Genomic DNA, 1,153,433 nt, shown 5'->3' with positions numbered 1-1,153,433 from the left:
GTTGCAGGAAGATTCCTGCAATAGGGCTTCTTGTGGCGGTCTGCTTCCCTCCCTTCACTGCCGGCCCCGCCCCGCCTGCTTCCCTCCCTTCTCCCCCGCCCCGCCTGCTTCCCTCCCTTCTCCGCAGCCCCACTTGCTTGCTTCTCCACAGCTTCGCTTCCTTCTGCAACGCTTGGCTTCCTTCTACGCTGTCTTCAGTCTTCCCTCTACTCCTGGATATGCAAATGAACCACCATCTTGGTTGGGTTAATTTGCATACTTTCTCCGGATTGGCTGGTGGGCGTGGCTTGCGTGTGTAGCAGAGGTACGGTCAATTTGCATATTACTCTTTTATTAGATAGGCTATTTGTAGGATACCTACTGTGTGCCAGATATTGAGTTAGGCACAAGGTATAGACCTCTTCTTTGCCTCAGGAAAATAGTCTAGAAAAACTATAATCTACAGATAAATAAACAGGATTTACAGTACAATGTGTTAAGTGCAATAAAAGAACAAATAGAAGGTACTACAGAAGATCCAGAAAAATCATTCTGATTTACATGGCAGAGATGGAAAAAAACCTTTTCATTAGGAGTGATGGTTAAGCTTTGACCTATGCAACAACTTCAATAATCTTTATAACAGTGAGTTTGGTTGTAGCTGCGAGAAATTTGGTCATGAAGTATAAGAGTAAGGGGCTTACATTTGTAGAGCCATAGTTGTTTAGAAATAGAGATTAATGTATGAAGAAAAAAATGAAAGCAAATTTAGAACCCATTCTCTTCCTGATTAAATACTTGAGCCTCCTCTAATCCAGGTATGGGAAAAGGTAAGGAAAGAAGAAGAGAGAAACAAGTTGGCAGAAAGGACATTAGAAAGTTTTAAATTTACTTCAGTAAAGATAACAGCACTAAAGGGCTTCAGAGAGTGAATTGCATTTGAAATTCTAGGTATACTGTAGGGAATTTGTATGAAAACAGTTCTCATACTTTATTTTAATAAGAGAATTTGTTTCAAGAACTCAAAATTTCAGGAAATTTTTGCTCCATTGTGGAGGGGGGGGGGAAATAGTTGTGAAAAAGGTGACCATTTATATTGGAAGCTAGGAAAAAAGAAAACATTTTGAGAGTCAGAATTAGTTACAAGTTCCAGATATTGTTTTAGAAAAACACTTATTTTAGAAAATTATATTTCATATTTTAATGACAATTGAGAATTTGTTTTCTTAGACATTGACAACTGCAGATTTTAAAAGTTATACAAATGCTACACTTGTAACTAAAAGAGCCTTCTGCATATAATCAATTGCAATTGCTTTTTGGCTTCTGCCCTTGTAGTCATTAAGAATAAATGCCATTATTTGTAATAGCACAAAAATTAGTCTTACTGCAATGGTAATGATTTTCAATAGGCCAAGAGCAGGGAAGAAAACTGAAAATGCATTTGGAGAGTGAATATAATGTAAAAAATGTATTACTGCTTATGCAAGTCTCTGAGTCTTTAGACTAAGAAGATTGTGATTATCTCAGAACTCACAATTGAGTCTGAAATATGATGGCTTCATTTTCCTTAAAATCAATTGTTTTAAGAGTATTACTTATAGTTTAAAATGTTTTGATAACACTATATACAATACATATTTCAGCTCAAACAAACTTATGGTAGATATTTATTTCATGGAGGATTAATCCTTTCTTGAAGTGTGAGGCATAATGGAGTATGTAAATAATGCTGTATATTGGACTCTTCAATTATTTGTTTGCTTGAAAATGGCCTGGATTCTCCTTTGAGTGGGGTTCCTCACTCCTCACCCAGTTCCTTCATTCTCTATTCTTCCAGTATCTAGTTATTTTTCACTTGTCTTAAAATTTCAAATAATCCTGAATTGCTTACCTTGGTCCCCGTTATTTGGGGGACAACTCAGCCTATTTTCCTCTGACATTTAACCCAGCTGAATGATGATGCTTCTACTTAGGTAACTCTAGTCTTCCTCTTGTATAGAGAAGTAACTAGACCATAATAAATAGATCCCTGACTCCAGAAAGATTTATAATATCTTTTATTTTCAATTTAAAACATCCCTAATTATGCAGGTTTGAAATAATAATTGTAATTCAGAGAATTCTTAAAGGGGAAATAAATTCATTAATATCAACATGTGCCTAGGCCCATGTGACTCAGCGGTTGAGCAACAACCCAAGAACCAAGAGGTCACCGGTTTGATTCTGGCCATGGCACCTGCCCTGGTTTCAGGCTTGATCTCCATAGTGGGTATGCAGGAGGCATCTGATCGATAATGTTTCTCTTTCATTGATGTTTCTATCTCTGTATCCCTCTCCCTTCTTCTCTCTCTAATATATATAATTTTTTATTTTTTTAAATATATATTTTATTGATTTTTTACAGAGAGGAAGGGAGAGGGATAGAGAGTTAGAAACATCGATGAGAGAGAAACATCGATCAGCTGCCTCCTGCACGCCCCCCACTGGGGATGTGCCCGCAACCAAGGTACATGCCCTTGACCGGAATCGAACCTGGGACCCTTCAGTCCGCAGGCCGACGCTCAATCCACTGAGCCAAACCGGTTAGGGCTATATATAATTTTTTAAAGCAACATGCAAGGAGCAAAGGCATTGAAAATATGGATCTTTCCCTTTGCAATTATAATTTTAACCACCATTCATTGAGCACATATTATGTGCCTAACTAAAGGCTCATAAAGGAAGTAAAATCATCATCCCAACATAAATAGTGAGTGCAGGTAGACTTATTTCAAGGTCCATATTCTTAACACCTAGTGGATAACTTTTAACCTTAGAGTCTACCAGCCGTGGGCAAACTACGGCCCGCAGGCCGGATCCGTCCCGTTCGGCTGTTCTATCCGGCCCGCGGAGCCGAAAGAGCGGAGGGTTCTCTTGCTCTCCCCTCCGCTCCTTTACTTTGAATTTATATTAGTTCACACAAACACTCCATCCATGCTTTTGTTCCAGCCCTCCGGTCCAGTTTAAGAACCCATTGTGGCCCTCGAGTCAAAAAATTTGCCCACCCCTGGCTAAGCCAACTCTTAGTTCCCAGCCTTCAGTATGCATACAAATAGCTTGAAGAACCTTTTGTAAATCTAGTAGATATGGAGTGGGGTCCAGAGAACTATATTTTAACTGCAGTTCCTATCACACATTTAGACACAATAAAGTACTGTGCTATACTGGTTTGGCAATGATCATGAATATAATAATAGAATCATTTTGCACATGTGGGCGTTAGGTATCTTTTTTCTACCAGTGGGAGGAACCAGCTTCTTCATTTAGGACCATCCCTCTGTGCATCACTGCCTACCCAGCACCAGCCAAACTCCCTCCTAGTTCTGCTCTGTTTACTTAGGAAGAACAGTACTGGCTTCTTCCAGATATTCCCTTTTCCTAATATAAATGCTTTGGCTAAGCATTGGCATCTTAGAACATAATGCCAAGAGTTGGAAGAACATAATACTCCTCTCAGGCCCATTGGGACTGTCAAGTGGAAAGTTTTGAAAGCAACTCTTTCCAAGCTTTACTAACAGCCATAAATGACAGGTTAAATTTAAATCCATTTCCTAAACTCAGTAAATGGAGATGCTAAAAGGAATGGAAGGATGGAAGAAACCATCTCTTATGGTAGTAACATAATTTTCAGTTTTATTGTAACTTAGATATAAAAGAGAAGTGTTAACTTGTAAAACCCATTGGCATATTGGCCATTTTTTTAAAGGTTTTGAATAATTTTTTTAAATTTAATATATTTTATTGATTTTTTACAGAGAGGAAGGGAGAGGGATAGAGAGTTAGAAACATCGATGAAAGAGAAACATCGATCAGCTGCCTCCTGCACACTCCCTACTGGGTATGTGCCCGCAACCAAGGTACATGCCCTTGACTGGAATCGAACCTGGGACCCTTCAGTCCGCAGGTTGACGCCCTATCCACTGAGCCAAAACAGTTAGGGCCATATTGGCCATTTTTATTCCTTACTTCTAACCACCCAGTTCACTGTTTGCTAAATGTGTTTTTAAATTTACTATGAATATTGCTTATAACTGTCTAAAAGGGATCCTGTTTTTGTCATCACACTGTTTTATAATGTCTGAGAACTACATTATGCACTCAAGAAATGTTAAACAATCACTGAGTGTATGCTAAGAAGTCTTATAAAATAAGAAACAGGAGAAACCAAGATGGCGGCATAGGTAAACACCTAAACTGCTGCCTCGCACAACAATTTTAAAACTACAATTAAAAGACAGAACGGACACCATCCAGAACCACAGGAAAGCTGGCTGAGTGAAAATTCTACAACTAGAAGGAAAGAGAAAAGCTCACAGAGAATTGGAGGTACGGCAAAGGGTTTTTTTGGGCGCAGAGAGGAAGGGCGGCTAAGAGCCTGGCTGACTTTCTCTGGCTGAAGGGGGAAGGAAGCCCCCGACCGCACTGAACCCCAGTTCTGACTGCACTGAACCCCAGTTCCAGGCGAGCCCCTGGGGACCCACGCTCTTACGGGAGGAGTCTGGACTCTTGGGTGGAGACTCGGGAGCTGGGAAAGGCGGAGGACTGAAAAAGCGCGCGTGCCAGTGCGCACAACGGCTGCAGAGGTTGCCACAGGCTTTCCCTAGTGGAAGGGAGTCGGAGGCTCCTGACTGCACTGGGCCCCAGTTCTGACTGCACTGAACCCCGGTTCCAGGCAAGCCCCTGGGGACCCACACTCTTGTGGGGGGAGTCTGGACTCTCGGGCGGAGATTCAGGAGCCAGGGAAGGCGGAGGTCTGAAGGCGCGCGTGTGACAGTGCGCACAAAGGCTGCGGAGGTTGCCACAGGCTTTCCCTAGTGGAAGGGAGTCAGAGGCTCCTGACTGCACTGAGACCCAGTTCTGACTGCAGTGAACCCCAGTTCCAGGCGAGCCCCTGGGGACACACGCTCTTGTGGGGGGAGTCTGGACTCTCGGGCAGAGACTCGGGAGCCGGGAAGGCAGAGGTCTGAAGGCGCGCACCTGCACGCAAGGGCAAGGCTGACGGGAAGCCAAGACTGAGGCTCCACCCCATCCAAGCTGAGCACAGAGGCTATTGCAATTTGGCAAGTCTAATCCTATAAGGCTGTCTCCAGCACCGAACTTCTCCCAGCATAGACACAGCTGATCCTTACAGCCAACTGGCCTGGAGGTCAATTCTTCCCAGTGATACCAACAACAATAGACTTAATTACAACAAGGCTGTACACACAGTCCACAAAGGGGTGCACCAAGAGTATCCACCTCAGGTTAACTGGGGAGGCAGACCCACTGGGCCATATTGGAAACCTAGCACACAAATCTACCCTACCAACTCAGGGAAGCAGTGAAAATGCGGCGTCAAAGAAACAGATCACAAACAAAAGAAATGGAGGAAAACAAACGACTGGATATAGAATTAAAAAACACGGTTATAAGGCTTTTTAAGAATATCCTAGAAAAGGCCAATAAATATAAAGAGACCCTCGAAGATATGAAAAAGGACCAACTAGAAATTAAACATACACTGACTGAAATAAAAAATATTATACAGAGACCCAGAAACAGACAAGAGGATCACAAAAATCAAGTCAAAGAATTGAAATACAAAGAAGCAAAAAACACTCAACCGAAAAAGCAAAAAGCAAAAAAAAAAAAAGTCCAAAAAGTTGAAGATAGTGTAAGAAGACTCTGGGACAACTTCAAGCATACCAACATCAGAATTATGGGGGTGCCAGAAGAAGAGAGAGAGCAAGATACTGAAAACCTATTTGAAGAAATAATGACCAAAAACTTCCCCCACCTGGTGAAAGAAATAGACTTACAAGTCCAGGAAGCGCACAGAACCCCATACAAAAGGAATCCAAAGAGGACCACACCAAGACACATCATAATTAAAATGCCAAGAGCAAAAGACAAAGAGAGAATATTAAAAGCAGCAAGAGAAAAAACAGTTAATTACCTACAAGGGAGCACCCATACGACTGTCAGCTGACTTCTCAACAGAAACTATGCAGGCCAGACGGGAGTGGCAAGAAATTTTCAATGTGATGAATAGCAAGAACCTACAACCAAGATTACTCTACCCAGCAAAGCTATCATTCAGAATTGAAGGGCAGATAAAGAGCTTCACAGATAAGAAAAAGCTGAAGGAGTTCATCACCACCAAACCAGTATTATATGAAATGCTGAAAGGTATTCTTAAAGAAGAGGAAGAAGAAAAAAGTAAAGAGAAAAATTATGAACAACAAATACATATCTATCAACAAGCGAACCTAAAAATCAAGTGAATTAAAAACCTGAGGAACAGAATAATCTGGTGAATATAATAGAATCAGGGGCATAGAAAGGGAGTGGACTGATAATTCTCAGGGGGAAAGGGGTATGGGGGGGTTCATGAAGAGACAAAAATCATACACCTATGGATGAGGACAGTGGGGGGTTAGATATGGGCAGAAGGTGGGGTGGGAACTGGGTGGAGGGGAGCTATGGGGGGGAAAAGGAGAAATAATTGTAATAATCTGAATAAAGATTTATTTAAAAAAAATAAAAAATCAATAAAATATAAAATAAGAAACAAAAATGTATTTTGGTAAAATTATTGATTTTGATAAAACTTGCTATTAGCACAGGTCTTTTTTATTAATATATTTTATTGATTTTTTGCAGAGCGGAAGGGAGAGGGATAGAAAGTTAGAAATATCGATGAGAGAGAAACATCAATCAGCAATCAGCTGCCTCCTGCACGCCACCTACTGGGGATGTGCCCGCAACCAAGGTACATGCCCTTGACCGGAATCGAACCTGGGACCCTTGAGTCCGCTGGCCGACGCTCTATCCACTGAGCCAAAGCGGTCAGGGCAGCACAGGTCTTTTTAATATATTCTGAATGTCAATGAATGACTTATATTTTTTGAATGATAAATTACTTTAGTATATTAGCCTGGTATATTCTGCTAGGATATGTGATGTTTGTCCCAGACCTTAAAAATGTGGTAATACTGATTTTGCAAACAGTTTGGGAGACAGTCTAACAGTGTTCTTGAGTATGATGTTGAACACCAGCAAATAATTTCATTCATTGAAAAGGCAACACTAGCCCTGACTGGTTTGGCTCAGTGGATAGAACGTCGGCCTGCAGACTGAAGGGTCCCAGGTTTGATTCCAGTCAAGGGCATGTACCTTGGTTACAGGCACATCCCCAGTGGGAGGTGTGCAGGAGGCAGCTGATTGATGTTTCTCTCCCATCAATGTTTCTAACTCTCTATCCCTCTCCCTTTCTCTCTGTAAAAAAGCAATAAAATATATATATATTTTTAAAAAGGCAACACTAGGCCAGCTGGCATGGCTCAGTGGTTGAGTGTTGATCTATGGACTGGGAGGTTACAGTTCAATTCCCAGTCCGGCCACATACCTGGGTTGTTGGCTCGGTCCCCATTGTGGGGGGTGCAGGAGGCAGTTGATCAATGACTCTCTCTCATCATTGATGTTTCTATCTCTCTCTCCCTCTCCCTTCCACTCTGAAATCAATCTTATATAATAAAAAGGTAATATGCAAATAGACGGAACAGCAGAACATCCGAACAACCGATCTAAGCATAATATGCTAATGATATGCTAAGACTGCTCAACTGCTCATTATGATGTGCACTGACCACCAGGGGGCAGATTCTCTGACTGGTAGGTTAGCTTGCTGCTGGGGTCCAGCCAATTGGGACTGAGCAAGATGGGCTAGAGCCCTCCCATGGTCCCTCCCCAGCTCAATGGTGCACCAGTGAGGTCCCTCAGCCTGGCCTGCACCCTCTCGCAATCTGGGACCCCTCGGGGAATGTTGGAGAGCCAGTTTTAGCCCGATCCCGGAGGCCACTCCCCTTGGGAGAGTGCCAGATGCAGGGCTCATGGCTGGTGAGTACTGCTGCGGCAGCTTAAGCCTCTCCCTATTGGGACTGATTGGGTGCAAGCCCATGGCAGGCACAGTGGGGCTGGGATGAGTGGGAGCGACAGCTAGGAGCTGCAGGCAGTGTTGGACTGCAGGTTTTGGCCTGATCCCTGTAGGCCATCCAGAGGGACCCCACGCATGCACAAATTCGTGCACCAAGCCTCTAGTAAAAATATATTTAAATTTAAAAAATAAAAAGAAAGAAAAGAATACTAGAAGTATGGACTATATTTCCAGAGTTTAACAGAAAGACTCAGGTTATAGGAGTACACCTGGCATCACTTATTGCCACTACAAATCTTCTTGAATTCATCTTGTTTCCTAAACCAATTCTTTGGTCCCAGTTGTTTTTGATCTACCACCTTAATGTGAACCCTGTCCCAGCTCTGCAGTATGATATCATGCAAAATTTTGTGATTGCTTATTCCTCCCACCCCTTCTAACTCAAAGGAAGTTCCACACAGCAGGCAAAGGAATTGGGTTTCCTGACAGTAGCTGACACAATCAGGTGAGGAACCTGGAAATGAAGGCAAATTAATCTTTTATTGGGGGAAAACTTTGACCCATGAGGAATAGGAGTCTAGAGTGAAGCAGAAGACATCACCTGTCAACATCCTTCTGGTTTGGATTATTTGAGACGCAGTAGTTCCCTACTTCTATGACTGTATCCAGCAAGACAAAGGAAAAACTCATTCTGTTTCAAAGCAGTGTTTCTACTTAATCTGTTCTCTCATCCCTTATGGACATCAGAACCTGAAGCAAAAGCTATCTGCTTATGCTTTACTAGAGGCCCGGTGCACAAAATTCATGCATGGGTAGGGTCCCTAGGCCTGGCCAGTGATGAGGACCTATTGGGGCCTTCCTTCATTCCATGCTGCCCCCTGGTGGTCAGCGCACGTCATAGTGAGCGATCAAACTCCCGAGTGGACAGCTTCCATATTAGGCTTATATAGCTATACTAATAAAAGCCTAGGTGGCCCTCCTGCCCTTGCACAACGCCCTCACGTGATGCCCTCACATCATCACAAGATGGCTGCCCCCACATCATCACAAGATGACCACCACAAAATGGCCACCACAAGATGGCTGCCATAAGATGGCCATCACAAGATGGCTGCCACAAGATGGTCGACAGGGGAGGACAGTTGGGGCCAAACAGGCCAGCAGGGGAGGGCAGTTGGGGGTGATTAGGCTAGCAGGGGAGGGAAGTTGGGGACGATCGGGCTGGCAGGGGAGCAGTTAGGCATCAATCAGGCTGGCAGGGGAGAGGTTAGGGGGCAATTAGGCTGGCAGGCAGAAGCAGTTAAGGGCAATCAGACAGGCAGGCAGGTGAGTGGTTAGGAGCAATAGTCCTGGATTATGAGAGGGAAGTCAGACATCCCCCAAGGGGTCCCAGATTGAAGAGGGTGCAGGCTGGGCTGAGGGACACACCCCTCAGTGCACGAATTTCATTCACGAGGCCTCTAGTATATGTATATTTAGATAGATTGGTGATCCCTCAGACCTTGCCACTAATAAGGTGGTGATCACCAATAAAAATCAGGCACCTAAGCTTTTACTTCAGATTCTATTTTACATGTAGTCCTATCTAAGACAATATGGCAGGGTAGTATACACTAATAAAAGAGAAACATGCAAATTGACTGTACCTCTGCTATATTCACAAGCCACGCCCACCAGCCAATCAGGAGTGAGTATACAAATTAACCCAATCAAGATGGTGGTGGCCATGGAGCTGGAGCAAGCAGGAGGCTTGGGTTGCCTCGGCGATGGAGGAAGCCAAGCTTCCCGCCCACCCTGGCCTGCCTTGGCCTCTGCTCAAGGCTACAAAGTTTCAATTATAGAAGGTAAATAAATCCCAGATACTTCCAGCTGGCCCTGGCCTCCACTTGGGTTGCTGGGGGGTGTGTCTTGCCTGCAAACCACCACAGGCCCCTCACCCAGGCTGCCCCATGCCCCAAGGGAACCCCCACCCTGATCCAGGACACCCTTCAGGGCAAACCACCTGGCCCCCACCTGTGCACCAGGCCTCTATCCTATCTAATAAGAGAGTAATATGCAAATTGACTGTCACTCCAACACACAAGGTGACTGCCCCCATGTGATCATAGCTGCCCCCATTTGGATGCAATATGGCCCCCACAAGATGGTCAGCAGGGGAGGGCAGTTGGGAGGGACCAGGCCTGCAAGGGAGGGCAGTTGGGGCCGATCAAACCTGCAGGAGAGGGCAGTTAGGGGTGACCAGGCGGGCAGAGGAGGGAAGTTGGGGGCGACCGTGCCTGCAGGAAAAGGCAGCTGGGGGGGACCCAGGCCTGCAGGGGAGAGCAGTTGAGGGGGACCAGGCCTGCAGGGGAGGGCAGTTGGGGGGTACCAGGCCTGCAGGAGAGGGCAGTTAGGAGTGACCAGGCTTGCAGGGGAGGGCAGTTTGGGGGGACCCAGGCCTGCATGGGAGGGAAATTGGGGGGGACCAGACCAGCAGGGGAGAGCAGTTAGGGGTGATGAGGCTGGCAGTGGAGGGCAGTTAGGGGTGACCAGGTTGGCAGGGGAGGGCAGTTAGGGGCAATCGGGCTGGCAGGGCAGCAGTTAGGCATCAATCAGGCTAGCAGGGGAGTGGTTAGGGGGTGATCAGGCTGGCAGGCAGAAGCGGTTAGGGGCAATCAGGAAGGCAGGCAGGTGAGCAGTTGGGAGCCAGCAGTCCTAGATTGTGAGGGGTTCCAGATTGAAGAGGGTGCAGGCTGGGCTGAGGGACACCCCCACCCCCCGTGCACGAATTTCATGCACCAGGTCTCTAGTCTATATAAATAAAATGCTATGTGACCGTCTGACCCATGACGCACACTGACCACCTGGAGGCAGACACTCAACACAGGAGCTGCCGAGCTGTGGTAACTTGGCAGCGGTTGTTCTTGGGTGACACACCCCTGAACCAGAGAGGAGGGAGCCTGGTTACTTGCGGGGCCGCAATTCCACCTTCACCATGAATTATGTTGTTGCTGGGGCACTGTCAGCCCCAAATCTGGTTTACTGCTGAGCTGCAGTTCTTCTAACTAATTTCCTTTCAATGTGCACGAATCCATGCACCGGGCCACTAGTATTTAATAACATAATTTCAGTCCTAATGCAAGTTTCAGTGGGTGTAAGAGTTTTTTCAGCTCCCACTAGAGAAGGATGCAAAGGCATACAGACATATACTTGACCAGGGAAGCCTGAGTTAGGGAGTTCAGAAATTAATCCAGTAACACTCTTTATTCAAGGCTGCTTCAGTATTGCAGAAAGGAGATTTGGGATTGGGATTGATAGGCACCTCAATTTAATACTAGGCATACCTCTGAAAAGCAAAGGAAAGAAAAACATGATAATATAAAAAAAATGAAGTTGGGAAAATCAAGAAACTAAAGAGGCAAAGGGTTCAGAATTCAGCTGACAGAAGTAACCCTGGCTTGGAAAAGGAATCCTATCTAATAAAAGAGTAATATGCAAATTGACCATCACTGCAACACACAAGATGGCCACCCCATGTGGACACAGATGGCCATCACAAGATGGCCTGCAGGGGAGGGCAGTTGTGGGCAATCAGGTCATCAGGGGAGGGCAGTTTGGAGGGACCAGGCCTGCAAGGGAGGGCAGTTGGGGGAAACCAGGCTGGCAAGGGAGGGTAGTTTGGGGTTACCAGGCCAGCAGAGGAGGGCAGGTATAGGCAATCAGGCCAGCAGGGGAGCAGTTAGGCATCAATCAGGCTGGCAGGGGAGTGGTTAGGGGGTGATCAGGCTGGCAGGCAGGCGAGCAGTTGGGAGCCAGCAGTTCTGGATTGTGAGAGGGATATCTGACTGCCCTTGAGGGGTCCCAGATTGGAGAGGGTGCAGGCTGGGCTGAGGGACACACCCCCCATGCACGAATTTCATGCACCCGGCCTCTAGTCTAGAATAAACTGCTTTATAATGTCACACCAATTTTACCTTATTGAAAAAATTTGGTTTGATTTATTTTTATATATTATTGGGTTTAATTTAATAATATTTTGCTTAGTGTTTTGCAGCTATGATCATGAGAGACATTGCATGTAATTTGTCCTTCTTATAATAGCCTTAATCACATAGTAGATGCATAGCTTTGTTGACCTCATAAAAGAATTTGAGTCACTTTTCTATTTTTAGAAAGTTTATGCATACTAGTATGTTTAGAAAAGTTAACATGCAAAACTATCTGGTTTTGGCATTTTGTTTGGGATAATGATTTTAATATCTTATTCAATGTCTTAAAATCTACAGAACTATTCATGTTTTTCATTTCTTCCAATGGCAAGTATGGAAAATTACATTTTTTAAGAAATTTGTCCATTTTTCTAAATGTTTAACCTATTGAAATAAAGTTGTTCATTATGCTCTCTCCTTATCTTCGTATACCTAGAGAATATGTAGTGATGTGCATTCTAAATTCTTGATTTGGTAATTTTTTTTTCTTAATCAGTTTTTACATTTTTTGGTCTTTTAAAAGAACTAATTTGTTTTTATGGAGTCATCTATTGTTCATTTGTTTTATATTTCATTGCTTGTGTATCTAATCTTTATTTTCTTCTGTTTCATTTTGGCTTAATTTGCTAATATTTCTCCAGCTTCTTTAGATGGATTTTTAAAAATTTTTTTTTGTTAATCCTCACCCTAGAATATATTTTTAAAAATTTTCCCGACCGGAATTGAACCTGTGACCCTTCAGTCCATGGGCTGGTGTGCTAACCACTAAGCAAACTGGCTAAGGCAGATTCTTTAATTATTACTGTTTAGGCTTTGTTCCTTTTCCACAATATGTATTTAAGGCTATACGTTTCACTTAGCACTGTTTTAGTGACATTCCACAAGTTTCTGTTTCTTTTATTTTATTTAAGTGAAATATTATCTTATTTTCTGTACAGTTTGTCCAATGGGCTATTTAGAAATGTACTATTTAATTACTAAGTAGATATTTCCTTTTTGTTGTTGTTATTTACTACTAGTTTAATTCCATGGTGGCCAGATAAATATTCTGTATGATTTTGAAACCCTGGGCTTTATTCTCAAAGATATGGTCCATGTGCCCTTGGGTAGAATGTCAGTCAATCATTTTTGTTCATGGTGGTGTTCAAGTATTTTATATGCTTCCCGGTTTTTTGTTACCTACTTTTACGAGTAGGTAACGAGATATGGCAAAATACCCTAATATTATTGTGGATTTATGTGTTATTTCATACAATTTTGTCATTATTTCCTTTCTATATTTTAAAACTGTATTTTGGATATACAAAGATTTTGTGGTATTTCTAGTATATTCAATCTTTTGTCATTGTGAAACATCATCTTTATTTCTAGTGATGCTTCTTGCTTTAAAGTATTTTATGTAATTTTAGTAAAGCTGCACACTCTTTTAGTTAACATTGCATGGCATATCCTTTTACCTTCAATATTTCTTAAATTTAAGGTGTATTTATTGTAATCAGAAAATAGGTCTACTTTCATTCAGACTGAAAATCTTCATGTTATCACTGGTATGTTTTGATTTTGATTTATCAGCTTACCCTTTTTTCCATTTTCCCCTTTTGTTCTTGCTTCCCTTTCTTTCTACTAAACTTATTATGAATTAATCAAATGCATTTTTAAATATTTCTATTTTCCCTTATGTAATCTCAACTATAGATTTTATTATTGTTTTGGGAGAAGCAGGAAAAAATTTCCTAGAGATTACACAATTGGTCCTTAATTTATTGAGTCTACCTTATATTAATACTTTACTTTTTTAGTCAGTACAAATAGACACATAAATGATGGTATAGTCCAATTACTGCTACATACAACAATTTGTATGAATCTCTTAATCATAATATTTAGCTAAAGAAGATATATGTATTAAAAAAATCACATGCTTTAGGATTCTTTTTCTATAAAGTACTGCAACCAATAAATCTAATTCATGGTGATGAAAGTCAGAATAATAGTTTCTTTTGGGGAAGGTGGTAAAGAGGAAGCACAAATGGGATTTCTTGGGTGCTGACTATTTTGTACATTTGATCTGTATAGTGGTTGTTTGATTGACTGTATCCAATGTAAATTCATTGAGGTGTGCACTTACATATGTACTTTCTTTAAGTATATCATATTCTATCTAATAAGGAGGGAATATGCTAATTGACCCTCATATCGTCACAAAGATGGCGTTGCCCAGAGTCAATAAGGAGGGAATATGCGAATTGACTGTCACGACCTCAAAGATGGCGGCACCCACAGCCACAAGATGGCAGTGCCCAATCCCCTCAGCCCTGCTTGGGCGCCTGCCTCTGGAGTCCCCCATTCCCCTAGCCCCCAGCTGCCCAGGGCTGGCCTGAGGCACAGGCAAGCCTCAGATGGTGGCTGCCCAGTCGCCCAGGGCCACCTGAGGCTCAGGTAACCAGGGCTGGATGAGGCTTGAGCTGCTGGCAGTGGCAGCAGCAGAGGTGTAATGGGGTGTCGCCTTCCCCTGATCACCAGGTCGCCACCCGCCCCTGAGGGCTCCCAGAATGTGAGAGGGGGCAGGCCGGGCTGAGGGACGCCCCCTCCAGTGCATGAATTTTCATGCACTGGGCCTCTAGTAAATATACACTGAGTGGCCAGATTATTATGATCTCTGAACACATAATAATCTGGCCACTCAGTGTATATCCTATATAATAAAAGGCTAATATGCAAATTGTCCCCTCGACCAGGAGTTTGACCAGCAGGCAGGCTGGCCAACTGCTCATGTCCCCTTCCCCTGGCCAGGCTGGCTGGACCCTACCCATGCACGAATTCATGCACCAGGCCTCTAATACACACACACACACACACACACACACACACACACACACACACGCATACTGAGTGGCCAGATTATTATGCATTCAGAGATCATAAATATCTGGCAACTCAGTGTATATTAATCTTTCATAGATATAAAATAAAAATATAGTTTATTAACATCTCCTCTGGGCTAACTTCTGTCAGTTGTCCAGAGAGGGTAAATCACTCCATTTTGTTCATGACACACTGTTTGTGTGCCTTTTTAAAATGCATATATATTTATACCTTTTTTATTGATTTCAGAGAGCAAGGGAGAGGGAGAGAGAGATAGAAATATCAATAATGAGAGAGAATCATTGATTGGCTGACTCCTTGACCAGGATCAAACCCTGGGCCCTATAGTCCACAGGCCAACGCTCTATCCACTGAGCAAAACTGGCTAGGGTGGTTGTGTGCCTTTTTTGAGCACTCATATAGGTGTATTGAAATGTGCCAGTTTACTCAACAGATTCACAATTAAATTATTTATTTTTCAAGGAAGGTTCTGTGAAAAATCAAGGGCATGGGTTCCTAAAAATCATAGTAATCTATCTTGTAATAAACCTTTATTTCAGGGGGAAAAATATAAGTATTGTTTTTTCAGCTATGCCATAGGCTTGCTGTGGTGATCCTAGGGCAGCCGTGGGCAAACTACGACCCGCGGGCCGGATCCGGCCAGTTCGGCTGTTCTATCTGGCCCGCGGAGCCCAAAGAGCGGAGGGTTCTCTTGCTCTCCCCACCGCTCCTTCACCAGCAGCAGTGTTAACATGGCAACGTCGGGAAACATGGCCGCAGCTCCTTCTTCTGAGTGGGCGGATTTATATCCGCCCATTCAGTAGAAGGAACAACCTCTCAATCTTCAGAGGCTCCTTGTAATGCGCGCGGACGTGTCTCCCGACATCACCCTGGGAATGCGTAGACACGTTATCGTGGTGATGTAGGGAGACAGGCCCCTGGAGAGCACAGTATCAGAGCCTTTCTGAGGTAAGATTAAGAGCTCTATTCAAACACAATTTTTTCCTGTTTCCACATTCTGTACATCACAATGACTTGTTAATAAAACAACAAAGACTTTCAGCTTTTAGGGCTTGTATCCACTGCAGTTTTTTTTCCCCACTGCGGACGCGCGCAGCAGGGAAAAAGACACACAGAGGACATGTCACACTAGCCATGCTGCGGCTGCATTTTTTTTGCTGATACGGATGCGGTATCAGTAACCCTACCGTGGCCACTAACCGCATGTGTTAGCGGCAAAACAAATGCATTTTGCGCTGCGTTTGCTTCTCCCCCTTGCGCCTGTAAAAATGCGTGCTACAGGGCATTTGTGTTAACATGCACCACTGCACATTAGCATCAACGCTGGTGTTAAAATGTTTGAAATGAATAAAACTATTGAAATAAATAAAAAAAGATCATACCCTTTTATGTAATGATGTTTACTTTGAATTTATATTAGTTCACACAAACACTCCATCCATGCTTTTGTTCCGATCCTCCGGTCCAGTTTAAGAACCCATTGTGGCCCTCGAGTCAAAAAGTTTGCCCACCCCTGTCCTAGGGACATGGAATGGCAAAACAGCTCACTAGGAACTTGTATTCTTTCTACAAAAAACTGACACTTACCTGCATGGCATTTAGTTCTTCAAATCTGTCTGCTTTTTTCTTAGTTCTAGACTCTGCCTCAATTCTCCTCTTCTTTCATTCTTCACTATTTTACCAAGTAATCAAGATGTGTGCTAGGTATATGATTAAGACAGATTTCTTCCTGAGAAAGATTCCTCCATCTCTTGGTTCAACTAGTATTGATCTTCCAAAATATTGATTGGCTTCTTGACTTGCAACTCAGAGTAGAAGTATTTTCTCTTTAAACTCAGAGGCAGATTATTTCTACCTTTCCTATTGAAAGAGTTATAAATTCTGAACATGAATCCAAGTTACTGTACTATCTGTAGAATAAAGAGGGCATCCTCTGATAAAATATTGTCTACTAATGTCTGACTCTGTAGCCCTTCATACAATTAGCATTTTTGTTTATCTTACATGGTTTTCATCTTTCTTCTATAAGAAAAGTTTATTGTTCTTTTAACTCAAATTCCTTTTCTCCTCTTCTTAGCACAGAATTACCTACAAATTTCTTAAATTTCTTGTAGAAAACAGCCCTTACTACCTTCAAATTCTATGGCGGCAGTCAATTCTCCAGCCTTAGCTAGCAGGGCAGCATAATGGCTTTAAATTCATCCAGTCATGTCTAATATCATCTCTTTTCAGCCAAGAAAAGCTTACACTCATTTAGAATTTGGGTTTCCTTTCAGGTTGCGTTGAAAATAGTGTTTAGTTGGCAATTTGGCTTTGTCTGTGCAATGCAAACAAACAAAAAAAATATTGCACAGAGTATTTTTTGTCTTCTACCTTGTTAAACAACCTTTTCCCCCAAATCACAACTTCAGTCTCATCAATGTACATGCCTTTCAATAGTAAAATTTAATATCCTATGTTCATAGTTAATCAGAATTCCCAGCTCATTGCTAAGGTGATGATTTGAATCCTAGATAATTTGTGCTTTCATGTTGAGGAAAAATTTGCCAAAGAGTCAACAAATAACTTCAATACCAATTTCTAGTCTTCTCTAGTATTCCCACAGATATAGCTGCTACCTATTCAACTCAAACCAGAAAGTTCTGAGTCATCCATGATACTCACATTTATTCCATCACTAGAGGCCTGGTGCACAAAATTCAGCATGGGTAGGGTCCTTAGGCCTGGCCGGCGATCAGGGCTGACCGGGGCCTTCCTTCCTCTGGCTGCAGGCTGCCAGCCAGGGCCTTCCTTCATTCCACGTCACCCCCTGGTGGTTACCACATGTCATAGCGAGTGGTTGAACTCCCAGTTGGTCAAACTTCTGAGGGGACAATTTGCATATTAGCCTTTTATTATATAGGATTATTAATGAAACCTGTTGATTCACTCTTAAACAGTTTTCAAATCCACACACTCACCTTCATTTACAATATCAGTACTTTATTCCTAGCTACTATCAGCTCTCACCCATACTAATGTAATACTTTCACCCATACTACTGGTCTATCAAGATATTCTTTTCTATTCCAAGGTATCTTGGAATAAACATTTTTCACAATATAAAATAGATTATATCAACCCATTTCTTCTAAAGCCAAAAATCAAAATCACTAATAAGACTCCCATGGCCCTATATGGTCTGACCTCTCTCTACCCCTAATGCCACTTTAATTCCTAGTATGAACTCACTAAATTCACCCCAGCCACACTCCCTTCATTTCCTAGAATGGGTTGTGCCAACTCCCTTAATCATCCTTTCGAACCCAGGGAAAGCTTTGCTGATCATTCTGAGCAGATAAAACTACTCTGCATTTACAATAATAGCAATTGTAACATTAATAATTTAACATATGCATAGCTGAGTATTCAATCAATGTTTGTTCATCTCCCTGAACAAAACTAAATTCAGACAGAAACCTGAGCCTAGAAGGTCTGAATCCACTGTCTATGATCTTCATCACTAAGCAGTACCCCAGTGTCTTCCTACAGCAGCAAAACCATTCTCGGTGGTGGTGAGCCTGGAAAGGATGTGAAAACTCATGCATTTATGTATTCGTTGTGCTTGTCATTTCCCGCCCCACCCAGCACAAACTATAGAAAATGACCAATAAAATATCAATAGAGTGAGCAAATTAATGAAATAATTGATTAAACAATGAATCAGTCTGTCAAGAGGTATATAATTTAAGGGGTTGAAGCAACAAAGTGATTGGTAAATAGCATGTGTTAAGAATAATCTGTAGGATAGGTTGTAGGTGATAGCTTTGAAAAAACACTAGTAACTAGACACAGTCATTTACAGAAAAGTGGTGGGGCTTGGACTAGAATATAATTATGAAGCTGGTCAGATAAATACCTTTTTAGAAAATTTCTTAAATGTGAAGTTCTTTTTTATCTTTTTCCTGTAGCTTCTATTTACATATCTGTAGGACAGATCAGGCAAATAATAGGAAGGCAATTTATATAGTTTAAATATCTCATGGCCCAGATTAAAAAATCTCCCAAGAAGGCTGACTTCTGCCTTAACAGAACGTATTTCCTACTTCATATCTAACAGGGATTATGTTAACCTCTTTCACTGTAGCTTTAGCAATAAGGAATAAACTTAAACTGTTCCAAATGGGTCTTTCTCTTTTATTCATCTCTATTGCTTTCTTTCTCATTAAATTTAACCTCAAATTTCTAAATGCTGGTAGTAGACAGAATAATGTCCTCCCTCACCTCCCACCAAAGAGGTCCAGGTCCCTATCTGCAGAAACTGTCAATATGTTACCTTACCTGGCAAAAGTGACTTTGTATATGTGATTAAGCTAAGGATCTCATGATGGGGAGACTATCCTGGATTATCTGAGTGGGTTCAATGTAATCATAAGAGTCCTTTGCCGAAACCGGTTTGGCTCAGTGGATAGAGCGTCGGCCTGCGGACTGAAAGGTCCCGGGTTCGATTCCGGTCAAGGGCACGCACCTTGGTTGCGGGCACATCCCCAGTAGGAGGTGTGCAGGAGGCAGCTGATCGATGTTTCTCTCTCATTGATGTTTCTAGCTCTCTATCCCTCTCCTCTCTCTTCCTCTCTGTAAAAAATTAATAAAATATATTTAAAAAAAAAAGAGTCCTTAGAAGAGGGAGGCAGGTCCTGGCCAGTGTTGCTCAGTGGTTAAACTTCAACCAGGCTGTCACAGTTCTGTTTCTGGTTAGGGCACGTGCCCAGGTTTTAGGCTCGATCCCCAGTGGGGGGTGCACAGGAGGCAGCCAATCAAGGATTCTCTCTCATCATTGATGTTTCTATTTCTCTCTCCCTCTCCCTTCCTCTCTGAAATCAATAAAAATATATTGAAAAAAAAATACAAATACAAATAAAAAAGCAATGGAAAAATATCCTTGGGTGAGGATTAACAATAAGTAAATAAGAGGGAGACAGGTTCTAATTTCAACTCACATCTCTGATAACTCACATAGCCACCAGGAAGAGTTTTGCCACCTGAATAGATATTTCAGGTTACAGCATGCATACTTTTCTTGGCATAAAATGGACCGATGTAGCCCATCAATTTATGTAGAATATTTTCTTTAGGATCAGGTCAACTAGACAATATCAAATATTCATTTCATCTGGATTGGATCTCCTGTCTTCTGGAAGTAAATTACTGTGTGGTGATATTTCACTATTATTTTTCCCTGCTTTTTAACTTAAGTTCAGTAGGTTTTGATAACTTTAATGAGACTTTCCTATACTCATATGCCTGAATTTGTGTTTCCAGATTTAGAAACTGGAAAGTGGTCAGAACTTTATTTTACTTGAAAACTGCATTTTTAATATCACCAGGTGGAGACAAATATATAAAACACGTTCTGTAAGTTTTTTGGGAGCATTGGGATTTCTGCACAACTTTTTTCTTGTTCAATAACAGCCTAAGTGCCCATCAGCAGATGAGTGGATTAGAAAACTATGGTACACCTACACAATGGAATACTATGCTGCTTTAAAAAGGAATGAATTCTTACCATTTGCAGCAGCATGGATGGAACTGGAGAGCATTATGCTAAGTGAAATCAGCCAGTCAGTGAAAGAAAAATTCCACATGAGCTCACACATTTATGGATAATAAAGAACATTATAACCTGATGAACAAAAAGATAGATACAGAGGCAGAGAAGCATCGAACAGACTGTCAAATTACAGCAGAAAGGCTGGGGAGCCGGGGGGAGGTTAGAGATCAACCGAAGGACTTGTATGCATTCATGTAAGCATAACTAATGGACGCAAGACACTGGGGGGTGAGGGCATGTATGGGAGTGGGTTGGGGGTGCAATGGGGAGATATGGACACATGTAATACCTTAATCAATAAAAATATTGAAAAAAACAATAATAAATAAATTTTTCATAAATTATTAAAAAATAATAATAATTTTAACTTTATTTATTTGCTCCTAATTGGTGAATGAAGTTAAAATATTGTGGACTTTTTTGGGTCACTTTCAGATTATTAATTTCAAAGCAACTTGGCTTTTTGTTATATATTTTGATGACAAAGTCTCGTTGTAACTATTTTTAAAAGTATTTAATATACTCATGATCAAAAATTAAACTTGAAAAAAAAAGAGGGAGGCAGGGATGTCAGAAACAGAGATAGTTTGAAGGTGCTATGCTGTTGTTTTTGAAGATGGAGAAGGGGCCAGGACCCAAGGAATGGAGGAGGCCTCAGGAAGCTGGAAAAGGCAAGGAAACATCCTGCTCTGGAGCCTCCAAAAGCCTGTATCCCCTCTGACACATGCCCTTAGGATTTGCTAGAAAAATTTTAGGATTTCTAACCTCCACATTGTTAGATAATGAATTTGTGTTGCTTAAAGCCACTACATTTGTGGTACTATAGCAACAGGAATCTAATATCCTTATGGTATGCCTTAACTTTATTTTTTTTAAGATGGGCAAAGGAGCAAAGAACTAGTATTGGCTGACCTCAAAGTCAATTGTTTTGCTGTTGCTGAGGACAGAAACAATTAAAGCAATTACTGGAACATTCTGAAGTTAAAGATATCCCAGTGTATTTTTTCAGAGTTGCTTTAAATGGCTTCGATAATCGTAGTTTTTCAAAATTGGATTACCTCTGGAGAAGTAAGTAATTGATAATGGAGGAAGACGTGATGTCAGTGTAAACACATGTAGATTACTGATTTAGATATGTGCTTAATTTACAAAGTACCAATTTTTTATTCTAATGTTTAAGATGATCAGAGGAGAAAAATAATACATCCTGAGAGATAATGATATATTCATACATATTTCAGTTTGATATACAAACTTTACTTCATATAAAACATTCTGAAATTATAGTGTTCAAACCAAATTTTTCTAGCAAATTAGAAGCAATGTTTACTTTCCTTTGTGTTAATTACTCCCTTTATCCATAGCCTAAGCTAAAATATACATTTCAAATTGTATATTTTTCACTCTATAGTCTTTTATTGATTTACTCAGAATCTAAATACTTAATTTTTCCTTTGTATCTAATTAGTAGATGTTTATCTTTCCCATCTGTTGTACAGCTAATCTATCTTACTGGTCAACCAAGACTGATTGAATACATTCTTAAATAATAGTGGAAAGGATTCATGCCTTAGTATAATCTTATATTCAAATCCTCCTGATGTGGGGAAAAATTAATATATAAATGCTTTATCTTTTATTACTGATGCTATGTAGATAAACTGGAAATAATTCCAAAGCACCTTCTGACTGTGTTTGTTAAATGATGTGTGATTAGTAAGTTTTTGTTCTCAAAGTAATTTAAGAAAAAAACTCTTACCTGCAAGACATCCCTCTCATGTCTCTTGCACTTACTTAGGGGAGAATTTTCACAACCCAAACCAAGTTTTGCTTTCCTAGTAGCTGCAGAGTGCAAACTAACAGGCTGTCATCTCACTAGATGATACCAAGAGAATATGTTATCTCTGCCTGATTGCATGAAAACCTTATTCTGATGACTGTCCTGAGTCATAGGCTTAGGCAAGACCTTTAGAATCTATAATCTAAAAGAAGGAGCCAGTTTAAACATTGATTTAAAATATAGACAAATGAGTTTTTTCCTCACCTCAGTAACGTGTTAGTCAGCCACCATTTCTTTCAGTTAAAGAATGTATCTTTGTGCCTGAATTAAATTCTTCTTACACAAACATTTTAAATCAATGAAAACAGAATTGATAACTATCCTTCCTTTTTTTAGAAATAAAAAATAACTTTCATTTGAAAATACAATTTTCTTTTCCAACTTTTACAATTAAAGGTTTTTAATGGAAACTTTAGAATATGTAATACCCTTTAAAAAATACAATATTTGCTTAAAAGCTGGGACCAACATAAATTGTTATAAACAGTTGCCTACAATGTGCATGGGACATTTGTTTTATTTTATTTTTTTACTAGAGGCTCGTTCATGTAAGAATAGGCCTTCCTTCCCCTGGCTTTGCTCCTGTCTGCCCGGGAGCCTTTGCAAGTCTTCACTCCTGGCCAGAGCACCGCTCCTGTACCTCCCTCCACCCTCCACCCTCCCCCTCATAGCAGGTGTCCTGACTCGCCCGGCCGCTCCACGCCTGCATATGCAAATTAACCCGCCATCTTTGTTGGGTTAATTTGCATACTCACTCCTGATTGGCTGATGGGCGTCACAGAGGTATGGTCAATTTGCATATTTCTCTTTTATTAATGTAGATCCTTCCTTTTATGTGCATATTCTTGCATCAATCCTCACTTTGTAGTTGAACTTCATCATGTCAAACAGTTCATTTAAGCGGTGACTACCATTGACCCTTGTGATACTGATTTTTGGACTGGAACCTGGATTCTTTGTCCACCAGAATCGAAGAATGAATCCATGGACAGAAAGTGGTATAGCAAAGGTGGATATTTATTGAAGAACAAGTACAAACTCCCACATGGGGAGAGGGAAGAGTCCCACAGAATGGACTCCCATGTAAGGAGGGGGAAAAGGGTCCCACTGGGTTCCCTTTCCCTATGGCTTATATAGGCTGCAGTTCCTGGTGCCTTGATAATCCCTCTAATTGGTCACTATTCCCTTAGATTGGTTATGATAGCAATTCCTGGGCTCAAAGGTAGAACCTCACATGTCCCAGGTGAGGTTCTCCCCCCTCCTTCTTTATTGTTTTCCTATTCCCTTTGGGCTTTCTTCTTCTGAATGAATGAAGGGCTTCTTTCTCTTTATTTTGTAAATATAGACCTTTCTTGGCTACTTCCAGTTCCCTTGTCTTATGGAGATACAACTGTTGCTGCTCCCTTGTCTTATGGAGATGTAACTGCACCTGGCTTCCTTGTGTTATGGAAATGTACCTTCTCCCAGTTTGCAACCATGCACTTTTCCATGGACCTCAATTCTAAAAACTCCCTAAGCCTGCCTATGTTCCCCCCAAATTCCTGCTTCACTTGCAATTCATTCTACATTCCTTTGCAATTTCACATTGTCTCATTAGGTTCAGTTCCAGCCCATATCAAGATCAGACTGTTAATTTGTAAATCTTTCATTAACTTCATTATCAGCAATCATTTAAGAAGTTCTCTTAAAGATGAGGGAATTTCCACAGGTTTTAGAGTTACTCTGCCTCTGGGTATACTTTAGGCAGATGATAAAGTCCCAGAAACAATCTGGACTTGCTCAAGTAGCCTCAGGCATGCATTGTAATTCTTATGGTTCCAATAGTCAAACAGGTTTGAGTAAGTCTAATTAATCACTCTTCTCATCTTTGGGAATTTAACCAATTGAAGTCAGACCAGGAGCCAGTAAGTATTAAAGTAGGCTCATATTTTTTTACTGGTAAAGGGTTTATCAGGAGCCTAGAAATGGAGACCCTAAGTCTCTGATCTGCCCATCACATTGCAGGTGGACAAGCTCTTCCTAAAAGGAGAATGATTCTTCAGCTTGCTCCATGCAATTTATAAGAGCAAACTCTGCTGTGCCTGGTCACAGTTCTCTCCAAAAAGACTAAAGAGAGCGGGGTCCACGCTACCTAAATTATGCTTGGGTTTGAACTTTTTGACTATGTAATTCAGGGAACAGTGCACTCTTAATTGGAATGTTCACTTCTCTGGTGGGGAAGACCCAATACTGGAGCATGGTAGGAAGGAGAATGGGATGAAGTGTTCCTGAGAAGTAGAGTGGAAGTAACTTCATAGAAAAATGGACTTGGAGAAATAGCTCCTGGTACCAGGAAAAATACCCTGGTGTCAGGTTTATGACACTCTGACTTCCAAGAACTTGGACTCAGTGGCCATGACCTTAAATCCCAAATTGCCACCTTTCAAATAAATTATTGGACAAATATCTTAAGTGCCTAATCCTCAGTTTCTGCATCTGGAAAAAGGCAATTATACTAGTACTGAAACAGAAATTTTTAGGGGTGAAAAAGACAGGTTTAGGAAGTTTTAGAAATCAAGGGGACTATGGAAGAAGCACAGGGCTGCAGAGCAGCAGAAGGTGTATTTCCATAGAATAGGAAAGCCGAAAAGCTGCAACAGGTACATTTCCATAGAATGAGGAAGCCAGAAACAGCAAAAGGTCTATATTTACAAAATAAAGAGAAGGAAGCCCTTCATCAAGAAGGAGAAGAAACCCCAAAGGGAATAGGAAAACAATAAGGAAAGAGGTGAGAAGGAGAACCTCACATGTCCCTTTGAGCTAAGAAGTTACTATAGTAACCAGTCCAAGGAAATAGTGACCAATCAGAGGGGATATCAAGGCACCAAAACAGGGGTGGGCAAACTTTTTGACTCGAGGGCCACAATGGGTTCTTAAACTGGACCGGAGGGCCGGAACAAAAGCATGGATGGAGTGTTTGTGTGAACTAATATAAATTCAAAGTAAACATCATTACATAAAAGGGTACGGTCTTTTTTTTTATTTCAATAGTTTTATTCATTTCAAACATTTTAACAAGAAGAATGTAAACACTAATTATTATAATTTGAAACTTCAAAAAATGGAGGAATCATAGCACAATAACATACTTTATATTGAAGATGGCAAAGGCAAAATAAAATTGCCTAACAAAGGAAAGGTACAAAAGCCTTTCAAATTAAACTTAAATATAATAAAATAATTTAAAACTAAAACAAATAGAAAAGAACAAAATGTGTAAACAGTAAATTAAACATTTTCGAGTCAGCCCCCAAACGCGCTGATTTATAGGGGGCCTGGGAGAGGTAGGAGGGGTGAGGTAGTGTGGTCTCTGCTGATTGGTCGGGATCAGGTTGCACATGGGGCAGGGTGCGGCTTACCTTCCCCTTGCATTTCTATTGGCTAATCCAAAAGTGTGGGTTGGGCTCTTGAAGAGGTTCTAGGGCAGGAACCTGACTCCACGAGGTGGAGGACATAGAACAAAAGGAACATGGAGTCTCCCCGCCCTTTCATTCCCCCCTTGTCTTGAAACTTACAGGCCCAATCATGGGTCGGTTTGTATTTCTACTGGACAACATTCCTGGGTCACGAGGGTACACCACCCCAAATTCCCTGTACTGATAAAATCGGAGTCCCCAAGTCTTCCTTCCCCCTCCAGCATCAGGCAGGTCGAGCACGCTGTAGCTTGAGCTTGAGCGGGTTGCATTGATCTCGATCGATGCTCCATTTGGTGACGAAGTCTTCCTGGATCACAGATGGGTCCGCTGACCGGACGTGAGTGTGATGGACCCAGGTTGCGACGCCGTCTACCTTGAGAGCGGTGGGGGTCGTCAGCACCACGACATAGGGACCCTTCCATCATGGCTCAAGGGTCTCCCGGCGGTGTCTCTTGACATAGACCCAGTCCCCGGGCTTATGCTGATGAGGAGTCGGGGCTGGGCCGGTCTCGTAGATAGCGTGGAGGCGTGGCCAAATGTCTTCGTGCGCCCTCTGGAGCCCTCTCAAGGAAAGAAACAGTTCTTGACTTTCAAATTCTGTAAGAAATTCGGCTTTAAGGTTAGGGATAATAGGGGGTGGCCGACCAAACATGATCTCATAAGGAGTAAAACCCAGGGTGTAGGGAGAGTTCCTAACCCGGTAAAGGGCATATGGAAGGAGAGCCACCCAGTCCCCGCCAGTCTCCATGGTCAATTTGGTAAGGGTCTCTTTTAGAGTTCTATTCATCCTTTCTACTTGCCCTGAGCTTTGGGGCCTATAAGCACAATGCAATTTCCAATTTGCCCCAATGGCCTTGGCCACTGCCTGCGTTACCTGCGAGACAAAAGCTGGTCCATTGTCTGACCCTATCTCAGCGGGAAAACCATACCTGGGCAAGATGTCTTTTAGCAGCTTCTTAGCTACCGTCTGAGCTGTTTCATGCTTAGTTGGATATGCTTCTACCCATCCGGAGAAGGTATCTACAAATACTAAAAGATATTTATAGCCATACTTTCCTGGTTTAACCTCAGTGAAGTCGACCTCCCATTGTGCCCCAGGCTTGGTTCCTCGAACCCTGGTTCCTTTTTCACTCGGCCGGATTCTCGCATTTGTGAGTTGACAGGTCTTGCAAGCAGATACAACCTGCTCTATTTTAACGTCCTGCTGGTGGATCTTAATTCTGGCGTGTCGGATTAAGTCCTTTAATTTACGTGCCCCCAGGTGAGTGGACCGGTGCATGTGTTTTATCATGGAGACTCCAAGCTGGTCTGGCAGTATGAGCTCCCCTTGTGGTGTATACCACCACCCCTTCTCCTCCTTTGCTTGGGGAAGCTTCCTAATACGCTGTAACTCCTCCAGGGAATATCCTGGATGAACTGGCAGAACTGGGTCTCCTGGGTCTGGGAGCTGTAAGGCCATGGTGGGGATCGGAGAAATGGCTACTGCCTTGGCCTCCTGGTCAGCCCTGCGGTTTCCTCTTGCCACTGGGTTGTCAGCCTTCTGGTGTCCTTGGCAGTGTATGATGGCCAGTTTGGCAGGGAGCCATAAGGCTGAGAGTAAGTCGAGTATCTCCTGTTTATTCTTTATAGTCTGCCCCTCTGCTGTTAGTAGCCCTCTCTCTTGGTAGATTGCCCCATGAACATGAGCAGTGGCGAATGCATACCGGCTGTCTGTGTAGATGTTGAGCCGCTTTCCAGCTCCCAGTGTCAGGGCCTTGGTGAGGGCCACAAGCTCTGCTCTCTGGGCTGACGTCCCGGGGGGTAGAGCCTCTGCCCATACAGTGTCCGTTTCAGTGACTACAGCCGCACCCGCATACCTGCTCCCGTCCCGTACGAAGCTGCTTCCATCGGTGAACCAGGTGACGTCTGCATCTGGAAGGGGCTGGTCAGTCAGGTCCTTCCGGAGCCCATGCACTTGCTCTAGGATTCCTGCACAATCATGTAGGGGAGCATCTAGGTCTGGGTCGGGCAGCAAGGTGGCAGGGTTGAGGGCCGCACTGGGATGAAACCGTACTCTGGGAGGGTTGAGAAGGAGACTCTGATAGTGGGTTATACGTGCATTGCTCATCCATCTATCAGGAGGCTGCTTCAGGACTCCCTCAATGGCATGTGGGGTGGTGATCCAGACTTCCTGCCCCAGGGTCAGTTTGTCAGCGTCTTTGACTAAAAGCTCCGTTGCCGCAATAATCCTTAGGCACGGTGGCCAGCCGGCAGCTACAGGGTCTAACTTCTTGGACAAATAAGCCACCGGGCGGCTCCAGGGGCCTAGGGTCTGAGTTAGGACCCCTTTCGCTATTCCTTTGTGTTCATCTACAAAGAGATGGAAGGGCTTCGTGATGTCTGGCAGGCCCAGGGCCGGAGCACTTAGGAGGGCTTTCTTTAACTGCTTAAAGGCTGCCTTCTCTCTTTCAGTCCATTCAAAGGCCTTTCCCTCCTTGGTTGCCTCGTATAGGGGCCTGGCAATCTCTGCGAAACCCGGTATCCAGAGGCGGCAGTAGCCAGCCGATCCTAGGAATTCCCTTACTTCCCTTCGGGAGGTGGGGGATGGGATTTTCAAAACAGTCTCTTTTCTGGCATCCGACAGCCGCCGCTGTCCACCCTCCAGGATGTATCCCAGGTAACTCACCCTTTCTTTGCATATCTGAGCCTTCTTTGCAGAAGCCCGGTATCCAAGGGCCCCCAAGGAGGCCAGCAGGTCTCTTGTCCCCTCCTTGCAGTCCTCAGCTGTGTCTGCTGCAATCAGGATATCGTCCACATACTGAAGGAGAGTGAGGTTGGGGTGTGCTCTCCGGTACTCACCCAGGTCCTCATGCAGGGCCTCATCGAAGATGGTGGGCGAGTTCTTGAACCCCTGAGGCAACCGAGTCCACATCAGTTGTCCACTGTAACCCTCTTCCGGGTCATGCCATTCGAAAGCAAACAGTAATTGACTACGGGGAGCGAGCGGCAAACTGAAAAAGGCATCCTTCAAATCTAACACAGTATACCAGACACGGGAGGGTGCCAGAGAGCTTAAGAGAGTGTATGGGTTGGGGACCGTTGGATGTATGTCCATAACTCTTTTATTTACTTCTCGGAGGTCCTGTACCGGCCGGTAGTCATTCGTGTGGGGCTTCTTGACTGGCAGGAGGGGGGTGTTCCAGGCAGACTGGCAGGGGACCAGCACCCCTAGGCCCCTCAGTCTCCGAATGTGTGGCTGAATTCCCTTCCGGGCTTCCTGAGGCATGGGGTACTGTTTGATTCTCACAGGGCCTTCCCCTGGTTTTAACTCTACCAGGACTGGGGCCCTGTGGGTGGCGAGCCCCACTCCCCCTGTCTCCACCCAAGCCGTGGGGAACTCCTGCAGCCATTCGTCTGTGCTGCCCTCTATTGGAGAGGCTTTTTGGTGAAGCCGGTACTCATCCTCCAGCCTTATGGTCAGGACCTGAATGGGGTGGCCCTTGCCATCAGTAACCTGAGGCCCCCCTTGTCTGAAAGTTATCTGAGCTCCAATCTTAGTGAGCAAGTCTCGTCCTAACAGTGGGTAGGGGCATTCTGGAATTACCATAAAAGAGTGGGATACCCAGCCCGTCCCTAAATCCACCGTTCTTCGGGTAGTCCATGAATACTGGCTCATACCAGTTGCCCCTTGTACCCAAGACTTCTTATTTGTTAATTTTCCTTGAGGCGTACAGAGGACCGAGTGTTGCGCTCCGGTGTCAACAAGGAAGTCAATGGGGGTCCCCTCCACTTTAAGAGTTACCCTGGGCTCGGGGAGGGGATCCGAACCCCGACTCCCCTAGTCACTCAGTTCATCTAGCTCCAGGACCTTCACTCGATCTGCTTCGCCTCCCTTTTGCTGGCCCTTTTCAGACACTCTTGTTTCCAGTGCCCTATCTCCCTTCAGTAAGCACACTGATCTTTCTGCAGCTTCCGCCTCCCGCCCCGGGTGGTCCCCTTACCGTCCTCCTGGTTGCTGGCGAGTCGGCGGAGACGGCGGTTCCGTTCCTCTGAAGAGTCCGCGGTGGTGGCGAGCAGGATCTTAGCTAGGTCTCGGGTTTGTTTGCTGCTCGCAGCCGCCGCAGCGTGAGCCTGCCTTTCTTCCGGGGGCTCCCTGTTATTATACACCTTCTCGGCTACCTCCAGTAGGTCCTTTAAACTCTTCTCCCCCAGCCTATCTACTTTTTGCAGTTTCTTTTTAATATCCGCAGCCGATTGGTTTACAAAGCTTATGATCACAGCTGCCTTGTTTTCAGGAGCTTCTGGATTCATGGGGGTGTAGGTGCGGTATGCCTCCATGATCCGTTCTAAAAAGACAGCTGGAGACTCATCCCTTTCCTGCTGAACACTCCCTACCTTGGCCAAATTAGTTGGCTTTCTAGCAGCCATTCGGAGACCCCCCATTAGAGTCTGGCGGTAGACCCGGAGCCTCTCCTTACCTTCTGCCGTGTTGAAATCCCATTCAGGCCTAGTTAAGGGAAAAGAGACATCTATCTGGACCGGGTTGGTTGTTGGGTTCCCGTCCATGCCTGGAACCACTTTCCGGGCCTCATTGAGGATTCTTTCCCTCTCCTCAGTTGTGAACAGGACCTGTAAAAGCTGTTGGCAGTCATCCCACGTGGGCTGGTGGGTGAAAAGGACAGAATCTAACAGATCAATAAGCCCTGCTGGCTTCTCAGAGAACTTAGGATTCTGAGCCTTCCAGTTGTAAAGGTCACTAGTGGCAAAAGGCCAATAGTGATGGAGTTGATTGCCATCTGCATCTGGGAGCCCACTGGAACCGTAGCCGCTCCCGGAACTCTGCTCCCCATGGCATCTGCTTCCCTTTGCGTGGGAGGATCGCCCCCCTGTGGACTCCTAGGGGGCTGATATGAGGGAGGAAAGATTAGTTCCTCTTCAGTTCCCCCCTGAAAGACAGGGTAGAGGGGAGCTGAAGGCGGGATGAGGTCCTTCTTCTTCACCTTCTCCGTTTCCTGCAAAGCAAGTATGGGTTTCAGCTCCAGGGAGCGCGGGGACAGAAAGGGCTTAAGCCAGGAGGGTGGATCTTCCACGAGGTCCTGCCAAGTAATAATGTAAGGGAGTTGATCAGGATGTCCCTTCTTGGGCTGAGAGATGATGTCCCTCACCCGGTGGATGGTGGGGAGGTCGAAGGTCCCCTCCGGCGGCCACCCAACACTAAAAGTCGGCCATTCCCTAGAACAAAAAGTTTGCCACCGGCCCTTCCGGACCTCTACACTGAGGTTGCTAGCTCTTCCCTTAACCTCTTTGAAATGATCAACCATAATGCTTAAAGGAGTGGTTTGAGTCTGTCCCATGATGTCCGTCAACAGAGTCCACAAAACAAAACAGAAAAACACAGACACAGACAAACAAAGGGCCCTTTAGACAAGCTTTCCAATGCGAATCGTTGGAACAAAAACTGACAAAACCGAAAGTGCGGACGACGGCCTCACGCCGATCGGTGGGAGCGACCCACCTCGTCCCAGAGGTTTGAGGGGAATACTCGTCCCTCCTGAAGGAGGATCAGGACGTCTCCCGATTCCTCCCGCCCGTGGTCCTCCGGTGCGTCCACCTAGACCGCTTCGGGCACTACCAGAGATTCAGAAATGAGCTCACACAAAAAAGAGACAAGGAACAGACAGACACCTACCGTGGCCAGTCAGACTCTCCGGATCGGGGGTCCCTTGAGGTTCTTGGGGATCCCGGACGAGCCCCCAAATGTTATGCCCAGATTTCGTGATTCCCAAAGACCACGAGGGAGCCGAGTCCGATGCAAAAGCAAAGAGCCTTTTAATCGAGCTAGCTCGAGCTCAGTCCCACACACACACACACCGGCGCAGCGGCGAGGTGGAGAGAGAGAGAGAGTCAGCCCCCAAACGCGCTGATTTATAGGGGGCCTGGGAGAGGTAGGAGGGGTGAGGTAGTGTGGTCTCTGCTGATTGGTCGGGATCAGGTTGCACATGGGGCAGGGTGCGGCTTACCTTCCCCTTGCATTTCTATTGGCTAATCCAAAAGTGTGGGTTGGGCTCTTGAAGAGGTTCTAGGGCAGGAACCTGACTCCACGAGGTGGAGGACATAGAACAAAAGGAACATGGAGTCTCCCCGCCCTTTCAGGTTGAAAGGTTTTTGGTCTTTAAAACATCAACTTCAGTGGGAACAGTGTTGTTGGTCTCCTTTTTAGCTAATGCTCTGATACTGTGCTCTCCAGGGGCGTGTCTCCCTACATCACCACGATAACGTGTCTACGCATTCCCAGGGTGATGTCGGGGGACGCGTCCGCGGGCATTACAAGGAGCCTCTGGAAGACTGAGAGGTTGTTCCTTCTACTGAATGGGCGGATATAAATCCTCCCACTCAGAAGAAGGAGCTGCGGCCATGTTTCCCGATGTTGCCATGTTAACACTGCTGCTGGTGAAGGAGCGGAAGGGAGAGCAAGAGAACCCTCTGCTCTTTGGGCTCCATGGGCCGGATAGAACAGCCGAACGGGCCGGATCCAGCCCGCGGGCCGTAGTTTGCCCACGGCTGCACCAAAATCTACAGCCTTTATAAACCATGGAAACAGGGACTCAGTGGGACTCTTTCCCCCTCCCACATGGGAGTCTGTACTTGTTCTTTAATAAATTTCCACCTTTGCTATACCACCTTCTGTCCATGGATTCATTCTTCGACTCTGGTGGACAAAGAATCCAGGACATCCTGCCCAGTCCAACAATTCTGCTTTAGTCCCTACTTCACAGAGTGTTGATATTAAATGAGAAATTACATGTAAAGCACTATATAAAGTGTCTGACCTGTAGAAAAGTCCTGCCAAAATGATAGCTATAATTGTAATTGTTATTACTTTATTATGATCATTATTATTATGCTCAAATGAATTATCTTTGTTTTGGACTGAACTTGCTTGTATATTCACATATAGATGAATGGTGCCTATTCACTCGTTGAAATTTAAATGCAGAGTTGGGGGTGCAGATTCATTCTCATGGGCCCTTGACCAACAAAGTTGAAGAATAAATTCATGGACTAACAGATTTCTTTGATACAAATGTAGATGTTTATTGGAAGCATGCACAAACTCCATCTGAGCAGTGGTGTCCCCAAAAGGGACCCCCTGGAGAGGGGTCCCCAAATGGGAAAGGCCTGCTCTCTCTCTCTCTCTCTCTCTCTCTCTCTCTCTCTCTCTCTCTCGTGGGAAAAAAAATCTAAATAATCTGAATATACTGAATCTCTTTGTCTTCGGTTTATAAAGGCTATAGCTCTTGTCTGAACAAGACCTTTTCTAATTGGTCCCTTTTCTTAATTTGGGACCCTGTGCTTTCCTCATTGGGCATTCTGCTATATAGTATTAGTTTCAAAGCTATATAGTATTAGTTTCACAGTTTCATGTGGTACCCCCTTTTCTCTCCCATTATCTTGCAACATTCCTCCATCCTCTGGGAAAACATGTTTCCTTCTTCCCGATATCCTGTGACTTTCCTTTATCCTCTGTGAATGTATATCTTCCTCTCCCCTTAATCTGTGGCATTTCTCTAACCTCTGTACAAGTAAGATAAGCATTTTGGCATCTCTAAGCCCCCATCTATGCATTCCTCTCCCCTGGGCCCTCTCTCAGTTGTCCTGGCCAGAGATGTTTTATTACCCCTTATGGCTCTCCTAGCTGTTCAGGTCAGGGCTGCTTTTAATTGCTCAAGCCAGAGATACCTCTGTCCATGGTTTATGGCTATTTTAATTTCTCAGGCCAGAAATGCCTCCATCCTTCCTGGATGCCCCCACCTTTCCTGTCTGCCTAATTAAGCTAGCTAGCTAACCCTTATCAAAGTCAGTATTTAACTCTAACCCAGAATCAGCAAACATAGCCCACAAGCCAAATTTATCCCCAAATTATTCTTTTTTCTTTCTTAGAAATAAATTTGTATTGGGTCACAGCCACACTTGTTCATTTGCATGGCTACTTTTGAGCAACATGGCAGGGTAGAGTAATTGGAAGAGACACCAGACGCCATCTAGCTCACACAGCATAAGACATTTACTTTTGGTCCTTATACAGAAAAAGTTTGGTAATCATTCCTAACATCTGTGCAGGGATATAAGAAATACTTATGGAAATTCAAAATTTGATTGATTATCGATACACTGAAAAAAGGTAATGAGTAAAAATGTTTGGGTTAATGAAGCAGTCAGACTTTGAAAACTTGGCTGGGATAACTTTTAAATAATACTAGAGGCCCAGTGCACAAAATTCGTGCAGGGGTGGGGATCCCTCAGCCCAGCCTGCACTGTCTCCAATCTGGGAACCCTCAAGGGATGCCTGACTGCCCTCTCACAATCCAGGACTGCTGGCTCCCAACTGCTCACCTGCCTGCCTGCCTGCCTGCCTGATTGCCCCTAACTGCTTCTGCCTGCCAGCCTGATCACCCTTTAACCACTCCCCCACCAGCGTGATTAATGCCTAACTGCTCCCCTGCCAACCTGGTCCCCCCCCCAACTGTCCTCCCCTGCAGGCCTTGTCCCTCCCACTGCCCTCCCCTGTAGGCCTGGTTCCCCCCAACTGCCTTCCCCTGCATGCCTGATCCCCCCCAACTGCCCTCCCCTGCTAACCTGGTTTCTCCCAACTACCTTCCCCTGCAGGCCTGGTCCCCTCCAACTGCCCTCCCCTGCTAACCTGGTCACCCCCAACTGCCCTCCGCTGCAGGCCTGATTGCCCCCAACTGCTATCCCCTGCAGGCCTGGTCCCCCCTAACTGCCCTCCCCTGCAGGCCTGATTGCCCCAAACTTCCCTCCCTTGTAGGCCTGGTCCCTCCCAACTGCCCTCCCCTGCTGGCCTGATTGCCCACAGCTGCACTCCCATTTTGTGGTGGCCATTTTGTGTCCTCAAGGGGGAAGCCATCTTGTGTGTTGGAGTGATGGTAAATTTGCATATTATCCTTTTATTAGATAGGATTGTGTTTGGCCCTTCCAAAATGCCACAAATAAGCATGCTTTTGTTTTATACAATTATTTCTTTAGAAAACCCACAAATTTATTGGGGATGACATCCTATCCAATAAAAGAGTAATATGCAAATTGACCGCACCTCCGCTACATCCACAAGCCACGCCCCACCAGCCAATCAGGAGCGAGTATGCAAATTAACCCAATCAAGATGACTGCAGCCACGGAGCGAGCAGGAGGCTTGGGTTTCCCCAGCAACGGAGGAAGTCAAGCTTTCCACCTGCCCTGGCCTGCCTTGGCCTCTGTTTAAGGCTACAAAGTTTAAATTATAGAAGATAAATAAATCCCAGATACCAGGGCCTCTGCTTAGGTCGCTGGGGGGTGTGGCCAGCCTGCAAACCACCACAGGCCCCTCGCCCAGGCCGCCCCACACCCCAAGGAAACCCTCACCCTGATCCAGGACACCCTTCAGGGCAAACCAGCCGGCCCCCACCCCTACACCAGGCCTCTATCCTACTGAATCCTATCTAATAAAAGAATAATGTGAAAATTGACCGTCACTCCAACACACAAGATGGCTTCCCCCATGTGGACACAAGATGGCTGCCACAAGATGGCCAGCAGGGGAGGGCAGTTGGGAGGGACCAGGTCTGCAAGGGAGGGCAGTTGTGGGCAATCAGGCCAGCAGGGGAGGGCAGTTGGGAGGGACCAGGCCTGCAAGGGAGGGCAGCTGGGGGCGATCAAGCCTGCAGGGGAGGGCAGTTAGGGGTGACCAGGCGGGCAGAGGAAGGAGGGTGGGGGTGACCGGGCCTGCAGGGAAGGGCAGTTGGGGGGGACCCAGGCCTTCAGGGGAGAGCATTTGGGGGGGGACCAGGCCTACAGGGGCGGGCAGTTAGGGGCAAACAGGCTGGCAGAGGAGCAATTTGGCATCCATCAGGCTGGCAGGGGAGTGGTTAGGGGGTGATCAGGCTGGCAGGCAGAAGCAGTTAGGGGCAATCAGGAAGGCAGGCAGGCGAGCAGTTGGGAGCCAGCAGTCCTGGATTGTGAGAGGGATGTCCGACTGCCCGTTTAGGCCCGATCCTACTATCGGGCCTAAACGGGCAGTCGGACATCCCTCAAAGGGTCCCAGATTGGGGAGGGTGCAGGCTGGGCTGATGGACACACATCCCCGTCCACAAATTTCGTGCCCTGGGCCTCTGTTTGATTAATAAAGTTATATGTTTCAAGTATAAAATTCTAGAATAAATCATATGTATATTGCATTGTGTGCCCATCCCCCAAAGTCAAATCTTCTTTCATTGCCATATATTTGATCCTGTTTACCCTTTACTACCTCCTTCCCCCTCTTTCCTCTTTAACCACCGTACTGTTCTCTGTGTCTATGAGTTTTTGTTTGTTTTTCAAGTTTGTTCATTTGTTGCTCTCAGTTTCATATGCCACATATGAGTGAAATCATAGGGTTCTTGACTTTTCCTGTCTGATTTATTTCACTTAGCATGCTAGTCTCAAGGTCCATCCAGGTTGTGCAAATAATTTTTTATCAGGAGCCAAAAACATACAATGGAGCAAAGAAAGACTTTTCAATAAATGGTGCTGTGAAAATTGGAAAGCCACATGTGAAAGAATGAAACTAGACTACTGTTTGTCCCCATATACAAAATTTAACTCAGAATGGATCAAAGACCTAAATATAAGACCTGAACAATATATTACATAGAAAGTACTATTGCTTTTTAATAAAATGCTCCTAAGCATATTAGTCCTTTTCATTTTTACTAATTCTCTTTCCTCATTTCTTTGGGATTGTTAATCTCTTCTAATAGCTTAAGGCAAGCATGTCAAACTCATGGCTCGCAGGCCGCAGGCCTTGTTTTAAATGAGGCCTGGGGCCCATGAGCTGTGAGTCGTGAGTTTGACATGCTTGGCTTAAGGTATATACCAACTGTTTTATTTTTAATCTTCATTAATAATGGAGTATTATAAGGGCACATTTTTTTCTTAATCCTGCTTTTTCTGTATCCCCTTAGGTTCTGTAATAAAGTATTCTCCTTTTCATTGTTTTTTTTTAGTTTATAATTTTATTTCTTTGTTTCCTTTGATTAAAAGTTAAGAGTGTGCTTCTTAATTCCAAAATAATTATGATACATTTTAAAATTTTTTGAGTCTTGTTATATTATGAGTATGTGATATATAAACACTATGCTTTTGGATTTATGGCATTCATTTTATCAAAGTGCAGGATTCGTTTTTGTAAATGTTTTGTAGATATAGCATTCGTCTCTATTTGGTGAAGTTAAGCCCCCCAGACGTAGACATAGTTATGTAATAAAATATATTGATACATTCTTGATGGCCTGTATGTCTTTACCACTTTTTTGTCTACTATTTCAATCCAATTCCAAATGAATGTATTGAAATCTTCCACTTGCCAAAACAAAACAAAACCAAAAACACACATGATGAATCTCGTTCATGCATGTGTAAAATTGTCCTTAGATGTGTGTGAACTTTCTTATTCCAAGGTATTACTGCCATACTGACTTCCATTCTTGTTTTGACCAAATCAGGGTTTCTATCATCTCATACCTTCCTAATTTTAAAGCTGGTATATGAATGCTTACTTCTATCGTTTGGCCCTGTAAATGTTTGGAAAATTCCTTCTACCTAAGAATGGCTACTCTCATATGGCCATTATTCGTGACAGTAACTAAGAAACATAGTAACCTCCCTTGACTGCACCTGCTTGAGTTACGGCCTGGCTTTATTCTCGATGCCTGATCTGTCTTTTCCATGACAAGTTTTCATTTCCAACATGTGATTCCATTATTGGACACTAGGTGGGGTTAAAATCTCACTTAATGTTTCTAATAGGGCCAGGGATCTGGATTTTCTCCCCAACCAGCTCTGACTTAGGTTGTTTTTTACTGAGCATACTCTTGATTCTCATATACAGACCACAATCCAGAGTGATTTCTTTTTCATAATAGACTTCAACAATTCTTTAAAATTTAGAAAAGATAAATAAATGCCAGGCATTTTAATGTGTTCAAGACATTATAGTCTGTTTTATATAAACCAAAAGAAAAAAAAAACACAACTATGTGGTTATAGAGAAAACAATGTTAAAATAATATCTATTTATGTATATAAATATGAGGTAAAAAGTATATGTAAATGTATCCTGTACTTAATATATATTTAAATCCATCAGTATTATCTAAATTAACAAAAAAAATCAACAAATGCTATAAAACAAATTAACTTAGCAAGAGTTCACAATCTTTATTTTTAAAAGTTGTATGAAGTTTATTAAGCAAATTTAAATAAATAAAAGGTTATATTACACTCATGGTGGAATTATATAACATAGTAAATGTGCCCAATATTATCAATTTTATTTCAATTAGCTTATAAATACAATGCATTTTCAAAAAAAAATTCTGCTATCTATTATATAGAAATAACTTAATCAAGGAAAATACTAAATCTCCAATGGGGGAAAAATGGGTGAGTGAATGAGACAAGCTACCATAGATCAGACTTCTTCACAGCTAATTAGTACACAAGGAAACTCTCAGACTCTTTATCATTCAAATGCAAATTAAAACAGTGTGAGATCACTTTACTTTTACCAGAAAGATATAATTAAGAAGGAGATGTCCAGTGGTCGGCAAACTCATTAGTCAACAGAGCCAAATATCAAGAGTACAATGATTGAAATTTCTTTTGAGAGCCAAATTTTTTAAACTTAAACTTCTTGTAACACCACTTCTTCAAAATAGACTCGCCCAGGCTGTGGTATTTTGTGGAAGAGCCACACTCAAGGGGCCAAAGAGCTGCATGTGGCTCACGAGCCGGAGTTTGCTGACCACTGCCTTAACCGGTTTGGCTCAGTGGATAGAGCTTCAGCCTGTGGACTGAAAGGTCCCAGGTTCAATTCCAGTCAAGGGCATGTACCTTGGTTGCGGGCACATCCCCAGTAGGGGGTGTGTAGGAGGCAGGTGATGATGAGAAACATCATCGATGTTTCTAACTCTCTATCCCTCTCCCTTCCTCTCTGTAAAAAATCAATAAAATATAATTTTAAAAAAAGAGAAAAATTTCAAGTGTTAGTGAATGTGTAGAGAGTGCTAATGAGGACAAGGATAATGACAGTGGTATTTGTTGTGACAGAGTTGGTGGCAACCTCAGTGTCCATCACGAATAGATGGATGATTAAATGTGGTGGATGTTTACTAAGGTTCATTATGAAATGTTAAGAATAAAAGAACAAGTTCCAGCAACATTGAAAAACCTATAGTTATAGTTTTGGATTAGAAAAGTAGAAAACAGAAAGAAGTTTACACCATATAGGTCCATTGGAAACATACACAAAAAATATTACACATTTTATGAAGTTACTAGAGGCCCAGTGCATGAAATTTGTGCACGGGGGGGGGGGGGGGTGTCCCCTCAGCCCAACTTGCACCCTCTCCAATCCAGTACCCCTCGGGGGATGTCAGACTGCTGGTTTAGGACCGATCCTGGGGACATCCCTCTCACAATCTGGGGCCGCTGGCTCCTAACTGCTAACCTGCCTGCCTGCCTATCATCCCTAACTGCCCTCCCCACCAGCCTGGTTGCCCCTTACTGCCCTTCCCACCAGCCTGTCGCCCCTAAATGCCCCCCCCCCCCACTGGCCTGGTTGCCCCTTACTGCCCCTCCTGCCAGTCTGGTAACCCCCAACTGTCCCTCCCTACTGGCCTGGTCACCTATAACTGCCCCCCACCAGCTGGGTCACCCTTTACTGCCCCCCCCCCTGCTGGCCTGTCACCCCTAAATGCCCCCCCACCAGCCTGGTTGCCCCAACTTCCCCCCCCCACCCACTGGCCTGGTCACCCATAACTGACCCCCGCCAGCCGGGTTGCCCCCTACTGACCCCCATGCCAGCCTGGTCACCCCTCACTGCCCTCCTTTGCTGGCCTGGTTGACCCTCACTGCCCCCTTCCCAGCCAGGTCACCCCCAATTGCTCCCCGCTGCGGGCCTGGTTGCCCCACGCAGCCTGGTGTTCAGTCGTTTGGTTGCCCGTCACTAAGCCCCCTGCTGGCCTGGTTGCCCCATGCAGCCTGCTGCTAAGTCATTTGGTTGCCCCTCACTGACCCCCCTGCCGGCCTTGTCGCCCCACGCAGCCTGTTTGGTCGTCTGTTCGCTTGTGATGGTCGCTTAGGTTTTTATATATATAGATTTTTAAGGGCATAGATCATGCACTTTAGCTATGGGATAAGGGGAATAGGAATAGTGATCATGAAAGAAAGGTAAAAATAAAATAGGACAGATGACTGGCAGAGATAGATGATGGCAATGTGCTTTTTAATTTAGAAGTGTGATTAACTCAGTTCTTTTAAACTGAGCTCCAATAAGGAAAAAAGGGGAGGGGGGAAGAGAAAGGAATGAAAAACACCCTTAACATTGGATGTTTGCTACTTGGAGTTTGGAATGTTTTATTTAATTCTTTATTTTAAAGGAACATATTGATCATTTTAGTTTATTGGGCCTTGTAGGGAGAAAGGAGCACCCCCTAATATATTTTTAAATGCAAAATTCTTTTTTATTACTTATTTTTGTACTAATTATTTATTGTCACTGATGTTTATTACTGCACTATCATTATATCATCACAATGCATTGATATCGTGATTAATCCTTGTTTATACTGTTTGTTATTCTGTGTGTACTTTCCATCAAAAGATTCATGTCTTCCAATTGTACTTTAATATTCTCAGCCTTACCTCTTCAAATGTTGTTTCTCCAATACTTCTTCAGTTGTCTTTCTTCTGAATTCTTATTAGAGATAAATCAGAACATCTTACTAAATGTGTCCCTTTACATCTATCTCTGAACAACTTTTTTGTTGGGTGATTTTACTATTTTACTAGCTCTTCTAAGTTTGGTGTGCATGTTTACAATAATAAGCAAATAACTGTACTCCTTTCTTTGACTTTGCCCCTTTTCAACCTAAACAATCTCTTAATTTTTAAATTTTAATGTCTACATTTTAATCCTTGGTATTTGCAACTATTTATTTTTTATATTGTCCTGCTTTGTGTTTCATGGTTTCCTTTCACCTATGTCTTTGAGAATCTGCAACACACTTATTTTAATATTATCTTAGATTTATTATTTTGTACTATATCTGTAGTGATAATTGCTTGAATTTTGATTTTGTTAGTTGTTATTCTCAGCATTTTTTTTCTCCTTTGCTATGGAATTTTGGGTTGCCTTTTACTCTCCTGGAAATGTTGGGAAAACCTAAGGTGGAGTCATGGCCCAGCAAACAGCTTGGTACTTATCCTAAGTGGGAGTATTTTTCTATTTTTATTTATGTCCTTAGGTATGCCTCTTTATATAAATAATTTTTGGGGGAAAGTTAAAGCTTTTCTTTGCCCCACTTCATAGGCCTGGGTACAAATAGCCTGAGTTCAGTGTCCACCTTTATGAGGCATTTTTAATCTCTGCTGTTCCCTATCTGTTCTGCTTGCTGCCCAATAGAACTAAGTTTCAACCCTGCTTTCTGTTTTTCACATCCGATTCCATTTCTGGTGCCATAGGTGTTTATGTTATTTTTGAGGATTGGTATACTTTACATTTTTTTCTTTCCAGATTTCCTCTATAATTGATATTTTTTTTAATGTGCATACGGAGGCTTTTTCAAAGAATGAACTGGTCTTTTGGTCTTTTTCATTAAAAACTAAACAAAAAAATAATAAGTAACTGTAAGATTTAAGAGATTCTCTTAAAGTCATTTAAAAGAAATCACTTTCTCAAAGTTTTTAAATGTATAACTATAGTCTAGTTTTCATCTAATATCTTTCATCAGAGTGATGTTTCAAAAATTATTTTTCTAAATTTATGTAAATTACTGTTAATCTGCTAGTTCCTAGTCAAGATTTTTAAAGTTTAAAATGACATAATTATAGCTTTTAGGACTTGTTACCTTTTTTTCTGAAATACTAGCAAAACATAATTGCAAATAATATTGCTTGATAGATATTTTAGTAGTTCAGTCAAACTTATTTTTATCGGTTTATTTTGTAAAAATATAACTTGAGATTTAATGTACTTTATCTATATTATTAAGTTGGGTCTATCTCTTCATTGGAAAGTAAAATTTTACACCACTTCTTGGCAAAAACTAAAATTCTTAAACTACATTAAAATAATGTAATACTTCTAATTTTGCATGAATATTTAGATTACAGACATGAATCAATAATAAGAAGAAAGATCTACTCAAATGTGTAGTAGCTATTTGTAGTATGTGTTTTTACAACAATGCTGTAGAAATACTCATTTCTATGAATTATCTTTTCCAGATAATTGACATAGAGATATTTATTCATTTACTGTGTCTGACAGGTTTGGGACTACTAAGTAAGTACATATTCATTTTTTGACAAAGAAGTTGGCAACTTTAACTTCATAAAAGATAATAATGTTGGAATTAAAGACATTAAAATATATCATTTTACTCATTTTAAGGCACAATCAAAATTAATTCCTATAATAAATAGCATTTGAACTATTTTTGTCCTCTTTTAGTCTTTAGCAATTAGCTATTTATGACTTCATAGGTTCTTCAATTCCATATCCATTCATTATATTAACTGAACAAGTTTGTAATTACAAATATTCTAAGCTATCCTCAGTAGTCTTTATCTTAGTATTTTAGTCTCCCATTATACTAGAAAAGCAGCTTAGTCATTAATTCAGTACAGAAACAAACCTGACCAACTTTACATGAATTAAATATGAAAAGAACATGGGGTCTGGAGTTGGACAGACCTGAATTTGTATTCCAGCTTCACCACTTAATGCCTCTATGACTTTAAGAAAGTTATTTAAGTCTCAGTTTTATCATCTGTGAAGTTCTGGAAATAGCACATAACTCCCAGGTTTGTTGGAGGATAAAATGAGATAATGTAAAACCATTGGCCCAACACCTATCCCATACTAGGGACTCTCTCTGTGATGATTCTGTCAGATACGACAGTGCTAAATTTGATTTATCTGATTCCTTGGAACCAAAGTATCTAAAGCAAGCTATTATCTTTAAAATGTATACATTTTAATCAATAACTATTTTTTGAGTACTCACTCTGAGGCCTATATAGTCCTCGTTATTGGCTGTACAAACATGAATTTAAATTCTACTCTGGGGAGGAAGAACATTTATAACTAGAACATTTACAGAATTTCCAGTAAAAGGGCAGATAGAATTTAGTCATGAAAATATGAACAAAGAACTATAAAATATTAGGTACTGTTATCCCTGCTTCTTGTTCTCTGTCTTTCTTCTGGGAGTTCATATTTTCACTCATCCCTGCTTCTTTTGTGGATCAGCTTCTTTCATCCTTTTTTGTGTGTACATCAGATTTCCTTGGTTAAGTTGCTCATGGCAGCCCAGTGACAGCCCTATAAAACTCTTTTGGTGCAGAGACTGTCTTCTAAACTCTCTGGATAATGACTCCATGTTCCTTGGAGACAAATTACAATGGACCCAGTTTTGGTTAACTGTCCACCTAATGCAATTGGCTGTGGCAGGTTGCAAGGTCATGGAGTTGGCTGCTTACTCAGAAGAAGCTGAGAGGGTGTAAGGATCTAAAGATGTGGTCTGTGCAGGTTGGAATGGGTTAGTGTCTAGCTAGCCACTAATAAAAATTCTTTTTAAAAAAATATATTTTATTGATTTTTTTACAGAGAGGAAGGAAGAGGGATAGAGAGTTAGAAACATCGATGAGAGAGAAACATCTATCAGCTGCCTCCTGCACACCTCCTACTGGGGATGTGCCCGCAACCAAGTTACGTGCCCTTGACCGGAATCGAACCTGGGACCTTTCAGTCCGCAGGCCGACACTCTATCCACTGAGCCAAACCGGTTTTGGCAAATATTCTTAAAAAGGGAAAATATACTATTCAGAAAAAGGGACTTGAAAAAAAGCTAGCATAGGCTGATTGAAATAAGATCAACCATGTCATATCTGGCTTCATCTAAATTTTTCTACCTCAAAGTATCTTAATAAAATGTAGTGACAAAAAGGGAAAAGTATTTATGGGAGTTGATGAAATTGTTTCATAAAGCTAAGAATTTCCTGGCAAAGATTTTTTGGTGTCTTGATAAAATTTTATAATTGTACAAAACCTTTTTTAGACACCTTTATAAACCACATTTATTTGTGAACTAATTTGTTTCAAACACCTTGCTGATGTGAACAAGACATAAACCATTTAGCTTTACTCTTTTCCAGTTGTACAAATTATTCCCCAAACTGCAGCTAAATAGAATCTATTGGCCTGAAAGATGAACAGGTAAGACTCTATATGTATCTATTTTACAACATATGTTTACTCCATAATATATGAGAAAGGATTTATGGTAGCTTGTTCAATACTGCATCAAAAATATTACTTCACTAGAAAAATATTTCAAACAGCATGCCCTACTAAAAGTGGATAAAGGGCATCACTCTACATTACACACACACAAAAAAATCAATATTATTATCTGGAATTTAGATCTAGGAAAAAATAAGTGTCATCCAAGGACAATGAGTAAGTCAAACAGAAGTAGAAACATAATTTAGGTTCTTAACACCAACTAATTCTGTAAGGAGGACAGTGAAATTTAAAACAACTTAGAGAAAAGAGGTTATTTAAATTTAAAAATAAAGCATTTCTCAGACTGTATGCCCATAAGGGGAATTAATAACATATGGTTTACATGGCTGAAAATTACTCCTTTTTCTTGAACAAAATTACCTTTAGTAAAGTTTAAATCAACCAATACTGAATGCCCAGCATAAACTGAATGGCCAGATTATTATGATCTCTGAATGCATAATAATCTGGCCACTCAGTGTATATCCTATATAATAAAAGGCTAATATGCAAATAGGCAGGCCGGCCAACCTCCCATATCCTCTCCCCCTGGCCAGGCTGGCCAGACCCCACCCATACATGAATTCATGCATTGGGCCTCTAATAAATAAATAAATATATATATATATATACATACACACACACACACACACACACACACACACACTGAGTGGCCAGATTATTATGCGTTCAGAGATCATAATAATCTGGCCACTGAGTGTATATACGATTCCATACTAGGTTTTGAGGATAAAAATTAACAAAAGTTAATGATGTCTTCCTTTAGAGATTTTAAATGAGGATATTAGATGAGGAAGATAATTATTAACTCACTGTTGCTTTCAGAAATATAGAAACATGCATACAGTATAAAATATTATGAAGAAAGGTTGAAACTACCCGTATGTAAAGCACGGTATGGTTCACCTATAGATTCCAGATTTATGAAGACTGGAGATTCACCATAAATCTTAATGTCACCTTAATGAGGTGAAAAGAATTGACAACAGATTTCTTTTCTATGGAGTCAAAACTTTAAACAAAATACTTGAGGTATTAAATATTAACTCAACTATCAGTTAAAGGATAAAGGAGTGTGTTTGTTTTTTTTTTAATATAGTAAGACTTTCCCATGCATCTGAAATCAAACTTAGTAGACAATTACCTACTTCATGCCTTGTATTTGGAACGGGTTCCCTTTCCTCAAAGCTCCACTTGGGACTCCTATTTGCGACAGTTTTCAGTTTTCCTAGCTCTCTTGTCTTTATTTTTCATTATATAGCCCTAGTTTATTCATGCCTATGACTTTGTGTGGTCTTCTCATGATTTCCTGCTCTAGATATATTTGAAGGCTATCTCTCATTTGCCTACTCAAACTTGGCATCCATGATTTTTCCTTTGTTTTGTTCTGATGACCTAAAGTCTGCCTAAACTTTTTCCAGGAGATTAATATCTGTCCACATTATTATGTATCGATTGCAACATATAATTTTTCATGCTTTGATTACCTGTCCCAGATTCTGTCCTGTTCTTGCAGCTTGCTCTAAAACTTTGGAATTATATTAGGGATATATGATAGTTCTCCTGTATTGCTCAAAATCTGATTTCTATTTGGTTACTATATCAAGGTTTTGCAAATTATTTATTTTTAGTGTCATTGTATCTGCAGATTCCATCAAGCCTACTGCCTTCTTTCTCCCAGTGCCACTGAAGCATCTTGGCTAAGTCCACTCCAAAAATACTCCCAACAGTCGTGCAAGTGAATGGTTTAGTCATAGGGTGGGTTTCTTAATACCAGGTTCATCCCATTGCAATGTTATTTTCTATGCTTAGATATTTGACTTTAGTGAGCTCCATTAAGAATACTGGTATTATTTAGGAGAAAAATTCCGTAAGAATTATTTGACACAACCTCAACTATGATACATAATAGTAATATTTTATTGGCATTTCCATTGAGGGAAGATGTGGAATACAAGACAAAGACATGGAGAGGTGGGAGGCAGTGTTAGAGAAGTTAACAGAGGACTTTAATTATACCATATATACTAATTACTGAAACTGGCAATTAGGAAATCTCCATCCTAAATTTAAATATGCCTCTCACTATAATTGGAAAACAAATGAACAAAATAGGTCCAGAGACATTGAATTACTATATTTTCAAAAATTTCTTCTGAAAATAAGTGAAATTAAGTTTAATACTTGAAAATGCGAAGTTTTGCATGGGTGTTAGAGCTTCATTCCATGCTTTAGATAAATTTTAATTGAAAATATAAATATTATGTTTTAAATTTATCTTTATTACAAAGGTTGTCTTTCTTCCCCATTGACACTTTCTAGCCTTCACCCTCACCCTCCACCCCAGGGCTTCACCACACTATTGTCTGTATCCATGAGTTATGCTTATATGTATATAAGTTATTTGGTTAATCTCTTCTCACCCACCCACTCCTGCCTTCCCTCTGAGGTTTGACAGTCTGTTCCATGCTTCTATGTCTCTGGACCTATTTTGTTCATCAGTTTATTTTGTACACTAGATTCCACACATATGAGTGAGATCATGTGATACTTGCCTTTCTCTGACTGGCTTATTTCCCTTAGCATCATACTCTCCAGATCCCTCCATGCTGTCTCAAAGAGTAAGAGATCCTTCTTTTTTACTGCTGCATAGTATTCCATAGTATAAATGTGCCACAGCTGTTTTATCCACTCATTTACTGAAGGGCACTTGGGTTGTTTCCAGATTTTAGTTATTATAAATTGTTCTGCTATGAACATAGGGGTGCATATATTCTTTTTGATTAGTGTTTCAGTTTCTTAGGCTATCTTCCTAGAAGTGGAACCACTGGGTCAAATGGCAGTTCCATTTTTAATTTTTTGAGGAAACTTCATACTGTTTTCCATAGTGGCTGCACCAGCAGTGTATTAAGGTTCCCTTTTCTCCACATCCACACTAGCACTTGTCATTTGTTGATTTGTTGATGGTAGCTATTCTGACAGGTGATACCTCATTATCATTTTAATTTGCATCTCTCAGATTATTAGTGACTTTGAGTATTTTTTTCATATATTTCTTGGCCATCTCTATGTCCACTTTGGAGAAGTGTCTATTTAGGTCCTTTGCCCATTTGTTAATTGGATTGTTTGTCTTCCTTTGGTTAAATTATATGAGTTCTTTATATATTTTGGAAATTAAACCATTATCCTATGTATCATTGGCAAATATGTTCTCCCATTAAATGGGCTCCATTTCCATTTTGTTGATGATTTCTCTTGCTGTGCAGAAGCTTTTTGTTTTGATGTGGTCCCATTTGTTTGTTTTCTTCTTAGTTTCCTGTGAACTAGAAGATGTATCAGCAAACAGATTGCTCTGAGAGATGTCTGAGATTTTGCTTCCTATGGTTTCTTTTCATATTTGTTTGGTTTCATAACTTGCATTTAATCTTTTATCTATTTTAAATTTATTCTTGTGTATGGTGTAAGTTGGTGGTCTAGTTTCATTTTTTTTTGCATGTACCTGTCTAATTTTACCAACACCATTTATTGAAGAGACTGTCTTTATTCCATTGCAGGCCCATTTTGTTTGTGCTATTCGAAAGTGGTATGAAAATCTGGGCCTGAGGAAATGGCCTTGCTGAAATGGTGTAAACACCAACCAGAAAGGCAGAAAGTGATGGAGTTTAACAGAGCAAAGGTTGCTGACCATTTTTAGTATCTTCATTGTAGATTTATTGGTCTTAGTTTCTATGTTTTGGGAGAATTAATTTTATTGGTGTTTTTCTTTCTATTTCTAGTCTACTATTTATAAACAAGACCACAAGATAACAGTTTACAAATAGGGTATTAAAAAGCATAGGTAACTTAATCTGATTTGCCTTTGAGGTTTATTACCTTGAAAAAAAGAGGCATAGGAAAGAAATTCAAGAACTTCATTCAGCAAATTGAATAAGACTGAGAGTTGAGCTGTTCAAATATAAATTAATTGATTAATATGTAATCTTATAAACAAACTTTATGATCCTAACCAAGTTCATCTTCCTTAAAATAGATATATACTTGAGAAATATGCTTATAAATTAAAAATATAGTAAAAGCATTATTCTATGTTTTTATAACACAAATACATTTTGTTCCTAATATTTAAAGGAATACTTCACTTATAAGGACTGGTCTATGGGCCTGACAGACAGTTGAATTAAATGATCACTGAGACAGAATTATTTTCCCATCCATTCCCAATATAATTACTCACTCTATATAAAGTATGGACTTCAAATTCAGCTTTCTAGAAGAAAGATTTATGTTGGTTTATATATAACCTTGTATATTTCATTAAAAAATATATAAAAATATATAAATTTGACATTATCCAGTACTCAAAACCTTAGGCATAATTTGTAAGAATTACAACTTAAAATGATGCATGCAAAGAGCAATGCAAGTGAGTTTTAAATTACTTTTTAATTAGGCTAAAACTAAAGCTCTCTGACAACACTTTAACTGGTGCTATATTATTATCCTATATAATAAAGAGGTAATATTCAAGTTGACCATCACTTGAACACACAAGATGGCTTCCCCCATGTGGTCAAAGATGGCCACCCCCATGTGGACACAAGATGGTTGCCACAAGATGGCCAGCAGGGGAGGGCAGTTGTGGGAGACCAGACCAGCAGGGGAGAGCAGTTGGGAGGGGACCAGGCCTGCAGGGGAGGACAGTTGGGAGCGACCAGGCCTGCAGAAGAGTAGTTAGGCGTCAATCAGGCTGGCAGGGGAGTGGTTAGGGGGTGATCAGGCTGGCAGGCAGAAGCAGTTATGGGCAATCAGGCAGGCAGGTGAGCAGTTGGGAGCCAGCAGTCCTGGATTGTGAGAGGGATGTCGACTGCCCTCGAGGGGTCCCAGATTGGAGAGGGTGCAGGCTGGGCTGAGGGACACACACACCCTCCACCTCCCCGTGCACGAATTTTGGGCACTGGGCCTCTAGTTTTTAAATAACCACTAGAATTTATTCTGTTTGAAAATATGAAGATTCTCTGCTAAAATTTGGAACCATTGAAAGTAGCAAAGGCCACTCAGAAAAAAAAAATTACTGCTGGATTGCTTCACTACTTTGGGACTATTAATTTAAAATGGTTATGATACAGTATGAAAACTATTATATTTGAAAAATATCAAGCCTAATTTCTTTTTAAAAGGTCTCGTAAGTTGCCTGTTTTTGAGATATAAATATAAATGATTCAACAGCTATTTTTGTATTTTTAAAGTGATTATTTACTGTAAATATGAGATGGTTTCAAAATAAAATATGAAATCACAGGAGACTATGGCTTCCAGCCCAGAAGAAATGGAATAGCAGGATTTACACTTTCATATGAAAACTGTGTGTGTGTGTGTGTGTGTGTGTGTGTGTGTGTGTGTGTGTGTGTGAGAGAGAGATTTTTTTTCCAATTATGGACTATCAAGCAACACAGAACAGTGATCCCTAAGCTCCAAAAGGGGAAGGAAAATGAGGTGAATCCTGTAATTGCCTTAACTTACTGCCTATGACTTTCCAAGATGCAGCACAGGGAGGTGGAACCCAGGGAAGGTCCTAGTGACCGTCCTGAGTTGAGGAGATGGAGCTGAGAGCCAAGGGAGCCCAAGGTCACAACAGAGAGTTCTGGAGAGGCAGGAGGTACTCCAGAGAGATTACTCTGCAGATTTTGAGAGGGGCTTATTTACTAGTAAGTGTTCAGCTTAGTAAAAAATAGCTGACATCAGGAAAATCACCTTCTTAAATAAACAAAAGAACAGTCCAGAGAACTTGCACATGATCTGGAAAAGTTGGTCTTCTCACAACCCCAAAACCTTATATTTTGTTGACCATTGTGTATTGCCTCAGTAGTGGGGTATTGCTTCAATAGTAAGGAAAATTAGCCCTAGATTAGTTTGGTTCCAGATAATAAAATTTAAAAATATGCTTTGAAAAGTTCAAAGAGTTTTTAAGAGTTTCCCAGAAAAAAAACCCCTCAAAAATACATACGGGGTAAGAATATATAGAGCACCCCAAGGGTAAAAGTCACAATATCTGACTTGTAGTAAAATATTACCAGGCACACCTAAGATCAGAAAAATATGATTCATAATGAAGACCCCCAAAAAAGAGAGAGAGAGAGAAACATCCAGAACTGACCCCTGATATAATTTGTAACAAGCATATTAAAAAGGTTATTATAACTATATTCCATATGGCCGAGAAGTTGAAAAATATAAAACTTGAGCAAATTTAGAAGTGATATTGAATCTATAAAAAACGTTCCTATAAAAACTTCTAGAAATGAAAACTAAAAAAAAATTCTTAGATAAAAAGTACAGTAGAAACTATCCAAAATGAAAATCAGAAAAAAAAAGACTTAAGAAATATGAACAAAGGAGCTAAGAACTAAGTGGTCTAATATATGTAACTGAATCTCAAAAGAGAATAGAAAAAATATTTGAAGAAATAATAGTCAAAATTTTTTCCAAATTTGATGACAATTTTAAACCAACAAATCCCAAAGCTTAATAAAATCCAAGAATAAGAATCTTAAGAAAACTACAGAAAGGCATATTATAATCTGTGTCCAATATTGATGAGATAGTTTAATGCCAAATAGGTCAAGAAAAAAGATAAACAGTTTAAAAGTAATTCCTGCATTAGTCCCTAATTTCAGGTCAGAAAGTTTTTTGTTTTTTTAAAAAAAGACTGTTGGATAGTGGCTAGTGCAAGAAAAAGGGACAATGGTGATACCACATTTTGGGACTTAATGGGTGTTGAATCTTTTCCAAAGAACACTGTAGCCCTCTTAATAAAAATGACTCATTAATTTCCTTTTTCAAGAACTCTTATCTACAAATTACTTTCCATCCTAATCTCTTCTACCTTCCTCCAGCTCTGGACTTATTCTAAAATTTAAAATGGAAAAACTAATTCTGCAACATGTACTTCATCTGTCAGTCTTCCAGAGCTGACAAGGTATAAGAATATGTAAAGAGCACAAGGGTAAGGAATTAATGGAGAAAAACAATAGACATTGAAGGTAGGAATGTAACACCACTGTTGGTAACCTTTTAGATATAATACACATTGGGCAATATACTGGAAGAATGAATACTGGTGAACGTTAACACTGTTTTAAATAAAAAGAAAAAGTAGACTGAATTTAGGAGTTTAATCCTTGTAAATGTTATTAAGATGAATTACTTTAAGTTATTTAGAAAAAATTAACCTCTGGCTTTATTAAGAACATTTCTCTGAAAGATATTTTTCTTTAAAAAAATTTTTAGTTGGTTATGATCACTGTAATAGTCAGTCAAAACATAATTTCTTGGTCTCTGTTGCAGTAGACTAACCTTATCTAAATAATGCTGATTAAATAAAAATTTACTACGAGCCAAGAATTTATGATTCAAAAGTAACAAAAAATTTCCAGCAATTTGAATAGAGAAGAAAACAAGACTCATATACACTGCCTATAAGAGACTCACTTCAGATCAAAAGACATGCACAGACTGAAGGTAGAGGGATGGAAAAATGTATTTCATGCAGATACCTCTGATGAACATAGATGCAAAAATCCTCAACAAAATATGAGCAAATTGAATTCAACAATACTTAAAAAAAATCACACATCGTGATCAAGTGGAATTTTATCCCTATGTTCATTGCAGCATTATTTTCAATAACCAAGATATGGAAGCAACCTAGTGGCTAGTTATCCACCAATAGACAAATGGATAAAGAAAATACAGTACAGCCATGGCCAGTACTTCAGTTGGTTTAGAGCATCATCCCAATATGCCAAGGTTGCAGGTTCAAACGTTGGTCAGGGCACATACAAGGATCAACCAATGAATGCATAAATCAATGGAACAACAAATCAGTGTTTCCCTCTTTCTCTCCTTCCTCCTCTTTTCACTCCTCTTTCTCTAAAAATATCAATAAAAAAAAAAAGAGATGCAGTGTACAATGGAATATTACAATATTACTGGGCCACCAAAAAAGGATGAAATCTTATCATTTGCAGCAACATGCATGTACCTAGTGTGTATTATGCTAAGTGAAATAAGTCAAATAGAGAAAGACAAATATTAAATGATTTCACTTATATATGGAATCTAAAAAAAACCCACACAAAATAAATAAACAAAACAGAAACAAGCTCATAGATACAGAAAACAAACTGATGAGTGCTATGTTGGAGGAAGGTTTGGGGGCTGGATGAAAAGGGTGAAGAGCTTAAGAAGTACAAATTGGGCCCTAGCAGGTTTGGCTCAGGAGAAAGCATCGGCCTGTGGACTGAAGGGTCCCAGGTTCAATTCCAGTCGAGGGCACGTATCTTGGTTGCAGGCTCGATTGCTGTTATAAATTCTAAAAGCATCCAGAGAAAAAAGCCATATTATATATAGGAAAACAAAGATTAATGTGGTGGCTGACTTCTCATTATAAACAAAGCATGCCTGATATTATGGAATGATATCTTTAAAGTGGTTAAAAAATGGAAACAGTAAAAAAAAAAAAAAAAAAAAAAAAAAGATTCCCAACAAACAAAAGCAAGAAGGCATCTATTTAAACCTAGATTTATATATCCAGCATAAATATTCTTTCAAAGTAAATGTTAAATAAAGACATATTCAGATAAACAAAAGTTATAGGACTTGAGGTTAACAGTTCTATGCTATAAGAAATGCTAAGGGCAGACTTTTAGTCTGAAAACGTTAGAAATGTATAACAATAGGAATAGTTGAAGAACACTATAAATGGTAAATGAGTGTATCTATATATAAAAGCCCAGCAACCGGAATGATGGAAGGACCAGAATGACTGGTGGCTATGACGTGCACTGTGGCAGCCAACCAGCCTGATCCAGGCCCCAATAGGCCCCAACACACCTATCAGGGGCGTAGCCAGCTTCCAACCACCCGCAGCCCACCCCCCCCACCAAGCTGCCCCTGCCCAATGGGCCCCCATTGGGGCGGTATAGCTGGACCCCACCCATGCATGAATTCGTGCACCAGGCCTCTAGTATAAAATAATTTTTCTAATTTCTTCAAAATACAATTGTCTGTTTGAAGCACAAACAATAACATTTTGTTAGGAGGTTTTCAACATGCATACTAATAAATTGCACATAACTAGCAAAAGGATAGCAAGAGAATAACAGGGAAGATTACTTTTCTAAGCATCTTATATTATACCTAAATTGGTTTAATATTAATTCAAGAAATGAAAAAAAATTAATATACTCAAAACAAACAGGTAGAAAAAAAGGATCAATAGAACAAAGAACAGAGGAGAAAATAGAAAACATATCAATAAAGACAACAAAATCAATCATATAATTGCATTAAATTCAAGTAGATTAAACATGCCAATTTAAAAGTACAATTGACAGAACAGATTAAAACAAAATAAAAACAATTCTGATGTTCAGAGGAGCTGCATATTATTTTTATTATGTTTTCTTTGTGTTTTTTTATTTTGAAATATTCTCTAATATTCAGAATGTATGAGCATGGCAAAGACAATTCCCAAATATCCCTTATCCAGATTCATTAATAGTTCACACTTTGCCACACAGCAATTCCATGAAGACATTTAAATCCTCTTGAGTGATCTAGTCTCTGAGAGGTTTAAATTACTTTCCTAAGGCATTACAGCTAGTAATATAAACAATACAGCTTTAACATGAATTTAAGAGTCTTCAGTCTAGGAGACGGTTTTTAAGTACTATGCTTTATTACTAGTTATGTGTATAAATACAATTGGTAACTGTGGTGTCAATATTCATATGAAAGTCAGGCTGGCTTGATAATAGCATTTCGTATCTTAATGTAAAATAATTAGTTGTCCATAAATGGTTGGTCAAAAGTTCATTGCGATACATACTTTCTAGAGTACAGTAGTAAGCTTATCATAGGGGTTGTTCAAGGTTATAGCTAAATGACAGTATTTCATAGATACTACATAGAGAGATTCTGCCTTGGGTAAATGATCAAATAAAATGGAAGAAAAGACCCCTTAGAATTCTAAGACTATTATATTATCTGCTGTTTTATTGGAATACTCACAATTTCAGTTCCCTGATTTACCCTTTTCCTCTAGTCTAAAAAGTATATCTTTTAGAAGTCATCTTGATTTATCAATAGATTTTCATAATATTCATAATCACCTTAGGAATTAAGTTACTTTACAGATATTAAGAAAAATCTTCATAATCTTAAATACAAAGGGGATTTTATTAAAACTCAAACTTCATTAAAATTTTCAAGGTCCATTAAACTTAGTTAAGCCTCATTAAATGAGGCTTAGGGTCTTTAGCCTTCTTAAACCAAGCTGAGAATATCTAAACTTTTAAAAATTCTTATGCTTTTAAGCTCAAAAGACTAGATAAGACTGGTTAAGCATCTAATGTTAATTAACCTGGGATCATTTTACATCTTTTCTTCATGGTTGACAGAACACTTAGGTTATTAAATCTATTTGTATTCCATTAAATAATTTTAAGTTTTATTAAAATTTATTAAGCATCTCTAATTCAATTCATCATCATAAAGATAGTAAACACTTAAGCTTTTGTTTAATTTTTAAGAAAAATTCTTGGACAAAAGTCATTAAATTCATGAGGAACACTAATAGTTCCTTTAAAATTATTAACTTAAACTACCTCTATTTAGAGATGAAGAGACTGAATCAGTGAAATTTTAAGCATTTCCTTTATCAACCTATACATCCAATGTCATAGAAACATTTAAAATCCACTATTTATAATACAGGCTTTCTATCTATTTATCTATCTATCTATATCTGAATAATGAATGAATGGAAAAATATGCCAGATATAGTAATTCTACATGCAATTATTTATTGCTGAAAGAAAGAGAATATATAGCAAAGGGTCCATGAAGGAAGCCACAGTTAATTTTTTTGGATCACCATCTGCTATTTGATGGATCCTTAAACTATTTCTTTCCTTTAGTACTATATGAATTAATACACTTTTCCTAAAATTAAATATTCTTAATGATTTCTAAATGGTTTCAAAAATGACAGAAAGTAACATTTATTCATTCTTTCAACAGATATTTTCATTTAAGCATGGGATGCTACTGCTCATATCAACTTTATCATTCAGTGATCAGATAATACCCAGGCCATGAAAAACAGTTAATATGAATCCATCAGTCGTGCCCAGATCAGTCTCTACCAGGTAGCAGCAGCAATCTGAGAGCTGTGCAGAAGAGGGCCTGTCCTTAATCCAAAATCCTACCCTTTATTTCCCTATAGTTTGCCAGATGCTTTATATACCACTTTTTCTACTGATATTTCCATTTCTATACTTGTATTGTAGTCTGGGCTTTCTATGGAGTCCTTTATTCAACAAACCCCATGCTAAACGGACTGGTAAATGGGTCAGAAGAGTAGTTAGTCCACAATGGTATGTGTTTTCTTCAGTTATCCTAAGAATCCAATGAAACATGTGCTTCTTTCTTCATAGGATATGGTATAAATTGCCTCTCACTTTAGAGGGAATATTCCAACATATCCCATTTTATTAGAAGCTGCACAGATGTATCAGACTCCTTAACTTTTACAAGGTTCAACTCATATCCTCTTGCATTATGTGTCTTACTAAGTAAGGCAACTAGTGAGTTTGTCATATCCTGCTATCAGGCCAATCAGCATAATGTCATCATTATAAAGAACCAGCTTGGTATTCTGGGGAATAACAAGAGAGTTAAATTCCCTCTAGATTATAGTGTGACCAGAAGAAGAGTTGACATATCCTGATGTAAGAGTCGAGGTGTTCAGCTGTTTCTGAGCATGATTATCTTTGTTGATAGGAAGTCTAAAGAAAGCAACATATGTGTCAAAATATGTTGGTTATATCCATAAATAATCCTATTTTTTTTTCACCACAGCTGTGATTGGTAAATCTATCTGATTAAGTTTGCAATAATATCAAATCATTTTGAAAGGCCTGTCTGGCATTTGTATTAGCCAAGAAGGAAAATTAATGGGCCTGCAATGGTAATCATCAGCACTAAATTTTCCAGGTACCATTAGATAATAGCATTGATTTCTGCCAGTCTCTTGGGATAAAATATTGCTTTTAATTTACTACCTTGGTGTAGGTGTGACTTAATGGCTTCCTCCTGACACACTTACCATAATGACCCTCACTGCACAGGAGCAAATGTAGGCATTCTTCTAGTTACTCCGTATGTATTGTAGGACCAAGGAGAGAAGCACATGTGGCATGATTGCACTGGATGTCCTGTCAGATGGCTCAGACTACATCTTCATTTTTAAACTAACTTCCAATGCCACTTATTCTGACCAGTGAATCATAGTGGAGTTTGCATCTCCAGGAATTAGATTTAGTTCAGAGACAACCTCCAATAATTCCTGTAAGGTTTGGGTATTTCCCTTTCCCCAGGCATGTTCACCTTGCTAATATTTACATTAGCAAGTTTCTGCGGTTCTTTTGGGTGAAGGCTATCTTTTCACAGAGTAGGTCTTTTACCTCTCAATCTGGGCTATGATGTGATAAAAATCCCTTGTTATGGGCCTCTTGGCAATGAGAGGTGGTAAGGTTGGGTCTCTATGAGAATCAGGCATCCTTGAGGCAAGTGCCTGAGGTGAACAATTTTATGGACAGTAATGCTGTTTCTCTCAGATATGGAGTGGCTGTTACTATGAGGAAGGAAGGTTTAGGCTGATTTAGGGATTCAGATTTCTTGGTCTTACCTACTTTTACCAAAATCACCCTGTACCTTAGGTTCTAATGTCTTCCATGCCATATCTTAATGTCAGTGAAGAGACCTGTGGAAGTTCCACATTTAAATGACACTGTGACTTTGTAACCCTTACATCAGACTCAGTGTTATCTATGTTGTGGCTGTAGAAAACAAGGAACCTTTTAAAGATTTTATAGAGATTTCAAATTTCTCTCCCCGCCCCACCCCCCATGTTCTGACCCAGACACTCAAAAACTTGTAATTCTCATTTTCCCTGAGCCCCTTCTAGGGTTTTCAGAAGCAGCCATCCCATGCCACAATCTTTGTAATATCTATATGACACAACCACTAAAGGAACAGCCACTTGATATTAAAATATCAATATAAACACACCAAATAACATTTCCCCCCAACTTCTATAATAGTTGAATCTTTCAGGAGAACTGCTTTTATAAGTTAAAAGGATCATTTGGGGTCACAAAAATCTGTTAAATCAAGTGTGGTCAAATAGCAATTATCTTTCTCTTTCTATGAGAGCTAACCCAAAGGTAAAACTCTCTTCAGTAATTTTAAGCCTAAGTTTAAATGACAGCCTCATTCAATCAGAAGAGCTAAGTTTAAAGTACAGGCAACATACATCAATCAACTTCCTGTTGTACAAATCTGAGGAATTGGTGACATCATAACCATATGAAATGGATCTGACATAATGAAGAGCATTATGCTAAGTGAAATAAGCCAGTCAGAGAAAGAGAAAGATCACATGATCTCACTCATTTGTGGAATATAATGAACAACATAAATTGGTGAACAAAAATAGATTCAGGGACAGAGAAGCATCGAATAGGGAAGGCATGGGTGGGTGGGGGTAGGGAGTAGAGATCAACCAAAGGACTTGTATGCATGCCTATAAGCATAACCAATGGACACAGACACAAGGGGGCGGGGTTGAGGGCATGAGCTGGGGGAGGGGCAATAGGGGCAAAAAGAGACATATGTAATACCTTAATCAATAAAGAATAAGAAAAAAGAAAAAAATGGATCTGACATAATCAGGCGAGGTGGACATTAAGATGATGTGCTATCCGTGATCGATCTAGTATGCTGATGGTTGTCAGTATTCCAATTTCTTTGAAGTCTTTTAAGTCCTATAAGGATCTTCAGGCTTGAAGCAGCTCATGCACAGGTAAGGGAGTAAGCAAGGGTTGGGTAAAATGGCAATCATGTGTTCAGTGGAATTTGTCTAAGCCTCAGGTCTGTGATCTGCTCTGCTTCTCTGTGAAATGCCTGAACCACAAACTCAGTTTTCCTCCCAGCATTTTGGGGCATGAATTCTCTCCATTATTCTCAATAACCATCACTAGCTGTTTGACTCCTTGAGGACTCATGTCACAAAATTAGACTGTGTTAAAATTTCTGCTCTATAAATTTCTGTAATAGATTCAACCACATTTCCCTCATCTCTTAAATCCTGCTGAGCAATGTTAGACATGAACATCTTCAGTATCCTATTTGTGCTAACAGAACCCAATCTGGTACAATTACCTGATTATTTTCACATTAACAAATGAAGCTGTATTTTGTTCTACACTGTACAAGATAAATTCCTTGGTGTTCAGGTGTCATTTTCTACTCATTTATAGAAACCATCAACTTTAATATCAACTTATTCAAATTTTGCTTGCTTTCTCAGAATGTGAAAAAATTATCAATCAGGAATAACATCTAATAAAGGAAGCATTGTGTTCTAAGTTGTTTCATCTAAAATAGGAATAGGTTTATTTGAATAAATAAAACTATTAAAAAGCTTTTCTTATATAGAAATGCCATTTTATGATATCATCTACTATACTATACTCATCCTTGAACTAGACAGTTTCCTGTAGAAGTGGAACTAGGAAACTTAATTTAACTAACAGCTAAGAATGATTTATAATTAGCATATCAATTATTCATATGTAAATGTTTCCAGGCTACAAGGAATATGTATACAATTTGTCACATAAGCAGAGCAATTTCTTCAGAAGATAAATATTCTTAGCAAATTATTTTCTCATAAAGCAAAGGTGAAATTAAGCTGAACTCTTACTGAAATATCAAAAATATGAATTAGTCAGGCAAAAATTAGTTTTTCCTGTAGCCTTAAAAACAGTATCTAATAGCTTTACAATCATGTGATATTTAATATCCATATATTTGCATATAAATTACTCTTTAAGTATCTTTAATGTTTATATGGAAAGACTGCTGAAAATGTAGTGAATGCTAAAAGCAGCAATAAAAGGCACCTATTGTTTGAAAAACTGTTCCTTCCGAGCCTGCATCAATGATTTCCATATTAAATCTTCTTAGTTTATGTTTCTCAATAATATTTTTCAAATGCTTTAACGTCATAAGCATAGCAAGCCACCTACAAATCAAACTGTTTATTCTGCTTCTAGTCACTAACACTGAAACAAAAATTTTGGAATTAGAATTTACCTGACAGATTTGCATATGATGACTGAGGCAGATTATTGCTATTCTTTCATTTCAATATCAATCTAACACACCTCCCTTAATTTTCCTTCAATATGGTTCTAATATTGACAGCAATAGCCATGCATGTCTACATTCAAACAAAAAGGATGTGAAGGAATAATCATTTTATAATATGAAAAGTACAGTTGATGGGCAACTTAAACTGTATGCTTTCCAATGTTTGGGGCTAGAGCCTCTCTAACTATCTGGGAAGAACTGGAAGATTGTGGTACAGCACCTGGTACTGTGGGTTGAATTGGGTGCTCCCAAAAGATATGTTGAAATCCTAACCCCTGGTATCTCTGAATGTGATCTTATTTGGGAATAGGATCATTGCAGATGTAATCAAGTTAAGAGAAGGTCACACAGTGTTAGGGTGGACCTTCATCCTATGTGACTAGTGATCTTCTAAGAAGAGGAGAAAAGACACAGACAGAAAACAATCAGGGAGAATGCTTTGTGATTATGAAAGCAGAGCTTGGAACGATGGTGAATTCAATAAGCCAAGGGGTACAACGAATTGCTGGCAACACCAGGAGCTAAAGAAAGGCCCTCAGAGAGAGAGAGCATGGTTCTCCTGGCATTGTCTAGCCTCCAGAACTGAGAGAAAATACATGTGTTGTTCTAAGCCACCCAGTCAGTGGTCATTTGTTTCAGCAGCCCTAGGAAACTAATAAACCTGAATTTTTATGAGAAGCACTGCTTTTCATTAGACAAAGGAAGCCTTTTATTAAAATGTGTTTTTTTTTTGAAAGGACAATGAATTAATATATTAGCAAATTATTTACTCAGTAATATATTTTCTAAAATCAGTATCTGAAGAAATGAGACAAAGTCAGGGACATTTTTAAATGAAGATTAGGAAAATTACTAGTACAAAATATGGAATTTTTCCAAAATGGAGTGATGCAGCTGGGGCCTGAAAATTATATTCTCTCCTTACTTGCCAGGCACAGCCAGAGCCTATTAAATGGGGGGGAAAAATGTGGATTGGGTGGTAGTTAGAGTATTAGAAACCCACATAATTCTACACTGTATTGAGGCCCCAGGGCAAAAACATAAAATATGTCCCATGATGTTCACATTAAGACAAAGGATAAGAGGAAATTGAATGAAGATAAAGAAATTCATTGCACGGGGTAGAAAGAGAGGTCTTTAAGCATTATAACGTTCAATATTTGCTGATGTTAGAATAAAATGTAGGCTACAGAACATTAATGGAAGTAATTAGTGTCCAATAAATTGAACTAAATTATTATTTAAATGTAATATAATGATAATATCAATATAAATGATATGGTGATAAAGAAAGAATATTCATATGCTAAGAATGCACCATTTGAAAACTGTAATCATCTGCAATAATTTCTTTTATTTTATCTAATTCTCACATAAAGCTTCATTGAGATTGTATGGCAGGTTTAGTCATTTAAGTAAAAGTCTTGAAGTCTTACTATAGGAAAAAGCTACTCTAGAAAAAATATTTTATAATTTCAATTGCACATAACTCATAACTATCATTTCAACCTATCTTGTGAATCAATCTTTTTAGCACATTTATTTGTTTTGTTACTCAAATGATGAAAGAGACCATGTGGGTAATCCAGACTAACTATTATGGCTTTCCAAAATACAAGCTTAACTGGCTTTAGAACCAATTTTTTGATGGTTTAACAAACTAAGCATATTATTTTTTGAAAAAATTGGTCTATTTCACTACTGTAGAGTTTTAATTATACTTTACCTCTTGGGGACTTTTTTCATCTATCAGACCTTGGAATACACAGTGCTAAGTAGGAGTTAAAGCTTTGTGAATGACAAGCCAGAAGCAAATCTAAATAGTTGGGGCTAATTAACTAAATGGAGGCTTGATAACATACATAAATGTATTATATATAGCTGTCAGGAAAATTACTTCAAATTGGAATAGCCAAGAAAAACTATTGGTCTTTTTTCAGTTCAGTGCTGGTCTTGACTATTGACTAGGCAATTTTCAACTCTGAAGGGTTAAGAGGTTAGCTTGTGGATTTTTGTCTGGATGAGAAGCAAATCATGTCTGTTCAGAAGAATAAATAACACTAAAGATGATCATCTGTAAACCTGTTAGATATAAGTAGTTTTACATGTAATACAGAAATCTTATCCTAGCATTTTATTCCTTATATACTCTTAGCTGTTTAAAGTATCTATAACTCATAATTCCTTATTAGTTAATGATTGAAATGAAATTTTGACATGTATCCATTTTATATTGTATGAGAATCATGTCATTTTTAAAAAATAAATATTGTTCATATTATTACAATTGTTCCTCTTTTTTCCCCCCATAGCTCCCCTCCACCCAGTTCCCACCCCACCCTCTGCCCTTACCCTCCCCTCACTGTCCTCATCCATAAGTGTACAATTTTTGTCCAGTCTCTTCCCACACCCCCACACCCCTTTCACCCTGAAAATTGTCAGTCCACTCCCTTTCTATGCCCCTGATTCTATTATATTCACCAGTTTATTCTGTTCATCAGATTTTTTATTCACTTGATTTTTAGATTCACTTGTTGATAGATATGTATTTGTTGTTCATAATTTTTATCTTTATCTTTTTCTTCTTCTTCCTCTTCTTAAAGAATACCTTTCAGCATTTCATAAAATACTGGTTTGGCGGTGATGAACTCCTTTAGCTTTTCCTTATCTGTGAAGCTCTTTATCTGACCTTCAATTCTGAATGACAGCTTTGCTGGGTAGAGTAATCTTGGTTGTAGGTTCTTGCTATTCATCACTTTGAATATTTCTTGCCACTCCCATCTGGCCTGCATAGTTTCTGTTGAGAAATCAGCTGAGAGTCATATGGGTGTTCCCTTGTAGGTAACTAAATGTTTTTCTCTTGCTGCTTTTAATATTCTCTCTTTGTCTTTTGCTCTTGGCATTTTAATTATGATGTGTCTTGGTGTGGTCCTCTTTGGATTCCTTTTGTTTGGGGTTCTCTGTACTTCCTGAACTTGTAAGTCCATTTCTTTCCCCAGGTGGGGGAAGTTTTCTGTCATTATTTCTTCAAATAGGTTTTCAGTATCTTGCTCTCTCTCTTCTTCTGGCACCCCCATAACTTGGATGTTGGTATGCTTGAAGTTGTCCCAGAGGCTCCTTATACTACCCTGTTTCCCCGAAAATAAGACAGTGTCCTATATTAATTTTTGCCCCCAAAGACATGCTAGGTCTTATTTTCAGGGGATGTCTTATTTTTCCATGAAGAAGAATACGGTACACATTTATTGTTAAATGAAAATAAAGGAAATTTATTACCTGTATACGGTACGGTAGTACAGTAGTTGTCAACACAAACCAGACAAACTGTGAATCCCACAGTATCAAGAATTTACTCATTTATTCAATGACAATCATGTCATCATCTTCTGGAACATCATCATAACAATCCAATTCCTGAATTTCCTGGTGAATTTCTTGTGACTCCATTTCTTTCAGAATCAGTGGACCAAATCTCTCATGTTTAGCAATAGCATTGTCTTTAAATGAGTACTTCTTGTCAAAGTAGCCTGCTCGCAGTGCATTTGCAATGCAACTGTCAGTCATTTTCTCCCATGAATTCTTCACCCAAGTCACAACTTCTTGCAGTTTAGGTTTCACAAAGTTTCCACGCTGATTTCTCTCCATTCTATTTTCAATGTAGTCATTAATTTCCATGTGCAAATTGTCTTTGAATGGCTTGTTTATTGCAATATCAAGAGTCTGGAGATAGGCCATCATTCCTGCGGGAATCATTATCTGATCTATTTTTCTTTCGTGAAGAAATGTCTTCACGTCTTTAGCGCGGTGAGTGCTGGCTGCATCCCAGACTAGCAGACCTCTTTGGCTCCCTCGCATAACAAGTGGCAGCATTAAATCGACCCACTTCCTTATAACTGCTTGTGTGGCCCAGGCTTTTTCAGTTTCAAGAATAAAAACGCCCAAAACACGTTCAATATTTTCCTTCTTGCCCTTAGAAATGATTAAAGGTGGGATTTTAGTGCCATCCAGACGAATTGCCAAAATACAGGAAACACGTGCACTTTCGTAAGCAGTGGAGGGAATGTACGCTAAGGAGGTACCCCGCTGTTCAATTGTTGTTTGAGATGATTGGCCCATAAACACTGGCAGTTTCATCCATAGCAATCATGTTGGAAAGATTGTATTTAGAGAAGTCAGCATCATCAATAAAGGACTTGAATGCAAGTGCTCGCTTAATAACTTGAGTATCTTCCAACCTAAACAATGTTGGTAGATCTTCTTAAAGACAGTTCACTTCGCTAAAGGAAATTATCCAGCCAGTGTTGTGATGCTTTGAAGTCTTCGGGGGCTATGTCAAACTGTGGTGCCATTGTAAGGGCAAATTCTTGAATCTGAGCCCTATTCACAACCAAAGCCTTTGCTCTCATGTCAACAACCCATTCACAGATCAGGTCTTCCAGCTCGGAAAATAATGGTTGCCAACCTGATCCACACTTGCGCTTTTTAGCATTTCCCTTGTCCACTTGTTCAATGAGGTTACCATACTCTGCTCGCCATTTTCAGACCAATCGGATACTCAACATCTTCTCTTTGCAGAAAGCAGTAAGATTTTGGCCCCAAGAGTCTTCCACGATTCCTTTCTTGTACTCCACGGAGTAGCCTTTTCTTTTTGCGCTCATTTCTAGGGGTAAAAAAAAGGAATAGGGGTATCAAGGTGGGGGGAGGGGGATCACTCAAAATGACACAGGGGGGATCAGAGGGGGGAATCAAAATGGCACAGGAGAATCAGAGGGGGAACTACCATTTTAGTAACCCCTTTTGATCCTCCTGTGTCATTTTGATTGCCCCCTCTGATCCTCCTGTGTCCTTTTAAGTGATCCCCCTCCCCCCACCCCTGTGCCACTGAACACCTTCACCAGACATCCCCCCTACCCCTTTATCAGACATTTACCCCCTGGGGCCTGCCTGGGGACTGTCACTGGGCTTGCTGGGGCCTGGATCTGGGCTGGAGCAGGGTCTGCCACTGACTGAGAACCTTCAGTCATCATGAAGGCGGCCGCGAGCATCAGGTAGTGTCACCAGAGACAGACCAGCACTCACCACCTTCGCTGCGTCCCGTCCGCTCTAATCCTCCTGTTCTTCTACACGCATCTGCGAAAGTCTCCTCCTCTCTCCCACCCCGCGCTCACCACCACTCCGACCTCCGCTCTGCCTCCACACAGCAGTGACGTCAGGACTCCGCATAACGTCACTGGTTGCTAGATGCCAGTCGGGGAGGCCCTAGCGACCAGTTTACGGTAAATTAATTTTCATTCCGAGACAGAGCCTGGGGGGCTTATTTTCGGGGGGATGCCTTATATTTCACTCAGAAGGAAACCTGTAAGTAGGTCTTATTTTCGGAGGATGTTTTATTTTCGGGGAAACATGGTATCTTCATATTTTTGGATTCTTTTTTCTTTTTGCTTTTCCAGTTGGATGTTTTTTGCTTCTTCGTATTTCAAATCTTTGACTTGATTCTTATGATCCTCTAGTCTGCTGTTGAATCTCTGTATATTATTTTTTATTTCAGTCAGCGTATGCTTAATTTCTAGTTGGTCCTTTTTCATATCCTCGAGGGTCTAACTAAATTTATTGGCCTTCTCTAGAAAATTTTTGAAAAACCTTAAACCGTGGTTTTGAACTCTATATCCAGTCTTTTGTTTTCCTCCATTTCTTTCATTTGTGACCTGTTTCTTTGTCTCCGCATTTTGGTTGCTTCCATGTGTTGATAGAGTGGCTTTGTGTGCTAGGTGTCCTATAGAGCCCAGTGGCTCAGCCTCCTCAGTTACCTGAGGTGGACACTCTTGGTGCACCCCTTTGTGGGCTGAGTGCACAGTCTTGTTGTAGTTAAGCCTTGATTGTTGTTGATATCACTGGGAGGAATTGATCTCCAGGCCAATGGCTGTGAGGAAAGCTGTGTCTATGATGGGAAAACTTCTGTGTTGGAGACACCCTTATGAGACAAGACTTGCTTCAGTGGGGCTTTGGTGCTCAGTGTGTCTGCCCCCTGAGTGTGTCTCTTATGGATCTGAGGAGTTGTAATCTGGATGATCCCACTCTGACCCCTGGGTACACTGGCTCTTGGATCTCCAAGAAGGTGCTAATTTCACCTCTGCCTGAGGCCACCCAGCAGGAGCTACGGAGAGATCTGCAGATTCCTCTTCTTTGTTTGGGTTTTGGAGGTGCCCAGATGAGGCCCAGCTGTGAAGCAGTGCAAGCTGCTGCGGGGCCTTGGGCCTTCTTTTGGATGTTCTGGGTCTCACTGACTCAGCTGCAGTTTGTTAGGTAAGTTTAGAATTCAAAGGACCAGGCCAATCATATGCAAAAGCCTCTGTGCTCAGCTTGGATGGGGTGGAGTCTCAGGGTGGAGCAAAAAGCAATGGCTTCCTGTCAGCCGTGCCCTAAGAGGCTCCTGGGTCTCAGTGTCTCGCGGTAATCACTGCAAGCACCTCTGAGAGAAAGCCGCCCTCGAGTTTCGCCCGCTGCCAGACAGTTCAGTTTCTCCCCGTATGAGTCTGGGTCCCCAGAGTCTTGCCTGGAACTGGAGTTCAGAGCTGTCAGGTGCTTTTGTCTCCCTCCTGATTGAGAAAGCCGTGTACTCAGTTGCCAGCCCTCTCTGCGTGCGCTCCTCCGTACCTCTGTCTTCCACAGCTCCTGTGAGTATCAGTGTGCTTTTCTCTTTCCTTCTAGTTGTAGAATTTCCACTCAGCCAGCCTTCCTGTGGTTCTGGATGATGTCCATTTTATCTTTTGGTTGTAGTTATGAAATTGTTATGCGAGGCAGCAGTTTAGGTGTTTACCTATGCTGCCATCTTGGTTTCTCTGAATCATGCCTTTTTAAATTTTGAAAATTATATCTCATTTGTTTTGGAGATCATCCACTGAGATGCCCAAGTGAACTCATGGGAGAGCCAAATAAATGGTCTTATAGGAGATGTATATGACTTGGGCTGGCATATTCTTTCTTGGTTCCTCAAGTGATTCTCAAGTGGCAATCAATTTAACTATTCTGACCCTAGTTTTATTTCCTCCTTTGGTATTTGTTTTTGTTTCTGATTAATGCTTATTAATGTATTCCCCATTGGTGACAGCAATGGAGATAAATTTGGTTTTGTGGTTTGACCATTTGCTAAGATCTCTGTTCTATTGATTATTATCTGGTTATCACAGAAAACTTGGCTTGTTGGTCCTTTTTTGTTTGTTTTGCTGTCTATTTGTAAGTTCATAACAATTAAAATTTCATTGCCCAGAAAGAAGGAGACCAACTCTTTGATTTTTTTACCAATGAGTTTGTGCTTTTCTTTTTACTTTTTAAAAAATATATATTTTTATTTATATCACCGAGGAAAGGGGATGGAGAGAAAGAGATAGAAACATCAATGATGAGAGAGAATCATTGATCGGCTGCTTCCTGCACCCCCCCTCCCCCCAGTGGGGATACAGGAGACCTGCTGGGGCCTCTGCTGCCTAACTTGTCCCCAAGGCTGGTTGCCACCAGACCAGAAGCCTGCCAGTCTGATGGTGACAATGCTGTCTCCCAGTGTTTACAGTGCATGGGCCCCCGTCGGGGAGGTTGGGCTTCTCTGACATGCATTGCTGAGAGTTTTCTGCACCACAGGGATGTGAAAACTTTCTCTGGTCTTGGGTTCAGAGGAGTGCTTTCCAGCTTGTAGTTTGTCTTTTCATATTTCTGCATTTTTCTCATTTTTGTTTTGGGCACAGGAAGAGCCAGCTGTTGCCTGATTGGCTTCTGGCCATGGGATCACACTTAGTATAGCAGTCTCTACCCTGAGATAATGCACACACTTATGAAAAGGGCTTTTTTTTCTTTATATCTCATCTCTAAAGGGATTTCCCTTTCAAATAACAAAAATGCTATTTCAGATACAAACAAAAACATGTGAGCACATGCAAAAAGGCACTAATTGACACATTATGTTTATAGGAAACGTCCAGGACAGGTCAAGGAAACAAGACAGCAGATCAGGGGTTGCCAGGGGCAGGCAGATGGGGGGAGTGAGTAATTTTGGTGCAGGGTTTCCTTTTGGGGTGATGGAACGTTCTGCAATTAGATAGTGGTGATGCTTGCACAACATCGTGGATGTACTTCATTCTTAGGAATGGTATAATTTAAAATACAAATAATAATTTTTATTTACTACTTAAAATGAATCACACAGTGGAAAAATGAAGGCTAAAAAAAAAAAAGCACCCCTCCCCCAACAAACCCAAATAATAAAAATAAAAAACTGAATTATGCCAGGGAGAAAAGAAAAACATAACAAAAACAATAAAAGAAAAGGGTCAAAGAGGGAGTGTTAAACAAATTCTTCTGATGGGAGAGGGTGAGCAGTCTCTGCCCGCCAGCAGCTCTAGAGCTGGCCTTGATGCATTTTTCAGAGGCAGCTCCTGTTCTGTGGCTGGAACCAGGGCAGGTTTGAGGGAAGGTTCTTCAGGTAGGGGTGGTGGGCCTCAGTTATAGGAGATGCTGTGCAGGCCAGTCCCAGCTCCCGAGCTGCAGCTGGAGCAGCTGCTGGAGGTGGCATGACCACTGGAGATGGACACCCCTCCGGCTGTGCATCTGGCTCCTCAGGATGGACAACAGGTGTTGGAGCAGAAGCTTCCCCTGCCTTCTGGACTGGTGCTGGAGTTGCAAAAGGAGTAAGATCACCCACGTGCCTGCATTTCCATGTGTCCTCCAAAGACATAACACTAGCCGGAGCCTTCCAGAGAAGCTGCAGCCCAGGACCCAGCACAGGACGTCCTCCCTGCCAATAGTCCAGCAGGTGGGTGGTCTGAGGCCAGTCTTTGTTCCTGGACAGTCTCTAGGGTGCTCTCTGCGTGTGTGCACCAACCCCTCCAGATAAGCTTGCATGCACCTCCACTCCCCATCCCATCCCCGTTTGGGCACAGTGCTTCCAGGTCAGAGTCAGAAACTGTGAGCTGTCTGTGGAGTCTGGGTGGCTTGGGGGGAATAGTCCTTCTCCAGCTCTACGGGCCCTGGTTGCCCAGACCCCCCAGGGGACACATTCACTTCAGCCTTGCTCTGGCCCTCTGTAGTATGACCCACCTGCCCCTCACTGGTGGAGATGGGCAGGGGTCTTCTCCACCAGCTGCTGCTCCTCCATGTCCTGGTTTGAGCTCTGCAGTGTTGTCTGGCCAGGAGGCCTCACGCCCTTCCAGGTCCTAGCTGCTGCTGCTTCTGCCCACTGGACATTCTGCTCCTGGACCAGGCCCAGCCCTGCGTCTGCACAGACCTCCATCCAGGGGAAATGAGATTCACCTCCGGGCTCAGGATAGACCTTGGGGAGAGGGCTCCTCCCACACTCCACATCCACCAGCCAGCCTCCACCTGGGGTGTGAACATGGCAGGCCCACCAGGCTTCTGCCCCTCCGCTGCCTGGTTCTGCTCAGGGCAGGTCCTCTCTATGTGCATGCCCTTGCACACACACACACACACACACACACACACACACACACACACACACACGGAGGGGACAAAGGGCTGCTCAGGAGGGATCAGAGTGGTGGCCTGGCCCAGAGAAAACCACCCTGGGTCTCCCTCTGTTAACTCTGGGTCCTGCCATGAGAAGGGCCACAGGTGTCTGGGCTGCGTCCTGAACCGGTGGTGGCTGAAGCAGAACATACTCTCACTGCTGCCCTTTTGAGGCCTTGGCAACAATCAAACATTCCATCCTTGTCAATGTCTCTAGCCAAGTAAGCTGGGTAGGGGCTGTTTTAGCATGTGGCTGCCTGGTTACCAGGGTTCCACGTTCTGCTGGGCTCTGTTGTCAGGAAGTGAGGTTACTGCTTGGCCCTGTACCCTTAGTATCTCCTCAGACAAAAGAAATGACTTCACTTCCTGACAAAAGCAGTGAACTCACTTCTTGACTATGGGCAAAATTTAATGAAGCCCTTTTCTGTAATTATAAGGCGAAAATTATGCCAACTAAAAATAGTTTCAACATTTTCTATGTCTTTCTTCACTTTTTCTGTACCTTAGAAGTATTTGTATGTCAAAACCAGGACACTCCACTATTAAACATTCCGATGTGATATTAATTAAAATGAATATAATATATGGAAACATTTTTCTATTCAAAACTTAGAATCTAGCTGCTTCTGTACTGTTATCCAAAAAAAAAAAAACACAAATGAAAACTAAACACACACACACAAAAAAAACCAAAACAAAACAAAACAAAAACAAAGCCAGTTTTGTTTCTTATTTTGTATTATCTGTTGTCCAAATTTTCTCCCCATCTTCACTAATTTATTGTCTCTTTTGTTGACAAGGTCTTTGTCGTATTCTCATCTCTTCATATGTGTCCCTTTGTATCAGCTTTATTATTCCCCAGTACATAGAAGAATATTTTACGTTTAAATACTTCAATAAACATATTTTATTTTAAAATCCACACATAGATTTCTGTGGTGCATAGATTTGATATATGATGAAACCAATAAAGGACTGTCTCAGCAGGAACAATATATCAATAGCCTCATGACAGCAAGATAGATTAATTCAAATTAATACCAAAATAGACCATGATATATTGGTTTTCCAATAGTACTTCATCTTCTCTCAAATAGGAATTGCATTATGCAGTGTAGATAATATTTAGGACGCTTTGAGTTCTCAAATTCCAGTGATTTGTACACATAAACTGTATGACAACACCTGGAAGAAAAAACAGAATATTACCATTTTTGTGACAAAAGGACCTGTTTAGGAGACATCACTATAAGTGATAAAAAGCTATTAGAAATTTTCTTAAGCTGAAGTGATAAAATTTCTACTTTCAAATTTTGAGATATGAAAGTCCAAAGTTCAGTTTTCAGCAGAAATTATTTTTTCACATTCTGGCATCAAGAATACACATAGTCTTGATATCTAGCTGTGATAAGAGGAAAAGCTACAAGACAAAGGCAAGCTCTAGAATAATTTAAAAGACCCATTCTCTGATCTCTCAAATAGTGGAGAGGAAAAAAAAAAAGGAAAGAAATGCCATTTGGAAAACTCTGTTATTTTTAGAAAAATCACTTTCACTCTATCTTCTAGATGCCTTCAGGAACAATTAATATAAAACTGTTTTTGCGTTATAAACTTGATATTAATTGTTGGCTAAAACAATTTCACTCTTTTCCTTAGTAACTCTTTGCCTCTGTCTCTTTCCATTGTGTTGGTTTCATCATGAGATTGTTACTAAGACCATGGAATTAGTTCCAGACTTTAGATCAATTCATGGCAAGAAAAGAGAATGGGCAATTATTTAAAGAATTATTTCCAGAAGATAAAGGAATTATTATGCCAGTTTCCCAGAAAATATTTTCTCACATCCCATTGGTCTAAGCTGTGTCACATGTCCATTCTTAAACCAATCGTTGATGAGGGAGGGTGGGCTGGGAGGGTAGGCCCAATTGAGCAGCTGGTGGTGAGGGCAGCCTCTCCCTTCACACTAGGAATATATGAGAATATATGAGGGGAAAACTGTTAACCTATACAAAAAAAGGAACTTTGTTAGAGATGAGATGAAATAGATACTAAACGAATGATAATGTACACTATAACCATGTATATATATATTCTTAACAATGTATACAGAAAACATATCTTCACATTCTTGATGCAAATAAACCATGAAAACTAAGCTTTACTGATAAAGTATCAATTTATATCCAATACTGGATTGCTGTTATCAATACTTTTATTCCCATTACAGAATCAGATTGCTTTATAGGTCACAAAATTTCTTATTATTCCAAACAAAAAGAAAAAAAAATGGCTAAAAACACAATTAAGTTAGCCTATAAAATAATTAATTGAAATCCTATTCTTTACTTATGTGTTCTTCATATATAATGAAGTTCAACCCAGCCACCCAACCCAATGATTAAATTTATGTCCATCCAGTTCTATTCCTAACTTAGTTCTATTTTGCAATAAACATTAAAGTTCTTTATCTGCAAATTACACTTTTTTTTTCCTGTTCCAAGTCCATTAATAAATCAAAAGCCCATATCTTATAGTAAGTAAGGTTTGGAATATTAAGTGAATGTTTCATGTACAGTGTATGCTGTATTTGGACTCACATGTGGTAGTGGTTGGAGACATATTTGGGCCCATAAATTCCAATTGCCCCCAAGTCCATCTCAGCACAGGATACACTTTGTCTTTTGTTCTGAAGAGAACATGGAACTCCTGGCTGTGTGTTTCCAGTTAAGGTAAAAGATGGTGCTTTGTAATAAATACATGATATGATCTTGTCCTCATGTGCCTTCTTTGCCCAGCTGACAATTAAGAACATCAGTCAAACTGCAGACTATTAGTTAAAATGGAAAGATTTTAGAATAAGCCATCTGAGAGGGGGTGGAGGTTAAGTGCATATTTTTCCTCTTTTTTAAAAAATTTATGCTTTATGGAAATATCTAAAATCAGGCTTTATGGAAATATCTAAAACTTTGTAGTTCAATTTCTTGAGAAATTACTTGGAAGAAATGGTGTATTCTGTGCTTTAGCTAATAAGGTAATGATGATAATTGATTGTTGTTCAATCTGATTAGACTTAACTGCCTTTAGTAAAATCCATTAAGAAGTGCTCCCCTGATCTCAGCAAATACAGCAGTGTCCTTGGAGAACAGCTAGCGTTGGGGTAGATGTGGAAGTGGGAGTAGGGTGCAATCAGGTATTCTTATACCCATTAATAGGTGAGGCTCCCATTTATTCTGCAGCATTTGAGTCTCCAGATACCCTGAGGAAATTTTGCCCATGCAGCCAAGAAACTAAGGGGAAGAAACCTGATTGTCCATTCTTATGACTACGTGTTTTGGGAGTATTTTCAGGAAGTGGAGTAAAATCTATTATATCTGGTTTTACCCAAATGTGCCTCTCTTCTTTTTATTTTCTCCTATTCAGATAGGGGTTGGCCAGTCTGAATGGAAGTTGTCTTTTATTCCATATAGCTATGAAAGTCACCTGATAAAACACTACACTTAAAAAATAACAGACAGTTTTAGGGTAAAACTATAACTAAATTTTCCTTTAACTTTAAACTTCTAATTCTTTCATTAATTTAGCCAGTATTTTGCACCTTTCTAAAATATTGTTAGATGTTAAGAGGCTTTGTAATATTAAGTAAGGTAAGTTCTATTTCAGAATAAAAAGAATATGTACACTGGGATTGAACAAATAAGTAAATGTAAGGTGGATGGTAATAGCCAATTTTCTCACTCTTGGAAAGGAAAAGCCATAGGCTAGAAGGAACAAATCTGTCCTACTAAAGATATTCCATGTTTTCCAAAATCCAAACCTAACCAATGCATTTTCAGCCCAATAACTTAGGCATTCATCCAGCAAATCTTTATTAAATGCTGGCTTTGAGATGAACAGTGGGAGTGACTAGGGATACTAAGATATGAGGAAGATGTGTATCAACTTTTATGATACCTACTTGGTTGGAAAAGGTAGATCCTATCTAATAAAGAGGGAATATGCTAATTGACCCTCATGCCGTCACAAAGATGGCAGCGCCCACAGCCAATAATAAGGGAATATGCTAATTGATTGCCATGCCCTCAAAGATGGCATCTCTCAGTCCCCTCAGCTCCCCAGCCGCCCAGGGCCAGCCCAAGGTGGAGCCAAGCCTCGGATGGCAGCTGCCCAGCTGCCCAGGGCTGCCTGAGGCTCAGGTAACCAGGGGCAGTCAAGCCTTGTGCTGCTGGCAGTGGCAGCAGCAGAGGTGTGATGGGGCATTGCCTTCCCCTGATCACCGGATCACATCCCGCCGCTGAGGTATCCCAGACTGTGAGAGGCGGGCAGGCCGGGCTGAGGGACCCCTCCTCCAGTGCATGAATTTTCATGCACCAGACCTCTAGTATTAAATAAATGAGGATACATTTATGTCAGTATAGTTGATAAGTAGTGTAAAGATAAAGTATGGCCATAAATGATGATAATAAATAAAATAGTATTAACAAATACATTTATACATAAAATTATAGATGGATTAAATAGCTCAAGGATATAAATATATTGTTTTGAGAACAGTTTTCTAATATTTTGAAAAACAGACTATTTTTGAAACATAATGCAAACCAAGAAGCCATAAATGATCATTGTAAATTTGACTACAAATTTTTTTTTAACTGAATGGCAAAACACCCTGAATGCAAAAGAAAAGTATATATGACAGAGAAGACCCATTTGAGTAGAATTTGCAGGTCTGCTGACTGACCTTCTCCTCAGCACAGTCAGCAGATATTTTGAACATCATTCTAGTTGGTATGATGAATGAGAGTTGAGACAAGTCCTATACACATGGTTGGTTTTACCCACAAAGTGTGGTGTGGGAGATTTTAAAGCTTCATGTTACAAGAACCTAATGAGGTATGCTCAAAAACACTGACATGCAGAACTGAACATTCTGCTGTCTTTTAGGAATGAGGCAACAGAGACTTGCTAGGCTCTAAAATAAAAGATTGTGTTGGGGCATATCAAAGGAATAAGGAAGAATTGGAAGTAGAATAAATCTAAAAATGCACCCTAGCTCCCCACCTAATTTACTCCCTAAATGAATGGATGGAATCAGCACTTCATCCTATTTGCCTGGCAAAGCCAAAAGGAGACCCTCCTGGGAGAAAAATAACATCATCTAAACCTCTATAGCTTTTAAATGCACAATATTTAATATAAAATGTAAACTACAAGTATGCAAATTGGTAGAAAATATATGTTTAAAAATCTTGAGAAGAAATAGGCAGTAGAATCAGACCCACAGATGGCATATATACATTGGACTTAGCAGGACAAAGATATTAAAACAACTGTAATAAATATGCTAATGAAACATTAAAATATGAAAAGTGGATTAAAAGATGTTTAAGTTAAGCAGAAAATTCAAATCTATACAAAAAATAACATGGGCTTCCTGGACTTAAAAATATAATATTTGAATTGAATGATTCAACAAAGCAGAAGTCAGGGTTAATGATCTGAAGACAAGTCAATAGAAAATATGCCAGTTAAATCTCAGAGAGGAAATTAAAGAATGGAAATAAGACCAGTATAGAAATTGAAAGGTTCAGAGTGGGCCGGGGTCATGCACCTAGGACAGTGGTCGGCAAACTCATTAGTCAACAGAGCCAAAAAATATCAACAGTACAACGATTGAAATTTCTTTTGAGAGCCAAATTTTTTAAACTTAAACTTCTTCTAACACCACTTCTCTAAATTGACTCGCCCAGGCCGTGGTATTTTGTGGAAGAGCCACACTCAAGGGGCCAAAGAGCCACAGTTTGCTGACCACTGACCTAGCACATGAGGCCATAATGTATCACAAGAGATTTTTATTTCAGGCACCTGGGTGCAGGTGAGCTGAGTCTGACAAAATGGAGTCAGTGAAGACAGGAGGAGAAACAGGTTTTTATTAACTTCTGCTGGCTGCAAGCTGTTCTGCTGACAGAGGGGTCCTTCAGTCCTTGGTTCCTCCCAGCGTCAGGTGGCTAGTGGTTATCTGGGCTAGGCGGTGCCAAGGTTGCAAGCTTTCTGCAAGATATCTGCTGAACACAATAAGTTTTTCTCTGCCCCGTTTTATTCTCTTTACATCTTTCAGAAATGTGGGACATACTCAAATGGGAATGGAAAGCATTCTATAATCTAATGATTAAATATCAGTTAGGTTTTCCATTTTGTTTTGTTTTGTTTTGTTTTGTGGTACTGAGTCCCTGGATTGTTATCTTCAAAAGCCTTTCTAAGGCCATTTTCCTCTCCTGTTAAGCAAATTAGGAAGGCTTAGAGGGGTATGAAGTTGTCTAATTATATTGCCTTTCTCCCAGAACAGATAAATCTCTGGTAGTTTTCCTTGATGAGTTTCTTGAAGGCAAAACCTATGAAAGTGTGTGTGTGTTGTGGGGAGAGGGGGCTCCCTTAAGACCAGGCCCCCAGGCCTTTTTAAAATTCTCCAGTGAGTCCACACCGCCTCCAGGAATTAGTAAATTACCACTTAAATGTTCCTGTGAATTAAGGCCTGCTGCAGTTGGTTAACTGATCTCAGCTGTGATTCTTTATATTTACCTTGTTCTCCAGTTTTCAAGGCAGCAGTTTGCTCTGTGACCTCAGTTCTCAGAGGGATCTAGGAAGAGTTGGTGATGTTATAATGTTCAGCGATGACTTCCAAGCTCTTTACATGTCAGAACTGAAACCGTAAGTCCTGAGCCCTTTTCATTAGATGTTTTGCTCTGCAGTTTTCCTGACATTGTATATTCAAAATATAAATGCATATGAATGAAGCCTATTCTCAGAAATTCTTGAGATTGTTTTTTCACACTAAGTCCCAGATGAGAAACACAAACTTTTTTTTGGGGGGATGGGAAGGGGTGGGGGGTGAGTAGGGGGGGAGGGGGGATTGGGCGGTGGTGGTATCTCTCTTTTTTGGCTGTAACATATTTTCCAGTCTTTTGTTTCTCTTAGTGTGTTGCCTTTTACAATCCTGTTTTATTCAGACTTCCCAATTCCAGTGTCTTATGTGTTCTGTGGCAAGGCCTTGCACTTTATACTTATACTGTAAAAATGACTGATTTCTGCAAAACCCTCCATTAGCAGCAGCTCTGAACCAATTTACCACTCTGGTCTCCTAACCAGTGCTTTACTCTTGGCCCTTTACATTGTTGCAAGTTGATATAACTTCAGCATTGTTTGTTCCATTATTTTGAGTTTGAAACATCATGTATATTTCTGCAAGCATGTTCCCACTTTCTTTTTATTTGTTGACTTGTTTTCCATATCTAAGTCTAAAAACTCTTTCCTCTTTCCTTTATGGCTCACAACTGTATTGTGGAAAGTTCAGATCATACAATAGGTGATCCTTGGAAGCAGTTATTCACCCTACAGGTACAGGCACACATAATGCAAGAATGAATGAGACATCATTTGATAAATTCCATTTCCTCTAAGAAGTTTCTATCTAAAAAAAAAGCGTTGGAGAGAAAAATTTTTTCTTCTTTTCTAGTTTTTTTTTTTTTTCTGGTTTAATAATTAAATTGACATACGGGGGATTAACAGGAAAAAAACAAAATTAATTTTATATGTATGGGAGCCTCCATAAAAATATGAGACATAAAAACATGACTAAAGCAGGGAACTCTTTTTTAGAGTCTCTACGCTAGCAGCGTCGCCTAAGACCATCGGAAAACACAGATATTTACATTATGATTCATAACAGTAGCAAAATTACAGTTATGAAGTAGCAACAAAAATAATTTTATGGTTGGGGTCACCACAACATGAAGAACTGTATTAAAGGGTCGCAGCATTAGAAAGGTTGAGAACCACTGTTTTAGACGAAGTCAGAATAAAATTGTGAAGAGTTGACAAAACAGAGAGGTTGGGCTTGGGGTTGTAAATTAGTGAGGAAGTAACAAAGTTTATTTATACAGCCTTCTTGGCCCTAAGGTCCCTATTTCTGTTGATAAGAATACCTTCTACTCTCTGGGTACAGGGGTATACTTTTCACGTGGAAGATTCATTTTCTGCTTCCAGGGGGGACACAAGAGAGTCAGAATGTCCTTCTTGCACTGGCTGTTTCTCAAGTGATTTTAATACAAAAGAATCAATATACAAAAATGGCATATCTTGCAATGGCATATTCTTCTCCCCATCAAAAAAATGTATGGGGAAGGCAGTAACTGCGGGAAACTTGAAGAGGAACTAGAAATTTTCTGGATCTAAAAGAATATGTAAGGTTTTCCAATAGTCAGATATAACATATGCATAGGTAACAAGGGGAAATAAATGAGTTTCAGTGTGGCTAGCGTGCTGTGTTTGGTGGAAGATTAGAGTATAGGAGCAACATATGAATCAGACCACATGACGGTTTTTATGTTAAAATAAAAGTCTGGATTGTATTTTGAAGATGAAATAGAAAAAGTTGAAGGAAGCACTTTAAGCAGAGGAACAAGAACGTGGTGAGAAAAGTGCTTTAGAAAACCATGCTAATTGATGTGCAAAGCGGTGGTGCTTAATACTCAGCATGGGTCAGAATCTGCTAGAGAGCTTGTTGAAACAAAACCACTGGGTACAAAACCCTAAGATTGTCTATTGCTGAGTCTGGGGTGGGGCCTGGGCTTTGCATTTCTAATGTGTTCCATGTTCCTGGGTAATAGTGCTACTGATGGCCTGAAGATCACACTTTGAAAATCCCTGATGTGGAGGACAGGTAGACTGACCAAAGGGCAGATACTATAACAAGGCCAATTGGCTAACGTGAAAGCAATAAAGCCATCAATGAGGCTTAAACAAAGTGAAACAAAAGCAGCAACAACAAGATTGATTCAATTTAGTTATATCTTAGTAAAGAGACAACTTTAAAATATCTTGCTATCACATATATTCCTAATTGATCACTGTGACCCCCTTTTCCTCTCTCCTTCCTCTCCTTTTCCTTAATCCATTCTCTTCCTCATTCCCTATCTAGTTTATCCAGGTATTTAATTTCAGATCATGATAGAGGTCCAGGAAGAAGTAAAGTTAAAACATACAAAAGAAATGGAAGGAACAAGAGCAATGGGATTACTAAATAATTATTAGGCTTCAGCTTTAATTATTTTGTGTTTTATGGTACAATTGTTTTTACATTCTTGTGAGCCAGCATCATTTTAGGCTAAGGCCTTTCAACGTCTTCATCTGGCTTTGAGTAAATGGTCTGAGAAAAGACAAAGAAAAGAAATTATCCAAGAACTTGGGAGGAGACAAAACATACCAGGTCATGGAACATGGAAATGAAAAGGGCAAAAAAAATGAAAGCTGAAACAAAAAAAAATTAGATACAATAATTTATCATTAAGGTTAGAAAGTATGAATGACATGGAGGTTAAGGCATTTGTTCTGAATAGGTTCCCTCCCAGTGCGTGGGGGTAGCTCTGCACCTGTAGTTAGGTTTTGATCTGTTTATAGGCCTTTGGAAAGGCAAATGTACAAACTGAAAACTCCTTCGGGTATATAAAATCACTTGTTTTAGTTCAAGCAGAAGGCAAAACTAAAGGGGCGTGGGGGTGGGGGTGGGGGAACAAACTGGTATTCCAGAGTCTGACTCCCAGGTCAGCAGGGTATACAGGTTTCTGTTAATAGGATTTTTTAAAATATTGCTCTTAAAAGGTGGTTGGGCCCTAAATCCTAGTAAGTCTTTTGGATACAAATGTTATCCACTCTATTTTTTTCTGAGGGTGAGACTAGAAAGTGTCCATTCTTTTCCATTAATGGGTTCACTTGATTGTCATTTAGTGGTCCGCTTTTACACTGGTGGGTGTGGGTGCGTTTCCTTGGGGGTTGCCGCCCTGCATTACCAGGGCACAGTGTTATGAAATGTGGCATCCAGCAGAGTAGCCCAACTTTTATGATTGTATGCATGGCTCGCTGCACTTTCTTGGATGAGGAAATAAGGTACTACCTCTCTGTGAAACTAACAACACAGAACTTTTCCTTGGTTACTCAGAGCTCCTATTAAACTACCAGTTTGATTGCCTTTCACTTTGAAAATCTTGTCACTTTATCCTCTTTAACCTATCTCCAGCCTTAAACTCTGTCTTCAACATTCTTAACTCCCCAATTTTCCACAAAGATTTTCTTTCCTCACTCCACTCTATATAAATTGCTGTAGTCGCTTTCCCACATAGTTACACAGTGGTGCTTTTTCCTTCCTGTTCCCACAGCATCCTGACTACCTTATTGGTGAAGGGATTGTAAATTATTCCAAGGTTAAGAAATATTATTGCATACGTATCTCTGTATCACTATTAATCTAAATGTATTTATTTATGCAAAGTTTACTCCTCATCTCTTCTTTGACAAGGCTTTGTTTCTTCTCCTAGTATGTCCTCCTTTTACCAACCCACTGAAAAATACGTGCTGCATATTCTAACACTGTCTTGGTATTGGTTTATAGAACTCTTGTCTGATGTGTAAATAATGTATCCAAAATAAAATGGGCATCAAGAGAAGGTGATAGGAATTAAAGTAACTGCAAAAAATGCAGTTGGGTAAGATAGAAATCACAATTTATCACTATTAATACTAAAAAATGTAGAAATTTGTTTTTTCCTCTTAAAAAGCAGTTATATATAAAACTGCACAATGAATGAAAAAGTTCAATGTTCCATAATATTTGGCTAAGCAAAAAATATTTCAGGAGGCATTTCTTAAAAACCATAGCTATATTACAATGTGAAATACAAATGTATTTTATACCACTTATTCTATTTCCAAAATTCTCATTAAAATAAATAGATATCAGCTTCCCCCTCCACACACACACACCCTTCTGTCTACATTCTAAGTATAAGAAATGATTAAAATTATTTTGTACACAATATAATTTGCTGTGCCTAACCTTTTCAAAACTTCACAGCTTGAGTGAGTGGCACGTTCTCTTATACTCATCATTGGCTTGTTAGTATAATAAAAATAAGAATTGAACATGAAGTGTCTCAAATATCTTTGTATCTACATCAAGGGTCTTAGCTTCTGGCTTGCACAGCTTGTCTTCTAGATTTATAATTCAATCTCCTATTTTTAGTTCTTGAATAATGTAAAAAGCAGGCAAGTTACTTTACAGAGTTTTGCCTTTTTCCAGCAGCAGCTGCTGCTGCTACTGCTGGCATCATTGTTATTCATGTAGAAGGATATAGCTGAAAAGACCAATTCAGAATCAAGCAAGAATAACTGTGAATCTCAAAGGTGTTATGAGGAAATTTAATCAGAAAATGTAAAAATAATTCTGTGTGAAAATCAGTGAAATCTTTCTTTTCAACATTTGTTCTAAAATGTGCATAACTGTACTGCATATTAAAAATATTGATTTTTTACCTTGACATTTTCTCTTTCCTTGGCCATTACTTGCGATTTTGTTAAAATTAAATATGAGAACAAGGAAAATAGTATAGCTGATGAGGTGAAAATTCTGAGGCACTGAGAACACTATAACCACATTTCTCCTTGAAGCAGATAGCATAGCAGTGAGCAAACATTCCCCCATTAGCTGGATTCTCGATAATAGTACACCACAGACCTACTGCTAGATGCTGGCAGATGTTTAACCTTTTGTGAAATGAAGCAGGTTCGACAAATGTTATGTGGCTGAATTAAAATTCTGGGGTTACGTGGCCCATTTCCCAGGGTTTCTCCATGCTCTTACTGAACAGATTCGTTTCAGTTAACTGGACTCGTCACAGAAGAAAGTAGCAAAACATTATGTGTGGTTCCCAAGCACAGGATCATGTCTACATAGAGGGGGATATCTCTCTTGTGTTAAGCTTTTTATTTGTATCCCAAATTTAGGGGAGCATCATCAATATATGGCTCAGAATCTGTCTCATTTTTAGTCACCTGATGGTTTTACCTGGTGCTAGGTCATTCCCAGTAACATTCACTTTCCACAGTGATTCACTGCTGAAGTGGTCAATTACAGCTAATAAAAACAAATCATGAGAAAATTAAGATATACTTTGTGAATAAATAATTTCAGTGTGTTTCAGAATAGAATGTTCTTGGATTTTTTAAAAAAATAAGTTTTGTAAGAAATATATGTGGCCCTAGCAGTAAAAATAAAGGAAAAAAAAACTGCAGCATTTTAGTAGGTAAATTTGACACATTGTGTGGTACACAATTTATATTTACTCTAGTCAAATTATCTGCAATTAAAAAATAAAAGAGCTAAAACTTTGAATGATATTTTCTGTAGTTATATTCACATGTTTTTACATGAAAGAAGTCATTTTAGATCTCATCTCATAAAATTCTATGTAGATTTTCAGATATATTTAAGGGCATTTAAGGAGATACTTTCTTTTATTTCTTAAGAAGCATGGGAGAATGAGGCAATTAATAAACATAGTGTCTGTTTAAGGTCTTTTAATCACTTAATTTTTAAAAAGAATATCACATATCATAAAAGTCTCCATTTATTTTACTTACATTCCTGAATATATAGCTATATTCATATCTATAACTACTGACAATGTAAGATAGTGTATATTCACTCTTACAGTATATGCATTCTTATAAGAATGATGTTCAGAGTCCCAGAATTTGAGCATTGTTTATATCCTTAGAGTTCATGTTGGCCATCTTTCTCATTTTTTTTTTGTTTTTAATAAATCTTTATTGTTCAGATTATTACAATTGTTCCTCTTTTTTCCCCCCATAGCTCCCCTCCACCCAGTTCCCGCCCCACCCTCTGCCCTTACCCCTCGCCCCTCGTCCTCATCCATAGGTGTACGATTTTTGTTCAGTCTCTTCCCGCACCCCCGACACCCCTTTCACCCTGAGAATTGTCAGTCCACTCCCTTTCTATGCCCCTGATTCTGTTATATTTACCAGTTTATTCTGTTCGTCAGATTTTTTATTCACTTGATTTTTAGATTCATTTGTTGATAGATATGTATTTGTTGTTCATAATGTTTATCTTTACCTTTTTCTTCTTCTTCCTTTACTTAAAGAATACCTATCAGCATTTCATATAATACTGGTTTGGCAGTGATGAATTCCTTGAGCTTTTTCTTATCTGTGAAGCTCTTTATTTGCCCTTCAATTCTGAATGATAGCTTTGCTGGGTAGAGTAATCTTGGTTGTAGGTTCTTGCTATTCATCACTTTGAATATTTTTTGCCACTTCCATCTGGCCTGCATAGTTTCTGTTGAGAAATCAGCTGATAGTCATATGGGTGTCCCCTTGTAGGTAACTAACTGTTTTTCTCTTGCTGATTTTAATATTCTCTCTTTGTCTTTTTTCTTGGCATTTTAATTATGATGTGTCTTGGTGTGGTCCTCTTTGGATTCCTTTTGTTTGGGGTTCTGTGCACTTCCTGGACTTGTAAGTCCATTTCTTTCACCAGGTGGGGGAAGTTTTCTGTCATTATTCCTTCAAATAGGTTTTCAGTATCTTGCTCTCTCTCTTCTTCTTGCACCCCCATAATTCAGATGTTGGTATGCTTGAAGTTGTCCCAGAGGCTCCTTACACTATCTTCATATTTTTGGATTCTTTTTTCTTTTTGCTTTTCCGGTTGGGTGTTTTTTACTTCTTTGTATTTCAAATCTTTGACTTGATTTTTGTGATCCTCTAGTCTGCTGTTGAATCTCTGTATATTATTCTTTTTTTTAAATATATTTTATTGATATTCTACAGAGAGGAAGGAAGAGGGATAGAGAGCTAGAAACATCGATGAGAGAGAAACATCGATCAGCTGCCTCCTGCACACCTCCCACTGGGGATGTGCCCGCAACCAAGGTACATGCCCTTGACCGGAATCGAACCTGGGACCCTCCAGTCCGCAGGCCGACGCTCTATCCACTGAGCCAAACCGGTTTTGGCTCTGTATATTATTCTTTATTTCAGTCAGTGTATGCTTAATTTCTAGTTGGTCCTTTTTCATATCTTCGAGGGTCTCGCTAAATTTATCAGCCTTTTCTAGAAAATTCTTGAAAAACCTTATAACCGTGGTTTTGAACTCTATATCCAGTCGTTTGCTTTCCTCCATTTCTTTCATTTGTGATCTGTTTCTTTGTCTCTGCATTTTGGCTGCTTCCCTGAGTTGATAGAGTGGCTTTGTGTGCTAGGTGTCCTATAGGGCCCAGTGGCTCAGCCTCCCCAGTTACCTGAGGTGGACACTCTTGGTGCACCCCTTTGTGGGCTGTGTGCACAGTCTTGTTGTAGTTAAGCCTTGATTGTTGTTGATATCACTGGGAGGAATTGACCTCCAGGCAAATGGCTATGAGGATCAGCTGTGTCTAAGCTGGGAGAACTTCTGTGCTGGAGACACCCTTATGACCTTATGAGACAAGACTTGCAAAAGCCTCTGTGCTCAGCTTGGATGGGGCGGAGTCTCAGGGCGGAGTAGACAGCAATGGCTTCCTGTCAGCCCTGCCCTAAGAGGCCCCTGGGTCTCAGTGTCCCGTGGTAATCACGGCAGGCACTTCAGAGAAAGCCACCCTCGAGTTTCGTCCGCTGCCACACAGTCCAGTTTCTCCCCGAATGAATCTGGGTCCTCAGAGTCTTGCCTGGAATTGGAGTTCAGAGCTGTCAGGAGTTTTTGTCTCGCTCCTGATTGAGAAAGCCAGCCGTGTACTCAGTTGCCAGCCCTCTCCGAGCGCGCATGTCTCAGTACTTCTGCTCCTGCAGCTCCTGTGAGTATCAGTGTGCTTTTCTCTTTCCTTCTAGTTGTAGAATTTCCACTCTGCCAGCTTTCCTGTGGTTCTGGATGATGTCTGTTTTGTCTTTTAGTTGTAGTTTTGAAATTGTTGTGCGAGGCAGCAGTTTCGGTGTTTACCTATGCTGCCATCTTGATTTCTCCCCATCTTTCTCATTTTTCATATAAGATGGCAAAGCTGTATTTTAATCCAGAGTACATACCTTGCTGTTGATAATAACAATTACAACAAGGCACCTTTTATTGGGCATGAATTATGTTTTGGTTACTTTACATTTAACTTTTTGATTTTATAGATGACAAACTGAAAAAAAAAAAAAGAAAGAAAAGAAAAAAGTTTAGTAACTTCCCAAGGTCACATAGCCATTTCATATCTGAGCTGGTATAGTTGAACTTGGAGCCAGGTGACTCAAATCAGCTCATTCAGCCACACCGCAGTGACTTCTCATATGGATGTCTTTACAGTGAAAACAAAAGAATGGTCAGCCAACTTGCACACTAGGTTTTTTCTATTTTCCCACTTAGATAGCAGTATTATCTCTCCTCCTCTATTCATCCTGGGCCTGCCAGGGGCACTGGGGATGCAGGCTCCTTGACTTCAGGGTACCATTATTGTGTCCTCTCTCAGCAATAATGTTGAGTGCCTTTATCTCTTTTAAAGCCTGTTCCTCTTCTATGACAGAAGACAGGATTGCACTCCATTTTCAAAGGTGACAGTTGACAAATTGATCCTCATACCAGGGCTAATAAATGTTACAGATTAAGGACTGTGTCCTTTCTACACGCATATGGATTTTAATAGTAGTTATTTTAAAAAAGATGTAACCCTTTAATGATGGGATATGTGAGAATAGCAAGGATTTAAGGGAGAGATTTTGGGTGAGAGGACACATTTGTCAGACACCTTAAATCTCACTGCACTTGCAAGTGAAGTTAACTCTATTTTTTTGTGTCTTTTTAATGTTGTTAAAAAAGCTGATGACAAATAAATCTAACATACAATATTTTTTTCCAAAGCAAATGATGAGAAAAATCATTAAAATCACAATACCTTAAAGAAAATAATAAACATAAGGTTAAACTTGCTGTTTCAATTTGTATTTGGAGTGGGAGTATGTTGAAAGATATAATCAATAAGAACATTAACCTGCAGGTGTACCTGACACAAAAGCCAAAAGTTGCACATCAAAATAACACCATTTTCATTAGCATCAGTGAAGGAAGATAAGAAGTGATTGGATGGAAATAAGACTGTAGTTTAATTTTCAGAAAGTGGCTTTGTGGAATGATAAGAGTGAAATTTTTTTTCTTATAATTGATGTTTTTTTAATTGCATGAAGCAGTTTCATTATTGCTTTGTTTAACAACCTGTGGTTAGTGGCTCATACATAATTAATAAAACAGAGATAAAAACAATGTCATTATAAACCAATTGACTGGCATTATGCTGTAAATGTTAATATCCATCTAGAAGAAAAAATTCAGGAGTATTCTCCAAGAAAGTGATTATCAGTCACAGGTGATGTAGTCAAGAAAAATTATACCAAACTGCCCTGGCCGAGTGGCTCCGTTGGTTGGAGCATCATCCTGTACACCAAAAGGTTGTGGGTTGGATTCCCACATACCTAGGTTGTGGGTTTGATCCCTGGTCATGGGGCATACAGGAGACAACTGATAGATGTATCTCTCTCTCACATCGATGTTTCTCTCTCCCCTCCCCTCTCTCCCTCCTTCCTCTCTAAAAAAAATCAGTAAAAACCTATCTACGGGTGAGGATTAAAAAAATTTATAACAAACTCCCTGGGCCTCCCAATTTGATTTTAATATGATGTTAGAATTGACAAACTCCAGCCTAGGATATATAGACAGTAGGGGAAGTAGAACTTATTAATTGTTTGGTAAATATTACTGGTGCTTGCCAGTATTTTTAGATCTCTTCATGTTTCAAAACATATAGTGCCTCAGCTTTCTTCTTTAATCAGGCTATTCACTCTACAGTCTATTTGCCTAGAGGCAATTATTCCAAAATTCATTTTTCCAGCCCATATCTCTCCATAGAACTTAATGCTTATTGAACTTTGACTGTGTGACTGGCACTATTATAAGCAGTGGGCACATGGAATTATGACGAGCCATGACACCTGATAGTTAGAGTATAGTGGAATAAACTCATTTTGGCTGTGACTGTTACATTTATGATGTAATTACTTGTGATATCCCTCCTCCTTCACTTGAGTGTTAGTGCCTCAAAAGCAGAGATAATATCTGATTTTTTTCATCATATTTTTACTGCCAACATGGTGCCTAGTAGAAACTGAATAACTATTTGCTGAGTGAATGAATGAATGAGTGAGTGCACACATAGTTCATATCCACATTTTATGTGAGAGACTACTTTAGCTTCATTGTGTGTGTGTGTGTGTGTGTGTGTGTGTAGTGTGTGTGAGAGAGAGACAGACAGACAGACAGACATACACTCATTAGACAAGGGACTCTTAAAACTAAATCTATTCACAACCTAACTGATAAAATACTTATTTTAAATGAAATTTTCACTATGTTTGGTACTATTGGTTGACAAGTGAATTTAGAAATGATTTATAAAAAGACAAAATGGCCCTAGCCAGTTTGGCTCAGTAGATAGAACGTCAGACTGCCTGGGTTGCAGGTTTGATCCCCAGTGGGGGGCATGAAGGAGGCAGTCGATCAATGATTCTCTCTCATCATTGATGTTTCTCTCTCTCTCTCCCTCTCCCTTCCTCTCTGAAATCAATAAAAATATACTTAAAAAAAAGACAAACTGTTAAATGTATAGCTTTGTTTGCTTTGATTAAAATGTATTCTGAATATATTCCAACAATTGTGATGTCATCCAGGTTAATTTGCACTGAGGTAATAAATATAGTCTTTAGAAGGGCAATAAGAAAATGGGTGTCTCTAGAGAATTCTGAGAAAAGAGGTGAAATTGCAAGACTCTGAGTATGTTGTAGGCACTGATTTTGTCATGTCCACAAACTCTAATATGTAATGTTTATTGAATAGTTGTGAGCATTTTTGTGATACATTAGATGTATAGGCACCTTTAGAAATGTTCACACTATTTTCTTTTGTAATTCATTTATAAAATGTTGAACAGTTTAATTATAAAAATTGGAATTTTGCCTGACATATTAAATAGCAGGTTGGATTGCCTAGATAAGCATTAAGAGCTCTATATTCTTAATGTGTCAATTTTGTGAAAATTAACTCTTAAATAGTTTTCGTTCAGTCCTGAATGAAAGAGGACTTTTCAAGTACTGCACCAGTTATCACAGACAAACTTCACAGCAACTGAATGAGCTCTTAAATTATAAAAACAACACGTGTATAGTTCTAGCAGTGTATAAAAACAGCATACAGTGAATAAATCAGGACTATCAATAGCAAGATCTGATATATGAAGTGAAAGAAATAAAATAAGAGATATTACCAGAGAAGGATAAATCTATTTAGAGATAGAATTGTAAATGAGATGGAGAAGTTTAAAGGAAATGTGAAAAAATCAAATTATGTTAGATGTCAGAGGCTACAGAGAATACCAACAGTCACATGAATTTATGAGAGGGCAGAGAAAAGACTGGTGTTACATAAACACTAGTGGCCCGGTGCACGAAATTCATGCATGGGAGGGGGTGTTCCTCAGCCCAGCCTGCACCCTCTCCAATCTGGCACCCTTTGAAGGATGTCCTACTGCCAGTTTACACAATTGGGCCTAAACTGGCAGTCAGAATTCCCTCTCGCAATCCGGGACTGCTGGTTCCAGCTGCTCACCTGCCTGCCTGCCTGATTGCCCCTAACCACTCTGCCTGCTGGCCTGCTCGCCCCTAACTGCCCCCCGCTGCTGTCCTGCTCGCTCCCAAATCCCCCCCCCTGCCAGCCTGATCACCCCCAACTGCCCCCTGTGCCAGCCTGCTCACTCCAAACTGCGCCCCCCCATCCTGATCACCTCCAACAGACCCCAACTGACAGCCTGCTCGCCCCCAACTGGCCCCCCTGCTGGTCTGCTTACCCCCAAAGGCCCTGCCCCCCACTAGCCTGATCACCCACAACTGCCATCCCATCCTGGCCTGATCACCCCCTGACGACCTAAGCTCCCAGACCCTCCTTTTTTTCCAGCACCTTCTTGAGCGGAGGCCAGGGCCAGCTGGAAGCAAGTATTTGGGATTTATTTATCTTCTATAAATGAAACTTTGTAGCCTTGAGCAGAGTCCAGGACCAGTCAGGGAGGGCGGGAAGTTTGGCTTCCTCCATTGCCGGGGGCAACCCAAGCCTCCTCTCGCTCCAGCTCCATGGCCACAGCCATCTTAGTTGGGTTAATTTGCATACTCGCTCTGATTGGCTGGTGGGCGTAGTGGAGGTACGGTCAATTTGGATATTTCTCTTTTATTAGATAGGATTGTCTTAATTATAAACTCTTTAATGTATTAACCATACAGGCTGTTTATTAGCAATATTACTGCCTAGTTCTTAAAGGTGATATTATCATTACTGAAAGAGCTATTAATATAGAAGAGGCTCACCATTGTTTTGCTTTTTATTGAAAGGGTCAAGCCTTTTCAAGGGGAACTTGAAGATATACTGAAATTCTAATGGTTTTGCCATGTGTCTGAAACTTATATAAGCTAATATGTACACTTATCTACAGGTTTGCTGCCCTGTGACTAGAAAATAATATCTGTCCATCAATATAGTGAATGGTTACTATGAAGGATACTGAGGGAAAAGACAGAATGTGCTTAATCATTACAACAAGAAAGCAAGGAAGCCTGCTTTTGTCTGGGGGCCTTGAGTATAATAAAACAAAGAATATATATTTACTATGTTTGGTTATGAATGATTGTGAAAAAAAGATTATAAATATCTCTTACCTTATGCATGATCCCATGCATACAAACTCATTCATAGTTAGGACAATGGTAAACACTGCTGTCCAACATACAGGCAAAAGGAAATAAAGTATTGCTTTGGTTTCTGCCAGGGGAACCTTGTTCCTCAATGGCTTTTCCTTGCAGGAACTCACAGAAGGTCTTCACTTTATTTGATGCTAGAGGCCCGGTGCACGAAATTCGTGCAAAGGGGGGGGCGTGTCCCTCAGTCCAGCCTGCACCCTTTCCAATCTGGGACCTCTTGAGGGATGTCCAACCAGTGGGATCGGGCCAAAATGGGCGGTCGGACATCCCTCTCACAATCCAGGACTGCTGGCTCCCAACTGCTCGCCTGCCTTTGCCTGATTGCCCCTAACTGCTTCTGCCTGCCAGCCTGATCACCCCTACCACTCCCCTGCCAGCCTGATCAATGCCTAACTGCTCCCTGGCTGGCCTGATTGCCCCTAACTGCCCTCCCCTGCTGCCTGGTCACCCCTAACTGCCCTCCCCTGGAGGCCTGGTCACCCCTAACTGCCCTCCCCTGCAGGCCTGGTCCCCCCCCAACTGCCCTCCCCTGCAGGCCTGGTCCCCTCCCCAACTGCCCTTCCCTGCAGGCCTGGCACCCCCAGCTGTCCTCTCCTACAGGCCTGGTCACCCCTAACTGCCCTCCCTGCTTGCCTGATCTCCCACAACTGCCCTCTCCTGCAGGCCTGGGTCCCCCCCCACAACTGCCCTCCTCTGCTGGCCTGGTCACCTCTAACTGCCCACAACTGCCCTCCCCTGCAGGCCATTTTGTGGTGGCCATCTTGTGTCCACATGGGGGCAGCCATCTTGTGTCTTGGAGTGATGGTCAATTTGCATATTACTCTTTTATTAGGTAGATGTTTGTTTGAATTTGCATTATGCTGCAGACCTCTCAAAGTTGAACAGGCTTTTTCTTTTCTTTAATCAACCAAGTGATCCACAGAATGTAAGATCATTTGTGCGGGAGCTGAGTAAATGAGGATGCTGACTGGGACAGCACCACTCACTTTTCATGGACTGTTTAAACTAATTATGGTAATTAGGGCAACTGGTTTAACAGTTTATGCCTAAGCAATCTTCAGAGAATATCTACTATGTTTCATCTTTTGGCTAAGACCGATGTGTTTTTATAGACTCTTTAGTATTAGAGGTAGAAGAGACCTTAGAGATCATCTAGACAAATTGATGTACAATTGTAATAGGTAATACTTTTTAATAATTAATCAGGTATCTGAATATGCAATAAATTAGTTTTGTTAAATTTAATTATAGCTAATTCAAGGTTAATCTGGTGATAATGTAATTCTCACTCATTTGCATATATTTGTTTGAATTATAGAGAACAGGGAGCAATTTATGGTTAACATTGGAGAGGTGAGTGGATATTATTCGTAAGAAAGTAAATAACACCTGTTGTGAGGGGGAGAATATTTGAGACCTGTAGATTTAGAACAACCTGTCCAGGGAAGTTGCTCAATAAGAACGTAACAGCAGAACTTCAAAATTCTGTCCATTTTTCTCCTACATCAATCTCTTTATATCATATCATTGGGATTCAGAAAATAAATGGGAGGGGACAGGAAGCATTTTAATAATCTTTCATTGTTGATCCCTCTGTTGGACATCTCAAGAAATGTATGGCAGCATCAAACCAAGATGTGGCAGAAGAGTGAGCTGTTTCAAAGCTATTGCAAGCCTGGTGAGCAGATGAACTAGCCTGTGATTTTGCCATAAACAATAGTGAGGAATAAAATAGTCCAACATGGTGTGCTATGCAAAGCTCAGAAATCTGGATATAAACAGAAATCTTGTTTTGGTTTGCTGAAAATCAGAGAGTCACATCCAGAAAAAGAACCACAATTCAAAAACAACAGGATTGACAGAGTCTATCCATCTGGAATGTTGTAAATTTATATCCCTGCCTCACACTATATACCCCTACCAAATCAGGGAAAGAAAAAATGGATTATAGATATAAATGTAAAAAATAGAACTACAAAAGAATTACAAGATGTAGCTAATACTTTTTTATTTTGCCTAGACTCCTGTATGACTGGATTACTTTCTAATAATAACTACCAGAAATAATTAAAAACTCAATTTGAAAATAAAATAATGTGAATATAACAGCTAGTACTACATAAAAAATAGCATCTTACTTTCCAAGTGGGACACTGTTCTATCTGTGGCAAGTATATAGTATTTGCTTTATGCATTTTAAAATCTTATTTATAAACATAGACTTTAAACCTTACCAAGAATCATAATTTCAAATAATATACCTTTAATTTAAATCACCATTTTATGAAGCTACTTTAAACAAGATTAATCTATAATAATGTCAAGGATATAACCATTCAGAACAGAACAGCCCCAAGATAACACTTAGAAGCATTTTCAAACAATGCAAAAGCAAAAGCTCTTATTAACAGGGTACTGTAATTATAGGATGACTTACAATGTAAATGAACAGTAAACTAATTCTTTTAGAAGAGTAAGACTTAGCATATGAATGACACCTCCATTCCCCTTAAGTAACAATCTTATAAAAATCAAGAAGTATTGTTAATATCAATGCTGCTGTTAAATGCCATCTTTTTTTAAATCTTTTTTTGTAGTTATAAAATTGTAATATGGAGGTGTACATAAGATTAAATTTTGTAACATCGAGCATATCACAAAAAGAATTTAATAATTATATAAATTTAACCATTCCTAACTTAGAATAAAAGTAAATGCATTATCTCCAGTTCTGTGGAAAAGATCTGTCAAGAGAAGAGGTGGGAAGAAATTAAGAATTCTGTTTAAGTCATATTAAGATTGAGATATTTATTAGATATCCATGTGGTGATGTCTATTGGAAGTTATATACAAATGTGAAGCTCAGGGAAGTGTTCAGCACTGAAAAAAAAAATACTGGGACTCATATAGGAATTAGGACACAGGGAGAAGATACTATATAAATGTTTCTTGACTATAAGTAGCCATTGTTTCTGAAGGAAAGTAGATACATACCATATTCTATTGGGAAGTTGCTACTGTACATGTTTAAAAAGCTAATATTTTAAGTGCTTACTATGTGCCAGGCACGTTTTCATATATCTTACATTTTTAAAATGATATTTAATTATATGAGTTTGATAACACTTGTCAACATAGAGCACAGCATGGCTAAAGCTGGGTCACCCAAAGAGCCTAAGAAATTAAATTTGCCGGCAGCCTGAGAACAGTAAATGCTTCTGTCAAACTGCCGGGGAGTGCTCTGGCTCTGTCTTAAAGAGGGATGAGATCCTGAGGTCAGTGACCCCTTTTATTCACAGGGGGAGGGTCTGAGTTCATCTTTCCCAATTGGAGACTGGTCTCCCTCACAAAGGCACCCGCAGGGCCGGGTAACACATGCATCTGGACTCATGATGACTTTGCCTTATTTCCTTAGGGCACTGTTACATCACAGAGCTTTCCTGTTCATTCCCTTCTGTGTCTGAGAAGGATTTAAAAAAGCCCATTTTTTAAAGGACACTGAACATTCAGACTGAGTGGGTGTTTATCTTTTTATGATACCATTTGAGAAGACAACTCTTATCCTGCTTTGGATTGTCCTGGTCATCAAAGAGAACATGCTGGCCTTCATTGATCCCAGTTGTGAACCAGCTTGACCATTTTTAAGAAACCATGCTAATGCAAAGCCGATGAAACACGTTTGCCTTGTTTCAAAATGACCTACATATAAATTAACCTAAGAGGTATTGGTTAGAGATTACCTTGGTTAAAAAATTTCTGCAGAAATTAAATTGACATATTAATACATTATATTTTGTTGGGAAAATATAAACAGCAATTTACTGTCAGACACACACACACACACACACACACACCCACCAAGGTTTGCATTTGATACTACACATACACACACAGAATAAAAATTATGTAGATATCTGGCTGATATTCTTTTTGTTGACAGTGTTGGCAATTTCCAAGCACAAATAACCCATAGAATATGAGATTTCTGAACTACACTGACAGAAGTGAATAATGATTGTGTAAAGTTTAAAGCTGACTTTGTGAAAGCCAGACCTGCTAGAAGGATGGGTAATTTTTAAAACCCATACTTTATGGGACATATTTATTAGAGATCATTATATTTGTAAAAAGAAAAAAAGCCAGTTTTACAGAATGAGAAAAGATAGTGTTTCAGTTTATTTCTACTCATAAATGTTTCTCCAAACTGATTTCTATTGCAGGCACCTAGGGAATCACCTTGAACTCTGAAGTTTTGCATGTTGTGTGTTGCATGAATGGAGTTACTGATATTTTCTTTTACACTGTGTGAAATACAGAGCAAATGAGCATTTTGTAAGGAATTGCTTTAAAATGCTGTAAGGGGTAAGGCTATTTCCTCTGAGCCTGATTAGCTAAAAATGGGTTCTCTAATGAGGATGTGATTACTAGCTTCAAGCTTTATGATTCTTTGCTGGAAATGTCACTGATTGTCTAGGAGCATTTTAAGAAATGGATTTGGAATGAAAGAACAAACACTGTCTAGAAGTCATGTACTGCCAGGATTCTTGTCCCAGCATTAAGAAGGGGTTCTCAGCAATCTGGAGAAAGGCTATGCGTAGATGATTAAGAAGGAGTCCGAGGACGAAAGATCATTTTGAAAGGCATTGAGGGTCAGAGGTGCTTCAGCCAAAGGAGCTGAATGACTACCCCTTGTCTAAGGCCCCCATGCTATTTATTAACACAATTTGTCCTAAGGCAGTGGTCGGCAAACCACAGCTCGGGAGCCCTGGTTTGCAGCTCTGTTGACTAATGAGTTTGCCGACCACTGTCCTAAGGCAAGGTGGAGACATACACTTCAAAGGGTAAGTTTACAGAAGCATTGTCAGTTTGGGGAATAGCCTACAGTTGTTCAGGTATTTGGCCAACAGAAGACAATAAAATGCCCTGAGCTGTCTGGCAGCAGAAAATCCTATTCAGGTTTGGGGGAAGCACCATTTAGCCGTTCCAACAGGTAAACTACATATGTGGCTCAACCCTTGTTGAGCCCCCCAAGCTTCACCAACCTTTTGATGAAACTCTTGTAATTATTACATGCTGGAATTGGTTTCCGACAATGTACTAGTATATATAAAACTTCTATTCCTGGCTCATTCTCTTATTTACTAAACTGCACAATCTCTCTAGCTTCAGTTTCCCTAGGTGTAGACTAGGGATATGGTAGGTGTCCTTCCTGATGCAGTGTGATTGTGAAGATCAAGTGGCAAAATACATGGATAACATAGGAACATGAATATAGTATAGTTATACAATTTTTTCTATAAATCACCTGGGTTCACACAATCCAAATGAAATATTTTAATATTTAATGAAAAGCTAAGTGAATATTTTAAAAAGTGATAGACTTACAAGAAACACCTTTAAAATTATTTTTTTTAAATTGTTCTATTTACAAAATATAGATGAGTACTGGTTTCCCAGTAAGTTACGTGTGCAAAGTCTTAATGCAGCAAAGCAATTCTCAGTAGAGAATATTTTGAAAACCAGATAATCTTCATAAGAATATAGAAAATATTTGTGAATTATTTCTGAGATTGTACATTTTAAAGCTCCTGGATTACTTATTCAAATTTGCTCATATCTTCCCAGCTATTCTCAAGCACCATTATTCAACATAGTATGGGCAGTGTGGTTATCTTCAAGCAAAACAAAACCCAAACAAAGACATATAATTCATTCATTCATTTGGTCAACAACATGAAATTTTGGTTGAGCATTTACTATGTGCCAGGGCAGTGGGTATAGAGCTATGATAAAAGCAGGCAAAGTTTTTGTCTTAAGGGAGCTCACATTTTATTGTTGAAGATAACCAGTGAAGTAAAGGACGAGCCATGTCAACATGTGGAGTAAAGAGCTTTGTCAGCAGAGATAACAGCCATTACAAAAACCTTAACAGCATATTTGACATATTGGAAGAACAAAAGGAGGTCAGGATGGCTGGAGGAGAATGAATGAGTTAGAGGAAGAGTGATACAAATAAAGATGGAGCAGTCAGAAGGGCCAGATAATATGTAGGAGTTGAGATCAAGAACATTGAATTTTATGGACTCGGTGCACATAAAACGGTTGGATTAACGACTTTTTGCCACTCATTTAACATATCAACTTTTTCTCAAAGCACTCTATTTAATAGATGTGGCATGGAATGTGATATTTTTATATCACAGTTTCGGGCAGACACACTCACCAATGTATTTGGCATAAGGGTTTTATTCGGAGAATAACATAAAGGACAAATGTCAATTGTGCATCATTTTGGGATGGACCCACCCTGTGTGGATTTGTGTAACTGCATGGAGCAAGAGGGGTAGAAGTGTAGCATCTTCTACAATCGTCTGTTGAAGGCACATGCTCTATCCATGTGTTTGAAAGCACCTCCTTTGTTTAGCCTTAATTTGGCCCAAAAGTTGTTCTCTGTGCTATACCTTAATTTTTAAGTAAAGCTTGAGTATAAAGTAACCATGAGCTCTAAAAGGTAAAAAAAAAAAAAAAAAAAATGAACAACATGGCACAAAAAGCATAATTCATCTACAAAAGATGGTTCCCTTTCAACCTCCTTTATCATCCACTATTAAGACTCTCTTCCTCCTTTGATAAGCACCTCATAAAAATATATAGGACTTGTATGCATGCATATAAGCCTAACCAATGGACACAGACAACAGGGGGGTGAGGGCATGAGTGGGGGGCTTTGGGGGCTTATGGGGGGATAAGGACACACATGTCATATCTTAATCAATAAAGAAATAAAAAAATATATGTATGGTATCACCTGACCTATGGGGCTCAGTTGGTTGAGCATTATTACACGCACTGAGAGGCTGCTGGCTCAAAACCCAGTCAGAGGCATATAGGAGACAGCCAATCAATGGTTCTCTTTTCCCTCCACACCCTTCCTCTCTTCCACTCTCTCTAAAAAACCAATGGAAAAAATATCCTTGGGTGAGGACTAACAACAACAACAAAAATAAATAAATAAATAAATAAATAAATAAATAAATAAATAAATAAACAAACTAACAAAATAAAAACATTAAAATATATATATTGTATCAAATTGTGCATATTGTGTTTATTCACTTTTAGTTATTGTTTGTATTAATTTTTCTCATTAAATATGTTTTTTCCTAACTGTGAATCTTATTTGGGTATCTTGGGTTGAGATAGAATGCATCATAATAATTTCCGTTAAAATTACTGAATTTTAAAAATGATGTAAATACTTTTCACTTATAGCAGAGTATTAAGGGATAAATGAAACTCATTAGATGAGAGAGAACTATGTTCTGAGATAGGAGGCTCTTGAAGAGCCCAAATAATTAAACATAGTTTGTCTATTTCAAGTTGATTTGCTCTCTGGAACTCTAGATAGAATGGCAACATTTAAATGGCTTTATTTATTTATTTATTTTTTTGCTGACAATAACCAATGACAACAGCAAAAATAATAACAAAATCTTGCCTTTAAGGACACAGCCTAATTTTCACTTAGCTAGACGCAATTGCAAAAAACCCCACTTAATTTTATATTTATCACATCCCAGAATAGAGATTGAATACCAAACATTTGAGAATTTGTTTTTGGTAAAAAATATATATATAATTTTTAGAAATGGATTTTTCTTGTGAATCTTCATATAAATGCTCCTTTTCCTTTATATTGCAATATACATTTGTAGATTCTTTGTTTTCTACTTTTTGTTTCCTCATCTTTGAATGGTGCCTTGTGCATGGAATGTTCATATTCTTTCTCACTGTTTTCCTTTCATATCTAAATTTGGAAAGCCATAATGTGGTTCCTAGCAGATATTTATGTAGAGCATATTTACTGGATGGAGCCAGGATTTTGTTGGCTTTCATTGTTCTGTCAGTGGAGGCCTGCATTTTTTCTTTAGAGAATGCAGCTCAGCCAGATACATGTTCCTCATGGAGTGTAAAAATGGCTTTGAAGATACAAGCAACTCTAATGATGCAGTGGTCTTATTGACCCTTTAACGTTAGGGATCTTTTTCTTTCTGGCTAGCACACTCCACACTATACCACTAAAATTCTCCCTATCACTCATTTACCTTTTCCTGCCACAACCAAATAACACCCTTTCTCTCTTTTCCTCTCTGTTTCCCCCCCCCATCTCTTAGCTCTATCTTTATCTCTTTATTTCAGTCTCTTTCTTATCTATACGTTATCCCTTGCACTCCAAATCCCTAAGAGACTATCTTTCTGAGTTAGCCATAGACAGAGCTTTCCTACTGGTGACCCTGTGGATAATTTAGTTTATGTACCTTGTCCTTATCTAATTCGTTGTACCAAGGGAACAGGCTAAAAGCATTGCAACCTATATGTACAAAAATCAGACTCTTGTTCAAAAGAAGACCGTTGCCATAGCAAGAACTTAAGGATTTTCTATCCAGAATAATTATACATACATACACATACACACACATGCACACACACACACTCTACCAGGATTGCACTGCTCATAGATAATTTATTTGTGCCACTTCTCAAAAAATAACGAAATTGCTGAGGAAATCATATAGCACTGTTCATCCCTATTTACTTCCTACATTATTGTATGTTGGAGGCATATTCTCTGACGGAAAGTAGAAATCATTACACTGTTAGGATTGGGCATGACTCAGAAGATGATTCCCACGTAGTTGGGTTGTGGACATGTGATTTTAGATTTAAGTTGCTGTTGAATACCAAAGAAGGTTAAGATATTAAGATGATTCAAATATTTTTTTTATTCATTGAGAAAAACAATGTTATTCTGGCTGCAAGGTAGATTATGTACAATAATTAGTCAATTCCCAATAATGATGAAGGTAAATCCCCAGATGTTATGTGAAATTTCTTCATTATTATTGTACATTGTAATTTTTAGCTAATTCTTTTTAATTTTGGAAATTTGTATAAGTGTGTAATTAATATACTAGTCATTTTCCACAAGTCCCTCAGTCTGTTTAGGCACCAAACAGGTATCATAAATGGACGGGAAAGGTAGAGCATAATATGATAGGGAATAGGGAGGATCATGGTCAAATTGAAATATGTGTCAGGTCTGAAATTGTCCACGCACATTTTTCAAAACACGATTGTGGCAAAATGAATACATCTGTGAGGCACGTTGATACTGTGGACTGCCAGATTGTAAAATCTGCCATTTGTTTGCTTGTTTGTTTTGTTTTGTTTTTCCCAATAACTCACCTGGTAAGAGAAGAAGAAATAACTAGATATAGTCCAGGGTAAGAGAAAATTTCTTAATCTGTATTTAATGTAGAAAGGTCAGACCATGTTTATGGGGAGAAAACATTGTAAATTACGGGAGAGAAGAAGAAGGATGCATTGAACAGGTGCCAAACCTGGAGAATACCTGTAGCGATGGAGAATTCAACTTTCTGTAAGGTAAGTGAGTTCTCTTCTTTTGAGGCTGATGCCTCATTCTGAGATTCAGTGAACTGATCATCTCTCAAGCTTTTGCTCAAAGTTAATCTTAATGAGGCCTCCTGTGACCAGTGCATTTAATATTGCAAGCACCCTGGCACTTCTAATCCCCTTAACCTTGCTCTACTTTTGCTTTTACTTGTAACACTGACCCATAACACAAATATTATTAGTGTTATTCCAATTTTTCTTACTAGGATGGAAGCTAGATGAGGGAAGACAGCATTGCCATATTTATCCTCTGATGTATCCCAAGGTCCTAGAATAGAACTTGACATGTGGTAGCTTTCAATAAATACTTGTTGAGTGAATGAAAAACTGAGAGAACACATGTATGGATAATTACAGGTAGCAAAAAATTTACGGTTGAGTGACTTTATGTTCTTGAAAAATAGGAAGAAGGGTCATCTGCTTATAGATAAGGATTTGAAGGAGTAGCAGAGTCTTTGAGTAGAATGATAAAGTTAATAACTTAAGAACCTAAAGCCATGAACAAAAAATCATCTGGCCTACTCAATTGAAACCCTATCTGAAGCTGGACACTTTTATGTCACAATGGTAAGCTTGGTTCTGTGATTTTATCTACCATGACTCTGAAGCTTATAGCAAAGGAATTGTGTGCTTAATAAAGCAGTGGATTGGAAGTGGACCAAAGACAGGGAACACTGGTAAAAACAAGATAATGATTAAAACATTGATACAATATGGATTTTGTAGAAAGAAGTAAAGCCATGATCAGGCTTTACCCTGCAGGAAAGTTAAGGGTTATTAAGTATGCAGAGATATCAGAGAGGACAGTAAGAAGTATACTTGAAATAGGGTGTAAGAACATTGTGGTTAAAGTAGCCCTTCATTAAAGCAAGTCCCATTGCAGCATGGATTTTGTCTGTCTGGATCAGTGCTGTATATTCAGAAGTGCTTGGCATATAGTATCATTAACACATGTTTGGAGAGGTCCAAAGTGTGACTATGAGAGGAGGTTCCTATGGAGTGAGAGGTAAAGACTTTTGAAATGGGAGGGAGAAGAGTCCCTATGATTAAACTGCTGAATGACTTATACCTCACCTTAGAAGCTTCTGTGAAGACAGATCAAACAGTTGAAGGCCTGTTGTTAAAGACCTTGAATAACAAGGCCATATGGCTAGGAGGTCTGCACATGGCAGGTTGGATAGAGGGTAGAATACCTGTCATGAACTTTGAAAAAAGAGGGGTTTTCTGTATCAGAGGAAGAAAAAATGGCTAATTGATCCGTGCTAATTTTGCCTCCAATGCCTGAAATACAGAACAATGGCTGATAGAACAAAAGAAAGTTACAGCAGGAAAAAGCAAAATTTCATTTTAGGCAAAGGGATATCAGTAGCATTCTGTGAACTCTTGGATGTATAGGAAGATTTATTTACATTGGAAGGGATTTACTAGAGGGGGCATGGGAAAGATCTAGAAAGAAGATTGGAGAGGGAACCAGGGGTAATTAAATGGGCAATGTCAACTAATCAGTATTCCTGGAGAAGGATTGATAAACTGTATCCTAGGGTAATTAATACCTAGTGTTTTCAGAGATTTCAAAATATATTTTACTGCATTTATTATTTATAAGTAAAACAAGAGTATTGTTATGCTCTGAGAGTGTCACTGTGTTTATTTATTGAGCATTATGATAAGCATGCCATTGCATTCTCTCATTTAATTCTTATCCTATGAGGTAACTACTATCATTATCCGTAACTGGGGCTCAGTGAGGAAGAGTAGTTTGCCAAAAGCTACACATAACAAGTGGAAGAGTTGCGAGCCCTTATTCTTAACCACAAATAAATCTGCCATACATTAAATCCCAAACTCTTCTTATTTTAATATAAAATAGGTATCCCTTCTTAATTTACATTCCAGGTTTACAGTGCACTAGCATGTACATTCCAAATGTACCTGACTCTACCAGCCTCACTCAGACACAACTCCCCTCTACATAAACATGAACTGTAAGGTAACACTCAATTTTGAAGACATGTGATGAGAGTACAAAATAAAGTGCTGTTTGTAAATACAAACTCTAAATCATCTGAAGTTCTGGTGCCAATACATATGAAAAAAATTCACTGAAACAGTAAAGAAAATCTAATTTACTGGTTTACATTGGAAATTCGAAAAGGGAGCAAAAGTAAGAATTGACCTTTCTTTATCTGTACACCAAATATTTCAGATACATGATTTATATGCATAATGTGGTTAAATTCACCAACTGTGTGAGATATGTATATAAACGAGGAAACTGAGTTTCAAAAAGGTTAAGGTCATACAGCTGTCAAGTTGCAGATCTGAGATTTTAAAAATCAAATACAACATATTTCAAAACTTTTCATTTTCTTCTACTAGCCTATGCTTTCTGATGGAAATATCAAATTAGTATAATTTAGCTCTGTGTACATATTTTATGAAAAATTATATGTAAATGAAAAGGCATTTGATTAAATATTGGGGAGCCAGATTGTTTCAATACACATTGCAGGCCAAAATTATTGAAATTGGTCTGCCTCCCCCCAAAATGAAAAAAATGCACTATATGAAAAATTTATTGATACAGTTCAACATATTCAGTTTTACTTTATGTCATAGAGATTTAATGAAAATATAAATCTTGATCTTAAAGCAACAATAGTGAACATTGAGTATTGAGTGTGTAGCCAGGTACTGTGATAAGTACTTTACATATACATTAAATTAATCATCACAAGTCTCCTGGGCCCTTCATATCCTGGGTTCTGCTGTCTTCAGCCTTGATAGCACTATATCAGTGGCTTCCCCATCCATAGGTTGGTGATAGTCTGGCATCAAAGGATACACCTTAAATCTAAGAAAGTAAACATGCCAAGAGAAGAACCTAAAATATTCATATTAAATACGTGTTTATATTAAGTAAAAGCCTTCCATAACATGACAAAGTACATATTATTTTGATTTAATATTCAGTTCACTTCATTGGTCGATAGATTACTCATGGCTCTAACAATTAATCCCATACTAGTATATAACTCATGAGTTGAATCAAAACATTAAACATGTTTAATAAATCTGCTGTAGTAGATTTTACTTCTCCAAAATACTGATCTCATCATAGAAATGAAGTCTATGTCCAGGGCATCCAGCTTTCATAGAGTATGGACAGCTCTTTTTTCCTATAGGTGACAATATTCAAATCTGATTTATTTAATCAACTGATGAGTTATCTTACTTAGTGAAATATAAGACACTCAGATCATTATATAGTGAATTATAGAAGAATCCCACTTCTCCAACAGAAGGATCCCATTCTAGTATACACATTAGTGCTACAGTATTATGCAGGGTAGGTAGGCCACAGTAGGTTTATAGTTGTGAATACACAAAAAGTTTATTATGGTAGTATTTATTAATATTTTCAATGCAAACAACTGTATGGAAAATAATACAATAATGAATAAATATTAATATGTGTATTTATTTACTTATTCTCCTAAATATGCTTTATTTTCCAAAAAATATCTTTAAATAATTGCTTCATTTTCTCCTTCTATATTACTTTGGATTCACTAAACTGTTTTACAGAGTACAATAATGAAGCGACTAGTATTTGGATGAAATGCATTGAAGTGGTTATTAGTTTTCCTCCTAAAGAAATGGTTTGTTTGTGTTCTTCATGGTGGGCAAAGCTACTGAAGAGGCCATACCTGGTGAAGGCTCATAGTGAATGCCTGATTTGAACATTTTCATGTTCTATTATAGAATACTGTTATGCAGGATTAAAGAAAGAGTTGACTATAATCCTCTTACTATTTTCTGCATAGACTTTCCAAATGGCAGTTCAGTATTTTTTCTTTTTTAATAATATTTGGTGTTCTCTATAGATAAATGTTTCATGCATTGTTGAATGAGACCTACTATTCAGTAAACAAAGCATAGTTAATGTTTATATGTGGTTCCATATGAAGGGGAAGAGTTTATTGTACTATACTGTTGCAAGGAATATTTTATAAAGAAGAAAGAGAAATACAATAATTACATATTATGTGTCAGACAAGGCAATGTTTAATTTTATATTCCTTTTGGTATTTATAAATAGTAATATATACAATGATCATAAACTCTTGATCTAGTATCAGAATTGTTCATAGGTATTTGTATTAAGGGAGGCACCATCTTAGAAAGGGATAAGTTAAGATTTTAATATAATCTTCCTTTGCATTTAGTTACTAATCTCATTTAAATGCTTCCTTTCTCCTTTTAAGAATTCTTTCATAAACTTTCATTGACCAAATGAGTTTTGTTCCTAGGCTGAGTAGAAAAATAAAGAAAATGCTTCATGCATCTATTCACTCTTTTATCTAGATTGTATTCATTGACTATCTGCTTTGTGCCAGATACAGAGAACACCACAATTAACAAGGCATGTGTTTGCACTCAGAAGATCTCAATCTGGTGCAGAGAGGCCAACAAGAGAACCAAAAAATGACAATACAGAGTGATAACCATAATAGAGACATGCACAATCTTGGCCTTCCTAATTGCCTTAAGAGATGGGATGGTAGATTTGGGACTGTGGTAAATATATTTCCAGAAAAGCTTTCAAGAGTTGGGTATTGGAAAGATTATTCTAGCATAAGAGAGGAGAGTGAAAAGGAGGACAGATTGGAGACAAAATTATTAGAAAGTTTTAAGAAATAGTGAGATTCTATTCTAGGGAAGGACAGTGGGCATGCTGAAAAGGAGACAAAGTAGCTGAGATACTTAGGAGTTAAAATAAACAGGACCTTGCATTATAGTCCTGAAATATAAGTACAAGATGATCAGCAAGGTAGAAGAAAGAGGTTCTAAATATGGGGGATTAGTAAATTAAAACAAATGGTGCCACACACAAAAAAGTATAGTATATTCAGGGAACTGAAGTATTTGAGGATGGTTGAATTGAAGTGGTTAGGGGAACATGGATAGATTATGATGACTTTAAATGTATAAAAGGCTACGAGGATCCACTGAAGAATCTTGAGCAGAAAGGGTAGGAGTTGGGTATTGGAAAGCTTATTCTAGCATAAGAGAGGAGAGTGGAAAGGAGAACAGATTGGAGACAAAATTATTAGAAAGTTTTAAGAAATAGTGAGATTCTATTCTAGGGAAGGACAGTGGGCATGCTGAAAAGGAGACAAAGTAGCTGAGATACTTAGGAGTTAAAATAAACAGGACCTTGCTACTAACTGATGTGGAGGCAAGCAGGGTGAGAATGTTTTCTAAGATCTGACCCTTTTTACTTTGGATTTTTTATTGGTAAGATAAAAATTATAGCAAGAAAAACTGGCTTATTGGAGACTAAAGAGGATAGAACTCATGTTGTACATATAGACTCTGAGCTATCCTCAGGACATTCTGGCCAATGGTTACAACTAGAGGAAGAGAAAAGCCTAGTGGGTATGAACATAAACTGTGGAACTTATTTTTCTGGATCTGAACCCTAGATCTACTGGTATTTACTAGGGAGGGGATATTTGAGATATATTTCACCCTATATAGGCCTCAGTTTGCCTGTATATAAACAATTGTTACAAACATCATAGGAAATATTTAATAGAAAATGCATACCAGTGCATGGCAAAACAGGTGCTCAACAAAGTTTGCTGCTGTTGTCGTTATCAATATAAAAATAGGGAGTATTACTTATGAGTCTTATGTTCAAGAGAAAAGTAGCCTAGAGAGATGGATTCAGAGCTGTGGATTTGAGTCATCAGCATATGAATGGTTCTTTACTCTTTCACCCAGTTATCTACTGTCCCAGTTTTCTCTTGCTACAATAATCACTGCATAACAAACAAACCCTAAATTCTTGAGTGTTCAGATCAGCTGTGTACCTCTTCTGGTTTTAGCTGGGCTCATTTATATTTTTGTAGTTGCTGTGAAGAGCTGATTTGGTACGGGGTCTCTCATATGGTGGAAGGTTGGCTTGCTATTGACTGATATATAAGGGCCTCAGTTATTTTTTATGTGTCTGAAATTCCACTAGGGTTTAGTATGTGTTCAGGGAGAGGCAACTATACAAAGCAGTCAAATACAACTGTGTATGAAAGTACATACATGTTCTTATCAAGCCTTTGGTTGAATGATGATTGATAACATCTCTTTGGCTATAAGAAGTCACATGGTTGATCTCAGAGTTAGACTGTGTGGAGACTGCAATATTAGAGGACAAAAGGGGGTAGATACAGGGCAGAGGCATTAATTGAGACTATTAATACAGTCAATCAATCAATCTATCTTTTGACCTAGAGCTATAAAATCATACTCTGATCATAAGATAAAATTAGATTTCTTCTTTCATAAACTTGATTCTTTCTATTGCATAATTTCTCCTCCCCTGATCTCTGTGTGTGTCTTATCTCTGGGTTATTGCCCCTTTGTGTGTTAGTATGGAAGGTTTCCTTATCAGATTTCTAAATTAGAACCACTTTAAGACTGTTTTTGTTAAAGGCAATATTCAAAATATCATTTTGATAAATATTATTACAAGCCTTGAGTCACTCATTCCATGAATATTTATTGAACATTTTCAATCTTCCAGATCCTATTTTAGATGCTAGGAATAGTGGTGAACACAATAGGCATGTTGTTTTATCTCACAAATTTACATTCTATTAGGGGAGACAATAAACACGTAACCAAAATATACATAAGATATTTTTCTGAGCCTGATAGAGTATATGAGAAAAAATAGGTTAGGATGAGTTCATCAAGAATGATAGGGTAGTTAGGAAAGGCTTACTTACTTACTCAAATGGGTGTGTTTTGAGCTGAGACATCCAGGATGAGGTCTCAGTCATGCAGAGATCTGGAGAATGGATTCTTAGTGGAGGGAAAAAGTGCTGAAGGCCTGAGGTGGATAAAAGCTTAGTTCATTGGAATATCAGGAAGCAGATTAGATTGCTGAATGAGTATAAGATGAGAAGAGGTCAGACTTTTGGAGCCTTGTATGTCATGGTAGCTTTTGGAGTTTGTTGCAAAAAAAATCTAATGCTCCAAAGTCTCTTTTCCCCTATAAAAATCCTCCTATGTCCAAAATATTTTTACTCATCTCCTCCTGCAGGTAGAAGACAAAACGTTTATTATTTTTTTCCTGGTTTCATCATCTGCCCTTGTCTTACTCCAGGGAATACCTAAATCCAGTTCAACCATTTACATATATATAAATATAAATATAAATATAAATATAAATATAAATATAAATATAAATATAAATATATATATTTACTGAAATCTGCACTAGGAATTATAACAAGAAAGGAATGTAGTTATCAACTTTTTGCCACAGGCAAATACTTCATATGCTATACTACTGCATATGACTTTTAAATGATAAATTTTCATGCTGTGTAAATAGCAGCTTATGGGGTGGTGACATGGGGTAGTGTGGAGGATAAGGCACATGTAGAAGCAAAGAAAGGGATTAAGAAGCCATTATGGAAAATTAGGTAAGAGAATGAATTAGACTAATCTAAATTATCTGATACTTTCTTCCATATGGCATCTAATAGAGAAATAAGTTCATTATAGGCACAAAACATTTCTTCTTTGTTCACTTATCACTTTTGAGGGAACATCTGACTCTTATCTAAGCTTTAGTAAAACCTTAAGAGTAAGGGACCTTGCACTGGAAAAAATTGCAGCATTTTAGAGGTATCTGGAGAATTAACTTTATTGCAGAGTTATACGATCTAGTAAAAATATTAACAGGAAATGGTTTTAAGCAAATTGTTTCTCCACAGGTCTTTGAAACTTCTGACTAGGCATTTAATGGTTTTATTATATTATTTGTTTAAATAGGTTATAAAGTCTAAGAGAAAAGTGAATCAATCTAAATTCTAAGATATAAATGTGTAAACAATCACTAGTTGGCAACTCTAAATGGAAGGACATCACAAACTTGAACACTCTGAAGAGTCTTCAAATTTTGATTATATGTTCTTCAGAACAAACTATAGGGATATTTTCATTTAGGAATCTGAGTTGATTTTTCATTTTAAAAGAAAATATATGAGTACAAATGGATGGTCATAGTATCTCTATTTTAATAACCCAAAAAGATAGGTCATTTGATTCTAGGAGGCAGAGCCAGAGAATAATAAAATAGAAATGCTTTACCTTTATAAAATGGGTAGAAAATGTAATTACTATTTTTACTTGAACTGATGCATTATGTCAGTGCCCTAATACTTTTGGCATCAAATTCACTTAATAGTATTTGGTATCAAATTCATTTTGTTGTTGTTACATGAGTAATGAATTTAAGGTCGAACCTCACTGCAATGAATATTGGTGTTCGTGCAATTACATACACATATACCCCTAACAGCCTAGGAAGGGCCTCTTAGGAACAGAGATTTATTGAACTTTTATGTGTATTTTCATACTATATATAATTCAGTTTGACAAATTCTCTTCATTCTCCAATGTCACTTTCTCTCTGATTCTTAGTATTTCCATATAATGTAAAAATACATAATAGTTTAGAATGGCACGGTTGCAGAGTAGAGCTGAATAGTATGATGAATCATAGCTAGCTGAATTAAGAAGCTAGTATTCCAGAAATCTGCTTTGGTTAAAGTGGGGATGTGGATTTTAGTGCTTGATCCTTTTGCTCAGACTCTGTTGGGAGGCTGCCTGTCAAAGACTATACATTCCCTGAAGGGCTCAAGTGGTGAAGGGGGTATGGGGTAGCAATTGGAAATAACATAGACTTGATGGATGAACATGTCTACATGCTTGCTGTACCTTAACCATGGTTAAAGTACTACTATACCCTCCCTCACATCAGCCTGCAATAAATACAGTCAAGAATTTTATATAGCAAGCTTAAAAAGATAATAAACCTGGTTGTTGTTCATATCAGTTGGCAGAAATAATACCTCTAGAACCTTTCAATTTAAAGTGTCACCCATGGAAGGGCAGTATCAGTATTACCTGAGGGTTTTTTACAAATTCAAAATCTCAGAAACTGCCTCGAACCCATAATCCAGCTTAAAAATGGGCAGAGGACCCAAATAGACACTTCTCCAAAGAGGACATACAGATGGCAAATGGACATATGCTCAACATCACTAACCATCATGAAAAATGCAAATTAAAACAACAATGAGATACCACCTCACATCTGTCAGAATGGCTATCATCAATAAACAACAAGTTTTGGCAAGGATGTAGAAAAAGGGAACCCTTGTACACTATTGATGGGATTGTACAGCCACTATGGAAAGCATTATGGAGGTTCCTAAAAAATAAATAGAACTACCATATAACCCAAATATTATACATTGTGGGTATATTCCCCAAAGAATTGAAAGCAAGGTCTCAAAGAGATATTAGTTAACTCATGTTCATTGCAGCATTATTCATGATAGCTAAAATGTGGAAGAAACCAAGTGCCCATCAATGAATAAGTAAGCAAACTGTGGTATTTATATATATAAAAGGCTAATATGCTAAGTGTCCCTCCTACTGTCCTACCAGTAGCTATGATGTACACTGACCACCAGGGGGCAGACGCTCATCGCAGGTGCTGCTGTGATGCGCACTGGCCATTTACAAAGAAATGGCACTGTGGACCTGGTGCTGACAAAGTAACACTTGGCTTCCCCCAGATGAGACACAGGTCCCGTCCCCACCCCAGAGCGACAGTCCACCAAATCGCAGCCAACACTGCCAAGACCCTCTGGTGCAAAATGCAGCCCACAGCCCAGCCCAGCCCAGAAACAGTGGCTGTGGGCACCGGCTAATTATGTCACATAGCAACTCCTGGCTTCCTCTTTCTAGCGACTACCCTCCTTGCAGTTTCTTCAGTCCAGGAACACGACTTGCTTTATAGCCAGGAGCAAACATTTTACACTTTAACCAAATATCTGTGAAGCATTTTCCACATGCCTCATCTCATTTGATCCTCACAGAAGCCCTGGAGTAGGTAGATAGGAGACTCGGTGGAATCCTATTTTCTTTTCATTAGCCAGAAAACAGTTTAGAAAGTTGACCTGACTGAAAAGAAGTAAGAAATGGTGGACCTTGAAAATGACTTCAAGTTTTCTCACTGCACAGAATATAGTCAAACACTGCTACAGTTAAATATTTCACCCTTTGTTCTCCCTGCGTGGTCTACAATAATAATCTGCTTCGTGTTGATATTTACTGCTGTGTTGCTGACAATTACCTGAAAGAGAAGTTGGGGTGCTTCACTGGGCTGGAAAAACTTTAGCTAAATCAGAAAGCAGGTCTAATTAAGCAAGTTTATTTACATATACAAAGCTCTCGCTGGCGCCAATCACACGTGTGTGTTTCCATCTGTCATTGTCGACTGTGAATTTGGTTGACACTTCTATTATAGAGAAAGGGCGAATAATGATATTAAAATATTTCTTCTAATTAATTTCCTTTCAATGTCCATGAATTCATGCACCAGGCCTCTAGTATACATACATTAGTGTATTATTCAGTCTTATAAAGGAAGGCAATTCTAACAGATGTTATAGCATGGACATAATGCTAAACAAAATAATACAGTCACAAAAAGACAAATAATATATGATTCCTCATATATGAGGTATTTAGGGTAGTCAACAATCATAGAGACAGAAAGTAGAAGGATGATTTCCAAGGGCTGGGAGTGGACAATGGGCAGTGATTATCTAATGTGTATTTGCAAGATGATGAGTTATGGACTCGGATGGTGGTGATGGTGGCACAATCTAATGAATGTATTTAATACCCCTAAAGTGTAAAAGTAGTTAAGGTGGTAAATTTTATCTTATAGTATTTTACAATTAAAAAATTAGAACAAAATTTTAAAATTATATTAGTCTCTGAATTAGTGATTAGCAACTGGCTTTATTTCCCACTTAAACCCAATAAATGCTTTATTACATCATAATTTTTAGGTATGCAGTGCTTTTCCTTCTCTTCACAAACAGAATGCCTAAGATGGTTAAAAGAATTCCTAAAATGATTAAGATGTTGCCTGGATGGTGTGGCTTAGTGGTTGAGCATCAACATAGGAACCAGGAGATCAGGGTTTGATTATCAGTCAGGGCAAATGCCCGGGTTGCAGGCTTGATCCCCAATGTAGGAGGCAGCCAATCAATGATTCTCTCTCATCATTGATGTTTCTATCTCTCTCCCCCTCTGTGGTCCTGCCTCTCTAAAATCAATAAAAATCTATTTAAAAAATTCAGATGTTAAAGAATAAATGAAAAAAACAACAAGTTGAAAGTTGTATAAGGATATATAAAAGTTGCAAAAGAGATATTTGGAAATACTGAATCAAAATTACTTGTTACTGAAAACCCATTTGACTAGAAATCTTTTATTTCTGGAGGAAAATTGTTCAGTTTGATTTTGAATAAGCTTTTATACTTTATCCCTCACCAAGGAAGTAATTCTAAAAGGTATACTTTGGAACAAGGTAAAAATCACTAATTTCAGCTTCTAGATTTTGCTTAAATCAAGCTTATCTGCTTAAAAGAAAACTCATTGGAAACCACTTTAAATAAAAATGTTATTTTGATCCAAATCATCCTACTTCTCCCATGCCATTTAGAATGTGTAAAAAGAAGGTTAAAGGCTTGCAAAGTTTCTCATTGCTGGTACTTGCCATTACTTTCCATGATTCACAAATTGATTTTCTGGCTTTATAGATATGAGAGACAGTGGGCCTTTTTAATACTCTAATTTTTCATAAGCTGATGAGTACAGGGATGATGAATGAGTATTCATCCCAGAGTCACCTCCAAGTGGGTTCTTTAAAAGAATGTTGTTATTTTGAAGTTCTTTTATTTCATTTTGCTATCCATTGCTTTGCAGAGCCTCTGGAAATTACATTCCTTTTCTTATCAGTTAGTATTAAGACCTACAGATTTATTTTGTGCCTTTCAGGTATGGAGGTTATTTTTATCACATAGAGCTGGAGAATGAGACAGATGGGTAACTTGTGCTAGCCCACATTCAAAGATAAGTCAGGCAGGTGGTATTAATATCAGGTTGTGGTTATAAATTATTGATTAGGAAGGTGGTTCTAAAAATATGGATGAATAGAAGCAGAAATGATATCCTCAGAAATAAAAGGCAGTAATACCTCAGCTTCCTTCTCTCTATCCCCAGGATGCAGCTTCACGTAGGCACTTATGTTCATTACAAAAAGCAAGTTTTCAGTGGGTTACAGTACAACCATGTGTGTCTTTTGTGTTTCTCCTCTCTATAGCTTCCTCCCTTTTTTGATAGGAGAAAATGGAGACTGAGAATTTACATTAATTTCCAAAATTAAACCAGTAAGTATTGGACCTAGATTTAAATCTGAATCTCATACTCTGTCCTCCAAGTGACCTTGCCTGCCCTCAGGGAATGGAGTAAATATGCAAACAGGAAACTATTCTTACTACAGAGACTTAAAGTTTAAGTCTGAAGAACAACAACAGCATTTCTTTGCTGTCTATGTTATTTTGGGTTAAACAAGAGAGTTGAGTAGTTCAGAAAAAAGGGCAGTTAAGTCAAAGCTAGGAAATAAGAAATAGGTAGGTCTCAGGACATGAGAAGTAATGAAAATCTAGTCAAAGGGACTAATCTATTCTAAGGAAAATCTGGGTTAGGCTTGCATTGGGTGGGTTTGGGTTTATCTGGGATATAGACAAACTCCACTTCTAAATGATAAGGCTGAAATGTGGGGTTCAGGGTGCAGATTCTTCTGTGGGTCCTTGTCCTATGAAGTTGAAGAATAAATTTGCAGGCTTTTAAAAAAAGATTTCTTTAATAAAAATGTGAGAATTTGTTGTAGGTGTATGCAAACTCTCCCTGAGGAGGGGGTCCCCTACTGGGAAAAACCTGTTCTCTCTCTCTTTTATGGGGGAAAAAAAAATCGGTCTTGTGTCCATTTTCTCTGGTTTATATATGCTGCAGTTCTTTGTCTGAACATGACCCTTTCTAATTGGACCCTTCCTTAACTTAGGACCCCCATGCTTTCCTCATTGGTCACTCCTTTGCAGTATATTAGTTTCAAAGTCCAGAACCCACGTGATAACCCCCTATTTCTCTCTGCCTTATCTTGCAACATTCCTCTAGCCTCTGTGAAAATAAGTTTCTCTCTTCCCAGTATTTTGTGGCTTTTCTCTGACCTCTGTGAAAGCATTCTGGCATTTTGGAGTTATTTCTGTCCTTCCCATATGCATTCCTCTCCCAAAGACCCTCTTTATTCCCTGTTACTACCTGTCCTGTCTTTAAAATTCCCCTCAAAGCTACTCTTCAATCTCTTTTCCTTTTTTTCCTGCTCTCTTTGGTAAGATAATATTCAGATGAAAAGCAAACAACAAAAACAAAAAAAAAACTATACATTTTGCTTTTTGCCTTTCAGTCCTAAGCAAGAGACAGAATTAAAGGATTTAATTGAAAGCAAAATATTCCCTGAAACTTGGATTCTTTAATATGGTTAAAATACCATTAGAATTCAAAATTAAATTTAAAAATTATGTTTCTCATTTATTTTTGAGAATCTTAGAACTTTTTTTTTTTTCTGAATTACACCAGCCCTTATTTATAGTCATTAAGAAACAATATTTTTTTTATTGCTATGTGCTGGATCTATGCTATTATGTGAGTTGCTAGCCTCCTTCATGGAGTGATATTATGTATTTTCCTTTCAAGTTCTAAAAATATATTCTTAATTAAAATGTTGTATTGTTAGAGTGAGTTACATATAATTTCGGCATCTTTCTTATAGCTGTAGGGACATATTTGGAGAACATTTTCTGAACAAGTTCTCTAAATCTCCTTAGAGAACAATATTATAATTTATAAAATATATTAGAGAAATTGTCACTATTCAAATTTTTTTGCATGATAACTATTTTTTTTTCTATTTTGATGTTACCTTTTTTTTCCTGTGCTTCCTTACATACAAGGGCATAGCAGATTCAGTGAATTGTGTTATTACAATGTCTTCAATGAAAATTTAAGTACATAAAAGATAAAATACTCCTAGTTATTTTTTCTTTTATATATATCTATTTATAGTCCAAAGAAAATTGCAAGATAATATGGAAGAAAAGAGGATGGTTCTGGTCTTAGACAATATGCTATTGTCTCCTTTTTACAGATTAGGATTAGCAATTTTTACTGCCAAGAGAGAAAATATAGATTTTCCAGTTACTGCTTGCTTGTCCTTCATCCTACCTCTCTAGAAAATATTTAAAAAAATTTTTTTACTTACTTTCAAAACATGAACTATTATAAATAACATTATTTGTGAAAATTACTGCCATTCCCAGTTTTTTTTGTTTTGTTTTGTTTTTTAGTTCTTTACACAGTAACCCCTCAGCCTCTTTGTCAGAATGTCTTCTTCCTTTGACATCTCTGAGCGGAATGATGGGTATCAGATTATCTAATAATACCATATTACATCAACATAAAAATCCTTTGTGTCTTGAAGAACTAAGAAAGTATTTTTCCTTAACTGTTTTCTATGCAAATTTGAATTCGTAATCATACAAATAAACAGAAATTATCTCTGATAGGCAAAGCATTGAGAGTTCTGAAATTATCTTTCCTTAAGGGCTTTGTCAATAGGAGTTGAGTAATAAAAGAATTTAACCTTACCCCAAAAAGAATTCTGGTTTTTGCCTTGGGCTTCTGGAAGGTAATCTCTAACTAAGCCCTTAGAATGTTATGCCTGATGAGTATCTGTTTGCCTTGGGTCACTGATGGGCACATCAGAAAGACCAACAAGACAAGTGCTTAATTTCTCTAAAAATTGAGTGCCTTGATGGTATCATTTTATTTATATAAACATTTGTGTGTGTGCATGTATGCACATAATAAGAAAAACTTACGTTTTAAATGAGTGTTTGATATCTATCTGCTGATAGATGGAAATAGCTATTTAAAATGAAAACATGAAAAGTCAGATTACAGATAAAGTTACATAGTATATGGTGTGAGTCAATTCTGAAAACAGACAACTATATGGGAGTGCATATTTGGGTATGTGTTTGGATGAGCAAGGAAAACTTGTGAAAGTGCATATACCCAGATGCTAATATGAGTTACCCAGGCAAGTAGGATTTTGTGGGTGGGTTGGGATGAGATAAGAATCTCTTACACTACCTAATGCTGAGTTTTTTCATTTAAATTAATGTACACATTTCTTTCATAATTTGAAAAACATCAAATTAGCTGTAGAGATATACATTGGTAACATTTGTTAATTTTCTATGTATGAGAGACTGTATGTTGATGAATCTGTGCTACTACATAATTTGTATTTAGCTTAATACTTAGTGTATCTTTATTTCATAAAACTTTGACAATAATTTTCTTAAGCATTCAAGCCTAGGTAGAATCTAATACATTAAGTATATTGAACTACTAAAGTTATAAATCCCACTGAGTATCGAAAACCTTTTAAACAGCAGGCATAACATACACAAATACAATTACCAAATACCAATGCATGTTAATCCCCCCTTATCCACAGTGGATGCCTGAAACCAAAAATAGTACCGAATCCTATATAGTCTGTTTTTTCCTATATATACATACACACATACATACATACATACATACATATATATATATAGCTTTTCACTTAAAGAAAGCACTTCATGGCTTCTCTTTGGCATATTCAAATTGCCAGTATCTGCATGTCTTTTTAACGAGGTGTCTTCATTCTAGAATGTACATTCTATATGATTGTCCAGCATTCTATATCACATGGAATTATTGTATAATATTTGTCCACTCTCTTAACATTATTTTAAAATATTAGGATGTATTATTAGTGTCATTATAATTTGATAGTGCTCTACATAATTAATGTCTTAGAAAATGAGGGAATAATTCTGAGAAATTAACCTATCTCTTTAAAATATTTATCTAGTTCATCATTTTAGAATCCAATACTGAGTGCTCTTTCCACCTAGTTACAATGAGAATCCACTGGTGATAACCAGTTCCTGTTTTTTTGCAGAATACTTTGCCTTACGTGTAGTTTATTGTGTTAACTCTTATCTACTTATATACAGAGAAAACAGTATACAACTTATACATTATAAAAAAACATACAGTTAGTAGAAGGAAAATGCCTTTGTATTAATATTGATTAATGTTATCAATTAACATTATTAACTAAATCATGTTAACTATTATTGACTAAAGTGTAGTAGCATTGAAGTGATTAAAATCTAAAACATATCCTTTAATATACACCCATGTTTTGCATTGTGAAAACCTCTTGTATGATTTATATTAGTTACTAGAGGCCCGTTGCATGATATTCGTGCAAGAATAGGCCTTCCTTCCCCTGGCTTCACTCCCAGCCGCCCGGGAGCCTGCAAGTCCTCACTCCCGGCCAGAGCACCACTCCTGTAGCTCCCTCCGCCCCCCTCATAGCAGGCATCCCGGCCGCTCTGCGCCTGCATATGCAAATTAACCCACCATCTTTGTTGGGTTAATTTGCATACTCACTCCTGATTGGCTGTGGGTGTAGCAGAGGTGTGGTCATTTTACATGTTTGTCTATTATTAGGTAAGATTGCCTTTCAATATAATAATTAATAAATAGCATTTCACAAGCTCAACTTATCTCCATTATTTATAACTAGAAGCCTAGTGCATGACATTTGTGCCCTGGGGAGTGAGGGGGGGTCCCTCAGCCCAGCCTGTACCCTCTCGCAGTCCGGGACCCCAGAGGAGTCCTTACCACTACCGCAGAGGCAGGAGAGGCTCCCGCCACCACTGCTGCGCTTGCCAGCTGTGAGCCCAGCTTCTGGCTGAGCGGCGCTCCCCCTGTGGGAGTGTACTGACCACCAGGGGGCAGCTCCTGCATTGAGTATCTGCCCCCTGGTGGTCAATGCGCATCATAGCGACCATTCCACCATTCGGTCGAATTGCATATTAGCCTTTTATTATATAGGATATTAATAAAGATTATTACTGTAGTGGCTCAAATGATCACAGGCCAGAACAAAGGTAGGCCCATCAATTTCTCCTTTGTGTTTTGTGTTTACTACCACTGCATCATTTCTGCAAGCATCCTGACACTAATATGATATTCTAGGACCATTCAGAGTTCTCCCAACTCCAAAGCATGGCATCAGCTAGACTCTGAGGATCCCAATCAATTTCAGTAGAAAGGGGACAAAATTTGGAAACTTGGGCTTCACCAGAGTGATGGTCAAGTCCTGCTGCTGCTGTTAGCCAGGTTGAAAGATAACCCGTACTTGTTCACAATGAATCCTGGAAAAGGCCCATGATGTGATAGCTTAGTCAATGGTAGAAGTGGTAATATATATTGGAGAAAGGATAGGTTATTCAGTATATGTTGCTTGACAATTGGCTATCCACAAAAGAACTAAAATCAGATCTCAGCCTCAAACCCTGCACAAAATAAACACTAAAGACCTACATATAAAAAGTGCAACTAAAACACTTAAAAGAATATAGAGGTTGTTTAGTTATCGATTTTAATACCCAGTTTGAGAGTGACACAACTTGAGCAAATGTAAAAAATGAATACTACATTAATAAGACCTCAATGACAAAAGCCACAATAAACAAAGTGAAAAGGCTTTGAAAAGACCAGATTGAGGAATGAAGTATTTCCAACACATATAACTAATATGTGATTAGTATCAAGGGTATATACTTTAAAAACTCCCACATATCATTAAGAAAAAAAAGTGATGTAAAAATGGGCAAAGAATGTAAGCAAGCAATTCACAAAGAAAATTATATGTTGTCCATGTTGACATGGGAAATACTCAACCTTTCAGAAATCACTCAAACACAAATTAAACAACTAATACCATTCAGATTGGCAAATTAAAAGAAGTCTGATAATTCAAGCAGGAAAATGGGGAAATCAAATCTCTTGTGCAGTGCAGATGGGGAAGGGAGCTATAAGCTGATGTAATAAGTTTGAAGAACATATCTGGTTACCTCGTAGGGCTGAGTATACAAATACTCCGTACGACCCAGCAATTCCTCTTCTCAGTATATAAAGCAGAAGAGCATTGTGCATACTTTTTCATTATCTATGCATAGACATATGCAAGCTCACACGGAAGTTCCAAGAAATAATTCTTATGCTTTCACTTGAAATGTACTATCATTTTCTTTTTATTCTATTTTTAGTCACAGCATGACATCGCATATCCCATCCAGGATTACATCCCCCCTCCCGCATTGTCCTGCGGGGCAGGATGATCTGACATCCTCAGTGTTAAAGGTGACGAGGCCTGCACCAAGTCTCACGCCCCAAATGGTAGAGCACAGTGTCCGTTACCATATCAAACCTGAGGACCAAGCCTGATGAGACACAGGACTATTCGGGAATAGGCCATTTCACACACCCAGAATCTTCGTCCTCCTCCTACGATCTATAGGTCTTGGACAACTGTTTCTGAGGAGATGATTATATTTGCCCGACACCTACCCTTTGGGGAAGCTGGTGTGACTGTAAAGGATTGGTCCTTCTGAGTTATTTCAAGGGGTCCTCACAAACGCTTTCAGAGAGATATTTTCAGGGATGTTTTCTGTTTCCTTCTCACTATAAAAAAGAAAAAAAAACTGTGTGTAGATAAAAAATTAAAAAATGTATATTTATATACACACACACGAAGATGAAAAGTAAAAAATACCACCAAAGAATCCCCAACTCTCCTCTGTGTCTATAACCCCTTGATGATCCTCACTCAGCTGCCTCGGTCTCTGCTGAGGTTTTGTTTCCTGAATCATTTGTACTCAGGCTTGCTGCTCTTCCTAGATCACTTGCTGTGTGTCTTCCACTGCTGTTTGGACAGTAGTATGCAACCATCCTCTCCAATGTACCATTCCACCTGCAGGGGTTTCCTGCCATTATTCTGTATTTGCCCACTTCCTGCAGAACAGCATCTAAGGCAGTGATGAAGAGTTAGTTGCCTGTAGAGTTCAACATTTTATTATTCAGGTGAGACTTTGTCTTGATAAAGTGGTTTCATTTTCAAAATTTAAAGGAAGTTAAAGAAGATATTTGGCACAAATGTGTCCATTAAATAATTAATGATACAAAATGTCCCCATTAATGTTTAAAGTTATTCTTGATCCCAGAATTCAAATAGCATCTTCTGTGTTTTAAAAGTAGTTGATGTGCCTCCTACATAGCAGTATCTAAGAAACAGTTCTTATAAGACTAAATGTTTCCTTTCAGAAATACTAGTTTAAATAGATTTTGCAAAATAATGGATAATTATCTTTAGGAACTTTAAGTCACTAGGGATTCTACTTCCTTTTGTGTGTTCTCTTTAGTATTCTGATTCCAATAATACCAATACATATTTATAGTATATTTTTAATTGTCCATCATTACTGAAATGACTCCTTGGTTTAAAATTCTCTTTTCTCTGCATATCAATAAAGCAAGTGGAGAGGCAGCCCCTGACAACATTCTGTGGAAAATAATCTACAAAAAATCAAATAAAAACAAAACAAAACAAAACCCCACAATGGTGAAGAATAAAATGAATGACTAAAAGCCTGGCTCGGAGAAACACGTTTTCATTTTATGTTTTATTTTCTTTTAGGTTGTAAGCACAATGACTAGGTCTGTCAAGCAGGTTGCAATGTTAATTACATTTATCCGTGGGTGATTGGCAGCCAGCGCCTGATTAGGGTTGGCTTCATCTAAAACTGAACCCTTTGCAGAGGGCTTATTAATATCTGCTGTTTGCTGCTTGGAATGCATTCCGTTTGTCACCACCTGACGCCTCAGAGGGCCGGGGGAGAACATTCTAATTAACCCTGGGTGAGTTGCAGTGGGGTAGGATGGTTTTGTGTTGTTCTGTTTTGTCTTTTTTTCTCTCTCCTTTTAGTAAATGTAATAAAGCATATAACATGAGTTTAAAAACCAAAGGCAGGGTTCCTCTGTATGAAAGCTCTGACAACTTTCATGCCACAAAAGACTATTACTCTGAGTAACTCACTGGCTTCAGACAATACAAATGCTGTAATTTGTAACACAACTATCAGGACAGTTTGGGGGCTGGGCTGTCCCATTTAAAGAAACATGTATGGCTTTATGTCTCTGATGTGATGTTAGAAAAATATAGATATGTATTTCACTAATTACTGATTTAAGTGCAGTAAGCAACTTTTGAAAATATATATAGGGTGTCCCCCCAAAATGTATCCATTTTATAGCTCAATTAATTGATGTTTCTTTCTTTTCAGATTTAACCCATTGGAATTAACAATTATTCAAAGTGTGTATACATTTTTTGGGGACACCTGCATTTTAGGAAGATGGCATTCTCTTCTTCAACTAGAAAAAATGAAATATTCTTAAACTACTGTAGAAGGAATTTAAAGGTTAGAAATGAATAACTTCTCTAAATGAGATTTGTTTCTGAGGGGTTTTTTTTTGTGTGTGTGAGAAGTAGATAAAAGGCATTTAAGTGAGTTAATGAAGTAAAGGGTTGAATGTGGCATCTGACACTTTAGCTCCCTTCTACACAGGACTTCATGTAGTTTGATGCAATGCAGAGTCTGGATATCTGTCGGAAAGAAAGAAATGGTATTCCATCCCAACGGTGGCTGCCATCCAATTTGGGCATATCAGATTCACTTAGAGAGCATTTTCAAAGCAGACTAGCTAGCCCTTATTTATAATCCCCTCTGAGGATTCTGACAGGCTCTCCCCTCAGTGAATCTGATGGGAAAAAAATACATCATGCTTCTTCTCCAGAAAGCTAGCTTGAATCTTTTGATGACTTCTCTATTGTAAGTACCCTTTCTTTCTATGTCCCCCACAATTCTTAGAACTCAGTTTGGACTATGAGTGTGCCCGATTATTTTATGCCATAGTTAATTTGCTGTAAAGTGAGTGAATGTTCCTCTCACACAAATATTTTATAATGACAACTATTTAAATTTATCTTTTCTTGTTGGAGGAGAGAGTACAGGAAACCATACTTAAAGCTACTTTGCATAGCTACTTCACTTTGGTTTGTTTCATTTCCATTTTTTTCTGGAATATTTGAACAATTCACATTCTGACTTGGTCATCTTAATGAATATGTTACGAGGGAACGTTCTAGGACAGGTGGGAAGGATGGTCTGGTTATTTGCATATTATAAATACGGAGGGTTTGGTGGTTATGATGTTCAGTTTTATGTGTCAGCTTGACTGGGCTGAGGGATGCCCAGATAGAAACATTATTTCTGGATGTGTTTGGGAGGATGTCTCAGGAAGAGATTGGCATTTGAATCGATGGACTGAGTAAAGAAGATTGCTTTCACCAACGTGGGTGGCACCATTCCTTCTGCTGAGGGCTTGAGTAGAACAGAAAGGTAGAGGAAGAACACATTTGCTCTCTGCTTGAGCTGAGACATTTCATCTCCTTTTGCCTTAGGTGTGAGCATTCCGGCTTCTCTGGCCTTCTGACTGTGAACAATATTAGTGCAATCCATATGTATATTTTTCTAACATCACATCAGAGACATGGGCCCTCGATTTTCAGGCTTTTGGACTTGAACGTACACTGTTCGTGCCCCAAGTTCTCAGGTCCTCAGTCTCAGACTGAATTATACGACTGGCTTCCAGCTTGCAGATGGCAGTGTGGGACTTCCCCAACTCTATAATCATGTGAGCCAGTTCCTTATATAAAGCTGCTCTTATCTACACCTATGTATCTGTATTTTATCTCTATTTACCGTTGGTTATGTTTCTCTGACGAATCCTTACTAATACAGTGGTAAATCAAAGGTTGACTTAAACATATTACTACAAGACTAGTAGTTAAAAACTGCAATTACTGCTTGTTTTTCTCTATAAAATGATTTTATCAACATGAGCTATTCATGTCAAGCCTCAGCCTAATCTATAAATGACAGAGTGGAAGAAAATGAACCTCTGTCTTTTTCAACGCTAAAAATCTGGGTTTTATTACAAGTTTTGATTGTTAGGAATAAATACTAAATACTTTCTGACCTCCTGCATTACTTCCAGTTGCCGTGTGTGTGTGTGTGTGTGTGTGTGTGTGTTTCATTCTCATCAAGTCTAACAATTGATTCTATTTTCTAAAATTCCTGTTAAGAAGGTAAGAAAGTGAGTAGTGGTTACACAGATGAACTTCAAGTTTTCTGTTACTCATTTTCCCAAACATCAGGTATGGAGTGTTTCTTCTCAAACTCTTGACTAAACTGCCTCAACATCTCTTATGATTGTAAAAAAGATGGTCATGAGTTTTAACCTTTTCAGACTGCAGCAATTTCCATATATTTATGAAAATTATTTAGGAACACTTAAAACAGTTTTCAAATTTACTTATCTATTTGTTTGCCAGTATTTACTGAAAGTCTACTTGTGTCAGGTTTGCGAAATGGTGGAAATGTCAACTTTGTCTTACCTATTAATATTATATGGTAAGGGCTGATTTTGAATATATTTTTACCCACTATAATTTTAAAGTCTTGTGTCAACATTGAATTGTGTTTTTAACGATACATAAAGAATACTCAGTATTTAGAAATGGTTTCTTAGGAAATAAAAAAAAAATATCCTGTCATTAAAAAAGTACTGAGTTATCAATGTTCTGTGTAGTTTGAAAAATCAACATTAAGTAGCCCTGTGGGAGGGATCTATTGACATTCTAAAAACTGGACTGCCTTTGGTTATGCTTTCTGATTGCTTCTCATTGATTACGGCATACCTGCCATGGTTGAAATTGTTAGATAAACACTTTTCGATCTATACAACAGAGTATAGGGAATTTATTCTTTCGATTTAATGAATAAACAATATGTATTTATGGCACACAGACATAAAAAGATCTATATGCATTTGACCATCTGTTATATGATGTAGACAATTTATACTATTGGATTATGACATGAAGAGGGAAGGATAATATAATTTACCAATGTGGTCAGAGTCTGAAAAACCCAAATTCCTGTCAGCTAATGCCTGTCTTTCCAGGATCAAATTGCCCTGGCTAAATCTTTACTCCACTTCTTACTAACAATGTGATAATGGTCAGCTTACTTAAGTGGTTGAAATTGTTATATGACATGAATAACATTTCACTTAGATCTTAAACTGTTAGATTAGTCACATATATGTATATTCTGGTTTACGGATCCAGCAACCGGAGAGGAGTGTGCCAGGAGCTAGAACCACATACAGTCTAAGCAGGGGGACTTGGTTTTCATGTCTTTTTCTCTGTACTTGATACATACACTGTGAAGAAGGCCTGCATCCTATGTGGGTTGATTTATGTAATAGTAATGTACCTATTCTCTCTCAGCTCCAATTCCACTCACCTATATCTGTTCTGTGACGCTGGGGCTGAGATTCTGCAAAATACATTTTTCACACTCCCTTGTTGACTGCTTTTCTGTTGGGTTAGGACACAGGAGAATTGGAGGGATATTGGAAGGAGAGAGGGTGGGGAAACATAACTTCTTTTCTGTTGTACTGTCATTGCCCACCTAGTTCCTGCCACCAAGGTTGTCCTAGCCTCCAACTTCCTTCAGTCAGACATGCAGGGCCCCACCAGAGGTACCAATCACAGCTCAAAGGCTCTGGCTCCTTAGAGCTCTTGGTATCAGCTCTGTGGGACCTTCTTTTGATATCCTGTAACTTCACCTTTCTCATTTGTTCCTCCTGGTTGTGATTGCTGCCTGCTGCTATTTTATCTGTGTTAACTCAGTTTAAACTTAGGAATAAAATCTTCTATAGGAAGAAGCTTTAACAATGAAAAGGTCAACAATTAAAAAGCTTTCTTTTTATGGTGATGGAAGGAGATTTGACTTGGGGTGGTGAACACATACTACAATATACAGATGATGTATTATAGAATTGTACACCTGAAACCTATCTAATTTTATTAACCAACTAGTGGCCCGGTGCATGAAATTTGTGCACATTAAAAGGGGATTAATTAGAGGAAATAATTTAATATTGCTATTTGCCCTTTCTCTATAATAGAAGTGTCAGGGATTAAAGAAAATTAGTAAAATGTATATGAAAATCTTCCTCCTGTCAGAGTCTGGGGTGCACCACGGGACCCAGAGTCAAGTCCCCACCCACCCACATGTGCCTCAAAATCGCATGAGACCCAGACCCAGCCGTGCGCCCCCCTCCCCCCTCCTCATTGGGCTAGATCCAGACCTGGCCAGTCCCACCCTTGTCAAGCCCCGCCAGGCAGGGGGCATAGCCTCAGGTCCCCTGGCCTAGTGCCAGGATGGGGGTGTGGCCTGAGGTCCCCCAGCCCAGAGTGGAGCAGGGGGCGTGCCTTGAGGTCCCTTGTAAAGCCATGCTGGGTGGGGGGCATGGCCTGAGGTCCTCCATCAAGCCCTGCCAGGCAGGGGGGCACAGCCTCAGGTCCCCCAGGCCAGCACCGGGAGCAGGGTGCAGCCTCAGGTCCCCCATCAAGCCCCACTGGCAAGGGGGCCCAGCCTCAGGTCCCCTGTCAATCCCTGCTGGGTGGGGGGGCGTGGCCTGAGTTCCCCCAACCCAGCACTGGGGGTGCACCTTGAGGTCTCCTGTCAAGCCCTGCTTGGTGGGGGGCATGGCCTGAGGTTCCCTGTCAAGCCCCACTGGGTGGGGGGCATGGCCTGAGGTCCCCTGTCAAGCCCCCTGGATGGGGGGCATGGTCTGAGGTCCTCTGTCAAGCCCAGCCAGGCAGGAGGGGCACAGCCTCAGGTCCTCTGGCCCAGTGCTGGGTGGGGGGCACAGCCTGAGGTCCTGCGTCAAGCCCCGCTGGGCGGGGGATGCGGTCTGAGGTCCCCTGGCCTGGTGCTGGGGTGGGTCACGGCCTGAAGTCCCCTGTCAAGCCCCACCTAGTGGGGGATTTGGCCTGAGTTCCCCCAACCCAGCACTGGGGGTGCACCTTGAGGTCCCCCGTCAAGCCCCACCTGGTGGGGGGCACGGCCTGAGGTCCCCCGGCCTGGCTCTGGGGTGTGGGGAGCAGCCTGAGGTCCCCTAGCCCAGCACCAGGATGGGAAGGGCACCTTGAGGTCCCCCGTCAAGCCGCGCCGGGTCGGGGGCATGGCCTCAGGTCCCCTTGCCTGGCGCTGGGGCGGGGGGTGCGGCCGGAGGTCCCCCAGCCTGACGCCAGGGTGGGGGGCACGGCCTGAGGTCCCCTGTCAAGCCCCACGGGGGGGGGGGGGGGGCAGGGGAGGGCGTAGCCTCAGGTCCCTGCTGATTGCTCGTTAAGGCTCTTTATGGGAACTTGGCTTCAGCTGTGGGTGCAGCCATCTTTGTGACAGAGTGGTGGTCAATTAGCATATTCCCTCTTTATTAGATAGGATATCACTCCAATAAATTCAATAAAAATAATTTTAAAAAGCTTTATTTTTGGAATGGCTGTATGTTCTTTGTGACTCTTTATGTAGCTGATTATGAAAGCTATGATGGTAAAAATGCCTCGAAATGGAAAAGTGGGTGTCCCTATGTTTCTCATGGCCTTTTCTTAACACTAAAATCTTACCTGTCCAAATACAATTAACTTGATTCTTTTGTACTGGAAGAACTACCTGTATTTATTTGCTCCTTCTTTCCATAGTACCACGTGAATAGCTCAATTGTAATATGACTGCTGATGTAATGATATCTATTAACTTACATAATTATAGTGCAATGTTGTTGTCTTTATTCATTTACTGTGCAGTAAATCTCTATGGCTTATTTACTAGTCATTACAAGTTTGTACTCTTAAATTTCATTACTTTTATCATACACACACCCTATCCTCTGGTAACATTTTACAGATCTCTGTTTTTATAGCTTTAACTTGTTTAGATTCCACATATAAGTGTTATCATACAATACTTGTCTTTCTCTGTCTTATTTATCTCACATAGTATAATGTGTTCAAGGTTCATCCATGTTGTGGCAAATGGGAGGATATTTTCCTTTGTCATGGCTAAATACTATTTCATTCTGTTTATGTACCATATCTTCTTTAGTCATTCCTCCATTGATAGGCATTTGGGTGATTTTCATATTTTGGCTATTGTAAATAATGCTGTGATAAACATGAGAGTTCATATATCTGGTTGAAATCCTGTTTTCATTTTTTTGGGGGTGTATACCCAGAAATGGAATTGCTGGATGGTATGATAAATCTTTTTAATATTTTGAGGAAGTTCCATTTTGTTTTCCATAGTGGTTGGACCAGTTTACATTTCCATTAACAATGCATGAGAGTTTTCAGCACATGCTCTCCATTATCTGTTTGTCTCTAGTCTTCCTGATGATAGTCATTTTAACAAGTGTGAGGTGTATCTCACTGTGGTCTTGATTAGAATTTCCCTGATGATTCATGATGTTGAGCATCTTTTCATATGTCTGTTGGCCATTTTGATGTTCTCTTTGGAGAAATGTTGTATATGGCCTAAGAATAATAAAAAAAAATCTTTGCAAACCATATATTGGATCAGGGGTTAATATTAAAAATGTATGAAGAACTCTGTCAACTCAATAATAACAACAACAGCAATAAAAATGTAGTTAAAATTGATAGAAAAGCTAAATAGAATTGAAACAGAGACAATGTTTGGGTGTGGGGCTGATTTATCATCTTAGAATTAAAAGATTAGATTCCCCGGAAAAGGATTTATGATGTGCCTTGTTTAAAATAATATTTATGTGAGCTTCTGCAAGTCCCTGCAGCTGGCTGCCCTGGGCCAGTCAGGGCAGGCACTGGAGCCCACAGCTGACCCCCATCTCTGCTGCTGCACCCCTGCTACTATGAAGGGCCACCTCCCCTTACAGCTCGCTGCCAGGGAGGCCTAGTTGAGGCCTGGGAGAGTGCCTTTCTCTGCAGCCTCCATATGCAGCTACCTGGACTTGCCTTCAGACATCTCCACGGGTTCAGGCCACAGGGTTCCCTCTTCACCTCCAGGCTGGGGAAGTGCCAGCAGCCGCCACTCTGCAGGGCTCCAGCAGCACAACCCAGGTCTCCTCACAGCGCATCTCACAACCAGATAGATGGTCAGACAGGGTGTGGACCGAAGGCCCACACCCTCCTGGCTGTGGCTACGCACTGAGAGCAGTGCCTGTCTGGTGACTCTCCTAGCCAGGTTGATTGTGCAGAATCTTCACTGCGTTTCAAAAAGCACGTGTCCAGGTCCCTGGTGCCCTGGCTTCCTGAGCAGGGGTTTGCCGGCAAGCAGAGCAAGGGTGGCCCTGCGTATTTACGAAACCCTCCTCCCACCCAGGAGCTGGAGGGGAGGCGGGGAGCCCTCAGCGCTCCACGTGGTACCAGCCTCTGGGGTCAGATGAGTCAGTCACTGCATCAAGCATCACACTTCAAGAGCAGGGTCAGGCCACAATGAAAAAGTAACCCATGCTCTTCAGATTTAAAGACAGCCTCCCCGGTCTCCGCCCTGAAAGATGTGGGTTCGACACAGGGGTCACTATTAAAATGTGGTTGGGAGAATAGGGAGCCTTATCTAGAGGAGGGAATATATTCAACAGGACCCAGCCATGGTTTCAAATGGTTATAAATTATTTTATCAGTGCATTTGCATTTGCAAAGGTTCATAAAAACATCCATAATGTATTTTTTCCTTAGCTTCTAGTGTGACAGCTAATGCAATAATGATTTCAAATGCCAGTGTTCAAATGCTGCTTTTATACATTTTTTTCTTGTCAGCTGCATTGTAGTTAATGAAATTAAACGCACCCATCACATTTGTCTTCAGGGGACAAGGAACTGAAACACCACTGGTTTATTTTTCTATTAAAATGAATTGAAGACAGTCACATTTGAATGATCCTGAGTGGGGTTCACCCAGGAGCCAAGGGACTCCCTGGGCACCAGGGTTGGGCTGAGGTGCTGGTATTCAAGAGATTATGACATCTGACACCTACCTACAATGGAACTTTTGTAATAATATTGAGGTTCATTCCATTGATCTTCCTAGAAAAAAAGATCTTTAATTTCACTAATAAGAACATGAAAGAGGTTAAGAAATCTACAGAACAGTTGACTTTTACATAAATAGAACAGTTGGACAAGCTGTGAAGAGCCCCAATAAACTATGCAAGATGATCTACCACAGGAAGAGTTCATCATCCTTTTTCCAAATCCTTGTTATAAAAAGAAATAGCCCCCCCAGGAAGTTGGGCCTGTGACATAGCAAGTAAATAAACTGGCTTGTGCAGGCCACCTGCTGAGAAATTACACCATGATAGTCACACATATTTGTTTAATTTCGATGATTCCTGCTCTTCACAGACAGAAAGCCCATCTTCAAAATACAGTGGTGTTTTTTGTTTTGTTTTGTTGTTTTGCTTTCCTGAGGTTTCTTTGGTAATATAGCTAAGGATGTGGATGCTTATTTATTACAGTTGCATTGAAAGACTGCATCTACTAAAGAACATTTGGTTATTCAAAACATTCCAGAACTATTTGATTTCCAAAAACAATCTCACCAAACAACTGTGAACTGTGGAAGAAAAAAAAACACCTGTTTTTTTAAAGCCCCGTAATGAAAACACTGACAAAACCATAACAATCTGCTTTATACTGAAGTGGAAAAATACTCAAAAGGAGCAGCTCAACTTCAATGAGGTGAAAGTGCACTGTGAAGATTGCTCGTCTTCGCTGCATTTGGTAATATTGTTTATAAACTACTGGATCTTAATGCAATCCTGCATAAGAATATACTTTACGCTATGTGAAAAAATAAGGAAACTTATTACTAGAAACCACAAAGACCAATCATAATTGCTTTTTTTAAGATCGTATTTTATGAGAAAGCACTCAAAATGTTGCAGCTATTTTCTTATATTGAAAAGACTTTGAAAGTTTAAAACGTCATAGCAAGCAATCAATACTAAAAGTTTTTGTCCACACTGTGATACTGTGTATACAAATAACTTAATTATTAAAAAGCCAATGTGGCCCTAACCGGTTTGGCTCAGTGGATAGAGTGTCCGCCTGCGGACTGAAGGGTCCCAGGTTCGATTCCCGTCAAGGGCATGTACCTTGGTTGCAAGCACATCCCCAGTAGGGGGCCTGCAGGAGGCAGCTGATCGATGTTTCTCTCTCATTGATGTTTCTATCCCTCTCCCTTCCTCTCTGTAAAAAATCAACAAAATATATTTTTTAAAAAATGCCGATGTGAATGATACCAATATCAATTTAAAAAAAATTAAAACCGACCATGCTTCTGGCATGATAAATTATATAATTAAATCAGATTTCCATTCATGTGGAATGTTTTTGTTAACACTTATTCCACACCATCTTTAAAATTTGAGATAATTTTTAGTATATCTGGCTTTATTTTGCCAGAATCATCATGTCAGGTATGTATAAAAGAAAAAGGTGAATATGTATTTATATCCTTAGCTGGAAATGTTCATATGTGGTTGGATAATTTATATTTACTTTCTATTGCATGTAGATTTCTAATATTTTCAGTTCTGCATCATTTGACCTTCCTTCATTTGAATAAATTCACTAAATATTCCTAAAGAAAATAAATAAAATTGTATTTATGTGACAGTGGCATGTTCTGGGCCCCTTCAAGTGTTATGGATTGAATTGTGTCCCCTACAGAAGATATGCTGAAATGCTAACTCTACTGCTGGTGAATGTGACCTTATTGAGGAATAGGGACTTTTTTTTTCTTTTTCTTTTTCTTTCAGCAACCAGCACGTTTTAATGTTAGCCATTAACTTCACACACAGCAACACAGAGCCGGGGGCCTGCCCCCGACTCCCTCCCCACTGAAGAGACAGCAGAGCCCTGGGCCCCGAGCCCCAGCAGGGTGAGCGCCACCCACGTGACAGAAGCTGTAATTCAGAGAAAGGGATCCCAGAATAGGAAGGACTCGCAGCCCAGAGAGAAGCAAGAAGGCACACGCCCGGCTGTCCTCAGTCCCCGGCTGAGGGATGGCTGCCTTCGTGTGCAGGAGACTTGGTGCTGGGCCGGAGCTGCTGCTCCCGGACTTGCCGGAGAGAACATAACTCAACAGTGATAGCCACAGAGAGGGAAGGAGCCAGAGTCGCTGATGTCACCACAGCACGTGGCCTGCTCCTCACCCCAAAGGAGAAGGAGCCGCGGCTGCCAAGACCAGAACCGGAGCCGCAGCGCAGGGCCGGCTGCAGCCCGGGGTGCCACGAGGGGCCCAGCAGCTGGGAAGGGAGCTGAGAAAGGCGGGTGGGCAGGCAAAGAGGGAATGGACTGCGGCCACCCGCAGGGCAAGGGCCTCAGACAGCATGCCACAGCCAGTGAAGGCTCCCCCGGCCCGCTTCCTCCTCTGAGGCGGCTCAGCGCGCCAGGCAGGTGTCCGCTAGGGGGCGCCAGCACCCCCCAGGCTCAGTTGGCGGGACTGCCCTGCAGGGTCTGATGAGGGAACAGGGGCTTCCTGGCGCCCACAGCCTCCCCAGGCTTGGCCTCCCCCGGCTTCCCCGGCGCCGGGCCGTTCTCCTTGTCCTCCCATCCAGCACGGCGGGCTGACCCGACGCCTTCCGGAAGTAGCAGAGGCGGCACACGGCGTGGTATTTGTCAGCTCCTCCAATCACCTCGACCTCCTCCCAGGCCCAGCCTCTTGGTGTGGGCGGCCTCCCGGAAGCACTCCATGCACACCGCGTTCAGCTTCACCGCGCTCTCGGCCAGCGGCCCCAGGTGCAGGGTGGTCCCGAAGGCCTTCCTCTGGAAGGTCCCGTCCAGCGCAGCCACGATGACCGTCTTCCCGGCGTTGGCCAGGGTCTCGCTGAACTCCACGATGTCCGAGAAAAACTGCCCCTCGTCGATGCTGACGACAGCCATGCCCATGGCCTCCTGGGCCGCGTCCAGCAGCAGGCAGGCTGGCAGGCCTCCATGGTGTTCCGGTCGTGCGTGGACAACTTGCTGCTGAACCGCATGTCCTTGGCGTATTTGATCACCAGGCACTTGTACTGGGCAATCTGGAAGCGCTGGACCCGCCTCATCAGCTCAGTGCTTTTTCCTGAGAACATGGGTCCGAGAATCACCGGGATCTGCCCCCGGGCCTTGCTGGGGGAGCCGGGAGCACGGTGGGCGGGTTGACGCAGCTCATGGCGCCGCGGGGAGCTCGCGGGACAGGAAGCCATGGCCGCCGCTGCAGAAACTCCGGAATAGGGACTTTTCAATTGTGATGAAGTTAAGATCAGGTGGGTCCTAATATTATTGATGTTCTTTTAAGAGGAGCAAAATGAAGTTCAGGTCAAGATGGTAGTGTAGGTAAATGCAGTATTCGAATCCTTCCACAACCACATCAAAATTACAATTAAACCACAGAACAACCGTCATTCAGAACTGCCTGAAATCTATCTGAACAGAAATCCTACAACTAAGGACATAAAGAAGAAGTTACATAGAGACTGGTAGAAAGGACACAGTAGGGGAACTGGCTGGTCCTACACCCCAATGTGGTTGTTAAAAATCAGGAGGATATTTCAGCAGCAGAGGTCCCCCCTGAGAAGTGAGGGGTCCTAGCACCACACCAGGCCCCCAGCCCAGGGTTTAAGTGCTGGGGCGGGGGGGGGGGGGGGGGGGGCGAGGGGAGAAGTCTCCATAGCTTCTGGCTGTAAAAAACAGTGGGGATTGTGGCTGAGTGAGATGGAGGGCAGCTGGAATCCCAGGCAGTTTCTCTGGCCAATGCATGGACTTACTCAGATTTTTTGAAACAATTACATAAAAATATAACTTGGAAACAAATGAAAGAAAAGAAACATGCACATACACAAAAACAATCTAAACCAAACCCAGACCACTTCTATTGCTTGTAAAATGATTTACTCATCTTGAAAAGCAGGTTTGGTGAGTCCCATAAACCAAAAAAAAAAAAAAAAAAAAATTGAAATTTCTATAAGAAAAACTCAAAAAAGAAAAGTTTATACAAAAGCCCAATCTGAAGCTGTTTTGTGAGTAGTAAATTATTTTACCTGATTCATGAAAAAAATGCTATTATTTATTCTTAAATGACAAATACATTCTTCAAAATAGGGCAAGTGATAGATTATATGTTTATCTCTGCATCCGATTATTACCACATACAAATCAATTCAAGATTCAATTGTTTAGAAGCACCATAAACTAACAGAGTGGCACACTAAAATACTCGAGTGATATATTTTCCTACAAATACTTATTAAATTTTTCCTATGTGGAAGGCACTTTAGATATACAAATATGGGAAAGGTGTGTTTTTTGGGGAACTTTCATCTAGAAGGGATAGGACCAAAGACAGCCTAAGTGAAGAGCTTGAACACACCAGTAGAAAAGCACAGTAGGGTATGTACAGGAAATAAATATTGGCTCTGATGGGATGAAACAGAGAGTTTATAAACAGGAAGAGTGAGAGACAAGGTTTGATGGGTACGTTGGAGAAGGATCATGGGAGACTGTGAATAGCTATTAATAATACTAACATTAATTCAATATTTAACATTTGTCCTATACTTGCTTTGTATGCAGCAATTATTGAATCATTACAATAACATTCTGAAGTAGATACTAATATTATCATCACAATTATGTAGATCCAGGATATGGAAGCACAAAGAGGTTAGGCAATTTACCCAAGGATAACATTGGAATTCATAGGATTTGAATCTAGACAGTCTAGCTGCAAAGCTCTTAATTATTGTGCAACAAAGGCATTAAAAAAGAACAGCTAAGTGGAGAGCAGAATAATTTGACACAGTTTTTGCAAGCAATGACATATAGAAATAGTTAATTATAATGGAATTCTTACTATGTGGTAGGCATTCCACTAAGCACTTTGTATTCATTATCTAATTTTAGTCACCAAATATTCCTGTAAGCTATGGGACTGAAGATTTTAGAGACAAAGTAATGAAATTTACCCAAAGATTAAAGTAATATTCTGGGGAAAGTTTCTGGAAAGTTGTATACTGGATCAATATGGACATCTAAGAGGTGAGAAAGTCAGTTTTGAAGGTGTTCAAATAACCCAGACAAGAGATATAAAGGTTTAGATTTAGAGTTTGAGAAGTGGGGGAAGAAAAACTAATATGAAATATTGTAGGAATAGAATAGATGCAGTGTGGGCAACTAGTCATTATATTAGGAAAGAGTGAAAAATCACTTAAGAATTGCCGGAAGCCAATTCCAGCATGCCAGCAGGGCTGAATCATCTGGAAATGACTGAGGGCATTTCCCCAAACCTGAAAAGGATGCATAAGTGATTGCTTGCTGCCAGACAGCTGACCGCATTTCAGTCTACATGTTATTGCCTCCTACTGGCCAAACACCTGAACAGCCAGAGGCAGTTCCCCCAATTTGACAATGGATTCTGTATACTAAACCTTGCCCTTTGATATGTATATCTACCTTGCTTTAGGACAATTTGTGTTAATAAAAAGCAAGGGGTCCAGAGAGACCAGAGAACTTGGTTCCTTTAGCCAAGCTCCTCTGGCCCCCCAAAATACTTTCCAAAATTATGTTTCGTCTCTGGACTCTTTATTTATTTACACACAGCACCTTCTTCAGATTCCTGAACCCCTTCAAGATGCTGGATTAAAACTTCCAGCAAAGAATCTCAGATTTGGAACCTGGGTAACAGAGAATTGTGGTGCCAGTGAGAGCAGAGGGTCATAGTGAGAAAGGAAAGAAAGATGATGATGCCCTAGCATGGGCAACTTTAAAAAGTTGATGGGCCATTCAGTGGGAGTGGTTTAGGTCTTGAGAAATGCTGACAAGGAGATAATCTTAGGAATGATCTGAATAGAAAGCAAAGGTGTAAGATTAGAGAAAGCTAACCTAGGACAGAGAGAGGCAGGGAGAGAGGGTCACTAAAGGATTGCTACAAGCTTTAGGAGGATGAGGGAGTCTGGTCATTCCACTTTCTCCTCTTTTTCCTCTACCTCTTTGTTCCCCATCCCCTCCTACTCCTTCATATCTCAGTGTCTTGCTATGTAATAGAAGTTCAGTATTGAATGAATAAATGATGGAATAAAGGAATGAAGAAATAAATGAATGAATGAGGGCAACTTAAGACTACCTATATTTGTCAAACCTAAGAGATAAAGTCAGAGAAGAAATTAAAAATTGGGAAAGAATATAAAATATGATTATCTGGTCCATAAATTACTATGCTTTATAGACCATAAATATAGATGTAAGTTTTCTTCTGAAAACCGTGAGTAAGTACATTTCTTATGAACATAATCTTATAAATAAAATGCATTAGAATACTTTTTAAACAGCAGGAATATTGTTATTATTCCTAGGGTAAATGGAAAAGTCATCTCATATTAATATTTTGAAGAAATTTTGGTCCATCATATAATAGTATTTACAGCGCAGTTTTACTTGTTTAGAAATTAGCTTTCTTGCCCAGCTGGCGTGGCTCAGTGGTTGAGCATAGACCTATGAACCAGGAGGTCAGGGTTTGATTCCCTGTCAGGGCACATGCTGGGTTATGGGCTCCATCCTCAGTGTGGGACGTGCAGGAGGCAGCCGATCAACGATTATCTCTCATCATTGATGTTTCTCTTTCTCCCTTTCCCTTCCTCTCTGAAATCAATAAAAATATATTTTAAAAAAATTAGCTTTCTTTCTAGGAGAAAGTTTCTTTTCTCTTATAGCATATTTAGCAGTCCTCAATATAAATACAAGGATAAAGAATTCATTCTGTGAATTTATGTCTCTATTTTGGGGTTTTCTTTTCTGATACATAGGAGAAAAGTTTACTTTTCAGAATAAATTGAAGAACTAAAACATTTATGTTACATATAGAGTTATATATTATATACAATTTATACTCATAGTCACACAAGCGTAAATATATGTTTAATTATATTTTAACACTATAAATTCTGATATATAATTTTCATCTCATATATATTATATCAATGCACATGACTATAAAATCCTATGAGCTATATATTATAGCTCATATATAAATAACTTAATATATATCATATTATACATAATATACACATCTTTTCTGACATACATATTTTACTTCTTTAATATGATTTGCCCTATCATGTACCCATTTTGATATTACTTCCTATATGTTTATTCCTCCAAACTAAAATCTCACACATATGCATCTCTTAAAATCGAGTATTCTGAATACTGACTTCTGATTCTATTGTGCATTTCAGCATAATCATATTGTTGCCATCGTCTTTTTCTATACTCAACGTGTGAACCAGCATCGGTGGTCATCACATGCCATGTGCAGTATTTTCTTTTTCTCAGTCTGCACGTGTGATCCCATGGGATGCAGGTGCACTATCTATACAAGGCGCTTGTCAGGGCTGCTTTTATGATGGGGAGACAGACTCTGCCAAGAGAGGTACTGTTCTGCCCTCTTTTCTACTCTTGGAAATAAAATAATGATTGATTTTGCTTTAAATACGCATTGCCTTAAGTGGATTTTTTGAGAGCATCATAGGATTTATTAGGGTTATAAAATTCTTAGGATTACTTCATGACGGGGAAAGTAAGTCTCAGAAAAGGCAAGTGACATATTTTTTCCCCAAACTGGCATAGCTTTTGGATGGCTAAAGTTGGAACTAGAATTGCGTTTTCTTACTTTGTTTTTGCTTTGTCACCTCAGCGGTATACATGTTGAATCGTATTTTCCAATGACACCCAATCACATGAGTTTCAGTCTAATGAGAAGCTTTTCTTTTTAACTTTGTATAGGAACAATTCCTTACCTACCCATGGTTCCAGGTGACTCAGGCACATATAGCAGACATCGGAGATTTTCTCTGCATCACTTTCCTTTCATCCGGTGTGCTCCATCTATTCGTAGCTAAGCCCTGAGGTTTCCATCATTCTTCTCACTCACAAGAGACTTAAAATTACTATGAACATTATATAAATGCCTATATTCTGTGAAAACAGTTCTGCAAATTAACTCATATTTTACCCCTATTTCTCTGGAATTCATACTCTTCTGTCCCATCATTTTGGCTGAATCTCCTTTTCCTGTTGGTGGTACCAGGTTCTCTGTGATAGACCATGTTTGTGCAAGCAAGCAGTCAAAACTTACAAATATGGAGTGAGCATCCTTATTCTGTCACTTTCTTTTTCTAAAACACGAGTTGGAGAAATTCAAAGTGAATATCATTTTCTTAGCCAACTTTGATGGCTTCTTTGCTAGAGATTGAAGAATTATGAAGCAGGGGAGATAAAAAGTTAGCTCAGTTTAATGTAAACAACACAAAAAGCTCTGGGAGACAGAGGAGAGACAGACAATGATACCAAGAAATAAGATTGTTCAAACAATCTTAGCCAAGAGAGAAGTCAGCCTGCTGCCCATCACAGGGCAGAGGTGTGTATTTTTCAATTTGGGCTTCTCGTGCTAACCACAGAATACAGAAAATGCTTGAGTGACTTTTTCGCAGTTCTTCCAGAGTTTGTACATGGTGAGCACTGTTTTGGATTCAGGGGAGAGATGGTAATTTATTACATATCATGGATGCCTTAGGACACTGGGGCTTAATTCTTTCACGGAATCCTGGAGAGACGACTCAGATACCTCCCTAGAAAGGCCAGAGTCCCTGGGCATGCTTGGCTTGGTCTTTAGAAGGAGATGGGTGGTGCAACTGTCCTAATTTTCTGTATGAAGAGAGACTCAAAGACAGCCATGTGGATCAAAACGAGAGATTTGTGGATGTGAGAGTTCAAAATTTCTTACATTTCACTAATAATTTTGTCTGATAAAGAAACAAAATTATTAAAGTGGAATCCTGCATACTAGTAACCTGGAGTGTGAACCTGCGGAGTCTATGCATCAATTACAAAATTACAACCATCAGATTCTGTCACGTTCTCTCCAGAAATTTGACTCTTAAGTTAAAATAAGTTCCCTGAACACAAATTAGAATTTGCACCACACATTCTAGTTTCTACAACAGCAAGAATTTAGCAATTCTTTACAATCTTTAGCAATTCTTTACAATTCTGCAATTCACTTCCCGACCAACCAAGTTGCCCAGTACCTGTGTTTAGGTGAATTGAAAATAACCGCTGGATGACTGCTGACCTTTACAACACATGTGTCTGCTCAAGAGGTTTTGGCTTCCTATGCCTGGCAGAAGGTTGGAGTCTTTCTTGTAGGTCACCTGTGCTCTCCTCACAGATCCCTTGCTGGGCTTCCCTATACACAGATTGAGTGTGGACAGTCGTCAGGTGGCCACAACCCCTCAGTCTCCAGCTCCCTGGCTGCCCACTCTCAATAAACTCTCATTTTGCTGGAATCGCCTCCCTGCCTTCTTGAGCCAGGAGTAAGCTCACTTCTGCGTGTTGTCCACATCTCCTCCATGGTGCATTCGTGCACCATTGATTCTGACAAATGCCTAGAGTTCACACTGAGCCCAGTGCAATGGCTTTTCTTTACATCGCAACCTTCTTTGTCTGGAAATACAGAGGCTCTCTGTATAATCTCACTTAAGGCCCAGCCAACGAAGCTTATGGCTATCCACCAGCTTTCTCTGCTCCTCATCTGAGGGTGAACCTTGAGGGACTCCCATCACTGCCTTCTACAAAGAGATACTCCTCAGAAATGTTCTCTTTCTAGTCTTCTCTCTACTCGCAACTGCGACCTCTTCTGATAGCCCCCATCTCTGCAGAGTTCAAGAGTACACATTTTCTATAATTTTCCATTTGAGATATAAACAAAAAAGTCTCCACTGTGCAGCCACTACAAATTACCCTATTGTGAATGTGTATCATTGTTTGACAAAGAGAATTCATCCAGATTCAATTATGCCATGATCACAGAGTAAGCACTCTTTTTTATGCCAGCCATCAGGGTAGATTAAACCAATTGTAATTGTTAGTTGTACTTATGGTCAACTTAATATCAAAATGAGTACGTTGAAAACATTGAAAAAATAATGTTAGTGACTAATGAAATAAAATAGTCTTAATCACACTAAGTAATTGGTATTCATTTATTTGCCCTTCTTCCTGAAAACCCCGTATACAGTACATTGTTATGTAGAATTATTGAACCAATAGTCCATATCTTCCACTATGAAATCCTTAGTGGGAGATCCTCCATCTCCCTCTTTTCTTTAAAACCAACATGTATATGATCTGTTTCAGTCAATCAGATGCTTCAATAAAAGACTTTGACACTTCAGGAAGTAATATGCAAGAGATGCAAGGATAGTTAGAAACCATTTAAGTCTAAGTACAAATAATAGGCTGATTGAGGTCATAGCAAATGATTTATGCCATTTTTTTTTAGTTAAAAGCTAATTAAGCAAATATGTTATTTTAAATCCAAAGTCAATAAATTCAACATGCCTCCTTTATGACAGCAGTGAGCAGCTACTCAAACCTTCCTGATCATATCACTCTGTCCCTTTGGCGGGCATGGGGCCCACATTGAACCAATGAGGGGTGGGTCTTTCATGGGATTTTTAAACTTAGATCTAAGGATGAAGAGTTTATCTCTGGTTACAAAGATGTAAGCTTTGGGGCCCAGAAGTTCTGAGGACCAACCCTACCTCATTAAAAAAATAGCCTCAGCAAGAGAAATAAGATGACAGATGTTTAGAGGAAACTGGTTCTAGAGTTTATATTCTGGTTGTCTTCTATGTCATCTCTGTCATTCCCATGGTTTAGTTATACTTACCAGTATATTTTCCTTAAGCCAGTTTGAAGTGGATTTCTATTGTTTGCTAACTAAATGACCTGAATAGATTATGGTCCTTTTCAGGTAAATTTACATCTATCACACTGTTGCTGTAGTTAGCTTTTAAAGTCAGATCAACAAATTAGAAAATTTGAAATTTAAAAATTTGAAAGTTAAAACAATTATAGAAAATGTCGGATTTTATATTGAATGAAAATGAACTATAGAAGTCCTTCATTAAACACACACACACACACACACACACACACACACACACACACCACCTAAATAGTGTCTAAGTAAGACACTATTCCATCCCCTAAGAAAGCACAGCTACAAGGGACAATTTATGATAATTGCAGAGGAATAGAGTGATTAAACTTCAGAGTTACCCAAATCAAACTCAAGACCTGGCATTGTCTGTTATTAGCCAGATGATTTAAAACACCTTACATAACTTTGTTCTTCTTGTACAATCTTGTGAGGAATGTATCTGTGAATCTGTAGTGCTTAGCAAAGAACCTGTCTGAAAATATAGTAGTCACTAAATAAAAGTTAGGATTCATAAGGCTAGAGGTTATTTCTATTCAAGTCTTGTATTTTCTGAAACAACACTTCCATATTGTAGGTAAGAGTTACTGTCATCACTCTGTATCTTCCAAAAAGATACATTTCAGCCATCACTTTCTCCCTCAACTTGATTCATGACTTCGAAATGACATTTTAAAAGTGATTAATAAGCAGAGGATAACCTTGATTAGCTGAAGTTAATGGTGACATAGAAAAACTTTGCTTAATTACAGGCCATGGGAAACTGGTAATAAGTAGGTTAAACAGTGATGGAACAGATAGTAAAACACAATTTGTATGATGGATTGCTTTAATCATAGTTGTTTTGTTATTAAAAATAAATTACAGTAAAACAGGATGGGGAAATGTTGCAGGTGAGGATGTGGCAGTGCTAAAAACAGTGACTTTAAATTGTCTAATGAAGCATTTATTCATGATGTGCTCTTCCTGACCCATTTTTCTCTTAGGATTGATTATCTCGGAAAGCTTTCCTGACATAAACTTTTGTACTCTGACAAAACAGAGGTAAAGCAAATTATGTTGATTAGTTATATTGTAGATCAATTTTTCTTAGAGCAGTGATTTTCACAAGGTGCGTGCCATACCTGACTGTTTATTCAGTAGCACTGCCCCCTATTCCCTTAGATTGTCAAATAAAAAAATGACAACAGCCAACACAACAATAGCTGTCCAGTCTGAATGAATCAAAATGATACCTATTTTTTGTTAGATCGGCAAAAAACATATTTTTTGGTGTGCCGCAGAATTTTAGTAATTAATTTTTTAGTGTGCTCTGATGAGAAAAAGGTTGAAAATTGCTGACTTAGAGGATGCCTTCCAAGACAAGCTGAATGGAAAGCCCACTTTACTTTGCTTTTAATCATATTTTTAGATTTTATTTCTCACCAGAAGTTTCGGTGCCATCAAGTAAATTCTTTATAAATTGATTTTTTCCCCTTGACAGTTCACAAGGAACAGTGTTACCTTTTTTTTTTTCTCCCCAAGAAATATCAGAGAACATGAACTTTTACATATTTGGGCTCCAGCTGATGCTTCTAATTATACTTTATGTGCTTGCTTATCATAAGAAAAACGCAAGAACTTAATTTGAACTTATGTATATGATGTGGTAAAGTTTGTTTTGAATCTTACTTTGTGAATAGATTTTAAAAGAGATCCTCAATAGTGTCCTTTTTATCAAGAGAATCCATATTTCAGGTTCCTGAAGTCTCTGCAAGATTGAGTTCTGTTTACATAGAAGAAATAACACCCAAAATGTGACCTTTAAGAATCAAAGATACTTGGAACTGAGTGGCTCAATTGGACAGAAGGATGGCTCTGGGTGTTCCAAAAGCAGCAAAAAGCTTCTCATAATTATTAGAGCTACTTGGTGAAGTGCCCAAGAATAATATAATTAAATTTAGTTATCAACATGACCTTGTATATGTTCACTCTCTAAGTTTTATATGCACACATACACATACAAAGAAAAAATGAGTATTTTTAAAAGTGTTAATAATTCAACTTTTGAAATATATTTGATATTTTGTATTGGTAAAATAAAACATTTTAAATATATAGAACTAATCATTAATAAGAAAATCATGAACCTGGAGACAGCTTTGGGTTGGAAACACTGTAGCCTATGGTATAACCTACATTTTCTTTCTTTTATTTTTTAAAATATTTATTGTTGTATTACATACTAGTACGTTTACTTTTTTCTCCCAATTGAACCCTTATAGCCCACCCCAACTCCTACCTCAGGTCTCCACCCCGCTATTGTCTGTGTTAATGGGTTATGCTTGTATGCATACAACTTCATTGGTTGATCTCATCCCACCAACCCACCTACCCCAGCCATCCCTCTGAGATTTCACAGTCTGCTCCATACTTCTATGTCTCTGGATCTATTTTGTTCAACAGTTTATTTTATTCATTAGAGTCCACATATGAGTGAAATCATGTGATAATTGTCTTTCTCTGACTGGCTTATTTCACTTAGCATAATATTCTCCAGGTCCCTCCATGCTGTCTCAAAGAATAAGAGATCCTTCCTTTTTATTGCTGCATAGTACATTTTCTGAGCCATACATTTCTCATCTGTAAGGTAAAGATGATAATAACTACTTAATAGTGTTGGGAGAATTAAATGAAATTATAAAAGTATAGCATTGAGTTCTCTATTTGATAATGTAGAATATGCTCAATATATTGTGATTATATTGATAGTGGTGATAATAATAATGATGTTCTCTTTCTATATTAGCCTCTTTAGCCTCTCTTAGTGAAAGTGATCATGAACCTCATTCCTGCGTAGAATCATACTTCTGAGCTCATATACATGGCATCCTGAGCCAAGGAATGAGGTAAGATCCCTTGAGGCTTCAGAGGGGAGGAGAGAATATCACAGGACAACAGGAAGGCAGATGTTCAGTAATTGGCCCTACCATTATAGGTGGCTATTTCTGGCCATAACTCTGATTATGGGCAAAGCCCCCAATTTAGATTCTTTTAGGCAGTTAAGGGAGGGCGGGCGTTTCTCCCGAGCCTGAAGGCAAGGTCTCCATTGCCTTCCAATCAAAATAATTCACATGCCAAAGTGGCACATCTTGGGGAGGCCTGTTCTGAACCCCTTCAAAGGTGACTTAAAAATCAACCTTTAAGAGACTTTCTATCATTTTGTATTCTTCATGTGAAGATGAATAATTGTGATTTATGTTCTAACTTAATCACTTACGTAGCATGGAGTTTATGTAAATTCATCTAATGATATTTTATAATTGTGATCCTTAAACTTTAAGAAGAATGTTCTGGACAATAACAAAAGTATAGAATGAAAAATATTTTACCTTGTATATGTGAAAACGTGACATAAGTGGAGACATTTTAAAATAGAGTTAGGACACCAGAGGATTTGCCTTGCATCTCTTACTTCAAAAAACATTTGGCATGTTTGAACTGGGTAAAACAACCTTTGGACTGGGCCAAACCAAGATTGTATTTCAAACAACTATTTACAAATCTAACAGGAAATCAGATATCCTGACTACCAGGCTGAATAAAGATATTCTTTAGAATTAGCACCATCATCATGTACAGCTAAAGAATAACTTAGCTTGTTTGCACTTATAGAAATTCTTTCATTGACTTACTAACACTAACATAAATTTATTTCTTCTTTTCATGTAATTATTTCCCTTCTCTTTTTAATAAAATCCCAGTGACTTCCATGTCCTAATCAGAACCCTATTTGGGTTTGTGCCTGAATCAGTATTTTCCCAATAGCTATTCTTTTTACTTAAATAAAGGCTTGATGCTGCTCACTTTTGCCTTTATGTTTTGGTTACCACATATATGTGGAATATCAAATAAAACAGTTTTGGTTGCATGCCTAAATCCTATAGGGTTCTATAAGGATTCTAAACAACTTAATTGTAACTATTTTATTGCAGTGTTATGCTTAGAAATAAATGTACCATGTTCATTCATTTTGGAGATGTTAGAATGATAAAATATCTGCCCTGTCTTATGTTTCCAGAATTTAATAGTGTGAGGAGAGAAGGGGTAAAAGTTTTGCATAAGTGAGAACAGGAAGGAATTTTTATATTTGCTCTAATGTTTTAGAAACATGTTCATTGCCAACTGAATGTTCATCGGTTAAAAAGGCAGCAGGCTGTCCCCTCTCTATTGCTATTGCAAACTACTGCAGTATTTCAGGGAAATAAATTTAGTTATTAAATGCAGATTACAGAATTCCACTTACGCTTACTGAAGAGTAAATTTTGTTTGTTTTGATTTATCCTTGTTTTAATAATTTGGGTTTTAATGTTTATTTTCAATATAGACTATGTGTAAACATTTTTCTTCCTTTGAACTGGAATACAAGACCCAACAAGGGAATAACCATTTCATTTTTGTTTATCGAGTAGCTAGTTCCCAAGAGGCCAGCAGAGGGCAGCAAAGCATAGACATTAACACTGATGCATGAAGAACAAGGATGGGAAATGGCAGGGAATCTGATTTGGCTTGAGTGAGGTGTACTACGATGCAGCAGATGACAGTTCTTTTTGCATTGGATGTTTAAGACTAAGTGGAGAGGGTCTTAGAACTTCAAGACACTTTATAACTCCATTTACTCCACACAAATTGAAAGCTCCTGAGTTTATAAAGAATAAGACCACTCAGGCTGTTCATCCAGTGAACACCTACCCTATTCAGTAAATGATCTAAGATATACATTGAGTAAATAGGTTAAGAAAGATCAGAAAGATAGAAATCCTGAGCGCAGTGAATGAGGCAATATGACCAGTGAATAGTCTTGACTTTTCCCTCTTTGCAAGGTGTCTCTCCTCTTAATTGATATCCTTTGCTGTCTGTCATCTGTCTCCCACTCACAGCAATATAATCTATTGCTTTTCATGTTGCCTCTTTTTTGTTGTTAATTCTCACCTGAGGATATTTTTCTATTGATTTTTAGAGAGAGTGGAAAGGAGGGGGAGAGACACACAGAGAGAAATATTGATATGAGAGAGACACATTGATTGGTTGCCTTCTGCAGTGTTCTGACCAGGGCCGGGGATCTCACCTGCAACTGAGTTACCTGCCCTTGATCAAGATTGAACCCAGGACCCTTTAGTCAGAGGGCCTACACTCTATCTACTGAGCCACACCGGCCAGGCTCATGTTGCCTCTTTAGCAAAGCTAAATTGGGAGAATCTAAAAACACTAGAGTTTTTTAGGTGAAAGTATATAAGTTTGCACCATGTGAATGGGAGAATTGATAGGTAAACTATATTTGGCCAAGTTGGTATTGTTTTAATAGAAAAAAAAAATCCATTTCCACATTGAATGTTCTATACACTAAGTAACGCACTAGCTATTTCTATACCCCTAACCAGAAAAATGTCCATTATCTCAAGGAGGTTTATTTAACAGTTGAAATAAGAGCTGAAAATCTAATGGCCACACGAGATGGAACTATTTTTTTCTGTCATTGTTACCTACAGGGGCATTGTGTTTTTAGAGCCTCCATGGGTGGGCAAACTTTTTGACTCGAGGGCCACAATGGGTTCTTAAACTGGACCGGAGGGCCGGAACAAAAGCATGGATGGAGTGTTTGTTTGAACTAATATAAATTCAAAGTAAAGGAGCGGAGGGGAGAGCAAGAGAACCCTCCGCTCTTTCGGCTCCGCGGGCTGGATAGAACAGCCGAACAGGCCGGATCCGGCCTGCGGGCTGTAGTTTGCCCACGGCTGGCTAGAAGCAAATGAAAACTTATGCTGGGAGTGTTCTATCTGTCCATTCATCCAACCACTGGGGGTAACAAAAAGTATGGTTATGTGATAATTGTCTTGACCATGGAGGCCTTCTTTTAAAATCCTCATCTAGTAGGAGGTCCTTATGCCTGCTGGGACATTTTGGAGATAAAGCACAACAGGATGTTTTTTCTCTCCAAAAACAGTTTCTATTAGCCTCCTGGTGTTTGGCTCAGAGGGTTGTGATTATGATCCTGCTGCATCAACCACCCATCTCAACTAAAGGAGCAATGATTTGGCGGCTCAAACCCTGAGAGGATGAGTACTTGGAGTTTTGCTACCTGATCATGTAACTGTGAGAATTAAGTGTGAGGAAACATGTTGTGCTGTCCTCCTAGCTGTCTAGTAGTGATATTACTCTATTACTCAACGAATACCTAAGGAGTTTCTACCAGGATCTTAGTAATGCCTTGGGTACTAGAGGGATACAGAGAAGTATTAGGCATGTCAGTTGCCCTTCGGGAGCTTACAGCCTTATTGTGGAAATGAGGATTATATAAACACAAAAATGCCACATGACTTAAAATGCTGGGTAGAAGGGATTTCTGTCAGAAAGAAAGAGTGATTTAGACATTAAATGAATCTGCTTGGTGTTTAGGGGAGGAAACAAAATTCCTCAGGCAAAGTTACATATTGGAAAACAATATGTAACTTGCTGTCTGTTGTAATTTACATATTTCAAGTTGGTTAATAAAAATATCACTCCATAAACATGCTGGCATTCTGATGAGTAAGCGCTTCTACTTTTCTCATTTTGTAAATAAGGCAATCAGGATGTTGGGAGATGAAGTGATTAGTCTAGGGCAGTGGTCGGTAAACTGCGGCTCGCGAGCTGCAGTTTGTTGCTCTGTTGACTGAGTTTGCCGACCACTGGTCTAGGGCCAAAGTATTAGGAGTTAGGGATAGTATTTGAATATACTTTCCTTAAAGTTTTTGTCTCTTTCCCAACCTAGAGTTGCCTTTGAGCAAACCTTTGATAGTATCTATAATAATGGATTCATTAAATATCAACTAAAATATATTGGGGTTACTTAGGATAACTTAAAAAGTCTTTCCTATTAAGGATGAATTGTCAAAGAAAATCCAGAGAATAACAAAAGTAGACTGGGTTCTTCAGGCATTGTGATCATGCTAAACTGGAATGAAGTAACTATTACATTTGAAACTGAGTGATTCCAAGCAGTGCCTCTCTGCAGTGAATATCCTTCACTGATGCTAAAACTATCTCAGTGCTGCCAGGTGTCACCCTGTGGATCTGCAAACTTTTCTAGGACAGGGATAATGTCTTATAAAACCTTGAAGACCCTACATACTTTTATTGCCTGCCAAGAGGAAAGGATTGACTTGTGCAACACTGATTATCTGCAGGTTGGCTTCCCTGGAATGCCCCATGAAACTGACAATGGCTGTGCTTAAGGCATTTAAGGTCAAGGACAAGACTTAACTTTACAACAGTTTCTAAAGGATGCCAAGAGGGAGTTGTTTCTTCACCGTTTATGACTGGTGATGTGGCTAATTCTACTTCTACCTGCAACATCATTAAACTGCAACCACATAGCTTGGTCCCCAACCCCTGCTTGCCCCAGAGCTGAGCTGGTAGGACTGAAGCCAAAGTTCTGTCGCATCATCGTGCTGTTTTATCAAAGTCCTTAAGCACAGCAGGAGAGAGGCCATTACTTTTCCATACATCCTGAGGTAATTGGCAAATCTGAACAGCATCTCTTACAAGTCCAAAGTCCATGTGCTCCACATTTCAAAGGGCCAGTATTTAAAATGTCAGAGTTTAGAGTAAGGAAAGGTTTATTAATCAAGAAGGTGCCACCTTCCAAGTTTATTAATCAAGGATGGTGTTGCTCAGTGGTTGAGTGTCGACCCATGAACCAGGAGGTCACAGTCCGATCCTTCTGGAGGCATGCAGGAGGCAGCCGATTATGATTCTCTCTCATCATTTATGTTTCTATCTTTCTCTTCCTTTCCCTTCCTCTTCTTTGAAAATCAATAAAAACATTCAAAAAGAAAAAAGGTACCAGCTTGGGAAAACGGGGACCTTGGAGGTTCCTCAAGTCCATCTTGAGAGAGTCCAGAATGTGCAGGGCAAGAGGTGATTAATGATTGCAGACACCTGGGCACCAACAGGAATCCAAGGAAGATTGGGAAATCTCTAAATCTCTTGGTCCCCAGTGGTTGACCCTTGCTGATATCAGTCTGGTCTTAAGACTCCTATAACTCTTTAATAAGCTATCATTATTTTTGTACATATTTTCCCCACTTTCTCAGGAGAGACATCCTCTGGCAAGGGGACTCTTCTTAAAGAAAAAACAAACTCAAGCTGAAAGCAGAATTTTTCTAATGATTATCAGGTCTGTATTCAAGAACAAAGCAGGCTTGACCAAGATAGGGTCAGAGAGGCCAAGTATTTCACTCTGTTAACACACTCTCTGCCAAGGAATGAGTGAAGACCAACCTGGAAAGCATTGCTATTGATTAGATGGCTGTTTTGACCCACTCACCGAAGGTTGCACCCATTGTCTTGTATCCCGCTCATGATATAGCAGTTCCAAATCTAAACATTTCATGTTGAACATTTTGTACTGGCCATCTGCTGTGCACTCAATTGCCACAGGGTCATGGGCAAGCAATGTGTGGCAGTGATGGGTACAGATTAAAACCAGCAAAGGTAACGGGTACATGAGGGGAAGTCCAAAAGAAATGAGGTGCAAGCTTCCAGATATCTTCTTCCAGTTAAGTCATACAGGGACACGTTTAATTCTCTCAGCAGCAATATGGTATGTGACAACACATTCAAAATCTTGCCATCAGGGAAGCTAAAGCCTTGGTGTTTAAAGTTTGTATTGGGAGTTAGTCATATAGGCTTGCCCCCAGGAAAGGAGTCTGTCCCCTACTCAGACTCCAGCAGACAATACACAACAGCCCAGAGCAAAAACAGGCATTTGCCAAAAAACATATTGTTAGGATAAACTTATCTGGTCACTGGTGCAGCATGGCCTCAAGGCCTCAGGCACAAATACAAAACCACTTTTGTCATGTAGAATATTCCCAGGAGCTGGCCTAGGGCCAGGACTGAAGACAAGCTTTTACTTTTTTCCTTTTTTTTTTTAAATTTAAATTTGTAGTATTTGAGAAACCAAAGCCTGTGTTTCTGCCCAGAAAACAAACAACACCTGAGTTTATGGGAGGTAAGAAGGGAATGCATACTATATTTTCTTGCACTAGAATTCTTCCAAAATAACTGTCACCTGGATTGCACTGAATTCAATATATACATCTCTGACAATTGGTGGCCTTCTCAGCTACTGTCTCATGATGTTGAGCTTGCTGTCCAGTACTGATGTGTCAAGTAGAAAGCTAGAGGTCATTCCAACACTATAATGCTCCTGGGATCTCCCACACTCCTGGTAAACACCATTGAATTATAGCCCAGATAAACTATTAACAATGAATCTAAGGCCAGAAGCTGAGCAGGGCTTATGGATCTTCTTTCTCTAGTCTTTGGGGAGATTTGGGAGTGTGCCATTCCCAGCCTCCCAGCTGCTGCCGTGGATGGCAGCTTTGTTGCACATTCTGGACTGGACATCATACATCTCTTGGGCTGTGCTTATTAAAGGGCCTCCTATTTGGCTTTGGAAGAACATGACTTGCTTCCTGGGGTTGGTCTCCTGGCTCTTCCTAATTCTGTCTTTTTGTTTGTTTGTTTTTGTTTTTGGCATCAGTTTCAGTGATTGTATCACAGCTCTTAGGGGTTTAGAGGATACAGATTTCTGGTAGAATGAGGTGTGATATTTGTCATTCATTACTTGGCATCAGGTAGGTGAATTTAGAGTCATCTATAGGTTGGACTCGTGCACGCACACATACACACCCACAGACCAAAATGGTCCCCTTTGAGTTTTAATTTTAGCTATGGTCCAGTTTAAAGAAATCCAACCTGGTTAACTGTAACAACCATGGCAGAATGAGGTTACTGCTTTGCCAGTCATGAGTGCTCATTTTGTAAATCCTGCTGCTAGCTTGCTATGTCACACAAATGACCCCTTCCCCAAGAGATGGGTGTTGAGCTGGCAACAATAGGTTGAAGCCATATTATCAACGCGTGATACTGCTATTGAATTCTGGTTTCTAATCCCAACAGGGAAGGATCATTGCTTTTCTAATCATGCACCTTAGAAATTCTCACAACCCAAGGGGACCTTGTCCTAGAGTCTGCTGTCCAGCCCTGTCCGATTTTTTGTGTGCTATGCCAGAATCTACTGGAGTTAGGAAGGTCTCACACTCCTATTGTTGATCTTGCCTGCATAATTTTCTCCCCATGAATTCTGCTATAGAGCAACTGAGCAGATTTGACATGCTCAAGGTCAATGACCAAATGGCCTAGTATCTTGGCCATTTTTTTGGTTTATATTTTTTTATCTGCATGACCTAATTCTCAGCTCAAGTTTTGGACCATATTTGGAAAAGTATTTTTTGAATATATAACTCACTATGTGTTTAAGTCTGGGCTATAGGTTGGGGCAGTAGTTCATTATTTTTTTTAATTGAATATGTTTTTATTGATTTCAGAGAGAGAAAGGGAGAGGGAGAGATAGAAACATCAATGATGAGAATCATCAGTTGGCTGCCTCCTGCATGCTGCCTACTGGGGATGGAGCCAGAAACCTGGGCATGTGCCCTGATTGGGAATCAAACCATGACCTTCTGGTTCATGGGTTGATGCTCAATCACTGAGCAATAACTGGGTAGTAATTCATTATTCTTAAAGTGGATTTACTATTTTCTTCCTTGTCTATGATGGAAGCAAGTTTTAACCTCTTTAAATAATTTTGAATGTTTGAAAAAGTGGTTAAGAATACTTGGTTACTGGAGTCTTGGGACTATTAATTGGTTTTACATATTAGCAAAGCACTTAACAGTGAATAGGATAGTGAAAAGTATTTAACACGTTGCTCATAAAAATAAATGTTAGGAATCTATATTTCTTGCATTATCCTTTCAAGCATTGTGCAAGCACACTAACTTGCCAGTGTGTGTGTGTGTGTGTGTGTGTGTGTGTGTGTGCGCGCGTGCGCGCGCGTGCGGGCATGTTTGGGTTCTTCAAAATCAGAGAGCAGAGTATAAAAACTCATGTGTTATCATCAGTTTTCTAGGTAGTTAAAAAGTCTGAGAACTCACCTATGGCGTAAAGGACTTTGCTATATGATTTATGTGCTGGGTTACTTTATTATGCACTGTTATGGAAAGACTATGAAATATTATAGATCAGCAGCCATTTGCATTTGGGAGCCAAATAATTTGCATACTGCTAGTGTGCTACTTTCTAAGAAGGCGGGGGTGGGGGGTGGGGGAAGAGAGCTTCAGGACTCACTTGAGACAAAGGAGCAGGTTTGATATTCTGCGGTTTGGGGGATAGACTTCAGGAACAGTTTTTATACAGTGCCATTTTTTGAGTCATATATCTGTTACAAGAACTCACTCTATAAAACCTTATAAGCAATGAACTGTTTATTTCAAAATGAGGCTCTGGGGAATAATCCTATAAGAAACACATCTTGCATTTGTAGAGAAACCCAAGGGGATAGTATTCATGAAGCATTATCCCAGTGCAGACAAAAAATGAAGACCATTGCAAACTCATCAAACATTTGAAAAGGAAATGCTTGATTACTGAATAATTTCTTGCTCCCCTGCCTTCTCTCCCAAATGCACAAATCCATCATTCTGTGTTATAGGCAGACTGATGGTTCTTTCTCTCTCATCCATTTCTTTCTCTGTTTCTATAAAATTGTTCTCTAGTTCCCACCTACTACCCAACCAAGCAAAGCAAAAGCAAAATTTACTACAGACCTTGAAGGTTTTTTAAGTTATAAGTCAGGCCTTTTATGTCATGCAATCTCTATCTCATGCTTTGTGAATAATAATTCCTGTTACAGGTTTAACTCATAAGGTTTTACTATGGTATAGAAGCACGTGGAAATTAGTTGTAAGGTGTCAGGTGTTCAAGTGTTTGAAAGATTAGCTGTCTTATAAATTATAGTGGAATCAATGTTATCCCTATAATAGTGTCATGTTCACTGTCTTGCTTGGTTTTTCAGAGTGAGAAAGTGCTGGAATTACAAGTAGGTAAGAGCATTGAGCTTATCTCCAAGCTTATGCATGGCCTGGAGAGGATCTTATATATTACCTTTACCCATGAGATTGGTTAAAATAGGGGAACCATTGTCCTAGGTAGCCTCGTCTCTTGTTTTGATGGCATAGAGGCTTATTTTCCTTAATCTAAGTCCTATGGGTTTCCTCCCTGCCTTCTCTAGATATGTCTTTAAATATATATATTTCAGATCCCGCTCTAAATGGGTAGCATAAAGATAGTAGAAGCATGGCGTTCTTTTTCTTTCTTGTTATTATACTAACCAACCCAAGAGGCAGCTCAAGAAAGGCTTGACAGTAACTATAGAAGCCAGTGCAGGGTTAAGATTTCAAGCAACTTTATGAAGAAGATAGTGAGGTTTGCAAAATAGTTTTGGCACAATTCAAATTGCAAGAGGTGCTTCTTACACACAATGGTGTGTAAAGTAATGAAAACAATAATGAAAATGGTGAGCAGTAGCTCTCAGAAAATAAACACATATTTCCTTTCACTGAAGAATGTAAACCTTATTCAGTTTCGGAATAATGATAGAAAAGGTTAGAGGGACTATGGAGACACTGAAATAAAGCTATTGAATACCCAATATGATGTCGTTGTATTGGTAGCTCAGAAAGTTGGTCAGGTTGAGAAATGGTGATAGCCATATTATATCATTGTATTATATTATAGGCATTGTATTGCATCACAGAAGTATATTTTTGATGGTATTTTTACTATTAATAGTGGAGAGGTGAGATCATTTTTCTAGGCAATTGGAGAACTCAATTTTTTTAAGTAAATACACAGCAGGGCTTTGAGATTTCCATTCCTCTGGCATCTTGTAAGTATTGAACCACTGCAGAAGTAGACAGTGGTAATCAAAAGAGTCATAAGAATTACAAATGAAAAGAGAATTCAAACAAGTTATCAAGATGATTTACTGTGTTCAGAGGCCCTCGGAAAAATCCTCTTATTGAATTCTATGATTGGGGGATTTCCTGTAGTGTGTGAGATCTCCTATACACATTCAATTTTTCCATGAAAAGGGGAAGAAAGAAAGAGCAATACTATATCTATTGCTTCTCAAATTTCCCCTATTGAATTGCCCTTCTTAATCTAGAAGTTGACCATGAAGCTGACCAAGGTCAAAGAAATTTGAATCTTTCATGTCCCTGAATGTGTAACACTACAGTAGAAAGACTGAGAGCCAATTAGGAGTTTGTTATCATGAGCTAGAAATTGTGGTGTGTGTTCTGTTGATCTGTGCTACAGAAAATTGCATCCCCAAATCTGACGGCTTCCATGATTAGAACTTTCCATTGCTCTCCTCTTTGTCTCCTCTTTCCCTCGCTCCTCTTTTCTGCTGAGTTTCCATATCAATGTAAAGATCTTTTTCTGACTCAGCATGCTCATCATGTCCCACCTTTTTGAAGTGCTTTGTTTCAGAAGATGAGGGTTCTAGGCTTTCCCAAAGAATTTAAAGGGAATGAAAGAGAATTGTCCTCTAAGAGTTTAACTTTAAAATCAGCATTGAAAAGCAAAGTAGTATTGTCACAGTATAGAGACCACAGGTATCCTAAGATAACCTGACTTCAACAACATAGTACTTCCAGTAACCTCACGTGACCTTGTCTACTGCTACTTTACCAAGCAATATGCTCTCCCTGGGATTACTTATACGCTGTTACTACTGTTACTCAGAAATACTGCTCAGAATGATGTAAAGTGAATCAATTTATTTCAATCATTCTAATTTTGCATTATTAAATTTTTCTATCACACCATATTCAATGATGCTATGAATAATGTTAATACTCAAGTTTTTGCTTTCCAGTGAATCCATAAAAGGATTTTAAATTCCCAAAGCTCAATGAAAGGTGCAGAGAAGTATTCTGTAATTCTAACATACTTGTTATCAGCAAGCTGCAAAGCAGCTCTGTGAAAATATATAGATGATATTCTCAGGTAACTTTCAGAAACCTGAGGCTTACCCAAGTTAGATGATGCATCTACGTATTGGAGCTATGCCTTCTAATTTCAAAACTTATGTTTATTTGTCTTTTGTTTGTTTTATTTTAGATCTAGATGGATTGATTCAGGTGTGTGTGTGTGTGTGTGTGTGTGTGTGTGTGTGTGTTTGATGGAGGTAGGTAAATTTAGGAGCAGAATAAAGCTAAAGTTAACTAAACAAAACTTTTGATAGGACAGTATCTATTGAGTGAATGGCTCAAGCATATGATCTTAGTTAAGCACCCCTTCATTTTCTTCACTTTGTGGTAATGCTTATCTCAGAACAACATAGTAAACATGCAACATACATGTTAGTGCTTAGTCAATATAAAGTTCTATAGGAAAATGGGGGTGCACATTTAAACTTCAGATTTAATAGGTAATGTTTTTATTTAGCACAATGTTAGTAGTTGCCATATTTCAAAAGCTACATATATTAACATTATAGACATCATCCTAAGGGCTCATATACATAGCATTTAGAGGACTCTATCTTCATCATTATAAAATATTTGGATTGAAAATCAGATTGAATTGCAGAGATCAGAGAAGTGGTTATTTCTACATTACTGCATTAGTTGAGTCTTAAATTATCTTAAGGCTGGTAGTTTGGGTGTCTCACTGAAAGGAAAAAAGAGTTAGCTTTGATAGCATCTCTAAGAAAAGGGAGGTGAAGTTAAGTGCTACCTGGAGAGGTAGGTATTCACAAAACTAAAGCATAGGATTTGAAATAAATGTCTTCAAAGGTCAGTGAGCAACAATGAGGTGGAAAAGGGTAACTGATAAAGCTAGGTAGGAGTGCTGATTATGGAATTCTTAAAAGCAAAATTCATATTCATAAATGTTAACCTTATGGTATTAATTTGTTTATTATATGTCTTTCCTTGGATTCAATTTATCAGAAGAGATCTGCTTGACACTTAGCCAACCATCACCATTAATAAACCCACAGACATGACTTCAACATTGTCATCTTTTTCTATTTGCCTCTGTCATCTGAGGTAATTGATTTATCTGTATCTTGTCCTCCTTTAAAGGCAGAAATCTATTCCTATTTCCATCATTAGAGTTGTGGGACCAATACACCAGCCTTTAGTTTAGGGGTCATCCCACCACACCATGAAGTCCTCATTCATCCACAAGAAATATACTTTGCTTTTTTATAAATTTAAATACAGTGCAATCATCTTTACTAAGACATTTTGCATTAAATCATTTTGTGCATTAAAATATACTTTAGGAATTGATGATGGTAATAGATGAACTTTTTTTTAATGCTTTTACTTGGAAAAAGTAAAAGTACCATTCTATCTGGTACCTTTTTATCACAATTTAAAAAAATACTGGTTTGTAAATTCTAGGAATCTAGGGTTTTTATTTTATTTGATTTTGTTTTGTTTTGGCCTTGAAACCTGAAAGTAAAGGAACCTTTTGAGAGAATATTTAGAATGTGGAGAGACAAGGAAGGAATGCACAACCAGCCCAGCCCTTCCTCATCCACATGCAGATCATCTGCAATAATTTGACCAGGAATTGTGTTAAGGGGGTCCCCGTTATTTTTGGGTCTTTTCTAATGTTTTCATTGCCTCTCTTTCCTGACATGGAGCCTGATCTAGCTTCCAGACACCGACTGCCTTCTGTGTGGTCCCTCTCTGATCAAGTATGCCTCTGCAGCCTTCCATCCTTAATTAGAAGTTAGAAAGCTCTCATTTCCCCAATAAAGATACGAGTTTTTACTAGAAAAGGATGTGTAGGTTGACAAGATTAAGTAGATTTATGAGCTGAGATTATATTTATTCACAAAATTAAAAGGATGCATTTTTATTCGAGAAGTGCTTTTTAAATAACAAAGCATTATCTTGCCTTTAGTGAAGTTTATGGTCTAAAAGTGAAATTAAACAGACATGAAAGTAGACTAAGCATTTTGATGCTGTGTGTGGAGATTTATTTAGTATTTATTCAGTTAATAGTTATTTAATTATTGTTTAATAATTCTATGCTAACAGAATTGTAAGTAAGTAATACTTCATGTGTTACATTATATTCTGTTATTTTTCAAAAATCCTGTTAATCAGAATATTTAACCAATAAGTATTTCATATTACATAGCCAGGTAAAACTCATCCATCCATTCATTCACTCATTTATCTATTCATCAAACATTAATTACATACCAATTATGTGCTGCAGATGCAAAGATAAATAGAACAAAGCAGGAGACAGACATGAGAACATCTAATTACCACAATGTAGGATGTGATGAAGCGGAGGGAGGGACATTTCATCAAGGGAGCACAGAAGGGGTCTCTTGGGGTTACCATGGAATGCTTTTGCAATAGGAACCATTTGAATTCTGTATTGAACAAAGAGTAAAGGTCCTTCATGATACGTATGTGTGTGTCTGTGGGGATGCATTTACTGGCGAAGTGGGAAATGAGAGATAAGATAATCAAGGCCACAGAGAAGGGATAGCTAAAGATGAGAGGGAAGAAAAAGAAGTGAAATATAAAAAAATGCCGAAAGGCAATTGTGCCTGGCATTCTTGGTGCATGTGGAGAAGTGGTGGCAGGAGAGGGAAGCTGGAAAGAAAAGTCCTTGAACTTGACTGTCTAAGTCAGTGGATGGCAAACTCATTAGTCAACAGAGTGGCAAACCGTGGCTCGCGAGCCACATGTGGCTCATGAGCCGCAGTTTGCCGACCACTGGTCTAGGTAATGGCATACCATTGGAGGATTTTAAGCTGAGAAGTTAAATAATAGTTCCTTCTTTTAGAAATTTTGCTCTGGTTATATTGTGGATGGGTTGAATGTAGGGAGCTAGAGAAAGTGGGAAGATATTGAAACACTCCAGGAGAGAAATAAGGGCACAGGCTCTGGCAATGCGGTGGAAGTTGAAACAAGATTGGTTGAAAAGATTTCTAGGCATAATGCTCTCCAGGTCCATCCATGCTGCAGTAGAATCAAGAGCATATAGTTAATAATTGAAGATAAAAGATGAGAGAGAAGAAAGTAGAGAATTATTCTGAGTTTTTTAGCATGGTGGTACAGTGGGAAAATGTGCTAATAACTAGAGTAGGAGAAAATATGCAAAGTTTTGGAAAAGTCTGTGAATGATACAAATGTATGTTCTTAAGACTTATTTTGAAATGGTAACTGACACACACATGATGTGTTCTGTTAACTAGTAATTCATTGACATGCACCATTTCTGCCGTTTATGCTAGCCAGCTCTTGAAGGTAGAAACTGTGCAACTGGCTTTCTTTGTACAATACCCACTCAAGTACAGACAGTTTTGATGATGAGAAAGCTATAGCCAGGAAAATTGGATACACCTTTAGAACAGAAAACACCCCCCATTAAGTTTTGAATCTTAACTTTAAAAGCTTTCAGTTTCTAAGTATAGTTAGTTTTGAAGATGAATGACTGTATTTCAGCATTAACCAATTTCAAGCATTAGAGGGAAATAGATGTGTACATTCCTTGAAGATAACATTGGGAAAGCAGTTTCACCTAAACAGTTTCCACTTAGATAGCACAGTGTGTTTAAGGCCCAGTTTGGTGTTTCATGTGGCTTTTTGTTCAGTTTATTTGGTGGTGCCAAGATGAGGCCATGAGCTACTGGCCAGAGTGGTGGACACTACTGCAATTACAATCTCATTTTTTACCTTTCTAAAATGCAAAGAGACTAGGAAATGCTTTGTTAAGTGAATAATCACCAGGGATTATTGCTCACCTTCACCATTTATGTAGGGTGGGATTTCTTTCAGACAAAGGAAGGAATGTCTGCGGGCTGATTGAGGCTGATGAGACACGCCTTTGATGGTTGTCTGTTAACACGCCTCTCTAGTCAGTGGAACACATGTTGCCTTTTTATTTTTCCACTCTTCCATTAAGTTTGATTAGATCAGCTAGACAAGCATGGAACACTTTTTGCCAAATTGCCTATATGGTATTTTTGTACTAAAGCCCATTTCCCCAACTTCTCCTTAATCCCTCTTCCCTTCCATCCCCTTCCCCCCTTCACCCCCCCCCCCCATGCCCAACCCCACTACAATCAAGTATAGACATGTCAACAAGGGCATGGGATTTAAATTGAAGTGACAAGTGACTACAGCCATAGTAATTTTTGAAAGGATTGGCATTTTGTCCTCATCCCCTCATTCTTTTGTATCTTCCTTCTCTCTTCTAAAGAGACACAGTCCTCTATCTTTAAATTGTGAAGTGATTAATTGTATGGAAGTTCCCTTGTCTCACTCAATTGCACATGGATGGGTCATTTTGTGTGTGTGTGTGTGTGTGTGTGTGTTTTTAATGTATGAAATCTTGTCAGTATTCCTGACATTGAAATCTATATGATGCCCATAAAGATGCGAAGACAGTCTTAAAGCTAATTAATATGCTTACAGAAATACAACAACAAAAAATCCCCACCATAACTTAAAAACATGATTGGGAGGAACAAGGCAGAAGGGAACTTAAAGGTTAAACCTAAATCACAAGTTTAAAATTGTCATTTGGTTGAGTAATGATTTTTGTGACTGTTGAATAAATAGGAATAAAATTTTCATTTTGTGTAATTCTGTGGAAAAATGCCCAAAGCATAACTAGGATGAGAGCCTAAAACATTATGCATTTGTCATCAAGAGTAATGCATTTCATGTTTCACCTGGTTAATAAGGACCTTAAAATCAATTTGAGTCTCTTGGGATTAATGCATAACATTAACTCTTACTGAAGGTCTTGAGGTTGAGAAGTGGAGTTTTCCTTTGCTGTTGAGTGAATATGAATACTTCATAGGAGAAAGAGAAGCGAACATTCACTGCAACAACTAAGTTTAAAGAACATACGCAAATGAAATTTATGTTATCCTATCTAATAAAAGAGAAACATGCAAATTGACTGTACCTCTGCTACACCCACAAGCCACGCCCACCAGCCAATCAGGAGAGAGTATGCAAATTAACCCAACCAAGATGGCAGTTAATTTACATATCTAGGCACAGAGCGAAGACTGAAGACAGTGTAGAAGGAAGCCAAGCACTGCAGAAGGGAACGAAGCTGCGGAGAAGCAAGCAAGCAGGGCGGGGGAGAAGGGAGGGAAGCAGGCGGGGTGGGGGAGAAGGGAAAGGGAGGGAAGCAGGTGGGGCGGCAGAGACTGCCACAGGAAGCCCTATTGCAGGAATATTCCTGCAAGGGGCCTCTAGTTACAAAATAAAAATGCAGCGCAAAAGCTAATGTACCTGACAAAGCAGCTGGACCTGACTTGAAGCAAAGGGCTGAGTGTAATAATAATTATTATACTGAATTTGCTTCTCTCCAGGCAGATACCTTGCAACTATTAGATTTTCTCACTTTGTGGAGTGAGAAACCCTTTTAGGCTGTTAGCCACCATTTAATTCAATTCCTAGTTCTTTTGAACTAAAAGACAATTGAAAACATTCACAAACATCACCAAAGTACTTTGTGAGTTATTTTCTCCTACCTTACTAATTGGACTAATTCTCATGGTGGATGAAAAAACATTGCCTTATTGTAGTGCTCAAATTATTTTATGTAATAAAAGTATTTTTTAAATCCACATTTATTATGCTTAAGAATTATGGGTTTTAAATTGGAGCTGTTTTCTAATCTCAGCTATACTGAGTCTTTTCTAGTTAGAATCTGGTTCTGAAACATAGCTCCTGGTCTGTAAATGAGGGGCTTGCATTGCACAATTCATGCTTTGTTTTCCACTACAAATTACTTGAAACAGTTTTTCATTTAAAAATGTAGGTATTAAAGAACAAAAAGCTTTGCCCTATTTGCTTCTACAAAAGATATTGACCTATGTAAATATGCATGTTGGAAACTGTTGGATATCCTTTGTCTTATGTGTGTAGCCCTTGATGTTGAGATAATGTCAGATGACATTTTGGATAGGACACTGAGCATAATCAATTCTCCAAAGAATGTGGAGGTTGGAATAGATAAGAAGGGTAAAACAGTCTGTTTTAGCAAAGGTTTGTGGAAAGATGGAGCACTCAACAGTGGGCATTAGGGTGCAGACCAGATTATTACTGGAAGCTGATGGATGAGTAAATGTTGACATTTTTCATAGAGAAATTGACCTGAAAATACAATATTTTTGAAGTATTTTGACATGTAAGGTCTTCTGTCCTTCTATAAAAATGCTTAAAGGCCATAGTTGGTATATGTATGAATGTTTAAGAACTGTGATGATGATCTTAATGTCCTGTCTCCTCCTCCTCCTCCTCCTTCTCTTCCTCCTTTTCCTTCTCCTCCTCCTCTTCTTCTTTCTCCACTTCCTTTTCCTTCTCCTCCCCCTCCTCCTCCTTCTCCTCTTCCTTCTTCTTTTTGATTTTTCTACTATGAGCTAATATTACAAAACCCTGGAATCCAGTTTCCAATTTGTTTTGTACCTATTAAGAATTTCAAAGAAAAGGAGATGCACATTTTCTAAGGTCTTTTCATTCCTCAAAGGAAAAGTTGTCTGAAAATGTCCCTCTCTCTCTTCTCCCTTTGCCAGTTAGCATTTTGTTTCATGAAAACCAGGACTCTAAGTAAACGTGGGAAAAGAGATAAATCTTCTTACAGAACAATTCTGAAAATGTATTTAAATAATGTTCCTGCCCCTATTTAGATGTAAGCCACACCCTGCTGCCTTCAGTGTGGGCTGAAGTTGGTAGCTCACTTCTAAGAAACAAAGTATGGAAAGGAGGAGGAACATTACAGTGGAGAAACTGGCAAACGCAATATTAACAAAGTGGTAGGAGTTAACATGACCACTGATAACTCATGTTGATACCACGCACCACTGATGCGATGGATTAAGAAGGGCATTTTATCTCTATTATATTCTTGCTCAACATCCATAATGCCAATCTAATCATGAGGAAACAACCCCAGATTGAGGGGCATTGTACAAAGTAATTAACTAGTATTCCTTAAAACTGTCAGTGTCATAAAAAAATAGAGACCAAGAAACTGTCTCAAATGAAATGAGAGGTGACATAATGACTAAATAGAATGTAGTATTCCTGTCTCAAATGAAATTAAGGTGACATAATGACTAAATAGAATGTAGTATTCCTGATGGGATCTTTGATATTAAATAGAATGTTAGAAAGTAAAAAGGTACATTAGTGGAAAAATGAGTGAAATCCAAATTATATTTGGAGTTTAGTTTAAAGTAATTTGCCTAGAGAGAAAAATGGCGGCGGAATAGACAGACGTGTTCCGAGCCTTGTCCCGGAGCAGAAAGAAAGAACAGCTGAGGGTCGCACTAGGAGTGTTTGTTGGCAAGTTGGGGGACAGCTGAACTCCATAAGAAGGTGGGAGACTGCTAGACGGGGTTCCCCTGACCTGGCAGCTCCCACTGCGCTGGGTCCCCTCCCAGAGCTGCGGGCTTGGACGTGGAGTCTCCACCATCTGGAACCAGAAAGTGGAGCTTATCGGAAGCCTGAGAATCCACAACTGCGGCACCCACGGAACAGCTGCGAGCCCCAGAACAACACTCCCCAATTGGCGCAAACACACGGGTTCAGAGGAGCTCTACACTCCACCACGGAAAGGTCAGATTTCGCCTGGGATAAGGTGAGGTCTCTGGTCCCAGCGCGAGAGAGGAACTCGCGTTTCGCGGGAGCTGGAGGACCAGGGAAGTCTGTGCCTAGAAAAATCTGTGGCTGTTGGGGCTGGCGTGATCTGTGAATGTGGAAGGGGGTCCTCAGAGCTGCTAACAGAAGGGCTCTCTAAAAAGCAACCCATTTTGATCTGACGTGCAGGGACACCCTAAGAATTTCAGGGGTGTGCTAGACTTACGCGCAGCCACGGAGTGCGCACACTTGGGCTTTTTCCTCTTGAAATTCTTGCTTCTGATTACTAAGCCCAATACATAGGATCACCCAGTTGAGGACACCCTGGGAGACTGCAGGGGAAAGTTGTTTTTCTGGAACCTGGGGATTGGAGCGGGGAGTGACCAACGGAGAGCCAGCTCTGAGGCAGCCCACTCCCACAAACCGGTAGTGAGTGCCACAGGGAAAGAAGGCTCTAACACTGCCTAGAGAGGCCATAGATAGACCCGGAAGTCAATCCAGAAACACTGCCACCCAGGGGCTGAATCACAAATTGACTCTTGTGTAATCAAAAATAAAGGAATACGAGAAATTAAGACACACCGCCTGCTTAAAATCAGGACTGGCTTACATCACTGAAGAGCAGTGGAACGCAGGGAACTGCAATACTGTCGGGACTGAGAAACAGGCGCGCCAAACAGAACAACAGAGGAAGTGAATGACCTTAACTACTCCACATTTTACTTTTATTTTTTATATTTTATTTTCATTTTTTGCATCTTTTACTCAAGAAACTAATTTTTTTCTTTTTTCCTCACTTGATATTACCTTTTCAATTATTACATTTTTATTTTCAATCCGTATTATTACTACTGCTATTTTATCTTTTTTTTGGGGTGTCATTTTATTTTCTCTTCATTTTGTTTTGGGATTAATGTTCTACATTCTATTTTTATCTTTCCTTTACCATCATTTTACTCTATCTCAACTCTACCTTTATGCCATCACTCTCTTCCTCACTTTTCCCTTTTCGGTGTCCTGTTTAACTTACCCCTTTCCTGCTTTAGATTTTCCCTATTCTTTCTCTTATCCCCCGTTAAAATTTCACCCTACTTATATATCTAAACTCCAATCCCCTGCTCCAAGTCCATACACACCTCTCTCTTCACTGTCTTAACTATCCAAAAAATTGTTTTTCTCTCTGTCCTTTTGTTGTTGTTCGCTTGAATGTAGATTATATCGAATTTTTATGCTTTTTTGGTTGATTGTTTTGCTTATTCTTCTTTTGTTTATTTTTTTGTTTGTTTAGTGCTTCTGTCTTCCCTTGCCTCACTCAATATTAGTTGGTGTTGTAGTTTGTATTAATCCCCAGGTACTTGTTGCTGGCATTTGCTGGGATAAGTGATTGCTCTATTGGAGTTTTATCCCCAATATATATAGTCTGTTTTCCTTTCTCTCTTAGTCTCTTTCTTGTCTCTCTTATTTTTTTTTCTTCTTTTTTTCCCTTTTCCCAATTTCATTTTGACACTCCTTTTTTTTTCTTCTTCTTTCTTTCTTTTTCCTCTTCTTCTTTCTCTCCTATCTTCTAATTTGCCTTTCTCTGGTGGTCACCTTTATTGGAGGTTATTAATATAGTGAATACATTTCTGTTCAGTGCCTTGTGTGTTGTACCTGGTAGTGCTGTATTTTGTGCCTTTAAATCAACGCAGGAGAGAGAGAGCTACATAACCAGACACCCAGAGAAGAGAGACCATGGGGAGACAAAGACACAGCCCCCATATGAAAGAAAAGCAGGCATCACCAGAAAAGGAAGTAAACGAAATGGAGGCAAGCAACCTTCCAGAAAAAGAATTCAGAGAAATGGTCATAAGGTGGCTGAAAAGAATGGAAGACAAATTCGACAATATGAGCAAGAACCAAGAGGAAATGAAGAAGAACCAAGAAGAAATGAAAAATGACATCGCTGCTGTAAAGAACTCAATAGAAAGCATCAAGAGTAGACAACAAGAAGGAGAGGACCACATCAGTGAGCTAGAAGACAAGGTAGGAAAAAATACCCAAGTAGAGCAGCTTCTAGAAAAAAAAAAATTATAAAGCAGGAGGAGAGCCTAAGGGAACTTTGGGACAACACGAAACAAAACAACATCCGCATAATAGGGATTCCAGAAGGAAAGGAAGCTGAGCAAGGAATAGAAAACCTCTTTGAAGAAATAATGACAGAAAATTTCCCTGATATAGAGAAGAAAAAACCCACACAAATCCAAGAAGCTCACAGAGTCCCAAGCAAAATGAACCCCAAAAGACCGACGCCAAAGCACATTATAATTAAATTGGCAAACACCAACGACAAAGTAAGAATCTTAAAAGTGGCAAGAGACAGACAGAAAGTTACATACAAAGGAACCCCCATCAGACTAGCAACTGATTTCTCAATAGAAACTCATCAGGCCAGAAGGGAATGGAATGAAATATACAAAGTCATGCAAAGGAAGGGTCTGAATTCAAGAATACTGTACCCAGCAAGGCTATCAATCAAAAGTGAAGATGAAATCAGGAGCTTCACAGACAAAAAAGGACTAAGGGAATTTATTACCACCAAACCAGCGATGCAAGAAATGCTAAAGGGTCTACTGTAAAAAAAAAGAAATAGGAAGCGAAGAAGGAACACAGGTGTAAAGAATAGGAATGGCGACAAATAAGTACCTATCAATAATAACTTTAAATGTAAACGGATTAAATGCCCCAATCAAAAGACATAGGGTAATGGATTGGATAAGAAAACATGACCCATATATCTGCTGTCTACAAGAAACCCACCTCAGAAAAAAAGACGCACACAGACTGAGGGTGAAGGGATGGAAAATGGTTTTCCAGGCAAATGGAACTGAAAAAAAAGCTGGGTTAGCAATACTTATATCTGACAAATTAGATCTCAAACTGAAGGACATAACAAGAGATAAGGAAGACCACTTCATAATACTAAAGGGAGCAATCCAACAAGAAGAAATAACTCTGGTAAACATATATGCACCCAATACAGGAGCACCCAAATACATAAAAAAACTCCTGGAGGATATCAAGGGAGAGATTGACAGCAATACAATCATAGTAGGAGACTTTAATACCCCACTATCACCATTGGACAAATCCTCTAAACAAAAAATCAGCAAAGAAACATCAATCCTAAATGACTCACTAGACCAGATAGAATTAATTGACATCTTCAGAACATTTCACCCCAAAGCCACAGAATATACATTCTTCTCAAGTGCACATGGGTCATTTTCAAAGATAGACCATATGTTGGGACATAGGCAAAGTCTCTTCAAATTCAAGAACATAGAAATCATATCAAGCATCTTCTCAGACCACAGTGGCATAAAACTGGAAATCAACTACAATAAAAACAACCCAAAGAAATCAAACACATGGAGGCTAAACAACATGCTATTAAACCATGACTGGGTTACCAGAGAGATCAAAGAAGAAATAAAAAACATCATGGCAACAAATGACAATGAAAACACTACAATCCAAAATCTATGGGACACAGCGAAAGCAGTCTTGAGAGGGAAGTTCATAGCTCTACAAGCCTACTGCAAAAAAAACAAGAAACAATGGTAATAAATTACCTAACCCTACAACTCAAAGAGTTAGAAAAAGAGCAACAAGAAAAGCCCAGTGTAAGCAGAAGGAAGGAAATAATAAAGATCAGAGCAGAGATAAACGACATAGAGACCAAAGAAACAATACAAAAGATCAACAAAACCAAGAGCTGGTTCTTTGAAAGGATAAACAAGACTGACGAACCTGTAGCCAGGCTCACCAAGAAGCAAAGAGAGAGGACCCAAATAAACAAAATCAGAAATGAAAGAGGTGAAATAACAACAGATCCCGCCGAAATACAAAGGATTTTTAAAAAATACTACGAACAACTCTATTCCAACAAACTGGACAACCAGGAGGAAATGGACATATTCCTAGAAAAATATAACCTTCCAAAACTCAATCAAGAAGAATCTAAACAGCTCAATATGCCAGTAACTATGGAAGAAATTGAAGTAGTCATCAAAGAGCTTCTGGTAAACAAAAGCCCGGGGCCAGACGGCTTCACAGGAGAGTTTTACCAAACATTCAAGGAAGAACTGAAACCTATCCTCCTCAGACTATTCCAAAACATTCAAGAGGAAGGAACACTTCCAAGCTCCTTCTATGAAGCCAGCATCACCCTGATACCAAAACCAAATAAAGACAACACAGTGAAGGAGAATTACAGGCCAATATCCCTCATGAATGTAGATGCCAAAATCCTCAACAAAATTCTAGCAAATCGGATCCAGCAGTACATCAGAAAGATCATACACCATGACCAAGTAGGGTTTATCCCAGGAATGCAAGGATGGTACAATATCCGAAAATCAATAAATGTGATACATCACATAAACAAATTGAAAGATAAAAATCACATAGTCATATCAATTGATGCAGAAAAAGCATTTGACAAAATCCAACACCCTTTCTTTTTTTTTTTTTTTAAATATATTTTATTGATATTTCACAGAGAGGAAGGGAGAGGGTAGAGAGCTAGAAACATCGATGAGAGAGAAACATCGATCAGCTGCCTCCTGCACACCTCCCACTGGAGATGTGCCCGCAACCAAGGTACATGCCCTTGACCGGAATCGAACCCGGGACCCTTCAGTCCGCAGGCCGACACTCTATCCACTGAGCCAAACCGGTTTCGGCCCAACACCCTTTCTTGATAAAAACTCTCAACAAGGTAGGAATATAAGGATCATACCTCAACATAATAAAAGCTATATATGATAAACCCACAGCTAACATCATACTCAATGGGCAAAAACTAAAACCATTTCCCCTAAGAACAGGAACAAGACAAGGATGCCCACTCTCACCACTCCTGTTTGACATAGTACTGGAAGTATTAGCCATTGCAATTAGACAAGAAGAAGAAATAAAAGGCATCCAAATTGGAAAAGAAGAAGTAAAGCTGTCCTTATTTGCAGATGACATGATATTGTACATAAAAAACCCGAAAGACTCCATCAAAAAACTAACAGACTTAATAAATGAATTCTGCAATGTAGCAGGATACAAAATTAATGCCAAGAAATCTATGGCATTTCTATACACCAACAGTGAACTTACAGAAAGAGAGACTACAAAAGCAATCCTATTTTCCATTGCACCAAAAAAAATAAGATACCTAGGAATAAGCTTAACTAAGGAGGTGAAAGACCTATACGCGGAAAACTACATGATACTGAAAAAAGAGATAGAGGAAGATGTAAACAGATGGAAGAACATACCATGTTCATGGATTGGTAGAATCAACATCATCAAAATGTCCATACTACCCAAAGCAATCTATAGATTCAATGCACTCCCCATTAAAATACCAACTGCATATTTCACAGACCTAGAAAGAACTCTCCAAAAATTCATCTGGAATAAAAAAAGACCCCGAATAGCCACAGCAATCCTGAGAAAGAAGAATAAAGTAGGAGGGATCTCAATACCAGATTTCAAGCTGTATTACAAAGCCACTGTCCTCAAAACAGCCTGGTACTGACACAAGAACAGACATATAGATCAATGGAATAGAATAGAGAATCCAGATATCGACTCAAACCAATATGCGCAATTAATATTTGACAAAGGAGTCATGAGCATACAATGGAGTCAAGACAGTCTCTTCAATAAATGGTGTTGGGAAAATTGGACAGATACATGCAAAAAAATGAAACTAGACCACCAACTTACACCATACACAAAAATAAACTCAAAATGGATACAGGACTTAAATATAAGACGGGAAACCATAAAAATACTAGAGGAATCCACAGGCAGCAAAATCTCAGACATATGCCAAAAGAACTTTTTCACTGATACTGCCCCTAGGGCAATGGAAGCCAAAGAGAAAATAAACAAATGGGACTACATCAAAATAAAAAGCTTTTGCACAGCAAAAGAAACCATCAACAAAACAACAAGAAACCCCACTGTATGGGAGAACATATTTGCAAATGGTATCACTGATAAAGGTTTAATTTCCAACATCTATAGGCAGCTTATACAACTTAATAAAAGGAAGATAAATGATCCAATAAAAAAATGGGCAACAGACCTAAATAGAATCTTTTCAAAAGAAGACAGAAGGAAGGCCAAGAGACACATGAAAACATGCTCAAAGTCACTAATTATCCAAGAGATGCAAATCAAAAGGACAATGTGATACCATCTCACACCTATCAGAATGGCTATCATCAACAAATCAACAAACGACAAGTGTTGGTGAGGATGCGGAGAAAAAGGAACCCTCGTGCACTGCTGGTGGGAATGCAGACTGGTGCAGCCACTGTGGAGAACAGTATGGAGTTTCCTCAAAAAACTGAAAATGGAACTCCCATTTGACCCAGTAATCCCACTCCTAGGAATATATCCTAAGAAACCAGAAACACCAATCAGAAAGGATATATGCACCCCTATGTTCATAGCAGCACAATTTGCAATAGCCAAGATTTGGAAACAGCCTAGGTGCCCGTCAGCAGATGACTGGATCAGAAAACTATGGTACATCTATACGATGGAATACTATGCTGCCATAAAAAGAAGGAATTACTACCATTTGTAGGCACCTGGATTGAATTAGAGAACATTATGCTAAGTGAAATAAGCCAGTCAATGAAAGAAAAATACCACATGATCTCACTCATTTAGGGATAATGAAAAACATTATAAACTGATGAACCAAAAGATAGTTACAGAGGCAGTAAAGCATCAAACAGAGTGTCTAATTACAGCGGTAAGGTTAGGGAGAGGTGGGGGAAATAAGAGATCAACTGAAGGACTTGTATGCATGCATATAAGAGTAACCAACGGATGCAAAACATTGGGGTGTGAGGGCAGGTATGGGAGTGGGGTGGGGGGGGCAATGGTAAGATATGTACACATATAATACCTTAATAAAATTTGGAAAAAAAAAATAACTTTTACCCACAGAAAAAAAAAATAAAAAAATAAATAAAAATAAAAAAATAAACATTGAAAAAAAAAAGTAATTTGCCTATACTGGTTTCTTGGTTATGGCAAATACACTATGGTAATGTAAGATATTAACAATATTGAAAGTGGGTGAGGGGTATTTGGGAACTCTGGACTATTTTTGCATTTTCATATAAATATAAAACAATTATAAAATTAAATATTTATTTTAAAAATGGTAGCCCAATTTCTTAATTAATTTGATCAGTGTTACAAGTTTATACCTTATTTTATAATCACATATGTTAAATAGCTTTCAGTTTTTGCCATTAAAGAATCAATGGTTTGAAAGTTAGGAGGAACTATATAAAAAGATACTGGAGGAACTATAGAAAAAGAGATACTGGAATTAGAAATGATAAATTGTTATTTTTTTATCCACAAAGAATAAGGAGGACAGGTTTTAAAAAAATGTATTTATAGGAATAACCATTTCACAATAAGGAAAAATGTTTGAGAAGTAAAGTTTTGTTGTTTTTTTTTAATATGTTTTTATGGATTTTTTTTTTTTTTTGATAGGAAGAGAGATGGAGAAAGAAACATCTATCAGCTGCCTCCTGCAGGCCTCCTATTAGAGATGAAGCCCACAACCTGGGGATGTGCCCTGACCGGGAAGCAAACCAGCAACCTCTTGGTGCATGGGACGTCCCTCAACCAACTAAACCACACAGGTCAGGGCAAGAAATAAAGTTTTGAGGGGAAAGTACAATATCCTATTTGCATGACTTAAAAAAATCAATTGATTCAACTCTTTCCAAAATGGACTTTAATAATATTTGAAATATGAAAGAGAATACTTTGTAGAAAGTCATTCTCTGACATCATGAAGCCATGGATTGAGGTCACTGAGCATTGACTATGGTGCAGTTTAATAGTATCAGCAGATTAGAGTTAAGAATTGAATACTCAGAAATTATAAGAAAAACTTTTAATGCAGAGCTTCTTTAAAAGTGGAGTTAGAGAACTACTTCCAAGCAAATTTTTTTTAACTATTGCAAAATCCACTCAATAAATATATTTACTATTCCCTAGGTACTAGTATAAGGCATTGTGCTAATCTATATTTAAGAGATGTCATAACAAGCAGATCAGTTTTTAATTGAGTATCAGATTATTTAGCTCAGCTTAAATGATATTGGAATTCTTCATCTGTAGCATATTTTATGTAAAACTTATTATCCCCACATCTTTTTTTTCTTATTGATTTACTTGCTACTTAAGATATCACATTGAATCTCACTAGAGAACAGAGTATCTTTTTTTAATGTATACATTTTTTATTATTTTTTTATTATTTTTAAAATATATTTTATTAATTTTTCACAGAGAGGAAAGGAGAGGGATAGAGAGTTAGAAACATCGATTCAGCTGCCTCTCGTACACTCCCTACTGGGGATGTGCCCGCAACCAAGGTACATGCCCTTGACCGGAATCGAACCTGGGACCCTTCAGTCCACAGGCCGACGCTCTATCCACTGAGCCAAAACGGTTAGGGTGAGAACAGAGTATCTTTTATGTCTTCTCAAATTCCAGGAATGTCTCCTATTGTGTTGTTGCTATACACTAATTAACAAGGAGGTAATATTTATAGTTTCTATCATAGTCCAATACATTTATCTTTTTGAAACACCATTGTAAAATAATACTACCAAGAAATCAGATTATAAGATAAATTAACTTCCAAAAAAGCAAAATAATGTAATTGCTGTAATATACACATAAAATCAACTCTGAAACTTATTATTTCCTACCCCAAAATTAAGACTTAGTATCTATATTATTTTCTAAGTCATAATAGGATGTAATGAAGAATTGAACAAATGTTAAAATTTCCTATGGAAGCTCAGGCTTATATAAACATTTGAAAATAAGCCTGAAATAGGGCAAAGTTGTGAAGTTTGGATTATGAAAGGTATGACACAAAATTTATTTTGCATACTGATAAATTATACTAAACACGACAGAGATAAAACAGGAAGCCTTAGAAAAAATGATTAAAAATAGACACAATGTCTAAAGCAAAGCAACATGTTTAGATTTAATTTTTCATGAGACAGTTACATTTTGTTGGGCTTAGAGGAAGAACTGAAATTCAAGAAAAATAGTCCCAGAAAAATAATATCATTCTAAAAGTATCTTATTGCAGTAAACTCTAATAGATGCTATAGAAAGAGTACATGAGTTATTAGATGGCATTTGTTCATTATTGGAGTTAAAATCGAACCCACTAGTCTTTGATTTTGGCCAGTTGTAGTAAAGCTCTAGGAATGAGAAGCAGTAAATCATTCACAGTGCTTTGTTCGGGGTTTTCAAGGTGGCACGTTGTTCAATTTGTAAAAATATTATGTAGAGAGGCAAGATGAGACATATGATTCAGAGACCATTCCTAAAATGTACTGAGGATTTATGGAAAGCAAATCAAGGTCATCTTTGTGTCTATGCAAAGGGGGAGGGGGATTTCTGGAAAGAGAAACAAAAAGAGTGCAAGTTTTAAATTATTCATAAAATTGAATCACATTTCAAAATCTATTCCCAGAGAACAGTGCATGTACATCTATTTTATAACTAGAAATTGTTGATCATGGCTCTCCAGAAAACATTTTCAAGCCATACCCCTCAATTCCAAAGCAACATTGAAGAGAATTGTGTAAAGATGAATGTAAAAGCATAATTATTTAAGAACTTAATGAATAATATATTGGCCTGCCACCTGCCGATCCTATATCACTGCAGCACATTCTGAAGATAACTTTATTTTGTCTAATGCTTTCAATCTCTGACGGGGGAGGGAATAAAGGAAATGGTGTGGTAACGGACAGGAACTGAATCCTAACTATCTTACTTTAAATATTAATTACAGTTAAATGAAGCAAGGTTCTGGTAATATATAATCTGCACAACTAAAATGGAATAATACTATATGGATTGCTTGTTCCTTACATTTTCTGTGTTTTGGATATTAGCATTTTATAATTCATATAAAAATGAGACAAACAATGTTAATATCACTTATTTCAATATTTCAGTGGTTTTCTCTTGTTCTAAAGGCTAGGCCATGTATATTATGATTTTTTTTTTTTGCTAAAATGGAAGCATTCTGAATTTAGTAATATTGGCACTGGTTTATCAGGGTTCTGTTACTTTCCTTTAATATATATTTATGTTTGTAGCTACTTTTACATTTTCCCTAGTTTGCCAGAAAGAAAGTGGGAGACTTTGATATATTTAAAAGCAGAATAGATTAAAGCTGCTGGAGAATTGAAGAGGGGGAGGATTCATTGTGTAGTGGTTAAAAGGAGGGACTTTGGAGCTGAATTTCAAATCTGGCTTTTATGAGCTTTGTAAGCTGGCTTAAGGTAATAAACATCACTAAGCTTCCTTTTCTCTTTAAGATGAGACTTCTGACTATTATTTTTCCCCCCAAATTATTTAAAGATAGAATTTATAACCACAAATGATGAACATTAAATATATTACTATAGTATTGTCTAATATATGAAATAGATATAATATATGTAACCTAAGATTTACCACTGATTTATTTTTCTCCTTTCTTAAATGAAATTGGATTAGAACTTTTCTATGATTTCTTCCTGTGCTGATACTAGTCCTATGCTATATGTCCTTCAGAGCAGCCAGCACAATCATCACTTCGATGTTTACAACACTTGGCATTTTATCAAATCTCATTAGATTCTCACAACAACCTAATCAGGAAGCATCTGAATCCTGTTCTTCAAATTATAATGGAATAAAACACAAGAGCATTGAGGATCATAGCGAAAGACACGGGACTCATAACAAGCAGAGCAGGAATAGAAACTGGCCTCCTACCCATGGCTTTTCCTTGAAGTTGTCACTGCTTGTGAATCTGTGTATTTCTCTCAGTCCTATCTTTGAGGATCTAGAATAGGATCTTGAACAAAGTGGCTATTTAATCAATACTTGATCAATTGCTTAACCATAAAAAAAAAAAACAAGCCAAAAAATAAGTAATTTCATTTTTCTAATGCAGTTTAATCTTAATTTCCTTTATGAGCTCTTCGTATTCATCAAAGCAGAAGAACACTTAAAATGTACTTTCATGTAGTTTCTTTTGGGTAAATATTCAATCAAGTTCAAGTACTTTTGTTTAATCACCAATCACAATTCCTTTCTTGATTATATTTCTCTTTTTACCCATTATTTCTTCCCCATGTCCTGGTCTCACTTCTATTTTAACAGGGTTCTCTTGCACTATTACTCAGAAATGACAAGGAGGAAGGAATCATTAAGAAGGTTAAATGGAAATTCAATTTATCTTTAGCTTATAGATACATTTATCCACTGTTCACAACATTAATCAGTTGGGCATGCTATATCTATTTTATTTCATTGGATTTTTAGATACATAAATAACCAAGCTATAAGCAATAATAGAGACAAAAAATAAATGTATAGAAATTCAGACCCCATTTCTCTATGAGCTATGCTATATTCTCCATGTCCCCTTCTTTTTTTTTTTTTTTTAAATATATTTTATTGATTTTTTACAGAGAGGAAGGGAGAGGGATAGAGAGTTAGAAACATCGATGAGAGAGAAACATCGATCAGCTGCCTCCTGCACACCCCCTACGGGGGATGTGCCCGCAGCCAAGGTACATGCCCTTGACCGGAATCGAACCCGGGACCTTTCAGTCCGCAGGCCGACGCTCTATCCACTGAGCCAAACCGGTTAGGGCTCCATGTCCCCTTCTTTTCTTTCATTTAATTTACCTTTCTATGGAGAAAAAGTAGACTATGGGAAAAAACTTGAGAGAGCTTTAGCTTGCTTGCTCCTAGGTATTTGACACTACCTAGAAAGTGGAGGTAAATTGGTAAGCTAATATAATGCATTTCACTGATAGAGGTTTGGATTGTGCTAGCCATTCTAAATTGTGTGTGAGTGCCTATAAACATAGTAATTTATCCTGTATAGAATATATCTCATTGTATGCTCTAAAGGAGGTAGCTAGCATACAGATAAATATAAGGAAAATGCTTTAAATTATCAAGTTATACTTGGGAGGAAAAAGCTAGAACTACCCCTTCATCTTGCTGATATGGCAGAGAAATAAACCATATCCAATATCATCTTAAATAGGAAGTCAATATTTCCAGCCAATGATCCTTTGCAAAAATGCTGATTAAGAAATAAAGATAGCCTGGCTGGTGTGGCCCAGTGGTTGAGTGTCAACCTATGAACCCGGAGTTCAGGGTTCGATTCCTGGTCAGGACACAGGCCAGGTTTCAGGCTCCATCCCCAGTGGGGGGTGTGCAGGAGGCAGCTGATCAATTATTCTCTTTTATCATTGATGTTTCTCTCTCCTTTCTTCTCCCTTCTTCTCTGAAATCAATAAAAATATTTTTAGAAGAGAAACCAAGCTGGCGGCATAGGTAAACACCTAAACTGCTGCCTCGCACAACACAACGATTTCAAAACTACAACTAAAAGACTAAACATCTATCACCCAGAACCACAGGAAAGCTGGCTGAGTGGAAGTTCTACAACTAGAAGGAAAGAGAAAAGAGCATTGAGACATGCACAAGTACTGAAAAGCTGAGGTACGGAGGCGTGTGAATTGGGCTGGCGGCGGGTGTCTGGGTGCGCTGCTTCTTTCAACCCAAAGGGAGACAAGCTCCAGATTACTCTGAACTCCAGTTTCTGGAGAGACGCGGGGGAACCAAACTCCTACGGGAAGAAGCTGGACTGTCTGCCATCTGGTCGGAAAGTGAGGGTGACTTTCTTGCAGAGATGCTCCCAGGAATCATTGTTTACTGCGCTGGGGTGCGAGACGCAGGGACTTGGAAACGCGGAAACACAGAGACGGCTGACTGGCAGCCATAGCTGTTTGCCACGCCCTAGCCTACTGAATCCCTGAGACCCTGCCCTGCACAATCTACAAACCCACCCAAGCTCCGCAGTGGCTTTTGCATATAAATGGCCTGCCCTATCGCAGCTTAACCTAACAAACTGCAGCTCTGGTCAGACAGCTCCAAAACCTCCAAACCCCAAGCAAAGAGGAGAAAACTATAGTTCTTGCTATACCTCCTGCTGGGTGGCCTCAGACAGTAGCTGACCAGCACCCCATTGGAGATCCAGAAGCTAGCGTATCTAGTGGTCAGTGTGAGATGACACCAGATTTCAACTCCTCACATCCATAAGTGACACATTCAAGAGGAAGACTCAGTGAGCACCAAAGCCCCACTGAAGCAAGTCCTGCCCCCTAAGCGTGTCTCCAGCGCAGCAGTTCTTCCATTATAGACACAGCGGGTCCTCACAGCCAATTGGCCTGGAGGTCAATTCCTCCCAGTGACACCAGCAACAATCAGGACTTAACTACAACAAGGCTGTACACACAGTCCACAAAGGGGTGCACCAAGAGTGTCCACCTCAGGTAACGGGGAGGCCGACCCACTGGCCCATATAGGACACCTAGCACACAAAGCCACCCTACTAACTCAGGGAAGCAGCAAAAATGCGGAGACAAAGAAACATCACAAACGAAAGAAATGGAGGAAAACAGACTGGATATAGAGTTCAAAACCACCGTTATAAGGTTTTTCAAGAATATCCTAGAAAAGGCCGATAAATTCAATGATACCCTCGAGGATATGAAAAAGGACCAACTAGAAATAAAACATACACTGACTGAAATAAAAAATATTATACATAGACCCAACAGAAAACTAGAGGAACGTAAGAATCAAGTCAAAGATTTGAAATACAAAGAAGCAAAAAACACTCAACTGGGAAAGCAAAAAGCAAAAAGAATCCAAAAATTTGAAGATAGTGTAAGAAGCCTCTGGGACAACTTCAAGCGTACCAACATCAGAATTATGGGGGTGCCAGAAGAAGAGAGAGAGCAAGATACTGAAAACCTATTTGAAGAAATAATGACTGAAAACTTTCCCCACCTGTTGAAAGAAATAGACTTACAAGTCCAGGAAGCACACAGAACCCCAAACAAAAGGAATCCAAAGAGGACCACACCAATACACATCATGATTAAAATGCCAAGGGCAAAAGACAGAGAATATTAAAAGCAGCAAGAGAAAAACAGTTAATTACCTACAAGGGAGCACCCATATGATTGTCAGCTGATTTCTCAACAGAAGCTATGCAGGCCAGACGGGAGTGGCAAGAAATATTCAAAGTGATGAATAGCAAGAACCTACAACCAAGATTACTCTACCTAGCAAAGTTATCATTCAGAATTGAAGGGCAGATAAAGAGCTTCACAGATAAGAAAAAGCTAAAGGAGTTAATCACCACCAAACCTGTATTATATGAAATGCTGAAAGTTATTCTTTAAGAAGAGGAAGAAGAAGAAAAAGGTAAAGGTAAAAATTATGAACAACAAATACATATCTATCAACAAGTGAATCTAAAAATCAAGTGAATTAAAAATCCGAGGAACAGAATAAACTGGTGAATATAATAGAATCAGGGGCATAGAATGGGAGTGGGTTGATAATTCTCAGGGGGAAAGGGTTGTGGGGGGTACGGGAAGAGACTGGACAAAAATCGTACACCTATTGATGAGGACAGTGGGAGGGAGGTAAGGGCACAGGGTGGGGTGGGAACCGGGTAGAGGGGAGCTATGGGGGGGGGGAGGGGAAGGAGAAACAATTGTAATAATCTGAACAATAAAGATTAAAAAAAAAAAGAAAAAAATATTTTTAAAAAATTATAAAAAAGAAATATAGTCTGTAGCCATATAATAACACTATCATGTAAACTATGAAAACTATATTTTTATTTAATTATTGAGTTGATAGGTATAACTATTTCTTTTAATGACAACAAACAGGGTACAATACAATTAAGTTCCTTCCAGTATTATAAGCAATATGGCTGACATATCTCCTAAAATGTTTGGTTATGGAGATTTAAATAACTAAATGGAACAAATGATTATTAGTCATATTCTAGACCTGCTTGGAGAGGTAATTTTCAATAAAAAGAAATATTATAGTGCTAGGGTGGTGCCCTCTATTTCTCTGTGTTCTTCAGAATGTCTAATACAGTGCAGGCTGTTAGGAGATGTTCACATCTGTTTCTTGACTTGTCAAAGCACTGGCTTGTGGAGTCTGCATAAAGTTATTCTGATTACATCCGAAAACGATTTTTCAGAATAGTCCTTTAGGAGAAACTATAGGAGGCTGAATCATGAATAGAGATAAATTCAAAATGCTGCATTTTCTTTTTGAACTTTATTTTTCTTTGGAAAAAGAGAAAACAGCAACCTTAAACACATTTCACTGAATTCCTATACATCTGCTGTTTTCATTAAAAGGTACCTGATACTGTGCTTTTAAAAATACACTTTGTTATATTTTGTAAGAGAATATTTTAGCTCAATGAAAACAGTTCCAACTGAGGAAAGGTTAGAAGAGACTATGAAAAATGTTTGGGGATGTACTGTACTCAGATGTAATTTATTATGCATGGTTCGAGGATGCCAAATCATCAGGTTTAGCACCAGGCCTCCTGGTTTCAGAGAACTTGGAAAGGACATGGTATCCTTCACATTTGTTTCTCCTGCTATTAAAATGAATCTAGTTTAGCTTCTCAAATTTCTTGCCAGAATGTGTTATGGATGAGAGTGAAACACAGAATGGCAAACAAGTTAGATAAATGGGTTAATATCCATAATCACCTAAGCATTTTATCATTTGTCAAAGAATTTGAATTAACATTTTGTATTTGAAGTATGCTATTTTGTCTAAATGCAGGGGAAAAAAAACACCCACAGGCTTTATTTGCACCAGGTGACTTCCACCTCCCCATGGGAGTAATCAAAATCCTAGTGAATACGTTTTTTTCTGAATAGCTATTTTATTGAAGATGCCAATTAATTTCAAGTACAAATATTATGTGTATAAACTAAATTGTTAAAATCTATTTCAAAACTCATCCACACAACTATCTGTAATACAAAGTCTGAGCTACTAAAAGGAAACATTTTTCCTACAGCTGCCAATAACACAATTTGCATTTATATAAGACCGGCATTGAACTTATACTGTAAAACGTTAACAGTCTATTTTTGTTTGATGAAGAGACCTAGTTAAGTGTTAGCCTATTGTCAGAAATTGGTCAATAATTCCACTTTTTTTTGAACTAGTTAATGTTAAAAGAAAATAGTGAATGTTTTAATGAAAGAAAGTCTTAGCATTCTACATTTGTCTTTTAATTTCAGGGCAATCACTTATGGAATTAGATTGGTTATTGATTTTGAAAATTAGAAAGGAATCATAAAACAATTCATTAAATTTGGGATGCATATATATTTTTGAAATATAAATGAGATAATTGGTTATACTATTGCATAATTGCTTATTTATCTAATTGGAGAAACACTGTGGAAGTATTTTTAAGTTGATTTCATATGAAAAATGAACCTTACCCTATATTGGGGAAATGCATTATAATTTTAAATCATAACACCAAAATCTAGAAAAAACTATGCAATATGTCATAAACATAAGAAAGCACTCATGTTTGGAAAACATGTCAAGCTTATAATTTGATTTGTCTGTCTTTGAGTATATTTTGACGTATTTTGAAAGCTAAATAATTGCAAACAATAAAGAAGTATAGCTGAGTTTTTACTGTTTACAAACTTCATTCCCTGGACTTCAAAGTAAGAAACTGACGTATTGTAAATGATAATTCAGCACAGATTTATTTTCTGTAAATTAACATTTTAAAGGTAACTTTGAAGAACATCAGCATTTTAGACATTGCTGAGTATTTAAAGTCACGTGGCCACAATTTCTAAGATAGAGAGGGTTTATTAAGGTGAATGGGACATGGAAGAGGATTTACAGTCCCAGGCTCCATTGGCCACCCTGGTCTCTAAACAAGCCTCACTGTGCCTTATTTACTGAAGAAGTGAATAAACTGAAGCTTATCAGCAGGTACAAAATACTGAGACCTATGAACAGAAGTCAAATAGAAGGTTCCACAGGACAGAAAAGAATTATTATTTAGAGAAAATCTTATCTTTTTCACAGTGCCATTTATCTTTCCCTGCCTATCAATTGATAAGTAATAGAAAGAAGGGGAAATGTTGTTTTCAGCATACTGATGATTTAATTTTGTTGGTGTTAAATTTCTCCTGGCTGTTGGTCCTCTTAATCTTTTTTTATTATTTCCATTTATTATCTTTCCCACCAAACAACCACAATGTAGGAAGCCACAAGAGGACTACACTTATTATTTTAAAACTTTAAAATATTGGTTATAGTAATAAATGTGTATGGTTGGGAAGAAAAAGCCAGATCTATCTAGGAATTCCTCATAACACTGAATCTGTAAAGACTATCAAGATTGTTCTTGCTCTATAAATATGGTATTAACTATCTTTCTTTAAGAGACCACCTAACACATTTATGGGCCTTGAAAATGTGCAATTCCTATGAGCTCAACTACAACTCCTAGGAATCTGTTCTAGCATATATTTACCCATATGCTGACACAGACAAATTCAAAGATATTCATTTCAGACAGGTAAACACCAGTGGAATGTTAGAAACAAACAATACATATGCCCATAAATAGAAAAATAAATCAATAAAAATTATATACACACAAATATTTTTAAGATTTACATATTCACAAAAAATATTTTAGAGCTATACAGATCACTGTGAAAACATTTGAAACATTGTAGAGTGAAAAAAGTGAAATTGCAGTAAAAGAATGTTATTCTTTATGTAAAATAAAAATACACAAAACTATAGATTTATTCTGGATATATATGTAAAGTTTTAAAAGAAATAGAAGAATAAATTATAAACACATTACAATTGAAAGTTTTGAACAGGAGTCTAGTAGATGGGAGTTGAAGTAACATTCTGTTGTCTGATCATTTCTGTGTGCAATGTATTCATATAGTTCTTGCATAATTTTAATAGATATCCTGTAGAGTTATATTCAACTGTGTGTGACATTAAAAAAACACACAACAGAAATGATTGTGCTTTGTAGAAGGTAGAAGTTAATTTCTCTATCACATGAAAGAGGTAGGTTACCAGGGCTGGCATGGTGACATCATGGTGTCATGAGGCCTTGAAAATGTGCACCCAGCCACCTAAATTCTTCTCTGCCATTCTCAGAATTGTGCCAAATTATGATCTAAAGTGGTTGTTGGAGCTTTAGTTATAGTTTTTGCATTATAAACTAGTACCAAGAGGTGGAATTTATGAAGGCATATCCTCATCTATTTAGGGACACAGGCTTACCTTATTTCTATCTCATTAGCCAGATTTACTTACGCAATACCCCTTGCATGCCAGGGATCACTGGGGCTTAGAGCAAGAAGCTGTCAGGGTGAATGCTGGCTGCCAAGCAGTTATCGATGGCCACCAGCAATGTATGCCACCGATGTCTTGGATTCCAAAAGATACATCCAGATAAGTGTGTCCCTGTGGGTGTTTATTTGGTTTATACTTCCTTTGAAGACAAGGAGGTTGAGAAAGGTTATTGTTATTGGTGAGTAGATACTGGAAATTTAAGTTGTAATTAGAGTAGGTATGATTTTACTCCAAATTAATTAACTCAAACTGGCCGTACAGCATGCGGTAAAGGGAAAAACAAAAATTCCTAAATCTGTTATTTAAGTGTTTTTACAGTGGAGCATTACCAAGGATATTCTTTTGAGTTTAGTGCTGGGGCACTGAGGTGGCAGTTAGAGCATCACTGTAGATCTCAAAAGACATATGAAAAATATACTCTGTAATTATGGATTTTTTTAATTGTGATTATTAAATGTTATCTATTTGTTTGCTTTTATGTTGTCTCTCTCTCTTTCTCTTCCACCTATAGCTCTTTCAAATACAGTAGACATTTCCCATTATATATTTCCCCCCTCTCTTTTCTGGTTTATCACCAGAGAAAGATAGATGGTATTTTTTTGTACTTACATAATAATAAACCTATCCTTATTCAAAAAGCCTATCCTTGCTTTTTCCCCACTTATTATGCTTTGGAAATGCTTCTATGTTGATACATGTTGATCTAGGTAAATTATTAGATCTAATACCTACTCTTTTAAAAACGATGTGTTTTATTATCCATGTCTTTACTAAAGCTTGTATGTATAAAACATAGATAGTTGTTATAAATGTTTCTGTATCTACTAGAGGCCCGGTGCACAGATTCGTGCACTGGTGGTGTCCCTTGGCTTGGCCCGCAGGGATCGGGCTGAAACCGGCTCTCCGACATCCCCTGAGTGATACCAGATTGCGAGAGGGTACAGGCCAGGCTAAGGGACCCCACCGGTGCACGATCGGGGCCAAGGAGGGACTGTGGGAGGGCTCCAGGGCATGTTCGGCCCATCTCGCCTAGTCCTGATTGCCGGACCCCAGCAGCAAGCTAACCTACCAGTTGGAGCATTTGCCTCCTGGTGGTCAGTGTGCATCATAGCGACTGGTGGAATGGTCGAATGGTCGAACGGTCAGACACTTAGTATATTAGGCTTCTATTATATAGGATTCTATAGCCTTTAGTTAGTCAGTGTCCTGTTTAGCATAAGTTAGATTATATCATTTAAATTTAGCACTCTTGCATTAATAGATTTTGACAGCTTTTTAAAGAAAATATTTTGGGATATTAGGATCCATATAAGTCCATAAATTGTTCAGGAACCTCACCACATTTTTGTATAATATTTCAGATTTTGATCAATGATATTTTTATACTTTAAAAAAATATGAATATTCCATTATTTCATGAATGTTGTCCATTTTTATAGTTATAGCCTACTTTATTGATCTAATATTGTGTTTTCATTCTAAGTTATTTACTTCAATCACTTGAGTGAGAATATTTAAATGGATTTGAAATGTGAAGGTTATGATATACTATTTTAAATGTTGGACTGTAGAGCATGTCCTTCTAGCTAAGATTGCAATCCATTTTGTTAAAAAGTAGTTAATTCAATACATTTATCTGAATAAAGACATCTTGTTGGTACACATAAACAGATAATACACTGAAAATGTAAAGTTTAATATAATCAAATGAACCAATCAGGATAATTGTTAAGTAGCAATATGACATCTAACAATATCAGCAATTGGCTAAGAATAGTCTAAAAAACTTACACTTAGATTTAAATATATGTATATTTTTAACTAAATATATTAATGCAGTTTAATCTTAATTTCCTTTATGAGCTCTTCGTATTCATCAAAGCAGCAGAACACTTCTTCTTTTCCAATTTGGATGCCTTTTATTTCTTCTTCTTGTCTAATTGCAATGGTTAATACTTCCAGTACTATGTCGAACAGGAGTGGTGAGAGTGGGCATCCCTGTCTTGTTCCTGTTCTTAGGGGAAATGGTTTTAGTTTTTGCCCATTAAGTATGATGTTAGCTGTGGGTTTATCATATATAGCTTTTATTATGTTGAGGTATGATCCTTATATTCCTACCTTGTTGAGAGTTTTTATCAAGAAAGGGTATTGGATTTTGTCAAATGCTTTTTCTGCATCAATTGATATGACTATGTGATTTTTATCTCTCAATTTGTTTATGTGATGTATCACGTTTATTGATTCACATTGTACCATCCTTGCATTCCTGGGATAAATCCTACTTGGTCATGGTGTATGATCTTTCTGATGTAGTGCTGGATCTGATTTGCTAGAATTTTGTTGAGGATTTTGGCATCTATGTTCATGAGGGATATTGGCCTGTAATTCTCTTTCATTGTGTTGTCTTTATCTGGTTTTGGTATTAGGGTGATGCTGGCTTCATAGAAGGAGCTTGGAAGTGTTCCTTCCTCTTGAATTTTTTGGAATAGTCTGAGGAGGATAGGTTTTAGTTCTTCCTTGAATGTTTGGTAAAACTCCCCTGTGAAGCCATCTGGCCCTGGGCTTTTGTTTGCTGGAAGCTTTTTGATGACTGCTTCAATTTCTTCCATAGTTATTGGCCTATTGAGATGTTTCAATTCTTCCTGATTGAGTTTTGGAAGGTTATATTTTTCTAGGAATATGTCCATTTCCTCCTGGTTGTCCAGTTTGTTGGAATAGAGTTGTTCATAGTATTTTTTAACAATCCTTTGTATTTCGGTGGAGTGTGTTGTTATTTCACCTCTTTCATTTCTGATTTTGTTTATTTGGGTCCTCTCTCTTTGCTTCTTGGTGAGCCTGGCTACAGGTTCGTCAATCTCGTTTATCCTTTCAAAGAACCAGCTCTTGGTTTTGTTGATCTTTTGTATTGTTTTTTTGGTTTCAATGTCGTTTATCTCTGCTCTGATCTTTATTATTTCCTTCCTTCTGCTTACACTGGGCTTTTCTTGTTGCTCTCTAACTCTTTGAGTTGTAGGGTTAGGTAATTTATTTCCATTGTTTCTTGTTTTTTGCAGTAGGCTTATAGAGCTATGAACTTCCCTCTCAAGACTGCTTTCGCTGTGTCCCTTAGATTTTGGAATGTTGTGTTTTCATTGTCATTTGTTGCCATGATATTTTTTATTTCTTCCTTGATCTCTCTGGTAATCCAGTCCTTGTTTAATAGCTTGCTGTTTAGTCTCCATGTGTTTGATTTTTTTGGATTGTTTTTATTGTAGTTGATTTTCAGTTTTATGCCACTGTGATCTGAGAAGATGCTTGATATGATTTCTATCTTCTTAAATTTGAAGAGACTTTGCCTATGACCCAACATATGGTCTGTCTTTGAAAATGACCCATGTGCATGTGCACTTTATGTTCTGTGGCTTTGGGGTGAAATGTTCTGAAGATGTCAATTAATTCCATCTGGTCTAGTTAGTCATTTAGGATTGATGTTTCTTTGCTGATTTTTTGTTTAGAGGATTTGTCCAATGGTGATAGTGGGGTATTAAAGTCTCCTACTATGATTTTATTGCTGTCAATTTCTTCTTTGATATCCTCTAGGAGTTTTTTTATGTATTTGGGTGCTCCTGTATTGGGTGCATATATGTTTACCAGAGTTATTTCTTCTTGTTGGATTGCTCCTTTTAGTATTATGAAGTGGCCTTTCTTATCTCTTGTTATGTCCTTCACTTTGAGATCTAATTTGTCTGAAATAAGTATTGCTACCCAAGCTTTTTTTTTTTTCATTTCCATTCGCCTGGAAAACCTTTTTCCATTCCTTCACCCTCATTCTGTGTGTGTCTTTTTTTCTGAGGTGGGTTTCTTGTAGACAGCAGATATGTGGGTCATGTTTTCTAATCCAGTCTGTTACCCTATGTCTTTTGATTGGGGCATTTAATCCATTTACATTTAAAGTTATTATTGATAGGTACTTACTTGTCGCCATTCCTATTCTTTACCCCTGTGTTCCTTCTTCGCTTTCTATTTCTTTTTTTTACAGCAGACCCTTTAGCATTTCTTGCATCGCTGGTTTGGTGGTAATAAATTACCTTAGTCCTTTTTTGTCTGTGAAGCTCCTGATTTCATCTTCACTTTTGATTGATAGCCTTGCTGGGTACAGTATTCTTGGATTCAGACCCTTCCTTTGCATGACTTTGTATATTTCATTCCATTCCCTTCTGGCCTGATGAGTTTCTATTGAGAAATCAGTTGCTAGTCTGATGGGGGTTCCTTTGTATGTAACTTTCTGTCTCTCTCTTGCAGCTTTTAAGATTCTTACTTTGTTGTTGGTGTTTGCCAATTTAATTATAATGTGCCTTGGCATCGGTCTTTTGGGGTTCACTTTGCTTGGGACTCTGTGAGCTTCTTGGATTTGTGTGGGTTTTTTCTTCCCTATATCAGGGAAGTTTTCTGTCATTATTTCTTGAAACAAATTTTCTATTCCTTGCTCCTTTTCCTCTCCTTCTGGAACCTCTAAAATGTGGGTGTTGTTTTGTTTCGTGTTGTCCCAAAGTTCCCTTAGGCTCTTCTCCTGCTTTATAATTTTTTTTTTTCTAGAAGCTGCTCTACTTGGGTATTTTTTCCTACCTTGTCTTCTAGCTCACTGATGTGGTCCTCTCCTTCTTGTTGTCTACTCTTGATGCTTTCTATTGAGTTCTTTACAGCAGCGATGTCATTTTTCATATCTTCTTGGTTCTTCTTCATTTCCTCTTGGTTGTTACTCATATTGTCAAATTTGTCTTCCATTCTTTTCAGCCACCTTATGGCCATTTCTCTGAATTCTTTTTCGGCAGGTTGCTTGCCTCCATTTCGTTTACTTCCTTTCCTGGTGATGCCTGCTTTTCTTTCATATGCAGGCTGTTTCTTTGTCTCCCCATGGTCTCTGCTTCTCTGGGTCTCTGGTTATGTAGTTCTTTCTCTCCTGTGTTGATTTAAAGGCACAAAATATAACACAACCATGTACCACACACAAGGCACTGAACAGAAATGTATCCACAATATTAATAACCCCAAATAAAGGTGACCACCAGAGAAAGGCAAATTAGGGGATAGGAGAAAAAGAAGAAGAGAGGGGAAAAAAAAGAAAGAAAGGAGTGCCAAAATGAAATTGGGGAAAGGAAAAAAAAAGTAAGAGAGAAAAGAAAGAGAATAAGAAGAAAAGGGGAACAAACTGTATATATGGGGGAAAACTCCAATAGAACAGCCACTAATCCCAGCAAATGCCAGCAACAAATACCTGGAGATGAATACAAACTACAAACAACAATTAATATCAAGCGAGGTGAGGAGAAACAGATGCAAAAAACAAAGAAAAACAAAGCAAACAAGAAAACAATACAAAAAAGAATAAGCAAAAGAATCCCACAAACAAGCATAAAAAAAGATATAATCAACATTTGAGCAAACAACAACAAAAGGACAGAGAGAAAAACAATTTTTTGGATAGTGAAGACAGAGAACAGAGAGGTATGTATGAACTCGGAGCAGGGGATTGGAAATTAGATATATAAGTAGTGTGAGATTTTATCGAGGGTAAAAAGAAAGAATAGGGAAAATCTAAGGCAGGAAAAGGGTAAGAGAAACAGGAAAACAAAAGGGCAAAAGTTAGGAAGAGAGTGATGGCATAAAGGTAGAGTTGAGATAGAGTAGAATGATACTAAAGGAAAGATGAAAATAGAATGTAGAACACTAATCTCAAAGTCAAATAAAGAGAAAATAAAATGACACTTTTTTTAAAAAAAAAAGGTAAAATAGTAGTAGCAATAATACTAATTGAAAATAAAAATAATAATTAAAAAGGTAAAATCAAGTGAGGAAAAAAGAAAAAAATTAGTTTCTTAAGTAAAAGATGAAAAAAAAAAATGTGCAGTAGTGAATGTCATTCACTTCCTCTATTGTTCTGTTTGGCACACCTGTTTCCCAGTCAGGACAGTATTGCAGTTCCCTGTGTTCCACTGCTCCTCAGTGTTGTAAGCCAGTCCTGATTTTTAAGCAGGCGGTGTGTCTTAATTTCTTGTATTCCTTAATCTGTGATTACACAGGAGTCAATTTGTGATTCAGCCCCTGGGTGGCAGTGTTTCTGGGTTGACTTCCAGTTCTATGGGTCCTTTCTAGCCTCTGCTTTAGATCCTGCTTTCCCTATGGCACTCAATACCTGTTTGTGGGAGTGGGCTGCCCCAGAGCTGGTTCTCTGATGGTCACTCCCCGCTCTGATGCCCAGGTTCCAGAAACACAACTTTCCCCTGCAGTTTCCTGGGGTGTATCTAACTGGGTGGTCCTATGTATTGGGCTCAGTAATCAGAAACAAGGATTCAAAGAGGAGAAAGCGCAAGTGTTTGAACTCCGGGTTGCTCCTAAGCCTGCGCAATCCCCTTCCCCCCCTTGTGTCCCAACAGCTGGCACAGTCCCAGAATTTTTAGGCTGTCCTTCTGCGTCAGATCAAAATTGGTTGCTTTTTAGAGATCCCCTCTATTAGCAGCTCTGAGGACCCCCTTCCACATTCACGGATCACGCCAGCCCCAACAGCCACGGATTTTTCTAGGCTCAGACTTCCCCGGTCCTCCAGCTCCCCCAGTGTGTGCATTTCTCTGTCCTGCCGGGACCAGAGACCTCACCTTATCCCAGGCGAAATCTGACCTTTCCGTGGTGGAGTGTAGAGCTCCTCTGAATCTGCATGTTTGTGCCATTTGGGGACCGGTGTTCTGGGGTTCACAGCTGTTCGGTGCATGCCACAGTTGTAGATTTTCAGGTTTCCAATAACATCCACTTTCCCCTTCAAGATGGCGCGGTCTCCGCATCCGAGCCAGTGGCTCCGGGAGGGAACCCAGCAGCAGTGGGGGCTGCCTGGTCAGGGGAACCCCGTCCAGCAGTCCCCCACCTTCTCCTGGAGTGTAGCTGTCCCTTAACTCTCCAACAGACACTCCTGGTGCGACCCTCAGCTGTTCTTTCTATCTGCTCCAGGACAAGGCTCGGGACACGTCTTTCTATTCCGCCGTCATTTTGGTTCTGATCCATGAAATATTGATTAAAAACATTTATTGAATTTCCAGTGAATACATATGCAGCACTTTTACATTTCGTGAGAAAATACAAAAGAAATAGGAGACATATTCTGGGCGCATAAGGAATCTATGATTAAATATGACCATAAAATTAACACAAAGGACAAACTTATCAATACACATTGATATTGCAGAAACTCTGTGAATTATCTGTGTTATTCTGAATTTTTGGTATAACCTCATTCACCTAAAATAATTTCTAGCTAACTGTAGTAGTGAAATGGCAACTATGTTTAATGTAATTATGTAGATGAAAAACATATAAAATAGGACATACTTTCTAAACAGAATATTCTGGGCTTATTTGCTGTGATGAAATAATTTCCTGTCTCCTTTTGTGATATCAATGCATCTACTTTTATTCCTCTATTTCAGAGGGTGCTCAGGATAAAATGCTCATGTGTGTTCCCCATATAGTGCCACATAAAGGGAAAGATATTTAATTGAAGGGTAGGGATTTTTAGAGAGAAAAATAGTTCAAAAAGTATGGGAGACAATATATTAAGTAAAACTAAATAGCTATACTTGTTTTAGAATCACTCACAGCCTATAAAATTTCAAGATGAACATTTTACTTGCAATATTTTACAAGTTTTATTATGTCACAGAACTCATATTGGCATTTTCAAGGCATGGTGTTCCACAAAAACAATATTGGAAAGACCTGCTCTATATATTGTTCCCCATTTATACACAGGTGACTTCACCAATATGACACCTATGTCTGTAAACATCTTGAAATTTAGAAGTTAAATTAAAAAATAATTTAAAAATACAACTTGTTTAAGCTATTCTAGGTTCTTTGGATTTTCATGTGCACTTTCAAATCAGCTTGGCAATTTGTACAAAAATGCCCAGTGGAATTTTGATTGGTATTTCAATGCGTCTAAAGTTCAATTTGGAGAGAGCTAATTTCTTAATAATATTGAATCTTCCCATCTATGAATGTGGTATAGTTATATGTTTATTTAAATTGTCCTTAATTTCTCTCAGTAATATTTCATGGTTTTTAGACTCAAGATCTTGAATGTCTCTTATTAAATTTAATCCTAGAAATGTCATATTTTATGATGTTGTAAAAGAGTATTATTTTAACATTTCAGTTTTCTAATATAAAGAAATGCAATTAATTATTGTCTATTGACTTTATGTCATGTGTTTATGCTAAATTTACTTATTAATTCTAGGATTGTGTTTTTTTGTAGAATCTTTAAGACTTTCTATGTGAGCAAGCATGTTCTCTGTGAAGAAGACAGATTTATTCTTTCTCTCCCAGTAGTATTGCTGTATTTTACTGCCTAAAACCCTTAGTACAGTATCTATAAGAATTGGAGTGGACAGCTTTGCATAGCTCCTGATTTTAGAGAATAATCAATGTTTTTCCACCAAGAATAGTATCAGCTGTAGGTTTTGTGTGGATGCCCTCTATCAAATTAAGGAAATTATCTTCTTGGTGTGCTGAGAACTTTTTTTAATGCCGGTTGTTGTATTTTGTCCAAGTCTCTCTGTATCTATTGAGCTGATCATGCGTTTTACCCTTTATTCTGTTAATGTGTTGAATTTACATTATTGATTTTCACTTATTGAACTAAGTTTGCATTTCTGAACTAATTCCTGGTTGATCACAGTGCATTTCCCTTTTATACAACTCTGTATTTGATGTTCTAATATTTTGCTAAGGATTTTTGTGTCTGTGTTTATGAGGACCATTGGTCTGTCATTTTCTTGTAATGCCTTGATCGGATTTTGGAGTCAGGACTGTGCTGGCATCCTATAGTAAGCTGGGAAATACCCCTCTTGTCTGTTTTCTAAAAGGGATTTTATAAGATTGGAATATTTTCTTCCTTAAATGTCTGGCAAATTAACCAATGCAAATCTCTGCTTCTAGAGCTATTATTGAAGTTGGATTTTTAATTATGAATTTGATGACTTTTATAGATAGAATGCTATTTTGACTTATTCTGAGTAGTTTTGATAACTTTTTTCAGGAATTGTCCTTTTCAAGTGTTTTAGCATAATGCTATTAATAATATTCCCTTTTAATGATTGCAGGTTCTGTAGTGACATCACATTCTTCATTCTTGTTATTGGTATTTTGTGTTATTTTTCTTATTTATTAACATGCTTTGCTAGATGCTTATCAATTTTATTAATTTTCCTAGATATTGACTTTGTTAATTCTACTATTTGCTTTGCACTTCACTGATTTCTCCTACTTACTAGGTTTGTTTTTCTTTATCTAGCTTCTTAGTTGTAAATTTTGATCATTTATTGTAAATATTTCTTTCCACTTAATATAGACATTGAAAGTTATAAAATTTTCTGTTTTAACTGCATCCCACACATTTTTCTATTTGTGTTTTCATTATTTTCTACAGAATATTGCCTGATTTCTGATGATTTTTTCTTTGGCCAGTAGATTATTTTTCCTACTCCTTTAAAATCAATAATTTAGGTCAAAGTATCAGCATGTCACTGGCAGAAATTACTATTCTTGCTACAGGAGTAAACATTTGTTTGTTTGTATACAGGGTGTCTCCCAAAAATGTATACATACTTTAACATATGATAGCTAAATTTTGAAAATGAAATGTATTTTAAGAAACATCACCTTTATAATTATTCAAAGTTTGTATATATATATTTTTTGAGATACCCTATACTATATTTTACCAAAATAACTGAAAGAACTGATTAATAGGTATCAACAGGAATTGGGAAGTGCTAGCCTAGTGTGTGATATTAAGAGTTGCAGAATAGAGGCTGTATAAAAGAAACTTTGTTGATACATGGAGTTCTACCATGGCTCATGATTTAATAACATGACAAAGATTCCTGTATCAAGTCCCAGTGAGTTGCAGTTGAGAAGAAGCCCAGGTTTGGGGACCATGCAGTGTGTCCATTCCTCCCCTTGATACTGCTCCGCTCATAGACCACTCACAGGCCTATCACCAACCTCAGGGATGGAGGGCTGAGGGAGAGACTGGTTGCTCTCCAAGGGCCCTCTTTCTGATTGCCGTGCATTTCCTTCCTCTGTGTTGGAAGGAGATGTCTCAGGTGGGCACTAAGGAGCAATAAGATTTGCACACTTTGTGCCCACTCTCATAAATCCACCCATATGCTTAGTTCCAAAAACATTTTCTCTGGCTTTCCAATCTTACACTTCCCAGACCCCTGACCAACTAACCAAGTCATTTAATATTGCTCATAATTTCAAGGCCATCCATATTTCCATCCTATCCTCCCACTATACTGAGTCAACAGGTGTAAAGCTCACATATCTGACTAATGGGAATACTGGTCTTAATTGTTTTATTTCAGAACTATTCCTGAATATAGCTGGAGTTCAACAGTATTTTTTATTCTCTCCAACGTCAGAAGGCAACCCATCCTGAATAAGACCTGGGTAACTTTATTCTTTGGTCAGCTGGGCGTAAGGAATTCTCCAACAGGCCTTAGGTCTGACCTAAAGGAGCTCTGTGGATACATGGTGCAACAGACGTTTGTCACTTGGATTTCGTTTGCCACTCCATTGTTGAAACTTACTTGTGCACTTTGTACCTGCTTGAGCCCAGTCCCAGATAATTGCCATTATGTAATTTGAGTTTAAACCCACTGAGGAAATTCTGTGAGCCAGTATAGGACACATGTCTCAGAGATATTCCATCCAGGGGGTAGTCAAACGTATTAACAAATCAACCCGTCAGTCACTGTTTAGGGCAGTTGCTACTGGGCACTAATTTGCAGGTGCATCTGGGTTACACAGGCAGACAAAGCAGGCTGCAATATTCAGAGAAATTCTCAGGTAGTTCGAAGCTGGCATTTGGTCTGATGTGAATGAGAAACAGAGATGTTAAGTGGTAGTTTTTGTAATTGTATGATAGTGATAGACTTTCAATTAGATTGCAATTGGTTACAGAGTTTTAGAGTACTCTTTAATTTTAAAGTACTCTATTTTTTAAAGAGGAACAGATTATCACAGTTCAAATGACAACACAAAAGGATATGGAACTAAATATTTCCCAATAGTCATTCTACTCTCCTCTCTAGATATAATCATTATCAGTTTCTTAAGTGTTTTTTGAGAGTTATTAATGATATATAGCCATAAATGCATCTGTGTGCATTTTATATTCAATTATTTTTTATTTGCTAATTTGAAAGGAAAATATATTCTAATTTTTTATTATTTTTTTGGATATTTGCAAGCTACTTGATTTTATTTTTCTTTGGGTTAGTCTCATGTCCTCTGTATTTTTCTTGGTCTGTTTTTTTTATTGTTAGGAATATTTTCTATACTAAATAAATTAGTATGTGGTTATATAATTACCAATACTTTCCTTTGTGTGTGTGTATGTGTGTTTGCAATGAGGAAGGCTTGATTTATATTTTTTTTGGATTTACTGATTTTTCATTTCTAGTCTTAGAAAAGTTTTTTCATTTCATGGTTTAAAGAAGTACTCCCATTTTTATTTTATTTATATATTTTTATTGATTTCAGAGGGGAATGGAGAAGGAGAGAGAGACAAAAACATCAATGATGAGAGAGAATCACACCTCTTACTGGGGACCCTGTCAGAAATCCGGGCAGATGCCTTGACCAGGAGTCGAACGTGACCTCCTGCTTCATAGATCAACCTCACCCACTGAGCCATGTCAGCCAGACTCCCATGTTTTCTTATGTTGTTTTTATTTCTCCATATTTCTTATGTAATTTTTTTTTGTGTGTAAAATATGATGACTATTAAATTATCTAATACCATTTATTAAAATTCATATTTGAGCCATGAGTTTAAAATATAATCTTTATTATATTATCAGTTTCTGAATATAGTTTTTGTTATTTTTGAATTTAAGAGTCTATTTCAATAGTCTGTCTATAAAATGCTAGTTTTAACTTTAAAAAGGCTTAAATTTCCATTCATTATAGATCAAGTAACCTTAAGCAGCAAAGCACAAGTTTAAAGCCCATATTAAAACAATAGCAACAACAACTTTATATTTGTCTCATCATCTATAATTAAATTAAACTTTAAAATATGGGTGCAGACTTTTTAATAAAAGAAAAGAACTGGAGCAATAGGCCAGATAACAGGCTTTCTAGGAAGTAAAGATTTTTATTTTCTAAAAAGAAATTTGGTTATTACCATCTCATGTTTGTAGTTTCATTCATATAATTTATTTTGTGTTTTAATATATTTTATCTAAAAATAAGTCAAATTAACTCAGAAATTAAAGATAAAATGTATTGCCTAAGGCCCCGATTGATCTAATGTCATCTGGATTCATTTATTTTTTGCAGTTACTAATTTAATATGATAAAATAGAAGATCATAATAAATTAGAATACTAACGGTTTCTTTGAAATTAAAATATGGAAGGTGGGGGAGACTTTCTATCATTGAGAACTTTGGTTGTAAGTGTTGTGGATTGTTCATTATATATCCAAAAACCTTTCCATTTATCTGCTAAGACCTGCTTTTTTCTAAAGTTGGAGATGCACTCCTATTTCTTTGAGTCAAATCATGATCAGTCTAAACCTGTCAATGTCACCTCAATGGTTTTCTTGGGCCTGGGAAGGACCATCTTATATAATAAAAGGCCCGGGAAGGCATCTTATATAATAATATGCAAATCAACCAATTGGGGGAATGACCAGTCGCTATGATGTGCACTGACCAACAGGGGGCAGACATTCAATGCAGGAGCTGCCACCTGGCAGTCAGTGTGCTCACACAGGGGGTGCACCACTCAGCCAGAAGCCCTGAGCCGAGCTCAAGGCTGGCGAGTGCAGTGGCAGTGGCGGGAGCCTCTCCCACCTCCGAAGCAGTGCTAAGGATGTCCGACTGACGGCTTAGGCCCTCTCCTGGGGGGAGAGGGCCTAAGCCGTCAGTCGGACATCCCCTGAGGGCTCCTGGACTACAAGAGGGCGCAGACCAGGCTGAGCCCCCCCCCCACCAGCCCACCCACCGAGTGTACCAATGTCATGCACTGGGCCTCTAGTTGTAATATAAATGGTTTCAGCTAGAGAACTTTTGAGATTTCCTGCTCTCAAGAAAGAAGGTGCTTGCTAGTGCAATCTCTTCTTTCTTCCCACCTTGAACCAAGGCATGATGCCTGGCAGTCAAATTGCACTCTAAATAAGAAGTCCTAAAGATCGCAAAATGGTCATTATTATCACAGAGATAACATTACTGATTTACTGATTCAATCACTATATGTCCAGGAAACTATAGCTTTGGGGGGAAAATCATTATGGAACAGAAAATGACTTCTTCCTGATTTGATACATTACCTTATTTAAGCATGTAATAATGGCAGGCCTATTACAGAAATATTTCAAATAGTGAATTCCATGATCTTCAAAAATGTGATGCCATACCTTTTTGTGTGATTCTATCAGAGCACAGATCACAGACCACCTTGTTGTTTTCATTATTAAAGCATCTATGGCAGCCCTCTATCATGGTCCCCGGTGATCCCTGCCTTCTGATGTTTATGTCCATGTATAATTCCTTCCCTTTGAGTGTGGACTGGATTTAGTGACTTGCTTCTAAATGATGGAATGCGGTAGAGGTGATGGGCTATCATTTCTGAAATCAGGTGACAAAGACTGTCATGGCATGGGTCTTGGATTATCTCTCTGACTCTTTTGCCCACTCCCTGTGCTATACTGTGAGCTGCTATATAGGAGAAGCACTCCCTGTGTGTTTCTTCTCAACTCTCACTCTACTACCTTATTTACACCATTTCTTTTTTTTTAGTATATTTTATTGATTTTTTACAGAGAGGAAGGGAGAGTGATAGAGAGTTAGAAACATCGATGAGAGAGAAACATCGATCAGCTGCCTCCTGCACACCTCCCGCTGGGGATGTGCCTGCAACCAAGGTACATGCCCTTGACCGGAATCGAACCTGGGGCCCTTCAGTCCGCAGGCCGATGCTCTATCCACTGAGCCAAACCAGCTAGGGCTATTTACACCATTTCTGACACCAGATGTGTTGGGGGAGAGGGGTGTTTTTTGACACCAACAAGTCTCTGTGACACCAGTTGGGTGTAAACAATTCAATTCAATTCTGACACTAACTGAAGTTAATGCAGACCCTAAGGTTAAGGACTCAGTTCCACAAGACTTCCCTCCTTACCCCCAACCCTTTGCCAACTTCAGATACCAATCAAAATAGGCCCCAGGTTACCCACAACTTCTGTCTGACTTGGCTACAAATCAGAGGTTCCCATGACCCCCTATTTGGATTTGATCATTTGCTAGAACAGTTCACATAACTCAGGGAAACATTTACATTTAACAGTTTATTATATAACTAGTGACCCAGTGCACAAAACGTGGGAGACCTGGGACCCCGCCCACGCTATGGGGCAGCTCCAAGTCCCGGAGTCCCGGTGTCCCGGTGTACTGTGGGACGGCCCAGAATCCCAGAGTGCCGCCCCTATGCACCACCTCCCGGCTGCACAGAGCCACCAGAACCTCTGCTCTTGTGGAGCTGGGGTACATAAACTCCTGGTACCTGGATGGGTTCGCCAACTTGGAAGCTCCCTGAACCCCATACCATTGGGGTTATTATGAGGCGTTATCATGTAGGCATGACTAATCATTAACTCAGGTTTCTTATTATTTTACTGCTGTCCTAAATAATGCCCAAGTAACCTGGAACTTGGGTTTCTGGCCAATGGCCTCCAAGGATCTGAGCCCTCCCTAACACACAGCTAGGCTTGAAAACAGATCCTTCCAGCAGTCTTAGGATGACCACACTGCAGACAACACCTTGACTGTCGTCAGGGATTTTCTGCTTTGTGTACAAAACTACTAGGAAAATCATGAAAAATGTTACACAGCTGCCGCTCATTAGTGTCATCATTCACCACTTAGTCTTCCCTACTTTTTCTCATTTGGTATGTAGTGGTTATTCATTAGCACACATAGTCTCTAATTCCTTCTCATCTACATTATCTATCTGTTAAAATTTTGCTTGCACTAGACACAATTATAACGAAAGTAAAATATTTTATTTCAGTGATAGACTTTAAATAGTGGTGATTATTATATTACATTCACTTAACTTTCAATATTTTTTCTTTTTTTTCCTGCTGAGGGATGCACATTTAGCAATAACAAAAGCTAAATGCAGTACAATAAAATTATGTGGGGAGGATTTCAATTTCATAATAAAATGGTAAATTTATTATGAAATGTTTACATATTTGTCTTCATTTTAAAACATAACTGTGTTGGTTATTAAGCTATTTTTTTCTCAGCTACAAATTCACTATCCATATTAAAATTTTTAAAAATATATTTTTATTGATTTTTAGAGGGAGAGGTAGGGAGAAGCACAGAGAGATAGAAACATCAATGAGAGAGAAACATAGTCAATTGGCTGCTCCTGCATGCCCCTGACTGGGGGTCAGGCCCACAACTGGGCATGTGCTCTGACCTGGAATTGAAGCTATGACCTCTTGGTTCATGTGTCCACGCTCAACCACTGAGCCACACTGAGTGGGCCATACTCAGTTATTTTTTATGCCAGGGATGGTAGTCTGACAACTACATCTTTTCTTTGCCAACTGGTTCCTCATCAGGTTCCGCCAGTAGAGACATTAGAACAAGTGCCTTAGAAGGAGGGAGAGAAAGGGATCTCCCTTACTGTTGTTTGCTGTTCTTGTTGGCATTGCTCCCTTCACCTTGGGCAGCAGCCATTGCATCTAGTTTCTAGCTTCGTCGCCACTCTCAGAAGCAGCCCTGGCAGCAATGCCAGCACCAACCAGCTAGCATGCCTCCCTCAGTGTCTAGGCCTAGCTACCCAGGGATCCTCTTTCAGATTCCAAGATATTAACATTAGCCCTACAATGTCTACTCAGAGTCCTTGGTTCTAGATCTGTAGGGATCTTCCTCCAAACTGTGAGCTCTGATAACCTCAAGTCTTGGTCCCTGAGTCTTAGGGGTATTAGTTCTAATAATTATCTCTTTGCATCTCAGTATTGCTGTCTTTTTTTCCCTTGATTTTATAATCAGCTTAACAAATTCCCTGTACATAATACTCTTTTTTAAAATAACTACTTTGGTTTCTATTTTCCTACCTTGACTGTGACTAGTACACAGTGCAATAAAGGAGAATTTACATAGAGGGGTTTACAATTCCATAATAAAATATTACATCAGGCCAAAATATAGGTTTGATTAACTTTTATTATAGGTTGATTGTTTTGAAATGTGTTTTGATATTGACTGCTGCTCTTAGAACACAAATTTCCTTAATGGAAACCTCTTTTAAAGGAGACAAATAAATAAGATGGCAATGATTCATTCTCTACAGTCCCCCCAATTCATAGAAGACTTCCAACCTTCACTAATCAGCCCTTTCTCTGAATTTATATTTGCTTTACATATTCTGCTCCCCAATTTGACAGCTCTTATATACCATATTATTTCTTATTTTTTATTTTTTTCCTCCCAAATAAGATTGGAGGCTTCTAGTGGATAATTAATCCTTTCATTCTCTTTTCTCTTACACTGTTCCTAACACCACTGTTTAAAAATATATACCATCCTATATAATAATCCTATATAATAAAACCCTAATATACAAATCGACTGAATTGCAGAATGACCAGTAACTGTGACATGCACTGGCCACCAGGGGGCAGATGCTCAGTGCAGGAGCTGCTCCATGGTGGTGAGTGTGCTCCCACAGGGGGAGCACCACTCAGCCAGAAGCCGGGCTCACAGCTGGCGAGTGCAGCGGCGGTGGTGGGAGCCTCTCCCACCTCCATGGCGGGCAGACATCGCCTGAGGGGACCCGGACTGCAAGAGGGTGCAGGCCGGGCTGAGGGATCCCCCCGCCCAGTGCACAAATGTCATACACTGGGCCTCTGGTTTATAAATAATTGTTGAACAAATTTTCCACAATGATCTACTTTTATGTCAATAAAATATATTTATTTTAAAGAGGTCAGGGGAAAGAAATGTGGTAATATCAAAGAAAAAAAAAGGAGAGAAAGGGGTAATAAAGATTGATAGATTATAATTTGTTGCCCTATTTAATAAAACTGCTGATTTTTATTAAAATATATACTGCTAAATGTTTGAAAGTGACCACGTTTTATGTAAATATACTAAAATTGAATAGTTTTAATTTACATATAATAAAGTATGCTACTAGTCAACAGCAGAGCTGGAAAGTCAACTCATGCATTTTAAAGTGTTCATGAATGGATATCTACACCCCAATACTGGAAAAATAAAAAGCTTATGTCATAAGTTTTACACTAAAAAAAAGTTTGAGGATTTAAAAATATATTTCTTATCTTCAGAAGTTACCTAATTTCTTGGGCATCATCCTATGCACTGAAAGGTTGCCAGTTCAAATCCTAGTCAGGTTACATGCCCAGCATTGTGGGCTCCATCTCCTCTAGGGGGCATGCAGGAGGCAGCTGATTGATGTTTAGTTCTCACATTGATATTTCTCACTCTCTCCCCCACTCCTTTCCTCTCTCTAAAAATCAATGAAAAAAATCTTTTAAAAAAAAGGTAAAATGAAATACTACAAAGTCAACTCAACAAACACATGGAGATTATTGAATATATGCAGGCACACTGATGCAAAGCACACTGCCAAGCACATAGTTGCCACTCAGAACTCTACACATTTTTATTGAAGTGTATGTTTACTTTTTTTAAATTGAGTTATAATTGACATATAACATTATATTAGTTTCAGGAGTACAACATAATGATTCAATATATATATATATATATATATATATATATATATATATATATACACACACACACACACACACACACACACACACGCGCACACACATACACACACATACTAGAGGCCTGGTGCATGAAATCCATGCACAGGTGGGGTCCCTAGGCCTGGCCAGTGATCAGGGCCTATCAGGGCTGTCTCGTCCAGTCCTGATTGGGGCTGGGCTTGCTGGGGCCACCAGCCTGGGCCTGGGGGCCTACTGACTGCTGGCTGGGGCCTGCCAGCTGCTGGACGGGAGGAGGGACCGTGGGAGATTTGCCAGCCAGCAGGAGGGACTGGGGGATGTTGGCTGGCCATGGGAGGTTGGCTATGGAAGTTCACTGACCACCAGAGGGCAGCTCCTGTGTTGAGTACCTGCCCCCTGGTGGTCAGTGCACGTCATAGCGACTGGTTGACCTGTCATTCCGGTCATTCAGTCATAATGTTCACTTAGGCTTTTATATATATATATATATATATATATATATATATATATATATATATATATATATATATATAGATTGTGAAATCACCACAGTAAATCTAGTTAATATCTGTCACCATATATAGTCACAAACACTTTTTTCTTGTGATAAGGATATCTAAGATCAATCTTAGTAACTTTCAAATATGCAATACAGTGTCATTAACTATAGTTGTCATGCTGTACATTACATCCCCATGACTTTAGCAAATACTTTTTATAAGCCTAAGTTGCAGTCCATTATCTCTCTATTTAGAAGAAAACTTTTAAATCAGTTTAAGGTGGAAATACATAAAAATTCTCTACTAATCTTAATGCTTTGTAGAATCTTTTATCCTTTTGGCAGTTTTATTGCATACACACATAATTTTTATGATATGCAAAATGGTAGCCTTTGTTTGAAACAGCAGTTTTCCCATTAAACATTTGAGTGCAATTTTGAATCAAGGAAGAACTGAAAGTAGAGAATAATGTAGTGTAGATAAAAGGATTTAGATAGTCCTGACATGCTGGCAATAGAGTGTTTGTGTGAGTGAGAGAGCGTGGGATGTTTTATAGCACCAAAGTGATTGAAATCCTCTATAGACATCTCTGCATTAACTAGAGAAAGACCTATATCTTCACAGAGGTTTTAAATCCTTGAAAAATATTTTATACGTCAATTGATGTAACAAAAAGTGGTGTAGATAGAAAAACGGTGTATTTCTCTCTCATATAATGGTGTTCCTGGTCATGGCCAATGGGGCAGCTCTGCTCCACAAGGTTGTTCAGGTAACCAGGCTCCTTCCATCTTAGTTGTTCTGATCTCTTCTAGGTGCTTTCCTTGTCTGCAGCATGAAAGCTAGTTGATGACTATCTGAAGTCTAGCTTACAGAACAAAAGAAAGCAAGCAAATTTAAGGCATAATTCAGACTTAAAACAAATAATACAGAATTTTCACTCATCACTTACACTATTTTATTGGCAAGAAGTAAGTCACATAAATCAACAATAGCTTCAAGAAAATTACATTTCAGTTGGGTCACAGAACCTTTAAAAATTTTCTTTTGAGAACTATTACCTTATAAAATTTTGTAAATGTTTCATGCTATACTCCACATGTTCTAAAATATGTATATTATACTTTTTAGGGCATAGGAATCTATCCTATATAATAAAAGGCTAATATGCAAATAGACCGAATGGCAGAACAACCAAACAACCAGTCGCTATGATGTGTGCTGACCACCAGGGGTGTCAGCAGGTGTGAGTGGGGCCTGGTGCCATTAGCATGTGGGAGCGGCAGCGGCAGGAGCGGGGCTGCTGGCAGACAGGGAAGGGGAGGTGCGGCAGGAGGGGCTGGGCGGGGATGTGGAGGATGGGCCAAGACCTGCCCCTGTGCCCATTGCAGCCTCGTGGCCCACAGTTCCTTTCAAGGTGCACAAACTCGTGCACTGGACCCCTAGTAAATATATATAAGGGTATATATCACATACAGTCAATTCATGGTTGTTTGCATTTCTATTCATATTACTTATGACAGTTTCTCAGTTCCCAATAAAAGTGTGTTACATTTGTCCACTATGAGAATAGTTTTGTTTTTTCTTTATTACTCCATCAGTATAGGGCAGTGGTCGGCAAACTCATTAGTCAACAGAGCCAAATATCAACAGTACAACGATTGAAATTATTTTTGAGAGCCAAATTTTTTAAACTTCTTCTAATGTCACTTCTTCAAAATAGACTCGCCCAGGCTGTGGTATTTTGTGGAAGAACCACTCTCAAGGGGCCAAAGAGCCGCATGTGGCTCGCGAGCCACAGTTTGCTGACCACTGGTATTGGGTATATCTCTTTCTAGGAAATTTAGTGCACATAAGTTCATAAATATTTTATCTTCTTTGTAGCATGGTTTGGTTCTCTCTTTAGCTCTCCTAATATTTTGGCCAAAATAATACTGTTCTTTTATTAATTTTACCCCAAACACTTTCTTTTAGTTGATGTTTACTTTAAGTATCTCTCTTTTAAACTGTAAATGTAGTCACCATATAAAGAGAGCAGAAATAGGAATCTCTTGCCTAAAAAAATGTGACTGCTTTTTCCTAGTTTTCATGGGAGATTTTGTTGGTATGGTTGTAGCTCCTAATTTGTATCTCCATTGGCCTTTTCCAGTTAATATTAAGATCAAAGCTAGTTTCAAGAATGTTTTAGTGATTAGTAATAACATTTTATCTTTAAAGTTTGCTATAACGATGAGAATTTAATGAAAATATAAGGATAGCTATAATGATATCTGGAATGGCAAATTCTACAGATTAAATGAATGTGTGCAAATATTAAAGATAAGACTTTTTATATGCTGAGAATATTTTGAAAGTTATTCACAAAGATAATGCCATCATCGATAAACAATTGCCCTCTATAGGATCTCCTATTCACCCTCATGATTTTAGCTATTATTCTCATCAGTTATTTTACAAATTTAATCTCTAGCTATAGCTTCTCTCCAAATTATGTATTCTTGAATTCCAACCAAAGGCCCAACATTCCCACTGGCACTTGACACTCAACATCTGTTTCTTTCTTCCCTTTATTTTATTACTCATTAAGGTTAATTCTTTCCTAGAAATGTAAACTTTTAAAAGGCATGTGTACTCCAAATAAATATACTCTTTTTATTATTAAAGACTAAATATTAATTGCAATTAAGTGTTTCTGAAAGGAAGATACTGTGACTATTTTATTAAATAAAATACTGGCTTTGATCACGGTTTAATATTCATTTGACTCTTTGGCTTATAACACATAGACTAAAGTCATTGAGAATAGTACTCAAATTATCCACTTCCTTTTGTTAATTTTCCTCTATTAAGTTGCAGCTGTTCCCAATGTGATCATTTATGATGTAACTATTAGAAGAGCAGAAGGTGACTGTGTCCTTAATGAGCTGGCTATTAGTTTCTTGAGAACATATTTTAATCTATCTTTACAGCATCTGGTTGTAAATTTATAATTTATTTTGGACCATGGATATGTGTGTTGTGTCCCCTATTTAAAGGTGAGAACATATGCTTATGAGTTTCACCCATTTGTTATTGGTAGCTCACATATAAAAGCATCGTGCAATATTTGAGCAGTATTGCCAGGATGTCAACTTTTAAAGTTGTTTAATATTTTTTGAGGCAGCTCTCCTCACCTACTACATTTTCCCATCCTGCCTATTAGATATACCAGCCATCTGGAATTCTATTGCTGTTGAAGGATTCATTTAAATAAAATCCCACAGCTTAGTTGGTTAATAATGCATTAAGTATCATGATACTGAAAAAATAATTTCACTGACTAACTTTTTAGAGAAGTAGGCTGTATATAAAACTTATCTGTTGGCTACCTAGGCCCTAGATATATCAGAAAACAATTTAAGTGTCTGCACAAGTATGTAGATATATGCTTCTTATTAAAAGGGAGTATACTCATAGACATAAAATGTGGCATGTCAGCACAGTTGGGAAAATCAGGAAAATAAAATATTGTAAAAATTAGTGGTGTAAATCAAGTATTCAAAGAACTTTCGAATGTTCGGTAATTATTCTGCCAAGATATTTAAATGAATTAAAGTCATAAATTGTATACTTTAAAATAAAATGTATAAATCTTCTGTCTTGCAAATTGGGGTTTAGGAAATTTGTAAGTTATTTTAGGAGTGCTAAAATATCCTTAGCTTTGAATATAAATCAAACGAAGATTGAATACGTTAATAGAATTGGGTTGTAAGCTTAGCCAGGCGACTAAGAAGCTGCGTGATTTTTATGGGTCTTCGTTTCTTTCCTCATTCAGAAATAAGAGGATTGGGTGAAGAAGAAGAGTTCACATAGTGGTCTCTGTCTTTCCACTATATAAATTCAAATGCCTCTCCATGCAGACACCGCCACTCACTACTTACCTTAACTGATTACCCTGAAGATATTTGAGCTTGTCTCTTATAAATAGCTCATTTCAATGGTCTCTATCTAAGCTAGAATTTTATCATTTTAAATGTCACACATATGTCAATGGGATTAAATTGAACACATCAAGAAACATACAGGAAAGAAACAAGATTCTGGTTGCCTGAAACTTGACACTTGCCCTATCTGTATTACTAAAGATATACATCAGCCCCCTTCTTCCCCACCCAATTGTGGTCATGTAGTTTTTCCTGTAAATTTCTACATTGATTATTCTTACATAGGCTTTAGGCATTGCACAAGAAAAGCTCTAGCTAATATAAATGTCCCTTTATCCTTGAATAAAGTAACTAATGGCAAGAAAATGTTAGTAGAACAGTGGAGGACTTTTGGCAGATAACATACCACTTCCAAACATATGCTATCTAGAATTTGGCAACCTGCAGATGTTTCAAGGGGAACCCATCAGCAGAGTTGTCTTTTTGATACACAGTAGTACTAGGACATCCTGCATGTATTATCATATGACTTTAATCAAAGTCTGCAAATATCAGTAGGTGAAGAATAAATATATTATGACTTTGGCGTCACTTTGATAAATATTGCTGGCTATGACAATCATTCTACCTTGCGGGACTAAATATAGGTGCTACAATTTAAGAATATATTATTAATATCCATATTTTCAATCATTACAAGTCACTCATAACTTATTATGACTCACTAAATTTATTTAAGATACGCATCAGAGTGTAAGCTTTGGAACAATTTTGATGTATTTACATTTTCTGACTCCTGAGTCACCTTTCTCATGCCTCCTGGTTTTATTCTATAATTATAATTTTCTAAAATATTCTTTTAATTTTTATATCAATAAAGTTGGAAAATATCTTAGTTATTGTAAAGAGAGAATAAAACCTTTAGATCAGGTTTCCTGTTTGCAAGGGGTGGTGTCTTATTTTGCAAAGTGGTTTTTCTGAATTATCTATCTCCTTTGATATTCACGTCAGACCTAAGAAGTGAACTGAAATATTACTTCCATTTTATAAATGAAGATACCAGTGTTCAGGACGAACAACAGCTCAGCCATCATCAGGTCCTGACTGGCAACTGGCAGAGCAGCCTCTTCCTGATGTCCCGCCCAGCATTCTGTCACACAGCATTAACTCCTCCCGCAGAGTGTGCCAATAGACCCTCACACAAAGCCAAGTACAGAGTGACTGGCTCTCAAACATTAGAGTTCATTGAAATCACCTGGAGGGCTTATTAAAAATGCATCATATGTTCTCAGTCCCTATAGATAATGACTTGACTAGGAATGAGAATTGGCATTTTAAATCAACACTTCTGGGTATTCTGTTTCAAGTAGACAGAAAATCTCACTATGTGAAATTCTGATTTTAAAAAGTGTACCCCAAATTTTTAGTGGCTTATAAAATATTAGACCTGAATCTATGGTTTTTGAGTATAACAGAGACACATATTAGGAAAATATATGCTTATTCATCTAGTTTCTATGTAAAACACAAACTGATTTTGATAACAAAGAGTTCATGCTGATTGTATTACTTTATGCTCTAGGGTAGTGGAAGCAATATTCTTGTATGTAGCATATTCTTGAATGCGTAAGAGTACAAATAATTTATTTAAGCTGTAATTTCTGTTCTCTCCCCTCTCCCTCCCCATTCTACTATGAATAAACAAGTGGTATAAAGGAGGTTATGGTGGGATTAAAACGAAAAGCAATTAGAAGAGTAATTAAAAATGGGAACTGACAACATGTCTTGATATGGCTAATGTGAAAAAATACAAATATTTCAGGGAAATGTTATTTTGTTACTTAAAAAATTATGAAGCAAGGGGAAGTATAGTGTTGGTTCTCACTGGTTCCCTAATCACCATTGCCTTATCAGCTGCGTCCCCCACTAGAGCCAAGAAGGGAAATGCAAAATGTATTTAGTTAAAGAACTGCTGCTACCAGAAAATAACAGCAAAAAATCCCCATTATGTTGAAAATATTGAATCTTTAACTCCTTTGCTTGTGGTAAGTGAAGAAATGACATCCATAATGTACTTTTTATTTTATTTTTTTGGCCTGAGTTAAACAGAGTTCATTGTTAAATGGTAAAAAATAAAGGGTATACAGAGTTTCACTACCAGCCTGACACTGAGGTGCTCCAAGGACCTGCTTCCCAGTGAGACTGATCTAAAAAAAGAAGAAAAAGCCAAACTATTAAAAATCTCTGGAGGGGAGAAACCAAGATGGCGGCATAGGTAAGCACCTAAACTGCTGCCTCGCACAACAATTTCAAAACTACAACTAAAAGACAGAACGGACACCATCCAGAACCACAGGAAAGCTGGCTGAGTGAAAATTCTACAACTAGAAGGAAAGAGAAAAGCTCACAGAGAATTGGAGGTACGGCAAAGGGTCTTTGTGCGCGCAGAGAGGAAGGGCGGCTGAGAGCCTGGCTGACTTTCTCTGGCGGAAGGGGGAAGGAAGCCCCCGACCGCACTGAACCCCAGTTCTGACTGCACTGAACCCCAGTTCCGGGCGAGCCCCTGGGGACCCACGCTCTTACGGGGGGAGTCTGGACTCTCAGGGGGAGACTCTGGAGCCGGGGAAGGGGGGACTGAAAGCGCGCGCGTGCCAGTGCGCACAAAGGCTGCGGAGGTTGCCACAGGCTTTCCCTAGTGTAAGGGAGTTAGAGGCTCCTGACTGCACTGAGCCCCAGTTCTGACTGCAGTGAACCCCAGTTCCAGGTGAGCCCCTGGGGACCCACGCTCTTGTGGGGGGAGTCTGGACTCTCAGGCGGAGACTCAGGAGCCGGGAAGGCAGAGGTCTGAAGGCACACACGTGCGCGCAAGGGCAAGGCTGACAGGAAGCCAAGACTGAGGCTCCACCCCATCCAAGCTGAGCACAGAGGCTATTGCAATTTGGCAAGTCTAATCCTATAAGGCTGTCTCCAGCACCGAACTTCTCCCAACATAGACACAGCTGATCCTGATAGCCAACTGACCTGGAGGTCAATTCTTCCCAGTGATACCAACAACAATAAAGACTTAATTACAACAAGGCTGTACACACAGTCCACAAAGGGGTGCACCAAGAATGTCCACCTCAGGTTAACTGGGGAGGCAGACCCACTGGGCCATATTGGAAACCTAGCACACAAATCTACCTTACCAACTCAAGGAAGCAGTGAAAATGCGGCGTCAAAGAATCAGATCACAAACAAAAGAAATGGAGGAAAACAAACGACTGGATATAGAATTCAAAACCACGGTTATAAGGCTTTTTAAGAATATCCTAGAAAAGGCCGATAAATATAATGAGACCCTCGAAGATATGAAAAAGGACCAACTAGAAATTAAACATACACTGACTGAAATAAAAAATATTATACAGAGACCCAGAAACAGAATAGAGGAACACAAGAATCAAGTCAAAGAATTGAAATACAAAGAAGCAAAAAACACTCAACCGAAAAAGCAAAAAGCAAAAAAAAAAAATCCAAAAAGTTGAAGATAATGTAAGAAGACTCTGGGACAACTTTAAGCGTACCAACATCAGAATTATGGGGGTGCCAGAAGAAGAGAGAGAGCAAGATACTGAAAACCTATTTGAAGAAATAATGACCGAAAACTTCCCCCACCTGGTGAAAGAAATAGACTTACAAGTCCAGGAAGCCCACAGAACCCCAAACAAAAGGAATCCAAAGAGGACCACACCAAGACACATCATAATTAAAATGCCAAGAGCAAAAGACAAAGAGAGTATATTAAAAGCAGCAAGAGAAAAACAGTTAGTTACCTACAAGGGAGCACCCATACGACTGTCAGCTGACTTCTCAACAGAAACTATGCAGGCCAGACGGGAGTGGCAAGAAATTTTCAATGTGATGAATAGCAAGAACCTACAACCAAGATTACTCTACCCAGCAAAGCTATCATTCAGAATTGAAGGGCAGATAAAGAGTTTCACAGACAAGAAAAAGCTAAAGGAGTTCATCACCACCAAACCAGTATTATATGAAATGCTGAAAGGTATTCTTAAAGAAGAGGAAGAAGAAAAAATTAAAGATAAAAATTATGAACAACAAATACATATCTATCAACAAGTGAACCTAAAAATCAAGTAAATTAAAAACTTGAGGAACAGAATAATCTGGTGAATATAATAGAATCAGGGGCATAGAAAGGGAGTGGACTGATAATTCTCAGGGGGAAAGGGGTATGGGGGGTTCATGAAGAGACTGGACAAAAATCATACACCTATGGATGAGGACAGTGGGGGGGAGGTAAGGGCAGAAGGTGGGGTGGGAAATGAGTGGAGGGGAGCTATGGGGGGAAAAAGGAGAAATAATTGTAATAATCTGAATAAAGATTTATTTAAAAAAAAAAAAAAAACTCTGGAAATGACCTTAAGAGCACAAACCAACTGAGGATCTGCTACAACACAGTAAGAATTGGGCGAGTCCATGGTATTTGAACCAAGCCTTCTCTCTCCCAGCATAGCTATCACTCCAGACTGGTACAGTAAAAACATAGGGCTCACTCTCCCACCAGCTTTTATTCAGAGGGCAATGTTCCCAGGAGGTGCAGAACATCAGTAGTTATCTTCCCAAGCTACCTGTTGCTGAGGCTAAGTTCCAGGTGAGTGCAGCTGAGAGATGGGGCTTCTTTCTTCTACACTAAAAAGACAGAGCCTGTACCTCAGACATGGCACCACTGAGAATACTGGTTGCCAATCACTGTGGCTCCAACTCATGGGGAGAATGTTCAATGCTGAGAGAAGCAAGCTGAGGAAGCCGGGGGGGGGGGGGGGGTTTCCCCATCCACCAAACATTCATTTTCTAAAGGAGGGGTGCACTCAGAGAGAAGTATACCATTATCTCTTCCCCCCAGCACAAAAGCCTTGACTCAGAGATTCTGCTTGGGAAGAAAAGCACACCACTGAATTGAGAGCTCCAAATTCCTTCCCAAAGAAAGGAACTGACTTCCTTTGCAACCTAGTGGGGACAAGTTCAAGCTCAAAGACAGTCTCAAAAACATTGGAAACTGTGGTGAAAGGCCATTGGAAGGACATTGATGTTGGAGCTATCAAATACTATAGGACAGGTAGTTTCCCAGAAAGAGAAAGAGGAACAGTTGGGAAGAACCCTTCAGGGGTCAGAACAAATCTCAGTCACTGATTTGGGGAACTATCTCATCAAAGGAGTATGAATTTGGTTGGATAAATCTGTAAAGCAATTTATGCCCTAAGGCATTTTTGAAAACAATAGAATAATCAACAATTAGTGGAAATTAACAGTTGGGTGTGGTCAGGGACCTGAGACAGAGAGAGCCCTGCCATAGCTATTTTAATCCCAGGGTGACTGAGTATACCGAAGGCTGCATTACCTGAGAAGTAACATTAGGGGCTTCACACTAGCGCCCACATCATGGGGGAAATAAACTATACTAAGGTAATCCAACTAGTCATTAAATAAATATATAAGTAAATAACAATAAATAATAAGTTTCAGAGTGGGGGCAACCAGGACTCAGACTTGCAAAAATATGTGATTTAACATTCCAGTTTTAAACAAAAAATTTAGAAAACATACAAATAAATAGGAGAGTATGACCCATACACTGAGGAAAAAGCAAGCAACAAAAACTTCCTGTGAGAACAAACAGATGTTAAATTACCCAAAAAAGACTCAAATACTTTAAAGAACTAAAGGAAACCATAATTAAGAAGTAAAGCATGATGACAATGCCATGTAAAGTAGAAAATATCAATAAGAATATAGAAACTATAAAAAAGAACAAGAAATAAATGAAAATACTGAAGTTAAAAAGTACAATAAGTTAAATGAAAAATTCACTAGAGAACCCCAATCATGGATTTGAATCAACAGAAGAAAGATTTAGCAAACTTTGAAAACTTGAGAGCCAGTTTGGTGTGGCTTACTCAATTGGTTGAGTGTCATCCCATGCTTGAAGAGGTCACTGTTTCGAGTCCTGATCAGGGCACATGCCAGGGGTTGCTTGCTTGTTTCCCAGTAGGGGGCCTGCAGGAGGCAGTTAATTCATGATTCTCTCTTATCAATGCTTCTCTCTTTTTCTCTAAAAAATCAATAAAAACATATTTACAAAAAAGATAAAGAAAACTGAAAGAATGACAGAGCTGATGTATGGTGAAGAAAAGAAGAAAAAGAATGAAAATAGCTAGAGAGAAAGGTGAAACACTATTAAATGTATGATGACATTTGTATATATAAATGCAAGTGTCAGGAAGAGAGAATGAAAGAACAGAAAAATATATTTGAAAAAATAAGGGCTGAAACCTTACCAAATATACTGAAAAACAATGATTTACATATTCAGGAAACTCAGTGACTTAAAGCACAATAAATTCAAAGGGATAAAAAAATACACATATCATAGTCAAACTGCTGAAAGTGAAAGTTAGGAAGAACTTGAAAGCAGCAGGAGAAAAACAACTCATCACTTAAAAGGTAGCTCTATACACTAGCAGCTGATGTCTACACAGACACAATGGAAGCGAGAATGTAGTGGGCTAACACATTCAAAGATCTCAAAGGAAAAAACTAACAACAAATTACCTTAGTCCATCAAAGATATCCTTCAAATTGAAGGTGAACTAAAGATATTCTTAGATAAACAAAAACTGAAATAATTGATTGGTTGGAGACTCACCATATAAAAAAGGAAGTTCTTCAGGCTAAAAGCAAGTGACCTCGGAGAGTAATTGGCATGGAGATGAAAAAAAAAAAAAAAAGAATACCAGTAATAGGCAGTATAAATACATATATCTTCTCCTTTTCCTTCCTCTCCTGTTTTAAAAAGCAATATAAAACTATATATAGTTGGGCCTATAACATAAAAAATAATATATTTGCCTATAAATAGCACAAAGGAGGTGGCTGGGAGCAGTGCTGTCTTCACTGAGGAAATGACTCTAAACTCCACAGCAACAAATGAAGAGCAATAGAATAATGCATAACAAAGTTAGTATAATAGTCATCTTCTTTTAGCTTTTTAAAAGACATAAAACTTTAATGATCACACTGGATTGTTAGTTTTATAGCAGTTATAGATTTATATGTAATAATAATTCCAAAAATGGGGATGGGGGAGAGAATAACATATATATCACTGAAATTAAATTAGTATATATGAAGCTGTTCCTAATAAGTTAAGGTGTATATGGTAAGTCTTAGACTATCAATTAAGGAAATAACTGAAAAAGACATAGTATAAAATCATTAAAGAAATTAAAATGCTACAATAGAAAATACTGCAAAAGAAAAAATGGTGAAAGAGGAATAGAGGAAAAAAAAGACATGAGAAATATAGAAAAGAGAAAACAAAATGGCACACAAATCCATCTACTAGTATATCAATAATAACATTAAATATGAATGGATTTAATAAAGCTATCCCAAAGTAGAGATTGTCAAAATGGAGAAAATCAAGGTCTAACTGTATGCTATCTACAGGAAACACACTTTAGATTCAAAGACACAGATTGAAAGCAAAATTATGGAAAAGATATGCAAACATCATTTTGTTCAACATCGTACTAGAGGTTTTAGGCAATTAGGCAAGAAAAAGAAATAATCATTCAGATTGGAAAGGAAGAAGTAAAGCTATTTCTATTCAGAATTGACATGATTTTGTAAATTAAAAATTCTATAGAATACACTAAAAGACTATTTGAATGAATACATTTATTCATCAAGGCTTCAGGGCACATGATCAAGATACAAAAATTACTTGTATTTCAATACACAGGCAACAAATAATTTGAAAATGAAATTGTAAAACAATTTTTTTATGATAGCATAATAAAGAATATTTAGGAATAAGTTAACAAAATAAGTGTAAATCTTGTACTTAGAAAACTAAAAAATTGCTGAAACTAGAGAAGATCCACATAAAAAAGATTTTATGTTCATGGGCCAGAAAATTTACTATTGGTAAGATGGCAGTCCTCCCCAAAGTGATCTACAGATTCAACATAATCTCTGTCAGGTTTCTATGTAAAAATTGACAAGCTGAGCCTAAAAATCTTATGAAATTGTAGGGGACCCAGAATAGTCAAAACAATCTGGAAAAAGGACCAACTTCACCTTTGTCCACCTAAAAACATCCTATATAATAAAAGGCTAATATGCAAATCGACCAAACAGCAGAATGACCAGTCGCTATGACATGAACTGATCACAGGGGTCTGAGGGGACAGGGCGCTGCCATCTTGTGGCTGTGGGTGCCACCATCTTTGAGGGCGTGGCAGTCAATTAGCATATTCCCTCCTTATTGGCTGTGGGCGCCGCCATCTTTGCGATGGCCTGAGGGTCTATTAGCATATTCCCTTTTTATTAGATAGGATACCCTTTGAAATGTCTGGGTAACTTGTAACTTCCCTTTTTATGGACCCTTTGGGGCACAACCTAATGTGCTGGGCACCAGGAAGATACCACAAATTCCTTCATTATCATGTTAAAGTATTCCTGTACCCACTTAAGTATGTCTATCATTTTACTTTTCATCCAATCCCAAGGGTTTCTCTGCTTTGCTTTCTCCTGCCTCTCTAGTCTATCACCAATGGATTTCACATAACCCACCTACGTCCCTTTCCTTTGATTGCAATGTATAAATACAGATGTAACCCGCCATTCTCGAGCATTATCTCAGTTCATTGAGGTTCTGCTTCCCAGCATATGTCGACAGTTTGGCTCAAATAAACTCACAAAAATTCTTTACAGGTCTCAATGTGTTTTTTTTATGTTAACATTGGTTAAAATTCCAAACTGAACTGCCTGGGATGCAAGTGTACTCATTTGAACTGGCTCCTTCTAAACAACTGATATCTATATCTATAAAGTTTCTCTCAAATCAATAGGGAAGATATATTTATCCAAAAGATAGATATAAAGATAGATATAAGCATATAGATATATTTATTTCTTCCCTAAAAAATATAGATATATTTATCCAAAAGATAGCATCAGGAAGTTATTACTACTTAAAACTACTGATTCTACCCTGCACTGTTAAAGAAAAATATTTTTTTGAGCAAAATCTTTCTATGCTGGGCATCTATGAAAAGGGTATTTTATTGCTTTTATAAGTTTAAGTAAAATTGACCACTTTTGAGTTATTTGAAGGTCCCCCAAATAAATTTTTTATCTAAGGGAGAAAAGAAATTTGTTCAAATATATTTTAGCTTATGTCACAAGTAACACCAGAAAGACTTATGTTACTCTTTAGTGTGAGTTATTTGCATGTATTGTAAGGAACAGCAATGCAGGCAAAAATAAATGTATATCTAACAGAGCTGAATTGGCTCAACTTTAGGCTCATTTCTTTTCTTTGAGAGGATATTCAAAACAGTTTATGTTATTTTTGACACTCATGAACTTGACACAGTTTCATATATTGTAATCCCCTCTACTTGGCTGATGGATAATTTTAAATGGTCAGCATTATCTAGAACACATTAATTATTTTTAAATGTTTATTTATGTTCTTAAAAATAGTCCTTGATATAAGAAGAAAAAGCTGACTCATATAGGTTTTATAAATTATGATGTCTTTGATTTAAAAACAACAACTACAAGTCATAGAAGAACAGATTATTGAACGTACACATAGTTGATTGTTCAATGAGGTATCATTGCTGGTAAAGGAACTTTACTGATTACATTTGTCATTACTTTCCTTTCTCAGAATTAGTTCATTTTTCTCTTCAAGTGCAACTTTGGGCATCTCAGTAATGACAACTGCCCATTTTTTATGTAGACACCATTCAATCTTGTGGCATTTCAAAATGCTTTTAATCCTCTTCCTCTATCCCATCGATGACAAATATAAAGCCTGCCAAACAAGTGACATCTGAAGACAAGAGTGATGCTGAATGTATGTAATAGAATAACTTACCCTGGTCCTCTATATAGTGTCCATTATTCCAACCAATAAGTAGAGGCAGGAAAATCACTTCCTTATATTTGTTCAACTCAGAATGACAGGATATGTATATAGCATTTTTAAAATTCCAATCCCTTCTAATTGAGACAAGGAATTTAAATGTCTACAGGTCTGTCTTTATTTTGTAATGAAAACTGGGGAAAAAATAATTCATACTTCCGAATAGTTTTTGCTGTTCTTGTATGTAAGTCCAACTGAAACTTATTATAAATAATTTGCATCATTCATTTCAAATTTTACATTTTTAACTCTTCTTCTTGAGTTTGACTTTAATGAAATATGTCCCAATTTCTGGCTACTAATCAGTCCCATAAATGTATCACTTGCTCTGACCTCAAATATTCCCATTGCCCAATATGGCAGAGGAAGAAGATGAAAGGGATACTTGAAAGCTCAGTAATAGTTATACACTGAATATGCACCCAAATGCCTTTGCACATTGTGTGGTCTACAGATGACATACAGTATATAAATAGAATAGTCAGGGAGTAGAAGCCTTTTGTAGACTAGAATAGAAGAAATCAATGGACAATTTCTTGAATTCTCTGGCCAGTGGGGAAGACCTATCTTTAACTATCAGACCTTTTGTTACCAGTTGAAAGGTAGCAGTAAATTGCAGCATCATGTCGCTGTCTACTACTATGCAAGTTATTAGAAAAGCTGCTTTAAAGAAATATAGACTGGATTTCTTTTAAAGGATGACAGCTTATTACTACTAATTCCTGTCAAACAGAGTATTTCCCCTTCCTTCTCACTTTGAAACTCTCCACGAACTTCATAAACATTAAGAGAGAGAAAATGAGAATCATTCCTTCCTGCTGAAGTCTAAAAGTCACATTTTTGTCAGTCTCAGACATGTGGCAAATGTTCCCAGAAATGGAGGAATTAAACAAGATGAGAAATACTCTCAACTAGAGCATTTCAGAACTCTCACAACTAAGATCATTTTCAAATTGTACTGGAAATTAACTTAAAATGATTTCCACCAACGCTTTAAATGTGCAACATCTGACCTTTAAAATCTTCATATTTTTGTTGTGTAAATGTTAGTATCTAACTTTACATGAAAATTTTAGTTATAAAAGCAATATATGAATATCCCAACAAAATAAAATAGTGCAGAAGAGTATAAAATTGAAAATCTCTCTTTCTATCACTGTGATTACTAGTTTCTCCAAAGATAATGGCTCTTTCAGAGTTTGGAATTTTAATTTTTTTGTATCTTTACTGAAATATGTTTATGTATATACAACATGTGTTTGTATAAAAATTTTAGATTAATACAGCCATGCTATATGGACTCTACATGGCTTTTGTTAGTCATGCTCTGAGAACAAGTTGTGTCTGTGGGTATGCTCAAATGAATTTCTCTCTTCTCTTTCTCATAGTCTGAAATGGATATCATGCTATATCCAGACTTTTGTTAACCCCGTGTGTCATATTTTTCAATTAGAGGGATAATAACTTCAGAAAACATATTCATAACAATGGTTTGTTAAATATTTCTAAGCATACCTGAAAGTTATAGTGAGACGTTCACAGCATGCAGCTTAATATTTTTCCTTAGAAAGCCTATGATTGTATGTGCAGGACTTAAACAAAATTTTTCATACATTACCGTCTGGCCGGTGTTGAAGCTCAAAGCAAATGCCATCAGTACAGTACATCTTACACTACAGCATGAGCTTAAAAGATAGTCCTCTTTCTCTTAAGTTCCCTCAGTATAAGGCATTTCTTGTTTTAATGCTGAATAATGTAATTGTCTAAGTAGTTTTTTTGTTTTTGTTTTTCCTCTCTCCTAGCATCTGGTGGTTTTCTGGTTCTCTTTGAAGTTTCTTTTTCTTCTTTTTAAAATTTATCTTTATTGTTGGAAGTATTGCAGATGTCCCCTTCTTTATTCCCCATTGACACCTTCCACCCCTTGCCCCCACCCAGGCCTTCACTACACTATTGTCTGTGTCCATGGGTTATGCATATATACATATAAGTTAATTGGTTAATCTCTCCCCACCCACCCACAATGAGAAATCAATACAGTCCTCAGCAATAGTCATTCTTTTTAATATGATATATGTGTGTGATTATAATATATGTGATAATTGTGCCTATACCTACCCATATTATAGGTTTATTAGGAAGATAAGAGTTAAATTTAAAATACTTTGAACAATAATTGATAAAAGCTTATTATGCAATGACCTAGGGTGATTATGACGACAATGATGATGATGCTTTGAGATATAATTTTTAGTTGGTTTGTAACATAGTTTGCTTTTTTTCAAGATCAAATTCTATTCTATTAAAATGTGTAAGAAGCCAAATTAATGGTCATTAGTTCATGATGTAAGAATATATTTAATCACTTTACATATATAGTATAGCCCTACTGCTACTCTTCCCCAGTTTAGGGAATCTCTACTTGGTGTAGGGTTGTCATGTTGTTATTTTCCACCAGAAGCTGTTCCGCACGTTCTGGAGGAGAACTATGACATGGTGGGAATTTCTAGGAATCTTGTTTCCTAATCCAGAAGGCTTGATGTTTCCAAGGTCAGTTAGTTATCGCAGAGGCTCTGTTTTGGTGTTGTGAAGATCAGGGTTCAAAGCAGATGTGTCATTGTGTTTTCTTTGTGTTTGTGGATCGGAGACAAAGGAAGAACATCTATAAAAGACATGTTATATTTAGAAAGTAATGGCAAAAGTAAAAATGGCACCACTTATAGGGAGTTCTGCCAGCGATTGACAGCTGCTTCCCTGAAAGTAAGAGCAATACTGCCCCTCCACTCAAGTCCAAGTGCTTCTGGTGTTCAGTAGCAGTTCTGGTATTCAGACCAGCAGGAACTGCACTACACATATAAGTCTAGCTTTTTTCCCCACATTTTTTTTAAAACTTGTAGCAGCTTAAACTTTAGAATGACACTATCTTTTTGAAACTTGTAGCAGCTTAAACTTTAGAATGACACTATGTGACAGGAGGCTGACTCAAATTCAGTAAGCGTAGGCTTTGAAAACATATCTTTTCTGATGATATTTGATTCAGAAACAGCACAGTGTAGGTCTGAAAATGTTCCATAAGTGTGAAAAGGGATATGAAGTTTAAAAAGCAGCTAAATGACTATTACCTGCATGGAAAAGGGGTATTGATTGACAAATGTCCTTTCCTGATAGAGATTGGTGTTATAATAACCTAGAAAATGCTTAGATGTAGAACAGGAAAACTTCAATTCACTTGAGCCTTAAAACTGAGGTTAAAATAAAACACGAGAAAATTTCTATGTAGCTATTTTCCTAAGCAGAGCAATAATTGATGGTATTGTTGCTGCAATTTTGATTGTTTTTGTTGTAACTGTTCATTAGTTTAATTTTTAATTTCTTTAAAGACAGGAACCAAGTGATCACTAGAAACAGGGTTTCACAACCACCATGTACATCTGAATAGCAGATAAAATTGGTGCCCCTCAGTGGACTGTTATTGTCCTACATATAGAGATTGAGAGTAAGCTTTTACAAATGTTTACTGGTATAGTAATTGGACATTGCCACAACATTTAAGTTTGTAAATAGTGGACGTATCATATTCTATTGCTAAATAACAAAATTACCACAAACTTGACTGCTTTAAATGCCACATACTTATATCCTGTGGTTTTTATGGGTCAGGAGTCCTAGCATGGCTTAGTGGGATCCTCTGCAAGGCTGAAATTCAGGTACTGGCCAGGGCTGGGTTCTCATCTGGAGACACAAATGGGGTCAGATCTGCTCCCAAGCTCTCTCAAGTTGTTGACAGATTTCATTTCCTTGCAGCCGTATGATTGTTCCTTCCAAGCTAGTAATGAAGAGAAAAACACTGATGAGACATATACAACACTGTTGTGTTATCACATACACTTAATCATGTATACCCTTTACCTTTCTGGGTCCATTTGATTAGAAGCAAGTCACAGGTATTGCTCAAACACACAGGGAGGGAATTACAACAAGTGTGGTCACAAGGAGTTGGGGACCCTTTAAAGTCTGTGTGTCACAAAAGGTATTGTTAAAAAAGGTTTGTTTGTTTTTGTTTAATTTATTTTAAAATTAAACTTTTTTATTATGAGATTTAAATTGGTGTCTTGTAAAAACAATCGTAGGGAAGTTTTCTCAATTCTATTTCCTGCTCTTTAGGTCTCTGCAGTTGGATTATGTACCTCTAAATAAACCCAATTTTCTCTTTAGAGATGGCTCCCTTGTTCCATAAGAAAATACTGCTTGTGTGCCCTATGGGTATGACATATATTTCTTCCTGACTTAAGTCTTCAAAAATGTTTTTAAATTTCTGCTAAACTTAGTCAATAATCAAGTTGTTTGCTAAGCTGAACATTTAAAGCTGGATGGCAGCTCCATGTGATTCTCATACATTTTCTTTTCACCTCAGTAGTTTTATTTTTCTCACATTTTTTTTCATTGTTTCTAAAGACCTGGTAATAAGCTATCAGGCTCCTGTGTCTATCAAAAGGGAAGAATTTCAATTCTGCTTTTGCCAGAGGTATACATTTTGTACAACTAAACGTCTTCCATATCTGTAGAAATAGTGTAAGTCCTCTTAAAACCTACTTTACTATTCCTTCAAAAATTAATTAGAATCATACCTTCTCATTTCTTTAGTAGAATGATAGATATTAGGATAAAGGAAGGTAGAATGGATAATAGTTTTGGTTATTATATTTAGGAAACAAATTCTTATTTCACTTTCTAGTAATATGCGGGATTTTTATTCAAACTGCTTGCATCTTTCCAATGGACTTACTTTTTAATATTTATAATATACTTATGTGTATGTGTATATGCTTTAAATTTTTCCTCCTTCCCTAACTTATACTGGTTTCTCAAGTAATGGTTTGGTAGGATTTGTGGTTGTTATTATCAAGGTCATCATCAACACTCTAACCATAATTTTTAAAAACAACAAGAAATTATTGCCAGTCCCACCCAAATTTCTAAAGTAAGCAAAATTTAAACATAAGACAATATAATATAGAAAGTAGAAAAATGATCAAACTTAAATGATTAAGTATGTTAATGTTCTTTAATCATATAAAAAGGAGGGAGAGATATTAACTTTAGATTGCATTAAGATAAGTGTGCATGGTAAAAATTTGATGGTAATCAGTAATAATTTCAAATATAGTTTAGTTTCCAAACAAGGAATGGGGAAAAGGAAATAGAGACAATTCTTTTAAATCAATAAAAGGCATGAATAGAAGAAAATAAGAATTAAAAAGCAAATTGCCCTGGCAGGTGTGGCTCAGTTGGTTGGAGCATCCTTCTGTGCACCAAAGGATCACAGGTTTGATTCCCAGTCAGGGCACATACCCAGGTATCCCATTCCATCCCTTGTCAGAGCACATACAGGAGGCAACCGATTTATGTTTCTCTCTTTCACATTGGTGTGTCTCCCTCTTTCTCTAAAATCAATAAAAACACATGCTTGAGTGAGAATGAAAAATAAATAAATTAATTAATTAAATTATAGAAATGCAGGCATATAACTAAAATGAATATAATGTAAGTTGATTATTTTCACCTAGTAAACTGGAGGCATTCTACAATTATCTATAATAATAAAAGCGTAATACACTAATTAGACCGGAGTCCTTCTGGACTAAGCCGGGGCTGCAGCTGTGGGATTGAGACAGCTGCCGAGGCTGCCAGAAAGGGATCGAGACAGCCACAGTGGCTGCCAGAAAGGGATTGAGGCAGCCGCCGTGGCTGCCAAGGCCTACTCTTGCACGAATTTCATGCATCGGGCCTCTAGTATAAAATAAATTTACGTAAGTGTTGTTTTTACTAGATACACATAAAAGGTAAAACTTAAAAAAATAATGTTACCAATAAAATCCCATGCCTCTGTACCCTATCCACAGAAAACTCAACTGGAATGAACAATTTTAAGATTAAAATATTAATAAAATAGTATTTAAAGCCTCCTTGGTGATGGGGCAGGAAATATACAAGATGAACCTGGAGCATCGTATAGTACTAGAAATTAAGGGAATGCTATAAACAAGGAAACAAAACAAAAACTTCCCCAAATAGCAAAATATGTAAGGCAGTATTGGATTATTATCCAAAGTATAAAATAAATATCCATGATCACACACTAATGTAAATAAATAACTGACTAATAACTAAATGGGGGAGAAGAGACAAATATTCCATTCAGAAAATTCCAAAAATGTATGTAGATACTCTACCTTGAAGGAGTGGGAGCATAAATCCCACTCCTTACATGTGGACTACACATTGTGACTTCTTTCCTAAGAGCACAGTGTGCAAAAGGTGGTAAAGAGTAACTTTACAGTGGAAAAATTGTGACAAACACTACCGCAGCCAAATGATCAAGGTCAATATCAACAGTCCAATTTTATTGACAGTATGTACCCTTGATATAATGTCATGAGAATGGTACTTTGCTTCTGTGATTTTCATCTCTCAAACCCATACCCCATCTTATGAAAAGAAATATATCTGACAAATTTCAGTATGGAAGCATTCTGTTACATACCCGACCAGAACTTCTCAAAACTGTCAAGGTCATCAAAATTATGAAAAAATCTGAGAAATGTCACAACCAAAGGAGCCACTGTATTTCCAAGAATTGCTTATAACTTTTATCTTTCCTTAAAATTAGCACACCAGTAGCATGGCCATCTATTTTGGTTAAATCAGTACCCTGTGTATTGGTCAGGGTTCTCCAGAGAAACTGAATCAGTAGAATTAGATATAAAGAGAAAGAGATTTATATATAAAGAGAAAGAGGACAACAAGTCCCAAGATCTGCAGTTGGCTCGCTGGAGATTCAGGAGTACAGATGGTGTGGTTCTAACCCAAAGGCCAGTAGGCTTGATACCCAGAAAGAGCCAACATTTTGCTTTGAGTGTGAAGGCAGAAAGGAACCATGTCCTAGCTTGAAGGCAGTCAGGCATGAGGAATTCTCTCTCACATGAGGGAAAGTCAGCCTTTTTGATCTATTCAGGCTTTTAACTGATTGGATGGGGCCCACCCACATTAGGGAAAGCAATCTTCCTTTATTCAATCTATCAATTTAAATGTTAAACTAATAAAAAATACTCTCACAGAAACACCCAGAATAATGCTTAACCAAATATCTGGGAACCCCGTGACCCAGTCAAATGGACACATAAAATTAACCATCACACTGTGATTTCTACAAAGCCTTTGTATATGCCACTAAGAGGGTACTGATTTTCAAGAAATTTAGTACACACCACTCTACTATTGGCACATTATAGGATAATTCACAATCATTGAGTTCTGTGACATTGTACTCTAAATATCCAGAAGTTCTACCTAAAGGAAATTCTCTGTAAGTTTAGAACCCTGTAATAAATATAGACTGTCTTTCATTATGACCTACTAGTATCTGGCTTACTCACGACATGTTAACCTATGTTCTATGGACATCCACCTCCATCTAGACTAGCCATGATCTGGGACTAGCTTGATCCAAGAGAAGTGTAAATATGAGGATCCTGAAAATGACCACTTGTCAGTGTGTGCTAGTGGTTGCTATTCTGTAACAGGTGCACTCCCTTGCAATTACTGTGCTTTAATTAATCTTAACCTCTTTCTTGGGTATATACACCACTCTCACCACTTGCCTCTGTCAGTGTTCTCCTAGTTTACATCTATTATTCTATCTCCTCTCTTTTCTTTCTAACTTATCTCAGTTAATTTTTATTTACTCTTAAGTTTCTAAAACCTAATGATGAGAATAATTAGGAAATTAACTATAAAAGGAAAGCTAATAGGCAAGGAAAAACTAGATCTTAATATATAATTGCCACTAGAAGACATTTTACACGTCAGCCAAAAAATTTGAGTTTTTTGTTTCTTGTCCTTCCTCCCCACCCCCAATAAAACAGAAACTTCCTTTGGAAGGCAATGCACTCTATATGGTCTTGGATTATTACTTCTTTCTTATCAGTAAACTTCAAGTACACACAGAAGTTCATGAAACAATCATTTACAGTGCTTGGTATCTCAAAGGCAACATTCAAGATATGCAAATAGCAGAAGACACAGAAACATGGTTGAGTTTCACATGGCTAGAATCATACCAACAACTGGCAGGATGAAGAAGATTGAAATTATATATCTGCCAGTTCTAATCGAACCCCCACACAATTATAGAAAGGAGAGACCCAATTCATTCACTTTGTTGAGACATTATCTAGTCTGTTCCACTAGTTTCTGGAGAGGCTGTGTCTAAGACATTCTAGATTGATAATTTTCTATTTTTCAGCTGTGTCTTCTGATACTACTAGAAACTCATAGCTTCCAAATTGCTGACTCAATAAAAGGGCTCCTTAGCTTCTACTGATAAAATGAATCATGTTGCCTATATGTATGGCCTTGAATTCAGTGCACTTTTCTTCATAAGAGACCTATATATGTCTTCCTGGAAAATGGGCATATTTGTTCTCTGTCAACTGTAGATATAGAGAAAAGTTGTCTGCATTGCATTATGTGATACTAGTGGCCCAGTGTAAGAAATTTGTGCATGGGGGGAAGGGGGATCCTTCAGCCCAGCCTGCACCCTCTCCAATCAGGGATATCCCTCTTGCAATCTGGGACCACTGGCTCCTAACTGCTCACCTGCCTGCCTGCCTGCCTGATCACCCCTAACTGCCTCTGCCTGCCTGGCTGATTGCCCCTAACCCCTCTGCTGGCCTGCCTGATTGCCCCTAACCTCTCTGCCTGCCTACCTGATCTCCCCTAACTGCCTCTGCCTGTCTGCCTGATCACCCCTAACTGCCCTCCCCTGCTGGCCTGATCTCTCCCCTAACTGCTCTCCCCTGCCAGCCTTATCTCGCCCCACCTGCCCTCCTCTGCTGGCCTGATCTCGCCCCCACCTCCCCTCCCCTGCTGGCCTGATCTCACCCCCAACTGCTCTCCCCTGCTGGCCTGATCTCTCCCCTAACTGCCCTCCCCTGATGGCCTGATTGCTACTAACTACGTCTGCCTTGGCCCCCACCACCATGGCTTTGTCTGGAAGAAAGTCGGTCATCGGAAGATGGCTGGTTAACCCGGTCTAATTAGCATATTACCCTTTTAGTAGCATAGATAGATTATATAGGATAGGATTGCTTAAATGGGGGTGGGGGGGAAGCCTTTTTCAGCAGGAGGAGATGCTCTTGGCAGACAAAAATACATAATCCCTATATCTAGACTGATAGCCAGCCATATGCACTATACTGCCAAAACGGTCATTAAAAAATTAAACCACTTTCTTACACCTTACACCAAATAGCTGTTGCCCTTAAAACTCCTCCTCAGCCCCCACCTTAGGTTCTGCCTTCGCAGTTCACCCAGATTAGGTTCTGATTGGTCGGTTTCTATGTCAGCGTCAGAAGCTCCACCTCCTAGGCAGCCATTGGCTCCTCACAGTTCACCCATATTTGGTTCTGATTGGTCAGTTTCTATGCCAGTCAGCATCTCCAGGCCTATCTCCAGCCCTGATAAGAGAGGCGGAGCTGATCAGCAGCCCCTGCGGAGGCCCAGAGAGAAAGAGAGAGGCAAGGGCTGATCAACAGCTGCCACGGAGGCTATGGATCAGACCCTGCCTCTCTCTTCAGGCCTCTTTCCGGGCCTGATCCGCAGCCCCCTGGGCAGTCAGTGCTGGGTTGCTACACCCACAGTGATGGCAACCCAGCACTGACTGCAGGACTGACTTCCAGTGTTCAGTCGAGCCTTCGGTCATTATGGACCCTGGGTTTTTATATATATTAGGATGCCCTTATGAATTTGGGTGAATTCTAATATTTTCCCTGTCATTTGTTTATGCTGATTTAATCACGTGTGTGTGTGTGTGTGTGTGTGTGTGGTGTGTCTGATTTAATACCACAAAGATGTTGCTATAATATTTGCTATAAATTCTAAACTAGAAGGGACATGATATGTAAAAATAATCACCAAATGTAGAATGAGTAATATAGGCCTATGAAATGTTAGAAGTGATGCTAGACATTTTCTAACTGTCCTTTGTCCATCATATCATAAATGAATAAAGGGTGAAGTGGCTTGCCCAAGGTCAAGCACTAATTAGGAAGGAGTAGAATCCTGGCCTCTTGGCTCCTATCACATACACTTTCTAGGGCACTGTACTGCCTCAAGCATTTATTCTTTGGAAAAAAAAAAAAAGGTGTTAGAAAAAGAAGCTTCTTTTTTTTTTTTTTTTTTTTTAATTTAATTTTATTATTTTTTTTTCAAATTTTTATTAAGGTATTATATGTGTACATATCTTATCATTGCCCCCGACCCCCACCCCACTCCCATATATGCCCTCACCCCCCAATGTTTTGCATCCGTTGGTTACTCTTATATACATGCATATAAGTCCTTCAGTTGATCTCTTATTTCCCCCACCTCTCCCTAACCTTACCACTGTAATTTGACAGTCTGTTTGATGCTTTACTGCCTCTGTAACTATCTTTTTGTTCATCAGTTTATAATGTTTTTCATTATCCCCAAATGAGTGGGGTCATGTGGTATTTTTCTTTCATTGACTGGCTTATTTCACTTAGCATAATGTTCTCTAATTCCATCCAAGTGCCTACAAATGGTAGTAATTCCTTCTTTTTTACGGCAGCATAGTATTCCATTGTGTAGATGTACCATAGTTTTCTGATCCAGTCATCTGCTGATGGGCATTTAGGCTGTTTCCAAATCTTAGCTATTGTAAATTGTGCTGCTATGAACATAGGGATGCATATATCCTTTCTGATTGGTGTTTCTGGTTTCTTAGGATATATTCCTAGGAGTGGGATTACTGGGTCAAATGGGAGTTCCATTTTCAGTTTTTTGAGGAAATTCCATACTGTTCTCCACAGTGGCTGCACCAGTCTGCATTCCCACCAGCAGTGCACGAGGGTTCCTTTTTCTCCGCATCCTCGCCAACACTTGTCGTTTGTTGATTTGTTGATGATAGCCATTCTGACAGGTGTGAGATGGTATCGCATTGTTGTTTTGATTTGCATCTCTCGGATAATTAGTGACTTTGAGCATGTTTTCATGTGTCTCTTGGCCTTCCTTCTGTCTTCTTTCGAAAAGCTTCTATTTAGGTCCGTTGCCCATTTTTTTATTGGATCATTTATCTTCCTTTTATTAAGTTGTATAAGCTGCCTGTAGATGTTGGAAATTAAACCTTTATCAGTGATACCATTTGCAAATATGTTCTCCCATACAGTGGGGTTTCTTGTTGTTTTGTTGATGGTTTCTTTTGCTGTGCAAAAGCTTTTTATTTTGATGTAGTCCCATTTGTTTATTTTCTGTTTGGCTTCCATTACCCTAGGGGCAGTATCAGTGAAAAAGTTCTTTTGGCATATGTCTGAGATTTTGCTGCCTGTGGATTCCTCTAGTATTTTTATGGTTTCCCGTCTTATATTTAAGTCCTGTACCCATTTTGAGTTTATTTTTGTGTATGGTGTAAGTTGGTGATCTAGTTTCATTTTTTTGCATGTATCTGTCCAATTTTCCCAACACCATTTATTAAAGAGACTGTCTTGACTCCATTGTATGCTCATGCCTCCTTTGTCAAATATTAAATGCGCATATTGGTTTGGGTCGATATCTGGATTCTCTATTCTGTTCCATTGATCTATATGTCTGTTCTTGTGCCAGTACCAGGCTGTTTTGAGGACAGTGGCTTTGTAATACAGCTTGAAATCTGGTATTGAGATCCCTCCTACTTTATTCTTCTTTCTCAGGATTGCTGTGGCTATTCGGGGTCTTTTTTTATTCCAGATGAATTTTTGGAGAGTTCTTTCTAGGTCTGTGAAATACGCCGTTGGTATTTTAATGGGGAGTGCATTGAATCTATAGATTGCTTTGGGTAGTATGGACATTTTAATGATGTTGATTCTACCAATCCATGAACATGGTATGTTCTTCCATCTGTTTACATCTTCCTCTATCTCTTTTTTCAGTGTCCTGTAGTTTTCCGCATATAGGTCTTTTACCTCCTTGGTTAGGTTTATTCCTAAGTATCTTAATTTTTTTGGTGCGATGGAAAATGGGATTGCTTTTTTAGTCTCTCTTTCTGTAAGTTCATTGTTGGTGTATAGAAATGCCATAGATTTCTTGGTGTTAATTTTGTATCCTGCTACATTGCCGAATTCATTTATTAAGTCTGTTAGTTTTTTGATGGAGTCTTTCGGGTTTTTTATGTACAATATCATGTCATCTGCAAATAAGGACAGCTTTACTTCTTCTTTTCCAATTTGGATGCCTTTTATTTCTTCTTCTTGTCTAATTGCAGTGGCTAATACTTCCAGTACTATGTCAAACAGGAGTGGTGAGAGTGGGCATCCCTGTCTTGTTCCTGTTCTTAGGGGAAATGGTTTTAGTTTTTGCCCATTGAGTATGATGTTAGCTGTGGGTTTATCATATATAGCTTTTATGATGTTGAGGTATGATCCTTCTATTCCCACCTTGTTGAGAGTTTTTATCAAGAAAGGGTGTTGGATTTTGTCAAATGCTTTTTCTGCATCAATTGATATGACTATGTGATTTTTATCTCTCAATTTGTTTATGTGATGTATCACATTTATTGATTTGCGGATATTGAACCATCCTTGCATTCCTGGGATAAATCCTACTTGGTCATGGTGTATGATCTTTCTGATGTACTGCTGGATCCTATTTGCTAGAATTTTATTGAGGATTTTGGCATCTACATTCATGAGGGATATTGGCCTGTAATTCTCCTTCATTGTGTTGTCTTTATCTGGTTTTTGTATTAGGGTGATGCTGGCTTCATAGAAGGAGCTGGGAAGTGTTCCTTCCTCTTGAATTTTTTGGAATAGCCTGAGGAGGATAGGTTTTAGTTCTTCCTTGAATGTTTGGTAGAACTCTCCTGTGAAGCCGTCTGGCCCCGGGCTTTTGTTTGCCGGAAGCTCTTTGATGACTGCTTCAATTTCTTCCATAGTTACTGGCATGTTGAGCTGTTTAGATTCTTCCTGATTGAGTTTTGGAAGGTTATATTTTTCTAGGAATATGTCCATTTCCTCCAGGTTGTCCAGTTTGTTGGAATAGAGTTGTTCGTAGTATTTTTTAACAATCCTTTGTATTTCGGCGGGATCTGTTGTTATTTCACCTCTTTCATTTCTGATCTTGTTTATTTGGGTCCTCTCCCTTTGCTTCTTGGTGAGCCTGGCTAGAGGTTCATCAATCTTGTTTATCCTTTCAAAGAACCAGCTCTTGGTTTTGTTGATCTTTTGTATTGTTTCTTTGGTCTCTATGTCGTTTATCTGTGCTCTGATCTTTATTATTTCCTTCCTTCTGCTTACACTGGGCTTTGAAAAAGAAGCTTCTTAATAGATTAAGTATGAAGCAAATTTATTGAATGAGTTAGTGCTTTTTGTCAAAGTCTTATTCCATTTCTTCAAATGAACTAATTAGTCTGATCATGGGATTACATTTTAATTAATACCTAATAACAGAATTATCTAGATTGTCTATCTATATAATGGTCACATTGTTTGAGCTAAATAGACAAAACAATGTTGTTTGGTCTCCCTGACCCACTACAAAAACCCTTCCTTTACATCTTGCCACCTGAGCCCAAATTTGGCATAAGTTTTTTTTTTCTTCCCCCTGGGGCCTGCTATATTTAAAGTGTTATATTAGAAGTAACCCATTATCCAAAAATACTAAAAAAGAGTGTCTGAGGGGTAATGTATTAACAGTGGTCTGTGGGGCTATATTCAACTAAGTAGACATAACATCATTCCCTTTTCTGTAAATAGAATTAATTCATTTTGCCCTTTAAAATAAGTAGAATAGACACTTATTCTCTGACCTCCATTTGTCACCATAACTAATAGGAGCTATAAATATATTTATTTTTCTTTCTCTGTAAGAGAACATTGATATCAGGTATCATATATTGCTTTAGGAGAAGTTGATCAGTCATCACTGGGAAAAAAAAAACATATGAATGATGATAAGAGATGACATTTAAATGTACATTATTTAAATTATTTGTGATAATTTAATTTAATTTTAAAAATATATACATTTTGTGCAATGGTAACTGAAGAATATTTTTCACTTATATTTTAATTTTATTTTTTACTGTTCTCTTCCTGTGCATTTCCCCTATATATCCAAAATGGTTTTATACTTCAGTTTCTAAATGGTTCACCAGAGAATTTCAGAGCCTGGAAATCTTCCATTTTCCATCTTAAATCAAATCAGACTGTATTCATTGACAATTACATATTCATAATTTCTTAACATAGACAATATTCATGTTTTAGATATAAATTAATGTTTTAGTCATCGAACTGTTCAGGACATAAATCCTCTTTTCATGAGGTTGTCAATAAATCAGGGCAATTTTTTGAAACTCCTAAGGGAGATAAGTTTTTCATTATTATACATCTAATATAGTGTAGGGATCAAATTTATAATCACATGGGACTCATAACTATGGGAATACAGTACTGTTAAATAATGTTATCCTCCTCATAAACTGCATATTTCCTAGCTGAATGCAACTCAGGAGAATTTTGTATTTATGATCTTCTAGGTTTGAAGTGTAGATGGGCATTTAAGTTGTAAGAGAGCAAAACAAAGTAAGGTCTCCAAGTAGTGTAGTTTCATGTTAACAATAACACATGAAACATAAATGGGTTCTAATTCAGTGTCAACAAAACAATAAGAAGCTGCACATAAGGAAATAATTTAGTCACTTCAATAGATATTCAAGAATAAAGGCCAACCCCCAACCCTCACATTCAATAAAGAAATGTACAGATCACTGGGAGAATTTAAACTTTTAATTCTGACATCCAGCAGAGAAAACTTTCTCCTTGCAACAAACAGCCAGCAGACTACACAACCCATTAGGTGACTTGGAAAAACAGAGTTCTAATTATAACTTCCTCTGGCATACATTATTTATATAACCTTGTTTATAGAATATAGACAGAAAATTCTAGAGGGAGTTTTATAGAGAAGTTTTCAGAGAAATTTTAATAAAATTCATAATAGTCTATTTTGCTAAAATGATGGCTTCCTTGCGGAAGTTCAAAGCATTTTGCCAATGTAATTAAGAACATGACTACTACCAAATAAAATAGTAATAACATTAATGAAGCTTTGGATATCATATAGATATTAATATGTCTTTTTTAATCTATCAAGAGCAGTAACATTGCAAAGCAATTTCTAACCAAGGAGGGAAAATAAGAGTTATTTAATCATTTATTTATTTTGTGTGCATTCATTTACTCAACAAAAATGTATTGAGTGTTTACTCTGCTCCAAGCATCATGGTAGATTTTCATGATTACAATAAAAACATGTTCAATGGTCTGTTATACTCTGATCAGACACAAATTACTTCTTGGATTGTAGAAATGTCCACAGCCACAGAGGCTGGTATAGTCACATTCTGTCTCTTAGGTTCAAACATCTGCTTAGAAGTTTTATTCCAGAAAAAGCACTTGGTTCTTATTTGCTGCTCAGTGGTACTTCAAAGTAAATGCAGGCCTATGTGCGAAGTAACATGAATAATAATTTAGAATTAATTTATTTTACATAGCCTTCATTTTCAAAACATGGCTTCCCCTGTATCCCAAATGGTACATAATAAATAATTTACAGTTAAATAGAACATTGACTCTGCATAAAATGAAGATAAAGTTGGCTCTCTTGAGTAAATAGCTGAGAGATATCATCTGCTATTGATTGCTTCTAAAATATTAAAATATTAAGGAACTCTATTCCCAGAATAAATAAATGGAACAAAGTGAGACAAAGGATACAATCTTTTCTTTTTTTCTGGCAAAGATGATAACTGTCTCCTAAACACTTGCATGCACTGAGGGAAAGACCTAAACCTTTCATGTGAATGGCATGATTTTTCAGTTGGTTCTTATACTTGGGCATATCTGCCCATCTGTGAAGAAAACTGCAATTGAAACAATGCATGAATGAGGAATGACATGGAAGAATTATTACTAAGGGGTCATTTTTTTCTGTTCATTGATTATGTTGTCAGAATGAATAAAATAAAAAAATCAAACCTGATCATAGAATGCTCGTGCTGTAAGGAACATAAAATCACCTAGACCAATTCTCTGATAACAGGATCGAGTACACCAGAACTGAGGCTATTAAGATAAAATTACACTTAATTACTTACTAAGGACAACCAAGTAAATAATAACAAGGTCAGAACTGGGCCACATTATATTTCAAAATTCAATCAGAATTAGTAAAACATAATGTAATCTAGTCAATTGTATTTGGGGGCATGGTTTAAAAAATAATTCAATTTGAAATGCATGTTCATCTATATTTTTTCAATAAAAATGTAGTAGTTAATTGATAGATGGTAAACGGATAGATATATAGACAGACATATACATACATATATACTTATCCACATACATATATAAACAGAATTAAGTTAACACTAATACCATGGATTTTATTTCTATTTAGAAATGAAATTCCTTGAAAATGAAATCAGTCTTCTGCTAGAATTAAGTAACTTACAACATTTAAAGTGGCATTTGGAAAATACCTGAAAATAAAATATTAATTATAAATTACTTAAATTAAAAATAAAACTTTATTTTAGTGTCCTTCTTGTAAGTTTTTAGCTCAAAAGAAGAAAATTGATACATCTCTGTTGAAACTTTTTTGTAGCTCATCCTTCTCATTTGATTTAAGTTTTAATGAATAGATTTAGCATGTAAAAGGGGCATAAAAGGCCAGATTCATATACTGAATTTATTATAAACATGAATAATTTTTTAAAAATATATTTTATTGATTTTTCACAGAGAGGAAGGGAGAGGGATAGAGTTAGAAACATCGATGAGAGAGAGACATCGATCAGCTGCCTCCTGCACACCCCCCACTGGGGATGTGCCCGCAACCCAGGTACATGCCCTTGACCGGAATCGAACCTGGGACCCTTCAGTCCGCAGGCCGATGCTCTATCCACTGAGCCAAACCGGCTAGGGCAACATGAATAATTTTATATAAATATGAAGAAAGAATAACATTGAATACTATTCACCTTTTTTATAGTAAAGTTGAAAATATTTGTTGCTCCAGTGTTGTTAAAGTCAGTGGTAAGTCCTCTTTAGAAATTGTTTTCATTATTTCTGTTCTCCAAGTAGGAAATCTCTTTGGAGAAAATCTATAATCTGTCACTACAGAGGAAATTTCTGTAGCTCACGTCTGAGAAAAGAAAGTTCTACGTCTGAGAACAGAAAGTTCTACTGTTCTAATTTTGGCAGTTAAATAGAACACTGACTCTGCATAAAATGAAGATAAAGTGGCTCCCCCCCCCCATACACACACATACACACACTTAGATTTGGCTTAGTGAGATATTTTTCCAGCTTCTCTCTCTTCTCCTAGAAAACTATTTCTCTTTCTTAAAATCTTTCTGAGGAGGGACAACTTTACAAAATACAAAAATTCATTTTTCAGATATTCTGTAATATCTAGAAGAAGAAATAAGATTTAAAAATTGGTGATTTGCTTCAATTGAATAAAATGCCCAAGGGCCTGAGCTCAGGTAAGAGGCTCTTTGACATTTCCACACATTCTATTTATGAACTCTCTGGGGCCTAGTAGTGAAGGGAGAGTTTGAGTGACTCAAGTTAACAAAGGTTTATTATCAAGACAAAGCAAATAGAGTAAGTCACTGATCACTGGGGAATCACTATTTATTTATTTATTTATTTATTTTATTATTATTATTATTTTTTTTTTTTTAGAGAGAGAGGTAGGGGGGAGGGAGAGAGAGAGATAGAACATAAATGTGAGAGAGAAACATCTATTAGTTGCCTCCTGAACACACCTGGTCTGGGGTCAAACACGAAACCTTTTAGTGTATTAGACAGCTCTCTAACCAACCCAGTCACCAGGCCAGGGCACAACATTACTTTGATACATGTAAGACCCAGCTTCCATACAAAACATGGTCGCAGGTATCATCTCTCAACTCAGAAAATACAAGAGAAATTATTCCATTGGGATAAAATCACTAATGATTGTTATTGATAATACACTTGTGCTGTTTTACAAATATCTTTGTGGCAGAACAAAATACACTAAACGCCTAATTTCAAGTAGGCCTCTGGGATCAACTGGCCCCCAGATCTTGGTTTCTAATACCATTCTCCCAGAAAAGGGACCAGAGCTTCTTGGAGAACAGGCTGACTCCAGGAATGGGAAAGGAAAATTATACAATGAACTTGTAGCATCTTACAAATCAACAAAGAAGTGAGGATGTGCCAAAGCAAAAACAAAAACAAAACTCAATTCTGGGAGTACGTCAGAGAGGCACAAGAGCCAAATGAAAATGTTTTCAATGGCCAGATCTGAATCAGTGTGAGCAACAAAATAATGTTGAATTATAGTTCAAGGTGTAGAATGAATGTCCATGAGTCCATACTTAATAAATTATTGAATAAATTAACAAATGGAAAAGAAGAGACAAGTTATTCGTGAAGAAGAATTTCAACAAATTTATGTAGAATTTGCCCTAAAAAGAAGGGGAGCAAAACTCTACTTCGTAAGTATGGACTGGGCATGTGACTTCCTTCCAAAAAGGATAGTAATAGAAAGGGGGAAGGTAATTAATAACTTTACAAGTGGGGAATAAGGAGAAGCACTACCTTAGCCAAGTAAGGGTCAACACAAATAATTATAAATCGTACTGATAGCAGGTACTCTTGATAAAATGTGATGAAAATGTCATTTTACCTTTCTGATCTCTCACCTCCAAACCCATAACTCCAGTATAATATTGGGAAAATCATTAGATGAATCCCAATTGAGGGACACTCTAAAATACCTGACCAGTATGCCTAAAAAATGTCAAGGTCATAAAAAACAATATAGTGTGAGAAACTGTCACAGCCAATAAGAACCCAAGGGACATGGATTTAATGTGGTGTCCTGGATGGAACCCTGGACTAGAAAAAGGAGATTGGTAAAAAACTAAGAAAATCTGAATAAACTATGGACTTTTGTTAAAAATGTATCAATATTGGTTCATTAATTATAAGAAATGTAGCATACTAATGTAACATATCTATAATAGGAAAACTAGGCGCCAGGGATCTTCTCAATTTTTTTTTTTTTTTTTTGCAAATGTAAAACTGATCTTAAAAAAAGTCTTATTTAAAAAAAGGTTTCTTAGAGTAGTCTACAATAAAAAGAGATAAATGTGAGGCTAAGGATAAGTAAAAGGAAAAAAAGAAAAAAATCACTTAGGCATTGCAGAAGATGCATGGAAGAAAAACGTTTATATTCAGAATAATATGTGTTGGGAAGATTTTATGTATTTATTTTATATTTACTCACTTCTAATATACTTAAATGTAAATTGTGAGGGAAAAATTGGCATTGGATTAATTCAAGTTTTCAGTCCTGGTCTAGAACAAACTTTTATAGATTATTTAATTCATCTGGTCCTCTATTTTATGAGAGAATAGAATAGTTCACTTATGAAATAATCCAAAACTCTAATATTTTATATTCTAAACTAGAGGCCTGGTGCACAAATTTGTGCACAGGTAGGTTCCCTCTGGGTGGCCTGTGGGGATCCAGACAAAACCTGCAGTCCAACGCTGCCTGCAGCTTCTACCCGCCGCTCCCGCACATCCTGGCCTCACTGCGCCTGCCACAGGCTCGCACCCAATCAGTCCAGATCAGGAGAGGTTCATGCCGCCCCAGCAGTGCTCATCAGCCGTGAGCCCTGCATCTGGCGCCCTCCCAAGGGGAATGGCCTGCGGGATGGGGCCGAAACTGGCTCTCGGACATCCCCCGAGGTGTCCCGGATTGCAAGAGGGCACAGGCCAGGCCAGGGCACCCCATCGTGCATGATCGGGGCCGGGGAGGGACCGTGGGAGGGCATGTCCAGCCCTGTCTTGCCCAGTCTTGATCGGGGGCCAATTTGGGCTGGCTGGTTGGGGAGGGATGTGGGAGGTTGGCTAGTCCTGATCGGCCAGACCCCAGCAACAAGCTAACCTACTGGTCGGAGCATCTGTTCCCTGGTGGTCAGTGCACATCATAGAGATTGGTCTACCGGTTGACTGTCTGCCCCCTTGTGGTCAGTGCACATCATAGAGAGCAGTTGAGCAGCATTAACATATCATTAGCATATTACGCTTTGATTGGTTGAACAGTTGACCAGTCACCGGACGACCAGACACTTAGTATATTTGGCTTTTATTATGTAGGATTGCTTGATAGATATTATTAATAGTCTGAGGAAAATTACCTTCTGATCTGAATCTGCTAATGTAATTTGGGCACATCATATATAAGCATGCCTTTTAATTCCTTTTGACGCTCTCTTGTTATTATAATTTTATAGGATACAATATTCCAACATAAAAATAAACAGTGTAAAATATGATTCACAAAGTAGTAAAACTTCATGTGATGCTTTAGAAGAAAGTAACTTTGTATAATGAAGAAATGAAGAAAACAATATATAGTTTACAGGTATGTCAGTGAGAATTAAAAGGGACTGAATACAGAATCCATTTACATGTATTCAACCTCAAGTTATGGGAGCAAAAAGCAATGTTTCACTAAATTTTTTCACTGCAATAAGACTCAACGCCAAAGTATAACAGATCACCCATTATATTCAAAACATGCTGTGGTCTTCATGAATTCCCAAATCATTGAAATTTTAACATATTTTTTCCATAACATTCAGTAAAATATGCTTGACAATTTTAAGTGACTTTTTCTGTCTTCTATTTTTATGCATAGTAATAAATGCATTTATGAAGCTATTAAAATAATTTTTACTAAAGTTTCACACTATGTGACAATCATTTTTTTCTTTATTAACATTAACTCTGAGCTTAACTGAATCTGTCAAATTAAAGTGGTGATGATAACAAATGAAGCTACACTCTTTGGGCAGTAAGATATACTCAATGTATGACAATGAGTGGTGGATGTATGAATACAGAACAGTGAGGACATGTTCTTTTCAGTAGGATGAAATCAGTTTACAACAACTGATAAAATTCCTGCTATGATTTTTATGGACCTCAGTGAAAACCTTACCAAATTCAGATGTTTAACAAGGGTACATTTGTCAATGACAGGCTCGCTCTTAAGCAACAGAATGAATTCAGTTCTTACAGGTCATGTGTATTTCTGAATCTTTCTACTTACCCTTCTTTCCCCAATCTACTAGATGCTTGTTCTGGATATAGATTTGCTTCTTATTCCCGTAATGCTCCTACTAGCACCATGTTTATGGACTTCCTGAATGCCTGTCCATCATCATGTTGAATCACACCAGCTCCAATATTGCTTGTGGTCAAGATCCACTTTTTAAAAATTAACTATATTGAGTTTCACTTTGTATACAATAAAATATACATTTAAGTGCACAATTTAATGAGTTTAGATAAATGCATATGACTTTGTAATCATAGTCAAAATTAACATGTGCACCACTCCATCACCCCCAAAATGCCCCTTCTCCATCCCCACCCTCTGCTTTGGCCTTAGGCAAACACAGCTCTGCTTTCTGTGACTATATATTAGTTTTGCCTTTCCTAGAGTTTGATATAAATAGAATTACACACTAGTCTTTTGCGTCATGCTTTTTATATTTAGCATAATGGGTTTTTGGAGATTTATCCATATTGTAAAATGTCAGTAGTTCACTATTATTTATTTATTTATTTATTTATTTATTTATTTATTTATTTATTTATTTTTGCTGAGTAGATATTCCTCCATTTGTTTAATTATTCTCCAACTGGTGAATATTTTGGTTGTTTTCAGTGTTTGTTCTTCTGAGTAAAACTGCAGAGAACATTTTTGTGCATTTTGTAGACATATGTTTTGATTTCTCTTGTGTTATAAATAGGCTTGGTATTGCTGGGTCAAAGATAAGAATACATTTTTTAAAAAATTGGTTTCAGTGAGGAAGGAAGAGAGAGAGCGAGAGAGAGAGATAAAAACATCAGTGATGAGAGAGAATAATTGATTGGCTGCCTCCTGCACGCCCCCTCATGGGGATTGAGCCTGCCGACCAGGCACATACCCTGACAGGAATCAAAACTTGACCTCCTGGTTCATAGGTCCATGATCAACCACTGAACCACACCCACTTGGGTTGATAACCTTCTATTTTTAAATCTGGGTCCTGGGACATGGTTGTGCTTACACTAAGAAAATTCATTGAGCTGTACAATTATATGTGTATTTTATAGATGCATGTTATACTTCAATTAAAATTTTTAGTAACATTTTCTTCTGAAAAGATGTTGAATAGCTTCTGTTATTCTGGCTGATCCTGTCAGAGAGACAAATATAAATCAATAATTAAGAGTTCTGTTATTTTTGCAAATCTCTTCAATCAACCTTTCCATATCAATTTAGCTGTGTTTGCCACCTGTTGTCTATGAAACATGATAAGCTTCACTTTGTTTGCTGTGGAAATAAGTCAGTTGAAGAAGATATGTACTTTCTCTTTCTTTAGTGCTCTTATGGAAGTATTTTCCACTTCTGACTCCCCCCCGCTTTTTTATCCTCATATTTGTGCTCATACAGTCATCAAGGTTTTATGCTCTTCAGCATGAGCTGAAATCAGTGTTGAAGTCTATATCCTGATTTTTCTGGTGGTGGTAAACATACAATAAATCTCATATACTATGAAGTAGTTTATAACACCATTACTGAAAAGATGAGGACTACAACAATATTTGAGGAAGGTATCCTATCTAATAAAGAGGGAATATGCTAATTGACTATCACACCTTCACAAAGATGGTGGCACCCACAGCCAATAAGGAGAGAATATGCTAATTGACTGCCATGCCATCAAGATGGCGGCGCCCTAGCCACAAGATGGCGGCGCCCAGTCCCCTCAGCCCCACTGGGGCCAGCAGGTGCACAGCATGGCCGGGCCCGCCCCCAGGCTGGTCTAGCTGCTCCGTGTGCCTGCCTCTGGAGTTCCCCAGTCCCTTCAGCCACCCAGCTGCCCAGGGCGGGCCCGAGGCACAGGCAAGCCTCAGATGGCAGCTGCCCAGCCACCCAGGGCCACCCAAGGCTCAGCTAACCAGGGCCATCTGAGGCTTGCACTGCCGGCAGTGGCAGCAGCAGAGGTGTGATGGCAGCAGCACCTTCCCCTAATCGCCGGGTCGCCTCCTGCCCCTGAGGGCTCCCAGACTGTGAGAGGGGTCAGGCTGGGCTGAAGGACCCCCTCTCCAGTGCATGAATTTTCATGCACCAGGCCTCTACTATAAAATAAATATTCAGATACATAAAAAGCAGACTTTATGCAAGGTCTATGATGTTACTCATGATGATTCAAGTTTTTGGAAAAGAAGATATTTCTTCTTTCAAAGAAGTTCTTCAACTCCATAAAGCAGGGGTGGGGAACATCTGGCCAGCGGGCTATATAAAACCCGCAAAATCATTTGATCTGGCACTGTGAAGGCATTAGGGGTGAGTTAATTAAATGTTTGATCAAATATGGCAGGCTATTTTTTAAGTGGATAATTTTGTATGGCCCTCGAATAATGTTATAGATATCCAAATGGCCCGTAGCAGAAAAAAGGTTCCTCACCTCGGCGAGCCTGAGGGAGGGCCGGCGAGGTATGAAGAAAAGACAGACAAAGAGAATAAGCTGGGTCTAGTCAGGGGTGGGCAAACTTTTTGACTCGAGGGCCACAATGGGTTCTTAAACTGGACCGGAGGGCCGGAACAAAAGCATGGATGGAGTGTTTGTGTGAACTAATATAAATTCAAAGTAAAGGAGCGGAGGGAAGAGCAAGAGAACCCTCCGCTCTTTCGGCTCCACGGGCTGGATAGAACAGCCGAACGGGCCGGATCCAGCCCATGGGTCGTAGTTTGCCCACGGCTGGTCTAGGTGGATCTTCTGTGCCTGGCTGAGGCCACAGAACAGATCCAGACTGCAAGCTGATGCTTTATTTTATAGTCAGGGGTAAACAAGGTAATTTACAATGTTCTTGTAAGTTTCACTTGTTTTGGCAGCACTTGCTGCACCTCCCACAGCCCATTAGCTACCCAGGAAAGATCTAGGGAGCAGTCACAAGATCAAGCTTAATTATGCTTAGAGGGCTGTGCCCTCCAAGCTGGGACTTGTTTGCGACTTTGCCAGCAGGTCAGTCCGAGGCTTACCCCTATAACCGCTCCCTAGAAACCATGACTCACACTTTGTACTGAATGCTAACATATACGCCAGACACTCAGATTCTTCCTTCTTCCTGCTCTAGGGTTTATAAAATAGAGCCAGCCTGGCTTACTTATTGACTGTAGAACAGTCTTATCAGCTCCTGCTCACTAATCTTTCATGTTGACTCCTCCTTGGGAAGTTATATTTATGAAGGCATTTTCTTCCATTATAAGCCTGTTTTATCTGCCATTAAGAATCATCACATGCTCTCCTCCATATTCTTGTTTACTTTGAGAGGAAAAGTTTCTACAATAACATGGTCAGCAAAAGTGATCCAGTCTGAAACTTCATCTTATGAAAGAAAACTTGTTCTTAACATTTTCAGAGGAAACTTTACTTACCATAAAGGTAATCAGTTTTAAAACAACCACCTTTTCTTGTATTTCTTAGTGGAAAAATAATTGTGTGAAGCAATATTGAATTGAATCACCTTTTCGTTTTATAGTTCTTCATGAAAAAAAGTTAATTATCTTTCCCAATTTGACTAAACCTTTTGCTCTCCCTATCTGGAGCCATTGCTGAAATAGTTCACTCTCTTCTCCCATTTTTTCTTAGAGAAAAGATTTAATGGTTAAAGCCAGGCTATTGAAGTTCATAGCCCAGCTCTGCCCCGTATTAGTTGCGTGATCTTGAGAAATTTGCTCAACACACTGATCACTGTCCTCATCTGTAAAATGAATATGATGAAACACCTTACCTTAGGAGGTTGAAGAATGGTTAAATGAGTTAAGATTTTCAAGTTTTAGAAAATGTATGCCATGTAGTAAAAATTATATAGATGTTAGGTTGATAGAAGTAAGGAAATGCCCATACACATACAAACACACACACACACACACACACACACACACATACACATACATACAAAAATACAGAACAGATTAATCAAACAATTCATTGCTACTGGTAGACTCGCTGCTTCCTGTGGTTGGCCTACACATCCATTCTGGTCAGCATTCAATCTTTTATTTTAACAGTACCTGGCATGGAGTTAATGTGCAAGAAAAATTAAATGGATTGAATACATTTAAAACCACAACTTTAATATTATAATCATAACTTCCTTCTAATTTTTATTTTCTGATTCAGAGCAAATACTACTTTAGGGCTCCTTGCTTTTTCTTTATTTCCACAGTAGCCCTCCTAGCCAATTTATCATAGGGACTATCTCATGGGGAGACACAGACCTAATACTTCAAAAGGGTTCACTGGGTATGCAACATCCAATATAAAGCAACAAAGTCCTGTTGAAATGGATATGCTATGAGGCTGCTAGTGTCAGTTACCAGCTGAGACCTTTTGCTCCCTGGCCTCAGTATATCCAATTCAAATGCATGCTTCAAGCAATTGACCTGTTCATGTATATCATCTTCAGATTCAGGAGTTAGTTGTTATAAACATAGTTAAAGTCACTTATTTTAAGTGTCTACTGTAATTCTAGATTTTAAAGCTAGTTCTGATTTTTAAACTTTATGAAAGGAATATATGTGCATGAAGATATTAACGTAGTTTTTAAAACAAAATAGAAAGCAACAGAAGGAAGAGTAAAAGATGGAAATTATTCCAAAAAAAATTTTTGGTAAATTATATTTTAATGTTATGTGTATATGTTATATATCTTATGTATAATAAGCAATATAAGGAATAAGCAATATAAGGAAATAGGAAGAATGAACTTTTCATGAGATAATAGCTTCTTGAGAAAATACACAGACACCAAAGAAAGCTATAAAAGGTTATCTGGGTAAGCATCTAAAGAAAGAAATAATTTAATGAAAGAGATGTAGAATACAATATAATATACAATTAAGAAAATATTTAACACAGGTGGGATTATTGTCAATGAATCTATATTTCCAAACTGTATTTCTCTCTTGATGTATCAGGTATCTGGACAAGTGAGTCACCTTGATCCTCTATAACAGATGGTTCTCAGTATTCATTTAAATTAAAATATAACATTTCCTGCCTTGAAGTCAATTCAAAATAAAGGACTCGGTGATTTTTAAGCAAGATGGATGCTTTTTCTGGTTTTGTGGCTAACTCAAATCTGGATTATATGGCCTATTCATGGTATTATGTATGTCATTGAATTTAAAAATAAAATCTCTCTTCAGGGGGGAGGGGTAATCAATTTGCATTATGTTAAGATTGCATAGCCTATCTTATTTGCTAGATTTAATCATTGCTAATTTTTGTCATGAAGACTGGGTAAATTGTAGTTTTTCACATTTTGTTCTTCTTCTTAATGTTAGTGTTCTGTGTAGAAGTTCCAGTAGGCTATTTGGATATTCTAATTGAATCACTGAAGGAAACTGTTTTAAATATGATGGAGTAATCATCGCTTCAGAAGGGCATAGCTGCCATACTTTTTAGAGGTGGAAAGCCTGAGTAGGATGCTTATTTATCTTTAAAAACATCATGACATTACACACACAAAATGTTCAAAAATTTTTTAAAATATATTTTCATTAATTTCAGAGAGAAAGGGAGAGGGAGAGAGAGATAGAAAGATCAATGATGAGAGAGAATCATTGATCGGCTGCCTCCTCCAGGCCCCACACAGGGGATCAAGCCAGCATCCTGGGCATGTGCCCAGATGGGGAATTGAAACGTAACTTTCTGGTTCATAGGTCCACACTCAACCACTAAGCCATGCCAGCTGGGCTAAAATGTTTTTTATTGTTGTTGTTATTGTTTTACTGCTACATTATTAAGGCATACATAAAAGGATTGAAAGATATAAGGAATAGTTGAGGGGGAGGGGAAGACCTTGGTCATTAGTATGATACCATATACTCAAAATATAGCCTGGTAACAAAAGTTGGTATTGAGTAGGAATGTCTGGCTCTGGATATTGGTTAGACAAAGGTAAAGGCCATTGTGAAAAAATTCAATAGGCCATGAACTTAAAAGCGTGGTTAATGTGACAGCTTTGACTCAAATAGGTTTGAAAGTCCGAAGTATTAAGCTAAGAAGGGATGTCCTTTGGAACTGGGTTCAAGACACAAACCAAGGTGAGAAATAGGAAGTGAATAGGTACATGTTATTTAAAGATGAAAGTCACTCTTTTGGATGAGGACCAGACAGAATTGCCAAACACAGAGCGTGATAAATAGCACCAAAATAAACACTCTCTTTAAGGGCTAGTGAAGCATAGCTATTTCATCTATCTATTAATTTGATCATCATTTACTAATTTTGATAATATATATCATACCTTTCTGTGCACAGATGCCTAAAATACAGAGAGGAATAAAAACACATATGAGTTTACAGAAATAAACTACTAGAATTATGTAAATAATGATCAATTATTGTATGTAATTGGAAAGAAAATAACTGTGTGATCTGAGTTACTATAATAGGGGGAGGGAATTTCGATTAAGGTATCAGGGAGAATTTCTTTGAGGAATTGTTGTGGAGATGGAATTATCCAGGCAATGAGTGGGGAGAAGCGCCTCCCAGGTAAAGAGAATAACAGGTTCAAAAGCCCCTGATTCAAGAAAAGGCTTGCAAGGTTGTCAGAAAGAAGGGAAATGAAGCAAGGCTTCAGTTCTGGGAAGAAGAGAGAGTAATACAAGGTGAGGATGGTGAGGCAGGTCGGTTCTGAAGGGCTTTATAGATCACAGTTAAATGATGTTACATGTTGTCCTCACCGAAAGTAAAAACTATTTGATGTTTTGAGAGAGAAGGAATGTATGTTTCATTGATATCCTTCTGGTTGCTGTAAGGAAATGGATGGAAAAAGTATTAAAAGGTGGAGAGTAGAAATTCAATAGCATCTGTCTAAACCAGTGGTAAGGATGAAGATAATGTCAATGAAAAATGTTGGCAAGTAGACAGATCCTGTGATTTATCAGTATGCTAAAAGCATGAGGGAAGCCCTCGGACCTATGTGGCCAGGAGTGACATAGGCCTGGTTGGAAGGCTGGACAGCTATAGCTTTTGTGACTATAAGAAGATATGTATAATTAATTTTAAATCCTGCTAAGATCTGAGAAATAATGGAAATTATTGCTAAATCTACATGTGCCAAAAGAACAGCTGGGATCTGTCTAGGCCTTCAATTTATGAGTTCTAACCACAGTAAAGAGTTGAAATACAATTAGTAATCCTGTTAAGTCATCGAATCACTGGTAAATTTAGCATTCTCGAAGCCAATCTAGGAACCTATCCACATTTATGAAGTTGTTTGTTAGGGGGGAAAATCATTATACGTTGGAAGAAATAGGGAGCATATAAAGTAGAAAGGTGTCAAGGAGAATCCATTCTATAGTTCCATAAATAGAAGGTCCAAATAGATCTATTCTATCAAAGATAAGAAAGAATGACTTAGAGTTCTACAAAAACAATTCTGTTAAAAAAATTTTTTTTAAGATGATACATAAGATGTACTTTTGATTTTCCAACAAAGAAACAAGAAATATTCTTGCAAAAACTAACTAGATAGAAAACTCTGGTATTTTTCTATTTTCTTTTTATCTCTCATGTCTAACCTTACATATTTTGAAGCTGAAATATTATGATCGAACTTGATATTCTTAGAGACTTTTTAAATGGAAAGATCAACAGATTAAAATTTAAAACTACAGTTTGGGATGGTCAACACTGCAGTGAAAATTTTATACATCATTCCTCACAGATGGTAGAGCATGTATGTAGTTAGTAACTCATGAAAAGCACATCTCTCTTGAAAAGCAGTGGGGGAGAGGAGGTGAAAGATAACCTAATGTTGATGTCAAAAAGGAGTGAGAAAAGAGGCTTGGAGAAGGGGCAATTAGGAACAGTAAAACAAGAAAGGAACCCAGGAAAACAAAGGTCTGTCTGACTTGGTCAGTGCACCTGAGCGGAGTAGAGGGAGGGGTAAGGTCAGGGGGGAGGAGAAGGCATAGAGAGAGCATCAGGTAACTCTTAGAATTACCCTGGCTTCAGGGAAACCTGAACTCCAGTGGGAGAGCAGGTATATTTAAAGTAGTCCGGGGACCGTTTAAAAAAAAAAAAAAAGAGGAATTGGATATCAGAAAACATTTTGTGATGTTGTAATGAGATCTCTGTGTTGGTGGAATCATGTCCTAGGAATACAATGCAAGCCCTGTCATTTGAAACCTGTTGAATTAGAGAGGGAAATTTACTCGAATGCTCTGTGAGGAATCATTCTGTTAACATCGCATCATTTATATTAGGGATAAAAATTGCAAATTCTGTTTTGTTTTGTAACTCAGTAGCCCACTAAGTAGAGATATCAGAAGTTAATTAGTTAGAGGCATTATAATGCTTCTGTAAGGAACTGTCATTTGTTTGTTTTAAGATCTGATGACTTCACATTTCCTTTCTTTATCTAATCCTAGCCAACTGTGAACTCAGAATCCCTCAGATAACTGAACCATCCAATTTGGGCAGCTATGTAGCCCACACAAAGCACTTGAGTAATTGGCCCTTTACATTGGACCATGTAAGGGAATGGAGTAGAAATAGGAAATAGACACCCTTGGTTGCTTCTTATAGTCAACTTGTCATTTTCGCAGTTCTTCGTGGGGCCGGCTGTTACTTTGTGTTAGCTGTCATACTAACTCAGGGAATGTTTGTCACTCACCATACTGAAATATTTCCTCTTCCTAGGGATGCATATTTGTGCAGTTTTATATCAACAAAAAGAAATGGTATTTGCAAATAGCTTAATATTTTTGAACCGGGGGACAGAAATAGAATAAAGTACCTAGGCTGCACTCAGTTTTTCTTAGAGAACTGAAGCTGCCTGTTTCATTTTGATAAATGATGCTAACGAAGCTTGGGGACTTGTGCAGGTGTGTAAGTCTTCTTTTCACTACACTTTTGTTTTCCATTATTTTCTGTTAAGGTACCTACATGCTTTTAAACACAGTCTGTTAGCAGCCAACTTTCCCAAAGCATTGTTTGGGGCACAAAGTATTTAGAAAATGAATAAACCAAGATGAATCTACTCCAAATTTTCTTTCATCCCATAGTGCCTTTCACCCTCAATTTTTCTGTTGCAGATAGGTCACTGAAGCAGGAGCATTGTCCTTCCCCCATATTGCCCAAAGGACAATTGTGGACTCATTCCTTTTAGTATTAGAATCCACATTTATGGGGTCAGATCAGGTTTACTGACTTATTCTAAAAAAAGGAAGGTTTGAAAAAATATATGTCATAGGTAGGCATAGCCTACCAGTGCATTGTGGTTATGGAGAATGCTACTTCTTGAAACTGTGGGGTTTACTAGTTTGTAAAAGAAACATTTCATGAGGTCCTACAATAAATCAATCTGTGGAGGTGGGATACACAGCATCTGAGAGTATTGTCAACATGGTCTTGACCTTGAAAGTTAGTTGCTTTATGGACTCACAGTTTCCCTAAAATATTTTCCTCTTAATGTTAAAGGGATGGGAACTTATATCAGAAAAGGCCAGCTTAAACAAGCACTCTATACTTAGCAATTGTTCTAAAAAGTAACCAAGAATATGAGGTGCGAGTAAAATAGAGGCCCCATCTTTTTTATTGTTTGCATCTCATAGACCCCAAGAATGAGTGTGCCTGGTAAGGACTCCTCCTGGCTAACAGGGATCAAATCTATAAACAAAGTATAGTTGTCATTTCTCAACCGGGGCCTCTTATACTCTGTATTTCAGGGAAGTGGTGCACTGAGCTGCAAACCTCCTGCCTTGTGCTCCTGCTTTCTGAGCTGATCCTTATAAAAGAGTTCCTGGGATCGTATTTGAACCAATAGGGCTGAGACCTTCCCTGTTTAATTAGTGCAGCACAGCTATATGCTCATTTGCATATTCACTGAGCAATCAGAGGTGATTGGTCAGGACAGTGCTTTTTGGACCAATCAAACTATGAGGATTTGGAGTCCTTGTTTGCATGAATTTGACCAATGAAGGACCAGGAGTGGAAACTCCTCTCTATATAAGCTAGTTTTCTGTCTAAGTGGAGCACACTTTCTCTTTCTACCGATAACTGTGTTTCCCTGACAGGAGCTGAAACACCAAAGATGTCCTGGTGCAAAGAAGGGCCATTGAGGCAGAGGAGACTAGAGCAGAGCTACAACATCAGGCCAAGTTACTTTGCCCAATAGCCACCTCACAGCCATGCTGTTTTAGTTTCATAATTGAGCTATAACACTATTTAGCTGTTCCACAGGTGTGCTGTTCCACAGGTGTGCTGTAGCACAGGTGTGCTGTTCCACAGCTGTGCTGTTCCACAGGTGTGCTGTAGCACGGGTGTGCTGTTCCACAGCTGTGCTGTTCCACAGGTGTGCTGTTCCACAGGTGTGCTGTAGCACAGGTGTGCTGTTCCACAGCTGTGCTGTTCCACAGGTGTGCTGTAGCACGGGTGTGCTGTTCCACAGCTGTGCTGTTCCACAGGTGTGCTGTTCCACAGCTGTGCTGTTCCACAGGTGTGCTGTTCCACAGGTGTGCTGTAGCACAGGTGTGCTGTACTGGATCACAGTTGAGCTTTTTGCACTGAACAGTGTCTCCCCGTTTACTGTGCCCCAAATTGGGGATTCCTGTTGGCATTGAATTGATGCCAACAAACATCAGTTGATAATCTCTTGGTCAGATCAAGCATATTCATTAAAAATACTGATAAGTTATGGCTACATATAAGGGCCACAACTCACTTCTTAAATATGTATCTTTATGCTATTTATGTGGAACTCTAGAAATATTACCTACTAATTTTTAAAATTCAAATAGTTAAAATATGTGAAAATCACCCATATTCTCTGTTCCCAAAGGAAATTGTTTGGAATAGATCTTTTCAGAAATGTTTTAGGGTATACATTAACATTATATTAGAAATAGCATCATTGTGGCCATAGTTTAAGCCATATTTAGAGTGATAATGTACTCAGCCTTTCCTTGACCTTCTAATAGATTTGTGATTCTGTCAAATTTTCTCATTCAAAATGGAAATAAGATGACCTTGTCAACCAATATGCAGCCCATGTTGGCAGCTGAACACTGAGTATCAACTCTGTTATTTTTTAATTACATTCTAGTTTAGATTATATGCAATCTCAGGGGTGAGACTGAAAAAGTATGGTGATAGAATATTGTCTCTATTATATTATCTCAACCATGGCTTATCTGGTTTATATATACAAAGTTAGAGGCAGTTTGAAATACTGAAGTTTCTTATTGGATCCTTTAGCATTCCACTAAATCAGAGAACAAGAAAGAAGTGCAGCAATATGATTATTGCTTTATATGTAAAGCACCCGCCTACAAATGCAGGGACAGAACAGTCAGTAGACTTTTCTGCAGTTATACAGCTTATTAGTGGTGGGTGTAGATCTAAACAGTTCCGTTTTATGTCCAATTAAACATTATTTTCTAAATTAATTGAAACTTTCAACTCTAAGATTCCAAGCTATAGTTTGCCTGTATTACTTTTTAAAATCTGCATTTTATATTTTTTCCATCCTAAAGGAAAACTCCATAAATTTACTCTGCTTCCACAGCAGCTCTCACAATTATATGAAATACCAAGTTCCTCCCACAGTAGATGTTTGATTGCTGATGGTAAAGGTTTTCTACAAGTCCTAGGAAATTGCATTTCTTCTGAGCTAATTCCCTGTTGGCAAACTGGTATTGGCTCATTCTAATCCTACACTTGTCTCCTAGTGCTATTATTCCAAGAACTCCCCTTTGTTTCATTGCCAACATGGTTTATAAATTTAGCCCACAGATTAGATAAAATTAATTTATTCACAACTTAAAAGGATTTAACTTGCTTCAAAAGCTTTATTATCTAATATTTACCAAGCCCCCAAACTGTTTTTATAGGAAATGTAACCCTACTTGAGGTCAGTTTACTTAAGGTCTTCATGTATTTCTGGCTCCAGACACTGGACAGAGTGGTTTTCTTTATATAAACAGTCATCAGTGCTTACATGGCAATTGTAAGGCTTGGTGTCTTTCTATGCAGGGGTCACAAGAAGGAAAACTTTCTAAGACCTCCTAAAAAGCTCCATAATACTTTTAGAGGATTTAAAAATTATTAAAGGTCTCCTCTCCAACAGTGGGACCTGGATCACATTATTGGGTAGAGGTCATTTTGAATAGTAACTATAAGAATGAACTCGGTGGGCATTGTCGGGGTAATGGTGAGCATGTGGGGTGGATGAAGATGAGGAAACCAAGGCACAGAGAGATTAAGTAACCTTTGCCCACAGTCCCAAGACTAGGAAGTAGTGATTTTTTTTTAAAAATATATTTTATTGATATTTTTTACAGAGAGGAAGGGAGAGGGATAGAGAGTTAGAAACATCGATGAGAGAGAAACATCGATCAGCTGCCTCCTGCACACCCCCCACTGGGGATGTGCCCACAACCAAGGTACATGCCCTTGACCGGAATCGAACCCGGGACCCTTCAGTCCACAGGCCGACGCTCTATCCACTGAGCCAAACCGGTTTTGGCGGAAGTAGTGATGTTGATTCCATTCCTGGCACTCTGGCTTTACAATTCCTAACCTTAGCCAAATGGAGGTACATAATGGACCCTTAATTGGGAATTGCTGCTGTCATTTTTATTATCAATTTACCTTAAAAATTGGGAAATGATTGCTCAGCTGGTGTGGCTCAGTGATTGAACATCAACCTATGAACCAGGTCATGGTTTGATTCCAGTTACACTTGAAAAATGGCGGAAGCCTTTTTCCATGCCCCAAAGAGGAAAAGAAGAATGTACGAGCATTATGAGTCTCCATTTCCGATCCCTTTTGGTCATAAAGACTTCAGAATATTCTGTGCTGAAATGATAAACAACAATGTAATTGTGAGGAATGCAGAAGATATTGAGCAGCTGTATGGGAAAGGTTATTTTGGAAAAGGAATCCTGTCTAGAAGCTGTCCAAACTTCACCATTTCAGGTCCCAAGCTGGTTGCTAAATGGAAAGATATGAAGACAAATATGCCTATAATCACATCATCGTAGTGTAGAATGGGCCACAAAGCTCATGCGAAGACAGGGGAAGGATGAGAGTACACAGAATCCTTGAAGATTACACAAAACCACTTGAGCATCCTTGCATAGAACAGAATGAAGATGTTCCATTGCATGATGAGCTGAACTCTGAAATGGTTTCCAAAATAGAAGCCACAGCAGATAGAAACTTTCTGTGATGAACGAGGACTTGGGAAAGTCAGATGATACGGAGGATCCCAGCAAGTCATCAGACTGCCTGCAGGACGGCTCTGGGCATGACCCACTCACTGCAAACAGATTGGATAAACACTTATTAGAGGTCACTGTACCTCTGTCCCAAGTCCATTGTAGCCAAAACGATGTTCTCTCCTAGTGTGGTACTCAAGACAGCAGCCAACGAGTGGGTCTCCTCTGTGCCAGAGAGAGAGAACCTGATGATGAGTACCTGCTGGTGTTGGAAGTCGTGTGTGATGTGAGTAAGAAGGAAGATGCCCCACGTGAGAAAGCCTTCTTCCTGGTCTATGCTCTGGGATGTCTAAGTATTTACTATGAAAAAGAGCCTTTAACGATTGTGAAACTCTGGAAAGTTTTCACGGTAGTTCAGCCCACATTCAGGACTACCGATATGGCATACCATGACTTCAAAAGCAAGGGCTGGATGCCCAAAGTGGGACTTCCGTACAGAACAGATTTACTGCTGTATGAAAAGGACCTCTATGTTATCATGCAAGTTTACTCTGTCATTATTGAGTTAGTCGATGACCATTTTGAGGGCTCTCTTTGAAAATCTTTCAGTTGGAAGTCACTGGCTACCTTGAGCAGAGTTTCAGTGAATGTCTGCAAGGAACTCATACTGTGCTATCTGACTAAACCCTCTACCATGACTGACAAAGAAATGGAATCACCAGAATGCATGAAGAGAATTAAAGCTCAGGAAGTGATTCTGTTACAGAGAACCGGAATAAATCAAGCAATGCTCAGAGAGTTTGGAGTCACACTTTATTCACTGGTGGGCTTAGAGAAAATGAATTCAAATTCTAAGCAAGGCTACAAGCAGAACTTCCCTTTTTATTAAAGAGCCAGCCCTCTGTGTGCTTAGTGGTTATCTTGCTGCTGGCCTTGAAAACAACACAGTTCTATCCAATTAAAAAATGCACCTGGCATGGCATTGAGAGTATGGGCATATCTAGTCTCTGGCCTACAAGGTCAGACAGCTAAGTTTATCTTCCTCATTATTCAAGCAGGCTAAAGCAGGCTAGAAAGCAAAGTCATTTTTTAGAATAAAAGGCCGTCTAAAAAAACAGCAGACAATTCCAAACAGTAGTTTTACAAAATCGGGGTTAGCCTTCTCAATTCTGAGCCTCTGGAATTCTTCACGAGAGAGGAGTGACCAGGATGAACTTTAACAATTTGACCTCAGATTTCTAATTTTGCTAAAAAATATTTATTGAGTATCCCACAATAAGTTAAGCTCAGGGTGAGGTGAAGAGTCCTTTTATTGTAATTGGCCATTAATCGGAAAGTTTTAAAGGGCATGGTGCTCCCCAAACCAGAAAACTATTAGTGTTTTATTTATTTATTTATTTATTTATTTATTTATTTATTTTTGCAGGTGTGAAATATTTAATAGCAGACAAAATAGAATTCAATATGAAAAGCATCGAGACAAAGGCAAATTTTAGAAAATGGATAAAAGAACATTCCACTACAAATCATGAATCTATGCATCTACAATAACTTCAAAATATATAAAACAAGTAAGTACTGTGAGAAATGCAGAGAAACTGACAAATCTACAATTACAGAGAGACACTTCAACATACTTCTAGTAAGTGGTAAATCAAGGAGACAAAAATAATAGTTAACACTTATCGGGTACTTCTTATGTGAGTGGCACTGAACTATGCTTTTTCATGCAATATCTAAGGCTATAGAAAATGTTAATAGTAATCTGACAGGTCATATACATATAGCATATACATGTACCATAAATACTATTGTACCTGGTAAACAGAATAAATGTATTTTAAACATCCATTAGATATTCATTAAAGACTACACATTAGGCACCTGCCCAAACAACAATCACCAAAACCACCAGTCAACATGGCTGGCAGGGGTATAATGAAATGAACATTATCACTGATTTGGCAACAGCTCTGATAAAGAAAGATTTGACATTATGTATCAAGTGTCCATACTCTTTGACATAGTAATTGTCTTTTTAAAAAAAATATTTTATTGATTTTTTACACAGAGGAAGGGAGAGGGATAGAGTTAGAAACATTGTTTTAAAAAAGAAATTACACAGGGGAGAAGAAGAGAGCCCTGTGCCCAGATGTCAGCTTCTATCCTCAGTTAGCACTGACCGTGACTGGCCCCAACTCCTTGCCTCCAGGCCCCACTCTGCATCTTCATCTGTTCAGTGAGGAGCTTGGATAGATGAGTCCAGCAACAGGGAACCTCTGTTTTACTCTAATCTAACCTCTACATGGTAACAGTTACATGATGTGGCACTCGACAGTTTCCAAAGCAGCTCTTTATGCACAGGCATCTCATTACCCACATCCAATCTGTTCCTGAAAGAGTGCTGGAAAGCAGATCTGGGGGTTGCAGGATACCATGTTCCATTACTTTAAATGGAAAAAATTACATGTCTCTGCTTGTCCAAGAACTTCAACTAATTACTGAAGCACATAATAGTCCATTTAATATTTAACAAGGATTTTTGTGTCATAGAAAGCATTTAAAACAGTGGTTCTCAACCTTTCTAATGCCGCAACCCTTTAATACAGTTCCTCATGTTGTGGTGACCCCCAACCATAAAATTATTTTTGTTGCTACTTCATAACTGTAATTTTTCTACTGTTATGAATCATAATGTAAATATCTGATATGCAGGATATATTTTCATTATTACAAGTTGAACATAATTAAAGCATAGTGATTAATCACAAAAACAATATGTAATTATATATTGTGAAATATTCATTTCTAATTACAAATAAATGAAATTTTGTCTTGAAGCATGGTATAGCATGGGTAACAGTCTTAATATAACAACAGTAAACTATATTGCTACATTTTGCAACAGTATGCGTAAAAAGCCAACGTCAGTGCAAAGGTTGAGATTGCTTCTTTCTCACCAGATCAGAAATTCTTGGGGCAGTCTTTGCAAGAGCACAACGAAGATCATCTTCCACAACAAGTCTACTTCTGTATTTAGACTTGATAACCAACAAGCTGGAAAACCCTGTTTCACAAAGATATGTTGTTGGAAATGGAAGAAGAAGGCGCAACACAGTCTCAGACAGAACAGGATACGACTGCAAACACTTGATCCAGAATTTTGTAACTGGCATTGTAGAGAAATCAGTTGTCACTGCATCGCAGTTAATAAGTTCAATGAACTCCTCTTGTGCTGTCTCAGGAACATCTTCAACTTTGACTATGAATGGGCTTCTGGCAAGTGCAAATGGGGTGTCAGGTAGATTTGGAAAGTACGGTGAAATTTCCTCTGCAAGCATGTGCAAGTGTTCTTTCACAGAAATTATCATTGTAATCCTTTTGTCTGGTTCAATGTCATGTTCCTCAAAGAAAGCAGATAAGGTAGGCAACATGTAAATTTTATTTTCATCCAATTTTTTTGCCAAAGCTGAAGTTTCATTTGCAATGATCGGATCTTTTCAGACAAATTGAGGCATGTTGCATTTGGTCCTTGCAGTGATAAATTTAACTCATTCAAGATGGCAAAGATGGCAACCAAGTAAGCTATTTGCTGCAGTTCACTTTTATGGCTGAAAAGTGCTTTGAACTGCGGTCTTGCTTTCTGATTAAAAAACGTTTTGAGTTCATCACGAAGCTCAAAAACACATCTTAAAACTTTTCCTCTCGACAACCATCTCACTTCAGTGTGAAATAGCAGAGCATTGTTCGGCGCATCCAACTCGTTGCACAGTTGCGAAAACAGTCGACTGTTTAAAGTGCTCGCCTTTACAAAATTGACAGAACTTATGACGCTTTTCATTACTCTTGTAACTCTTGTGGCAGTGTCTTCGTTGCTAATATTTGCCAATGAATCATACAGTGAGTTCCGATGACTTTTGGTGACTCATTCAGTACCAAATGTTGAAATCCAGATCGACATCCTAGCATAGCTGGAGCACCATCTGTGCAAACACCACAAACCTTTTCCCAAGAGATCTTATGTTCTTTCAGAAATGAACCAACTGTGCCAAATACATCACGTGCAGTTGTCGTTTCAAGAGGTTTGCAAAAAAGAAACTCATTTTTAAAGTCGCCATCATTAATATACCTCACGTAAACCAATAACTGTGAACAGTTTGCAATGTCTGTAGATTCATCAAGCTGGATACTAAATATTGGAAGTGGAGCAGATTTGATTTCCTGGATTACCTGATCAAGAATATCAGCAGACATGGCATCTATTCTTCTGTGGACAGTGTCGTTAGATAAGGAAATTGCGCTCAATTTCGTAACAAATTCGTCTCCGATCATAACTCGAACAATGTCTTTGGCCGCTGGCAACAGTAAATCCTCAGCAATGGTGTGAGGTTTCATAGCTCTGGCGATTCTAAGTGCCACAAATATGAAGCATCAACGGCTGCTACGTTTTATTTGTGGTACTTGCCACCAGTGTCAAGTCTGGCTTTCTTGAGTCTATCAGCTTTGCTTCTAAAATAGTTGGTATCCTTGCTGGCAAAGCTCAGATGCTTGCTATCAAAATGGTGTTTTAGTTTGTTCGGCTTTATAGATTCGGCTGATAGAACTTCACAACAAATAACACATTGCAGTTTCTCAATTCCTGCTGTAATTATTGAGGTAAAACCATACTGTAAAAAATCCTCACTGTATTTTCTTTTCTTAACGATCTTCTATACACGATCTATTGTCATGGGATGGTTTGCTAATGAAAATAATATATAACAATAGCTTTAATAATACAAAAGATGATACATGGCATAGTTTAATCAATACAGTTCATTAAAGTTTCCTATGATTTACCATTCTGTGTTGTTTTTTTTACATACCTGTTACTATCACAGGGGGCAGTATTCACATCAACCACAGCTGAATATAAAAAGACTGATCAGCATCCAGATTAAGTTCCCATGGTACAGATTTTTTTTTTTGCAGTAGTTGATGATTTTACAGTACATGATTTTACATTTACCCAGTAATTATAATTCATGAAGTGTCATTTTTCCCTCCAATACTGCTTCTTTCAACACAGCATCTACTTTCTACACAGTAGCTGCTCTCTACACAGTAGCTGTTCTCTACACATGTGTGACTGGTCTGCATAAGTACATTATGGCGCCAACCCTGTCACATACACCTATATTTGTACGGGGTGTATGTGATGGGGTTGGTGTGATGATGTCATCAACTCGCATGTGGACGTATCTGCATGTGGGCGGACCCGCCTGGAGATGGATAGAGAAGTGGTGTCTCAGTTCCTAAGACCATCAGGAATATGTGTTTTCCTATGGTCTTAGGTGACCCCTGTGAAAGGGTTGTTTGACCCCCAAAGGGGTTGCGACCCACAGGTTGAGAACTGCTGATTTAAAACATCAATTACCTAATTATTTGTCAGTGAACTAATTGGTAGGCATACTTGTGTAGAATACACAATATTATGCGGTATTAGATAAAAATTGCACCTTGCTTCAGTTAACTTCTTTGAAATAAAAATAGGTGGTGAAACAATGTGTGAAGATACATAATGAGTGCAAGTGACATTTAGTAAACACAGTAAACAAAGCCTTTTTTTAATTGGTTAGATACCAGTGAAGAGTTGCCTGAGGAGAGGCATTTGGAGGCAAGAGAAGGGAAGTGGACAGAGGGAATAGGGGTGGGGAGACTGAGCAAGAGGGAGCCAGTGTAGGAGTGAGGGAACAATGGTCTGAGACTCATCCACTGTCCAAATTTGAGACACTGACAGACTGTCCTTTCCTTGGCATTAAATGCTCCAGAAGTAGATCGTTAAGAACCATTTTTGGAAGCTGAGACAAAAAACACAAACAAAAAACACAAAATGGCCGAAACCAGTTTGGCTCAGTGGATAGAGCATCAGCCTGCGGACTGAAAGGACCGAGGTTCGATTCCAGTCAAGGGCACGTACCTTGGTTGCAGGCACATCCCCTGTGGGAGGTGTGTAGGAGGCAGCTGATTGATGTTTCTCTCTCATCGATGTTTCTAACTCTCTATCACTCTCCCTTCCTCTCTGTAAAAAATCAATAAAATATATTTAAAAACAAAACAAAACAAAACACCACAAAATGAACACTTGTTTGCATCCCCTCGATGCATGATCTTAAAGACCCCGACAGCCTAAGATTCTGTCTATAGTTGTGTTTTAAAGGTTTGGCATTCAAATAATGGAGCTCCCCTGCCTCAGACCAATAACAACCATCAGTTTGAACGAGCTTCTTAGTAAGTTCTTTGCTCTTCATTAGTGATGCTAGTAGTTCTGCCACATTTTTACTGTTCACTTTGCTTACTCCAGGCTCCTTAGCAAAATGAAAGACTTTGCTTTGAATCATCACTTTCTCAAAACCTTTAATGCTGGCAAAAAATTTCAGGAAGCAGTTCTTCCCTATTTTATTTATCATTTGTGGTGACACTTCTTTCCAAGTCTTATCAGTGCACCAGATGCCTTTATGGTAAAAATTCTTCCGTGAATCCTTCATTCAAGTACAGTCCTCCTGTCAACACTCCACCTCAGATGCTTTGTCATCAGCTGATGTGCATTGAAGGTTGTGGCGACTCCTTGGTGTAATGGCTCCAATAAGGATGTAGAGAAGCCAAAGGACCACACAGATATTTGTAACTGAATGCTCCAGAAGAGTGTCCAAAGCGTCATCTTTAGTCAAAGAGGCCTGTATGGAGGATTTTCCTTCTTTACATATAGATTTGAACACGATGTTGCACTCCTCAGCATTACCTGAGGGCCCTGGGCGTTCTGGAATGGTACACCAGCAAAAGTTTTAGTTTAAATCACCCTCACAGTTTCCAGGTAAAAGTATTAGCTACCCCTGACCAGTTTAGCAAAGTGGTTAGAGCATCAGTCCACAGACTGATGGGTCTCAGGTTTGATTCCTGGTCAAGAGCTTGGTTGCAGGCTCGATCCCTGCCCTCACCCCCAGGTCAGGGTGCTTGTGGGAGGCAACCTATCAATGTGTCTCTCTCACATCAATGTTTCTCTCCTCCTCCTCTCTCCCTTCCACTCTATCTAAAAATCAATTTAAAAAATATCCTCAGGTGAGGATTAACAACGACAAATAAATAAATAAAAATAAAAGCAGTTAAAAAAAAAAAAAAAGAATGAACTTGGTAAACTATTGCTCTGTCAGGTACTATTCTGGCATTTTGTTTCTCAGAACTACCCTAAAGAGCCTGGGTAGGAAGGCATCGGTATTTTATTATGACCAAACAGAGACTTATCCTTCCAGGCCTGGCTGTATTTTTGCACTATGTGCTAACAAATGACCCAGGCCTAAAGAGAAATGATGAATGAGATATTGCAAATCCCTGTTTATCTTATCTCTGGCTTTTAAGTGTGAATGTTTTATTCTCATATAATATCACAACTGACATGCTCTTGGCAACTGTAGACACAAACTATTTACAGGCAATTATCCTAAATTAAGATTAACTTGACCCCAGTTGTTCTTGATCTTGTCCCTCCTGATTTTAATATTTCTGCTTTGTATCCTGGTTCTCTGTAACTGTTTGTGAGGCCTTCCATTTTGGCAGTTAGTTTGAATTCACCTTTTTATTAATAAAAAGTATTACCATTCAGCTCTCCTTTTTCATATACTTCTGATTTTGAACCTTAAAAACTTATGAGAGAAATTTCCTTTTTAAGTAGCAAAACTGCTTGGTTTAGTGGCTCCTTGAGAAGCGGTTTGGTGATTTCCTCAGAAACTACTCCATCTCTGTCATCTCGGCTTCACCAGCACCAGTCATCCCCAACACATTCAAGATGCTCATAATCAGGCCTAGAATGATCTGGATGGAGGTTCACAAACCTCAACAACTTACTAAATATCCTCCAAGTTACATATTTTCTAGTTTGTTGTACATTCAAGTAGTACATGCATTACAGGGACATAACATGTTTACGGGTGTGATTAACACAAAGATTATAATCATTTTGGAATCAAGTTTATGAACCCAAATTTACAACTTCCATTTCCTGGAAAGTTATCTATTTTAGCATAAAGCAATATCAGTAAACACAGCAGAAAAAGACCTGTAGGGATTCATAAACATATAGAAGAGTTTATAGTCAGTGGTGAAGTGCTCAGAAAAGTGAGGTCAGGTGAAAGGAGACTCTCAAGAGACCACGTGCACATGAAATGAATATGGCTCCAGAAGGAGGGACACAAAGCAGGATAACGAACCTGAGGGAGAAAATACCCACACTGTCACTGTTCTTCCCATGGGCTTAATTTCTTCATAAGAATGGAAAGAACATGATATGAGAGGGCCAAGAAAGTTCCTGTCCATTCACATTATCCTTTTGTCTTTTCTTTCTGTTCATCTTGTTTGTTTTGAAGGTAATTTTCCCCAAAATCTGTTTGGAATAAGCATGAAAATTGAAGCATATAAAACTGGGAGGGGTAGAAACTTATACTTAATGATTGGGAACAAAACCAGGAAACAAAAGGTAGGTGGGGGAAAAAAACAAAACTCTCACTTATTCATCCATTCAACAATTTTATTGAGATCCCACTTGTGCTAGACTTTGCCTAGAGCCCTGAGCATCCCTAGGTAAATAATACATTGTGCCTTGTTCCAGGGAATAGGTAGACTAAAAGGAAAGAAGACTCATATAAGCAAGGTCTGTAATAGAGAGATGCACTGATTACAGTGATGGGAATGAGAAGAGATGAAATTTTCTTAAGTGGATCCGGGAAAGACAGTCTTATTAGAGGTCTCATGGTAGACATTAGAGGGGAATGTGAAGGTAGAGAAAAAGGAAAAAGAAATTACAGAGTGTCTTATTGCCGAAACACCTGCAAAAGGAGCTAAGTCATGGATAGCTCATAACATCTTGAGTATTTTGGATTTCTGGGGAATCAGAGTAAGGTGTGAAGTGAGAAAAGAGTAAAGTATTGTCAGGGGCCAAGTAATAAAGGACCACATTAGTATACCAAAAAATGAGTAATGAGATGAATTGATAATTTTAAACAAGCTGGACATCATTTTCTTAGAATACTCTCTGATTGTATTATGGAACATAGGTTGGCAGATATGCAATTAGATCTTATTGGTAGATAAAATATTACTCTAAGATGATACAACAATTTCAAAGTGAAGGGACATAGGACTTTTAACTAGAGTAAAACTTTGAAGGTAGGTATATGGAAACAACACATAATTAGGAGTTAATATTGATAGGATTACTATTGATTGTCCAAAAGTAGGAGGTTAAGGAGAGGCAATCAAATATAATTGATAAGATTCTTGACTTGAAAAATTGGGTGGTTTGTGGTTTAATGACCTAAAATAGAAATAACAATAGTAGGAGTAAGTTTGGTAGAGAAGAAGATGTGTTCAATTTTGGATGTGTGTTAAGGTCACAATAGGATAAGTAAAGATGCCATAGATGCAGTTAATACTCAAAAGAGACATCTAAGCTAGAGATAAAAATTTGGTAGTTATCAGCATATAGATAGCTCTGATGGCGTGGAGCAAAAGTGATTGTCAAGGAAGACAATGTGGAATAAGAAAAGAATTGTGTACTCTAGATCAACTACTGGGAAACAAAAGATGGGCCATTGGAAAATATTTCTAGAGCTAATAATCATGTCAATCTGGAAGATGCAATTACACTTTATTTTATAGAGTTTTAATCTCCTTGCAGATAATTTTAAAAAGGCCATGCACTTTTCATTTTTATCTATTCAATTGTAATGAATCTAGGACAGAAATAAATACAAATTATAAGAAGACCTTGCACTTGAATATGATATTGGTACAGGATAAGTTATGCCTCTCTGAGCTTAAAGGCTGAATTTGCTTACTTGTGAAACTTAGCCTGTAAATTGTTTTTGTCTTATTTTTTTCTACCTTTCACTTAGAAAAAATCAATGTGGATTTTAGGAAAAATGAAAGGCAATTGATGCAAGGAAAGCAGAGACTAAAAGTTTTACTCCTTTCAGCTTGCTCTTCAAAACTCTGATAAGAAATAGTTATGAGTAGATTCAAAATCTTGAAAGAAAAAAGAAAAACTCATAAGAGGAACAGTAGAATTTAAGTGTGTGTTTGTATATGAGGGTCTCATAAGGAGTGCAAGTTGTACTCACAGTAGGCGTCAAATGTTTCTGTGTGGATTATGAGGCCATCAAGGGCCAGTTTCACAGAGGGTTGGAGAGGCTTGTGAGAAAAAAATCCCAAGTATAGGAGTCAGACATACAGGCTTGGTGCAGTAATGGTGTCTCCATTTTTATATCAAAGAGGATCATAGCACAAAGCTTATCATTCTTGATCCTTCAATTCATCACCATGGAATTCTCTTTGTTTAATAAGGGAAGAAGACTGTGAATAATAGAAGCCCCCCCCCCAAAAAAAAAAAAACAAAAACTTTAGACTGCACAGATTTAGAATGCATAAAAAGAGCAACCCAAACATAAATGGCATATGCTACGTGATACCACTAATATTAGGAACCTAAAATAGTAAAACTCATAGAAGCAGAGAGAATGGTAGTTGCCAGGGGCTGGGGAAGAGTGATATGGGAGGTATTAGTCAAAGGATACAAAGTTTTAGTTATGCAAGTCCTAGAGCAGTGGTTTTCAACCTTTCTAATGCCGTGACCCTTTAATACAGTTCCTCATGTTGTGGTGACCCCCCAAACATAAAATTATTTTCGTTGCTACTTCATAACTGTAATTTTGATGTAAATATCTGTGTTGGGGGTCACCACAACATGAGGAACTGTATTGAAGGGTCGCGGTATTAGAAAGGTTGAGAACCACTGTCCTAGAGAGCTACTGTACAGCATAGGGCCTATACTGACAATTAATACTTACAAATTTGTATTTTATACTTTAAAATATGCTACATGTTCTTATTACAATATAATAATAATAATAATAATAATAATAATAATAATAGGAGGAAACTTTTGGAGGTAGGTAATGGATATGTTTATGGTACAGAGTGTTGATGGTTTCGTATTGGTATACTTATCTCCAAGTTCATCAAATTGTATACGTTACATATGTACAGCATTTTGTATGTCAATCAGACCTCAATAAAGTGTTTTTTAAAAAAGTGAAGAAAGACGAATTGTCCTTAACCAAGATAACAGTGCAGGGTTTCTGCAGAGAAGCACTTTGGTGGGTAGTGACAGGCACTGAAGGATGGCAGGCACCATTCATTACATCTACAGCCACCACCCCTCCCTGTACTTGTCAGCAGCACCCCTGTGTATTTTTTATTGGAACTATGCCCAAGCTTGGATTGGCCCAAATCAGTATTGTCCTCAATCGATCATATTCTTTGTTAGCAAGTAGTCTAATAATGTGGCTATGTGATCCAGTTCTAGTCCATGTGATGTAAAGAGAACTGTGCTTGGATTTATGCAAAAAAAAAAATTCTCCTTAATAATATAAGAAGTGCCTTTTTGTTTGAGTGCCTCCTGCCTTTCCTTACCACTTAGAATGTGGTACTATGAGGTGTTCTGGCAGCCATTCTGTAACCATGAGAAGTAATATTTTCAACACACTGAGTTGGGTAGAGCAGAAAAAAATAAATAAAATGGAAGAGAGCATTGAGCTAGTGCACCAATTCTGCAATAACTGACTTTCAAATTTCTTGTTATATCAGATATAACAATGCCTTTATTGTTACAGCCATTATGAGCCAAGTATTCTATTACTTTCAGTCAAAGTATTGCTAACTGATACATGGTAGCAGAAATAAGCACCTTGAAGTGGCTTCATAGCCAGTCAGTAACCTAGACAACAGATGTTTCAAGTAGGTGTTTCAGGAAGCAAAGCTAGGGTACAGGGGGATATAAAATGACGATGCTACATGGTAAAGTAGAGGACTCTATTTATAAAACCAATGAAGACACCCTCTCTCCTGATACTTTTGCTTTGGTGTAGGGATTTTCAAAATAGAGATTTGGAAGTCTACCCAATAATCTGGGCATAACAACAACAAAAGTCTATTGGCTGCTGTGATGTGATTTCTCTTATGACTGTTGAAACCTAGAGAAACAAAGATTATAAATTGAATGAATAAAAATCATAGTTAGATGTTAATGAAATTCAACTATAAGAAGAAAGTAACATGCTGATAGATCTAGTAAAATATCTGCCATATAGTAACAACCACTCCTTAAATGTCTGTTGAATTTAATTAAAGTTTAGGTTCTGTGTTTCTTGAAGAAATTTCCCCTAATAAATGGATCTTATCAAGAAAAATAAAGGTAACTTATAATTATCTCCACATATTAGCAATATAATGATTTCTTCCTTGTTCACTATCTGACTTCTGTCCTAGGAAGAGAATTGAAGACATGTATTTGAGTGAATAATAAACTAATTAGGAGGGCGGTATGGAAGTGGTCCTGAGAAGGGAAGGCAGTCCATAAAGTTACTCTATTGGGCCACCTGAGCCTATAGTGGGCTACCTGAGCTTAAGTCCATGAGAAAATCCTGGGAAATATGCCAAACACTTTCATCAAAATTGTCCCATCCAAGGAGCCAGGAAGCCATTGGTTGCTAAGTGTTAGGGAGTAGAGAGAGGACTATTAATTCCTTGCTATTTGCAGTTTCAGGACGAAAAAACAACACTCTGGCACAAATTAAGATCCTTACAGTTGTCAATCAATTTGAAAGATCTGAGGGTTATGGGCAAGGCATGGTCAATCTTTGCTATCAATACCTTTTAATTATATCCTGCTCTATCAGCTCTTCATACTTTTCTTATTTTTCTGGAAATATGTAATACATTTGGAAAGAGAAATTGTTGGGTGGAAAAGAGATGAGTAATAATGATCACATGCATTGGAAGATTGTTGACAAATGTTCCCATCTTACCTTCTTTTGTCTTCCTTCTTGGCAGATTAAAACTGCACCTAGTATGAGTCATACACCTGGGACAGAATCTCTGCAGTCCCCTGACAGATGCAGGGTGTGGTTTACTGCTTTGTCATCTCCCTTTAGGCTTTCTTCTTCTGCTGGAGACCCTATTTACCTTATTTCTGCATACCTAACATCTTTACACTGTTCTTTGGTTCCCAGAAAGTCATTTCTACCAATCTGAGCATCTTAAACATCCCCAGTGTTCTAAAAGTATGTTGTTTCATGCTTTCTTCCCTCTTCTCCTTTCTCCTCTTCTATCGGTGTCCTCAGCTAAGAAACAATGGAACTAACAGTGGTACTGAAGTGCACATAAAGAAGCAGCTTACTCTAAACATCTGCAAGTTAACTCCAAGCAATTCCCCTCTCAGATTGTATGAGAACAGTGTGACGAGCCAAGGGAGGAAATAATTAGAGGAACAGACGTTGTTCCAGCATCTCTCACAACATCCTATGAAGCCATAACTCACACACTCAAATCTGATTCTATTTGGTCCCATATCCTACTCTTTGAAAATTACCTAGGCTAGCATTTTAGAGAGTAAATAGCAGGCAGTGGAATAAATAAAGATCATTTTAGCTAATTTATGTTTTTGTAAAATATTAGTATATTTCAGTAATACACTCTGATGAAAACAGGCTTTTAAAATGTTGATTGTTCATTTAAAAATCTTTTCTGTGTCTCAGTTTGCCTGATAGTATAGCACTTAGAAGGAGTAACAAATTGTTTGCTTGAGTCTGACCTACTCAGTATAGTGTGCATGATGTTCAGTAATTTGACCCTTACTTTTCCATTCTCTTATGTAAAGGGAAAAAGAGATGTTACTAGTTTGTTTGTTCGTTTTTTCAATTTGCATTTCTCTCAGTGAGGAAGGGCAACTGGAAATACTTTGATTCGGTTTCTCTGACCTCTGCCATCTTCCTGTTCACCTCTTATTTCTCCTCCAGAGAGAGGATATCATATCTTTTTATCTGGAATATTCCTCTATCAATTTTTCTTTAAAGAATGCATTAAAAAGAGATGAAAAGGTAGAGAACAGGGGATTTTTTTAGGGCAGTGAAAATATTATTGTAATGGTGGATGTGTATTTTTATACATTTGTCAAAACCTATAGAATGTACAATGCAATGAGTGACCAATAATGTAAACCATGGACATTAATTAACAATAGTCCATTAATATTGACTCATCAATTACAATACATGTACTACACTAACACCAGATGCTAAAAACGGGGAAATTGGAGAAGCTAAATAATTATTCCATCACATTGTCGCTACATTTAGAGTTCTGTGGAGAAAAGGAATCGACCACTCAAGGGGAAGTTCAAAAGGAAGCTACATTTTAAAAATAAGGAGCTTTTCTTGTAGCACTACTTCTCAGTGTAATTCCTTATTGTATATCACTAAGATACCAGCAATACTGTCTGATCCTTTAGAGGTCAAACAACATAAAATGTGTAAGTTATTCATTGCAATAATTCACATTACCTAGTAGAGAAAGACAGCATAAGCCCAGTCTCTTTCTGTACGCTAAGGGGAAATTTTTACTCTTCTTACTTTATTTTATTACTATTATTTTTCTCTTTGAAGCAACCCATTTCTTTCAACATTACCCTTGAGAAATAATTTGCAGAATCGAACGCACTATGGAATTTTATGCTAGTTGATAATGGTACAGTGTTAGCTAGGAGCCTTCCCTAGAGGCAGGCTGCCTGCATTTAAAGAACAGCCTGCCAGTCACCATCACTTTCATGTCCTCTGAAAGCTTATTGTCTTTATCTGAAAAATGGAGGAAATAATAGAACAAATCATAAAAGTCTGGCATTTGCTGGATTAAGTGAGATATGTTGAGCAAAATTTCAGACACACCGGAGGCATAACATATATTTAGGTAATGTAATTATTACATTATCATAATGGCACATAATATTTGGCTACTCATGCTTGAATTATATAACAGAACTATTTCCTGTGATAATGTGCCGATTAAAGGCATTCATTTCAGTTCTACAAATAATAAGCAGTAAATAACAACTGTCATCATTTCCTAAGAAGTTCAGATGAAATGTTAGTGACAACGAAACAGTGCAATCATAAACTGAGGGTTTATTGTGATCACACACATGCTTCTTTGCAAGGTCCAGTTTGTAAAATTGTAACCTAGCATTATTTGAACTGTGAAAAGTGTGATACATCATAAGATACCTGCCCACTTACTAGAGACTTGCTGCATAATTATTTAATTTTTTTATGTAACAAATATTTTGAGGACTTACAGTATGCCAAGCACTTTTCTACAAGCTGAAATATAGCAGCAGCAAGATGTACACAGTTCTGCTCTCATGAAATGTATAGTACAGCAAGAAAGGGAGACAATGACAAGCAATATATTACTACTGTGATGAGGCATTGAAGAAGTACAGAGTCATAAGAGGATACATAATAAGGGCTTGCAACCTGGTCTGTGAGGGTGATGTGGTTAGGAAAAATGTGCCCCACAAAATGTGCCTCAGAAATCTCATTAAATCACGTGTAAGATAACACTTCTTGAATTTGGCACTTATTAGCATTGTGATTTTCACTAAGTTACTTAAGTACTCTAGACATTAATTTCTTTTTTATAAGACAGAGATAATACTTATCTTAAAGGGATAATTTGATGATTCTGAAAAAAAGTAAAGTATTGGCCAATATTAATTATTCAGTGTCTTGTTATGTGTCAAAAGGGTAACTGTTGCCTACTCTTGGAATCAGAGTAATATTTAAATTTTAAACTATTGTAGGTTATGATAACTTATCTAAATTTTATATAAATAAATATTTATTAGATGGTTGTAATTTATACTTTTCAGAAAGACGAGAGTAAGGTGCACCATTTGTGTGTATGTGTGTGTGTGTGTGTGTGCATTCACATGGCTTCTGCTTCACTTAGTGTAGAAAAAAATTCTAAATGGGCTCTGGCCAGTGTGGCTCAGTGATTAGAGCACTGGCCCAAGGACTGAAGGGTTGTGGTTTTGATTCCTGGTCAAAGGCATGTACCTGGGTTGCAGGTTCGATCCCAGTCCCGGTCAGGGGATGTGTGGGAGGCAACCAATTGATTTGTTTCTCTCACATCCATGTTTCTCTCTGTGTCTCTCCTCCTCTCCCCTGACTCCATCTTTCTCTTCTATTCTCTCTAGAAATCAATGGAAAAATATCCTCTGATGAGGATTAACAAAAACAAAACAAACCAAAGAATTCTAAATGGAATCTTACACAAGATACAAATTATATTTTAACTAAAAACATGATGTTGTTAGGGATTTTCTAGGAGAGCTGAATGATTAACATCATTTTACATTGTTGACATGTTATTTATAAATCTTTTTAAAAAGCTTACCGTAAAATTATATACAGAAAAGACTGATCACAATATTGTCAAACTTCAATTTGTTTAAATAGTGTACTTGAGGACCATTAGCCATTTCTTTAGAAGCTAGACACAATGAAATCACTAGATGAGCTTTAATAGTCTCATCACCAGCCTGTCTAGACAGCTTATCTTGTAGTTATTTGAATCTACCACAATAACTTTATTTACTGCTTTATGTAATTAATTAGGACATTTGAGCACATATGAATGAGTCCAATTAAGATGGAATAAATTGCCATTTAAACATTTGCTAAATCTTAATTTAATTTCTAGCAGAAATTATTAGTATCAATATCTATCATAGCAACCATTTATAAATTACTTCACACTTGTTATTTTATGTAGTGATCTTAACAACTTGATGGGGTAATTCCTTTTATTTCCATTGACCTGATGTGAAAATGGGCAATCATTCAGATTAAAGGACTTTTCTAAGACAATGGGATGTTATCAAGTATCAGAGTCAAGATTCAAAATCAGGTCCAGCTGGCATGGCTCAGTGGTTGAGCATAGACCTATGAACCAGAAGATCATGGTTTGATTCCTGGTCAGGGCACATGCCTGAGTTGCAGGCTTGACCCTCAGTGGGGGGCATGCAGGAGGCAGCCAGTCAATGTTTCTCTTTCATCATTGATGCTTCTATCTCTCTCTCTCCCTTCCTCTCTCTGAAATCAATATATATATATATATATATATATATATATATATATATATATATATTCAAAATCAAATCTTCTGTTTTCATGGTTAGTGCTCCATCCAATACAACAGATCTGATTGGTGGATGAAAACAAGGTGATTTCTTGACAAATTTATAAAAGAAGAGAAATGAGAAAATCTTGGCTGCTATGGGGTTGAGATAGTTTCTTTGTCTTACATTTTAACAAAATATTTTTTAAAAATTTAGGATGGTTTTAACAAAAAGTCTATACAAAATACAAGTGTTGGAACATCTGCTGTAGAGAATGGTTGTATTAGACAGGGAATAATTATGCCGAAGGATGTGTGAAGTGTACTACAATTATCACCTGCAGAGCTACGAGCTGCCTTCACTTTGCTCCATTTGCAACCTCTACATCATAACCTTCCTTTCACCGGTGTACATCTTTAAGATAGATTTTAAGATAGTGAAAGTAGCAGGTACTTTGCTGTGTCCCAGGATTTATGATTCACAGAAGTCAGCACATGTGCCAAAGTGATGGTAGAGTAGAATATATCAAACAATGATTAAAGTGGTTGTAAAAAATGATCATGGAAACTGTTGAGAGGAAAGGTCTGGTTAAGAACCTCACCAAAATTTAGATGCAGCTTCTTTGGTGGGGATAGGGGAATGTGTGTGAAAGCTGGAAATTATTTGATCAATGGACAATAACAAAAAAAATCTAGCATCTTTTTATTTCAGTTTAAAACCTTGAATACTTCATTGACATGGATCCTTCTTAGCTTCCTGCAGGGTTAGAGTATTTACACCCTTCTGCTCAGTATCGTTTGCCAACTAACCATTTCAAAATTACAGCTAAATTAGAGACACTGCCTGTTATTTGCTATATACTGGAACTCAGATCTCCCCTTGGAGAGCTCTGAACTCATTCAATGAGGCATAGCACTTAATTTCATTTGCAGAGTTTCTGCTATCTAACTTTCCACAAATTAAATGAGAGCATTCATTGCTTCTCCTGTAGGCTAATGGAACTTATAATGTTTGTCCACATTTAATGTCCTAATATCTCAGTTTCATGGTTTAATGTTTAATAACAAATCAGTAATAGAATTGAATGTACTGTAAAAAAAAATCCTTCAGCTTATTACTTTCCTATAGCTCTAAGGAACTTTAGACTTTAGACTCCTTCTAGGTCAGAATTGCAAACATTTACAGTGCCAGGAAGACTGTAAACGTGTGAACTAAACTTGAGGTAAGAGAACAGAATATGTTGGGTCCTATGATAACCTAAAGAAAAGTATTTCCCTTTTTAAGCAGTGAATTCACATTGAGAACAAATATACAAGGAACACAAACTTATCAAATGTCTGTGGATAGAATTTGCCCTAAACCTTCACCAGTTTTTCAACCCGAGATTGCCTATCTCTTCCCTTTTAAAAGTTAGAAAATATCCAATGGGCAAAACAACTTAAATAAATAATTACCAAATTTACCATGATTCCTAGTACAGTGCCTGAAAAACTATACCAACAATCTCTGTACTTGAGAGGAATTGCTATATTCATAATTTTGACCTGAAAGAGGAAGAGAACATACATGTTACAGGAAGAGAAAAACGCATTGGATTAAGATAAAGAAACAAATAGCAGGAATCAGAATGTGTAGTATATTAACAAACAAACTAAACAGAAAGCAAATACATTTATAAGGTTGAGAAGGATAGCAGTTGTGGTTTAGATGATTCAACTAATTAAAGTAGAAGCATCAACCATAGAAAAAGACCATACAAGCTAGTAGGAACATTAGATGGACTGACAATTATGGTCCTTGTTTTTCTCTCTGTTGGTTTTAAGCCTAGTCTAAGGTTTAATAGCAGCATTTTCAAGCCACCAAACTACAAATGAAACTGGCAAACAGTATATATCTATGTTCTGCATGTGGGTTCAGTAATTAATAGCAGTATATTTCTTTATGAATTTAGGATTTGGAAAAGAATCACAGGAAGCTCATATCAATTATTATAAACAGTGAAGATTACTTGGGGATACATTGGCAATCACATAATTTATATCAATTTTCTACTTCCTAGGAAGAAAGAGAGGTTGAAAACCCAAGCATGCTAGCTCATGCAAGCAAGATTTGAAAAAAAGGAACAGTGATCTTTGGAATCAATATATATTTATAGTCACACAGTTTTATACATGTTAGCTCTTCTGTTGTGAAGTTATACCAATTTCTGTTATTTTCTTTGCTGCTCTAGAAATAATTCATTCTTTTGGCCAGTGTAGTGCTTCAGCAACTAAAAATGTGTCAAACATTTTGGACAGGTGACATTTGGCTGGAGTTTTCAAATTTGTGATTTTTAACTCTAGGAGATGTCCTGAATAATGTGTTTTTAGTTGTCCTATAAAAATAATTTTATTCACTAAAAAAGGAAGTAAAAACGCTTCAAATATGATGTTGTAAAAAGGAGACTTCTGGGGGAAGTTTCATTATGCTCGAGTTTTCAACTTTGTGATTTTTAAATCTAGAAGATATTCTGAACAAATGTGTTTCTAGTTGTCCTGTAAAAATAATTTCATTGACTGAAAAAAGTAGGCAGGAAAAAGTCTTCAGTTCTGACATTATAAAAAAGAATCTTTCTGAAGGCAGACTAATTATGTATGAATGGAGAGATGTATTTAAAATTGGGGAACTCTTGTTTTTTCAGTGTAAAATTGAAAAATATGAATGAAGGTGGTTTCTTTTGAAGCTGGATGAAGGGGATCAGAAGATCAGGTGTAGTTTAATGATTCAGCTAATTGAAAAATGTTTCAGATAAAGAAAACAGTTCAGATTGAAGGAATTAGATGGAGCTGAAATTGTAAATTATATTGTCAGCATCTCCTTTAGAAGTTGTTCATAAGTGGGAAAGAGGCAAATAGATCTGACTCAGAAGTAAACGGCCAGGGAGCTGACCTAAAGTGCAAAGATTTCAAGAGCATCCCAAGGCACTTGAAACTATGAATAATGGGGGGGGGGGGGGGGGGGGGAGGGAGGGAAAGGGGGGGAGGGAAGCAACTTTAATGTATTTGTTATCGATCTTTTAATATTTAAATATAATCAGAAAACAAACTTTTTTAAAAGTGTTGAAAGTGACATCAAGCATGCAAAATTGGGAGAAAATTATGACTATAGAGAAATTTTGATATGAGTTATGTCATTTGAAATCAGGCTTACGAGCGGTTTTGATTTCTGGTAAACTTGCACGCCCAAGCTGATTTTCAAGGGCAACTTTTTTCTGTTAATATGATGAATCAATTCCTTAATCTGACAATCCAAGTTCTCTCTCTTGCTCTTTAGTTGAACAAAATTACCTGATGAGGTAGCACACTGAAAAATGTCTTATCCAGTCTCACACACTCCCAAAGCACTTTTCCACACATCTCTTTGCACATTTTCCTTAGTGAAAGCATTATTTTCACTTTTGAGAAATAATCACATTCTTAATTATGAAATTAGTTATCAATGAATTTCAACTTTTTATAACATATACTTTTAAATGTTATATTTAAGTCAATTGTCTTCTTAGTTATTAACATACATGCAAAAAAAAAAAAAAAGCCCCAAGAAAATGCATTTGTAGGGGAGGGTGGGCATATTTGTTTGTTCTGACACACCGTAGTCCATCATAAAAATGCCAGACGAAATAGGGTCAGTGACTTGACCCAAGTAAGTAAAATACTCACCAATAGATTGTTTTATATTTGTATTTTAAAATTATTATAGATGTCTGTATAAATTTACAGTAAATCTTAAGCTCCTTGAAATCAGATTTTGTGCCTTGTCTTTCATAGTAAACCTGTTTCTACACAGCGCCTAGTAACTTCCTAAATGAAATAATAATTGTATTTTATAGGAAAAAATTAATTTTGGATCAGTACATGTATGACTTTATAAATGACCAATTTCCAGATTCTATTATCTTAATTAGACATGAAAATGTATAGACACAGTACATAAAGTAATTGACTGGCTTTTCTAGGGCATTTCCTAAAATTTCATTATAGTTCAAGTGACAGATACATCAGACTTGGTAGAGAAAATCGCCTTAATTTTGTATAACCCCTGAGGAAATGGTAAGATAAAAAATGAATATTCTTGGCCTCTTCAGTGCCCCTCATAATAATTTGAAATACCATATTCATAATTCAAGCACATACTTCCTTGAGTGATAACTGCTTATAATGATGGTGCTTACTTTGTGTTCTGAGAGACTTGGTTTCTTCCACATTTAATGGGACACTTTTTTTCTTTATGAAAGTAATCAAAATAATTAAAACGTCAACAGGTATTAATTGAGGCCCTATTCTAGGTGATCTGGGGCTACAGAGGAACTCTTTAGGATTCTGCAATATGACATACAAATATACAACTAAAACATACCGATTTACATAGTTAATGGGAATACTTGGATATACATGAATAAATAAAAGACTCATAAAAGAAGAAATCAGGTATAGCAAATATGGCTCCTTATTCTAGGTAGCTTTTCTATTTTAAAATCCAGGTAGAAACAACAACTCCCATAATATTGGAATAGAATCTAAGATGCGTTCCTTGGTTTTCAATAGACATCAATAGTCTTCAAAATATTTGAAGCAGGAAATATCATTAGGAGGTAATAAAAACCTACTTAACTCAGCTCAAGATGAAGAGAGTTATTGTAAAAATGCATATTTTAAAAATTAGAAGGAAAACAGAAGAACTAAATTTCAGTAAAGCTGGAAAACATGAAGCCCCAGGGAACTCAGCTGTAGGAGTTCATAGACCTTTACACTAATGATCTGCCATTACTTCAGCTAGCAACTTATTAGATTTCCACATATCTTAGTTCAGATTCTCAAAAGGGAATCTGATTAATTCAGATTAGTTTATGGACTTGTTCCTCTGGAATTGCTACTCTTGGCTCAATCAGCCATGTCAGGGGAATGACATTACTAATTAAGGATAAGCAAGAAGAAACAAGATCTTTCTGTAATAGAGATATTTGCAATGCCTATAAAATGTATTTATATGCAAATGCATAATAGAAAACAGACTATATGAATATTAATAAAATGCGAGTATCTTATTTTAGAAAAGTATATTTATGGACAAATTATTGACAGTTCTTGTGCCTGTGTATTCAACATCAATGCATGGCACACAAGCTGCACAATTGCTTAAGTCAAAACCCAGGTGTCCCTCCTCACTGGCCCCCTTAATTTGCACCATACAGTCAATGACCAGATAGATCCTAGCTCTTCTATATCCTGAATAACATAATGGAATAATTAATCCATGAATGAACTTTCCCATTATATTTTATATTATATAATAAATTTTTATATTTCTATCTCCAGTAACTAGCAAAAGACTTGGTACCAGCAGCCCTTACTAATACATTTATTACCACCTTGTGGTACCCAAGAGCAGTGGACTCAGCTAACCTACACCCACAGAAACTGGGAGATCATAAATGTGTGTTGTTTAAAATTGCTAAGTTTGTAGTTACATTGTTATGCAGCAATAGATAATATATTCAGCTTTTTTTCTGCATTAAATTTAAAAAAGTATGTAATGACAGACTCGCATGTTAAATTCTGAATCTGTGGTTTTATTTTCTACAACAATAACAATTCAGTATTAACTTGTCATGTAACTCAAAAAACGGTGGGATGAATCAGCAAGATGAAGACCAGATGTGAGTAAATTATTGATATTTAACTTTAGGTTCCTCCTTTTTGCCTCTCCTCCACTGTCTGAGACTGACATTTATAGGCCATGGCCCCAAAAGAGTTAAGTTCAAAAGTAGTTGTTTTAGTTAGGAATGATCACTGAATCTTTGTTTAGCTTCTCTGCCATTCCTCTTCCCTATAAGATGTCCTGCAAATAGAAGGTGCCTTGTTTTTGTCTCAAGTTTAGATCAATCCAACATAAGTATTTCTCTGTTCCAAAAGCAAAAGGAACATTCTGTTCCTATTCAGAAAATAGTAGATAGTTTTGGTTCTCAGTCTGTAAAAGTTTTTAACCAAGATGATTCCAAATTATCATTTCCTCTTGCTGGTTCCAAGGAACATGATATGCTGAGACATTTAAGAAATCCTGAGGCCTGAGAGAAACCTATTCTAACCAATTGGCTTAATGGCATATGTAGGAAAATAATTACCACTCAAAGACATTACAAACTATATAAAAGATGTTGAAATAAAATTAGAGGACTGACACTTTATATTTGTGTAAGAAGCCCTCCTGATCATTCATTACTGCTATATCTGAGTATGAGTTTCTAAAGTGATGTGTTGGCCTCTCCTCCTATCAGGAGACAATAATCTTCTAAATGGATGAGTTCCTCCTCTTTCTCTGCTCCTGGACTTAACTAATTCCATATTTGTATCAGGTTTCTGCATGCTTCTAGAATTCCTGCTTCTAGAAGTTTCAGGAACCCCTTAGATTGCCCTAGAATAAGATAACCATTGTGATATCATCGCCAAAGGCCTTGAGCTTTATGACAGACTGTCTCTAAAAATAAAGGACATAGAACACCAGGAGAATATTTAGCTGTTAATAACATATTTGAGAAATGGAAAATTGATAAAAATGAAATAATTATATATTCAGAGTAAACCTAGACTGTACAAGACAAGAAGGCAGAGACGTACTTTAAATTAGGAACCCTAGTCTAGCAAGAGATATTGAGTAGACACTAAAATTTCTATATGTGTACCTATAAACAATTCTGTTTTTACATGTTAGAGAATTACTATTTTGGAGATAAAAAAATATGTTCCCTTGAAAAGAGCTCTTGGTACTATGATGAATAAAACCACACTATACATAATCTTATTGAATCTTGAAATATATTCAGATGTCTTAGCATCTCAAAAAATGATTATTTAGGATGGGACTTGCAAACAAATAAAGCATAAAGTACTTGATTGCAAGCACTGATTTTATTGCAAAAAGGCAAGAAAAAAACTTTTCCTGAATAATTTACTGCAGTGTATATTCCCAGCTACAACAACAGAACAATGCTGAAAATATTTATATGTAACTAATAATACTGAGAATTACATACTTGTAAACCAATAATTATTTCTTTTTAGATAATGTCAAGTTCATAAAGGAAATAACCTTTGTATTTATGATAGAACATAGATAAGAAACAAGAGTCTTAGTACCTAAGGCTAGATGTTGGAAAAAATATTTAGTAATTTTAATGTTTGTCAATTATTTTTTCTAAAAGTGTGGAGTTGGTTTTTTAAAAAAAAGATTTAAAGAGGAAAATTTAGAATTTTGAGATGTGAGAAAATCTTAGATAATTTTTTTCACAACATTTTTGTATGTGTACTAACTTAGCAATAATATAGCATTCCAGAATACCAGATATCTTCCTTAAAATGACCTTGGGACAAGATAAAGAATCATATGTTTCCAAGTGATAATACTAACTGGGAATGGAATGTATGCAAGCCTTGTCATGATAGTGCATAGCAAATATATTAAAGTTGAGAGGGAACACTATTTTTATAAAAAGAAAGTGACTCTAAGCTTATTCAAATGAGGAAGATAAATAATACATAAGAACAGGATTTTGTAAAGTTAAAATTTAATTGAATATGAAACCATGTCGATTTTAATATTTTTTGAAACTGAACATTGAAAAGACAGAATTGCTTTGCCCAGCCTGTAGCCATGCATATGAATTTACACATATAACCATGCATTTAACCATGGAAGATAACCAGATGGTGGAAAATGAAAAAGTATACAGGGATTTGGAAATTAAATTGCTGAACATTTCCCCCATATCTCATAAAGTAGACTGATAGTGCTGATTTCCACTGCTCTCTACCACTATCTAAATATCAACACCTACAAAAGACACTGTTGAAGAATATAGAACTGTCATCTGGTGGAATGATAGCATCTTGAATATGAAATAAACTGTAGCAAATCATATATCAAGTAGGTACTTCTGTAGCCATGCAGGGTGAGTTATGAATGGCTCTAAAACCAAGTAAATTGTATACATATGCCTACTAGAATTTATAGTGGAAGTAGAAAGATCTATATAGGAAACCTTGAACTTAAATCAGTAGTTTCATTTTTAATATTAACCTTTACTTTATTGTTATTTTTAATTTATATACAAAGAATACTTAAGTATATTTATTTGCTCAGAAATATATTCACTATAATTAAAAATAACCAGTATAATTATTGGATCACATAAAGAAAATTAAATAGAAGCACCATAATATTAGAACTAAATGGAAATATCAATATAAAGCACATATTTAAAGAAAAACAAGTGTTCATTTTGTACCTCTGTACATTGGAATGCTCTAGAAGTACTGTTACCCCAGTAGCATAAACCTAATATGCAACCAAAGCTCATGGATTATTATTTCCAACTAGAGGCCCGATGCACAAAATTCATGCAAGAGTAGGCCTTCCTTCCCCTGGCTGCCGGCACCGGCTTCCCTCTGGCACCTGGGACCTGAGCTTCCCTTGCAGCCCCAGCTTTGTCGGGAACGTTGTCTGGTCTAATTAGCATATTACGCTTTTATTATTATAGATTACAGGCCCGGTGCACGAAATTTGTGCATGGGGGTGTGTGTCCCTCAGCCCAGCCTGCACCCTCTCCAATCTGGGACCCCTTGAGGGATGTCCGACTGTCCGTTTAGGCCCCATCCTAGTGGGATCAGGCCTAAACGGGCAGTCGGACATCCCTCTCACAATCCAGGACTGCTAGCACCCAACTGCTCGCCTGCCTGCCTTCCTGATTGCCCCTAACCGCTTCTGCCTGCCAGCCTGATCACCCCCTAACCACTCCCCTGCCAGGCTGATTGATGCCTAACTGCTCCCCTGCCAGCCTGTTTGCCCCTAACTGCCCTCCCCTGCAGGCCTGGTCCCCCCAACTGCTCTCCCCTGCAGGCCTGGGTCCCCCACAACTACCCTTCCTTGCAGGCCCAGTTGCCCCCAACTTCCCTTCTCTGCTGGCCTGGTCACCCCTAACTGCCCTCCCCTGCAGGCTTGATCACCCCCAACTGCCTTCTCTTGCATGCCTGGTCCCTCCCAACTGCCCTCCCCTGCTGGCCATCTTGTGGTAGCCATCTTGTGTCCACATGGGGGCAGCCATCTTTGACCACATGGGGGCAGCCATCTTGTGTGTTGGAGTGATGGTCAATTTGCATATTACTCTTTTATTAGATAGGATAGAGGCCTGGTGCATGGGTGGGGGCCAGCTGGTTTGCCCTGAAGGGTGTCCTGGATCAGGGTGGGGGTTCCTTTGGGGTGTGGGGCAGCCTGGGCGAGGGTCCTGTGGTGGTTTGCAGGCCGGCCACGCCCCTCCGCGACCCAAGTGGAGGCCCTGGTATCTGGGATTTATTTATCTTCTACAATTGAAACTTTGTAGCCTGGAGTGGAGCCAAGCCTCCTGCTTGCTCTGTGGCTGCAGCCATTTTTGTTGGGATTTATTTATCTTCTATAATTGAAAATTTGTAGCCTTGAGCAGAGGTCAAGGCAGGCCAGGGCTGCGGTAGCTTGGCTTCCTCCATCGCTGGGGGCAACCCAAGCCTCCTGCTCTCTCCAGCTCTGTGGCTGCCGCCATTTTTGTTGGGATTTATTTATCTTCTATAATTGAAACTTTGTAGCTTTGAGTGGAGGCCTGGGCCCTCCAGGGTGTGCAGAAAGCTTGGCTTCCTCCATTGCCTGGGAAACCCAAGCCTCCTGCTCACTCTGTGGCCACAGCCATCTTGGTTGGGTTAATTTGCATACTTGCTCCTAATTGGGTGGTGGGTGTGGCTTTGGGTGTAGCGGAGTGATGGTTAATTTGCATATTACTCTTTTATTAGATAGGATACAGTCCTCAAATAAAAGGACACAGATGCTTTTGAGCAATGGGAACTTCATGGCTGGGTCAAGGAAAATACAAGATAGGTCTGGGATATCTCAGTGTGCCCAAAAGAAAGTAAGCTTTCATTGATTAGTAGAATGATTTCAAGAGGACACAGGAGTCTTATAAAGAGGTTCCTACTGGCCAATGTTTTAAAAATATGAACATCCAAAAGACAAAAACTGTGGCTGGTTGGAACATATTAAAGAGATCAAAATTAATGAATCTATAAAGAAAGGATAAATATAATGAAATAAAATAACATGTATTTCTGTTTTCTTAAACAAATAAACAAAAATCCTGTGGGGAGCCTTAAGAAGTAGGTTAAATCTGTATATTTTCTCTTTATGAATCTTTCCATTTAGGTTACAAATAGATTTGACTTTTTAATTTTAGGAACGCCACACCTGATGGTTTGGCATTTCCTTCTCTAAGCAAGGGTCTCTGGTGAGTTAGTCATTACTTTTGTTGCTAATAAACTTCAGGGAATGACTCACTCAAAAATGTTGTGATTTCATGGTCCAAGTCTTATGTGTCTTGGGATTCAAAGGGCTTATGAATTTTGCCTGAAAAGCTTTAGATAGAGCCTACTATTAAGGTTAACTGTGTTGCTTCTCTCAATATCTTTGTGTTTTATTTTGGGCAAGACTTAATTTTGGAATTCAGGCATTCCTATACAGGCTGTGATGAAAGATTCAGTTTCCTTCATTTCCTCTTTCCATTGTCTTCTTTTATTTGTTTTCTGTCCTTTCTACTTAATGGAAGAAAAAAGTGCCAGACTCAACTTCGTCAGACACTCCAAGGTTGGTCAAATCAGACAGCTCCTAGTAAGGTTAATTTTTCATCTAAAACCAACAGAAGATGGAGTGATGCTCTAGTGACCATCATTCCATCTACTGAAATAACAGTTTCATCTTAATTGTGAAACTGCCAGTCTTGAGTAAGGTGTAAAATGAATCACCGTGTAGTTTAATGCATTTTTGCATTCTTTTGCCCAAGCAAAACCAGAACAACAGATGGTCATAAATTTAGGGAAGCTTAATGAATTGGCAAGTTATGACATACAGTCACTGGGAAGGGAGTAACTTAAATGAGTATAAGCAAAGAAGGAAATATCTTTATATTATTTTGGAAAATAGAACACGTAACTTATGATTTCTATTTTCTTTTAATTATTTCCTTGACATGATTAACTTAAGAATATCATATTCAGATGAGCATAACTCCTTTTATTAAAAAAAATTAAATGTTGTGACTTTTGGCAAAAATTGTTAGTGTTCAGTTGTACCTGACCTAAAGATTACCCTTCAACTCTCCTGTTTCACCTTCAGAAGGAACAATGCCATGTGCTTTGGGCCAGACACCCTGAAAAGTTCAAAATTCTGTAATAAATTTAACACTGATGGGGAGAGCCTCTGAGGCACAAAATTAATTCCCTAGGATAAGACTGAGTCATATATATTTCATATTGAAATTTGCTCTATATCCTAGACAGATTACAAAGCATGATAATTTTATATGCAAATGCCAGAAACATAGGAAAGAAGATGAGTGAGCATTATTGAAAGACTGGGTTGGGTGATTTGTGGGTAGTGGGTATTAATCTCTTTTATCACATATTTTATTAAAATTACATTTTCTCACATTCAGCATGTATTTATTGACAGACCATGTCCAATACATAGAGACACTGGGAAAATATCTGATTGAAAAATGAAAAATAGTTCTGTAAAATATTTTAAGCAAAGCCTGTACCCTCCTCCACAGCCAATCAAAAGTAGATTTTTCACCACACTAAGATACCACCTCTCAGAAGTCAGAATGGCTATCATAAAAAAATAAACAAACAACAAGTGTTAGTGAGGACATGGAGAAAAGGGAAACCTTCTGACTGTTGGTGGGAATGCAGATTGGGGCAGCCTCTGGGGAAAGCAGTATGGAGTTACCTCAAAAAATTAAAAATGAGTCTGCCTTATGATTCATTGATCCCACTTCTGGGTATATACCCAAAGAAAGCCAAGACAGTAATTCAAAAGAATATATGCACCCATGTTCAGTGTAGCATTATTTGCAATAGCCAAGATATGGAAGCAACCCAATCGTACATCAATAGACAAGTAGATAAAAAAGCTGTGGTACATATATACAATAGATTACTCCTCTGCCATAGAAACTGAAATGTTACCTTTTTTTGACTGCATAAATAGACCTAGAGGGTATTATGCTAAATGAAATGAGTTAGAGAAAGACAAATATCATGTTATTCACTTATGTGTGGAATCTAAAGAACAGAATAAACAAACAAAATAGAAACAGACTCAGAGATATAAAGAAAAAACTGATGTTTGCTAGAGGGAAAAGTTTGGGGGACTATGTGAAAAATTGAAGGGATTAAGAAGCACAAATTGGTAGTTACAGAATAGTCCCAGAGATATAAATTACAGTACAGGGAATATAGTCAGCAATATTATAATAACTATGTATGGTATGAAGCCAGGTGGGTACTTGAAATATTTGGTGAGACCACTGTGTAAGGTATATGATTGTCTAACCACGATGCTGTACACCTAAAACTAATAAAATTTCATGTAAGCTGTAATTGGAAAAATTTAAAATAAAACGTTTTTCAGAGTGAGGATGTACTGTATGAGTATAATAAAGAAGTAAATTTGAGCAAATTGCCAAAAATTTTCTGAAATGCTGATCTGTCACAAAACTATGCCAATTAGATGCTAATCCTTCCAATGCAAAGAATTCACAAGGAAATCACTAATTACTATTCTGTTCTTTACATAAGCACTGTATGTTATTGCTTCTATTTTAAGCATGAATACTTTGATTGCTTAGTAATTTATGTAAATAATTCAAATGCTTAGCAATATATGGATCAGTCTTCAAAATGATTTTCAAAATAAAAATAATTAGGTAGTTTTTCCTTTTTAAAATTAAATTTATTGGAGTGACATTGGTTATAACATTATATGAGTTTTAAGAGTAAATGCTGTAATACATCATCTGTATATTGCATTGTGTACTCACTACTCAAAGTTTAGTCTCCCTCCATCACTATATATTTGACCCCCTTTACCCTGTTTATCCTCCCCCTTAATTGCTTTTAGAAGACCTTAACTGGTAACCACCATACTGTTATCTCTGTCTGAATCTGATTCTTTGTTTTATTTGTTCTTTTGTTGCTTTCTGTTTTATATCTTATATTTGAGTGAAATCATGTGGTTCTTGTTTTACTTATTTTGCTTAGCATGATACTCTCAAGACCCATCTATGTTGTCACAAGCTGCAGTATTTTCTTACGACTAAGCAGTGTTTCTCTGTATATATGTATTACATTTTCTTTATCCAATCCTCTATCCAAGGACACTTAGGTTGTTTCCATATCTTGGCTACTGTGAATTCTGCTGCCATGAACATAGGGGTGGATAGATTTATTATTTTTTGGGATACATTTTTATGACTAAACTAGAGTCCAACGCACAAAATTCGTGCAAGAGTAGGCCTTCCTTCCCCCGTCTGCTGGCACCAGCTTCCCTCTGACACCCGGACCCTGGCTTCCCTCACAGCCCCGACTTAGTCCAGAAGGTCATCTGGAAGGATGTTCAGTCTAATTAGCATATTATGCTTTTATTATTATAGATTCTTTCAAAATTTTCAGGTAGATACCCAGAACCCAGAACAGGGGTTGTTGGGTCATATGGTAACTCTATTCTTAATTTTTTGAGGAACCTCCATGCTGTTTCCATAGTGGCTATACCTGTTTTCATTCTCACCAGCAGTGTTTGAGGGTTTCTTTTTCTTCACATCCTTGCACTTATTTCTTGTCTTATTAAGAAAAGCCATTCTAACAAGTGTAAGGTGGTATCTCATTGTAATTTTGATTTGCATTTTCCCTATAGCTAATGAAGTTGAGCATCTTCTCATATATCTGTTGTCCATTTGTATGTCTTCTTGGAAAAAGTATTTGTTAAGGTCCTCTAAAAGCAATTATGTCTTAAAAAAAAGTTTTCATAGTTGTAAGAGAAGCAAATAAATAGAAAAAAAGACAAGGACTGTAAGCTTCAATATAGACACTGCAAAGCATCTATAGAATACTATAACATAAAGATTAGTTTGAATTTGTGAGTTAATTCAGCAATATGGCAGGGCTGGAATCCAAATTATGGAGTGCTAATGAGAAAATGGCAATAAGTAATTGTAATCGGTGAACCACACTGCTTTTTCAATGAGCTTAACTAGAAATGGAAAGAGAAGGAAGATATGAAAATATATTTTTGGAATCAGACTTTAGCATATTTTTTGGCAGAATGAACATAAAAAGGAGGCAGACTATTAGCAAAGTAAGATCATATTCTATATTATATATGACTAAGATGCTGAGAAGACCATATTTGGCTATAATTTGGGAGAAATTTACCCCCTTCATACACAGATGTTGGCAAAAGTAGTTTTATTGTTGTAATACAATAATTACAACATAAATAATAGAAGAATAAGCTGTTTTGCATACTCACACTGTAAACCTACTTTTGCCCACTCCTATATAACTTCCATGTTTTCCTTGAGGCCTATGTTTACACACATTTCAACAATGTTAGGTGTAATATCCTTGATAATTATACAGAAATGTTTTATAAATAATGTAGCTACATTCAGAAGTGGAGAGGAACGATATCCAAGCCTTCCACAAAATGTTCATGTTGGAATCTCAAAAATATATTTGTTCTCTCAAATAAGAGTTAACCATCAAAGTGTCCTATAAACTCCCAATATGCTTTCCCCCACTAAAATATGGAACTACTTTATGGATCAAATTTAAGTGTCCAAACTTAAATTTTGTCAACACAATGAGATAGTTATTAGAAAATGGCATTGTTAAGTATATTCATAGAGGGAAAAATCTCTAGTGGGCCTACAAAAACCAAAGGGAGTAATAAAGTGGAACTTGAGAGTTTCCAAAAATATTTTAGCATCTTAATTAGAAAGTAGGTTCCTTAACTTTACTCAACCTGCAGCATCAGGTGGATTTAACAATGTGTTGGGTTTTGTTGTTGTTGTTAAGCCTTATAACTTTTTCACAGTGCACAGGACAATGGAAAGTAATTTTTGTCTATTTTTCTCTTTGGTGTTTGATTTAAAAAATAAGGAGATACCGATAAAATTTAAGAAGGTGGGAGTCGCTCAAACCTCTAAGAGTATTGGAAAACTTAGAAAAACACACTAAGTAAATTTATTTTTTCAAAAGCATTTTAAATTTATAACATTCATTTAAAGATTAAGCTTACTATCCACTATAAAATATTTGGGTTCTTAAAGCTCTGAGTTCCTCTGTAATGCAACTCACTGTGTGCAGGTGTCCATCTAGGCTGATCCACATTGTTCTTATGGGCAAGCAGAACGGATGTGGATGTGCTAATGCTCATGCTGTGCCATGGTTAGTAAAGTTCTTTGTGTCTGACCCAGGAGTCTTGTGTCTTCTGATGGCATCCATGAAATTGTGACAGACTCATTTACTAGCTCAAAAGGAAAATAAAATATCAGGCCCTTTGCAGACAAAAAAATAAAATAAAATAAAAAGATGCAAAAATTTTCCTATTAATAAACCTACTGGAATATATTTTTAAAATATTCATAGATTATTTAAAGTAACATAATGCATAATATAAAAATAGTTATTTGCCAAACTTTCTTTGTGACTTCATGCCAAAAGAAATGTGTTCTATTTTTCTCTGTCATTTGTTATTTGTATTATAATTCAAAATATCTAATTCTCTCTGAAACTCAATGTTCTCATCTGCAAAATGGGAGGATCATGTTTCCTTTAAAGGATTACTGTGAGGATCCAATAAAAAAAGTGAGAGAAACTCATTTGTAAATTGTAATTGAAACATATGATACTTATATTATGAGGGCACTTATTATTTTCCCCCCAAATAAAAACTAATTTCTTGAAGCATTTACAAATTTGTGAAGCAGATTATATATAAAATGCTGATCCTAAGCACCAGATTTCCATGAAAGAAAATCATATTTATTGGAAGATGTTAAAGCGAAAACATCATCCTTTCAACAAGTGTTTATGAGATGCTAGCTCATGCTGAGGATAGAATGGTGAACACGATAAAAATAACCCTTTCCTTTATCAAGCTTACAAGCTAAGCAGAATCTGTGAGACAAAGGGTCATTTTATGCATATTAAAATACATATATTAATTGCCCTACCTCAATATTATTCAATCATAATCTCTATTAATAGAACTTGGAAATCTTCATTAAAAAACATTCTGAGAAATTCCTAGGTACACTAAAGTTTTACATCAATTCTCTGCAATTTAAAAAGGAGTTTCCATGGAGTATGATTTGTATTATTAATGGGCCACGACAATGGTGGCTTTCTTTCTTTCACCTTCTGTTTATGATGTAACTCCAGTTACCAACTGGAAAGAGTATGGCATCATAGAAACTGGCCAAAATTATGAAGATATGGGTTCTGTTACAGAAATATTGAATTGGTCAATAATCAGGAAAAATTTGATTCAAGACTATTGCAGTAGTGGGAGGAGATTTGTCCAAACTCTACTGAAACAAAGGTGGAAGAGTTTTAGTCGATGGCATGAGCTAGTTGAAAACTCTTGGAAGACATTAATGGGGAGGAACGGCATGTGATTAGGCTATCTGTGTTTACTAACTGGTGATTATTGAATTTCCCTCCTATCCTCTATCTTTCTTAATGGTTACATTTCAAAGGCATAGCTCCTGGTTCCTTGAGAAACTACATTCCTGTATTGTAATCTTGGAAAGAAGCTCAGAGAAGATTTACTTGTCAAAAGGTCAGAGGAAGAATTTACAATTTCAAGTTTTCCTAAGTAAATGCTCTGAAAAGGGAGCTCAGGGTCCTAGAGTCAGTAAGAAGTCTGTCTGAAGTTTAGTCAAGCTGAGGCAAGCGCTAAGGCTGTCCTTGGTCAGTGTCACAACTGTCTCTGTGACTGATTTTGTGAACTTGAACAGGGCATCTTCTCTCTATGGCCAGGACAATAAAAGTGTTTGATTACAGGGCTTCTAGTAAATGTATAATTTGAAAAGTCTGTGCTTCAAAGGCTGTTATTTAGCCACTATGTACTGTTATTGCCTGTTATTACTGAATTTTAAAAATATTGTAATAATATTGTAAAAAATTTTAAAAATTATTTGTAAATAGCCTCTGTGCCCTCAGGAACATGTCCAGGTCTTCCCAATATATAGTCCATGCTTCCAGGACCCTGCTTCAGTACTATGGATGATTATGTCCATTTGATGTTAATTGTTAAATCCTTTGAATATTACTCGTCTACATTACAATCTACAGTTAGTCAGAAAATAACTCTAGTAAAAACCTGGCATTAGCAAAAAAAGAAACCCTAAGATTTCAATATGTTATATTTCTCCAATAACCTGTACTAGTCACTTTAATTGCAATATACTCTCAAAAAGTCTCTGATACTTGATAAATTTGTATGCCAGACATTAAAAGAGTTTTCCCCTGTATGTTTCATTAAAATCTATTGATTTTCATCCTTTGCAAAATGTGCAGGAGACCACAAATAAATTAAAATATTAACTTTATTATTCTACTAAAGGGAGGATAAGTGACTTATCTATATAGTGCTATGAGGATGCCTGATTAATTCATATTGTAGGTGATGGATAGATTAGAGCTGAGATTTTGGGAGAAGTAGGACCATTTTTAGTAAGGTACATTAGAGGATGGTTTGCTTGCATTAGAAGGAGATGATTTAGGGGACCCATTAGAATTTTCTTCAAATATTTAAATGTTTTTCATGTGGGAGAAGAATTAGACTTGTTATGTATGGCCACAAGGCTTACAACAGGCTCAGTGGGGAAAAGCTATAGGGATAGTTGAGGTTAATGCAAGAAATAATTCTTAAAATCAGAGCTAATGAAATGCCCTGCTCTGAATGTCTCTAGCTCTGCTGCCAGAGCACTTACTTTCAACAGTGAATTAAGTTAGAGATTAATTCATTGGAAACTCGCACCAAACTGTAAGATCCTGGACAAAGACAGTATGTTGACTTTTTTCAACATGTATTTGATCTCAGTCAGTGTGTGTCAAGTGAATGAATTAATAAATAAAAATGAGTATTTTAAAAAAAAAGTTCCAGCCTGGTCTGGAGGGCCCATTCATGGATGTATTGTAGAAGTCCAGGCATCAAATGATCCTTTAAATTAGAGGAATTAGCACAACCCAAAAGAAATAAATCTCCTTATAACACAATTCCCTGAAGGGTTTTGGATGCTCATTCTACACCCGGACATCAGCAACCAGGTAGATTTACATAGCTCAGATATATGTAAGGACACCTAGAAAAAGTCTTTAATTAAAGTCCTAATGAAGACACCAGTGCCTAGTTGAGAATGAATAAATGGATTTTTAAGAATGAATATATCCTCTGATTTACTGTACACTGTATATAAACATGCTGTCTTTTACTTTATGGAAAGAGGGGAAAGTCTTCCATTCCCACAGCTGAATAGTCAGTGCACTTTTGGTTTACTTACTGAATATATCACTCTTAAGAGTAAGCCTGGCTACTACAAACTAGTCAGAGTAAAAATATAAGATGAAAAGTATTCAAGTCCTGGTCTAAGGAACATCTTTATTACACCAGTCTAGTGTGCGTTATTTCAAGTTTTGCTGTGTTTATCTGTCTCCCACTCTTACAAACTTAAATTCTCTAGGTTGGGGTGATAATGTACTGAAATACAGTCTTCAACACCATTTCCAAATATCTGCTAATATGGCTCCTCAAAATTCACTTTAGAATGGATACTTATCAAAATTCATTCTAAAACTAATAATTTTCTTTTGCCTAGTAGTGTAATATTTTAAAACATACTCAGATTTCTGACTTTCTGCTTAGGAACTATTAATGTTTCACAAACATAGGACTCTTTCTCTGGTTTGAGCATACTGTTTTCATTGTGTAATATGTCCCGAGTCATTGGAAATGACAGGAACACATCAAACTCTTCTATGGATAGAAGGTATAAATGAAGGCAGGAGGGAGGGGCATGGTCATTGCAATAGGTATTATGATATCTATCTATCTATCATCTATCTACAGGTATGATTACAATTTAGAAAAAAGCGGAAAAATGATGGTGATTCCTACTTGGTTTTAATTCTACCAATACTTTCTTTAAAAAAAAAAAAAACAAACACAAAACAGAATGTTATTTAAATCGGTCCTGCCACAATTTGGTCTTGAACTTTATCACTTTAGATCTATCCAGTCTCCATACTTTTCCAGTATTCCAGTTGCCTGTCATTTTCAGATATATTAAGCACAGTCATTAATAAGAGCTCTTAATAAAGATAAATGACAACCAAACTGTATTTTTTTCCTCTGTATTTGAGGAACTGCCACTGTATCCTGAGAAAAGTCAGGATATACTATATTTTGTCTATCAAGTTTTCTGTTTCTATTGTTCTTGTCACAATGTCCTAGAAGGAAATTAAGTTGATTTGACAGGATTTGTTTTTCACAAGCAGATTTTACCCAGTACCCCATGATTTTCTAGTGCTTGAAAATTGATTTTTTTGAGAATATGTTTCAGTAAGTTTCCAACTAAGTAGTGATGATGACAGATCTATAATTTTTACAGTTATCTTTTTATTTTTTGTTACATCTTCCCAGGGTGGGAATAAGAAACACACAAAGATGTGCATTGCATGTAGCCTTTCTATATAGCTGAATCACCAAGTCCCTGTTAAATCAAAAGATGTGTGTTAATTGTTATTTATTGACTTTGGCAAACTCCTGTAAAAATGTTATAAGTCACTAGAACTTAAAGATTAGAATGTAATTAGTTTATAAAATTAGTTTTACTATAGAATCTTTGTATCACACCTGTGTTTTTTTCAACTGTCATATTATAACTGTCCTACATTTTAAGCTTTCAAATAAGACGTATGGAACTTATAATTTGAAGACTGGTTAAACTCTGCAGCTATTTGTATGATTTATAATCCTTTTATGCAAGAAAATTCATTGGTTAAACATGTAAGTTTAAGATAAAACACTAAAATGTATTTCTACCATTGGACTCATTTATCCAAAAAAAAAAAAAAAAAAAAAGGCAACATTGTCCTGAATAATATACCACTGTAACAATTACATATGAAAACCTCCAGCCTGGAATACTATCTATTAGAAAGACCAGATAAAATCAGATGGTTAATTAGAACTTGTGATTATAGTCTCTGAAACGTTTAATAAACTCTATTGAAATAGTATATAGTTTAAAATACATAAAATAATCTCAAAAACTGGGTCTTCTATAGTTTGTAGAAGATAACTGATATTTTAAAGAACTCTTTGGGTACCAATCACTTCCCTTAAATACTGCTAACAATTTTAGCCCTGGCTGGGTGGCTCAGTTTTTTGTTGTTGTTGTTGTTGTTGTTTGTTTGTTTGTTTTGGAGTGTTGTCCCACAAACCAAAAGGTTTTGGGTTTGATTCCTGGTCAGGGCACATACCTAGGTTTTGGGTGGATCCCAAGTTGTGGGTGCTTATAAGAGGCAACCAAATGATATTTCTCTTTCACCTCTCTCTGTCTCTCTGTCTCTCTCTCTCTCTCTCTCAAAATCAATAAAAACTTATCCTCAGATGAGGATTTAAAAAAATACTGCTAACAATTTTAATAATACTTGATCTCACAGACTCCATTGTAGATAACATTGGCTACTTGTTGTAATTTTGGCTACTGAGAGGCAGTCAGGAGTTTCTGGGGGCAGAAATGAACAGAAAATAGTCTCACCAAGAGAAAGCATTGGCACCTCTTCTTTTTTCTTAGAACATAAATGCATTTTTAGGGGTGTGGCAACTTTCTTATAACTTTGAGGATGAAAGCCACATGCTCAGACTGATAAAGAAAGACTGATGGCATCACCTATCCTGAATACTTCTGAATTCATGAATGCATGAAATTGTCACGGTATGGTTTTCTGTTTAAGCACTGGCAGGAATTTCTGTGACTTGTAGTCACATAAAATATTAATGGATTCCTAAATGTTAAGAAGTACATTGATTTCCAAACATTATTTAATCATAATATGACTTCTTTAAATTACCTCATGTATATATACCTTAAGCATAAAATGGTTAAAAACATTGCTTCTAAGCTGAGGGTGGGGTATTAAATGTGGGCTTTGGAAAAACATATATACACAAGAGATTCTTTTTTGTTTTGCCTCTGAATGCAGAGGTACACTGTATTGTTGGAACCTGTCCAAACAGCAATGCCAAGGGATGGAGAAGGCAGTGCAACATGAATCTAGTTACAGTAACTTACTTATTTGTCATAAATGCCAAGGGTGATATTGGGACTAATTGTAGCCTATGTAAGTCCCCAAAGAAGTTTCTCAAGCAAGCGTGGTTGGATCTTCTTATTTAGTAAAATAGGATTTAGTTGTTTGCCAAGGTTTGGATTGCAGGCCAGAAAGAGTGGCTGAAGACCACCACACTGTAAACATATCAAACTGTCTGCTTTTCTCTTATAAATAAAGATAACCCAAGAAGCACCTCCCCTAACCCCCGAAAATTGCCAGTGTTCCTCTTAAAACAATAAATCTGGTAAAACCCGCGTAGAAAGATGACAGCTCAGGATACTTAGTACAAAGGGGGACTATCTACCTTACAGTTCTAAGTTAGCAAACCTCAAAAGGGCTGAAAGAGTTTCTAATAAAATAGGTTTGAAAAAGGTCTTTCTGTTTGTCCAGCCAAACATTAAGGGCTTATTTGCTAAAATGCCTTTCTTCTGTAACTCCTGACAAGCAGTGGTATATTATTCAAGACAATGTTGCTAAGGAGAGGCGAATATCTTCACCATTCTCCTCTTAAAGAGATATCACACACCTCCGCAAGACACCCGGGTCCCCACAGAACACACTTCATACATTACTAATAGTGCCTCTGTTTTACTGAGTACGTAGTAGCAAATCTCACCAGCAGGGTGTCCTGCCACAGATTAAATCCGTGTTCTCCATAGCTAGAGAAATGGCCAGGTTCATCACAGGATAGATGAAGAGCCATTAAAAGCTATCTCCCTCAGCAAGTAAGAATCTTGGGGCTGTCTAAGAGCTCTGTCTATAGAGAATTCAAGGTGAATTGTCCCATTTATATTTCTTAAAGAAAAACTGATACATTTCTAGATAGAGGGAGTCATTTCGGGGGAGAAAAATCAGTGTTTCTAAATCTCTGGGATAATTTTGCTGAAACCAGTCCTAACCCAACACCAAAGGCTGGGTTTTGCCATAGGAAGTGGGTTTGCATGGAAATAAAGGTGTTCTGAGGACTCTGATCTAATCAGAATAATTCTGGGGAATGACTTTCCTCCAAACATTGCCGTGAATGGACAAGAGCCTGGAGCTCTTGGGCAGAGCAGAGGACTCTCTACTTGTCATTGAATTCTGGACAAAACCACGGTGGGCAGCCTTGCCCACAGGAGCAGGAGACACGCACTTTCCCGACAGGTGCATCTTTTCTGGGAGGACTCACCCGCCTCATCCCGAGCAGCGTCAGGACTTCCACCAGGCATGCTGCCTGTGGACCCTCGTCACCCGAGTCAGTTCCCCAACGTGGGACCTAGAGTGTTTGGCCTCACCTCTCAGGCTGAGGGTTTCCTAAAAATGTGAAAGTGAAGCGTTTAGAAATGTCTGCTATCACCATGGCATCCGGGGAATGTGAATCCAACACTATGAAGGACCGCCCAACTTACATCAGTGTAAAGAAAGAAAGGCCCTGAGCGACCAAGTGACCTGCCTGAATATCTTTAGGGGCACACTTGCCACTCTGCACAGATGGCCCACATCTCAGCGTTTCTGGAAATCGTCTAAGAGCTAACGTCTCTGTTGAATGTTATTTCTGGGACCAAATGAGCAGACTGTTCTGATATTGTGAAACCCTTTCAAAGTTTCACATATTCCCTCTAGCAACTGTGTTAGGTCAGGGAATTACAAATCCCATTTTATCCCTGAGGGAACTGAAGTTCAAGGCCATGTGGTGAAATATCCGGGGCAACAATCTCCGTGAGCGGAGTCCCGGTTCTGTCTTCTTTGCTGCACTATAGGCAGCATGTCCTTGTTCTTATCATCACATCCATCCTTACTGTGCTGCTCTCAGTCTTCACTGCGTTCACCTACTGAATATGAAGGCGAATTTGATGTTTTTGTTGCTCATTTGTCTCCTTACTTTCAGAATCTTAGCAATAACTGAATCTATCTTCAGGTTTAGGTGAGCTAATATCCATATTACATAATGAATTACTGAGTTCCAATCTCCTCTTGATTTTGATGTGCTTGAGGGTGGGGCATGGAGGGTGGAAGCACTGGGGATTGGGTCTCGTTGCCTTCAGTCCCAGTATAAAAATTCTCCTCACTCAACAATAATCCTATTTTAATTAATTTTATCACAATAATCATGTACCAGAGTACTTTCTACACTTCCTGATACCTGTTTGCAAGATTTTCAGTGACATGTTTTTCTGAATTTTTTTCATTAGGGTGAAATATGCATGTAACATAAAACTATTTTAACCGTTTTCAAGTGTATGGTTCAGTGGCATTAAGTACATTCACATTGGCGCGCAATCGTCACCACCATCTATCACCAGAATGTTTCATCATCCCAAGCTTCCAAACTGAAACTCTGTACCCATTAAACTATAACTCTCCCTTTAGCTCCCGCTAGCCACTATTCAATATTCTGTCTCTATACTTTTTACTGTTATAGATACCTTGTTTAAGTGGAATAGTACAATATTTGTCATTTTGTGACTGACTTCTTTAGTTTATCCCTGTAATAGCATGAGCCTGAGTTGCCTTCATTTTTAAGACTAAATAATCTTTCATTGTGTGTGTATATATATATATATATATATATATATATATATACTACATTTTGTTTATCTATTTACTCATTGATGAACATCTGGTTTATGTCCACCTTTTGACTATTGTGAATATGCTGCTCTGAACAAAGGTGGACACATATCTGTTTGAGTTCCTGCTTTCACTGCTTTCAGGTGTATGCCCTGAGGTGGGGTTGCTGGGATCACATGGTCATTGTACATTTAATTTTTTGAGGAGACACCATACTGTCTTCCAAAGCAACTGCACCATTTTGCATAACCTTGAGCAATGTACAAGGGTTTTGGTTGTTCTATACCCTCACTAACACTTGCTATTTTCTGTTTTTATATGTTGTTTTATAAATGCTTTGTAAGTACTTAGTATAGTACCTTTCCCATAGTAAGTTATCACCCACATTTTTTGAATTAATGAATGCTATTGTATCTTCTTCAGTTCACTGATATTTCTGTTGATGTAGAAAAGTCTTTTTTAAATTTTGGGTCCATGGGATTAAAGCATCAGGATGACTTGTGGTAGGTGCCTTGTAAGAAAGCAGATTCCCAGCCCTGGCCGGGTAGCTCAGTTGATTACAGCACCCCCAGGTTGCAGGTTCAATCTCTCATCAGGGTACAAACAAGAATCAACCAATGAATACATAAATAAGTGGAACAAATTGATGTTTCTCTCTTTCCCCCATCCCCTTCCTCTCTCTAAAATCAATTATTTTTAAAAGGCCACATTCCAAACATATTGAATTTGGAACTCCCTAATTGGGGTTTTAATATCTGCAGTGTTAACATCTCAGGTGATGTTGTTGCCTAAAGGTAAGCGGTGCCTTTGACTAGACTGCAAACTCATGAAGGCAGGACTTACCATTTCTCATCCATTGGCAGCTTCTCACAGTAATTCTAAAACTTTGTGGGGTGTTTTTTTTTTTTCAGTAACATTGATATTCATATTTTAAACCTTACAAGAGCACATTTTGGATAGTTGCTTTTCTACAGATATATTGTATGGGACAGAACATCAGCTTTGGGCTAAATAACAGGTATTGTCTGGGACCTGTGTGAAATAATCCATAAAATAGTCAATGAATATCTTCTTTTATTAAATACTAATTATCTGTGTGAAATAATCCATAAAATAGTCAATGAATATCTTCTTTTATTAAATACTAATTATCCACATCCTGCAGCCAGTTTCCTAGGATGCTTTGAGAATGAGTTTTTGTTCTATAGAATTTGGAAACAAAAGCTGCTTCAATCAGCCTTTACCTGGTAAACCTTGTAAGCTGAGTACCCAGCACAAGCAGGGGTTATGGTCCAGAGTGCACCTCTCTCTTCCATGACTTACTAAATAATGTAGCTCCCAGAGCTATGAGAGATTTGGTGTCTTGTGACCGCTATCTAGCGACGTGTGTCCATCATGCTTGATGTTCATTAGTTAGATGAGATCAGTGAGATAAAGAACTGTTAAATGTGTGTTTTCTTTTAATGGCGATGTAACTGTGGTAGCCGAGTCACGAGTCACAGAACAGAAACTTGACAGAAAAGGACATGGCGGTAAGATAAGCTTATTCCAAATATACAACTTCATAAAATTCTTTTAATATCTTGTCTTAGCAAAGTGCTTTGCCAGTTCACTTAATAAATGTAGATGAGGAGATGTGAGAAAGAACAATAAACAAATGCATTATTCTTCTATTTTTCTTCATGTATATGAATTATGCATGCATCTTATTAGTGGCAAACAAGTAATATAATAATTTCAGGTAAATTTTCAGAAGGAAAACTAATTGAAAATCTGTTTTAATGAAGTTAGAATGGCAAGAAAAATTAATTGAATTGATGACATCTAATATTAAAAAGTGTTAGTTAGATTTTTTTTTTTTAATATGGAAAATGCCATTTCTTTGAAACTCTTAACTCATTTCTTTCACGTTCTTCTCAGGTAGATGTTCAGTAACTGTCAGCCAAAGCTAATTAAAATTTACCTCCCCAAGAAGATCAATTAACTTTTTTGGACAAACATTTCTACTTATTGCCTTTAGGATTTTTTCCTCTGGCGGGGGGGGGGGGTAAGGAGTGGGGAGGAGGGGACTGTTGAATGAGAATATTTTGGAATCACAACAAAAATACTGATATTTAGTTTATAACCAAAATAGAAAAATAAAGTAAGTTGCACTAACTGTAGTGTTATGAACCTAATACTTTGGATTCTTACCTTTTTTGGAAGGTGCTAGTTGAACGTAGTTTCCTAACCTTAACTCGCTTTCAACAGTTGCAAGCCTGAGGATTTCCTAGGCAGAGAACTTGGACCCGTGACAACAGTAATTTGGCAGGTTCTTGGAAACCCTTTTGTTTTGTAGTTTGAAACTGCAGCTTGCTGATTCTGATATGCCTCACAATCTTCTTATGTTCTGTCATTTTGTTGGGATCATTAGCTACTGTTTTAAGGAGGCTAGCATTATACTGCAAACTTTTTCCCTTCCAGGCATATAGTTATTGTTACCGATGATGAGACACCAATACTAAAAAAAAAAAATCTATTCCACAATACATTTTTATTCCATGCTGATGTCTTTTTTTATTCTTTAATTGGTAGAGTCTTCATTTGGATTAACAACCAAGTTTTCTAACATTAGTTGGTATGAAAATTGCTAAATTATATCTGAAAAAAAGAGTATATTATAGTCCTGTTGAAAGGGCTTCAGGAAATGTTCTGATCTCTGAAATGCAATGATTAAGAGGAAAAGAGACATGTGGTAATCAGTAGACATAATGAAAATAGAAGCAGGCATGTGGTGCTTTTCCCCCCAAAAAGTAAATGGACTTATTACTGAAATGATTGCACAAAGCAGCTTTGTCATGGAATCCAGGCCCGATGCTGCATGCTGTGTTTTCTGAACTTCCAAATAAATGATTGAATAGAGGGAACCAGGATTAAACAGCCCCCTGAAGAACTCCACCTGCCTGCATCTGGCAAAAGGCTCTCCAGGCAGGCCCCCGTAGGAAATATTTTGTGGAGGCTTTTCAAGTTTCTGGAGCTGAGTTTGTATTCTTTTCTGAAATAACCTTTTGCTGGTTACTTGACAAAGAGTGCCAGGACTTTAGAGCACTGGGAATGACATCATTTGCAGTCAGGCCCAGGTGTCATTTCATAGAAGCAATGCAAATAGACAGTATATTTATATGAAACCACCAGAGGGAAAAAGGAGGGATCGCATGCTGATTCTGGGGAGGGTTTGGTAGTGCTGTAATTTAAAACAGAGATGACTGCAGTAAACTGACTCTTGGGTTTAAGTTACTCTCAGTGATAGTTCTCTGCTTAGTGAAAACTGAGAATATTGGAATTTGATGCTATAAATATTAGAGTAAAGGGAGGGTGGGAAATTTAAAATATTCCAGAAAAATTCATAATTGGTTTTAAAAGGCTTTTTTTTCTTCCATGTTAGGAGATAGACAGTTTAAGCTAATGCTATTAAAGACTAATGCTAAAAACTAATGCCGTTTAAGGGGAAAAGCCAATTGCATCAACTCCCAATACATAGTTATTTTCATCTTTTAAAATGCTTTCAGTTTTTGAGCATATACATGTCTTTTAAAATAATGAAATACATTCACTTCTGTGTATTTCTTTGCTTAATGTTATACTGTAAAGTTATTTCAATATTCCTGTGGTTTTTTTATATTTGCCAGTTTAGATGACTACCTAATTTTATTTATGGCTAGCCTATAATTTATTAAAATATTCCTCTTGCTTTGAACTTTAGGATTTTTTTTAGATAACTCTAAAAATGCTGTTAAGGACATTTGCATATAAAGAATGATCTTCAATTAAATGTTTCTTTAGGATAAATTTTCCTCTGTGCAAATATAGGTTAAAAGCATCATCACTTTTGTCACTCTTGCCATGTATCAGGCTGTTTAAAACTTTTTGCTTACGATCATCCTGTAATAATCACGTATTTCTTAGATTTGGAAATGTGTTTCAAGTTGATAAATAGCTTTGCTTTAAACTTGAAAGACTTTTCCTAGAAAAGTATGCCAAATTCAAAGCATGTCTTCAAATACAACAAGCATGAGTTATGATTTACAAGAAGTCTTAGTAAATCAGCCATATGAAACTATTTACAAAGCTTGTTTAAAATTTGACTTCAGGGAATTTCAGTTGAACGGGAAAGCATTTGGTAATTTTTCTTCTCACCAAGAGTCACTCAGACTTAATTTTTCTTTTAGCAGATTGGTGTGTTTGACAGGCAAAATCAGCGTTCTTGTTGTTGAATGAAATGAGTCACAAACCTTATATTATTATTCTTGTTAGAAATAATTTTAATGTTACAATAATAGAGGCAGGAAACAATTCTTACAGTCATAGAGGCCACAAGGTATAAGGACAGTTTTGTAAGAGTCCAGTTTTTAATACATTGACAACTTAGTTTTAGATAAGACTTTCCTTGCTTCAAAGTCCTCCCTCCACACACCTGATACTGCTTCACATGAGATAGCAGATCATCTGGCAGCAGCATGAGCTACAAGTCTTCAGAGTCCTCGTGTGAATGTCAGCTTTTATGTGTATATTAGATCTTGGCAGATTAGTGTTTCATAAGGTGTGGACTTGAGATCACGTTCCTTAAAATCACCATGGAGGCTTATTAAATAATGATCTATAATTTCTTTGATAAATCCGGAATGATTCTCTGAGTAAGTCATGCCTTGGTTTGAGACTGGAAACACAATTAGGAGATGCCAGGGGAGGAGGAGAGGGAAGGATACTGAAGCAGAAGGAACAGCATTTGCAAAGGGCCTGTCGGAGTAGAGAAAACAGGAATACATGCGACAGTAAAGATAGAGATTAAATCCTAGAAAGTGAGGAGGATGGAGAGAAATCATGGTTGAAAATCTCTTAAATTACCAAAACCATCCCCTAAACAAGGAAAAATGCAGAGTTCATTTGCTTAGGTCAGACCAAATGTCATATATGACAGTGCAAAATAGCATGCATTTCTATGGAAATGCGATGATGGGTTGTGTTATACCCTGATATTTTTTCTTTAGGTCATCTGTTAATCCCGTAGCTTGTATGGACATTTTTCTCAATGACTCAACGTAGTGATAGCTAACTTAGTGAAGGCACTCACTTGATAAAGAAACCAAAGTCCGAAATTCCTGAACTCAAGTTATTCTTGGGCATTGGTCACCTGGGTGGCACATGAGCTGGCAGGCAGGTCCCACCACACCCAGCAACAGGCTTCTGGATATGAAAACAGAAGTAAAACCTACTGGAATCTGTTTGTTTTGCTGAATATGAAAAGGGGGGTGCTCTACCCAATTGTTAACCTTGCAGCATGGTCACAGGGAGAGCACCTTGGATCTTCATTTCAGCTCAGATGGTTTTCAATTAAATGACATTTGTCATTATAAAACACTAGAGGCCCAGTGCATGAAATTTGTGCCCAGCCTGCACCTTCTTCAATCTGGGACCCCTCAGAGGATGTCCAACTGCCGGTTTAGGCCCGATCCCTGGACATCCCTCTCACAATCTGGGACTGCTGACTCCCAACCGCTTGCCTGCCTGCCAGCCTGGTCACCCCCTAACCACTCCCCTGCCAGCCTGATCGATGCCTAACTGTCCTCCCCTGCTGGCCCGATTGCCCCCAACTGCCCTCCCCTGCAGGCCTGGTCCCCTGCTGGCCTGGTCCCCCCCAACTGCCCTCCCCTGCTGGCCTGATCTCCCACAACTACCCTCCCCTGCTGGCCATCTTGTGGCAGCCATCTTTGACCACATGGGGGTGGCCATCTTGTGTGAGGGCGTGAGGGTCAATTTGCATGTTACCTCTTCATTATATAGGATACAGTTACCTTCCCTTCATGCATATCCAGATTCTTACATTATGCAATTCCCTCAGTGCTGGGAAAGTCTTCTCATTTTATACATAAATGTTTCTGTTTCTCATGTGGTATTTAACAGATGCCAGCTATTTTTTAACAAAATAAAAATACAAAAAGTTATTTAAGCATAATAGTTATTAACATAAATATTTTAAAAACACTGTCCAATGCCATGACTAAGTGAGATGCATAATTAATTTATATTGCTATATATTGACTAAGATGGAATCTGAGGCTTGCATTTTATAATTAGTGATTTTTGCTTTATGTCAATATTTACCAAAATGACTTTGATGGAAGACAACACCTGAGGATGTTACGGGAACTGTCTGATAAAAGAGTCTTCTCATTAAATAAGTCTTAGAGCAACACTGAATTGGGCTTTTTTATTGTCTGAAAGATTTTCCAAAGCCTTTGAAATGGAAGTTCACATTGTAGTTCTCTCAGAATGGGTTGCATCTTACCTTTCTTAAACTTGCTCAGATAATTCTTGCTAGAGTGTTTACTGAATAACACCTAACAGACTAGAGTTTAGTAGGGCTGTGACTGAAGTCAGGGGTTCGCCGCTTACAGTGCTCTATTCAAAAACCAGATATGGCTGTCCCAGGTAGTTTTATTTACCTGCAGCAAGTAAAGGAGACAGGGGCTTCATATCCAAAGCTCTGTCTGGGGGAGGGAGCCTTAACGGTTGATTATATGCACTATTGGGTCAATTACATGTTCGTTTTTTGGCCACATTTATCTGGCTGAATTCCTGTCAGTTTATCCTATTTAAGGCTGCATCTGCAAAACACTGGGCAACATTTTAACATTAGGGAGAAGTAACATTTAGAACTGCCCCGACCATGTCCTAGCTAACAGGACATGCAGGGAAATGCTGTTCTCTGCCATGTGGGCTGTCATTCCTTGACGGGGGAGCATAGGAAGAAGACATGTTCCCAAGCACATGCCACATCCAGGACAGTTGATAAGGGGAGCAATGGCATACATCATCATGACTCTACTGAAAATATGTGACTTACTGTTGGAATTAGAGAGTAAATATTTAAAAGTATTACCACAGTCTGGGTCCAATCAGGAAATAGGAACCACACAGTAAGTTTAACAGGAGAAGTTTAATATAAAGAATTAGCAACAACAATAAAAGCATAATCATAGTATGTAAGGAAACACTGCCTGGTCTCCCAGGGCCGAGGGAGGGTTGCCAAGGAAGGACAAACCTACAAAGAGTACAGGCCCCCTTGGAGGAGGTGTGGTTCAGCCCCCAGAGAGCAGAGAAGCGTGCTGATTTGGCCAGGCTGGAGCCAGTCTGGAGTTTCCAGGCAAGCAATAGGCCATCCTCTGCGGTACAGAGTTTGAGGGGATTAGCAGCTGGTGACAAAGCCATGCAGTGAGACTCAGAGCACCTGTCCGGGCAAGGCCCTTAGAGCACATGGCAGGGGCTAGAAGGGGAACAGCAGATCAGTGTTTGTCTCCTGGGCCACAGGCAGGTTGCATGCAGGCTGCTCAGAGGCCTGCAGAATTAATAACTGCTCACTGCATGACCCTCCAGGCCATAGGCAGCTATTGGATTTGTTTCCGTGTTGAAAGGTCTGTGGAAAGATTATCCCCAGGCAAAGCTATGAGGTCATAGAGAGGTGGCATTCAGTGACTGTGGCTGGGCAGGCTCCACTGTGTGTTCTCACATCCATAACCCAGGGACGCCCTGCCCACACAGGTCATTTCAGGAAGCCTCTCCCTCCTGCAGTGTTCCTCCAGTGCCCCCTACTGAGAAAGCTAAACATTGTGCTCACTTTAAAGGAGATGTCTTAAAGGGATTCAGTTGTTTATCATGGACCATCTTTGAAGGATGCACTTGGAGTTGAGAGGCAATAAACTGACAACTGACCATGTATGTCTCATATCATTTCTAATGTGGCCTATGTGGCAGCGTGCCTTATACCTTATGTCACTACACAGTGTGAATGCTGGTCCTACTCTCTCTGTTTCTCACCCTCCCCTCCCTGTGAAATACCCGGAAGAGTGACTACCAAATCACTTATTTGTTTGGTTTTTAACGTTTTATTTTGAAAGAATTATAGATTTGGAGGAGGTTGCTAACATAGTGCAGAGATATCTTGTGTACCCTTTATCTAGTTTCTTTCAATAGTTATATATACACTAGAGGCCCAGTGCACGAATTCATGCATGGGTGGGGTCCAGCCAGCCCACCCTGATTGGGCTGATTAGGGGCAGGGCTGGCCAGGGGGAGGGGCTGCAGGAGGTTGGCTGGCCAGCCCCGCCCCCTGGGCAAACTCCCGGTCGAACTCACGGTCATGGGGACAATGTGCATATTAGCCTTTTATTATATAGGATAATACATTTCATTATTAAAACCAGGAAATTGACATTGATATATAAATATGTATGTAGTTGTGTGCCATTTTATCACATGTGCATTTTTACAGTTTTATGGTAGTGATTTCTCCATAACAATAGAAATTGTGATACAGAACTTTTCCATTGTTCACAGATCTCCCTGTTCTATCCCTTTTTGGTCTTTTTTCACTCAGTATTATACCATTTTGTATATATGTTCGGTAATGATTTTTATCTACTCTGAAATCTGTCTTGTCATTGTTTTTAGATCATTTACATTTCATGTAATAATTGATATTACAGGCATGCACTGCTTACTGACAGGATACATTCTGAGAAATATGTATTAGGCAATTTTGTAGTTATGTGAATATCATAGAGTGTACTCACACAAACCTAGATGGTTTGGCCTGGTATATATATAACCTAGGCTACATAGGTAGTACATTACTCACAGGCTACATGCCTATTCAGCATGTTACCTCACAAAACAACACAAGATGAAATCAAGCACAAGAGAAAATGATGCAATCAAGAGATGTATGAGGCTGCTGCTGGCGAAACAAAGCATACATTTTTATGGAAAACTTTTTCTATATATAGAAAGAATACCCTTTAAAATAATGAAAAATATAGTACATAGTAAATACATAAACCAGTGACATAGTTGTAATTATTACATACTGTATGTACATAATTGTACGTGCTATACTTTTATGTGATTGGCAGCACAGTAGGTTTGTTTACATCAACGTGTGAATAATGTGTTGCACTATGACATTGCTATCATTAGGCAATAGGAATTTTTCAGCTCTGTTATGATCTACAGGACCACCATCAATGTGGTATCTGTCCTTGACCAAACTGTCATTATGCAGTACATGACTGTATAGGGCATAGGCCTGTTATTTTAGTTTTATTTTTTCCCTCTATTTTTAATTTCTCTTTTCTTTCCCATGCCTTCTGTGAGTTACTTGAATATTTATTAGAATCCATTTTGGTTTATCTGTAGTGTTTTTAAACATATCTCATATTTGATTTTATTTTTTAGTGGTTTCTCTAGGTATCACGTACATAATTTATCAGGGTTTATTGGTGCCAGCACATTTGAGTGAAGTGTATAAACTACCTCCTTTATCCTTCTACCCTCCTTAGATTATAACATAACCATCTTAAGTAACTCTTCTATGTATATTGAGAACCATATCAGACAATGTTACACTTTTTGCTTCAAATATCAACCAAAAATTCAGCAGGAGAAAGTCTAGTTTATTTATACATGATTTTGCTCTGTCTGTTGCTCTTTCTTCATTCCTGATGTTCTAAGATTCCTTCTTTGTAATTTCCTTTTTTAAAATATATTTTATTGATTTTTTACAGAGAGGAAGGGAGAGGGATAGAGAATTAGAAACATCGATCAGCTGCCTCCTGCACATCTACTGGGAATGTGCCCACAACCAAGGTACATGCCCTTGACCGGAATCGAACCTGGGACCCTTCAGTCCGCAGGCCAATACTCTATTCATGAGCCAAACCAGTTAGGGCTGTAATTTCCTTTGTATTTCAAGAACTACCTCGTTCTTTTAGGGTAATTTTGATAGCCATGAGTTTTCTTAGTTTTTCTTTGAGAATGTCATTATTTTTACTTCATTTTTGAAAGATAATTTTGGTAGAAATGACATTGGGGGTTTGGCTGGGATTTTCTTTTAGCAACTGAAAAATATTGCGTCACTTCCTCCTGGCCTCCAGGGTTTCTGATGAGATATCTACTGTCATTCAAATTGTTTTTCCTCTACAGATAGGTTTCATTTCTTTCTAACTGCCTTCAAGAGTTTTTTAAAATTTTGTTTTCTGAAATTCTATTTTGATGTATCTTGAGAGTTATTTCAGCTTTTTTTATTTTTTATTTTATCAGATAGGTTTATGACTTTTGCCAAATTTATGAAATTTTCAGCCACAATTTCTTTGAATGCTTTTTTTTGTCTGGGAGTCCAATGGCATTAATGTTAGATCTTTTGTTATCATTTCACTGGTCCCTGAGGTTCTATTCCTTTATTTTTTCCTCTACATATCCTCTATTGTTCATATTGGGCAATTTCTATCATTTTATCTTCAAATTTATTTGTCAATTTCTTTTGTTCTTTTCATTCTGCTGATGCCATCCAGTGAGGTTTTTTGTTGCTGTTGATATCTAAATTCTAAAAATTTCCTTTGGTTCTTCTTTATGTCTTTTATTTGCTAAGTGTTTTCCATTTAAAAAAATTAAGCATGTCTGTAATTGCTCATTGAAGCAATTTTATGATGACTCCTTTAAAATTCTTGTCAGATAATCCCAAATGTCTGAGTCATCTCAGGTTGGTTTCTGTTGAGTGCTTTTCTCCTTCAAGTTAGGTTTTCCTGACTCTTGGTGTGACTGATTTTCAATTGTATTTGTGCAATTATGTTATGAACTTTGGATCTTAAATCTGTTTCTGAAGGTAGAGTGAGTTGTCTTACTATTGTCCAATGGGGGTGCAAGTCTCCTTTCCCCAAATAGCCTTCTTTCACTCCCTGGAGAAGTGCTTTTATTACTGTTTGGTGGAGATGGGATTCAATGACACCACCCTGGCTGCCTGTGAAGGGAAGAAGCCCTCCCATCCCTCTGCTTTGTTCACCATGTGGCCTCCAGTGATACCACTGAATCAAAGAGATGCCTCACCAACAATGGATGACGGTAAAAGTTCTCGCTGCCAACTAGGTATCCTGAGTGCAAGCAAGGAAGGGGAGAAATGTCTCATTTCTTAAAATTCTTGAGATCTCTGGAGCGATAAGAGAATCTTTTGTTTGCTAATGGTATGATTTGTGTCTGGGGGTCCTAGATAGCTTCATCATGGGGGTTGATCACCAGAAAGACCAAAACACGATTAGAGGGTTTGGACTTTTAATCTACTCTCTGATCTCCCAGGAAGGGAGAGGGGCTGTAGATTTAGTTAATCACCCATTGTCAGTGATTTGATCAATAAAATCCATGTAATGGACCTTCTGTAAAACTCCCTAAAAGATGGAGTTTGGAGAGCTTCTGGTTTGGTGACTCCATCAAGGAGCTGAGGGGGTGGCACACCTGACGAGGGCATGGGAGCTCTGCTACCTCCCCTCCCCACACTTTGCCCTCTGCATCTCTTCCATTTGGCTGTCCTTAATTGCATCCTTTACAATAAACAGGTAAATGTAAGTAACATGCCTTCCTCAGTACTGTGAGTCATTCCAGAAAATGATCAAACCTGAGTAGGGGAATTATGGGAACCCTAATTTATAGCCATTTGGTTAGAAGTACACCTGGCAATTTAGGATTTGTGGCTGTTTTTTGAAGGGGTGGGGGACGATCTTGTGGAACTGAGACCTTAATCTGTGGAATCTATGCTAATGCCAGGTTGTTAGTGGCAGAATTAAATTGAATTATGGGACAACTAGTTGGTCCAGAGAGTTGGAGAACTGGTTAATGTGGGGAAAAACCCACACATATTGTGGGTATATTTTAATATTTGCCTGGGGAATGGCATTTATGGTCTAAGAATTTCTGTCTTGCAAAGTTGCCCCTTTCCCACTTCTTAGATTAAAGAAAGCAGGCTTTTCTTTGGGAATTTTCTTTGTTCCCATTGAAATCTGTGAGTTACTGGCTTTTCTAACAAGTTCTGAATTTACTGCCATATTGTTACTCAAGTCCAAAGCCCATAAGCAGTCTGCTTTACCTTTTGAACTCTCTCTCTCTCTCTCTCTCTCTCTCTCTCTCTCTCTATATATATATATATATATATATATATATATATATACGCACACACACACACACACACACACACTGAGTGGCCAGATTATTATGATCTCTGAACGCATAATAATCTGGCCACTCAGTATAAATATATATATTTATATTTATATAAATATGGGCGGTTGGCCGGCCTGCCTGCTGGTCGAACTCCTGGTTGAGGGGACAATTTGCATATTAGCCTTTTATTATATAGGATATACACTGAGTGGCCAGATTATTATGCGTTCAGAGATGATAATAATCTGGCCATTCAGTGTATATGGCTAAGCGACTGGCTGACCGGCTGGTAGCTATGACGTGCACTGACCACCAAGGGGCAGACGCTCAATGCAGGAGCTGCCAAGCAAAGCAACTTTGCAGAGTGCCCTCCCGCACTCCAGGACCCCTTGGGGGATGTTGGACTGCCGGTTTCAGTCCGATCCCCGCAGGCCAGGCTGAGGGATCCCACCTGCTGAAGGGACCCCACTCACTCTGCAGACACCCTTTGAGCCCTGGTGCTGCCCCAGGTGCGGCCAGCCAGAGAGGGACCGTGTGAGGTTGGCTCCAGGGTGTGTCCAGCCCATCTCGCCCAGTCCTGCCCTGCCAGCCACCATCTAATTAATTTCCTTTCAATGTGCATGAATCCATGCACTGGGCCTCTAACATATATATAAGTAGGAGAAATAAAGAAAGTTAGGTTTATTCCACCATTATCTAGAACCAGAAGTTCCAAATAAGTTTTAAATATTAGGATCTCCTTCTCTATAGTAGAAAAATGATCTTCCTCTTCCACTTGCCAATTTTTCTTCCTCTTAGCTTTTCATTCCTAGCTATGCAAAGTTGACTCAGAAAAAATTTTTTCATTAAATAACCTTATGAGGTCATTATTACCAGCTGTGAAAATGTCTCATTCATTCCCTTGTTAATAAGATCTTTTCCAAAGTCCATTTACTCATGAGACACAGACATTTCCAGCATATGTTGGTTTAATTCTCAACATATGCTGATCAGTTTCCCAAACAGATATTTAGGTCTTGTTTGGTTCTACTGTATTCTTGAGACACTCTATAATAAGTGACTAATTCAAACTTATTAATTAGCAACATTATTAAAGCCAAATATTTCAGTCTGTTTAGCCTGAATTTGTGGCTTAAAACAACCTCTTTCTTCTCCTAAGCACTCCTATATGAGACTCATGTGTAGCATAAATATTTGAGTGATGAAAATGATGTTGCTTTAGCCAGCAATGGGGCTGGCAGTGCAATTAACAGCTCTTAGGGGAAGTGAGCTGTAATACATATGAAGTTTTATATGCATTATCTAATGTGTTTCTCAAAATAAAGCCATATATATATATATATATATATATATATATATATATATATATATATATATGGCTTTTACCAATGAAGCTTTTATAAGGTCACACAGTTAGTAAAATCCAACCTGTGATTGAACTCCTGCTGTAAGTATAGAGCTAGCCAGCAGTTCATGAACCATTAGTAGACCATTAAATCAACTTAGTGAATAGCAAACACTTTTTTTAAAAAACTAAAGCATAGCATAGTAGAAAATATCACCAGACATTTCACATAGTAAGGGAAAGTATTTTTTAATAAAAACAACAGTTTGCTTTTTTTATATATGTTAATGTTGGATGTGCACTGACTCTCATGCAGAAATTGTTTGTCATAGCACATTATGTGGTTTGCACAGAAGTCTAGAGACATTGTGTTAGGTGACCTTTGAGATACTTCCAGGTCTTAATCTAAGTGGCATTGTTTACTGTACTCACTGGGTGAATACTTTTCCAGGAAAATGCGTCATCTCTCAAGAACAAAATTTATTTTTAAATCCCCAAATTTACTGTGTAGAATTTCTGGGTTTGAACAGAAAGTAGCCCTTTCTGTAGCAAAATTTCATGCTAATGTATGATTTGCTGTCTATGATTTGTGTGTGTTTATGTGTGTGTTTCTGTTAATAGTACATTTTGCCATTTGATTTTTTTCTACTAACCTCAGAACCACAAAAGGTAAAATTCTAATCAATTTTCACAATGAGATGTGAATTGGACACTTAAAGTGCAAAAGGGACATTACTCTCCAGTGGTTAAGTGAGCAGATTGTAGAGATACACAGAGGTTTTTAAAATCCAGGCTCTGTCATTCAGAACCCTGGGCAAATGACTTCTCAGTTCCCTTACCTGCAAAATAGTAATAATCATAGCAACTAACTCATTGTGATACTGTTGGGATTAAAATGAGAGGTATACAGAAAGAGGCAGACCACTCCAGATTGGTAGATGGTGGTTTTAGTAAGCAAGAGAACCTACACACAAGACTTGTCTTGGGTGGCCACAAAACAAATACGCCGCTGCACCAGCTTGCCAGATAGATGTTTATGCAGAGCTCTTAATGGGATTCAGTCATTTATACAGTCCGAAAGGTCTCAACAACATATTACTCTCTTAAGGTCACTGCTTTGAATGGCTCCTAGTGCAAATGGTGAGCATAACATACATTCCAAGTGCAGGGGAGGGAGGGAGTAGCCTCTGATGGCTCAGGTCCAGCTTGAAGGTCAACCAGTGGTCACAGTCTCTCACTGACCTCCTCCAACACTATGGGTGTACAAACCAGTCCTCTCAGTCATCTCATTCTGGACTGACATAACCTTGTAGGGTCAAGTCAAGAGCCAGACATTACATAGCAAAGCTGCATTTCTACACTGAAGCACAAATTCCAAGAGTTGGCATTCCTACACAATGTTTTGAAAATGGCTCATACACCTGAGCATATTACTGATGAAGGGACTTTTGATGTTTTAGGACAACCTGGAGCCACCCATGTTCCCGATGCAGAAGGGCTCCCTGAACCTCCTGAGGCAGAAATGGGAATCCAGCGATTACCAGAGAAGTGAGTGTTGTCCTGGGGGCAGTCGTTGCAAGCTCTTCCAGCCTCGAGAAAGCAAATTGATTGAACCTGAGAGAGAGGTCGTGTCAGCACCTGGGCCTGCAGATGCCCCCAGTCTGCCCGGCAGTGCTGAAGAGCTATTGAGCTCAGAGCCGGAAGAGAAGGGCCCTGAGGATGACAATGACAATGTCAAGGAATGCAGCCAGCCCCAAGTGCTGAAGGAGGATTCGGTGAGTGGTCGGCGCAGGATAGAGCGCTTCTCCATCGCCCTTGAGGAGCTGAGGAGTGTGTTTGAGGCTCCTAGGAATGGAAACAGACCAGCCGGACCCGCTGAGCATGGCAGAAAGGTAAGGAGCCACGGATTAAGAGTCAAAGTTCACAGTTGACAAGCTAGTCAGCTTGTCTAGCCTGCCATTTATCTCTAAGTGTAATTTTTTCCCCTCACCTGTACTCTAGACAGATGTCCTGAAGCAACCGTATAATACGGTGTGAAATGTGGCATCCTCTATATTAACTTCCTCTGTGGTCTTTTCCAATGGGGACTCGACCTCCTTCACCCCCACAAAACAGCTCTGATAGGTCCTCATATGCTGATGTTTCTTTGTGTATGTGCCTTGTTTTCACAACTAGGTTGTAAGTTCCTTAGTGGCAAGGACAATTTCTTACCACTCTTTGTACTGCAAATAGCTAACAAATGGTGCTGCACTTAGCCAGAGCTCAGTGAGCATTTATCAGTAATGATGGTGAAATGGAACAAGTGAAGGCTTCAGAACCACAGTGACCTAGTTTTTAATCCTAAAACCTGCCATTTATTTTTCTAGCTGCATGACACTTAACCTTGTGAATACAAATGTCTTAATCTGCTACTTTACAGGGATCCTGTGAGGATTATTGATCATATGTTTAAACCACTACACAGAGAGTCTGGAATCTTTTGCAGTACATGATGATCACGCCTCAGTGATTATGGTGGACTTTAATGTCTCCTATAAAATATGTCTATTAGCTAAAGGGGTGATTTAATGAAATGCAGAAAGCAGGATTAGCAGCATCGTTAATGGAGGCCACATTTATACTTCTGTTGTCAATTAAAAGCAACCACTGTTTAAACTGGAACTGCTTGAATATATCACATTCATTAGGCTCCCTACATAAGAGATTATATTTGAATTTCATAAATAATTAATAAATGATCTCAGGTTTTCCACTGGGAAGCAAACTCCATGTTCTGTTAATGTTTTACCTAGCGACAGTTATTAGAAAGGTACAGTCCTACTCATACTAATGAATAATTAGCCTTCATAGAAGGCTTCACAGAAATAGAAAATTGTTCCAAATAAATTATTTTGCTAATACTTGCTCTCAGTTCTCTCAATTTTCCTATTGGGACATATATTATAGTTACAATTTTTATATATCAAATAACTTGACTTGGTTTAATGAGAAAATAGGATATGAAGTTATATTTATAGTTCTTACTGAAACTAAAGGATTTCTCAAAAATGCAATCCTTAATTTGAGAATTGCCAATCCTTAATTTGAGAATTTCCCCCCTCCTTTTCATGCCATAGGTTCAGTCCTTTTTGTGTATAACTTTATAATATCTTTTAGTTGGATGTCTAGGGGTTGGGGTACACTTAACATAGATATTTATAGTTTTACTTCTTTTTATCTGAACAAATTAAGTCAAGTCACAGAACAGTTTCCTTTCAATCTCTGTTGATTTAGTGTAACAACTTTGGATATTTACCAGAGATAATTGACAAAAGCAATAGTCAAAAGTAGAAAAATTCATCCTTATAAATTGTGAAACATAACCTGTTCTCATCTGGAGCATGTGTAGCTGCTTAAATGTAATGGTAAGAAAATGAGGCATTAATAAGGGTTTCCAGTTGAAAGGAGAAATTACTACTATTGGTATTACATGTGATCTTGGATCTAGTGCCCATTAAAGTAATTATGGAAAGAAGCAGATATATGAAAATCACCATTTGGTTTACAAAAATGGAACTTACTATACTTTGTTCTAAGGTACTCTGTCATAATATGGCATTTCCCTACATATATGAAACATGGATTGTGAATTTAGAAATTTCTCTTGCACAACAGGGACCCTTGATTTTTAGAGCCATTTTACATAAATAGGTATAAGGAAAGTTTGCACAACTCTCTTTATAAATCCCTTATGGCTTCTAGAACAAGCAGAAAAAAAAGGGAAAGAAAAAAATAAGAAGCCAATGAAGACTTAAATTGCTTTCTTCCAATTAATCATTTTGTTGTATTATTAGGCAAGTGAAAAGAATTCTAGCTCAACTTAACTCAAAATTATATATTTCACCAAAGCATAATAATTATAAATAACACCAAAGCATAATAATTATAAATAACATGACCCTGTTTTTATAGCTACTTTTCTTCTTTGTTATCAAAACATCATTATTATAGAGCAATGTGATAATATTTATTTGCAAAAATCATACAAAAATATTCAAACAGAATAAGACAGTGTGAATTTCTTCTTCTTTCAAGCTCCCAGTTGCTACCTGTAGAGCTTGAACAGTGAGGCCACTGCGAAGTGCCCCCAAAGTATCCCTTCAGCCTTTCCTATTATCCCAGTGTAAATGATGGGTTTCTTGGTTCAATTAATTAATTTTGCCTTTATTCCAGTCATGTCTCCAAATGGTAAGTTATCTGATTTTCACAGTAGAATACTTAATGACTTCCAGTTATAATCTTTCCCCCACGCTCTCACCACTTGTGCAATCAGGTTGAATTTACCTAATGCCCCAACAGAGACTGTTTCTATCATTACTCAGGCCCTAGGTTGACAAAGACCATTCAAACATGAGCTGAACTTGATCAAATAAAGGCAGCTCTATATCACAACCTAATTGTGCTGCCTCAGAATGCATTGATTCCATCACTTGTGTGATTGTAGACTTGAAGAATATGCCTCTACAAGGCTGGGGACTGTGGAAATGTATGTGCATCAATGATTAAACAGCATATACGTACTTAAATATGGTATAGTTTCCAGAATATGTTATTTTCATTTCCTCCAATGATCAAAGCCTCTGGTTTTTTATTTAATGACCAAATTGTCATCTCCTACTTTTTAGTTCTGCATAAAATCAGGCCTTTAAAAGCACAGGTGAATCCTGGCTTGCAGTTTGGCTTCCTCGAAATAAAAATCACTTCATTAGATGCTTGACATTATGTTTGCTCCTTAAAACCCAGGCATGTGGGGACTTGGGGATTAATTTATTTCTCATCTCAGAGCAGGAAGCACTACTTCTTTGTCACAGCATTCAGACTCCCCCATCTCCCATCCTCCTCTCAACAATGTTTCTGAGATAATTTGTCCAGCATGATTTATGTTGTAAAACCATTTAACAGGACAGAGGCTATTATAATCACTAAACTCTCAAAAATATAAATATTTTTTCCTATGTGTAGACTTTAAAAGATTTTTGAAGAAATAAAGTATTTTTTCTTTGCTTAAAAATAGGCAAGTAGTGATTTGTAGATTTGAAGTTTACTGAGAAAGATCACCATATTTTTGTGTGATAGGACATATTATATAGAATCATAATTTTCATTTTATAATAGCATAATATTTGATGACAAAGGGTCAATTGGGATCCTTGGGTCAGCTACTTTCTCATTTCATAAATTTGAATGAGTTATTTCACCTCATTAATCCTTAATTTTTACATATATAAAATGAGGAAATTAATACAGCACAGGATTTTTTGTGCACATAAAATTATATAACCGCTGAAGGAGAAGTGGTATTTAAGTGGTAGCACTAAGTGAAATTTAAGAAATAGTACCAACATAGCACCAAATGAATATTTCTTCTATTTTGTCTTCTCTGATATCATTTCTGTAACTTATTACATATCCTTGGGGAAATATTTAATCTCAATGGCCTTCTGTTTTCTTACCTATAAAGGTAGAGGCTTACCGTATGGTTTCTAAAAATGGAAAGGCACTTTCAGCAAATAAATTTTTATTTCACGTCTAACAACACCGTAGTCTTTTGCAAAGGCCCCACTTACAGGGGCTCTCATTAACTATTCCGTGGAGCAAATGCTAATGAAACTTTCCAACAGAAGTTACAACCCTATTTTGAGATGATGAGACAAAGAACCATAATTTGTTAAATTACAGTTTTCAAAGCTTTATTAAAACCCAGAGAGAGATATACTTGCCACCTTCATTGTCCTTTCCAAATAATATAAAAAGTCACTGGCATTTAGGGACTTAAAATCTAAATTCAAAAGAGGTGTAAACAGGGTATAAAAGTATTTATCATATTTATACACACACACACATAAACACACTGACCGAACAATTAAACTTAGACTCAAACACACCGTAAGGATGGGCCATAATGTTTTGTTTCATTTTATGCAACTTTTTCTCAGTGGAGTAATTTGTTGTTGTTTTTCCACTGTTAGTGTTCTTGGTTGTTCATTTCATTCATTTGTATGTTTGTTATTTTACTGTCTCCTGTGCAGTGTTTTATGTTATTTCGGGGTGGAAGGTGTGGGGGTGGGGAAATAGCTCTGTGATCTGATGGTAAAATTCCCAACTGCACACATTTGCATGGCTTTTGAGACTTTAAGAGGAAACTGCCATCTCATCTCATTAGTGTCTCAGAGTGATATATGCAGTCCCAATATGACATTGTTAAAAATGTAGTGCTTAGCATCTCTCAATAGCCACAGAGAGATGCTAAGCAATACTGACTCAACTGGGAGAAGTGCTGTCAATTCATGTATTGGCATTCTTTAACAGTTTACTTGGAAGACTAGTGAGCGTTTCCATCATTGTGTTACAAGAATATTGACCAGCTCTGCTGCCTCTGTTGTGAACCCACTTTCCTTTAATCATTCCATAGATGTTTATCCAACATTTCTTCTTACTGACCAAATTCATCCAATGAGTTTCATACACCATTCTTTTTCCCCTTCTCTGCCCTCTCATTGCTGATTTTCATACTCTACTAGGTTCTCTAGGAGAACCCTCTCACCACCCAGATCAGCTAAAGGGGGTAATTTTTAAAAATTGGTAAATTACATTGAAAAGGATGATTTTGAAGAACTTTGGTCTCTATTCAGGGCTTTTGACTAATCAAGGGCCATGGAGAGGATGTTTCAATCACCAGAAGTTCCCCAGCAAACCAAAGGCCGTCTTGAGAGAAGTCAACATAGGAATTCCTTCAATAACTCCCAAACAGATAAAATTCCATTTACTGTGGAGAAACCTAGAAGAAACCAACTTAGCTAAGTGATCAAAGTTAGTATCACTAGCAATGAGACAGACTGATATCATGAACCTCCTGATATGAGGTACTGATTTGACAGCAGCCTCAGTCTCTATAATACATTGGCAGCCCTCCAAAATGCTCACCCTCTTTTGGATGGGATACGATATATTCTTTTGATGGATTTCCCAATTGCTCCTACAGTTTCTCCTTCTGTTTTGAGGTAGATCCTCTGCTCCTTGTCTGGTCTTTCTCACTGCAGACTGAGCCCCAGGGTTGATACAGTAAAACCTTCTCTAATGTAGTTGCTTTTTAAAAAACTCAAACAGTCCTTTATCTTAACTTAAAAGTCTAGCATTTTTTGTCAGTGTTGAAAATTTTATAATATTTAGTATGGAGTGCAGTGCAGGCCCTGACAATTCAGAGTGGGTGTGGCTAGAACAGTAGGTGCAGCCATCTTGGTACCCTCTTTCTGGACATGAACCAATATTTTCGACACCAAACTGTATTCTTATTTTAGCATTTGTTTAGCACTCACTATATTATAAATGGAAAACAAATGGTTAATACATTTTCTTACTTGGAAATATATTTCTCTGTCTGTTTAATGTGTAGTGCGGAGTGAATGCAATGAGTTCCAAACACCTGAAACAAATTCAAGCTCCATTAATGTTTCACATCTATACCAACTACCAAATACGATGATTTATGATACTTAATAGTATACTAACCTGCTTTATGTCAGTGTAAGTCGTTTACTGGATGCCACGAGACAAATTGCTCTTAAGCATAGTAATGTATCATAATACACACAGTTCTCTTTCCCACCCCCACCCCCACGCATGGAAGCATGTCAGGAGTATACATTAAATTAATCAAAATGTTCTGATTTCAACCTTAAGATCATAATTTTATTAATAAAGATGATATAAAATATTTGTATTTCTGACTATAATGATTTAATATTTTAAAATCTAATCTCTTTCCCTTTTACCTTTCTTTTTATTTCTTAGGGGCAATTTTTTGTTTGAAATATGTTTGAAATTCTCATAGGACAGGAAATTCAAGCTGTGAAACAACAAAAACGAGGAGTTCCACAAACAAATTTCTCTCTCTCTCTCTCTCTCTCTCTCACACACACACACAAACACACACACACGCACACACGCACACACACACACTAATACATAGGCTTTTAAAAATATTTCACATGTGAAATCTAATGAAAAAAAAAACACAAAACCACTGATAAACAAAATAGATCCAGATACATAGAAGCATGGAACAGACTGAGGAATCTCAGAGAGAAGGCAGGGGTCAGGGGGTGGATATAGGGAGAGATTAACCAAAGAATTTATAAGCATACTAGAGGCCTGGTGCACAAAAATTCATGCACTCGGGCTGGGGTGGGGGGGTCCCCTCAGCCCGGCCTGCACCTTCTCATAGTCCAGGACCCCTCGGGGGATGTCCACCTGCCGGCTTAGGCCTGCTCCCTGGGGGATCGGGCCTAAGCTGGCAGTCAGACATCCCTCTGGCAACCTGGGAGCCCACGGGGAGCAGGCCTAAGCTGTCAGTCGGACATCCTTAGCACTGTGGAGGAGGCAGGAGAGGCTCCCACCACCGCCACTGCACTCACAGCCTTCAGCCCAACTTGTGGCTGAGCAGAGCTCCCCCTGTAGGAGCACACTGACCACCAGGGGGCAGCTCCTGCATTGAGCATCTGCCTCCTGTTGGTCAATGCACGTCATAGCGACTGGTTGTTCCAGGTTGTTCCACTGTTAGGGTCAATTTACATATTACCCTTTTATTATATAGGACTAGAGGCCCGATGCACAAAATTTGTGCAAGGGCCTTGGCCCCTGCCACCACAGCAGCCACCTCTGCCTTGGCCCCCGCCCGCCACAGCTTTGTCCGGAAGGACATCTGGTCTAATTAGCATATTACGCTTTTATTATTATAGATATGCATAACCCATGGACATAGACAATAGTGTGGTGAAGGCCTGGAGGTGGGCAGGTGTGGTGTGGAGAGGGTCAATGGGAAAAAAAAGGGGACATACAGTATATCATACTTTTAACAATAAAGACAAATTTGAATATCTAAGAGTAAAATTCATATCTAAAAGTAAAATTGAGAAGTTGAGGCACATGTGTCAGTATCTCTAAGAATTACTCATCCAGGACCAGCAATTGTGTTTTCCCTGAGATCTGGGGTTCAGGGGTGCTGTGTAGTTTACAGCTATAGTACTGTGCTGCTGCAAAGGGCCTGCAAGTAATAATTGTTGAGCACTGATATTTGCCAGGCACTCTACTGAGGGCTTCATGGACATTGCTGCCACTGAATACAGCCTCTTAAGAGTAAGAATTATCACGATTCCCATGTTACAGCTACAGGGTGCAGAAGCTAAACTTGCCCAAGTGTACACCATTGGTAAGTGATAGAGCAGGGATTTATTCAGAGCCCACAGTATTAAAAGTATTACTCTCTGAGTGCTCTCTGAACCCATGCTGTCCACTTTCATACAGGATCTCACAGCTGTGTTTCTGGTATGAATGAATGCCAGTCAGTCATGGAAATCATCGTAACTTTTACACGTTCAGTGCCACAAATGCTGCCATATATCCTCAATTCTGAGATACATGTCTTTTAACATGTGAACATCTTTGAAATTGGCATACTTCTTATAGTCAGTGGTATTTCATCATTTGTCAGGATTTCCCCCCTTTCTTAGAGGTACATAAAATAATGATGCCATTTTACTTTTAATAAAACAATGTAAATAAAATATATATTCTAAATACATATAATAAAAAAGTTATTGAACATACTAGTGGCTCAGTGCATGGATTTGTGCACATTGAAAGGAAATTAATTAGAAATATTTTAGTATCTCTACTCACCCTTTCTCTATAATGGAAGTGTCAACCAAATTCACAATTGACAATGACAGATAGAAACACACGTGTGCGATTGGTGTCAGTGAGAGCTTTATATGTATCGCACATGTGCAAGTCAACTTAGCCTTTTATAGATATAGAATAAACTTGCTTAATTAGACCTGCTTTCTGATTTAGCTAAACTTTTTCCAGCCCAGTGAAGCACCCCACCTTCTCTTTCATGTAATTGTCAGCAACACAGCAGTAAATATCAACATGAAGCCGATTATTATTGTAGATCACGCAGAAAGAACAAAGGGTAAAATATTTAACTGCAGCAGTGTTTGACTATATTCTGTGCAGTGAGAAAACTTGAAGTCATTTTCAAGGTCCACCATTTCTTACATCTTTTCAGTCAGGCCAAGTTTCTAAGCTTCCTAAATCTCCATTTTCCAGTGAATGAAAAGAAAATAGGATTCCACCAAGTCTCCTATTTACCTACTCCAGGACTTCTGTGAGGATCAAATGAGATGAGGCACTGGAAAACGCTTCATAGACATTTTGTTAAAGTGTAAAATGTTAGCACCTGGCAAGTCTTGTTTCTGGGCTGAAGAAACTGCATGGAGGCTAGTCACTAGGGAGAGGAAGCCGGGCATTGCTGTGTTACGTCATTACCTGGTACCCATAGTGACCGTTTCTGGGATGGGCTGTGCTATGGGCCACATTTTGTGCCATGGGGTCTTGGCAGCACTGGCTGCGATTTGGTGGACTGTTGCTCCGGGGTGGTGGTGGGGCCTGTGTCCCACTTGGGGGAAGCTAAGTGTTGCTTTGTCGGCACCAGGTTCACAGTGCTGAATGGCCAGTGCGTATCATATCAGCTCATGCATTGAGCGTCTGCCCCCTGATGGTGAGTGCGCATCATAGTGACTGGTCGGATGGACACTTAGCATATTAGCCTTTATATAGATAGATATTGTGTGCCAAGATATACTAAGCACTTTACATATATTTTCTCTCTGTGAAAGCATAGCTACCCTCTGAGTTATATCCTACCTCTGTGAAGAAGTGGTTGAAGAGAAATCTAATCCATACAGCCTGAGTCCAGTGGCCTTATTCTTAAATGCTGAGGAAGCTAGTTTTTGTATTTACCTATCTGGCTAATGGAGTCTAAAGTAAGCTGAAATTTCCTAGTCTAATGCACAAGTAACTTCGTACAAAATAACTTTCATGCACACAAGATGAAAGCAATCAACAATGGCTTTTTGGTAGGAAGAATAAACATTATATATATTTCTATCTTCTTTCAGGGACTGGGAGTGGAAGCAGAAACGAATTTAGTATAACCTCACCTGAAGAAAGATATTTAGAGATATTTGAAAGAAAAGAGAAAAAAAAAAAAGATTTGGGTGGAATAAGGAAGAAAATTGAAGTTTAATACTTATTAGAAGGCAGGGTAAATTCTCTAATTGATAAAACCAGAACCTAGAGAAAACGTCTGATTATAGGAAACCTAAGAGCTGCTGAAAAGGGCAACCAGAGAGGAAGGAGAGAAATAGAAGTTTAAGACCACAAATAATATGTTAAAATTTAATAGGGAAGTAGTCTGCTTTTTCTGGTCTGGGTGCTTCTTTTTAATTCTCTGACTTTCTTACTGTGGACAGTCAGTCATTCAAATTCAGTCTTTTTTTTTTTTTAATTTCAATTTTGACTCTATGTAGACCATTCTAACCTATTTATCTCAAATCTTACCCCTTTACCTAAGTTCTGCCCCCAAATTTTCAACTAAAAACTTTTACCTAGGTTTTTTGTTTGTTTGTTTGTTTTTTAAACTTCCACCTGGGTTTTTGTCAAGTACCTCAAAATGCCCAGGTCTGAGCTCACCCCCCCAAGTAAATCAACTTCTTGCACAAAGCCCATACATTTTCAATAACAATACCTTGTGTGTCATGATCGAGTCCTCTCTGTAGAAGTACAGCCACAGCTCCTCTAGTTCCCACAGCTGTGGACTTTGTGTACCATCCTATCTAATAAAAGAGTAATATGCAAATTGACCGTCACTCTAACACACAAGATGGCTGCCCCCATGTGGACACAAGATGGCCACCACAAAATGGCCTGCAGGGGAGGGCAGTTGGGAGGAACCAGGCTTGCAGGGGAGGGCAGTTGGGGGGGACCTAGGCCTGCAGGGGAGGGCAGTTGGGGAGACCAGGCCTGCAGGGGAGGGCAGTTGGGGGGACCAGGTCTGCAGGGGAGGACAGTTGGGGGGGACAGGCCTGCAGAGGAGAGCTGTTGGGGGGGGCCAGGCCTGCAGGGGAGGACAGTCAGGGGGGGACAGGCCTGCAGGGGAGGACAGTTGGGGGGACAGGCCTGCAGGGGAGGGCAGTTAGGGGTGACCAGGCCTGCAAGGGAGGGCAGTTGGGAGCAACCAGGTCTGCAGGGGAGGACAGTTAGGGGCAATCGGGCCAGCTAGGGAGCAGTTAAGTGTCTATCAGGCTGGCAGGGGAGCAGTTAGGCATCAATCAGGCTGTCAGGGGAGTGGTTAGGGGGTTATCAGGCTGGCCCGCAGAAGCGGTTAGGGACAATCAGGCAGAGGCAGGCAAGCGGTTGGGAGCCAGCAGTCCTGGATTGTGAGAGAGATGTCCGACTGCCTGTTAAACAGGGTCCCAGATTGGATAGGGTGCAGGCTGGGCTGAGGGACAACCCCCTCCGTGCATGACTTTTGTGCACCGGGCCTCTAGCCCTATCTAATAAAAGGGTAATATGCAAATTAACCATCACTCTGTCACAAAGATGGCAGTGCCCATAGCCACAAGATGGCAGCGCCCAGTCCCCTTAGCATAACCGGAGTCCCCCAGTCCTGGGAGGGCTGCCGCTGAGAGAAGGCAGCGTGAGTGGCCTGGCGGAATGCTTGCTTCATCGCCGCAGTGATGGAGGGCCTCAGGGAAGCGAGTGCGGAGCAGCCGGGGCAGGACGCTTGCTTTGTAGCCGCGGCAACACCCCGGCCTCAGAGGGCCTTTGGGGGATGGTGGCTGGCCCACAGCCTCCGTGGCCGAGCGCAGGCCCAGAGAGGAGACTGCAGGCCCACCTCCTATGAAAGCAGCGCAGCTCCCGGCAGCGTGCTGCAGTTCCCACCGGCTCCCGCAGAAGTGGCGGGCAGCCTACTGTGTGTGATATCACGCGATGGGCTACTAGTATCAGATACTTGCATATTCTAGTATCAGGTGCATGCATTCTATTTTATAGTGCTGCATTGTCAATTATGGAGTAAGTAGCCACATAGAGCTTAATTAAAATTAAATTAAAAATCTGTTTCCTTAGTCACACTAGCCATTTTTCAAGCTCCCTGTGGTTAGTGGGCACTATATTTGACAGCGTGGATATAATACATTTCCATCATTGCAGAAAGTTTTATGGGGTATTGTGGTCTATTGGGTTCTAGGTGTTCCACAGTTCTTCTGATTTATTCCAGTCTAAATCTCTGCCTTTTCACTTAATAATAATTCTTCAGGTGAATTTTCTATAACTTCCTCTTTTTTATTTTGCCTCTGAATGCAGAGATACACTGTATAGTTGGAACCTGTCCAAACAGCAATGACAACGGATGGAGAAGGCACTGCAACATGAATCTAGTTACAGTAACTTACTTACTTGTCATAAATGCCGAGCATGTTATTGGGACTAATTGTAGCCTATATAAGTCCCCAAAGAAGTTTCTCAAGCAAGCATGGTTGGATCTTCTTATTTAGTAAAACTTTTTAAAAAATCTACTTTATCTTGGCCAGCATGGTTTAGTGGTTAAAGTGTAGGCCAGCACACCAGAGAGTTGCAGGGTTCAATTCCCGGTCAAGGGCACCTACCATTCCCCAACCCAAGAGGCAACCAATCGATGTGTCTCCCTCACATAGATGTTTCTCTCTCTCTCCCCCGCTCCACCCTCTCTTCCTCTCTCTAAAAATCAATGGGGAAAAAATCTACTTCCTTCCTTCCAGCTCTTTATTCCATTAATACACCTGTCCAATGGTGCTGCCTTGGGACCCTTGAGGCCTGTAGGCAGGTTCTTTGGTTTCCTCCTACTATCATGCATGATAATATTTCAAAACCTGATACGCCCTTTCTAAAATTAATAGATTTCTTTATAGAGCAGTTTTAAACTTAGAAAAAAATTCATTGGAAAATACATAATTCTCATATGCCCTCTCCCTCTAACCCTCAGTGTCTCCTATTATTAACATCTTGCATAGTGTTGTACATCTGTTAAAGCTGATGAGCCATTATTGACACATTATTTTTCATTATGGTTCATAGTCTACATTAGGGTTCACTCTTTGTGTTGCATATTCTATGGGTTTTAATAAATGTAAAATGACACGTATCCATCATTATAGTATCATACAGAATTGCTTCATTGCCCTAAAAATCCTCTATGGTCTGCCTATTCATCCCTCCTTCCCTCTTCCTTGGGCCCCTGGCAACCACTGATATTTTTGTGTTTTGCCTTTTCCAGAATGTCATATAGTTGGAATCATACAGCATGTAGCCTTCTCAGACTGGCTTTTTTTCACTTAGTAATAAACATGTCTTTTTGTTGCTTGCTAGCTCATTTCTTTTTATTGCTGAATAATATCCCATAGTATGAATGCACCACAGTTTGCTTACCCATTTATCTACTGAAGGACATCTTGATTGTTTGCTTGTCTGTTTTTTTCAATTATGAATAAAGATGCGGTAAACATTTGTGCATAGGATTTCATGTGGACATAAGTTTTCAATCCATTTGGGCATATACTAAGAAGCATAATTGCTGGATTATATAGTAAAAAAATATGTTTAGTTTTTTAAGACACTAGCAAACTGTCTTCCAAAGTATTTGTTCCATTTTGCATTCCCACAAGCCATGAATGAGAGTTCTGTGCCTCCACATACTCTTCAGCATTTGGAGTCCCCAGTGTTTTGAATTTTGGCCATTCTTATAAAGGTGTACAGTGGTTTAATGTTTCTTTTCTATGTATTATGTCTAGCTGTGCCAGTTGGTACTAAAGTGACTTGTTTAATTTTTCATTACTCTTGAGTTTTTCTAATTTACGGGCATAAGCTTGTTTGGACAATATGCTCTTTTAGTCCTGTTTTATTTTTTTTTTTCACTCTATTATTTCAGATATAATTCCCCAGATGTTTTATTATTTAAGCACAGATTATGCATATCCGATTTATATGTCAACCATATGGCAATCACCCTGTTTTGTAGATATAGTCCTGCTTTACAAATGTTGCCCCAGAATAATTACTTTAATCCTTACTTGAGGGTAGGTTTATTGATTTTTAAAGGGAGAGAGGAAGGGAGAGAGAAACATCAATGTGGAGCGAAACATCAAACTGTTGCCTCCCATATGCTCCATGACCAGAGATTGAACCCACAACCTAGGTATGTGCCCTGGAATCAAACCTGTCCTTTTTTTGGAGTATGGGATATCGCTTCAACCAATTGAACCACCCAGCCAGGGCAAACCCAGAATAATTCTTAATGGTATCCTTTCCACTCACAAAAGTGTCCCAGTTTGAGTTAAAATTATTTCATTATTCTGCTTGAATATCACCTGAATTATAGGGCAGAAACACATCTTCTCTTTCTCTTTCCCTCCATTGTCTTTAACAGGGTGCTAAGATGTAGTAAATGTGCTTTAAGTACCTTGGAAATGGGTGAATGGAAGACCCTTGTTAAAATGAGCTGGATCTTCTGTGTCTACTTTCCAGGTCATGTGTTTTAGCATTCAGTCCTTAGGACTCAGCTTCAAGGTAACTTTGTAGCAATTCTTCAGGCTGCATTGCCTATAGTTGCACTACTTCTGCTCATTTGACAGCAGGTGTTTGATAACCTGATATAATTTGTCTCTTGCATATGGTGAAGCCAGTATAAGCAATCTTTTTGGTGGCTGTGTGCCAGCCTCTCTGGGTTATACACCCTATCTTTCCATTCTGTATGCTTTATAGAAAACCTTGGTGAAATTGTGCACAATAGACCTGAAGGAATTATTGCTCCTTTTCTTGCCTTTTTAATGTCTGAAGTCTAATGTTACTTTGACATCAAGCTCTGTCTACCAGCCTCCCAAAGGATAGACTGCCTTCATGATTCATGAATTTTCCCCAGTGCCTTATTAAACTATGGTCTGATTATGCAGCCAATTTCAGAAAGAGCTACAATCTCTGTGTTGCACAGACTCTCTTGGTAGAGTCTACCTTGTGAGTTGCCGTCCTACAACTGACCCACCGCCACTGCCCTCAAGTTCCTTAATAATGTACTGAGATATTGTTTGGTCTGCTTTTCCTACTCTAGAAATTAAGTAATGATTATTACCTACTCTTTTAAAATTATGAAACATGGAAGTCATCGAGAACTATATGAAAATATATTCTATATCTCCTTAAAGCTCTGTATCAAAGATGCAGGGATGAGCATACAGAGGCTCTCAGGTAGTGAGGTTTTGTTTTCTTTGATGTATATACTACCATAGCTTGAAAGATAAAGCTTTATCTTATGCAAATTTACAGATTTCCTTTTTCCATAATATTTGAAGATTTCCACATAAAAGAAGAGAAGGTGAACTGAGCCAGATATGCAGAACTCAGAGTAAATAATAAACATATACTATCCCCATATATATATATATATATATATATATATATATATATATATATATAGAACATTAAAAATAAGCCAAGTAGAAAACCATTTTTTTTCTTTTTTTTTGAATACAGTTAACCAAGGGTCTATAGCATATATAGGGTGGAGCAAAAGTAGTGAGTCTGAGAAACACAGAGACTGTTCTTTTTTTTTTAATTGGATTTATCGGGGTGACATTGGTTAATAAAATTATATAGGTTTCAAGTGTACAGTTCTATAATACATGTTTACACTGTTTTATTCTATATTACTATTTATTAATTATTATTTTATTTTCCATACAAACAACTGTAAACGTATTTTGCCCCACCCTGTATACCTAAGTGAAATGATTTCTAATACTCGGTGAAATGTTCATAAACATAGTGGTAATGAATCATCATATTTTCTTTCTTATTCTTCATCAGTGAATAAAAACGAGTTTTTTTTCCCTAAGGGTGTTCAGCATCTGAGTTTCTTTGCTGTTAAAAGAAAAAACAATGTGCGTGACATTTCTATAATTTCAAAGGGAATGAGGGAGTGGAAATGAAGGGAGGATTCATTGCTAAGAAGCACAGATCCTATTTTCTTGTAATGTCACTAATAATAACTTAGAAGTGGTAGCTAGAGTATAGATGCTGTATAAACAAAAATAAATCTATACTAAATGGTTTTTAATGTTTGAAAGGTAAAAGTAACTGCGAAGTAAAAATCAGTTTACGATAAACACCTTCTCCATAGCAATGTATTTTGCCAGAGTCCTCCCTGGAGATTTTGGCATATTGCTCAGAGATGCCGCAATAGAATATATTTAATGAGATATTTTCCATTCATTATTTTCTACTGAGAGATGCTTTTCCAAGTGTAGAAATTAAAAACTATAAATTCTTCCAAAGAAATGATTTCAATTTCAGTATGAACATTCCAAATAAGTCTTCTCCCAGCATGCGGTTATACTGCTTTTTACTAGCAGTTTCAGAATAGATAATCATAAAACCGAAACGCAATCCAGTTTCCATAAATATATGACAATTAAAGTGACTGCAGTAGAATGATAAGAATCTTAAAGGAGAGAACTGCCCTTAGATGACATTGAGGCAAACTCCCTGCCAAGGTTGAAATCCATATGATATTCCAGACAGATGGCAGCCCAGCTTCCCTGTCAATACTTCCAGTTTCAAGGAGTTCATGCTTTCCCAAAGCAGTTGTATTGTCAGATGGCTCTCTTTCTTAGAAGGTTAATCCTCACAATGAGTAAAATGCGTTTCCTGGGAATATGCACATTTTGATTAAACTCCCCCCTCCCCCGCTCCTCCCAGTCACTACCCTATTGCCCGTGTCCATGGGCTATGTATATACGTATATAAGTTCTTTTGTTTATCTCTTCTCATCCCCCCAACCCCATATCGAGGTATGTCAGTCTGTCCCATGCCTCCATGCTTCAGGTCTTATTTTGTTGGTCAGTTCATTTTGTTCATTAGATTCCACAAATAAGTGAGATCATGTGATATCGGTCTTTCTCAGTTTGGCTTATTTCACTTAGCATAATATTTTCCAGGTCCATCCATGCTGTCCCAAAGGGTAAGCAACACAAAATATTCTCCCTTTGTCACTGTAGGAATGACAGGCTGTGTCTAACCTTAAGGGCTCAGGACACAGCCCAGCAGTAGGAGGTGCGGTTGAGATGTTCCTGACTGACTTCAGAAGAGTCAGGGCCAAACCTATACGTGACAAGGGTAAGATATGACTCAGCAGGCTCAGACTAAGGAAAGACAGATGCCCTGAAAACAACACAAACCAAAACAGAAGGTAGGACATTAACTAAGGAATCTAACCTGCATAGGTCAGCCCGTATATGAGAATATCTTCTCTTGCACATGTTTAAAAAATCTTTGTTTTTGGGCTTTATGCTTTATTTGGGAGAGGGGGGTATAGGTGTATCAGGAATACATTAGTAGACCCACTTCAGAGTGCCAGCAACTATGACAGAGACAGATGTCATTGACTGTTCTTTTCCAAGTGTTACAATAAGCACTTGGGTTAGGACGATAGATTATTTGACAACTGTGGGTTGCATCCAGAATTTTTATTATCTTTCTGCGTGCAGTTCCAACTCTTCAGAACTGTTAGCACCCTGCGATGCTGACATAATATGTCCCTTTTGAGGCTTTGCTTTTTCTGGCTAGGCTTCAAACTAAGGGCTTATAACAGCTTTATTTGCATAAATAGATACCAAATGTGTCATTTTCCTGCTTTTTTTTTAAAGTCTTCAATTATAACTCTAGTCAGAGACACATGTATACTAATGTTTTCACTGATTATGCTTGCACACAGCCTCTTCCTCCCATGAATATGATACCCTCTGTCATTACACGCAGGTTAAGGACCAGAGTTGAAAGAGAAGAGACTTTCTAAATGCTTCCACTGCTAGTACTCTCTTTTGTTGTTAATTCTCACTGGAGGATATTTTTCCCATTGATTTTAGAGAGAGTGGGAGGAAGAGGGTAGGAGGAGAAAGGTGAAAGAGAGAAACATCGCTGAGAGAGAGCCACATCAATTGGTTGCCTCCTGAATGGGCCCAAATCGGAGGGGGGAACCTGCAACCCAGGTATGTGCCCTTCACCGGAATCAAACCTGAGACCCTTATTTGTGGTCAGATGCTCCAACTACTGAGCAATGCTGACCAGGGCTGGAACCCTCTTTTGTAGAATGCCAAATAATGGAACATAATCTTTCCTCCAACCCACCCACACTTATCCAACTCTGTCTCTCAGCATGCAGTTCTGACACTTTTTTCCCCAGTTTTATTGAGGCACACTTGAAAAATAAAATTGTAAGCTATTTAAAGTATAAAATGTGATGGTTTGTTATATTTACATTGTGAAAGGATTACCCTCATCCAGTTAATTAACACAATCATCTCTCTCTCACACACACACACAAACACACACACACACACTATTTATAATACTTAAGTTCTACTCTGGTAGTAAGTTTCGAGTTTATAACTGAAAGTTTGTTCCCCTTTACCGGTCTCTTTCTACTTTCTATATCCCTCAGCCCCTGGCAACTACTTTTCTACTGATTGTTTCTGAGTTTGACTTTTTTTAGATTATACATATAAGTTATACCATGCAGCATTTGTCTTTGTCTGGCTTATTTCACTTAGCATAATGCCCTCCAGATTCATCTATGTTGTGACAAATGACAGGATTTCCTTCTTTTTTACAGCTGAATAATTTTCCATCATATATATCACATTTTTCATATATATATGAAATAATATATATATATATATATCATTATATTATATTATAAAATTACTAGAGGCCCAATGCATGAAAATTCATGCACTGGAGTGGGGGTGCCTCAGCCTGGCCCGTCCCCTCTCACAGTCCAGGAGCCTTCAGGGGCGGGAGGTGACCCGTCGATCAGGGGAAGGCAACAACCCATCACACCTCTGCTGCTGCCACTACAGGCAGTGCAAGCCTAGGCTGGCCCTGGTTATCTGAGCCTCAGGCAACCCTGGGTGGCTGGGGGGCTGAGGGGACTGGGGGACTCAGGAGGCAGACATGCAGAGCAGTCGGGCCCGCCCCTTGCCGTGCACCTGCCACCCTGACAGGGCTGAGGGCACTGGGCGCCACTACCTTGGGACTGTGGGCACCGCCATCTTTGAGAGCGGGGCAGTCAATTAGCATATTCCCTCCTTATTGGCTGTGTGTGGCCATCTTTGCGATGGCGTGAGGGTCAATTAGCATATTCCCTCTTTATTAGATAGATAAGATATTATATTATAAAATATATATATATATATTTCATATATATATGAAATAATTTTCCATCACATACATCACATTTTTCATATATACATACATACATATATATATATATATATGATGCATGAAATTTGTGCAAGGGGCTTGGCCTCACAGCCCAGGCTGTCGTTCCAGAAGATCATTCTAGGAGGTCGTTCCAGAAGGTCATTCTGCTGTCTGGTCTAATTAGCATATTAGCTCTTTAGTATATAGGACTAGCGGCCCGGTGCATGAAATTTGTGCGCATTAAAAGGGGATTAATTAGAGGAAATATTTTAATATTGCTATTTGTCCTTTCTCTATAATTGAAATGAAAGAGAAACCATTATCTTGAAACCATTATAATAGAGATGAAAGAAAATTAGTAAAATCTATATGAAAATCTTCCTCCTGTCATAGTCTGGGGCACACCACAGGACCTAGAGTCAAGTGCCCGCCCATCCACGTGTGCCTCAAAATCACGCAAGACCCAGACCTGGCTGACCCCGCATTGGGCTAGATCCACACCAGGCCGGGCCCGCCCTTGTCAAGCCCCGCCAGGCAGGAGGTACAGCCTCAGGTCCCCTGGCTCGGCGCTGGGGAGGGGGGTGCAGCCTGAGGTCCCCTTCAAGCCCCACCAGGAGAGGGACACAGCCTCAGGTCCCCGATCAAGCCCTGCTGGGAGGGGGGTGCAGCCTGAGGTCCCCTGACCCAGCACTGGGGCGGGGGGGGGTGCATTTTGAGGTCCCCCGTCAAGTCCTGCCAGGTGGGGGTTGCGGCCTGAGGTCCCCTGTCAAGCCCCACCAGGCAAGGGGGCAGGGCCTCAGGTCCTCCAGCCTGGCGCTGGAGCAGGGGGTGCGGCCTAAGGTCCCCTGTCAAGCCCCATGGGGGTGGGGGGGCGCAGCCTCAGGTCCCTGCTGATTGCTCATTAAGGCTCATTATGGGAACTTAGCCTCTGCTGTGGGTGCAGCCATCTTGTTATGGAAACCCCACCTCTGCTGTGGGCGCAGCCATCTTGTTATGGAAACCCCACCTCTGCTGTGGGCGCAGCCATCTTGTTATGGAAACCCCACCTCTGCTGTGGGCGCAGCCATCTTGTGTTACAGAAACCCCCCCCCTCCACTGTGGGTGCTGTCATCTTTGTGGCTGAGTGGTGGTCAATTTGCATATTCCCTCTTTATTATATAGGATAATCTCACATGTATATTTCACATTTGCTTGATTCATTTACCCTTGATGGATAGATTGTTTCCATACCTTGGCTATTGTGATATTGCTGAAATAGACATGGGAGTATAGATATCTCTTCAAGATAATGGCTTCATTTCCTATGGTATATACATAGAAGTTGGATTACTGGATCATATGGTAGTTCCATTTTTAATTTCTTGAGGAACTTCCATAATGTTTTCCATAGTAGCTGTACTAATTTACATTCACACCAACAGTGTACAGGGGTTCTCTTTTCTCCAAATTCTCTCCAACATTTGTTTTCTCTTTTTTATAATAGTCATTCTAATATGTGTGAATGATATCTCGTAAATTTGATTTGCATTTCTTTGATGATTAGTGATATTCAACAACTTTTTATGTACCTGTTGTCCATATTGAAAAAATGTTTATTTAGGTCCTTTGCCCATTTTTATTTTGGTTATTTGCTTTTTGCTATTGAGTTGTATGAGTTTCTTGTATATTTACTTTTTATCGGATATTTCCTCTCATTCCATAGGTTGACATTTCATTTTGTTGGAAGAAGCTTCTTTTTTTATGTAGTTCCACTGTTTATTTTTGCTTTTGTTGCATTTACTTATGATGTCAAATTCAAAAAATTATTGCCAAGACCAATCTCAAGGTGTTTATTCCCTAGGTTTTCTTCAAGGATTTTTATGGTTTCAGGTTTTACATTCTTTAATCCATTAATTTTTTTGTATGGTGTGAGAGAGGGGTCTAGTTTCATTGTTTTGCATGTAGCAATCTTATTTTCCTAACACCATTTATTGAAGAAACTGTTCTTTCCCCATTGTATATTCTAGGTTCATATGACAAAAATCAATTGACTGTATATAACTTAGATAATATCTGGGCTCTCTAGTCTGTACCATTGATCTATATGTCTTCTTTTATGCCAGTGTCATGCTAATTTGATTACTGTAACATTGTAATATAGTTAAAATCAAGAAGTGTCATGTCTCCAGTTTCATTCTTCCTCGAGATTACTTTAGCTATTTGGGATATTTTGTGTTTTACAAATTTTGGAATTGTTTGTTCTATTTCTTTGGAAAATGCCATTGGAATTTTGATAGGCGTTGCATTGAAGCTGTGGATCACTTTTTCTCTTAATTGTGGTTTATGATGCCAAGTTTAGGAATGATGGGAGAATTGCCCTGGCCGGTGTGGCTCAGTTGGTTGAGTGTCATCGGTTGAGCACGCAAAGGTTGCTGGTTCAATTCCCAGTCAGGGCACATGACCAAGTGTCCATTTCAGTCCCCAGTTTGGTGCATACAGGAAGCAGCCAACCAATGTTTCTCTCTCACATTTATGATTCTCTCTGTGTCGTTCCCTCTCCCTTCCTCTCTCTCTAAAAAATCAATAAAAACATATTTTTAAAAAGAATGATGGGGCAATAATATTGCTGCAAGATTTAAATGAACCATTTAAATTAGAAAAAATTATTGAGGGTTCCATAGAGCTAATATTTAAATGTTGATTTTTTTTTATCTGAATGCAAAGACAAGAGAGTTTATAGTTTGTTTCTTGATCAGAAAATGAATCTTTTGTCTTCGGTTTAATATTAAAGATTGTTACAACTTGAATAGCATATAAGCTTTTCTCTCCTCTTTCCCATTCCCAATACTTTGTGCCAAGCCCGCCCTATTACAGGTGTTTTTCTCTGTATTAAAAGGATTACAAGCTATACTTTTAATATAATAGTAGCTATATTTATCAAAAATCTTGTCAACTCTGTGAAGTTAGACATCTGTCAGCCTACAATTCGGCATTGTTCTCTGAAACATCTGAGGAAGAGCTCAACATTAGGCATTAGATACTTAGTATAAAAGATTTGTACGTTTTTATTGAGCCATATAATTCAATCTCTGATTTAGAATTTCAAGTATTTTAGATCACAAATTCTTCAAGCTCCTATAATTACTGAATGAATGGACAAGCATTCAGGTATATTATCTTGATCATTGCAAGGCATGATTTGGGATCTGCGATCCAAAAGGACACTAAATTTATATTGCTTTTTAGTTTATAGTATAATTTAAATTTCTTATCTATTTACTCTAATAGTTTCTCCAAACGCCATAATCAACTCAACTCATTTGCTGCAACTGACTATCTTTAAATAATTTCATATTTGAATATTCACACTAAAAATATTTATGTATATGTCTGATTCCTTCCCACTGTTCTCATGGGGAAAGACTATGTCAGAATTCATCTTGGTGTCCCCATTGCCTCAAAGGATGATAAGCACAGGGCAACATGCAATCTCTGTTCACTGAATAACTAAATCAATTTTAAAGCAATCCTATGCCTTTGGTAATTACATATATAATATTCAAAGTACCTGAACTTACTTGATTTTTCAAAGCACTCTTCTATGATACCAAATATTTGGGGGGGGGGGGGGAGGGCAGGTTATATATTTGCTCATTGTATGTTGAAACACAATTCTCAAATTTCTTTGTAAAATGTTTTCCTGTCTACCCATATTACATCAGTATTACAACTTTATGTAATCTACGATTTTTGAAATCTGGCCAGAACAATAATCTATACATCCATTCCCACCTAAAATGTAGAAAGCCATCTGTCTGGATTTAAAATAGCTATCATTCCAATCTGTTGTCACTTATCATTTCATCGTTGCTATTTAAGAGAATCTTTGAGCACTAGTGTCTATTTTATTGGGGCATTCAAAAGGACAAGAGGCCAACTGTAATAATCTCTTGCTCTGATAACAAATAGCCAGATTGGTCTGTTTTGAGTAACAAAATCCTCTTCCTCAGTGGCCACTGTTTGTCTTCAGATCCACATTAACACTAGTGTTATGTTTAACAGGACAGAGTCGCATTTTCAGTTGGCATCATTTTATTGTTCAAGCTTTGTGCAGAATTTTTTTCCTGACATGAACTATCTTGAATGTTTACTTCCTGCCAAAGAAATATAATCTCATTGTCTAAGAATTTACTCTGTGGGCAGACTATAGAACAAAGGAAACATCAGCCCTGTATAATATTTTTCAGGCATAAAATGTAGTCCAGGAGCCTACAAATAAATAAAGCAACAGCTGTCTACTGACCCAGCAGGCACAGTGCACCAGTCATAACAGAGTCAGTGGTAGCTCAAACCCTGAGAACATGTTTATTTTAAAGAGTCAAGTCTCAGTTGTTCCTGGAAAGGGGAAGCAAAGATGAACATGGCTCATTGAGTTGAGAATACAGTTTTAAAAGACTCATGTTTCCATTAGTTTGAAATATTTTTCTATTCAATACTGTTTTTCTGGAGTTATTTTCAAATAGGAAAACTAATATTTTAGTCATTGTGTTCCTTTTTACTGGTGTAGATTTTAAATCTAGGGCTTACAATTACGAATTAAAGAAATGATCAGAGTAGAAACAACATGGGCAAAAAAAGTAGAGGGGTAGATGAGCATTACCTTAGGTTTATCAAGCCACTTTCCAATTTAAGTCATGGTATTAGTTTCCTATTGGTGCTATAATAAATTACCTCAAACTCAGTTGCTTAAACAACATGAATTTATTAGCCTATGGTTCTAGAGGTCAGAAGTCTTATGTGAGTCTCATTCAGATAAATACAGAATGTCGGGAGTTCCACATTTCATAATGAGGCTCTAGGGGAGAGTCTGTTTCTTTTTCTTTTCCAGCCTCAAGAGGTAGCCCAGACACCTTTGCTCATGGCCCCTTTCTCCATCTTTAAAGCTAGCAATAGTGGGTTGAGTTCTTCTCACATAGCACCACTGTGACCTCTTTTTCTACTCCCCTTTCCCAATTTTAAGACCTATTGGAAAGAGTGCCCAGGGCACACTGTGCCTAGGAATTCTGTTTTTTAAAGTATATTTTTATTGATTTCAGAGAAGAAGGAAGAGGGAGAGGGAGATAGAAACATCAATGATGAGAGAGAATCATTGCACAGCTGCCTCCTGCATGCCCCCCACTGGGGATCAAATCCACAACCTGGGCATATGCCCTTGACCAGAATCAAACTCGGAACCCTTCAGTCTGCAGGCCAATGCTCCATCCACTGAGCCAAAGTGGCTAGGGCCCTAAGAATTCTATTCTGATTGGAAACTTTGTAAGACATATCCTTCCCTGTAGTTTTATTACCATCAAAGTGGAAGAGACTAAGGGAAGAAGAGGCCAAAAGAGACTAAACATTTTCTCCAAAAGAAACGAAGCATTACACAAAAGGGTTCATTGGATTGTCATAATAGACTATGTTTTAAATTAAACACCGCTAAAGAGCATGAGAGGCTTGTCACAAAACATGAAATTAGTTAGGGACAAAACAAGAGGATTTCTGGTCCCACTACATTCAGATATACATAGAAAAATATATATCCTTTAATTGTCTATAACTGATGTAATCTTCATAGCATGTTCTTATCTACCGGTCATTAGGAAAAGAAGTAGAGAAAGGAGGGGAAAAGTTAATTTTAGACCTATTTGTTAAAACCTACACTGCTCTAATAATGTAAGCAATAGCTCTCCCTTGAGAATAAAATTCAGCCTCTCTGGGTTCTTATTTTATAATCTTCCAGTTTCCTTCTTGACTTATTTTTTAAGATTATGTCTATATTAGGGGCAGAGGAACAACTTATCATGCTGGCTCCTCTGTTTTCCAGAAAAACAGCCCATATGCCCTGATTGCAGGGTTCCCTGCTGGATTCTGATACCATACTATGCTCGGTTACTTCACGGTCCATCCTTTGGCTAAAATAATGCTTAAGGGAAGCAATGGACATATCTCTCTTTTTGAGTCCTTATTCCCCTAAGATTCTACTGAGCCTATTCCTATCTACCATTACAGGCTCTGTGGCCAGAACCCCAGTTTCTATGACAGGGTTATGTTTTTCTCATTACAGTAGGTCCATGGCCAGTTCATTGCCTTTCAACTAAATAATGGCAATGATCTTGGGTTCACATCTCTCATAGTTATTTACCCTTCTCTGGAAATGGCTGGACCTAAGGGCATTTTAAGAATGCCAGCTAAAGCCTTTCTGTCTCTGGTCACACTGTTCTACTTCCTAACTAATTTGATATGTACCAAGTTGGTGCTCAATGCACTACACAGAAGTCTTCTCCAAATGCTTAAATATGGAGCAGAAAAGGGCCCTCTTCTCTTGAGTTTTTCCCTCACTCACCCATAGGCTTTATCCTAGATGGAGGAAATAGGAACATAAATCTCCATTTCATCTTTCTGTCACCTTTCTTCTTTCCCCGCTGTCTCACAGAGCTTTAACTTAAATGGCTTTCTTTTTTCAAGAAGCATCCTCTTGACTTACATTTAATAACAAGAAGATGCTCTTGAATTAAGTTGCAGGTAATAGCAACCAATTCAAAAACCTAAACAAATTGGGTGTTCAGAGAAGGGTTAAAACATTAGCTAATAGGTTGGGAAAGTATGCAACGGAACATCATGAACTATTCTAAATAGATCATTGAACTCTGTGGGGTCTTCTTTTCTCTCATTTCTTCTCCCTCCCTACTCATATATTTTCCCTTCCCAATAATTCAATTCAGTTCTTTATCAGTGTGAACCATCTCCTACCACATGCTGGGGGATATGACATCTATTCTGTTCATCATGATCACCATGCTAGAGCAATACAACCTCCTTCACTTAACACCCGAGTTCTACATTTCACCACACCTTTCACCAGGAAATACTGACTCACAGTTCCATTTTAAAATTTAGGAAATATTTACTGGTCTGACTTTGATTTAATATCCATGACAGGACTTAATCAAATGTGGCTAGGGGAAGGGTCACATAAGAGCATGGCTACCAGGGAGCCAATCTTCTTTAATGTGAAGCCACTACCAGAGATGGGGATATCACCATGAGAGAAGTTAGCCCAAGATCATTGCCATTTTTCAGAACATAGTTTTAGAGCTATTGTATCAGATCCTATTTTTGTGTGTATTGCTAATGGAAATTTTCCAGTGCTGGTGGGACATTAGCAATATGGGTAATATCTAGATTATGTGTAACATAAGGTGCCTTCATTATTTTAAATTTTATGCCTAATGGCACTTGTCAATTTCTCATAAGGGATATTTCAAAAGTCGGGCAATCTGACTGCAGTATCAAACACCATATACCACCAGTCTTGAATCTGCTGATTAGCTGGCCAGATTCCCTTCCTCCCTCACTGTTCTGATCACAGAATATTTTTTTTATGTTTTGGTCATAATTGCTAATGTTGTATTATATCTACTACTGAGAATGGAAGGCAATTGCACACATTTTGGATTTTTATTTATAGCATATATTTCAATAAGTTCATGGAAGACATAGTCAGTGAACGATAAATTGTTGAATGAATAGTTTAATAATTTACATATGTCAATATTGAAATTATTTTGAGATAAAGAAATTTAATTGTATGAAAGTAATTTTGTGTATATTGTGTTGTTGTTTGGATTGGTCTATTTGAATTAGGAACATGAAATACACTTTTTGACTGACATTAACATAATTTACTGATGATGTTAGTAATCTATTTTAACTTCTAAATGTCAGCTTTCATATCTCTAAAATAATGATTCCCCAAAATTGCACTAGAAGCTGTTCTGCTTTTCTTGTACTATTGCTGCTCTCTTTTCTTCTGCTACAGATTTTATAAACAGTTGTATTATCTCAGAACTTTCCTGTTGGAAAGAGATGTGAGGAGTTGTGCATATTAGTATATACATTTTGAGGGTAGTTAGCTATATTACTTTATACTGGTTTCCTAAGCTCTCAGACTTCAATTTCCTTAGTTGTTAAGTGGAAATACTGAATAAGATATTGCTAATTCTAGAAGCCAGAATAGATTTGGGTAGAAGGGGCAGCCAGGATCAAAATACAATTCGGTGTTTCTTTGCAAGGGAGGGAAAGGTAATCACAGTACCTTGTCTTAAAGCCAATGAGAACTAAAAATTCAGAAACTGTCAGAATATTAAAAGAAGATTTTGAACAAGAAATAGAACTAGTATAGATCAAATAAAATTAAATACTAATATTTAGATTAAGCAGAGGCCCTGGTACTTGTGAGTGTAATGCAGTGCAATCTGGGGGCAGACGCGAATGGATAAGCTTTTGCCCTAGATGTGCCTCATATTTTGATGTGGTTAATTTGCATGCAGTAAAGTGTAAAATTTCAGGTACAGCTTGGTTTACTTTTAAAAGTATATGTTTCCATTCACCCATTTACTAGTAAACATCACTTAGCCCATGATTTCACCTCAGGAGCTTTTCTCATTCTCTTTAGCAGTCAGTATTACACCCTCCCCAGAGTCAGGGGCTATTCTGACTTCCACCATATATTAGTTAACTTTACGTAAATGCAATCATATGGTATGCATTCTTTTGCATCTGGCTTTTTCCCACCCATATAGTTTTTCTGTGCTGTGTTCATGTCGCTGTGTATAATGGTAGTTTGTATGTTTTTATTGCTGAGTTGTATTTGTTGTATAAGTATTCTGCAGTTTGGTTATCTATTCTCCTATTGGTGTAGATTTACGTTGTTTTCATTTTTTGACTAAGTTTTGAATAAAAGTGCTATGAATATTTTAATGGTTTTTGGTAGACATATGCATTATTTCTCTTGGATAGGAATGGAAATATTGGCACAAGTGCTGGCTTATGTTTAGCTTTAGTAGATTCAGCCAAATTATTTTTTGAAGTGATTGAACTAATTTACATTTCCACTATCAATGTAGGAGAGTTCTAGTTATTCAGTATCCTTGCCATTATTTATGTTTTTCATATTTTTAATAATAGCAATTCTAGTGGATGTGTAGTGCTTTAATTATGATTTTTATTTGCATTTCCCTGGTGACTAATGATGTTGACCACCTTGTCAAAGTTTACAGGCCATAGGAATTTCTTATTTTTGTGTATTTTCAGTCCAAGTCTTCTTCCCATCATTTTAAATTGTTTTTGTGTTTTTCTTGATTTGTAGGTTTTTTTTCATATAGATAGAAATCTTTTGTCAGATTACCACCTCCCTGTTAGCCTCTTGCATATTTTCATTCTTAATGATATTTTTTGCTCATCAGATGTGCTTTATTTTAATGAAATCTAATCTATGAATTCTTCCCCTAATGTTTTGTTTCAGAAATATTTGTCTGTCTCAATATTCTGATATTCCTATGTTTTACTCTATAAGCTTTATTATTTTCATTTTTATTTATTTATTTTTTTAAATATATATTTATTGATTTCAGAGAGGAAGGAAGAGGGAGAGAGAGATGGAAACATCCATGATGAGAGAGAATCATGGATCGGCTGCCTCCTGCAAGTCCCCCACTGGGGATCGAGCCCACAACCCGGGCATGTGCTCTTGACCAGAATTGAACCTGGGACCTTTCAGTTTGCAGGCCGGCGCTCTATCCACTGAGCCAAACCAGTTAGGGCTATTTTCACTTTTAGATCCATGGTTCAATTTGACTTAATTTTTGTGTGTGGTATGCGGTAGAAGTCAAGACATTTATTTTCCAATATGGATATCCATTTGCTCCAGCGCTATTGCTTGAAAAGACTATTCCTGCCCCTGACCCACACTGAAGTGTTGTGGTACATTGGTAAGAAAACAAGTTATCTTCTACATAAAAATACATTTATTCTCTCAATTGTCAGGAGGCACTACCACCCTCAGCTTGCTGTAACTATGTCAGCAAATGAGGGCACCAACATTGCTACAAACTTCAAAACTTCACAAGCACCCATGCTCTAGCCGAGACTCCAAAACCTGCCAGAAGGCCCTCTTCGTATTCTGTTCTACAAAAACCTGCCCTGAGTCCAGGCTTTAAAAACCCATAGACCCTGGGGGCATTTTGGAATTCAAGAACAAGGATAACATTAGGGGTCATGCAAAGACTACTGCTACAAAATTGTCTTAAATTTGTATAGCCTTTTAAAAAATACAGGCTACATTCACAGATATTAACAGGCTTTATTTTTATGAATAACTTTAAAAGACACACAAAATAATTGCCCAATATTATTCTTTTCATCTTAGTTGTAAGCAAAATGAAGTCCTTTAGAATTGTGGTCAATCCAAGGACACATACCCTAGTAAGTAGTAGAACCAAAACTCAAATAAACTGTCAAGTTCAATAGTGTTCATTATGCTCTTTCCATAAAAATATTGTACAGTCTAGCCACAAGCATCAAATTCTATGTATTATTTAAAGATCATTTTGTTATACATATTTCATAAACTGGTACTAATAAACAAATCCTAAGAGGAAAGAGGACATTATTAAATCATTACTTTCAAAATATAAAGGGGCAATAAATGGTGTTGGAAGGAGACAACTTTGGGTGGTGAACACACAATACAATATACAGATGATGTATTATAGAATTATGCACCTGGTACCTATATCATTTTATTATCAATGTCACCCCAATAAAGTCAATAAGAATTTAAAAAGTAAGTAAATGCATTTAAAATCTAAAAGAAAAATATTATATTTTCATTGAAAAGTTCAGTTTTTTACTTGTATTAGAAAAGCTATATCAGTGTCAGGTATTTTTTAAATGCAAAGTAAATTCCTTTAAGAGGGACTATTTTGAATGTTAGGCTATACCAAATTGCATAAGTGTTAAAAATAATTAACAACATCAAAATAGTACCAATTAAATTGAAATTCTCAAATGACATCTCTTATGTTAGTAATGAAAAGAGCAAAACATAGATGACTCATTAGGAATGATACCTAAGGAAAAAATAACGAAATTAATTCATGCTTTCATTAAATTTGAATTCAATACCATTAAATACAAAGAAATAGCTATTCTAATTGAAATATTCTATAAGAAACTTTGTTTCTTTTGTTATTCAAACTAAAAATACGTTTTCTTCCAGGATTCACCTGAGAAAAGTAACAAAAACTTACCAACTACAGATCTTTCCCTTAAGACTAATAATATAATTTAGATTCATTTGTATCATTTTTTCTTAATTTATTTTAAAAACTAAAGATATGTAATTCAGAAGATATATAATTCATAAATATAACTCAATACATGAAAATTTAAAAGATAGCCAAAGCATTCAATGTGAGACACTTTTTAAAGACTGTCATAAAATGGCTCTGCTTTCTCTTCACTCTGTCCTTGCTCTGGTCAGATTTTTTTTTTGGGTCTCTGTTATAGAGCCTATTTGGCAATATCACTGCTTTCCTAGGATCAGGCAATATATTGATTCTTTTTTGTTGTTGTTATTAGATACAGTTATTTTTTAAAATTTATCTTTATTGTTGAAAGTATTACAGATGTCCCCTTTTTTTTGTGTGTGTTCCCCCCCATTTACCCCCTTCTCCCCATACCCACCCCTCCCAAGCCTTCACCACACTATTGTCTGTGTTCATGGGCTATGCATATATGCATATAAATTCCCCAGTTAATCTCTCTCCCTGAAATTCATCACTCTGTCCATGGTTCTATGTCCCTGGATCTATTTTATTTATCAGTTTATTTTGTTCATTAGATTCCATGTATCAGTGAGATCATGTGATACTTATCTTTCTCTGACTGGCTTATTTCAGTCAGCATAATACTCTTCAGATCCATCCATGCCATTGCAAATGGTAAGAGTTTCTTCTTTTTTTATCGCAGTGTAGTATTCCGTTGTGTAAACTGAACTTTTGGAGGTTTGGCTAATCATGTAACTACTTGCCCTTATATACACTTGATTTCTTATGGCAAACAATACCCTTTTACTTCAGTTCATGTTACGTAGAACAGGTAGATGGCTCAGGCTGGTCAAAAAGAGCATGTTTGTCCTATGTCATAGTGACTGGCTAGTGGTAGGCATATGACTGGCCCTCATCAGGCCAATCAGAACTATATAAATCCTGTATGGAAGCAAAAATTAGAATTTTTGAAAGTCTTTCATTTGAGTCTTTTCCTTCTTTTGTCTTTTATCCAGCTGCTACTCTAAGAGACTTGCTGGGTCATTGACGAGATCTTTAGCAGGGACTTTTCTATCAAGATGGTTTTCCTCTGGAGTAAAGACTCCTGCTCCATAGTGGCTTTGATTTCATGCCCAGTTCAATTATTTCCACTTTAGAAATAACCCCCAGCAGGAATTCTCACACACTAAATTTCCTGATGCCTAAAATTGAGTAAAATGGCAAATAATGAGAAGTGAAATATAGATGGTGGCAGCCTTTTCATTTTGACTCTGATTTTTTTCCAACCGAAAAACGAATAATTGGTACATTTAAGGTTGCCATGAAACTTACTGATTTTTAAACCACATTTTACTGTAATCTTTCTTTATGGGGCTCTTTCAGTTACTGATTTTAATGTATTTTTATTTTCTCTTTTAGTTTAAATTAATGTGTACTATTAATGACTATTTTTTCAAAGTATATGTAATTTTAAAAACTGTCATTTGTCAATATTTTCTTTAAAAAAGAAGGAACAATTATGGTTTGTTATGCATTCAGTCAGCTCTCAAAGCAAACAATTGTACTTCCTGTCCAGAAAGTTACCTGGGAGAAATCCATGTGAGGTGGCCATCTGGGAATCTAAAAAAAAACAATACTTCCTGTCTGGGCCAATGATAATTGCACAGCAGCAATTAGGAAATCTGGGGTGGTTACTAGGTTGCATTCCTTCTCAGAAACAGATGTGTTTCAGGAGAGGTAGTGGGAGTTAATATTGATGTCATAGAAGAGGTGGGAGCAAGAGGTCATGTCAATTGCAAGTTACAGAAGCCTAACCAAACTAGCTTAAGAAAAACAGAGTGTATTTGTTCATGTTACTGGGATAAAATAAATATATTAACACATATCATACAATATATGTTAGGCACGGTTCTAAGTGTTTTAACTCCTTTTATCTTCACAAAATTTCCTATGATCTAGGTTTTAGTACTATTATCTTCATCTTCCTGCTTTTTGTTTTCAAGAAATCAAGCCATAGAGACATTAAGTCATGTGAATGGGGCATAACCGGCTCACAAGCGGCAGAGCTGGGATTTCTATGCAGGCAGCGTGGCTGCAGAGACCATGTACTGAATTATCAGGCTAAAGTGCCTCAAGTGCTGCTGGTACTGGAGGTAGCTCCACAGGGAGCTATGGGAGCTGCAACCCAAGGCTTGACCCCACGACTCTCTTGGTTCATCTCAACAACTGTGCCTGTCTCTGCTTCTCTCCCTGTGGACTATGTTCTCTTAAAATTAGACTGGCTTTTCATCTAGCAAAGACCCTGTCTCCTAGCGGACTTGGGTTACTGACCCCAAGCAGTAAGAGACTGGATCTTGGTCACCTGCCCACTTCCGTAGCTTGGAGTAAAGTACCTGAGGAAGGAGTATTGGGAAGCCTGCTGGACAGACAAAAACCAACAGCTCCACGTTTCCCTGTCGCTCCCACTGGCAAAAGTGAAGAGGTTTTGCTCTGTTTTTCCTCAGTGAATGTTGTCATTCCTAAGAAAGCATAGAAATAGGACTGTCTCACATGGATTTTAAAGTCTATAATAGGACATTTAAAGAATTACTAGTTATTCTAAGCTTTTCAAGACCCATGGAGAAAGTTCTGAGAGCTTAGGGGGGGGGGGAAAGTGGTTCAAAAAAAAAAACCTTAAAAAACAAAATACATAAATATCTAATTAAATGTTTATAAAATTAGCATATTGGAAATATAACTATAATCTAACTCAACTCATATACAGATGGATTTTAATAGATTTGCTATGAAGAGGACTCAGTTCTCCAGAAGTATGTGGAGCTAGATCCCTGGAGGACTTAAGATGGCGCTGCTCCAGTGTAACTCTTGGAGGACCAGAGGATCCAAAGAGATCTGAACGAAGAGAATGCTGTGACCATCATTTGCCACCTTGGTCCATGTCACCTCAAAACAAATGGAGCTATTTAAACTTTGATGATCCTTTCTACGTTTTCTGCCAAAGTTCTCACAAATGAGAAAGTCTTCATCCTGTCTTTACTCACAGAGTATACAAATGATTATTATAGTTCCTAGAGCTATTAAATATATTTATGTATTTTAAATGAAAGGTCTAGAACTAAAAATAGTGTATCCTGACTATTGTGGTTAAACTCAGACTTATAAATGATCTGCACTGCTGAATTAAAGCCTAATATTGAAAATGATTAATTGTTCTTTAGTTGTTGGATATGTTATTTGATAAGGACATATTGTCCTTAGGCCAATAACCATCCATTTGCTTGTCCTTTGCCAAGGACAAGGACAAGGAAAATCTCCTTTTCCTTTTATTGTGATGCTTTATTTTAATACTCCGTTGCAGAGTGTTTTTTTGTTGTTGTTTTTTCTCTCTCTGTGTGTGTGTGGCCTGGATAGCTCCTATTCTGACTTAGGCATCTACTTCTGAATGCAGTTATGAATATAGCCAGATATGCAGCATGGTCCATTTTCCAACATGTTACCCAAAGATTTGGGGAGATCTTATAAATATACAAACTCATAAATATTTATGGAGATAGATTGATAGATAATGGATACTTTACTTTAAATGGTAAAATCATGATAGTCATACAAATAAAAAAAGGAAAATGTGCCAGAGATTTTATTTCAGTCATTAATTAGTGAGGTAATCACTAAGATATTATAACCAGTTCAAATAAGAATTCAAAGTATCACATGTTGATAGATAAAAAGTGCTTAAATTAATTTATGAGTAGATAGAAATTGGTCAATAACCAGATTCCATTGAATACAATCCCATTGAATAAAATGAGAAAATATTTCAGTGCTATCATCTAAAATGTATAGTTGTGAAGTAGCTCAAAAACAATGACAGACACAGCACCCCCATGGAATCTGCTAACATTGAAAGGTTTGCTGGATACTTGTTTTCATGGGTCCATTTCAAATCTTTTATAATTTTCATTGAAAATTTTTACAAATAAATAGACAGATATAGACAATGGAATCTATATATTTTAAAGTCAAATGTCAAATGCCAATATCACATTAATGTTAATTATAAAGTAGGTGACATCTAAAGCATTTCTGCTTTTTGGCCTTGATTATGACCTCTTATTTTATAATTCCTTTAAAACAGGGGCTTCTTAATCTGATAGAGATTAATTTTCCATAGGAAGAAATGATTTGCTTTCATCAAAGTTAAAAAGTGTTTGACACACAATGGTTAAAAAGCAATCCTTTAAGGAGCACTTTGGAAGAAAATTCTGAGATACAAAGTCATTTATCCAAGTATTTTCTCAAATACAGAGTGCACAGCAGTTCTACTCCCTTGGTCTAAAATTTCTTCATAACACTTGAAAACAATCTTATTTTCAAAAAGAAAGAAAACGGAGAATTTCTTTTCATATTCTCCCATACTATTCAGTTTTGATATTTGTGTTGTTCATTTGGTTACCTTTCTGTTATTTTTAGTTTCTTCAAATCTGCCTCCACCTCAACACTGACCTAAGTGTGGTATTCAAAAGTCCATTGAATGTTGGCAGAACATTAACTATCTCAGCTTTTAAAGGATGAGAGGAAAGGAGATAAGGATTTTAGAGGGGATGTGTCAAGCCCAGTTCAGTTATCTCAGGAATGTTAGCTTTTATAATCCCTTTACCAGGCCTTATGTGCTAAGAATTGTTATCCTTGTTTTATAGAGAATAATATTGCTGCTCACAGGGGTTACAGATATGCTTGTATGCATGCTTGTTCCCAGGTTTCTCTAACTCCGGGATCTGTACACTATTAGTACTGTACCTCTTTCTTTCAGCCTTCCCATACTAATCAGCCAAGAGAAAGCTATAAAAAAATTTAAAAAAACATAAAAATGGATAGTGGCCACATGTCAAAGATTCAGTTAATTAATTAGGAAACCAACAAAAAGGCAAGATAGATGGTTCCAAGAGTACTTTATAATCACAGTTTTGTGTATTCAGTAAGGAGAGAAATGCCAAAGTAAAATTGTTAAATTAAATACAAAACTGGTTTTGTTCTACTAGAGAATAAAATTATAAATTTTGGGGTTATGTCTTTTTTTTTTACCTCAAAAGTCATGTGTAATCAGTTTTGTTTTGTTTTAACTGCAGATTAACCTGGAACTGTACGTGCATGTGGAACAGCTGGGCCCTTGTTGGCAAAATAGAATTATATTCTACAGGAGAGTTAAATGGGTTTATTAGCAAGTGCTCTAGCATGATATTAAAAAAAATAAAGATTTATCATTTGCTTCATTTCCAATTTTGAACTAAATGAGTATTTTACAGAATAATATAGTGATTTGGGAGTGTGGGCTCTAGAGCAAACTGATTTGGTTCATATGCTATCTCCTGCTAGCTTTGTGTCCTCAGTTAAATTCTCTGGGCCTTCATTTGTTAACTTTTAAAATGAGGACAATGATAATGGAATTTACCTTATAAGGTATTATAGGCATTAAAAGAGCCTTGCATTTTGCAAATAACCCCACAAGGTTGATAATTCATGGCTGACTTCACTTTGTTCTTTTTCGTTGCTGCCACAAGGTGGGGCTTCAGCAATTACAACTTTGGGGATTTTGTTTTGTTTTGTTTCTCACTTGTTTCCAGACAATCTTTCATAACCTTGTTTTTATTTCTCTGTGGCAATACCACATTGCGCTAATGTTACTGAATTTTATAAACCATGCTTCCAGTTGGTTAAATCTGTAAATAATGGTGTTCATGTAAAGTTGTCTATCAGAAGTGTGATTGCTTTAATATCACTACAATTAGGATAAGCATATTTATGCCTCCAGTACTAGTTCATCAATCAAAGATTATATAAGATTGGTTCCAGAAAAAATACTCTAACATAATATAGAATTTGTGTGAATTTCGTATAAAAACATGCCATGCATTGTGTTAATAACTATAGTATTTCTATAGTTTCTTTATTGATCTTAAGAATAGAAAATTACTTCATCTGAAGTGTGTACTTTAAAAATCTAAATAACTCAGTCTCAAATGCATGCTTTTTTTCTTTTTAATTTTACTCACCTTTCCCATCTTGCTGTCTTTTAAGGAGTAGAAACTGAACAGCAGACTTCACATTTGGACATAAAATGATATGTCATCTGTACAAATTATCATTAATTATATACAAATAGTTTTACAAATGTGATAGATAGCAGTCCCTTAAAATTCCAAGATATTACTCCATGCTGAATAATTTAAATTGGAAATGCAAACCAAATGCTAGCATTTGGGAATGTTCTTGATTAGAATATCTGCGTGTAGTATTTGTTTATGCAGCGACTGAAGTGCCCTCCCTGGTTGTTTTGCTATTTGAAGATTCTTCATAGAATCTCAAGTACTTGTTGTCACTGAGGCAAAAAGTAATTTGCTTCTCATTATAATATCTGCCTCTCCATTTGTGTATTTAATTGTGGTGAGGTCTTGGAAGTGGTTTCTGACTTTTATACAAGGGAAAGTGAGAGTAGAGGTGTTACTTTTGACAGTTCACAGATTATAAAACAAACAGAAAATAGGTTGAAGGCTGAATTAAACCCTAACTATTAAAAGCATTAATTAGTGAAAGCATAGTTACAGGAAGCTATGGTAAAATAAAATCTAAGTTGTACTAAAATATTTTTCAACTGATTTGAAGATGAAAAAAGCATGTTTTATACTACAAGCAATTTCTGTAAATTACTACCCATCATCGAATTTCATAAATTAAAACTGAGTGCTAAAATGAAAGCTTGTTGCTTCCATTATCTTTGTTTAGTTCAGTTTGGAATAATATCCTAAGGTATTTTTAGAACAGTAATATCACTTCTTCCTATTTTATATTGTGAAAGCTATTCAATGATTTTCAAGATCAGGATATCAGTGATTATTAAAAATGCATAGATAATACAAAACTCCCTTTTTAAGAGGTCATTCAATCATTTGATCAATGAATGAGTAACTATTTTATACATTCACAGCACAACATAGGATCTCAGCATCACTCTTGGTACAACCAGGGATGCTAGGAAGAGCTAAAAATCATGCTTAGGTTTTGTTTATGTCTCTTCTTTCTTTGGTCCCAAACACTCTCTAAGGAGGCAAGAATAAACAGGGATATGACAATAAAGGAAAGAGTAGCGGTTCAAAGACAACTAAAAATAGTTATTAATACAACTATTACTACTACACAAACTATTTTAAACACAAATACCCATTTATTTGAGAATTTATGTCATGATTAAGCTTAATTCTTTTGAAAAAAAATTTTATATTAGTTTTCAGAAGTCCTAGTCTGTAGTTGCGACTCCTAGATATATATATAAATATACTAGAGGCCCGGGGCAGGGTCCCTTGGCCTGGCCTGTGGGGATTGGCCCAAAACCGGCTCTCCAGCATCCCCCAGGGGTCCCGGATTGTGAGAGGGCACTTCTCGGGATGCACCTTGGAATCGGGTTCCCTCCTCTCTGGTTCTGGGTGTGTCACCCAAGAACCGCAGCTGCCAAGTCACCACATTTTGGAAGGTGCTGCATTGAGTGTCTGCCCCCTGGTGGTCAGTGGGTGTCATAGCTACCAGTCGGTCGGTCACTTAGCCTTTATATATATAGATATAGCAAGTCCTCCAATAACTTCATTTTGTTCAAAGTCATTTTGTTATAACATTTATGAGAAAAAAAATGATTCTGTTGGGGCCACACACAGCGTGGGGTTATGCACTTCTCCCCATGTCTGTGTGAGATTTCTCCAGGAACTCCAGTTTCCTCCCACATTCAAATGCTGTGCAGGATATATATGACCTAGCAGGTCTAAATCATCCATCCCAGTCTGAGGGAGTGTGAGTGTGTAAGTGTGTGTGTGTGTGTATGTGTGTGTGCCGGGGTTCTTGTCCCAGCATTAAGAAGGGTTCAGCAATCTGGAGAAAGGCTCTGTGTAGATTAAGTAGGAGTCCAAAGATGAAAGATAATTTTGAATGACATTGGGGGTCAGAGGAGCTTCAGCTAAAGGAGCTAAAGGATCTCTTTGTCTCAGAACCCCTGATTTTTATTAACACAATTTGTCCTAAGGTAAGGTGGAGATAATACACTTCAAAGGGTAGGGTTTACAGGAGCATTGTCAGATTGGGGAAATAGCCTATAGCTGTTCAGGTGTTTGGCCAATAGGAGGCAATAATATGTAGATTAAGAAGCCCTGAGCTGTCTGGCAGCAAACAGTAATCCTATTCAGGTTTGGGGGAAGTGCCTTTTAGCCACTTCAACAGGTAATTACATATGTGACTCAACCCTTGTTGAGCCCCCAAGTTTCATCAACCTTTTGATAAAACTCTTGTAATTATGACATGCTGGAATTGGCTCTGAGCGTGTGTGTGTGTGTGTGCGTGCGTGTGTGTGTGTGTGTGTGTGTGTGTGTGTATTTGTGCCTGCAATGGAAGGGCATCCTGCCTTGCACCCTGAGCTGCTGAGAGAGGCTCTGCCACCTGAGACACCAAAAAGAAATAAGTGGGTTGGAAAAAATTATCTTATGTGTCTTTATTAATCTTACTTAAATGTATAGCTCACATGTACTTTGATGTTTAATATTATAAGTGTTTTGTGTCTTTATTTAGAAGTTTGGTGATGTTTTTGTGACAAGAAATAGGCCATAGGAACTTAACTCTTGTTTATATCAATTAACCTAGTATCTATATTATTTTACCAAATAGTAACATTAAGAAAACAATTATAACTCTGTTTTCTCCATTATTTTGTGAAATAAAGTGTATTTTTTAAGTTTAGGAAGGATATTATTGCAAGTGAAAGAAGAGTCTTTCCAAGAGGAAAATCGAATTGGCAATCTGAACATGTCATGTACTGATATATTATACTTTTTTTTATTTTGTTTGTCATTTGTCATGGATTGATCCAAATTCCATTACTGACTAAGGTATCAGAATCACTGGACCAGAGGTTAAAAGGTATGATGTATGGGCCTTTCACAATGTAGCTCTAACCTACCTTCCTACTCTCATCTTCTATGAAGTTTACCCATGAATTCTAAGCTTCAGCTGAACTGAATGAATCTAGTCACAGCACAAAAAAGCAAAGGCTTTGGAATGCACAGACTTGCAATCTGATCTTACTCTAAGCCACTTCACTTTCCCTGAGCCTCAGTGTTCCAATCTGAGAGGCAAATGTGATCATGAGGTCATGCTTAGTACCCATGCTCCACCACTTACTAGTGTGACTTTAAGAACTTCACTTAACCTCTGTGTACTTCAGTTTCCTCATTGATAACATGAGGAAAATAACATGACCTGGCCCGTTGAGTTGTGTGGATTAAATATGTCAATACAAGAAACTTAATCAGTTTTCTGTTGCTGTGTAACAAACTAAACCCAAAATTTAATGGTTTAAAACAATGATTTAGCATTTTTCATTATCTTTAGGTTCTTCTCCACATGAATCACCTGGTGTCTCAGATGCAGCTTAATTCAGCTAGTGCATGGGCTGGGCTGGAAGGTTCCAGATGCCCTCCTTTATAGTCTGGAGTGTTGTTACTGACAATCAAATGGCTTGCCAGACATTTCTCCATATTGCCTCTCCTTCATGAGATATCTAATCCTGCATTACTTTTCCACATGACCCCTCTCTCTCTCGCAAAATACCCTGGATTTCCAAACACATGATGGCTGAGTTTCAAGAGAGTAAAAGCAGAAACATCCAGACATTGTAAGGACTAAACCTGAAATGGCACAGCTTCATTTATTTCTGCTGCATTCATTCGATCAATGCAAGTCACATGAGGGAAAGGGAAATAGACTTGGCCTCTTGCTAAGGGGAATGTCATGCTCCTTCAAGAATGGCAGCTATATATACAGACAAAATAGCACAGAACATAATAAAGTTTAGTGATTATTATTTATAAAATGGAGTTAAAGCTTTCTACCCACTCAGATAACTGTGAGGGTTAAATAAATAAATAAATAAATAAATAAATAAATAAGTTGTAAGCCTGGTGGGTTTGGTTCAGTGGTCAGAGTGTCAGCCCAGGGAAAGAAGGGTTGTGGGTTCGATTTGCTCAGTTGCTCAGCCCTGGGGAGGCCAGTGGGAGGCAACCAATAGCTATCTCTCTCTCTCTCTCTCTCTCTCTCTCTCTCTCTCTCTCTCTCTCTCTCTTCTCTTACCCCCTATTCTCTCCCACTCCCTCTAAAAATAATGGGAAAAATATTCTCCTGGGAGGATTAACAAAAAGAAAATATGTAAAGCAGTGCCATTGCTATTGACATCATTAATAATGATTTTCACTTGTGAAAGAGTCTCACTTTAGCTGTATATTTGGAAGCTGTAATAGCTGGGATTCTGCTGCAGCTGAATCATCCCAGCCAATGATTCTCAGGCCTTGGGCACTGCAGCAACAAGAGACCACGTCTCTACTACTTTCATACCATTTCCTCGGAATGTTCCAAGCCACAGGGGTCCTGAATCTTCCTGCCAGTTTGAAGAGAGAGGGATGTGGGAGGGGACTTCTATCTAGAAAAGCAGTTTTTATGAAACTATGTCTGCCATAGAAACAAAAATGGTGATGATGTTCTCTAGAACATAACATTTAGACATGGTTTTGGTATTTTGGGGCTGATTTGATAGATTAAATTTTCCAGTTTTCTTTTCTTTTTTTTTTCTGACTTGTGTAAATGAAATTTTGAACCAAGGCTATTTCTGAACTGGGACCTACAAAGTCAAGAAGGTAGAATTCAGACCTAATTTTTATAAAGACCTAATTTTAAGAAATAGTGAAGTATCATTTGCAGTTTATAATTCACTGTTTTTAACAAAGACTAAACTATTTACAAAATCTTCATTCTCTGCCAATCCCTTATCTTTTTACCCTCATATCTTCTGTACCAAACCTTTTTTACACTGTTAATGTTCACCTAGTTTAAAATGAACAACATTCAAATTATAACACATTTTAATTTAGGTGATATCTGAACTTCTGAGGTTTTCATATGCCAGTATTTGATTTCCTAAAGTAATAGATTTAAGAAACACCCTGCGGAGACATGAGAAAAGCCATTCTTCTGAAATTTTTGCAATTAGGACAAGCATGTCTAGAATTATACATATTTCACACCTCTCCACATTCAGAGAATATGTTTTTATCACCATGAATACCAATTATCTTTGGTGATTAATATTAATATTCCCACATGAATCCTGAAATAATGAATTGGTATTAGTCTTCCAAAGGTTTAGTGTCTGCATATAGCAATTTTGATCAGTTAATCATATTTTAAAATGTATAAGAATAATTTATATGTTCAACTTTACTCTGTGTATTTCTTATTCAGACTATCCATGACTTTGGCTCTAGGAGGCTCATTTCAAATAAAACTGGAATTTTAGACAATAGTAGTGTTCCAACCAATGTTATTAAGGACTATAATTTTATACTGTCAACTATTTTCATGGACAATATAGATTATAGTAAAACAAATTATTTAGAAAGTACCCAATTTCATTATGGGTACTTCAAGTATATGATAATGTATAATTCAATTTTAAAATTAAGTATTTTTATAAATACTGTTATTATTGCAGATTTTGATAGAGATATGTCAAGCAACACCAGTTGATTTTAAAGGAACTAACTTTTTTGTTCCTTGAAATATCCTACTGCTTCTGGAACCAGCTATGGAGCCTCTATCCCATACTGTTAAATTCCTGTCTTGTCTTGCAAAAGTAACATGCATTACATGCTCTTAATGGTAAATGCACAGTGTACATCAGCTTTCCATTTGAAGAACCAAGGCTAACACTATTGCCTCTTCAGAGAAAAATTCAATACCATATCAGCAGGAATCTAGACGTTCTCTTGAGATATAGGATTCCTACAATGTTATCAGCTATATAAACATGTCTAAATTTGGGATTTGATCAAATTAAAGCTCTGAAACCAATATAGGCTCTGAGAGTGAGGACTCAGGATCACTGCTTCCAGTGTATCACCTCCTCAAAAGACCCTTATTTCACACACAGCTTGAATCTACTACAGGACGTTCTTATGGCATTCTTATAATCTCCTTAACATCCATTCACTTTCTTCCTCTGTTCTAATTCTTACAAAGTGGTTATTAAATCAGTCTGTCCTCTCTTAGCTTACCTTCATTTTATCAAAGACAAAACATTAGGGTGATGGGTTTATAAAGCATTTGTGTGAGTGTGTGTGTGTGTGTGTGTTTACAGGCAGACCTCACTTTGCACCATAGTATCCTATATAATAAAAGAGTAAAATGCAAATTAACCACCACTCCGCTATACCCACAAGCCACGCCCACCAGCCACGCCCACCAGCCAATCAGGAGCGAATATGCAAATAAACCCAACCAAGATGGCTACAGCCACAGAGAGCAGGAGGGAGGCTTGGGTTTCCCTGGCAATGGAGGAAGCCAAGCTTTCCGCCTGCCCTTGCTGGCCTAGGCCTCCACTCAAGGCTACAAAGTTTCAATGATAGAAGATACATAAACCCAAACAGAAATGGCGGCAGCCACGGAGCTGGAAAGAGCAGGAGGCTAGGGTTGCCCCTGGTAATGGAGGAAGCCAAGCTTTCTGCACACCCTGGCCGGCCCAGGCCTCCGCTTAAGGCTACAAAGTTTCAATTATAGACGATACATAAATCCCCCCCAAAATGGCTGCTGCCACAGAGCAAGCAGAAGGCTTGGCTCTGCTCCAGGCTACAAAGTTTCAATTGTAGAAGATAAATAAACCCCAGATACCAGGGCCTCCGCTTGGGTCACCAGGGGGCGTGGCCGGCCTGCAAACCACCACAGGACCCTCGCCCAGGCCGCCCCATGCTCCAAGGGAACCCCCACCCTGATCCGGGACACCCATGCACCAGGCCTCTATCCTATCTAATAAAAGAGTAATATGCAGATTGACCATCACTCCAACACACAAGATGGCTGCCCCCATGTGGTCAAAGATCCTGCCTCCAGGTGGACACAAGATGGCCACCACAAGATGGCCAGCAGGGGAGGGCAGTTGAGAGGGACCAGGCCTGCAAGGGAGGGCAGTTGTGGGATATCAGGCCAACAAGGGAGGGCAGTTGGGAGGGACAAGGCTTGCAAGGGAAGGCACTTGGGGGCGATTAAGCCTGAAGGGGAGGGCAATTAGGGGTGACCAGGCCTGTAAGAGAGCAGTTAGGCATCTATCAGGCTGGCAGGGGAGTGGTTAGAGGGTGATCAGGCTGGCAGGCAGAAGCGGTTAGGGGCAATCAGGAAGGCAGGCAGGTGAGCAGTTGGGAGCCATCAGTCCTGGATTATGAGAGGGATGTCCGACTGCCCATTTAGGCCCAATCCTACTGGGCAGTTGGACATCACTTGAGGGGTCCCAGATTGGAGAGGGTGCCGGCTGGGCTGAGGGACACCCCCCCCCCATGCATGAATTTCGTGCACCGGGCCTCTAGTAAGACTATAAATCATGACCATGCAAGCTAAACCATACAAAGTGATCTTAATGGTCAATGGGCAAAATTACAAACGTTCCACAATATATAAAATTTTTTGTCAAAATATTAAAAACTCTCCTACTATTACAAATATATATGGAAATTAAAAATTAATAAAATATATGTTTAGTAAACTGTAATTTCAAACATTAAAATATTGAGAATTAAAGTGTTTATTTCTTTATAAACACAAATATGTTTTTCAAATATTTTTATCAAAACACACAAATGTTCTTTTTTTTGTTATTATTAATCCTCACCCAAGGATATTTTTTCTATCAATTTTTAATGAGAGTGGAAGGGAAGGGGAGAGAAACAAAGAGAAAAACAAAAATGTGAGAGAGAGACAACAATTGGTACATGCTTTTGACCGGAATGGAATCCGTGACCCTTCAGTCTGTGGGTCGATGCTCTAACCACTTGAGCAAATTGGCTAAGACCACAAATGTTCTTAATGGTATTATTCATAAGAGCCAAAAATTGGAAACAAGCTAATGTTCATCAACTAGTCAATGGATCGACAAATGTGTGTGATACATTCACACAATCAGATATTATTCAGGAGTAAAACAGAATGATACATGCTACAATGTGGATAAACCTTATCACCATTATGCCAAGTGAAAGAAGGCAAACAAAAGAGAGGACATATTATATGATTACATTTACATAAAATGTCCAGAAAAAGAAACTCTATTGAGATAGAGTAGATTATTGGTTGCCTAGAGTGGAAGCTGAGGGGATTAGGATTAAGAGTAAAGCAACATAAAAGATTTTATTGGGATGAGGGAAATATTCTTGAAATTCTGAATGGTTATGGTTGCACAGCTTGGTAAATTTACCAAAAAAAGAAAAAAGAAAAGAAAAAAAAATCAACGAATTATACCCTTAAAATGAGAGTACAAATTGATTGTAAAATATGCCTTCATAAAGCTACATATTTTTAGCCCTAGCTTGTTTGGCTCAATTGGTAGACTGTGGACTGAAGTGTCCAAGTTCGATTCTAGCCAAGGGCACATACCCAGGTTTCAGGCTCGATCACCAGTAGGGGGCATGCAGGAGGCAGCCAATCAATGATTCTCTTATCATTGATGTTTCTATCTCTCTCTCCCTCTCCCATCCTCTCTGAAATCAATAAAAAAATAATAAAAAAATAAAGCTACATATTTTTACAAATCCTTATCAAGAGTGATTTGAACAGTGATTGCCTTCTCTCATCCATGTAACTTGTGATATGAAATAATTATCTTTTCTATGCCATGGTAAAATATTATTTTCCTTTACATGTCTGAATCAATTTCCAGGATTTTATACTTTACATTATCATTATTGTGAAATATTTCTGAGCATTTATTTAATATGAAGGTTTTTTTTTTTTTTAATTTTGGTTTTGGGGTGTGTTTTTTTTTTTGCTAGCATCACTTCCTCTGAGACATCTTTATCCTTTTCATCATGACCACTTTCCTTGTTGATGTCAATAAATTTCTCTTCACTAAGTTCCTCTGGCACATCTAGAGTCTCTCAAATGACTGTGATGTCAACATTCCCATGCTGAGCTATTTTTTTCTATAACTTCATTACATTTGACTAGAAATTTACTTCCAGCATTATCTCTTCCCATATCTGTGCTGCATTTCCATCTTTGTTGCCCAAGTCCCTCTTTTCAGTGTCTATTTTTAAAAAATGTCCAGTGGATTTATCATTGGAAGACAACAGTCATACAACTTGTTGTCAGTATGTAAAATGGGCAACAGATGTGTCCTGACCAATCACCAACAGACGTTTGAAGAAGTGATCTGATTGATTGTTGATCAAAATGAGCATCTGTTTTTTTTTGTGTGTAGTAATTTGTAAACTGAACAGCTAGAAATGGAGTTTTTACTTAATGTCATAACTCACTGCTAGTATTCTGTAGTAACTGAAATTAGATCTGTGGTTTTGGAGAACTGTTGTGATTTAACTAAATTACAGTGACTGAAATATATTCATAGTGAGGCTGTGCAAAGCTAGGACTTCCTGCATCATGTATGTATGGACTATTTGCAATCATTGTTTCACATAATTTGTTATATTCGTTGTAGGTTGCATTCAGACCTAAGTAACAAATCCTGAGAAAGAGTGGTTTAAACATATTAGCTGTACAGTTTTCTTCACATAAAGAATTACAGGGTAGATAGTTGTCAGGTAACCTGGCTCCTTGTCTTTACAGTCATATGTCCTTACTAGGTAGCTTTTATTCTCATATATTATCTCATGGCTTCAAGATGGCTGTTCTATGTGTACCATAACAGTGTAGTATTAGGCAGGAAGAAGGGAAAAGACCAATGGTATCTATACTAATAAAAGGGTAATACGCTAATTAGACCAGATAGACTGGACGTCCTTCCAGACAAAGCCACGGTGGTGGGGGCCAAGCCAGAGGTGGTTAGGGGTGATCAGGCAGGAAGGCAGAACAGTTAGGGGCAATCAGGTTGGCAGGGGAGAGCAGTTAGGGGCAATCAGGCAGGCAGGCAGAGGGATTAGGGACAATCAGGCAGGTAGGTGAGTAGTTAGGAGTGATCAGACAGGCAGGCAGAGTGGTTAGGGGCAATCAGGCAGGCAGGCAGGTGAGCTGTTAGGAGCTGGCGGTCCCAGATTGCAGGAGGGATGTCCAACTGCCGCTTTAGGCCCAATCCCACATCGTAAACCAGCAGTCAGACATCCCTCTAGGGGTCCTGGATTGGAGAGGGTGCAGGCCAGGCTGATGGACCCCCACCTGCACGAATTTATTGCACTGGGCCTCTAGTCTATATATATATAAAAGCCAAGCGACTAGAACGACAGAATGACCAGTCGCTATGATGCACACTAAAGTGCCCAACTGATCAACAACCCCCAACCTCCCACAGCCCCTCCCCCTGACTGGCCCTGCCCCCGATCACCCCCCATCCCGATTGGCCCCCTCCATCAGGTGCAGGGCCAGCTGACCTCTTGCAGCCCCTCCCCTGGCTGGCCCAGCCCCAATTGGGCCCGATCAGGGGCAGGGCCAGCAGCCAACCTTCTGTGGCCCCTCCCCCCACCCAGCCTGGCCTTGATTGGTGCCCCCAACTCCAATCAGGAGCTGGACTGGCTGGCTAACCTCCCGCATCCCCTGTCCCCCACCAGCCTGGCCCCCATCAGCCTCCATCAGCCTCCATCAGCCCCCATGGGCCCCCATTGGAGCAGAGTGGCCAGACTTCACCAGTGCACAAATTCATGCACTGGGCCACTAATCTATATATATAAAAGCCTAAGTGGCCAAACTACCGAACTACTGGTCGACTGATCGCTATGATGCACACTGACCACTAGGGGGCAGATGCTTAATGCAGGAGCTGCCCACTGGTGGTCAGTGCACTCCCACAGAGGGAGCGCTGCTCAGCTGACCTGCAGATGCCAGACGCCGGGCTCATGGCTGGCAAGTGCAGCTGCAGAGGCACAAGCCTCTCTTGCCTCCATGGCAGTGCTACCTAGCAGCGGCAGGCACAGCAGGGCTGGGATGAGCAGGAGCAACGCGGTGCCTGGCCCGGGCTCAGGCTCCTTCCAGGCCGCCTGCCACTTTGCATACTACTACACCCATTGGGGGATGATGGACTGCCAGTTTCATCCTGATCCCCACATCCCCCGAGGAGTCTCAGATTGCAAGAGGGCGCAGGCCAGGCTGAGGGACCATACCAGTGCACGAATCCATGCACTGGGCCTCTGGTAATATATAAAAACAAATAATGTCCTTATGTAAAAGAGCTACCCTAGAAGATCCTCCCATTGACTTCCACTTACATCTCAATGGCCAGGAATGTGTCACATGACCAGCTCTGGCTGTAAGGCAGTCTAGCAAATGTTATTTATTTTGAATCTAGTTATATTGTTACTCTTTAGAAATTAGAGTTCCATTAATTAAGAAAAGAAGATTAGAATAGATATTGAATAGATAACTAACAATATATTACACATTAAGTATTTTTAAATTTCACTTTATTATATCACTAGAGGCCTGGCGCACAAAATTCATACACTGGTACTGTCCCTAGGCCTGGCCTGCAATCAGGGCCACCTTCCCCAGCAGCTGGCCCCAGCTCCCGCTGCCACCCACCTCTGTTTCCCTGTTTGCCAGCTCGGGGGAAGGCACTGCTTGCGTCCGCCACCACCCACCCCAGATTCCTCATTTGCCATCGGGCCATCAGAGCTTGTCAGCTGGGGGGAGGGACCAAGAGGTTGGCCATTCCTGCCTGCTTGTCGGCCCCGCCCCACACCGCTGGTCACCCTCTGTGTGTGGGTTGACCAGCAGGGAGGGGCCTTGGCCTGGCGCTGTCCACGTCCGCCACCACCCACCCGCTGTCCCCCGTTCCCCATCAGATGATCAGAGCCTGCCGCAGGAAGGGGCCTAGAGGTTGGCCGGCAAGGTGATCAGGGCCTGCGGGCTGGGGCAGCTCCTGCCTTGAGCGTCTGCCCCCTGGTGGTCAGTGCACATCATAGCAACCAGTCATTCCATTGTTCGGTCAATTTGCATATTACCCTTTTATTATATAGGATAAGCATTTTACACAATGTTACCCATTGTTAAGAGTATCTTTCATGCTGGAATATTGTATATATTCCATCACAGGTAGGTATCACTAATAGTAGCTATTTTTATTTGTTGCATGCCCCTTATTTATTCTTGAGTTTCCACATATTTGGATATTTTCCTTAATTATTGGTCAAAGAATATTAAAATTTTTGTTATTTTTAAAATTGTTAATTTAGGAGAGTCATTCTTTATTAAAATTAAATTCTACTAGGGAAAAAAGATGAAGGAAAATGCCCCTCTCAAAATTCATACCTACCTTTTCTTACACCTTTCATTAAAACAATTTTCTTCCAACATTAATATTCAAAATAAAAATATTATTTTATTTCATTTTTGGTTGTTTTTATTTGCTAGAATTTGGAAAATATCATTTTATACTATTTTTCTAGGCAAATATACATTAATTTACATTTATGATTCAGTACATAGATTAACTTAGGGCTTAAAAGTAATAATTATCTTTGTTTCTTTGAATTTAATGGATGCTGTGTAAAATGCACATTTTGTGTATACGCATTTAACTATACACAGTTTCCAAGGGTGGGGTGGGGATTTTTTACACAATATGGCCCCTAAATATAAGCCATGTGTTATATCTTATGCTCAGCAGAAGAAACTGTGGTCTATTCCTGCATGGAGGGAACACTAAGCATGTAGAGACCCTATTAAGAGTCAGTTCAGTTTAAAACAAAACCATATACCACGCCCACATGTTTGATTTAGGGTCTCTTCTGGGATAGGTTCTTTGACTAGCTGATATTCACATTAATAATTGACTTTATAACCTAACCCCATCTAAGATGTGATTCCACAGATAAATATTCTGCATTATATAGAGCTGATGTCCTTTTTAAAATGTGTCAGGAATGTCTTGTGTTATCTTAGATCCTTCTCTTGATGTTATTTCTGGCTGCTTGCTGTGTGTTGATAATAGTTGAATATAATTGCAAACTAATGAAGAGAGAAAATCTTGAAAATCCAATGTAATAAGTGATCTTGTGTCTAAGAGTTGATTATATTTGCCCTTGAAATATGAGAAACTTTGCTAGTTGTGTTTGTCTTAGATTTAAAGAATGATGAATTTCAGTGTGCTGCCTGGGCATTCCCCAGAAATGTACCAACAGACAAGACCAGATGACAGTGGGTATGGTGACTAGATGCATGCCATACAGTGGTGGCAGGTGGACATTAAAAATGCTTGAGAAGTTGTATAAAATATATAGAGAGAGCAATAACTGAGCTGACTCAACTGCACAGGGAAAGCAGTTGGATTTAATAGAGAAATTGAGGGCAGGCTTTATTTTTCTTTGTGAATAGATTTTGAGATATTTACTGAAGGGCATTTAAGAGTTTTCCCCATGTGAACACAAGCAGACTGGTGATTTTCAAGAAAATATTTTCATTTACACACAGTAGACAACAGCTGGAGTTTGGAGCCATATTGCCTACATTCTAGTCTTGGCCTCAGCACGTGTGACCTTGGGGAATTACTAAACCACCTTATGCCTTAGTTTCTCTGTGGAAAAAAAAAGATTAATAATAGGAGCTGCCTCAGAGGGTTGTGAGAGTAAATGAAAATACAATACATAGAAAATACTTATAACAATGCCATAGAATTGGAAGTGCTCAATAAGCATCAGAATTATATCATTATTATTATTGAGTTTTATTTTATTAGCCAAAAGAGCATCAAGAATATGCCATTCATCTTTCTATGGTGGAATTGCTTCTTTCCTTTCTCTTTCAATGTACAATGTGTATCTTCTTTATCCTGGTATCTTAAAAATTAAATTATCTGTACCATAACTGTACCAGCCTGTCATTCACATCACATGCTCATGGAATTTCAATGGCAAAGGGGATTTTCGTGGATATCTATTCCAATCCCTCTTTGTCACAGAGGGTCAGGTGGACTCTAGGACAGCCTTCTCATTCTTATACAGTGATGGCCCCAATTCCCATAATGCTTTGGCAGGATCATCTCTGTATCTTCCAGTTTCTTAAGATAGAAACATTCCTGAAAGAAAGTGAGGAGTCTCTGTGGTGATTGCCATCCCTCTCGATTCAGAAGAATCTATTTTTAATAGATTCCTGTTTCTTTTCTTGCTGTCATCTTTAACATATATCAAAAACAATTTAAAAGCAAGAAAGTGCAAATGTCCCTGTTGTAATAAATAAATCTGAGCCATTTCTCTGATCAAACCATGCAAAGTTTCCCATAGAGAGAGCCAGATAAAACAAGGGCTATGGAGACCTTCCATGGACTAGTGTAATAACTCATTTTTGTGCATTTGCAATGCTGAGCTTTACCAGCCAAGAGCAGTAGTGTGATTAGATTTTTAATCCCATTAACTCTAATTGCTTCTCAGAAGCTGTGTACTTACAGTATGTGTCTGGTTTTGGAAATGCAGGGGAAAGGGAAGGTGATGAAATGTTTCCTTCATTCTGGATGGAAAATGGAAAAGTGAGGAAAACAGTGCATAGGCAACCAGTTGTGGAGAAATGCTGGCAGAGTTTTTTAAGACTCTATTACAGTGATTAGATTTGCTTTCGGATATAGAAATCCTCCTGGCTGCTCTGAAATGTCAGTGTAGGAGGGCTCATTTCCCTGCTGTTCATTCCTTGGGGTTGAACTTTGACACCCTTATTGTTCTTTTGATAGTTTGCCCACAAATTATTGCACTGAAGAAAATGGGGCTCCAAGGTTAAACATCTTCTATTTCAGAGGATATAATCCCAGCAATATCCTTGTGATTCCAAACAAGCTCTATTAAGCACAAAGCTGACCTAGTGGAACTGATCAACACCATTGCTTTAAGGAAATGGAGATGAATTGTAGCTGAGGTTTAGGAAAATAGGAAAGCATAATTGAGTAAATTAAAAATAATTAAAATCACAGTTATAGTAGTGCTTCATTTATTTTCGCCCTGCCAGTTTCCTGTCGCATGGTCTGTAATTTGAGATGTTTCAGTGTAGCTAAACTTACTGTTTAAAAAATGAGGTTATTAACAAGAAAATCCATTTTGTTTTGCAGAATATCTATTTATTGGAGAATGCTGGGCTAAAAGTGGGTGGGTTTTTTGTTGTTGTTTTTACTAAGAAAATAAAAACTTTGGAGTGTTCAGCAGTTGGTGGAAAGGGGATATGTTCATTGAATGATGAGAGAAAAGAAATGAAAAATGAGTGGAAAAGAAAATGCCAACAACAAAATCCATCCTATGTAGGGCCTAGAGGGTGAGAAAAAGAGGGGAGGGAAGGAAGACAAGATCAAATATATGAATGTGTCCATTTACTTAGAACAGTTATACTTATGAAAAGGACACGTGAATGTTTCAAAAATAAGGAACCTAGGTCTTCCCCCAAGATTAGGTTGGACCATTTCTGCACCCCCTGCTTTGATGATCATAACACCCATTCTCACAAATGAAAGGAATTCTGGGAAGGAATGTCTGAATCTGTACCACTCTTGAGAGGCCAAATGTACAAGGATTCACTTCCAACATCCTTATGAATGTCAGATGAAATACAGCATGTGTTACTGGGGGTAAGATATTTGGAACGAAGGTAGTTTGTGCACACATATGAATCAGAGAATTGGGATTAATATATTTTATCTCAATGCAAGCAGACATGAGCATAATTAATATTTACAAAGTACTTGGTAGTGAAAGTCAAGTCAGGAGCTTTTTTAAAAGACTTTATTAGAGAGACTAGAATAGGGTTGTGTTTCCTCCTCCCCCCGCCCAAATCTCCTACTTTGAACCTCTTACTGGCATATCGCAACCATTCCTGACTTTTCTCTTCTCCAGGCATGGACTAAGCTCGTTGGGAGGACACTGACTTGTGCTGTTTCAAACACAAGATTGTCATTAGATAGATAGTTCAGTTTAAGTACCATCCTTGCATCAGGTTGCTATATTTGATTAATTAGCATAACATGAATATGAAGAGTGCTGTTAATGTAAAGTGCCACTGCACCCTCCCCACTCGGGGACTCTGTGTGGTATTCCATGGATTTACTTGTAGCTAAGAAGAGAATATTTTGCAGAGAGCAGAGTTAACCCTCCCTTCTGGGTTACAGGATCAGAGCCATTATCAGCAATGATTGAGTCATTTTCTATTAATTACCATTTAGAGCTTGTTTCTCCCCTTGGACAGAAAGTGACCTGCCCAGCATCTAAAGGAGCTTTGTCAGAGAGCATTGAAACATGCCTCATCTAAATTCATCAGAGCAGCATCAAACTAAAGCCTCAGAATATTTATTTGAGACTTCAGAATTGACGTCCAATACATTTCAGGGTCATGGGGTTGCTTTAAATTGCCTTAATCACTCTGAGTTTGCAATATGAGTTACTTAAAAAAAAATGGAAAAAAAAACACAAATAAGAATAATTTCAAGTCTGACAGCTGAATTAACCTTCAAACAGCTAATATAGTTCATTGTTTATTTTGTATTCTATTTAGAAAACAAATAAATGAAGTGGGTTATATGCAGAAAGAGAATGCAGCAATAATCTTAATCAAATATGCTTCCCTTTTTCCTATTTTGTAAGGAATAGGTATGAAAAGTTTACTGTCCAAGTTTAAAAAGAAAGGGCCTGGGTAAAGGACACTACAACTACCTAGAGAGGTCTTTATTTATAGATGCACCAGAGGGTCATATTTACTCCCCATTTCCCTTATATCTTCTCTACTTTTCTCCTATGGAGCAGAACTCTAATTCAGCATACCTGAAATTTCTACCATTAGTGCCACTATTTTCTGGGTTAGCTAATTTAAATGTGCTATGGCTAATGGAACACATTAAAATATCCTAGTAAATAAAGAGGGAATATGCTAATTGACCATCATGCCTTCACAAAGATGGTGGCGCCCACATCCAATAAGGAGGGAATATGTTAATTGACTGCTATGCCCTCAAAGATGGTGGAGCCCATAGCCACAAGATGGTGGCGCCCAATCCCCTCAGCCTTGCCAGGGCAGCCGGCACGTGGCACGACTGGGCCCGCCCCCAGGCGGGTCCAGCTGCACCACGTGCCTGCCTCTGGAGTCCCCCAGTTCCCTCAGCCCCCTAGCCACCCAGGGCTGGCCCGAGGTGCAGGCAAGCCTTAGATGGTGGTTTCCCAGCCACCCACGGTTGGCCGGAGGCACAGGCAAGCCTTAGATGGTGGCTGCTCAGCCACCCAGGGCCCGCCCGAGACACAGGCAAGCCTCAGATGGCGGCTGCCCAGCCGCCCAGGGCCAGCCAAGGCTCAGGTAACCAGGGCTGGCCAAGGCTTGTGCTGTCAGCAGTGACAGCAGCAGAGGTGTGATGGGGGCGTCACCTTCCCCTGATCGCCAGTCACCTCCCACCCCTGAGGGCTCTCAGACTGTGAGAGGGGGCAGGCCGGGCTGAGGGACCCCCCCCCCCCACCTCCAGTGCATGAATTTTTATGCACCCGGCCTCTAGTATATAATAACCTACTTAAAAAAACAAAAACAAAACACAACTCCATACATTGAACACTTGCTTGGTAGAGAAGATAAGGATGACTCAAGCATAAAGCCAAGCATCAGTCAAGGAATCTATAGTGGAAGGATTGTAATATGCACCTGAAGGGTGACTGGACCTTCAAAAGGGGGCAATGGAGGGCAATAGGAATTTAAAAGAAAATGAGATCAGTTTTTAGTTGTCTCAAAGGCGATGCTATCAGTATCTTGGGCAGAATCCCTTGCTCTTGTCACCCACCAGTCTGACTTAAAAAAGTAAATATACCCACATATTTCCAAAAGCCATCTAACCAGCCTGATTTTCCATTGTTGAAAGTCAAATATTTCTAGAGAAATCAAAGGAGATTTGGGGGAAGAGATAATCTTGGGCTGTGCTTGTGACACTAAAGATGTTCTAAGCATGCAGAAAATGGGATGAAAAATTTATCTAGGGAATAAATCTAAGGAACAGCATAAGCAAAACCACAAAAGCTGTATGTATGGTTCACACAAAAGTTTGTAGAAAGTTCACAATGTATCACTATAGGATACATTGAAGGCAAATTCACTTTATTATTTGGAAAGGTAGAAATAAATGCCTCATAACATCTATAACAGGAAATTTTGCATGCAATTGATTATAATCATATGTTCAAAATTTATTTCAAACTTGCTTCTAAAGCTAAAAATAATCTAGGAAAAAGCAATCCAAAGATTTTTCTCGGACAAGATGACAAAGGTGATACAATAAAGAATGCCTTGTTTAAATTTATTAAATTGTCACAGGGATGATCTAAGATCAGTAATTTATGGGAGGGGGTGTTACTCTAATTCCCCAAATGGAATTCTTAAGCTCATTAAATTCTACTAAATGTTGCTGGAAAATTTATCTGGAATATTTGTTACTTTCTAGAAGGTGTTATAAATTAGAAGAACACCCAAATTTCTGTCTCACAACCAGTTTAGGCCAATTTTCTTTCTCACATCTTAATATCCTAATACAATGCTAACCATTCAGAAATAAAAATGTATAAGGAATAAATAAAATATGTTGAGTAACTTATAAGCAACAAAGATCCAAACTAGCATTAAATAACTATTCAGTTATTTATATTTCATTTTGACAATTTTTTGATTCATCCTCTCATTCATTCATTTATTCATTTAAGCTACTAGAGATTCATAGAGGATGAGTTTATCACTCCTACAGAGTTATATGTTCAGGGAAAGGTAGACTAAAACAAGTAAATAACTAAGATAATTTTAAATAGGTAGTCATGAGTGTTAATGAAGGCAATAAAAAAGTGGCAATGAAAAATAAAGACATAGGGTGGAGATAAAGTTTTACAAGGGATGGTCAGACATTATAAATCAGTTGAAAATAAGTTTGGTGATGATCTCCTTTTACCATTTGTCCATCTAAGTGGCTGCATACCTGTGGGTCTAGAACTATCAGCCTTCTGCTCTCATGTCCACCTTCATTAGCTAATTGTACAGAGTGAATCTTTTGGTCACCTCTGACTTAGCTGTGCTTATATACTATACTAGAGGCCTGGTGCACAGATTCATGCACATTGAAACTAAATTCATTAGAAGAAATATTTTAGAGATCGGGGAGGTACCACGGGAGGTTGGCTCCAGGGCATGTCCGGCCCATCTCGCCCAGTCCCAATCGGCTGGACCCCAGCAGTAAGCTAACTTACCTACTGGTCAGAGCATCTGCCCCCTGGTGGTCAGTGCACATCATAGCAACTGGTCGAATGCTCAGACACTTGGCATATTAGGCTTTTATTATATAGGATAGTTAAGTTAGGATTTCTAGAAAATATCAACATCATATACATTTCAGAACGTTGGACAATATTTTGAAGTAAGACGTTTGTGAGGCAGCCATCATGACCTCACTCTGCTCTATATCTTGCCCACTTAAATCACTCAACTTAGATTTAATTATGCCACAAAAACAAACAAATGTATAAATACCTAGGGATATTCTGTTCATTGCAGTCATTGAGATACATGGTCTGTCAGAGGAATAATAACCCTGGTCATTGCCAATTGACCACCTGAGGGAAAGAACAAGAACAATCCTATACAAGGCATCAGTAATTGCAACCCAAAGGTGATGCTTGTCACTTACACTTACAACTCAGTAAACAGAACAAGCCATGTGGCCCAATCCAATCATAACGGGCAATTCTAACATGTGCTTAGAAGGCAGCATCAGTAATATTTGGTGGACAACTAACACACCTCCTGACTAGCATCACCAATATCACTAACATCACTTATCTTCCTCTCCCCTCTCTCTTTCTCCACACATATATGTAATGTTGGTATGTATGTCATATCACTTTCTCTAGCACGTTGGGCTAGAGAAAGTGATATGATCAGGAGACTGATGTGAAGGAATACATGGTAAAGGGACCCCTTTATCCTCTGCAAGGAGAACAAATGCCTTACGCTCATGCATAACCATGTATAAACATGCCACTTTCCACTATATTACATACTGTTATCAGGATGGTAACTGTAATTAGTAGAACACTTCATTTCCAATAAGAATAGTTTTACCATTTCAATCATGCCCACATAACTATATAATAGTAAATTTAAAATAATTTTATTTATGTGACCCTAAAAGATAACAGTGGCATTTTTGAAGTCATTTGAATACTGATGAAATACTTATTTTGTCATAAGCCATTATATAGCATGTCTATATAAATGAGTATGTGTTTTAAGAAAATCTGACAGAAATAAGCACAATCTGATTATTAAGTATAGCAGAGTTCTCCAAAAGAATATATTTAGCTGCAGATGATTTTCTAGAACTTCAAGGAATATCTGAAGACCAAGTTTATAGCTGGAGGTACTAACCATTAGAACTGTATGAAAGTAGAATGAGCTTCTTAGGCTCTGAGTTCTTCACCAACAACAGAATTCTGAAAGAGCCTCAGTAATGACTGTGCAGACAAGCTTTAAGATTTTCCCAACAAGAGGAAAACTTTCTAGTTCTGAAACTTCAGATTTCAAGTTTTTAAATCTTTATCATCAAATTGATATTGTTTTATGTGTATAATTGGGTATGCAGGAAAACTTAATGAAGAATATCTGATCATGAAAAATTTAAATATTATCAAAGTATCTTGACAAAAACCATGCACAGAACAGACAGAAAAGATGTCCTTTAAGAACTTAAAGAAACAAAAATCAATAAGCTTATTTATAAGGGACAAGGATTCCAACTTTCCCAGTGATCTCCATGTGTGCATGCCCTAGCCGATTTCCCTTGCAACCTCTAACGTTTCATTTGTTATAGAATCATAGGATATTAAACCTGGATGGAAACATATAAATCATTTGTTGCAAAGATTTTTTACATATGAGATAATATCCCAAAGCTAGTCTATTGCCACAGTGTTCCTTTATATTGCACTAAAGGCCTGGTGCATGGATTCATGCACCTGTGGGGTCCCTCAGCCTGGCCTATGCCCTACATCCCCTGAGGGATGTAGTAGTATGCAAAGTGGCAGGCGGCAGGGAAGGAGCCCAAACCCGGGTCAGATGCTGCGCTGGTCCACTCATTCAGTCCCCGCTGTGCCTGCTCTGTAGTGCTGCTGTGGAGGCAGGAGAGGCTTGCGCTGCCGTGAGCCCGGCGTCTGGCACCCATCTGTCAGCTGAGTGGCACTCCCACTGTGGGAGCACACTGACCACCAGGAGGCAGCTCCTGCGTTGAGCATCTGCCCCCTGGTGGTCAGTGCATGTCATATCAACCTGTCAAATGGTTGACTGGTCAAGTGGTCAACTAGCTGAGTGGTCGACCAGTCTCTTAGGGTTTTATATATACAGATGTTCTCCGTTTTTAAAAATATGTGTAACATCATGCTAAACAGTTAACTCTTAAAATTACAAAATTTGATTAATATTTTCTATTTTTTTCTACAACAGCTGTACAATATAGCATGTATGAATATATTTGACTGACAGAAACAAAGTACACAAGGTGTTGTAACAATACTATTTACAAGACTGATCAACATCCAACTAAGTTGTTAACAAGGTGGCTTAATGTTTAAAATGTCAGCTTTAAGGGTCTGAGCTATATGAATAGTTCATTTGAATCTAACAAAGGCAGTGAAACAATTTATGCTTTCAAAAGGCTAAATGGTTTCAAAATTAGGGCAATGATATTTGCCAGAGAAGGTTCATGTCAGTCTTTGATTCCATATTCTTGGTTCCAAAGGAGCTTAAACAATAAAGAGAATTTATTTCCTCGAGTAACAGAAAAGCCCAAGGCCAAGGCAAATGTCAAGAAGAGTTTTGTCAAGTTTTGGTTCTTCTTCTCTGCAGTTCTCACAGCTACACCCTGCTCCATGTGTCCACTTTATCCTTAGGCCTATGGTGACATAATGGTTTCAAGAAGTTCCTGGGCCTACACTTTTCCAAAGTCCCACCCAGGAAATGAATAAAATCATAGAACAGAAGTCTTGAACATCATTTTGATGAGAACAAATTAATATATATCAACTTCTGAAAATTTGCAGTAGCAAGAAGATGGGATCAATTCAACCCAACTTCAAGCCTATGGCACCTGGAGTGGGAATTCATAGGGGCTGGGGGGACAGCACAATGTTTCCTATATAGTGTAAATTTATTTCTGTGTAGTCAGTATTCACCAGTTACAGAGGATACCTTTCCATGGGTGCGGATCATGTATAATAGCTGCAGCTTTCAAATGTGGTAAATAACTTCTTATTAATATGAAATGTGAGAAGCCATTAAAATAATTCAACAATCCTGCTGGGATTTGTAACATCTTTTGCAATGTGTGTGAAAATAAATCACATTGCAATAAAAAAAACTTCTTTTCAAACATTATTCCTTTAAAAATGGTTAGAATGTTAAAAGCTTTATATATGAATTTTCTAAAAATATTTTAAAGCATCCCAACTGGGAAAGCAATTTCATGCTTGCTTTTTAAAGAAGCTGTTCAAAGAACTCATTAAAACTATTCATTTAAATACTCTTGTGTGTGTTCATTACGCTATGTCATTTGGAGAGAGAAAAAAAGTATGAACTGCTGCAGAAAACAAATGAAGGGAACAAATGTTAAATGTAAAAGGTTAGCCCCTCATTAAAATTGTTTAAATAAGCAGCAACTCCCCTTGTCCCCTTAAAAACCTTTCCAAGAAACATTTGTATGTATTTAAGACAGCAAATTAAAAGCAGAGACAATGGAAAAAATCTATAGGTCAGTTTCATGAACTGTTAGCATTTGGATCTTTTTTGCTTTTCACTTTGGTTCTAGGTGACTGAAAGGCACACTGCCTGCTTACATAATGTGTAATGTTCATGAGCAACATGAACCTGAATATTATGAGGTCCCTGTAAATGGCAGATTTTAGAAACTTCAATTGTGAAAAGCATCTGTATTTTACTTAAAATCATTTGCTTCTGTATGTACTTCAGGCTTAACATTTTCACCCTTACTCTTTGATAACAGTCTTTAGGATCTGAAATGGTCTTGATGAGGGAGACATGAATAAAACAATTGGACTTGCCTTTTAGGGTTATAACATGACATTTATAAAACCTTTACTTCTTGCCTAAGTATGGAAATCACTATAATTTTACCTGATTGCTACATATGTCTTAAATGATGTGAGTTCTTGGCAAGGAAATTTCTTGTTACATTTTGGGTTTTATAGTTGTTGTTCTTACATTTTTTGTCTCAGTTCAATTCCCTTGAATGTTGATAATCAATAGAGTAATAACATAACAGGCTAGACTTAGTATCTGATTCTCTTGTCAGTTTCCCAGTTCATGTGGTGAACTATTCTCACTTCTAGATTTTTTTTTAAATCCTCATCTGAGGATATTTTTCCATTGATTTTTAGAGAGCGTGGAAGATAGAGGGAAAGGCAGAGAGAAATATCGATGTGAAAAAAACACATCGATTGGTTGCTTCCTGCATGAGCCCCGACCAGGGCCCAGGCCTGCAACCAAGGTACATGCCCTTGACCAGAATCAAACCCAGGACGCTTTGGTCCACAGGCCAAAGCTCTATCCACTGAACCAAACCAGTTAGGGCTATTTTTTTTAACTTAAAGGAGAACACAATGGTTACATTCTGAATGAATGGATATATACTTGAGAAATTCATAGAAGACAGGAATAAATGAAAAGACATGTGATCATAGGAATATTTAACCTTAGAAGATGTCAGTTCTTCCAATGGGCAAATAAATCTAAAGTGATCCCACTGAAAATATCAACAATATTGTTCTTTGATAGCATATAAAACTAATTCAAATGTTCATAATTTAAAATAAATATGTAATTATACATACTATTACATTATTGTAAGACTATAATGAAAATAGTTTATAAATAGAGAAATGAAACCAAATACAAAGTCTAGAAACAGAACCAAATACATATACCAAGTATATGGTAAGGTATCATTCATATTTTTAAGGGAAGATAGATCATTTAATACAAATGTTGAGACTATGCAATGGCTACTGAAAAAACTCAATAGCCTGTATGAGCAATGAACTAAAAGGAACATTAAGGGTAGTATGTCTATTATTTTCCTACATTACATACTCTCTTAATAGCAAATCTCTCCCTCTTAGCATTTAATGCAATTATAATTTTAATTTAAATTTTTTACAGTTCACTCGTTCTCTCTCTTTTCCTGGAATATATGCTACATCAGGGCAGGAACAGTGTCTGATTTGGCTCCTTGTGTTAGAACCTAATACACTGCCTGATTCATTGCACGAGCTCACTAAATGTTGGTTGAGTAAATAAAAACCAATATAAAAAACTCAATTGCTTCTAGGAGATAGCTGAAGAGAGGAAAAATAAAGTGTGCAAATTTAAGTAATTTATTCGGCTCTGATGATATTAATTTGGGAAGATTTTTAAAACTCAAATATTTTGGTTCATTAGAGCAAAACATGGATTAATTACTTCTGATATTTTGAACTCCCTACTCAGCCACTCTCTTCCATAAGTTTGTGATTTCTGAGGTAATAAAAAATGTTTTACTTACTAGACATAATTGGATCTCTTTAAAGGTACAACATTATATTGATATCATGACTTTTTACCAAAGTGGCCATTTTGCAGTGGCTTCTCTAGGTCCTTCTATAAAATCAGACATGGACCTACAAGATTGAATATAGAACTATGTCAGAAAATCTAATGAAAAATATGTTGTCAGTATCTTATAATTATCCTTAGAAAATTATTTTAATGATCAAACTCTGAGGGAGGATATTTGAACAACGTGGCATACATACATAGTATTGGAAAAGGAGTTAACATATTGGTGAAGGGCATTGCTTTTGTACAAAGTAGTGCCCACAATTAGTGTAACACTTGCATGCTGCTTTCAAATACAAGTAACAGAAAAATACATAATGTAAATGGAACATAAAGAACACTTGTTATGAACTGAATGTGTTTTCCCAAAATTCATATGTCAAAATTCTAATTCCCAATTTAATGTTATTTAGAAGTGGGGCCTTAAAGAGGGAATTAGGTTTCCATGAGCTCATGCGAATGGAGCCCTGTGATGAGATTAATGTCCTTTTGCAAGAGGAAGAATCAGAGCCCTCTGTATCTCTGCCACATGAGGACACAGCAAGAAACCAGGAAGAAGGCTCTCAACAGACACTAAATTTGCCAGCATCTTGCTCTTGTACTTTTCAGCCTACAGACTATGAGAAATACATGTTTGCTGTTTAAGCCAACAAGTCTATGGTATTTTGTTACAGCTTCTCAAAATGACTCATACAACTATTTTCTTATGTACTACATGTCAGGTAGAATGACCTTCATATGCATACAAATAATCAGCAGTTCAATGATATCAACAGAAAAACAGCTACCAGCTACTAACTGGCTTAAACTAATCAGGATCTATACCTGTTATTGGATCACCTTCCCAGCTCTCCTGAGGGAAAATAATCTATTAGGAAAGAAGAGGGACAAAGTAGATTATGGACACTGGATAGTGTGTATTAAACCTGCTTCATATTCCACAACCCCCACCCATAAAATATTTCTTTGAATAAAAAATATACTTATAGATTGTAATAAAATGAAGGCGTTTCAAAACATTATTCAACTATTAGAAAAACAGTCATTCCCTGACAGAGAACATAAGTTATACAGTAAGAAGAGGTTTACCCATATACAATTCTGGCACCTCATTGGGAATGGGAAGCATAGGAGCAACTGTCTCCAGGGGACTGTTTTAATCTTTATTCCACTATATTGTCATTCAGACTTCAGGTGTAGCTGAATAAAGGGGAGGGATAAATTCCAGGTTAAAAGGGGACTTGTCAAAAGAAGACTGGCAATTTTTATAAGCAAATATTTCATATTCCAGATATCTTAATAATGCTTTCTAAATTTACCATCACTTATATGATTTGAATTTTGTAAGTACATTTCATGTTTCCAAAAGGTTTTGCACAATTTTGTTTTAGCCTAGCATTTTCTAGCAAATTCTTTAATCCACTGTACGCCATAAGCATCTGTAGATGCAAGCAGCAGACCTTCCCTACACTCCATGCACATCTATAAAAAAAATATGTTTCCCCTAAGTGGCAGCTCTGACCAACTTTAAAATCATTTTTCATGAGAATTTTCAGCTAAAAATATTCAAGAACACCCAAATTGTGAGTAATATATTTATTTTTATAATATTCATTGCACATTGATTTTTTAAATTAAATTCAAAATATCATGGCTTGTAGGGATGGTTTCCATTTTGGACACGTGGCAGTTAACTGGTTAAAGGGATGAGTCCGTCTGGCTTGAATTATTGCTTCATACCACACCATTTACATTTCATTGGCTATTTTCCTTTTGTACAAGTTTACCATATTTTAGCAAATAAAAATTTTTTAAAGGGAGAAGTTGTTATAAATGTGTCAGGGAATATAGCATTTTAAGAAAGAAGAATTAAGTCAGAAGTAACTGCTTATGTGGAAACTTGATGTTCCTTTATTAGAAAATTTCAGAAAATGTATTTTTTTCTAAGCATAACAAGATTTTCTGTTCAAGTAATTAGAACTTCTATTATTCTCTTCTAACTGTAGGCTTTGTTCCAAGTGCCTTAAAATCATTAAAGATATGTGTGGCAACAGTTTTGTCAAGTGGTATAACTAATCATTCCCACTTCCCATATATTTGGCTAAGATAGTAAATTTATTTACCAAAAATCACACAGCTACAAAGTCACAGATCAGGGTGCCAAACCCAGGCCTGTCTGGCTACAAGATTCAAAATCAATGGGAGAGGAGAAATTCCCCCCTTTCCCTCTTGATTCTTCTGGCTAGTCAAAGAATTAAAATGACATAAGGCAGGGGCAAAAAAAATCAAGCTTTAAAAGGTACACATGGGGAATTCACATAAGCATGAAAATTCCAAAGAAAATAAGGCAAAATTCCGTATATAACTCATCCTGGACTAAGGAGAAGGAGGTAGGGGGTCTGAGACGTCAAAGAGACATAGCAACTCATAGATGGGTGAAAAGGATTAATGTTTAGTAAACAAATGTTTGCTGGGGCATCTAGAGACAGTGGGACAATGGGGAAGACATTGATCAAAAGAGTCTTGCTAGATTCCTCTCTGTCTATTCCTCCTAATTGAGGTTAAACTATATTTATCTACAGTGATAGCTCCTTCCTGGAAAAACTTTCTATCTTAAGTTCTTTTAGCTTTCTGGATTTGAAAACTAACCAGGTGAACAAATTAATTTTCCAAAGAGGCATATTTGAGGGTAGCAAACTCCGCTACTGTAGGTTTTCACCAAGTTTGTTCCATATCCCAGTAGTTTCAGTATCACAGGGCACTTCAGAGCACTGTAGCATCTCAATCCCCACCGGAGAAAACTAAACAGAACCTGGATTCTAGAATTTTCCATTATAGTGCTTTAGGTTCTTTGTGTCATTGAAGACAAATCTCAGCCCAATAATGCAGTGTCTCATTTATTTTCCATATGGATTAGGAAATAAATGTGAAAGTCCCACTAGTGTATTTGCCTAACTCAGGGGTGGGCAAACTTTTTGACTCGAGGGCCACAATGGGTTCTTAAACTGGACCGGAGGGCCGGAACAAAAGCATGGATGGAGTGTTTGTGTGAACTAATATAAATTCAAAGTAAAGGAGTGGAGGGGAGACCAAGAGAACCAGATAGAACAGCCGGATCCGGCCCGCGGGCCGTAGTTTGCCTACGGCTGGTGATATTCAGATGGTTAGACATGAAGTCATTTGGTAAATTCCTTATTTTACAGAGAAGAAACAAAACCTAAGAGAAATAAAATTATTTGTCCTATAATCCACGGACATTTAATCAAAAATGAATCACATAGCTACATGTTGTCTCAACAAATACTCTTGAAAATGTATTTCTATATACAGATGGATGATTCCATTAATTTTCCATTAAGTTGTGGATATATTTATTACTAATGGTGATTTATAATAGAGAAGCCTATAATATTATAAAACTGAAATTTAAAATTGAGCAAATAAAGGGATCTAGTGTCAGTAATGGCAGAGTGCCTCAAAACAGAGAAACTCATCAGAGATAAAACTATGAACTTAAAATAAATTACAAGACAACTATGTAAAGGACCATCAGAGCAAGCAAATGTAGGCAAAAACTGGAAGGTATTTTTCCACTGGAAAAAGGACTATGTGCTGAGTGCAATATGCCTTGATATGGCTTTTCCCCTGAGTTCACTCAGTCTGCTCAATGCAAGTTGGCTAGATGCAAGCAAAAACTCTGCAACCTTATTGGCTTGAGGTTTCAGAGATCAGAGTTCATACTACAAGAAATAATAAAGGCAAACCTTCAGGATACTCTGCTCTAGAGTAAGGAAAAAAGACAACCAGAAATGATAATGTGTGGATGAAATATAGGCCACCATCATTTCTTATTTTTATTTTATTTTATTTAAAAGATAATAAACTAAGCAAAAATAAAAACTCATATTGTAGGGTTTAAAATATATATATACACACACACATATCTATACTACTGAAAGGGTAACATACTAATTAGACCGGGTCAACCAGCCATCTTCTGGATGTCCAACTTCCTTCCGGACAAGTCATGGTGGTGGGGGCCGAGGCAGAGGCCGTTAGGGGTGATTAGGCTGGCAGGGGAAGGCAGTTGGGGGCGAGATCAGGCCGGCAGGGGAGGACAGTTGGGGGCGAGATCAGGCAGGCAGGCAGAGAGGGGGGCAATCAGGCTGGCAGGGGAGGGAAGTTGGGGGTGATCAGGCAGGCAGGCAGAGAGGTTATGGGCAATCAGGCAGGCAGGCAGAGGCAATTAGGGGCAATCATGCAGGCAGGCAGGTGAATGGTTAGGAGCCAGCAGTCCCAGATTGTAAGAAGGATGTCTGACCGCCAGTTTAGGCCCGATCCCACAGGCGGTCAGACATCTCCCAATGGGTCCCTGATTGGAGAGGGTGCAGACTGGGCTAAGGGAACCTCCCCCCCCCCCCCCCCCCGGTGCACAAATTTTGTGCACCAGGCCACTAGTCTTACCTAATAAAAGAGAAACATGCAAATTAACCATCACTCTGCTACACCCACAGCCAATCAGAGTGAGTATGCAAATTAACCCAACAAAGATAGATGTTAATTTGCATATGCAGGTGCAGAGCGGTGTGAAGCCTGCTATGAGGGGAAGGGGGGCGGCTGGAGGGAGCTACTGGAGTGGTGCTCCGGACAGAAGCGAGGACGTGCGGGCTCCGGGCGGCCGGGGAGTGGGGATGTGCCGGCTGCAAGGCCCCAGGAGGCTGGGCAGTGGGGACATACTGGCTCCCCAGCGGCCAGGTAGCAGGGACTTGCCGGCTCTGAGCGCGAGTGGGGACTTGCTGGCTCCGGGCAGCCAGGGAGTGGGGACTTGACGGCTCCCGGCAGGAGCGGGGGACATGCCTGCTCCCGGGCGGCTGGGAGTGAAGCCAGGGGACTATTCTTGCATGAATATCGTGCAATGGGCCTCTAGTATATATATAATTAAATACATATAGATGTAGTTATGCTGTTCAAGCTTCCTGCATTTTGCATGAAGTGGTATAATATTAACTCTAAATAGACTGTGATAAGGGTAAATATCATAAACAGTAGCAATCCTATTAAGTAGAAAGTAATAATTCAAGAGGAAAAGCTAAAATGAATTAAAACATACTACCTTTAATTGATTATATCAAGAGAAAGCAGGATAGGAAGAACAGAGGACCAGTTCAGACAAATATAAAAACATTGCAAATATGATACACCTAAATCCAAGCATCAATAATAACATCAAATGTAAATGGAATAAATATTCCAAAGCCAGGGAATCAAAATAGATAAAGAAAAAATAAATTCCAACATATACTGTCCAATTGACTTTACATTAAAAAATAGATTGGTAAAGTGCAAAAAATATTTACCATACAAACATTAGATACAAGAAAGTTGGTATAATTATATTAATATCAGACAAGACTTCAAGGCAAGAAGTGCTTCTGTTATAGGCACCTCTCACCAACACCAGAGAGGTGTTACCAGAGAGGATGGCCCCCTGAGCCAGTGGGAGAGGGCTGTCCCCAATCTCGATCCTTGTCTTCTCATATAAATGAATTTATATAAGAGACCTTAACTGCACTGTGAAAAGCCAATTTATTGAAGCATGCTCTTTATTGCGGGGGGGGGGGGGGGGCGGGGGGGAGGGAAGCAAGCCAAGCAAACCTATACCTTTGGCTTATGAAGCACAGATGGGCTCTCAGCTAATCTGAAGAGCAAGTTGGGTGGGGGTCCCAGGTGTTCTATGTCTATAGGCTTCAAAATTCCTCTGCTGACTATTTTGGTACAGATTAATTCTCAAAGTCCCTTTTTTTTACTTTGTTGTGGCTTTCCCAGAATTCATGAAAAGCACCTGCTAACTTTATTTTGCCAAGCATGGAGATTGCTGGCTTCTCTGCTTAGGGAGTAAAACTGCCCTTTTTTTCTTTCCCCATCCCCCTTCCTTTCTGCATTCTCTCATTAGGGAGGTTTTTTAACCATTTGCTCTGTGTCCTTGGCTGGGGAAGATAATGGTTCATTAGTTACAAGCTAGCTGCTAGTTGCCCACACTGTTGGATCTCAGTTTCCCTATTTCTCCTGCCTCAGTTTCCCTATTTCTCCTGCCCCGGAATCCTGTAACAGTTTTAGCTGGCTCCAGTGGTCACATCCATATTTCCTCCTTCCTTTCACCCCTTGCCCTGTCTGCCTAATCCTGTTGCTAACTCCTCTCACTCTCAGAGATCAAGAGTATAATTTCATAATGATAAAAGGTCAATACATAAGTGAGACATAAATCATTATGAATAGGTATGTATTTAACAAAAGAGCTTCAAACTACATGAAGCAAAGACCAACAGGATTAAAGGAAAAAATAGATCCACATGACAGATTTTAACAGATTTTTTCTCAGAAATTGATTTTAAAATAATAGAAAAATATTAGAAGATTAAACAATACTGCTGAACAACTTAACTTAATTGACATTTGTGGAACAATACATAAAACAAGTACGGAATAAGCACTCCTATGGAGTGCATGTGGTATGTTATCCAAGGCATTCCATATAGTGAGGCAAAATGTAAATCTAAATAAATTTCAAACTTGAAATCTACTAGAATATAGTCTGTGACCCCAGCTGATTTGAGTTGGAAAACAATGCAAAAGTAGAATTCCAACATAATGCCAAGCATTTTGAAATTAAACCACATACCTCTGAATAACAGATGTATGAAAAGAAGAAATCACAAGAGAAAATAGAAATTATTTCAAACAGAATGAAAATGGAAACATATATTATGAGAAATTGTGAGATATAGATAATATAGTTTTTAGAGGAAATTTTATAGCTTTAAATTTATATATTAGAAACATTTAAAATTAATTATGAAATATTCCATCCCAAAAAGTTAGAAAAGGGTTAACAAAATAAAACAAAAGTAGGAAATTCTAAAGCTAGAATTGATGTCAATGAAAGAGAAATCACACAAAGAAAACAAAAAGCAAAAGTATTATTTTGAAAATATTAATAAAGTTGCTGGCACTTTAAGGGGACTGATCAAGGAAAGAGGGGAGAATTCACAATACCAAGAATGACAGAATAGATATTATCACAGATCCTACAATATTGAAAATATAATAACAGTATATCACGGGAAATCTTTTACCAATAAATTTGATAATTTTGATAAGATGACAAATTTCTTAATGAAACTCATTCAAAAGAATAATAAAATATGAATCACCCTATGTCTATTATACACGTAGACTTTTGTTTATATTAAAAACCCTTTCCATAAATTAAACTTTAAACTAAGATATTTTCATTTCTGTGCTTTTGACTTTGTGACTTGTCTGTGGAAATCCTAAAGTGTGTACCAATCTCCATGAACTTGATTTCATTTACTCCAAATTCTGACTTCTCTGGAGAACCTTGTGAATTTTTTTTCCAAGACAAAAAGCCAGGTCAAACATGGGACTCTTTTCATGAACTTCCTTCTCACAAATAGTGGAGAGTTTTGCCATATGTTGTAGAATGCCTATCATTGATTGTCTCATATATTTGGTACATATTTCTAATTGTATATGTAATTCCCTATTCTCTATTTATACCAATTCCTTTTGTCAACATTTCAATTATGTCAACATTTCATATCTTCCAAAAAGAAAATAACAAACACAATCCTTAAAATCCCATGTTTCTTTCCATCTATTGCTTTATTTCTTCACTTTCCTGCATGGCCAATCTTATTCAAGTATTATCCAATATGTTCATCTAAACTCAACACCCATTCATTTATTATCATACTGTAATCTACCTTCCATCTTCATCAGAAGGCTGCAAGGGGATATTTTATGGTTATCAATTATTTCCTTGTTAGAGGAAAATAAATAAGAAATATTATATTAGAGAGAAATTATTCCCCCAAATCTTAAGAAAGAGAGATTTCACTTATATGTGAATCTTTACAAAGACTCTCATATTGGGGAAGTCTCTGATTTATTTATTTATTTTATTATTTATTTTTTCATTCTGGAAGTATATTATTTATTTAAAATTCTTTATTGTTTAAAGTATTACATATAATTCCTTTCTCCTCCATTGACCTCTCCCTGCTCATTCCCACCCCCACAACCCCAGCACATGCCCTCACCCCCCTACTGATTGTGTCCATGGGTTATGCTTATATGCATGCATACAAGTCCTTTGGTTGATCTCTCCCCCTCTATACTCTCCCCACTTACTCGCCTTCACCCCCACTACCCCCCTTCTCCCTGAGGTTGGATGGTCTGTTCAATGCTTCTGTGTTCGATGTTTTTAGTTCATCAGTTTATGTTGTTCATTATATTTCACATATAAGTGAGATCATGTGATATTTATCTTTCTCTGACTGGCTTATTTTGCTTAGCATAATGCTGTCCAGTTCCATCCATGCTGTTGCAGATGGTAAGAGTTCCTTCTTTTTTACAGCCGTGTAGTATTCCATTGTGTAGATGTACCACAGTTTTCTAATCCACTTATCTGCTGACGGGCACTTAGGCTGTTTCCAAATCTTAGTTATGGTAAATTGTGCTTCTATGAACATAGGGGTCCATATTTCCTTTCTGAATGGTATTTCTGGTTTCTTGGGATATATTCCTATAAGTGGGATCACTGGGTCAATTGGGAGTTCCATTTTCAGTTTTTTGAGGAAACTCCATACTGTTCTCCACAGTGGTTGCACCAGTCTGCATTCCCACCAGCAGTGCATGAGGGTTCCTTTTTCTCCTCATCCTCTCCAGCACTTGTAGTTTGTTGGTTTGTTGATGATAGCCATTCTGACAGGTGTGAGATGGTACCTCATTGTTGTTTTGATTTGCATCTCTCCGATGATTAGTGACTTTGAACATGTTTTCATTTGTCTCTTGGCCTTCTGTATGCCCGCTTTTGTAAGAGGTCTATTTTGGTCCTTTGCCAATTTTTTGATTGGATTGTTTATCTTCCTTTTGTTAAGTTGTATGAGTTCCCTATAAATTTTTGAGATTAAACGCTTATTGAATATAACATTGGCAAATATGTTCTCCCATGCAATGGGCTTTCTTGTTGTTTTATTGATGGTTTCTTTTGCTGTGCACAAGTTTTTTTATTGTGATATAGTCCCATTTGTTTATTTTCTCCATAGTTTCCATTGACCTAGGAAATGTATCTGATTTATTTCAACAAAAATGTTCCCTTTGAATAAGACACAAAAGTGTGAAATAATTATAATCAATGCTAGTTTTGGAGGCTTTTAGTGGTTACATGAAATAATTGGTTAAAAAATAAACTAATTATATGAGTATAGAAATAATTTCTGGAAATATTGCCTCATATTATTATTTTTAAATATTTGGAAATAAACCTTTTAAAGATTACTGTAAAATAATAGTACAAGGTAGAATATAGGTATTCCAATTATATGTCTACAGGGTAGGCATCACAAATACAGATAAAATACATTCATTTAAGAAGATATTATCCTAAAGTTTTTTATGAGTACTTGAACATCAGAAACATATTTTTTAAATGTGCTATATGTAAACTAATTCAGAGTGTACTGAGGATGATGTATAGGGAATTGTTTTTACTGAAGCAAAACCTGGTTCTGTGATTATGAAAACACTCGTGTCAAAGATGCATGTACAGTGTTTGAATAAAACTCTTTCATGAAATATCAGGGTTGGGTTTCTGTCACTCAAACAAGAGTCCTGACATTGAGGTTAGAGAATTGGCTGAGGCCAAGTCAATCTTTTGTTCATAGGCTGGTGAGCTTTTTACACTGTAACACTCAACCCAATCTTCACTTTCTCTTTGAAATCAGTTTCAACTGCTGTGCCCAGGTCTCTACCCACAAACCAAGTGTTCTCATTTAACCTTATTCTGATTTACTGCTTACTTCATTGTGTTGTAATTATTTGCCATGTAACCATCAGAACTATTGCTGAATGTATTATATAGTTCTTCATTTTCACATCTTGCACAAAATTAGGTTCTTGAACTCTTGGATTAATACTAAATACATGCTACAACTCCTTTCCCTCTGTGTCTTCATTAAAAATGAAATCAATTAGAATAGCAATAAAAGCAATTATGAGTACAGCTAAGTGACCCCAGCTAACAGGCAGGTCAGAAGCGGGGGTCTGACCTGCCTGTTAGCTGGGGGAGAGAGAGAGAGAGAGAGAGAAAGAGAGAGAGAGAGAGAGAGAGAGAGGCAATGGGAGGAGGGGAGGGGAGGGATGGAGAGGGGAATAGAAATCTATACAGTTACAAGAGCTTGTGACCATACATATCTACTCAAACATGTAGATGTTTTTCACTACCTAGCTAACATTGCCAAAATGTTTTAGCTGTAAATACCATTTTTAATTAGTCCAGTTTCTTTACCTAAATATCTTTTGTAGCAGCTAGTCTTAGGGTTGGTCTGGGTGTGAAGAGATGTTGGGAGTTTCTGATCATTCAGCTCTGAAAACTATAGTAATAATATTCTCAGGGTCCATTTCCCACCAGGAGGAAGCACACTTCCAAGGTTAAGTGATCTCAGCATCTGAGAGGAGAAACAACACGGCAGAGAAGGGCTCTTAATTGAGAGAACTGATGTAGCTAGGAAGCCAGACCCATCTTTCCCATAAGGGCAGGAGAAAGGGGGAAAGCACCAGAACGCACAGGGAAAGAATACATGTCCTGCAAGGCCACCCAGATCTAGCAGTAATGTCTGTATCTGATAAAGAGGTTTTGAGAAAAAGACACAAGATCACATATTTGAATTAACGAGGTTATTTATGATACTTTGGAATGGCCATAGGAATGCTTTGAGATCCCTTCCATAGTGGGACATTGTAACTGACCCTGTGGGGTTTTTAATATATTTTTCTTGGTGTACTCAGACCTCTATCAACATAGGGCAGGGATGCACATTGCCAGTATCTCAAAATCCCTGTATAACTGAATATATTATTGCCACTGGGTAGAGGATTCTTATAAAATGTCTTCAGTTCCTTCAAGGAATAAAATAGCAATCTTTCTAAAGTCTTATTTCAACTGATGCCTTCAATGTGGGATGTTTACACATTGTAAGGTTCATTTCTTTGATAGTGATAGGTAGGTACATCTCAAAAGTGGGGAAAGCATTACAGCATAAACAACAGCAAACAGGTCACATTTGCCTTAAGAGTCTGCTCTCTCTAGATCAGTGGTCCTCAACCTTTCTAATGCTGCGACCCTTCAATACCGTTCCTCATGTTGTGGTGACCCCCAACCATAACATTATTTTTGTTGCTACTTCATAACTGTAATTTTGCTACTGTTAATGAATCGTAATGTAAATATCTGTGTTTTCCAATTGTCTTAGGCTCTACAGCAGCGGTTCTTAGGCTGTGGGTTGCGACCCACAGGTTGAGAACCGCTAGCAGGGTCACCTAAGACCATTGTCTTAGGCTCTACAGCAGCGGTTCTTAGGCTGTGGGTTGCGACCCACAGGTTGAGAACCGCTAGCAGGGTCACCTAAGACCATTGGAAAACACAGATATTTACATTACGATTCATTAACAGTAGCAAAATTACAGTTATGAAGTAGCAACGAAAATAATGTTATGGTTGGGGGTCACCACAACATGAGGAACAGTATTGAAGGGTCGCGGCATTAGAAAGGTTGAGAACTACTGCTCTAGATGCTCATGTCACCAAATAAGTCCTAGAGAGCAGGAACTGCTGGTTTTGCAATCAATTTTAAAAGGTATTTTATGATATTCTGAATGTAAATTTGTGAGACTGGTTATGAGAAATTGTCCTGTTAAATGTTTATCTGAGATCTTCGGACTGAATTATTTTAACTTTTTTGCACTGTAGAATGAATGGTGTTATAAAGCATATGTTGAGATAAATGAGGCTTTATACCAGAGGCTGCAGAGCATAACTATATTATATTCAGATTCTAACCTTCTTTTTGTCTTACTTATTGAGAAAGAAGTAGGATTGTCTAGAGTTAGTATTAAGCATCCAATTGCTATCAAGAACCTAACTTTTTGCAAGATGTGGAAATGAAGAATTATATAACTCATTCTTCCATTATATAAACTGTCTTCCTCTTCCAGTTTAAACTATCTTTCTGTTATTGTCATTCACCTTTCCCTGTTGTTTTTTTTTTGTTTGTTTTGTTTTGTTTTTGGTTATTTTTATCAAGATAGATCTATCTTTGGGCCTTAATGCTTAACTTACTCCATAATGAGTTCTACTGCCTAGGCAGACACTGTCCTCATGCTGCATCCTGACTACATAGAAGTAACACAGAGGCGACTCAGATTAGCTTACCTTGTTTTGCAGGGACTCATATTATACTACTATTTTTCCTGAATCCTCACAATTGCTAACATGGGCTAGATATTGAGAGGAAAGCAGTAGATTTAAGCATGGTTGTATTATCAAGATGACAATTAAAAGCAACCTGGGAACCACCAATATTCACACAAAGGACATCTCTTCATGGAAGTCTTGGATTGCCAACATCTATATAGTGAGATATGTGGGGTAAATATTAACAAAATAGCATTATGTTTTGATGTGTTCATTAAGGTCAGACCATTCATGGCATCAGTGAATAATGACAACCTCTCCAGTGAGTAATATAAAGAACTTTAAAAATTACAAATCTGCCTGGCCAGTGTGGCTCCATGGCTGTGCATCAACCTATGAACCTGGAGGTCATGGTTTGATTCTCAGTCAAGGCACATGCCCAGGTTGTGGTCTCAATCCCCAGTAGGGGGAGTACAAGAGGAAGCCAAGTAATGATTCTTTCTCATAATTGATGTTTCACTCTCTCTCTCCCTCTCCCCTCCTCTCTGAAATAAATAAAAATATATTTAAAAGAAACAAATATTTAATCTATAAAATATTTTTAAAGTATGCATTTAACTAACATCTAGGTCTTGATTTCTAAAATTCATTTTCCAGTTAGAGGAACCAGGGCTTCTTATAGGAATGTGTGGTTCCAGGGATTGGGAGAGGATAATGCAAGATGTACCTGGAACATTCTGATCTGCTAGAAAGTAAGGAAGTGTTCAAAAAGTGATTAGGATATTTGGTCCTATTTGAAGGAGTTTCTAATGTCCAATATAAGATAACGTGAACAACAAAATAAGTAGCAATAGTAACAGATTATAGCCAATAGAATAAAATGAATATCCATGCATGAGTCTATATTAATATAAATGAAGAATCCTATATAATAATAGAGGAATATGCAAATTGTTTGGGACACCATAATGTCACGACTGCTCAGCAAGCGGCATGCACTGCAAGCACAGTGGGTGGGGCCTTGCAGCGTCAGGGACGGTGGTGGGGCCGTGGCAGGGGTTTGGCAGGCACGTGCAGAAGGAGGCCTCCACCGCGGACCTGCCCCCAGGGGTCCACAGGCCTCTGCTGCAGCCTGGCCCAGGGTCCGCAGGTCTCTCCCGGCTCCAGCCTACCTCTTTGGGGCAATCCATCGAGGAGCCCTGGATGAGTGGGCAGGGTCTACCTCTTTGGGGTGATGATTGCAGGGCTCCTGCACTGTGACAGGGAACAGACCAGGCTTGGGGATCTCCCCCGCCCCTGAGTGCATGAATTTCATGCACCGGGCCACTAGTTGAATATATAAAAATGGGTAGGACTATATTCTTCCATACAATAGATTCCAATTAATATAGACTATATGGAAGAAGAAGAAAGCAACCCTTAGGCAAATTCCATTGCAATTGTGGCATGGAAACATTGATAAATTCTAACGTTAGTGAGCAAAAGTGTGATGAGAAATACTAGGTTTACTTAGTCTCAAAACATTTTCCCACAAGCTACTCTTTAATTACAAAGGGAAAAAAGAATAACTTTGCATCAGCAGTAAGAAGACACAACATGAACATCATGTGCTTCCTGCTATGACTCACTGAAAGGGGCATGACATCACCTCTGTCGTATTCTTGCCAAATATATATAAATCCAATCTAATAACAGAAAACATCAGACAAACCAGTTTGGGGTACATTTTACAAAATAACTGCCAGTGTTCTTCAAAAGTGTCAAGGCCCTAAAGACAAGGAAAGACGGGAACTGTCGCAGGTTGGAAGAGACAACGGAGATGTGACAATGAAGTACAATGTGGAATCCTAGGTTGGATCCTGGACCAGAAACAGATCATTACTGGAAAACTGTTAAATTTTGAGTAAGAGCTGTAGATTTTTTTTATTTTAATCTTTATACCATGGTTATGTAAATGATGCTGTCATTAGGGGACACTGATTGAAGAGTTTATAGAAAATTTGTACTAGATTTGCAACTTTTCTCTAAGTCTGTAAATATTAAAAAGTGTAAGTTAAGGATGAGAAAAATGTGCGCTTTGATTTTTTAAATTAACTTTTAATATTTAACTTTAACTTTAGTACTTTTAACTTTTAAACATTTTTTTAGTTTCCTAGAACTTCTTATTGGTTCTAGAAAATAGCTAGTGTATTACAATGGTAGAAATGACCATCTGCTATTTGGGTATATTGCTTGTTGTGTGGTTAAATTTTGTTTAATATTTATGGAAAAAACATTAGTGACCGCCTCTCGCTAAGTGATGCCTTACCACAAGTGCTGCCTCTCTGAATGCTGGCTTTACTCTCAGGAACTCTTGGGCAGATCAATTAAGGTTGATAGTTGTGATGTAACTATAAAGATGCATGATCAATAAGAACCTTTTACTGTAAAATTTGTCACAACATCTATCAGATTTCTGATAATATTTGTCCTCTATTGCTATAAATCTTAAAGAGATTGACAAAAGGTCTCTTTTGAATCAACTATAAAATTAAAGAGACACTTCAGTTTCCCCATTTCTTAAAATGGGGTGATAGAAGAAGAAATAAAAACAATTCCATAGGACAGTTTTATTGTGAAAGGGATTTTCAAATATAAATTTCTTAGCTTGGTATAGCATATTACTACCAATCTTTTAGTCTGATGTGAAATTTGTAGCAGATTGAAAATTTAGGAAAATCCCTTCTCTTGTCTGTTTCCTTGAAGATAGTCGACATTAGTCATCATGCCAACCAATCAAATGCCTCTATCTCAGAACCTATGCTTTAGTGTCCTGATGTTTGCTTTCCTATGTTTTCACCAGAAGACTTAAGTTGTATCGTCCTTTACTTTTCAATTCATCACCTTCATTAATTCTCATTGATATCTTTTCTCTTTGATATCGCCCCTCCTCTTCTCTGTATTCCCTTTGAATAATATGATCAAGCGACCTATAATTACTTCATGTTTCAAACTCCTCACTAAATTGTAAGATCCTTGAGTCTTATTCAAGGGCTGAGTCCTAATATTTTGATATTCCTAGTCCTTAGAAGAGTGCCTGGTACATAGTAGATTTGCAGGAATTATGAATGAATGAGTGAATGTCCTGGGAGAAAAGAGGACAACTGGTTACTGTAAGATGATAGCTGCGTTAATTAGCTTGATGGTGCTAATCATTTCACAGTGTATACATATATCAAAGTTTTCATATTACACACCTTAAATGTATGCAAATTTTGTCAATTGTACCTCAATAAAGCTGGAAAAAATAAAATCTATTCTGCTCCATAAGAACAACTCAAAATAAAAAAAAAGAAAATGATTCAATTCAGAAGAGAGTAAAACAAGCCTGAGTTTCAAGCTCATGAAATTTGTCAACCTAAGTAAAATTCTAAAGTTTCTCCTTAGACTATTTTTTAGTGTATTTAAGAATTCCAGTTATCTAGTGTAATAAGGTAAGATTATAGTTGGCCAAACCAAAATGATGCATTGTTCTCAGTTTGGCACTCCTTTTCACCACCACCCCAATTCACAGGAAGATTATACATACAGATACATACCAGTTTACAAGATTATACATACAGATACATACCAGTATACATACCAGTACATGCACACACACACACACACACACACACACACACACACACGCACGCACAAACTCAGCTCTCAAATTTAGGAACTTATCAAATCTGACTACATCCCATCTCCATTTCTAAATTAACCTTACCTGTTCCCATTCCAAAAATACTAAATTACTTCAATATGGAGTAGTATTTGTCCTTTCTAGGTGACATTTACATCTAAATAGAGAAGCCTTAAATAATAATATATAAAAATGAAATACCTAGATATGACAGAAAAATTAATGAAGGTAAGTTTGTTTGCTTTCCTTTGCTTATGCTAGGAAGGAGGATGTTCACTTAACTTAAATATAGAGTCATCTCTACATCTTTGAGGATAACCAGAACACATTTAATCCTGATATATTTCAAGAACATGAAAAGTTATTTTTACATAACTTTTGATAAATTTTTGGTTTTCCCAAATGCCTTTTATTCTTTACCACATTCTTAACCTTATGCTATCATAATTCTTTGAACTGACCCTTGCATCTTATAGCATTTTTTGTTTGTTTGTTTTACTTAAAGATCCTCAGCTTATTATTATGTGAAATTTTTCAGGTCCCAACTTGTTTCTTGAGAGCAAATTAATAACTCATGCAGCTTTAAAAAGCTACACACACGCAAAGAAGTTTAAATCAGGAAGCAGGTTAGTTGCTAAGAAAATCTGGTTCAATGTGTCATTTACATAGGGAATGGGTTCCATTTAACTACTTATTTCTTTCCCAGTATTTGTCGCTCCATAAATATAAATTACTCAAAAATGACATTTTGAGGTCACTTTTGCAGAAAATGTATCATCTGACTTTGCATAAAATGAATTTCTGTATGTAGTTCAGTTGACTGAAGATTATTGGGAGACACTTTGGTTTAGATGTTGATTTCTGTAGGTCACATAAAAGTTACAACTTGAGAAATAGGAAGAGATAAAATGTATTTCATTATGAAGTTCATAAATGGCTTCATACTTTCCTTAAAATTTCTTTGTCAAATACATCAAATGCATGTGACTCTGAACTCTATCCTCTAGAATTAACTCAAATTCAAGATATCTTCATAGCTAATTTCAAAAAACAAACTTAAAAATCTATAAATTTTTTATTTAAATTTGATGATTTTTAAATTGTTTTTTTGTTTTTACCTTTCAGTAAATTTTTGAGAAAATGAGCATCTGTTGTAGATGTCAAGTGAAATATTAATTTTAACTGATGTCATGGTATAATTAAATGTATACATACACACCAAAAATATTAAAGCATGGTTATTTTTTATTATAAACTCAAAGTATATACCTATGGATTATTTTACTCAACTCTGGACTTAGCAGGTTTATAATACCTACTCTAAATATATTTGAATCCACCTCAAATGTAATGTTTGCTTGCTCAGGCAAAGTTATATGCTCTTTAGAATTGGAAGGAGACACAGAAAAGTGTTTAAAATATTTGTTTATTAATTTTAAAAAATTAAAATACCTTAAAGTTAATGTGATATAGAAACACATTGCTTCAAAACACAAGTGTCTCCTATCTTCCCCAGCTCCACAATTACTATAGAACTAATCCAGAATAGCTATAAATAGAGGGAAATTTCAATCTTCTCCTTAAATTAGAGAAGATGGCCATAAAATTATCCACAAGTTTCTGGGATTTCTTTTTGTCGCACTGTAAATTACGCTAGATTATAGAAGGTCATGGTCAATTTATAAATCACCCATTAGAACACTGTTATATCAGAAAAAAATCAGTAAAATCATGTTCTCCTTGAACAACACTGAACTTGAAGTATCAATAGCTAGAGTTGGGGTGGGAGGTGGTTGATAAGGTCAGCTGGGAAAAGAATCTCCATTTAAATCGTTTTCCTAACAGTAAATCTTTTGAGTCACAGGACAACAGCAGAGTCAGGAACCAGAAAACCCCAATGAGCAAAAATCCTAGAGGCCATTATAGTGATTTTTGATGGATTTTGTCCCTGAAAGGTGATTATTTTTGAAAATTCAATGTGATGAATTAAAAAGTTCCAGTTGTTCAGGAAGTAACACCGATTGCAGAACTGCAAACTGAGTACAGTATCTGTGGCAATGGGAGGTTTTGCTGGCTGCAATGATGGCAGAAGCTCCAGAGCAGGGGTCCTCAAACTTTTTAAACAGGGGGCCAGTTCACTGTCCCTCAGACCGTTGGAGGGCTGGACTATAGTTTAAAAAAAAAAAAACTATGAACAAATTCCTATGCGCACTGCGGGCCCAGGATGAGTCGGCTGCTAAGCAGGACAGGCAGCGGCACCCGGCGGGCCGGATAAATGTCCTCGGTGGGCCGCATGTGGCCCGTGGGCCATAGTTTGAGGACCCCTACTCCAGAGGAACGCTGCTTCAATGAATCGCTCACTCTTGGCAACACTGTTAATGACTGTCTTCTGGAACTGGACTTGGACACTGTGCATGCAGGCCCTGTACCTATTGTATCGTCTAAAGCTGGGAACGGTTGAGAGTAAAAGTGGGTGCTGTTAACATCGACAAGGATAGCAGGCATAATCAGGACTCCTGGGCAGCCCAGATTTTACCATATTGTCCCCCTATCATATCTGCCAGTGGGCCCGGACTTTGTGTAGGTCAAGACAGAGCAGCTGCTCTCTCAGTGAGCATTCCTGAAGCACTGAAGTTATTTGTTGCTTTGACTCTGGCTATATTGCACAAAATATGGAAAACTTACTTTTCAAACATGAAAAATGTGGCACTTTGGAGATGGCTTCACCTAAAGAAGAAACTGCAGAGATAAATTTATTCCTAAGGATTACTCATGACCTGCCTAATACATACTACGTTTTGAAAACCTGATCTCAGAATTATCAAGTCCACGAGTCTTAAATACTAAAAGAACCAGTTTATACAAAAAAGGAGTAAGGATGGCCCAATTTTGGTATTATAGCTATACATTTACAAATCTCCTCATTTTAAGATAAGTTATCAAAAAACAAAAATAAATAGATGGTAGATAGATAATCTAACACAGAAATATATATGAAAAGGAAATTTATATATACATATATATTCAACACAAAAATATACAGGGTAAAGCAAAAGTAGATTTACAGTTGTGAGTACACAAAACAGTTTATTCTTGTATTTTTATTGATTATTGTATTCTTTTCCATACATACAACTGTAACACTACTTTTGCCCACCCCATATATAAAGAGGAAAAGGGCCCTCGCTGGTTTGGCTCAGTGGATAGAGTGTCAGCCTGCAGACCAAGGGTCTTGGGTTCGATTCCCATCAAGGGCACTTACCTTGGTTCCAGGCCCCTCCCCAGCCCAGGCGCATGCAGGAGGCAACCAACTGATGTGTAACTTAAGTATGCCTAAATTTATTATGATAGGTTTTTAAGATCTTTTCACTTTTCTTCTCCAAGAATAAAAAAAAAAGAACAAATATTGAAATGTTAAAAGGTTTGTAATTTTTTATTATCACATATCAAGAGATTATTAATGTTTTAAGGCAGTGATTTTCAACCTTTTTTATCTTATGGCACACATAAACTAATTACTAAAATCCTATAGCACACCAAAAATATATTATGTTTTTGTTTGTTTGTTTTTGCTAATCTGACCAAAAAAAAATATTGGAATGATTTTGATTCATTCACACCAGATGGCTATTGTTGTTGTACTGGCTGTTGTCATTTCTTTTTTTCTTTCTCTATTTTTTACGATCTAAGGAAAAAGAGGTCATTGCTCCTGATGAAATAGTCAGGTATTGCATGTTTTAAAAATTCTTACTGCACAACGGTTGAATATCACTGTCTTAAGGTATAATTAGAAAGTTTCTCCTCTATTTCTAAAAGGGAATTATCTTTCCTTACTTTGAACTCTGATTGTATTTCAATATTACCTCAGGTCATTTATCAATATTTGGCTTATTCATGTTCATGCTTTATCTCACCTCCTAGAATTTAAATTCTTTGAGAGTAAGAAATATTTCTCAGAACATCAGGTCTAGTTTCTTGCACATAAATTTTCACTAAATATTTGTTGAATGAATGAAAAATTAATTAATGGAATTTTATCAGTAAAACAAAACATGATGTTATCTTTGTCTGGTAAACAGCTCTTTAGTCAAATGCAGTCAGTGTGGCATTAACGTATTTCAATACATATGGTGCCCATTTGATGCTTGCATTGTCAGATGCTCATGGCTTGTAAAACTTGAAAAGGAAAAGTCACTAGTCTATTGGCATATTTTCCAAAACCATTATTTCTTATTGGTTTCTCCTATTGAATAATTCATAAAATAAACAAATAGTTTTAAGTACAGATACCAAGAGAAAATAAAATATGTCTATATTAGAAAGAAAAGAAAAGAAAGATATAATTTGACAATTAAAAAACATGTAATATTCATTAGTTTCAGGTGAATATTGCATACAAAAGAGTCTCATTTATTCTAAGTCAATAAACACTTGTGTAGGACTGGCATAGATAGAAAGAAATGAGGGGGGGGGAAAGAGAACACCTTTTTTCTTTTATATATTTTTAACTTTTATTGATTTAATTTAATTTTTCATCACCATTTATCCCCTTTATGCCCTCTTCTACCTTCTTCCAGCCTCCTCCTCCCCGCAATCACCATACTATTGTCCATGTCCATGAGTTCTTTTTTTTTTTCCTTTTTTGCTCAATTCCCCCACCACCCAACCCATTGCCACCACCAGAGCTGTCAGCCTGCTCTCTATCTGTGAGTCTGTCTCTATTTTGCTTGGCAGTTCAGTTTGCTCATTAAATTCCACACATGAGTGAAATCATATGGTACTTGTCTTCCTCTGACTGGCTTATTTCACTCAGCATAAGGAAGAGAATATACTTCTTTTAAAGAATTCTCAGCATTAAGCTAGAAGATACAAATTAAAAACCCTACATACAATATTATGAATTAAATAAATTATGTAAAAAGATGACTAAAATGTGCAAAGGGAATAGTTAGGACAGAGGCTACTGAAATCATTTGAGGGTGGTCATGAAACTTCAAAGTAGGGGTGGCATTTGAGCTATTAAAGTACACAATACATTTTATCCATTGAGTATTTTGTGGAGAGAGGGAGTGAGAAGTATTCCACATACAAATAGCAGAAGTGCAAATTAATGTAAAGATGAAGAAATATGAAATATTAAGGGAATAGGACATACTAAATGGTGGTGGGCTCTGCCTTATGTTGCTGACTATGCTCATATATAAGAATTTTTGTTTTCCTTATAATGCTGTACAAACTTTTAACTGTAGCATCAACTGGTATTATTAGTTTAAGTGCAAATTTAATTATGTTATTTACCACCTTAAAACCTCCAAAGCTTTCCATTGCCTCGAGAATAAAGACTTACATTTAGAAACTCTTTTAAAGTCTTGTTTTCCTATGCCATTCTAAGTTACTTTCTCTAGGAGTGAATCCCCCAACTACTCCAAAATATTCATTTGTAATAGATACCCCAACCATCCTGAATTATGTCCTATTCCCTAAATCTTTCATACTTTTTCATCCTTCCTGCAAATAATAAAACTCTAAGAGGAAAACTCTTAGCTCCATATGGCTTCTCTGAGTGAACTCACTTTTATTTTCAGTAATCTTTTTTCAAGTGCTTCCAAAATATATTTTAATAATACAATATGTAACTCTATCTAGGAATGGCATTGTTCATGAATTTTTGGACATTTAGTAGAATTTTCTTCCTCCATATGTTGAATATCAAAATGACATTTTGGGGATACACTTCTTGGATCTTTCCTGCTCCTACACATCTTGCTGAAGGTGGATATATAAGAATGTAAGGTCCTAACTTCTCCTTACTCAAGTTATTTCATAGGATTGTATTTACAGCAAGCAACTTTTAAGGATAAAGTACATAATTATCAGACAGAGAGCTGGCTTGCTTGCTGATGCTATAAATTGGTGCGTTCCTTAGACTCAGTGTTCTCATGTAACATGACATGCTGAGTGCATTGGTGTTCATCTGGGCCCATCAGCATCACCCCTGTTGGAAATGCAGTTTGGGAAACTGACACAAACACACATCTGGATATACCTTCCACTGTGAGTAATAAAGTCTTTTGTCTCTGACTTAGGAAACTCTTGTGTGCTGGAACCATGCATGACACTATGACAGGTTAAGTTAACAGTTTCTAAATAGGCCGAATCGCAGGCTCTTTTGAGTTTGTGACAGACATCCATGGGTTGGCAAAAATAGGTTTACAGTTGTGAGTATGCAAAACACAAAGTTTATTCTTGTATTATTTATTTATTTATTATTGTATTATATATTTTAATTATTTGTCTTCTTATATCATTGTTATTATTTTGTATCCTTACTTACGATTTAGATAATGATGGTTAGTAATTTAACCTACTTTTGCCCACCCCTGTACTTCTTTATGTTCTTTTTCTCTTTATCCTCATTTCTCAATTTCTCAAAGAGGTTAATAATGGCAATTGATAGGCTTCTGGTATAAAATGTCTATTAGCCAATACTTTCCGTTTTCTTGGAAATCATCCAAATGCAACATGAAAAAAAATAAATCTTTTAATTTTCACTTTAGATTAAAGTGGAAGAAATGCATAATTGCAGCTTCTAAAGTACATGTAAAACTGCCCAGTTCAGCCAGGACTGAGCAGAAGTCCTGTGGGAAGAAATGAAGTCATGGAGAGTGGGGAGGGAGCCCAGCAGCGGCGCATCTGAAACACCCCTCCTGAAAGGGAACTGTGGGGCACAGTTAGTATAAGTTGTACATTTTACTTATTTTATTTTATTGGAAACTAGTGCAGGAGTGTGGGGATGAGCTGGTATGGTGACAGAAGCCTCTGTGAACCAAGTTTGGTTTTGAGAAGGTAGAGATACCTCCCCAAAGGTAGTATATTCAGGAAGCTTTCTGTCTATATCTAGGTCAGAAGTAACCTAGATGCCCATCAGTACAGGACTACTTAAATAAATTACGGTGCATCCATACAATAGAACGATATGCATCTGTTTGTGTGTGTGTGTGTTTTTTTTTTAAGGCAATGTAGTTGAATGATGACATACAGGGCAATTAAAACTTTGATTCAGATATTATTACAACAAATATAAATATATAAAAATTCATGAATTCAAAATGACAAAAATATCCCATCTTGCAGGATGCTGGAAAACCAATTCATTATTTTTAAAAAATGATAAATATCCTGTGTTTTCTGCATGTATTTCACAGTGCCCAAAAAGTTGGGGAGGAAAAGCTCTTTATCAAAGAATTATAGCAAATTAAAGCAAGAGGGATTATAGAATTATGAAAATCATCACTTTGCAACTCCTTATGAAATAATGGATCTAGGCAATAATTATCTATGGCTTCCTAAAGCATCAGGGGAGTGTTGAAGGGGAATTTACTGAATGAACCAGGCTGCTGCCACCTAAATCCACTGATTAATCACTCCAAGTGTAACTACTTCATGATGTGTGCATCCTGCTGAGATGCATCAGGAAGAAGATGAAATCACTTATGAAGGAAGCTTATAAATAATTATACCTGAATCTAATAAAGCACCTAACTCTAATGAAGCCTCTAATTCTAACTATCCCTTTATAGGAAGTAGAGTGGGAAGAGGACCATGTTAAATACCAGCAGGACACATTCAACCAAATCTTAATTTGGAAACAGCTAAATGTGAATGTGGGAAATTCTATAAGACAAATGATTCTTAGATTTAAAAAAGGGGGGAGGGGCTAGGGAAAAAGAGAGAAATGTTATAGATTAAAGGAGACTTAAAAGACATATTAACTAAATACAATGTGTAGGCTTGTCTAAAAAGGAATTCAAATAAACCAATTATAAAAATCAATTTTGAGCAAAGATGGGATAACTTGAACATGATCTGAATTTTAGATTATATAAGTGAGTTATTAATTTGGCTGGGTGTGTTGGTGGCATTGTGCTTATGCAAATAAACACTCTTATCTATTAGAGGTACATACCAAAGTACTCACTGATAAAATGAAATATGAGTTTTAAAAAAACTCCAAGAAAAAATAGAAATGGGGAATAGATGAAACAGGAGTGGCAGAATATTAATAATTATTTCTGAATTTAATTATACTATTCTTTCTACTTTTATATGTTTTGAAAGTTTCCATAATAAAAATGAAAACAGAAAAGAACAAGAAGTCTGTTTATATATGTATGTCTGCATGTGAACAGATTTCCAAAACACAGTGAGGTTGGGTGATACCAAGTTGGAAAAGACTGTGTATACTATGCTTACATTTGTATAAAAAAAAAGGGAGGGGAAGGAGAAGAGGAATAAAATGGTAGATTTGTATTTGTGTAGAAAAAGAGAAGTGATAGAAGGTTACATAAGGAACAAATAGAAATAGTCAGCTATGGAAGGGAGTAGGGTAGGAATTTTATTTGCATCACACAAATAAGCAAAAGTAAACAATATATTGTTAAAATATACAATTGTGCAAACTTAACACTAATTAAACATAATCTTTAACATGGAATTTCATAAGAACAGATTTAGTTATGTACCTTTGTAAATTCAAATATTTTAACTGTGTTTAAGTAATATTTATTCAAATGTATAGAAAAATGGAAAAATGGAGGTTTATTCATGTTTTTCAATAACTTTGTATCCATTTAATCAAAACCAGGGTTCTGTATTTACTGTCTCTCTTCTCTGAGCTCAGTAGATGTCCTTTTCACCTAATTTTGAATGTTATAAAATTGTAAAAATATTATTTAGTCATTATAATAATACTTTTAAATATATATTATAGTTTTAAGAGATAATTATCCTTTTATAATAGCAGTTGCTGCAATTCTCTATTGCCAATATTGATTCTTCTCTTTAATCATTCAACAGTTGAATGATTTTCTACTTTAATTTCAAAAATTTATACTTTAATTTAGAGTTTACACTATACTCTGGTAATATCAAAGTGAATCAAACTAAACTTCTCTCCTGGAGTTAGTAAGGAAGACAAACTAACATGTGCCAAATAATTATCTATAATAATAAAAGGGTGATATGCTAATTAGACCAGACATCCTTCCTGAGGAAGCCAGAGGGAAGCCAGCCTGGGTCCCGGGTGCCTGCTGGCGGACAGAGGAGGGAAGCCTGGGTCCCACGTGCCAGAGGGAAGCCGGTGCTGGCAGCCAGGGGAAGGAAAGCCTACTCTTGCACGAATTTTTGTGCATCAGGCCCCTAGTAACACAAATAAAAAGAAAGAAGCAAAGTAAGAGCTGAATAATTCAGCTTTTTTTTTCCTCATGCCTATTAAGATTATACCACAATCTCCACATAATAATCTATATGTGTGGTCTATCTTTATTTGAACTTTGTTGTTATTATTTTGATATAATTAAGCCATATGTTTATTCTTTATGTCTCCTCATCTCTGTCTTTTTACATCCAGTGGTTCCAATGGCTACTACAGCGCTCTTCTTTCTTCATTGTAATTATAAGTGACACATTTTTTGAATGCCTCTTCTTTGACCACTGTTCTTTTAGCGTCTCAGGCTAAGTAGTCATATCCCACATTATTTCATTTTTTTTGAAATTTACTTCCCATAATCTAGCCTGTCAGTCTAACTATGCCTATATTTCCCTCATTACCACAGACACTAAAACAACTAATCACAATTCTCCAATGTCCTATTATTTCCAATTCATCAACTGGGTTTTCCACAATGGTAGAATAGGACAATAGTAGTAAAACTTCTTGTCAGTTATTCTTCCTTCTCAGTGGTAAAATCAACATTAAGTCATCAATTAAAGTAAAAGATGTATTAGCCATCTTGCTTTTGCACTGAATCATCCAGATACTGTCTACCAAGTTCAAATGTCCACCATTACTAAGTCTTACCTCGGATTCAGTTTTGATATTTCTAAAATGATCATGCCAGTTATTTTCTGTTTGCCTTTGTTTTCACCAGAATTTTTCAGTACATTTCTGTTCCCAAGTACATTGAGTTTTATGCATATATGTGACATGAAACGCTAATAATTGTTCTTCTCTAAACTTTTGTTTTTCTTCTGAATATATTATACCAAAGCCTCTAGGATTTTGAAGTATTATTTTCAACATAAAACATATCATAAGGAAAAACCAGTTCTAGAATAAAGAATAATGACTCTCAATTTGTTCTTTGCTAAACTTTAATAAGCATAAGAATCAGCTGGAAGCCTTGTTAAAATGCAGATTCTGATTCAAAAGCTCTGGGAGGAACTGAGATTCCAAATATCTAACAAGCTCCCAGATGATAACGATTAATTCTGTTTAGTTTTGTATAGCAAAGCTCTTCCTTATATAAAAAAGTGTATATGAAATACACTGATTATACAAGGAGTGATAAATTAATATAAAGACTACACATGTGAAAATATGGATATACTAACTATAACATTATTGTTTTTTTATACATGGTAAAGACAAATTTGTCTGCCAAGTACAAGTTGTCTTGGGCATGAAATGCATAGAGGCCTCTGATTTAATTCATGAGTCACATCCCAAATCATCATTTAAAGATAGCATCCCATTTTTTCAGAGTAATATCTCTAAGCTGTTGCTTCACCTGTCCATTTAAAAGGCCATTATGTGGTTGATAAGTCCCATTGATTCTCAAACTGAGCAAGCAAGGTATTGTGTTATTTTCTTGGGAATGTCCACTCTTAACCTTGTGTTGCCTTTTTTCTTACTGTATGTGTTCAGCATCCCTTTTACCTGCCCCTTTAGTTGCCCCAAAGACCTCTTGCTCTATTTAACACCTCCATGACTGCCTCCCTGATTAGCTGTTTCACTTTTTTGGTTATTACATTAATTGCAGTCTCTTGCATTCTGGCAGCTAAGCATTGCCACCTTGCCACTAATACTGGGAGAGAAGATTTATCCCCATGGATATTAATGAACCCAGCTCTGACTGCCTCTGCTAGCACTGTCCCCAATGTGCAGAAGACAGTTACCACTAACCTACTTGGTCATGCTGGTGTCTCTCTCCCCAGTAAATTCACAATGGTCTTGATGAACACTGTGTCCTATGGAACATAATTCCCTGTTGGGTCTTCTGGCATCACATAATGTATCTATTCCTTCAGCTCTTTATTTACTTCTCTCCCATCTGCCAATAAAACTTCAGTATTTCCACTTTGCTCAGCACAGAGCATAGGATCTTTAGGTTTATAAGAACCACTCTAGCAGTAAATTTGCCTCATACCTAGGGTAAGACCAGGGTGTTAAATCCTGTGCCCCCCCCCCAAAAAAAGTGCCCCAAGTGATTGAATTCATGATCACCTATTTTACATTTCAATCCATTGAACACACGTCCAAAATCCAATCCCAGATTTACTCCTTCTGCTTCTTTTACTAACTAATGCTCACATCTCCTTCGGTGTGTTCTATCTTTCCTCCCTTAAGCATGTCCTCACCTGGAGAATGTTGGAATTTGATGCTAGTTACCAGCCTGGCAGCCAGGGGAGGATATTGGCACAATTTCTGAAGGATGAACTTGTTGTCTTGAAGGGAAGAAACTTCTACAGCATCTCCTAGCACAGCAGCTATCTTACCTCTTACTAGGAAGAGCAGAGCCTCCTCTGCAAGCTCTGATGGTTCAGGTGATTCTTCAGTACCAGCATCCTCAGAGGCATTTATCCAGATGTCTCCACCCCATACTTCAGAGTCCTGAGGTTTCCCAACCAGAGCCTTGAACTCAGCTTAAAGGACCTGCCTTGACTAAAATTTGGACATCTCTGGAGGTCTATGAATATGAATATCGAGTCCTGAGTTTTTTGCCTCAGCTGGGTTCACAGTTTCACTGTTGGAGACAAAACATTCTGTAAACTACCAAGGAGAATCTCTGGCTCTCACACTTAGCCCTTCGCTGTTTGCTAACATCCCTTAGTTTCTATCAGCCCTTACAAAAAGTTGTTTCAATATAGCAATAATAAGCCATTTCTGACATCTTTGTAGGAATTGTTGCCTCCATATTTTTAAAATGCCTGAATCTTTGCACCTGCATGGGCTTCCCCTATACCAGGACATTCTCCCAGGTTACCTCCAGTGACTTCTTCAGCAATTTGACCACCACCTTGGCCAGACACTAGCCATACCCACAAACCCTTCAGGATGGTGTCCTTTCTACTTACTGGGAATAAGTGAACCTGTCCCTAAACCCCATTTTCCTTGGACCACTCATGGTACCACCTGAATTAATTCAGGTTTTTCAAGAAGCAACCTCCACAACAGAATTAGTCATGAAAGAGATGTTTTGTTGAGCCAAATACGAATGATAAAGGAGAGGGAAAAAAAATAGTGAGTCGGCCCTGCATTACCACCATTTGTCCACCATCCAGAACTGAAATATCATTGCTGACATGTACACATAAGGAACTGTTTGACATTGAAATTGGGACTCAAAGAACTTTTGGCCCAGAAAGAAACTCACTACAGACTGACTCATTTGCCTCTCAGCATAACCATTATTGCTTGTCTCATTTTTGGTTCTTATAAGTGTATTTCTAGTATCACATGATCTCGCTCATCTAGGGGAAATGATGAGCAACATAAACTGATGAACAAAAACAGACCCGGAGACAGGGAAGCATCGATCAGACTGTCAAACCTCAGAGGGAAGGCAGGGGAGGGTGGGGGTAAGGGGGAGAGATCAACCAAAGGACTTGTGTGCATGCATATAAGCTAACCAGTGGTCACGGACAACAGGGGGGTGGGGGCATGCGTGGGGAGGGGTTTGGGATGGAAATGGGGGGATGAGGACAAATATGTGATACCTTAATCAATAAAGAAATTTTAAAAAAAGAAAAAAAGAGAAATAGTGAGAAATTATTTAGCCCATGATAAGAGGTCTGAAACCTAATGAAAAGAGAGGAAAGGAAGGAAGACTTGGAAGATTCTCAGACTGAAGGACAATCCTAAGAAAGCTTTAAGTCAAGAGTAGCGGAGCCCAAGTCATCCATTAGAAGCAACCACATCCCACAGGAAGGGGCCCGAACATGTACCCCACAGCTCTCAGATTCTGGCTCGGAGCAGGCCAAGAGAAGCATGGCTTCCACAGGAATAGAGTGATGAGTCTAGCGAGGCTGTCAGTGCGCTATGATCCCTGAGGCAGGAGATCTGACGGTCTTGTCTGGCAGAAAGCTGAAACATCTTCCTCACACTTGCTGACAGTTACCCATAACTCAAAATTTAGCTTAGTGTTTATTTTCGCTACAAAAACGTCCCTTCCCTCTTCCCTTTACTTTCTCTGTGTCCTTATAACATGCAAAACTGTAATCCATCCCCCAGGTTCCCAGTGTACACCAAATGTCTGCCGGCTTTGGTCTTTGATGTTGAGCGCCTGAAAGGCAGGGATTTTTTTTTTTTCTTTTTTTTCTTTTTTAGTTTTTGAGTTCTTACTGCCTAGCACAGTTCCTAGGATGTGGTAAATGCTGAGCAGGAGTTTGCTGAACGAATAGATGCATGCACAAGGGACCAAAGAATGCCTGCTTAGGTTAGACATTAAAAAGCCTGTGTATCACAGCAGTGAAAACAAGTGCCAAGAGAACTCAATCTCTCTGTAAAGAGTGAAGTACCTTCAACTTCCTGGATGGTTTGGAGAATTAAAACTTTGAAGTGATTTAAGAAGTAAATTACTCAGGGTGGCATTCAGTCCATGCTCCCATCAAAATCTGAGAATCAAGTTATTTTAAAAAACAGTTGTATTTTAATCTAGTAACAAAATGTATACTCTGACTACAAAAAAATGGTGACCCCCTCATAATAACACCATGAATAAGAAAGGTTAGCAGATGAAATATGTTACCACAGAGAGGGTAAGGAATGGATAATGTTATTTAAAAGGATGGGAATTTAGGAGAAATATAAATATAAAGGGACTTGACCTCTTTGCTACAAATCAGATCTCTGGGGCAGCATGTTTGTCAGGAACTTTAGTATTCATTAAAGAAAAAATTCAAAGTGAAAAAGAACAAGGCAATAAAGCAAATGTCAACTTTCAGTCTTGAATTTAAACTCATATTTGCAGGGTTTGTCTTAATTTTTTACTCAGAGTGGCAATGTGGTCAGAAGATTTTCCCATTCATTAAAGCAAATTTAATTTTCAATATATTTTTATAACCTTGAATTTTTATTAAGACATTTAACAGAAATATCAGGAAATGAGTTATATATTCCAGGGATTGTGAATTTTTAAAGTTATTACACTTCTCCATTTGAGAAAAATATCACATTTTTATTAATACATTAAAACTTGGATACATTTTATAGCAGTCATTTGTCTAAGTGCTTCTATTTGTACCAAGATGACTTTTTAAAAGCTTGTATTTTTATTTTGTAGTTTGCAATAAACTTAGCTTTTAGGGGATGGATGTTAATATAACTCATTCTTTCAGACATAATCAAAACCATAATAAAAATGTGCACTGGTCAACTTGTTTCCATCTATGTCAGAGCATTTGTTTCAATTTTCATGTAGACTGTATACAGCCAAAATTGACATAGAAAAGAGAAACCCAGTGTGAAGAAATGTGCAGGTGATCCTAACAATTAATACTAAAACCTTCCTTTTTATCTCATATCTCTGGGTCTTTCAGGGAAAAGTTTGTTAATGGTTTTTTTAGTTACTTAAATATTAGCTAAAATATGTTTATATAATATTTAAACATGATATTCAAATATGAGGAAACATAAATAATAACCAAACAATAGATTTTAAAAGTTCTAAATCTACATTCTTCTCTACCATCATCAAAGACCACAGATCATTAGTTAAGCTTTTTAAAAATATATGTATTTATTAATCTCATAGAGGAAGGGAGAGAGAGAAAAAGTGAAACATCGTGATGAAAGAGAATCATTGATGGGCTGCCTCCTGCATGCCCCACACTGGGGATCAAGCCTGTATCTCGGCATATGCCCTGACCAGGCATCTAACTGTGACCTCCTGGTTCGTAGGTCAGTGCTCAATCACTGAGCCATGTGGGCCAGGTTCAATAGTTAATCTTTTAATAATGAACTTATGTGTATGTATATGTATGAGTGTTGAGTGTATTATAAATGCTACTATATGCACAATACATTATACATAATATATAACACAATGTATTACATAAATTGTGTATGTGTATTCTAACTGGAAAGTTCTTTTTAATTGTGATTTCTTGAGAGTAGGAATCAAGTCTATTTGGAAATGTATAGCTCCCAATGTCTCATACTGGACAATACATATTGTTAATTCGTTGGCTGATGCTTTATTTTTATCCCTTTCTAAAGGACTCAAATGAGGGAATTTTTTCTCAATATCAGGTGGCTTTCTTTTCTATTTCATAATTATTTTTTTTTTATCCCTGTTTGTTCTCTTTAATGCCATCACACCCTCCTCTGCTCCAAGGACTAAGTAGCATTTATTATTTTTATTCTTGAACTTACTGTTATAAAAATCTCATTTTAAAATATAATTTATTAATTAATTGTCAATTAGAGACAGCCTTTCCAGTGGCCTTCAAAATCTATTTCTTAAATTCTTACATTGCCAGGAGTAATCCGAGTGAATGGGTCCTCAGGTCACTCTCTAATCTTCGAGAGGCCCTGGTCCTCACCACTGCCTGCCTGTTAGAATTACCTGGGAGGATTATTATTTTCAACTAGAGACCCAGTGCATGGGATTTGTGCACTGGTGGGGGGGGCGTGGCCTGCGGGGATCGGCCTGCCGTGGTCGCAGCTGCTCATCCTGTTCAGCTGAGTGGGGCTCCCCCTGTGGGAGCACACTGACTACCAGGGGGCAGCTCCTGCGTTGAACGTCTGCCCCTGGTGGTCAGTGTGCATCATAGTGACTGGTTAACCAATCATTCTGGTCGTTCTGCCATTCCATTGCTGGGCTTTTATTATATAAGATTGTATGTGAGGCAGTTTAATTTTCATGCTTTTAAAAATTTCTAAATGAGATCATAAAAAAATCATTTGGTCCCCTATTATTCTAGAGAAGCTATGCTTTCAGATGTGTCTCATAGTGTGATTGCTTGTACGATTTTGTTTGAATATATTGAAGATTCTCCTTTATTGCTCTATTTGCAATGTAGTCATTTTGTCAATAACTTCAATAATCTTTAAGGGAAAGTTTTATGGTGATGTAACAATTATATTCTGATATCTCTGGCCCTACAGTATACTATTTTAATTATATTGCTGTACTGAAAAAAATGTATTAGTAGTAATATTGAACTTTCTTAAACCTCTTACTTTTGGAATACTACTTCCAAGCTCTATTTTCCTTTTGTTAAATGGGTAGTTTCTAAAGTTTGTTAGAAATTTTTCTTTTAAAAATTTGTGAAGATGATATTTTATTGAATTGTGTACACTTGAAAACTGTATGGTTTTGTGAACCAATGCCACCCCAATCCTATCTAATAAAAGGGTAATATGCAAATTGACTGTCACTTCAAGACACAAGATGGCTGCCCCCATGTGGTCAAAGATGGCTGCCCCCATGTGGACACAAGATGGCCGCCACAAGATGGCCTGCAGGGGAGGGCAGTTGTGGGCAGTTAGGGGTGACCAGGCCAGCAGAGAAGGGCAGTTGGGGGTGACCAGGTCAGCAAGGGAGGGCAGTTGGGGGGGGGGACCAGGCCTGCAGGGGAGGGCAGTTGGGGGGACCAGGCCAGCAGGGGACGGCAATTGAGGGGGACCAGGCCTGCAGGGGAGGGCAGTTGTGGGCGATCAGGCAAGCAGGGAGGGCAGTTAGGGGTGACTGGGCCAGAAGAGGAGGGCAGTTGGGGGAGACCAGGTCAGCAGGGGAGGGCAGTTAGGGATAACCGGGCCAGCAGAGGAGGGCTATTGGGGGAGACCAGGTCTGCAGGGGACGGAAGTTGTGGGTGATCAGGCCAGCAGGGAGGGCAGTTAGGGATGACTGGGCCAACAGAGGAGGGCAGTTGGGGGAGACCAGGCCAGCAGGGGAGGGCAGTTGCAGGGGACCAGGCCTGCTGGGGAGGACAGTTGGGGGGACCCAGGCCTGCAGGTGAGGGCAATTGGGGGGGACCAGGCTGCCAGGGGAGGGCTGTTGGGGGGGCCAGTACTGCAGGGGAGGGAAGTTAAGGGTGACCAGGCCAGCAGGGGAGGGCAGTTAAGGGTGACCAACCCAGCAGGGGAGAGCAGTTGGGGGCAATCGGGCCAGCTGGGGAGCGGTTAGGCGTCGATCAGGCTGGCAGGGGAGTGGTTAGGGAATGATCAGGCTGGCAGGCAGAAGCACTTAGGGGCAATCAGGTAGAGGCAGGCGAGCAGTTGGGAGGCAGCAGTCCTAGATTATGAGAGGGATGTCCAACTGCCTGTTTAGGCCCGATCGTGGTGGGATCGAGCCTAAACGATGGTCAGACATCTCTCAAGGGGTCCCAGATTGGAGAGGGTGCAGGCTGGGCTGAGGGACACCACCCCCGTGCACAAATTTCTAGTAAATTAAATAAAAAATAATGATTAGTTAATCGTATGAATATATCTGTAAAATTATTGTCAACTTCCTTAATTAGTTTTTAGATTTAGTTTCTATATTTACTCATATTAATGCTTTTAATTTTGAAAGCCGTATCCCTACAGAAGTAAAGATCCAAAATATAGGATTAAAATGAAATGTTAATAACTTTTTCACATCTAATATATTAATGACCACTGTAGTAGTTTTCAATACTTGAAGAACTTTTCAAAGCAGCTTTAAAATTCTATAGCCAATATTTTAATATAACCCTTAAAATTTTTCTTCTTGAGAACACATGCACACATATAAATATTAAGATAAAATATTCTTATACATAATAGAATAGTAATATATGAAACTGTAAGGATAGCAGTATTTTGGATTCCTAAGACATCAAAACTTGTCAATTAAAATGATTAATCAACACCAAAAAAATTTACAGGCAAATAAAATAACCTGATAACAATTTTATAATATATATAAATTATTTAACCATGTATTTATTATAAATACCATGTAGTTATTGATTGCATGTTGCTGGGTGCTTTCCTGATTAGTAATTCATTTAATTTCCCTACAACATCTTTATTACATAATATTATGTATCAATTCTTACAGGTAAGAAAACTGAGTTCTGAAAATGTTAAAAAAATAATAATAAATGAAAAAACAGAATCATGCAGCTAATAAGTGATGGAGCTGGAGGTTGAACCAACATGTATTGATTTCAGTCTACAGGTTCTTAATCACACCACAAACCCACCACTTAGATATCACAGATAATCTTCCAAATATAAGCATAAGCCATAAACAGATATTTATTATGATCAATATGTCTCATGACTTTTTCTATACTTTTGTTATTTTAATTTATGTATTCCATTCATATTATATTCTACTAGAGGCCCGGTGCATGCATTCGTACACAGGTGGGGTCCAGCTGGCCTGCCTGATCAGGCGGGCTGGCCTGGTGGAGCGGATGCGGGAGGTTAGCTGGCCGGCCCCATCCCCTGGTCGAACTCCCGGTGGAACTCCTGGTTGAAGAGACAATTTGCATATTAGCCTTTTATTGTATAGGATTTCTCTATATTGATGCACAAACTAGAAAAGAGTCTTATTTCTGTGTGCCTCTCTTTTTCCCCCAGGATTTTGTCATGAAATTCTGGCTGCTTTCATATCCCTGAATTCCTTTTTTTAAAAAATTTTTTGATCCCTGCTAGAATTGTGAGATTGCTAAAGGGCCTATTGGTCTCTCAGCCTCTTAGCTGTTTCCATCTGTCCAGCTTCTTGGCTTCCTGTCCTGAACTAAGAGTAGGCCAATGCCTACAAGGAAAAGTAGTATGCAAAGTTTTGAGCTTACCTCAGAGAGTTATTTTTTTTTTCTCTCTCTCTGTCTTTGAGGTTTTTCTTTTCTATTTCTGGCTCTTTAGAATCTCTAAGATGTTTTCAAACCAACACTTGTTTAAAAAAATCTGACTTTGTTAGTTGCTTTTAGTGTCATTGGTCTGGTACAAACTTTGCCAACTTGGCCAGAAATTGAAGGGTTTTCCAATTTATTAACTTGTTTTTATATTAAAATTTTGTCTGTATTTAGTTTACTAGAAAGTGAAAATCAACATTATATTAGCTGAATAAAAATAGCAGATATCCTTTGTTTATATGTTATAAAAAATAAAGTGTTAGCAGGATGGAATGCCATAGTTTATATTTCTTAACTACATTTTGTTGTTTGTTTCATAGATGTATTTTACAAATAATAGAGACTCTACCCAGAAAATGCACATAATTTTTAATTAAACTTCAATTATAGTTGACATACAATGATATTAGTTTCAGGAGTACAACTTATGATTAGACATTTATACTACTTACGTGGTTATAACCCCAGGAAATCTAGTACCCATCTGACATCATACGTATTTATTATGGTATTATTAATTATATTCCCTATGTTGTAATTATATCCTGTGACTATTTTTATAACTGGCAATTTGTACATCTTAATCCTTTCCCTTTTTTCACCTGTCCCCCTGACCCTTGTTCCATGTGGCAACCATCGAACTGTTTTCTATATTGATGAGTTGGTTTCTGTTTTGTTTGTTCATTTATTTTGTTTTTAGATTCCACATGTAAGTGAAATAATCAGGTATTTGTCTTTGTCTGTCTGACTTATTTCCCTTAGTATAGTCCACCTGTTTTGTCCCAAATGGTAAGATTTCATTGTTATTGTTTTATTTTACATAAAACATGTTTTTCTTTATTGATTAAGGCATTACATATGTGTCCTTATCTCCCCATTACCCCCCGTCAGCCCCCCTACTCATGCCCTCACCATCCTGATGTCTGTGTCCGTTGGTTAGGCTTATATGCATGCATACAAGTCCTTTGGCTGATCTCTCCCCCTTACCCCCACCCTCCCCTACCTTCCCTCTAAGATATGATGGTCTGATCGATGCTTCTCTGTCTCTGGATCTGTTTTTGTTCATCACTTTATGTTGTTCATTATATTCCACAAATGAGTGAGATCATGTGATATTTATCTTTCTCCAACTGGCTTATTTTGCTTACCATAATGCTCGCCAGTTCCATCCATGCTGTTGCAAATGGTAAGAATTCCTTCTTTTTTACTGCAGCGTAGTATTCCATTGTGTAGATGTATCACAGTTTTTTAATCCACTCATCTGCTGGTGGGCACTTAGGCTGTTTCCAAATCTTACCTATGGTAAATTGTGCTGCTGGCTATATCATATTCCATTGTATATATGTACCACATCTTCTTTATCTGTTTGTATATTTATGGATATTTATTTATTTATTTATTTTTATCTTTTAAATTTTATTTTATTTTAATTTTTTTATTGTTTAAAGTATTACAAATAGTAGTACATAAGTCTCCTTTCTTTTTTCCCCATTGACCTCCCCCTGGCCTTCTCTACCCCCCAGTACATGCCTTTACCTGCCCCCCTCCCCAGTGTCTTGTATCCATTGGTTATGCTTATATGCATGCGTACAAGTCCTTCAGTTGATCTCTTACACACACCCCCCGCCCTCCGCCACAACCTCTCCTGTCTTCCCGCTGTAGTTTGACAGTCTGTTCAATGCTTCTTTGCCTCTGTATCTATTTTTCCCCATTTCTTTCCTTTAAAAAATCTTACCTCTGCAGACTAGAAATAAACATATAATAACAAAAAATGTTTGAGTCCCAATTTCAATGTCCACCAGTTCTGAGTCCCTGTTTCAATGTCAAGCAGTTCTTATGTGTACATGTCAGCAATGATATCTGGATGGTGGGCACATGGTGGCAATGCAGGTCCGACCCTCTCTGTTTTGATCCTAGGCAACCTGCTGCGACGCACAGCTGCTGACTGCTAGCATGGCAAGGCGTTGTCAGCGTCTTCCATCTCTGGACTGTTTCTCTCTTGTCTTCGTGGTTGGAACAGACCTGTCAATTCTTCTCTGTTGCAGGAATCCACATGGTCTTGGAGTGGTTTTCTGAAAATATACAAACATATTCTCGACCAAAAGTTAATAAAGGAATCTTTTCTATATAATTGATTTGGGATCCTTTTTATTTTTGCCCAAACGATTTTCCTTTGTCTTATTTAGACACCATGTGTGTTTTTCATGGGTGTCTTGCTGTTAGCATTACAAATGAAAATTAATTTTGTAAAGTAAAAATTTTCTAGATGTAATTTACTTATAGGATATTTTTCCTTACATGATATTACCCTACTATCTCCCCCCTTTTTTTGATTAATGGAGGCTTTTGTAAATTTTATAATGCAGTCTTGATAACTTTAAATTTTAATTTTTTGCACAAAAATATTTAGATTGTTACTAAATCTTAGTTATTGTAAATAATGCTGCAATGAACATAGGGGTACATGTGTCTTTTCAAATTAGTGTTTTGGATATCTTCAGATAGATACCCAAAAGTGGGATTGTTGTGTCATATGGAGATCCTTTTTTAATGTTTTGAGGAACTTTCATACTGTATTCCATAGTGGTTGCACCAATTTATAATCCTTTTTGACATATTCTCACCAACACTAATTTGTTGATTTATTGTTGCCAGTTATTCTGGCATGTTTGAGGTGATATCTCATTTTGGTTTTAATTTGCATTTCCCTGATGATTAGTGATGTTGATCATCTTTTCATATGTCTGTTCACCATTTATACGTCGTCTTTGGAGAAATGTCTGTTCAGGTCTTCTGCCCATTTTAAAAAATATTTATTATTGAAAGGATTACATATATCCCCTTTTTCTCCCATTGACCCCTTCTAGCCCACTCGCACATCCCAGGCTTTCACCACCCTATTGTCTGTGCCCAGGGGTTATACACATATGGATACAAGTTCTTTGGTTGATATCTTTCCATCCACCCATCCTGCCTTCCCTCTGAGATTCGATAGTCTGTCCTATGCTTCTCTGTCTCTGGATCTATTTTGTTCATCAGTTTATTTTGTTCATTAGATTCTACATATGAGAGAGATGATGTGATACTTTGCCCATTTTTTAATTGGATTGTTTTTTGGTGTTAAGATCTATGACTTCTTTATATATTTTATATATTAAACCCTTATCAGATGTATCATTAGTGACTATCATTTCCCATTTAGTAGATTGTCTTTTCATTATATTTATAGTTTTCTTCACCGTGCAAAAACTCTAGTTTGATGTAGTCCCATTTGTTTATTTTTTTCTCTTGTTTCCCCCAAATGCACATAATGTAATTTTACTCTTTCCTTAGTTCACAATCTGTTAAAATGCTTTCATGAAACCTAAATGAATTACCTCTGTGTTCATCTATTGAAAATACTTAGCACAGGAATTATCTTTTCACATCCATAGTAAAGAAAAGTAGGATGTTTAAATTGGTTTTTCCTTTTTTATCTGGCATTTCTGCTGGACATTTTCTTACTTCTTTTTATTTTTTATTTTTGAAACACTCATTCTTTTTAATGTGCCAATTCATTTTTAAAGAAGAGAGAATGAAAATTAAAAAGACAAATGAAAAGGGATAGTGTGATAAAAAGTAAAAGTAGCAATGGAAATTTTATGCTAGAAAGTTCCCTGCTGGGATCTCCTAATGAACATAGTGGTCTTCGTTTTGCTTCAGCTACAGCTGCTATTGACAAGATGAAGGATTTAAGACTTCACATTCCCTCAGGCTTTGATTTGGAAGAAACTAACTCAGAAGTGAAGTTTGGATGCTGGCTGAGTTGCCACACAAATCATGGATATATGTAACATTTCTTCAACTTCAACACTTGAAATTTTAACAGCATCTGTCTTCTCTAGTACTATTCACTTTGAAAGCCAGTTGCCTATTTACTTGATTTTTTTTTGCTTTCATTTACTTCCTAATGTGACTAGTGATGGAGTAATAGCCACAAATCTAGCCTGTTGTTTTGAGGTAGAAGCTACGTTTTAGCTTTTACATATGGCAAAGCATACACCAATGACATAAATAGGATTTCAGCTGTGATTTGATCTAAAACTGCAAGTGTCTCCAGACTATGTGGTTATCACAGATTTACATGTGCTCATATGAAATCTGTGAACACAGGGGCTCTGATCAATACACAGTTGAAAAATTTAAGCAATATCAACACAGTTAGCTCCATTGCTTATCTATTTTGTTATCCAAGAGAAACCAAAGTGATAAATTTAGAGTATACAACATGGATTGTATATCTGAGAAGCCACCATAAGATAAAATGATGTAAATCAAATGATATTTTGGTGTAGAATTGCTGAAATGAGGCTACACACAGGACCTGATGGAACCAAGTAGGGAGTGCTAGAGAGAGCAGTCTAAAGGAAGAGGAGTCATAGGATTGCCTTTTACAGATCGATCATATTAACAAAGAGAAAATATTGGGAAACTGAGAGAATTGAACCAAAAATAAGAATCTGGTAAAAGCAAGCTATTAGTAGAACCAGAGGATTATACGAAGAATGAAATAGAAAAAGAAGGAAATAGCAACTAACAGATGTAAGTGGAAAAGTAGAATGGGCCAACTGATACTTTGAATAGAGAACATCTTCCTGAACATTTCTTATATAATTGCGAGGCTTATTGCTGAACAGAGGGGAAGAGGCTTGAAGGAGATGCACAGGGCCATTGAAATGACACTCTGTTGTCTACCATATGAGTTCAAACATTCTATCCTGGAATTCAAACAACCCCCGTGTATACATGTGGGAACCACGCCAGAGGCGCCTGATAGTCCGGGCCAATTCAAGCACAGATACCTTGTTGTCAATATGCCAGACTGTCCAAGGCCACTCTGCACCTAGGCTAAGATACCATACACAGCTGCAAGGCCTCAGCGATCTCATGGTACACTGTGCCTTGCTGTAGCCAATGTGATTGATGTCACTGTTGGCAACTAGCCTTCCTTATCTCCGGAGTAATATACAGGTTACTGACCCGCTAGTGTGAAGAGGAGAGGTGGTAAGGCACAGAGAATGTAGCTCCTATGTGTGTAGGAAGGAGAAGAGCTCAGAAAGAGCTGAGAGCTGATACCACTATGTTGTAAGGCTAAGAGCTCATAGAGAGCTCAGATATAGCTACCAGGTTCACCAGCCAGGGTGCTGAGAGAGAATTTAGGAGGTAGTTACTATGTGAGGCTACAACGATCAGCCAGTGTGCTGGGCAGGGGAGACAGGAGAAGCTGCTGAGCCAGAGAGGCTAGAGAAGCTGCTGAAGCAGAGAGCTTAGGTTCTGCTACGATGTGAGGTGGTAACTCTAGGAGACAGTGTGCGGCTGCTCAGATAATAGCTGTGGGTACAGAGACTGCTACTACTGTGTAGGAAAGATATGTATTTACCAGCCAGTGTACGGCTGCCTGCCTGTATGAACTTTGCTTTAAAGAACTGTTTTGTCTGACAGCAATAAGGCCATTGGCTTCTGTAATAAAGACTCATTCTTATACTAGTATACCCTCTCATGGCTTCTCTGTCTAAGACACGGCATCCAAGGAGAACCAGCCCTAGGCAGAGGGGCTAGGATCCAGCACCTGTAACTAATGAGCAGAGGATAAAGGAAGAACTTGAACTAAGTTCCCAACAGTTAGTTCAGATGGGCCAGACATGCCCTGGAGCCTTCCCGCAGTCCCTCCCCAGCTAACCAAGCTCCCATGCATAGCTCCCCGGCCCCGATCCTGCACCGGTGAGGTCCCTCGACCTGACCTGCACCCTCTCACAATCCAGGCTGAGGGACCGCCCCCACCCCGCCACAAGTGCATGAATTTTATACACCAGTCCTATAGTACAAAATAATATTGAATGTAAGCTATAATTAAAAATTAAATTTAATTTTAAAAAGAAAGAAAGAAAACAGACCTAATTGGTTTGGCTCAGTAGATAGAGCGTCGGCCTGGGGACTGAAGGGTCCCAGGTTCGATTCTGGTCAAGGGCACGTGCCCGAGTTGCGGGCTCGAACCCCAATGAGGGGCATGCAGGAGGCAGCTGATCAATGATTCTCTCTCATCATTGATGTTTCTATCTCTCTCTCCCTCTCCCTTCCTCTCTGAAATCAATAAAAATATATTTTAAAAAAGAAAAAAAGTCAATATAGCAAAATGTTAATACAAATAAATCATAGTAGTATTTAGTATGTTATATTATGATTTATATTTACCTGTTTGGTCAAAATACTTTATGATGAAATACTTTAAATACACATAAAGTTGGTCTACTTAAGAAACTTTGGCAAACACATTTGAAGAAATTTTTATTGATGGCCATCTGAATCATTGAGTAAATTATATAGTCTTTATCTAACTATAAACTTGCCGTTAGTAAGCAAATGGTGACATTAAATATGAAACTGAACTATCCAGTTATAATTTATTTCTTGAAAAGTTGCCATTGTAACATTACTATGAAGAGACTTTATCAATTTGTTTTCTTTTTGAGATAAAAACTTTAGGGTTGTTATTTTACTACTCAGAAATGAAAACTAGAATGACTACTATAAGCTAAGATGATAAAAGCACTTCAAATAAAAAGGTAACCAAGACATACACACTCCACCATCAAGGACATTACTTTCTAGTAGGGGAAAAAAATAAATTGCAGCACATTGTGATAAAGTTCATCTCAAAATAGACTTGGAGAGTAAATGCTCTAGTTCTTCTTTCATATAAATGAGAACATTAAAGCCTAAGGGACTGCTATTTATACTCTAAAACAAAATTACTAATGTTTAGAGTTTGTTTTATATTAAATTATACTTACTATATAGAAATTTGTATGGGCAATTTTTAAACACTGCAGGGTTAGTAACTATAAAATCTGTCTAATCCAATTAAAATCTACTAGTTTCTGATGTTTCATTTTATTTAATGTATTGCCCTTGCCTTGAAAGCATGGTACACATGATGGGGTAGAAATAAGTATAGCTTTTGTAGCATTGATTTACTGTGTTATATAGTGGTGTACTCTACATCTGATCCTATCCAAAAAGAAAAGAAAAGATCACATTTGGTATAAAATATCTATGATTTTCTTCCATGAAGCTACATAATAATACTTTTTTAATTCATAGAAAGATGATTCATTTATTTATGTCTTGTAGGACTAGACAGGAAATTATATTATTTTGAAACAGATGCAGAGGAGTTACATATACCATTACAGAATAAAATAAGCATTCTGATCAAAAAGCCATTCTTAAATAATTGATAGTGAAACACTAAGCATTGTTTTGTGAGGTCTGAATGTCAAAATCATTATTTCTACTCTGATACCCAAATAACCTGACTACCAGAGATAAAATATTATGTGAAGATAGTCTTCTTAAAAGACCTGATCTAATTTTTTATTTTAATCCCAGATTATTAAATTACATCTAAGTGTTCCAAAATAAGACCAAGCTTTCTTTTGATACTTCATTGGTCCTTATATTTAAACATTGAGATCCTGTGTAGAACTTCCAGACCAAGCAGCGAAGTTAATGATTGGTTCAGAAAGATGCTACTCATGATGTTTCTACTCTAGTGGCATTCTCCCTCACCTGTTCCTCTATCTCCTCTGTCTTCATCAATCATTATTGCCTTTATATTATCAGAATTTTTTCATGCAAATGCTTCAATTCTCTCTTTCATTTTCTAATTTTTTTCTAAATCTTGCCCATACTTTGTAGATATAGCTGAGAGAATCTATGTCTACAATGTCATACGGGGCACATGGAAAGATGAAAAACCCTGGTGGTTATTTACTTTTATGATTATGTTTACATGTATATTCATGTATATGTGTACAATGTTGTATATTTAATATAACGCATTTTTCATCATTTGACACACTATGATGTTCAATTGTGTTTTAATATCATTTAACATTTGAGTCTTATTGGTATGATTTAGAACAGTCAGTCCAGAAAAAGATGGAGGCTGGCAGGACAGAGGTGAGGGAGAGGAAGTGAGTGAGTGTCGGTATGAAAGGAGAGTGTGTGGATGTGTATGGTGTGTGTGTGAGTGAGTAAGGGACAGTTAAATCTCACAGGAACAGCAGGGGCTGGCAGACCAGACTCTCTTGGACAAGGAGAGACTACTACCGCTGTGGGCACTCCCTGGACTGCAGGACCATCTTGAAGGGGAGAACAGCCTTTTCTAGGAACTCATCAGCACCACCACCCAGACAGGACTTTGACACTGTCCGCGACCCAGCAGCCACTCCAGCCAAAATCCTGCTACCCCAGCTGCAGACCCACGGACTCTGGGACCTCCACCTCCAAAGGTGCACCGTTCCCGCAGCAGTAAGTGCATCTTCCCACTCCCCAGCAGCAGAACTCCGGACACCACTTTCTTTCGCGCATTTCCAGCCACGTAGGCATCCAGGGCACACCACTCCATAGGCAGCGCCTGGGAGCCACTGGGAGCCCCCGCTGGTGTGATTCTGTACAGACAAGGGCGCGCTGCCCTGCAGTAGAAATTTTGTATTTCCTCTGCCTGAATAACTGCCCATAGACACCCCAGCTGTGTAACTTCAGCACCAGGGCCCCTCAAAGTGCATCAGAGCTCTGCACCAGCAAACTCACTGCCACAGATGTGCACATGTCCAAAGGGCAGGAACCCTGAGCCCACATATCCACAGGGTTCTCTGGGGAGCTGCTTTGATCCCCTGCTGGGTGTGATTCTGTACAGACAAGGACGCGCTGCTCCGCAGTAGAAACTCTGAACTCCTTCCTCCTTAATAACTGCTCACATACACCCCTTAACTTCAGTACCAGGGCCCCTCAAAGTGCATCAGAGCTCTGCGCAGGCAAATGCACCACCAGTCCGCATGTGCACTTCCTACGCGCAGGCTATCCTCAGGGTGCTTGTGGGAGCTGCTGTGAGTCCTTGCTGGGTGTGATCTTGGACAAACAGGGACACACTCCCCTGGCAGTAGAAATTCTGAATTCACTCATCCTGGATACCTGCACACAGATGCCTCAATTACAAGGTTTCAATGCCAGGGCCCGTCAGAGTACTTCAGCACCCCTCACTGTCAAATGCACCATGGGTGCTCCTGTGATCCTCCACTGGGAGTGTGCGCATATCCACCACAGGTGCAGCAGCAAAAGCTGAGTCAGCCCACCCCCCAACTACAGAACTCTGGACACCACAGTCACGCCTTTCCAGAACACAGGCTTCCTGAGATCCATCACCCCAACAGACGGTTCCTGGGTGCCACTGTGAGTTCCCACTGGACACATGCAATTTCAATCAAGGGCGCAAGACAGCAAAATTTGGGACACCCCCCTCCATGGCTGCTGACTTCTACACACTGCAGTTGTACCTTTCCAGCTCACAGGCCTACATCAAGAAAACCCAAATAGCTCAAGTAAGGAACTATACTAGATTACCAAGCCCAGGAGACCTGAGAGATCACACGAGTAGCACCATCCCCAAAAGAACCTGAGTATCAAACCAATCGGACCTACAATTAAAATGTTACAGCAAAACATGGGAAGACAAAAAAGCAATCCCCAAAGGAAAGAAAAAGAGGATTCACCAGAAAGGGAGTTAAATGAAATTGAGGCTAGCAGCATATCAGAGAAAGAATTCGGAGTAATGGTTATAAGGATGTTTAAATGGCTGGATGACAAATACACACAACTCAATGACAAATACCCACAACTCAATGAGAACTATAAGGAGCTGAATGAGAATGTCAACAACATGAAAAGAAACCAAGAGGATATGAAGAATGACATAGCTGTAATAAAGAACACAATGGAAGGCTTAAACAGTAGACTAGAAGAGGCTGAGGACTGCATCAGTGAATTAGAAGACAAGGTAGGAAAAAACACACAAACACAGCAGCAACTGGAAAGACTTAAAAAGCAAGAGGAGAGCCTAAGGGAGCTTTGGGACAACACAAAACAAAACAACATTCGCATAATAGCGGTACCAGAAGGAGAGGAAGAGAAGCAAGGAATAGAAAACCTGTTTGAAGAAATAATGACAGAAAACTTCCCCGATATTGGCAAGAAAAAAACTATGCAAGTCCAAGAAGTACATAGAGTCCCGAACAAGTTGAACCCCAAAGACCGACACCAAGACACATCATAATTAAATTGGTGAACACCACTGACAAAGTAAGAATCTTAAAGGCTGCCAGAGAGAGACAGAAAGTTACCTACAAGGGATCTCCTATTAGAATATTAACTGATATCTCAACATAAACGCACCAGGCCAGGAGGGAATGAAATTAAATATACAAAGTGATGCAAAGCAAGGGACTGAATCCAAGAATAGTATACCCAGCAAGGCTATCATTCAAAATTAAAGGTGGAATCAGGAGCTTCACAGACAAAAAAGGACTAAGGGAGTTTATTACCACCAAACCAGCAATGCAAGAAATGCTGAAGGGTCTGCTGTAAAAAGAAGAAATAGGAAGTGAAGAAGGAACACAGGGGTAAAGAATAAAAATGGTGACAAACAAGTACCTATCAATAATAACTTTAAATGTAAATGGAGATCTCGAAGGGGAAAGTGGATCTTATTGGGAGCCTGAAAAGCCTGGGGAATCTACAACTACGGCACCCACCGAACAGCTGTGAACCCGAGAACACCGGTTCCCAAGTGGCACATGCATGTGGATTCAGAGGAGCTCTACACTCCCTCACAAAAAGGAGAGAGAGAACTACATAACCAGACACCCGGAGAAGAGAGGTCATGGGGAGACAAAGAAACAGCCCGCATATGAAAGAAAAGCAGGCATCACCAGAAAAGGAAGTAAACGAAATGGAGGCAAGCAACCTTACAGAGAAAGAATTCAGAGAAATGGTCATAAGGTGGATGAAAAGAATGGAGGACAAATTCGACAATATGTGTAAGAACCAAGAGGAAAAGAAGAAGAACCAAGAAGAAATGAAAAATGACATCATGGCTGTAAAGAACTCAATAGAAAGCATCAAGAGTAGACTAGAAGAAGCAGAGGCCCGCATCAGTGAGCGAGAAGACAAGGTAGGAAAAAATACCTAAGGAAAGCAGCTTCTAGGAAAAAAGAAATTAAAAAGCAGGAGGAGAGCCTAAGGGAACTTTGGGACAACGCGAAACATCCGCATAATAGGAGTTCCAGAAGGAGAGGAAACTGAGCAAGGAATAGAAAACCTGTTTGAAGAAATAATGACAGAAAACTTCCCTGATATAGGGAAGAAAAAACCCACACAAATCCAAGAAGCTCACAGAGTCCCAAACAAAATGAACCCCAAAAGACCGACAAAAGGCACATTATAATTAAATTGGCAAACACCAACAACAAAGTAAGAATCTTAAAAGCAGCCATAGAGAGACAGAGAGTTACCTACAAAGGAACTCCCATCAGACTAGCAACTGATTTCTCAAAAGAAACACATCAGGCCAGAAGGGAATGGAATGAAATATATAAAGTCATGCAAAGGAAGGGTCTGAATCCAAGAATACTGTACCCAGCAAGGCTATCAATCAAAATTGAAAGTGAAATCAGGATCTTCACAGACAAAAGGACTAGGGGGGTTTATTACCACCATACCAGCAATGCAAGAAATGCTAAAGGGTCTGCTATAAAAAAAAAAGAAATAAGAAGCGAAGAAGAAACACAGGGGTAAAGAATAAAAATGGCAACAAACAAGTACCTATCAATAATAACTTTAAATGTAAATGGAGTAAATGCCCCAATCAAAAGACATAGGGTAACGGATTGGATAAGAAAACATGACCCATATATCTGCTGTCTACAAGAAACCCACCTCAGAAAAAAAAGATGCACATAGACTGAGGGTGAAGGGATGGAAAAAGGTTTTTTAGGCAAATGGAACTGAAAAAAAAGCTGGGGTATCAATACTTATATCTGACAAATTAGGTCTCAAAGTGAAAGACATATAAAGAGATAAGGAAGACCACTTCATAATGCTAAAGGGAGCAATCCAAAAAGAAGAAATAACTCTGGTAAACATATATGCACCCAATACAGGAACATCCAAATACATAAAAAAAAACTCCTGGAGGATATCAAGGGAGAGATTGAAAGCAATACAATCATAGTAGGATTTCAATACCCCACTATCACCATTGGACAATTCCTCTAACCAAAAAATCAGCAAAGAAACATCAATCCTAAATGACTCACTAGACCAGATGGAATTCATTGACATCTTCAGAACATTTCACCCCAAAGCCACAGAATATACATTCTTCTCAAGTGCACATGGGTCATTTTCAAAGACAGACCATATATTGGGTCACAGGCAAAGTCTCTTCAAATTCAAGAAGATAGAAATCATATCAAGCATCTTCTTAGATCACAGTGGCATAAAACTGGAAATCAACTACAATAAAACAATCCAAAAAAAATCAAACACATGGAGATTAAATAGCATGCTATGAAACAATGACTGGGTTACCAGAGAGATCAAAGAAGAAATAAAAAACATCATGGCAACAAACGACAATGAAAACACAACAATCCAAAATCCATGGGACACAGCAAAAGCGTCTTGAGAGGGAAATTCATAGCTCTACCAGCATACTGCAAAAAACAAGAAACAATGGAAATAAATGACCTAACCCTACAACTCAAAGAGTTAGAAAGAGAGCAACAAGAGAAGCCCAGTGTAAGTAGAAGGAAGGAAATAATAAAGATCAGAGCAGAGATAAATGACATAGAGACCAAAAAGGAAAACAAAATATCAACAAAACCAAGAGCTGGTTCTTTGAAAGGATAAACAAGATTGATGAAGCTCTAGCCAGGCTCACCAAGAAGCAAAGAGAGAGGACACAAATAAACAAAATCAGAAATGAAAGAGGTGAAATAACAACAGACCCCACCGAAATACAAAGGATTGTTAAAAAATACTATGAACAACTCTATCCCAACAAACTGGACAACCTGGAGGAAATGGACATATTCCTAGAAAAATACAACCTTCCAAAACTCAATCAGGAAGAATCTAAACATCTCAATAGCCAATAACTATGGAAGAAATTGAAGCAGTCATCAAAAAGCTTCCAGCAAACAAAAGCCTGGGGGCCAGATGGCTTCACAGGGGAGTTTTACCAAACATTCAAGGAAGAACTAAAACCTATCCTCCTCAGACTATTCCAAAAAATTTAAGAGGAAGGAACACTTCCAAGCTCCTTCTATGAAGCCAGCATCACCCTAATACCAAAACCAGATAAAGACCACACAAGAATTACAGGCCAATATCCCTCAAGAATTACAGGCCAATATCCCACAAGAATTACAGGCCAATATCCCTCATGAACGTAGATGCCAAAATCCTCAACAAAATTCAGCAAATCAGATCCAGCAGTACATCAGAAAGATCATACACCATGACCAAGTAAGATTTATCCCAGGGATGCAAAGATGGTACAATATCTGCAAATCTATAAACGTGATACATCACATAAACAAATTGAGAGATAAAAAATCACATAGTCATATCAATTGATGCAGAAAAAGTATTTGACAAAATCCAACACCCTTTCTTGATAAAAACTCTCCGCAAGGTGGGAATAAAAGGATCATACCTCAACATAATAAAAGCTATATATGACAAACCCACAGCCAACATCATACTCAATGGGCAAAAGCTAAAACCATTTCCCCTAAGAACAGGAACAAGACAGGGATGCCCACTCTCACCACTCATGTTTGACATAGTACTGGAAGTATTAGCCATTGCAATCAGACAAGAAGAAGAAATAAAAGGCATCCAAATTGGAAAAGAAGTAGTAAAGCTGTCCTTATTTGCAGATGACATGATAATGTTCATAAAAAACCAGAAAGACTCCATCATTTATTATGTCATTTATTTTAGACATAATAAATGAATTTGGCAAGGTAGCAGGATACAAAATTAACGCCAAGAAATCTGTGGCATTTCTATACACCAATAGTGAACTTACAGAAAGAGAGACTAAAAAAGCAATCCCATTTACCATTGCAACAGAAAAAAAAATTAAGATACCTAGGAATAAACTTAACTAAGGAGGCAAAAGACCTATACATGGAAAACTACAAGACACTGAAAAAAAGAGATAGAGGAAGACGTAAACAGATGGAAGGACATACCATGTTCATGGATTGGGAGAATAACATCATTAAAATGTCCATACTACCCAAAGCAATCTATAGATTCAATGCACGCCCCGTTAAAATACCAACGGTATATTTCACAGACCTAGAAAGAACTCTCCAAAAATTCATCTGGAATAAAAAAAGACCCCAAATAGTCACACCAATCCTGAGAAAGAAGAACAAAGTAGGTGGGATCTCAATACCAGATTTCAAGCTGTATTAAAAGGCCACTATTCTCAAAACAGCCTGGTACTGGCACAAAAACAGACATATAGACCAATGGAATAGAATAGAGAACCCAGAAATCGACCCAAATCACTATGCTCAATTAATATTTGACAAAGGAGGCATGAACATACAATGGAGTCAAGACAGTCTCTTCAATAAATGGTGTTGGGAAAATTGGACAGATACATGCAAAAAATAAAACTAGATCACCAACGTACACATACACAAAAATAAACTCAAAATGGATAAAGAACTTAAACATAAGACAAGAAACCATAAAAATACTAGAGGAATCCACAGGCAGCAAAATCTCAGACATGTGCTGAAGCAATTTCTTCACCGATACCACTCCTATGGAAATGGAAGCTAAAGGGAAAATAAACAAATGGGACTACATCAAAATAAAACGCTTTTGCACAGCAAAAGAAACCATCAACAAAACAACAAGAAACCCCACTGCATGGGAGAACATATTTGCAAATGTTATCATTGATAAAGGTTTAATCTCCAAAATCTACAGGGAACTTATACTACTTAATAAAAGGAAGATAAATGATCCAATAAAAAAATGGGCAATGGACCTAAATAGAATCTTTTCGAAAGAAGACAGAAGGAAGGCCAAGAGACATATGAAAACATGCTCAAAGTCACTAATTATCTGAGAGATGCAAATCAAAACGACAATGGGGTACCATCTCACACCTGTCAGAATGGCTATTATCAACAAATCAACAAATGACAAGTGCTAGCGAGGATGCGGAGAAAAAGGAACCCTTGTGCACTGCTGGTGGAAATGCAGACTGGTGCATTCTATGGAGAACATTATGGAGTTTCCTCAAAAAACTAAAAATGGAACTCCCTTTTGACCCAGTGATCCCACCTCTAGGAATATATCCCAAGAAACTAGAAACACCAATCAGAAAGGATATATGCACCCCTATATTCATAGCAGCACAATTCACCATAGCTAAGATTTGGAAACAGCCTAAATGCCCATCCGCAGATGAGTGGATTAGAAAACTATGGTACATCTACACAATGGAATAATATGCTACTATAAAAAAAGAAGGAATTCTTACTATTTGCAGCAGCATGGATGGATCTGGAGAGCATTATGTTAAGTGAAATAAGCCAGGCAATGAAAGAAAAATACCACATGATCTCACTCATTTATGGAAAATAAAGAACATTACAACCTGATGAACAAAAAGGTAGATACAGAGGCAGTAAACCACCGAACAGACTGTCAAATTACAGCGGGAAGGCTGGGGAGTGTTGGGGCGGGGGGGAAAGAGATCAACCAAAGGACTTGTATGCATGCATATAAGCACAACCAATGGACACAAGACACTGGGGAGGTGGGATGAAGGCATGTGACAGGAGGTAGGGGAGGCTGGGGGAAGGTCTATAGGGGAAAAAAGGAGATATATGTATTACTATATGTAATACTTTAAACAATAAAATTAAAAAATAAAATAGTCCATAGGTGGACAGGACCAAATAGACTGTTTTATTAATCTCTCTATATAAGCATCTTACACAGAGATAATTATAAAATTAGTAGTTAATAAAAAGTAGCATGACGCCCTGGCTGGGTGACTCAGTTGGTTGGAGCATTGTCCCCTACACAAAAAAGACTGCAGGTTAAATCCCAGGTCAGGGTACATATGGGAAGCATAAGTTTGATGTTTCTTTCTCACATCAATGTTTCTCACCTTTCCTCTCTCTCTAAAATCAATAAACTTATCCTCTGGTGAGGATAAAATAAAGTGAGATGATGTGTCAGAAATCCAAGTCCTACATTCTGTTCTTAGATATAAACCTGACTATTGTTATATGCAATGGGAAGAAAATAAACACATTCTGTGCCCAAACACTTTCTTCCTTCATTATGTAGTAGTAGTTCATACCAGTTTTGATAATTTATCATGTTTAATTCTAAGTAATTCTGTATGGTACTGGGATCAATAAACATTCAATTAGAAACTTCCAATTACTGACCTTTGACATTTTACATTCCTCTTCGTTCTCAAAATATCAAACAAAAAAAGTACATTGCTTGACATGTTCATTATAATAACAATTTGAGAAAGTCAAATGTTCTTGGTAAGGAGTGGGCTGTGCAAAGAGATGCTTAAAGTTATTACGTTTTTAATAGTTTACTGAAATCATATTTTAGGGAAATGATCTATATTATGGCTTAAGAGTTGCCTTGTTTTTGCCCTTGAGATTTTCCTGCACATATTGAGAATATAATTGCAGTTTTCATAATTGAAGTTGACAAACTAAAATTTATTAATCGTATAACCTCTTAATATTTGATCTGATGGCTAGCACAATATGTTGCATTGACTGCCTTAAAAACTTTACTAATATATTTTTATCAATTTTAACTAAAAAAATGTAAAATATTCAGAGAACTATTCCTACTGCACCTTTATTTTCAACAGAGTTGCTTTTTTTACATCAACTACAATACATGCTTTGCAGTTTTTTCATTGTTAATAATCATTTCTTTGATAGCAGACACTTAACATTTTGGCTCAATGCTTCAGGAAAAGCAGTTACTAGATAACAAAACTGACGCACTAGTGATCAACATGTGTTCTGAGGTCAAAGGGATCAAGATCAGGTTTTAACCTAATGTTGATAGTGTATGTAATTTTTTAGAGTTAACTGAAAATCTGTATTTCTCTCTGTCTCTGTCTCTGTGTCTCTGTCTCTGTCTCTGTCTCTGTCTGCCTCCCTCTTTCCTTCCCTCCCTCCCAATCTATGTACTCATGGAACCTCAAAGATGTTACTGGTATTTGGACTTATCTTTCCCAATTAAAATAGATTATTTTCTACCTTGATACATTAGTTAGTTTTTAATTACATGAAAAGTCACTTCAAAACTTATTATTTAGCTCACAATTCATGGGCCAAAATTGTTATCTGACCCAGCTGTGGAGTTTTTCTCATGTCTGAACTCAGCTAGACTCACTAACGCATCTGCAGTCATTAAAATAAACTAGTTAGGGTAAAATCAGAAACTCATTCAAACTTCATATACTTTTATTTTCATGGCTTTTTTATTGTACCTTAGTATTCTGTAAAAACTTTGAAACTGCCTCTGAATAAAAAGTGAAAAATAAAGAAGATAGTGAGGATAAAGAAAATACAATTCAAGAACAACAGATGTGGAGTAACTCAGTCCAACTACTTCTCTCTGCCTAGTGCTCATTCTTCTAGTGTTAAAACATTGACGCTTTGTGTGTTTATTTCAATAAAAGAGGCAATTCCTTACAATAAGAAATTTTTCATCTAGGATATTGTATGGATCACTTCATATTATAAATTTATAATCTATAAATTCTATACTATAGGTATAAATATGGGAAAATGTATGTTTCATTTGCTGGAGATCATCAGAAATATGTTTTTCTCACCAATGACTATAAATATATGCCTTATCTTAATCAGTCAGGGCTGCTTTAACAATGTACCACAGACCAGGTGTCTTACAAGCAACTGAAATTGATTTCATATAGTTCTGGAGGCTGGAAGTCCCAGATCAGGGTGTCAGCACAGTCAAGTTCTGATTAGATCCCCTTCAGGTTTCAAATTGCCAACATTTCTTGTATCCTCACACGGCAGAAATAAGGCAAGAGAGCTCTTTGGGGTCCCTTTTAAACAAGCACTAATCCCAATCAATAAGGCTCAGCATTCCTGAGCAAACCACCTCCCAACCACCACCTAACACCATCACATTGGAGGATAGGATTTCTATAAATTAATTCAGTCCATTGCACCCCTTCTAACTGAAAATAAGAAATGACAATATAGCATAATCTCTAAATATGCTTATTTTTTTATTGGTTAAAGTATTATATATGTTTCCTTTTTCCCCAATTGACCCCACACCCACCACTCCCTCCCCCCAGGACAAGCCCCCACCACTCCAGTGTCTGTGTCCATTGGTTATGCTAATATGCATGCATACAAGTCCTCTGATTGATCTCTTACCCACCGACCTCCCCTGCCTGCCTTCTCTCTAAGGTTGGACTGTCTGTTCAGTGTTTCTTAGTCTCTAGATCTATTTTTGTTCATCAGTTTATGTTCATTATATCACACATATGAGTGAGATCATGTTATATTTGTCTTTTTCTGACTGGCTTATTTCGCTTAACATAATAGGGTACTCACCTGGTCCATCCATGATGTTGCAATATGCTATTTTACCTAATATCCAAAAATCAAGGTTAAAGAATAGATGTATAATATTAGCCTAATATAGTAAAGAAAATATATTGGGAGAAGAAAGAATTTTTTTTTTAAAATAAACAGCCCCAGAGAAACCAAGATGGCAGCATAGGTAAAAACCTAAACTGCTGCCTCACACAACAACTTCAAAACTACAACTAAAAGACAAAATGGACATCATCCAGAACCACAGGAAAGCTGGCTGAGTGGAAATTCTACAACTAGAAGGAAAGAGAAAAGCACACGGAGACTCAGAGGAGCTGTAAAAGGCTGAGGTACGGAGATGTGCGTGCGGAGAGCACTGGCGGCTGAGTGCGTGATGGCTGGCTTTCTCAAGCAGGAGGGAGATGGAAGTTCCCGACTGCGCTGAACTCCAGTTCCGGGTGAGACCCTGGGGACCCAGACTCATACGGGTGAATCTGGACTGTCAAGAAAAGAGAAAAGCACTGAAACTCAGGGGAGCTGCAAAAAACAGAGGTCCGGAGGCACGTGTGCACAAAGAGGACTGACTGCTGAGTGCATGGCTGGCTTTCACAAGCGGGAGGGAGATGGAAGCTCCCGCCTGTGTTGAACTCCAGTTCCGGGCGAGACTCTGAGAACCCAGACTCATTCGGGGGAAACTGGACTGTCTGGCAGCAGGTGAAACTCGAAGGCGGCTTTCTATCAGAGGTGCTTGCAGCGATTACTGAGGGACACTGAGACCCAGAGGCCTAGGGCAGGGCTGATGGGAAGCCAAGGCTGTCTGCTCTGCCCTGAGACTCCTCCCCATCCAAGCTGAGCTCAGAGGCTTTTGTAATTTTGCAAGTCTTGTCTCATAAGGGTGTCTCCAGCACAGAAGTTCTCCCAGCACCGACACAGCTGATCCTCACAGCCAACTGGCCTGGAGGTCAATTCCTCCCAGTGATACCAATAACAATCAAGACTTAACTACAACAAGGCTGTGCACACAGTCCACAAAGGGGTGCACCAAGAGTGTCCACCTCAGGTAACTGGGGAGGCTGAGCCATTGGGCCCTATAGGATACCTAGCACACAAAGCTACTCTACCAACTCAGGGAAGCAGCAAAAATGCAGAGACAAAGAAACAGATCACAAATGAAAGAAATGGAGGAAAGCAAACGACTGGATATAGAGTTCAAAACCACGGTTATAAGGTTTTTCAAGAATTTCCTAGAAAAGGCCGATAACTTTAATAAGACCCTCAAGGATATGAAAAAAGACTAACTAGAAATTAAACATACACTGACTGAAATAAAAATATTATACAGAGACCTAACAGCAGACTAGAGGACCACAAGAATCAAGTCAAAGAGTTGAAATACAAAGAAGCAAAAAACACCCAACCGGAAAAGCAAAAAGAAAAAGAATCCCAAAATTTGAAGATAGTGTAAGGAGCCTCTGGGACAACCTCAAGCGTACCAACATCGGAATTATGGGGGTGCCAGAAGAAGAGAGAGAGCAAGATACTGAAAACCTATTTGAAGAAATAATGACCGAAAATGTCCCCCACTTGGTGAAAGAAATAAACTTACAAGTTTAGGAGGCGTACAGAACCCCAAACAAAAGGAATCCAAAGAGGACCACACCAAGACACATCATAATTAAAATGCCAAGAGCAAAAGACAAAGAGAGAATCTTAAAAGCAGCAAGAGAAAAACAGTTAGTTACGTACAAGGGAGTATCCCTACAATTGCCAGCTGATTTCTCAACAGAAACTATGCAGGCCAGACAGGAGTGGCAAGAAATATTCAAAGTGATGAATAGCAAGAACCTACAACCAAGATTACTCTACCCAGCAAAGCTATCATTCAGAATAGAAGGTCAGATAAAGAGCTTCACAGATAAGAAAAAGCTAAAGGAGGTCACCAACACCAAGCCAGTATTATATGAAATGCTGAAAGGTATTCTTTAAGAAGAGGAAGAAGAAGAAAAAGGTAAAGATAAAAAATTATGAACAACAAATACATATCTATCAACAAGTGAATCTAAAAATCAAGTGAATAAAAAAATCTGATGAATAGAATATACTGGTGAATATAATAGAATCAGGCTCATAGAAAGGGAGTAGAATGACAATTCTCAGGGGGAAAAGGGTGTGCGGGGGTGCGGGAAGAGACTGGACAGAAATCGTACACCTAAGGATGAGGACAGTGCGAGGGAGGTAAGGGCAGATGGTGGGGAGGGAACCGGGTGGAGAGGAGCTATGGGGGGAAGAAAGAGCAATTGTAATAATCTGAACAATAAAAAATTATTAAATTAAATAAAAATAAACAGCCCAGCCAGTTTTGCTCAGTGGCTAGAGCATCATCTTACAGACTGGAGGGTCTCTGGTTCAATTCCGGTCAAGGGCACATGCCTGGGTTGCTGGCTCAATCCCCATTAAGGGGCATGCAGGAGGCTGCCAATCAGTGATTCTCTCTCATCAATGATTCTCTCTCATCATTGATGTTTCTATCTCTCTCTTCCTCTCCCTTCCTCTCTGAAATCAATAAAAATACATTAAAAATAAATAAACAGAAGTGATTAATTGATATAATATAAAATTTACAACCTGGCCTCAGAGTAGATTGTTTTTTTCTTCATGTATCTATTTTTAGGGTGATAAAATAAAGTTTTATCTGGTATCTTAGACTTTAAGCTCTAGCACTCAATTTTATATGAAGTTCATTAATATATTAAACATTTGCAAAGTTAAATATGTACCAATTTCATAAGTATGTGGTGTACCACAAGCCTTTCTTCATAATTACACCACATTCATTGAATACCTTCTATTTCATCTTCATTTATTTCCTTCCTTACTAATTTTGAAAAGTTAATATGTTCTTTGATAAGTATATAATGATAATTAAGCCAGTTCTCCTTAGAGAGAGCACAAACTTTATCTGGATTAGAGCATTTTAATATGAAAAGTAAACAACAGCTAAGGTGGCATTTACTGAGGAAATTGAGTACATTCAGAGGTGTTTGCTAGGCATGAACTTCTAAGTCTTTAGGGGAAAATAAAGTTGGGTATTCCTCTCCTCTCCTACCAGAACTCTGAAGTTGTAAAATCAATTTCAGCACATAAATGTGAAATCATATTTTTATGGATACATTTCTGCTGATTGATTTAACTGGTTATTTGTTTATTTCTGCATTCTTTCTCTTTATGTATTGAAAGTCTCAACACATTCCTCTAGTTATTGAAAGTCCCTCGGTTCACATGGATAGCAAGAAATGTGAAGGTTCCTTCTAAATAAATACTAGAAATTTCCAGTTTATGTAAACTCTGTTTTCTTTATATTTTCATATCCTTTAGGCCTTCACCAGGAGGTATGATGGACTGATTTATTAACGTAGTCTCCAGTCCTAATCACTCTGCTCATAATCACATGATACCTTTGTGAGCTTGGGAAAATTGTTTAACTTTGCTGAATGTTTGTTTCCTCAGCTATAAAATAGGAACAAGGCTAACCTTCATATATATTTTATTTCTTTAGTACAGCAAAATAATGTAGGTGTAAAGGGCCCTTTTGGCTAATTGAACTAGATACACTGGTTAATGTAGACAGCTCCTTCATATCCTCCTTTCCTCCAGGTCTGTTTTCATTCTCTTACTAGGGAAAAACTTTGGTTACAAAATTGAGGAAGTGGGATTGGGGATGGGTTGAAAGTACTTAGTGGAAATTATACCTGAGTGAACAAATGAAGCTCCTTGAAGTGGATTTTTCCTCCTATAATTAGAGGAATGAAAGGCAAAAATTGATGTAATTTCTTGGAAACTTGCTTAACCTTGTGTAGTTTAACCTCTCTGTTGGCATTCCTATTTGTGAAATGGTGATGATAATAGTACTTCTTCATCCAGGTGCTGGTGTATCAAATAAAATTGTGGACAAAAAATAAAGTGCTTGATCAATGACTTTATTATTATTATTATTATTATTATCTTTCAGACTCTATACAAGCTGACCTGTTTCAGGAGCCAAATAACAAACTTGGAAAATAATTGGGCAGGAGGCCATTTTTCCAAGCCATGCTCTTACATCCCAGGTAGTCCCAACTTTTGGAAACAGGGAGATTATATTCTTAGTGTGGATTGACAATTTCATGATGGGAAATCACAACTATGAAATTTTTGCCAGTGAATTTTTGAGCAGAGACATAAGTGGAGCCAGACCAGGAGAAGGATAGCATGGTAGCTTCTAGATGATAACCTTCTTTGGTAAGCACAGAATACTGAGGTCTGGCACCCCTGGATGGCATATGCAAAGGCCTTAACACAGTGCAGCAAGCATTCAAACACAACTGCTGTAATTATTATCATTTGGGTCCATTTTCCACTTATTGCAAGAGCCAGAGAGCTGAGGAAGAAAATGAACTCCTGAAACAGCTTAAATCATCTACAGTAGCATTTTTCTTGTCATGTTGACAGTCTATGATCACTTGGGTTTAAAATAATGTTACAGTATTATAGTTCCAGCTGGTTAATGAAAATAAAGACAACCATAAATCCTGGGGGTTTTATGCTTGCTGAGAAGTAAAGAAATATAAGCCAAAACATGTTAAATGTACAGGATACCTTTATCACTTTGCTTAATACTTAATATCTCAACATCTTGAAGGATGTGTAGGATTACAATAGGCAGCGAGTCATACATATTTTAGAAGGAAGTGAAACATTAGAAAACCACAGGGAAAGCAAAATGAGAATTATTTGAAAATGGCTAGTAGTCCAATTTATCTGGGAACAGGGCTGCACTTTTTGCATAGTTCAGGTATTTATTGCTGTAAAATAAAACACCCCAAAACTTAGTGACTTAAAACAGTTATTTGTTATTTTTTGTGATTCTGAGGTTAACTGGTTAGATCTTCTGATCCATGGTCTTGGCTGGGGTCACTCACATGGCTGTATTCACAGGATAGTCCGGCTGGAGTCCCTCAGTTCCCCTCGACATGTCCTTTCTCTCAGTACGTGAAGTCTCATCCACCAGGGCTTCTCCATGTAGCCTCTCTCCAGTAGAATTGCTTGGATTACTTAATAGGATGCTGGCTTCCATGAAGGAGTATTTCAATAGGATAATTCCCAATGTGAAAAAACTTACATGACTCTGTTTGAATCCTGGTTGCTAATACCCAGTGGAGTCAATGTGAGTACTGGGAGGTATGACTTGTAGGTATATTGTGAATGTGGGATGATGGCAGTTCTAATAGGAAGGATTTAAGGGTAGAACCAACTGGAGTCATTTATCTCATCACCACTGAACCTTATGATAGACAGAGTCTTCGTGTCAACTTGACTTTCAACCATAAATCCCAGAGAAAGAGTGGAAAAGACATTTGAAATGAAGTAACAATAGCCCTGGCCTTGTCTGTGTGACTTTCTTTTGTCAATGAGACATCGGCAAGCATGATATTACCAGAAGCTTTACAACAGCTTCCCTAATGAAGTGTATCCACTTTGGAAGCTTTTATTAGCACCCTGCTGCCTTATAAAAACTGGGACTATCAGTAGCAAATGATAAGAGAAGACATGTAGCAAAGCCTTGAAGAAATAGTGGACATCTTGAACATTTCCAGCCCAGCTCAGCTGCCAGCAGAATATACACATAGGAGTGGTCTCATCTGATGTCACAAGAAGTTAAGACAATCAGTTCCCACCAAATTATACCCAAATTGCTGATTTTTGAGTAAATAGATACTTGTTTTATTAGCCACTAAATTTTTAAAAAATATATTTTTATTGATTTCAGAGATGAAGGGATAGGAAGAGAGATAGAAATATCATGATGGGAGAGAGTCATTGATAGGCTGCCTCCGGCATGCCCCACATTGGGGATGGAGCCCGCAACCTGGGCATGTGCCCTGCCCGGGAATCTAGCCGTGACCTCCTGGTACGTAGATTGACACTCAACCACTGAGCCATGCTGGCCGGGCTCTTTTTCTTTTTGGTAACAACCCTTTATAGTGAAAAACATTTTAGCTTGTAAGCTATAAAAAAAACCAACTCTACAGCAAATTTGTCTCAGTGTCCATAGTTTGCCGAGCCCATGGTGATTGGTACTACATCAGTTATTACTTCAGTGCTGTGAAATATTGAAAGGCTGGACTTAGGAGATGGAAACTAACTGTGAACTGAGGAAATAGGATGTCAATGGTACAGATGTAGATATCTTTCTGAGAACAGAGTTAAACTGGAGGCAGGAAATGAGGTGGCAATTAAGTAATCAACTGTTGTCAAATATAGAGTTTTTTTCAAGAAGGTAGTCTAGGGCCGTGGTCGGCAAACTGCGGCTCGCGAGCCACATGCGGTTCTTTGGCCCCTTGAGTGTGGCTCTTCCACAAAATACCACAGCCTGGGCAAGTCTATTTTGAAGAAGTGGCGTTAGAAGAAGTTTAAGTTTAAAAAATTTGGCTCTCAAAAGAAATTTCAATCGTTGTACTGTTGATATTTGGCTCTGTTGACTAATGAGTTTGCCGACCACTGGTCTAGGGCAAGGTCAAAGGTAGGGTTGACCAAATTAAGAATTAGAGTTTATTTTATTACCTAAATAAATATATCTGAAAAGCTTTTATGGAGTTTATACTGGGGCAGCAAATCATATTTTGTAAACACATTTTTTACATCTCATACTAATAACTAATATGTTTGAGACTCACTTGTGAATGCGCAGAATGGCTCCAGAATAGTACTGAAAAGCAACACCTCTTTTGTCATGTGTTGATACAAAGTCAACTACAGGACAATATGCATTTTTTGAAATGACTAAATGCATACTTACATATCTGACTATTCAAAGTCATTATATAACAGTAAGCAAGTAATAAAATTTTTAAAGTCCATAACTACACATTCATGTAGTACACAGCTGACACTTCAATAGAGCACATAATCTACTTATCAACCATGGTTCTTGAACCACCATCTGTGACAGCTTAAATAGATATTTTTAAACTTAATCTTGAATATATTTATAGAAAAAAAACATTTACCTTTCTCTTGTAGAAGTTGTTATGATTACTATTTAGCTATTGTTGGTAAAACATTTTAGTGTTGAATACTCTTGTAAATATTCTTTTATTATTGCCTTGCTCTAGACTAGAGTCTTATCTTCTATTACAGAGGATTTACCCCTCCTTCTGGTTGGCAGATAGAGGATGGTTGATCTCCTTAATAAAAGCAGGGACTGTGCAGAGTTGAAGCTGGGTGGAAGTGTGATAATGTTATATCTATATCTGCTATAACCATGGCCCTCCAGCATTTTAAATTAAGAACATGGTGTAATCTGCAGATCCCTCCCTCTTATGTGTCCTACATTTTAATCACTGTCTTGTCAGAATTCCAACATTTCCACTCTACTTTCCAGAGGCTTTCTGAAATCACCCATATTCTAATATGTCAGCTACAGTCCTGAGTGTGCATTAATGATTCAGTCCTAACTTGCTAAATGCTCCAAATATTCTATAACCTCCTTGAACCGAGTATTGCTTATTTTGGGATTCCCTGATGTCTCATAGCAGAACCCAATAAATATTTGATGATCTTATTTAACTAGCTTTTATTTAGTGCTATGACACCTTTGCCCTTTCTTTCTATGACTCCTAATCTATTAAAGTTCAGTTCCAGAAAAGACTTTCAAATATTTTTAATATGTTTTTATTGATTTTAGAGAGAAAGGAAGGGAGAGGGAGAGAAAGATAGAAACATCGATCAGTTGCCTCCTGCAAGCCCCCTATTGGAACCCGGGCATATGCCCTGACTGGAAATCAAATCAATGACCTCTTGGTGCATGGACCAATGCTCAATCTACTGAGCCACTCTGGCCAGGCCAGAACAGACTTTTATTAGTTAGGGTTTTGGTATTTTTTCCTGGTGAGAACATCAAATTTTGACCTCACTGACCTTTAGGTTGGCCACTAAAGAAACAGAAACGCAATGTCTAAATGAATTTAAGTTGCTAAACAAGCTAGTCAAATCAAAATCTGTATCTTTGACATATTTCAAATTTAATGGCTAAATGAATATACTTTGGGATTTAAATTTAAATACATCATTCTTTAAAATGTTCATAGGACCCCTAAATGGCTATATATTACCAGTCAATAAAAATAGCCTTTCTTATCATCATTTTTAACTATTTAATTCCTGTTATGAATTTTTATTATAGGGACAAGCAATGTATTTCCTGGTGGAAACTCTGACATTAAGGCTTTTAAAAATGTAACGGCCCTGGCCAATGTGGTTCAGTTGGTTAAAGTGTTGTCCCATACACCAAAAGGGTAGCAGGTTCAATTCTGGTCAGGGAATATACCCACATTTCCTGTTCAATCCCCTGGGGGAATGTATGGGAGGCAACCCATCAATGTATCAATGTTTCTCTCTCTCTCTCTCTCTCTCTCTCTCTTTCTCTCCCTCTCTCTCTCTCTCTCTCTCTTCCTTCCTCTCCCTAAGATCAATTAAAAAAAAAAAGGATTTTAGTTGGAACAAACTGGGTTCATGAAAAAGTTTTTTTGTTTGTTTGTTTGTTTGGTTGGTTGGTTTGGTTTTATCCATACCATGATTTTGACATTTTCCTTTAAAGAACAAGTTTTGTTAAATTAAATTAGAAAGGAAAAAAATCTTAAATAGATGGCAATGTACAATAACAACAACTATTGCTTCTTTTAAGTTTCTTATGTTGGCATCACTGTATTAAGTATTTGTCCAGATAATATCTCATTTAAAATTCACAGCGACATTATGAGTTGGATACCTTTATCACCCTCATTTTGTAAATGAGGTTTGGAAAACTTAAGTAGAGTGCCTAAAATCAAACATGTAGCTAGTGCCAGGAAGAGGGTTTTACCCAATTTTGTCTGAATTCCAAAGCCTGTGCACTGAACATTATGAGTAATTAACTCTCTACCAAGGTATGGAAAGTCACCAACAATGATTTTTTAAGAGAAGAAGTCATATTAAATGAACATGTGAGTTGACCTGGATTGGGCTAACAAAATATACATTAACTAGAGGCCCGGTGCACAAAATTCGTGCATGGGGGGAGGGGGGTGGGAGGGTGTCCCTCAGCCCAGCCTGCACCCTCTCCAATCTGGGACCGTCGAGGGATGTCCAACCACCCGTTTAGGCCCAATCTCGGTAGGATCGGGCCTAAATGGGCGGTCGGACATCTCTCTTACAATCCAGGACTGCTGGCTCCCAACTGCCTGCCTTCCTGATTGCCCCTAACTGCTTCTGCCTGCCAGCCTGATCACCCTCTAACCACTCCCCTGCCAACCTGATTGATGCCTAACTGCTCCCCTGCCAGCCTGTTTGCCCCTAACTGCCCTCCTCTGCCGGCCTGGTCACCCCTAACTGCCCTCCCCTACAGGCCTGGTCTCCCCCAACTGCCCTCCCCTGCTGGCCTGATCGCCCACAACTGCCCTCCCCTGCTGGCCATCTTGTGGTGGCCATCTTGTGTCCACATGGGGGCAGCCATCTTTGACCACATGGGGGCAGCCATCTTGTGTGTTGGAGTGATGGTCAATTTGCATATTACTCTTTCATTAGATAGGAGGATAGAGGCCTGGTGTACAGGTGGGAGCCAGCTGGTTTGCCCTGAAGGGAGTCCCGGATCAGGGTGGGGGATCCCATGGGGTATGGGGTGGCCTGGGAAAGGGGCCTGTGGTGGTTTGCAGGCTGGCCACGCTCCCCGGCGACCCAAGTGGAGGCCCTGGTATCTGGGATTTATTTATCTTCTAAAATTGAAACTTTATAGCCTGGAGCGGAGCCAAGCCTGGAGGCCTGGCCCGGCTAGGGTGTGCGGAAAGGTTGGCTTCCTCCATTGCCAGGGAAACCCAAGCCTTCTGCTCGTTCTGTGGCTGTAGCCATCTTGGTTGGGTTAATTTGCATACTCGCTCCTGATTGGCTAGTGGGCGTGGCTTGTGGGTGTTGCAGAGTGGTGGTTAATTTGCATATTACTCTTTTATTAGATAGGAATTTATAAATTGGTGCGAATGGCAACATTTTTACCTAGAAGAGTTTATGAATTAATAAAATTGAAACATTTTCCTGATACTATGTCCACCAAAAAATGTCCATTATTAGGGAGTAACATGTCACAAATTTAAGAATTCCAAGAGCAGCCTCAGGTATACCTACTGTTGTTCCAACATTTCTGAGTAAATGTGACTCACAAATTGGAGAGGATGGTCTTCAGAATCTATTTTACTTAGGAGGTAATATATTTCTGGGAGCAAACTTATAAGAAAGCTTGGTCTCATGTTAAAGACATTCTTTGAAGAGAAAGTGGGATTCTGAATATAGAGTAGGGGCTTGTCACCCAGATTCAGCTCCTGGCCCATTTCTGAAACTATTCTTACTGTAAGAAAAAATTTAAATAGCTATTACATTGTGTAAGGCAGAGCAACAAAAATCTGAGATATAGCCAAAACCGGTTTGGCTCAGTGGATAGAGCGTCGGCCTGTGGACTGAAAGGTCCCGGGTTCGATTCTGGTCAAGGGCATGTACCTTGGTTGCGGGCACATCCTCAGTGGGAGGTGTGCAGGAGGCAGCTGATCAATGTTTCTCTCTCATCGATGTTTCTAGCTCTCTATCCCTCTCCCTTCCTCTCTGTGAAATACCAATAAAATATATTTTAAAAAAAATCTGAGATATAAAAACAGGGGAGAGTGTTCTTAACCACATTCCTGCTGGAAGCCAGTAAGCCTTTTTGTAGGGGCAGCTCCTGAGAATGAGGCTTGCTGGTGATAGTGTCTGATAGGTGGAGCATCTCCTGTGAAAGAATGAAGCACCAGCCATTCTCAGTGGGCAAGGCACATGGGTAGAGAATCAAGAGCCTCGATGGGGAACACACCCAGTCACTATCAACACCACATTTTTTGAGAGACTTTGCTTATAAATATATGTGAGGCATGATACTCAGAAATAATGAACAGGAACTTAGCAGTGAATGACTGTATGCCATGCATAGAATACAGAGTTTAAAATAATGGTCATATAATATAGCAGCACAATGAAGCAAATATTTTTACATATATAATATGTATATATGTGAATGTATACCTATATAGGGACCCACATATAAGCATATCTATATAGGTATGTGTGAGTATATGTGTAATATGAGTGTCTGTGTGAATACATGCATATATACATACATACAAGCATACAAACATACATGCATATTATCCTGTTTATAGAAACTAACATTTTACCTCTCAGACGACTATTTTATGTATGGGTTATTCTGTGGGACAATATATAGAAAAAGCAGTGATTTATATATCATATGGTTGCATACCATCAGGTAAAAAATGACAGTAATTAGTAAATATGTATTCCTGGACTAGACTGCTCCTTCCCCAACTTTCTGCCGAGGGAACTATACTATTTCTTCAGATAATAAGGTGGCCTTCACTCCTCAGACTAGGTCAGATCCCTCTGCTGTGAGATCCTCTGAAACTCTGAATTCCTTTGTCATACTCCTTTTTAATATGATAATACTGTGTCATATATTCAGCATATATAGCCTAATTATATATACTCTATACCCTCAACCCACATAGAGTGTTAGGTACCTGATAAATATTTCTTTTGAACTGTATGCTCTTTCAACTAGAAAGCTTTCCTCAATGGTTATTTAGCAATGACTTATGCATTAGTCTGGTTTATTATTGGGTCACTATTGAATCATAATTACATTGCAAATTTCACTGTTTATATAAAAACACTCTGCCAACAGAGCCCTCCCTAATCTCCTAAATAAAATAATGTAGAAAACCATATACTCTGCATAAATTTTATACAGCACATTTTATAGCATAATTTTACGTATGAATTCCTTGAAACATTATGCATTTTCCAGTTTAGTCTTATTCTAGTGGTTAACAACAAAAAAACCCCAACAACCAAAAACCATGATTCATTCAATAGCCAAAATAATTATTTTGAAGATAAATTGAAGATAATTACAATTCATTTTAAACACATTTCAAATGATTAATTGACCCTCCAAGATTTGAATTATTATTTCAAAAATGGTTTACTTTGTTTCTGAATCATCTTTAATTAGATTAAAGAAGATACCCATTAAAAAATATGAACAAGTTTTCTTATAATGTAAATAACATTTATCCTTTATTAAATAGTGAAGACACTATTAAATAAAAAAAAATTATCCATGAAGAATCCATGTTTCTGAATTGTAAGATCATCATCTACAGTCAGTTCTTGGTAAGTCTAATAACCTACTGTATTCTTTCAACCTACTTTACTAGCTCTGTCACTAACTTTATTTCAGTCTTTGTATTAAGTTTTCAAGTCCTGGCAACTACATATCATATTTTTCATTTAGTGCCTCATTTAGATTCACTTTCTTTTGTAGCAAATGTCTACCTATCTAAACCTATTGGTGAAATTACAGGATTGAGTAAAGAACAAATAGGTAAATTAAATTTAGAAAATAGTTTCCTTGAATGTATCAGTCCAAAGCTCTCTACTTTCATGAATATGGAATACTTTGATGTTTATGTGGCCCTAATTAGAGGGGCCAGTTTTCCATATACCATTTCTGAAACTAAATAACGGCCATTATGTTAAACAGGGAAAGCCTACATGTTTAAATAGTAAACATTCTAGATTTGAACTTCACCTTTGAATGTCAGAACAACTTTAATATTTTAATCGTATAGTTCAGCTTAGAATTTTTAAGATTTTTCCTTCACTTTACACTTTCATTTGGCTATGTAGTTAAAAGCTTAGTTCTCACTGAACGACAATATGCTTTAGGGAAAAAATAATGTTTGTAGTACTACATTTTTATCATTTAATTAAAGGAGTGGTCTCAGATATCTAATTGTAGGAGGTTCAAAATCATCAACTGTAAAATGAGGATTGGATGAATTATCTTCATGTTTGCTTCCAGGTTTAACATCTACAATTTGTTTGTTTGTGTGTGTATATGTTTATTCAACCTAAATCTTTTAGTCATTTTTATATCCTTAGCACCTAGAACACTGGTCCCCAGTGGTACTGTAACTTTGTTTGTTTGCTTTTTCCTAAAAGAAGGAAGGAGGAAAAGGCAGAGAAAATGTGGGAAACAAGGGAGGGGAGGAAGGAGGGAGAAAGAGACATAGAGAGGGAGGGAGGGAAGAAGAAGTGTTTAGAAGTAATGGTATAAAAAAACTATTGCCTATTTAGAAGACCTTTCAACCTAGATACACAAGGTCAAAGAAAGGTTGGGGACCTACTTACTATTTACAATCTAGCCCTTTCCCCCCATACCTAGAACAACAATTCACTCACATTGAGGCTCATTGTTTTTAAAAGTTTCACAGCTGCTGCTCTATCTAAATATTGTCATCATTTCTTAGGAATAGCCAGTTTTATTAGATTGCTAAAGGTTTTGCTTCTTTTTGTCTCTGGGTTTTATTTTCTCTGTTCATTTTTTAAACATTATCATTTACATCCAGGGCTAGTGTTTTAAAAGAGATTTATGTATGCTCTCGTTTCTTTTAGTAAGACTTGTCTTTCAACAAGGTCTAATGATTGTTCACTTTGCCAATCCAGCAGAACAGGCGGTTCTTCCGTGGAGTTCTCCTTGAAAGAGTGCAACCTCTATAATATGCAGAGGGTACCCTGAGAGTGGGAGGCAGGTGTTTACTTAGTATGATTTTTAGAAGGTGGCACTTCTCCAGCTCTAATTTTTCTGAAAAGTAAATGATCTAAAATTATTAAGTTTTCAAAAGATAGGTGAAAGTTACGGTGACACTTCTAAGAAACTCAGAAGCGATTTACATGGCATCCAGGCAATTCTGCCTTACAGTATGCTCAATCTTTTATTTTAACGTTGACATCTCAAACTGAAAGTCTTTCCGTTACTATTGAAGTTAAAACTACACAACAGAGGGAAGTGAATGAGCTATTATAAAATACATGATGAATGTTCAGAAAACATTGTTTGTTATATGCAACAGAAAACCCACAGTAGAGAAAAAAATGAACTTGCAAAGTGAATCAAGAAATGAAAGACAGCTAATATACAGGAAAATTAATGCAGACTGGAGAGGGAAGAGATTTTACTAAAGAAAAACAAGACCAGTATCTCCTTCTTTAAGTATAGTTTATAAGCTTTAGAATTATTTCTTTGTAGCTTTTTAGCTTTGTTAGACTTCAGATTGACTAGTCTAGGTGCATTGATTACATGTTCAAGTTGTGAAAATTACTTTTTAAATGAAAGATTCTCTGTGCTCATAATCATTGAAGATACATTCATTTTGCAAGGAAGTGGATTGATAAGAAAATATTTCTCTATTTTAAGTTAACAGATGCTATGATTGTTTATTTGTTTTTCTAAATTATTTTGAGGGAAATAAAAACAATTATTCAATGAAAGAAAACCTTTGTGAGAGTGAATGGAGTAGGTGAATTTGTCTGTATTTAAAAGCTGGTAATAGTCACTTTAATGGACTCCTCTGCTATTGCACTAATTGTCACTCTTCCTTGGTGTCTATATTGAATCATTTATTCAGCAAATAATTATTGCATATGGAAGGTGCTAATCAAGACACTGAAAATGAAGCAGTTTTAAAAAAAAGACAAAATTATCTCCATTTACCAGTTGATTTTCAGGTGAGGAGACATTAAATAAATACATACACACCATGCTCTAATGTATAAAGGAAAAAATAACAAATGTTAATGCCATGGGGCTACAGAGATGGGGAAAAGGTTGTGATTTTACATAGTGTGACCCAGGAAAGTCACTGAAATACCGCTGCGTAAATATCTGAAAGCCATAAAGAAGTAGGCCATCAGGATACCTGGAGAGAGAGTGGTACAGCCACGCAGAACATCCAGTGCTAAGGCCCGGCGGCCAGAGCATGTCTGGAATGTCAGAGGAAAGACCTATAGACTGCTTTTAAGGGTCTGGCTGCTACCCAGAGTGAAATGGGAACGGTGGAAGGTTTTGAGCAGAGAAACAGCACAATCTGTTTTAAGATTCTGCAGGATTATTTTGGTTATCCTCTTGGAAATAGACTGTTGGTGTCCAAGGACAATAAAAGCAGTGACCAGTTAGGAGGTAGTGCAATAATCCAACAAAGATATAATGGCTTAAACCAAAGTGGTAGTGTGTGGGGCGGGGGGGGAACGGCAAAAAGTGATTCGATGTTGGCAATGGTGGCATTGTTGTAATGATGACCTTGGTTACTTAAACCAACTCTGAAATAAAGATGCGGGAGACAAAAGTAAAAATAGTTTTGTGAAAGATTCAAGGAACTGACCAGATAGCAATGAATTTCAGAATAAAACCTCTGAGAATTCTAAATCCCAGGGAGATAAAACAGGACACATAAATTTCATTGGCCCAGAATGCACTTGCTGATACTGCTCTCACAGCTGATACTGTGATGGATCTCAAAGAAAGGGAGCAGAAATTTATGCCAAAGGTACCAACGGGCAGAATCCAATGGGATAGCACAGTAAGGTAGAACCTGAAGGGAAGAGCCTTATTATGTCAGGGAGGGACCAGAAGTTGTCCATCCCCTTCACTCCCTGGGGAGGTTAAGCACAGTAAAAAGATGGAATGAAGGAATCCCAGTCTCATTTGAGGGGTTGAAAAACAAACATATATTTTTTACTAAATGGGTTAACTCATGAATTTGTTTACTATATTAATATTAGTTTATGCTTTGGAGTCTTAGAATAAAAAAGTTTTCTAAGTTATGATTTCAATGGTATCACATTTTCCTGTGAAATTGAGATTTCAATTTCCCTGCATGAAAGAACAATTTTTGGAGAGAAATGTAGCAATTTCAATGATCACAGTTTTTTATTTTACCTCAATTTATATAAAAGTTTAATAAATATGACATTTAAAATTGCATTAAGTAAATATTTTATGATTTCCAAAATGTTAGAGGTGAAAGTCTTGAAACAACAAAATGTAATAACTTTTTGACCTGAGTAAATAATACTCAATTAATTACTATTTTTTTCAAATAAAGTGAAGTGATTTGACCAAGAAATAATGTAGGATTTCTTTGTGTATCTACTTTTTAAATCTACACAAATATTTAAATCTGAAAATGAAATAGCACATATGTTAGTACTTTAGATCATTTAATACTGTTATAGCTTCAGAGAGGACCCAAAGAAGCTATATTTCTTTCATTTAAAATATAATTGAAATATATATTACATGGTTCCTTTCAGTAAAAATTATCTTCTACTAGTAAAATAATTTGATGAAGTGAAGACTGTTCTTACATAAAGTGCTCTTAGTTTCTGAGAATGTATTATATTTTGTTATTTATCTAAGATGAATAAAATGAGCAATGTCTAAGTACTGGATCAGAGATTATTTAAATATAGATCCTTTAACTTATTGGAATAAAGCTACTCAAGAACCAACAAAAACCAATACACAAAAATATATAGTTGGTTTTGATGTATGATTTGCTTTGAATTTCTTAAAAATATTTAAGGGTTATTGTTTAGTACCTTATGGTGAGAAAGCATGCAAATCTAGGAGTAGTAGATCATACAATTATACCAATTAGCCATGTATTTTAACCAATTGAATATAATCACATAAAATATTATAAGTTAGTAAGTCACGTGTCCTATGAAAATATTTCATTGAGTACTATTATGTTTCTGGCAACATAAATATTAAAACTTTTCCTTTGGAAATAATAGAAATTATACATGAGCAAAATCTAGGATGTATAAAAATATCAAACATGTAATAAAATTAGATAAAAAATACAGAAATTTTTATCTGGAACTTGTTCAACATTTTACATGTCCTCACTCCCTGCCCCAACCCCCCAAAAGCAAGTTTGTCAAAAATTCCCTGTCCTTTCTCCTAAGCAACTCTTAGGCACCCTTCAGGTACCTGTTCAAACTTCTCCTTCATTGCACCTCTTACTAGGTTACATTTCCATGTTTCAATATCACTGTCACCTCCCCACTGAAAGCCAGCCACTTCATCTCTCTCTTACACTGCTGTGTGCCTCTTTACTGAGGTCTTGGCCTCCAGGTTAGTCTCAATCTAATCCATTTCCACATTATAACCAGAATAATCCTTTTAAAATGTTGATCTGAATATGTCAAGGACCAGTTCTAAAATCTCAATAAGATTGTGTATCTTTTAGGATAAAGTTTAAAATCTCTAACTAAGCCCATAACATTCTAAAATTGCAGGGCAGCCGATTACTTCTCCAGCCTCTATGACTGCTACCCCTTGTTCTTTGTGCTCCAAGCACACTGGCCTCCTTAACTTCCTAGCGTGTATTTCCTACTCTCTGATACACTAAGTGCACTGATTTCCTTTCTGGAAACTCTTTCCTATCCTTTATTATAGCCAACTCTTTCTCATCCTTCAGGTTTAGTTTATACTTTTCATTCTTTCAGAAAAGCATTCATTGCACCCAAAATTAGGTCACATTTCCATTACACTCTGAATCCTCCTCATGCACCTAATTACAAGTTTATTCTCTCTCTTCTCTGTTAGAATACTGTTGCTAGGAGGTGATGAATTCTGCCATTTCCCCTTGTACCTGGCATATAATTAACATTCAGCAAATGCTTGGTAGGAAAATAGATAAACTAATGACCTGGTAAAAGTGGAGTAGTAATCCTTGTATCACAGTACTATCAACTCAATATAAAGTGAGTCACTTGTTGGCTATGTCCTTAAGTGAGCCACTTTCTACCTTAGGAGATGGATGTCATAGTTCTGAGTATCACATACACAGAGGATAATGTCCAGGGAGGAAAAGCCCCTATTAAGGTGCTTTGGTTTTCTAAATCCTCACCCCAGGTGTGAGGATTTTTCCTCCCATTGATTTTAGAGAGAGTGGAAGGGAAGGGGGAGAGGGAGGAAGAGAGTGAGAGACAGAGAGAGAGAGAGAGAGAGAGAGAGAGAGAGAGAGAGAGAGAGAGAGAGAGAGAAACATCTATGCGAGAGAGACACCTCAGCTGGTTGCCTCCCACATGCACCCTGAATGGGGGCAGGGATTGAACCGCAAGCCATGTACCTACCTTTGACCAGGAATGGAACCCGTGACCCTCCAGTGCTCAGGCCTATGCTCTAACCAGTGAGCCATGCAGGCCAGGACTAAGGTGTCTTTTCTAATCTCTAAAACAAAGTTTCCCAAAACCCCTTATAAGAGATCTCTTCACATTTCATCAACTAGTCCACCAAATTTCACAATCTAAATAACTGTAGTCATCTGTTAATTGTTCTTTCAAGTAGCAATAGTATTCCATTAAGAAACAATTAGTTCAGCTCACAAATGATACAATCACATAACTGCATTTCCTCAAGACAAACATCATATTTTAGCATGCAGACAAACTGCTTTATGTTTACTTCCCATTATGACACAAAGATTACTGAAAAGATGTGTATGCAAGAGTGAATCTTAAATAAAAATAATAATTTCTACTGCTTCAGCAAAGGCATTCTTAAGTAAACGTGTGTGTGTGTGTGTGTGTGTTACTTGTTTTTATTGCAAATGTATTTCATAGGACAGAGGTCAGCAAACTGTGGCCCACAGGTCAAACCTAACCCATAGCTACTTTTAAAACAATAACATTTTATTGACATTCAGCCATACCCATTTATTAGCATGCTGTCTACAGATGTTTTTGCATTATAACTGCAGAGTTCAGTAATTGAAACATCTCCTATCTAGATCTTTACAAAAAAGCAATGCTGACCCTTAGCATAGAAAAGTACAATGAAAACTGGTAAAGATTGGGGTCACTGCTTTGATTTTGGGCTAAGAATCCATCAGTTTTCATACCATGCTTTCTGTACAATCAGATCAAATGCCAACTTGTTGAAAAGGATAAATAATATATTATTATGAAAATAATGTCTTTGTGGGCTCACTAAAATGGTTTGGGGGATTCCTGAGACTTGTGGACCATTCTTTGAAAAATAGATCTCCAGATTACAACATCAAAATCTAATATAAATTAGTAGTTTTGCCTCTTCTCAGACAATGCAAACATATTAGAGTACTTTAACTTCATTTGTCCTATTCATAATTGATATGCTATTGTTTGATATTAACTCTATATATTTTTCATTAATGCTTTTATTTTAGTCACTTAAAATCACTCAGATATATTTTCAAATATTATTTCCTGAATCTCCAAACTTCTGTCAGGAAACACTTGACATCCGTGTTAAAAAAACTTAAGATAGTTTGATCTGCAGCTGGTGGTGATATATGTTCTCTATTTTTATTTATTTTAAAATATCTCTATTTCACTTTCCTGTTGGAAAGATATTTTGCTGGAAAAGGCATATTTTCAGTATGATGAAATGAGATAACTGTTAACTCTACATGTCATTCCATTATTAATTGGTTGACATGGTTTCTGATGAAGTGACTGATCATCTTGCTATTGCTTCTTTGTGATCCATACTGCTTTTTCTTTGTCTTTCATCTTTCTTTTCCTTCCTTCCTTCCTTCCTTCCTTCCTTCCTTCCTTCCTTCCTTCCTTCCTTCCTTCCTTCCTTCTTTCCTTCCTTCCTTCCTTCTTTCCTTCTTTCCTTCCTTCCTTCCTTTCTAAATCCTCAACCATTTTTCCATTGATTTTTTAGAGAGAGTGGAAGAGAGAAGGAAAGACAAAGAGAATTATTGATGTGAGAGAAACACAACAATTGGTTGCCTCCTGCATAATCCCTGACCAGGCACAGGCCGGGAAGGAGCCAGCAACCAAGGTATATGCCCTTGACTGGAATCAAACCCTGGACCCTTCTGTCCTCAGGCCAACACTCTATCCACTGAGCCAAACCCCGCTAGAGCCTTTATTTTTCTATGATGTTTCTTTAGTGTCATTCTTCTTATACTGTATCTGTAAATCTTGGCTTCATGGAAATTTTTGTACCTGTCTTTATCAGTTTGGTGACATTTTCAGTCAATTATTTCTTTAAACAGTCACATTACCTCTCGAAGCCCCTTCTGAGACTCCGATTATATGGGTAGTAGACCTTTTCACAGTATCCCCTATTTCTCTTATGTTCTTATCTGTACTTTACATTCTTATTTAAATTTCAGTTTGTATATTTTTCTGACTTATTGAAATTTGTCTAATATTATTTAAATCATTATATTAAATTCTTAGTGTTAGATACTGTATTTTCTATCTTCTATAATTTCCATTAAGCTCTTTATATACATATATATTTCTCTTTTGAAATTCTTAAACTTGTCTCTTTATTTTCTTGACCATATTAAGTCATAATCATATTTTAAATTCTGTATCTGATAATCTAAGTTTTCTATTGTTTCTATTGTCTGTTGCTCTTTTGGTCTTGTGGCTTTGTATTCTCGTGTTCCTAGTTATTTCTGAATTAGTCTAGACTCTAGACATTACAAATGAAATCTTGTAAACTATAATTATTGAGGTTTGTCTTCTTCTAGAAAAAATTAATAATTACATCTGGAAGACTACTGTGGATACTAGACATCCCAGATCATAACAACTACATCAGGGACTGAGATAATTTGAAACTAATTCTCACTTTTTAGTGCTAGTCAATTGTCACTGCATCTTTTCTTTTACTAGTAGTTTGTAGTCCTCAGGATTTAATCTAAAAGCCTGGAATTTTTACTACATCATTCCTCCTTGCGGGGACTCTGAATTCTAATTATTTATCATACTAGCCTCCATATTTGTCAACAGCCCTATTAACTTCTTAACTTCTCTGCCGCCTTCTATGATATCAGTAGCCAACTTTAGGATCACATTAGTGAGTATCCTTCTTCTCCTGAATCCTTACTCTATAAATCTCTATTACATTTCACATGACTTCAAACAACTCTTCAATATTGTGTTTATCTTTTTGGCTAATTGCTATTGTTTGAAACATTGAACCAAATTACCTAGTCGACTATTATTGGTAGTAAATTCTGGATTGGTACATCTCGGTCCTAGCCCATTCTGCAAAACACAATTCATTAGCTCACTTTGTGCATTCTTTGCCTTTGAGAACTACATAGTTCATATCCCATAATATTTTAATGTTTACTTTTTAATATCATGGATATCAATAACATTATCAAAGTTTCTCAACCTCTCCATTTGCAAGAGGTATTTTTTGTGTTTGAATTAGAAAGACCTTATCAACTACACCTTTATGTCTCAAACATATTCTGATTTTACTTGCACAGAACTGCACAATATGAATACTGAAAACAATATACTTAAAGCGAAGAGATATTTTTCCCTATGTGGCATTGCAGTTGTCTGTCCCTGGTTTGCATTCTGAATTTAGTTTCCATGTTGAATCTAAAAACCACTTCCAAATGCAGCATTTCTTGAACACTGCAATAATTCTTGCCAATTATCTTTAATGACTTTCTTGATTTCTTGACTACATTATGTACAGATTACACAATTAAACATGCCAATGCCATGGCTCCCCTGTGGTTTATCCAGGGATTGGCTTTAAGAAAGACATAGTGGTAAAAACTGATTATGAAATGTGATGGTATAGAGACAATTAAGCAAATTATAAACCAGATACCAATCAGATCTAGAAAGAGAAGACTGACTGAAGAATGGTAAACTTTAAGTGGGATATAAATAGCAGCAAATTTTTTAAAAGCTATTTATATATATATAGTGCTGGGAAAGTAATCAGAATTGAATGCCTTTTTAATCTTTTATAATAACATGACTGTACAATGTCATTAAATATATTGTGTGAATAGTTGTAAAAATGAAAATATATTGTGTGAATAGTTGTAAAAGTGAAAATTATTTTCTTATTCTATCTACAACTTGTACCAGATTTTTCATCTTAAACTTTTGGAAGTAATAATGAATATATAATTACATATATTAATTAATATAATAATGTTATAATGTAAATTAATATATTAAATAATATTCAAAATATTAAATAGTCCGCCAGTTTGGCTCAGTAGATAGAGTGTTTGCCCACAGACTAAAGGATCCTAGATTTGATTCTGGTCAAGGTTATATACCTCAGTTGCAGGCTCGATCCCCAGACCTGGTCAGGATGTGTGCAGAAGGCAATTTATGTCTCTCTCTGACATTGATGTTTCTCTCTGTGTGTCTCTCCCCCTTCCTTCCACTCTCTCTAAAAATCAATAGAAAAATACCCTCGGGTGGCTATTAACTATATATATATGTAATAATTGATATAATTATCAAATATACATTTGATAAGTTTTGATATACAAAACATAAGTTTTCCTTTTTACTTTTTTAACTCAACAAAACTCTTGTACATATGACCTCATTTACTTATCAAAACATACTGAGAATAGAGACCAGAAGAAACTTTGCAGAAATGACTATACCAGTGAGTTTAATTGATATATGAACACAAACCATGCTCTTTCTACTATACTATATTGTATAAGAGGAGAAAAAAATGCATACTAGAGTTTATAAACACATATAATTCCCTATATAATTTATGAAATATTGTGTAAATGCTTCTGGTTATGGCTAGGATGGTTAATTAGTGGAAAGTTCTTTGAGAAATGTTTATTACTTTGAAATTTCTTCAGATTTCTTATTTTATTAAGTTGTGTAAAATCTCTAAATAATAGGATTTATATGAATAATAAATAGTGTAACAGTTGCATGGAAATTATTGAACAATATGTGACATATTAGCCTGTCTTTATTATTATCGTGAGGAGGTACTCCAATTTAGTAGCACCAAATTCTCCCCCAATGAGGCAAACCACTAAGAAATACAGTGCTTCTCTTTGGCCTGAGAAGGAAGCTACGTGTAGTATCATTATTTTCAACAGACTCCTTTAGCAATTGCAGTCTATTACCACTCACCTGGGAGTGAACATATGTTGTGCTGAATTGTCATTTGTCTTTCTAGATTAAAAGCAAATAAGTATCTTGCCTACAGTAATCACTCAGGAAATACGAGGTGACATAAAATCAAAAAGCTCCCTCTTGTCAGATCTGTGGATGCTACATTGATTTTTAGATTTCTACCTCCCCTCTTGCTCCTTCCATCATTAGTAATTACCTGCTCCCAAGTCCTGGAGAGATACAGCCATGTTTTAACAAGTTTTTCTCATTTCTTGCCAGAAAAATAAGTTATAGAGAAGATAAAGCAGAAGTTTATTTCATAGAGATTCAAATAGAAAAGATTTTTTCTACTTTCTTTTTGTTTTTATTGCTGTTCTTTATTCTATTTTTCTAATATCTTTATTCAGATGTCCAAGGTCACTTGAAAATTAAGGAAAAAAAACTATTGAACACTTTGACTTGGTAATTTTACAAAATTGACATTTACCTTACTCATTTCTTCCCATATTCTAATTTTAAAAGTACAATTCAAAGAACTATTATATATCTTATACACTGGGAATCTAGTTTTGAAACAGAATGATGAAGGTCTATATGTGATGATGTAAATAATTTACAAGATTTATTGTTAAATAAAAATTATGGCATAGGACTGTGGATAGGGTATAATCTCATTTGTAAAATATGGTGAAGTTATTTGATTATGAGTAGAAAGATATGTAAGAGAATAGTTTCTGAGTTCTGTGGTAGGAAAGAGTCACTCTTTTTACTTATACATTCTGTACCATTCAAATTTTTAATGAAATACTTAAGGTAGGTTCAACCAAAAAAAGTAAAGTGATACAATTCAAGATTTCTCAAAATGTGATTACTTAGGATATAGTGCTTTCATTCATTCATTCATTCATTCATTCATCCATTCATCCAAAAACCATTTATTAAAACTCCATGGTGTGCTACCTATTGAACTTGAGTTATTGTCAGAGAAGAGGAGTCAGTGTGCTCTCACGGCACAACAAATAGAGGGGGTACCATCAACATTTCTGAAAGTTAAAAATGAATGCTTCTCTGGCCCAGATGAATTGCACATTTGTTCCAGGTTGCCCTAGTGTACATTAGTGGTCTCAAATGAAGAGTTTAGTTGCCCATGTAGGGAAATAAGTAGTTGCCCCTGGAGAGCTTGTTGAACCCCAGTAATAACTGCTTAATTTGTTTTTTGGTGTTTTTTTGTTTTGTTTTTAAATATTTTTATTTATTTCAGAGAGGAAGTAAGATAGAGATAGAAACAGCAATGATGAGAGAGAATCATTGATCAGCTGCCTCCTGCATGCCCCACAACTGGGGATTGAGCCCGCAACCCAGGCATGTGCCCTGACCGGGAATTGAACCACTGGTTTCTTGGTTCCTGGTTTGATGCTCAATCGCTGAGCTACCCCAGCTGGGAAATAACTGATAATTTGGATTAGCTGGGAAACCAATACATAGGGAGCAAATTGGAGACTGGAGATTGTCAGAATCGGAGACATGGAGGGGCACTGCAAAGTAGATGCTAGAAAGAAATAACCAGAATCCTAAAGCAAAGGAATTGTCTGGAATTGTGGCTTGTAAAGCTCATCCTTTCTCACTGGTCATCTTCATATACCTTAACGTGGTCATGTGTGGATCACTTTCTGTCAAAAATAACTGCAGAAGTATGCATATTGGTTTTCATATAAACAAGTCAACATTGTAGAGAAGCAATTAGCTTTAAGACATCTAAGGATTATAGTTACAGTTTGAAAACATGCTGTGTGTTAAAACTACATCTACTTATTAATGTAGATATATTGCTATGAGAGTTTCATTGTAAATCTGTCATTTAAGATGGTGATGATGCCATTGTTTTTAGATGGAATAAAAATTACAATAAATGCTCTCCTTTAATCTCCATAAAAGAACCATCATCAGAAAGATAAAAAAGCTGAAGAGACCATCAAGTCAGTTTTTATTACATGCCTCCTCTGCATCTGAACATAGTTTGATCAGTCCACAGTGTCACATTTATTCCCCCAACTTTCTATTTCTCGACAGGATATAGCACACTTTGTTGATAGCACATTTTTGGCTCTAACACTGTTTGGTTTTCAAATGAATTATATTTTCCCTTTTAGATTAGGATCTTTTTCTTTATCTCTTGGGCCTTTTTATTAAAATATAATTTTTCTACAACTGGCCTGTCAGACAAAAGATTAATTTCTGAAGATAAAATAATGAAACCCTTGGGAATTTGTCTGCTGAAATCTACCAGATTAACTGTTTTTTTATTATTACTTTCACCAGAAGAATTTTATCCTATTTTGGCACAGTTTTTGAAGAAATGGCTTTTTTCTTTTCCAAATTAAAAATCATTAGCAATGATATTTGAAGAGCATGATGGTCTATCACAGACAAAACTTGCTTTAGTTTCATTTTTCCTTGTTGCTCTTGGGGATTGGCCTCTTCTGGCTTTGCACGGTAAAATCTTTATCTATTTCTTACCCAACCAGGCATTTCCAACAAATCTCAAGATTTAAGGGGGTTACCATTGCTTCCAGGACTTTATTGTGTCCAGAGTCAGCAAACAGACTTAACCAATATTACAGCAATGCTCTAGGCTACAGGAAAAGTGTTACTTGACCAGATGTTATTACAGAAAAGAAAAATAGATTACTCTTTATATTTTGGTTCTAAAGAAATCTTTCATAAAGTAGTTATATCTAAGGAAATACAGAAATTTACTTGTCAGAAAACACTTTAGCTAAATAGAGTAAAAAACTAGTTATGTTCTTGCCCAGCTTTGTAAAAACTCATGTTTATGACCTCACTTTATGGGGGAGGTGGGGGAGATAGTAAAATGTCAAGGCAAAACTGCAGCTAATTTTAAATGTAGGTACTGTTATCATTAGACTATTAAGTTACTGTGTTATTACCAGTACCGGTGATTGTTTTTCTGCCCTATCCTGTATATCCCCTGTTGGAAAAAGGAGTCAGCTGACACTCCTAGTGAAGCCTTGCACACCATAGTTAGAATTTCTCCTACAAAGTGTTCAATTGGGTTTTGTATTAAAACAAAAAATTAAGCTACCAGTACACCGGTTGACATGAGCTGATGCTCTATGATGATTAAGTCTCCTTAATAAGAAATTGTCTTTTATTCTATTGGGTTTTTAGTATTATTACTTGGTTGAAATAATCTTACTTTTTGCAATAGAATTTTTCTGAGTATTTTTCAAGTTTCATTTTTATTTTTCAATTTATTCTTCTTAAATTTAGTAATAAAAATGGATACTGGTTAAAATTTCAAAATTACCACCTCATATAGAATAAAAATTATATTTTCCTTTACATTTTTACTAGCCCTACATAGCAATTTCATTCCTTATCCCAAAATAACCACTATCCTCGTAGAATATTCTCAATTTGCATTTATATATACTCACAGATTCTAATTTTCTACTTCCAGCACATCAAATGACCAAGCTATTTAAATTTTTTTTCTGAAGCAAAGTTAAGTGAATAAAGTAATCACCTAAACCAATGTTTGTGCTTTTTTATTATTATTAATTTCTTTATTGATTAAGGTATCACATATTTGTCCTCATCCCCCCATTCCCATCCCAAACCCCTCCCCAGGCATGCCCCCACCCCCCTATTGTCCGTGACCACTGGTTAGGCTTATATGCATGCACACAAGTCTTTTGGTTGATCTCTCCCCCTTACCCCCACCCTCTCCTACCTTCCCTCTGAGGTTTGACAGTCTGATCGATGCTTCCCTGTCTCCGGGTCTGTTTTTGTTCATCAGTTTATGTTGTTCACTATTTCCCCTAAATGAGTGAGATCATGTGATACTAGAAATACACTTATAAGAACCGAAAATGAGACAAGTAATAATGGTTATGCTGAGAGGCAAATAAATCAGTCTGTAGTGAGTTTCTTTCTGGGCCAACAGTTCTTTTGAGTCCCAATTTCAATGTCAAACAGTTCCTTATGTGTACATGTCAGCAATGATATTTCAGTTCTGGATGGTGGACAAATGGTGGTAATGCAGGTCCAACCCTCTCTGGTTTGGTCCTGGGGAACCTGCAGCGACGCACAGCTGCTGACTGCTAGTATGGCAAGGCGTCGTCAGCATCTTCCATCTCTGGACTGCTTCTCTTCTGTCTTCATGGCTGGAGTAGTCCTGTCAATTCCTCTCTGTTGCAGGAATCCACATGGTCTTGGAGTTGTTTTCTAAAAATACACCAACATATTCTCGACCAAAAGTTAATAAAGGAATTTTTTCTATAAATTTGACTTGGGATCCTTTTTCATTTTTTGCCCAAACGATTTTCCTTTGGCTTGTTTTGACACCATATGTGTTTTTCATGGGTGTCTTGCTTGTTAGCATTACAAATGGAAGTTAATTTTCTAAATTAAAAATTTTCTAGATGTAATTTACTTACAGGATATTTTTCCTTACATGATATTCTTCTACCATCCCTCCTTTTTCGATTTAAATATTAGGAGGCTTTTGGAAATTTTTTGTGCTTTATTGCATGAACTTACTGACATTTATTGGCTTCTTAGAAATATTTACTTGTTTTTATGTGCCTTTCTGAATTCTTAATAGTTGAATCTGTCAAATAAGTAACCTCTGGAAAAATATTGTGTTTTAGTAACTTTAATTTTTCTTATTTTATTTCTTCCCACATGAAATTGAGTTTTTGCCTTTATTAATGTTAGATGCATGGATGAATCAAATCGGTTGACTCCCATCAATAGTCATGATGGATTTATATAATCAAAACTACTTTTAATTTGCTTTTTGATCACTCATATTACCCATTTATAGTAATACTTACTTATCCTTATTTGCACATAACTTTTAGCTCATTTGAGCCACTAGTCCAGGAGATGAAATCAACCAGTATAAATGTTTAATAAAAATAAACCAAGGTCCTCAAGAAATTTTTTTCTACTAAATAGATCTAGAAATTAAGTGTTAATATGTTGAATAGCAAAATCTACTTGTGATTAATAACTAACTACCAAATGAGTTAGTTTTTTTAATCAAGCTTTATTTTGAGATAATTATAGATTCACATAGTTGTAAGAAATGCCAGAGATCCTGTGCGCCCTTAACCCAATTTCTCACATGGTAACATCTTACAAAATTCTAGTACAATATCACAAATAGGATATCCACATTGATATAAGGTATGAATATTTTCATCAGCATATGGAGCCTTCCTGATTCTTTTTATAGTTATTTCCACTTCAATCCCAGGCCTTTAACCCTTGGTTATCACTGATCTGTCTTCCATTTCTACAATTTTGTCATTTCAAGAATATTCTATAAATGGAATCAGAAAGTTTGTGATCTTTTAGAATTTTTTTTTTTCATTCAGCTAAATTCTCTGGTGATCCATTCAAGTTGTTGATTTGTTTTTCTTCATGCTGAAAACAATTTCATTATAGTTTTTTAACCATTCACTCATTAAAGAACGTGTGTTTTGATTGCAGTTTGGGGCTATTCCAAATACAGCTGCTATGAACATTCATCTATAGGTTTTGTAAAAACATATTTTCATTTTTCTATGATAAATTATAAAGTGCAATTGCTGAGTTGTATAATAGTTTCTTGTATAGCTTTTTTAAAAACTCCCAAACTGTTTTCAGGAGTGGCGATGTCATTGCACATTCCCACCAACAATGTATAAATGATCCAGTTTCTCCACATCTCTATTGTCACTTATTATTTTAGCCTGTCTGATAGGTGTGTTGTGATATCTTACTGGTTTTAGTTTGCATTTCCTTGATGGCTAATGATGTTGAACATCTTTTCATGTGCTTATCACCATCTGTATATCTTCTTATGTGAAATGTCTCTTCTTGACTTCTTCCCATCTTCTTATTGATTTTTTTTATTTGTGTTTTGCTGAAAGTTCTCTATATATTCTAGACACCAGTCACTTGACCCATAGTGATTTACAAATACTTCAGATTGTTGCTCATCTTTTCATCCTCTTAACAAGATCTTTGCTGAGGAAAAGTTTCTTAAATTGATATAATCTAATTTAGAGATATTCCTTTATGCATCTTTATTTTGATGTGATGTCTAAGAACTCTTCACCTAGATACTGAAGAATTTCCCCCTATGTTTATTTTTAAAAGCTTTATAGTTTTACATTGAATTCCATAATCCATTTTCCTTTAAATTTTAGGTAAGTTCTGAAGCTTACCTTAAGTTTTATATAGATTGATTACTTATTTTTGCCTATAGATATCCAGCAAATTATTGAAAAGGCTAAATGGCTGTATTTCCATCCTTGAATTGCCTTTGTACCTTTGTCAAAATCAGTTGGACATATTTGTGTGAGTATTTTTCTAGGTTTTATGTTCTGTTCCATAAATCTGCTAATATAGCACAGTTTTGATTACTGTACCTATGCAGTAATTCTTAAAATCAGGTTGATTACTTGCTCCCATTGTGTTTATTTTTTTACAAAGTTGTTTTACTTATTCCTAGTTCCTTTGATTTCCACATAAATTTAGAATAATCTTGTTTATGTCTATAAAAAGTTGCTGTTGTTTTAAAGGAATTTGTTAAACCTGTATATTATTTTGAATAAAATTAGCATCTTTGCTGTCTTCTAATCTCTAACCACAATATGTGTCTCCACTTCTTTAGATCTTCTTTTATTTCTTTCATGAGTGTCTTGTAGTTTTTAACATCTAAGTTCTGTTCATGTTTTATTATACAGGTTGTCCAAAAATATATATACAGACTTTAACAGCTGATTCCATTACATTGTGAAAATGAAATGTATTTTTAATAAACACCGCTATTATAATTATTCAAAGTGTGTATACATTTTGGGGACACCTTGTATTTATACCTAAATATTTCATTTTTGAGCAATTATAAGTATTATTGTATATTTAATTTTAGAGTCCAAGTGTTTATTGCTAGTATAAAGAAATACAATATTTTTGTTTGTATATCTTGTATCATGTGATTGTACAGAACACACGTGTTAATTCTAGGAAATTTTTTGTATAGTACTTGGAAATTTCTTTGCAGATAATTATGAAATCTGCAAATAGGAACAGTTTTAATTTGTCTTATTCAATCTGTAGGTTCTTATTTTATTTATTTGCCTTATTGCGCTGGTTTTAATTTCCAGTACTATATTGAATCAGGCTAGTGAGGTAAATATCCTTGTTTTGATCCCAACCTCAGGGGAAAGACATTCAGTCTTTACTATCTACAATAATAAAAGCATAATTTGCTAATTAGACCAGATGTCCTTCTGGATGAAGTGCGACTGTGAGGGAAGCCCGGGTCCTGGATCCCTGCCCACTACCAAGGGAAGCCTGGGTCCCAGGTGCCAGAGGGAAGCTGGTGCCGGCAGCCGGGGAATGGAAGGCCTACTCTTGCACAAATTTCATGCATCGGGCCTCTAGTTCAGTGGTTGGCAAACTCATTAGTCAACAGAGCGGCAAATCGTGGTTCTAGTTAATTACAATGTTAGTTCTAGATTTTAAGTATATGATTTTATCAAGTTGAGGAAATTCCTCTATCCTTACTTTTTAGAGATTTTTATGAATCATGAATTAGTACTTAATTATGTCAAAGTCTTTTCTGCATTAAATCATAGAATCTGAGATTTTTCTTATTTCACCTATTAATATAATGGATTTGATGGATTATTTTTAGAATATTGAACCAGCCTTTCATCCCTGTAATAAATCCCACTTGTTCATTGTCTAAAATTCTTTTATATATGATAAATTCTAGTAGTTAATATTTTGTTAAAATTTTTGTACCTATATTTATGAAAGATATTGATATGTAATTGTTTTTTGTTATTGTTTAAATATATTTTTATAGATTTCAGAGAAGAATGAAGAGGGAGAGAGAGATAGAAACATCAATGATGAGAGAGAATCACTGATCAGCTTACTTTTGCAAGCCCCCTACTAGGAATTGAGCTTACAACTCAGGCATGTGCCCTTGACTGGAATTGAACCTGGAACCCTTAATTCCATAGGTTGAAGCCCTATCCACTGAGCCAAAGCAGCTAGGGCTGTAATTGTTTTATTGTTTTGTTTTGGTGCTATATTTATCTAGTTTTGGTATCAGTCTAATGTCAATTTCATAAAGTAACTTAGGAGTTGTTCTCCCATCTTCTATTTTTCTGGAAGAGATTCTGTACAATTAGTGCTAATTCTTCTTGAAAGATTTGGCATATTTCTCCAATATGTGTTTGTGTTGGTTATTGGGAGGGGTAAAGTAAAAATTTAATTTCATTAATTGTTATGAAGTTGTACAAATTATTTACTTCATATTAAGTAAGTTTTGGTATTTTAGTTCATTTCAAGAATTATCATTTTCATCTACAAGGTCTGTAGGGACCTATAAGCATATAGAGATCACAAAGATGAGATTACTGAAAATAAATTACCTAGAATGAATATATATATATATATATATATATATATATATATATATATACACACACACACACACACACACACACACACACATATATATATATATATATATATATATATATATATATATATATATATATAGAGAGAGAGAGAGAGAGAGAGAGAGAGAGAGAAGATGGCTATGAGAGAACAAGAAAGAAATCAAAGAAATCAAGGAAAGGAGATAATTTCAAGGGGAGGAAGGAACTTAGCTTGTTAAGTGAATTAAAGACTGAGACATGTTTATTGATTTAAACAGCAAAGAGGATAATGATGAGATTGACACCCTGGCAAGATCAATGCAGTGAATCAGTGGAAACAGAAGGTGGATTGGGATAAGTTGAGGAGCAAGTGAGAAGTAATGAAGTGGAGGTAGTGGCAGTAGACAATTGTTTGTGAAGAGGAGGGGAAAATAGGGGGCTCCTAAAAGGTAACCAACCAGGAGAGGATTTTTTTTAACATTAGATAAGCATGGGCATCTTCAAATGTTCTTTAGGCAGAACCTAAAAACTGAGGAGAAATTAAGTGTATTTAAAATATAATTTTCAAAAGGTAAAAACCATGATATAAAAATATAAAGTCAAACATTTTATATAATTCATTAATTGATGTAGAAAACTGTGATATTATAAACTGTTTCTGGAGCTAAGATATTTATAGGCAATTTAACAAATATGTGTTAGGATAAGCTTACTTAGTTAGATATAAAACTTGTTCATGTTCAGAAGGGTACAAATCACTATAGTTATCAAGTTCCTCCAGTCTGAAATTATTTGCATCTCTACTGAATAAAAATATGCACATTAAGATATGTCTTCTCTAAATCTTATACTTTGGACTTTTGATCAATAGTGAACATATGAGGTGAATTAAGTACATTCTCCAAGACAATCATTACATGGCCTTAGCTCCAATATGATGTTAAAATGTGGTACTAATACTTACTACAGATGACATTAGAAGAAAGGTGGCAACACCAATCAAAAAGAATATATGTGCCCCCATGTTTATAGCAGTGTTATTTATAATAGCTAAAATTTGGAAACAGCCCAAGTGGCCATCAGTAAATGAATGGATAAAAAAGCTGTGGGAAATTTACACTATGAAATACTATGTAGCTTTGGGACAGAATGGGTGGACCTGGAAAATATTATGCTCAGTGAAATAAGCCAAACTGAGAAAGACAAATATCACATGATCTCACTTATTTGTGGAATCTAATGAAAAAAATGAATTGACCAACATCATACATAAATAATTAGCCTAAAATTAAATGGACTGAATTCACCAATAAAGAGGCAGAGAGTAGCAGATTGGATAAAAAAACAAACCAACCAACCAACAAACAAAAAAACAATCCTATGCTGCCTTCAGAATACACAACTAACATAACTAAGCTGAAAAGACAAAGCTATACTCCACATGAAAGGGGGGGGGGAATGATTCTCCAAAGGGGGGACGGGGAAAGCAACCACCAAAACAATAGGTGAAGACATACTTATAACTGACAAAGTAGATTTCAAGAAAAGTAAGGTAACAAGAGACAAAAATGGACATTTTATAATAATAAAGGGGACACTATATCAAGAAGACATAACACTTCTTAACCCAATCAGGGAGCACAAAAATATGTAAAGAAACTACTAACAGAGCTAAAGGGAGAAACAGACAAAAGCACATCGTAGCTGGATACATTAATACTCCATTGAAAGCTCTAGATAAATGATCCAAACATAAAATTAATAAAGAAATATTGGCCTTAAATAACACATTAGACCAAATGGACATAATTAACATTTATAGAGGCTTTCATCTCAGTACATCAGATTATACATTCTTCTCCAGTGCACATGGAACATTCACAAGGATAAACCATATGTTGGGTCACAAAACTAGTCTCAAAAAATTCAAGAAGATTGAAATCATATCATGCATATTCTCTGACCATGATGCCTTGAAATTATAAATCAACTGCAAAAAGGAAGTAAAGAAACCCACAAATATGTGGAGATTAAACAACACAGTACTAAAAAATGACTGGGGCAAAGAAGATATAAAATATGAAATCAAGGGATATGCAGAGACAAATGAGAATGACAATATGACATATCAAAATTTCTGGGATTCAGCAAAAGCAGTAATAAGAGGGATTTTTATATCATTACAGGCCTATCTCAAGAAATAAGAGAAATGCCAAGAAAAGAACCTAATATTACATCTTAGAGAACTATAATAAAAGAACAAAAGCAACCCAAAGTGAGCAGAAGAAAAAAAAATAGAGTAGAAGTGAATGAAATAGAGAACAAAAAGGCTATGTAAAACTTACTACAACAAAGAGCTGGTTCCTTGAAACGATTAATAACATTGACAAACGCCTGGCTAGACTCACTAAGGAAAAGAAAAGACTCATGTAAACAAAATACCGTAGTCATCACAGATATACAAAGGGTCATATTAGAATACTATGAAAGATCATATGCCACCAAATTCAATAACCTAGAAGAAATGGAAAAGTTCCTAGAAACATATAACCTTCCTAGACTGAATCATGAAGAACTGGAAAATTTAAGTAAGCTGATCAACACTGAGGACATTAAAAAAGCATTAAAAACCTCCCCCAAAATAAAAGCCCAGGATGAGATTGCTTCACTAGTGAATTATACCAAAGGTTCAAAGAAGATTTGATACCTATCCCTCTCAAATTCTTCCAAAAGATTGAAGAAGTGGCAATACTTTCTAATATATTTTATGAGGCCAACATACCAAATGCTGGCAAGGATAACACACGAAAAAAAAACACTACAGACCAATATCTCTGATGAATACAAATGCAAAAATCCTAAACAAAATGCTAGCAAATTGAATACAGCAATACATTGAAACAATAGTACATCACAATCAAGTGGGATTCATTCCAGGGGCACAAGAATGGTTCAATCTATACAAATTGATCAGGGTACTATACCACATTGACAAAACAAAAGATAAAAATTATATGATCTTATCAATAAATGCTTAAAGAGCATTTGATAAGATATAACACCCATTTATGAGCAAAACACTCAATAAAATGGGTATAGAAGGAAAGCATCTCAACATAATAATGACCATATATGACAAACCTTCAACCAATATCATACTCAATGGTGAAAAACTCAAAGCTTTCTCACTAAAATCAGGAACAAGACAAGGATGCCCACTCTCACCACTCTTATTCAGCATAGTTCTGGAAGTTCTTTTTTTTTTTTCAAAGTACTCAAAGCTTGGCCCCCACACTGAGATATTCCTACTTAACTAGTGAGGAGTGGGGCCCCAGCAATAGTCAGAGGTGAAAATCCTGGCAGAAGCTGGGGTAATAGGGACACAGTGAGATCATTAGCTTTAGAAAGAAATGAGGATACATGTTGGCCTATAGGAAAGGAGCAAGAGTGGACTGTAAATGCAAGCTAATCGATTTAGAAACAAATGTCTTCCTGTTTTATTTGATCTTATTAAGAAAACAAGTGAGAAAGCAGATACAATTTCTTTGAAATGGAATAATATTTTAATTTGTTTGAACATATTCACTTCTCTTTCTTGTAGTTTCCCTATGTGTGGACAAAAACAATATTTTAAAGTGAATTTAATGTTCTTCATAATATTTTAGTTGTTAAATTCACCCTCTTTAAGTTAGCTTCTTAGCTGTTTTCCATTTACAAATGTGATTTTCTGAAACAACAGCCAGTTGTTGTTTTTTTGGATATTTTTTTAATTGATTTCAGAGAGGAAGGGAGAGAGAGAGAGAGAGATAGAAACATCAATGATGAGAGGTAATCATTGATTGGCTGCCTCCTGAACATCCCCTACTGGGGATCAAGCCCACAACCTGGGCATGTGTCCCTGACTGGAATTGAACCCGGGACCCTTCAGTCCATAGGCTGATGCTCTATCCACTGAGCCAAACTGGCTAGGGCAACAGCCAGTTTTGAGAGCCAAATGTCTACTGACAAATGACAGTTTCCACTCTGATATGAGACTGATATGAATAATCTCTGTGGCCTACTTTCTGAATGCACATGACAGATGATAATCAGAGGAATGACACATTCTCCTAAGTAAACTCGTGGTTTTCTGCTGCAGTGGTTGGATTAGCACCCCTTTCTCAATTAAGGTAATGGTTTGAATTGCAGAGAAACAAAAATAAAATACTATGGATATCACCATGAAACAGAGTGAAGAGAGAGTTTTTGTGACTCATTTGCAAAGTTCAGTACTTTAGCACAGTCATATGACTCACCACCTCTCAGAATCATTGCACCAGCCTTTAGGTGCTTCAACCAGACTGAGAGCTCTTGAAGGACAAGTTCTTGACTGTTCATCTTTTTAACATGTTAGTGCTGCTATTTGACAAAGTTTTTGGCATTCTTTAGGTGCTCAGTAATGTTTGCTGAATGAATGAATGGATTATGCTTATGATACCCACAATTATTCCAAAAGCCACAGAAATAATAACAATTCAAAACACACAAATTCAGAGTTAAGAAGATTGAATATTATGGCACATGCTAAATTTCAGCAGTTTATTTATAAGACAATTTTGTTTCTGCTTCTCTCCCTCATTGCTGCAAATTTTAAACATCAGTCTGTCGCATGCTAAGTGCTGATCTAATTGGTCTATAAGAGCCCTCTTTTCCCTTTCAGCATCATAAAGATGTCATATGGATAATCCACTTAGAGCCTCCCTTCTGTGCTACTATATTTAAAATAGCTGGTTGTGTTGTTCATGTGGGTTTATAAAATGAGTTTCTGAGATATGAGAAATTACAGAGTGCTAGTATGCTTTCCACTTTTCACTGAGCCTTTGAAAGGATTTATATCAGTCACAAAGGGGCTAATTTCCCTTGACATTTCTGGACCATCTGTATACCAGTAATACAGAAATGGGAACTCTCTCAGGAAAAGCTTTAGAAAAGATGAGGTCCCTCCTGTACTCCTTCAGTGCTACACCATGGACTCCGTATCTATCTTCCTAGAGCCACATTGTTGTTTCTCGCAGAGAGCACAGTTCCCAAGGGGGGAAGGCTTGAGCAAGTTTTCTTTGCCATCTGTTCCTCCATGGCACTGTTATAGTCCTTAGGAAGAGCAAATAGCTGTGGTAGAGTGTGCAATACCTTTACAAGTCTCAATATCTCTACTTCTGGATTCAGAACAAGTCTAACTTGGAATGAGAACACACTGCCTCTGAGACATTTAAGGCATTTCTATAAGGCAATGTTTTAAATAATTATTCTCATTATCACTAGAGGAGGTCTGCATTATCATTGACCTCAATTATGGTAAAGAAAAAGATATATCATGATATACCAAAATCCCCAAAGCTCATAAGAGATCAAAGAAGATAAAAGCCCTTTTTGGGGTGAGGGGAATAATTAGAAGACCATCTTCATAATGGCATGTATCTCAGGATCTTTTGTTAACAAAATCTCAACATGTTGTAATCATCCCATGAATATAAATATTTATACCTTACGAAGATTACATTTTGCTGAATATTCAATTTAGTGTCTATAAGGGAGTTCACAACAAGAAATCAAATATACTCATCTGGAAATCTTAAGTATCTCTTTGCATTTGGAAATCTCAGTTTCCTTCTTAGCATTTCATGGATGATTGTTAGAATTGTGTATTGAAATATCTATGGAGTAGCTACCACCATTAAATGGCTGTTCTTCCTATCCAATGCCATATTTCATATTCACCTCAAAGTGAGTAATATCATCATTTTATAGATAAAGAAATAAAAGCTTATAAAGATGCAATCATTTTCTCAAGTTCACTAAGCTGGAAAGTAGTGAAGTTGGGTTTTAAACTCAGGTCGACTAGCTTCCAGCCATTTTCCACCAGGTCACCCCAAATCAACACAATTACGTGACTGTTCTATCTGTCAAGAACCTTGTGCTCCTTAAGTAAGCATAATTGATTCATTCTGAGCATTGTTAGCTCACTCACACAAATATAATTTTTTTCACTATATACTTTTACATATTTTTAGTAAATACAGAATATAGTTCGAATACAGAAATTTGGTTTTAATTTACTCATGAAACTCTAGGGAACATCATTGGGTTATCTCATTTTCAAAAAGTTAAGGAGAAATGAAATAACAAGCGCATATAAGAATAGGAAGAGAAAACACTTTGCATGCTAACACCGAAATCTCAAATGGCACATCAGTTTTAAAATGTGTTAAAGCAGATTAGCTTTAAAAGGTTTAGCCATTAGGGATTTTTCCATTGCCAGTAATACAGTCAATTGAAACTAGTTAGAATATTTTAATAGAAGTTTTCTTTTCGTTAGAATTATTTCAAGCCTGGATATAGTTTCAAACTAATAAAGATAATCACGAAATACTTTAGAACCCTATTTAAGAATATGATAGTGACTGGGGCAAAATGCAGAATTTTATTCTTGATTGAGAAGGGAAATAAGGCAGTGCTTCTACTTTTTATGGAAAATTAACTGCCTAAGTGTGATGCCAGTATGAAAATAAGGGTACACAGCACCAAAAAAAAAAAAAAAAAAAAAAAAATCTGCATCTCATGGGGAACTTTATTCAGTTCTGCCTGAGCATAAAATGCCACAGGCTTTCTTAGGCACACAGCAAGTCAAATGAACAAGGTCTCTAAAGGAGTGAAAAACAAAGGAATATAATTAAATGCACTGCCACTCAAAGCTCAAATAGGGATATGTTTTGTTTTTTTAGTGGAGTTTTTGTTTGTTTGTTTATTGTATTTGTTCTTTTTTTTGCACACGGGGAACTATGGTGAACAAAACATAACAAGTTCAATTTTGCAGCATGCTTTCTGTTATGTCAGTAGCAAATAGCATAATAATCATGTACATGCTCAGCTTCTAATTGTGATGTTAATCTAAAGAAATTAGGAAACATGCACACAAGACCTGAATCAACATTTCCCCTCCATAAAGAGTCTATCTTCCAAGAATATTATATAACAGTGCATACATACATAGAATACTTTCTTTAAAAAGTTGGGACATATGAGTTTAATTTTAGACCCAACCAAAATTGGGTATGAACCAGACCTATAATTGTAATGACTTTATGCTTAATTTCCTACCCCTTGAAATGGGGATAATAACATCTAACCATGCAGGGCACGGTACAAGGTCTTGCACCCACAAGGTACGGTATATGCTTAATTGTTTTATATCCATTTCCACAATCAAGGAGAAACAAGGAGGGACAATTTCACTCTTCAGAGAAATAACATATTAGGCATTGGAAGTGTTGAAAGCCTTAGTTAATAGCAACATTGCTTGTGGCCCCAGAAGTGAAGTATTTGAGGCAATGTTGACTTGATTGAATAGGCTCACCAGCCTCCAACAGAGCACAGGCGCAAAAGAGGGCCTGATTCTGTTGTCTTCTGGAGACCTGAGGGTCCTGTGGTTGAGCTCTTCTGAGTCTCAGCCATGTGACTGCCACTAGTTGCATTTGTAAGTAAAAGTCCCATTTTGAATGAATCAAATTATTTGACAATAGAGTAAGGATTGATAGGTAAATGAAGTTAGACAATATATCTACAGAAATTCAAGAGATTGTCTTTTATATTGAGAGCATTTCTTAAGGCATGCCTTCTCCATTCCCAGCCCTATATGGGGCGCTAAGAGGGAAAGATGAAAGGCAGGGGAGACATGTTCCCAAGGGTTGGAGCATCCATTTCTGGAATCCCAAAGAAGAAATGTTGGGGATATTTTAGTGTGCATCTTAGGTTTAGGGATAATAGGCCAGAGTGGTAAAATGCAAGATGTTTTTAAATCATTCCAGAACTAAAGCCAAGGTGAAGAATGTCCTTAAGTAGTAAGTCAAGAATTTAAGAAAAAAATTTAAATGTGACATAAAATAAACATAGTGAGAATAACCTTGAGGGTCAATGCTATTTATGTATTCATAGTTTTTTGCTTTAGGTCTTCACTCCAGAGAATTCTATGGGATTTTGTGCCTTAATTTGTGCTGGCTTATCAAGGGCCAGATAGGACTTGCATTCATTTTATCTGAGGTCCTAAAAATCTGTCTGAATTTAATTAAATTTACTGGAATACAGGCTGCATCTCAGTATATTGGAAAAATTCAACATTTCAAGAATGTTGATCTCACTTTGATCAGGAGGTAATAAAATAGCTAGGAAATCTTTTGCCTGTGGTTTGTCTCAGATTCTAGGGCCTGCGTACTTTGTATCACACATGAGAATTACACCCAATGCAGAGTAAATGTGATGAGATAAATGTGCATTCAAAAATTGTGAGTGCACAACTACTTTGATAGTTGTTAAATTCATCCAGTAAGGGTGGCTCAGAATCAGTAGGAGTTAGTAAGGAGTTTTTTGTCTAGTTGTAGACAGTCAGTTAAATAAATCTATTGTTTTTAAAGCTACTGAGGAGCTTACTCACTTTAATAGGTATGTTCAATGTCCAGTTATATCCTTATTCCCCTAGGTCTAAGTAGAGTACATTAGTTTTCTAAGGCTGCCATAAAAATACACAGCCTGAGTGGCTTAATCCATAGAAATTTATTTTCTCACAGTCTTGGAGAAAAAAATGCATACCCCTGGTATCTCTTTGTGTGTTCAAATTTCCTCTTATTATAAGGATACCAGTCAGATTGGATTAAAGCCCACCCTAATGAGCTCATTTTAATGTAATCACTCCTTCAAAGGCCCTATCTCCAAATATAGTCACCTTCTGATTACTGGGCATTAGAGCTCTAACATACAAATTGAGGGCAGGGGGGGCAGGGATGGGCACAAATTCAGCCCATGACAGTAGGTAACTGAAATGAACTAATTAACATTGATAGATGTGCTGTCTGAGGGCATGGGAGTAGAACAGGAGACTGTAGTACTCAGGAAAAGAGTGCCTATAGAAATGGCATAGAAGGCATTGATTTTATGGCTGTACAGTCAATAAAGATTGATCCGAGTAATTTGAAAATCATAAAAATTATTGATTCATTTCCTTTCCTGGAAAATTGTAGCTTCTATTTTATTATTTAATACATAAACCCATTCTGGAAGGAGTAATAGAAATACCACAAGAACTGATGACCCATTTTTAGAAAGAGAAATTGTTTTGTGTTTTTTTTAAATAAATCTTTATTCAGATTATTACAATTGTTTCTCCTTTTTCCCCCCATAGCTCCCCTCCACCCGGTTCCCACCCCACCTTCTGCCCTTACCTCCCCCCCACTGTCCTCATCCATGGGTGTATGATTTTTGTCCAGTATCTTCCTGAACCCCCCATACCCCATTCCCCCTGAGAATTATCAGTCCACTCCCTTTCTATACCCCTGATTCTATTATATTCACCAGATTATTCTGTTCCTCAGGTTTTTAATTCACTTGATTTTTAGGTTCACTTGTTGATAGATATGTATTTGTTGTTCATAATTTTTATCTTTACTTTTTTCTTCTTCCTCTTCTTTAAGAATAACTTTCAGCATTTCATATAATACTGGTTTGGTGGTGATGAACTCCTTTAGCTTTTTCTTATCTGTGAAGCTCTTTATCTGATCTTCAATTCTGAATGATAGCTTTGCTGGGTAGAGTAATCTTGGTTGTAGGTTCTTGCTATTCATCACTTTGAAAATTTCTTGCCACTCCCGTCTGGCCTGCATAGTTTCTGTTGAGAAATCAGCTGACAATCATATGGGTGCTCCCTTGTAGGTAATTAACTGTTTTTCTCTTGCTGCTTTTAATATTCTCTCTTTGTCTTTTGCTCTTGGCATTTTAATTATGATGTGTCTTGGTATGGTCCTCTCTGGATTCCTTTTGTTTGGGGTTCTGTGGGCTTCCTGGACTTGTAAGTCTATTTCTTTCACCAGGTGGGTGAAGTTTTCGGTCATTATTTCTTCAAATAGGTTTTCATTATCTTGCTCTCTCTCTTCTTCTGGCACCCCCATAATTCTGATGTTGGTACCCTTGAAGTTGTCCCAGAGTCTTCTTACACTATCTTCAACTTTTTGGATTTTTTTTTTGCTTTTTGCTTTTTCGGTTGAGTGTTTTTTGCTTCTTTGTATTTCAATTCTTTGACTTGATTCTTGTGTTCCTTTAGTCTGTTGTTGGGTCTCTGTATAATATTTTTTATTTCAGTCAGTGTATGTTTAATTTCTAGTTGGTCCTTTTTCATATCTTCGAGGGTCTCGTTATATTTATCGGCCTTTTCTAGGATATTCTTGAAAAGCCTTATAACCGTGGTTTTGAATTCTATATCCAGTCATTTGTTTTCCTCCATTTCTTTCGTTTGTGATCTGATTCTTTGACGCCGCAATTTCACTGCTTCCCTGAGTTGGTAGGGTATATTTGTGTGCTAGGTTTCCTATATGGCCCAGTGGGTCGGCCTCCCCAGTTAACCTGAGGTGGACACTCTTGGTGCACCCCTTTGTGGACTGTGTGTACAGCCTTGTTGTAGTTAAGTCTTGATTGTTGTTGGTATCACTGGGAGGAATTGACCTCCAGGCCAGTTGGCTGTAAGGATCAGCTGTGTCTATGCTGGGAGAAGTTTGGTGTTGGAGACAGCCTTATAGAATTAGACTTGCCAAATTGCAATAGCCTCTGTGCTCAGCTTGGATGGGGTGGAGTCTCAGGGCGGAGCAGACAGTCTTGGCTTCCCGTCAGCCTTGCCCTTGCGCGCGTGCGCGCCTGCAGACCACTGCCTTCCCCAGCTCCAGAGTCTCCGCCCGAGAGTCCAGATTCCCCCCCGTAAGAACGTGGGTCCCCAGGGGCTCGCCTGGAACTGGGGTTCAGTGCAGTCAGAATTGGGGTTCAGTGCAGTCAGGAGCTTCAGACTCCCTTCTGCTAGGGAAAGCCTGTGGTAACCTCCGCAGCCTTTGTGCACACTGGCGCATGTGCCTCCAGAACCCTGCCTGCCAGGGCTCCCTCGGGTCTCCCCTGGGTCTCCAAGTCTCCGGTTGCCTTTCTCTCTACCTGACAGTCCAGTCTCCCCCTGTGTGAGCCTGGGTCCACGGGGTTTCGCCCGGGACTGGGGTTCAGTGCAGTCAGAACTGGGGTTCAGTGCGGTCGGGGGCTTCCTTCCCCCTTCTGCCAGAGAAAGTCAGCCAGGCTCTCAGCAGCCCTTCCTCTCTGTGCGCACAAAGACCTTTGCCGTACCTCCAATTCTCTGTGAGCTTTTCTCTTTCCTTCTAGTTGTAGAATTTTCACTCAGCCAGCTTTCCTGTGGTTCTGGATGGTGTCTGTTCTGTCTTTTAGTTGTAGTTTTGAAATTGTTGTGTGAGGCAGCAGTTTAGGTACTTACCTATGCCACCATCTTGGTTTCTTCCAGAAAGGGAAATTGTTTTGACGTAGTTTTAAAAAATGCCCATTTTCTTGCTTATAGACAATAATTTTATCACTTTAATTTTTCTCTAATGTATCATGGATTTTTAAAGCTTAAAGTTACTAAAATTATGATAAAATAACTTTGCTTTAGACTGCTAGGAAAATTTAGGTGTTGAGTTCTATCCAAAGGAACATTTAAAAAATATTGTAGGGAGTTAGCCTGTTTTCTTTATGTCCTCTCCTTTCACTCTATGTGACACATTTTTGCCATCTTTGTCCATTTCTGGCATTGCATTTTCTTCTGAATGCTTTATGTGAATATAAAATTTAAAAATTATTAGTCTATTCAACAAATGTTTAGTAAGTATCTGCAATGTTCAAGGAAAGCTATGTTAGACTCTATGTGAGCTATAACGATGAATAAAGCATGTCCTTAATGAGCTGACAGTGCAACAGGGGAAACATGATGTGTCGAAAATGACTAGAGTACAAAACAGAATGAAAATGCATTAAGGAGAAGTTCTGATATGGGGAGGATTGCTTCATGCTGTGGTTTTAGGGGGAAACTTCCTAAAGCAAGTGCCACTTAAACTCCCTGTGAAAAGACAATTGGAGTTTCTATAGAAAACTATGAAAGTGTATGAATACAGGTTTAGAGACAGAAAGTCCAGAGATGATTCCGGATACACCACGTCCTGTCCCTTAGAGAACAACCAGAAAGATAGTCTAGCATAGGCTGGTGGGACCCAGTGGGACCATGTTAAAAAGTTCTAAATGCCAAGTTACTGAGAAGTTATTGGAAATACATGCAGTCCAGTTTACCCAACTGATAAACCCAACATCAAAATTCTTTATCAAGTATGCTTAAATGGGAGAGCTAGCCATGTGGTTTCTTTTGACCCTCTTAAGTGATGCATGCAATAGAGTGACAATCTTTAAGTTTTCCCCAACTAATTATTGTATTTGCCTAATTTTTTTTGCTTCTGTTCCTCGATGCTAAGTTAATATAAAATGTCATGAATTTTCAAAATTCAGCTCAACATTTATTAAATGACTGCAATGTATAATGCAATGAGAGGTATGAGGAGGAATAAGACATGATTATAGCTGTTAAGGACTTGACATTTTACCTGCCATCCCATTCTAATCCATATTATTCCAGTTTCTGAGATTGATAAACAAATTATACAAGGAAGACAGGCTCATGTATCAATTAAAAAATATCAACTTAGAATCAGATAGATCAGCATTTGAGGCTAGGTCTAGCACTTTCTACTATATGGCCTTGGGTACATTACATAGTCTCTCTAATCTTAGTTTCTTCCTTGTAAAACAAGTTGACCACCTTATAGTACTGTTAAAAGTATTAAATAAAAAAAAATGCACATCGAGCAGAACACTTGACAAAGTAATATTAATACATGCTGGTCTTTATGATGTTTTAAAAGACTACTTCTTTTCTCCAGTTTTCTTATTACTTAGTAGAAAAAATGAGGTGTGCAGAAGCTGAACCACAGGATACTTAGTATGTGAAGATAACGTTTTATTTATTACTGCATAGCAAACCACTCCCGAAATGTGGTGACTTAGTCGATTGACTTGTCTCTCTCGTGGTTCTATGGGTTGCCTTGACTCAACTGGGCAGTTCTTACTTAGAATCTTTCATGAAGTTTTTATCAAAGGACTACAGATTTCTGAAGACTCTTTAAGACTGGCCATCCCAGATGGTTCACACACACTGCAGGCAGCTGATGCTCCTGTCACCTAGGAAATCAGTTGGGGCTGTAGAATGGAGCACCTACAAATGATTTATCCAAGGGGATTGAGCTTCTCAAAGTAGAGTGTTGGCTTCTGAAAGGGAGCATCCAAAAGTGAGCTGCAAGGCTTCTTCAGTTGAATATCTGATCACCTTGTGCTGCAAGTTCTCTCTCTCCTCTCGCCTCCCCTTTCCTCCCCTCTCCTCTCCTCTCGACTCCTCTCCTCTCCTCCCCTCCTCTTCCCTCCCCTCCTTTTCCCTCCCCTTCCCTTCTTCTTCTTCATCATCTTCTTCTTCTTCTTCTTCTTCTTCTTCTTCTTCTTCTTCTTCTTCTTCTTCTTCTCCTTCTCCTTCTCCTTCTCCTTCTCCTTCTCCTTCTCCTTCTCCTTCTCCTTCTCCTTCTCCTTCTCCTTCTTCTTCTTCTTCTTCTTCTCCTCTCTCTCTCTCTCTCTCTCTCTCTCTCTCTCTCTCTCTCTCTCTCTCCCTCTCTCTCTCTCTCTCTCTCCAGGGTCTTTTATCCAATGGTAGTCTCATTAGTAGGCACACTTGCCATATTCACTGGGAAAAGCTGCCACAATGCCTACCCAGACTCAGAGAGGTGGAGAAATAGACATTACTTCTTGACAAAGCAGTGGAAGTGACATTGCACATGAGCATGTGGATGAGAGATACTGTTGGCACTTTGTGGCAGTCATTTTTAAAGTGCTGTAAAAATAATTATGGTAGACAGTAGTTGTCTTCATTTTTCTGATGAGAAAACTATGGGTCAGGGATGTGAAGAATTATCCAAGGTAACTTCATTGTTAAGTGGGAGAGCTTGACATTGAACTCTGGCCTTTTGAATCCAAATTGGGTCTTCTGGGAGAGTTACCCTCAGCCTGTTCTCACATAACTCATCATGAGCTCCCTTCAGAAATGGGAAAGACCATAAATGTTAAAAGCAGTGATCTTCTTCTAGCTCCCTACTCATCCAGGTGTCACCCTCACTTGCTTTATCTGTGCCTTTGCCCATCTCCTATGAGCCCTCAGTTTCATCATCTCTAAAATGGAGATAATAGCACCTTCTTATAGAGTTGAAATCGTAATTACTTTAGTGTAATACATGTAAAGTGCTTAAAAAGTGCCTAATACATAATGTGTATTCAGTATTTTCTAGTTGTTGTTGCTATTACTGTTATTATTACAATTCAAATTCTTCAGAATTAGGATAGGTATGTATATCATTGTCTCTTTCTTCTCATGATTAGTCCTTCCTAAGTCAATTCTCTTCTTCAGGGACAATTTTTACCAAGGTTACCTCATAATTGCCCAAACCAGGGGATTTTATCATTGCTATTTTTCTGTAAACTCCCTGCTGCATTTAAAATGTTCTACATCTTTAGTGTTCTCAGATTTCACTCTTCCTTGGCTGATTCAGGCAGCCACATATAGTTGTGAGGGTTGTAAGCTGGTCAAGGTCACACATCTAAGGGAAAGCAGTGCACGTAAAAATTAAGTTGGGTGTTATATTTATTAAAACAATTTTCCAGCAGGTGGCAGTAACATTTTCTGGTCTAACAAAATCAGTATATTGTGACAACTTTTTGATAGATGGAGTACAGTGTTATGAAGGGGAAGCCCTTTTTTCTAATTCACAGGAAGACACCAGATGGACTGGGAGTAACCCGACTTCTGACTATTCCTCAATTCTACTGCCTTCAGCAGATAATCTTCCTTTGCCTGTCTCATAAATGCCACTGAGGTTCTTTTCTCCCAATCTGACTTATTCTACATACTCTAATTGGGTAAATTAATAGACTCTCACTGTTGTAACTATTACCTTCTTGATAATGAGTCCTAAATCTTTCACTCAAGCATAGACTTCTCCTTTGAGTCTAGAAATCTAGCTACCTCCTGAATATCTTCATATATCCACATGGAAAATTACTATTCAACATGTCAAAAACTTAATTCATTACCAGCCCCTCAAAAATGAAACCTAAGCATCATTTTTAAAGCAAGACAACCATGTTGTTCTTTATAAATATTTCCATGGAAAAGTTCAGATTCACTTTCATGCATGAAACATAAGATTCCATAAAAAGGAATATTGCCTCAAAACTGAGGGTGTGGCATATGCTTGAGCCCCGGAATCTCTTCTAGGTTACCTTGCTTTCTGTGATGGATCCAGAAGAGAGCACAAAATTGGTCTTCACCTCTTTGAGGCACTGATTGGTTTGGTGAAGAACTCATCCTGTTTTGCTAATTCCATAGATCCATCCAAATTAGAATATCCATGAGTTATGCTAGACTTTGTTTGCTCCTCCAGTACCTTTATCCTTCAAATTACTAAATTAATGCTTAATTATTTTTATATTTGCTCTCCTCTCTCTACTCCCCTTCCAATTATCTATGGTAGGCTTGTTCGGTCCCTCAGTTGGAAATTTACATTAAGTTCTTAATATGCTTACTATATAAGATGTTGCCATTTTATCTCATTATTATATATTTTCATATAGCTAATGGATGTATTCTATCTAAAGTACAAATCCAATATTATCATTCCCATTTAATTCATGTTTAAGGATTCCTGTTATCTACAGGATGAGTTCAACTCCAGCCTCCTCTGACCACACCTTACAGGAATCCTCCTTCTCTATGTCTAGGATGCCTACATTTCTTTATTACTACACACATACTTTGTGTTATAAAGCTCAATTCATGTCTCTTTATCTGCTGCTAGACTATGAGCTTTTTGAGGACCCAGTCTTCCTTCTTTATATTCATGGTGACTAGAACAGTGCTTGAGACATATTAAGTGTTCAAAAAATGTTTTGAATGAATGAAAGATGAGTGTCAATCAGAATTATTAAACAAGTTTTATAAGGGAGTTTTCACTGAAGTCAGTTATGAGGGAAGAGATACTTTAATACACAGAGGGAGGAGGTAAAGCCTTTTAGGAAGGGGATTTAGACAAATCCTATATAATGGAAGAGTAATATGCAAATTGACCCTAAAGGTGGAACAACCAGAACGACCGCTGGACCAGTCACTATGTGGCACACTGACCACCTCTCAGTCCCTTTCCCCAGTTGGCAGGCTCCAATCGCCTGATGATGAACGGGGAACTGGGGGTGGGTGACAGCAGTGGGGAGAGGGAGGGCTGGCTGTGGGCAGCCAGGGAAGATGGCCCTGATCGCAAGCCAGGCCTAGAGACTGTACCCGTGCATGAATTTCATGTGCCAGGCCTCTAGTGGATTATAAAACTTTAAAGAATGAACAATTCTCAAGAACTCACTGAGTCTGGGAATATACATGAACTAGTTCAGCATTTTAAATATAGACAAGTCCTAACATTTTTGTTTTATTATTTTGTGCTCATTTTCTACACCCTCCCCCTCATGACTTCTTCACTCATGGATCCATACTGAGAAGAAAATATATGAAGTAATTAGGCAAACCACTTTATTTTTAAATGCCTGGTAAGAGATTTCTGACCATTTTAGGTGGTCCTAAATTCCATGAAGTAGATGCTAGAACATGATTAAAGGTTGACATTTTTCATTCTTATATTTTTAAATATATATATAGTGTATCTTCTAAGTTTATAATTATAAATTGTTAAATAAAAATGTACATAAATAACAAGGAAAATTATATCTTTTAATCTTAAACCACTGCCCCTTTCCTTTGCTTTCATGGTTTTAAGGTGACAAGATTGTAGATATTGTTGAAAGATTTTATTTATTTAGATATTATTTAAGTCAGAGATTTCACCAGTGCTTCTGGAACTACCTCTCCATTACCAGCAGCCTTCTCTGTACCATTAATCTCTTCTCCAAGTGCTTCCCATGCCTTTTTGTCTTAATAGAGCATGATTCTTCCCTGAAAACCATCATCCCTGAATTCTGCTCTTGTACTATGAGGCCACCGTTCTTTCTGACCACTTCTCTCCCACTCTCTGGTTATAACTCTGCTCATTGGAGGCTTATTGCAATCAGGTATATCCACCTTGTCCCCCTTTGTCACTGTTATTTATTAAATTTAATTGTTTCTTTTGTTTACCTGAGATGTTGACAATTATTTTACAATTTGAATCAGTCTTCCAAGCCCTCCATTGTGCTGAGACATCATGATAGCCTCTGAGCGCTTAGCTTTCCTCCTATTTAACACTTTCTCCTCTACTTCACTTAGTTTCCATTTTCATGGTCACATCTGGATTTTAGCAACTGTATCTGTTGTATTTCCCAAATCACTCAAGCAAACATCTTCGTCTGCTTTCTTTCCAATTTTCTTTGCCAAGTATTCAGTTACAGGATTCTTTAACTCATCAGGATTCCCATCTGTTGATTCTTTTTCTATCTTTTAATTCACCCTTCCTTTACTTTATTCCCTTTTAATCTATTTTGGATTATTAGTTATCTTTATGGCAACCTTAATTTCCTTATGCCTGTCCCCTCCCATACCTTAGTCTGCAACTCACATTTTATCTTATTTTTGTCCTCAGAAAGGCTTTTTCCTGGCTAAATCAGCTATCTGCTTCCTCACTGCCTGGAGTAGAATTGTGGAGAATTTTCAGTCATAGTCACTCGACAGGGCCTATCAATAGCCCTGTAAATGGGATCCCAATGCAGCATTCACCATGGTCATCTCTGTCTGCTCATCTCACTTCCCCACAGCAATGAGATTAAACTTTCTTCTAAGTCTTCGAATGTTCCTCCCACTTTCATCACACTTCACAACCTAACAGAAAAAAAAAGAAAAAAACACAACTGATCAGACTGGAATGTTCTTATCTTCAAGCTACCAAGCACATAAATCATATATATCTACATTAATTTTACTTCCCTTCCCCTCTGTGACAACAGGAATGCTTTGTGTTTACCAATCTTCGGGTTATATTTCCTTCTGTGCTTTTGACCCTATCTTCTTGCCCCTCTCATGGATTTCACATCATTGATATTTCCTTCTCTCTTCTGTATAGCCAACTAAATCCTTCCAAATGGCTTTTCAACATATGCAAGTCCCGCCCTTTAAAACAAGACATGTCTCTCAAGTTACTGCCCTATTTCTCCCTCTACTTTAATGCTACACTTTCAAGAAGTTATCTGTACTTACCAACTCCCAATAAATCCTTTACCCACTTTAATCTGCCTTTCCACCTTTTTACTTCCACCAAAACAGTTTTACTCAACAGTTTATATTTATGTTGCTAACCTCAAAAGATATATTTAAGTCCTTACCTAATTTATGCTTTTAATAAGAGTCCAATATCATTACAGATATTATTTTCTTCTGATTTTCTTCCTTTTTCTTGTCTGCTGTTACTCCTCTGCCATAATATTAAATGTCAACATTTTTTAAGGCTTAGTTTTCTTCTTATCCCTCCTCATACTTGAAGCAAGTTCATCGACATTTATTTTTTCAATTACCACTAAAAGGCAGGTGAGTCACAAATTGTTTATATTTAGAACCTCTCCTTAAGCTATAGGGCAACATATCCCACCACCTTTGGGCATGTTGGTACCCAGCTGATAATCTATCTTCTCCCCCAACTAGATTTCCTTGGGTGCTTTGACATTATTTAATGGTACCATAATCCATTTAGTTGTATACACCAGAAAGAAAATGAAATTCTCTTTCTCACACACATGAACCTCAGATTCAATCAATTACCTAGTCTTGTCAGTTTTACATCCTAAATCGCTTTCAACTTAGTTCACTTCTATTTTCATCACCATCCTTTGTCCAAGATGGCTATCACTTGCCTGGAGTACTACCACAGGCTCCTAACTGATGTTCCCACATATATTTTTACTTTCCTTCAGTCTAACCTACTCTTGAGCAGTAGCTCTCAACCAGGGGTGACTTTGTTCCCCACATGAAATTTGGCAATGTCTGAACACACTTTTGATTTTCATAACTGGGGAGCAGTGCTACTGGCATCTACTGGGGAGAAACAGGGAATACTGCTAAACATACTATTGTGCACCCACCCCACCCCCCAACAAAGAATTATCTGGTTCAAAATGTCAACGGGTGCTAAGGTTGAGAAAACCTACTGTGTAGGTAGGCTGAGCTTGTCACACTGCAGAATGATTCTGTCCTGTGTGCACATGCACACACACACACACACACACACATGCATACACACAGTTAAAAGTCTTTAGTAACTCCCGTACAGCTAAGACCAGAGTAGTAAATATGGCCCTTAAGGCCCTTTGTGACCCAGCCTGGGTATTTACCATGGCCAGTCGTCAGCACCATGCTCTGTCTCAGGTGCCCTGTTCCAATAGCATTTCTATCCACTGTGCTTCCTATCAGCCCTGGACATTTGCACATGTTCTCTCCACTCAAAGTTCTTCACTTAGCTAAGCCCCATTTTCACCTTCAAATATCAGCTGAAGTTCCTTTCCGCCAGGGAGCTTTGTGTGACCTTCCTCACTAGATTAATTTCCCCGTTTCAAACTCTCAGAGATTATGTATCTCTTCTTGTGATCTGTACATAGTTGCATATATACATTGATTTATGTGCTTTATTACATTTTGTTTCCCTTACTAGATTGGAAGGTACAAAAGATGAATAATATTTCCTTATTTCAATTAAAATTTCACTACAAATGCTTGGTTATTGAATGTTAGATGTCTGGTGACTAAATCTCTTCACATAACAAATGAGAAAACGTGGTCCCAGACAGGTCAAGTAACCTGAACTAATAAGTAGCAAAGGGGGGGTGGGGGGGAAGAAGGGAGCTTCAGTTCAAGTTTTTGATCATTAAGTGCTGTACTTTTTCCCTCTAAACTGGTGTTTTGTGCATTTATTTAAGCCAACAGATTTTTTTACTCCAAGTAAATCTCTTGTAGAAGCACAGTGCGTAAAACAGATTAAGAGCTTAAAGCAGTCCTCTGGTTTGATTAGAGGCAACTCAGTTCAAACTCATCTGAGAAGTTCTTTTAGGTCTCTACATGAGCGCCTCCTTACACCTTGCCAGGGCGCTAAGGAACTTGCCTCACAATGACTTGGACCTGATGATTGAGACTTGGAAACAGGTCTGCCAACTACATTCATATGTGGACTGTCTGTGGGTCTCTGATGGCCTCAGTATATGATGCACTCTTTTTTTTTTTCTTTATTGATTAAGTTAGTACATATGTGTCCTTATCCGCCCATTGCCCCCCCACCCCCCAGCTCGTACCCTCACCACCCTAGTGTCTATGTCCATTGGTTATGCTTATATGCATGTATACAAGTCCTTTGGTTTGATATTTATGAATTCAAAATTGAGAATACCAATATAATGTAAGTTAATGTCATCACTGCCTGGAATATTTGCTTAAACAATTTCACCAAATCACATTTCTGTGTTTCTATATGAAACAGACAGAGAGTCCTTTCACATCATCAATCGATTCCATGGATCATGTTCAGCATTCCAACTGTTGTCAAAACAAAAATTTTCTGAAGGGAATCACTACTGTTTAAGCATCTTTATTTTCTCTTTATCTTATTTTATTTTTGCCAGTGCTACAAGTTGGATTAAATTGCTGAGCCCAAAGCTTGGGATACAGTGTTGGCCTGCGGACCAAAGGGTACCGTGTTCAATTCCGGTCAAAGGCATGTACCCTGGTTGCAGGCTCCTCCCTGGCCTGGGCCCTGGTCGGAGCACATGCAGGAGGCAACCGATGTTTCTATCACATCAATGTTTCTCTCTGTCTTTCCTTCTCTCTTCCACTCTCTCTCTAAAAAAAAAAAAAATTGCTAAAACAAAACAAATATACTGCATTCGTTTCATAGCAGTCACTTTACATGACAGCGGAAGAGGACACCAGAATGCACTGAGGTGAGGATGCCACACTCATTCACCAGCTGGGAAGCTCACACCCACATGCCATGGCACGTCTGACACTGTCTCACCAGCAAAATACATCGCTACTGCTATGAACCTCTGGGTATTTGATAATAGCTGGAAACACAAATGTTAAAGGCAATGTACTGAAAAAAGTACAAACATTTCCCTGTGTTTTTCTCCTATAAATGTTTTCAGTTCCAGTTAAAAGTCACAGTAAGGAATATAGTATACATTATATATTTGGGGAATATTTTAAGACCAGGTTATTAAACACATACCAATATTTTAAAATTAATCTATATAATTACATATAATTATAAATGAACATGAACATTAAAAAAAAATATGCCAAGAGATTATTTTCCCAAGAGCCTTGCTTTTTGCAACCATATTATAGATATAGAAAATGTACCTACTCTAAGAAATGTTTTAGAATTTTTAGCTATCTCTCAATGTTGACTCACTCATGTCAGTGTATTTAAAATGTAAGAAAAGTGAAGAGTAATTCACCACGTCATTGTTTGAATGGCTGCTGTTTAGAAAACACAACCTCATGTATAAAACTCCAAAACTTATGAGTAGCTATTGAAAATATTTCAACATATTACTTTAACTTTTAAATTAAATTGCTTCTCAACCTGTCAGCTTATTTACTTAATTTTTATAATTTTTCATTCAACATAGTCTGATTGACTTCGTTTGTAGTATTAGAATATATTATTCATTCTGTGAAATAAGGAACACTAGACTCCCTGTATTTGGAATATCCTTTATACTTTTTTTTCCCTTTGGGGAACTTTATCTCTCCAATTTTGAATTAGGTTCTCAAAGAAGTAATTTCACAATCTTTATGATTTGCCAAAATGTACTTACTATTTGGTGGCTGAATGCTTTGTAATTTGGGAGCTCTATAATTATTAGGATTATCATTATAAGGTGAACATGACATTAAAAAAAAAACTCATTTTCTCTCTCTTAAGCATATAATGTTGATATATTGCTAATTTTTGGAATCCCTGATTCTCAGGCCTCAGGAAGTTGCATGTATTAACATATTAGATCGTATTGTGACCTTATTTCCACTTTCTCCCTTTTGCAAGAGAAAAAGTAGCCACATGAAAGAAAAACTAATTTAGAAGTGGAACTAGTGGCAGAAAATAAACTAATCGTCAAACGTGTGTTTGCAGTTCTTGGCTAAGTTATCAGAATTTCCCCCAAAGCATATTGGAAAGCATCACTCCTAGAAACCCCTTCCCTCACTCACTGCTGCCTTCTAAGCCTCCTGACAATCACATCTGTTTCTCACTGATAGCTTTTAACATGCAACCCTTTCATGTCTTCTAACAGGAAGTGGAAATAGAGAGAAGTTTGTATTCACCAACATTTAAGAGTCACCCTGGGAGCCAGCCCGATGATTCTGTGAAAGATTCCGACAAGAAAAGTGAGGAAACATCTTTTGACAAGATGTCATCTGAAAGTGGTCACAGCCACACCTATGAAGGTTAGCATAATATTTTGATTTGATTTCTTGGGATCATACATTGTATAACATGAATGGTTAACAAATAAAATATGAGGGTTTTATTTAAAAATTAGTAAGAAGAAAGATGACAAGATGGCTCAATGAACACAATTCAAGAAAAATCGAGGTATATTTAAATACTTTTATCTCTATTATATTTGACTTAAACTTTTAAAACTTAATAAAATATATTTTAATTGATTATAAACCAGAAAAACAAGCATTTTCAATATTAGACTTTTGGAACAATGCATTTGACCATCATCTGTAAGCAGAAAGGAAACATGTCTGTCTTCCTTTCTATGAGGTAAAAAGGGTAAAATATAAGTAACTGTCAGGCAAAATATAAAAAAATTAAAAATACCTTCCACATCTCTTTTCAGACAATTAAACTAAATGTGCTTAATGAATTTGGAATAAAAAATAACGATAGTGTCATAATTGAAGGTAAAAACCTCATAAACTTGATTAATGTTTTACAATGTCATTAAAAAGTTAGTACCTCATAGTTAGAAATTACACTATTAATATAATTGTCAACTATGACAAAAGTGCAAAATATAAATAATTTATTGGAAAACACAGATATCATTTATCACTTCTGATTAGTCACATTCTGGATTTTTCCATTTTAGACAAGTAATGCATATTTTAGTGTTTGTGATGTCTGTTAACTATCATAATTAGTACAACTTTTTGAACATCATTTTCTGTATATATATATATAAATCTAACTGTCAAGTTGCCAGTCAGCATGAGCAATGTGACATAGTCTATGGAAAATGACAGACAGTTCACAATTTGGGAAAGCAAATGGTACTCTGCTTTAAAACTTTGCTATTTCAAGTTTCATCTGCATCTGTAAGTCAGAGCATGAGCATCACCTGGAGGCGCATTAGAAATGCAGCACCTTGGGCCCCACACTCTTCCTAATGAATTGAGATCTGCATTTTAACAAGATCCTCAGCTGACTCGGGTGCACATTAAAGTGTGAGAAACTATAGTGTTCAGACTGAACCTCAGCGTCATTTACATATGCTTCCAGTTGGTTTCTGAATGTAATTTGGAGTGGGCGGTGGGTGTGGGAAGAATAAAGGAGAGTTTGCTAATGATGAACTGGGCATGGATTTCTAACTACATGTAAACTGCCACCTCAATCTCTATCTTTCATTTTTAATTCATTTTTGTATGCCCAGTTGATATCCTAATATGATTAGTATTAGTCTTGAGGAATTTACTCCACATATTTCTGGCCTGTGATTAAACTTTATGTGCACTTGGCTAAATGCAAAAGAATTAGATTAGCAGAGGTCTAAAAAGGGAAGTTGCAGGGAATGATTTATGTTCTGATGACACTGGCCCAAGGAGATCTTAGCATAGGAAAGCAAATATGAGGTTGGCAAACTGATCAAAATTACATGAAATGAACTCCACTCATGTCACCTTACTTCTCTCCTGTGTTTTCTTTGGTTTCCATGCAAAGGCTTTCAAAAGCCCTTTGTGTTACAAGCTTAGAAAAGGTATTCTGGAAGGTACCCATTGTTTAGTATCAAGATCTGACTTAAATGTAAGAATGACCTCAGAGTTAAATTTCCAGGTATTTTGAAAATTTCCAGGTATTTTAAAAACACAGGACGGGAATATTGAATTAAGGGTGAACATAGCACTGTGATAAATGACATAAGTGGAACCATTTTAAAATGGGGCGGAGCTGATATTCCAGAAGAACTGCAATGCTTGTCTTGTCCCCTGGACCTTTGGGCTGGACCAAAGCACAATTGTTCGTAAAGACAGCAGGAAAGCAGACATCCTGGTCCCAAGGACTGATGATTATGAAGCTCCTGTCTGAAGCTAGTATCAGTAACGGATCACATATAGCCAAGAGTCAGCTTGTCAGCACCAACAGGGTGTTTTTTCTCTTATTTTCATGTAATTATTCCTATGCTCTTTCTTATTAAAACCTTTTGCTTTCACTCTGCAATCAGGACACTATGGATTTTCTGCCTGAATCTAGGCTTCCAGAATTGATAGCTTCACTTACTAGTTAAACATTTTAACTACCCTCAACAGTTTCATACTTGAAGGTACTATGTATGCTCTCATAAACAGTAGAATTTTTTAAAAAAATAAACTTACAATAGATCATTAAAATATAGCTACCTAATTTTCTGCACTTTTAGAATTTAGTCAAATCAATGTAAATTGATGATTCCATCTCAAAACTCAGGAACAGAGGTGGTTGTGGGATTAGTTCCACCCCTTTATCCTCAACTACACGTTCAGGGTAGCAGCACAGAAAGGCCTAGCATTCCCCCACTCTCCTTCCTATGCTCGCTGACCCACTCCTAGGTTGTGTTTAATTGCTCTCACCACCCACCCTGATTAGATCTGTTCAATTTTCCTCATCGTATTGGTGTCAAGTAAATCATGGTGCTTCCTGTACATGCTGGTGTATTCTATCCACGTTTTCTTTGGGATATACTGTAACAGCTCTTTCAGTGATTCCAGGAAGACTTGGCTCACTGGAAATTAAATGCCAAGCATGACAAATCCACAATTAGATGAATTTGGGTGACGTGATAGTTTTGAAAGAAAAATAAATAAATTCATATAAATGTTTTTGACTAACTGTATTGTAGTTATATAAAAATCTGATCTATGGAATTTCCTTCAGATATTTTAAGACCAGTAAATTGTAAAGGGAATATTCAGAGTCTTAGATACTGATTTGCATAGTTTGCTTCACCTGTATGTAAAGTAAAATTCTATTATTTTCTGCTGAAAAATTCTGGATCAAACGATGCTTCAAATAGCACAGGTGATTTGGGTAATGTTCTTCAAGTTTAAACTACTTGGGATTTTTAAAATATGACAATTACCTGCTTTTCACTTTTATTCTCCAAACCATAATATTAATATTCTAAATTATCAAAGTGTAAAACACTAACAAGTAAAATATGCATTCAAAGTTGCACTTTTAAGACTTTTGTAATAAACCTTAGGAATTACCTGCTGTATTTCTCTTTTTACTCTGCTCCATTAAAGCTAAATTTATTTTTTATTCTTATAATGGCTATTCATCTTCTCTGGCAGGTTTTACAAAACAACCTGAGGGTTCTTTTCTTTTTCATTTTCCACTTCTGTTTAAGTGGTGAGATCAATTCAATTATTAATGTTGCTAAAGTAATTGATGTATGTGCAGTATATGTATTTGTGTGTGAGTGGTTGCTATTTACATACCTGATTTTTCCCTTAAAATCAGACATTTTAGAGCAATGCTTTCTGTGATATAGAAGTGTCCCATATGTGTGCTACTCAAGGTGGTAACCACTAGTGGCTATTAAGCCCTCAAAAAGTTGCTAGTGTAACACAGCAACTTAATTGATACTTCTATTGAATTTTAATTAATTTAACTTTAAATAGCCACTGTTTTGGACAACACAATTTTAGCAAATGTCATTTCTCCGAGGGGATCCTTGTTCACCCTTCTCATAGGAAGGGATCTAGAAGCTACTTATTCATTTTATGTTATCTTTTCTCTGAACATTTGCCTTTATTAAAATGTATGTGAATAAGTGTACAGAGAATTCATTTCAGCAAAATAATTAAACAACTATGTAGCAATAATCCACACATTGAAAAAAAAAAAAAGATTGCCTTCAAGAGTTAGTGATGGTCTCTTCTCTAGTATTTCCTAGTGATAAAATTAAGAAAAAGTAGTTTTATTCATGTCCCTGTTCAACGTGCTGAAAAACAATGATTTTATCACAGGCTTACAAATATCTACTGGGAAGCTCTGTGTTTTCCATATCATCTTTTCTAGAGCTTCATTGTCTTAGGAATATGAATCCTCTCAGGTCAGGAGCACACCATTCTCTAAATACTTAAGGTCAACAAAGTTCGGTGAAATGCAGTAAAAGGATATTTTAAAATTAATAGAACCATTCATTTAATTTTTTTTAAAAAGGCTTCATTTGGAAACATAAATAAATCAGGCATTCAGTCACAGCAGCTCTAGCCACCGGCCCGATTGTTTCTGCTCTGACTGATTTGTTCTCTCTAATGAGACTCAGAGGACGGGCTTTCAGACCTAATCTCTGGACCTGACACACCACGATGGACCTAAGACTCCCAACACGGGCTTCTGCTTCCAGACTTGTTTTCTTACCCACTGTACCTTCTCTCGTGCCTGGAACAATCTCCTGTGAAACTGCATGTTATTTTAATTTCCATGGGAGACATTTCATTAGTAAATATATTTTAAATAATTTTATATATTTTTAAAGTATTTTAAATGTTTCTGAGGTGACAATCTACAAAGTGAAGAACCCTTTTGTTATATCAAAATTGTCTGATCAGTTTGATCTGTTTCTTAAAGTGGGTTTTACCTGCACTATTGCAATGACTCCCGCATGTTCCTTCAGTCACTTTTATAGTCAGTGACTCAAACCGAATTCCAGAGTTAAATCATGGGCTCTAGTGGAAGGGGCAGCTGGGAGTTTGCTATTCTGAGGAAATTGTAATAAAAGGTCTATTCAGGAGATCTTTCACATGGTCGCTAAAAATCAGCCCCTTGGAATCCTAGAAAAATGTCCACTGATTAATATTCAAAATCCCGGGAACTCATTTTGATCTTGTTCATGGTCATACTTAATTTTAAAACATGATGCCATCAAAGAAAGAGAAAAACAAATGTAAATATTTCTCTTGAAAATAATTCATTCATTTTACCTCCTCTCAATTGGAAAGAACTAAATATTGTTTATAAACATTCTGACTATAGAGTCAGAAATGTCTATTTATTCCTAGAGAATATTTTTTGACATGCTGTTTTCATTAGTCCATTCATTCATTCAGCAAGTATTTATTTATTTTTAGTTTTTTAATATATTTTTATTAATTTCAGAGAGGACTGGAGAGGGAGATAGAGACAGAAACATCAACAGTGAGAGAGAATCATTTGATCAGCTGCCTCCTGCAGGCCCCACACTAGGGATTGAGCCCTCAACGCAGGTATGTGCCCTGACTGGGAATTGAACTGTGACCTCCTCGTTCATAGGTCGATGCTCAACCACTGAGTCACATGGGCTGAGCAGCAACTATTTATTGAGTGCCTATATGTGCCAGGTACAATTCTCCATGCTTGGGGACATCAATAAATAAAAGATGAAAAGAGAAAAAAGAAAACCCCTGTCCTCATGCAGCTTGAATTCTAAAAGGGAGAAACACACCATGAACAATAAAAATAGTGAAGAAGTAAATTACATCTCAGAAGGTAATCCTATCTAATAAAGACAGAATATGCAAATTGACCATCACTTTGCGAAAGATGGTGACGCCCACAGCCAATAAGGAGGAAATATGCAAATTGACACGACAAAGATGGTGGTGGCCTGGCTGGGATGCTTGCATCATCACCAGGGTGACGACGCAGGCAGGCGTTCTGCCCTGCCCCAGCCACATCAGGCCTTTGGGCAGCGCGTGAAGGTGGAAGGTGGCTCTGGGCCAGAGCAAAGGTGGAAGGCAGCGGCCAGAGTGAAGGCCCGGGTCCCAGGTGCCGGCAGCCAGGAGAAGGAAGGCCTATTCTTGCACAAATCTTTGTGCATCAGGCCTCTAGTAGGTGATATAAAAACTATAGACTAGGATAGAGGGGATGGGGCCTGGTGGAGGTTTGAAATTTTAATTAGGATGGTCATGATCAGCCACAACAGAAAGATGACATTTAAGCAAAGACTTGAATAAAATATTTTCTCTTTATCTTTATTCTTAAAAGCATACAAAGTCATATCTTTAATGTGTTCAATACAAATATATCCAGGAAGATTTAAGGCAGAATCCTTCCTGGGTGATTCCAGGCCGCATAGTTGAAGCAATTATATTGCTAGTTTCTCTGCAATTACTAGCAGCAGAGGAAAGACATTTGTCATCAAAACCCTTATATCTTACCACTGTCACCAATGCCAAGTGTGTAGAACTCCATCTCCCTTTTTTTCTCAATATGTGTCCTATACATTTGGGTTATTTATCACTCTATTCTGGTCTTCATAGGAGAGGCCCAGATAGGAGGAAAGGTGTGTAGGCAGAATCACAGGGCTGGCTGAAGACTTGGAGCCCATACATGGGAACCAAATCAGGATTTGGTTATTCCAGGAAAAGGGACATGAGAATTGTTACCTAATAGGTTTGAAATTAGAATGTCAGTACAAAGATGAAACACAAGAACCCCACATCTTAAATTAAGTTCATGATTCCATGTGTTTATCCAGGTTGGCACAGTTCACATGACCGTCAGTGTTCCAAAATAAAGGCAGCGTTAGAGGTTCACAAATGTGGTAGGTCCCCACTGGGCAAGTTTGTTAACAGGTGTTGTGTGAAGTAATCCTAGCTGGGTTTAAGGATTAAAAATGCAGTCACTACGGATTAGTACATGACTAAGAAAACTTCTTTCTTTGAAGCAGTGATTTTGAATGAAAGGGGAGATGAAAAGAAGAAGAGAGAGGCAGAGAGGAAAAGAGAGGGAGGAAGGAAGAGAAAAGAAGGGAGAGAAACAAAAGCAGGAATAGAGGAAGAAAAATGAAAAAATAATAAAGCAGTTCTATGGAGCTTTTGAGAAGCAGCTAGAATCCAATTATTAAAGAACTTTTTTGGTGTCAAAAACTAACACAATGGGGAAGCAGTAACAACACCTGTGAACTCAGTAAATGAACACGTACTATGCACCTGCCTCTGTGCTTGTTATTGGGGAGCTGGATATGTAAAGATACAGACCCTGCTCCTGAGTAGCTCATAGTGTAAGAAAGGAGGCAGAGTCATAAACACATCAGTATTAGAAGATTATTAGAAGATGACAGTGCTACAGTAGAAAGACACATAGGAAGCAACTGGGCCCAGAGATGCTTCATAGAAGTGCTGAGTTTCTTTTTATTTTAATTCTGCCCCCCCCACCCCACCCCCCCGCAAGCTCCCCAGTGATTTGAAGCATGATCTGAAGTTCAGCTAGAACAGAAGGAAGAGATGTGTGAGAAAGGGAATAGGAGAAATGGTGACCACTCCAGGTAGATTCTGCAAAATCATAAAGGGGCATTAAAAGTAAGGAATTTGAGGGGAATAGGGATACTTCCATATGTTTGATGCTTAGTGGTTCATTTCAATAAATGTCCTTGTATCCCCATAAGCTGGAGCCAGAGTGGGTGCTAGATTCTGAGTTGGGGTAGGTGGGAGGTGGTGAAAATTTCAGGTTAATTAGACTTAGCTACCAGGTTATAAAAGATGGTTTGAATAAAAAAGGAAGACTTGATTTTTGTGCTTTCAGCATTGATGAAAATGTTCATTGGCATATTTGAACAATGTTTACAAAATTGAGAGAGTGGATTTGGGCTATTTTTCACCATGCTAAAAGCTAACATTCTAGGGACAATACTAAGCTCTAGATAGTCCCAGATATGGGAAGAGAAATAAAAGACATGGTGTGTATTAGTTAATTATCAATTTTAAAAATCCAGTTTTCAAGGTTTATGAAGTTTTAAATTGTATATTCAGATTTTGAGCCAAATAATCTTATTTAAAATGTGTATTTTATCCATAACAATTTTTATGGACATTTAATATTAGAAATATCTTACATAAATATTTAACTTTTAAACATAATTTCTTATTTTTGGTTAATATAGCTTTGCATGCCCTTTAAAATATATAGTGTCCATGGTGAATTATACAAATAATAACTTATTAATAATAAATGTGAAAACCCAAGTAGTAATAGCACATGGACTTTTTCTTTGTAGCGTTACATTTACAAAGAGCTACATGTTTCTATATTTGACTTTTTTTCCACATCTATAAATACGGGCACGGGGCTAAAATAATGTTCTATGAATAAATTCTGCATGTCCCAGTTAGGATTCTTTATTTGCAACTTCCAAACTGATGAAATAGTATATGAGACCTCAGTTAGAAGGTACACAAAGTTCTAGCCAAAGGGTCTCAGGAATTCTTGAAGAATACCACATAACTTTGTATTGCCTAACACAAAAGGCCAGTTGTTCCATTTTTTAAAGATCATGTATTTACAAAAAAACAAAAACATATCAGTTCTTGCCAAACACAATAGGAAACTTATTCTGTTTAACAGTCTATTTGCTCTAATATTTCAGCACTTAACATTCTAGTTCCAGATTTATTATGGGAGAGGTAATCATTCTCTAGTGACTTGATGAGACCATTGCTTTTCATAAACATCAGGGAAGGATTTAATACACCACCTCCAAACCTATTTTACATCATCCTGTCACAATACTTTGACTCATTGCTTAAATTTCTTCACTCTCTATCCCTAACAATGGCATATTGCCTTATGGGAAGATGGCGTCAGAGTACTTGGCCCATTACTTTTCGTTATATTATAAACCAAAAACTATTAAGAAATTTTAATATTAATTTATAATGGATTTAGGTTGATAAATAGCTAGTAAAAGCAAAATATAAATCCTCTGTAGAGGGATGCACTTTTTTAAACATGTTAGAAGTTATTTAATCATAGTCAGCAGGGAAATAAAATTTAAAATCATGAGATACCAGTACACAAACAGAATGTCTAAAATGAATAAAATGGATCATACCAGGTGCTGAGGAGGATATGGAGCAACTAAAACTCTCATGCATTGATGGTGAGAGTGCAAATCAGTATAACTACTCTTGAAAGATGATTGTCAATATCTGTTAATGCTGAACATACATATATCCTATTACCCAATAATTCCATCCTAGATATGTACTCAACACAAATGTGTATATGTGTGAGCCAAAGACCTATAGAAAAATCTTCATAGCAGCATTTATTTATAATAGCTAAACACAGGAAACAGTACAAATATTCATCAACAATAGTTAACATGTAGAGGAATGCACTTTCAACCAGGGCCTCAAAAATGTCCCAAAGATAAATTTCCAGTAAACATGAACTCACCATCAAAAAATCACAATGTAGACGAGAAACAAAGCTATATATAAGTCAACAAATATAACAATGCAGAACTACATTTACATAGGCATCAGGTATAAATTAGAGATTCTGGAAAGATAAATCTGTATGTTATAGAATTTAGTTTATAAAACATCTAATATTCCAGTCAGTTGGAAATAGATATACTAGAACTTGAATAATTGCCTGCCATTAACAAAAAGTTCCCGTCTTTCATTATACACAAAATTTCTTCTGGTTGGTATAAAGAGCTAAACAGAAGACTCAAAACCTATCAAATATTAGAAAAATTCTAGAGATTTATTTATTACTTTAAAGCAAAAAGGAATTAACAAGAAACATTAAAAACAGAAAGAGAAAATATGAGATCAATTATTATAACAATAAAATATAAACTATTCTATGAACAATATATTAACTAATTAAAAGGCTAGAAAAATAGAAAGAAAATATTACAGCATAAGTAACCAACAAAACATTAAACATTCATATTCAGGATACATGGAAAATATCTACCAAAGAAGAGACAATAAAATTTAAAATTGAACAAAGTAAATGAAAGAAAAACTATAATTAGATAATAATAATAATAGGAAAATGTGAAGACCACTACTATGAATTAGGAGAATAAAAATTAATGTGATTAAGCATTTTTTAAATATATTTTATTGATTTTTTACAGAGAGGAAGGAAGAGGGATAGTTAGAAACATCGATGAGAGAGAAACATTGATCAGCTGCCTCTTGCACGCCCCCTACTGGGGATGTGCCCGCAACCAAACTACGTGCCCTTGACCGGAATCGAACCTGGGACCTTGAGTCCGCAGGCTGACGCTCTATCCACTGAGCCAAACCGGTTTTGGCGTGATTCAGCATTTTATAAGAATAAAAAGAGTTGTATGACAGTTTACATTTTTAGGATATATACAGAAATAGACTCTTTTATACACTGTTGATGGTAGTAATGAAATGGTATGGTCTTCAAGAGAGACAATTTAACAGTGTTAATTAAAATTCAAAATGACATACCAAATATTCTACATCAAGATTTATCTACTTATGTAAATGTGATACTGCAAGTGAGTACAGTCTTTAATGATGAAGGATATTTATTGCAGTATTGATTTTATGAAAGAAAAATTAAATACTATTTATATGTCTATCAATTGAGGAATGGTTAAATAAATTATGGTTCAACTATACCACGAAATATTACATAGAATAATATAGTTCAAATAGTACTGACATAGAAAGGTTTCTAAGATGTATTGTTAGGTTGTTGTACTACTTTAATGTTTTACAGCAAGAAAGCATGTGTGTATTACTAATTTAAAATAGAACATTTTAAATTTAACTTTAAAAAGAAAGTAATTTAAAAATAGAATAATTTAAAAAATTAGATAGAATAACTTAAAAAATAGAAAAATTCCTAAGCATGTGCCAACTTTTTTATTAAAGATACTAAAATTTTCATTGTACTATAAGTGGCATACCTGTGCTTAAAAATTATAAAAAGCTGTAAAAAGTTAAGTTTAAATTTTATAATAGCAGTACAAAGAAAAAATAATATTAAAATGTGGTCATTTGGGCAGTGAAACTGACTTTTTTATTGATTTGATTCCACATTGTTTAGACACCATTGTTGTTTCAATTTCTTTTCAATTTGATGGTAGATTTTTAAACATTTTTAAGTTTAAAAATGATAATAAAGAAAGTATTTTAGGAGAGGTTAATATAAAATCATGTAACTTGAAATAAAATCTGTTTTCAGGCATAGTTCATTTTATGAAAGTTCATTGTCTGACGAACAAAGTCTAGATTCTTTTATAGGTTTGCAAAGGAGTTAATTCAATTTTTATTCACTTATTAAGCAATCTGGCCTGGGTTTCAGTGGCTCTAGGGCTGTGCCAAAATTGTTTGCATTTCAACTGGCTCTTAATAAACAATTTAGATATCTTAAGTGATACTGGACGTTGTTAATGGCATAAAAAAAGGCTGTTATTAAATATAAGTCAAAATGCTGAATTCCTATTGAGGCTAGTACATAGCACCAGATAAGAAATAATAGGAAATGAATTTGGGGGCAGAAGAAGGTTAAAAAAGAAGACAGTTCATGAGAAAACAGTTTTCAAGGAAGCATAGACATCTATATTTTAAGGGAAGATGTGAACACCAGTTAGGTGTTAGGTGTAGGCACTGACAATGCAAGGATGCATGAAACACCCTCTCTGAACTCTCAGGTTTTACCATCTGGCCCTGCATGTCTGAAAACATTTCCCTGCATGGTTGTTAAAATGCAGATTTCTCAGTGCAGGCTACAGTTGAAAGCAAAATGTAGCCTAATCTCATGTGTTTAGAATCTCTGCCTATCGGTGCATTTTTATAAACTCCCCACGTGATTGTTTTTATGTGTGTGCACTCTTGTCTAGTCTGGTAAACTATGTTTTCTTGGACTTTTGTTTACTAAGGGAAATTCCACTATATCTCAGCAGCTCACCTGTACCAAGATCTATCCTGTGTTCAGAGAGAGGTTGGAATTGGGCTGGAATGGGATCAAAATTTTGAGTTTTGAGTATGGGCCAGTAAATATGGAAGTAGCTAACAATATAAGCACAAGGACACAAACAAAAGGTACAGTAAAAGTTCAGATTAGCCAAAAATCTCTTTAGACATAGAGAAATAAAACTATTCTCAGGTAGATCCTGGGATCCTCCCTCTCTCTCCACATAGTCATTCAAGGAAATGATGTATTGGAGTTTTTTGTGTGAATGAAGCAATGTTGTAACATCTGGGTTAAATTAATTCATTTAACAAGCAATGATTGATCATCTCTTATACACTAGACTCAGAAGACACAAATATGAGTTAAGACTAATCTTGCTTTCAGGGAGCTCAGTTTAGTGTAGAAGACTGATAGACATATAAAAATACTAAGGTAAGTGCTAATAGAATTATAGAAATCACTATATTCATTTATTCAAGCAACAAATTAATTAAACAGCTATGGGTACCAGGCACCAGATATACCATGGTTAATAAAAATGTGGCTCCTACTCAAATGAGGCTTTTGTTCTGGTGGGGAAAGCAGACATTAAGTACGTAAACCCATAACAAAATAGGTCATTACAAATTGTGAGAGAAATAGAAGAAAACTGGGTGCAAGAGGTTGCTATGGCATTATTCGGGACGAAGGAACCATTTAAACAAAATTTTAAAAATTCAATTTCTAACTAGATTTCAAAATAATTAGCTCTTAAGTCTGACAAGATATTTTTTGAACTGTTCATGTGTTAGTAGGCTGGCAAATGATTGTAGAGTGAATCAACTCTGTTTGCCTGTTGTCATATTTGTAAATTAATTTTTAGCAATGCCTGCAGTAAACTCCTTGTGGCTGGCTGTTCTTTCTATGAGAGGAATGTTCCAGATATTCAGCTCCAGCTTACTTTTGAGACCAGCTGGATATTGTCACATCTTTTTTAAGGTTTCAATTTTACATATACAATCTTTTACTTCCTCACAGCATTAGGTTTGATATGTGTTCTAGGCCCAACGTAAACTGTAATTGAAGAGCAAAGACAAGTTGAATCATGGTTAATCAGGACTAGAATAACAGTATAATGGACACCTCAGCCCTAGAGGTGTGAATAGCTATTTCAGTAAGAGAAAATGGGTCGTAGAGAATTACTCATCACTTTGATACCCTCCCTGCCTCCGCATGTAATCACTTTGAGAAGTACAAGATTCTACACAATGGAAAATGCTTAGATGGCTTACAGGGAAGTTGATATTCTGAGCCACTGGCATTAGAATAACAGATAAAGTGATTCCAGGTTGTCTTCTACAGATGCTCCCTCAAATGAAACCCCTCCTCCAACTGCAAGGCAACTTCTGCAGATATCTGTATGATGATTCTGGCATGTTCTACACTGTTATGATTTATCTCTTATTCATAATTGCATACCAATATGTGCCCCGTGTGGAGCATATGTTCAAAATGCTTATTGAATAAATAAATGAATTGCCCAGCTGGCATGGCTCAGTGGTTGAGCGTCGACCTATGAACCAGGAGGTTGTGGTTCCATTCCAGGTCATGGCACACACCAGGATTGTGGGCCGATCCCCAGTGTGGGACGTGCAGGAGGCAGCTGATCAATGATTCTTGCTCATCATTGATGTTTCCATCTCCCTCTTCCTCCCTCTTCCTTTCTGAAATCAATAAAAAATATATGTAAAATTAATTAACTAGTTAATTAATTTTGAAGTACTAGAATCATTGAACATGGTTGTCATTTGTGAGCATATCAGAATATGCTCTTTCATATAAAGACTCATGTGATAAAATAGTTAAACATGAACTTTAGTGGTAGGAAAGCCCAGGTTAAATCCAGAATTTGGCATGTACAAATTGTGTGACCTTGAGCAAGTTACTTAACCACTCTAAGCTTTAGATTCCTACCCTTTAAAATAGTAAAGCTAATAATAACATTCTCTAAGGCAGAGATTGCCTGAAATGTTATGTGAAAATAACTTAGTACACCTCATAGCACTCTAACTGGCACTATGTGTAACAGAAATGTAAAACACAGATTTAGTTTGCCAGCTAAGGGTAGTGCATGCTATAAAACTTCTTTATCTATGTTAATAAAAGGGTAATATACTTATGAGACCTTCCAGACGTCCTTCCGGACAAAGCCATGGTGCGGGGCCGAGGCAGAGGCAGTTAGGGTTTGATCAGGCCAGGAGGGGAGGGCAGTTGGGGGTGATCAGGCTGGCGGGGGGGGGGGCAGTTGGGGGCGAGCAGGCTGGCAGAGGGGACCAGTTGGGGGAGAGCAGGCCGGCAGGGGTTGCATTTGGGGGCAAGCAGGCCAGCATGCAGAGTGGTTAGGGGCAATCAAGCAGGCAGGCAGGTGAGCGGTTAGAAGCCAGCAGTCCCCGATTGTGAGGGGGTTGTCCGACTGCCGGTTTAGGCCTGATCCCACAGAGGTCCCAGATTGGAGAGGATGCTGGCTGAACTGAGGGACACCCCCACCCCTGTGCACAAATTTCGTGTACCGGGCCACTAGTAAGATGTAATTAGAGTGAATTAATTTTAAAGCATCTTTCTAAGATGTTTCCAAGTTCTTTGAATTGATAAATAATTGTAAGTTCATTAAGTGCAAGGCAGGTGGCACTTGCATTCTCAGTGCCTGGTAGACATTCAATGAATATTATTTGGGTGAATACATGACTTACTAGTTTTTGATAAGGTGATCAGTTATGGGTTATGCTTTTGAGGCATAAACTTAAATGGGAAATGCTGCAAAAACATTGTATCAAATAGAGTCTGCCATTTCCACATTTTATGTGAACAGAATTTCTTTTAAATGACTGAGGCTTGAAGAGTAAGAGAAACTTACCTGTCAACCTACAATAACAATTAAAGTAAAATATGAATAGCTTTTTGGTCAATCGATAAAAATGGATGAGAAACAGGCACTTCTCAGCTAACACTTTAAAGATAGTGAAAGTGACATCTCTTAGTCTCCCTCTTCCAAGCACCATTGCATTTATTAGAACTTTTTAATTTTTTTTTTCAATTCACAGTCTAAATATGTACAAATCTTTCTTGCACATACCCCAATTCCCAATATAAATAAATCAAGTGTTGCTTTAAAATTTTACTATGCTTTTTTACTTACAACAAAATTCATCAAGTGCAATAAAGGCATGAAAACAAGCATTCTCGATAGCGACAGACACAAAGCAGTTTGAGACATTCAAATGACATTTTTGAAAAAAGCGGTGGACTCATGAGAGAGCCCAGTGTCTCTAGTCATGTACTGCTGACCTGTTTCTCATATCCTCTGAACTTTCACTCACTCATTCACGTATTTATTTATATATCTTTTTATGTTGTTGTTTTGTATTTCATAAAACAAATATATGTTTTGGGTGTCTAGCTTGGTATAGCATTTGATCCTAGCATGTTCACTGGGATGTCCCTATATCTCAAAGTCTGTATCCATTTTTTTTAGAGATGTCATTCTTCATTTATATGAAGTAAAGGGAAGAAGCCCACACTGTGTAAACATACATGAATAATAGCTGGAGGCTACCCTTTGTCTTCATTTTTTTTAGAAGCACGAGGAGGGGAGGGACAGAGAGAGAGGCAGGGAGAGAGGGAGGGAGGGTGGAGGGAGGGAGGGAATTAAAATTAAGTGATATTTCACTACTTTTAAAAAAGCAAAAGTATTGGGAATTCAGAATCCTTGCCTTTCTTTCCCCCTACAATCAACATAACTTGTGTAGTGCTATTAATTCCATGCTCTTAGGAAGAAAACTATGAAATTCCTTGACAAGGCTGCTGGGAAAATCATGAAAAATGTTGTACTAGGCAGAACAAGCAGTATATGAGTATACAAGCCCACACTCGATGTAAGAAAAAAGATTTGTACTGCTTCGTCTGGCCATGGTAACATATTTTGATATCTTTCAAGGACTTTTGATAAAAATACTGTAGAAGAGGCGATTCAGAGTGAAAAAAAATATGAAAACTCCTTCTCTTCTCCCTGAAAATAAAGGGCATCAAATGTGAAGTTATTTCTCCACTTACCAGTAATAAATGACTTAAAACAGTGTTGTAGTTATGCTATAAGAAACAACCTGCCATCAGAACCTACAATGCACATAAAGATAACAATGGGAAAATTGTAGTCAATTCTGTGTCTTAATTAGGTTACAAGGTAAACATTCTTACAAATGATCCTGGAAATAGCTAATTTACAGAGTGCCAAAGTTTTCTTTCTGAGATTACATATTTGTCTCCATATTTCTGTCCTTGTTTATAAAACTCTAGTGTGCTTGCAGCAAGATTCTAGAATATTTTGGGATGCAGTTGAAGGATATTAAGTATATTTTTATCATGTGATATTTACCCTTTGCAAAATTGAAAGCACTGGTTTTACTTACATGACATTTTGAAATTTAATTCAAATGGACATGACAAGCATGAAGTGGAGCAATATCAATGTGTTCATGAATCTGTTCAACCAACATTTAATGAGCACCCACTGTGTACCAGGTCCTGTGAGAGGCCCTGGGTATCCAACAATGGCAGGACAGAAATGGGTCCACACTCCCAGTGTGCCATCTAGTAATAATAACTTAATTTCTATTGTGCATTCACAATATGCAAAGCTTTTTCACAAACATTGCATTATCTACTCCTTAGTTTTTGAGGTAGGTGTTATTATTTCCAGCATATGAATGAGATTATTGAAACTTGGAAATTTTAAGACTGAGGTGTTGTGAGATAACTATAAATACATGTATAGGCTATTCAGCCACAAAATAGCCATTTATATATCATTGCACTTAATAGTTTTGTCAGTAATATTCCAATCAGGAGACAAGAACTATACAGTAATTTGAACAGGGAAAGTTTAAAATAAAGAAATATTAACTATTGCAGGAGATAGGAGTAATAGGATTGGGTACCAAGGAGTAAAGAAAACTCTAACAAATACAGATATAGGAAACAGTCTTTACCTCTGGAATTACATAGAGTATGCAAGAAGAAAACAAGTCGGTCACTCCTATTAGAATGGCTATCATCAAGAAAAGAAGAAATAACTGTGGTGGTGCGGATGCGGAGAAAAGGCAACTCTTGCACACTGTTGGTGGGGATGTAAATTGGTAAAACCACTATGGAAAGCAATATAGAGGTTCTGCAACAAATTTACTATAGGACTACCATATGACCCAGCAATTCCACTTCTGGGAATGAAAACAGGATATTGAAGAGACATATGCCCTCCCATGTATATTGCAGCTTAAGTCACAAAAGCCAAGATAATAAGGAAACAACCTAAGTGTCTGTCAATGGATGAATGGATAAAGAAGCTGTCGTGTATAGATACAATGGAATATTATTCAGGCATGAGAAAGATGGAAATCCTGTCATTTGCGGCAATATGGATGGGCCTTGGGGACATATGTAAGTGAGATGTCAGACAGAGAAAGACAAATACTGTATAATAGCACTCATATGTGGAATCTAAAAATAAAAAAGGACTTGTAAAAACAAGATTAAAATGGTGGTTACCAGGGGCTGGGATGGGGTAGTAGGAGAGGCGTTTAAGGGTACAAACTTGCAACTGGAACATAAATAAGTCCTGGAGATCTAATGCATTGTATAGTGACTATAGACAACAATATTGTATATAAACATCAGGTTTGCTAAGAGACCCGATCTTAATTATTGCCACCACAAAAATAAATGATAATTATTACAGTACTTGATAGAGGTGCTAGCAATGGTGCTAGCCATGATTACAATGGCAATCATATTGCATACATATGCATCAAATCAGCATGTTATACAAATTTCCACAATGTTATGTGTCAAATATGTTTCCATTTTTAAATGATCTGGAAATGGTCCCCTGCCCTGAAAGACTGAGATCTAGACCTATCGGGAGAGGGCATTGCTGGTGCCCAGTGGTTGGCAGAGCAGTTCACTGGGGATGCACTGGGAAACTCACGGGGTGCTGGGGGAGGTACCACAGAAAGGTGCCATATGTTGCTGGCCACAAAGCACTAAGGAGCCAGGAGACAGGATGCAAGAAACCAAGGACTGTTTCTCTTCAGGATCCCTCCAGGGCCCTCTACTGAGGAAGCTTACTATTTTGCCAGCTGGCAGGGGAGAAGCATTCCAGCATTGCTAGTGGGGCCACAGAGAGCAAATTTGGAACTTGGAGGAATAGAATCATCCATAGCACATTGTGTTATCAAGAACATTTAGATAAATTATATCATATCATTTACTTGTCACAACCACACAGTTGGGGGGGGTATACATTTTATTTTTACATCATTAAGTCATTTAAAAAATATATTATGTAATTACTTCTAAAAGATAAAGAATTTTGAGATTAAGTGTTTTGTTCAGGGGTCCTCAAACTACGGCCCATGGGCCACGTGCGGCCCGCCGAGGACGTTTATCCAGCCCGCCAGGTGCCGCTGCCTGTCCTGCTTAGCAGCCGACTCATCCCGGGCCCGCAGTGCGCATAGGAATTTGTTCATAGTTTGTTTTTTTTTAAACTATAGTCCGGCCCTCCAACGGTCTGAGGGACAGTGAACTAACTGGCCCCCTGTTTAAAAAGTTTGAGGACCCCTGGACTTTTGTTCATGATTATAAAAAGTAAAATTTACAACCTGGCAATCGAAAGCAGTGAATTTTGGACCAGACTGTTTGGATCCATTTCCTGACTGTTAGACTTTGAGTAAAATATGTTGGGGGGAAATATTTAACCTCCCTATTTCTCTGTTTCTTCATTAAAAACAAACAAAAAAACAGGACTTACCTTATATTTCATATAAAGATCATATTGGATGATGTTTGCAATGTGCTTGGAATGTAACTGGCACATACATAATGCTCCTTTTTAGACTACACTGCTGTTATTATCATATTTTACTAAGTTACTTCTCTCATTAAAAATCTTAAATACCTAGCATAAAGAATAAAAATCTACAGCATCCTGGGAAGAAAATCAGTCACATACAAAACAACAAATGTCAGGTTACATGGAGTATTTAATGTATGCAATCCTAGAAAACAGGAGAATGACATGCAGGTTTGGGGGGAAGGAGATTATTAATAAACTAGAACCCCGGTGCATGGATTCGTGCACCAGTGGGGGTCCCTTGGCCTGGCCAGCACCCTCTCACAATCTAGGACACCTGAGGAGATGTCAGAGAGCTGGTTTTGGCCCGATTCCTGCAGGCCAGGCCAACGAACCCCACTGGTGCACAGGCCTCTAGTATGCATATAAGATCTTTGGTTAATCTCTTTCCACCCTCCCCACTTCCCTCTGAGATTCATCAGTCTGTTCCATGTTTCCATGCCTGTGTGTTGAGCGTCTGCCCCTTGGTGGTCAGTGCACGTCATAGCTGTCGGTCAAATGGTCAAATGGTCGCTTAGGCTTTTATATATATAGATATAGATAATCCTATAAGCAATATAATGGTTTCTTATTTATGTATATAGGCATTAAAAAAATAAGACATAAAATATAGCTGGCCCTCAAAAGTTTATCTATTTGTAAATGCATATAGTTCAATGGCAAATGACAGCATGGTTCTTATTTGAAAAAAAATTTAAGGGTGGTTTATTGTTTTGTTCTTGTTATAAATCTGATATGTGATTTTTTTATTAGGAAATAGGGAAGTTTAAATAACATAAAAATCACTGATATTCCTACTCAGAGAGAAACAGGTGTATTTCCTTTTAGATTTTTTATCTATGCATATACATGCACATAAACATATGGAAATATATACATTTTAAAAAATTGATGTTCTACTAGATGTGCAGTGGTATTCTACATTCTACTAGATGTGGGTTGGTATTTGATTATAGTTTTATTAGTTATAGTAATATTGGAGGTTTTCAAATATGTAGTCATGCTATCTGTGAATACTGTTAGTTGTACTTTTTCCTTTCTAATCATTTGCCTCATATTTCTTTTCCTTGCCCTATTACATTGGCAAGGCACTCTAGTATCAGAAAAGTAGACATCTTTGTCTCATTCTTGAAAAATACAAAATATTTATTATTGTTAATTGAGGTGTTAGCTTTAAGATTTTCTGTACATATAGCATATGAAGTTTAAAAAGTTAAATTTTATTCTTAGTCTGTTGAAAATTTTTAATCATGACTGGGTATTTTATGTTGTCAAGTATGTTCTTTCAGTTAATTAAGTTATGATAAATGACTATATCTTTTGGAGATGCAAATAGATTTGTAACATTGTTCAGTCTTTAAAAAAAAAAAAACAAATATGTAGGACCACTGGGTATATAAGTCTTCCATTCGTATAAAAATGAAAAGTATAATTTCATATATACATATATGTATACACGAGTTTTATGAATATACAAACTCATATATGTGCTTTTAGATAGAACATTTTAGGGTATGTGAAAAACTTAACAGCAGTCTGTTGCCTGTATGAAAAAGGACTGGCTGGCTGGGCTGGCAGAAAGCTTTTATTTATACATATTCTTGTGCTGTGTGAAATATTGGCTATATAAAACTTTGAAAAATACATATCTCTATTTTCATAGTTATTGCATTTGTATTTTACTAGTTGGGGATATACTTTCAAGTGAAGTATAAATTGAGCCTTTGAAATAAATTTTCCCAGTTATTTACTTGAGTTTCTAAATTTTGGGAAATTTCTTCTACTTTGTTACATTTTCTAACCACTGTTGTTTGAGTTAAAATGATTATTTTAATTGCACTTAAAGAAATGTTTATTTTAATACCAGATTCATAGCCTTTGAGTTTATGTAGCTTTTTCAATTATAACTTTTTGTTGTAGCTAGTGTACCATATTGGTTTTTCAAGTTTTCCACCTCCCTTTTTTCTTATTTTTGTATTTCATTTTTGTATTCTTCTGATGAAGTTTAAATTTGGTCACAACATTAGATTGCTTACCTTTACCACTCAAATTATGCTGTTTACTTTTCTTCTTCACAATATTAATTCCTACTCCTTCATAAACTTATCCAACTTTATATATATATCAGTGTTTTGTTTATCCTAAAACATTATGTCTAGCACAGCACTTGACATACAGGTGTCCCATAAATATTTGATGACTTGCTCACTTGATGACGAATACATGAATGTGTGATTAAGTAAATTCTTCAAACTCCAAAAATATCCCAACTTCAAAAAAATCTCCATTCTTTTTTTTAAATTCTTATTGTTGAAAGTATTACATATGTCCTCTTTTCCCCCCATTGTTCTCTCCCAGCCTGCCCCAGCCCTAGCCTTCACCACCCCCCCCCCCAAAAAAAAATTGTCAGTGTCCATTGGTTATGCTTATATGCATACAACTTCTTTGATTGATCTCTAAACCCACCCCACCCCGCCCACCCTCCCTTGCCTTCCCTCTGAGGGTTGACAGTCTGTTCAATGATTCTGTGTCTCTGGATCTATTTTTGTTCATCAATTTATGTTGTTTATTCTACTCCACAAATGAGTGAGATCATGTGATATTTATCTTTCTCTGACTGGCTTATTTCGATTAATATAGTACTCTCCAGATCCATACATGCTGTTTCAAATAGTAAGAGTTCTTTCTTTTTTTTACAGCAGTATAGCATTCCATTGTATAGATGTACCACAGATCTTTAATCCACTCATCTGCTTGTGGGCACTTAGACTGTTTCCCAATCTTAGCAATTGTAAATTGTGCTGCTATTAACATAGGGATGCATATATTCTTTCTGATTGGTGTTTCTGACTTTTTGGGATATATTCCTAGAAGTGGTATTATTGGATCAAATGGGAGCTCCATTTCTAATTTTTTGAGGAAACTCCATACTGTTTTCCTCAGAGGCTGCACCAGTCTGCATTTCCACCAGCAGTGCACGAGGGTTCCCTTTTCTCCACATCCTCGTCAGCACATGTCATTTGTTGACTTGTTGACAGCCAAAAAAATCTCATTTCGTTGACATTTAATGCCAGAGAGTTTATTTTAATTTGTGACTAGAGCTCTGAACCATCCTATATAATAAAAGACTAATATGCAAATTAACCATAACTCCGCTACACCTACCAGCCATGCCCGCCCACCAGCCAATCAGGAGCAAATATGCAAATAAACCCAACCAAGATGGCTATGGCCACAGAGAGCAGGAGGGAGGCTTGGGTATCCCCAGCGATGGAGGAAGCCAAGCTTTCCACCTGCCCTTGCCGGCCTAGGCCTCCACTCAAGGCTACAAAGTTTCAATGATAGAAGATACATAAAACCAAACAGAAATGGCGGCAGCCACGGAGCTGGAAAAAGCAGGAGGCTAGGGTTGCCCCCGGTTATGGAGGAAGCCAAGCTTTCCGCACACCCTGGCCAGCCCAGGCCTCCGCTTAAGGCTACAAAGTTTCAATATAGAAGATACATAAATCCCCCCAAAATGGCTGCCACCATGGAGCAAGCAGAAGACTTGGCTCCACTCCAGGCTACAAAGTTTCAATTGTAGAAGATAAATAAATCCCAGATACAAGGGCCTCTGCTTGGGTCGCCAGGGGGGGTGGCCGGCCTGCAAACCACCACAGGCCCCTCGCCCAGGCCACCCCATACCCCAAGGGAACCCCCACCCTGATCCGGGATACCCTTCAGGGTAAACCAGCTGGCCCTCACCCATGCACCAGGCCTCTATCCTATCTAATAAAAGAGTAATATGCAGATTGACCATCACTCCAACACACAAGATGGCTGCCCCCATGTGGTCAAAGATCCTGCCCCCATGTGGGCATAAGATGGCCACCACAAGATAGCCAGCAAAGGAGGGCAGTTGGGAGGGACCAGGCCTGCAGGGAAGGGCAGTTAGGGGTGACCAGGCCTGCAGGGGAGGGCAGTTAGGGGTGACCAGGCCTGCAGGGGAGGGCAGTTAGGGGCAAACAGGCTGGCAGGGGAGCAGTTAGGCATCAATCAGGCTGGCAGGGGAGTGGTTAGGGCGTGATCAGGCTGGCAGGCAGAGGTGGTTAGGGGCAATCAGGAAGGCAGGCAGGCGAGCAGTTGGGAGCCAGCAGTCCTGGATTGTGAGAGGGATGTCCTGCTGCCCGTTTAGGCCCGATCTCACCGGGATTGGGCTTAAACGGCAGTCGGACATCCCTCAAGGGGTCCCAGATTGGAGAGGGTGCAGGCTGGGCTGAGGGACAACCCCCTCCCCTGTGCACGAATTTCTAGTTACATTTTTAAAATGAGGTAAGATAAGATGGGTGCTAAAGTGTATTACTTTCTATATACATTTTTTCAAAGATTTTTTTGCATTTACATTAAATTTTGTAAATACAATTACATTTGTTTAGTTTTAATTAAAATAATGAATATTTTTATACAATACATTTCCGATCCTTTTATTATGAATATTGAACCATCTTATGAAGCAAATATATTTCAGTTGCTTTCTCAGTGAGTATATATTGATCATTTTCTTTATCTGAGAAAATGTTTGCATATTGAAAATATGTCTCTATATCCTGCATATATAAATAACAGAAACTTGTCTATAAAGAGAATTCTTCATTCAAAGTTATGTCCATCAAAAAAACAAACAAAAGCAAAACACCTTATATACAATATTCCGCTCAGAGTGCATGATGTCTTAGTGAAGAACTTCAAGGCCAGCTTGTCTTTTTCTTCATTCGTTTTCTTTTATCTTTAAAGTTCAAAAATTTATAAGGGCCTATCCAGGTGTCTTGATGAGCTTTAGGTTTCCTAGGCTCAGATCTTTCTTTACCTCAAAAACATTTTCTTTTCTTTCAAATTTAATTATGTATGTCCTTGATAATTTTCTTTCTCCTTCTGAAACAGTATATTTCTTTGATCATATCTCTGTCCTTCATATTTATTATTATCTAGGTCATCATTTTCACATCTTTGATTTTGCTCAGGAACTACAGGAAAATTTGCTCAAAATTTTTCCCACTTCATTGACAAATTTTATCTAATTTTTTCCTATGTGCTCTTTACTATCTCAAATGCTATTTTAATTTTTTATTGGTTTTTTCATTTTCTTCAAACTTGGTTTAGCTTTCACTTTTTCCATTCTTTCATTTTATCCTATTCTCACCTTAATAACACCTATTACAGTTCTGTATAAGTTTCTCCTTCTGAATCTTTTTGGATATATCAGGAATATAACTTGTAACTTTTTCAACTATTTCAGAAGTAAACTAATTTTAAAAGCTGTATTATCAATTTGCCCCATCAAGTCAGTGCTCCTTACCATCTTCCGGCAGTGCCTCTTTATGACATGTTGACTTACTTATTTTATTAGAATGGTGTTGAGGTTGATTCAGGGTTGGCATTTCCATTAGGTAGGTGGGTCAATTTTTCTTATTCTGCCATCACTGAATACTTGGCTCTTATAATTTCTCCCATAATTTTTTTTCTCTTTGAAATCTTTATTTTTTTTGGTCCTATCCGAATTTGCTGAATAGAGATTGGAACTTCTACCCAATTCCTATAATATTAACTTAGGTTGTCAGACATAATATATAAGCATTCCTTTGTATGATGCAAGACATGGAAAATTATACAAAGTTCTACCCTTCATCCTCTAAAGTGTTTCCTTATGAATCTAACAACCCATCACATCTCCTTCCTTCTGTTCTGAGAGATGTGGTGCATGGATAGATATGTACTGAGATGGGTAGGGATGAACATGAGCCAGGACTGTTGCTTGGGTTGGTCCAAAAGGTTTTCACATGATATTGGGGGAACACCTCTGGGGTTTTGGTCATAGCAAGCTGAGAATGTGGAATGAATCAAAGTATTTCCCTTGTTATTTGAGGAAATGATGTGTTTCTGTCTGATTCAGAGGATGCTCAATACAATGTCATCCAAAACTATTACTCATGTTTGTTGTTCTCAATGATAACTACTATTGGAAATTCTGTACAAACCTCAGCATATTTTCTCCTCTCCCTCCTTCTTTTCTCTTCCTCACTTTTGTCTATGTGTTCTTCATCTTTTTCTCTCTCACACAAACACACACACACACACACATGCTCTCAATATTACCAATGTTTGCTATTTTGTGTTGCTTTTCTTTTTTTTTACTATTTTAATTAAAAGTTAATAAGAAACCAATCAGGAGCACCAAGTCCTCTGTCATTTTTTTAACCAGGTAGCTCTCTAATTTTAACTTACCTCTTTTCTTCTAGATCTAATATCATAGCTTCCCTAGAGTTATTTATTCCAGGTCATTTTTATAAGGAACATGAAAGTATCAGGATGATTCACACACTGAAGTACCTAGTAAAGAACTTTTTTCTCTTTATTCTTTATACTAGCAGCCCAGTGCATTAAAATCATGCACCCTCTCCCAGTCTGGGAGCCCTCAGGGGATGTCCGACTAAGCCGGCAGACTAAGCTGGCAGTCGGACATCCTTAGCACTGCTGCGGAGGCGGGAGAGGCTCCTGCCACTGCCACTGCACTTGCCAGCTGTGAGCCCAGTTTCTGGCTGAGTGATGCTCCCCCTGTGGGAGTGCACTGACCACCAGGGGGCAGCTCCTGCATTGAGCGTCTGCCCCCTGGTGGTCAGTGTGCATCATAGTGAACAGTCATTCTGCCATTTGATCAATTTGCATATTAGCCTTTTATTATATAGAATTGGGAGCCAGGTCACTAGAACTCCCTGAGTGTGGACTCCAATGGAAAGTCAGGAGGGTTTTCATTTGGCTTATTATCAGGTGATTACACATCCCTCTCTGCTTTGGACTATCCCAGATTGCTCTATTGTGTTGGCATAGTTATAAATAGTGTTCCTTTCACTCTCAAAGCACCCTGGTTAACATGATAAATTACATGATCAGTCTACATAAGACTGTGAGAGATGATTTAAATGTGAGTCATATATGCCTAAATAACTTATTCATAGCTTCCTAACATCATGATGTAATTTTAATGGAATTAAACTTGAATAGGTGAAAATTATAGTTAAGTTCAGCTGCAATTCAGTTATTAATACCCTAATCCTGCTCACATGACAGCTAAATAGTTCATGCCACCAACATTGTTCTCAGCAGATTACTAAACCCTAGTTGTTGGGTTGGTATTTTATGTCTGCTGGGTAATAATTTAGAATTTGAATATGCATATATTCAAGTTCTTTTAAATCTAAAAATCCTAGAATTTTTGTTTCTCCTTTCTAAAAATTTTAAATAAGCCCCATTTGTCTAGGAATTATACATCAGATAACTAAAATATAGTTTTTCCAGCTTCAAAGTCCTCATTCATCCATTCTTGTCTTTGAGGTGTTCACTGATAGTTCAGTTTTGCTACCATGAACGAGGAGGGCCTTATCAGAACCTACCTATTGCAGGCCTACACTATGCCTTATCCACAGCATTCATTATTAGGGGAAAGAGGTGATCTTTCTGAAGGCATTTCATCTTGTAAACTAAATAGTGATTGAATGGAAACTTTAGAATGAAGACAGGATAAATAACAAATCCAGTTAGAAAATAAGTAAGAAAATAATTTAGTCAACACAATTGACTGAACAAAATTCAATCCAATTCCCACTTTTCTGATTATTAATTTTTGCCTTTGGAGCAGTCACTTAACTTCACTCATCTTCAGTTCCCTTCTCTGAAATAGTGATAACAATACAATCTTTGGGTTACCGTGAGAATAAGAAAAAATAAATGTAAATCACATAGGTAAATCCCTGGAACACTTCCTTTATAAATTATAGATATTATTAAGGAAAAAGTGAAGAAAGAAGAAAGATTTACTGCTCTTCTTGGAAACTTTTAATATTGCCAAACAAGAAAAAAAAAGTGAACCAAATAAATTCCCAGATATGTCTTTTATTGTTGTTGTTGTTGTTGTTACTCCTCACCTAAGTGATTTTTCCATTGATCTTTAGAAAGAGTGGAAGGGAGAGAGGGAGGGGAGAATAGAGAGAAAGAAAAATCAATCTGAGACACATCGATTGGTTGCCTCCCGCACATACCCCAACCGGAGCCACGGATGGAACCTGCAATCTAGGTATGTGCCCTTGATCAGGAATCAAACTTGCAACCCTTTGGTGCATGGGCTGACAATGTAACCACCGAGCTACATTGGTCAGGGCCTAGCTATGTCTATCTTTTATGTCAAGAGTAGACTTCAGCCAGCAAATGGCAGCACCAGCAAATGCAGAAAAGGGAATAAACTCAAGATAACTGATGATCTGGAATGGAAATATAGAATTTTGAAAGCCCCTCTATATTTTATTTCAGGTTATCAAGAACACTTAGAAATGTTGACACATAAGTGGATCTAAATTCAAATATTAGTTTCACCTAAGAGAGAGGTCTTTATCTAGAGTATGACTGAATATGTTAACGGCTTTTCTTTGTTCAATGTTCTTTATTATTATAGACCTAGATAAGTCATGGGTTTCAGTATGTGAAGAAAACAACTCTACTAGATAGCAGAAGCAAGCTGGGGTAATAGGGTGGTACCATGCCATCCACTTAGGCATAAACTGAACAAATGTAGGAGAATGTAGTCATGGCTTGTCAGTTGCATTTGCAAAAAACACAAGTTTTAATTATCTATACTAGTAGCTATAAGATTTAAGAGTGTCATATTGCTGCAGAAAATCCAGTGAGTACCTTTCGATATTTAATTTAAAATATCTAAACCAAAGCTTTCTACTTCTTATCCACCTATCTTTTGCTGTCTCCAAGCTATTGTTACACCCTCCATTGAGTTCTTAATTTCTAATATTGTATTTTTCAATTTTGGAATGCCCATATAGTTCTTATTTTGCAATTTTAATTTCCTTGTCAACATGTCCATATTTTATATACTTAGTTACTTCCTATAATCGCATAAATATATCAGTTTTAGTTATTTTAAATTCATTGATTGTATTTAAAATATCTACAATATCTGTTCTTTTCTGTTTTTTCCTCCTGGTTGTCAGTGAAAATGTTCTGTCTCTTAGCATGCTTAGTATTTTTTCATTGAAAGTCAAACATTGTGTTTTTTAAAACAAAGGTGGAAAAGCTCCATATTATATTACTTTCATCAGAGAGGTTCAGGCTTTTCTCTGCGAGGCAGACAGTGGAGGAAGCAAAGTGGCTGACCACCTTTATTTAGGTTTTTATTCAGAATCTCTTAAACCTTTTCTCCTCAGCACTAAGACTACAAGAATTTCTGCTCTACTTTTCAGAGGTCTTCAGATTGGATCTTGAGCCTTATACCCTGTGAAGCTTCAGAATTTAGCAACTAGCTTGAGGGGGAGACAGGCTGTGTTTGAGTACCCTTAAAGTCACAATGTTACCACCCTGAGCTGGATCAAGTGCCAGAATCTCTGCTGGTTCGTCTGTCTCCCATCTTCCAGAGGCCACTGCAGGAGCCTTATTCAGCCTCCAGCTAACTCTCTACTCTCAAGCCCTTCCAGCACAAGGAAGTTGTTGCAAATTATGTTCGAGTCAATTCTCCTTTTCTTTGAGGACTACTGTTTCCTGTCTTCCGCGTGGATCCTTGACTTCTATGTATCATGAAAAACTGGGGGCTGTTTCACTGTACTTTTCCCTGTTTGGGCTCATAATTGTCACCTGCTATCCTGTGAAATTCTGGAACTTAGCAAATATCAAGGGGAGGAAATTTGAGGTCCTGTCACTCTCCAGCTTTGTCACTCCTGTCCCATGCCTCTGTCTTTCTGTCCTCCAGCAGCATATTCTCAGCCCTGCTGCATCTGGGATTGACAGGAAACCTCCAGGGACAGCCTCAAGGCCTCAGCTCACATTTGAAAGCGTCATGCCTTTCTTAAATTATACTCCCTTCGGTCCTTATTATTTGGCTGATCTCTGATGCCTTACATGTATTATTTCTGTAATCAATCCAACTTTTCTAAATGTTCTTAGTGGGAGCTTTGGTCTGATGCTGATTACCCCATCTCACTAGAAGCAACAATCTTACATAACTTTAATTTAGTACAGCATAGGTATGAACATGTAGAGGTATCTTGGTGCTGTGAAAATAATTTAAAGTATGTTTATGGATTGGATAGGGAGCAAAATTTTCCATTTAAACTTTCTAAGATTTTTTTAATCTTGTGAATCTATCTATCTATCATCTATCTATGTATCTAATATCTATCTACCTGTTCATTGATCCACCCATCCATCCATTGCTTTCATAGTAATTTCATAGTAATGTATTAAACTGCTATTAAATGAAGAATGAAAATCAGTGTCTGAAACAACTGAAATAATGAATGGTAAAAATCTAGGTGTCAATGTTTTCATTGTCTTCATGATTTAGATAAATTACTTTGTATAATGACTAATTATTCTACAACTAAAATATTTTATTTGATCTTATATTAGTCAATTTAGCATGTCACAATAGATCTAGCACTTGTTGCTCTTATCAATTATTTTATAATGTTCTACCAAGTTTTCTCTTTCTTTCAATTATTTTTCCTTTTAACAATGTACAATCATTGAATCTTGAGACTATTATAAACATGAGAAAATTGATGTGAAAAATATAAAAAAACATTTTATGTATACTTATTTAAATCAAATCTATTTTTTTCCTGAAATCACAAAAATGAAAAATTTGGAATAAGGTTCTCCTGAGTAAACTTAAAAAGAAAAAAAGCATGTGAGCCCAGCCAGTGTGGCTCAATGGTTGAACATTGACCTTTGACCTAGAAGGTCACGGTTCGATTCCTAGTCAGGGCACATGCCTGGGTTGTGGGCTTGATCCCCAGTGTGGGACTTGAAGGAGGCAGCCAATCAATGATTCTCCCATCATTGATGTTTCTCTCTCTCTCTCCCTCTCCCTTCCTCTCTGAAATTAATAAAACTATATTAAAAAAAAACAAAACATGTGAAGAAATCTATCACTACAACGAAATGAGAATCAAGTAGTTTTGAATAAGGAGAGAAAAATGAAGAAGCTAGAAGTCAGATCTTTGAGTAATTAACAATATTTAATCACCATAAACATCATTAACATCTATATGCAAATACAAGAGTAAAATGACTGCATTTACATTGTTGGATCAATCTCCTCATAATTTAAATTGAACTATTACTATTTTAGATTGAGTGCCATTTTCTTAAGTATATCCTGAGGTAAAGTAATAATGTTTAAACGAGTATTTTTTTACATTTAGGTTGTAATTAGTATTTTATATATATATTATGTAAATCTTCACAACAATCACTTAAAATAGATAAACTTAGTCCTGTTTAGTCACAGAAGAGTAAAGTGATAGACAACCTGTGAAATTTTCCAGGTCACAGAGTTTACTTAGTGTTAAAGCTGTGCTGAAATCCTGTGCTATAAACCATCATTTTCTTGTAGAATTTTCTGCAACAATGGAAGTGTTCTATGTCTGCACTAATACATAGCTGTGAGCCACAAATGGAGACTGAGTACTTGAAATGTGACTAGTGCAATTGATTAACTGAATTTTTAATTTTATTTAATTTTAACCAATTAAAATTTAAATAGTCACATGTGTCCAGTAGCTGTCACTGGATGGCACAACTCTAAAATAATTAGACTCTACTATCTTCTGGTCCTAAAAATCTTGTGTAGTGAGTATAAGGAACACCATTTGAGAAACTTTTTCTTAATCAACTGGAATATACTCCTAGATAGAAATCAATATCATACATGAAAAAGAATGCAATGTATTACTACTGGTCTTTATTGATAGATAAACTAGAGGCCCAGTCCATGAATTCACGCATGGGTGGGGTCCCTCTGGGTGGGCTGCAGGGATTGGGCTGAAACCCACAGTCCAACGCTGCCTGCAGCTCCTACCTGCCACTCCCGCTCATCCCGGCCCCACTGTGCCTGAGTAGGCTCACACCCGATCAGTCCCAATCCGGAGAGGCTCGCACTGCCGCAGCAGCACTCACCAGCCATGAGCCTTTCATCTGGCGCCCTCCCAAGATGAGTGGCCTGTGGGATCGAGCTGAAACTGGCTCTCTGACATCCCCCGAGGGGTCCCAGATTGCAAGAGGGTGTAGGCCAGGGTGAGGGACCCCCTCCCTGCCCCTCGCCAGTACACAATGGGGCCGGGGAGAGACCATGGAAGGGTTCCAGGGCATGTCCAGCCCATCTCATTCAGTCCTGATCGGCCGGACCCAGCAGCAAGCTAACCTACCAGTTGGAGCATCTGCCCCCTGGTGGTCAGTGCATGTCATAGCGACTGGTCGAGCGGTTGACTGTCTGCCCCCTGGTGGTCAGTGCTTGTCGTAGCAAGCGGTTGAGTAGCCTTAGCATATCTTTAGCATATTAGCTTTGATTGGTTGGTTGTTCTGCTGTTCAATCTATTTGCACCCTTTTATTATATAGGATAATATGGTGAATAGCTCATTTGTAAGCATTTTCTATGAAATAAATAGTATATAAGCCAGTGCTTTCCTTAAATCAGAGGGCAATTTCCTCTTTATTTGGATTTGTTGTGAGACCATTTGGATGCACACTTAACACCAAACTAGGAAAATAATAGAAAAAAAGGAAAGATGGGGAAGCTGCCTGCTTTTTTTTTTTTTTTTTTTTTTTATGAATTAGCTGTCAGTATGATGGAGCTAAATGGCAATTCCAGGTGAATCCCCTTTTTTCCTTCCAAGTCAGGTGGGCAGGGTGTGCTGAGTAAGTAGAGTGGCAGCAAAGGACATTTAATATGACTCTCTCAGGAGCATGTGAGGTGACTCCTTCCCCTGCCCGCTCTTCCTCATGCCACCTGCTTTAAACAATGTTAATTAAATCACAGGCTCAGTGTGCCCTCTTTTCTCACTAGAGTGCCTTCTTACCCTTTCTTCCCTCACTTTTTAAACTAAAGAGCAATTCTTTGACTCAATAAACACTACAATAGTAGTTTTGCTTTATATGTGAAGCCTCAAAAAGCAAACTGATGTTTTCCATACCTAACAAAGTGTTGTAAATGAAAACTATGTTTCGGAGAACCCAAATTCTACCAATTTCAATTGGAACTTTTTCTACATATTTTATTTTCATATTTTGACTCTTCGAAGATTGGAATTCTTAAAACAAATGCAAGAAATTCAAGTGCTTTAATCCTTCCCTTTCCTCATCAGTGCTAGTTATTTTGGGGGCTTTGTTCGGAAGTTGAGAGTTGGCTTGATGGCCAAGGATGTGAAGAGAGTTTGATTGACGGCACACGTGTTAGAGCCATGCTTACATACACACCGAGGACACTATGAGGCAGAGTTCCCTCAGAGACTCACTTCTGAAAAGAGTGGTTGACTCAGGCCCCACCTATACTCAGCTCAGTTCCTAAAAATAGGTGCCAACTTGCATCCTTTAGACACAGGGCTAAAATAAATTCAGCGTCCCATCTACTTCCCATCTACTTGCTTGTCAGACCCTTCAGTGGAGCAGGCCTCCACTCCACCGATTGCTTTCAGGGGACTGGGAAATTTGCTGTACAGAAAACAAGGGAGGAAACTAGTCTGTGAAGAACTGTAAAGATATATATTTTTTTCCACGAACTTGGTGAAGTCTAAATAATACAAAAGGTATGTGTAATATAGTCATTGATATGTGTCTCCTCCAGGGTTGTAAAATGTTCTTGCTGATTGCTTAAGATCAATGAAAATCATGGGTCCAGTTGTACTTGTTATAAAAGAAAATATTCAGTTTGGGTTTTGTTTCTATGACAATATTTAGCATTACTTTGTATTATTGAATTTAGGTCTTCATATGTTCATCTCTTTGCAAAATTAGCATTTTTCATATTTAGTATGGAAGAATAATAAGCCAAACTTGATAAATAGTCATGAGTGAAATTTGTACTTCAACTTGCGGCTAAAGGGGAAAACTGAAAAGAAGAGTTTATCTTTTCTGAGCATAAATTGATAATATATGCAATGAATATATTTAAAAATATATGCAATGAATATATTTAAAAATATAAACTGTATTTCTTAGAATTTGGTGAGGGAATGGAAGAGTTTTAAATATTTTCAACTGTTGCATCTGGCTCAGAGCAATGTATGAAAATTATGCCTTCACCAACCGTGGTTCAGTTTTGTACTTATTGCTCTAGCCACAGTCTCATCTCCTCTGGGAGTCTTACTGGAGTAAGGATTAAAGAATCAGGTTCTTACATGTTTTGCAGAATTAAGAAAAGCACTGCCAGTTGGATCTGCCAGCCCTAATTATAGTAACTACAAACTTAAAGAGAGGAGACTGAGATTTTACTTTAAAGGTATCATGACCTACATACTATTTCAAATGGATTTTTTCTGTCTTCAATTGCCTGTGAACACCTTAATTTGGTCTTGTGCTGTAAGTGTTTAGATGTTAGAAACTGAAGTGATTTGGGAGAGACACTATAACAGAATCTCTTAACACACCAACTAAAAGCAAGGACACTTTAAGATTACATAATCCAGGGTTTAAATTTAGCCAGCTGGTGCTGAACAAAAAGATATTTTATTTTTACCAGAGCTCTTTTTGGTCACTGATGAGCTGTAGGCTGTTTGAATTATTTTAAAATTTTATGTGCAGGGTGCCAAAGGACGAGTAAAATATTTACCTCTGCTACATTGAGAGCCATGAATTTTCACATGAAAGAGCACCTGTTTTGAGTTTTAAAAATATGACCATTGACTGGCAAAAATATTGGATGAGAAATGAGAAAGCCTTGCATCCTATCCTTAAATATTTCTCTACATGTCTGCTAATATATAGATATTTTACCTTCTTACTGTTAACATGTAAATGAACAACTAAAGGCGTTTTTTAAAGTCAGTCAGCACTTCACATGTCTGCAATAAGGCAAAGTGCCAGCTGCTTGGGGAAAGTGGAGTTTAGAGTTTTGAGTAAATGTTTCTGCTTTCATCCAGTGTTGGGCATCTTTAAGTTACAGCTTCCCTCAACCACCTGGAAAATAAAAATAGACATTTCTTAATGATCATGGAGAGTTTTACTTTAGAAAGTGGTCATGTGAACATATCAACATGGGCCTCAAGTCTCCTGTGATTACAGAGGAAGAGAGGGTGGGTGGCCTTTCCTCGGATTTACTTTTGGGTAAAAGGCCCAGAGAGTTCATGGATCATTTACTGATGTTGACCATTGAGAGCTGTCTGCTGTTCAATAGTCCCAGCATTCTTCCTCTCACTTATATTTACCACAATGGAAAAACTTCAGCACATTAAAATTCCTTTTACTTGTTTGGTAAAATATTACTTATGATAAGGCAATTTGGGGTTGGACTCCCTTGGTAACCTTGGTACTGGAAACTGATATTTCCTCTCTTCTCTCTTTGTCTGTCTGTCCTTTGTCTCTGTGTGTGTGTCTCTCTCTCTGTCACACACACACACACACACACACACACACACACACACACACACACACACATACATCTGAGCCTTAAGAGACCATTTTGTAAGACCTGTTTGATAGCTGGGGGTCATGTCTAAATTCAGTGATTTATAGAGCAGGGCAGACAATTAATAAGTGTCTGGCAGTGTAATTCCAAAATTTTTGATTGGACAGAATTTAATTGACATTACATTGTCCTTTTTATTTGCTTCCCACCTTCTTTTTTGAAAACATTCAAATTACACTTTGAAATTTAATTAAATTGCAATTTGTTTTTCCTGCCTCTGAAACAAACACTCGCTCATTCAAATGACAGGTTCATCCCTTGCAGAATGTTGGGTAACTTAAGACTTTTCTGATTCAGAAATGACTCTTTTAGAACTCTGACTTATTCCATATAGGTTCTTGGTCTTTATACAACTATGTGATATATCTGTTCTTTTTCCTGACATCACTTCTAGTTCTCCAATTCTCTGACACCAACTGGGTGTACAACAATTCAATTCTGAGACTAGCTCCCATGGTTAAAGCGGACCCCACAGACTCCCTCACTTCAGCCTCCAATTTAGAGTATAACTCAGGAGCAGCCAAATTTGAGGTGAGAGGGAGGAAGCCCAGATCTTCCATACCCTCTCTGAGCTTGTCACCCATCAATACATTCACCAACCTGGAAGTTCACCCATTTTGATTTTTAATCAAGTTTTCATTACCTAGGATGATTGACTAAATCATTGGTCTTTGGTGATTGGATTCAATTGCTAGCCCTGTCCTCTTCTCAGAGGTAGGAAATGGGGTTGAATGTTTTTACCCTCTAATCATTTGATTGGTTTTTCTGGCCACCAGGGGCTCATCCTGGAGCCATCTCTGTTCCTCAACCTGCTCCCACAAGAGACCAGGAGTCATTCATTAGCATCTCAGGACACTAGCACTTAGGAGATTCCAGGGGTTTTAGGAGCTCTGTGCCAGGAACCGGGGTAAATACCAAATATTTATTCTTATACCACCTGTGTCCATAATGTATCTTTTCCTTCTTTTAAATGCTACCTATGTGCTCTATAGTAAAAATTGCATATTCATCTTCCTAATCATTGGAATCCATCTCTTACAAATTTAACTTACCTCAGTGTTTTTTTCATTGATACAATATGTTCAGTAAAAGCACAAAGAACAATGACAATAGGCAATGGAAAGAGCAAAGTTTTTGTTTTCTTAAAAAAGTTGAAAATCAGCAAATTTAATGCATGATTTGTATCAGTTTTGACACAAGTGACAATGAGGCTATATTTGATGACATCTTAGGACTTTCTGGGCCTAAATAATGTCTGTCAGTGAGCGGCACAATAGGAAATCCAAATTCCTGGCTTCTCAAACTGTCACCAAGGCTGAAAGGAATTTATTGCATAGATAACCCAAAGAAACTCAGTGATGATTTGGTTCAACAATTTAATTCCTAGATGAGAAAACTGCATCATGGAAACGTTAAATAATAGCTCATAAGATTTAAGCAAAAAGAACTAGAAACCAACTCTGCTGACTTATATTTGAGTGTTATATGTTATTCTGCAAATCTTTGTACCATAACATCAACTCAACCTCACTTTACACCCATGACGGAATACATTTCGAAGTACGCCTTGATAAAACCTGTTTGTTTTTCATTTGTAGCTTTTTATTTTGCATTTCATGTTTTTCTTAAAATCAGGGTAAATTGTGGAAAAGGAGACCTGATCCACATATTCAGTTAAGACTTTTTTAAAATGTTGGTTGGTTTATATTTTAATTTTACTAAGTATTTAAGTTGCTCATCTTCTCTGTTAGATGAGCTCTTCTCCCAACCCCCACTATCTAGTCATTGGACACATCATTTTTCACTTTTCTTTTGTGCAAACTTTCAAGTAGGTTTTTGTCTTTCACATTTTTTTCTAATTGTATGCAGGATATACCTTGTTGCCTGGTGAACTGAATGCTTTAGATATGTCTGACTGTTCAAAAGTAAATAATTGCCAAATTGCTCCAGGCATACACGAGTTCAAATAAATACAATACTAAAAGAATTTATTTGGGGAAGTTACTCTGTTAGTCAAAGATTTAATAGCAAAAATATGAATATATCAGCATGTGTATTTTTAAATATGTTAACTCGGTAGTTACTAAGACAAGAAAACTGAGGGGGGGGGGTGCACATCACCATTAATTTTAAAAGCAAAACCCAGAATTTTAAATGGCTATAGAACATGTTCTCAATGTTGTTGATTTAAAGTTTAATAAACGCAGACTGAAGAAAAACAATGTTCAAATAACAATTATCCTTTTGTTTTGTAATTCATGGGAACTTAATATCATTGAAATAAAAGATAGATAGACCTCATATTAGAAAATAGCTGTCTTTTTTTTAAAAAAAAATCATACATTAAATATTTATAAATAAAGTCACATTTCCCCATTGAAATGCATTATAACTTGGGAGATACTTTATCAATATCTCTGTTGTTGATTATTTTGTTTTTGTTTTTTTTTAATGACCACTGTCCTTATAAGAACTCAGCTTTATTTTATCTAACCAGTAATCATTTTTGTCAAATAATTAAAAGGTATCTTTTTGTAACTATTGTAAGTAAGTGTTTCAGGGAAACAGTGAAACATCTTTTTGTAAAGGTATGGATTACCTATTTAACTGGTCTGTTTTCTAAGTTAGAATTTTTGACTGTGGACACAAGGTTCATATTGTCAAGTTAGAATATTCTGGGGAAGGGACAAGAATAAAGTGTGTTTATTTGATGTTATTAAAGGCTTATCAGTCCAGCTAGGAGCATTAGTTAAAATTCACCATCTCTGCATCTGTGGAGCCTGAGCCATCCTCTGAGTACTGGGTAAGGTAGAAAGCGGGTGTTGGCGATGTAGGAGGGTGAAGCCCTGTGGCAGTTTGCAGTTGGAACACAGGCTAGAGCTGGGGTGCCAAAGGCAGAGCAGCTGATGCAATCAGTGGCTCACTTTTCTGTCTGCAGTACCATCCCAGGTAATCAGAGTGGGAACAGAAACTCATTACAGTCTAACTTCTTCAGTAGAAAGTATGCTTGCCCCTTGAATCCCCAAAGACTCAAAAGCATTTATTTTTAGGAATATAACTATTAGTGCATGTCTGCTTCGGTTACTGACTCATTCTGGAATGGGAATAATTTCAGGATTCGTCATCCATCCGTCATCTGGAGCTGGACAACAGCCCCAACTTTTACACTGTCAAATATCAGAGAAATGAAAGTTGAAAAGAAGGCATGTGTTTGTGTTTAAGTTACAATCTTTTTTTTTCCTGAAAAAATCTAGTCCAGCTACTGTAATTGTCAACTCAAAACTATATTTATAGTTTTTAATACCTCACCCTTTAAACAGAAGCAATAAATTATCTCAGACTTCAATTTTCACCTCTTTTCATTTACTTCATTCAAACCAACTGGCCTCAGCTGCTTGACTATGTCATGATGTTATAGAACTATTTCTTTCAATTATGCTCCATTCTGCTTATGTATATACATATATATGCATTGTGTCTGTATATATGTATATGTACACACACTTTTCTGTAAATTGTGGTTTACCTGTGTCTCCATATCATTCTCTAGTTCATATTTTCAGTCACTTGGATATTCAAAGAAAGGTTAGTAGTCCTCAAACAACAACCAATAACCACAATATTATCTATAAATACAGCTCCTTTTACCCGTTGTGTAACATTGTATAGAGAGCCTAACACAGAATTTTGTGAACATTTGTATTGATAAAATGTCAACTACATCTACATACACTATTACTACTAATAACAATAATGATCAACATTTTCTACAGAATTATTCTCCTATGTATAGATATATAAAAGGAGTTCCAGGAGTTGATATATACAATTTCATTATTGATGCCATCTTTATATTTCTTTATATTTTGATTAATCTGAAATTCTTGAAATTAGAAAGATTTCACAAATGATTTCTCTCTTTCTCCCCCACCTCCCCCCCGACCCCCTGCCGCCTTTTTTTTAAGTCTCATTTCCATTAAAGACCTCTGGAATATATTTCTTAACCCCAGAACTATAAATATCCTTAAGCTGTATGAAGTGGTCTCAGTTGACCAGAACCACAAAAACATCACCTCCTCGGGCCAGAATCAGTTCCAAATGAACCCCATGTAACACTTGGTGCTGTTAGGTAAACCTAATTAGTTGAACACACACTTTGGAACCAGACTGGGTTTGAATTCTGTCTACAACATTCACATACTATTTTACCTTGGGAAAATTACTTGACATCACTGTGCTTATTTTCTCATCTGAAAATGAAGATATTTATAGTATCCATTCTATAGGGTTGTTTTGAATTTAAATAAATTCATATCTGTAAAATGATTAAAACAATGGTGCCTGGTACATAGTAAGTGCTTTATAAGCATTTGCTGTTATTGTCATCATTATTATTATTTAACATTTGAGGATAGTATAATATAATAACCATGATCTCTTTTCCAGAGAGCAAGAAAATAATATAAAGAACAAAGCTATCCCAGATAATATAAAGCTCCAAATTACTCTAGATATTGAACATTCAAAATAACAGCACTAAAAAAAATTGTTTAAGAGAGAAAATTGTCTGTCTCATTTAATAGGTTGTTCTGTGTTGTTAAAGGATACCTCAAGTTCAAATTAAATTTCTGTCCTCTCTAGAGTTAGAAACCTATTAAGTACCCTCTTTCTATTATAATCATTTCAACACTTGAAACTAATAACCTTCCTGTTACCCTGGTGATATCAACATCATATTACTTGAAGAAACTGAATTCTTCAACCATCTCAACCCTAATGACTGTCTTCTTACTGATAGAGCTGCATATAGCCACATACTGGACCTTGTAATTACTTAGTTCTTGGACTCAAAATGTTCTCTCAGAGTATAGTTTTCTTTCTTTTCAACTAAAACTGATCTTGACCTTCAGCATAATCTCCCCATTCTCAATGCATCCTGCACATCAGCCCCTTTGCTTTATCTGCCTCCTCTCTCTGTATCTTGGATCCATCCACAATGTCTGAGCAAAGATGGAAGGAGAGCTCTCACTCAGAAGTGAGGCACTGAAAGATGGGGCTTTGGGTCCCAGACTGTTTATCAAGGGAATCTACATCAGCAAAGGTAAAGAAGAATCCAATAATTGAAGAGAAAGCAAAAGATCATGAGCCCATGAAATGGTGCAGTGCATCAAGTTTGAGCTATGAAGCTCAGCTATGAACAGGAAAATAAAACAAAGATCAGCAGTAAGGAGGACTTGGGACAAGACAGGATGAAGCCTGTGATGGACTAGGACATGTATTTCAAAACTAAGGCCAAGAACAATTTAGGAGTGTTGGAGACCGGGTATTAAAGGCTCCTGACTCCAGAATTCAGGGATAGGTCTCAGAGCTAAAGGAACCAGGCTACACCTAATGCCACGCAGTCTGAGTTCCATTGTCAGCTGCAACAGCTGCAATAGAACTTCCATTGACCCCCTGTTTCATTTGTTCCCACATGCCTGAGCTAAATCCACCTCACCAAAAGCCAATTTAGGCCCTGGCCAGCTAGCTCAGCTGGTTGGGGCATCATCCCAATATGCCAAGGTTGTGGGTTTGATCCCTAGTCAAGGCACATACAAGAAGCAACCAATGGATGCATAAGTAAGTGGAACAACAAATTCGAGGCTCTTTCTCTCTCCTTCTCTTCCTCTCCCTCTCTCTCTCTCTGTCTCTCCATTTATATAGAGATAGATAGATAGATAGATAGATAGATAGATAGATAGATGATAGATAGATAATGCTAATATTCAACAATCATTTTATTCACTTTTAATTGACTCCTTATCGAATTTACCATTATTCCTGACAAGCTCAGATGTTTTTTATTCTAATATATGACTTAAAATTTTGAGAGTGGAAACAAGTTTGTGGATAATGTTAAAGAATTAAAAGCCATGTTAAATTGTAAAAGGTTTGACAATATAAGACTAGGGATTAAATAGTTACTTGATATATATTTTGGGTGTAATATGGATGAAGCTAAGAGCTGATGGATTGTGTGTGGTAAGACAAAAACAGAAGACTAGGGATGGAGCCCTTGAGACTTTACATGGTTGGGTGTTAGAAATTGCAGGTGTGTGCGCACGCGCGCACGTGTGTGTGTATGTGTGTGTGTGTGTGTGTGCATGTGCATGTGTGTTTCAAGAGACTGGTCGTGACAGATGAGTGGTGTTTGTGTCTGTTCTAAGCCACATAGCAACTCCACACTCAAATTTGAGATTTTATAAAGAACAATGTAGAAAGTGCTTTAAAGCATCAGCACTTTCAATTTCTCCTTTTAAGATATTTCTGTAATAGCAAGTGTCAGGTTTGGTGAAGTTTATGACATTTTCCTCAGGCCCTGTACTGCTGGAGAATAGGACCTAGGGCTTTTTGCCACATCTGTTTTTTTGTGGTAGGATTCCAACACAAGAGTTCACTGGGACACCCTGAAAACCTACTGAGGTCTTCCTCCTAGATCTTGCAAATCAAGTAGGTTACTACTTATAATTAAATGGCCCTCCATGGAAGAGTGCGTGTGCCTGTGAGTGTATGTGTGTGTGTGTTGGTGTTTAGATGTTATGCCTAGACTTGGCCCACTAAGCTAAAGAGGCTAGTTCTTTTCTTTTGGGCTGAACTGTGTTGGAGACATGAATGTAATTGGAATTTTTATTTTTTAGCTACACTTTTCTAATTGCTTATAGCAGATATGTAGAAACAGGAGAATTTCTGGCAGAAGTTAAGTCTGGTGGAAAGCCCAAAGTTGACTGGTTTCACTTTCCAAGCAAACATTTTTGTGCAGTTCTCATTTTCACCTGCTCATGTGGTGTCCTGCTGAGCATTTTTGGTGATGAGCTGGATTTCGTTGTGGGAGACTCACAGGTTCACAGGCAAGAAATTTATTTTCTGCTCCCTCCTGGAAGATCTAGTCCCAAATCCCACCTAACTTCTCTGTACTGTTTAAATAACTTCTGTTGCAGAATTTGGAACTTATTTTCTACTCTTTAAAAAGAAGTAGGAGAGAGAAGGTAACAAATCTGTCAGCAGGAACCATAAAAAGATGGGCATTGGGGTTTGCAATTTTATTTCAAGACAAATTCATTCAATAAATGCTTAATGGGCATGTACTGTGTATAAGTCGTGATGTTAAATCTTAAATTCTTATGAAGTTGGCCATTTTAATCTCAACTGTCAGTGTGCTTCTTGGCAGGCAATCTAGGAATTTCAGTTCCAGGTAATAATGAAAATTTAATAGCCAGTTCTGCAAAAATGTTAGGAAAGGCTCTGCCTCTCGTTGTTAGAGAAAGTGCATGCATATCATTCTTAGAAATGCTTTACTTAAATGTATTTTTCCTACTCCCCACGTAGGGGCCTGTACACAGCATTTCTGAACACTGTGTGGTGGCTATCCTCCCATATTCACAATCTATGTGTTGCCATTTTGCAAACTGATGAAGCTAAGAGATTACTTGACTGAAATCATGGTAGAGTATGATTATGCAGGAAGACTTAAGAAATGAAAACTGCTGTTGAGTCCTTGCTAGTGGTGGATAACTTCTAGTTGTAGTTAAGTGTCTAAAATTTTAATGATAATCTTTAAAGACAAACGAGGAGATGCTTCACCTTGGAGTCCAAGTTCTCTTCCGGGTGAGTTGTCCTAATGCAGTGGGAGGTCACACTTAGTTGAAGTGACTTCTCCATCTATCCAAGGTTTTTGGTACCTACAAGGAATAGTCTAAGGAAGTGATTCTATTTTTTTAACTGTATATTTCTATTGATTTCAGAGAGGAAGGGAGAGTGAGAGAAACATCAGTGATAAGAGAGAATCATCAATTGGCTGCCTCCTGCATGCTCCCTACCAGGGAACGAGCCCACAACCAGGGCATGTACCCTGACCAGGATCAAACCATGACCTCCTGGTTCATAGGTTGATGCTCAACCACTGAGCAACACCAGCCCAACAAAGTGATTCTGTTTTAAAGCCGTGAAAGCATAGCTTCAAATGAAATTTTACAAAGAAGCCCAATACATATACAGGGTAGGGTAAAAGTAGGTTTACAGTTGTTTGTATGGAAAATAATAAAATGATTCATAAATAATAATACAAGAATGAACTCTGTTTTGTGTACTCACAACTATAAACCTACTTTGGCCTCATCCTGTGTGTGTGTGTGTGTGTGTGTGTGTGTGTGTGTGTGTGTATATATATATATATATATATATATATATATATATATATATATATATATTGCTTTTTACATTTCACCATCCCACTTCCCTCTTCTCACCTTCTACTATACTTGTGTTTAAATAAAATTGGTCTAGGACAACTGTAGTTTGCAAGTTTTCATTAAATTCTTTGTTGTTCACAGATTTACTATCTTAATGTGCTGGGAAAGGAGCAAAATTCCATCTGAATAACATTTCAAGGATGATTTTTCCACTTCGCCCTTTAAACACAGGAGCGAGATAAGCAGCGTGAACTGAATGTCTCCACTTAGGTTGCACTTACAGGATTAGGTTTTGAGTCTGAAGTAAAAGAAACAAGTGCCAATGCCAAATTTTTAAAAGATAAATAACTATAAATAAAGGGATGATGAAACTGACTAACTATGTAATCCACGTGTTTCTTAAGCAGAGGGGACGATTAAATTACTTCCACTCTTTGGACTGTTCCTGGTATCATTAGGAATCTGACATCATCTCTTTCTTTTGAAATTACAGGCTGCTTTTGGATGCAAAGGGTATTTAGGGCATGTTAATGGTGATAGGGAGAATAAACCAGGACCTGACCTGATTCGGAATTTTGATCCTTTAAAATTATGATAGCTTTAATTTATAAACATTCTGTTCTAAATTTAAAAGACTCCAAAATGTATGCAGCATTACCACGTCCTCTACAATTATAGGGACAGAAATCAGAACGCAGTTGTGAGAGTACAAACATTTTAGTAAGATGCCAATTACCTTTCATTTTAGAGCACTTTAGATGAACCTATAGCTTTGGTAAAAAAACAAAACAAACAAACAAACAAACAAACAAACAAAAAAACAACAGTATATCCTAAGTGGATTCTTAACATTTTTGCTTAACTTAGCAGTTTTATATTTCTACCCAAGATTAAATGATTAAAGACCACAAAGTTTTGAAAGCATTCCGTTCTTTAGGTAGAATGTTTCTAAGTGCATCATGTTCTGAAAATGACTTGACTCCCAGAGGAGTCAGTATTCACCGAGCAACATGTTGCATTATTTAAGCATTTTCACTTTACTCCTTGATTGCTCAGCTTTTCCAAATAATGTTCAGTAAAGAAAATATGTAGGAGTAATGTGGTTTCCCTTCTTTGATCAAGTTTATCAACCACTAAGTTCAAAAGAAAAACATATCTCAACATGCCGCCGCTTAGGGACTTAGGCAGAAAAGCATTTTAAACAAAGACTTACTTAAGGTCACTGAAAACTGTATGTACATTTTAGTATTCAAAGGAAAAGAACGATTAGTAGGAGAAAAGCTGGCACAGTAACAATTGTCTAAGTCAGAGTCAGAATTTGATGACTTGGCTTTTCCTTTAATATCTGTCAGAATACATTTCAAATGCTAACCTCGGTAGAGAGGAGAAAGCCGGAAAGACGGTGAAGAATTGAAGAATTCCCCAAAACAGACTTGAAAACCAGAATGCAACTAGTATACCCTTATTTAAAATAATAGTCAGTAATTAACTTCCTTACCCCTGCCGACGTAAAGGTGGGCATGCCAGGGAGGTGTTTTACAAAGCTGCACATTATTAAAGCAAATTATTACATTACTGTTGTTTATTTTTGATCTGTTAATTGCCAAAAGCATACTTGGAACCAAACAAAACAGTTCAGTAACCCTGAACCAGCTTCTTACGGAGTTTCACAAAGCCGGTGAGAGGCAGAAATGCATCATTTTAGGGAAAGACAGATTCTGAGCTAGTTTGCATGAGTCATCTCCATCTATCAACAAATTGCTCTGACCCCAGAATGAAATCCCTTTCTGTGTTTCCGAGGCCCTGATGGTTTTAGCGGTGCTCGTGGATGTTTTAACCCGTCTGTTCCTGCCAGGCCTTTCAGAGAGGCATGACCATTTGCTGCCAATCACAGACTGCGTTTAAGGACTTTCTCTGGCTGAAGGAATGAGCACATTTGCTTGCCATTTCTCAAGTTCCAGCCTAGAAAAAACAGAAAGAGGATAATATTATCCTCACAAATGCACTTCCCACAAATCACTGAGCCACATGCGAAGGACGATTTGGAGAGGTGGGAATAACGGGGAAGGTTGGAAAAAAGGACACATAGAAATGAAGCAGTAGGAGTAAAAAAGGAATATGGTAGGAAATAATAGGTGAGAAAAAGAAGTTATATCAAAGAGGTAGCAACTCAGGGAGAGGTGGAATAATGTACAATGATATGAAATTTGGGGGTTTTCTAGAACAGAGACTTTAGGAAGAAAGGAATGACAATTTAAACAGAATATTCAAATTAAATTGAAAGAATATTCAATTCAAAGTATATTCAAACTAATCAAATATAAAAACACCTCTTAATTTCAGGGTGTTCTCATAATGTACTTTTTTAATGTTTTATTATATTTATTGAAGTGACATTGGTTAATGAGATTATGTAAGATTCACGTGTACAGTATTATAATACATCATCTGTATATTGCATTGTGTGCTCATCACCCAAAGTTTACTTTCCTTCCATCATCATATATTTGACTCCCTTTACCTTCTTCTACCTCCCCCACCTTATTCCCCGTTGTCTGTATCAATGAGTTTTTTTGTTTGTTTATTCTTTTGATAATTTGTGGCTCTCAGTTTTATAGACCATATATGAGTGCAATCATATAAATTTTGTCCTTTTCAGTCTGTCTTATTTTACTCAGCATGGTACTCTCAAGATCCACCCATGTTGTTGCAAATGGCAGTATTTCATCTTTTCTTATGGCTGAGTAGTATTCCATTGTGTGTATGTGCCACCTCCTCACAGTGTGGTTTGGTACAGCAGCAGTGGAATGGATCAAAAGTTTTGAGTCCAAGACCCTTCTCTTTGCCTCCCGAAGGCAGCAACAAGGCCAGCAGACCTGGGGAGTGGCCTAGTCATCACCACCTGGCTGGTCCAGGCCGGGATTCACTGTGCCAAACCCACTGCTCAGAGGCCCCATAGGGAAATGAAAAACGTGAATAACTTTGAGTGATGGTTTCATGATTTAACCTAAAATATATAGTGTAGGAGAAAATGTCAGGAACTGCTTGGGGGACAGAAGAGCAGATCTGTCCCTAATGCATGATACATTAGGGTGATTAATGGATTTTATATTTTAAAGCATTTCCATGTTGCTACAGTGTCCAAAACACAGAACACCAACTCTTTGAATGTCGTATACATTGAGTTAGTAGTTTCTTCTCTTTTATATACTTTCTCCATCCGGTGGCCGTATGAGTAGGACTATGCCATTTTCTTTGCCCCATTCCCAATGTGTAATTATCTATTCTTTTATGACTTATTGTGTTCTCCTTGTTTCAGGGAACATGGTATATAGTTGGCTTATAAAGAGGGATGGAACATTCTTACAAAAGGCTTTAGATCCAGACGGACCTGAGTCACGCCCTATCCATGCTACTTAGTAACTTTGAATTTTGAATTTTGGAAAATTTTCGTAACTTTTCCACTTCTCAGACTTTTATCATCTCAGATTACCTGGATGATAATTCCTACAGTATATAATAACCTAAGTGAGCATTTATTATTTCCTATGTGCAATGTACTATGTAAAACTATTTTTGTGAGATCTCCTTCAGCCCTCACAGGCAATCATAGGTTCTTATCCTTCTCATTATATAGGATAAGAAGGAGGCTTAGAGAGGTTAAGCAATTTGCTTAAAGCCAAAAGTGTCAGAGATAGAAGCTTCTGTGTTCAGATGTGATGGTTAATCTCCCTGTGGGTCTGCCTCCTCCAATATAAAGTGCCCAAGACAGAACCTGTGTAAAACAGGTTTACAAAATTAGTTTCTTTCTGGCCAGTGTTGGAGGAGCTTGCATGTTGGTGGAAGGTGAGAGAATTGGGGAAGACAGAGGGACTCAGAGATATACTAATTAGACCAGACAGTGGAACGACGTTCCGAAACGACCTTCCGGAATGACCAGTAGGCAGGGCCTTGGGGCCACAGGGCCATGAGGCAGCAGAGGCCATGAGGCAGCCAGGGCTGTGAGGGCCAAGCCCCTTGCACGAATTTCGTGCGTCGGGCCTCTGGTTAAGTAATACAAATGGAAGTATGATTTTTAAATATTGGAAGAGCATAGCCGAGGGAATTACTCACTGCCTGGATTAAGTGGGAACAATCTGAAAAGAAATTGACTCACTATGAAGCTACATGTAAGTGACTTTTCAACCCATTGAATCTGATTGGGCTTTATCTATTTTAATCTGACTTCACCTCTATATAAATAAATGTGGTTTGTGGGGCAGGGAGTGGAAGTATAAGCCACCAAGTCCCTCAAGATTCCCCTCTTGATGAGAGCTCCATTTTGGTGTTTCTTCAGACAAGCCAACTTCCTTAGCAGGACCAGCCACTGGGAAGCTTGTTCTATTCAGAAGTCAGCTTGGTGAAATGATGCAACATGTGTATTTTTGTTTTTAGAGATAAGGCCAGATCAATGCTCCTTAACATACTATATTTATTGAAGTTCTCTCTGGTGTTTTTCTTTTCTTCTCTTTTCAAGTAGAGCAGAATGGAATATAATGGTGATTAATTAATACTCACTCCTGAGCATTCTGCTTGGCCAATAGTAGATGGACAGTAGATGTTTATTGAATGTATGACTAAAGCCTTTGGAAGAAAGATTATCAAATACCCTCATTGTAGACCTGGAATGCAAATTTAAACAATAGAACACTTTGATGGAAGCATGACGCCACCTCCCATGCCCTAGGGCAGAGCAGATCAATAGAAAATGAGAGCAGTCGTCCCAGTTTTGCATTTTCTGTCCTTTACAGTGAAGTTCATCCCTATGCCTGTCATTTGTATTAAGGCCTAACTCTGTTTCAAGTTTGATCGCCACAGTGACCAAAAAAATATAACGACAAATTTTGCTTTGATTTCTAATTCAAAACATAAGTTTCTAAGGACAAAAAAGGAGCCACTTAGAGCCATAAAAATTCAGCTTATTAGTTTCCCTTTGATTTGTCCCTAGATATTTGAAATAAATAATATCTAGAAAGGATTTGTGTATAGGTATTCATGAAGCAGAAAAGATGGTTCATACCTTTAAAAATTTACTTTGTGATAAAATGTTATATTTTAATGAAAATATACTTACGTAAAGTGACTATAAAGAGTTGAATAGTCTTGTATTCAGAAATTCCTGAACTCAATTCCAGGCTTAGCCACTTACTGTATGATTTTTTCCTTTGGAATGTTACTTTCCTCTTCAGTAAAATGGAAATACCATTGCCTATCAGTGGGTTGTTATAAGAATTAGTGGGATAATACATGTAAGATGATTAACACATAATTAACATTCATTAACAGACATCATTATTATAACACACTCTAATTCTGATTGTATTAAGGAAATGTCCACCAAGAGACTTATGCTGTAAAAATATGCATCATCTACAGGCATTTAATGGTTCTAATTTATTTGACCATTTCAAAGAAATTGAAGTCATTTTTTTTTCAATTATTGATTTCTTTAACTGGCCAGTATTTTAAACTGAACAATTAATTTAAAAAATATTTAATAGAAATATATTAAATTTTCAAATGCCCAAGCTAGCAATGTTAACGTACTAATGATTACATAATTTCTGACTACATAATGTTCATTTATATAACAAGAGTTATTACAATTAGAAATGGCATTTCTATTACTCAGAGATATTAGAACCATAAACATTTAAACTGAATCTTATTTATAAGTAGGTGGACATTTCTTCTTTGGAATATAAAAAATAACTTCAAAGATGTTTCCATCACTGAGTAGTTTGAATATATAAATCTGTGAGATTGGAGGGAGCTGGAACTAAAATATGCCTTAAAAAGAATTTACCTTATAGTGATTTCTGACTTGGACAGTTGTAGGTATGTGTACAGTGAATGCCTGTGTTAGTTTCCTATTGCGGCTGTAATAAATTACCACAAACAGTAGTAGCTACAACAGCACAAATCTATTATATTATAGTTCTGGAGGTCCAAAGTCCAAAATTAGTTTCATTGGGCCAAAATCAAGGTGTTGGCTGGGCTAAGGTCCTTCCAGGAGTTGGGGGGTTGGGAGTCTGAGGTCTGTTGTCTTGTCTTTTTCAGCTTCTAGCTAGAAGGACTTTTCCTTTAAAGCCAGCAGGGTAGAACCTGCACAGCCCTCTCTCTCCCGCCGTCCCCGCCTCTCATCCTTTCTGACTCTGTCTCCCCTGCCTCTCTCATTCACACATGAGGACCCTTGGGATTACACTGAACCCACCTGGATAACCCAAGACACCTCCACATCTCAATATCCTTAACTTAATCACATCTGCAAAGTCCCATTTGCCGCGTACACTGACATGTTTACAGATTCTGGGGATAAAAATGTAAACATTGGAAAACCAATATTTTGTCTACCACATGCCGACTTCTTCCTCTTAAAGATAACCAGATGTGCAGGATCACCTCTAGTATCCAGTTAACTGGGAGAATACTGGTTAAGGAAGGGTCACTAAGGAAGCAAGACTAATCTTTTTTATTATCCTCAGAGGTCTGTTTTGGTTAATGTATAAAGTATGGTGATCAGATGAAGAGATGGATTTTTGGGAAGGTGACAGGTATACACTCAATAACACAATGCATACGGGGACAATAGGACCATAGGGAAGCTAGTTTAATAAGTGGAATATGATTCGCTGTGTTCATATGCTGGATGGATGCCACAATATAGTTTTTATGCTGTCATGGCATACATACTTCCATTAATTTTACTCTTTGCCCTTCCTCTCCATGTTTTTTTAAAAGTACTGTAAATCAATGCACAAGATTACACTATACAACTTGCTCTTTCATTTTATTCTCCATCCATTTCTTGGTTTTATAGTATTCAAATGAGGGTAAAATATATAAAACTCAAATTGATTACAAATTTGAATTGGCAGCAGCATTTTTAATGTTTAAAAGGGATGAATTTTATTATTAGCTAAGGGATATGCAAATATTAAAGAATTATAGAATATGTATTCATGCTATGGCTCTGAGCCTAAGATATGTCCTTTAGAATGATATCCTGTGCACAAATCAGAGCTGGGCTATAGCTCATAGATTTAGATCTAATGGAATTTAGTTCATCACTCTTCCATGTTAGTTCTAAATCAATTTCCCGAGTACGAAGCAGTTGACTTCTTCATAATGCATCCAGAATACCATAGTGAGGCTATCGATGTGTCACGGAAAGTGTGCTTATGTTTTTGAAGCCTGTGTCTACATTTACCTCAGCTTTGTGAGTGCATTTGACACACCGGCTCACTCTGTTTTGCTCTTAGTTCTGATTAAATAAAGGCTTCTTGAATTAATTTTAGAAATTTTCAAAATGAAAACAATCATAAAATTCTTGTTTTTCTGCTCAAGAGTTTAAATTACTATTAAAACTTAGAATTTCTTGAGACATAATCACACTAGAGAGCTATCTGGGACTATTTTATGTTTTATTGTATATACAATATAAATCAATTCACAACAGAAAAGGGCATTTCTTTGTTGTTTGAATTTTCCTTCATTTGTTTAAGGGGAAAGGTGATTGAGTTTGTTGACTTTTTGGACACTTGAGAAGTAGCATAAAGTCCCAGAACTTGAAGCAAACAGCCTGGATTCCCTATCCAGCTCTGAAGCTCACCAGCCACCTGACCTTGAGTAAATTGTATAACCTTGCTGTGTCTCTGTTTCCTTATCTGTAAAATGGAGATAAAAAATAAAAACTGTCTCCACCTTATAGGATGGTTGAGAGCATTCAATGGTTGATCTCTGACCAATAGAAAGCACTTGATACATAGTTGCTGTCTTTTTTATGTGAATCCTTCTTTTGAGTCATTTATCCATTTTCAATAATGTTAGCAGTTCCTTTCTGACCCGTCTTCAATTCTTTACTGAAAATTAACACTTTAGCCTATTTATCATAATTGTCCCTCCTCAGTTTTCCTTTTGTCTTATAAATATAAAAATATTTTTTACTTTAAATTTTTTGTGTTTAGAAAGTTCAACTGAAATCATTTGATGAATTACTTACATTTCTCTAAAGATTTTTTATCATTTAAAAAATACATTGAGTCCCTCCAATACTCCACTGTAATATACAGTGCGGTGAGAGTTCAGTGTTTTCCTCAAAAACATTACCCCATTTTCCCAAAATGATTTGTTGGTAATGCTGCTGCCTCATCTCCTTTCTGCATCTCTGTCTTTCGCATATACACACGTCCAACTCCTTCACGTTTCAGTGCAGATGTTCCCCTTCTCAGGGAGGCTTCCCTTCCACCTGCTCATCCACACACCCAGGTGGTTATGTCCTCTCTGTAGGCTCCCAATTCACGTGGTGTAAACCCATTAATTCTTGGGGGATAACTGCCTATCTGTCTTTCCAACTAGACCAAAAGCTCTGGAGCATAGTGGCCAGGCTTTATGCTTATTCTAGATAATCAATATTTATTTAATGACAAAAAATAAATTAAACCTATTGATTACATAATTCAAATCATTTACTTTTGAAATTTTCTAGGACAAAGATGGAGGTAGATATGTTAATGTCACCCACAACAACTATATTCCTATTAAAGTTCTCTTTTTTCTTTTGGTTACTAATGGTCTTTATGTGTTTCTGTACTGAACTAAAATTCCAGTAACCAATTTTCTAATAAATTTTAGTTTTCAGTGTTATAAAGAAGATACATGGCCCTGGCCAGTGTGGCTCAGTTGGTTGAGTATCATCCCGTGCACCCGAAGGTCACCAGTTCGATTCAGGGTACATACCCAGGTTGTGAGTTACATTCCTGGTAGGGGTGTGATAGGGGTGCAGGAAGCAGCCAATCAATGTTTCTCTCTCAAATCAATGTTTCCCTCTCCCTTTCTCTCTCTCTAAAAATTCAATAAAAACATATTTTAAAAAGAAGATATATGGATGTCTGACTTTTATAACAGAAGTTCTTCATGTGTCAGCATAATTTAGAATTTTTCTTTTTCCTTAAACATGAAAGTTTTACCATAACCTTCCCAGATAAGAATCCATAATCTGTTCACCCTATTGAGGTTACTTACTGTAGAACCCTCTTTTTGATGTCCACAATAGGATTTATTCCATTATACAAAGAATTAATAGTTTCTATGGATTAGGAATTTTCTTATTATCAAATAAAAGAAAACATTTACTATTTAGGGTGCAATGGATTCTAGGCCCAGCTTTGCCATTAGCTCTGGAGACTTGGGGGAATTCACCAAACTTCTTTGGATTTTCATTTATTCATCTGCAAAATAAATTACCTCTAAATTTCAGAGACGAGTAATTTATAGTACAATCATTTTGTAATACTACTATTTATAATGCTTTCTAACAGAAACGTTTATTTTTCCCTTCTCCCTTTTCACTTTAGCCTTATAGCATGTTCCTCCACTGTCTGATTTGAATAATTACAGGTTCATTGCTCCCTATTTTTCCAGGCATTTTATCACAGTAGCATCTTTATTTGTTCTTCTACATCTCCTTTCTCTGAAGATAGCCTGAACTCATTTCACACTGTTCTCCGATCTCAGTTGCCTTCAAGCCTTCTGAAATAGTGCATTATGAGGTTGGGTAACAATGTTCCTATCTCTTCCCCACACATCCTTCAGAATGGGGCTGTCTTAACAATCTTAAGAATGACATTAGGTGTCATCAGCATCAAGTAGGAGCAGATAGGTGCACTGCATTACAGTACAGGAAGCATCACCCTGGTTTTCAGATGAAGAAATCAATAAGATATCTACTTCAGAGGTTAGGGGACAATATGGACACAGATTGTTAGCTCAAGAAAAGTTTTCTACTCTGAATAGGCAAAGTTACTAATGGGGAAAAAGAAAGTCAGAGATAGAAAAAAGAGAGGGAGGGAGGGAAGGAGAGAGAGAGAGAGAGAGAGAGAGAGAGAGAGAGAGAGAGATGAAAATGGGTGTCTTTACTGTGATCAGAATAAAAGTCCACAAGGCCATGGAATCCAAATCTCTTAATACTTAGGCTACTGAATTTCTGACAATTAACCTTGGACATTTTTCAGTAAAATAAAAAAAGGTAAGAATTGGATATTTTAAAAGTAAATACTAACTGTACATGTTAGCAATTACAAACTTCTGAGTTTCTGTTAAGGTTGATAAAACAATGCCATCTTTTTATGAATAATATACAAAATAAAATTTCTTTATATTTTAACATGGAAAACTTTAGGGAGTCCTGTTGTGAGTGATTACTCACAACAAAGTAAAACGAGTACAGTTGAATACAAACTAAACTCATATTTGCAGACAGATAATATGCAGGGGACAATGAAGATATATTTCTTCAGCATGTGAAAGACTTTCAGTGGTTTGTATGAATCTCTTTGATAAGAATCAATTCAAAGAGTGTATTTTTATATGGAAATGAGGTTTTGGATGATAGGTGAACTTCAAAAATGACTGACACTTGTGAACATCTGAGTTTGTACAATCACAAGGTTCAAATAACACAACTCCTTATTCCTTTATATTTTTTGTTTCTTTTAGAAAGCATGGCAAATAAAATATATTTATAATTTTAATTAAAATACAGAAAAATATGTATTTTAATAAGAAGTCCCTATGGAAAACCAAATAATCAAGGAGTCAAAACAGAAGTGATTTTTAATTTTTCTGCGTCACATTTATTCTCAACTGCTAAAGAAACTAATAGAAAATGCAAACAACTGAATAAGATGGTTTAATGTGGAAAGTGGAGGAGGAGGTAGAGAAAACAGCTTGGCTATCTGTTACCTTGGGTTCTTTAATCACAAAGATTAAATAAAACCAATCCAAATAACCAAGGACACCAAAGAGCTCTGCTCCACGAGGCCCAGAAACTGTCCTTCCGAAGGTGACAGGCAGGGCGTGAAGGAGTGATGGATAGACATAAACATACATCTACATTTCATACACTCATTGGTCCCCACAAAGATCTGATTGAAATGATTTTGGAATTACAATATTCTTTCGGCGTAAATAGTAAACTGTCACGCAGAGTGATAACAAAAAACACCAGATTAAATATGAAAAACTAGTTTTGAGACCAGGTCTGGCACACACAACTAACCATGGAGAATCATATGCAGGGTCCTGTGTTCTTTAAGACACTGAGACATATTTCCTTATGCGTAAAAGGAGCTGGTTAGACCAGGTGAGGCTATGTGACCTCTAAGACCTTACTGTTTCCAATAACTATGAGTCTTCTGCTCTTTTTCCAAGTATGGAATTTCTACTACCCTCTATTTCTGTCAGGCAGATGGCTTCAATGGGCAAATCATCTCTCTAAAATGGGTGGCTAGTAAGTTTTTTCCAATAGTACTATTTCTTTGTTATATGCCATCTCTATGAATAAAAGAAAAAACAGTCCATAATTCTCAAAGCATTCACATATTTTAGCTAAATCTATCTTCCTGAGGGTTGAGGGGTGGGGATAGAGGGAAAGAACAATTTTTAGACTTGCTAAAGAATAAGGTCAACTATCAAATCTGCCACTTGTTGATTGTGTGATCATAGCCAAGTGTTTTTTTTTATTTGAGTCTCTGTTTTCTTACCTATGCATTTTAGAAAATAATAGCACCCACTTTATGAGGTTGTTAGAGACGTAAATGACATAATGCTCTTAAAACATTTAGCCTAAATCCAACACATAGTACTTCAGTAATGTTTATAATTAACATTATGTATGTCTTAATAAATAACTATTTATCATTAGAATAGTTGCAGGAGGAGGAGCAGGGACAGCATTTTCTTTTCATGTTTGTATAAGCATATGCTTCTATACAGGCATCTTGTAGCTTTGCTTGACACGTGAAGAAAAGAGGTGACAGTGAAACATCGAAAATACTGTGAACTGTCACAGTCTGTTTTATGACCAGATATTTTAAATGTCGTCGCTGTTCAGAAGGTGTTGCTATTTTCTTTGCAAACCCTGACACATATCTGAACATACTGCACTTCCTTTCAGTGACTATTGGCCCTGATAAGCCTGCACGTGAATTTGCAGAAGACAGTGCTGCCTGGACTGAAGGTGTGTCAGACCTCCAGGAGGTGGTGCCTTTGAAGGAGCGGATGGCGAGGTACCAAGCAGCTGTTTCCAAGGGTGACCGCCACAGCTTCTCCGCCAATGTAAGCTGCTCCTGCTGGTTTTGTATTAGGCAATGTGATTGTTGTCTGCTCTTCACACGCCCTCCTTCTATTGCAATGTAAGAATACTATTGGACAAAGGGATAAAGTAGAAAAAGCACAGAAATCGTGTGAATCAAATTCAGAGGATCCGAATTTAAGCATCAGCTCTGCTACTTGTTAACTGTGTGATTTGGGCTACTATCTTAACTCCTCTCAGAGCTTCAGTTTCTGTAACTGGGAAATGGGAATAACCATCTACCACAGAGGGCCCTAGGGAGTAGTCAAAGAGATAATTTATGTATAAGCCATAAGGCACTGTATAAATGTGTTTTTATTGCCATCATTATCATTTAACCTATAGCTATTCTCCTCAGGAAAGTTGGGAATTAATTTCAAATTTTAATAATGTAGCCTGAATGCCTCCCTCCTTGGTCTCATGTATAGTTCATTTAAAATCACTGGCAGTATAATTTCTTTTGCATTTCTCATTTCTCTGTATGTACTAAATCCATTAGATATAGGTTAATCAACATAGAAATGAGGGAATTAGCAATGTAGGCACTCTGCTAAACCAATTATGATTATAGGAAACAGCAGGATTCAGTAAGACCACCAATTTTTAGAAGCAAATATACTTTGAATATAAAATTACATTCAAAAGAATTTGTGTTCCATATTCTGTGGCCTTCGATCCACAGGATTTGATGAGTCATTTTATGAGTAGCAGCTTTACAACTTAATGGAGTATAAAAATATTATTTTATAATTATAATCACCAAATTAGTAAAATTATTCATTTAACCAAAAGAGAAAGAGAGCAAGAATAGCCCAAAAGGGTTGTATTCTAAAATAGCTACTCTTAACATTCCTTTTTGCAAATTATTTAGAGACAAGGCTGACTGTCAAACTCATTAACAATGTTGCAATTCTAGATGACATTTAAGTTTTTACATAGTCATTAAAAATCCATTTTAGATGCAGAATAGATTTTGAATGAATGTAAAGAAATGACATAAGTCCCTAGATCACTTCCAAAACAAATAGTATCACTCTAGCACTTCCCAAAAGTCTTCTTAGATAGCACCCCCTGCTGGATCATTAAGGAACTTTACTACAAATTAGCATTCTAAATTGGAGAAATGATTATTGGGGAAACAAGCTGATTTTGAAAATACCTAATTAAAGACTGGCTATTTAGTAAACCATCTTTTATCATATACCATAAAACCATAAAAACTTCTGTAGGGCATAATATGTATTTATAATGTGCAAAAAAAGAGAATATTTAAATTGGGCACATAAGGAAATTAAATTATCACAAGTTAATACAAAGATTTTAATGTAATTCTATTCTGGATATAATTTACATATAAGAAATTAAATAATCCTTCTTTTTCCTTCCAATTTACAAAAAAAGAAAACAAAACTGAGGGAAAGTGATTTATGGAGATCATGAATTTGTGGCAAAGGCACACTAAATCTCTAGTCTCTTGACTTCAGTACTCTTTCAACTACATTCAACTGCCTCCTCTCATACATGAAAGCAGTTTTGGCCCAACAACTGTCCTATTATTTGGTTTTGTCATAAGTAAATATTTTGAGAGAAAATAAAGAGCGCATTATCTCAGAGAAATCCTAGTAAATATCTAAAGAAACGACAAAAAGCATACAACAACAACAAAAATCTGCCTTTTTGGTCAGCTGCATCAAATGTGTGTTCATTTTTTTTTAAGTCATGGAAACTGCTTGTGACTAAATTTCTGTCTACACAAATAATCCAAATATTATATGTGCAAAATCTAGAAGTCACCGATTCAGTCCCAAACTGTACCCATTATATTTCAATCACGTTGTGATAGCTGACAGTGATCAGTTGCTCACTGTCCTAGCCTCAGCCAGATGGCATTTGGTTGAACCTAAATGAAAGTGATGCTCTTGAAAAGGCAGCAGACTGCAGCAGCCTCCAGAAGAGAAGGGGGGAGTAACATTTGTCAAGAAACAAATTAAAGTGCCAGATTTTGTGCTCTGCAATTTTATTTCCTTTATCCTTTTTAACACAAGAAATCTTTGAGAAACATATTGTTATTCCCAGTTTATGAGAAATAAAACTGAGGTTCAGGAACTCTGGTCCAAGGTTTTAAGTGTCAGAACTGGGATTAGAATCACTGTCTGTTCAGCTCTGCAAATTATGTTATTTCTAATTTGCTCTAGAACCAAGGACAGTTCTGGTAAAGGAAACTGGTGATTATCCTATATAATAAAAGGCTAATATGCAAATCAACCGAAAGGCAGAACAACTGGTCACTATAACATGCATTGACCACCAGGGGGCAGACGCTGAATGCAGGAGCTTCCCCCTGATGGTCAGTGCACTCCCACAGGGGAAGCACCGCTTAGCCAGAAGCCGGGCTCATACTTAGCAGTGCTAAGGATGTCCGACTGATGTTTTTAGTATCTGTTTGAGAGAGAGAGAATATGTATTGGGGTAACAATCCCAGGTCCACAGGAGTCCACAGTCAGTCGGACATCTCCTGAGGGCTCCCGGACTGCGAGAAGGCACAGGCTGGGCTGAGGGACCCGCCGCCCCCTACTGAGTGCACAAATTTCGTGCACTGGGCCTCTAGTGTAATATATTTACCTAGATTTAGGTGTAGGTTATTAAAGTTATTATTAAACTAACAGTTTTAAGTAGGTTCCGTGTTAGGTATTTAAATTAACTTATTAAGATAACTTTACTATTGGCATATCCATTAGATTCTAAGTCTTATTTCTGACTCTAAGAATAAGAAACCTAGAATAAGGATAAACATGAAAAGGTTCAAAACAAAACAATCTAAGTTTCGTGGTCATTTACAAGAACATGGATTAGTTGGGATGTTTAGTACATGGTGCTAAACAAGGCAAAATCATGGGAGGGGATCTCAGTCTGAGCCAGCTTAGGCTACTGACTGCCCCTTGAGTAAGTCTTGCCATCTACATATGTAAACCTTCACTTACAATCTGAGCTGAACAAGGAAACCTTATCACCACCACTAAACTACAGCTTAAAGGACTTGCCCCACTTGGGTGGGTAACAGCAGCTGTAGTTCAGCAGTACCAGGGATGGTAGGGATCACGTTGGTATTAGTAAAAATAATCAACTGTCTGCATTTTGCATGTACAATTAGCTCTATTCCAAAGCACAATGCTAGAGGAAAGGAATGGGTATATCTGTTTTTTAATCTATTTGGTAGATGACAGGCAACTTGTTCAGTATAGGAACTGATATTTTTGAGAAAATGCACGTACTAGGAAAGTATCCATTTATTAGCATAATTGCTGGGGTTTACCAGATTAACTTACATATGATTTAGACATTGTTTATACTTGTTGGCAAGAGTAAGTTTTTTCTTAACAATATTTACCTGAATTTCTATAATTTAATATTTATATACAGGGTATGGCAAAAGTATGTTTACAGTTATAATACAAATAAATAATACAATAATTAATACATAACAATATAAGCATAAACTCTGTGTTTCCTTTACTCACAACTGTAAACCTACTTTTGCCCCACCCTGTATCTTCTATAGATGCTCAATTGAGAAAGGCTATTTATGTAAATTAAACGTTAGGGGTTAAAAAAAAAAAAAAAAAGACAGTAGCCTTAATTCACCCTTCCCCTTCATTATCTCAAATTTCAAAAGGGACGCCATACTTTCTTAGACTTTACCATGTATCAAATGGCAGTAACTGACTAGGGCTTACATTTGACGTTTGTTGCAAAATCTGATAGAATATCTGTCTAGTACATATAAGTGTACAAGCGTCCCTTTTTTCTAGAGTGCATATTCTTAACTATTTAACAGTCCATGTACCTGGGGAAAGGTTGTGAACTTCATAAAGCAACCACTTGAATATTTGCTAGAATTCAGATAATTTTGAGTATCAATTTAGTCTCCAATATTTTGGAATATGGGAAACCTCAAGACAGTAGTTGTGTTTTTAGTATCTGTTTGAGAGAGAGAGAATATGTATTGGGGTAACGATCCCAGGTCCACAGGAGTCCACAGTCCATGGCATGCAGGGCATCCATGCAGCTCACTGGCATCCAGGGCCTCCAGTTACTTCCATGTCTCAAGGCTTCCAAGGTTATGTCAGGGCTGAGCCAGACCTCAGGAGACCTGCTGTGGTTTGAAGTGTTGCTGAGTCTGCTCCCAGTTTTAAGGAGACCTGGAGGAGGGGGGGTGGCAGGAGGCCTGTTTGCTTGAGAGTTGTCTTTCCCATCTGGGCTTGAGTGCCTGCTGGGCTGGGGTGTGTACTAAGTTATCAAAAGCAAAGCCCTTGAGTTACAGCACTTCCCACTGGGGCATAGAATCTGACAAGACTCCTCAATGTTTTTCAAGTTGTTCCAAATATTGTCTGTTGAAATATATCCTCTCATCTGTAAAATGCCAGTGACAAGCTAGAATCCTTATAATCTTAGCCCCCAAACCCACCCCACCCCACCCCACCCCACCCCACCCCCACCTGTCCTCACACACCAACACTAGAAGCTGAGTCCTGGGGTGGTATAGCTGCTGTTTTTCTGCCTGTCCTTTAAGGCTAACAAGGATTAAGACAGACCCAGGTGAGTTCCAACTCCAGCTCCAACACTCACACCCAAGCTGTGGCAATTTACAAGCTGCCTTACTTTTCCAAACCTCAATTTCCTGACTTAAAAATCAAGGTAATAAGTATCCATATTTCAAAGAAAATCGAGAAGCATCAAATGACAAGATATTTGTAAGTACATAGCAACTCACAGTGTACTATGTAATCAGTAGTTGTTATTATTGCTGACATTAATATTGTTGCCTCAGAGATACTCCGAGGTTATTTTATTTATCCTTGATGATTTAAATACATTTTGGAGTGAGTCAAATGTTTTTAATATTCTTAATGTGTTGCCTATAACATGTCGGGTTTTAATGACAATATTATTGGGTTAAAATCGATTCTAGGATTTTAATTTCTACTTTCTATGTATTATTAGAGAAATACATTCTAATAGTTCTAATTTCCAGACATCAAGATCTGAAAGGAGAATTAACTTAATATTTTTAATATTCTTGTAAGCTATATCAAAAAGAAGATAAATGAGAAAATAACATGGAGAGATTACTTTTACTAAGGGCTTCTGTAAGGGTATACTGAAATAATTACATATATCAATGTCTTTTTAAATATATCACCCATTAATAATTGTCAACTATTTTTTTAAAAAAAAATAGCTTGAGAATCCTATCCTGAGAAAAATATAAAGCTGAATTTTTCTTTTTTTAAATGGTCCTAGATGATGGAGGAAGTAGACATGTGCACAGTGCCTGGTGGTTTGGCCAGAGTGAAGAAACAATTTGAGAAGGACAAAATTGCTTCTTCCTATAATACCTTTTCTCAGCACCAGTACCAGCATCAGAACAGATCTGAGCAGGTAATACTACTGTAGTTCATGGATAAATCAAGTAAGGTTGAAATGCTCTCATTTCAGTGCCACTGTAGGCACTGCCCCTACTAACCCCATCCCTTTAGTGGTACATTTATTTTCATTCCTCAGTAACGAAAATGGTAAAATGTACACGTTTTAGAAAACCATTTTAAAGCATATCAACATACCAGTCTACTTTCTTGGAGAATTTTGCCACGTTTCTTGGGACCATGCTGGAATATTTTTCCTCTCAGCATATAATTTTTCAAACATAAATGAGAATTAAACAGCTTAGGTTAGTCAGCAGGTAAATAGAAATGTTGAGTACAATTTTTATATTGAGCCTCTTCTCTAGGTTATAATTCCTAGTAAACTATCTGCTTGTTGTTGGCACAAATTAAATCTGAAGCATTATTCAGCTGTTTTATTGCAGTGAGTTTTCTGTTTTCTTTAAAAAATCATCAAAAATTGGCTAGTGAAACCCAGATGTTATGTAAAACTGTATAATGATACCTTATATAAAAGATTTTCCCCATTTCATTCTTCCATTGTCATATATCTCTAAATATTATCCTGGGATATAATAATATTTGAATGTAAGAATCTAAGTAATAAAACTCATTAGACTGAGCTTGGTACTTTGAAAATAAGGAATCCCATTATAAACGGCTGCACTTAGGCCCATGTTTTCCATGAGGAAGAAAGTCACTGGGGTATTTCTGAAATTTTGTAGTAGGAGATAAAAGGGGTTTTGGGGTTTGTTTTTTAATCTCTTCAATATTTAGAGTTGCCTGAGTTTTAAAAAATAAGGCAATTGGTATGTTTGGTGGGGGAGAGTATATAAGATAGAATAATTAAAAATCTGATATGTGAAGGAGTATTTGTTTTCTTTTTCTGGCATTGTCTGAAAACTAAAAAACATGCAGTATAGATAGCTTAATACATTTATGTAAGATTTCTTTTAATTTTACCAAAAGGAAACATAATGTAAATAAGAAATTAAGAAAGGATATAGTTGTAATCTAATATATAGCTGTTGCAACATATAAGTGAGTCAATTGTGTGTGTTTACTTGAAATTGGTCAACAAGACAAAATACAGTTATTATTAATAATTTAAGTAACAAATTCTACATAGAAATGTAGGTAATGCATTTGCAGAGCCTCTGTTTTGCAGGAAGCACTACAGTAGAGTGTAAGGGCTATGGGACTTGTGGATCCGAGTTCACAGGCCACCTCTGTCAGCAGCTGAGTGGCAGGCACAGGGTACCTTCATGGGTGTATGGCTGGGCATTTGCACAGAGTCCCATTCTTAGAAGAGCCCTGCACTTAGCTTAATGCTCTACCGCCATCTTCTTTAAGTTCTGAATAGTTCCTTAACAAGGGACCCTACACTTTCATTTTGCACTGGGTCTGGCAATTCTATGGCCGATACTACATAAATCAAATTCATAACCCACTTAAGCTTCTGTTTCTGATAAGTTCGATGAGAAACCTGTTGAGTGATTTGTTTATTCAAGAGGTTATTATAGAGTTCTAATATAATAACAAAGGACTATTTCTGTGAAAGTATTTCATTATCCATGAAACTTGGACTCAGTGAGGACTCTTTAATATTACAAGACAGAAAACCCAACCCAGAGTGGCTGAAACCCAAAGCAACCTGATAGATTCACCAAAAGGCAGTCTTATGGAAGGGAGGTTTGTTTTAAGCTCCAGTGGTATACCAGAGCAGCTGGCTTATGCCAACTCTTCGATTATTTAATTTTTAGCTATCTTGTTAGCCAGATGGTGTCATGTTAATAGCTTGAAATTAGCCATAGTGAAAATATTTATATCAGGAAAAATTGCCAAATGCAACAAATCAAGGATTTATTTCTTTCCTTCCTTTTTTTCAGAACCCATTTTTAAGTATGTAAGAATCTTCATTGACATAAGGGCTCAAAATATGTGCCTCGCATGGTGGCTAAGCACAGAAACTGAAGTCAGATCACTTGGGTCCAAATTCCTGCTCCATCACTATTAGCTGTGTGACAATTGAGTTTCCTCAATTATAATTAAAGTCAAATCAAGGTTATAATAGTAGTCCCTCAATAGGTTTGTTAAGAGGAGGTTAGTTATATTTGAAAAGTGTTTAAAATTGTGCCTGGCCCATTTTAATCACCGCACAAGTGTTTGTTTAAAAAGGTTAAGTATCATCTTTACGGTATTTCTTCTTTTCTATCTCTCACCCTTGCTTCCTTTGAACTGCCCCCATTCTCACCCGGTTGTCCCCAGATAGTTGTAAAAAAATTTTTTTGCAGAGAAGGGGTAAGAATCCTTTTTCAGAAGTCCCAGGAAAAGGCCTTACCACATTTAATTGGCTCTTAATGAGACGCACAAGCCCTATTAGCACTAATTGCTATAGTTAGAGATGCTGGTTGGCTTAGGCCTCTGTACCTGTTTCCCTAAATTTTCAGCATATACAGTTATCAATAAGGAATAAGTGAATACTAGGTAAATACAAAGGCAACCAACAAACTGTATATACTTTCACAATAATCTCCTTGCAAATGTAGTTTATTATTAAAAGATGTAGATGCTGTTCTATGAATATGAAATACTGTGTGTGGGAGTAGGAAAAAAACAACCATGCACTAGAAGTCAAATCTGCATGACTCTGGGCCTGTAGTGACCTCTCAGTTTCATTATCTGCATTTAGACATGCTAATAATACCCAATAATTCCATGAGGAATGACTAAACCTAATTCATAATGCAATGCAATATAAATAAAATATAAAGAGGACATATGTAAAAACAAACTATTAAAGACAATTTATTGAACTGTATGCTAAAGTCTGTAGGAAAAGAAAGAAAAAATTTACCTGCATTTTAGAAAATTAATAACTTTATAATGCTTATTGGAAATTTGAAATACATATTCAATTTAGTAATAGAGTGGAAAATGTAGAAAAATTCTGTCTTAGATATTAACTTAAACTTATAAAGCTATCAGATGCATTCTAAAAATCACTTTCTTTATCAGCAGAGATTGAGGACAAGATGCTTGCTGGTCAGGACATATAGTTATTTCTGTCTTACCCAAGCTATTGTTGGTTCTAAGAGTATTCCCAGACTTTTTTTTTGTTAAAAGTCCTTGAGATTTATCTGTCTACTAATTCTGCCTCTGGCCAAAAATTTATATATTTTTATTTTGTCAACATAAAATTAATATTAATTTGGAAATCAAGTTTCATTAGAGTTAAGAGAAAGAACATTTCTTTTGGGGTTTCTAACAATATTTAATGTCACCATTAGTAATAATTTCATAAAGTATAATAATTAAGTCCCATCTGCTTATTTTTTTCCTAATGTATTTAAGTCAGATGTTTCAGTATAATTAGCTGATGATTTGGTAACAGTTTGTGTGGGAAATTAGCAATGGGGCTAAACAAGTTTATATATATATTTTGTTTTTCATTGATTTCAGAGAGGAAGGGAGAGGGAGAGAGAGATAGAAACATCAGTGATGAGAAAGAATCATTGGTTGCCTGCCTCCTGCACACCCCCCACTGGGGATCAAGTCTGCAACCTGGACATGTGCCCTGACCAGGAATGGAACCATGACCTCTTGGTTCCATAGGTCTATGCTCAACCACTAAGTCACGCCCTCCAGGCACTAAACTAGTTTTGAAAATTAAACTATCGTTGAAGTTAAAGATCCCTTCTGTTTTCTGATTGATCAGACTCTTTTATAACTATTGAAAAGGGATTCTGAAATAGAATAAAAAATATGGTACAAGATAGAGAAACACTCATTTATGCGGACATTTCAAACTTTGGATAATAGCCACCATTTTTAACATCACCCATTTAGATTCTGCTTTTCAAAACAGTCATTCCTGATTCCAATGTCTATGAATGAAACCCAACCCTGCTAAGGGATTATAATCACTCATTTTATCTCCTGTTGAAATTTAGGCTAGAAATATCTCATCAGCATTGTTTCTCGCCTTGCCTTAAGGTGGAGTTCTTAGCATTCCATGCCAGTGAAAATATTTGTTATCCTTAATGCTAGAATGGAAAGGACCACTTAAGAGGGATGTTTTTGATCCATGTATTAAAAACAGGCTCAATTTGGAAGAGTATTCTGAATAATTCATCCCCTCATTCTTAAAAGGGTATCTTAAAATATGCTGGAGCAGATTAGAATAGATGTTTTATTGGCATGAAAAGCCATTGTCTTTTTTTTTTAGTTCATTTTCACTTGTCCATTCTAGGGTTTCTTTTTTTAAAAGACATTCTTCCTCTTTTTCTTTTTTTTTTCAACAGCTTTATTGCGATATGATTTACATACCATAAATGTCACCCTACAATTCAATGACTAGAATATTTACAGAGTTGCAGTGTCCCCACAATCTAATTTTCTAACATTCCCATTCCCCCCAGACCCATGAGCAGACTGAGATGTCCATTCCTTGTGCCACAATCTCACACATAGGGTTTGATTCTCATCTTTTCCTGTGAATTTCATCTTCGTTTTCTTTCCCCATATTTATGCAGTACTGAGTAGCTCTTTTCTTGTGAATTGTGAAGTCCTAGAAGGCTCTTCTTTTCTGGAGTTGCTTTTTTATTATTTTTAAGTATCTTAAGTAGAGAACAGACGGAGCCCCCAAATCTTTGGAAGTAATCAGTGCAATGCAGAGCTCAGGTAATTGCTTCAGGTGAAAATGGTTGCACCAAATCCATGTCAAGAGTCTGAAGTATTCCTGACCTTCACTCCCTGTTGCCAAGTCTGATGTCAACAAGGGGAAGCTGCAAGACAGTGTTTTCTTTCCACATACATCTGTGTCGCAAAAATCCTAATGTCAACATTAGCACTCTGTAAGATTATCTGTATTTGGCACAATCCCTAGAGAATTCTAGGTTGATAGAAATCATTTTTGACAGCTTGTGACAGATATAATCTGACATCTATGTGTTTTAGACTCTTAAAAGGTGACCCGTAATTATTTTCTAGCAAACATATTTTTATCAGCTAAATGTCCACATTGCAAATCATTTCTCATAAAAGTGCTTTAAACCAACCTTGAACTTTCTGCCAAATGCATAATTTTTCAAGGTCATAGATTGCTATGAACAGCCCCAACCTGAACCTAGATCTCTGTCAACACGTAAGGTTGTGACCACAAGCATGCTTTGTGTTGTCCTTTAATTGTGTGCACCAATTTTAAATAACTATTACCATTTAAAGTAATCTAACTCAAAATGAGGCAGTTTGGAGTAATGGTCAGGCCTGTTGGTTCCAGAGTCAGACATCTCAAGTTAAAATCCTTGAGTTAGCCACCTAGTCTCTTCTGTAAAACGATGTTGAAATAACAGACGTATTTTAAGAATAAAACGAGATGGCCCCTGTAAAACTCTTACTGTAATGCCTGGCATATATGAATTGATCAATAAACACCAGCTACTAGTATGTCATCGGTAGTATTGCACGATGGTCAAGAGAGCATTATCAAGTGGTAATTATTCTCAAAGTAGAATATGACTCATAAACATTTTATGTATATGTAAAAAGGCAAAGAAGGATAACATCGTTCTGTGCCTCACACCTTAGCTTTCTTTTCAGTTCTTTGGCCTTGGAAAACAATCATTTCCCAAGAGCTCATTGGGTAATTAAAGATTAGTTTAAAATTAACATGCCTGTGTATGCTTTGGGCATGTGTTGCTCTGGAGTAATCAGTAACTTTAGTGCATATTTTAAAGGTTGTCATAACAGGTCTTCTTTTGAGGAAAAAATGCTTAACCTCAGCTCTAGGAAATGACCAGATGAGGGGGACCTCTCCAAAGAGAGGAATAGCCCTAAAATGTGCACAGGTTTGCTGCAGCCCTGGGATGCCATTATGAATCGAAGTTTGTTTTTTAAGTGGGAGCAAATGAATAACATAGTGTTTGCCTTTGAAGACTGCTTTAGTCACAGTATTGTGACAAGATGTACCGAGAAAAAAATAATATAATTAATACATGGATTGAATCAGGCAGGAGAGAAAAAGGCTACTACACTGCTTGAATAAATGAGGAAAAGAGGAAGAGTTGAGGGAGTATTGATTTTTTCCCATTTCTACAAGGGTTGTGGTTTCTCAGCCTGTTTCAGCTGATGAATGGAAGGGAAGGAAAAGTAATTGTGAGGGATAAAATTTACCTCATGGCATTTTCTGGTTTGTGCAGTTGAAACCATGAAGATAAATATATTCCTACAACTGTCTTAATAAAATATAGCAAGCATATTTCAACATGCAATGTTAATGTGTACATATACCAAGAAATAAGGCCCCTGTTTGCTGGGGACCTGTTCTTTCCCTTGGGCACATCCTGAGCTTTCTCCAGACAGAGCTGGCAGACACATGAACCTTACGCAGGCTGAGTGAGCAGAGCAGGATCCCTGTGCATGTTTCCTTGGTCTCAGGGGAAAACAAAACCCAAAGGACACAAGCCTTGTCCTCAAGAGGCTCAAAGTAAGGCTAATAGATAGATTAGACATAATAGTTTTACTCTGTTAAAAATTACAACTCTGCCTGACCAGTGTGGCTCAGTGGTTGAGAGTCAACCTATGCACTAGGAGGTTGTGGTTTGATTCCTGGTCAGGGCACATGCCTGGGTTGCGGGTTCAATCCCCAATGTGGAGCATCCAGGAACCAGCTGATCATTGATTCTCTCTCATTGTTGATGTTTCTCTCTCTCTCTCCCTCTCCCTTCCTCTATGAAATTAATCTATTCTATCTAATAAAAGAGCAATATGCAAATTGACCGTACCTTGCTACACCCACAAGCCACGCCCAATAGCCAATCAGGAGCAAGCATGCAAATTAACCCAACCAAGATGGCTGCGGCCACAGAGAGGGCAGGAGGCTTGGGTTTCCCTGGCAATGGAGGAAGCCAAGCTTTCCGCCTGCCCTGGCCTGCCTTGGCCTCCGCTCCAGGCTACAAAGTTTCAATTGTAGAAGATACATAAATCCCAGATACCAGGGCCTCTGCTTGGGTCGCCAGGGGGCGTGGCCAGCCTGAAAACCACCACAGGCCCCTTGCACAGGCTGCTCCATGCCCCAAGGGAACCCCACCCTGATCCGGGACACCCTTCAGGGCAAACCAGCGGGCCCCCTCCCGTGCACCAGGCCTCTATCCTATATAATCCTATGTGATAAAAGAATAATATGCAAATTGACCATCACTCCAACACACAAGATGGCTGCCCCCATGTGGTCAAAGATCCTGCCCCCATGTGGACCCAAGATGGCCGCCACAAGATGGCCAGCAGGGGAGGGCACTTGGGATGCACCAGGTCTGCAAGGGAGGGCAGTTGTAGGCAATCAGGCCAGCAGGGGAGGGCAGTTGGGAGGGATCAGGCCTGCAGAGGAGGGAAGTTGGGGGCAACCGGGCCTGCAGGGAAGGGCATTTGGGGAGGACCAGACCTGCAGGGGAGGGCAGTTAGGGGTGACCAGGCCTGCAGGGGAGGGCAGATAGGGGCAAACAGGCTGGCAGGGGAGCAGGTGGCATCAATCAGGCTGGCAGGGAAGTGGTTAGGGGGTGATCAGGCTGGCAGACAGAAGCAGTTAGGGGCAATCAGGAAGGCGGGCAGGCGAGCAGTTGGGAGCCAGCAGTCCTGGATTGTGAGAGGGATGTCCGACTGCCCGTTTAGGCCCGATCCCACAGCCAACCTCCCGCTGCTGGCCAACCTCCCACAGTCCCTCCCCCAGCCTGGGCGAGATGGCCCCGAACAGCCCCGATTGCTGGCCAGGCTGAGAGACCCCACCTGTGCACAAATTCGTGCACTGGGCCTCTAGTAAAAATATATTCTTAAAAAATAAAAACTCTAACATCAAATCTTTTACCTCTTTTCCCTTCCAAGTCCAGACCCGTTAAGCAATTTACCTTCTACAACTCTTTCTCAGTGCCTGTTTCTGAGTGGTCTTTGGTGATGAAAAAAACATAAAATTAACATTTGCATGCTGGCTCAGAATCAGAAGACCAACTCTTTTCTAAATAAATCAAACAATAAAACAATGGCCTCTACCAATTAAAGTCTATGATTCAGTTGAGGCCAGAGCTGCACAAGCTGGTTTATGCAGAATTCAGTTGATTGGTAATATCTATTAACCAAAACATCCCAGTTCCTAACTGTGCCATACAGCAGACCAGCTATGCTTTACACTAGAATCTCAGGTGTTGTTTGTTTGTTTTTTTCAATTCAGCAAGAATTGGAAATACAAACTCTAATCCAACTGTGGGTTTCTAGATGCCTGTTTAACAAATTGACTCATTTTGCCTCGGCTCTTGCACTCAAGCCTATTTCTGTTATGCTCACCATTGCCCATTCTATTACTGCTTTTCAAACCTGTGTCTTGGCCATTGCTGCCTGGCCACTTTGCAGCTGGTGACCTCCTACAGCTGTTTCTATCTGTGTCTCTGCTCTTCCTACCCATGTCCACCTTCCTGTGGTTCTGTAGGTCAGGGTAGAATCCTGTACCTTCTTTATACAGAAATCAAACAGTAAAGAATTATATTTTGGGAACAATTTGTTGCTCAAATTGTCAAATAAATTAATTGCATGTAGTACTGCTTGTACCAATATGAGAAAAACAAAGGCAAAACACAAACTAAACTCCATGACAACTTGTATTTCTCAGGATGAAAGGAAGAGAGGTTTCTCTACAAGCCCCAAAGAACCACTAATTGTTCCCCTGTGTCCATTAAGGCTTGCATGACTCTGTTCTGTCTAGAAAGGCATCCACAATCCTTAAAAAGCCCCTACCACGTGCTACTACCTAAGGGTCCCCTGGGTTGCAGTACAGGAGTGTAGTAGTAGTGGGTTTCAATGAGGCCTCTGTCTGCTGGTTTCTATATCACTCTGGACCTGAATCAAGACATCTTTCAGAGTCTCTGACACACCACCTCCTACCTCTCCCCTGACTGGATAAGGAATCAGAATCAAAGCACTCTCCTTGGTAGGCTGGGACATGGAATCAGTGGGAGCTCTGGTCACCTAAGTCATCTACGCCCTCATGGAGGTGGTCCTCAACTCTGGTGATACACAGAACTCCCCCAGGAAGCCCAGGTAACTCTGATTCACTAGTTCTGGCATGTAATCAGAGACCAGGGGATTTTATAGCTCTCCAGGTGATTCTAATGTGCAGTAATGAACATGGCAATTCCAACCTGAGCCAGGATTTGTTATCCCAGAGATGACCACGCCCCTCAGGCGACTCTCCTCATCCTTGGGCAAATACCAGAGCCTTCTAAAGACATCATCCTACTGTGGCATTTTAAATTCATTTCTTTTGTACAGAGGACAAATTATAATAATTTTAATACTATAATTCATCATTTACACAGTGTTCAGAAATATTTGGGGGAGCTTTTTGAGACTCCGATGAAGTCCACTTTAGGCTGGGGTTCAGTTTGTGAGCCTAACATAAACATTTGTACCCCTATTCCAAAAATATCAGCAAAGTTTCCCCAAATCACATTTTTGTTGTTGGTGTTATTGGTTGTTTTTTTCTCTTGGAGGATCAAAAAAGTTTTCCTTTTGTCCTCAACTCCTTTCCTTTCTGTCTTTATTTTTTCTAGGCCTTTCATAACAACATAAGATATCATGATAATGGAAAGTATAACATCAAGTCTGGGTACAGAAAATAGAGAAAAAAAATCAATTTGTGGGAAGTAGGGAGTGTGAAAATGTATGGATGAGAGAATTATATAAAACTAATTTTTCTGTATCAGAATCAAACTCAAATATGTTGATTTCTTCCTATAAAAACAGTGGTGAGACAGACAATAGCATTTTGCACAAAATGCAAGTTAAATTACTTAAATAAAATGATCATGAGTGCTGTATTTGGCACCTATGCTCATTATAATATCTATTTTTGTAATTTTGAGATATGTGATCAAATTTATCTTTTAGTACTTCATAGACCACACTGCTTGAAATAAGTGTTAAAGACCTATCATTCCTTCAAAGCCTTTTTGAATCTCATCTGCTCTGACCCATCCTTGTAGAACAAACTGGGGCTCTAGTCATGAGTTCCCAGCAAGTGTGTAGGAGTTCTGTCCTTTACAATGCACTGGTATTGGTAAGCTTAGGTGGGACAAAATCCAGTACAGGTCAAAGAGTATGTGATTAAATTTCATTTCATCTGATTTATATCTATAAATCTATAGGAGTTAAATGACTCAATTTTTATTACTTGCTGATGTATATTTTTATGTAAAATATTTAAGCAACTACTTAAAGCAAATAATTATTCATCCTTTTTTGTAAGAACCTTTTTGCAATTTTGAGACCACTTTAAATTCTGAGATTGATTTTTCTATTTGTTGAATCTTTGCACTTGATGACCAATATTATATTGCTAGAAAAGATGTGTCTCTGAACCACCAACTCTTAAAAAAGAAAGAAAAATGTGTAGTTACCTGATATAACAGTGAAAATGATATTATGATGAAAGATCCAGTGATATTTTAAGAATGAATATATAGTAAAAATTTCTGCACGTGTATTAATTTTTGGATTCTTTAAAGACATTTTGTAACTGTGCAGTCCTTTGCGTATTTAGTTACTTAAGGATAATGACTCTCCTTCTTTCTTGTCCCTACTCTATTTTATTTTTAATTAAATTTATTGGAAACATTGGTTATATAAGTTTCAGGTGTACAATCTTATAATACATCATCTGTATATTTCATCATGTGCTCAACACCCAAAGTCTAGTCTCTTTCCATCACCATATATTTGACTCCTGTGTCCCTCTTCATCCTCCCTACACCTCACTTCCCCCCTGGTAACCATCATACTGTTGTCTGTGTCCATGATTTATACTCCCCACCCAAGCAAACCAATATATTTTTAGAAAATTATCTTTCCCCTTTAAATCAGTCAGACCCTGATGCTTTGAACCAGAGGTTTAGGAAGAGTTACGAAATGCACAGGCACCTCTTTGCTTATTTCTCTCTGAATAACCCCTACACACACACACACACACACACACACACACACACACACACACACACACACCCCAAATCCATTAATTCCCTAGTTGGGGGAAATTTTTATATATTAGAACTTGCTTCTTTTTTAGTTTCTGGGTTTATTTCTAGAATGAAGATTTAATGGTTAAATTCATTGACATAGCCACAGACAATGTACTTCCGTTCACTTTTTTTTTTTGGGGGGGGGGGACTTTTTTAGTATGTATATTGAGTTACTGGGAAAATAGCTCACACAAAGTAGGTGTGCAATGAATATTTGTTACATAAAGAAAGCAAACACTAAAATAGCACTTATGAAACTAATAACCTTCTGAACTAGGTACTATTATTATTACTTTTTTTTTTTTGGTACAAGAAATGGGCTCAGGGGAGGTCTAAGCAACATCAAAGAAAATGAGCAAATGTGATCCTAAACGGGAAGACTGACTCCAGAGTGTGTGTCTTCGTTTTTTTTATTCAACTGATAATCATTAAGCATCCACCATATGTCAAGTACAAAATGTGTAATGATGAGTATGATATTAATTTGCCCTCAAGGTGCTCACTCTATCAGAGAGACAGCCATACAACAAATAATCACAATATAGTAGATTCGATGAGAAAAATATAAATGAAGTTGTTGGAACACAAGAGCTTGTCATAAACTTAATTTAGATAAAGGATTGTCAAAAAGGACACATGAGGGCAGAGAATGCCTCCGCTTAGAATGAAAATAATTGTCATGAATATGGAATTGCATTATAGGCTAAAGGAACCACATATGTTCCTTTATATTTGTGAATAATATATTTGTGAATATGGCAAGGCGTAACTGAGGCATGAAGCTTTGAGATGTAGGCAAAGGCCATTTAATAGAGAATATTATATGCTTTGTTAAAGAACTGTTACTTTTTTCTATCGCAATCAAGAACCATTGAAGAAAATTACACAGGGGAATAATATGAATAGATATGTATTTAAGAAAGACTTTTATGGCTGTATAGGATTGATATTAAGGGGGTCAAGGTTGGACAAAAGAATAAATGTTAGGAGACTACTGAAATAGTATATTAAATCTATGAGGACTTAAATGGGTCAGAAGGTCTAGAGTAAAGAGGTCATAGACTCAAGAGATAATTAAAGATAGAAATTTGCAAGGCTTGAAAATCAATTGAATATTGGTGAGGGGGAGTTAATAGTGAAGGGTATAATAATTATGTTTCTCTATTAAGATACATGTTACCTCTGTTTTATTTTTCTTTAGAGTATTTTCAGTCATTTTGCAAGCTTTTTCTATGCAGTTTCACTGCTACTTGAGACTCTTAAGTTTTATCCTCTTTCATTGTACTTTTATGTTTATTTATATCCTACTGCTTCTTTGGTTTTAAGATGCTTTATGTCTCTATTGGATTGAAATATTGTGTAACATACATCAACATAAAACTTCCAGAAGGCATCCTTTACTGCAAATTGAATGTTTTTATACATCCTGTTTTTTAGTTTGTAAAATAAATATTACTTATATAACTAATATGTTTGATGGCCCTTTGAGAGTGCATCTTCTATATATTCTTGTTATGAATCTTTAGCATTTTTGACAGTAGAATATGACTCTATAAATAACACTTTTTGAAAAGAAGAGGACATTCAGAATTCTAGGGTTTAAAGCTGGCACTGCTTATTCAGAAATCTCTTTTCAAAGTCAAATATTTCTACTTTTAAATTAAGTATTTTTCAAATGATAGGTTTTGCTCCTTATGGCTAAATATAACCAAAGAATAATTGTTTTGAGTCAATAAAAAGTTGAAATTAATTAAATAATGATACTTCTCTCATAGATTTATATAATAACCTACATAATTCATGCATCTATAGATATAATAAATATTGTCTCAAGAAAATTTCCAGCTAACTGAGCCTTTTTATTCTCTTAAATATATGTGTATATATTTTTCTATTTTGTGCAGATATAGAGATAGATAAATAAATGACTGATAAATAATAGATAGATATATAACTTTGCAGGCCAGAAGGGATTGGCATGAAATATTCAAAGTAATGAAAAGCAAAAACCTACAACCAAGATTACTTTACCCAGCAAAGCTATCGAGAATTGGACAGATTAAGAACTTCCCAGACAAGATAAAACTTAAGGAGTTCATTATCACCAAATCACTATTACCAGAAATATTAAAGGGTTTTCTTCTTCAAGAAGAAGAAGAATGAGGAGGAGGAGAGATAAAAAATATGAATAATGAAGTGGCAATTAATACATATCTATCATCCATCCACATGTTCATTGCAACATTATTTACAATTGCCAAGATATGGAAACAATCTAAGTGTCCCTATTTGTGTACATTGAAAATAAGGATGAAGTATTGTTTTTCGTTGTCACCGTATTTCAATTTAATTTTTTTATGTAATAGTAATTCTGCCCAATTCACTCGAATACTGTTTTGAAAATGTATTGTTCTATTTTGAAAGGTTCTTTACCTTTGTGTATTTGATTGTTGCCTTCGTGTATATTTTGGATTCTTGGTACAGGCTTCTCCTCCCTCTGGTTATGCCAGCTACTCTATGCAGCATCACAGCACTCCCCATATTTTTCCATAGATGCTCTGATTACTTGCAATTTTATCAAGAGGCCTTTTTCTAACTACACTTTGTAAAGTGATTGTCATGTTATTGTTATACACATTAGTTTCAGTAACTCCACCTACCAATTATGTAATATTCAAAGATTGTCACTTGAAATACCAAAAAAATAAAATGCTAGGATTATGTGGAAACATTTTAGAATCTCAATTTTTAAACTAGATTTTGAGAAAATCATAAAATTGTCCTACTCCGAGGAAAATAATGAGACTATTTGTCCATGCATTCAATCCTACTATCTACCAGGAAGCTAAACATTGGGATTTGAGGATCCATGAGTTCAGTTAAAGGAGATTTTCATATTAAAAAATAATGACTGTGCAATGTGATACAGATGTGTACTGAAAGTACAGAAATACAAAAAGAAAAGAAGGCCCAGCTGGTGTGGCTCAGTGGCTGAGCATCGACCTGTGATCCAGGAGGTCACAGTTCAATTCCTGGTCACAGCACAAGTTCAGGTTGGAGGCTTGATCCCCTGGAGGGGGTGTGCAGAGGGCAGCCAATCAATGATTCTCTGTCATCATTGATGTTTCTATCACTCCCTCTCACTTCATCTCTAAAATTAATTTTTTTAAAAGAAGCTGAAATAGGTAACTCTGTCTAGAAAAGTCAAGAAAGGTTTCAAGGCAAAAATAATATTTGAGCCAAGACTTTAAAAGTGTATAAGTGATTGTGGAAAAGCCTTAACTTAAGCTCAAACCCTAGGAATGTCCAATTTTATGCTGTAAATTTTTAAAAAATTAAGAGAGAAAAGTCAGGGGGAAAAAAAAGTGGAATTTGAATATACCAAAATCTAGACAAACACAATATATCAATCACAAATTTTTATGCTCATCACTTAAAAAAAGAACTGATTATTCCTTCAAACCTTGAATCCATTGACATTTCTGCTAACTAAATAGCACATTTTGGTATTGTTTCTGTCTGTTTGACAAAGAGAGAATAACATTAATAAATCGTAACTCTCTAGTTTTATTAAAAATGAGATTAGTGATGGGTAAAATTGCTTAATTACTGGCATTGAATATAAAATGTTTTTTCCACTCTAGTGAGACAGTTATCATTAACTATTCTGCCAGTCTTTCATTACATATTTTTTTCTATTGGCTATACTTTTAGGAGTCAAAATAATAGTGAGTAACCATAAAAAAAAAAGTCTGTCCTTTCCTTGCTCATTATACTAGAATGAGTTTGCAATTTGGGGGGGGGGGGGTAGAAATGTACAAAGTCGTTTTCTACAATGATAATAACAATGAGAAGTTGGGTAGACAGAATGTGAATTCTTTCCTGTGTGTCAAAATCTCCTTAGAAGAAGTACATAGATTTTTGTAATGTACTTGGCTAATACATGAGCTGATATCAGATGGGTATGAGCCATGCAAACATCATGCTATTGTTTTGCAATTGTGCCATATTTTCTCCTTTAGGTTCCAAAATTAGAGTACATATATCATCTGTTTTTCTTTATTTTAATGGATGAATGGGAAATAAACCAAGTTTAACTGTTATTTTGTGACTTACCCAGGAGTAGGCCCTACATAGTGGAGGAGGGAGTTAGTACTAACCCCCCATTTCTGACTCCTGGTTAGTTTACCTGTGACAAAAATGGCATTTTGTCTCTTGCAGCCTTATCTACATTTGAGCTTAATTTAAGGGAGCAATTTCATGAATTATTTTGTGTGAATTTATATGGTGTTCTGGCCAGAATTTTTTATTATATTTTATTTGATTAATTTTATTTCTTCCTGAGCATTAGATGTTTCATCCTTTTACCTAACCCTATGCTCTATAGATACCTGCAATTGGGAAGAATGAAAGTCGGATTTAAAATCCAAACAAAATAGTTGCAAAATGATGGAAACAAAATCTTGCAGTATTTTAAGAGAGACTTTATTTAAGTTACATTAACCAGGGGGCAGTAAAATTGATGCATTGAAACAAATATATCAAATTTATGTAGCAATTGCAGTTCTATTTAGCAATAGCACATAAGTGCTAAAGTAGAAACTTATAACTCTAAACTTGTACTGTATATGTGTCATCTCTTACAAGAAAATATATTTAAAGATGATAGGATGGAGTGTTTTTACTCAAGTAAATATATCTATACTAATAATAGAGGAATATGCAAATTGTCTGGGACACGTCATGCAATGACTGAAGAGCATGCTGCGTGGGGTGACCAGGCCAGCAAGGGGGGCTGTTGGAGGCGATCAAGTAGGTGGGGGGGGGGGAGTTGGGGGCAACCAGGTTAGCGGGGGGGGGGGGGTGTGCAGTTAGGGGTGACCAGGCCGGCGGAGGGGGTAGTTGGGGGCAACCAGGCCAGCAGGGGGGGCAGTGAGGGGCAACCAAATGATTGAACAGCAGGCTGCGTAGGGCAACCAGGCCGGCAAGGGGTGAGCAGTTGGGGGCGACTAGGCTGGCGGGGGTGGCAGTGAGGGGCGACCAGGTCAGCAGGCAGAGGCAGTTAGGGGTGATCAGGCTGGCAGGGGGGGCAGTTAGGGGTGATCAGGCAGGCAGAGGCCGTTAGGGGCCATTAGGCAGGCAGGCAGGTGAGCGGTTAGGAGCCAGTGGTCCCGAATTGTGAGAGGGATGTCCGACTGGCAATTTAGGCCCGATCCCTGCAGTTGGACATCCCCTGAGGGGTCCTGGATTGGAGAGGGTGCAGGCTGGGCTGAGGGGACCCCCCACATGCACCAATTTCGTGCACTGGGCCTCTAGTCTATATATAAAAGCCTAAGCAATCGAACGACGGGTCAACCAGCTGCTATGACACGCACTGACCACCAGGGGCAGATGCTCAATGGAGAAGTTGCCCCCTGGTGGTCAGTGTGCTCTCACTGCAAGAGCACTGCTCAGCTGACTGATGGGTGCTAGACACAGGGCTCATGGCTGGCAAGTGCCGCTTCGGCAGCCGTGAGCCCGCGGCAGGCACAGTGGGGCTGGGATGAGCAGGAGAGGCAGGCAGGAGTGGCAGGTGGCATTGAACTGCCAGTTTCGACCCAATCCCCATAGGCCACGCCAAGGGACCCCACCGGTGCACGAATCTGTAGAGTTATAAGTATTAAGTATAAAATGTTTGCCATGGAAAATGATAATTTTTAAAATGTATAAAAGATACATTTATTTCTCCTAACATTTTGCATTTATCTTTCTAAACACTCAGATCACAATACTGACTTTATTCTTTCAGCCTGATTATTAGCAATAAGTATCAGAATCTAAAATTTCTGTGGGTTTCAGGCAAGTTTTTTAAAAATGTCAACTTGGTGCTAAATATGAGTGAGTGATGGAATGCTGACTGAGAAGTACATGCCCCAACTAAAAAGACTGGCTGCCAGTTTGTAATGTGAACCCAGTGTTGCCAGATCTTTAACATTTTCAAAAACAGGCAGAAATCTTCATTTTTGTCAGTGTTAACTAATTCAAAACTTTTTGAAAACTTGGAGTGGGCCAATAAACATGCCTCTGGGCCAGAGCTTGTCCCCTAGGCAGGATTCTATAGCAGTGGTCATGGTGCCCTTCAAGAAGAATCTTGATATTGGTCAGATTCCCACTGTCCTTGGCTCTTTCATTTACTGTAAATGTCTGACTGCTGCCTGGTTAATCATAACTTTAACCCTTATACCAAATACTCTGGGGAGGGAGGGAGAGCCATCCACTACAAGTCCACTAGCAAAAACAAACAAACAAAAAACAACCCATAAGTCAAGATCTCATGAACTGATTTTAAACTTATTCTTGGTTTAAAGGATTCTAATCTGATAGCTTAAAACTATTCAACTCCATGTAAAACATAAACAAAACTTTAGTGTTCCTATTTGAGTAGTAGTAATGCACCTTTGCTCACTTGATTATTCCCTATTGAGTCAAATTTTTCAAAGTCAGTATTTGTTAGTCATGTAGATGTCAAGATAAAAGTGAACTCCCAACTTCAAATGACTTAATATACATGTGTTCCTGGAGAGTCTTCTATCCTAAGATTTTTAGCAGTATGTCAGCTGCTTCATCATATATCAATCAATCAACAGTTGTATACTTGTATCAGACCACATTCTGTAGTAACAGCAGAATGTAGTAATTTCGTTGGATCAACAAAATTAACAGGACCTTTAAGCTTCCAATTCCGCCAGGGTCATCTGTGCTAACCAAAATCAAAATTATGCCTATGTGTAAAGAGAAATACACACTAGCACAAGGTGTTCTGTTTATACTGCTTATATTTAATGGTTACATTCTTCAATTGAACTCTGGATGTGTCATCTAACTAGATGGTCTACTTGAAGCCCATATGTTTTTCTGTAACATGAAAATTTGGCTTATAAATAACAAAATATATTTATTTTTCATCAATAATTTGCATTTTCTTTTTGAGGTTTATATTTCTCATATTGCGTACAAGTTGCTTCATTAGTATTTATTTTTCTTACTATGGGTGGCTCTCAAAGATATTTATGTCCTAATCTCCGGAATTTGTGGAAATGTTAAATTACATGACAAAGAATAATTAAGATTTCAGGTGAAATTAGGGCTGCTAATCAGTTGACTTTTTGACAGGGAGATAATCCTGGATTATTCAAATTATTACAAGGTCCTTAAAGTGGAAAGGGTGGGGGGAGGGGGCAGGGAGTTCAGGGGAGAGATTCAGATAGATGGCAGTGTAAGACACTCTCAGCCTGATAGAGAAGGGGGCCAAAAACCAAGGAAAATGGGTACCTTCTTGAATTGCAAAAGGATTCTCACCTAGAGCTACAGAAAGGAATGCATACCTTCTGACATCTGCCAATACCCAGTGAGATCCATTCTGACTTACAGAACAGTAAGATATTAAGTTTGTGTAATTTTAAGCCACTAAATTTGTGATAATTTGTTACAGCAGCCAAGCAAACTAATTTTTTTCCAAAGGTCTCTATCACTGAAATTGCATTAATAAAAAAAGTTAAAATTTTCAGACTTTTCTTAAGGTATGTTTATTCATGCATCCATTCACCCGTTCATTCATTCATTCATTTATTTTCAGGAGGTAATCCGCAGCAGTCAGCTTGACACTTCAACAAACAGCCAGGAAATGGAAAGAAATGAAGAGGAAACTTCCAAAGCACACAAAATAGATGTTCTTGGAACAGAAATGGTAACTACTTAGAAAGACATCACTTTCCAAACAGTTTTCAGAACTGTGTGGAAATTTTCACCTTGCTGCAAGCAATTGCTTTACTTGTACTTTATGTCTTTAATATCAATTCATATCAGTGTTTCCTTTCCCATTTTGGAGTTGACAATCTTTGAAAAAATGAAACAAGCACCCTAAATATATGAGTGCACTTTATGTGTCAGTCCATACATGTTCTGTTATAGCATGAGCCCGTGCATTAAAATATGAGGTAAAAGCATTTAACATCTCTCAATGTGCACTGAAGTCTTGGATGAAAATCACTGTGAAATAATAAATACATGTGCAATACTAAAATCACTGACTTCTTTAAAATAATTATTTATTTAAAATTATCTTTAAACACAGGTCTCTCATCTTGAAAAGCACACTGAGGAAATAAACCAAGCTTCCCAGTTACATCAATATGTTCAAGAAACAGGTCAGAGACTGGTATTATTTGACCCAAATATTCCTTTCTTCTTATTCATATGTCTGTGTTTGAATGGAGGACTTCCAAAGCATAATCCTCTCACTATGCAAAGTTGATAACCGTGACTCATCATACCAAAGGGAACAGGGTAGTATTTCTGTGTATAATTACGTTCTACCTGTGGTGATAGATGCAATAAGCTTCTAAAATAGTTCATTGCTCATCAACCTATGATGTTTTCCTCCTAAAAGCTAGGTGATAAGCTAACCACCTCTGAATTGCTTTTTGCCTCAGGGAACTATAATAAAACTTGATGTTCATCAAGCTCCTTGAGAACAGATATGTTATCTAGATTGTATTACTTTTAATAACAGATTTAAGCATGTTTAAGGCCACTTCTCCAACCTACAGATATGAGATTAAACTAAAGGCAAATCTGTGCAAGTTTGCATAAAATGTGTACTGTTTGTCTTGCCTATACAAGGGGAATGAGAAGTTTTGTTGTCCTGAAGAGCTAAAAGGGAAGATTTAAGCCACCTGTTACTGAAATGTTACTTGACTATTTTGGTTTTTCTTAAGGAAGTCGGTCTTCCTTTTGTCTTCTTCTCCTGCTCTTTTCTTGTTTTATAACATTTACAATTTTTTCTTGAACATAAAAGCAAAACATGCTTGCAGAAAATTTAGAAAATATATATAATTAAAATAAATAACAGTCTCATCACTTATGACTTCCCATTCAGAGATAACCACCACCATTTTATTTTGTATATGTCTTGACCTATGTACCTTGAATCTTTTTACTGAACTTATATTGTGAGAAGTTTCCCATGGAACCATAATTTCTTCTCAAACATCATGTTTGTTAGTTACATAATGTGTTTGGTGCTCTTTTCTACTTGTAGTCATAGATACACCTGAGGATGAAGAAATTCCAAAGGTTTCAACTAAGTTTTTAAAAGAGCAATTTGAAAAGTCTGCCCAGGAAAAGGTCCTTTGTTCTGATAAAGAAGCAACCCCAGCCAAGCAAATTAAGGTAAGACAATTTTTCTACATATTAAGTATGAAACTAGATGGAAATGCATAGCATTTTCAAATTATTGAATGTTTCAGATGGTTTTTCAACAACAACAAAAAATATTCTGAACATTGCTTATTCTGTCCATAGAAGAATATTATTCTACTACTTGAGGAAAGCAGTAGAATTAGAACTTTTCTTGCTAGAGAAAATAGGGGAAGAAAAAATTGTGTATGCTCTAAACTTTAATAACTAATATTAGATAAAATAATAAAGTCAAGTTTAAATGCCAGATACCTAAACAAAGCAAAACAACCATCAAAAAAAGTACTTTAAGACTTTTATGGTTTCCTTCTAGCTTACTCTGCATAGCACATTAAGTAAAAGAGCAAAAATAACCAAGTTTATATGTATATGTTACAATACTGAGTCATTGATGTAGCAAATGGGAAATATAATTCAAATGTGCAAATAGATTATAGGAAAGGTAGTAATGAATACTGAATATTGTTCCTAAGTAGGTTTCTAAATGGAGTATGTCACCTGTTGTTCCCAATGGAGGTTTCAGCAGATGGACAGGTGAAGAGCAGTGCCTAGGCAGTCTCCCCCACTCTACCCATCTTTATAAGATTTGATTTTCTCTCCCTTAAAGATTGAAAGTGAATATGAAGAGATTTTAAAGCCATCATCAATTGTGGGTACCTCTTCCACTTTTTGCACTTCAACCAGCCAGAGGAAGGAAACATTAACCACAAGATATAGTGACCATAGTGCCACTTCCTCAACTCTGGCACAAGCTCATGCCAGTCCTTCGGGAAAGACAGAAGAATTTCCTCCTCCCCCACCTGATATACTTCAAACACCATTAGAGGTGACAGCATTTTCCCAGTCCCCTGAATTGCCCAGTCCTCCTAAAATACCACCAGTCCCCAAAGAATTATATTCCAAGCAAAGAAATTTGTATGAATTAAACCGTTTATATAAACACATCCATCCTGAGTTAAGAAAAAACTTGGAAAAAGATTATATCAGTGAGGTTTCTGAAATTGTTTCTAGTCAAGTGAACACAGGGAGCTCAGTTTCTGCAGATGTACAACAAGCCCGGTATGTTTTTGAAAATACGAATGACAGTTCTCAAAACACTCTTAACTCAGAAAGAGAACACTTGGAGTGGGATGAAATCCTGAAAGGAGAGGTGCAGTCCATAAGATGGATCTTTGAGAATCAGCCATTAGACTCTATCAACAATGGCTCTCCAGAGGAAGATAACGTCTCCAAGGGCATTGCTGATCAAGAAATTATTGCTGGTGGTGATGTGAAATATACCACATGGATGTTTGAAACCCAACCCATAGATACACTGGGGGATCATTCTTCTAGCATTGAAGAAAATGCTGAAAAAATTCCTGAGCTAGCCAGAGGAGACGTCCGCACAGCCCGGTGGATGTTTGAAACAAAGCCATTAGACTCAATGAATAAAATGCATCAAAGTCCAGAGGAATCAGTGATGACTGCCGTAACAGACATAACCGGGGGAGATGTCAAGACTGTGAGATACATGTTTGAAACTCAACATCTGGATCAACTTGGGCAGCTTCATTCAATGGATGAGGTTCAACTCCTGCAACTCAGGTCTGAGCTCAAAGAAATTAAGGGAAATGTTAAGAGAAGTATAAAATGTTTTGAAACTCAACCATTATATGTTATTAGAGATGGTTTAGGTCAAATGCTAGAAATTAAAACTGTTCACAGAGAAGATGTTGAAAAGGGTGATGTGAGAACAGCACGTTGGATGTTTGAAACACAGCCCTTGGACACAATTAACAAGGATATCACTGAAATTAAAGTCGTCAGAGGAATATCCATGGAGGAAAATGTCAAAGGTGGGGTGAGTAGGGCAAAGTGGTTATTTGAGACTCAACCTTTGGAGAAAATCAAAGAAGATTCAGAAGAGGTCATCACTGAAAAGGAAACAATAATAGGTTCAGATGTCTCCAGAAAGTGTTGGATGTTTGAAACACAGCCATTAGACATTTTAAATGAAGTTCCTGATGCAGGTCCTCTAAGATCTGAAGAGAAAATAGGGGGTGATGTACAAACTACTAAGCATCTATTTGAAACACTTCCAATAGAGGCTTTAAAAGATAGCCCAGATGTAGGAAAACTTCAAAAAATCACTGCCTCTGAAGAAGAAAAGGGGGATGTTAGGCACCAAAAATGGATTTTTGAAACCCAACCTCTGGAAGAAATTAGAGAAGATAAAAAAGAATACATACAAACAGTGAAACTTGAAGAAGTTGAAAGAGGAGATGTAAGAAATTACACACATACCTTTGAATCAAACAATTTAATTAAATTTGATGCATCACATAAGATAGAGGTGGAGGGAGTCACAAGAGGTGCTGTAGAGTTAAATAAGTCACTCTTTGAAACAACACCACTTTATGCTATTCAAGATCACCTTGGCAAATATCATCAGGTAAAGACAGTCCAGCAAGAAGAAATCCTAAGAGGTGATGTAAGAAGCTGCAGGTGGCTTTTTGAAACACGGCCCATTGACCAGTTTGATGAAAGCATTCACAAATTTCAGATAATTAGAGGAATATCTGCTCAAGAAATACAAAATGGAAATGTGAAATCTGCTAAATGGCTGTTTGAAACCCAACCTCTTGATTCAATTAAATATTTTAGTAATATGGAAGAATTAGAAAGTAAAACTGATCAAGCTACAGATATTGTTAAAGGGGATGTCAAAACATGTAAATGGCTTTTTGAAACCCAGCCAATGGAGTCTCTTTATGAAAAAGTTCCATTAATGACTGGCAGTGAAGAAATTCTTAAGGGAGATGTCAAAGCCTGTACTTGGCTCTTTGAAACCCAGCCACTTGATACCATAAAAGATGACTCTGAAGCAACAGTCAAATTGCAAACTATAAAACAGGAGGAGATCCAAGGTGGGGATGTTCATACAGCACGTTTTCTTTTTGAGACAGAAAATTTAGACAGCATACAAGGAGAAGAAGGAAAGGAAATCAAGGCTGTGCAAGTGGATATCCAAGCTGGGGATGTCTCCAGCATGCGGCATAAATTTGAAAATCAGTCCTTAGATTCTATAAGTTCCAGTTCAGAGGAAGTTTTGAAAAAGATCAAAATGCTAAAGACTGAAGATATTCAGAAAGGCAATGTTTTAAATTGTAGGTGGCTTTTTGAAAACCAACCCATTGATAGGATCAAAGAAGGCCAAGAAGGTGATGAATTAGTTAAGACAGTGATAGACATACAAGGTGGGGATGTAAGAAAGGGGTGCTTTATATTTGAGACTTTTTCTTTAGATGAGATTAAAGAAGAATCTGACTATATCAGCACCAAAGAATCAATTACTGAAGAAGTAATAAAAGGTGATGTAAAAAGCTACAGAATGCTCTTTGAAACCCAGCCACTCTATGCAATTCAAGACCGGGAAGGGCATTATCATGAAGTGACAACAGTTAAAAAGGAAGAAGTAATCCATGGAGATGTACGAGGGACAAGGTGGCTCTTTGAAACAAAACCATTAGACTCAATTAATGAATCAGATACTGTGTATCTTATTAAATCTGTCACACAAGAAGATATTCAGAAAGGAGAGGTTAGTTCTGTCAGATATAGATTTGAAACGCAGCCACTAGATCAGATTTCAGAAGAACCACGTGATATTGTGCCCACTGTAGACCATATTCAAGGTGGGGATGTAAAGACAAGTAAACAATTTTTTGAATCTGAAAATTTTAATAAGAATGCTTACATCAGAACAGTAAGTGTCAATGAAATACAAAAGGGCAATGTTAAAACATCTACTTGGCTATTTGAAACCCACACTATAGATGAGCTGAGAGGAGAAGGGTCAGAATACGAAAATATCAAAAGAGTCACTCAGCAAGACGTGCAGAGAGGTGATGTTAAGCAGGCAGTGTGGCTTTTTGAAAATCAGACTTTGGATTCTATTAAGGAAACAGATGAAAGTGTCACAAAACTCACCAAGGAAGAAATCCCTCCTTCTGATGTCAAGACAACTACATGGCTGTTTGAAACTACACCCCTTCATGAATTTAATGAAAATGGGGTAGAAAAGGTGGAAATTATTGGCAAAAGCATTAAAGAAACCCTAGAAGAACTCTACTCTCAAAAAGTTATAGAGGCTCCTGGAATCATCATTGAAGCTGATGAAGTTGGGGATGTTCGAATGGCAAAATATAAGCTGATGAATCAAACATCTCCTGAGATACAGAAAGAAGAAGTTATCAGGGTTGATCTTAGAAAAATAATGCTGGGCCTACTTTCCAAAAGAGACTATATGCAAAGAGAGATTGTGGTTAGTGAAGAAGAGAAGGGAAACGTTAATTTGACCAAAACTCAGTTATTAAACAGGTCAACAGAATGTCATGCTGAAAAAGAAGAGATAGTGAGTGGTGATGTGCAACAAGCAATAAAAAACCTGTTCTCCGAAGAAAGATCTGTAAAGAAAGGCATTTTAATTCAGGAGGATGAAAGAGGAGATATTAATATGACCATCTATTGTCTTCTTCATGAAAATGCTGGTGATACAACTGAGCGTGAAGAAGTAATAGGGGGTGATGTAAAACGTGCCATCCATAATTTGCTATCTTCCATATCAAACCATGAAACATCGGAAAGGGTGAAAATCGACGCCTCTGAGAGGGGAAATGTTCAGTTTTTCACAACCTGCATAGAAAGTGGTGCTTTGGATTATCTCAAACAACTCCAACTAGGGTCAGATGAAACATCAACAGCTGGGACACAAGAGACAGAGGAAGAAATAATTGGTGGTGATGTAGAGGGCACAAAACTCTTACTAAGTAAAAGGCAGTCTCAGGTTGAACGTACTGTTAATGAAACTGATATCATTCCAGGAGATGTGCATAATACAGTGAAAGTTTTCATGACAGAGCCTCAGAGTACACCTTGTAAGGCACCCAAAGAAGAAATTGTAAAAGGTGATTTGAAATCCACCCTAAATTCCCTCAGCCAGGCCATAAATCAGAAAACTGTGGCTAAAGCGGAAGAAATTATAAAAGGGGACATGCGGGCCACACTCAAATCCCTTAAGGAATTAAGCCAACCATATAAGGAATCTAAACAGGCCAATGCCATCCCTGATGATTTTGAGAAAGCTATTGAATGCCTTGAAAAGACTGCAAACACAAGGACAGAAATCCTGAAAAAGGAGCTTATCCGAGATGACCTTGAAAGCTCATTAAGAAATCTGAAAGAAGCACAAAAAGCTTTCAAAGAGGTAAATAAAAAAGGTGCAATCAAACAAGGTGTGCAAGCTGCGATGGTAGAATCCTCCCAAGAGCGGAACACAGAGATTCATCAGATGGCCGTCCAGACAGACAGAAAACGTGTTCTTCAGCCGAGACCAGGACCACTGGAGCCAGTGGCCAGGTGGCAAGGGGGTACAGACTCTGTCTACCAAACTACAGGTAAATCTTGCCATGGGAATTTAATAGAAGAAATAACTGAGATTAATCTTCCAAAAGCCCCTAAAGGCACTGTAAAGATTGTCATAGATCGTGAACAAAACAATGACGCTCTTGAGAAAAGCCTCAGAAAACTATCTAGTTCACACCACAAAGCTATTAAAAATGTGTTGGAATCAGGCGACAAAATGGGTGTATGGACTGATACTACAACAGAGCAGCATCTTAGAGATGAACATATAAGCAGACAATTGACTTCAACTGTGTCAATTAAGGAAAATGTAAAAACGAAGGAAGCGGAGACAGTGAACGAACAGAAGAAGGATGCTGTCTTTAACTCTACCCAATCTATTGATAAAGCAGTTGGAAAGCAACAAACTCAAACTTGCAAACTGATGAATGAGCACCAGAAGACTGAGTCTTTCCCTGTAAAGAGCTCTAAAAATACAGAAAAGAGTAAAATATCTATAAATACACAAAGCTCTAACCGTAGTCCATCCCAGGGTCCAGTCAGCAAGATGGTTGGAGAAACTGGTGAAGTTTCAGGGGACTTTCAGAAGCAAACCTTGTTAAGGCAAGAGAAGAAATATTGTAATAAAGATATAAAGAAAAAGAATGTGAACCCTCAGCCTATGTGGCAGACTTTGCCTGTAGATCAAGACATATCAAATGTAACCGAAGTAAAAGTCTTCCATAAAAACCACAATAAATTTAAGGCAACTGACAAAAAGCAGAAGACTGATGTTTATCTGAACAGCCAGGACTTTCTAATGAAGACAAATACTTCCACAGACTTAAAAAAGGCAATGGAAATGTCCTTTAATCAAATCAATTTGAACCCTGAAAATAATGTAAAAGAAAGTGAGTGCCCTCTTCCACCTCCATCTCCACCTCCTCCTCCACCTTCCAATGCATCATCTGAAATAGAATTTCCTCTTCCTCCTCCACCTCCTTTAATGATGTTGCCTGAAAAAAACGGGTTTCCTCCCTCACTGTCCACAGAGAAGTTAAAGGCTGAATTTGAAAATTTCCCAGGCCTCCCTCTTCCTCCACCACCAGAAGATGAGAAAGCTGAAAGAGAATATCAATCAATGTTTCTACCACCTCCCCCTCCTCCAACTCCATCTCTAAACCCAGCACATCTCCTTTCCTCCTCTGTTCAAGAAGAGCACAGTGGCACATTCGTACAATATTCCCAAGAAGAAGCCTCAAGCTCTCAGCAAACTCATTCTCAAGCTAAAATCACAACAGGAAAATCAGGAAGACGTCTGCCACCTCCCACATTACCAAAACCCAAACTTCCCAAGCACTTAGAAGACAAAATGTTTCATGGTTCCCCAAGAACTGAACTGAAAAATTCCCTGACAGATATGGAATGTAAAATCACTCCCTCAAAGGATCAGAAAAGAGTAATAACAGTGACTAGTGATGAACAAACAGAGACGAAGCAGAACATATCCAGAAAAAGTCTTTCTGAAATAAAACAATTATCTATAGACTCTACAAGGTCACTCTCACAGACAATTCCAGAAACTTTACCACCCAAGGAAAAACAAGGAAAAACACCTCTCATCAAATCTCATTCATTTCCTGCAGGTTCAGGACAACAAAGTCCAAAACCTTATATGAGAAAATTTAAGACACCTTTAATGGTTGCTGAAGAAAAATATAGACGACAAAGAGAAGAGCTTGAAAAACAGAAACAGGAGAGTTTTTGCTACAACATAGTCAAAACAGAATGCCCAAGCCAAGACATATCAGAGTTGGAAAAGCAAGTACTGTTACAAAAAACAAATGAGGCGGTTCCCCTCCCTGGAATGGATTCAGGGGTCACTGTGGCCCAACCCAACCCTGACTCTCAAGTACGAGGAGTGTGTACTGATAACAAGCTTTCCACCCCAGCAGTAACAGTTGCCGCTGAGAGGCTCCAACGTGTCCTAGCAGCCTCAGAAGACAAAGATGCCATGAAAAAGGAGGTTTTACAGAGCTCCAGGGACATGAGACTATCTAAGTCAGCTTGTGACATTCAACAGAGTCGCCAAGAACATAGTACACAGCAAACACAACAGAAGAAGTATCTGGGGCAGTTGCACTTGCCCCAAAGCAAACCAGCTTCCCCAAGTTTCAAAGTTAGAACCATCAAGCTTCCAACTCTAGATCACAAATTAAATGAGACAGACCACAGCTACGAAAGCCATAAAAAGCATTCTGAAGTTGATGTTCAAACCATTACCAAACAACAGCATCAGGAATCCGAGGAAACGGAAGCAAGCACTGAATATAGTAATAAGCAATCGGTGGCTGAAAAATATCATCAATTGCCTAAGAAGGAAAAAAGAGTAACAATACAATTGCCTGCAGAACTCTCAGGGAAAAGCCACAAAAGTAAGCGCAACATAGTTCATGAGAAGCAAAGAGAATTTGGAAGATCTGAGAGGGGAACACTTCTAGAAAGTGAAGGAACAATTCAGGGCCCACCAGCCATTAGTCCAAAAGAAGAGAGACTAATAGTTGAAAGCAAACAAGAACATTTAAATAAATCAGCAGGGAAGGTAGTCAAGCAAAAGGTTACAGAGGCACATATTGATTCACAGACTGAGGAATTTCAGCAAACACACATACAGAGTTCTGAAAGTCAAGCTGAACATAAAAAATTGCCCCAGCCATACAGTAATCTTCAGGAAGAAAAATGGCTTGGAGTCAAAGGCATAGAACAGAAACAAGTCTTTTCTAATACTAACGATTCAAAGGGAGAGATTATACAGAACAAATCTTTATTTTCCTCTGTGAAAGGATCCCAGAAGGATAATGGAAAATGTGCTATAAATATATTGGAATTTTTGAGAAAACGTGAAGAACTTCAACAGATTTTGTCCAGGATAAAACAGTTTGAAGCAGAACCAGACACCAATGGCCTTAGAACATTTCAGACACTGTTAAATATTATTCCAGTATGGCTATTAAGTGAAGAAAAAAGAGAGTACGGAGCTCGCATTACTGTGGAGAATAACACAGAAAAAATAAAAGAAGAAATAACGCATATTAAAACTCAAGCAGAGGACATGCTTGTATCTTGTGAAAATATAATTCAAACAGCCATGACCTCCTCTAACGCAGGAAAGCAGAGAAAGAAACCTACTGGGCTTAATGACACATCATCCACAGTGTCTAATGTTAATGTCAGCTCTAATAAAAACCCTGAACAGGAAGAAAACGCCACTGTAGAAAAAACACAGCACCACCAAATAGAACCCCATTCTGCAGCAACTGCTCATGATCCTGTGAAGACCCACCAGAAGATTAAACTGGAGGAGAGCAGGATTCCTCCTCCCTCCTTGAAAACACGCTCACCATCACCAACATTTATAACAATCGAGTCCACCGCCCGGCGAACAGAAACCTCTACTAAGGATGAGCTTTCTCAGTCCCCTAAAAAGGATAGTTCTGCCGAACCATCACCAAGAACGCCTGTGTCACAAACATCTAGAATTCACCGTGCAAATACCTCCCCTTCTCCACCCAGGAGTCGCTCTGAACAACTTGTCAAACTCAAAGACACCACTGCAAAGTTAGCCAGGGGGCCCCTCGCGAGCTCCGCAGGGACCCCGGTTCCGATTGTAGAGAAGAGGTCTGAGGTCATCCCGTCGCCTGCAACCCTTCGCCGGCAGATTAAGATAGAAACTCGAGGCAGGGATTCTCCTACGATAACAATACCCATCAGTGTGACTCCTGTTGAGAGGGGTTCCTTCAGAGAAGCCGTGGACGCTCAAGAGGAAGTTAGGCAGGTAGAGAAAAGGGCAGCTTACCTTCGCAAAGATGGAGTGCATGCCCCACCAGGCGTGGTGCCGGACACGGAGAGTTTTGACTCCGTGGAAATCATCCGCAGAGTGGAAGGGCCTCGCCGGTCGGAGCACACGCAGCGATATGAGGCAGCCAACCGAACGGTGCAAATGGCTGGACATTTTGTGAATGGCCATGACGATGAAGTCAGCAGATGGTTCAGGGGATTTGAGGATGGCCCAGTTTTTGAAGCAAAGTCAAATACCAGAGTTTATGCAAATGGAGAAGCAAATGAAAAACAAGAAAGTCGTAGGTTTCGTAAGGAGGAATTTGGATTAACATCTTCAGAAAACTCTAGTTTCACAGGCTTTTCTGGCAGTCGTCCTAGCGAGCGGCAGGAAAGCGTCCCCGGGAGGCAGCCCAGTGTTCACTCGGAAGCGAGGTCTCCAGCGGAGTTTTTCTCCGGTGTGGAAGCCTTTGAGAGTCGAGTTGTTGGGGCGAACAGGACCGTGTCTCCATCTCTTACCTCCAAAGCTGGCAAGTCCGGCTTTGACTTCAAGCATGCCCCGCCCACCTATGAAGATGTCATCGCTGGCCATATTTTGGATATTTCTGATTCGCCTAAAGATTTAAGGCAGAATTTCCAAAGGACGTGGCAGGAGAGTGAAAGAGTTTTTAAAAGCGTGGGATATGCGACCTCAGATGCTGAGATGAGAACCGCCTTCCAAGAGGAATCTGCCTTCCTAAGTGGTAAATGAGCTTGCAAAACGTGAAGTAAGGTTAACCCATTTAACGGCACGTGTCCCATAGCTAAAATGATGTGCAGTTAAACGAGTGCATGGAAATAACCAAACAATATAACCTAAGACTAACAGCTCTCCGTTGTTGCCAATGTCCTTCTCTTTACAGTGCTTGCTGTACTACTTTCTCTTTACAAAAGCATCTGCTATGATTTGTCTGCACTGTGTGAAAATAACAAATACTATTACCTATATAGATTATTGAGACTTATATTTGTTAAGGTAAATAAGGGTTTGGATAAAGCAGCAGATATAATAATTGTAATTGTGATAGTATTAATGATTATATATAACTATATACTTATGAATAATTATACACCCATATGACATTGTTCATATTCCTTATAAAAGTTATTATTTCATCTACTTACTTAAGACAATAGTAGATAATATCCCTTGACCTACTATTGATGTATTTTTAACTTCCAGACTTTAAATGGTGTTTGCGTTTGAATTCAATACAGCCTGGTAATAATCCAAGAAACACTTTACACTCATCATATGCGCTTTAAGGATTTTATTGATTGGTATTTTGAAAAAAGTGTAGGTATGGAATTAGAACTTTTATATATTTAATCATTGTTATTGAGTTGAAAGGAGTTAACTTTCTCTAATACCACTGGGTATGTGTTTTTTAACCTATAACATATTTTTCCACCTTTCGTAAACCCCAAACGATAGCTCAATTGGCCTCATTCGCAAATGTGCCTGGACACTACATTTTTAAAATTTAATTATATTTGGAAGGAAGAAGATTTAAAACATAAGAACTTAGTACATTTTTTTAAAATTTATTTTATAAAAAAAGGAAGAGAGAGAGAAATCAATGTGAGAGAGAAATATCAATCGGTTGCCTCCGCACACATCCTGACTGGTGATCAGAACCCGCAACCTAGGTACATGCCCTGATGGGATCGAACTACAACCTTTTGGTGTACATGATGATGCTTCAATCAAGTGAGCCACCTGGACAGGGCAGAACTTAGTACATTTTTTAACATCAGAGAACAGCTCATTTATTCATATTTCCCTATATTTTACAATTAATGAGGCTTCACGAGAAAAGGATTTGACATAATTAATGTGCATCATTATTATAGCCCATTCTTTTAGACAGATTGAAAGAAATAGCAAGCTTAAAAATAAAAATTGCTGAAACTAATAATTATGCCTCTATCTTATTTGCAACATATGTGTCTAGTGTATCAGGTTAATATGATTTTGTAATGTGCTTGCTTCTGGCATAATTAAGCAATTAATTTCAAATTCTCAGTTTATTAGGAAGGTAAAAACATAGAAAATGCACACACACAAAGAAAACTGATATTAAATATAGAATTGTGTCCCCTACTACAACTGAATAAACAAATGAGAACTTTCAGTAGCCCAAATTGAGCCTCAAAGCCTCAAAGTATATAGGGTGTCCCCCAAAAATGTACACACAGTTAACAGCTGATAGCTATTAAATGAAAATGAAATGTATATTAATAAGCACTGCCTTTATAATTATCCAAAGGGTGTGCATACATTTTTTGGGACACTCTGTATCTTTATTTGTATTTTGAAAAACTTGAGCATATGTGCTTTTACATATAACTAATATGAAAGCTTAGTTATTCTCACTGGATCATTGTGAGGAGCAAAGCAATGCCAAGGTGAAAGTTCTGTGTCAGTTTTGAACCACTAGGCAAACACTGGTTAGTAATATAGCTACTATTATTCATCGGAGCTAGCATTCCTATGAGAGCAGCAGCATGTGACTATAGATACTTCCAAGCAAGGGAAGAGGTAGGGAGATTATAAAAGGCAGCCATGCAAATCCAAAAAGCCCTAAAATATAAAGCTATTTAGCTTGAGTGCAAATGGCCTTGAACATTTCAATGTAATCAGGAATCTCATTGGATTAAAGTTAAGCATTGCTGTGATAGAGTCAACACTAAGCCATCAAGAAAATATTTAAATAGCCCTCACCAGTTTGGCACAGTGGATAGAGCGTTGACCTTCGAACTGAAAGATCCCAGGTTCAATTCTGGTCAGGGGCACATGCCCGGGTTGCGAGCTCCATCCCCAGGAGGGGGCGTGCAGGGGGCAGCCAATCAGTGATTCTCTCTCATCATTGATGTGTGTGTTGTTTTTTTTTTTTTTTCTCTCTCTCCCTACTTCTCTGAAATCAATAAAATTATATTAAAAAAAGAAAAGAAAATATTTAAATAAATACAATGCCCTCAGCTAAAAAAAAAAAAAACAAAAAAACAAAAAAAAAACAATATGTACATATTTTTGAAAAATATCTGCAGAATGCTTTAAAAAATAAAAGCTTTGAACCAAGTGAAAGGTAAACCTTTATATATGTGGAAAGTTTAGTTATCTAGAATGATAAGTGCTCTTGGGACTTCCCATGGCTGAGTTGACTATATATTCTTTTTTAATGTATTACAGTTAGTGAACTTGTTTTGCTCCTGTATGCATCCTTAAATAATAAAAGTCAACTTGTATAATGTATAAAATAGTAGAGACGACGCTAGAGTAAGGTTGATTGTAACAGAGCCTCAGACCCAATGTTAGATTGGCTATGTCCAAGAGGCAATATCAGGACAATCGTCTTAGAGCTTTCTGCTTTAACTGCATGGCCAGTTAGTATGCTGCTGCAGTTTGTTTTGTTTTTACAATGTGATTGACAATAACACTAAATAAGTTTTTGTAAATTTTTATTTTTAGAAACTGCTACTCCAAGACAAGGAAACATGTATACTTTGTCAAAAGACAGTTTATCCAATGGAGTGCCTCACAGCAGACAAGCAGAGTTTTCATAAATCCTGCTTCCGATGCCACCACTGCAACAGTAAACTGAGGTAAAGGTTGTGTGGTCTGTGGTACAAATCTCCAGCAGCCTGCGGTGTACTTATAGCATCACATCCCTGAAAATGTAGATTTTTCCAGATCTTGCTGCCATTAATCATCACACAACCACAAAAGGGATGTGTCATGTTCCTTTATGCTTTGCTCAGGTTGGCTGTGACCATCTTCCTTTTGAAATGTTGCTTTCCCAGTCAAACAAAGAAGGGTTCCTTTTGTGTGGATGTGGAGATCATACAGATAAGGAAAATTAAGAGTTACTGTGCAAATCGGGACTTTTAAGTTACTACTTTAGTCTGAAGTCTAGACGCTAGATTAGGAATCAGCAAACTTTTCCTGTAAAGGGCCAGATAGCAGATATTTTCAACCCTGCAGGTCATGCTATTTATGTTGTCACTCAGCTTCCAATGGAGTGGGAGAGCAGCCATAGATAACTAACCAAGCAGGTGTGTCTATGATCTAGTGGGCCTACCTGAATTCCAATAGAACTTCATATACAGAAACAGATGCGGGGAGCTGGAGTTTACCTATGCCTAGGCTATTCCATGTAAGGGGAAAGAAAATAATTTAGAATAATATCAATGTAAAGTCAGATAAATGCTCTGTATATTCTCTGGTGAAACAGAAGACTTACCAACACAGTTATAAATGCACTCGTTTTCCCAAACTCTTGAAATAAGTGCATTGAAATAAATGTGGCATTTGGTGTGGCTTTAGTCTGAAATACTGAAATGTAATTATTTGCTCAATACAATGTGCATCTTTCAGATTATATCTTTGCTGACTTTAATCAACAATGTCAAACCCTCCTCTTTGCAACATTTTCCCCCTTTGTTTCCATGACACCAGAGTATAATGGTTTTCCTCTTACTTTTGAGTGTTCCTTCTCAGAATCCTATGTGGGTGATTCTTTCTCTGTCTATTCTCCAGATGTTAGAGTTTCTTAGAATTCTGTTATAGGCATTTATTCTTTCTCACTATTTATATTCTTTCTTGTTTATCACATCCACATTTATAATTTAAATCATCATCCATGTGTCAACAACTCTGAAATCTGTGCCACTAGCCCAGCACTTTCTTCTGTGTATCAGACATTTATATCTAAACTAGAGGCCCAGTGCACGAAATTTGTGCAAAGGGATGTGTGTACCTCAGCCCAGCCTGCACCCTCTCCAATCTGGGCCCCCTCGAGGGATGTCCCACTGGGTGTTTAGGCCCGATCTCAACAATCCAGGACTGCTGGCTCCCAACTGCTCACCTGCCTGCCTTCCTGATGCCCCTAACTGCTTCTGCCTGCCAGCCTGATCACCCCCTAACCACTCCCCTGCCAGCCTGATTGATGCCTAACTGCTCCCCTGCCAGCCTGATTGCCCCTAACTGCCCTCCCCTGCAGGCCTGATCATCCCTAACTGCCCTCCCCTGCAGGCCTGGGTCCCCCCTAACTGCTCTCCCCTGCAGGCCTGATTACCCTCAACTTCCCTCCTCTGCCAGCCTGGTTAACCCTAACTGCCCTCCCCTGCAGGCTTGATTGCCCCCAACTGCCCTCCCTTGCAGGCCTGGTCCCTCCCAACTGCCCTTCCCTGCTGGCCATCTTGTGGTGGCCATCTTTTGTCCACATGGGTGCAGCCATCTTTTACCACATCGGGGCAGCCATCTTGTGTGTTGGAGTGATGGTCAATTTGCACATTACTCTTTTATTAGATAGGACTAGAGGCCCGGTGCACAAAATTCATGCACGGGGGGGGTGGGGGGAGAGAGGTGTGTGTGTGTCCCTCAGCCCAGCCTGCACCCTCTCCAATCTGGGACCCCTTGAGGGATGTCTGACTGCCCATTTTGGCCCGATCCTGGTGAGATCAGGCCTAAACGAGCAGTTAGACATCCCTCTCACAATCCAGGACTGCTGGCTCCCAACTGCTCGCCTCCTAGCCTACCTGATTGCCCCTAACCGCTTCTTCCTGCCAGCCTGATCACCCCCTAATCACTCCCCTGCCAGCCTAATCGACGCCTAACTGCTCCCCTGCCGGCCCAATTGCCCCTAACTGCCCTCCCCTGCAGGTCTGATTGCTCCCAACTGCCCTCCCCTGCCAGCCTGGTTGCCCCCAACTCTCCTCCCCTGCTGGCCCGGTCCCCCCTAACTGCCCTCCCATGCAGGCCTTGTCCCTCCCAACTGCCCTCCCCTGCAGGCCTGTTCCCCCCCAAATGCCCTCCCCTGCAGGCCTGGGTCCCCCCAACTGTCCTCCCATGCAGGCCTGGTCCCTCCCAAATGCCCTCCCCTGCTGGCCATCTTGTGGCAGCCATCTTTTGTCCACATGGGGGCAGCCATCTTTGACCACATGAGGGCGGCCATCTTGTGTGTTGGAGTGATGGTCAATTTGCATATTACCTCTTTATTATATAGGATAACTAGTGTATCTCTTCAATTAGATTTCTCATGAGAATAGCAAATTTAATATGCCCCATTATCTTCTCTCTGCCAAAATTGCTTCCTTGACTTCATGGTCTGTATGCTACTCTCTCAATAAATAGCATTAATATTAACTCAGTGGCTGAAAAATTAAGTTACATTTGACTCCTTTCTCTCCTTCATTCCCTACACCCAAGCAATGACCAAGTCCTATAATTTCTGTCCCTCTTGAGCTATATACACTTTGCTCCATCTCCACGGACCAGGCATCTTTCAAGCAAGTATCATCTCTCACCTGTACTAATGTAGCAGTAAGTTTGTCACCCTGCCTTCAGAATATCTCACTACCATCACAACCAACAACAACCTACACAATGGCATACTCCATGGCATAATGCAAATGATCGTTCTAAAATGTATATCTGAGGTCATTTTTATGAAGTTCCCTATTTAAAACATATAATGGCTTCCTCTATCAAAAAATTAACATCTTAATGTGAATTAAAAGGCACTTAAGGATCACGCCCTTGCTGATCTCTCAGCACCCCTTCCTACCATTAAATGTTACTTTTCATGAAACTGAATTTCTTTCAGTTCCACAAAATCATTACTTTTATCTCTCATATCTATCTGGTTCCAAGTATTATTTCCACTCCTTGTAGTGGTTTTCAAATGCCTCCCCTCCAACTTTCCACCAGGCTAATACCCAGTCATTCTTTATATTTCAACTGAGACTGCATATCTTTGAAAAAGCCTGCTTTGACCCCCATATATGAAGCAGGTGTCCTTCCTCTGTGCTCCCAAAATATCCCCTGTGCTTGCTCCATCCTTAACACAATCTAATATAATTCCCCAATGTAGGAAATGTGTTAATGTTTGTCTTTCCAACATCTAGTAAAGGCTGACATATAATAAGAGTTTAAAAATTTATTCAGTAACTGATATTTATAAAAATCATTGTACAAAGAACCACAGATAAAGAAAACCAATCAAAGCAAGTATATGGCTCAATAATTATTATAAAGTGGCCCTGGCCAGGTGCTCAGTCAGTTAGAGTGTTGTCCTAATATGCCAAGGTTGTGGGTTTGATCCCCAATCGGGGCACATACAAAAATCAACCAATGAATGTATAAATAAGTGGAACACAATGTCTCTACCTCTCCCTTTCTCCCCCTCCCTAAAAAATAAAGATAAAATATTTAAAAAATTACTCTAAAGTGAACATTTTGTAGCCACTACTAAGGTCAAGAAATACAACATTACCAGACATTGCAAAAGGTCCTTCCATGTTCCCTACCCAAACATAATCCACTCTTCTCTCCTGTGAGTAAATGTGTCCTTTTCAATAATTACTTCCTTGCATTTTTATAGTTTTTTACCCAGATGTGCTTTCCTAGATACTGTACTATAGTTTATTCCATGTTTAAAAACTTTGATTATATGGCTTTTAACTTTTTTTTTAAGATATAGGTTTCCATCCATTCCCTTCATGCCTTACAATTAATCTGTGAAGAATCCAGGACATTTGACCTATAGTTTTCCACATGCTCCTTTCTCTTCTTTATTTCTGATAAATTGTCACCTGAATCTAGATTTTGGTTTTTGTAAAGGAATGTTTGATGCCTTTCACAAGAATATAGGGAGTGTTGGCAAGAATACAGTAATCACATATGTCTGTTTGTCTCTTGTTTTGTGATCATAGCAGATAATGAAACTGAATACTTATATTCATTAATTGATGTTTGCAAAATGTTGATATTCTATTTTTGTCCCTTCTTTTTCATTGCTAATTAGAATATTTGTATAGGAGATTCTTCCCGTCGTCTATTATTTGGTTACATGGTGGTAGAGTTGGTGGAGCAAAGGCAGAAAACATGTATAATTTTTTCTTTTACTTACTAGTTTTGCCAATGTATCAATAATCTAGTCAACAATATCATGAAATGGTCCCTTATCTTCCTCTAGAAATTACCAATTTTAAAATGTTTTTAGTATCTTTATAAACTCACATTTACATATATTTGATCAGGTTCAATCCAATGCAATTATTATTATTACGATGCTAAAATTATTCTATCCCCCCAAAAAAAAATTATTCTATCCCTGGAGAGTGGATGTGCCTTCAAGTTCTATTCTCAGTCTTTTTGACAAAGCCTTAGTAGTCTTTGCTAGTTTCTCTGTTATCTGATAGGACTAGTTCCATGCTCATCTACTGCCCCAGGCCTGGAATCAGTCATTTCTCCAAGCCCTGGTTTCTTTTAGTGAGAAATGCCATATCAAGACAATAATTTCAATGCTCTTTCTACTGGGTTGGTCACTATTTCTAAACTTTTTTAGTGTTTAGAGCTGATACAATGATTTTCAACTGGTGTGCTGCAAAAAATTTTAAGACATATAATACCTGACTAGTCAGGGACCCTGATCTCTTTTTCCTTCAATTGTCAAATGAAAAATGACAATAGCCAACACAACAATAACTGTCTGGTGTGAATGCCCTGTGTTAAACCATTAATATATAGGTCATATAATAGAGTTTCATCTTTTTGGTCACATCACATAATAAGGTTGCATTTGACAGAAATCCTTATATACAAATACTAGAGGCCCGATGCACGAAATTTGTGAAAGAGTAAGCCTTTGCAGCCATGGGAGGCTGCCTGGATCCCTCTCTCACAGCCATGGCAGCTGCAACCCCTGCTTAGTCTGGTCTAATTAGTATATCACACTTTTATTTTATAGACTAGAGGCCCAGTGCACTGTTTCATGCACTGGCGGGGATCGGCTTGCTGTGGGAGTGCTATTCATCCTGTGGTACTCCCATTGTGGGAGCACACTGACCACCAGGGGGCAGATCCTGCATGGAGCATCTGCCCCCTGATGGTCAGTGCGTGTCATAGCAACTGGCCGACCAGTTGTTCTGGTCGTTCCGCCATTCAGCCACTGGGCTTTTATTATATAGGACTAGAGGCCTGGTGCACGAAATTGGTGCACGGGAGGGAGGGGGGTCCCCTCAGCCCAGCCTGGACCCTCTCCAGTCCAGGACTCTTCAGGGGATGTCCGACTGCTGGTTTTGTCCCGATCCCAGGCTGCTGTTCGGTTGTTACTGTGAGTGCTTCGTGACCAGTTTGCATATTATCCTTTTATTAGTATAGATAACAACTTTCTGAAATATTTTGCTTTGATGCTTTTCTGATGCTCATTTTTATGTGGAATTCGTTTTCCTAAATCTTATAAGGAGGCAAATCCTGGATGGTTTTTCCAACTTCACAAAGCTGACTCTTCTGGTATTCATATTCTGTGATGACTTAACTTCTGGGATTTCCTGCCTTGGTTCCTCTCCTCCATGTTAGTCAGGAACTTGTTTTTAAATTCTGTCATCATTATCCAACTCAGTTTTGATTCTATATCTTTTTTTTTTTCATTGTGGAGTCTTGTTTTAAAAGGATAATCAATGTGTTATTTCTTAGTGTTTGATTTCTGCCGCCTCTTCAGTCTTTTCTAGCATAGACCCTGTACTCACTGACTTTTGGAGAGGGCAAAACCCCTCCTAGTTTCAGCTGCTGTGCTCTGATTGGCATGTGATACTTTCCAGGAAATACTGCCTGGCTATTTAGTGGTCTCATATTTTCAGGTCCATCCAATACCTTCCTTGTTCCCTCTGCTATTACCCATACAGATGCAATTATCATGCTAGTCTCATAGTTGCTGTTGGTTCGTCCTTGATTTCTTGCATTTGGGGGCTGGTGAGGATATCTTGTCACTTAGTTTTGTTACAAATTTTATCCAGGGGTTTTGAGTTTTACTATCTAGTTGACTTATCTGTTTTTATATGGAGATTCAGAAATATTAAAAAATTATGCTGCTGCTTTGGATTAAATTTGATTTTAATTTTAACAGGTACTCTGTTGATCTCCCCCAAAAGGCCAGATAAATGAGTGCCTAGGCAAGTTTTCCAATTCATTCAAAATCCAATTACCAAGGAAATTCAAATAGTTGAAGTTTGTGTGTGCTATTTAGGATTTATTGAAAATTGCAACTCCTCACATAAATCAGCGAGTTAGCAAAGATTAGTCCTATCGTTTTATACCAGCTATAACTACATATGCATTGCACTATAATACCTATTACGCCAATACCTAACATACAGTATGACATTCTAAATACTACCAGACATGCATCATGTAGAATATTAGTGGTAACTATTATCTAACAGGAATGCTCAGTTAATAAGCACATTTATATTGCCAGTAAGGTAATTGGGCTGAATATCTGACTCATTCTTGAAATAAATAATTTCCAAATTCCCTATGAATTTGCCGGGTATATATGGAATACTAAATTTTTTCTTTTGTTCTTTTTGGCAGTTTGGGAAATTATGCATCACTTCATGGACAAATATATTGTAAACCTCACTTTAAACAACTTTTCAAAGCTAAGGGAAATTATGATGAAGGTTTTGGACACAAACAGCATAAAGATCGATGGAATTGCAAAAATCAAAGCAGCTCAATGGACTTTATTCCTAACGAAGAATCAAATATTTGTAAAAATAGTGGAGAACACACCCCCATACTTGGAGAGCTTAATAAACATTTAGATGCGGATGACAATGAAAGGCAAAGGGATGATTTGAGAAAATTCAGGGAAAGGGGAAAATTAAAAATCATTTGGCCCCCTTCTAGGGAGATGCCTAAGAAAACCTTCCCTCTTGAGGAGGAACTCAAAATGAGTAAAGCTAAATGGCCTCCTGAAATGACAACCCCTACACCCACTGAATGGAAAAGTGAATCCCTGGTGGAGCACATTAAAACTCTGGGAAATAAAGGACAAGAGCAAGATAACATTTCTTTCCTGCAGTCCTATCTGCAGTCCATCCATATGTGTCAGAAAGAGGCTGTTATAGGAATCAAAGAAAAGGAAATGTACGAAGCAAGAAAAGATGAGAAGGAAGGAAATAAGAATGTGCCAGATAAGCTGAATGAGGCTGAAGAGACAAAGAACCAGAGGAAAAGTGAAATGGATCTGAATGCCAACTGTAATGTGGTTGTGCAGAGTGCTGAGAGGGAGAAAAGTGAAAAAACTAATGAACCTGATGGTGCAGAATTTTTCCAGGTTACTAACACTGATGATGAGGTGGTGCCACAAAATCACAAAGAGAATTTGAATAAGAATAATAATAACAATTATGTAGCAGCCTCGTCTCTGAATAATTGCAGGCAGAAGACAGCTACTTTAGAATTTCCTAACCTAATACCACGGTCAGGTGAAGCAAACTACACTGCAAGTAAAGATCAAATTGAAAATTTAGAAAATGCATCTAGAATCTCAGAGTTACTTGGTATATTTGAATCCGAAAAGACTTACTCGAGGAATGTACTAGCTCTGGCTCTCAATAAACAGGCAGCCAAAGCCACTGTGCAGTCTGGCCCCAAATCAGGCCTCACTGGTGGGTTAATAGTAGAGGCAGAAAGTTCAATAGCCTCTTCTGACACAAACATTTTAAACATCAAAGGAAACCGTTCAAATAACAAAAGCCTACACTTCTTCTTTTCTAACACTGTGAAAATTGCTGCTTTTTCCAAGAAGAATGAGAACATTTTTGAGCCTGATTTAATAGATTCTGTAGATCAAATAAAAAATATGCCATGTTTGTACCTAAGAGAATTTGAGAAGGACATCAAACATTGGCAGCATGACGAAACAATAGGTGCAAGACACGTCAGTGGAAACACAAGTTTCCATACTCTGAGAAGTGGATGTGCAGCTCAGCCTACGTTTCCCAAAGCGGAGGTCCAGTCTGAACAGCTCACCGTGGAAGAGCAAATTAAAAGGAATAGGTGCTACAGTGACCCTGAGTAGAACAACTTTGGCCACTTTCGGTCCACACTCAGGCACTGAGACATAGCCTTGTCCTGAAATAAGACTTTTGGGATTTTGATAACCTTTTGTTGAACTTGTAAATGTAATGTTCAGAAATCTCATTATCTACCACAATGGGATATTCATTATATAGCATTATATACTGTTTTCCAGAATCAGTTTGAATCTACTTTTATTCTGAATAGAATGAAGAGGTGAAACACTATGGCTATGTTTTCCTGTCATATGGCACTTAAGTATATCGCTCTGTTTTTGAACATACCAGGTAACATCATTGGTGTGATTCCATACTGCTGATATTTATTACAATACTTATACTGTCTCTATACTTTCTGCTGAAATAAAATTTAATTACCTGAGCTGCAAACAAAACCTCTTCTGTTACTTTTTTCCACATATGTTGTCATTCTAAGTATATACATGTTCCATGATTTAGGAAGTATTTGTCTTGTGGCATGTATTTAATACACACATGCACATGCAAACACACACACACACACACACACACATAATCCTGGAAAAAAATAAAATACTGAACCAAAGCCACAGTATCATTAGAAAACATAAAATTTTCTTTCTCATTTAAAAAACAAAAGGATTATCATATTTCTTTAAATAATTGCCTATGTTAAATAATCATGGAACATGTCTATAAGCATTTAATGAAAAATATCAATTTTCCTCTAGAATAATGTGGAGCTGGTACTCAGAAATTAACTGAACTGAAAAGATTTTAGACTTTGTTCAAATAAATTATGCACATTGCACATTTTATTACTTACTATTTGCAATTGACAAATATACAAACCATACAATATACTTTGTCAGGCTGGATGCATCACTTTCCTTGAATGACATATAGGAGTTTAAGAAAACTAATATATACTTAAGAAATCCAATACTATTTTATATAGTAATGGGTATTGCTTCACCCTAATTATGACAAATTTTCCAGCAAAATAAATCGCATTTTTTAGGAACTAAAGTATAGCTAAATGCACAAATCAAAAACTAAGTAAATTTTCTTATTGTTGCAGACAGTTTGCTAGGTCTGCCATAACAAAGTACCACAGACTGAGCGGCTTAAAAAAACATCAATTTATTTTTTCACAATTCTGGAGCCTAGAACTCTGTGATCAAGTTGACAAGTTAGTTTCTTCTTCTGAGGCATTTCTACTTGGCAGGTAGATGGCCGTCTTCTCTCTGTACATGGTCTTCCTTTCACATGGCCTGTGTCTAGGTTTCTTCCTCTTATAATGACACCAGTCAGATTAGATTAGGGTCCACTATAATGACCTCATTTTACTTTAATTAAGTCTTTATTAACTATCTCCAAATATAGTCATGTTCTGAGATACTAAAGGGTTAGGACTTGAATATGTCAATTTTAGGCGGACACAATTCAGCCCCTTAACAGTAGTAATCACATTTCACCTTTAGGTGTGGTTTAAAATACATGTTTATGAATATTATAAAACAACTTTCCAATAATTTCTCACTTTGGATTTATATCCTAGAACTATGTCATATATAGAATTCTGCTATAAACACTAACATTTCCAGGAACAAAATTCTGTTTCAAAAGAATCAAGATAAGCCTACGGTAGATCATACGCTTTACCAGAGGAGGCTGTGTAATGGCAGAGCTTGGCACATAAGGAGTTTTGCATTATTTATTCATGACTAGGCCTTCCAATGAATCTTACAAAAATGTTCTATTCCCCAGAAAATAGTGCTGAATTGTCTTTTACAGCTTTCCCACAGTCAATCCCTGTTGCAGATTTGGGGCTTTGGGCAGTACCTTCTTTGGATGGAGACAATGGTTTTCCCATAGTGCAATGAAGCTGCAGAATGCAAACCTGCCACCAGTTTACTAGTGGTAATGTGCACCTGGCATGTTTCCACCCAAACTAACAATTTTCTATCGACATCTCTAGGGTAATTTCCAAAGGCACATTAATTTTTTAAAGAACTGGAAGATAGAAAAAGAATACTTTTTCTGCTGTGTTTCGATAATTCCTAAACTACTGGCCACTATCCAACTGAGTAGAAAAGTTTTCCCATTGCTAAGAAAATGAGCTTATAGAGAGACAATCACAGATGTTGAAATGAAAGAGAAGTATAATACATTTTTTCTCTCTCTCTCTTTGGGCAATTTCCAAATCTAATGTAAAAGTTTTGAAATATACAGGTATTAAGGGTAATGTGAAATCTTATTTTAGAAAAATTGAATTGACGTGGAGATCACAAATGGGCCGGGAACGTGATACTCAGATTCTAAGTAAGAACCACGAGAGCCTATGAGAGGTGCTGAAGAGTGCAGAGTCTCAATCACCCGGAAACTAACTCAAATAGAACACAAAAAATAGTTTTGGATAAGCATCATCTAAAAGTAATTTAATCTCACCTTTGGTGGAGTCCTTCAGAAAGGCTAGTTTAAGCTACCTAAAAAGGTCCATTTACTGTGGAGTTTTCCCCCTGAATTGTTACGATGAATTTTAAAATTTTAGGTATTTGTATGCAAATGAAGTGATAGAGAGAAAATAATAATGTTAGGATATCTACAATGTTGTCTTTATCATTTAATATAATTCATTTTTGTAGGAAGTAAACTGATCTATAGCAAGCCTGACAAATAAACATTATGGTGTCACCCAGACAACAGCCATTTCATAAACATTAGGGAGCCCTTGGTATGAGTTGGCAGAATGATTGTTTTTAAAAAGGATAAATCATGCTTTCATATAACTTCTTATACTGGAAAGAGAGCCATTCCAAAAAAATTACAGTTGATGCTTATGGATATGAAAGAAACCAACCCAGGAAAATTTATAACCACAAAGAGTTTTCTTAAATTGGAAGACGTCAGAATAACAGTATATAAGATGGAAAATGTTCAGGTTTGAAAGCTGTCTTCATTTTGCCACAGTTATAATTTACAGATGTAATTATGTGGTTGTGGACTCTATTGCACAGCCAAGATCCCCCTTCAGGAATGAAGGCTTTACTTTCCCAGGTGCTAGAAGTGCTGCCCATAGAAAGCGCTGAACTTCCAGTCTGAAGAGAGCCACCTCTCCCAACTTGGACTGTATTCAATGAGCGATCAATGAGAGGACAACTTGGCACAACTCGGAAAAGTCACTATAGTGTCAATCTCCCTGTTGGGTTGGCTTAGGCCTCCACTGGATAACAACTCATCTTCTCCTTCTATCCAGTCCTGCTTCTTCCCTACCCCTTCACTTCCCTTGATACCAAGAGCACATTCTGATAAATCTCCTACATTTTAATCTCTGTCTCAGAATCTACTTCTTTGAGAACCCAACCTGGACCAGCTGGTGCTAGGAGGGGCCCAAGAAAGCAGACACTGGAATGATGTTTTGGAGCTGAATTATTTGCAGTCTGCTGACAGTAGCCACAAGATGGCAAAGCAATTGTTAAAATTCTCGGCAGTAGTGAACTAGGACGGCTGTACTGGTTGAAGCAAATGCGTAACTGGTACCAAGTACCAAATATCTGAAACATGTAGGAGAAATAGCAATTACAATGAAAATGGAATTGAAGGACCATTGCTAAACACTATCACTCTGGGGGAAAAATTAACAAAAATCTGAAAGTATTAACAATCAAAGATTAAATTAATTTATTTGTAAGAATATCTGAGGCCCATGAAAGGTTAAAGTTTTTGCCAAGGTTGGGGACTTGTTTGGAAAAGAATGGGATCCAGAACATGAATGGAGATAAATTGGCTGATACAATAAAAAATGTTGAAACTCCAGATTTCTCTGAACCCACTGAGCCTATAGCAGTGGCCCATTCCTTCCTATTAAAGCTTAGGGTTAGGGTTAGATAACCTGTGGAGTCCATTGGTCTGGGACAGTTTTTAACAAGAATTAAATATAAAAATAAGCTCTGGATTAACAATTATTTAACTAGAAATTATATATAAAAAGGGAACCAATTGCTGTTTAGAAAATGGCTATGCATACCCATACAAAATCATATCAACCACTAGAAGATAGCATTTATCTTTCTCTGTATTCCAAGCTCACAGCAAGGTAAGCACTGTGGTCTTGATCTCATTTAATTTTCACAAATATTCCATGGGAATTATATAAAATAAGGTTTTATTATTGCTAAAGAGTCTGAAGATTAGGGAAGTAACGTTACTTGGCCAAGTTACCCAGGTTTTAAGTGCTGAGACATGGACTAAAATTAGTCCTGATTTAAAAAAAAATCCATCAAATATGGCTTTTGTGTAAAAACATATACATAAAACATTCACATATGTACATGTAAAGTTTAGTATGCATCAGCAATGTGCCTATGACTACATATATATGTGTATATATATGTATGTAATACTGAAGACATATGTATAATGTATATGCACATTTAATTTTGTGTGTGTATCTATATGCATATATGTGTTTTATACACACAGGTATATTATACCATGAGTACAGCCAGATACCTATGCCTGTACATTCAAACACATTTATAATGCAAAATAGAGGATCAAAAAATAAGATTACTTATTGAAAATGTCATCAACTTCAGGGAACGGAAGGAAACACATAAATCTTTGTGCCTACCTTAAAGGCAAGCAGAAAGCAGAACTGCTCTTTTTAAATCGATGAAATTAACAAGAGCAATTGAATGTGGCAAAGAGTTGTCAGATAGGAATGAGCACATGTGGGCCTGAAGGTTGTGAATAACTTAGAGAAAGACGTCAATGCTTCTATTGCTAGTGATGACCTCACTCCCGTGTGGCTGTAAAACATGGCACCTGTCCCTGTGCCAGGAAATGTCAGGATGGTAAAGGTTCAGCCCTGGTTATGTGAAACAGGACAGGAACTGTTTGCCCTAAACACTAAACCTTTTAATTTTCAAAGTTCTGAGATATTTAAGCTAGAAATACTTCCAACACTGGAAGATGTTTAAATGGCTACTTTATAAAGAAGAAAAGAAAGGCATGTGCCAATTTTTAATTCATAAGAAAATTATTAGCTCACTAGCATTTCAAAGAGCCCCATTTCCATTACAGTTGAAGAGACAGCCTACAGAAAATGTTAAATTCCAGGCGGGCGTCTCCAACCTACCCAGACCACTGCCTCCCTTCCACCTTCACCTGTTTCCTCAGGGAATAAGAAGGAACTTCAATATCAGCAGAAGTAAAACATAATGATCACATTTGCAGAATAATTTCCTATGATATTTTTATTCCAAGGCAGAAGGAAAGGAGTTATGAACATAAATGGCATACCTTGGATTTCTGCTGCTTCTGCTTTCAATGGCAACATTCTAAATGACCCAGCTAAAGACCTTCCCTGTGGTCCTCTTTTTCATCTTTCTCCTAGCCTCAGGATATGCAGCCACTTACTCCCAAACCAACTTTTTCAGCTTTTTTTCGTTAGTTATGGCATCTGTCTCTATCCCTCTTTACACTAGCTATGATGAGCACCCAATGACTATTTGATAAATGAATGAATGAATAAATGAATGAATGTTATAGGATCCTATGCATAGCAAACAGCAGCACTTTGCAGAAGCATATTCAGTCCTTTGTCCCCCAAATATAGCTAAGAATAGAGGGTACACGGATAAGGAAGAAAGGGAAGGAGCGTCTATGGAATGCGTACATTTTGCCAAAGTTCACGTTTTACAAAATAAAGATCTATTAATATCCAGTTGATATTTACATTAAAGTACATGGCATACACTTTATAATCATGCTTTTCAAAATATACATATATTTTTTATTGATTTCAGAAAGAAAGGGAGAGGGAGATAGAAAAATCGATGATAAGAGAGAATCATTGATTGGCTGCCTCTTGCACGCCCCACACTGGGGATCAAGCGGGCAACCCAGGCATGTGTCCTGACCAGAAATGGAACCATGACCTCCTGCCTGGTTCATAGGTCGACACTCAACCACTGAGCCATGCTGGCTGGGCTATAATCATGCTTTTTTAATTGAAGTAACTAATGTTCATTTAATTGTGACAACATACTTCTGAGATAAGATATTATCTTTGTAGAGAACTTAAGTCATGAAAAGATTAAACTACTTGCCCAAGGTCACCCATCTAGAAAGTGGCAGATCATAGTAAATTGTAAGAGACCAAGGAAAAACTAGCCAAGAATTAGTATACCTAAATTACTCTGGGAGGCAGAGATAGGTGGGACGTACCGTAGTAAGAGAAAATTATACAGGGAAACAGCTTTAAAGGATGTTTTTTATGTTTGCTTTTGTTTTTCATTTAAATGAAGTTGGTACTGAACAGATGAAGAAAAGTGAAGGGTGTAGCAGCGTAACTGGAGCTCCATCAGTGAGGACAGGTAAAAACAGGTGGGTTCAAATCCTGTGATTGAAACCCCAGAAACCAAGAAGGCAGTTAGATGTAATGGATAGGTTATGGTCAGCAACTCCAGGTGTAACAGATAAACCCTGAAAACTCAGTGGCTTAAGACAAGAAAATTTTCATTCTTGCTCATATCACCATGCACTGTGGTGAGGCAGTGACTCTGCCTCATAAAGTCCTTCAGGAGCTCAGTCTTCCAGGCATGGCTCTGCCCTCCTCTGAGACCTGGAGTCCCCTCAATTGCAAGCAGAAGAAAATGCGGCTCACCAGTGGGCGGTTTCTGTGGGCCAGGCCTGGAAGTGAGGAACATCACTTTTGCCTATATTTTAATTGTCCAGAACTCAGTGACACAGCCACACCTACCTGTACGGGAGCCTGGGGAATGTAGTTAATGTCATGCCCAGGAATAAAATGAAAACACACACGTAACTGAACCTCCACCAGGTAAAATAAAAGGACGTCTAGACTTTCAGATGCCCAATCACCTCTATTTTTTTATACCTTTTTACTTGCATATTTTTCTTTAAAATTTGTACTTGTGTGATACATAGTTTTTCATTTAAAAGCTTCCATAGATATTTTTTATATATGTGAATGAGTCTAAGTCCAAAGCAGATAGTAGACAACATCTGGGAGGTTGAGCACTAGACAGAGAGATATCCCAAATGGCCAGGAGCACCCAGATTTAAAAGTTAGCAACAGGCAAGGAAGGGACTAGGCAGGCAGGTACTTCACACCACAGAACTAAAGGTAGGAACACAGGCTGGGGGATTTCAATCAAACTTCAGTATCTAGAAAACCTGAGTTCAAAGCAGCCCCCAATTACAGACATGTGTCAGGAGAGAGGCTACAATAATGACTCAGCTATGGCAGCTAAGATGCAAAGCAAACTCTTGCTCACTTAGAACAAGGTGGAAACCCAGGTGTGAACCTGGGGATATAACTGCCATGCTTACTGTTACCAGCTTCACTTGCATAAGTTTTTCAAGACACTCTGACAGAGACAGAATTGCTGGGAAATCCACACGAATGTGGAAAGTCGAAAGATGATGAGCACAGAGATTATGAATGGGTTGGCAAAGATAAGGCTCCAGCTTCAACTTCTGAGGGAAAAGGGGACAAGTTCCAAGTTGATCACTAGCCGTTTTCAAATAAATGTGCTGAGGGAAAGGCCCTCTAAATCCAAATGCGAATCTGTTTGGCATTGGCATGATCCCCTGCTTTGCATGATCTCTGACCTCTGCTTTTGCTGGAGTGGGTTATGAAAAATTCCTCAGTTTGGGAGGCAGGCACTGGCATATGACAGACCCATGGAGCACATGGCATGTTATTGTCGTTGCCACCAACTGCTGCAGCTCTGCCCTGTCCTTTTACAGGGATACTTCTTGGAAAATGGCCCTCACAGACAATTTAATTCAGGCCTGTGGTTTCTCTCTGTGTGTTTTGTGTGTTCCCTCATGTTTTCTCCCCCTGCAACTATTCAAGTTGGGTGCCTATTTAAGCTCTGGATGCAAAATTCTGGGACGACTTTGGCAGGTATGATGTTTATTTTCAATCTAGGTCTTCATATATGTCAAAAAAAGATTCATATCCTGTTCTTGTTAAAAGAATAAGAAAGTGGTCTTTCAGAGCCTGGTTGTATGGAGCAGACTGTAGATATTTAATATATAAGTGGGTAAATAATTGTTCCTTTCAAGTATTAAAAGGCAATTATATTTATAGAAATGCCTGGCTTAGATGTCTAATCAGATACAGGTGTTTTCTAAAACCTAGTTGAATTCTAATTGTTGAAATACATTTCAAACATATTAGCAAACAAGTTAATTCAATTATATTGGATACAAAATGACTAGCACTTACTATGAGTAACAGGTTGAAAGAATTTAGTGAAAACAAAGGAATAAATTCTGCCCGTGAAAGAGGAATTATTGTCGCCCATCAGATAAATGAGTGAATTATGATGCACTAAATAGGATATAATTAATAGATTCAGGTGTCACCTTATTATTCAGTTGATTTTTCAATGCTGTTTTTAAAAATACACCATTGAACACTCATATAAATGCGCTCAGATTTTTTGGGAAAATGTGTTGCACTGTATCCACAGTTATAAATGTGTTGTGCTTAAACTTCTCTAAATGGCGCAACCAGGCTCAGATACTGGGCTTTTAAATTTTACTTAATTTCAACATTATTATGGACAAAATTGGAGAAATTAAAGTTTCCCCTTTTCTTTTTTCCCTCGTATAAAAAGTCTCAGAAGCCAAATATGGCTAAACTTCCCTCCCTCTTCTGGCTTTCCTCCTCCTGCCTGTCCAGAACTCTTGTTCCATCCGTTACACTTCCTGTCTCCCAGAACCGTCACCTGTCCTTCTTCCATGTTCTGATCACTTCTGGCTTAAAGAAAAGCAGCACTTTCTAGATTATGCATCCCCGTCTAGCTACACGGTGTCTCCTTCACAGTGATGCTACCTGAAAATATATTGTTTTTAGTTGCAGTTGATTTTTCCTCATTTTTCTTATACAGCTCAACCAACCATTACTGGAATCGCCCAGCTCTTACTAGTGGCATCCTGATTAGGGAACCTAATGACCACTGTTCAAACTGTATGACTCTGGCCCTTCAACACCACTCTGTTTCAGGGTCCTGTTAGTGCTTTCTTCCTTACTCAATAACTGTATTTTCATACACGCTAACTTCCCTGGACCTGGTAATATTTTTCTTCTTGTCTTGACATTTAGAAACATTGCGTTGTACGTGGTCTATGGCTTTACCTCTTTTTCTGTCTTGGAGATACTTTCTTCATGCAGGGATCACTGACCTGATTCCTCAAACTGCAGAATCTCTTCCCAAAGCTGGTCCTTGGAAGTAGCCCCTGAAAAGGAAGGACTGGTTCAATTCAATTCAGTTTTCTGCAGTTTCTGACCCTGTTGACTACTCCCTCAGGAAAACCATCTTCTACCTTTGCTCCTCCTATGCACGTCCCTGTTGTTCTTTGCAAACTCTCTAGTTGTTCATTCTCTGCCTTTTCCGTGTATAGTTTCTTCTCTGCCTCTCCCTGGAATGTGTATTCTCGGACTTTTCAGCTCTTTCCCCTTCTGTAGTTATACACTGGGCCTAGGCAATCTAACCCACAGTCACCTTGTATGGATAAATGTCACTGCTGAGTCTCTAGCTCTCGAGACCGGACCCTCCTCCTGAGCTCTGGCTCCTGGTTACTAACGGTTTGCTCCTCCACATAGACTTTAAGCACAGCAGGTTTCAGTGTTCTCCACAAGCATTGCCCTTTTGCGTGTGTGTTTCTGTGTTGGGGTGCGATGATTGAGTGGGATAGCCATAGACAGCACTCCGTTCAGCAAGCTGGAGACCATCCTCCATTTCCTTTTCTATCTCTTTGTCTTTCTGTCTTTTCTAACTCTCTCCTCTCTCTCTCTCTTCCTCAGGATGTTCTTTCTTCCTGGAGGTCCTTCCTCTTGCTTTGACTGGGTTAACTCATATCTCACATGTGTCTTTAAAGATCAATTCAAGCATCACTTCATTTTGAAAATATTCTTACCACCCTAGACTGACTTCGTGGCCTATCCTCTACACTTTCTATTGTCTTAGTGCATGGAATTAGAACACATTGTCAAACATCTTGAGGGTGAAAATGTATATGTTCATCATGTCTGTATTCTCAATTACAGGAGACAAGTAAATCAAGGCTAGAAAACTAGAGGCTTCAACTTGGAATTCATCCATGCAATATGGATATGGGTATGGATGAAATTGCCTAGGCAAAACGTATAAGGACTGAGGAACTGAACATATCAGAATTGTGCATGAGCATTACAATATGTTAAGTTTGCAAAATAAATTATTGAACTTTGTATGTAATACCTATGAGCTCAGGATTTAGGACAAATAACATTTGATACTGTAATAAATAAACAACCATAATCAAGTAAAAACAGAAGCATGAAAATACATGCTCAAGGAGTAACATGAGGCAAAAAGAATAAGAAAAACCTGAAGGCTTTTGGAGGTAACCACTCTGATTTCACTCTAACAAAACAAGAAGCAAGATTTGAGGCAGTATTTGGTAAAAACCAAAAAGAGGAGAGTTGCATAAGATACTGAGGAGAAATAATACCAGGAACAGAATATTGATTATGAATATTGAAGTAGAACAATCAGATAAGGAATAAATATACTGAAGTAAATGCACCTGAGGCATGTGGGACTAGGATTAAGAGAACAGTAATCAAATTTCCAAGTAATACAGGATATATTTTGCTTTTGACGTGATCCCTTTCATTTTTAATGTTTAGATTCTGAATGCTATAAAGATGTATTAGTTTCCTATTGCTGCTATAACAAATAACCACAAATTTAGTGGCTTCACACTCTTATAATCTTATACTTATGGAGGGCAGAAGTTCCACAATCTAGCTATCCGCAGGATTGTTCCTTCCAGTGGCTCTGAGTGAGGATCAGTTTCTTTGCTTTTTCTAACTACTTAGAGGCCTCTTGCAATCCTTGGCTCATGTGTGCCAGGATAGTAGCAATCCAGGAAAATCACATCAGCTCAATATCTTTAAGTTAATCACATCTCCTAAGTCCCTTTAGTTATGTAAGTAACATATGCCCAGGGTCTTAAGCAGGTATGTATCTCCAGGAGTTGGGGGGAGGGTGTACATTATTCTGCCTAACACAAGTAGTGAAAAGAATATGAAATTAGACAAATATTAGAATTTCAGTTTTTAAAATTTTTATTGAATTTATTGGGGTGACATTGGTTAATTAAATTATATATGTTTCAAGAATACAATTCTATAGTACATCATCTGTATATTGTATTGTGTGTTCACCACCCAAAGTCAAGTCTCCTTCCATCATAACCTAACTCTCCTTTACCCTCTTCTACCTTGCCCCAGCCCCCTTTCCATCTGTTAATCACCATACCGTTGTCTGTGTCTATGAGGTTGTTGTTTTTTTTTGGGGGGGGGTTTTTTTGCTTAAGCCCTTCACCTTTTTCACCCAGCTCCCACCCCAACACCCCTCCCTTCCAGCAACCATCAGTCTATTTTCTGTATCTATGAGTCTGTTCCTGTTTTGTTTGTTTGTCTATTTCATTAATTAGATTTTATGTATAAATGAAATCATGTGGTACTTGTCTTTCTCTGACTGGCTTATTTCATTTACCATGATACTCTCCAGGTCCATCCATGCTGTCACAAAAGGTAAGATTTTCTTCTTTTTTATAGCCAACTGGTATTCCATTATATATATATACCACAGCTTCTTTATTATTTCATCTAATAATGGGCACTTGGGTTGCTTCCAAATTGTGGCTGTTATAAATAATGTTACAATGAACATAGGGTTTGATATATTCTTTTGAATCAGTGTTTCATATTTCTTTGGATATATTTCCAAAATTAGAATCGCTGGGTCATAAGGCAGTTCCATTTTTAATTTTTTGCAGAAACTCTATAGGGTTTTCTACAGTGACTGCACCAATCGGCCTTCCTACCAAGAGTGCATAAGGGTTACCTTTTCTCCACATCCTTGCCAACACTTGTTTTTTGACTTACTGATGATAGCTATTCTGAAAGGTGTGAGGTGATATGTCATTGTGGTTTTTGAATTTCATTTCTTCATTAACATCTGAGAGGCAATTTTCTATTTAAAAACAACCCTTACATTAAGAGCTTTATGCTTTTTAAGGCATTTTCTCCTTTGTAATCATACTTGAGCCTTAAGAAAATCCTGTAAAAGAAAAAAGGGTAGGTTCGTGGTTTGATCTCTGGTTGGTGTGCGTACTGGGGGCAACCAATTGATGTTTCTCTTTCACATTGCTGTCTCTCTCTCCCCTTTCCTCTCTAAAAAACATATCCTCACCCTAGCTGGTTTGGCTCAGTGGATAGAGCATCGGCCTGTGGACTGAAGGGTTCCAGGTTCAATTGCGGTCAAGGGCATGTACTTCAGGCTCGATCCCTGGCCCTGAGTGGGATGCTGCTGGGAGGCAATAAGTCACATCAATGTTTCTCTCTCTCTCTGTCTTGCCTCCTTCCTTCCACTCTCTCTAAAAATCAATGGACAAAAAAATGTCCTCTGGTGAGGATGAACAGAAAAATAAAAACAAAACAACAAAAAACATATCCTTGGGTAAGGATTTAAAAAATAAGGAATAAGCCAGAAATTTGAATTTTTATATTAAGTCTCCCAAATTTTAACAGTTAGCATTTTAAATTGTATAAAGACACTGAATTGCTGGAGAAAACATGTATAAAGACTAGAAAGAGTCTACAGTGGATTTCCAGTTTATAATTTCTCACCTAAGGCTATCCATAGTACTAGACTTATCTGTCCAAAAAAATCTTTGGAAACAAAGGGATGAGAAGTTGTTGAGAGGTAGCCAAAAAGAGATAGAATATGAAATTCTGTCTACTGTCCTTTTCACATTTCAAAAAAGGAATGACATTTACTCCTTCATGTCTCCTTTTTTAAAATGTATTGATGGAAACCCTGATGGTAGTATTAATAATTATTTCATAACAAAACAAACAAATAAAAGAAAGAGGATGAGGGTGCGCAATAAGACTTTTCTTTCTACACACACACACACACACACACACACACACACACACAAAAAAGACTGAATCATGTTTAAGAGGTAAGAGTAAAATAGAAAAAAAAAAAAATCAAGTGAATAGTATACATTGTAAGTTAAGAGAATATTCAGGATCAAGACAGGATTCTCTTTGCCAAAAGCTGCTGGGCAGTCAGGACAGATCAGAGCAGGGAGACATCTGTCAGCTCAGGTGCCGGGTCGCGTGGGTGACCTTGGCAACAGCTGCTTGCTGTTGCGCAGCAGATGCAGGCTGGGAGGAAAGTAAGAATTGACTTGGTAGGTAAGGGACAACCTCCTGGTTTGTGATTTTTGAAGATGTGGACAGAATTGAATGGAGTGTACAATGGCTCTGATTGTGGAAACTCAGTTTGAGTCCCTCGGTCTTCTCACTGAGGAAGTTGTTAAAGGTATTATTCTTGAATGTTCATGGGGTTGAGTGGTGGAAGTTGTGGAAGCCAAGAAATGCCTCAAGCAAGATATGAAATTTTTATTATTCCTCCCCATTTTGATGTAAATTAAAATAACTTTTTTTAAAAAAGTCTATGTAATTTCATAACTAAGAGAAAATCATTGCTATTTCCAGGTATATATTTATTTATAGACCTTTCTTTGTGGGATTCACTCACCCCTTACAGGATTTCTTTTTAGTTTGTTTTATATATCATGGTGCATTCTATCTGCTGTAAGTTCTATGACTTTTAAAGATTGCATCATGTATGCACCTACCCTAACCCTAACCCTAACCCTAACCCTGTTTGTACGCACCATTGTAGTGTCGCACAGAATAGTTTTACCACTTTAAAAAATCTTGTGCTCCATCTATTCAGCATCTCCAACTTAAATCCCTGGCAACAACTGATCTATCTGTTTAATATCGCTGTAGTTTTGCCTTTTCTAGAATGTCACACAAATGGAATGGCAGAGTAGGTAACCTTTGCAGACTGGCTTCTTTCACTTAACACTATGCATTGAAGATTCATCCATGTCTTTATGTATCTTGATAGCTCATTATTTTTACTTTTCCTCTCTGAATAACAACCTATACAATGGGTTACTACTATTGAAGGCCATCTTGGTTACTTTAGTATTTGTAATTATGAATAAAGTTACTTTCAACATTTGTGTGTGGGCATAAACATTTTGTGTGGGTGTAACTTTTCAAAGTGGCTGTACCATTTCGCATTCACAGCGGTAATGAATGAGAGTTCCTGTTGCATCACATCTTCAAAAGCGGTCTTTTGTAAAAGCCATTTTAATATGTGTGTAGTGGTATCTCATTATTTTAATTTATAATTCCCTAATTTCATATGATTCGAGCATATTTTCATATGCTTGCTTGCCATCTGAATATCTTCATAGATGCATAGATGAGATGTCCACATTTTTTGTCCACTTTTATTTAAATCTTTATTGTTGAAAGTATTATATAGGTCCCCTTCTTTCCTCCATTGACCCCTTCTAGCCCGCCACCACCCCTGGCCCCAGGCCTTCACCACCCTATTGTTTGTGTCTATGGGTTATGCATATATGCATACAAGGTTTTTGGTTAATTTCTTCCCCCTTTCTCCCCCCTCCCCCCCCCCCCCCACCTTTCCTTCCCTATGAGATTCAACAGTCTGTTCCATGCTTCTATGTCTCTGGATCTATTTTGTTCATCAGTTTATTTACAGGAAGTTGTTTATTTACTGTTGAATTTTGAGAGTTCTTTGCATATTTTGTATACAAAAGCACTGTGATACTACCATAGTGGATCTGATAACCAGGATGGCTACTAAATGACTAACATTTGGGAAGTGTAGATAGCATGGATATGTTGGATGCTGGACAAAGCAATGATTCATGTTCCAGGCAGAAAGGAGAAGAATGACGCAGTATTTCATCACACTACTCAGAACTGCACACAGTTTAAAATAAGGATTGTTTATTTCTAGAAATTTTCATTTAATATTTTCAGACTGCAGTTGACTGTAGGTAACTTGAAACCATGAAAAGCAAAATCACAGATACATGGGGATTATTATAGGTCTTGAACACATTCCTTGCTAATAAATATGCATTTATAGTTTCAAAAACCAGGAAAAATGTTTTCAGACAGAGAAAAGAAACAAGTAGAAAGGAATGTTTTCTAAGTTCATTAAGCATAAAATGAGTGCAAAAATACTGTTTTTGGTGTTATGAATAAATGAAACACGACTTCCATTATAGTCTCTGTATTTTTCTGATTATCTCTTCTTAATTTAATTTCTGTTCTGCTGCTATCATTGTTGCACGGTCAAGGTGGATGCCTTCAGATAATCAAACTGTCAACATCTTCGGTTATGCTACTTAAGATATAAGCTAGTTCTTTTTGATGTAAAATAAAAAGCTTTAAATTCTAAGAATGGAGTTTCAGAGAGGAAAGACTTAATTGGAAGTGAATTTGAATTATAGAATCACTAACTGTAAAGATGAAATTTATAAGATTATGAGTCCTTTGATTGATAGTAATCAGGACAAGGAGACATTATGAATTAAAGGCTTGCATTTAAGATTTCATTCTAGAATGTGTACACAAATTGTTTTTCACTTCCGATAATGTTAATCAAGTAAATTAGTATGGAATATGTATCTGGGAAAACAGATACCTTACCTTATGCCATGATATCATTTAATCAACACAATTTCTCTGCAAAGGAGCTATTATTATTCCCATTTTATAATAAATGAAATTTATTTGTTGAACTAGTGTGGACTAGTAAGCTATTCAGCAAACCCATTTCCCTTTTCTTCTGGACAATAGACTATATTTCTCAACCTCTCTTACAGTTCATCTGGCCATAACTGTATATCACTTCTAGGCCTGGCCCATAAAAATCACCTATATAATCTTCCTCTCTTTCTTTCCTTGGGCTTCTATCAGCCTGAATGGCTGAGTGTAGTCAGTATTGACTACCCCTGATAGGACTTTATGAGAGTAAGGAATAAACTTCCACTAATTTAAACCAGTGATATTTCTAGATTTATTAGTCATAGCATCTAGTGTTACCTTGGCTAGTACATACGTTGGTACCAGAACTGGGATGCAACAAAACAAAACTAGAGGAAGAAATTGGAAAATGCATTTGTAACATTTGTGAATAGCTAAATTTAGCAAGGTATTTTTTTAAAGATGAAGATAGTCAAGAGTTGACCAGTTTGTAAGCAGAAAGAAAAGGGAATAGTGGGGGAAAAATGGGAACTTAAAGTGTTGGCAAATTTGGCTGATGCTGGCCCTCACATACTGGGGAATATAATTTTAAAAAATACATTGAGCTACTTGATCCATTAAGTTCATGTAAAATGCACTCAACCCACCTGTTTCTGTTAATTTAAAAGAAGTTTCCATTGGGTTGAAGGATAAAGGATGGAAGAGCAAGAATAAAAACAAATAAATTAAGCTTACGAATTATGCTAAGAAAGATCAAGTGAGAACAGTAACATACAGGACTGTATGGAAACAATAGGACATGAAGCCCAGTTAAAAATAAATAATTTTTTTTTTTTTGAGAGAGAGAGAGGCGGGGGGGGGGGGGGGGGGGGAGCATTGATCATTGATCGGCTGGCCCTGACCAGGAATTGAGCCTGTACCTTTCATTGTGTGGAATGATACTCCAACCAACTGAGCCACACTGGCCAGGGCCCATTAACTTTTGATTAATTGTATTGTCAAAGAAATCAGAAGTTCAGACTTTAAAAACAACAGCAACAACAACAATGACAGCAACAATAAATCTTGGCTTCTTTAGGATTTGAAACAACCATCAGGTTTCTAAACTTGCACCAGCAAGAGGTAGGCTGCAAAAGGAGGGTATATTCCCCATCACCAGCTTCACATAGGATCATGAAGAATAACTTAAATGGGAAAATTCTTCCTATAGGTGGAAGCATGGAGAAATGTGCACAAACAGTTCCTCCCAGAAATTAGAATAGAGGCCTCATTAAGTAACTTCTGCTCGTCCAGACGGTGTTTTCATAAGGCACACAATAAGGTTTTCTTGATTGCTATAGACCAATGTCTTCTTGGTGTCTCCTATTATTCTCATTTCTGAAAAGACTAGAGGCCCAGTGCACAAAATTCGTGCACGGATAGGGTCCCTAGGCCTGGCCAGCGATCAGGGCTGGCCAGGGCCTTCCTTCCCCCGGCTGCCAGCTGCCAGCTGCTGGCGGGGCCTTCCTTCATTCCACGCTGGGCCCTCGTGGTCAGCGCACATCATAGCAAGCGGTCGAACTCTCAGGTAGTCGAACAACCGAGGGGACAATTTGCATGTTAGCATCTTATTATATAGGACTAGAGGCCCGGTGCACGAAATTCGTGCACAGGGGGCAAGGGTGTCCCTCAGCCCAGCCTGCACCCTCTCCAATCTGGGACCCCCCAAGGGATGTCCGGCTGCCTGTTTAGGGGGATCGGGCCTAAACGGGCAGCCGGACATCCCTCTCACAATCCAAGACTGCTGGCTCCCAACTGCTCACCTGCTTGCCTTCCTGATTGCCCCTAACCGCTTCAGCCTGCCAGCCTGGTCACCTCCTAATCACTCCCCTGACAGCCTGATTGCCCCTAACTGCCTTCCCCTGCAGGCCTGGTACCCCCAACTGCTCTCCCCTGCAGGCCTGGGTCCCCCCCAACTGCCCTTCCCTGCAGACCCAGTCACCTCCAACTTCCCTCCTCTGCTGGCCAGGTCACCCCTAATTGCCCTCCCCAGCAGGCTTGATTGCTCCCAACTGCCCTCCCTTGCAGGCCTGGTCCCTCTCAACTGCCCTCCCCTGCTGGCCTGATTGCCCACAACTGCCCTCCCTTGCAGGCCTGGTTCCTCCCAACTGCCCTCCCCTGCTGGCCATCTTGTGGTGGCCATCTTGTGTCTACATGGAGGCAGGATCTTTGACCACATGGGGGCAGCCATCTTGTGTGTTGGAGTGATGGTCAATCTGCATATTACTCTTTTATTAGATAGGATAGAGGCCTGGTGCATGGGTGGGGGCCGGCTGGTTTGCCCTGAAGGGTGTCCCAGATCAGGGTGGGGGTTCCCTTGGGGTGTGGGGCAGCCTGGGCGAGGGGCCTGTGGTGGTTTGCAGGGCCTCGACCCAAGCAGAGACCCTGGTATCTGGGATTTATTTATCTTCTACAATTGAAACTTTGTAGCCTTAAGCGGAGGCCAAAGCAGGCCAGGGTTGCAGAAGCTTGGCTTCCTCCATCGCCACAGGCAACCCTAGCCTCTTGCTCTCTCCAGCTCCGTGGCTGCCGCCATTTTTGTTGGAATTTATTTATCTTCTATAATTGAAACTTTGTAGCATTGAGTGGAGGCCTGGGCCGGCAAGGGCAGGCGGAAAGCTTGGCTTCCTCCATTGCCAGGGAAACTCAAGCCTCCCTCCTGCTCTCTGTGGCTGCAGTCATCTTGGTTGGGTTTATTTGCATATTTCCTCCTGATTGGCTGGTGGGCGTGGCTTGTCAGTATAGCAGAGGTACAGTCAATTTGCATATTACTCTTTTATTAGATAGGATAGTTTAATTGTACAATCATTCATTGGGAATGGGGGGGTATAGATAACTAATCTTTTAGTTTAGAGTTTATAAGGAAGCATGTCAAATTCTGATGGAGAAGAATACTAATATCTTGATTTTGAGCCGGATCCAGTATTAGGTTGGGAATTGGTTTATCTTTCTGACTAGTGTGTGTGTCAGGGTGGGGGTGGTGGTTAGGGGGTAGAAATGAGTGAAATTAAAAAAGGAAAGCCTGTGACAGAAATGGACAAGCTGTTCATTAAAAGCATTTTTGAGAACACTATTAGTTAAACTGCCATTCCCAGACTTCCTTGCAGTTGATGTGACCATGTCATTGAGTTTGGACCAATAAAATGTCAGTGGAAATGATGCATGTCACTCCTGAATAGCCCTTCTTGCTTCTATATTCCATCTTTCATCTAGATGTTGATTCCCAGAATTATTCTGAAAGCATGTGTTGAAGATAAAAGAGCCTGAATGACTGTGTGGAGTAAATCCCTATTTCTCCTCTCACAACACCAATAGAACAAGAATGAGTGTGAAATAACTTTCTATTTTGTTAAGCTATTGATATATTGGGGTTTATCTGTTGCAGGGTAACTATCCTAACAAATAATTAAGGAAAAACTTTTCAGAAAAAAAGAGACAGCAAAATGGCCCCTGAAATTCACTTGCAATGAGAAAACAAGCAAACAAAACATATCTGCTTTAGTGGGAAAAGCATGAGCAAAAAGTTAAGACTGGATTGAGTTTGAAAAGAATGAACGGAGCCCTGCCCGGTTTGGCTCAGTGGATAGAGCATTGGCCTGCAACTGAAAGGTCCCAGGTTCGATTCTGATCAAGGGCACATGCCCAGGTTATGGGCTCCATCCCCAGTGGAGGGGCATGCAGGAGGCAGCTGATCACAATGATTCTCTCTCATCATTGATGTTTCTATCTCTCTCTCCTTCTTCCTTCCTCTCTGAAATCAATAAAAATATATTAGAAAAAAAAAAGAATGAATGAGGCAAGGCAACTATTTCACTTTGTGATTATTTCTGCTCTAATATTCCTGATTAATAATAATCCTATAGCCCTAACTGGGTTGGCTCAGTGGATAGAGCATTGGCCTGTGGACTCAAGGGTCCCAGGTTCGATTTCAGTCAAGGGCATGTACCTTGGTTGCGGGCACACCCCCAGTAGGGGTTATGGAGGAGGAAGCTGATTGATGTTTCTCTCGCATCGATGTTTCTAACTCTCTCTCCCTGTCCCTTCCTCTCTGTAAAAAATCAATAAAATATAAAAAAATAATAATCCTATATAATAAAAGGCTAATATGCAAATAGACTGAACGTCAGAACAACCAAACAACCTAACAACCGGTCGCTATGACATGCGCAGACCACCAGTGGACGGGCACGGCACATGGCGGGCTTTGACCACAGTGGGATGGTGGAGCAGGTGAGTAGGGGCGCCAGACCAAGATGGGGGGCCAGTCGCTGTTTTCAGGGCAAGCCTCTGGTGGTTACTGAAAATTCTTTGCTCCCATGCGCCATGGTCCTGCCCGGCGCTTGCACCTACTTCCAGCGCCAGTCCCAATAGCACCCGCTACTGGTGCTGGAGCTGCTGCTTGCTCCTGCTGCTGGCGCCTGGCGCCAGCCCCGATCACTCTGTGCCATCAGTGTGTGCGAGCAGCGGCTGCCAGCCCCAATCGCCCCTCAGGGCTTTTCCACCTCTCACCTGCTGCCCGTGATGATGGCCCCACTTGCACACGCTGCTGGCACCGGCCCTGCTCACACCCGCAGCTGGTGCTGGCCCCAATCGCTCTGCGCCGTCAGTGGGTGAGAGCAGGGCCAGTGCTGTCAGCCTATGGGAGCAGCGGGGGCAGGAGCGGGGCTGCTGGCAGACAGCGGACAGGGGGCCGTGGTGGGAGGGGCTGGGCGGGAGCGCGGAGGATGGGCTGAGACCCACCCCTGTGCCCACCGCAGCCTCGCAGCCCACAGTTCCTTTCAAGGTGCATGAATTTGTGCACTGGGCCCTAGTAATTATTATAATTATCTACATAGCTAATATATATTGAGCTATTATATTCCAGATACTAAACACGTTGAATATATTATCTCATTTAAATTTCAAGGTCCCTCTAAAAACTAAATATTTTTATTATCATTTTACACAAGTGAAGATACTGAGGCACAGAGATATAAGTAACTTGACTAGGTCACATATCACATAAGAGGTAGACCTAGAATTTTAACTGAGGTTATTCTGTCTCCAGATTCCCATTCTTAATTATTTCTTTCTATTGCTTAGAAAGCAAAAGACTTTTAAAAAAAATTCCTGCCATTAACCACTCGATAGAAATGAAAATGTGCATAGGATGGTTGAGATTTCATTGTGGAGTTTTCCGAAATGACCCAAAAGATGCTTCTGTTAAAACATTTTTAGTTAATCACTAGAACCAGCACTTATCTTATTGTACCACTATCACTCAGTAAATGTCCAGAAAACCCATAGGATGTATATTTTGCTTGTGTTTATGTCATTGTATATTAGCCATTCCATTCCAGTGAATACAGACATGATACATTAATGACTTAGTGGTTAATTTTCATTAGTTTCTCATTAAAAATCAAGCAAAAAAGGATACTTGCATAATTTTTGGTCTTTCTTTTATTTTCTTCCTTTCGGCTGATCTGAAATTGTGTGCTTCATGCCATTATCCTATTACTCTTCAGAAATTGTGATGTTCCTGCCCCAAGAGTCTAAAGCAGCCTTGGGCAAACTACGGCCCGCGGGCCGGATCCGGCTGTTCTATCCGGTTCTCTTGCTCTCTCCTCCGCTCCTTTACTTTGAATTTATATTAGTTCACACAAACACTCCATCCATGCTTTTGTTCCAGCCCTCCGGTCCAGTTTAAGAACCCATTGTGGCCCTCGAGTCAAAAAGTTTGCCCACCCCTGGAAAGCCTAAGAAACCCTAGTACCAATACCAGCTGTTGGAAATTATCTTTCAGTTCAAATTCAATCTGTTGCTTTTAGATTCCAGGGTCTCCTGCTCAATTCTCAGAAACAACAACTTTTTCAAAGATAAAAGGGCACTTATTTTTACATTAAAGTACCTGATTTAAATGTTCTGTTAAGAAATTTCCAAGTTGCTAATGTGTTGTCCTGTTACAGATTTGGCAACTTGAGTAGGGGGTGATGTAACCGCAGGGCTCTGTTAGAGGGACTGAGAGGATCTTTGGCTTAGCACTGGATTTATTCAGGGAGATTTTCACTAAAGACTTAAAACAAACTATGGCTTTATGAGACATGACCACCCAGGAAGCACTTAAAATACTTTGTCACCTATCTTTCTTATACATATTAACATTAATTTTAATATAATATATTTCTAGAACACAAGCCTAATAGAGATATTATAAATGTATCATGTTGAGAACCTGACTCATCTTACCCTATGAAGCCACATTTTGCAATGTCCTTGTTATAAATATTTATAATTAGCATCTCAATTGAAAAGTGCTTGATAATCAGAATTGCTTTTTAAAAATGAAGTACTCAAGTCAAGTACTATATAGGTCAAACTTGTTCGTATAATTAAGGAAAAAAACCTGAATGCAGTGTATACACATAAAATCTCAATCAAAACATTGAAGGATACAAAATAGAAGCCATATATATATATAAAAGCCTAAATGACTGGTGGTTCTGGTCTGACATGCTATGAAATAACAACTTTTTCAAAGATAAAATGCACTGACCACCAGGGGGCAGATGCTCAATGCAGGGACTGCCCCCTGGTGGTCAGTGTGTTCCCACAGCCAACCTCCCCCAGCCAGCCAACCTCCTGTGGTCCCTCCCCTGGCCCCTGGGCTTGGACAGGGAACCGGGGGTGGGTGGCAGCAGACGCGGCTCCTTTCCTGGGGGGGCCAAGGGCCGGCTCCCTCCTCAGGGCCAGTGGCCAACCTCCCGTACCCTGACCCTCCCTCCGGCTGGCAGGCCCCAATTGGCCTACCGCCCATCCGCCAAGGTGTTGGCGTGGCAGCGAGGTGGCGAGGGAAGGAGGAGGGGGGAAAGTGGGGAACCGTGCAGTGGTGGCGCACCAACAATGGTGAAGTCAGTGTTGGGCATCCGTTCTTTCTGTGCCCGGCCCGGTGACGGTCGCATCCTCTCTGGCCCGGCCCTGAATGGCCTGGTCCCAATCAGCCCTGATCGTCAGCCAGGCCTAGGGACCCCACCCATGCATGAATTTTGTGCACCGGGCCTCTAGTTGTTATTATAAGTTCTTAAGATGAAATGAAATAATGAGTTCATATTTTTATTTTTTTGTTAATCCTCACCCAAGGATTTTATTTCCATTGATTTTTAGAGAGAATAGAAAGGAGGGGGAGAGACACAGAGAAAGAAACATAGATGTGAGAGAGACACATTGATCAATTTGTTGCCTCCTGTACACACTCTGACCAGGATGAGGGATGGAGCCTGAAACCGAGGTATGTGCCTCTGACCTGAACCAAACCTGTGACCCTTCAGTCCTCAGGCTCTAACTGTTGAGCAAAACTGGGTAGGAAGAAATAATGAGTTTTTAATTTGCAGACATTCACATAAACTTTAAGAATTCACATCTTTGGGGAGAGAAAAATAATCTATAGAAGAATAGAATTGTAAGTATTTTGTAAGCCTGGAACCTAGAGATTAAATATTCTACTTTACATAAGCTAGATTTTAAGAAAATTCTGAAAATGTGAAGTCAGATTTTAATTTTATTATTATATGAATGCTAATAAGAAAATTAGGTTTTTCTACCGCTGTTTAAGAATTGAATTCCACTTTCTCTTTCTAATTACATCCAAAAACCCTTTCTGCTAGCAGTTATAGGCTAATGGGTATGACTGACTCTATGTGCAAATAACTTACATTCTATGGTATTAAGTTCATAAACAAATGCTCTTGGCTCCCTGGTTTATTTTAAAGCCTCAAAAATTGGTGACATAGTGAGGGTATAAAATATTTCATTGGGTACTTTTATTTAAGGTTTTTCGCATGGAGATGTGCAAGTCTATTATATTTTCTCCCATGAATGTAATGTTCCATGGTGCTCACTGAGTCTCTGTGGAGTCGACATGCAATAAAACAGAAACAGCAATGGCTTGCATGCTTCATTTACCAACTAAACAACATAGCCCAATTCCTCCTGGCATGGCCAGGTCAACAGCCAGGATCCTATCAGATTGCAAGCAAAGTACTGCACTACGCTTGTGACTTCGGGTTATAGACATTCAGAGAAGTGGATTTAAAATATCAATCCTATTTTGAAATACCAGGCCATTGTTAAATAGAAACCAAATGTATCTATATAAACTATGTAGGTGGCCAACCTCCACAGTAACATAACAACAACAACAAAAACATTGCTAAAGGAAAACACTGTAGGTACAAAGACTAAGGCAGGCTCTCAGAACAGAGACTATTTTTAAGGAACTAAAAGGCTCTACAAACTTAATTTTTAGAAAGTAATTATCAAGCTCCATGGTAGCATAAAATCCTATTGATCCAAATTTCTCTTTCTGTATGAACTTCACAGACTTGCATGACTTGGCATCAGTAAAAGTTAATGATGATTCATGCTATTAGCTTCAGTGGTCTCAGTCCCTAGGAACTCGGCTGTGACCTTTCATTAGCACTTTTCTCCCAAGCAGGTAGTATCATTCTCCAGGCACACTTCCTAATCTCCTTAAATCACCTGGAGAATTAGTTAAAAGCCTGACCCAGTGAGGGGCTGGGATGCTAAGAGCAAATTATGATTCAGTTTAAGGAGAGAATGCATCTGCTGGTGCAATCTGACCAGCAATCCTGGGAAAGACTAGAACATAAAATTACATGTTAAGATTTCATTTATGTAAACTTCAAATAGTCATAATTACAAGAAGCATGGTAATTGTTATCAGTTGACTTCAACTTTCACCGTAGCCCCCTTTCCTCTCCCCAACCCCCCATGCAACATTTATACATTTATTTTTTTCTTGACCAAACATTTATTGAGCTCCTAGCACTATGCTAGGCACATAAATAGCATTCTGTTGTGGTAATATAGAAGTCATTTTTTAAAAATTAATTTTTAGTGCCTCTGCTTTAAGTGGCTTCTGAAATAAGCATTGATTAATGAAGCCATGGAGACCTGCTACACAAATACCTTGAAAATGCTGCTCCTTCTCTCCTTCTTACTCTTCCCACCTCCCACTGCTCCTCCTTCACCCGCCTACCCCCCCCCTCCAAAGTACACACACACATATGCCCATGTCTCCTTTCCACTTTTCTACTTAATGTTGGACCAGTGTAATATACAGCTTCTCTTTAGTGTTTAGGCTAAAGGAAAAAGAACTTCATTATTAAAAGAGGTTGGATTCTCTTATTGAAGCAAATAACCTAATTCTAAGCTATAAAAATTGCAGATGGAATCTATAAGGTAGATTAAGAAATACCATTTCGCCTGACCAGCATGGCTAAGTGGTTGAGCATCGACCTATAAACCAGAAGGTCATGGTTAGATTCCCGGTCAGGGTATATACCTGGGTTGTGGGCTCAGTCCCCATTGGGGTGGGAGGGGTGGGGAAGTGCAGGAAGTAGCCAATCAATGACTCTCTCTCATCATTGATATTTCTATCTCTCTTCCTCTCTGACATCAATAAAAAATATATTTTTTAAAAAGAAATACATTTTCTTCAATTTTGGCAGTGGTTTGATTTCTATAGCATACACATCGATTGAAGGATTGCATATCTTTGCAAATAATTTTGTTTTAATAATAGCAATGATGCTGTCAATAATTTAAGACTATGAGATTTTATGTTGATTGAAGTTCTTTATACAGCCTTCTGCATAAATCATGACTCCACCTCCATCTCAAAATATTTAACTTAGATTAACATAACTCCTTTCTATTATAATAGAAACATACCCACTTGTACTATCTTTTCCCCATTCTGTGTGGATCAAATTATTTTCACATCTATCACCCAACCATAACTGTTCTTTCAAAAGAAACCAGAGATCCACTCAATCCATGATCTCTTGTCTATACTTATAGTCAAGAGCTTATATAGTTCATTTTCCAGTCCTTTACAAACCACATTACTTTTTATTGTCTTTCTAGATTTCAGATTAAATTTTGCCCCTTCCCACAAAAAACATCTCCTATCTTTACTTTCTCTTAATTATAAGTGGTCTCCTAGGTGTGTTGCTCTGTCTATATTTTGTCCCGGGATATCTTTTACATTTTCTTGGTTTCGGAGATTCCCATATGTTGTTAATTTCCAAATCTCAGGAGAAAATTATTTGTGGTGGGAAAACTATAGTGCTAAGTGACTGAACATTTGCTTGGTCTGGAGCCCTGTTTCCTATAAAATGTTGATGTGTGACTTTATTGCATTTACTCCTGAGTGTGTGGGGGAGAACACTGGTCCTGGTTATCATTATCCTATCTAATAAAAGAGTAATATGCAAATTAACCATTACTTCACTACACCACAAGCCACGCCCACCAGCCACGCCCACCAGCCAATCAGGAGAGAATATGCAAATAAACCCAACCAAGATGGCTACAGCCACAGAGAGCAGGAGGGAGGCTTGGGTTTCCCTGGCAATGGAGGAAGCCAAGCTTTCCCCCTGCCCTTGCCAGCCTAGGCCTCCACTCAAGACTACAAAGTTTCAATGATAGAAGATACATAAACCCAAACAGAAATGGCGGCAGCCACGGAGCTGGAAAGAGCTGGAGGCTAGGGTTGCCCCCGGTGATGGAGGAAGCCAAGCTTTCCGCACACCCTGGCCTGCCCAGGCCTCTGCTTAAGGCTACAAAGTTTCAATTATAGAAGATACATAAATCCCAATAGAAATGGCTGCCGCCACGGAGCAAGCAGAAGGCTTGGCTCCGCTCCAGGCTACAAAGTTTCAATTGTAGAAGATAAATAAACCCCAGATACCAGGGCCCCCGCTTGGGTCGCCAGGGGGGTATGGCCGGCCTGCAAACCACCACAGGCTCCTCGCCCAGGCCACCCCACACCCCAAGGGAACCCCCACCCTGATCCGGGACACCCTTCAGGGCAAACCAGCCAGCCCCCACCCGTGTACCAGGTCTCTATCCTATCTAATAAAAGAGTAATATGCAGATTGACCATCACTCCAACACACAAGATGGCTGCCCCCATGTGGTCAAAGATCCTGCCCCCACGTGGACACAAGATGGCCACCACAAGATGGCCAGCAGGGGAGGGCAGTTGGGAGGGACCAGGCCTGCAAGGGAGGGCAGTTGGGGGTGATCAAGCCTGCAAGGGAGGGCAGTTAGGGGTGACCAAGCCGGCAGAGGAGGGAAGTTGGGGGCGACCAGGCCTGCAGGGAAAGGCAGTTGGGGGGGACCAGGCCTGCAGGGGAGAGCAGTTGGGGGGGACCAGGCCTGCAGGGGAGGGCAGTTGGGAGGAACCCGGGCCTGCAGGGGAGAGCAGTTGGGGGGGACCAGGCCTGCAGGGGAGGGCAGTTAGGGGCAAACAGGCTGGCAGGGGAGCAGTTAGGCATCAATCAGGCTGGCTGGGGAGTGATTAGGGGGTGATCAGGCTGGCAGGCAGAAGCGGTTAGGGGCAATCAGGAAGGCAGGCAGGTGAGCAGTTGGGAGCCAGCAGTCCTGGATTGCGAGAGGGATGTCCGACTGCCCATTTAGGCCCGATCCCAGTGGTGGGATCGGGCCTAAATTGGCAGTCGGACATCCCTTGAGGGGTCCCAGATTGGAGAGGGTGCAGGCTGGGCTGAGAGACATCTCCCGCCCCCCCCCCCCCCCAGTGCACGAATTTCGTGCACCGGGCCTCTAGTATAAAATAAAAGCCTAGGTGGCATCATGCCCTCGTGAGACGCCTCGTGCAATGGCCGCCACAAGATGGTCCCACGCACAGTGGAGGTGGGGCCCGGTGGCCGCTCTGCAGAGTGAGGCCTGGGGTTCCTGCGGCTCTGCATGGCGCAGAAGAGGCGGGTCGCAGCAGGGGAGGGCAGTTGTGGGCGATCAGGCCGGCAGGGGAGGGAAGTTGTGGGTCATCAGGCCAGCAGGGGAGGGCAGTTGGGGGCCATCAGGCCAGCAGGGGAGGGCAGTTGGGGGCGATCAGGCTGGCAGGGGAGCAGTTAGGGGTCAATCAGGTCGGCAGGGGAGCGGTTAGGGGAAATCAGGCTGGCAGGCAGAAGCGGTTAGAGGAAATCAGGCAGGCAGGCAGGCAAGCATTTAGGAGCCAGTGGTCCTGGGATTGTGAGAGGGATGATCCCTGTGTGATCGGGCCTAAATCAGCAGTTGGAAATCCCCTGTGGGGTCCCAGATTAGAGAGGGTGAAGGCTGGGTTGAGGGACACCCCCCCCCCACCACCGTGCACGAATTTTGTGCACTGGGCCTCTAGTATAGTATAAGAAAATCCTAGTTGTGATGAACTGAATAGAATCCAATTACACTCTGGTGGTTTTCATTGTTTTCTTTTCTAGATTTGTTTCAATCTTTTAGTATAAAAGGCTTATTAATAATCTTTTAATATGAGCATGAGTAATATTCATTAACGTAGATGTTTTAGAGTTTTAAATATGAGAACAAAGGGGTTTTTTAAGTTATCTAATTAATCGTATTATTTGGGGAAATACTTGTAATAAAGGTGCAATTGACATCCAATATGAAACAAAATGGATTACCCTTCATTTAAATTATGGTGCTTTAAACTTGCATAATTCAATCATGTTGGAAGTGACATAATAAATAAATGATGGGAAAAACATTCTTGCTGAACAACATCAACAAATAGTGTATCTGATGGTCAATTTATTATAAAATTAGTAAAACAAACAAACAAACAAAAAAAACAAACCTTCTTTGGAATTGAATAGGTTCATCTATAGAAATAGGTGTTATGTACAGACCTATTGTGAGAATTAAAGTGAGTCACATTCAAGAGAGGGTAATATTATCATTAAATTTCAGTGCTCTACCTTTTGGGAAGGGCTTTTCTGCAAACAGCCCACGGTGGCATGCAGTGCCAATTATTAGTTAATCCTCACATCTTAGAAAGGCAGCTAGAGGTGTGATTTTGTTTTTATTCTCTATTTTACAGATAAGAAATGCTGAGAAAGATGAACTGACCTCCGATTACTCACCTATTCATAAGCAGCGCTAGAACTTGATTGATTTCTTTCCATTGAATTCAGTTTTTTTGTCTGCTACATATAGCTTTTGTCAGAACTAACTTCAGTGAAATATTCAGTTTCTGTTATGGATAAATATAGGTTTTTTGCATCAATTAACATTATATTATTTTATGAATTTTCCAGATTACGCTAGTGGTTATTGATTTAAGTAATGCCTAAGAAAATTTCTTCCTCCACTGACAAGTTCTCTCATGGCATGGGGAGAAAAATGGACATATCTAAGTAGGTTTAAAAAGCACACCACATCACTCAGCCAGTGGGGCTCAGTGGTTGAGTGTTGACCCATGAACCAGGATGTCAAGGTTCGATTCCCTGTCAGGCACTTGGTTGCGGCTTGACCCCAATAGGGGGCGTGCAGGAGGCAGCCAATCCATAATTCTCTCACACCACACCACACCACACCACACCACACCACACCACACCACACCACACCACACCACACCACAAGCAAAAATCTATTGTGTCATTCAGAAGTGATTCTCCAAAGAAAAAGAAAAAAAAAAGCAAACCAACTAGGTTGCCTGCTTAAGCCTCCATTGCTTCTTGAGGTGTTTTGTTTTGTTGGGTGTGTGTGTGTGTGTGTGTGTGTGTGTGTGTGTGAAGATGGGGGAGTTTATTTGGAAGGAAAGTCCACTCCACCTACAACTTTGAGAACATTTCCCCATTTGCCCCTTTCATAGCTCTGGCACACTTCTGGGTTGATTGCCATAAGGAGTCGTTCTGAGGCTCAGAAGTGCCACTCGTCTCCGCTGCCAAAGCTGCCGAAAGGAGAGGACGGGGGCGCTGTCTGGTGACTGTTCGCAAGATTCCTTCAAGGCGGCGACCCCCTCCAGGGACTCATTCTCCAGCAACGCCTTTGGCCTCGGGTCCCAGGACCGCTGTGAAGGGATGTCACGACCCTGAACCGCCGGACCCAGGTTCTGGGGACAGAGTCACCCCTGTGCGCCCTCTTTGGCCAAGCCCTGGACAGTTTGAAAGCGCCCCAGGCCCACCTTGGCGGGCCGGGCTGTCTCGCTCCGCCTAAGGCTTGGGAACCAGGAGTCCCCACCTCAGGCCCCTCCCGCGCCTCCCCCATCCCAAACCCAACCGCATCCCCGCCTCTCCCGGAAACAAGCCTGCTGAGCAAAGGCGGAGGAAAACCTTGGGCCTTACGCTCTGATTGGCCTCCCCTCGCCGCGCGGAGCAAGGCAGCGATTGGCTGTCCGGCATTGTCAGTCGCGGAGGCCCGGAGCCTTCGCCCGGGAAGCGCTGCCCGCGGGGCTCGGTGCTCGGGCTGCCGCCGCTGCTCCTGCTGGTGCAGCTGGGCGAGCTTGCGCCGCCGCTGCCCACCCCGCCGCGCCGCCCGCGCTGCCGGTTGTGCAGGCGGCTGCCGGGGAGGGGCGGCCGAGAGAACAGAGCACGAGGAGGCGGAGGCGGCGGCGAAGTGATGCTGGCGCCGGGCATCCGGGCAGCGGCAGCGGAGCAGCAGCATCCCTGGGACCCTAGCTGCAGCCTCCCTGTGGCCCGCGGGCCAGCCGAGCGGCGGGAGACCACGCGCCCCACGGGTAAGGTTCAGCCCGGCTGCGCCCGTGCGGCCCCCGGTGTTATCTTTGGGGGTGAGGAGGCTCGTTGTGCCCGGGGCATCCTGACAAGGGTGTTTGGGACTCGGACTGCGAGTCCGGGCGCAAGGCTGATGTCCGCGCCGGTGCCACTCCTGGTCCAGCGTTCTCCCCTCCTCGCTGACACTTTGGTCGCGTGGGGTTGGCATTGTGTGTGTGTAGATGCATGTGTGGGCGCGCGGTTTGGGGCACTTTGCAGGGAGCGCGGTGGGTTCCCTCTCGCGTGAGCCGACGTCCTTCAGGGATCCAGGCTGGGATGGAGTGAATAGCGTGCTCCTGGTTCAGCGGGAGGGAGAGCGCACGCGGCGCTCGGGAAAGTCCACCGCGGCTCCTAACGAGCTGGGCAAATTGAACTTTATTGCCTTCTTAATGAAAACAGGGATCCAGAGCGTCAGGGACGGGCGCATTCACCGCGGCTCCCCAAAGTCCCACTTTGCGCGGGGGACTTGGGGAGGGATGACCAGGGAGGGGAAAGTAACAGCCTTGCCGAAGAAAAGGAGGACAGAGTAGGGGAGTGGAACTAGGCTTGGGGAGTGGCGACTTATTGTGTCCGAGGTCCCTACTAGGAAGCTCACTGCACTTTTCGGGAGCGCGGTTTTGGGGATGGAGAGAGTCCCGCTTTGAGGGGCGAGCTGAGCTGCTGGTGGCTCGCACCGGAGTGGGGCGCGGGTGTCAGGGACCAACTGCGCCACCGAAGCGGGGCGGGCCTCGTGTGCGCGTCCAGGTGCAGCCACTTCTCCTGGGTCGGATCCCGCTGGGCATGCCCGGGGCAGTTGCGAACTGCCCCCGGGCTCCGCCCAGCGAGAAAGTTCCGGCCCAAGCGAGTCTGGACCACCGGACCTAGAGCAGGTTACCCCCAAATGTAACCAGGTTTTCGTGCCCACCTTCCTCCGGTGCCTGCACTGTTTTTATTTTATATGAAATTATTTTGTAAACCCATTGGGAGTTCCACGGTGCTGCAAGCCTTTCCGCAGAAGGTGGATTTTATGCGTTGCTACAAATGATGGTGCGGCCAGGCTATGCCCGAACATCCTTAGCTCAGTGCGGTGGTTTCTGGGTCCCTCTTCAAGACACACAGACTTACTCTTGGTGACTGTTTTGTTTGTGGCCATTGTCTCCTTGGGAGTCTGCGCTTGGGAGTCTCTACTTGGGAAAGTTCTTGAAATCCTAGGCATTAAGGAACTGCCCCTACTCCCACCTGGCTGAAAGGGGAGAGGCCGAGGTCCTTGACGGAGGCGATGGGATTGCAGTGGGCCATGGACGTGGAGAGGGCCGCTCCCTGCTTGCCAGCTAGAATCTTTGGAAAAATAAAAATGGGCTCAGTATAGGGAGCACTTTACCTGTTATGTAGCTCCTGAATCTCTTTCACTGAAGGAATATTTTGGCCCAAAACACAACACAAGGAAAATCAAACCCAAACCAAACTGCTTTGGTTAAGCTCATTTCTGATTTGGTAAAGCAGAAAAAAAAAAAAAAAAACCCGAAAGTAAGACACCTAATAGAAATACTGTAGAAAAATCAGAAGGGAGCTGTCCAAAACGTCAGCACTTTCAGCCAGTTTAAACAATATTTTTATTGTAAAGTGTCCATTTTCTCCCAATTTAGTAATGTACATTATTCTGAAGCAGATGAATGACTTACTGGTAAACTAGCAGTGATGTTAGTTTTGTGTCCGAATATAGTTCAACATTTTTTCATCACTTAATTCATGAACTGTAAATGGAATTTTTAGCACTATTTTAGTTGAACACTTGTACATTGTGTTTGGGTAAGTAGAAAATTGGTTGTAAATATATTCTTCTTAGCAGTTATCACATCTGGTTTAAAAGTCTAGTTTTCTGAAATGCATTCACATTCTGTCTCCTCTCTCTCTCTCTCTCTCTCTCTCTCTCTCTCTCTCTCTCTCACACACACACACACACACACACACACACACCACGTTGGTTGTTAACATTCCCATACAAAGTCTACCTGCTGCCAGGTGGTTATTTTAATGTTGCAATAATGTAGTTGTGACTTTCAGGACTTTATTAACATTGTTAAACACATCAAGCAGTTTTTAGTTTTGTGTTTCACTTACGCAATGCTATGAGCCAGTAAAAAACTGTTTTCCTCAATGGATTAATATGGGGAATATAAGATTAAAATGTGTTATGCATTATTAACCAGTAATTTTAAAATACGTTTAAGTTAACACCAAGTTGCCATAACAGCCATTAATAAAAGTGGAACTTTTAAGGAGAAATTTTTAACTACTCTGCTAAAAGTGTGGTTTTTCACATTGCTATTAAAGTAACCATCTTGTAAATCCACTGCATTATGTATTGAGGTAAGCCACAAGTCTTTAAACAGAAACAGAGTCTTTTTACTCATTTATAGATTTTTTTTTTTTTTTTGGTGGGGCTACTTTTAGGTTGGGATTTTTTTTCCAGATAATTAAATATATGTTCAAAACCACTGGGACAAAATGGAATCAAGTGCAGAGAAATGTGTTGATGGTCATCAGTATTATAGAGCAGCGGGGTCTCCGTTTGACTAAAAGGGGAAGATGAAGAGTGGATGTGCATGTGGGGGGTTGGTGGGCACAGTCTTAGGTGAGTAATAGAAGTGCTAGCCACTTAGTTTATGAAAGCAGTTCAAGTTCTGCCAGTTCTGCAAATTCACTTCAGTTTTGACTTGTATTGCTGCAGGGCAGCCCATGAGCTCGGACTGCCATATTTTCTAGATGGATTTTAGTAACTCGAGTAAATGTCAACTTGTCAAGACTCCAGGCCACTGAATTCATTTTTGGACCTATACCAGATTTTAATTTCAATACAGCATAACTTTTAAAAAAATCACATTTACTACAAATAGCAATATAATATATACCAGGATTTTATTAAATAAAATATTTATTTTGTCAAGTAGTCATGATCCGGGTTTTTACATTGTTAAGTAAGATAGTGAGTTTTATTTTATTTTACTTAATAGTAATTTATTTTCATTTAATTAATGATGAATTCATTTTGTGTGTGTGTGTATCAATATGGCTCAGAAATTCATTCCCATTCTCTCTCTCTGTCTGCCCTCCTTTTCCCTTCCCTCCTCCCCACCTTTCTCTGGCATCCGTACACTCATGCATGCATGAAATGCTATCAGAAAGTAATGTAACCACCTTGCATTTGAAACAAATTCACCAACCCACCCTGAATGATGAATGTACTTTTATAAGGCACAATTCTCATCTTCTTAATCAATCTACTACTAAATAATAATGGCTTATTCAAGAAAAATTTAACGAATTGTACTTTGTTCCTATTATGTGCAAGAGGCTGTTCTAGTTGCTTTGACTATATCAGAGAGTAAACCAGACAAAGACCCCACCCTCATGAAGTTTATATTTTATGGGGGTGGAACATATCATAAACAAAAAGCATAATAAGTAAAGAAATTATCTAGAATATTTATCTCCTACTAACCTGTTTTTTTTTTTTTGTTTTTTTTTTTGTGTGTGTGTGTGTTTAAATCACCACCACCCCATTCCATGGTCTGTTTCCATCTCATTTTCTCTCCAATTAATATACACCATCCCACACCCACACAAATATACTCAAATTAAGAATGGAAGGTAATCATGGTAATCAATCTAATATATGTTAGTCCTGAAACTATAGATCCAAACTATAACACTGCATATGATGAGAGCTAAAGGCAGGGGAGGGATTCAAAGATGATTAAGCAATGAAGTGACAGTATATCGCCCTTTAAAAAAAATCTTTAAAATTAAATCGTATTTTTCAGAGGAACCAAAATGGAAAACATTTATACTTCAATGCATTTGTTTCAAATTAACAGCAGTTTAAAAGGCATTTATGACTATCCAAGGTTAAATCTGCATAACCTCATTTAAATGGGGTGAGTGAATTAGGAGTAATAAGGAAGGGAAAGCATAATTTAAAATGAGAAATATTCTGCTTGTTTCACATCTAGAGAGACATGTTCAGAAAGCTGATCAGAAACTCTAGAGTCCGAAGTATAATTTCCCTAAAGTTTTCAGATATGATCTTCTAATAAGAAGATGCCAAAACAGTTCCAACATTTCAAAATGTATGTATTTATTTAAAAATCTACTTGGCTAACCAATCAGTCCAATGGTGGAGGAAACCTTGCGATATTTTCCAGATTCTATTCTCTTATGCATAAAACAGAGTGCAATTATGATTCCAGTTTCATTTTCTGTGCTTCCCATTTCATTATTTTCTTCAGGGTCTTTAGCTTACATCTCAAAAGAATTGCTATTTTCTTTATCCTCATGTGAGGAATGGAACCTAGCTTGACTTTCAGAAATCGGTTTGTGAAATATATTTTCATATTTGAGGAAAGCTGAAATTGTACTCCCAAAAAAATCATACCACATAATGAACTAATGCCAACTTAGTCACAAATTCTCTTATGACAAGAGTTAGTGCAGGCATACAATGTTAATAGTCATTTCTCAATGGATTTCCATTATTCAAGAAAAATCTTCAAGATTGCTGTTATACATTAATTACAGTTTTAGGAGATGGGAAAGTCTTCTAGTAATGCCATCTCAATATTTTATTTATCCAGATTCAAGAATGCATATTCTACACACTTAAGCCTTGACCTTTTTCTGCCTGGTTTTTCTCCTTTCTACTCCAAATATAAAACTTTAGGATAACAGAGTTTTTCCAAAGCAAGTAAATCACGGTTACCATATCCAGCACACAAAATCAACTCTTAACTGGTTATGAAACTCTTTTTTTAAAAAAATATTTTTTTATTGATTTCAGAGAATAAGGAAGAGGGAGAGAGAGATCGAAACATCAATGATGAGAATCATTGATTGGCTGCCTCCTGTACGCCCCCTACTGGGCACTGAGCCTGCCTAAACCAGGCATGTGCCCTTGACTGGAATTGAACCTGGGACCCTTCAGTCCCCAGGCCGACATTCTATCTACTGAGCCAAACCAGCCAGGGCTGGTTTTGAAACTCTCATGAGAGCTAAGCAGGAATCAGATATTTGGAGCTGGGAAGAACCTAGGTCATTTGTCCAATCTCTTTGTATAAGGAAGAATTTCATTCCAGGAAGTTGATATTAATTATGCAAATCAGTTGAAAGGAGAGCCAGGTCTACAAACATTGTTATCTACTACTCTAGTATATAAGTTAGCCCCATGAAACAGCTATGCATTTTATAAAATACTAATGTAAGAAGAAATGACTGTATTTACTCATTGAACATGTACCTATTTTAATATCTATTACAGTATTTCATTGTATTAATATTATGGTCAGATCAAGAAAATGATAAATTGAGGTGCATTTAGAGATGTCATCTAAGATTTATAGGGCTAGAGATAAGTTTGCATATAATATATTTGTACTAAGTCACGAGGTCCATAGAATTTCTTTTAAATATTTACTAGTGTCTCTAAAACGGGATTTCTTATTTCCAGGGGTCTTTGAGGTTTAGAGGAAAAACTGTATAAAAAGCTGAAGAGCTACAACTCTAAGTTAGCGTAAAACAAAAACAAAACCAAAATGAAACAAAAAAAATGGGCAGAGAGAGGGAAACTGCATTGATAGGGAAAGGAATTTAAAGAACTAGTACCTCTCTCATTGCTCAAGGAAACAAAACAAAACAAAAATACTTTTGTTGGATTCCCTGTGAAACAACACCACAGTCGTTTGAAGAGTCACTTTATTATCCTATAATGTAAATTTGCAACTGAAGAAACGGTTTATAACTGACAAACAGCACTTGGTTATGATTTACTACAATTAGCACAGTTTTGGTCTTTGCCTACGAAATGTTTTCATGACGTATACAGATGACATCAGGGCTGAGTCAGTTCCACACTTTGCGGGCGACTGCCCCATGTCCCTTGTACTCAGTCTAAGAATTGCCAGAGGTAGAGGTTGGTTGGTTGTATACAATTAGTAGCAAATTCAAATGCTGCTATACAAGAAGAATTGCCATAAGTGTACACAGGTGCACTACGGCTTCGTGAATAGAGCATATGAACTGATGGATTTCTCATTGTGCATCTGTCTGTGTCAGTCAGAGTGCTGGTGAGTTTCCACCATAGCCCACACTGCCTTAGCTCCTATGACTGTAAAATTATGATAGAATCTCTGATTTCTTAAATTCTAATTTTTGAAGAGTTAGATGATTTGAATATAAGTAATACATGTTGATTTCTTGGAATGAAAACAGCTATCTAATTTCAGACATGAGAGGTGCTATATTTTATAATAAGCAACAACTAACAAGTAATGGATTGCAATGATATTTTAGTGATAATTTTGTCCTAATTCCATTTATTCAAAGTGATAAAGATAATCTTCAGTTTCTAATCTTGCTGTCTAAAGTACCAAATAGGTTGATCCTGAAATTTCTTCAAGGCAGCCAAAAATAGTCATTTTCTCCCCTCTTTGTTGGTCCCTTCTTCATCTGTGTATAATCCTCTCTCTCTCTTCATCTGTCTATCTATCTATCTATCTATCTATCTATCTATCTATCTACCAACCTCTATATGTCTATATGTATATAGGTATATACATATAGAAATACATATGTATATTTATTCCAACTTTATATTTTAAATGTTATAAGGAGTTATTTCAATGCTGACTGAAATTTTCTTCTGACCTGTTGTTAGTATAAGCCAATTACTCAAGCCTTTACTAACAGATATTTGCAATAAATGTAAAAAAGTAGAGAAATTTCTACAATAGAAACACTGAATGCGTATGTATATGTGTATACACACATACAATATATAAAGATACATATGTATAGATATCCAAATTAAATTTCAAAGATGTAAAATTTAGAGATTCTAAAGTTCAGATGAAATAGCAAAAAGGTAATAAGAGCTAAATTTTTTAAATAAAAAAAAGCATTGAGAGGAAGTTGCACTGTCAATTGTTAAAAATATTACAAGTTGCTGTAATTAATACAGTATATTAACATGCAGATAAACATGCATATGAAAGTAAAAGAACCTCACATCCAAAATTGAAAGTATATGAAAATAAAGCATAATATACAATGATCACAAATATGTGGGAAATCTTTAAATTTTGATATATATTTCTGGGAAAGTTAAGTAATTACTTGTGAAAAATATGCACTCCCTAGCTCACATTGCATTCCAAAATAAATGTCAGATGAAGCAAAGAATTGATATAAAGAAACTCTAAATCAAGTTAGAAGAAAATAGAGACTTTCTAAACACAAACATAATGGGAAAAATATAAAAATTTTACATAAAAATTAATTTTAAGTAAAAAATGTCATAAGTAGATTATGGAAATAATTTCAACACAAATTACTAATAAGTTTATTACTCACTCTTACAAAAGTCTTTCATTGTTTTCTACTGTTATAGGACTTACCTAAACATATTTTGATTTCCAGCATATATTTATCCCCTTCACTAGACTGGAAACTTCTTGATGAGAGAAACTCATATTCATTATCTTGTCCCTTGTTTCTTGAATTTAATTGGGATGCCATAGGCTTTATTTAGCTACTAGAAAATTGTAAGTATACCAACAGAAAAATAGACGAAGAAATAAATGGAAAATCTACCAAAATGAAAAAATATATAAGGCCAATAAGCATCTACAATTTTAAATTAATGATAAAGAGTAAAGGAAAAAATGTTTAAGTAAGCATTTTTGAGCTTATCAAAATAACAAAGATTATAAATGAAGGTTGATTCATTTACAAAATTGATGGAGCTGATGATGTGAACTATATAGATTCTTCTAAACTTCTGAAAAGGCTATTCATTGCTGTTTACAGAATTCTTCTGTTAATTAATTATGACTAACTTAAAGAGTAAGATCCACAACAAAAGGGAGGTATTTGCAGCTTATAGAATCAAAAGAAAAGGAGAGGAAACAGAATAGCTACAGAGATCATGGGAGAAATTGATTAATTTTTTGCCAGGTACCATCACTGGGATGAATAAGCATTGGTCCCGTTCTGTCCATGTGCCGATTTGTTCCAGACCCAAATTTCTAGAATGGGAACTATGACTGAGCTGGACAGGTTTCATGCATGTGCTTTTACTCAGTGGGTAATTTATCAGAAATGTACACAGTTTTATTAAAATGTCATTTGTAGTAGCTTGATAGTAAAAATAATCTATTTGGCCAATAATAGGGAAATAATTACATTATGATATACACTATAGAATCATGATTTTGAAAGGTTGGTAATAACCTTATAAAATGCTGATGAAATAATAGTGAATAAAGCAGAACACAAGATTTAATATGATGGAGGAACTTACATTCACATGTAGAAAGGCTTTGATAAAATATTAACATTTAGGGGAAGTTAGTAAGATTATGGAGATTTTATTTTTTAAGTATACAAAATAGTTTCTGCTAAGAACCAGTACTACTACAATCATATAAAATTCTACACTAAAACAAACAAAATAATCTTCTATATATATAAAAGGCTGACTGACGTCCGTCCGACCATCTGACCGGCCAGGCCAGTACATATGAAGCGCACTGGCAGTTTAGAAACAAACGTTGACTCATGCGTGCATGATACATACGAAGTTCTCGCTGGCGCCAATCGCACGTGTATGTTTCGATCTGCCATTGTCGATCGTGAATTTGGTTGACATTTCTATTATAGAGAAAGGGTGAATAGTGATATTAAAATATCCCTTCTAATTAATTTCCTTTCAATGTGCACGAATCCGTGCACCAGGCCACTAGTAATTGTTTAAATGATAGTGCCTTTGGTATGCAGAAAACTATATTGAAAGCAAAACATTGGACTGATATACTTAATTTTGGAAGAAAAGAAGCTAACTACAATATTTCTTTTTCCACATTAAGTTACTACATATCAAGCAAAATTTGGCCAGTTTCCTACTTGGAATACTTTTCAGGAGTCATTTTGGACTTTGTTTTTAAAAATCTTTATCTCAATGTAACAATTTAAAATGTATTTGAATTTCATGGTTCAAATAAAGGATTATTGTAGGCATAGCAGCTTAAAAAAGAATAAAAATAATTACATGTATTGATATATATGTGTATCTCATCAGTTACCCTGCTAATTCTCATTAGCTCAAGATGAAATTGAGACAACATGAGTTATTATATCTTAAGAAGATAAACTATAGTCTGGCCCAGTTATTTATTAAACCAAATGAAAGATTCTCTAAATGTGATTGTAATAAAGCAGAAAATCATGCTTCCTTATGTAAATCAAAAAGCAAATATAGCTGAATGTTTTGATTATTTTTCCTCTTGGTTCATACTTACAGCTCAGAAATAACTTCCAAAGAACAAAGTGATCTGGATATAGGAATGGGTGGAATTTTCCTGAAAGCATAAATGCATTGTTATTGTAACACATTTTTGAGAGCAGTTTACTCTGGCATATTGACTGACCTCTGTACAGGATGATTTTGATGATCTCATCAATTATATTTGAATAAATAATGCAATTATTAGAAAAGAACAGAAGAGGAGAAAGAAAATTGGTTGATCATTGGTTCCCTCTAATAACCATTGCTTTCTTGTAAGCTCCTGGGGATGTGCCATCTGACAGACAATCAAAGCACTAAACTTTTAAACTTCTATTTCTCTTTGTCTCAAATTTTTGTACAAATGATAATATTTAAATGTTATTTTTAAAAAATTTATCTTTATTGTTGAAAGTATTACAGATGTCCCCTTTGTTATTGTTTTTTTCCCCATTGTCCCCCTCCACCCTGCACCTGCCCCTCCCAGGCCTTCACCACACTATTGTCTGTGTCCATAGGCTATGCACTTATGCATACAAGTTCCCTGCTTAATCACTCTCCTCCCAAACCCCCCTGCCTTTCCTCTGAGTATTATGCTAATCGAAATAAGCCAGTCAGAGAAAGGTAAGTATCACATGATCTCATTCATATGTGGACTCTAATGAACAAAATAAACTGATGAACAAAATAGATTCAGGAGACATAGAAGCATGGAATTACAAAATGGTAATGTTTTATATACATGTTTGTCTTACTCCTTTTAAAACCCAGCAGTCTTGGAGGACTGTCAAAGTTGATACATAAAGGTTGCCTTCATTCATTTTTACAATTCCATGGTATTACATTTGTTGAAAGTACCATAACTTCTTTCTTGACAGCCCCTTTACATGGACAGGTATATACTAGAGGCCCAATGCACGAAATTCTTGCAAGAGTAGACCTTTCTTCCCGGGCTGCCAGCATCGGCTTCCCTCTGGCACCTGGGACCTGGGCTTCCCTCGCAGCCCTGGCTTCGTCCAGAAGGTCTTCCGGAAGGACGTCTGGTCTAATTAGCATATTAAACTTTTATTATTATAGATTTTTCAATTATTTTGGCTATCACAGCCAATGTTGTCATGACTGTTTTGTTACACATTATTTTATTTGTGCAAGAATCTGTAGGACCTAGAAGTAGAGTTGCTGATTACACTGAAAGTGTTATGTGTATTTGTTTATTTTCGCATTTGAGTATCTTGCTTTCCTTGTCTGCAGTTGCATGATTAGTAGTGCTGAGTTGCACTGGATTAGGCTTGGATTTGTGACTTTTCCCTGAAGACCCCTGCCCAGGTTCACACTTATTTATCAGCATACTTTGCGTGTATAATTTATTGCGAACTCAACTTGGGTTTGGTCATCTTCCATCATCTACTTAACCTTTTGACCACAAAGATAGCCACTAGAATAGGAACTTTTGTCAAATTGTTCCTTACTTTCAGATATTCTCCTTTTCTATTCTCTGGTCTACTAGACTAAAAAGTATATGAACATTATGAGGACTTGTTATCCACCTACTAAATGACAATATTAAAAATAATCATGTCCCATGTTGGCAAGGATGCAGTGAATCTGGAACTTTCAGAAACTGTTTGTCGCAATTAAAATTGGCACAGCCCTTTCGAAAAGCAATTTGGCAGTATATAGGGAGAAACTATAAAAATATTCACACTGTCTGATCCATTAATATTCCTTCTGGGAATGTAGCCTAAGGAAATAGTACAAAATAAGGGAAAGGTCATATGTTTAAAGATATTGACCTTTTTTTGTAATGTGCAATAAAAAATCAGAAGCAACTCTAATGGTCAGTAATACTCTCAGACACATACATTTGAGGATAATATACAACCACTAAAAGTAAATATGAGGGCCTGGTTGGTGTGGCTCAGTGGTTGAATGTTGACCCATGAACCAGAAGGTCACCAATTGGATTCCAGGTCAGGGCACATGCATGAGTTACAGGCTCGAACCCTAGTAAGGGGTATGCGGGAGGCAGCTGATCGATGTTTCTCTCTCATTTATGTTTCTATCTCTATCCCTTTCTCTCTCTAAAATAAATAAAAACATCTTTAAAAAGTAAATATGAGGATTATAATAAAATAAAAATATTTAAGCTATAATGTCTCTTGGGGAGACATGGTACAAAATTATATGTAAGCCCTACTATAACTAGGCAAAACCTATACATATGAACACTGAAGTTAAAAGTGTGTTATAAAATGGTGGGAAAATAGGTGATTCCTTCCTATCTTTTTATCTCTAGGTTTTTTTTTAAATGATATTTAAAAATTTTTAAATGAAAAAACACACACAACTATATTTTCCTTTTTTGTATTTAATATTTTGGACTGAATATAAGTAATAGATTTTGGTGGTTCTAACTTCTTTGCTACTCTTCAGTGATGTGAGATTTTTTTCATCTCTTTGTATAGGTGAGTTCATCCTAGAGTTTGCAGTGCAAATGCACAATGGCTTCAAAAGTGTTCTCTCACTCCTCTATATAGCACTTAATCACTGAACTTTCTTTTAATCTCATTCCTCTTGATAGATATTCTTTCTCTTTTTGAAGAACAAATTCTAATGTTTTGAACCATCATAAACTTACCTGTTGCCTACTTCTTTGACTTAATCTCTTACCACTGTCCCCTTTGCTCACTAAGCTCCTATCATACTGATCTTTCTGTATCTCAAAAACACTAAGCTCAGTCAGACTGCCTCCCATTTCTTTATTCAGTTCCACATATTTTATAAAAATATACTCCGGGAAAGTGAGTACCAATGACAAAAATTGAAAGGTTCGGGGTTGGGCAGATAACTATACTAACCCTATGGAGTAGACACTAGATAAGATTGCCTGTAAGAGTTGTTAACCTTTAAGAAGCAGCAAATAACAAAATATAATGAGAAAAAAGGCCTTTTAAAAAAAAAACACAAACAAACATGTGAGTTAATTTGCTAACGTGAAGTAAAAAAGGAAGGAACAATGTGAAGTATGTATTTTCCCCACTAATTCTTTGGAAAATGAATGCAGTGCCATTATCTCTTTTTATTGAAATACATTTAGTATCAAAGGCTATCTTGTTATCTTTGCCCGGTTGGTTTTCACTTTATCTTCAAAGTATTAAGTTCAGGTTAATTTCAAAGAGACTGAAGCCAGAAAAGTGTCATCTCATGTTTGAAGCATTGTTTTACAGGTTCTGTCTGCTTATCTTTCTAGTCAAGCGAACTGATTGTGAATTTCTCTGCAATAAAGGTGTTATTTTCTGAGACAGTACATCAATGATTAGACAGGATCATTCTGAAGTCACCCTGGAGACAATGGTGTAGCTGTGTAAGAACTTGTTTTGGACAATGCCCTGTCCATGGTCTGCCAGGACTATCCTCTGAGACCATAGTTTAAAGAATCTGTCCATTTTGCTTATGTAGTGCTAAAATGCCTCTTCCTCTCTCCACTGTATGCTTTAGGGATGTCACTGCGAGAATCATGCCTTTCCTTATCTTCTCCTAGTCAAACTCAAATATTTCACTCAGCTATTCCAAAGTTCCCATGAACACCAGTTGGTAGTTGAAAATCTGTATTTTCATTAAAAAGACCATCAGCAGCCTCTCACACTCTAAAAATATATTCATTTAAAATTGCATTTAAAGCTCAGCTAGCGTGGCTCAGTAGATGAGCATCGACCTATGAACCAGGAGGACACGGTTTGATTCCCCATTAGGACACATTCCCTGGCTGCTGGTTCAATCCCCAGGGTAGGGAGTGCAGAAGGCAGCCAATCAATGATTCTCTCTCATCATTGATGTTTCTATCTTTCTCTCCCTTTCCATTCCTCTCTGAAATCAATAAAAATATATTTTTAAAAATTGCATTTATAGTTAAATTTTTAGCTCATGATTAGGAGTAAATTTTGACATAACAAAATTTGAATGAAGTTAAAATATCATTTTAGTAAATGGGATAATAGTTTCTATCACATTAAACTTTTCACTGATAATAACAGTAAATAATTTTTGGAGTGTTAGATATAAAATTGCTAATAATTTTATGGGAATTATATGATGTAATACTTAGCAAAACCTTATTGAGGAATGTATTATTAATATCTTCATTTTATAGACATTTGAAACTGAGAACAAGACATATGTTAAGTAACATTTCCAAGGTTCAAAAATGAGTTTTTGATGTAGCCAAGACTTTAGCACCAGAGCCTCAAACAAAAAGTGAACTATTTTTGTTTATTGGCTTTTGGTGTAAAGTGATTGAATTTTCAACTTTTTCCCATCTGCTGAATTAACTCAATAAAGCAGGTAAAATTTCAAATACACACATTTGAATATATATATATATATATATATATATATATATATATATATATACACACACACACACACACACACACACACACAAATGTAATCTATATCACTGGAAAGGAGATTTCAAGTGAACAGGCCCAGGATAATTTAATAACTGGAAAATAGTCTCATCTTCCTCAGTCATTGGCTATAACTTCTGTTTATATTATTCATATAGTTTACTATGCTGTTTCATTATTTCACATTTCAACTTAAAATTGGGAAGTGAAGTAAGCGGTGTTTTAAAGTCAAATTTGAAAACACTTATTTAGATTCCCTCCATGTAGTCTATTTAAAATGAAATAAGGAGATTTGGCTGGTAACCAAAGCTTTTTTGGGGGGTGGGGGGATGGGACTGAGGAGTTAAATACATTTCTATTATTAAATTTATTTCTTTAAGGCTCACTTTAAAGTGATAGTTTATTTACCTTTTTTAGTTGTTGATGGGAAATTGACATCCTGTACTTAATTTCCCCCAATAACTCAGATAGGATGTAAGAACTATATTATGACATCAGTGGCATCACAAAGATTTATAATGGCTGATCGTTATCATCTATATAAAATTTTGAAAAATAACAAAATGTATCTAAAGCAATGATTTCAGTATTGAGAAACTCAGTGAGTGACTCCTGTTTGAACTGGGGACATAAACCTGAAGCCTTGTTTCCTAGGTATTTTAAAGTCATATCATTTTCATACTTGTATCTACAACTTTAACAGTTGCAAAAGTGATTTATCCAGCACCATTTGGCTTACCATCCAAGGGACCATGAATTACAAGCATTCAATTATTTTTTACTAAATATATTAATGTAATTTTAAGAAACTGACTTCGTATAGCTTCAGATTGAAGAAGACTATTAAATGTAACATGGCTTATATTTGGTGCTAGATGCTCCAGAGAAGAAAGGAGAGATCTGACATTAATTATTATTATTCAATTTTTCTTTCCTCACATTTGCTTTGCTTTCTTTTCTGTTACTTTTTATATATCCAGTGTTAGTTCAAAACTAAATTAATATAATGTAAAATCCCAAATAAATAGCAAGATTTCAGAATATCTGAGAATGAAGGCATAGATCACACATGAACACATGAAAGATGAAAACTTACCGTTGGTGTACTTTACAATTGTATACCCCTTCTTTGGTATTATTTTATATTTATGAACAATCTTTTGTGTGTGGCAGGATTGCACATGATTATATGATCTAGTAGAACTCCATAGCTATGTTGATATACGTCTTAAAAATTATTGAGGCTGTTTCTTAATCTCAATCATCTAATGATTTAGAAAATATTAAGTATCTATATCCTTTTATGTCTGTCAAAGACATTATAATTCCAGGAACCCAATTCATTAACAATGAAAGATGAAATGATAATAATTTATAACATATTTAAGTAGGTAATTTTGAAAAATTTAATTAGAAAATACATGTTTAAAAATAGGTTTTTAGAATTTAGAGATAGAGGAAGGGGGAGAGAGAAACAGCAATGAGAGAGCAATATTGATCAGCTGGGGATCACAACCCAGGCATGTACCCTGACTGGGAATTGAACCTGCAACCTCCTGGTGCAAGGGATGATGCTCAACCAACTGAGCCACACTGGCTGGGCAGAATACATATTTTGCAGAGTAATATTATATTTTTATTTTTCAAAAGATATTCCACAATTAGAAGAAGTATGTAGAAAGTTCTTACTTACATGTTTTATTCAAATTTTATTTTATAGCAAATGATGTCCAAAACAGGCAAAAAATGCAACTCAACTAAACTAGTAACTAACAGGATAAATGGATATTTGGATATTATACACATGCAATACATACTACTTTTAGCAGAAATATTATGTACATACCACAAAAACAGCAAAGAATATATAAAAGTTTTTCTGGGTAGACATTAAAAGCAAACTGTTTTAGCAATGTACAGTATTGTTTATGATTTAACCTTTTTCAGTGGAATGCATTATTTTCACTAAGCAACTTATATTTGCACTTGTGGGCCAGTATATTTAGCCTCAATTACAATTATCTACTCAACTATTGTTTAGTGCCTTTGATACTGTCCTAGGGAATGGAAATACAGCAATGAATAAAATAAAGCCCCTTTTCTCATGGAACTTACATTTTAGTAGGGCTGGTGGCGGGGAAGAGGGAGAGAGGAGAATGGGTAATAGGAAAGGAGGAGGGGGTTGAGGTAGTGGGGAAGAATCCTCCAGTCAGAGGTGCTGCAAAAAGGAATGAACCCGGTGTGTCGGACAGCTCAGTGCTACTGGAAGGAATGAGTGAGGAAGAGGAGATGCAGTTGGAGAGGTAGCCAGGGCCCACCAAGGATCCCCTTTTAGGCTGCAGAACGCATTATGGAGTTTGTTTGAAGTCAGGGTTGAATGGTTTTGATTGGCAAGGTGGTGATGTGTTTTCTGGTTGCCATGTGTATAATAGACAGCAGGAAATAAAGAGGAAATGCATTAGAGGTTATTTCAGAGAACCAGCTGAGAGAATGGTGGCCTTGGAGGCATGGAACAGAACTCCTCAGCTGTGTTTGAGCACTTCTGAAAATGATTTATCATGCTTGCAGATCTCTCACATATGATTCCATATGTTATATAAGGACAATGGAAGAAACCAAGGTTCTGTGAACTCATTTGGAGTTAAGTAGGTAATTTTGAAAAATTTAATTAGAAAATACATTTTTAAAAATATGTTTTTATTGAATTTAGAGATTCAATACACTAATCATGTATGTACATTTTACGTTTCCCAAGGCATCTTATCAATAATAAACACACTAAAAGATTTGACTACATGAAAATTAAGTGTTCAGTAGCATTTCCATCTTCTCTCCTCTTTAAATTTAATTCCTATTACAGTATTCTAGTTTTATATGCTTTCTTCTTCTCATTTGGTTATTGCTCACTGACCTGCAAGTCTTGAGAGGAGAGTTACTCTAGAGTTACACACATAATTTTATTGTATACATAAAGTTTAAAACTTTTTAATCAGTCCAGACTCTGAGTTACAAGAGATAGAAATCCAATTCAAAATAGCTTAGGAGAACTGAATGATCCAGGGGATAAATTCAAGTATCTCAGGATCAAAGATTGCAACCAGTGATATGAGGATATTCTCTAACCCTGCATCCTTATATTCTGGCTAGCTTCTTTGTGGCTTCATCCTCAGGCAGTTTTTCTCTCTCTCTTTCTCCCATTTCACCCTCCCTCCCACCCTACCTGCCTACCAGGCAATCTCCAAATTAAAGATGTCAGAAAGTGAGTGAAGTTCTTTACGGATAACTCTGGGAAAGGTCACAATTTGAGTCATGTAACCTAATCAATGTGACCAGGAGAATGAGAGTGCTGACTCTACGTCTATACATTTCTGGAGCTCCATGTAAGGGCTGATCATGACCTTGAGGAAAGTTAATGGGGAGTGAAAAAGAAATTATGTCCACTTGAATTGATTTACTTGAAATAAATTTCAGGCTTTTTGGATTTCTTGGAAGCTGCCACTCTACATCTGTGGGTTAACTTATGTAAGAAAAGGTTTTTAGAGTCTGAGGTATGACTCTAAAAAGGTTTTTAGAGTCATTTAGATGAAAACAGAAATTGCTCAGTGGCCATTGCCTAACAATAGATACTTCTCTTCTGTTCAGCGTTGCTTCCAATAAAGATACACACATTAGTTTGAGTCATGCTTTCCACCAAGAGCAACAAGAAAAGTTGGATGCAATTTAAAGAAAAATAAAACTTTCTAAAAGCAACAAAGGTCATGAAAACCACAGTGCTGAAATATGGGAGAAGACAAAACCCAGAGGTTAGACCAGCATTTAAGGATATTTTTAAAAAAACATATTTTTATTGATGTCAGAGAGGATAGGAGAGAGAGAGATGGAAACATCAATGATGAGAGAGAATCATCGATTGGCTGCCCCCTGCATCTCCACACTGGGGATCCAGCCCACAGCCCAGGCATGTGCCCTCACTGGGAATCAAACCGTGACCTCCTGGTTCATAGGTCGACATTCAGCCACTGAGCCATGCCAGCCAGGCTTAAGGACATTTTTATTGTCACGAAGAAATAACTGCACTTTTGTGCAGTGAGAAGCTGCACTTTTTTGGTGGTCTTGTGTGTCTGGGTGGAATCCAAGATCATCATAGGGCATTTGCTTGCTAACCATCCTCCATATAGGACTGGACTTCTAAAGACCTGCACCTTGGGATTAAGTGTATTAGAAGCAAACTAGTCTTTGCATGGACTTGCAACCCTGCTCCATGTCAGATGGGCAGCCTGGAAACCACAAGCTTAGAAATCAAATTAAGGTGGTTCAAGCCAGCTAGTACCTTGAGTGTCTGAAAGAAGAAAATGAAAAGTCCTTAGGAGGGGAAATGCATCATCCTAGGTTTGAAAGGCTTTCACAAATAGTTTTTTATATATGATATCCAATATACATTCAAACCAGGCATACATTGACCAAGTCAGTGGTCAGCAAACTGCGGCTCACGAGCCACATTTGGCTCGTGAGCTGCGGTTTGCCGCACTGTTGACTAATGAGTTTGCAAGGCATTACCCTTACCCAGAAGTTTTGACTTCAGGTTAAAGACATTAGTACATTATTAAAGTGTTTTTTAAGTGTTTTTCCCTAAGGCAGTGGTCGGCAAACTCATTAGTCAACAGAACAGCAAACCGCGGCTCAAGAGCCGCATGTGGCTCGCGAGCCACAGTTTGCCGACCACTGGACCAAATGATCAAAATTAACATTGTCAGGGAAGGGCAGAGAGTAATTATATGCCTTCAGGAATAATGCCCTGAGAGGAAGACAATATCATTTATGTAGCATTATGGTTGAAAGTATATAATTTAAAGCTAATCATTGGGAAACTAGAAATAAACCTTAATGAGGTTATTTTCTTTAAAAGAGGGAGAGCAAGACTATGTTCAAATATGTCAATGTCATAAAATACAAAGAAAGCATATAGAAATGTTCCAAATTAAAGCGGACAGAAGACTCATGACAACTAAATGCCATACAGGGTCCTAAACTGGATTCTGTACTGGAGTGAAAAAATATACTAAAAAAATGACATTATTGGTTCAATTCACAAAAGAGAATACAAAAAATGGATGGGAGGACTACATTATTTTTCTTAGTGTGGGATGCTGCAATAAAGTACCATAGACTGGGTGACGTTAGACAACAGACATTCACTTCTCACAGTTCTGGAGGCTGGAAGTCTGAGATCAGAGTGGTGCCGGCAGGGTCAGGTTCTGGTTGAGAGACCTACTCTCAGTTGCAGACTATGGAGTTCACATTCTATCATCACATGATGGAAGGGCTGGCTGGTTCTCTGGGCTCTTCTTTTAAGGGCACTAATCTCATTCATGAGGGCTCTACCCTCATGACCTAGTTATCTCACAAAGGCCTCACCTCCAAATGCCATCACATTGGGATTTGGTTTTCAACATATGAATTCTGGGGGGACACACATACTCAATCCTTTACAGTATTATAGCAGAGTTAAATTAACTGAAGTTACTAGCTATCTTCTGGTCATATAAGGTAATACCTTTATCTTAGAAACTAAACACTAAAGATTTTGTGGGTAAAGAATCATCTCTACAACTTATTCTAAAAGTATTCATAGAATAATTATATATAATATTTCTATAGAGGTAATTATGTATTCTATATATTTATAGATAGAATGATAAAGCAAAGGGGCAAAGTGTTAACAATGTTTGAATAGGGAAAGGTTATAGGAGTGTTTTGTTTACTCCTTTTAATCCTACAAATTACCTTTAATTTTGAAATTTCCAAATGAAAAGTTATAAAGAAAAATTAGGCCAAATGCAACTCATAGTACCTCTAAATTAATATATATATTTTTTTCATTGAGATAAAAAGGCTAAATTTGAAATTTTATATAAAGGTGGCATCAGATTTGAAAAAGTCATATTGTAATTATGAATTGAATTACAATAATTGTAACTAAGAATTCATTGAGCCCTAGCTGGTTTGGCTCAGGGGATAGAGCATCTGCCTGCGGAATGAAGGGTCCCAGGTTCGATTCCGGCCAAGGGCACATGCCTAGGTTGAGGGCTCGATCCCCAGTAGGGGGCGTGCAGGAGGCAGCCGATCAGTGATTCTCTCTCATCATTGATGTTTCTGTCTCTCCCTCTCCCTTCCTCTCTGAAATCAATAAAAATATATTTTTTAAAAGAGAATTAATTGAGTAAATTTAGACACAAAACAAGAGAGATTAACAAGCCGCAAGATGGGGCAGAAGAAACAATCATGATAGTAAGATGAAGATATAAAAGGAAGGTAAGAGAAAAAACAGTGGGAGATCTTACCTGCATCTAATTGGAGTTCCAGAAGGAAAGGAAAGATATAGGCAGAAGCTATATTAATGATATAGCCCAGTGCATGAAATTCTTTCATGGGTAGGGTCCCTAGGCCTGGCCAGTGATCAGGGCCGATCGGGGCCTTCTGGCTGTTGGTCAGGCCTTCCTTCCCTGGCTGCCAGCTGCCAGCCAGGGCCTTCCTTTCCTGGCTGCCAGCTGCTGACCAGGGCCTTTCTTCATTCTGCGCTGGCCCCTTTTGGTCGGCACATGTCATAGCGAGTGATCGAACTCCCGGTCGAACTCCTGTGGGGACAATTCCTGAAAAATTTTCAGAACTGCTTAAAACTTTATTCCAAATATTTAAGGAGTCTTAAGTAAGTAAGTAAATAAATAAACCATACTTGTGCACATCACAGTGAAATTGCAAAAACAGAAATACGGATTTCCATTGTTAGATTAAAGTAGGCGTCCTCAAACTACGGCCCGCGGGCCACATGCGGCCCGCCGGGTGCCGCTGCCTGTCCTGCTTAGCAGCCGACTCGTCCCGGGCCCGCAGTGCGCATAGGAATTTGTTCATAGTTTTTTTTTTAAACTATAGTCCGGCCCTCCAACGGTCTGAGAGACAGTGCACTGGCCCCCTGTTTAAAAAGTTTGAAGACCCCTGGATTAAAGCATCATCCAGAAAGCCAGTGGAAGTCAGAAGACAGTGAAGTGTTATATAGAGTGTATTGAGTGAAAATAACTGCTTATCTATAAATTTATATTCAGTAGAGTTACTTTACAACAAGCATAAAGGCATAAAACTAGTGTTTTGTTTTATTTTGTCTTCAAAGACAAATAGAAACAGAATTTATCACCAGCAAACCTGCATTAAAAGAGTTACTTTGTATAAGAGGAACAAGTGCAGGAACCAATAAAGAGTAAAGAAGATGATAAATATGTAGATAAATCTAAATGAAATTCTCTTTATAAAATATTAATGAGATTGGATACATTGAGTTGAATTAAAATACACAACCAAAAAAATCATGAGTCAAGGGGAGGTTAAATGAAGTTAAATTGGGTGTTCATTCCTTGAATTATCTGAGACATAAGACTTTGATAAGTTGGAGGATCTAACTAAAAAAAGCTAAACTCACAAAAAGGGAGTGTAGAATAATGGTTGCCCGGGGAAGTGGGATGAGGGAAACAGGGAGATGTTGGTCAAAGAGTATAAACTTAAAAAATAATGGGTATAAACTTCCAGTTATAACATGGATAAGTTCTGGGGATGTAAAGTATAGCATAGTTAACAATACTGTACTTTAAAAATGTATGTTTTATTGATTTTAGATAGGTAGGGAGAGAGAGACAGAAACATCCATAGGCTGCCTCCATGCATGCCACCTACTGGGATCCAGTAACCAGGGCATGTGCCTTGACCAGGAATTGAATTGGGGACCTCTCAGTGCAGTGCATGGGAAGATGTTCAGCCAACTGAGCCACACTGGCCAGAGCAACAATAGAATGTATTTTTAAATTTTACTATATATTAACTCAACTTACTTAAATGAAAAATAAATAACCAGTTCACCCATTCACCCTTTCCCCCTCTGGCAACCATCAATCTCTTTTGTATCTATGAGCTTGACTTTTTTGTTTTTGCTTTTTATTTTTTAGATTCTACATGTAAGAATGATCATAGGTTATTTTTCGTCCTGTATCTGACTTATTTAACTTAGCATAATGCCCTCCCACTTCATCCAAATTATATCAAATGGCAAGTTTTCAATCATTTTATGGTCGAATCATATGAATAATATTCTAGTGTGTGTGTGTGTGTATAATATATATTTCACAACTTCTTTGTCCATTCATCCACTGATGGACACTTAGGTGGTTTCCATATCTTAGTTATTGTAAATAATACTTCAATGAACATGAACATAGGAGGGCATATCTTTTTCGTTGTTGTTCTTTAATGCTCAGTTTATTTTTAGGGTGAGAGGAAGGGAGAGAGAAAGAGACAGAGAGAAACACACACAGAGAGATAGAGACAGAAACTTCAATGTGAGAGAGAAACATCAATGGGTTGCCTATTGTACATGCCCCAACCAGATTTCGAACGCACTGCATAAATATATGCACTGACCAGGAATCAAACCCACAGCCTTTTGGTGTACAGGATGATGCTCCTGTACACTAACCGAGCCACCAGGCCAGAGTGGGGTGCATATCTTTTTGAGTTCGAATTTTTATTTTCTTCGGATAAATAGCTAGAAGTGGAATTTCTGGGTCATATGAGAGTTGTATTTTAAAATTTTTGAGAAACCTCTATTATGTTTTTCAATGTGTCTGCACCAATTTACCTTCCCACCAAGGAAGGGTTTCCTTTTCTCCATATCCTCACCAACACTTGTTATTATTGTTATTTTTAGTATTAGCCATTCTGACAAGTGTGAGGTGATATCTCATTGTAGTTTTGATTTGCAATTCCTTGATGATTAATGATGTTGAGCATTTTTTCATTATCCTGTTGGCCATCTGCATGTATTCTTTGGGAAAATGTCTATTCAGATCTCCTGCCCATTTTTAATCTGGTTGTTTATGTTTCATTGTTGCATTTTATGAGTTATTTTTGTATTTTGGATATTAGCCTCTTACCAGACATTTGAAGTGCAAATATTTTCTCCCATTCAGTAGGTTACCTTTTCATTTTGTTGATTGTTTCCTTTGTGTGCAAAATATTTTTAATCTTTTAAAATTAAAATGTAGTAGACATATAATATATATTACTAGAGGCCCGATGCACAAAGATTCGTGCAAGAACGGGCCTTCCTTCCCCGGGCTGCCGGCACTGCCTTCACTCTGGCCGGAGCCTCCTTTCCGCCTTCCCATGCTGCCCAGAGGCCTGGAGCTGCTGGGGTGGTGCCTGGCCGCTCAGCGCCTGTGTATGCAAATTAACCCTCCATCCTTTTTGGGTTAATTTGCATACTCACTCCTGATTGGCTGGTGGGCATCATGAAGGTACAGTCAATTTGCATCTTTCTCTTTTATTAGTGTAGATGTTCAGGTGAACAACATAGTGATTTAACATTCTAAACCTTACAATGAGATCCCCAAGATATCTAGTAACCAACCATCTGTCACAGTACAAAATTATTATGATGTTATTGACTATATTCCCTGTGCTGTATATTACACCTCCATGACTTACTAATTTTATAACTGGAAATTTATACCACTTATTTTTCTTTCACTTTTTTCACCCCCTCCCCTTACCTCTCTGGGAAATCATAACATATTTGTCTTTCTCTGACATTTCACTTAGTATAATACCCTCTACTTCCATCCATGTTGTTGTAGATGGCAAGAATTCATGTTTTTATTTCTGTGTAATATTCCATTGTGTATATATAGCATGTCTTCATTATCCATTTATTTACCCATGAACAAGTGATGCTTCCATATCTTGCCTATTGTAAATAATGCTGCATTGAACCCAGGGGTGCAAATATCTTTTTGAATTAGCATGGTGTTTTTGTCCTTTGGCTAAACACACAGAAGTGGAATTGCTGGGTTGTATGGTAGTTCTATCTTTAATTTTTTTGTTTGATGTAGTCCCACTTGTTTATTTTTTGCTTTTGTTGCTTTTGCTTTTGTTGTCAGGTTTAAAAAGTTCATTGCCATGGCCTATATCAAGAAGCTTACTGCCTATGTTTTATTGCTGGAGTTTCATGTCTTATGTTGAAATGCCTAATCCATTTTGAATTAATTTTTGGGTATTGTGTAAAATAATGGTCCATTGTCTTTTTTGTTTGTTTGTTTATGTGGCTAATTTTCCAGACATCATGATTGAAAAGACTGCCCCCTCTCCATTGAATATTCTTGATTCTTTTATTGTTGTAAATTAATTGACCATATATTCATGGGCTTATTTCTGGGTTCCTTATCCTGTCCATTGATCTATGTATTTGTTTTTATGGCAATACCACACTGTTTTAATTACTATAAATTTGTAATATAGTTGGAAATCATGGAACACGATGCCTCCAGCTTTGTTCGTCTTTTCTAAGATTGCTTTGGATATTTGGGGTCTTTTGTGGTTCCATACAAATTTTAGGATTATTTGTTCTATTTCTGTGAAAAATGGCCTTGAATTTTTTTTTCTTTTGCTGTTGGAATTTTGATAAGAATTGCATGGAATCTACTTATTGCTTTGGGTAAAATGGACATTTTAACAATATTAATTCTTCTAATCCATGAGTATGGAATATCTTTCCATTTATTTGTGTCTTCAATTCATTTCATTAATGTCATGTAGTTTTCAATATACAGGTGTTTCATCTCCTTGGTTAAATTTTTTACAGAGAGGAAGGGAGAGGGATAGAGAGTTAGAAACATCGATGAGAGAGAAACATCGATCAGCTGCCTCTTGCACACCCCCTACTGGGGATGTGCCCATAACCAAGGTACATGCCCTTGACTGGAATCGAACCTGGGACCCTTCAGTCCCCAGGCTGATGCTCTATCCACTGAGCCAAACCGTTCAGGGCTTGGTTAAATTTATTTGTAGGTATTTTATTCTTACTGATGCAATTAAAATAGGATTCTTTTCTTAATTTCTCTTTTTTTATAGTTTATTATTAGTATATAGAAATGCAGTGGATTTTTATGTGTTGGTATTACACTCTGCAACTTTACTGAAATTATGATGAATGAGTTCTGGGAATGTAACACACACACACATACACACACACACACACACGGAATTATGTGAAATGATGGAGGTGCTAACTGTTATTACACTACTGTGGTAATCATTTTACAAAACGTACATGTATAAAATCAGCACGTTGTATACCTTAAGTTTACACAATGGCATATGTCAGTTATACCTAATAAAGCTAGAAAAAAGGTGATAAAACATTAGACTTCATTCACATAATATACATAAATAGATTAGTTTAAAAATACTATAAAGGAGAGAATAAAAATGTACCATTAAACTATAACTACAGTTCTACTGTAGTTTTATTCTATTTGGCAATTTTATTGTCTTTCTCCCTCACTTCCTCAAAGTATACACAATTACTTTAAGCAATGTCTCAATATAATAATCTGGTAAAGTAATTATCTTGCAAGATTCTGCAGTATCTTGTCTTTATCATGTCTTAATTTTCTTCCTCATTCATGGAAATGCCAGTGGACCCTCACTTTTGCCCTTTTCTATGGAGATGTTACTACACCACCTCTCCCCTCAGGATAATTTACTATTTTCACCTGTCCTCTACTTTTTGTGGAAAATGGCATAGGATATATGTTGAAGTCCATATCCAGATCCCTAAACTATCTTTAAGTAAATGACTCTGTAATTTAAATAACCTTACCTAAAAAATTGACTCTTCTTGACTATGATCAATGTTAAGTGGCTTAATGTAACCATTTTAATTTAAACATAAGTAGATGCTTGCATTTAGAAAGATTAAAGGCATTTTTAAGATCTGAATTTAGACTGGATCTCTCAATCCAATGGGACTTGAGGGACTCTGGTTCTTTGATGATTTTAGTGTAAGAGCCAGTCCAGTTAACATTCCCTCCAATGAGAAGCATTCAATTTGTTTGTGTGTGTTTTTTTAACCTGGTTAAGGCAGAAAGAGAAAACAGTTTTCTTTTCAGCTCATTTGGACACTGTCATTTGGAATTTCCTGATTTGGGTCTGTGACTTAGTGGAAAGTAATCTCTAGTGCTCTTTCTGTCAATCAGTTGAGAAGCTATTTGGTTTACTGATAATTTTCAGGTGACAGTTGAAATACTTGTGCATCTGATGAAGGCACAGCAAGTTAGTCTACCTAACAGAAAGTATCCTTTCATTGTAGACTTGTCAAAGCCTCCGTTACATGTAGTCATTTAGGTTTTCTTTATCATTGTTTCTCTGTGGCCAAAGAAAAGTGAGTGCCCTATGTCTTTTGATTGCATTTCTTAAGTCTTGAAGTATGTTAACACATTGCAGACCCGTAGTTTTATTGCTAGCTTTACCCAGTGGCCAGATAAGTTTCTATTGAACGAGTACAAAAAACGTTTTACATAAATGCTAAAGGAATGCTTTAACATTAAATACCCATTGCACTTTGAAGTTATTTATTACATGTTCTTACAAGCTAATATCTTTTTAAAGTATGATACTTTGGCCGCAAGCCTTAGAACAGGAAACTCAAGAATTCTCGTGATCCGTCTGCGATATGTTAAGAGTATCTCTTCTCATGCTGCACCCACTAAGAGAAGCATGGCTTTGTCATAATGCTCAGTAAGATCATATCCTATTATCAGCCTTAGTGATTGGGAGATTGGAGGGACTTAATACTTCACAAAAATTATGTTGTCAACAATATTAGTCAGATGTTCTCTGGACTGAACTTAATAGTGCACATTTAAAAATACTCCCTCCTCACATATGTATAAATGCTGTTTGCCATTGGTTTTCATATTTAAAATGTGGAAGAATAAACTTTAAAAAAAAGTTTGGGGAAAATTAGCCTAGATGCTGAGGAATCTAAGAGTCTCTTGAGAGGAGAGAGAAAATTGGTGAAATTATGCCTTTGCCCTATGATAATATTACCTGGCTTCCTACCAGCGCCAGACTCAGTCTGTCACCATGAGTCGCAAGACAATTTTACTTTCAATTGTGTGAACATTATAAGCTAATTGGTATGTTGCCAATGTGTTCTTTGACAAGTGTTCTGGGTGTTCACAAGCTCCTCCAGTAAAGACACAAATTGTGCCAGGAGTTGATGTGATGTGTCATTTGTGGTTTTACCAAATTCATTGCTTGTGTGGAATCAAACTGTAGATTTATTTTGCTGTTCTTATATGCCCAAATATTTAAACTACTAAGAGTGATTTGTTTACCTTTTAAGGTGCCATTTTTTATTAAGAATCCATATTTTGTCTTGACTCGAATGCAAATATATGATACATTTTTATATGGACACTATTTTTTAAGTATGATTATGCTGTTAATTTGGGTTGCTGAAATGTTTTGGTACATTTATAATGTCTAAATTAATGCTTCTATTTTGTATTCTAAAGCCCTTTAAGATTCTGGACCTCACTTTTCTCACAAATGAAAGTCATGGGATATTTTACATAAATTACATGGATGTGTAATCTCATATCTTAATAAAACTCTTAAATTTACATAAATGGGTTGCTATATATTGATTATCCATATCTAATTAGAAAGCTATTTCATAGCTCAATTGATATTACAAAATATCTCCAGAACAGGAATACTTCATAAATTATCTCTTAAATATTATTAAAATAAATCATACATATTTAGTAAGAACTCTGTTATAGTGGTCATAGTGATATACCTTCATTGATGCTTGAAACTTAATTGAAATAGTAGTTAAACCTTTAAAAAATGAAAAACTTGTTGTATATAATAAAAATCGGAAAATAATAAACTGCTTTTTGTTCCATATCAACCCATATTTAAAAAGCCCTCTTTAATATTGTAGTATAAATCTACCTACACTGAAGAGGCTCCTAGAATCATAGCTAATCTAGATACAAAATGAAGGGAGAATTTCCTTCACATAGGCTTGTTATATTTATACTAGTGCCCCAGTGCACAAATTCGTGCACATTGATAGGAAATTAATTAGAAGCGGGGCGGGACTGGGTGAGACGGGCCAGACATGCCCTGGAGCCAACCTCCCTTGGTCCCTCCCCAGCTGGCCACACCTGGGGTGGCCCCGTGGCTCGAAGAGCATCTGCAGAGTGAGCAGGGTCCCTCCAGCAGGTGGGGTCCCTCAGCCTGGCCTGTGGGGATTGGGCCGAAACCTGCTCTCTGACATCCCCTGAGGGGTCCCAGATTGCCAGAGGGTGGTTCTTGAGTGATGCACCCCGGAATCGGGCTCCCTCCTCTCTGGTTCGGGGTGTGTCATCCGAGAACCACTGCTGCCAAGTTACTGCAGCTTGGTAGCTCCTGCATTGAGAGTCTGCCCCTGGTGGTCAGTGCATGTCATACCTACCGGATGGTCGGACAGTTGGATGGTCGCTTAGCCTTTTATATATATAGATATCAGCAGGAATCTTTGAGCTTTTCCAGTTGTGGTAGGATTCTTTCGAAGTGTATCACCCAGTGGCCAATGGCATGATGTTTCTGTGGCAAAGGCAGGATGAGTGATAGCAGCTACTACCAACTTTATCATCCCCCACCTTCTGGTTCTTTTTTTTTTCAGGGCTTCCAGGGACATTTTCACTGTCCCTCATATCTTCCATCTGGAAAACGGAGGGGAAGTAGCATCTTACCTGTTTCCTAACAGTATCTTGAAAGCTTAGACGGACATAATACTTTATAATTACTATGAAATTAAAAATGTCTTTCCTCCCCTCTCTTATCCATCCATTGGCCAACATAATCCTATTGTAGCTCTGTAGGTTGAGCAGAATTAACTCCTCCCTGCAGACCCGACTTCCCTGTCTTCCTGTTTACTTCTAAGATAACAGGTGTATGCTGAGAGTTCTTTGGAAAATGTAATGGTACTTTGGTTTTGCACAGGTAGAGAAAATGTTCCATTGGCTTGGCATGATGGGCTATATTTTGAAGCATTTCTAGCTATCATATCATATTTTTTAAAAAATATATTTTATTGATTTTTTACAGAGAGGAAGGGAGAGGGATAGAGAGTTAGAAACATCAATGAGAGAGAAACATCGATCAGCTGCCTCCTGCACGCCTCCTATTGGGGATGTGCCCGCAACCAAGGTACATGCCCTTGAGTGGAATCGAACCTGGGACCTTTCAGTCCGCAGGCCGATGCTCTATCCACTGAGCCAAACCGGTTAGGGCTATCATATCATATTTAAAAGTCCTCTTACATATTTTGTCTATTATATAAAATGCAAATGTTTTTCAACACCTAGTCCTTTACATCCTACCTAATAAAGAGGGAATATGCTAATTAACCATCACTCCGTCACAAAGATGGCTGCACCCACAGCTGAGACCAAGTTTTCATAAGGAGCCTTAACAAGCAATTAGCAGGGACCTGAGGCTATGCCCTCCCCCGCCCCTGTGGGGCTTGACAGGGGACCTCAAGGTGCGCTTCCCATCCTGATGCTGGGCTGGGGGACCTCAGGCTGCTCCCCCCGCCCCAGTGCCAAGCCGGGGGACCTCAGGCCATGCCCCCCACCTGGCAGAGCTTGACAGGGGACCTCAGGCCACGCCCCCCACCCAGCAGGGCTTGACGGGGGACCTCAAGGTGCACTTTCCGTCCTGCTGCTGGGTTAGGGGACCTCAGGTCATGCCCCCCACCAGGTGGGGCTTGACAGGGGACCTCAGGCTGCACCCCCCACCCCAGCACCAAGCCAGGGGACCTGAGGCTGCGCCCCCCTGCCTGGTGGGGCTTGACAGTGGACGTCAAGGTGCACCGCCAGTGCTGGGTTGGGGGAACTCAGGCTGTGCCCCCCACCCAGGGGGAACCTTAGGCTGCACCCCCCTGCCGATGGGGCTTGACAGGGGACCTGAGGCTGTTCCCCCCTCCTGGTGCTAGGCCGGGGGACCTGAGGCTGCGCAGGCCATGTCCCCCACCTGGTGGGGCTTGACGGAGGACCTCAAGGCACGCCCCCCCACCTCAGTCTGGGCTGGGGGACCTCAGGCCACGCCCCCCATCCTGGCGCCAGGCCAGGGGACCTGAGGCTACATTTCCTGCCCGGCGGGGCTTGACAAGGGTGGGACTAGCCAGGTCTGGATCTATCCCAATGAAGGGGGGGGGGGGCGCACAGCCGGGTCTGGGTCTCACGCGATTTTGAGGCACATGTGGGTGGGCGGGGACTTGATTCTGGGTCCCGTGGTGTGCCCCAGACTCTGATAGGAGGAAGGTTTTCATATACATTTTACTAATTTTCTTTCATCTCTGACACTTCTATTATAGAGAAAGGGCAAATAGCAATATTAAATTATTTCCTCTAATTAATCCCCTTTTAATGTGCACGAATTTCGTGCACCGGGCCACTAGTATATACATAATTCCTTATAGTACGAGGAGAATTATAAGACAGTTGACCAGAATTTATTTTCACATTTAACCAGGCCCTGGAAATAAAAATTTTAAAACTTCTGCTGAATTTCTAGCAAGGCTGTGTTTTACCAAAATTATGAGAACTGATAATCTCTGGGAAGGTGGGAAAGCAAGAGTATTTGTTCCAAAAGATGTCATACCAATTGTTTTAGAACTCTTTTATTTCTTGGGAGGAAATGGTAAGAAATGCTTTATATACACCTAAAATATCAAAATGCATGTATAACAAAAACAACAAAAACTAACTGGGGATGGGCATTTAATTTACAAAAACTTTTACCATAAGTTTCTAGTACAGTGCTGAACTTACTGGCCCTTCGTAGGCAATTGAAAAGTAATTACTGCGTAAGTAGCAGTCTTGCTATTATCACTTGAAGTGTGACTTAAAATATTTTGGCATCACATTTGCTATGTAAAGAAAAGTAGTCGCCACCTTTTATTTTATTTCTGCCCATACCCTCTCAGCCATACTGGCACAAGGCATTGCTGCAAGTCTTGTCACTCTCCAGCTGAGGGCTTTCAGGCCCCGTGCAGGGCAGGTTGGACATGCCCAGAGGTTGCTGCCCCCAGAAACATCCTTCGCTAATAACATATTCAAGTTGGAGGTAAATACCCACCTTCTTTGCTCCCCAGGTGGGATAAATCCGAGCTATATTCTATGTTATCTCCCAGCATTCCCTAGTAAGATAGTCCCCTAAAGGAGTACACACCCTTTATCTGCTTCCACCCTTTATCTCCTTTCTGAATCCCCTTATCTGTGCTTCCTGAGATCAGCTCCCAAGTAAACTACTTGCTCTCAAATCCCGCTTATTGGGTCTGATTCTAGGGGAATCCAAACTAACATAAGCACCTTCCACAGAATTCCGAGGACACTCACAAGGGAAAAGTCATAGCACAGTTACTGAAGGGGTCTGCTAGTCAAGATTTATGTTTATTTGTTTTGCCAATTTTCAGTTTGTGTCAATCTTCCCAGACTCCGTAATGTAACCAATCCATTTTCCCAGACCAAGAGGATTGAGTGGAGTGGATATCTTAGGATGAGAGGAATAAACAAATAAAGAGAACAGCTTCAATTATTTCACTGTGAAGCACTATAGGCATTTAGAGGGCTACATAAATAATGTGTGTTTGTGTCAAAAAATAGATGGAAACATGTGGGTTGTTCCAACATTGATCAAAACATAAATGAACATTGCAGGCAGTGTCAGAGAGTCTGGATAATCAGCTGAGCTACCTGGTTTGGCACACAGACAAATAAGTGGATAAATCAAGCCTTAAAGGGAAGTGTGTGCTAATGGGAACCAGCCTGCTTCCAGTGCCCTGCAAGTGTGAAGGAAAAAGCCCCAGTGATTAACTCTTCCAACACATTCCAGTCACATTGTTCCCGGGGTGATTTGAGAAAGACTTTCAAAGCATGTGAACCTCCTGAGCATCAGACCAAGATGGTCTTGTTACCAGGGAGGGACTCGTCTAGAAATAGGTTCTTGTGGTGTCGCAGGGAAGCAAGCATTTCCGGGACACTGGTGAAGGAGGATTTGAGCGATAGTGGTAAGATTTATTAGAGGGCAAAAGTACGCCCAGAGGAGAAAGGGCACGTAGGGCACAGGCGCCCTTCAACAGGCTGCCGCACTCTATGAGGCCCTTCCAGTGGGTCCAGCAGAAAGAAGCTGGTTGATGGTGGTGGTCTGCCCCCAGGTACAGCACGCCAGCATCCATGATCAGGTGGCTCAGCTCCGTCTCACTGGGGAAGAAGTCAAGCTTCCAGGGGCAGCAGACCTGGACCTGCGCCCACCAGGCCCAGGAGGGCCAAGGCCCAGAGCTGCAGCGCCATCACCCCAGCACCCAGGCTCCAGTAGCCCAGCTCAGTCTCTGCTCCCTTCCGGCCCCACGTGGCTGCCCCCAGAGAAGGCCCTTTGTTTGTGTCTCACTACATTTCTTTGGGCTTGGGAAAAAAGGGCAGGTTTTTTTTTTCCAAACTACCCAGTCTCTTTCCTGACTTCTGTGCCCGCCCCCAATCTAGTCTATTCCCTGGATTTGCCAGGCTAGTGCCCTCCCCCTTTATGGTCACCTTCTTGGCTCTTGCTGCGCGTGGCTCTTTGTTCTGCTTCTCATTTGGCTTCAGCTGCCCATGCACCCAGTGAAAGGTCTTCCCCCTGGGTGGTCTTCTCCCTCCTCACTAACTGAAAAGCTAAATCAGGCATAAGCAGATATCTGGTTCTGCTTGCTCCCGCCCCTGTTTGGTTAGTAGCTAACTAACTGCCTACTGTAATAGTCTGATGCACTTCTTACAACTGTAGTAAAAAAGTCTACCCTCTTACCGGAGTTTCCAAAAGAAACTTGTATGTTATCCTTCAGAAACATCATCACAACGTTGGTGGATATATATTTCATATTTCCAAACCAGCATACATAAATTCCTTTAAAAAAATCGGAAGTCACATATTCAAAGATAACTTTGGTCATAGCAATTATAGTAAAATATATCAATGCACCATCTGATTTTTACGCAAAATGTTGCTGCCTCTTGTGCATAAAGAAAATAACTGGGTGTGTTTTTTTGTGTTTTTTTTTTTAAGGTACAGAATTTAAATCCTGAGATTATTTCATTTAAAAGTGGGAAAACTTATTTTCAGAATTCCTGGAAGGTGAATTTTCACATTGCAAAGAGATTCAATTCCAACATAATGACTTAAAATTCATGATTAGATACTGAATAAACTTGATAGAAGTTTTGTGAATAAACTCAAAATCAGTTGATTAGTTATACTCATTGCCAAAATTATTATGAGATGTGTTTGATATTTTTGCAGCTTTAATATTCTGATGTTTCCAATTAAGGAAAAGATATGGCTGAAACTCACAACAGTAGCAGACATTCACCAAAGCTTCATTGTCTAAATATAAAATAGGCTTTTCTTCTTACCGTTTTTTAAAAATATATTTTTATTGATTTCAGAGGGGAAGGGAGTGAGAGAGAGAAACATCAATGATGAGAGAGAATCATTGATTGGCTGCCTCCTGCATGTCCCCTACTGGGGATCGAGCCCACAGCCTGGACAGATTCCCTTGACCAGAATCAAACCTGGGACCGTACAGTCCACAGGCTGATGCTCTATCCACTGAGCAAAACCAGCTAGGGCTCTTCTTATCATTTTTATGAGGCCACTGAGGCAGGTTTCTATCATTAGTTCTGCTCTCCAATTGGGCTTTCATCCTGTTAGGAATTTTGATGTTTAGGAGGGGTAAAAGAAATCTCAACTTACGTTTCTTCAGTTATTTTCTACAAAAGATCTTTTTAAAGTTCATTCAGATTTCATAATTATTTAAGTTTAATATTTGTTGATTTTAATTATCCAATTTAGGTTCAGATATGCAAGGCAGCAGCAGTCCTTGGCTGAGAACTATTTAGCCAAGGAAACATTTCTTTCTCCAGCCTCCTGGATTCCCTGAGGTGCCCGGGCTTGCTGCCAGCCTCCCTGGGAGACGCGCTCAGCTGGATAGACGCCTGTCCGCACACAGGCTGAGAAAAGCCTGACAAGCTGAAAATCAGCCCAGAAAGCCAGTTCTTGGGGATCTGGGGGGGTCTAGCCTGTTGGAGCCTGCAGGGTGCCATTTCCTGTCAAGAATACCTTTTTGGTCACCTTTGCCCTCAAAGGAGCTTCAGCCCTTTCTTCTTAAGGCTGTGAAGAAGGATGGCTTCCGGAGGTGCCACAGATAGGTCACACAGGCCTGAGAGAGCTCAGCATCAGACCCCATTGCCTTGCTTTGTGATGGGTTTTAGGCACCTTTGTGAGGAATAATAATGGTCGGAGCAAACTAAAAGGTTGACCTTCTTTTGCTTATGTTGTCTGTTTGGAGCACATTGGGGGTGAAGCTGCCATTAATCTCCATGCCCTTGATCCCATTTCTGCAATAGGCAGGGCTGCATGAAAACATTTCTAAAGAAGTCTTTTGACCTAATAATGGTCTGGACATGGTACTCGTGCACAAATGCAGCAAAAGCTTGCAGTGGCTTTCAGTTATCAAATACCTCTGTCACACATTGGACTTTCTAAGAATTCTCTTATAAGGATAGCACCACCAGCTTAATTACTTTTTGACATGAAGGACCAAAAAAACAAACAAAACCCCACATTCTCCTTATTTAGAACTCAACTTAAGAAACTTATCTACCTATCATTTAAAAGAGGAGCATAAAAAGACATAATGTATATGATTATTGTAATTCCTCAGATATAGGTACTTAATCACACACAAAGAAAAATCTACTAATGATTAATAATGTTAGCTTATGCCACCAAGGGTTTACTGCGGGCCAAGGCCCCATGGTCAGCCCTTTGAATGGTTATCTGTTTGATCGCAACAGGCTACAATATAGATGCTTAGCTCCATTTTCAGATGAAAACACTGCGGCTCAATAGTAAGTGACTTGGTTACCTGCATGCCTTAGATTCCATACCTTAGAAATGATCAAATTATGATTTGAACCCAGATCTATTAGAATCCTATGTTGTCATGATTAATCACTATCTTATATTGCTATCTTCACCTTATTTTTAAAGGTGTACAACATGATTTAATATGTGTACACTGTGTGAAATGATTACCACAATCAAATTAACACACTAACCACATCACATTGAAACCATGTTTTTTTTGTATGTGTTTGCTGAGAACACTTAAGATCTATAAAATTTCCAGTATACAATATAGTATTATTAACTATAGTCACCAGGCTGTATATTACATCCCAATAACTTATTCATCTTATAACTGAACTAGAGGCCTGGCGGTGCACGAATTTGTGCATGGGTGGGGTCCTTCAGCCTGGCCAGCGATCAGGGCAGGCATGGCCGATGGGGTCCAGCTGGCTGGGGAGGGGCTCCAGGGCGTGTCCAGCCTCTTGCCCAGTCCCGATTGGCCGGACCCCAGCAGCAAGCTAACCTACCGTTCAAAGCGTCTGCCCCCTGGTGGTCAGTGCGTGTCATAGCGATTGGTTGATCAGTTGATGCTTAGCATATTATGCTTTTATTATATAGGACTAGAGGCCTGGTGCACGAATTTGTGCATGTGTGGGGCCCACTGGCCTGCCCAGGTGAGAGCCATCGGGCCGAGCCAGCATGGGGGAGGAGATGCAGGAGGTTGGCAGACCCTTCCCCTGATCAGGAGGGAGGGTGATCAGGGGCAGGGCCGGCCAGAGGGAGGGGCCATAAGCAGTTGGTGTGTGTCCCACCTGGCTGCGCAGTGGGAGGAGGGAATGCGCTTGCATGCTGGGCCAACCTGTCCTGTTCATCCCAATCATTGTAAGCAGGTGGAGCCAGGGCGGGGTGAGAAGGGGCGCCCAAGGCCAGCCAGGGGTGCAGCGCAGGAGGAGGCTTCAGTGGCTGTGACAACAGCGTGAGTGCAAGGAGGCAGTGGCTGTGGCGCAGGTTAGTGAGGGGCAGCAGTGGCGTGCAGGGGTCGCAGTGCGCCCCCCCCCCCTCACATGCCCAGGGAGCCCTCTCCACACCCGCCTCGCAGTAATGTCTGTCAGGCAGTCTGCAGGGCTGGGCTGGAGTTGGGGGTGGGGGCGTGGCTGCCCCTAGTGCGGGTTCTTCCAGGCAGACTTTTTCTCAGTTTTCACCCTCTTTGTTGTGCATTCTTCCCACTTCCCAGACGCATTTGTAATTTGGTGCTTTCGAGGTCTGGAGGAGCTCCAGGCCTCAGGGCAGCTCTTGGGCACCTCAGAATGGGAGAGAGAGGTGGGGGGGGGGCAATCGAGGGCAGGGCTGGCTGGGGGTAGGGGCCACAGGAGTTTGGGGGGCTGATTAGGCCTTGATAGGGCCGGTTGTCCACCGCAGGGCACATCATAGCGACCGGTCACTCCGGTCCTTCTGGTTGTTCTGCCGTTTGGTCATTGGGCTTTTATATATATAGACTAGAGGCCCAGTGCATGAAATTTGTGAACGGGGGTGTGTGTGTCCCTCAGCCCAGCCTGCACCCTCTCCAATCTGGGACCCCTCGAGGGATGTCCGACTGCCCGTTTAAGCCCGATCCCAGTGGGATCGGGCTTATTAAACGGGCAGTTGGACATCCCTCTCACAATCTGGGACTGCTGGCTGCCAGCTGCTCACCTGCCTGCCTTCCTGATTGCCCCTAACCGCTTCTGCCTCCAGCCTGATCACCGCCTAACCACTCCCCTGCCAGCCTGATTGATGCTTAACTGCTCCCCTGCCAGCCTGTTTTCCCCTAACTGCCCTCCCCTGCAGGCCTTGTCCCCCCCAACTGCTCTCCCCTGCAGGCCTGGGTCCCCCCCAACTGCCCTCCCCTGCAGGCCTGGTCACCCCTAACTGCCCTCCCCTGCAGGCCTGGTCCCCCCCAACAGGTGGGTGTGGCTTGTGGGCATGGCTTGTGGGTGTAGCGGAGTGATGGTTAATTTGCATATTACTCTTTTATTAGATAGGATATTTATAGCCTTTGGATTGTCTTCTTTTTGAAATACAATAATACCTGCCTTTCCCAGTTTGGGTGAGTGTTCTGACATTATGAATTTTTTAAGTGTTTCTTAATTTATGCAATTCAACTACCTGAGCTACTTTCTAAGACAGCCTTGGTGCTCTAGATCTAGGCTCCACACTTTCCACTGTCATCTCTGCTCTTCCTCTCTTCAATATGTCCTCACCCCGGTACACGTGAACATAAAGACATTTTCATAGCACTTTAAGTATGTTTCCTGTATAGATTATAAACTGATGTTATTTGGCTGTACTTTTAGAAAACACCATATTTTTTAAAAATCAGTTAAAAACATTTAAATGAGAATCAAGCAATTCAGGAGCGGGCATGTGTCTGTATAATGGCTCTGGAAGAAAAATGTTTACCTAAGATTTGCTTTTCATATTAAAAGAGACAGATTTCTAAATCTATATGCATCAATCACCATAAAATGTAATCCTTACTTTAAAATATCTTAAACAATGAAAAATATGAAGTTACATCTTTTTAAGAAATGTTGGCAATTGGGATAGAAAGGAAATCATTACAAAGATCTAAAAGAAAAATGAATCCAGCTCAAAAAGCTAATGTGCATTAAAAATATAAAAAGAAGCTAAAATGTAAGAGTAAGATTAAGCCAAAGCCTTTGTGTTACTTTTTTTTAAAAAAAAAAAAAGACGTTATTTTTTTAGAGCAGTTTGACGTTTACAACAAAGTTGAGAGGATGGTAAAGAGATTTCTCATATACGTTCTGTCTCATCAATCCACAGCCTTCCCCATTAGCAATATCACTCACTCAGATGGCATATATACTTCCTAGGATGAACCTATATTGAGACATCATAATCATCTGTAGTCCATAGTTTAGGTTACAATTCACTCTTGGTATTGTACAATCTATGGATTTGGACAAATGTATGACATATATCTATGATTGTAATCTCATACGGAATACTGTGATCTGCCCATTCATCTCTTATCACCTCGTTCGTCCCCAACCACTGATCTTGTTAGAGTCTCCATAGATTTACCTTTTCCAGAATGGCATACAGTTGAAATCATATACTATGCAGCCCTTTTTAGATTGTTTCTTTTAATTAGTGATATGCATTTAAGGTTCCTTCATGTCTTTTCATGATTTCATACTCATTTCTTTTTAAAGCTGAATAATACTCCATTTTAGGGATGTACCACAATTTATCCATTTATCTGCTGAAGGACATCTTGGTTTGCTTCCAAGTTTTGGCATTTATGATTAAGTTGCTATAAACATGCATGTTCAGGTTTTTGTGTGGACATACGTTTTCAGTGCCTTTGGGTAACTACCAAGGAGCATGATTATTGGGTGATATGGCAAGAGAATGTTTAGTTTGGTACAAAAGTGCCAACTGTTTTCCAAAGTGGCTGTACTATTTTGATTTCCCACCAGCAATGAATAAGAGCTCCTGTTGCTCCACATCCTTGCCAGCATTTGGTGGTGTCAGTGTTCTGGAGTTCGGCCATTCTGATACGGGCGTAATGATATCTCCTTGTTTCAGTTTGCATTTCCCTGATGACATATGATGCAAAGCATCTTTTCGTATGCTTACTTGCCATCTGTAGATCTTCTCTGGTGAAGTGTCTTTCAGGGTCTTTGGCCTATTTTTAAATCGGGATGTTTGTTTTCTTATTGTTAAGTTAGAAGAGATTTTTGTATATTTTGGATGACCATGCTTTATCCTATGTGTCTTTTGCAAATATTTTCTCCAAGCCTATGGCTTGTCTTCTAATTCACTTGATTTTTCTTCCTTTTTTCATTCCAACTTTGAGATATAATTGACATGTGATACTGTGTAACTTTCAGATATTCACCCTATTGATGTGACACAGTAACCTATGGCAATGTGATTACCACCAGAATGTTAGCCAACACCTGCATCATATACATAATTCCCACTTCCCTTTTGTAGTGAGGCCATTTAAGATCTACTCGCTTAGCAATTCTCAAGTATATAGCACAATGTTTTTATCTATAATCACAATGCTGTGCATCAAAAGTTAACTCATCTTCTAACTGGATGTGTGTACTCTTGACCAACATCACCCCAGTCCCCCCAAGCCCCAGCCCTGGTAACTACCATTCTACTTTTTGTTTCTGTGAATTCAGCTTTTTTAGATTGCACATGTAAGTAAGGTCATGCAGTATTTGTCTTTCTCTGTCTCACTCATTTCACTTAGTATAATGTTATCATGAACCATTCATATTGTCAAAAATGGCAGTATTTCATTCTTTCTCATAACTGAGCCTGTCTATTGTCTTTGCATCTAGGACAACACACCTTTGGAATGTCAGGGTAATCTCCTTTTTCCAGGTCCCTCAGGGCACAACCTCCCACCAGAGTAGAGAGTGACCACAGATCCCCTCATTGTTATTGTTATTATATTAATTAACTGTTAACTATCCTATACCCACCAATGTAAAAGAAGTATGTGTCTACCCCTTTTACTTTTTATCCAATCTCAGAGATTTCCCCTCTTTGCTTTCTCCTGCCTCCCTAATCCATCACTAATGGGTTTTATGTAGCCCTTTATACCTTCCCCTTTGATTCTGATGTGTAAAATAAACAGTAAAACTGCCATTTTCCTGAGCATTTTCTCATTCCATTGAGATGTTTGCTTCCCAGCAATTGTCATTCGGTTTGGCTTAAATAAACTCATATGAATTCTCTACCCTTTGGACATTTCTTACATTGACATTTATTAATATTAAAGTATCTACCTCATAACCAGGCACTTTTTCATGGCTATTTGGTCTGTACATTCCTTGAAGTGTCAGGACAATATCCTTTTTTTTTTTTTTTTTTTTTTTTTTGGCAATGTCTTACCTAGAGCATCTGCCTCAAAATCTGACATTCAATATTCTTTTTCTGGTTAATCCTCACCCAAGGGTATTTTTTCCATTGATTTTTAGAGAGTAGAATGGTGCGGGGAGGTGGTCGGAGAGAGGGACACATCGAACACATGCCCCAACCACTGACCCCGGTATGTGTTCTTGACCGAGAATCGAACCTGCAACCACTGAGAAACACCGGCCAGGGCTCAAAATTATTTAAAGGCATCAATGTGCTATATTTTCCCGCAACATGATAGATAAATTTACAGCTATTATATACACATTAACATTGACGAGGTGGCAAAAGGTTAAAGAAATAGACCAAAAGTAGAAAAACTAAAGTTGTGTCCTTATGCTTCTAAGGACATGGTGATTTTTTTCTCCTTTCATATTTTTATGGCAAGCATCTACATCGTTAAAGGTTGATAAAGTGCCATTTTATAGGATTGCATTCTCTGCAAGAGGACTGGCACACAATGCTATTCAGCTATTTTATTGTAATAGACTTGAAAACAATAAAAGAAACACACAAAATAAATTATCAAGGAACGGTTCTATCTTATTTTTAAAAACTTAAATTGTTTCAGACTTATTTTTGTATGTACTAAAAGTGCTCTAAGTCTAATTATTAACTATCCTTTTACCCCATCCATGAATAGAAGTACCCTGTATCCAGAGATGTTTGTTCTTAAAGAGAAATGGTAACATAAAATAATCCATAAGGAATTGGGCATCTCTTCAAAGATTCCAATGTAACAAACCCATATAGTAAATTCCATTTGATTGAGTTATCTCAGGATAACTAAACGTTTTTATAAGTTCAAAAATATGTGCTATTTATTATTTACAAGCTTTTTAATAAAACACTAATATTCAGTGACAAATTATAGGGATAGTTCGAGAAATGTAGTATTTCTAAGGCAGTAAAACCCAATTTTTTAAATATTAAAAATTTGAATAGCTCCAAGAATCCAGCCAGTGACCCAGTTGATCCTGGTGAGGTAGTAAAAGGTGAGACTTTCTCCTCTTGAGTATAACTTATCTGAAATAAAGATGCATATTATCAGAAAAGTAGAATCTGGTTATTTTTACATCTAAACAAATTAATTTAATGATTACATTCATTGCCTAATTTCTATGAATATAAACACTTCTTATAATTAAATTATTACCTAATTCCTTTGGCCCTCTCCCAGTTCAAGGGCTCTAATCAGGGCAATTAGTACAGACTTTTGGGCGGAAGTTCCCGGAGGCAGAGGTTGGGTTTCTAACAATAGCATGTTCAGCCTTCCAAGTTCCCATTACTATGAAGTTACTCCCATCTGTGAACTGTATTTTATCAGGATTTTCTAAAGGAGTATCATGGAGGTCAGGTCTTGAGGAATAGATTTCATTGATTATTTCTAAAAAGTGATGTTCTAATACAGGGTTGAGGGTCAAGGAAGTAGGGATTAAGGTAGCTGGATTGAGGGTTTGCTAAATCTTTATGGTTATTTCAGGGGTGTCCAACAGTAGGGCCTGGTATTGTAATATTCTTCCTGCAGTTAACCATTTATCTTCTAATACAGACTGTACTTGGTGAGGGGTATGGACTTCCATACGCCATGGTTAATTTAGAGGCTTCCTTGACAAGTAGGGCAGTAACGGCTACTGCTCGTAGACATGCAGGCCATTCTTTAGCTATGGAGTCAAGTTGTTATGGAAAAGTAGGTGACTGGTTGTAATACTGATCCTGATTTCTGTCCTAGAACTCTCAGAGTATTCCTCATTTTCTGTTAGGTATAGGAGGAACAATTATCTAGGTTTGGCAATTTAGGAGCAGGAATGGCGGCAGTAGCCATTTTTAGTTGTTTAAATCCTGGAACTGAGTCTTGGGTCCACTGTACAGAATTAGGACTGCTCATTTTAAGATCCTCATTTAGGGTTTAGCAAAAACTCCATAATTAGGAATCAAAATGGGGAAAAAATCCAGCTAGTCCAGGAATTCTCTGAATTGCTTTTTTGCTTATACTACACCAAATTTAGTATAGTTTATTTACTTTTTGGATCTAATCTTTTCCCCTCAGATCTCAGAAACCATAAATTATTTAACAGTGGTTTGCGGGATCTGAGCCTTTTTAGATGAGACTTGGTATCTCGTCTTGCCAAGAAACTGTAAGACCTTGAGAGTGTCAGTCTGTGAAGCTTTCATTGTAGGTCTGGCTATGAGTAAGTTATCTGCATATTGAAGAAAGGTGCTTTGTGTAAGTTGTATTTCCCTTAGTTCTGTTTCTGATGCCCTTCCAAACATATGGGGATTATTGATAAACCCTCAAGGCAATCTAATCCAACTTGATTGGGTGGTTTTTGTTTTGTGTGTGTGTGTGTGTGTGTGTGTGTGTGGTTTTTTTGTTTTTTGTTTGTTTTTTTTGTGTGTTTTTTTTTGTTTTTTGTTTTTGTTTTTTTTTTTGTATCAGGACCTTTCCATTCAAAGGCAAAAAGAAACTGAGAAGAGGGTTGTAATGGGATGCAGAAGAATTCATCTTTTAAATCTAGTGCTGAAAAGATCGCGGCATCCCTGGGTACATGGGTAAGGAGGGTATAAGGTTTGGGCACAATGGGATGAATGGAGACTACAAAATTATTTGCAGTCCTGAGATCTTGGACAAATTGATAAGTTCCACCAGGCATTTTGATAATAAGCAAAATACTGTTACAAGGGGACTGGCAGGGAACAAGGATTTTTGCTGTTATGAGCTTTTGTAATATGGACCGGAGCCCTTCGAAAGCCTCTCCCTCTATAGGGTATTGTTTCTGGTAAGGATACTTTTTATCTGGCTTTAAGTCAATTTTTATGGGCTCAATATATATAGTTACTCCAGGTTGTTCAGTGTCCCAAACAATGGAGTCTAAATCTGAGCCGAAGAGGAGGGACTCAGTGTTAATTTTTACAATTAGCTGATCTTTAATTATTGCCAGAAAAGGGAGCTGGGAGTCTAATTGTGTTTCTTTAGAATCTATAAGAACTTGAGTTCTAGCTGGTGGAGGATTTCTCTCCCCGGTAAGGGAGCAGGGTAATTTTTAACAAATAAAAAGGAATGGAGTCCTTGCCAATTGCCTATTTGACAAATTAAATGATTGGTAAAGTATTCTAATTTAGTTACTTATTCACACTGACAATAGAGTGGCAATTAGGAGAGAGCTTCCCTATTTGGAATGGGAGGACAGAGAAAGCAGCTCCTGAATCTAAAAGAACACGAAGACAAGAGGAGAAACAGTCCAGAGATGGAAGATGCTGACGACGCCTTGCCACGCTAGCAGTCAGCAGCTGTGCAATGCAGCAGGTTGCCCAGGACCAAACCAGAGAGGGTTGGACCTGCATTGCCACCATGTGCCCACCATCCAGATATCATTGCTGACATGTACACTTAAGGAACTGTTTGCCATTGAAACGGGGACTCAGAACTGTTGGACATTGAAATTGGGACTCAAACACTTTTTGTTATTATATGTTTATTTCTAGTCTGCAGAGGCAAGATTTTTTCAAGGAAAGAAATGGGGGGAAAAATAGATACAGAGGCAAAGAAGCATTGAACAGACTGTCAAACTACAGCAGGAAGGCAGGGGAGGTTGGGGGGGGGGGGGCTGTAAGAGATCAACCGAAGGACTTGTACGCATGCATATAAGCATAACCAATGGATACAAGACACTGGGGGGCAGGGGGACAGGTAAAGGCATGTACTGGGGGGTAGGGGAGGCCGGGGGGAGGTCAATGGGGAAAAAAAAAGGAGACATATGTACTACTATTTGTAATACTTCAAACAATTAAAAAAATAATAAAAATAAAATAAAATAAAATAAATGAAATATTCTTACCATCCACCTCCATTAGTACCCATGGATCAAGATGACTAATAGTCATTCCAGTCTTGGCTCCTGGGTCCATTGAGCACCGTCATTCTGAAGGGCTCACAAAGTGGTCTCACTGGTGTGGGGTTTCCTGTTTCTCTTTTTGTTCAAGAAGCTGGGACAATAACCTTTCCAGTTTGCAGTAAGCACCTTCTTTGCAGTAAGCATCTTGATTAACCCCAGGCTTCAGGTGGGCCCCACCAGAAGCCTTGTGAGTGGTGGGTACAGTGATGCTCCAACAAGATGAGCTTGTTGGATGAGGGGGAGGTAATGGTCTTAATCAGCTCGGATTTGCTGAGCAAGTAAATGGGTCTTTTTCTCAATTTTCTTGTCCTTTCAGGCCTCCCTTTCCTCTCTTTTAGCCTCTTCTTCTAGTTCTCAATTATGAAAAACCCTATGAGGCTCCTTTATCCACTTAGGAACAGGAGGTTCAGCTCCAGCTTCCAGTGTTTGTATTTTTCTCGTAATGTCCAAAGCAGCTTGTGTGGTGAAAGCATGAGCTATATATGACCCTCCAGGGAGTCAATATCTGTATTGGAATATTTTCTTATGGCCTCAGTTAATCTTTCTAAAAATGCAGCTCGTTCTCCTCTGGACTCTATATTATTTCTCAAATGTTATGATAGTTAACTGGCTTTAAAAAAATTTAGCCATGCCTCTAGACATACAGAAAATCATATGGGCAATTGCTTCTTTTCCTGCTTGCCTATTAGGGTCCAAGTCACGATCTATCTGAGGGACTGCTGCTTCCCCTCAAGGTTTGTTTGTATTAGCAACATTTTCCTAATCAGCTATTTCTCGTGCTGTTTTCAAAATTCTGCTATTTTCATCATAATTACAACATCTAGTAAGAATAACCATTATTGCTCTCCAAATTAATGAGAAATTGACAGTTAACCTAAGACATTCATCTTCAAATTTTGGGGATCTTTTAAATAAGACCCTAAGTAAGCTTTGCATTGTACTAAGTGTTGGAGTGAGACTGGAACATAGACCCTCATAGTTATCTCCCTCCCCCATCAGGTGCCTCTCGAAAAGGTGAGATGAATGAAGTTCCTTATACCTATTGGTGAAGGCAATACCAGGCAAGGGCACAGCAGGCATATGTGAGGGAGCATAAGGATTTGGGGCTGAGGCTCCAGAAGATACAGATCCCTCTTTCACTAGGGAGAAGCAGCTAGCCTCAGATTGCTCCCTTGCCTCTGCTGGCTCCTTTGAGGAGGCTGAGAGGTGGGTATTAAGGGTACATCAAGTAGATCACCTAAATGTTCTGCAGCCCTAGTGACTGTAACCTTAACATGGCATGTAGTAGGGAGATGGCATTCCTCCATAAGCTTCTTGATATAGGGACGTAAGTGCCTGAACATAGGGGACCTCACCATATTTCTCTGCCCTTCAGCAGAACAGACTGAGCCATAAGGTGGTGTTATAAGAAAGGGAGCCATCGGGTGGCCATTTTTTTTTTTTTTTCGGTCTCCAACAGGATAAGTAGGCCAATCTTGAGTGCAGTATTTTTGTGAGTCTTTTCTATTTAAGACCGTCTAATTGGAGGGAGCCTAATTTTTTTAAAGGCATCCCAGAGGGGTGGTTCTAGGGATACTAGTTCCTGACCCCATGGCTTCCTATTCAGAGTAGAGGTAATTCTCTAGGGCCAGGCAAAATATTGTTCAGAATAGTAAAAGAGGCCAACTCTTGTAGGGGACAGGCCTTAGTTTCCCCTTATAGTGCAAATTCCCAGCCAAGTTTTACGTCTGTATAATCAATCCTCTTCTAAGAATTGGGTAGAAATCTGTGCCCTCTAGATTATATTGAGGGTGGTATCAATGTCTGCTAACACAACAAAGATTTAAAAAGAAAGAACCCCGATTTTCATTCGGGTCCAACTAATATACATTGTTGCAGAAACAACAGTTGGGACACCAAGTGGAACTAAGTCTAAAGAGTTCTTGTGTTCTCATAAGATCGGGGTGGCGAAGAAGGATGGGGAAGAAAGGAGAAGAAAGTGATGGAAGCAGGGAAGAAGTAGACCAGGTGTTGCCTGCCCGGGCAGACCAATTCCTAAATGTGACTGCAGTGGCCACCAAAAACCAAGAAACAAAAAACCATACTGCCAAAAAAAGATAAAAGTCAGAGAAAATTCCAAAACCATGTTAAGAAAATTTAATAGATCTTGCCTAGGACTCTCCAATCCCAAGGCACAAATGTCTGTTCATTCCAAGAGGGTGGTAGAAACTTCCCTCTGCGGCTGCCCAGCCGAATCCTGAGGAGAAAGATCAACTCTTGCCTTTGGTTCCTCAAGTCCCATCTTACCAGCAACAAAACTGCTGTCCTTTCTGGGTCTCCAAATGCCACTGACAAATATTGGGTTCTTGTCACCTGATATAACAGAATTTAGACCAGGGACACTGAGAAAAGCAAAAGCAGATTTTTTCAGGCTTTGCAGAAGGCAAAAACGTTGAGATAGGGTCCCAGATTTTGTGCACCAGATGTGAGGCTTAGGGTTTTTTGTTTGTTTGTTTGTTTGTTTGTTAGTTTGGGAACACGGAAGTTGCTGGGGTTAACCAGTCAGGACATAGGATAGGAAGCTTTTTATTTTCTGGAGCACTGATGTCTATGTTTACATCAGAGAAATGAGGTGTCTGAGTTGTGCAGCACTTACGGGATGCAGGAAGGGAATTTCCCAATCAAGTATTGAATTTGTCTCTGTGGTTTGTGGCTTGGCTTTTATTCTGGGGAAAAAAAAAAACTTAAAAGAAGTCAGGTTAGTTCTGAACCTTTTTTTTTATAAGTACCTATTGATAATTGCCATAGTTCTGGCAGGGACTAACTCAGTGGAGCAATTTTGTTCTGGTAGGGCTTGACTTGATGGAGCAGTTTTTGGGAACTTTTATTCTACCTGTTTCGCTCTCTAAATTCAAAACACTGGTAAGCTCTTGAACCTTGATTTTTAAACTTATAATTTTAGATGGTTATTTATCTATTACTAGATAGAGGCTTTCATACAAAAGCTCTGGTGATAAAAATCTGGTGGTTCTTTTTTGTGATTTTGAATTGTGTATTTTTTCTTGCAATTGAAGACAGAGCTAATCAGTTTAGGACTAATTACTTTTGGCATGGCTAATGATTTCCATGTACTCAACTGTATTATTTTCAAAACAATGGCTTCATTTTTTATTTTCTGGACTTTTTTATGAAAGAAAAACAAAGCGCTATAAACCATTATTATAATTGCTCATACAATCACTGCTGCATAGACAAAAGTATTTCTTACGAGAGCATCGCCATGCAAACAGGCAGGCAGGTAGTTCAATAGCTTGAAATATTTGTTTACCAGGTGATATTTACAAAGGTCATAATTTAACAAAGGAAAGAAAATGTAAGAGTGTGAGTATATAAGTTATAAAACTGTATGTTGCATGCATGTTGGATGTGTAAAAGATTCATTTTAGATGATAGAATAATACATCCTAAATGCAAATTGACTTGTATTCCAGAAAGTCCTTGGTTAAAGCCTCTGTATTCTCATTTGTCTATACGACTGCATTTTTTTCTATCACTTTGAATTAGTTGGTCCTCTGAAAGGGTTCATTTAATGTATGTGTGATTGAATTAATAGATGAATGAATGAATGAATGGCTACTTTGTTGAAATGCCAGGTATTAGGAAACTCAATAATTGAGCAAGATAGGCAACAACATTAGACTTAGAAAACGCAGAAGGGATGTTAATAGTGAGCCTGTGCTTACATAGTGTGAAAGAGTAATAGATTTCTTTTATGAGGAGAAAATGTGATGCAGGAGAAAGAGCACATTGCAGTGATGCACACATCTTCATATTCTGCTCATGGCATTTCAAGCAGTGAGCATTTCAAGCATTACAATTTGTTTTCTCATTCATAAAACTGAACCTCAGTTTTCTCATTCATAAAATGGGAGCAATTACATTTTTCTCATCAGGTTTTGTGTATAAAACACTTAGCTCAGTGCTTCACATTTTGTAGACCTTCAAAAACTCTTAAACTTTTCTTTTCTTTATTTGAGAGGTTGTACATGTCCTTTGCCTGTGGCATCTGGAACCTAGTGCTCCCTACTTACACTTTGAGTCCAAAATTGAACACTGACTCAGTTGCCTGTTTCCTTTTTGATATATGGCCAGTGATACTGTCTTGCTAGTTGGAGCTTGATAGAAGTCATCCATGCCACCAACATTCTCCAGAGTGGCTTATTTCTTCATGGCTCACATGTAATTGCGATTGATGAGTGGCGTTCCAGCAGATGCAAGATTTGGCTATACCAGTGGTCGGCAAACTCATTAGTCAACAGAGCCAAATATCAACAGTACAACGATTGAAATTTCTTTTGAGAGCTGAAAACCGACTTCTGCGCATGGGCCACGAAGTTTCAATTGCACTGTACATGTGTGCCCGCACGTGGTATTTTGTGGAAGAGCCACATTCAAGGGGCCAAAGAGCCACATGTGGCTCACGAGCCGCAGTTTGCCGACTACTGGACTATACTATTCTGTCTGGAAACGCACTAGTACTCTGCTTCAGGGTAACCCTAATGGAGATTAAAAATTAACTTCAAATTATCACTATAGGTTTTCAAATTCCTATGGATATGGGAGAATTACCACAACTGTGATTCTTTTTCCTGTATATTAGCCAACAGCTAAAATTAACAATAGTAGTTTGGTGAAACTTCCAGGAATATAGATGGAAAATCTCTGTCTATGAAAATCTCTGTTCTTACTGCTTTAGTTCATGGCATTAAGTTCACAGTACAAGGCACATTACTTTACGATAGATGATGTAATGCCAAGAGAATTATTACAAGAAATAATTATTTATAGCTTGTTCACATGGCACCAAAATATGTGCTAAACTTTGCTTCCCTGTGCTGGCTTGTATTTGTTATTGTTTCTAAGTTTCTTGGTGGTCGTGTTTTTTTGTTGTTGTTGTTGTTTGCTTTTTTAGATTAACAGATGACATATTTTTATTTAATGATACCTGAAGTTTTATTTTATTAGGACCTGAAACCAATAAGAATGATTTTACTTAGTAAACATGACACTGATTTGTTGTGCAGAAATTCCTGAAGCAACATTAAGAAAATGTAAATTTATATGGTTACTGATTGCACTAACAGGGCAGTTAAATAGTGTTAGATTGCTAGAAAAGAATCCAAAATGATACAAATCTACATGAAAAAATGATGAAATGCAGTAACAGCATTGAATTAAATATATGCATCACATCCAAAGGCTGTTTCACAGCAAGGGCTCAGCAAAGGGCAAATGCTACCTCCCATTGCTCTCCTTAATAAAGACTATACATACTACCATGTTTCCCCGAAAATAAGACAGTGTCTTATATTAATTTTTGCCCCCAAAGACACGCTAGGTCTTATTTTCAGGGGATGTCTTATTTTTCCATGAAGAAGAATACGGTACACATTTATTGTTAAATGAAAATAAAGGAAATTTATTACCTGTATACGGTACGGTAGTACAGTAGTTGTCAACACAAACCAGACAAACTGTGAATCTTACAGTATCAAGAATTTACTCATTTATTCAATGACAATCATGTCATCATCTTCTGGAACATCATCATAACAATCCAATTCCTGAATTTCCTGGTGAATTTCTTGTGACTCCATTTCTTTCAGAATCAGTGGACCAAATCTCTCATGTTTAGCAATAGCACTGTCTTTAAATGAATACTTCTTGTCAAGGTAGCCTGCTCGCAGTGCATTTGCAATGCAACTGTCAGTGATTTTCTCCCATGAATTCTTCACCCAAGTCACAACTTCTTGCAGTTTAGGTTTCACAAAGTTTCCACGCTGATTTATCTCCATTCTATTTTCAATGTAGTCATTAATTTCCATGCGCAAATTGTCTTTGAATGGCTTGTTTATTGCAATATCAAGAGTCTGGAGATAGGCCGTCATTCCTGCGGGAATCATTATCTGATCTATTTTTCTTTCGTGAAGAAATGTCTTCATGTCTTTATCGCGGAGAGTGCTGGCTGCATCCCAGACTAGCAGACCTCTTTGGCTCCCTCGCATAACAAGCGGCAGCATTAAATTGACCCACTTCCTTATAACTGCTTGTGTGGCCCAGGCTTTTTCAGTTTCAAGAATAAAAACGCCCAAAACACGTTCAATCTTTTCCTTCTTGCCCTTAGAAATGACTAAAGGTGGGATTTTAGTGCCATCCAGACGAATTGCCAAAATACAGGAAACACGTGCACTTTCGTAAGCAGTGGAGGGGATGTATGCTAAGGAGGCACCCCGCTGTTCAATTGTTGTTTGAGATGATTGGCCCATAAACACTGGCAGTTTCATCCATAGCAATCATGTTGGAAAGATTGTATTTAGAGAAGTCAGCATCATCAATAAAGGACTTGAATGCAAGTGCTCGCTTAATAACTTGAGTATCTTCCAACCTAAACAATGTTGTAGATCTTCTTAAAGACAGTTCACTTCGCTGAAGGAAATTATCCAGCCAGTGTTGTGATGCTTTGAAGTCTTCGGGGGCTATGTCAAACTGTGGTGCCATTGCAAGGGCAAATTCTTGAATCTGAGCCCTATTCACAACCAAAGCCTTTGCTCTCCTGTCAACAACCCATTCACAGATCAGGTCTTCCAGCTCGGAAAATAATGGTTGCCGACCTGATCCACACTTGCGCTTTTTAGCATTTCCCTTGTCCACTTGTTCAATGAGGTTACCATACTCTGCTCACCATTTTCGGACCAATCGGATACTCAACATCTTCTCTTTGCAGAAAGCAGTAAGATTTTGGCCCCAAGAGTCTTCCACGATTCCTTTCTTGTACTCCACGGAGTAGCTTTATCTTTTTGCACTCATTTCTAGGGGTAAAAAAAAAGGAATTGGGGTATCAAGGTGGGGGGAGGGGGATCACTCAAAATGACACAGCGGGGAGCAGAGGGGGGAATCAAAATGGCACAGGAGAATCAGAGGGGGGATTACCATTTTAGTAACTCCTTTTGATCCTCCTGTGTCATTTTGATTGTCCCCTCTGATCCTCCTGTGTCATTTTAAGTGATCCCCCTCCCCCCACCCCTGTGCCACTGAACACCTTCACCAGACATCCCCCCTATCCCTTTATCAGACATTTACCCCCTGGGGTCTGCCTGGGGACTGTCACTGGGCTTGCTGGGGCCTGGATCTGGGCTGGAGCAGGGTCTGCCACTGACTGAGAACCTTCAGTCATCATGAAGGCGGCCGCGAGCATCAGGTAGTGTCACCAGGGACAGACCAGCACTCACCACCTTCGCCACATCCCATCTGCTCTAATCCTCCTGTTCTTCTACACGCATCTGCAAAAGTCTCCTCCTCTCTCCCGCCCCGCGCTCACCGCTCACTCCGACCTCTGCTCCACCTCCACACAGCAGTGATGTCAGGACTCCGTGTAACGTCACTGGTTGCTAGACGCCAGTAGGGGCGGCCCTAGCGACCAGTTTACGGTAAATTAATTTTCATTCTGAGACAGAGCCTGGGGGCCTTATTTTTGGGGGATGCCTTATATTTCACTCAGAAGGAAACCTGTAAGTAGGTCTTATTTTTGGAGGATGTTTTATTTTTGGGGAAACACGGTAGATACACTGTCTCTCTTGTTGGTTCCCAATCCTAGGAGCTCCCTGGGTGAAATCTGAACTGCCCTCTCTCACCCCATACACAGAGGGCACAGCGCGACCGAAGGAAAATACAGACCACTCTAGATTAATAGGTGACAGTTTTAATAAGGCTTGTCTTGGGTGCTGCAAGACAGTAGATCTCCTCACTCATTCTCCAGAATCTTAAAGTTTTCACAGAGAGCTTAACTGAGTTCAGTCACATACACCATCAGATGGTGTCAACAACACATTACTCTCTCAAGGTTGGGTCCTGGAAACTGGCTCCTAATGCTGAATGGTGGCCCAAACGTTCATTCCAAGGACAGGGGAGAGGGGGAGGAGACTCTGATTGCCCTAATCCAGCTCACAGGTCAGCAGGCAGTCTCATCCATGACCTCCTCCCACATCTCTCAGATCAAAATACCTTAAAACCTTAGAGCCCAAAATTGAGTCTCAGTCCAGATACTCTCTACTGGTCATGTAGGTAGATTTTTGCCACATAACCAGCCCCAACTGCAGGCCCTCTAAAGACCTCTTGGGGACCAAATGAAAATCATTAATCTTACTGTTACTAACAAGCAATTCTGACGAGCTGGTGCAAACCTCCCTCAAACTCTTTGGATTTATTGTTTTAAAATAACACTACCCAGTATATTTCATGCCTCATACAGGTGTCAGTCCTATGCAAATACATTTCTTATTTTAGTAATATAATGAAGGCCAGTTTCAGGTCTGCAGGAATTAGCACTCACAGCATACCTTTTCTGAAACAATTTTAAGAGAATTTAATTTGAGGTAATAATGGCAGGTTGGACACGAGCATTTACTTTCACTCTTTTCTGAAATCCTGTTAAAATAATTAGTAAGGTTAACTTTTAAAAAGACATGAACCCACAAGGACAAAAACCAGAAGTGGAGACAACACTAACACAATTTTGGAAACCAAAAAGTAGATAGACAAGTGGTAGCTAACCTAGCAGTCCTAAGTAAATTAACTCCTAAGGCAGTGGTCGGCAAACTCATTAGTCAACAGAGCCAAATATCAACAGTACAACTATTGAAATTTCTTTTGAGACCCAAACTTTTTAAACTTAAACTATATAGGTAGGTACATTGTTATTAACTTAATTAGGGTACTCCTTCAATCGCACTGTATGTGCGCGCCCACACGTGGTATTTTGTGGAAGAGCCACACTCAAGGGGCCAAAGAGCCGCGTGTGGCTCGCGAGCCACAGTTTGCCGACCACTGCCCTAAGGTAATTGCATGGAAAGCCAAAAAGTTACGTAGTTCACTTCATAGCTTTCTGAAAGGCTTCAGTTGGTGGAAGTGTAAGATGGCTAAAACCAGTAGAATTGGTCAAAATTCTGATTAAAAGTAAGTTGAATCATCAGAGCTTCTGTTTTCTGCCTGCCAAGGTGCAATACAGATGTAGAATTTATCGTCTGTAAGTCAGTGTCAGATTGATACTTGAGTCATGAGCCTAAGGTGCTTTCCTCAAGCTCAGTTAGCTCATTAGTTAGAGGCTTCATTAGAACTGGCGTCTGAATTTCTTTCTATGCACATGGAAACCGCTTGATAACCCATGATGATTCTGGAAGGGAATGCTTTGGACCTAGAAGCCTATCCTATCCATAATGGGACATGCGACTCCAGATTTGGAGCAGGACAATGCCATGAGAAAGGATTGGTTAGTGTTTTATAGGATGGAATTTAGGTTGGAAGAAGAGAAATTATTTAAGTTATTGCAATATTTCAGGGAGGAAGTAAACTAGGTTAGCAACCAAACGCTGGTGAAGTTACCAGAAATGGAAGGATAGGGATATATTTAAGACTTAAAAACAGCCTCTTTTCTCAGAGTTGTGTTTGGTAACACAGAAACCTTTCAATTTGGGTTTAAAGAGCTTTTTAAAATAAAAATCTTTGTACGGTTGAGAGCATTGCATATTTGTCTCATTATTTTCTTACTTTGCAGATAATAGCTTACTAAAACTTTTATTTGGGTGTTTATTTTTATTTTATTACTTATGTCAATTATCATCATTATTATAATTAAACTAGAGGTCCGGTGCACGAAATTCATGCACCGGGGGCGGGGGGTGTCCCTCAGCCCAGCCTGCAACCTCTCCAATCTGGGACCCCTCGACGGATGTCCGACTGCCCTGGTGGGATCTGGCCTAAACGGGCAGTTGGACATCCCTCTCACAATCCAGGACTGCTGACTCCCAACCGCTCACCTGCCTGCCTGATTGCCCCCAACTGCCCTCCCCTGCAGGCCTGGATCCCCCCCAACTGCCCTCCCCTGCAGGCCTGGATCCCCCCCAACTGCCCTCCCCTGCAGGCCTGGATCACCCCCCACTGCCCTCCCCTGCTGGCCATCTTGTGGTGGCCATCTTGTGTCCACATGGGAGTGGCCATCTTTGACCACATGGGGGCGGCCATCTTGTGGTGGCCATCTTGTGTCCACATGGGAGTGACCATCTTTGACCACTTGGGGGCAGCCATCTTGTGTGTTGGAGTGACAGTCAATTTGCATATTACTCTTTTATTAGGATACAGTTTAGCACATGACTGTATTTATTTTAGATAATAAATATAAAACAATAGAAAACAAGGGTTTAACTACTTGCCAACTAATGACCCTCAAAATGCCTTATACACTGTGCACAAGAGAATTTAATGATAGTATGGATCATTTGATATTTGACTACCTTTAAGTTTAGTATGGATGGATGCTAACCATCTGGTATCTCCTCTTAATCTTCCTCATAGAGGAATAATAAGTTGGAAAGTAAAGAGACTTTATTCACTTTTAAATAGTCCCTGCAAGGTGATTTAACCATGCTTTTTAACTCATGATGTTAAAAACAGCTGATGAAGCATGAAGCAGTCATTTCTGAAGTTAGTTTTAAAGGAGGTCATGAGCTGATTCATTCAGGTATATAATTCTCTTTGAAACTAGCTTTGAACCAAAAATGTTTGGGGAGTAAAACACACTCTATACTGTTACTTGGACACTTATTGAAGGAAGAGGAACGTGAAATAGGCAATAAAAGGAAGTTTGCAATCCTTACATGAAAGATGATAGTATAGGACAGTGTTTTAGGATGCCATTCTTTATGATGAATTTAAAATTGTATTTATAAAACAGATACAATATGATGATTAAGGTGAATGCATATTTATTTTGGAATTGAGAATATTTTAACACAATTAAAAGTTTATTTGTACTAACTGATTCTGGAATCATCTCTTAAGAACTGTATGTTATAAACATGGGCGTGCTTTACTTTGACTGTGGGAAAGTAATTTTCTAAGGTCTATTTCTCTTTGTCCAAGTAATTTATTTTTAATTCTTTAGTATTTGTTCTTAGTTCATATTCTTGCTTAATTTCTCAGATGTTCTGTGAATCTCTACTGCTGTTGCTCTCTTGTTAGTATATGCAAGCTTTTCGTTTCCTCCTTTATATTTTAACTTTAGGTGTTATTTGTAGCTTTGCTTATGTGGCTGGTTCTCTAGATTAAGCTCCATTCTTTTTATAAGCTGAAATGTTTCTCTTTACCTTTAGTTCTTGGTCTGTTTTCTCCAAAACCTTCTCAAAAGGAAAATAAAACAAAATGCAACACAACAAAATAGCAGCACAGCTTATTTCAGTCCAAAAAGTGAACTGGCTTATCTTTCTTATGACCACAGGTACATTTTTGGCCTTTTATTAATTTAATGTATAAGTCTTATCTGTAATAATAAAAGTGTAATATGCAAATCAACTGAATGACCAAACAGCAGAACGACTGTCCGGATGTTGTTCCGGATGACCACACTAAGACACGCACTGGTGCCAGGCAGCCAAGGCGGGTGCGATGCGATTGGTCAGGGGGCCCCGTCATCACCCCACGATCTCCCTGCAGAGGGAGGCCCAGACCACCGGCTGGCAGGGCGATCGATTCAGGGGAGGAGGGGGCGCCGTGATCACCCCACAGAGGGAGGCCCAGGCCACCGGCTGGCAGGGCGATCGATTGAGGGGAGGAGGGGGCTCCGTGATCACCCCACAGAGGGAGGCCCAGGCTACCCAGCCAGTGGTGCTGCGGCAGGTGGGCGGGGCCTCCCTTTGCAGGACAGTCAATCTGGGTACCCCCTGTGATCGATTGCCCACAGAAGAAGGCCCAGGCCACTGGCCAGCAATGCTGTGGCAGGTGTGCAGGGCCGGCCAGTGATCGTCTTGCAGAGGGAGGCCCAGGCCAGCCAAGTGATCGCACCCCACACCTGTCACCCGCAGAGGGAGGAGACCGGTGGCAGGGGTGGGGGTGACAGTGCCACACAGATAGCAAGCAGTGGGGGTGGGGCCAGCTGCCGGCAGCCAGGGGAAGGAAAGGCCCAATAGGCCCTGATCACCGACCAGGCCTAGGGACCCTATCTTAGGGGTCCCAGATTGCGAGAGGGTGCAGGCCAGGCTGAGGGGGATACCCCCCCTATGCACGAATTTTGTGCACCGGGCCTCTAGTTATACTACTAACGACTTCTTAGTATACTAGCCACCTTTCCCAACTTGACAACTTATTAATAACTATTGATAAACATTCTCAACTTAGCTTACAATTAGTTACATTTTTAATAGATAAGCATAATAGGAAGCATATATTTCCAGCTTATCTTTAAGAACCATAGGGTCTTAGTGCTGTATTGATTTTTATAAAATAATAACTTATTACCTTCATTTCAGTAATGAGAAAATGAGGACCTACTGAAGTTTGGAATTTTGCCAGAGTTCTCCAGCTAAACGGCAGCAAATTCTAATTTATTTGTTAGTTTATTGGTGACTATAGTGTTAGAAGAGAATAAGAAGTTTTGAATTAAAAAAACCCTAGATATTTTGCATGCATTATTGCTGGGTTTTGCCTTATCTAAATTATATTTCCTAGGCAATGGACCGTTTGCTAATATATTGGTGGGAACCCCATTGGAAAACCTAATAGAGTTCACTCTACTTCCACAAATTTATGGCTACACTGATTCATAGATTGAAGTAGTTTTCTATGTGTCAACCTGAATCCTGCTGTTTTAGGCCATCTAAAATCACTATTAAAGTAAGCATCATGGAGTCCTTAAAAATTACATCCATTTAGGCACTGGGATTCATGCTTGGCGATTCATTATTTTATGGTTTACAAAGACAAGTTTACCATCCAGAAGGTACTTGCTTTAATGGGATCAGCAAAAATGCTGATCAGACTAAACAATTAGTTGGCATTCAAATTAATCTCTGAAAGATATTGCTGCCACCCTGCTGGAGCACAGGGTCTGGTCAACTAGGGCGTTCTTACAGAAAAGCAGATTAGGTTAGTCTTGCAAGGCAGGCTGGTTATTGTTCTCAGTTTTCTTGTTTTCTTGGTGCTTGACAATTGATTGCTGGTTATTTTTTGTAGTCCTTTTTATAGGTGTAGAAGTTAAGTTAGGGCCATTCTTTTTTGCTTTAATATATTCTTATTGATTTTTTTCAAAGAGAGAGAAAGGGAGAGGGATATAAAGAAATGTTGATGAGAGAAAGGCTGCCTCCTGCACGCCCTCGATTGGGGATCAAGCCTGCAACCAAGGCATGTGCCCTGACTGGAATGACACCAGTGACCTCTTGGTTCATGGATAGATGCTCAACCACTGAGCCACATCAGCTAGGCAAGGGCATTCTTTATATTCTTAAGCTATAGATACTTATTAGTAATCATTTCTTCTTTTTCTTTAGCTCTTTACCAGTATGTCATAAAAGCTCTAAACTGTTAGATGCAAGCTATGCAGTAATTTTACTTTTTCAAAATCAATAAATGACCTACAATAATTTTGAAAATTTTAAACCTTTCCCACAAGTGCCCATGTCCTGAAATTTGTCCTGAATTTGACCCAGGAGGCCAAGCCAATGGTAGCTTCAGCGTGTAATTCCAATGGAGCATTAGTTATACTTGAAATCCCTTCCTTTTCCAGCAGGGCTCAACGGAAACAACAGAACAAGTTGAACTTTCATGTTCCCTTCCAGCTTTCCAAGGTTTACCCTCCTTCCTTACCTCCCTGTGCCTTGTCCATGGATAGATTTAGGATATAGACATGTTAGAGCAGGATCAGAGTGTTGAACAATACCAGTATTTAAAAATATATTTTATTATTGATTTTGGAGAGAGAGGAAGGGAGGGGGAGAGAGAGATAGAAACATTGATAAGAAACATCAATAGGCTGCCTCCTGCATGCCCCGTACTGGGGATAGAGCCCATGACCTGGGCATGTGCCCTGACCAGGAATTGAACTGGCTACCTCTTGGTGCTTGGGATAATACTCAACCAATTGGGCCACAAAGGCTGGGGAAACAAGACCAGTGTTACATGAGGACTGGTACAGAACTATATTTGGAGGTAAAGTCATCCTTTAATTTTAACTGAAAAATACACACCTCTACAGGAGAGTCAAAGTATATAATTATTGTGGCTTCCTATAATGCATGTGCTTACCATGAGATGTAGGTAACATGCTGTCAGGATTATAGTATGTAAAATTATTTCTGGAAGAGAGTATTCATTTATCATCCATGCCTTTGCTACACACCTCAAACACACATATATACATACACACTACAATAAGACTTTTCCCAAAATACATTTGTTTTGTGAAGAAATATATGACCAGCTGGGTTTCCTGTATAATTTATTTTCTCGCAATAACTGTAGCATTTGGAGTGTATAATTAATTTTTTTCAGACTACTGAAATAGATTTGAGTTTTCATTTGCTAACTGTCATTCTCAGAATTTGAAGAATGTACCTTCTTTCTTTGTTAAAAGTCCTTTCTTTGAGCAATTTAGTCTTACAATGTTATTAGTTAATAGATTCTGCCTGGGATATCTGCATTTAAATTATGAAACTTAGTTAACATGAATATTCCTTTGTAGTCAGAGGCTTTTTTAGTACTTATTAAGTAAAAAGCATGAAAATCAGTCATTTAAAGAAGAGGTCATTTATATGGATTTGATTTCTCAAGTTACCGCCAATAAAGAATAATCAATGTTATTATTCTGTTTGAACCAATTCTCTGGACTCCCAGAAACCAACTAGGGGAGCCTTCTCAAGTATATAGTATTGCCCTGCTATCACTGCCACCTGGGAAGAACTCTGAAACCCAAGCAGACAATTGGTCTAGCAACTCTGTTGCATTTTTTGTATAAATAAGGGAAATACTGAATATTATAAACGGAAAAGGTGATAAACCTTTCCCACAACTGTCCATATCCTGAAATTTGTCCTGAATTTGACCCAGGAGGCCCAGCCAATTGTAGCTTCAGCGTGCAATCCCAATGGAGCATTGAGTTATACTTGGAAATCCCTTCCTTTTCCAGCAGGGATCAATGGAAACAACAGAATCAGTTGAACTCGAAGGCATTTGTGTAATTCTTTTTTTTAAGCATGTTTTTATATTTTAGAGAGAGAGAAAGGGAGAGGAATAGAGAGATAGAAACATTGATGAGAAACATCATCCACCAGCTGTCTCCTGCACTTCCCCTCCTGGGAATCAAGCCTGCAACCTGGGCATGTGCCCCCCTACCTGGAATGGAACCTGTGGCCTTTTGGTTCATGGGTTGATGCTCAACCACTGAGCCACACCAGCCGGCCCTAATTTTTTATTATAAGAAAATTGAAAAAAGATAAAATGGTAATGCACAGAAAATAGAATCTATCATTTCTTAGATCATATGTGAAAGTATATAGGAGTCATCAAAAGTGTTAAGCTAGAGTAAATAGACCTTTAGTCATCTTAGTGTTTGGTCTTGGCACACATAGCTTGGCAGATACCGATAGACCATCAAAGTTTGTGGAGGGAATAAATCAATGTGCAAAATTAAATCATCCCACTTACCCCAGCTCTATAGCTCTGTAGCCAATTATATTTCTCCATAAGGTGATAGTTTTAAGTATTCAATATTAAGAAGCTATCTTGCATGTCCTCTTTCTTTTTTTTTTTCCAATTTATTGAATTTGTTGGGGTGACACTGGTTAACAAAATTACACAGGTTTTTGGTACACAGTTCTACAACACATCATCTGTGCACTGTATTGTATGTTCGCCACACCAAGTCAAGTCTTCTTCCATCACCATGTATCCCCCTTATACCCGCCTTCCCTTCTCCCCAGCATCACCACACTGTTGTCTGTGTCCATGTGTTTTTCTCTTTTATTTTTTATTTTTTGCCCAATCCCTTCACCTCCCCTCCAGCACCCTCACTCCACTCTTGACAGCCTGCTCTCTATGAGTCTCTCTCTATTTTGCGTGTTAGTTCATTTTGTTCATTAGATTTCACATAGGAGTGAAATCATATGGTACTTGTCTTTCTCTGACTGGCTTATTTCACTTAGCATAATGCTCCAGGTCCAACCATGCTGTCTCAAAGGGTAAGATTTCTTTATTTTTTCTATGACTGAGCAGTTTTCCATTGTGTAAATGTACCACAGGTTTTTCATTCACTCATCTATTGATGGACACTTGGGCTGCTTCCAAATCTTGGCTATTGTAAATAACACTGCAATGAACATAGCAGTGTATATATTCTTTCTGATTGGTGTTTTGGGATTCTTAGGATATATTGCTAGAATTGGGATCACCAGGTCAAAAGGCAGTTCCATTTTTAATTTTTTGAGGAAACTCCATACTGTTCTCCACAGTGGCTGCACCAGTCTGCATTCCCACCAGCAATGTAGGATTCTCTTTTCTCCACATCCTCACCAGCACTTGTTTGTTGATTTATTGATAGTAGCTATTCTGGCAGGAGTGAAGTGATACCTCATTGTACTTTTAATTTGCATCTCTCTTATTAGAGATACAGAACATCTTTTCATATGTCAATAGGTCATCACTATGGCCTCTTTGGAAAAGTGTGTATTCAGGTCCTTTGTCCATTTTTTAGTTGGATTATTTTTTATTTTGGTGTTGAGTTTTGTAAGTTCTTTATAAATTTTGGATATTAACCTCTTATCATATATATTGGTGAATATGTTCTCCCATTCAGTGGGTTGTCTTTTTATTTAGTGGATGGTTTCCTTTGCTGTGCAAAAACTTTTTAGTTTGATGTAATCCCAATTGTTTGTTTGTTTATTTATTTATTTATTTATTTATTTATTTTTGCCTAAAGAAATATATCAGAAAATATATTACTACGAGATATGTCAGAGATTTTACTGCCTATGTTTTCTTCTGGGATTCTTATGGTTTTGAGTCTAACATTTCAGTCTTTAATCCATTGAGTTTATTCGTGTGTATGGTGCTATATTCAGTAAGTGAATGGATAAATAAACTGGTACATCTAGACAATGGAATATTATTCAGTACTAAAAAAAGAAATGAACTATCAAGCTGCTAACAGACATGGAGGAATCTTACATGCACATTACTAAGTGCAAGAAGTCTATCTGATAAATCTATATATTATGTGACATTCTGGAAAAGACAAAACTATGGAGACAGTAAAATGATCATGGTTTCCAGTGGTTAGGCGGACAGGGTTGACTAGGCAGAATATAGGGGATTTTTAGAGAAGTAAAAATATCCTGTATGACAGCCATTTTCAACCTTTTCCATCTCATGGCACACATAAATTAATTACTAAAATTCTGTGGCTCACCAAAAAATATGTTATACCTTTTGCCTGACAAAAACTAGGTATACTTTTAATTGATTTAATAATAATGATAGTAATGACCTATCCTTTTTGCTCCATAGTGACTTTTTAAAAAAGCAGGTGCCTATACTTGTATACTACAATAAGGATTTCTGGTACCAAGAATTAACCAATCAGATATAACCTTATTATGCGATATGAACAATAAGATGCAACTCTATTATATGACCTATATATATTTATAGTTCAAGACAGAGCATTCACACCAGACGGCTCTTGTTGTGTTGGCTGTTGTCATTTTTATATTTGAAAATCTAATGGAAAAGAGGTCAGTGCCCTTGACTAAACAGTCAGGTATTGCATGTTTTAAAAATTCTTATGGCACAGCAGTTGAAAATCACTGTTTAATGCTATCGTAATGATTGATATGTCATTATAATTTTTTAAGCCACTAAAATTTTGTGAGGATTTTTTTGCTCCTAGAATATAGCTTCACCTATGTAGATTAACAAAAACTAATTACAAAACTTTATACAAAGCAGCTAAATGCCAAGAATAGGTTGCTAATTTTAAACACAAATAAATAGAAGGTGAGAGAATAGATGAATGGAATTAAATAGATATTAAAAATAACACATGTGCCGAAACCGGTTTGGCTCAGTGGATAGAGCGTCGGCCTGCGGACTGAAGGGTCCCGGGTTCGATTCCGGTCAGGGGCATGTGCCTCGGTTGCGGGCACATCCCCAGTGGGGGCTGTGCAGGAGGCAGCTGATCGATGTTTCTCTCTCATCGATGTTTCTGGCTCTCTGTCCCTCTCCCTTCCTCTCTGTGAAATATCAATAAAATATCAATAAAATATATTTAAAAAAAATAACACATGTATACTTGAAAACTTAGTAGATTATATAGGTAGCACTGTAAATCAGTGAAGGAATGCTGAGTCTATTGGTTATACATATGGGAAAATAAAATTGGATACTTACCCCATACCTTATTCATATATTACTTATAGGTGAATTAAACACCTAATTGTGTAAAACAAGCATTTGTTACATTTAGAAGAAAATTTATAGAATACATTTCTTTCTTAGAAAACACATTTATGTTTTTAAACATATATAAGCCATAAAAACAGAAGTGATACAAATGAATACATTGAAGTTTTAAATGTCTGTGCATTAAAAGACCCCCCCACCAAAAAAAAGGAAAAATATTACAGCCTGAGAAAAAGTTTTGCAAAACATATAATAAAAAAACATTAATATTTGGTTTATATTAAATATTCCTTCAATAAATAATATAAAATAAAAATATTGAAATGAGATACCGATTTATACCATCAGGTTGGCAAAATTGCAAAGGCTAAATAATCTAAGTATTAGTATTTCTGTAAAGAAACAAATTTTCATAAAATGTGGATAGCATGTAAATTAATATCACCTTGGAGACCAATTTTATCAGTTGAAGATGTGCATAACCTTTGACCCAGCAGTTCTCCTTCTAGGTACATACTCCAGAGAAATTCTATGCATGCGAAAGGAGAAATTGCAGAAGGATATTCACAGCAGCATTAACATAAGAAAATGTCCAAACTGAATAGCAGATAAAATAACATGGGTAAACAAGAGATAATTCTGGAATATGGAGACAAATAAAAGACCCCCACATTACCAAGGTGATTCAACTAGGGCAGTGGTCAGCAAACTCATTAGTCAACAGAGCAGCAAACCGCGGCTCACGAGCCGCATGTGGCTCACAAGCCGCATGTGGCTCACAAGCCGCAGTTTGCCGACCACTGAACTAGGACAAAGCAATAGTGGTTTGTTGTTGGGGTTTTGTTTGGGGTTTTGTTGGTTGACTGGTTGACTTCAGACTTCACTGAGCTATGAGGATGCTCTGATCAGACTAATGATTTAAAATCTGATGCACTTCAAATATTTGTTCATCATTTATTTAGAAGAGAGGCTGATATCAGAAAAAGACAAAAAAAAAAAAAAAAAGGATCACTGCTCAGCCTTTTTTCTCTTATAGTGAGTGAACAATTGAGCTGTGGTTCCAAATATCCATTCTTTCTTTAACTCTGGAGATGTCCTTCATCAGATCAACTTTCCTCAGAAGGATATTCAGCAGAATTTGTTGTTCCTTGAGCTTGACTTTTATGATCTCACTGTTTATTCAAGGAGCTTATAAAAATATTCACTCTAATCCCATGTTCTTTTAGAGAGGATTCTGAAAAAATAGAATTTTCTTCACCTTATTGAAATTCTAGTAAATTTGGGTGATTAAATAAATGGATGAATGTTGCCTGCCTGGATCATCAGGACTTAGTCCAGTTTTTCTTGAGCTGAGTGATATATAGTGAAGCCACATAAAAAGTATAGTAAGCCTTAGCAGACAGAATTAAAGAGATCAAAGTCAGAAGGTCTTTGAAAGCATCCAAAAGATATTGCTTCATGCAATAGAGAATTGTAAGGTTTTTAAAATCTAATTTCCAAGGAGAATTAAAGTGAATAACATGAAATAAATATTAACAACAAAAAAAGACATCTTGAAAATGTCTAAGAAAAGACAAAAGGTCTTGGAATCAATATTTTCTGATATGAGATGGAGTTTATCAACAGGAAAAAAAAAAACTTGTAAAATACTGCTGGAAATGAGTCTATGTCATATTCTCTGGCTACTTCTCTTTTCATTTCCCTCCCCTTGTAATCTCTTTTTGTTTCCTATCCCTTGAATTCCAATTCCAGTTCTGGGGTACATAGCCTGGTGTGTACACTGAACATAAAGGGTTGGCTGGTCATGGGACACCCGTTTCTGTGGCTATTGTCAACTGCTTTTACGGCTTTCTTTTTCATTATCTTGAAAATTATACTGCTGGGCTCCTAGAATATTCTTTATGGAGAAAAAAACAACAAAAGCCAATGAGCTTTTATGCTAGTCCAAACACATGTCACCCCAAGGGGACATTCAGAATTTATTCATTTTTCTTTCTTGAAAGAAGATCCTTGTTCTTCCCACTATATTGAGTGCCTGAGAATATTATAAATGGGGAAATCTTGGAATGATAAGAAGTAGCTTTATTTTCATAATAAGTGGTTAAGCAGGTTGAGTGAAAAAAGAAGTCAGTATCTAGGGAAGAAGCAAAAGAGCAAAGTTGCTTTACAGCACTAGATAAGTTTTGGTTTAATATATCCACATTTATGCAAATATGCTGAGTGATTTCCTCTGTTGAAACTAAAAATTTAGGAGGATTTTTATTCTAAAGCAGTAGAGAGATAAAATCGATGTTAAGTAAAAATAATTTATCAGTTTGAATGACTTTTTTTCTAAACTTGTGAATCTGAAGCACTTAGGGAATGACTACAGCTACACACTTCAAAAAAACAGTCAACAGTGGTCTAACAAACATTAACTCATAGTAGCTCAAGAGCATTATATGAAACCAGGCTCCTTCTATCTTCTGATCAGCCATTTATATAACTATAAGCAAATAAAACATTTTTTCCCCGTCTAGTACTTCGCATGGTTCTCTGCTTTTCTCCCCCATTTCATAGTTAATTTACCCTAAGAAAGTTTGTCAGTTGTCATCACATTCACCTCCCGGAACCTCAATATTAATTTAATTTCAGTGTGTCTTATTAGGAGGGAGAGAAAGATGTGAAAGTGGCCATCATTATGACTGCAAGATGACTTCTGTGTCTTCAGGTTTCAGTTCTCCTCTTCAGGCTGAGTGAGCAGGGGAAAGATGGAAGAAGCGAGAAGGCCAAGGATAAAAGAGGATATGCTTTAAAAAATGCTTACCCAAGTCCTCCCCTCATACATACCCCATGATTTCTACTCATATACCATTGGCCAAAGCTGGGTCACATTTCTAAAGCTTGCCTGTATCGTAGAGGAAGATAAGGGATAAGTATCGGATGGCTTTTGGGTGGTCAGTTTAAAATGCTCATCATCATTATTTTCATCTCTTTCTTGATTTTAAACAATCTTTACAAAAATAATACATAAAAATTATAATTGAAGAGTACCATGAATAAATAAACAATATAAAAGGTAGAGAATGTGATTCATTAATATAACTGAAATTAAACAAATAAGGATTTAACCTCTAAATATAAGATGAGCTATTGAGCCATGTTTGCGCCTATATCATCAGAAAAGAATCTTGTCTGGTATTCATTTTGCCATTTATAGATGCATAAAATCAACATGCTGTACACCTTAAACTTACACAGTGTTACACGTCAAATGCATTTCAATAAAACTGGGGTTGGGGGGAGGGGTAGAAAAGAGCCTTGTCCACTCATTGCCAAACAAACTCACATTCACTTCCAAAAGTGAAGAAAAGAGAAAGAACAAGAAAAGCAGCATAATTGAGAGACCATTTTGTTTCATTTAAATTCATCTAACATTCTATTATGCTGATATTGTATTTTGATCATGTGCTTATAATCAACATTTTTCCTCCCTCCTCATACTAATCAAACACTCTGAAATTAAATTAAACTTGAGGCCTTAGTTAGATGAATGCAGTAGCAATTTACAAACACTCCTTGGGGATGTAAATCTATCTAGAGCAGAGCAACATACTAAGTACAAATATATATATTTGTACTCCTGGATATTATGACAAATCTAAAAAGTGAGCCCTGGTATTGAGTGAAAGGAGACTTCTAGATCAAGGCAAGTGCTTCTCACTCTGTCTGTGATGGAATTAGTTTTCCCTTTAAGTGGAATCCAATCTAACTATAAGCTTTTAGTGGAACCTCAATAGGGGTCATAGAAATATCACATCAAAATTGATTAAGCCCTGGCCAATGTGGCTCAGTTTGTTGGGCATTATCCGGTGTACAGAAAGGTTGCGGTTTGATTCCTAGTCAGGGCACATGCCCGGGTTGTGGGGTCAATTCCAGGTAGGGAGCATGCAGGAGGCAGCCAATCCATGTCTCACACTCACATTGATGTTTCTCTCCCTCCCTCCCTCCCTCCCTCCCTCCCTCCCTCCCTCCCTCCCTCTTCCTTCCTTTCTCTCTAAAAATCACTAAAAAATATTTTTGAAAAAATTGATTAAAAAGAACATTTGACTACTTCTGAAACTAATATAATAGTGTATGTCAAATGCAATTGAAAAAAGTTTTAAATATTTTTTAAGTGCATGGTAAGTTGAAGATTTATTAATACTTTAGAGATTTACCTCAAAAATTATATTTGAATGATAAATATGGGTGGAAAAGGAATAAAAACATCAATATTTTACTTGGAAGAACCTGAAAAGATAAAGCTATAAATTGAAGTTTAACTTCACTGAAATATTTACATCAACTTCAAAAATAAGATAATTATCAATTTGAATAAGAAAGTATCAATTTTAACATAGTTAAAAAATACAAAATTCCCATCATGCCTGAGGATTTAATCAAAAGACCTTTTCTGGAACATTGTTATCTAAAATAGAGTTCTAAATCACTCACCTCTGTTGTAAGAAAATATAGAAAAAGTATTGTAATTTTTACCGCAAAAATGCTGGTTGGGGATAGCCTCAATATTTATTTATTTATTTATTTATTTATTTATTTTTAATATATTTTATTGATTTTTTACAGAGAGGAAGGGAGAGGGATAGATAGTTAGAAACATCAATGAGAGAGAAACATTGATCAGCTGCCTCCTGCATACCCCGCACTGGGGATGTGCCCGCAACCAAGGTACATGCCCTTGACTGGAACCGAACCCGGGACCCTCCAGTCCGCAGGCCGACGCTCTATCCACTGAGCCAAACCGGTCAGGGCGATAGCCTCAATATTTAAATCCTAGCCAGGAGTAGGACCTTAAGTCAAAGTCCTTTGGGATTCTTCATTGTAATTTAAATAATATAGCCATTCTGATTGTAGTTTGTCCTCTGTTTTAGTCTATTCAGGCTTCTATAAACAAGAATACCATGTACTGTGTGGCTTATAAACAACAGAATTTTATTTCTTATAGTTCTGGAGACTAGGAAGTCCAAGATCAAGGTGCTGGCAGAGTCACTATCTGGTGGGAGACTGCTTCCTCGTTCATAGACAGCTGTCCTGCTGTGTCCTCACAGGGTGGAAGGGGCATGAGGAAGCTCTCTGGGGTCTCCTAAGGGATTCATTCATCTTATTCGGGAGTCATTCTCATTCATGAGGGATCCACCCTCATAATCCACTCTCTAAGGCAGTGACTTTTAACCTTTTCCATCTCACGGCACACATAAGCTATACATTACTAAAATTCTGCAATACACTAAAAATATATTTTTTGCTGATCTGACAAACAAACAAACAAAAAAAGGGTATAATTTTGATTCATTCACACAGATGACTATTTTGTGTTGGCTGTTGTCATTTTTTATTTTGATAATCTGAAGGAAAAGAGGTTAGTGCCCCCAACTAAATAGGTATTGCATGTCTTAAAAATTCTTGCCGAACACCAGTGTGCTTCTTGATTGAAATTTGCTACTCTAAGGCCTCACCACCAACCTCCATTGCTAACATACTTAGCCTAGAGATGAAGGTGGTGGGCCTGAGTGAGTGAAACTGTATGAAGCTTCTTTTACCTTAATGTCCATTAGCAAATTCAGTGTTGTTAAGAAATGTCCTTTGCTGAGGGAGATTTTGACCAGTGTTGTGTCTCTGGTTATCAGATCATCTTCCCAACTGGTTTCTAGGAACTGTATTTGAGGTTCTGCATCAGCAGGTGTTTTGTTTTTTTAGCACAGGAAAATTAAATTTTATGCATACTGTATCACTCTTCAAACTCTGTGACTTGGGATTCACAAGAACTGATTATACTTGAAATTGGCTTGACATTTTTGAACATCAGTATCAGTGCCATTTGGGTTTATATAAAAGTGTGGATAGAATTGACTTCTACAGAATCTGTAATTCTATCTTGTCTGCTTTAGTATTTATAGGCTTGCTGCTTTTGCTTAAAAATATTTTTTTCTGTGACCGAGTAAAAGAAGAAAATAGAAAATTACCTTATTTATTTATTTTTATCCTGGAAGAGTTGAATTAGTATCTGACAAACCCTAATATCTTTAGAAATCAGGGTTATCTTTAAGAGACACTATTTTGGCGTGTAGGGGGTAAAAGAGTGACCCCAGCTTTGTAGCGTGCTGACCTGGGTAATCACCTCAAGCCTAACACTTACTTCACTGTGTGATGATCATGGGCATTTCCGAATCTTAATTTTTTGTGTGCTATAAAATAGTATTAGTCATTATGAATTACAGGGCTGTTGGGATGATCAAAGATAGTATAGATAAACCCAAATTTTGCATTCCACCTGGCATGTAATATATGTTCAGAAGAGGTGAACTCTTATAATATTGTAATTAGAAACAGTAATAGATTTTAAAGACAGAAATTTCAGTAAATTTAATGCAAATTTTAAGTCACATTGGGATACATACATACATTTAGCCAAATCCAATGCCTTTTCAATAATCTCATACAGGGTTTGCAGTTGTAAGTATGCAAAACACAGAGTTTATTCTTTCTTTTTCTTTTTCCTTTTTAAAAAATGTATATTTTTATTGATTTCAGAGAGAGGAAAGGAAAGAGAGAGAGATAGAAACATCAATGATGAGAAAGAATCATTGATTGGGTGCCTTCTGTACACAGGATTGAGCCCACAACCCAGGCATGTGCCCTGACCAGGAATCGTACTGTAACTTCCTGGTTCATAGGTCAATGCTCAACAACTGAGCCACACTGGCTGGGCTGTATTATTATTTATTAAGTATTGTGTTATTTTCCATACAAACAACTGTAAACCTGCTTTTGTCCCACCCTGTATTGTTTCTTCTGTATCTTATGATACACAAGATTGCATTGAGGCAATGTTTGGCAATAAATTAATTTCTTAATATTCTGAAGAGACACTACTATCTTTAGTTGCCTAGAATATCTTCATGCATAGATAGAACTTGACAAGACAATTTTTTTTAAATATATTTTATTGATTTTTTACAGAGAGGAAGGAAGAGGGATAGATAGTCAGAAACATCGATGAGAGAGAAACATCGATCAGTTGCCTCTTGCACACCTCCTACTAGGGATGTGCCCGCAACCAAGTTACATGCCCTTGACCGGAATCGAACCTGGGACCTTTCAGTCCGCAGGCTGACGCTCTATCCACTGAGCCAAACCGGTTTTGGCTTGACAAGACAAATTTTATTGATGAAAATCTTGAGGATTAGTTTTTGCCAGAAAATTGAAGCAGTTAATAAAACCCGGCATGCTTAACTACATTAATTGGCCTAAACCCAGACTTCTGAGTCTGTTGGTCAAAGCCATCTATGAACCCTTTCCTTTTTCTCCAAACTTATTTTCTAATTCACTTCTTATGGAGGGTGAACTTCAGTTTCTGGCATTATAAATTATTTTTGATTCACTAAATATAGAGCATTTTCACCCCACTCAATATTCATTTCATTCATTCTAAAAGACATGGCTCAAGGTTACCTATTCCAGGAAACCTTTCCAGATTTCCATACTAAAATAACTTGCTCTTCCTCTAAACCCCATTGTGATTTTTCTATAGAGTTTTCATAGTATCTATCTTTCTGCATTGCAATATGATCATATTCTCCATGTCTCATCTTTCCTATTGTATTAAAAACTCCTTGAAAGTGGGATCTGTGCTTGATTAATTTTTGTGTCCCTACAGTAGTGAGCGAAGGGCCTTATACCAAGTAGGCATACTGTACACATTTGTTGAACTGGTCATAATTTAAAATTTTCAGTTCAGGATATAGGTGTTAAATATATACTAAATGAGAAGTGATGAGATGAATAACTCAGTATTCTATGAAAACACAGCCTGCTTCTTTTCTTTCTTTTCTAATCCTTACCTGAAAGGTGCTTAGAGAAAGAAGAGAGAGATAGAGAAAGAGAAACATCAGTGTGAGAAAGAAACATTGATTCATTGTCTTCTGTATGTGCCCCAACCAGGGATTGAACCCACAACCCAGGTATGTGCCCTGACTGGGAATCCAACCACAACCTTTCAGTGTACGGGACAATGGTGCTTAGCCAACTGAGCCACTCCAGCTGGGATGTAACTACTTGTTATATGAAGTTTCAGTGGAGCATACCATACCCATATGTATAACAGTGTATCTTTAAAACTAACTATTTTCATTTTCCTTTATAAATAATACTAGAGGCTTGTGCATGAAATTCATGCTGGGGGTAGGGATTCCCCTCAGCCCAGCCTGTACCCTCTCCAATCCAGGACCCCTCGGGGGATGTCTAGACCGGCAGTCGGACATCCCTCTCATAATCCTGGACCTCTGGCTCCTAACCGCTCACCTGCCTGCCTGCCTAGTCGCCCCAACTGCCCCCCCTCTGCCAGCCTGATCGTTTCTCACTGCCTCTGTGTGCCGGCCAGATCACCCCTAACTGCCCCCACCCTGCCAGCCTGGTCATCCCAACTGCCCCCCGCTGCCAGCCAGGTCGCCCCCAACTGCCCCCTCCCTGCCAGCCTAGTCACCCCTCACTACTCCCCCTGTCAGCCTAATCAACCCCAACTGGTCTCCCCCGCTGGCCTTATCACCCCCAACTGCCCCCCCCCGCTAGCCTGGTCGCCCCCAATTGCCCCCCCTGCTGGCCTGGTCGCCCCCAACTGCCCCCCCCTGCTGGCCTTGTCACCCCCAACTGCCCCCCCGCTAGCCTGGTCACCCCCAACTGCCCCCCCCTGCTGGCCTGGTCGCCCCCAACTGCCCCCCCCTCCACTGGCCTTGTCACTCCCAACTGCCCCCCTGCTAGCCTGGTTGCCCCCAACTGCCCTCCTGCCAGCCTGGTCGTCCCTCATGGGCCCCCCACTGGCCTGGTCACCCCACACAGCCTGCTCTTTAGTCGTTTGGTCATCCCTCACTAACCCCTCTGCCGGCTTGGTCGCCCCACACTGCCTGCTTGTTCAGTCATTTGGTTGTCCCTCACTAACCCCCCTGCCGGCCTGGTCGTAGGCAGCCATCTTGTGAGGGCATGAGGGTTAATTTGCATATTATCTCTTTATTATATAAGATTAAGAGATGTGAGTCATTTGTTTCTCTGGTGTAGACATATCTATAAAGTTTGTTCATCTAAGTAGATAAGGAGTATGTGAGATAGTTCAGGAAATGTAGTAGAAGTACCAAGTAGATGAAGGGCTAATCTATAATAATAAAAGCGTAATATGCTAATCAGACTGGATGTCCTTCCAGACATCTTCTGGACGACCTTCTGGACGAAGCTGGGGCTGTGAGGAAAGCCCGGGTCCCGGGTGCCAGAGGGAAGCCAGTGCCAGCAGCTGGGGAAAGGAAGGCCTACTCTTGCCTGAATTTTGTGCATCGGGCCTCTAGTGGAATAATAAATACCAATGGTCACACTCAATAACCTTGTATAGAGAGTCTAAAAGAATGTTTGAAAGTCTTGGATTACCCAACAGTCTCAAAAGGAGAACTGACTATTGAGTGGACATCTCCCATCTTCTGGGAGAGTGACACTTTATGACAGTAATTATAATACATATTATAGTAATGAGACATAATAATGTGCATAGTAAAACCAGTGGGATTTTGGTAACTAAGAGATTATTGGTAAAGGGGACTAAAAAAAGAAGCCCTCTAGAGAAAGGCTAAGGGTAAGGAAGCAGAAATGAGAGATTATATTTCTGTATTGTTAAGTATATAAAATTTTCACTGGTTTATCATTCTTGATCAAACCATTATAATAAATGAGTTTTATTCAGAGGCTAGGGTTTCACTCAAATGGTAAAAAGGTAAAAGTAGTTTCCTGTCTCAGTTGGAGAGAAAACCGCTTTTATATGAGATGAGTGGGGAACAGTGATTTTCTAGGATTCTTGGGGGGTTGGAGGGGGGAATGATTGGAGGTCTTGAGGTCATGTATTTTCAGTGCAAGATTATTGGCCGGGGTTCCAAGTGTAGAGTCAACAATTTGTTCAGTAGAGTCGACTAAAACTCAAGGCATTCTGCAAGTTAGGTGTCCTGTGACTTAGTTTCACAGCTGTCTAAATAGTGTTTGAAGTTGAACATTATTGGTATTTTTTCCAGTAATCACTTCATTTCAGGTGGACAAATAAGCTGTTTTGTGGTGTTCAGCTATTTTTAAATAAACATTACTCAAATGTTTACATAGGATATTTCCTAAGATCTTAGTGTATTTTATCCATTCAACATACATAACAACTCAGCTAACAGGGCAAATATGAGTATGAGGAGAGGTAATATATTTTCTTACTTTAGCTTGTGTCAGTGCAAAATCCGAGTACATCAGGTAAAGAATTAACAGTATAAAATCTATATGAAATTCTGAAATCATATTGAAATATATCAGTTTTGGAGATTGCATGATTTTTCAGTTCTCTGTGTTTTCACAGTATTGCATCTAGCTGAATCAGTTGGAATAGTCAATACCTGCCTAATAGGTACTGTGTTGGTTTTTATCTGATACCTCCTAGAGGTTTGGGGGAAGAAATTAATGTTTCAGTTTTGAATGACAGAATGCCGAGCATCCTTTTATTTCTTGTGATAATACAGAATGATATAGTCATAAATATGGTTCATCAATAATAGCAGTGAAATCTTACAGAGCTAGTTGAATTCATAAAAGCATGAAATGTGGATACCGATATAGTTCTGTAATATTTTTCCTGTTCCGGAGAGATGCTGCAGTTTTAGTGCACAGTCTCAGGATGTGTCATGAGGAAGCTTCCACCCGCTTGGGTGTCAGCTTCTTTGTCTGATAGGCACATTCCAGAATGATGCCCTGTCCAGGTTGCCAAGTTGTATAATAGCTCTTAATTTTGTATACACGTTTTTCTGACCTATCATTGAACCATGCCATCTTTTCTTTAAAATAGGTAAAGCTTCTTCAAGTTACTGTCAACTTTTCATATTATTTCCCTCTCATAGTGATACATTCACAAGTATAGTTGTATCTTTCTTTGTTAAATATTTTTGTCTGTATTTTTTCTTTTTCCTTCCTTTGGCGAAGGCTAAGACCCTTGTAACATAGTACTCAGTTTATCAGGAGCCCATTAACAGGACTATGCAGTATACTGCAGTCTATCACAATATTCCATGTCAGTCATTCCCTCCTTCCCAATCCTCCAATTGTCTCCCATTGCCTGTGCCATATTTACTGTCTGCCTGTGCAGTCTGATTCTAACTTATGTTGCCATCTGCACCTTTCATAGTATCATTACACCAACCATTGATTCCCAGCAAATTGGTTCACTAGAACATGCCATGCAGAGTCGAGCCTCTCATCATGCTTTTGCTCATTCAATACTTCTTTCTCTTCCTCTTCCTAAAAATCTTAATTGTTTCCTCTCCTTCTTGGCCAACCTCGATTTTTATCTCCCTTAGAAAGTCTTGCTAAATTTATCAATGCTGGCCCAACAATAGCTGCAGTCATAAAAGGCTTTAAATAAATAATATAGGAGACTAGCTGAATTTGTTATGTAGAAAGTGCTCAATAAGTATTTTTTTTATCTCCCCTCTTTTTAACATACATCTCGGGATGATAATGCATTTCCAGTTTAACCTTGTAGTGACTATCTCAAGGACTTTTGAAGGCTCTCAGAGTCCTAGAAGTAATTTGCAAATCATAGTCTAAAAGTAGAAACTGGATTGATTAAAATTATATTACATGGGTGAGGAAGTGAAGGGTGAATGGACTCAGTGCTCTCATGAGGTTGAATTTGATAAGTAACTGTCACACATATTCCTATGTATTATATTTAACAACTTTACAGGATCAAGAAATACAGAATATTGTCTGGAAATATCAATATTTTGCTTTGAAGTATTCTGAGCTATGTATATTTAAACATAATGCCTTTATATATTCTTCTAGGTTTACTGTTCAACATTAGCCTTCTACCATTTACCTTTCATGAAAAATATTTATTAAACTATTTATTAGTTATTAAATTATTTATTAAAACTAGTCCTTGTTCTTGTTTTTGTATTTCTTAAATAGAGAATACCTTTCTTTATAAAGATTTTTAAAAAAAATGTATTCTATTTTTTGGTCCAAATGATTTTTCCCTACCACTAAGTTTAATATGAGTGCAATTAGTTGGGACATTTGTACTGAATCCAAGATATAAATGATGGACATTGTTAATGTTATAAAAAGTAGACAGTGAGCATTCACAGCTTCCCTTTACTTAAAAAGGATAACTCATGGTAAATATACTGAGAGGTGCATTTGGGGTGGTAAGAGTGGGAGGGTGTTTTTGTTTTCAATGTGGAAGAAAAGATCAAACCCTTGTACTAAGGGTGATTCATACAATACAGTGTTTCCAAGTGCACCACAGTGGTGTTTATAGCAACCGAGTATATCAAGTTTTCCAGGGAAAAGGAGAAACGAAGCACAGCTAGTGAAGTGTGAAGCCCAAGGTTAGTTAAGTCTCCTCCCACAGCTGAGTTACTACCCTAATCCCGCTCCTCTGCTCACCGAAGGAATCACTCTCGATGGTGGTAAGGTCGATAGTTCATTTATAATACACTAGAGGTCCAGTGCACGGGTGGGATCCCTAGAGCCTGGCCTGCAATCTGGCTGATTCGGGCCGCGGGAAGTTGGCTGGCTGGCCGGAGGAAGGGACCATGGGAGATGGGAGTTTGGCCGGCCGGGGGGAGGGGCCGCAGGAGGTTGGCTGCGTTGAGCATCTGCCCCTCTGGTGGTCAGTGCATGTCATAGTGACCAGTCGTTTGGTCATTCTGTAGTTTAGGCGTTTATATATATAGATGATGAACAGTAGTGTCTGAAATGGACATATTGTGCATATATCTCAGTACCTGTTGGTAGATTGCTTTTAAACTGACTACATCAATTAATGAAAATGAAATAGGCCCTCCAATAACACTGATGTCCTTGGCCAAAATTTGGGGAATGAAGGAATGTTGAGAATGTAGACTAGAGTGATGTATTTGATTTTTTAAAAGTTCTTTATTGATTAAGGTATTACATATGTCGCCTTTTCCCCCATTGCCCCCCCTCTCTGCAGCACATGCCCTCCCCCTCCCGCCTAGTGTCTGTGTCCATTGGTTGGGCTTATATGCATGCATACAGCCCTTAGGTTGATCTCTACCCCTCTCCCCCACCCTCCCCTGCCTTCCCTCTGAGGTTTGATGGTCTGTTCGATGCTTTTCTGTCTCTGCATCTATTTTTGTTCATCAGTTTATGCTGTTCGTTATATTCCACAAATGAGTGGGATCATGTGATATTTATCTTTCTCTGACTGGCTTATTTCTTAGCATAATGCTCTCCAGGTCCATCCATGCTGTTGTGCATGGTAGGAGTTCCTTCCTTTTTATAGCAGCATAGTATTCCATTGTGTAGATGTACCACAGTTTTCTAATCCACTCATCTGCTGATGGGCACTTAGGCTGTTTCCAAATCTTAGCTATGGTGAATTGTGCTGCTATGAACATAGGGGTGCATATATCCTTTCTGATTGGTATTTCTAGTTTCTTGGGATATATTCCTAGAAGTGGGAACATTGGGTCAAATGGGAGTTCCATTTTTAGTTTTTTGAGGAAACTCCATACTGTTCTCCACAGTGGCTGCACCAGTCTGCATTCCCACCAGCAGTGCACGAGGGTTCCTTTTTCTCTGCATCCTTGCCAGCAGTTGTTGTTTGTTAATTTGTTGATGATAACCATTCTGACAGGTGTGAGATGGTACCGCATTGTCGTTTTGATTTGTATCATTCAGATGATTAGTGACTTTGAGCATCCTATATAATAAAAGGCGAATATGCAAATTGACCGAATGGTGGAACGACTGGTCACTATGACGTGCACTGACCACCAGGGGACAGGCGCTCAATGCAGGAGCTGCCCATTGGTGGTCAGTGCGCTCCCATAGGGGGAGTGCTGCTCAGCCAGAAGTCGGGGTCACAGTTGGCAGACTTCCCCCTGGGGGACCCAGACTGTGAGAGGGCACAGGGAAGGCTGAGGAACGCCCCCCTCCCGCCCCGCCCAGTGCATGAATGTCATGCACCGGGCCTCCAGTGTTTTCATATATCTCTTGGCCTTCTGCATGTCCTCTTTCGTAAAATATCTATTTAGGTCCGTTGCCCATTTTTTTATTGGATTGTTCATCTTCCTTTTGTTAAGTTGCATGAGTTCACTGTAATGTTATCAGAGATAACATTGGCAAATATGTTCTCCCATGCAGTGGGCTTTTTTGTTGTTTTGTTGATGGTTTCTTTTGCTGTGCAGAAACTTTTTATTTTGATGTAGCCCCATTTGTTTATTTTCTCCTTAGTTTCCATTGCCCTAGGAGCTGTATTGATCAACATATTGCTACGACACACTAGTATGTCTGTTTTGCTGCCTGTTTGTATATAATTTTTTTAAAGTATCATTGTCTTAAAATTGTAGCATAAGGGGTAGAATTTTTCATAGAAGACATAAATGTATTAATACAATTATGCTATAATACATCTCTTGCTTTTATCATTCTAATTTTAAATTTCTGTGTTTGTAACACTGCAAATAGATAGTGATGGATACATAAATACACATACTATTGGGAGTAATTTAAAGAAAGCTAGTTTTGAATCCTGTTGTAAAGTGAAATTTTTGGTAATCTAAAATATAATTTTATTTAATATGTTCTAAGTACTAGAATTAGAACTTAGTGGTTTTAATTTTATTTATGTTCTGGAATTTTAGAATTACTAATAGATTTGTGTAAACCCTGGCTCTAAGGTAATTTCTGAAGTTTGGTTTTAATAAAATGCGTATAGTCATATATTCATTATATATATATATGTATATATATATGTGTGTGTGTGTGTGTGTATGTATATATATACATATATATACACACACACACATTATATCAGTATAATTATAGTTTCCAAAAAATAACTCTCATATGGATTTATAACTTGAATGTAAGAAAACCATAAAAATACTAAACAAAAAATAGATACACCATTAACCTTTTGCTTAACGTGACTGTTGCAAATAATTTGCCCAGTTTAAGTTATGTGTATATATACATATATATAACCATGAACATGTACCTGTGTACAGAATTACTTTTCTAGTGCTTCTAGAATGTTGCTTTGCATACAAGTTGTATAAAATGTATACAATAAATATACAGCCATTTATATATTTTAGTACTATTTAAAATATGTATTTTAATATTGATCTCTGTACTTTCCAAGTGCTTTTTTTTTTGTTTTGTTTTGTTTTTTTTGTTAATCCTCACCTGAGGATGTTTTTCCCATTGATTTTTAGAGAAAGTGGAAGGGAGGGGGAGAGACAGAGAGAGAGAGAAACATGATGAGAGAGAGACACATCGATTTGTTGCTTCCCACACACCTCCCCCTACCCAGGGCCAGGGTTTGAGCCTGCAACCAAGGTACATACCCTTGATCGGAATTGAACCCATGAACCTTCAGTCTACAGGCTGATGCTCAGTGGTCGGCAAACTGCGGCTCGCGAGCCATGTTTTGCCGCTCTGTTGACTAATGAGTTTGCAGACCACTGCTCTAACCACTGAACAAAATCAGGTAGGGCAACTTGGTTTTTTTTTGTAATAAAATTATTTTTAAGTAGTATAGGTGCAGAATGTTTAATTGATTTAGGTGCAGGTATAGGAGAAAATTTTGTGCTTAAAAAAGAAAGCCAAATATTTAATTAACCAAACATTTTTTTTCCCTTTGGAAAATTCACATCATGTTGTTGTCATTATTATTTTAAATGCCAAGATATAATAGTGCTGCTATTGATCTTTGCTTCACTCAAATAGAACACTTGGTGTATTGAGTTATGGTAGTTAGTTAAAGAGGAATTTTCTTCTCCTTTTTAAAATCTCTGCCACTACAACTTTGTGTCAAAAGGCCAATCAATTCTGTCAGAGACCAGGATGGTGCTTAAGAAATAGAAAACATTTCTGCTGGCAGGTTCACTCTTCATTCCAGACACCCAACTGGAACAATATTGAGCCCTTTAATTTATTGAAGTTGCTATTCAGAAAATAAAAGCCATGCATTTTCCTCATGGAACCTATTCAACATTTCTTTATATCTGTTTGTATACAGTTCATAGTCTTTCAGTAAAACACTGAGCATTCATCTTAAAAAAGCTGCAATATAAATGATAGAGGTAAGACTATTAACAAATTTGAATCCAAGATTCATTCTTAACATTTGTAGAAATCCTGAGATATCAAACTAAGAGCATTTTGAATCAAGTGAATTTGGATTGGTTTAGTTTGGTTATATCTCCAAATGTGGGTATTTTGAACAGTATTTAAAATATAGATACATTTTAAAAAGCCTACTTATTTGATATAAAAATTACTATCATAAGAGTAACCAACGGATGCAAAACATTGGGGGGTGAGGGCATGTATGGGAGTGGGGTGGGGGGGGCAATGGTAAGATATGTACACATATAATACCTTAATAAAATTTTGAAAAAAAAATTACTATCACTTCTTTTTTGCAAGGAATGGTGCAAAAACCTTTAGATATGCTGATCACTTGGATAAATGCAGTGAACCTGAGTTAAGATGATCAGAAATGGAGTCTGAGCCAATTTCCTTAGAAAGAGCCAAGATCAAGGGAGGGGAACCAAGGTAAGTCCATAAACCAGAGTCCTAGAAATAGAAGCTTACGTGAGGCGCAAATACAATTAAAAAAAAACGAGTGAGGGGGGAAAAGAATTCTGGGTGATTTTAATGAACAGCCCTGAAGTTTAGGATTTACCTTTATGGTCTCTTCCTTAAAGGTACATGGGCAGATTAAGCTGGCATAATAGCAAAACTTCAGGCATATTCTACTTGAGGGATTTTGTTAGGTTTTGTTAGAGACAGTGTATATAAAGGTGTGGGTTTTTAAAATCACAGTTTTTAAATTATGAATACAGCTAATAAAATCTATCCATTTTGTAGAACATGTTGTTATTTAACTTGAGCCTTAATTTGAAATTGCCAAACCTTATACTCATTAAATCATACATTAACAATCCTTCATTTTGATATGATGTCTGAATCACATACACTGTTACGTGACACCGTACACTATTTGACAGGATTTCAATAAACTTTATCTGTATGGTTGCTTATTTCCAATAAACTAGACACTGCAATTCTTATTAACTATGCAAGGTATCGAAGAATTTTTTTATCAACAGTCAAATAATTGTAATTCATACTTTACATGTAAAGATCTATTAAAAACATCATTTTCTTATAAATTAAGTAGCTCAAAAAGTTCTGTTGTTATTGCCATTAGGTGTCATCTTGAATTGCACACTGTGTCTACATAATAGATTTTAGAATATATGAAGGCAGTCTATTGAATTTGCAGTTAACACCCTCCCCAAAATACAAAATACTAGCTTCAGGCTGTTTTCTTTTATGGTACCCACATAAGTGTCCTCTGCCATTACCCACAGCTGAGGTAATTCTGAAAATGAGGGTGTAAACTTCCAGATACAGCTTAAAAAATGTTAATTCCTGACATAGCAGTACACCTGACTGGCTAGAGAGGGCAGCTAAGCTGTTAGTGCCAACAGTGTCTCCTGGTGGCTAACAACAGGAAAGGTTTAACTTTGAACACAGCACTTTTCTGTTCACCCAGTCAGGAATACCATTCACACACACTCTCAAAAGGGTTTGGTTAAATCCTAAAAAATACGTTTATTGGGTTATACATTTTTGTCCATCTTTTTCTACGGCAACTTTTGCCTTGTTAAACCACAACAACAACAAAACATTACCTTCTCCTAATTTACGTGGTAAAAACATAAACACACACACACATACACACACACACACAAACACACAAAAGCAAGCTTTACCACAACTGGAAAACATAGTGTTAGTGTTAAATTTTTATTAGGAAAAAATAGAGCCTTGCATTTTAAAGTGAATCTATAATAATAAAGGTATAATATGCTAATTAGACCAGACAGCCGAACAACCTTCCGGACGTCATTCTGGACGTCCTTCCATATAAAGCTGCAGTGGCCAGGACCAAGGCAGAGGTGGTTAGGGGCGATCAGGCAGGCAGGCAGAGTGGTTAGGGGTGATCAGGCAGGCAGGCGAGTGGTTAGGGGTGATGAGTCAGGCAGGCAGAATGGTTAGGGGCAATCAGGCAGGCAGGCAGGCAGGCGAGCGGTTAGTAGCCAGCGGTCCTGGATTGCAAGCGGTATGTCTGACTGCCAGTTTAGGCCTGATCCCACAGGGATCCCTGCGGGATTAGGCCTAACCCGGCAGTCAGACATCCCCAAGGGGTTCCAGATTGCAAGAGGGTGTGGACTGTGCTGAGCCTCCCCCCCCCCCCCCGCCCCTCCTCCTGTGTAAGAATTTTGTGCACGGGGCCTCTAGTTAAGATATAATAATCAAGAGCTACCATAAAGAAGCACTCAAAATTTTCTATCTACCTTCTCCTTATAATTACAGATAATAGAAAATAAGAGTTAAAACATCCAATTAGTCATATTTAATTTACAAAATTTTTCTTTTATTTAAGTCAAAATCAACTAGAATATTAGAGGATTGTATATGACGAAATGTATTGTGAAGTGTAAAACGTTAATTTTTTTACGTATTCTGACATATAGAATTTGTTGATTAGCAACTATTATATTCTCTCAAATAGGTATATGTAGTAAGCAACAATTTTACTATTAGTAGTAGTGAGGAGTATTTTAAGCATTCTCGATGATTTCAGCAGAGAGCATTGCTAATCAAGGGATCTTAAGTTCATTTGCTATTAATGTAGATACAGGACTAAATCTTTTGAGAAGATCTATTTAGTAGGAATTATCTACATCCGTGGTTCCCAGAGTGTCGCCAACAAACATCTTCATCACCATGGAACTTCTTAGAACCTTACATTCCAGGGCCTTGCTTCAGACCTACTGAATCCTAAGCTGGGGCCTCGTGTTCCTGAAGCATATTTGTTTGGGAATCACTTATCTGCATAAATAGATATGTCAGTTATGGTGAGGAGTGTATTATCAGTTGTACCATAAGAAAGTAAGAAAGTTCTCGATGAATCATCTTTCTTAAATGGTATAAGAACCTTTTTTTTTATTAAGGAGAAGAATCAAGTGATTCAGCAAAATCTGACAGTGTCAGTGGTGTGGACACCAAAGAGGCAGACAGAACAGAGATTGAAGTCAGGTATTAGTCAGGGTGCTGGTAGTTGCTGTGCTTCCGTACACACAGCAAATTGTGATCCATGAACAAAAATCCAAAAGGAAAAATCAAAAGAAAAAAAATCTCTGCTTAGCCTGTGTCAGAGAGTCTTGCCGCTTAGCATTCTTGGTGACTATTCATCTGTTTTCCACTTGTCAACATGCTGACAGCCAGCACCAATCAACACATATTCCTGTTTTCCTTGTTTTTCTCCCTCCTTTGCTTTTTATTCTAAAGCCTTCTTTGTCCCAAATCCGTTTCAGTTTCTAAGAAAATTACCTGTTACTGTAGCAGAGCTGTTTAAAAAAAATAAAAGTACGTATTCCACAATTTAAGCCAAATGACTCATGGTAAACCCTCCTTTTGCATATAAATATGTAAACTTATAAGTAAATCCTCCTTTATTGACAGTAAATAAACTGTTCCACTTTGTCTTTAAAACATTTGTAGGCATTGCATGACTGACAAAGATATAGTGATGTATAAGAATTTAAAGAAAACGTAGTTGGTACCATGACATTTCTCTATATTTCCTCCTCTTTTTCTTTTTGCCTTTTTTCTCTTTTCTCTCCTGTTTCTGCCTACTGTGCACATTTACTTCTTGTAAGTCTAGGTCTAGGATGTTATCTTTCATTTTGCACTTCATTTCCCATGTTCTTTATTTCCCCCTTTCCAACTTTTCTGTTTCAAAATAAGCATTTCTCCCCCAAATGTTGACTATAAGATCCTTTTTTGATTCATTGTCTCATTCACTCATTCACATATTCATTTTTATTTTTTCAGGTTTATTTATTCACTTCCCTGTTCTTTCATCCACATCCCTTTTTCTCTCCCTATTGTGGTCTCTCCTCTTTTTGTTGGGAATTACTTAACTGTCTTGATCTCACCCTTGTCAGCCTTTTAATTATAATTTTTCTTTTCCATTTTCTTCTCCCTTTCACTCTTTTTCAGTAAAATATCTAATGCTCTGAGAAAAATGCACACTGTATACAAAGTTCTAAATCTACACTCACCAAAGCAAGATGATTAAGGCATGGCTCTGGCCCACAGAAAAAGGCAGCATTCACAATGACTTTTGACTCATATCCCTAAAATGTATCCTTGTCTCTTGTCAGCTGAGCCTTCAGTACCCTCAGTACTGGGTGATAATGATGATACTCATTCTTACTCATAACACTTTCACACTTGCCTCATTTTCTTTTTTTTCCCCTTAAGCCCTGCCTTAGTGTTCTCTACTGTTAGAAGAGTCACACAAAAATAGACACCATTGTTTATATAATTTCTCAATTTTTTGTCTCTGTCTCTTCTCTCTCTTCAAGCCCCATTTCCCTTTTGTTAAAATTTCAACTCCATATAAAATTGGATGCATTTCTACTCCCTTTTCCATTGTTTTTTAAGGAGTGGCCTACCTTCTTTGTAGGTCATTCTTTTTTTATATGCCCAGTGTCTGGCTCACAAAAGGAACTTAATAAATGTTTGTGGAACCAAATTGAAGTATAGTTTCCTCACCCACACTCAGCATACCATTTCCTCCCATCCTCTGTGGCCCATGCACTTATTTTTCAGGTTGTTTATTACTTGACTCTTATTTTTCTTAATTTTTAATGGCAAGATTACTATCTCTAACACCCAATATCCTAGTACATACAGGGTGGGGCAACAGTAGGTTTACAGTTGTGGGTAAGCAAAACAGAGAGTTTATTCTTGTATTATTTATTACTATGTTATTTTCCATACAAACAACTGTGAACCTACTGTTGCCCCACCCTGTATTAGAAATTCTTAAAAGAATTTTGGTAAATGAAAGAATAAACATTGGGTGAATTCTTCATTTTGCCTGCTATGAAAACTGAAAGAATATCTACCCAACTCTACTTCTGGTACTTCTGCCATTCCTCACACTTTCCCCAAGGTGATTTGGAGTGATACTGAGGCAAATTTGCATAGGACTAAAGACTGGAATCCATTTATAGCTAGGTGTTCTCTTTTTCACACACTAGTACTCTTGCACAGCTGTTGTTCTTTGTTTTTATCATAAGTGGTGATACTAGCTCATCTCTTTATTTTATTTACTTTGTCCTTTCCTGGTTGCAATCCATGTATGTTACTAGACTAGGTAGAATCAAAATATGCATGGTATTCTCTCAAAACCCATTGTTATTTCTGGAGGCATTGGGTATTATTTTGATAAACAATCTAGATGGCTTTAAATGACTTCTTATGAATGCCTCATTAGTAGTCGGATATTTTTCTTTGGACTTTAAATGTCTGAAATGTACCAACAACAACAAAAAAATAATGTGAGCTATAGGGATTTGCTTTTCTGATGGGTATTATTACACTATGTCTGGTTTTTTATTTTAGCTCAATACAGACTCCAAAACAGTTTTGGAATTTCTTGATAAAGATAGTTTCTGGGATTTCAGATAATGAATTGGCATTCAGGAGTTAGAACTATAGACTTGCATTTAGCTTCTTCACCCACCTCCCTTCGCGGATCAGAAACTGAAGTCTAACAACAGTCAGAATGGGAAGAGATCAGAAAGAGCTGTGTTCTCCCTGCCCTTTCAATTTGGAGCATTTGCTAAAGCTGCCTGGAAATCTGGCTTCAAAAACTAGGCATGACACTTGAGGTTATGTGTCATTTATTCTCACTAAAATTTTGGTTTATTCCACTATAAAGGGATCAGAGGTACAGGCTCTTGCATATCTGTTCTTGTTGTTGTTTTTGCTGTTGGCTGCTGTCATAATGATATTTTCTTTAATCACCCCTAGTTTTTAAGATGCTGAATAGAAGATATAAGATCAACTCTCTGCTTTGGGAGCTCATATTCAGAATATGATATAAACACATACACACACATATAAAATGCCTTTTGCCAAATTCTCAGGGAGAAAAAAAAATCTGCCTTGTTTTTGCTATTTTTGAATCTCTTGGGTCTGTTTTTTCATATTATTTCTTCTGAGTGGGAATATAAAAAAGCAGATTGCCTTAAGATCTCTAAACCATAAAATTGAAGGCATACAGATTGCTATGGCACACAAAAGAAATCAGGGTGATAATAGTGACAGTGACTATCGACTGCCATGTGTTGAATGCCTTTGTAGAGCCTCTAACAATGAGTACTTACACACAACTGCAAGGCAGAAGTAGTTATCCCTAATTTATGCGAATGAAACTGAATCTCAGGATTATTAGGTGACTGGCCAAAGGCTACACGTATCAAGGATTTTTGTGTTCCTTTTGTCTAGCAGTTTGGAAAACATGAGAAGAAAGAGTAAAATTGCTTGCAGAGAACATTATTGGGAAATGCATTATCACAGAACCATTGTAATGTTTGGGGAAATTTTTAAAAGACTAATAATTTTGAAATAGTTTGTAATTGCTTCTTTAAAATGAAAATTGGCCCACTATGTATACAAGTATACCAACATCTTGTTTATGAAGTGTTTAAACTGCTGGCAACTGTGGCTTACCAACTCTAAAACATGTACAAAATCAAGTATATGGATGCAAAAAAAAATTAAGTTACCTCTTTGGTTCCAAAACTTTACTTTTATATAGGTAGTAATAGAAAAACAATTAAAATTGAGAGTTAAATGTATTGTGCTAACAGTGAATAGATTCAGATGTAGAATTTTGAAAGCACTGTGTTTTAAGTCACTCAATTTATTCAGCACTCCTGTGGGATAGGCAGTGTTGAGGCTGTGAATAGCCAAGGAACCATCCTATAAATGGTGAACCTGAAACAATAATCTAGACTTGTTGATGCCTTTTGTGTTCTTCATAGAATATCATGACCATGATCCATTCAGAAAAGACCAAGAACAGTGTTTCAGTTGACTGTTATCGTAAAGCACAGTGGCTTAGAGCAATAGCAATCATTTATTTGTTCATGTGTCTACAATTTGGGCATGATTCTAGGAGACAGCTCATCTCTGCTCCATGGGATGTCAGCTGGCTTGATTCAAATGGGGCTGGAGGATCCACTCAGAAGGTGGTTCACTCATATGACTGCAGGTCACTTTTGGTTGCTGGCTGGAAGGTCAGCTGGGGATGATGGCTGAAGATACCACACTGCACTGTGGGCTCTCCAGGAGGCTCAGGGAATTGAATTTCTTATTGAGTACAAAAGCAAGAGCTACGAGGCTTAGTAAGTCCTTGGGCGAGAACTGGTATAGTATCACATTTGCCTCATTCTATTGTTGAAAACTAGTCACAGGGCTAGTCCAGACTCCAGGGGAAGAGACTACACATTGCATAACTAATGGGAGTTTTGGTCCACTGGGGGCCACTGATGTAACTGAGTATGGCATCACATAGAGTTTTCAATATTCTGCTTAAAAAGGACAGAGATATTGTATACATTTTCAAAAGATTTCCAACAAGTCTGGTATTTACAAAAATAAATGTTAGTTAATGGGACATATGCTTTACTTCCTCCAAGAAGCCAGGTAAAAGGATTCTAAAATATCTTAACTAATTTTCTTTCCCTTTTAGCAGTATGGTAATCTGACTTCAATTAAATATTTCAGTTAAGATTGGTTAGTTTTTGTATCTTCTTTGATAAAGTGTCCCAACATTTTCCAGAATTCTCTGCTGGATATAGAGCAAGAGAATAATGTCTCATTTCTATTACTGTGCTACCTTGGAGAAATCACTTATATTTCATAGAGGACACATAGTTCGAAGAATAAGCTAAGAAATTATCTTAGAGATGTGATGTACATTTGAGTGTTGTGTTCAGTTTTCTTCAGAAGGGGAACCTGCAATTCTATTGAGAATTGAAAAATCAACCATTGTCACCAACTTTACACTTGGGAAAGGCAATAAAGTAATTTCCAGTTAAACATATAGACTGGCCCTGAACGATTTTGATCAAGAATGTGCACACTTATTTGCCAGCTAAATAAAATACCACCCAACTCTCCCCTGAGTAAGACTAGCCTCCTTCATAAGATGTTTATCAAATACTATGTCTTCCTTGCTAACATCCCCTTACACTGGTCTAGTCATTCTTTATATCATAAATAAGAATCTCTGGGGTGTTTCAAGGAATAGTAAATCAAATATATCAGGACTTCAAAAGCAAGAATTTTCCCACTTATTTTTCTGCCAATCTCATGGGCACGAAAAGGAACTTTCTGTCGGGGAATCTAAACTGTGGCACTCTGCTAGGAACGCCCCTTCACTTAGCAGCCAGGCCAAAAAGCAACAGGACCAAATTGCTATCACAAACACTTTTTTGTAAGAATGAGGAAAAGTATGGCATCTTTATTTCAAGTAATCTATAGACCAGAAAATGTTAAGATTCTGGAAGCAGTTAAATGGAATCAAGAAAAAGTTATTTTGAGGGGAAAATTGTCTTCTGGAGTGTGACCACAGTGCTTGAGTTCACACAAAATTCATTGATAGGTGCCTTGAAGTTTTGTCCCATTTGTTTTCTTTATTACTTTACTTAAGAATAAAGAGATGTGGCCCTAGCCTGTGCATCTCAGTTGGTAGACCTTCATTCCATGCACTGAGAGGTCTCCAGTTTGATTCCAGGTCAGGGTATATGCCAGGGTTGCACATTTGGTCCCCAGTAGGGGGCGTGGAGGAGGCTACCAATTGATGTTTCTCTCTCTCTTCCTCTCCCTCTCTCTAAAGTCAAAAACATATATTTTAAAAAAATCAAACTGGAGACCTCTCAGTGCATGGAATGAAGGTCTACCAACTGAGATGCACAGGTCAGGGCCACATCTCTTTATTCTTAAGTAAAGTAATAAAGAAAACAAATGGGACAAAACTTCAAGGCACCTATCAATGAATTTTGTAGTTTTTTAAGTTCAGAAACTATTAAGAAAAATGAAATTCTGTCAAGTTATTTACACTGAAACATAGATTCTTAGAGCCGTAAATTGTCACCACCTCGTGATTTCCATGTGCCTTATCGATGTGGCTTTTACCTGGTTCCCTAGATGGCAGGAGTAGCTCAGACTGCTGTGGTAACTTCATGGCTATACAGAAATTATCTACACTAATAACAGAGAAACATGCAAATTAACCATCACTCTGCTACACCCCACAAGCCATGCACACCAGCCAATCAGGAGAGAGTATGCAAATTAACCCAACCAAGATGGTGGCCGGCCACAGAGCTGGAGCAAGCAGGAGGCTAGGATTGCCCCGGCAATGGAGGAAGCCAAGCTTCCTGCCCGCCTGGCCGGCCCTGGCCTCTGCTCAAGGCTACAAAGTTTCAATTATAGAAGATAAATAAATCCTAGATACTTGCTTCCAGCCGGCCCTGGCCTCCACTCAAGGAGGCGCTGAAAAAAAAAAAAAAGAAAATAAAAGAAAAATAAAAAAAGGAGGGGCTGGGACCTTGGTTCGCTGGGGGGTGATCAGGCCAGGATGGGATGGCAGGGGCCGTTGGGGGTAAGCAGACCAGCAAAGGGGACAGTTGGGGGTGAGCAGGCCGTCAGTGGGGGTCAGTTGGAGGTGATCAGGACAGCAGGGGGGGGAGTTTGGAGTGAGAAGGCCAGCAGGGGGGCATTTGGGGGTGAGAAAGCTAGTGGGGAGGGGATGTTGGGACAAGCAGGCCAGTAGGGAGGGCAGTTGGGGGTGAGCAGGCTGGCACGGGGGGCAGTTGGGGGTGATCAGGCTGGCAGGGGAGCATTTGGGGGTGAGCAGGCCAGTGACAGGGGGCAGTTGGGGGTGAGCAGGCCGGCAGGCAGAGTGGTTAGGGCCAATCAGGCAGGCAGTCAGGCAGGTGAGCAGCTGGAGCCAGCAGTCCCGGATTGTGAGAGGGATGTCCGACTGCCGGTTTAGGCCCGATCCCTGTAAACCGGCAGTAGGACATCCTTCGAGGGGTCCCAGATTGGAGAGGGTGCAGGCTGGGCTGAGGAACACCCCCCACCCCGTGCATGAATTTCGTGCACTGGGCCACTAGTAAATAAAATTCTCAGCCAGTATTTGTTGCACATAATTCAGACAACCCTCGTTTTCTAGTTCTGTACAAGTCTGACACTTCTGTTGCTCTTGGTTAAGCAGTTTGCAGAGAGGAAGGAATCACGATCACTTAAAACATCTGATTAGGAAATGTTAATTAAGACTTTATATGATCCACAATTAAGTCTCTAAATTTAAACTTGTGTCTGTACAAATAAGTGTTATTACCTTCTCTGTCTTCCTTCCTATTGATACGGCTCCTGTGAGTCCATGCTCTTGAATCTTAGGATGCCTGCTTCTTTTCAGCCTCAATGCAAGCTGCAGCAGTGTTGTAGCTATAGCCATTGGTTATTGCTTCTCTACCCTACCCCACCCCATCAGTCGGAAGATAATAGATGGGATGCAAGCAACAGTTTAAAATGAGAAATTTAATCAGTAAATCATTTATTTAGAAGGAATTAGCTTGACTGATTATCACAAAATTTACTTCTTCAACTCGAAGTAATATGACTTTTGTATTGGATAGGTATAACCCAATGTGTGTGTGTGTGTGTGTGTGTGTGTGTGTGTGTGTGTGTGTGTGTAACTGTGTATCGTTGAACAGGACAAAGATTACTGTTTCTGCACAGGCCTAACCCTGCACAGTGCAGCCTGTGTGCTGCCATGTTCCTGACCGAATATGGTGAGGTGGTTTGGAGGCCTTGCCTTTTCACTGTCTCTGTATTCAGAAGAGTGGGAAAGCGTGAGGGCACAGTATTCTGTGCCTTTGGTCCACGGCATGGGGAATTCAACTCAGAAGTTGCTAAGAATGAGAATGGTTGCAATATTTTGTATTTACTAGTTGTGTGAAAGATGGGAGAGGTTTTCAGGGAATGGTTTTAGCATGGAGGTTTTATTTTGAATGATAACAGACACGATTAAAGTTTGAAGTATTTCATTGAGTAAACTAGGGATTGCAAAATATTTGACATCAACTCACTACCACATCAACTGGGCTATGAAAGAGTTGAGTGAAAATGTTTACCTTATAAAGGTAGTGGTAGTAATACTCAACTTTGTTTAAACCATCCAAGCATAGATTGGAGTGCATTAAATGGAGGAAATGAGGCTAGTGTGATTTTATAGGTCTGGAATAGGATTGCTTTTAGCTCCAATACAGCATGTGTAGCAGCTAACAAGGAAAGGAATATGTGATTCTAAGTGTGATAGTGGTTATGATTAAATAAGAACCAAGTTTTAGAGGGTGTCTTAGCAGGTTCACATTGGACCAATGAGCAAAGTGAAATTCTTTCATTATTCCAGTTCAATTAACAAAATAAAGCAGAAGACTTCACATCATTACTAGACTTTGTAATCCTCTATGTTTTTATTTTTTTCTTATTTTTTTTAATAATGGAATCAGTGATGGTTGAAATTAACTGTAATTAAATGCAAAGCAAGTTAGTGTCAGTTTTTTCAAACCAAAGTTTCTATTGCTATACAAATGTTGGTGCATTTCCATTGCTTGTATTATGATATTTTAATATACTTTACAATGATTACGCAAATACCTCATTACCATATATACAAAGGAGTTTAGTTTAGATTCCTGTCTCTTAAAAGGCAAAAGTAGTATCCATTTAACTGCACATGGTGGTTCATTTTGTTCAGCATACTTCTTACAGAGGCATGTATTATATTGAATGGCAATGCCTGCAGGGACTGTATGACAGAACCAAGAGTTTCTATAACACTTCCATACACCAAAGAGTAACTAAACCCATACTCTGTCCTAGTGCTCTGTTAGACCTGTGGGAAGAAAATGAAGAAGATACAACATAACTTCCTTTAGAGCATACTACACTCACACTCCTTTTTCTCATTCTAAGATGGGAACATTTGTCTCCTGGAGCAATTGGAGAATTAAAAGATGACTACTTATGAGGGAGGGGCATTGAGGTGTGAGGAAAGGGAATAGAAAAGAGGTATATATAATTAATTGGTAATATTATAATTATTTGGTTGTGTTCTATCTCCATGGTGTTGTTTTTAAAGTAAAAGAAAATACCTTACTCATCGATTTCATGAAAAAATAATGAATTTTTATAATAAACCATGAATTATAAAAATTCAGCTTTGTGCATTTAATATCCTGATCAGGGAGTGGGGCAGCAGTAATGTAGTAGAGATAGAAGAAGTAGGAAGGCATAATAATCAATGGAAACAAGTATTGCAACATTTCTACTATGAGTCAAGAATGTCCGAGCTAATTCACTGGTCTTATTCTTCTCATCTGCATTCACAAGAGTATTTGCTCTATGAGGGCAGGTGTGTGTGTGTGTATGTGTGTGTGTGTGTGTATTTTTGTTCACTACTATATTTTTGGTTTCTTGTGCATAGCATGTGCTCAAAAACATTTCTTAAGGTTGACACAGTATGTCATAAAATTGTATAGTCTCTATAAGTCAGACATCTTTAATTTCTTTAAAAATTTAATAACTGTGTTTCTGTACTAAAGAGTGTATATTACTAAAAGGGCAACATTTAGTTCTAAAATATCTTGCTTTAAGATCTGGCTACTACTTGCCCTAACCGGTTTGGCTCAGTGGATAGAGCGTCGGCCTGCGGACTGAAAGGTCCCAGGTTCGATTCCAGTCAAGGGCATGTACCTTGGTTGCGGGCACATCCCCAGTGGGGGGTGTGCAGGAGGCAGCTGATCGATGTTTCTCTCTCGTCGATGTTTCTAACTCTCTATCCCCCTCCCTTCCTCTCTGTAAAAAAAATCAATAAAATTAAAAAAGATCTGGCTACTAATAGCAATTTGGTTAAGTAGATTATACTGGTCCTCCACCTATAATAAGAAAGTCCAAATTTGCTTAAAATGCATTTGTGAAGTTCTTTAGAAACTCCCAAAAATAGATTTAATGAATGTCAAGCTAACCATATTCAAACTGTAGGTAAAACATTTAATGCCTTATCTGAAGAAGGATGCAGTATAACTGTGTGTGTGTGTGTGTGTGTTTTAAATTTTATGGTTGAAAGTATTACATATGTCCCCTTTTTTTAATTAATAGGCTATTGTAGCTGGGTGAATTCTTAGAGATTATCTAATCCAATCTCTTTATTTCACAAATTAGAAAACTGAAAAGGAGGATAGAAATGATGAATTGCCAAAATACTTAGGTTTCTTACCAAACAAAATAGAGACAGGTGCATAGATAGAGAGCAGGCAGACAACTCTAGTGGTAGGGAGGGGGTGGAGGGATTGAGCAAAAAAGAGAACTCATGGACATTGACAGCAACAGTATGGTGACTGCAGGTTGGGGGAGGGGGAGGTCAGGGAGGTGGGAGGTCAGGGAGATGGGAGAGTGCATAGAGGGGGATAAATGGTGATACAAAAATAAAATAAAGATGGGGAACAGAAAAAAATTATGTATGTTCTTACGAGGGGAAATGAAATAATTGTGTTTGATAAGTTATTGGGGCTTAATTCTGAATCTAATAAAAGAACAAATGTTTAGACCAGGGTGGGCAAACTTTTTGACTCAAGGTCCACAATGGGTTCTTAAACTGGACCGGAGGGCCGGAACAAAAGCATGGATGGAGTGTTGGTGTGAACTAATATAAATTCAAAGTAAACATCATTACATAAAAGGGTACGGTCTTTTTTTTTATTTCAATAGTTTTATTCATTTCAAACATTTTAACAAGAAGAATGTAAACACTAATTATTATAATTTGAAACTTCAAAAAATGGAGGAATCATAGCACAATAATATACCTTATATTGAAGATGGCAAAGGCAAAATAAAATTGCCTAACAAAGGAAAGGTACAAAAGCCTTTCAAATTAAACTTAAATATAATAAAATAATTTAAAACTAAAACAAATAGAAAAGAACAAAATGTGTAAACAGTAAGTTAAACATTTTCTTTAGTGCAACTTCCAAATTATGCCCAGGACGTAGATGTAGATGGCAATGTAGACTGGGTTGAAAGGTTTTTGGTCTTTAAAACATCAACTTCAGTGGGAACAGTGTTGTTGGTCTCCTTTTTAGCTAATGCTCTGATACTGTGCTCTCCAGGGGCGTGTCTCCCTACATCACCATGATAACGTGTCTACGCATTCCCAGGGTGATGTCCGGAGACAGGTCCGCGGGCATTACAAGGAGCCTCTGGAAGATTGAGAGGTTGTTCCTTCTACTGAATGGGCGGATATAAATCCGCCCACTCAGAAGAAGGAGCTGCGGCCGTGTTTCCCGACGTTGCCATGTTAACACTGCTGCTGGTGAAGGAGCGGAGGGGAGAGCAAGAGAACCCTCTGCTCTTTTGGCTCCGCGGGTCGGACAGAACAGCCGAATGGGCTGGATCCGGCCCGCGGGCCATAGTTTGCCCACGGCTGGTTTAGACAGTATTTTTGATTCATTCTAAAATTTCTAATGAGGTGACATTTTTGGAAATTAGAGATTTTTAAACATTTGCTAACATAAAGAGGATTTGATCTTCTAACTTTAAGATACAAATATACTTGCAATATTTTTTCAAAATGTGTAATCTAAAAAGGTGGTTAAAGCATAATTGAGCCCTGGCCAGTGTGGCTCCCCTGGTTGGAGTGTCATCCCATATACCGAAAGGTCGTGGGTTCAATTTCCAGTCAGGGCACATACCCCGGTTGCAGATTTCAATTCCTGGTGGGGGTGCATACAAGAGGCAGCTGATAGATGTTTCTCTCACATTGATGTTTCTTTCTCTCTCTCCCCCTCTCCCTTTCTCTTTCTCTCAAATCAATAAAAAGGTAATCCTCGGGTGAGGATTTAAAAAGAAACATAATTGAAATGATAAGTTAAATTTTTAAAAAAATTTTAATAGAATGATATCTATTAAAGAAATTAATTTGGTAATAAATATATTTCCATAAAGTCTGGATAGTTTTATTGGTTAATGATCTTTGTGGGTTTTTTTTTTTAAACTGTCAGAAAACTGAAACAAGATGGAAGTACCCTGAGTCTTATAAAGGGAATCTATGAAAAACCTGTAACTAACATCATACAGTGGTGAAATATTAAATGATTTTCATAGGATTGGGGACAAACAAAGGAGCTATTCTATCTTTTGTGGTGGCTCAAGTCAGTAAGAGAAGAAGGAAAATAATAATAAAACTCTTACAAGTTGGAAATGCCAATCATAATCTCACAGCAGGCATGTTTATAGAAATTTGAGTCTAAAATTTATATGGAAATACAAATGATCTGACCTAGAATAGTAAAAACAATTTTACAAAAGAAGAAAGTTATAGGACTCATACTACTTGATTTCAAGATGTACTGTATAGGCACAATAATAAAGACAGAGTGGTATTAGCATAAACATAGACAAATACACCAATGGGATATAATATAGATCCCAGAAATATACCTACACATTATGGTCAATTGATATTTGAAATAATTTCGAGAAATAATTTTGAAACAATTGGATATGTTTATGGGGGGAGGGGGAATGAGCCCCAACTTTTCTATACATCATAATGGAAAAATAATTTGAAGCTTCTAGAATAAAATCCTATATAATAAAAGGCTAATATGCAAATTGTCTCCACCCAGAGTTTGACAAGGGGGTGGGGCCAGCAGGCCAACTGCCCAAGGCCCCTCCCCTAGCCGACACAGCCCAGCCAGACCCTACCCATGCATGAATTTGTGCACTGGGCCTCTAGTATAGAATACTATATTTAAAACATTGGGGTACAGAGGACACCAAGCACAAACTATACAAGAACATAATTAATAAATTAGACTTCATCTAAATTTAAAACATCTACTCTTTGAAACAAAAACATTGGAAAAGTAAGGGATAGGCTGTGAGAAAATATTCTCAATACATTTATCAAAGAAAATATATACATCAAAGAAAGGACTGATATCCAGACTATATAAATAATTTCTATAAATCCCTGAGAAAAACAGTGACAAATAAAAATGGAGCAAAAGACTTGAATAGAAGGAGCTTAATATCATCATGGTTAGAGGAAGCAAAATGATGATAAAATTAGCATTCAAGTGTTAACTTGTAAATGCTTTTGTTTTAATGTAATTTTTTTTCCAAATTATACTCTGATTTATCAAAAACACTCAAACCAATGATTTTCAATTCTGGCTGCATATTGAAATCACTTTAAAAACCTCAGTGCTCAGCCTCTAATCCTGGCCACAATAATTGGGGTGAGGGTTCTGGGACAGCAGTATTATTTTGAAAGCTTTTTGGGGGTTTAATGTCCTGTCAGAGTTGAGAACCAAATGATGATGTGTTATACTTCTGACTCTAGGTTTGAAGGGAGCTTTCATGAACTATGCTGAATTTTTACCAGGAAAACCTGATTTACCATTGCCAGCTTTATGAAGATGTATTAGGCATCATTACACAACAGGATCCTATGGGGAAGAAGTAATACCAACTGTTAACCAGAGAGGGACATTATTTTAAGGATCACATAAAAGGCCTATGTGGTATTGAGGCTGCAGAATTGGCCAGCAACATCTGATTTAATGGTTTATTTATCTACAGTTTTGATTAATTTATCTTTTTTACTCCAATGATATAGACAGCAGGATCCTTTTAAATTTGGATCAAGTATGTTGGGCATACCTCAGAAACCAGTGCTGCCAACTGTGTTTTATTGGAGGTTGATGGTGTGAACCAAAGGTGGCTGGTTGTAACAACAGCAACAAGAGTGTGCTATTGGGCTTAAATCGAGGCCATTCATCTTACAGTTACAGAATGTCATTTTCCCATATCCCCATTTACAGACTCATCAAGTTACCTTTAAGTGCCATTTACATAATGTCAGGGATTCCACATTAAATAATTTTCTCTCAAATGGCAAAACTGTATTGCTGTTAACTGAGAATTGGTGTCCCAATCATAGTTTTGGCATTAAAGGTCATCTCATTTCCATTCTACCCTACTACATAAATACTTTTCTCCCTTCATTTTATCTTCCTCAAAAATTTTTAATGAACCCTCTTAAATATCTTTCTATTACAGACAGTCCTCGGGTCACGTCGGATTCGATGTATGTTGTTTCGTGGTTACGTCGCCATCTCCCATTTATTCATTAAAAAAAAAGTTCCGTCTTTTCAACATATGTACATATGTGCTTTATGTTTTTTATTATTTCTTTACCACAAGTGAAGGTCGGGAATTGTTACCTTTTAAATTTTTTTTACTGTTTCACTTCATTACTGCTGTGTATGTGCTCCATGTGAGTGACGCGGGTGCTTACGTAGGTGGGTTCCGACTTACGGCGAAATCGCGTTGCATTGCGCTGTAGGAACAGATCTCTGACATCACCGAGGACCTACTGTACTTTTTCCTTTAGTTACGGCGATCACTTATGGTTAAAAATTGTGTTTGAGCTGGGTTCCTGCCTCTCCTTCTCTCCCTTCACCTCCCTCCTTTCTTTCCTGCCTGTCTTTTTCTATACTTCAATATATTTATGCATAATTCCTCCATGAGGATCATCTAAGTTCTAATTGGGCCTTTACGTTAGAATGGAAATCAGTTGTTTTAAAAAATAGCCACTGTTAGAAATACGATAGGCAGATGAAACTACAAACTACATACCTAGAAATTAAACTTGATGAATATGAAATATGAAAAGCTATCCAACCTTCTTTGCAAGTGAAGTAAAGGAAGAGTGGGGGTGTTAGGTGGTGGGGGGGGGAAAAAGTCATGTCTAAATTTGCATGTGTGACAAATATTACTTTGACCAAATCATCAGGGAGGGTTGCATTTACTTTAATCTTAGATACTGTGCTCTTATTTATAAATACTTTTTACATCACCAGGTTTTTTACATATACATTAAAGGGCTGGATTTAATTCCCTTCCAGCTGTAGCATTTATAATTCTATGTGCAGTGACTTAGAGTGGAATCCATTTGGACACCCCTTTACCAGTTTGCCACCAGAGGACAGGGGCAACTCTGGTTCAAGTCTGAGTACTTTCTAATCACAAGAGAAACATCAGTTTAGGAATAGAGCTGCAAAGTAAGTCAATCTGAAGGGTCCTAATCTGAGATCTGCCCAGGAAGCAGAAGTTTTCAAAAAATGGGAGGCAGAGCCTGAGTGTTGCCCCACTGTTCAATCATACGCTTGCCAGCTGTTATCCTGGTTAACCACTACACACACTCCACACTCAGGTCACTTCCTCTGCGTCCTGCCTTAGCTCCAGAGCCTAGGTTAGGACCCACTCCTCTGAATTTCCTCCTTCACAAGAAGCACATGGCATTCCAATAGTAACTTCTATGTACCCTTTCGGCTCCTCCACTGGAGGATCAGGGATTGTATTTTTCAGGTTTGAAACACCAGCACATAATATACTATAAAACACATTTTCAATGCACAGTAATTTTTTTTAAGCAAATGCATGAGTATCCAGGTATTCCATCTGGGTGGTAAAGCTGCCCACAGTACCTTTTAGCTGGTGGCCACTTCAGTACTGGTGACCCATGTGCCTCGTGGTCATTTGCTGTACAAACCTTCAGTCATTGGTGTCGGCAAAGTATGTCTCAACATTTTTGTAATGGAACTTCTCTCAGATTTCAAGTTCTATGATTAAAGGTTTACATTTAATGGCTAAAGTTTTTACTCTGCATTTTGGAAGGTAATGTAACATTACTATAACACTTTTTAAAATAGATGTCATACTTTAAAAATGCAAATATTTATAAACACATACTTGCACTTATGTTAAATATATAACTACTAGAGGCCCCGTGCACGAATTTGTGCTCCAGTGGGATTCCTCGGCCTGGCCTGCAGGATCTGGCCAAAACCAGTTCTCTGACATCCCCCAAGGGGTCCCAGATTGTGAGAGGGTGCAGGCCAGGCAGAGGGGCCCCACAGTGCACATTCAGGGCTGGGGAGGGATGTGGGTGGTTGGCCATCTGGAGAGGGATCATGGGAGGGCTCCAGGGCATGTCCGGCCCATCTCGCTCAGTCCCAATCGGCCGGACCCCAGCAGCAAGCTAACCTACCGGTCAGAGCGTCTACCCCCTGGTGGTCAGTGCATGTCATAGCAACTAGTCAACCAGTCGACTATCTGGCCCCTGGTGGTCAGTGCATGTCATAGCAAGTAGTTGAGCGGCCTTAGCATATCATTAGCATATTATGCTTTGATTGGTTGAATGGACACCTGGACTACCAGGCACTTAGCATATTAGGCTTTTATTATATAGGATGGTTAAAAACAGAATGAATTAGTGTAAAGAGCACCAGCTCCTCCAGCAACCAGCTATTTGGACTTGAGCAAACCTTTCCATTTTAGTAGTGAAATAGTGGCGACAAAATCTGGTCCCTTTCACGAATGAGATGTGGGGCAGCTTGCATGAGCTAATACATTTGGTAAAGTTTGAAAACCATAAAGACCACACACCATGATAGTAAAGTAATGCTGTCTGATTAGCTTTCCTGGGTCCTTAAAGATTCAGACCGTGCTGGAAAGCAGCTCCCTCCCTGGGGCGTACAGGTAAGTGCTGGCTAAACCTTGTTGACTGACACACTGCAATTTTCCTTGAAGATACTGACATAGTATGTGGTGAACATGTGTGCTCTCTCAGGGGATGTTCAAGAATCCTATAGGAGGTTTGCTTAGTTTACATTCTAAACTTTTATTTTTAAAACTCTCTTGACCCCTACCCACTCATTCCCTCACTCACACTCTTATATTCCCTGATTTACTTCTCAGAAATCATCATCCACTCAGCTGCCCAACCTAGAAACTCTGATTTACTGCCCCTTCCTCCCCACATGCTGCCACTCACCCAAGTCTTCCCAAATGTGTCACCTTATCTCACCCTCTCCCTGTGCACTGCTCTAGGGTCTGCCCTTTGCATCTCCTTCCTGTACTCTATTGCCACGGCCCCTGCTCATTCCTTTGAGCAGCTGGCCTTGCTTTCTTTCATTCAAACCCTCATCCATGCTTCTTCACACCTCTCGCCCATGTATAAAACGTCCATCTTTCCCATGTCTCTGAACCAAAGACTGTGTCAAGACCATCTTCACTAACTGAACCAAAAATTCCCAAAGGACCATTGATCACATTTATACTTTTTTAGCCATCTTCCTTTAAGTTACCTTCAAAATCATCATCTCTCCTCCACCACAGTGGCAACTTACCATATGCCAAGTACTGTGCTGAGAACCAGAGTGTCTCAGTTAGCCTTTACCACAGTCGAGCACAGTGGTGATGAGGATGAGGAAATTGAGGTTTGGAGGAGCTCAGTGAAAGCTAGGAAGCAGAACCCCAACTCAGAGCCACTGAGACCCCAGATCAGGGCTTTTAAGCACTGCCTCTTTGCCATTCTCCCCTAAGAGCAGGCAGTCTTACCCCCACTGTGTTCATCCATGCTGTGCATTCTACCCCCAATACTCCTTTATCTCCTCTACCTGCCAATTTCCAACTCACCCTCCAAGATACTTACCAAATTTTTCATGTCAAAGAGGTTGTGAAAGATTCTAAAGGCCACTCTGCTAGGAAAGAACTTAATTGGGATTATAAATGAGATAGCATAACTACTGCTTTCGTTTCATCACAGTTGTTGCTTTGATGGACATCACCAGCACAGATTTGGAAATCTATCCAAGACAATTCGTTGACTACCATAGAATTCCACTTTGCAGTCTAGTCTTAAGTTTCTTGACGGATGACTGTTAAAAGAGTTCTATTGACCCATCTTCCAAATTTTCCATCCTGCAAACATAGTAATCAGTGGAAAGAGGACCGTTCGCACACTTTCATTTATATTCTTGGGGAACATATGTCACGTAAAGCAACTAATACCCAGTTTCCTAGGCCTCTTCTTTCCTGTCATTTGTCTCAAAGGCTGCAGCTGTTACATCAGAGCAGGTTGTTTCCTACAAGCAGACTCTAAGCCTTTTGTAGCTCTTGCTAATTGACATAGACTAGAATGGAAATAGATGCACAGTTTGTAAGTACAGTTATCTTTGCTTCAGCAGAAACCTAGCACTGTTAGTCCTCAAAGGATCCTAATAAAGTTCAGATAGGTTTTGAGATCTCTGGCTTCCTGCGCAGGCCATTTTGTGTAAGATTGCACTGCTCACTCTTTGTGAAGAAAGTGAAAGTTCTTTGTTACAAAATGAAAATTCTACTTCCCAAACCTAGTTGATTTGATTACTGCAAATGGTGGTATTAATTGTGTGGTGGGAAATCAAATAGAAAACTAAGGAGTGAAAACACAAAAAACAATAGTTAAAATAATGGTTCTTAATTGAAGGTGAGCAGCAGAATAACTTGGGAATGTGATTTTAAATACACGTTCCATTTCCAATACAGCCATCTCCCATTCCCTCCAGATTCTGACTTATACACCTGGGATGTTGTCAGGTATTGAAAATTTTTTCCTAAAAGCTTTTAAGTAATTCGGTTGTCCTACACTGGATTATAAATAGTCTCAAACCATGTTAATAGATTTACACAGCCATCAGAAGCTTAGGACACATGCCCTAGGACCTTAGCTCATATTGTAAAGTGTTCTTCCACTTCAGGAATTGGACAAGATCTTGATTAATCTTTCTAAATGGTGTCTCAAACTGGTTTTAGAAACAGAAACTTATTTTTTCTAATAAAAGCAGTCATGACTATAAAATAGATGAAAAATGAGACCAATTAGATGAAGTGGGTGCTTCTTAATTGCTTCCCACTTCCTCTGATCTTGAGTGACCTCCTTGATTTCTTTATGGCTGCACAGTTTTAACCAATGGTTGTCTAACCATTCCATTTCACAGGTGAAGAAACTGAAGCTCATTTAAGTGAGGGGCTTGCCTTAGAAACCAGTGTTCAAACAGGAGAGTCCTTACTGCCCATCTAATGCACTTGCCATTACTGGATATATTTACTTCTGCCAAGAGAGGATATTAAAGGATATAATGGGTTGCCATGGTCTCATTAACATTTTGATCAACAACACACCACTCCTAAACTTGGATTTATGATTGTTAAAATAAATGGAAAAATACATGTAGAATGAAATTAGTTTTATTATCCCATTAAAGGAACCATTTGATTTTGTCAGTTGGGAAAATCTAATAAAATCAGATGTATTAATTAAGTAGAGTAATATAATAAAGCTTCACAATTGTAAAACTGGATCTGGATAAGGCCCTGCAGAAGACATGATATATTATCTCATCATCTGAAATATCATGGTGTTTCTTTTGAATTTATTCAACTGCAAAATGTAGGAATTAGATGAGTCCCCTTTTCTTCAGTCAGAAAAAGACTAAGAGGCATTACAGAAGGAAATTATGATGGTAAGAAAACCAAACCATTTAATTCAATGTTATCTTTTTACTTTAACAAGTATTAGGCTTACCTTAAAACTTCCAAAGAGAAACTGATGCGATTTAAGTGGTTATTAAACTTGTACATTTTATTTTCACATACACCTACTTACTAGTTAAATCATAGAATCTGTTGATTTACATGCATTTAATTTAGGTTGAGTAACTCTAAACCCTATAGTAATCTAAAAGGATAAGGTAAATCTTGACTGCCAACCTTTTCACAAAAGGCTAATAATGCCTTATTCTCTACAGCTGGCAGAATATAGAATATTGCAGTTCAAAATTTAATTTTCTTTATTTCATAATATCATTGAAGCACATTTGGAAAGAACATATGCAACTTAATGGGATACCACCTATTACATCACTAGTGGCATTTACTAAAGAGCAAAACTTGAATAAAAATTAAAAACAAATATTGAATTTTTGAATAGCAGGTGACATTGAACAGAAGATAGTTTTCCTGTCAGCAGCATTAGATATACTTTTTTAAAGCAGCATTTTAGATGGAGGAGACCTTTTGAGGCATTACAGTACTAAATCCTGCATTTATTGGGAGTTGCAATATAATGAGATAAATAGATATCACAGAGTAAAGGAAGAATGTATTTGGGGCTGTGTAATTCATGGGGGAGGGTAGAATAAGCTTTACCTGGTAGGATTTAAAATTGCCTTGAAACCCACTGAAGTATACTGTGAAATCTGAGGGGAGAATCTGGCCTTAAATCATCAAACAAATTAAAAATAGCAAAAAGTTTTGTGAAGACAAGCCATCTGTTCCAATGCATCAGGAGAGAGACTGAGGAATTCTCCAGGAACTCTGCTGGGGTTTAGGAGGGGAGGATAGTCACCTACAACTGATGATTCTCTGTGTCTTCACTCAAGTTCATTATTGATCTCAACCTAGCCAGACTTGAAGGTCATACCTGGGAATTAGAAAGTGAAAACACATAAGGTCAATATTCTCTCTGGGTCCCAATGCTCAGTAACAAGAAAAAAAAAAAAAAAAAACAGACAGACTGATGTAGCCATGGGGCTGCACAGTAGGATTGCCCAAGGAGTTTTGAAAAAAAAAAAAAATCCCAGTGCCTGGGCCCTACCTGGTCAGTTTCAATCACAGTGTCCTGGGGGGATGCTGCAAAGCATTGGAATTGTTAAAACACTGCAGGTGATTTAATGTGCAGCTAGCCTTGATAACTTCTGTTCTATAATAAGAATACAAGAGCAGTACTTCCTGTAGAAACAAAGAGAGCCTGATATTTGGCAAATTTAACTCTTGTAAATAGAAGGACAGTGAGGTCTTATCCCTTATGGTCGAGTGCTTCTGTTTCTTTTGTGGACAAAATAATTTCCTAGCATGTAAATTATCTTTTAAAAAAAAATTCTGGAATAGACATTTCCAAGATTATATCAGCATTTTGGCTGGCAGGAGGAAGTCACAATCTGGTTGCAGAGAGAACCAGTGTGCTATATAAGAATATCTTGTTACAGACTAAATTCCGTGATTCCCATGTGCCTGAGAATATTTTTGATGGTTAAGGCAAGCTTTAGGTTATTTTTTCCCCATAGCCAAAAGCATTGGATACGAGGAATTTGAGATTTTGACAATGTTCAGCATTCTAGTTCTTTTATTTGCAAGTCAGAGAACAAATTCAGATGTATAGAATTTAGCAGCTTCATTCAGCAGAAAGCTGAGGGAAAAAATGTCAATGAAGCAAGCACTGATGAGACCCAGGTGATTTTTAGTGACCTGGTATCATTTTATTATGTCAGTTTGAGTAACTAGCATGTCTGTAGGAAACAACTAACCTAAGAATAAGAAGAGCCACCATCAGGAGTGTGTCTGCTGCAGCTTCCTGATGCTACTTTGATTGAGGTCAACCAAATAATTCAAGCATAAAGAGGGCAGCATAAATATCTCATGTACCCACAGGACCCCAAAATGGGAAAATCTAGGTGATTATACAGTGAACTAGAGTTGCATAGCTGTGTAGGAAATTTGCTTTTTATTAGCAGAGACCAGTGATATGAGAAACAAAGTCCAGCCACCTACAGGAAAAGTTGATGACCAGGGGAGTTGCTATGAGGTAAATTCCCTGAGAAGAGGTTCTGGAAATGGCCTCATTCTTAGAAGGATACTTACCACATTAAGGAGGGATCAAGGCAGAAGCCCAGACATATACACTGGGCCACTGTGGATGAAAGAGGGTAAAATATCAGCCAAGTAGGGCCACAGTATTTAGCCATGGTGCACTCCATCGATAGCCTCCAAGCCCCAATAGAAGGTAAGACTTAAGCTGGTCAAAAGCTGGCTGCTCCGGCTAGCATTGATACTGAGTCTCGAGCTAGGCTGGTGTGCAGGTGGGCCTCAATAGTGTATTCAAGCCTGGCAGGGGGTAGGAGTTGGGGGCTAAGGAGGTACAGAAGAAATCAGGCCAGAACTGATTGAGTTGCTCCCAGTGTACATGATCCTGATCTTGCTATTTCCAGAAATTGCCAACAGTGGTCTACCACATTTCTTTAAAGAAAATGAGCTCATTCTCACCTGCCAAAATAATTTACTACTTTCCTCTCCTCCTCTCCTTATTGCCATTGAGGTGGAACACCAGATATACTGGAAGCAGATGATTCTCTTTTAGAGTCTCAGACTGACCGAGGCTCCAAGCAGAGGCCGTCAGTGGGAGTGCACATAGCAGCAGCATCTTTGGAGCTTTTTTCAAACTAATCATACCACTCCTTTCTCTTTATCATCTTATTTTCCTGAAAATTCTGAGTATGTCCTATCCCTCCATTCCTCAGTCCTCCATATCCAGGTCCTGGACAAAATGCAGAAATATCCACTATTTAAGATTCTTTTTCTTGTCACTAAGACACTTGTAATTATGTGTTTAGTGTATTCTCTGCTAGGATGTGAACCTTGCTACTGACTTCTATGAGGGAAGAATCTATGTCTGAAGCAGAGAAAGCTTTAATAAATATCTAAATGAGTGAATGAGTGATTCCACTTATCTCATCATTTTTAATTCACATTCATTGATCTCCCTTTCTGCTTTAACAACTACAACACAGAGAACATTCCAAGTTCTTTTTATTTACTTTTAATCACCTCTTAACCATCATTCTTACTTTAAATGGCTCTAGATATAACAAGATGGAACAGGTCTATATTTATTCCAAAATATACTATAAAAATTGATTTGAGAGACATTTTCTTATCTCTGTCACCTCAAATTATTGAAAGAAGAAGAGTGTAGCTACTATCAGAAGGAATCTAGTTTGTTGACTTTTTAAAAATGGAGATTATACTCTTAGTCTTGTTATCCACCATCATCGACATGACTAAGTAGTTTTATTGTATTGTAGAAAGTCTGCCTCCTCAGAAGACAGCAATACTATGCAGAGGAGTAAGTGAACTGGATAACAGCACATTTCTGGGGAAGTTTTAATTATAGTTCCAAGGTTACTATATCATGGTTCTTTTTTAACGTGAGCTCAAGGGACTTGTTTTTTGTTCCTTTGTTATAGCTCACTTATTATTCAGAAACTGTTACATAATAGCTTTGCTGCTTCGATAAGACATGAAATTACCTTATAATATTGGATTTTAGGCTAAATAAATCAGTTGATGAAAAACACTTGTATGGATAATGGGAATAACTGATGAAAGAATAATGAATGCTCTTACACCTACTGCTGGTTGCTTTAATGATAGCATTCATTAGGTAGGTATAATTTTGTTCAAGCTCAATCTGGATTAACCTGATCTAATAGATTTTTTTTGGCAAATGTGAGCTTTCACAGTTTCCTGATTTTAGAGGATCAATAATGTATGAGCATTGTCCTCCCAACTACCATTACATTTTTTGGTTCTTTGTCTATAAGAACTTAATCCCCATTTCTTCCTTCAATCCAGTTTTTGTGGTTTATTTTTCATTCTACTATAACTGAACTATAACTTCTATAAGGAAAGCAGGTTGTCCACTGTGTCTCAACTTTTGATCTCTGGAACCTAAAGCAGAGCCTAGCACAATGAAAGCATGCAATACATACCTGTTACATCATTAAAGATGCAACCTTAACTATCATTCCACTTTGAATAAGGTGAGGGGGAGTCTGATTAGCAAGTGCACACATGTTAAAAGTGACTAAATATTGAATCTATCCTACAATCTTATCAGACGTGACTTTTTGGTCTCTGTAGTACTACTCCATGGTTTTCACCAGTTCTAAATAAGCATGGAATATTCTGCTTGGCATGTGAACTGCCCAAGTGGACCACTGTTGTTACTTTCCTGTGACCTTCTTCCTTCCTTCTCCCCCACCCCCCACCCCCCGCTCCCAGGTCCTACAAATTAACTAGACAATGCATATCTATTCCTCCTTATTCAACAAATTCTTCCTTCAGATTACTTTGGACGTTTTCTCTCAAGGACAAAGGGGTTGGGAATATGGAAGGATTTGAAAAAAGGCCAAGCCAAAAAAAGAAAAAGGAAAATCCCCCAAATATGGTTTTCTTTCAGGGACATGTACTTCTTTGCAGCTTATTGATTTGCTTCTTTCATTTTTCCTGTCCAGAATGTAAGTTTTTTTTGGTTACAAGAGTAATCCATTACGTCCCAAACTGCTCCAGGTACTTTTGATGTCTAACTCATGGTAAAAACAATACACTCTCAGTTGTCTTGGCTTTAGTGTTATCCATGGTAGGAGAGGTCAGTGTTAACAGGATTATTTTGATTTTCATTTTTGAAACTTAATGTATGCTGTGTTTTTCTTTAAAAGTGGAATTATTTTTTTAATCAAGTAAGATAATTAAAATTACATGATTAATAAATATTTAAAGTAGCTATTCTGTCTTAGAGAACTTTAGTTTATTGGAAAACAACATAAAATAGCACAAAAGAACATTACAACTTAAAGATAATAACAGAGACAGTATTTTAATACACTTATTGACTATATATACTTATATATAAATTTTAATTCAACAAAAATTAGTCATGTCAAAGCAATTTATAAGCCATATGATATCCATGGATATATCAAAACACATTCTCCTTTAGAATGAACACTTTTGAAAAAGACAAATTTCTGGGCTGAAAGTGAACTATGAATAAATATTTCTGTTGGTAGTTTTTGTATTTTGTTTGTTTTATAATCATATCTGTGATCTGGCAGAAGGCCATCAAAGCACCAAGGTTCACTAAGGCAGATATGGGCAACACCATGATGTTCAAGAGCAGGGGAAGTGTGATTGCTGAGAGTGGGGATTCTGGGGTTGGAGGAGGGCATTGGAGGTAGCATGGATCTTTTTCACATTTTGTTTCTCTCCTGATAGATACATATAAAACAAAGACACGGTAGAAAACAAAACAAGCAAAGGTTAGTCTACATAGCCCTTGCTTCTTTCTTAAAAAGATAAATGTGACTCTATAAGACTTTTGAAAGGTAAATGATTAAGAAAATCATTTAACTTTCTACATTCCTCCCTTTCAAATTAGGGATTATTCTATCTCCTTTCAAATTAGGGATTATTCTATCTCAGTAAAGATGTCCTGCTTTCAATGGGCCAACATTTTGGAGATCATCTCAACAAAACCTTTCAACATAATGTGGTGTGTGTTTTTTTCAACTGCAGGCCTACATATGTCACTTGTTAATACTCATTACATAGGTAGGAGTTTAAGGCAATAAGTGAGCAGAACATGCCTCATGTTTTAGGGCCCTTATCTATTTATCTAACTGCTCTAATTTATTCTAAATTTGATATGCAGTGAACAGTATATATTTTTAAATATATTTTTTATTGATTTCAGAGAGAAAGGGAGAGGAGAGAGAGATAGAAACATCATTGATGATGAGAATTATTGATCGGCTGCCTCCTGCACACCCCCTACTGGAGATCGAGCCTGCAACCCAGGCATGTGCCCTTGACCAGAATCGAACCTGGGACCCCTCAGTCATAGGCCAATGCTCTATCCACTGAGCCAAACTGGCTAGGGCTGGAGTGAACAATATTTTTATCATTATATTTAAATCTAATAATTCAATTTCTACCACTATTACTCTGCATTTGTCATCTGGTTAAATTTCCTCAACCATTATTGGACCTAGCCTATTGAGTGAGAGTCGGTGATAGCTCATAGTCCAAAAACAAAACTTTGTTCTAGTTAGAATTTTTATCTAAAATAAAGAAACCATACTTCCCATACAATTTTAGCTGTGAAACTAATCCAAAGTAAATAGCAAAACAAATTGCTGCCTTACGTATGTCTTTTAACAATGAATTCTCCATCTGCCTCTGAATTATAAAGATTTACCATGAGGTTGTATCCAACAAAAATTTGGGGTCATAAAAACATTTTAAACTAACCACTTCTGTTGATTTTAACATAGTTTTAGGTCAAACATACTTTGTTTTCTATGTCTCTGCAGAAGAGATTTGAAAGTTTTTCTGAATTTTATTGGCCATTACCAAAGCCAGATCATTCAAAGGTAGTCATTGCATTTAGCTTACAAACAAAACCTCCATAACCAAAATTTTATTACACAGGATGCACTCTGCTCTATTTCTGAAATAGTATAGATCACTGTGATAACAGAATTTTTTTACATATTACTCCAGATGTATATATGATACTAGAGGCCCAGTGCACAAAATTCATGCATGGGGGTGTGTGTCCCTCAGCCCAGCCTGCACGCTCTCCTATCTGGGACCCCTCGAGGGATGTCCGACTGCCCACTGGGATCGGGCCTAAATGGGCAGTCGGACATCCCTCTCACAATCCAGGACTGCTGGCTCCCAACTGCTTGCCTCCCTGCCTTCCTCATTGCCCTAACTGCCTTGCCAGCCTGATCACCCCCTAACCACTCCCCTGTCAGCCTGATTGATGCCTAACTGCTCCCCTGCCCGCCTGTTTGCCCCTAACTGCCCTCCCCTGCAGGTCTGGTCACCCCTAACTGCCCTCCCCTGCAGGCCTTGTCCCCCCCCAACTGCTCTCCCCTGCAGGCCTGGTTCCCCCCAACTTCCCTCCTCTGCTGGCTTGGTCACCCCTAACTGCCCTCCCCTGCAGGCTTGATCGCCCCCAACTGCCCTCCCTTGCAGGCCTGGTTCCTCCCAACTGCCCTCCCCTGCTGGCCATCTTGTGGTGGCCATCTTGTGTCCACATGGGGGCAGGATCTTTGACCACATGGGGGCAACCATATTGTGTGTTGGAGTGATGGTCAATCTGCATATTACTCTTTTATTAGATAGGATAGAGGCCTGGTGCACGGGTGGGGGCCAGCTGGTTTGCCCTGAAGGATGTCCCGGATCAGGGTGGGGGTTCCCTTGGGGCATGGGGCGGCCTGGGCGAGGGGCCTGTGGTGGTTTGCAGGCCAGCCATGCTCCCCGGCGACCCAAGCGGAGGCCCTGGTATCTGGAGTTTATCTATCTTCTACAATTGAAACTTTGAAGCTTAGAGCAGAGCCAAGCTTTCTGCTTGCTCAGTGTTGGCAGTCATTTCTGTTGGGATTTATGTATCTTCTATAATTGAAACTTTGTAGCCTTAAGCGAGGCCTGGGATGGCCAGGGTGTGCGGAAATCTTGGCTTCCTCCATCACCGGGGGCAACCCTAGCCTCCTGCTCTTTCCAGCTTCGTGGCTGCCGCCATTTCTGTTTGGGTTTATGTATCTTCTATCATTGAAATTTTGTAGCCTTGAGTGGAGGCCTAGGCCAGCAAGGGAAGGCAGAAAGCTTGGCTTCCTCCATTGCCGGGGAAACCCAAGTCTCACTCCTTCTCTCTGTGGCCACAGCCATCTTGGTTGGGTTTATCTGCATATTCGCTCCTGATTGGCTTGTGGGTGTAGAGGAGTGATGGTTAATTTGCATATTACTCTTTTATTAGATAGGATTGTGATATTGCAGTATGACACAAGGGTCTTATTTTATTTTTGAGATGCTTTGAAGTGGTGTTTTCAGTAGGAGCAATTTTATGGGAGGCCATTTTTATACATTGTACTTAAAAAAACAAAACACGAGAGCATTATTTTCAGCATTTTATTATCAAGCACTAGGCAAAATAGATATTTTTTCCTTCCAACCCTGGGACACACTTACCAAATACTTCCTACTCCCCTGACAATGAAAATTGAAAATGAGGTAGTTTAGTGGTGGAGTAAAGTCCCAGAGGGCAGAACTGCAAACCACAGAGGATTACTCCCAGGCACTGAAATTTAATGGAGTTTACCCACTGGGATTTGACATTGATTCCTTTCTTCCTTCCACTGTCTTCCATTTGGAATGGAATGTCTAAAACTGTTATACTATGCTATCCTACTGTTGTGTTTTTTTGGAGCAGATCATTTATTCTATAATTTTATAAATCCACAGATAGGGAAGAATTTTGCCCCAGAATGCCTCATATCCAGAATCTCACCCACACCTGGTTTAGGTGATGAGATTAGGGACTTTTGTGCTGATTATTAGATTAGAATTTTTACTTTCAGCTGATGCTATAATGGGTGGAGACTCTGGAGGATATTAGGATGGGGTGAATATATTTTGCATGTGGGATGGATGTGAATCTTAATAATAACAGATATATATATCTATGTCCTAGTCTCTGAACCTTGTGAAAGTTACTTTATAAGGCAAAAAGGAACTTTTGGATGTAATCAAGTTCAGGATTTTGAGAATGGGAAATTATCCTAGGATATCTGGGTGAGCCTGATATCATCACAAGGCTTCCTATAAAAGGGACCCAGCAGGAGCCAGTGCTAGAGGAGAAAGTGATGTGATCATGGTGGCAGAGATTGGAATAATGCATTTTGAAGATAGAGGAAGAGGCTACAAGCCAAGGAATACAAGTGGCAACCAGAAGCTGGAAAGGCAAGGAAACCAATTTCCCCTGGAACTTCCCGAAAGAATGCAGCCCTGCTGACAGCCCCATGCACCTGATTTTAGATTTCTGATCACCAGAATTCAAAGATAATAAGTTCGTGTTGTTTTTGGCCATTCATTTGTAGTAATTTGTTACAACAGTAATAGAGCACTAATACAGAGGGTCCATATGAAAACTGCTATATAATGATGGATCCTGGAGGAAAACTGTGATTCCCTGGATATTAAATGCATACTTCTTGAAAAATTTCAAGCAAATACAGAAAATGAAACCGTGTAATAGGGGTGGGAGTTGGAGATGAAGAAAAGGTCAGGAAGGTCTGCTGCACACATTACTGAGTAATAAAGAAGAGGAATTTTACAGTTTGACAAGACTACTATCCCCCCCAAATTGCATCAAATACCATTTTCATTTTTGTTTTCTGGGATATTTTTCTCTCCTGTGTCACCAACCTCCACTTCCCCAGAGCATTTTAAGTTAGACCTACAGAGACCCTTTTGAAGGTTAAATGAAGTTCAAGGGCTTCAGTTCTTAGTTTCCCTGCTAAGACAAAAGATACACTAATTAATGGCTTTTATGAACACTTGGCTTCAAAAGATACACTAATTAATGGCTTTTATGAACACTTGGCTTTTACCAGTAAAAAAAAAAAAAACACAAAAAACACATAAATAATTTCTCTGAAAAATTTATAACTAATTGCTATTTAGCATAATTTGAGTTGAATTTCTTTTTTATGGAAAACAGCTGAATGAAAACAGTTGATTATTATGGATTTAAAAGTTTCTTCATCTTAATATTAGTAATGCCAAAAGCCTATATATCACTTTTAAATATTATCCTACAATACATCCCCTGTTTTGCTGTACATTGTGTGTTGGGATGCCTATTAAATAGAATGAGCCTTTGGAGGAGCAAAGAACTTACTTTATTAAATAGACTAAAATCTTTACCACCAGGAATTCTCAGAAAAATAAGTTGTCCCAGGCTGAAACATTTTCTGGAGATATATCTCTATCTAACCTATAACTATATCTATATCTGTCTCCTGCATATATATATATATATATATATATATGTATATATATATATATACACACACATATATATATATATGGTTTTTTAAACATGTGGCAGTAAACTCTTACAATATATAAATCATATTTATTTGTGATTTTTAAATAATATATGGAATATAAATTAACTTTTTCTCAGTGATACTAGATTAGCAATAATTTCTCTGGTCAGAGCACAAGAATACAAGAACAAGCCAGTTGCAATGGTAAAATCCTGAGTGTACTATATGGTGTCCAGGATATGCCCAAGGAGAGGCATAGATATGGCTGTGAACTTTCTTCAAAATAGTACATAAAAAGGTGATATCATCACTAACGTGAATAAGTCCGTATGAAGAAAAAAGGAAAAAATAGAAGTAGTCTTGTTACTGCAAAGTGAAAAAATCCTTCAGAAATTCCAAATGAAAATGGCATGCTCTAATGCAAGGAAGGTGTCCTCAACACATCATATGGTCATTACAACAATTATTTTTACAGAACTTTTTCAAATAAAGAACATTATATTGGCTAATGATGTAAAGCCAAAATAAAGTTTGAAAAAAACAATATTTTCTTAAAAATATATTTTTATTGATTTCAGAGATTAAGGGAGAGGGAAAGAGAGAGAAACATCAATGATGAGAGATAATCATTGATTGGCTGCCTCCTGCAGGCCCCATATTGGGGATCAAGCCTACAATCCGGGCATGTCCCTGACCGGGAATCGAACCATGACCTCCTGATTCACAGGTTGATGCTCAACCACTGAGCAACACCGGCTGGGCAGAATAAAACAATCTTAATCAGAACCTGCCAAATCTGAAAATCCAAGACTTCCTAAAAGAGGTTGAAATTGTAACTTTGGTCTTCCCTCCCTTGCTTCTTTCCTTCCTTCCGGTCCTCTTTTTTTTTTTCTCTCTCCCTCTTTTCTTTTACCACCTAATAGGACAAATCAAAATGGAATCTAAAATGCTGAGCCCATTTTCTGAGGAAAATATGAAGAAAACTTTTAAGGTATTGAAGAGGTGAGGGGGAAATCTTCCTCTTAACTCAGACGGTACTATATGGAAATGTCATTAATATAGTTTGAAACCCTCTTAGAACATCTTAGTCTCACCAGCTCTCCAGTTCTACTGCCCAGCACTCTTGCACAGTTAAAAAAGGGAATGGAAGAGAATTAAGGGAGAGTGGTCATTTTCTACTCAAATGGTTCATATTGCATATGCAACAAATGGGTTATTAAGAAATGTATTGGTGGCCTGCCTTTATAGATTCTTTGCCTGAAGAATAAAAAGTTGTTTTCCTCTGCATGCCTTTGTGTACTCAGGTTCTGGATTTTGTTGTTCCATGGGTGAGTGGAGTTTGTCCTTATTCCATCCAAGAACATCTTCATCAATTAGAGACAGCAAATCAATAAGCAGAATGTCCTTTCTCCCATTTTTCAGGCAGTAATATCCTAGATTCTACCACAGTCTAAGAAAGAAGGAAAGAAACTCTGAAATCGGACTTCTTATTAAATTAAGTGAATGGCTTGAGTCCTAGCTTTGATTTGATTGGTACAAAAGCAAAATAATGTGACATTTCTTGCATCCCAAGTGTTGTGGAGCACTTAATATTTATTACTCGTACAAAATAATAACAATAAACATTTTGATATACAGTAGTCTCTCCTTATTCATGGGGGATATGTTCCAAGATCTCCAAACTCTATATATAGTCTGTTTTGTCCTATACACTTAAAGGAAGCACTTTACAGCCTCTCTTTGGCATACCTGGATTGCCAGCATCACTACTCTTGTGCTTTGGCACCTTTTTAAGTAAAATAGGGGTTGCTTGAACACAAGGACTGCAATACTGCTTAAGTGTATCTGATAACCCAGGTGACGCCCATGTGACTAATGGGCAAAGAGTACATAGAGGGTGGAGACACTGGACAAAGTGATGATTCATATCTTAGGCAGGATAGAGCTGGACTGCACAAGATATTATCATGCTACTCAGAATGGCAAGCAATTTAAAATTTATGAATTGTTTATTTCTGGAATTTTCCATTTATTATTTTTAGACTGCAGTTGACTGTGGGTAACTGAAACCGTGGGAAGTGAAACCATGGCTAAGGGGGGACTACTGTACTCTGGTGTTTGAAATCCAATTCACTGGCTTATAACTACTAACAATGTGTTTTACTCACTAATTTGCACAAAGTATATGGTTACATCTTTGAGGGTATAATAAAAGTAAATTCAAGCTAGTAGTTAGTAGTTCTGCAATTAAATAGATCAAGTTCCAAGTAATGATCCAAAGTCTTTTATCTTCACACTAGAGGCCCGGTGCACGAAATTCTTGCACAGGATGGGGGTCATCCCTCAGCCCGGCCTACACCCTCTCACAACCCGGGACCCCTCGGGGGGTGTCTGACTGTCGGTTTAGGCCCAATCCCTGTGGACATCAGCAGTCAGACATCCCTCTTGCAATCTGGGACCGCTGGCTCCTAACTGCTTGCCTGCCTGCCTGCCTGCCTGATCGCCCCTAACCACTTTGCCTGCCTGCCTGATCGCCCCTAATTGCTTGCCTGCTTGCCTAATCACCTCTAACTGCCAGATAGCCCCTAAACACTCTGCCTGCCTGCCTGATTGCCCCTAACCACCTCTGCCTTGGCCCCCCCGCCGCGGCTTCATCCGGAAGGTCGTCTGGAAGGATGCCCAGAATGATGTCCGGAAGGTCATTTGGTTGTCCGGTATAATTAGCATATTATGCTTTTATTATTATAGATTGTTAATGCAGGCCTCACATTGTTACATATCCCATTATGGAATGAGAGAAAGTTTGGTGTTGCCTTTTTAGTCTCTGTCTACTCTCCCCCTTCCCTTTCCTTCCCTTTCCTTCCCTTTATTGCTAGTGTTATACCTCTCTAGCTCTACCTCTATCTTTATTTCCATGTCTATCTCTTTATTATTCTTCAACTCTTAAAAATAATAATAGTTAATAGCTAATCTTTATTAAGCATTTAATGTGTGTCAGGTATAAATCTTCATGAATCTTATTTAGATTTGAAGGAATAGCAAAATGGAGAACAAAGCATTTGTTGTATGTTAAAATATTATAAAAATAACATTCAATATACATCTTAAAGTGTTAACCATTCATAAGAGGAATACTCACTAAGGATAGTCATGAGAGAAATATCCACTCTGATTACAAGTCTGACTAAACTAACTGGTCAGAATATCATTTACTCAATTACTCATTTAATTTATGCCTCCCCTTCATTGAACAAGTGTATCTTAGGTGCCTGCCATATATCAAGTTATATCAATAGTTTCAGCCACAAAACAAAGGAAATTTAGTTTCCATTCATCACAACCTCTGACCTGTAGTGGGTATTGCATTTCCGTGCTGGAGCTCTGTCCTAAAGGATCGCTATTCTGACACCCAGATGGCATCTGCCAGCACAGACCTTCATATGCTAAGACTTTACTGGTTGCAGTCAATTGACCGGGTTCGCAGCTCCCACCATTAAGCAACTCAATGTGGCCAACTGCCAGGCCATGTCTGGCAGAGCATTTTTACAGCTTTTATGGGGCAGACTTCTCATTTAAGTGAGATGCCTTGGATAGCAATGGTGCAGGTGTTACAGAACACAGTCAACCACCACCCTCTGAAATCCTAGACACACCTGGGCCAGCAGGAGCAGCACACATTAGTAATTGACTTGAAAACCTCCTATAAGGAATCATTTTCAAAACAAGTAGCAAGGTGTCTCTCAGAACGTATCAAATGTCTTTAGTTTCTTAAAGGTCAGAACGTTTGTTAATTTATAGCATGGATGGAAATAAATTAGATAAAACAAAGTTTTTCACCCTCTATTTTTCTCCCTGAAAAATATAAATAAAGCACTGTAAGTGACATGTAATAACTCTGTGCCATTTAAAACTACATATTTCTATCATCAAGTCCAGGTGGCTCATCTTATTCTCTTTTTCTCTTTTCTTCCTTCTATATTTCTTTTATTTTTAATTGTTTAAATTTGTGATATATTTTTAGTAGTCATTGTTTTGCTTTCATGTTTTCCTAAGATTTTTTTATTGCCTATGTCTTTGCTGGCTCATAGAAGCAATATATCCCTTTATATATTTATATATTTATTCTTTTAAGTGATTCATTTTTCAATTATATACAGCTTTCTCTTTCCTCCCAGTGAGATCCTTCCCATAGTCCTTGATCTTTTGCTAGACTATCAAATATTTGTTTTCTGGGCATGCTTTTCAGTTGTCTTTTTTTAAATGTACATCTGTGCTAGTGGCATTGTTTTCCGGTATTTTATTTCTATCTTGTTTGACCATCATGTTGCTAAAATATATACTCAGGTTGGTTTCTCAGAAGCAGGAATTGAAGAATAAAGAAGTAAAAGTTAATAGTTGCACGTCAGAAAGTGTATTTATTGTTCCATTATCCTTGATTAATAGTTCTTTGGACTTGAAACTATACATCCCAAATTATTTTTCTTTTAAAATTTGAAGACATCACTCCAATATTACTTAACATTTATTTTTTTCTTGTAAGAATTCTGTTACAGATGACCTGCTATTTAGACTCTAAGGTTGGGATATATTTTTTTTTTCTCCTTAGAGTTGCAAAATTTCAAAGACATATGTTAGGACATGACTTGCCTCATCCATTCTGCTTGGAAATAGATGAGTGTTGAAACCATGCCAGATACTCACGACCAGTTAGAGTATAGAAGTCTTGTTCAGAGCACGCCGGATGTCCAAGGCCACTCTGAGCGTGGGAATCTTACTCAGGGTGTCCAAGGACTATACACAGTTTCAATGATGCAACAATCTCATGGTACACTGCGCAGGCATGCCCTTCTATAACTCAAATGATTGATGTCAGTATTTGGCAGAGTAATATTAAAGTATGTTACTGAGGCTGCTGAGTGGTTGAGTTCAGATGCAGCTATTATGAGAGGCTGTAGGTCCAGAGGCAGCATTAGGCTGCTCAGATAATAGCTATGGGGACAGAGGCTGCTGTTAATATGTAGGAGAGACGTATTGTAACCTAGCCAGTGTGTGGCTACCTACTGTATGGGACTTTACTTTGAAGTACTGTTTTGTCTAGTGACTCCTAGTTAGCAATGGCTAAATGGACACTAGCTACTATAATAAACACTCTCTTATACATCCACGACTTCTCGTGGCTTCTCTGTCGACTACCCGGCATCCAAGAAGGTCCAGTCCCTGGCAGAGGGGCTTGGACCCAACAGTTGGTGTAGTAGGGCAGGATCAGGACATATGCACCCAACATATGGTGCAGCAAGCAGGTTTTGAGGAGTGAATGCTCTCACAGTGAGCCATTTCAATCTAAGGACTTACATTCTTCAGTGCTGTGTAAATTTTTTGTCACATGTTAGATAATTTCTTCCCTTCAATTTCTTCTGTCCTTTTTTTGAAACCTTTTTAGTTACATCTCTGATCTCTTAAAGTCTTTATTTCTTTTTATATTTTGCTCACATTTCCATCTTCTTTTATATCTTGATATAAATTCTACTGTTATATTTTATCTATCAGCACATCTCTATCCACCTCTATCAGCTTTTTCAGCTGAAACTCTGTTAGATTTTTTTAAATTGGGGCATGGGTACTATGGGATCCTGTACTCTGACTAGCCCTGCAGATATGCTATTTTCAGAAATTTGTTGTAAATTTGTTCTGTTTTCTTCACTGTTATAGATTCATACTGTTCCTTGTGCATCTTCACTGTCATTCAGTGGAATTTGGAGAGGGCTGGAGGGAACACTTGTGTAGCAATTTTGCCATCTTGAACCAAACAGGGTGCATATTTTCAATAGCTTAATTGGATGAAGAGCCTGCTAAAAAATCTCGCTTTGTGTAGGAAATCTATCCCAGAAGGTTGTCATCTCAGATAGGAAACAGAAGCTGCAACCTATACTTCCACAGACCTGGAATAAATAGGAAATTATCATGCTCAGTCCACTAGCTAGAACTTCTAGCAGACTTGCCAGTGATAGAGGCTGAGAATTTTATTTTGCTTCAGTCTAATTTTTTAGTACCCCTTTTTTCACAGGCACATATCTAATCAGTTTGAGTAAGTAGGTCTCATAAGATATAGTTAGAAATCATTATTTTTGTCTTCCGCTGTCCCCTTATCTGCTTGGTGAGTGACTGGATATGTTCTTGCCACTGGAAAAGCCCAAGCCAAACCAAGAGTCACTGTAAATTACCAAAAGATTTTTGATTCATTAATTAAATTTGCTTGGTCACAGATACTATAAAAAGTTCAAACATTATTTAAAAATTAGTCTTCTGTCTTCTCTTGCTCATCTCTCAGCAGGATAACCTCAGTTTTCATCCCTACTGGGTTGGAAGAAAGCAAGGGAAGGGTGATCTTACATTCTCTGAGTTTGGCAGATGTTTAAAATGGATTCTCTCATTTGGACTTTTGTGAATCTGTGAAGAATCCCCTATTGGGTCTCTCTCTTTGTACCTGCCTTGAGGTGGTCATTGCCTCTTCTTTGCCAGGCTTCTCCTGAGCTCTCTAGCTTCGGTGCCTACACCAGGCTCATACTGTTGGGGTTCTCTTGCCCTGGCACATTTCCTTCTTAGCAGGATCCTTTTAACAGAGACCCTCTCACTGATCCATTGCATCCACAACTGCAGGGGTTGCACTTCAAGTTCTCCGAGTAATCCTTAGAATTCTTTGTTACTTTTGCTTGGGATTAGAAGATAGCACCTCTTGACTCTTCTGCCCAGTTCTCTTCTAGTAAATCCTCCTCTCAGATTTCACCAGTTATGGTCATTACTCTCAGAATTCTCTTTGGCCAACATCACCAATAGCCTTCATACCTCAGTTTAAACTGAGGAGCAAAAAGTCATATTTGAACAGCGTGTTATGCAGCAGTTAATACTTATTAGGTCACAGTGTTGAGGACAAGTTTGAATTACTTTTAGAAAACTGTGAACTAAGGAAGATGACTTAGGCTTGAATTTTGTAACTGGAGTAGAATTTCATTAAAAGCAAGGAATTCAATGGAAATGAATGAGTTTTTACCAATGAATGGTTTGAGATAGTGCCTAATATGGAGGTAAATGGTTCTGAGTGAAAGCTGAGAATGAATTTTAAGGCATTAAGAGAGCATGTATATGAGTAAAAATTGGCTCCGACTTAAATAATAAAAATACTGGAAACCAAACCAATTCTGTTGTCGTATGTGCCTGTACACTTTACTTTTAAAAAAAATGTCAAAGGACCTAACAAATTGGGTAAAACCTAGAAATATGCATCTAAGCAAGGTGATACAAAATCATAATAAATTCTGAAATACTACTGCCTGGTATAATATAACTGGATCACTATTGGGCCTCAATTCTGACAAATTGCAAGTTAACAGCTAAATACCTAATAATGAAATGCGGAAATCAAATTGAAAGGCTTGGTTTTCCTCTGGGCAGAATGCAAAGGTGGCTTCTTTCCCAGGTTCTTGTCCAGGAGGATTTGAAGAATGAAGCCACGGACAAAAGGTGGTATATGGAAAGGTGGAAATGTATTGGAAACAAGTACAGACTTCCACGTGGGGAGGGGGTTCCAAAGGGTTAGCACACTAAGCCCCTTTTTCCTAAGGTTTATAAAGGCTGCAGTTCTTTGTGTCCTGATATTCTCCTCTGATTGGTCACTATAGCAGCTTCAAAGCTCCAACCCCACATGGGGTTCCCTCTTTTTCTCCCCCTCCTGTGGTAGAATTCTCTTTTTCCTGTGAAAATCTGTTTTCCTCTTTCCCTCTGTTGTTTTTCTACTCCCTGTGGCTTTCCTTATCTCCTGTGAATGGGTGTCTTCCTTTCCCTTATGTGGAGCCTTTCAGCCATGGGCAAACTACGGCCCGCGGGCCGGATCCGGCCCATTCGACTGTTCTATCCGGCCTGTGGAGCCAAAAGAGCTGAGGGTTCTCTTGCTCTCCCCTCCGCTCCTTTACTTTGAATTTATATTAGTTCACACAAACACTCCATCCATGCTTTTGTTCTGGCCCTCCGGTCTAGTTTAAGAACCCATTGTGGCCCTCGAGTCAAAAAGTTTGCCCCTCGAGTCAAAAAGTTTGCCCACCCCTGCTTTAGTTCCTTGTGAATGTATGCCTTTTGCCAGCTCCAAGTTCCCAGCCAACTGTGCCTCCCTCCCCCGTGAACCCCCTAATTCCTAAAACTCCCTAAACCTATTTTACCCCTAAAAACTCCTTTCAGAAACCCTTGTATAATCTGCACGAGAATGACCAGATTGGAATTCTGCACACAATTATGGACAAATTAGACACATTCATAAGGAAGACAACTCAATGTGGAAATAACCTGAAACCAGGTTGATGAAGAATAGTTGACTATTATCTTGGATAGAGGGGAAGGAAAATTGGTGGACATGATTTTTTGTGTGTAATGTAAAGGTTATGGCCTGTTCATGAAAAAAGGTTATATATATATATATATATATATATATATATATATATATATATATATATATATATATTTTTTTTTTTTTTTTTTTTTTTTTTTTTTTTTTGCTTGATCCCAAGACACAAGGACAGATGGACATAAATAGAAGGTTTCAGGACAATATAAAGAAATGCTTTGTCACAGAGTTGACAAAAATACATTGGACTACTTTGAAATTAGTGATTATTCAAGGATTAAACTGGAGAGAATTTCAGTTAATTAACTGAAATGGTGGTTCTCTTTTGTTGTTTTGCTTCTTCATTGTTCAATACAACTTGCTTGCCTGGCAATTTTGGCTGATAGGCCCAACTTGACTAATTATTTAAAAATTGTGAGGATGCATTACAATCAGTATAAATATATTTATTATCATGTAAATCCTTTTTTTCATAGTGAAAATTGGTGTTGGATGGCATAGTCATTCTTCACTCAGTGTACTCTGTTCAAAGACATCTCCATTAACAAGAATGTCTTACCTTAGCATAGATTTCAAATGCTTTGGTAATTGGTACTATGCTTAAATAAAGCACATCCTGGCATGAAAATGAATGAATGCCTCCTGGCACTCTGTTCTTGTATTCCTCAGAGTTTATGATAATTAAGATGCTTGTTTAATTGCTGTCCTTTTATTTCCACTGGGTTGTGGCAGCTAAAGAGCAGCTTTCAAATCATGTGTGCTACATGCACAGGTAATTTATAAACTCATTTTTGCCATTATAAGCATAGAAAAAAAAAACCTGAATGTCAATAAGTCAATGTTTTCATTATTTTGTGCCTACTCTCGCTAGAGGTACATTTGTTCTATTCCTTATATGGGCAGGATGGCCCTTTGAGTGACTGTATTTCATGAGCATGTCACTTTAGCCATCTTAGTATGTTTAATATCACTATAATAATTTTTATAGAATAAGAATAAACCGATAAGCAAAATTGAATCAGAGGCACGGTTACATGGAACAGACTGACAGATGTCAGAGGGGAGGAGTATGGGCGGGGGCGGGGGGTGGGCACTGGATGAAAGTAGGTGAAGAGGTTAGCTAATGGGCACAGACAACAGTGTGTGATGGCCAGAGGGAAAGGGGATAGGGGCTGGGTGGAGGTAGTAAAAGGGGTATGGGAATGGGGCACATCTATAATAGTGTCAACAATAAATAAAAAATAACAACAATAAACCATTATGTGCTAACACAAATAGCATTTTTATAAAAATGAATATATGTTCAAAATAAAAGAACTCTTGAGATTTCTTATAGGCACAACCAGTTTACAAATGCAGTTATTTAAATATCTATAGTTACAAAGTAGCCTTCAAACACATCAGGAACAAATATTTTATTACATATTAGTATTATTAAATAATTACTATCATTTATATATTTTAATAATGCCTTTAGTATGCTTTAGTAAATGTGGTATGCTTTAGTAATCCTAAATTAATCCATTTTATTATATTCGGAATGCTTAAAAGATATGGAATTTCTGAAGGTTGTTAATGTTATTACAGTACAATAATTGTTTTCCAAGTACTATTCTATAGCAATCTTTTTTATGATAATGAGTCAGTTTACTTGGGTTTATTATTGGATCAGAAGTTAATTTTTAATTTCATGTTAAAGGCAGGATGTGTATATTGGATCAAGATGTGAGATGTATTTCTTATTGTGGCTGATGATCAAAAATGTTGAAAGCCACCAGTTCACTGGCTAAGCCCTTTTAAAAAAGATGGCATATTTTGTTTAGGTCCTCAGTTTATTTCTCTGCCCCAGTGCTTTACCAACATCATTTTTATTCACATATTTACTGAGCACACACTCAGTAGGGAATGGTTCTCAGAATGACTGAAGAGCATTTGGCTATAAAATTTACAATGTCTCAACAGTCAATCTGCTCTATTTATTTAACCGAGCTTTAGACATTCCAAGCATAATGATGTTATTTTAATCTTTGGAAATGGTTTCAAAAGAGACCAAAAAAGAAAAAAATATTACAAATTAGAATGGTTTTACTTATTATGTTTCTTTCTGAAAAAAATACCTGCATCAATGGCCTGATAGAGTTGGAAAGATATAGACATCCTCCTCATGTGTAATCAGTAATGGTTAATGGAAGCAAGAAGTCATTCAGGTTAAAGGGTAATTTTGATGAAAGAGGAATGAGAAAGACCTACTGTTGATACCTAAGCATTATACTTACATTGATTTCTCATTTTGCAACATCACTTTTAAATCTTATTGTTTATGTTATTGCACTATATATAACCTCATTGACTTTAGGAACTGGTAACAATAATTAAAAATTGGAATCAGTTTAGCTTATTATGATATACAGCCATGATCTATTTTGATTGGCCAGTGCTCCTATTGTACTTGTTTTAAAGTGTTTTTATTAGCATGAATAATTAAAAGTTGTGTCTACAAATTAATTTGACAATATCCCTCAATACAGGTTAAACATAAACATCCTTTACAAAATAGGAGGACTAAAGAAAAAGGGATTCAAGTTTTAATGGAAGATCTTTGCTTTTCATATAGATAATACAAGCACTAAAGACAACTTATTTTTGCCCCATCTTGGGTCAATGAGTCCTAACAGTTTCCATGAAAACCTCAAATACACTTCTTGAGAGAACACAGCACATAGAATGAATATTAACTTTGAATTAAGAAGATGAGCTTAAATCTTTACTTGGCCATTGGCTGACTGATCATGAAATTCTGGCCAAGTGATGTAACCACTGAAATGCAGATTTTCTGTGTGCTAATTAGCTCTAATTCATAAGGTGCAAATAACCAATTAGGTTATAATGTTCACTTTATAAATGTCATTTTTGTTCACTGTGTATAACATTTCTCCTAAAGTGGCACATAATTAACCATGTGTCTTCTTCTTGGTTCAGTGCTTTTTATAAGAACCACAATAAATTAAAGGTGCCAAATCCTAGATTTCAGTGAAACAAGTAAAGTGGGCTTGTCCATAAAAACCATTGATATGAACTGTGGAATCTTGAAAAGATAAGTTACAATAAAGATTTCTTACATTTGAAATAAATGCATGTTGACTCTTATGACCTAGGCTAATGACCACTGTAAACACTGTTAGAAACCATCCATCAACAACTCTTTGTAATCACACTAATGAGTAGACAGTGCTATGGATTAATTCTAGTATGCTTTCATCTCTCACCAGGCTTTCACAAGTATTGTTTTAACAATCTTGGCAGCCATCACTATGAGAGTATGAGGTAGATTCTCTTAATGGACAGCCCAGACTTCTGTTTTAATTTTTTAACAGACATTATTCAAAGTAATATACACTTAATGCCTTTCAAATCAGAAGGAAATTCTTATTTACTGAGTGTTTATTACATGTGTGACATGCATTATCTCATTGAATTTTGTAGCAACTCAATGTAATCAATATATTTTATCCCCTCTTTGCTGGTTAGAAACTGCATCTCAGTAGTTATGTCACTTGGCCAAATTTACAAGGTCAATCAATTCCCAAGTCAAGAGCTGTGCTCTCTTAAGAAGTAGTTAAAGGAAAATGATATTATTTAGAGTTTTTCTGGAAATTTCTAGGACTCATTGGCCCACCATTGGGAGGTGGCCTCAGGAAGAATGGTTAGTCTGTAAGTGAATAGTTTTATGATTTTACTTAACCTGTTAGGCTCAGTGAATCACAAACTACCTTAGTAATGGTTGTTGAAAGTACAGTAGACCCCATTATCAGTAGTTTCACTTTATGTGATTTCAGTGACTGATAGTCAACCATGGTCCAAAAATATTAAATGGAAAATTCCAGAAATAAATAATTCATTAGTTTTAAACTGCATGCCATTCTAAATAGTGTGATGAAATCTTGTGGCCCACTCTATCCTGCAAGACATGAGTCATCCATTTCTACAGTGTATCCCCACTGTATACGCCCCCTTAGTCATGTAGTAGTCTTCTTGGTTATCAGATTAATTGTGGTGGTATTACAGTGCTGTGTTCACATGACCATTATTTTACCCAAAATGGTTCCAAAGTGCTGGCATTTCAGATTTGACAAAGAAAAAGCGTAAAGTGCTTCTTTTAAGTGAAAAGACTTAAAGTTCTTGACTTAATAAGGAAGGGGAAAAAATGTGGTATGCTAAGGTTGCTAAGATCTACAGTACCAATGAATCTTCTTTCTGAGAAATTGTGAAGAAGGGAAAATAAATCTGTGTTAGTTTTGATTCTCCTCCTGATGCATCATCAGAAAGTCAATGGTAGTTTAATGCCAAGTCATAGTGCCTACGTCATCCACCTCACTTCATCTCACCACGTAGGCTTTTTATCATCTCACATCATTGCAACAAGAAGGGTGAGTATAGTACAATAAGGTATTTTGAGAGAGAAAGATCACATTCATGTAACTTTTATTAGTGTTAAAATTGTTTAATTGTACTGTTATTGTTTTTAATCTCTTATAGTGCCTAATTTATAAATTAAAATTTGTCTTATGTGTTAAATAGTTTTCTTACTTTTCCAGAAAAAATAGTCATTAGGAAAGTGATTTTGTGCCCTCTGGTTTAATAATACCATAAGGAAATGAAATAGCTTGACCAGAGCTGAGGAAAATATATCTAAATGAAAAGCAGATTCATAGTCTTATCAAATAATAAATATCCCCCAGAACTGAGACTATTGGTAGCTACTGTGCTTTCAAATAGTATCATATAAAAAGCCAATTGCAAATTGTTTTAAAGCACACAATACCTTTCCTGAGTAAATGAGGTGTTAGTGCTTAATCACAGCCCATAAAATATTATAACAACCTTTTCTTTCTCGAGAATAATTGGCATTATACTTACTACTGATACACAAGTATTTATGAGATGCTTTCCATTTGCCCAGCACCATGCCAGATACACTATGAAAAATATAGAAAGCCCTGGCTGGGCAGCTCAATTGGTTAGAGCATTGTCTGGATACATCCAAGTTGCAGGCTTAATCCCCCATCAGGGCACATACAAGAATCAACCAATGAATGCATAAATAAGTGAAACCACAAATCGATGGTTTTCTATCTCTCTCCTCCATCCCCTCTTTCTCTCCCCGCCTCTAAAATCAATTTTTAAAAAATTAAAAAAATATATAGGAAATATGTGAAGCATGTCCCTTATCCATAAGTAGAGTCTGTTTGTGAGCAGTGATAATAGAAGACATCATAAAATTGTCATGCATGTTAGCAGCACATACCACTGGAATGTAAAAGACTGATATAAGGTAAAGCAGCTAGGATGGCTGTAGGGGGAATTTGAGACAGAATGCTTTTATCCATAGCATGATTCTTACTCAGAGAAGGAAGACTTTTAAATCATACCTGAGTTAATGTAGTTTAATACACTGAGATGTATCCTGATAACCTCTTCAACTCTGAAAATACACAGTGATGATTTTGCTTGCTATTTTCATTGACTGTTGACTTTTCACCAACTTTAATCAGAAACAGTTTTATGGGCCTGATTGTGTCAGAACCAGTGTGTCTGATAATAGTGTTATTGTTAGATTCCAATAATACTATATCATATGATGTTATCAGAGTGGGGTGCTATAATCAGAATAGCAAAATATATTTTTCTTTTGGAATTTTTACTGAGCATTTACAAGACTATTAAATAGCATCTTGATAGATTACCTCCTAAAAAATTAGTCCAGCAAAATAATCCCTCTATCCCTTAGAGCAGTGGTCGGCAAACTGCGGCTGCCTCAGTTTGCCGCTCTGTTGACTAATGAGTTTGCCGACCACTGACCTAGACTCTGGATTCCAATAATTACAGGCTGTTGTTGTTCCTTGTGATTAAGCCCCTATCCCAGTGGTCGGCAAACTCATTAGTTAACAGAGCGGCAAACCGCGGCTCGCAAGCCAGCTGCAGTTTGCCGACCACTGCCTTAGAGTGTAACTCCAAAGTGAAGCTCTAAATCAAGCTGGAGGTTTTTGTAGCAGTCTAAAGGGCTGTATATATAGGAGATTTAGAGATGACTCAAAATTTAGACATGATTTCTGTGCATTGGCACCAATATTACTTCTGTGCTTTCCATTGTTTCAAATGACAGAATTGGCAACCAATAAAATCCTGAGTGCCTGTAACATACCCAGTGAAGTTGAGTGTCAGTAGTGAATAGTGGGTGGAATAATGATGAATAATGGAAGAAACTGGATGGTCTGACAAAGTAATGAGCAGTAACTACAAAAAATATCAATAAGTAGAAAATACTGTAAATTTACTAGATGAAAGTAATGTGGGGCTCCTCATTACAGGAATATAAAGTTAAGCTATCAGAGATACTGCTATCGGAGAAAGGCGTGGATTCAGTCAGAACAGTGTAGGTCTACCCATAATCCCTTTCTGCTGTTAGCTTGGGATCCAACTGTGTAATTTCTGGTTAGTGATTCCAGGCTTTAAATATTTTGTTGGTGTTCAGTTTCTATACAACCTTGTCATCCACTAAGAATTTAAAAATCATATTCCCTGTTCAACTGTTAATGTTGGGACCCATATTTAGATTTATAAGATTTTCCCTGTTTTTAATTTTGTTTTAGGTTTTTGATTCATGAACTTTATTTCTGTTACCCAAAAAGACATATAAGAATGGAAGGTTAACAAATTTCAGTTTAGTTCTGTAATGTTGAGAATTTAAACATTTATATAAAATTGTTTAAAGGCATGGTGCATTTCAAGAAACAAGGGCAGATCCATAAACCAGAAAAACTCACTGCATTCTGGAGTTAGCCCTAGAGAAGCTTAGTGCGCACTGAATGACTTAAGCATGTCTTTTGCATCTCTAAAGTGTTTTGAAATATAGATAAACAGGAGGTGCAGTGCACGAAATTTGTGCACGCAGGGTGGGGGTGTCCCTCAGCCCAGCCAGCACCCTCTCCCATCTGGACCCCTCGAGGGATGTCCGATTGCCCATTTAGGGATATCGCGCCTAAAGGGGCAGTCGAACAGCCCTCTCACAATCCAGGACTGCTGGCTCCTAACTGCTCGCCTGCTTGCGTTCCTGATTGCCCCTAACTGCTTCTGCCTGCCAGCCTGATCCCCCCCTAACCACTCCCCTGCCAGCCTGATTGATGCCTAACTGCTCCCCTGCCAGCCTGTTTGCCCCTAACTGCCTTCCCCTGCAGGCCTGGTCACCCCTAACTGCCCTCCCCAGCAGGCTTGATCGCCCCCAACTGCCTTGCCTTGCAGACCTGGTCCCTCCCACCTGCCCTACCCTGCTGGCCATCTTGTGGTGGCCATCTTGTGTCCACATGGGGGCAGGATCTTTGACCACATGGGGGCAGCCATCTTGTGTGTTGGAGTGATGGTCAATCTGCATATTACTCTTTTATTAGATAGGATAGAGGCCTGGTGCACAGGTGGGGACCAGCTGGTTTGCCCTGAAGGGTGTCCCGGATCAGGGTGGGGGTTCCCTTGGGGTGTGGGGTGGCCTGGGCGAGGGGCCTGTGGTGGTTTGCAGGCCAGCCACGCCCCCTGGCGACCCAAGTAGAGGCCCTGGGATCTGGGATTTATTTATCTTCTACAATTGAAACGTTGTAGCCTGGAATGGAGCCAAGCCTTCTGCTCACTCTGAGGCGGCAGCCATTTCTGTTGGGATTTATGTATCTTCTATAATTGAAACTTTGTAGCCTTAAGCGGAGGCCAAAGCAGGCCAGGGCAGGCGGAAAGCTTGGCTTCCTCCATTGCCAGGGAAACCCAAGCCTACCACCTGCTCTCTGTGGCTGCAGCCATCTTGGTTGGGTTTATTTGCATATTCCCTCCTGATTGGCTGGTGGGCGTGGCTGGTGGGCGTGGCTTGTGGGTATAGCAGAGGTATGGGCAATTTGCATATTACTCTTTTATTAGATAGGAGACCAACATAGTCATTACAATCCATGTCTCCCATGATTATTGGCCTCGGAAGTGATATGAACCATTATATCTGTGTATATTCTATTTGTTGTACATAGACTCATAGTCTTAGAACACATACAAATCATTACTCTAAAGCTTCTTCTTTGAATCACAAATAATGCACACTAAGTCCGATCTTCCAAAATTACTGTATTGCATGAAGTAGAAGAAGGACATAGGCATAGTTGTGGCAGCAAATAGAAAAGGTCATTATTTAGCATTGGACTGTTATAAAAAGTGACAGGATTAAGCAAAGAAAAATTAGAAAGGCTCATGGACAGTGGAAAGTTTCTCCCTTCTCCCAGCTGAAGCCTGGGCTCAGTGCCTCCATAAGTACAGCAGGTAGAGTCAGCATCTTTACTCACCACCCCTGGCTCTTCTAGGCTTTTTCCACATGCAGAGTGCTGCCTCTTGATTCCCTAGGTTGAAACTGGATGATTTTTGTGTGTTTTTAAAATTGAATTTATTGGGGTGACATCTTATCTAATAAAAGAGTAATATGCAAATTGACCGTACCTATGCTACACCAACAAGCCACGCCCACCAGCCAATCAGGAGGGAATATGCAAATAAACCCAACCAAGATGGTCACAGCCACAGAGAGCAGGAGGGAGACTTGGGTTTCCCTGGCAATGGAGGAAGCCAAGCTTTCCGCCTGCCCTTGCTGGCCCAGGCCTCCACAAAATGCTACAAAGTTTCAATTATAGAAGATAAATGAAGCCCAACAGAAATGGCGGCAGCCACAGAGCTGGAGAGAGCAGGAGGCTAGGGTTGCCTCCGGTGATGGAGGAAGCCAAGCTTTCCGCCTGCCCTGGCCTGCTTTGGCCTCCGCTTAAGGCTACAAAGTTTCAATTATAGAAGATACATAAATCCCAACAGAAATGGCTGCCGCCACGGAGCTAGCAGAAGGCTTGGCTCCACTCCAGGCTACAAAGTTTCAATTGTAGAAGATAAATAAATCCCAGATCCCAAGGCCTCTACTTGGGTTGCCGGGGGGCATGGCTGGCCTGCAAACCACCACAGGCCCCTCGCCCAGGCCGCCCCATGCCCCAAGGGAACCCCCCTGGATCCGGGACACCCTTCAGGGCAAACCAGCCAGCCCCCACCTGTGCACCAGGCCTCTATCCTATCTAATAAAAGAGTAATATGCAGATTGACCATCACTCCAACACACAAGATGGCTGCCCCCATGTGGTCAAAGATCCTGCCCCCATATGGACACAAGATGGCCACCACAAGATGGCCAGCAGGGGAGGGCAGTTGGGAGGGACCAGGCCTGCAAGGGAGGGCAGTTGTGGGCAATCAGGCCAGCAGGGGAGGGCAGTTGGGAGGAACCAGGCCTGCAAGGGAGGGCAGTTGGGGTCGATCAAGCCTGCTGGGGAGGGCAGTTAGGGGTGACCTGGTCAGCAGAGGAGGGAAGTTGGGGGTGACTGGGTCTGTAGGGAAGGGCAGTTGGGGGGGACCCAGTCCTGCAGGGGAGAGCAGTTAGGGGGGGGACCAGGCCTGCAGGGGAGGGCAGTTATGGGTGACCAGGCCTGCAGGGGAGGGCAGTTAAGGGTGACCAGGCCTGCAGAGGAAGGCAGTTAGGGGCAAACAGGCTGGCAGGGGAGCAGTTAGGCATCAATCAGGCTGACAGGGGAGTGGTTAGGGGGTTATCAGGCTGGCAGGCAGAAGCGGTTAGGGGCAATCAGGAGGCAAGCAGGCGAGCAATTGGGAGCCAGCAGTCCTGGGTTGTGAGAGGGATGTCCGACTGTCCCTTTAGGGCAGTCGTACATCCCTTGAGGGTTCCCAGATTGGAGAGGGTGCAGGCTGGGCTGAGGGACACCCCCCGTGCACGAATTTCATGCACTGGGCCTCTAGTTGGTTAATAAAATTACATAGATTTCAGGTATACAATTCTATAATACTAGTATATTCTCTGTATGTTGTATTGTGTGTTCATCACCCCAACTCAAGTTTCCTTCCATCAATGTATATCCCCCTTTTATCCTCGCCTTCCTCTCCCTCCACTTCCCCACCTTACTCCCCCTTCTTCTCTGGTAATTACCATATTATTGTCTGTCTGTGAGGTGGGTTTTGTTGTTGTTTGTTTGTTTGTTTTTTGTTTGTTTTTTTTGCTTAATCCCTTCTCCTTTCTCACCCAGCTCCTATATCCCACTACCCTCTGGAATCTGTCACTCTGTTCTCTGTATCTATGTTTCTATTTTGTTTGTTTATTTTGTTCATTATAGTCCACATTTAAGTGAAATCATATGGTAGATATTTGAAACACCAGAAAGTAACTTTAAAAAGCTGAAGAAAGGAAATGTTATGGAGATTGTTTGGAGTAGGCTTGGTGAGAAAGAATCTATTTGTCTTCTGCTCACAACTCATTAAGACCAGTTTATACAGTAAAACAGATACACATACCAAAAACATTTCTCCCCAATATAATTAATAATTGAAAATCCTTTGGTACAAAGAGCCTTTAAAATGCACATGCTATATTGTCAAAATCAAGCTGAGGGTTTCCATCTAAATAAACAAACTGAATATATCAGCTCAGGGTTTGTCATCGTCATTATTACAGCAATTAGTGCCTGTCTATAGAGGCACTGTGAGTAACCTGGGACCCTAGAGCAGCAACCAGAAGACCTGATTACTTCCTTCCCCTGGCTTCCTTCCCCTGTCCCTGCCACTGCTCACTAGGGGTCAACTTTTAAATCTTGATGCTTCTTTTTCCACATTTGCAGATGAGCAGTGATCATCTCCAGGACAGATTCCCCTTCTCTTAAAACAGGGAAGTTTCCTTTATCTTTCTTTTCCTAGTGCCAACAGCATTGCCTGGCACAGAGGAGATACTCAATAAATATTGAATGAATGACTTTCCTGTCTTGCTCACAAGAATATTGTGAAGATCAAATGAGATGATAGACATGACAACATATTTTGAGCACTATATCAAAGCCAAAGGTATACACAAAGTCATTCTGCAAGATGAAAATGTTTTGAAATGTCCAGATGTCATCTTTCCCAGGCACATTTGGCATCCCTAATCATTCAATTACATTTATTAACTGCCTAACATGTTAAGGTTTGTGCTTTGATGTGTCTATTCCAATCTGTCTTGAGTACTACACATGCCATAAGTGTTAGGGTTTTGAAAGGAACCAAAGAGGCAAAGGAAAATAAAGTTTGGAATTTAAAAAAAGTGTCCCTAAGAATAAAATATAAGAAAATTCAGGAAAACTCTCCTGCTACAAAATGAGGAAAGGTTCCAGAAGATCTGATTTTTATAGGCATCTAAAAATGATGGTGAAAATAATGTAATTCTAGATCAGTGGACTGGCAGACAAGCATACTATACAAAGAAGCTAGATGCTGGAGCTTCATTGATCTCTGAAATGCCACCTGCTAAAATGCCAGAAGGAAGACGTAATTAAAATTATGTAATCTGAGGAGGAGCCTTTTTCCCCCAACTTGGAACTTTCAAAAGTGTTCGCTACAGTAGTGTGTGTGTGTGTGTGTGTGTGTGTGTGTGTGTGTTGATTTTCAAAATGATGAAGCAAAAATAGTTTGCAAGCCATATTTAGATTGAGGCAAGTCTTGTAAGTCCTAGGGCTTTCTCATCTTCTGCTCATTTTTTTTACAGCTGACAATGAGAATATACACTTTTGTAACAGCCGTTCCTTTTTATAGCCAAGGGGATTGTCAAGAAGGATTGTGGGTTTAGAGCAATAATAGAAGACTTACATATATGAAACCTGATTCCCAGCAGCAGGCAGACAATGAAGTTTGAAAGTATCCTGTTTAGATTCTGTGCCTTGGGGTGAGCATGGGCGAAGGAAGAGAATTATTTTCCCATCGTTTTGAAGTCAACATTGCATTTTAACCAAATGCACATCCATATGCCTGTATTTCTTTCCCCAGCTGCTCCTTCTGGTTAATTTGTTTACTTGTGCAAGCTACATCTTGCCAGTGGTTTTATCAGCCTCTCCTGCTACTATAAATCTACCCTATTACTTAATATGCTACAGGAAGTGATTTGTATCGGTGACTGTAAACAGGGCTGGCAACCTCTCTGGATGACAGGCTCTTGATGAAGCCTGCGTTCTCTGTGCAGGGCAGACAGAGCCCTGCTGCTGGTGTCCCGTATTAAGTGCAAATCCAGTTTTACACATTCCATTGGCAGTTGCCATTTACCACTTTAAACTAATTTTGAGGTTTATAGCTGCTTTGATTGTTATTTTAAATATGATTCACACTTTCCCATATTTCTTTTTTTTTTAATAGAGTGGAAGGGTGGGAGAGCAGGGGGCAGAGAGAGAGAAACATCGATGTGAAAGTGACACATAGATTGGTTGCCTCCTTCACTGGCCCCAACCAGGACTGGCCCTTGCCTGGGAATCAAACGTGCGCCCCTTCGGTGCATGGGCCGATGCTCCAACCATTGAAACCACTAATGCAGCAACAAGTTTCCTATAATAATCAAGAGATTTTGCACAGTTTTAAATGCTTATTATGGAATGAATATTAAGAACAAGTCTCACCAAAAGGGGGGAAGAACACACCTACTTAAAAGAAAAATATATTAGCCTCTCCATATTATCTTAAACTAGAGGCCCGATGCACAAAATTCGTACAAGAATAGGACTTCCCTTCCCCTGGCTTCCGGCACCAGCTTCCCTCTAGCACCCGGGACCCGGGCTTCCCTCACAGCACTGGCTTCATCTGGAAGGTCGTCTGGAAGGACGTCCAGAAGGACATATGGTCTAATTAGCATATCACACTTTTATTATTATAGATAATATGAGTTTTAAAGGATTAAGGGCAGTGCAGTAATACAGGTGAGAAATATCACTTTTGCATACATCTTCAGATGATATATAATTCCCCAATTGCATGCTGTGCAGACCACTGCCAGAGTTGGGTTATCAGAATGAACTCCTGTGGAAAATTGGTATGGGAATAAGAAAATTACTGTGCTGTATAGTCTTTTACTTCATATTCAGTGCCAGGTTTGCTCAGGTTCTTCTTTTTCTTTTCCTTTTGCATTTATGCACACAAATATATATTTGTATCTGAGTATCAAAACTATAATGATCCAGTGTCTTTGTATATGATTTATATGCACTAATTTTGTAATTATGAGTACAGTAGATGCATGTGCAAAAACAGAGGCACTCAGAAATTGAATTTAAATGAAATCAGAATTCCTATTTAAAAACTGAACTGACTCAATATTACTCTGACATGACATAGTATACCATTTGTTGCTATTTTGAGGCACCTTTTCTTCATTTCATCAATTTATCAAACTAAGGCATGTAACCTAAAGCAACCGCTAAAGCAACAATCCAGGAATTGTTTCCTATGACATGAAAGAAAAATATTTCCTATCTAAGATGCACATATCAAACTATTTGAATAGCAGTGAAGCAACTTGAACTGCTGTTGCAGATGATCTCTAATCATTACCAATATGATGCATTAGATTTTGTTTACCTCTGCGGTAGGACATTTTTCTGAAAAATCATGTTCGTAGTTTATTGGCCCAGTGGAGTGTTGATAGAAATTTGAATCCTGTGGGGCACTCAGGCTTTGTCATTATTTCAGTTTCTAACGGATACAGCGAAGCAGCCAGTGTCTGTTGTGTTCTCTTTTGTGTTCTCAATGCCTAGCACATTGACTGGGACATAGAAAATCTTAAACGTTATTGAATGGATGGGTGGATGGATGAGTGGATGGGTGAATAGTAAACTACGTATCCTGACAAATGCACACAATTGGGTAGTGACAGAGTCCTCAGGGATGCTCATGCACTGCTGGTAATCATGTAAATTGACAAAACCACTTTGAAAATGTTGTATCATTTTCTAGTTAAGTGGAAGATATACAGACCCTGTGACTGTGCATCCCACCGCTAGATATATTTCTGAGAGAAATGAATGGTTATGTGCTGCAGAATACAAGGAAAAATAGTTCATTATTGTTGTTGCAGTTAATCCTCACCTGAGGATATTTTCCCATTGATTTTTAGAGAGTGGAAGGGAGAGGGAGAGACACAGGGAGAAAAACATCAATGGGAGAGAGACACATTGATTGGCTGCCTCCCACACATGCCCCAACCTGGGGCAGGATCTGCCCTGAAGCCCAGATACATGTCCTTGATCGAGAATTGAACCCACGACCCTCCAGTGAGCAAGCTGATGCTCTAAGCCAGGGGTGGGCAAACTTTTTGACTCGAGGGCCACAATGGATTCTTAAACTGGACTGGAGGGCCGGAACAAAAGCATGGATGGAGTGTTTGTGTGAACTAATATAAATTCAAAGTAAAGGAGCGGAGGGGAGAGCAAGAGAACCCCCCGCTCTTTCGGCTCCGCGGGCCGGATAGAACAGCCCAACGGACCGGATCCGGCCTGCGGGCCGTAGTTTGCCCACGGCTGCTCTAAGCACTGGGCAATGTTGGCCAGCACTGTGATGAAAGATTTTATCTCAGCAACTTTCAAATATACAATATAGTGTTGTTGACTATAGTGTAGCACTGGCAAAAGATCACTAATAACTTTCTCTTGATAACTAACACTATACTTACCAAGTCATTATGATCATCTGTAATGTTGGATTCTTAAAATACTGTATTAAAATCAATAGTCAAGTAATCCTACCCATTATGTCTCTATCTTGATGAAGCCATTGAGAACCAAAGAAATTGGCTAAGTTTAGGTAAATATGAGTACTAAGGGCCAGAAGTGCCAGTCTTAATTCTCGGCAATATTGCATATTACTTCTAAATTTCTCTCCTATCAATAAAGTTACGGAGATAATGCTCAACCTTATTCCTGGTCTGACTCCAGGCTTCTTCTCTTTGAAGCTATTCATTTCATCATACATTTTAGTTTTTCAACTTCCTTTCCTCTGTAGTCTATCTGAAGTAGGGTGAATAGGATGGGCCCATGGCTTGATAGTATTTGCTGATTCTACTATGAGCTAAATTGTGTGTAAAAGAAATCACGTGTTTTTGCACAGAGGGCTGGTTGTACAGGTAGAGACTTTGAGGAAAGATTGAAATTAGTGGAGAAATTTTTGAACATCAGGAAGCCCATTAGAATAAGAACCTAAGGTTGGAATTAATAAATTAAGATTAGACCCTATAATCTTCCTTTTTAACAAATATCCATAAGATTCTGATGCTACAGCCCAAGGGAAATACAGATTAGGTTGAATTGGCAGGAAAGACAGTGGGTTGAAGATCCCACCATGAACAGAATATTTCTCAGTCTCTGAATGATTAAAAATTTTACCAGAAACTTTTATGAGGTTACAGATTGACCTTAACCTAATGAATTTAGCTTTTCCTTTTTCAGTATGAATTTTGACATATTCTTGAATGTCAAAAATATAGAATATGACATTATAAATGCTAACATTTATAAAAAGCACATACCATGCAGCTATAAACAAAAATGCAGTTTCCCACTGCAATAGCTCCTCTAGAATTTTTATAAATCAATAAGAGAGTTTAGGCCTAAAACATAAACGATTTTGTATGTTTTTATGAAGCCTTTATATAACATTAATTGTTTAGTTCAGCGGTTTAATTAAAGAAAACTAAATTTTAAAATGACACAAAAACCTCTGCCTAAAAGCCTTTTATTCCTATTTATGAATTTAATTTATTGAGGAGGCATCTATCTATCTATCTATCTATCTATCTATCTATCTATATATAATAGAGAAATATTCTAATTAACCAGATGCTGTAACGGGTTAACCGGACAGGAGGAGTTTGCACGCACAGCAGGGGGCAGGGCAGAAGGGGCCTCTGCGCACCTGCACTGAGGGTGGGTCTGATCAGCAGTGGCTGCGGCTGCTTCAAGGGCCAGAGAGGGAGGCAGGGCCGGGCTGGCAGTGGCAGCAGCTGCTGCGGGGCCCGGGGAGCGAGACAGGGCTGGACTGGGGACTCGAGGGTAGGCAGCGCCGTGCGATTTCGAATCTCACACTGGGCTCCTAGTTGGTTAATAAGATTATATAGGTTTCAGATAAACAATTCTACAAGACATCATCTTTATATTGTATTGTGTGTTTACCCCCCAAGTCAAGTCTCCTTCCATGACCTTTTATCCCCCCTTTCTACCTTTTTTTTTCTTGTTTTTTAATTTAATAAATCTTTATTGTTCAGATTATTACAATTGTTCCTCTTTTTCCCCCCATTGCTCCCCTCCACCCGGTTCCCACCCCACCCTCTGCCCTTACCTCCCCTCCACTGTCCTCATCCATAGGTGTACAATTTTTGTCCAGTCTCTTCCCGCACCCCCCACACCCCTTTCCCCCCGAGAATTGTCAGTCCACTCCCTTTCTATGCCCCTGATTCTATTATATTCACCAGATTATTCAGTTCATCAGATTTTTTATTCACTTGATTTTTAGATTCACTTGTTGATAAATATGTATTTGTTGTTCATAATTTTTATCTTTACCTTTTTCTTCTTCTTCCTCTCCTTAAATAACACCTTTCAGCATTTCATATAATCCTGGTTTGGTGGTGATGAACTCCTTCAGCTTTTTCTTATCTGTGAAGCTCTTTATCTGCCCTTCAATTCTGAGTGATAGCTTTGCTGGGTAGAGTAATCTTGGTTGTAGGTTCCTGCTATTCATCACTTCAAATATTTCTTGCCACTCCCATCTGGCCTGCATAGTTTCTGTTGAGAAATCAGATGACAATCATATGGGTGCTCCCTTGTAGGTAATTAACTGTTTTTCTCTTGTTGCTGTTAATATTCTCTCTTTGTCTTTTGCTCTTGGCATTTTAATTATGATGTGTCTTGGTGTGGTCCTCTTTGGATTCCTTTTGTTTGGGGTTCTGTGCGCTTCCTGGACTTGTAAGTCTATTTCTTTCACCAGGTGGGGGAAGTTTTCGGTCATTATTTCTTCAAATAGGTTTTCAGTATCTTGCTCTTTCTCTTCTTCTGGCACCCCCATAATTCAGATGTTGGTATGCTTGAGGTTGTCCCAGAGGCTCCTTACACTATCTTCAACTTTTTGGATTCTTTTTTCTTTTCCAGTTGAGTGTTTTTTGCTTCTTTGTATTTCAACTCTTTGACTTGATTCTTGCGGTCCTCTAGTCTGCTGTTAGGTCTCTGTATAATATTTTTTTTATTTCAGTCAGTGTATGTTTAATTTCTAGTTGGTCCTTTTTCATATCCTTGAGGGTCTCTCTAAATTTATCGGCCTTTTCTAGAAAATTCTGGAAAAACCTTATAACCATGGTTTTGAACTCTATATCCAGTCGTTTGCTTTCCTCCATTTCTTTCATTTGTGATCTGTTTCTTTGTCTCCGCATTTTTGCTGCTTCCCTGAGTTGGTAGAGTATCTTTGTGTGCTAGGTGTCCTATAGGGCCCAGTGCCTCAGCCTCCCCAGTTACCTGAGGAGGACACTCTTGGTGCACCCCTTTGTGGTCTGTGTGCTCAGCCTTATTGTAGTTAAGTCTTGATTGTTATTGGTATCACTGGGAGGAATTGATCTCCAGGCCAATTGGCTGTGAGGATCAGCTATGTCTATGCTGGGAGAACTTCTGTGCTGGAGACACCCTTATGAGACAAGACTTGCAAAATTGCAAAAGCCTCTGTGCTCAGCTTGAATGGGGCTGAGTCTCAAGGTGGAGCAGACAGCCTTGGCTTCCCGTCAGCCCTGCCCTATGCGGCCCCTGGGTCTCAGTGTCCCTCGGTAATCGCTGCAAGCACCTCTGAGAGAAAGCCACCCTCAAGTTTCGCCCGCTGTCAGACAGTCCAGTTTCTTCCCTAATGAGTCTGGGTTCCCAGAGTCTCGTCCAGAACTGGAGTTCAGCGCAGTCGGGAGCTTCCGTCTTCCTCCTGCTAGAGAAAGCCAGCCACGCACTCAGCCGCCAGTCCTCTTCGCGCTCGCGTCTCCCTACCTCAGCCTTTTGCAGCTCCTCTGAGTCTCAATATGCTCTTCTCTTTCCTTCTAGTTGTAGAATTTTCACTCAGCCAGCTTTCCTGTGGTTCTGGATGATGTCCGTTCTGTCTTTTAGTTGTAGTTTTGAAACTGTTTTGCAAGGCAGCAGTTTAGGTGTTTACCTATGCCACCATCTTGGTTTCTCCTCCCTTTCTACCTTCTTGTACCTCTCCTTAATCTCCACTTCCCTTGGGCAATCACCATACTGTTGTCTGTGTCCATGAGTCTTTCTCGCTCTCTCTCTCTTTTTTTTCCCCCTTTGCTTGTATACTGGAAATCAATATAGGATGTTTTGGAAGTACGGTACTTCCAAACATTAACGTACCAGACACTGAATAACTGCACAAATTAATAAGAAAATGATCTCTATTTTCTTAAGAGAATTATGAGCACCAATAAGAGGACAGTATCATGGTAATTACATTTTTCAATCCCACATCTCTATTGAGCTCAAGGAGGAAGGGCAGACTGGTTAGATAGAACCAGTGGGAAAAGCATATTTTATCTGTGACCCTCCATTATGGGAATGTGCTCTTCCTGCTTAATAGAAATGGCCCAGATTTCAGACATAACATCCCCAAATTATACTGGGAGTAGAGTTGGAAGGCACTAGAAAGGGCTGCAGTGAGTTTGCAAGTTGTGTGTATTTTGCCCATAAAGGAAACCAACGTTTATGTGACTACCTTAATAATAAATGCAAATTCATTTAGAATGTGATGAAATCATCATTATCCACTTGCCCTTATGCAGCAACCAGTCTTTTTTTTAAATTAACAAATGAATGAAAATAGTGCCTGAAGATTGTGTTTAAGTTTCAGAGTATAGAACTGAAAATATATAATTAATAGCAACAACTATTTACTTAGACCAGTGGTCGGCAAACTCATTACTCAACAGAGCCAAATATCAACAGTACAACGATTGAAATTTCTTTTGAGAGCCAAATTTTTTAAACTTAAACTTCTTCTAATGCCACTTCTTTAAAATAGACTCACCCAAGCCGTGGTATTTTGTGTAAGAGCCACACTCAAGGGGCCAAAGAGCCGCATGTGGCTCGCGAGCCGCAGTTTGCCAACCACTGACTTAGACTAATAAAGTACTTCATATTAAATTATTAATTGTTCCTCACATTATGCATAAAGATGTATAAACTATCTTGCAGGAGGGAGAAATTTGATAGGACAGCTTTTAATTCAGCCTTCAGGGTATCAATAGCAATATTATTTGAATATAATTTTGACATAATATAATTCTAACCCAAAATTCTTTGTCTTTCATCTATCACTTCATTTGCATGTTTTCTTCTTGGTTCATGGACTTGTTGTTGGGTTGATTAGTTAGTTTGGGCTATGTCTAGTTTCAAAAGGAACTTGAAGCTGCTTATACTAGTATATGTGTACGTTTACAAATTCAAGTTTATAAAAATGTCACTTTTTACAAAGTTATTTTCTCTGACTCAACTCAATTTGTGACCCTGCTCCGCCAGGAGCTGGCAGAAAATTAACCTCAGTGCTTTCTACATTCTTACTCATCCTGGGGGGGTTGCTCATTCTTGGTGTCTTTCAGAATTCTAGGGCAGTGCTTTTGCAGGTCACCATCCTAAGCAGGTTTTCGGGAAGCTTCATTGTCCCCGACTGTGTAACTCCTCATGTCTCCACCACTCAGGCCTAACTGGGGACCCAGGGACTTTCTCTGAGACTGCCGATGGTCTAGCCCAGTGGTCGGCAAACTGCGGCTCGCGAGCCACATGAGGCTCTTTGGCCCCTTGAGTGTGGCTCTTCCACAAAATACCACGGCCTGGGCGAGTCTATTTTGAAGAAGTGGCATTAGAAGTTTAAGTTTAAAAAATTTGGCTCTCAAAAGAAATTTCAATCGTTGTACTGTTGATATTTGGCTCTGTTGACTAATGAGTTTGCCTACCACTGGTCTAGCCTGCCTGGACGCTCAGCCTGCCTGGACGCTCAGCCTGCCTGGAAATTCCATGTAGGCTCTAAACCAGCCGTGGGCAAACTACGGCCCGCGGGCCAGATCCGGTCCGTTCGGCTGTTCTATCCGGCCCGTGGAGCCGAAAGAGCAGAGAGTTCTCTTGCTCTCCCCTCCGCTCCTTTACTTTGAATTAATATTAGTTCACACAAACACTCCATCCATGCTTTTGTTCCGGCCCTCCGGTCCAGTTTAAGAACACATTGTGGCCCTCGAGTCAAAAAGTTTGCCCACCCCTGCTCTAAACCAAGCATTTCAAACTCAAAGGCTAGCAAGGGCCAAATAAACAAGGTTTAAGTTTATGTGGGCTGCAAAGAAACAAAAGTTTCAATTTTCATAGTAACATAGGTTTATTTCAATAGAGACATGCTGGATACAAAGGGCTGAAATAAATGAGTAATCATTAACATAAAATAATAGAACATTTTAATAAAAATTAATATTTTTTCTTGAACATTAACGTACCAGACACTGAATAACTGCACAAATTAATAAGCATAACATAGATAAACCTATTTTTCTTGTTCTCCGAAAGCGAAATAGTTCATGTTGCGCACACCAAACAAGTCAGTTCAGGGCTAATGACGTGGCAATCGGCTGTTAAAATGTTCGCGGCCAGTATTAGTGGAGAGAAATGGTGCGCCTGTGCGTAAGGGAAATGAATGCAACACGATTATAGTAATCAGTCACTAGCGAATGTTGTAGTTCGTTATTAATAATTATGTATAACATGATATTGTAAAAATTAAGTTACGAAATTTTTATTAAAACATTTCTTTCATACCGTTATATTGGCTGGGCCACAAGTTTGACATGCTTGCTCTAAACCTAAAGGGACTGGCCGTGTCCTAGTAGTGCTGACTGAGGCAGGGCCCATCCCTGCTGTTCTGGGTCTCATTGGCTGTTCTGTGGTTTCATGCATTCCCTCGCCCCACCCCCTCTTCATCCACAGAAGCCTTTCCCCTCTTCCACAAATCCCCTTTATATTATTTTAAGAATATAGGCATCTGGAAAAAAAAAGCAAGAAATACCTTGCATGCTATTTGCCTTTCATGGCTGTGCCTAATAGTATCTCACCCATGATATACCTGAGAACATAACACCAAAGGACAGTTGAGGAATAGGCAGTTTTATAAGAGGTTGAAGTGATTTGGTGCAAGAACATTACTCTTTGATTTGATTTATAAATACATATATTTATCTCCACGCCATCTCCCAATGGGGAATTGGGGAATTTACACAAATACCATACACTACAAAAGATAAAACGCATTGCCCTGCTGGTGTAGCTTAGTGGTTGAGCCTTGACCTATGAACCAGGAGTTCACGGTTCCATTCCCCGTCAGGGCACATGCCCCGTTGCAGGTTTGATCCCCAGTAGGAGGTGTGCAGGCGGCAGGCGATCAATGATTCTCATCATTGATATTTCTCTCTCTCTCTCCCTCTCTCTTCCTCTCTGAAATCAGTAAAAAAATATTTTTAAAAAGGATAAAATACATAATAAAGGAAATTTGAATGTGTATGGGGGCGGGCTTTATAAAGTAATACAAGTCAAGATCAAGATTAGTACCCAATGTTGAATGCTAAGACTCAGTTCAAAATTTCTCTCTGAGTATCCTAGAGTGGAACCCTAGCAACACAAATCTTCGGACACTTCATAGTGTCCAACAAGATAAATTTGAGCTAAGTGTCAAGGGACACATAGCTATCTGTTCTTAAGAGAATTTCTTCCATGGATCCACATAAAGGAGAAACTCTCTCAATAGTGAACAATGTCCTCTACTTAAATCCATACATTCAATGTAATATGAGTTTCCATTAAAAGCAAATATATACAAGGTTACGATGAAAAAAGACTTAGGAAACAAAGAGACAGAGTTTGGGTTTCGGCTGTGCCACTGTCTCAGGTGTGACCACAGTTAAGTTTTCCCTCTGGCGGGCCTCAGTTTCCTCCCTTGGAGAGAAAAGCACCCACTTCCTAGGATTGTGAGCATAAATAATTCCTGTAAAGACAATGTCTGGCCAATGCAGAAAGGCAGTTTAATGTTAGCTTCTAATTTTATCATTATTCTTCATAATTAATTGTTCAACACATGTTTATTGCTATATGCATGGTGCCATTCCAGATGCGGGGGATGCAACAATGAGCAAAAACAAATCAAAATTCCTGCCTGCAGAGAGCTTGGATTAGACTAGGAGGAGACAATCAAATTATGTAGAAGACCATCAATGCTGGGGATGGGTAGGAAGGAATGAGGATAAATAGTGTTAAATTAAGTGTGGGTGGGTGGTATTAATTTTAAATAAGGTAGCTGGGAGGGGGGGTGTGGGGGAGGGAGTAAGCTCTCCTGAAGCATTAGAGAGAAGACATAAATATGTCTGAAGGAAGCCTGCCAGACAGACGGAGCAGAGTGGCTGTTCAGATTGTTTGAGGAATGATAAATGGACCAGTCTATCTAAAACAAGAATGAGGAGGAGAGTGATAGGAGATGCGGTCAGAGAGCTAATGAGGGCCCAGACCCAGGCACTTGTAGACCGCTTGTTGCTTTCTTAGTGCAGTGGGGGCGGAGAATTTGAGCAGAAGAGTAATATCATCTATAATAATGAAAGGGTAAAATGCTAATTAGACCAGTCATCCTTCCAGACGACCTTCCAGATGAAGTCGGGGCTGCAAGGGAAGCTCGGGTTCTGGGTGCCAGAGGGAAGCTGGTGCCGGCAGCCGGGGGAAGGAAAGCCTACTCTTGCATGAATTTCGTGCATCGGGCCTCTAGTCTGACTTATATCTTAATAAGGTCATCTGATTCTTCTGTCAGGAGGCTCTTGGATTTATATAGGTGACTAGCAATAGTAGCTTACATTTTGATGGTAGCAATGGAGGTGGCAAAAACTAGTCAACATCTGTATTATTATTATTTTTTTGAGGTTAGAGACAACAAAATGTGATGAAGAATTACATGTAGAATATCAGGAAAAGTTTGGACCCACAGTTATTTTGTCTGAGCAAATGGAAAGATGGATAAAGCCAGAGAGGTACTGAGAGAAGATTACAGGAGTAACCAGTTTTAGGGAGAATAATATCACTGTTATTGTTAACTAGAGGCCCAGTGCACAAAATTCATGCACGGGATGGGGGGGGGGTGTCCCTCAGCCCAGCCTGCACCGTCTCCAATCTGGGACCAGGATCGGGCCTAAACGGGCAGTTGGGCATCCCTATCACAATCCAGGACTGCTGGCTCCCAACCGCTTGCCTGCCTGCCTGCCTGCTTGCCCCCTAACCACTCCCCTGCCAGCCTGATCGATGCCTAACTGCTCCCCTGCCAGCCAGATTGCCCCTAATTGCCCTCCCCAGCCAGCCTAGTCACCCCTAACTGCCCTGCCATCTTGGTCACTCCTAATTGCCCTCCCCTGCAGGCCTGGTCCCCCGCAACTGTCCTCCCCTGCAGGACTGGTCCCCCCAACTGCCCTCCCCTGCAGGACTGGTCGCTCCCAACTGCCCTTCCCTGCAGGCCTGGTCCTCCCCCAACTTCCATCCCCTGCAGGCCTAGTCCCTCCTAACTGCCCTCCCCTGCCAGCCCGGTCACCCCTAACTGTCCTCCTCTACAGGCCTGGTCCCCCCCAACTGCCCTCACCTGCTGGCCTGGTCTTCCCCAACTGCCCTCCCCTGCAGGCCTGATTGCCCCCAACTGCCCTCCCTTGCAGGCCTGGTCCCTCCCAACAGCCCTCCCCTGCTGGCCTGATCACCCACAACTGCCCTTCCCTGCTGGCCATCTTGTGGCAGTCATCTTGTGTCCAAATGGGGGTGGCCATCTTTGACCACATGGGGGCGGCCATCTTGTTGTGTGCTGGAGTGACAGCCAATTTGCATATTACCCTCTTATTAGATTGGATACTATGTTCCTCAGAGCACAGTAGTGGCATACCTCCAGAATGTAATTCACAGAAAACACTTCTATGAGGATCTGAGAGAAGACAGTATAAGTGGTTAGATTGTTGATGGTCTAACTAAAGCAAGGATAAAATTTAGGATATTAGGAGAAAATTAATGAACTCCTTATCCTTCAGGCAACCTTCCATTTATTTCTTATAACTGCAATGTTGATAATATTTGGACAACAGAGAATTCTTTGGCGTGAAACTGCCCTGTTCTTTATGCTGCTGCCTAGGAAAAGTCCATGTGCTTTGATGATCAATTGAGTGGATAGCACAATTAATTACCTACAGTTTAAATGAAAAAAGACTTGTAGTTACAGAGATAATCATTCCACCTCCACACAGAGGAAGGTGAGGGAGTAAATGGTTGGGGCAAATATTTTCATTAGAAAACAACACTTAGACAAATGGAAAAATAAAAGCCTCCAAATTCTTTTCCATCAGTATTGCTCTAATAACTTTGACTTGGAGAAATTTCAAACCAGTATTACCAGTCTTCTACCATAGAAAAATTTCATTAATGGACCTGTGAGAATTTTAATTTTAAAGTCATATAACTTCTTGATGAATTCTGCAAGACTAATTAAGTTGCAAAAATGCATCTCTGAGTAGCTAAGTGGGCTAACCTTCTATAAGATGTTATGGTTATAAGACAATATTGTGTTATAGGACATCTCCTTCAAATGGAGATATACTTTGCTTTTAGAATATTAGTTCTTAAGTCATTTTATTAGTAATAATTGCACATAATGTTCAGTGTCTATTGAGACTTCTCTTTGAGATAATAAAAATACAGCATTGCCAGTTTTCTATGTACTGTTCCATTTAAAGGTGCTTGCATGCAAATTTGCCAAAAGCAGTTTAAAGTCATTAAGAAAAGATGGGCAAGGCCCACTGCTCTTTTAGATGATTTAAAATTATTATCTGAAATTTGGTCAACCTCTCTGAAAAAGTTGATTGCTTGAAAATTTTGGGGGGAGAGTATCCTCTGCAATTCTAAGAAAACTATCTAGCCCTAGCCAGTTGCTCAGTGGTTAGAGTGTCTGCCACGGACTGAAGGGTTGTGGTTCAATTCTGGTCAAGGGCATGCATTGTAGTTGCAGGTTCCATCCCTGGCCCCAGTGGGGGCACGTGCAGGAGGCAACCAATAGATGTGTTTCTCTCGCATTGATGTTTCCCTCTCTCTGTTTCTTCCCCTCCCTTCCCCTCTCCCTAAAAAAAAAAAAAAAAAAAAAGGAAAAAATATCCTTGAGTAAGGATTAAAAAAACAAAAAAAAAGAAAGAAAAAATATCTAGAAAATATAAAAATGGGGAGAAATCTGCAACAGCACTGGAACTAAGGAATAAAATGCCACCAAGTTCAAATCTTTTCTGCTAGAATCAATGGAGCTGGGCATACATAAAGAAGAATCTACTTGAAAAATCACTGTCCCAGAATAGAAGGATTATCTCATAGGAGGTATGCCATTGATATCCTGGAGGACATAAGCCTTCCTGGGCTTGGAGGAGTGAACTGAGAGACTGACCAGGCAAATCCATTTACAGCCCTGTTGAGTCACTTGGACCAGCAGAAATTCCCTACATTGTAGTGGCACTGGAGCTGGGAACTGAAAAAAAGTAAAAGGAACAGAAAAGCTGCAGTAACACTGACTATAGTGAGTTGGCTCAACATCCTAGTGACTTCCCAGATGAAATTGAATGGGACTCCAGGAGCTGTTGATCTGGAATAGTGGTGACCTGATACTAAGTGGGAGGTTGTGTTGACTATAAAGTTAGTAATATTGGTCCAAATAAATTTCACTATTTCTGAACCTGGAAGAAAGCTGGTTGTCACCAACCCTATTCCTGCAGAGACAGAAGAGAAAGCATGAAGAAATGGACTTGGCCTGGTAGGGTCCTTTTTAGCCTGAGTGGCTCCACTCCTCATGCACATTACGTCAACACATTAGCAGCAAGTCCTGCAGTTTGAGCATCAGAAGTTCTCTAATAGCATGCAAGAAGAAAATAAGCCTAAGGAGAAACCCTTTGCCCTGTTTTTGTGAGGAAATACCAGGCTTTAGTTAGCCTTTCCATCTTTTAAAAATAAAAATAATTTAAAAGAAGGACCTATGAAAAGATTTTATAATGAAATAGAGCATAAAAGCATTCAAGAGGCAGAGAAAAAAAACATTTTTAAAGAAGTAGACATTACTTTTTAGAACAGCAAAATTGAGCCAAAAGTAGAAATTTCCCGTATACCCACCACCCTCACCCATATATATCCTCCCCCGACTTAACACCCAGAATAAGAATGATGCATTTGTCACAATTAACGTATATTAAGACATCATCACCCAAAGTCCATAGTTTATATTATGATTCACTCTTGATGTTGTACATACTATGGATTTGGAGAAATGGATAATGACATGTATCTGTCATTATGCTATCATACAGAGTATTTCCATTACCCTAAAAATTCTCTGTGTTGCACCTACTCATCCCTCACCATACTGTGCCTCCAGCCCTACCCCACAAACACTGATCTTTTTACTGCCTTCATAGTTTTGCCTATTCCAGAATGTCATGAAGTTGGAATCAAATACTAAATAGCTTTTCACTTAATGATTTAATATGCATTTAAATTTATTCCATCTATTTCCATAGTTGATAGCTCATTTATTTTTAATGCTGAGTAATATTCCATTGTCTGGATCTACCACAATTTATTCATTTACCTACTGCAGGATATTCTTAGTTGCTTCCAGTTTGGGCAATTATGAATAAAACTGGTATAATCATCCAAATACATTATTCTTAAAAAAAAGATTTTTCATATGCAGCAAGAAATTTCAGATCCTATTTGCTTTGTTCTTTTGACAAAGGAAGGAAACATAGACTATATAAGGCAAGAGATGAAGGTAAAAAAAAGAGATTATTAAAATGGAGCTGTCTGAGAGGCAAACAGAAGTTTGAAAAGATATCAGTAATGTAAGAAAGGAAGGTTATGAAGTTATGGAAGATTTTAAAATGCTTTAAAACCAGTTAAGAGTACAAACCATTCAACAGAAAATTGAATGAGTGTTGTAGATCTCAGAATGCAGATAACAACAAAAATTTAATTGAGCAGAAAAAGATTTGTGATGTGGAAAAACAACATAGAATTGCTGAAGAAATCAGAACATATTAAAATGATATTAAAACATAATAGGTGAAAACATTTCATAGCTATACCTATAATTTGATGCTTAACAAAGTTTATGGAATTAACTTTAAAATTAATCTGAAACAGAATGCAACAAGCATTCTAGCAGGAAATAGTGAATAAATAACCCTTTTCTTGCCAAAGCAACTGGATTCTTAGGTCTCTCTGCCGCAATTGTAGAAAAGAATAAACAATGGCTTTTTCCCCTGTTCTTTTATGGAAATTTTCAAATATGTACAAAAATATGGAAACTCATATAATAAACGCTTATGTACCCACTCCCCAGCTCAGCATTTAATTCACTCCAACCTGGTTTCATCTATATCTCTATTCACTCCTCTTGCACCACACTCTTAGAAGCAATTCCAAGACATCACTTCTTTCATAAGTAGTCAATCTATCTCTCTAAAAAAACAAACTGCATAGCAACAAACCATTATCATGCCTAAAAAAAAATCAATAACCAATCAGTGTATGAATCTTTCCCAATTTTATATATTTACTTTTGGTTTATTAAAATCAGGATCCCAAATACATTCACAAATTGTTTGGCTGATTCCGTACCTAAAATTTAACTTAATCTATACATGCCCCCCTTATTCTTTTTTTCTTACAATTTTATTTGTTGAGGAAATAGTTATTCTCCATTCTACAGAGTTTGAAAGAAAATACTGTGATTAAAAAATGTTAAATTTAGTGAACTAGTCATTTATTTGTATGTGAGATTAAAAAGTGTATCACCCATGTATCTTTCCTGAAATGCAAGGAAACAACTGAATCTATGAAAAGAAAGAATCTCAAATTGAAACTGATATAGAACTGTCAGTAAAAATAGGATTAAGTCTTAAAATTAAAAGTCACTTTATGAAGTAAAATGAAAATATGACTGGTTCTTCAAAGCAAAGATATATGATGTATGTGTCTATAATCCTAGATGATTTCAATAAAATCATGTTAAACTGATTTTTTTCTTTTGTAGTGGATAGTTGACACATTTCTTCTGCATACATAAAGTAGATAATTAGAAAAGCGAAGTTTAAGAAACTAAAAGCAAATTTTAAGAGAGATACACTTTTTAAAAGTTTAACAACTCTAGCTTAATATTAATCACAAGTACAAATATATTGAAGAGGATTTATATGGTTATTTCTTACTTGTTAACAGATTCTAGACTCAACATTTCCACATCTTTATCCTACATTTTTCCAATACTAGGCCATTCAGCAAAAGTCTGAATTTTTTGCTCATTAGGGTGCTTAAGGGTTCTTCATTGAGTTTCTTCCCAGTGTGACTCTTCTGATGTGATTCCAACTGCACTCCTCTGACACTGAGAGAGTTTTATAATGTGTGAATCCTCACATGTTTTATAAGTCTTACTCTATGACTAATGGATTTTCAATGTTTACTTCACTGAGTTGCTTCTCCAGCATGAATTACATGGTCTTCCCCAGGACAAGTCCTTCTCCTAGTAAAACTCACATAGGGGAGAGGGCCTATGTGTGTAATCAGGTGGTAGAGGCTGCAGTAAGCATTTCTCCCTCAAGCTACATAGAGCATTTAGACTGGAGAAAAACCATTCTGAGTCTCGATGTGGGAACACTTTCAGTGCATACTCTGTCCTTAGACAACCTCAGAAACCTTGCACTGGCAAGAAGCCCTGTGAATGAACGCGGATGAACTTTATCCAGAGTGCATTTACATAGACACCAGAGAACACACACAGGGGGGAGCTCCATAAATATGATAAATGTGGGGAAGATGTCAGCCAGAGAGCTCACCTTTATTCACTTCAGAGGACCCTCCCTGACTAATTATTGATGAAAGGCCTTTATTGATCATTTAACTTTTAAAAAACATGAGCAGATTCACATTGGAGAGCAGCCGGAGTCTGTGATCACTGTGGAGGGGCCTCCAATTGAGCTCCACCCTTGGTGTGCACGGGAAAACTCTGAATTGGACTAACATGTGAAATAGGAAGAAGGCAGGAAAGGCTTTACCAAGAGATGGACACTTTATGAACATATACTGACTGAAAAAAAAAAAGGAGAGAGATGTATACTTTTAAAAATACTGGGAGATAGGATGTGTAGAAAAATCTTAAGTCCTGAATTCATGGAAAAAAATTGTTTGGAGACAGATCTGAGAAATGTAAGCCTCCTAGTTTTGCAGTCTTACTCTACGCCTAGGCAAACAAGAGGAGTGACCACATAGATCTCAGTTTAAAATGGATTGTCAGGTAATAAGCTAAAGTTATACAGAGGATTTTAAAGTATTTCGAGTGGGTAACATTTGGTGTCTAGTTTATCACTGTTAATATTGAATTTGGTTTTGCTGTTATTGAAGAATGTTGCCTGTTCTTATTTTACTTTTTAAAACTGATTTTTAATTGGTATCCTAGTAAATTATTCATTTTTATAAATGTTGTATAGTTTCTTTAAAAGAATATGTAGTCTCTGATTGATATAAATCATTCTGCTTCTCTGTCTGCTCTCTTTCTCCATCTCTAGCCTCCATGTGCACTTGTGGGCGCGCACACACACACACACGCATGCACGCACGTACGCGCGCACACACACACCTTAATCCCAGTCACCACTGTGTCCCATCTTGAGGACTGCCCAGCACTTGACCCCTGTATTCTACATGGTAATAATAATCTTTTTTGAAAATGAGTCATGATTTGACACTTCTCTGCTCAAAACCTTCATCTCACTCAAAATAAAACTCAAAGTGCTTACCCAAGCCTAGTATGGCTTATACCACCTGGCCCTCGATGACCCCTTTGACCTTTCCTACTACTTTTCTCCTTTTGCTAACTGCTCCACTCACACTGGCCTCCTCTGTCTTCCTTCCGCCTGCCAGTTATAGTCTCACCTCAGGTGTTTTGCATGTACTGCCCCCTCTCTGCTATTCTCTTCCCCAGATGTGTATGGCTTGCTCTATCTTTTAGATCTTTACCAATATATGTCCTTATTCAGGGATCCTTTGACCAGCCATGTAAAAACAATATCTATCCATTCTCTGACCCTGATTTAATGTTCTTCATTGCTTTTAATCTCCACTCAGAATATTGCACATTTCTTTTTTATGTTTATTATTTGTTTAACGTATTTGCTTATTATCTGTGTCCCTCCACTGGAATATAAACTACATTGCAAAACCAGGTCCTACAACAGTGGGCCATTTACTCACTATTTGGTTAATGAATGTGATCCTTTCAGATCTCTCACTTTTCATACAGGTATAAACTTGTACCACTCTAATGTGAGATGTAGTGTGGGCCGCCAATAGTTATCCATTTTGCTTTTACCCTGTGGTTCCCAGTTCAGGAGCATTTACTTTAGTTTGGCGCTATTGGTTAAGTAGCCTAACTTCTACATTAATACTGAGAGGTATTGTTCTTGAAATTTGTCCCTGAGGTTAGCTGCATACTGGTTTTTGGATTATAATTTGTATCACTCACATTATACAGAAATAAATGGTAGCATAGTTCTGGAGGTATTATGGAGGAGCATTCTATCTGCGCCTTTTTGTATCTCGAAGATATTTAATAGATTTTCATTAAATCTCTCTTCTTGAGGGTCTCTCTTATTAAGGGATGGGAGTTTCTGGATTTCTGAACTCCCACTAGAGGGAGCACTTTTCATATCAAGGGGTTCTGAAAAATCCTCCCCTAATTGAGTCAGACACTCATACAGTAAAAGCGAGCATCCATTTGTGCCCTCAGATCTTGTGTGGGATAAATTGGGCCTAAAAGGTGTAGAGTTCTGCTGCTGCAGGTATATTGAATAGTTAAAAACAAAGATCTATGAACACTAATTCCAATACTTCTGTTTGAATTGTCTTCAAGTTAAGCTGCCAATGTAGGCAAGAGCATTCGGCTAGAAGCAGCAGTCACAAGTTTTCCATCTGAATATGATAACTTCTATAATTTGGGGGGATCACTGTCTAGATTTGTTTTAAAATTCAGATATCCAAAATCATCATGAAATGCTCAAAATTAGGGAGATATTCATGGAGTGAAGCCAATTGCATCCTCTGACTTTGAAATGGGAGAACCATACCTTATTTAAGAATATTTTAAGGTTTGGAAGTGGACTGTCTGTTCAAATAGCTTTTGCTCTTCCTCTTTATCACCTGAAGTGGTGAAGGCAATGGAGGTTTTCCCAGTGTCACATATTTATTAGCCACAGCTAAATCCCCAAATGCTCAGTCATTTCTTCTTAAGAGTATTTTATGTCACCATCGAGTCCCAGGTTGCTTGGACTCTCCTGGGAAACTATCCATGACCTGAGCTGGATAAATTCACATCTTCATTGCTGATGTGTGATCTATAATAGACACTGGAAAACTATAGTCTGCAGGGGTAAACCTGTTGCCCCCAATGCCAACTTGCTGTGCAACAGGATAGTAAATGGGATGTTAGTCCGATTTTCTCATGAGACCAAAATGACAGTAGAAAATAAATTTTCCTGTGTTGTAAAGTAAGGTCTTAAACCACCTACGTGCCTTTCAAAGGAGGTTTTCAACTTCTAGCTAATTGACCACCTCTATAAAAAGGGATAGAAAGGATGAAAGGGAATTGGGGTTCGTAGAGGAAATTTATTTGTAAACGTTTTTAGAACGCTGTGGCAAATCCTCAGTACAATATGCGGAGGGTAGGGAGGTGCTCCTCCTCTAACCTCAAGTAGATTGAGGAAGATTTCAAAAGTCAGAAAGCCGGGTATTTTCTCAGGAGGTTGTGAATTAGTGCCCCAGTAGCCTGAAAGAATCAAAGGGCAGGAATTGGAAGTCACTTGTGGCTGCCCAGTAGAGAAACCTGTGATTTGGAGAATAACTGCTTTCTCACAGATTAATTAAAGGCATATTTCCTGTGGATATATTCACAGACAGAGTTGCCCAGGGTTGTCTTATTGGGAGTATTCCTAAGAGTGCATCCTGGAGATTTGGTGGGATTCCAAAAAAGAACTTCCTGGATGGGATTAGACTGTTGGGAACCAAAATCTGTAGTGTGTGTGTGTGTGGGGGGGGGGGGGGGGGGGGGAGGGGATGGGGGTTGGGGGAGGGAGCCGGTGTTATCATAAGCAGCCAGCTATGGAAAGTGCATCATATAATTTCAATGAGATTCAAAACAGTGAGTATGTTTCATAGAGCCTACAAAGCGCACTGTGGAGTGAAAGTCAGCATTTAACATAGAGCAAGCTTAAAGAATATTGACCCCAGTTTACAACTCTTTCTGTTTAGGAAGTTACTCTCTGCTCCTTACTTCTCCCCATCACCTTTCAAACTTCAAAAGCATTGGCAGTCCAGTGAATCGGTAGAGAGAGACAGTAGCTTCAGATGAGGGCAGTAGAGAAGAAGTAGCTGTGTCCCCGTTTCCCCTTGACATGTTTCCATGTATGCAACACACAGAAGAACTTAGTATCATCTAAAAGTGAGCAAATGAAAGATGGGATCTGCCTGAAATTTCATCCAAGGGCAAGGAAAGATCTAACCCCACAGAGTGAGTTGTCAGAGGCATTCATGAAAAAAAAAAATTGCCTTATTTTGCCCCATTTTATATGTTTATAGTTCGTATTCATTTTGTTCTTCAAGTCTTTTGCATCCTAAATAGGTTTTTGCTATATTCTGATAGCTGAGATAGTGTTAAATTCAATGGGATCATTCTTTTGTCAGTTTTTATCTATACTAACAGGTTTTCCTTTCTATACTTTAAAGCTGTTTAATGCATAAAAGGTTGTAGTTACTATATCGTTTTAGACCACTTTAATACTTGGATACTAATTTTCCTTTGAATATTATCAACTCTGCTTTCTTTCTAATATTTTTCTATGTGTTACTTTAATTTTTAAAAATTTTCAAATGTATGTGTTATCTGTTATTTTGTATTCAGTTGTTGGATTTGGGTATATGTGTTTATACTTTCCCAATTTATGAATTAATATTTAGAATTAAAGATATGTTTTTAGTCCTATTTCTACTACCTTATTCTATTTCTATAGTAAAAATTATTATAAGTTTTTAATAGCTATTGTTAAAGACAAAAAATTTAGCCTGGTAAATCAAATTGGCTTTATTAAGTGAGTAATGAATTGGGCAACATTCCATTGAGGGAGTAGAGACATACTCCCAGGAATTGTACAAAACAGTAAAGTTTTATGGGTAGAAGGTAGTTTGAGCAAGGAAGTTACTAGTAAAAAAAAAAAATAAAGGAAAGATTGTTTCAGGTCCTACCATTTGTTTTGTTGGGGAGGGGTGCAAAGGTTTTATCATACAGATTACCTCATTATTGCTGATTAGTAAATTTCAGGTAGACTGTTTTAAAAATCACATTTCTGGGAGAGATTGAAGTTTCAGTTAAGTCTTGGTTTGCTATTGCTGAGGCAAATGAAACTATTTGGGGCCTGCCATTTTTTAAAAACAATATGTTTAAGCATACATTTTGCTATCAATGTAAACATCTAATCAATATCTACAACCTCCCCTGCCAATGAGAAACTTACCTATTCCTCCTTCTCCCTATTTATCTTTCAGATTTTATAACTGTTTACAATTGTGGTTCCAATATAATATACTATGTTTTCCCAGTATGACTCTTTCATGAATCTTTGTTATAAAATCAGTATACCTACTTCACAGCTATAATATAACCAGTTATTTGGAGTTAAATACACACTTTCCTGAGCTCATGGCTTATTTTTCTTTTATCTTGAGTATTCCTGTATCTTGGATGTTTGTTTTATTTTGTTATTTTCTCAGGCATCAGCAAGAAAAGAAAACTTAAAGGTCTATAATAATAACATTTTAAACACATTATGAATATGAATTCAAAACACTGATTTAAAGGTACAAGAGTTGACCTTTGCACTTCTTCTCTTTGTGTCATAAATATTATATTTTTCCTAAAATTTCATGTTTTAGGTTAAAAGTCTGATTTAAGTATGATTTTTTTACCTATGAAAATAACTTTTTGTCTCTCTAGGGTTTTATGATTTTTCTTTCTTTATTTGATTGTTAATTTAGTTTAGTTTTATCCAGGTGTTTTCTTTTGGGGGGGTATTAGCCTTTATTTCTTATTATTTCTTACTCTTTACTAGCTCTGTTATCTCCCTCTGAAATGACCATTTTGCCTGCTATAAATCTCTTAAATTGATCCTCCATATCTCATAGCTATTTTTCATAATTTTCTTTTTTTCCCTTTGCATTGTGTTCTGAGAGAATTTCTTGTTTCAGCTTTTCAGATCCCTGCCTTGATCTTCTTGTTTTGCTTTTTGTCCTCTATTTTTTTTTCCTCCAGCCATAACCATTATTTTAGTCAACATTCTTATTGAGCTTTTAAAAATAATGATCATGGTTATTTTTTTAGCATTAAAAACAATTGGTTATTGATATTATAAACGAAAGAGTCTACATTGATCTGTACTAGTTACTAGACTGTTTATCTCTAATGGCCCTTGAGGACAATCAATCTAGAATCTGATTATAGGATCCCTGGCTGTCCTGGGTTAGACTGGGAATATGTTTGATCAAACGGGCTCTAGTATTACATGACATGAGTAGTTGAATTTCAAGGTTTGTGAAGAGATCCAGAGGTTGTTTACACCATGATTCCATTTTTGGCTTTGATCCTGTCACCCACAGAATGAATCTCTGGTGGCAGATTGTCTACTTCAGAGAATTGTTCTTTCATCTTTAATTGGATCAAACTACGTAACAGGGGAATTAAACAAGTTTGTACAGCCTTTTTATTAATGAGCCAACTGACTGCCCACCTTCAGCCTTGCTCCCAGTCTTTGCTGCCTCACATGTTGTGTTCGGTAACAGAGTCTCTGAAAAAGTTACCTTCTGGCAGTCTGTTTTTATAATATTGTGAGTCCTTACATTTCCCATGGTTTTCCACTAATCTTATATCATTTCAGAAATTCTTCAAGATTTGCAATGAGGGCACCCTTTACTGTTAACCATCATTACAATACTGTATTAATTCTTACTTTTATTTTCATTTTAACATTTCAGTGGGTTTGGAAAGAACAAGAATAGTCAAATGCCCTTCTGGTTTTAATGACTCAGATTATTGGATTTAGCTATTTGATTATTAAAAAGCAGGTGCATTTTTTTAAAACTGTAAGGTGTCTTATATTATTTACAAAATAATAATTGGGAGAATTATGATTCTGATATCCAGTTCTCTAAATTAATTCACTTGTAAATGGTTGAAGTGGGATATTTTGCTATTTATGACTTCTGTCTCACTTTCCTTAACTTTTACTGGAAAGATACATTGAAAATCTGGCAAGAAAACACATTCAGCAGCAGAACTACTCAGGAAGAATATCAGCTGCCTTGCCTTTGCTTCCTGAATTCAGATCAAAATATTCAGTCAGATGCTTTCATCCTACACAAACAAAGGGGGTTGCCAGTGTATAAGGACGAGAGAATCATCCTTTTCTTTTTTGACACTTCTAGCAAAGAATGGCAATGAACCCTCCTCATATCTGCATCTCATAATCCATTAAAACAAAGAAAAAACATTAAAGATATGATTTGAAGGTGGGAACTCTACTGGAGAAAGGTCATGGCATAGCATCCTACACAGTTATTCCGCTACCCTGCAATTGTGTTCAGGGGAATCATATCTGCAAAGCTTATTTTCAAATCATTCTTTAATTGTAGCTCTTTCTTTCTGAAGCACTTCACGGGTCAGGATCATGGACTCATGTTGATGACTAGGTGTTTTCCACCTTCAACTTCTTCCTTAAATAATGGAAGGACTTTTTATTCCCTTGCTCCAAAGGCATAAGAATGTATGGACTTGTTATTTACCAAAGAAGAAAGAAAAATGAACGTGCACTGGGTAATTTAATTTCTAAAGCACTTCATCTTTTTCCTGGGAGAGACTCCCAGCCATGCAACCTTCAGAGTGTAAACAAAAATGAATGAATGATTTAGCAGTAATATTGTTTTCAATTTTGATGTGAATTAAAAACTGAAAGTTATTCAGAATATTCTTTCATTCAAATTAATCTTTGCTGGATGCCTCATACATTATTCAGAATGCTGTGGTGCAATGACCAATTCCATATGAATGCTATGTGGCTTATTTTGTTCTAAATAGAGCCTCTACCAGCTGCATGAATATCTGTAATTAAATGACAGTTTTTTATGTAAAATATATTTTAAAAATATTTTTTTGGTTTTTTTTTTAGTAACTTTTTATCGCCATGCTGGTTTCTCAGTGGAATAACAACATAGATTCATAAATGAGAGCACTACCACTCTTCTAATATTTTGGGACTAGAGACTAATTTTAAAATAGTTCATATTTTGTAAACATTTCATGTTCAATTATCTGTGGGTCTCAGGAGTATTTGAAATACTTATCAATGCTGAAAGAGGCAGAAATGACAAAGTCGTCACAGTGGAAAGCTTCCTAGCTGCATGGTTATTATGTGCAATCTGAGGGAGGTCCAGTAATGAACATTTGTAGCATCATTCAGATATACAGGTATAAGAATTGTCCTTCCAGAAACATTAAAGCACAGTGCTTCTCAAACTTTAATGGGGAAATAATCAACCAAATATCTTGTTAAAATATAGATTTCGATGCAGTAGATCTTAGGACTGCCCTAAGAATCTGAATTTGTAAAAAGCACCCAGCCAAGGCTACTGGTTCAATAAACCATACTTATATGAGAACAAAATGTCTAGGGACTGGACCTCAAGTTTGCAAATCCAAAACCTCAACTTTGCCAATTTACCTAGAATCTGATCATGAAAAGATGACACGCAACAACCAAAGAGACAAGAGGCTGATGAATAAGCCAAATTGCCAGTTTAATTATGGTTCTGTTTCTTAACTCTGAGTGCCACGAGAATCACTTACAGAACTTCAGGGTTTAGCTTTTCTCCGTACTATCCTGAGGGGGCCATCCGGCATTGTTCTTGGTTCCCATGTAACTTAAAGGGAAACCTTCACAATGACTGGAGCCCTTGATGTCCTGCAAATGAAGGAGGAGGATGCCCTCAAAGTCCTTGTAAGCAGAAACCCACTTATGGGGCACCAACCTTGACTTGCAGGTGAAACAGTACACCTACAAAAGGGAGAGTGATGGCAGCTACATTAGAAATCTGAAGGGAACCTGGGAGAAGCATCTGCTGCCAGCTCTGCCATTGTTGCTATTGGGGACCCCACTGATGTCAGTGTCACATCCTCCAAGAATACTGGCCAGTGAGCTGTGCTGAAGCTGCTGCTGCCACCGGAGCCACAACTGCTGCTGGCCGCTTCACTCCTGGAACCATCACTAACCAGATCCAGGCAGCCTGCTGGGAGTCAAGACTTCTGATCCCAGAGCTGACCACCAGCCTCTCACAGGGGCTTCTTATGTTAAGCTGCCTACCACCTCTCTGTGTCACACAGACTCTCCTCCGCACGCTGTGGACATTACCATCCCAGGCAACAGCAAGGAGGCTCACTCAGTGGGTCTGATGCAGTGGATGCAGGCCTGGAAGTTCTGTGCGTGTGTGGCACCATCTCCCACAAAAATCCATGGGAGATCATGCCTGATCTCTATGTCTACAGAGATACAGAAGAGATTGGAAAGGAAGTGCAGGCTGCTGTTGAAAAGGCTGTGTGACCAAAGAAGAGTTTTAGGGTGGATGGACTGCTCCAGCTCCCCAGTTCACTGCTGCTCTGCCTGAGGTCGCAGGCTGGTCTGAAGACGTGTAGGTGCCCCCTCTGTGCCCACTCAGCAGTTCCCTACCGAAGGCTGGAGCGCTCAGCCTGCCACTGAAGACTGTTCTACAGCCCCCACTGCTCAGGCCACTGAATGGGTAGGAACAACCAACTAGTGGTCTTAAACTGTTATTCCACAAACTTTTTTTTTTTAAATATATTTTATTGATTTTTTACAGAGAGGAAGGGAGAAGGGATAGAGAGTTAGAAACATCGATGAGAGAGAAACATCGATCAGCTGCCTCCTGCACACTCCCCACTGGGGACGTGCCCGCAACCCAGGTACATGCCCTTGACCGGAATCGAACCCGGGACCCTTCAGTCCGCAGGCTGACGCTCTGTCCACTGAGCCAAACCGGTTTCGGCTTCCACAAACTTTTAAACAGAATGGAAGTAAGGTTGACAGAAAATAAACAGTTTCTAAAAAAGAAAAAGAAAAAAAAGAATTTCAGATCTTAGACCCAATTCCATGGAATCATGATTTAATTGGTCTGAAATGGTGCTAATATCTATACTTGTTCAAATTACCCCAGTGATTCTAATATGCAGCCGCATTAAGGATCGCTGATTTACATAGACCTGTGGTCGGCAAACTGCGGCTCGCGAGCCACATGCGGCTCTTTGGCCCCTTGAGTGTGGCTCTTCCACAAAATACCATGGCCTGGGTGAGTCTATTTTGAAGAAGTGGCATTAGAAGAAGTTTAAGTTTAAAAAATTTGGCTCTCAAAAGAAATTTCAATCGTTGTACTGTTGATATTTGGCTCTGTTAACTAATGAGTGTGCCAACCACTGACATAGACAATTATAATGCCAAGTAGATGAAGTACTAGTGTTAGTTGAATAGCACATTTTCTTTCCTGAAGCGATGTCTACATAGAGAGCCCATGTGAAGTTGGTGGCTTACTTGGGGAATGTAGAATCATGGGGAAGGGGTTAAATAACCTACATCGTTGTCCTAATCAAGCCTGATAGGTACACCTTCACCAGAGAATACATTTGCCAGGGAGGCAGGTGTGTAGAGGGGCTCCTCATGGCGCTTCTCCAGTTGATTCTGGGCTCCCATTTTCTGCACTAAGGCAGAATACCCCACCTCTGTTATTTTCCTTTATTATTTAAAACAATTTCTCACAAAGACTTACACTATATTTACTTACCCGTGTTTACCTTAATCATTTATTTCCAGGTCCCTAACATTCTTAGTCTCCTTGATTGGAAGTAGGTGTCTCAGAATCTCCGCCATGGTTCACTTCATGGTTTATGCCTTAGGGTGGATTTTCTTTGTGTGTATATATATATATATATATATATATATATATATATATATATATATATATATATAGTATTTCCTGCTAGTTTCCTTCTTTTTAAGTTTCTTCCTTAGAATGTAAGCCTTATTTCTAAATTATAGGACAGCCCTGCTTATGTTATATTTCCTAAATTATTTGTTCAGCATACATAGATAAAATATATGAAATGCAATGTGTATGTTCTGCTAATTTTACACAAAGCTAATGCAAGAGCTTTTTTAAAAAAAATTTTTTTTTTATTGATTTTTTTTTTTACAGAGAGGAAGGGAAAGGGATAGAGAGTTAGAAACATCAATGAGAAAGAAACATCAATCAGCTGCCTCCTGCACACCTCCTACTGGGGATGTGCCCGCAACCAAGGTACATGCCCTTGACCGGAATCAAACTTGGGACCCTTCAGTCCGCAGGCCGATGCTCTATCCACTGAGCCATACTGGTTTGGGTGCAAGAGCTTTAATATTTACAAAGCTAAAATGAGATTGGGTAGAGATATTTTGGTGTAGGGTCATAGAACAGTGCTCCTTTTTATCGTTTAGGAAAAAGTGCTTACATAAAATTGAAATGATATTTACAAAGGCACTTCTTACAAGGCACTTCAATTTGAAAATGGGACAAGTGCCAATGGCGTGTTTAACTGACTTTCTGTATTTAAATGGGGAAATGGTTGATCAAGAATTCTTTTTTTTTGGGGGGGGGTAAACTTTTACTATCATAAACTCAATGGAAATTTGAACAACATGTAATTTTGAGAACATATAAAAGGAAAATGTAGTAATCAGGATTTCTTAGTGAAGTTTTGTCAGGCTAATTGAATTTTCCTCTCTGTCAGAATGATAGCACTGATATATCAGCTGAAATATCAGCCGTAATTTACCTTGGCTTTAAATGAGCTTCAGTTCTACTTGTTTGGCATACAGATTACAGATTTTTGAAAAGTTGTCTAGACTTGAATCTTGTATGATTAGTTTTATTCATCCACACCAGAGACTTATCCACAATTATCAGATTTTTGTACCTGTGCACTAAATTTTTATTGATATCATAATCATATCTATGTTATATTTGTATATTCTTTTTTTTTTAAATATATTTTATTGATTTTTTACAGAGAGGAAGGAAGAGGGATAGAGAGTTAGAAACATCGATGAGAGAGAAACATCGATCAGCTGCCTCCTGCACACCTCCTACGGGGGATGTGCCCGCAACCAAGTTACATGCCCTTGACCGGAATCGAACCCGGGACCTTTCAGTCCGCAGGCTGATGCTCTATCCACTGAGCCAAACCGGTTTTGGCTATTTGTATATTCTTAATACACAACAGCACATAAACTGGAGTTTTCATATATAATAATAGCAACAGGAATGTTGTGTGGGTGCGTTTGTGTGTGTGGGGGTGCATGTGGGTACATTTGTGTGTGTGTGTGTGTGTTTGTCTAAACCACACAGAGCCAACAGTCTGCAAGGGGAAGGTTAGCTTGGTTTGGAATGTCAGGACTTACTTGGATAAAGCATAACATACAGCTCAGAATGGATAGTGTATTAATCAGGTTTCTTGAGAGAATGGAACCAATAGAATATACGTATGATGGAATAATGGCCTCGTAATTTTGCTGTCTTATCTTGAAGCCCACTAAAATCAACAAAACTAAAATACACTGAGTTGCCAGATTATTATGATCTCTGAACGCATAATAATCTGGCCACTCAGTGGATATCCTATATAATAAAAGGCTAACATGCAAATTGTCCCCTCAACCAGGAGTTCAACCAGCAGGCAGGCCGGTCAACCACCCATGTCCCCTCCACCTGGCCAGGCTGGCCGGACCCCACCCATGCACAAATTCATGCACCGGGCCTCTAATACACACACACACACACACACACACACACACACACACACACACATATGTATATATACTGAGTGGCCAGATTATCATGCGTTCAGAGATCATAATAATCTGGCCACTCAGTGTATATGGATCATTGGAGGTGGGTGAGGCCCGAACATAGCCTGGAAAGTGGCAGATATTTAATATATGTATGTTAAATTGATCATTTTTAGCACAGTAAAGATATATATATTTATTAAGGAATTGGCTCATGTGATGATTATGGAGGCTAAAAAGTCCCCCAGTCTGTTCTCTGCAATCTGAAGATCCAGGGAAACTAGTGGTATAATTCAGTCCAGCAATATGAAACTTTGATTCAAATGTATATATGCATGTATAAATATGTGTGTGCTAGTAAGTTGCACTGTAAAATACTTAACGACTAGCTGTCTTGGGGTAAATTGCTCTAATTTATAGTTTGTCAAACTCCATGTTTAAATGCTATACCTCTCTCTTGTCCCTAGCACATGTCAAGCTATCAATGTAACTCTATTGAAAGTGGAGTTGGGTAGGATGCACAGTGCAACTGTAAATATATAGTATGTAAATAACCTTAAGAGCATAGAGTAAATATAGTAAAATAATTAGAAATTGATATGATTATTACCTTTACTTTTAATAGAATGTATTTGATTTTAAGTTATATAATTTAATGTTTAATAATGGCCATTTTAAACCACTGTTTCACAACATTCCTGAAAATTAACAGTCAACTCTCATGAGCTGGTATGAGACAGATTGAGCATACAATTGGACTGTGCCAGAAAGTTAGAAAGCTACTGGTTAGCCATTTCCCATGCTTACAGCTGACTCAAAATGAATGAGAGGAAATGGCATATGTAATAAGCCTTTTCAAGACCTTTATTCTTTCTCTGGACTACCTAAACTTTTCTATTAAGAGAGAAACTCCATCCATTTCACTTTCCTTTAATTAAATTATTTCCTCCCTAAAAATTGGCAAATGTATCTATCTTTGTCTCTATATCTCTCTCTAATTGCATTTGGGCCCTGAAGGGAAGAGAAGAGTTGAAAACCATCTGATATCCAAAGGTTGGTGTAATTTTATGTCATTAACTTCAATAAGGAGCTAGGAATAATAATAATTTAAATGCAGTTAGCTTCCATTGGCTAGTTCATGTTCACCATATTAAGTGTTTCTCATCGTAATCTTCATTTCACTATAGTATACTGTAAAAATAAATACAAATTTAACCCTTTCTGCCTACATATTCTCTCTGATATTTACTAAAGGATATCAAAGGAAGTAGCTTATTCAGGAACAAACTTTCAAATGTGACAACAGGATAAGTGCCTTATAAGTTTGTTCTGTGACATCTTTCCTCAGAGCTTTTTAGCATGTTAATAAATGAATGTGGATTTATTTGTGAATGAATTCATTTTCCACTTAAGCTTATGGAGGACATTATAAGCCTTTTCCTCAAGGCACAACTTATGGCCTCTCTTCCTATTGACTTACTCTAGTTTACTTTGTCTTTTCTGTATCTATTATACTTATTTTCTTTGTGGCAAAACTAGAACTCCATTGTTCTCTCATTACCACCTTAACTTCACTAAATTTTAATATCCATGAGATCAGAATCTTATACTTTATTTTTGTCCCCATAACCCTTACCAGCATTAGGAAGACAGTAGTATACAATGCCTGTTAAAGTTTATTAGGAAGAAGTGTGACGTTCTGTACATGTGTCTACACAGTCAGCTCCTCTTAATAATATTAATAATGTATTAGTAGTAGTATTTATTGCTTAATAATGCTAATCACTATATCTTGCATTGATTATTCTTTTCATTCTCACCACAAACGCTAGGTAATAGAAAAAGAATTGTCTCATGATCACGTAGTTTGACTGGCACCAGGAAATTTGTCTCTAGAATCAGGTTCCATAATTGTTTACTCTTCCACATCACATACAGATATGATTAAGCAGTAGTACCATGTTTTAAATGTCTGCCAACAAAAATTATTAACACTGAAGGGTTTCAATGCTTTTAAGACTGGGTAAAAATGGACTTTAGGGTTTTGGATGTTCTCTAAAGGTAACCCAGGAAAAGAAACTAAAATGACAAGTGTAAGACCAAATATATGAGTAGCACTGAAAATAAGCTCTGAGTAATATAGACATTTGATTTGCACTCCTTAGAAAGTAAGAAACAAGAGATATGGGGAAATCCATTGAAAATTTACTGTGAAGACAGGAAGCATTTGTAAGATCAGACTTTATGTTTTAGGCCTATCAAACTCAAGAGGATCTGAGCAAGGAGACAAGCTAAGCTTTGGGGCTGAGCCATCCTTTTCAAAACCTCTACCTTACTCAGGTCTGAGACACTTAATTGTTCTATCTTTAATCTTTAATATAATTTCTAAGAAAAGTCAAACTGAAAGAGATGGGCTTTCTAAAACATAGTTACCTTAAATGATTTATATGAGGAATTCATTACTAGGTACCAAGAGTCCGTGTGTGTGTGTGTGTGTGTGTGTGTGTGTGTGTGTGTAAGAGATCTCTTTCTATTTAAAATGATGATTTGGAAAAAAACAAATCATCAGATGGATAATCATATAATACCCTTATTGCAAAGCTTCAGCTATTTATTAAAGAAGGTAAAAGAAAAAGAAAAATGTAAATTCTTGGCCTTAATAAAGTAATAATTCTGCTTTTCAGACAAAAATAAAATGTATACTATTTTGAATGGGCTTTTTTTCCTTGTTAAGAAGGTAAAATTGTGGTCTCCTGTGGCATTTTTTTTGGCTGTTTGAAAATTTCATGGTATTCTAATTAAGAAGAAAAATATAATTCATCCTATATCTAGGGAAAATTTTGAGTGCTAAATGTGGCCAGTCTTTATCTGTTTAGTAGAATCAGAATTCACCCAATATAAGGAAGAATAAGGCAGCACAAGATACTGGCTGTGAATATAGGTTATTGAAGTCAGATAATTTTAAATTAGAAACTCAGCTTTTCTAATTATTAGTCGAGTAACCTTAAAGTTACCAAATTTCCCTTAACCTCCGTCTTCAAATCTCTGACATAGCTATGAATGGAAATATTGACTCAAAGGATCATTGTGGGAAGTAGATGATCTAACAGATAGATGTGAGGTGCCAAAGGCAATAAATGGGAGTTACAATATTATAATATAAACTCAACTCTCTGATTTTCATTCATGTATTATTCACAGCATAACTGATCACAAGAACATTTTTTAAAATTGTTTTGGCATTGAGGTCCATTCTGCTCAATTCTTTATGTGTTGATATAAGTAATATACTATTTTAAAGTATCCAAATAGTCCTTGAGAGGGACACTCATTTTAGCATAGACAGACAGACAGACAGAAAAAGACATACCTTGGTTTTCCAGATGAGGCATTCCCACAGTTATTTTGAGGTAACTGCTAATTCTTCTGCTTTAGTCCTTTGTATAAATCTAAGATTTTCTTTCCATTCTGGAATGTGAAGAAGAAAGTATTTAAGAAACTTTTAAGTATTAAGAAAGAGGAAAGTATTTAAAAGAAAAAAGATCAGCTGATTGAACTTATTTGAGTGTGTATTTTTGATATAGCTTAAAGTATTTGTTCATAATTATATAAAGACTAGAGGCCCATTGCACGAAGAGATTCATGCAATAGGCCTTCCTTTCCTTGGCTTCCAGCACCGGTTTTCTTCCAGCACCCGGAACCCAGGCCTTCGCTCTGGCCAGAGTCTGCCGTCTTGTCTTTGCTGCAGACTCCGGCCAGAGTCTGCCATCTTCACTGCAGACTGCCGTCTTCATCTTTGCTACTGACTTTGGCTGGAGTCTGCCATCTCTGTCTTCGCTGCAGGCTCCGGAGTCTGCAGTCTTGTCTTCGCTGTGGCACTCCGCTACTGTAGATCCCTTCGCCCCCTGCCCTCCCTCTCATAGCAGGCGTCCTGCCTGCCTGGCCACTCCACGCCTGGAGCAGCTGGGCAGCTGCCATCTTTAGCCTTCTAATTTGCATACTCACTCTGATTGGCTGTGGGTGTAGCGGAGGTATGGTCAATTTACATGTTTGTCTATTATTAGGTAAGATATGTATATTCAAATGTATTTTATAAAGAATTCCAGAAAGCAAATGTACATTATTTTTAATTATCTAAAAAATGGTCCACTATTTGAGCTTGACTGTAAAGCATAATAAAGCCAAGTGATAAAAAATAACTTCATATCACATAAAGGGAAAGTAGACAATTTACTGGAGATGTGACTGGGTTTCTTTTCCCCTCCCTTCAATAAGGTAATTTCTTCCCATCTCCAAGGGCCTTTCTCACAGTGATCTTGGTGAAAGAAGAGCTCTGTGACATTGCCTGCAGGAATCATCTGCTGCTTCTAAGTCAGTCACAGGTTTTGCTTCAAGGCAAGAAAACACTTTGTTCCCACTCACACCTGAGCTTACTGTCTTCAGAAAGCTTCACCCTCCTATAAATGCAACACCATCTCTTATAGTCAGATGGAAATATTTTAATGAATTTCTCAAGGAAGTGTTACTCATAGCCCAGTTTCATTAATATGTCCAGGCCAGGGAGCTGTAGAGTTTGGTGGGGTTTTTTTTTTAAGAAAAGAAATAAGATGGTAAGAGATCAAAACAGGAAGCAATAAATTTGATAATGAAATATGAATATATCCAGTATATACACATGATATTTATGGATGTTTTAAGCAGGATGGTTTTGAAACTCTTTTTTCTAAAAAAGCTATTAACTTGGTCCCAGTAAGCTGTGCACCTTATTGTATATTAGTAATAGTAACTACTAGCATGCTCCTTCATATGTAAAAGTGACACACTATGCTGTAGCAGTAGACCTTTAGATGGAAGCAAACTCATCTACACTTTCCTATAGTCAGTCTAATGACCAACAAAGATAGGAGGCATTCACATTCTGGAGATGAGAAGGCAGAGGAGAAGGAAAGGGGGGTGTGCTTAGCAAGGAGAACAGCAGAGCTGACTGACCTCATCAACATCAAGCATCTTTATCTGAGCTAATCTATAATATTCTTTGTTTCCCTGGTGAAAAGGAAAAGTCCAGAAATCCAGGTATTCTCTTGGCTATTACTTAATGTAGCGCCTCCCCCAGTCATTACATTTGATAACTCATAAATAATCCTCAGCAGCCGTGTTGAGTTATGAAATTACTTAGCAGAGCAAATAGTAAAGAACAAAAATGTAAAAGAACAAAGACTGCTTTATTTATTTGAATTCTTCTTACCATATATTTGTAAAACCATATTATAAACTGTTGACTGTGTCTTGCTCTGTCAGCTAGAGTTTTGATATGATGACATATGACTGGCAGAGTTGCGTTCCTTATAGAGATGAGAGCAAAAGGCCATTCCATGGTAAAGATAATGAGGAGATTCATAAATTGGCTGTTAATTCAAAATGTCACTTTGTGTAGCACTTGTTTTTTATTTGTCAAGAATACTTGTTTTTCACAACTGGAATAAAGCAATCAAGTAAGCAAATTAATTCAGCATACGCTTCATAAACTTGATACAATATACATATATATATAGATGTAAACTAGAATATATAATATGAGATTAATGTATTCATTCACTCAAGAAACAGTTATTGTTTAACATGTGCCAAGCACTGTTTAAAGCATTGGAGTAAACCAAGACCCTACTTCATGGAGCTTATATTCCAGTGGAGGAAAATAGGTAATTAATAAATATCCACACAACTATAATATGCTAGTTGAAGATAAGTGCTTAGAAAATGTACAAAGCATAGTAAAGGGGTAGAAAGGAATAGATAGTGATGACATTTATTGCTCAGTTGGAAATTCAAGGGCCATGAAACTGAAAGAGCATAGCTTTCTGGAATGATGTCAGTCTTCATAAAATTCTATAGATGATTAATTTTTATAATCTGAAAGACTGTAATATCATTGAAAACTATTTTATGGCTTTAGGACTATGATAAATAATTTTCAATATAAATTACTTTGAGAGTGGACGATAAAATGTTTTTTTAAAATCAAATATAATAAAAATAACAGGGACATGATAAGAAAAGAACATAGACTATTTCTCATTACATAAATGCAAAAATCTTACCCAAAATATTAACAAACTAAATTCCATGATATGTAAACAGGATAATACGTAATGATCTAGTTGGGTTTACTAGTATTTCAATGATGCATGATTCAAAAATGTAATCATTATAACTTACCATATTTGCAAAATAAGTGAGATGTTCATCTCAATAAATACAGAAAAGAAATTTGACAAAATTCAACATTTCTTCATAATTTATTAAAACTTCTAAATTAGTAATAGGAAAGATTTTCCCAATATGACAAGGTATTTCTGACATTATACTTAATGATGAAATGCTCACTACTTACCCCACAAGAACAGGAACAAGGCAAGGATTTCCTTATACCCACTTATATTTAACATTGTACTGGAGGACCTGTCCAGTAAATAAAATGCAAAGAAAGAAATGCCAAGGGTTTAGAATAAAAGATGACATGGTAAATATGAAGATAGGACAAAGGAATCTGCAAAAATTATTAGATTAATAAGTAAATTTAGCAAATTCTCTGGACCTGAAGTCAACATTTAAAAAAAAAAAAATGCATTTCTAGGTAACAATGCAGTGGATTTGAAAAGATGGTCACTAAAGATAGATAGATAGATGATAGATAGATAGATAGATAGATAGATAGATAGATAGATAGATAGACAAAAAGGCATGCGACATGTACAAGAATTTTGTTATGAGTTGAATTATATTCCATTTGAAACAAACACTGAACTCCTAACCCCATTGAGTACTTCAGAATGTGTTTTATTTGAAATAGGGTCATTGCACTGGTAATCAAGTTAGAGTGCTATCAGTAGGGTGGGCCCAATCTCATATGACTGGTGTTCTTTTAAAATGGGGAAACCTGGACACACAGACAGACATGCACAGAGGGAAGATGATGTGCATACACACAGAGACAAGATGAACATGTAAGTGGAGTGACTGCTGCATCCACAGGCCACAGAATGCCAAAGATCGCCCACAAACCACCCCAAGTGAGGAAAAGGCAAGGAATGATCCCCCTGGCAGTGGTTCTCAACCTTTCTAATGCCGTGACCCTTTAATACAGTTCCTCATGTTGTGGTGACCCCCAACCATAAAATTATTTTCGTTGCTACTTCATAACTGTAATTTTGCTACTGTTAATTACAGTTATGAAGTAGCAACGGAAATAATTTTATGGTTGGGGGTCACCACAACATGAGGAACTGTATTAAAGGGTCGCGGCATTAGAAAGGTTGAGAACCACTGCCCTATAGGTTTAAGAGTAGCTTGGCCCTACTGTTAGCCTTCAGAAGTGTGTGATAAGTAATTTCTGTTTTAAGCCATCCAGTTTTGGGCACTTGGAAGGAAACAAATATCGTTCCTATCAACATTATTTGTTATTTCTAATATTTGGAAATAACCCACATATTTGTCAGTAGTAGTAAAGATTTTTTAAAATGTAGAATGTTCATATATTGGGTTATATTCATGCATTGGAATAGGAATTAAATCAAGAGAGTACAGCTGCAAGTACTGATATAAAGAGAAAGCTAATGGGTAGATAGATAAGATAGATCCATAAATAAAGTTAAAAAAACAGTTAAACTAACCTCATTATTATTAGAAGTCGGAATAATGACCTGTTTGGAAGAAAGAGGTAAAGAGTGATTTGAGGAGATATACAAGGTGGTCTTCTGCGGCACTAATATTCTTGAAATAGTATGAAACACTCCTTCTATGGCTCAGAGAACTGTAGAAGCCAAACCTATAAGATGAACTATTTAGTGGTATCCTGAGAAACATAGTATCAGCACTAAAATTGTGTACTCTGAAGCCAGCCTAACAAAGTGTAAAAGCCCAGCCCTATCACTTGCTGGTTAAATATCTTTTGGAAACTTATACCTGTATGCTTCAGTTTCTCATCAGTGAAATTGAGTAACATTATCTTAGGGTTCTGTTATGGGAGTTAAATAAGTTAATGCTTTTAAAACACTTAGAATAGTGGTTGAATATTTATTTAACATGGTTTAGTATATATTTATTAAGTATGTGTGTGTGTGTATATATATATATGTGTGTGTATATATATATATATATATATATATATATATATATATATATGCCTAATATGCTAAGTGTCCCTCCAACCGTTCGACTGTTCAAGCAGTCACTATGACGTGCACTGACCACCAGGTGGCAGGTGCTCTAACCAGTAGGTTAGCTTGCTGCTGGGGTCCAGCCGATCGGGACTGGGCAAGACGGGCCGGACACGCCCTGGAGTCCTTCCACAGCCCCTCCTGTATGGCCAACCTACTGCGGTCCTCCCCGGCCAGCCCCAATGGCCCCGATCGGCCCCAATTGGGAGTGGGCAAGATGGGCCAGACTTGCCCTGGAGCCCTCCCGTGGTCCCTCCCTGGCCAGGGTGGGGTCCCGGATTACAAGAGGGCGCAGGCCAGGCTGAGGGACCCCGCTGGTGCACACACACCAGGCCTCTAGTGTGTTTATATATTTGCATGCATTTATTATGTATGTATTTATTACATATAGTATATATTAAATATATTATATATTGGAAAAAACAAAAAATATCTTGAGAAAAAATTTGAAACTATGGAATTTTAAGATTTCATATTTAGAATTAAAATAGTTTTTTCCATTTATACTAAGGCTGTACAAACTAGTAGGTAGTACATGGATGCATACACTAAAGCATTAAGCAGTACATGTGAACAAATGTGTACATGATCACACATTCTGAACCTTAATAAAATGCATCTTAAATAATTCTTGTTTATACTTAAAATGTGATCAAACAGACACTTGCAATTAACATATTGTCAAACCATAGTTGTCTTTCTAGCAATATGAAACTATACTGGAAAATAGGTCTAATTATCATTCATATGTTCAGGTATCAACACATGATTTTAATTAATATGTATGATCATAAAAACTATTGTTAACATTGAAAAATTACTGTATGTGTGTGTGTGTATATATATATATATCCAAAACCTATGCAAATTAGTACCAAATTATATAAAATTATTTCTATAAGATTTGCAACAAAAGACTGCCTTCCCACAGCATTGATTCTAAAGATTAAAATTGTTATTTTTATCCTGAACACTCATCTGTCCACTTTCAAAAATAAACTCCCATCACAGGTACTTTCCTCTGAACTAGAACCTTGATGTATATTCATGAGTTCTAGGACCAAGGGCTCAGCAGGACATCTCACCAACTTCAAACCCAATGTCTCTACTTGATCTAGCTCTATCCCAAGGGGAATTTATCTGGAGCCATTATTTCATACTACCAAGAAGTTCATAAAATTCACTGGCATTATCATCCCCAAGAAGGGGCTCATTAATAATTTTCTGCTGTCAAATGAATACAGAAAAATGCTAAAAATTGGTTAATTAATTTTTCTGAGTTCTGGCAATTAAAATTTAAGTAGAAATAGTAGTTCATATATGTTCTTTCTTTTATTTTATTAAGAAATCGTTTTAGTCCCAGCTTCCTATCTTTAAATTGTAGTTAATATATAGATAGGTTTGTAATCTAATGCAGTTCTTGGAATCTTGTAAAGGTTTGGATTTTAAAGGATACAAAGTGCTGTTAGATTATTTTAATAACTATGTAATAGCTATTGAGTATTCTGTTTTCTTTTTGGTAAAAGCATCGATATCTAAATTGTTGGGAACAGAAGGAGCTGGAGAGGAATTGGGCTACTGAGTTGAGGCTGAGCATGCCCCATAATCTCTATAGCCCACTCCTGCTCTATAGCCCACTCCTGACTGCACAGTGTCATGGTCCATCCCACCCATGTTCAAGACTTTACAGTTGTTGCTTAAAATTATATTCACCAGTCTTTCAGCTTTTCTTTGTGAGATATAGAAGACCAGTTTCTGGGAGCTTCTTTATATTTAAATAATTTTGAAAAGCACTAAAGAAATGTAAAATTAAAAATAAACTATGTGCCTACCTTTCCAGGCAGCTTGATCAATTTTGCGTACCTATTGTAAGGAAGCATTCATAGCCTCTGTCCTAAGGGTTCATTATTCTACATAGAAAATAGGCTCGTGGCTTTTGGCAGCTTGATATTTTATTATCCTTTATATAGGTAGGTAAGAGCAGGCTGATTGAAGAGATTTATTATAATGTAGTTTCAGCTCCTTGATCCTGTACAATGGGGAAAGTGAAGAAGAATCTGCTAAAAATAGATTAGCAGAATGCCGGATAAACAAAATGAAGAGACCCTTTCTTGTTTAAGTTTCTTTTCTAAAAGAGCTGGTAGAAACTGTTATTTCTGAACAGGACCTGCTAATTAATTAGCGCATAATAAATATGTGTGCGTATTGAAAATAAAAACTGACATTTGGTTCCTTTATGCCACATAAATAGAACCAAGACTTGGTGGGAAGACACATTCCTATATATCAATTATTCTTTCCTAGATGTTTATTCCTTCAAAGTTAGCAGTGAGAGAGAAAAAAATTAATATACCAAACTCTATCTCCTAAATTCCTCCCCTTGAATTTGAAAGATGGGTTTTGTAGTTGAAGACATAAGAGAACAGATGTAGAAACTGAGATTTTGGCAGCCTCCATCAGAAACTAATGAGCTTTGGGGAAATCCAGCTGATACAGAGTTGGTTAGATTACTATCCAAACTATAGGGCATCTTAACACCTACTGTGACCTGGCTTCAAGGTGGCACATGGAAACTGACCGGAGGTAACCTTTCCAAATTACTTATAGAATTATTAAACATTAAAAAAAACTATCCAGTGTAGTATTAGTCAATATATCAAAAATCAACTTTCCTATTAATATATACACTACACATACTCCTTTTGAAGTAGGAGCCAAAGGTCACAGTACTTTAATCTTGGTGGGTGCCTTACATGGCCCATTAGTCACCATAAAGCTATGGGTGGTCTTCCCTTCATGATGTCAAGACTGTGGATAATACCTTGTGGAGAGCCCTGGGTCCCCAGCAAGGTGCGAGGAGAGCAGAGGAAAGCATGAAACACTGTGGTAACAGACCATGAAAGCTCAGGATTCTTTTACTCTGTAGTATGGAACTCCCTTTCTGTAATTAGTTCTCTAGTGGTTTTGCTGTTCACTTCCTTGCTTTGATTGGTTATATACTAACTAGCTAATTTCAGTGTGTTCAATGTTTCAGTCTGTGTTTTAGTATCTTTAAGTGTGTGAGTATCTTGCTGCATGTTTGACTCTGCTGTTCCCACGTAGCTGGCTGTGGTTTGATAGGATATACAAATTAGCCAATCTTTATATGTTGATGCTGATAAGTTGCTGTCATGAAACTTCAAACCAGAATACATGCATATATATTTTTCAGTTACTCAGTCCCGTTATAGCAATGTGTGTGATAGGAAGGATGTGAAATAAAAGTAGAGTTGGGAGATGGAGACAAAAATGAATAGGAATCCCTTTACCAACGTGGTAGCACCCAAGTATATTAGATATTTCCAAACTACCTCAGCATCCTCCCAAATCATGGGTCTAATCCAATATTTCCTATAAAATCTAATCTCACTGTAGGCTCTACCCTTTGGGTCTAGTGGATCCAGCTTGATGACTTATACCCTGCTGAACCTTCAGTAACTTCTCATGACACTGAAGGATAAAGCTAAACCTCTGATCATAGTCTAAAAGGTCCTACCCAAATTTACTCCTGTCCACCAAACGCTCACTGTTGTCTAGGAAACACTCAGGGATCTTTTCTCTTCTCTGAACTTTGCAAGTTCCTCCTGTTTCAAAGCCTTTGCCTTGTTCTTCCCTCTGCTTGCTGTGCTCTCCCCATTCTTCATTTTTGTAATTGAAATACAGTCTTTATGTGGCAGCATCTGAGGAGTAGAGCTGTCGGATGTGAAGTGAAGCATGGTTTAGAAAAAAGGCAGTCACCTGCATTGATGATGGTATTTGAATTGTTTAGAAACTTTACGACACCTTGTCATATCCATGTGGGAGGGGTCTAAAAGTCCTTCCTATTTTTTTTTTTTTTTAATGAAAAAAGTGAAGGGATGTTAAGTGATTTTCTATATGGGACATTAAAATTGCCAAAAGCAAATTTGGCCTGAATTTGACTAATCATATAATTAATTTTAGAAATCTGTATGGGGTACATTATGTATTCAGAAATCTCCAGTGAGTTTTACTTAGGACCTTAAAGACTATTTTCAGAGGCTAATTATTCACAAGCTCAGATCTTGTGAATTCCTTCTTACAGTCAATAACTATATACTATATGCCAGTCACTCTAAACAAATGATTATGTTGATTTTAAAGAAACATGACCGAAAAGAACACATTGGAGAAAACCTGTAAAGATATTTCACTTTCTTTCAAACACAACCTGAGAATGTATCAGTTGCTCATTAGCATGCTAGGCACTAAGAATGTAGAGGTCCTCATTCAAGAAGTTCACATTCTACTCCGCAGACCCAGGTGGCTTCAGCCAGGGCCAAGTGCTGGTCCCAGTTCTAAGCAGACAGCAACTATCAGAGACCACAGTAGGAGGAAGGAGATGTTGGATGCTCTGGCCCTCGGCCACTATACACTGCAACCTTCTCTCAGCGCAAAATGAACTACATGCCCAGTGCTGCCAGCCTCATTGAAAGATCAACAGTGAGTTGCTCATCTCCTTCAGATGAAGTCTGGGGAAGGCACTTGGTCCTGCTTCAAAATGAAAGGACACTTACAGGCATTTTGGGAAGCATCGGTCAATTTGCTAATTTATGCTACATCAGACTGTGGAGTAAATTCAGGTGGGCAAAAACTATGATGATATTCCTAGAAGGATTTTGGTGGTCATAGGAGAAAATGTGGTTCTTCTGGGAGAAATAGACTTGGAAACGGAGAGTGACACACTCCTCCGGCACATGTCCATTGAAGGAATCTTAGAGGAACAATCTTAGAGGAATCTTAGAGGAACAGCAGGTGAACTAGAGCTGAGAAGTTCCAAGTTTAGACTCTTAAAGGTCTAGGCCTCTCCATTCCCAAGCACATAGATAATCTCAATAACTATTAACTCTTTTGCTCAAGCATTATTGCTCTTGGGGAGCAGTGGCTGTCACTGGATGAAAGTGACATTCTGGTCACTTCCAGGGGTCCTCAAACTTTTTAAACAGGAGGGCCAGTTCACTGTCCCTCAGACCGTTGGAGGGCCGGACTATAGTTTAAAAAAAATACTATGAGCAAATTCCTATGCGCACTGCAGGCCCGGGACGAGTCGGCTGCTAAGCAGGACAGGCAGCGGCACCTGGCAGGCCGGATAAATGTCCTCGGCGGGCCGCATGTGGCCCGCGGGCCGTAGTTTGAGGACCCCTGCTTGGACTGGAGACCGGATAATTTTGAAAAGTCATTTTTCTTTTGAATTTTTTCACAAATGCAACATAAAATCATGTGGCTCTTTTTTCCTTTTTTAAGAAATATATTTTTATTGATTTCAGAGAGGAAGGGAGAGGGAGAGAGAGATAGATACATCTATGAGAGAGAATCATTGATTGACTGCCTCCTGCACACCTTCTACTGGAGATCGAGCCGGCAACCCAGACATATGCCCTGACAGGGAATCAAACCATGACTTCCTAGTTCATTGGTCAATGCTCAACCACTGAGCAACACTGGCTGGGCTCTTTTTTTCTTTTTTAAAAACAAAATCATTGTTAGAAAGAGTGGGATGGACTCCTTTCACACATCACTATGGAGCCAACAGCTACTTCTCTACATTGCTCTTCTCATCCCAAATAAGAGTTTACAGGGGACATTCTTCATTTGCTTGTGAATAAAATATGAATCTCAAAAAAAAGTTCACGCCCTAACCGGTTTGGCTCAGTGAATAGAGCGTCGGCCTGCGGACTGAAAGGTCCCAGGTTCGATTCTGGTCAAGGACACGTACCTTGGTTGCGGGCACATCCCCAGTAGGAGGTGTGCAGGAGTCAGCTGATCGATGTTTCTCTCTCATCAATGTTTCTAGCTCTCTATCCCTCTTCCTTCATCTCTGTGAAAACTCAATAAAATATATTTTTTTAAAAAGTTCACATCCTTTGGCAGAAATAGACTTAAAAAATTCAATATATTATCGTAAGTTCAGTAAACATGTTAAAGGTATAGAGGTCATCACATTGAAAAGGAAGGAGGAGTAACCAATAATAGTGGGAGAGGTGGCAGTGTGCCCTTTGGGGTGGTTTTCCTGGAGTCTCTGAGCGTATTTGAGTTTTGAAAAGAAAAGGAGCATATTATAAACATAGAGTTTCCCGACTTTCCCTTCCACCTGGAGCCCAAGGTGGTTTTTTATTTCCCTTCCCTCCACTGCTGTCCTGGAAAGGTTTTGCCTTTGGCTGATCAATGATTTAATTATATAAATAAGAGAAGGAAGAAGGGGAATTCTTGAGTGAACCAGGACTCAGACTCAGGAGGAAGTTTGTAGATAATTTAGAAGGAATATTGAGTAAGGGCTGCTGTTGTATGTGAGGAAAATAAACACTTGAGAAAGGTGGGGACTTTTAAAAGTATTTCTCTCCTCCCTGACCAGTTTGGCTCAATGGATAGAGTGTGGGCCTGTGGACTGAAGGGTCCTGGGTTTGATTTTGGTCAAGAGCATGTATCTCGGTTGCAGGCTCCACACAGGCCCAGCCCTGGTCAGGGCGCATGCAGGAGGCAACCAATCAATGTGTTTCTCTCCCATGGATATTTCTCTGTCTTTCCCTCTCTCTTGCACTTTCTCTAAAAATCAGTGGAAAATATCCTCAGGTGAAGATTAGAAAAAAAAGTATTTCTCTTCTTAGACTATGATGCACCATTATGGATTCAAGAACATAACTATTGCAGTAATGTACAGTAATGGATCCTCAACCCATTATTTTAAGATCTGGGACTAAACCATATGAGACAGAGAAAAGTAAGTAGATATTTACTGGAAAGACAAAGAGATATTCTAGTATCTCTTTAGTTGAGAAACTGAAAAGGACAGAAGTATAAATAAATTAAATAGTGCAGGGTCTTGAGCTGACTCCAAAATGTTTAGTTCTGAATATTGTACAGAAGAAAAGGGAATGTACCAGAGAAGTGAATCTATGAAGCTGTGTCTATGGGCTATACCACTGGAATATGGAAACCTTCTAATCAATCAGTTGGTTCATATTTCAATAGCTATTTTGATGTACTGTTTCCATTAGATTACCAAACTGGCCAGCTAATTTATTTGGTTTCTTATTGACACAATATGATTACTCATTGTTTACATAATGCAGTTGCCGGTAGAGAAATGCTGACATGAAATTAGGCTAGATTGATCTGTCTAGAACATATATAATATCTTTTGGCATCATCATCTGCCTTTCCCCTTGTCTTTCAACCTTTATTTATCTTATAGTTATAGTCTAGCAAAATTGTGTTGATATAAGCATCACTTAGTATCTGTGAAACTGATTGTATTATCTCTGGGCTGTGTTGTCACTGTCTTATGGCCAAAGGTAGATTTCAGGTAAAGTTAATCCAGTATAGGATTCAGGCCTCATAAAAGCTGGATCTACCCCTGCAGTTATCTGAGATACAAATTATGTGGCACAAGCTGAAATAGCTATCAACAATACTTTAATCAGTTTTTGAAGCTACATCGTAGGTTCTTTTTATTACTATTTGAAAGACTCCTAAAATTTGATATGATTTTGACCCAGATGTTAAGAAGCAAATTACTCATTGGGTAGTTTATTCTCCAAGAAGAGTACATAAATGTGATTGTAAAATTTTGGAATTGCCAATCTATATATATATATATAAAAGCCCAAGCAACCAGAATGACTGGAACGACCAGAATGACTGGTTGCTATGATGCGCCCTGACCACCAGGGGGCAGATGCTGCTCAGTTGACTGATGGGTGCCAGACACAGGGCTCATGGCTGGCCTCCGCAGCCCAGCAACCGCAGTGGAGTGGCAGTGAGCCTACCAAGTGGCAGCAGTGGCAGATGCAGTGGGGCTGGGATGAGCAGGAGTGGCAGGCAGGAGCGGCAGACAGTGTTGGACTGCCGGTTTCGGCCCAATCCCCACAGTCCACACTGAGGGATCCCACCGGTGCATGAATCCGTGCACTGGGCCTCTAGTTCACATATAATTACTGGATGATTAAAGATGTTATCACCTCATAACAAATAAATATATATGCTATGCATTGTAGATATTACATCAGACTTTATATAGCTCCTTACTAAACAACTCTGTTATTTTGCCAGGGCTGCCATAGTAAAGTATTTCAAATTGATTGACTCAAACAACAGAAATGTATTATATCGCAGTTCTGGGGACTAGAAATCTGAGATGGAGGAGGCAGGGTTGTTTCCTTCTGAGTGCTGTCAAGAAGAATCTGTTCCATACCTGCCTTCTAGCTTCTGGGGGTTTGCTGGCATCACTGTTGCTCCTTGGCTTCTGCCACATCACTAATCTCCGTCGTCCTCTTCACACGGTGTTCCCCTGGGCGTGTGTCCAAATTTTCCTGTCTTACAAGGATACCCATCATATTGGATTAGGGGCCCACCCTACTGCTCTGTGGCCTCCTCTTAATAATTACATGAACAACCATATTTCCAAGAAAGGTCACATTCTGAGGTACTGGCAGTTAGGACTTCAACATATACATTTTGGGGGAACATAATTCCACGCATAACAACTCATCGTAGCATATGGATGAGAAAGGACATTTTGATATTAATGCAATTGCCTTGCTTCTGTTGTGGACATAGCTTAGAATTCAGGTTAGCAGCTCTAGGTATTTATCTTGAGTAAGCACAGCCAGAGTTAGGACAGCCAGAAGTATTGAGCACTTTTTAGTGTCAGTGAACATAGTTATAAGTACTTATTCTTTTTATGCTCTGGAGTTCAGAAAATGTCATATCTTGCCCACTGGTTGTGGCCTCAAGTCACATTTCAATTCTGGGGCCCACAGCTTTACACAAAGAACTGATGTTGGCAGATACAAAACATGATGCTTCATGTCCTATTAAACCCTGACAGCTCTGGGGTCTTTTCCTTTAAGGGGGAAATATTATTGACAGTTTTGAGATTCTGTCAACTGTTTTAGGGTCTCCGTATCTTAATAAAACATTCTATACAAAGGTTCACTCTCTCATTTAAAAATATAGGTACCCCATTCAAAACAAAATCCCTTTATCTATACCTTTCACTAAGATAAACTGGGTTCCTTAAATATTTAAGCGAACTTAAGCAATTTATTTCATCATCTACAATCCATATTTAATTTTAATTGATAAAATGAAATCATTTAATCATTAAAAAGAAGGAAATTAAGGAAGAAGAGGCAAAAAAGAGGAAAAAATGATAAGGATGACCAATATGTAAAAAAAAAAAAAAAAAAGAGGAAAGACTTTCTTCTGAACTTTCAGAAAGCCTTTCCTAAGTCAGTGTTGTAGTTTCGTAAATAATTCTGTCTGCAGAAGATGAAAGGAGCAGATTGGCCAATTACTTCCAAAGTGCTTGATCACATCCATGTTTCCATGAATTATTCAAGCTTTAGGAATCATCAAAGCATCCTAATGCACAACTCAAAAGGAAGAGCAAAAGCTAAGACATTGGCAAGTGCTTGTTATATTTAAGATATCTCCTACTTATAAACATATGTGCTTTTCAATGTTGGGCTGATTTAAACCTTGTAACGTGGGAAGGAGGTTGACAGTCTATTGGAGAAGGGGAAAGAAGAACATAAATTAAAGGTACTAAAAAGTCATTCAGCAAGGAGAGCTAGAGGTGCCAGATGAAATGACATCCTTGGTGTTACATGACCCACTCTCAAGTTGTCCCTATTATGCCCTCACTAGGCCCAGCCAAGAAGTGATTGACCATATACAGTATACAGTAATAGTACTTGTGTCTTCAAGCAAAAACTAGCTGCAAGAACAGTGTGAGGATCATAAGAAGAATGAAATGAGATGATTAGACAAGAAAAAGAGGAAGGATGATGCAGTGAGATATAATAATGTGGAATGAGTTCCACAGAAACATTTTTACAAAGTCTGTAACATATTACTTTAGTTTTATCCCAATTGTAAGTTATCAGACCATTTTATGGGCACTATAATATCAGTGGAAGTGCATGTCTAACAAAATAATAGAGTGCATTACCAATTCTTTGATGACCACTGCAGAGAAACAATTAGACCCATTTGTCAATGTACCCTGGTGTCTAATAGTTTTAAAAAATGGATGGCTATGGAAATGATTCAACATTTTAAGGATATTTATCCTCATACACATTCCATCGAATTAACATTTTTTTCCTTCACTCATGCCTTTACAGTAAACTGATTGGAAAGCCAACAGTAAAACCACATTTTGTATGGAGTAAAAAATACTAACAATGTATGAATGGCATTTGAAAGGTCTATTTATTGTTTGAAACAATTGATATTTTGATATATTTTGGGTATTATGTAAGTTGGCCCAGAATATTAAAATACAATACTATATGCAGAATAGATCTTCAAAATAAGAAAATCTGCTAATAAAAATAGATTAGAGGCCTGAGATAATAGCATTCATACCATCATAAATGATTCCTTTACAATGGATACATTTAGCAAGCTCTTTAAAAGCATAGTTTTAGATATTGTTTATAGTACCTTATTTATGCAGAGGGCTTTGCTTCACTAATTTTAACTTCTACGTTCATTGACTAATCTTCTGTTTCTAATCCTTTATAATCCTGATCGCCACTACTCTTCACCTTTTAACTCATTTAATTGTTAAAATGGGTAAGGACAAAAAAATGAAGGGAAAGAGGAAAGCAAGAGGGTTTTTTCCTAAAGGAAGAACTGTGATTGACCCTTGGACAACATGGCAACATGGGTTTGATCTGCGCCAGTCCATTTATACATGGGTTTGTTTTTTTTTCCCCCAATAAATACCTATCCTGTTTTTGATCCGAGGTTGGGAGTATGCAGATGCAAAGGGCCACCGGTATGCATTGATCTACACTTTTATATAGGGGACTTGAGTATCCACAGATTTTGTTATCCACAGGGGGTTCTGGAGTCAATTTCTCTGCTGATAGTAAGGGACAACTTAAGTTTTGGGGAAGTCAAAAGTTATGCGCAGCCCTGACCAGTGTGACTCATTTGGTTGCACATTTTCCCATGCACCGAGAGGTTGCTGGTTCGATTCCTGGTTGGGGCACATATCTGGGTTTCTGGCTCCATCCCTAGTAGGGAGTGTGCAGGAGGCAGCTGATCAATGTTTCTCTCTCCCTCTCCTTTCATTACTCTCTAAATTCAATAAAAAATATATATTAAAAATGTTTTAATGTTATACATGGATTTTTGAGTGGAGGGTGCACCCTTAATTCCCCCCCCCCACTTTGTTCAAGGGTCAACTGTGCTGGTTTGCTCTGTCTCTTCCTTCATTTGTTAACTAGAGGGCTGAACCAGGTGATGTATGAAGTCCTCCTCCTCAGATCTAAAATGCTGTGATGCTAAGTGAGGCACTAAAATAAAAACTGCACTTGACAAGTAAGAGCAAATGGTAGTGTGGACTTTGCAAAATTGCTTAAAATATTCAAAACCAACTTTTTAAAATTAAGATTCAGTATTGGCATGTTTTGGATTGCTCACTCTTAAATCCTAGGTGTGCTATTTACCAGCTCTGGGACCTTGGGCAGATCATTTAACTCCTATAAACCACAATTTCCTACTCTGTTAAATAAGAATAACAATATGTGAGCATTAAATGAAGTGGTAGAGCAACAGTTTAATACCAACTAAGTGATTAATAATGTTGGCATTTATTATTCAGATGAACTTACTTTTTAATTATTGATTCAAAAATATCGATGTGTATTTTATGTCAATCATTGCACTAAATGCTGGGGATGCAGTAGTTGAAGAACAATCTTTTCTCCTCCCTGTTGGTTACCATTTGATTATTTAAGTGTGGATTGTTATGTGTTCATGGGATAGCAAATAGTTTGTATATATTAGTTTTTGTTTTTAAAATATCTGTGACTGGGAAGGAAAGGTAAGTCACAGAGTCAAATGTGTAAAAAAGCAACTCACATTTGTCTACCACTAGCATAAATCAACTCTCTGCTTTTTAATTGATTGGTAGCAGAAAATCTAATCTTGCCAGTTGAAAGTAAATTAGTCACCTGTTGTCTCAAGCTCACTCACTTTTGGTTAGATTCAGGGTTTTCCACCACCACTTTTTCCCTACCCTCCTGCCTTTGTCTTCCTGTTGAGTTTTTATGGGTTGTCCTAGAATCAGGTTGTCTGATCTGTGGTTGCATCTCTGTCATCTATATAGTCTTGGTTGTCATTTTGTTGTCAGAGAATCAAATTCCTCTGTCACTCTTGGGAGTGAGGTTGAGGTTCTTGTGATATCTTTAGAAAAAGAATTTTCTAAGATTCACAGGGGAGAATGAGATGTGGGAGAAGGCTTTAAGTTACATTCCTCGGGTTCCAAAGTCCCCTGCTGTAGCAACCATGATTGGGTAAAAATTGCTGTTTAATATTTTAACCCTGCTGTTTGGCTTCTGTACTTATTTGCTTGCTAAAACAATAGAAAAGTTATTTTGATTTTCTGAACTTATGTATGCTATCCCAATCAATTGAATACTCCATTGATGGTGGTTTGAATATCCCATTGATTGTGATCTCACTGGTTATTGAAGCACATTCTTCTGGGAACCAGGACATTACCCTAAATTGTCTCAGTAGCTACAGATAATGAGTTTTGCTTGACTCAGTGATCCTGGAATCAGAACAGCACAATTCAGTAGCTACAGATAATGCATTCCGGTTGACTCAGTGGTCCCGGAATCTGGACAGCACAATTATTCTAAATTGCCTTGGTGGCCCCAGATATTGTGTTTCTGTTGATTCAGTGATCCTTAGACCCCAAACTATAGATAACTAACTTGCTCAATTTCGCTTCTGTAACTGCTTCGTGCAAACCAGGTTCCTCATTCCAAACCCAAAGATGTAATCGATACCTTTGTGATATTCTGCCAATATAAGCCGGATGTGGCGAGTTTTTTGGGGCTGCGAGATCTGGAGCTTTTGCCCCTCGTATGCCGCCAGCCTTTAATAAATGACTCCATAATTTGACTTTTTGAGGCATCCTTTGTAAGATTCTGGGTACAATGCAACACTGCCTCTTAAGCCAGTCCTGGAAAAGGTGCAGCTAGGGTTCCAGCAGAGCCAAAAGCAGGGCCAGTTCCAGAGCTTCAGTTCCATGTTGCAGCCAGGTGTAGCTCAGCATCCAAGCTAATTAAAGTCCATTGGTCTAGTGCAGCCATGGGCAAACTACGGCCCGCGGGCCGGATCCGGCTGTTCTATCTGGTTCTCTTGCTCTCCACTCCGCTCCTTTACTTTGAATTTATATTAGTTCACACAAACACTCCATCCATGCTTTTGTTCCAGCCTCCGGTCCAGTTTAAGAACCCATTGTGGGAAACCAAGATGGCGGCATAGGTAAGCACCTAAATTGCTGCCTCGCACAATAATCTCAAAACTACAACTAAAAGACAGAACGGACACCATCCAGAACCACAGGAAAGTTGGCTGAGTGAAAATTCTACAACTAGAAGGAAAGAGGAAAGCTCACAGAGAATTGGAGGTACGGCAAAGGGTCTTTGTGCACGCAGAGGGAAGGGCGGCTGAGAGCCTGGCTGACTTTCTCTGGCAGAAGGGGGAAGGAAGCCCCCGACCGCTCTGAACCCCAGTCCCAGGCGAAACCCCGTGGACCCAGGCTCATACAGAGGGAGTCTGGACTGTCAGGTAGAGAGAAAGGCACCCGGAGACTCGGAGACCTGGGGGAGCCCCGGCAGGCAGGGTTCCGGAGGCGCGCGTGTCAGTGTGCACAAAGGCTGCGGAGGTTGCCACAGGCTTTCCCTAGCAGAAGGGAGTCTGAAGCTCCTGACTGCACTGAACCCCAATTCTGACTGCACTGAACCCCAGTTCCAGGCGAGCCCCTGGGGACCCGTGCTCTTACGGAAGGAATCTGGAGTCTCGGGCGGAGACTCGGGAGCCGGGGAAGGCAGAGGTCTGCAGGCGCGCGCATGCCAGTGCGCACAAAGGCTGCAGAGGTTGCCACAGGCTTTCCCTAGTGGAAGGGAGTCAGAAGCTCCTGACTGCACTGAGCCCCAGTTCTGACTGCACTGAAACCCAGTTCCAGGCGAGCCCCTGGGGACCCATGCTCTTGTGGGGGGAATCTGGACTCTCGGGTGGAGACTTGGGAGCCGGGGAAGGCAAAGGTCTGCAGGCGCGCACGCGCGCAAGGGCAAGGCTGACTGGAAGCCAAGACTGTCTGCTCTGCCCTGAGACTCCACCTCATCCAAGCTGAGCACAGAGGCTATTGCAATTTGGCAAGTCTAATCCTATAAGGCTGCCTCCAGCACCGAACTTCTCCCAGAGTAGACACAGCTGATCCTTACAGCCAACTGGCCTGGAGGTCAATTCCTCCCAGTGATACCAACAACAATCAAGACTTAACTACAACAAGGCTGTACACACAGTCCACAAAGGGGTGCACCAAGAGTGTCCACCTCAGGTTAACTGGGGAGGCCGACCCACTGGGCCATATAGGAAACCTAGCACACAAATCTACCCTACCAACTCAGGGAAGCAGTGAAACTGCGGCGTCAAAGAAACAGATCACAAACGAAAGAAATGGAGGAAAACAAACGACTGGATATAGAATTCAAAACCACGGTTATAAGGCTATTCAAGAATATCCTAGAAAAGGCCGATAAATATAACGAGACCCTCGAAGATATGAAAAAGGACCAACTAGAAATTAAACATACACTGACTGAAATAAAAAATATTATACAGAGACCCAACAACAGACTAAAGGAACACAAGAATCAAGTCAAAGAATTGAAATACAAAGAAGCAAAAAACACTCAACCGAAAAAGCAAAAAGAAAAAAAAAATCCAAAAAGTTGAAGATAGTGTAAGAAGACTCTGGGACAACTTCAAGCGTACCAACATCAGAATTATGGGGGTGCCAGAAGAAGAGAGAGAGCAAGATACTGAAAACCTATTTGAAGAAATAATGACCGAAAACTTCCCCCACCTGGTGAAAGAAATAGACTTACAAGTCCAGGAAGCGCACAGAACCCCAAACAAAAGGAATCCAAAGAGGACCACACCAAGACACATCATAATTAAAATGCCAAGAGCAAAAGACAAAGAGAGAATATTAAAAGCAGCAAGAGAAAAACAGTTAGTTACCGACAAGGGAGCACCCATACGACTGTCAGCTGATTTCTCAACAGAAACTATGCAGGCCAGACGGGAGTGGCAAGAAATTTTCAAAGTGATGAATAGCAATAACCTACAACCAAGATTACTCTACCCAGCAAAGCTATCATTCAGAATTGAAGGGCAGATAAAGAGCTTCACAGATAAGAAAAAGCTAAAGGAGTTCATCACCACCAAACCAGTATTATATGAAATGTTGAAAGGTATTCTTAAAAAAGAGGAAGAAGAAAAAAGTATAGATAAAAATTATGAACAACAAATACATATCTATCAACAAGTGAACCTAAAAATCAAGTGAATTAAAAACCTGAGGAACAGAATAATCTGGTGAATATAATAGAATCAGGGGCATAGAAATGGAGTGGACTCATAATTCTCAGGGGGAAAGGGGTATGGGGGGGTTCAGGAAGATACTGGACAAAAATCATACACCCATGGATGAGGACAGTGCGGGGGAGGTAAGGGCAGAAGGTGGGGTGGGAACCGGGTGGAGGGGAGCTATGGGGGGAAAAAGGAGAAACGATTGTAATAATCTGAATAAAGATTTATTTAAAAAATAAATAAATAAATAAATAAATATAAATAAAAATAAAAATATGTCGCTTACTGGGCATGTGTTTCAACTGTTTTTGTCCAGTCCCTTTCCCCCAGCGATAACCGGGGAACAGACTTGAGAGTGTTAAATGAAGTTTTTTGGCAAAGCTGTATAAATGATATGCCTATATTATTGTGCCTTCCCTTTCCTGCTTTCCTGTTAAATAATAACCAGGTTATTACAATGGCATCATTTTTATTTCTATCCTGTAGGCATTGATAAAATGGAATTTGCTCCTGGGGCCATAGAGTTCTGCCTCTGCAGCCCTAGGTCCCTGTTTGGCTTTTACAGAATTTGTGGTTTGCTGAAATTTAGCAGCACCCTTCATCTAACCTCCCACCCCCACGCTAGAGCCACTTACCATGCAAATTTTGTTTAGCTACAGTATCCCCTTGCATCAAATAGAGTAATCCTTTAGGCTCACTGATTCTCAGCTCTCTTGTTCCTCACCCATGGTCTTCAGAATTTCTGTTATTTCCTCTATACCTATGAGAGCTGAAGAAAGCTTGGGTATGACAGGAGTCTACCTCAGGCTTCTCTTTACTTAGATCAGCCTGGCCGACATTTCTAAGTACTGCAGCTGACAGTTTGATGAGGGTAACCAGCAAGGAATTTTTCAATTCCAGAATAGTTGTGAGGTTAGTCACCAGTGCAAGAGTTACTGAATGTTTTGGGGAGTTTTTGTCACCCAACTCTCCTGAATTTCCATTCCAAAGTAGGTTCGGGGAATGGGGCCACCCGTATTATCTGTGCTCTTTTTGTTCTCCTTTCCCTATCTCTTCTTTTGTAGTCCAAAAAGGATTTTTATTTTTATCACCTCTAGGTTTCCTAGGAAAACTCCTATCGCATCACATATATTTCCCACCCTTTCTGTGGCCTAAACCCTTTACTTCAAGTCCTCTAGGATTTGGTTCTTGATATTTAAATCCAAGCTCTTAGAAATTTTTTTCCCTTAAGCAGTTGGTACTTGCAATTCCTATCCATCCTTTTAAAGACTATTGTCTGCACTGTTGAGGTAGAAAGGTCAAATTAGTTGCTCAAAGGCCAAAAATGTGATTCTTTGTTCTCTCTGAATCAATCTCTCTTACCCTAAGGCAAAGAGAAAATTTTCTTTGCTACTTAAATGTAATAGTAGAAAAATAGAAATTGAAAAAATTAGCACTTAGCAAAATACCCCACTACAGAAGGAAATCCATAATGATAGGTATACTGTATATTTACCTATGTTTGCCTATCTCCATAAGTTAAAAGATTATGCCAATTATATGTCTTTGTATTCTAACTTAATGTTCTCCAATTAAAACAATGTTCAAATGTTTTTGCTATATTACAGCTATAGATGCTATTAGTGAATTTGTTTTAAAAACTCTTTTAATATACACATGCTGTCTTGGCCAAACCCTCCTACTTATAAACCTCATTGATTCATTTGTTGAATGCCTACTATATGCCATGGTATAGGAATAAATAAGGTAGGGGAGTAGGCACTTTCTTAATCTACTGAATGCTGAGAATCCAGATCTCAATCACCAGGTGAACATAAAATATGCTCAAGCTTACATCCCACAGAGTGTAGTGGTAGAGCTAGAGATGTATTTGGTATTTCCTACCTCTACCACTAGAGGGCACTCTGTTATATCCCCAAGAGTTAACTCATACTAATACATACAATTTTAAAGCTGAGTTCTATCAAAGGCTCTCTTAAATGAATAATATACAGAAAGAAATGTGTTTTTCAAGTAATTAAAACACTTCCCACCTAATAGCTATCATTTCCCAGGATGCACCTGTTTTTTTAGAAGAGTAGAAAATGACTTAATCTGTTTAAACAACTCAAATTTAGCATTTTGGGTTTTCTTTCTTCTTGGGTTTAAAATGGAAGAACATAAAACCATTTCTCTTTGCAGTTCTGTGCTAATAAGATATTCTCATAATTGGATTCTAATATTACTAAACTCAATAATACATCAAAATCTGAAGAGACAAATGCTATTTTGCAGCTACACAGGGGAACTTTCAAAGCTTCATTAGGACTAGGTTTTTTCAAACAATGACATTTATTTTGAGCCTTCTTTATTCTTATAGAACATGATCTGATGGGAAGGCAGTATGAATTAAAGATGATCATGAAATTGAAATAAATTAACTCTTTCAGGACACCAGAGATTTATCTCTTAGATACTAAATTTCTACAAATGCAACTTCGAAATATACATTTTTTTGACAATTCCTTGTTCCAGTGATTTTGAAATGTGTATAATATATAGAGTCTTTTTAAGGGAAAAACAAAAAGTAGAAAAATCTCTTTACACCTTAGCATTAATTCATTTTAATTACAGTTGCTTAAAATTAAAAATATATAAACAAAACCAGGCATAAATGCATTGTACTTATACCTCTTACAAAATATAATTACAAATAAAATCTACAAATCTGAGAAACTCAATTTCACAGTAATGATTTTTAATGTAACAGGAGATAGATATTTTGTTTAAATAAAATATCTGTTTACCATGTGAATATGGCTTTGTATTGCTATACTCAGATTCTTATATAATTTATGGCAATATAGTGCGGAGTGACAATTTTAATGTTTCGATGATGGAAATCCCTTTGTGGAGTGTCATCTTTAGCCTTTTTCTCTCTTTGTTTTTATTAATAACATTTGGTGCCAAAATGATTGTATCTATAAGCATGAACACTGGATTCATCTGAGAGTATGTGGTTATAAGATAGTGGTCTAGAAGACCCAGAAAACACATGGGTTATTTACTAAATTATTATGAGAAATCAAAACAAATGTAAAATTACATTATTAAAGAATAGCTTATAAAAGGGCAAACTCAAGATCATTGTACAAGTATGAAAAATATATAAAAAATTCCTTTAACTTGGTTATTAATGAGGACACTAATAAGATGTTATCAACTGGTTCAATAGGGAATTCAAAATACCACACATACATAGTTGAATCAGGAATGTTGAAATGAATCTACAAATGGATGCAAAACTGGCCTTTTCCACCTATGGTTGGAATGGGGGGAAATCACTTTTCCCTCCACCAGGATAAATTTGCTTATCTTTGGATTAATACAATTTTAACTACTATCAGTTATCTGTAATTTACAGCTTTGTAAAATAGCTCAAATTGCCCTCTAAACAGACACATAATCACAAAGGGTATGATAGGTTATGTCTTCTTTCCATTAAAGAAACTCAGTTCATTTTAAAGTCTCACAATTGGTCGTCCCAGTATATTTAAGAGGAATATACAGACCCCATAGAACCTATTCATGATCTCTGTGAAAACCTTGGAGATCTCCTCAGCTCAGCTATCAGTCTTGAGAACTGACCTCTAGAGACAAAGAGATGCCCCGAATGAGCCTTTAGTCTTAGAGGAATATGCACCTCTTTCCTCATATGAAAGCTAAGCAGCCTGTTCGGATGAGTTGGATGACTTCTAAGGGAATAAGAACTGTGACACCTTTTACACATGAAAATTTTGCCCAAGGGCAGAGAGTTATAATAATAAGCCAAATCTTCTCTAAGGATGATTCAGGTTTTTTGTTTTGTTGGCTGTTTTTTCCTGAGGGGGAGGGTAGTTACCACATACCAGGTATTGCACTAAGTATTTTACATCTATTACTTCATTAACTATCACAATAACACTATAGGGATATGTTTATGAGTGAGAAAAATTCTGCCTGAATTAGCCAAGTGATAACTATTAAATAAAAACAGGGAAAAACCAAGTGTGTAAGTCTTTAATGAATTTTGCAATAATCAGGACAGTGAGTATCTTAAGGACTGGTTTAGATGACACATGTCCTAAAGTTAGATACTTAGATATATATATAAAGCACATCCTAGTTCTTCACACCTCATCAGGAAAATTGAGTCTACAACCTGCTTTTTTTTTTTTCATAGTGAAAGGGCAGGGAGAGACTGACTCCATGTTCCCTTTGTTCCATGTCCTCCACCTCGTGGAGTCAGGTTCCCGCCCTAGAACCTCTCCAAGAGCCCAACCCACACTTTTGAATTAGCCAATAGAAATGCAAGAGGAAAGTAAGCTGCGCCCTGCCCCCATGTGCAACCTGACCCTGACCAATCAGCGGAGGCCACACTACCTCACCCCTCCTACCTCTCCCAGGCCCCCTATAAATCAGCGTGTTTGGGGTCTGGGGCTCTCTCTCTCCACCTCGCTGGTGTGTGTGTGGGGGACTGAGCTCGAGCTAGCTCGATTAAAGGCTCTTTGCTTTTGCATCGGACTCGGCTCCCTGGTGGTCTTTGGGGATCACAAAATCTGGGCATAACAATAGCCTTATGTATACATTTGTCATAGTACTTGCCAAATGCTATTGAATTATATTCTTATGTGTTTATGTCTCCTTAACTTCATTGGCTAGGCCAGTGGTCGGCAAACTCATTAGTCAAAAGAGCCAAATATCAACACAACAACGATTGAAATTTCTTTTGACAGCCAAATTTTTTAAACTTAAACTATATAGGTAGGTACATTGTTATTAACTTAATTAGGGTGCTCCTAAGCTGGCCTTTGCTAAAAACGTCCTCAGTCTGATTGAGGTACGTTCACTGAGGTCGACCCCTTCCAACTCTCCCATCCGCACTCGTCTTGTATACTTGTTTCGTCTCTCTCCTTTCGTTCATCCTCTCTATATGTCCAAACCATCTCAACATACCTTTCTCAGTCCTCGACACTACATCTTCTTTCACTCCACAACGTTCCCTAAAATTAACTTAATAAACTTTACTTAAAGTTTTAAGTCTTAAACTATAGGTACGTTGAATAAAACTTGATGTCATACTTAATAATGATATTATTTATTGATAAAATTAAATTCCTTACAATTTACCTTACAATATCCATAAAATTAAATCATGACAATGACTGACAAACACTAATGTGAACAATGGCCTTGCATCTCCTTGGAAAGTTTGGATAAGTCAGGTTTGTATGTTGTTTTTAATTTTAGGCACAATTCCAGGTTCTCATCAATAAGATGACTTCTCAATTTACCCTTGATAAGGTTCATGCTTGAAAATGATTGTTCGCATAAATATGTAGACCCGAATAAGGAAAGAACAGCAAACGCTAGTTTTTTCAGTTGATATGAGTCAGGAATACTATTCCAGGTGTTAAAAATCAACATATCTTCCTTCTCCGGGTCTTTCAAAGCAGACCACTTGTGCTGTGAACTAAGTTCACATTTGTTTTTCTCCAATATTTCTATATCAGCACAAAGACGTTCAAATTTCGAGCTCCACAATTCTTTGTTTTTTAAATCCAGCAATTGCATTTCAAAGTTGCCAATGTCAATATTAAAGGGAGAAAAATTTAATTCTGTTACAGTAGCATTAAGAGGTTTTTTTTAACAAAGGCTAACGTTGCTTTGTTGTTTCTGAATTCCTGAAACCTGTTGAGAAAAGCTTCCCTCATACTTAAAAGTGTTGTTTTGAAATAGCAAATGTCAATATCAGAATTATTTTCTTGGCAATGTTTCAACAGGCTTGGAAAGTGAAACAAAGTTTCTCTTTCAAAATCTTGAGCAAAAAGAGATAATTTGTTTTTGAATGAAATAACTTCTTCTAACATCGAAAAAATTGTTTCCTTTTCCCTCTATTTACGATTAAGCTGATTTATATGAGACGTAACGTCTACCATGAAATAAAATTTTTGGATCCACTGATCATTCATTAGTTCTGGATAGTGAACACCCTTCTCAAGGAGAAATGCTTTAATTTCTGTTAATAAGGAAGTGGAACGTTTCAAAATGTTTCCTCTTGATAACCAACTTACCTTGTTATGCAGCAGAAGATCTGCGCACTCACTCTCCATTTCAACTAAAAATTCTTTAAATTGGCGATGATTAAGAGCTTATCTATAATGGAGTTGATAATGTTAATCACCAATTCCATAACTTTGCAAATTTCTTCTGGAAATGTCTGCGCACAAAGCGCTTCTTAATGAATGATGCAATGGTAAGTAAGTATCTCGTGATTAATATTTTTCTTTCAAAATAGCAACAAACCCGTTTCTTACGCCGGTCATACTTTTTGCCCCGTCTGTTGAAATTGAGACAATTTTATTGAGTGGAATATGATGTTTTTCAATGCACTCAATTATAGCATTTGCTATATCCTTTCCACGTGTTTGACTTTTGAGTGGCAATAATCCTAAAAGTTCTTCTTTAGGACCTGTAGATGAAATAAATAGTATAAAAAGTGAAACTTGCACTGTATTATTTATGTCACAAGACTCGTCAACTGCTATTGATAAAGCTGAAACCAATTTAAGATCTTCGACTTACTGGTCGATTATATTCGAAGACATTTTGACTGTTCTATCTTTCACTGTTTTAGCAGACAATGGTAACTCTTTAATTTTTTTTAGAATATCTGCTTTGTTCTTAAAATCCCGAAATAGCTCTTCAGATGCATTTATAAAACAACTTTTTATGTATTCACCGTCTGTATATGGTTTTCCTCTCTTAGCAATCTCTTGACTAACTGCAAAACTTGCAATATTAACATTGTTGGAATATTGCATCCAGTAATTAAATACAGAACTTGATTTTTCTTGACTCTTCTGAAGTTCCTCAACTGCTTTATTCCTTGCATCACCGACAGGATATTTAGTAGTAAATGACACGTGTTTAGTTGTAAAGTGTCTCTCCAAATTTGATTTCTTCTCATGCGCCAATTTTTCCTGACAAATAAAACAGGTCGGAAGGCCATTTAAGTTTTGAATAAACGCGAAAGTCTCGGCCCATTCAACTTCAAATTCACAGTGTTCGTCTTCCGTTTTTCTTTGCTTCTTCTTTGTAGCCATGTCAAACAGGGCACCTAAAAAAAGTTTCATTTTATAATAATAAAGCCACCAACACAAAATAATTACAATTCTTAAATTGATGACAAAAATACCTGTAGGATTTGCAGTTGGTTGGAAAAATACAGGTAACTTTATGCTTTGAGTAGGTACTTTTGTCACCCGCGCGAGATTTGCGGACGCGACTAGCACTAACCACTGCACAATGAGACTGCTGACTGACTGGCTCACTCAACTCGTGCATGAATCCTGCGCGCCTCCCCCGCGCTGTGTATCCCCCAGCCCGCCTGCGCCGCGTCTCCCCTCGCCTGACCAACCGACACCCCCACTTCTTCTAACGCCACTTCTTCAAAATAGACTCGCCCAGGCCGAAAACCGACTTCTGCACATGGGCCATGAAGTTTCAATCACACTGTACGTGTGCACCTGCACATGGTATTTTGTGGAAGAGCCACAGTCAAGGGGCCAAAGAGCCGCATGTGGCTCGCGAGCCGCGGTTTGCCAGCTGCGGTTTGCCGACCACTGGACTAGGCTATGAGTTACTGTAGACTCAGAAAGTGCAATGTTTTTTGTACATGTTCCTTGTGCAGTGACTGGCACACACGAAGAGCTGCTAAATGTATACTTGTGAACTAATCTGAAGTATGCATAGGCAGTAAAGCTAATTCCTGAAATTGGACCTTTGGAAAAATTCAATCCTAAAGCAATAGTTGCAAAAATTTTATTTCCTCTTTCAAAATGTTTCAGTGCTATTAGATAGGTTTTAGTGTTCAATAAATTTATTAAATTTGGAGCTGCTTAAAATTTAAGGGCACATGGGAAAGGCTTGTCTTATCAGTGGATACAGGTCTGCAGATGGAATGTGACATCTCTGAGAGTCAGTAGGGAAGAAGTCTGTGACAATGTAAAAACCATTAGAAATCATCTAGAATTTTGCACCACAATTATGTATCCAGTGGATTGTCAGAGAGAAGTCTTAAGTGCCAGTACTTATAAAGTTCTTCAAATTTCACAAACTCAATATCACATTTTTCCTTAAAGTATTTCTTAAAATACCAGTGAGTATCAAAGAATGACTAAGGAACTGGGAACACAGATAGCTGATATTCACATTGGCAGGAAGAAAAAACAGAAACCAGAACTAAAGTGAGATTGAGAGAATAAAAATTGGAAAAGTGGAAGGAAAAATTACACTAAAATGCTAGGAAAATGTTTCATTGTGTTAAGTATTCTAATTATCAACTATTTGGTTGGAGAATTAAAATAAAACGGGATTTTAAAAGGATGTATTACTTGGTCAAGATAGATAGATAGATAGATAGATAGATAGATAGATAAAATGATAGATAGATGGATATCTTACATATTGAACATGTTAAACCTATGTAAACAGGAACCATAATTCCTAATCAGCAATAGAGGATTTCTTTTGAATTTATCACTGACCAGAGTAAGAAAGTAATTAAAATGCCATTCTACAATTTGGATTGCAATCTGACAATATTTTCTGTGGTCATATGGAATGGTTTGCATGTATGAGTTATCTAGAGTTCCAGGTACTTTAGAGTTTTAGTGGCCTGTTTCTGTCCTGCCAGTAGAATACAATCCAAACCCTAAATTGTCTGGCCAGAGACCGGAAAGGATAGCAGAGATCAGTAAGAGGTAATGTTGTGGGTGTTGGTTTGATTAAATACAAACCATTCATTTACCCTCTGGCCTTTGCGTAAAGTAAGCTTCTCATTCCAAACCTAATTTTTGAACTACTCACTGTTTCTAGCTTATTTCCTCTTAGAGCAATCTTTTAAAAATTGTGTTAATTTCTTCCTAGAGAGTTTCACAAAATATAATAAACTAGAGGCCCAGTGCACAAAATTCATGCCTGGGTAGGGTCCCTAGCAGCTGCTGGCTGCTGGCCTGGGACTCCCTTCCCCCAGCTGCCTGCCACCACCGCAGGCCAGGGACTCCCTTTCCACCCGCCTTGGCCTGGTGTCGCCTGCTCACCTGCTCCATCATCCTGCCACGGTCCCGCTCTCATTGGGGCCCATCAGGGCCGGCAGCGCTTCCACTGCCACCTACTACCAGCGCCGCGTTGCCGACGCCTGCCATGTCCCGTGCCGCCCCCTGGTGGTCAGTGCATGTCTAACCCGTGGTCAGTGCATGTCTAACCCCCGGGCGGTCGAACCCCCGCCTGTAGGGACAATTTGCATATTAGCTTTTTATTATATAGGATATGGTTCATGCTTTGTTTTTGTTTTGCTTTTTACATACATTCTTTTATTTTTTAAATCTTATAAATGGCTCCTCCCATTTTGGAAAGAATTTTGGAAAAATCAGTTAGAAAGCCAAGGAATATGGTGTTTTTTGATACCAGCTAAGCTAAAAAAAAAAATGCCATGTGCCCACAGAGGGACTTCATTTAAAAATGTATGTGTGTGTGTGTGTGTGTGTGTGTGTGTTAATTACCTGAAAGCATTTTATATTGGAATGCTGGTATTTGTTACACTTTGTATGTCAAATACTGCACCTCTCACAAGCTTGCGTCTATTGTGAGTATGGGTAATGCTTATTATTGGGAGAGCCTGCAAATTCCTCATTGGCAGCAAAGTCACCACAGTAGATGCACCTGTCTTCGCAGCTGGGATTTGCTAATGGGAAAGACGGTCCTTTAACACCATGTTATCCTGATGGACAGCTGTATATATAAGCTTCCTAGGCTAGGGAAGACCTACATTTTATTTAAATAGCTGTCACTATTCCAATGAAATTCGACATGAAAATTAATTCGATGATTTGATTCAGTAAATTTGGAGGATATATAGGCTCAGTTTAATAGGAAAACATTGTTCAGTTTGCCTTGGTCTGATCATTCTAACAGCTTTTAGTAACTCAGTAAGCACCAATATTTTCAGCTCAGATTAGCTTGGGGTTTAGCATAAAATAATTCACTCTGTTTTGATGCAAGCCCTTGTTAAAACATGAGCCTTCTCTCAGTGCTACAGCCATACTCTTTGCTTTTGTCCATTTTAGTTGTCTATGTTCCCCCAGTAGAATCTGAACTCATAATAGGGGCCATGTCTGTTTTGCTAACATTAGTTTCTCTAGTACTGTGGTCGGCAAACTATGGCTCGAGAGCCATGGTTTGCCGCTCTGTTGACTAATGAGTTTGCCGACCACTGGGATAGGGGCTTAATCACAAGGAACAACAACAGCCTGTAAATATTGGAATCAAGAGTCTAGGTCAGTGGTCAGCAAACTCATTAGTCAACAGAGCGGCAAACCGTGGCTCGTGAGCCACAGGTGGCTCGCGAGCCGCAGTTTGCCGACCATTGCTCTAGTACATTGTTATTGTGTAAACTCTGGATATATCTGTGCTTAGAAAATCTTTGTTAAGTGGGATCATGAGTGAAAGAATAAAAAATTGTCCACTGCCCAGGAGGAGGTAAAGATTCCTTCTTAAAATTACTCAAAATTATTCCAAAACTGAGAAGTCTCTTTGCATCCCATTGTTGGTTGTTATTTATTGAGGTATAATGTACATACAATAAAATGTAGATTTTTAAGGGCACAGTTTCATAGTTTTTTCAAGCGTATGTTCCCATGTAACTACTACTTCAATCAAGATACAGACTTTTTTTGTTATTCCAGAAAGTTCCCTTATACTACTTTCCAGTTAGACTGTCACAACCATTTTTTCCCCTTTTCTAGAAGTTCTTATAAATTTAACCACAAAATATGTACTTTTGTGTCTGGACTATTTTTTTTAACTTTAGATTTATCCATATTGTCCCCATTGATATCTAATAGGAATAATGGGAGTCAAGAAAATGTCCATGTTGAAAACAGTAAGATTAATAAGGAAGGACTGTTGTTTAAAAAACTGTTGTATGCCTCTCCTTGAAAGCTTTATTGGTCTTACCCCCAACCCCATCTTTAATCACTTGCTCTTAAGAATTCCAAAGACATCCTATATAATAATCCTATATAATAAAGAGGTAATATGCAAATTGACCACCATGCCTTCACACAAGATGGCTGCCCCCATGTGGTCACAAGATGGTCACCACAAGATGGCCGGCAGGGGAGGGCAGTTGTGGGCGATCAGGCCAGCAGGGGAGGGCAGTTGGGGGCGACTGGGCTGGCAGGTGAGGGCAGTTGGGGGCGACCGGGCTGGCAGGAGAGGGCATTTGGGGGTGACTGGGCCAGCAGGGGAGCAGTTAGGCACTGATCAAGCTGGCAGGGGAGTGGTTAGGGGTTGATCAGGCTGGCAGGCAGAAGTGGTTAGGGACAATCAGGCAGGCAGGCAAGCGGTTGGGAGCCAGCAGTCCTGGATTGAAAGAGGGATGTCCGACAGCCCATTTAAGCCTGATCCCAGTCAGTTGGATATCCCTCGAGAGGTCCCAGATTGGAGAGGGTGCAGGATGGGCTGAGGGACAGCCCCCCCGGAAGTGCACAAATTTTGTGCACCGGGCCTCTAGTCTATAATAATAAAATTGTAATATGCTAATTAGGCCAGAAAACTGAATGACCTTCTGGACATCCTTCCAGACGAAGCTGGGGCTGTGAGGGCTGAGGCAAGCTGCGTGGCTGTGAGGGCAGAGCCTCTTGCATGAATTTCATGTGTTGGACCTCTAGTATAGAATAACAATCTTAGAAGTAGAGTTTAGAAGTACCATTCAATTCATATAATGGTTCTATGAGCTCTCCATATGCAGATCATTTGACAAACCAAGCCAATCCAGGGGGGCACATTTTAGAGCAGGTGACATGCCCAGTTTCCTGACTTCTCTGAGCTAAAGCACTCTGCCATTGCTTTCCCTTATCCTCCAGACTGTTCTGTGGGTAAACAGATGCCACGCAGACTACAGAGTTTAAGAAAAGCTCTCAAATTAGGTATTGCCACTACTGAAAGTCTGCTTTAAAAGATATTTTCAGCAACTCGTAATTCTTTCGAGTATAGAGGGTGGTATTTGGGTAGAACTACAAAGAATAGTAGTCAGTTTGCAGGCAGTGGGAAGAGGCTTGCCCAGGAAAGCCTGCAGAAAAGAGATTCATCGAATTAGAGCAGTTTCTGATTGACTATCAAAGCCAGCTTTTTTATTTATTTTTATTTTTTATTTTTGCTAGTTCCAAAAAAGAATGCCTAAACCTTTGTGGTGAAGGAAGGTTATCTTACAGAACATGCTGGCAGAGCACCCTTTGTCACTGGCTCAGGTCACATTATTATAGACGTGATGGGAGTTCTTCGGGCTCCAGTAGGGATTTTTAGGTAAAAAAAAAAAAAAAAAAAATATATATATATATATATATATATATATATATATATATATACATCCTATATCATAAAAATCATAAAAGAGTAATATGCAAATTAACCATCACTCCGCTACACCCACAAGCCACGCCCACCAGCCAATCAGGAGCAAATATGCAAATAAACCCAACCAAGATGGCTACGGCCACAGAGAGCAGGAGGGAGGCTTGGGTTTCCCTGGCAATGGAGGAAGCCAAGCTTTCTGCCTGCCCTTGCTGGCCCAGGCCTCCACTCAAGGCTACAAAGTTTCAATGATAGAAGATACATAAACCCAAACAGAAATGGCGGCAGCCATGGAGCTGGAAAGGGCAGTAGGCTAGGGTTGCCCCCGGTGATGGAGGAAGCCAAGCTTTCCGCACACCCTGGCCAGCCCAGGCCTCTGCTTAAGGCTACAAAGTTTCAATTATAGAACATACATAAATCCCAACAGAAATGGCTGCCGCCACTGAGCAAGCAGAAGGCTTGGCTCGGCTCCAGGCTACAAAGTTTCAATTGTAGAAGATAAATAAACCCCAGTTACCAGGGCCTCTGCTTGGGTCACCAGGGGGCGTGGCCAGCCTGCAAACCACCACAGGTCCCTCGCCTAGGCCACCCCATGCCCCAAGGGAACCCCCACCCTGATCCAGGACACCCTTCAGGGCAAACCAGCTGGCCCCCACCCGTGCACCAGGCCTCTATCCTATCTAATAAAAGAGTAATATGCAGATTGACCGTCACTCCAACACACAAGATGGCTGCCCCCATGTGGTCAAAGATCCTGCCCCCAGGTGGACACAAGATGACCACCACAAGATGGCCAGCAGGGGAGGGCAGTTGGGAGGGACCAGGCCTGCAAGGGAGGACAGTTGGGGGTGATCAAGCCTGCAAGGGAGGGCAGTTAGGGGTGACCAAGCCAGCAGAGGAGGGAAGTTGGGGGCGACCAGGCCTGCAAGGAAAGGCAGTTGGGAGGGACCCAGACCTGCAGGGGAGAGCAGTTGGGGGAGACCAGGCCTGCAGGGGAGGGCAGTTAGGGGCAAACAGGCTGGCAGGGAGCAGTTAGGCATCAATCAGGCTGGCATGGGAGTGGTTAGGGCAGGGGTGGGCAAACTTTTTGACTCGAGGGCCACAATGGGTTCTTAAACTGGACCGGAGGGCCGGAACAAAAGCATGGATGGATTGTTTGTGTGAACTAATATTAATTCAAAGTAAAGGAGCGGAGGAGAGAGCAAGAGAACCGGATAGAACAGCCGGATCCAGCCCGCGGGCTGTAGTTTGCCCAAGGCTGGGTTAGGGGGTGATCAGGCTGGCAGGCAGAAGCAGTTAGGGGCAATCAGGAAGGCAGGCAGGCCAGCAGTTGGGAGCCAGCAGTCCTGGATTGTGAGAGGGATGTCTGACTGCCCGTTTAAGCCTGATCCCCTCAATGGGTCCCAGATTGGAGAGGGTGCAGGCTGGACTGAGGGACACCCCCCTCCCCCATGCACGAATTTCATGCACCGGGCCTCTAGTGTGTGTGTGTGTGTGTGTGTGTGTGTGTGTGTGTGTGTGTGTGTATGATTAGGAACCAAAATGTATTAGTAAATTTCATAATAAGTAAAGCAATAAAACAGTCTTAGTGAAGCCACAGTTAGGACTGTTTAGACCTAACAACTTTCAACTTCTCTTGCAGAAACATTTGTTTTTACTGTGAGATAAAGAATAAAATTGTGATGGAGGGAAAGTAAGTCAAAATAGTTACTCTGACATTATAACAGGCAATGACACTATTCATTCAAAGATGGATAAGGGGGAAATTATAAATGATTTAAAACAAGAAAATTATTTTTAAAAATTGTGTTCTAGTGCTGATTATTTTGTACAAAATAGTCTGATGCAAGATATGTGGAAATTTCATGAAATGCCAAAAAGATCATCTGAATAACTTCAAACAGAGTTTAAGTTAGCTGAAGCATACCAAGAAGTTTATTTATATATTTTTATTTCCCCTTAGACCTGGTAGAGGCACTTCAAGAACTGCTCAGTCCTGGAGCGGAGGGATTGGGTGAAGACATGGATGTTTTACCCCGAGACGAGTAAAGAAGTTTTCGTTATAAGGTAACAGCCAATTCCTACTTTTGGTTTTATAGACTTCGCTAATTAACAAAACTGCCCTGGCCAGGTGCTGTACAGGAGACAACCGATCAAATTTTCTCTCTCACATTGATGTTTCTCTCTCTCTCTCTCTCTCTCTCTCTCTCTCTCTCTCTCTCTCTCTCTCTCTCTCTCTCTCGTCAATAAATAAAAATATATCCTCTGATGAGGATTTAAAAGAAAATGAGCAGAACTGTGATGCAAAAATAGGCAGTATTACCAGAAGTATTAAGGACACTAAATTTGGTTACAACTTTGTAGTAGTTCATGCTTTATGAAGTACTTTCCTGTGAAGTGCTCAGCAATAATTCCTTGGCAAACATTATCCTTGTGTGGAGTAGATGGTACGCGGGAACAGTGGGAATTGCAAAGCATCAGTCTAGCCACTGGGATTCCAGCATTGTTTGCGGAGACTCTCCCCCAGTGCCTCTGGCCCTGTCTCTCCTCCTGCACTCAGTGAAAACCTTCTCGCTCACATCCCGCGCAGCGCCAGGGCTGGAGGGATTGGATCCTGGTACATCTGTAAACCGTTAGTTGGAGGAGCTCAGCTGGGGAGCAAAGGAAGCTTTCCTTTTTGAAAGTCCTAAAGTGTCACCTGCTGTTTATGCATCTCTATGACTGGACTCAGCGTTAAGAGGAGATTTTCTTAGGGAAAAAAAGATACTGTGGGTCCTACATTTTCATGTGACATTAATTTTACCTAGAGGTTTACCAACATTTCTGATTTCAGTAATTCTATTTCAATATCAAGAAACTCACACTGAGAATCTTTTCCTCCGTCCTGTCCGTTAGTTTTCTCCTGAAGGAGCCAGGGAGCATCTCAACTGTGGCAGGACTCCTTGTTGTCCTAGGGCTCTGGGGAAGGTGACATAGACAAAATCTGCCCCAAGGGTCAGTCACAGGACCCCCATGGTCTGAGGTAATTGTATAGCGTAGGCCTCACTTTAATATTTGGTCTGGTCTTGCTAAGTCCTGGTTTAGTTATCTTAGTAGTCATTCAAAATTGATTGACTCAAACACATACTGAATAATGCAGAATCATAGGTTTCAGGCTAATCGGGCCCGGGTACTCTATGGTATTTCTCCTGTGCCTTATTCTAATGTTGTCACAGCTACCACCACATAAGACAACAATGCAGATGCTCAGTGGTCTCACCATGGAAAATGCCCTTTGGCCACAATTCTAGAAGCTGTCTTCTTTTATCAAGATTTTGTCTTGTTTTGGTTGGGGTTTCATAACCTGTGTCTTAAGTTTTGCTTTCTTATTTTTTTAATTAACAGATTTTGTAGAGCAGTTTTAAGTTTATAGAAAAATTAACTGAAAATTACAAACTTCTATGTACCCCTCCCCCCAAACACACATAATTTCTGTTATTAACATATTTTATTAGTGTGATACATTTCTTACAATTATTGACACATTATTATTAACTAAAGTCCATTACATAAGGTTCAGTCTTTGCATTCTACATTATATAGGCTTTGAAAAATGTATAATCTATTTCTGTTGCTATTGTGCTATACAGAATATTTTCACTGCCCTCAAAAAGGTCCCGTGTGCTCCCTTACTTGCCCTTCCCTCTGAATCCCTGGCAACCTCTGATCTCTTTACTGCCTCCATAGTTTTGTCTTTTTAAGAATGGCATATAATTGGAACCATACAGTATGAATCCTTTTCGTAGTGGCTTCTTTCACATAGCAATATGCTCTTAAGCCTTCTCCATGTCTTTCTGTGGTTATACAGCTCATTTTTTTATTGTTGAAAAATATTTCATTTTGTGGAAAACCACATTTTGTTTATTCATTTGCTTATTGAAGAACATCTTAGTTGCTTCCCAGTTAGACAGTTATGAAAAAATGTGCTATAAACATTTCTCTGCAGACTTTTGTGAGTTTTCAACTCATTTGCGTATATACCAAGGAATGGGATTATGTTTAGTTTTGTAAGAAATGGCCAAATTGTATTTCAAAATAACTGTACCATTTTGTACTCTTATCCACAATGAATGATAATTCCTGTTGCTCTACATTCTTATCAGGATTTGGTGGTGTCAGTGTTTTGATTTTTAGCCATTATATTAGGTTTTTAATACAATTAATTACAAAGGAGATTTGACTGTCCAAAAGTCTCTGGACACAGCCACTAGACATTTCTTCAGTTTTTACTTGGTAATGACATTGAGTAAGTATATGAGCTTCCCCCTGGCAACATCCACTGTGGTGATGCACTTGAATGAGATAAATATGTATTTATACCTGAGTGTGTATGTGTATAACTACTGTAACCAAAATTATTTTTAGACTGTGATAACAAAATTAAAAAACACATTTATTTAAGCAAAGAGAGCTGCAACCCAGAGACACAGACTCAGGTAGCAACCCGAATTGTGCTCCATCCATCCAAAGAGGAGACTGCCTTTTATAGCAAAAGTATCTGCCCAGGTTCCCAATTAGGTTCATTTTATGTAAATGAGATATCCAAATTTGTATACTTCTGATTTGTTTGGATCATGCAATCCTGATTGGTCAGCATTATGGAGCAGTTCTGGATAGGGCATGTCTTAGTCAATGGATAGAAAGAAAAAAGTAGGAACTTCTTAAAATCATTGCCTTGGATTGTGTAAATTAGCAGAACATAGGTCAAGAAGCAGAGAGTTTTCAGTCTGAGGTTCTTACCAGTAACCAGAATATGTGAGAAGCCCCTGTCAGCACTGGCCATTAGGCTCTTATTACTTGTAAAATGTGGGCCCTCCCTTGACCATGGGGAGTCCATCTCAGTAGATAAATTTCTTCTTGGGGTTGACATCAAATGAATCTTTCTTCTCCTTGGAGTTTAGATTACTATTCTGTATTATAGAAAGATGTCATAATAGACAAAGACTATTCTAATAATACACGGTTAAAATGAAAACATGCAGAGTATATCAAATGTATTTTTGTTTCTAAAAACAAAATGTGTGCATTTCATGGATCCTAATATTAAGACAGGTCATGCTTGATGTTATTTAAAGTTAGCTTTTTGTAATGAACAACAGTGTTTATTATATACAAACCACATTAAATTAGTCATTTTTAATTTTTGTATGTAGTTAAATTCAGCCATGCAGCTATAACACAGGAAGAAATTCTCCATAATCCTCTCAAATTATAGTAATTTTTATGTGTGCTTGGTACATGTTTCTGTTTATATTTGGTTGTATTTCTTTATAAATATTTCATATGAGATAAACTTTCATAGTAGATGGTTATTTTCTCCAATGTAAGGCCTATTTCTTTCATATTCCTATTTTTAAAACATAGCACAATGTGTTAAAGAAAAAAATTTTTTATGAAAATGATTAAAGAAAGAAAAGAAGACTTTCTTCAAGAGGGACTAGCGCAGTGGATAGAGTTACACAGTAGGGAGAGAGATTGGACTGAATTCTAAATACAACTAGGACAAGTGGACGGTTACAGCCAAGGAGCACTGAGGGAATCAGTGGATTGAAAATTGCTAAGAGGCTGGGGGATCCTTGTTAAACTGACTCACGAGGATTCTGATTGAGGGCAAGCCAGGGTAATAGCTGTAGGGAATGGGGGATGGGAAATGTGATCAGATATCAAGCGAGAGAGGATTTTCCCTAAAGTGAGGGCATAGAATTCTCCCTACAGCTGGACTAAGCAGGCCAAGAAGAGAATCCCAGGTCAGAGTCTAGAAAAGAAAAGGATCCAGAGGAGCCTGACTGATAAAATAGACATGTTCTCTACTTTGTAAAAAAGATGGACTTAATGGAGGACGGATGGAGCAGAGAAGAAAAGAAATTGGCGATCACAGATTAAGTATATATACAAATTTCATAGAGAAGTAGAATGATACAGAGGTGTATTGGCATTGGAAGTACCTTAGATCTGTGTTCCTAAATCATTGATATTCTAGTATATGGAAGACTGGCTTTCAAACATCAGTATGCATAAAAATTATCTTGAGACCTTGTTTAAATCTCATTCTCTTAGACCCCACACCTAAGCGTTTGAGTAATTTGAAAGGTCTGTGATCATTCAGTTTTAAGAAGCACCCCAGATTAATCTATTACAGGTGACCTGTAGGATACACTTTAAAGAACACTGGTTTGTACCATTTATATATCTCCTCCCAGCAGTGTGGTTGATGTTAGAAAGTACCCCTGAGAATACGGTGATAGCTGGGAGCAGGCCAAAATATAGGAACCAAGACAATGTGCCAATAAAATTGAGTAACTCCATGGCTCCTTACCATGGTGTAGTTGATAGAAACATTCTAAGAATTTGAAAAATGAGAAAACAAACTAATTGGAGAGACCATTGCAAAAACTGTGTCCAAGGTTAGGACAGTTAAAAAAGGAACGAAATGCATAATTTGTAAATAGAATAAGTATCTTCTAAATAGATAAAATACAATACAATTATTTCAATATTCAATGAATTACTTATTTCAAAATTATCAGTTATGATATTCTCAGTTATAGGAGAAATGATAAATACCCAAGAGGTCCAAAAATGAAAAAATGATTAAATTAATCAGAACGCCCATCCTAATGGAATATTATTTTCACTGCTTTGAAGAATGATGACATTAGGAAGTGTCTAACATAATGTCATGTCAAAAGAAAAATGAGAATCTATAGCTATATACTATATATGGCACTTTCCATATAAAATATGCCTGTATATGTAGTGAAATTTTAGGCGTTTTGAACTCTAAAATTCTCTTAGATATTACATGGTACTCACAAATTCAAGTGCTAGACTCTAAATCCTAGGCTAGGTGATTTAGTAATATCTGGAATCAGACATTTAGTCATGAATTCTTATTAGTTAAAAGTAAATAATTTTTAAGGCAAAAGATGTTTTGATTTTTTTTTTTTTTAGTCTCTTTCTGTAAGTTCATTATTGGTGTATAGAAATGCCATAGATTTCTTGGCATTAATTTTGTATCCTGCTACATTGCCGAATTCATTTATTAAGTCTAATAATTTTTTGATGGAGTCTTTAGGGTTTTCTATGTACAGTATCATGTCATCTGCAAATAAGGACAGTTTTACTTCTTCTTTTCCAATTTGGATGCCTTTTATTTTTTTCTTCTTGTCTGATCACAATGGCTAGTACTTCCAGTACTATGTTGAACAGGAGTGGTGAGAGTGGGCATCCCTGTCTTTTTCCTGTTCTTAGGGGAAGTGGTTTTAGTTTTTGCCCATTGAGTATGATGTTGGCTGTAGGTTTGTCATATATGGCTTTTATTATGTTGAGGTATGATCCTTCTATTCCCACCTTGCTGAGAGTTTTTATCAAGAAAGGGTGTTGGATTTTGTCAAATGCTTTTTCTGCATCAATTGATATGACTATGTGGTTTTTATCTCTCAATTTGTTTATGTGATGTATCACGTTTATTGATTTGCGAATATTGTACCATCCTTGCATCCCTGGGATAAATTCTACTTGGTCATGGTGTATGATCTTTCTGATGTACTGCTGAATTTGATCTGCTAGAATTTTGTTGAGGATTTTGGCATCTATGTTCATGAGGGATATTGGCCTGTAATTCTCTTTCATTGTGTTATCTTTATTTGGTTTTGGTATTAGGGTGATGCTGGCTTCATAGAAAGAGCTTGGAAGTGTTCCTTCCTCTTGAATTTTCTGGAATAGTCTGAGGAGGATAGGTTTTAGTTCTTCCTTGAATGTTTGGTAAAACTCCCCTGTGAAGCCATCTGGCCCCGGGCTTTTGTTTGCTGGAAGCTTTTTGATGACTGCTTCAATTTCTTCCATAGTTATCAGCCTATTGAGATTTTTAGAATCTTCTTGAGTAAGTTTTGGAAGGTTGTATTTTTCTAGGAATGTGTCCATTTCCTCTAGGTTGTGTAGTTTGTTAGAATAGAGTTGTTCATAGTATTTTTTAACAATCCTTTGTATTTCTGTAGGGTCTGTTGTTATTTCACCTCTTTCATTTCTGATTTTGTTTATTTGGGTCCTCTCTCTTTGCTTCTCGGTGAGCCTGGCTAGAGGTTCATCAATCTTGTTTATCCCTTTGAAGAACCAGCTCTTGGTTCCATTAATCTTTTGTATTGTTTTTTTGGTTTCTATGTCATTCATTTCTGCTCTGATCTTTATTATTTCCTTCTTTCTGCTCACTGTGGGCTTTTCTTGTTGCTCTTTTTCTAATTCTTTGAGTTGTTGAGTTAGATGATTTATTACCATTGTTTCTTGTTTTTTGAGGTAGGCCTGTAGAGCTATAAACTTCCCTCTCAGGACTGCTTTCATTGTGTCCCATAGGATTTGCAATGTTGTGTTTTTATTGTCATAGAAAAAAAAAGATTTTTTGATATTATGCTACTATTAGCTCCAGGCTAACTATCTAAAGTAGTAAGACCCACATCTGGCTGATCATCAGAATCATTTGGGAGGCTTTTTTAAAATGTAGATTCCTTAGAAATTAGACAGGTAATTCAGTTTCTGCAGGTCTGAGTAGAGCCCCTCAAATGTGAATTTTTCAAATGCTGTGGCTTTATTGATTAGCAAGAGTTGGCAACCATGGCTGTCAGCAAGACAGTTTATATCTATAAGATTTCTGCATTGATCAATATATAACCAAAAAAGAGAGATAGAGAGAGAAGGCAAAATAATGTAAAATTCTAGAATGTTCAGTGTATATAATAGTGAATAAAGTAGAAGGTCAGAGGAGGGGAAGAGTAACAGGAGGAGGAATATTTGGGCGTTCCTTCAAGAACAAGAGCCTCTTAAGTCTTAGTGGCAGATGTAAGGTAATACTGCAGAAACCAAAAGATTCATTATCATTTTCAGCAATCTTCATGCTGAGATGGAAGGTGGTGAGAAAATAAGATCTTGAAACATTTAGAGATGACAGTAAAATAATGCTCCATTTGGGGATTCCAGCTTCCTCACCAATCCAAAGTATAAACCCTCGATCCCTTCCCTAGAGGCCTGGTCCCTTCCCAGGCTTTTGCTCTCAAGTCAGATACAGGTGTTGAGGTAAGGGATTCCTCCTAGGAGAAGAGGCTCCTCAACGTTTGGGGATGAAAAGTCATGTGTAGCCTGTAAATCAGTGTTTCTTAAGGGGCAGGGAAAGAAAGAGTGGAAAAGCACACAGAATGTTTGTGGAAGGACAACACATTTACTGTTTATGTTTATTTCAAAAATATGGCTTTTAAAAGGCAGGGAATTAATCACAGAATAAGTTGAGCTTGAATCTTTGCAAATTAGTATGATTTTCTTATTCAGAAGAAAGGTAGAGGTGAGATCTATTTCAGTAGTGGGACCACATATACCTGAATAAGTCAGCCAAATGTCTTTCTTCTGTGACCTGAATTTCTGCTTCAGTACAAATGCTGTTGTTTAAATGTACATTCCTCTAGCTCATGTTACCTAAACAGGTAGTAAATTAGTTTAATGTCACATAGGACCTGGGATTAGGAGGTCAACAAATTTTCTTAAATGGAAAAAGCCATTACCAGCTTGATTAGAGTTAATTGAGGAGTGAGTGTAAATGAGGCTGGATGTGATTGGTAGTCATATTGAGCAGGGCCTCAAGTTCTAGAATAAAGAGTTTTGACTTGACTTTACAGTGAAGGTTCCTGAGGATAATGAGAAGCTAAACTTGGGTTTGAAGAAGACAATCAGCCAGCAGTAACGGAGATGGATTAAAAAGAGGGGGATAGGAAATGCAATTAGCATGCTAAGTAGCTAATTACCATGAGAGACAACCTGGAGTAGGCTGTTGGCAGTAAAATGAAAAAAAGAAAGTTAGTGGATAATATAGGGAAGTTTTCCAACTCAATTAGAGTAATATTGATTAATCATCTACTAAGTGCCAGTCACTGTTCTAGGCTACTGGGACATCATTGAACAAAATAGAGTATATATTCTCTCAGGAGAAAACAAACATAAGGAGCAATAACCAATAAATATATTTTTCACTTATTATAATATACTATATATATATAATATGTATATAATATGTTGGAATTTGGAAATGTTATAGAAAAAATATAAATTTGACTAGAGTAAGAGAAATCACGATGGAAAGTGCAGAAGTTAGCAATATTAAATAGAACTGTTGTTCAGGGGGCCCTCATTGAGAAGTGGGGATCTAAACAAAGGTTTTTAGGAAGGTGAGTAAGCCAGTACTCTGAAGGAAGGCCATTACATGAAGGAGGAAAAGGAAGAGCAAAGACCCAAAAATGGGAGTGTGCCTAGGGTATTCTAAAAATAGTCACATTTTAAATTTGAAATCTATCTCAAGTCATGCTGCTCAACTGTACCAGTCACCAGCTACAAAAATTGAGGATTTTGCTGCTGGAAAGAATCTCCCTCTTTTGCAGTTCTGCTTCAGGCCACATTGAATTTCTAAAAGACAAAAGAGATAGAAAGAATAAGAGTGAATTAAGGAGTCAGCCTTGGGTCATACCCATAGTTAAAGTCAGAGAAAATGGAGGAGAAGTCAGGAAAAACAGGATAGTGCCTGTCCTTAAAAGCAGTATAAAGAGGCATGGCCAAGAAAAGGAGGCTCTCAGATGCCAAATGCAGCAAAAAGATTAAGGGGAATAAATACTGCAGAAACAAAACAAAAACCCATGGATCTGAGAGAAGGGTCATTGGGGCTACTAAAGCCATGATGTCCCTAGAGACAGCAGTCTTGGTTGATTGAGAGCACAAGTTTACAAGGTTCCCAACTGATGATGTTTCCTGTACCAGATACAATGAAAAATCTGTGCTCTTAAGAATTAGTAATATCTTAGACCAAGAGTATGATAGTTTTACACTATCCATTAAATATAGTTTAATAACGTTTTGTAATCTGTCTTTGTGAAAAAAGTGTTGACAAATTTGAAAGACTAAAATTAAATGTTAGGCTTCAAACTAACAGTGTGCAACTTCTCCATCCTCCTTGCCCTTCCTGTCTGCTTCCATTTCACAACAAGGCACAATATTGACATGTTGAAGATGTGAGGGCTCCACATGCTTTAAGGGGGCAGTATTGCAGTATTGCTTCATTTGCAGAAATTCTCTGGACCTAAGTGTATTTTTTTTGTTTTTTGTTTTTTGTTTTCAGCTCATCACCAAAGCTTGTATTTATTAATGCAGGGTTTTTTAGGACATGTTGATGTTCTGGTTTCAAAAACCCAGCAGAAACACATGGTTATTATGGTGTTAAGAGCAGAGCCTGCCACTATTTGATGACCTCTTCAATAGCTCCCTGATAGGACTTTTTTTTAATGTGTAAGAATTAATATATAGCAAAAAGTAATGGCTCACTACACTTCTATAAGGATGTTAATAAAAGATGTATAGAAGTGAAGGGATTTATAAAATTGGTACAGTCAGCTGTGGTTCCTGCTCTCTCTGCTATGACCTAGAATTCATTTTTTTCAAATATCTTTTTATGCTTGTAGTGAACCTACCAGAAAGAGTGAGTTGAAAGCAGTTTAAATGTTTAAAGAACGGAAAAACTATTGGTGAAACAGCACCAGGTGTTACATCAGTGGAGTCAGTCCAGACCTTGTTTCAGCAACCTTGGTACTTAAGTTCAGGCTAAAAATAAATTCAAAGGCAAGACTCAAACTATAAGAGAAAGTTTATTTAGAAAGTCGCAAATATAGAAGAACTGAGCCATAGAAGAAGTGGGCTCAGGAAACAAGTTAAAGAGGCAGAGGAAGGGCCCTTTGAGCTTAGGAGAAAGAGAGAGGCAAGGAGTCCTACCTGTTTTGGCTCAGTGTATAGAGCATCTAAGGGGCTCTAACCCTCATGACTAACAACATGCCAGGGTCAGGGGAGGGTTTGAAACACATGACCAGCGATATGAAAGGTCACAGTGTCTTAACTGAATGATCAGTGATTTGCGAGGGGAGGTTTTACCAGTTTTGCCCATTGCTAGGCACCTGAAGCTTTCAGCCCTGGTGACCTTCTGTACCTGGCCCATCGTTCTTGCTCTGCTTATGTCTGTCTAACTGCCTACCACAAAACATCCTATATAATAAAAGGCTAATATGCAAATAGACCAAACGGCAGAACAACTGAATAGCTGGTTGCTATGATGTGCGCTGACCACCGGGGTCGCATGCGGAACATGGCGGGCATTGGTAGCATGTGGCAGAATGTGGAACATGGCAGGCATCAGCCATGGCGGGATGGTGGAGAAGGTAAGCTGGGATGTCAGACTAAGGTGGGGCACTGGTGGCTGTCATGGGGAGAGCCTCTGATGGTTACTGGAAGTTCTTTTCTCCTGCATGCCACGGTCTGCCTGGTGATTGCACCTGCTGCTGGCGCTGGCCCCACTCGTACCCACTGCGCCAGAGCTGCCGCTCACACCCGCTGCTGGCGCTGTCAGCGGGTGTGAGCGGGGCCGGCGCCGTCAGCACGTGAGAGCAGTGGCAGCGTGAGTGGGCTCCTGGTAGACAGGACTAGGGTCTGCGGCAGGAGGGGCAGGGCAGGGGCCAAGAGGATGGGCTGAGACCCGCCCCTGTGCCCACCGCAGCCTTGCAGCCCATAGTTCCTTTCAAGGTGCAGGGATTCGTGCACTGGGCCCCTAGTATTAATATAAGAAAAGGGGTGGGCTTGTTATTCTGGGAAACAAAGAGGGAAAGTGTGTGAAAGCTGATGTGTGATAGATGTTATTTGGAATTGCAGGATTGATTGCAAGCAACTTTCTGAAGGGGGGATCAGGTTCATATACAAGGTCAATCCCCTAGCCCCTTATTTTCTTCTTTCCTCTTCCTCACAGACTCCTATCATCCTGCCCCTACTAAAACCTGCTCTCAGGAAAGGATCCGCCGTTAGTCTTTTTATTTCATATGACTTTAAATCAGTGTGTTACTCTCCCAAATGTATTTACCTTTTAAATAGGAGTTGAAGGTTGTGTCTCCATTAAAATAGTTACAAAATAGCCTGCTCAGTCTGTAGGGAATTTTATAGGTTTGTTTTTGTGTGTTTTGGGGTTTTTGTATTTGTTTTTGTTTTTTTAACTTGGTGGTTGCACTTTTGCATTTATTTTTGGCTTCTGTTTCAAAGTAAAGGAACTGTGTTTTTCTCATAATTGCAACATGATGATAGTCTCCTTGCTTTTAATTAACCTGCCTTTTTCTTTCTCAACTTCACAAATACATTGGCTAAATTTCTTAGCAAATGAAAAATTCTCACTGCACTGCTTGTATGTGCTTTCCACTATTTGACACAACTATCATTGTGTTTCAAATGAAAAATTCTTAAATTAAAATCTCAATTTTACATCCTGTGATAAAAATCATCATGTTTTCCTTGTAAGCACTGGCCCAGAAATGTTTTTTTAAAAGGTAGCATTATTGGGTTTTATTTCTTGGAAGGGGGAAAAACATCAGTCATAGTAAGACAGAATCTAGTTTATTTGGTATTATGAGATCAAGGATTTAGCAGTAGAGAAATATTTACTAAATAAAATAATTGACATATATAAACACTAGAAGGAGTTGCTTAGAAATAAAAGGTATTGTAAAGGTCTTTATTTGAATCGGTCATTTTAAGTGCATAAACAGCTGAATTGTTCATTTTTATAAGCACATAAGTATGTATGTCTTTTATTCTTCAATATCCAAAAATACAAAAGATATGTGCTTTAAATAGAGTAAGAGAAAAAATAATGTTTTATGAAAGCATCTCAAAGCTCTCAGTTAAAGGATAAAAGACATTATGCTTTTTTTCCCTTTCCCAACAAAGAGCAGCAAAAGAAAAATTTGGATGGAGGAAGTAAACAAACCAAGTGAGAATGTGTAACTTGGCTGAAACCTGAAGGTATCATAGTTAAATTAACTTGATTATCTGCTTTACTACCAGGAGTAGTTTAAGTAAAATCTTAGGGATGGGGGGAGGTGGGTAAGGAGTCTGTGTGTGTGTGTGTGTGTGTGTGTGTGTGTGGCGCGCACGCGCTTGTGTGCTCATGAACGCATGTGAGACAGTCCAAGAGATAGATACTGAGAACGAGGTCAGAGAGAAGAATTGGAGTTCCAAGAGAAGGAGAAATTTGATGATCTTTCAAGTTTATAGTTTACACTCATGATGGCTTTTGTTGCTTTGGAAACATCATTTCCCCTTCTTGCATCTGAATTTTTTTGAGAAAACTCCACTATATGTCAAAATAGCCTCACAGGAACGATTTAATAGTTCCTGCTAAAAGCCTGTAAGAACTCTCAGGACAGAAGATGCAGTTTTGTAAAGGCATTCTCAGCCTCTGTCACTCTCAATTTAACAGATGGAAAACCTGATTAGTTTATTTACCAAGCTGGCAGTTGTAGAGATGACAAAGCAAGAATAATTCTTCAGAAATTGTTAAATGCCAGTTAAATAATGGCTAGAAATTACACATTGACCTTCTTCAGTGGCACTTCTCAATTATGGCTTCAGTATACCCAGTTTTAGTTCACCACTTTTAAATGAAAAATAATGAGGAAGCATTTCTCTGGGATGCCATTGGTATGATCTCTGGAAAGAAATTTTCTTCCTCTATATTTGTTTTATGAGTTGTGGGCGTTTTTCTTGAGCATATGTGGATGGTCTGGCTATAAACATCACTAGAATAACTATAAGCATCTAAGAGGCTCTGTGCAGTCCGAGGTTCCCAGACAGAACATAGTAGGGGGAAAATGCCCATACTGTCCTTGTAATAAAGGCGAGTGTTTGCTCATAGCCGTGTGTGTGTGTGTGTGTGTGTGTGTGTGTGTGTGTGTGTGTGTATTTGTTGTGTGAATACATTGCTAGTACATAAATCTAAAGATGAATATGGCTGGTCATCTTTAGGCTAATGTTATTGGAACTTCCTGATTTTAACTTATTCCTGGGGCGAGAGTAGAAAAAATTGTTGAAGAATGATTCATAGGAAGAGATTGAGCCCAATAAAGTTTGATTTGTTTGAACCACAATTCTTTGATAGTAGGTCTATCATATCATCTGGGATAGTGGAAGTATTAACTATATTGAATAATTAGAAAATAATCTAATTGGTTTGCTGCTAAATTCCTAAAGTAAAATAATAGTGTGATCTTTTAAAATTGACACAGGAATCAATAAGGTGAACAACTTCATGCTATATAGATTTCAATAAATTAAAGAGCAGTGATCATAAAATTATTACCCTTTAAATAAACTTGTGTGGAGAAAGTGAATGGAAATGGGCCTTGAATTTACAAAACTAAAAAGGAAACTCCTTATGGTGGATATCTTGAACTAATTTTTTTTTCCTTCTGATAACAAGTCTATTAAATGGTAAATGAAAACAAATAAAAAAGGTTTAGTAACTAAAAATTCCAAAACCTTATATTAATCACTTTGTAATTAATAACATAATTTTTAAAATACTAATACATAAGATATCCAGTAACTATTACTAGTTTTCAAATCTCAATTTTCAGTTTTTTTCCTCTTAAGCTTTTACTTTTTTTAAATATATTTTATTGATTTTTTACAGAGAGGAAGGGAGAGGGATAGAGAGTTAGAAACATCGATGAGAAAGAAACATCGATCAGCTGCCTCCTGCACACCCCCTATTGGGGATGTGCCCACAACCAAGGTACATGCCCTTGACTGGAATCAAACCCGGGACCCTTCAGTCCACAGGCCGACGCTCCATCCACTGAACCAAACCGGTCAGGGTTCCTCTTAAGCTTTTAAATATGGTCTTAAAAGTTTCCTGATTTTAGCTTGAAGTTCAAACTTGAAAGATAGTACTAAAGCAAAATAAAAAACCACCAATACATTTTTTTAATCCTCACCTGAGGATATCTTTGAATAAGGTAGACAGAAGAAGGTAGATGGAGAGAGAAACATCAATTGGTTGCCTCCAGTATGTGCCCCAACAGGGGATCAAACCCACAACCTTTTGGTGTATAGGACAACTTACCAAGCAACTGAGCCACCCAGCCAGGGCAAAAATATACCAACACATTTTATTTACAAAACCAAACCAATGTTTTAAACATTGGGAAACAGTTTATAGTTGTCTCTTAGTTGTTATGTAAATATAAAACCAATTAGACCTTTTCCAAATTTGGAACCATTTTGCCCCTAAAGACAGCTCTCAGAAATATTAATTCACTCTTCTATAGCAGTAAAAGAATGTCAATGAGGTTGAGCCACCAGTGGGTTGCTCTTGCAGTAATTAAATACCCAGAACTTTACCTTGAAGTGCCTTGCGTCTAGCCTTTAAAGTAGTGTTGAGTTTGAGACAAGTATATGAATGAATTACATGTGACATTTATGGTAAGACTCTAGAGCCTAATTTCTGCTCTAAACTCTTAAGTGTTAATTCCTTTGAAGTTTTCAGTGTCCTAGTGAAATAAAACTTGTCTTATATCACTTCAACATCCCATTTTTCTCTTTTAATAGAAGCAAAAGGCAAAGGATCATGGGTAGTTTATTCATTCATTTAAGGAACATTTATTAAACATCTCCTTTGTGGTAGGGCAGTAAACAGGTGGTAAAGTTTACATTTAAGTAATGGAGATACTATACATTAAACACATTTTGCCAATCTTTCCATAGGTACAATGATAAGGAGCAACATAAAGAAAAACACAGGGTGAGATGAGTACATATCACAGAATGCCTTAAAATAGTCAGAGGGTTCAGGCATCTCCAGAAGAGAGACAGATGATGGTAAAGGGAATGTCCTAATATAAGCAACCAGGATGTCCCAAGGATGCAATCATTAGGGTGTTTCCTGGGCAAAACTGGGGGACCACAAATGTAATTGTATATGATTTTAATGAATATAACATGTGTGTAGATTGTTTCCTGGATTTTAAAGTTAAGGTTCTCGACATGCTGCCACTAAAAATTCTTAAATTTATCTTCATAATCTTTCTTTCTACCCAACCTAATGGATTGACTCAACTATTACAAAAGTGTTGACAAGCAGTGAACTACCTGATGGGCATTCATGTGTGACTCTCTGTGGAAAATTCAGGGGTCCATATACTTCAAATCAAGATCTTCAGAGTACCTGGTTGCCTTGAGACTTCCCATCACTTTTCTATCACCTAGGCCAGCAGTCGGCAAATTCATTAGTCAACAGAGCCAAATATCAACAGTACAGTGATTGAAATTTCTTTTGAGAGCTAAATTTTTTAAACTTAAACTACTTCTAACACCACTTCTCCAAAATAGACTTGTCCAGGCCATGGTATTTTGTGGAAGAGCCACACTCAAGGGGCCAAAGAGCTGCATGTGGCTCGCAAGCCAAAGTTTGCCAACCACTGACCTAGGCTCTGAATCCTGAACACTGGTAAATGTAAAAAACCTTACTGTTAAGTTTTTATCATGTTGGATTCTTGAAGGTTCCAATAGCTGATATGTTTTATATCATAACTAGAGGCCCGGGGCACGAAATTCGTGCATGGGGGAGGGGGGATGTCCCTCCGCACAGCCTGCACCCTCTGCAATCTGGGACCCCTCAAGGGATGTCTGACTGCCCGTTTAAACGGGCAGTCGGACATCCCTCTCACAATTCAGGACTGCTGGCTCCCAACTGCTTGCCTGCCTGCCTTCCTGATTGCCCCTAAATGCTTCTGCCTGCCAGCCAGATCACCCCCTAACCACTCCCCTGCCAGCCTGATTGATGCCTAACTGCTCCCCTGCCAGCCTGTTTGCCCCTAACTACCCTCCCCTGCAGGCTTGATCACCCCCAACTGCCCTCCCTTGCAGGCCTGGTCCCTCCCAACTGCTCTCTCCTGCTGACCTGATCACCCACAACTGCCCTCCCTTGCAGACCTGGTCCCTCCCAACTGCCCTCCCCTGCTGGCCATCTTGTGGTGGCCATCTTGTGTCCACATGGGGGCAGTCATCTTTGACCACATGGGAGCAGCCATCTTGTGTGTTGGAGTGACAGTCAATTTGCATATTATTCTTTTATTAGATAGGATTAGATAGGATAGAGGCCTGGTGCACGGGTGGGGGCTGGCTGGTTTGCCCTGAAGGGTATCCCGGATCAGGGCGGGGGTTCCCTTGGGGCATGGGGCGGCCTGGGCGAGGGTCTGTGGTGGTTTTCAGGCCGGCCATGCCCTCCGGTGGCCCAAGCGGAGGCCCTGGTATCTGGGATTTATTTATCTTCTATAATTGAAACTTTGTAGCCTTCAGCAGAGCTAAGCCTCCTGCTCGCTCTGTGGCAGCAGCCATTTCTGTTGGGATTTATTTATCTTCTATAATTGAAACTTTGTAGCCTTAAGCGGAGGCCAAGGCAGGCCAGGGCTGAGGGAACTTGGCTTCCTCCATCGCCAGGGGCAACTCAAGCCTCCTGCTCTCTCCAGCTCCGTGGCTGCCACCATTTTTGTTGGGATTTACTTATCTTCTATAATTGAAACTTTGTAGCTTTAAGCGGAGGCCAAGGGAGGCCAGGGCAGGCAGAAAGCTTGGCTTCCTCCATTGCCGGGGAAACCCAAGCCTCCTGCTCTTCGGTGGCTGCAGCCTTCTTGTTTGGGTTAATTTGCATACTCGCTCCTGATTGGCTGGTGGGCATGGCTTTGTGGGTGTAGCAGAGGTACGGTCAATTTGCATATTACTCTTTTATTAGATAGGATGTCAAAATATCATAGATTGGCATACTACGCTGTCAATGTGATCTCCAACCTACATTTCCAGCAACATCATTCACTGCTTCTAGACACAAATTCCATGCTTTGGCCAAAGTACTTTATTTACTTTTTCTCTAGCATACCTGAAGTTATCTCTATTCCAAGAAATCCCTCCTATGTTAAATGCCCACCAAATTTCTCTTCAAAAGCCTATTCAGTTTTCATAATATCATCACTAACTGACCACCTTAATCTAGAGTGCTTTTTTATCTGAATTCCAATTTTAGAAATTGTACAAGCTCTCTAGCACTGTTTCATATTCCTGGATGTACACTACTTGGTAACACTTATGAAATCGTGATCGCCTTCCTTGCGTTAAAATTTTAAGTGTACTTTCTCTTTATTTTGTGCATAGGTTCCATTTACATAACAGATCTATATAATGTCCTATATTCTAGATATCCTTTTTATGCTTCAAATTCATCTTTCTAGCTTATCTTTAAATCCTTAAAGACAAGGTGCTTTGCCCAAATTCAGTGTTCAATAAATGCAAGTTGCTAGGTTGAGAAAAAAAGAGACTTAACAATAACCACCATGCAAAAGAACTGCTGTTATCATCACCAGGAACTTTCTGGCTCCCTGGACTAATAGGAATGAGTACAATTCCATAACAGATTAATTGCTATGAATCATGAAGCAGTTAAAATACTCTGAGAATTTAAAAGCTATACTTGAATTATAATGATGTTTCTTAATTCTGTGTCAAGCCCATAGATTGCCTGTCTCCTATTGTTTAGCCAACTTTATTTATTTAGTGCTAATAATTTCCTGAGACTATGCAGAACATTGAATTGGAATGGATACAATTCTAGCCTATAGTCAGTATTCTAGCATTAGTTTAAGATTAGATATTGTATGCAATTGCACATCAACCATGAAAATAAACGCTAGCTTGTTTCCAGGATCTCAAAATAAATTATCTTAAATTTAAGGTTTTGCTTTTTTTTCTGTTTTCATTGATTGGTTTTCGATGGGAAGGCAAATTACAGGACCATTTGCTACATATAGATGCCTCTTTTCTCTTAAACTTGTGATGAAGGAGAAATAAAAAATGACTTATCAGAGATCCTTCAATTCCATTGATAGTTGTCTGATTAAATTATGGTACATCCATAAAAAAATGAGTATATAATTCTCTACATACCTATATAGAAATATCTCCAAAATAGCCAAGTGAACAAAGCTAGTTACAGATCACTATGCATGATATGCTCCCATTGGTATAATTATGAGTCTAAATGAATATGGGAGACTCTAGATCAGGGGTGGGCAAACTTTTTGACTCGAGGGCCACAATGGGTTCTTAAACTGGACCAGAGGGCCGGAACAAAAGCATGGATGGAGTGTTTGTGTGAACTAATATAAATTCAAAGTAAAGGAGCGGAGGGGAGAGCAAGAGAACCCTCCACTCTTTCGGCTCCGCGGGCCGGATAGAACAGCCGAATGGGCCAGATCCGGCCCCCGGGCTGTAGTTTGCCCACGGCTGCTCTAGATGCATATGCAATATGTATCAGGAAGATTATGCAATGGGCTAATTATGCAGATGTCTTTGGAGAGAGGGGAGATGATTAAAATGAAGAAACGCGAGGGAAAGTTTTTTAATAATTAGCTTTGTATGCTCTAAATTTTTAACCATGTGAGTGTATTCACTATTAAAAAAATAATATTTAAATTTTTAAAATAAAAATACAAGGGGAGAAACAAAAGAAGAGTAATTATCTTAAATGTGATGGAGCCAGTGACAGTTTTCTGAAAACTATAGACATGTATCAAGCCTATAAGAATCTGAAAAATATCTTTAAAGCTCCTCTTTTTGATATTGTTAACACTCAAAATGCTTCAATGTCAGTCTCAGGAAATGTGAATAGGGATTTCAAGGAGAGAGGAAATAGAATAAAATCTCATGACTCCCAATGGAAGAACATGGAAGTAGTCAATGTATTTGTCATGAGGTGTTCAGTCAACTTGGACTTGGAGCGCACACATTCAAGGCATGATGGAGAGCTACCCAGAACTCATCAATCCCTCCCCATGTCACAGGAATGCACTTTAGATCCAAGTGTATTGAGCACCATCCTCTATATTAAGCACTTTTCTGGAATCTAAAAATAACAACAAATGATACAGCAATAATAAATAACAAAACCCCCTGCTTTCAGGAAGCTTACATTGTAGTGGGAGATAGAGATAATAAATATGATCTATAAGGAAATATATGACATAGTAAATGATGCTGATTGCTAAGGGAAAACAAAGCAGGGAAAATGGACAGGGAATATTGATGGTGGAATTACAATTTTGTTAGGATGGCCAGTGTGGCTGGAGCTGAGTGAGAGCAATAGAAAATGAGTTCAGGAAAGTGAAAGGGAGAGAGGTTGCACACCACACAGGACTTAGTAATTCTTTGAAAGGAACTTGGCTTTTACTCTGAGAGAGATGGGAAGCATTTGGAAGGTTTAGAACAAAAGCCTGATGTGATCCATTTGCATTTTTTAAGGATTACCACTGTGACTCTTGTGAAGAGAACAATGAAAGAGGGTGAGAAAAAAAGTAAGTCTAGGAAGTAGATGATGAATGGCATGTTAGGAACTGGAGAGAAGTAGAATGTACTGATTGTAGATGTAGAGATAAAATTAAGGTTCTGATTGCCAAAGCAGACTCAAGATGAATTATAGATCTTATCTAGTATTAACTTTGCTAATAATTCATGGATACAAGTAATAACTGAATACAAGCCAACCATTCTTCCCTTGGGGACGTGTGAAAACAGTGCAGGTCTCTGTAAAATGTTCTTTACATGCGTGATGACATGCTCTGGTTCAGATATAACATGAGATGTTTAAATAATATATGTGATACATTGCTTTCATAGGAGTCATTTCAATTTTAAAGCCTCCTTTTTTTATATCTCTTTAATTACATAACATGTGATAATGTTCATGGAGCCATGCCTTACAAATTCATAAATTCAAAGTTTTTGTTGTTGTTGTGTCATAGTTTTTCCAACATAAATAATTGTAGACAAGCCAGATACATCCTACTAAAACCATACTTTAGATAAGGACTCTCCAACTAGTAAATACTGTTTGTATCTTTGCTAAGATTGTCATTGGAATGTTTACAAAGGTCAACTGGGTCATCTCTTTCTTTCCCAGATGAGTTAAGGGACAAACAGATTGCAAGCCTGCTGCTAACTGTTGCCTTCCTAGAGAGTCAAAGATGATGATTTGGGGTTTTCACCTGAATCAGAAGGACAGACTGGTCATTAACTGTGATGGGGAAGACAGTGAGTAGAGCAGTTCCTGTGGAATAAAACTGTAGGAGCTCAATGTTACACATTCCAAGTTTAAGTTGGAAATTAGGCATTCAGATAGAAATGACAATTATTCAAATAGTTATATGGATCTGGAAGTCAGGAAGAAATCAGGAATGTAGATATAAATTTGGAAATCATTAGCATATAGATTTATAGCCATGAGATATGATGTGATCATCATAAGAATGAGAATAGATAGAGAAGTAAAACTTAAAATGGCAACATTATAAGTAATTAAAAATATTAATAAAGAGCCTTAAAAATAAATATACCATTTCATTAAGAAATTTTCGTTTAAGTTATTCAACCTGTGGGATAACCATAGAAATGCTGATGGATGTTTACTGTCATGTTATTTTAATAAAAAGGCACTGAAAACAGTCAGTGATAGAAAATAGTTAAATTGTGTTCATTCATTCAAAATAATGGACAAATGTCTGAAAAATAAAAACAAGTAAAATAGATTAATAATCTACTTGATTTTAGATAAACCAAAAATATATTTTTGAATAGATTATTTTTTTAAGCAGGACAGTCTTCCAAATGTTCGCAAGTAATTATCTCTGAATGGCTGGTTTTCCATTATCTTCTTTACTGTATTTTCCAAATTTCCTACATAAATTGTATATTCAGAAAAAAATAAGTTATCTGTAAAGAATGGAACAATGGATTACTGAAAAAACAAAGACAATTAAGATGAATTTTAATTTTAATATAAAGAACAGTTTTCAACCTATTCATTATTATCTAGCAGCTAGCATGGACGAGCACAGGGATACAGTAGTGAACACAACAGAGTCCTTTCCCACATGGAGCTCACATTTTGACAATAAAGAGACAAAATAAACATGAGATCTGTTGACAAGTGATGGATATTATGAAGACAAATGAAGCAGGATAGAGGGCAAACTGTCAAATGAGTGACACACACCCTGAACTAAAAGTAAAATTTAAAATAGAAGCTGTGACAGCAAGCATCCTTCTCTTTATATAAATCTATTACTTATATACATACATATTTATAATTTATTCTTAAAATGTATTTCTATTTAGTGGCAAAAAAAAATAAGACAACTGCTTTTGTTTCTTTTTAAGTGTTTGGAAGAATTCACAGCCTCACCTATGGAGTACTATGCCACTTTAGATCTCTCAGATCTCTAATGGAGTCTGATTATCTATATAATCTATATAATAAAGAGGTAATATGCTAATTGGTCCTAACAGTGTCACAGTCGTGACCAGGCTGAGCGCGCACAGGAGCTGGTGGGCGGGGACAGGGGTGGGGACTTGCACCACCAGGACATGAGGCTGCCGCAAGGGGCAGCCCCCCTGGCGGAGGCGCACACAGGCCCTCAGTGCCGCCCAGCCCAGAGGGGGGCGTCAGGACGGGCTTCAGCGGCCCCCCGGCAGAAGCACGTGCAGGCTGGCGGCACCACCCAGCCTGAGGGCGGCATCAGGATGGGTGCAGGGCCTCGGCGGAGAGCTCTCAGCACTCCTGCACTGGGGTCTGAAGGTTCGGAGAAGAAGGGAGAGCACATAGGCAGTTAGGGGGGTTAGGCCAGGAGGGGAGAGGAGACAGGCAGTTAGGGGGATCAGGCCAGGAGGGGAGAGCAGTTAGGGGGCTCAGGCCAGCAGGGGAGCAGTTAGGGGGATCAGGCAGGCAGGAGAGCAGTTAGGGGCATCAGACAAGCAGGTGAGCACTTAGGAGCCAGTGGTTCTGGATGGTGAGAGGAATCCCAGATTGGAGAGGGTGCAGACCAGGTTAAGGGACCCCCCTCCCCCAATGCATGAATTTCACGCACTGGGCCACTAGTATCCTATCTAATAAAAGAGTAATATGCAAATTAACCGTCACTTTGCGACAAAAATGGTGGCGCCCATAGCCACAAGATGGTGGCACCCAGTCCTCTCAGCCCCGCCGGAGTCCCCCAGTCTCAGGGAGGGCTGCCGCTGAGAGCCTGCAGAGTAAGCGGCCTGGCGGAATGCTGCGCAGAGGCCCTCCTGACCCTTTATAAAAAACAAAAATTCACTCCCCACGGCCCAATCCCCTCCCAGTGGTGGCAGCATGGGGTCTCAGCCTGGCAGAGGGTCGCACCCCCATGGCGTGATCCCCTGCCAGTGGCGGCAGCCTGAGTTGGGGTCTCGGCCTGGCAGGGGCGCGCATCCCCACAGTGTGATCTCCTGCCAGCGATGGCAGCCTGGGCTGGGGTCTCAGCTTGGCAGGGGCGCACACCCCCACGGAATGATCCCTTGCCAGCGGCGGCAGCCTGGGCTGGGGTCTCAGCCTGGCAGGGGCGCACACCCCCACGGTACGATCTCCTGCCAGCGGTGGCAGCCTGAGGTCTCAACCACTGATTCACACCAGCCAGGCAGATATGAAGGAATCTTAAATGTTTCTTTTTTTTTTTTAATATATCTTATTGATTTTTTTACAGAGTAGAAGGGAAAAGGATAGAGAGCTAGAAACTATGAGAGAGAAACATCTATCAGCTGCCTCCTGCACACTACCCACTGGGTATGTGTCCCCAACCAAGGTACATGCCCTTGACTGAATCGAACCTGGGACCCTTGAGTCTGCAGGCCTATGCTTCATCCACCTAGCCAAACCAGTTAGGGCTGTCCAATATGTTAAAGAAAAAAACCTATCTAATAAAGAGGGAATATGCAGAGGAGGGCATTTGGGGGTGACTGGGTTGTCAGGGGAGGGTACTTGGGGATGATCGGGCTGGCAGGGAAGTAGTTAGGCGTCAATCAGGCTGGCAAGGGAGTGGTTAGGGGGTGATCAGGCTGGCAGGCAGAAGCAGTTAGGGGCAATCAAGCAGGCAGGCAAGCAGTTGGGAGCCAGCTGTCCTGGATTGTGAAAGGGATGTCCGACTGCCTGTGGGATCGGGCCTAAACAGGCAGTCAGATATCCCCCAAGGGGTCCCAGATTGGAGAAGTGCCCCGGCCCGCGGGGCAGCAACGGGGGCACGCAGGAATCACCTAAGAGAATGAAACAAACAAGGAACGCGAAGAACGGAGGCAAGACAAGGTTCTGATCAAGCCTCATTTTTTTATTCGAGTGTTGCGGTATATAAGCACTCAGGAGGGGAGGGGTAGGATAAGGAGTTGCCATGGGATGATTGGTTGGGGACTGGGTATCTGTCCTAGCTGATTGGTTATTCTGATGTGGGGGGTTCTTCTGGCCCTTGGCGCGCACGGGCTTTCTTTGTCCTTGCTCTTTGTCCTTGCTCAATCAGGAAGTAGGGCTGACCAGGAAGTAAGACCAAATTCTGCTTTTATGGCTTCCGGCAGAGAAGGTGTAGTTTGAGCTGAGGGACATCCCCCCCCCCCCCCAGTTCACGAATTTCGTGCACCGGGCCTCTAGTCTACACTAATAAAAGAGAAACATGCAAATTAACCATCACTCCACTATGCAAAGCCACGCCCACCAGCCAATCAGGAGTGAGTATGCAAATTAACCTAACCAAGATGGCGGCCTGCCACGGAGCTGGAGCAAGCAGAAGGCTTGAGTTTCCCTGGCAATGGAGGAAGCCAAGCTTCCTGGCCTGCCCTGGCCTCTGCTCAAGGCTACAAAGTTTCAATTATGGAAGATAAATAAATCCTAGATACTTGCTTCCAGCTGGCCCTGGCCTCCACTCAAGGAGGCGCTGAAAAAAAAAAAAGAAAGAAAAAGAAAAAAGGAGGGGCTGGGATCTTGGGTCGCCAGGGCATGATCAGGCCAGGATGGGATGGCAGGGGAGATTGGGGGTAAGCAGACCAGCAGGGGGGCCAATTGGGGGTGAGCAGGTTGTCAGTGGGGATCAGTTGGAGGTGATCAGGACAGCGGGGGGGGGGGCAGTTGGGGGTGAGCAGGCCAGGGGGAGGGAAGGTGGGAGCGATCAGGCCAGCGGGGGGGGGGGGGGGCAGTTGGGGGTGATCAGGCTGGCGGGGGGCATTTGGGGGTGAACAGGCTGGCGGCGGGGGGCAGTTGGTGGCAAGCATGCCGGCAGGCAGAGTGGTTAGGGGCAATCAGGCAGGCAGGCAGGTGAGCAGCTGGAGCCAGCAGTCCCGGATTGTGAGAGGGATGTCCGACTGCCAGTTTAGGCCCGATCCTTATAAACTGGCAGTAGGACATCCTTTGAGGGGTCCCAGATTGGAGAGGGTGCAGGCCGGGCTGAGGAACAACCCTCCCCCTTCCCCCGTGCACGAATTTCGTGCACCGGGCCACTAGTTTAAAATAATAGCCAAAATCTTTACTACAGCCCAGGAGACTTTTCTTGATCTAGTCCCTGTTTACTACTCGGAGCTCATTTCCTACCAGTCTCTCCTTGCCAGTTCCTTCTTTAAACACAAAAGCCCATCCAGTCTCTGTGACATTGATCTTGATGTTTCTTCTGCTTAGAACTGTCTTTCTTAAGATACTTGCATTTTTTGTTCAAATACCACCCTTTAAAATAGCTATTACCTCCCTACCACCCCAGTACTAACTAAATAATACCCATGTTTCTCTCTGTCTCTTACCTGAGTTTATTTTTGTTTGTTATACTTTACAGAACCTGGCATATTATGACTTTTTATATCTCTTTGGTGTTGTTTTTTGTTTTGTTGTTTTTGTTTGTTTTGTTTTGTTTTTGTCTGTTTCCTCTATTAGAATGTACATTTCTTGAAGGCATAGGCTTTCTATAATTTTCCAACTCCTAGATCAAGGCTTGACACCCAAAAGCTTCTCACTAAACATCTTCTAAAGGAAAGAAATAATGAACGGCTTTTATGCAAATGTATTATATACGTGCTATTATAATAATTCCTTAAATAAAATGTTAATGCTCTTTTGTGTTGGATTGGACTGAATAATCCATTTTCTTTGATATTTGATGTTTTAAGAGAAACTATGAAACAGCTACTAAAAATGTGAGAATCAAGGATAGAAGAGAACCTTACAGCTAATCGCAATCAGCAGCCACCCTCTTCCTCAAGTATACAATTCATCTTTATTGAATGTTTATCTTATTTTTACAACTTTTTCAATATTTGTAACCTTGATAGGACACCTTCTCCAATATTTTCTTTCAATTGAGCATTTATATACTTTTTAAGTCAAATAAGATAATGATTGCAACAGTTTAAGCTCATTTCTTTTGGAGATCATCTGGGGAAATAGAAAATTTTGTGTACAAGAGTTTAAGTTGATTAGCCTGCATCCTGAGTACAGGGGTACATAGTTGGAACACTAATATTTTTGGAACTTTGTTGAATGGATCACACATGAACCACATATAAATTTTTAGCTATTTCAAGTACTTTAGGGATTGTATCATGAAATCTGTTTTTATCCATTTAACTTTTTAAAATTTAGCTTTACATACTCCCTGTTTCATTCTCCTACCAAAATACAGACAACAACTTTCACATAGCAAATGAGCAATAATAACTTTAAAGTAGTAATCTAAGGATCTTACATGTCAAAGTCATGTTATAGCTTTAAATAATAGCTCTTCTGTTTGGCTTGTGAGGAGGGCAGCAGAAATCTGTGTGGTGAAGAGTTGGGATGGCAGGGGAAAGAGAAGGGAACAGAGCAGAAAGAAAGATAATGTCTTTCTTTGATGACCATTTTCTATCTCTGTTACCCTGAAAAAGATTAAGGTAGGATGAGATCTCTTTATACTTATTTTTCATAATCTATTAAACTAACCCAAGTAATTGTTCAGCCATCAGTATGGAGATTGAAGCTAGCAGTTAGAGTAGGGTTACCCTTCAGGGACCTTATGATTAAAGCCAATTACAAAGGCATAAGATAAAAAATTAGAAAGTGTAAGGCAATTGCTTTTCATTAAATTCATGTATGACATTTCTGAAAACTAAATAAACATACTAAAATAATAATATATCCTATATAATAAAACTCTAATATGCAAATCAATCAAACGGCGGACCAACCAGTCGCTATGACGTGCACTGACCACTAGGGGGCAGACACTCAACGTAGAAGCTGCCCCCTGGTGGTCAGTGTGCTCCCCCTGTGGCTCATGGCTGACAAATGCAGCGGCGGTGGCAGGAACCTCTCCCACCTCTGCTGCAGGCCGGCGGTAAGGAGCAAGGGGTCCCAGACTGTGAGAGGGATGTCTGACTGCTGGCTTAGGCCCAATCCCTGGGAGGAGCAGGCCTAGGCCGGCAGGCAGACTTCCCCCAAGGAGTCCCAGACTGTAAGAGGGCACAGGCCTGGCTGAGGCACCTCCCCCCCACTCCCCGCACCGGGCCTCTAGTATTATTATAAAATCAAAAGTATAAATTTTCAAAAAAAAAGTAAAACTCTATGATGCCATTATCTAGATAGAATCATTATTAATAATTTTTCATTTATTTCCTATCTTCTATGAATATTTTAACATTAATGAGAATATAGTGTTAATTATACTCTTAATTATGTATCATGCCTGTATACATAATATTACAATACACACCCATTTTTTACAAATAATTTTAAGGATCACACAATCATATCTTACAGTTTATCAAGGTATGCTAATTTACTTAGCCATTTACTTTTTGTGCATATTTTGGTGACTTGTACCATACTGTGTTACACATGTTTGCACAAAACTTTTAAATTATTTTGGGGGGCAGGGGGTAAGTTTCTTTTTAAAAATAAGAATGTGAGGCAAATGTTCTGAAAACATGTCTCCTTATTAGAAGTGGATGTTTTGGTCTCATGTATTTCTTATAATGTTATTTTAAATTGCTAATTGAAATTCATTGTTATTTTAATTTGCATAGCTTTGCTTCCCACTGAAGTGGAACATTTTCTCATGTTTATTAGCCATTTGTGTTTCTTCTCTGGGGACCTTCACATATAATATGTCAGTTTTTCTGGTATTTACATTCTTCAGTAGGTAGTTTCTACATTCAGAACAAGAATATCTACTCCACCATCCATTTTATTTTTAGGTTAATTGATTTAAATTGGTACTACAGAATAGTAAGGAAATGTTACAGGCCAGTTAGGACATCTGGCTTAGAAAATGTCTTTTGTTTAGGCCCATCCAAACATTTTCTAAATAAAATATTGAGAATCATTTTATTTATAGACAACACTGTTCTACCTAGATTTATTTTATAGAATAAATCTTTTGTTGTTGTTGCTTCAAATCAAATAAAACATGGTTCTCTGTCCACACTTTCTTATATTTTTTAAAATTCACTCTGTTCTTATCTACATACACACACAAATACACATACATTTCCCATTTACTTACTTCACTTTTCGGAATAAGGGATAAATAATAACATTCATGGTTATGTATAAGTTATGCTTTTATATGAAACATATATGTTGAGTGCTGTTTTTTAAATGAAGAGATATGATTGGGGGGGAATAAAGGTGATAATGAAATTTTGGGGAATTTAGAGAATAGACAGAAATTTGTTTAGGATTTGCCTTGATTTTTAGATGTTACATGCATGAGTTGGAAATAATTATGTGGATTCATATTTTTATTGGAAAAATCTTTATAAGCTATGGTAAAATTAAAAATATTGTTCTAAATTGAGAAGATACAAATACAAGAAATATCATAGGGAATGGATCAAAGACCCCCAAGATAGTAATCAAGCTGACTCGTGAGCTACCCTAAGGACCTTCAGTATCTCTTTCAAGCAATCTAAATGGAAATACACAAAATATATGTGCCTAGAGATCTATATTTTGGGGGCACAGCTACAGTTAAATTGGATGATCTAGGGAATATTGAGAAGTGTTATTAGTTATTAATCTTTTCCTACAGTTTGAATAATCAAATCTGGACTAGCAATTTTGAGTGAGAAGGAAATCAGTATTTATTAAGCATTTATTATATTCTGCATTAGGCACTTAATCCATACAATGGTCTTGAGGAGGTTTTGTTACCTTCGTTTTACAAAAGAAGAAACTTGGCTTGGATGAGTATACATGCTCATGATTACCAAGCTAGCCATTAGCAAAGCCAGGTTCAAGCACAAGTCTTACTCTAAGGGCAATGATCTTTCACAAAACTATTTTATCATAGGTCCTATTCCCCAAGTCATCAAGGAAACAGAAGAAGAAAAAAGATTATCAGAGTAGAGTAAGAAGCTAGAAAGTATAAAGAATCAAAATAATAAAACACAGAATTGTAGATTTTCTTTGTATTGGAGGAGACTTCCATTTATGGTATTGATGAATTGGCTCTAAGGCTACAGAGCATGGCTGCACAGGTTGAACTCTATATATCTCTAGGGATGTGATGGAAATGGTGCTCCATTGAGTTCTCCAGTCCACAACATACATAGTACATCAGTCCATCATGAAAAAAGTATGGCCATCTGGTCTTCTAGCTCTGAGATGCAACTTGCAATGTAATTTCAGGAATGCATTAGAGGTAAGGATACTGAATCTCAGAGAATTAAGCTTGGTCAGCTGACAACATTAACTTAGTGCTTCAATATTTTACTGGTCAGGTGTTATGAAAAGAGATGGCTCGCCGAAACCGGTTTGGCTCGGTGGATAGAGCGTCGACCTGTGGACTGAAGGTCCCAGGTTCGATTCCGGTCAAGGGCATGTACCTTGGTTGCGGGCACATCCCCAGTGTGGGGTGTGCAGGAGGCAGCTGATCGATGTTTCTCTCTCATCGATGTTTCTAACTCTCTATCCCTCTCTCTTCCTCTCTGTAAAAAAATCAATAAAATATATTTTTTAAAAAAAAGAAAGAAAAGAGATGGCTCAATCCTTTGAATTTGTTCAGTCTGGGAAGAATACAAAAAACAGCAAAAACAAAAAAGAGGCTAAAAGCATAGGCATTTGGAAGAAAAGGCATTTCTTATTATCCCCCAAGTTGAACTTATGCGATGTTCTTTTTCAAGAATAAATGGTTGGTATAAGTTGTGTTTTCAAAGCAATTAGATTAGAGAATTTTTCTTCTATATTAAAAAAATTCTATTATTTCTATTAGACAACTCATTATATAGAATATAATAGTAAGAGCCATTATTATTAAAATGTATTTTGCTTTAAGTAGTGTATGAGGTCAAAAGTCCAGTTTCAAAATTGTCTTACTCAACAAAATGTGTTCAGTTTAACAGCATTACAATTAGATATTGCAATTTATGCCAGATATGCAGTATCTAAAATGTTAGAAAGAAAAGAGGAAGGAAGGAAGGAAGTATGGAAGGAAGGAAGGGAATAAGGACAGTGGGAAATAAAAGGAGGAGAAAGAAAAAGAACAGGAAATAAAGAAATTGGGGGGGGGGGAGAAAATCTAAGAGATAAGGAGTAACATGATAATCATCAAATAATTCTTAAATGGCATGAAATCAGCTGAGATATTTGTTATTTTAAAAGATACAATTTCTTTTTGTAAAGCAAACTGCAAAATATTTTGTCATAAAGTAAATGTACAAAAAGAAATATCACACACACACACACACACACACACGCACACACACACACACACACATGCACACACACACACACACATAATCTCATTCACCATAGCTCTATAAAGTCTTTCAACCTATATTTGGACACCCTCAAGGTTGCTCACTTTCCTTCCCTTTCTGCCACCCTAATCCTCAGTCCTCAAGAAAACAATTCTAGTGTTGGAGAAAAGGATGTTTATGTGTTGAAAAGGAGAAGAGGAAGGAAAATGTGCAAGAAAAAATATTCCTAGTCAAGTGGTCGGCAAACTGCGGCTCGCGAGCCACATGCGGCTCCTGAGCCGCGGTTTGCTGCTCTGTTGACTCATGAGTTTGCCGACCACTGTCCTAGTCCCTTTTACACAGGATGTGTCCCCTGGTGACTCCAGGAGAGGTAAGGATCCTGTAGGAACCAACACACCCAGGCCGTTTCTCCCTGCTGCCCTAAATGCGCGAAGGACCTGGAAACTGACCCAGTAAAGGTGCAGAAAAAAAAAAGTCTTAGCCCTGTCCTTTCACCTCAATACTGACACCCTATTTTGGAAGGATCTGCCTACTTTTGGTCAGACTTGGGTTTCTAAAAGCCTGAAAAAAGTCCCAGATTCCTGACACAAGTAACTGAAGGTTGACAGAATAATCAAGAAGACAGGGGAAATATTACAATAGCTGTATATGCAGTATATTCCTGAGAGAATGGAAATGAAGTAGGATGAGGGGATACAATCAAGAAGAGGACTTAATCTAAAGAGATGGTAGTTAATTCCTTCAATTTCCTCTTCCCCTATTTCTGTAAATGGAACAGTGATCTATTCAGTGGTTGAAGCCACACAGGAGAGTCATTCTAATTCCTCTTTTTTCCGGCATCCAAGAGGCTCCACCCCATTGCCATCAGCAAATTCTCTCAAGGGTACTGTGAAACCTTTCTGACCTCTCTTGCCATCTATCTAAACTCTTTTCCTGCTTCTGCTCCTATTGGAGGTCCAAAATTCAAAATCCGTGATCTCCAGTTGGAAGCTCTTTCCAAACGTTTTTCTTTCATTTCCTAGATGCTTGCTCTGAAGTGGGCTATGCTCCCAGCTTCTTGCCTTTGTGAATGCTTCCTCTCATCCATATTGTTTTAACTCAGATGTACTAAAGCTTACACTTTATCTGGATGCTAGAGAACTAACAAACAAAAACTTTCAAAACTTGTAAATAAAAAAACCTGGTGTAGTTGAGTAAACCATACACATCTATTCATGTATGTATGCACTTATATGTATGTGTTTCAAGTGTGTTTATATGTATGAGTATATATATATATATATATATATATATATATACACACACACATATATAAAAATATGTTTTGTATATTAGTGTATAGATCTGTTTTTAAAACACACATCTACGTTTGTAAAGTCTTGTGAAGAGTAGAGTATACAACCTGCAATATTGGTGAGAACACATGAAGTGTGTCATTGTGTGTCATTCCTATTGTTGCACTCCTGTGCTGCTCTCTGCCAGAGTTGGCGGCTTGAGACTTGAACACATTAGTGAGCACAATCCCTTTGGGTCACCGGGGAGGAGCAGTGGTCTCACTCTGTTCACAGAAGACAGCTCTGGCCGTTCTCTAAACTAGGTCCGCTTTGCTCACCAACATGAAAAATGTTTAAAGATTAAAACTTCAGTCCATTCTTGTTTAACCCAAGTAGTATTTTATAACATGTTGTAAGGCATAGAATAGGCTGAATTAAATATGAAACTAAAGAGATTTTTAACAGGAACTTCTGAAAAATACTTAACTGAGGCTTCTTGGCTTTCCAGAAAAATCTACACCTGCTTCTAGAGCACAAATAGATAATACAGTTGATTTTAGACTAAGGAAAGTGAAAAAATCTAATGTATCCATCAGGCCTAATTGCATCTCTAAATCTATGTGACAATTATTTCTTGTACTCCAAATTATTGCCTTAATACTGATAAAGAGAATCCAAAGCTAACAAATCTAATTATACTTAGTTTATTATAGTTCATGTAAAAAATGGTAAAAAAAATAATATAGTGGCTTTTTGTTAATTGTTAAAGACACTTTGCTAAAATTAATGACAAATGAAAGCAGTCCAAAAAGAATAATGAAAATGGACTAATCTCCTTAAGCTCATACTGATTGTGAGCCTCTGTTCTTTTCCCAATAATGTAAACATGATTAGAATTTTCAAAAAGAGCTTAAGGAGAATATACTCATTCCTTTTTCTATTAAAAAAAAGTGTACTAAAAGTCTAAGCAAAAAATAATGTATTTAAAGACCTTCTCATTAGATTTCAGGTTAAATGAACTTATAGAAATCCAGCTGAGAGACAGACCTGAATCCAAATCTTAGGTCTGCCACTTAGTAGCCATGTGACCCTGGGCAATTTTTAGTTTTCTCAAGGTACTATATACTCATCTATAAAATAGAAGATTAAAACAATGCACAAGCTACCACATACAAGCCATGTCATTGCTAAGGGCCTAGCACATAGTAAGCATTTAACTTCTAGCTTGCATCATGTCATTTGAAGCACAGTGATGATAATTTGATAAATTATAACATGTTATTTTTATAGTGTAAGACCTGCTCTTGAAATAAAACTTCTTTGCTGAAAACATCTAGTTTGAAAAACATAACATAAAAAAATTTTTTTGACTAGACCAGAGTTAGCTTTATCGATAAAAAACAACAACAGCAAACAACCAAAAAAGGCAAAGCAGACAAATGAGACCTCCAAGGGCAAAAAAAAAAAAAAGCAAATATTTATAATTTACAAGAGTGGTACAGGTATACACTTTAAGTAAAGGTTAGACAAAAGTTATTCATTATCCCAAATAAAGCAGAACAATGCATTACTTTGTGAAGACAGGTTGCCCTCTTTAAACAAAGTGATGCATTTTGAACCTCAACCTGATAAGATTTATGGCACTGATGTATTTTATTTAAAGGCAGGATACGGCTGATTATTCCTTGACCTTACAGCATAAACTGTAGGTCATATACACATGTGGAAATTGAGTTATAGTAAGATCACTTGTATAGTTAAACTCATTCTCTTCTCATATATCTCTTAACCAACAATAGCCTTTATTCTATTTTTGCAGCTTTAATTTTGACATAGACTGAAGGTAAGCTGAAGCAAAGATAATAAAATTTGGTTTACACAAATATTAATGAAAATAGGAAATCAGATATAATTTTAAATTTAATTTAATTCAAACAGCTTTTTAGAAAGCCTTCTTTTCTGTGTTCTAAACCTTGGCTAATAATCAAATCAATAATGGATTTCTCGTTCTCCAGCTGTTAAAAAACAACTCTATTCCTTAAGTAGAAAGGGCATATTGAATATGACTCAGATTTTATGTATTGGGAACATGTAGAATTTATTGAAACAAATTAGCCTAACACAATTACAACACCGTCATTTCCCAGTCTTAGGTTTGTAGAACACTAGTCAGCTTTTCTCTTTCCAGAATAATCCTGCTCACTCTATGTGTGTCTCTCCTCTGGGTGGTCCATTCACCCTTGGGCGAAGTCAGTAAGAAAGAGAACCATTTAGGCTAGAAGTTGCCCACATTGTCTCTATCCTGGCTTAGCTAATTCAAACCATGGACCAAAAAGCACCTGCACTTGTTTCTACACCATGTAATAAAGCCCTGCTATTCATAATGGTTTCTAGACCAGCAGCATCCTTCTTTCCTGGAAGCTTGTTGGGGACAAAAATCTCAGGCCCCAACCCAAACCTAATGAATCAGAATCCACATTGTAACAAAGTCTCTAGGCAATTCATATGCACATAAATGTTTGAGAGGTGCTGCTCTAGGCTACTTATCTGGTGCCTGTGTGCTTTTCCTAGTAGTAGGCCCAGTGCTCATTGGTTTTCTTTTAAGTGTTGAAACTATGGATAGTGCCCTTTTAATCCAAATTATGCCAAAAAATCAGATGCTTCGTTTCGGTTACATGTTAGAGATTCCAGTTGGTGTTAAACTAACATATCTGTTTTTTGTGGTGGTTTTGTTGTCCTTTACACCATTGGTTCTCTTAGTGAGCAAGTGTGTCTCACCTCACAAATGTCTAAGGTATCATTAAATCTACTGTTAGATTTTATCTAATTCCTAATTAAATCTAATTCTGAAGAATTAGATTATGTTCTCTATCAAACCTTAAGAAAGAGGAAGCAGGGATATTGGGAATATGAAGTGACCTCATTTAGACAAGGCTACCAACCAAATGGCAACAATGGATATTCATATAAAGTCATTGAAATGATCACTTCTCCATCTTGGCATATATAAATCAATCATTAAAACAATACAGAATGAAAGCATTAGTCATGCTTTGTTTGGGTGAAATTCTGAAATTACTTTAAAACAGAAGTATTTGTTCTTGCCAAGCAGTAGCATTTTTATAATTAACGGCTTGTTCTTATTTGTTTAATAGTCTCTTCATGTTGATCTTTTATTTACTGAAGAATAAGTTCTGAGGCCTTAGTTTTCAAACATACTACTCCTTTTGCATTCTTACCCTGCACTCCTCCCTTTAAAGTAAAAAAAAGTATTCCCCCTTTTTTTGTTAAGCTTTATTATTGACAGTATTACATATGTCCCCCTTTTTCCCCATTGACCCCCTTTCTGATTTTCCTCTGATTATATGATCAAGGGACAGACAGTCAGTTTTAGCTTTTCTGACTCATTTTGATTCCAGATGTTGCTCTTGCCCTGTTTCTTTCATTTCTCTTTCCTCCTTACATCTTACTGCAGCAACCACCGTATATATAAACAATATCAAATGACAATTAAAAATCCTTTGTAGGTAAATTGTAAAGGTTTTATGGATCGCCTTTTTCTCTCTTCACCTCTTTCTTGTAGGTATTTATAGTCTTTCATGATTTAAATTATCTACACACAGTGAGGTTCGTTAAGATGTAAAGTAATGCAAGTATTTCCAGAGCAATCTGGATATTTCAGTTTTGACTTTTGGAAAAGCCTGATTATATTTATAAATCTTCTCAATTGTCCACTTCCTTTTAGTCCCCACAGTAAGGTTTTTCTACAGTCACTGCAGCAGTCCAAGAGAATTGTTATTGAGGCCCTGTTAGGTTTTTATGTAATGACTAGTGGCCCTGTATATGGATTCATGCACATTGAAAGGAAATTAATTAGAAGAAATATTTTAGTATCACTATTCGCCCTTTCTCTATAATAGAAGTGTCAACCAAATTCACAATTGACAATGACAGATCAAAACACACCCATGCAATTGGCACCAGTGAGAGCTTTATATGTATCATGCATGCATGAGTCAACTTAGCCTTTTATAGATATAGAACAAACTTGCTTAATTAGACCTGCTTTCTGATTTAGCTAAACTTTTTCCAGCCCAGTGAAACACCCCAACTTCTCTTCAGGTAATTGTCAGCAACACAGTAGTAAATATCAACACGAACCAGATTATTATTGTACATCACGCAGGGGGAACAAAGCGTAAAATATTTAACTGCAGCAGTGTTTGACTATATTCTGTGCAGTGAGAAAATCTGAAGTTATTTTCAAGGTCCACCATTTCTTACTTCTTTTCAGTCGGGTCAAGTTTCTAAACTTTCTAAATATCTGTTTTCCAGCTAATGGAAAGAAAATAGGATTCCACTGAGTCTCCTATCTACCTAGTCCAGGACCTCTGTGAGGATCAAATGAGATGAGGCACGGGAAAATGCATCACAGGCATTTGGTTAAAGTGTGAAATGTTTCTACCTGGCTATAAAGGAAGTCATGTTCCTGGGCTGAAGAAACTCCAAAGAGGCTAGTTGCTAGGGAGAGGAAGCCAGGCGTTGCTATGTAATGTCATTACCTGGTGCCCACAGCGACTGTTTCGGGCTGGGCTGGGCTGTGGGCCGTATTTTGCGCCATAGGGTCTCAACAGCATAGGCTGCTGTGCTCTGGGGTGGTGGTGGGGCCTGTATCCTAGTTGGGGGAAGCTGACTGTTGCTTTGTCGGCGCCAAGTCTGTGGTGCCGTTACTTTGTAAATGGCCAGTGCACATCACGCTAGCTCCTGCATTGAGCGTCTGCCTCCTAGTGGTCAGTGCACGTCATAGCGACCAGTCATAGGGTCAGGGGGGCATTTAGCATGTTAGCCTTTTATATATCATCCTCCATGAATATCTCCCAGCTCAGCAAACTCCTACTCGTGGCTATATGAGGTTGAATAATTATTTAACTCATTATTCCTAATTAACCAAGGCTGTGAATTTCCATAGTGCTTAATCTCTTTAATATGACCAATTCCCTTTAAGGGCAAATCATCTAGTGGAAATGGAATTGAGTTCAGAGGTCTCAACACAAGGCTTTTGGCTCTGAATCTGCTGTTTGCTGACTCAGATCCTGGAAGGAACTACTTGAGCTCCACTTTTTTTTTTTTTTAATTTATACGGCAGTGTTAATACTGAATGAACTTAGAGGGTTATTTTGAATGGGCATTAAATGTTTTTAAATATTTTTTTTTCTGAACCAGTGTTTAAAGAAATCTAAACTACTAGCTGTTTTCCACTGCTTTTCTGAATCAATGTCTAAATAAATCCAAACTATTAACTGTTTTCTCCTGCTTTTATTGAATCTCTTTACATTTTTCTCTATACCCCTTTAATATGTAAGGCAAACATGTTTCACTAGTTATCTTGTATAAATGATGTAAGACGATTTTTATGCCTGTTCTGATAAAAGAGAAAGAAAAGGACCTGCCCTTTTACAATTTATCTAATTCCCTTTGTGTTTTCAACAGTTTCACTCAGTTATATTCTTTTTTTTTCTTAGATAAGTTTCAAGATTTAAAATAAGGCTTAAGAAGTGATTCTACTGTGAGGTATCTTACAAAACTTATAACTCTATGATGGGGAACCGTATACTGTATGCATATTTTATTAAAATATGGGCAAATTCTCTTATCTTGTACACCTGAAAATCTCCATATTTGGAAGGAGAAAAAAGTATTGGCACAGTTTCTTCCTTATGGATGAAACTATATTGAGTGATTTAGAAGTCTTTACTTGTTTTTGTGCCAATAAAATGAGATATAAATTCAGCAGAATGCTTTTACAAAGGAATGGAGGAGTATTTGGAAAGACTAGTAATCACGGGTCTACTTGTATAAGTGTACTTCATTCTTAAAGATGTGGCCAGGATGCTGATGGAAAATCAGTAAGTGGAATTCTGCCTTTCTTGTTTCTGAAATGCATAGGTTACATAGGAGTGGCAGAATTTTTTCAGTACTGCAGTATTCTAGAGATCCCTGTGTGATTTGGTATTAAGGCTTTTTCTTTTTTAAGACAAAAGAAAGTCAGGTAGATTCTAACAGTGACATTGACATTCAGTTCATGCATACTGTCTCTTAATTTTTACACTATACTTTTTTAAAAAAAAAATATTCCAGAGTGAAACATTTTGGCATATGAGCTTAAGTTCTCAGTGTGAAAACATAGCTATAAATAGTGTCATATGAGGTTTCCTAAATAAACATTCAGATGAATAGATTAGAGAGACTGAAAGTAATGGATCAGTTGCTACTTAGTTCAGGCATTTTATTATTATTATTTTTAAATATATTTTATTGATTTTTTACAGAGAGGAAGGAAGAGGGATAGAGAGTTAGAAACATCGATGAGAGAGAAACATCGATCAGCTGCCTCCTGCACACCTCCTACTGGGGATGTGCCCGCAACCAAGTTACGTGCCCTTGACCGGAATCGAACCCGAGACCTTTCAGTCCGCAGGCTGACGCTCTATCCACTGAGCCAAACCGGTTTTGGCTAGTTCAGGCATTTTAAAGGAAATATATACTAATTATACTTTCACCTGGGTCAATAACAGAGAGAAATTTTAATTTATGGGATTTATCCTCTAGAACAGGGGTGCTTGTTTTTGTAAATAAACAAAGCATGGCCAGGGAATGCTATTCAGTAATTACTTAGAAATTCAGTGAATGTAATATAAACAAATAAATTCATTTTGAACAAGGACTAAATAGATGCTTTCATGTAGCTGAGATCAGATTATTAAACCTTTTGAAGTTCTTGAAAAGTATTAATGCTTTGATGGATGAGATAAAATGATTTTAATATGAATGAATATGACATGATTACATACCACATATGAACACATTAAGAATTCGATGGGAAGAGAGTTGGTAAAAGTCAGGAGAAAAACATGTACTAAAAAAAAATTAAAATTATGAAAAAAGAAAATTCATCCTTCAATTTAAAGTATTGTTTTGAGGGTCTGTTAATGAAACATTGAGTTGTATATACTAGTAACTTTAAATAAGTTTCTGTTACTGGAAGATTATTTTATTTACTATACAGAATAGTATGTAGAACTTTAAGCTCGTTATTATTAATAAGATAAGGGACAAAAGAAAAAAAGTATTAGGAAAGGTGTTAGGATGGGAGTCAGGAGAATAGGGCACAGTCTTAGTGCAACCTATGACTTTGAACATGGTGCTTCACCTCTTTGTCCTTTCTATGAGGACTAGTATCTATTATAATTGCATTTGGCTATAAATAACAGAGAACCAGATATATACTGGCTGCAAACAAAATACAAGCTTAGTTTTCATATTTAGCAAGAAGTCCTTAGGTAGTTATGCCAAGGCTACTATAGAGGCTCAAAAATACCATGAGTGTCCCAGGCTCAGTCCAGCCCTGCAGGCATATGTCACACTTAGGGCAGTCAAAACAGCAACAGGAAAAAAGCTATATGCACTCTCTTGTCAGGAAGGCAGATCTATTTAGTGGTCAATGGCCAGAACATGGGGACTCTTAGATTAAAAGAAGAACAAAAAACAGAATTGTCATGATTGACTTTGACCAAATTTGATTCAACACTTGGCCCAGATAAGTATATTGACTGTCTTTAAAAGTGCCAAGATAAAGACAAAGGATTTTGAATGGCTACTAACAGTGTCAACCACAAGGATCCAATAGACCCTAAAGAAGAAGGAGATTTTATCTAAGGGGTTCTTGGAGTTATTTAAATTCAGGTTTAAGGAGAGAGGTCTCCAGACAGTCAAGTGTACCATTTGAGGGAATAGTCCTGCACAAAACTGCTCTCACATCAGACACCAGCCACAAATTTGGAGGTCTTCTGGGCCACCCTAACTTCAGACCAGCTGGCTACAAATTTGGAATCCCCATGAACTCCCTCAGGTTCAAGAATTCACTAGAATGACAGAACTCAAAATATACTATAGTTAAAATTACAGTTTTATTATAGTAAAGGGTAGAAATTAGAACCTGCTAAAGGAAGAGATATATAACAAAGTCAGGGAGGGGACAAACATAGAACTTCTACTCGTTTTCTTCCCTGGAGTACTGGGTGGTATTGAGAGGTGTTAGCTTGACATGCAGGCAGACAGGGCAGGGGTCCAGTGGGAAACAAAGGCAGGTGGAACATAGGCAGGGGCAGACATGGCAGTTTGAGCAAGCCTAATTACAGGAACCAACCATGCTGAAATGATATAATGTTTTTGGACTCAGAGCAGGAAGCATGTGAAACCAAGGGATGGCCTGCAACAGGGTGAATGGATACATAGAAACAGGAAAAGTTCAGTTCCCTTCCTGGGTAAGAACAATGAGGTAATCAATCAGGTGGTGAAGTGGGTAGATACAGAGCAGGCTTGCAGCACATATATATCCCTAGACTGACTAGCTTCACTGGAAACCCATTATTTGGGACTCCTCCCCATGTGGGGAGCCTGAATCTACTTGCAATATTTTTTCCATGCTTTTGTTTAAATCTTGTGGTTCAAGGTGCTCATTCTTTGGTCACAAGACATGACCCCAGGGCAGGGGTGGGCAAACTTTTTGACTCGAGGGCCACAATGGGTTCTTAAACTGGACTGGAGGGCCGGAACAAAAGCATGGATGGAGTGTTTGTGTGAACTAATATAAATTCAAAGTAAAGGAGCGGAGGGGAGAGCAAGAGAACACTCCGCTCTTTCGGCTCCGCGGGCAGGATAGAACAGCCGAATGGGCCAGATTCGGCCCGCGGGCCGTAGTTTGCCCACGGCTGCCCCAGGGGGAAAAAACCTAGGCTAGCTGTTCAGGTTATCAGTATCACCTCCTCCCGGCTACAATTCAAGACTCAACATTTAGACTCAATGACTCAAAGAGTATTGCCAACCAAATAAGTTCACTTTAGCCTTTGGTGCCCAGAGTTTTTACTGAGGCTCAATCATATACTGCCCACATGGCTGACCTTTAGTCTTCAACCCCTCTTGGAAATCAAGGGTAATACCTTTAGTTTCTAGTTCCTCCAGAAGTCAAAACTGCTATGGTGATTTCTAAGCTCCCTTCATATATTACCTTGGTAGAATGCCTGGTAACCAAAGGCTCAGGCCATCAAAGGTACTCCTATCAGGCTGCACAATCCAGGGACCTAGAGATTACCTCTCAGTAGCCAGAGGCAAAGGACAGACTCTTTGGGTTAAAGGTAGTCTTCCCAAAGGGATTGAAAAGAAGTCTGAAGCAGCTCTCTTATAATTCTGGCATACAAATCACTACCAATTTACATTGTTAGGTTCCTGCCTAATATAGAACACTGCTCTCCACATTACCTCTATAACTTTTTTTGGACCTTGAACTTTTCCTCCCACTCACATTGTTCCCTGTGGTGCAATCAAGCATCTGCCAACAACACCGCCCTGGAGTTGTATGAAGCATTCTTAGCACCAGAAAACAACTGTCATTTCACCAGTGTTTCTGCATTGAGCCAAGCCTTCTCAAGGTCAAGATGTATCCTCACAGTCTTTTCATTAATTCACCCTACCTTGGCCTCAGGCCATTCCCCAGCATTCAGCATTGCATCCTGGATTCTGCTATTCAGCCTCCATGAGCTGGGCACACAAGTTGCTGGAAATCTCTCACTAGATCAACCTGAGCTCTTAGCTATGCTGGCTCAGTGTCACCTCTGCAGCATGTCCTTGGGTCTTCTCAGTACCATACAGTTTCCCTACCTCAGATGCCATCCTGCTGTTGCGGTTGCTGCTACTACTAATGTAACCGTCTACATGGGGAGCAGCCACATGTGTCACCAAATCTTTCAGAGGTCATTTTATTTCCCATATGGCCAACCTGTTTGGTGCATCTGCACATTAAAATCTCTGCCAAATCCCTGAGGAAAAAGAAGAGAGAACTCTGAGTCTATGCTTTATTTTTTCGGGGTACCTACAAAAATTATGAATTAGGTAAAACTGAGACCCAGTTAAATGTTTGGGTAAAAGTCCCAGCAGTAGTGATTGGCCAAGCCAGGACAGGAATCAAGGTCCTCCTAACTTCTTTCCCTGGTTTCCCTAAGCTGCCTGCCAAGACGGATTGGATCCAGCAGACTTTACTGCATGAAATTTTCTGCTTGTAGGGGCTCATGAAGTATCAGGTCAACAATTTCTGTGGCTATGTGTGCCACAACCAAAATCACTGTGGAAGGAATCCCCATCCTATGATTCTGAGACTATAAACCTTTCTTTAGATCAATGACCTAATCTAATTTTTTAAATGTTAAACTCTTGAACCTTTTCCATTTTATAAAGTCACTGGATCCGGCTCCATCAGTCTGCTTTTACCCTTGATGGAATTATAGAGTTTCAGATAGTTAAAGCAGCCAGCTCTCTTTTTACAGCTGAGAAAAGAAAGTAGAGATGTAGCAACCACACCTAATTAGCGAGCAAGTGGGCATTGGAATCCAGGTCTCCTTTTCCTCTGCCTACTGTCTTCAAAAGGCTTGTTTTAGTTTTCTGTGTAGAAAAGGAAAAACAAACTAGAAGTCAAACTTACCAGAGACTCTTCATCTCTACTAACCCCCATTCCTGCACCCAACACCCATTCATTTTTGCTCTAATAAATGTATAGACTCTACAGAAGACCTGCATCTCAGTATGGCCACATGACTAAGCTCTGAAAATGAAAAGTAAATGAAAATGTAGTTTGTTATTTCTAGGATGTCTTCTTCAGAGAGGTGGAATGGGCCCTTCTTCTCCCTTTCCTCCTTTCTGCTGCCGGTAACGCAAATATATGGCTGGAGCTCTAGCAGTTGTCAGGCCAGGGCCATGGAAGTGGACGCATCTGCCGTACCAGCCCTGGATTGCCCACCCAGGCATGTGTGAGTGTGAGTGTGTGTGTGTGTGTGTGTGTGTGTGTGTGTGTGTGTGTGAGAGAGAGAGAGAGAGAGAGAGAGAGAGAATTTTTGTCTTAAATATGAAATATAATTACTCTCATTTGGGTTTTGTGTCACATGCAGCCAAACCTATCCAACTAAATTTCTAGGTTGAAGGTGAATCTAAAAGGACTTAACTTGAATGAACTTAATTTTTAAATTTGCCTTTTACTTCTTAACCAATATTTAATATATCCCGTTCAGGAAAATATTTCAGCCAGTTCAAATTCTAATTCTCATTTTGTATTATTCATCATCTACAACCTACTTTTACTCTTAATAACATATAATTTTGTATTAATATTTATTACTTCCTGAGTAAATCTTGACTCCCCAAATAGTTGTAATCTGTTTAAGACCAAGGTGCAACCACTTCTTAGAATCACTTATAGTTTCTAACTTAATACTGAGAACACATAAGCTTCTTAGTAATTACTTAGAGAATTGTATTAAGTGAATTATTGATGTGTATTATCAATATAAGTTATTTATAATGGTTAAAACCAGCAAAATGTATATATATATTTGTCTTTGTAGCTCACAAAGTTGTGAGGAAGGTATTAGTATCCTTGTTCTGCATAATAATAAAAATCAGAATCAAAGGAGTTGATGACCTGCACAGTAATCTCCTGAGAATGCTCATCCTGCCAGAGATAGAACTAAAACAAACCCTGGCTCTCAGGGTATGGGCTTCCCACTGACCCCTGCTGCCTTAAATTCACAAACAACTTTATGCTTTCCACTTGGTATGGCATACCTTAGTGGACCTGCCATTAAAATAATTAATATGATAATTATTTCATACTAGAGGCCTGGTGCATGGAAATTCATGCACTGGCCGGGGCGGGGGGGGGGGGGGGGTTGCGCCACATCTCTCAGCCAGGCCTGTGCCCTGTCGCAGACTAGGAGCCCTCTGGGATGTCCGACTGACGAACTAAGCCACAGTCTAGTCTCCCTCTACAGGAGGTGACCCGTGGGCCTATCAGGGGATGGCCCCAGCCCCCAATCACCCCTCCACCACTGGTCGCCACCACCCCCTGATTGCCATCCCCTCCCTCTGCCAGCTGGCACCCTTCTTGGCTGGCCTGGCACTGCCCGCTCACCGGCCCCACCCCCTGCCGACCGGTCGTTCAGCCTTCAGTTGACTTGCATATTAGGCTTTTATTATGTAAGACTAGCAAATAATTATCCATTTCTCTTGCTGTGTTCCATTCTCTGCTGCATCCTTGAGGACAGTGGCAGAGGTTACTTAGCTATACACAGCAAGCCTGTTTCCACTTCTACAGTGTAGAGTTGTCACTAGAAGATGCTAACCATCTTCTCTCTCTGCCTGTGATGCCATCCAGCCAGTAGGGATACATTTCTCAGAACTTCTTAGCCCGGGAGGTGGAGGGATCCAAATGGTTTCCTGGACCTCACAGTTGACCTAAGTGTCAGTTAGTATTTTATGTAGTCAGCATATGAATCTGTATGACTTGAATACCTTCCAGAAACTTGCTGCCATCTCCCAACCTAATTTTAGCCTCAATATTATTGCCATTAAAAAGTCATAATTTCAATTTCCCTTTTAAAGTTTGTATTAGGTTATGCTAACACAGAAGTAGTTCCAAGGGGAAAGATACCTCAAAAATACTCTTCTATATTCTTAATCTTTGATCTGATGGACAGCTGTACCACACCTACCTTGCAATTTGATATATTCTTCATACTTTTTAAGATTTTTGTTTTTCAGGTCTCAATTTTCAAGTCTCTAGTCTTTGATTATCTACAGTAGCATTTTCTTCCATTTTCTACTTTGTTGTGAACCTACTTATCTTACTACCAATTTAAAATTAATCATAACAGGTGGTTCTAATCTAAAAAGCAACAATTCTTCCCATCTCTTTGCATTACTATCTACTCAGGGAGTGGAAGAAAACAGATGGAATATGCAAATTAATCTCACATAATGAGGTAATTTTGTGTAGTGCATACATTTTCAAAAAAATCAAAACACTACATTTATTATCCTTTGGGTGCAAGTCTGAGTACTTGGGGAAAGTCATAGAGTTGAAGCATACATACATAACTGCAGTAAGTCTCTGGAAACTTTTCTCTCTCAACAGTAGCCTGCGGTAGTATTACTAAGAACAGAAAACAAGCTCCATGGGTTCTTTTTAGTAATAGGAAAGATATCTCAAACCCAGAAAGTTGAATAAATTTTACGATATCAACATGGAAGGGTAGACATTGCATGATGGTCTCCCACATTTTGATAAGCTGGAGCTACTCTTCATTGTCCTGAAGGATTAATGGCTTTGGAAGTGGAGTGAGATGGCATGATGGCATTGAATTTCCTGCCCCACATAATGGATAGCTGCCTCTCATGGTTTTCTAACTCCTCTCTAGAGCTTAGCAAATGTTGGAAAATGTGCATTTTGCAGTGGGCTTTGGCCGCCTACCATAACAAACCACTGCCAAATCTCAGTCACTTAACACCAAAACTCTCTCACTTCTGTTATAGTCCAGTGAAAGTTGGGATGGGTGGTCAGCTCTATCGTTGTTCAGGGACCTAGGTTCCTTTGATCTAATGACCCTACAACCCCCATGGCCCACAGACCTCTACTGGATCTTCTGCACTTGAAAAATGATGGAGAACATGGAGGATTGCACAGAATGTTTTGAAGGCTAGATTCATACATCATTTATTTTTGTCCACCTGCCAAATTGCAGATCTTAGTCATAAAGCACATCTGACTGTAAGGGAGGCTGGAAAATGATCTATGTGTGAGCCCAGGAGGGAAAGGAAAGAGTTTTGGTGAACAGCTAGCCAGAATAATTATAAATGAGAAAGAAGTCCGGATACAGAAAAAGGTGAAGATAAATAAGCCAAAATATACTGTTTGATTGAGTTGGGAGGACATTAGATAGACAGCATTGGTAGAGATACTGCCTTTGAACAAAGCAGAGAAAAATTCACGTGAGACTGTAGAGAAAGCAATGTAAGTGTTAATAAGCACTACTAGAGGACTCTACAACTACATTTCATTCTAATCTCCAGGGGAATTCAAGACAGACAGTAGATCCAAAAGCAAGATCACCACATAAAGTGCCAAGAAAGTAGGAAGGGATGAATATCAACCACTAGTTGGCTCTCTAAAGCAGTGTGCTTTGGGGACCTCTACCGCCAGGAAAAGAGGTAACTTTCTTAGCACAAAGTCATCTTGTGCATGAGGGGGTAACAATTATCCAGATGAGATGCCTTTTTCTAATTCAGCCATCCAGAGGGGGCACCTTTTTCCTAAATTCTCACAAAGGCACCATATGGGTTAACAGTGGCCCCACTCAAGGTTAGGGATGACTTGGAGCAGACTAAGGCAGATATATGAGAAGTGGTGCTTTGCCTCCCCTGTGAGGGTCTGAGAGCAGCCTGGAAGGGACACTGGAGAAGTGTTCTCAGGTTTCCAGAGCTGGATCCTGGCTTTAGAACTTTGCTATTATATTTGAAATTACTCTTTATTCCAATATTTTAAATAGACAGTGGAGCATCTGTCGTGCCCTGTGGTTTTAAAGACTTATTGCAAGGAGGCTCTTCTTAGAACCATACCTTCATTGCTAGTTACTGCTGAGAGCTTATGGATTTTGTTTGTTGTGGAAAATTGTCAGTGTTGGAAGCAAAGAGAGGTGGATCAAACTTTACCCCTAACTAATTAGATGATCTTGAGAGTCTTTTCACATCTTCAACCCTGCATTGTCTCAGCAGTAAAACGGTCTCATTTTGTTAGTACTGATGGTTCCTTTATTGCATGATGAGCAATCTCCCCTTCAGTCTGACACTTACAGATTTTAGGATAGTAACAAGCATAATCTAGATTCTAGGATATGTAGCAAGCACAATATTTTAAACAAAAATGTTTTCATATAAAATTGTAGGAAACCCAGAAATATACAACCTTGTATATATCAGTTTTAATAAAAATAAACAAGACTACTTATTTAGAATATAAACAAGTTTTATAAAATATCTTTTTAAAATTTTTATAAACTACTCAGTAGCCCTTTTATAATAAAGCAGGTGAATAGTAAAACAAATTAACAACATAAAATTAAATCTGTGTTTATATGTACATATTAAAACAGTGCTTGTCGCATAGGTGTGTGTTATTATCATTAACACTCTTTCCTCATTAGGAGCAATATAAAATAAATAGTCCAACTGTAATAAAAATTTTCTTCAAACTGAGATTGCAATTTAGTGGATTTTGGAATGTGTTTTTAGGTCCTTCATTCTGGTGTATCTTTGGCCTCTACAAGGACACTAGCAAGCGTTTACTGAAATATTTTCCTGAAAATCAGTTGGAATGACAAAGAACATTAAAATTGCATGGGTTTTCCAGCAAGATTATCTCTTTATGTATTTAGTCATGCAGTATATAACATTTTTTTAATGTGCTTCAAGTCCTTGAGTTTCTGCATTGGCTACCTTTGTCTCTCATTTCGTACTCCTTAATAGCAATCTTAATCAAGCCTTCAGTACTTAAGTGTGTTGTTAAACATTTTATCCTTGATTATATTGTTACCGGCAATGTCGACTCAGTTTTTGAGTTCAGCAAAGAAAGAATTCAGAGCCAAGAACTCTAGCACAAGAAGAAGTTTATTTAGCATGCAAAGGGAAAGTACACTCAAAGAGAAGATTCCAGAGGACTGCTCAGAGAGCTGCCTTGCCCTTTTAGAAGGAAAGTCACAGAGGCAGAAGAAGTGAGCCAGCTGGGCTGTGTGGACTCAGGAAACAGGTTGCAGAGGCAAAAGAAGGGCACTTGGAGACAGGTTCAGGGGGTTAGCCTAGAATGAGCTGCTATTGCTCTCTGCTCCCCTGGCTACAAGTCTTGTGGTCACAAACATGACCAATGCAGTAACCCTCGGAAGAAAGAAAGTAAAGATACATGCCTGAAGAAAGAAGGCACAGGTGTGTTCTAGGGAGAGAGAATCCTTTGTCTTATGGGTTCTTATCTGTTTTGGGGAGATCTCAGGGAAGTATTTTAATAGAATATTCATCAGTTTTCTAGGTGTGTCCTTTAAAGTGCTGATTCAACAAATTGAGCATCTAGGGTCAGGGTAGAGGTCTCGATTGGTTGGCACTAGAATAGGGGATCATTGGTCATTGCATCTGGTCCTGATGCCAACCATGGAGTTGCTTCATCTGGTTTTGCTGATTTTCTGAGCATGAAGCTGAAACACAACTGTGGTCTAAAAATTATCTCTGTCTCTGTGGTCAACAAACCTGAGGCTTTGTTTCTAAGGTTATTTGATGCTGATCAGAACCTCATTATGCTGATGGCTTAACCATGCTTAAGGGAATGGTCCTGCAAGGGAGAAGGAGGCAGGTGAGTCAGGGTGCTGGATGAAGCCAGTGTGAATCAGCTGTCTGTCTCAGTTTCCCCATTCCACTTGCCAAGCAATTTCCTAGCTTCTTACTATCCTGCCTCAATATGACTACAACATATCAAATAGGTATTGCATCATTATTGTTAATATATTTAATCCCTATACAGAGTAGAATTTTTAAGATACCCTAGTACCTAGGTTGGCAAACTGCAGCTCGCGAGCCGCGGTTTGCCACTCTGTTGACTAATGAGTTTGCCGACCACTGACCTAGACTCTCGATTCCAATAATTACAGGCTGTTGTTCCTTGTGATTAAGCTCCTTTCCCAGTGGCTGGCAAACTCATTAGTCAACAGAGTGGCAAACGGCGGCTCACGAGCCGCAGTTTGCCGACCACTGCCACTAGTAGATTTTTATAAAAGTTTCAAGGATAACCAAATCCAGAACAAAATTTTGATTTTAGTATAAAAACTGTTCATATCAGAAGAGCAAATGAGGGCAGTACTTGCATTCTGAATTGGAATGGTAGTAGTCTTACACGTGAGTGAATTATAACAATGTCTGTCTGACATAACCAAATGGCTAGTGATATAGCTAAACTCAGGATAATGAAGTGTTAGAAGCAGAAGCAAACTAAGAAAGAAAAAAGCCCTGGCTGGGTTGCTCAGTTGGTTGGAACATCATCCCATGCACCAGGACTGTTGAGGAGGCAGCCAATAGATGCTTTCTTTCTTCCATCTCTCTCTCTCTCTCAAAAAAAGTGTCTTCTCCGGTGAGGATTAAAAGAAATAAACAAAAAAATAAGGAAACTTTCTTTTTACAGTAGGAAATTGAGACCCAGCTAGAATAAATGACTGCCTGAGGAGAGTGCAGTCATTTAAAGGCAAAACTTGGACTGAGGGGACCGTTGACTACCAATCAGTTATTCCATTTTATATACCTCCAAGAAAACCTGCAGAACCCTAAGGCTGCATTCCACTCTCAGCTTCACCTAACAGTGAGACCTGGCAACAATCAAGGACCCTGCTGAGCCTTCATCCTCATCTGTAAAATGATAAGGCTGAACCAGACAAGATCATAGACCAAATTGCTTTGATTTCTAGCCCTGTTTCATTTTTCTTAGTAATATAAACCGGATCTTTTTCTTGGGCACAATTTACATTTATGATTTTGGAACTATAGCTGTGGATATGAGGCTCTTAGTCATTAAGGCATTTTTTCTAAACACTTAAGCTGATGCAATTTTTAGAAATTCAGAAAACAAATTTTGCAATCACTTTTTCTAATGATTGAAAAGAAGGTAAGAGGACAGATAGGAGAGGCATAATTATATGGTACATTTAGTCAACAAGTGTGCAGGTAAAAATGTCAAGAAATGATGACATCCACCAGGCATTTTAACTGTACTTCATTTCCTCCATGGGATCTATGTTTATAAGGAGCATGATCTCTGGTCATAGCCTTAATTCTAATTCTGACCCTTTTACCTGCCAATGATATGCCTTTAAGCAAGTGATGTCTCTAAATCTTAGTTTCCTCATGTGTGAAATGGGAATATGAGTAGTACTGACCTCATGGTGGTTAAGGAAATAAACGGCAGTCTATATAATAAAAGCCTAAGCAACCAGAACTGCTGGTCACTGTGATGCGCACTGACCACCAGGGGCCGATGCTCAGTGCAGGGGCTGCCCTCTGGTGGTCAGTGTGCTCCCACAGGGGGAGCGCTGCTCAGCCATAAGCTGGGCTCATGGCTGGCGAGCACAGCGGTGGTGACAGGAGCCTCTCCCACATATGTGGCAGTGATAAGGAGCAGCGAACAGAGTGGTGAGGAGCAGTGAACAGAGCGGTAAGGAGCAGCTAACAGGTGGGCAGTAAGGAGCGAGGGGTCCTGGACTGCGAGAGGGTGCAGGCCGGGCTGAGGCCCCTCCCTCCAGTGCACAAATTTCGTGCACCGGGCCTCTAGTAATGTATGTAAACACTTAGTATCAAGCTTGACATATAGAAAATACTTGAATGTCTTTTCTGAGTAGTTAGTTCCTATGCCATACAAGTTGTTAAATAAGTTGAACGTTGCCCTGTCTATAAGGATAAGTGAGTGGGAAGAAGGACAGAACCAAGTAGAGAAATACCTGGCCTGGTACCAGCTCACTGAGGGAGTGCTCAGTAGGAAGTGTCTAGGTGAATCAATGGTGAGATGGACAGATAGCTGTCCAGGATAACCCTAGGGATTGTCTCAAAACCAGTACTCTTATAAGAACTAATATTATGCGTGTAATCTGCCTAATGTCTTCCACCTTAATATTCAAAACTCTTAGTTTTCTTCTTTTCCCTCTTATTCAACTACGAAGCTGGTATTAATAAAAATGAGTATATGAAATGAGATATGAGTATATGAAATACCTTATAAATTTACATTTCACATTTGATTTTATTGCTTATCCATGAAAGTCAAAGCAAATCTCCCATAAAATATTTTTGCACATGTGCCTGAAGATTACTTTAAGCCTATCCCTGTTTTTCTTACCAAAGTATGAAACTACACTGCTAGTCAAATTATCTTTTAGTTACTTGCCAAGGTAATTATACCTTTAGTACATTGTGTTCTTTCACAGTATTATTTTACATGTTTTGACATTTGTCACCATAAAAAGGATCATGCAACTCATTATATAACTTGTATTAAATAATCACACATATGATATAGGGCAAGGAAATACAAGGTAAGAGGCATGGGCCTGCCTTCTGAGTCTTCTGTGATAAAATAGATGACACAATAATGTCATAACATGTTGAGTGATATACAAATCCAACTATGCATGATAGACTTATATTTCAAGTAAATGAGCTCTGCCAAGGCAATACATAAAAGACTTCTGTTATGTGTAAGTGTCCATTTTTAAAGCCACAGTTTCTCTCTGATCTCTCTGGGAAATCTCAGGGAAACAATAAGAGGTGGAGAAGACATTGGAACAGACAGTTACTGAATGTATTGCACTCAAATTTTGTGCCATGGCACTGTGCTCAGGGAATTTTGCATACATTATTGTACATAAGTTTCACCACTGTCTCATAAAGTGAATGTTGTTTTTTTAATGTATTTTTATTGTTGATAGTATTACAGATATCTCTCATTTCCCCCCTATTTCCCCCTTTCTCCCAGCCCCTACCCATCCCCCAGGTCTTCACTACCCTATTGGCCATTCCATGAGCTATGTATATATGTATATAAGTATATAAGTTCTTTGATTTGTCTCTTCTTATCCCCCACAACCCCACATCTAGGTATGTCAGTCTGCTCCGTGCCTTCCTGCTTCGGGTCTTATCTTGTTGGTCAGTTCATTTTGTTCACTAGAAAATATTATCTAAGTGAAATAAGCCAAACTGAGAAAGACAAATATCACATGATGTCACCTATTTGTGGAAAGTGAGTGTTCTTATTGCTCTGAGTTCAGAAGTAACTTTCCGCTGTGTTATGCAATGCATCATACTAGTAAGTTGAGAAATGCAACATCCCTATTGTTTCTGCTATCCCACTTTTCTGGAATAAAGTAAAATTCAGTCTTTGATGGCATTTTCTCTTGCCGAAGTATAAACCAACTACTTGTCACTGAATTACCACATCTGGAGCTATTTCATATTTTATGCTTACATTTTACTTTTATACACTGTAACAGAAAAGCTGCATTCCAGAAAGAAACACAAGCTTTTATTCACACATAAAAATAGGCTAATAGTAATGACAGGGATTACTGTGAAAGGGGAAGAAATGATATTGCCAAATCTATATTAGGAGTTATAGCGTTCATCAGAAAAGAACTTGAGCATGTCATATTGTGAAAGAGCATCTGATAGGAGATACAGTGTGGTGCTATGACTGATTCTATGTACCATATGGTGTGTTGATATATTCTTTCCTTGGAGAATGCACCAAGGATGAAAGGAGAAAGGAATCCTTCAAAAGTGTACTGAATAATCATCTTGGCCTGAATGTATTTTGATGATACCACCATGCGCAATGACTCTCTGAGGATAATGCAATACCAAACTTTTTGAATGGGTATTGTGCCATTCTCCAGCTATTGATATCAGCCAAATATGAATTATTTCAACTGGATGGAATCTCTAAGGATTGCTCCATGGATCCCAGGGACAGTGTAAAAGGGAACCAAGCCAAATGCTGCTTATTTGTGAATTGCTGTTTTTGTAATTATAACACAATAAAACTTCACATTTTTTAGGTAATCTGTGAGACAAATAACATAAATAAAAATATACAAAATAAGGTATCTCCACATGGAAGGATTCAGCAACATTGTCAAGGACATATTTAAATACATAATTATGGAACATTCACCTACTCAGAGGTTAGAGACAAAGAAAACTAATTCTTAAAATTTAGCACAAATGAGGCATCAGAAAAGAAGCAGCTGAACTCTCTTGTAAGGACTGAACAAAACACTTAATTTTTTAAATTTAAAAATGTTCTACTTATTTAGCCTATATAATAAAGAGGAAATATGTAAATTGACCCTCACGCCATAATGCCATCACAAGATGGCAGCAAGCACAGCAGAGGCTGGGTTCCTTAACACAAGATGGCTGCATCCATAGTGTAGGCTGGGTTCCCATAACACAAGATGGCTGTGCCCACAGTGGAGGCAGGGTTCCTGTAACAAGCCGTAACGAATGATCAGCAGGGACCTGAGGCTGCGTGGTGCCGGTCTGGGGCGGGAGACCTGAGGCTGTGCTCCCCGCCTTGGTGCTGGGCCGAGGGACCTCAGGCTGCAGCCCCACCGGGTGCCAGGCCGAGGGACCTGAGGCTGTGACCCCCGCCCAGTGGGGCTTGACAGGGGCCCTGAGGCTGCGCCCTCCACTCAGCGGGGCTTGACGGGGACCTGAGGCTGCACCCCCTGCCCAGCACCGGGCTGGGGGACCTGAGGCTGCATCCCCCGCCCGGCGGGGCTTGACGGGGGTAAGGCCGGCTGGGTCTGGATCTCGCGCAATTTTGAGGTGCGTGCAGGTGGGCGGGGACTTGACTCTGGGTCCTGAGGCATGCCCCAGACTCTGACAGGAGGAAGATTTTCATGTACATTTTACTAATTTTCCTTCATCTCTGAAACTTCTATTATAAAGAAAGGGCAAATAGCAATATTAAAATACTTCCTCTAATTCATTTTAATGTGCACAAATTTCATGCACTGGGTCACTAGTTTAACTATAATGTACAATAGTGGAATGTTCAGGTTTTTATTGGAAACAATTATTGTCAAACATGAAAGCTGAGGTATCAAAAATGTAATGTAAGGCCACCATGGGGAGATTAAAGTAACATAAAGAGGACTTTTTGAATCTTTCACAAATTATACTCTTTTTAACTTTTCTTTATTTCAATTAAAAAATTGGTTTTATTTTGCCCTAAATATTTAAACTCAAGAATCCCCCTGATTTATTAAAGTCTGGGGCTAAGACAGCAAGGGGTTATTCAGTAAAGCATTGTAGAAACAGATATAGTGAGCGAGTAGACTATTTGTCCTTCATCCTCACTAGTTAATGATGCCCTTAGCTAGGAAACTTCCCTTCACTGCAACTTCTTGGAGTAATGAGAAATCTAGGCATGCTTTTCTTTTCAGGGAGCCATTTAGAAGTAATTGTTTTCTTGTGTAAATCCTGGCTTACGCCTGACTATGTACAAGGCTTTTATAGGTGACAGTGTGCCTCTTTTACAGTGGAAGCCCAGGAGGTGACAAGGCCTGGGAAATGGAGGAAATGTGCCCTTGGGTCAGGACACAGCCAATTTATCATTTCAGAGCCCACCCCTTAAAATAAGCCATTTGGCTACACATTGTAGATCACTCAACGTTGTAGAATAACAGTATAGAACAGGGGTGGGCAAACTTTTTGACTCGAGGGCCACAATGGGTTCTTAAACTGGACCGAGGGCCGGAACAAAAGCATGGATGGAGTGTTTGTGTGAACTAATATAAATTCAAAGTAAAGGAGCGGAGGGGAGAGCAAGAGAACCGGATAGAACAGCCGGATCCGGCCCGCGGGCCGTAGTTTGCCCATGGCTGGTATAGAACCTACTGCCAGAATTACTAACAATATATGCTATCTAGTTATAAAACACACAGAACTCTTTTTTTTTTTAAATCTGCCCATATAGTATACCACAAAGTTAATTGTAAAGTGAATTTGGAGATGGATTATGTGATCAAAGACATTTTAATTTAAACACTTTATTTTGTAAATTTTATGAATACAAACACTGACCAATGTGTAGTCCTTGTTGCCAAGAATTTTATCTTTCCTAATAAAAAGTTATGGATAGTTTTACTTTCTCCACTCAAACCCTATCATCTTAATGCAAGGTAATCAAATGTTTGGCTACTGAATGGAAGTTACTTGGCCTGATTGAAATTTTATGTTTGTTATATATTATTTAATATCTAAACTATTTGATTGTAAAGGTTTCTATAAAACAGAGAAGCATTTTATCTTACTTTTTAGGAACACACCAATATTTGACAGGACACAGGCAGCCCTGTTTTTTCTTTCTTCTCTTTAGAGGACGGAATACAAGAGCGGAGAACCCTGTGTCCTGCCCCTGGTTATCAAGGTGACCGTGGACGACACTCCTTCCACAGTCCACAGATGCCTGTTGTTGTTCTTTGATAGCTGGTATAGGAGACAAAGGGCATGAGTTGGTTTCTTTAATCACCCAACACAAATGAACAGTGTGCACGTTTCTGTTGCACATGAATGGACATCACTGGCTTGACTGGAGACCAAGAAGATTGTGTAGTGAATTCTCATCCTTGGAAAGGAAGAATCAAACCTATTTGCTGCTGTCACCTTCACAGTAGTTTTATATTCAGTCTAAATCTTTTTCGTACTATGAGGCTGCACCTCTATTTAATTACTTGCCCATTCAAGAAAAAGGGGCGGGGGGAGACCTCAATGCATCCAATAACTTTTTTTTTAATGTTTATTGTTTTCTGCTTCAGAATGTAAAGCTTTATTTATGGCCCGATTGACTTACCAAGTCATTTAGGAATGTAAATAGGGTCAAGAGAGATAATACTGAGTTCTGGTTAAAGTCACAATGCTCATTAATTGTCTTAAACTTTTTACATCTTGTCTCTAAATTTGAATGGAGGCAATGTGTGGTACTATGAGAAAGACGTCTTAGGATATCAGGAAAAATACAACACCTGCATTTAAAGTTCATTTTGAAAACATGGCTTAGATAACATAACATGGAGAGAAAATAAAAAGAAAAATCAAGGTCTACACCCAGTTCGCCAAACTTGGAAGCTGATTGTGGTTTTTGTAATAATTTAATGCAGTCTACTACATGAAATTCATGAGGTTTCGTGAAGTTATTCATTGGGGCTTGCTAATTGGGACATATAACTAGTTAATACCATGGCTGGGACTAGACCCCACATTTCTAGTGGCTGAACAAAGTGGGTTTGGGTTTGGATGGAATGAGAGAAGAATTTATGAAGGAAGGGAGGGTAAGCATTTCATTTCTATTCTGAAGATCTGAGTGACTCATACATCTTTTCTAGAACAGTGCCAATGGCTGAGCCTTATTGGCATAGGAGGGAAATTGAGTTTAAATACAACCAAAATTGGTCTGTCCTGGCAGTGTGCTTTTCAACAGCAATTGTGGAATATTGGACCATGGACTACCATCTGAATTACCTGAGGTACTTCTTAAAGATGGAGATTATAGGGCCTTTTGCCGTCTTATTGAATTAGAATCTCTGGGAAATGACCCAAAGAATTGATATTTTAACAAGCTCTTTAGTGATTTATGTGAACATGGGTTTGAGAAAGCACTTGTGAAGAAGCTGAATTAAACAGGAATGATATCCCCCTTCCTACACAGGATCTGAAAATATCTTCTTTTTTTTTGAAACTGAAGGGAGAGTGGCCATATTAAGTTAATATTAGGACAGTGGCTTTGGTGATTCGGAAGCTGTCTTTTAAAAATTAAAAAAAAAAGCCCGACAGGCATGGCCCAGTGGTTGAGCGTCAACCTATGAACCAGGAGGTCATGGTTCGATTCCCAGTGAGGGCACATGCCCTAATGTGGGCTCGATTCCCAAAGGGAGATGTGCAGGAGGCAGCCGATTAATGATTCTCTCTCATCGTTGATGTTTCTCTCCCTCTCTCCCTTCCTCTCTGAAATCAATAAAAATATATTTTTAAAAAAGTAAAAAAAAAAATTAGAAATAGAATTAATTTGCAAGACTGTAGATATTATACTTGATTATTTTCAAATAGTGTTCAAATGAATGTAATCCTTTGATTTAAATATAGGAGTTGTCTTTTATTATACATGGAATTTTTACTTGGTTTTGATAATTCAAGGCCATTTCAAGGATATATGAAGCCCTCTTTATCATTTGAACAAAGGGATCATTCTTGAAGTTTTAAATTTTAAACTAAGTGAATGATAATGACAGTGATAAGTTAATTGATTTTTGGAAAAACTGCTGTCACTCTGAATGTTTCTTTGTCGTGTTTTTAATAATGCTATCAATGTTTTTAAAGCTTCATGCATTTATATCTTATTTGCTTCCAAGATATTATAATGGATAATAATGAATGCTGTAATTTTAATGTAATGGAGAAATTATATAAACTAAAGAGGTATCTTGCAGACTCTGAGAGGTATATTTAGTTTTGTGCTTGTTAGCAATATTTTTAAGTAATGCAAAAAAATACATCCTAGTATTCAAAACCATATTAATTTTTAGATCTGCCTTTAGTTCTTTAATTATTTAGAGAGCCTTTAATAGTGACCTAAAAACAAAGGTATATCTTCTAGTGAGCTTGGGAAATGTGGCTATTCAATCTCCCTTTCGGAGATTCAGAGTACGCATTAGCAAATCAGTCTTAAAGACATCCTACAATTAAACAGAAACCTGTTCAAGTTTTGGATCTTAGTTCAATTGTTAAACAAGTTTAGTTTCATAGGTATAGAATTTTTTACTTTTTATACATAACAACATCCTCCACAATAATTTTATTTTAAAACTATTTTGGAAACTGTTAAGTTACATAATTCTCATTCTGCTAAAAAGAAACATTCAATTGCAAGAGATAAATTTCTCCTTGGTAGGGTATCACATTGTAAAAGAAATTCGCCATGGAGGAAAGGAGACCTTTATAGAGGACATTAAACAACACAGCAGATAGGAAGTTTAACAGAAAACAGAATGATTATTTGCATAATCATTTCTTATATCTGCTCTCAATGAAGTTACATTAAAGTATAATTACATACTGGTGATTCTATAGTGACCCTGTGTCTTCATGTCGTTCAGATGGGAACCTTCCTAATCATGTAACTTGATACAAGACTGGTGCTCCAACCACCTAGGAACAGGGTTTCCCTTAACTCTCTTTGTTAAATATCACTTCTGGCAGTCAGACATTTCACAGGCCTGAAGAGAGCACACAGAAGATTCTACCCTCTGAGTGCCCGGTGTTTCTGACTGAAAGACAACGAGCACCAAAGAAAGGATTGAAACTTAATGAGGGAAGAAGATAAATCTCGCTTGGATCATGCCCAGGGCACTCACACAGAGCTGGGCTGCATAGCTTCCTCTGAAAGCACGGGGTCTCTGATCCGGTACCTGGACTAAGTCCCCAAAGTTCCAAACTGTGAACAAGATTCTTTAACATGGACTTTTCCCAGATCAAGAGTAACTAGAAGTTCTAATCAATCACAGGAATTTCATTACTACTCCAATGGCACTTCGGAATTTAAGCAAGTTTTCTTTTCAGTATACCTGCCAGCATGAGTAAGCCAAAACATACAACCCAATTAAGCAAAAATGACAGACTTCCTAATTGAGTTATTGGAAATTGTATTTACTTATTTATTTATTTACTTATTTATTTATTTATTTTAAGTTGATCTTTATTTTTGAAAGTATTACAGATGACCCCTTTAGTTTTTAGTTTTGGTGTGTATTTTTTCCCATTGACCCCCTCCTCCCTGCAACTGCCTCTCCAAGCCTTCACCACACTACTCTGTCTGTGTCTATGGGCTATGCATATATGCATATAAGTTTCCCTGTTAATTTCTCCTCCCCCACACACAACCCCTATCTTCTCTCTGAAATTCATCAGTCTGTTCCATGGTAGACATTGGAAATTTTATAAAATCACAGTTATGAACACAATAGGAGATAAGGAAGAAGAGAAAGAGAAAAATCCAAAATTAGAATAGAACTTAATTTTTGAAAGAAAGGAACAAAAAGGTATCATAATCTAGTTATTTCAGAACCATAATTAAAAAGAAAGAAAAGATCATATTATACTGATGCAACTTGAAAACATTATGGAATCTAAGTGTTGACTATTACCTCATTATGTTATTATAAGTCGATAATGAATATAAAAAACAAAGGAACATTAAATTTGGACAGCCAAATAGTAAAACCATCTTATAAGTAAAAAATAATAATGATGATAAACATAAATGCAGCCCTAGCCGGTTTTGCTCAATGGATAGAGCGTCAGCCTGTGGACAGAAAGGTCCCAGGTTCAATTCCGGTTGAGGGCACGTGCCTGGTTGCGGGCTCCCCAGTAGGGGGCATGCAGGAGGCAGCTGATCAATGATTCTCTCTCATCATTGATGTTTTTATCTCTCTCTCCCTCTCCCTTCCTCTCTGAAATCAATAAAAATATATTTAAAAAAATAAAATAAACTTAAATGCAATTAGTAGAAACAAAAGTAAAGGGAAAAACAGAATGATTAAAATGAAGGTCACCATTTACATTGCTAATAAGGATAGGCAATTAGTATAATGTTCTTCTTTTCTCTGGGTGTCTGTTTGATAGTAAATTTCTTCACTTTAATAACATTCCATGAGAATATAACAATGCTGTTGTTTAGAAATATTTCTAAAAAAGTAACTTTGCTATGCTATTCAATCTTTTCATTAGAGGGCATAAATCCACTTTCATTTTTTAGTTTTTGATATATTCAGCTTATGGAAGACCCTTCCAGAAAACACTTTTCAGATTTGGAGTACTTCCTTTCTTAGTTCATTAAGGATTAACTATCCCAGTCCATTAAATTTGCCACAAACTGTAAGCATATAAAGTGAAGCAAGACTTTCTCTTTAGAGTCATGTCTCACCAACCTAACAGAAGTTGAGATTCATGAATATTTAAGGAAAGCCTGTCTGTCTGCGTGTACATGTGGTACACATCCACCTATTGAGGTCACAGCCTCCACTTTGCACACAGTGCTTCACTTATTTGGGCCTGGATCCTTTGTTTTTAATACCATCCTTGATGTGATCATCTGATAGGTAGCATCTCTATGTTTACAGCAACTTTGTATGTTTCAGTCCAGAGGTCACAGCCTTGATGCCAGAAGGAATCCTCCAATGACTTTTGAACAGACCCCACTGGTTGGTGAAGGATGCTTGTGTCTGGATGCCTTAGAGGGAAGGAACATTGCTAGTTGCCTGTTAATTAGAAATAATGAGGGAAAGGAAATTAAATCCTGCTGTCTCCTTGCCCTGATTCAAATTGACATTGATCAATTGAAGCTTCTAAATGTTCCTGCTAAATTATCTCAAGTCCTTAATGATGCTTACTCAAGTTTCTGCTCCCAAGAGTTTCCCATTTGTAATTTCTGCTGTGTCCAAAAGTGATCTATGAGTCAAAAAGATGTGCTGAGATAAGGCAGGTGGGAGGTGAGATGAGGTGAAAAGACACAGATTGATCCTGAAAGTAAATTCAGAAGAAAAAGAAACACTTTTTAAACTAAGAAAATGAAATATTCATATTTTACATAAATATACTCTGGGTGTCACTTGATTATCCCAGGAAACTGCTTTTGGTTTCCATTAAGTAGACTGAAACATAAAAGGTATAAACTTTTAAAAACTATTTAGAATATTATTGAATTTTGTTTGACACCAGAGATGACAGCAAATGTGATTAATTGCCGCTCATAATTGCAGTTTCATTCCAGTGGTTATTGCTTGTCAGTATCAATTAATAGCTCAACCAAAACCTCATTCATTCCAGAATATTAAAGAATGATGGCTTGTGGGAATTATGCTAAACTAGCACTTTCAATTAGGTTTTGAATTTTATAGGGTACTGAATAATAGTTCATGAGTTTATAATAGTAAGTACCAGTGAGTTATTGTTGAACTGTAATTACTATAATTATGTGTGTTTATCTGGAGAATTGAAATTAGTATTGTCTTCATGTTTAAAAATAGACTATTGTGCTTAATTTTTCTCTTAATGTATAGTTTCTGAAGTCCATTATATAAGGGAATGTGCTTCAAAATTAATCAGTTCCAATAATCTGGCAGAAGTATAACGATCATGACTCCTGGCTTATCGAGGAGGAAAAAGATGAAAGGTAAACAACCTGAGGAGGTATAGTTCAAGGGACAAAGCTCCCGTACATTCTATGAGTAGTCAGAAGTCTATGTTTTAGTTTTCTTTCTTTCATTTTATAAATAATCGCCCTTATGAGTTTATAAAAACAAAGATATATAAAAGAGAAGCAAAATGGTACACCTTCCTAATTGAAAGGATTGAATCATGAATTTCATTTTACTTCCAGAATCTTTTAAAATTTTATTACAAAATTTATTTTTTTTCACAGAATTCAAGTTTCCATCAATCCTCAGAATTTTAGAAAAAGCATATAAATATCAGATTTGATTCCATAAAATATAAGCTGGGTGCTTAGTTATTTACATATATAAAAGCCCACAACCGTTATGGCAGAACGACCAGAACGTCTGGTTGCTATGACGCACACTGACCACCAGAGGGCAGACGCTCAACTCAGGAGCTGCCCCCTGATGATCAGTGCACTCCCACAGCAGGAGTGCTGCTCAGCCAGAAGCTGGGCTCACTGCTGGCAAGCGCAGCGGAGGTGGCGGGAGCCTCTCCTGCCTCTGTGGCAGTGCTAATGAGCTGCGAGCCAAGTGGTAAGGAGCGAGCAGGCGGGTGGTAAGGAGCGAGCAGGTGGGCGGTAAGGAGTGAGCAGGCGGGCAGTTAGGAGCGAGCAGGCGGGCGGTTAGGAGCGCGGGGTCCCGGATTGTGAGAGGGATGTCCAACTGCCGGGTTAGGCCTGATCGGTCCTGGATTACAAGAGGGCACAGGCCAGGCTGAGGAACACCCTCTCCCACCCCCTACCTCCGTGCACTAATTTTGTGCATCGGGCCTCTAGTACTGTATAAAGTAAATTTAGCATTGAAATAGTATTTTCAAAAAGTACATTACAGAGCCGTGGCCAAGTGGCTCAGTTGGTTGGATCATCATCCTCTGCACCAAAAAGGTTGCGGGTTGAATTCGTGGTCAGAATACGTACCTAGGTTTTGGGTTTGATCCCCAGTGGGTGGCATGCACAGCAGGCAACCGATCATTTGATCGATCCGCTGGCACAGGATGACAGTCAACCAACTGAGCCACTCCAGCTGGGCTCCTTTTTCCACATTACTGAACAAGTAACATTCAGAAAATAAAAAGAAAAAGGAAGGGTGATATGATCAAATGAAGTGAATGTTGAAAGAAGGTCTGGCTATTTGGGAAACAAAGCTTGTCCCAGTTCATTGAGTTGATCCAAATGATGAGGTGGTAATTGTACATTAAGATGATTAAAAAAATAGATGACTAGATTAAGTCACAGGCTTCAATTTCACTTTATTTAGATTGCTGGCTTGGTTTATTGAATAAGTGCTCAAATAGTTTCAAAATGTTGTGTATTGAGCTCAAATTATGTTATCTTTTACATTACTGTTTCTTCATTGATGAATTAAGTACATTTATCAGTGTCAATATAGATGCAGGAAATGTGGAGAACATAAAACTAGAATAGGAATGTATTTGAAACAGGTTGACAGGAATGGAAGAACAGGAATGTTATCTCTCTTGTTCTAGATAAATTTCTTCCACAAATGCTGCTGGAGATGCCATTAACCATTCTGGCAACACATGCCTCATGCTGAAAACTCTCTGTCAAAGAAAAGTTTCAGTTATGGGCTGTTCAACAGTGTCTCCCCCTAGCAACGCATGTCATGTGTTTGTTTCTTGAAACCTAAGTGCATAATTATGACAGAGTGCTTCTTACATTAGAAGACCTGTGCTCTACTCTCACCCCCTCTCTACTTACTAGCTCTGCACCTTAAGTGGCTTTGTTTCTCTTTGCCTTGGTTTTCTCAGAAAATCTATAAAATGGGAATGACAGTATTATGTCATAGCCTTGTTTTAATGATTAAGTGTACAGGTAACACATAGAAGAGTATCTGTACATATTAAGGTCTAAAATAAAATTTGTCATTATACTATTGCTTATCCTATCTAATAAAGAGGCAATATGCAAATTGATCGTCACACCATAACAAGATGGCTGCGCCCACAGCAGGGACAGGGATCCCATAACACAAGATGGCTGCACCCACAGCAGAGGCCGAGTTCCCGTAACGAGTCTTAACGAGCAATCAGCAGGGACCTGCGGCAGCGCCCTCCGCCCGGTGGGGCTTGACAGGGACCTCAAGGTGTGCCCCCTACTCTAGCCTGGGCCAGGGGACCTCAGGCTGCCCACCACGCCCCAGCATCAGGCCGGGGGACCTGAGACTGTGCCCTCCGCCCAGGCCATTGGTCTGCAAGGCACACCCCCTGGCACCAGGCCAGGCAACCTGAGGCCACGCCCCCCCATGGCGGGGCTTGATGGGGGTGGGTCTGGCCGGGTCTGGATCTAGCCCAATGGGGGTGGGGCCGGCCAGGTCTGGGTCTCACATGATTTCGAGGCACACATCGGTGGGCTGGGACTTGACTCTGGTTCCTGTGGCATGCCCCAGCTCTGACAGGAGGAAGATTTTCATATACATTTTACTAATTTTCTTTCATCTCTGACATTTCTATTATAGAGAAAGGGCAAATAGCAATGTTAAAATATTTCCTCTAATTAATTCCCTTTTAATGTGCACAAATTTCATGCACCGGGCCACTAATATATATATATATATATATATATATATATATATATATATACACACACACACACACACACACACACACACACACACACACACTCTAGTGGCCCAGTGCACGAGATTCGTGCACTCAGAGGGACACACACACAAACACACACTATAGTCCGGTGCACAAAATTCGTGCACTCAGAGGGGGGGGTCCCTCAGCCCGGCCTGTGCCCTCTCACAGTCCAAGAGCCCTCGGGGGATGTCCAACTGATGGCTTAGGCCCGCTCCCTATGGAGAGCAGGCCTAAGCCGGCAGTCAGACAGCCTTAGAGCTGCTGCAGAGGCAGGAGAGGCTCCCGCTACCGCTGCTGCACTCACCAGCTGTGAGCCCGGCTTCTGGCTGAGCAGGGGGCATCTCCTGCATTGTGCACCTGCCCCCTGATGGTCAGTGTATGTCATAGCGACCGGTCATTCTGCCATTCAGTCAATTTGCTTATTAGCCTTTTATTATATAGGATATATATGTTCGCGTTGTCAAATGTTGACTGCAGTCTTGGCTTAAGCCTGAATATGAATTTTCTCAGAACACTGATATACTCTTGTTAATTTCAGCCAATCATTTCAGCCTGTTGGTTTGCTCTAGGAACCTGATGCTGTTTTACAGATTCTAGCCATGTGAGATCTGCAGATATGACAGGCTTGCCTTTTCATTTTCATATAAGTCATTCGTAATAATGTTCAGCAAGACATGGCTGAGTACAGAGATCTTTGGCACATCAGCAGGGGTCTCCTTGCCCGGGTGAAACTGATCCACTAATCTCTCACACTTTACACAGTGGTTTAACCAGCTTTGCATCTGCTTAATCATATTATTCTATTCACACATCTCTATCATGTGTTTGAGAATCTCATGACAGATATTGTGGAATGGCTTCAGAAGTACATTTTATAAAAATAACAAGACCTTTCTTCAAGTCACCACCTATTGAAGTTTAATATAGGCAATCTGTAGGTTTACTCAATTATCTCACTCATTGCAGACTATCTCTAGCTACAAAGAACAAAGGCAGGTGAATCAGTGGAACAGTTATTGTTACTATCATCATTATTATAACTTGACTGCCACGGCTTTCCAAATGTTTTAAAAACTGGAGTTCACATTTTAAGTTTCTAGGATACATATGAAGTACATCTGTATATCTCTTTGTTTGGCAGTTGCCCCTTCAACCATCTACAATTATTTCTAAACAATCCTATACTTTTAGTAAACCCTATAAATGAAAATAGCCTTGCTGCCCTGTATAATGGTATTTATCCTTAAAATCCATATCACAGTTTGTGAGAAGAAATTGTTGAAGAGAACAGCAGTAGTAAAAAAAAAAAAAAGAAAAGAAAAAAAAAATCCTACCTCTCATTCTCTCATCTACCATTATCCCAGGTCCCCAGGAGCACCAGGCTTAATGTACTTAGGGACATTGATCATGTCCTTGTCTCCTCTTTACTTTCTTCCTTCTCTCCTCATACATTAAGCACTCTCCTCTTGAATAGCCATAAACCAGGTCATATAAACAGCTTGTGAAACTGATGGTTCTTTGGTATCAGTAAATATGAAATCTTAATAACTTCAAAGGGCAATTATGACATTTCCTTCTTTGTCTTTGTATAATATATAACACTTTCAGCAACTTCTGTACTCTACTCTCCCCACCACAATATTTAATAAATGCCTGGTACTAGAAGAACTTGCATCACGGAAAGATGGTTAAACTGAAACCAAGAGACTAGAATTCAAAAACGGATACTGACAATATCTCAGTTACATTAAAAAAATTCCTTCTTTGTGTCTTAGGATATCTATGTATATAAAAGCCTAAGCAACCAGCAGACTGGCCGACCTGCTGACTGGCCAGTAGCCATGACGTGCACTGACCACCAGAGGGCAGACACTCAACTCAGGAGCTGTCGAGCTGTGGTCACTAGACATTGGCGGTTCTCAGCTGATGCACCTGGAACCACAGACCAGGGAGCCCAGTTCCGGGGTGCATCACCCCAGAACCTCCCTCCAGCAATCCGGGATCCCTCAGGGGATGTCAGGTTGCTGGTTTCAGCCCAATCCCCTCAGGCCAGGACGAGGGACCCCACCCATGCATGAATCCGTGCACCGGGCCTCTAGTTCATTTATAAAGTGGAAAGATGAGACCAGATTAATAATGGTATAATGAGGGAGCCAGAGTTTGCCAACCTAAAATATGCCTTTTGGAGTATTGATTATTTTTTAAGTTGGTTATTTTAAGAAACAAAAGACTGAAAAACCTTTGACCCACCCCCTTTACCTGTCTAAAGGAATTCAGATGAAAAACCCTGCTTCAGGAAGGGAGACTTAGCATGTTCACTTTAGCAATATGAATTAAATGTGGTGGAAAAGAGGATCTAAGTAAGTCTGTTTGTTTGAGTCCCCTCCATGTCCCATTGTTTCTGGTAGCTCAGCAAGAATATGTTTGCCACACATGAGGGTTTGCTCTTCCTTGTCTACCTGGAAATTGCCTACTTCCCATTTGAAATCCTAAACCCTTCTTCCCTCTCCGTATTTCAGAATGACATATAAGCCCCAATTGCCCAATGCATTCACAGGTCTGATATTCTTATGGAACCCCCATATGTACATACCTAATAAATTTGGTCATTTCTTCCTGTTAATCTGTTTCATGGTAATTTGATTAATCCAGCCAGAAGATATTAGAAAGGTGGGAGGAAAATTATTGGTTTTGCCTGTACAATATCAATCAATTACAAACAAACACCTTTATTTTTATTTTGATCAGCATCTCTATAAAGTGTCAGAACAATATGCTGAAACTTAAAAATGAGTTCCACAATAAGGTCAGCAATAAGGCCTTGTTTTTTCAATTCATCAATCCATATGCATTAATTGATTACTTAGCCTGTGCTTCATAATGTCTTTCCTAATGAATACGTTTCTTTTCCTGACTCACCTATACCTCTTTAAGCTCAAACACACTGATTTATATATAATATAGCAATATTTTTCATATTGCTTCAGGGATTACAAATACTGAAATGAATTCCTGCAGGTCCTAAATTGTTTTGAAAATATCTAGCAGCATGCTAAGTTTACTTTTTTCAAGAGCATTCTTAATCAATAAAATTAACTTTGAATCCCCATAGTAATTTTCTGAAAAATTTTAAAGAAGTCAAGCAAGATGTTTCCTAGTGATCAAAGTCAACAAAATCTGCCCCTTTAGTCCTGTGAGACACTTACCTTTCCAAATTGCCCTTTGAAAATGAGTATATAAAAAGGCTGCATAATGAAGCAATAAAATATTTTCTTTATCTCACACATTCTATTCAGAGATTTATTATTATCATAAACCTTAAGCAACGGAAATGCCAGGGAATACATTTTCTTATTTTTATTTTATGAGTGCTCAGCATTATGTTGGCATGTGAATAGTCACTCTTGTATGCTTGTAAAGCACAACATCGATTTGTGAAAGGGGCCATTTATGTATTACCTAGTTTAGCTCCCAGATTATCTCGACGGAATAAGAGGAAAATTTGCCTAATTACAGAGGTGAAGACTTGGCTAATGAAGAGCTCTAAGTCTACCCAAGGACAAATCAAAATGCAATGGTGTCAATAGGTTGTGTTCATGCTATGAGTTCCCCAGACTCGTGTTCCCTCCATTAGCATTACTTCTCTGATGACACACTAAATTTTAAAATGCCACTGGAATGATGCATGAGGCTAGGGTTTTCCCTATTTGCATCAACATACTTAAACTAAAATTTCCTTGTGGTTATTCGTGAGCGGAAAAACCTCCCCTTTGAAAATCAAGCACAGATATCTTCAGCTTCTGTACTTTCTCCGGAGAATGGAGTCCCTGAAATCAGATGTCCTAAGAAGAGTTGTCTTAAAATCATAGCAGGTCCTGATAGAGGTGAAGAAACAAAATAGCCTGGGTCGGAAGGCACTTATGCTCATGAGCTTTAACATACTCTTTTTTTCCCATTTCAACGTGTTTCCAAAAAATCCCAGAAGTTAAAATTTTGCGATGCTGGGGAAGTTAACAAGTACTGAGAGTTATGGGGACATTTGGAGGACAAAGATGCTGCTTTTTACTTGCAACACTCTGATATTCAAACCACAGGATGGGATGTGTATAATAAGAAACCTAATAGTGGGAAGCAGTTCCCTTAGCAGAAAGAGCAGAACATACAAAAGGAACAGATGGTGATAAGTTTGCGGTAATAGGGCGAAGCACTAAATAGTCTTTGACAGAGCTTGCCCCCAGATAGCCTGGCAGAGGCGGGTGTAAATCATTTTCTCACATTGCTCACTGACTTGCTTTGCCTACTAAATAAGTCTTGAGAGAATGAATTTCGTTGGCAGCCTGATTTGCCTTTCTCTGTTTATATTAGATGTCCTATGCTGAATTTGTTAAACCCTATGATCCCAGTTGTGGTCTCAGGACCCTCTTTTCAATACTTCCTCGCTTAAAATGCATTTTTATAGAAAGCAAGTAGTGCCCTCTTTTTAAATTTTGCACAATAACCAGGAAAACCTAGAGAAGGGAGTGGTTCTCAGCCTTAACTGCACAGCAGCTAATCCGTTGGGGAATTTTCCCCCCTTTAAATACTGATGCTCTGTCTCCACCCCAGAATAATTAGATTTATAGAAATATCTAGACTTCTCTCCAGTCTGAGCAGTCTGGACATAGTTAATGTTTTCAAAATGTCAAAATGCTGATGTTCCATATGAGTTGATAACCTCTAGGTTAAAGCCCTCAAGAATAGGAAGCTCTTTACACAGGCTGTAGTAACTGGCCCTTTGAGGCCCTGCTGAAAAAAGAAGGAATTAAGCAGAATTGGAAGCTATTCTTCTCTGATGCTGCAGTACCTTGGGCTTATTTTGTCATAGTGCTTATCCTTTTTTATCATAATTATGAGTTTCTTTCTCTCTTGCTCCCACTCATAGAGGGTAGGGGTTATATTTTAACATCTTTGTCTTGCAAGTTCCTATCTTTTACATAATGCATTCTTGAAAGCTAACTCTTGAAGGGCAGGGATTAGGTTTTTTTAAAAAGAATATATTACATATTTTTGTTCAAGTTTCTAGCCTTCATTTAGGTGATTGATAGTGATTGAAAAATAGTGGAGTTCAGCATTTTTTAAACTAAACTTAAGCTGTTGCAAGTGGCAAATGAGACCAGTGCTTCACAAATTTTAATCATTCTTGCATCTTCTTTACAATTGTGGGAAACACAGTGCTGAATAAATAAAGATATTTTGATACAGTACCTCAGAATTGCATTGCATCTTCCTCTGCATCCAGAAAAGCCCTTGAGTAAGCCACAAATGGGCTCATAAAAGAATAACTTTTAAAGTATGTTTCTGCTTTAATTTTATCCTAACCCAAGGATATGTTCTTTATTAATTTTAAAGAGAGAGGAAGGGGGAGAGAGAGGGGAGATGGGGGGGGGGGAGAGAGAGAGAGAGAGAGAGAGAGAGAGAGAGAGAGAGAGAGAGAGAGAAGAGACAAACATCAATCAGTTGCTTCCCATATGGTAAGTGTCCCAGCTGGGGATAAAACCCACAACCTAGGTGTGTGCTATGACTGGGAGTTGAACCCACAACCTTTTGGTGTATGGGATGATGCTCCAACCAACTTAGTCACCTGGCCAGGGCAATAAGTTTCTGCTTTTACTTAGATTAATTAGAAAGGTAAAATTTGTAATCTTTCTAGATGATGAAATTGAAACAAAAATGCTTTTAGAAATATATTTTGTTGTAGTTCCTGTAAAATAAAACCCACTCATTAAACCAAAGTAGCCCATTAATCTAACAGTCTTCTTCCCCTCACTTCTCTTGTCTAACTGGGCATTTAACTGCTCCTTCCTCCTTTTCTCCTCTTGGTGTTGGGAACAAAGGCCACCCCTTCCTGTTCTTACACCGTTCCCCAGCCTTGGAGCTTGAGAAGAAAGTTAGTTTAGCCCCTGTAAGAAACTGTATCTAACTTGACAAGGAGTCAGAAGCTCCTGCATTCTCCCCATCCAGCCGTCCTGTAGAAATGCACGCTGCTCTTTATTGGGCCTGTCTCTATCTACATCACTATATTAATAAGCTTTTGCAAATTACACAGCTTTTCAAATATGCTAGTTTCATTCCAACTATTAAAAAAATTTACTTCATGACACCCAGGTAGGGTTGGGGAGAGATTGGATTTTGTTTATCAAATCTCTGTAGTCTTGTTTGCAGGATACACTGAAGGTCCCTGATGAAGATACAGCAAGAGGTCTTTCTAGGAACCTTCTAGCCCTGCAGTCCTGGGACAGGGAGACGGCTGCAGGGGACTACAGAGGGAGGTCTGTGGAGACATGGATAGATGCTCGCTATAGTTTCTATTATTATAGATCTGATTTTAAAATTGGGGGTGAGGAATCACAGTGACCTCTTAAATCTTTTATTATAAACTGTACTCTCCTCCATTTACCCCATCCTAAGCTCAATACAATAAATAGTATTTTCTATTTATTCCAAAATATTCATCCTGATAGGCTCTTAAAATTATTCAATAGTATTCCAATTTGATTCATTTTTAAGCTTTTCATTCCTACAGTGTAAAGGATTACTTGTTATCAATTAATAGCATTGAATAAATGCCAGCATCATAAGATTTTTTTTGAAGTTGATTGATTTGAGAGAGAGAAAGAGAGAGAGAAAGAGAGAGAAATATTGATTTGTTGTTCCACTTATTTATTCATTCACTAGTGGCCCGGTGCACGAAAATTTGTGCACTGGGGGTGAGGTGGGGGGCGTCCCTCAGCCCGGCCTGCCCCTTCTCACAGTCTGGGAGACCTCACAGGATGTCCTGCTGATGGCTCAGAGGGGAGCGGGCCTAAGCCACAGTCTGGCCTCCCTCTGCAGGAGGCAACAGGCCGATCAGGTATATAGATATTTTCTGAAGGCAGCATAGACCCCTTCCTTATTTCTTTCCTCTGTTGTTAGAGAACAGGGGACTAAAAGGTGGAGACAGAACTGTGGTCGGGCCTGGGGCTTTTGTAGGCAGCGGAAAGAGAGAGGGCTGGAGAATGTCTAGACACGGTTTCCTTCAATTGCCCTCCCTTCCTCTGGGCCCCTCCCTCTGTTTTTTCCTTGTCATGGTGGACGCTCGGGCCTCAGACCGACAGGAGCCCAGCGACGGTGGGGTTCAGCCCCCTCACTTCTCAGCTGAACGTATAGCCACTTCACATTCCAAGCGAGTCTGTTTTCAAGTGGCTAAAGCACTGGGAATCCACGCCTCCCGGCCTTTCCCCTCTCGGTTGGTTTCCTCTTTGGGTCTGTTGCAAACTTCACCGAGACACCAAAGCAGCTCTGCCCTGGTAGGTCTGCACCGGCCCCCGTCCGGGCCCCACCAGGCACTCTTCATCGAGGTCTCTGGGTCCACAGTCTGCACTTGGGGAGGTCGCCCAGAGCCCGTTCCCCCGGGCAGGTGGGGCAGGGGGGCTAGCTTGGAGAGCTGGAGGAAGATGGCAGAATAAGAGTTGGTAGGAACCAGCGCCTGCTCAGCCAGACTTCCTAAGCTCCCCACCAGGCCCAGGCTGGGCCCCTTCCCCGCGCCGCCGGGGGGATCCCGGCTGAGGTCCCCTCTCTGTTCCCAGTGCCCTCCTCCCTGTTCCACCACTGGGGGGCGGGAGCAGCTTGCCCACTTTGGACCCTGCCAGCCCGGCAGGCAGCGATGCAGGCGGTGCGGACTAGAGTCAGTGGCCATGAGCCTCCTCCCCATCCTCGAAGCATGGGCCGGGGTCACAGCAGCTCGCGGCTGCCCCGGGCACCATGCATGGAGACACTGCTCGCCGCTGAGCCACCGTCCGGCCCAGGACCTGTGGGGGCTGGGGTGGTCTCGGGCTCTCGCTGGCCCCACCGAAGCCAGACTCGACTTGGCCAGCTACCCCCACTGCTCGAGGGCTGCACGTGCCCCATGGGCCTCATCGCCCTCATGAATCGCCGTGGCCCGGCCGGCCCAGCCCAGGAAGTGGCCGTCCCTATCGCCATGGCGCACTCCCCGGTACAGTTGGGCCTGCCTGGCAAGCATGTAGGCAGGAGCTGGGCCGCCAAGGGGATGGAGGAGGGATGCGCGGGCCGGGGCAGAAGCGGGGAACTTGGCGGTATAAACACAGCCCCCCCACGCCATGCTGGCCCCTCGCACCGCATTCCCGGATCCCCTGGCGCCCCTGCCTGGCGCCGCACTCTCGGGCCTGGGGTGGGGGTGAGGGACCTGGGGCTGCAGCCTGGAGGCAGCCCTCACTGGTTTGGAGTCACAGTGGTTGGTCAGGGAGGGATGTGGGCTGCCATGAGGCAGCCTCACGCAAGTCCCTGCTGCAAGTCCCCGCCTCTCTCTCTCAGAGAGGTCAGCAGTTCAGCCCCCTGGGCATGCTGCACGCACAGCTTGGCGTTCGGTCGAGCCTTTGGTCGTTTTGGATGTTATGGACACTGGCTCTTTATATATATATAAATTGGTTGATTGGTACATGTGCCCTGACCAGGGATCAAAACCACAACTTAGGCTTATGGGGATAATGCTCTAACCAACTGAGCTACCTGGCCAGGACAAGATTTTTAAAACTGTTCCTATCCAAAACATGCCTACATTTACCTATGGAAACTTATTTATTAGTGATAGATGTCAATTTAACATATTATGGAAGTATATAGAAAATGTTTAAGGGCCTTATGCCTTAGAAATGCTAGAATAAGTTGCTAATAATCATTAGAATTATACTTCTTCAACTAAGTGTCCTATTATGTAGTCAACAATTTATAATTCCCTTATTCTTTCCCTGAGATCTTTAATCCACTAGAAAATACAGTTGCCTTGAATATAACTGAAACAAACTAAATACCTCTGCTGGATTGTCTGTTGGTTTAAAACATTTCTTATGCAGATATGTTCTGACATCATTAGATCTCATATTTCTTGTGAACCGAGTGTTTTATGATTCCGGCCCTGCCAAGCCTCCTGCATCATTCACGCAATTACATCAAGTGAAATTAATGTGTCACAAAGTAATGACAAAGATCCGTATTGCAAGACCGACATAATGTCCATTAAATCAGATCATTAATTCCAGGAACACAGGCTTTTGAAAAACCATCAAGGTGTTTGCAAACCAAGGAGCCACACCAAATATTTTCAGAAGGTAGCCACCCTTCCTGTTTACGTATTTTTCTTTTGGGAGGCCTGTGGGCACTGCACGTGAGAGTGTCCAGAAAGAATGTCTTAGGTCTGCATGACATCTCTGCTGATTAGTGACCTCGGACTCGCTGACCTTGCCCCGCTGTGCATGTGTGTCATGGTGATGCAGCGGTGCTCCCCCTCATAACAGGTTATCAGCAGCTTGCAGGGGGACAGCCGCGAGATGGAAGGGTAGTTCTTCTCCAGTGAACTGATTGAAAATGAAAGGAAAACCAAGACCATGTGTTTTGGTCCATCTCCCAGATTATAGAAACTGACTCTCTCATTAGTGATTAAAACAGCAGCTGTTAATGTCTTGGAGCCAGTTGACCAGCTTAATTATCTTGAAATCTGGCTAGATTCCTCTTCATTTAGCCAACATGGGGATTTCATTCTCTCTAAACTCATCCCAAAGCAAAAAAAAAAAAGATTCCGAAACATGAGCGTTGCTGCCTGCCATGGGTTTACAGACTTGGTGTGCTCTTGTTTTATCAGTCGTGGTAAGTGTTGTGCGGCTAGCTTTATGGTTCATACTGTAGTGGCATCAAAAATATACTCACACTCTACTCAGATGTGCAAGGAAAATATAGTCTCATTATTCTATAAAAAGCTCTCATCTCTTTCACTGGCCTCTACATACTAGTAGAAAGTATGAACATGCTCAAATTAGTCCAAACATAGCCTGAACCAATAATTTAGTTTCTTTAGATTTAACTGATTCTTTTGAAAATGTGTTTCCTTTTAACATTTTTCTCTTTCTTATTTTGATCTTTCCTAAAATGGTGTTTGAGCTATGGGAAGGTTGGGTGATCAAGCACTTTGGCAAAGAGGGGTCCTCCAGGCCCCCTGATGTTCTTGGGTTTGTGCTGGCAGAAGTCTGCAGACAAATGGCCCTTCCATGCAGGGGCATTCTACAGGGACATGCTCTGAATATAACGAATGGTACATCCATGGTCTAACTTCTCATGTCTAGATCAAGGCTGAGGGAGAATCCAGGCCTTACTCTGTCTTATATTCGTGTTGAGCTTTTGCCATGTTTTCCAAGAATGCCCCTTGCTCTCAATCAGCACCCCTGCTTGTGGGCACTGAAAGAGCCATGTGGCTGGTGTGCACTCTGTGCCTGGCCATTGCACCCCACCCTCGGGACTTGGTTGCGGCATCTCCCTGTTGAAAAGTGTTTACCCCACACTGTATTGTTTTCTCAGGCTGCCTCTGCTCTCAGTGTTGCCTTAAACTTCTGTGACACACCTGCAGCTTCAGCTAAAGAAGCAAGGGCTCAGGTATCTGACACCCTGCCACCTTTATCACTGTTTTTTTTTTCACTATCCCATAAGTGATAAGGGCAGGCCGTTCTTTTATTTACTTACGAGAGGCCCAGTGCACAGATTCATGCACTGGTGGGGTCCCTCGGCCTGGCTTGCACCCTCTCGCAATCTGGGACCCCTCGGGGGATGTCAGAGAGCCAATTTCAACCCAATCCCCACAGGCTAGGCTGAGGGACCCCACCCGATGTATGAATCCATGCACTGGGTCTCTAGTATGCATATAAGATTTTTGGTTAATCTCTTCCCACCCTCCCCCTCCCCCCTTCCTTCTGAGGTTCATCAGTCTGTTCCATGTTTTCATGCCTGTGTGTTGAGCGTCTGCCCCTGGTGGTCAGTGCACGTCATAGCTACTGGTTGAACGGTCAAGCGGTCAAACAGTTGAACGCTTGAACGGTTGCTTAGGCTTTTATATATATATATATATAGATGTCATTTCTTCCTTCTACCATATGACTACAAGCTTCAGTGTGTAATTGCAAAAGGAGCTTCTTCTCTATGTTAAGGGAGAAATTCTATGATCTATCACTTACATGATTAGACATTTTTATTCATATGTAAAGAAACTTAAGAACTTGATTATGTCTCTCTCTCTCCCTCTCTCCTTTTACTCCCCTTCTCATTCTCTCCCTCTTGCTTGTCAAAGTCATTTTTTTTGCTAAAAGCATCTAATACCTGCTCCTTCTCTGGGATGTTAGATGTCTGAGGGAATGTTGTTTAAAGGGTAAATTAAAATGCACTAGTATATATTTCCAGATATTGTATCTGTTCCCTTCCTCTACTTTCAGCATCCATTTTAATATATCAACATCTCAGGCTACTGTACATTTCTTCAATTAGTGTGAACATCCTCTGGAATGTTTAAATATTTTATTTTTTTTAATCTTTATTGTTGAAAGTATTACATATGTCCCCCTTTTTTCTGCATTGAGCTCCTCCAGCACCCCCACCCCAGCTTTCACCATTCTATTGTCTGTGTGCATGGATTATACATATGTGCATACAAATTCTATGGTTGAGCTCTTCCCACCCACCCACCTTTCTCTGCCTTCATGTCCCAATACTTGAGAAATTGTATTTGGTGTTATAGGGTAGGGGAAAAAATTCTTCTCCACCCTACTGGTTCCTCCAATAGAGGCTCTGGAAATTAGACTGATCAAAAGGGATTAACAAGAGAAAAAACAGAGTCCTATTAATATGTGCAATATGCACATACATGTAGGAACTCAGAGATGTTTAGAACTTGGCATCTTTATAACATTTGAACAAAGAATAATACTTTAGAGAAGTGACAAGACAAAAGAAAAGAGGTTTCAGGCTCTTAGGGATGGTAAACTGTGAGAAGATAAATATGTAGGAAAATTAATGGGAGATAAGGGTTGTTTTAGTAAGGTGTGTTATGTAGATTCCTCCCAGAGCTGTCTCTGCTGTGATAAGAGTCTAGAGTTGTTTCCAGTGATTAATAATCACCCTTCTCTTCCTGGTTCAGAGGAGATAACAGAAGGGTGTGTGTGGCGGGGGGGGGGGGGGGGGGGGGGCGGGGGGAGGGTTTGCACATGTGTGTGCTTCTTTTCAATTGCCTTTAGCTCAAAATAATCCTTATGTCAGAGTGCCATATTTTAGAGTGGCATAATCTGAACCCCTTCACTCCCCGACTTGAAACTTTTAAGAAGCATCATATATTAAAAATCATGTCGGTAACTAGGGAGAGAGACCTGAGTTAGAAGTTTTGAAGTAAGAGTTCTGCAAAGGTGGAACAATACATAGATTAGACAAGCAGAAAAGAAGAAACCTAAGCACACCCCCCCTTATATTCCTCTCTCAGACCTGGGACAAGGGCAGTCTAGGTAAGTGGTGTGTCTTATTCCTGGAGACAGCTGTGCAATAGGAATAGGGCAGCTCCTTAAGTTAGGCCTCTGTGGTTCCAGCCTTCAGCCATTTACTGAGGGGCATTTCTGTGGAAACAAATGAAAAAAAACTTGAATGGTTAGAACAAACTGGAAACTAGAAACTGTTATGGCTCAAACAGATTTTTAGATGTTTGGTTTCAAACATCCTCAAATGGTGGGATGAGAACAAGCAACAGCAGCCCAACACATCCCCTGCTTTATTGTGCGATATCTCTGCTTCTGGTGCATATGTCCTTGTCACAGTGCTAGTGATTTTTCAGAGAATAAGAATCAGTGATTTTGCATCAAATGGGAGATGCATCCAGCCTCAGCTTGCAGGGCTTTATCACAGTCGGAATAAGGATCTGGATAATCAGGTTTTAATCTCAATGTTTGCAAGTCAGGAGGATGAGAGAAAACTTGGCAACCTTAATTAATGACAAAATGTATAAAAATACAAGATCCAGTTTACAAAGATGAAAATAGCTCAAAGATAATGAACATACAAAAGGGGTTGGTTATAATTTTTCATTGAAACAGAATTTCTTCCTTCACATACCCCCATTTTTATCAAAGATAATTGAACTAAGACTAATTTGTTTACAAAATAAGTCCAGTCTCATTGAACTTGGCCTGGTTGTTTACATAAGTGCAGCAAGAATAGCCATTGACCATATAGGCTCTTTTTTAAAAAGTCTGCTTTACTGGAACTTTCAATAAATAATCTCAGGCTAGGCTTTTAAAAGCCTCTCAGGGCTGGGAAGTCAAGGCCAGAACTTGCCATTAGACTTTCCTTCAGTATATATAGATTTGGTGAATTTTCTCCCTGAGGTTTCTAAAATTTTTTAAGATTCCTATGCCAGCCAGGAAATGACCTTTCTTACTCACTAAGTCCGGGAACCTTATAAGCCAGGTACCAGATGAGTTTTTTCAAGGAGTTTTATAAGCTTTGTCTCTATGAAGGCAATTCATTTCCTTAAATCTCTCTAGTCATATCTGATTCTATGCACATCATTCTCAAAAAATGACGTGTCAGTCAAAGCCTTCGTAATATAACCAATGTTTTCAATTGTGCCCAATAACAAGGAGAACAGATTCTTATTGAGTTTATGCAAATAACTGTACTACCATAAAATTAAAAATATCCATTAAGTGTTTTTCAATTTTTGGAGAAATCAGTTAGGGAGAAAAATAAGTGTTTTATTTTTGTTCATAAAAGTATAAACCACCAGTTTGCTGTAAGCCATTAGATAGCTTAAGAAACAAGAATAAAAAGGTTCCTTAAATCTGGAAAACAAAACATTAAAGAATCAGTAATGTTTTAAACAAAAAGTCATAAAAATCATCCTCATCTGTTCATTTAGTCTCATAAGATTAATTTTTGTTTTACTTGATCTTGGGTTAGCAGTTTTATGAATCCATCAGTTTCTCCATTAGAGCTCTGGAAATTCCTACTCAGTCCAGTGTCATGATCTTAAACATTATCAGAAATCTATATTCCAGAATATTGTCTGAGTTTTTTGTTTGTTTGTTTTTCACAAATGAATTTCTTTGAAGACAAACACTTGGTGACTATAACTCATTGCAAATGCTTTCAGAGAAGAATCAAAGTAAAACAGTAACTGTTTGTGACTCACAAAAGACTTAAAATGATCCTGGCTAAAGATCCAATGAGAGTTCATTATAATCCAAGTGACAAGGAAATTTAGTTATTTCTATTACACACAACATTTTAAGATAATAACTAGCCTTATGACTGATAACATTATGTCAGGACATGTGGACAGTAGGGACATTGACAAATTTCTACGAAATTTAAACAATTTTAAAATACTTCTATTAATAACATAAATTCATACAAATATAACCTAAAGGAGTTTAAACATCACTTCTTGTTTGTTAATGCTTACCATATAATTTAATATATCAAATAAACCTATTCAGTTTAACATCTCCCTTTTTATAAGCTGAGAGAAAAATATCCTTTGAGATTTTCCAAGGGCTCTCAGGGAATTCTCAAAGTCTGTTCAGGTCAAAAAGACTTCATTTACAATTTGGTTTTGTCAAAATTTAGCATTAGAAGTTTGTCAAAAATCACAGGTCACTATGAGAGAATACTTGGTTATCTATTTAACAAAAATATATATAAAGAGTTCAAATGCTAACATAGCAAATAACATACTGAAGAGAAAAACAAAACAACACAACCATAGCTCTCTCAATATTGATAAGACTTGATTTTCTTAAGTAATCAAAAATGTGATAAAGACATGAAACACACACAAAAAAATATTCTGATTAGGGAAATCTTCTTCTAGGCAGATTATTCAATGGGTAAAGAAAAAAACAAATTAATATTTCTGGCAGATGGAACAAGTTAACTCTTCATTGTGGGCTAGCTAAAGCTTTTTACCAGTATTCATTTAGAAGACCTTTAAGATTTTCATTTGTGCTAATATGTAATCTTATGAAGACTGTGGACTAAAATTTCAGTTAAGAACCCTTTAAAAATACCAAGTAGCAGGTTTTTTTCCAAAAACTTATTTTTTCCTTTTCTATTTTTTTCCCTTTAATTTCTGGCAGTTTCAGGTGGTTTACATGTTAAATTTCTTGTAAGATTTGCATCTCAAAGGGACACAGAAAGGATCTACGATTTTGCTAAGGAGTCCAGGATCACATTTGCATGTTATAAAAACTCTAGGAAAATTGCTATTGAAGGTGTTTTTTTTTTCCTGAGGTGTAGACAGCCCTATGAATGCTTTGTGGTGAGAAATTCACAACACATTTTTAAAGAGCTTTATATGGGATGGTTGGGGTCTGATTATAGAGTGAGGGGCAGTAAATCCAGGATGGCTGTGTGTTCCAGGAACTTTGCTAAAGATATTTCCTGGTTTTCAATATTTACTGTCTCACAACTGCCTGAGTGCCTTTTGCAATTCTTAACTTCAATTATAAATCTGATCTCCACTTACTAATCTTGTTAAAGGCCAGGAAAGGAACTCTTCTCTTCCTTCCCTCTCTCTCTCTTTAGTTTTTTTTCTTTTCTTCTTCTTTTGACCTACTGATAGGAACCAATTGGACATTTGTTTAGGATGAGAGCTCTCTAAAATATCTTTTAGATATTTTCCAAATCAAAAATCCATTGTCAGGACTTCAATGGGTAGGATCACCATAGGTCTATCCATTCCAATGTACAGACCAGAATGCCTTTTTATGGAAAAATTATAGGCTTAAAGTAAATTTTTACCATGGACACAAGAGGTGCCCCTGGAATGGATGCAGATTGATGTAGCCCTCATGATCCAAAAGGGTCACTCCCAAAGCCAGTAAAAGAAAGCTAAGACTTTCATGGTCTTAGGCGGTAAGGAAACTGGGTCTTTCGCTAACATGAGACAACTTTAATCACAGACTCCCTAATATTTGATACCAGATAGGTGATACGGGATAAGAATATATTCCCCACGCTGACGAAGCAATGAAGGGAAAAGATGAAAAAGGCAACCTATGGGCTGAGGCCTCTAATTAAGACAAATTCCCCTGAGAGCTGGCACAATCGGTAGGAATGTGTCCCAGCCTGAGGGTTGGTCATCGGTAGATTCAGGCCAGATACCTGTGTCTCCCAGCAAGGTGGAAAAACAGGGAGAGTATGCTGTCACTGGATCCCAGACAAGCTCCCAAGACCCAAAACAAGGCAAGAGAAGAATCTCTCTCTCTTTTTTTTTTTTAACTGGTGACCCACAGTAAAGTTTATTTAAATAGACTGGTGTGATGAGAACTATAAACTTAACAGTCTGTGAGGTCAAATAGCATTCTTGTAGGATTCTCCCCCTATGACAAATGACACAAAAGACAGAGACAAAGGGAAAGTGTATTTTTCAGAAAGAGAAACAGATCAATAACAAATAAAGCCATACACACCCAAAGAAGTGGTTGGCACAAATGTTTTCCCCTGTTAATGTAAATTTAGAAAAGAGAAATTTTTTGCCACCCTTTCTTGACTGGATACTATAGATAGAAATCTGGGAGGCTGATTTTGGTAAGAATTCTTACTTTTCGCTGACTTCCTCAGTTCCCAAGATTGTGCTATAGACTCCAGGGTAGGTAGGATGTCCCAGGTTATCAGATCTGAGTTGCCAAAACTGTAAGGAAGGAAAAAGTTACTCTACCTCCTTAAGTTCAGTGGCTGGGTCTTCAAAATAAACTGACAAAAGACAGATTAACAAGAGAAAAGCAAACAGTTTATTAACATGTGTGTAGGGAGAACGCAGTGATGAGTATCTCAAACCAGTGGCCAGAATTTAGGCTTAAATAGTAAATAAATAAGGACAATAAATTTTTAGAGAAGTAACAAAACAAAGAAAACGGGGTTAGGCTGGTAGGGTTGGTATGCTGTGGAGAAATTAATGTAAGGTAAAAGCTAATTAGTAAGGCTTGTTGTATAGGTTAGTGTGGTGCTGTCTTCAGGCTGATTAGAGTCTCAAGTTGTGTCTGGAGATTAGTCATCATCTTGCTCTTCCTACAGAAATGGGGAAAGTGGAGAGGTTTTTTTTCCTTGTGTCTTCTCTTCAATTACCTTTAGCTCAAAATAATTTTTATGTCAGAGTGAGTACTAAAATTCCAACGAGAAGGGGAATACATTCAAGTGAACTTGGAATTTTTTTCCCACTTTTAATCCCAAGTCATTCCAGAGGTGTCATGGGCTGAGAGACTGAGCACAATGTGGTGACCTGGAGCTTTCAGCAGTTTCATAAATCTAAAGAGATGAAAATTAGGATGTAACAGTGATGCCGGGGTCTATGGTGCCAAACTTTCCGGGGGAAAGGAAACAGAGGGACGTGAGCCTTTTTCCATCCCAGGCATTTGCTATTAACTAAGCGTAAGGCTGAGCAGCACTCTACTCTTTCTAGTGTCATGGTTCTAGGCAATCTGAAATTGGAGTTCAGGGCCTATATTCAGGATGGTCAGAGAAATGTCTGAAATATAGATGTAGGGCCTACAAACCAATTAAACAGAAAATATAAAACCCCTTTAAACATTGGGCAGCTAAGTTGACCAGTCACTGCACAAAAGAAACTATCCAAATAGTAAATATTTGAGGAAGGTGCTCATCTCATTACCTCATTGGTAATTGGAAAATTGCAAATTAAGTCCAAATTAGATACAACTACACATCCACCAGAATGGCTAACATTTTTTAAAATGACAATTGCAAGGATTTGGAACAAGTTGAACTCTTATACACTACTGGTGGGATATAAATTTGTGTATCCTCTTTGGAAAACTCTTCTGTGAAATCTGTCAAAACTGAACATTCATTCTGTATGACCCAATATTGTACCAAATAACACTGAGTAGCTTTAAAAGACATATGTAAGAAGTTTGTAACAGAATTACTCACAATATTGAAAAATTAGAAACAGCTCAAATATTTAACAATAACATAATAAATAAATTTTGGTATATTCATACACATGGAAGAATATACAATAAAAACAATATGAATGCTGTTCTTGAACATAGTGTTGTTCAGGTTAAGCAGGCACAAAAGAAGGTATACTGTATGTATACATGTATGTATGTGCGTGTGAATGTATGTATATGCCTGAATTCAAAAACAGACAAAACTGATCTATGGTGAGAGGTCAAAATAACTACACCTAGAACAGCACAGAGAAGTATCTGGGTTATGGGCTATTTCTTCAAGTGAGTAGTAGTTACACAGGTGCATTCATTTGTATTCACTACTAAAACTATATACTTTTGATTTTTCTGTATTTATAGTGTTCTTTAGTTTTTAAAACGTTTGCTTAAAGGAGTTATTCAATCTATGGGAGACTATTTGGAACAAACTGTTTAATCCTTTCTTATTCCAGAAAGCAATTAGCAGGGTCCAGGAGGTTTCTTTGGGACATCCTACACATTAATGAAAGAAGTCACATTTTCATAGTTGCCTTTGAACTACATTTAAAATTGGTCAAAACAAAGAGCCCAGTGTTTGGAGTTATATGCTAATCAATATGTCACTTGGAACAAGAATGTCAGAATATTGATAAATAGTTTGAGGTTGAATTAAGGAATGTTGGGGTTCCTTATACTGTTTTTCTACTTGTGTATAGGTTTGGAATTTTTCATAAGTTTTTTTTTATATGGAAGGAAAATTCAGTAACAAAAAACAAACAAACACAAGTTATATTACAAATGTATTCCCATGAAGGAAGAGAAAGAAGAGTCAGAAAAAGAATAATAAACAGTGTTGGATGAGAAAATATGGCTTGCTTCAGCTATCGGTTTTAGTTTAAAATTTGGTACTCCTACCTTCTTTCTAGAAAATTAAATCCTTTTCCTATTTCTAGGGCTTATTTTAACTGATCTTCTCTAGAAAACTTAATTACCACTCTTGCCTCTGAACTTCATTTGTTCAAATATTATTTATCACTTAATCATTCCTCATTATAGTATACTAGAGGCCCAGTGCACAAAATTCGTGCATGGGGGGGGGTGTCCCTCAACCCAGCCTGCACCCTCTCCAATCTGGGATCCCACAAGGGATGTCCAACTGCCCAGGTAAGGATCAGGCCTAAATGGGCAGTCAGACATCCCTCTTACAATCCAGGACTGCTGGCTCCCAACTGCTCGCCTGCATACCTTCCTGATTGCCCCTAACCGCTTCTGCCTGCCAGCCTGATCACCCCCTCACCACTTCCCTGACAGCTTGATTGATGCCTAACTGCTCCCCTGCCAGCCTGTTTGCCCCTAACTGCTCTCCCCTGCAGGCCTGGTCACCCCTAACTGCCCTCCCCTGCAGGCCTGGGTCCCCCCTAACTGCCCTTCCCTGCAGGCCCGGTCACCCCCAACTTCCCTCCTCTGCTGGCCTGGTCACCCCTAACTTCCCTCCCCTGCAGGCTTGATCGCCCCCAACTGCCCTCCCTTGCAGGCCTGGTCCCTCCCAACTTCCCTCCCCTGCTGGCCATCTTGTGGCGGCCATCTTGTGTCCACATGGGGGCAGCCATCTTTGACCACATGGGGGCAGCCATCTTGTGTGTTGGAGTGATGGTCAATTTGCATATTACTCTTTTATTATATAGGACTAGAGGCCCATTGCAGGGAGATTCCTGCAAGAATAGGGCTTCCTGCGGCCATCTCCACTGCCCCACCTGCTTCCCTCCCATCTCCACCTCCCCACCTGCTTCCCTCCCGTCTTCCCCTCCCCACCTGCTTCCCTCCTGTCTCCACCGCCCCGCCTGCTTCCCTCCCATCTCCGCTGCCCCACATGCTTCTCTGCCACCCCGCTTGCTTCTCCACAGCTTCGCTCCCTTCTGCAGGGCTTGGCTTCCTTCTACACTGTCTTCAGTCTTTGCTCTGTGCCTGGATATGCAAATTAACCACCATCTTGGTTGAGTTAATTCGAATACTCGTGCCTGATTGGCTGGTGGGCATGGCTTGTGGGCGTAGCGGAGGTACGGTCAATTTGCATGTTTCTTTTTTATTAGTGTAGATGTTGTCCTGGCCCCGTTGTTATGTTTTTATGCATGCAATTTTCCTTTGATTATTTTTCTGCATGCCTGGGAATCTTGTCATGTTTGGGAAATGTTAAAGATTCAATGTGTTTTATTTACAATTTATCCATCTTGCATTATCATTTCATTGATAATTTACTTATTGAATACTCATTATTTGTCAGCACCTTTTAAAACATGGTTTATTCTTAGATGCCACATATTAAACATGTTCATTAGCTTATTTACTCCTTGGAAAACCCATATGAACTTGCTATTATCCTTATTTTGTGAATCAGAAAACTGAGGCAGAGAGAGTAGGTCACAGGATGTCACACAGTAACTGTCAGAGCTCCAGAATTAAGTTCTTAAATCTACCTAATGCTTCCCGTTAGCTATTTGTTGGGCCCAGCAGAGTGTGGTCGGAAAAGAAACCTTCCAAGGTGCTTCAAGAATCTAAAGCATTTACTGTTGATTTTTTCTTAATTAAAAGCAGAATTTTTTTTTACTTCAGAAGCCATGAGACAGAAAGTGGTTTCTCATTGAAACTGAATTTGTATTTTCATCACAACACTGTTTGAATTATGTCATTGAAATGTAGGCCTGCATTTCTGCAAGTAATGTTAAATTGTTCCCCACTGACTCTATTTGCAAATTTTTCAGCCTGGTACTTCAGTATGTTTATGTTGTCTTAATTCTTAGAAAAGAATTCTACAACTTTATGAGTTTAATGAAGAGGGACTCTTAACTAATTCTTTAATGGTCCTTTGGAAGCAGAATTCCAGTCCCAGGAGGAGTCTGAGAAATAGCTGCCATGCTGTATCGCATAGGCTCATTAGATGGAAGTTTGGTGAACTGTTAAATATTTGAGGGCCAGACATTGACTGGCACTGATGAGAATTTGTTCACTGATCCTGATGAAGTAATTGCACCTCTTTAAACATGCTTTGCTCTTCTTAGCTGTCACATACTAACTGTGCTCAGGAAATCCACTGTACTTCTGAAAATAGGCGTCTTAGGACCACACCCAAACATGTATGCCTCCTGTTTCCAATAGGGCTTCTAGTCAAAACATTTGGGCACACAAATAGAAAGGTAATTTCAATCACCTGAGATCTCAGATGCCCATAATTGCCACTAATAACACTCTGGTATATATTACCTGTCTCTTTTTCCTCTACACAAATACTAATCTTGTTGTTAATTAAGCCACAAAGAATATTATCATGGGTGTCATATGTTTGATTAATTGACAAATTATTATGTGTATGAAATGCTTAAAGACTTGCTAGAACTATACAATTTTAGACTTTTTAAGTCCCTTTAAATCACTTCCTTGAAAGTTTGAACTAGTTCACACCCTCCACAATAGCATATAAGAGCACCAGTTTCCCATACCTATACTGACAGTGGTTATTATTTTTCAATCTTTATCAGATTTAATGGCATCTCAGTATTTTTACTTTGCCTTTATGTAATTACTGAGGTAGTTGAATATTCCATGTGTTTACTGACATTTGAATTTCTTTGGGGAAGAATTATGACATTTGTTTTCTATTATGCTATTCAGGTTTTTCTTATTAATTTGCAAGCTTGCTCTTGCTTTCTCTTGTGCTCTCTGTCTCCCTCCCCCAATCTGTATATATGCATATACACATAATATAGATATAGAGACATAAATCTATATATTGATTTATATATGTATCTATTTATATACCAATATATTTATAAGTATGTTACACATTTTTCCTTTTTATATTTTTCTTTTATATTTTTATCATATGAAAGTTAAAAAATGTTAAGTGTTAGACCTATAAGTCTTTCATGGTTTTGGCCTTCTTTGTTATGCTGAAGAAAGCCTTCCGTATACCAAATTTTCATAAATATGCATAATGCTTCTAATTGTTTTGTGACTTTATTTTTACTTTCAGAATCTAACCTGACTAAAATTAATTTTGTTACAAGATGTAAGGTAGAGATAAAAACATTTGTGTTTTTTTAAATAGCCACCTACTTACTCTAATACCATATGTTAAATAATCTATACATTGCCTACAAGTTTAACATCCCAATTTTATCACACACTGCTGATATAATTGGGTCTCTTTCTAGATTGTTGTTTCACTCCATTAATCTGTCTTCCTAGCCTGACACTGGTACTACTTGTTGGGGTTTTTACTAGGTTGCATTGAAATTATATTTTATTTCAGGAAAAACTGTCACTGTGATCTACTTTAAATTTTTTATTACAAATACAATAAAACACTGTTAGTTTTCTAACAGCACAAAATAGATAATTGTATTCTTCATTAGTATTGAAAGACCTAATGTTCTTAGTAATAATAAGCTCAGCAATAAAACTTGGGTCTATCTCCAATTACACTACCAGGCTTTAAGGTACACAGTTTGTGTATCAACCCTATCCTTACCTTCATCACTTTATTTCTTCTCTGTCTGCCTTGAAGACCATTTTAAATCCTTTATCTTTTACAGAAACATTGGAGAATGTAGAGTAGAGAAGTGAGTTGGAGTGACCCGTGTTGTGACAGGCTCATAGCTACTGTTTGAGAGTAAGCATAGAGGTACAAGGTCAGAGAAAGATGGACCAGTAGGGAGGCTATATCTATGAGTATGTATGGATATGTATGTATGTATCTATATGAATGGACCCAAAGATATTATTGAGTGAAGAAAGTTGCAGAAATACACATAGTACAGTTATACCATTTATATTAAATGTACACCTTCACTCACTATAATGCCATCTATTTTATATGATCATAAAGTTTGTAGGTTAAAAATAATTTTTAAAAGTCTGAGAGTGTACCATAAAATACATAATACTTCAAAAGAGTGCTTACAGGGAGTGGGAAAGGGAACTAGGATTAGGATAGTAGTCAAGTGTTTTCAGCTTTACTAATATACTTGGAATTTAAAATAACAACAATGGCTCGGCCCGTATGGTTCAGTAGTTGAGTGTCGACCCATGAATCCGGAGCTCATGGTTTGATTCCTGGTCAGGGCACATGCTCGGGTTGCAGGCTTAATCCCCAGTAGGGGCCGTGCAGGAGGCAATAGGTCAATGATTCTCTCTCACTGATGTTTCCATCTCTCCCTCTCCCTTCCTCTCTCTGAAATCAATAAAAACGTATTTTAAAACAACAACAACAATGAATTCATGTGTGCTCTAGTGATTGAAAAGTAAAGTAATAAATAAACTTGCGGTAGTAAATTTATGATACTAGAAAAGAAGAAACAGATACAAGAAGCAGTTCAAATCAAAACCCACGGGCAGAAGGTGATGCAGGTGAATAAGGGGACAAATCAAGGGCAGTGCCCAGGTTCCCAGATTGGATGATGGGTGATGTGGTTAAACCACAGTGAGTTTATGAAGAGGAGCCAGTTTGACAAGGGAGTTTTCAGGAATGATGGATTTAAAGTACAGTACAAGAGAGAAACTAAAGTAGAGTAAAGGTGAGGGAGGAAAGTACCTGAGAAACAAACTGCAAAGTTAGCAGATGGAGATAGGCTAAGAATGGAAGAACCATCCAAGGGATAGAGTTGAAAACAAAGAAACAGAAAATCAAATGTTCACTTTGTTTTGACCATATCTATATATTTATAAGATGAAAATGAACATTTATTATATACCAGGTTCACAGAAAACTTACTTAAATACAGGTGTGCAATACAACAAGAAGACTGGAAAGATAGAATACAATATGTTTGTAGTGATTATCCTAGGTGGAGGTACTTTTGCTTTGGGGAGTGATATAGTACACCTTAGAATCATGGACTGTGCTAATTCCTACTTGGGGCATAAGAGAAGTAGATGCAAAGTAAGTCCATAGCACTTAGTGCTCAATGGATCATATATTGTTTGCTTTTACTGGATATTTTGTATATGTCCATATGTTTCTTTTTCAATCAGGACAGTATTATTATAACTAATATTCTGGATTATTTGATGAGCTAAAATACTATGACTATATAGTAAAATAATGCTTGCATTTTCTGACTTGTGAAATAACCAAACTACGCTTTGATGTATATCCTAGAATCCGATTTGGCATCATATCAACACATTTTTTTTCCAGAGTGTTTTTTAAACTTTCTGAAGTTAAATAACAACTTAATCTCTTGGATGATGTACTATGGTATAGACAGCTACTTGCTCTGAACCTTACCTGTGGAGCTAGAAGTAAGGAATACAGGAGAGAGAGGATGCAGAAGGTTGGGAGTTAGAAGCAAAGAGGAGATAGGGCTGAAGGCCTATATTGTGGGGGGCAAAGAATGAGTCATGATGGAGATGAAAGATCAACATTAGAGGACCAAATCTGGTTGTAAAGTAATCTGGGGTTATAGGACAAAAACATACAAAAATAAGTCATTGTGACTGTCTGCTCTAGACCACCCACCCCCACCAGGTGTTGTCTCAGTAATCTGTTTTACTATTCTACTTCTTGGAATTAAACACAATTAGAGTAAAGATGGTTCTGTTACAAAACATAGGTAATTAAGCCTTCAGATGGTACAAATGTATATACAATTGGGTCTCTTTCTAGACTGTTATTTCATCCCATTAATCTGTCTTTCTATCCCGACAGTATGTATGTGTGTGTGTGTGTGTGTGTGTGTGTGTGTGTGTGTGTGTGTGTGTGTGTATATATATATATATATATATATGTAATGTGTAAAAATATTCTACTTTTTATTCTGTCTTACATTTAAAAATTAATGAAAGAATCATGGAATCCCTAACTCAAATCCATGGAAACTCAGGTTATTCACTTTAGAAGTATAATTTCCAACATTAATTCCACCAAAATGTGACCAGCACACAATCCGGTACTTATGCAGATTGAAATATAGGCTTATGTATTGCAATAGCATTAAAAAAACACATAAAAGTAAAAGTTGATTCTCTACTTTAAAATATCAAAGACCCACGCGAGAGAGATTAGACCGGCTGTCATGTCTCTTTCTGTGTTGTTATATGAGAGTAATGGTTCTTCTCTTTTATTGCAGAGGGATTTAAGCTTTTCAATGTTTTTGACTTTATCTTCTTACCTTCTAATATGGCTGTTTTAAGAGAAGGAAGTGCTCCTGGGATTCTTCCTAGGAGAGGGCATTATGCAGGACTCCCTGGTCCTCTCCTGCAGTGTTACACACATCAGTTGGTAATGGTGAATTACTAGTTTGTGCACTTGAAGTTTGATCACCTCAAGAAGGAAATTCAATGTTTTCCTTTTAGCATAGAAGAGCATAGACATTTTATGAATATGTTCTTCCTATTTAGACTTTAAGGCAATGCCTTGAGCATCTCTTTAGGAAATAGAAGGAAAACAACCTAAGCTCAGAGAATGACAATGTTCTGAGAACACCAAGTAATTTACCAGGAAGTACCAAAGATATTAGGTTCTTTATTTAACTGCACCGGCTAGATTTAACATTGGACTGTATACATGGTTGCATTTTTACATACTTGTTCGTTTGATTGAAAAGAGGGGTATAGTGTGCTGTAGTTGAGAGAACACCAACTTTGGCCAGTTTAATCTAAATTTCAAACATGACTCTTCTTCTTGCACAACCTTTGAAGATGTAATAATATTTCAAGTCTCATTTCTCTCATCTGTAAGACAGGGACAATATTATTACACACTTGAAGGATACTTGAATTAGAAATAATCTGTATATAACACTTAGTATGGTATATGCCACATAGTGAATTTTCAATAAACAATAGAGTTTTTGTTATTATTGAGATCCACCTAATTGCTCTGCCCCTTAGTTTTGCCCCCCATAATATATAGCATAAAAATTGGCATATAGCCCTGGCTAGGTGGCTCGATGTTTTTCTCTCATGTTGAGGTTTCTTTCTCTCTCTAAAAACCAATAAAACATATCCTTGAACAAGGATTAAAAATTTGACATGTAATATTGTAGAAAATCATTATACACTTAAATTATATGTGTTGAGATAACCACATTAGTGCCTGCCCACAGCAGTTGAATAACTTTAAAAGAAACTTGAATGGCATATTTACTACAAGGGTTTTTGGGGGGAGGCCTCACTGTAGTTATACAGTGGCATAAATAACAAACAGAGTTGTGTGAATTAAATAGTATAAGATTTGTAGAAATATTTTTCAAGCTATAGAAGATTATGCAAATGTCAAATTGGTCCTGGAAAAACACTTTGGAGTTCACCCAAATCCCTTATTTTACGGATGATAAAAGTGAGAGAGTACGTGGGACTTATCCAAGGGCACACAATTAGTGAGTGATGGAGCAAAACTCTAGATTTAGTGACTACTATTCCAGAGCATCATTCACTAATGCTAATAATGTGTGTCCATTGTCCTGTTTTCATGGGCCATTTAATTTCCTTGCAGTCCTCTAGCACTCCATTGCCATAGCTACCATGCAGGGGAAGGCTGTGTAAAAGTAGAATGAAATAATGCTGCCAACTGACATGGAAGAAGATCTATTTCTGTCTTAGAGAAATGTGAGAGCTGTGGGGTTTCCATATCTTGCCATTATCACCTGTCTTTCCTGAATTAGCTCCAGTTTGCAAAGTCATTACCATGTGTTGTCTGGTACTGTTTTAAATGAGGTGTTATTGAAGCTAAAGCCCTAGGGTTCTATCGTCTCAGTCAGGAGAAATATGTGATTCTAAATGTAGGCAGCGAATCTGCAGATATATGTTCAGGTCACTCTTTCTGCTGCTGGGGAAAAACACACACATAAAAATGAAAGTCCAATAAATACAACTTGCTTTCCAAAAATAGTTAGCATCCCCAAGCTATGTTCAGAAACATAAATCTAATCAGATTTCTTTCTTTATCAGAGGGGGTAAGTAATGGTAAGAAGGTAGGATGTAAGATAAGCCCGCTTACTGAGAGCTACCTACACAAACTAAACAATTCTACCATGTCATTTGGATTAGACTGACAGATTAATTACATTTTATCCATAAATGGAAAATTAAACTGAAATAGTTATCAATCACTGTAAGCCACCTTTATGTTCAAATGCTCAATTCTGGTTTTTGCATCTCTCTCTCTCTCTCTCTCTCTCTCTCTCTCTCTCTCTCTCTCTATATATATATATATATATATATATATATATACACACATATATATATATATATCCTATATAATAAAAGGCTAATATGCAAATTGTCCCCTCTACCAGGAGTTCGACCAGCAAGCAGGCCGGCCAACCACCCATGTCCCCTCCCCCTGGCCAGGCTGGCCGGAACCCACCCATGCATAAATTCATGCACTGGGCCTATATATATAGGCTCTCTCTCTCTCTCTCTCTCTCTCTCTCTCTCTCTATATATATATATATATATATATATATATATATATACACACACACACACACACACACACACACACACACACACACACACTGAGTGGCCAGATTATTATGCATTCAGAGATCATAATAATCTGGCCACTCAGTGTATATGTGTGTGTGTATGTATATATGTATCTGTGTGTATATATAATATGTATTATATACTACAGATCTAGAATGTATGTATTTATGTTCATATTACATATTATTTTAATATTGTTTTAATATTCCAGGGAATTACAAAAATAAACTATTAGTTCATCAAAGTTGGGGAGACACAGCTGATGTAACTGGTAAAAAGAGTCAAGGTAAATTGCCTCAGATATCAGGTATGATGAAGGATTTTGGTTTTATCACTAATAAAAAACAGTACTCATAAAATGGAGAGAGAAAAATAATACCAAAAAAACCTCTAAAACAAAATTTGGATAATTTTTATATCTTAGACTCAGAGACTCAAGTATAATTAACTTAGTCGACCACAAAGAACTAAAGTAAACTGGTTTTTCTAACACATTCTCAGGCAATGTGTCCATTGTTAGTATTTTGTAGAATAGGGTTTCTTTGATCAGTTTCAGGTGTTTATTACATATATAATAGCCTCTTGGCAAAACTACCTGAACTGGCTTCAATTATTTCATTTTTATTGACTTAATATCATAACTGCTTAAAACTCTTAGCAGATAAACTCAATATAAAGGTGGCTTAATGAATTAAAATGTGAAAGGACATACATTCTGTTCTCTCTGTTAATCTTTAGACCATCTAGTGCTTTGTCACAGAATCATAGATTACCGAAGCTTTTTAAAAAAAAAAATGTTATTTAGGTAGAGGCTATCTGGTCTAAATGGACTTTTCTTTAAAAATGGGAAGACTGAAGTTCAGAGAGTCCCAACTTGTTCAAGGTAACCACATAGCAGGTAAATTAGAGCTCCTGAGTTTACAGTTCTCACTTTTACCCTGTGTTGCCTGTATCTGCATTGGTTTTCGACACTTGTGATTAGCTACAAAATACTCAGTTTTCTCTGATTCAAAAATTAATATAACTAAAAATATTTTATGATGAACATAATTTTATTATTTTTCATTATGTTTTGTGTGACTTTTAGAGTCTGGAGGATAATGCATCCATAATAGAAGATAAAATAATCAAAGAACTAAAAAATAATGAGATTCTATTTTATGAAGACAACAAATCTAAAAACAGGTTGCATTTTTGCTTTTCGTTTTCAATGACATTATAAAAATCTTCATCTGTACAGCAAATTGCAGAGCCCATTACAAGCTTTGTTATAAATTAGATTTCACATTGCATAGGTGACAAAAGACGAGCAATTTTTAATGATGCGTGTGTTTGAGAAAGCTGTGATGTTGTGGGTGTTTTTCTCCATGTCATAGAAATATCCCCAAAATTAAATATTTTTGTTGTATCTTCAAATTATGTGTCAGTCTGTAGTATAGCATCTCATTTTCCATCTTATCTAGTCCTAACTTTAAACATGAACTGAAATGGGGTTCTTTACCACAGAGTACACTGCTATACTGTCAAAATTGTTATTGTTACAAAATTTAACAATTCTGATCACTATCAACTGCACACGTGTTCTCTCCCATTTCTGACAGGTTATTTTTGTTGGCAAGTTAGTTGAATCCAGGTATTAAAAACTTGGTTGTTGATCATTAATTATACATATGGAAAAGAACAGCAATAAACAACGAGGCATTTATCTCATTTTTATCTGCATGTGACAGAAATGTGTCTCCATATGGATACGTGCCTTTGTAAGCATTTGATGTTATACATTACTCATCTACTTCATGTTACTTGATGCGTTAATTTTTTCTCTTCTGTCTGGAGAGAAGCTAATTTAAGATAATAAAAATTATTAAAGGAGGAAAAGTATGATCAAGAGTGAAATGATCTTTACAACCAAAGTAGCACAAAATTCAGTGAAAACCTAAAAAATTACCATGATGGCAACATCCCAGAATCAGTCATTATACCTTCCCCTCTTTTACAAATCCAAGGCCACATACTGTTAGTGAAAGAAGCCCACCCCATAAAACAATAAGGTTTAACTTTTGTAGCTTTTCCCAATAGTTAGCCACTGATTTTTATAACAATTTTATTGAAATATAATTGACATATTCTATAATTCACCCATTAAAGGATACAGTTCAATGATTTTTAAAGTATTCACAGAGTGGTGCAACCATCACTACAATCAATTTTTGACCCTGTACCCATTCAGTATTACACCCTAATGCTTCCCATTTTCCCAGCTCTAAGCAACCAAAAATCTTCTTTCTATCTCTACAGTGTTGTCTATTCTGAGCATTTTATAAATGGAATCATATAATACATGGTCTTTTCTGACTTTTTTCACTTAGCATAATGTTTTTAGGTTCATCCAGGTTCATCTATAGTATGTATCAGTATTTCATTCCTTTCTGTAACTGAATAATATTCTGTTATATGGATATACCATATTTTGTTAATTCAAACCATTTTTTATTTATTCAAGAGATGTTGTTTTGGCCATGTAGTTATTATAAATAATGCTGCTGTAAACACTCAAGTACAAGTTTTTCTATGAACTTATGTTTTCATTTCTCTTGAGTAAATATATATACCTAGTAGTGGAATTGCTGGGTTGTTTAGCCACATTATTTTTTTATTATTAATTTTATAAAATAATATTTATTTTTATAACTAACTAGATTCTCTTACTGTTGGATTATGTTGCATTGTCCTCTGTGGAGGACAACTAGATTCTTCTTTGTAGTTGACTGTCAGGTCATGGAGAAGATCACTGATCTCTTTGTCTCAATTCCAGGTTCAATAATATGAATTTCCTAAATATCTCTGATCTTTTAAATTTATTGCTTGTCACGTTTACTTTAATCTGAACTGCTCCAATATATTTGTAACTTCCTTTAATAGTTCTTATAAACCAGGCTCCCACTGTTAGAATTATAGTGTCCATTTATTGACCACTTTCCATATGCAATTTTCTAATCCTTAAACCAACCATGTGAGATAAATATTATTATCCCAATGTTACAGGTGCGGGAACTGAGGCTCAAAGGAATTAAGTGACTTATCCAAGGCCTCCAGGTAAGCAAGTGGTAGAAACAAATGAGAAGGTAAAGGCCATGGCACCTCAGAAGCCTAGGGTCTTCTCACCTACCAGACTGTCCCAGATTGAGAGTCTTTGACAAGTGACACTAAGTAAAAGAATTTTCTATACAACTCCTTTGTATAGAAAGATTGTTTCAACTATTCACTTCAACATAGACACAACCAGCGGTGAACATGAAAAGCTTAAGAGTAAAATCTTAAATACCTGCTAATAGTTGGATAGTTTATATTATCTATATATATAAAAGGCTTACTGACCCTCCAACTGTCCGACCGGCTGGTAGGTATGACACGCACTGACCACCAGGGGGCAAATGCTCAACACAGGAGCTGCCAAGCTGCAGTGACTTGGTAGTGGAGGTTCTTGGTGAATGCACCCTGGAACCAGAGAGGAGGGAGCCTGATTTCTCACGGGGCTGCACAATTCCACCTTCAGCTGTGGGTTATGTTGTTGCTGGGGCACTGTCGCCCCGAATCTGGTTTACTGCACACTTGCATTTGCATCCCACATTCTGTATGACAGCAACTTTGCAGAGTGCCCTCTTGTACTCCAGGACCCCTTGGGGATGACAGAGAGCCGGTTTCGGCCCCATCCCCACAGGCCAGGCCGAGGGAACCCACCTGCCGGAGGGACCCTGCTCACTCCGCAGACGCCCTTTTAGTAGCTGAGCCACAGTGCTGCCCCAGGTGCGGCTGGCTAGGGAGGGACTGGGGGAGGCTGGTTCCAGGGCGTGTCTGGCCCATCTTGCCCAGTCCCGCCCCGCCAGCTGCCTTCTAATTAATTTTCTTTCAGTGTGCTTAATCGATGCACAGGGCCAGTACATTAAATAACATAGAAGATTATTGGGTCAAAGGGCAGTTCCATTTTAATAAAGAAGTATTTATAAAGTATATCTCCTGTTAATATAATCAGTTCTAATTCTTCCTTACTGTTGGGCAGATGTGATCTCTCATGTGATTTCTAAACTTTATCTGCCTCCACTCACAACTTTATGTATCTCAAAATTCAAGCCACAAAATGATGAGCTGGGTGAACCTGAGCCCAGGAGTCAGAAAATACAGATAAAGGCCAGCTCTGTCGTTTTTAGCTATGTCGTGGATTACCTCCTAATGAAAGGAATAATAAGAAAGTTAGCAATCTTTTTGGAACTTTGTCTCCTCGTAGGCAAAAAGGGGGAAACATTACTGTCCTGGCCTCAATTATGAGGTTAGAACTGAGTGAGGTAAAGGGAGAACTGAGTGAGATAATGTGGAAATTCTTTGTAAATTGAAGATTACTACACAAAAGCAAAGATGAACAGAACCTCATTAGGCAGTCCCCTCCTTATACCTGTGATCCTTACAAGCTAATCTTATAGGCGTGCCTATGATACTAACAAGTTGGTAGAACTGCTTTCTGAGACTTTTTGTTCAAGTCTGTATTTGACAGCCAGTTGCATCTGGATATGATCCTCACATGTTTGTCTTTCTGGATCTCAGCTTGAGTCCCCTCTCCTTGTGGTTTGAATTGTCTTCACTGGGAGGTGTGAGACAATTGTGAAATGCAAAAGACTGCCACCATGTAGACTGGAGCATCTGAGAAACAAATAGCTGAGGAGTAAACATGTAAAGCATGTAAAGCGTCTTCAAACTTCCAATCAGCATCTAACAAAAATGGCTACAATTTTGAATAATTTAATTTTTATGGCTTAATTTAATTATCTCAATTAAAACACAATAAGAACATTTCAATAGAAAAATTTCCAGAGAAAAAAAATTACTGCATTGTTCATGCTAAAAACCTTAAATCATTATAAACTACAGTAATCATTTTTTCACGGTGCAAATATACAATAAATACAATGTTCCTACATGGGTTGTGCCCTCTTTGGTAAAGGAAAAGTAGCTCCCCCAAATAGGGCAAGCATGCCATGATAATTGCTCAGCTGTTTCTATGTTATTATGTTTTATTACAAAACCCACCAAGGATGGCAAGAATATGCTCCCCTGGAAGTAGGAATAATCAAAGGTTTCAGGAGCTTGGCTATATATCAAGAACAGAGTATGATTGGTTACTGAATATTCATTCGTATATTTTTATTATATTATCTCTATTAGGAAGTTTACCTAGAATCACATAACCGTTTTGTTTCATAAATTACTGTAATTTTCATTCATTTGTGTTCTGGGGAAAGAAGACATTGTACATTTATACATTATACCCGCAATTAAGATAATACCATATCTACTGACACACTGGACATAGCAAAAATGATTCAAGGTGGGGCAAGAAAGGCCGAGACTGGAAATCTAAAAGCATTGTTCATTCCATGTAACAGATCTAGGGAGATAGCAAGACAAGATCAAGGGGAGGGGAGAGAGAGAGATAAGCATAGGAAGAAGTTTTAAAAATACTGTAAGGAAGATACAGGATATGTACAAAGGTAAGAAATGGGCAGATAAGCAAATTTGGTGGTAGGTCTATGATGTCCACAAAGAAAGATGGGACGAAGAGCAGGAAGGCAAACAATATCCTTTTCCACGGAGTGTTAGCTAGGGCTGCAGTTATCTGAAGGTTTGACGGTTGTGTGCAAGAGGATGCACTCACATCGCTGGTGCTCGGTACTGGCCCTTAGCTGAGGAAAGCTGTCAACCCAAGTACCTTGAGTCTCCTACAAAGGCCTTTGTATGTGGCTTGGACTTCTCATGGCTTGGTGGCTGGGTTCAAAGAAGGAACATTCCCAGCAAGAGAGTATCTCTTAAGGCCCAGCCTTGGAAGTTACACAGAAACATTGCTGCTGCATTCTTTTGGCCAAGGCACGTCTCAGGAAAGGCCCAGATTCAGGCTGGAGAGAAAGAGACTGGGAGGAGTGGCAAAGAATATGCTGCCATCTTTATTTCACCACAGCTACCCACTAGGTCCTAGGCACTCTGGTAAGTGCTTTATCCATTGTATCGTGTATAAACCTCAGAACCACAGAGCATGTTAAATATTATCCTTAGTTTGTCAATTAAGAACCTTAATGATCAGAGATATTAAATTATGGAGTTAATAAATGGATTGGATGGGATTTGGAGCCAAGTCTGTCTCTCTCCAAAGCCCCAACTGCTTATGCATTTATTAGGTAATCTGTGTAGCTCTATTAGTGGATCCCAAGCTGTTGGTTAAGTTTCCTCCCCAATTCCTAGTATTAAGATTTATTTTTAGAATCATATAAACAAATCCTAAATTGATTAAATTTTCTGAAAATTTCCATGGTACAATTTTCTGTACTAGCTCTCTTTGCTTCTCCTGGTTCTTCCAAATAAATGGGTGTGTTGAGTTCTTAACACTTGGATAATTACAAAATGAGATTAGGGCAGATAATGCCTCTAAGTTTTTCAGTCAGATCTGGTTCTGGCTGGATCAAATATACTTAATTGATAGAAACCTACAGGGAATGTGCCTACCTAAATTGAAAGTAACTGTTATTACAACTAAATTAAATCTAAAAGAATTGTACTGTAAAATATACATAGACATTTAACTCTTTAAACTCAGAAGAAATGTATTCTCTTAAACTCATCCATTACAATTTTCCTTGAGTATTCTGTTTTAAATTCTTTTCCTGAAGGCTATAGAAAATATTTGAAAAAAGGGACATTCAATCAGAAGTAGTAGTGTCTATATAAACAGCTGGTGGGATGGGTTTCTTTTCTGCTTCAGTTTACTTGTCTACCAAAGAAATCAATTATGTGACTTTGGCTTATGAAAGAGAGATATAGAACTGTTTGAAGTTTTGAAAATCATTTGTGAAGAAAGATTAAAAGGTGGGTGTGATTTATTTTAGCCTAGGGAAGGAAAGATTGAGAAAAAACTAAAAGTATTATCAGTGGAAGAACTTTGCTCTATTGAAATACAAATGTGAATGTGTCGAAATGAGCATCATGGGGTAAAATCTTTACAAGTAATTTCACCAACAACAGTATTATAAGTTCAGGATTAGACTTTGAAATTAGGGTGCAAATTCTTTTGCCAGAAGTTCCTTTAAAAACATTGACTATTCTTAGATAGCTTATAGCAGTGGTCGGCAAACCACGGCTCGCGAGCCACATGCGGCTCTTTGGCCCCTTGAGTGTGGCTCTTCCACAAAATACCACAGTCTGGGCGACTCTATTTTGAAGAAGTGGCATTAGAAGAAGTTTAAGTTTAAAAAATTTGGCTCTCAAAAGAAATTTCAATCGTTGTACTGTTGATATTTGGCTCTGTTGACTAATGAGTTTGCCGAACACTGGCTTATATCATTGAGGGGACAGATTTTACATGAAGGCATGGAAATGAAGCAGTTTACTTGCAAAAGGTCCTGCAGGTTATGATTTTATGAAATGCTTTAGTATGAATCATTGGGTTAACACTTGGGTATCTGAAGCCCAAGAAAGTTAAATAGCTTAATCAATGTTACTGACTGAATCAATGATTTTTTAAAAATATAGAGTATCAGATGGTTTTTCCTCTTTTCTTCAGTTGGTAGATTCTACCCTAGTAGAAAGATAAAATAAAAAAATAAAATAAAAAGAAAGGAGCCCTAGCCAGTTTTGCTCAGTGGATAGAGCATTGGCCTGTGGACTGAAGGGTGCAGAGTTCAATTCAAGTGAAGGGCATGTACCGAGGTTGCAGGCTCCTCCCCAGCCCTGGGCCCTCCTCAACCAATCGTTGTTCTCTCATATGGATGATGTTTCTCTCTGTCTTTCCCTCTTTCTTCCACTATCTCTAAAACTCAATGAAAAAATATCCCCAGGTGAGGATTTAAAAAAAAGAAAGAAAGAAAGGAAAGAAGAGAAAGTCAGGAATGTCTAACTACATTATATCCTTGGAAATTTAACACTATGTAATTTCCCCTTTTTGCTCACTAAGATTCAGTTTGGATATTCAGTCAGCATCAGGCTTTGGAGTTCTCCTCTGAGACTCCTGTAGAATAGCGGAGCAGGTTTGTATGTGTCATGACTTCTTCCCATATTCATTAGTCAGAGCTCAGTCATATGACCCTAACTTACTGCAAGGGAGGTTAGTACATGCAATTTAGCTGTGGGTCCAGGAGAGAGAGAGAGAGAGAGAGAGAGAGAGAGAGAGAGAGAGAGAGAGAGAGAGAGAGAGAGAGAGAGAGAGAGAGAGAGAGAACAGGCAAGGGAAAGAGTAATAAGCTAAAAACAGATTCAAACAGACTTTCTTTCAAACCATTTGTTAAGCATGAACTATGGCACTGCCAGTGTAATACTTGAATGCATTAGTGCTTCAAACAAGACCATTTTTAATCCTTTAAAAATATAGTTTAATATATACATTGTTTTGTATGGACTCCTATTATAATTTTACTGAAAATCAAACTTGCTGTGAATTCTACTAGAAATTCTTAGGGCTGAGCAATGAAATATTGTAATTTTTAGCAATTGCCAACAATTTCCATGTGAATGGGGCTTTTATTAAACATATTTTAGCACTTCTGTGGATTAATAATGTGTTAGCAGGAAAAGACATGTTGAACTTAGTGCAATTATCCTTCCATCCCAATTGTACTGTGACATTAAATCTTGTGACATTTAATAAGAAAGGCCATTTCATCCTTAGCTACTTCTAGTGCAGACAATTTATGCAACAGTGTTTCCATAGACAAAATTATGAAAAGAAGGCATTCCAACATGCTGATATGTCTAAAGGCCCATGTAAATTAAGTAAGGTGTAGCAAAATCTGTAAATTGTTAATATGATTACCTGGTACCTGAGACAAAAGAAAGTGAAATTAACAACATTAAATTTTAATCCATCAAAATTAAACAAATGTAAGTGGATAACTAATAGGGGAAGAAGTTGCTTAGCAAATAGGGATTCCCCATGGGAGGAATTTAAAACTTTTATCCTAATGAATATCTATCTGTCATATAACATAGTTTAATATTTGTTGAGACTTAATTTGATATTCGAGTTATAAAACGCCTTGATTTTCTTAGAGAGTTGAAACTCTTATATTTGAGGTTGACCTCTCATTTAATTTAAGGTGTTTTAATATCTTAAATATCTAAATTTTATTTTTGTGTGTGTCTGTGTACTTAATCTGCAAATAACTGCATAACATATTCCCTTGCAAAGTGTTGTTATGTCTCATACTGATTCTGAATTTACTATGAGTTTTTCTATTGAGCTATTCATATGGGATTCAGTACTAAAGATGAGGAAAGTATAAGACTACTGATAAAATATTTGTTAAGGTACATATTTACTTCTCTTTCTGATCTTTACACTATTGACATGATGGAAAATATCAAATGCGACAGAAAACCAATCTTCAAATTAGACATTTAGAGGGCTACATTAAATCGATCTGAAATGATCAGAATTAAATTTGTATTTACATAAATTTCCCAGTTCTGTTTTTATTTTAAATGCAAAAACATAAATTTTTCAAGAGAAACTGTTGGATTTACAAAGAGCCATACTTTTGGTAAGCTGAGAGGTGTAAGGGAGGAAAGAGTTTTTCCCTCTGTCTTCTTAGGTTCTATGATCGGGCTTGAGACTTAAACTGACAAAGGACAGATTAACAGGAGAAAAGCATACAAATTTTATTTACTGTTAATATTAGTGTACATAGAGGCCTTCATATATAAGAAATGAAAACCCGTAGAAGCAGACAGGTCTTAGAGCTGATATATCATTTTAAGAAAGAATGGTAAATTGTGGTGTGTCAAAACCAAACGAAAAGGGGTTTGGGCTAGAGGCCGTAATTTGCAGGAAAGTGACTAGGAAATATATGGGGGAAATTAATGGAAAATAATGGTAATTATAGTAGTTTTGTTTGTGCAGATTCATTTCAGCGTTTACTATGTATCTCCAGTGATAAGAATTTTCTGTCTAGTAGAGCGATGGTATCTCTCTCACGGGAAATTAGTGCCCTGCTTTTAGGTAGAAAGAGGAAGGTCAGAGAGCCCTTCCCACATTCAGTTTTTCAGTCACCCTCACTCAAAAGATTCAGTGTGCCAAAGTGATGTATTTGGGGGTGGCATGTTCTGATCTCCTTCAGGGTTTTTTGTCATTTAGTTAGTATTTGTATGAGTGTAATCATGACTATTTTTCAATTTAAAGCCTTTAAGAATTTTAATGCTCAGATCCATAGACAAGAAATGGTCCTAATCACAGAATATTGGGATTGAAATAGCCCTGATAAGCCCCAAGGATATTATCTATTTTGAAGACAGCCCATATCTTGGATAGAAGCAGACTTACTAGTAAATGACCATAATTTTGAGATTAAGAACTTCCCCTTAATATCAATACCATTAAGCCAGAAGCCCTTTCTCTCATAAGTAGTGCTATGGATGTGGTCTCATCTGGCAGGGGAAGGACCTGAATTAACTCAGTGATGGGAGTGCCTCCTAAGGATCCTAGAATAGCCCATCTGTAGAGGAACAGACATTATCCTTATTATGTGTTGCCCATTCTCATGCTACATATTCTTGAGAAGAGGATCCATGACTTACCTTTATAACTCCGTGGCAAACTGCAAGATATCAGGGTCAAAGAGCCAACTCAAGTGCCAAAATTGTTTTTAAGTTCTCTTCCTGGTTTATTTGGACAATAAAAGAAAGGCCTACTATTGAAACTTTGGTTAATCATCTGATTTAGTTTTATGTTCATTGAGATAACTGTGTGTTTCACCTATTGTACTGCCAAGGCAGTAGATAGAACAGTCCTAGGCATATGTATAGTTTCTCAAAATATGTTTGTTTTTATATTTTTTTCTTTCAATTTTATTTTGTATTGGTTTCGGGTGTAAATAAGTTCGTTTTTAAAAACTAGGTCTTTTATGAGATCACATTTTATACCTGTTATAGTATAGCGAGCTGTCCTTAAGATTACCTGGAGCCCTTCATCACTTTATCACTTTCTTCCATTTTCTCAAAAGTCTCTGTCTGTACAAATCCAAGCTACATGTTAGAGTTTCACGTATGAATATGTTGAAAGTCATATAAAGGCAGTTTTGCATTAAGTCCCTGGCAAGATAGCTCCTTCTGAAGAATACACTGTCCATAGGTATTATTTATGACATAAGTAGACATTGCCAGGGAGTGTAGTTAAGAAATGGTGGGGCCTGCAGTGATCAGTGAGAGGGTTATCTGTGAGCTTTTCAGTGTGCCAATCAAATTTTGAGGTAGAGGAGTGCCCTGGGGTCACACAGTTTCATTTTGGCTAAAGAAGCTAAAGCTTTGTGAAAATGAATTAACAACAGTATCACATACCTGCAACTCACCAAAAGGATTTTTTTTTAACCTAGTAAAGCCTAATCTTTTAATGTTTAAAACTCAAGGTTTTAAAATGAGCGTCTGATATCCACCTCTTGGTTCGCTCATATCCCATTGCTGCAGTGGGAAAATTGGGCTAGTGCACCTGGAGCATATCTATTTTAACCTTAAGGATGACTTTGCCTTATGAAAGTTATTTTTTTCCTCTTGTCAAGTTTAAGCGGAAGCATTTCAGACATGGAGGCTCAAAAATCAGTTACTATCTGGGAAATAAGATCCATCATATATCTTCTTTGATGAAAAAGAATATCTAACAGATTGTTTAATTTGAAAAGGAGAACAAGTGGCCTGTTGATAAATTGCTTTAGGTTCTAACATTACTGGGAGAAGGCTGATAAAAATGTTTTACATATATAATCATTAACAGTGAGACCTTTTAAGGGGTTGGAGATAGCCTGTGAATAAACAAAATAACTTACTTCATTCTAAGGAAGTATACCAATCCACCTTTCATTGTTAAAGGGTAGTAAAGAAAATTAGCATTTTCTATGAACAATCTAGTTTGTAGCTTTTACCTCTAGATAGTTAATTTATGAATACTGGACCTGAAAATGTCAATATTTTCTCCCCTGTGATAATATGTTTGTAACAAATTAACCTTTTAAAATTTTATCTGAAACCAGGAGTCAAATGGTTTAAACTAAAGACATTACTGAAAACTTTTATTTGTTTATTTGGAGTGGTGAAGTATGCTTTTTCTTAGAGTTTGATCATTGTGCATTCTTAGTCAGTGTAGAATTCCATAATACAAGCTTTCTTAGTCACTGTAGAATTCCATAATACAAGCTACTGGGTTCTTTGGTAATCCTCTGGTGGCAATTTACATTAAAACATTGAATCCATTGCACTCTATACTTGCTTTGCGGTAGGGTAAGTGATCCAGGTTTATTCTTGTCTTGACGTCTAATACTCAAAATTCTGACATCATTTTCAGTTGCTTTTCAAAAATATTAAACAATTTTTGCTATTTTTTAGATAATCTGTAATAGTTACATGTTTTTAAAATGGGAAAAAATTTTTAAAACTCTTTGCCTTAAGAAGAACATGTTGTTATTGATAACAATGCCAGACTTTAACAGTGGATTATGGGAGAATTAATGATGACTTAACTTTAGCAATTCTAAACATTCCTTTTGCACTTTGACAATAATTAATATTTTAATCCCATTTAGAAAGCAAGGTATAAAAATTTAATTATATTTTAATGTATTTTATACACATATGTTAGAAAGAGGAAAGAAAATATATGAAAAACAAATACCAAATGTTGACGAATAATTATCTCCTGTTTATTAGCATTGGTTTTGTTTCTCTCTTGTCTTGTTTATATTTCTAATTTTTAAAATAATGTATACATAATACTTCTGTTAAATAATGTTTTTTAAAAATATTCTTCAGAACTTTTCCTCTGAGGATGTCTGTCTAGATATTCTGGAAGGAAAGTCCAGATTTGACAGAACAGATAGTTGGCAATTAACTGATTTATGTCAGTGCTTTATCTTTTGGGAAGCACAATAAAAATTGCAATATGTCTCTATACTTTTTATTTTTAGAAATACTATATAAAAAAGATCATCCAAGAATTTTAAACTAATTAAACACCAAGGATTTTTTTTATTAATCATGAGCGTTCATTTCCAGTCAATTTCTTAGTAAATTAGCAATAAAGATATTTTTTTTCTTACAATTATAATCTACCAGAAACAAGAAATGGAAATATTGAAGCCATGTTCATAATATTAGCGAGGATAAGGCCAAGTTCCCACTAACATTATCATTCAGTACTTTTCTGAAAGTTCTAGCAAATGAAATAAAATAATAACACTAGATAATGTATAAGTATTGGAAAAGAAGAGGCAAAATTATCAACATTAATATCTTATCTAATAAAATAGTAATATGCAAATTGACCATCACTCCAACACACAAGATGGCCATGCCCATGTCGTCAAAAATGGCCACCCCCATGTGGACACAAGATGGCTGCCACAAGCTGGCTGGCAGGGGAGGGCAGTTGGGGGGACCAGGCCTGCAGGAGAGGACAGTTAGGGGCGACCAGGCCTGCAGGGGAGGGCAGTTAGGGGCAACCAGGCCAACAGGGGAGCGGTTAGGCGTCGATCAGGCTGGCAGGGGAGTGATTAGGGGATGACCAGGCTCGCAGGCAGAAGCAGTTAGGGGCAATCAGGCGGGCAGGCAGGTGAGCAGTTGGGAGCCAGCAGTCCTGGATTGTGAGAGGGATGTCCGACTGCCCTCAAGGGGTCCCAGGTTGGAGAGGGTGCAGGCTGGGCTGAGGGACACACACCCCCGTGCACGAATTTCATGCACTGGGCCTTTTGTCTATATAATAAAAGCCTAAGTGACTGTATGGCAGAATGACCAGAACGACTGGTTGCTATGATGCACACTGACCACCAGGGGGCAGGTGCTCAATGCAGGAGCTGCCTCCTGGTGGTCAGTGCACTCCCACAGCAGGTGCACCATTCAGCCAGAAGCTCGGCTCACGGCTGGTGAGTGCAGTGGCAGTGGCAGATGCCTCTCCCGCCCCCGCAGCAGGACTAAGGAGCAGTGAGCCAAGCGGTAAGGAGCAGCAAGCAGGCGGGCGGTAAGGAGTGAGGGGTCCCAGACTGTGAGAGGGATGTCTGACTGCTGGTTTAGGCCCGCTCCCAGTTGGACATCCCCCCAGGGGTCCTGAACTATGAGAGGGCACAGGCCGGGCTGAGGGACACCTCCCCTCCAGTGCATGAATTTCGTGCATTGGGCCTTTAGTTTATATATAATACAAATATGCACAGAGGAAAATCTAAGCAAATTGGCATAAAAATGCTTTATAAAATATTTTAGTAAGTTGGGTATACTTGATTACATCAAAATTGAATGCCTCCCTAATATGTCATTCATAATATCAGTATCAAGAAGAATGAGAATAAAAGCTCTCCCTTGTAAGATAAATATTAGACATATGAAAAATCTACCAAGAGTCTATTAAAAAAAAAAAAAGAGGCAAAGTCTCTGTGAATAAAATTATAAAATATTGAGGACAGAGTAAAAAAACTGATTGGAAAATCTAAAAATGGAAAAGGTTATCAATTCTTCCTGAATCCATTTGTAAATGTAAAGAAAACATCATGATTATTTCACAGGATGGTGGGGAAGTGTAGAGTTCTAAAAAAAAAAAAAAAAAAAAAAAAAAAAAAAAAAAAAAAAAACAAAGGTGAATCTACAATTCATCTTGCAAAATAAATATTAAAATAATTAAAAATTCTAAAAATAAGATTAATACATATGGACTTATTAAAATGTATTCTAGAGTTCTAATGATTAAAACAGTGTGGAACTGATAGCTATTCAAGGAATTCATATAGTTCAGTGGGATATATTGTAATGTCCAAAAGCTGACAGAAGTTCAAATGCAAATTGACAATGTGATAAATATATTTTAAATATATTAGAAAGGATAAAATATTTTGTATATCAAACTGACACAGTTAGCTAACAGTAGATTGGTAGATGATTGATGGATAGATAGATGATAGATAGATAGATAGATAGATAGATAGATAGATAGATAGATATAGATATAACTAGAGGCCTGATGCACAAAATTCATGCAAGAGTAGGCTTTCCTTCCCCTGGCTGCCAGCACTGGCTTCCCTCTGGTACCCGGGACCCAGACTTCCCTCGCAGCCCCGGCTTCATCCAGAAGGTCGCTTTGAAGGATGTCTGGTCTAATTAGCATATTATGATTTTATTATTATAGATTGTACTCATGAGTTACTACTAAGTAAGTTTAAAATGGATTTAAATATGAAAAATAAGAACATATAAATACTGAAAGAAAATGTGAAAGTTTAAAAATAAATATTGAACTGAGAATAAACTTCCTAAACGTAGTACCAAAACCACAGACAATAAATACAAGATTGTTGATTTGCCCACATAAGAATGTAAAAATTTGTGACACATATAACACCATTTAAAGAACTGAAAAAACAAACAATAAATATTAACAAGATTTCAAACAGAATACTTATCTCTTTGATAAGAGTAATAATAATATCCAGCCCTTATGTAGTTCTTATATGTGTCAGGCTCTATTCTAAGTACTTGAAATGTAATAACTAACTTAATCCTCCTAAGAGCTCCATGCAGAAGGTGTATTATTATCCTCATTTTCAAGTAAATGAAACTGAAGTATAAAAGGTTTTTAGTACCCAAAAGTTAGATAATTTGTGAATAGTGGAGTCAGAATTCGAAGCCAGATTGACTTGATATTGAAACTGCTTTTCCCACCCTAATGTAGGGCACTTAATACTTAAGAATTATTAACAATCAATAGGATAAAGATAAACATTCAAATAGAATAACAAACAGAATAGAGTGTCTACAAAATAAAACAATACTGTAGTCAATAAACACTTAGGAAATGTTAAATACGAATGATAATCAAAGATCAAAAAATAAAGGGATTGAATATTTAATTTCTCATACTGGTAATGATTAAAATATTGATTAAATCTCCTGAGGAGTTCGGTACGGAGAAACAAGAACTCTTTTAAAAATCTGTATCATTTTTATTACTTTATTTGGACAATATATATACATATTTACAAAATACCTACTTTAAGAATCCTGTTTGGCCCTAACCGGTTTGGCTCAGTGGATAGAGCATCAGCCTGTGGACTAAAGGGTCCCAGGTTCGATTCCGCTCAAGGGCATGTACCTTGGTTGTGGGCTCATCCCCAGTGGGGGATGTGCAGGAAGCAGCTGATCGATGTTTCTCTCTCATTGATGTTTCTAATTCTCTATCCCTCTCCCTTCCTCTCTGTAAAAAATCAATAAAATATATTTTAAAACAAAAGAATCCTGTTTGTAATTTTGATTTACAAAAACAGGACAGCAAAATAACTGAAGTCACTAGTACTGTACAAAAGTAAAGTTGATTAAGTAGCTGTAAAGATCAGTATCTTACCATGTTACAGATCCTTCCTCTGTGGGAAAGAATATCTCAGTCCATCCAGAGTGATGAGTACTGTGCTAAATCTGCGAATTTACAACTAAGCACTTTCTGTAATTGTGGCTACCAAATGTAATTCTCAAAGAAAAGCATGATGTAGAGACAGACCTTAATGCCAGGGCATAATTCCACAGTAGTGAGGGACTTTCTTCTTCCCTCATCAAGGAGAGTTATTATCTTAACTCTAAACCTATTCAATTATCCAGAACATGGCAACTACTTGCAGTATTAGATTAAAAAAACTTTTCTTTTTAAACACGTGTAATAGTCTTTCCAAAAATTCAGTTTGGTTAAAAAAAAAAAAAAAAAGGAAACAAAAATTACTATCCTGCATTTGAATTTTTACAAGTTAAATCTGTGGTCTTTTCAGTATAAAAGGTCACTGTTTCATAGTTTTTGTGTTCAATGAACCTAGTAGTCCTAGTTGAGCCATATCTTGATATAGTAAATCAGGAAACAGGAACTCTTAAAGTGTGTTTTTAGAGGGCAATTTTGCAAACTATGTAAAAAGGCTTTTAATTGTGTACTTTGACCCCGTAATTATTGCCCTAAAAAAACTATTAAGTGTTTGCATATGTGTGTTTTGTATATATATCCTATCTAATAAAAGAGTAACATGCAAATTAACCATCACTCTGCTACACCCACAAGCCACACCCACCATCCAATCAGGAGTGAGTATGCAAATTAACCCAACCAAGATGGCTATGGCCACAGAGAGCAGGAGGGTGGCTTGGGTTTCCCCGGCAATGGAGGAAGCCAAGCTTTCTGCACACCCTGGCCTGCCCAGGCCTCCACTCAAGGCTACAAAGTTTCAATTATAGAAGATAAATAAATCCCAACAAAAATGGCGGCAGCCACGGAGCTGGAGAGAGCAGGAGGCTTGAGTTGCCCCTGGAGATGGAGGAAGCCAAGCTTCTGCAGCCCTGCCTGCCTTGGACTCTGCTTAAGGCTACAAAGTTTCAATTATAGAAAATAAATAAATCCCAACAAAAATGGCTGCAGCCACAGAGCAAGCAGGAGGCTTGGCTCCACTCAAGGCTACAAAGTTTCGATTATAGAAGATAAATAAATCCCAGATCCCAGGGCCTCCGCTTGGGTCGCTGGGGGCGTGGCCAGCCTGCAAACCACCAGACCCCTTGCCCAGGCCACCCCACGCCCCAAGGGAACCCCCACCCTGATCTGGAACACCCTTCAGGGCAAACCAGCCAGCCCCCACCCATGCAGCAGGCCTCTATCCTATCTAATAAAAGAGTAATATGCAAATTGACCATCACTCCAACACACAAGATGGCTGCCCCCATGTGGACACAAGATGGCCACCACAAGATGGCCAGCAGGGGAGGGCAGTTGGGAGGGACCAGGCCTGCAAGGGAGGGCAGTTGTGGGAGATCAGGCCAGCAGGGGAGGGCAGTTGGGAGCCTGCAAGGGAGGGCAGTTGGGGGCGATCAAGCCTGCAGGGAGGGCAGTTAGGGGTGACCAGGCCAGCAGAGGAGGGAAGTTGGAGGCGACCGGGCCTGCAGGGGAGGGCAGTTAGGGGGGATCCAGGCCTGCAGGGAAGGGCAGTTGAGGGGGACCAGGCCTGCAGGGGAGGGCAGTTAGGGGCAAACAGGCTGGTAGGGGAGCAGTTAGGCATCAATCAGGCTGGCAGGGGAGTGGTTAGGGCAGCTGTGGGCAAACTACGGCCCGCGGGCCGGATCCAGCCCGTTCGGCTGTTCTATCCAGCCCGCGGAGCCGAAAGAGCGGGGGGTTCTCTTGCTCTCCCCTCTGCTCCTTTACTTTGAATTTATATTAGTTCACACAAACACTCCATCCATGCTTTTGTTCCGGCCCTCCGGTCCAGTTTAAGAACCCATTGTGGCCCTCGCATTAAAAAGTTTGCCCACCCCTGGGTTAGGGGGTGATCAGGCTGGCAGGCAGAAGCAGTTAGGGTCAATCAGGAGGGCAGGCAGGCAAGCAGTTGGGATCCAGCAGTCCTGGATTGTGAGAGGGATGTCCAACTGCCCAGGATCGGGCTTAAACAGGCAGTCGGACATCCCTCGAGGGGTCCCAGATTGGAGAGGGTGCAGGCTGGGCTGAGGGACACACACCCCTGTGCATGAATTTCGTGCACTGGGCCTCTAGTCATTAAATAAGCTTGAATTGAATAGGCTGAGTGGCTTATAAACAGCAGCAATTTATTCCCTGAAGTGCTGGACACTGGGAAGTACAAGATTAAGGCACTGACAGATTAAGTGTCTGGGGAGATAGCGTGCTTCCTGCTTCATAGATGATGTCTTCCTGCTATGTCCTTACATGTCAGAAGGGGCAAGATTGCTCTCTGAGGCTCCTTTAATAAGGTCAACAATTTCATTCATGAAGATTCCACTCTCATAACCTCATCACCTCCAAAGCCATTACACAAAGGGATTTCAATGTCTTATATGAGTCTTGTGGGGACACAAACGTTCAATCCATACTTAACACCAGGATTTTTTTTTTCATCTCCCGCTCAGCATGTTGGCTTTCCCACTTTAAATTTAAAGCCTCCTGGTAATAAGATGGGTTGCCTCAGCTCTAAACATCACATTCTTCATACAACCATATTAGAAGCAGGAAAAAATAATAGGAAGGAGCAATGAATGCTTCCACTTTGTGTCTTAATCTCTTTTTATCTGCAAATATTTTTCTTGGATTCTCAATATTGCAATTTAGTTTAAATCCTTTACCTAAGAGATAGTGAACTGTAACTAAAAGTGTCATTCCTTTGTAACGCCTTTTATTAAAACCTCAATTTCATAACATTTGATGACACCTTGAAAGCTTGAATGCAGCTTGCCTGCACACACATGCCTACATACACACACACACACACACACACACACACACACACTGCTATAAGAAAATGGCAGAAAAATCTCAGTTTTCAGATGATTAATGATTTATTGCAATTGCTGAAGATTTGGGGTTGTGATATCAACACGAGTTTGGTTCCTATCCTAGCTCTACCCTTCACTGGCTGTATGACCAGAGGGGTAATTAGCTACTTCTAAACTTCAGAGTCTTCATCCAAGTAGTAAAATGATTCCATGTGGATAGCACCTAATACTATCTCAAAATAACACGCCAGAGTACCATGACCACATGAGATAATGTATATGAAGCGTTGGCTCTAAACTTGGCTCCTTGCAAAGGTTCAACAATTCTTCATCATTGCTATTTACCAAGGATATTCCCACAGAAATATGACTGGGATTAATTAAATTCAGCTTATATGTGAGCAGGCTGATTTTTTTCTTCCTCTCCATGTGCTATAGGTTTTTAGAGTTTAAGAACAAGATGATATTTTGGGGTACTACAATCCAGTGGCTAGATGTCCAGCAACATGCAACACCTTCCTTTGGGTACTTGTGAGAGTTCTTTTGTCTTGGAGCTATTCTGTCCTACATATATTTACTGCGAACCTCTCCTGTGGCTTTAAAACACACCTGGATTTTTTTAAAATTTTTATTGTTGAGAGTTACAGATGTTTTCCCATATCCTCCACTTGCCCTCTACCACCCACTTCCCACCCCAGTCCAGGCCTTTGTCTTCCTGCTTCCACTCCTGTGTCACAAGATATCAGGGAAGAAGGAAAGATATTTTCACAGAGGACAGAGAAATGTTGCAAGATAAGGGGGAGAGAAAGAGGGAGCACCACATGGGCTTTGAGTTTCAACCTGATACTATGTAGCAGAGTGACCAATGAGGAAAGCAAGGGTGTCCCAAGTTAAGGAAGGGTCCAATTAAAAAGGGTCAGATTCAAACAAAGAACTACAGCATATATAAACTGGAGACAAAGGGACATGAGAGATTTATTTTTTTCCCATTAGAGAGAGAGAACAGGTTTTTCCTATTTGAAAACCCCTCCCCAGGGGTTCCTTTTTGGGGAGCCTTCTCTAAGCAGAGGTTGTATATGCTTCTAATAAACTTGCACATTTTTATCAAAGAAATCTTTTAGTCCATGAGTTTATTCTTCAAACTTCATAGGGCAAAGATCCACAAAAGAAAAGTCTGCACCCTGGACCCCACGTTTTAAATGCAACCATAAAAATCCTATAAGAAAACATAGGCAGCAAAATATCAGACATCTCACGTAGCAGAATTTTCACAGATACATCACCTAGGGCAAGAGAAACAAAAAATAAACAAATGGGACTACATCAAACTAAAAAGCTTCTGCACAGCAAAAGAAACCCTCAACAAAATGAAATGGGAGCCCACTGTATCAGAGAGCACCTGGATTTTGAGGATTCTCAGAAATGCCACTCCAACTCAGAGAATTACCTATGGTTTCTTCTGCTTTCTTCCCCATTGAATGCCCTCCTAGCATTTTTACTTTGCTCTCGAGCACTTACCACCAATTTGCAGTTATATATTTATATATAATCATTTGCCTGATAACTACCCCTACCATCAGACTAGATACTAAGCTGCATGAGGGCAGAGACCACAGCTATCCCAGTCACCAAACATCCAGTGGAGTGCCTGATCCACACAGTTGCCTTTTGGAAGAACACTGCTGTACCTGAAAATATTTTAAGAACATAAATCCACATGTACATTGCACACTGCCTTTTTCTTCCCGGCATTATAGTAAGAAAATACTATTTGGAGGATAAAGAAACCAATGAAGAGGTAATAATATTAACTTGTTCCATCTATGTGATAAAATGGAACCTCCCAGAAAGGTGTGGCAGTTCTAACTGTGTGTCTATGTGCAGAGATCCAAATATGCGGAAATAACATTGTTTCTTGTTACATTACAAGGTGATGTTAGTGAATTATTTGTATGGTGTTCTATCTTCAATGCCTCGCTCGGTGTCTACAGATGGATGATGCCCAGTAAATATTTGTTAAGTGACTTAAGTTTGTACATGAAGCTCAAAAACTTTTGCAAGGACAAGCAAATATGTATTTTTTTAATAGCCATTTGCTCTCCGTTACTTTTAGACCATGTTCTGTCTTGTACACCTTATTCCCTAGGTCTCGGCAGTGATGATCTTTACTGCTTGTAACAGAAGTGCAATGCAAAGCAGATGCCTGTGTGGTGACATCCTTCTGCCAACAGTATTTGTGTCACACTGTTGTATGTTGCAGATGAATGTCACCAGCCCAGACATCTGAGCTGTGTGTAGGATGGATGAATGGTCCAAGTCTGACAAAGGTGAGTTTTGTCCAGCTGCTAGTTTCTATTGCCAGGTTTTTGTGTAGTGAAAAATAATTAAGACTTTAAACACCATTAATTCATCCAGTCAGGCAGTTGGTCAGCTAATATTTATTGAGGGACTGCAATGGCCAGATACAATGTTAGGGATAGGAACATACTAGTAATAAAATAGGCTGTCTTCATGGAGCTTGTATTCCAGGAAGTGTGAGCCATTAAACAAATAAAAATCTCACTGCTAATTGTACTAAAGCTATTAAAAAGCAAAAAAAAAAAAAAAAAAAGCCCTAGCCGGTGGGTAGAGCACCATCCTGTGGACTGAAGAGTCCTGGGTTCGATTCTGGTCAAGGGCACTTGCCTGGTTGCGGTCTCAATCCTCAGTAGGTGGTGTGCAGGAGTCCGCCGATCAGTGATTCTCATCACTGATGTTTCTATCTCTCTCTCCCTCTCCCTTCCTCTCTGAAATGAATAAAAATATGTTTTTAAAAAAGCACAAAGGACCTGCTTTAAATTGGATGGCTGACAGGCTGAGAATAGATGTCTGCTCATCTCTACTACATTCTTTCTCCTTGGTCTTCTAGAAAGACTTACTAATGAAATTTCAATCTTTGACCCCCAGTCATTGTTACCTTCCCACTCTCATATATGTTGGAATTCTTCAAAAGTTAAGAATTGGATCTTCAACTTTATTAAATATGTTTACCCACAGTTTTCTAAAGAAACTTAGGACAGCATAGTACAGAACTGGTAATGAAGCTGCAACTAAGCATACATGGTGATTATAATTCAAATGAAAATCGAAACTATTCCCTCTGTGCCAGCATTGTGCTGAACATTTTACATATTATTTTATTTCATGTTCAAGCTAGGACATAGATGTGATCTTCATTTTATTTTTGAGAAAATTAGTTAAGTACCTGGCCCAAGGTCAAGCAGCTATGAAATAAAAGCTGGAATTTGACTCCAGGCTTGTCTAATCCTAAAATTTTAATTTACATTCACTCTCTCCATATGTTTATTATACCGTCTTCCAATCTCCTTTCAAGCATGGCTTTATATATGTGGGCTTAGCTTTTGGTTTTCCATTTGGAAAAGGGATTTGGAAGAATTTTTCTTTTAGGTAGGGGCTTGGAGGTATTTTTCTATTTCTCTTAGTTTATTTGTTTTTGAAATCCCTGTTTCCTTTAGTTTGTTATTTACATTAAATCATATGAAGAATGTTCATGAGTTACATCTAGTATTTATTACTAGGAAATAAACTATAATTACCTATTTTGTTAAAAAATTACTGAATAGCCATCTAAAGATTGGTCAAGCCCAACCGATCAACCAGCTAGTGATTTTCCATCAGCTTAAAGTATTTACCGTTCCCTTGGGCCAAATTTCATTCCACAAGGAACTGAGGGCCAAGCCTAATTGGAGAATAAATCTCAGACATGCATCATGAGGAGTATAGATTTTATTTTATTTTCTACAAATAACTTGTCATGGAGGTGCCTTGAACTTCAGGAAAAAAATTGGAGTTCTGCAGACAGAAGTGTAAGTAAGATAGAAAAGTATGAACCCTTCCATCTTTTTCTTTTAAACAATTTAAAATTCAAGTTGTGTACCCTTCTTTTAAAAGTGCAGACCGGTCTGCAACTCCAAAGGCCACAAAATGCCACAGAAATAAAAATGGACGCCTAACCTTTGAGGCAGTGCCAAGCGGGCCACAGTCACTCTGACCTTCTCCAACATAATCCTTTTATAACGGGTTTGTCATCCCCTTATTTGAAGTGCTTTTAAATACTATATAATAGGCAAAAACATCTTGTTTTAACCATATGTCATTATTTAATGGGACAGTACAAAGCAGGTGTATGTGCTCAGGTAAAATAAAATTATAAAAAGGCTAAATATCAGAGGAAGAAATTGGATATTAAACATTAAATCAAACTAACATGTACATTGATTTGTATTTTCACATTCAGAAGGAAAAATTCACTAACACTCATCTATTTTCCATGTCAGAGTAGAACAGTTAACTGCACAGCATGATTCATTCCAAACTATAGTTTCTCTTCATTTTGCTTGTAATTATTTTTTTTTCTTTTTAATCTTTGGAAACTGGCTTTGTTTCCTTCTCCCATTTAATTTCTCCGTTTTATGTAAAGCCTATTGACTTCAAAATTATCTCTGGGTGGGACAAATTAAGGCAAGGCTGTAGAAATCAATGAGCATCGAGATATTTGTAATGTTTGCTTTCTGCTTGAAGCCAGGTGATATAAATTAGAAACCACTGTGATGACTGAAAAATCAACGGGTAGGTTCCTTTATACTTTTTTTTTTACATCAGGAATTTTAAAACCTAAGCCATGGCAATGGTTGCTTAAAACTCCAATACAATCTCACTTTGAAGGGAACAATTTTTAGCTCAACTAAATGGGTTTAGGAAAAAGAAAAAAGAGAAGGTGATTTGAAAAGGTCATGAGTAGCAAAAAATATTTTAGTAAATATTACATATTTTCTTCTTTTCAAAAAGTGGCAGTGGCCCTTAGCCATATCAAGAATCTTTTTAAATTATAAGTTCATAAAGATGCCTCTAATTCTAATCCAACCCCACGTGGATCTTCTCTGCTTTCCCCCACTGAGCATTTGTGTCTTTCTCCCACAGTAAAAACCTATGCATTCAACAACATCAATATATTAACTAATTTGTTCCATCCTGCACTGTACCACAACAACAAACCTATTCAGTTAATATTTCTTTATGGTTCTGTGTCAAGAAGTTTGATGTCTGGATATTTTGAAGCTGAAAATATTGCTAAATTGGCAGTTTTCATCAGAAATAGATCTTGAGAAAGCACACAGTTCTTTTTACTTCCTGATTCATTTTATTAAAAAAAAACACACAACAACAGAGAAACATTTAACAGAGCTGCATGTTTCCTTCTTTTGGCTTGTCTTTTATCTTTCTGTGATATCAATTTAGTGAAGAAAATCAGAGTAATTGGAAAAAATATATAGTATGCTTATTCATGTGTCTCTTACATGTAGTATTCTGTGTGCTGCTAATAAACAAATTATTTCACAGCCAATTAATACATTTGGTAAATACTAAATTAAATGTATTTATAGTGACTGTAGAGAGTCTAGGGTCTCTTAATATGTTGACATAATAATAAGGGAGAGTAGAAAGGTACGCATACAAGGTCCCCTGACTTATTTTCTCATGAAATTTCCTTCAGAACACAAAGCGATTATTACAGTGTGTGGTTTCACATTTATACGGTCATTTAACGACTACCCCCTCCACTAAATGACTGCTCCTGCAGGGCAAGAACCTTGTCTGTTGTTCCTGGTCATTGTATATCCAGTGCCCAGCATAGTGCAGGGCACATGTGCTTTCGATGACTTCATGATAGAGCTTTGCAATACCCACCCGTCTCCACACCATGGCTCTCTCTACCCCTCTTCTCTGTGTTTTCTGTTTCCTCTATTGCACTGAAGATCATCTGACATAAGATATATATTATCTAGGTGATTGCTCATTTTTGTCAGCTGTGTTCATTCTGCCAGCTAGCATTAAATCAGAGCCTGGCCTGTAGTAGGTCCTCAATAAATGTTTGGTTAATGGTACACCATCAGTTTTCATCCATTTGGTCAGAAAAGAGCCTTAAAAACGAGCAATATTCTCTTAGTTCTTTTTCTAACATTAAACAATTGCTTTCTCATTGATCAGAAAACATTCCAATCTGAGACCAAAAAAAAAAAAAAAAATGATGTAGACATTGTTCTTCTAGTTATGGTTTGGGGTCAATAAGTATCAGACCTAAAAAACTGTAAGTATGTCCATCTGTGGTATGTATGTGTATGTGTATTTATATGTGTGATTGTCAGGTTCTTTAGGTATAATTTACATATGATACTGTTTGCCCTTTTTTAATGCATAGTTCTGTAAGTTTTGGCAAAACCTATATAATTATGTAGTCATCACCATAATCAAGATATAGGTATATTTCCAATCACCCCCAAAATTGCCTCATGCTCCTTTACCTTTCATCTCCTCCTCCTCCCTTCCATTGTCTCTGCCAGACAAATAACCACTATTTGACTTGTCCTTATGGTCTTGCTTTTTCTAGAATGATCATATAAATGAAACCATACAGTGTGTAGCCTTTTGTGTTTGGCTTCTGTCTTCTAGCATATTGCTCTTGAGGTTTACCCATGTTTAATGCATGTATCAGCAGTATATCCTTTTTTATTGCTGAGTAGTTACCATGTATGAATGTACAAATATTTGTTTATCCCTTTAACTGTTAAAAACATTTGAATTACTTCCAGTTTTTGGAAATTATGAATGAAGAAGCTACTATAGATATTTGTGTACAGGTTTTGTGTGGGTGTATATCTTCATTTCTCTTGAATAAATACTTGGGAGTAGAATGGCTGAGCCATATAAGTGTATGCTTCACTTTTTAAATAAACTACCAAACCATTTTCTGATGTGGCTGTACCGCTGTGTATTCCCACCACTAGCAATGCATGGAATTTCTAGTTGCTCTGCATCCCTGTCAGAATTTTTATTTTGAAGCATTCTAATAGGTGTGTGGTGGTATATTGTGATTTAAACTTGTATTCCTACAGGGACTGATAATTTTGAGTAACTTTTCATGGTTTGTTTGTTTTTTCTCTATTTGCATCTATTCTTTGTGAAGTTTCTGTTTAATATATTTGCCCACATTTTAAAAATTGGGATGGTTGTTTTCTTATGGATATTTGAAAGTTCTTTACATATTCTGGTGAGCAATTCTTTATCATATATCTGATTTCCAAATATTTTCTTTCTGTCTATGGCTTTTCTTTTTATTCTCTTAACAGTATGCATTGAGCTTTTGACGCCAAATGCTTTTTCTAACAGAGTATCCTCTTGTGAATTGGAGATAGCAGACTAAACCTCTTTTAGTGGAGGTAACCCTTTGTACATCAATATACATATTGATTCCATGTTAACTCTGCTCAAGTCTATGAGGGACAGAGTTGAGATAGTTGCTTTTACAATCATCCATTTTATTTAAAAATTTGACTTGCTGTATCATTCAATCAAAAACTCAGATTGCATCTCTAACCCTTATCCTAAACATAGGCGGATATGTGGCCTCTTTATTAAGATGTAAACATTGAAAATGGACAAACCTGGCCTCCGGATTTCATCTGGATCCACAGTTACCAGCAGGATTTATCTAAAAGTAGAGGCCTAGTACATAAAATTTGTGCACGGGTAGGATCCCTAGCAGCTGCCAGCTGCCACCTGGGGCCTCCCTTCCCCAGCTGCTGGCTGTTGGCTGCCAACCGGGGCCTCCCTTCATTCTGCGCCACCCCCTGGTGGTCAGTGCACGTCATAGCGAGTGATTGAACTCCACTCCTAAGGGGACACTATGCATATTAGGCTTTTATATATATAGATGGTACAAATAAAGAAAAACTGGCTAGTGGGTTTTAAAATCCTCATTTTTAGATCCACTAAATTAGTATACATACTAGTATTTGTAAGAATTCATTCAAGATCCTCTTGTATCTCTAATATCACTGAACTAGGTAAATATATCAAAAATGTGGTGGGAGGGAGGATAACGGGACAAATTATTAAACTTTGTGAGACTTTGGTATTAAGTGACCATGCTTTCAACTTTATTGTATTAACTGTAAGGAGTAAGGTGATAATCTGTCATATCAGGGATTTTATAGGTTTCAAATCTCTTAGTGTGGGAAGTTTTATTTGTTCTGAAAAAATTACTTGGATAGTGCTAAGTGGTATAGAAGAAAATGCACAAGGTAAGGAGACAAGAAGCCAATAACTAAGCTAAGATCAATAGTAACAATTGTTAATGTTTGGAGACTACCATGGATCAGACATAAAAGAAGTGAAAATAACTTCTGAATAACATTATATATTTAACAGATGATGGATTGGAGCAGAAATATATTATGATTTCCTAAAAAGGCAAACAGTCCTCCCAGATGTGACTTCCTAGTAACCATATTGAATGTGAGTGTATCTAATCACTGAGAAGAGAGAATTGTTCATCATGTAATGTCCAAGAGATAGGCCATTTGGGGTGGTGGAGCTTCAGTGTGAAGGTCCCATTGGCAAGCCCAGGTATGTTCTGAAGATGGATATACTGGGTATATTTGACTTGAAGTTATGAAACCTAAGAATAATTTAAATAACATTCCTTGTTTTAATTTTTAGGTTTACATACAGCAGGTAATTTACTTGTCACATAGATCACCTAGATGAGAGTTCCAGTGCACACATTTTATTCCTCGAAATGTCATTAATCAATAAATGAACACTGGTTTCATACATGAATTAGGATAATATGAGTTCACCCTGAAAGACATAGACTTCCATTTCTCCATGGAGTCATTTCTTCTCAATAACCATGTTTGTTTGTTTTTTGGGGTGTGTGTTTTTCCCCTAACTTAAGCTGTCTCATTCTTTTATTAACATTTCTTTAAATTGACTGTAAAGTAACTCATTTTTGTTTTTAACTGTCTCAGGCTAGAGACTAATTCCTAAGGTTAGCATACTAGTTATATTATTTCCCTAAGATGCACTAAAATAAATAACTGTGAAAATAAAATTTATTTGTGCATGGACCTACAATTACCTTGCAAACCACACTTTGTAAACACTGTTCTCTACCTTGGCAGCTTTAAAAATGTAAAGCCACCCTTAGAAAAGCCAGCTGACCTTCCCCAGTGACACAAGCTCGTTAAGTGCTTTTTACATTAGAAAATGATGTACTAAATAATAACATGAAGAGGCAGATCACACAACTAGTCACTCAGGGCCTCTTTTTCTTCTGTGGAAAATTAAACCTTTTTCAACTCTAAATGATACGTACTTTACTAGAAAGAACTATGTGTGGCACATATGAAGAACAGGAAAAAAAAAACAATCTGTGACCTTATAGAATTGAGTTAACCTCTCTAACCTCCATTTTCTTATTAGTAAAATAGATGGACTCATTAATGTCTTAGGGTTGTTGTAAGGAGACTGGAAGAACTAGAGTGATGGGAGAAAAATCAGATGGTGTGATGTTCCAACAGCAGTTGAGTATGGTGGCCAAGAATGAGTAATAAACATTGTCTGATGCTACTGAGAAGGACACAAGTGACCATAAATTAATGACATGGCAGTCATGCATTATTGATTTAAGTTGGAATGCACTGGACTGAAAAGTGAGAGAGAGGTGGGAAAGTCCTATAGAGATCTTGAAGAGATTTGGCAGAAAAGAGGAATTGAAAGAAGAGACTACTTGGTAGGGTGTACGGGGTGAAGTGAGGTTGGCTTGCCTTGTTTATTTTTAAGAAAGTAGAGCCTTTGAGAGGTTCAAATGCTGACAGGAAGGGACCAATAGAAAAGGACCAAAGGGGAAAGGAGATAATCAATATAGTGAAATACCCAAAAAGGGGGCAGGAGTAGCTTTAGAGAGGAGGGGGACATCTTTTATATTAAAACATAAATAAAGGAGCAAAAATATCGAAAACAAATAAATAACGTTTCTCTTGGGATGTAGTTTCTTGCCATCTATGTTGAGCAGCAGTTTGGAAAACTACAAGTGTTCCTAAGCTTTTCTTCCCCTTGCTCTCTTTCTCACCTCTCCTTTTCTGAAGCGACTGAAAAAGAAATTGAACTGAACTATACAGTAATGGGAAGACTAAGAGCAACTTCATCAGGAGCTGAAGAGATTAACACTCTCAGGAAATATGAACCTTCCATCACAGGTTCTTGTCCAAGCTGCTGTGAGCATGGCAGGGCAGGAGCACACACCTTCTGGGAGCAATGAAGTAAAGAGGTTTGCTTAGTTTAGTGCAACCTGGAAAACAGGGAGGACCTTCTCCATACCAAACTGAAAAGATTCTCTGTGGCAATTAGTATGGCTCTGTGGCAATTCCCACCCACTCTGATTGGTTAGTATCCAGTCGTTCCAGTTTGTGAGAAATTTTGACTCTTCCCCCTGTCTGCAAAAATGTATAGAAAGAACGTAATCAGACACACACTCACATATTAAATCAAGATGGATTTCAGTTCCTTCCACTTCTAGTTTGCGAGGCACCGGGTTTTTGAGTTGCAAAGAAGGGCTTGAAATTACTCTGCTACGCTTTTGGAGACTAAAACATTATGGGGATTCTTCCTGATTGCCCTAGGCACTACCAACAACATACTGGTGCTCAGAGCAATCAGATGCCTTCACCTTTGATTCATTCCTAGTTTGCATGCCCACTCTTTATCTCCCTTTCTAAAATCTCTGCCAATAATGAAAGTAAATTAGAGGATAAATCAATGAGTGGCAATGGTGACCAAGTCAGGAAGTCAGAATCAGGCAAGCTGCTTTCTTTGTCAACTTGTGACAAGTATTTGTTATGTACAGGTTACTATATAATACTTCTTTGGATACAAAATAAGAGCAGTAAATGGTATATCTGTAAATTCCAGACCTACAGGTGTGCTCTTGAAGGGGGTCCATGGATAGAGCAACCTGCAGGATCTTATTTAATCAATTTAAAAATTAAGCTTGGGATCAATAATTTCAAAAATATTTCAACAAAATATAAATAAAATATGTAGTGTGCTATTGAATTATAATGAGACATTTTTATATCACCACTTATAAAATAAAATAGCATTGGCATGGCAGTCATAGTTCATAAGTGAAAACACAGTTTAATGAAATGGCATGTTATGAACTATAGCATATTGATTTGTAAACGATCTTATTTAAAGCAAGTTGCCATGCTCTTTGGCTTTTCATTGTAAGCAGCTGTCTTATGTTTCACTGAATGATGCGGTGAGATTTGTGTTTGAAGCCTCATAAGTCAAAGAGAGAGGGAAAGAAAAGAGGCAACATATATGTGAATGGCTCTGAAGCATGACATCGTTGCTAGGACCCAGGGTAGAATAAACTTGCTGTCTTCCAAAGTTTAGGATGTAAGATTAAGTTTTATGAATTTATCATGTATATTTGTGCCTTCATTAAAGAGACTTCATGCTAATATCCATAGCAAATCGAATTTTTAAATTAGAATCTTATTTATAGTTTTAATTTCCAGTTTATAATTCTGTTCTGACATTTTATGGTAACATTAAAAAATGATTGGTTGATTGATTTAAAGAGAGAGAGAGAGAGAGAAACCAATATTGATTTGTTGTTCCACAAATTTATGCATTCATTGTTTGCTTCTTGTATGTGCCTTGACCAAGGATCAAACCTGCAACCTTAGTGTATTGGGACAATTCCCTATCCCACTGAGATACCAGGCCTGGGCTATGATGAGAGTAAGGAGCTATGCCTAGTTAATATTCTCACAAGTTTATTTTTTTATTTTTTTATTTTTTATTTTTTGCTTTTTAAAACTTTATTTCAACATAACTATGCTTACAGAAATACACTCATATTGGTTAATAGAATGCAATTTAAGTTTAACTTATTTTACATAATTTGGACCAAAAACTTGGTACATGGTTTAAACATAAAAAAAAAAGAAAAGAAAAAAGATTTGCAATGTTTTATTTTTCATCTATTACAAATGTATATAAAAGATCCTCCAAAGGCTGCTAAAGCAGGCAGCAAGAACCTTGAGAAATTAACCTTTGGTTTGTCTCTGAAAAATAACACATATTGCACTGTAAGTTTATAAAATTGGTACAACAAAACAGTGTTGCAATGTTTCAATACCAGTTTACAAAGTTCAATAACTAACTAATGGATGCTGAATAGAGTGGGGAAAGCCTATGTATACATGTGAAACTGAAAAGCTATTTGATTTAGTTAATATTGCATGTAGACTGCAAATCTACACAAACCAGGATTCAGATAATTTCCTGAATCTGAATTAACACTGTCAGCTCAGTTTATCTGCTGAGGTCAAGAAGGAAACTCCACACACTAGCTATTTTTCTGATTTATGCAAAAAAGAAAATTATATTCCTTCCCCAGCTTTTCAGTCCAGAACTGATATACTACAGACAAGGTAGTCCCTTCCATTGTCAACATTCATAGGGTGACATGTAATGAGGTCTACTTGGGTTTAAATATGAGCAGTCATAAAAAATAGTCCCTAAATTAAAGACCACAGGACTTTTAGAAGTGACTCTAAAAAATAAAATGACCCTTCTTGGAAGACTAGTGAAAACATCCAGCCATAGTTATAAGAAACCTTGTAAAAAAAAAATGTTGCCCCTTGTAAATTACACTTCGATAAAATAAAATAAAAAGCGCCTGAAAGAAGCAGCTCTGAAAAGAGGAAAAAATATGTAACTTAAAATATATTGAAAATAGATTCAAAAGATAGTTAAGAGATACATTTTCATAAGACTACCTAGGATTAGGCTTATAATGTATTCTAGTATTTCAAGTTTATCTCTAGTCACTAAACATCAATGTACAAATAACATGTTCACTTTTTTTTCCTTTATCAAAAAGGAAGTCTAGCTTAAATTCTATCCAGTGGAAGAGAAAACACAAAGATTCAGTTTCATGCAAATATCACATTTTTCAAATGGAAGAACTCCCAACTAGACCAGAAGTTCATATTATTAATATGCTTTTCACTGAAACAATTTTTAATAAGTACAAATACATGGAATTAAGGTTCAGAACCTAATATAGACCTGACAATAATGATAAGAGATAAGAATTATTCATAGGAACCCAATAGAAATCTGTGTGTACTCCCTCTTTCCAGGGTATGTATGATCTTTTAGAGAGATAAAGATAAAATGTTACACATTGTAAACTTTGATGGGGTTATTGTATATCATATTAGACCTGAGAAATGTCATGTTACAAATATGATTTCACGGTACTGTACTATGTATCTAATACCTAATTTATCTGTGATTTGAGAATCAATCTACATTTTAATATGAAGTTTGCATTCCTACTTTGAATTTTGAGGCTCATTGAATTTATTTATTCTTAAATATCAACTAATAACCCTGTAAATATTATTCTGTCAAAACAAAAACACATTAAAAAAGAAGGCACATTCTTTTGGATAACTTCTTCACATTATTCATTTATAATAAATTTGTGGGTAAACTGAAATTCCATTTTTATTTGTTCATGTGATGTTATTGGTTCAACTTAGTTACTGTATACTTAGGTAGATAGACAGATAAAGGGATAGTAGAGAATATTATGGCTAATCAGCTTCCCACTAACTTATTCTCATGAAAATAAAGTAACCCTGCAGCTCCAATACACTTTTAGCAGTTTACATAATCTTTCTTTGGTCTATCTGTGTGTAATGATATATCATTCTCTGGCTCCAGACAGCAAGGGACTCTGCTGCATTGTTGATTAAAAGAAATTGCTTAGTTTATATCCAAATCATTAAAGAATCAGCTTGTTTCTGTATATTCTCTGTCAGTTCCACACTCCCTTGATGTGAAACCCCAAAGACCCAACTTGGAGAAATGGTATGGTGTCTGAAAGTGGATGAAAGGAAATTTCTTTTCAGTTTCCCTGGAGACATTGTAATTTGATATGCTAGGAAAAATCACTTTAAGAATATATGATGGATTAGAATGTTATTTGTCAGCATTGCACAGACAGTAGTTTTATATAACATCTCTGCACATACATGCTTTTGATCTAAGCAGTATGTAAGATGTGTCAAGCAGTTATAAAATATTTACCTGACTATAGAAGATATGTTTCCCTTAGAAAAAATTGACGTCATACCCTCTGCTGCTATGAATGTTGCCTAAGGCTGTCACCTCAACTGGGAGATCAGGATAATACATTGTATACCATACACTGGTCCTCAGAGCCATCCCAATGTATTGAGTTTTCCTAGGTTCACAGTTTTTCAGGCAGATCTGCTTTAAATACTAATTATGACCAGTTACCTATGCTTTTCTGTTCTACTCTCATTGGAGACTTTGGCTTTCTCCTATGACTTTATTTTTAAACTATCTTGTCATCTAAAATTCTGATATGCTATGTTAAAAAGTTATTTTTATTCCCTTGTGTTACTATACGTTTGACTGATTTCCCCCCAGAATCAACTCTGTTTATTAGCTAGGTTGACATTTTGCAGATCAGAAGTCATAAATTACTGCCCCTTGGACCAGCTGTGTCTCACAGATGTGTGTCATTACACTGAACAGAATTATTTAAAAATTGAATTAGATGCCAGCATTTATAAATGGGGTGGTTGCATATAAAAATGTCTGCTTTCTGGCTTCTCTCCCTTTTGCCCCAATCTTCTTATTATAAAACTTACTGCTGGCATGTTTTACTCCTTTCCCTTGCAACCTTGTCTCTGTAAGCATATGAGCTTTGGACCTCTGATCTGGAAGGACAGACCCCTCATCCCACACATGAACATTTTGGACAAATTATTGACTTAACATTTCATAAAATTTTCTCTATTGAGCAATGGTCTGAGAACATCTTTGGCAATATTATAATTGACCTTCTATCTATTAAAACTCTACCTATCTATAAAACCATTCCAAAATGAATTTCTTCCATTAATCTCTTTCTTATAACCCTAATCAACATTAATTGAACACAGATGAGAGAAATTTGGGGTGAGGGCCGAGATACAGATATTAAAATATATAAAGTGTGCCATCAGAGTGCTTGCAGTTCAATAGGAAAGTCAGTTATCTGAAAGAATAATTGCAATAAAATTTTATCAGTAGTTCTTTAATAGTAGCCCTCGCCGATTGAATATTTTAAGTGCTAGGCATAGTAATGGTGTGTATGGCTGCATCCACTATCTTCACTTCCTCACTTCCCATTTGCTCTTCAAACCACTCCACTCAGCCCGTTCCACACTTTTCTGCAGAAACAGCTCTGTGCAAGGCCATCACCTGTGTCCATCTTCCTAAATCCAGGAGTCAGACTGCATGGCCAGGAGCACGTTATTCATATCCTGTTCCACAGACGCCTCCTCTGTAAAACTACGACACTATCAGCACCCATCATGTACATTATATGGGATAATCCATGTGAGGATGGATCCAATGGGATACCTTGAGGATTGTAGTGATAATCCATGTAAACCTTTAAAACAATGTTTGTAAGATAATACGGGTACAGTACATAGTTATTCTTGTTATTGTTATTATTAATTACACATTACTACTATTACTAGTTATTCTTGCACCAGTATTTGACACAAATGTGCATTCCCTCCTTCTTGAAACACTTTCTGCCCTGGTTTGCTGTTTCTGACGTCACACTCTCCTGGTTTCCGTGTAATGTGACTGGCCCTGGTTTTCTTTTCTGGCTCCTCCTTGTGAGGTGTGCAAATAACAAGAGGGCCCCAAGGCTTGACACAGGGCCTCCTTCTCTTTTCTGTCTACTCTCTCTCTCCGTAGTAATCATATCTATTCTGTGGCTTTAGATGCCATCTTTGTTCTTATGACTATAAAATTTATATCTCCATCCCAGACTTTTTCCTTAAACCCCAGGCTTGCATATGCAAGTACCTCCTCCATATATCTATTAGGCATCTCCAATTTGAACTCCTGATTCCTTTCACATTTTGACTCTTCTTCCCTTTTTGACTCTTTCTCCAGAGAGTCCTTTCTCCACAAAGCAGCAGAATTACTTTTTTTTTTAAAGATTCAAGTCGCTCAATGCATTTCTGTTGGTTGACTGATTGCTGCGAGCACCATCTCTTTGCTGACATTCCTGCTGAGGTGTGACAGCTGCTTACTCACTGCATCTCTGGGAAGATAGAATTCAACAGCACTCACGGTTTCCAACTACTCTCTCAGTTTATAATTTGCTTCTGAAATCTAGAAGAAAAAAGAATTGTAATCACCAAAGATGATTGACCATCAGGGGCTCCAGCAAGTGGTTTTATTTGTGAAGTCCATCTGAATTGACTGTATCTGTTTACAGCAAATCTAAGGCTGTAACTTACTTCGTATTCATGTACCATAAAGTCAGCTGGTGTAAAGAGTAAAAAACTCAGACAATGAGCTGCTTGTTTTGTCAATGTTTATTAGACCAGATAGTTGATTTAATTTTATTTTCTGATTGCCTTGTTGAATTAGTGTTGTGTAAATAGAACCTATCAGAAGATTAAACCTTCTTCCAGTGATTCTCAAACCTGTCCTTCCTGAGACCTTCTTTCAAGACTCTGTGATAAGTAGGTATGAATATGCATAAATGAATGAGTCCTATTAATGTGTAAAATGTATAACCAAATGAGTGCTCTCATAGGGCTCATCCTGCATCATTTCTCCATAAGAATCTAAGGCTGTATTATGTGTAAGAATGTAAGGAACCTACTTATTATAGAGTTGGTTGGGGGTGCAGTGTACTGCACAGTATTTTTAAAATATACCTTATAATCATGGAATGGGTTATGTTATATGATAATAATTCTTCACATAGTAAGCTTTGTGCATATACCATTTCTAAAATTCTCAGTTACAAAGAAAATAAAACTAATGTACATGAAATCTGTCTTTGATATTTAGGGGGAAATGATTTATCTACATTAAGAAGTTCAAAGCCTATCCTTCACTCTTTGTTGATAATTCAAATATTATTGGTATATTGTCTCTTTTTATCGTTGCTGTAACTAATCACACTTATAAGTGGTAATATAGATTAGGATTGGATCAAAACCCCTGACATCCATGGCATAGAGCATTGCGCATCTATTGGCCTTGCTGGCCATGGAGGTGCACTGGCAGATGAGCAAGCTCATGCCCCCTTCTCCTGTGAAACGGTTGAGGCAAGCAAAGAAAAAGCATAAAATTAAAGGTGTCTGTGGAGGATTGGGGTGATCATACTAAAACCTGAATTTGGATTGCTGACCCAGGAAACTGATGAGAAAAAGAGAGAAGAAAAAGGCAATAATTTTACACTCCTCAAGACTCACACAGATGTGCCATAACCCTCTCCCCCATAGTTATCATGCTGAATGGGAGAGATTCCCACGCATACCTAACTCTTCCAAATATAACACTTTTTCCCTTTTGTGAAGTCTGTGTGAATTGACTATATCTGTTTACAAATGTACAAGTTGTGGATAACTGGTAATCTGATTTACATAAGTCTGAGAACCTCAGGGGCCATGTGCTGACTGGTCTATATTATCGTAGGAGTTATTTTATGGCTATAGTTCTTTGTGCAAACTGAACTAGCGAACGGCAGCAGTTGTTTTGAATTGTCTTGTCATTACCTCCATCTCTCATGTGTAGACTCTGTCAATGTCTGTAAAATGGTTGGGTTGTCTATGTGGGAAGAAAAGAGGAGAAAAATACAACCTAGAACCAAAGTGTAAAGGTGAAAGAGCATAGAATAGCCACTCAGGCCCACGGTTCTGAAGATGGTGTTAGAATTATTTGCAATAATTATTTTTTATTGTGGGGATTTTTTTATTTTGACACTGGCAGATGTGGACAGTTGTTGGAATGCCAACTTTGGAGTGAGTGGTCAAAAGTCGAAAAGTTGTAAAGTAAGAATGTGTATGAATGAATTTAAATGATATGTTTCAGATGAGACAAAACAAGATCTTTCTTGTAGAAAACAAACCCCCCAAAAAAGCCCATTTTATTTGGTTCAATAAAGGAAGAGGCTATTTTCTAGAGGGCTTGAAAATTGTGCCACTATTGTTTTGACATATCATTCTCCAGTAAAAGCTGTGAAGACCCTATATTCAGAATAGCTAAAAGAAATATCTTTCAAGCTCACCTTTTAAACTGATCTAAAAACATTTTACCAGCTTTTATTCTGAGCAATATATTCTTAAGAAATTTTCCTTTGCACTTCCAAACAGGAGACTTCTTTTCATAATGTACCATATTGACTTTGTTATCTAAGCTCAGCACCATTCAGACTCAGAGGCCTGCTTATCTAAAGGGCTTAATTACAACTGAATATTTACTGGAGAGAGTTTGAAACTTCACTTTCAGAATATTGTCCAATATGTTTTCCATTTATTCTGAATAAAATACTACAGAGAGTACCAGGCCAAGAGCTTTCTTTATCTCCCACCATAATCCACTCCTCTTGTTATATTTAAGTATTGCTTCTATTGAAGGAGGCAAGACTTATAGGACTGACTTAAATCGGACTCAGCCATCCACCGCTATTTAGGAAAAGCTAGGCTGCCTGCAACATTGGCCACCATATGCTCATTCCCCTGATGTATTCCTTATAACTCTTCTGGATCTTTTCTGCAATATTTTTTTAAAAGAAAGGGGAATTACTATAATGAAACATATTAAAATTCTTAGCAATGTTTTGCATACATTCTTCTCTAAAATGTCACTCTCAGCTTTTTGGAGAAACAGGGTGATGCACACAAGATATAATATTTAAGTATCAAATTATTAAATCAGAAGAGGAAATCTGCAGACATTATCAGAAATAACAGGCACTGTTACTCTGAGCTCTAAGATGTCAACAAGTTTCTTAATGCTTCAGTGGATTTAGAAGTATTTGCTCTTGTTCTGCCTTTAGCCACTACCAATACAATTTACAATTGGAGGCTTGTTGCAGTTATGAAATACCTGTGAGTTTATCATCAAGAGAATGACTTCAAAAACTCTGAATGGAAATGTAGATGTGCCTGTGGGTGAATTACATCTGCCTGAATTCCCTTTCCTAGTGAACAGTTTTCGGTGCCTCTTCTGAAATTATGAAAGATTCAAGTTGGAAGAAAGCTTAGAAATTATTTTTTTGACCTCTTCCTTTTACAGGAAGGCACCTACAGCTTGGTGAAAAGAAATGGGTAGATACAAAGAGTGAATTAAATCTCCGGAAGGTAAATTGGGAAAGGCTACTACAACTTCAGTAGTTCATCACAGATATAATAAAGATCTGAGAGCAGTTCTATGTAGACCAGACAAGTTGGGTAAAGAAGTAGACTTCCTTGTGTTAGACTCTTTTGTCTCTCAGGGGAAGGACCTGAAATTTCTGCCAAGCTCACCTCAATCTACGGGTTAAGAGAGCAAGAGGGAACTATTTTGTTATTACCCAGTTCCTCCCCATTCTCTCACCTCCTTCTAGTCTCTGCCCATCTATCAGTCCTTCTCTAACCCCTCAGTGTAGCAGCTGACACAGCAAAAGTTGCCTTTTTGTGAGTTTCTGGTTGCTGTCTTTTGCTTTGTTTCTCACCTCAACCTCATCCATCATCACATGATCCAATTAGACCCAGAGCTTCAACAGTGGGAAATCTTGTAAAATGCATTCAGCAAACAAATCTGAGTTAGTACAGAAGGCAGCCATTCACTGAGGGTGAGTGAGAACCCACTCAGCCTTGTGAAAAGAAAAAGAAAGAAAACGGCAAGGAAAGGAAGGAATAGCATTAGGCTGGTCAGTGATCATTTGTTAGCTAAATGTAACATTTTTCTGGTAATGACTTTTGAAAGGCAATGGATTTTATCAACAGATTTTTGTGGGAAGAAAGATGTTCCCCCTTTGACAGTAAATCTAAATGGAAATACATTAAGCCACTTTTTTTCACCAAAACTAACTGAGACTAGAAAATATCTCTACCTTCCATACAATAAGTGGCCATTAATTATATGTTTCCCATATTTTGAAGCAAAATTCCTATAGAAAGCTGGTGTTAGGTTTGATCTCTCAAAGTCTTTTCTAGATCTACATTTTTTTTTCAGAAAGGTAAATTGTCCTGAGAGTGTAATTAAGAAAAGTACTCTTAGTGTTTTATGTAGTGAACTTTTGCTAGGGAACTCATTCCATTCCTTCTCTTGTCATGTTGCTGCTCAGAAAAATTGTATATCAGCTTTATATGTCTATCCAAATAGATTTCAAGAAGAGCAGAAAAGGGGAGTATGTGAGAGGGGTAGAGGGTGAGGGAGAGATATAAAGAGTAAAATAGCCACTTTATTTGTGATTATTAGTTGCTATGAAAGAAGGTAGAATTTAGTCAAGATAATATTACCTACACCCCAAAATGTCTTCTGGTCAAACCTGGATCATCATTACTTTTCTTATATGTCCATTACCTCTTATAATCTGAATAACCGAAATGATCTTATAGTCTTTGCAGGCAACTTAGATAATGATGCTTCTCCATTCAGGGGAAAAGAGCTATCTGCTGAAACACAGACACACACACACACACACACACACACACACACACACACACACACACATCTGCTTCTCCAAGTTCATTTATTTAATAAACATTTATCAAACATCTACTATGTGTTATACATATATTGGACTTCAAGTGCTCAGTGTGAACAAAACATACATGTTTTGTCAAAGATTCAGGTCATAATTCACTTTGTCGAAGATCTAGTTCATGAGAATCCTGCTTTTATTACGGGCAGAGTTCAGTAGTGCAGTTGAACAAAACAGTTGAAGGCTCACATACCAGTGGAAGTTAAATGACAATTCAGCAGTGACCCTGAGCTTCTGCTGCCTGGAAACATTTAATGGTGTTACCCAGGAAATAGCATACACTGGACAAAGGGGCATCTGTTTGCAACTCTAACCTCGACAAAGAAGCAATTCTTCTTGCCAAAGGGAGTAGAATAAATCCCTTCCCTTTGCCCCAGCATGCCCCACACCACTGATCTGGCAGAGAATGCCAAATGCTCACAATAGACAGAAGGCTGTAGGGTCAACCAAACCAACAAGAGTCACACCAGGGGTTAACAAGGAACGCAGGAAGCCAGCACTTTGCTGAGCATATTGGGCAGCAGAAAAACGTTGGAGTCATTGATAGAGGTAGTACCCAGCACAATCTCAACAGCCGGGAGTAAAATAATCTACCACTAACTCAGACTGCAGAAAGGATGAGGCAGCCAATCTCACTCAGGACAGCCTGGGAAAAGAGTGGCCCAGGCCACAAAAAGGAGGCTCAGCAGAGCCAAGGCCGGACAAGCTGTTCTGGCTTTAGTGGTGTGGACTGTGGCTAGACCTCGGATTGAATTCCAGCGCTGTCACTGTCCCGCTGTGACATTGTGGAAGTCACTGAACCCCTCTGAAACTTAGATGTTTTTGCCTGTAAAACAAGCTTACCAGATCGTGAGAATTAGAGAAAGTGAATATAAATAAGCCATTCAACAACTGGCAGCCACTTTTATTTTGAAGTGTGTATTCAATCATCACATTAATCCCATGGTAATCTTCTTAAATGCCCCAACATATCTTTGCTGCTAAAGTGTCAGATGAGAATGCCTGCCTTACAGAGGTCTTGAAATGTCTTATTTGTGCCTAAATGTGGTAAACCTGATGATGCCCCTTATTATATACTAACAGTTGACCCTTGAACAACACAGGTTTGAACTGTGGGCATCCACTTATACATAGTTTTGTTTCAATAAATACATACAGTACTATAAATGTATTTCCTCTATCTTACGATTTTCTTAATAAAATTTTCTTTTCTCTAGCTTACTTTATTGTAAGAACATACAGACAATAGAGTGATGAAGGCCTGGGAGGGACAGATGTAGGGTGGAGGAGGTCAATGGGAAAAACAAACAAAGGGAACATCTGCAATACGTTCAACAATAAAGATAAATTTAAAAAAAATGTATGGTAAAAATAAAATAAATGAAAAGAATATAGTATTTAATACATATAATATACAAAATATGTGTTAACCAATCATTTATCGATAAGGCTTTCCAGCAACAGTAGGGAAATAGTAGTTAAGTTTTGGGGGAGTCAGAAGTTCTATGTGGATTCTCAGCTGTGCAGAGCATTGGCACCCCTACCTATTTGTTGTTCAAGGGTCAACTGTAGTTATATGTTTATCTGTCTCCCTCCCATCTCTTATCTCTGCCCCCTCCATACCGAACCTCTTTAGGCTCAGACCCATGCATCATTCATCTTTGCTCCTAGTGACTATCATAGTTTCTAGGTAAAGTAGGTACTAAGGGAAATTTAATTCTTTGTATGCCTTTCTTCTATCACTTTGTTCTACATTTTCATCCATTTTTGACTGGAAAAATCGGACCATAAGAAAAGTGAAGTGTTTTATGTGTGTATAAATGTGTGTGTGTGTGTGTGTGTGTGTGTATTTGTGTATAGAAAATAGGCAACCACTTCACTATTAAGGTCTGGGTGTCTACACATGCTAAGGATTTGTGGAGAGTATCTATTTATTGAAGGGAATACCTACAAATGGAACTTTTGCAAATGTTTCTATATATTAAATGCTAATAATAGTAAAAGTTGACCTATACTCCCTTGCTGTGCTTCAAAAATAAAATGTAGCCATTTAATCTGTGCGACTATTTGTGTATTTATACACAAAGTCTCAAAGTATTTAAAACAAGAAGGTTTAAAAAGGTTACGATTCAAAACACGAGGTATAAACCCCGTTGTGGCCAATGTGGGTGTTAACCCTTGTGCCTCATTTCCTAGTCGTTGTTTCTAATTTTAGTCTTCAGGCTTATATATAGCAATTTTAAAACACTGAAAATTTCATGAGCTCCTTTGTTAAGATCCAGCTACTTCCCTGATGACCTCACTGTTAATTATTTTTTAATAAGGAGCTTCACTCCAGCATCCCAAAATTGACTTGAGCTGCCAACATTCAAAGATAGAAACTATAGAAAGAGCAGAAATATCTCCCTGGAATCAGCATTATCAAGCCTCCAAAATGCAGGAGCTCCAGAGCTCAGTAGGCTCAGCTTCCCACCTGTGCCCTGAGACCTCCTCCTGGTTATTTACCAGGGCATGTGGCCAGCTCAACCTCCTCATGGGTCCCATTTGCTAAGCAGTGCTTGCACCCAGCCTGTGTGTGAGTCTCCTTGAAACCGTAAGAATTAAAGTATCAAATCCCTTTTAGTAGACAAAGCTGTGTGCCACTGCTGCCATACACCTTGTGGGAGGTCATCAGTTGGCTGGCTCCCTCTTTGCCCAGTTCACCCCCACTTCCAGCTGTCCAACGTCCCACTGTGCATTTGGGGGGCTTCTGCGGGATCCCCTGGGCTGTTGAAATGAGAACTATCTACACACAGTAGAGTGTGTATTGAGTGTGACCTCTGGAGTCAGACTGACGGGTTGACATCCTGGCTTCAGCACTGATTAACTGTGTGGCCTTGGGCATGGCTCTTTTGGTACCTCTGTTTCCATTCTATAAAATGGCAATAATAATAGTGCTTGTTATAGGATTTTTGTAAGGATTAAATGAATTAATACTCATAGCACACCTAGACTGCATGGCATTTAGGATATATTTAATAACAATTCTAGCTATATTAACTTCATCAAATGGAACTAAGAAGGACAACGATATAGCTCCTTGTGACCAACTTCTGCTCTGATGGCAGGCTGTGATGCTGGCTATTCAGGCTGAACTCTGAGGTCTCACCCTGTGAAATCTTTTCTAGACTTTCTCCTTCCACCTCTCCCAGCCCAGAAATGAATTAGACGTGCGAGCTTAAAAACTTACTCACAAGTCTATATCAGAATTTTCTCTCGTCTATCCAAACCAACTCTTTGTTGTTTTCAACCTAAGACTTAGTCATTTTTGACTCTCAGGTTTTGTGATGACACCATTCACATCCCTCCTACCCCAGGTAATTAGTGCCTCTGTTGAATTGGGAATGATAGAGGTCTCTGTTATAGAAGTAATGACCAAACTCCATGAGCAAAGGGAGGCAAAGTGAATTGAGTCTTGGAAACAGTATTCTGTCATAATAATCAGAAACTATACTTCTTACCTATAGATTTATACTAATATCTTATTCAAACCTACTTAATCCTATTTTTTTTACCGTACTCAATGAAAAACACAAATCCCACTTTAATGCTGGCAAAATGATTGACTATACATGTTTCTAAATTGGAGCTTAAAACAAGCAAGATGATTAACAAGACAGCTTAGCTCTGTAATCTAGAATCTCAATTTAACTAGCATGTAAGTCTAACACAGGCTGGTATGTATTGTGATTCCATAATATAGCTCAGGAGAGTAGAAATTATAAACTGAATGGGAGAAGGTGAGCATTCAAGAATTCAGAAAAAAAGTAAACTGAAGAAATATTCCATTGACCTGACCAAATCACTGTCTTTTGTTTCTCAACCACAAAAAACACTGACTAAATCTGATTATGCAGTCTTAAAAAATAGTAACTTAGACCATGTGGATTCCTGCAACAGAGAGGAATTGACAGGTCTGCTCCAACCACGAAGACAAGAGGAGAAACAGTCCAGAGATGGAAGACGCTGATGACGCCTTGCCATGCTAGCAGTCAGCAGCTGTGCGTCGCAGCAGGTTGCCTAGGACCAAACCAGAGAGGGTCGGACCTGCATTGCCACCATGTGCCCACCATCCAGATATCATTGCTGACATGTACACATAAGGAACTGTTTGACATTGAAACGGGGACTCAGAACTGTTGGACATTGAAATTGGGACTCAAACGTTTTTTGTTATTATATGTTTATTTCTAGTCTTCAGAGGCAAGATTTTTTAAAGGAAAGAAATGGGGAAAAAATAGATACAGAGGCAAAGAAGCATTGAACAGATTGTCAAACTACAGCGGGAAGACAGGGGAGGTTGGGGGAGGGGGGAGGCGGGCTGTAAGAGATCAACCGAAGGACTTGTACGCATTCATATAAGCATAACCAATGGATACAAGACACTGAGGGGGGGGGGCAGGTAAAGGCATGTACTGGGGGGTAGGGGAGGCCAGGGGGGAGGTCAATGGGGGAAAAAAAAGGAGACATATGTACTACTATTTGTAATTCTTCAAACAATAAAAAAAAAGTGAAGAAAAAAAAATAGTAACTTAGGTCCTAAAAAATCAACATATTGTAATGGATACATAGAAAATACCATCCTAGTAAGGGAGCTCAGAAAAATATTTTGGGCATTGGAAATTTTATTTTAAGATGAGAACATGAGAGTACATTTAAAATTATTTATTGACAGTTGGTAAATTATTTTTTCTGCATTTTCCTCTCTGCGGTACAGATGGGAGGCTAACGTCTTCCAAATTTATTTCTCCGTTATACATATGTATACATTCGCTTGTGAAAATTACAAGTTTCCTTTGTATGCTTTATTAAATCTGTCAAAGCTATTATTAGGACTTATTTTATATTGTCTGGTAGCTGTGAAAATTGACAATGTAGGTTTGTGGGTTAGTCATTCCAAAAGATTTTAAATATCTGGTCAAATGTCCACAAACTCATGAAAATGCCTTAGTGTATAAATATCCATGCTTATACCACTGACATTTTCCATCATGTAAAGTTAGTACTCACTTTAGAAAGACTCAGTTCCCCTACATTGGGCGCCATTCTGGAGCTCCTCTCCCCCTGCTAGCACAGACAGTGCGTCTCTGTTAGCTTAAATGTCAGTCTAGTAGACTCAGATAACCCTGCTGCCGTGCTCTGTTCCCATCCCATACACACCTTCCAGATTTATGTGAGGAAAGAATGTTAGGTTTCCTGAGACAGTAGAAACTGAAGACCACTCGTTTCTCTTTCTCCTGCTCATAATTTCCATATTCAAATGGTATCCTCCAACTCTCCCCTGGTTATAGAGCCCAGTTTCAATGTAAGAAATTAATCATTCTTAGGCCTTTCCCATGGTTCGTCGCTTGGGTCTCATAACACAATGGCTCCATGGAGACTATGACAAAGAGCAAAAACAAGCAAGTAACAGCAACAAGTTCAAGCATAAACCTCATTGTTGAATAAATTTTCAGGGTCTTACTTTTTTTATTTATTTTAAAATTGCACTTGGCAGAGTTCTTTTTTTTTGTAAAGTGTTAACTTTTTCAATTCTCTTATAAATGCATTTCCCTTAAAATTCTGAGGCATCTAAATTTAAACCATTATGATTTTAAAGAAAGGAATTGTGCGTCAGTGTGTTATACTGAAAGCATGCAGTTGAAAAGAAAAAGGCTTCAAAAATGAGAATAATGGCAAGGCATTCAGGCATTGAAATGGCATATTTGAAAGTTGTGACTTAGACTGGATTAGGCATCCTATAGCTCATTGTTGATGCAGCAAAGGAAAAACGGATTAGTGTTATAATCTATACAGAATTTGGCCACATTCACTTAATAAATACTCCTTTTTGGCACTTCCCTAATAGATGTAGTGTCTGGATTTTGGAGAGGGGTGAAAACCTAAAAGGATCCATGGATCTTTTCTCTCATACCTTAGAGAAAAACAAGTTTGCATAAATACTTACTACGGTAAGAGCCTTATTTAAATACAGTGCTGGGTGTGGGAGATCATGCAGTGAAGGAGATAGAGGCAACTCAGAAAGAGTGTGATAACGGTCTGTGGTAGGGGGGAATTTTTTTTTTTTTTTGCATCTGGATGGAGAGGTACTATTCTCTGAGACAGGCAAAGTTGGCAGATAAAAGTGTGCTTTGTGGCAAGTGGAGGAAGATGTGTTCATTTCGGCAACTGTTCTTTTGAGGTATCTGAGATATTCAAATGGAGATGTCTGGTGAACAGTTGAATGTGTAAATTTTGAAGTTCAAGAGAGATATTTGGCTGGAGAATAAGATCTGGGGAGTTGTCAGATGAGAAACCTCAGGACTGATTGAAAGTAATAGGGGAGAGAGTATAGAGAGAAAAAAGGAGAGAGTCCAGGGGAGGGGTGGGCTGGGGCAGGGAAGTCTGACCAACATCCTGAGAGGGGCAGTATCAATGCTGAAAGTTACAAGCTAGCGTGTGTCCACAGCAAGAAGGGAGCATGGGTCATGTTAATGAATTATGTTTCCTCTGTCACCAAAAATGTTTAAGGAAGATCATCTGCTTGGAATTCATATAAAATTTTATCCGTTAAATTTTGAAAAGTCTGTAATTCTGTGATGTAAACTTGATTGCAATTTTGAACAATAAAAGAACCAAATTAGAGATAGAGACAAGAAGTATATCCAAATGTTTGAAACTGTGGAAATAGTATAAAAACTTGAATTGTAAAGAGCATCCTGGGTTAGTTCCATATATTTTTTGTTGGTAACTTTTTAAAATGTTTTAATCTTTGGCTATTATACACAGTTGTTCTGTTATGCTCTTTGACTCAAAGTGGCAATGCAAGTACTACAGGGTATATTCGGTATATATGTGTATAAACGGAAGCCTTTTGTCAAGTGACTGGTCAGATGAAAACTTCAGTACTGAAATTTTACTAGATAAAAGCATTGACATTTTACCTTATTAAATAAACCATAAGGGAAACTTTAATTAATGACATTATGCATATTAGAAATTTTTCTGCCACAATATGGAATATTTATTTTAATTATTATTGCTTCAACACTGTCTAGATGACCTTGGTTCCTCAGACATTTACATAAGTTGTACAGGTGTAGGAAAAAAGTTATAAAGCAAAATAATGTTTTCAGGGGATTGTGGGCAGTGATACAAATACTCAAATTAATCTACCTCTGCTGGGTTCTCTCTTCTTGCTCCTTTGGTAAAGCCAGACGGTCATTTCTGAATAGATCGTTTCAACCACTTCAGTTGTAAAGTATTTCTGTAATATTACGTGGATTTGTTGTGTGAGGGAGACACTAAGCAGTTAATATCCCTACCAGATCACTAGGAAGTGAGTCTGAGGGCATTTCAGAGAGAGAAACTCCTCCCTCTTTCCTAAAGCAGAGAAAAAAAATTCACTCCCGCCCTGGAACCAGAGCCTCCGCTGCTCCTGCTAATGAATGAAGACCAGGAATGATGGTTCCCCAATTCCAGGAGAGAGTGGTGCCCAGTCCTATTTTTTATTTCAGTTTCAGGAAGCCTGTCTAGCTCTGAGTCTGGTTTCCCCCAAGAAGGTTATTTCCTAGAAAGAGCCCTTGACTCTTTCAAAATACCACTCTCCTTTATATCAATGGACTAAATCCAGATCGGTCTCCTCATTCGTAAACTAAGTAACATTTCATAAACATAGCAATGCTCTTTGGCAGGAAAACTTGAAGTGTATGCAGCACATTTGATAAGTGGATATTGTCACTTGAGTCTTTAGAGCTCTCCTAAATCATAACAAAGATGCAGACCCTGAAACCGCCTCACGTTGTTCTTCGGCCCTCTCTTCTGCGTGGGTGGCCCTCTCTTCTGCGTGGGTGGCCCTCTACTTTATGGAAATGGGAATAGCGGTGGGTACTGCGGTGCATACCTGGCCTGTGCTCTCAGGGACTAGAAACAGTGCAGTCGGTCAAGAAAGAATGTTGGCGAAGTTCAGAAATCTTCAAGTGAGATTCATGAGAAGGAACAAGCTTGCTGTTCTCTCCGATTCCTTAGGTATCTTGAGAGGAGGTTCTATGATTGTAACTTGGCTCTTTAGGTCTCAGAGGCCTATGTAGTATCCATATTCTAATTGCTTGCTTACTATTTCTAGAATAACTCACGAAGGGATTGTGTGAATTAATATCTGTGAAGAATCTTTCAAAATATTATTTGTAAGGGCCTGCATCCTTCTTTCATTATGCAAGTGAGTCTCACCGTGGCTGGAAGGTGTTGGCTACCCCTCTGTTCACAGAATTCTAGGGAACTACCCTTATTTTATCGAATGAAAGATACACTGATGGTGACATTTTTTATCTCATCAGAAGGTTTTCACATAACTGAAGCATTCCTGCTACCTGGCTGACAGTGATTGCATGATGCATTGCATTGTAAGATAAACCTAATTTCAGAAAGGTTAAAAAATGAAAATGTGTGCAGCTGAGAATCGATCAGGTAAGGTAATATTTCTGCCCCATCACATTTACACATTTGACAAATAGCCTTTGAAGAATTGTTTCTGATAGTTTGTCATTCTTAATGCAATTTGTAGTCTTCGGGTGTATGTTTGAACAACTGGAAGAAAAAAGGACAGGCTATAATCTCTATATTTTCTTAAAACATCCTGCAATGGAGCTTAAATCTTCATCACTTGGTCTACAAAATAAATTAATTGAATAAGTGGGAAAATATTTCTTCAAATTTGGGAAGCAAGGCTGTCTCTCTCTTGTCCCCCAATTACAATGGGTAGGTAACATCTTGTTAATATTTTATTGAAGATCCTTTGGTAGCTCTTTGTGTTTCATTAAATCCCAAAGCAGTGTCTACAATAAACTACGGCAGGTGCTGAACTGCTGCTTGAATTCCTCTACGGAAACGTCCACTGTGGAGGAGCATCAGCTCACTCTAACCCCAGGAGGACCGATCTATACATTTTGATTTCTTCAGTTTGATGAAAAGTTGTATCTGCTTGGAATGCCATCCGCCCCATTCAAGTGCTTCTAGGATGTTGTTCTACAACAGAGATTTGCAGTCTCACTACTAATGACACTTGGGAGTAGAAAATTCTATGTTGAAGGGAGCAGTCCAATGCCCTGTAGAATGTTTGGAAGATTCCTAGCTGCCAGATGCCAGAGCCTCCTGTTCCTAAAAAGTGACAATCAGAAACATTCCCTGGGCACAACATTGCCTTGGTTGAGGACCATTGTTCTACGGTGTTCTTTCTCAAGCTGGAGAAGCCCTGGAAGGACAAGAATAAGATGCTTCAAGAATTGGTTTTTATCCATATTATGATGATGATCAAATGCAAAGCCAAAGGATGAATTAGCCAGGGATTGTAACAGCCATAAAAGCAGAAAAACAGGTGCTGTTGGGCTTATAGACTCAATATTGCAACATGAAGCTGCACTATAAGGTAAGTTTGTGTCAAGGTGGTTTTGAAGACAGAAAGGATGGCATACACTTCTCACCCTCTCACACAATTTCTGTAAGGAAAAAACTAAAACTTTCAGAAGTGTGTGGAAACTGTCAAAAGCACACAAAATTAGCTCTATTCATTGTAGATTGTGTCTTGATCCTATATATTTTTTTAAAGAAACAGTAAAAAACAATAAATTTTTTAAAGATAAAGAATGAAAACAAAAATGACAAATTGTGTGGTATAATTAAATGAAATTGTTATTATAATAACACTACTCCCACCCACATGAAAATATTTGTCACCTACATGCCTATCCACATGAAAATATTTGGCACCTACATGCTTGCCCAGAAATGCATCTTTTGTATTACAAACAGCCTATTTTTTAGTCACAGCCATGATTGGTTGTAGTTTCTTTTTAAAACAATTATTTTTAAAATATGTTAAAACAAAAAACTATACTCTTATTTTTCACATTCAGAAAAAAAATCTCCAAGAGTTTGCCAAAGGAAAGTACTGTCCCGCATGCTGTTGTGTGAAAAACCAGCTGTCATCATCTGTTGCAATCATGCTCTCTGGGCACCAATATGGAATGGCATCCTGTGTCACATGGATCATTATAACACCCATACATATCGTAATACCCATATACATCGTAATACCCATACACATATAATCAAAGGTTTCCGCCTTGCCCCTAGAAGTAGATCCTCTCCACTGTAACAGAGGATCCCGTTAAGCATCCTGGAGATCATGCAGATCCTCTGCTCAAAGCCCTTCATGGTTCCTATTAGAATGTAAGGACCGCAGAATGGTCTGCAAAACCCCACCACTCTGGCTTCATCTTTTGTTCTCCTCCTTGCTCAGGCATCTCCAGCTGCATTGGCCTCCTAGGTGTTCTGAAAAGAAGCCGGCCCTACCTCAGGAATTTTGTACCTGCCGTTTATTTTGCCTGCGTTGCTCTTCCAAGGATAGATACATGCATCACTGCCTCATCTCCTTCAAGTCAGCTTTAATGTTACCCTTTCAATGAGGCCTCCTCTGACTCTAAAGTAGCTATCCTACCCTCTTCCCTACTCCACTACCCTTCTCTTTCTCCTTCTTATCTTTATTTTTATATCTGTCTAATATATTAATTCCTTCTTATATTCTCCACTCTTTTGAAGAACAACATTCAATGAAGACAGATATTTTTTTACTGTTTGAATTCCTGTTATATCACAAAAGTCTAATAAGGGCCATTAATATTTATATTTCTTGAATGGATCTATGATCACAAAAATAAGCAATAGGTATTATCATCAAAATTTAATTTCAAGGTATAAATTCAAAGATCATAAAGATATCTTGATATTCAGGGTTTTTTAAGACCAAAGTATCAAATTATATTAGACTTCTGTTTTTATCCCTATTGCCCTACGAAACAAAGCAATCAGTGGTGGAGAGGATTAATTCAAAGAGTTTCTCATTATGAAATATGAAATGTATTAAATGTTTTTTAAATCATGATTTTTAAGTGGATATACATTTTGTGGAGAAATTTCAATGATTAAGTTATTATAATTGGGCTTGAATCCAGTTGAGGAAAAAGGGATGGATCTATAACTTATTGTTTTTAATATTTTGTTTATTGAAATATCTATTATGAGAGGGATACCAATTTATTTCATCTAGGAATGATATATTTAATATATAATCAAATGATTTTTTAAATGTCAATTTAGATAGTGACTCAGGGATTTTATGTTAGTCATTTCAAATTTTAATTTGTATTTAATTTAATTTATATTGTGTGTATTAGTCAGGGTTCTCCAGAGAAACAGAACTAAGAGTGTATATATATATATATATATATATATATATATATATATATATACATACACACACACACACACACACACACACACACACACACACACACTAGAAGCCCGATGCACAAAGATTCATGCTAGAATGTGCTTTCCTTTCCCTGGCTACTGGCACCGTCTTTCCACTCTGGCCCAGCCCCTTTCCACTCAGGCCCCGGAGCTGCCTCTTTCTGCTCCAGGAGACGCCTCTTTCTGCTCCAGCCCCACCTTCCCGTGCTGCCCAGAGGCCCTGAGAGACTGGGGGTGGGGCAGAAGGCCTGCGTCTGGCCCCCCGTCACTCGGCACCTGTGTATGCAAATTAACCTCCATCTTTGTTGGGTTGATTTGCATATCACTCCTGATTGGCTGGTGGCATAGCGGAGGTACGGTCAATTTATATATTTGTCTATTATTAGGTAAGATATATATACTCTCATAGTGATATTTATATTTATGAATAGATTTATTGTAAGGAATACTAATTGGCTCATACAGTTATGAAGGCTAAGAAGTCTCAATCTCTACAGTCAACAAACTAGAAACTCAGAAGACTCAATGCTAAAAGTTCTAGTTGGAAATCCAGTAGGCTCAAGACCCAAGAAAATTGAGGTTTCAGTTCAAATTAAAAGGCAGGAAAAGATTAATGTCCTAACTCAAGGTCTCAGAAAGGAGGGGTTTCCTCTTACTGGAGGAAAAGCCAGCGTTTTGTTTCCATTCAGTTGACTGAGTGAGGGCAACCCACATTGGGGAGGGCAATCTGTTTCACTCAGTCTTCATGTTCAAATACTAGATGCCCAATGCACAAAATCCGTGCAGGGGGCTCAGCCCCTGCCCGCTGCTGCAGCCGCCTCTGCCTCAGCCCCCACCCATGCGGTGGCCACCTCTGCCTTGGCCCCCACCTGCCGCAGCTTCATCCGGAAGGACGTCTGGCCTAATTAGCATATTATGCTTTTATTATTATAGATTATTCTCATCCTCACAGACACACCCAGAGTGTTTGATCAAATATCTAGGCACCCTGTGGTCTAGTCATTTTGACACGTGAAATGTACCATCACATTGTGTTCTAAATTTCTTTACGATTTCCTAAGTAGTAAAGATTATTTTTAATAATGACTCTGAAATACATCTTCATTGTCTGTAAAAGTAATGTGTTGCTAATTATGTGAGAGAAAGATGAATATTTCAAAAACTATTTGAGATGTCAAAAATTATTTTTCAAAATCTCTAAAAGTTGTTTTTTTTTTAATTGAAAAACCTCCATTTAAAGAAGGAAACAAATTCTGAGGGGGGAAAGATTATGACTTTAAAAGTGCATTTTTTTTGCCCTGACCAGTTTGGCTCAGTGGATAGAGTGTCCGCCTGCGGACTCAAGGGTCCCAGGTTTGATTCCAGTCAAGGGCCTGTAGCTTGGTTGTGGCCATATCCCCAGTGGGGGGTGTGCAGGAGGCAGCTGATCGATGTTTCTCTTTCATGGATGTTTCTAACTCTCTATCCCTCTTCCTTCCTCTCTGTAAAAATCAATAAAATATATTTTTTTGAAAAGTGTGAATTTTTACTTTATTTTAATAATAGTATAAGTGTAACATTTTATCCAATGAGGGGCTTTTATATTATGAATGTTTTAAAATATATTTTTATTGATTTTAGAGAGGCAGGGAGAGGGGGAGAGAAATAGAAATATCATTGATGAGAGAGCCATTGATCAGCTGCCTTCTGCACATCCCACACTGGGGATCGAGCCCACAACACGAACATGTGCCCCAACCCGGTTCATAGGTCAACACTCAACCACTGAGCCATGCTGGCCTGGCCTCAAATTTTATTTTAATTTTTATACAGGAAATGAATCCTTTCAGAACTACTTTTTTAAAAGTGGTAACAGATAAATATATAAAAGAACATAACAGCCTCAAAACAAATATATAGTGAAAAATACTTTTATTTTTTTGTCCTTTTTTAAAAAATTTATTTATTTTTTTATTGTTTGAAGTATTACAAATAGTAGTACATATGTCTCCTTTTTTTTTTCCCCCATTGACCTCCCCCCGGCCTCCTCTTCCCCCCAGTACATGCCTTTACCTGCCCCCACTTCCCCAGTGTCTTGTATCCATTGGTTATGCTTATATGCATGCGTACAAGTCCTTCAGTTGATCTCTTAATACTTTTAAAATACATGTTTATAAAATTAAGGCCAAAATCTTTATATTGACAAATATTGTTTAACAAATATATTTTAAGATACAAAATTGTTTAATTAAAATTCTTAAGAATCACAAGAAATATCTAGTTAGACATGTAGAATACAATTACAATATAGTTAGATAATATCATTTAGTTATCTAGGAAAGCCTTTTGGGGTGAACTGTTTCTAAGGATCTCTGAATAATCAGAAAATTTGTTCCTCTCACTACATTGTTGAACAGAGATTTAAAAGTAATGACTGATTATTGAAATATTTGCTTTGCATGATTAATCCTGATAGATAAATTGGGAGCTAGATATGAACTTGTTCTGAATTAAGCTTTGCTTTTCTATTTATGCATGAAAATTATTGTTTTAATTAAGTATACAACCACAGTAAATGGCAACAAGTGGTCTCAGGATCTCTGTGAACTATCAATTACCAGGATTTAGTAAATATTAGATACAACTAATATTGGTATTAAAAGAGGAAGAAAATTTACATTCATATTTAGGGCCTCTAGGTCTGTGAATCAAATGTTTTTACTTGTTGTTAAGATGGTTCCTGCTAACAAGTTGTTCAGAATGCACAGTAGAGTTATAAAGCAAGAATTTATCTTAGTTTATTAATGGAAAATTAATAAGTGGAAAGCATGCTCTCTGTCTCATTCTCTCTGCTTACTATCTCATTATAGATACATATCTTTTTTTTTTTTCATTTTCTTTGGGGGGGAAATTTAATGAATGTTCCAATTTATTTTCTGTAAGCAAAAGATCAACACTTATAAATGACTTGTAACATAAAATGACCAGATATTGAGCACATCAAGACTGAAACACATTTTGAAGCAGCCTCCGGAGAAGCTTCTGTCAAAGGATAACGAGCATGTGAAGTAACCAGATCCTGCATGCTGAGTTTAGTTTGGTCAGAGGTATTTAGACTAAGTAGACTCGAAAGAGTTGACAACATCCTGCTTGGACAGATGTAAATGATATGCTGCAATGCATTATTAATAAACCGGCACAATTTGATGCAAATATTAAGCCAAAAGGGTAAAGGACCAAGAGATAAAGGACCAAGGAAGAAAATCAAGATTTGTTTTTAAAGAAATAGTAAACTTTTTTAAGGATTTCTATTTTGACCATCCTTTTTCTTGTTTTTAATTGAGGTAATAACATCACCTCAGGTGTACAATATTATCCTTCTGTATCTGTATACACTGTAGTGTGCTCACCACCGAAACTCTAGTTTCCATCTGCTGTGATACATTGAATTCCCTTTACCATTTCACGCCCCCCGCACACCCTTTCCTCTCTGGTAACCACCAATCTGTTGTCTGTATCTATGAGTTTGGTTTTGTTTTGCTTGCTTATTTATATATTTATTTGTTTTATATTTTACATATGAGGAAATCAAAGTTTTTTGTTCTTTTTTCTGACATTTCGCTTAGTCTAGTTAAACATTTAGAATATAATTACATTTAGAATATATAATAAAATAGTGTAAAATGTCTATTCAGATCCTCAAGGTCCATCTGTGTTGTCACAATGGCTAAGCAGTATTCCATTGTATTTATATACCACACTAGAGGCCCAGTGCATGAAATTCGTGCACAGGTGTGGTCCCTAGGCCTGGCCAGCAATCAAAGCATGAGCGTCAGGCATGGAAGGGCAAGTCCCAGCTGACCTCTGGGCCCTGGGAAGCACCTTGGCCCCAGCACACCCCCCTCTACCTAAATCATGGTGCCCGAGTCCCCACGTGGAGATGCGGTGAGCGTGGCCAGATTCCGCGGGCCAGGGCGCAGCGTGGGCCTCTGGGCTGCCCAGCGGTGCCACATAGAAGCCAGGTGGGCAGTGAGCTCTCTCCCGGCCAGCCTTGTAGACCGGCTCTTGTGCGAGCCCATGGGGACTGGCCCCTGCGGTCCCAGCAACTGCGGCCCAGCTCACCCGGAAGAGGCCACACAGGTGTGGGGTGGGCTCCTCACAGGCACCTGGCACCCGAGCACAGGGGCTTCTCTTGCTTGTGAACCCTGCCACCCTGAGGGAGGGTAGCAGGGGAAGTGAGAGTGAGCTCAGCAGACACCCCGCATTCTCACCGCACCTCTGTCCCCATCACCCCCACTCCCAGGTAGCCGGTGAGAGGTCGCAGCACATTGCTGACGCTCACCATGTTGCGTGCCACCCCCTAGTGGTCAGCGCATGTCATAGTGAGTGGCCGAGCTCCCAGTCTCCCAGTCGAACTCCTGGTCAAACGACCACCCGAGGGGACAATTTGCATATTAGGCTTTTGTTATATAGGATTTTTATTCATTCATCCAGCAGTAGATACTTAGGTTGTTTTCCTATCTCTGCTATTATAAATAATGATACCAGGAACATAGAAGTGCATACATCTTTTTGAATTAGTGTTTTTATATTCTTCAGATAAATATCAAGAAGGGGAATTGCTGTATCATATGGTAGTTCTAGTCATAATTTTTTGAGGAACCTCCATACTGTTCTCCATAGTGGCTGCACAAATTTACAATCCAATTGAGTGTATGACAGTTCGCCTTTCCTCCATATCCTCTCCTTCCCAACACTCATTTCTTATCTTTTTTATAATAGCCATTCTGACATGAGATGACATCTCATTGTGATTTTTATTTGCATTTCATAATTGGTGATGTTGAATATTTTTCCATGTGCCTGTTGGCTGTGTCCTTCTTGGGAAAATGTCTGTTTAGATCCTCTGCCCATTTTTTAACTGGCTTGTTTGGATTTTTGTTATTGAGCTTTATGAATTCTTCATGTATTTTGGATATTAACCCTGTGTTGGAAATGCCATTTGCAACTATCTTCTTCCATTTGTTTTTGCCTTTTTGTTTTGTTGATGGTTTCCTTTGCTATACAGAAGCTTTTTAGCTTTATGTTGTCCTGTTTGTTTATTTTTGTTTTCCTTTTCCTTGTTGGAGCCAGATCCACAAAAACATCACTAAGACCAGAACCTTAGTGTCTATGTTTCCTTTATGTATTTAATTGTTTCAGCTCTTACATTCAAATCTTTAATCCATTTTGAGTTGATATTTGTGTACGGTATAAGATAGTGATGCCCATGTCATTCTTTTGCACGTGGCTGTCCAGTTTTCCCAATACCTTTATTGAAGAGATTTTCCTTTCTCCATTGTTTTTCTTGTCTCCTTCACTGTAAATTAGTTGTCCATACAGGTATAGTTTTATTCCTGGCCTCTCCAATTCTGTTCTATTGGTCTATTTGTGTATTTTGACTATTTTTAAATGCTGATAAATTTGACATTAAAGGCAATGAATAGTTGCATATGTGTGGTTATATATAAAAATATGTTAGCAAATTATTAAAAACAATTTGCCTCCAAAACAAAAAAGTAAAGTTGTAATACATGAAATTACTTTTGACTGGGTTTCAAGACAAGCAGCTAGCAGGGGACCTGATACTAGAAGTATGTTTTCCAAAGTTATAGACAGACAATAACCTCCAGCATCTTGACCAGCACTGTGGTCTGCACCTGCCAGGTGAATCCCTCTGCACCTTGGTGGCTGGGCCCTTGTGTGGCACACACCAAGGGTCTTCTTGCTTTTGGCATGCTTTATCAGCCTCCGTTTTCTGCAGCATGTGAACAAAAATGGCATCTGCTTGGAGAAGTTAAAGTCAAATCAAGAAATGAACCTGATTCCCAATCCACCAAAATATAAAACAAACAAACAAAAGGAACAAACAAAAAAACCTGAATGGTTTGAAAATGCTTTTGTATTGCTTTGACATATTAGCTTTCAACCCATTTTCCAAGTCCCATTTTTATAGCAAATATTTTATGAGACATCTTTATTCTCCTCAAAGAAATTCCAAGATAACCTACCTGCCCAGACTATTTCAGAAAAATAAATACAATGCCCTACATGTAATATAAAGGCAAAATATATATATATGCCCTAGAGTGTGACTGCAGTAGCTGACATAATGAAGTAATCAGGTACTTGTGTCTATCCAAGGTAGACTCACCATAGGCTATCAGTAAATGTGTCAGCTGACTGATACATCTGAGTGTATTGGGAACTCAAATGTCTTGAGTAGTGTTATTGCCTCATAATGTTATTTTCCAAAGCAGTGACCAACTCCTGGAAAACAAACAAAAAATACCTGAAGTTATAAATGCAGTCTTTTCTTCATTTACACAGTACCTCCATTTCTGATATATTTGGTATGTATTAAAACCGTGCTAAAAGTACTAATATATCTGGTAGATATTAAAACCATGCCAAAAGCGTGTTGTGTCTCTATATAAAAAAGTTGTTACAGGCTTCTGTAGTTTCACCCAGGTGTAAATTTCATGCGCATGTGAAAACTGTGCAGGATGGGGAACTACTCTGTACACTACAGGATGTCTGCGTCCCTGGCCCCCACTCACTCACTGCCAGTAGCACCTTCTTGGTTTTGATGGCAACCAAAACCATCTTAAGAGATTCCAAAAACACTCCCCAGGGTGTCACCTGTGCTGTTGAGAGGCACGCCTGTTTGCACCATGACCCGTGATCGTCCATCTCTCCTGCCCCACCCCAGTTCTGGTAAAGCCAGAACTGTGCTCAGACTGACTTCCTGTCTATCAGAATGATTTCTCCCACGTCTAACACACAAAATAGTGTGAAACTTTAGTATCCCACATATTTTTAAAAGTTTGTTCTCACAACTATATGCAAAAAGTGTAAGGTTTAGAAGAAGCAGAAAGTACTAATAGTGAAGAACTTATATTTTAAATGATTATGTACTAGTAAAGGCTCTCAGAGCTAATGGTACATCTGGTGAGTTGTTGGGGAAATTCCTTGTCCTGTTTTTTCACCTCCTAATATTCAACTTTCATTAACTAATATTTATAAAATGTTTAGAACAGCCCCTGGGCATGTTATAAGTGCTATAGATGATCTTTGATAAATAACTAAAGAAGCACTCCCAAAGTCATCATTCTAAAATTTGAATCTGATCATATTTCTTCCTTAATCAGAATCTTCAGTGTATCTTTATTTTAAACTTAAATATTTTTAAGAAGCAGATCCTTTACTTCAAATAAAACTCTTACGTGAAAATATGGTGTATGAAAGGGATAAAAGCAGTTTTGCTCTGGTTAGAACTAGGAAGGCGGCCTAGCGCCATAGCCACCAAGCCTCTCCTGAACAGTGTGAAGCAATCCCATAGAACCCCCATCACAGGCCTCTACGGACACTGTTTAAAAGGCACCAATGTACACAATTCATGGCCAACTGTTAGTATGGCCCTATAAGGCCTCCAGGCTCTGGCCCCATATCCCCTGCATTACCGTAGACACCCTCACACGATAGCATACAGCCGTATTCTGCTAGCATCAGTTCACTACATGCCTCCAAATATCTTCTGCCTTTCTTTCTTTGATTTCACTGCTCCTTTTCCCCTGGACCCCTTTATCACCAGCCACCCAGGTAGATGTCTATCTGGCCTGATGCTCTTTTCTCTCTGGGATGTTTTTCCTAACAAAGCTAGATGATCCGGTGCTTCATCCTTTGTGTTCCCATCCCACTTAATTCTGCCATTGATCACAGGTTTAATAATGGCAGCTGGCATGGCTGATTGCTTGCAATGTACCAGCGGCTTTTCTAACCCCTTTCCTATTTTAACAAAAGTCTGCCTCATAATAATTGTGTCATAAAGGTACCGATAGGGTCCCCGTTTTACAGCTGAGGAAACCAAGGCCCAGAAAAGCTAAACACCTTTCCCACAGCTGTTCATGACTAAGAAATAGAGGTAGTCTGCTTGATCAGGTTATTATGCCGAATTTTTTTGTTAGCAGCCTCTATCTTCTTCCACATTGGAAACTTCTGAAGTATCAGTGACATCTTATTCATCTTCCTGTACCCAGTTGCTCAATAAGCATCAAAAAGTGCTGTTGTAAGAATCAAAAGGAATGCTTTCTTCATAGGCTCAACCTAGTGAGAGACTTTAACTCAAAAATTCATATAATGTTTTTTGGCCTTCCTATAATGATTTCTCCTTTTCCTGCTTTTATTACTTCTTATAAGTTGATAAAACTAACAATATTAGATCACAGTGCACACAGTGCAGCAACACGCAGCTCACATGGTAATAGAAATTGAAAATATTTAACAGTAAATTCAATTAATAGATAATATAACTGTTTTCTGAGCAAACTTTATGTTAATCTATTAAACATGCTTATTCAATAGGGAATTGTTTTGTGCAGTATGTATTTTTTCATGTTGCTATATCAAATGGGCTGTTTTCCTATAGTTTATCCTAAAATAAGAAATGGATATATAGTTCCCAAGATTGATTTTATATTTATTATTAGTTGTATGTAATTTCAGCCTTTTTACACTTATTCTTTTACTCACTCCTTATGGCAATTTCATTTCTTTTGTTCCAGCATATCTTAATTCAGACCTTTGTAGATCTCTCTAAGAAGTTTTCAGATCTGGAGAGTTCAGAATGTCAGTAGTTAAGACTGTGGGTTCAGAATCCGTCAGCCGCTGGCTCTGCCTTTCACCAGCTGAATGACCCTGAAAAATGTTTACCCTTCGTCTCTGAGCATCAGTTTTTCTCATCTGTGAACCTGGATTAGAATTGTCCCTACCTCAATGTCTTTAAAATCCTCAGCTCAATGAATGGCTCACCTTGTATGCTCAATAATGGTAGTTACTTTTACTTTCATATTTATCTTGGGGAAAGGGGCTGCTTTTTAAAAATAAGTGTCTCCGATCTCTGTTAGACTGTCTGAAAGGCCCTTGTCACCTTTCTTATGTCAAATAGCCTAAATTTCCTTCTTATTTAATCTTTTATTGATAGAATGTGTTATCTGATATTGGTCTTGCTAATTCATAAACATGTGAATTCTTTCTACTTAATAAACCACATCAGTGTCTAAATTGCTTTTTTATTTTTTGCTCTTTGGTAGAACCTTGGAGCTTGGCATTTTCTAAATGCTAATTGCTTCCTTTTCTCACTTTCATAATGTATTCTAAACATGCACTCTTGATGAAGGATTAGTTCTAAATAAATATTTTGTGAATGAAAGTATCGTGGAAAAGTTAAACCTTCGTTTTGGGTGTAGGGAACAGATCCATACATATGCAACAGTGATTTCCAGCCACTGTGTTCTCAATGGCCCAGGAAGGAGGCGTTTCTGCTTCTTTAGTCTGGGGAGCTGATATGTACAAAGTTATTAACAAGTCAGTGTGTTAAGATGTTTAGTGTTAAAGTCCAGAAGTAAAATATTCTCACACACACACACACACACACACACACACACACACACACACATACACACACAACAACACACAGACGATGGTGCTTTTTTATGCACTCCGTTGGTGGTTTCCATGATGCAGGGATGGGTGCGAAGTCAAGCTTTCTAATAACAAAATCACTGAATAATCACGTCTCCAAAATAGGTCAATGGATGGGGAATTTTTTACGGGGAGGAAAGATTAAAAGCCTATTTTCTCCTACTTTTAAGTTAAATGTTTAGGTAGTGCACATGTTTTCCCAGTATTCCCTAAGTTCATAGATTTTGATTTATGATTCATGTGTTTTCAGTGAGTGAAATAGATACCGCAAGCAGTTGAGGAACTTGCCTAAGCCCAGGCTGCGGAAGATGTCAGGGGCAGAGTTAGAGACATTTCTCCTATTTTCCCTGACTATTGGTGCAGAATTTGCTTTTTTTAAAGAACTGAAGCCACTAAGACATTTTTCTCACTTACTTCTGGTAAAATAAAATATATAGAGTAAAATGAAATATCATACAAAGTAAGTTGCAGATATTTGCAAAATCAGATTGAATATATAGAAATGAAATATTTTTATTTTTCTATGAAAGTTTCATATTTTAAAAAGTCTAAAGCCAAACAATTATTCTTTTATATTTTTGGTTTTTGGTTTTTTCTCTCAGAAATTGTTATTTGTAAAGTTTGGTTTTTTTTGTTTGAAGTATTACAAATAGTAGTACATATGTCTCCTTTTTTTTTCCCCCATTGACCTCCTCCCGGCCTCCCCTACCCTCCAGTACATGCCTTTATCTGCCCCCCCCCCCCCAGTGTCTTGTATCCATTGGTTATGCTTATATGCATGCGTACAAGTCCTTCGGTTGATCTCTTACAGCCCCCACCCCCCGCAACCTCCCCTGCCTTCCCACTGTAGTTTGACAGTCTGTTCCATGCTTCTTTGCCTCTGTATCTATTTTCCCCCCATTTCTTTCCTTTAAAAAATCTTGCCTCTGAAGACTAGAAATAAACATATAATAACAAAAAATGTTTGAGTCCCAATTTCAATGTCCAACAGTTCTGAGTCCCTGTTTCAATGTCAAACAGTTCTTTATGTGTACATGTCAGCAATGATATCTGGATGGTGGCACATGGTGGCAATGCAGGTCCGACCCTCTCTGGTTTGGTCCTAGGCAACCTGCTGCGTCACACAACTGCTGACTGCTAGTGTGGCAAGGCGTCGTCAGCATCTTCCATCTCTGGACTGTTTCTCCTCTTGTCTTCGTGGTTGGAGCAGACCTGTCAATTCCTCTCTGTTGCAGGAATCCACATGGTCTTGGAGTTGTTTTCTGAAAATATACAAACATATTCTTGACCAAAAGTTAATAAAGAAATCTTTTCTACATAATTGATTTGGGATCAAGAGAGATGCAAATCAAAACAACAATGCAGTACCATCTTACACCTGTCAGAATGGCTATCATCAACAAATCAACAAACGACAAGTGTTGGCAAGGATGCGGAGATGAAGGAACTCTTTTGCACTGCTGGTGGAATGCAGACTGATGCAGCCACTGTGGAGAACAGTATGGCGTTTCCTCAAAAAACTAAAAATGGAACTCCCATTTGACCCAGTGATCCCACTTCTAGGAATATATCCCAAGAAACTAGAAACACAAATCAGAAAGGATATATGCACCCCTATGTTCATAGCAGCACAATTCACCATAGCTCAGATTTGGAAACAGCCTAAATGCCCATCAGCAGATGAGTGGATTAAAAAACTGTGGTACATCTACACAATGGAATACTATGCTGTGGTAAAAAAGGAGTTCCTACCATTTGCAACAACATGGATGGAGATGGAGAATATTATGTTAAGTGATATAAGCCAGGCAGAGAAAGATAAATATCACATGATATCACTCATTTGTGGAATATAATGAACAACATAAACTGATGAACAAAAATAGATCCAGAGACTAAGAAACGTCTATCAGCACGTCATACCTCAGGGAAGGTAGGGGAGGGTGGGGGTAAGGTGGAGAGATCAACCAAGGGACTTGTGTGCATGCATATGAGCCTAATCAATGGACACAGACAACAAGGGGGTGGGGCATAAGTGGGGGGTAGGGGTTATGGGGAATAAGGACACATATGTAAAAAATAAAAATTAAAAAAATTTTTTTAAATTATAAAAAAATAAAATAATAATAAAATATTAAATCTAATCCATACTAGTGGTCACCATTACCTTAAGCAAACAATTATTCTTTTAAATTGATAATTGCAAGGTTATTGCTGCTGTCCTTTAACCTGAAGGCATAAAATAATGACCACAAAGGCCATGATAAGGAGCACAGCATAGTCAAAGTGAGGTTGAGTAGGGGATGGAAGAAAAATGAGGAAAGGAGGTTGATTGGACCACACTGTGGCAAGCTTGGAAGAGGGTCACATGATGTGGAACTGTTAACCCGGATCATAGCTTTTTGCTTTCAAGGAGTGAAGTTGCAGCCACCAGATATGATCATTTTCCATCTATCCCAAAAAGTCTGTTTTACATTGGCATTTTCTGCTGGACAAAGCAGAGAATTTGAGTGAAACCGTTTTTTTCTATCTCTGTTGTAATGACCCAAATAATCTGTGAAACCATCCCATTGTGCAATACCTCCCAGCCTTCTCACTCTCGGTGAACCTTGCCTACTCTCTGAGAGAAGATTCACATAGCAGCCCTTGGGCTTCACAGGAGTTTCCATAAAGGGTCTATGGTTCCAGAACACCAGCCAAGCTCTGTGGCTTTTTAGTGGTGTTTTAGTGGTGTGATCACAGCACGTTATTTAATATTTCTGAGCATCAGTTTATTAATGTGTAAAGTGAGTATAACCTTACTTACCTCATATGATCACCATAAGGATCAAATACAGAGATATGAGTGAGAGGCTTAGCACTGTTACCCACATCTAAACATGTGGTAGCTACAAATGCTTTTCACTAAATCAAGATCAGACCCACTGAGAAGTTATTTTCATTGGGCCACCAAAGTTTCTTTTTCAATCTTACTGTGTACCATGCACATAATTGATTTACATAGAAATGGACTTTGGTGTTCAACAAATAACCAGTAATGATATTTATATTAGAGTCACTTCATTTGACTGAATTTTGTTAGTTACAAATCATGGAGAAAATAAAAAGATGGGGAGCATCAAAGAAATAGAAAGAATTTAAGAAGAAATGGGCAAAAAAATATAAATTAAACAATAATAGAAGCACTTAGTCCAAATAAACTTAAACCACAATCCTTCTGTTGGACAAACTGCCTCAAGAACTGGATTCTAAACCTCTGCACCCATGAGCCACAGACTGTACACATCTCACCCAGCTTGGGTGGGTCTTTGTGTCCTGATTCCTAAGATAAGGCTTAGACTCAATCACCTCACAGGTAACATTTTAGTATTGTCTCCAATTGGAGAATGTTATCATCTGAAATCACGTAAGCAAATCCAAAGCTTTAAAAATTCCTATTATTTTTTTTAAAGTTCTATTAAGTAACTCTAATTGTAATCTTTACAAATAGCAGTGCTTTCATTCTTTAATGCAAAAGCTTTACAGAATTCAATCTGAAAGACCCTGGGTAAACCCAGGTCATTTCTCCAAAGTCAAACTGATGCCAACTGTTAATCAGGAAAAACATCTGGGAAGCCATCTGCTACAGTTCACGCAGGGGCCTTCGCACTCAGACTATTCCCTGATAGGACATACAGTGTCGTAACTAACTGTATGACTCACCGGAGCACCTTTGGTTTGACTTTTCCAGTACCAGAACACTGCCAGAGGACAAAGTGTCAGCGCTAGCCATGTTGGAAAGGAGAGGCATGCACTTAAGGGTCTTTGGATGTTATTTTAAGCAAAAGAGTGCTTGCAATCAGCTCCATGATTAATTAGTTTATTTACTAAGTATGGAGAGCCTATGTTGTGGGAATCACTGTGGCAATAGAAGAAGAGAGTGGTTCTTATCACTGAAGTGCTCATAGCACAAAGCAAGAGGCAAGCATACCATTGCAACACACCGTGGTGAGGCCCAAAGCAAAGGAGCACCTTAAATCCAAAGATAATGCACAGACTGTGTTATCAGTGCCGGTTGTTTTCAGAACAGTGAAGAGTGATGCTGAGCGATACTTTCTTTTGACCTGCTGTCCATTGAACCACTTCTATCAAGTGATCTTGTTCAGGCACATCATATTGAATCAGTTCCATATTTCAACAATTACAAAATAATGAATTTTAGCTTTAAAAAGTCACAGCTATTTTTGCTTCTTGTCTTTCCATCCAATTGAAGACCACGCCCTTTAATGTTTTCCTGGACTTCCTTTATCTGACTCCCTTCTCCACATCCTGTTTCTTTTGCCGCAGACTTGTCATCCTTTGTCTCTAATTTTGACTATTGTGCCCTCCCTGTCTCTATGCTTGCCTCACTCCAATTCTTTGTTCCTTTTGCACCTGATATTTTAACGAAGGCATTTTGATCCAATGGAATATGCTTTTTACAAAGAGACTAAATAAAATATTAAACTTGCAACTAATTAAAATTATCAAATTAGCCCAGCCAGCATGGCTCAGTAATTGAGCATCACCCTATGAATCAGGAGGTCACGGTTTGATTCCTGGTCGGGTCATATGCCCGGGTTGTGGGTGTGGGGCATGCAAGAGGTAGCCAATCAGTGATTCTCTCTCATCATTGATGTTTCTATTTCTCTCTCCCTCTCCCTTTCTCTCTGAAATCAATAAAAATATATTTTTAAAATAAAAATAACAATAAAATTATCAAATTAAGTCTATAATTCTTCATCTAAGTCCTAAACATTATTCATCTCTTTGCATTGCCTCACCCTTCACCCCATAATTGATGCTGTGTTATCAAATGGTCCAGTTTGCATTGCAAAATTAAAATGTCTACCCTCCCTCTACAAAGCTAGCAGAGCACTTCTAAACACTTAACCCTTCACCCTTCTCTTCTGCTTAAAACTCTTCAGTGACCTCCGATTGCCAAAGCATAGGTTCTCAAACTTGAATATGTGTGGGAATAGCCTGGAGAGTCTGGAGAGTGTTGGGTTTTTGTGGGTTTTTTTTTTTGTTTGTTTGTTTTTTTATGGAAAATCTCAAGGCCAAACCACCCTGAGATTCTGTTTCTCTAGTTCTGGGGTGTAGAGTCTACAGGATCCAATCGATCATAAGGGGGTGCCTTCTTTCCTGGCATCTGCTCCACATCATTTCTCCCACCCCACCCATGCTCTCCCTATTGCTGTAAATTCCTTGCACATAGAAAACTGATTATGTTGCTAGTACCTAGCAGAATATGGCTCGTCATAATACTTTTCAATGAAGGAAAGAAGCAATATGTACGCACAGAATTATTCATCCTGATTTGATACAACTAGAAACATGAGATTTTGACAAATACCTGAAATGAATGTATCAGTTGGTAAAAGATTGATAGAAACCATATGGAGCATTCAGCTTTGGTTTTGATTAACATCTATTTCTGATTATCCTGAGAGGAGAAAATTGTAATTTATGGCTATTATAATTATTCTGAAGATGATTTATAAACAGGTAGATTTTTAGAAACATAATTCACTTGCTTTTAATTTTCAGGTTTGTTAATTTACAAAGGCACAGATTCCCTAAATGCTTTAAGGCAGTTAGAGAAAGAGTAAAATTATGTTGCTCATCTGTGACAATGTATTAATATCGTCAGGCACAGTGAGTGCTTCCTTAATGTGTTTATTTTAAATTGCATAGTGATGGTAGGCACCAAAGGCTTTCTGAGGAAGGTGTGGTATAATCTAGATAAAAGTGAACCTTCTTCAAAGTTTATAAAGCCCTGTCCCTCTACAGTTGTAGCCAGTGGATTCTTGCTATAACCCACATTGCCGGGGTGTTGAGTACATTACACGCAAGGTGATGTGATCCTATATGTGGTTCCTCACAAGGAACTGTGGTTCAGGAGATCAGACGGATAAGAATAAGTGTTATTTTGTTTTTGTATCTTGGCCATGGTGGATGGGAAAATACACTAATGCATCCACATTGACATGCATGCGCTCTTCTCTCTCTGGAACATTTCCCTCTTCACACACCTATTTCTTACTCATCCTTCAGATCTCAGCTTGGAAACTATATTCTCCCAGAACACTTCCTGGCTGCCACCACCTGGATTAGCTGCCACATCTCTGTATTTCCCAGTTCTTGTATTTATCACAGCATCAAATGCAGTCCATAGAACGTACTACACCTTTACTGGTTGATCTCCCCATTTCACCATGAGACAGAAATGCTATCATATTTTCCATTTTGCCCCAGGGCCCAGAATAGAGCCTACAGTAAAATAGGCATGGAATTAACATTTGTCAAGTAAATCAATGATTTATGTGTATGTATTCAATATACACCTCTGAGTGTCATCACAACCTACAAATTGCCTAAATTTTTACCTTGTTCTCCTTATTTTCTTACCTTAAAGTTCTGAAAATTGCCTGTTGTCTGATTTAATTTCAAAAGAGTCATGAATTGTGTGGACTGGAAGGGCAACAATCTGTGTTCAGTCCAGTCCTCTCTCTAGCTGAGGGATCTTTTATGGATCTCTGTGTCTTTCTGTTCCTTATTTTTCTCACCTAGAAGAGCTCATTTCTAACCCAAAGATTCCAAGAGTCCAAGAAGAAAATATTTATATTTCATGCTCTAGCCAGTCTGGCTTAGCAGATAGAGTGTGTGCCTGTGGACTGAAGCGTCACAGGTTCTATATATTTCAGTCAAAATAGCTATTACAATGGTAAGTATAAGCCTTGTTGTTCTTCTGGGGTGTGGTAGAAGATTTTGTGATGATGTTTTGTAACACTAATACAGATCTAATGATTTTAAGTACATAGTATTTTTCCCTTTATTCTCAGCAGAATTTGTATGAAAGAAGGAAGAGATGACTTTGTGTCCAGTGGTGATAGCAACAGATTGGTGGTCAGATCAGATAGCACTGATGCCAGATGGGGTGGATTGGTTAACACACCCACCTATAATACATGTGTTGCTGTCCCATCAGTTAATCTTAGCCATCTGAGGCTCATGAAAAGTGGACAGACAGCAGTGAAGAGCATGAAATCAACATCAACCACACCAGTTAGATCTATATATGAGCCACTTCCTACTCTAAACTGTACAAATTAAAATAACATCACCTCCCCTTAATTTTCTCTCAGATTATAGAAAGGTCTAAGAATATAACAATATATTATAAACAGAAACCCTGGTAAGTTATAAGATTATGATGTATATATTAGTTATTAGACTATCACAAGACCTACTTTTGATACAACCTGAAGGTCAGTCAGTCTATAAATGTGTATTCAGCACATACTATGTGTCAGACCCAGTTCTAAGCATTGTTCTAAAAAAAGCTTAGGCATTTTTTTGGTTAGAGTAGCAGAAAACAAACACACACAAAAATTTAAAAATACAAACTAATAAAATAATATTCAGAACACCTGAGAGGGCCACTTTAGTGATGAAGCACAGGGAAGAACTGAAAAGATACCATTTGGTTTGAGAGCTATGATGATCTGAGGAAGAGCATCCTAAGCAGATACAAAGACCCTGAGTTAGGAATGAGCTTAATATGTTAAGGAACGGAAATAGATTGATAAGACTATAAAATAGAGAATGATGTGAAACAGATGGAATGTGAGTCAGAGAGAGAAGCAGAGGCCAAGGGCAAGAGTTTAGGTTTTATTCCATGTAGTGGAACACTATTAGAAAATTCTAGCCGAAACTGGTTTGGCTCAGTGGATAGAGCGTCGGCCTGCGGACTGAAGGGTCCCGGGTTCGATTCCGGTCAAGGGCATGTACCTTGGTTGCGGGCACATCCCCAGTGGGAGGTGTGCAGGAGGCAGCTGATCGATGTTTCTCTCTCATCGATGTTTCTAGCTTTCTATCCCTGTCCTTTCCTCTCTGTAAAATATCAATAAAATATATTTTTTTTAGAAAATTCTAAAGCAGTATAATATATGTTCAGTAATGGTTCAGTAGCCCCAATCTACTGCCCTTTAAGCCATTTTTTCCCTTTAGAGGAAAGTGCTAAGTAGACAAACAGTCTCTCAGGCAAGTTGAAACCAACTTAGACACACACTGTTTTGTTTGCTTTCTTAAACCTGTTAAATATTTTACTCCACCTGCTTCACTGAAATGAGAAGGTCACTTTAATTTATTTATTATTGGTTTGTTTTACTGAAAACCAAAATAAGATCAGGAGTCATTCACAATAAGTCGTGACTGTCAGTCCACGATTCTAAAATTCAAAATGAAGGATTATTAGAATTCATTCCCTGCTTTGACTTGATATTTTTAGTATTATGTTTAAAAAAAAAACTGAAGGTAGGAAGGTACATTAGAATTTATGAACAGCTCATTTTAATAAAAACTCTTAATACTTTATGCAAAATTAGGTTTACTAATAGAATTAGATGTTGAGTGTCATCCCAATATTCCCATACACTTATCTATAATTATTTACTGGGCCTTAGAGTTTTATGGTTATTAGAATTTGATCTTTTCGTTTTCACATAGGCAAAAACCTCATCATTTTAAATTAAGATTTTTAAATAGTCAAAGAATAAAACATGATATTAGAAAATTTAACATATCTTATTAGTTCATGTGCATTTCTGAGTAGCCATTGGAAGAATCTAGATATATTTGATGCATTGTAATTCCATAACATTTAAAGAATTATCCTTTTAAAAATAAAATCTAAAGAGTTATCAGGATCAAAGCAATTATTTCTCTTTATTATATTGTTACTTATTTAAAGACTTTGTTTTTGTTTTCAGTTGGAGAAAACAATATTTATATGAGATTAAAATCCTCCTTAAAGCCAGTTAGGTTTTTAAAAACTAGTATTTAAGCAACCTGGAATGTGCAAAATTACGTGTTGTCATATACCTTGCTCATTCCAATATGCCTGCACAACACACACACACACACACACATACACACACACACACACACACACACACACACACACACCACTAAATTCATATCTTCATTCTCTAATCTGTGAGGCTCCCAGAAACGAGTGGACAAGTATAAACTTTTTGGTGCTGACCATTTTTCATTTAGGACCTCTGCTTTCTCTCTCTGCAAAGCTCACCCCTGATTAATCGAGTCAGTGTGGGATGGCTGCAATGTACAACAATCACACCTTCACACAGAGAGGGGTGAAGGGGGGCTGTGTCTAGACAGACTTTTTGAATCAGCCAGGAAGAGACCTTTGTTGTCATTTTAGGGTTCTTCAGTATTCTGTAGTGGGTGTGTGGGTGTATCTAAGCCTCAGTATCAATCCAGACATCTTATAATTTGGGAGAAGCATTCTGATTTATTTCATGACATTCATAAATTTTGCTGTGTACCTGAATGACAGATACCTATACAGAATGTGAAATGCTCTCTTGACAAGTGTTGGCCATTTTTCGAAAACTACGTTTGGGAGAATTATGAGCATAATAAATGTTCTATAGACAGCAACACTCTGGCACTGTTCTCATTGAAAGAGTGAACTTGAGACGTCAGATACTAACCAATGTTTTAAACAAAAATTATAGAGTATCACAAATTTTTAAGCTGTATCCCTAATTTAACAGTGATTATATTTAAATGAAGATGAGCTAAAGGGTTTGGTAGCCATGGTAACATGATGTGAAAATATGCCATGTCATAACAGTCTATTAAAAATATATATTATCATTCCAAAGGTTTTGTTGCTGCCTTAAATATTGACTGTAGAGGAAGAAAGAAGAGAATGGGAGAATAGAAGGGCCATAGATTTGACATTTTATTTAAAAATTGTTGGTTTGGAAATGATGTAAATTTTAAATAAATTTGACTATAGACAAAACTGATATTAAAAATTAAAAAAAAATGTGAGAAAATAAACAAAAGTCAACTTTGCTGCCTTATGAAAATGTGGTAAATCTACTTCCTGCAAGTAAGAGTCCAGAAGTGATGAGTAATGTTATAGTTTTTTAACATTTAAGTGAATTGCTTTAGAGCACATAATTTGTGGCTATTCATATGAGCAACAAAACCTCAAAAATACAACTTTAAATAAGTTTAAACAAACATGCAAGATATTCAGAGTTTTATTCAAAATCATGAAATAGATGATTAAATTGAGGTTATTGTGGATAATTTAAGGCACAGAGAGACAAAAATGGAAATCATCCAAATATTATATTTATTAAAAACCCAGCTAATATTTTGAGATTTTGTCTTAATTTTATTCTATGCTAGAAATCCATATCTAGCTGTACATTTTTTCTTGTAAAAGTAGAATCATACTATATATAATTATCTATAATTTCATAGCTTAAGAGCCTGGCTTTGATGTCAGACACATTTGGGTACTAGTTTCAGCTCTCAGTCGCATTTTCAAAGTTGTGTTTTGGAACCCATCTGAACCTCCATTCCCTCATGTGCAAAATAAACATAAGAATAAAAGCACCTCTAGCAAACGACCATTGTCAGGCCTGAGCTATCAAACTGAATGAAAAAAAGTAATCAATAGATGGCAAAGAAGAACTGACAGAATGTTAGGATTTTCTGCCAAAGATTTTAACAGAGCCATCATAAAAATGATTCAACAAGCAATTATGAACACACTTAATACAAATGAAAAAAAAAATAGAATCTCAGCAAAGAAATAGAAAATATAAAGAACCAAAAGGATATTTTAGCACTGAAGAATACAATCACTGAAATTGTAAAAGCTCAGTAGTAGATGGACTCAATAGTAGAATGGAGGGGGCTGAGGAGGAAAAATCAGTGAACTGAAAGATGGAACAATAGAAATGACTCATTCTAAACAAAAGAGAGGAAGTTGATTTTAAAAAATGCACTGCCCTAACTGGTTTGGCTCAGTGGATAGAGTGTCGGCCTGCGGACTTAAAGGTCCCAGGTTCGATTCCAGTCAAGGGCATGTACCTTGGTTGCGGGCACATCCCCAGTAGGAGGTGTGCAAGAGGTTGCAGATCGATGTTTCTCTCTCATCGATGTTTCTAACTCTCTATCCATCTCCCTTCCTCTCTGTAAAAAGTCAATAAAATATATTTAAAAAATAAAAATAAAAAATGCACTGAGCTTCAGGGACCCATAGAACTCATACACAGGATCTAACACCCATATCATCACAGCCCTGGAAGGAGAGAAGAAAGAAGGCAGTACTAAAAAGGATTTGAAGAAACAATAGCTGAAAATTTCCCAAATTTGACCCACCAAAAAAACCACAAATATCTAAGTTGAAGAAGCTGAGCAAATAACCAGTAGAATAAGCCTTAAAAAATCCATACCAAAAAATATCAGAGTCAAACTTCTCAAAAATTTAGAAAAATAATCTTGAAAGCAGCAAGAGAGAAACACTTTGGAGGTGAAGAGGGAGGGTGCAATTTGAATGACAGCAGACTTTTTATCAGAAACCATGGAGGCCAGAAATAAGCAGTACAACATTTTTCAATGCTGAAAGAAAAAAAAGCCATCAACCCAGAATCCTATATTCAGCCAAAATATTTCCAAGGAATGTAGGGGAAAATCAAGACATTCTCAGATAAAGAAAAACAATGAAAACTTGTCACCAACAGACCTACCTTATAAGAATAACTACCAGAAATTCTCTAAACAGAAGTGAAATAATAAAAGGTGGAATGTCGGAGCATCAGGAAGGAAGAAAGAACATGGTCAATACAATAGACTTTACTTTTTTCTTAAGCCTTCAGCAAGGGCTGAGGTCTCGTCTCCTTATAAGATATGGGGAGCAATTGCAAGGTCTGGCACACAGGAGTGAAGTAGTTTGATCTGATGTTTAAGAGGATCTTTTTGGCTTCTGTAGGGACAGAATCAGGGAGACGGGGACATGGTAATCCACAGTGAGATGTTGGAGACCTAGACCAGGGCATCTGCAGAAAAGGTGATGAGAAATGGTCTACTTCTGGACATGTGTTGAAGGTACAGTAAACTGAATTTGCTGTTGATGACTTTATAGCAAGAGGCAAGGAGCAACCTCATGAAGAATAATGCCAGGATTTTTGTTCTCAGCAACTGGTGACATAAGCTTGCTATCAACTGATGAAAATAGCTGCTGGTCAAGCAGATATGGGGGAAGGTCATGAGTTAATAATGCCAAAGAGAATTCAAATTTGAGAACACTTAAATTCCCTGATTACCTTCCCATACAAACATCCAAAAACATTTATCTGTTTGTGTATGAGTGCCATCCTCAAACTGGGAGATTTGGAAATACAGGACCATTAACTATGATTTGAGCTATATATACACAATGATGCAATACAGGAGAAAAATGACAAAGCTATCATTTAAAATTGTTCAGAATTCATAATTTTTAAAAATAAAGATAAGTAATACACTTAAAATATGAAAATGTATAAACATTATAAACATCAAATAAAACTTAACTCTAAAATATAAGTGATAGGCAAACCTGAACATTCCAGTGGAAATAATTGCTAGGTAAAATTATACTAACGTGTTGAAAAGTAAACTACAGTATAAAAAAATGAATAAAATTCAACCAAAAATTTTTTAAAAGAAAGTAAAATAATAATTAGTTTTCCAAAAGTGAAATCCTTCAAAAACAAAGGAAATTAATGATGTCATTATTGAGTTTGAATTTTTTTTTTTTTGGTGCATATTTTCTAGCTCTTTCATAAAGTTTTTCTGAGACTAAAAGGGTTTTGGCAAGAGCGCAGACATAATTATAAATCAACTCCAATTGTTTTCCTTAGACGCTTATTTTCAAACAATTTTGTGCCTTATTCGAGACCTTTGAAGACTTCTTAACAACTTTTTTTTCTGTTTGCAAGAGCTGAAATGTTTTTACTGATTGAAAGCTACAATTTGTGTTTCAAGGAATATATTACCAATTTGTCATTCTTTCATCACTTACTGATGGATATTTCACTCTTCAGACAGTCTTTGAACTAAAGTAAGGATTACTTGTGCAATAAAATTTTGCTCTGTGGATGTTCATCGTTTTCTTCCTTTTGGAAATTATTTATATGTGGAAGAATGCTTTCTAAGCAGGTGTACCTTTGTTTTCATAACACTTTAATCATTTAAAAGCAGGCTGAATTGTAAGATGGAAATGACTTAGATTTCAGATTCTCTTAAAAATCTGGCATGACAATAAGAATGCCAACAAAAATATCGGTATCTCAATTCTTTAAAATAGCATAAAATACCAGAACTCCTGAATATATGAAGTTGATATATAAATTCACTAATAAATAAGATTCTATTCTGTCTTTTTAAATAATTACAGCTGAGTTCTAAAAACCGAAAGCCCCGCTTAATTTTTTTCGTCTTCAGAGCTAGTCAGACTTTACCTTTATATTCGCATCAGTATAAGTTTTGTTCCAAACTCTATGGAATTTAAACTGGATTTGACTGGCCCATTTAACCTTTTCCCTGTGGTATGGGGGCTCTTTTCTAGTTACAGATAAACCTTCCATGTGCTGGTGTTATGATTACCTATACTACCTACAGGTAATGTTGAAAAGTTATATTTTCACTGTGTAATCACTGATTTCACCATGAAAACATACTCAAAATGTTATAGGCTCAGGTATTTTTTTCACATTCATGAAAAATTATTACAAACAAAATAAAGATCATTACAAAAAAATTTTTTTTACATTGTTTAGAATGTATGCACATGGCCATCACTGGCAGCGGGATGCTGAGAAATGTATCTTTTATTCTGGACAGACATTTGCTTGCCTAAAAGGTAGAGTCTCTATTACTAAAGGAAGACTAAATGCTGGGAGATAACTAGTCATCTTCAATAGGGAGTGACAATCCTATTTGCCCTTTGAAAAAGTCTCTCTTGGAAAGAGTGGAAAATGGACTAAATGGTAAGAGATCAGAGACAAGGAAATAATTCAAATGAAAGCTACTGTGGCCTGAACCAAGACAGGCATTTGGGGAGAGGTAAGTGGACAAAGGCTTAGGAGATATTTGGAAGTTGAATGGACAGGACATAACCAATTGACTGTCCTTCTAATTTATTGTACTTACCATGAATACTGTGCCTAACTCGATGCTTATAAATGAATGAATATATAACATGAAAAAGGAGTGAATGAAGAAGGTTAATAGGAGGAGCCCAGGACAATAATGATAATGGCTCTGGAACTAGTTTGAGAAATATCAATATTTAAAGGTAAATATCAAACAGGTGTTTTTTTTAAAAATAATGTCTACCAACTGTAATCTGTCATTCCCCCTTTCCCAGTGGGCATTTCACCCCATCAAGTGGCATCTCCACCTAGTTCCAAAGCGTTCAGTCACTTTTAGTTATTTGCGGTCTCTCGTTTTGGGCATTCACTTGGTCTTTCCATTTTTTCCAGCCATCCTTCATGCCCCAACCTTTGGCAACCATAAGCTTGTTCTTTTTCTATGAGTCTGTTTCTGTTTTGTTTATTTGTTGTTGTTTTAAGATTCCACCTATAAGGGAAATCAAATGGTATTTGTCTTTCTCTGTCTGGCTTATTTCATTTAGCATAATACACTCTAGGTCCACCCATGTTGTTGCAAATGGTAAGATTTTATTCTTTTTTATAGCAAATATCCCATTGTATATATGTACCATCTTCTTTATCCATTCATCTATAGGCAAAATTCATAGGCTGTCGGGTAAAGATAATAACTAAGCAAGTAGCATGTGAAACATAGGCAGAACTTACAAGATATAGGTATACAGACAGAGATGTAGATGTAGGTGTTAGTTTCCTCTGAGAGAAACTGGTTATAGATAAAGTAAGTAAAATGTGGATGTACTAAGGCCCTAATATGCACCATCTACTATATACATGAGCCATATGGGTACTCAACATTCAGGTATATTAAGTTCACCACTTTTTAATGACATGCATTCTGACAAATAACACCTGCTGCTGCCCATCAGGCTAGTTGGTAACGTTTAACTGTGGCCAGATGTACTTGCCTCTGTTTAAAGTGTGTGTGTGTTAGGCACTTTCCATCCACAAGCCTCTTCACTCAAACAGCGCTCTTGGTTCTCATCACCATAGCAGCAGCAGCCAGAGAAATGGGATGTATACCATTGCATAATCCAGGCTTCAGAGAGAAGACTCCTGCTCTGCTTTCACTGCTCCTATCACATCTCTTTCTTCTTGCTATGCGTTTAAAGTGATTTAATGAGCTGAGTGATTCGCTCATTTTAATTTGGTCTGTGAGCTTTTCTGTCCCATGGCCTTTGAGTAATTTACTTAATCATGTACTTAAAATCTACCTTGCGTCATATCCATATGGCATAATTTTCATAATACTAGTGTATGTGTGAATATGTATTGCTTTATAATAAAAGGAGCATGCATACTCATTTTTAAAAGTTGAGAGCTCAGTAAAATACCCTCGTCTTCCCAGTGAGTTTGAGGAGCAAAATATGCTTATTGTTCATGTAGTTGGTACAAGCTTTTTAAATGTCCCATAGTTTACATTTTATATATTTCTTTCTTTGCCCTTTAGTAGTTATTTTTACTTTTTTTTAAATTTCTTTATTGAGTAAGGTGTTACATATGTGTCCTTATTCCCCCATTATCCCCCATCCCCCCCACTCATGCCCTTACCCCCCTGTTGTCTGTGTCCATTGGTTGGGCTTATATGCATACATACAAGTCCTTTGGTTGATCTCTCCCCCTTACCCCCACCCTCCCCTACCTTCCCTCTGAGGTTTGATGGTCTGATCGATGTTTCTCTGTCTCTGGATCTGTTTTTGTTCATCAGTTTATGTTGTTCATTATATTCCATAAATGAGTGAGATCATGTGATATTTATCTTTCTCTGACTGGCTTATTTCACTTAGCATAATGCTCTCCAGTTCCATCCATGCTGTTGCAAATGGTAAGAACTCCTTCTTTTTTTACCGCAGCGTAGTATTCCATTGTGTAGATGTACCACAGTTTTTTAATCCACTCATCTGCTGATGGGCACTTAGGCTGTTTCCAAATCTTAGCTATGGTAAATTGTGCTGCTATGAACATAGGGGTGCATATATCCTTTCTAATTGGTGTTTCTAGTTTCTTTTGATATATTCCTAGAAGTGGTATCACTGGGTCAAATGAGAGTTCCATTTTTAGTTTTTTGAGGAAACTCCATACTGTTCTTCACAGTGGCTGCACCAGTCTGCATTCCCACCAACAGTGCACAAGGGTTCCTTTTTCTCTGCATCCTTGCCAGCACTTGTCGTTTGTTGATTTATTGATGATAGTCTTTCTGACAGGTGTGAAATGATACCTCATTGTCATTTTGATTTGCATCTCTCGGATGATTAGTGACTTTGAGCATGTTTTCATATGCCTCTTGGCCTTCCTTTTGTCTTTTTTCAAAAAGTATCTATTTAGGTCCTTTGCCCATTTTTTGATTGGGTTGTTTATCTTCCTTTTGTTAAGTTGTATGAGTTCCCTGTAAATGTTGGAGATTAAACCTTTATCAGTGGTAACATTGGCAAATATGTTCTCCCATGCAGTGGGCCTTCTTGTTGTTTTGTTGATGGTTTCTTTTGCTGTAAAAAAGCTTTTTATTTTGATGTGGTCCCAATTGTTTATTTTCTCTTTAGTTCCCATTGCCCTGGGAGTGGTATCAGTGAAGAAATTGCTTCAGCGTATGTCTGAGATTTTGCTGCCTGTGGATTCCTCTAGTATTTTTATAGTTTCCCATCTTAATGTATAGTTATTTTTACTTTAATTGGTTTGGATATTTTTCTGATTAATAATAACTTAAAATAATAGAACTTTTCAGGAGTTTTAAAATTATCCCAAATCATAAAAATCAAATGCCAAGTGTCACTTGGTTGATATACAACAACAAATAAATGATTGCAAAAGAAAAATAATACCTTAATTTTTTATTTTTTTTTTAATCATTGGGCTCTGCTGTTTTAACTCAGTGAAGACATAATAGCCTGTGGGTAATCCAGGAAAAAGCTGATGAGATGTGCTGTTCTTTCAAGTTCCCTAGATATGCAATTCGGGTCAATTCCCAACAAATTTGATGAGCCAAGAAAAGGAAGGAAGTCTGCAAAAGCGCAGACGGACAGCATGCTAAGTAATATTATAGCCCCTAAGGAAGCAAGAGTGACATAAAGGGTTGCTGAACATGTGATTGAATTGTCTGGGCTCTCAGTGGGAGCACTGAGATGTTGATAAGCCAAATGAGAATTCACAACACAAGAGTTGCCAAGGTCCTGGTGCAAAACCCTGTAGAGAGGATGGGTAAATGGTTATCTAATCTCAGTCATTTCAATAGGGTTTTTTAAAGAGCCAGACTCACATTTGTATACCAACTTGAAAATCAGCAGGATATAGAAGGAAAAAAAGAGAGGTTAGTAGATGTTGCACCAGACACTAATGAGCATGGTAGTCTCTCTAACCGCAGGATGCAAAATCCTTATATTTAAAAGGCACAGACCCTTGAGTTCATCCCTTAATAAACCCTTTCGTGGAAGACTATGAGTAAACTTGAGCAACCTTGAATAGACAAGGAAATCAATAGAACTTTAGGCTTCATCCAACTTTATGAAGAATAGCAAATAAATAAAAGGACTATTAGGGTGCTCTTTCGCTTTTAAAAACAAAACCATAATTTAGAGGAAAGGAATTTTCAGTGATGCTTTTCACCACAGATTATGATATGACTATACTTTTTAAATGTAAGATGTCCAATTTCTTCACAACATTTAATTACATGGATTGTTCCCTACTTGAAATGGTCTCTTTCCTCTGCTTCCATAATCCTGGGTGATTCAGACCTTTCTCCTCTCTGTTTCTTCCTCTATATCACTTAGCTGTTTTTGCATAACAAACAACCCCAAAACAGAGGCTTACAACCACAATTAATTCTCACAATACTATCGGTTAGCTGGTTTAAGCTGGGTGGGTCTTCTTTTGCATGTGATATTGGCTGGGGTTCCTTATGCAGTTATATTTATGAGGAGCTCAGCCGGGACAGGAATATCCATGTTCGCCTCAAACATCTTTGGAGCCCCGTCGTGGGGATTGGAACTTTCGGGCCTTTCTTTCCATCAGGGTCTCAGGCATGTTGGTGCAGGCCTCTAAGATGACAAAAATGAAAGCTGCAAGACCTTCCAAGCTCTAGGTCTGAAAATCCTCCCCCACTGTCATTTCTACCACATTCTATTGTAAAAGCAAGTCACCAATTTCAAGGGACAGCCAAGAATCAAGGCAAAGCACCATAACTGTACCTTTTAATGAGAAGAATGGCAAAGAATTTGTAGCCCTCTTTAATACAGCACAACCATCTATTCCTTTTAGAAAGGTTTTCCTAACCAGTAAGTATTTCTATTGCTGAAGGGTTGGACTTTAACTCTCTATTTCTCTCTTTTTAAATATCTTTATTTAGTTACTAGAGGCCCAGTGCATGAAATTCATGCACGGGGGGGGGGGGGGGCGGGGGGGGCGTGTCCCTCAGCCCAGCCTGCACCCTCTCCAATCTGGGACCCCTCAAGGGATGTCCAACTGCCCGTTTAAGCCTGATCCAGGTAGGAGTGGGCCTAAACGGGCAGTTGGACATCCCTCTCACAATCCAGGACTGCTGGCTCCCAACTGCTTGCCTGCCTGCTTTCCTGATTGCCCCTAACCACTTCTGCCTGCCAGCCTGATCACCCCCTAACCACTCCCCTGCCAGCCTGATTGATGCCTAACTGCTCCCCTACCAGCCTGTTTGCCCCTAACTGCCCTCCCCTGCAAGCCTGGTCACCCCTAACTGCCCTCCCCTGCAGGCCTGGTCCCCCCCAACTGCTCTCCCCTGCAGGCCTTGGTCCCCCCAACTGTCCTTCCCTGCAGGCCCAGTCACCCCCAACTTCCCTCCTCTGCCGGCCTGGTCACCCCTAACTGCCCTCCCCTGAAGGCTTGATCACCCCAACTGCCCTCCCTTACAGGCCTGGTACCTCCCAACTGCCCTCCCCTGCTGGCCTGATTGCCCACAACTGCCCTCCCTTGCAGGCCTGGTCCCTCCCAACTGCCCTCCCCTGCTGGCCATCTTGTGGTGGCCATCTTGTGTCCACATGGGGGCAGGATCTTTGACCACATGGGGGCAGCCATCTTGTGTGTTGGAGTGACGGTCAATTTGCATATTACTCTTTTATTAGATAGGAGGATAGAGGCTTGGTGCACGGGTGGGGGCCAGCTGGTTTACCCTGAAGGGTGTCCTGGATCAGGGTGGGGGTTCCCTTGGGGCGTGTGGTGGCCTGGGCCAGGGGCCTGTAGTGGTTTGCAGGCCAGCCACACGCCCCGGCAACCCAAGTGGAGGCTCTGGTATCTGGGGTTTATTTATCTTCTATAATTGAAACTTTGTAGCCTTGAGCGGAGCCAAGCCTCCTGCTTGCTCTGTGGCCGCAGCCATTTTTGTTGGGATTTATTTATCTTCTATAATTGAAACTTTGTAGCGGAAGCCAAGGCAGGTCAGGGCTGCAGGAGCTTGGCTTCCTCCATGGCTGGGGGCAACTCAAGCCTCCTGCACGCTCCATTGCCACAGCCATCTTGGTTGGGTTAATTTGCATACTTGCTCCTGATTGGCTGGTGGGCGTGGCTTGTGGGTATAACAGAGTGATGGTTAATTTGCATATTACTCTTTTATTAGATAGGATGTGACCTTTGCCAAATGATTTAACCATTTTTGGTCTCATTGGCAACTGTGGAAAATGGTACCTACCTGTCAAGGCTAGTGAAACAAAATACATATAAAATACCTAGCACAGTATCTGACATGTAGTAGCTACTCAATAAATGATTGTTACTATGGAGATTTTGTTATTCTGCTTCCTTCATTAAAACTTGGTGAGTGCCTCAGCCCTCAGGAAATCCCCTGTTCTTACATCCAGTTTCACACATTTAGCAATCAGTTCCAAATAAGATTTGCTTTTATTTTCCATATATTGTTTGTATCTCCAACCAAGAAAAGAAACCATGTCATATTTTGGTTCTATATACTTTCTCCACCTTGACCAACTGCACATAACTGTAATAATAAAAGCACAATGTGCTAAATGGATCAGATGTCCTTCCAGATGACCTTCCAGATGAAGCCGGGCCTGCAAGGGAAGCCCGGGTCCCGGGTGCCAGAGGGAAGCCAGTGCTGGTAGCCAGGGGAAGGAAGGCCTACTCTTGCATGAATTTCATGCATCGGGCCTCTAGTAATAAAATAATTGATCAAACAATTTTATAATTAAGGTTAATGTAGAAAAACCTCAAGCTGGGATCAAGAAAGAATATCATTCATATTATAAGTTTTCCATATTATATTGAGAAACATGTTGATATTATGATATAAATATAAGAGCAATGTTCTATAGAAGGTTTTTATAAATATTAACACTTACAAGAGAACTGTCTAATTCTTTTATCAAGAGATAAGAAAATGACCTTTGATTTAGTTAATCGGAGTTTAATACGGTATGTAAAACCCTGGGGATTTTATCTGTGGGCCACTTTTTTATAATCTATAAAATCAAATATAGCGATTCCTGATACACTGAGTTATTGTGAGGATTCAGTGAGATAATGCACATAAATTACTTTGTACTGTGCCATGAATATAGTAGGGCTTCATAATACTGAGCAATTATTGCTGCTGATGGTGGTGTTCATGCATTGTCCTCATGATGGCTATTGCCTTAATTGAGTGATTCAGGTGTGATAGATTTCAAAAAACTGGACAAGTGCCCTGAGTCAAATAACATTGAATATATTACATGGAAATGAGTAGATTATTGAATGAAAAGTTGTAACAACTGCACACAATTTGTAAAGTTTACATTTGATCATTGATGTCACTTATAATTGAAGGATTAATGAGTAAACAAGGAGTCTGTCAGCTGGGAGAAACCAACAGTGCCTTGAATGGCCATGCAATTGTGAAGGACCATCCTAGCACCAGAGCTCCACACCTGAGCTGGGCTGGTTATCTGCACTGCAATGTGATGGTTGCACGGGGCAATTTGTGGTCCTGCTCAGTGAGACCCACTGTCTGGTTTCCTGTTTGAGAAATGCACTAAGTCCCTATACTGACAGATTCTTCCAAAGAACACATGTTGCTCTCCCTTATAGTGGTTTCTCAGAGTCTCCTACTTGATCTGCTTGTCTGGATAACTAATGTTCTATTCATCATTAAACTTAAGACTTAATTTCTGCCCCAAGGCATTTATAGCTAGTGAAAGAGTTAATCAGATAAACAAATATTAGGATACACTAATGTAAGTGTTATAATAAAGGTAGATACTTAGGGTTTGGGAAGTAAAAAGAGTGTCAGGGTTGAGGTGCCCCATGGTTTTCCCAGGAGAGCTTCGTCCAAGAAGGAGATAGGTGAAGGCATGGATTAGACTGACACTGATAAACAAACCTACCCTTTCCCCCAACTTAGAAACCAGCTTGGAGGTCATTAGGAAATACAGTTTTACCACTGAATCAATATTTCACCAACCAATATCAATCAGTACATTTGCTTCAGAAACACTTAAGTTGTATAATTTCAGTTTTGCTTTATCTTTCAAATAAAAGCTTTAAAAATTTTTAAATATGTAGCATTGAAAGCATATTTATTTGCTGGGTATTGTCATGATTGCATTTCATGACGGAATTTTTAAAAGACCGCATTTATTTATGCCTGTTCTTATTTATGCCTTATTTATTTCCTGGGCTGGTCTTCGAAAGCTTTACAGTTTTATAGGGAGTTAGTTGCATTACTTAAATATTCAGTTTTATAAATTGGTAGTGTTTATGGAAATTTAAAAAAAAAAAGTATTTTGAACCATCTTGGTCATTGTGGATACTTTATAAGCAACTCAAAGTTTTGTGGTTCAGATTTTATTTGCTGCTCGTTAAGCCATACTTTCAGGTTCAAGTACACACTAAAAAATAAACTTTTAAGGACAAAATAGAAAATAAATTTTAAAGCACTTATTTTAAGGTCATCTGCTTTCTATTCTGCTACCCATTAGTGTGTAAATGGATTTAGATTTTAAAACGATTAAAAATGGGGCATTAGAGATTATGTCTCTCCAAATCCCTCATTTTCCAAGTCATCTCAGCAATTCGAAGTCAAGGGACCTGCCCAATCCAGACAGAGGCAGGAACTGAACACCAAGATACTGAGATCGCCACTTTCCAGCCTACTGGGGTTTTCTCCAAATCAAATTATCAGTCCTGATTAAGGAAGAAAGAAAAGTAAAACGGACTCATAAGCTTTTTTTTAAAAAAAATTATTTATTGTTTAAAGTATTATATAAATCTCCTTTTTCCCTCCATTGACCTCTCCTGGGTCACTCCCAACCCCCAGCACCTGCCCTCAACGCGCGCCCCCCGCCCCAGTCTGTGTCCATTGGTTATGCTCATATGCATGCATACAAGTCCTTTGGTTGATCTCTTACCCCCTCACCCCACCCCCACCCCCTGCTTTCTCTCATAGGATGGACAGTCTATTCGATGCTTCTATGTCTGTGGATCTATTTTTGTTCATCAGTTTATATTGTTCATTATATTCCACAAATGAATGAGATCATGTGATATTTATCTTTCTCTGACTGGCTTATTTCGCTTAGCATAATGCTCAATAAGTGTTGTTGGAAAAATTGGACAGATACATGCAAAAAAAATGAAATTAGACCACCAACTTACACCATACACAAAAATAATCTCAAAATGGATAAAGGACTTACATGTAAGATGGGAAACCATAAGCTTTCATTTTAGAGCTTTTTAAAGTTATATAAAGGATAGGACTTTGATACGTTGATTCAAGAGTAAACCATTTTCAAGAAAATCTTGTTGAAACAAGTATTAAGGAATGATTATTCACAATAATAAATAAAAAACACTAACAAATAGAACTTTTGTTCGATAAATCTTTGGGCTTTGGAGGTTTTGCATTTGCATTTTTGGCCCTGTAAGCCAAGGCAGGACCCTGGGTCCATTCAGTAGGGCTACTTTTTTCTCTACATAACCTTTGAATACACAGTAAAAATTCTGAAGATATTGTTTGTGGTATTACTAACCCCAAAGGGAATCCATCTTTAATGTTCTGTATGAAAATGAAGAAAGAGTAAAGAGATTTTAAAAAAATAATAATAATTCTTAGCTTTAAAATAATGTTTCAATTATTTTATTTTGTATTTAAGAATCATCAGAAGCCAAAGGCAATTCCTAACATTTTCAGTTATGGGGGTAATAATGTGTAACAGAGTTATTGTGAATTGCAAAGATATGGACTCCCCCCCCCCCCGCCCCGCCCCTCTTAGATTTAAGCGTCCGCTGTGTTTATAACGACGGTATTAAGATAAATTTTTTGGGTTTTTTACACAATTAAAAAATAATGCCTTTGCCCTAGCTGGTTTGGCTCAGTGGATAGAGCGTCAGCCTGCAGACTGAAGGGTCCTAGGTTTGATTCCAGTCAAGGGCACATGCCCACATTGCAGGCTCTATCCCCAGTAGGGGGCATGCAGGAGGCAGCTGATCAGTGATTCTTTCTCACCATTGCTGTTTCTATCTCTCTCTCCCTCTCTCTTCCTCTCTGAAAGCAATAAAAATATTTTTTAAAAATATAATAATGACTTCGTAATAGAGGCATATCTATAAAATGATATATCTATAAGCATCATTTATGTAATATTGCTTTACTGAAGTCGTGGCCAGAATGGACACAATACATAGTTTTTGTTTTTGGTGTATTTTTTTGTCATTATTCCTAATTTTTTAAAAAATCTATTAATTAAAACCATAACTAACTGGAATATGATCTACTCTATTTTTAGGTAAAAGGGTAAGTGACCAAAAAATGTGAGTAGGAAATTTTTGCAAAAATTAAATAAATTTCTCAACTATATCCTCACAAGGATATAGTCAATCTAATATAATTTTATATCTTAATCTTCAAATATAAAATTGAATATTATAAAAATTACTTTTAGTCCCTGTAGCATCTTGATTATCAATAACATATTAGGGAATATTCAATACGTTTAACTTAGAAAGGCAAAATTATGAACCAATGTATTTTAGACAAAATTTTAATTAGAATTTAATATAGAATTACTATTAGATAATATTTTATCGTATATGACTGTATAAATATCAATATGGGAAAGGTTGGCTTTTCTTCATCATTTAGTTTTTGTTTGTTTTTCTAGTTTGTCATCATTATAGAAAGAATCAAGAAAAATAACCCCTCTTCAATTCAAAAGGAAAAGTATATTTATTGTCAACCATGTAAAAGTTATGATCTCCTTTTGAAATAACAACTTTGGAAACTAATAGGCCTAGGAAGAAATGTGCATTTTTTTTTTAATTTAACATGAAATTCTCAGTGGATGAGGTTCTAAAATCTACTTTGGTCATAAACATTTACCTATTCAAAGAGAAATACAGGGAATAAATTAATGGAACACTTGTTTACTGTCATAACTCACGTGGGTTCAAAAAGCATGTTGGATTCTCAATGGAGAGTCAAAAAGGATAGTGATACAGTCACCAGGGGAGTGAGGGCATGAGTGGGGGTTGGGGGCACGGGGGGATAGGGACACATATGTAATACCTTAATCAATAAAGAAAATAAAGGACAGGGATCCACAGGCTAAATTAGGAACCAAGTCTGGGTTCAGGTTGCAACTAATATCCCAGGGGTTCACTGAGGGGTAGGGATAGAAGTGAAGACGGGTTCAGAAGAAGGTGTCTCCAAGGAAGTGTAGCATTTGGAGTCATATATGTCATGCTTGTTTGTTTCTTTTCTGTGAAAGCATCTTTATTGGTAAGCAGACACTTAACACTTTTTGATTACATATGTCATGCAAAACAATTGACCTCACACATGGTTGTATAACTGCTCACTGTGACAATCTCTTTTGAGATGATTATAAATTTTAAAGGTTACAGTAACTGCAATGTTAAAAAGATTCAGAAAAATTACTCTAAATGAACCAAACACTATCTAGCACTGTGATTCTACATAGTTCTTTCTCAGAATCAAGATCTATCACCTGCCTTCATAAAAATAATAATTTTTTTATTCTTTATTATTTAAAGTATCACATATAGTATTACATGCCTCCTTTTTTCCCCCATTGACCTCTCCCCAGCCACCCAAAATAATAATTTCTTGAATTTAACAATTCACCATGGATTGTGCCTAGCACTAATATGAATTTAATATTCACAAAAATCTTGTGATACAAGCACTGTTGTTGTCTTTATTTTATAGATGCAGAAAACAAACAGAAAAAATAGGGAATCATCATTAGGGAGAGGAACAAACCAGGGTCACACAGCTTAGCAGTGTTTCACTAGTTACAGTGGTCAGCAACCTGCGGCTCGCGAGTCACATGCAGCTCGCGAGCCGCGGTTTGCCGCTCTGTTGACTAATGAGTTTGCTGACCACTGACCTAGACTCTCGATTCCAATAATTACAGGCTGTTGTTGTTCCTTATGATTAAGCCCCTATCCCAGTGGTCGGCAAACTCATTAGTCAATAGAGCCGCATGTGGCTCGAGAGCCGCCGTTTGCCGACCACGCCACTAGAATAATAAGTTCCATCAGGACTGGGCTAGACAGAGATTCAGAAGTGTCTGGGGGCTGGTGGGGCATGGGCATAGCAAATCTAAAGCACTGAATCCTCACCCTTGCTTGTGGGAGGATGGCCAGTCTGGCCACCACAGATGGTGAGTGGGAGGGAGATTCCCAGAAATGGCCTGATTCTAGATGTGGTGGAGTCACTAACAAGATTTCCAGGGCAGCATGCTGTGGGCAAAGAGGCCACGGGCACTTATGGTGATAGTAGCCAAAGCCATCAATATATTTTTAAAGAAAATTAGCTGCTTTTTACGAAGATACCTATGAGGCTCATAATGTTTCCTTTCTAAGTGCTGGGTTTCAGAACAATAAAAGTAAGTTATGTTATAAACCTGATTTTTCACAAGGGTGAGTAAATTGAAAAAAGTTTTAAGAACTTAAGACTTCTTTGTGTGTTCCTTTGTTTTTATCCTTGATCAAAAATGAATTAGTTACAACATAAATCTGTGGCTCATGATAACTTCAAATAACATGCAGTACGCAAGGCTGTTTTTTTCTTTGACTGAAATTCAGATACGCTTTCAATTTGGCATAACGTGTTCCAGCCAGGCTTTTTTCGGACAGATGGTATCGGGCAGGCATCAGCTCACCAATACAAGCCTCTTTGTGAGAGCGTTGGTGCTTTACTGTTGCATCCCATTTGGACCTGTTAACACCTGTGATAATTTCTCATCCGTTTCAAGTTACGCCCACTAAAATGTGGCATGTCAGCTACTGGCCTAAGTTATGATTGGGTTTTAAAGGCGTTGAGGCTCTTTGGAATCTTTTGCAGCATAAACATGATGCATTCATAACATTAGGACCTGCTATTGTATGAACTAAATTCCAGATGCTTATAAGAATCTCTATGTGATTGATGCAGTCCTCTCCTTACCGGACGTTCCCCCAAGCGGCTCCCTAAGGAACTCTTAGCCCACCTACCCTAACAGGCCAGAAGCCCCAAATCTTCCTTGGTTATCCCCCAGCAACCCTGTGAAAAATCAACCATGGCAGAAGAGGAAAGATATTATTTGTTAAGCCTGAGTCAGATCCATTTCTGTATCCACCACTTATTGCATATTACCTCTGCATTTTATATTTCTTTCTGAGAAATGTTCTACTCAATGAAGCAATATTCTTCCATTTTCAATTTCTGGGAGAATGTGAATAAATGTGCATATATGTTGAAGGGCAGAAGAAGGCATTGCACAATATAAATGAAATAGTCATCGGTTTGTTTTACACTCTATGCATTTTTAATAAGCAAATTCCCATTTATAGGAATTTGATTCCCATTTATAGGAATTAAATGTTCCAGATATTGATTTCAGAGGGATAATATATAATATGAAAATAAAATTCAGTAACATTATGTGATGATGTGTAATTCAATATAGCTAGAACCCTGGAAAGTAAAAAATGACGCTATTTCTATTGAAATATTTAGGAAAATTAAATTCATTCCCTGAAGTATATTATAATGAAGTTGAAACAATGTTACATGATTCATAGTCTTTTAATTTTTTAAGTGACTTTCATATTAAAAACAGGGATACTTTGCCCTCATTTACTCAAATCATGCATGTATTCTTTAATGACCTAAGAAAAATCTACAAAGAAGCATTAGTAAGCCACTATGCCCCCAAGTTTGCTACTGTTTAAACCAGTTTTAAGCATCCAATGGATGTGAAATACTCATAGAAATTATGGAAGTAGAGCCATCTTAGGTCCCAGTCACTCATGGGTTTTCTCACAAAGGAAAATACTGTCCTTGATCCTGTTCATTTTTAGAGAGTAAAGGTTCACCTGGTAGATTTGAACTAATCCTTTCAGGACTTAGTTAGAAGGGCAAAGGTTTATTGGGTGTCCCTACCAGCCTAGATCCTTTCACATGCCCTCTTGCTTTATCCTCACAGGACCCAATGATGTGTCATTTTTATCCCCACTTTGCAAGAGGAAAGCAATAAGGCTCAATAAGGTGTTAACTGCTTGCCAGAGGTTATATGACATAGTAATGGAGACAGCTAGGTTTCAAACTCAGGAATCAAAAGGCCTGCTCTCTAACCACTGGACCACTCTCCTTCCCATTAGACACCCAGAAGTTATGCAAATGGCTGGAGTAGAGGGACTGACTTCCATGAAAGGTCATGACTTTAATTTATGAGGTTTCGGTAAATGCTAAAGTGACTCAGGAGGAGCCTGGTCCTGGGAAACTTGTGTTTTGTTTTTTTCTCTATGCACGTTGGAACTAAAGGATTGAGATTATTTTAAGGTAAAAACAGGAATGTTGGAGTGAAGCAAAAAGATATTGCTGCCAAAAGAGATGACATCTTTTGCCTGGCTACAATTCCTTTTAAGATGACACCAAATGATGCTACAGAGACCATGGAGATTTCCAAAGAAAACAGAAACTGTCACTTTTCCTCAAAGTAACTACCTCTGTGGGAAGGGGAGCAATCTGGAATGCTTCAAAATGATTGCAAGAGTGGATCATTTTAGAGAATGAGATATTTAGAAATCAAGGACTAAAGAAAAACTCTATTGGAACTAGAGTAACACAAAACAACCTCTCCTACTGAGCCCTAGACGAGTCCTACTGACCCCTAATAAGCACCCACACTTTTTCCTCTCCTCCTCTGAATAGGGATCTTAAAATTAGAACCTTGTAAATAATGGAAATGCAAGGTTTTCTTTCTATCCTGCCAACTATGACAACCTGTCAAAATATTTGAAGTATAATGATATGGTTTTTATTTTTAACAAATTTTTGCAATCAAAATCATACTTGCTTACTGAATAATAATCTAAAATCTGATGTTGTGTAAAGGATAAAGTGAAAATGAGACATACCACCTCTCCCCAGAGGTTACTTAGTCTTCCTGATCTCTTCTAAGCATAATATAAAATCGATATTTATTTACATAAATAGTATCAGTCTATCTATCTTATATTCTAACCTACTTTTAAAAATAATATATCATTAATATTAAAGATTGGCTTCTAAAAATTTGGAATAATTTAAACTAAGCTGGAATTAAACATATGCCATAGAGTTCAAGTGGGATAGCTCTAGAAAGACCAGGTGCTAAATTAATTGATTTGTTTTTAACTAAATGAACATCAAAGACTTTAAGAAAAAAGAGAGAAGGTAGCAAATTGATGTATTCAGACTAATACTTCTATCATATCACATTTAGAATATCAAATAAATTGTTAAAGATCCCAGTTAGTAAAAAGTTTTTACATGACTAAATTTGCTGTTATATTTGCCATAAAAAAATATGTGATTTAAGTAGTTTCACAAAGCTGAAAGTAAAAAAGAGAGGAATCAAAGCAGCATCTTTCCAGGTATCAAAGGGGCTTTTAAAAAGCATAGATTTTGTGGCACTCACTATCAGAAAAGTGTGTGTTTGTGTTTCAGAGAGAGAAGGGGAGGGGGAACAGAGAAGGAAAGACTGAGTCTTATGTAGGCATTGTAAATTAAATTGCTGTTCTCGACTCTTCACTGTCTTCTAGTATGGTTCTACCATGTTTTCCCGAAAATAAGACAGTGTCTTATATTAATTTTTGCCCCCAAAGACACGCTAGGTCTTATTTTCAGGAGATGTCTTATTTTTCCATGAAGAAGAATACGGTACACATTTATTGTTAAATGAAAATAAAGGAAATTTATTACCTGTATACGGTACAGTAGTACGGTAGTTGTCAACACAAACCAGACAAACTGAATCCTACAGTATCAAGAATTTACTCATTTATTCAATGACAATCATGTCATCATCTTCTGGAACATCATCATAACAATCCAATTCCTGAATTTCATGGTGAATTTCTTGTGACTCCATTTCTTTCAGAAACAGTGGACCAAATCTCTCATGTTTAGCAATAGCACTGTCTTTAAATGAGTACTTCTTGTCAAGGTAGCCTGCTCGCAGTGCATTTGCAATGCAACTGTCAGTGATTTTCTCCCATGAATTCTTCACCCAAGTCACAACTTCTTGCAGTTTAGGTTTCACAAAGTTTCCACGCTGATTTCTCTCCATTCTATTTTCAACGTAGTCATTAATTTCCATGCGCAAATTGTCTTTGAATGGCTTGTTTATTGCAATATCAAGAGTCTGGAGATAGGCGTCATTCCTGCGGGAATCATTATCTGATCTATTTTTCTTTCGTGAAGAAATGTCTTCATGTCTTTAGTGCCGTGAGCGCTGGCTGCATCCCAGACTAGCAGACCTCTTTGGCTCCCTCGCATAACAAGCGGCAGCATTAAATCAACCCACTTCCTTATAACTGCTTGTGTGGCCCAGGCTTTTTCAGTTTCAAGAATAAAAACGCCCAAAACACGTTCAATCTTTTCCTTCTTGCCCTTAGAAATGATTAAAGGTGGGATTTTAGTGCCATCCAGACGAATTGCCAAAATACAGGAAACACGTGCACTTTCGTAAACAGTGGAGGAAATGTACGCTAAGGAGGCACCCCGCTGTTCAATTGTTGTTTGAGATGATTGGCCCATAAACACTGCAGTTTCATCCATAGCAATCATGTTGGAAAGATTGTATTTAGAGAAGTCAGCATCATCAATAAAGGACTTGAATGCAAGTGCTCGCTTAATAACTTGAGTATCTTCCAACCTAAACAATGTTGTAGATTTTCTTAAAGACAGTTCACTTCGCTGAAGGAAATTATCCAGCCAGTGTTGTGATGCTTTGAAGTCTTCAGGGGCTATGTCAAACTGTGGTGCCATTGCAAGGGCAAATTCTTGAATCTGAGCCCTATTCACAACCAAAGCCTTTGCTCTCCTGTCAACAACCCATTCACAGATCAGGTCTTCCAGCTCAGAAAATAATGGTCGCTGACCTGATCCACACTTGCGCTTTTTAGCATTTCCCTTGTCCACTTGTTCAATGAGGTTACCATACTCTGCTCGCCATTTTCAGACCAATTGGATATTCAACGTCTTCTCTTTGCAGAAAGCAGTAAGATTTTGGCCCCAAGAGTCTTCCACGATTCCTTTCTTGTACTCCACGGAGTAGCTTTTTCTTTTTGTGCTCATTTCTAGGGGTAAAAAAAAAGGAATTGGGGTATCAAGGTGGGGGGAGGGGGATCACTCAAAATGACACAGGGGGAATCAGAGGGGGGAATCAAAATGGCACAGGAGAATCAGAGGGGGGATTACCATTTTAGTAACCCCTTTTGATCCTCCTGTGTCATTTTGATTGCCCCCTCTGATCCTCCTGTGTCATTTTAAGTGATCCCCCTCCCCCCACCCCTGTGCCACTGAACACCTTCACAAGACATCCCCCCTACCCCTTTATCAGACATTTACCCCCTGGGGCCTGCCTGGGGACTGTCACTGGGCTTGCTGGGGCCTGGATCTGGGCTGGACCAGGGTCTGCCACTGACTGAGAACCTTCAGTCATCATGAAGGCAGCCGCGAGCATCAGGTAGTGTCACCAGAGACAGACCAGCACTCACCACCTTCGCCGCGTCCCGTCTGCTCTAATCCTCCTGTTCTTCTACATGCATCTGCGAAAGTCTCCTCCTCTCTCCCGCCCCGCGCTCACCTCTCACTCCGACCTCCGCTCCGCCTCCACACAGCAGTGACGTCAGGACTCCGCGTAATGTCACTGGTTGCTAGATGCCAGTCGGGGCAGCCCTAGCGACCAGTTTACGGTAAATTAATTTTCATTCTGAGACAGAGCCTGGGCCTTATTTTCGGGGGATGCCTTATATTTCACCCAGAAGGAAACCTGTAAGTAGGTCTTATTTTCGGAGGATGTCTTATTTTCGGGGAAACACGGTACATCTGTACCCTCTCCATGGTCTCAGAGTAGGAAGAATGTACTTCTTAACCTTTGATTCTTGTCTTGGCTATGTGCTTGCAAGACTGGGCTTTCTCTCTTGAGCCTCTAACATCTCTATGAAAACATGTACTAAAATGCATAGAGTAGACCTGAAACTATTCTGTTGCCTGAAGTCAAACTCAACTGTACTGAGCCTAGATCAGCTGAACCCACAAAACCTATACTTGTTTTGTGTTGTAAGCCACTGAGCTTTGGGGGGTGATTTGTTACACAGCCTTATTGTTTCAGTATCTGAATCTTTGGTAGTTATAATTGGCCCAAAGTAAAACTTGTCTCAGCTTTAAGCCTTGAAGAGCTCTTCTTTTGGATTCTGCTGAGCAATTCATCGTGTTGGAAAATTTGGGAGAAAGGTGCTACAGGTCTTCGGCAGACTTTGCCATTATCAAACCAAGATCTGGAGAGCCTTGTGAGAGGGATCAGGATGCTCTTTCTAGTGAAAGCAGCCATGAGATTCATGACCACAAGATAAATGGCATAACTGCTCTGTGTCTTTGGTGAATGAGGCTAACCTTACAAAATAAAACTATTCAAGGGTAAAGCTAGAGTCCAGTTGAACTCCTCATGCCTTTAAATTCAGTGGCACAGGTAGAACTATAATCCTATATAATAAAAGCCTAATATGCTAAGTGTCTGGTCATCCAGTCATCCGTTCAATCAATCAAAGCATAATATGCTAATGACATGCTAAGTCTGCTCAACTGCTCGCTATGATGTGTACTGACCACCAGGGGGCAGACAGTCAACTGGTCAACCAGTCACTATGATGTGCACTGACCACCAGGGGGCAGACACTCCAACTGGTAGGTTAGCTTCCTACTGGGGTCCAGCCGATCAGGACTGAGCAAGACGGGCCAGACACACCCTGGAGCCCTTCCGTGGTCCCTCCCTAGCTGGCCAACCTCCTGCGCCCCTCCCCAGCCTCGATCGTGCACCAATGGGGTCCCTCGGCCTGGCCTGCGCCCTCTCATTATCTAGGCTGAGGGGAACACCCCCCGAGTGCATGAATTTTGTGCACTGGGCCTCTAGTCATATATAAATTGTATTGGGGCTCTGATTGCTTCTGACCTCCTTCCTTAGCTTTGAGGGAGCTTTCCGAAACTGAAGACCTGGAGTCATACACTCCAGTATGGTAGCTACTAACCACATGTGGTTATTTACCTTTAAATGAAATGAAAAATTTGATTGCTCAGTCACACTAGCTACATTTCCAGTGCCTAACAGGCACATGTCCTTAGTTAATAGCTACCATATTGGAAAGCTCAGATATAGAACACTTTCATCATCTAAAAATGTCTGTCGGACAGCATTGACTAAAGGCAAGAAGACCCGTTCATTAGTCATCTCCTACAGTCAGGAGGCTGAAGCCACGTGGGACTTTGTAGGGCTTTGTTTGAAGAGGAAAAAGCCCAAATGAAGGGGGAAATTATAAAGTGTGAGAGCTCCATATGACAGCTACCCTAATTGATATAAAAGAGCACAGGATATAGAAAATGTAATATCTGTCATTTTACCAGTGTTATCTGTCATTTAACCAAGCTTAATCATCTAGATAGGAGAGACCAAAATAAAGATATTGTGTCAAAGAAGGCAGAGGAGACCTTAATCCTTGTGATTGTCAATCACCTAAGACTGTGTGGGATTGTGAACCTTGAGTAATTAAAATTTCCCAAGGCTATCTAAATCTTAATTCTTTTATTCTGAGTCTAAGCCTCCTACATACTTAAGAATTCAATTAGGTCTTGACTTGCTAGATTCCATTAGCATAAGGGACTGAGGAGCTTCTCTAAGAACTAGTGTCCTACTTGGGCATTTCTTAACAATGTGACACTAAAAGTAGAGATCGAAAGCTGCCACTTCTCTTTTGTGCAGCCTCACACATGCAGCAGGCGTCTCAAAAGTGATAGTGCAGTGAGAATAACAGCAAACCTTCCATCATCCAGAGGACACAGCTGCACTGAGAAACAGGCTTGTAAATAAGAAAAATAAAACTGCACATATCAGGTGGTAAATACCAAGCTTATTTTTAAACACACACAGGAAATACACTGTGATCTCCAGAAATAATTTTGGGAGATAGTGCACAAAGGGCTGAGATTTCACATAAGTGAGTGTGGCAGACTGTATCTTTCAAAGATCGCCTCACTAACATCTCCTGACTCACATGTCCTGTGAGAGACTTGCCACTGTCTGTCTAGAGATGAAGCCATGTTCTCTACCTTTGAACCTGAGCAGAGCCAATAGCTTATGGCAGAAGTAAAATGTTACTTCCCAAGCTAAGTCATGACAATGTCATGCACTCCTGCTTTATTCTTCTCCCTGTTCTCTTGGGGTGCTTGATCTCGCAGTCATCTTGCATTCATGCCATGTGGGAGCCCTAACAGCCTATGGAGAGACATGTGGCATAGGAATGAGTTCTTGAGCTGGCAGCCTCAGCTGAGCTCCCACCCAAGCTCCCAGCTAACAGCTAACACTTATTCAGCCAAGGGAGTGAGCCCCAAAAGATGTATCAAGTTGATGGTGTGTAGAACTGGGACAAACTGCCCTATTGAGCCCTGGTCAAATTGTGATTCACCAACAAAATAACTTATTATTGTTGTTTAGTCACCACATTTTCAGGTGGTTTATTATGTGGCAACAGATAAGTGACACACTTTTGCTGCCATAACAAACTTAGTGGCTTAAAACATCATAAACGTGTTATCTCACCTTTCTGTAGGTTAGAAGTCCAACATGGGTCTCACTGGCCTAAAATCAAGATGCCGACAGGGCTGAGTTCATTTCCAGAGGCTCTAGGGGGAAATCCATCTCGTTGCCTCTCCAGCTTGTAGAGGCTGCCCGCATTGGTTGGCTCAGGCCTCCCATTCTTCCTCATGAAAACCAGAAGGGGTAAGGTGTCCCTCTCTCAAAGCATCACCCTGACCCTTGCTTCTGCCTCCCTTTTCCATTTTAAGGACTATTGTGATTTCTTTAAGTCCACCCATATAATCTAGGACAGTGGTCGGCAAACTCATTAGTCAACAGAGCCAAATATCAACAGTACAATGATTGAAATTTCTTTTGAGAGCCAAATTTTTTAAACTTCTAACACCACTTCTTCAAAATAGACTCGCCCAGGCTGTGGTATTTTGTGGAAGAGCCACACTCAAGGGGCCAAAGAGCCGCAGTTTGCCGACCACAGATCTAGGATAATCACTCTTTTAAAGCCAACCAATTAGCAACCTTAATTCCACCTGCAACCTTAAATCTTCTCTACCATCTAAGCCAACATATCCAAAGCTTTTAGGGAATAGGATGTGGGTATCTTCAGGGGGCTGTTACTCTGCTTTCACGACAAGTATGGAAAAAAATCAATGAAATCTGCATTATAGTTTTAATATAGCAGTTGCCTTGGTTAATGGCCTCTGGATATCAGCTGAGGTACCCTGTCCATTGAGATTTCAGTGCAGTTGGTTCAAACGTCGTTTTTAGTGAGGTCTGCGCAATCTTCCCAGTCATGTGAGGAATTCTGGTGGAAGAGAGTATGCTTACATTGTTCGAGTCACCTCTATTTTTATACTCCCACGTCTTCCTAAATCTGTTAAGTTTATGAAGTTTCTCACCATCCCACACATAGTGTCCTGGCCCTGTACAATATCTTACTTAGATTTAATATCCCTTTATTCCTGGATTGCCATGAAAGAGCAAATAAAATAAAAATAAACACAATAAAAGCACAGAGAAAGATTTTACTAAAAGTGTGAGAAGATAGAAGGGGTGCACATCACCAGATAAATGTAAAGTTACACTTTAGATGCTCTGGTCAAATGTCAGTCCTGCCAACTTGGGTCAGCCTATCCACATGGCATAGCTCTCTTCTGAAGCAAAACAGAAGGAAATGGAATCATTTTATTGTTTCATGCAGAAGGTAGCAACACCCTCCAGCCTCTGACCCAGGCTGACAGCCCTCCCATTATTATATAGGCAAAGTTCATTGATGTACCCCATTCTCATTTCTCCTTCCCTCATCCGTGTCTGAGAGGAAGGCAGAGAGAGAGAAATAGAGACAAAGAGATATTGATTTCCAAGGTAATGTAAACAATACCACTACTTCCCTCTACCCAGTAAAGGTTACTTTCTGTTTTGCTATAAAATATATTTCCCCCTCCATTCAGTTAGAAAGAAAATATTTATGTAACGCTGGTATTTAGAAACTCCTGTGCATTCAGAGATCGGAAGACCTCAGGATAAATGATTTTCTGTTTTGGAGTGTGTGGTTATTTTTCTTTGCTCCTGACCATTTCATGCCCTGCTGTGACCAGGAGACCAAAAAGTGGACAAAGCAAACCAACCAAAGAGGCCACTAATCAACAGGGCGAAGTACCTGGTAATGTGCGCTTAGAAACTAAAGGAAACATTCTTGCCAGGAGCTGGCCTTGGCCCAGAGCAGCAGAGTGCGAAAGGCAGGAAGGATAACAAGGCCAGATGTGTCTCCAGGAAGCCCTTCAAACTTTGCAAGGAAAATTAAAAACTAACAACCAGATAATACATTCTGAGCTCCGTGCCCTGCGGACTTCTGCTGAATTTTGGATAAGGTTGGAAAGAGGGGGAGGGAAGGGTATCTATGGAAAGAATTAAACCTTTCTCAAAGGCCAGGAGGTGGAGCTTAACCTTTATTCTGAGGGGGCTAGGAGGGTAGGGGGATAGGGAGAGGCAGGCTCAAGCAGTAGCTGGGGATTTGCATATGCTAAAGTTGTGTTAATATTTGTTTAGGAAGATGTACTCAGCTTTGACAGAAAATTTTAGGGAGGCAGAGTTATGAATAATTTGAAAAACTTAGAAAGACGACAGCCTCAAATAGCCTGGAGGGCATAAGGGATGGGTGCAAGGCAGGATGCTGCTGGGAACAGCTCGGGGAGCGTATCTAGGAGGAGATGGGCCTGGGCCAAGCAGTCCGGCGGAACTGTTGTGAAATCCTAGCTGAGCCACATGTCAAGGCTCAGTTAACTCATCGGTGAGTGACATGGGGTAAACCCACCAATGACAATGACGCTTGTTGTGAGGATTAAATTAGCTCATATGGTAAAATCACTGATCACACTGCAGTGTGTGAACCACAGCATATGCTGCATAATAGAAAATATATGTTACATGTAAGTTTAGATAGTATGTATTTTCCACTCAAGGGCGGGGGCATTGATCCTGCAAGAAAAAAAAAAGGTTTATTAGAATAAAGGGAAACAATCCACCTAGGGTCTATGTGCCTCTAAAGAAAATAATTTTGTCCCAGGTGCAAAGGGCAGACTTAATATTCAAGCACAAAGGACTTGACTTGCTATCACTTCAGAAGAACTATAAATACTAAACCAAAACAAACACACACATTTTTTAAAAATCCATAATTAAGTGTAGGACTAAAACAATAAAAAACATCTGAGGTACTTTATTACTGTAATTTACTTATTATTGTGTATGGCTTAACCACTCAGGAGTCCTAGAATAGACCCAGTGGGGTTTTAAAGCTCAGAATCTTAAAATTGAAAGCAAGCAAAGAGAACATCGATTTTAAACCTTCAGACTTTATGATGAAACTGTGGCTCTTCAACTGTGAGACTGTGAGCTGTGCTCCGAGCTCCCCCGAGGGTGTTGACACCATGGTGAAGTGCCTTGCTCTCCCTGGCTGCCTTGTGGAATCAGCTGCCCAGCTCCAGGCGGCTTCTGTGGGGCCTCCTGAGGGGAGGACAGAACAGCCGCCTGGGCATTCATGTCTACAATGAAATGCCTAACCCAATTCATTAGACTTTCATCAAGTAGGGCTCCCTGTTTCCCATTAGTTTGGAAAGTTGGGAATATTTTTACTGATATTTTTGAAGTCTGTTTAACATGATTATCCTTGATTCTTCTCTTCCTTTTACCCCGCACCCCATCAAATCAGCCTGCAAACCCCACTGAACCTGTCTTTAAAACAAACAGCAAATGCATCCCCTCCTTTCCCACCTCCTCAGGGGTCAGCAGCTCAAGTCAAAGGCACCATCATCTCCCACCTGGGCTACTGTTGCTCTTCTGACTTCCATCTCATCTCCCCCAAAGGCAGTGATTTTCTGTGTAGATCAGATTATGGCTAGCTAGTGCTTAGAAGCCTGTTTAAAGCACTCGGGGGTTTTCCCACTGCTTTTAGAATAATTTCTAAATGACTCATGCTTCTTATGTGACCTGGCTCCTGTCTGTCTCCCTCATCAAACTTACCTCCCACCCATCTTCCACTGGGTCCTATGCTCCCGCCATACTTGCCTTTATTCTCTACCTTAACATCCCCCCATTCCCCACAGTTAATTTTTGTCTTATGGCCCTATGATTATGTTGCTTCTCTTTGGAATGCTATTCCACCAAAGTCTCTTGTATCTAATTTCTTATTGTCAAATACATTTCCACGTACATGTCCTCTCCTCCAAGATCCCTTTGCCAACTATCCAGTCTAAAGATCCTATCACCCTATCATATCACTCTTTTATGCTCATTGTAGCATTATCTGTATGTTTAATCTGTTTCGTTTATCACTGTAATCCCAGCACCTACATCAATATCTAACAATAGCAGATGTTCAGTGAACGTTATAATCTATACTAATAAAAGGGTAATATGCTAATTAGACTGGACATCCTTCTAAAAAAAGCCATGGTGGTGGGGCCAAGGCAGAGGCAGTTAGGGGTGATCAGGCTGGCAGGGGAGAGCAGTTAGGAGGATCAGGCAGGCAGAGGAGAGCAGTTAGAGTGATCAGGCTGGCAGGCAGGCGAGCAGTTAGGAGCCAGCAGTCCTAGATTGTGAGAGGGATGTCCGACTGCCGGTTTAGGATGACATCCCCTGAGGGGTCCCAGATTGGAGAGGGTGCAGTCCGGGCTGAGGGACACCCCAACCCATGTGCATGAATTTTGTGCACCGGGCCTCTAGTGAAAAAATAATGAGTGAATGGCAATACAAGTAGAAAGGTGGTACATGAAGATCCTCTTAGTTACTAAAGGGGGTCACAGACTCACAAGAATGGGTGAGAAAGAGACTTGGAGCACTAAATGGTATTCTGATTTGAGGGTCAAAATAAAATTATTCAGTGTTTTTTCCTAACCCTACACCTACTAACACAATTTCCAAGTTGTAAGAAATTTCATCACCACCAGTTCTAGATAAACAGCCTATAAATCTTGTTAATAGAAATAAGAATTTTTAAACTTTAAATATTTCCTTGGAAAGATAATGTAAATTTATTAGACCTTCTGCATATTTTTTTTCTCATTGTTCAGTTTATTTTTATGTTTTTGACTTTCATCTCCTACTTCTTTTAAACCTTTCAGAAGCCGTCCTTTCTGAATGTTTATATGGCTTTCAATTGTGGGTCATCAACTTGCAACTCTTAATCCAAACTTTTAATAATGGGGCAGTGGGAAAACAGAAAGAGATCAAAGAACTAGGATCCCCAACCTAGATTTGCTAATTGATTTGACCTACTATTTGTATTTTTTAAAAAGCCTCCAAATATGCTGCAGAATTAAATAACCATGATACCAACCAGATGGTTTCCAAAGTACAAACCAACACACGATTAAAAAATGAGATGAATCCCTAGCTGGTTGCTCAGTGGTCAGAGCATCGGCCTGCCGACTGAAGAGTTGCAGGTTCGATTCCAGTCAAGGGCACCCCAGCCCCAGTCCGGGCACATGTGGAAGGCAATCAGTCAATGCATCTCTTTCACATCCATGTTTCTCTCTCAGTCTCCCCCTCCCTTCCATTCTCTCCAAAAAATCAATTGGAAAAATATCCTCGGGTGACGATTAACAACAACAAAAATTGAGATGAAGAAATAAGAATAAAAATAATGTGAAATCCAATGGATTCATCTGCCTGCACATAGCATTTTACCTTCAGAATTTCACAGCAGCCAATTCTGGAGACAGCAAAACCTAGCACTTCCCCTGAGAAACCTGAACTTCAGTTTGGCCCAAGCTTGAACAAATGCTTCCTTAGTTTTAGTTTTGTGAGTTTTCTTTTGCTTTTTTTTTAATTGACTTTTTTTAGTGCAGTTGAGGAGAAGGTACGGAGATTTCCCATATATTATTCCCCACCCCACACATACATCCTCCACCAGAGTGGTACATTTGTCACAACTGATGAGCTTACACTGACACATCATAACCACTCAAAGTCCATAGTCTACATGAGGGTGCACTTTTGGTATATGTCCTGTGGGTTTGTACAAATTTATAATGATATATATCCAGTATTACAGTATCACACAGAGTAGTTTCACTGCCCTCAAAATCGTCTGTGCTTCGCCTATTCTTTTCTTTCCTTTCCCAACCCCCCTCCTAACAACCACTGATCTTTTTATTGTCTCATAGTTTTGCCTTTCCAAGTATGTCATATAGTTGGAATCATAAAACATGTAGCCTTTGCAGATTGGCTTTCTTCACTTAGTAATATACAGTTAAGGTTCCTCTATGTCTTTTCATTGCTTGATAGCTCATTTCTTTTTAGTGCTGAAAAGCATTCTATTGTATGGATGTATCACAGTTTATCGATCTGTTTACCTACTGAATGATATCTTAGTTGTTTCCAAGTTTTGGCAATTATGAACAAAGTTGCTATAAACATACGTATGCAGTTTTTTGTGTGGATGCAACTCTGCTATCCCTTCAGGTAAATACCAAAGCATGCAATTGCTGGACCTTAAGATCAGAGAATGTGTGGTTTTGTAAGAAACTTCCAAAGTGGTTGTGCCCTTTTGCATTTTCATTAGCAATTAATGAGAGCTCCTGTTGTTCCACATCCTCACCAGCATTTGGTATTATTCTGGATTTGGCCATTCTAGTAGGTGTTTGGGGTATCTCTGTTGTTTTCATTTGTGTTTCCCTGATGACATACAGAGCATCTTTTCATATACTTATGTGTCATCTGTATATCTTCCTTGGTGAGGTGTCTATTAAGGTCTGGCTAATTTTTGAATCAGATGTTTGTTCTTATTTCTTAGTTTTATGATTTCTCTGTACATTTTATATATCACTCTTTATCAGATGTATACTTTGCAAATATGTTCTCACAGTCTGTGGCTTGTTTTCTCAGTCTCTTGATAGTGTCTTTTGCAGAAGAGAAGTTTTTAATTTTCATGAAGTCCAGCTTATCAATTATTTCTTTCATGAAGTATTCTTTGGTGTTGTATCTAAAAAGTTACCACCATACCTAAGGTCATCTATATCTTCTAGGAATTTTATAGTTTTGCATTTCACATTTAGGTTGTGATCCATTTTGAGTTAATTTATGGAAAGTTAGAAAGGTCTCTGTCTAGATTCATTATTATTTTATTTTTTTGCATATGGATGCCCAGTAGTTCAAACACCATTGTTGAAAAGACTATCTTTATGCTACTGTATTGCATTTGTTTCTTTGTCAAAGAGCAGTTGATTATGTTTATGTGGGCTTATTTCTGAACTCTCTTTTCTATTCTATTGATCTATTTGTTCTTTCACTAACACCATGCTATCTTGATTATTGCAGCTTTATAGTAAGTCTTGAAACCAGATAGTGTCAGACCTCCAACTTTGTTCTTTCCTTCAATGTTGTATTGGCTATTCCGGATCTATTGCCTCTCCATAGAACCTTTGAATCATTTTGTCAATACCCACAAAATAAATTGCTGGGGGTTTGGTTAGAATTGCATTGAATCTATAGGTCAAGTTTGGAAGAACTGATATCTTGACAATATTGAGTCTTCTACCCATGAACATGGAGTATATCTCCATTTATTTAGTTCTTTGATTCTGTACAGCTTTCCTCATATTGATTTTGTACATATTTTGTTAAATTTATACTTACACATTTCATGTTTGTGGTACTATTATACACATAGTATTATTTTTATTTCAAATTCCACTTGTTTATTGTTGATAAATAAGAAAGCAAGTGGCTTTGAATATTAATCTCAAATCCTGCAAACTTATCAGTTCTAGGAGGGGTGTTTGTTTTTTAATCAGTTCTTTTGGATTTTCTGAATAGAAGATCATGTCATCTATGAACAAAGACAGTTTTATTTCTTCCCCTCAAATATACACTGAGTGGCCAGATTATTATTATCTCTGAACGCATTAATAATCTGGCCACTCAGGGTATATATATATATATTAGAGGCTCAGTGCACGAAATTCGTGCACTCGGTGGGGGGGGTCCCCTCAGCCCAGCCTGTGCCCTCTTGCAGTCCGGGAGCCCCTGGGTGATGTCCAACTGATGGCTTAGGCCCGCTCCTCATGGCAGTCGGATATACTTAGCACTGCCATGAACACGGGAGAGGCTCCTGTCACCGCCGCTGTGCTCGCCAGCCATGAGCCTGGCTCAGGGCTTCTGGCTGAGTGATGCTCCCCCTGTGGGAGTGCACTGATCACCAGGGGGCAGCTCCTGCATTGAGCATCTGCTCCCTGGTGGTCAGTGTGCGTCATAGCGACTGTTCATTCTGCTGTTTGGTCGATTTGCATATTAGCCTTTTATTATATATATATATATTAGAGGCCTGGTGCATGAATTCGTGCATGGGTGGGGTCTGGCCAGCTTGGCCAGGGGGAGGGGACATGGGCAGTTGACCGGCCTGCCTGCTGGTAGAACTCCTGGTCGAGGGGACAATTTGCATATTAGCCTTTTATTATGTAGAATATACACTGAGTGGCCAGATTATTATGCGTTCAGAGATCATAATAATCTAGCCACTCAGTGTATGTTCTTTTTTATTTTCTTTACTTGTCTATTGCATTAGCTAGAACTCCCAGTAAAATGTTGAAAAGGAATGGTAAGAGGGGACATATTAGTATTTGCCTTGCACCTGGTCTTCATGAGAAACCAAGTTTCTCACCATGATATTAGCTGTAGGTTTTTTGTAGATATTCTTTATTAAGTTGATATTCTTTTCTATTCCTAGTTTCCTGAGAGGTGTTTTTTTTTATCATGAATGATTGTTGAATTTTATTTTCTGCATATATTGATAAGATCATGTGATTTTTCTTTTTCAGGTTGTTGACGAAGTTACGTTAATTAATTTTCAAATGTTGAGCTAGTCACTATGTAGAACTCTTTTAATCTGAAAGTGCCTGAATGAAAATTCACCAACCATATTAGACTAAATCTCAAGCATATCGATTACTCTGCATTTACTTGGAAAAACATGGACTTGAAACCAGTCCTTTCCCTTTTGTTCTTCTTCCAGGATTTCTTTGAGCCATAAAGTTTGCATGGGTTGAGGGGTGGAGTTGTCTTTATTTCAAACTCTAGGAAAAAGTAGTGCTTCCTGTTGGGAGTGACCCAAAGATTTAGAAAAATACTGTATTCAAAGTTAACTTTCTTTAAAAAACTGCAGTGAATAATTTTCTGCTGTTGATAGAAAAAAAAAAAAGCCTATCAAGGGGGTGAAATTAGTGATTATTTTGAATGGAGAATATGAAAATATCAGGTAATATGATAATTCCTTATAAAAATTCCATGTGAAAATAATAGATAATAATAAGTCATTGGAGAAGGAGGCCTTATGAATTTTGCAGTTTTTTAACATGGCAATGATTAATCCTTCTGAGCAGAATAGAAAAATAAGTATATGCATCCTCAAGTTCTGGTCATAATACTTAATGACACCCAGTATCTATTTACAAACCCTTATGCTTATTTCCAAAGTCTGTAACCAAATTAGTGAACAGCTTATTAATTTACTGCAAATGAATTGTTAATTATAATGCAAAAACATACTCAAGTCCCATGAAAGGAGGCTATTGGAACTGGGAGTTTAAAAAGATGATGGTTATAATTAATTATTATCATAAAATGATATGAAAATATTATAGACTGTTGGGAAAATACATTGGAAAACACACATAACATTATCATCCTAACAAACCTATTTTCTGTTTTATATGTCTTAAAGCATGTTTTCACATTTTACACATTTTAAATAGTGATAATTATATTGAATTTATGCTTTTTTAACTTTTTAAATTACTTATTTTCTTTCATTGCCTAATCTTTCCTCATAATTATCTCTCTTTTTTGTTGTTGCAGCATAATATTTTATCAGGTACCTCTACCATATATCAATTAATATTTCCACTATTATTTGATATTTAAGTGTATGTTAGTATCAAAAATGATATTGGAAGTGAACATCTTTATATGTAAGATTTTTTTCTTCTCCTTTGGTTTCTTTCCTTAGAAAAAATTTACAAGACTGGGATTATCAAATCTATATTTCTGAACATTTTTTACAACTCTTTGTATATTAGTATGTGCAAAGGCAAAATAATCCTTATTCCAGCCATTTAAGAGGCCTCCAGATTCATCTCAGCCTCAGCAGCAAAGGGACATCTATCCATCTCTTTATGAAATTTGATAGGTAGAAAATAGTATTGTATTTATCTTTTACATATTTCCATTTCTTTGATTACAAGTGGAACCATCTTAACATGATAAGTAATTTTGTACTTTCTTTTTGTGTAGTCTGTTGCAGGTTTTAAATAAGTTTGTCCAATTGTGAGGAAATCTTTTCAACAGATAATGCAGACTAGTGAAGATATGGGTGCATAAATTCAGAATATGTGAATCTGTTTGGATTATAGAGTGCAAGAGGGAGAAAAGCATCAAGCAAGGATATGTATCAAGCTATGATCAAATCACAGATGTTAGGGAAGGGAAATCATTTCCTCATCAAGACTTAGGGAGTCTTTTCTTTCAAGAGTTGTATCAAATGTGAATTTTAAGAGTTCTTACATAGGATTTATCCATATTGGCTCATAAGCCAAACAAGGTAGTAAATATTCAGTTTTCACTCTTCCCCATGACTCATGAAATAATTAAATATGTTCTCTGTTCTCAAGGACAGAGTTGTGATAAAAATCTGTTCATGTCATTTCTGCATATGGTGACTGTACTCTTAATATGTTTAAGAATGTCAATGTTAGTATTTGCAATCACTGAAATTTAAATGTAGGATAAGTAGAGAAGAATTCTACCTTCCAGTTGACAATGTAAACAAAATATGCAGCATATTTGAGTAATGCGCTATCCCAGTAGTTGATTATCAGTATACAAAACAATTTTAATAATAGCATTTTTACAGTAGTCAATAGTTCCATTTCAGTATGAAATTTTCCCAGACTCCATCACTATAATTTAACTTGATTTTACTCATTTTCTATGTTCTTTGGTCCCGTATATGCGTGTGTGTGTATGTGCTTGTTTGTGTGTTGGTTTTGAGATGTTTTCAAAATGGCATATAAATAAGTTTTATTACTTTAGTAATTAATGTTTGATATACAGACAGATTCAGTAAATTTGTTCTTGGTATACTATAACTGTAATAATAAATATAAATGATTATAAGTACTGTTTTGTACTCAAGTTTGCATAATATAATTTAACATAAGCTTATCAATTTTGTAGAAAATAGGATTCATTTCCATGATTGCCATCTGTTATAGCAGAAGCCTAGTCTACATCCCTACAGAGAAAAATTTGTTGATCACTAAATACAACTGCTTTGTATGAGAGGCTTGGTTCTTTCTCAGTGGGTGAGAAAGCTGATAGAGTGTAAGAAGTCTGGCCTGGTGCAGTTTTCTTGGTGAATGGGAAGAAGCAGCCACAGCTGTTGAACAAAGGGTGTCTGCTTTTGATGTGCCCAGTGACATTACTATCAAAACAACTGCATTATTGAAATTCATGCATGAAAACATTATCCCAGATCTAGAATTCTAGTTTCCTGTTTCCCTTTTCCGTCCTATAATGTGGTTAAAATGTGATTTAAAAAAAAAAAAAAATTAGGGGTTTTTGTAGTGATGCAATCTGGAGATAATGGCAGGAGAGATGATTTTGACTAAAATTCTACTTGTTTTTTCTCAACTTTTGCTATTTAGGAATTCATTGTTTTATGGTAAAATTGTTTTTATTTGTTTTTCTTAACTTTTGTGGTTTTATATTAGTTATTTATTAATTTACTCACTTATTTGGTCTTTGCTGGAGAGTGTGTATTAGGGGGATATCAGCTAAAACATTTGGATGGAAGTTAACATTCAATGTCTGAATGCTTTATCTATCTCATGCCCAACATCTAGACACTGAAAATTGTTCTCAGTTTCTATTCAGGTAATTATAAATGGTCCCACACTCAATCACTCACTGCCAATAAATACTGTTTGCATTAAAATACCAGGGTCATTCAAATTGCAAGGCATCCATGAAGTGGATCTGGTTGGGGATTTTGACAAGAAAAAAAAAAAAGGCTAAACCACTGTATAGCCCAGCTGGCATGGCTCAGTGGTTGAGCATCGACCTCAGAACCAGGAGGTCACAGTTCAATTCCTGGTCAGGGCACATGCATGGGTTTGGGGCTTGATCCCCAATGGGGGCCATGCAGGAGGCAGCCTATTGATGGTTCTCTCTCTCTCTCTCCATCTCCCTTCCTCTCTGAAATCAATAAAAATATATTTTTTTAAAAAAATAAATCACTGTATAGTCACCAAGGCAGAATTTCAGGGAGAGGACATGGGATTCTTGAGAGTTCTAGTCTCTTGCCCCATTCACTCATTCTCTCACATCCAGTAAGTATATGCAATGCTGTTGAAATCAGACCTTGGTTTTAGAAATGATGCATTGGAGCATGGCATCATTTAAATTTCATCTAAGGGGAAATTCCTGGTCTGTACATTTACCCTTTTCATTATCATTCTTAAACTTTGGTTTGGTTAATTTTTGACTGAATATATTTTATGAGGTTTTTTTGACTGACAGGCTCCTGTCCTTTATGCACTGAGAATAAATACATAATTCTAAAAATGACATAGGAAAGAGAAGCAACGGATACATCGTCCACTTGGAGGGTATTGAGGATCTCACATGAGCTATCCTGTAGGATTAACTTTCTATTATGTTTTGTTATTGTTGGGCATTCTCTCTCTCCCCCTCCCTTCATCCTTCCTTCCCTCCTTTCCTCTTACTGTCTCTCTCATCTCATCCAGAAAATGCTGTGCAGGTGTTACTCATGATTGAAAATACACTGTTACAGACCATTTAGTTTATGTGCTAGAGCAAATACACAGAGTTACAGACAATTTATTTAATACAAACAGTAGGTTTTGGTATCAGATCATAGCCCCTAGTTGGAGTGAGAGACTCTAAGGACAACAGCAAAGAAAAGAAGTTAGCAGGTTTACACGCAGTTAAAGCAGAGGAAAGGGAAACAATTTGTGAGCAGATGAAGCAAAGCAGAAAAGGGAGAGTTTGTAGATTTCATTGTCTGTACTGCCTTTGATCATTCTCCATGGTAGAAATTCCACTTGTGGACAGACAAGGGCAGAAGCAGAAAAATAACAGCATGGATTGGAATTTTTTCTTTGTCAGCAAATGACAGGTATATCTTCAGAGAAGTACAATAGTATGTGTTTTCTGGGTGAACAGCCTATGGAAACAAGAATTTGGGCAGCAGATAGGAATTGGTAGGACAAGAATCAGACCTCCAAATGGGGAAGGGAGGAGAAAATTGGGGAAAGCTTTGCCGAGTGCCAGGGCGCAAGTCAACATTTTAAAACAGGAAACGTTCTACTCAGGATAGAAAAGGAAATAAAGGTCCAATCGCAGGGATCCGCCTATGCCAAACGCATCTCAAAGACCCCTGGCTGCCCAGAACTTCACACACACACTGGCCATCAGGCAGTATGGCTCTGGACCTTGTAGGGCTGGCCCTGGAGGCAGATGAAATCCAATCCTAAAGTAGAGGTAGAGGCATTTGTCATACTAGTGGCATTACTTTCTTTTCTATTTCTGACCCCTTTTGAAGTAACTAGGTTTATATGTCCCTGATCTATCTCTAATGATAAAACCTATGTTTTTTTATTTCTTTTGGTTGGCTTATTCAAAAATATTACCCTTGTTTTTTAGGATTCAATGTTACTTTCATTGAAAAATAAATGTGTTTTGTAAAGAGGATAAAGAAAACAACTAATTACTCTTCCCAAATGTTAATTGTAGTACCAGTACTTGTTTACTTGGAATCTTTGTATAATAATCATAGGCTTTGATGTAAACTACAGTACTATAATATACATGTAATTTCCATTTGTACTAGAGAATTCCCTGCACAGATACTCTGAAGTTAATGAATGTATGCAATATATTACAGACTGTGTATTCCTTCTTTTGATGTGAGTGAATTATATAAACAATTGACCCCTCTTCTCAAAGTTGAGGCTGAAATTACCCCAAGAGAAATACTTTAGTGTCTTTTACCTGACGTTGGCCACAGTTTTCAACTTTCAGATGACCTGAATAAGTAGACAATGTCAGATATTTAAAACTTATCTATCCCTTTTAATTAGCTTTTAATTAACTTTATATGCCCTTTCATGAAGAGTCAACATTTTATAAACATACTGAGTTCATGACATCTGCATAGCCTTAATGTAACTGAAGCCAGAATTTTACATGATAATTGGTTACTGAAAATGAAATAGCATGGCAGACAAACTGTAAGCTGATGGCTTTGAATTAGCATGGCCTTTGGTAAGAATTTATTCCACTGCCTTGGGAACCACATGCTTTAAGAAAGAGTTATTTAGAATTGGGTAGAACCCAGGAGTTGTGAAAACTGAAATTCCTAAATCAAGAGACACAAATAATTTTAGTCAACCAGAGAAATAAAAATGTAATTGGGCCAAGAATTACTTCTTCTCCTTGCCTCTATCTTTACTCCACTCTCATCACCACCCCCAAGAAAATGCAGCAAAATGTGTAAAAGAAAAAGAACACTCAATGATGAAGTGGGTCTAAAATGATATTATTAAAAAATCTAAATTCTTAAGGGTGAAAATTCTACTCTTGCCTGAAATACCATAATTGTCTGTGAAGATAGCCTGGAGGTCTTCTCCAAAATGTTACTGAACTGATGTCACCATTTACTCTTTTGTGATGGTTTCTCTAAGGTTGTGATCAATCTTGCTTTGGAACTTTATAACAAAAACTAGAGGCCCGGTGCATGACATTCGTGAACTGCGGGGAGGGGGTCCCTCAGCCCAGCCTGCACCCTCTCGCAGTCCGGGGCCCCTCGGGGGATGTCCAACATTCGGGAGCGGGCCTAAGCCAGCAGTTGAACATCCCCCAAGGGGTCTTAGTGGGGCCATGGAGGCTGGAGAGGCTCCCACCACAGCCACTGCACTCCCCAGCCGTGAGCCTCGCTTCTGGCTGAGCAGCACTCCCCCTGTGGGAGTGCATTGACCACCAGGGGGCAGCTCCTGCATTGAGAGTCTGCCCCCTGCTGGTCAGTGTGCGTCGTAGTTACAGGTCGTTTTGCCATTCAGTCGATTTGCATATTAGCCTTTTATTATATAGGATAGTTTATAGGGTAAACAAACAAATAGTAAGATAGTAGGTGACATGTTTTATTACCTGAGAAAACAAAATAAACGTAAGAAACCTATTCAATGATGGCTTACATATGAATGTTGGAGTTGGTGAGTATTGATGCATTCTCCTTATTTAGGAGATGTAAAAACAGACTAGCTGACTTTGTCTAAATCGCAAAGCAAAAGTTTTGCTTTCATTAAAGTAAGTCCAGTAATATATGTATTTTTAATTCCATTATGTATTAACTAGAATATGACATATATTCTAAAACATCAAAATATTATCTTTTAATATTTTATTTGAAGGTATTTTCATTCTAAACTTATTTTCATACATTTAGTTTGTACTCCATCTCAATTACCCTGGTTTATTGAAATTCGCCCAGTCATAAATCTTTTTGCTCCAAATGTAAAGCTTAACAGTATTGTTCCCTGTTTCCTATAAACTATATTACAGTGAAATATTGAGAAATATTTTTACATTTGATATATCTAAGTGATGAAACTTCAACCAGTTACCTAGAGATGTACTTTAAAATGTAATATTAGTCACCCACACCAATAGAGAGATTTTGCTTGTATTTATCCTAAGCTTTTTTTACTCAATTCAATCATTCCTGGTTGCAGAACACTTTCTTTCATTATTGGTTTATTCTAGAGGCCAACATGTAGGTGAATAGTTAGGATGAAGCCCACTGGTATTATCTGTCAACACTTACTCCAAAGCTCCAGGCCAGCCCAAGGTGGAGGGACCCAGAGCCCTAAAGGGGGAACCTTACATGCTCAATGCGTTAACCCACAGCCAACCAAGTTAATAATCTAAATACACCGATGACCTTTTTCAAGAATATAATTCTATTTTCTGAAATAAATTAGTAAGAAGATGGCACTTTTTTATAGTTTTGCATATCTAGTTATTATCTGGCTCAATAGAAACAAGTGAATTCTTATATTTGCTTTTGCAGTCAATCTGTTGTGATCCATTATTTTGGTTGAAATATAAGAAGAAAATCAGGCTTCTTGGAGATACATAATTGGAAAGGGAGGATATTATTAACCACCCAAAAAGGTATCAGTGACACACAGAAGTCTGAGGCTCACACTTTGAGAATTGCTGCTCCAGAAAATACAGTTCTTATGCCTAGTGCTTGGAGAACATGACAACTAAAGAGCCCAATTTGATTATTCAGAAATGACAATAAGACTTCTTTTTCTAAAAAAAAAAACAAAACACAAAAAACAAACAAACAACATAAAAAACCATCAGCCAAACATTGCTATGTTAAAAGAGTTCCTGTAATTCAAATCTTCTGTATCCTGGGGTTCATTTTAGCCCACCGCTCTCTCCTGTACTCTAATGCACTACCCTCCAGACATTTTGGACTTTATAAAACTCTACATTCTGTCACCTAGAAGCTTTGGAACTTGAAGGACAACTGCCCGTTAAAGCCATAATACAAAGCCTGCATTTCTACCATTTCCTGGCATAGAAGATCTATGGGCCACTCCACCCTGTGCCAGTTCTAAGACAACATAGTACTTTCCAGCTAAGCACATTATGGTTCTTTTATCCACTTGCTAATGATATCTTGATTTTCTTGTGGTTCTGGAAAGGCTTGGTTGAGTTCCAATTCTATATACTTTTACAGTTCTTTTTTACTCAGGGATATATTTTGTATCTCTGGAGTCTCTGAACTAATAATTTGAAACCAAATAATCCATCTCCTGTAATAACTTCATCTTCTATAATGGAACTTCTTATTTTCCCCTAAGATATTATAGTTCAGTCCTTTTATGTTTCAGATAAGAAAACAGATACCATAAAGGACCAAATGAATTTCCCTAGGGAATACAGAATGTAGAGCAGAATTTATATCCACCCTCAACCCTTCTATGGGGACCCTTGACAGCAATTTGACTAGACTAATGGACTGGGATAAATATGGTCCTAGAATTATACACCTGAGATTCCCTCTCCCATACTCATGACCTCACATAATTGAAACATTCTACAGTTGACCCACTACTAACCCTAAACTTCAACATCATGTTAGTGTTAAGGCAGGTGGGGACCTTCCTGATAGGATCATTAATAAGAGCAGCCCTCAGGATCTTCAAGAATAAAGAGCAGCCCTAATCAAATCAATTAAGGTCACAGTAGATGTCCTCTGCAAGAGAGAACCAGTTCTGAACAATTCTGTGGAGATATTTTATTATTGCTAACCTACATTTAGAAGTATTAAAAGGATAACAATTTCTTCTTATGTTTGGGATCAAATATACTTACTCGATCTTGCTCTTTTAAGGCAGAGAGATGTTGGCTTCTCTATAAAATTGGTTTCAATAATCCCGGGAGGAAGAAATGGCTTCTCTTGGAGCTATCCATGGTGCTCAGCTCAGGGCATCATTTTTTCAGCCTGCTTTGCCTGCTTAGGTCTGCCCTCCTTCCAAGTATTTCTAGAGCACCAAACTTCATTGTGAGTCTTCTATGATTATTTCTTGACACAGTGCCTAGGTTTTTCATATCCAGAAACCTTACCCTGCAAGTTTATATTGACATTACTGTCCCCTACCTATTTCTCTCCCTTTTTGTGTACTAGTAGCCTTGTCTTTGTCAGGAATCTCCCACCTCCTCTTCAGTCTTGGACTCCACTGGTCCAATCACATTGCCCTGCCTTAACCAGAGCAGCAGCAAAGACTCACTAAGAATAAGCAATAAGCATGATTTAAGGATGACAGGAAAATCTTCCATGTCCCAAAGAATTTCTCCCTTATAGACTTTCAGTGTAACAAAACTCACATTTGGTGATGTAGCATCAAAGAAAAATAGTGACTGAATTTACAGAGGGCACTGGATTAAAAACTTTAGATACTTTGTCTAAGTAACATTCACAAAATCAAATCCCCATGGGATAGATATCATTATCCCAATTTATGGTCAAGACTCAAAGAAATTAATAATATGTCCAATTTAGCACAACTAGTATGTAGTAGCAGCCGCGGTTTCATCCTTAGTTCTATCTGACTCCACACCCAGTGCATTATGCCTTGCAGAATGGAGTCTAGAGGAACCTTGGGCATGCTTCAATTCATCGCCATTAACATGTAAGCAGCATTTGGCATTTGGCCTTTAATATCGCTTTGATTTAGGCACTTTATCATTTCTATGTCATGTGTTCATTCACCCTTGACTGAAGGCAGGGAAGATATATGTTTTTTACAAACCAAATGATTGAGTGCAGGTATAAAGTTATGTCACCATAAACATCTATCCCCTTTCTCTGTACAAGGTAACAGTCAATTAAATCAGAATGATTTGCTCCAGGACAGAAGAAGCTCATTGACCAGCACAAGACATCTGTACTTTTTCTCAGCTTAAGATGCTATTAATACCACAAAGCCCCACAGCCAGAGTGAAGGAAAGTTTTGCAAGTGATGGATTTAAACTTTGTCCTTTGGGAGTTAGATGTGATTGTCTCCATCAGCTTTTGTTCACACTTTTGGAGCTCATTTTCTAGTTTCACTTAATCTTCAGCCTCTTCTAATTTCAAAGCCCCAGGGCTCAAAGAACTAACTCTGGGCTAAGCACTTTCTTGACCAGTCAGCTGTTATTTTAACCAATGATATGCCACTACTGGTGAAGAGTTTTTCTCATTCTTCTTTTAAAATATTCAATACATGGCTTTTGATAGATTTATAGAATCTTTTACCTCATTTTATGACTTTTCTTTTTTGTACTCTTTATTACATATCAATGCTAAAAAAAAAAGAAAGAAAAAGTAAAAAGGGGCATCCATCCTCCCTTATCCTAAGTTGAGGACTTTATTTTAACTGCTAAATACAGCAGTCATAGGTTGTCCTCACAACCCCACAATACCCAAAGGTTCTCTTCACTCTTAAAGTCTCTGAGTGTGTCCTAGCGTTGCTGGATGGTGGTGGGGCAGGAATGTTTGGTATCTGCCAGGCATGGCTCCCACATCTTTGGTAAAGTATTCACCAAAGACCTTATAACCTGCCATTTAGATCAGACTCCTCTCCTTTACCCTTCTTCCTCAGTGTCCTCCTTTATTCAACTTCCATCCTTTTAATTCCTTCCTATCAAAATCCTATATTCTTATCATTAATGATTCTTGGGTTATCTGGAAATATTTTTAAATCTACTAAAGCCAGATTTCATCAGAGAAAAAAATGATTCCCCTTTTCAGGGACAATGAAACCTTCAGAATATAACCTTTATTCCCCGTAAAATAAGAGAATTACTTCTGTTCTTTGCTAGAGATAATTGTATTCCTCACCCTGACTGAGTCAAATTCAAGGGCAAGAGTTATTTTCATATCGTGGGTTAAATATTTATATGCCATATATACATATGAAAGGGTATGACTAAATATTACCTAAACTCTCAGTTTCCAGAAATGTAACATTTTATGATGTTATGACTAAATGTATCCCCAAAAATTTATATGTTGAGACTCTAACCCAGTGTGATAGTATTAGAAGTTTGGGCCATTGGGAGGTAATTAGGTTTAGATGAAGGCTTAAGGGTGGGGCCCTCATAATGGGATTAGTGACTTTATAAGAAGAGAGATCTGAACTCTTTATCTTCACCTGGTGAAGACACAGTAGGGAGACAACAAGCCAGGAAGAGAGCTCTCAGCAGAACCCAACCACACTGGCACCCTGATCTCTGACTTCTGTCCTCCAGAACTGTAAGAAAAAAATTTCCGTTTAAGCCACCCAGACTATGGTATTTTGGTATAGCAGTCCAAGCAGACTGAGATATATATTGTCTTCTAGATGTATTCATTCATTCATTCATTCATTCATTCATTCATTCATTCCCTGATATTTTTAAATTAAAATAGCATTATAGTACAGTGTGTTTTTAACCTTCTTTACTTAGTAATTCATGATAATGCCATACTGTACTATTATATTCCCCTGTCTTTTGCATTAGTTTCCTGGGGCTGGTAAAACAAACGTGATAGTTTGAAACAACAGAAATTTTTTACCTAACGGATCTGCAGGCCACAAGTCTGAAATCAAGGTTTTGGCAAGAACAAACTTTCTCCTGAGTTTTCGGGCAGAATCCGTTTCTTGCCTCTGGTAGCTTGTGCTGGCTAGAGGTGGCCTCATAACTTTAATCTCTGCCTTCGTCTTCATAATGCCATCTCCACTATATAAGTGTGTGCGTGGCTCAAAATTCCCTCTGTCTCTCTCTTATAAGTATACTTGTGAATGGATATAGGGCTCACTCAGATAACCCAGACTAAATGCCTATCACAAGATCCTTAACTTAATCACATTGTTTGCCATATAAGGTAATAATCACTCTTTTGCCATATAAGGGAATATTAACAGGTTCTAAGAACTAGAAAGAAAATGTAGCTTTGGTGAGATGGCATTTTTGTTTAAGTCTACCAAAGTCTACCCTTTGGTCCCCAAAGATTCACATCCATCCCACATGTAAAAATACATCCCATCCCAGTCTCTACTCAAATTTCTACCCATTCCAGAACCAACTCAAGCCCCAAATCTCCTCTGAATATTTTTGGCTCAAAAGTCCCATCATAACCCAGCTGGCACGGTTCAGTGGTTGAGCACCGACCTATGAACCAAGAGGTCACAGTTCAATTCCTGGTCAGGGCATATGCTGGGGTTGAGGATGGATCCCCAGTGTGGAGCATGTAGGAAACAACTGATCAATGTTTGTCTCTCATCATTGATGTTTCTATCTCTCTCTCCTTCTCCTTCCTCTGTGAAATCAATAAAAATGTACATTACAAAAAGAGTCCCATCATATAAATCAGTATGTGTGAGGACTGGGCATGTCCCATCTGGAGGCAAAATTCCTCTCCATCTATGGACTTGAGAAACCAGAAAACAAGTTATCAGCTTCCACAATACAATGGTAGGCATCGGATAGCAGTTATAGATATTCCTATTTCAAAAGGAGGAAAAATAAAAAAATTATGATCTAAGTCATTTGTAGTCATACTGGCCACCAACAGTTCTATGTTGCTTCCCAGTGACAACACAGGATCTTTATCCAGACATCTTTCCACTTTCAGGGTTGATATTAAAATTTGGAAGCAAATCAAGGGGTCTTAAACTCCTCATAGGCTTTTTCTTTTTCTTTTTTGCTAGACTCAATTTTGTTTTCTGCTTGATTGCATTATAAATAGATGAAAGTTAAGCAGCTTCTTTTGAAAGTTTGCCAAAAGCTTTTAGCATGTTGGTGCCATAGTGAGGGTCCTTTATGATGTGTGAGTCAGCCACAGCAGCTTCTTCTGGCTTTGAAAATCCTGGAGATTTGGCTATTTCTAGTGTCTTTATTTTTTTTTAATCTTTATTGTTGAGGGTGGTACATATGTCCTTTTTTTCCCCCATTGACCTCTTCTAGCCCGTCCCTGTCCCCTACCCCGGGCCTTTTTGTATTATCTGGCACACGACAGACACAATCTTGATGCACAGTTTTTTTCACGTCAGAGCTGTATCAAAGTGCATTTTAAGACAATTGAAATGGCAACTAAAATGACAATTAGAAGTATACCAGTAAAGTTCAACATATCACTACAAATAACTAAACGGAGGTAACACAGATAAACTGAAAACTTTCTCTTTATATCCATCTACATTTGCACATGCAGGCAACATCTTGGGTCATAATTGCTCACCTGCTTAGTAACTATTGAATTGTTTTGAGATTGGTTGTTAGATACTTCAAATTTTCTGAAAAGCAAACCATGTTATCTTAGACTAAGATGATGCAGTATTTCTATGTAATTAAATATGTTTTGGGGTATTATTTTTAATGTCTGCATATTACTTTATTGTATGGTTGAATACAACAGTCTTCTTATTAAGCAGGTAGTGTGTTTTTTTCCAATTTTTCTCTATTTGAGGTTTTCAATAAATATCCAGATGATGAAACAGAGTTCAGATATTTAAAATTTATTCTAGAAAGTATCTTAATGGGAATTAAAATAACCTAGTTAATATACAAATTAAAATGCTGGGAGATTCTTTTTTTTTATCTCAATTTCTTAAATTTTCACCCTTATTTTAACATGCCTGTGTATTCTTTGTTTGGATAAATTGACTAGCTAGCCCGTTAAGTCATTATCAATCATTAGCACCTTATCTCTGTGATTGTTAGATTAGGGGTTTTGAACTGTCCAAAATTGTTTATTGGGTGAGAATTTTACAAACATTACTTATATTAGTGTAACAGTGGAGTTGGAGAGTATTGTGACTTCTCCACGCTGCACGGCGAGGACCACCAATAGTGTGGCCCTCTCCAAGACCATGGGGCTTGTGGCCTACAGATGACAGCCCTTGCATTTCCCTGTGCTTGTGGACTGGTTTGGTGACCCACTGGGCATCAGAATTCCTTCTGATAGCCTATGGGATGGATCAATGAGGATAACCTCAGAGAATTTGGTGTGGAATCTTCATCAAGCCAATAAGAATCCAGGACCCTCAGAGTACTACAATGGCATCCAGCTCCCACCTCAGCAACAGACTGAAGGCTTGGAGGAAACTCTAGCTGGTTCACACCGTGGTGGACAGGCTTGCCATAGGTCACACCTATGGAACAGGGTTTTTGCAGCCACCACAATACACATGAATCCTATATATGACATAACCTCCCTTGGCCTTGTATCCCAGCTTGTGTGCTTTATGGAGCTGGATGGGGAGGGGGCCCTGTGGAGCACAGAGAGCTGGCGGTACTGCCAGCAGTGCACCCTGAGAAGGAAGTGGTTTACATCCAACTGGTCCTTCCTCCATAGCTCCTGGATGTACTTGTAGGGGCCCATCTTGGCTTACCTGATAGCTGCAGCCAGACAGAAAGGAAGAGCCCGTTAGATCAGTTGTTTGTTTTTTTAATATATACATATAGTTGATTTCAAAGAGGAAGGGAGAGATAAGTAGTAATACCAATGATGAGAGCGAATCATTGATTGGCTGTCTCCTGCATGCCCCCTACTGGGGATCAAGTCTACAACCCAGCCATGTTCCCTAACCAGGAATCAAAATGTGACCTCCTGGTTCATAGGTCGATGCTCACCCACTGAGCCACACTGGCTGGGCCTCTTAGATTAGTTTTAATGCTCTAGAAAGACCAGAGGAAGGGGGCTTCAGAGTGGGGAGTCTATGGAAGAGAAGAGATTAAAGGGAAAGGCCTAGATCATGAGGGAATGTCAGTGGAAGTCAGTCTTGCCCACTCAGAGGGTCATGTGAGAATCAGTAGAAGATGAGCTTGTTGAATGGGCAAGTGGTGGGTGACAGGTGCTAACAAGAATAATGGAGGAGGTTAGAAAGCAAACTTTGCCTACTTCTCAATATACCCTAGGGCAGTGGTCGGCAAACTGTGGCTCACAAGCCACATGCGGCTCTTTGGCCCCTTGAGTGTGGCTCTTCCACAAAATATCACTTGCTGGCGCACACGTACAGTGCGATTGAAACTTCATGGCCCATGCGCAGAAGTCGGTTTTAGGCTCTCAAAAGAAATTTCAATCGTTGTACTGTTGAGATTTGGCTCTGTTGATTAATGAGTTTGCCGACCACTGCCCTAGGGTATTGCCTGCATACTCTTAACACCACTACCCCTTCTCTACTGTACACTGCAGGTGCAAATAGTGAACACAAGGGTGATGCCAGGGAACTGGGGGAGAGCTGTGTAAAAATGGAAGCCCTGTGTAAAAATGGAGCACCTGCTCAGTGATTATATTTATAGGTGTAAGAGGAAGATGAAAGCCTGGGATTGTGTATTGAGACACACCTCACCAGAGACAGCTGAGGAACCTTCTGCTGAGAGTAAAAATTGTGTGCTCCCTGTATTTCTCCCTCTCCCTATTACTTAAGGCTTTTCTTTACATTTTTAATAAATGAAGTCTGGGTTTATGCTTCAACATGTTGCCTTACCATTTGTTAGGCTTTATTTTTATCAATCGCCATGTCCCTCCATCTTGTGTGATGTATTTTCAGTGGTCTCCTCTTTCCAACTCTCTTTCTATTCACTTAGCCTCGCGTCAGATACAAACAGATCCAAGAGAATCATGCACAGAGGTGAAGTGGGAAAAAATCCCTTCCGGAAAAGCATGAAAAGAGCTAAGGGCATGCCACTGGCCTGCAGAGCAGCAGGTGGTGGCCAAACCCTCCCTACCTCTTCTTCCTCCAATTAGACCCATTTCTCCTTCACAGACAGAATCCCAGGATCCGTGCCTGCCTGCATGGGTGCATGTGTGCCTGCTGCCTGTGAATGAGGCATCCACACACTAGCCTTATAGCTGACCTGTAGTGCCCAGTAGGGTACTGGGCCAGCATTGTCCCAGGAAAAAAGGAGCCCATTGTTCTTGATAAAAGTGTAGAATAGGACTGCCCTTTTAAATGCTGCTTGACATTGTAAAAGCTCAAATCTATTTTCTGACTTACTATAACCACTGCTCATCCACAATGTTGCTCTCTAGGTTTCTCTAAATCTATTTCAGAGTCCTTTCTCCATGTAAACCAAGTTACATTTTTTTCTAGGTTGAGTCACATTTCAACATTTTTTTTGTTTGTTTTAAACTAGATTTAGTACAGTATGTCTCAGTTCTTAATGGTTCTCAAGTCCAAATTAGAGAGCTCTTTAAACTTCACTAGCAATGTATTGTTTTCTTGCCTCTTCCAAATCTCTCACTGTGTTAACATAGAAACTAATATTTGTACAGTGCTTTACAGTTTACAAAATACTTTCAAACCCATCATCTTCTGATATATGGGGTATTATTCAGAACTCTTTCTCCAAAGCATAGACCGAGGTTTGAAGACATAACTGGTTTATCACAGGCTACACAGTTGCTAATGGAGCTGAAATTGAAGCTAGTCTGTCCTTCACACCACACCTCTCTGCCTCTCTACCACCACCCATGTGTTTCCACACAAGCAATAATGAGTAGCAAATATAAGTGTTATTATTGAATAGGTGAGAGAATAAATCTGTTTCTAAAAACATGATCCAACTCTTAAGTTTTGTCAGAAATGTGTTATTTTGTTCCCGTTAGCCTAAAAGCAACACACACAAAAGCAGTAGCTGGTGCTTTTACGGATGTTAATAGCTAACATTTATTATGTACTTGCAATGCACCATACTCTATACTCACTGTTTTCTAAATACTATCTCAATGAATCCTCATAACAATGAAAAAACTAGGGTCTTAGTCAACTCAGGCTGCTATAGCAGCATACTATAGACAGGATGGCTGGAAACAATTTCTTTATCACAGTTCTAGAGCTGGAAGTCTGAGATCAGGGTGCCAGTATGATTGGGTGTTTAGTCAGAGCCCTCTTCTTAGCTCAGATAGCTGCCTTCTCACTGTATTATGACAGGAAGAGAGAAGGTCCCTTCCTCTTCTTATAAGGGCACCAATCCTATCATCAAGCCCCACCCCAATGACCTCATGTAAACCTAATTACCTCCCAAAGGCTCCATCTCCAAATACCATCGTATTGGGGATTAGGGCTTCAACATATGCATTTAAGAGGCACCTAAACATTTGATAGCAACTAGTATCATCACCATTTTGAAGAGGAGGAAAACAGAGTTGTAAGAGATTATGTAAGTCACTCAAGCTAGTAAGTGGTGAGGTGGGGGCTTGAACTCTAGAAAAAAATGGCTCCAGTGAGCACAACCTTAACCACTGAGCCATGGGGATTAAGATGTCTGGTTCTGTAAGCAATTAGGTTAGAATTTCAGCCGCACTGGTGACTAGCTGCATTAAATTGGGCAAATATTTAATCTTTCTGAAGCTCAGTTTTTCCATCTGTAAAATGATTAAGTAAGTTAGCAAAAATTGGCACCTAATCAGTAGTCAATAAATGTTAGCCACTGTTGTTCTACTGATGCTTCACTTATTTCCTTATTTCTCAAATACATATTGAACGCCTGCTCTGTGTCACTGTATTTCTCTGCACATTCCCTTTTTAAAAGTTCCATCTCTCATACCCCCAAGATCGCCACCTTCCAAGGCTAACCAGGCAATTTCCCTCTTTCTTGGATTTAAACAATCCTCTCGCTGTGTGGTCAGAATTGCTCACCTTTAGCCTGGTGTTGCTGTTGTTTCACATGAGTTTATAGCTCCAACATCTTTTGTTTTGTAACATCACTACCATTCTGTCTCCTTCAAAATGCCAGGGTTCACTGGGCTGTTTTCTAGGGCTATTTGAGGTCACCCTCTCTTGTGCCTAAAGGAAACCAGTCTGTTTCACTACAGGCGTCACCCATTTACACAATATGATTTCAAATCAAACACTTCCATCTCGAGGCCCCCTCTTTTTTGCTGTTTCACTTTCTTTTCTGCTTATAGACCGCCTCATGGGCTAATGCCTCAGAGTCAGAATAATGGTGCTGATGGCTCTCTACTTGTAAGTGCATTTGTTTCTAGACCCCTTTGCCCTGGCCACCAATTGTCTTTTCCCAAGATTCCATTTTCCCCATTCCTCAATCCAGTGGGGGCTAAAAAAAAATTAATACTTTTCCTCCCACTAAGTTCTTCTGGCTAGGCTAATTATCCAATTAACAGAGACAGGTTAACAGGAGAAATCAAAGTGTAATGCGTGGGGAATTTACATAGGCATGAAAATTTCAAGGAAAATGAGGCAACATTGGGTATAAAAGATGTTTTGGACAATGGAGAAAGGATGGGGGTATTAGATTTCAGAAGTGAGAATGGGTAATTTATAGGTAGTGAGGAAGAGGGGAACATACATGGCAGGAAAATCCTTGTTAGCAACTCAGAAACAATGGACCAGGGGGTATCTAGCCTGAAGCCCCCTCACTTAATTCAAAATTTGGCTAAGGCAGCATCCTAAGATCTCCTTCCTGAAGCAGGTGTCTCTGTCTGAATCTCTGGGGCAGGAAAGGTTTATTCTGAGTCTTATGTTTCTTAATAGCTTAAAATCAATATCCCAAGAACTTCAGGGTGGCAAAATGTTGGTCCTTTCAGTCTTTAGAACTTACTTGAGAAATGTGTGCTTTACTTTTGACCTTGAATGATTTGCTGAAACTCTTTTGTTAAGCCTTGCTGTACTTGCTTGAAGGGCAGTGTTGTATGCACAGCATTGCAACTTTTATAATGCTTCCTATATGAATATGGCCAAGAACAAAACACTCTAAGTTCAGTGTCAAACCTGATGCCATTGGGACAAAACAAATGCAAAATGCTTCTAATTGGAACAGACGTTTTATGATCAAATATTTCTGTAAACTCAGTCCACACAGTCGCCGTAGCCAAGCGTAGAATACATTAAGAGGCAATAAAATTGTAAATTGGACATGTGAATAAGCTTTATTGATATTGCGAAATATTGTGGTAGAACTTGCTGTCAAATCTCCTCATTTGGGGGCACCACATTAAAAAGAAAAACAGTAAGAGTTGTGAGTAGTGCTGACGTAATTAGAAGTTGAATCTATTTGGATTCACAGCACTCACTGCAGACAATTACAGCTTTAAACTTTCAGCAGATGGCCAGCATTAAGTCCTGGTGAGCCTTCCCGCAGCAGTAAAGCCACCACACGGTAAGATCTACCATTGTCCAGGATTTAACTTCACCTAGAAATAAGCTAGTGGGATGGAAATGGCTGAATCACATAGTGTGGCTGTAACTTCAGCAGAAAGCTGCTTCCACTGTAAGTCCCTACTGTGTCTACATAGGACAAAAGCAATGGTCCATTTGGTGGGAAACCCATAACTGAATAGAGAAGGGAAAAGAGATAGAAAAGGGAGGAAAATGAACCCATTGAATTGGTTATTTGCTGTATATAAGCAAATAAAGTGTCCTTAAAGGAAGGTATTGCTCTTACACATATAGTTTTGGCACTCTGTTGACGTAACAATAATTTGTCCTGGTCCTATAATGAAGATAATAAAGAAAAAAAGAGGAAGCAAAGAATATTCTCTGGGAAATTCCTTAAAATTATGCTGTAATAACAGCCACCATTTTTGGAGTGTTTACCGTATTTGGGATGGTGTAAGCTCTTTAGATACATTACATTTTTTTAATTCTCATAACACCCTAAGGGATAGATAGGGTTTTCTTTTTTTAATAGGCTTTATTTTTTAGGAGAGTTTTAGATTTACAGCAAAAGCTAGCAGAGTGTATAGAGATTTTCCCATATACCTATTGCCCACACACACACACATAGCCTCCACCATTATTGCCATTCCCCACCAGTGAGTGGTTCATTTGACCCTGCATTGCCACATCATTATCACCCCAAGTCCATAGTTTCCATTAGGGCTCACACTTGATGTTGCACATGATAAGGGTTTGCAGAGATGTATAATAGTATGTACCCACCATTATTAGAAACATTTTTTATTCCCATTTTATACCTGAAGAGACTAAGGCAAAGGGAAATCTGATGGGCGGTAAGTGTAGAGCTGGACTGAAAAGGGTCTGCTGGATCTGACCATGAGGAGGTTGATTAGTGATGCCTGTGAGAGCACTTGCAGGAGAGTTGTTGGGTGGAGGTGAGAAGAGAACCTGACTTTCTCATCAGCAGGATCTCCGGAGGCAGGCACATGAGGAGAGTCTATGGGCACCTACACAGTCACTTACGTGGATGACACCCTTGATGCTTCTCATCCAGGCAGTTGGCTTCAGTGTGCTCTTAACCACTGTAGTAGCCTACCTCTTGGTGCCTCATTTGCTTGGGTAGCTCCTAACATTTGAAAGCCATTTTAACTGAATACAGTTGGACTGCCACTAGAGTCCTGTAAGGCATGCTGTCTCCATTTTAAAGATTAGCAGTAGAGGCACAGAGAGATTTCAAATGACTTGCCAAGAGTGTAGAGCTGATTGCCATTGAAGTCAATGTGAGGACTTAAGACCATCATTCTACTATTGAACTTAACATTCTTCAGGGCCATTAATCTCTGGCTCAGGTTTCCACAAACAAGGCTGATGGTCTTGAGGAGAGATTTTATGGTGATTGATAGGATCCATGAAATCTTGTCATCCTAGTCCCTTCCCCAGTGTGCTAGGCAAAGGCCATTGACATGGTTATGTTGTTAGACTAACTTCACTTGAGAGCACCAGGCATTTTGCCATTTCCTGTTTTAACCTATTTAATATTGCCAAGCTTGCAAGGCCAGGAAAGTTAAGGAGCAGGCAATGTAAGTTCAAGGTCATAGAGTGAGTCAGAAGAACCCAGGCTGTTCAAGTCCTTAAGCAATATGTCACCCACCCCTTGTGCACAGGCAGGACATTAGCCTCATTGATTTATTGACATCTGAGAGTCATATTTATGGGTCTATAAAAATTATTGGTTGCTGCCAAGATTCAGAAACACAAGTCCAGGGAATGTTTTGCAGCATAAATTCCCCAGTGATATATTCTAGAGCCAATCAGTCAGGAAGTAAACATGTATTGGTCCAGTCATTATTCATCCAAGCCAGGATATAAAGAAAAAAAAAAATAGCAGTGGTCTTTGATTTCATTTTCTACCAGTTTACAAGTTTGTTTGATTGTGGCTGCTGCTGTAACATCAAGTTAAAGCAATTTCCAGGCCATTATTGCTCTGAGGCAATAGCAACTTTTCGGTTTCTGTCCTGAATGCGTGGCAAACTTTAGAGATTACTCAGACATCAGCAAAAAAGCCAATGATGTGAGTGAGAGTCCCATGCATCATGTGAGTCCTTGGCCAGGAAACCAGCAGCGTGATCCATTTGTTCCTGAGGGCATTAGAGGTTGTGCAGGCCGTCCCAACAGCCACAATGGTCACTCTTTTAAAAGTACTCAAATGTGGATCGTAGAGAACTGAAAATAAATTATGAAAGATTATCTTCTAAAATTTCCTTCAAATACTATTCCTGAAACTCTTTTCTATGAAATCAAGCAGATAATGTAAGGAGGAGACAGAAAGATGTACTCAAAGTCAGTTTACTTCTTTTTATCTTGTTGTTTCTGCATCTTTGATTCTTACAATTTTTCTCTTTTACTAGTATATTTGTTTTCTCATCCATTTTTCTTCGCTTGATTTTCAACTATCTCATTAATAATTGCCATATTTCTGCCCCTTCTCGTTTTTTATATGTTCAGGATTTTATCTCTTCCCTTTCTGCTTATGCTGCCATCACCTTCTCACTCTTTCTTCAAGTAACTGAGTTTGCACATGGTTTTATTTTTTTTAAAAAAAATCATTCCAACAATATTCCAACTACCTCTAGAGAAAGGAATACAATCTGAAATATAAATCATCCTGAGTCCAGTGAAAGCATGCTCAAGCAAGGCATTAAACACCCTCTTCCAATTTCCAAAACCACACTGAGAAATAGCTTAGGTCAGCGAGAGAGGATGTGGCAAAGGTGAAAAATGATAGTATGAAGAGCCCCGGGTTATATCAAATTTTGCGTTTTTATTACTTTGGACTTGCCAATAAATTCTGGGAGCCATGCCTTTTTAATATATTTCCTTGGCCTCTGCTAACTCCAGTATTTGGAAGATGAAATTCCAGTAGACTATCTAGAGACCTCTTGCCCCAAAATACAGCTAAACATCTCAATTGTCCAAGCACAGAGCAAGAGCAATGAGATATGAATTTCAATCTGTTTCTACCTTTGCCTCTTAGCAGGAACTATTTATATTTGATAATATGTAGCATAATATTTGAGAAATATTTTTACTGACTCAAAGCTAGTTGTGAAAAAAAATACACACATATCTCCTGCAGATTATGTGTGTGTGTGTGTGTGTGTGTGTGTGTGTGTGTGTGTGTGTGTGTGTGAAAGGATGAAAAAAAAGGGTTGAGGACAGGAGGGAAAGAAATAATGTATGATGATTCACTGAGCTTCTATTCTGTCCAAAGTGCTTTAGATATATTACTTTATTTAATTTTACAATTTTCCTAGGAAGTATTTACAACTATAACTTTTAAAAAGTAAGAAAATGGAGGCATATGATGGTTAAGTAACTTGCCAATGGCCACTTAGTAAATGGTAGATTTATTTATGAAGCAAGATTTTTGATGATGGTGATGAAGAGGAAGAAGAAGGAGTAGAAGAAGAAACGTTCATATACATTTCATTTACAGCAACTTTCTGAAGTAGGTAATATTATTACTTCCATTTTATTGATGTGGGACCAAAGGCTAGCATAAGTAAAGTTATTTGTCCAACTTACAGAGCTAGTGGGTAGAAGTGCTAGGATTTGAACCACAGCCAACTGATTTCAAATCCCACACTGACAACTCCAAATACATTTGCTTTCTACTCTATAACCATGTCCCTTGAGACATTTGAAATGAAAATTTAACACCAAAAATATATTTAGTGCCATACTTAAGAAAAATAAAAATACTGTTTCGTTGAAGATGTGAATAGCATATCAATGTAGCCCAAGTACAGGAAGGGCTATGTCAAAAGGTGATTCATGCCTGGAAAGTGTTCATCAACATCGTGTCATCACTGCAGTACATGTATGTCTCTTTCTTCAAGCTGTAGTAGGTATTCAAGGTGGTGTTAGTAGGAGAAGGAGAGAGCCGTCTCAATAACAGGGTCCACACATCCGGTTAACTCTATTGCTCATGCAGAATTAGCAGATGAATAAATACATGAGATTGCATAAACCCAACTAAAAACAATTCCAGATGTTAGCACTCTTAATAAAACCAATTAACTCATTCTAATAAATTCCTTTTACAGGGTTAAAGCAATTAATGATGCCCACTCCTTTGATAAGTCTCATAAGCAATGCAGGCTTTAAAATATATAATTCCAATAATTTATCTTTTAACTCTTTAGATCCCCTGGACACTCACAATGTTGATTTTGAATGTGTATGTGGAAGAGTATGGACTTATAGGCACTTACATTAGTTATTTACTGTGTGCCAGGCATTGTGCTAAGTTCTTTACTTGCATTTTGGTTTCTGAGGTTAATACTACATAATCTCTATTAAATGGATGAGGTAACAATGGCTTCATGAAATTGGTTAATTTTCCTGTGTCTTATAACTATTACAAAGTTCGGCTTCGAATCCAGGCCTTTGTGAATAGTGCAGATTTTCTTCCAGGCTCTGGGAGGAGCTCCTTCCTTCCCTGGCTCTAGGTGCTGTTGACTCAGGGGTGAGGACAAAATAGGGAAAAGAAGCTTCCTTACTCTTGTGGTGTGGTTTCAGGAATTACTCTTTTTTTTTTTTTTTAAATATATTTTTATTGATTTTTTACAGAGAGGAAGGGAGAGGGATAGAGAGTTAGAAACATCGATGAGAGAGAAACATCGATCAGCTGCCTCCTGCACAACCTCCACTGGGGATGCACCCGCAACCAAGGTACATGCCCCTGACCGGAATCGAACCTGGGACCCTTGAGTCCGCAGGCCGACGCTCTATCCACTGAGCCAAACCAGTCAGGGCCAGGAATTACTCTTATTTATTCTCTTGGTCATGGACGAGGACTTCTGTTGCCTCTGGAGTTGCTGGCAGCCAGATGGTATCTGTATAGGGTGGGGCAAAAGTAGGTCTACCGTTGTGAGTATGCAAAGCATATAGTTTATTATTGTGTTATTATGTAGTAATTATTTTATTATTTTCCATGTGAACAACTATAAACCCACCCCAGAAGGTAGAGTGGAGAAGCATAAAGGAAAGTGGATGTTAGATAACATGGTTAGGACTGAACCAAGTTTCTCTTGTGAGTCAGTGTGTCTGCTTCCTTGTGAATATCAATGTAAATTGGATGTTTGGTTACATGTCACCAACCACATCCAAACAAATGAAAATCCTTTCTTCAACAAACATCTACTAAGAATCTACTAAATGTTAGGCTTTGTGATCCAAAAATAAGATTTCATTCATGCCCTCAAAGAAGTTTCAATCTGGTAGGAGAAACAGAAGGTGCGGTGATGATGATGTGAGAGTGGTCCATCACAGATGCAGGAAGTAAAAGGGTGCATTGTTTCAAGAGAATTTTAAAAATAATAAAATTGACCGAAAGTTAGTCTTTATATTATCTCCATGCACTGCCAATTCTAAATAATGGAGTGCAATGATAAAACATTCCCCCCGCTGCCAGAGTAGACCATTCCCACTACCTTCATGACCCTAAACGTTGTGTGCCATTGTTAAATGACTACTTATGAATCACACTGTTATCTTTGAGCTTGAAGCTCACATTTACAGACATAAGCCTTTTTAAAGAATGCTGTTCTTTGATCATATGGAAACCAAAATCTTTATTGCAATAATGGAATAGATCTAGCTAACTATAACAACATTGGCAACAGGAAGTGTTTAGTACTGTATGAAGGCAACTTAGGAACTAATTGAGACAATATGAAGGTACATAATGGGATAAGGAAAATTATATGCCACAAAATATTAATGCTATGAAATGGAGAGCTGAAATATTCTTTTAATTTGTCCTTCCTGAGGAATTGATGACATTTTCCATCCAGGTGAGGCTAAGAGAACAGACTCTGTAATAACTGAAAGAGTAGACATTCTTGCTAAAGTAGGTTAATCCATTGATGTTCTTCTATGCATCTCTTATTCTGGCTGCAAACTAGTCCTTGCCAGGAGGTTGCTTTACTCTGCCAGGGCTTTGTACTCTCACTTTTTCATTAAAGCTTGCTCCAAGGCTGATTGACGTGTAGTCTTTATCTATAGTAGTAGGAAAGATGGTTGCTTCATCATTACAGCTTGGCTATTTCCTACCTGCTGGATGCAGATTACACTGCAAAGTACGTACAAGTAACATGGAGTGGGAGAGCTGATACTGGTGGAATCAGTCCTCACAAGGGAGATGAGGAGGATTTGTATATGCAATGGGAGAAAGTGAAGACATTGAAACCTGAGAGAATTCTTTAAGGAAAGATATAAGAACATATTAATGTACTAGAGGGCCCGATGCACAAAATTTGTGCAAAAGTAGGCCTTCCTTCCCCTGGCTGCCGGCACCGGCTGCCCTCTGGCACCAGGACCTGGGCTTGCCTCCCACTGCAGGTCTAATTAGCATATTATGCTTTTATTATTATAGATTATATATATATATATATATATATATATATATATATATATATATATATATAGTAAAGGAGAGGAAAGCAGCAAGACTAAACTATAAAATCTGGTTACCATTGCAGAAAGGTGGAATGTTAGAGCTAACATAGAAAGAATTTGCATCTAGAACATCTGTGCTAATTATTTAGAACCTTATTTGGTAAATAATGAGCCATAAAAGAGTGTGTCCACTGAAATGACATAATTCTGGTTTTAATTTTATATATTATTTGAATATTTAAAAATTTAAATATGTAAGTTATGAATAGTAATATGATTAATATCTATGAAAGTATCACCACCTTAAAGAACTAAAATAATTCTAACACATACGTATTTTACTTCTCCTCTAACCTGTTTTTTAATTCTTGTTCAGTTATCTACTATAATAAATTTTGGTTTATCATTTCTTTGCTATTTAAAAAGTAAAAGAAGCCAGCATGTAAATATCTCTAAATAATACTGGTTTTCCTTGGCTTTGCACTATAAAAATTACACTACATACAAGTGTCCCAGTGCATGGATTCATGCACATTGAAAGGAAATTAATTAGAAGAAATGTTTTAATATCGCTATTCGCCCTTTCTCTATAATAGAAGTGTCAACCAAATTCACAATGACAGATCGAAACACATGCATGCAATTGGCTCCAGTAAGAGCTTTATATGTATTGTGCATACATGAGTCAACTTAGCCTTTTATATATATAGAATAAACTTGCTTAATTAGACCTGCTTTCTGATTTAGCTAAACTTTTTCCAGCCCAGTGAAGCACCTCAACTTCTCTTTCAGGTAATTGTCAGCAACCCAGCAGTAAATATCAACACGAAGCAGATAATTATTGTAGATCACGCAGGGAGAACAAAGGGTAAAATATTTAACTGCAGCAGTGTTTGACTGTATTCTGTACAGTGAGAAATCATGAAATCATTTTCAAGGTCCACCGTTTCTTCTTTTTAGTTGGGTCAAGTTTCTAAACTTTCTAAATCTCCGTTTCCTGGCTAATGAAAAGAAAATAGTATTCTACCGAGTCTCCTATCTACCTACTCCAGGACAGAACTTTTGTGAGGATCAAATGAGATGAGGCATGTGAAAATGCTTCACAGATATTTGGTTAAAGTGTAAAATGTTTGCACCTGTCTATAAAGCAAGTTGTGTTCCTGGGCTGAAGAAACTCCAAGGAGCCTAATTACTAGGGAGAGGAAGCTGGGCGTTACTGTATGATGTCATTACCTGGCTGGGCGGGGCTGTGGGCCGCATTTTGCACCATGGGGTCTTGGCAGCATTGGCTGCGATTTGGTGGGGTGTTGCTCCGGAGTGGTGGCGGGGCTTGTGTCCCACTTGGGGGAAGCCGAGTGTTGGTTTGTTGGTGCCAGGTCCATGGTGTCGTTTATTTTTAAATGGCCAGTGCGCATCATGGCAACTCCTGTGTTGAGCATCCACCCCCTGGTGGTCAGTGCGCATCATAGCTACCGGTCAGACAGACACTTAGCCTTTTATATATATAGATAGATAGATAGATAGTCTTCGTGACTTGCTTTTTTCTGTGACTATTACTTTTAAAGTTTATTGATATAGTTATTATAGCTATAGTTCATTCATTTTCATCATTGTCTAATATGCCAATGTAAGTATACCACATTTATTTATCCTCGTGCTAATGAACATTTTAGATATTTTGTTATTATAAGCAATGTCTTTTAATGTACATGAGCAAGAGTTTCTCAGGTATAGACATACCTAGGAAAGAAGTTGCTGGAAGTTACATTTATGAAGGTTCAATTTTGCAAGATAGTACCATTTTTTCTAATGTACTTACAACACTTTAAACACCAGCCAGCACTGAAGGACATCAGCAGTAGCAGCATTTAGTATAGTCAAACTTCTTGTCTTTCTGCCAAATATGGAAAAAACAAAATGTTTATCATTTTAATGTTAAATTGTCCTTGGTTACTAATGAAATTGAGCAAAAACATATTTTTGTGTGATTGTGTCTCTTTTTAAATGTCTGTTCTTTTATCTTTGCCCATTTCTCAATTGAAACGTTTTCATAGTTATAAAACTGTTTCTATTTTCTATATTATAAGTCAGTTTTGATAAGATATATTTCCTATCCATTTTGTCTAAATTTCCAGATTAGTGCCATAATTTCTCTGATTATCATTTCATTGTTTTTTTAATATATTTGACATATCTGTAGTTAAGTTCTCATTTATATTCCAAATATATTTTATTTATCTTTTATCTTTTTATCTTTATAAATCTGGCCAACAGTTTATCTGTTTTAATAGTTCTTTAAAAAACAACTTTGACTGTATAGACCATCATTTTAATGTTTTTTATTTTGCTTATTTTTTAAAGACTCATCTCTATTATCTCTTTTTTTGCTTTCTTGGGACTTCCTCAGTTTTTCTAACTTCCCAATTTGCTGGTTTAGCTACAAGCATTTAAGGTTGAAAACTTTCTTTGGGTACTATTTGAACATACCATTATAATTCTATTTAAATCTTTTGATTTCTATTAAAATGTTTTGAAAATGGTCCATGTGTACTGATGTTTTTACATTGAAACATTAATGGCTTAGTGTGTGGATATTTTTAAAAAATACTTAATGTTTCTTGATAAGAATGTAATAACTCTAGTTGTTAATTTAAGCCTGTTAATTGTATGATCAGATCTTTTTATATATTCATTATTTTTATCTGCTTGATCTATTGATAATTTAAAGGATTATATTGAAATCATTAATGATAATGGGAGATTTTTCTTTGCAATTTTAGTACTCTAGTCCTAGCTAGCACTAACTAGAACTGTAGTTCCAGTTTTTATTCTACAATCTTTTTATTTTTTTATTTTTTGGTGGTTGTTATTAGGTGCAGACAAGTTTACAACTATTATTATAGTTCTCTAGTGAACTGACCATTTTTATCATTAAATACTAGCCCTTCTTATTTCCAAAGGTTTTATGGTTTTTTTAAAAGGATATTTTATATTCTCCAGCTTTTTTTTTGGTTAACATTTACATGTCTTTCCTATCCTTTTATTTTCAATGTTTCTGTTTTTTCACAAACATGCCTTTATACGCAGTAAATGAATGGTTTTGTTTTCACATGCAATCTAATAATCTATACTTTAAATTGGAAATGTAAGTTTATTTACATCTGTTATTATTACTAATATGCTTGGACTTATATTTATCACCTTATACTTTTCTATGCTTCCTCTCTCCCCCTTTTTCCCTTTAGATTTTGGATTGACAGAGGTTATTATTTTTTTCATTGCATTGTTTTTAATCTACTGGTTTGGAAGTTCTCTTATTTATATTTTAGAGGTTACCCTCGAAATTTACTATGCACACTTAATAAAGTCTAATGTTAATCAATATGTCAATCCCACCCTAAAATTATGCAAGGATCATGGAACATTAAATGTTTATAATTGCTTACCCTCTCTCCTAACTCTCACTTTACTGTTTATCTTTTTTTAATTTCCTAAATTAGAAATTACTATAGTTATTTATATAGACAGTGCTTATTTAGATTTATCTGCTCATTAAACAGTTTTTTTCTCACCATTGTTTCTTGCATTTCAGAATTTCCTTTTGAGATTTCTTCTTCTAAGACTATAACTTCAATATTTCATAGGTGATTGCATCTTGTTAAAAACTTTATTGTATTGTTTATTTTGTTTTTTAGTGAAAATACTTCTATTTTATCCTTAAAATGTAGTTTATATTTATTTTGAAAATTATTTGTCCTCAGCACTTTGAAGATATTATTCTATTGGCTTATTGGTTCCATTATTAAGAATCTTACAGTCAAATTTATGTCCTTGATAACTGTTCTGTCTTCCTCTGCCTATGTTGAAGAACTTCTCTTTATCTTTGGTGTTCTGCAGTATTGCTAGATGTCTAGTTGTGGACTTATTAAAATGTATTGTGTACATGGTGGGCTTCTATTATATGTGGATTAATGCTTATCAATTCTGAAAATCTTCAACCAAATATTGAATTTTAATTGCCATATCTCCTCATTATCTCAACTTTTCTAACTGGGACTACAATTGCACGTATATGATTGATGCTCTCATAGTATTCTCCATGTCTCTTAACTTCTTTTTAATAATTTTCATCTTCTTGTGTCTATGTAATGGTATCATATATAAGTCTTCATCTGCATCTAACCTCCTAAATCTCATAAATCGGTTGTAGATGGAAATGGAGTAGTACAGTAAAGAGTGATTTAGGAAGTAGCAGTCATTTCAAAGATTGAGGAGACAGATTAATTCTTTTCCTATGTCATTTACATTAATAACCATTATCATTATTGTTCTGTTTGTTGTAGAATATCTATAAAACTTATGCTGTACAAGCAAGTGAAGTTTTCACATAAAAGACTTTTTAACTTGTCCTGGCCAGGTGGTTCAGCTGGTTGGAGCATAGTCCCATGCACCAAAAAAAGTTGCAGGTTCAACTCTTGGTCAGGGCACATACCTAGGCTCCTCAGTTGGGGCATGTACTGGAGGCAACCAATTGATATTTTTATGTTTCTCTCTCACAAAGGGGCCTCTTTCTCTCCATCTCTCTCTCTTTCCCTACCTCTTTCTCTAAAATCAATAAAAACATATCTTCTGCTGAGGATTTTTTTAAAAAAATAATTTTTAAACTCATTACTTGTTTTAAAAGACAAATAAAATCTTTATAACATTTCAAACTTCAGTTAAGAAACATAAGAGTTAATATTCATTTGCAAGCTCACTGCCTTGATTTATTTGATATGGGATCATCTCCTTAACCTTCTTGACCCTTTTCACTGGTAAGAAGGAATGAATGACCTAACTAAAGGGCTGCACCATGTCCTATTATTGTTTTCCAAAAATATCAAGGAAGTCAAGTTCAACAAATTCAGCTGAAATCTCTTGCTATTGAGGGAATTGGTTTCTTACTTTCTTCAAAAATATGTGACTGCAGAACCACTTTTCTGCTGTTCTTAGCTGTGACAAATGGACATACACTTCAATCTATCTATATAAAAGGCTAATATACAAATTATCCCCTGGTAGTTTCACCAGGAGACTGGGAGTTTGATTGCTTGCTATGACATGCGCTGACCACCAGGGGGCAGTGCAGAACAAAGGAAGGCCCGGGCCGGCAACTGGGGAAGGCTGAAGACCCCCATCAGCCCTGATCACTGGCCAGGCCTAGGGACCCTACCCGTGCACGAATTTCGTGCACTGGACCTCTAGTTAATAATAATTTGGTAAATAGCCCTGAGGAACCTGGTTTTCAAAATTAGTATTTCTTGTTATACACTAACTTAAGTTGCAGAACTACAATTATAAAATTTGCTTTTAAATTTTAACACATTATGTTTAATTGCCCTTAAATTTGTTGTGTCTTTTAAGTTCCCCTTCCCCACAGGTTATAAATCAATATTTTTTTTTTATTTTATAAAAAGTTTGGATTAACACATACAGTTTGATCTTAGAAGTGGTATTAAATATACATTCTATGTATCCAATAATATATTGTAATAACATTCAGATAAAAGAGATACTTCTTTTACTCCCTATGTTGATAGCCCTTCTTCTTTCCTGCTTTCTCCCTCCCTTCCTACTTTCCTTTCTTTTTCCTCGCCCTCTCACCAAATCCGGAAATTATTTGGAGTCACTGTGTTGACATTATCCCCTTTTATAATGAGTTCAGCATTTGTGAGTGTCAGGGTTTGAGGCTTATATAGAAAATAACTTCTTGATTATTCATGGTGATAAAGATGGACAGCATTGAGGGCGTGAAAGTCCTCTGTACTGTTAGAGCTGGCAGCCAATACGATGGGGTTGGAAGACTTTATGTTCCTTAAAGCCATTCCTGAAGACTTAAATTCTACCATTAGCAATTTGATCCCTTGGGTTAGGGCATTGCCCCTTATCAAAATGCAAATCCATCTGGGCCAGAAAATACCTTAAGCTACTATCATTCATTAACATCATATGACTAATTTGTATATTGGTTTCTTTCCAGCAGAAGTAGCCTGAGATCAGATTTTGTCAGGAGAACTAGAGAGATTCAGTTTGAAAGAGATTAGGGACTAGATGAAGTCACAGAACATCCAAAGAGCAGTAGGGGGCCATTGCAGCAGGAGACAAAGAACAACTAGGAGGTTTAAGAGGCTCAAGAGAAACTCATCTAATTCCCATTGTTGCCCATCCTTACTCCTCATTGTGATTTTTTTTTAATTAAGAGGGAAAATCCACATGAACACCCTATAAACCTAGAGCAGGGGGTATAGATTCTTGCATAATTTCATCTGGAGTCACATTAGGCAAGAATTATAGAGAGTGGGAAGGCGGCCAGGGATTAGACATTACTTATTGTATTTACAGGATTTTAGAACACAAATGGAATTCTGATAATGACTATTAAAACTAGGCACAAAAACTGGTCAAAAGTCTCATTTCAATCCAATAGTTAAATCTTCATTTCTCCCAACTAGAGTTGGATACATTTGTATATGCTTCCTTTGCCTCTTCTTATATTTAATAAGCATGTCTAGTGTCATTACTAGTATAAGTTTATTACTAGTGCTCTGGGGAATACAATGAGTAAGAAAAAATTTTTAAAAAGCTGACCCATATACCTACCAAAGAACTTCAATAAGGAAATAAAACAATAAATATAATGCAATGTAGACTATGGTGTGAGCTCTCTTGGAAGTACAGATGAAGCACAATGTCACTTACCAAGAGTGTTAAAAAATGCTCAACCTTTTAGTTATGAATAATGTTCAGTCGTTGCTATCAAAATTGGCACTTGGGCATTGACAGTTACTTTCTTGCAGATCACCTAAGGCAAGACATCAGTTACCCACTGAGACAAGAGCTAACCAGAAAATCGTCAAAATTCATTGTTGATGAAGAGAGTCTCTGCTACCACCTTTGCTAGAAATTGTCAAAGATCCATAGGTTCCAAGAAAGAAATCAATTAAAATTTCTCTTTAAGCGTTGTTTTTTTTTTAGATTATTCCATCCAGGTCAGGATCCCCTCCTTGACATAGTAAAGTAGGGTTGGGGGTTGGGAAATGCCAGAATGCTAAAGGTTAGAGAGGGACTTTTACAAGGAACCAAGGCTAAGGGGAGGTTCTTTAAGGGGGACAACTGTGTGGAAGTACATGATCCAGAATCCCAGAAGGGGAAACAATGGACCACAAATTAGAAGGAGCCAAAGGCAGGTGTTGAAGTCAGGGTATGAAGTCAGAATTCTATAAGTTAGTCACATTGGAACCCACAGTAAATGTTCATGCTTAAAACTTACTTATATGGAGTGCATTAAAGAAGGTCTGAAGTCAAACTTATTGGGTTGAGTGGATATTGCCAGATATTGCCAAAGTCTTCCTTGGACAGGTCACCATCTCTATCTTTGTGTCCTCACACTGCTTATTAATAAGTGAGGAAAACCATTCTTGCAGAAATCTATGCTGCATGCATTTTCTAAGCAATTACTGTGTTCTGGCCTCTATACTGAGTATGCATGGAGAGTCATGTGGAAGTAGTTGGAGCTCTAGAACCTAGAGTCTGAAGGGCATGTGTAAAACACCCGTGAGCCAGGCATAGCTAAATTGCATGTAATTTTGTGAGGCTGGCCAAGGTTTGGACTAAGAAGACTTCAACTTTTAAACAGTCATGATTAAACCCTACAGAACTCACATGATTAATTGTAAAATCATGGCTCACAACTTTTCATAGACGGATATATTGTAACAAGTTGACCTTGAGGACCATGCCTTTAAAAGACTGATGAGCAGAAAATAAGTGGGCTTTTTTCAGGTGACATGCAGGGAACTTTTGAATTGTCATATCTTTTGCACCTCCGTGTTCCATCCTCCTGCCCATCTGTTCCTTTCACTCAAGGTTCTGGAATCCTACACCATGGGCAGGATTTTCACTTCTCAATATAGCACTGTGTACTTTACGTCATGGTCCAACTGACTTCCTGAGAATAAGTCATTGGCCTTGTATTTTGTAAGAGAAAGCAAGCATCGATTTTGTTGTTAGCGTATGTGAGCCTCCGTTCATTCAACAGGCTGTATACTTTGATCACTAATAAGTGTCCTAAAATTATAATGCCCTGAATGATCAACTATTAATCAGTTATTGATTACAACTTGAGGGCTCTGTGTCCAGATTAAAAGCAGTGGGCTTATCTATGGTAAGTAACTCCTCTTCATTTGTGTTAAACCAAGTTTCTTCAATAGCAGGGTCAGGATGGTGACATTCATGCTAATTTTACAGCTAAAAGGATTCTTTAGCAATGTGTTGAAAAACAATGAGTTTACTCTGTGTCTTTGATTATGTTTAATAGCTTCACTGTCAGATGATGAATCATGATCTTTCTCTTCTACTTTACAGTTGTATTTACACCTCCTTGCATTTGATAAAAGCAATGTAATAGGCTCTGCCCATTGGCAATGATGACTCCTTTATTTTAATCAGTGCAGAGAAAAAACAAAAACTTGGCACCATAGGGTGTAAAACCCTTCGTTCAGCCATTTTATATTTTAGCAGTAGTACGTGTACCCTCATAGAATGACTACTTTGTGAAACTAAAAGTCAGCATATCTGGTAATTTGATTTACATGAGAAATGTTGCTTTCTTTCTATCAGGTTCAATTTAGCAAATAAGATTAAGAATATTTTGCCCTAGCTGGTTTGGCTCAGTGGATAGAGTGTTGGCCTGCAGACTTAAGGGTCCCAGGTTCAGTTCTGGTCGAGGGCACATGCCTGGGTTGCAGGCTCAATTCCCAGTAGGGGGTGTGCAGGAGGCAGCCAATCAATGATTCTCTCTCATCATTGATGTTTCTGTCTCTCTCTCCCTCTACCTTCCTCTCAGAAATCAATAAAATATATTTTTTAAAAGATTACAAATCTTTTTTTATCTTTTCTAGTCGCAAGTCTTGGTGATATAACTATTTATAAGCATGCCTTTGTATAATATTTTATTTACTGGGGGAAATTGATGTTAATTCTCTCTTTAATCTAGTGGGGCTCAATTTGCCTAGCCCCACTAGTTTGTGGTCAGAGTAAATGAACTGCCCACTAAGGAGTAGGATTGGTATTTCTGAATCTCTATTGGATGACAATAATTGCTGATAATTTACCTTCTTTGCCTCTCTCTGGGCTACATTTTTTAAAAAATATATTCTAGAAGTCTCTGAGCGTAGCTTTGTGTATTTCTCCTCCCTCCACATACGCTAATGTATTTAGTCAGATGTCAATAATTTAAAATATAGGTTTTGTTCCTTTTAGTGAAAATAATTTGAAGTTCAACAAAGTGGATATCTGAGTAACTGGTGCTTGCCCCTCAGATAGGTCTCTATTTAGGCCCCAAACCGATAGATGAAGTAATAGGTGAGTATAAGGTGGAGTTTGGCAAAATTTTTATATAAAGGATCAGATGTAAATATTTTTGACTTTGTGAGCCATACAGTCTTTGTCACAACTACTCAGCTCTGCTGATAGCACACAAACAGGCACAAGCAACACATAAATGAATGAGCAGTAATGGTGGTTGTGTTATAATAAAACTTTATTGACAAAAACAGAAACAGGATAGATTTGGCCCATGTGCTTTAGTTTGCTAACCTCTGGTATAAACCCTCATATTTTGTCACATTACTACAGAAATAGTGACCACATAAACTTTTTTACATGTCCATATCAAGAAAGTGGTGAGGTTCCTTTGAAAACTAAAAAGTTATTCAAAATATGTCCTTTTTCAAGGCTTGCAGGCCCCTAGGCAGCAAGTGCTCAAATAAAGGGCAGAGAACTGGATGAGACCTGAGCAGAGGCCCAGTCATAACCACCTATGTTCTCCCAGGTATTAATAATGTGGAGTTGAGCCCAGCTGGCATGGCTCAGTGGCTGAGCACCAAAGTATGAATCAGAAGGTCCTGATTCAGTTACCCTAAGGGCACATGCCCAGGTGGCAGGCTCAACGCCCAGTGTGGGGCATGCAGGAGGCAGCCAATCAATGATTCTCTCTCATCATTGATTTTTCTCTCTCTCTCTCCCCCTCCCTTCCTCTCTCTGAAATCAATAAAAATATATTTTTAAAAAGAATAATAATGTTTTTAAAAAAAGAAATAATAACGTGCAATAGAATGCATTGAAGTGGGAGTAGAGGGAGTCTGGCTGTGGGAGAAGTTCAAACCAGGAACCATTCCTGCCAGTATGTCCATTCCAAATCAGAATCCACCAAGCACTCAAGAAAGCAGGAGTTAGCAATATAATTGGTCTCTAGCTTAGTACACAGTTCAGAGAAGAGAGTCAATCCCAATAGGAATAATGGGCTGCCCAGTAGCCACCACTTTGGGCTGGTAAAAGGTATCTGTATTGGGAGAATTGTTAGGGGAGCTGATGAGAGTGTAGGAGCTGATGGGAGGATGCAAGGAGTGGTTGATGAGACATTCAGAAAAGTGGAAACTTGTGTTATTCAGCAGATAACTTTGATACCAAGTTTCCCCCCAGACATTTTAATTTCTAGGATATTGCAACATTTATTTAGGCACCTATGGGATTCATGACTAGTTTCTAACCTATAGATCAGGTAGATGTCTGTGGGTAGCACTACAGAGGCTGGAGAAGGGGATCATCAAGACCCAGGAAGTAGGCAACAGATGACCAAATTAGGGCTGTATGCATTAGGCTCACATACAACCAAAAATACTAGGGCCAGAAATGAACTCTTTCTTTATGAAGTCTCATTTACACCTCCTCAGGAAAATCAGACACTGTGTCTGACACTGCATTGTTCCCTGAGACACTTCACTACTGGGAGTCTTTTTTTTTGACACATAAAGAACTTTTACATTGTAAAAAGATTTTAAAAGATGCAGTGAGAATTCAACTTGAAAATGGAAGCATGTTCAAGATGAATAGAAACAAAGAACAGCACAATAGGTATTATGTTCAGTAGACATTTCAAGTTAAGTTGAGTTATTGTAGTGTAAAATTCTTTTTAAATAAAAAGAACATTACTTTTAAACTTTGTGTATATTTATATACTCATAAAATGCTTTTTCTTTTTAGGAAAAGAATTTCAATGTGCTTAAAAATGGAGGTAAAGAAAAATGCTTAATAGTGATTCTTTAAAGGCAACATGCAAGTAAAGCATATTGCTTTTCCAGCCATGAGGAGACGGGGGTTACTTTGTATGCCATTTGTGTAGGTTTATTACGCATTTTCCAAAAAAGAGAGGTATTCTATTTATTCTTTAATAAAATGCAGAATTTGCCCTTTAACTTTACAATTAGTGGCTTCTGTAGATACGATTTACCTGAGAGGAAAAGTTCCAAGAAATTAACATCTCCTATGTGAACAAAGCTCAAAAAAGAAAAACAAACCATAGCTCAGAACCTCAGGACTCTTTGGCAACCACATTTGGAGAGCTGTTCTTTGACTGACAGAAAAAGAAGAGCTGATTTTGACATAAACAGAACTGAGATGCTTCTTTAGTGATCCAGGAGAGACAAGACAGCTAAAGGCAGCAGTGACTATGTTCAGTATCCTCAACTCCCAGGATAAGTCTATGTGTGAAAAGTGGGGTCTGGGTAGGAGCCATGTTAGACTATCTACCTACCTATGGGTCCAAGACTGATTCTTGGAAATACCCATCCAACAGACAGCCCACCAGCATTGGTGAAGGTCCCACTGTGTGCAGAATATAGGAGTTAGGGACCATTTCATGGAAACTGAGAACCCAAATCCAACTAGCCGCCTATGTTTGAAACTTAGGAATGTAAGTAGCACCAATATTTAGTAAAGGAAAAACAGGGAAAGTAAGGTACTAGCAAAGGCTAGGGTCCCTCTCCTCTGAACCGGCCTCCTATGGAGGTTCTGAAATACACTCTGTTCCCCCGAGTCTTCAGATCCCTCCTTCTGTTCTTCCTCTAAACATGTGGGAAAATTCACTTATCCAGTGGTGTGCCTTGACGCCAAACAACTCACTTAGCAACTGGTTTAATTGCAGTAAATTCGTTTATCAATGCTTTTGGAAGAGTTATTAATCTGTATTATGGACCTTCTTCACTCATACTACTTCCCCACAGGCCATTGTGGGGGCTCATAGAGAAGATGAATTCTTCTAGTCGCTAATCTAAGGGAAACCCCACCAGAAGGCATTCACTTAGTCTCTCCATTCAGTGTGCACTGTGATAAACTGGGGTTTGCTAGTTTTGTGCAATACAATAGGGTTAATGGAAATAAAAATGAACACTTCAGGATAAAGGGCAATAAACTATTATTATCGCTAATGAAGGAATGATTTGTTTTGAATGCCCATTGTTTAGAGGCAAGAATTTTGTAAAAATCAAATGCTAAATGGTTATCATATTGGCAGTGTAAATATTCTGTTATTGACCTTCTATGGAAATCAGATTTCAGATAGAGAAATGCCCAACATACTTAAGAATAGATTCTACAGCAAGTAACTCTAATGAATTGTTATAAAGTTCCTAACTTGCTTACGTTACATTTTCAGAAGCACCCTGGTACTTAGATTTATAACTTTTCCTGTTACTTTGATTTCTAGATTCTATAGGTTAATAAAATTGCAGAGTGACCCTTTCATGAGTTAGAATAATCAGAACAGGACCATATGCAGCTGTTCTCTTAAGTCTGCACTAGGCTCACCCAGGGAGTTTATTTAAAACAGATTTCCAGTACGCATCCTCCAGAGACTTTGAGTCGGAAGATCTGGGAAGGCCAAGGTATCAGCATTCATACTAAACACCCCATTTGTTTCCATGTATGGGGCCCTTGATCATATTTTGAGAAAAACTGCAATAGAGGACATCCTGCTTGTGAATTGGGTTTCACGGGACATATAGAAGAAAGAGCACAGAAAGTTAAGAGGCTTAAAATAACTGAAATCAGAGCAGAGATCAAGCCTCTGGCTCAGAGGAGAGTGCCAAAGGGGGGAGAGGATAAAAAGCAGCATTTATACACTCACCTGGTTCCCTTTCCCTGATCCACTTCAAGTCCACATTTTACAAGACAACCCAGGGCTAATCCCCACAGTCTCCAGGGCATCCACAGAGTCCCATCCGTCCTATTTCTCAGGAATACAGGCAGGTTTCAGTAAGCAGCACTGCAGTTATAAAAGTGGGGCCTACTCAATGCCAAAGAAGAAAAGTAAAAGCATCCATCACACATGGATTGTCTGCCCTATAAATTATTTTAAAACATCTGGATAGCATTCTTAGACAACAGTTCATCCAGATGTTTTCATTTGTGTGCAGAGGCATGCAATGCATCCAAGACTTCTGTGTTAATGTGTGTTTCCATGCTTGAGCAGTGGCTGATGAATATGTTGTAGAGTGTAGGGTGAAGATACAGCCTGGAGCCTTGCACAGACAGTCCCCACTTTCAAACAGACCTTGTCCCAAAGGTTGGTTTGTAACTTAGTTATTCAACATTTAGAGCATAGTTTCCTCTGGAAACTTTAACCAAACACTTCGATTAACTGCCCAAGCCAGTCCACAGAAGGCTCTTTAACCTGTAACATAGCTAAAGCAGAGTATGGACTAAATTACCCAGCTGAGTTGTGGAAGTAGGGTGTCTCCACAAAGCTTTCTGGGAGAGGAGAAGAGGAAGAATTTTTTTCTCTGTCCTGGATTTAAAGATGACTCTGGGTTACAGAATTTACTTCCTCCCTCCCCTCTTGCCAGTCAAAACTCGCATTCCTAAATTCAATTGATCTGAACTAAATGTAATGAAATTTAAGAGATTTGGTTAAGTGGATAAGTGACCAATAATCCCCTAACTTGCAAGGATATACTTGCCTTTTAAAAGAGGCTTTAAAAAAATAAATCTCTAATTATTGAAATGGCTGACAGTATAGCATAATGCTAGAATTACATAAACATAAAAGACAAAATTAAGATTATTTTGGAGAAAGGGGGATTATAAGCAAGTTGGGCTTGTCTAGAATCCTCACCTAGTCTGTCCCCCAAAATGCTTCTCACAGTTATACCAACAGTTTCTATTTCTCCACTTCCAAATACTCAGATTTTCCAAAGGTTATACAATATGTTCTGAAGCAGGCAATTAGGCCACCAATGTTTGTGTGGTGGGTAAGGGTTGGGTACAGAGGCAAAGAAGACAAGCATTTGAAAATATGAATCATTTCTGAGGTGAGTTCTGCCAGTACAGAAAAATGTATTGACCTATGTAGACAAATACACATACTGATTATACAAATATACCTAGAGTAGATGGTGAATCATGTCCATTAACACAAATTTACACTTCTTAGTGATATGCTACAACTAATACTGTTCTATTATGATATTCATCTGCAATTAATTTTGTCAGACTAAAACAGCTGACCATGGTTACTCAGGAAATGGAATTTGAAATATGCATTGCTTTACTTGTGCACTAAACTAGTGCATGGCTAACCTTTGGAGGGATGGAAGAAATAATTTCACATCATTGATCTCTGTATTTCAACCAAAGAATCTCTGCAGAGACAATAATAACAACAACTATCATCATTATCATCATCATCATCATCATCATCATCATCATTATTGAATTCCAGAGGGGAAAAGAGAAAGAAACAATGTAGATATCCACGAAACTCCTGGGGCTTGAGCAGAAATCAGCTGGAAGGACTGGTCAGTTTACTGGCATTTATTGCAGAAGCTGATCACTCATCCGTTTCATTCCATTCTCTTTCTAATGTTGGAAAGCAGTGTATTAGAGCAATAAGTAGAGGGGCTCCTCCGGTCCAAAGGAGTGGGTTCAAATCCCATCTTGCATCACTGATTGGCCATGATATTTGGGGAAAGTTACTTGTTTCTCAAGTGTCCTTCTTCTCATGTGTAACATGGGACTGATAATAGTTATCATCATCACATCACTGCCTTCAAGGGGTTGACACCCTTTAAGCATTCACAAAGTGTAAGCTGTTATTAGGTTGAGGGACATAATTTGCTTTTACAGCCATTCAGTTTAGTGCAATAATGGGCTATGTGTAATAGCATCTGAGTCTGCCCATTCCAACTACCCATTCCAACAAAATCATTACACTGTAGGCCAACTCTGCAATCCCTATGACCCTAGGAGTCTAGAATGACAAGATACACTATTTCTCCAAGCTGCCCTTCAGCGACCTCAAGTTTCTGACTATATAGGTAGCTTGGCACAGGCTGGAAAAGAATAACCAGTTAAGTTTCTGGATGTGGCCATCTCCATGGTAATCACGGGACTGATCACAGTCAGAAAAAGAGAAGGGCCCCTCTCTTACCCAGGCTTTGAACATACAAAGGTCAGCCTGTGGTTGATTTAATTTTATTTCCTATTTATTTTGAAACTTGTGGGCCAGGGCCAGCACTGGAACATCCAGGGTGCACATTATTAAACCTGCCCACAATTTAGAATGGGGTATCAGTCCCCACAGGTGAAGGAGAGAAGCACATTCCCCGTCTCAGGGTTGAAGAAATTGTCCCAGGTTCCCTCTTCATTATGCAGTGCTGTAACTCATTTGCTATTTGTCCCTCACTCTAATGAGCACCGAACTCACTCAAAATATACTAAGAGATAGTTTTCATTAAACATGATTTTAAGAAAAAGGTTAGCTTACCTTTTAGCACTGCAGGCAATTACTGAAATACATGAATTCAAATGGGAGCAGAATTATAATAGGTTTTTGCTTTTTCAAGCTTTCCAGATTTCACGCTTTCCCTTCCTCTTCTTTTCCCTCTATTTGCAGCTCTGTCCAATAGGCCTGTAATGAGAGCATGTAACAATTTCCCAGGAGCCCTTTCAGATAGCCCTTTGCTATATACTCCGGCCCATCCGAGCATATTTAGTCTTGGATTATAGTCACTTATGGACATCCCTTCTGCCTCATTTAAAGGTCATTGCACCTTAAAGATTGGGATCATGCATTTTCATTGATTTTTATCCCTGGTTCACACCCCTCTCTACTTTGGTAACTAGCGCAGATATTTTGAGATGATCTCAGTAATGGGGATATGAACAGAAGAAGGAAGCCCAGGAGGTGGGCTCAGCAGCCTGCAGTGTGCTGCTTTCTCAAGAACCGGTTCATCACTGAGGCCACTCCAGCAGCTCTGCTGGGGGCACAGTGACGCCAGCCTCCGTGTTGACTTTGCACCTTTGCTTCAGCTCCCCACCACTGCTCTGCCCCAGCTCCAGATCCCTCGTCTCTTCTATTGTGTCCTGTCCTCTGTCTAGTGCATTTTTTTCTGGGTGTCTCTTGATATGAGTGCCATCTCTGTGAGTCTCATACTTAAACTCTCAGGGAGAGTATTTGATTAGTTTAATTATGACGCAGGGCTCTCACATCGAGTTATGACATAGGACAGAGGCTGATCTGCAGGTGGCCAGGCTCAGATTCCTCACCCAGTCAGCTGTGGTCAAGAGTAATTGTGCTACCTGCAACCAAATGTGTCCACCTGGCACCGTCCAATTGTGGGTGCTCTGTACAGAGAAGCTCTAGGTGTAGGAGGTCCTCAGACTTGCAGCATCTTTCCTCCTGCAAGAATAGCCATCAAAATATTTCCTTTGTAGATATGTTCACTGATTTTTTTTAATCTATTGATGGATCATAAAAAAGAATGAAATTCTACCATTTGCAACAGCATGGATGGACCTAGAGGGTATTGTGCTCAGTGAAAAAGTCAGAGAAAGACAAATATTGTACTATATAATTTCACTTATATGTATGTGAAATCTAAAGAACAAAATAAAAGTACAAACAAAATAGAAACAGACTCATAGACACAGAGAACAGACTGATGGTTGCCAGAGGGAAGGGGAGTAGGGGACTGGGTGAACAAGGTGAAGGGATTAAGAAGGCACAAATTGGTAGTTACAGGATAGTCATGGGGATATAAAATACAGCATTGGGAATATAGTCAATAATGTTGTAATAACTATGTATAGTGCCAGGTGGGCACTAGAAATATCAGGGGGAATACTTGATTGTCTAACCACTGTTCTGTACACCTGAAATCAATAAAAAATAATACTGAAAGTGAACTGTAATTGAAAAATTAAAAAATAAATAAATTTTTCAAAATGTTTCCTAAATGGCCAACTGGCTGTGGGAGCTGAGCCTTTGCCTTAGGCATAGCCAGTAACAGTTTTGTTTTGTTTTTGAAGATGACCATAAGCCTGAATACAACTGCTAAATTCCAACACTGTACATGACACAAAGGAGAAAATGGTTGATTGAAATGCTGTCCCCATTCTCAAGGTGCCCACAGACTAGTAGCAAAGGACAGATATATAAGCCAGGAAGAGCAGCAGTGTACAACAATGGCTAAAAGTATGGGGTTTGAACAGGGGTTCAAATCATGGGTTTTCTGCTTACTAACCAAGTGACTTTAACTTCTGTAGAATTCAGTTTCCTCGTTTGTAAGCTATAGTTTTACTAGAGGCCCGGTGCACGGATTCGTGCACCAGTGTGGTCCCTCTGCCTGGCCTGCGAGGATCGGGCCGAAACTGGCTCTCCTACATCTCCCGAGGGGTCCCGGATTGCGAGAGGGCACAGGCCAGGCTGAGGGACCCCACCAGTGCACAATAGGGGCCAGGGAGGGACCATAGAAGGGCTCCAGGGTGTGTCCGGCCCATCTCGCCCAGTCCCGATCGGCCGGACCCCAGCAGCAAGCTAACCAACCAGTCAGAGTGTCTGCCCCTTGGTGGTCAGTGTGTGTCATAGTGACTGGTCAAAAGGTCAAACACTTAGCATATTAGGCTTTTATTATATAGGATACTGGGAATATACAGGAAAGGAAGTATGGTCAGGAAATGGTGCTTTTGGAGAACTGGAATATGGAGATAGTCTTTCCTTCCTTGCATGATGTTATAGTGTAAAATTTGTACATAAAGCACTGAGCACAATGCCCGGTACACAGAGAGATCTTACTGAGGAACAGCTGTATCTTTTCTGATGAAACCTAAATCTTAAAATGGAAGTATCTATAAAGTGCCATGGAAAAGGAGAACGAAGAAAGAAGTAGTTGTTCAGAGCAAGCCAGTAGAGGGCAGAGCCAAGGCTGAAACTGAAGAGCACAGCCGTGCTTTTCCCCACTGTGCCACCCTTAGGTGCTGCAGCTTTTCTCTTCAACCTGATGGGAAATCCGAGGCCCGCCGGAGTTCTGAGGGGCAACTGCAGCCATGTCTGTCGTAAGCTCCTCTGTTAACTTGCACGGTGCATCTTCTGTTATGGTGGGAGAACTGAGCCTTTCTACAGACTCACATTGCATTTGTGTTCATCTAAGCCTATGAAGGCATCATTATAGCTGAGACACCATTTTTGAGGGCTTGTTTACTTAAGTGTAACTGCTCCGAGGGAAAGCATAGTATGAAAATTACATGACTGCTTCCTTGGATTTATTTAGCTCAAGTTTTTCTATCATCATTGGAGTTTCAACCCAAGATATTAGTTTGAAAACCTCATTAACAGCCAAGAGGGTTGTTAGAGAAGGACTTGATAGTTCATTTTAAGGATACAGCTATGCCTAGCTCACTTCCCATGAAAAATTAAACGCAGAAGTAATAGCCATAAAGATTTGGTTTTGCTTTGTGATTTGTTTTATAACAGAGAGGGAAGATTTATACTTGTTTAACTTTCTGATTAATGTAAAATGAAGAGAACTAATTTTGACTAGAGGTCACAATATAGAATACTGCCTGGAATTATGATGGCAGGGATACTTTTGTGAATCACTCAAAGTATAAGGATCCTGGGAATGGGAAAGCGAATTGCTCTGATGGATGAGGAAAGCTGGAAATAACAGCAGCCTTTGTCCTCCAAAATGATCAGGCCAGCCTCCGACCTGGAACCTGCTGAGCAAGGGCAATCAGGGACAGTGCCATGCATTAAAGTGACAGGAAGGACCTGCTGAAAATCAGGTCCATGACATCACAGTCACCCTTTGTTCTGAGATAAAATGGAATGCTAAACTTTTCTTCAGTTCTTACGGTCTTCCTGTCAGACATAAGGAAATTGTCCTCTATGGCCAGGTGAATTTTACCTTATAAGTTTGTGAGCGCACAGGCTGAGCTAAAGAAGAGCAGTTGGCATTTACATGCCTTTGGCTTCACTAGTAGTTTCTGAAGCTACCTAATAAGTGTAACTCCTTTTTTATCATCTGTGCATTAGGATGTTCAATAAATACCATGTGATAATTTAACATTCTGCAAAAGGGAGAAAAAGAAGAGATGAAAATGTCACCCATGTCTTTGGCATTCATTTTACTGGCTTATAGCATTTTACTGTCTGCACCATTGCATGCACTGGAGTTAGGATGGGATGCAGCATATTTGAACCTGGAGTGCAGCAGGGTGCTTTATAATTCAGCGTTACGTTTGATTATTTGACCTTAGGTTCCCCGAGAACAGCCTCTCGTGCATGGTGTATTCCTCGGCAGTATTGTTCCAAGGCTTTAGGTAACTTTTCCAAATGAAAAAGTAATAGAGTGAAACAGTGCTCACCTAGTAACAGTTGAGCCTCTCAGCAACATCCTCTTTGTAACCATAAAAATAAGTTCAAGTTTAAATTTCAGTAGCAGTTTTTTTTCTCCTGCAGCAAAAGATACATTTTCAAATGATAATACTGGATTTTTACCCAGCACCATTTGCCTTGGAACATACCTGTTCTGCCATTTTCAAATCCTTGCTCCTGGGGGGAAATGGCATTTATGTGGGAAGAGCACATTTGTAAAAGTTAGAAATATAGTCATAGGTTGTACGTGTGTTCCTAGGAAGACGACATTTCCAGTCAATAGCTTCACAGCATTTTTCTTTTCTCTATGTAGGTATATATTTATTTTACTCTTTCTTATAGTGTTGTATGGTGATGCTTAAAGTGAGGCAATTTTCCATTTATCTGTTGGATGTTTAAGGGGAAGCTGAAGCATGGGAAGAGGAGAGATGGCTTGAAAGAGCTCTTAATAGTAACCAGAGGAGTGAACCCATACTCCATAGATGTGTAACTAGCCAGGGCAAGCAGAACCCTTGCTATTTCATAAGCATCCTTCTGTTTCAACATCTGGAAATAGAGAGGAGAAATTGATTCTTTCCTACCCCCAACATCTCTACCGGTTAAAAAGTCTGGCTACTACAAATACATTCAAACGACGTTTACTCTGCAATTTTAAGAACAGTGTCAGATTTCATGGACTTCCACTTCTGTTAAATATCTAAGCTCTAACAGTCTACCTCTCATTTATTGATGACTCTCCCCACCCCGCTCTTCGCCCCCCTCCCTCCCCCGGCACACACACAATGCCTGGTACATAGAGGCAGACAATCAATGTTAGTTGAATTGACCTGGAACACTGAGAAAGTAAGGCAGTCCAGATTTGAAAGGGAAAAGATCAGATTCCAACTTCTCATTTTTCCTGTACCAATTAAAAAAAAAATACATAGGAAAAATACATAAAACATATGTACTCTTCAATAAGTAATTTAAAATTAGCATCCTGTATATATACCAATAGTTTTTACTCTCTTTGTTTTGGATTCTAAATGTTTTTCTTTTGTTCCTTACAGTTCTTAGAGCAATGACATATCATAATTGAATGAAAATAAAGTTTAAAACTATTTTTATGTACATCAATTAAAAATATCAAACTTATCAATACATGAATTCAGATTACTAGACCAAGAATATGGCATTTCAAAGGAGAACTTTTCCTTCTTCTCCTCTGATTTCTTTGCTGTTATAGTGATCTTTTGAAAGAAAAAGTGCCATCACTATGACAATGCTGAGATTGTAACTAGAAATTTCAATAACAATGAAATGGGGCTTCTTCTGGAGCAGGCTCCCACTCCGGCACTCAGGTCTACCAAATGCAGCAGAAGTCTAAGCCGTTTTTAAAGAAAGAAGTTGCTTTATGAATACAAAAGAAGTCTAGACTGAGGAAAACCTAATGAACTGAACACGTAAATTTTAAGAAGACAGCTATTTCTTGCGTAATGATTTATTTATGTGCTGATTAAGCTGATGCCTCTACACTTAAGAGTTTGGGATGTGTCCAGGCTCCTTTGGAAAGAAAGAACTCCACCAAATTTTCCCTGAGAGGCTTGGGAGGAATTCAGGTGGAACATTTTGTGTGAAGGTTTTCAAAAGTGGCTCAATTTAGCTAATTTGAAATAGTGAGAAAAACAAGAAGATCCCAAAGGCAAAATTCTTGTGTAAAAAATAATCTTTCGCCAAAAGTGCTTGCTTAGAACTGTTGGAGTTGTGATTTTAAAACAATTACTATCATTCTTGCCCAGAGGGTGAATAAACCTGAGACTCTAGCCATGCAGTAAAATGACATCTGTTAATAAAATGCATTGTTTCATAAAAAGTACTCATATGTATTTTGTAATGACTCATAGTCATTTTGAGAACTCTAGTCAATGATTCAGGTGTGAAAACAAAAGCCAGTGTGTTTGTGTTTAAAAAATAGATTTTTGATTACTGGTTCATCTCTAGTTCCTAAAATAAAGAACTAAGTAGTCTTAGGAGGAACAAAGGAAAACATGAGCTTTAAGAATATTCCTGAAGGCAAAGGGCCCTCGTCCTGATGAGTTCTCATCAGTGTAGGATAAAACACAGCCAAGAGTCATTTACATGGAAGTATAGGAGCTGCTTTTGGGGAAAAAAAAATCCTTACCGACATGGCTCAGTGGTTGAGCATCATCCTAAGAACCAAGAGGTCATGGGTCTATTCCCAATCAGGGCATATGCCCAGGTTGGGGGCTTGATCCCCAGTATGGAGCATGTAGGAGACAGCCTATCAATGATTCTCTCTCATCATTGGTGTTTCTATCTCTCCCTCTCCCTTCCTCTCTGAAATCAATAAAAACATATATATATTTAAAAAATCCTATGCTTAAAAGAGATGGAATATAAAGAATTCCATTTTTGTGCACCGTGGGGAAAAGATACCCTGCATTTAAACATACAATTACCTTAATTTTCAGCAGCAAGTTTTGTTGCAATAGAGAAGTTTCCCCACCCCAATTTTGTTTTTAGGTCTAAGAGCTCCAAATAGCACTATGATCTACATTACAGATGAAGTGCCCCTTTCCTTCACAAAACTCCCATGGTGTATCCAAGTCATTGAATGCCAAGTAATCCTCATTGGGTTGCCAGCATTAGTCCCCATTGTTATATTAATAAATTAATCCTAAATAGATTATAATCTTGCAAAATGAGCATCTCATTTTCCCTTTTCAATTATATAGTATAGTCCATACTTTTCACTAAATTTAGTTATTAATAATATCAGAATATGGGGGTGGAGGACACGCAATGCAATACACAATGTATCACAGAATTGTATACTTGAAATCTTAAAATTATATTAGCCAATGTCACCCCAACAAATTTAATTTAAAAAAATAATTTGAGCAAGGGAACTTCAAGGTCATCCTACTCAATAATAAGAGTGAGTGATCATAAAGAATTTGAGATCTTCCAGCATAAAACAAACGAGCAAAAGGTTATGGGGATGTAATTGTCTGCACAGCTGAGGAGGAGGTGCATACTCAGGTTTAGGTATAGGGATGCCTACTAAAACCCAAAGACATGATTGGGTAACTACCAGAAATAGTCCTACCTTGTTATTATTTTATAAATGTCTAAATTAGGTTGGCATAAATAAAAAAACATTCATTTTTATTTATGTGTCTTGAATATACTTTTATAAATATGTAATGTAAACACATTTTAAGAGCTTAATGAGTTTTATAACTCTATTCCTAAATAAACACATTTTTTGAGAAAAAAATGATTATTTCTTGATTTATTCAAATTAGCTAGAGGATCCAAAACATAATAGAGCAAATAATGAATGCAAATTTAAAAAGTATAATATATTGCATTTCTTCAGCCCTAGATTTATTAGAACATGAGTACTTTAGAACATAAAATAAGTAATAGCTTTCTACACTGTATCTTGATCGTGCTGGTAGATGGACTGCTAGGGTGTGAACCAGTAAAGCCTTGGTAGACAATGCTTTACAAAGGCCGAAAAAGCCAGTTGGACATATAGCTGTATGGACCCTTTCTTTGGGTATTGCTGGCATCCCATGCCTTTGAGTGACCCGTCACCAGATAATGGGGAGGCAAGAACCTTGACCCACTTCAGAAAATACTTCTCACTGGCAACTTGAAATAAGCAGGGATTCTGTCCAGTTCTTAGGTCACCAGACCTGGTTAAATATCACCCTGTGATCTTTGTGACTGTGTGAAGTGGCTCAACTAAAAAATAAATGTAGCCTGGAGACCAGCCTGGGGTGACAGTGATTCCTGACTGCAGTTGGACTGCCTCATGATGCATTATGGGATTATTCTGTGGCTGTGTATAATCATTGTTTGTATTTGTGTATGGAAGATGAACAGTTACACTGAAGCGAAACAGAAGCCCAGGTAGGAAATTTAATGAGAACATTCACTCCATCGTTTCACTTGGAGCTATGGCAAATCTGTGAATTCAAAAGGAAGTGGGAGCCCTTAGGTATAATCTATGTCAAGGTTAGTTGGAACAAATGACATGTTATTAGTAGGAAAATAGAAACAGTCAATAAATCTTTTGTTCTTGATTTATTGATTTAGAATAGGTTTTATTTCTAAACAATTGGGTTTATAACCAGAATTTGCCTCTTGGCCAAATAAGCCATATTTCTTTGTTTTTGGCTTGCTTCTGTTATACCAGATAAAAATATTATTTGTATAAGAAGCAAATAGCACTTTTATGACAATATAACAGGAAACCAATTTTGACTTGATGATAATACACTTAAAAACGCTTTAAACCCGAAGTTTAAACTCATTAATACATCTTAGAAAATGCCTTTTCTTCATTGAATGTAGAACTAATAGTGAGATTTGACTCTGTAAAGTGTATTGTTTACTGATAAACCATGTGGCACCATAATAAATTTACACCTACTTGATACCTTCCTCATGATCTGGCTAAGGATCTTCCAGAAACATGTAAACTCTGTTGCCATTAACACCTTACTTGAGAAGTGAATGGCACCTTTGAGACCAGGTGGAAGCACACTTCCTTTACTAATCTGCCAACTAGTTCGCTTGCCCTCTGTCAGCAGGGTGAGGAGGGGTTATTAATAGGATTCTCCCTCACATTCCATGGTATTTTAAATGACCTTCACTTCCCACCCCCAACACACTCACACACACACACACACACACACACACACACACACACACACACGGGCTCCATGAAAAGTAATTTGATTCCCTTAGGTTACTGTTGCTCAAAGATTTTTCTACCTACTTGGTTTTGTATCCAAAGAAGGAAGATACATGTGACTAGATCTGACAAACCTATCACTGAGAAATCAAAGTTGGAACCAGTGTCAAAGAAGAGGTTTGTGACTGGCAGGGTATTATTTAAAATTCAGTGATATGAACACTTCAACAGCACAGGAGTATCTGAGCATTACTTTTATTTGTTACTAGAGGCCCAATGCAGGAAATTTGTGCAAGAGTAGGCCTTCGTTTCCCCGGCTGCTGGCACTGGCTTCCCTCCAGCACCTAGTACCCAGGCTTCCCTCGCAGCCCCAGGTTCATCCAGAAGGTTCGTCAGGAATGATGTCCAGAAGGACGTTCGGTCTAATTAGCATAATACCCTTTTATTATTATAGATTCCTAGAAAATGCGGTAAAACTCAGGGAAATTATACTTTTTACAGAAACCTCAGCCATGCAGTAAAATTACATGTATGTGTTAACTTGCCAAGTTGAGGAGAGAAGCGAGCAATTTAAAACCAGCCTTAATTAGGTAAATTTTATTATAAAGTATCTTCTCCAAAGAAGAATTATAGGGGGAAAATAAGTCTTTACAGTTTTAGCTAGGAAGGCATTTGTTAAATATGTGAAGAAACTTCTAAACACTGTAGTAATACATTCACTCAATGCCTCCCTGCAAGCAAAGTTTTTCTCTATTCTGAATAGCAGGACTGGGTTTATTTGCATCTGGCTGGGGTCCTTTATTTTAATTTTTTTCCTTACAGAAAATAAGGTTATCATGGTTTGGGAAATGGTGGGCAAAAAGACCTCTCCGCTCAGTGTTTATGGCACTACCTTCTGGTGGAAGCTTGTTAACTTGTGTGACACATTCACTCTAGGTTTGGGACATGGAATAAAGATGTAGTTACAGATCCCACTCAGAGCAGAGGCAATTATTTTGATGACAGGAACTCATTTATTCTCAAAGATACCAGAACATTAATTAAAATGTTAGATACTTAAACTGACATCTGGAAAAACAAAGTTTATTCCCAGGATGTCAAGTAGACATTTGCCTCTGACAAGTTCATAAAATGCATTGTTGTTGTTGTTGTTTGTGTTGTCACCAGCAACTTACTCAGAAACCTAAAATTTCCCGACTGTTTAAAAATGCATTTAAGGTTGACTGAAGCGTATGAGAGACATTTGGAAATTGCAAGGTTTGACAGTGCTTGATATTGTGGGATGATTCTAACAATAGCCAAGATGGCTTTGAATCCTATTTGCTTTAACTAATGCCTTCATCGTAAATTAGAATCTTGTTACCTTTGGTATCACATTTAGGAAATTGTTGCTTAACAGTATCAGAGTCGTTTCAGAAAGGTAATATATTTCCAGAACTGCCTCATTTTCTCACCTTTGAAGGATGAACTAATATAAGAATTTTTTCTATTATATCTGTCTTTAAAAAGCTAGGTGGCAGTAGGAAACAGGAAAAAATGTATTTGAAATTATTCTGAATTAGTTGGATTCTCCTGGAGGTACCTTGTGTCCATGGACAGGCAGGCCAGCAGCTCTGAGGACGTGGGCCTCTGGGTCCCGTTAGGGCCCGAGGGCCTCTGAGCGCTGAGACCTTGCAGCTATAGCCACAGCCTGCACAGACCCTGAAGAATGCAAGATGTGCTGTGCTGCGAGAAACAAGCCTGGAGCCCAATCCCAGCTCCGCCGGGTGCCTCCCACGCTCCTCCAAGGCTAGGGAAGAATAGAGTCTTTTGCTGAATTTCCTACATCTCGGTCCCTTATATATTTTTTGTTTTGAATTTTCATTTTCATCTTTAAAAATGTAGGGTCTGGCCAAGTAGCTCAGTTGGTTAGAGTGTAGTCCTGGTATGCCAAGATTGTGGGTTCAATCCCAGTCAGGGCACATACAAAAGTCAATACATCAATGTGTGAAACAACAGACCAATGTTTCTCTCTCTCTCTCTCTCTCTCTCTCTCTCTCTCTCTCTCTCTCTCTCCCCTTTCTTTGCCCTCTCTAAAATAAATTAATAAATTAAAGAAATAAAAATATTTGTACAATATGATTCATTATCTGGTGTATCTTTTTATGTGTTTTGACAAATGTAATTATATAACCATCACCATGGTTAAGAATCAGAATGGTTCCATTATCCTATTCCCCCCCCCCCAAAAAAAAAAATTCATTATGCCACTCCTTTGTAACCAAACTTTCCCCCACCCTTTACAGGGAACAGAACTATTCTTTCTACATAGTTTCATCATTTCCAGAATAGCGTATGAATGGAATCATACAGTATATAGCCTTTTGAGTCTAACTTCTTTTGCTTAGTGTAATGCAGTTGAAATTCTCCAAATGCATTATAAGTTTTATATGTGTATATGGATAGATAGGTAGATAGATAGATAGATAGATAGATAGATAGATAGATAGATAGATGTTCTTGCATAGATCAATAGTTCATTCCTTTTTACTGTTGAGTAGCAGTTCATTATAATGACAGACAACAATTTGTTTATCTATTTCTCAGGTGAGGGATATTGGGTTGTTGCCAAATTTGGGTAAATATGAACAATACATTCAGGGTTTATTTCATCTGAAATAGCTAGGAGTGGTATTTCTGGATACTATGGTAAGTGTATGTTTAACTTTGGTACAAACTGCCAAACTATTTTCCAGAGTAGCTGTGCCATTTGCATGAAAGTTCCAGTCAGTCTACATGCTCCTTGGCATTTGGTATTGCTAGTTATTGTCTTTAGTTTTTATTTTACCTATTCTAATAGGGATATACTGGTATCTTGTTTCGGGTTTAATTTGCATTTCCCCGAAGACTAATGAGAATTGGGTATTCGTTCATGTACTTATTTTCCAATAATATGTCCTCTTTGGCAAATTGTCCATTCAAGTCTTTTGTCCATTTTTTTAATTGGGTTGTTTGTTGTTGAGTTTTTGAGTTCATTAGATATTCTGGATGCAAGTTGTTTGTCAGATATATGGTTTGGAGATATTTCCTCCCAGTGTGTGGCTGGTCTTCTCATTCTCTTGGTGTCTTTCTCAGAGCAAAATTTTCATCTTGATAAATTCAAAATTATCAACTATTTTCTTTCATGGATTACGCTGTTTGATGCTAAATCTAAGAAATCTTTGCCAACCCAAGGTCACAAAGTTTTTCTCTAAAAGGTTTATAGTTTTTTGTATTGGCACTCCTTTTAATGGAGTCGTTAAGTACTCTGAGAATTCTGAGTACTATAAATGGACATAGAAAATTTAAGATCTCAGATAAATTTTTAAATGCCCACTTAGAGTTTTAGCTCCTTGAGGTCAAAGGCTACATCTCACAGTGATATCACTGTGCCTCTTCCTAGCCCCATTCTTGTTAGCAGCTAAGTGTTCAATGAGCACTTATTAAGAATTGATGACTCCTCTTGGAAAAGGGTACTTATTACTTCAGCATTGTGTAGTACAGTAGGATAGGCTTTGTAGTCAGCTGCGGGTGGGCGTTGTACTTGAATTATTTGGATAGTGCTTCCCGACTTAAAAATATGGACTAACAATACCTTCTAAGATTTTTGTGAAAATTAAGTGTGTAATGTGAGAAATGTCTTCGTGGTGCCTGACACATATTGGAAACTCTGTGAACAGTTATTTTCTCATCTTTTTCTTTTTCTATCCAGTCCTAAATATGCATGTGTTTAACAGCCAAGTGGCTCTGGTTCTGAGGAACTGAAGCCTCTATCATGCTGGGAATCAATATATTCCATATCCCATGTTTGAACGAATTCTTTCTTGTATACAAGAATTTTTAACAAAGATAACTAAAATGGTTCCATGTGGCTATTTTCAACAGGTTCTCTTCCTAGAACTGCTCTTCTGCACACAGCAGAGCAGAGGGGATGGAATGGGATCGGGCGTAGGCACAGGGAAGACCCTGGAGTGGAGTGGAGTGTTCATGGCAGAGTTCCCTCGCACATGTTGGAATTTGACCTGGCAGTGCTCATCAGAACCTGGCAACTGATAAGCTGAATAATAATTAAATGCAAACTGAGGAAAATGGTGCTGCTCAGAATCTGCTTACCAGATCATTACCAAGTACCTTATCAAATGTAAGCTAAGGTGCATTTTATTACTGTCTCAAATTTGTATTGAAGTCAAAGGATTTTTCTATTTAGAATAGCTCATTAATGACTGACCGAGAGAACCAAAAAGGCTGGCAGAGTTTCTAGTCCCAGACATTAGTTTGGTTGATAAAGTGGTTAATCATGTTGCCTGACTGACAAGCCATAAGGTAAACCCCAAAATTAGTTTAGAAGCACTAACAAATGGAATATGTTTAAGTGCTCCTAAAATTGGTTATTTTGAGTAATGACCTAAAATAAAATTTTTGATTATATACTTTATTTTTTAAATATATTTTTATTAATATCAGAGAGAGAAAGGGAGAGGGAGAGAGATAGAAACATCAATTATGAGACAGAATCATTGATTGTCTGCCTCCTGCATGCCCCCTACTGGGAATCGAGCCTGCAACCCAGGCATGTGGCCTTGACCAGAATGGAACCCTGGACCCTTCAGTCCGCAGGCCAATGCTCTATTCACTGAGCCAAACTGGCTAGGGCTGATTATATTCTTTCTAATAACAGTGCTGTTAATTAAACACTTGCTCAGTGCCAGGCAGTGTCATTGAGGCTTTTTGTACATTATCTAATTTAATTCTCATAATGACCCTGTGATGTGGGGAGTTTATCTGCCTCATTTTATGAACAAGGAAACTTCAGATTTAGGTTAAATATCTGCCCCTAGGTCACAGTTCTTACAAACCAATGCCTAATTCAGAATTTGAACTCAAGTCTGTGCAATTGTAAAGCCCTGTTTTTAACTACTGTTAAACTTGCCTGTTTTTAAATGCTATACATTACCTCCTTACAACGTGTAGAAATGCTCTCTAAAACATGCAGGCTCAATTTCGGAGACCCAGTGAATCAGTAATATTCCTAACTTTTACATATGCAGAACAGAACCTTTTGATTAGGTGCATATATCTCTCAATTTGCAATTATAAAAGTAAAGGTCACTCTTCTGCATTCTTTTTAATCTCCTAAACATTCTAGCATTTTAAAATACATAACATACAAAGTATGTTACTCTTCTCAAGCTCATCTAAATGTATGCAGTGTTACTGATTAAACTTTATTGATAATTCTCAAGAGGTAATTTTCATTTAACAAAGCTATCTAAATGTTTCCTAATTCCCTAAATGCAGAATTTCCCAGCCAAAAGAAAACATTATCTTAACCTCTTAGGCAGGGGAGTTCTGTGAGCCTCTAATATCACTTTTATAAAAAATTTCTACCAGCTTCTTAGGGAGATGCATGTATTCTATTTACCATGGCACAGTGCATTGCTTTGAGGAGAGAATTAATAAATGTTTATTGGATTGATGAATGTGTGAATGAATGAATGAATGAATGAAGAGTGAGTCTGTCAGTAAATTTCAATTCAATAAATGTTTTAGGATGGCTGAATTAATTAATGAATTAATCTATTTACAAATTTTAGCTCATAGAGATACAGTTTTGCCCACTTAGAATGAATTTTAGAACTAGATAATTTAGTAGAAACTTTTGATATGAAGGTATAAACACAACTGTATTTTATATATATATATATATATATATATATATATTTCTTTTTAAGGAAAATAGTATCAGGTTTACTTTTCCCTACCTTACTATACATTTTCATGATTTTAAATGTATAGCTCATGGATATGTCTTCATGACTGGTACTTTTAAATGGTTTATTATATAAACTAGATCACCCCTGCAAAGAACTGCATAAAAATGCCTGAAATAATGGAAGTCAAACGCAGTAGACAAAATTGAGATTTTGGGGCCTTGAATAGGCCTGATCAGACGCTTCATTTCTACACAACCCTCCCCAAGCCAAAGTTACAAAAATCGGTGAGCTCATAATCCCAGACTGCTTTGGGAGATTCCTCCGTCCGCATAGGCTGCTCAACGACGATACTTCAGTGTTTCTGGAAAGAATTCCAAAGGCAGTGCCAGCCACCTCCAGTCACATGTATTTTGATCTCTCTTCTGCTTACCTGTTAGCATGTTCCAAAGTAAAACAACACAGGAGCAACCGTAACCAAGTCCCAGTGGTCACTAATTCTTGCCAGTGTACTAATCTGGAGGAGCCTTCTTCTTCTGACCTAAAGGAAGTCAGCCCCATGCCTTAGATATACACTGAGTGGCCAGATTATTATGATCTCTGAACACATAATAATCTCACCACTCAGGATATATATATTAGAGGCCTGGTGCATGAATTTGTGCATGGGTGGGGTACGGCCAGCCTGGCCAGGGGGAGGGGACATGGGTAGTTGGCCGGCCTGCCTGCTGGTCGAACTCCTGGTCGAGGGGACAATTTGCATATTAGCCTTTTATTATATACGATATACACTGAGTGGCCAGATTATTATGCATTCCGAGACCATAATAATCTGGCCACTCAGTGTATTGGTGATGAGCTACTTGAAAAGGTTAAATTGATAACTAGCTATTTTAAGTGCTCAATTTGAAGATCTATGCTTTAGATATTCCAATTGAAAAAGACTATTTTTTTATGCCTAAACTTACAGGACTTTTTTTCGTAACCTAATATTCACTTGTTTATTTGTTGACCCATCGTGTGGCTGTTAAGAGGTGATAATACAATCACTTAGAAAGTAATTTCTATTTGATTCAAAAATCCCATGTTAAAATAAACCAAGTATATGACTCACTATGTTCAAATTCTATAATCATCATCATTTGGATATTTACTGTTAGTCAGTATTAGAATAAATATGGATTAAAGAGCCAAAGTCCCCTACCTCTCTAATAACTTTACCCAGGTAAGCACCATATCAAGATGAGAATATTACCAAAAACATGTAATTTGTCATTCTAAGAGTTTTTTTAATTTTTCCGTGTGAACCTGGAGAAACCATAATCTTTGGATATTTGCTTCTGTAGCTTTCATGTGATTATTCTTAGAATTTGAACTTAAGCTAATGAACTGGATGTTCTTAATTACATTAATACACTTATTAAAAAATCAAACTCACTAACAATCAAAGAAATGCAAATTAAAGTAGCAATAGGACATTACCATTTGCTTCTTAGAGCAAGAGCACTAATTTTAAATGATAATGTTTAATGCTGATGAGGTTACTTTAAATAATTATTTATTCTCTATGCAATTTGTAGTAGTATATTTAACCTTTCTGGAAAACCTTATAGCCTTTCTGCCTTTTAACCAAATAACCTGAGCTTTAAACTCTATAAGAAGAAAGATAAATATAGACGCCAACAAAATATTTGTGATTAAGAAAATTCTTTACACTGTTATTTGAGACAAAAAATTTTAAGCCAATTAAATGTTCACAATACGTAGTTAAATTATAGTAACACACAAGTGATGGTATTTTTTTTTTATCCAGTAAAAGGTGCATTTACAGAAATAGTAAAATGCTCATGATGTGTTATAAAAATACGAACAGTAAAGAGTATAATTCCAGTTTATTTTTGAAAGTGTACACAGAGAGAGGGGAAGAAAAAAAGGGAGGGAGGGAGAGGTTGTATGTCCATCTGCATATGGATGTCAGACTCTAAGGAAAACCACAAAAAACAGTAATAGTGGTTATCCCTAGGCTATAGGTGTTAGTCTTTTCTTTGTTATGCTTTTCTATCATTTCAGGATTTCCTGCAATAAACTTGTAACACATTATAATTAGAAAATAATTATTTTTAATTAGCTCATGAAGCCCACCATGGAAATTAACATGGTAAAGAAGAAACACTTTGACCTTAGAATTAGAAGACCCCTGTCCACATCTCAGTTCTGCCACTGAGTTTTTGAACATGGGAAAATCATTTCACCTTATTAAACCTGTCTCCTCCTCTCTATATGAAAGACAGAACTGATGACACAAGGTTTTCTGAGCAGTAAATTAGAGAACACTGGGGAATGAGCTGGGTGCAGTGCTGACCTGTCATAGGTAGCCCACAAGTGTAGTTGAAATTGGATGCAGAGCCTGAGTGTGGATTAACCAACATGTGGCAGGCCAAGAACTCCACTGTCATTTCTTCTCTGTATCTGGTACACTTCTTGAGGAACATGAATTTATTTTCATCTGCCCCCTGCCTTCTTTTCCTGGTCTAGTAAATGGGAACATTATATAATTTCAAGTTCTGCTTTTTAAACATCTGAGAGACTGTAGTTAAAAATATTAGTTCGATCATAAGAGAAGTGGGAGGAACATTTAAAAAAGCTTTCTGAATTATTTCTACATTTGTATACCTTGAATTTGGTGTTATTTGGCTTTGTTGTGTCTTCGACAAAAAGCATAATGCACTGACTGAGGTTTTTCGTTTGTTTGTTGAAAGTCACGTAATGATCTACAAACACAGAGTGAAAGTAGATCACAGTAACTTTCTAATGGCTATTGGAGAGAAGTGTAAGAGACCATTAAAATCATTTAATTTTTCTGAGTATCAGGCATACACCAGATTTAACTTGGAACTAAAATGTACAGTCCCATTGTTTAATAGTTTACAGAAAACAATTTATAACAGAGTTTTTATAATAACAAATATATTAAAAAATAAACAAGCCACATATGTAATATGGAAACACTTGATAACATTTATCAGTTACCAAGTACGAATGATCATGATGAACCATCATATCTTCCAAAAAATGATTTTCTATTTAAAAAACAAGCAAACACACCCTGCTATGGTATTGTTATAACATTCCTCCAAAGGAAGACTTTGACAATCCCTGAAAACAATATGAACACTACTAGAGGCCCAGTGCACGAAATTCGTGCACGGAGGTGGGGGGTGTCCTTCAGCCCGGCCTGCATCCTCTCCAATCTGTGACCCCTTGGGGGATGTCCAACTGCTGGCAGTCAGATATCCCTCTCATAATCCGGGACCGCTGGCTCCTAACCGCTCGCCTGCCTGCCTGCCTGATTGCCCCTAACCACTTCTGCCTGCCAGCCTGTTTGCCCCCTAACTGCTCCCCTGCCATCCTGATCTCCCCCAACTGCCCTCCCCTCCCAGGACTCCTCTTCTATGCAAGGTGGCGGAGACACCAGGACTGGCCTCCTCCACACCACCTGGAGCCGTGGGACCCCCAGGTCTCACGGCAGAGCGGCCACTGGGCCCCACCTCTGCTGTGCGCATGGCCATCTTGTGGCGGCCATCTTGTGAAGACGTCACATGTGAGGGCGCAAGGACCACCTAGGCTTTTATTAGTATAGATAATTTCCTAACTACAAACAATGTAACATATCATTATCTTGATGTCTATACAGTTTATTGTCATTAATTACCAAGTACATTTCATATCACTGAGTAGGTATATTCCAGTGTGTCCATATGCCTATAACAGTGGTTATAAACCAGGATGGTTATGTCCTCAGGAGACACTTGGCAATGTCTGGAGACATTTTTGTTTGTCACAACTGTCCAGGGGGCAAGATGCTACTGATTCTAGTAGGTAAAGGCCAGAGATACTGCTAAGTATCCTACAGTGCATAAGTTGGTCCCCACAACAGAATTATCTGTCCCAAAATATCAATAGTTCCAAGGTTGAAAAACACTCGCCTTGAACAGGAATGAATTCAGGGATGATCTGTGACATATTCATTCATTTAATCCACATACATTGAATACCAATGCAAGGTACAACAAGTAGACATTCAGTAGATGAACATTTGCAGTTGAATAATAAAACTGTAAACAGTTCTTTCTCCTTAACACTGGATCAGTTCACTGCTTTACTTGCTTTTTCTCTCTGTGTTCTACTTTATTTCTCTCTACTGTCACCTCTGTATTTTATTTTCTCCTATTTCTTCCCCTACTTCTTCCTTTCATCAACTTCTCCAAGTCCTTTTTCTTACTTTCTTTTGTTTTCCTACTACCCACTCTACCTTTTCTCACCTATACGTTTTATCTTCCTGTCCTGTGTTTGTTTGATTTTTTTTCCCTCTAAGATGGAAGTGTTTAAATATTATTCCCTTTCAATGCACAAACTGTGTAGAAATACCGAACTAAATTTTATTTGTATGGATACTAGAAGAGACTGTATGCCTCTTCCATCAGCACGTAAAATAGAGACCAATAACTCTTTCAATATTTTGCTTGTTCTCTGCTTGTCTCAAGATTATGAGAAACCTATGGATTTATAAGTAACTTATGTCCTTATGTTCTTTCAATACCTAGAATCTTGTGTTTTCTTTTAGACCACACTTTCACAAGGAAAAAGAGAACTGATAAAATAGTATCAACCTGCACAAATGGGGGTATGTAGCCAATCCTTTAGTGTGAAATTCTCTAGGAAGTGATAAAAGTATTAAAGCAAATCATTTTCTCTAGCCTATCCCATTCTGTTGGACTGAGGGGTGGGCCCAGTCAGAGCAGAGCAGCTCTCAGGTACCTCCTTGGAAAGACAGGATACATGGGCTGATTCTTAAAACTATCTTCTGTTTACCTCCTGATGAGACACCTATCAATTAACAGTGACATCAACTGCAAAGATTTTGGTCACAGAATTGGGAGGAGGATAAATCTATACAGGTGTACTATCACCTGAAAGTCCAGACAAGCATTATGAGGGGTTTACCAAGCAGAAATGCAAATTTCTTTCACTCAGTTTTCATCCATTCGTTGAATGTTACTATATGGCAGATATAAGTGGAATATTTGGATAGCATGTCCAGGTTATATTTTCCCTCTCTCGCCACACATTTTTTCATGCTTTTGAAACAAGCCAGGTAGCAGAAGAAAGACATTGAGAGCCATGTGGAATTGCTTGTCATGTGTTGATAATCTGAATTTAATGATCTGCATGATGGGAAGGGAATGGCAGACTCATTGGGAAGGTAGTGCAAATGTTTCAGGCTGGTAAATATTTTAAGAGCAAAAGATTTCTTTCAGTTACCTGCTGTGAAAGCTGCATTTTTCTTTTGGTGTGGAAAGGCTCTGACATGCATAATGAACGATGATTTACTTTTTTTCTGATGCAGTTAGCCCTGATCAATAAGCATTTTTTTTTCATTGTTTAGGATTTTTTGATCATAGCTACTTCACTGAGAATGACTGCTGAAATGCAAACCTTTTGGTATGCATGCTTTGAGGGGCTATTACTGCCTCTCAGTAATGTATAGGGACTAGTCATTTCATGTGTGTAGGAACTCTGTGGTTCAGTGCTTAGCAGGCAGGGCCAAATCTGAATGTTTGTTTATAAAAACAACCATCAAGAAAACAGTGAGAACTGGAGCATCACATACTGCATTATTCTCACAGTGCCATTCAAACTGTAACTGTTATTAATTTCAGAGTAATCATTGGATGATAGAGTTCTACCCATCTGTTCCGAGAATTGTGGACATCTATTAAAAGACTTACACATATGTAGTTCCTTACACTTACTCTCCTAAAAACATTCCACATTTTACAGGTTTAAATCAAAATGTCAATGTGAACATTAGGAAAAGTATTTGTTTGCTAACTGCCAAGGTATATCTCACTGCATGGATCAAAAAATCTCAGTCAAGTTTCAAGGAGACTCAAGAAAATAAAATACAAGTATTTATTTTTTATCTTTGCTGTGTTAGCTCCACCATATTTAAGACAGTGGATCAAGGTTTCAAAGCAGTTTTTGCAAACATGGACTTTCTGTGACTAAGAGAATTTTTTAAAAAGTATTTCTTTATTCTGTTTTGTTTTGAATTGGTTGACCCTCTTCACCCATTTCTCCCACCTCTCACTCCCCGCCTCTGGCAACCAAAAATTCTCTGTATCTATGAGTTTGAGCTTTTTTGTTTTGTTTTGATTTGTTTTCAGATTCCATATATAGGAGAGATCGTACAGTATTTGTCTTTCTCTGTCTGACTTATTTCACTTACATGATGCCCTCGAGGTCTATTCATGTTGTCGCGAATGGCAAGAATTCATTCTTTTTTATGGATGAGCAGTATTTATTTATATATATATATATATATATATATATATATATATATATATATATATATATATATATACACATATACCAAATCTTCTTTATCCATTCATTCACCAGTGGGCAGCTAGGTTATTTCCATATCTTAACTATTGTAAATGCTGTGATGAATATGGGTGTGCATATATCTTTTTAGTGGTGTTTTTTATTTCTCTGGATAAATACCCAGATGTGGAATTGCTGGATCATATGGTGATTTTTAATTGTTTTGAGGAACCTTCATACTGTTTTCCATAGTGTCTGTACCAATTTACATTCCCAGATGACAGCCCCCATGGGAACAGCAAGCCATGTGGCCAACATGGCGGCTGCTCACAATACACAAGGGAAGAGCAAACCAAAATTTCTACAGACAAACAGAAATCTCACTTAGCTGTTTGGAGCAGCTGGCGGGATGGCGGGCAGGCGGCTCTCACGCTGCGCGGCAGCCTCTGCTCGGCTCGCGGCCCAAGGTGGCTCCCGCAGTGGCCGCTGGCCGGGAAAGGGACAGCCCCGGTGAAGAAGGAGGAGGAGGAAGAGAGGGAGCAGAAGGCGGTGGGGCGGCGGGGGTGGGAGAGGTGGAGATGAAAGATCGGCTGGGTCAAAAGAGTCAGAAGACAGAGAAAGGGGGCTGAGGACCGGTTTGAGGGGGTGAAGACTGAGAGGAGGACCTGATGAGTGGAACATGAGGAGTAAAGCAAGGGGCGGGAGCGAAGGGCCACTTCCCGGTTTGCCGGCAGAAATTACTGAGGTCAGTGAGGATGTTAAGATCAAAAGTCCCAATTTCAGGCCATCTGGACCCATTCCAATTCATACCATGTTACAGAAGTGGCCAGATTGATGAGGAGACACCCTAGAGGTGTGCTAGGATCCGGTTTAGATTTTTGATTAGCCATACTAAAACCTGGGGTCAGTAACCGAGGCTAAGGACCGGCGTCCCAGGCGTTGAGCCAAGCTACGGACGGGGAACCTGAGGGACAGCAGGGGACGTCTCCCTACCTCCTGGGGTCCGGATGGAGGCCAAAAGGCCCGAGAACCGAGGGGGGAGAGGAACGTCTCCACTGCCTCCCCAGGTTCGGAACCCCTACTGGAAGGGCCCAGAGGGCTACGCCCAGAAGGCAATCTCTGACGTGGGCCCCGGTTTAAGGACAGAGACACCGGAAAAACGACCGCCAGGAATTAGCACGGGCTGGGACTTACCGCTGACGCTGCTGAGACGGGGGGAGAAGCCTGAGGGTCTTGAGCCACGAGGAGAGAAGAGGAGGCACCCCGGACCATGAACGATCAAATGGGATGCTCGCACCCTCCCGGGTCTTCGGCACCAAATGTAAGGTTCGAGGCACAGGAAACGGGAGTCGGAGACCAAGACATGTTAAAAGAGGAAGTTTATTCCGCACTAATGAGCAAGATAGAAAAACCAGGATTAGAGGAGAAGGAGGAGGAGAAGGACCCCCCGGGCTGTCTCGCAGACTGGGGAGAGCAGCAGCACGTCAGATAAGATAGGGTACAACTGTTGATATTCTAGGCAAATAGTTCATGTGTTTTCATAATATAAATCCCATCTTACAAATATCCTTTCCAAACAAAATCAACTCTAGGCTTTTAAATACAACACACTGCTCATCCAAATGAATGTGATGTTATCTCAATTATCCCATAAATAAAATAGGTCATTATACATCCTTCTGAATGCCTGCAGGGAGAGTTATTTTTTCTAAATATAATTGCTAAACCTGGAATCATTTGTGAGACCTTCCTAAAAATGGGAGTAGAACCATATTATCTTCCAAAGCCTTTTTGGAAAGTTATGTTTATATAGTCATGAAATTAATAGTAAGAATAATTAATTATTATTAAGAGAATAATAATTATTACTAAGAGAATAATAAGACTTTATTAAGGAAATGGACATTTTAGATTAAATACAAGACAGCTTCTGAGTGTATGATTCATTTGATTGCTGGAGACTCCTTTCACATGTGTGGGCACAGAGTCTGGTGGGATGTCTAATTTATGGTGTTTGGCAGAGAACAAGAAAGCAGGCTGCCTGCTGCAGTTTTATACACGTGGGGGAATAAGGTAGACAACTTAAAATGTACTACTTCTGCCTTCTGGTATGCCCCCAGTCTCATACCAAACAAGTGAAGTTTGAAAGAAAAGGAAAAGAGATTAGAAAGAATAAAGAAGGTACAGAAATGTAATACTTCCTTCAATGAGGTTTAATCATTGAACTCAACAGGAGTACATACTAGTAGAGGAAAAATATCCAGCATTTGTGGCCCACAAGAGGACAGTTTTCTATTTATCTTCATGTCAGCTATGATGATTGTGAGGGGGAAGCTGGTGAAATCTGAGGGTCCATGCAATTATTTTTTCTTTGAGCCAAGTGAGGTGCAGGTCCTTTCCCTTCCCACCTCTACCTGACACCTGACCCTGAATCACCATGTGATGCTTCTATCAGGAGAGCGGCAGATTTTTCTCGAATCTGAAAGAAAAAAAAAGTATAGTCATTTTCCACACATTTTCTTACAGTGAAGCTAATTGGGAATTTATTTATTTTCATATCCCCAACGTAGTTGATGCCTTTAAAGGCAAATAATAAAGAGGGATAAAGTGACTAGTTAGCGTGGGGTAGAGCGGAGGGGGAAGAAACTCTATGGTCCAGGCAACTCTAGAGAGGCAAGGAATAGAGGTCAAAGAAACAGTGTGCCCTTCTATCTAATCTTGGTTTCAAATGCCAGCTCCTGCGGTCAGGTGAAATGGAAGTCAGCAAAGTTGCTGTGGTCATTAACTTCCTCTGTCTTGAGTACAACACCCATCTCATTAGATTTAAAGGCAGTTTTTCCCAATAATCTCTGGCAGAAGCCAGGGCTGATGACTGCATAGAGCAGAAATAAGCACGACCATTTGCAATGGCAGTAGTGGGAGGACTGGTCTGGGGAGGAGCCAACAATGGTAGCTGTAAATGTGTATGAAAATCCCTTACATAGGAATTGGAAGCTGGGAGTACTGGGAGAATTCCAGGCATCTTACCTAGCCTGTTTCCTTCTCAAACTCTGAACCATTGCTCCTTGGTTCTGTCCCCGGGATATTGAATTCCAGCAACCCAGCCAGATGCACCAAGGACATGAGGCTGAGTGATTAGCACACATAGTGGCCCATCGCTGGGCTGGCAGATTGGCGCCCAGCCACCAGGATACATGTGTGCCTCTGAGGAGTCCGGAGGGCACACTTGGCTGCAGAAAATCTTTACAGCCTATTCCTTTGTAGAGATCTGTAGCCATGCCAGTTTCTGTTTTCAATGACAGTATAAACATTCATGGAGGTAAAAGAGAACAAAGATGCCCAGGTGTCCACTTTCATGGACAGTGGCCCTGCTAATCCAGTGTTATTTGTAGAGAGCATTCTGGCACTGCAGGAGTTAAATAAATTGACATGCCTTTTGAGATACTATCCCTACCTTGGGGAAATATCTAATGAAAATAGCTTTGAAGCCTATTTGTACAAAGATGTCTATAGCCACCTTAATTGTAATAGCACATAACTGGAAACAACCCAAATAGTTAACAATTAGGGAGTGATTAAACAAACTTTAGAACTTTAATATGGTGATAAAATCGGTGGCAATGAAAATGAGGAATATCTGGACTCCGTACATGTTTACAAAGCCTACGTAAAACAATGCTATATTTAAAAAGGAGAACACACAGTATTCTAAGCACAATACGATACAATGTTAAGACAATATGAAAACCACATCTGAAGAAGGATAACAATAGAAGAGGCCACCCTCCTCTATATAATGAATGCTCAGAGTGAATGAGAACTTTGTATTATTTTTATGATAGCTTAAGGTTGGTTGTTTTTAACATAAAACTAGAAAGCTATTTTAAAATACAATGCTTAAAGATAGTATTTGTGACTGTGGTGTAAAAAGCATTGAAGCCGTCTGCATACAGTCGTCTGTCCATCATTTGATGTATACTTCTTGATTTATACCACAAGATCAACACAGATTAGTGGCCCTGGAGAAGTCAGTGCGTTAAAACAATATATAATTGGCCTTACCTAAAAGTAAGTGCTAACTTTGCTTTCAGTAATGGTCACAATTTGAATCAAGATATAAGTCAAGGTCAAGAATCGCACAGCTGAATAATCAGGGGGAATCAGAGCCAGATGACCAGAGCTGAGTGAGAAGCACAAGTGAGGGTCATGTGGAAAGATGTCAGGATCATAGGAGTGAAGATCAAAGGGAGAGTAGTCAGACACACGGACGGGAATAAGGAACTTACTGAGAAGCAGGTCCCAGAAAGTCCTTGGTAGCAGGTTAATCATCTCAGAGGCAGCTTTTATTCTCGTTAGTCCTTGCTTTCAGATTTTAGAGGCTATGACCATACAGGAACCCCGTGGATGGGACCCATCTTAGCTTTTCTAGAAAGAGTTCATGTACTTTTCCAATCAGGTTGTCATGCAGTTAAGTCATGTAAATTCACAGTTTGAAATAAACAATATAATTTTGAATGATGAACACCACAATGCCCTGGGCTAGGTCATATTATTAGAAATATTTCCTATTGCTGGAATAAATCAAGTAGTTAATTGGAACAAAAGGCATAAAATCCTTGAATGTCATGCTTTGCTAAGCATTTAACAGGAGTGCTTGGCTATAGAATTATTCATGTAAGGATTTCTTTATTAATTTAGCGGCCAAACACCACATTCGTTCTTGCTGCGGGGTTCTCGTTTACGGAGAGGCATCTGTCTTCATTCCACACACAGTTCATCAGGTCAAATGAGAAGGCGAAAAGCCCTCTGTGAAGGCTGACAAAACTCTGTTCACCCTTAGGGCTTCTCTACAACCGCTTTTCTGATTTCGAATCAGTAAACTTTTTCCAACTGTTCAAATCAGCAAGAACCATTGATTCATGGGTGCTACATTGAAAGCAATTTCCACTGCTCATTTCCAGTCATTCCCACTAGTCAGCTATTCTGAATCACTATAGCTATTAAATGAACACATATGCAAGTGGCAGGTCTGCCTCTCACTCGGTGCTTGTGGGTTGACTTTGACGTCACTAAAGATCTGCTGCATCCAGATCATTCCTGTTAGTGCAAAGTAGTGAAAAGAGGACAATTTTCACCCAGGCAACGTGGGTTTTAGTTCCAACTTGGGTACATTGTTCACACACAGAATCTCGGGATCCTCCCCTGTTACACAGGAGTAATAGCATTACTTGCCTTGCGGGGATGTTATGAAGATCAAATGGAGTGCTTGTTAATGGGGAAATGGTAATTAAGCTCTGCAGCATTATTTTATTCTCTTTAAAGGGATGATGCAGCATTCTTACTACCCACATTCAGGGCTTATTTAATAATGTGACCTCAAGTTATTGCCAGAAAACTCTTGCTTCTGTTTTTAGTCTTCTCTCTTTCTTATAAGTATTTTAATAAGTTAAAGGATATCTTCAAGTAAGTTAAATGGCAGGCACTAAATAAATATAATGAGTGTATCTTCATTGCTTTATCACATATGTTAACTTAGAGTGGCAATTAGGAGCATGGAATATATACAACTGAAATATCAAGGATGTGCTGTTTTGTAATTTCCCGTTTGATTATATAGAATTGTCTACTAGTCTTTATTTTTCAAACCTTTTGTCTGTTTTCACAGAGAGAATGATTCTCACCTATAACCCATGCAAGTACTTAAAGTAAGAATTATCTCTTTGTGTAAATGAGTGGTTCTCAACCCCTGGTTGCAATTAGAAACACCTCGAGAGCTTGGACACAATACATAATTAAGCCCATTTGCAGCCCCAGAGATTTTGATTTTATTGGTTGTGGGTTAGTCTCAGGCATGTCTCTCTCTCTCTTTTTTTTTTAAGCTCCCCCCATGATTCCAGTTTACAATCAAGGCTGGAATCACCGCTTTACACTCTGATTAATTAGAAGTAAGGGATCCTTGGGCCATGATTATAATGTGGCCAGTCTATATTTAGACCATCTGGAAGACTATCATAGCTGCTACCTAAACTGTGCTGTGGACATGCAGTTATATCGAGAAAAGCACAGACTTTGGAACCAGCACCTTATCATACAGGGCTGATGTGAGGTTTACATCAAGAAGTATACTTACTCAAAAATGATAGCTCTATCGATAATTAATGCAACAAAAAGAGAACCTAATTTCCTCATTAGAAGTAAACAAACGGAATAAAGAAGGTCAGAACAATTACCTTGAAGCTAAAACTGGGGAGTAAGGCCCACCAGCTAAATCAAATGAAAATTTTCTGGTTCTATGGTATCTGATCATATTCCTCTTGAAATAAGAGATTAAATGGAGCTTTTCTCATTATATTAAGTTTCTGCTGGGAGCTCAGAGCCGAGCAATTAGGAATCATATATCATCACATTTCAAAGAGAGGTGCATCCCCATCATGAAAGACATGCGGAGGTGTAGCAAACTTGGTTCTATAATCCTTCACCCCATCTCCAACTCCAGAACACGACATGCTGCTAAATGCTGCTGAGCTAGAGTTATCTTTAAAGGGTCTTCCCCCAAAGGTTCTCTTGAGGGCAGGGCTGCCTTAGCCCGAAGATCAGGATCTGAACAGAGGTCAGCTGGAGAGTGAACCACCAATGTCAATGATGAGTGCTGTGCCAGAGATTCCTGATGGTGAGGAATGAGGTTAGAGACATGAAGAAATCATGAACTTGTCCCATGAGCCAGAGAGCCAGTATATGGGCCTCTGCCATTACAAAGAATATTGAGGCCAGATTACAGCAGCCCCATTCAGGTGAGACCTTTCTGTCTTTGTCTCATCCTTCCCCTTCTTCTTGATCTGGGCTGAGCCAGGGGCAGCACAGTGCATGGAGTGCAGAGGAGAGGAAAGTAGTAGAAGAAGAAAGTGAAGCAAAAGGCAGTGCCCCCACCCCTGTGTGACTGCCTTCCAGGTCTGAGCTGGGAAGTAGTTTCTCTAAATTGGATAAGAGATTGGAGTTTTGATTTAGATGACACTTGACTTTTTCAATAACTAGAAGATGAAATTCTTCTACTGCCCCAAACTATTCTATGAGATGAGTGGAATCAATGGAACGAAATAGAAAATCTATGGGATGAATGCAAGATAACGATCAGGGGAGGGGAAGAGAGAACCAGCCGAACAGACTTGAGGAAATGAATTTAGAAAAATTAGTGATACTTCATGACTGCCTCCTACCCAGACCAGCTCATATGGTATTCTTGTGTATAATTCCTCCCATGCAGAGGGTCCAGTGCTCCCTGCCAGTGCCAGAATCGAAATGCACAGAGCACTTCAAACGGCGTGAGGGCTCTTCTGACACAGATCATCCTCATTCTGTAACAGCTCTCTCTATTTCCTTCAAGCTAAAGTGTTCCTGACATTTTTTAAATTGGTACCAACCATTAGCTCGCATGTCATGCAACTTATTCAGTTCTTATGACACATGGGGAGACAGGACATAGGATCACTTCTAGTCCTTCCTGCAGTCTGTGGTTTTGTTGTATTATGCATTTCTCCTGTTGGTACTGATCCCCTAACATATACAGGGATGAAGAGAATTTTAGGAGCATAGGCTTGAGGGTTCGACTGACCTGAATTTTAATCCTGTTCCTGTCAGTAATGCCAGAACACTGGCATGTTTCTCAGTCTCTCTGGCCTTGGTTTTCTTTGCAAAATAAGCATATTATCCACTTTACAGGATTTTTAAAGGATTAAGTGAAAGAGTATAAATGAAGCTTTTGGCACAGTGCCTAGCACATATGTTCTCAATAATTGTAGATTGCAACATAATAATGGTGGTGATGATTCCATTAATATCCATTATACTGAAAGATCTTTTCAAAGCAAACTGTTATATTTATTATTGGGTGATAAATTATTATTACCCCAACACACACACACAAAAAAAAACTTTTCCCTCATATATATTGGGAAGAAGAATGTTATCTTAGAGCCATCCAGAGTTTTCCATTTCTCTCCACTGCTTCTCTACATTTTTTGCTCTTCCCACAGCTTCCCACTCCACCATGTATCAACAACCCCTCTGTGCCCAGTGGTTTCAGTGCAGAAACTACAGACACAGGCTTCTTGGAACAGTATTACCAAATATGCACAAATGCAACCAGAAGGGGGAATGTGGGACAGGCCCACTTCCCCTTTGCCTTACTCCTCTATTTTCCTCACAACCACTACCATGCAAGAATGGACAAGTGGTCCAGACTTCCCTGGGGGTTAGCAATGACAAAAGAGAATTATAAAAGAGGCATGGATTGCTTATCCTATCTAATAAAAGAGTAAAATGCAAATTAACCATCACTCCGCTACACCCACAAGCCACGCCCATAAACCACACACACCAGCCAATCAGGAGCTAATATGCAAATAAATCCAACCAAGATGGCTATGGCCACAGAGAGCACGAGGGAGACTTGGGTTTCCCTGGCAATAGAGGAAGCCAAGCTTTCTGCCTGCCCTTGCCAGCCTAGGCCTCCACTCAAGGCTACAAAGTTTCAATGATAGAAGATACATAAACCCAAACAGAAATGGCAGCAGCCACAGAGCTGGAAAGAGCAGGAGGCTAGGGTTGCCCACGGCGATGGAGGAAGCCAAGCTTTCCGCACACCCTGGCCGGCCCAGGCCTCTGCTTAAGGCTACAAAGTTTCAATTATAGAAGATACATAAATCCCAACAGAAATGGCTGCTGCCTCGGAGCAAGCAGAAGGCTTGGCTCCGCTCTAGGCTACAAAGTTTCAATTGTAGAAGATAAATAAACCCCAGATACCAGGGCCTCCGCTTGGGTTGCCAGGGGGCGTGGCCGGCCTGCAAACCACCACAGGCCCCTCGCCCAGGCCTCCCCACACCCCAAGGGAACCCCCACCCTGATCCGGGACACCCTTCAGGGCAAACCAGCTGGCCCCCACCCGTGCACCAGGCCTCTATCCTATCTAATAAAAGAGTAATATGCAGATTGACTATCACTCCAACACACAAGATGGCTGCCCCCATGTGGTCAAAGATCCTGCCCCCATGTGGACACAAGATGGCCACCACAAGATGGCCAGCAAGGGAGGGCAGTTGGGAGGGACCATGCCTGCAAGGGAGGGCAGTTGGGGGCAATCAAGCCTGTAGGGGAGGGCAGTTAGGGGTGACCAAGCTGGCGGAGGAGGGAAGTTGGGGGCGACCAGGCCTGCAGGGAAAGGCAGTTGGGAGGGACCCAGGCCTGCAGGGGAGAGCAGTTGGGGGGACCCAGGCCTGCAGGGGAGAGCAGTTGGTGGGTTCCAGGCCTGCATGGGAGGGCAGTTAGGAGTGACCAGGCCTGCAGGGGAGGGCAGTTGGGGGGGACCCAGGCCTGTAGGGGAGAGCAGTTGGGGGGGACCAAGCATGCAGGGGAGGGCAGTTAGGGGTGACTAGTCCTGCAGGGGAAGGCAGTTAGGGGCAAACAGGCTAGCAGGGGAGCAGTTAGGCATCAATCAGGCTGGCAGGGGAGTGGTTAGGGCAGCCATGGGCAAACTACGGTCTGCGGGCCAGATCCGGCTGTTCTATCCGGTTCTCTTGCTCTCCCCTCCACTCCTTTACTTTGAATTTATATTAGTTCACACAAACACTCCATCCATGCTTTTGTTCCGGCCCTCTGGTCCAGTTTAAGAACCCATTGTGGCCCTCGAGTCAAAAAGTTTGCCCCCCCCCGGGTTAGGGGGTGATCAGGCTGGCAGGCAGAAGCAGTTAGGGGCAATCAGGAAGGCAGGAAGGTGAGGAGTTGGGAGCCAGCAGTCCTGGATTGTGAGAGGGATGTCCGACTGCCCGTTTAAGCCTGATCCGGGATCGGGCTTAAGTGGGCAGTCGGACATCCCTCGAGGGATTCCAAATTGGAGAGGGTGCAGGCTGGGCTGAGGGACACACACCCCCGTGCACGAATTTCGTGCACCGGGTTTCTAGTTAATTATATCCTTCATCAAACTGTCCCCTAGTACAGTGGTCGGCAAACTGTGGCTCGCGAGCCACATGCGGCTAGCGAGCCACAGTTTGCCGCTCTGTTGACTAATAAGTTTGCCGACCATTGCCCTAGTATAATAAAAGCTCCAAAAGAAATCATTCCTTTCACTCCTACCTTCTGGAAGGCACACTCAAGTTCCCAGTCTTACTCCCTGAACTCGGGTTTTCCCACCACTCTTTTGCACATCTCCTAAGAACATTTCAACCCACCCTTTGGGGAATCTAATTCTACCCAGTGAGTTGGTCTCAACTGAGATTTTAGCACCGTTCTCTGAAGGAATATTTCCCCAAGGTTGAGTTGCTCAGTTTAGACTAACACTCCACTGGGGCTCAGCTAGGGCAATCAGAGTGGACTTGGGTATTATCGGTCCTTCTAGGCCAGGATAAGTACTGTGAGTCTGGTTCCATCTGAGATCTCTCCACCTGGGCAAGCTGTGGCCAAGCCTTCCTATTCTTCTGTGTATCTAACAGGTAGCTGTTGGACCACACAGCCCACCGCATCCCTGACCCATACAACTACACACTTCCCAAGCGCAAACTCCAAGGCAGGGCTTTGAAACTAACACCAAGGATGAGCAGCATTTTTCTACTGGAAAGACTCCATCTCCCTCACACCCTCCCCTAAATGGGGTCAGCACCCACATTCTTATGCAAAGCCTGGTTAGCTCCTTGCATCAACCCTCTGTTCCTCTTTTTCCTGTCTAATTGTGCCATCCTTGTTCCATCATAAACTGCTTAAAATAGCAATTTTTCTAACCTTTAGTAGCTATTCCCTTACCAACAAAAATGCCCAGCCAAAGTTTTGAAATGAGTATTTGTATAGAGCTAATTAAGTTCTTAAACAAGATGCCTCCCTTTTCTTCTAGTTACATTATTACATTTTTTTCTGGTTGCCTTTCTATGTAGATGTGGCATGAATGCAAAGATCTCCATTTTAGATTTTTATTTGCTGGAAATATATCAGGAGATGAATACAAATTACTGTTTATCCAACAAACAACTTACATAGCACTTCCTATGTGCCAGCCAGTGTTCTAAGTGTTTTACAAGCATAAGCACTTTTTTTTCTTTTTCTTTTTTTATTATTATCTTTTTATTGTCTAAAGTTTTACATATGTCTCCTTTTTCCCCCATTGACCCCTCCTGCCACTCCCACCCCCGAGGGCAAGCCCCCACCCCCCAGTGTCTGTGTCCATTGGTTATGCTAATATGCATGCATACAAGTCCTTTGGTTGCTTTCTAACCCCCCAACCTCCCCTGCCATTTGTCTCTGGATCTCTTTTTTTCCCCAAGCATACTTCATCTCCTTCCTTCCTTCCTTCCCTCCTTCCTTCCTTCCTTCCTTTCTTTCTTTCTTTTATTATTTTAAGTTTTACATATGTCTCCTTTTTCCCCATTGACACCTCCCGCCACTCCCACCCCCAAGGGCAAGCCCCCACTGCCCTAGTGTCTGCGTCCATTGGTTTTGCTAATATGCATGCATACAAGTCCTTTGGTTGCTCCCTAACCTTCATCTCCTCTGTCATTTGTCTATTTTTGTTCATCAGTTTATGTTGATCATTATATCCCACATATGAGTGAGATTATATAATGTTTATCTTTCTCTGACTGGCTTATTTCACTTAGTATAGTGTTCTCCAGTTCCATCCATGCTGTTGCAAATGGTAAAAGTTCCTTCTTTTTTATAGCAGCATAGTATTCCATTGTGTAGATGTACCACAGTTTTTTAATCCACTCACCTGCTGATGGGCACTTGGGCTGTTTCCAAATCTTAGCTATGGAAAATTGTGCTGCTATGAACATAGGGGTGCATATTTCCTTTCTGGTTGGTGTTTCTGTTTTCTTGGGATATATTCCTAGAAGTGGGATCACTGGGTCAAATGGGAGTTCCATTTTTAACTTTTTGAGGAAACTCCATACTGTTCTCCACAGTGGCTGCACCAGTCTGCGTTCCCACCAGCAGTGCAGGAGGGTTCCTTTTTCTCCACATCCTCCCTCGCCAGCATTTGTCCTTTGTTGATTTGTTGATGATACTCATTCTGACAAGTGTGAGATAGTATCTCATTGTTCTTTTGATTTGCATCTCTTGGGTGATTAGTGACTTTGAATAAAAATAAAAAGCTTCTGCACAGCAAAAGAAACCATCAACAAAACAACAAGAAAGCCCACTGCCTGGGAGAACATATTTGCCAATGCTATTTCAGATAAGTGTTTAAGAGAACTCATACAACTTAACAAAAGTAAGATAAACAATCCAATCAAAAAATGGGCAAAGGACTTAAATAGACACTTTTCGAAAGAGAACATACAGAAGGCCGAGAGACAAATGAAAACATGTTCAAAGCATAAGTACTTTTAATTCTCATGACAACCCTATATTTAGGCATTATTATCAATTCCACTTGCATGCTGCAAAATGCAGCACAGAGAGGGTAAGTAACTCAATCAAGGACACACAGCTAGTGAGGAGTAGGATTTATACCCAGGCAGCCTTGCTCTGGGGACCGTGCTCTAACCAATATACCATACTGCCTGATTGTGTCATACAAGCCATTTTCTCATGCTTTATCTCACTGAAAAGATATTACTGCCCCAGGTAATTTTATTATTATCTTTAGATCTGGAAGGAACTGGGTTCTAAGTAAGTGAGTGACTTTTCCAAGTCACAATTAGACAGATATCACATTTAGAGTAGACTTGTAGATCCAAAATCTGGCTATAATCTTCCTTCTGCCTGCCTGGGTCTATTTGTGTAGTCTCATCTCTGAAGGATGAACATGAAGGAATTTTTGCTATAGCATTTTATTTCCTCACTGATTTTGCTGTCAATATAATCATTTAATCAGGTCTCTAATGTAGAGCACATATGCCTAAAATAAACAAACTTTGTAAATTGCAGAAAAAGCCATAAATTATCTCTACATAAAGTGAGCACAGACAAGGCTGCCATATTTCTGTGAACATTGTGAGACACCTTAACCACAATTGTATTTTCTCCCTGAAGAGGGGGTTAAACATTACATTTTTTTGACCTTGGAATCATTGGATCTTATATTTATCCTATATAATAAAAGCCTAATATGCAAATTGTCCCGTCGACCAGGAGTTCTACCAAGGGGTGGGGCCAGCCCACCAACCACTCATGGCCCCTCCCCCAGCCAGCCCAGCCCAATGGTCCCCAATCGGGGCTGGCCGGCCGGACCCCACCTGTGCAAGAATTTGTGCACCGGGCTTCTAGTTTTATATATTTCTCAAAAAATTTATAGAAATCAACAGCCATTTAATCTTCTCTTAGAAAGCAAAAATATAAAAAAGAAAAATTATTGGACATGCAATAGGCATGCAGCAAGTACTTCTTTACGAATTGAGCAGTCCATATTTTGACCATTTTTATTGTAATTTGTGACTCCTCAGAGGACACTTATCAATAGCTCTAATTTGTTTTTTCTATAACTAAAGTTTCCTTTATTCTATATTATCCTGTTAGAGTTTTATTATTTTTACATCAGAATCGTGAAATGCTTAAGATATGGATTAGTAATAAAAAAAAAATAAAAATAAGGTATCTCAGTACAGAAACTATGTTTGATAAATGAAAACCCAAACCCAAGATCTGGGGAAAGCCAAGAGGGCAAGACAAGCCTTAACCAAAAATGTTTGGAAATATTCAAGGAGCTACTCTTTTGAACATATTCTCTCAGCTCCCAGTGACCATATTTAATAAGCATCTCAGCCAGGAAAGACCAACAAAAATGTTTTAAAAGATAAGCAAATGTAGACTTATTTAGTACAGCACAGAGTGCTAATTTCAATAGACCCATTAAAATAGAGGATATTTGAGGAAGATCATTAATAAAAGTATTGGCCTTTCTGCCCAAATTGTTACACATAAAAGTTTACAGCATTTTATTGCTAGTGTTTTAAATCTCTATGAACAAGTTCTAATACTTGTTTCTTAAATATAAAATAGTTTCTTAACATTTTGTGGAAAACCCACTACAATACCAAATGCTGATCATCACAAGTATACATGAAATACCCTTATAATAGAAATAGTTATTCAGATGTTAACAAGGTGCTATGGTCCTAAAATAGGCCACTTTCAAAGACTCTAATAATTATGGATTATCATAGTAATTATATAAATATATTATAGTAAACAGAACAGTTATATACATGAGCTACACTTGAAGCTCAGGTAGTTGTGAACATGAAGAGATCACTGGACTCTATTTCAAAGCTTCAGCAATGTGTGCAGAAGGATGATCTTTAGGGTTTTCATTAGTGCACACAGAGAAGAGTTCAATTACATTCTCGTACATTTCATCCGGTTCTTCCATATTAATAGATGGCCTACTTCCCAAAGTTGCATAGTATGTTTCATCATCAAAGTCACTTTCTCAAAAGTTTTATCTTTATCATCGTCATCTGAAAGAGTACTGTGTGAAATAGAGAAAGTCATTTCCCACAGAATAAGGCCAAAGGCAGATACAACTGCCTTGCCAGTCATAATGCCATTCTCCAAAGCTTCCTTGGGTTTCCAAGGCTCAGTGCCAATACAGTAGGCCTCAGGGTCAGTCCCAGTCATGTCCGATGGAAGAGAGACTCCCACATCATAGATTTTACTTGTTTCAAAATCACCTTTAATCAGGGCATATGCCCAGGTTGTGGGCTCAATCCCCTGCAGGAGGCAGCTGATCCATGGATGTTTCTCTCTCATCAATGTTTCTATCTCCCTATTCCTCTCCCTTCCTCTCTCTCTAAAAATCAGTAAAAAATATTTTTAAAAGAAATCACCTTTAAATACAGCATTTGAAGACTTTATGTCTACATGAAGGAATTTCTTATCTTGGTACAGATACTTTAACCCTGTTGCCATTATGGCTGCTGAAACAGGGATGAGTGAGAGGAGAATGGGGACTAGATGGGAACTAACCTTATCTACTGCATAGAAGTGGAGTTGGGTTTTCTTCCACAGTCTAGGTGTGTAGGCAAGGCATGTAGGGAAAAGACAGACTATAAAAGTAAAACGGTAAGTAAAATTCCCCAAGTATAAATAACCCAAATTGTCTCTATTTTGGAGACTCGGAGGATAAAGCAAACATCTTTCATCATTTTTTAAAAGATTTTTTTAATTGAAAATAAATTTTATTGAGAGAGGAGGGGAAAGGGAGAAAGAGAAACATCGATATGAGAGTGAAACATGGATCTGCTGCCCCCTCATGCCCCTTACTGGAGATTGAGCCACAGTGTGGGCATATATCCTGACCTGGAATCCAACAGGCAACTTTTCGGTGCATTGGACAATGCCCAGCCAACTGAGCCACTCTGGCCAGGCCATTTTTTTTTTTTTTTTTTTTTTTTTTTTTTTAGAAATGAAAAATTCAGCTCCCAACCTGACCCACATGGCATGTAGCCCAAAATACTTAGTAAACGTCTGAATGATATTTTTTCAAATACTAGGATTTTACTGGTAACACATGGTCTCTCTAAACTCCCTGAATTCCTTTCCTTTTAAACTTAGTCCCTTCATTCCCTCCTCTAAGGGGATAGATAAAGAAATCACTACTGAGCCTTTACTTCTCATTTACTTTTTACTTTCAAACCAGCCCATTTTTCAAATGAGATTTTCCAAAAGGCGGGGAGGGGATTTTGAAGATTCTGCACCACCAGATAGTTGAGTGGGAAGGAAGAGCCTCAGTGAGCATATTATGCACTTTTTGCTGCTTAAAGCCCCAGTCCTCGGAGTTATCATATCCTGGAGTTCTGACTCTAAACTACTTAGAAATATTTCTATTGTTTCCTTTTTTTTTATTGTTTGAAGTATTACAAATAGTAGTACATATGTCTCCTTTTTTTTCCCCCATTGACCTCCCACCGGTCTCTCCTACCCCCCAGTACATGCCTTTACCTGCCCCCCCCTCCCAGTGTCTTGTATCCATTGGTTATGCTTATATGCATGTGTACAAGTCCTTCGGTTGATCTCTTACAGCCCCCCCTCAACCTCCCCTGCCTTCCCGCTGTAGTTTGACAGTCTGTTCAATGCTTCTTTGCCTCTGTATCTATTTTCCCCCCATTTCTTTCCTTTAAAAAATCTTGCCTCTGCAGACTAGAAATAAACATATAATAACAAAAAATGTTTGAGTCCCAATTTCCATGTCCAGCAGTTCTGAGTCCCCGTTTCAATGTCAAACAGTTCCTATGTGTACATGTCAGCAATGATATCTGGATGGTGGGCAAATGTTGGCAATGCAGGTCCGACCCTCTCTGGTTTGGTCCTAGGCAACCTGATGCGTTGCACAGCTGCTGACTGCTAGCGTGGCAAGGCATCGTCAGCGTCTTCCATCTCTGGACTGTTTCTCGTCTTGTCTTCGTGGTTAGAGCAGACCTGTCAATGGAAACATAAATTTGTTCCTCTGTGTTTAACATTCGTCTGACTCAGTTATTTTTCAGCTTTATTATCGCTAAATAAACTAAAACCTTAAAGTGAGCCTAGTGAATATATGTTTCATGCAAATAGGTCTGGTTGAGTTTCATGTTTTAATAAAGAAGCACAAAGTCTGGAACATCTTGCCTTTGATTAGAAAGCAAAAATACAATTCTTCCTGCCGATTCACCATTAAGTAAGAAACCACAGTAGGAGTGCCTGTTCCTTTGTTGTACTTTGCATATCATTAAGCAGAACATTTAATAAACAAACCCTAAGTTGATAATGCCCTCAGGTAGCAGACACCCAATTTAATTGATAGGGTAAGATTTTGACCCTTCTCTAGGTGAGCCAATAGATTAAAAAAGAAAAAGAAAAAAACAAAGTTTTGCTACATATGTGTTATTTCCCTCAACCTTGAAATGTATCCATCAGGCATTTAGTGAGGTCCCTTTGTTGTAACAGAAGGGTCAACTTCATTGTCACTGTTTTTCTAACATGCTATTTGTTGAACAAATCTTTTTTATTTCCCCCTTTCTAGAAAGTTTAAGTTGGAATGCACTAATGCGATAAACTATTGACTTTCATCTTGGTCACCCAACTCCACAAAGTCAAAATGATCAAAGACTAAGCCATTTCTCACTCTGCTTTAATCTCACTGCTTCCAAGGAAGATGGAAGTAAACAGTCACACTGAGCTCCAATTACCAATATCAAGATAAAAAAGAAATGGCTTTCCTTTTCCGCCTTTGAAATTATAAATGGATTGATGTAAAACAAATTTCAGAGCCTCAAGTACTCACTTGCTTTCTGATTGCAAAGAATGCTCTGAGTAAGAAAAAATAAATGGGTGAAGGAAGAGAGGTCATTGGATTCCTGGGCAGTCTCAGTGGGGGCCATGAAAGCAAAGACAGGTGTCCACTATCAAGCCTGATTTTCTTTGCTTTTTGATTATTTAGATTAAAATTCTATGAGCAAACTATTATTTGTATTTTCCCAAGAACCTATGTAGCAGATATATGGTTAAGAAAATTAACTACTAAAACAGATCCAAATTATAAGGAAAGGTGGAAACAATTTGATATTATATTGCCCCAGAGCAGAAATCAATGGGGGAGAATATTTTGGAGCCATGACACTGCTGCTCCCTACTGAATATTTTAATTAGGAAAGATAAAAAAACAAAAAAGCAAACAAACAAAAAACCTCTGAAGAACTCTTTTGCATTTGGGTTGTTTTCTTTAAAAATATATATATATTTTTTAATTGGTTTCAGGGAGGAAGGGAGAAGGAGAGAAAGATAGAAACATCAATGATGAGAGGGGATCATTGATCAGCCTCCTGCATGCCCCACACTGGGGATCGAGCCCACAACTTGGGCATGTGCCCTTGACCGGAATCGATCCCGGGACCCTTCAGTCCTTGCCAGCAGATCCTGAATGATGGATAATGATTACTCTGACACATGTTTCTGTGAAAGAGAAGCTAAGGGGCTAGTTGGCATAAGGAGCCAAAAAAGCCCTGTTCATCTGCCTCCTTAGGCTTTTATTGTCACAACAGCTTGAACTAAAATTAACCTCTAGATACAATCAGCAGGGTAAGCACCTGTATCTGTAAGTGTCTTTCAAACAAGGACATTTTGAAGTCTAAACATAAAGATTCTAATAAAACACCTAGGGGGTCAGACTTGTTTGGAAAAGTCAAGGTAGGGGCTGCCGCCTTCAGCAAGGTCCCTCCAGAGGACCCCAACCTTTCAGAGATTCCTCCTCCCAGACCTTTCAACCAAGTCCCATGTTTCTCCCAAGTCCTCAGGCCCAGGCTCTATCCAGTGAGCCAAACCGGCTAGGGCTGGGTTGCTTTCTTTTTGCCCTGGTTAGAGTCATCATTGCTTCTTTGGCAGAATTGCCATTTTATTTGCATGATTTAACTAAAATAATTGGTTGTTTCATATCTGTTTTAAAAATAACTCTCCCATAATACCATTTTTTTCTCTGGAATATGGCACTTTTGGGGATATGTATTCAAATCTTAGAACCATTCTTATGTGGTATCTGAGGAAAAGCCTGATTCCTTTAGCCCTATCTATGCTAAGCCAGAGTGTTCCCACATCCCATAAAGGCAGAGGTCATGCTGGTTTATTTTCTTCATTTCTCATGGTAAACCCAGATATTTAAAGTTGATCCTACCATTGGTTGATTTAAATTTCAAAGTTTATAGACCATCCATCAGTCTCAATTAGCATTATAGAAAGCAAGCTCTCCAAGGATTTTTCCAGCATTAACCTTGAATTGTCAGTGATGTAGATATTTCTAATACTAGATAAAGAATGATAAGAAATAAAATGGAGGGCAGTTTATCGGTCCATGTATTCATATCCTGGTCCACTTGTTTATATCATAACTAGGGGCCCAGTGCATGAATTTGTGCACCTTCAAAGGAACTGTGGGCCGCGAGGCTGCGGTGGGCACAGGGGTGGGTCTTGGCCCATCCTCCGTGCCCCCATCTGGCCCCTCCTGCTGCGGCCCCTGGTCCCCTCTCTGCCATCAGCCCCACTCCCAAAACCACTGCTCCCACGTGCTTATGGCATGGAGTGATTGGGGCCAGCACCAGCAGCAGGTGCGAATGGGGACGGCGCTGTCAGTGGGTGCAAGTGGCAGCTGCTGCCCCCATTGCCCCTCAGGAGCAGGGGGAGGTGGAGAAGCCTTCAGGGGCAATAGGGGCCGGCAGCCGCTGCTTGCACCTGCTAACTGCGCCAAGCGATCGGGGCCAGCACTGGGCACCAGCAGCGGGTGTGACCAGTGGCTCCAGTGCCAGCTGTGGGTGCAAGTGGTGGCTGTCAGCCCTGATCGCCCCTCAGGAGCAAGGAGAGGTGGAGAAGCCCTGAGGGGTGATTGGGGCTGGCAGCCACCACTCGTACCCGCTGACGGTGCCAAGCGATCATTGCTAGCACCGGGTACCGGCAGCAGTGCGAGCAGGGCCGGTGCCAGCAGCAGGAGTGAGCGCCAGGCGGGAACGCGGTGTTCAAGAGTAAAGAATTTTCAGTAATCACCAGAGGCTCTCCCCGATGACAGTGACTGGCACCCAGCTTTGGTCTGGCGCCCCCGCTCACCTGCTCCACCATCCCACCGTAGCCAATGCCTGCCATGTTCTGTGCTCTGCCGCCTGCTGCTGACACCCACCATGTTCTGTGCATGCCCCTGGTGGTCAGCACATGTCATAGCGACCGGTTGTTCAGTTGTTCTGCTGTTCAGTCTATTTGCATATTAGAGTTTTATATATATATAGACTAGAGGCCCGGTGCACGAAATTTGTGCACGGGGGGGGGAGGGGCATGTTCCTTAACCCGGCCTGTACCCTTTCCAATCTGGGATCCCTCAGGGGATGTCCAACTCACAATCTGGGACTGCTGGCTCCTAACTGCTTGCTTGCCTGCCTGCCTGATTGCCCCTAACCGCTTCTGCCTGCCAGCCTGATCACCCCCTAACCACTCCCCCGCTGGCCTGATGGACACCTAACTGTTCCCCTGCCAGCCCGATTGCCCCCAACTGCCCTCCCCTGCTGGTCTGGTCACCCCCAACTGCCCTCCCCTGCCAGCTATCTTGTGGCAGCCATCTTATGATGGCATGAGGGTGGCCATCTTGTGGCGGCCATCTTGTGATGACATGAGGGCATTGCACGAGGACCACCTAGGCTTTTATTAGTATAGATGATCTGCTTCCTTTTGGAATTGCCTTTACTAAATTGTGCTTTAGTATTTGGCTTTGGCTTTTATTGGACTTGACTTAGTAATTGGTTGTATGAATTGTGCTTCAACATTTGGATAATGGCCATTATATAATTTAATCTCCCCTATCCATGTAAAAGTTATTCTGTAGTTTAATGTTAAATATAACTTGATCTCCCTTGAGAAATTGGGACGTTTATCCTTTTCATGTTTAAAAAATTATGTAACAAGTCATGTTCCTCATTTTTGCACTAGCTGCCATGAAGCTCAAATGCAAACATAAATAAGGCCTCCAGCTATTAGTAAAAATAACTCTTATAGTTTAACTTATCTGATTGTTTATAATTTGGGTCTATTTTTTCATTCCTTTTTTATTTGCCTTATATTTATACTAGAGGCCCAGTGCACAAAATTTGTGCATGGGTAGGGTCCATAGGCCTGACTGGCTACCAGGGCTGATCTGGGGGCAACCGGCAGGGTGATCAGGGCCACCGTTCACAACACATGGCCTGGCACCACCCATTCACCTATCTGACCGTGGTCCCGCTCTCGCCCTGCCTGGCAGCGCCTCCACTGCTGCCTGCTGCCAGTGCTGCATTGCTGACACCCGCCATGTTCCGTGCCAACCCCTGGTGGTCAGCGCACGTCTAACTCCCAGTTGGTCAAACTCCTGCCTATGGGGACAATTTGCATATTAGCCTTTTATTATATAGGATCTTCTTTTTTTTAATACTTTTTAAAATTGATTTCAGAGAGGAAAAGAGAGGGAGAGAGAGAGAGAAACATCAGTGATGAGAGAGAATCATTGATGGGCTGCCTCCTGCACACCCCCTACTGGGGATCGAGCCTGCAACCCAGGCACATGCCCTGCCCGGGAATTGAACTGTGACTTCCTGGTTCATAGGTCAATGCTCAACCACTGAGCCACTCCAGCCGGGCATATATTCTTCTTTATGCCCTTGAATTATTTGTTCAAAAGAGGTGGTGTACAAGTAAATTTAACAATTGAAAATATTCTTATTCTATCTAGTATAATAATTTTCAGATTTTAAACCATATGAAGGATTTTATAAAGAAATGGTAATCAGATGTTTTATCTTTTTCTCTGAGAACAAGGTTAAACATAAATGAACATAATGGATTGCACTACACATTAAGCAGCAATTAGTAAAAATAAAGATTTTTATCTGTTGAGCTAGGTCAGTGGTCGGCAAACTCATTAGTCAACAGAGCGGCAAACCGCAGCTCGCGAGCCACAGTTTGCCGACCACTGAGCTAGGTTGATGGGGGAGATTGCAGGAATATATTTGAGAAGCCATGAAATGAAGTAAATTTTGGCAATTCTTTCACATCACCTTAAATATGCAATTATTATAAAACTGAGTGATAGTTAGATTTTCTGTTTCTAGGGCCTTATTAGGCTTCTTTAAAATATGACCCATGATTTATTTAGTCATTCCCAGTATATAGCACAACATCTGACCCATAAGTAGGGCTTCATTAAATATTTTTCAATGCCAAATGAGTTTTTGTCTATTCAGAGGTATTCCTGTGTGAAGTAATATTTCAAGGTGCTTTCTAATCTAAAGCAATTTCATTTATGTTGTCATAGATACCATTTGTAATATGATGCTTGATGCAGCCTCTTGTTTCTATAATGATTTTTCTGTGAATGGAACATACATTATCAGATCAAAATAAGCCTATATTCAACAACTTGTCTTGTTGTTCATAAAATTGATTAAAAGCAACTCTCAAAAACAGACTAGCGGGTTTTCTTAGTGGTTAGATCATCAGCCTGAAGACTGAAGGGTTCAGTTCCAGTCAAGGGCGAGTACCTCAGCTGCAGGCTTGATCCCCAGCCTGGGTTGGAATGTGTGCAGGAGGCAACTAATCAATGTGTCTCTCTCACATCGATGATTCTCTCTCTGTGTCTCTCCCCCTCCTTTCCACTCCCTCTAAAAAACAACGGGAAAACATCATCAGGTGAGGATTAACAAAAAACAGATCATCACTTTCAGAAACCAAGAAAAATTAACACAATATATTGGGAAGATTTTCCTTAATTTTCTAACTTTTGATGAAAAATGATAGTTCAGCATATGTAAAGAGAAAGTTTGAACAATTTTTTCAAACCAAATAAAAGTAGCAAGAATGGACATCCTTGTCTTGTTTCTAATCTTGTTTCTGTTCTTTTTGTTTATATTCCATTATCCCATCTTCCAAATTAGTAAGCCTTTCTTCTGCTTCATCTAGTCTGCTAGGGTATTGTTTTAAGTCAGTTATTTCATTGTCAGCTAGGTACCTTCTGTTTGGTGTTTCCTTATAATTTCTTTTAATTTTTTTAATCTTTATTGTTAAAAGTATTACTTAGGTCCTCCTTTTTCCCCCATAAACCTCTTCCAGCCCACTCCCCATTATAATTTCTATCTCTGAAATTCTCACTGTGTTCATCCATTCTTCTCTAATGTTTGGTGAGTGTCTTTATGACCGTTACTTTGAACTCTTTATCAAGTGTATTTTTTATTTTTGTTTCATTAAGGGTTTCTTCCTGAGGTTTTTGTCTTGTTCTTGTGTTTGGAGCATATGCCTTTGGTTCTTCATTTTATTCAACTCTCTGTGTTTGTATGTATTAGGTAAAATAGCTACCTCTCCCAATCTTGGACCAGTGGCTTTGTCTAAGTAATAAATCTTATTGTTAAACATTGCCCTGGTTTTTTGTTATTTCTCAAACCTTCATGATTGCCTAAGCAGCCATATTTATCTTGATGGGTCCCAGATGTTGAGGGTGTGCCAAGACCTGTCAGCTTTCCAAAGTGAGGAATTTTAGTCAGCACCCAGTTTCAGGCTGATTGGAAGCAAGACCCTCTGGCAGCAGCTTTCAAACTATGCAAATATATACACTTCCGTTGGTCCACAATCATAAACCCTGTTGGCCTCCAGGCTGGGTGATCTGAGGATGTCCCCTAGGCCAGTGGTGGGCAAACTGCGGCTCGTGAGCCACATGCAGCTCGTGAGCCGCGGTTTGCTGCTCTGTTGACTAAAGAGTTTGCCGACCACTGCCCTAGGCAATAGTTACAAAAATCAGAGCTCCAGACAAGTGACAAACTCCTCTCTTAGAGGTGTCAACAAGGCTGGGGGAGAGGCTGAGGCTCCAGGACAAGTACACAGGCCTTTTTCACGGAATCACTGGCCGAGTGTTCCCCTCGGCTGTCTGTAGTGTCCTGGCTTTGGTAACCTCCCAAGAACTGTCTCTCTGGTTGTTATACTCCTGTGAGACCCAGGAATCCAAGCCCTCCCAGCCACCGAGCCAGGTGATCAAGAAGCATCCTGTGTGGCCTGCATGCTCCCACCAGCGCTAGTGAGGTAGCAGGAGAGCTCAGCAAAGCAGTGGGAGTGTGCAGGGTCCCGGGCACACCCGCTGGCTTTAGCTAGGCAGCCCGGGAGCACAGGGACTGTGTGTGCCCACCAACACTCAAGTAGAGGAAGAGCGCAGAAATGGTGCCCACCAAAGACAGACATTTTGGGGGTTCATCTCTCTGGTGCAGGCCCTAAGGGTTGGAGTGCCTGATGTGGCACACACACCCCTCATTCCTCAGGGAGAAGCTCCGGAGTTGTGAGAATTCTCCCAATTGTAGTTTGTCATGCCAGGAGGTAGGGCTTTTAGCAAGAACATGTTTCAGCCTCTCCCATCCATCTCAATGTGGTCCTTTTATTATTTGTTGTGAAGGAGCTATTCAGCTAGTTTTTACTCTTTTTCATAGGAAATTGCTCCCTGTGTAGCGGCAGAGTCCATGTGTCCATGGGAGAAGGTGAATTCAGGATCTTTCTATGCCAACATCTTGAACCACCATTCCTTACGTTTTGAGAAGTCATGCTTTCTAGAACACTCTAAATGGCTCTGTGGTTTTATTCCTTGTGGCTGGTGCCTGCTCTTGTGAAGCTGGGAAGAGATTGTAATCTTAATAAGAAATGAGGGGAAACCTTTAAAGCAAATGTTAAAGGGCAACCTCATTACTTTATGAAATCTGGAATGTGTACAAAACCCATAGGCAAAAGTTCTTAGTTTTAACGAAATTTGTCTGACTTCAATAAAATTTCTGTTAATGAATTATGTATATACACTAGGTACGTATACATCTATTTTCTCCACCTCAAACGTAAACTTTGCCAGAACAGGGATTTTTATGTTTTGTGCACTGATGTGTTTCCAAGTGCCTAGAATAATGCCCGATGCAAATCTTCTCCTTAGACATTTGTTGAATGAATATAAAAAGTTCATGCTGAGTGAATGATAAATGTATTATTAGCTCTATTTCTTTTTCTTTCTTTTTTTCCTGTGTGTTAATCCTCACCCGAAGATATTTTTCCATTGATTTTTAGAAAGAGTGGAAGGGAGGGAGGAAGGGGCAAGAAGAGAGAGAAATATCAATGTGAGAGAGACGCATCAATTAGTTGCCTTCTGCATTGCATGTTCCCCAACCAGGGTTGGGAAAAGAACCTGCATCCCGGTACATGCACTTGACTGGGAATTGAACCCACCACCCTTTGGTGCACAGGCTGACACTCAAACCACTGAGCAACACTGGCAAGGGTTATTAGCTCTATTTCAGTTCAAATTTTTCCCATTTTTTTCCCCAGAAACATAAATCATTGAGAGAGGCAGCCCAGGAGGAAAACCATGGACCACATAAGCAGCTTCCAGGATAGGCAGCACTGAGCTTCCTTGTGGAATGCCTCCTAAAATTTGGAACCTCGAGATTATTTATTCCCATGATTGAACAACCTCTGTAGTCTTTTCTTACCATTAAATCAAGTGCTTAAGAAGGGAAAACTGCCACCATACTGATTCGCGTTGTTTTCCTGAGCAGGATGCAATTTCTTTCCCACGTTCTTGTCCAGATGGATTGGAAGAATGAAGCCATGGACAAAAGGTGGTAGATGAAAAGGGTGGAAATTTATTGGAAGCAAATACAGACTTCCACATAGGGAAGGGGTCCCAAGGGGGTAACCACCAAGCTCCTTTATTCTAAGGTCTATAAAGGCTGTAGTTCTTTGTTTCTTCATACTGCATTCTAATTGGTCACTCTTTTGCAGAATATCAGCTTCAAAGCCCAAACCCCATGTGGTGCCCTCCTCCTTCTCTCCCCCTTCAGTGGTAGAATTCTCTATCTCCTGTGAAAATCAGTTTTCCTCTTTCTCCCATTTGTTGGCAATTCTCTGTCCTCTGTGAAAGTTTGTTTCCTCTTTCTCCCCATACCCTGTGGCTTTTCCCTATCTTCTGTGAATGGATGTCTTCCTCTTCCCTTTTCCTGTGGCACCTCTTTTTTTCTTTTCCTCTGTGAATGTATGCCTTCTGGAAGCTCCAAGCCCTCACCTATGCCTTCCTCCCCCATGGACCCTCTTTATTCCTAAATCTCCCTAAACCTGCCTATTTTATCCCTAAAGTTCCTTTCAATACCATTCTCTCCACAGCCCATTCTCACACCATCCTATTCACATCCCTCTCCTTAAATCCTCTTCCTCAATAGAGCAAAATCAAAACACAAATAAAGGTATGCAAATACAAGCCCCAACTTAAAATGAAAATAGTAAATACACTAAAAGTATTATCTGTAACTCGACCTTCCTACCTAACCAGAGATCTTTGAGACTTTGGAATTATTATTTAGTATTGAAAGTCCTCTGGAATCATAGCCACACACTATATTTAAACTTATCTTTTCACCCTCACAAAAGATAGGTTTTATTGGGGAACCAAAAGAAGTCTGTTAATCCTTCTCTTTGTCTGAGCCTGGGAATGGAAATGGGTGTGAATGACACCTGTCCTGAATGACACCTGCACAGCATTTATACCCTAACCTAGGCGCCCTCCGCTCACTTTTAAAGAGTGGAATCTAGAGAAAGTTTGAGCAGAAAGGAAGCAGTCTCTGGACCTGAATTTAGAAACTATGCATGAAAAACTATTTCAAAAGAGCCATTTACTGAATATATTCATTGAGTGTTGTTTTTATGTGATAGAAATTCATCAGGGTGTGAGGTGAATAATGAGTTAATACTCTGGCTATTTGACAATGCATGCTTCAGCTAGATCATATAATCATACTCTGAATAAATTTTAAAAATATATATGGTTGGAAGGAGGGAATTGAAAGAGTGGAATATTTAAAACTATATATGGGGTGAGGCAAAAGTAGGTTTACAATTGTATATGGAAAATAATACAATCTCTATATATAAAAGGCTAACATGTTAAGTGTCCCTCTGACCAGTCGCTATGATGCACACTGACCACCAGGGAGCAGACACTCAATGCAGGAGTTGCCAAGCTGCGGTGTCTTGGCAGCTACGGTTCTCAGGTGATACACCTGGAACCAGAGAGGAGGAAGCCCAATTCTGGTGTGTGTCACCCGAGAACCACCCTCTCACAATCCAGGACCCCTCAGGGGATGTCAGAGAGCTGGTTTTGGCCAATCCCTGCAGGCCAGGCCGAGGGACCCCATAGGTGCACGAATCCATGCACTGGGCCTCTAGTAATAAATAATAATGCAAGAATAAACTATGTTTCATGTACTCACAACTGTAAACCCACTTTTGCCCAACCCTGTATAGAGTTTTCATATATCCCTAGTATATACTATATATAAATATATAGTTTTAAGAGTGGTACTGCAAAGATTGAGGCCTGAGGCTCTGATTAGAACCTTAAGGGTGATAGTGAAAACAAAGCAGTTGGTGTATATTGGTCCTAAATTAAAAAAAAAATCTTCATTTAGGAAAATCACCCCATCTTTATCCTCCCTTTGAATAAGGAAAATCATTGCAGATATGGGAGACAGAAGAGAAAATGTGAACCTTGGATTTAAATAACTTTTTCCTCAGACTATACGTAAAATTTAAAGGTCTAGTTTACGCATAAAATAAAATCTGGAGCCTTACATTTGTGATGTTTTATCCGCTTCACATATGCATTGCTAAAATTGGATAAAATTTCTTTGAAAAAAAATAACAGTGCATCTGCTCTCCATGAAATTTTCCTAAAGGATATTGATGTTGTTATTTGCTACAATGAGCTACCTGAATGCCATGCCATAATACAACATGACAAAACGTAAGCTGGGGTAATTCAGAATGGCAGCATTATTTGGGGACAGAATTTGAAGTATTTTAGATTAAGTTAACTTATTAGCGAGTGTTGCACAGGGTTTGCTGCAGCTTTTTGAGCCTAAACACATTAAATATCAGATGATCCCTGTGCACCCCTAACACCAGCTACCAGCTCTCATGGAGTTTCTGTGGGAAGAAGACACATGGATCAGCCAGCTGTAATCCTCTGGTGTAGGACAGAATGGGATTTCATAAATGCCCCCGGGCATCCCAGCATGTTTGATGGCAGAAGGCAAGAAACATCTTTTCTCTCTGCACCCACAAGCAGCTGAACTTCAAGACACAGATGGGTTGGAATTTATTGTAGTCCTCTAGCCACCAAACACGTGGACATGTAGGTATGGCAGCTTGCACTGTAGTCCTCCCTGTGAGCTCCGACCTCACGTGAAGTGTGCAGTCCAGGGCCCTGCAGAAGGCGTGAGTGTCAAGTTTCCCGCAGCCCTCAGAGTGAATGAGAAGTCATTCCCAGTCTCCCAAAGCAAGCCTAGTGGGAGAGAATGGGTGTAGGAGGCGCCTCACAGCCAGCACCTCGCTGAGCTTGTTTTTATTTTAATCTCTTTAAATACAGAAGTAATACTTAAATTTATGTTTGTTGTGAACAATCCCAACAATATTGAGGTATAGAGAACAGAAATAAGTGCCTTGCACTGGGCTGCTCACACTATTCCACTCCTATTTCCGGAGGTAATGGATGGTAATTGTTTTCTCAGTGTTTTATTTTGGGGCTAGGACTAAATATTCAAACTTAATATAAGCAAATGGTTTAATGATTCTTATCATGGGACTCATTCATAATTGAAAATCCCATTATATCTATCATATCCCCCATTATATCATGTATCTCCAGTAAGTCCCTATTACAACTATTTTATCAGTAACTCAAAGTACATTACCACAGTATATTTAATTCAAGAAGGAGAACTTCTTAACATGTTGTGGTTGCCTCCATAGGTAATTGCTATGTTTTTATAATCTTTGGATTGGAAAACAGTAATAACAAAAATCTACAGTGAAGTCTACAACACTTTGAAATTATTTCACATTTTTCTTAGCACAATTATATACACATTTTAAAAAATAATGCCTACATGTGAAAGCTCATTTATTTAGCTTGCAAATAATGATTGCTGTGCAGATGGATTTGTCGATCACTTGAAGAAATTAACCATCACTGCTGAACATGTCTACCCAACCCCAACACAGACACAGACAATGACACACACACACACACACACACACACACACACACACACACATACTATGTTCAAAATATTAGTATCAGACTATAGAAATTTTGCATCAAGCAGGGAAGTTCACCTAAAGTAAACCCTTTAAAAATTACAGTGAAGCAATGCTGTTCTAAATGGGTCATCGTTTAATTTTTAGATATTTATGTTATGAAGAGCAAATGGGCTTTCTATTCCAAAATAGCTCAATTATGTTTTGATTGCAACATCAGATTTTTCAAGAATCTTGGCTCTCAAATATTGTAATCATTTATACATAAGTTGATAATTGCTTTACAAAAATAAAAACTGCTGCTGTGGTGGTGGTATAGTGTTGGTAACTGGTGTTTTCTGTCAATGTGGCGATATCACAATGTGCCCAGCTTTATTGATCTTGGAAAAAAACATACTTTCTTCTGCATTGTTTTGGGTCTCTGCATCTTCCAGGGAAGGAAGAGGAGAGAATGGGCTGGTCACCCATCTCACGACCTTTAGCAAAGGTTTTGCTGAGTACTTTACTTCATTGGCAAAGGCCTCAGTCAGACATGAAAGAACATTCAGTCCATTTATCCAAAATTTTCCCAAGGAATACTTTTTTAAAAAATAAAGTGCACTCTGAGTGACCCATTTCACACTTGTCCTATCATATGTATCACAAACCTGTTGAGTAGCGAGCAGTTCTGGGCATGCATGTAGCCCCGTGAAAGCAATGCACTATAATGGAGGCATATTTCACAGGTTCTTTGTATTTATTACCATTTTTTCCCAGGGGAAAATGTATTATAAGGAATACATACATAGTTGCCCTGAATTGTAACTTTTCTCTAAATTTCTTTTTTATTTTTCACTGAAAGAGAAAAATGAATGGATTGGTTTTTAGGACCCAGATCAAAAAGCTTTTAATAGAGGGAACAGATGGACTGCTTCAGGTACCAACTCTTTGGGGCTGCTATTGCATTAAATTTAATGACTATAGGCAGGACCAGATCATTCTTAATGCACAGTAGTCTTACTCTTATTCGCTCTTTCACTTTCCATGTTTCAGTTACCCGAGGTCAACTGTAGTCCAAAAACATTAAGTGGAAAATTTCAGAAATAATTCATAAATTTTAAATTGAGTGCCATTCAGAGTAGCATGACAAAATTTCATATCATCTAGCCCCATCCATCCTACCCATGCTATATAAACTACCTGCCCCTTAGTCACTTAGTAGCTGTCTCAGTTATTAGATGACTGTTGTGATACTGCAATGCTTGTGTTCAAGTAACTGTTATTTTATTTAAAAACTAGAGGCCTGGTGCATGAATTCGTACACAGGTGGGATTCAGCTGGCCCGCCCTGATTGGGACCAATCGGGGCAAGGCTGGCTGGGGGGAGGGGCCACAGGCGGTTGGCTGGCCGACCCCGCCCCCTGATCGGGGTTGCGGGGCCGATCGGGGCCGCAGTGCACATCATAGCAACTGGTCATTCCAGTCATTCAAGCGGTCCAGTGGCTTGGCTTTTATATATATAAATGGCTGATCTCAAAGCCATTTATGTAATTACTAGAAGCCTGGTGCACAAATTCGTGCACGGGTGGGTTATGGCTGGCCCGCCCCAATTGGGGTTGGGGGGGGCGATCGGGGGTGGGGTCAGCCTGGGGGAGGGGCCATGGGCAGTTCACAGTCCCCTGGTTGAACTCCCAGTTGAGGGAACAATTTGCATATTAGCCTTTTATTATATAGGATTGCAATCTATTGTTGTACTTGTTCTATTTTATTAGTAGTTATTGTTGTTATTCTCTTACTGTGCCTAATTTATATGCATGCATAGGAAAAACCATAGAAAAGTAAGTCCTCAACGTCATCTGTCGGTTCTACAACTTTAAGCAAAAGGACATATAACAAAACCAGTTTTACCATAATCTAATTGATATAAACAAGAGTTAAGTTCTTCTGTAATCTCATCAGTGTTGCAACAAAACAACATTGAGCAAATGTTGTTATTTGAGGAGCTGCTATATACGTGGGGTTCAGTACCATCCACAGTTTCAAGCATCCACTCAGGGTCTTGGAACATATCCCCCCAAATAATGGGAGACTACTATAACTTCCAACTCTAAATTTGATCATTCCGGTCATCTGTGCACTACAGAATATGTCTTTGTTCACGGCCTAAAGTTTAAGTAACATCCAGCTAAGCTTGCTAACCTTAGTAGGTCCCACTTCTTGCCCCACACAAAGAGAACAACATAGACTCAAAGGCAGCTTATTAGATAACTTTTTAGACAAAATTTCAGAAAACTCTGCACATATTGACCAAGGTCATCACATGTTATCTTGGGAGAAAAATAGTATCTTTTTCCTCATATCTACCTAGTAAAAATGTACAACCTCCTCTTGGGAAGAAACCATGCAAAAATAATAACACAATGAGAAAAGATGAAGATGCAGCCCACTCACCCTGTTGTCAGTGCCAGAGCGGGGTGCCTACACATCAAAGATGTTCAAGGCAACAAGAATGATAACCAGCCCAGGTGATTTTACTGTCAAGGGGGTGATGTGTAAGTAGATTACAGAACCCTTAGTGAGCAGGTGAATTTTGGGGGAAAATAGCATTAATCAAAGTAGTAGAATAACTAGAATAGCATAGTTGCAGTGAAAATATAAGCCTTCTCTTTGGAACATAGTTCTTAAGTATCTGATGTTCAGATTTAGTCCTTCTATGAGAGCATTAGTCTTATAGGCTTCAGTTTTCTTTGTTGTCCAAACAAAAATACTTGTGTTTTTAAGTTCTAACCATATTCCTGTTCACCCATGATGTCTCTAAACTGATTTCTCTCACAACTTAGCCAAGGCATGGGATGTACCTTCCCAGTGACAGGTTTAACTCCCCATTCTTTTGCAAGGTCTACTAAGGAAAATGTGTCCAATTTGGAAATAACAGATGTGCATTTTCTTTTTCCATCTAAGTCCCCATCAATAAAAACCTAAGGTGAGAGAAGAGCTTTATGTTTCAGAGAAAAAGATGCACTTCTTCCCTACTGGGCCTATTGCTTGCCATGTCAGAACTTCAACAAGTCTCATTGATCTTGGAATACAGCAATCCCCATTTAGTATGACCCATCAGGAGCAAAGAGGACCTCTCTGTAAGCCTGCCTCCTAACCCCACACTCAGTGCAAGAGCTGCAGAGGTTCTCTGTCATTCCCCCCTCTGCTCAGGATGGCTCCTGACATCTGCACCAAATATGCCTGGGTAACTCCTAAGACAGGAGGAGGATCGTTGTCCAGATATATGGCAGGCCAAGATGCTACCCTTTAAATTAAGAGGTGCTATTGCTGCTTCAGTCGTCTGTAGGGCATGCACTTTGGGCTGTTGATTTTGTTTTGTTGTTTTTTAATAGTGGTAAAACATCTGTTCAGACACCAGCCTATTCTGTCACCCATTGTCTCCAGTGACAGATGCCATATCCATTTCAGGAAAAAACTGATCTAGAATAAAATGCCTGTAGAAAAAGGGGAAAAAAGCAAAGCAACCATGGGTCATACTCTCTTTTCATTGGACCTAACTGGTTGGAGACAATCTATGTCAAAATCAGAAGTCATGTTCAAATTCCGTGAGTTTACGTGGCAAGATTTACTATAACAATATTTGCAAGATAATGTAAGCATAATCTGAAAAATGCAGCAAGGCAGTAGTTGATTCAATCAATATGCAAGCTTTGCAAAATTCCTTTGTACTTAGAATGGTCTTAATGTTCTAAACCAGCTTCTGCCATCTCTAAAAGCAGAGACCTAAAGTTGTAGGTAAAAAGTTTGACAGCTGACACAAACAAGGATCTATTCTGTTGATTCCTGTTTGCGTATTATAAAGGTAAACTCATGTTCTACTGAAATCATTTGTGAGACAACTCATTTATACAGGCTAAAATGTTATAAGGGCATAAACCAGAACATTTTTATTCCTGAAAAGTATCTAAAGTGATGTCAAACTTTTAAAAAGCTTGTAGCAGATCAGATGTTTGGAATTTCTTGCTTAGTAAGACTTTGAAAGCAATTTGAATTTTCTTCATTCTTCTTTAAAACCCCAGGACTTCCTATGTGAATTGTACTTAAAAGGAAAATAAAAATATTTTTTTTTTATTTTCTTACTGAGTTTCCTAATTCTAGCTTCATACACTAATATCATTGTTGGATGAAACAATGGATATTATAGGAGAGGAATTAAGAAGCTGATTACAGAATCCGCACGTGGCCATAGCTATATCCCTGTTGAAAGACTAGCTCAGATGTATTCAGCTTAAGGTCAGGAAAAATGAGCAAGATTATTCTTAGGACACCATGCTACATTTCTTCATCCTCACAACATCCCCTGTTGGATTAACAGAAACATTAGCTGCATTCATATTTTACAGCCAGTACAAGAGAAGCTATTGCTCTTCATTATAAATATTCTGAACACTTGATTCAAGAGAATAATGCATTTGATTACATACAAAGATACACACACAGGATTCAGGGTGTCTCCTCGGTGCTTCAATATCTCCATTACTGTACTTAATTTTCGGAATTTTATATGTCTCAAGAGGGACCTAAGTTCCTCTGTATTTCCAGTTCCTATAAAATACCACACTATAGAAAATACTCAACATAGATTTGTTGAATGAAAGAATGGATATTATAGAAGAGGAATTAAGAAGCTGATTATAAAAATTAATGCCAAGAAATCTATGGCATTTCTATACACCAACAGTGAACTTACAGAAAGAGAGACTAAAAAAGCAATCCCATTTTCCATTGCACCAAAAAAATTAAGATACTTAGGAATAAACCTAACCAAGGAGGTAAAAGACCTATATGCAGAAAACTACAGGACACTGAAAAAAGAGATAGAGGAAGATGTAAACAGATGGAAGAACATACCATGTTCATGGATTGGTAGAATCAACATCATCAAAATGTCCATACTACCCAAAGCAATCTATAGATTCAATGCACTCCCCATTAAAATACCAACAGCATATTTCACAGACCTAGAAAGAACACTCCAAAAATTCATCTGGAATAAAAAAAGACCCCGAATAGCCACAGCAATCCTGAGAAAGAAGAATAAAGTAGGAGGGATCTCAATACCAGATTTCAAGCTGTATTACAAAGCCACTGTCCTCAAAACAGCCTGGTACTGGCACAAGAACAGACATATAGATCAATGGAATAGAATAGAGAATCCAGATATCGACCCAAACCAATATGCGCAATTAATATTTGACAAAGGAGGCATGAGCATACAATGGAGTCAAGACAGTCTCTTCAATAAATGGTGTTGGGAAAATTGGACAGATACATGCAAAAAAATGAAACTAGATCACCAACTTACACCATACACAAAAATAAACTCAAAATGGATACAGGACTTAAATATAAGACGGGAAACCATAAAAATACTAGAGGAATCCACAGGCAGCAAAATCTCAGACATATGCCAAAAGAACTTTTTCACTGATACTGCCCCTAGGGCAATGGAAGCCAAAGAGAAAATAAACAAATGGGACTACATCAAAATAAAAAGCTTTTGCACAGCAAAAGAAACCATCAACAAAACAACAAGAAACCCCACTGCATGGGAGAACATATTTGCAAATGGTATCACTGATAAAGGTTTAATTTCCAACATCTACAGGCAGCTTATACAACTTAATCAAAGGAAGATAAATGATCCAATAAAAAAATGGGCAACAGACCTAAATAGAATCTTTTCGAAAGAAGACAGAAGGAAGGCCAAGAGACACATGAAAACATGCTCAAAGTCACTAATTATCCGAGAGATGCAAATCAAAACGACAATGCGATACCATCTCACACCTATCAGAATGGCTATCATCAACAAATCAACAAACAAGTGTTGGCGAGGATGCGGAGAAAAAGGAACCCTTGTGCACTGCTGGTGGGAATGCAGACTGGTGCAGCCACTGTGGAGAACAGTATGGAGTTTCCTCAAAAAACTGAAAATGGAACTCCCATTTGACCCAGTAATCCCACTCCTAGGAATATATCCTAAGAAACCAGAAACACCAATCAGAAAGGATATATGCACCCCTATGTTCATAGCAGCACAATTTACAATAGCTAAGATGTGGAAACAGCCTAGGTACCCGTCAGCAGATGACTGGATCAGAAAACTATGGTACATCTACACAATGGAATACTATGCTGCCATAAAAAAGAAGGAATTACTACCATTTGTAGACACCTGGATGGAATTAGAGAACATTATGCTAAGTGAAATAAGCCAGTCAATGAAAGAAAAATACCACATGATCTCACTCATTTGGTGATAATGAAAAACATTATAAATCGATGAACCAAAAGATAGTTACAGAGGCAGTAAAGCATCAAACAGACTGTCTAATTACAGCGGTAAGGTTAGGGAGAGGTGGGGGAAATAAGAGATCAACTGAAGGACTTGTATGCATGCATATAAGAGTAACCAACAGATGCAAAACATTGGGGGGGGAGGGCATGTATGGGAGTGGGGGGGGCAATGGTAAGATATGTACACATATAATACCTTAATAAAAATTTGAAAAAAATAAAATAAAATAAAATAAAAATAAGCTGATTATAGAATCCAAATGTGGCCATAGCTATATTGCAGTAGTGTATCTAAGAGCAAGATATTGAGAGAGACTGAGCTCCTACCATATGCAAGGCTATGTGCTAAACTGTGATTATCAGAAAGAGTTTGCATCCAATGATATTTATGTCATGAAAGAGTATTTGTTGGAAACCTCACTTTCTGTCTGCTTTGATGCCTGTTACAGAAATGTGATAGATGATAGAATAGACATAGCCAATACTAAGTCACTTTTTAATAACTGAATTTCAGAATCATCCACACTTTCCTTACTGAGTTTCCTAATTCTAGCCTCATATACTAAAATCATAAGTTCTCTTCCTGTTGATGTCTACTACTTTTTCCTAAATTGGATGCCTAAGTGGTATTTTTTGCTTTTGCTGCGATGCTGAGATTTAATGTGGGTGTGGGATGTAAAGGGCAAAGCTGAGAAGAGTTTCTGTATAATTTCTGTTCGTCAAATCTTGGGATCCCCTGATTTTCTTTTCCTATGAAATAAAGGATTCAGAAGAAAGAACTTTGAGAGATGGACAGCCTTGTTCAGAATGATCCCCCTAAAAGTTTCTGCTACCTCAGGTAATGGTGAACTCTGGTCTCTCCTCTCTGAGTTTCCTAAAGATATTGATATTTCCAAACAGAAATTGGCTTAGTCCATCTCCTTAGGAATTACCTTTTTTAAAAGCTGGAATGATGTTAACCCAAATTCTTTGTGTGCCTTCACTAATATCTTTAAAACCATTTCCCACCTATGGCACACATTCTAAACTGACTCCAGACATAGTTTATGATTTCATTAAACAAAGACTAGATGCTGTTATTATCACTCTACTTTATTGGTATGAATGACCGTGTTCACAAGTGAAGAAATGGCACTGCTTTAAAAAATCATGTCAGTTGGCGTTCTCTAAGTATCTATCCAGGACGTTGTTCCGTTACTGCCAGTACTTACTCCTCTGATAACTCTGTCACTTAGGCTTTGGTGATCATTACCCAAGTTGTATCTTACAGAGGTGGTTTCATTCCCGTGGGAGCTGGGTTGCTTCCTTCAGAAAGGCAACAATAAAGATCACTAACAGCACAGCAGGACTGGAAATCCTGGGATTAGAATAATACCCTGTGTAGAATGAAGGGCACCTTGCCTGGAGAAGTTACAGCAATACAAGACTTATAAGTATAGTATTTCATTCCCTCTCTCTAGCACTGTGTGCAATTAAGTACTTATCACATGGATTTGGGCAGAGAGATGTGCAAATCAATCTTTCTTAACTGGGGGTTTGTTGGGAAACCAGTTCTCCAGAGGGAGTGACAGAAGCTCTGATATTTAGAATTTGCCAATCACTGTGTTGTAAATACCCAACACGCATGCCAATTCAAGGTATGAACATGATGTCACTGGGAAGTTGGGAAGAGGTGCGCAGTCAGCTCTGCCCAAGCCCATGCGTGCCACCTCCAGCACACACGGGGCCTCTGCAGGCCCCTCCCAGCTCCAGAGCTCCCTGAGGGGTCAGCCCAGGCCTCTGCTGTGACTGCATCACATTTTAATCTCTCCCTCCCCTTCCTCCTTCTCCTCTCAGCACAGGTGTTGCTCCTGAGAACATGCTCCCATAAGCTTCCTGCATTTTTATTAGTCTCAAAGTCACTTTCCCAGGGGCGCTGACCTATGATAAGGAGAAATGGGAGAAAGAGAAAGTTAAGTCTATTTTATATATATACTAGACACCCGATGCACAAAGATTCGTGCAGAATGGGCCTTCCTTACCCTGGCTGCTGGCACAGCCTTTGCTCTGGCCCAGAGCCGCCTTTCCACCTATCCACGCTGCCCAGAGGCCCAGAGCAGCTGGGGCGGTGTGAAACGCCTGCATTGTCACCATGACAATGATGCAAGCATCCCGCCCCCCACCACTGGGCGCCTGTGTATGCAAATTAACCCACCATCTTTGTTGGGTTAATTTGCATACTCACTCCTGATTGGCTTGTGGGTGATGCAAAGGTACAGATAATTTGCATCTTTCTCTTTTATTAGTGTAGATTCATTTCAGGGAGAGGAAGGGAAAGGGAGAGAGAGGTAGAAACATCATTGATGAGAGAAAATCATTGATCAGCTGCCTCCTGCACACCCCCTACTGGGAATCAAGCCTGCAACCAGGGCATGTGCACTTGACAGGAATCGAACCATTAACTCTCAGTTCATAGGTTGATGCTCAATCATGAGCTACACCAGTCAAGTGAAAGTTAAGTGTATTATTATTGACACTTAAGAGAGTGAAAACCCTCTGCTCTGTCTACTAAATCCATTAACTAATTAGATCACCTATTACTTCAACCTGGTTTCCTAATGAACCCCTGAATTTATCTTGATAAATTAATAAATAGGCTACTCATTGGTGCTTCCTGTTCTGTTCTGTCAGTCTTGATTCAAGTCTTTGGTTACAGACAGACGACACACAAACTGGGTCAGATGTGCTGACGTTTGATATTCACAGCGCAATTTCTTTGTTGTTACAAAGAGGGTTATTGCAAGACTAGGAAGACTAAATCACATGTTCAAATATTATTACTATCGTATTGGTCCTATTCTGTCACTAAAATACTTCAGAGCTAACTCTGAAGTGATTCCTTAGAGGTAAATGGTGCTGGCAAAGTTCCTTTCTGCCACATGAAGCTAAAGAGAAGAGAAGATATTAATGAAATGGAATAGGATAAAGTAGTATAGGAGCTATAATTTGTAGGCCTGGTAAAATTGTAACTTAGATAAAAATGTAGGAAACAAATTTTGAGTCTAGGCTATTTCCCCAGAAAAACACAACAATTTATATAGTCAATTTTCAATTATCTGCCTAAGAAAAAAATAGTAATAATGGCAATTATCCAAAAGAGTGGATCGTGAACAAATTCATTTTTAGTTGACTTTGAAATACTGTTTTATATTCTAAAACCAACATTTGAATGCGGATGCATTTTATATTCTGGAATGTTGCAATGCCTCTAACTTAAATCCTGGAGTTACACTTTAGAATCAGCCTGAAGACAGTGGCTTACATGTTTCATCTTTGCTCATATAATACATCCCTGCTGTCTATATTACTGCTGAGGTATCATAACCTCTTAGGATAATGTTAAATTCATCCTAAAGTAGGGGAAATTTGTATCTATATGTTTCCTAGTTTATATTTTCCTAGCACTGATGGTAAGTAAATACTTATTTGGTTGAAAGGACACCCTGCTTCCATGACTTTGCCTGGTTAAAGTTAATTTTTAAAATATTTTGTCTCAAAAAAATTTTTAAATGAGTGGTCAAGGTAAAGAGTTATGTCTAAATAATATTTGAGATGTTTAAACTGAAATATCTGCCCATGGAAAATAGAGTTGGCTATATTTACATTTGTAAACATTTTCCACATGTATTTTGGCCCTGGTTTGGTTATTTTCATTCAGTAAATGCTAATATGTATAACATGTTATAACAACACTTGGCATAGGGCCTGGCTCATGTTAGTAGTCAGTAACTGCTTATTTCCTTCATTCCCTGCATCCTTCCTTTCCTTCATTGAATAGCTTTATATAAAACTAGAGGTCCAGCGCGCACGAAATCGTGCACAGTTAGGGTCCCTAGGCCTAGCCTGGCCTCTGTTGCTGGCCTCTGCCACCCTGAGACACTACATGAAGCTCCCTGCCCTGGGACACTCCACGATGCTGTGGGCCCCTCAACTGCTCTGCGAGGCTCCCCCAACCCCGCAACTGCTCCGTGAAACTCCCCCGCCCCAAGACTGCTCCACGAAACTTGCTGCCACTGGTGACTGCTCCGCTATGCTCACTGCCACCCCGCGAAGCAGCCCGTCGCCACCGCCGCCACCACTCAAAAGTCCCCAGTCCCACCCACTGCCACCCTCACCCCTCATGGCGAGCGGCTGGGGTTGGGGTGGGGGGAGACTGGTTGTCCTTTCGGTCATGACAGCACCTAGCTCTTTTATATATTAGGATGGTACACATTAATGCTTCGTACACTTTACTAAATGTCTATATTTTATTTCACTTTCTTTGTATAGAAAATTTTATAAAAGCAAAAACTTAGCTGGGCCAGCATAGCTCAGTGGTTGAGCTTCAACCTATGAACCAGGAGGTCATGGTTTGATTCCCGGTCAGGGCACATGCCCGGGTTGTGGGCTCGATCCCCAGTGTGGGACATGCAGGAGGAAACTGGTCAATGATTCTCTCCCATCATAGATATTTCTATCTTTCTCTCTCTCACTTCCTTTCTGAAATCAATAAAAATTTATTTTTTAAAAAGCAAAAACTTAAAAATATATATATATGCTAGAGTAATATATTCCTGGTGTTATTTTCCCTGTGTCCACATTCAATACATTTCAATTCTAAAAGCTACCTCTATAGAAATTGATTGATCAATATTAAGCAAATAATTTATTAAGCACCATATCATTTTAAAGAATGAGGACTTATGCCGACTAAAAATTGACCACGTGCTCTCCTGTCTTATTCTTAGTCATGTGGCACACTCCCATTCTAGAACAGTACATTTTTTTCCATAAGCAGAAGATTCTCAAGCATGCAGTGTCTTTGATTGTTTGCTTTGGGACTGTTTTGTTTTAGTGTTTGACTTGATAAGTATTTTTTGTTTGACCAAAGTTGATTCTCTCCCCATTTAAAGATCCAGTTGGCTTCTAACTTGTTATTTCAACAGGTCTGATCAGATCCAGCCAGTCTGAGAGTGGTCATAAGTGAAAGTGAAGGTCTTAAGTTAAAGGGAAGATACTCATGCCTAAAATACCCAGTTCTACCACAAATTAGCTAAGTGCCTTTGCCCAAATGGCTTCAGCCCTCCGGACCCCTTTCATCATTTTGAAATTAAAGACATTGCCCTAGCCAAAACCGGTTTGGCTCAGTGGATAGAGCGTCGGCTTGCGGACTCAAGGGTCCCAGGTTCGATTCCGGTCAAGGGCATGTACCTTGGTTGCGGGCACATTCCCCAGTAGGGGGCGTGCAAGAGGCAGCTGATCGATGTTTCTCTCTCATCGATGTTTCTAACTCTCTATCCCTCCTCTCCCTTCCGCTCTGTAAAAAATCAATAAAATATATTTTTTTTTAAAAAAAAAAAGACATTGCCCTAGATCTTAGGTCACAACTGGCTACCCAGGAGCTAATCCTGACCCTCAGGTGTGCTTTCACTTTACCCTTGTTTGACCCACACAAGGTTTCGTTTTGTTTAATTGAATTCTAAATATAAATTCAAGAGGTTTCACATAAAAAAACTGTATTTCTCTCTTCCTTGAAAGTGTGCAGTAGTGGCATTATTGAGCTTGTTTTTCCTTGTGGCATCAATGAAAACCATCATCTAGACATGAGCAGTGCTGCCCCCTTCAGGTGGGACATGAGCTCACTAGTTCACCACAGGCCTACTCTCCCCTATTGTCTCACTCAGTCGACTCCCTCATTTAACCTACTTGTCTGGTCTTGCAGGCATATGGATTTGCAATTCTAGGACCAGCTCTGACCCTCATTTGTTCATTTATTTATTCTTTTTCATTGGACCAACCTCTGTTCAGTGCTTACCCACATGCCATTCTGTGTACTGTACTTATAGACTAAATGTGTCTATTTTTTTTTAAATGACAGATTATTCAGTCTTGATTTCTCAGAGCCTGATTAATTTTCTTGTTTATCCGCATAGGATTCTGCAGTTTTTAAGCAGCAGCTTCTCCTGGCTCGGCCATTACGGATGTCCTCATCACAGGGGGAGACCATGCTTTGTGCCCCGCACCTATGGTAAGAAGAGCACAGCACGCTCGGCCCAACAGATAGGAGAAGGACACACTGTTCCGTTATGTAGGCTTTCGCTGGGGAAAATGAACGGCCATTCTGTAAAATCAGAAATCAGCATCTAAGGACTAATGAGAAGAGAGAAAAGTTTAGTGTTTTTCTTTTATGAATGTTTACCTGCTATAATGTGTACAAGCGCCCTTGCCATCGGAGGAAAAAACACACACAAAAACGTCCATTTTTAAAATTTATATTTTAATATTCAAAAGTCATATTTATATCTATGAACCTTTAGGCTGGTTTTAGTGGTGGCCTCTTTTAAGATTAAATATTAGGGAACTAAACACATGCCTTAGGTGACCTGAGACATCATCTATTTAAAAACCCATTTCTCCAAGGCCACAGCTAATTGATTCTTGAAATTTCTTTGCTGAAATAACCTTGTCTCATGGGCAATTGTACTTCAATTATTTCTTATTTCACTGGAAAATAATAGAGCTTTATATAGAAAATGGTGGTAGAGTTATAAAGAAGTATCTAAAATAGCAAGCAATTATTTAAAATGTTTTTATTTAAACTGATTTTTAAAAGCAAGATAAATACTCAAAATATTTCTTTATAGCCGAAACCGGTTTGGCTCAGTGGATAGAGCATCGGCCTGCGGACTGAAGGGTCCCGGGTTCGATTCCGGTTAAGGGCATGTACCTGGGTTGCGGGCACATCCCCAGTGGGAGGTGTGCAGGAGGCAGCTGATCGATGTTTCTCTCTCATCGATGTTTCTAGCTCTCTATCCCTCTCCCTTCCTCTCTGTAAAATATCAATAAAATATATTTAAAATATATATATATTTCTTTATATACTGATTGCCCTAAATAGCATCATAACTTTGTAAAAATGATTGCAGATTTCTCATTTTGTTACTCAAGAAAAGAAGTACCAAATGGGCAAGAAGAGACTTGAATCTCACTTTTTATCTCCCATCATCATCACCTCTGTGATTTGGGCCAGTAACTTAATCTCTTTAAACTACAGTTTTTGCCCATACAAGGGGACAGTTATTTCAGAGTGCCCTTCTAAATACCAGGCTCAGTTTGACAATGAAGTACATCTGTTAGTGGTGGGTGAGAGGGTAGCTCTAAGCTAATTCCCTATAAGCTAACTTGCTGAAAGTAAATTCAGGAAACTGCCAATTCACCAAATTTGTTTATTCTGTTCATTATTTACAATGTGTACAGCGATTTGCATTGGCTGTGTTGGCTTTCACCGCCTTTGGAGATTTCTGTGAGGTTTTAGTTGATAGTTTTCCAATTTGCTTCAGAGGAGCATTTGAAGGAATGCCCAGGCTGTCTTTGCTTTAGTCCCTGCCACTGTGTATAGGGTCTTCTGATACGGAGCCATGGAGAGGCACCACCACACAGCCAGAAAGGACTTGTGCTGAGAGATGTGAGACTATCACTAGGAAGAATTTCCAAATTCAAGACAAATATATCACTATTTAAATATATTAGGCAGACTGACCAGTTTTGATAACTGTGTCATAGAATTAGTGTGCTGGCATGGTCCTTCCTCTTAGGGATTGAAGATGAGACAGAGGGCCGAAAACCAGGACTACAGGCTTTATTAGAGGAGAAGGACCCTGCCGGGCTGTCTCGCAAGGGGAGAACAGCAACATGTGCAGAGGTGAACACGCCTTTTGAGGGGAGGAATGGGAAGGGATGGGGCTTAGGGTACTCAGCACGCACTGATTGGTGGTTTCATATAAGGCACATGATTAAGCACTTAGGTACTTAGGAATCGGGGGCTTAGGGTATTTGGCAGGAGCTGATTGGTGGTTCAATGTATAGTCCATATAAGGTGCCTGGTTAGGTGCTCAGGAATGTCCAGGCCACAGGTGCAGATTACGTCATACTCTGTCCATCAGTTGGGGGAAGGGAGGATTATCATTCCAGGCTTTTGGTAATATTATTTAAAAAAATTGAGAGTCCGGGCAAGGTCAGGGGGTGAAGGTCCATCTTCCATAGCTACTTCCTGCTGAGAGGGGGCGTTGTTAGGGGCATCTACCCTGGGTCTCAAGGATTCTGGTGCTAGGTTCTGAATTCAAGGCCAGATAGATCTCTCCCACCTTCTGGTTGGCGAACGCCTGCATTCTGTTCTGCAAGAAACTAGTGAAACAGCGCATGAGACAGGGGCCAAAGAGCAAAATTAAAAGAATACCAGTGGGCCTAATAGTGGGAGGAGCCATGGGGTAAGTGAGCAAAAAACAGGTAGTGTTTTCCGTGCTGGACGAGGGGTACAGCAGCATGATTTCCCCAAGAGACTGGTTGGTGAAGTCTTGAGAGAGATCCTGTTGAGTCACTTGGAAGGTAAAAGCTGGTCCTGAGGCTGCCACAGCATCACTTGTCTGGTTTTGCTGCTTTTCTGGGCCTGGAGCTGAAATACAACTGAGACCTAGATGTTATTTTTAGGGGGAAAAGAGTAGGGGTCTCAGTTGTCTCACTAGTGATATGAAATGGGAGAATAGGTTACCCTGGGGGTGAGGTTCTTGCTTTCCCAGTTTTGCCCCTTGCTGGGCATCCACATGTTTCCTGTAGGTCCTGAGACAGGGTTTCAAAATAGGATGAGCAGTGGTTAAGCTCCCTGTGGCAGTTCCAACCCCTTGTGTGATGCCGAGGGTTATGAGGAGAGGGATTATCTGGACTCCTCTTTTGTGTCAGATATGATGGGTTACGGGGACAGGTAAAGACTGATTATTGGGGGCTGCATCTACATTGGGTGAGAGATAAATTAGAGTACAGGTTCATGTCCAGCTGATGGGGAGACAGATGTATGTGTTTTCCCCACAGAGGAAGAAAAATCCCTGATCATGGAGACAAGCTGATAGGTGAAAGGAGAAGAGGTGGACTAAAGGGTATGAGATTCCTTTTTCTAGTTCCGCACTCCAAGCTGAGAGGGTAGTCACCATGGCGCTACCAATAAGGGGTGACAGATGAGTGATTGAGATTGTGTTGCAGTGAAAGTGGGAAGGAATATTAGAATGGGCTGTTATCCAAGGGAAAAGAGAAAGGGAAAGAAAGGAGCAGTGGAAGATGAGGCTGGAGAAAAGGCAGGGGGAGGAGGGAGTAGGCCACATTTTTCCTAGAGATAATGATCATAGAGGAGATAAGGAGATAAGGCATTTACAGTCCCAGGAATGGCTCGGCCTTATGGGTCCAGAGAGTGAAACTGAGGTAGGTGACTGGTTTGGGACAACTGAGTTTTATGAGGGGATGCATGGTAGCCCTGGCCGGGCACTGAGGTAGAATGAGAAAAGAGAGAATGGGGGAATTTAGTAAGATGCAGTGTAGACGTGAGGTGGCTAATGGATGTGAGATTAATCCGTCAACCCCCATAATAGAGACTGAGGAGGGGACAAGGGTCCCAGCGAATTCGGAGGGCAGAATAAGTGGTCCCAGTGTCAATTAAAAGGAGATCGGCTTACCTGCCACCACAGTCGTTACCCGAGGCTCTGTCCTGGTGATGTAAGTCTGTGGGGCCCTGTCAGGGCCTGAGCAGCTTCTTCGGTGGCCAGTCCCAGGAGGTCTGGGAGCTCCAAACCAGGTCCAGAGGGTGGCCATGCTGGACAGGCTGAGGCCTGAACCGGAGGGGCCAGACTACAGTCTGATTTCCAGTGGCCTTCCCTTCCGCACCTTGGGCAGGGCCCAGGGGGGGTCTCGGGTTTGGGCAGGACTTGGCTCAGTGTCCTTCCTTGCTGCATTTGAAGCATGGGCCCGGAGGAGGCTTAGCCCCTGACTTACCCGAAGTTGGAGGACCGGCTCTTCGTTTGGGGTTCATGAGAGCGGTGGCTAGGAGCTGGAAGGCCTTCTACTGGGCCTCAGCCTTGGCCTGATCTCGCCTTTGATTTTGGATTTGGGTCTCCTTGTCTCTATTATTAAAGATCTTAAAGGTCAGATTAACGAGGTCTTTCTGAGGGGTTTGTGGAACTGTATCTATTTTTTGAAGTTGCGGCGTATGTTGGGGGAGCAAAGGTGGTCAGGTCAGTGGAAAAAGAAACCTGAGATGCCTCTCAATCTGTGAGGCTGGACATAGAGAATGGGACATGGACTCAGACTGTGCCCTCATTTCCTGTGCCTCCCTCAGGGGTAGAATGGACGTGGGAATAGAAGAGGCTGTTGCAGAATGCAGTCTTTGGGTGGCCTGAGAATGAGGGTTAGGTGGGAAAGGCTGTTTTGGAGCTCACGTTCTCAGGATTTGGGCTCTCAGGAAGATCAGAGAGTGAGAAGGGAATGGCCAGCCACCTGTGAATTAGGTTGCTGGCGGTCACGGGGGCAGAGATTAGGCGGAGAGCACAGGGGAAGGAGGGCGGTTAGAGTTCTCAGAGGTAGAGTGTGGGGTGCGGATTCTGCAGCAGGGTTGTAAGGGGCGGTGAGAGTGAGACAGGTGGAGAGGAATGATCCGCTGGGTCGAAAGAGCAGTCAGAAGACAGAGAAAGGGGCTGAGGACAGGTTTGAGAGGGCAAAGAGGACTTTATGAGGAGGATCTGATGGGTGGAACATGAGGAGTAAAGCGAGGGGCGAGAGCGGGGGGTGGGGGCGGGCGGGCGGGGCAGGAAGCCTGTTCCTAGGGATCTTGAATGCTTTCCCTGTCCGGTGGCAAAAATTATCAGGGTCTTGGAGGATATTGGAATCGAAAGTGCCGTTTTCGGGCCACAGAGAGACATTGTCGAGTTTATATTGTGGCCAGGTAGAGCTTCTTTGGTTTGATGTAGCCAGAAAGACCAAGGGTCAAGAGATTGGCGAGGAGACACCCTAAGGGTGTATAGATGGGGTTTGGACTGAGAGGTCCCCATGACCGGAGGGGAGGGCCACCGGGAAGTTGGGGAGGAAAGAAGGAGCGTCCTCCTTTTCCCTCAGCCAACCTGTAGAGCAGGGGTCCTCAAACTACAGCCCGCGGGCCACATGCGTCCCGCCGAGGACATTTATCCGGCCCGCCGGGTGCCGCTGCCTGTCCTGCTTAGCATCCGACTCGTCCCGGGTCCACAGTGCGCATAGGAATTTGTTCATAGTTTTTTTTTTAAACTATAGTCCGGCCCTCCAATGGTCTGAGGGACAGTGAACTGGCCCCCTGTTTAAAAAGTTTGAGGACCCCTGCTAGAGAGAGAGAGACGAGAGAAGGGTCCAAAGTCGTCACCCCGAGACCTTTCCCGTGGAGCAGAGCAGAGTTTTCCTGGCCAGGCGCCTGGGCTTTCGTAGAATGTAGAATGTGTAGCTGAGTAGACGGGAAAACTCTGAGGCCCATCCAGGTCAAGGGAACAATTGGGGTGGGGGGGGGGTCGGGAAAGTCCCTGAAGCCTACCAGTGAGAAAGCGACGCGATCCCCACGTGTCCTGGTACGGCAGGGTTCGAGAGGTGTCCGGAGCGGGCCAATCAACTCAGAACCATACCACCAAGCAGAGCCAGATCAGGAATCAGAAGCTCGGGGCTAGGTTACCACTGAACAGAGCCAGAGCAGGAGTCAGAAGCTCGGGGCTAGGTTCGAGGATCGTCCACGCTCCCGTGCACCTCTCCCAGACTTCGGCACCAAATGAAAGATGAGACAGAGGGCTGAAAACCAGGAATACAGGCTTTATTAGAGGAGAAGGACCCTGCCAGGCTGCCTTGCAAAGGAAGAGAGCACACGTGCAGGAGTGAACATGCCTTTGGAGGGGAGGAATGGGAAGGGATGGGGCTTAGGGTACTCGGCACGTGCTGATTGGTGGTTTCATATAAGGCACATGATTAGTCACTTAGGTACTTAGGAATCGGGGGCTTAGGGTATTTGGCAGGAGCTGATTGGTGATTCAATGTATAGTCCATATAAGGTGACTTGTTGGGTGCTCAGGAATGTCCAGGCCGCAGGTGCAGTTTACATCATACTCTGTCCATCAGTTGGGGGAAGGGAGGATCTATCAGGGATCTTCTGGTTCAACGAGAGGCCCCATGTACAAAATTCATGCACTTGGGGTGGGGGAGTCCCTCAGTCTGGCCTGCGCTGTCTCACAGTTCGGGAGCGGGCTTAAGCCGTCAGTTGGACATCCTTAGTGCTGCTGCAGAGGTGGGAGAGGCTCCCGCCACTGCCACTGCACTTGCCAGCCTTGAGCCAGGCTTCTGGCTGAGAGGTGCTCCCCCTGTGGGAGCACACTGACTACCAGGGGGCAGCTCCTGCATTGAGTGTCGGCCCCCTGGTGGTCAGTGGACATCATAGCGACCAGTTGTTCTACTGTTCAGTCGATTTGAATATTAGCCTTTTATTATATAGGATGGTCTTTGGTTGATTACCTCCCGCCCTACATTGAGGGACGCGAGAGGTTGACCAGCTGGGGAGGGACTGCTTCAGGGCATGTCCGGCCCATCTCGCTCAGTCCCGATCGGCTGGACCCCAGCAGCAAGCTAACCTACTGGTCAAAGTGTCTGCCTCCTAGTGGTCAGTGCACGTCATAGCGAGCAGTTGAGTGGCTTTAGCATATCATTAGCATATTACACTTTGATTGGTTGAATGAATGACTGGACAACAGGACACTTAGCATATTAGGCTTTTATTATATAGGTTAGTGCAGTGGTCAGCAAACTGCGGCTCGCGAGCCACATGCGGCTCGCAAGCTGCGGTTTGCTGCTCTGTTGACTAATGAGTTTGCCGACCACTGGGTTAGTGGAAACAGACTGAAAACAAAACATTATTTATTAAGTAAATAATGCAATTATGAATTGTGATAAGCACTATGAAAAATACAAAAGGGGAGCTAAGGCAGTGAAGAACTAGAACCTACTTCCAAAAGTTTGGTCAGAGGAGCTGTGAGAGTCAAGAGAGGTATTTCTGTTCCCCTCCCTTTCCAAGCACATGATAGGACTGCATTGCCTTGGTCTCCCTGAGGTTTCACAGGGCCTTGGGATTTGGTCTGGCCAATGTGTTGTGCTTCAAAACGACATGTGCCATTTCCTTGATGGAGCATTTAATTGTTGCTCCAGCTCTCTGTGGCATTCTGACTGGGGGTATGGTCAAGACATGGTTGTTCCCTTAGCCTGGAACTTGGTGTGGCTTCAAAGAACAGAGACCCCTCAGCCAACCAACTTTAAACATGTAGCATGAGAAAACAACAACAGACTTCAAATGCCTCGAGCCACTCAGATATGGAAGCTATTTGTTAATGCAGCTTAATGGAGATAATCCTGACTATTACCAGAGGCCTCTGTGAAGAGGCAGAGGGATGATTTATAGAGACTTTAAGACAAGAGGCTTTGAGCTTGACTGGTTCACAGAACTGAAAGAAGGCCAACATGGCTGGGTTATAGTAAATCAGGGAAAAGCAGCAAATAATCTTTAGAGTTCCTTCTACCCTCTCATTTCTTTCCTGTTCTGGCTCCAAGGCTGTTCTGATGTTTATATTCTTGGCAATGCTTTCATACAGATTAAGTAGCTTTACTCTAAATACCTTTGATTTGTTTACATACATCAAACTCTCACATTTTATCTCCTGCCTCTGGATTATGATCGGTTTTATTTTTATCAAGAACTTTGCATGTGGGCCATTGATATGATAATGAAATCTTTATGCCTCCTCAGGAGCTGAGGGCCTCTATCCTTTCAGTCAATACTGAGATGCACTTGAGTGTATGACTATTCATAGCTGAACTGAGGCTTGGAATGGGCTGCAATTTTGCATTTTGCAATTGAATAATATGTACTATTGTGCAATTTTTAAGCTCTCAGGTTTTCATATCAATTTCTAATATTCTGGCAACAGAATGTAGGGAAAAACCCAAACGTTTATGGGACTCATCATAGCCCCTTTTAATGTATATGTAGGAGCGTTTGCCTTTTGCACTGGAGGTCTTGTTTGAAAACAAAACAAAAACCCCCTAGCGAAAAAGCAAATTGCAGGAGATGCAGTTTATCTTCCTTGGAAGAAAAGAAGAGCTGAGTCAGTCCTCCTTGGATTTGACAACTAAGGTATTTCTTTATCCCCACACCGCTCAGAGAGAGCCACTGATATTGTAACTGCCTTTATTGAAGTTTGGTAGACTTAGAGGAAGTATATCCATTTGATATTACAGTCATTCCTATAGCATTCTTAAAGTCTTAAGGGCTTTTATTGAGGTGAATGAAATCCTGCTTAAGAAAAATAAAGTAGGAGAGGGAAATGGGTCTAAAATTTAAAAATGGCTCTTTAATATAGTTCAGGTTCAATGCTAAGTGCTTTTGTCACTGGAAAGGGACGGGGCCGAGGTGGATCTGTCCCAGCACGACTTGGAATATGTGAGTTCTTGAAATGCAAAAAAGAATTTAAGACAGGAGTTCAGGTAATTTTGAGAGTATGTTTATTAAAGCTGAGGACAGTGAAACAAAGGAAGGGCTTAGATAGAAGAAACAAGCTCACACCAACAGAGGCGAGCTAGGCTGGGCTATAGAGACAGCAGTGAGCTGAGGCGGAGCTGCTTCTGGCTTACTGAGAAGTTAGGCAAGAGGAGGGCTCTTGGAGCTTAAGGGAAAGAAAGTAAAAGTTCACACCTGAGGAAAGGGAGGCACAGATATGCTCAAGGGAGAGTGCTCACGGGGTGCTTTGTCCTGAGGGCTTTTATCTGTTTTCTAAGGCAGGAATTTTAGGGGAGGATCACAACAGAATATTCATCAGCTTTCCAGGTGTGATGCATCAAAATGAGCATATGGCGGAGTTTGGGATCATTTCTGGTCAGCTTCATCGCCGTCTTGGATTTGTCTGGCTAAAAGTGGTGCTTTTGTTATTGATTCCCCTGCTTTTATCCATTCCTGGGTTTAGCTGGCACTAATGGCACTAACCGGGCCTCTGTTATCCATCTCCCAGACTAGGGTGACTTAAGCTCCCTGCTCTCTGGTTGGGGAGGAGAGATGTAAACCATCTGCTCCTGCGTCCTAGGTTAGGGATGAGAGGGTTTTGTGATTTATTAGCTGGCTACTAATTGCTCGGGTATTTGTTTAACTATTTTGTCTCCATTTCCCTCCTTCCACTTGTCAAGGAATTGCCCTAGCTTCTTTCATAGGTGTCATTATCCCCTGCAGTGGAGGAAGCAGCCCAGAGAGGTGGTGATCACCCAGCCAATAAGTAGCAGAGCAAAGAAGGGACCGAGGTCTCCTCCCTGTAGAAGCTCCTGCTCTTTCCTCTATGCCGCTTGGACTAGAGTGTTTCCTATTCCATCGCCACAGTCAAATCCAAAGTGGCCAAGACCTGCAATTCTAAAACCGCCAGAGTTGTCCCCTAAAAGATAAACACTGGGCCACTCTTGATTTATTACGTATCTAGATTCAAAAGAGCCTCTAAACAGAGCTTGTTGTAATAACTGTGCTTTGCTAATTGTACATCTTCCCTTTGTTCAGCCTCATCCTGTATAATTAGCACAGTCTTGAAAGCAGAAGTTTTCCATGACATTAAAATTCTTACACAGCACACTAATTATTTCATATTTCCATATTGGGGACTAAGATACTCAGGGGAGGGGGTAAATTCTATTTGTTATTTAATTACTTATAGAAGGAGTTCAGGAAAAGAGATGATTAAAATAATTTGAACTTGATGCTAAGATATGTAACTACAGACCAAGGCACAAGCATATGTTTTTCTCACACCCTCACTCCCTCCTGACTTTGGACCTCAGCATTTTTGACCCTGGTCTTAGTGATGCCTGTTCGGATCTGTTTCTATGAAGGACTTACCTATCCTTCAAGAACCCCGGAAACCCGCTCCTCTACAGGCCTTTCCAAATGGCCACCGTTAAAATTAAGCTCCATCTCCCCATGCTCCAGGGCACTTTGTACTAATCTTAAAGCATCTCCCTGCTTTGCACTACAGGGATGGGAGCTGGGGCAGAGATGCCTGGTGACTCGCTCACACGTGTTTTCTCTCTTTTCTTTCTGAGCATATGACTAGACAGCATTTACTTTCTTCCTTTGAGTTGGTTGTGACCACATGATGATTTCTAGCAATGGAATATGAGTGGACATGACCTGCTTCATTTTGGGGCCAGGATTTTTAGGAAGTAGGATTCCTTTCTCCATACTTGCTGTCCTCTGCTGCCTTCTCTGTGAGAGAACCCTGAGGCCCTGGGGATGGAGGGAGCCTGGGCTCCTGGATCACCAGGGAAAAGGTGTCTGGCAGAGCAGGAATGCCACCATTAGGTTGTCACACAAATAAGAAATAACTGTTTTGTTAAGCTCGGAAATTTAGGGTTTATTCCTTACAGCTGCTAGTGTGGGTTTATATACCACAGCACGTGCATGTTTGTAAGTGTGTGTCTGTGTGAGTGTGACTCCTATTTTAGAAGTCTCAGAAGAACTGGTACAAAAAATATTATCCTTCACTGTGAGCAAAATTAAACTAAATTGCTGCTTCATTTAGAAATGGAGCAGATGGTCATTAAAACGAAGAGTGGAGGGTACTCTAACATCTTTGATACAGGAAATGCCATTTTCTCATTTGCAAGTAACTGTCCAGAATTTGTAAATAATCTCATAGGCGACTAATTTAGAGTAGGAAATGAAAGGGGTACCCAGTTAATTTCAATATTAAAATGTGTTCTAGTTCATTACTCATTCAAATTTCATCATTATTTCAGTCAACAAGTAGGTATTGAGCACACTCTACAGCACCTCGAACAGTGCTGACCAGTAACCTACCTGGCCCAGCTCACTCCAAATATACATTCCAGCTACCGAGTCATCACATTACTGCATGTGCACTGACCTTCCCACCCAGGTTCTCAGGTTCCTCACCTGTAAAAGAGAATAACGATATTACCAACTTCTCAGATTCGTTTTTCATTTTAGTTAGATAATCTATATATATAAAAGCCTAATATGCAAAGTGTCCCCATAGGAGTTCTACTGACTGGGAGTTCGATTGCTCGCTATGACATGCGTTGACCACCAGGGGGTGGCACAGAACAAAGGAAGGCCCTGGCTGGCAGCTGGGGAAGAGAAGCAGTCACTAGGGACCCTACCAGTGCACAAATTTCGTGCACTGGGCCTCTAGTATCTATGTAATGATTGTAAAATATTTAGTACTGTGCTTGATACTTGAACTTAATAGGCACTCAATAAATCGTATCTCTGATTCATATTCATTTAGATAAATACTATGGGATTGTATAACAAAGGAATCTGACTAGACTGAGAGAGGGATGTGTAGAACACAACAGTTTCCTCCTTGAAGTGATTCGTGATATGAGAGTTGAGATGTTGAGAATAAGTCTCTATGTTAAAAAAAAAAAAAATACAGTATGTGCAAAGGACCAGGGATTTGAGGAAGCATTTTCAAGAAACTGAAAAAGAAAGTTAGGTGGATTATAAAAAGCAAAAAAATGCTACTGAATGAGACCATGCAGGGCCTTGGGAACCACCATGCAGACATGCTAAGAATTTAGCCTTCTTCCTGAGCACAATAGAAAGTCATTGAGTCATTTCAAACAGGTGGTGACACAGAATGATAGGATCACCTTTTTTTTTTTTTTTTTTTTTTTTTTAAGATTGCTGTGGCTGGAGTGTGAAGGAAAAAGATTGAAGGGGAAACAGAATGGGCAACCAGACCACTTAAAAAGTTACCATAGGAGTCAAGATAAGAAGCACTTGTAGGTTGAATAAGGTGGTGGTAGTGGAGATGGAGAGAATAAAAAGATCCAAGGAGTTTCTACAGTGACATGGGCAGGACATGGTGATGGGTTAAGTGGGGAGTTAAGGTAGAGAGATCTGTTAACAATGGTTGTTGGTCTTTTAGATAGACACAGGTACATATCACAGAGATAGAAAACCCCGAAAAAGAATCAGGGTTTCAGGATCATGAATTTACTTTTGTACATGCTGCATTCAGGTGCCCCTCAGATATCGAAGAGCACATGTGCAGTACACAGGTAGATAGATAGGTTTGGAGCTCCCTACATACATCTGAGCTGGAGTATAAATTTAGAAATTATTGGCATATGGACAGTTACTGAGGCCATGGGCAGGAAAGATTTGCATAGAACACAAGCAAAATTTAGACTGAGAAGGAAAAAGGTCCTAGGACCTGATTCAGAGGAATTCATTAGCAAAGGACTGTATTCGTCAGGGTTCTCAAGACAGACAGAACTGACAGGATGTGCATATATAAGAGGCATTTTATTTTAAGGGATGGCTCACAATTGTTCAGGCCTGACCAGCCCAGCTGGCAGGCTGAAGCCTCTGTACTACTTTGGCACATAGTAGGGGTTGTAGCTGGGGTCCAAAGGCAGTCTGCTCCAGGAAGATCAGCCTTTTGTTCTGTTCTAATTGGATGAGGCCCACCAATATTATGGAAAGCAAGCTGCTTGACTCAGAGTCCACAAATGAAATGTAAATCTCATCTAAACAGACCCTCCCAGAAACATCCAGAATGTTTGACCCAATACCTGAGTACCTTGTCCCAGTTACATTGACCCATAAAACTAACCATCACAAAGACAAAAGGGAAATCAGAAATGGTGACTGTTTCCCAGGCACTGTACTAGGTGCTAGGGAGACAATCTATACCATGGTTTACAGGGTGAACCTGGGAGTCAGACAGCTTGGGTTTGAATCCTGACTTTGCCACTTATTTGCTCTGCGCACTTACTTAAGCAGATGGTTCAATGACTCCATGTCTCATCTTTAAAATGGGCATAGAATTTCCTAGCTCTGATGGTTGCAAAAACTAAAATAGTTAATGAACAACAAAGGCCCAGAACACTGACTGAACAGAGTAAGTGTTCAATAATATTCTTCCTTATTTTTTAATACATCTGTTTTTTATTGATTTCAAAGTGGAAGGGAGAGGGAGAGATAGAAATATCAATGATGAGAGAGAATCATTGATCAGCTGCCTCCTACACAATCCCCAGGTTGGGATCAAGCTCACAACCCGGGCATATGCCCTGACCCGGAATTGAACCACGATCTCCTGGTTCATAGGTCGATGCTCAACCACTGTGCCATACCAGCCCGGCTGGTTTTTTTATTTTTTGCCCTACTATGTGCCAAAGTAGTTTGTACAGAGATAGGCAGCCAGTGGAAGATAATTCTCTTTGCTAATTTCATTGTTATCATATTCAGATTACACCAAAATAATTTTCTCCTTTTAATTTTCACTTCCGAAAGGGGGTCCTCCTCTTTTCTCTGCCCCACCCAGGATAGCTGTTTAGAAAGTGCACTGCCCTTCACTCCAGCCCCTGTAACAATTGGAGAATTGTTGGTGCATTTGCTCCTTCATCTGCGCTGGGCATGGGCAGGGGTGGGGTCAGAGGTCTGTGCAATAGCACTTAGATTCACTCTCTAATCTCTTTGCTGAGGTGTTGAATGAATTAGCCAGCTGGCACGTTGTTTTACTTTTATTTTTTAAATGAAACACTGATCTTGGGCCAGAAGAAATGCAGTGCTAATTTTTGGAATGTTTTCCCTCTGATTTCTTCTCTTTCAGTCCTACAAGCTGAGGCATCTGTTTAGGCACGGTCTCTTTTTCATTTAGCTAGCGATGGGGGCATGCAGTTTCTCTCCAGGTGGAGTTTTCTTGACATTGTTCAGCTGGACAGTGTAGTTCCTACATTCCTCAAGTGGCCTTGGTCACACAGCTGGGAATAGGCTGTCACTTGACTGGCAGTCCTGTGCACCGCCCACTCTACCACTCTGCCCAGCAGGGCTCCCAGCATGCTCCTCTCCTGCCTGAAAACCAGCATCTGGCAGGGTTTCCCCTTGGGCCTCCAGAACCTTGGGGAGGTAAACAGGCAGGAAGGGCAGAAGCCAGGGTGCTAAAATCTCTGACAAGCAGCTGAAGCCGATCTGAGGCAGAGGAGAGACAAAAGATATGGGGGTGGGCTCAAGCCCCTTCACTCAAGCTCAGTGATCTGTTGTCTTTCTGTGTCCCTGAGGAGGTCTCTGAGTCCCAAACCCTCAAAGAAAACTGACAGACGCCCTGTCAGGAGTTAGGTGAGGGTAAGGGAATGAGGCTCAAAGAAGGGATGCAGGGAGATTTGGGGATGCCTATAATACACATGAATGTTGGTCAGTAAAGCACATAGCTTTACTCTGTGGTCTATCAAATGTCCTCTACACCAAAACAATGAGGCTTCATGTTCAGAGATATAGGTCCCAAGAACACCAATGTGACAACACATACAAAGGTCAGACTCGAACACCAACACCAGCTGTGCACCTTCCCCGAGCCAGGTGCCTCACGGGTCATCTCATTCGTTGCTAAAAACAGCCCTGCATGTGGGTGTTTTCACATGCTCCTGAGAGTTGAGGAGACAGACCTCCAGATAGTGAGGTACCCAGAACAAGACACGTGCCAGTTACAGTTACAGTGGTCCAGTTAGTCACAAAGAACAAAACAAAATGAGGTTGGTTCCACTCCCAAAGGTGGAGCATGTGGTCAGTTGGGAATCTCAGGAGATTTCCAACAGGTCCCTGGCCACAAGTCCCCTCAGTTCTCCTGACCAGGGAACTGCATTGGCCTAGACTGGTACCAGGGTGAGACTGAATGGGCAGGATGAAGCTAAGCAGCTCCAGCTGTGGGCAGTGGAGGGCTGAGGAGCCAGGAGCCAGGCACCTTCTCAACCCTGCTGTCTCTGGCCATGGACATGGCAATCCCCCCTCACTGCATGGCTGCTGCCCAGGAGTTTGATGTCGGATACTGTGTTTGCTTAAGGCCTCAGATGCTCTATAACCTAAGTCCTTCCCCAGCTGTGCCTCAGCCACCAAACAGGCTGAAATGGAAACAAACGCAGTACACAATTCCTAGGTTAAAAAAAGAAAGAAAAAGTCCCCATGGGTGGGAGTTGGGTTTGGGGTTGGCCACATCAGTGCTTTATTCTGGGACTTTTTTTTTCTTTTTTTTTTTTTTTTTTAGAATTTCTAAATTACCTTTATTTTTTTTTAATTTAATAAATCTTTATTGTTCAGATTATTACAATTGTTCCTCTTTTTTTCCCCCCATAGCTCCCCTCCACCTGGTTCCCACCCCACCCTCTGCCCTTACCTCCCCCCCACTGTCCTCATCGATAGGTGTACGATTTTTGTCCAGTCTCTTCCCGCACCCCCCACACCCCTTTCCCCCCAAGAATTGTCAGTCCACTCACTTTCTATGCCCCTGATTCTATTATATTCACCAGATTATTCTGTTCATCAGATTTTTTATTCACTTGACTTTTAGATTCACTTGTTGATAGACATGTATTTGTTGTTCATAATTTTTATCTTTACCTTTTTCTTCTTCTTCCTCTTCTTAAAGAATACCTTTCAGCATTTCATATAATACTGGTTTGACGGTGATGAACTCCTTTAGATTTTTCTTATCGTGAAGCTCTTTATCTGACCTTCAATTCTGAATGATAGCCTTGCTGGGTAGAGTAATCTTAGTTATAGGTTCTTGCTATTCATCACTTTGAATATTTCTTGCCACTCCCGTCTGGCCTGCATAGTTTCTGTTGAGAACTCAGCTGACAATCGTATGGGTACTCCCTTGTAGGTAATTAATTGTTTTTCTCTTGCTGCTTTTAATATTCTCTCTTTGTCTTTTGCTCTTGGCATTTTAATTATGATGTGTCTTGGTGTGGTCCTCTTTGGATTCCTTTTGTTTGGGGTTCTGTGCGCTTCCTGGACTTGTAAGTCTATTTCTTTCATCATGTGGGGGAAGTTTCCTATCATTATTTCTTCAAATAGGTTTTCAGTATCTTGCTCTCTCTCTTCTGGCACCCCCATAATTCAGATGTTGGTACGCTTGAGGTTGTCCCAGAGGCTCCTTACACTATCTTCAAGTTTTTGGATTCTTTTTTCTTTTTGCTTTTCCAGTTGGGTGTTTTTTGCTTCTTTGTATTTCAAATCTTTGACTTGATTCTTGTGGTCCTCTAGTCTGCTGTTAGGTCTCTGTATAATATTTTTTTATTTCAGTCAGTATATGTTTAATTTCTAGTTGGTCCTTTTTCATATCCTCGAGGGTCTCACTAAATTTATTGGCCTTTTCTAGGAAATTCTTGAAAAACCTTATAACCGTGGTCTTGAACACTATATCCAGTCGTTTGCTTTCCTCCATTTCTTTCATTTGTGATCTGTTTCTTTGTCTCCACATTTTCGCTGCTTCCCTGAGTTGGTAGAGTAGCTTTGTGTGCTAGGTTTCCTATAGGGCCAGTAGCTCAGCCTCCCCCAGTTACCTGAGGTGGACACTTTTGGTGCACCCCTTTGTGGACTGTGTGCACAGCCTTGTTGTAGTTAAGTCTTGATTGTTGTTGGTATCACTGGGAGGAATTGACCTCCAGGCCAATTGGCTATGAGGATCAGCTGTGTCTATGCTGGGAGAACTTCTGTGCTGGAGACACCCTTATGAGACAAGACTTGCAAAATTGCAAAAGCCTCTGTGCTCAGCTTGGATGGGGCGGAGTCTCAGGGTGGAGCAGACAGCCTTGGCTTCCGATCAGCCCTGCCCAATGAGGCCCCTGGGTCTCAGTGTCCCTCGGTAATCGCTGCAAGCACCTCTGAGAGAAAGCCGCCCTCGAGTTTCGCCCGCTGCCAGACAGTCCAGTTTCTCCCTGAATGAGTCTGGGTTCCCAGAAACTCGCTTGAAACTGGAGTTCAGCGCAGTCGGGAGCTTCCGTCTCCCTCCTGCTTTAGAAAGCCAGCTGTGCACTCAGCCGCCCATGCACTCAGCAGTCAGTCCTCTCTGCGCTTGCGCACACCTCCGGACCTCTGCCTTCCGCAGCTCCCCTGAGTCTCAGTGTGCTTTCTCTTTTCCTGACAGTCCTGATTCCCCCCGAATGAGTCTGGGTTCCCAGAATCTCACCCGGGACTGGAGTTCAGCGCAGTCGGGAGCTTCCGTCTCCCTCCCACTTGGGAAAGCCAGCTGTGCACTCAACCGTCCGTGCACTCAGCCGCCCGTCCTCTCTGTGCGTGCGTTTCTCTGTACCTCAGCCTTTTGCAGCTCCTCTGAGTCTCAATGTGCTTTCCTCTTTCCTTCTAGTTGTAGAATTTCCACTCAGCCAGCTTTCCTGTGGTTCTGGATGGTGTCCGTTTTGTCTTTTAGTTGTAGTTTTGATATTGTTGTGCGAGGCAGCAGTTTAGGTGTTTATGCCACCATCTTGGTTTCTCCTGTTCTGGGACTTTGTGGCAGGAATTTTCAGCAGATTTCACTGAGCCTGGGGAGACAGCACAGGGGCATGCTGAAGTGCAGTGAGGACTTTCCTGGCACCAAATCTGCCATGACCCAGAGCAGGTAGTCCCTTTCCTGCCCACCTCAGGTAGTTTGTTCTTAGCTCTGTAACAGACAGCTTTTATGATTAACTGGGGGCTTGTTTCCCAGCTACCTGAACATATATTTATGCAGCTGTGTGCAAGGCCCCAGGCTCTCCGACAGGCTTGATATGTGTAATGCACCTTTGACTCTCTGACAGCTGGAAAGTAGTAGGTGCTCTATAGGTATTGGTCAAAAGAATTAGCATAAGCCACATAGTTTCAGGATTTGGAAAATGCCCTGTCATATGGAATGGTCAACAAGTCCTCCTTCACCAATAAAGTCTACCTGCCATCCCACAAATGGCTTCTCCTATCTTTCCTAATAACACAAAATATCACTTAGACCCTACTGAAGTAAGTCTAGCATATGATGAAGTCCCTTATGAGTTAATGAACAACACCCTGTTGATAAACATTCCATGGGCATTTGAAATGGTCAGAAATATGATGGGCAGGTGGCATATAGTGGTAGTTTTTCTTCCACAGTCTACATACAAGATTAATTTCTCATGAGTCACAGACTTCCTGCAGGTTAGCTTAACAACCCCCCTTTCTATGTCTCTCAAGAAAGTAAATCAGCCTGGTTGGGTGTTGTTGGTTGGCGTTATACCTGGCATCAAAAGGTTGTTGATTCCATTCCCAGTTGAGGCACATGCTCAGGTTTCGGGCTCCATCCCTGGTAGGGGGCGTGCAGGAGGCGATCAGTCGATGTTTTGCTGTCACATGGCTGTTTCTCTCTCTCTCCCTCTCCCTTCCTCTCTCTCTAAAACTCAATTTAAAAATATATTTTTTAAAGAAAGTAAATTAGAAGGCAACTGAGTAAAATCAGTGTTTTTATAAAGAAAACTAGAATCTGATCTAATTTTAAAAATTGCAGCCCAGCAATGGTCAGCCTTTGCTGACTGCTTACTGTGTGCTAAGCCTGTGCCATGAGCTTTGCACAGATGAATCTATTTGAGTGAGAACAACCCTCTGCAGTTGGTTATATAGGATCTTCATTACACAGATTAGGCAACAAAAGCCTGAAGAGGTTACAACATTTCTAAGACTAACACATGTCCAGGACCATAGCCCAGGTCTTTACATTTATACTCTCCTGTCTCCAAAATCATTATTCTCAAATGTCAGTACTTGGTGACTGTTATTATAAATCTCCTGATATCCCTCACAACTGACTGCCAGTCTATATATTATAACATAGAGAACTAAAAAACAAAACAACCAAAAAACAGCGCTGCTATTTTAAAACTAGATTTTGCTCCATGATTTGAACACAGTTCTATATTTATTTCAGTCGCTTTGAATCTTAAGAAGACAATAAGGCAACAACCATCTTTTATTGAGTATATATTATGTTCTACTCACTATGTCAGACATTTTACAAAAATTATTTCTAATATAGTAATCAATTACTATTCTTCATTAGTTCTAACATTATTTTAATTAGTTTTTATATTAATTGACATATTTATAATTAACAGATATACAAACTGTTATATATACTAGTAAAGCCAAGGCTTGTCCCACACATTGGTTTTATTTTTAGGCTCCAGGGGCCTCTAGTTTCCCCTTTTCCTGTATTTTGCAATTCTCATTTGATGTCCTTCCTCCCCCTCTGTTGGCATCCTTCATCAGCCTCATCTCCACTTCCCCTTCAGCTGAGACTAACGAGTTGGCTAATTAAGTAATAGACCCTGATGAGATTGAAATTGTTGGGGAAAGCAGTCCTCCGCTGTGTAGGAGGAAGGTAAGAGGACAGAAAATGTTAGAAAGGGAAGCTGTAGGAGGATAAGCATTCCATAGAGCAGGACAAACCTCAAGTAGCATAAACAAAGGAGACAGGAAAGTGGGCTGGGAGGTAGGGACAGTGCATAGTGGGGCAGCTGGTCTTTCAGCTGAGAAAATGGAAAATAAAAACAAGAAGGGGTGACAAGCAACCACACAGTCTTTAGGGAGGGAAGGAAAGGGAAAGAAATCCCTAGAGAGCTCTGTTGATTTTTTTTTTTTTTTTTTTTTTTTTTACTAAGAAAGAGAGCCACACAGAAAGAGAAAAAGCAGCTTTTCCCAGCTGAGCGCTGGCATTTGTGTGGGAGTCCTATCGACAGACAACCAGATCGCTTCTCTCTGTTGTTCTCCCCAGTCACCACCTGCTTCTGGAAGTCATGCCCCACGTAAATGCCTTCCAGGACTTAGCAAAAGTGAATTCTCTGGAACCCTTGCCACTTGAGCAGCCTCCTGAACGACAAGCCTCACTGAGGCCAGGCCTTTTCTCACAGACCAGGAGAGGGGGCAGCAGCAGGCAGGCTGGTAGGTAAACATACCATAGTCCAGATTTGAATGAGAAAAAAAACATTAAGCTCGAATTGGGTCAAGTAGGGATCAATTCATGCTAAAAATTAAAAAATAATAAGGTGTCAGAAAGGAATATCAAGGACATGTGCAAGTTGTTCCCAGTCTTCAGTAAAATGCTGTCCAGATTTCAGCTGAGGACGTCGTACCATCTTTTATAATTTCAACCATCAATAGCAATGTGGGCACATTGTTCTGCAGGTTTGGAGACGATGCTACTAGTGACGATGAGCCTGGATGTATGTAGATTTCGTTGAAGAGACTAGTGCATGTCTTGCAGTCCCCTGTGTTGCACAAAGAATTGGTTTCAAACGACAGCTGTTTTAAAACACATACTAACAAACCCGAGAGATTGATGTAAAAACAAACGAGAGCTTCTTAATCCGTATTTTCACAAACAAGTGATTCAATCACTTTGATTTTAAATTAACAAATCGAAAGGTCAGTCCATTTGTTTTAAAACACATGCACAGTCTAACTGATTTGTTGACTAAAGTATTTCCTGGAAGACGCAGCATGGGGTGGTGGTAAGTGGCTTGGGAGTCAGGCAGCCTGGACTCTGGTTTGGGCTCCACTACACCGCCCCTTTAAGAACCTGGGTAATGCCCTGACAGTGTGGCTCCGTGGTTGAGCATCAACCCATGAACCAGGAGGTCATGGTTCAATTCTGGGTCAGGGCACAAGTCCAGGTTGCAGGCTCAATCCCCAGAAGGGGGCATGCAGAAGGCAGCCAATCAGTGATTCTCATCATTGATGTTTTTATCTCTCCCTCTCCCTTCCTCTCTGAAATCAATAAAACATATTAAAAAACAAAAATGAATCTGGGTGACTTTAGACTCAGGACATGATACCCCTGTCCTAGATTCCAGTGATAATCAAATGGAATAACATAGAAATAAGAGTATACATTGAAAAGTTCTCTACAAAATTCAGTTATTACTATTGACAACTGTCCCATAACCCTAAGGCCAAATATTCACCAACCCTTTGAAATACTGACACTATATTTGATACACTGACTTGTGGGAATGGGAACTTACTGTTGTTTGAAAACTTCAGTCCCTCTCCTGTCTGCATGATACTTCCTAATAGTCCTCTATTATCAATTTAATTCAGCTCCACTAAAGATAATAAGCCAACGATTGCTATGGTTAATACACATTCTCCCTTAAATGAGGTGCATCTGCTGTGACATCTGTTAAAAACCCATGAAGAGGATTCAGTGTTCACAAGCAAATTGAGTAATTACTAGGTAATTACACTATAAATTGTGCAGTTATTGATTTGCTCTCAAAATTCATATCTTTTAGACGTACTAAATATGAAAACCACCTGGTTCTTCCAGAATGTATGCATGTTCTTCAAATGGTCGATATAAGAACTTGAACTGAACACCTGTTGCCAAAAAATTAGAGTATTCTCTCTAGAAGAGATAATGTTAAAGAAGGAAGGAATGAGAGTGTGGAACAGAGATATTAACTGAGTGAGAAAAAAGGGGGAGGGACATTTTAAAGGCGAATTATCTAAGTGTTTCCTTAGTCATTTCATCAAACCTGTGAAATTGCTAAACCTGGCTGGCAGGAGAAATCACAGGAGGAAGAGAGCTCAGTGATGCGGGGTTTCACCTGTTCCAAAAAGAGCCCATCATTTGTGATATTTGGACGTTGGGAAATGGTACCATGTGTAGAAAGCAAAGTAATTAATAATTCAAGAGATTGTATCCAATAGTACCTTATGACTGCATAGATGTATAGCATTAAAAACAGAGATATCTAATACTTTGCTGTGTGGTTACAAAACATAGCTGTGTTGCTTCCTCTAAATTCATTTTTAAAAAGCTAATCAACAAATATTTATCAGCCACATATTACATGGTGTGTAATGCATACAAGGCTAGATATGTGGAGCAACACAGGAATATAAATAAATAAGGCAGCATGGGGTGGTGGGAGGAAGGCTGACTTTGATCCTGGTTGACCTGAGTTTGAATCCTGGCTCTTCTGAATAGCTGTTGGGTTGAGCCAATAAAGCTGCTGATATTCAACCATATCTAAGCTACATAAATGGCAATTTCATGTTGTTCAGTGAAAACGAATTTGGAAAAGTCTCTTTAATACTCTGGCCCTCAGCTTCCTCGTTGCTAAAAAGGAGGATGATTATTTGAGAATTAGAGAAAATGTTTGTAATGTTTATATACATACTTTTTCTGGTAGAAGGGATACAGAAACCTCCTACCCTGGGTCCTCCCAGACAATGCTAAACAACTCCTTTACTTTACAGATGGGAATGGGGACAAAGGTAAGACAATGTGGTAAAAGTCAAAGCTGTCTATTGTATTATAAAAAATACAAGTTTCAGCCCTGGCCTGTGTGGCTCCGTTAGCTGAGGGTCGTCCCATGCACCAAAAAGTTGCCAGTTTCATTCGCAGTCAGGGCACAATACCTGGTAGGGGATGTGCAAGAGGCGGCAGATCAATGCTTCCCTCTCACATCGGTGTTTCTCCCTCCCGCTCCCTTCCTCTCTCTCTCAAATCAATAAAAATACATTTTTTTAAAATATAAATTTCACTAACTAGTTAACATTAGGAATTTTATTAAAATGAGAGGAACCAGTTGTTAAAACAAAGGCATCTGTTGCTGCATAAACATTCCAACAGATATATGTCAAGTCTCTAAATCAAAAATTCTACAATCTGCCTATTAAAATCAGTTATTCTACAATTATATTAACATCAAATGGTTCAAATGTTTTAAAATATATTTTATTGGTTTTTACAGAGAGGAAGGGAGAGGGATAGAGAGTTAAAAACATCAATGAGAGAGAAACATCGATCAACTGCCTCTTGCACAACCCCTATTGGGGATTGAGCCTGCAACCAAGGTACATGCCCTTGACTGGAATCGAACCTAGGACCCTTTAGTCCACAGGCCTACGCTCTGTCCACAGAGCCAAACCAATTAGGGCCAAATGGTTCAATTTTAACATTACAGCCCTTTTCCAACATGTATGTTCTGCCACAGTTTTAAAAGATAAGTTCTATTTAGGGGTGGGATGCAATATTTAAAAATGTATCCAAACCAGCTGAAAACATTTACGTGGGTTCCTTTCTTTGGGGAGAGGAGCAGCTGCACTCAGCAGCATCGGAGGTAGCAACAAGGAAGAACCAGCACCATTAGTCAGTTTGCTAAGGGGAGTCAAGAAGCAAGTTCAGTGGGGCAGAAAGGTCCCTGTCTCTGTGGAGCTGATGGAGAGGAGAATGTGATGGGTTTAAGGGGCAGGCAGAGGGGTAATGCCTAATTTCCCCTCCCCTCACCAAACATGCCTGTCTATCAGAGATGAATCAACACTGTAGATTATGCATTTTCCAAATGACAGTGGCAGTTTGGCACCTAATGCAGTCTCCTGCCAGAATTTAGATTCTCTCCCACTGTTGTCTGTGAAAACTAAAAAATTAACTGCCCTCCTTCCCCTCCTTAGCGTCCTTGTCCTTGAAATGTACGTTCTCCAAACCCACAGCTCAAGGTTAAGCTACATGGCAGATGGTTGTGTGGCTCCTTACAGAGGTTATGAGCTCAAAACTCCCAGACGAGGAAATTAACAAAAACAAAAAATAGTGACACCAGTGACTTACAAATCATACAGGGAGGATCTCAAGGAAATTCAGTGCCTTAAATGAAATTCAGAAAGATCCTGAAGATGTTTCATGCTGATGAGTCAGATGAAAACCACTACCCAAAAAAAGCTATTTCCTGACTTGCTCATTGAACAGTGACCCTGGGCAACCTTGGAACAACTATGTGTGGCATAAACTCTTCTACCATTGAAATGGGCATATCTAATCTGGGGAAAGGAAAGCTGAAAGTTAATGATCCGTCCTCCCATATTCACTAGAAGACAGAATTGGTAGGGTTCCCACAAGTCCCAGGGTAAAACTGGAAGATAGGTGCTGACATTTTAGGAATGTAGCTAGTCTGTACATGAAAAATGACATCTGAAAGTGGACATGATCAGATCCCAGTACAAATTCCCAAAGGAAATTCTGGGAACTCTCTTGCTATAGCTCCTAAGATACATTCCTGTTTAAGATGCACTTTATCCCTGGGGCAGACGATTGTCTTAAACCGTCTCTTAAAACTACTTCCAGCATTGAAATCTAGACTCTAAGGATGAAATCAGAGTTTTTAATATGAAAAAGCTCAGTGCTGGACTTCCGTACCAGTGAAGAATTGAACTCTATTGTAGAGTGGATTATTACCTAAAAAGAAAACTTTGCTGGACAAAATAGGGTGTGTTGGTCTCCATTAAACACACACACATACACACACACACACACACACACACACACACACACACACCACTCTGTAATGCAGGTCAGGACTCCGAAATAAAGAGAATCAGGTCAGGAAAGTGGTATTCTTGTGAGTCATAGGATCCTTAGACCTACTTGGACTAAGAGGAGCCTCCATTCTGTATCCTGGCGACTTAGTGGCTGTAGCTGTTTTCTGCTTAAACACTTGTGTCCACTGTAGAAAACTTAAGCTTGAAGTCAATGAATAGATGGGACCCAAATGGAGCCTAGATTTTTCTTTATAAAAAATGTCAGCCCTGGCCCAGCTGATGTCACTCGGTGGTTGAGCATTGACCTAGGAACCAGGAGGTCATGGCTCGATCCTTGGTAGGGTGTGCAGGAGGCAACCGATCAATGATTCTCTCTCATCATTGAAGTTTCTATCTTTTTCTCTCTATTCCTTCCTCTCTAAAATCAATACTGTGTGTGTGTGTGTGTGTGTGTGTGTGTGTTTAAAAGTCAGCCCTGCCTGAGTAATGGTCTTCTTGGTGTGCATCCTTCATGAAGGCATAATGTGGGAATATGGAGAAAAACCGGCTTACACTGGCTTGTCCATCCTTGCAAGGCACTGTTTTCCAGAGGATAACAAGTCTCTTAACATAATCAGAGACCCAAGTTCTAGCTCTAGATTCCACTGGTTCTTTTACTTTGGTTATAAATGGTTAATCTCTCTATAGACTTTCTCCCTGTAAACTATAGTAATGAAGTGTTCTCAACTAATCATGCTTATAAACACAGTGAAATCTTGTTTATGCAAGCTAAGAAACTCTGCCACTGCCTCACAAACTGCCATTCCTTTCCCTGAGAATGTCAGCTCGATAAACAAACCCATGTGATACTAACTCCTTGAATAGCTTTTCTAAACAGCTACTCCAGAGCAGTCTCCTCCATCCAGTGTTACAACACCGTGTGGATCTGCTCAAGGTCTTCCCCCTTCAGACAAGAAGGTTGGCTGGCGTGGCTCATTCACATCTGACATTGATCACTGGGAGCCACTTGTCTGAATGGAAACACAATATTTGAGATAGTGCCTTTCTATGCTTTTAGGATAAGGAAGACAGTGGGGTTAAATCTCCAATTTGGCAAATTCCCCAGAGACATGGAGATTAATATGAATAATTTTTCACATCATCCAGTTGGCAAACCTGGCCACAGTGGCATTACCACACTTGCCTAAGAAGCTTCTGCAAAATGTGCAGGTGAGCCCAGCCCGTGTTGCTCAGTGGTTGAACATCGACCTATGGACCAGGAGGTCATGGTTCGATTCCCGGTCATGGCACATGCCTGGGTTGAGGGCTCCATCCCCAGCAGGGGACCTGCAGGAGGCAGCTGATTGATGATTCTCTCTCATCATTGACGTTTCTATCTCTCATTCCCTCTCCCTTCCTCTCTGAAATCAATAAAAAATATATTTTTTAAATGTGCAAATGAAACGTATCTTCCATCTAGGGAGGATCAAAGGTCCAGTCCAGGCTCCCATTTTTCCAAATGGGATGAAAAGCAATGCCAGGCTATTTTTTAGCTGGCAGCCACTTAAGCCATGTTCCCTAATTAGGCAAGTAAAATGCCCCAGACAAAGACAAGAAATCCAAGTGATTATAATGAGTACAGATTTTGAGATTCTGTATTTGCTGCCAAGAGAATACCCAGGGAGAAGGAAAAATATGGTAAACTGCAGGAAATAAGAATGGAAGAATAGTTTATTTAAGTAATTTTCCTTACTATAATGTTTCCTTTCAAATATAATTGTCTTTTTTGCGTGCTTGTTGTTGCTTAATTAAACACCAGAAACTGTTACATTGACTTGGTCCAGGTTTTTAAGCACTTGAATAGTATGAGGTTTGGTGTTAAGTTTTAAAGAACCTGAAAAAAAAATCCACAAACACATTAAAATTTATTCCCTGAACTAGGCTATTAGAAATATGCGTATTATTACAAAAGTTACATTGTACAGAGAATAGTAGGGACTTGTTTTATCACATCTTCTTTAAGACAATACAGCCAATGGTCAGCCTGGCCTGTGTGGCTCAGTGGTTGAACATTGACCTGTGAACCATAAGGTCACGGTTTGATTCCTGATCAGGGCACATGCCCAGGTTTCGGTTGCAGTCTCGATCCTCAGTAGGGGGCATGCAGGAAGTAGCCCATCGATGACTCTCTCTCCTCTTTGATGTTCCTATCTCTCCCTCTCCCTTGCTCTCTGAAGTCAATTTTTTAAAAAATATATTGGAAAAAAAGAAGCCAGATTTTTTTTTAAAGCCAGCTGTCAAAACAAAATAAAAACACTTGAGGTCTCTCCAGTTCTTTCCATTTAAGCCTGAATTGAAAGCTCCAGAGGGAAGACCTAACCACATTTCACTAACCCATGCTGATGCCCAGCCAGTAAGACTCCACTGCCCATGCCATGTAACACAGCATGTCTTCCCCACACCTGTCTACGCTGAGCAACGCATCTTCACGACACCACTTCCATACTTTTATGCCATTCATCTCATTCCTTACAACACTGAATGAATCAAACCGAAGGTGACTACTCTCTAAACTTCAGCTCCTTAGAGACAGTATGTTATTCAACATTCTGCCCCCAGGAACTAACAGGGCACCAGCATGTAGTAGAGACACTAATAGCATCCTTATTGATAATATATTGCATGAAAATATTTAAATGCAGTTATAATTTTATTCAATTATTAAAAGTTGTAAGAATAGTATTTATTAATCACTAATGAAAGCAAGACTACTTTCCTAACATTTCTTTCATGTCCTTTTCATGAGTCTGAAGTTGGCACTCTTTCTGTCTTCCAGCAGAGAAAATGACTGCAGAACAGTGACACAGATAGTAAATGGCAGAGTTTGAACTCAAGTTGTCTGACACCTCACAATACTGACTCCTTATTTTAACAAGGGCTTTTCAACATTACTGACAAACTCCAAAATCCTGGAATTAAAAAATAAAAGTTTGTAGCTGCACATTTTCATAAACATTTGACTCATAGAGATTGTCAAGGTATTTCTAGGCTAATTTGACTTCCTTTGGATGAAGTATTACTTCAGGGCACTTCATAGTTAGGGAAATTAGAATGAAAGGCAATAATATCTTATCCTCACAAGACAGCATGCCTGTTCTCGTGCCAGTACCAGGCTGTTTTGATTACAGTGGCTTTGTAGTATAGTTTGATATCTGGTATTGTGATTCCTCCAACTTTGTACTTCTTTCTCAAGATTGATGCAGCTATTCAGGGTTTTTTTTGGTGGGAGGAGGGCGGGTTCTATATAAATGTTTGGAGTGTTTGTTCTAGATCTGTGAAACATGCCATTGGTATTTTAATAGGGATTGCATTGAATCTATAGATTGCTTTGGGAAGTATGGATATTTTAATGTTGATTCTACCGATCCATGAATACAGTATATTCTTCCACTTGTTTATATCTTCCTATATCTCTTTTTTTCAACATCCTGTAGTTTTCTGAGTACAGGTCTTTTTACCTCTTTGGTTAAGTTTATTCCTAAGTATCTTAATTATTTTGTTGCAATGGCAAATGGGATTTTTTTTTAATTTCTCTTTCTGAGAGTTCATTATCCTATCTAATAAAAGAGTAATATGCAAATTAACCACCACTCCACTACACCCACCAGCCATGCCCACCAGCCACGCCCATCAGCCAATCAGGAGCGAATATGCAAATAAACCCAACCAAGATGGCTCGGCCACAGAGAGCAGGAGGGAGGCTTGGGTTTCCCCGGCAATGGAGGAAGCCAAGCTTTCCGCCTGCCCTTTGATGGCTTAGGCCTCCGCTCCAGGCTACAAAGTTTCAATTGTAGAAGATAAATAAACCCCAGATACCAGGGCCTCTGCTTGGGTCGCCAGGGGGCGTGGCCGGCCTGCAAACCACCACAGGCCCCTCGCCCAGGCCACCCCATGCCCCAAGGGAACCCCCACCCTGGTCCAGGACACCCTTCAGGGCAAACCAGCTGGCCCCCACCCGTGCACCAGGCCTCTATCCTATCTAATAAAAGAGTAATATGCAGATTGACCATCACTCCAACACACAAGATGGCTGCCCCCATGTGGTCAAAGATCCTGCCCCCATGTGGACACAAGATGGCCACCACAAGATGGCCAGCAGGGGAGAGCAGTTGGGAGGGACCATGCCTGCAAGGGAGGGCAGTTGGGGGCAATCAAGCCTGCAGGGGAGGGCAGTTAGGGGTGACCAAGCCGGCAGAGGAGGGAAGTTGGGGGCGACCAGGCCTGCAGGGAAAGGCAGTTGGGAGGGACCCAGGCCTGCAGGGGAGAGCAGTTAGGGGTGACCAGGCCTGCAGGGGAGGGCAGTTAGGGGTGACCAGGCCAGCAGAGGAGGGAAGTTAGGGGCATACAGGCTGGCAGGGAAGCAGTTAGGCATCAATCAGGCTGGCAGGGGAGTGGTTAGGGGGTGATCAGGCTGGCAGGCAGAAGCAGTTAGGGGCACTCAGGAAGGCAGGCAGGCGAGCAGTTGGGAGCCAGCAGTCCTGGATTGTGAGAGGGATGTCCGACTGCCTGTTTAGGCCAGATCCCGGTGGGATCAGGGCTAAACGGGCAGTCGGACATCCCTCAAGGGGTCCCAGATTGGAGAGGGTGCAGGCTGGGCTGAGGGACACCCCCCCCCCCAGTGCACAAATTTCGTGCACCAGGCCTCTAGTTGGTGTATAAAGATGCCATAGATTTCTGGGTGTTAGTTTTGTATCCTGCTACGTTGCCATATTCATTTATTAAATCTAGTAGTTTTTTGATGGAGTCTTTAGGGTTTTCTATGTACAATATCATGTCACCTTCGAATAATGACAACTTTACTTCCTCCTTTTCAATTTGGATGCCTTTTATTTTTTCTTCTTGTCTATTGCTATGGCTAGGACTTCCAGTACTATGGTGAACAAGAGTGGTGGAAGTGGGCATCCCTATCTTGTTCCTGTTCTTAGGGGACATGGTTTAAGTTTTTGCCTATTGAGTCTGATGTTGGCTGTAGGTTTGTCATATATGGCTTTTATTATATTGAGGTATGTGCCCTCTATTCCCACTTTGCTGAAAATTTTTATCCAAAAAAATGTGTTGGATTTTGTCGAATGCTTTTTCTGCATCCATTGATATGATCATGTGAATTTTGTCTTGCAATCTGTTTATGTGCTGTATCACATTTATTGATTTGCAAATATTGTGCCAGCCTTGCATCCCCGGAATAAATCCCACTTGGTCATAGTGTATGATCTTTTTTAATGTATTGCTGGATCCGATTTGCTAATATTTTGTTGAGGATTTTAGCATCTATGTTCATCAGGAATATTGGCCTGTAATTCTCTTTCTTTGTAGCATTTTTATCTGATTTTGGAGTTAGGGAAATGCTGTCCCCATAGAACGAATTTGGAAGTGTTTCTCTTGAATTTTTTGGAATAGTTTAAGGAGGATTAGTGTTAGTTCTTCTTTGACTGTTTGGTAAAACTACCCTGTGAAACGGACTAGACCAGGGCTGTTGTTTGCTGGGAGTTGTTGTTTTTTTTTAATTACTGCTTCAATTTCATCAGTAGTTATCTATCAGCCTAGTCAGGTTTTCTGATTCTTCCTGATTGAGTTTTGGAAGACTGTATTTTTCTAGAAATGTGTCCATTTTGTCCAGGTTGTTGGAATATACAAGTTCATAGTATTTTTTTTATAATCTTTTGTATTTCTGTGGGGTCAGTTGTTAGTTCATCTCTTTTGTTTCCGATTTTGTTTATTTGGGTCCTCTCTCTGCTTCTTGGTGAGTCTGGTTACAGGTTCATCAATCTTGTTTATCTTTTCAAAGAACCAGCTCTTGGTTTTATTGATCTCTTGTATTGCTTTTTTAGTCTCTATGTCATTTATTTCTGCTCTGATCTTTATTATTTCCTTCCTTCTACTTACTCTGGGCTTTTCTTGTTGTTCTCTTTCTAGTACTTTAAATTATAGAATTAGATAGCTTATAAAAAGTTTTTTTTTGTTTTTTTGAGGTAGGCCTGTAGTGTTATGAACTTCCCTCTCAGGACTGCTTTCGCTATGTCCATAGATAGAGGAACCCATACGTAAGTTTCCAGGATGTTTTTTATTTCTTCTTTGATCTATTTGGTAACATATTCATTGTTTAATAACATGCTATTTGGCCTCCATGTGTTTGAATTGTAGTTGATTTCTAATTTCATGCCACTGTGATCTGAGAAGATGCTTGATATGATTTCAATCTTATAGAAACTTGAACTTGTAGAGACTCAGTTTGTGTCCTAACATGTGGTCCAACTTTGAAAATGTACCATGTGCACTTGAGAAGAATGTATATTCTGTAGCTTTGGAGTGAAATGTTCTCAAAATGCAAAATAATTCCATTTGATCTAGTGTGTCATTTAGGATTGCTGTTTCCTTGTTGATTTTTTGTCTAGAAGATCTATCCATTGATGTCAGTAGGGTGTTAAAGTCCCCTACCATGGTTGTAATGCTATCCATCTCTCCCTTAAAATCCTCCAGAAGTCTTTTATATATTTGAATGCTCCTGTATTGGATGCATATATGTTTACCAGAGTTACATCCTCTTGTTGAATCGATCCCTTTAATATTGTGAAGTGGCCTTCATTGTCTCTTGTTATGTCCTTCACTTTGAAGTCTATTTTGTTAGATATGAGTGTTGCTACTCCAGCTTTTTTATTTTTATTGTTTTTTCATTTTCATTTGCCTGGAAAATTTTTTTTCACCCCTTCACTCTCTTTTGTTTTGAGGGGGGTTTCTTGTAGGCAGCATATATATGGGGTCATCTTTTCTTATCCATTTGGCTACCCTGTGTCTTTTGATTGGAGCATTTAAACCATTTACATTTAAGCTTGTTTTTATAGGTACTTATTTGTTGCTATTTTTATTCCTTATGCATGTGTTTACTGTCTTTCCTTGATATAAGACTCCTCCAGGTGTTTTCTGTCCTTCTTTGATATAGGTCTCCTCCTCAGCTGGACCTCAGTTGGTAATTTTGGGTGTATATTCCCCACTTTAGTTTTATATCCAGTCTGGTCTTCACAAGAGGGTTCAATCAAAAGAACGCAACTAGTAAACTATAAATCACTTAGTGGATACAGCTGTCCCTTTACTAAGTCAGTCTTTATTTAACTATTTTAAGCCCAGGGCACACGCTGTAGTGTAACAGGTACAGAGAATTTCCGACTCAAGTCTTTATTGGAGGTGGCTCATCAAACCAACTACTAGGATGTGCTGGTTTCAGCCTCTTAATAACTGCCCCTGTGCTGCTGAAGATAATATCTATGGTGTAAATGACGTGGGCACCATTCCAGCACCAGCTCTGAGATACACAGCCTGAAACCTTTCATACAAAACAGGGAGCTGTCTCATCCTAAAGGCCCCCAGAACCCATACTATTCCCATCCCAAGACCCAGAAAGGTTGACTTAGTCCCATTCTATGGATTTGACCCATAAATTGCAGTTTTGATTGCTTGTATTGCTTCTTTGAAATATTGGAGGACTGTGAATAAGTTGTAGTTGCAGATTGATGAGCCAGGCTGGAAAGTTATGATAGCACCATGAGTATAATTTCAGTGACTTCAGGCAGCAGATCATTGCTGGTGCCTTTATTTTCTGACACTGAAAATGAGACATGTGAAGTTTCTAGGATAAGGCATTGCAGAACCAAGAATACTATCATCTGTTCTAATATTCACATCACTTTACTTTCTGAGAATGCTAACAGTAAACTTGGGAAGAGCAGGTAGCCTGTTAGACTAAATATCCAACATTGGAAGGATGGTTACATAAAAGAAATAAGGCATTGATTGAAAACAGTGATAGAATAGATAATAGCATGCAAAGGTGTTGATGATGCTTGCTAAGTAGAAAAAAAGTACATAAAATTGCACATAAACATGACCTGTATTTATAAATTAAAATATTTAAAATGCAAGTATGAAAAAGTCTACATCTACTTGTCAACAGTGCTTATGTCTGCTTGATTTTTATTTTCTTTCTTTTGCTTGTTAATCCTCTAAATTTTGTCTTAAGTGTGCATTGTTTTTGTACTACTAAAACAAAAGCTTTCTTAAAAGCAATAAATTCTTAAAATATAGTCAGAAAAAAAGAAAAGTTAAGAAAATTGAGAATAATAATATACTAGACTTATAAGAATTAAAAAAAATACTTTAATAGGACTATGTTTACCCCATAAAGTAACCAAAAGGCTGTGACCAATCTGCATTTTTAGCTCACTTTTTTTAAGAAACAAAAAATACAATACCAAAAACAGCAATGATAATAATTTATAATTTCAAAAGGGGAGTAATGGAGCATAACTGTCCAATAGGGCATGGCTTCCCAAACTGTGTTCCTAAGAAGCATCTACTAATAACAAAATTATGTAAGCCATGTTATATTTCTATTTTGATATTCTCAAAGGAATATATCATATTAAAGGCTTTGATCATTCCTGTAGTAAAGAAATCTCAAGAACTTTGGTTTACCCGGTGTTTTCTCCCATTCACATCTCACAACCCAAGTAATAAGGATATGCAAATATACTCCACCTGTAAGGCAGCACTTTGAAACACTTCTTTCAGACCACGTGAATAATTTACTCCTATTGGACATTTACTTATTTGCTTAAATCTCTGACCCAAGTGGAAGGTAAATTATAATCCTGATTTCTGACAGTTGCCCTTAAGCTCCTCAGGGCCCAGGAGCATCTACACTTCTCTAATAGTCTGTTGGGACTGACACATGCCCAGGGAATCATGGAACCCATTATTACTGTGGTGCTTCATGCCTTGAAACCTTTCCAGTTATTAGAGGGTTATTCTTCATCTCATTCCTGTTACCCCAAAATGCAAATTATCCTCTTGAATATGGCAACATATGGTTTCTAAAGAATTTCCAAGCATATCCAAATCAGCCCAAAATAGTTCTGAAGATAACTTCCTGGATGAACAATTTTGGCTGTGAAGTTTCATTGGCTCCATACTTTTCAATGTGGATACTCTTCTCTGTAGCTTGGATGTGACATAAGGTGAAGCATCTTATTAGGGGATTTCATAGAAGAAAACAGAACAGTAGCTATTGCAAATAATGACAGTAGCTATGGTAACCCAAGGTGAAAAGCACTATTTGCATCACTTTATCACTCCTTGAAGATCCAATTTACACATGTTACTGCTGTAACTGGACAAGATGGATGTAATTATAAATGACCCACCACAACAGCAAGCCAGATAATTTATTAAAAATCCAGTTCAGAAAGACATTTGGGAAAGAATAATTCAAGGTTTCGACAGTTGACAACTTGTGAAAAACTTTGAAAAATATTAATCCCAGAAAAAGTTCAGATTCTACATTACATTTCCTGAATTTCTCTTTCATTAGTGCTGCGTGTGTGTGTGTGTGTGTGTGTGTGCGTTTATTGTCTTTGACAGACACTTTGTCTTTTATTCAGAAAAATTATTTTTAATTAGAAACATTATAATAAAGTCATGAGATCAGGAATTAAATCAGAGGCTAAAATTTGTTTTGAATGGCATAGTGAAAAGGGCCAGGCATGGAAGAAGATATCATATACTCAAACTACAAAACACCTTTCAGTAAATCTTTCTAGCACATCACATCAATAATTGCTCTAGAATAGGGTCCATTTCTCTATGATATCTCCACAAAGGGCTCATGTTGATGCTACTGTTGGATGACAGATTTCTGTTTATGACTACCTGGAGGACATTTACTCAAGAATTATTTTTTCATCAACTACAATATTGCTTGCACTATGCTATTATGTTTGAGCATAGTGCTAAAGGTAGACATAGTAATGAGAGTAATGAAATTGTGATAAAGCCGGATAAAATCTTTTCCTTTACAGAGGTGACAGTTTATCAAAGATACAGTTAAAAGCAGTTGAGGAAACCAACCTCTTGATTGAGGGGTCTTTGCGTATGACATAAGGAAGCAATCAACCTATAACAGAAATATGAAAGTAAAGTTGTGGAAGTATATTGAAGATAAAGAAATGATACAGGTATGGTAGAGGGGGAAAAAGTACTCATGAGCAATGGCACCCTTTACATTCTCAATTTCAACTGCACTCTACGATGAACCCAACAATCTGCCAAACTGAACAGTTCCCTGTACTCCAAATCAATCAAAGAGCACCTTTGTTTCTTTGCAAATACTTTCATCTTACCACTGCATATCTCGCCCCACAATTAATGTTTTGCTATTGAGATTTCTCTCTTTATTCTTTTAAATTTGAGATCAAAGTCAATTTTGTCTTTTCCATGAATCTAGCCCAACCATCCCCATTAAGAACTATTTCAGTTATAATAGCATACCTCTAGTTATTCTTTATTTCTTCCCACTTAGATTACAGTTTATATAGCTATAAGTTCCTTAAACATAAGGAATTTGCATTTTAGTTTATATATTTAATATGTAACATTTATGACTTTCAATTGTGGGGCTGTCAAATATAATGAATGAATAAATTAAAATAAAAGCATAGTATTTCTTTTTCAGTACAACAAAAATGACAGAGAATAGTAAGTTGTCAGCATGTCTCCAGACTCAAGAATAGGCACAGGTATGATGACATGTGTAATATTATAGGTAAAATGAACATATCATGGAAAAAGAACCAATGACTTTTCAGCAATTTTTAAATAATTTTTTATTTTTTTATTTTTTAAATATTTTTATTGATTTCAGAGAGGAAGGGAAAGGGATAGAGAGATAGAAACATCAATGATGAGAGAGAATCATTGATTGGCTACCTCCTGCTCACCCCCTTCTGGGGGGCGGGGGCGGGATCAAGTCCACAACCCAGGCATGAGTCCTTGGCTGGAATCAAACCTGGGACCCTTTAGTCCACAGGCTAACGCTCTGTCCACTGAGCCAAACCAGCTAGGGCTTAAATATTTTTTTTATTGATTGATGAGAGAAAGAGAGAGAGAGAGAGAGAGACATTGATTTGCTGTTCCACCCATTTATGCATTCACTGACCAGGGATCGAACCTGCAACCTTGGAATATTGGGATTATGCTCTAAGTAACTGAGCTACCTGGCCAGGGCTCAGCAATTTTTGAGAGTATATTTATGGTGGCTTATTTTTAAATGAAAGCAGCCTCATTTTCAGTGACTTCATCTATGAGAAAGAGCCCAAAGCAAGCTAAGAAGAAGAGGCCATGTGACGTTTAGTCAAAAGAAACATGCCTTACATTTTAAAGAGCCTAGAGAGAGAAAATAGAGTTTTTAAATATAATCCTCAATTCAATAGGCTGCTGCTCACATTGGGCAGCATGGGTTTGTTTATTTATTTATTTAATGACTAGAGGCCCGGTACACGAAATTCATGCACGGGGTGGGGGGGGTGTCCTTCAGCCCAGCCTGCACCCTCTCCAATCTGGGACCCCTTGAGGGATGTCCGACTGCCCGTTTAGGCCCGATCCCAACAGGCAGTCGGACATCCCTCTCACAATCCAGGACTGCTGGCTCCCAACTGCTCGTCTGCCTGCCTTCCTGATTGCCCCTAACCGCTTCTGCCTGCCAGCCTGATCATGCCCTAACCACTCCCCTGCCAGCCTGATTGATGCCTAACTGCTTCCCTGCCAGCCTGTTTTCCCCTAACTGCCCTCCCCTGCAGGCCTGGTCCCCCCCAACTGCTCTCCCCTGCAGGCCTGGGTCCCCCCCAACTGCCCTCCCCTGCAGGCCTGGGTCCCTCCCAACTGCCTTTCCCTGCAGGCCTGGTCGCCCCCAACTTCCCTCCTCTGCCGGCTTGGTCACCCCTAACTGCCCTCTCCTGCTGGCTTGATCGCCCACAACTGCCCTCCCTTGCAGGCCTGGTCCCTCCCAACTACCCTCCCTTGCTGGCCATCTTGTGGTGGCCATCTTGTGTCCACATGGGGGCAGGATCTTTGACCACATGGGGGCAGCCATCTTGTGTGTTGGAGTGATGGTCAATCTGCATATTACTCTTTTATTAGATAGGATAGAGGTCTGGTGTACGGGTGGGGGCCAGCTGGTTTGCCCTGAAGGGTGTCCTGGATCAGAGTGGGGGTTCCCTTGGGGCGTGGGGCAGCCTGGGCGAGGGACCTGTGGTGGTTTGCAGGCCGGCCACACCCCCTGGTGACCCAAGCAGAGGCCCTGGTATCTGGGGTTTATTTATCTTCTACAGTTGAAACTTTGTAGCCTGGAGCAGAGCCAAGCCTTCTGCTTGCTCAGTGGCAGCAGCCATTTCTATTGGGATTTATGTATCTTCTATAATTGAAACTTTGTAGCCTTAAGCAGAGGCCTGGGCCAGCTAGGGTGTGCGGAAAGCTTGGCTTCCTCCATCGCCGGGGGCAACCCTAGCCTCCTGCTCATTCCAGCTCCGTGGCTGCCACCATTTCTGTTTGGTTTTATGTATCTTCTATCATTGAAACTTTATAGCCTTGAGTGGAGTCCTAGGCCGGCAAGGGCAGGCACAAAGCTTGGCTACCTCCATTGCCGGGGAAACCCATGCCTCCCTCCTGCTCTCTGTGGAGGTAGCCATCTTGGTTGGGTTTATTTGCATGTTTGCTCCTGATTGGCTGGTGGGCGTGACTCTGGGCGTGGCTTGTGGGTGTAGCAGAGTGATGGTTAATTTGCATATTACTCTTTTATTAGATAGGATAGTTGGTATTCTCTCAAGCAATACTGAAATGGCCAGCAATTAATAATAACAAATATTAAATTCAATATGCCATTGTAAAGTTTACCATGTACCTCACAAACAGCCTGAAAACTAGATTACCATCATTTCATTTTATACTTTAAAAAGTAGAGAGAGTGGTGTGTGGCTTGGGGTTCTTAACAACAGAATGTACTTTACCAGGTTAAGAAGAAAGGAATTTGTTGAAAGAGTTTATGCAGTGCATGAAATCTCTGGGAGGACAAGACCCAGGTTTGGTTACTAACCAGCTAGAACAGCACAGCCATGAACAATACAGCCCAAACAGTGCCTGACAATTCTTTAGAGCTGTTTTAGAGGACACATCATTGCTTCTACTGCCTCTACTCACACCTATGATGTTCATGTTTAGAAGCTGGAAATTCCATCACAGTGGTTTCACAAGAACCAGACACCTTTGTCTCACACTATATGCTTTGCAATCAATCCAAATCACCAGAAACTCACTGCCACCTTATGTTGCTCACTCCTGTGTCTGTATCTTTCCCAGAGGCATCTTATTGGTGGAAGCTAGGTTATATGTCTATTTCCCAGTTGTAAAGGGACCTGGAAAATTTAGTTTTGGACCCCAGCCTCTTTCACAACCAACCAGTTTCCTTGAAAAAAATCCAAAGGGGCGGGGAAATCAGTTAACAAAACTACCAAGTTTGTGAAATCAGTTAACAAAACTACCAAGTCTGCCATAAATAGAGAATTTACTTGACTAAAGTCACATACCTACTAAGTGGCAGAGCCAAAGATAGCAGATCCTACACTCTTTCTCAGATAAAACGACTGCTTCATTATGATAAAGATGAGTAGTTCCTCTGACCTTCAGAGTTTAATTAAAATATTACTTAAGAGCAACTATTTCCTTTTGACTTGTAATTGTATGAACTCCAAGCATCATTATTATTGTTTTTTTAGATATCTTAATATTATGAAGGGAGTAGTCTTGTGAATGGAGACGAGTCCTTCATTCTTTCTTCAGTTCTCATTAAAATATAATGACTGACACATCTAAGTTATGAATCTAAGGATCCCAGGGCCAAAAAGACCCTTGAGCCAGGGTAATATCCATGGGAGTTATGAGTCCATTTTCCCTACCTCTCATATTACATCACAGAAAATTAAAAGAAATAAGAGAAAAAAATTTAATCTACTATATAAAAAGTGAAATACAGAATATAGTGTATGGACCCACACATTACAGTTTAACAGACTTGTGTTCAAGTTCAAGTTTAACAACTCAAGGGCAAGTTGCTTAATCTCTTTGGGCCTCAGTTTCCTCTTCTATGAAATGGAAACAAGGACGCCTATTTCTTATAATTGTTGGTAAGATTAAGTGTAAATTATAGAGAACAATACATGTGAGTAGAGGCAGTTGAAGCAATAATGTGTCCTCTAAATATGTAAATCATATTATGAATAGTTATTTCTAAAGCACTTTATATAATCCTAGGAAAGAATAAGTTTTGATTAAATAGAAACTGCTGTTTAAAAATATTATTTTTAAGCACAAGCACAAAGGTTTGAGAGACAACCAAGAACTGAGACGGGGCTGAATGATAAAATTCAAGTCCTACAGGAGGCCACTGCTTGAAGACTGAGATAATTGTTTCATCTGCTGTATGCAAACAACACGGAGAGTCAGCAAAGTGAAATAAAAAATATGAAAACAAGATAAAACTTTAGAAAAAAAGCTTTATAAAATGTAGATAAGTAGTTTTCCTGACAAAGAGTTTAAATTGATGGTGATAAAGATGCTTACTGAACTGGAAGAAAAATGTATGAACACAGTGAGATCTTCAACAAAGAGAAGAAAGGATAAGTCAACTTGAAGACAAGGCAGTGGAACTTACATAACAGAGCAGCAAAGAAAAAAAAAGAGTGAAAATAGCTTAATGGACTGTGGGACATCAAAAGACTACCATTTGTGCTAGGCTGGTGTTGCTCAGTGGTTGAGCATTGACCCATGAGCCAGGAGGTCATGATTCAATTCCCGGTCAGGGCACATACCCAGGTTGTGGGCTCAATCCCCGGTAGTGGCTGTGCAGGAGTCAGCCGATCAATGATTCTCATCATTGATGTTTCAATCTCTTTTTCCCTCTCCTTTCTTCTCTGAAATCAATAAAAAATATATATATTTAAGAAAAGACTATCATTTGCATCATAAGACACCCAGAAGGCGAACAGAAAGGGGCAGAAATTTTATTTGAAGGAATAATAGCTGAAAACTTTCCTAACCTAGAGAAGGAAACAGACATCCAGATCCAGAAATCCCAGAGTATCCCAAATAAGGGGAACCCAAAGAGACCCACACCAAGTCATATTATAATTAAAATGTCAAAAGTTAAGACAAGGAGAAAATATTAAAAACAGCAAGATGAAACAACTTATTACATATAGGGAACCTCCATAAGACAATTAGCAGAAACTTTGCAGGCCAAAAGGAAATGGCACAATATATTCAAAGTGTTGAAAGAAACATTCCAATGAGAAATACTTCACCCAGCAAAGTTTATCATTCAGTAGTGAAGGAGTTTTCCAAACCATCACAGCTAAAGGAGTTCCTTACCACTAAACTGGCCTTACAAGGAATGAACTTATTTAAGTTGAAAAAAGGTCACTAATTAGTAACAAGAACACATATGAAAGAATTAATTTCACTGAAAGGTAAATATATAGTAAAGCAGAGAATTAATCACGTTTATAGCTAGTATTAAGGTTAAAAGATAAAAGTAGTAAAAGTAGCTCTAACCAGTTTGGCTCAGTGGATAGAGCGTCGGCCTGCGAACTCAAGGGTCCCAGGTTTGATTCCAGTGAAGGGCATATACTTTGGTTGTGGGCACATCCCCAGTAGGAAGTGTGCAGGAGGCAGCTGATCGATGTTTCTCTCTCATTGATGTTTCTAGCTCTCTATCCCTCTCCCTTCCTCTCTGTAAAATATCAATAAAATACATTTTTTTTAAAAAGTAGTAGAAGTAACTATGATTACAATTATTATTAGTTAAGGAATACACAAGATTTAAAAAAACAGTGTAAAGTGTGACATCAGCAATGTAAAACATGAGGGAGAGTACTAGTGTTGAGCTTTACAATGGATCAGTTTATCAACTTAAAGTAGACTGTTAGAGATATGCATTGTTATATGTAAACCTCATGGTAATTACAAAGTAAAAACCTATAGTAAATACACAAAATATAAAGAGAAAGGAATATAGGCATGCTGCTAAAAAAAAAAAAAAAAAAAAGTTATCAAACCACAAAGGAAGAGAGCAAGAGAAGAAGAAAGGAATAGAAACTACAAAAACAAACAGAAAACAATTAAGAGAATGGCAATAATCACTTTAAATGTAGATGGACTAAATTATCCAATCAAAAGAAAAAAGAGTGCTGAATTGATTTTTTTTTTTTAAAAAAGACCCATCTACCGTATATGCTGCCTAGAAGAGACTCACTTTGGATGTAATTACACACATAGCCTGAAAGTGAAGGGATAGAAAATGATATTCCATGCAAATGGAAATCAAAGAAAGTTGGAGCAACTATAATACATCAGTCAAGTAAACTTTAAAACAAAGACTATAATAGGAAACAAAGAAGAGCATTACATAATAATAAAGGGATCAACCCACCAAGAAAATATAACATCCTAATATATACAAAGCCAGGGGCCGTCACGACCTAAATGAACGAATGAACGACCGAACAGGATGCTGCATGGGGCAACCAGGCCAGCAGGGGGGGGCAGTGAGGGATGACCCTGGGTCCCAGCCAGGGCGTGGTAGCGGAAGAGAGCTCTGGGCCCTGGCCGGGGCACGGGGAAACTGTGGGTCTCCCATTATCGAGAGCTCTGGCCTTCAAACATGGGGCCTAGAGCTCCCTGTCACCACCACACCCCAGCCAGGGGCTCAGAGCTCCCTTTTGCTGCTGCACCCAAGCAGGGGGGGGCAGTTAGGGGTGACCAGGCCAGCAGGGGGACAGTGAGGGGCAACCAGGCTGGTGGGGGGGACAGTTGGGGGCAACCAGACCAGAAGGGGCGCAGTAAGGGGCAACCAGGCCAGCGGGCAGGGGGAGGGCAGTGAGGGGCGACCAGGCCTGCAGGGGGGGGGGGCGTGAGGGGCAATCAGGCTGGCAGGCAGGTGAGCGGTTAGGAGCCAGCGGTCCAGGATTGTGAGTGGGATGTCCCACTGCCGGTTTGGGGATCAGGCCTAAACAAGCAGTCGGACATCCCCCGAGGGGTGCCAGATTGGAGAGGGTGCAGGCTGGCTGAAGGGACCACCTCCCGTGCACAAATTTCATGCACCAGGCCTCTAGTTTATAAATAATTATGCACCCAACATAGGAGCACCTAAATATATAAAGCAAATAAACAAATCCAGTAAAGTTGCAGGATACAATATCAATATGCAAATATATGCTGCATTTCTAAACACAAATAATGAACTATCAGAAAGAAAAAAATTTTTTAATCCCATTTACAATTGCATCTAAAAGAATAAAATATCTAAGAATAAATTTAACCAAAGAAGTAAAACCCAGTGCCATAAGATTGACTGCCTACAGAATAATTTTCATTGACAGCATGTACATAAAATTATTTTGGGTTATTATGTATTCCAATAAATTGATATTGTATAAAGGAGCTGTTGAATTAGAAAAGGAAAAGAATTTATTAATTCTCTTCCTTATGATATCATCAGTTGCTGTGTAGTACTAATAGCATTCTTTTAAATATGACCTAGAATAAAATTACCTCTCTATGATGAGCTTTGTAAAACACTAGAGGCCCGTTGCAGGAAGATTCCTGCAATAGGGCTTCCTGTGGTGGTCTGCTTCCCTCCCTTTTCCCCCGCCCCGCCTGCTCCCTCCCTTCTCCGCAGCCCCACTTGCTTGCTTCTCCGCAGCTTCGCTCCCTTCTGCAACGCTTGGCTTCTTTCTACGCTGTCTTCAGTCTTTGCTCTACTCCTGGATATGCAAATTAACTGCCATCTTGGTTGGGCTAATTTGCATACTTTGCTCCTGATTGGCTGGTGGGCGTGGCTTGTGGGTGTAGCTGAGGTACGGTCAATTTGCATATTACTCTTTTATTAGATAGGATTTCACCTTAGACTTTGTAAATTTCAGATAGCAAATACACTAACATCTTTGTGGTTTCTAAAAATGTCTATTTATATCACCCCCTCCAAATTATGTGCCAAATAAGTACTCTTTTTAGTATCACATAGCTCATTGTTTTTAAATTCTCTCAGCTGCTGATTATATTAGTAAAATGTCTTTCCTTTCATCCTCTTCCACAGCTGTAATAAAAAATTCTGGCATTTCCTTCCCAAGAAGCTCTACCCAGACGCATTGCCAGGCTCCCATATTCCTATGTTAAATAAGTGATTGCTCTGCCCATCTTTAAAAATGTGTCACATATAAGGCAGTTAAGATACAATATCCATTACTGCAAATGAAGCCAAGCATTGATGTAAAATAATAAGATAGCCTTATGTTCACTTTTCCCTGAGAGGACTGTAGCGATGTTTAAAAATTCTCTGAATTCTGTCTAGAACTAGGGCATCCTATTGACTTGAAGAAAGCTATAATCTTCCCTTGTAATTTGAAGTGCACTTTTTCCGCAGTGAATCAGAATAGCAAGAGCCCTAAACCCAAACAAAGACATCCTCATCCAAACCCCTTCTCTTTCAAGCTGGCCCCATTCTTCTGAATGCAAGGGACTTATGAAGACCTTTTCAATAAATTTCAAGGCATATCGAACTAAAAGGAGAAAGGTTCCAATAATTTCTTCCAGATTTAGGAGAGAAATGATTTCAAACTGCCAAGACATGATGAATATCACCTCTTGCTTTCTGCAAGTTCCTCACTGCAAATGATCTGTTGGGCAAGTTCAATTATGGGGTCACTCTGAAAGGATTCATAATTAGATTTTTAAAAGGAACAAATTAGCTCTTTGTCTTTCTGAGGCAGAGGAGTCAGAACACTTGTTTCTCTGAGCATTCGGGGATGTTGACTTCTATGGGTATGATGCTTTCCACAGCCAAGGAGTCTTATTCCGAAGAAAGGCTTGGAGAGAAGGCCAGCCCTCTGTGATTTGGAGAGATAATAATTTAGCAAGCTATATAACATAATGGTTTATGAAATTCTTCCTTCAAGGACCATTATCTAGGGCTAATAGTGCTTTATTTCTTCCTTTCTTGTGCTTGTTTAGAGTATAATTACAAGAGCAAGAGGAGGGAAGGGAGTTGGGTATCAAGATAATCATTTGCCAAATTAATGCAGTCAAGTGGAATTTCTGGCCTTTGGGGCTTGTTTATCAATTAGTTCTATTGCTATCTGAGTTCCTGTATTTCCCCATATAATGAAATTTGTTTTGTGTTGTTTTTTTTCACTCATATACCAGCTCTGAGAAAAGTCAGTTGAGATCAAAACATTTTTCAGAAAGAATCTCTTTTACTCTGCTTAATATGATGATGTACTACCCAGCCAGCTTCTCATCCATTTCAAGAGCATTTCATAAGGACTAGTAGTTATCTCTCTCCTTTTTCTGAGTTTCTGTTTTCCTTTCTTTTCTCTCTTTTAACTGTTAAAATTGTTTTTTTTCCTCTAACTGGCTTATGTTTCTGCACCATGTTTTCAAAGTGACTATGTAGGTTTTAATGGTAAAACCACCTTTGTAATGTCATGTGGTCTGAATATTCAAAATTGGCTGGGGGTCAGAGAAGTGCTGGTAGTGTTTCACATCTGCAGAGGAGACAGGAGCATCGGTGGTATCCCCCAGACACCTGGTATCCCAGGAACGGTTGGATCCATCCATTTGGAAAATGTGCCTGGCACATTAATTTCTCAACTAATTTGTGTTTTTAAGAGCAAAGAGAAAATGGCAGGAGCAAAGGACTGCTTAAAACTATGCCATCTTCTCCACGTGATCTTAAAAAGTAATCTGAACTACCTTTTTAAAAATATAACAGTAAATCAGAATTGGTATTCCTTTTCACACTCATGTTTCATTCTTCTTCAAATGCTAATTGCAAATTTTTCACCCTTTAAAAGTTGGTTTATCAAAACCCAGGATTGTACCTGTTCAAATCAAGAAAATAAAATGTGAAGTCTTTGGAGAGCAAAGTATTTTATTTTGTTGCCACCCAAGAAAGTAGGTGTTTTGGGTGGACTTGTGTCTCCCCAAAAGATATATTGAAATCCTAACTGCCAATAATTCAGAATGTGATCCTATTTGGAAACAGGGTCCTTCTAGAGATAATAAAGTTAAAACGAGGTCACTAGGGTGGACCCTAATCTAATATGACCAGTGTCCTTATAAAATGGGGACATTTGGACCAGACACACAGGGAGGATGATGCCAAGTAAAGATGAAGCTGGAGATCTGGATGATGCATCTATGAGCCAGAGTGCCAGAGATTACCAGAAATCCACCATGGAACAGATCCTCCCTCCCAGCCCTCAGAAAAAAACAACCATGCCAAACCGTCTTTGACTTCTCGCCTTCAGAACGACACACCGTGTGGTTTAAGCTACCCAGTTTGCAGTACTTTGTTACAGTAAAGTACCAAAACTAATACAGTGCAGAACTCGCATTTCCAGAAGTCGAGGGCCTCTGCAGGAGTGGAATGGCCACAGCTGGAAAACAGGGAGCCAAAAATATCCAGAAGACTAGGGAAGGGTCCAAACCAAAAAGATGTTCCTGACAGGGCATAGCCAACTCAGCTGAGAGCCAAGCAAACAAACCTTAGTTACAGACTCGAAGACTGAACCAGAGTTTGCGAGGCATTCTGTTCGCAGCCCAAATGTCTCCTCCTCAGAGAGTGACCAATTTATATAAGTAGCCCCCCTTTTCCCTCCTACCCCTGATCAGTCTCTATCCCATTACCCTCACTTTATCTGAATCACAGTACTTACTGCTACCTGAAATTATTTTTACATTTATTTATCAAGTGTTTGTTTTTTTTTTTTCTTCCTCTCCTAGAAAGTAAGCTCCCCATCTGTATTGTAGAACAGTGCCTGGCATAGCACAGGTGTTCCACACATCTTTGATGAACAAATGAAGTAGATTTGAAAACCCAGGGGAAATCTGGACCTGGAGATAATGTGTTCTTTGAGACACCAGACAGTGCAAGCAGGCTATTAGGTGGGGCCCTGTGTCCTTGCCCATGAGAGAACGGAAGATGGAACATTGGTCACGCCAACTCAGAGGTAACTGAGGCATAGGAAACCAGTGTTGATTTGTACATGCCTGAGCCCTCATGGGGAAAGACAAGAACGTGGCACCCCAAACTAAGCACCGGCCACTCAAGAGACACTACCCGCCTGCTTCCAGGACTTACCTCTGGCCATACAACAGAAGAACTTGAGCAAATTCAGGGACTAATTTACTCAAGATAACAGACTACCCACCATGCAGTTTCTAGGAGAAACATGTGCTCCTTAAATTGAAATTTCTGCCCCATTAACTTCCTGAAAGGTGGAGGTGGAGAATTACTGGGAGTTCTGCTAATGTGGTAATCTGCAATACAGTAAAGCCCGGGGGGAAATCTTTCAAGTGTTATAGTGAATGTTTCTGTTTGGAGGAGTTTGTATTTAACGGATGACAAGTTAATGTGTCGTCAGTGTCTTGGTTGTGGAAGAGCTGCTAAAAGGCATGACAAATGTATGTGCAGCTTGCTATTTTCCTGATACATTAACATGTCGGTTAAACAAGATTTTAAATCTTGTAAAACTGAAAGAACCCTCCAGAGAATTGAACTTTGTGACAGATACTCAGCTCCTTCCCCAGAACTTTTCAGTGGACCTTTGGCTTTGAGTTTTCCAGAAAGAAAACAGAATTCTCTAGCAGGAAAATCTGTACAGAAAATATATACCAATCCTATATATATAGAAGAATCTATTGATATATGTGCTTTAGATCCCAAATCATGACCTGGTGACCTGACATAATCCCCTCATCCCCATTAGATCCTGCTCGCTCTCTCTCTTTTTAAATCCTCTCCCAAGCAAGGATATGTTTGGTTTGTTTTTTCATTATTGATTTTTAGAGAGAGAGGAAGGGAGAGAAAGAGAGAGAAAAAAAATCAATGTGAGAGAGAAACATCTATTGGTTGGTTGCCTCTTGTATGTGCCCCAACCTAGGATTAAACCCACAACCTCGGTATGTGCCCTGACCAGGAATTGAACCCACCACCTTTGGGTGTACAGGACAACACTCCAACCAAGTGAGTGACCTGGCCAGAGCAGATCCTGCTCTTTGTATCATAATACCATCTGTCTTCCCCCAGAAACTCAAGCAATCAGCAATGGTCATTAATGCCTCTAATGCATTTGGAGATTAAGCAGATGTTATTTTTGCCCTTAGTTTATTCCTAAGGCTACAGAGGCACAGAAAGCCACATAACAATTTAGGATTGCTCACAGAGTAAAATGCGGACATCTGGCCCATTACCAACTACTGCATCCAACAGATATGCAATTACTCTTTAGAGTTAAATGCACCATGCTACTCTCTTGTCTCTGATATTACTGGTTCTGGTCAAGAGGCATATATAGGGGATCCTCAAAAATGTATACACACACTTTAAATAACTATTAAGGCAGTGTTTATTAAAATACATTTCATTTTCAAAATTGAGCTAGCAACTGTTAAAATGTGTATACGTTTTTGGGGGACACCCTGTATTTGTACTTGTTTGGGCACCTGAAAAAATCTGTTCTGTTGTAGGCAAAAGGGGCATTTTTAGCAGCCTTTTATCCTTATCCTGGGCTGCTCCTCAGTTTCTAGGCTGGTTCCTTGTCCCATTTCTAATCCTCTCTTTTTATAGGTGACAATTGCATTAACTAGTGACCAAAATATACTGTGCCTACTTTATTTCTCATGTTTGAAAAATAGTCAATAGAAAGAATGATTCTTTCAAAAATAGTCAATAGAAAGAATGATTCTTTCAGTGTGCGCGCGCGTGTGTGTGTGTGTGTGTGTGTGTGTGTGTGTGTGTGTGTGTGTTTCAGGAGTTCAGAGAAAGGGAACTGCAGAGTGTTTCTGAACCTCTTCCATGGTTGCAGCTCTCTCGCCACCCCCAGCATCTTTAAGATTTAAAGTGCTCTTTGCAAGTCATCATTTTTTCATGATGAAGAATCCCCTACAGAATTGCTGTAGTGTGTGCATAGCAAACCAAAATGAACTAGGAAAAAATCCAAGCAGTGAATACACATCTAAGAAAATGAACATATGGATCCCCGGGAGACCAGCAGCCTGAGCTGCTCCCTGCTACCCTGGGCTTCCCCATCTAAGATTTCGCCTAAGGTCGTAACAGGCCTTAGGAAGCTTGAAATGACCACGAACCACTCATTAGCTGAGTGATCTTGAGCAAGCTACTTCATATCTCTCAGTTTCACTTCTGTCATCTGGGAAACTGAGACAATACCTCTCAATTCACTGTAGGGAAGGAAGCTCTATAAAATGTGACACGTAGAATACCGCACAGTGCCTGGTGTACATCCACATTTTAAAATGAGGCCTACAATAGCAATGGCATGAAGTATCATGTTTGTTAGCTGTCTAGGGAAAATTGCTTATTCTTCAATGAAAAGTGTTTATAAATATAATAACTTGTTCATGATCTCACCTATTTCTCTTCTATTTTTGCCTCTTTTAGCTCTTTCTAAATCTCCTGGTACCTGTGTTTATGGAGTCCCTCCCCGCCAGAAAGTCACACAGAAAGGTATCTGATAAAACAAACTGTCACTTATCCTTCTGGGGCATAGAACTGTGGGAGAAAGAAACCCTTAATGTGGAAAAATGAATTGCTATTGAAATCAGTGGATAAGATTTGGGTAAAGTAAAACCCTCCCTTATCCCCTTTAGTTTGCAAAGATGGGTAACCAGCTACTCAGCTCAGAACAATTTCTAAGTGCCACTCACCATCTAACCTCTGCTTATCTCAGTAGCCCCAAAGCTCACCATTCCCACCTTCATGCACATCACCTGTCCTCTTCCTTCACTTCACTGTCTGCACTCCTGGCACACACTTCTCTCACGTTATGCCTTTGGATGTACTGTTCCCTTTACCTAGAATGCCCAGCTCTCATCCAGGTAACTCCTAGTTGTCCTTGAAGATGCAGTTCAGATAACTTTTCTCAACTATCCATGGTACCCTCCCCAGGGCTAATCATCATTTGACTCCAGGATAATGGAGGAGCGAGGATTCCCATTGCAGTCCGTGAGAACGCTGGGCTCTGGAGTTGTACTGTGCACAGTCTGCAGGACTGTTTCTGGTTCTCTCACATCCTGTCCACCAGCCCACTTCTCCTGTGTACCCCAGTAGCTTCATGATAAAAATGTTTATTCCATTGTTTTCACCATTTCTTTAAAGTCTTTTCACATAGACTGTGAGTTCCTTGAGGAGGAGTATGGGTTCTATTTCTGTTTTCCCAATACCTCTCATTCACTATTAATCCTCCATCAGTAGCCTTGTTAATTTCCAGTAGAGAAGAGCCATTTCCAGATGAGACTCTTTGAGTACCTTAACAGCTTAGTAAGGAATTTTGTAGGAAAGTATGAAAGGCAACAAGGGCTATTTGTGGATAAAGATAAGCTAACAAGAATCAGCTAAGTAGACTAGAATAATGGTGGAGTAAATTTGGTTTCTAGTACCCTCTTAAGACTCACTCACATCCCTTTGGATTTCAAATGGAGGTGATATCTGTATTCCCAAGGCGAGAAGGCTGACTATGCCTAGAGTAATGCTGCTTGAAGCCATTCTAATATTTATTTAGTTAGAACCATAACCACACTGGGCATTGCTGGCCTCATATGGATCATATATTCACAGTCAGCTCTTGCTTAGACAAGAAGATGTGTATTATCTCTGCTGTTGCTCAAAATGTATTTTCATTTCATTATGACTATTGTGCTTAGAAGCATGATTTTCAGTCTATAATTCCCGTTAAATATTTTCAACATAGTCTATACATTTAAGTGCAAAGTCTTCTTTGAAGCAGACTCTGTTGAAATGGATATCCATTATCTGTTATCTCTGTCTTCCAGGACTACCACATTTTGCTCTAGCTAGGAAGGGACAATTTTTTACATGAATGGACTTTGCAACTTGGCACATATTACCTGGCATGATAGCTGCTGAAGTTCTAGAAAAGATCTGAGTTCCAAAGGACAACTTTTAAAAAATATATATGTTTTTATTGATTTTAGAGAGAAAGGAAGGGAGAGAGAGAGAGAGAGAGAGAGAGAGAGAGAGAGAGAGAAACACAGATGTGAGAGAGAAACATCATTGATCCGGCTGCCTCCTGCATGCTTCCTGCTGGGGATCAAGCCCAAAACCCTGTGCATGTGCCCTGACCAGGAATCGAACCATGACCTCTTGGTGCAAGGGATGATGCTCAACCACTTAGCCATACCAGCCAGGCAAAGGACAACTTTTTTGTTTGAACACCAATTAAAGGGCTGTGTCACAGCCCCCAAAGTCAATTGTCTCTCTTATTATATTCCTGGTATGTTTGCAGGTTAAGTATAACTAAGTAAAAAAAAATTAAAAGAGGCAGTATAATTTCATCAAGGGAACATCAAGGTGAATTCTTGAAAACCACAAAAAGTGGTACCATTTAGATCAACTCCAAAATGAATAATGCCCACTGTCTGGAAAGACACTTGTATGGTGGTCTTCATGCATGAGGAGTAAGGATATTCTCCATGTGGAGCATCACAGATAACTGAGAAGTAGGAATTAACATTTGTGAGAGCCAAGGTAAAGAAAAAGTGAGGAAAACTTGGGAATTGCTTCTAAATCTGAACCAAAGGAGACCATTTTAGCAGAGATTTTCCAGAGTTGACCAACACATTTTCACATGCAGGGCTAGAGAAAGCAAAGAGATGTTTACAACTGATGCCTTCACTGCAGTCAAGCAAACAAAAACTCAGAGTTGGAAAAATGGAAAAGAGATACAAGGCTGTGTGAGACTTTCCTGCATGAAAGAAGACTTTAGTGTCAGAAGGTGCTTAACTGCAAAGAAGGCCACCTGTGAAGAGAAGGAAACTTGTTTTAGTTACTAATGTTCCATTTGCTGTATATTCATCTAGAGTTCATAATCTATATATTTCTTATTGGGTGTGATTATCCATAAACCACTTCTATCAAGGGAAGAAAGGGAGGATGGTTGTGTCAGGAAGTTTTCAGTACTGAGGAAATGAATGGTTATGTTTACTTTAGTCATCATGGGCAATTCTTATACCCATGCTATGTTTATGTGAGAATATGAAATGACCTCATAAATCTGAACAACTTTACTTTATTGATTTTGCAGAGCTAAGAGGAAGATCTATGAGGCATGAAGCCTTCGATCAGGTTTGGAAGAAAGTAAAATGAATGCAGTGATAGCAGACTGCCACTAAGACCCATGGACAATGCTACACTCACACTTCTCTATCGAACTTTAAGATTAATTAGTAATATGCTACCTTTGCGAGAAGAAAAGAAACTAATGCCAAGAAGGCATATTCTTCAGTATTTGGAATAGACGTGCTCTCAAGACCATGGCTTCAAAAGTGTCCTGTCTGTATGTTTTGACAGTTGTGTGCTGGGCCAGCGCTCTCTGGTACTTGAGCGTAACTCGTCCTACTTCTTCCTACACTGGCTCCAAGCCATTCAGCCACCTAACCGTTGCCAGGAAAAACTTCACATTTGGCAACATAAGAACTCGACCTATAAACCCACATTCTTTTGAATTTCTTATAAATGAGCCCAACAAATGTGAGAAAAACATTCCTTTCCTTGTTATCCTCATCAGCACCACCCACAAAGAATTCGATGCCCGCCAGGCCATCCGAGAGACATGGGGGGACGAGAACAGCTTTAAAGGGATCAAGATCGCCACTCTGTTTCTCCTGGGCAAGAACGCCGATCCTGTTCTGAATCAGATGGTGGAGCAAGAGAGCCAAATCTTCCACGACATTATCGTGGAGGACTTCATCGACTCCTACCATAACCTTACCCTCAAAACATTAATGGGGATGAGATGGGTGGCCACTTTTTGTTCGAAAGCCAAGTATGTCATGAAAACAGACAGTGACATTTTTGTAAACATGGACAACCTCATTTATAAACTACTAAAACCCTCCACCAAACCAAGAAGGAGGTATTTTACTGGCTATGTCATCAATGGAGGGCCAATCCGGGACGTCCGCAGTAAGTGGTACATGCCCAGGGATTTGTACCCTGACAGTAACTACCCGCCCTTCTGTTCGGGGACTGGCTATATCTTCTCAGCCGATGTGGCTGAACTCATTTACAAGACCTCACTCCACACAAGGCTGCTTCACCTTGAAGACGTCTATGTAGGACTGTGTCTTCGCAAGCTGGGCATTCATCCTTTTCAGAACAGTGGCTTCAATCACTGGAAAATGGCCTACAGTTTGTGTAGATACCGCCGAGTTATCACTGTGCATCAGATCTCTCCAGAAGAGATGCACAGGATCTGGAATGACATGTCAAGCAAGAAGCATCTCAGATGTTAGGATTTTTACCGGTGTAAATACTTTTCTTTTTTAAGAAACGGGGCTTAGGGTGTTGGTATTTTACAGGTGTCACTAGGAGAAGTGAACTGGTGAAGGGGTTTTGTAAAAAAGCGTTTTCTTCCCGCTCCTAGTTCCTTTCTTGGATTGCCAATTTACAAGCATTAGGTTCCAATCATACAAACAATGCATACGTGAGAAGGGCCAGATTTTATTCTCAGGTCCTAAGGCCTTGCATTTATCTCAAAAAGCAACTTCCTATCAACTGCTAGGATTTACATACTGTGCGTCTGAGATACAAATCTGGTTCTGGGAAACTGAAACTCACAGTCATGTCTTCATAGCATCTCTGCAGAAGGAAAGAAATAACTCTTTTTCAAAAACAACTCAGAAGTAATGCACAGTCAGGAAGACACACTGGATGCGAATGATTAGTATTGTGTGTGCTGTTACACTGAATTTTTACATACATTGCCACATCATGTGTACAGTATCTGTGGTTCCAACAAGAAATGAACTTACTAGTAGCACTGGCAGGGAGGCTGCAGTTAAATACATGGAAGCTTAAACTTAAGAATCAAATACTTTGTATGTTTGGAAGACGATTCTGCTTGCTCATTGAACACACATGACCTGGTGCCTCCAATAGGATTTTGCCCGATGTCATCATTTCTGCTACCCTCCACATCATGTAGCTAAGTGCATTTTACAGTTTCTGTCTCAGGCAGGCACATGTGTAGAAATAAGTTGGTGGCAGGCCAGAAGAACAATAAATCGCACAGAGAAAATACAAATTTATATATGCGTTATAATTCACATAAGCTTAGCAAGAGTATAAGATGTCCTTCCCACACATTTGCGAGGTACTTGAGAAAAATCTTTTAACAGGTACCAACGTTACTGAATGATTTAGCCCTACAGCTAGGAGATGTAATACTCTCTAATATTCGAAACATCCAAGTACCTCTATCAGCCTGGCTGATAGGAGTGTTCTGAAGGCTCTGTAATTGGGGTTCATGGGAAAGAAGAGGGGGAAGCTTGAGTTCAGGTTCTACTGATGCCATAATACTTGTTGGTTCATGTAAGCAGGTATCTTTACCTTATTGTGCTTCAAATACGCTCATTTATAAAATGGCTGGAAAAACACCTACCTCACAGGTGCTGTGAGAGCAAATCTCATTTGCTAAGTATTTTGAGATCCTTGGTTTAAAAGGTGCTACATAATGCAATGTATCATGCATTATGCTAAATGCTAAAATAGTTATGTAATTACAACGATGGTCAGAAGTAGTAGTCACATCATTTTAATATAAAATCTGCCAAAATAAAGATCAAATATGAACTGTTACTGCACCTGATTCTTCTAAGGCTTTTCCTTGGAGATGTTAATTGTTTGGGGAAGCTTCAATTTCTCTGTCATTTATTCTAGTTTCAAGAAATAAGTTATTATTTCAGTGCATTGCCCTGATCTCCCAGGATGCTGAAAGGGAAGACAGCTGGCTTTCTTTGGGGAGGAGCCTCTGGCGAGGGGTATATTAGAGCAATTGAAGCACATGCTTTGCAAAATGTATCACATCAATGTAGATCTCAGGAAACATGAGACGTGTTCTGAAGTCTCAGTCAGAACTGAGGATCAGTGGAGCTAGTCCACCTCTATCGGAAGAATAGGCCCTCAGCAAACCACACATTCCACAACTTCTATCATTCATTAGAAAACTTGGTTTTCATTCAAAGGAAGGCCCACAACTGAAAGAGTATACCTTTTTTTTAATATGACTTTTGGAAGCCCCCCTAGAAGTTGATAGCAAACAGGTAGACAGAATGAATAAATGGAAGTCATGGCCTATTTACTGAAAACACTGGATGTCTCATCCCCAGCCCCAGAAGAACCCAATGTGAGACAGGCCGCCCAGTCCCTTACTTCATCTCCATCTTACAGTCCACAGAACTACAAGAACTGGGGAGAGATGGGTTAGCACAGGTGAGCCACCCTCCAGCTCTACCCTTTAACTGCTGTGAGTCCCAGTCACTGCAGAGGTCACATGACTTTGTACTTGGCTCGCCTTTCAGTCGTGTGGCTGAGTCGAGCCTCTGTCTCATACTACCGTCCTGCATTCACCTTATGCTGACTCAAGTCACCATTGGTGTCAAGGAATTATGTGCTATAAGCATCATATATGTACATCTATCAATTGGGGTGTGTGTGTGTGTGTGTGTGTGTGTGTGTGTGTGTGTGTTATGAATAGAGCCCTAATCTTTAAAAGGAGCAAAAATCAGAAAATCATGTCTTAAAGAACTATTTCCTAACGTTTTTATGCTAGGTAGTGCCCATGTGACAAACATGTAAATATTCATCAAAGACCATATGTATATATTTTAAAGGCATTTTTTTTCTTCTCCCCACTGTTACGCATAGCTAGAATGTGCTTGCTGGGTACATTTTCTTCTGCATGGAGCTTGGTGAGGCAAGGCCATTTGTCCAGTTGCAATAGCGTAAAGCATGTTTGCCCTTTGTTTTTTGAATGTTCAAAAAATGTTTAAGTCAAGTGATCAGAAAATGCTCTAATTTTCTACTTTTGTTAATTTTGACACTGGCCAAATTATGGTTTCAATTATTTGTGATGCCATATTTTAAAAAATTATTATCATTTCTCTGGTATAAAATAATATTTCAGACAGTATTGTACTTGGAGTCATTCAGTTTTTACAAAAACCTTCTGACTGTTCCCATACATTTTTTTTCGTTTTGCATTGTATAACAAAAGGTATTAATGATTAGTGTCTATATTCTTACATTTTCTTTCGTAAATTTATTTCGGGGGGAAATTTTACCTTTGGTGACTAGATTGTGTGGCTTTGTGTCTTCTTACATTGACTCAAATGCCAGTTTCAATATATAATATTGTATTTTTAAATACTAGAATAAAAATGAAGATCATTTTTTATTTGGATTAAATTGAGAAAAACAAAACCTCTTTGTGTGATATGATATAGTGACAACAAACTCTTTACAGAGAAGCTGAGGAAGGAGTTTTTCAATCAGATCTCTTCTATCAAAAGACAATGGAACATTTACATAAAACGCCTGGGATTCATTTTCTACCTTTCCTAACATGTGGGTTAGTGGGGGAACTGATGATGTGATTTCTTCGGTAAAGGTGAAGATAGTTTTTATAAGCAACAACGTCACTTGTGAATGAAAGAAGTAATTTACTAGAAACACTTGTTGATGATAATTGACATTTAGGTATATCGTTATATATGAATGATTGTATTTATGTATTTATTTGTCAAAATTGTACATACTATTTCGCCAAATGTAATTGTCTGTAAAAGTGCACTCTCCAGGTTTGTAGTACTGTTTAGGGTTACATGGGTTGCCAATCAAGCTGCTAATCAGAATACTATTTTTTGTATCAATGTTATAAAACTGAAAGTGACATAGATGCTGAAGATGTCTTTACATTCAATTTCTTCACCTTCCTCTTGAAATGTAAACTGTTGATTGAAAGCACGATGCTAATGTGTAAGCCCATCTGTCCTGAGGAAGATTATGGTTCCATAAAGCTGATTTTTTAAACCATTGGGATAAATAAACAGAAGGAGAACATATTTTCCACTTTGCTTCTTTTCTGAAAGAATTTTTTTGGTGAGATGTGATCATTACCATTCGCTGATGCCTTGGCATCATTAACCTTCTCCACAACCTCAATCTAAGTCATAGTTCAAGCCATTCAGAGTTCATTCCTGACAGCCCAGTGCAACATAACAGTCAACTCAGAGATGACTTGGTCTAGTAGGCCAGCGGTAACTCCCAGATTTAGGAAGCTGATATCTCCCTTGCCTCTTGATGGCTTCAGGAAAGTTTTTGTGTAAAATTCTATGAGTTGAACATGCCAACAAATACTATCAGGAGAGCTTTTATATTGTTAATGTGCTTGGTGCGTTAGTACACGTAGAATCTAAGGCAAAACTGTCATTCTTACGTTTCACCCACATATATCCTTTGGAATGTTGCATACTATTTTAAAAGTTTGATAGCCTGGAAAATGGTATTCAGGTATTCTTTGAGGCAAACAAGTAGATGCTGATTGCTGATGCCTGACACCATAAGCAAGAGACTAATAGCTATTTAAGAGACAAGTTCTTTTTATTATCAATCCCAATCTCACTAAATAGGTCTTGTTTACTTTTTAATGGAAATTTAACTTTGGATTTACTACCCCTGTACCTTGGAGTTCAAAAAGGTAAAATCTAACAGGGGAGCTGAAATATGTAAATGAGGAAAATGTAAAATAGATAGATTTGTGTTCCATGTGACTTTTTAAAAAGCCCGGCATCAAGAGCAGTATTCTACAAGTATTGTCTCAGGATATGAGTATAAGTGTCAAGTGGGATTTTTTAGAAACACCCCACCAGAAACATGGGGGGTGGCTATGCAGTCTGTTCTAACACACCCTGTAGGTGATTCTGATGCATATTGAAGTGGAGAACACTGATCAAGAGCAGGGATTTGCAAACTGCACTCTGAACCACATCTAGCCTGCTGCCTAGGAGCTAAGCATGGTTTCAGGACGAACATTTGCAATGACTTGGTGATAGGGGACACTAACATTGAACCCCAACTAAGCAAAATACTATCTCAATAGAAAGAAGTTCACCCTTCTCATTAGTAGATGTGCATTGCCAAAAAAATGTACTCAATTATTGTTTTATTATGTTTTTAATTCCATCAATGCAGAAACTGTAGAAATTTGTTATCTAAGTACACTCACGTATCTTCAACTTTCACTCTTGTTCAAAGCTTAAAATATTTATTATCTGGTCCTTTACAGGAAAAGTTTGCTAACCTCTTACAGGAACAGGGAAACTTCTAAAAAATTTTGCTACCTACAAAATTCCTCCAATTGTATATGAGGAGAAACATCAATAAAGCATACTGGGATTGTCTCCATGATCCAGGGAAATGACAACATAGTTATGATGATGAATTGTTTTGAAAACCAACAGCTGCATATTATTTCTCAAATACTTTCTTTTTCTCTCTGAGTGATTTTTAAAAATTATAAAAGCTTGATTCTAATTGTAACCATTAGCCAAAGCTTAATTAATATATTGCTTAAAGATGTGTGGGTATTAGACCTAAGACAGTGGGTTTCATATAGCTTGATTATCATAATTACAAGCATTCTATTTTCCCATTTACTTAATTGATTGTCATAGCTTTCCAGATGAATTCGTGCTGCTGGAAGAAAATTGAGTACATTTCTGAGAGAAAAAATAAAAAAAAACAGAAATGGAGCTATTTTGAAGAACAATGTCCCAGAATATAATCCATGTGAGAATGAAAAATTGCCCTTGACAATATCTAATATCTCCTTACCTCTCTGCTGGTTAAAATAGGCATTTTTGTGAAATGAATGAAAAAGTATTATTGATTCAGCTACATCTATAATAACACTGGCTCTACTATCTCTTCAGCCAGAGGTGCCTGGTACTCAAGAAAAATTTTCCATTTAGTTTTCCTTATAGAATCTATTAGTTTAGTACATTATGTCGACTATTTGTTATGCCTCTTGCAATGACCTCAGTACTCACCTGGAGGGAGCATGGCATGAGAGGTGATTTATTCTCTCTCTAAGGTTCATTCCAGGGTGTTTACTCAGCAGTGGCTGCCTGACATGGCAGGTTGGGCAGAGTTACGTGTGGGGGATTCATGATGAAGACTATTTTTTCAGCAGAGACAAGGATGACCTCACCAAGAGTGAGGTGAGGCGGGGAATCAGATACTTTATCCCATTACAAAGCCTTAAATTTTCAGTGCCCTTTCCTCTGTTTTGTCATCATTTTTTAATCCTAAGAGTAGCTCCATTAAGTAGATGCTGCTGTTAACTCAACTGACAGACCAGGAAACTGAGGCAACAGAGAATTCTGTAACTTACAGGGTGAACTCAGTCCCACTGGCTCTAAAGACTATATTCATAACCAAAAGAGCATGTGGCCTCTAAAAGGTAAGAACATACCCCTACTCCACCACCATTCCATTCCTATGGAACTCAGTGTAATTATTTTAATTGGTTTTCAGATTGGAACTTCCCACCCCTTATCTTTCTTACTGAGTTATAACTTACAAACTTTAAAATTTACCCTTTTTAAGCATACAGTTCTATGAGTTTTGACAAATGCATAAATTTGGGTAACCACCACCATAATCAAGATATGGAACAGTTCTATCACCTCCACCCCAACCCCAGATTCTCTCATGCTCCTTTGTACTCATCCCCGCCCCCCCCCCCCGCCACCTGCAGCCTCTGGTATTCACTGATCTCTTTTCAAACTTCTACTTTACATGATATTTGTATTTTATTCAGTAGGAATCATATATAATGTTTAGAAAAAGGTTCTTTGGATAACCCATTAGGACAACTTAGTACAAGGAAAAGGGAGAAAATAGAAAAAGTAAAAAAAAAATCTTAAGAAAATAGTTAAACAACATAAAACTACAAGTAAAAATTTAGGAGTTTAAAAATAAAACACCATTGATTTAGTAATATCCAAATCTAATGAATATTAATAAGAAGGTACAAGTCAAAAACCTATAACCCCAGTTCACTGAGAGTCTAGCCCGCTCACTAGAACTTTAATAGCCTCTGTCCTTCGGAGCTCACACACACATTGCTGTTGAGTAGAAAGAATAATCTATAAGTTCAATTATACTTTTTTCCCTCTTGGAAGCAAAGGATCCTCTGGAGAGGCATCCATCACCTGCTAGCTCATTAAAAAGGCAAGCGCTCTCTGCACTCGGGGATTTGTCTCCACACCTGTCTCACGCCACACTCACAGGAGTTCTCCTTCTGTTACCTGCCTGTGGGTCCTTTCTATTGGTTCCTTCAACATATGCTAGTTCACATTTCCTTTAGGAAAAGATAAATCCACAACTACAAGCTTCTCTTCAAACTTTATTGACAGACATACCTGAGTTAACTTGGAAAGCATGTCATTTGTGACACTATGGCCCTCAGTCCTAGAGGCAATCCAAGCTATAAACACATGGCTGTGAGAGCAGGAAAGATAGCATGGGGGGCACATATACCCTACAGCAACGTTTCCCAGATTGCAGTGCACCTTGGGATTACCTGGAAGCCTTGTGAAGGTGCAGATTGGCAGTCCTGGACAACCCAAGACTCTGATTTTCTCATAAGCTCCCAAACAATATGATGGACTGCCCATAGTAACAAGAATCTAGTATTCTAGGCTATAGTCTCAGAGCTGTTAGCATGTGTTAAGTACCTATCATGGACCATACCAAAGGCTTTGGCACTGCTCTTTCAATCTTCAGAAATTGTTGGAAGGTATTAAACATTAAGGTGAAGTTTGAGTTTCTAGTACGGTCCTGAGTTAGAAAATCACTCTTTTTATGTCTTTTATATAAATTTCTCTAAGACCTTATGGGAAAAGGTGGAGGGCCTAAAGGAAGCAATAGACCCAAGAAATAAAAACAGTAAGAAGCAAAATAGCGTCATTATTATTTTGTTGAAACTGTGCCCAGTAGCCCAGCACTACAGGATTCTATCTTAAAGCCATGTTGGAATTAACAACTTAGGTCCAGGTCAAAGATGGCTTCATTTTTCCATCAACCATTGAACTCTTGCCGAGCCTAAGGGTGAGAATACTATGTAGCACAGAGGGGAGCATGTGTGGCCAGACTTCAGGGCTCCCGATACCAGAGCATAGATATGACAGGAACAGAAGGGAAATAACAGAGAGAGAAATACACACATATGCTATCTCTTGACAAATAGTGACCCCTCATAGGTATAAACGTGGCCTAATCATTGTCAGAAGATTACCATTTCAATTAGCATTCTGACTTCTTGAAGAGGAACAATGATTAGGTTGGGAAAAAGGAAGCTCCTTGGCGTGAAATTAGAAACTAGGTGCTATATCCCAAGTAAGGATTTCAGTATTATTGGTACAATTTGCAGCTGAAGAATCCAGAGTCAAAAATTGATAACTGGAAAGAGAGTATTCAAACCCCAGGTCTTTTGACCTGACTCCAAATGCTTTTTTTATTGTTACTAAATCATACTGCTCTCAATTCTATTCATACTATTGGAAACAAAGTACAGGCATACCTAGGATATTTGGGGGGTTTGTTGTTATTGTTTTCAAATGAGAACCTGATCCTAAGATTTTTATGAAACTGCAAAGAACCCAGAATGGCCAAGATGATTTTGGAAAAGAAAATAAAATGGGGAAGGAAGGAAAGAAGGAAGGAAGGAAGGGGAGGAAAAAAGACCTGAAGGACTTACATCACCCAATTTCAAAACTTAATACAAAGTAAATCACAATAGTGTGGTATCAGTGTAAGGATGGACATAAAGATCAATGGAATTCAATTGAGGGCTCAGAAATAAATCCTGAACATTTGTGGTTCACTAATGTTGAATAAAAGTGCCAAAGCAATTCAATAGGAAAAGAATAGTCTTTTTTAACAAATGATCTTCCACAGTTGGCTATCCTCATGAAGGAGGAAGAAGGAGGAGGAGGAGGGGGGGGGGTGAGGAGGAGGAGGAGGAGGAGAAGGAGGAGAAATTTTTACACATTTACCTCACACCATACCCAAAATTTAACTCAAAATGGATCATAGATATAAGTATGGTCTGAAAATATAGACCTAAGAATTATCAAATTGGGATGAAATGTGGTTTGTGTTGGTGGACATTGTCACCAGGGAATTCAGGTGACAATCTGCCTCATAAATAATACCCTCTGGAAGATAAAAGCACAAGGAACAAAAGATGAAGAAACGGCAGCACTACTGTATGATTAACTGGGTTTGGGTCCCAAATCTGAATGATGAAAACTCTGATAAAATAAATTGGAGAGCCTGGAATTGAAGCCCATTCTTTAATTGGCATTTTCTCATTTTAAAGGACAGACAATCTCATCCAAATTGGATTAAGAAAATAGAGAATTTATTGGTATTAGATGAAAAGTGGTGCTGGCTTCAGGGATCTTTTGTCCTGTAGCTCAATCTCCAGGTATCTTTCTATGCCATATCATCACACATCCCTGTGACTTGGCTCCATTCTCGGGCAGGCTGTCCCCGTGTGGTTAAAGGTGGCTGCCAGAAGTTCCAACATCACATGTTCCCATCTCTAGTCTAGTGGAAAAGGGTATTTTCCTAACATTCCCTGGAAAGGTCTCATTTGGTTTATGGTCTCTGAAGCAAGCACTGTGGCCAGGCATGCAGCACTCTGATTGCCCAGCCTGAGCCACATCTCCAGGAGAGGGAAATATGAATTGAGGCAAGAAGGTAGCTTCCCAGAGGTAAACTGGGTAACTGTTTCCAGGAGGAGGTGAAAACCACAGCAATCCATTATACCCTTAGTCTTCTAAGCTAATAAATCTCACATTGTAAAATACAGCTGAAAACTACCCAGCAGATCTAGAGGAAGAGAGAAAGGAGTAAAAAGTTCATTTGAAATAAAATATTTAAATGAATGAATGAATGAATGAATACGAAAGGAAGGAAGGAAGGAAGGGAGGAAGGAAGGAAGGAAGGAAGGAAGGAAGGAAGGAAGGAAGGAAGGAAGGGAGAATATAGGACATTTGTTTCCCAAATCCTGTTCCTTAACCAAACAAGAACCCAACCACAGCAGCTGCCACAGCTCAGCTGCTATGTGAGAGGAAAAGAAAAAGGAAAGGGAGAGAGAAGTTGAGAAAGAAGTACAAGTGGATCTTTGCCTCTTGCAAGGTGTGCCCTCCCCTGGCCCTATCACACCTACCATGGTGAAGAGAAAGAAGGCAGTCCAGGAAAAACCAACAGCAGATGGCGATCAGGTCTACTTGGACGCAGCAGAGCCCAGAGTAGCCAACCAGGGCAGCTGCACCAAGAGAAGAGACAGAGCCTTCTCTTGTGGATGATCGAAAATCGGTCGTTGATATTCCAACCAGGAGAAGAAAGAAGAGACAGATGAAAGAGACACACCATGAAGTGATCTTTCAATATGCAGTTGTGAGATAACAGAAAACATACGTATTGGTCTCGGCCCAGTTCCTGGTACAGAACTCCTAAAACTCCTGTAATTTCTGAAGTAATATGAGGAGGATCTTTTGTTCTAATGAGGTGACTCTGGGTGGGCTCTTGGATGGATCCTGGATGGGGGGGGGGGGGGGGCGCGGCACCACCAGAAAGACCAAGCCACAATCAGAAGCTTGGAATTTTCAGCCCCAGCCCCACTTCTCCAGGGAGGGAAAGAGGCTGTAAATGCCCCCATAAAATTCCAAAGGTAAGGGGTATGGAGATCTTTCAGGGGGATGAACACATCCACACAGGGAGGGTGACACACCCCATCTCCTTGGGGACAGAAGCTTCCGTGCTCAGGACCCTCCCAGACCTTGCCCTATGCATCTCTTTACCTGGCTTTTCACCTGTATCCTTTATCATGTCCTTTAATAAGCTGAGATACATAAGCATGTGTTTTCCTGAGTTCTGTGAGCTTCTCTAGCAAATTAATCAAATCCAAATAGGGGGGAGGTCATGAGAACCTCTGATTTATAGCCAAGTGGTCAAAGCACAGATGACAACGTGGACTTGGGGTTGGCATCTGATTGGGGTGGGAGGGGGGGAGAGGGGGCAGTCTCATGGAACTGAACCCTTAACCTGGGGATCTGAGGTGATCTCCAGGTTGATAGTGCCAGCATTGAGTTATACTGTGGGACACCAGCTGGTGTTGGAGAATTGCTCGGTACCGGATGGGGGGTGGGGGGGGAGAAACCCAACCAAAAACCCAAATAGCAGTGATTCTGCCTACTTTTGAAAGAGGCCATTATCAGATGAATATTCCTCTCCTTGGAGAATATGGAGAAGGTGGATACTTTCTCCCAGGCATCTACAAATTTACATATAGTTTTTGAAGCATTGGATGTGACTATGATTCTTAAAAGAATGTAAAACCAGGAAAGGGAAGTGGATGAAAGAGAAATGAAGGGAGATAGAGATGGGCCTAGGACAAATCCTGAGGGAATCCTGAGGGAACCCCAATCTTTAAGGAAAGGGTGGGCTTCTTTTCCTTCACCGGTTTTGTTGGCTCTAGTTTGCAGAGTCTTTGAAGGTTAGTAGCAGGTTGCACACAGGCTGGTCTCCCTAATTTCTGATAGTGACCTCCCAGGGACTCAGGTTTGCCCAGGAAGCATGCAGAGGAGGTTTGGCAAACAGGTGAATCGCCTTAAGTGCTCGAGACTGAGGACACAATAGCCCATGCGGCTAATATAGAACACCAGACACTTTCTGGGT

General features: G+C 38.6%; 3 protein-coding genes and 4 pseudogenes across 7 annotated transcripts; 5 read left to right on the top strand and 2 right to left on the bottom strand.

The window, feature by feature from the left end:
- Positions 1-128,331: 128,331 nt before the first annotated feature.
- LOC308249233 (thymidine kinase, cytosolic-like) lies at positions 128,332-129,052 on the bottom strand (annotated as a pseudogene). Its single transcript has one exon. The product of its transcript is annotated as a thymidine kinase, cytosolic-like (transcript).
- Positions 129,053-242,828: 113,776 nt separating this feature from the next.
- Positions 242,829-244,731, top strand: LOC308248222 (tRNA-splicing endonuclease subunit Sen2-like; annotated as a pseudogene). The gene is made up of 2 exons: positions 242,829-244,050; positions 244,726-244,731. The product of its transcript is annotated as a tRNA-splicing endonuclease subunit Sen2-like (transcript).
- Positions 244,732-282,973: 38,242 nt separating this feature from the next.
- LOC308248221 (uncharacterized protein) lies at positions 282,974-299,589 on the top strand (the record flags this gene model as incomplete). The annotated part of the gene is made up of 3 exons (XM_080668261.1): positions 282,974-283,030; positions 299,013-299,444; positions 299,554-299,589. 3 exons carry the CDS (start codon positions 282,974-282,976, stop codon positions 299,587-299,589), a joined length of 525 nt encoding a protein of 174 aa, XP_080524387.1.
- A 198,932-nt stretch (positions 299,590-498,521) lies between these two features.
- Positions 498,522-568,268, top strand: XIRP2 (xin actin binding repeat containing 2). Its single transcript, XM_080669205.1, has 9 exons — positions 498,522-498,734; positions 520,835-520,995; positions 526,313-526,450; positions 545,128-545,238; positions 545,626-545,698; positions 546,592-546,722; positions 547,357-556,714; positions 559,483-559,616; positions 566,389-568,268. The coding sequence occupies exons 2-8, from the start codon at positions 520,939-520,941 to the stop codon at positions 559,575-559,577; spliced, it is 9,963 nt and encodes a 3,320-aa protein (XP_080525331.1). The 5' UTR covers positions 498,522-498,734; positions 520,835-520,938; the 3' UTR covers positions 559,578-559,616; positions 566,389-568,268.
- Positions 568,269-597,816: 29,548 nt separating this feature from the next.
- B3GALT1 (beta-1,3-galactosyltransferase 1) lies at positions 597,817-1,145,741 on the top strand. The gene is made up of 5 exons (XM_080671102.1): positions 597,817-598,147; positions 795,711-795,814; positions 1,090,842-1,090,936; positions 1,138,263-1,138,328; positions 1,140,925-1,145,741. Exon 5 carries the CDS (start codon positions 1,141,154-1,141,156, stop codon positions 1,142,132-1,142,134), a length of 981 nt encoding a protein of 326 aa, XP_080527228.1. The 5' UTR covers positions 597,817-598,147; positions 795,711-795,814; positions 1,090,842-1,090,936; positions 1,138,263-1,138,328; positions 1,140,925-1,141,153; the 3' UTR covers positions 1,142,135-1,145,741.
- Positions 753,684-754,554, top strand: LOC308248220 (small ribosomal subunit protein uS2-like; annotated as a pseudogene). Its single transcript has one exon. The product of its transcript is annotated as a small ribosomal subunit protein uS2-like (transcript).
- Positions 1,001,776-1,002,407, bottom strand: LOC308248219 (large ribosomal subunit protein eL15-like; annotated as a pseudogene). The gene has a single exon. The product of its transcript is annotated as a large ribosomal subunit protein eL15-like (transcript).
- Positions 1,145,742-1,153,433: the final 7,692 nt, after the last annotated feature.

Source organism: Plecotus auritus, assembly GCF_963455305.1.
Source record: "Plecotus auritus genome assembly, chromosome: 5".
NCBI classification, from domain to species: Eukaryota; Metazoa; Chordata; class Mammalia; order Chiroptera; family Vespertilionidae; genus Plecotus; species Plecotus auritus.
The sequence above is the reverse complement of the archived record's forward strand: the minus strand, read 5'-3'. Positions and strand labels throughout refer to the sequence as shown.

What these genes read in the sequence shown, in the direction of transcription:
- XIRP2 (XM_080669205.1), top strand. Translation starts at nt 520,939, where the DNA reads ATGGCGAGGTACCAAGCAGCTGTTTCCAAGGGTGACCGCCACAGCTTC. An exon ending in ATGTTCTTGGAACAGAAATG is followed by an intron (nt 545,239 to 545,625) that starts GTAACTACTTAG and finishes CTTTAAACACAG; the next exon opens with GTCTCTCATCTTGAAAAGCA. An exon ending in CCCCAGCCAAGCAAATTAAG is followed by an intron (nt 546,723 to 547,356) that starts GTAAGACAATTT and finishes TCTCCCTTAAAG; the next exon opens with ATTGAAAGTGAATATGAAGA.
- B3GALT1 (XM_080671102.1), top strand. Translation starts at nt 1,141,154, where the DNA reads ATGGCTTCAAAAGTGTCCTGTCTGTATGTTTTGACAGTTGTGTGCTGG.